General features: G+C 41.3%; 3 protein-coding genes and 1 non-coding gene across 8 annotated transcripts in view; 3 read left to right on the top strand and 1 right to left on the bottom strand.

Moving 5' to 3' along the window:
- The window catches only part of LOC126272745 (peroxisomal acyl-coenzyme A oxidase 3-like), a 173,810-nt gene extending 38,885 nt beyond the window's left edge, over positions 1 to 134,925 (top strand). Inside the window, exons 2-13 of the mRNA XM_049975804.1 lie at positions 9,940 to 10,080; positions 11,215 to 11,373; positions 23,971 to 24,117; positions 32,446 to 32,593; positions 47,857 to 48,147; positions 48,262 to 48,416; positions 55,911 to 56,033; positions 77,101 to 77,221; positions 77,338 to 77,574; positions 97,056 to 97,210; positions 108,092 to 108,227; positions 134,105 to 134,925. Coding sequence (XP_049831761.1) covers positions 9,958 to 10,080; positions 11,215 to 11,373; positions 23,971 to 24,117; positions 32,446 to 32,593; positions 47,857 to 48,147; positions 48,262 to 48,416; positions 55,911 to 56,033; positions 77,101 to 77,221; positions 77,338 to 77,574; positions 97,056 to 97,210; positions 108,092 to 108,227; positions 134,105 to 134,358 — 2,049 coding nt within the window. The 5' untranslated portion in view covers positions 9,940 to 9,957 and the 3' untranslated portion in view covers positions 134,359 to 134,925. The remainder of the gene's footprint in view (positions 1 to 9,939; positions 10,081 to 11,214; positions 11,374 to 23,970; positions 24,118 to 32,445; positions 32,594 to 47,856; positions 48,148 to 48,261; positions 48,417 to 55,910; positions 56,034 to 77,100; positions 77,222 to 77,337; positions 77,575 to 97,055; positions 97,211 to 108,091; positions 108,228 to 134,104) is intronic.
- Positions 134,926 to 190,948: 56,023 nt separating this feature from the next.
- On the bottom strand, positions 190,949 to 633,036 carry LOC126272744 (3-hydroxy-3-methylglutaryl-coenzyme A reductase). Of its 2 annotated transcripts, XM_049975803.1 has the most exons (19): positions 632,893 to 633,036; positions 534,859 to 534,944; positions 330,379 to 330,560; positions 319,056 to 319,170; positions 231,579 to 231,666; positions 227,992 to 228,182; positions 227,364 to 227,470; positions 226,872 to 227,020; positions 225,227 to 225,391; positions 224,038 to 224,237; positions 223,028 to 223,296; positions 213,620 to 213,808; positions 209,343 to 209,584; positions 207,282 to 207,459; positions 206,952 to 207,058; positions 206,339 to 206,543; positions 201,799 to 201,973; positions 201,322 to 201,460; positions 190,949 to 192,426 (listed from the first exon to the last, which is right to left on the bottom strand). In XM_049975803.1, the coding sequence occupies exons 3-19, from the start codon at positions 330,538 to 330,540 to the stop codon at positions 192,387 to 192,389; spliced, it is 2,721 nt and encodes a 906-aa protein (XP_049831760.1). In that variant the 5' UTR covers positions 330,541 to 330,560; positions 534,859 to 534,944; positions 632,893 to 633,036; the 3' UTR covers positions 190,949 to 192,386. The 2 variants fall into 2 exon arrangements, with proteins under 2 accessions (XP_049831760.1, XP_049831759.1); XM_049975802.1 differs by lacking the exons at positions 534,859 to 534,944; positions 632,893 to 633,036 and adding an exon at positions 430,489 to 430,626.
- Positions 557,886 to 557,960, top strand: Trnas-cga (transfer RNA serine (anticodon CGA)). The gene has a single exon. It is a non-coding gene; the product is annotated as a tRNA-Ser (tRNA).
- Positions 633,037 to 633,080: 44 nt separating the features above from the next.
- Positions 633,081 to 1,113,350, top strand: LOC126272399 (oxysterol-binding protein-related protein 9). 4 transcript variants are annotated; one of them, XM_049975222.1, is made up of 17 exons: positions 633,145 to 633,537; positions 818,913 to 819,113; positions 823,090 to 823,191; positions 827,173 to 827,259; positions 854,670 to 854,720; positions 860,313 to 860,424; positions 871,358 to 871,492; positions 872,124 to 872,241; positions 1,035,158 to 1,035,312; positions 1,035,416 to 1,035,445; positions 1,042,408 to 1,042,570; positions 1,061,558 to 1,061,811; positions 1,067,044 to 1,067,218; positions 1,074,901 to 1,075,120; positions 1,083,577 to 1,083,698; positions 1,101,639 to 1,101,744; positions 1,111,948 to 1,113,350. In XM_049975222.1, exons 1-17 carry the CDS (start codon positions 633,301 to 633,303, stop codon positions 1,112,029 to 1,112,031), a joined length of 2,352 nt encoding a protein of 783 aa, XP_049831179.1. In that variant the 5' UTR covers positions 633,145 to 633,300; the 3' UTR covers positions 1,112,032 to 1,113,350. The 4 variants fall into 4 exon arrangements, with proteins under 4 accessions (XP_049831183.1, XP_049831182.1, XP_049831179.1 ...); XM_049975225.1 differs by lacking the exon at positions 871,358 to 871,492 and having other exon boundaries at positions 633,104 to 633,537; XM_049975223.1 differs by lacking the exon at positions 854,670 to 854,720 and having other exon boundaries at positions 633,392 to 633,537.
- The last annotated feature ends 40,083 nt before the right edge of the window (positions 1,113,351 to 1,153,433 follow it).

The following is a 1,153,433-nucleotide window of genomic DNA, read 5'->3' as shown; positions in this document are numbered from 1 at the left end:
CATAACAGGCAACGACACATTGCTATTTTCAGTTGATTATTGGGTGTCACTGTATACTGTGCCTGTATACTCTGTCGCAAAACTGTAATACATTAACTCATGTAAGATTTTAGGATACTTGATAAGGTATGCAACTCTGCGAAAAATACATGAACGAACACTGCACTCCATTACTGTAGCAGATGAGTTGCAGGTTGATGTAATAAACCACCTAATTGCAAAAAACATATTTAATCAAAAGAAGGTGATGTGTTGGACAAAACTGTATAACACCAGAATGAACTTAGTGCTAGCAATGTAGTGTGGGACTATGTGTTGAATGTATTGTTGTCTATCACAATGCATAATGTGTTGTTTTGTGTTTGAATTGTAATTTATATGCTTGTTTAATTTATTTTATTCAGTACAAAACTCTGTGACCTTTTCATATAAGTGTTTGTTTTGCCCAGCCATTTTGCACTTTCTGTCAATTTCCGTTAACCAATAAGTTATGGCCAGAGCCCACATTGTTCCTGGAAATGTTTACAGTTTAAAATTTGATTCTGAAATCACTGTCTTACCGTAACATAATCTGAGTGAAACCTTCTGGAGTCTCCAAGACTATTCTACATACACAGTTTTCTTATACAATCTTTATACAAGTATTAGCAATGATTAAATTATGCTTTGAGTAAAATTCTACCATATGATTTCCCACTTCATTCGTTTCTCATAGCCCATATTCTCCTACTACTTGGCCTCCTATTCCTTTTCCTTCTATAGAATTCCAATCACCATGACAGTTTAATTTTTTATCTCTCTTAACTACACTCCTGGAAATGGGAAAAAGAACACATTGACACCGGTGTGTCAGACAGATCATACTTGCTCCGGACACTGCGAGAGGGCTGTACAAGCAATGATCACACGCACGGCACAGCGGACACACCAGGAACCGCGATGTTGGCCGTCGAATGGCGCTAGCTGTACAGCATTTGTGCACTGCCGCCGTCAGTGTCAGCCAGTTTGCCATGGCATACAGAGCTCCATCGCAGTATTTAACACTGGTAGCATGCCGCGACAGCGTGGACGTGAACCGTATGTGCAGTTGACGGACTTTGAGAGAAGGCGTATATGGGCATGCGGGAGGCCGGGTGGACGTACCGCCGAATTGCTCAACACGTGGGGCGTGAGGTCTCCACAGTTCATCGATGTTGTCGCCAGTGGTCGGCGGAAGGTGCACGTGCCCGTCGACCTGGGACCGGACCGCAGCGACGCACGGATGCACGCCAAGACCGTAGGATCCTACGCAGTGCTGTAGGGGACCGCAGCGCCACTTCCCAGCAAATTAGGGACACTGTTGCTCCTGGGGTATCGGCGAGGACCATTCGCAACCATCTCCATGAAGCTGGGCTACGGTCCCGCACACCGTTAGGCCGTCATCCGCTCACGCCCCAACATCGTGCAGCCCGCCTCCAGTGGTGTCGCGACAGGCGTGAATGGAGGGACTAATGGAGACGTGTCGTCTTCAGCGATGAGAGTCGCTTCTGCCTTGGTGCCAATTATGGTCATATGCGTGTTTGGCGCCGTGCAGGTGAGCGCCACAATCAGGACTGCATATGAACAAGGCACACAGGGCCAACACCCGGCATCATGGTGTGGGGAGCGATCTCCTACACTGGCCGTACACCTCTGGTGATCGTCGAGGGGACACTGAATAGTGCACGGTACATCCAAACTGTCATTGAACCCATCGTTCTACCATTCCTAGACCGGCAAGGGAACTTGCTGTTCCAACAGGACAATGCACATCCGCATGTATCCCGTGCCACCCAACGTGCTCTAGAAGGTGTAAGTCAACTGCCCTGGCCAGCAAGATCTCCGGATCTGTCCCCCATTGAGCATGTTTGGGACTGGATGAAGCGTCGTCTCACGCGGTCTGCACGTCCAGCACGAACGCTGGTCCAACTGAGGCGCCAGGTGGAAATGGCATGGCAAGCCGTTCCACAGGCCTACATCCAGCATCTCTACGATCGTCTCCATGGGAGAATAGCAGCCTGCATTGCTGCGAAAGGTGGATATACACTGTACTAGTGCCGACATTGTGCATGCTCTATTGCCTGTGTCTATGTGCCTGTGGTTCTGTCAGTGTGATCATGTGATGTATCTGACTCCAGGAATGTGTCAATAAAGTTTCCCCTTCCTGGGACAATGAATTCACGGTGTTCTTATTTCAATTTCCAGGAGTGTATATGGATATTTTCTTTTATATTCTCTAACATAGTTTTAATTTCTTCATCATCTGCAGATCTAGCACCAATATATTCCAGGGTGACGGAAGTCATGCATAGCAAACTGCACATATACAGATGGCTGTATTATTGCATACACGATGATTAAAAGGGCTGTGCATTGGTGAAAATTGTCATTTGACTAGTGCGTGCAGAAGATCGCGTCTGCTAGATGTGCAGTCAGTTGGGGAAGTGTGGGGAGAGTGGCCATGGTGGGGTTGCAGTTCGTTGTATGGCTAAGTGCGATTCTAAACTGATACCTACGCTCTCAGTTTTTGTAAATATTAAGTAGGGCCCTCCCACACCCACACTCGCATGGTGACCATTCAGAAAGATCCACAGTCACCTCTGATTTTGTTAGTACCGTATCTAAAAGCAATTCCGCTGAAAATGCAGCTATTTATTTTCGCCTGGCTTGTTAACCATTTGTTTCAGTGAAGCGTCACAAGTGGCAAATTTTGAGTAAAACCTTTACATTTCTCTGGTTGCCATATCAAAATTTGCTTCTTTTGCCAAAACACAGCGGAGTTTATGCTGTTCACCTCATTAAGATGTTGTACAGACACAATTGTGAAAGAATTCAGAAACAGTGGTTTATTAAGTTTATGAAGTGAGGCGCAGAGGAAAAGTAAAGTCAGTAGCTTATGAAAAAGCACATCCTTGGTACCAAAAAATGTGTAACGTCTTCACATATGTTGTTGCTAAACCAATAGCATTTCTCATGTCACCAGCTGACGATAGCTCTTAAAAATTACACTCTTTCACCAAAAAAGTCTGTAGTAATTGGAACAACATGGTAGCTAATGAAGTTTTACATAATATCGATATGGTAAAATACTCTTCTCCTTGTGTGCTATCATTTGCCAAAATCTCATCTTGATGTCTGAAATTGTTTATGAAATATGAGGAATGTTCTGGATATTTCACTCTGGCCTTATTGCTGGTCCGGCGCAATCACAGCAGATCAGTTTTCTCGAGATTGGTGACAGACAGATACCTTTACCCAAGTGTAAAGAAAAATTAAATATGTTTGCTAAACTTCATATGCAACAACATATTATGCAGTATGCTCCAAAAGCAAAATGATAGCGACCTCTATTTTTCATTGCATACTCGTCTGAATTTCACGAAGTGTCTTACTTTCACTCAAATATGACAATAACTATGACCATTAATGAAATGATGGTTGTACCATCACGAACCAGACATATTAAGCTATAAGCAAAGCAAAAATGAAATTTTTTACTGAATAGTGTCTGTAAAACCTTTTGAAAAAGATTGCAGGACTCGCGCCTCAATTCTGTCGGTGAAAGGGGGAAAACAATTACCGGCCTCGCCTTCTGAACAAACGAATTAACTTGTCCATTGCTTTGGATGAAAATTTGTCACTACAAATCGACCACCATATTCTGTGTGGGCTATACTCAGGTGATTCATGTGGAAAGGTTTATAATGTGATTATGGGTGCATGGTGACACTTAACAGAGCACATTTCAATGTGTAATGGTAGTTGGAACTAGATGCATGGGACACTCAGTTTCAGACATCATTAGCGAATTCAATATTGTGGGATACACAGTGTCAAGAGTGTGCCGAGAATACCAAATTTCTGGCATTATCCGTCACCACAAATAATACAGTGGCCAATAGCCTTCACTTAATGACTGAGAGCACTGGTGTTTGTGTAGAGATGTCAATGCTAACAGACAAGCAACACTGCATGAAATAACTGTAGAAATTAATGTGGGACATAAGACAAACATGTCCATTTGGACTGTGTGGTGAAATTAGGATTTATGGGCTATGGCAGCAGGCGACCAATGCGAGTGCCATTGCTAACAGTGCCTGCAGTGTCTCTCCTTGACTTGTGACCATATCAGTTGGACCTCTGGTGAATGGGAAACTGTGGCCTGGTCAGATGAATCCTGATTTAAGTTGGTAAGAACTGATCGTAGGTTTCAAGTGTGGTGCAAACCCCACAAAGCCATGGACACAAGTTGTCAACAAGGACCTGTGTAAGCTGGTGGCGGCTCCATATGGTGTGGACAGGGTTTACATGGAATGGACTGGGTCCTCTGGCGCAGTTTGTGCTCTAAATCCTGCACTGACAATACTTTTGCAGTTATGGACAGCTACAGAGGCAGCATGGTACAATACTTCTGCTGGGAACTTCCAGTGACTTGTTGAGTCCATGCCATATTGAGTTGCTGCACTACACCACAAAAAAGAAGATCCAACATTACTGTTTCCTTATTCGTTATTAGACCTACTCCTACAATGCCCCTGTTTGGTTTTGTATTTATAACCCTGTACTTATCTGACTGGAAGTCCTTGCCACAATACTCTATTTGAAACTTCTATGTGCGCATTTTCCTTTCTAATTTCTCTAACCTGCCTGCCCAGTTAAGAGATCTAGTAATCCATGCTCCAGCCTGTAAAACGCAAGCTTTGTTTTTCCTGATGACAACATCCCCCTGAGTAGTCTCCATCCAGAGTTCGAATTGGGAACTGTTTTATCTCCAAAATGTTATACCCAAAGAGGTGCCCTCATCACCTCACCATTAATCCACGCACTAGAGTTGCATGTTCTTGTGGAAATAATGGTTGTAGCTTCCCCTTGCTTTCTGATGTTCATAGCACCTGATAGCAATGATGTGTTGGCTAATCGTTACAAAGTCAGATAAGTCAATAAAAGGCTGCTGCCATTCTTCAGGATTCACTCACTTGCTCAACCTCTCCACAGATAGCCCTCTGTTGTGGTTGTACATACTATATTTTAAGAAAAACTGAAAGTAAATTTTGTGTAGGTTAGGACATAGAAGTGTGTGCTTCTCAGCTGGTGATAAGAAAATCATTTAAAACAGAAACTGTATGCAGATACCCATTGTAAACTTTGAATTCTTTATTACATATATTGATTCCTTATTTTCTTTTCTGTCAGACAAAAAGTTATTAATGATCTGCGGTGTGTTCAGTCTACATTTTTAAAAGGATCCTGAGAGGAAATGATACCAAGAAATGCCATTTGGCTCTTACAGTTTGATTTTGGGAACTAGTCTTTGAACACATGTGGAGCAAGATGAAAGAACCCCAGCTGATCTGTTGTATGATCCTAGAATCAAGAAAATAAAGGAGTACTCAGTGGTTAATGAACTCTCAGATCATATTCCATAGATAGTTATGATAAACAGCCTATTACCATAGAGTACAGAGAAACCACTGTGGTTGCCACTTAGGGTAATTAATGACTCAGAGACAAAAGATGTTAGAAATAATTTGTAGAAAGATGACTGGAATGAAATAAATTGGAAATAAAATGCCAGTATGAGATTTGACATTCTCTATGGTGGATTTGTGTCATTATCTGAAAAGAGCTTTCCCAGTAAAGCAGTGAAAAAAGACCTTAAAAAGCATGTTAAACTTAGTATCAGAGACAACAGGGTCCTGTAGCTCCGAAAACAAAATCAAGGGCAGCTGTTGGGAAATCAGCTTCCATAAACTTTATTGTTCATGTACCCTCATATGCCTCCTTGTTTGAAATTAAGAAAGTAATACAGCCCTTTCAGAAACAAAAGTTCTTACACGGATTATGTATTATACTACAGAATATTATTTTTTTCCTATTTTGTTAACTGGGACTCCGCAGACTGGTACATTTCTCACGACATTGTCAACCAGTTGCTTGCAACTTGGTGCCCGCATTGCAATTGATCCAATTTCGTGTCATGTTCTCGACGTCAGCTTTATTTTACGTGATTTTAAAAATGAACAAGCAAGTTTTGGACATTAATTTATGTAGGAAGCAGAAAAAAACATTCCATTTTATACATTTACAAGCTTCCAGGCTACTACAGGAGAGATTTGACAGACAAACCATGAAGTCGAAAATCGAGTTCACGTGAAAGATATGTAACGTACCGCATATCTGTTGTTTAAAAAATTTACCAGTAAATAAGTGGGAATAAATGTGAAAAAAATGTAAATCATACCTGGAACATTCTCTGTGTGACAATGCCATTCTGTAAAATTAGATTGTGCGCAAACAAACCTGAAAATGGTGGGAGATGGCAGCGATGCCATAAATCTACAATGTGTGTTATGTGCATTGGCGATTAAAGACAAAAGATTTAAAGAGCATAAACCACTTTTCCATGTGTATAAATGTAATCACATCCAGGTTTTCAAAATAAGAGTAATCGACAACACGTATTCACAGAATTTAACTATAGTCAGCATGAAATGAACATTCAAGTACAGTAGCTCTATTGCCATGCAAGAGAGGCACGTGGGTTTAAAAAGTAATTTGATAAATAATATCTTAATGCAAATTGCTGATGAATTAGCACAAACTGAAACGTTATGATTTGTTTGAAATATTGCATCATTAGCGGGTTCACAATTTTCGTGGAAGTGTGTTGATGCATAATCTGCACCTTTGTGGAAAACACAAACGGCGTTGATAACATGATTCACTGTGTCCGGGTTCTTGCAACATATTGGGTCATTTAAAACTTGAAATGTTCCAAATGCACATTCGATCGTTTTCTTTCCTCGGGATGCTGCTGTAGGGAGGCTGCAGGCAATACCTCCTGTGGCAGCTCTTGACTGTCATCTAAGGTATTGTGGCGAGCATACTGGCTTCTGCTGGCTGCGTGCGAAACCAAAGATGCAGACGTGCTAACTGATGTTGATGGAGGAGTCGTCTGTGACAGGCAGTGTCAGTGTCGAATGATAGCATAAGCGAACCTCAGGTGGGTTGGCGACATGGGACAGCAGATGAAGTTGTGAATCCAAAGGAATTTTGACCATCTCCAATGTTCAAAGTGTAGCATCAGGTAATGCTTGATCAGCAATTAATGCACAGAGGTGCCACAAAAGGTGCGAAGGTGTGCGGTCATTGAGGTGCTCGTCGTGAATAATGTGGTGGATAGCGTCCACTGGGGGGGGGGGGGGGGGGGGTGAGAAAGGCACTCTATGAGCAGTACTTTTGCTGTTGAATACGTGTGCGAGGCAGATGGTGAAAGAAGCATATTGCTGATGAGATCCAGATGAGCGTGGAGGTGACTCATCAGGCAGACAAAAAGTGCATCATCATCTGAATTACCGTGGATATCCAGTAGATGATGCACTAACATGAATCAAGTCTTTGGCTTATCTTTTTTGCTTCAGAAACCTGCCATGTTGATGCAGCACCGGCAGACAGAGATCTATGCGAGCAGAGCAGAAAGCCCCCGACGCTGGGAGTGTACTATTGGGTGACAGTACATTAACTGAGGTCTGGGGGGGAAGGGGGGGGGGGGGGCAGCCACATGAAGCACATGGCATGGAGTGCGCAGGTGCAAAAGTCGGCACAGTGTGTCCCAACTGAAGGCCCAACGATGAACATGGCGCGGCTGAAATGGCCGGTGGGCTGAAGGCGGTCACAGTGCAGCCTCAGAGGGGCTGACCTGGTAAATGGCGCAGGTGGAATGGCTGGCTACATTACAAAAGCATGCAGAAGGGCATCATGGTGTAAACACAGAGTGACAGTTGTGGAAACCGGAGCGGTCAAAGCAACCAGTGTCACCCAGACGGCATGTGAGGAGGAGGGGAGGGGAGGGGGGGGGGAGGGAGGGTGATCAAACCAAACTGAAGGAGACTGCTAGCTGAGAAGTAAACCACAACATCCTTAACTGGGTGATCATCCATGACGTCATTAGGTGGCGTGCACTGTCCATGTTATGGCCATTGTTCAGCTGTCGCCCTTGATGGTGGCCATGTTTGGCTGATTAAGGTTAAGTGGCCACCAGCATCACCAGGCATAGATAATTGTTTGCTTTTAACCAAATGCGCATTAGGTACACTTGACTACTCGTGTTCACAAGCACAGCTAATAGGATGCATGGCACTAATGCTGAAAGACACTGGTAGATCCATTCTTCTGAAGACAATGTGGGCTGGCACACTAAGTCTGTTAATGATGAAGAGAAGCACAAAATAACTCGCAATCATGCGATAATGTCGAGATCACCGCTGTGGTTATCACATAATCCAGATCAGTAATAACACACTTTAAATATCATAAATGCATTTATTACACATGAAGCAAGAAGAACAAAACATGGCAGTACATAAGTTGTGTGCCGAGAGGCACAGACCAAAACAGTTCAAATATATCAGAGTCAAAGACAGGGCACAGGGATGCCACAAGTTTATTAAAGCCAAGAAGGCCAAAATTGACTCAAGCAGTCTACGCCCCACAACCATAGGAGAGAAGATAGGAAACTGTTTCTTCTTAGCTTGTTGACTGAGCTGGATGAAATGAATGAGCAACAGATAAAAATACTCAAGCATAGAGTATTACAGCTATTCAACGAAATCATGAACCAGGTGCCTACGCCACCACTGCTTGTCCCAATAGCTGATATGCAGTCTGCAGTCATTGGGATCCCAATCAAACAATGTCACTATTGAATCAGGTGAAGATACAGAGAACAGTAATGAAGACAATAGTGCCGCCAGTCAGTTTTATGAGGTTGTTCACCCAACAGTTGGTTGAGAATCAGTGGAAGATTCTGATAGTGCAGCTTGAAAGATTAGAAAGCTACTTATAAAACATAGTAATCAGTATGTGCTTTCAATGAAATGTTATTATTTGTGTATAAAATAAATCAGAACTCTCTTACCTCAAAGTGATTAATATCCATTATTCTGCCCTGACACATTCCCTCATTTTCATATCTCACTGTGTTATGGTGGGTGAATTCAGATGTACCAAATCACTGTAGCTATGTTTACTCATTCTATAAAAAGAAATGAATTGTGAATCTGTTTGTTGCAGCTCCTTTGTTGCTAAAAACAGCCTGTACTTCATGCTTCTGTATACATATGGATGTATCCAGAATTTCCTTCTTTTTTTCATTTGTAAGTAATAATAATAGAGGACCACATTTTCTTCTGTGTTCAAATTTGTACTCGACATGTCCTGTGTAATCAAAAGATGCTCAGGTACAACCAACAATACTTCTTCTCCTCCATACTCATAAATGGCAACTGCAGTTTCTCATTGCAGAGTTGCGCCATGAGTGGAGCTGCATTGCAAGCCAGCTTGCAACCAGTTATCGCCAACCCGTTTCATTGATTTTCAGTTGCTGCCTTATAGATAGTAGGTCCAGATTTTAAAATAACTTAAAAAGAAAATGCTGCCCACAGGATAGTTAAAACATACTCCCTCTTCTTTACAAACCGTGTGGTTTCCTTTTTTTATGTTAAAAGAATCTGTATGTATCATTTTGTGATCTTCCCCATGGAAGTATATCATTGTGAAGCCTACAAAGAAAGCAGTTTATGATGGTGCACCAATTCACATAACTTGAAGGAATGTACTTTGAGAAGGTGTCTGAGAAAGAGACAAAAGTTTGACTGGGTGGGGTGGGGGAGAAGGAGAGATAGAGTGACAGGTGACAGGTAGATGAGTTAATAAATAGAATGAAAAATAATCTTAAGTTACAAAACTGATGAATCTTGCAGTCTATAACAGCAACCACAGTCTCATGATAACTGTACTCCTGTCATTGGTTGGTTATTGTTCAGTTTGTGTGCAGATTTTGAAGTATCCAGACCTAGTACCCCATTTGAGATAAGTTGGATATGACTATTTTTAAATAACCTTCCGATTGGCATTTTTCAGAATTTTGTCTAAGAAAGAATGGGATCAGAATTGTTGCCTGATTTCCTGCCCAGCCCTCTTGACAAATATCGTAGAAAATCTTCTTTTGACTGGAAATCTCTGAAGCTGCTCTTAGAAGATCCTGAAATGTTGAAATACAAGGTAATATTTGTGAGCTGGAATACCACTTTTGATAATTAGGTTGTTAAATAAGTCTTTATCATTTTTGATAACACTCACATTAATCTGTTACTGGCAAAATTGTTAACCATTTGTTTTTTGTCAAATGTTATTTGATGCATTATAGTTGTAGATATGCCATTGTTTGTAGAGATGTGAGGGTATGAAGAGTCAAATGGAGAAACAATAAGTCTGTCCAATATGTTCTTACTTTTTACTTTATTAGAGATGTAAAAGCTTCTAGATACACCGCACAGCATTTGTGGCATTTGTGCTTCTGTGTGGAACTGAAGACAGTCCCTCTTTTAAGACAAAAAGGAATTACAGACATTGGGTGAGCATTGATTTAAATCGAAGGGGAAAGTTGAAAATTTGTGCCAGATCAGGAGACAAACCCAGATTTTCTGCTTAAGAGGCAGGTGTGCTGAACACAGTGCCATACAGATATAAAGGTCATTGCAAATTCACAGACTACCCTGGCACACCTCCTGCCAGACCCACATTCTCAGCTTAGCCACACATTACAAATGTAGTGCACCTTGTCCATTATTCTAATCACTCGTGGCATTTTGCTGACTCCAATCTGTAAGAATTCGCACCTAGTGTGCATCTGCACTGAAGAAACCACTGGCTATCCTCACTTCAATATACAACATGTATTGTCGTTTTTTTGGACATGTTCTAAAGAACAGACACCACATGCATATAATATTTCTTTTGTTTTACTGAGCACCACTTTGATGTGAGCAATTTGTAGCACTAAGGAAAGCAGTTAGGCACTAATCAAGAAAAAGAAGAAAGGTTAGGGTTTAACATCCCCTCTATGTCATTAGAGATGGAGAACAAGCGTAGATTGTGGGATGATTCAGCCATATTCTTTTTAATGGAATATTACCTACATTTACCATAAAGTATTTAGGGAACTGATGGAAAATCTAATTCTGGATGGGTGGTGGACTTTGATCCTCCATTTTCCTGAATATAATGAATAATGCAATAGTCATGAATTTATGTTGTGCATGTCAAATAAAAACTTAAATAGCTACAAATTTATACATCAAGATAATGTATACATCTTCATACAGTCATGTATTAATTGTTTCTCTGGAAAAACAGATGAAAATATGGAAATTGTTTGAAGAGGATCCAGTGTTTCAACATCCAAGTAAGAAACTAAATTTAGATGAGGAACGACATTTGGCAATAAAGAGAATGTATCGTTTGAAAGAACTTCAAAACTTAACAGTGAAAGACATGACAGAAGATCCTCGCAAGGTAAGATATTTACTATTGTAAATATTATTATTTACTGAAGAAAGGGTTAATTTAGAAACTGGTTACTTATGTTACTTATGGCATCAGCTTTACATTTATAATACTCAAAGTCAGAGGACTGTGTAACTAATTTATGCAGAAATGTTGGTTATATTTTATAAACTCTCACATTTTACCACTGCCATTTGTACACAATATTGTCCTGGCATCAGACATGCACTGTTGTAATAGTTTGGCTGATGTATGACGTAATGAAACTATTAGAACAGTGCAGATCTGATGCCAGCAGAATAAACTCCACAAACATTTGGTGCAACCAAGCAAATCAGCTATTTTTCAACAATGTTCAGGACTTAGGCACTCCATAGACCTTAGTCCAACAGAACTCTTTGACAAGTGCAAGGTTCTGTGACAGTGTCATAAGTGAGGCAACTGAGATCAGATTAGCAAAAAACCTTCTTTCAGTAAGATCTGGGATGTTTTGCTGAAATCAGTGAAAGAACGGTGACATGCTCAATTGAGTCTTGAAACAAGGGAACCTATTCCTGCTTATCCATCTGAACACCAGGTTACCAATGTGGATCAAATGTCACTTTCAGCACGTTATATGAACCAGAAGCACTTGTGAATGGATTGCATACAGTGATATGTCACAGAAAGGTGAAAGGAGGATGTAATTAGTGCATTTAAAATGAGCAATGGCATCCCTGACCTCACAATATATTAAGTATCATGTGGTGATGATGTAAAGTTGCGCTGTCAAAATACTTGCTCAAAACACAACATACCTCAGAGAACTTTGTGCTTACATTTTGTTAGGAATATGTGGATTAAACATAGCCAGTATTATGCTCCTTGCTTTTATTGTCCAATATGGCATCTAGCATACCTTATGCTTCAAGAAAACACACACAATGTACTGATCTTATGCTTTTGTATCAGAATATATATTTTGTCATTGGAACCAGAAATGATAAAGCACTGGCAATAAAAGAACTGATTCTCTGATCTCTATATAATTTTACATTCCTGGATTTTTAACAGCAGATTTCACACTTTATACAGTTCAAGGCGTTTAATTCAATTATAATATGTCCCAACAGTATAAATATGATGCTATCTTGACCTGTCATTCTTAAAGAAGAATTTTACCAATTTACACTCTAAAAATTCAGGTTACTGCAACAGTTTATTCTGTTTCTCGATGATAAGCACAAACATTACATGAATTGAGACAGTTCTTTTCTATAAATCTGTATTGTAAAAGGCTGAATTCTTTGTCACCTACAAATATAAGTATTTTGAAAAACTGATAAAATCATAAGTAATGCATACTCATATTGTAGATAAATCTAGTTGTTTGGATTAGACCAAATTAAATACACTGTTCATTATGTAGACCCATAGTTTGGAGGTCCTAAAGAATGTGGAACTTAAGATTTATTTATGTAATGTTCTTTAGATCTCGTATTGTGAGCACGTCACATGACATGTGGAATGAGTCAAACATACAAAACAACAAACATACAAAAAGATGCAAAACAGTCTTCATTAAATATATCAAAAATGTCTACATAACTGCATATAGTGAATACAAAGTTTAGAGGAAAAACAGATATTGTACATATAACAGCAGATTTCTTTGAGTGTTAATACAAAATTTCATGTTTTAATTTGGAGAAAAATTGCAAGCACATTTCTTTGTTAACAAGATGGATAATTCTATCTAAATGCTATTTCCCTTTTTGCATCATAAAACTCTTCTAATCTATAAACAGACATATTTAACAAATATTCCTTCAGTTTTGCTTTAAAAAGAGATTCATTTTCTCTTAACCATTTTATCTGGTCAGGGAGATGGCTAAAAATTTTTGTTCCTGACCATTTGACACCTCTCTGAACAACTGTCAGGTTCTTAAGTTCACAATGAGGATTTTTCCCCTCTTTTATTATATTTGTGATAGTTTTTATTCATGGAAATTGTGCAGGGTTCTTAATTGCAAAAACATCAGCGAATATATGTACTGGGATACAGTTGTCATTATTTGCAGCTTTTTGAAAAGGTAACAGCACGATGTTCTAGGGGGTACACTGCACATAATTCTAATAGCCCTTTTCTAGGCCACAAAAATTTTCTTTGTCAAAGCTAAATTTCCCCAGAAGATTATTCCGTAAAACATAACAGAGTGAAAATACCCACAGTATGCGAACTTCATAGTGGTTAAATCTCCAATGGAAGACATCATCCTGATAGCATACATAGCTGAGATCAATTTTTTTAGGGTCTGCTGTATATTGAGGACCAGTTAATTTTGCTATCAATATGTACTCCAAGAAATTTAGAGACATCCATTCTTTCTATTGGTTGATTTCCAGATGTTAATATTTTTCTCTCACTTTTTTGTTTTTGCATGGAACTGGATAAAATTTATCTTACTTGAGTTTAGAGAGAGACCATTAACACTGAACCAATTAATCACTTCAGAGAGTATGTTGTTAACTGACTGCTCAAAATTAACATATGATTTTCCACTCATGAAGATGGTGGTATCATCAGCAAAAAGAGCAAATTTGCAAGGCAGGCTTGCACACAATGGTAAATGATTTATAAACATCAAAAATAACAGAGCCCCCAGAATTGAGCCTTGAGGCACACCACAACTAATAGAAGTCCATTCAGACTGAGTGGAGGTATCCCTTGACTCATCTGAGCTGTTTAAAATTACTTTCTGTTTTCTTTCATGAAGATAAGATTGCAGCCAGTTACCTGTGACACCCCTTATTCCAAGTAGTTTGGCTTTCTGCATGAGAATGTGGTGATCTACACAATCAAATGCCTTTGATAAGTCGCAGAAAACACCAATTCCTATCATTTTTTGATTTAGACATTCAAGTACTTCATTTGTAAGTTCATACACTGCATCCTCAGTTGAACAGTCCCTTCGAAATCCAAACTGGCTCTTGTTGATAAGTCTGTTCATTATGAGGTGTTCAGTAATTTTATTGTGCATTAATTTTTCTAGAATTTTAGAGAAGGCTGTTAACAGTGAAATAGGGTGGTAGTTAGTGAGCTCAGCTCTATCACCCTTCTTGTGTAAAGGCTTCACAGTGGCATACTTGAGTCTTTCAGGAAAAATGACTTGTTGAAATGAAGCATCAAAAATATGGCACAGAATATCAATAATCCATTTACATGAAAATTTCAATAAATTATTGGATACATTATCTACTCCTGCAGAGTTCTTACACTTTAAAGACCAGACGACTGTTTGATTTTCCTCTACAGTGATAGGATTAATGTACATTTCTGGTATTATGTTGGAGTATGCATCCTGACATAAAGTCATAGCTTCCTCAACAGAGGGCCTACAGCCAATTTGTTGGGTCACTGACAGGAAATGTTTGTTAAAAATTTCAGCCACACTTTTTTGATTTTCTATTAAGTTACCCCCATGCCTGATTTTTACGTCATTTGTGTCACATTTTTTGTCTTTGTCTCACTTTTTATAATGTTCCAAATTGTTTTCATTTTATTATTAGATTTTTCTATTTTCTCCTTATAGAAAAGGGCTTTTGACTTCTGTATTACTTCCTTTAAAGTTTTGCAGTACAATCTATAATGATTCCATTTTTGTGTATCATTAGTTGTTTTGATTTTTGCATAAATTTCTCTCTTAGTTCTTCATGACTGTTTAATACCTTCTGTGATCCAAGACTTACTTACAGAATTTTGATTAATATTTTTGATCCATTTCTTTGGAAAGGATTCTTCCAAAAGGGCAGAAAAATCATTTATAAAATAGTAAAATTTGTCATTAGCATTATCAATGTTGTAAATAAAGGACCAGTCCATTAGCTGCAACTTACAGCTGAAGGATTCTTTTGCCTGTTTGTCCATTATTCTTGTACATGTCCACTGGGGAGATAGTTCAATAAGAGGGTTAACACTGTAAAGAGTGATTAAAAAATTGACCATCATGGTCTGTGAGACCATATATAACCTGGTTCACATTAATGTTCTGTAATCTACTTACATTTAAAAATACATTGTCTATCATAGTTTAGGAATCTGGTGTGATTCTTGTGGGAAAATTGATTACTGAATACAGATTATAAGTGGACATCACATTCTGGAAGTTACTTCTATTGTTATTATCAATCAGACAGTCTACATTAAAATCACCTAAGCTACAATATCCTTTTTTTTAAAAATAAAACTGACAATACCTGGTCCATGAGACTAAAAAACATTTTTATATTTCCTGATGGTGCCCTGTAAACAGCCAGGACTATTAATAAATTGAGATTAGTTTTTATTTCAGTAGCACATGCTTCAAAATGTTGGTCCATACAGTGTTTTGTAATGTCAATTACTTTGTAGTAAAAATTTTCCTTAATGTATATTGCCACTCCCCCCATTTCTTTATTTACTCTACAGTATTGGGTTGCTAAGTTGTAACTTGGTAAAAAGGGCATGATGCAGTTGCTAGTAACATGGTGCTCAGTGAAGCACAATATCTGGGCAAGAGAGTAACTGTATAGTGCTTGGCAGAGACTACTTTGTAAACTGCTGTAGAGTATGTTCCATTACATTCACTTATTGAGTGAGGTAAGAATATGCCTCTATGCACATCACAGTATCTCTTATCTAGCTTGCATGATCCCTGTATGAGATATACAATAATGGCAGTGTAATAGTCTCGCAGTCTTCTTTGAATACAGGTTCAATAACTTTACTAAACAGGTTTTGTAGCAATGTCATCTTTTTTCATAGGACATTAATTTAATGTCACTGAGCAGTTCTGATACACTTTCATATGGGCTGTATCTTGCTGTTATTGTCCTGGCAGTGTATCTCTGAATACGTTGAAAGTCTATTGTCACGTCTTAATGATAAGACTCTAAACACCGGAACAATATTCTAGAATCGGTTGCCTATCATCTTGTATGCAATTTTGTTTAAGGTGCACTCCACTTTCTGAGAACCCTTCCTGAATCTAAATCTACCATTTGTCATCCAAATTGATGATTTCATATCACTTCTCAGTATCAACCTTAAATACATATTCAAGATGTTTACCATTAACGTTGTTATTAGATGCTATTGGTTCCTTCTCTTTCTGATATGCATTATCTCATAAATTTATCCATCTTTAACGAGAGCTGCATTTCATGGCACTAAGTGGAAATATTGCCTAAGTCTTTTAATGTTCACAAAAATGTTGCCTAAGTAAAAAATTTAAACATACATTTGTTTACAAGTTAAAAACATCACTAACAAGTAAATACATATATACCAAATTTAATAAGATAAATTCTAAACTCTTATAGCAAATAAATAAATAGTAATACGCTGTAATGTTTACTCTTTTCACTGAAGAGGTGCAGGAATCAAAGATTACTAAGAAGTCAGAGAACATGATATTGTTAATAATTGTTGAAGAGGAGCAGCCAGCATTAAGAGTAAATGATATATTAGTTACAGATGTATACACTGTTGTAAAACTTTTTAACAAGCGTTACAGAAATGATGGAGTTATTATGTTTGGTAGCTACTAACACAAAATATCTCAGACCAGTCACAAAAACAGCTTTACTAATATGAGTATGAGCCTCACAAGGAACAGTAAGCAATTTCCACTATGAAAAACTTTAAAATCAAAACATTCTAGTGAGTATGATAAAATATCAACAAAGTTCATTAAAGAGTGTCATTCTGCATTTAATAATGTATTTAATCATATGGGGACCATCAATTTATCAGTGGAATTGTTTGATGGTTGAAATGTGCTGAAGTTAATAAAGGAGATATAGTAGGAATGCCATCAAGTATGTGCTCAATTTCAATTTTCTGAAGAATCTCAAAAAAATTAGAATGGCTGATATACTGTTGGCTCTTTAACCATCTGACAACAAAATAATATGTTGTCAAAGTCAAAGTTCAGGGTTCTGATATTGAGAAGGCTACATACACATACAGCAGCAAAGTATTTAATTCATTAGGCTACAAATTGCAGGCTACTGGCATATTTTCTGATCTGTCAAAGGCATTTGACTTTGTAAATCACAATGTTCTTTTAAATAAATTAGAATATTCTGGTGTAACAGGAAATTCTGCAAAATGGTTCAAATCCTATATCTCTGGCAGGAAACAAAGGGGGTCATTAGAAGAGAGGCATGTATTAAGCCATCAGACATCATCCAACTGGGGACTAATTGCATGGTGTGTCCCATAGTGTTACATCTTAAAGCCTTTATTTTTTCTTGTGTATATCAATGAACTTTCATCTGTAACATTACCAGATGCCAAGTTTGTTTTGTTTGCAAATTATACAAACATTGCGATAAGTAGCAAATCAAGTATAGCCTTAGAAAAATCAGTTAATGACATTTTCATAGGCATTAGTAAATGGTTCCTAGCCAGTTCTTTGTGACTTAACTTTGAGAAAACACACTACACACAGTTTAGATCTTTTCAGGGGTTTCTAGCCAATATATGCCTAAAATATGGCGACAAAAAGATAGAAGTTGTCGACAGTGTTAAATTCTTGGGATTACAGATGTGTAATAAGTTCAACTTCGAGAAACATTCCATAGAACTGCTGAAGTGCATAAACAAATACCTGTTTGCAATGTGAATGTTGTCAGATATAGGTGACATAAAAATTTTAAAAACCTAGTTTACTATGCTTACTTTCATTCCATAATGTCATACGTTATTAATTTTTGTGGTAAGTCATCAAGCAAATGTGTAATAAGAATTATTTGGGGTTGTCAACTCAAGAACACCCTGCAGAGGCCTGTTGAGGGAATTATGGACTCTTAATCACTGCTTCCCAATATATTTTATTCCTTAATGAAATTTATGATGAAAAATACATCACCTTTTCCAGCCAACAGCTCAGTTCTGAGAATCAGTACTAAAAATGAGAATATTGTACATAAAGATTTAAAGTCACTTAATTCAGTCCAGAAAAGTGTCCAGTGTTCAGGAGACACATTTTCAATAAGCAATAAAAAAATTAAATGATACTGAAGTTCAGTTTAAGAGGAGCTTAAAGGATTTGTCAGTGGTCAACTCTGTCTGCTCCATTGGAGAATTGCTTAGTAGAATTAACTGATGTGTATGTTACTAATCACTTCAAATAATGTGAGTAGTAGAGTCATGTGACTTCTGTTCAAATTCAGTGAAGTAATGTGATCATTGTAAGTAATTATTGTAAAATGATTTTTCTGGTAAGCACTTAATGTTACAACAAGAGGAATATGTGAAATTATGATTACAAAAATTTGCTTATCTGATGAAATACAATTGTTATTGAGGATATTTTTTTGGAGAGTTCCAGATCATATTTTCAAAATCACAGAATGAAACACTGAGCTACAGCACCAGTGGACTTTTACTACCCAAAATTTTCGAAGTCGTATTCATGTTGATTAACTATTATTCCAACTTTAGTAATCCCTTGTATATATGTGCTTAACTACCCTATTATGTACTTGTAGCTTTTTCTAATTGTGACTGGCCAACAACAACTGTCTTAAGTGATTAACTAAGTACAGGTCACTAACTTATTTGGCCCTACACCAGCTCTTATACAAATATGTAACAATATTTCATATTAATTACATTATTAGAACTCCTACTTTTTGAAGTTATAATGATAAATTATATTTTCACAAAAATTGATTGTGGCAGTAAATTTTAGAGTAAAGAAGTAAATTTGAAGAAAGACTTTGTTCCACCAGGCTTTTTTTTTAACTAGTGCATTGCTAAGCACTATCAGTTTTAACCATGGCTCTTCTTCAAGTGCATCTATGACAGATGTGGCTATGTCATTCTTGTCAAATGAAAACTGCATGCCATGAGCAATAATACATTACACAGTCATCAAATTGCATGATTTTACAATGTGTCACTACAAACCACACCCATACACTCTGTGGTTTTTTGAGACACACTGTGAGATTATGCACTTTGATGACACAAGTCACACCTACACACATACCGAGTGAGGTGGCGCAATGGTTTGCACACTGGACTCGCATTCGGGAGGACAACGGTTCAATTCTGTCTCCAGCCATCCTGATTTAGGTTTTCCATGATTTCCCTAAATCGTTTCAGGCAAATGCCGGGATGGTTTCTCTGAAAGGGCACGGCCGATTTCCTTCCCAATCCTTCCCTAACCTGAGCTTGCGCTCCGTCTCTAATGACCTCGTTGTCGACGAGACGTTAAACACTAACCACCACCACCACCACCTACACACATCTGTTTATGATGGCATATCCACATGTGCTGCCGAAGCACTTGAATGTGAGTGCTAGTAGTGCTTAGTAAAGTATAATTTTAAAATAGAGTGTGATGGAAGAATATCTTCCCCAAATTTATCAAGGCTGTGGCACCTGCCCCCCCCCCCCCCCCCCCCCAGGAAATTGAATTATGTAAACATAAAACATCTTGCTTTATTTGTTTCTTTATTCACTTTCTTTTTTATGCAAAATTTCATAACATGTTTATGATTAACAATTACTTTTTAATTACACTGAATTATGCAAATTTCTATTAAATTACATAATTATTTTGCTTACTAACATTTATGATGTTTCAACTCTAAAGTTATTTTTCTTATATAACTTTATTTAGCACATTATGTTATACATTACTAACTATGTGTATGTTTGTTATGTCAATAATGTCTTAATTTTGATGTTCCATACTCTCTTTCTAGAACTCCCTAAATGATAATTTTGCACAAAAACTGTGTTACATAATTTAATTATTATTCTTTTGAATTAGGGATTTTTTTTACACAATTGTAGTTATCTGATAACATATTACTTAATACAGTGTATGTGTATTGAGAAGTATACTAAAATTTGTATATTACATACTACAATAGTAAATTCTCTCCCCCCCCCCCCTCTCTCTCTCTCTCTCTCTCTCTCTCTCTCTCTCTCTCTCTCTCTCTCACACACACACACACACACACACACACACACACACACACACACACAGAGAGAGAGAGAGAGAGAGAGAGAGAGAGAGAGAGAGAGAGAGAGAGAGAAATTCACAGATAAAATTTATGCACAAGATTCTGCCAAAATCAAAATGTTTGAAAGAAAAGTTAGAGAAATTATTAGTGTAAAAAATCATGTAGACACTATCTGAACTGACTCAGCATGGATCTTTATCCGTTAAAGGTATCCATACAAAGAGTATCTGCCTGTTTTGTTTTCAAAAATCTAGTTGTGACAGTTAAGTTAGTGTATGCAACAAATCAATAAAACTGAAAAGTCATTAATTATAAACTTATTAATCATATCATCATTTTTCTTCCCTATTTCTCTTCCTTCTAGGGTCAGTCTTCCATCTTCATCTCCTCGTTATGACCCTTGAACGTTCTCCACATTAGGGATCTTTTCCTTAAAAAATGTGCAGCAGAATTAGTGTAAAATCAAATACAGGGCATACAAGACACAACAAACATGGAAAGAGAATGTGTCAGGTGGACAGATAAGGCAATATATACATTGAAAAATGTCAAATACTTTTTTATTATGTTGTGTGACCTGACAGTTGGTAATTAGTTATTGAAAACTTGTGCAGGAAGAAATCCAACAGAACTACACTGATGCCAAGAAACAGCAACATCAAGAAGGAGTTGTGTGACATAAACGAAAGTTGGTAGCCGTATTTCTGCATCTGAAAGATGACATCTATTCCAATTTCACACCGGTCATGTAAGACTTGTGCTAGAACTGCTTCTATGAGGATGCAAATAATTTTTGCTTTAAATAGACTCTGTATTGGTTGTTAGTATTAGTTACCTTTGAGATTGGACATGGTGGGTTGATGTTAGTCAAGAATGATTTTAACATGACAAAGACACATTTATTGACTCCTCACTGAGTTTCTAGGCGATTGTGTCTTAGGGCTGTGAGAAGCTGGATGTTCCTTCTGTAATACTGCAGAAAGACTTGTCAGGAATGTTGCTACTGTACATGATTGCTGGCAGCAGTGGTAATGAGAATGTTCAGTCACAAGAAGTCCAGGCTCTGGATGGTACTACTTGTGTTTGGTGTATGGCTCTGGCAGGTCATACTGCATCTGCAGCAGCAATTTGTGCAGCAGTTGACACCACAGTGATGCAATGAGGTGTGTTGTGTTTGCTGATGAACGCTGTTTCTGCCTTGGTGCCATTGATGGCTATGCATTAGTCAGGAGGTGGCCAATCAAGGGCCTACAATCCACCTACCTGTGAGCTAGACACACTGGACCTACACCTGAAGTTACGGTCCAGGATGTAATTTTGTATGACAGCAGGATCACTCTCATGGTTACCCCATGCACCCTAACAGCAAAACTGTACATCATTGAGGTGATTCAACATCTTGTACTGCCATTTATGAACAACATCCCTGGGGAGATGTTTTCCAAGAGGATGTCGCTCACCCACATACCACTGTTGTAACTGAGCATGCTCTACGACATGTTTCCTTGCCCTGCTCGATCAACAGATCTCTCAACTGTTGAGAACATATGGGACATCATCAGATGACAACTACAGCATCACCCACAAAAAGTGTTAACCATCCATGTATTGACCGATCAGGTGCAACAGACATAGAGCCCCATCCCTCTGACAGATATCTGGCACCTGTACAACCCAACACATGCACATTTTCATCCTTGCATTCAACATTCTGGCAGTTACACTGGGTATTGTTGTACCACCATTTCACATTTACAGTGGGTTATCTCATGCTCACATTGACCTGTGAACATGCAGTGTTACTCACTTAAAAATGTTACTTAGACAAATGTATTCCCAAAATTTCATTACTTCACATTAATTATTTTCTGGTACTGCAATTTTTTTCCATCAATGTATACACATATACTACTAAGCATACAGATGTAGGTATAATGCTAATAGGATATGCTGAAAATCTAGTTATATTTTGAGTGTATGCTTCTTCTTCACCACAACTCCAAATGAATTAATTGCTTTTTGTACAAGTCAACTGTAGGTGCCATATGTGTCAAATGGTATTTGTGGGCAAACTGAAATTCCTTTTCCAAGGAAGATAAGCTTATTATTTAGAAGAAATCTTAATCTTGTACAAAATTATATCATAAGTTTGACACCACCTGTGCAATATACTGGAATTCTCATTACAGTATTGGACTACAAAAGTCCAGGATATTTATATACCAACACTGTGCATTTAACTTCCACATCATTATCACTTAAAACTACAAACTGATATTTATTTGGGAGAAAAATTATAGGTGGAGACAACCAGCAAACCAAACAGGAATGGAAATGCCATACTTAATGTCAAAAATGGAAACATAAATGTAACCAGAGCACTACATTAACTGAAGAAGGAAAAATAGGGTAGCATAGGAAACTGGTTGACAGGATAAAATGAACACCCACCCCCCAAAAATAAATAAATAATTAATATAATAAAGAGCCTGATGTGTGGGTTCATAGCAATATGACCATTTACCATAGCTCAAAAATGCCCTTGAGACCACATACCACTGCAACAGTTATGTGAAATCCCAGTCCCCACAAGTACACTGCAATGACCACAAGAAAAACCAAACCAATGACTGAGCCAAATAAAAATCATGATATAATTAGCATTAATTGAAGGGACATGTGTTATATCTGAGTTGTCTGCAAAGTGTGATGTAATTATTTTCCTTTCTACATTTACTATGATTAGCTGAATATGTCTCATCTACTAAGCATAGAGTCACATGGTAATTGTGGAGCATGAAACAACTGATACAGTCAACAGTGAGACATATTAAGAAGTCATTGTGCCAATATGTGCAATTCCCTGTGTGCTATCACATTCACTTAGAGAAGGAAGATCATGGGTAAGTGAAAGACTGAATGGCTTGAGGTGCAGAGTGACAAAATTAAGGCCATCAGATCAAGTGATTCAGATGGGAAAGTTTCTTTATCAAGAATGAGATTGGGTATCTATTTCTTTGAGGAGGCACTTCAATTGGTTCTAGTTGCATACTGGCCTCAGTGTCAAATTTCAACCAGCTATATTTTGTGTACTGACAGGGGTCGAGCATCCTAATTTACATGGTAGTGGAGCTGCTTTTAAAGTTCTGATCCCAAATTGATAGGAAAAAAGGTTGGCATATTATGAAGGGGATGGGAAAAAACTGCTACTGCAAAGAAAATCAAAGGTATAGGTGATGATATTAATGTATATTATGCATTTTACCCTGTTGATCTCATTTGGTTGATGAAGCTAAGCAATTGTCCCTCATTCCAGTTTCTTCTCTTCCTCTCCCTGATGTCTTTCAGTATCCACATCCATCTTTTGTTCCCCTCATATTCTCTTTGACCCTGTACCTCAATTCAGACAGTCTGAAATTCATTGTATTATTGTCTGTGCATCTTCAATTCTCTGGATATGGGTTCTTCACATTTGTATAGTTGGTTGTTCTTATTTTTCACTCATGTTAACTCTGCTTATGTAAAACCATCAACAAGGAAACATGTGACAGTAATGAATCTGTTTTATTGTGTATATGTAACACTATTTTATGCTTAATTTAGCCTGGTGCATATCTGGCTGCAATATATCACTATGATCCATCACTTGCTGTTAAGACAAACATTAACTTTGGATTTTACATAAATACCATCCGTGGTATGGGTACTCCAAGGCACTATAAGTTTGTTGAAGAAGTTGATCAAGGGAAGGTAAGTATTATTTATGTAACATGGCAAGCATAATATAAAGTGGTAATACATAGTATCCATGTATGTTTGTTTATTTTTATTAAATTTCATAATGTTGGATGTGTTAAGTTATGTGGAAGAATACGTAATCACATGTACAGAATAGCACTGTAGTTATGTTACTTCACTATTATACAGAGTGACTGAAAACGAAGCATGCAAAAAGAAAGTGTTCATATGTCTACACTAATGACTTTATTTCAGGAGCATATATGTAGGCTGAAAGGTTAACTCTGGCAATGAACATTCACAGATGTTTGATGTGGGCACCATTTGTGATGTGGCAGAGGTCTATCTGGTACAACATTTCCTGCCAGACCTGTTTGAATGTAGTCTAATCAATGGAGTTGAATGTGCTGATTGTCTGATGCCACAGGTGCTGTAAGTCCTGCACAAATGGGGATATTAAATCATGTCATTCACACATCTGCAGAAGAAAAAAAATTCATTGGTGCTAAGTTAGGTGACCTGGGTAATCACAACATTAGCAGCAAGACTTATCAGCCACCGTGGAAGATGTTCATTGAGATGACTACATACAACGTTATGCAAATGTGGTGGGACTCTATCCTGCTGAAACATGATGTTATGTACCTTTTCTCTCAGCTGAGGCAACAACCAGTGAGAAAGCTTATCAATATTAGGTTGTGCCTTTAAAGGTACCTTACGTAATGTGAAAAAGAAAGAACCAAAGACTCTCCAGTTGGTTATGTTGCAGAAAAAGTTTTGGAGAAACACACTCATGTTCCACAAAGGCATGGAGGTTTTGTGCATCCCATATTCTCGAATCATGCTTGTTCACTTTGCCACTTGAGTGAAATATGGCTTCAACAGAGAATGCAAATCTGTTTACAAAATGATCCGCCTGCATCTGTAACTGAAAATCAATGCATTATTGTCTTCAGCTTGGTTTACCAGTTTGTTTTAGTGCTTGCAACATTTGAATTCTGTAAGCTTTGAACTGCAGACATTTGCAATACACTTGCCACAGTGTTGGTTGTGACACATTCGTTTGTCTGTTGGCAAAAAGCATGCATTTCCTGGGGCTTCTTTCATAGATCATATGAATGTTTTCCACTACTCTAGTTTAAATGAATGGCTATCCTGTGGTTTTCTTCTTGCATATGCATTCTGCCTCCTTGAAATGCTTTCACCATCTAGAAGTCTTGTGACAATATGGCGCCACTTTACAAATCTTATCCAAAAATATCTTTGGACAATAATTATAGATTATGTTTTTGCATATTATATGACACAGTGTGCTTTTTCTATCATGTATGCCACTATTTTGAATACTAACACCAACATTGAACAACAATGGCAACTTTTCATCATTTTATTGTTGCCAGCCTTTCAATCTATGTGTGTATTTCTGAAATAAAGTCATTACTGTAGTCACAGGAATACTTTCTTTTTGTCCCACTCATTTTGAATCGCTCTATAGTACACTATTATAACACACACACACACACACACACACCCTCACTTCTTTCTCTTCATTAGCAAGTGTTATATATGTTGACTGATGTGTAATTGAAGCTTAATGTCCTCAGACTCATCACTTCATCAGTTCTTGCATTGTTACCGCAATTCACCATCATCACTAACAAAACTAAATCAACTACCACATCATCCACTGACATCAGTTGTTTGGATAAAGGCATTCTTTAGACTTTTCCATACATTAACTGCTTCAGCTGTTCACATCAGTGTTGTTCCACCATGTTTTGTTACATCATCCATCCACCTACTGTTAGGTCATTGTGTATGTGTATCATGTCTGAGATCAGTAACTCTGATAATAAAATTAAAGCAATTTGGAATATTATTGAAAGGGAAACAGGGCAACCAAGAGCACAGGAAGACTTTAGTGCCATAAAACTGATTGACAAGTGCACTAACAAACAATCAGAAATTGAAAATATTTTGAATAATCATTTTTTAAATGTTGTGGAGAAAATAGGATCTAGATCTTCACTAGAAGAGGCAAGGCTATTAATAGAAGAGGCCATACCTGCACAGTTTGAAACAGCTGTAATTCCACCAACCTCTCCCTCTGAAATCAGTAAAATAATAAACTCACTGAAAAGTAAAAGCTCTTACGGAATTGATGGCATTTCCAGCAAAGTACTTAAAGCTTGTTCCCCACAGATAAGTAGAATTCTCAGCCACGTATGTAATAGCTCTTTGGAGCAGGGTGTTTTCCCTGATAGACTGAAATATGCCATTGTAAAACCATTGCATAAAAAGGGGGATATGTCGGATGTCAACAACTACCGCCCAATCTCTCTTCTGACAGCTCTATCAAAAATTTTTGAGAAAGTAATGTATTCAAGAGTAGCCTCCCATATTTGTAAAAATAAAGTACTAACAAAATGTCAGTTTGGTTTTCAGAAAGGCTTTTCAACAGAAAATGCTATATATGCTTTCACTGATCAAATATTAAATGCTCTGAATAACCGGACATCACCCATTGGTATTTTTTGTGATCTCTCAAAGGCCTTTGATTGTGTAAATCATGGAATTCTTTTAGATAAGCTAAATCATTATGGTTTGAGTGGGGCAGTGCACAAATGGTTTAATTCATACTTAACTGGAAGAATGCAGAAAGTTGAAATAAGTGGTTCGTGTAATGTTAAAACAGCTGATTCCTCAAACTGGGGTGCTATCAAGCACGGGGTCCCACAGGGTTCGGTCTTAGGTCCTTTACTGTTCTTGATATACATTAATGACTTACCATTCCACATTGATGAAGATGCAAAGTTAGTTCTTTTTGCTGATGATACAAGTATAGTAATAACATCCAAAAACCAAGAACTAAGTGATGTAATTGTAAATGATGTTTTTCACAAAATTATTAAGTGGTTCTCAGCAAACGGACTCTCTTTAAATTTTGATAAAACACAGTATATACAGTTCCGTACAGTAAATGGCACAACTCCAGTAATAAATATAGAATTTGAACAGAAGTCTGTAGCTAAGGTAGAATTATCAAAATTTTTAGGTGTGTCCATTGATGAGAGGTTAAACTGGAAGCAACACATTGATGGTCTGCTGAAACGTCTGAGTTCAGCTACGTATGCTATTAGGGTTATTGCAAATTTTGGTGATAAGAATCTCAGTAAATTAGCTTACTATGTCTACTTTCATTCGCTGCTTTCGTATGGCATCATATTCTGGGGTAATTCATCGTTGAGTAGAAAAGTATTCATTGCACAAAAACGTGTAATCAGAATAATTGCTGGAGCCCACCCACGGTCATCCTGCAGACATCTATTTAAGGATCTAGGGATCCTCACAGTAACCTCACAGTATATATATTCCCTTATGAAATTTGTTGATAATAATCCAACCCAATTCAAAAGTAATAGCAGTGTGCATACCTATAACACCAGGAGAAAGGATGATCTTCACTATGCAGGGTTAAATCTGACTTTGGCACAGAAAGGGGTAAATTATGCTGCCACAAAAGTCTTTGGGCACCTACCAAACAGCATCAAAAGCCTGACAGATAGCCAACTAACATTTAAAAATAAATTAAAAGAATTTCTAGATGACAACTCCTTCTACTCATTGGCTGAATTTTTAGATATAAAGTAAAAAAAAAAAAAAAAAAAAAAAAACTTAATCATTAGTGTCATGCAATATTTTGTGTAATGTAATTTCTTGTACAGACATCTTTTATTAACCTGACACGTTCCACATCATTACGAAGTGTCGTATTCATGATCTATGGAACAAGTATTAATCTAATCTAATCTAATCTAATCTAATCTATCAGCTGAACTGTGGCAGAGAATTCCCTTGATCCATCTACCATAAATTTCCCTTTCTGCTTTCCATGACCCACTGCCATTTTATTTTCATTTCAGTGTCCACTCTTGTTTGTTCTCTTATACGTTTGGTTTTTTCCTGATACTCAGTGACTAATCTTGTGTTTTAAATTTTTTTCACTTTAAAAGTCCATGTCACATTGTTGTATGTCATCACTAGCAGTAAACATTAATTTTAAATTCTCATTTCATAGGCATCAGAGGTTTATGTTTGAAAGTATGTTTTCCTTACCAAAAAATATTCCTTATCAAGTTTACTTTTATTTTTTTTTTCATTATCTATCCAGTCAATGACATCAGCTTCCATAAAGACAAAGACTCATCAACTGGGTTTGTGACTTCATTCTTTTCTTTCTACATTGACTTTGGCTGACTGTGGAGCACGTAAAACAACTGCATCTACATCAGCATCTAATACATTCTCTGCAAGACACCACACTGTGTAATGTGGAGGGTACCTTTGCCACTACTAGTCAATTCCATTTCTGTTTCACTGACAAAATGAGAAAGGGAAAAGTGACTATGTATATGGTTCCACACACTCCCTGGTTTCTCTTATCTTGTGTTTGTGGTCCTTATGTGAAATGTACATTGGTGGCAGTGAAATCATTCTGCAGTCAGCAACAAATGCCAATTCTCTAAATTTCATCAATCAAGTTTTATGAAAAAAACTTCATCTTCCCTCCACAGATTCCTATTTGAGTTCACAAAGTGTCTCTGTAATATACTGCGAGCACACTTCTGAATTTCTTCAGTACCTTCCTCTAATCCAAACAACTGAACAGTACTCAAGAATGCACTAGTATTCTTCATGCAGTCTCCTTTATAGATTAGACACACTTTCCCAAAATTCTCCCAACAAAGCAAAGCAGACAATTTGCCTTCCCTGCTATGATTCTTATATGCTTGTCCCATTTTAAATCAGTTTGCACTCTTACACCTAGATATGTAGCTTCCTACAGTCACTCAGCAATGACTTTCCTATACACTATTTGTGACAGTCTTTTTGTTGTGCCTATCTGCGACTCAGTATCTGCACTATATGCTGTGTTGCAACTTTCCTTTTCGTAATATTGTCACTTTCATAAATATCCATGATATGTTACTTGTCTTAAATATTCTGAATTGAGAGATTCCTTTATGGCTTCTCTTTAACTCTGCATCACCAGTATTTTGACAAAAATGCACCTACAAAATCTTGGTACATCTGAATTGAGTCAGTGGCTTCTGTTGCTCACAAAGCCGAATCACATTGCATAGAGCCTCTAACAAATCTGGTCTTCTGATTTTTGGTCCAAGTTTGCAGCAGTACATAGTGAAAAGAGTTTATAAATAATACTGGATCCACATTGTGTTTTTCAGGTATAAATGTAGAAAATTGCTTGAGTTGAATCATGCTGTCATTTATCATACAGGTACCTGTTATTACTTCTGCCTCATGCCATCAATAGTTATGATGAAGTTTGCCTGTGTGATGCTTCTGCCTTGTGATCTCAACAAACTGAGTTCCGCTCACAAATCTTGCAATGTTCAATCATCAACCTTGGGGGTTCAAACAGGAATTGCTTTTATTTGAGCTTTAATGTCCTTTACCTCTTTTTTAACATTTTGTGCTTCACATGTGACTGCTTCTCTGACTGTTTCTCACAGCTGCTTTCTATTGCAGTGAAATGTATTCTTGCTACTTCCACTATGCACAAGGCTGTTTGTGATGTGTAGTCATCAAAAGCCTCTTGAAAGAAAATATGACTAGCCAGGGACATTGAACATGTACAAAGAAAGGGAGTACATATTGTCATACATTTGTTGGACTCACAGGAGACTGCCACCTAAATGTTGAAAAACCTGAACCTGGTGTACACTTGAAGATAGAGGCAAATTATACCACAACAGCCTGTTAATAAATTTTCAAGTATTAATTGATGAATCTGTATATATTCTTCATCCTCATAAGTATCACTGCCATAGAGACTGTGAAGACTAATTAAACTAATTATGCTAATAAAACTAATTACAGTATGCTCTATGGCATTTAATAGACTTTCTCATGCATTCCATATGTGGTTGGACCATCAAGAAACCGAAGCAAGTCGTACAATGCTAAGTACCGACAGACATGCACATCACAATTGTTTTCAGGGTACATATGTAGATGCAGATATAGATGTACAGGACTATTGGTAATTTACACTTCATACCCATTCAAAGCAGTTTCCAATTGCTTGATGGCAGTCACATGATTTCCAACCACTTACAAACAGCCACTATCTCATCCTGCGCTAGAACAGAAGTCACTGTGACGCTGCATTCTGACTGGTGCAATGAACAGTAAATAATTAATTTTAAATTAGCCTCACAGACAGTGCTTTAGTTTTAGGGCTTGTTACACTACAGGAATTGTGAGTTTCCTTTAAGATTTCAAGCTACTACAACTAAGAAAGTATTTTGTGTAAAATTAGAGAAAGAAAAAATGGGATTATTGAAGATATGCTTAACTTGTACAACAGTGTCAAAAACTGTTAATGTATGCCAGTGTCAACACTATTAATTGCTGTAGATGTAGGAAACTAAATGCATTCATACATTCAATCATTTGTACACTCTGTTTTGTAACTCACATTATGAAGGAGAAGTGGGTACTATGAGTCAAGTTATACATTGTCATGCAGAATGTACTGCTCCTGGCTACTTCCATAAAGGATACTGACAACAAATTATGACTAATGCTAATCTATTCAAACTGATAATTGTGGCAAATACTTCTATATCATTATATACATGTATCTTAGGAAAATACAGTTACTTTGAAAAAATGATACTAACAAACGTAACTTGATACAAAATTATAATTTGTACAAAACATAGTATCACAACACAGCAGTTGAGTTTGTAGGAGCAACCTTTATGTTACAATCACAAATTTTAAAATATTGACTTGGAAGAAAACAGCTCAAGCATAAAAAAAATGAAAATAATGCATTAATCACATAAATACCCACACTGCGCATAAATTCCTACACTGCAATATAGGGAAAATTATTTTCTGAAAATATATTGTTGCCGAAGTTTTGCAGAATACGCAACTGCATGTCACAATTTGCTATGAAATAAGTCAAGTATTACACTCATGAACATCTGAAAACATTGAAAAACACATTTTATTATATAAATACTCATCGAAATGAGGGATAATTGCTTTTGAATGAAGTTTCAAAAATGCATAAATTTAGTTTACAATTCACAATATAATACAAATTTTCAATGGTAACCACAAATCTTCAAGACACACAAGCTGTGACACAATCAGTGAAAAGTTTTGGGAAAATAATACAAATAATAAACTAAATTTGTGACACCTCCTGTGCTAGAGTGCCACAGGTCAACACTGTTTCATTAGATTATTACTGTGAAAATAGCAAACAATGAGGTGTATCAAAAAAATATATCTTCTGCTCAGAGCATCTAATAGTGGCAGTTTGGGCACTGAAAGACAACTTTCTGCTTCCTGTTTTCATAGCATATAAAATCCAGTCATGTAGTTATAAGCATCATAAAATATGATAATTGTACTCCATCAATGAAGCAATAACATATTTTAAGATGTCAAACAAAAGTACAAATCCAGAATGAGATTTTCACTCTGCAGTGGAGTGTGTGCTGATATGAAACTTCCTGGCAGATTAAAACTGTGTGCTAGATGGAGACTTGAACTCGAGACTTTCGCAGTCAAGTGCTCTACCAACTGAGCTACCCAAGCACGACTCACACCCCATCCTCACAGCTCCACTTCTGCCAGTACCTCGTCTCCTACCTTCCAAACTTTACAGGTTCGCAGGAGAGCTCCTGTACAGCTTGGAAGGTAGGAGATGAGGTACTGGCAGAAGTGGAGCTGTGAGGACAGGGTGTGAGTCATGCTTGGGTAGCTCATTTGGTAGAGCACTTGCCGCGAAAGACAAAGGTCCCGAGTTCAAGTCTCAGTCTGGCACACAGTTTTAATCTGCCAGGAAGTTTCAAAAAAGTACAAATAATGGGTGGCTCACATATTCATCTTCTGATGTGGTAGTTTTCCTCTGTCTTTCTCTTTGTCTTCATTGAAGTCCTTCTTAATTATTATACTAATACTTTTTTGTGGTCATTTTATTGATATATTACATTTATTTTGTGTTTGGTTTTGAGGTAGAACAAAGAGTATCACTGAAGAAATAACAATAAACAAAAATTATTGGTGCTGAAGAAACATGCACATTTACACTAGTTTTTTAATATATTAATATTTAATAAGTTTCTGTTATGCTTTTCTCTGTAATGGATACCATTTCCTTGATTCCTTGAAAGGGAACTGAAATCTGTGGGTATTAGCTTCTGATCTGTTTTCTAAAAAATTAGACCATTTTTGCACTGAAACATTATTAATTATTACAATGTGGCTGCGTTTCATTGCTTTTGTGTTCACAAGGCTGGAGGTTGTTTTGGCCTCACTGAAATCTCACATGGAACAAATGCGAAAGGAATGAGACTAACAGCTACATATGATCCACAAAAACAAGAATTTGAGCTCCATGCACCTGACTTTGAAGCTGGCAAATGTTGGGTGGGAAGTCTAGGTAAGTGTTTATCTTTTCGGAATCAATACATAATGATGAACAAAGTGAATTTTTTGGGTTCTTTAATAAAATATTTGTGGGTTGAAGTTGCTAAGAGAAAAAACTATAGTCAATTAAATCAAAGTTTATACTGTGGCCAAATGAAGCATAAAGAATTTAATGAAGAGGAAAGAGAATACATTATGCAATAAAAAGTAAAAAAATTTTCAGTAAATATAGAAACAACCTCAAGGAATACAGTACATCAGATATCAAAATTTATTATCAGCACTGTGTATTGTGTCTAAAGAACAGAAACATGTGACAAAGACTGTTGACAGATTAACCTAAAGTAGACAAATGGAAAGATGTACTCGATAATACCAACAGAAATATGACAAGTAAAAAAGTAACTACAGAGGAAGACAGGCAAACAGATAGAAATACATAGGGAGGAATGGGAAGAGGGAGAAGAGAGGAAGTGCTATATGGAGACAGAGGGTAGGATGGAAGAATATGGTTGAATGAGTGGCGGTCTGGAATGATAACGCCTGGTAAAGACATCAAATTGCACATAGGTGCGATTTTATCCGAGGGTGCCCTGTAAAAAGACCTTTAGACATAGTTGTTTAAACACCATTACTGCCACAGTAAACCAAATTGTAGCTTTTATTCACCATCTAGAAGATTCAGATAGGAGCACTTGTGATCTCACTGGCACGAGCAGTGGGATATTAGACTGCTCCTTCTTTATGTAATGAATGAAGTTAGCACTGTTGAAGCTAGAGATATAGCATCCAGTACTGACCATGAACATTGCACCACCTGACATGTGCCAAAGCACATGTCAGATAATGTCCATACACATTCTTGCAGTTACCACAATGTTGCATTCATTATCCAACTCCATAGTGTAATGTTGCTTCATTCAACTGTCCTAATACATTTGGGTGTGACTCAATTTTACTACTAGTCTTCTACCCTAAAGTATCTAAATTTGGACAGTCTGAAAATGAAGTAGCTGAATTAATTGTTTTGATGATAATCTCCCAGGCTGCTGCTTCTTCTTGTGCAAGCTTATAAAAATAGGTTCTGGTATCAGGTTTATGTTTGAAGTTTGCTTTTAAATAAATAGTCTGGACCATGATCTCATTTTCCACCATATGGTTTAATTCCACATTCTGTTACACTTGCAAAACTGATTACAGTATTCACGTACATTAGCGATGACAACAATTTATAGAGTTACCCTCAACAAACACCTGCGTCCTTGTGTCCATGACAACCAAGTATGTCATGTGCATTGATATGGTAAAGATCTCATAAAACCTTCAGGTTCAGGCTGAATTTGTTATTCTGGTTGTAGTTTGCATACTTTTCAGACTGATTAATACTACTACAAAAACTAGGAAAATGTAAAACATACATCTTGAGAATCATGCGTACAGTAACTATTGGTAATTGGTAATATTTATGGGAATATTATGTTTATGTTGTGTTGACATTGATATACTTCATTTGATTTGAATTTGTTTTCCACTCTGACTGTAAAACAGATGTTTTACAGTTTTGTGTTTTTCTATGAATAGGTTGCATTTGTCATTCATGTTCCATATCAGACTTGACAAATAATAAAAGTAATTTTGATGTGAACAGTTTTGTGAATCAGCTATGTTTTTAACTCAAAACTACAGCATAATTTTCACATCTCAAGTTTGGCTTTTTTCTATTTGGGATAGAACCGCAAAAACTTGGAAGCACTTCATTGTCTCTGTCTCCTAAGTATTCAGACAAGACATAAAGTCTGAAAAGGTAATTTAATTAAATATTAAGCATTATGCACAATGTGTAACTTTTGTCTTTTGGTTTGTTATTGAAATAAACATGGCTGTTTTTATTTTCTCAAAGCTCAGAGATTTTTTTGCATGTAGTATGTATATTTTCTGTTTCAAAATTTGTGTTTTCCCAAAATTTGTGCAGTTGCAAATTTGGTTGTAAGCCTACATTGAAGACAATTTTTGATAAGCTGTAAAATCCACATTATATTTCTTTTATGAGGGTAAGTCAATTATTATCTGCAATTATTATCCAAATATTTTTGTTTATTTTGGTTTTAGTGTTGTTTTACATTGATGACACATGCTTTGTTTATTTGTTGTGATATCTTTCCAATTTTCAAGCTGCTAGCTTAGTTTTGCTATTGCTGCCATGCTGTTAATCATGGCCACCCCATTGTCTATTTGCATCAATGAAGAGCAACGTTCAGTGATCCATGTTTTATGGTTAGAAGGTGTATCAGGGGCCAAAATTCATCAAAGACTTTTGGTACAGTAGAGGAACAGTGTTTTGCCACAACAGAGTGTCTACAATTGGATTGAAAAATTCCAAAAAGGTCTCACAAGTGTTTTGCACGATGAAAGAACTGGATGACTGTTTACCACCACAAATGAAGAAACCATTGAGTGTTAGCATGAAATGATTCTCTTCGACAGTTGATTAACTATTGACAAATTGGCACATCATCTGCAAATTAGTCATGGTTCTGCCTATGAAATCATCCACTACAGACTTGGGTTTCATAAAGTTTGTGTAAGGTGGGTCCCAAAACAACTCACACATCATTATGAGCTGGAGAGTAAATGGTTGAGTATGGAATGGAAACATCCAAATTCGCTGTGCAAGAGGAAGGTCAAGACCCAACCGTCTGCAGGTAAACTGGTGCTTACTGTTTTTTGGGACGCACAAGGTCCAGTACTGGAAAATTATGGGGAAAGGGGCACAACAATAAACATTGTACATTACAGTGAGATGCTTACTGCCAGGCTAAAGCTTGCAATGAAGAAGCATAAAAAGGGGGTCCAGTGTGCAAACAAGGCAAAAATGTAAATGAGTGGGTTTATGCTATGTCTTCTGCCATGGCAAGTACATTTTTGTTGCTTTGCAAAAGAGAACTTTATGGTTTCACATCTATTTTTACCTGGACATATCCAGAAAAAAAGTTTAATCTTCACCTAATTTTGTAAAGTTGGTGACGGTAAAGTTTTTGCACTTGTAAAGAGTTACAAATGATGAAGATTTTTAATGTCCTATTACATTGATTTTTAAATACTATTGTTATGGTTTATGTTTATGCTTTTTACATGTTAGCATGACATACAACTTCGTCATATACACCATATGTGGCAATGCTGCGATTCACTGTTCAGTGATTTTAAGTTTGATGATTTGACTGTCTTTGCTAAAGATTTTCAAAGTATTAATTTTATTGTTGACTTCTATGGTTATTTTATTAACTGTTGTATTTTTGATGGCTGGAGGATGTTCTAAAAGATACAAAAGTCCTAACAAAGGTGCTGCCTTCTTGAGGTTTCCTTATGGCAGCAGGAGGAGTAGGCACTGTAACTGTTCATTTGCACTTCATAATACATGTATATTTTTGACTGTCTGGTAAGTAAATCTTAAAACAATGTGTTCTGTATTTTTGGTATGTGCTTAGAAATATGGTAATACTTGCATTGTACATGATTGTAAATTTGGTTGTCTGTCATGTAGGATGATTTGAAAATGTGTCTCAACCAGAAGCTAGTGATCAAGTAAATAAAAAAAGTGAAATTTGCAATTCTGGGCCCCCTTCTACCTCATTTCCCAGCCCACCATCTTTTCCCTATCTCTTTCCCTGCTCCTGCCTCCATCTACAGCCCCACTCCTACCCCATATGCTCATGAGTGTGTTTATGTTATGTCTTTCCTCAGGATGGCAAGTACAGTTTTGGTGCTTTGTGAAAGACAATTTTGTAGTTTAATATCTGTTTTTACCTGAGACACATCCATAAAAAATTGTTTTATCCTCATATAATTTATATAATAATTATGGCAAAGTTTTTATGCTTGTAAAGGGTTGGAACTGATGAAGATTTTTAATGCCCTGTTACTATGTTTTTTTTTTTTTAATACTTTCTCATTCAATGATTTTTATATGCGAACATGGCATGTAACTTTGCATACACACACTAAGTGACTGTTTTAGTAAAGATTTTAAAAGTATTAATTTTATTGTTGACTTTTACTGTTATTGTATTAACTGTTGTACTTTTGATAGTTGGAGAATATTGTAATAAATACATAAGGTTTCCTATATCTTGATAGGGTGCCCCCTTCCTAAGGTTTCGTTACAGCAGTGGAGTTCTACACTGACAGTTATCTGTAAACACTATAACTGTACAGTTGCACTTCATGCTAAGCATATATTTTTGACATGGTTTTGTATTTTTGGAAATACCATTTTGTTTACCTGTTGCATAAATCTTGAAATGATGTGTTCTGTATTTTTGATATGTGCTTAAAAACTTAGTAGTACCTGTACTGTACATGATTGTAAATTTGATTTTCTGTCATGGAGGATGATTTCAAACTGGGTCTTGGCCAGAAACTAATCATCAAGTAAATAAAAAAAATGAAATTTGCAGCTTTGGATAGTTTTCTGTTACAGCGATTAACGGAAGTTGCTGACCTGCAACTATTCCAGCATGCTGAAAGTTTGTAAATGGATCTTCTCTTGTTTGCTTTCCTAAAACCAAACCAGAGAACAATACAAAAATTGGACATATGACGGTAGTAAGAATTGATCCCAAACCAAAGGCTGAGCAGCCTCATGCACTATCATCTATACTACTAGAACAGCTGACACTGTGTCTGAGGAGCCACTTGAATTTGCATGTGCAACAGCATGATTAGCTAACTTCATTGCTGATTGACTTAGGAAGGGTGCAGCATATCACTTTTTTTTCTTATCAATTATTCTTCAGCACAACCTACCCCGCAACAGGCTTACAAGCTTTTTAGGCTGTTTCTAAGCATCACCTATCTTCACATGTTTAACCCTTCCTTACACACTGTTTGGCATTGTCATTTTAGATAATTTTGTGTTGAAAATTTTGGCAATATAGGCTCTTATTTCAAGTGGAATATCATTGTTGTTGCAGTCAGTAGCTGAGTAATTTAATTGCCAATTAAGTCAGAGATATAAGTAATGCGCTCTCTCCTGTACCTCTCTACAGGAGCCAATGAGCAGTCTGGCTCAAGTAAACAGTGGGACCAGTCATTTGACTGGAGTGTATGTAACTGATTGTATTTTTATTGGTCCTGTTGTCTACATAGCAGCTTATGCATAAGACATCAGTGGCTCATGTTAACTGGCAAGTAAATCGCAACCTCTGACTAGTGCGCACACTACAGTGCTGTTGTATAGGGTTATGAGGAAATGGATGGGGCAGTCATTTGGTGAAAGACAGCAAATGCACATCAACACTGTGTTTTACAATATGTTTTCAATGTTATACTGAGAAGGACATTCACTGAAGTTTGTATAGATTTGCAAATTCTTCTTGCAGAAGTGACTTATCTTTGAATATTATTATATTTTACCATTGAAGAAACAATGCTATATAACTGACTCTGTTTCTGTTTTACACATAAAACACATTTTTGTTGCTTGTTACATGTCTCTCTGAGTCAGAAAGCAGTTCTTGCAGCATGGCTTCAGTTGATGAAAGTCTGCAGGGTTACACAAGACAATATTTTTCACAAGAAAGGAATTGTTACACTTTTAAAAGCAGTATACCAAAATGTAAATTTGTTTTTGTGACAGATTGACAGCTGTCTTCCATTGCATTAATTGCCAATCATCTGCAAGGCATCCTGAATTCTGCTACAACTTCCTGGCACTACAACCTTACCATTGACAACACTTTGACGCAGGCAGCCTCATGGACATTCTGATGTTCCAGTTATGTAGTATTTTTTTATTTTGCAGCAAAGCAGAATTTACATTTTTTACCTTGTTTGACCTAAGAGGGTAATCTTTCAGCGTCATTTTGAGTGTAAAGAATTGTAACTATATGAGTCTCACAGTAACAGCATATTTTCTGAGTAAAGTATGACAGAGTGAAATCCAGAAAATCATAAAAGAAAAATTGGTTATGCAGTATTGTAGCTTCAACTATGATTTTTAATCATAAAATAAAAAAAATGTTGTACTTGACAAAGCATTTATTGTTGAAAATGTGGAGGAACAAAAATGAGCTATATGTAAGTTGTGCAGGCAGTCCAGTGCCACAGATGTAGAGACGTGTACTCTCTACAGTAATTTAAAATGATTGCCACAAAGATTATTTTAATGATGAGGGACCAAAAAATAACCAAGTCTTGAGATTCAAAAAAGTAAGATTGTATTTATGTAAAAATTTCTGCAGACAATTGTATGTATTACATTGAGAAATTATGTACAAAAATGTATTTAAATGTGGGTTTTCCTGAAGTTCTTGTGGTATGATGAATACACACTGTGAGTTTGTCACCTGGTTTTAATCCTATGATAGCCTTCGAAACATACTGCTGCTCTTTCGACCAAATTATAAAGTGCCATTGGCAAAAAAATTTGCTTTCCTTCTTAATTATGTCTCTTCTTCAGTGGTGTGTCTACATTCATTATGCTCAGTGTTGCATATTTACTGTTGTCATGTGGCTCCCCATCATGTCAGGTTCCACTTCAGGAGTTCTAAGTACTTTAAAGCAGATTTGATACACACATGGTAAAAATAAAAAGGTCTCATATTTTTTTAAATTATTTCATACAGCCAAATGACACACATTAGAAAAGCGTGCCAGAGACTGACCTAATGCAGTTACAACAGGTTTACAATAATCAGATTTGAATGCAAGCACTGATTAAGTGAGACTTTCTGCAATTTACAATCTAAAGTTAATTGATTACATAAAACCAAATATGACATTAGCTACAAAATTACATAAATAACTTTTTGCAATAGTAATTCCAATGAAATTCCAAGTAAAAGAGATTTAATTGAGTAAGTTTCTTTCCACTAACAATGTCTTCCTTTTACATAATGTTTTAGAATAACTATGATGTATTTAATGTTGATAATGTGAAAATTATGGCAGACATTACACTCTACACTGTGCCAAAAAGTCCTGTTCTGAATCTCTTTACAACAAGCTTACATAAATGTAATGTTTACATTATCCTATTTAAATCATAGTTTTTTTAATTAGTACATTTGAAAAATAACATCATTTGTAAGTCAAAACTATTTTAAAATATGATATACATTTGTTTATTTGTCCATATAAATCTCTTTTTCAGTACATATATTGTACACAGGATATTGGACAGAAAACCTTTTTATGTATTGGTTTTTCGAATGTCAAACATATGTTATTTAAATTTTTATAACAAGTTGGTTCTATACAGTTAATAATTACATTTTTTTAAAAAATAGTGTATATTTATTACTTATTTCTACAATTAAAAACACAAATTACATTTTTCTTGCATAAGATACTGTGAGATTGAATAGTAGCAGTTTTTCAGAAGGTAGGCTGTCACAGACTTTTTAAAGCTCTGTAGTTCAGGAAGAGATTTTGTATGTCTTGGTAATCTGTTGTATAGTTTTGTTCCTGCATGATACACACCTTTTTGGCATAATGTAGTATTACAATGATTAACGTGTATGTCGCTGTCTGACCTGGTACTGTAATCATGGACACTTTTGTTTTGAGGAAAAAGGTTTTCTTTTCTCAGTATACATTTTCAGTTGCTGTGGTAAGACACCACATGATAAGGATGAATTGCATATTTCCAATAAAGGTGAAATTATTTGTGTTGCTGTTATTTTTATAATGTAATCTGGAATATCATCAATACCAGTTGAATAATTACTCTCACTGAATTAATGGTATTTAGAAGCCCTGTTGGGCCTATTGGACTGATGAACATGGGTATATTATTTATTTATTTCCATGTTGTATTAGGTGGATTACCAAATTTTTCCTTCACTAATTTTCCAGCAACAGTTGCATAATAAGAATTGAATCTGTTTGCAACTGTCATAGGGTCAGTGACATTCTTGCCATCATGTGATATCACAATATTTTTGTGAGTTGTCTTCTTCCCCGTAAGATTGTGCATAGCTTTCCATATGGACTTAGTTTTATTGGATGACTTCATAATATAATTGTCATTTTCCTTAATTTTTGCCTCTTTTATGACACATTTCAAAAGAAGCTTGTACTTTTTGAAATAACTAAAAAATTCTGGACTGCTGTCAGTTTTATGACTGCAGAAAAAGTTCCCACTTCCTTTTACAAGATACTCTAATGCCTGATGTAATCCAGTTTTGGAATCTATCCATGCTTTTGGAAATCACCTTCCTTTGTGGAAAAGCTATGTAAAAGTTGTGCTTGAAAAGGTTCAAAAAATTTTCTATCTTTTCATTGGTAATAGAGGTATCATATACTTCTCTCCAAGATTGTTCGCTGATTAGATATTGGAAGTATTCAATATTTTTCCTACAATAAATCCTTTTATGTATAATATTTTGTACACTGGTTGAAAAGTGATTTACATGAATGGTTAGTAATTTCAAAAGGAGCTCACTATAGCCGGTATCAAAGTTTACTGATGTACACTTGTCCATGTTTACACATACCTGATCAAGGAGAGTGACTCTAGTTTTTGTTACATGTTTTTGAGAGCTAACATTAGACAATAATTATCGGCTTTTATAATATTTAATAACTTTTCCCTGTGAGGGCTATGGCTCACAAAGTCAGTATTAAAATCTTCACATAGTACCACTGTTTTCCCAGTTGTCTTAAGTTTGCCAATAGCATGGTCCAGTTTTTTTTGAAAAAAGCACTTATGTTGCTAACAGGAGAGCTATACACACATAAAATTGAGATTTTGAAGTCTATTTCACAACCAAGTTTTAAACAAATGGTATACTCTTATAATCTAACTTTTATTTTACATATATACAAGTTCCTCCCCCCATGAACCATGGACCTTGCCGTTGGTGGGGAGGCTTGCGTGCCTCAGCGATACAGATGGCCGTACCGTAGGTGCAACCACAACGGAGGGGTATCTGTTGAGAGGCCAGACAAACGTGTGGTTCCTGAAGAGGGGCAGCAGCCTTTTCAGTAGTTGCAGGGGCAACAGTCTAGATGATTGACTGATCTGGCCTTGCAACATTAACCAAAACGGCCTTGCTGTGCTGGTACTGCGAACGGCTGAAAGCAAGGGGAAACTACAGCCGTAATTTTTCCCGAGGACATGCAGCTTTACTGTATGATTAAATGATGATGGCATCCTCTTGGGTAAAATATTCCGGAGGTAAAATAGTCCCCCATTCGGATCTCCGGGCGGGGACTACTCAGGAGGATGTCGTTATCAGGAGAAAGAAAACTGGCGTTCTACGGATCGGAGCGTGGAATGTCAGGTCCCTTAATCGGGCAGGCAGGTTAGAAAATTTAAAAAGGGAAATGGATAGGTTAAAGTTAGATATAGTGGGAATTAGTGAAGTTCGGTGGCAGGAGGAACAAGACTTCTGGTCAGGTGATTACAGGGTTATAAACACAAAATCAAATAGGGGTAATGCAGGAGTAGGTTTAATAATGAATAGGAAAATAGGAATGCGGGTAAGCTACTACAAACAGCATAGTGAACGCATTATTGTGGCCAAGATAGATACGAAGCCCACACCTACTACAGTAGTACAAGTTTATATGCCAACTAGCTCTGCAGATGACGAAGAAATTGAAGAAATGTACGATGAAATAAAAGAAATTATTCAGATAGTGAAGGGAGACGAAAATTTAATAGTAATGGGTGACTGGAATTCGAGTGTAGGAAAAGGGAGAGAAGGAAACATAGTAGGTGAATATGGATTGGGGCTAAGAAATGAAAGAGGAAGCCGCCTAGTAGAATTTTGTACAGAGCACAACTTAGTCATAGGTAACACTTGGTTTAAGAATCATGAAAGAAGGTTGTATACGTGGAAGAACCCTGGAGATACTAAAAGGTATCAGATAGATTATATAATGGTAAGACAGAGATTTAGGAACCAGGTTTTAAGTTGTAAGACATTTCCAGGGGCAGATGTGGACTCTGACCACAATCTATTGGTTATGACCTGTAGATTAAAATTGAAGAAACTGCAAAAATGTGGGAAATTAAGGAGATGGGACCTGGATAAACTGAAAGAACCAGAGGTTGTACAGAGTTTCAGGGAGAGCATAAGGGAACAATTGACAGGAATAGGGGAAAGAAATACAGTAGAAGAAGAATGGGTAGCTCTGAGGGATGAAGTAGTGAAGGCAGCAGAGGATAAAGTAGGTAAAAAGACGAGGTCTGCTAGAAATCCTTGGGTAACAGAAGAAATATTGAATTTAATTGATGAAAGGAGAAAATATAAAAATGCAGTAAATGAAGCAGGCAAAAAGGAATACAAACGTCTCAAAAATGAGATCGACAGGAAGTGCAAAATGGCTAAACAGGGATGGCTAGAGGACAAATGTAAGGATGTAGAAGCTTATCTCACTAGGGGTAAGATAGATACTGCCTACAGGAAAATTAAAGAGTCCTTTGGAGAGAAGAGAACCACGTGTATGAATATCAAGAGCTCAGATGGCAACCCAGTTCTAAGCAAAGAAGGGAAGGCAGAAAGGTGGAAGGAGTATATAGAAGGTTTATACAAGGGTGATGTACTTGAGGACAATATTATGGAAATGGAAGAGGATGTAGATGAAGACGAAATGGGTGATACGATATTGCGTGAAGAGTATGACAGAGCACTGAAAGACCTGAGTCGGAACAAGGCCCCCGGAGTAGACAACATTCCATTAGAACTACTGACGGCCTTGGGAGAGCCAGTCATGACAAAACTCTACCAGCTGGTGAGCAAGATGTATGAGACAGGCCAAATACCCTCAGACTTCAAGAAGAATATAATAATTCCAATCCCAAAGAAAGCAGGTGCTGACAGATGTGAAAATTACCGAACTATCAGTTTAATAAGTCACAGCTGCAAAATACTAACGCGAATTCTTTACAGACGAATGGAAAAACTGGTAGATGCGGACCTCGGGGAGGATCAGTTTGGATTCCGTCGAAATGTTGGAACACGTGAGGCAATACTGACCTTACGACTTATCTTAGAAGAAAGATTAAGAAAAGGCAAACCTACGTTTCTAGCATTTGTAGACTTAGAGAAAGCTTTTGACAATGTTGACTGGAATACTCTTTTTCAAATTCTAAAGGTGGCAGGGGTAAAATACAGGGAGCGAAAGGCTATTTACAATTTGTACAGAAACCAGATGGCAGTCATAAGAGTCGAGGGGCATGAAAGGGAAGCAGTGGTTGGGAAAGGAGTGAGACAGGGTTGTAGCCTCTCCCCGATGTTATTCAATCTGTATATTGAGCAAGCAGTAAAGGAAACAAAAGAAAAATTTGGAGTAGGTATTAAAATTCATGGAGACGAAGTAAAAACTTTGAGGTTCGCCGATGACATTGTAATTCTGTCAGAGACGGCAAAGGACTTGGAAGAGCAGTTGAACGGAATGGACAGTGTCTTGAAAGGAGGATATAAGATGAACATCAACAAAAGCAAAACGAGGATAATGGAATGTAGTCAAATTAAATCGGGTGATGCTGAGGGAATTAGATTAGGAAATGAGACACTTAAAGTAGTAAAGGAGTTTTGCTATTTAGGAAGTAAAATAACTGATGATGGTCGAAGTAGAGAAGATATAAAATGTAGACTGGCAATGGCAAGGAAAGCGTTTCTGAAGAAGAGAAATTTGTTAACATCGAATATAGATTTAAGTGTCAGGAAGTCATTTCTGAAAATATTTGTTTGGAGTGTAGCCATGTATGGAAGTGAAACATGGACGATAACTAGTTTGGACAAGAAGAGAATAGAAGCTTTCGAAATGTGGTGCTACAGAAGAATACTGAAGATAAGGTGGATAGATCACGTAACTAATGAGGAGGTATTGAATAGGATTGGGGAGAAAAGAAGTTTGTGGCACAACTTGACTAGAAGAAGGGATCGGTTGGTAGGACATGTTTTGAGGCATCAAGGGATCACAAATTTAGCATTGGAGGGCAGTGTGGAGGGTAAAAATCGTAGAGGGAGACCGAGAGATGAGTACACTAAGCAGATTCAGAAGGATGTAGGTTGCAGTAGGTACTGGGAGATGAAGAAGCTTGCACAGGATAGAGTAGCATGGAGAGCTGCATCAAACCAGTCTCAGGACTGAAGACCACAACAACAACAACATATACAAGTTCCTCCATGTTTTGCTTCCATTCTACAAAAGCAGTTTGTAAGTTTAAAATGCAATATTCTTAAGTATTGAAAATACTCGTTTTGTAACCAATGCTCACAAATACATTAAACTGAAACATCTTTCCATTTGCTATTGAGAAGTATATTTATTTCATCAACTTTGTTTGTTAATGACTGTACATTCTGATGTACAGTCTTCAGTGTGTGTTTGCAATTACAATGGTTCAGTATAAAGACAAAAAATGAAAAGACTACTTTTGTTGGTTGGTGTTACAAAAATCACATACACATCACATACGGATTGTGTTCTTCAGAAGTCAATTTTCAGAATATTTGGTACCATAACATTAACTGTTGTCTAATGTGGTATCAGTAGAGTCTTATTGTCTACCTCTATTTTGCTATATTTCAGCTCATGGCTGCTTAATGATGTTTGTTTTCCAGCAATTGAATTATCTGAAGAACACATGTCGAATAATGTGCACCACACTGCAGTAATTAATTTTCTTTTTCCTTATAATCAGTTTTCCTTGTCTGATGATTAGCTTTGTTACAAGCAATATCCTAAGCATTTGGACCACATAGAAAGTTATGTTCATAGTCACTATATCACACAGTTCTCTGAAGACAAACTAATATGTGGACACACTATCTGAATACAAAATGTACCTGCTTGTCTAAATTGAGACTGTATACATGATATTAGTAAACTGTAAATTACAAGTCTTCATGCAAACAGTTAGTTCCCAGATAGCAGCTGTACAGTTTGCAGCTCACTACAGAATATTTCTTGCAAAGTAATTTACATTTTTGTTGAATATTGTCTATTCACCAATGTAGATTTACAATCTACTGACCACTGCATAATTCACATAGATGTTCTCATTTTAACTAATTAGCATGGACTAATTAGTCATTGTTTATCTTGACTATTTATAGATGTGTGTATGATAAAAAATAAAAATTTGTTATTACATTTTGAAAACATCAAGAGGTGAAATAGTTTTACGAGACAATTAGTTTCATTAATTTAAGAGGAGGCTCGACTCAAAAATTTAACTTTTCTTCTGCTTTGTCAGTTTCAACCAAAATTTCAAAATCATGGCTGTCGCATAAAGATGTAGCAATACCCAAGCTTTGAATGCCAGAACTTCTTTGGTTTGTGAGTTCTGAATTTTTGATAAGTTTTTAATAGTATTTTAGAAAACCAGCTTTTGATACTCAGACCTCAATTATCACATTCCAGATTTTTGTGATACATTCATAAGACACTGTTCAACAATTCTCTACACTCATTTTACGAGAATTGTTATTAATTTACTTTCAATAGTACTTCAAGTTTCAAGCTAAAATTTTCTTTAATCATTGGTGCATTTTGTATAATATTAATACATAGAAGTATGCAGATGTTGTTGTGGTCTTCAGTCCAGAGATGGGTTTGATGCAGCTCTCCATGCTACTCTATCCTGTGCAAGGCTCTTCATCTCCCAGTACCTACTGCAACCTACATCCTTCTGAATCTGTTTAGTGTGTTCATCTCTTGGTCTCCCTCTACGATTTTTACCCTCCACGCTGCCCTCCAATACTAAATTGGTGATACCTTGATGCCTCAGAATATGCCCTACCAACCGATCCCTTCTTCTAGTCACTTTGTGCCACAAATTTCTCTTCTCTCCAATGCTGTTTAGTACCTCCTCATTCTTCTTCAGAAACGTTTTCCTTGCCGTTGCCAGTCTACATTTTATATCCTCTTTACTTCGACCATCATCAGTTATTGTGTTCCCCAAATAGCAAAACTATTTTCTTTCTTTTATTGTTGTTTTTGTTTGTTTCTTTTATTATTGTTTTGTTATTATTACTATTATCATTATAAAGTATGTAATCTGTTGATAATTTTGAAGTTAAGTACCAGACTATACAATTGAAAACAAACAATAATTGTAAAAGGGAATTAAACTCTCTAATATAATGTAATGTACAAAGTGCACCAACATGAAGTATAATGTCCTGTAAGCTCTGTGACAATCTTATGACAGGCAACAATTCATGAAAATATCTCAGAACATAGCTCCATTACAAAAGAATGTGTCCTACCTGTCAAAGAGCCCAACAGTCATCAATAATTGTGTGAAGGAGTATGTACAATGACAAAGTGCAAAGGCACTAAAAATCTGTAAGGTTTAATATGGCAGTACAAAGTGAATAAGAATGTGTTTATTGTGTATTTAACAATAAATAATTCAATATTTTACACTGCTACCATGCATTAGGGGTTGGCAAATGGAAATCCAAGCATTATATTGAAACAGGATGAGTGTACATCAGAAATACGTCAGTTACAAAACTATAGATGTATACAGGTACATAATGAAACATTAATGCTTATATTAAGCATATGAAACTTACTGAAACATGAGGAAATGTAGCTATGAAGGAATCTAAGCTACAAAGTAAACTGTTAACAGAATGGAGGTGTGGGAAAAGAAAGAGCAGAGGGAAGTCGGGGAGGGGGGATGAAAGGGTGCTGAAACACATCTAAAGCAAATAAAACATATGCATATGTTGATGGTATGATAACAATGACTTGGTTTAAACAAGAACAGAATATCTGACAAAATAAAATACTTGGCATTAAACAATTAAGGAAGTACATAAACTAAGTCATGGAGGTGATGTAAAGTTAAGGGAAAAGAAGGCACACATTATGCTGGCAATTCGCAAAGTTAATCCATAGAAGGAAGTATCTCAAGTCTCATTCAGGTAGCTCCTCAGCTGGCATCACAAGGCTGAATGGATCCCATTCCCCTTACCTAGGAAACATCCTTCCCAGTACTGGGGATTGAACCCAGGCCTTCTGCACAGCAGTCAGGCACACTGACCACTCAGTCTTAGAGAAGTTAAAATAAGAAAAGATTACTAGTAATATTTTCTTGTTTTAACTTCTGAACACATCTGATACCAAATTACAAAATTTGTTACTTGTGTTTTTGCACTTCTGTTAGAACTGTTCCAATTTTATAAATTTAGTTAATTTCATTGAACATAAATATTTAAAAATTTTTGATAATGATATGGCAATATACTGAAACTCTGAAAATATGTGAATTGTGATAGACCAATGAATGACTTTCTTCTGCAGGAAAAAGTGCCACACATGCAGTTATATTTGCAAGACTTATTACACCAGATAAAACAGACCGTGGTCTACATGCATTTGTTGTTCCCTTAAGGAATCCAGCAACCCTTCAGCCATACGCTGGTGTTATTGTTGGTGATATGGGAGAAAAGGTTGGACTGAATGGAGTTGACAATGGTTTTGTGTTATTCAATAGATACAGGATACCTCGCGAGAACCTTCTAAATAAGACAGGGGATGTGACTCCAGAAGGAAATTATGTCAGTCAGTTTAAAGACCCTAATAAGAGGCTAGGTTTGTATTATTTGTGAATACCAAAGAAATACTTAATTTAAAACAATTAACAAAGTATAGCTAAAAAAATGAAACTCTTAATATTAATATGTGGTACCAAAAATATAATTCTAGGAGCTTCATTTGGAACATTGTCTGCTGGTCGAGTAGATGTTCTGTCACAAGCTTTGGCATACCTTCAGAAAGCAATTCCTATTGCCATTCGATATGCTGCAGTACATACCCCAGATGCAGAGAACTCTCTCACCTTGTTAGACGGTCAGTATCAGGTGAGTTATTAGTTGTTATTATGAAGCACTGCTCTGGAATACTACTTTATATGTGCAAAACAATACAACCTCAATTTTCAGACCTTGTCACCATTATTTTTGTGGTAGAACAGATATTTTTATGGTACTTGCCCATTTACAATATGGATGTTTTTGTGCCTGCCATAGATATCTGCAGGGAAAGGGAAAGAGAAGCACACATGTCCAACCCCTCGAATTTGAGATACAGAGATTTCATTCCTGTATTGAGTGGACAAATGTCAATTCTCTACAATACTATAAGTTTTAAACATCACCTATAAAAATTAGTTCTTGTGGTTTGAACATGTCATAATTGACCACATATCTTCATCATAAATGACAATTTAAGAGAGTTACCCCTCCCCCGCCCTTGAAAAATTTTTGCAGACACCTATGGTGACTGCTGCAGAAGGTTAATAAAATCTGTTGCAATGCTTCACTAGGAGCTAGTTAGACTTCCTTAACTTTTATTGTTTACCTTTGAAGCATGTGCTGAATGTCCTATGTCAGAATGTTAGAGCCAATAAAAGGGGTGAAACTTTTGATAAATTAGGTCTTAGGAAATGTTGAATTGAAAGTGCTTTGTTAGTGTTGCTGTTTTGACCACATATTTATTGCAATTTGTACAAATATTGTTCAGATTTCATGATTTCATTGATTGGTTTAAAGAAAACCTGACAGTATTCCAAGACTCAAAGTACACAGATGTCGTATAAAAACAGACAGCTCTTCAGGCAGCATTTCACCCCAATTTAGACCAATATATAAGCAATGAACAGTGCTTTATGTTGTAGGGCATTCAAATTCATTCATAACAATGGTCTGAAATCAGAGCTAAACTACGAGTACTGAAGACAACACTCATAGCAAATAGACATGTACAAGTCTATAGAAATGGCCTTCAAATGGAGTTCCATCAAAAAATCCAAAACCAATAATTGAGTGGTTGGCAAGTTACTTAATCAAATTCATGTAAATCCAGGAAATGATGAGATAAAAAAGAAAATTATTTCAGACACAAAGAATTTTTTAATCTTTAGCAAATCTTCTTTTGTCTTGATATGTCAGTTGATATTTCCTGCTAACTACTGTTTGTCTATCAGGACTGCTTTCAGGATCTACTGTAAGGATTTTGGTTTGGATTTGGCTATTAGATAGATTAATTCATGAGTAAGGTTCATTTGTATTATAAATATTTCATCGAAATTAGCTGTACTATATTGAACTTAAATCCACCACCACATTAAAGCATCTATGCCTGGGTTTCAGGCAGAATCCCCACTTTTGTCTGATGCTGAGGGCCTGTTCCAATACACTTGGAGAGCCTTTGCAGTGCTGCTCAAATTTAGGGAGAATACCAAGTGAGCTGAGGCATGGATATGAATTTGGATTAAGGAGGGAGGCATGCTAGGGTAGTCCATGGAGTTGTGCGAAATCACTATGCCACGGTGGCATAGTGGTTAGCACATGTGCCTAGTGAGAAGGAGAGCTAGATTTGAATCCTGGCCCCATACAAATTCCCATTCATTGCTTCAGCCCACAGATATACATCATAGATGTTTGAAACTTGGAAAGATCTCTGGAACCTATAGTTTTAGGCAGAACCCCCTCCTTTCATTCAATGATGTGGTGTGATTACAGTGCCCTTAGACAACTTGTGCAATGCTGCTCCAGATTAGGGGGAATACAAAGTGAGCTGAGGAGTGAAAGCGAATTTGGAACAAGAAGAGAGGCATGCTAGGGTAGTCTGCACAGTTGTGCAAAGCCACTATGTTTGGGTAGTGTAGTGGTTAGTGCATCTGTTTAGTGAGCAGGAGATCTGGATTTGAATCCCGGCCTTGATACAAATTTTCATTCATCCCTTCATTCTGCATATAAACATTGTAGATGGTTAAGACTTGAAAAGGTCTCTTGAACCATATAGTTTTATTTGATTAACCTTTGAGTGAGTGCACCTATGTATAGAGCACACCATTCACAAAAAACATTATCTTGTAACATTCCATTGTTATTTCACAATTCCAAGTCCATGCCTATTCCTTTATTACTGCTTCAGCTAATACAGTCATAAGTTGTGTTGTCATACATCCAATGGAGCAGCAGTAATATAAATTAATAAATAGCTAGGTGAGAAAAAATTTACAATCCATGCAAATAAATGTCTCAGATCCTGAGATAGCAGCATAGTTCCGCAGTGAGGCACTTATCTACAAGGTGTTGGTAATTAACTAAGTCATTGGCAGGTATCTGATGCAACTGCACTGTTTAATGCTTCAAGTGGCTCATTACCAATCATGGACAATTGCCAAGATGAAAAACATAGAAGTAGATATCCTCGGTGTAGCAAAGCAGTTTAAATCACTTAATAAAGGCAAGGCCTCTGGTCCAGATTGTATACCAGTCAGGTTCCTTTCAAAGTGTGCTGATACAATAGCTCCATATTTAGCAGTTGTATAAAACCACTCAGAAGCAGAAAGATCCATACCTAAAGACTAGAAAAGTGCTCAATTCACACCAATACACAAAAAGGGAAGTTGGAGTAATCCACTGAATTACAGGCCCATACCACCAACATCGATTTGCAGTAGGGTTTTGTAACATATACTGTGTTAAAAAATTATGAAGTACCTTGTAGAAAACGATTTATTGACACATAGTCAGCACAGATTCAGAAAATAACATTTTTGTGAAACACAACTAGCTCTTTATACATACGAAGTGAAGAGTGCTACTGACAGGGGATGTCAAATTGAATCTATATATTTAGATTTCCAGAAGGCTTTCTACACTGTTCCTCATAAGTATCCTCTAACCAAACTGTGTGCCTATGGAATATTGCTTCAGTTCTGCAACTGAATTCGTGATTTCCTGTCAGAAAGGTCACAGTTCTTAGTAATAGATGGAAAGTTGTTGAGTAAAACAGAAGTAATATCTGGCGTTCCCCAAGGAAGTATTATAGGCCCTCTATTGTTCCAGATGTGTATTAATGACATATGAGACAATCTGAGTAGCTGACTTAGATTGTTTGCAGATGATGCTGTATTTTACCATCTTGTGAAGTCATCAGATGACCAAAACGACTTGCAAAATGATTTAGATAAGATATCTGTATGGTGTGAAAAGTGGCAATTGACCCTGAATAAGGAAAAGTGTGAAGTTATTCACATGAGTACTAAAAGAAACCCACTAAATTTCAATTACACAATAAGTCACACAAATCTGAAGGCTGTAAATTCAACTAAATACTTTGTGATGACAATTACAAATAACCTAAATTGGAATGGTCACATGGATAAAGTTGTAAGTAGAGCAAACCAAAGGCTGTGAATCATAGGCAGAACACTTAGAATGTGCAACAGCTCTACTAAAGAGACTGCTTACACCTTGCTTGTCCACCCTATTCTGGAGTATTGCTGTGGCATGTGGGATCTGCATCAGGTGGGACTGACGGATGACATTGAAAAAGTTCACAGAAGGGCAGCTCATTTTGTATTATCATGAAATAGGGGGGAGGGTGCCACAGATACAATACGTGAATTGAAGTGACAATCACCACAACAAAGGCATTTTTCATTGCAATGGGATCTTCTCATGAAATTTCAATCACCAGTTTTCTCCTCCAATTTCGAAAACATTCTGTTGTCACCCATCTACATAGGGAGAAATGATCATCATGATAAAATAATAGAAATCAGGGCTCACACAGAAAAATTTAAGAACTCATTTTTTCTGCATACTGTTCAAGAGTGGAATGTTGTTTAAATAAATAGTAGTTTAGCTCATATCATGTAAGTTTATTTTATCATTGTTTCACTAAACAAGATTAAACTCTGATACATCTACATCTTGGTATGTACAGACTGCTATTCTTAATGTATCTAAAAAATACGTCACACGCCCACTCATGTTATGAAAAACAGAACGTCTGAGGATTGCACTACCTATGCTTGGGTTTCAAGCAGAATCCCCCATTTCATTCAATGCTGGGGTGCTGCTCCAATACAGATGGAGAGCCTCACAGTGTAGCTCTAGTTAAGGTAGGATACCAAGTGGGCTCAGACCTGAATGGAAATTTGGATTGAGGAGGCAGGTATGGTAAGCCACCGTGCCTGGATGGTGTAGTGGTTAGCACATCTGCCTAGGGAGCAGGAGAGCCAGATTTGAATCCCAGCCTTGGTATAAAGTTTCATTTGTCACTTTAGCCTGTATATTACAATACAGTTAAAGAGCCTCTGCAATGCTGTTTAAGTTTAGGGGAGGGTGACATGCTAGGGTAGTCCATTGTGTAAAGCCAGTGTGTCAGGGTGGCTTAGTGGTTAGCCCATCTGCCTAATGAACAGCAGACCTAGGTTCAGACCCCAACCTTGGTACAAATTTTCATTTCTCTCTTCAGTGTGCATACATAAATCATACATGCTTGAGTCTTGAAACAGTCCATGGAACCATATAGTTTCATTTGATTAGTCCAAGCGAGTTAGTTTCTACTCTGGAGGAGTGGGTGACAGTTTAAGTGAAACTGTATGAGCTGGCAAGATGAATATCACACTTTTTGTCTAAATGAGATGACCACACAAGAAATAGTGTGTAAATATGTCTACAAAATGGTACTGGATGGCCATCAACTGAAAGGGCATGAGCTAGCAGACATTGTAGGCATTTTAGAAAGAGTTGTACAAATATACTAACTGAAAATGTGGCCATGAGAAAGCTTTGTGCAAGATGGGAGCTGTGTTTACCCACAGTGGGAAAAAAACATTGTGGGGATGTTTCAGTCAAGTGTTTGGCTATATTTTGTTTCAATAAGACCTATTTTTTGCTTTGATTCATAACCATGGATGAAACATGGATCCATCACTTCACATCTGAGATGTAAGAGTCAAAACAGTGGATCAGTGGACTGAAAGGAAAGAGTCTGTACCAAAGAAGGTGAAGACAGTTCCATCTGCATACAAGTTCATGATCTCAGTTTTTGTGGAGGTGTGTGGGATAATTTTCATTGATTATCTTCAAAAATAAAATCAATCAGTGGTGAGTACTATTCAAATTTATTACAGTGTTTGAGTTATGAAATCAAGCAGCAATGGCTGTATTAATAAAAAAAGAAAGTTTTGTTTAATTGTGACAGAGCATAAGGTCACACATCCATTACTGACATGGCCAAAATCACAGTGTTAAAGTTTGAATTGCTTTCTCATGCACCATATTTTCCAGATTTAGCCCCCTCTGATTATTTTCTCTTTCCAAAAATTAAGAAATGCCTTGGTGGTAAATGATTTGCCAAAAATGATGAGGTGGAGTCTGTAGTTGATGGCTATTTTGTGGAACTCACTTTTCACTATGAATAGGGTATGGAAGCTTAAGACCACCTCCGGCAAAACTCACGCTGAAAGGAGACTATGTAGAGCAATAAAGATTTTTTCCCAATGTTTTTGTGTTTTTGTTTTAGGTCATGTACTTCTGGGGCAGCCACACACTGATCAAACTGTGAAGGAAACCAAGGAAAATTTAGGAAAGGAATAAAAATTCTGGTAGAAGTAACAAAAAATTTGAGGTTCACTGGTAACATTGTAAATCTATCACAGATGGCAAAGGACTTGGAAGAGCATCTGAATGGAATGCATAATGTCTTGAAAGAGGTTAAAAGATGAAAAATAATAAAAGTAAAACAAGGGTAATGGAATATAGTTAAATTAAATCAAGTGATGTTGAAGGAATTAAGTTAGGAAATGAGACTCTAAAAGTAGTCAATAAGTTTTGCTATTTGGATGGTAAAACAACTGACCATGATTAAAATAATGAGCATATGTAATGAAAATTGGCAATAGGAAGAAGAGCATTTCTGGAGAGAAATTTTTTAACATCCATATAAGTTTAAAATGTTAGGAAGTGTTTTCTGAAGGTCTGGAATATAGTCTTGTATGAAAGTGAAATATAGATGATAAGCAATCCAGAAAGAAGAGAATGAAAGCTTTTGAAATTTTGTACTACTGAAGAATGCTGAAGATTAAATGAGTAGAATGAGTAACTAATGAGGAGATATCAAACTGAATTGGGGGAAAAAGAAATTGACGGCATAACTTGACCAAAAGAAAGGATCACTTTGATAGTACATGTCTGAAGCATGAAGGATTCATCAGTTTGGTAATTTAGGAAGGAGTGGCAGGTGGAAGATGTAGAAAGATTCCAAGGGAGAATACATTAAGCAGGCTGTAATAGATGTAGGTTACAGTAGTGATTTGGAGATGAAGAAGCTTGTAAAGGATGGAACAAGTATATGTGTGTGTAGTAGTATTTTCTATCTGGGATCTCCCATTGCTGCATGCATAAATAAATATAAATTACTTTTTCTCATGACAGATATCATATTGATTTTCAAGTACCAATGAATTACTAATATGAGTGTCTAATAGTGTATGCATAAATATTAATTCTGATATCTTGTTGTCTTATGTACCTCATTTATTCATGTATTATTGTCAGTGTGAGAACTATCATGACTAGTTAATATGAGTACTCTCATGAATGTATTGCATTGTACCGTATTGCATCCATTATTGTAAATTTTATAAAATAAGTATTGTAAAAGCTCTGAATCATTCCGTATGTTCATAAGTCTAATGCTATTGGAATCAATACTGGTGCTATTGCTGATTTCTTTTTCATTTCTATCAGTGATGTCACTGATTTTCAATCAGATTGAGTGAATGACTGACAGTGTACCACTAGAACTCATCAGTAATATCACTGAATCCATAACATATATTAACAAAACAGTATTGTCTAATTTATGATACTGAGGTATCGTACTGGGGGACAGTAATTGTAGCTACTTCATCTGTTTCTGAACTGTTGCACTGTTCCATTCTGCCTCCTTTCACAGTGTTCTTAGGTGAATTAAATTTTTGATACACTTAAGTATACTATACATCTTGTGAACCCCGATTTGTTTTGATCCTGGTAGTTATATTAGGAGATTACCTCTCTTCAGTGTCCTTACAGATTATAGGACATTACACACGAACAAAAGTGAACCAAAAAATCACCTAAATAATATCTTTTTTCAATTGTTTATAAAGCTGTTTCCATGTTAGTAGCTACTACGAAATTTATTATTTAATTTTTCAAATTTTTAAGTGAATGTTTATTTATCAATTGCTTAACTCTATTTTAAAAGTGCAATGACAATGACATGATGTATAGGACAGGTGACATATTTACAATTACATAAAGAAGTGTATGCTCATATACTCTCAGTCATAGAAAGTGATATGTTCATGTTGAACTGGATAATCAGATTTTTAAGTTTCTGAAAGCAACATTTTAGCTTAACTTAAGTAATAATCACATAGCTTGAGTCTATATTTTATTTAGTGAGTCATTGTGTTAGTTCCATTATCGCTACATTCTCATGGTGTTAGACTGTGGAGGAATACAAATTTCTCACAAAATAACCATTTATTTCATCATTTATAGCAGTGGCAGTTGATCCCACACTTGGCTGCTACCTTTGCACTGAAAATCCTTGTTAACTTCTTTTCTGATTTGATGGCTGACTTCCAAGTAAAAACATTCCTTGGAACAAATAAGGAAGAACTGGTAAGAAAATCATATTACACATTCTGCTAGAATAGGTTCTGAAAAAACAATGGTATGCACTGTGAAGATTATTTCAAGCAGCATAGAACAGTATCACTCACTATCCAATCGAGAAAGAATGTCCTTGCCCACCTTCAAGAGTAAGCTCACTGGATGTGTTGCACAGGACTTGTATATTAATTGAAAATATGCAATATGATGATCTTGGACTTTTCCCATTAGATTGTGCTCTTTAATATATGGAAGCATGACTGATTTACATCCATAAAATGTAAAGGATAGAACATCAGCTTTCATTCACCACCTATAGTACATATCTGCTGCAATGTAAATCTTCATGTAGCATGCATTGTTTCATTTCCTTACGTATAGGTTAAGATTGCTAATGAAGTCCAAAACTTTCTTTCTGGAATAATCAGTACTGAATTAGAAATTGTTATGTTCTGACTAGAGGTAGAACTCTAAAATAAGTATATAGCCCAATTTATCTGATTACTTCTTTGGCAACAAAGCCGGGAAGCTGACATACTGTGGTGACTCGTGTGGCACTGGCCTTTTCGCAGAATAAAAATAAATTCAGAAAGTATGTAACATACACTGTTTAAAAAACTACTGGATTAACATGGTCTGTCATAACCTTGGCAAAAAATGATTGTGTAAATAAGGGACATGATACAGTAATACATGTGAAAATAAAATCCTATGATCACCCAATATTTTATTTGCTCTTTTGTTTGATTTCACACTTACATAATCAGTTGCAGAACTTAAAATCCATGGTCTGTAATATGCTTCAAGAGTGAGTTTCCTAAGTATCTAAAATAGAAATACAGTGGAACTTCCTTTTTACATTCCTCAGTTTTACGTTTTTTGTGATTCTACAATGTAAATTCATAGCCCCTGTGAAAAACCCATAAGGTCAATGCTAAAAATTCCCCAATTTTACATTTCTTCCTAATAAGGTTTACCTTTATTCTAAGTTCTTACTCGTTGTCTCACTTGACTTTGTCCCATTTTCTTCCTATTGACGTTTGATGTGACTGAACAACTTATAGGTAGCTCAAAAGGCAAATGTTTCTCACCAAGGGTGGTGGTGGAATTAAGGGAATATTTTAGCCCGTTGTGGAGAAGGGAGATGTGAGAGAGGAAATGCTGACTGACATAATCCACAAATGGTGTTGCCAACACAACATGTAACATTTAGCTTCAGTGCACAGTTATGATACAACTATTGCTGGGTTGCAGTAGAAAAACAAGACAGTAGATGCAAAGTGTTCTGGACCAAGCGAATACATGATGAATGGGCCTAGCCACCACCTTTTCTTATGCCATTTATGACTCCGTCTCATCTCCTTGCATGTTTTCAGCAACAATATCAATCATCAACCTTTTATATTCAAACACTGAGTCTCAAAGGTTATGCTCAATCATAATCAGGGAATGTTACCCATTTCTGGCTAATGAACTCTTAATTGCTGGCAAATTATCAAATCACTCAATAGTCATCACAGGAATCACACCATACTAAGATGTGTATAGGAGTTGACCTACTGGATATGTGATGGGAGTGCAGGTAGGTGTGCTGAAAATATACTTTTTGTGCAGATGATGTGCTGTGACAGAGATGCCAAACAGAAATAGAACAAGGGTTTTGCAACAGCACATTTCAAATGTTCAAACAGTACAGTTCGAACAACTACTTATACTACTCATATACAGTGTGGTCCACTGACAGTGACCGGGCCAAATATCTCAAGAAATAAGTATCAAACGAAAAAACTACAAAGAACAAAACTTGCCTAACTTGAAGGAGGAAACCAGATGGCACTATGGTTGGTAGATGGCGCTGCCATATGTCAAATGGATATCAACTGCATTTTTTAAAATAGGAACCCCAATTTTTTATTACATATTCGTGTAGTAAGTAAAGAAATATGAATGTTTTAGTTAGACCACTTTTTTCGCTTTGTGATAGATGGTGCTGTAATAGTCACAAACGTATGAGTACGTGGTATCACGTAACATTCCACCAGTGCAGACGGTATTTGCTTCATGATACATTACCCGTGTTAAAATGGACCGTTTACCAACTGTGTAAAAGGTCGATATCGTGTTGATGTATGGCTATTGTGATCAAAATACCCAATGGGTGTGTGTTATATATGCTGGACGACATCATCCAAATGTCCGGACCGTTCACCAGGTTGTCACGTTATTTAAGGAAACAGTAAGTATTCACCCACATGTAAAACATCAGCCACAACCTGAAACAAATGCTGATGCCCAAGTAGGTGTTTTAGTTGCTGTCACAGCTCATTTGCACATCACTAGCAGTCAAATTGCATGAGAATTGGGAATCTCAAAAAGGTCGGTGTTGAGAATGCTACATCAACATTGATTGCACCCGTATCATATTTCTATGCACCAGGAATTGAAAGGCGACGACTTTGAACGATGTGTATAGTTTTTCCACTGGGTGCAAGAGAAATTACAGGATGATGACAGATTTTTTGCACGCATTCTATTTAGCGATGATGCGTCACTCACCAACAGCGGTAATGTAAACTGTCATAATATACACTATTGGGCAACGGAAAATCCATGATGGCTGTGACAAGTGGAACATCAGTGACCTTGGCGGATTAATGTATGGTGCGGCATTATGGGAGGAAGAGTAATTGACCCCCATTTTATCGATGGCAATCTAAATGGTGCAATGTATGCTGATTTTCTACGTAATGTTCTGCCAATGTTACTACAAGATGTTTCACTGCATGACAGAATGGCGATGTACTTCCAACGTGATGGATGTCCGGCACAGCTTGCGTGCGGTTGAAGCGGTATTGAACAGCATAGTTCATGACAAGTGGATTGGCCGTCGAAGCACCATACCATGGCACGCATGTTCACCAGATCTGACATCTCTGGATTTCTTTCTGTGCGGAAAGTTGAAGGATATTTGCTATTGTGATCCACCGACAATGCCTGACAACATGCGTCAGCACATTGTCAATGCATGTGCGAACATTGCAGAAGGCAAACTACTCACTGTAGAGAGGAATGTCGTTATATGTATTGCTAAATGCAATGAGGTTGATGGACATCATTTTGAGCATTTATTGCATTACTGTGGTATTTACAGGTAATCACATTGTAACAGGATGTGTTCTCAGAAATGATAAGTTCACAAAGGTACATGTATGACATTGGAACAACCAAAATAAAATGTTCAAACGTACCTATGTTCTGTATTTTAATTTTCAAAACCTACCTGTTACCAACTGATCATCTAAAATTGTGAGCCATATGTTTGTGACTATTACAGTGCTACCTATCACAAAGCGAAAAAAGTGGTCCAACTAAAACATTCACATTTCTTTACATACTACATGGATATGTAATAAAAAATGGTGGTTCCTATTTAAAAAAGAAATGCAGTTGATATTCATTTGACTTATGGCAGCACGATCTAGCGGGCCAACCCTAGCACCATTTGGTTTCCCCCTTCAAACTAGACAAGCTGCATTCTTTGTAGATTTTTCATTGGATGCTTATTTTGTGAGATATTTGTCCCAGTCACAATCAATGGACCACACTGTATAGACTTTGCACCACACACACCACACACTGTAAATCGTAAAGACTGGCAGCAGTGATAGAGGCCATCAAGCAAAACTGTAGCATCTGAACTTTCTTTCAAGTTTACATTTTACACAGTGTACAGAAACTCACCCAGCCAACTTCTAATAAGCTTGTAACATAAATTGGAGAAGTAAATGCATTTTTTTATGTCTGTTTTCTCATCAAGCCTAAAACAACACTTCACTCGTGGTTAGCAAATGGAGTGTGGCTCATAATGAAAGCATTAAACAATAACAGCTATGGTGACAAAATAAGTTATTAAGAAGATGTCCACATTTATGCTTATGCATAACTACTTAATTGCTGCATTTTTTGGTTTAATGCACCATGTTTGTAAATTTTTGCTTTTTTCTGGGTGAGCACAAAAAAAAGATCTCTTAAAAATGTGTGTTTTGACGTATAATTTGTGGTCATAGCATGTCAGAAAACAACTCTATTACCTTGTACCCAGACATCACTTTCAATTTTTTTATGAGTTCTTACTTGCTGTTACACATCTGTGATTTTTTAAGAACTGATGAAATTCACTACCACAAATTATTCTATAAACATTATATTGTAAATTTAATTTCCTTCACTTAGACAGATTTTATAGAAAGTATTGGAAAGGACTGCAGTTTTTAATCATATATGCTAATTATATATGTTGTCTCTTTTTTTGGGGGGGGGGGGGTAATATTTTCCTTATTTCTGCATTTTTTAAGTCTGGACTGCATGAAAACATAAAATATGGGTTTCACTGTACATCCTAGCCTATACTTGTTAAATGGACTGCTGATATCCATTTTTATTACTGAAGGTGCATTTAGACTAAGAAATTCCCTTTTGTAGATATACATTTTCAAAAATTTTAAACTTAGCTCATAGAATTAGCAGGCCAGTACTAACCTTCACAAGGAAAATTTTCTGGTTTTGCTGATGTATGTGGCCCTATCCTGTCTTTCAGCACGGAGACAAGTAGCTTTTTCACAATTGTAAAATGTTTACCATGAATGGGAAGTTGTGGACTTTTCCTAGGTTGTGACTAATGGGTTACAGTGTGAGATTTGTGAAAAGTATTTTCACTGGAAGAAATTCAATGAGGAAACCATCATTCTAGTGCTATCCTCCCCTGAAATTGCAGGATAAGTAGCAAACATAAGTTAATAGTGGAGCATATGTGTAAGATTTTTACTCTTCAACTGCAGTTAGAAAATGCAAGAGAGGAACTGGTCTGGCTGAGGTAGAAGAGAGCTGTGGAATAGAAAATACTAATCCATTGGCAAGCATATACACACATGGTGTGTACAATTACACACCATCTGTAAATTCTAATCCGTTGGTAGAAAGGCTGCTAGAGAAGGTTATATTCAGACAGTTTCACTTCCTGTCAGCAATAGATTTGACCAGCAGTCAAGAGTTTAGTGGAGGGAAGTTTCTTGTACCTGTAGATAAAGGAAACATGCAGTAGACCTCAGCAGTTAAGCTGTCTAAGGCAGTTGTAAATTCAGATAGGAAGAAAAAGATCCTGCTGTTAGGTAGTTCTCGTGGTAGAGGTGTAGGCCAACAGTTGCAGGAAGCATTGTGATGTCCAGTGCAGGGTTGACTCAGTTGACTGATAATCTAGAGTAATTACATAGGAATTTTATAAAAGAGTACCAGATAGTGATCGTGGGTGGCTCTGGGACTACTCTTAATAGACAATGAGTATGACATAGGTGGTAAACTGGGAAAGATAACAACTTAGTTTGGTGGCACAAACGTACACCTAGTACAGCTATTTCAGCTGATCAGCTTCATCTTAATACTGCTATTAGGTATATTAACATGGAGCAACAGAAGGCACTGGTGCCATTTGAGTCTATCAATAGAGGTGTTTCACTAGTTGTGGCCTGGTTGGAAAAGTTTATAGGTAACAATGTAGTGGACCAGATGGGGGAAGGGGGGCATCACTCATGGGAAAATTCTTGTAGTAATAGGTGTTAGAGTGACACCTTCTTTAAATTGAAGTCAGCTGATGTATATCCCTGCTTAAGGGAATTCTCTCTAAAGAAAGGGGACCATCTTCAAAAAAGGCCAGGTATCAAATCAATCAAGGAATTAGCATATTTCATTGAAATATAAGAGGTGTTATAGAAGAAGTTGATGAATTGCAAGTAGATGTCGACTCTGACATTACTGGTATTTGCAGCATACCATGTACAAATAAGAGAAAAATTAAGTATAATTAAGTAAAATTAAATATCTTAGCTTCAACATTTATCTTTCAGTTTGTGGTCTGTGCAGAGAACTTTTTGTGAAAACTAACTGCGTGTCCTATAAAAATAGAATCTAAATAGCAATACCTTTGCTGAGAGGTGTGCTTTCTTAACAGATGTACTCCACCTCAGTGTGAGTACACAGTGCTTACATAAGATATTTAAAGACATTTTTACAAGAACGTGCCATTTTTTATAGTACAATGGTACATTCAGTGTAATAATACTAATAAATGAGCTAGTTGAGCAATCGTGTATAATTGCATCTAATTTACACAAATTTCTGGCAAGTGAGGAACCTCAGAAAAACAAGAAAAATGAAAGTCATCCAGAACATATTATGGATGAAATTCAATCAGAGTTGCTAGAGTGCTTGATGTTAATACTAGCTATATTTAATCAAGACACTACATGTATCAGAACATCATGTAAACAATGTGACACTTCAGGTCTTCCTACACTGGGATACAGATTAGCTGACAATTTTGTAAGGAGCTCTTTGTGAAGACTGGAAATGGCCAAGCACATAAAAAATGGTATTCCATTTGAATCTATCTATGTATCAAAGCACTGCACTGAATAGGTCACTGAAGGTTGCACAGGTACAGTTGACTTTTGTAAACTGAAAATTTTGATTGTAGTTATTTATAGTTTCCCTAACTCTGACTTCAAGACATTTCTGTTCAAACTGAAGAGAGTTCTTAGTTCACTTTAGAGACAGTACCAAAATTTTGTATGTGATCCTGCAAGAGAAAAATGTTGGAAGACCTCCTACATTCATATCACCTCATGCAGACTGTAAATGTTCCAACCAGAGTGCAGGGCAACAGTAGCACAACTATAGACACTACTCCAGGGACATTCAATGAGTAAAAGGATAATTAGTCTTTCAGACTAAGATCTACAAAATTTAACACTAAAAGGAATTTGTGCATATACACACATGGTGTGTACAATTACACACTATCTATAAATATTAGTCCGTTGGCAACAGAGACTTATTTAACTTTCTACCATACTTGTTCCAGCCACAAATCTTTCAATATCTTGCTTTTTTTCTATGTAATGTTACACTCTTTTGACAATATATTGCTTTGACAACTCATTTCTATGTTTATCTTGAAAATCTAAGGAGATATTGTAGATGGAATTGGATAAAAGGTATTATCTCAAGATGACTTGGTCTCATCACAAAGCTCTGCAAATCCTCATTGAAACACATTTTTTATTACAGAGATGATTTTTTTTTATTTATAGATATAAATCGGATAGTAGATAACATACACATATGAGAATCACATTGGAATTGTATCAGAAATCCATTTTTGTATGATAGATTCTGAAGCATGGTGTGGTGTGGTGCATGAGGGGACCTGGCACTGGGGGCAGTAGGGTCATGTTTCCCTCCAAGTGTGCGTCCCACATGCATCCGGCTTCTTGGAGCAAACTGTGCATACTCGTGTCAGATTTCTCTTCTTCTCTCTTGGTTCAATGACTTCTGGGAAATGTCTTTCTGTCAACTGAAGAAGGTGGGGCATTCATCCTGGTCAGCCCGGCTTAGGAGAAACAACACTCCATTTGTATTTCTTAACTATTTTTTTCCAAGAAGGTCAACATAAATACCAGAGAGTCCTTTTCCCCTCTAAATTTACCATACAAAGTAAAAGAATTTCTCACAGAAATTTCCAGCAAATGGGCAGATTTTCTTGTAATACTTTTAACTTTGCTTTTGGGTATTGGATATGATGCCATGCTCTGTTTGGCTTGATCCACTCCTCTCACTGGATTGCTGTAGTCAAGCACAAACTTAAGCTTTAGTATTTTCTTTGACCTTCTCTCCGTCTCCACTACATCCATTGTGTGGATAGTTGAAAGAAGTACCACATCTTTCTTGCCCTTCCATCACAGTGCCGTAATATATCCTCGTCTTTCACCTGAATTACCCTCCTTTCATAATTTTTATTTCAGAGAGATTGTGGCATCTGTTTCTGGGTAATTTTTACTATTCTATAGCTGTCAGTGGTTTTCAAAATTAGGAAATATGTCAGCTGTGTGCATGTGTAAAAGCTATCTGCTGTTAGACAATAACCTTGCTCCATGAGTGATTTTACAAATGGCAAAATGACTTGCAATGAAACTGGAAAATCCGTAAACTTTGCATCCAACTTTGTCCCTTTCTCTGTGTAAATAATCAGAGGCCATGATTCCCACAGCATGTAGAATTTTATTCCAAATCATGTCCTTTTCAGTGGGACATACTGTGCCCAACCCAGTCAGGCTTGTACAAAAGTAAAGTTTCATCCACCGTACTGTCCCATTCAGGAACATAAGAAGTTTAGAATTTATTTTCAGGGTGTTATTAAACTGGCCAGATCTTGTTCAGCTTAGAATTTGCATAATTTGTAGCATCATACACTACTTTATTAGAAGAATGAAAATACTTTCTCATTTGACGAAACCTCTTGTACGGCATTACGTCAGTGAAAAATGGAGTTGATATGCTTTCTCGTTGTGTGCAGTACATCTGCAATTCAGGTTTCTAAACAATACTTTGAAAAATGGGTAGAGGAGGAAAAAAATTGAAGTTCTTCACATGATGGTGGCAAAACATTATATCTGGGGGTTGAAACATATTGGATGATATATTTAGCTGTTTCCACCTGTATCATTTTCATCAAATCACTATCAAAGAACTGTTCAAATATTTCTAGTTCATCATCAACAAAAGGAATCATACAGCCAGAATTAGAGGTAAATAGAAATCTCAGTGGAGCATAATCAGCAGTTTCATCAGTGACATGCCACACTATCATCTAAGACCAGTCTGTATCAGTGTCTTTCTCACATTCTTCCTCACTTGTCAAAAGTTCAACAGAGTCATCACCAGATTCCAAAACAGCAGTGTCTTCCCACTGCTCTTCCTCACTGGAATAATCACTATTTGTTTTAGAAGTGTTAAGTCCCATAGTGCTCTGAGCCATTTGTTTTGGAAGACTGCAAGCAGATATAATACTTCAACAACTGTACCAAAATGCCACGAAACAACACAGTGTTGTTGCAATGACTTCAAAAACACAAGCCAGTAGCAATACACTGCGTTACAAATGTGCAAGTGCAAAAAATGCTAACTAGTGATAACAGACATAACTACAAAGCTGGTGCTAACTAGCGGTAGTGAAAGAAAATACAATGTTTAAAACCAGGTGTTTGTGCAAGGATGTGTAAAACTTGGAGGCCCTGAGTTTTCTCAGCATGATATTTCTCAGCAAAACAGTCTAACCTGACTGATTATAAATGATAGCAAGACTCAGTTTTAGCAGTTTCTAACACACAATTCAACTAAAAGTACACAGAATGGGCATATGATCAGTCAGTTTGAACAGTCCAAATTCCCAGGTGTTCCGACAAATGCTAAACCGTCATGGGAAGCCCACGTTCAGGACCTTGCTCAGACACCGAACACTGCTATATTTACCATTACAATGGTATCTGCAGTAAGTAAGAGTCCAACATAGGAATAATCTCATTTTCTTATTCTAATTTGCTGATGACATGCAACATTATATTCTAGAGTAACTCTTCCCATTCATAAAGGCCCTTTTTGGCTCAGAAACAGGCAGTTCCAACAATATGTGGTGTAAATTCACAAATCTCTTGTTGATCCCTTTTCAAGGGTCTGTGAATTATGACTCTGGTCTCTTACAGCATTTTTTTAAAATACTGTTCACTGTTAACAACATGAGATTATACCCGAGAATTAGCATTATTCACTCGGTTAATACTATGCAGAAATTCAATCTATATTTGGATTGCAGCCTCCTAAGTCTTGTGCAGAAAGACATGCACTACTCAGCTGCAACCATTTTAAAGAAGCTACCACAACAAAAACAAAAAAGACAAAAAATGAAGAACTTCTTCATGGCTCATGTCTGTTCTGTGAGGGAACTCCTACTGCCAAACATAATGAGTTTTCTGCAGCCAGTGGACCAATCGATTATCAAAACTATGAAGTGACATTACAGGAGACAGCTGTTGATAAAGCTTTTGATAGAAGGTGCAAATGAAAAAGGCATTGTGGCTTATCACCAAAAATATAATTTAAAGTACAGTTCTTACATTGTGGTGGAATCAAGTAATTTGATGAAGATAATTACATTAAAAAGAGCTTACAATAAACTGAAAGCCATTTCAACCAAAAATGGGCTACATATGAACAAAAATAATCAATATTTGAAAATATAATGCAGTTGGATAGATTACAAACATAGTCACCAAGTGGTGGCAGGAGAACACAATTACAAAGTTATTATCATTAGCAGCTTTTGCAACCAGTGGCTCCTTCTTCTGGCAGAAGGGTCAAAGGAGAAAGCAGAGGGGTTAAGGAAAAGGACTGATGAGTCACCCAGAACCTCGGGTCATGGGAGACTTATTGGACGGGATGAGAAAGATAGTCTTTCCTTCTCAGACTCAGTCTGGTCTCAGCAGCCAGAGACAGTGGTCATGTGTGTGAGAGCTGTGTTTGCATTAGAGAGGGGAGAGGGAGAGAGAGAGAGAGAGAGAGAGAGAGAGAGAGAGAGAGAGAGAGAGAGAGAGAATGGGTGTGTGTCTAGGGGTGTATTGTCTAATTTGGTAAAAGGCCTTTTGGATGGAAGTTTACTTGTTTGACAGTCTTTTTGTTGTGGTTATCTGTGACTCAACATCTCTACATAGTAAACAGCAATCTGTCCTTTTCATAATACTGTCTGTATATAAATTACCTAGTAGAAAGTGTCTAAACCTCTTTAAGACTGTTTGCAATTGATGCAGTTGTCTGTAAGAAAGTAGCAATGCCAGAAGGCAATATTTATTTATGGAATGACCTGTGGAGGTTTGATAAATGGTGCAAACACTAGCAGTTATTCTGCATGTCAATGAGTGTAACACATTGCACATAAACAGGAAAAGAAATCCATTACTGTACAACTACATTCTTTATGACAAATTGCTGGAAGCAGTATCGACCATAAAATATCTATGAGTAACTATCCAGAGCAATCTCAAGTGGAATGACTACACAAAACAAGTAATAGGAAAAGCAGATGCCAGACTGAAATTCCTTTGAAAACTATTAAGGGAATGTAGCTCATCCATGAAAGAAGTGGCTTACAAGATACTAATCTAACTGATACTTGAGTACTGTTCATCAGTCTGGGCCCCTAGCCAGCTAGAACTGATAGGAAAAATGGAGAAGATTGAACAAAGAGAGGCATATTGTATCACAGGTTTGTTTGATTAATGCAAGAATGTTAAGAGGTGCTCAGCAAACTCTAGTGCCAGACACTACAAGAGAGGTGTCGTGCGTCATGGAGAGATTTAATATCGAAATTTTGAGTGAGTGCTTTCTCTTAAGAGTTGAACAACATATTACTTCACCCCACATACCATTCACAAGCAGAAAAAGAAAAGGGGAATCAGTTAAGTGGTGCCAGAAGTGCCCTCCACTGCACACCATCAGATGGCTTGTGGAATATTGTTGTAAGATAAGATATCCCTACAAAGTATTAAACTCAGCTATTTGTGTAAGTCGAAGAATTCCAGCTGCGACACATTGACACTATAGTTAAAGGATATTATGTGTTTGTGTTTTTTGAAATGCACAGTTTTACATTATTGAACATTTAAAGCACGTAATCAATCTTTGCATCACTTTGGGATTTTATCAAGATTTCAGTTGAATATTTGTGCAGTTTTTGTTTTTTTTTCAGACACTATGTCATTGTAAATAACTGCAAAAATTCTGAGGTTACTATTAATGTTATCTACATGGACACTAATATACCACATGAACAGCAAGCAGCTCTGCACATTTCTCTGGAGCACATTGGAAGTTCCACATCTGCTGATAGCTCTCCATTCTCTGAATCCTCCTTACCAAAAAATTCAGAATCCAGCCACAAATTTCACTTGATACCCCATAATCATACTTTTAATAATAAGTGTAGGTGTGCACAGAGTCGAAAGCTTTTTGGAAATTGAGAAATACTGCATCTAATTGATTACCGCCATTCATGGCTTTCATGATATCATATGATAAAAATGTGAGTTGGGTTTCACCTGATTGATGTTTTCAGAATCCATGCTGGTTGCCGTAGAGGAGGTCATTTTGTTCAAGATACATCAGTACATTTGAGCTCAGGTTATGTTCTAAGATGCCACAATTTGATGTCAGGGATATCAGATGGTAGTTTTGTGGACCAATGTGCTACCATGCTACGATTCTTATAGACATGTGTGATATGTATTTTTTTCCAATTACTGGGCATGGTTTTTTGTTCAGGGGATCTACAGTAGATTATAGTTAGAAGAGGAGCTAACTCAGCAGCAAATTCAGTACAGAATCTGCTAGAACTTCCATTGAGCCCTGGAGTTTTGTTCAGTTTTAACCATTTCAGCTAAGTAAAAAAAACAGACACCAAGTATATACTTAAGGCAAGGATGACCAATAATCCCTTCAGTGCGGCTGCTCACCATGCCCAAACTCTCATGGGAATTGGCAGAAAGCCATAAATAAATAGGATAACAGGCAAGAGGCACTACAATATTAGCATGTGGGTAAGTTGAGAATTTGGGTCTGATGAGAGATATGCTAGGGTAGTCTATGTAATTGTGACGTCCACTGTGTCTGAATGGTGCAGTGATCATTACATCTGCCTGGTAAGCAAGGGACCCAGGTTTGAACCCTAGTCTGGCACAAATTTTCAGCTTTCCCCATTGATTTAATCATTATCCACTGGCAGTTTTTGTCTTTAATTCCTTTGTGTCCTGATTCACAGTGGCTGCATATAAAAATGGTGGCTGAAAGAACAGATGTCACATATATAATGAAGACAAGGTGAGCAAATGATCCCTTCAGTGCAAATCTATACCAGGCTCAAACTCTTCCTGGAATCAATAAAATGTTGCAAGTAATGAGAATTATTGGCAAGGGACACTACATTACCAGTGTATGGATAAACTGAGAATTTAAGTCTGATGGGAAGTGTGCTGGGGTACTCTGTGCAGTTGTGATGACCACTGTTTGAATGGCACAGTTTTTTACTTTCCCCATCAATTTAGTCAATGCCAACTGGCAGGTAACATCTTTAGTTTCTTTGTGTCTTGACTAATATCCAGATTACTCATCTTTGGAGTGGTGTGAGTATTATATTGGGGAAAATACTCCTGAGTGCAGCTTTTCTACTCTTGCTTTGCTACCATCTGTTTCCGTCACTGTCTCATCCGTGAGTGTCTGAACATTAACTTTATTATCATTAACAGCCTTTACATATGATGAGAATTTCTGTGTGTTGTGTCAGAGATTCTTATATAATATTCTGCTACAATAGTCACTGAAGGCTTCACACATTGCATTGTTGACAGCCAAATGCTTTTCATTCAGCATCTCCCTATCTCTAGCCCCATGCTTTGTTTTACACCTACAACTCACTAGTCTCTGTTTATCGTGAAGTTTATTTACAGTGACCTTGTACCATGAAGTATCTCTCCCATCATGATCCATTTCATTAGGTAAATGTATGGCTAACTATTCTTCTAAACTTGTGGCACAGTCCTTCTACTTGCTCCTCTCCACACTTAATAACTGTTGTAATTTCCTGTCAAAGAGGCCACAGTTCGTAGTAATAGACGGAAAGTCATCAAGTAAAACAGAAGTAATATCCGGCATTCCCCAAGGAAGTGTTATAGGCCCTCTATTGTTCCTGATCTATATTAACGATGTAGGAGACAATCTGAGTAGTCGTCTTAGGTTGTTTGCAGACGATGCTGTCATTTACCGTCTCATAAAGTCATCAGATGATCAAAATAACTTGCAAAATGCTTTAGATAAGATATCTGTATGGTGCAAAAAGTAGCAATTGACCCTGATAAAGAAAAGTGTGAAGTTATTCACATGAGTACTAAAAGAAATCAGCTAAACTTCAATTATGTGATAAATCACACAAATCTGAAGGCTGTAAATTCAGCTAATTACTTAGGGATTACAATTACAAATAACCTAAATTGGAACGATCACATTGATAATATTATGGGCAGAGCAAACCAAAGACTGTGATTCATTGACAGAACACTTAGAAGGTGCAACAAATCTACTAAAGAGACTGCTTACACCATGCTTGTCTGCCCTATTCTGGAGTATTGTGGTGCGGTGTGGGATCTGCATCAGGTGAGACTGACGGACGAAATTGAAAAAGTACAAAGAAGGGCAGCTCGTTTTGTATTAACATGGAATAGGGGAGATAGTGTCACATACATGAATTGGAATGGCAATCATTAAAACAAAGGCATTTTTCCTTGCGGCAGGATCTTCTCATGAAATTTCAATCACCAGTTTTCTCCTCAGATTCTGAAAACATTCTGTTGGCACCCACCTACATAGGGAGAAATGATCATCATGATAAAATAAAAGAAATCAGGGCTCACGCAGAAAAATTTAAGTGCTAATTTTTCCCGCTTGCCGTTCAAGAGTGGAATGGTAGAGACACAGCTTGAAGGTGGTTCATTGAACCCTCTGCCAGGCCCTTTATTGTGAACAGCAGAGCAATTACGTAGATGTAGATGTTGTGACTTCCTTACTCAGACACACCAGTGCTGCTTCTTTAGCTACTTTGCTGAAAATATAAAACCTTGTATTTTGGTAATCATTGTTGTTACAGCTGCCTCTGGTTCACTGATACCAATTTCTACGTAGACATTCTCAAAGAGTTTAGGTCTGTTTGTTCAAAATGGCTCTATGCACTATGGGACTTAATGTCCAGTCCCCTAGACCTAGAACTGCTTAAACGTAACTAACCTAAGGACATCACACATATCCATGCCCAAGGCAGGATTCGAACCTGCGACCATAGCAGCATCACAGTTCCGGACTGAAGCGCCTAGAACTGCTCGACTACAGCAGCCAGCATAGTCTGTTTGTTGCTATTAGATCAAATATATTTCCACCAAGAGTAGCTTCTGAACTGTCTGACCTAGACAGTTGTCAGAGAACACACTCTGATATTTCACAAGATATCATGTCATACTCACAATTTAGAAAACTGTATTTTCCCCAGTTGATTGTTGGATGATTAAAATCTCCTCCAATGATGACAGTATGATTGATAAAATTACATGATAGTGAATTTAAATTTTCTCTTAAGTTTTTGGCTACATCTGGAGATGACTCTAGTGGTCAATAGAAAGATCTAATTATACATATATAACTGTCCTTGATGTGAGTATACCTTAGACAGTCTCACATGCAGTTTCAATTTCTACCTTAGTGGGTTTGAGTTCCTTAAGCACTGCAACTAACAAACCACCTCCATTTATGATTTGTGCATCCTTTCAATACACACTTAAATTTTCCCTAAATATCTCAGTGCTATCAATTTCAAGTTTTAACCAGCTTTCTGTACCTAATATAGTAAGAGCTCCCTGGATTTTTAAGAATGCTTCAAACCTTTGAACTTTGTTGTAAATGCTTTGGCATTTCATCACTAGGATTTTAATACTGAATCTTAAACTGACAGCTCTGGGTCCCTTACAACTGTTGTTACCTTGACTGGATGAATGGTGACCCAATGAATTCTGGGGCAATACTGCAAATTGTTAGCTTTGTTGAAAATTCATGTGCAGGGCTGGTCTTCTCAAGTTTCTCTGCCAGTCATTGGAATGATCCAAGTACAACCTTGGAGCCTAGATAACAGGCATCATTTATTCCAAACTGCACCACGATCTGAAGTTAATTGCACTCCATTCCCTCAATGGCTGGCAAAACAGCCTCTTCAACATGAATGTGTATACCATTTGAAGTCATTTTGAAGCTACATGCCTAAAATCTTTGTTTCTAATGAAGATATAATTTTGCTACAGTTTATGGTCACATTGGTGTTGCATGCTTCACCATTTAAATAGAAATCTAGGAATGTTGTTTCATTGGTGTTTGACAGTAGCATATCACCCAGAAACCATCCATTTTTTGTGTGCTGTAGCTTCATTTACAGCTGCTTGTATTTGTCTGGGGGTGTTTTCGGTAATGAGGATGCTTGTTGTGCCATCTGCAGAAGAACTATTTATTTGTGAGTGAGTATTCAGGTCTAGATCACTTATATACAAGAGAAAGATGATTTGTCCAAGGATCGATCCTCAAAGAACTCCTTTTTTTAGAATTTCTGCAGCTGAGAGACATGCAGCGGTGGCCAGTTATGACATGCTGATGCGCTGCAGCGCACTGTAAATATTACGCTAAAATTATGCAGTTTTGCTTCAGAAGTGAGCCAGAAATTGTTATAAAATTGCACCATCTCTCTTCAGATATGAGCTGGAAATCACATTAAAATTATGCCATTTCTCTTTGAATGCATGCTGGTAAGGAAATAAAATTGACAAAAACATATTTTGCAGCATTCTCTCTGCGATAACTAGCAACCAGTGTTTTGTGTAGAAAAGACAGTAAGCTGCAATTTGATCAACTCAGAGAAAAAACACAGTTGTTTCTTTTCTACTGCACATGCTCTGATTTGATGTCATTTCTTCCTGTAATACTAGTGCTATGTTGCACACAGCACCAAATCAGTATTTTTCTTTGAAATTGTGTGTATTGTATTGTACAAGCATAGAGTATGAGAACTTTTTTAAGGACTGTCTGTTGTGATGGCAATGTGGGATTCCTGCTGTGGGAGGGGGGAAACCTCATAATATCAAGCTATTCATTAGAAAAGTGCTATGTTGCACACAGCACCAAATCAGTATTTTGCTTTGAAATTGTGTGTATTGTATTGTACAAGCATAGAGTATGAGAACTTTTTTAAGGACTGTCTGTTGTGATGGTAATGTGAGTGCATAGTCTACAGCACAGCTGATAATTTGTAGAGCCATATTTGATTCCTGTTGGGGGAGGGGGGAAACCTCATAATATCAAGCTATTCATTAGAAAATTTAAAAATAACAGTTCAATTTCTAAAATAAAAATAATGTATTAAATTTAGTTACAATTACTACCAGTGTAAGTCAAAAGGCTATAGGCCATCACATTGTAGCATGTTGGTATAGTTTTGCATGAGCAGCCATTGGAAACATGTCCTAGTAATTTCCTTCAGTTCTTGTTTTTCTTATATTTTCTGTTTCCTGTTTGTCAAGTATGACATGAACCAATTAGCAAAGCACTTCTTGCAGTGTTCCACTTACTTGTAGTTTGTAGCTGCACTTAGTTTTGAAGAATCGTGAAATCTCATATCTAGTAGAACTGAAATGATATCCTGAAATCTGATGCCACATAGGACAGATCCAAATGATGTAGAATGGACACAAAATAAGATGGAAAGGTGGTTTGTCCCTGCACTATACCCTAGTTGGTGGCCTGTTCTGGTTACACAATTCTCAGTTTACGCAGGTAAATGAAAGCATATCTCTTTATTTTTTAGCACATAAGCCAAGAGAATCACCTAAATGTTGATGACCATTACAGGTTTGGTTAAAGTTCACAGTGGCAAAATATATGTATGACAGAAACACAACTTTAAAAATGGACACAAAATGGCTTGAAGTATTGTCACAAGAGTTTAAAACATTGAAACATATTTAATGTTTGCAGATCAATGGTACTGAGCATTTACTAGTATTGAGCATTTGCTAGTTTGCCTGAGATTTCCAAACACCTAGGTAATACACAGTTTCATACTCTTTACAGACACAGTTATTGCATGTATTTTACCAAGGCACAGAATTTCACTGTAACTGCCACTAAATTGTGAACATCACATATTCAGACTTTCCCATGAACCAACAGACTGCTCAGTGGTCACAAACTCTTAATACAAACCAATATATATCTATGTTATCCATGCACCAGTCTAATATGATCCAACATACAGATGTTAATGGAGTACTGGTTGGATGTGGACATTTTTTGTGCTTGCACTGACATGTTTCCCAAGTGCTTGCAACCTACTGGCTACAGACTTTGCAGCAGGGGCTGCTATATAAGGGCAGGTGTAAGAACATTGTCTGAATTCCAAAATTACATAATGCTTTAAAATACTGTTAAGCTCAAATCTACTGTTTGGCATGAACTCAAAGACACAGGTTTGTTATTTGTTTTATGAAAAATGTTTCACATTAATAATCCAAAAAAATATACAGAAAATTATCATTAGCATCATTTGAAATCCGCTCTTTATGAGAATGGCATCCATCTGTTACTTGTTTTATGAAAAATTTTCCAGATTAATAATACACAAAAATATATAGAACATTATCATTATGCATCATTTGAAATCCCCTATTTACGAGTATGTCATTCATCTTGCAATAAATATTTTATGACTCTAAATTATTCAAAATCTTAATTAATGACTGACCTGAGTAATGAGCAATGTTTTGACCAAGAAACACTGCAGTAAAATCATTGAAGCAAAAAAGGTGATGGAAATTTGAAGGGTCTGAACTTTTTATTCGATTATCTTTTAAATTAATTAATTTCAGATAATTCTAAGTATGTTCTCAGAGAGCTGGGAGTGTCTGCTTTCAAAAGAAACATCTCCTCTGCTGCTGTTTTGTTCCTAGTGTTTTTCTTATTTTATGATGTTATCACACTTTCATTAGATGACACTTTTAATTATGCATTCTTCCAGTAAAACCAACTGCATCATTATACTCATGAACATAAATATAAACAACTGAGTATAAGTTTAGATGAGATTTTGCAGAAAAAAACAATTTTATGTATTCCTTTACATATGATGTATTTCATGTGCACTGCATTAGACATAGAAGGAAATAATGAAAATTTTAGTTATTTTGGGGGCAGAAAACATAGCAGATGGGTGTATTCTAACTCATAATGTTTCACTCTGATGCCATATTCTTGGAGCTTTGCCAACAATATCTTGTAGTCCACTATGTCAAAGGCTTTATGTAAGTCTAAAAAAAATGCCAGTAGTATTTTTTTATTAGAACACACTAGTTTTCAATTTATTTTTTCTGAATCCATGCTGAGTATCAATGAAAATTTTGTTTTTGTCTAAAAATTTCATTAACTTCAAATACATCACTTTATTTATTATTTTACTAAAGCCAGACAATAAGACAATTCCAATAGTTCTCTATACCTGATTTGTCTCCTTTGTTATAAGTAGGGACCATTTTAGAAATTTTTAGGTGTTCTAGAAGTGTGCCTGTCACAGAGCACCAATTGTCTATATCTGAAAGAGACAGTGAGATGTTTGTAATACATTGCCTTAGGATGTAATATGAAATACAAGTTGATGGAACATGGACAACTGCATTCAAGTTGTGTCATACATGTAGATTTATGAGGAACAAGAGTGTAGTTTGTTCTTCTGTTTGTTTCTACTATCATTTTTGTCACTTACTATGCACTTATTTGTCATACCTACATAGCAACACTTGAAAAGATCTGCTGTATATTGAGGATCAATAACACACTTGTTCTCATGGTTCATAGTGACATTTTTTGTCTTAGAGAACATTTTATTTGCTCCCTACTTTATTATTTTCCATACTCCTTGGCTGTTATGAGCTTATCATTGGCCATTTTTCCCTGGAATATCAGTCTGCTGGGGTTCTGAATGTATTTCAGAATGCAACTGTTCGGGAGAGTGGGGTATGTTATTGGTTTTCCATTGTTTGAACAATTCTCTTTGCCTTGCAGTTGAGAGTTTGATGCCATTTTGTATCCATTTCTTGGCTTTTGGAACTGTGACTCTTATTACTTGTGTTTTAAGAGGGTAAGGAATTCAAATAATCACTGAAGTTGCTAGCTAACTTCACAGACTTTTTCATTTGCAAAACTTCTTCCCATCTTTCCCCTGATAACAGGAACCATCTTGCTGTCAATGGTCTTTTACAGTTCTGTATTGGCAGTACATAGGTTGGGAGGGTGATCACTACAGATTGTATTTATACATTTTGCAGTACAACTTGTATTCAAAAATCTTTGATCCTCTTTAAAGCAAAAGCTAAATGGAACACGATATGTTAGTTATAATATGTGATACAGTAACTACATCAAAAATGCTGAATTCCTAAAAAATAGTATGCACCAAAAATTCTCAAAAATGTATTTTTATTCACACATATATGTATACTGAAATTTGGGGTGAACCATTCCTTGAACAGTAACCAGAAATCATAAATACTGATTTGGTATGAAGTAAGCTATGCACAACAATTGTAACTTACAAATATTCTCAAAAGTATATGTCTGCAATTGTTCAAAAATTCTCAAAGATGTACCTCTTTTTTCCTGTAATTGTATAACAAAATTAGGCAATGATTGTTTCTGAATGAGGATACCGTTGTCAAAAGTTTCTAAAATGGACGACTTAAGTTTGCAATTTACCATATAGCACAAATTTGTCAAAGCACTTGCAAATGTTTGGAAATACCCAATAAAACATGATATGCCTATAGAAACCCCAATACGCACATGTGTAGAATATCGAATGAATAATTCACATATATATAGTAATAACAGTTTTATTGACATAAGTACACTCAGATCAACTGGATATGACAAAGGCAAACCAGAGTACACACCCATACTCACACTGGTTAGCAATGTTGCTATTCCCATAAGTACTGACACATTCAGTGAAAGATTATGGAAAAGTGACACAAACAGTAAAATATTAGAATCTAGAATTTCAAATGGGAACATGAATCTTAGGATAGTTCTCAGTTGTATAAGACCCATACAAAGTAGGACTGAAAGGGAATATTTGATGTGTTCAGACAAGGGCAGCAATAATGCTTGTTTGAACCATGGGAGAGCATGACAGTCAAAACTTTCATAAACCAGTATTAAGTGAAGAATCTAGAAATATACTTCAGCCACTAAGTATTGCTTCCATAGGGACACGGAGACCAGAGTAGATTAGTTACAATATGCTTCATATTCAACTGGAGCAATAAGAAATGCTATGAACCATCCAAAATGTGCATCACAGTGGTTTGCAGACTATGTATGTAGATGTAAATGATGCTCATGTCAAAGGTGTTCTAACTTATGTTTGAATCAGTTGAGACAAAATTAAAAACAATTCCTAGAAGATTCATGCTCATATTTGTCTTATACCTATCTACACAAAATGTTGCATCTCCTGCTCCATTTGAAAACAAATTGAGTTTGTGTAATATATCCTTTGTTCCAGGCAAAAATGGGTCCAGAAATTCATGCTCTTTCATCCGCTACCAAACCTTTAGCAAGTTGGATGGTGGGAGATGCCATTAAACGGTGTATAGATATTTGTGGAAAATATGGCTACCTGAAAGGTAAAATCCTGCTGTTTGTATTATATTATTGCAATAGGAATAAATGTCACAATATTTATTGCTGTACATCACAAGCTGTGTAGCTTATGACAAAAAAAAATTATTTTACATTTCAGTATCTGGACTTGGAGATATTCGCAACTTCACTGATGCAATTTGCACATATGAAGGGGAAAATAATGTACTCCTGCAACAAACAAGCAACTGGTTAGTTAATTTGTGGAAAAAACAAAAGGAAAGTGTACATAATTTTGACATGCCTCTCAAGTCTGTTTCATTCTTGTCTGATGCATCAGACATTCTCCAGAGCAGATTTATGGCTATATCAATGGAAGAAGCAATAAATCCAAAAAGTAAGACAATATTTAAGACTAAGTACCACACAATTACCAGTTTCAGATAATGCTGCTGTAAAAAGTGGAAAGACTGGTTCATAGACCTACATAATTTCATAATATGGAACATGTATTACAACTGATAGAAATGGCTTCATACTTCATTGCTCTTGAGTAGTGAAGGTGGTGGCTATGTGAGGTCTTGTGCTATCTGGACACCCTCACATTAATACGGTGTCATAGTAGATATGTAGGTCATGAGTTTCCAAATATTGAGAAAAAATGATTTCTACATATTACTTGATTATTTGAAGCCTGAAATTGATAGCAGTGAGATTCTTGAGGGTAAATTTAAGTGTATATCAAAGCAAATGAGAAATGGACGTGATTTTATTTTTCACAGTAGACAAAAAACTCAAATCCACTTAGATAGAAATTGAAGGTGCATGTGAAACTATTTGGACAAGATTCAGTATCAGGGGTGGACATAAAATGGTAATTGGAATCATCTTCTGATGTAACTGAAAACTTCAGAGAAAACCTCAGTTAACTTGTGCATAAGTTCCCCAATAATACTGTAATCATTAAGGGAGTCTTTAATCATCCAACAGAGATATAGGGAAAATTACAGTTTTGTTAGTGGTGGACATGATGAGACATCCTGTAAAACTCTACTACATGCCTACTCTGAAAATCAACTAGAACAGATAATTAGGAACCCTACTCATCATGGAAAGATATTTGATCAAATGACAACAAATAGGTGTGATCTCTTTGAGAATGTCCACATCAACACTGGTATTAGTGACCATAATGAGGTTGTGGCAACAATGAGTATCAAAGTTCAAATGACAACTAAAACAATCATAAGATATACATGTTCAGTAAACTAGCTAAAAAAATCAGTAATGTCATATTTCAGTGAGTAACTTGAAACTTTCAGCTCAAGTCAGAAGCACGTAGAGGAACTCTGGCTCAAGTTTAAGAGAATAGTTGACTGCGGACTGGATAGATATGTACTCAGCAGAACAGTTCATAATGAGAGGGAGCCTCCATGGTTTACAGTCACTGTAAAGAAACTTCTAAAGAAAAAGAGATCGGTGCATAATATGTGTAAAACAACATGTAGAGCTATAGATAGAGAGATGCTGAATGAAAAACATTTGGCTATCAATAGAGCAATGTGTGACACCTTCAATAATTACCATAGCAGAATATTTTCAAGTGATCTTTCACAGAACCCAAAGCAATTCTGGTTGTATGTAAAGGCTGTTTGTGGCATCAGAGTTAGTGTCCAGTCTGTAGCGAATGAGAGAGTGACTGTAATTGAGGGTAGCAAAGCATTTTCAAATGTTCCTTTACAAAGGAAAACCCAGAAGTATTCCCCCCATTTAATCCTCATACCACTGAACAGATGAATGAAATAAATATTAGTGTCAGTGGTGTTGAGAAATAGCTGAAATCATTAAAATTGAGCAAAACTCCAGGTCCTGATAAAATCTCTGTCAGATTCTATACTGAATTTGTGGATGAGTTAGCCCCTCTTTCACCATAATCTGTTGCAGATCCTCAAACAAAAAACGATGCCTAGTTCTTGGAAGAAGGCACAGCTCAAACATAATTAGGTATCTTGAACAGATTGTCCTCCTCAATGCCAACCAGAGTGGTTTTCAAAATATCAATCATGTGAAACCCAATTCACACTTTTGTCACAGGACATACTGAAAACTGGATCAAGGCAACCAGGTAGATACAGTTTTCCTGATTTCCAAAAAGTATTTGACTCAGTACCACACCTTTTCTTATTGTCAAAAGTACAATCACATGGGGTATCAAGTGCAATTTGTGACTGAATTGAGGACTTTTTGGTAGGGAAGACACAGCATGTTATCTCAGATGGAGAGTCATTGTCAGATGTAGAAGTAACTTTGGGTATGCCCCAGGGAAGTGTGTTGGGACTCTTGCTGTTCATGTTGTATATTAATGACCTTGCAGACAATATTGATGGTAAAATCTGACTTTTTGCAGGTGATGCATTTATCTATAGTGAAGTGACAGCTGAGAGAAGCTGCATAAATATTCGGTCAGATTTTGAAAAGATTTCAATATGGTGCAAAAATTGTGCAACTTGCTCTAAATGTTCAGAAATGTAAAATTTTGCACTTCACAAAATGATAAAATGTAGTATCCTATGAGTGTAACATCAATGAGTCAGTTTTGGAATCGGGCAAACTGTATGAATACCTGGGTGTAACACTTTGTAAGGATATGAAATGGAGTGATCACATAGGTTCAAGCATTATTGCTGCCCTTGTCTGAACACATCAAATATTCCCTTCCAGTCCTACTTTGTATGGGCCTTATACAACAATCCCTGTGTGATTGATTATTGCTGTTGATAGTAACACACTTGTCTGCTCTGTATTAAAAACACTATCTTCCAATATTTGATGGTGGTTTCTGTTGAGTATCAAATTGTTGGGTGATAGGCAGTAGGAGCTTCCAAAATATTTTCATTGAGTTTTCATAAAACTTTGACATAAAATATTTTGTAAGTAATTATTATTTGTGCTTTGTAAATTTTACGCAGTATAGTTATCTCCCTACTTTATAGAACAGAACTGAATAGAATAAATCTTTATTTGTCTTTTGGTATCTTTTCCATACAACTGGCTTTGTCAGTGTGTTGAATACAAGAAACAATAAAATATAATTACATAAATGTGTATAGTACAAATAGATACATATGCTAAAATAATGGGGATAATAAAATAATTGTATATACAGCAGTACTACATAGTGTTATAATAATAATAATAATAATAACAATAGTAATAGTAGTAATAATGCATTAATTAATCACATGTTGTACAACAATAACATATGTATTTATGTTTTATCTCAAGTACCTGGTATAAAAAGGTGTGATTGCTTATGCGTTACTGTCACACACACATATAGGTCTGTTGTATAATGTAGTTATCAGCTGCTTACTGCATATCTCCTGTGTGTCACTGTTCAGAAACTCATCAGTTGCATATTATGACATACATTTGAACCACACTTCTGTGGTATGCTTAAAACTAATCATAGGTAGATTGCTCACTGTCTCTGGGAGTTCATTAATGAATTTCAAGCATAAATACTTATGGCTCTGATGTGTTAATGTCAGTCTTGAGTATGGAAGTTCTAGGTTATAATTTCAAGTATTTTGAATATGGAATTAGGATATTAGGTTAAAATTAATTATGTTTTCTTTAGTATATATTAAACAGTTGCAGATATACATACTAAGCAGTGTCATTATCATGAGTTCTTTAAAAAATCACCAGTAGAGCAGAACCAGTGGCTGGTTAGAGGAAATTAATACTAACAGTGGTATAAATGTGGGCAGTATGTAAAAAAGATTGACTAGCCCTGTTCTAGATACAATCACACCATGCAATTAATTTGACTGTTCCGCTCATAAGAGATTGCACCATTATAGTTGGACACACAAGGGATAATGCAGACAGAGCACAAATAATTCCAATAACATGCATGGTCTTTACGGAATTGTGGCATAATTCATTTCCTCAAAGGCTTATTATGCCATGACTACTTGTCACAACAGTGCAGCACACTCAAAATGTGAAGTTTTTGTTTCCTACGAACTGACTGAAATGTTACAACATTGTACACTGTTATGACAACAAGTGCCTCATTGTTATCTGTTAGTATCTCTAGATTTTTACATTTTTAAATCATACATGTTGTTTAGTTAATAATCCATATGAACTGCACTACATTTGAGTGTATGCAGTACACTTAATTTGGTTCTGTAGTCACCATTGTCTTCATTTTCTTTCTTTCAGTGTTTGTGTTTTCATTTAATTTGCACTTGTGTGACCCTTTCTTCATCCTTTTCCTGTGCTCCTCTTCTTTTTTTTCTTATATACTGGACCTCAATACTCTTGTTACTTTTCTACTCATGTGCTCTTTTTTGTCACCTTGGATTCATCTTCTGCTTCTTTCCTTGTCTCTGTTCCCTTCTTTTCTTGCTTCTTTCTTCTGCACGTTGTACTTGATCCAATGCTTGATTCACAGTCAGTACTTTCATCTACACCTACATACATACATACTGTGCAAGCCACCATACAGTGCATGGCAGAGGATACCTTGTGCCACTTCTTGCCATTCCTTTCCTATTCCACCCACAAATGGAATGAGGGAAAAACAACTGTCTTTATGCTGCCATATAACCCCTAATTTCTCTTAGTTTGACTTCACAAGCCTTACACAAAATCTGTGTTGACAGCGGCGGCATCATTCTGCAATCAGTGCTAAAGTCAGTTCCCTAAATTTTTCTCTATAGAATTGCATGAGAAGACCATAGTCTTTCCCTTGGTGATACCTATTTGCGTTCATGGAGGATTTCTGTAATACTTGCATTTTGATCAAACCTACTGATAAAAACCTAGCAGCTTATCTTTGAATTGCTTCAATGTCTTCCTTTAGCCCTTTGATGGGCACATCTTTCATACTTCCATGAGTAGGTACATTGCGGCTTTTACGCCACAATTAGTATTACATTTTTAACCTAACGAAAAGTAATCTTTATGTAATCACCTGTTACATATTACTGTAGAAAACATAACATAACATTACATGGCTTTATAAAAATAATCTTTTATTTATTTGTTGCTTTCACAGTTGGCTATTATTGTGATTGTAATTTATAACAAGCCGATATTTTTTATTGCCTTTGTGGTTCTTTTAATTATATCACTTAATTGCACTGATTCACATGAAAAGAAAGTAACAAGGAAACACATTATGAAATGGAGTATTCATAAACTCCCACTTCTGTTTATGACTGTGAATAACTTAGACAACTTCCATCTGCAGCTCACTTTCACATTGCACACATTTTGTATCTATGACACTGTGTTTTTTGTATACATTTTTCTTGCCTTTCATACATACCATTTTGGTTCTGTTGTTTTTATGCCTGCCACATATGTAACAAATTCCAAGTTTTATTGGCTCCTTGGTCTTCTCTTCTTTGTGCCTATACTTGGTCAAGAAAGCATGAATATCCTTGGGAAAGTGCCCCAAGTAACGCTTGTTGATTTAAATGTTCTTCCATTGGGTCCAGAGTAAGATGTTTCAAAAAATTTGTCTTCTTTCTTTATTGTCAGGATTGTTGAATTTGAAAATAATGTTTGCATTTATCCCAGCAATATCTAAATGTCTTTAGAAAAGTGCAAGTGGTCATCGTCACATTATTCTGGAAATACTGTAGGAGGAGCACATCTGATCTACAGTGTCTACTCCTCCTTTGGTAGCATTGTAGTACAGATTCACTCTTGATTTCATAGTCTTGATCTATTTCATTTGTGCTGTGCATTTTCGATAAAAAAAATCACAGCTTTATTCTTTTTAGGAACAGTCGAGACCATACAAAAATCACCTCTAAACCCAAAGGGACATGACTGGACTTCTTGGGTTGTATTTGCTTTGAATTCTTGAGGAATCCCCCCCTTTTTTTAGGAGATTTTCAGCCAGAGGATAGCTTCTGTAGTAACTGTCAGTCATAAGATTTCTGTTTGTTTTCCTACTTGGCATCACTAATCTTTGCACAATGTCATCAGGCTTGTCAGACTTCATGTAGGGTCCTGGCATCTGCTTGCAACAGTAAATTTCAAAGTTCAGGGTGTAACATTTTTTGGCATCACACAAGGCATAAATCTTGTTCCCATATTTTGCTGGCTTATTGGGGATACACTGTACAAATCTGCAGCATCCTCTGAAAGGATACAACATCTCAACAATAGTGACAAACTTGCTGATATTTTAGTGAGCAAGCCAGTTGTTGACAAACTCTTGATGGAAGTTCCGAATAGGTGCTAGTTTGTCACTTTGTTTTCTTTCATTCTGGGTACCCAGGTCGTTAAGCCTAAGAGTTCGAAGTGGAAAGCAAAAGTGCTTATAGCTGAAGAGAGCTTGTAAAATAATCATTCCTGTACCATCTGCATCCTGCAATTCACATCAATTCATGTGTCCTCCTTTCTTTATGCCTATTAGATATTAAGCACCTAAAAGTGTCTTTATCTCTGATTTTGTGGTATCTCTGCAGTGTCGTTCTCTTGAATATTGAATTCAGCTCTTTCACTATTCTCGATGTATTGGTTTGTATTTTCCACAATGTTTACAATCATCCTATCAGTAATAAATAGGTGAAATGCATCAGTTTCTTTTTCTGTAATTTCAGTACTTGCTTTTGGACATGGCAAAATTTTTAGGATGTTCTTGGCCTTGTTTTAGAAGAAGAAGGAAGCAGTTCACTTATCCAAGTAGTTTCTTTATCTTTTCCTGTGTAAAATTGGTAATCATCTGTTTGTTGTCTTCCCTCTTCAACCAGGTGGTCATCTGTTTCCTCTGTTGATTGTTCGGAGTCTCTGCTGTGGTTTTCTTCTTCAATAACTTCCTCTTCCAACTCAGATTCACATAAATCTGAAAATTCTTGTAATTCTTCTTCTTACAATTCTTACAATACTTTCTTATAGTCTTCAGGATGTACAATTACATAGGGCCTGTCAAATGCCTTCTTTTCCTCCATTTCCATACTTTTATGAGACCTAATGAAACACATGTTTTTATAAAAGTAATATATTGTAGCAAGTCAACATCCTAGATTGTAAAAGGTAATGAAAATTGCATATGGGAACTTTCATTTGATCTGGATATTCATTATATAGTAATATAAAAGAAAGATTGCTTTTAGGCATAAGAAAAATACAAGTATAGAAAATACTTACATCACAAGGCGTGTAGCAGCAAACACACCACAAATGTAACACTCAATGTTTCAAACAACAATAGCGACCAAACTGCTGAAAGCATGAATCACGCAAATGTAGTAAGTGGTGACACCTGTTGAGAACAACAAATTTGTATCTGGACATGAACGCAACTGTAATGCTATTTGTTATACTAGTAGAAAACTACATCTTGCAGCTAACTGCCTTAGGCGTGCCCACCGAAGGGTTAATCCAACCTGGTGAGAATACCCCTACACTCAAACAGTATTCAAGAATGGGTCACACTAGTGTTCCAACCATGATCTTCTTTAGAGATGAGTTACACTCCCCCCAGAAGTCTCTCACTCACTTTCCTTGCTATTGTCATTTTATGCTCATCCCATGTCATACTGCTTTGCAATCTTATGACAAGATTTAATTGATGGAACTTTGTCAAGTGGCACATCGTTAATACTGTATTTGAATATTACAGAATGTTTTTGCTACTCATCTGCATTAACTTACATTTTTCTGTGTTTAGAGCAAGTTGTCATTCTTCACATCAAATAGATATCCTGCCTTAATCATCCTGTATCCTTCTATAGTCACTCAGTGACGATATTTCTCCTTGTATTACAGCATCATCAGGAAGCAGTCACAGATTGTTGCTCATCCTATCCGTCAAATCATTTATGTATATAGTGAACAATAGTAGTCTTATCACACTTCCCTGGGACATTCCTGGCAATACTCTTCTTTCTGATGCATGGTCGCAATACAGTGCAACATTCTGAGTTCTGTAACTTAAGAAGACTTTGAGACTTTTGCACATCTGAGAATGTATTCTGTATGCTTGACCTTTGTTAACTGTCTGTAGTGGAGCATTGTTTCAGATACTTTCCAGAAATAAAAGGAAATGGAATCTGACTATTCTCCTCTATCCATGGTTCACAAGATATTATGCAAGAAAAAGGCAAGCTGAGTTTCATGTGAGCAGTGCTTTCTAAACACACCCCGATTTGTGGACAGAAGATTTTCTGTCTCAAGTAAACTTATTATATTCAGACTTTGAAATTTCTCATGATTTCAGCAACAAACTGAAGTTAAGGATATCAGCCTGTAATTTTGCAAGTTTATTGCTTTGCACTTTGTGAAACTGAACTGAGATTCAGTCTGGACCTGGTGGCTTATTTATTTTCATCTCTTTCAATTGCTGCTCTGCACCAGCAAATCTATTACTATGTACTCTGTGTAGGACTCTGTGTGGTTGTTGAATGATGGTGTGTCTGTACATTCCTCCTCTGTGGATGATTTCTTAAATGCAAAATTTAAAACTTCAGCTTTTCTTTTGCTGTCTTCTACTGCCACCTCAGACTGGTTTATGATTGACTGATACAATTCTTTGATCTGTTTGGTAATTTTACATAGGACCAGAATTTTCTAGGGTTCTTGGAAAGACTTTTTGCTAGGTATTATGGTGGAAGTTGTTGTATTCCTTGGCTGGTTCAAATGGCTCTGAGCACTATGCGATTTAACTTCTGAGGTCATCAGTCGCCTAGAACATAGAACTAATTAAACCTAACTAACCTAAGGACATCACACACATCCATGCCCGAGGCAGGATTCGAACCTGTGACCGCAGTGGCCACTCGGCTCCAGACTGTAGAGCCTAGAACCACACGGCCACTCTGGCCGGTGTTGTATTCCTTGCACGTTTGTCTTTCTATATACACGTGAATTTCTATCAGTTTCTGAATGTTGACATTTTCAGTTTCTTTTTTCTTTTTTTTTTTTTTTGAACCAACAGTGCAGTTGTTAATTAACCATGGTTGGTTTTCTCCATCCTTCATCCACTTACTCAACACATACTTCTCCAAAGTGCAGTTTACAATCAGTTTAAACTTTGCCCTTAATTCCTCTACAACTGTCATATTGGAATTAAATGATGTCCGTTCATTGTCTGAGTAGAGTGCTAACAACTTGTTATCTCCTCTTTCCAGCATAAATACTCTCAAAGCCTCCTTGATGGATTTACTAACCTCAGTAGCCACCATCACTATGATGACATCATGTTCACTGTACGTCATGATCTCCATAATTTTTTTTGCACTAAAGAACAGAGAATTTCAACTGATTCTTCAATGTTGACATCGTGATTTCTTTACTTGCACTTTTGACCAAGTCAGCCATTTTTATTCACTACCAGGTCTAAAAAATTTCCATTGCACGTGGGTTGTCAAACCAGCTGCTTAAACCAGTTTTTGGAAATCGTGTTCAGAGCTACTCTACAAGAATGTCTCTCGATACCACTTGCAATGAATCCATAGATATCCCAGTTTATACTCAATATGTTAAAGACATTTCTAACTAATACTCTGGGACTGGGATACTTTTGCACTAAAGAACAGAGAATTTCAACTGATTCTTCAATAGTTACTGTAGGATTTGGTGGCCAATAAAATCATCCAATGATTTACGTAAGTTCACCTAGGCTTGTTATGTGGGTTCAAATAACTTCACATTCAGATTACATTTTTACTTCAATGACATGATATTTTTGTCATCTGCAGTGAGTACTCTCCCTCCTACAGCATCTACCACAAAAAGCCCTCCTCAAGTTTTTAATATTGGTTACAACCTTCAGCAGTTTCGATATGCCAAGCATCTAATTCTTCTTGTAAGTATCATACAGTGAAGTTGGTCTTTTTCTTCTTGTTTCTTTTGGTGGTCTCTGAAAGATTCACATATTGACTGATCTGGTTGTTCAAGCTCTGCCTTTTCACTTTTGACAACTCTTTTATATGTCTGTCCAGAGTTTGCACTTTGGTATACCAAATAAGTTAGTAAGAGAAGGTGCTAATCTGTTGTGGTACAGAAAACAAGTCAGAAGGCTGTTGCATAAGCAGAGGAAAAAGCATGGAAATTTAAAAGAGCATACAGAAGCTCAAAATTTAGTACAATCTTCAATGTGAAATGATTTTAATAGTTTCCAAAATGAAACTCTGTCTCAAAATATGACAGGAAATCCAAAAATATTCTGTTCTTAAGTAAAGTACACCAGTGACAAAATGCAATCAATATATTCACTGTGCAATAGCAATGGTAATGTTTCTGATGGCAGTACCATTAAAGCAGAGTTACTGACAACAGTCTTTCAAATTTCCTTAACTGAATTTGAATCAAGAACAACAGTCAACATGAGTAACTTAGACATTGATATAGTGAAGCATCTTAAATCACTTAATAGAGGCAATACCTTTGGTCCAGACTGTATACCAGCTAGGATCCTTTCAGAGTAAGCTGACATCATAGCTCCAGAGTCAGCAATCATATTCACCCTCTTGCTCATTAGAAGATCCATACCAAAAGACTGTAAAGTTGCACAGGTCACACCAGTACTCAGGAAAGGAAATAGGAGTAATCCACTGAATTATATATCCATATCATTAACATTGATTTGCAGTAGGATTTTCGAAAATTTCCTGTGTTTGAACATTATGAATTACCTTGAAGAAAATGATCTACTGACACACAGTGAGCAAGGATTCAGAAATTTATATTATTCTTGTGAAATACAACTTATTCTCATCAAGTGACACAGGATATCAGACTGATTCCATATTTCTAGATTTCCAAAAGGCTTTTGATACCATTCATCACAAGCAATTTTTAATCAAATTACAAGCCTATGGAATATCATCTCAGTTGTGTACCGAGACTCATGATTTCCTGTCAGAAATATCACAGTCCACAGTAATTGATGGAAAGTCATCAAATAAAACTGAAGTCATGTCTGGTGTTTTTGATGTAAGCACATACCCCCACAACAAGAAAAATGAAACAATGGAAAATCCAGGATGGAATGTAACAATATTATGAAAAAGGAAGTTGCTACTCACCATGTAGCAGAGATGCTGAGTCGCAGATAGGCACAACAAAAAGACTGTCACAAAGATAGTTTTTGGCCAGTAAGGCCTCCATCAACAATATACCACACACACACACACACACACACACACACACACACACACACACACACACACACACACACAGGCAACTGCAACCACACTATGAGCAGCAGCACCAGTGCATGATGGGAGTGGCGACTGGGTGGGGGTCAGGAGGAGGCTGTGGGAGGGAGAGGGAGGAATAATCTGGTAAGGGTGGCAGGCAGTGAAGTGCTGCTGGTTAGGCAATGGGCAAGGGAGAGGTGGGGAGGTGGGAAATAGCAGAAAAGGAGAGAAGTAAGCAGACGGAATGTGATGGTGGAATGACAGCTGAGTAGTGCTAGAATTGGAACAGGGAAGGGGCTGGATGGGTAGGACAATGACTAACGAAGATTGAGGCCAGGAGGGTTACAGGAATATAGAATGTATTGCAGGGAAAGTTCCCACCTGCACAATTAAGAAAAGCTGGTGTTGGTGGAAAGGATCCACATGGCACAGGCTGTGAAGCAGCCATTGAAGTGAAGGATGTCGTGTTTGGTAGTGTGCTCAGCAACAGGGAGGTTCACTTGTTTCTTGGCCACAGGGCATAGAATGCAGCACAGTGGTTGCAGCTTAGGTTGTAGATCACTTGACTGGTTTCACAGGTATCCCTGCCTTTGATGGGATAGGTGATGTTTGTGACTGGACTAGAGTAGATGGTGGTGGAGGATGTATGGGACATGTCTTGTATCTAGGTCTATGAAAGGGGTATGAGCCATGAGGTAAAGGGTAAAGGTATTGCTGGTGGTTAGTAGGTTTGATATGGACTAGAGGAATCCTTCCTATGAATCCAGAATCCTAAACCCCTCACTTTGTTCACATTCATTGATGACATCTCTGTGATATAGATTGAGTGTGAGGACACCTTATCCACATTCCTCCAGAAACTCAAGAGCTTTTTCTCCCAATTCTTCACCTGGTCCCTACTCAACCCAACAAGCCATCTTCCTAGATGTAGACCTCCACCTCAAAGATGGCTACATCAGTACCTCCATCCATATAAAACCTATTAACCACCAACAATACCTCCACCCATTCCATACTAAGAAGGCCCTTCCATACAGCCTAGCCACCAGTGATCGTCACATCTGCAGTGATGAGTGGTCCCTCTCAAAATATACTTAGGGTCTCACTGAACTCTTCACAGACCATAATTATCCTCCCAACCCTGTAGCAAAACAAATCTCCAATGCCTTGTCTTTCCAGTCTTCCATCACCTCCCAAATTCCCACTGTCCAGCCGTAGGGGAGCATTACCCTCATAGCTCAGTGTTACCCAGGACTGGAGCAACTGAATTACATTCTTTGCCAAGGTTTCAACTATCTCTCACCATATCCTGAAATGAGAAATGTCCTACCCACTACCCTTCCCACCCATCCCACTGTGGTCTTCCTCCAGCCACCGTACATACACAATATACTCTTCCATCCTTACACATGCACTGCTTCCAACCCCTTACCTCATGGCTCAAGCTTCCAGGTATGTCAAGTGGTAGTATGTCCATGAGTTTTCAACTGATTTTTTTCTCAGCCATTGTCAACTGATGATGAGAACAGTGCAATAAACTAAGAGTCGATTTCATTGATCCCAACAAATTTCTAAGTGCAAAGTGTCTTGCCAAAGATGGTCTGCATCTGAACAGGTTGAGCTCAAAAATATTCACCAAGATGTTCATAAATACTTGCCAGGTTACAAAAAATAAGGAAAACTGATAAGTGGTGATAGGGGTGAAAAAACTTGTGTGGCATTAAGAAAGACAAAACCAAACCATTATCTGGCAAGAAATGTGCTAAAACCCATAACTAATAGTCAAAGTAGGTATGTTATCCACTGGAATATAAATGGTTTAAACATTTATGCTTCTAACAATAAAAGCTCCAAAATAGATGAACTGGAAATCATTCTGTCAGAATGTGCAAATTTTAGAGTTGTTTGTTTAAATGAGCACCTGTTTACTCCAAACACAATTAAACTTCTAAACAAAATAGGGAACGACAGATTAGCAAGTAGCTTTTCCAGAAGAAACAAGTCACATGGAGGCTCATGTATACTTCTACATAGTGATATAAATTAGGAGACCAGAAATTGTTTTAATTATTTAACTTCCTCTGAATGTAAGCCTTTACTTAGAGGGACTTCCTTCAAGCAGGTATGCCTATCAGCGTGACTTCAGTCTAAAAAAGGTGAAGCTCTAACACCAACTACTACAGGAATTTTTCCATGAGTGATTGAACCACCACCCACTACACTGTCACCTATAAGCTTTGCCAGCCTACCGTTCTCATACCTATTGAGGTACAGGCCATGTCTAGTGAAACCTGATCTACTGATAGACCGAAATGACACCACTGATATGTGACCCATGCCCCCTGCCATCAGCACTCTCTCCAGCTCCATGTTAACATGCCTAACAGCCGCATTAAGATGAGGCTGATCATGATGCTGAAACAGTTGCATGAAATGCACATTACTGCCACCAATTTGAGTAGCTATCTTCACCAGGTCACCACCTACATCATATTCCCTGTCAATATCAAGACTGTTCCCTGCTCCACCCACTATCACCACCTGATCCTCCTCCATAAAATTCCTACATAACTCCCCTAAGCTGAGCCAACCCTGCACTAGGCTTCACAATGCTGGTGACCTTGTACTCACTCACCAACACTTCCTGCAACTGCTGGCCCACACCTCTACCGTGCAAACTACCTAGCAGCAGAACCTTCTTCTTTTTGTTAGACTTTGTAACTGACCTAGGCCTCCTAACTGCTGAGGCCTGCTGCATGTTCCCTACATCTACAGCTGCAAGAGGCTCCTCTGCACTCAACTCTGATATTTGGTCAAATCTATTGCATTTACACAAAGTATAGCTGTATTAATACCTCCTCTTCCTAGCTGCCTTCTTCTGCCAGTTCCCATTCCCACCACCCCACCAGCCTCCTCAACCTATCTAGTTCCTCCGTTGCACATTTTAACTACACCTGAAGGGCACAGATCCTAAGCTCCTGGTATCAACTTATTTCTACTATAGATGCTGCATTACCAGGAGAGGATCTCGCTAAAATGCCCACTGGCTTCCCCACTGCATTCCCCCCAATGTAAACATTTTCAGCAAATCCCATACCATAACCCACTGCTCAAAAACCTACAACAGACACCACACTTCTCACTCATGGTAAAATTTTACAGTTACTGACAAAAAACTATACGTCTACTTTACCTAAGTTCAGTTAGAGCAGTAGAACTATTTATAGAACTAACAACAGCAGTCTCGAAATTCTCTGTCTACTAAGAATGCAACTAGTTGTATTAATACTAATACACCACAGCTAATACCAATACCAACAAAACTTCACAAAATTATTAGCTAAAACCAAACATTCAAGCAGCCAATGGAACACAACAAAATTAAAATACTGAATGAAAATTTTACTGAAATGTTTCACTAGGAACAATAAGAAATGTCAGCTGAAAATTAAAGCTCAAAGTTTACTAAATGACTTAAATGCACACAAAACTCTAAAAACACAGTGAGCGAATGTTTCCAAAAGTTTATTAAATTGTCATTTCGCCACAAACAGCATGAAACACCACTGAAAACTATTAAATTTAGTAACTGTATAACAGCACACAAATAACTTTGTCAGTACTTAGCTCTATAACTACTACAGTTGAAAACTGCATGCTGAAAAATGTAAACACACTATTATAGTCTGATATTGTTTGATTATTTGTGTATAGATTAAATGAAAAGAAGTGGGGGGGGGGGGGGTAGGGAGGGTGCAGGACAATGTTCCAGGTGAGACCATTCTTTTGTTGATCCCATTCACTTACCCTGCTTACCACCATTACAAAAAACTGTCTGTTTTGTAATACATATTCAATAATTCTTGTGACCTAACATTCCTTAAATGTGTTGTAGAGTTTTTTTTCTTTTTTTCCCACAATCATTACCTGATCCTCCTTCATAAAATTCCTACATAACTCCCCTAAGCTGTCAGTCACCTGAGCCACTGATTTTCCAGGTGTAAATCTGGTCTGTTTGGGAATGAGCTCTTGGTCTGGAATATTTGTATACAGATGGCATATGGGTGCTACTGGAAGGTAGTTCTTAAGCTGGCTTGTGTCTTTCCAGGATTTCACTAGTGTTACTCTGTTTGATTTCCACCTCACCTTTGGGATCTTGCAATCTGCAGCTAAGCTCAGACTGTAACTGGCCATTGGAGTGTTGAAGTGACTGCAGTGGATGTTCAACAAAATCCGGTAAACATTTATAGCACTGGAATGAGCACCAGTGATGACACAGGTGCCAGACTGGCTATATGAAAACTGCAGCAACGATTACACAACAGTGAATTGTGTTTTATTCATCTCATGGCGTACATTTGCAATCTATTTGGTTTGCATACAGGAGACATGTCAAAAATCCATAAAACAGTTACAATAATTTTTACATTAATAAATAATAGAGCTATAATAAATAATAACACAATAAAGATATTTCCTGGAACGTGTAACACATTGTATCCAGGTCAAATTTCCAGTTTATCCAACCTGAATTCATCCATCGAGTAATAATGCTTCAGTGTCAGTACCTCAAATGGTTCAAATGGCTCTGAGCACTATGGGACTCAACTTCTGAGGTCACCAGTCCCCTAGAACTTAGAAATAATTAAACCTAACTAACCTACAGACATCACACACATCCATGCCCAAGGCAAGATTCAAACCTGTGATTGTAGCAGTCGAGCAGTTCCAGACAGTAGCACCTAGAACCGCTTGGCCACTCTGCCCAGCATTACCTCATATAGCTTTCTTTTAAGTGATCCTAAATTCATCTACATCAACTTTTAGGCAAGATTCAAACCTGTGATTGTAGCAGTCGAGCAGTTCCAGACAGTAGCACCTAGAACCGCTTGGCCACTCTGCCCAGCATTACCTCATATAGCTTTCTTTTAAGTGATCCTAAATTCATCTACATCAACTTGTTCCCTTTTAATTTATTACAAATTTTCATTCCCATGCAGCGAGGACCCTGGGCATACAATCTGAGGCAGTGGGTGGGGAGCATAATATTTTATTTGTTTTTAGTATCATGCGACTGGACAAAATGATTTCTCTCAAATAATTTATGTCTGGTGTACAAAAATACAATAATCTCAAATATGTATTAGGATAACAGAGTTAATATTTTAAGTTTTCTAAATAATGGTCGACATGGTTCTTTGTGATTTGCAATGCACATATTTCAAATGGTTTTTTTCCTGTATTTTTAGTATCTGCACTATGTTTATCGAGTTTCCCCAAAAAACGAATAAAATACCTAATAATGGATTCAAAGTAGCTTGTATATGCTACATTTTGTGTGTCCATATCAGTTGCAGTTGATAATATTTGCATTTCAAATGCAAAGCTTCTCAGTTTGTTTGCCAGGTATTCAATGTGTGTCAGCCAGCTCAAATTTTTATCTACATTTAAACCTAAGAATTTGACTCAGTCAACTTCTTCTATACCTTGGTTGTTGTGTACAAATTTAATCTGCTCACATTTTGACTGTTTGGTTTGGAACAGCATCATATGGTTCCTAGATATGTTTAGATTCAAACCATTTAACTGAAACCAAGTTTCTAAGGTACCGAGGGTACTGATCAGAGAATTGGGAATTTTTTTCCAAATCCTGATCTTCAACTAAGACAGAACTGTCATCTGTGAACAGAACTGATGGGGAGCTGATATTTAACAGTAAGTCAATAACATAAAAGAGGAATAGAACTGGACCTAATATGGAGCCTCGTGGAACACCCTGATTGGTTGGGTGTTTCAGGAAGGAGACCAGACAGCGTGGTCATCAGTCTCATCGGAGTAGGGAAGGATAAGGAAGGAAGTCAGCCGTGCCCTTTCAGAGGAACCATCCCGGCATTTGCCTGGAGTGATTTAGGGAAATCACGGAAAACCTAAATCAGGATGGCCGGACACGGGATTGAACAGTCGTCCTCCCGAATGCGAGTCCAGTGTCTAACCACTGTGCTACCTCGCTCGGTGGGAACACCCTGAGATATTATTATTATTATTATTATTATTATTATTATTATTATTATTATTATTATTTTCCCTCTTTCTTGTCAGAAAAATAATATGCACCATTTGAAGAAACGCTAACTCTTTGCTTTCTGTTGGATAAGTAGGATTTAAGCGATTGTAGGGTACTGCCACTAATGCCATACTTTTCATGTTTGTGAACAAGCAATGCATGGGTTACAGAATCAACTGCCTTTGTGAGGTCACAGAAAATTCCTGCCACCTTATTCCTCTTGTCTAATGATGTACTTATTTTCTCAATGAAACTGTTTACTGCATCTATGGCATTTTTCCCCTGCTAAAAAACCAAATTGATTGTTTAGAATAATAGAATATTTAGAAATGAAGTTTTGGAGTTGTGCACCAGCAAGTTTTTCAAGTGTTTTAGGTAGGACTGGGGGAAATGAGAAAGGATGATAATTTCCCATCATCTCAATTGATCCCTTATTGAAAAGTGGTTTGACTTCAGCATATTTCAGTACCTGTGGGAAACAGCCCTCTTCAAAACATTGATTTATTATTTGAGTTAGTGGGTTTGCAATTATGTTGTGTATCACTTTAATAACTTTGGTGGGTATTTCATCCCACTCTGCAGATTTTTGGTTTCTTAATGTTAGAATAGCAATAGAGTTTTCACCTAGGCCAAAGGAATTTATTTTGTTGTGATAATCTGTTACATCTACAACAGACTTTGCTGCACTTAAGAAGAATTCATTAAAGTATCCTGCTGTTTGAGTTGGATTTACAATAGTATTTCTTTCAATGTCAATTTTTGAAATTTCTTGGTAACAGGCTTTAACACCAAACTCAGATTTAATGATGGACCACACAGCCTTTGTCTTATTTTTATGATTTAAAATTAGCCTGCTCTTTGCCAGTTGTTTTGCTGCCATGACAACTCTTTTAAATATGGTTTTAGAGAGTCTAACATATTTAATGAAATCAATATCTTTATTATATTTTAGTTCTCTGTGCAATTTCCTTTTCCTTACATTGGAAATTTTTATGCCCTGGGTAATCCACTTTAATTTATTTGTTATTTTATTGCTACAGAGTCTAGGTGGAAATGTTTCATTAAAGACACCAAGAAAACTATTTAGGAATTTCTCAAAGTTTTTGTCACTTGAGTTTCAATGATCAACAGGCCATGTTTTCCCTTTTAGCTTCTCACTAAATGTTAGCAAGTTTTCTTTGTTAAAGTTCCTGCTCATTTATTTATTTATTTATTTATTTATTATATCCATCCTTCAGCATTAACATGCAATCGATGTCGTCAGAAGAGTTCTCATATGTGAAATGTTCCTGTCTATCTGTCGCAGCTCAGTGAACAATGCCCAATGATCCAAAATACCTAGATCTAGATAAAATTTATACACATCTTCATATACATTATTAGTTAGAACATTGTCAATACATGTTGCTGATTGCCCATTGTCTCTGGTTGATTCAAAGAAATATAATTTGAAACCACATTACTTTACTGAGTAAGAGAATCTTAAAGCATGGTTACTATCACATGTCAATATTAAAATCAGCAGCTATTGAATTTTTTGTTCTTTTTTGCTCTGCAAAGGTCTTCTAGCATAATTTGAAGCTTAGATTAGAATAGTTCTGTAGTTGACGTCCCTGGAATTCTGTATATTGATATTATTATAACATTTGCTAGTGAGTCCACTATTTCTAGCAACAGCTCTCAAACACACAGTATTAATTCTCTGGACAAGATCCTGAATATGAGCTTTCCAAGACAGTTTACTATCTATCAGTTTACTATCTATCTGAACACCTAGAAATTTGAACTGTTCAGTTTCACTAATCATATGCCCATTCTGTGAAATTAAAAGTCAGGTTTTGTTGAATTGTGTGTTAGAAACTGTAAAAACTGAGTCTTACTGTGCTTTAGCATTAGTTTATTTTCTACAATCCATGAACTTAGGTCATGAATTGCACTATGTGAAACCGAGCCAATACTGCACACAACATCCTTTACCACCAAGCTAGTGTCATCAGCAAACAGAAATATTTTAGAGCTACCTTATCATTATAAGAGGTGAAGCAATTGTGAGCTATTCCCCATATTCTGTAATGTTCCAATTTCTGGAGCAATCAAATGCCACAGTTAAATCAAAAAATATGCCTAGCATTCGAAACTTTTTGTTTAACCTGTCCAGTACCTTACAGAGAAAAGAGAATGTAGCATTTTCAGTTGCTAAATGACTTCTAAAGCTGAACTGTACAATTGATAGCAAATTGTGTGATATAAAATGATCATTTTTATCCTTAAATACACAGCTTTTTCAATAACTTTAGTGAACACAGATTGCATAGAAATAGGTCTAAAATCAAATGACCCTCCTCTTTTTAAAGGAGCATTCGTTTTAACTGCATACTAAAGTACACCTGAGATGCCACAGTCAGACCAACATAGCAGTATACAACATGCTGCTAATGGCAAACACCTCTTTAAAACGATAAATACAGCTGTTTGAGATGATTATAAATGAAATAATTTGGATACGGTAACTGTAGGTGGCTCTCCTGTATTCATCAAACAATAGTTTTCCTTTAGAATTATCTTTCAAAACATCAGGTTTTAATAATGGTATTGTGGAGTTACTATATATGAAGTGATTATATGTTTTGCATTACACAGCCTTACTCTCTGCATACGAATGGCTGATATGTTGGCTGCTAGTAACAACGGAGGAAAAACTGGATGCATTGCTAAAGAATGGAGCTGATCCTTTCAGTGCAAAGAACAATGCTCAAGTGTTTCATGCTAGAACACTTTCTCTGGCATATGCAGAGGTAACTGTACACACTTTTCTTTTTGGAACTTATATAGCAGATATGTAATTTTAACAAAAGGACCCCTGAAAAGTCCCACCCATGAGTGTTACTAATTTTGTTATAATTTACTGTGATGTATTGTTTCATGCTGACCGTCTCATTATTTGTTTGTTTATTTGTTCTGTGAAACCCTGTTGTTTTTCCACAAATATATTAGACTGATGAGAGCACGATGTTAAACATGCAGTAAAATTTTTTTTTTCCATAAAGAGTGGCATTTGTAAGAGCAAAAAAGTTTAGTATTAGCAGTAGTAAAGTTACACAGCTGATAAATGAAAACATGTATGAAAATACTGCACACATACATAATGCTGAAAATGTCAGCAGTTGTTAGGTGCAGAAATGACAAAATGCAGAGTGGCAATCTTAATACATAAAGATGCAAACATTACATGGTAATACATTCATAGATTGTGGTACATAGTATACATACATATTATTTACTTTTCTATTTTTCTTATTTTATTTTATTGTGAATTCCATTGATCCTGCTAGCAATGGAGTTGCAAGGATATGGAATGGGTCAGTATTTTTACAATGTTAACAATACAGCAGCACACAATACAGTTAATTCATGACAAAACTCATTGTAACAACATGGTACACTAGAAGAAATAAAAACATATTACATACGCTAGAATTAACACTTATGTGTACACATTCAAACTAACAATATCAAAGTATTTGAGCAACAATATAACATTTCAGTGACCAATAGTTTCATTTATGCTAATAGTTTCATTTATGGCTAACTTGGTTGTATAACAAAAACTTGCTCCTGTGCACTAAAAAATTCACTAATTTAATAGAATGACTTTTGTGTTAGGTATTCCTTCAGTTTGCTCTTGAATGTTGGTGTTTCAGGAGCAAGAGTTTTGATGACACTGGGCAGAGCATTGTCAGTTTTTATGCCTGTATAATTTACTCCTTTCTTTACAAGGGTGTAGTTTGACTAGTTACTATGAAAGTCCTATTTTGACCTTGTGTTGTGACCATGATATTCACTATTGGTATTGAAGAGAGAGTGGTTTTTATTCATGAAACATACAAGGGAATATATGTACTGAGATATCATTGTAAATACCTGTAAATTCCTAAACAGATTCCTGCATGAGTGCCTTGGTAGCACACCACTCATTATACGTACAGCTCTCTTCTGAGGAATAAAAACTTTTTTACCAAGGGCTGGTTGGCCCAAAAGACCATTCCGTAAGCCAAAAATGCATGGAAATATCTGAAGTAAGCAGCTCCTATGGCCACCTTATGTGTGGTTGATGCAATTATGTGTAAGGCAAATGTTGCAGAATGAACTTAGCCAAGTTGACTTGCTTTATTTGTTGTTCATTACAGTCTATGTGAAATGCAGGAAGATCTGCAGCAGATAGGCACTTGGTGCAGGGAGTGGCAACTAACTCTTAACATAGACAAATGTAATGTATTGCGAATACATAGAAAGAAGGATCCTTTATTGTATGATTATATGATAGCGAAACAAAGACTGGTGGCAGTTACTTCTGTAAAATACCTGGGAGTATGAGTGCGGGACGATTTGAAGTGGAATGATAATACACTCCTGGAAATGGAAAAAAGAACACATTGACCCACCATACTTGCTCCGGACACTGCGAGAGGGCTGTACAAGCAATGATCACACGCACAGCACAGCGGACACACCAGGAACCGCAGTGTTGGCCGTCGAATGGCGCTAGCTGCGCAGCATTTGTGCACCGCCGCCGTCGGTGTCAGCCAGTTTGCCGTGGCATACGGAGCTCCATCGCAGTCTTTAACAATGGTAGCATACCGCGACAGCGTGGACGTGAACCGTATGTGCAGTTGACGGACTTTGAGCGAGGGCGTATAGTGGGCATACGGGAGGCCGGGTGGACATACCGCCGAATTGCTCAACACGTGGGGCGTGAGGTCTCCACAGTACATCGATGTTGTCGCCAGTGGTCAGCGGAAGGTGCACATGCCCGTTGACCTGGGACCGGACCGCAGCGACGCATAGATGCACGCCAAGACAGTAGGATCCTACGCAGTGCCGTAGGGGACCGCACCGCCACTTCCCAGCAAATTAGGGACACTGTTGCTCCTGGGGTATCGGCGAGGACCATTCGCAACCGTCTCCATGATGCTGGGCTACGGTCCCGCACACCGTTAGGCCGTCTTCCGCTCACACCCCAACATCGTGCAGCCTGCCTCCAGTGGTGTCGCGACAGGCGTGAATGGAGGGCCGAATGGAGACGTGTCGTCTTCAGCGATGAGAGTCGCTTCTGCCTTGGTGCCAATGATGGTCATATGCGTGTTTGGCGCCGTGCAGGTTAGCGCCACAATCAGGACTGCATACGACCGAGGCACACAGGGCCAACACCCGGCATCATGGTGTGGGGAGCGATCTCCTACACTGGCCGTACACCTCTGGTGATCATCGAGGAGACACTGAATAGTGCACGGTACATCCAAACCGTCATCGAACCCATCGTTCTACCATTCCTAGACCGGCAAGGGAACTTGCTGTTCCAACAGGACAATGCACGTCCGCCTGTATCCCGTGCCACCCAACGTGCTCTAGAAGGTGTAAGTCAACTACCCTGGCCAGCAAGATCTCCGGATCAGTCCCCCATTGAGCATGTTTGGGACTGGATGAAGCGTCGTCTCACGCGGTCTGCACGTCCAGCACGAACTCTGGTCCAACTGAGGCGCCAGGTGGAAATGACATGGCAAGCCGTTCCACAGGACTACATCCAGCATCTCTACGATCTTCTCCATGGGAGAATAGCAGCCTGCATTGCTGCGAAAGGTGGATATACACTGTACTAGTGCCGACATTGTGCATGCTTTGTTGCTTGTGTCTATGTGCCTGTGGTTCTGTCAGTGTGATCATGTGATGTATCTGACCCCAGGAATGTGTCAATAAAGTTTCCCTTCCTGGGACAATGAATTCACGGTGTTCTTAGTTCGATTTCCAGGAGTGTATAAAATTAATTGTTGGTAAGGTGAGTACCAGGTTGAGAATCATTGGGAGAGTCCTTAGAAAAAGTAGTCCATAAACAAAGGACGTGGCTTACAAAACACTCGTTCGACCTATACTTGAGTATTGCTTATCAGTGTGGGATCCGTACCAGATCGAGTTGATGGAGGAGATAGAGAATATCCAAAGAAGAGTGGCACATTTCGTCACAGGGTTATTTGGTAACCGTGGTAGCATTATGGAGATTTTTAGGAAACTCAAGTGGCAGACTCTGCATGAGAGGCACTGTGCATCGCGGTGTAGCAGGTTTCGAGAGGGTGCGTTTCTGGATGAGGTATCGAATATATTGCTTCCCCCTACTTATACCTCCCGAGGACATCACAAATGTAAAATTAGAGAGATTCGAGCGTGCACGGAGGCTTTCAGACAGTCATTCTTCCCGCGAAACATATGCGACTGGAACAGAAAAAGGAGGTAATGACAGTGGCACGTAAAGTGCCCTCTGCCACACACCATTGGGTGGCTTGTGGAGTATAAATGTAGATGTAGATATATCCCCCAGTTCCTTATGTGCCATATGAAATTGTACATAATGAGATTTTTTTGTATTTAGAGAGAGCCGTTACAGTTAAACCATTTCAGAATGTCATCAAATACATTGTTCACAGATGTTTCATGTTTGTTCCCTGTTGGTTTGTCAACTAGAAGAGAAGTATCATCAGTGAATAGGGTGGAATTGCTCACTGATATGGTGCAGTGTGGGAGGTCGTTTATAAATATAAGAAACGTTAAGGGTCCCAGTACCAAGTCTTGAGGCACTCCAGTGTTGACTGTGCCCCACTTGGATACAGGTGGGATTCCACTAGTGTCAGTAATTATTACCCTTTGTTTCCTATCTGTAAAATAGGATTTAATCCATGTTCCCATTATTCCACTTAACCCATAGTAGTCTGCTTTATTTAGCAGAATTTTGTGGTTGACGCAATCAAAAGTTTTGGATAAGTCACATAGGATTCCAGTTGGTACCAATTTTCTGTTAAGAGATTCGAGAATTTGATTGGAGAAAGAAAAAATAGCATCATTAATTGATAGTCCTTGCTGGAAACCAAACTGAGATTGACTGAGAATGTTATGGCTGTTGAAGTGATTAACAATTCTCCTGTATTCCATTTTCTCGAGGACCTTTGAAAAACTTGTTAGCAGTTATATTGGGAGGTAGATTTTTCCATCAGTTTTTCACCTTTCTTGAAAAGTGGTTTCACACAGGCACATTTTAATCTAAGTGGAACAATACCTTGTTTTAGGGATTCATTAAAAATGTGACACAAAACTGCGTTTATATAGCCATGACAGTGCTTGAGTATCTTAGTTGAAATATTATCAACCCCACAAGAGTTTTTTGTCTTCATCTCTCTATAAGACAATCAGTCTTATTGATCTCACTAATTGTTACGGGGGTTATCTGCATCTGACAAACTCTGGCATTGTTAGCTTTATGCAGAAGTGCTATTGCATCATCCACTGAGCCTTCACAGCCAATCTTTTCTGCAGCTGTTAAAAATGTCAATGTTTATTGAAGGTATTACCAACTTCCTCAGTATTTTTTATGATGTTTCAATCCTGAATTAATGCTATGCCAGTCATGTACTATACTTTTTCACGACTCTCCCTTTTTATAACTTTCCAGATGGTTTTTGATTTGTTGTTCGAGTTACCAATTTCAGATGTTATGTACATTGTTTTGGATTTTTTTATTACTCCTTTTAAAATATTACAGTACAATCTGTAGTCCTCCTTTTCAATGGAATCATTAGATATCCGTAGGGAATCATATAAATTTCTTTTTGTCCTATAGGAAATTCTGATCCCTTCAGTAATGCAGGGTTTCTGATTCGCAGCCTGAGGATTGTTTCTCAGCCAATGTTTCAAATAATGACACAAACTCATTAGAGAACACATCAAATTTTTCATTAATATTCCTCTCCATAAATACAGGGATCCAGTCAATCTGCCGTAAGAGAAGATTGAAGATTTCTAAGTTATCATTATTGAGTAGCCTGACAGTTTTAAAGTAGTGTTTAGGTTTATCCCACAATTTGGTATCATTTACAGTAAGCAGCTGACCATCATGATCTGACAGACCATTGAGAATTTGACTTACAGTAATACTGCTGCTTCTGTATCTGTCCAGGAATATATTATCAATTAAGCTCTTACAAGTACTAGTTAACTACTGAAATTAGGTTAAATGATACCATCAGGTGTTCTAGTTCTCTTCTGCTGTTATTTGTAGATAAGAAGTTAATATTAAAATCACCCATGACAAATAAATCCTTGCGTTTTGAATATATTTGGTTCAAAAGTTGTTCCATATGGTTTAGAAAGAAACATATTATCCTGCAGGGGCCTTATAAACTGCCAAAATTATAACTGACTTATTACTTGTAAAAATTTCAGTTCCACACGATTCAAAGTGAGAATCTACACTGTAAATACTTATAACTAGGGATTTATATTTTACATTAGTTTTAACATAGATCATAGATTGCAGTCCCTCCTTTCTCCTTTATGTATCTACAATAGCTGACTGCTATTGAGTATTCATCAATTTGAGGCATTTCAGTTCCACTTGTCACGTGGTGTTCTGTAAGACATACTACTTGTGCATGGTTTACAGATTCAGCATCAACAATGCTGAGATTTAGAAGCTCCAGTTTGTTTCTGAGACCATTGATCTTTTGGTGGAACCCATAGAGTTTACTGCTACTGATATTTTTTAGAACATAGCTACGCTTTGGTAGCTTAGCATCTCCCCATAAACTTGGACCGTCTGGTAAATTATCACACCTTGGATTATCACCAGTCTTAACATTTAGCCTAAAAAAGCATTAGGAACACATTGCAGATGTTCATCTAATGATATTGACCACTTGATTATCTCTTGAGGCTTATTTCCTATTTCATTCAGCACTTTATTCACTACAAGTCATTTCCCCAGGCCATTTAGATGCAGTCCATGAGTTGTGTGGGATCGGCAGCCAATATTGTTTATATTCACTATAGTAATGTTTTTAAAGTATTTAGCAATTGATTCATATTGGCCATTAGCTGCACTTTTTTCATGGTTCACACATGACCATTGTGGTGGATCATGATGATGCAGGATGTTGAGCACAACAACATTATTATGAGTTAAGTGACTCAAACTTTCCTTTAGTTTCTGACAGGCATTTGATGTTTCATTTTTAAAGATATCATTCGTTCCTTCAGTTAGCACAATGTAATTATTTGTGGATAACTTACCAACTTGTGCCAAGTTTTCATGTTTCCTCAATTCATTTAAACCTGCAGCTGGTTTGATGAATCCCATAGTCGCAACCATTGTAGATGCCTCATTTAGCATATGAGAGGCCATTCCACACCCATGGCTGTTGGCAATAAGCATCAGTTTTCTTCTTGATTTTTCTTCCTTGGAGTTTTGAGATTGTGGGTGATGGTGTTGAGGAATAGCTGCATGTTGATCAGACTGATTATCTTCAGACTTGTTATTCACCTTAGCACCACTTATTTGAACGTCTATCATATGCCAATTAAGTGTGCCTTCACCTATTGTGATGAAAGGTTTTCATCTCTGTAAACACTATAATCCTTAGAACTGTTTTTCACTTATGTGATTGGTGAGCACTTATTTGCAATGTTTGTATCAGAAGTCTCACGCAGATCTGGACTATTGTTCTTATTGAGTCTGCATAATTAACACTTCCACACTTTATTTAATGTACATTATTCTTTAGTGAGGGGTCTAGTTTGCCACATCGATAATGAAAAGTACTTTTGCTCTATGCATCTAATAGTGAAACAACTGTACAATATACAGGGGAACTAGAATATTATCTTGAAACAAGGGTAAAAAAGATAAAATATAAAATATTAAGGAAAAAGATAGACTGCCACTCATCACATGTTGAGCTGCAGACAAGCACAATGAAAAGACTTTAGTCATTTTGTTTTTGGACAAAGCCTTCTTCAGAAAAGAAAACAAACATACACATTCATTCACACAAGTGAGCATACCTCAAGCACAGATGGCCACCATCTCCAGCACCTCAGACCAAAATGCAACTAGCATAGTGAACGAAATCATCTGTCTGCAGGGGGCAGAGAAGGCGAAGTGATAGCAGGGTAAGGTTAGAGGAAGAGATAAGTACTGTGTGCACAGCATGCAGGTACTAGATGAAGGCACAACAAGACTGTCATGCACAGAGTTGGGAGGAGTAGGGAGTTGGGGGGGGGGGGGGAGGGGGCGTGGGGGAGCAGAAAAGGAGAGATGCAGGGAAAGGGAAAGATGGGCTCTGGTGCATTGACGGAGGGCAGCACATAATGAGGGTAAGGGGTTGTGAATAGGGAGAAGGTGATAGGACAGAGGACCAGAAAATGTTGGTTTGAGGGTGTGGGGGTAATTGGTTACTGTAGGTTGAGGATGGAAGACCTAGTCGGCAAACAGACATCCCCATTCCTCCCACCATACCCAACAGCCAGTTACAAAGGAGTGAGCCCTTCATCACGCTGTACTACCATGGGCTGGAAAAACGGAACCACATCTTCCATCAGGGCTTTGACTACTTATCATCCTGCCCTGAAATGAGGGACATCCTACCCAAGATCCCTCCCACCTTTCCTAAAATGATTTTCCATCATCCACCCAAGATCTCCATCCTTCATGGAATCCTCCCCACTCCACCAAGAGTGTCTTTCCGCCATCCACTTAACCTTCGTAACCTCTTGGTTCATCCCTATGAAATCCCCAAAGCACCTTCCCTACCCTCTGGCTCCTACCCTTGTAATCGCCCCGGTGTAAAACCTGTCCCATGCACCCTCCCACCACCACCTACTCCAGTCCATGAAAGATCTCCATCCTTCATGAAATCCTCCCCACTCCACCAAGAGTGTCTTTCCGCCATCCACCTAACCTTTGTAACCTCTTGATTCATCCCTATGAAATCCCCAAAGCACCTTCCCTACCCTCTGGCTCCTACCCTTGTAATCGCCCCTGGTGTAAAACCTGTCCCATGCACCCTCCCACCACCACTTACTCCAGTCCTGTAACCTGGAAGGTGTACACGATCAAAGGCACAGCCACGTGTGAAGGCACCTACGTGATTTACCAACTGACCTGCCTACACTGTGAAGCCTTCTATGTGGGAATGACCAGCAACAAGCTATCCATTTGCATGAACAAACACAGGCAGACAGTGTTTGTTGGTAATGAGGATCACCCTGTGGCTAAACATGCCGTGGTGCATGGCCAGCACATCTTGGCATAGTGTTACACCATCTGGGTTATCTGGATACTTCCCACTGACACCAACCTATCAGAACTCCGGAGATCGGAACTTGCCCTTCAGTATATCCTCTCTTCCCAATACCCACCTGGCCTCAACCTCCGCTAATCTCAAGTTGCCGCCCCTTGTACATCACTTGTCACTCAACAACATATTTGCCTCTGTACTTCTGCCTCGACTAACATCTCTGCCCAAACTCTTTGCCTTTATATAAGTCTGCTTGTGTCTGTATATGTGCGGATGGATATGTGTGTGTGTGTGTGTGTGTGTGTGTGTGTGTGTGTGTGTGTGTGTGTGTCCCTTTTTCCCCCTAAGGTAAGTCTTTCTGCTCCCGGGATTGCAATGACTCCTTACGCTCTCCCTTAAAACCCACATCCTTTCGTCTTTCCCTCTCCTTCCCTCTTTCCTAATGAAGCAACCATGGGTTGCAAAAGCTTGATACTTGTGTGTGTGTGTTTGTGTGCTTTTTATTGTGTCTATCTACCAGCACTTTCCCATTTCGTAAGTAATGTATTTTAATGTATTTTTCCCATGTGGAATGTTTCTTTCTATTATATTCTTAATTTCTACTGTATCATTTGATGCAGAGATATGTTCAGTTTTCTTTGAATAATCACTAAAGTGTGATGCAGAAGCCTGAAAGTAGTTTGTATTTTGTGACCATTATTGTGACACAGTACTCTCTAACAGGCTGAATGGGTATGTTTCGTCTAATATGTATGCACTTTTTAATTTCATTTTTTACTGTAGACCTGTTGGCAGTTTTTTGTGTTTCATGTTTTCTGTTCACATTTAGTACTGACAATGACTGCTTATCAGTTGAAACCATTGAATTTTGGTACTAATTTTTGCAATCAGTAAAATTTCAGTAGAAATATGTGTGAGTATTATGTCATGTACCCCATGGAAAATTTGACACACACAAACAGAACCAGAGATGGCAATAAATGAGTCACTGAGTGAGTGATTTTTGCACTCCAGTGATTGGTATAAGGCTTAATCACTGAACCAAATGTTGATAGTAAACATTTCATTAGTGATGTATAAACACATTAACAGTAAGGTTAATATTATTCTGAAGAGTGGTGGCACACAAAGTCTGACCAGCAGAGCAGCAAATTGCATATAGCATAGATGATACAGGGCTAAGGTTGTGGCCAAGCTGTGGAAAGTAATTGGTGTGGTCGCTCCATTTATTGATGATGTGTATTGAAAGTCATAGCCTCCCAAAGTTTTGTGTCACCACTGATCATAAGAGATGTGATACTTTTGATTCTACTTTCTCTGTATAGTGAACAATCATCCATTTTGTATTTGCTATTTTTATAGGTTTTTCACATTCTCTATTCTCTCCAAAGTTAGTTGCTAAGGCTTGGAAAGTCACTATATACCTGGCTATCCTTTGTGCTCCACCAAAAATTCATTCTATACCTTTCCCACCTTTTGCTCTGCTGAAGATCTGTTCAGTGCACACTTTATTGGTTAGCAAGTTCTGAGGTGTTTCTGATGGTAGTACAATTGGATTCTTTCTGTTTTCTATTTTTTGTCAGCAGTAGATGTCTTCCTTTGAGGCTTAAGGCTGACTGCTCTGCATTTATCTTTGGTTCTCCTGACATAAAGTGGTATTGGCTATATTTGAAACAAGAAAATGACATATAGTAAGATTCCAAGTGTTAGAACATTTTCCATCTGCCCTTCACCTTAGCTTCTGTGAAAGCACCTTTGATGTAGAAACCTCTTGTGATCTCATTAATGATGTTTTGACATGGGAAAAAACAACAACAACACCAGATTGTGTTGTTTTCTTCCATTACTGTGGCAAGACAGCTATTTATGTTTGATTTATATCATCTTTGGGTCTCTTTTGGCCTTCCAGCACTTAACATGAGCATCAGATCTGGTTATCTATTGCAGCTGTAAAAACATGCTTGTCATTTTCAAATTAATATTGTAGCTCTGTCTTCTATAGACTGTTTACACTTCTATCTTACTACAATTTCCAAATGCCAAACAATATGTTTCTATATTACTTATCATTGTTCTTTGGAAAACATATATTTGTTAATTTATGCTATTTCATGTTGTCAGTTGTTTTCATTTAGTGCATATCTCTTTTCTAGTCTGTTATCTTTCTCCTAACAGCTTTTTTCACTCATCATTTGAACTCTCTTCATAATTTCCCATGTGCAGGTGCTTTATTAATAGCCTTAAATTGTGTCATTTTTTACATTATTGCTCTTCTTGTATCACCTCCCCTAATTAAAATTCAGTACTTTTTGTAAGAATCTGTTAAAAGTTTTATCAAAAGTTGATGCTGGCCCAGACCATCAAAAACAAACAGAAGACAATAATGGATGAAAAATACTGAACTAATACTTACAAAGAGAATGAGCTAGCTAGCTTATGGCATTACTTTTTCTATCTTATAAGCAATGTTATTTAGTTTCTTAATGTGCCATGTTACGAACATAACACCCACCCTGTTCTGTGATATTTAATGCCACATGCATCTTCTTTGTTCTCCAGTATTTTATGCTTTCCAACTTTTGGACCTACGCTTCATCAAAAGACATTGATCCATCACTTACAGAGGTCTTGAAGAAACTCTGTTCCTTGTATGGATCTTGGAGCCTAGAGAAACATTTAACAATGCTTTATAAAGGTATGGATCCTACAACTTTTATTAAAGCTATTTAAGACCAGTTTCAATTAAATATCAGTAGCGTTTGCCTATAATGTATTGTCATGTATTTTTATCTTGTGTTATCCACTTCTTTATCAGTTTCAGGTTCATATTAATTTAACAGTTAAGAGAACATTACTGTCTATAGCCATAGTTCCTAAGTTTTTTTTGTTCTGTGTTCTACAGGCATGCTGTTTTGTAATATTTTTTTTAGAACTTTTCTAACTTACTGAAATGTAGCTGTGCTTGATTTCAACATTGTAACATCTGTGTTGTTTGTCATGGTGCTGATAACTATCATTAACAAGTTCACAAAAGTCAAATTTTGTCTGGAAATTTGGAATCGCTGTGACACAGGTGGTCAAAGACACTATTTTACAACCAGTAAAAAAAAAGCTTTGAAGAAATACAAAAATGTTGAAAATAACTGCTTAAAGTAGTTGAATCATATTTAAAAGTAGCTTGTAACAAAAAGAAAATAAGAAAAACTTTTTAAAATTCTCTGTTCGAAATCTGGAGTGAAGGTCATTAATTAATTACTTACACTAATTCAATGTAGACTAAATAACCATGAATTAAAAAGTGTTTAGTGTGGGAGGTGGGGTCAATTACTGCCATAGCTCATTATTTTGTAGTAATGATGCAAGTTACAATAAGAATTTTATAACTTAATGCCAACAAATCAAAGATGTTCTGGACATGTCCTTGGGCACTGCCTGCTGTAGCATCTCATTCCAAAACATACATTGCTAGAGAGGGAAAGTCACAGCCTTGTGACTGACTCCTTCCTGAAGAAGCAACCATCGGTTGCGAAAGTTAGTAATTCTGTGTGTGTGTTTGTGTATTTTGTTCATTGTGCCTGTCTGCTGGCGCTTTCCCGCTTGGTAAGTCTTGGAATCTTTGTTTTTAATATATTTTCCCATGTGGAAGTTTCTTTCTATTTTATTTACTTTAATTAAATAAATACATAAATAATCTACTCACTAAGTGGTGGCAGAACACAAACATAAAAGAGGGTTGTAATTAAGCAAGCTTTTGGAGCCAGTGGCTTCTTCTCGAGAGGCAGACTTACAAACAGATTCGGTGTATGGCCATATGAACTAGGATGGCTCCTTCCTATGCCAACCTTTTCTTGGGTGACTTGGAGGGGGATTTCCTGGGATCCATAAGTCTTCATCACCTGATTTGGTTTAAATAAATTGATGACATCTTTACCATATGGACTCATGGTGAGACTGACATGTTAAAATTCCTGAAATCTCTGAATTCCTTCTCCCAATTAAATTTCACATCATCCTACTCTGAATCCCATGCTACTTTCCTTGATGTTGATCTCGTCCTCACTGAAGCCTTGGCATTCGAGGCAAACATATTAGTTCAGATGCAGATGCTTTACAGCAACACTCCATCATTCTCACTTCAGCAGCCTTCACTGCATGTAATTACCCCACCAGCCTGGTTCAAAAGCAAATTTCCCAGGCCATCACATCTAATCCTGGTACTGCTGATCCCTCCAAAAAAACAACTTCAGAGCACACCATTGGTAACTCACTATTATCCTGGTACAGAATGTATTAATCAGCTACTTCAACACGGCCATGACTTCCTTAAATCATACCCTGAAATGAGATCCATTCTGTCTGAAATCTCGATCACTACACATAGAATAGCTTATCGCCACCCTCCCAATCTCCGCAACATTTTTTTCAGTCCCTTTGCTCCTTCTGCAGCCATCTCCCTACCTATGACTCATACCCTTGTGACTGTCCCCACTGCAGGACTTGCCCTATGCACCCTCCTACCACCACCTATAGCAGCCCTGTGACTGACAAAACATATACTATCAAATGGGGAGCCACCTGTGAAACAACACATGTCATATAGTAGCTGTTGTGTAAACACTGCTTGGCCTTTTACATCAGCAAGACAACCAGCAAATTATCAATTAGTATTAATGGGCATAGGCAGAGGGTGTATACTAGTGACACACAATATCCTGTTGCAGAGCATCATCTACAACATGACAGTCACGACCTCGGTGCCTCTTTCACCATGTGCACCATCTGGATTCTTCCCCCAGACACCAGTTTCTCAGAACTCAGCCAGTCGAAACTAGAGCTACAACATGTGCTTGGTTCTCAACTCCCACATGGTCATAATTTATGTTAATTTCTCCCATCTCAGCATTTCTTCACTGTAACTACTCTTTCCTTCACTCCATTTTAGTTTTCTGCATGTTTCATTGTCTTAACTGTTTATTTTTCACCGGCTCCCTCCTACCTCTGTTAGTACAATGCACTTAGCTTTTCACTTTTATTAACTCATGTGTGATGTTTGAGCAGTAAACTTTGTCTTGCATATTACCCTGTCTCGCACCTTTAAGCTCTCAGGTTTTCAAATCTCATCTGATGCAGTCCCCAACAATCAGTCTTTTCTTCTCATCCCATGCAGTAAGTCTCCCATGACCTGTGGTACTGGGTGACTTTCCCTAAATCTACTCCTTTTCTTAGACCTCTCCAGTCCTTTTCCTTCACCCCTCTTCCTTCCTCTTCAGCCTGAATGCTGAAGAAGGAGCTACAGGCTCCAAAAGCTTGCCTAATTACAACCCTCTTTTGTGTTGTGTTTTGCTGCTGCTTGGTGAGTAGATTTTTTATCTTTCCAGTTAAATTACTTTGTCAAAAATTGATCAGTTTTTATTACTGCTACACAACCTGTGCTATATGGATCCTTCCTCCCTACACCAGCTCCTCTGAACTACATAGTTGTGAGTAAACTTGGAGCACTATTTCCAGCCAACAGTCTAGTTAATGTGATGGTGTCATTCACACCTTAAGCAGCAAGGAAGATTTGGTGAAGGGACGTTGCCTTTTTGTATGCTCTTCAAGATGTATAATGATGTTTACTTGATATCCTGATACCCACATGATCACCTAACATCATGGATGAACCTCAACATGTCAACAACAAAATCAACTGTAAATAAAATAAGATCTATACAAACAACTGAAGGGGCCATCCCTACTACAAAAAGATATAGTAACAGCTATCACGTGATCTGTTGAATGATGGATGTACAGAGATTAGTGTAGCTTGGAAGCAGATATCCTCAGAATCTGCAGAGTAGTGAAGTGATGTAAATCACTTAATAAAAACAAGTCTTCTGATCCAGAATATATACCAGTTAGGTTCTTTCCAAAGTGTGCTGATGCAGTAGCTCAATACTTAACAATCATATACAACCACTCACTGGACAAAAGATCTGTACCCAAAGACTGGAAAGTTGTGCAGATCACTCCAATATTCAAGAAAGGTAGTAGTAGTAATCCAGTAAATTACAGGCACCTATCATTAACATTGATATACAGCAGGATTTTGGAACATATATTGTGTTCGAACAGTATAAATTACCTCAAAGAGAAAGGCCTATTGACACACAGGCAACACAGATTCAAAAAACACCGTTCTTGCAAAATGCAATTAGCTCTTTGCACACATGGAACCTTGAGTGCTACTGACAAGGGATTTCAAATTGATTCCTTATTTCTAGATTTCCAGAAGGCTTTTGACACTATACCACACATGCAGTTTGTAATCATAATGTGTGCTTATGGAATATCATCTCAGTTACGTGACTGGATCTTTTATTTCCTGTCAGAGAGGTCACATTTCACAGTAACTAATGGAAAGTCATTGAGTAAAACAGCAGTGATTTCTAGCATTCCCCAAGGTAGTGTTCCTTTTCTATATAAACAATTTAGGAGTCAATCTGAGCAGACATCTTAGGTTGTTTGCAGATGATGCTGTCATTTATCATCTGGTAAAGTCATCAGTAGATCAAAACAAATTGCAAAACTATTTAGAAAAGATATCTGTATGGTGCAAAAATTGGCAACTAACCTTAAGTAATGAAATGTTTGAGGTCATCCACATGAACGCTAAAAGGAATTCATTAAACTTCAGTTACACAATAAACCAGTCAAATCTGTCTGTGAGCATACCTATGAATTACAAATATGAGCAACTTAAATTGGAAATAACACATAGAAAATGTTTTGGGGAAGAAAAACCAAAGATTACTGTCACTGCCATGATACAGGTTTAGGTGTGGACATCATTAAAACAAAGGCATTTTTCACTGTAGCAGAATCTTCTCATAAAATTTAAATCACCAACTTTCTCTTCCAAATGTGAAAATATTTTGTTGACACCAACCTACCTAGGGAGAAATGATCATCGTAATAAAATAAGGAAAATCAGAGCTTGCACGGAAAGATATAGGTGTTCGTTTTTTCTGCGCCCTGTTCGAGATTGGAATAATAGAGAATTATTGTGAAGGTGATTCCATGAACCCTCTGCCAGGCAGTTAAATGTGATTAGCAGAGTATCCATGTAGATGTAGATATGAATATTTACGAGACATCCTTCACTCTTGTAATTCTCCTGGCTTCAACTTCCACTGACTTCCTGCTCCACACCCACCTGCACTCCTGCCCCAGCACTGTAACTACACTCATCTTGCATCAACTTCATCTTCCCCAGTCTCCCCTTGCTCCGTTCTGTCTCCCCCTTCTAATCAATTCCTCCATGGCATTGGAATAATGTGCTTCATGAGCTCATCAGTGCCCGTGTCCGTGTTGCAATCCTATCCAATGCACCTCGTACCTCTCCCTCTCCCCATACCTATTTTGTGCACCTGCTGCCTCCCTCCCATCATACACACCCCCCCCCCCCCCACTGTCCACATCTTTTCTTCCCACACCTACTCCAAGCCCGATCCTCATTCCAGTTGAGCTGCAGAACTGCAGTTCTGGCACAGTGTATTCAGCCAACATGATGTAGCCATAAAGCAGTGTGTGTGTGTGTGTGTGTGTGTGTGTGTGTGTGTGTGTGTGTGTGTGTGTGTACTGTCCCTGTTATTTAGTGATTTGCTACTTTTATTCCTAAATAATTTATTATTTTGTCATCTCAGCATATTCTCAGTATTTTTATCTAGGTAATGTCATTCTCCTCAGATGAATGATTCTCATCTGTGAATTTTGCCATTCTAGATGAATATTTATGTGGATTTGTAATTGTCTAGATGATAATTTTTTTGCCCGGATTATGCGTCAGTTGTTGAGAAGCTCTTTACTTAAGTTACAGTCCATTTCTAAATGCTAAGTAGTGAACTAGTAGTAAAATTTTCAGTTCAGGTCAGTGACAGATAGTAAAGCCAAATGCTAAAGCAAAAATATTTAAACAGCAATGTTAGGGAGGAAACTTGAAGATAAAATTTTATTCCCTTTTTTTTTTTTTTTTTTTTTTTTTTTTTTTTTTTTTTTTTTTTTTTTTTTTTTTTTTTTGTACCAAGGTAGACTGTGCTATGAATCATACTTTCAAATGTAGCATAAACATCAAAATGAAGATAACTGAGACAAATAATTTAGGAGTAAGGTAACAACTCAATGGATAGTATAGGTGTTGAGTCTTCAACAGACACACAAACAGGACTGAAAATTCACTATCTTTCAGGCAAACCCTTTTTGAAGCTAGCACAGTACTGAGACTGCAGTTCAGCAAGTTGAAATTGGTGAGGGGTTGTGTTGGGTGGAGTGAGTGAGGGGAGAAAAAGTGGCAGAGAGGCAGGGAGATGGATAAAGGGTTGGGAAGGGTGGCTCATGGCTCATAAAGAGGCAGCAGATGTATGAGGTAGGAACGTGGGAGGGAAATGCAATATGCCCTAGATAAATATGTTCCAAGTAAGGTTTTAAGGGATGGGAAAGATCTGCCATGGTTTAATAGCCGTGTTAGAAAAGTGCTACGTAAACAAAGAGCACTTCTTCTCAGTTTCAAAAGAAGTAAAAACCTAGCTGACAAACAAAAGCTGAACAAAGTGAAAATGAGCATAAGGAGAGCAATGAGAGAAGCGTTCAATGATTTCAAAAGTAAGACATTGTCAACTAACCTGAGTAAAAACCCTAAGGGATTTTGGTCGTACGTAAATCCAGTAAGTGGGTCAAAATCATCTATTCATTCTCCCTGTGACCACACCAACTCCAAAATGGAAAACAACAGAGAGAAGGCTGAAATACTGAATTCGGTCTTCCGAAGTTGTTTCACTATGGAATATCGTAACACTGTCCCTCCTTTCAATCATCATACAAACATTGAAAAAGCAGATATTGAGATAACCTATTGTGAAACTGAAAAGCAGCTACAGTCGCTTATAGTGTAAAGGTTTCAGGACCAGATCAGATACCTATAAGATTCTATAAAGATTATGCGAAGGAACTTGCTCCCTTTCTAGCAGTAATTTAGTGTAGATTGCTTGAGCAACAATAGGTACCTAATGACTGGAAAAAAGCACATGTCATCCCATTTTTAAGAAAGGCCGTAAGACAGATTCACACAATTATAGACCTACATCAATGACTTCAATCTGTTGTATAATTATAGAACATGTTTTGTGCTCAAAAATTATGACGTTTTTGGAAAATGAACAGGTGCTCTATAAAAATCAATATGGATTCCGCAAACAGAGATCCTGCAAATCTCAGCTTGCTCTCTTCCTCCATGAGACCCACAGTGCAGTGGACAATGGCACTCAAGCTGATGCGATGTTCCTTGACTTCATTAAGGCATTTGACAGTGTCCTGCATTGCTGTTTAATGAACAAAATATGAGTTTATGGAGTATTGGAGCAGACCTGTGATTGTATTCAAGATTTTCTTGTAGATAGAACTCAACACATCACTCTTAATGGAAATAAATTGACAGAGGTAAAGGTAATATCCGGAGTACCCCAGGGAAGTGTGATAGGACTGTTGCTGTTCACAATATATATAAATGATCTAGTTGAAAGCATCAGATGCTCTTTAAGGCTATTCACAGATGATGCAATTGTTTATGCCAAAATAGCAATGCCAGAAGATAATAAGAATTTGCAGAATGACCTGCAGAGAAATGATGAATGATGCAGGCTTTGGCAGTTGACCCTGAATGCAAATAAATGTAACATCTTGCGCATACGTATGAAAAGAAATCCACTACTGTACAGCTGCACTATTTGTGCTGGAGACAGCATCTGCCATAAAATATCTAGGCATAACTACTCAGAGTGTACCTTAAGTGGAATGACCACGTAAAACAGATAGTGGGAAAGGCAGACACAAGACTCAGATTCATTGGAAGAATCTTACTCATCCATGGACTAAGTGGCTCATAAGGCGTATGTTTGCCCAATTCTTGAATATTGTTAATCTATCTGGGATCCCTATCAGGTAGGACTGATAGAGGAGACCTAATGAACAGCAGCGCATTTCATCACGGGATCATTTAGCTGATGAGACAGCATCACAGAGATGCTAAACAAATTCCACTGGCAGACATTACAAGAGAGACGTTGTGCATCACGGAGAGATTTTTCTATTGAAATTTTGGGACAGCACTTCTCAGCGGGAGTCAGACAACATATTACTTTCCCCCACATACATCTTGCATATTGACCATGGGGAGAAAATTCGAGAAATTAGAGCCAATACAGAGGCTTACCGACAATCATTCTTCCCATGCACTATTCACAAGTGGAACAGGGTTGGAGGGATCAGGTAGTGCTACCGAACATACCCTGTTCCACACACCATTAAGTGGCTTGTGGAGTATGAAGTAGATGTAGATGCCAGTACCTCGTCTCCTACCTTCAAAACTTTACAGAAGCTCTCCTCCTCAGTTGGTAGAGCACTTGCCCGCGAAAGGCAAAGGTCCTGAGTTCGAGTCTCAGTCCAACACACAGTTTTAATCTGCCAGGAAGTTTCATCAGCGCACACTCCGCTGCAGAGTGAAAATCTCATTCTGGAAACATCCCCTAGGCTGTGGCTAAGCCATGTCTCCGCAATATCCTTTCTTTCAGGAGTGCCAGTTCTGCAAGGTTCGCAGGAGAGCTTTTGTAAAGTTTGGAAGGTAGGAGACGAGGTACTGGCAGAAGTAAAGCTGTGAGGATGGGGCGTGAGTTGTGCTTCGCTAGCTCAGTTGCTAGAGCACTTGCCCGCAAAAGGCAAAGGTCCCGAGTTCGAGTCTCGGTCCGGCACACAGTTTTAATCTGCCAGGTTGCTTATGAGCTGTCTCTCAAAGGGTAAGTAGTTATGTATAAGGATGTTAAATATTGTAGGTTTGGAGTTGGAAAGATGTTTGGAAAAGTAGTATTTGATAGCAGCTAGGTCATGGGTAAGGAGGATATTGGTGGATAGGGAAGTGGGATCCACAACGATGAAAAGGAACCAGGTCATAATGGAGTGGAAATGGTCAAGTATCTGTGAAGAAAGTGGTTCGTACATTAAATAAGAGCCAGTAAGCAGCTACAGTGGGGCATCCAGGATTGTTAAGTTTATGGATTTTGGGAAGCATGTAGAAGATGGGTGTGCAGGGGGTCATTCATCAGCGGGATGAGGAGGAAGATGGATTCAGAGGAAAGATTCTGTGACAAGCCTAAGTATTTGAGTAGGGATTGAAGGTTATGCTGGTCTTTTGTGATGGGCTTGTAGGTGGAGGAGTCACACAGTTGGCAGATGCCTTCTGTCAGGTAATCCCTGCAGTTCATCAGTTCATCAAACAGTGATGGAGCCGTTGTGTGCAGGGAAGATGAATAAATCAGTGTCTGTCTTGAGGATGTGAAGGATTGTTCTCTCTTTTATTGAGAGGTCTGTTTTCTTTGGAAAGGATATAGGAAAACATGAAGAGGCCAACACATAGCTAAGGAATTCCTGGGAGCTTGTCAGGGGAAGTGGGAGAGGGGGAGGATCATGGTTGGACAGTAGTATGAACTCAGAGAGGTAAGGTTCAATGTTGGGATTAGGTTGGCTTTGGTTGGAAGCATTGGTAGCAAAGAAGTATTTCCTCTGTGGGTATCATGAGCAGAAAAGTCCTTGATGAGCCCATAATGGTTGATCTTGGGTGTGGGGCTGGAGGTGTGGCCTTTGAACAGGACTGGAACTTCTGTAGGACTTGAGGTTTTGGTTGATAGGTTGGCAACAATATTTTGTGTTTGCTTCGGTTCTGGGTTTCATCAGATGTTAGGAGCTATTTTATGGGAAGGGGGTGGGGTGTGGCAGATTGCCTCCTGTGGGGTGTCGAGGAGGGGGTTTACTGTGGGATAGGATGGGTACAGATGGGTAGAATTCTCCAATATGGGAACAGGATGTCAACAAATTTTATAATTCTTGGAGTTGGTGTCTGTAGTGCTCTTCCAGGTATTGGAGGGTAAGGGTTCCAATTTGGGAGATGTGGTGTAAGTAGTTGGGGTGACACCGTAGGAGTATCTGGGGGCACAATATGAGTATCTTGCAGAGACATCAGAGGTGGTTCAAGGAAGTCTGAACCATGGGAATTTGTTTCAATGGTATCAGTCACAATGATCAATGGCAAAAGATTCCTGGCTAGTTCCCCATTCAGATCTCTGAGAGGGTGTGACCAAGAGGAAGGTGACTAAGAGAAAGATATTGAATACTCAATGAAACTTTAAAATACTACTAATCAAAGTCCAGAACATATGAAGTCTCAATGTCGAAGGGGAGCTACATAATATGAAAATGGATATGCAAAGGCTCGATCTAGAGATAGTGTGTGGGTCAGTGAAGTAAAACGAAAAGAAGAGAAGGATATGTGGTCAGGTGAATATAGGGTAATATCAACAAGAGCAGGAAATGGTAAATGGGGAGTAGGATTCATTATGAATGAGAAGTTGAGGCACAGAGTATGAGTATGTTACTGTGAGCAGTTCTGTGATAAGGTTGCCCTCATCAGAACTCACAAAAACTGTCACCTGGAACAGCAGTTCAGATGTACATCTCCAGTGTCACAAGCAGAGGATGAAAGGATAGGGAAAGTATCTGAGGATAATGAATGGATGAATGAGGAGGAATGAGAGAGTTAGTAACAGCAAATATCCTGTTCAGAAACGAGAAGAGACTTAGAAATGGTCTGGAGACATGAGAAGATTCCAGCTAGATTACATCATGGTGAGACAGAGATTCTGAAATCAGACATGGGAAGTAAGACATACTTAGAAGTGTATATAGATTCAGATCACAATTTAGTAATGATAAAGAGTAGGCTAAAGCTTAAGAGAAACATCACAGAGAATCAATGTGGGAATAAGTGGAATACTGAACTACTCAGAAATGATTATGTGTGTTTGAAGGTCTCTAAGGATGTAAATATTGTGATACTGAATAACATATTTGGTAGGTCAGTTTAAGAAAAATTGACATCTCTAAAGGTGACAGTCATAGAAATTAGACAGATAAATATAAGAACAATGAAGGTAAACACAAAGAAAAAAGTGGATAATAGAAGATATAAACTGACAGACAAAAGAAAAAAGTACAAACACGCCCTAGAGAAGACAGGAATACAGGAACAGAAGCCACCTAGAAATAAAACAAATAGGAATTGCAAGGAAGCTAAAAATAAATGGTTGCAGGAAAAATGGGAAGAAATAGAAATAGAAATGGTCATCAATAAAACAAATTAAGCACAGAGCAAATTCAAATCAGCTGACAAAATTAAAAGCAAGTGCTTCAGTACTAGAAGTGTGAGAGGAATTTCGCTGTTCAATGCAAAAGGAAGATTGAATAGGTGGAAAGAATAGAGTTTAGGCCTTTACAATGGAGAGAAACTGTCTGATGATGTGATAGAAAAAGCAATGGGAGTCAATATGGAAGACAGGAGATTCAGTATTAGAATCAGAGTTTACCATCATAGCCTTGAAGGACTTGAGACCAAATATGGGAAATATTGCTTTGGGATTTCTAAAGTCATTGAGGGAAGAGGCAATGAGGCAATTAAATGACTATGTTTTGCAGAGTCTACAAGACTGTGAACATATCATCAGACTTTATTAAAAATATAATTCACACAATCTCGATGATGGCAATGACAGATAAGTGCAAAAGCTATCATACAGTAGCTTGAAAGCTCATGCAAGAAAGTAAAAGCTCATGCAAGAAAGCTTCTGAGAATAATTATATAATGAAGAATGAAAAAGAAAATAGAAAACCTGTTGGATAATGATCAGTTTGGCTTTAAGAAAGGCACAAATAAAGCAATTGTGATGTTGCCCTTCTTAATGGAAGGAAGACTTAAGAAAAATTGACGCACTTCAAATGATTTGTTGAGCTAGAAAAAGTGATCTGTGATGTAAAATGCTTCAAAATGTAGATATACATGTGTGTGTGTGTAAGAGAGAGAGAGAGAGAGAGAGAGAGAGAGAGTCGTTACTTTACTCCTAAATTATTTATATTCTATCAGAACTTTCCATACTATATAGTGGAAATGCTGAGTCACCGATAGGCAGAACAAAAAGAATATCAAACAAAGCTTTCAGCCAAACAGGCCTTCATCACAATTACACACACACACACGTACACACACACACACACACACACAAACACACACACACACACACACACACACACACACACACACACATACATACAAATGTGTCTATCCTCAATATCAGCTGCTAAGAACTGACTTTGAACAGCAGTGCATGATGGATGAAGCAAGCTGGGCAATGGAGATTAGAGTTAAGAAGAAGGCATCAGGGAGAGGGGAAGCAGAAAAGAAAAGAAGTAAAGTGAATGTGGACGCATTGGATGGAATTGAGGACTGTGTAGTGCTGGAATGGGAACAGGGAAGTGGGTGGGTGGGTGAACAACAGTGACTAACAATCTCATTCTGGAAACATCCCCCAGGCTGTGGCTAAGCCATATCTCCGCAGTATCCTTTCTTTCAGGAGTGCTAGTTCTGCAAGGTTCGCAGGAGAGCTTCTGTAAAGTTTGGAAGGTAGGAGACGACATACTGGCAGAAGTAAAGCTATGAGTACCGGCTGTGAGTCGAGCTTCGGTAGCTCAGATGTTAGAGCACTTGCCCGTGAAAGGCAAAGGTCCGAATTTGAGTCTCAGTCGGGCACACAGTTTTAATCTGCCAGGAAATGACTAACAAAGCTCGAGGCCAGGAGGGTTACGGGAACATAGGATATATGACAGGGATAGTTCCCATCTGCACAATTCAGAAAATCTGGTGTTGATGCAGGGATCCAGATGGCACAGGCTGAGAAACAGTCACTGGAATGAAGAACATCATGTTGGCAGCATGCTCATCAACTGGGTGGTCCAGCTGTTTCTTGGCCACAGTTCTTTTGTGGCCATTCATGTGGACAGACAGCTTGTTGGTTGTCATGCACACTTAGAATTTAGCAGAGTGGTTGCAGCTTAGCTTGTAGATCATATGACTGGTTTCATAGGTATACCTGCCTTTGATGGGATAGATTATGCTTGTGACTAGACTGGAGTAGGTGGTGGTGGGAGGATGTATGGGGCAGGTCTGTTTCAGGGGTATGAGCCATGGCTCAAGGGGTGGGAGGAAGGGTTGTGTAGGGATGGACAAGGATATTGTGTAGGTTCAGGGGGTTGTGGAATACTGCTGTGGGAGGCATGGAAAGGATAGTGGGGGGCACATTCCTCATTTCAGGGCATGACGAGAGGTGGTCAAAAGCCTGGAAGAGAATGTGATTGAGTTGCTCCAGTGCTGGGTGGTACTGAATGACAAGGGGAATGCTCCTCTGTTGCTGGATGTTGCAACCTTGGAAAGTGGTGAGTAACTAGAGAGATAAGGCATGGGAGATCTATTTTTGCATGAGGTTGAGAGAATAATTACAGGCTGTGAAGAGAAGAGAGATGGACTTAGGGGAGTGGCTCTGGAATGAACACGAGGATTTGAGAAGAGGCTAGAGATCCTGCTGGATTTCTGGAAGAGGGTCACTGTGGCAGGGTATGTAGGTGGGTGAATCTGACAGCTGCTGGGGTCCTTCTGCCACGTAATCCTTGCAGTTCAAAACAGCAGTGGTGGAGTCTTTGTCAGTAGTGTTGTTGTGGTCTTCAGTCCTGAGACTGGTTTGATGCAGCTCTCCATGCTACTCTATCCTGTGCAAGTTTCTTCATCTCTCAGTACTTACTGCAACCTATATCCTTTAGAATCTGCTTAGCGTATTCACCTCTTGGTCTCCCTATATGATTTTTATCCTCCACGCTGCCCTCCAATGCTAAATTTGTGATCCCTTGTCCCTCAGAACATGTCCTACCAACCGGTCCCTTCTTCTTGTCAAGTTGTGCCACAAACTCCTCTTCTCCCCAATTCTATTCAATACCTCCTCATTATTTATGTGATCTACCCATCTAATCTTCAGCATTCTTCTGTAGCACCACATTTCAAAAGCTTCTATTCTCATCTTGTCCAACCTATTTATTGTCCATGTTTCACTTCCATCCATGGCTACACTCCATACAAATACTTTCAGAAACAGCTTCCTGACACTTAAATCTATACTTGATGTTAACAAAATTCTCTTCTTCAGAAACGCTCTCCTTACCATTGCCAGTCTACATTTTATATCCTCCCTACTTCGACCATCATCAGTTATTTTGCTCCCCAAATAGCAAAACTCCTTTACTACTTTAAGTGTCTCATTTCCTAAACTAATTCCCTCAGCATCACCCGACTTAATTAGACTACATTCCATTATCCTCGTTTTGCTTTTGTTGATGTTCATCTTATATCCTCCTTTCAAGACACTGTCCATTCCGTTCAACTGCTCTTCCAAGTCCTTTGCTGTCTCTGACAGAATTACAATGTCATTGGCGAACCTCAACGTTTTTATTTCTTCTCCATGGATTTTAATACCTACTCCGAATTTTTCTTATGTTTCCTTTACTACTTGCTCAATATACAGATTGAATAACATCGGGGAGAGGCTGCAACGCTGTCTTACTCCCTTCCCAACCACTGCTTCCCTTTCATGTCCCTCGACTCTTATAACTGCTATCTGGTTTCTGTACAAATTGTAAATAGCCTTTTGCTCCCTGTATTTTACCCCTATCACCTTTAGAATTTGAAAGAGAATATTCCAGTCAACATTGTCAAAAGCTTTCTCTAAGTCTGCAAATGCTAGAAATGTAGGTTTGCCTTTCCTTAATCTTTCTTCTAAGATAAGTCGTAAGGTCAGTATTGCCTCATGTGTTCCAACATTTCTATGGAATCCAAACTGATCTTCCCCGAGGTCGGCTTCTACCAGTTTTTCCATTCATCTGTAAGGAATTCGCGTTACTATTTTGCAGTTGTGACTTATTAAACTGATAGTTCGGTAATTTTCAAATCTGTCAACACCTGCTGTCTTTGGGACTGGAATTATTATATTCTTCTTGAAGTCTGAGGGTATTTTCCCTGTCTCATACATCTTGCTCACCAGGTGGTAGAGTTTTGTCAGGACTGGCTCTCCCAAGGCTGTGAGTAGTTCTAATGGAAAGTTGTCTACTCCCAGGGCCTTGTTTCAACTAAGGTCTTTCAGTGCTCTGTCAAACTCTTCATGCAGTATCATATCTCCCATTTCACCTTCATCTACATCCTCTTCCATTTCCATAATATTGTCCTCAAAGACATTGCCCTTGTATAGACCCTCTATATACTCCTTCCACCTTTCTGCTTTCCCTTCTTTGCTTAGAACTGGGTTTCCATCTGAGCTCTTGATATCCATACAAGTGGTTCTCTTTTCTCCAAAGCTCTCTCTAATTTTCCTGTAGGCAGTATCGATCTTACCCCTAGTGAGAGAAGCCTCTATATCCTTACATTTGTCCCCTAGCCATCCCTGCTTAGCCATTTTGCACTTACTGTCAATCTCATTCTTGAGACATTTGTATTCCTTTTCGCCTGCTTCATTTACTGCATTTTTATATTTTCTAATTTCATCAATTAAATTCAATATTTCTTCTGTTACCCAAGGATTCCTACTAGCCCTCGTCTTTTTACCTACTTGATCCTCTGCTGCCTTCACTACTTCATCCCACAGGGCTACCCATTCTTCTTCTACTGTATTTCTTTCCCCCATTCCTGTCAATTGTTCCCTTATGCTCTCCCTGAAACTCTGTACAACCTCTGGTTCTCTCAGTTTATCCAGGTCCCATCTCCTTAAATTCCCACCTTTTTGCAGTTTCTTCAGTTTTTATCTACAGTTGATAAACAATAGATTGTGGTCAGAGTCCACATCTGCTCTTGGAAATGTCTTACAATTTAAAACCTGGTTCCTAAATCTCTGTCTTACCATTATATAATCTATCTGATATCTTCTAGTATCCCCAGAATTCTTACATGTATACAACCTTCTTTTATGATTCTTGAACAAAGTGTTAGCTAGGATTAAGTTATGCTCTGTGCAAAATTCTACCAGATGGCTTCCTCTTTCATTTCTTACCCCCAATCCATATTCACCTACTATGTTTCCTTCTCTCCTTTTTACTACTCTTGAATTCCAGTCACCCATGACTATTAAATTTTCATCTCTCTTCACTACCTGAATAATTTCTTTTATCTCATCAAACATTTCATCAATTTCTTCATCATCTGCAGAGCTAATTGGCATATAAACTTGTACTACTGTAGTAGGCATGGGCTTCATGTCTGTCTTGGCCACAATAATGCGTTCACTATGCTGTTTGTAGTAACTTACCCACACTCCTATTTTTTTATTCATTATTAAACCTACTCCTGTGTTACCCTATTTTATTTTGTATTTATAACCCTGTATTCACCAGACCAACGACGTCTGTCTATCCTGATTTAGGTTTTCAGTTATTTCCCTAAATCGCTCCAGGAAAGTGCTGGGATGGTTTCTTTGAAAGGGCATGGCCGACTTCATACCCAGTCCTTCCTTAATCCAATGAGACCGATGACCTCGCAGTTTGGTCTCTTCCCCCTAAACAACCCAAAGTCTTGCTCCTCCTGCCATCGAACTTGACTAATTCCTACTATCTGTAACTTAAACCTATCCATTTCCCTTTTTAAATTTTCAAACCTACCTACCCGATTAAGGGATCTGACATTCCACGCTCCGATCTGTAGAATGCCAATTTTCTTTCTCCTGGTAACAACGTCTCCGCCCAGAGATCCAAATGGGGGACTATTTTACCTCCGGAATATTTTACCCAAGAGGACGCCATCATCATTTAACCATACAGTAAAGCTGCATGCCCTCAGGAAAATTACAGCTGAGTTTCCCCTTGCTTTCAGCCGTTCGCAGTACCAGCACAGCAAGGCCGTTTTGGTTAGTGTTACAAGGCCAGATAAGTCAATCATCCAGACTGTTGCCCATGCAACTACTGAAAAGGCTGCTGCCCTCTTCAGGAACCACACGTTTGTCTGTCCTCTCAACAGATACTCCTCCGTTGTGGTTGCACCTACGGTACGGCCATCTGTATCACTGAGGTATGCAAGCCTCCCCACCAGCGGCAAGGTCCATGGTTCATGGAGGGGGGGGGGGGGGGGGGGCTTTGTCAATAGGTAGGTTATAAGGTCAGGTTCAGTTTTTAGGTGGTTGATTGTGGTACTTTCTGTGGATGTATCAGAAACGGTTGTATATTGTAAATGGAAGCAGCAAGAATTCATGGTGGAGGATACAAACATGTAAAATACATATATAATGTAGAAATATTACTGTAAAAAATCGCAAAAATACACCAAAACTTATGGAAAAAATCGTGAAAAGGATGAAACACATGAAGTATGGGAAAACAATATTAATTCTGAGGGAGTATGCCAATAGTGAAAGCCAAAAACCAATTGAAACTGACATGAAAAGACTATGAGATCAACAAAAAAATATAATAATTGTATTGTGGGCAGATAAGTGTGAAGAAGGGGAATGGCAGATGTGACTAGGTTAGGTGAAGTTAGTACATGCAAACTGGAATATAGAGGAGAATGTGGCTGTGTGGGCGGGAGGTTTGGTATGGTGTGATACAAGTTCATGTGGCCCAGGAAGATATGGAAAATAACAGGCAAAAATATGGGAGAGTGATGCAGGAAGAGTCATCAATTTGAAGGTTTGGGATTAATGATAATGGTGGGAGTAATGTGGGACATTAGATGCGGCTCCGACAATCAGCGTCAGTAGTATAGGCATCTGTTATGCTTGGTCGAGATGGTTGATACAGTGTGGCTCACAAATAGATCATGCATTGTAGTTCAGAAGGCGACAAATGAAATACAGAAAGGAAGAAAAAGAATGACACACCTCCATATAGGATCCAGAATCTAAACAGATCTAAAACACAGTCATGAATTTTTACTCCAAAAACCTTAGCCCCACAGACTTATTAGTCCTTTCCAAAGACATCATGTTTTGCCTCATTCCCAAAGTCAATCATGCAAAACTTGTTGCAGATTTTCTCTTTTTCTCCTGGTTCCTGCACTGGAAACACTTTTTTGACACCAACTCCACCATTCAGACTCAGCCAAAGACCAGTGTTGAAACCTGCCTGCCTCCCTGTTAATTTACAAGAATTTCTTAACCTCAAACCTTGCGTCACCATCATTCCCCAAATCCCTATACAAGCAAGCTAACCTTAAATCTGCAGCAAGAACTGTCATCGACCACCTAAAAACTGACCCCAACCTTAAAATCCTACGTGACTACAAAGGCTCCATGACAGCTGCTTTGAACCACAAGGATTACTTAATGACTCTGCCAACTGTGAGATTCATCAACCTACAAACTCTGGTACAGTGGCCCCATTCCAGAAATCCAGCAGGACCTCCAGTCTCTCCTCAAACCCTTAGACCCCTCCCAGAGCCTCTCCCAGGTGTCTGTCTCTCTCCTCACTCCTACTGTGCCCCACAGTCCTACCTTCTACATGCTTCCTTAAGCCCATAAACTCAAACATAGTGCCTGCCCCATTGTGACCAGTTACAGTGCCCCCACTCAGAGAATCTCTGCCCTCAGAGACCAACACCTTCAGCCTATTACCCATAACTTAGCCTCCTATACAAAATATACGAACCATTTCCTCCAATGACTCTCCACAGTTCCTGTTCCTCTACCACATGTTGCCTTGCTCATTACTGTTGATGCCATGTCCCTTTACACTAACATCCCTAATGACCATAGACTTGCCACTATTGAACACTATCTTCCCAAAAACCATATGGATTCCAAACATGCAACCTCCTTACTAATCCAGGGTATGGACATGAGTACTCTAATGACACCATCCTATGCCAGTCTATGCATAGGCCATCTAGAGGAATCCTTTCTAACTGCGTGGAGTCATGAACCTGGTTCAGATTCATTGATGACATCTTCACAATCTGGATCAAGGATGAGGACCTTATCCACATTTGTCCAAAACCTCAAATCGTTTTCCCCCAGTCACTTCACATGGTCCTCTTCAACCCAACAAGCTCCCTCCTTGATGTTGACATCCATCTCAAAGATTGCCACATCAGTAACTCTGTCCATATCAAACCTACCAACCACTAACAATACCTCAACTTCGACAGTTCTCACCCATTCCATACCAAGGCTGTCACATCTGGAGTGATGAGCAGTCCCTCTCAAAATATACCAAGGGTCTCATGGAAGCCATCATAGATTGTAATTATTCTCCCAACCTTGTACAAAACAGATTTCCCATGCCTAGTCTCTACAGTCACCCACCACCTCCCAAGGTCCCTCCATCCAGCCACAGAGGAGCATTCCCCTTGTGACTCAGTACCACCCAGGACTGGAGCAACTGAATCACATTTACTGTCAGTGTTTTGACTACCTCTTGCTATGCCCTGAAATGAGGAATGTGCTACCTACTACTCTTCCCATCCCTCCCATAGTGATTTTCCATCACCCACCAAACCTACACGTTATTCTTATCCACTCCTACATAACCCTTGCTCCAAACCCCTTGTGTCATGGCTCATATACATGTAATAGAACTAGATGCAAGGCCTGTCCCATACGTCATCCCACCACCACCTACTCCAGTCCAGTCACAAGCGTCAGCTATCCCATCAAAGGCAGGGCTAACTGTGAAACCAGTCAAGTAATCTACATACTAAGCTGCAAGCACTGTTCTATATGGGCATGACAATGAACAAGCTCTCTGTCTGCAAGGATGTCCAACAACAAACTGTATCAGAGAAACAGCAGGACCACCTAGTTGCTGAGAATGCTGCCTCACACCATGTTCTTCATTTCAATGATTGCTTCACAGCCTGTGCCATCTGTACCCTTGCCACCAACATCAGCTTTCCTGAATAGCTCAGGTAAGAACCCTCCCTATAATATATCCTATGTTCCCATAACTCTCCTGGCTTCAACCTTCATTAGTCGTCATCTTTTACCGACTTATCCTGTTCCCCGTCCCCATTGCAGCACTACACAGCTGTCTATCACCAACACACCCACAGACTTTTTACCTCTCTCCTTTTCTGACAGCTATGCACTCTTAGGTATTAAGTTCTATAGCAAACTGTTTCCCACGCCACCCACTACTATTACATGGTCCTTTTTTGTAAAGTCCTTCCATGAACACCTTAAGTCCTCTATCACGTGACTTAGCCCTGCATTTGACTTGAAGATATTGGTGACCTCCCCCTTAACTATCCTGTAACTGAGGGCATACACCTCTCCCATGGCTACTACCTAGGAGCAGCAATTTCTTCTTCCTAAAATTTTGTCTATTCCTAGGCTTCTTGGCCTTGGTTGAAGTGTGCTGCACATTTCTTGCACCTCGTTCCACCTGACGCTCTTCTCCTCTTAGCTCTGTCAGTGGTAGATACCTGTTTTTGGTGTTGATGATAAAACTATCAGGTCGCATTCTTTTTCTTCCTATCTGCCTACCAGCTGCCAGTTCCCAACCACTCTCCTCCCTCCTACCTACCTTGATCCTTTTCAGTCCCTTCCTTGCTTCCCCCAACTGTGCCTGAAGGGTCGTTGCAGATCCAGGAGAGAGCCTCTTCTCTTCTCCCAAAATTCTACCCCCCCCCCCCCCCCCCCCCCAGCTAAAATATTTCCTACAAGATTGTGCAACAAATCCCTCTACCCACTACACTACAAAAGCTCCCAAATTTCTCACTCATGGTCAATTTAGAAAGAGTAACTAAGTTTAAAGAATGTTTTAAATTTGTCAAGGACGTGAGATTGGCTGCATGTAAACAAAAAACGACACAAAGGTCTTATGTGTGGTTGTTGTAGTTTTTGCACTGATTTAGAGACTATATATTTGGGAATATATGTCAAACAATAAACAGCAGTCTAAAAAATAAAATGAGAAAAGAAACAAGATTGAAATGTTATAAGATAGTGGAAGTCCCATTGCCTGTTTATGGAAGTAAATTGTGGGCTATAAATAAGCCCAAGAAAGTCATATCAAGCTAACAGAGATGAGATTTCTAAGAGCAGTAACAGGATGCACAACAGATGACAGGTTTTGAAATTTCTAAGTTACAGAGAACTAAGTATATTTAATACCCTCAATGAAATACAAGAAAATAGAAGAAACTGGAACATACAACACCAACGAATGAGCAGAGAAAGATAATCTGTTCAGATAAGAGCATTTAACCTGACATTTTGAAAAAACAGGCCTTCTTCCAGATATTAGCGTCATTCATGCACAATATTTCGACAGAGTAACTTGCTGTCTTCTTCAGATGCTACCCAAGAATGGTCCTTGGGCAGATTGAGTGCAGTATTTATGCCTGTAAGGTGCCGGTTGCTCCCTAGTCGGTCCGCACCACATCGGATGTTCCCTCTGCAGTCCTTGGTCTCCACTTCTGTCTCTAGATGAGTGCTTTGTAACTGGTCCACGCTGTGTCGAGTGTTTCGTTCGTAGTCTGCACCTGCCAGGCCCGGCTCCCATGATCCTCTCTGGTCGCTGGTGTTCTGACAGCCCTCCATGTCTACTATGGCCATCCTCTGTGGTTATGGTTGTCATCTGAGGTCTGTCAAAACCGGTCTGTAATGTCTGGTGTTCTTTCTCATTGTTGTTTCCTCAGTTTCCACTTCTGTCTCTCGCTGGGTGCTCCGTAATTGGTCTGCGCCATGTTGAGTGTTCCATCCTCTGTCCGTGCCCACCAGGCACGGCTCCAATGGTTCCTTCTGATTGTTGGTGTCCCACCCGATGTCTGCACCCAATTTGGCCATCGTCTAGGGTTGTGGTCATCATCTCAGGAGTGTCAGGACAAATCTGTAGTGTCTGGTGCTCTGTCTCATGGCTATTTTCTCAGTTCCCATTCCTGTTTCTTGTGAAATCTCTATGTGTTTTGCGTTGAGTTTTCAGAAGTTCAAGAGCCAGATCCCAGGCCTTGCTGAGCTGGTATCCAGTGTCACAGCTGATGAGATTCTCAGTGATCTTGATCTCAATGGACTCTTTTATGACACTGTCCCAATATCTAGGGCATCTGTGTGACAATTTGGTGTCATTGTAGTTCATCAAGTAACCGAGCTCTAAACAGTGTTCTGCTATGGTTGATTTGGTAGCTTGCCTGAGTCTGATATGCCTCTGGTGTTCTTTACACCTGATTTCCACAGTCCTGGTGGTCTGGCTGATGTATGACAGCCGACACTCACATGGTATGCTGTCAGTGCATGGCTTCTGTAATCCCCGGTCATCTTTTACATCCCCCAACACTGTCCCAATCTTACGCTCTTCATGTCATGTTTCATGAGAGAGATCAGTCCAGCATATAGCAAGTATGGCACCCTCTTTGCCTCTTCTGGTTCGTCTTCTGGATCCTGTGGTTGACTGGCAGGTCGTAGGCCTTCTGGACGTCTCTAGATGAGAATCCATTCTTGCTGAACACCAACTGTAAGTGTTCTATTTTCATTGTCAAACTGTCAGGCTCTGACAGAATATGTGCTCTGTGGACTAGAGTTTTGAGCATTGTGTCCTTCTGTGCCAGATGGTGGCAGCTGTTGACTTGGAGGTATAAGACAACGTGTGTCAGTTTGTGGTATACACTGTGCCCAAATGTGCCATCAGCCTTCCTCCTGACTAATACATCCAGGAATTGGAGTTGTCCATCCTTCTCCAGATCCATTGTGAATGTTATATTTGAGTGGCATGAATTCATATGTTCCAGAAAATCATCTAGCTTCTCCCTGCCATGAGGCCATATGACAAAGGTATCATCCACATATGAAGGGCTTATTTCAATAGTGATACAAGTCCAAAAACAAAGATTCCAAGACTTACCAAGCGGGAAAGCACCGGCAGACAGGCACAATGAACAAAACACACAAACACACACACAGAATTACTAGCTTTCGCAACCGATGGTTGTTTCTTCAGGAAAGAGGGAAGGAGAGGGAAAGACGAAAGGATGTGGGTTTTAAGAGAGAGGGTAAGGAGTCATTCCAATCCCGCGAGCGGAAAGACTTCCCTTAGGGAGAAAAAAGGACAGGTGTACACTCGCGCACACACACACGTATCCATCCGCACATACACAGACACAAGCAAACATATTTAAAGGCAAAGAGTAAGGGCAGAGATGTCAGTCGAGGCGGAAGTACAGAGGCAAAGAAGTTGTTGAAAGACAGGTGAGGTATGAGCGGCTCTCCAGCAGGGATACGACTTCCTAAAATCCTGCCCCAAAATGAGATCCATCCTTCATGAAATCCTCCCCACTCCACCAAGAGTGTCTTTCCGCCGTCCACCTAACCTTCATAACCTCTTGGTTCATCCCTATGAAATCCCCAAACCACCTTCCCTACCCTCTGGCTCCTACCCTTGCAACCGCCACCGGTGTAAAACCTGTCCTATGCACCCTCCCACCACCACTTACTCCAGTCCTGTAACCCGGAAGGTGTACACGATCAAAGGGAGAGCCACGTGTGAAAGCACCCACGTGATCTACCAACTGACCTGCCTACACTGTGACGCTTTCTATGTGGGAATGACCAGCAACAAACTGTCCATTCGCATGAATGGACACAGGCAGACAGTGTTTGTTGGTAATGAGGATCACCCTGTGGCTAAACATGCCTTGGTGCCGGCCAGCACATCTTGGCACAGTGTTACACCGTCCGAGTTATCTGAATACTTCACATTAACACCAACCTATCCAAACTCCGGAGATGGGAACTCGCCCTTCAGTATATCCTCTCTTCTCGATATCCACCAGGCCTCAACCTCCACTAATTTCAAGTTGCCGCCGCTCATACCTCACCTGTCTTTCAACAACTTCTTTGCCTCTGTACTTCCGCCTCGACTGACATCTCTGCCCTTACTCTTTGCCTTTAAATATGTCTGCTTGTGTCTGTGTATGTGCGGATGGATATGTGTGTGTGTGCGAGTGTACACCTGTCCATTTTTCCCCCTAAGGGAAGTCTTTCCGCTCCCGGGATTGGAATGACTCCTTACCCTCTCCCTTAAAACCCACATCCTTTCGTCTTTCCCTTTCCTTCCCTCTTTCCTGAAGAAGCAACCATTGGTTGCGAAAGCTAGTAATTCTGTGTGTGTGTTTGTGTGTTTTGTTCATTGTGCCTGTCTGCTGGTGCTTTCCCGCTTGGTAAGTCTTGGAATCTTTGTTTTTAATATACTTTTAATATATTTTTCCCATGTGGAAGTTTCTATTTTATATATATGGTAAAAACAAAGATTCCAAGACTTACCAAGCGGAAAAGTGCCGGCAGACAGGCACAATGAACAAAACACACAAACACACACACAGAATTACCGATGGTTGCTTCTTCAGGAAGGACAGGGAAAGACGAAAGGATGTGGGTTTTAAGGGATATATATATATATATATATATATATATATATATATATATATATATATATATATATATATATTGTGTGTCTGTGTGTGATTATAATAGAGGGAAACATTCCATATGGGAAATTAGATAGACACAATAAAAAAAACACACACAAATTTCAAGCTTTTGCAACCCAAGGTTTGCCACTGTTGCATTTCGAAATCTTTTCTGTCATCTTACTTTCTCTTTTTGTTTGTGCAAGTAGTTTCACTTTGTATTCACCTTCCCTTTTTGTCATAAGCAACCTTGGGTTGCAAAAGCTTGAAATTTGTGTGTGTGTTCGTGTGATTTTTATTGTGTCTATCTATCAGCACTTTCTCGCGCTCATTTAACTTTGTAGGACTCTGTATCTCAGAATGAACAAAAATGGACTTGTTACCACTATTGAAATGAGCCCTCCTTATATAAAAAAAGCACTTGTTTTGATATTTGGCAGATGTAAGTGCCTTCTATTCAGATCTTTCCATGAATAGCTTGGCAACCACTTATGATACTTCCCATATAGAAAGTATGTTGAGGTCAGTACATGCCTGAAAAAGTCGAGGAGAGCTGATCAAACTTCTCTCCAATAAGATCAAGTGAGTCATTCAGTGGTACTCTTGTGAAGAGAGACACCACATGAAAACTAACCTTTATGCCAGAGTCCACAATGCGTAGTTGCCTCAGCCATTGTAGGCAGTCCTCTGAGTTCTGAATGTGGTGCACACATATGTCCACTTGTTGTGCCAGCATCTTCTTTAGGTATTTTGCAGTAGGATAGGTGGCAGCATTGATATTGCTAACAATAAGTTGAAGAGGAACCCCATTCTTGTGAACTTTGGAGAATCCATGAAATCTAGATGATACTGGCACTTTGGAATGCAGTTGTTTGATAACTTGTTCAGGCATGCCCATCCCCTTTAGCAGAGCCCTGGTCTTTTTGTCCACTTTGTCCATGGGATCACTTTCTATTGTTTTGTACACAGGATCCTCCAAAAGTTGTTGCACTTTTCTGTCATACTCTGTCTTCCTTAGGATGACTGTGGAGTTCCCCTTGTCTGCTGGACTCTATCCATCCAAGCACCATTCTTGGGTAGCACCAAAGAAGATAGCAGGTTTCACCATCAAAATATCACGTGATAAGGATGTTAACATCTGGCAAAAGTCCCGTATTTTCAAAATGTCAACAGATTGCTGGGAAAGCCTGAAGAGCTACAGCATTTAACCTAATTGAGAAAAGAAATCAATGAAAAATGAGGAAGTGATGGACAGTGTAACAGGCAAAACAAAACAAAAAAAGGTCTAATCCTTGAAGTGATGATGTGAGTATTAAACAAAAACCAGTGTGCTGTTGTTCACCACGTTTGACTTTATGTGCACACAGTATAATATTAAACCCTTTAGTGCTGCCAGTTATATAATTTCTGGTGTTTGTAATTAAATAAGCGAAGTATCAATTAGTGATTTTTTCATGAATTTTATTTAGTTAAAAAGAATATTTATACAAACTATAGAATGACTGTAGAGTGCTTAAAGCTCTTCATCTTCTCCTCCCTTCCTTTTTACCCCTCATAGGTCTACATTAACTCAAGTATATATGAAACTCTTTATCACATGACTGTATAATATTAAGGGACACAACTAAAACAATAATTTACAAAAACTCCTGCTTACATAGTTTACATAATGGACTACATAATCTTCACCAAAAATTGAGCAACACTACATAATCTTCACCAAAAATTGAGCAACAGCCTTCATCAGCTTACCATCAGCAGATGACTCGGAGCAGTGTGGACAGTGCCACAGATGATTCATTGTGCATTCTCAACATTCACACTGTGTATTTGATAAAACTATTTGATAAAACCTATTTGATAAAACTATCCATGGATTCACCAATGCCTGATCTTACCACTGTGGTTCACAAGTAGGGGGTAATTACCCCCTGAGGACTAAAGTGAAATCGTCTGAGGGCTAAAAACTTAATTATTCCATTCTGTTTCAGTCATGAAACTAAATTATTTTCAAAAGATCATTACTATTATCACAGTTTTGCAAGACTAATACTGGTGTTATAAGTTATCAATAATTAATTTTTCTCAATTAGTAGCATTAATGTGACGGAGGTTACAGGTTCCTCACGTAGTCCACCCACTACACATATAGGTTGTGCTTTGTTCCATACATCTTTGATGATAAAAGTGAGGCATGTGCATAACTAATAAAATATTTCACCTGTCATTCATTTCAGGAGGATATGTGAAAGGCCCTCAGGCATCCGAGATGTTGAGGGAGGGAATTATGTACCTGTGTGCTCATCTGAAGAATGATGCTGTCTCTCTGGCTGATGCCATAGCTCCACCAGATTCCATGCTGAATTCTTTACTTGGAAACTCAAATGGAAAAATTTATCAAAATCTGCAAACACATCTCTTCCAGAAACATCAGACATTTGAAAGGCCATCTTGGTGCAATGAAGTGATGATTATACAAAGTAAACTGTAGTGACATTATAAACTATACTGTATATACACATTTTCACTAGAATGTTAATGCCGCATCCTGCTAAATTCTCATATTCCCGAGTTGTCATTTTATGAAGTGAAATATCTATGTACACATTCTGGAAAAAATTGTACATCTTGTAAAGCATGGAATGCTCTCTTATGTTACAAAATAATTGCTTATTTTGATATTTTATTACACAGTTGGGCAGGAACAAACCATTCATAGAAAAGTCACACATTCTTGAATATTTGTTAAAGACTTATTTTGATGATGGTTCAGTGACAATGAATGTGCATTATTATCTGCTTGTTTTTCATCTTAGTGATGCTGCACACACTTATGTTTTTGAAGATGAATATGCTATTGTATTTTTTGGCAGGGCCTAAAGAACAAAAACATATGTAAGGCTAAAAAAGTTGTGTGATTGCTTTGGAGAAGAACTATGTGCACTGACTTCATAAATTTAAACTTCTGACATAGTTTTATTTATATATCAGATGTGCATTCACTGTGGCACAAGATTTTTGTTCACCATTTTAAAATTATAAAATCATTTTTATATTAGACATCTATCAAAATTAATTTTTACATAATATGTTTCCAAATTATTATTGCATAAAGTAAAACCAAATCAATGTGTAATATTTCCTACATGGAAATGAATTCCATGACCGATGATAAAGTCTCCAACTGTAAAATGTGTATAGTGCTTCCCCTTCCCATTTCTCTCTGTCTCTCTCTCTCTCTCTCTCTCTCTCTCAATCTCTCTCTCTCTCTCTCTCTCTCTCTCTCTCTCTCTCTCTCTCTCTCTCTCTCTCTCTCTGTGACAATACATACAGCAAGTCATATTTTACCATGCAGCTCAATGAAAGATGAGCAAACACATTACCAACGCAGTTCCATCAAATATATAAGTGGAGAAACTCAGGAATCTGTTAGTGAATAATGAATTTTATTTGTCAAAAAAACATATTATTAATAACAAAAAGTGGCAACTCACTCAGAATAACTACAATTTTAAAAAATGAAAGTCACAACTATAAATATTATTGAATTTTTTACAGTGTGTTGTTACAGTGAATTGCTGGCACTTAGACTTTTTAATAAGCTGGACTGAACAGAGTGTATTAATTTATCAGTATTAGTTAATTTTTTAGGCTTACCCCATCACCCCATCTACATCCATATTTTGGAAACTGCAGTACACTGGATGACAGAAAGTACTTTCCAGTGTACTACATACTTAGCTTTTTCCCATTTGATTCTCATGTGGATCTCAGGAAGTAAGACTGTTAAAATGTCCCTAGTTCTCATTGTAATTAGTATAATCTTGTCTTTGCAGTCTCTGTGTGAACTACAAACAGAAAAAGGGGAAATTCTGAGGTTCTTCATTTAATTCTGGTTTTTGAAATTTTTTTGTAGGCTTCCATGGGGTAGTATGTGCCCATATTCAAGCATAAAGAAGTTCGAATTTCACACAACATAAAAGCATGGAAAAATGGTTTTGCACAGTTACTTCTCCTAGAAGTTTCTATTCATTTTAAAAACTTCCAGAAGATACTGCAGAGTTTTATTTGATCAAAATTGAACTAAAATCTCATTGTGACCGTCACCATTCAATGTAACTGACTCATAAAAACATGTGTTCAATACTAATATCAGTAAATTTAGATTCATTTTACTTGTCAGCATACATCCCATTTCTATTGGTGCTATATCTAGTAAGCTACATGTGTACTGAGTTTGTATGAAAGTACTCTCAGCTTTCTGGGATTTTGTTTATTTTTGTGAGTACTCTCCCTTCTTTCCTCACACTTAGGACCATGTCCCACCCATAGTACACACATAATACAAGAACCCCATATTCTACACCAAGCCATTACTTTTAGTGTGCCAACTACCTTCAATGGACGCATCCAGTGAGGTATGACATTTGACCTGTACCTGAGACCTTTTTATTTACATCTCTGTTCTCACTGAAATTAGCTTCATCTGTAAACAGTATGCCTTAGGGGAAACAATGGCCTATGTCCAGTTTGCATGTCAAAGTCAGTCTGACAACCTGGATCATTGTCTTTCAGATATTGCAACATTTCTGTTTTATAAAGGTACTATTAACATGTTGCCAGATCTCTCATTTTTTATATATATAGCTGATCACAGTTTCGAGATGTGATGAGTACTGCAGTCTGAACTCTTAATGAATGATGCCAGAACAGCAGTCAATGTCACTCTGTCCATAGCTTTTCTACATTCAGCTTTCAGTTTGTCTGTGACAGGGCCAGTTGCAGTGATTTTTGTGAGAAGTTTCACCACCACACTTTGGGTACTGGGTAGTTAGTCTGTTTGGGAACACTAATTGAAATCCTGTGCAATAACCTAGGCACTAATCTGTCCTGATTTTAGGATGATCTCAATGCATTTAGCACGTAACTAGAAAATGAATAAAGCTGTGCTCAAACAAAAGGCACCATTTCTTTCTTGTGTAATTCTCCATCTACGAGGATGGAGAATAGAAAAAAGTACTTACATCACTGAAACTTTTTTTTATTTTTCAGTGTAGTCTCCTTGTAGATTAATGCACATGGTCCAATGATGTTCTAGTGCCTCGATCCCATCTCAAAAATGAGTTTCCTCCAGGTCTGCAAAATAGTTGTCAACTCGTTTGAAGTGGATCTTCATCCACTAAGAAAAATGTTTAGTTTTTGAAGAGATTGAAGTCTGACGGCGCCATATCAGGTGAATAAGGTGGGTGTGGCAACAATTCTTACCCTAATTTGTGTAATTTTGCCATGGCAATGGCACATGTGTGCGTGTGCGCGTCAAGAGTCGAGGCACACATCTTGAAGATAATTTTTTCATTTCTAATTCTTCAATTAAAATGTGAGATACCCTTTCAGATGACATCTGGCAAGCATGAGCAATTTCATACATTTTCAATTGGCGATCGTCCATGACCATTTTGTGAACTTTTACAATGATTTCTGGAGTAGTGACACATCTTGGCTGACCACTGCATGGATAATCATCTAAGTTCTCCCAACCAAATTTAAATTCATTTGTCCACTTGAGAACAGTTGAACATCAAGGAGCACAGTCCCCCAGTGTATTCTGAATATCAGAATGAATGTCCTTTGGTTTCATACCTTTCTTTACAAAGTACTTAATCACTGCTTGAATCTTGATTTTTTTCCATCTCCACAAATCACTACATGGGAACAACAACAGAGCCACTTTATTGCCACAGCTATCTTCCAAGAGCATTGACGTGGCATGTGTTTACAGGCAACAATCCAAGGAATATCACGTGAACAACTTGTTACCCTAGTGCTGACCTCTCTTGGTGATTCCGAGAACTTTTCATACCACCCTCATATGTGTTATATCACATGACCCCCTTTCCATCTGAAAATTGTAAGTTAAATCCAAGACTCAGGCTTCCAAAATGGCTACTATGTTTGTAACATAGCCTTACAGGTTTCACCACTTTCCCATCTCACACTACTTGAATTTAAGTATTTATTGCAGAATAGTAGCTCTACTCCTATGGAGATGATCTGGTAGTTTCACGTAAGTTGTTAATAACAGTGTTTGAGCACTGTGTGATGTCCACCTTACCTGGTGATGCATGCTGTTTCATGTGTCTCAAATCTTCACGTCTGAAATAATATACTGGAAATTGATTATATAAAAGATAGTACCAAATGATGTAGACCATACAATAGATGAATTTTAAGTTGCTTCTCCCACTTTATTAGCACTATAATGTTGTTGATGCCGAGCTTCAGTTTTACAGACCACAGTTACACAGGTAGAGATGCATGCAGCTTTTCTGTTATCAATGTTTTCAGAAGAGAAATAATCCATGCATGAATTAGCAACAGAATGTTTGTTGAATTTCACATTGGCAAAATTTTCAGTGGCAGAAATATGAATTTACAGTTCACATGATATAACTTGCAGTACAATCACAAAAATTAATTATATTGTCTTTTAAGCAGTGTTTTTGAAACGTAAGGATTTTAAAGTTATGTGTTTACTACTGTGCATGAGATTTTATGATGCCAACATATTACACAGTTGCAGACTCTGTACTTGCATAATAATAATAATAATAATAATAATAATAATTTTATTGTCTTTAGGCCATTTCAGCAATTGACAACGTCAAATGAAGTTAGAATTTATAATACAGTGTGATAAGGTATTGACTACTGAAATATTTTAGCTTATGTTACAATAAATGTACAGTGGGTCATCTGTTGGATTACTGCATTTTACAGTTGAAGAATTCATTGATATCATAGAATGGGTGGGCAATAAACCATTCATGCTGTCTTTCTTTGAATGTATGTTCAGGAAGATCCTGTATAGCATGTGGCAGAGTATTAAATAGTTTGTGCTCTGTGACTTCATAGCTATTTATTGATTTTGATAGTCTGTGGTAAGGCATGTATATGTGTTTGATGCTTCTTGTGTTGTAACAATGTACATTTTCTCTATGTTTCACATCTTGTAGGTTCTTCTTCGTAAAGATTAATACATTGTATATATAGAGGTTTATTACTGTCATAATTTTTTGTTTAGTAAATAGGGGTTTGCAGTGAGCCTTATGTGAAGAATTTGTAATTATCCTAATGGCTTTCTTCTGCAATAATAGGATATCATGTGTATGACTACAGTTATTCCACAAGATAATTCCATAGGATATTATACTTCGGAAAAATACAAAATAAGATGATCTGATGTATGTTTCAGGTACACAATTTCTGAGTTGTCTTAATAAATAAATTACTCTAGACAGCTTACTACTAATATAGTTTACATGTTGGCCCCAGGATAACTTTTCGTCTAAATAAACTCCCAGGAATTTAACAGAACTAGGATCATCAGATAGTGGCTTGTCTCTTAGAGTGAAGATTATCTGCTGAGTTTTATTTTCATTTAGCAGGAAATCATTTGCTCTGAATCAATATGCTGCATGAGTGAGTGTATTTTCAGCACAGGTTTTAAGATCATTAAGATTGTTACTGCTATGAAGAAAAGTCGTATCATCTGCACACAATACAGTGGTGGATCTAATAAACGAGGGGAGGTCATTGATCATTATCAGAAACAGGATGGGCCCCAGTACAGATCCCTAAGGCACACCTACTTTAACATTTTCTATGTTTGACATTTCCTTACCAACACAAACTACCTGTTTACTGTTGTTGAGATAAGCTTTTAATAGTCTGAGACTGTTTCCTTTGATGCCGTATAATTCTAGCTTCTCTAGTAGTGGCGTGTGCTCAACACAGTCAAAGGCCTTGCTTAGGTCACAGAATGAGACCTGAGCAAAGCCTTTGTTCTCAAAAACTTTGAGGATGTAACTGACTACCGTGTTGATTGCATCAATGGTTAACAGATTCTTCCTAAACCCGTATTGTGTAGCATTAATTATTCCTAGATTCTCAAAGTGAGATGATAATTGTTGGCACATGATGCATTCTATTACCTTGGAGAATGCGGGTACTATTGAAATAGGCCTGTAACTAAATGGAGAGTCTTTATCTCCCTTTTTGTATACTGGGATGATCCTAGACAGTTTTAACTCATCAGGAAAATATCCCTCAAGTAAGCACTTATTTATGCAAAGGGTTAAAGGGTACAGAATGCAACCACACACTTTTTTTAGCAGGTTGCGTGATATGCCATATATATCTAAGCTATCAGATGATTTCAGTTGTTTTATGATGCCTTGTACATATCTAGGCGATACTTCGGAGAAGGTTAGCATGCTAGTATTTAGTGACTGTCTACCCCAATTTTGGGAGAGTAACTCTGATGGATAATGTCTGGTTTGATAATTGCATCTCCTATTTCTTTCACTGAATTAATAAAAAACTCATTGAGTGTTTGTGGTGGGATATTAATTTTGTCTTTTTTAGTATCTGTGGCACCACTGTTAATTACTTTCCAAGCAGTTTTGCATTTATTGGTGGAATTATGTATGCTGTTGGCATTGTAGTTTTTTTGGCTTGCAGGATGGCTTTTTAGTATTCATTCCTGTGTTCCACGTAGGCTGATTTGGCACAGTCAGACTTCATACTATTGTATATGTTATACAGTAACAAAACTTGTTTCTTTAGATCTGTCAGCTGTTTAGTGTACCATATATTTTGTCTGTTTTGAGATCTGGATTTGTGGCTGCTGTCCATTATTTTGATTTTCTTTATGGGAATACTATGGTTAAATAGGGTCAAGAATGCATAAAAAAATCTATCAAATATTATTTTGGCTTGCAGGTCATTACTTGATGTGTAATGTCCATCAACACTACAATGGCCATACCAGTCTCTGTCAGCAAGGGAATTACAAAATGTGTTGATTTTATCCTCAGTTATGGGTCGTAATCACAACTGTTGGGACAGTTGCTCCTATTGAGTGGAATTTTACGTGCATAATTTAGAGATACGGAGTCATGGTCAGAGAATGGGAACACTACAACTTTGCATGTGTTTTCAGTGGTCTTGAAGTTTACAAAGATGTTATCTAAACATGCTTTGTTTCTTGTGGGCCTATCATTAACATGATGTAAATTGTATTGCCTTAGTAAGTTTTCCAGATCTGCAACACTACCCTTACATTTAGTAACATCAAAATCAGCATTCAAATCACCTCCTATTGCAATATCATAGTGTAGCCATTTAATATTACTTAATTCACTCAATAGCATGTCCATTTTTTCTAAAAATATGTTAATGCTTCCCTTTGGTGATCTGTACGTGGATACTACTATTAGCTTATGACTATTAATGATTACACCCATAACTGCAAAGTGCTGTTCATCACACAAAGAATTTACATCTAGTTTGGTTATTGTACAATTGAGTGACTGGTTGAAATAAATTGCCACACCACCTCTAATATGTTCTTTCCTACAGTAGCTATTTACTATACTAAAATTGTCAAATTTGGCAACTGCAAGTTCATTCTCATTAGCCCAGTGTTCACTCCAACAAAAAATATCAAACTGGTTATCAAGACCAAACTCATTTATGATAAGTTCTTTATCTTTCAGTCCTTGTACGTTAAGGTAACATATTTTAAGATCCATGCTCTTATTGCTTACACACTGAACACTATGGTAACTGGTTTTCAAACCTTTTTCAGGCATTATCTTTTGGATTTCTGCCTCTTGTTGCCTTTTACTAAAAAATTGATCACTTGGAGTGGCAGCACATCTATTGTTGTATGCCTACTCTTCTCTCCTTGTGATGATATTGTAGATGAGGCTGCTACTACAGGAGTTGATGGAACTGTTGTTATGGTGTGTGGAGGCACTGTTGTGGCATATGGTGACTGAGGAGATAAGGTGGTTGCTTCTTCTTCTGCTGCTGTTGAACCTTGTTGATGAAGTGTCATAGGCACTGCTGCTGTAGGCATTGTTGTGGTAACTGGTGACAGTGGAGATTTGGATGTTGCTTCATCTTCTGCTGCTGTTGAATCCTGTAGATGAAGTGTGGTAGGTACTGTTGTTGCAGTGTTTGTTATGTGTGTAGGTACAATTGCTGCTTCCACCTCTACTGCTGCAATAGAAGTAACCATTTCTTCAGGCTCTGCTTGCGTCAAGCAAGGAACTGGAAGAGCAGCAATTACTTCTTGGTTGCCAGATGCTTTCAGTATCATGCTGAGGTTTTGGCACAGAATCTTGTTGCCTCTGTTATTAAGCTGCCTGCCATGTCTCATGTAACATAGCTATTAAACTATGATCTTGGGGTACAAGTAACATAGATGTTGCTGTTTGATAGTGCATCTGGTACTGGAGATTTTTGGAGGAGGGGTGGCTAGTTAAAGACAGATATAAGAATATGATGTGATTTCTGAAACTGCATAAGTTTTGCAAATTGGCTAGGTTAAATTTTGTTATTTTATATGGACTATGAGATTTTACTATTGTCTGATTCATGAAAAATGCTGAAGGTTAGTAAACCATAAAAGAATGTGGTACTTTATTATGCTTCCATTGTCTGAAATCCCCTGTGTATGAGTAGGGCATCCATCTTGAAATTAATCTTTCACGATTATAAATTATTCAGGATCTTAATAAGTGATTTAATTTATTAGTGAGAGGCAGTGCCAAACTAAAAAAAATACAGCAACCAAAGTAATGTCAAAGTTCAGGATTTTCAAAGTGTTGAGGGAAAAGTAGGCAGTCAAAATTATGAGTGTCCAAACTCTTAATATCAGTTTTTCATAAGTTAATTAGTTTCACATAATTTAAAATATGTTTTCAGAAGGAGCAAAGTATCTGATTTCAAATGAATGGCAACAGTATTTCATATGCTGTCTATTAGCTCAAAGCTTTTCTCCATTACTTACTACAATCAGAATTTCAATTAGCCATATCTTTTAATTGACAGAGTTTTTAGTGAAAATAGCTGCATCATTAAAATTGAGGAGATGAATACAAAAAATTGAACAATAAATAAAATGAAATTTTACATAAACAACCATTTGATATCTTCCTGCACATACTGCATGTTAAAGTGTGCAACTGCATGAGATATAAAATGAAAAAGCAAGAAAAATTCAGTTATTCATTGGAGTAGAAAAAAGTAATAGATGGAGGAGTTTCCAACTTGCTACACCTCAACTGGTACAGCTCTTTATCTGTGCTTTTCATTAATAACTACACCATTACACGAAGCCACTTTCATTCTGCACTTATTCTTATTTTGATTCACTGAAGTTAAGCACCGCTGGGTTGGCCAGTACTTGGACTGGTGATGGTCCAAAAATGCCATATGCCATTGACAAATTTTCCCTTTGTCTTTGGGGAAAGCAAACATGAGGAACAGTGGCATAAAGTTCCTGTTTGCTAGTCTTTGTGCCAATGTCCTGAATTAAATTCCAAAGCTCTCTGCAGTATCTCAAAAAGTGAGGGCATGTGTCACTGTTGAATGATTCATCCATAGGATGGGGATGTTAAGCTCAGTGGGACCATTGGTGATCTTCAAGAGGAGTAGGCTATGTGACAGCACTAGGTTTCAGCCTCTCCCTTGTCTCATCACCACCTACACTTAACAGATATGCTTACAGGCACAGCTCTCATACTTCATGATAGAAAGGTGTCTGTGAGCTTGATGGACAGGGAAAACCTTTCCAAATAGGCAGCTGAACCTGTCATTTGGGGTCCCCAAGCCATTCATGCTGTACAACTTTACTTTACTCTTTGTAATAGACCTGAGCTGGAAACGATTAACATATGGTATATGGAAACTATTTTGACAGTTTAATTTTTATTTCCCTGGGTTATAAGTGTGGAAAGGGTACTATTAAGTTTCCATGGAATATTTCCTGCATTCACTCATCCTTTATAATTTAACTCTCATTTGGTCTTATTCAATTGTAATTCAAAATTTTTAACAAAGGAAAACATGTCTAAATTCCTTAATGTGCATTACAGTACTGCAAGATTTAAAAAGATGTACATATGAGCGTCTTTCTATCTTCTTTATTTATGTGTGACAATGAATTGGATACCCTCCCAGTAGACACTGCTTTGTAGTGCTGGGCGGGAGGGCTTGTGTGCTTCCATGAAGTCGAGAGCTGTTCTGGTGGTAGTGTATAGCTTGGTCTCGACCAAGGAGTCACATGAAGCGAGTCCCACAAAATAGAGCAGGGAGGACTCTAGACGTGTAGTGAAGCCAGCTTCCCTAGGGGAGTAAGCCTAACACAAATCCTGGCCCTCCAGGCTGGGGGTTGGGCTTGAGGCTAACACCCTCTTCCCGTAAAAAAAAACATAAAGTTACAAAAATCCAAAGAGTACAAGCCAGATGGATTAATAGACAATGATATGGCACTGATCTTGGACAATGAATGGTTAAAAAAATTAAAAACTGACCTTCGAATTGGTACGTGGGATGTTTGATCTTTACATAACCCAGGCTCTCTAAGGAAGTTATTAGAGCAGCAGGGGAATCTCAAGGAGAGCATTATTGCCATCCAAGAAATTCAATGGACAGGGAGTGGGGTATTGGAAAAGAAAGAGGGCACAATGTTCTATAGCTCTGATAACAGACATGAGTTTGGTACAGGTTTCCTTGTTCATAAAGGTCTGAAACATTTGGTGATGAATTTTACACCCATTAATCCAAGGCTATCAGTAATTAGAATGAAAGGAAGCTTCTTTAATTACAGTATAATTAATGGACATGCACCAACAGAAGAATCTATTGAAGACTTAAAAGATGATTACTATGATGCCCTTGAAAAAGCTTATGATAAGTGTCCAAGGAATGACATCAAGATCGTGCTGGGTGATTTTAATGCACAACTTGGAAGAGAAGACATGTTCTAGCCCATAACTGGGCCCCATATTAAACATGGATCCACTGATTATAATGGAATTAGACTGGCCCTCTTTGCAGCCTCCTAGAATATGATAGTGGGATCTACCAGGTTTCCCCATAAGGAGATAAATAAGGGCACATGGAAGTCACCTGATGGTAGAAGAATTAATCAAACTGTTCATGTACTAATAGACCAGAGGTATAAATCTAACTTGTTGGATTTTCGAACCTTTCATGGCACTAATGTGGATTCAGATCATTTTCTTGTAATGACCAAGATAAGAGCAAGGATATCAAGTGCTCAGAAAGGAAGACATACTAGGAAAGAATGGTACAATATTTCAGCACTGCAATTAACAGAAACTTACAAATCATACTGTCAGAAAGTTGCTCAGGACCTGGAAAAAGAACACTGATGAACCTACACCAGTTGATTTGTAGGCAAGGAAATCAGGTCGTGCTCAGTGTAAAGACACTTCAGCTGTCAAGACATTAGCAGTAAATTTTCAGAGAGTTTGGAATAAAGTTCCTGAATTTACTGCCCTCCAGGAAGCATGTGGCGTGCAAATTATTCTCAGGACTGAGACCTGGCTGAACCCTGAGATAGGAAGTTCTGACATATTTAGTGAGGGTTGGAACATGTATTGGAAAGACAGATTAGACACTGTAGGAGGTGGTGTCTTCATTGCAGTTGACAATGATATTGTGTCTACTGAGGTCGAAGTATAGTGTGATTGTGAATTTATCTGGACACATTTAACAGGGCTAGGAGAAATAAAGTTAATTGTTGGGTGTTATTACTGGCCACCAGGTTCCACTGTGACAGTTCTAGAATCATTCAAAGGGAGTCTACACTCTGTATCGCAGAAGTACCCGGATCATGCTACATTAGTCGGAGGCGACTTCAACCTATCTAGTATAGACTGGGATGTCTATGGATTCATTACAGGTGGTACAGACAAGTCGTCATGTGAATTACTTTTGAACACATTATCCAAAAACTGCATTGAGCAGCTAAATCGACAGCCAACGCATAATGGAAATATTTTGGATCTGGTAGCCACAAACAGACCAAACCTCATGGTCAGCATCAGTGTTGAGACAGGGGTTAGTGATCATGATGTTGTCATTACGACTATGTTACAAAAGTTAAAAAGTCAGTCAAGAAGGCTAGGAGAGTATCCTTACTATAAAGAGCAGATAAGCAGTTGTTAGCATCCCACTTAGTAAATGAATCGACTTCATTTACTTCCGGAACGATGGACGTGGAAGAATTATGTGCAAATTTTAAACACATAGTAAATTACACATTGGACAAGCATGTGCCGAAAAAGTAGGTTACAGATGGGAAAGACTCACCATGGTTTAACAGCGCAATTCGGAGAATGCTCAGGAAGCAAAGACAGTTGCACTCGCGGTACAAGGAAGATCGGGAGAATGAGGACAGGCAAAAGTTAGTAGAGATTCGTGCTGCTGTAAAAAGTCACACCTCAGCAAAAGATCTTGCTGAAAACCCAACAAAATTCTGGTCTTACATAAAATCAGTAAGCGGGTCGAAGGTTTCCATCCAGTCACTCACTGATCAGTCTGGCCTGGCAGTGGAAGACAGCAAAATGTAAGCTGAAATTTTAAATTTAGCATTTGGGAAATCTTTCACACAGGAGGAGTGTACAAACATACTGCCATTCGAGTCTCGTACAGATTCCCATATGGAGCACATAGTGATAGACATCCCTGGGGTTGTGAAGCAGCTGAATGGGTTGAAAATAAATAAATCGCCAGGTCCTGATAGGATTCCAATTCGGTTTTACAGAGAGTACTCTAGTGCATTGGCTCCTTACTTAGCTTGCATTTATCGTGAATCTCTTGCCCAATGTAAAGTCCCGAGCGACTGGAAAAAAGCGCAGGTGACACCTGTATATAAGAAGGGTAGAAGGACAGATCCTCAAAATTAAAGACCAATATCCTTAACATCGGTTTGTTGCAGGATTCTCGAGCATATTCTCAGTTCAAATGTAATGAATTTCCTAGAGACAGAGAAGTTGCTGTGCATGCATCAGCACGGTTTTAGAAGTCATCGCTCCTGTGAAATGCAACTCGCCCTTTCTTCACATGATATCTTGCAAACCATGGATGAAGCGTATCAGATGCATGCCATATTCCTAGACTTCCAGAAAGCATTTGACTCGGTGCCCCACTGCAGACTCCTAACTAAGGTACGAGCATATGGGATTGGTTCCCAAATATGTGAGTGGCTCGAAGACTTCTTAAGTAATAGAACCCAGTACGTTGTCCTCGATGGTGAGTTTTCGTCGGAGGTGAGGTTATATCTGGAATGCCCCAGGGAAGTGTGGTAGGTCCGCCGTTGTTTTCTATCTTCATAAATGATCTTTTGGATAGAGTGGATAGCAATGTGCGGCTGTTTGCTGATGATGGTGTGATGTACGGGAAGGTGTCGTCGTTGAGTGACTGTAGGAGGATACAAGATGACTTGGACAGGATTTGTGATTGGTGTAAAGAATGGCAGCTAACTCTAAATATAGATAAATGTAAATTAATGCACTTGAATAGGTAAAAGAATCTCATAATGTTTGAGTACTCCATTAGTAGTGTAGCACTTGACACAGTCACGTCAATTAAATATTTGAGTGTAACATTGCAGAGTAATATGAAGTAGAACAAGCATGTAATGGCAGTTGTGGGGAAGGGGGATAGTCGTCTTCGGTTCTTTGGTAGAATTTTGGGAAGGTGTGGTTCATCTGTAAAGGTGACCGCTTATAAAACACTAATATGACCTATTCTTGAGTATTGCTCAAGCATTTGGGATCCCTATCAGGTCGGATTGAGGGAGGCCATAGAAGCAATTCATAGGCGGGCTGCTAGATTTGTTACTGGTAGGTTTGATCATCAAGCGAGTGTTACAGAAATGCTTGAGGAACTCGGGTGGGAGTCTCTAGAGGAAAGGAGGTGTTCGTTACGTGAATCACTACTGAGGAAATTTAGAGAACCAACATTTGAGGCTGACTGCAGTACAATTTTACTGCCGCCAACTTATATTTCACAGAAATACCACAAGATAAGAGTGATTAGGGCTTGTACAGAGGCATATAGGCAGTCATTTTTCCCTCGTTCTGTTTGGGACTGGAACAGGGAGAGAAGATGCTAGTTGTGGTACGAGGTACCCTTCACCACGAACCATATGGTGGATTGCGGAGTATGTATGTAGATGTAGATGTAGAACAATGTGAGACTGTAATGATGTAGAACAAAAATGGCTGACTATAAAAAGAGCTATAGACATTATACCAAATTCTTGTCAGGTTTCCAGCCAAATCAAACTGTCATCTGAGCACAATATTTCAGTGGTCCATCTGGCCACCATCATCAGGTGAGAGAAGCTACACTGCTCTCACCAATAACTGATTCCACTCGCAAGTTACTGCACTTTTATATGCATTGGAAGCACAACATTGCATGCGCTATATACAGTGCACACGCGCTCAATCATTCCTGCTGCCCCCTGGAGCCAGAAGAGTTGCAGCACCTCCAGTGGTGAATACTGTCAAAAACAGTCTATCGTTAAAAATGATAATTCATACCTGACCGATTCAGATGCCATTGTTTCTTCAGGTCTGATAAAACAGGATTGCATGTTTTACTTAGCGGGTATCCTTTATCACGATTAATGATATTATCTGCTAGTCTGATTTTGACAGATTCTTTTAGATCACAATCCCAATACCATGACGCATTTACAACTACTTGTGTCTCATTATATAGCGTCCTGTGTCCCTCTGTAAGGCAATGCTCAGCCACCGCAGATTTATCTGGTTGTAATAATTGCGTATGGTGATGATGTTCAATACGCCTGCCATTGACGGTACGAATAGTTTGGGCAATGTAAATTTTCCCAAGCTCATGTGGTATTTTGTAAATGTCAGACTTCCTCAAACCTAAATCATCTTTGACAGAGCCAAGAAGTGCTCAAATCTTGGCTGGCAGACGAAAAACACATCTGATCTCATATTTCTTCAAAAGTCTACCTATCTTGATGGACACATTCCCAGCTTACAGAAGAAAAACCACAGACCTAAAGGTATCTTCAGAAGTTTCAGGTAGAGGTCCAAACTCAAAAGCACGTCAAATTTGTCGGTCCATATAGCCATTATTATTGAACACTTCCTTAAGATGTTGCAGCTCCTGTGGTAAATAGCTATAGACATTTCAACTAAGGAAACACTAGAGGTGGAGAGAAAATCAATAAGGCCGACATGGTTTGATGAAGAGTGTTAAGAGAGTGACTGAAGAAAAGAACACTGCATACCAAAAGACATTACAGGCGTACTGCACAAGAAGCTTGTTGGGGGATTATCCAGATAAAAGAAGGGTCGAAAAGATGACACATCGTCGAAAGAAAAGAGAATGGACTAAGGCTGAAATATAATGTATGGAATTGTCCAAGAAGAAGAATGAAACAAGGCAGTTCTTTTATAAAAGTAAACAATGCTAGAAGACAATTTGCTCCAATAACCACCTTGATTAAAGATGAAGAGGGAAACATAATAAGTGAGAGTAAACACTCTGTAAAGATGGCAAAGATACTTTAAAGACCTGCTGAACCGAGAGATAGAGCTAGCAGAAGATATCTCCAATGATTGTGAGCAAGGATAGGATGATGAATAGCCACTGGATGGCCCATGGTCGGAGGACATTAAAAGATCTTTCAGGAAAATGAAGAATAACAAGGCTCCTAATACTGATAGCATTCCTGCAGAATTGCTGAAATGTAGAGGAGCAACATTAGAGCAGTCTCTGTTTGAACTTATCACTCTAATATGGGAACAGGAAAGGATACCAGGTGAATGAAATGAAGGAATATTATGTCCCACACATAAAAAGGGCGACCAAATGGAATGTAGAAACCACCATGGAATCACCCTCCTGAACCTGTGGTACAAGGTGTTATCTAATATTATATTTGATTGGCTACTCCCACAGGTGGATAAGGAAATTGGAATATACCAATGCGGATTTCAATGAGGAAGGTCAACAATAGACGATATTTTCAATCTGTACCAAATATTGGAGAAAACTGTTGAATATAGAATTGGAACACATCACCTCTTTATTGACTTTAAGGCTGCATATGAGAGTATCAATAGAAACTGGTTGATTCATGTCTTACAGGGGATAGGACACATGGAAAACACGTTAGAATGGTTAAAATGATGATGTCTGACATAAGAAGCTACATTCACGTTCGAGGAAATTACTCAGACCCCCTGAAAATAAAAAATGGGCTACGTCAAGTAGATGCAGTAGCATGCTTATTATTTAATGTAGCACTCAAGAAAGTGATTAGGGAAGCAGGCCTACAGACCAGGGGGACCATCTTTTTCAAGTCAGTGCAGATTTTAGCATATGCAGATGACATAGACATCATAGCACAGACAGTACCAGCACTGAAAGAAGCTTTTACAGCCTTAAGTCAAGCAAGTAAGAAGATGGGTCTTATGATAAATGAAGATAAAACAAAATACATGGCCTGTGAGAAAGCATATCAACCCAATATATCATCAACTTTCAGTGTGAGTGGACACACATTTGAAAGAGTTGATAGTTTCAAGTATCTTGGTTCCACAGTCACTTGCTTTAATGACATTTCAACTGAAATTAAGATTAGGCTGCTATCAGCAAATAAGGCATATTTCACCTTGAGTAATTTTTTATGGTCAAGACTCCTCAGCCACCTAACAAAATTCACTATTTATAATACCCTTGTTAAACCAGTTCTCACTAATGTTTCAGAAACATGGTCCTTCACAGAAACTGATGCAAGGCTGCTCGACAGATTTGAGAGGAAAGTTTTGAGGAGAACAATTGGCCCTGTGTATGAGAGAGAACAATGGAGGAAAAGGTACTATGCAGAATTGCACACTATATATGCCGATGCTCCTGTAACAAAAGTCATACGATCAGGAAGGGTAAAATGGGCAGGTCATGTGGCAAGAATGAAGGAGTCTGAGGTGATAAAGAAGATTCTCCTTGGTAATCCAGGAGGACAAAGAGGGCGAAGTTGACGTCATGCAAGATGGCTGGATGGAGCAGAAGACCTACGGAAGCTTGGATGCACAAACTGGAGGAGGATAGCATGTGACTGTGATGTATGGTGGAAGCTCGTTGGGAAGGCCAAAGTTCATCCTGGACTGTAGCGCCACAGAAGATGAAGAAGAATGTATTGGATATTGATCCACCTTATGGTAAATGAAGGATTACTTACATTTGCTCAAATGACTTTCACCAAATAATGGTTTTACCACAGATCTTTTTAATTATTAGTATTACTCTATTACACTATTGTTTTGTAAACTGAGGTTTTACCAAGTCTGTAATATTCGTTTCAGTAAGTCATATTACCTTATCTATTTCTAATGTGTGATGAATGTCTGTTGGTATTCATGGTACAGACTGATTTAAATATTAAAATGAATTTTGTGAAATAAGCAGATATATTCAAACAAAGGATTTTGTTAACACAGTATTTACACCATAACACAATAACATAAAAATATGTATCAATTTATGGTCATAGCCTAAGAAAATGATATATTTTCAAGACAATCATGAAGACAGCTTTCTTGATTCTTCATAATGAAAACATCCTGCTTCACCTTATTTACACCTGTTGTGCTGTCCAATTTTATTTCACCAATACTGGAATAATATGATGTCATAGTTTGTATTTACTTTCTGAAAGAAACAGAACAGTAGGTATAATCTTAAAAAACAGAGGAACTTCATTATTTTTATTACTTGAAAGTGAGATAAAATAAATTAAAATATGTACTTGATTATAAGTTCTTCCTAACCAATTCTACAAGCACTTTTTATCAATTCAGTGCTATGAATATCAATTGTTATTCTATAATATTTGCAGTTTAGAATTGCTGAGTCATGTAAATATAGTTTTGCCATGCCAAATTCCCTGAAATTATAACTTATTAATCCTAACAACAGCAGCATTTTTATTTGTCACACATTCAATTTGAACAGTTTACAATGGAGTTGGCCAATGGTTGAATATATCTATGAATTAAGAAGTATTCAAAATGTACCTTATAACAGATATCCTCGGAACATTTGTCAGCAATATCCACAGTTGTCATTGTTGGGAAAGCAACAAAGTTCAAAGAAGTAATAGAATTACACATATGTAACTGATATACTAATACCTACTATGGCCAAAGATTACATTGATGCCAGCAATGAAATGTCTCTCACAGCATCTGTTTCCATCATGATAAATAAGACGGGACATGCTCATATGCAGTCTCTCCATACCATACCTACTGAGTGCACATCTCGTATCCCTACTACAATTGTTCACAGTCTGCCTGCTTAGCTGGGTGGTATCGTGCTTGCCTCTCATGCAAGCTGGCCTCAGTTTGATTCCTGGCCGTGTTGAAGATTTTCTCTCCCTCCCTTCTTCCTTTTTTTATTTTATTTTTTACTTTTTCCCCCTCACACGAATTCTAATTTCTGAATCCTATTTGATCCCAGTAATTTGAAGTATTGGCTGGACTCTGTGTCTGTTCAAACAAGATTTTGTGTTTAGTCATTATTCTGTGTTGGGAAAAAGCAGATTTTTCAAGGCGTTTGTACTTTACGTACTGCTTATGCCCAGTACAGCATCATTCTAAATAACTACTACCATTTTTATATGGGATATTGTAAACAACTGTGACTCTGAGGCCATGACTATCATTCACTGGGCACATCTCTTTGATTTTCTCAAATGGCTGAAAGATTCATCAGATTTTATTCAGCGTTGCCCCACATGATGAAGGGAATACCAAGCGCTGCTCTTGCTATGCTGCTTGTGTGGATTTTGATTTGTGTTTTCCGGAGAGCACTGAAGTAATTTCATTTGCCTGATAGCCATTGTGTATTAAGGCAGAGGTTAGATAGTTTATTTTGGTGCTGAGATGCTTCTCACTCAATAAGCTTTTAGAATATCATAGAAATGGAAGTGTAAAGAAGCTAACCTTCTTAGATATTCTAGCTGAACAGAAGTTAGATCAATCCACCCAACTGATTATCAGAAACCAACCCACAATGACCACTATCTCAATTTATTTATTTATTTATCTTTATTCTTTCTATTTTATTTATCCATCTGTAGACAATCAGGATTGTATGGCTGTTGTCAACATAATCATATACAATAGGTACAGAAATTTATAATTATCACAATTGGAATTAATAGATATTGTAACATAAAGATACGTTGCTCAACCACTTAATAACACAGTTGATAATTTTTACATATAACTATATATTTACATCATTCCAAGTAATCCTTGACAGTATAAAAACAGTTTTCCAAGAGATAAATTTTTAGTGATTTCCTGATGTTATCTATTTTGCTTACATCTTTGATCCCTTGTGGAAGATTGTTCTACCATTTAATTCCATTAAATAACATGCTATTTTGAGTTTTTTATTTGTTTCTCCTATAGAGGTGTAAGTGTTGTCTGTGTCTGGTTTCATACGCATGTGTGGAACTGTTTATCAGGAACTGGTCAATGTGTTTTTTTTATGTATATTACTGTCTGAAAAGTGTATTCACATGGAACTGTCAATATACCCAAAGATTTGAATAACTCTATGCAATGGGATCTATTGGTACTTTTCATTATGATTTGTACGGCTCTTTCTTGCAACTTAAATATTGTTTGTTTGTTCTGCTCTGTTGATCCCTGGAACGATATGCCATAACTAATTATAGAGTGGACATATGCAAAATAAGCAGTTCTAGTACACGAGCTATAACACACTGTACTTATTATGCTAACTGCATAGCATTTTGAAGCTATTCAGCTATTCACTTTCAAATACCGCAGTGTGCTTGGTCCAATTTAGTTGAGAGTCAACACGCATGCCTAAAAATTTTGTTGATGGTACACATTCTATGGGCTAGTGATTAACTTTTATCTTGGTACTGTTCGGTTTTCTGTTTAAGTGGAAACTAATACTGTTGGTTTTTTCTTTTTTTCCCACTTATGGCTAATTTATTAGCCTCTATCCGCTGCCATACATACTTAAGTGTTACCTCAGCTTTTCCACGGAGTACACTTGGCAACTGAGCTTTGATTAAGATGTTACTGTCATCAGCAAACAGTACAGATTCATCGTGTTTGACACTGGAAAATCATTGATGTACATGAAAAAGAGGATTGGGCCCAGCACACTTCCTGGGAGACTCCTATATTGATGTATTCTGGGTTTTAAAGGTATGAAAAGTTGTGATTGGAGTTAGTTTGAGTGATCGCCACCTGTTGGACCCTGCTTTGCAGGTACAAATGAAACCACATGTTTGTTACTCCTAGTGCATTTAGGTTGTTTAGCAAAATTGTGTGGTCTACTGTGCCAAATGCTTTGGTCAAATCAAGGAAGATCCCTGTTATGTGGTCTCCTTTGTCTAGTGCTTCGAGGATAACCTTTGAAAAATGAGCTACAGCTGAATTTGTGCTTTTGCCAGCCCGGAAACAAAATTGCTCTTTACTCAGAAGATTGAACTTCGTTAAGTACCCCATGAGACTGTTTTTCATTATGGTATCTATGACTTTTAAAAAGGATGACAGTAACGAGATTGGTCTGAAATTTTCTATGCTTTCTGGGTCACCTTTCTTATATACAGGTAGGATTTTTGCATGCTTTAGTAGTTCTGGACAGAAGGATTAATTGATGATGTGCACTAAAGAGTCTTTTATGTTGTCCCTCAGTCCTTCAGTAAGCACACAGGCACTTCATCTGTGCCTGCTGAATTTTTGCATTTTAGGCTACTCACAATATTGCTGTGGTTGGTCTTATCATCATTGTGTGTGGTATTTTGTTCAGCATTTGTAAATGCTTTGTTTTGTTGAACTTCTGTTGTAGTTAGGTTGCTATGTTGCTGAAATACTGATTGGCAAAGTTTGCTATTTTTTTGGGGTCATTTATTTTGGTATCATTGTGTTGAAACTGCATTTTTTCCTATTAGTTTCCTGTTTGGTGATTTTCCATGCTGCTTTGATTTTATTATTAGCTTTTTCTATAAATTTGTCATTTTGATACCTTTTAGCCACTAATAATATTTTTCTATTGATCTTTGTGTATGTGTGATAATAGTTATGAAGTTTTCATTGAGCTAAGGTGCTTAAGGGCTTCAGAGGATTTCCTTATCCCATTGGTTACCCAGCTGTTATTGTTGTATGAGTTAGTGATTCTTGGAACTTTAGGAAACACTTCTTCAAATCTGAATTTAAATATTGACATAAATTTTGAAAACTTCCATTTATAGTAGTTTCTCTGTACACTTCCTCCCATGCTTCACTGTTAATCAGTGAGGCAAATAGAGCTCTTTTTGACTTAGAAAAAACTGTACTGTACTTGTGTATTTTAGTGTTTTTATTTAATTATATGCCTAATTTAAATAACTGACTGGACACAGTTTTCATCATCCTTCCCAAAAGAAAACTATCTGAATACCCTGATACATCTCAGTACCAAAATAAAGCACCTAACCTCTGTGTTCAGATGAAGTTGGTTCTTAGGCACATGAAATCAGTACAGCTCTCTCTAGACAATCTACCTATGGAACACAACAAGACCAGCATCTGACATTCCTTCTATTGCCTGTAACAATAACAAGTAAAAACTGACATAATCCTGAATGGACTTGGGATTAAAACTCTTTTTCACCTGCCTAAAAAATCAAAGAAATGTTTGACTCTGTGGAGGATAGTCATAGCTTCAGAGGTCCAGGTGTTTACAATATTGCATGTGAATACTGCAGCAGTTATGTGGGGCAGTCTATTAAACAATCCCCGTGCTGTACTGAACATAAGCTGCACACATAGTACAGAAATCTAAAAGCATTTATTCCCAAACACAGACTAAACACAAAATCTTGTTTGAACAGACACGGATTCTGTCGCCACTTCAACTAGTGGGAGTCAGTCATCAAAGAGGCTGTAGAAACTGGAACATGTGTGAACAACTTTAATAGAGGTACGGGATTCATACTCAGGAGCCATGGAAGTAAGCATGTGCTAAAAAGAGATTGCATAAGATATTTTATTGTATTATATGTGGTGTATCAAAAAGACTCATCCAATTTTTAAAAAATCATAACTGTTGTGTTATTTGAGATATGTGAATCAACAATGTACTGCTGGAAAGAGCAAACTAGAGTTTTACATAGTTGCCGCTAGGCAGCAGCAATGTACACCCACTTCAGTTCTAGCAAAAATGGTGTCGGGGCAACAGAAAGTACTTTGTGTCCTACGTTTTGCACAGTGTGGGTCAGTAATACAAGTTCAGCATGACTTCTGTACTAGGTACGGTGTAGATTCTCATATAGCACAGAGCATTAGATGGTGGCATGAACAATTTCAAGAAAGAGGTTGTTTGTGTAAGGGCAAATCGTCTGACCGTTCCTGAATGTCTGACATAGACGTTGAATGCATCCACCATAGTTTCACAAGGAGTCCACAGAAATCCATTTGCTGTGTGTCTCGATAGCTCAACATGCCGCAATGTCCATCTAGCATGTGATGTGTCAATGTTTACACATGAAACCATACAAAATTCAGCTACTGCAAGCTCTTTATGAAGGTGACAAATAACAGTGGGTGGAGTTCTGCAATTTCGTTCTTGGAAAAATGGAACAACCACGTGAAGCTGTACAACATGAGAGGGGCTCTCCAAAATTTAATGTGTTTTGTGTATTTTCATGGGAAAAGGTGTATGTTCAATTTTTTTTGCTGAGAACACTGATACTGAAAGCACATATCTCGATATGATTGAGAACTTTTTTTTCCTACAGTTGTACACTGATTTGAATAGCTTCATTTACCAACAGGGCGGGGTACCGCTGCACTGGCATCTGGAAGTACAGGAATTTTTAAATCAAAGGATTATTGAACAGTGGATCAGTCACACTGGACCAAATGATTACCTCCAAGGTCAGTGGACCTGACAATATGTGATTATTCCTTGTGGGTGTTTATAAAAGACTCTGTTTATGTGCCTCCATTACCAACAACAATGAATGAACTGAGACACTGCATAATAGCAGCTGTGGAAGTTGTAACTGAAGACATGCTTTCTGCAATGTGGGAACAATTTGAATATAACATTGACATATGCCATGCATATTAAGAGGGCATATTGAACTCCTATGGAAAGGTATGAAAAAATTTTTTTTGAGTTTCCATTCATCAAAATGCAAAATTTATTGTAGAAGTTATTAATTTCAGAAATATAGATGAGCTGAATCATATGATTCTATTTGATACACCCTATATACTATGACGGATACAAAGACACAGTGAGCTATGTTTCACCTTTGGTGCTACTACAATCTACACTCACAATGACCAGTGGCACTTCAGCTAAGTCTGAGAAATTCCATTACTTCTTCAACAGTCAGTTACTTCCTTGATGATGGCAATCGTGAATATTGTCAAAAGTTCAGCTCTTCATTAAGGATTAATGCTATATGTTTACCGAGAACATTTAATAGAAAAATATGTCATGAAAGACATCATGATTATTAAATGTAACTTGTTTCATAATCTCTCTAACATTATAAATTTCCAGATAACAATTCATCTACTGAGGCTGAAAGAAATTATTGTAAATTTGTATATGTGAAGAGCTTTGATGTACAGGGTAGTTATACTTAAATTTTTGCTACTTGAGATGGCCCCCAGAAAAACAAGTGATTGTAGGAGAATGAAAGTTTGTGGGAACATTTGTAAGGAAATGTGGAAGAGAAATAATGAATAAACTATTGAAAGAACACATTTTAATTTTCAAATCAGGGGATAACATTTGTTAATTGCATACCATTTTTACTTTCCAGGTTACAAATGTAGCTCTATGTGATGACCAAGTGCAGCCATGACAGCTGGAACCACACTAGAGATTGATTTGCTGTTCCCAAAATAAATCAAGTGGACAACGGAATGTTTAGCTCATGCACTGCTTGAAGATCACACATTGTGTCAAGTATTCTAATCCATGGCAACAGTAACTTCTTCAACAACTTGTGGCACAAATGGCCATTGGCCTCTCCCAGGACTGATTCCCAAATTACCATAAGTTTGATCTTCTGAATCATGTTCTTTGACCACTGTGCAGAAAGAGGACCTCACCATATTCCTTTAATGTTGTAATACTCATGAAGAGCAGCAGCAAAGTCGCTGTTGTTTTGATAAAATAGTTTTATGAATAAAACCCAGCTCACCTTGTCCCCACTCATATTGACTGTTGACAACTGTAATGCACACTGATGCTTGTGTTTCATCCATAAGTCACTGTATCAAATCCAATGTCTAACAGCAAGTCATGATACTAACACTACTAACAACACAAATCTTGCAGTGCACAGTCTGAATGTCATTCCTGTAATGATGTATACCCATACAACAACAGTTTTCCATCTGCACTGGCTCAAATAGTGAAACTTTCATTATAATCACCCTGTAGACAAAATTGCAAGGATAAGTGTGGCGTAATTGCCAAGTGTATAGTAGCTAAAAGGGATAAAATGAGAAATGATCTGATGTAAACTGCAAGAACTGCAGCTGCAAGGACCCTTTGGCTACCAAGTAGGTCAGGAGCACATGTAAGATCAAGATGGCACTGTTGCGAGATAAAATACAGAGAATACTCACTGTCATATTGTTACTATGCACAAAATTAGGTAAGCAGTACACAGTATCAGCTGTGCAGTGATAATTGTAAGAGGATGCTTGCAGGCACCAATACAAAGACGTTGCATCTCACGTAAATCAGATATGAAGTCTTTTCGACACATTTCCACTGGCAATGAATAGTGGTGTCATTCACAGAAATTTTGATAAACTTGAGATCCAAGAGTCTATGACTGTTTTTACCAGTCTTCAAAGAGCCATTCATGAATGTTTACAGGAGTTTGACATATGTGCATAGTATTCACTCCTGCCACAGCAGGAGCTTGCACCACAGCTAAATGTGGTACAGCTCCCAGTCATGTCTTACATTTCCTTTGCTTACAGAAACAATACAAACGCTGTGTCAATGCAGCCATATTTCCCATTATATCTATGGATACCCAGCACTATCAGCTTGTATGATAATGCATGAGGACCTGTATCTTATGCACTTAGAAGGCTCTAGGAGGAATGGATGCCATCCCTTGGCCTATAATATTGCAGAACTTCTCAGTGACTGAATATATTTTTGAATCACATAAGTTGTCATACACTAATACTGATACCAGGATGCAGTGCACATGGTTAGTGGAAGAATAGTGGCATATGTGTTTGTTCAGCATTTTCACCTTGTGTGGTGGAGTGTTTAATGTAACACCACTTTTATCACAGTGAGGGGCTGCTCTTCCTCATAATTAAATACTGCCTCTGCACTTTATGTCTCATTTTGCAGTGTCTTTTTCACTAAAATTTGTGCATTTGTAAAATGTGTGATTCAGATACACCAAATGCTACAGAAAGAAAAGCGTTTGTGAAAAACAGAAATTTGTTAGCATCAAATATAGATTTAAGTGTTTGGAAGTATTTCCTGAATGTATGAAAAGTAGCCTTGTATGGAAATGAAATGTTGATCATAAGTGTTTCAGACAAGAAGCCAGGAGAGGCTTTTGAACTGATATGCTGAAGATAAATGCAGAAGATTATATGGGTGCATTGAATAACTAATGAAGAGGTAAAGAACTGAATTGAGGAAGAAAGAAATTCATGCCACAACTTTACTAAAAGAAGGGATTGGCTTATAGAACACATCCTGAGGTATCAAGAAACCATCAGTTTGTTAATCGAAGTAAGTATGGAGGGTAAACATTGTAGACAGAAGCCAAGCTTTGAGTACAGTAAGCAGATTCAAATGGCTGTAGGTTGCAGTATTTATTCAGAGAAAATTAGGCTTGCACAGAGTAGACTAGTGTGGAGAGCTGCACCAAACCAGTCTTAGCACTGAAGATCACAACACTAACATGTCAGTGTCATATAACTGATGTATAATTTTTCTGGTATCTTCATGAGCAAACTTATTCACTTGCTTTCATATACATCACTGGTAATAAGAACAAAATTTCTTGTAGGAGCCCACAACTAAAAGCAAAGGACTACCATAGGGATCATCCCTTTCTTTCCTACTGTCCAATTTACATACATTGGTCCTACATGACACTTTGCCAGAAAATGTAATGGTTGGCAGCAAGTAAAGGAAGCTGAACTGCACAAATCTTAGTAGTATTGTCTTTGCAATTTCAGTATGTTTAGCAGTGCTTTCACATTGTTGAAAAGTTGTTTTTCATGCCACCACACTTCACCCACAACATATAACTTCAACCAAACCATCTTCATTTCCAAATTCTCTAACCCACTTACCTGATGAATGGGTCAGAATTATAGACTTGCTTCTATTCATGACAATATCCTCCAGAGTAGCCCCTCCCTAGAGATCTGAACAGGGGATTGTTTTCTGTCCAGATTATTTTACCCAAGGGGATGCCATCATCATTAAACCAGATGGTAGAACTGCAAGTGCTCAGGAAATAAATAGCCATAAATTTTCCTTGACTTGAGCCATGCTGCAGTATATACATAGTGAGTCCATGTTGGCAAATATTACAAGGTCAGATCAGTCAAACATTCACTGCCCCTGTAACTACTGGAATGGCAGATGCCCCTCTTCAGGAACCATATGTCAGTCTGGCCTTTTCAGTGATATCCCTTCAATGTGGTTGTACTTACAGTACAGCTATTCAGATCAGTCAATCTTTCCTTGCCCTTGCAACTACTGAAAAGGCATCTACCCCTCTTCAGGAACCATATGTTATAGTCTGCCATCTTCAGAGATATCCCTCCAATGTGGCTGTACCTACGATAAAGCTATCTATAAAAGCTATCTATATTGCCGAGGCACATAAGCCGCCACTCAGCAGCAGTGTCCGTGGTTCCTCATTCAATTTTGTATTCTATGAACCACATAAATAACTACTTCTGCTTTAACTTCCAGTTTTCCCAATAATTTTTCATTCAATCAGAGTACTGTTGTTTCTAACCTTGTGACCACTTTGCTCAATTTTTTTTAATGTTTTATCCAGAGATAGTAATATAAAACTTTCTTTTGAAATGTATCTCTGTTCTGAATTTAATATTCTTCAGTTTTCATCTATTTCAGATCACTTCTGATTTCTTATAGCCACATGCAATAGGGGTATTTTTTGTGGCTGACATGTTGAAAAGTTTTATTCATATGCTGTATTCATTCATCTGCACCAGATGACCATGTTTAGATGATCAATTTTCGTGTAATTTTTTTATCTATAAATAATGAAAGTTTTATTTCTTGGAGATTATGTTAAACTAGTTTGCTTGGATTCCTAAGAGATAGCTGAAGTGTGTATGATAAGGGTATGATGTAAAATCATGTAAGTTTCTACATGCTCATTTAGGGGAGAACATATATTAGGTTAAAGTTTAAAAAATCAATCTTACGGATATAAAATGTATGGACATAAAACCTGTTAGCTTAAAATAGGAAGAGACTTGTATAATCTGAATGAGATAAATAACATACTAAAGCTCATGTTACATGCCATACGCCTATGTTATATTTCTAGGTTTTAGGAGTTTGGATAACTTTTAAAAGAGATAAAATTATTAAAATTGATAGATAAAAAAACTACTCACCAAGTGGGGGCGGGACAAACACTTAAGAGATTGTTGTGATTGGCAAGCTCTCGGAGCTAGTAGCTCCTTCCTCAGGCAGAAGAGTTGAAGGGAAGGAAGAAGGGTGAAGGAAAAGGACTGGAGAGGTCTAGGAAAGGGGGTAGTTTTTGGGAAAGTCACCCAGAATCGTGGGTCAGGGGAGACATACCGTACGGCATGAGAAGGAAAGACTGATTGTTGGGGGCTGCATTGGAGAAGATTTGAAAACCTGAGAGCTTAACTGTGGAAGACAGGGTGATATGCAAGAAAGAGATTACTACTAAAACATTGTGCATGAGTTAATAAGCATGAGAAGCTAAGTGCATTGTACATAATACAGGTAGGAGAGGCTGGTGAAAAATAGATGGGAAACACAACGAAAGACGTAGAAAACTAAAATGGAGTGAAACAAAGAGTAGTCACAGTGAAGAAAATCTGAGACATAAGAAATTAATGTAAATTATGGCCATGTGGGTGGTGTAAACCAAGGACATGTTGTAGTGCTAGTTCCCACCTGTGAAGTTCTGAGAAATCAGTGTCTGGGGGAAGAATGCACATGGCGCGTGTGGTGAAACAGGCACCAAGGTCACGAATGTCATATTGTAGAGCATGCTCTGCAACAGGATATTGCAAGTTGCCAGCATATACCCTCTACCTACCTCCATTCATCCTAATTGATAATTTGGTGGTAGTCATGCCGATGTAGAAGGCTGAACAGTGATTACATAATAGCTGGTATATGACATGTGGCTCTCCCTTTGATAGTATATGTTTTGCCTGTTACAGGGCTATTATAGATGGTGGTAGGAGGGTGCATAAGGCCAGTCTTGCAGTGGGGATGGTCACAGGGTTAGGAGCCATAGGGTAGGGGGATGGATGTAGGAGGAGCATAGAGCCTGACAAGAGTGTTGTAGAAAATGGGAGGGCGATGGAAAGCTATTCTAGGTGAGGTGGGCAAAATTTCAGATAGAATGGATCTCATGTCAGGGCATGATTTTAGGAAGTCATGGCTCTGCTGAAGTAACTGATTAACATTTTCCAGACCAAGATAATACTGAGTCACCAATGGTTTTGTGGAGGGATCAGTAGTAGCAGGATTGGATGTGATGGCCAGGGAAACTAGGCTGTTGAGTCATTAAGTGCATGACAGCTGAGGTGAGAATGGTGGTGTATTGCTGTAAAGAGTCTGCATCTGAACACATACATTTGCCTCAGATGCCAAGGATGTATGGGAGGTAACATTTGACATGGAAAGGATGGCGACTGTCAACATGTAGTTACTGTTGTTTGTTGGTAGGTTTAATGTGGACAGAAGTGTGTAGCTGGCCTTCGGTGAGGACGAGATAAACATCAAGGAAAGTGGCATTGGATTCGGATTAGGACCATGTGAAATTTAATTGGGAAATGGTATTCAGAGATTCCAGGAATTTTAGCAGGCCAACCTCACCATGAGTCCAATTTTTAAGGATGTCATCAATGTATCAGAACCAAACCAGGAGCTGAAGACTTAAGGATCGCAGCAAAGGCTCTTCCAAGCGACCCATGAAAAGGTTGGGATACTAAGGAGCCATCCTGGTTCCCATGGTCGTACCCCTAATCTGTTCGTATGTCTGCCCCTCAGAAGTGAAGTAGCTGTTGGCAAGTATAAAGTTGATTAAGGTCACAAGCAAGATGTGTGATGGGAATGGGATGTGCACATATTTCAGACAATCTAGTAAATGTCTGATATCTTTGATGTAGGAGGGGAGTTTTTGTACTATGGGTTGAAGATATAAGCAGACACAGTGCATGAAATATCAGTCTAAACTTTTTTAGCCATTAGTGATATAATTACTAACTGCACCTATGGCTAAAACAGTCAGCTACCTATATTGTGACCTCTTATGTGTAATGTATACTTGACCCATTTAGAGAGACCCCACACTTCTCAACCCCCAAATGTAATTCTAAGAAGTCAGAGCTTAGTTTGTCATAGAACTTCAAAGTCTCTGGTTCCAGCCTTCCACTCAACTTAGAACTACAGAGCCGCAATCAGTTCTTGGAACAATGTTGCAGAGTGTGAGTTTCACTGAAACTCTGTAAGCAAGACTCGTCTTCTCTATCTTCTCTGTTAGCTGCGTGAATGATCCAAGCATAACCTCAGAGCCTAGATGACAAGCATCATTTGTTCCAACATGTATCACAATGTGCAGTTGCTTGCACCCTGTTCCCTCAATGGCTGTCAGAACAACCTCTTTAATACACTGAATGAGGCCCCCAGGCATATATATTGAGCTCCATGGTATCCTTTCTCATCTATTATAACCATTATTATTTGCCATACATCTAAAATTCCAACAATTAATAGATCCCTGCCCTTTTATATTTGCCATCCCTTGAAATGGAACACTGCATGCATATCATGTTTCCTAACCGATTGAGTGTCACTGTCTCAGTTTCAGTTTCAGTGGAAGACAGCACCTTGTAATACTAGACACTGCTGACCAGAACCAGTCAGTCCAGCTACATTAACAGCTTCTTTAAGCTGTTGCACTTCTTTAAACAGTTTTATAACTGAATGCAATACATCTTTATCTCTACCCAACTACGATAATGAGTTACAGTTCACAGAGGCACACACATTCACAGAAACACCAGAAAGGCAGAGGCATCACAGATGACCCAGACAGCATCCCAAAGTACCTGAGAGAATATTCCAGAGTGCCCCAGGGACCTAAACCACCAAGAAGAATCACTTCTCAGGTTTTGGCAAGATCAATGTGTGATCTTTTTATTCAAGGGCAACACTTTATTTACAATAATACAAAGTTAAGTCACCAAAAAGGGATACATCTTCACAACAACCAAGTCCTTTACACCAAAAATACACAGCCTCATCATCATCTACTTTACTGCAGAGTACGTATATACAAAGCTTGTGCAGGAACTACATAAGAACTACTACCACCTACAACTTCACTAAAATGAAAAGTACGATAGCAAATTACATCTCTACGAGCAAAACTCTCAGGGCCACCATACTCACCTATGCCTCCACATCTAGAAAACACAACAGTTAACCAACCATTATGGTTATCAGGTGGAGTACCTCCAGCCAGAGTTACAGCAAAATCAAACCTACAGCCTAAAAAAACACAGTCCATAAATAACACCACATGAAGTAATGCCTTTAACTATAACTTTATTCTTCATTGTGATAACAGCAGTCTTAAACTCATCAATGTCTATAGCCTTATACACAGTCCCACACTTGCAACAATGGCAATGATAGTGACACTCCATTGTGAGCTGTTCAATGCTGTTGCACCTATACAACCTCAAGCCAGAGTTGTGAAGTTGCAATGATATCAGTTCTGCAAGGCTATTTATAGCTCAGCAAGAGCCTTATCTAACCACAACTTCCTACTGTTGCAAACTAGAAATGAATTTTTCCTGATCAGCAGTCTAAGTGATACTTGAGACCACTGACTAGAACCGGTCAGCCCAACTACCTGAACAGGTTCTTCAAGTCGTTGCACTTCTTTAAGCAGTTGTGTGACTGAACACAGCACATCTTTAACTCTGCATACCTACAGTAACGAGTTATGGCTCACAATGACACACACATTCACAGAAACACCAGAGACACAGAGGCATCAACGATGATCTGGAGGACACCGCAGAATGCTCCAAAGAACATCCCAGAGTGCCCAAGAGAGCTAAAACACCAAGAAGAATTGCTTCTTGGCATTTGGGAAGATCAATGTGTAGTCTTTTTATTGAAGGCCAACACTTTATTTACGATAATACAGAGTTAAGTCACCAGCTAGTGATACATCTTCACAACAATCATGTCCTTTACACCAAAAATATACAATCTCATCATCGTCTACTTTCCTGCAACAACGTGTATGTATATACAAAGCTTGTGCAGGAACTAAATAAGAACTACTACCTCCTACTACTTCACTAAAATGAAAAGTACGATAACAAAGTACATCACTATGAGATGTTATCACAGTGAAGAATAAATTTAACGTTAAAGGCATTGCTTTGCATTCTGTTGATGGACTGTGTGTGGTTTTAGGTTCTACATTTGATTTTGGTGTAACTCAGGCTGGTGCTACTCCACTAGGTAACCATAATGGTTGGTTAACTGTTGTGTTTGCTAGATGTGGAGACATAAGTGAATATAGTGGCCTTGAGAGTTTTGCTCATGGAGATATAATTTGTTATCGCACTTTTCATTTTAGTGAAGTTGTAGGCAGTAGTAGTTCGTATTAAGCCCTGTGCAAGCTTTGTATATACGTACTCATGGCTGCAGGAAAGTAGATGATGATGATGAGGCTGTACATTTTTCGTGTAAAGGACATGGGTGTTGTGAAGATGTATCACTAGTTGGTGATCACTTGTTGGTAAATGGGATGAGCAACTTCCTGAGTTCTCCTTGTCTGCCTAGACCTACCATTGACACACTACTCACAGTCAAGAGGATAAGTAGTGATGGTCTTGAACTTTATAAAAAGGAGATAAGATTCAGAGGAGAGTACAGCGTTCTGGGTATGGTATCTTTAGTATCTTTGGTACTTGACTCTCAGAGGCCCATATAACACACCAGTCTGCAGCAGCTTCTGCTCACTTCACAGGAGACAAGGTGAGTTCCAGCTTTTATGAACATTAACTAACTCTTATCATGGCTAGCAACAGCAAACACAGTGGAGCTATACCATAGCTGTTGCAATATTTTATTAAACAGTAAACAAATAACTTTAAACTAAATTTGCCAATACTCTTTTATTTTATGGTTTTGGTATTCTACAAGCACGACCAATCACCTTTAAGAACTGAAAAGAATTTTTTTAAAATATTGGTTTCTTTGATTGTTTTTGAGGTTATGGTCGCTAAAAACACGAAAACAGCACTAACTGATGAGAAATTCATACAGTATAGACACTGCTAAAAGAGTAAACTAAATGTAACATGATAGGCTACTTTTAATGCTCAACACTCATAAATTTTAAAAATTCCCAAAAATATGTTTTTATTTATATACATATGTATTGAAATTTGGAGTTACTGATTTTTTAATGAGACTTTTACTGCTAAAATTGCATAAGTTACGAAATCCTTTTTAAAGTAAATACACAGTGAAGTTAAAAACAGTTATTTTTGAGCAAGGGTAGTGCAAGCACGTAACTCAGTAGAGTTGACTGGAGCAAAATCACGGCCCTGAGGTAGCTCAACTAACCTCTTTGGACCTGCACGTGGTTTGTTTTGATCGATGTTTGTGACAACATGCTTTATATCTTGTAGGACAATAAAATATATTTGTATGGAATCATTTGACATGGTTGTTGTTATTATATATAACTAGTATCCTGAGTACCATTCCTCCTACAGTAGTTGACCCTAAAATTTCAACCATGCTGTATTTAAAATGTAAAATCTCTTACATTGTTCCATTGTCTTACAATGTCACAGCTTAACCATGTCCTGCTCCAAGAGACATCAATCTCACCTCGACATCAATGCCTGTGAATTCCAAAAACCTTCCACGCCTCAGTACAATTCCCCCAAAACCTGTGTGAAGTGTCTGATTTGGCAGTGTATAGTAAATCAACGACAATGCTACCATTGTTTCCCTGTCTGCCACGCTGGGCTCACACTGCTTCGCACCAAACTGGCCAAACATATGTGTCAAATTCTCATTGTGATCTTACTAGTGACAGCATTGTTATGATGCTGGGTGACGATTTACGTAGTAATTCTGCTATGACAACGAATGTGATTCCAGTTGAACAATGGCTTCCTGCTATCCCATCATCAGTACACATAGTGCTCTGAGCTTCAGTGCAGGAAATAATTACACTTATTCCTGTGGACCTGTAAATCTACGTGTTTTGCAAAACTATGCGGACACCCACCAGAGCGCCACAATAGCTGGCCAACAATGTCCCCCACGAAATAATGGTCAAACTGTTTCCAACGACTACCACCTCCCAGGCAAAATAACATGGATACGTGTGATCTCCCTGGGCATAAAACTGAACTACCTGACACAGACTATGGCATCATGCAGCATTTGCTTGCATTATCTGCGTCACAACTGTCGCCATGTCACCTGGGTGACATCATATCTTTGCCAGCCATCCACTATTCACTTGTAGCCACTATCTCTATGCATGAAATGCACACACTGGAATTCTTCCACGCATGCATAATGCCTACATTCAGCACAATTGTTTTATTTAATTTATTTACCCATCAAGTTCCATAGGCCCAAACTGAGTTAATTCAGCATCAAACCTAGTCTCAATTAACTGCAACGAATCAGACAAAGGAACACGAGTTAAGAGAGAGACCACATAGAAACTCACTAAAATATCGGAGTCATTCAACTGGCTTGTGGATGTGGCATGGCATATATTGATTAAACTATCAGGACCATGGAGGACCACTGTACTGAGCATAAATGACATACACGATTACAGCAGCCAAGTAGATCTGCTATTGCCAAAAATTGCTTTGATATTGGTCACCCGATGTTATATAATAACACCAAGATATTGGCATGCATGCCCAGCTATTTGGGCAGTGTTATTAAGGAGGCAGTTGAGATTAAATTATTGAGCAACCTCATTAACATGGATGATCCAGCTCTCTCCCTTGTCAAAAGACAGAGTCAATGCTACCTCACCTGTGAGTTCATAATCTCACTATCTATATCTCTGACTTTGGTCATCCTTGGAGGCACTAGTGTTCAATGTGTGTGTTATCATACCAGCATCAGTCCAAGAACCAGTTTGCCTTGAAAATGACGGGGTGTTCTCCCACCAAAATATCAGCAGTCGCTGAAAGTGTTACTTGGCTGAAATCCCGGAAGTTATTTGAAAGTTGTATATGCCTGGAGAAACTCAGGTCTCACATTCCACAGGCGTCACTGAGGAAAATGACAAATTTGCAGTACTTCTCAATCACCAATCTCATTAGTGACTTTCTGCTCGATGTACACACACAGACAAACAAGTATGGGACTGTCAGGACATTTGTGCTTCAATGCTTATTCTGCTCGCTACTGCAATAACTTCATATGATGATAAGTAAAACCTCACTTGGCCACAATACACCTTCTGATCTGTGGTGCAATGTTCACCTGCAAATTGATCTGGACTTTGTGGCTATTAAAACTGCTGGAGAACTTTAAAACAGCGATGCTCACGTCTGAGGATGCTACACTAGCTTACAAACTACGTCTGGCTGACAGAATGGTGGCACTCACACATCACTGCTCGTGGGTTAATTCTCATCGTAATTTCTCTACAGCTGGCAGTGCCCCATCTACATTGTCAACAATGCAGGACCCCAGCTGCACCTATCTGATGCCCTACCTGCACTCCTGGCCACTATTACTCACTTCCTACCACGCAGATGCCTACCACCCAACATCTACCACAACTCACCGAACCTCGCCTTGCCAGCACCCACTACTGCTCTGTGTGGTCTTCCAGGTGACAAACATAAACAAATGCCTACAGTGCAGTCTATGACTGTTGCAGGCTCTTCCTGGTCACCAACCTGTCAGTCAAAACGAACCTGCACGTACCTCCACTGCTGGTTCCACACTCACTTTCATTCTGATGCACTACATTGCAGACAGCCGTGCTCATACCCAAACTGATCTTGTTGCCTGATACCAGTTCGCCAGGTCGCTTGTCCTCTTCATGCTGCCACAAATCACGACTTTGTGATGGCATCCGCAAGTCTCATTTGCAACAGGTTGGCTCTTGACTCTTTGTTTACAATACACAACTGAATTCTTACCTTCTAGTTGGCAATGGAGCCAACATCAGCATGAGTCCACTGTCTCTCACCCCTACTACACTTTCGTGTTCACCCATGCAATTCCAAGCAGCTAAAGACTCTGTGATACTGGTGGCTGGGACTGCATCCATCACTCTCAATCTCAGCAGCCAGCCCTATGTCCTAGGCATTCTTGATGACTGAAACAGTGGAACCCACCTTAGGAGCTGACTTCCTTAGGCACTACCATTTGCTCCCAGACCTATACAGAGCTCTGCTCCTGCACCACAATGGCCAATGACCGATTAACGGCAAGACCAGCAACTCCCTTCTTGCCAATGATATTTTGCCATCTCCCACTTCCTGGTCAGAGATGCCCCTCAGTCTTGTCTTTAAATGTCAAATGCTTCTGGATGAGATCCACATGATACCTGCCTTGCACTCTGAACTTCAGAGTTCCAACTTGGATAAGCAAGCAACCAATGACCTTCTCCACTCACACAGCGTCATACAGTTCAACAGTAACTCACCATTCTGCAACATCTACACCCACTGCCCAATGACAAAGATATTATGTTGGTCTCAAAACAGGTCAGTCAGGTACCATTACGTAATTGTGCTCACTCGACCACACCCAGTGCTATTGACAGTGCCTAGTGCCTCTGTGACCAGGTTCTCTGTTACGAAATAAGTCAACAGGTCTGGATAGAATCCCAGTTTGACTTTACAAATAGTTCTCTACAGCATTGGTCCCTTACCTAGCTTGCATTTTTAGTGAATCTTTCGCCCAGTGCTAAGCCCCAAGTGAATGGAAAAAAGCACAGGTGGCTCCAGTAGATAAGGAGGGTAAAAGAATGGTACCACAAAATTACAGACCAATATCCTTAACTTCTATTTGCTGTAGAATCCTTGCACATATTCTCAGTTAAAATATAATAAACTTTCTTCAGACTGAGAGGCTTATGTCCATGAATCAGTATGGTTTTAGAAAGCATCACCATGCAAAACTCAGATTGCCCTTATCTCACATGATATACTGTGAACAATGGATGAAAGCAACAGGCAGATTCCATGCTTCTAGATTTCTAGAAAACATTTGAGATGGTGCCCCATTGCAGGCTGTTAATGAAAGTACCAGCATATGGAATACGTTCACAGATATGTGAGTGGCTTGAAGGCTTCTTAAATAAAAGAAACTCAGCATGTTTTCCACAATGGTGGGTTTCCATCAGAGACATAGGTATCGTCAGGAGTTCCCCAGGATAATGTGGTAGTACCACTGTCGTCCTGAATATACATAAATTATTTGGTTGACAGGATAGGCAGCAATCTGTTGTTGTCTGCTGATGAAGCCATGGTGTATGGTATGGTGTTTAAGTAGAGTGACTGTAGGAAGATGCAGGTGACTTACGCAAAATTTCCAGTTGGTGTGATGAGTGGCAGCTAGCTCCAAATGTGGAAAAAATGGAAGTTAATGTGGATTAGTATGAAGACCAAACCTGTAATGTTCAGATAAAGTACTACTACTGTTGTGCTTGACACAGTCAAGTTGTTTAAATATCTGGCTTAATGTTGCAAAACGATATGAGGTGGAATGAGCATGTGCAAACTGTGGTAGAGAAGGCAAACGGTTGACTTCAGTTTATTGTGAGAATTTTAGGAAAGAGTGGTGCGCCTGTGAAGGAAACCACATATAGAACACTCGTGCAACCTGTTTTTGAGCACTGATCGAGTGTTTGGAATCTGTACCAGGTCAGACTGACGGAAGACAAAGAAGCAATTCAGAGGGGGCTGCTAGATTTGTTACTAGTAGGTTCACACAATACTTATGTCTTACAGAGATGCTTGGGAGGACTCAAATGGGAGTCCTTGGAGGGAAGGCAATGTTCTTTTCGTGAAAAACTCTTGAGAAAATGAAGTAAACCGGCATTTGAAGCTGACTGCCGAACGATTCAACTGTCACAAACATACATTGCGTGTAAGGACCATGAATATAAGATATGAGACATTAGGCTCATACAGAGGCATATAGACAGTTTTTCCCTTGCTCTATTTGTGAGTGAAACAGGAAAGAAAATGACAAGTAGTGGTACAGGGTACCCTCTGCCACACATCCTTCAGTGGCTTGCAGAGTATCAATGTAGATGTAGATGTAGACACAGATGTAGAGGTGTTACAATAACATCTATCTCTATGCCCTCAGCCCCCACTTCACACCAATGCATCCAGCCACGGGCTATTTGTACCATCTGTCACAGACAATTCATCACACCAGCACCCCCCCCCCCACCCCCCGGCACGCCAGTCTGCCGTCACCCCCACTGCCTGTCTCCCAACAAAGTCAAAGCAGCAAAAGATACCATAGGTAAACTCTTGCATGCTGGTATTGTATAGCCATCTGTCAGTGCGACTGTGTGGTGATCATCGGTACCTCAACGCCCAGACTATTAATAAACTAAACTTACAAGACTTCAGACATGAACTTGCTGGTGCCACTATATTCAGTGTTGTTTACTGTAAATGGCCTATTTACAGATACTTGTGGCTGATGAGGATATACCAATTACTGTAATAATCAGGTCTTTCAGTCTGTTTGAGTTTTTATTTATGTCTGGGTTAGAAAATGTGGCCCAACCCTGCAGAGGTTTATTGGCAGCCTCCTATTTAAAATGTCCTTCTGCTATGCCCACCTAGATGGTGTGATAATTTTCCCAGTCTCCCGATGAATATGAAATTCATTTACGCAATGTGTTCAACAACGTAGTGGCACATGGCAATGTAGTTAATAGTGACAAATACCAACTATGGCAATCGAATGTCCCCCTCATTGGACATTTGGTTGACATTTCATGGATATGCCCCATACAGGAGAAAAGGGAAAAAATCCACCTCCTCCCTCCCCCTCAGACTATCAAGAACTGACATTTCCTCAGAGTCATCAGTTTTTACAGATGTCATCTCCTGCACACTGCTAAGACACTCTTGCTTCTGACTGAGCCACTGCACGGCACCACCAGCAAATGATGGATGAGGTAGATACCTTAAATGCAAATAGCCTTTGACAATATTAAGTCTGAGCTTGCACAGGCTGTCACCCTTGTCCTTCCATCACTGAACAGAAACCTCGTTATCACCACAAATGCCAGCAACCATATGACTCACATGGCACTGCAATTAGAGATTGCATGTGTAACACAGCTGCTTCATTTCTTCTCTCAAAAGTTGACCGATACTCAGAAGAAGCATTAACTTTTGGTAGATAGCTCTTGGCCATTTATGAGGCAGTCCACTATTTCCAGAATGACACTGAAGTACATCCTCTAACCACTTACACCTGCCACAAGCCTCTTGCAGCTGTTATCTAAAACCCTTCTGTTTACCCCCTGCTTTTGCCACCTCGACCTGGTCTCACAATTTACCACCAACATCAGACACATCCAAGGTGTGGAAAATATAGTTACATTTTACCTGTCTTTCTTGGCAGCCACATCTACTCAGCTGGACTTTGATCTACTCACTGATGCACAGGCCAAAGGTCCTGACTACAACAACTATTTGTTGGGCAAGACACTGGGCTTCAACTACAACAGCACACACTGCCAGGAGCCATCAAACCTGTTTGCTGTGATGTGTCACGTGAGAAGATATGATCGTCATCCTGCAATCCTATTGTGAAACTGTGTTTGACTTGCTGCACGATCTTGTACATCCTGGCAAACATCCCACACTCAAATTACTTGTGGAATGCTTTGTCTGCCCCAACATCAAGCACGATTGCACTTCGTGGACCAGGGCCTGCGACCCTTGTCAACAGGCAAAAGTAGGATGCTATGCTCAGCCCGCCTTTGGGAAATTATCACAAAGGAGCATTTTCAACACTTTCATATTGATTTTGTTGGGCCACTCCCTGAGTCGCAGGGTTCAAAGAACATCTTATCTGAGCTTGACCATACAATGTGTTGGGCTGAGACTGCCCCATTACTGGACATTTCAGTCGACACAGTTGCCAAGGCCTTTATTTGCAACTGGATTTCCAGGTTCAGCTGCCCTACATCACTGACGACAGACTGAGGCCAGGAATTTGAGCCTGCCTAGCTCAATGAACTCAGCCGTCTTTGCAACTGCCATTGTTTCCACACGACTGCTTACTATACCCAGTCAAATGACCTAGTGGAACAATGGCACCAAACACTCAAGGCACCATTAATTTGCCACTTGCAGTCATGGGCCAATTTTCTGCTCTGGGTGCTCCTTGGAATGAGGACTGCTCATAAAAATGGTTTGAACACCTCACTTGCTGACGACCTATGTGGTGAGTCACCCTGCCTCCCTGCAAAATTTGTTTCTTAATATGTAGCTACATAAAACCATGACCTGCCAGAACTAGTGGAGTGAGTGCATGAACACATATGCAGCATCCATGTGCCACCAACTACCCATCACGAAAAGCCTATGATATCTGTTCACAAGGACTTAAACACCTGTTTCCACATTATGTTGTGCACAGATACTGTCAAGCCAGTTTTGCACCCCTCCCCTACAGTGGCCTGTACTGCATAGTCAAGTGGGGCACCAATATGACCATTTTTCCTGGTGCATGGCCATGAGGTGACTACAATGATGACATGGACGATGACTACATTGGCCGTGTGTTAACCAGAGCTGAGGAAGCTCAGCAGTTAGCTTGACTTTGCATGCTGCAGTCTCAAGAAAACGATCGCCGAAGGTATGACGCGAGCAAACGCCCTGTTGTCTACCAGCCTGATGACCTTGTCTGGATCTTCAATCCTGTTCAGAAGGTTAGTCTCTCTGAGAAGCTCCTCAGACGCTACCTTATAAGGTTGTAAGACAGTTGTCTGATGTTACTTATGAAGTTGAAGATTTCAACCCTGACACGAGATCAGAGATACGGTCCACATGCTTCGAATGAAGCCCTAGAAGGATCCTGCAATCCAGGGTAAATTCAAATCTTCAGCGACAGGTAACAAGCAGAAAAGTGACAAAGAGTGTAGCAGCAAAAGAGATTCTAAGAAGATCACCACCAGAGCGAGCATCAGTCATCGGGAGTCAGAGTATGCAGGCTCGATGATTTGTTCCTGGACTAGGACAACATAACACCGAGATGGTGTTCTCTTAAGGAGGGAGCAATGTCACACAGGAAGCTGAGTAGCACCGTGGTGTAGTGGTTATGATACTAAGCTGTTGTGTGGAGGGTCGTGAGTCTGAAACTCACCTAGACAGAACAATTTTGACTTCTATATTTGGTTTGAGTACATTCTAGAAGTATCCACAAATGTCAAGAATCATTGTACTGGAATGTTCTGTAGCTGTATATGTACTGTATGTTTTCTGGCCGCAGGCAGTTCGCTCCACGCTCTTCTATGTGCAAGTGCTGAATAAACCTCCGTTAAGTGAAGTTAGTGTTCATCATTCAGCTAATTGCACCTTCTTCTATGTGACAACATCATTGTTGAAAGACTGTATTTTTCACAACAAATAAAGAGGTCAGAAAAGTAAATTAGTGCTTCTCTATCTTAACACAATGATATTATAATGAGCCATGTTCGTGCTATATACTTTTTTAAGCATATGGCAGCATGCAATTGGTCGAGTGATCTATCTTAGGACTGCCATCATGGAGGTTTGTGACAGATAGTGCACATACCTTCAGTCCATTGTGAACTTTTAAATTGGAGTGACTGTGTGTTTATGTATAATGATATCAAGCTGATCATTAAAGTGCTTATTTCTACATGTGGAATCTTAGCGTATTCATTTAAGCCATCGTACCTACTTCCACAAGCATTAACACAAAAGGTCAAATTATCTGTTGTACTTTGGTGGCTACAATATATTCTCAGAGAGAAATAAAGAAGGTTTAAATCTTAAAATATGCTATAAAAATGCATTACATTATTACATATCATACAAATCTTCACCTAAAATTACAGTTAACAGCAGACTGATTATTCTGCTGTTGACTTTAAGGACTTCTGTAATTCAGCTGTGTGTAATCCCACAAAGGTTTGAATAACATTCAGCATTAATATTTCTATACCAGTGGCTTAAGCAGTACAACAGACTTCAATTACTTCAGTGCTAGTTACACATCTTTTTCCTACTGTGATATGTGGAATATCGGGTGGGAGTGATTTAAAGTGGATAATGCCATAACCTTAGCTGTGGGAAGACAAATGTTACACTGAGATTATCAGAAGAATGAAATAAGTGTATTTAACACACGATGGAAGTCACTCGTAAAATTCTCAGATAATCAATTAATGGAAATTGTTCATCGTTATGCAATCCCTACCACAATGGATTAAAGGAAAGGCTAGGGCGAATCATATAATATGACACCTCTTTTACCTCATGAATGGTTCTAGATAATGAAATGAGGTTTTGTGCAGTTGACAGTATGCTAAAGGGCACATAATTTTTTGTACAGATAATGCTTTGAACTCTGATATCAAGATATTGAAACAAGTTTTTTTTTTTTCATAATTGCATTCTGTACTTGTTGGAAAGGTAATCACAGTAATGCAGCACTTGTTAATACTGACATTCAAATCTTTCACAAAAGAATCCAACAAATATTCCAAAATTGGACAGCAATGTGGCCAAAGTCAGCTAATGTGATGTAATCATCACCAAGCAGAGCTCTCATGCCAGGTTCTGTCATTATATACAGCAAGACAGACGTTCACTACTATGATAAAATCTAATTTCCTATGTGATATAGATACAGACAGGATCAGCTATGGTTTTTGTTTATGGAATCAACACATGTGTTGTTTGTATCTGGCACATCAGGTGGAGCTTCAAATGTGTGTATATTTCCAGGTTTTTGGAGAAGCAACTACAGTTTTGTCAGACAGATTTCCATTTAAACCCTTCCTGTTACTGCTTTCTTGTCAGAGCCATAACAGAAACTTCAGCCATTCATACATCATAATGATAAACATCCCCATTCATGGAGAAAGAAACTACTGTATTAACTTTCTTAGATCAAAAATAATAATTATAATGATAAAAATAATAATAAGAATGATAATACCTGATCTGTCTTTGACTGGAGATGCCTGAACGGTTCTTACACATAAATAATCTGCTGTCTGACAAATGTGACTGTAGATACTAATCAGAATTGTACTTAGACAGAATACAATTTAAATATATTTTTTTCAGAATGACTGACAATATGTCACACACAAAATAAATACTTTACTTAACAAAATGTAGTTTTACACTTTACTTAAGTATGTGCTCAAATTGTTTATCATCAACTGCAAGACACACTACCAACTGCCATTCAGGAGACAGATGAGCAAATGAAAGTACATTGGATGTTATGCCTTTGCATGGTGTGGTGATTCAAAGGCACATATCATCTAGCATAGATAGGGCTTCACGACAGACTGCATCTCTGTTTCCCATAGAAGGAAATGAGCAGGAATCAAATCAGGGGATCTGACCACCCACTGCAGTAGTACTCTGTCCTATCCAGGGGTGAGTAAACTTATTATTCAGTATATTCCTTCCTAGAACAGATAGAACGTTCATAAGAAATGTGCATATGCATACATATTCTCATTTAACACCCCTGGGATGAAGTAAGGTCCTGCAACCTAATTTTCTATGATGCTGTACTATATGTTGTGTTCCATGGTCATTGGTGTTGTAACTGACACAACCAGTGTGGATTTTCAGCTGGCCAGAAGGGCATTTTACATAAATTTATATTACTGTTACTCATAAACATTTTTTCATCATTAAAGAGTACAAAGTGGCGAAACATATTGTCATCTCCCAGGCACTGCAAAGCAAACCAACAAAATTTTATCCAACATTCGAATCATGAACTCTGAGTGCCTGACGTAATGACAGTTAATAAGGGTGGAATTTATGTCAGTGCAAGATGTGAATGACACTTATCTGGCTGATCCCATATTCCTTGGCAACACCTCTCTTGCCATGTGGATTGATAAGAATCTTAGCCAGAACATCTTCTTTATGTGCTCTGTGAATTGTAGCCTTCATTCTCACCCCCTGTTTGACTTGGAAATTGCCTGTCCACACTCATGACTAATAATTCATGTAATGGCTAGTGTGACAGACAGAGGCAATTAAGATAGACATCCTTATACCGCTGTCGCATTTTGATAGCATTTCTTTGACATTTACCATATAAAATTAGCATGTCTAACTTCTCATTTGTGTACATGTCTGCATGCAAGGAATGTTGAAGAAGAAATGACCTGCTGATAGACAATGCAGTTCCTGTTAATCCTGCAGTGCAGACAAGTAAACAATCAAAAGGCTTGTAACCTGACGTGAGCATGCTTACAATGCAACAGCCAGTTCCAGCTGACTTGCCTTTCAAGTTTAGAATATTTCTCAGATTTTTTGTGAACAGTTTCAACCACAAAATTAACAAGCATTATATCATTATAGTCATTTTTTCAAACACTTTCAGATGTTGTTAAAAAAGCACAGCATTCTATTTTAAAAATCACACTTGCTTCAATATTTTGATCATTGTATGGGTGTAACTCCAAATAAGCCTACAGATCAAAACACTATCAAATGCTGAATAATATGTTTTTATTACTCTTGTTCACAATTGAAAACTAACTTGACAACTGATATACTGTTCTGTCAGGAACATTAAATGAGTACAAACAACTCACAACTCAGCTGTTAGCAAAAGAATAAATTAAAATTTCATTTGTTGTCCTTAAATGGCATCTGACACACAGACCATCCCCCCCCCCCCCTTCCCCTCCACCCCATGCAGTTGAATGGAGCTCTAGGAATGCATGGGAGCTTCTGCCTGCTCTTGTATGTGTCACTGGACTCTTTGTCTTTGTTTCTGGTCCTATGGTCCTGGTTGATTTGTTGAAGATGGCTGGTCTGCCAGTTGTTGTGTCTCAAGGTTGAAATGGGAACACAGTTGTCTGTGCAGTAGCCCTCTCCTCCTGCTATTGCTTAGGCATGTCCATAGAGAGGACATATGCTCTCTTAACCCATTCCCATGACACTGTCAGAGAACAGTTGTTGTACTCTATTTCAATCATATATTCACTGCATCTTAACACCTGGACTGGATCCAAGTATGGAGGTTGCAGCAGCATGTATACATCATTGACTCACAACATCACATGTGAGAATGTCACAATGCCCCTGTGTACAAACACCTTTGAATTCCACGATGTCATACCAGTGCTGGGAGTAGTTTGACTATTTACAGTTTCGCTTGCTGTAACATGTGTGGCAGCTCTGGTTCCATAGATGCCTGTTTTTCTGAAAAGAGCTCTTGACACAACTTTTCTCTGTAAATCACTTTGCTGTCCAATACCCCTATGCCTGTTTTAACTGCTGTGTGTAGTCCCAACAAAACTAGTGGTAGTACTAATCATGTCATGTAAGTGCGGCCTTCAGAGGTCTGCACCATCTCTCCATCATTACATTACTTGAGGGGTGCTAGAATCCACATAAACTAGACAGCTCCAGAAACTACATTGATTCAAATTGTCACCACTGGTCTGTTGTGTCATCTGCGATACAACCAAATCATGAAATCCATGTATTCATAAATGCCCTTGTTATCATCCCTGCTGATATGCCCCCTACCAGAATTGTTTCTGCCCAATGTGTATACCTGTCCACAGCCATAAACAAATGATGGTATCCCTCGAATGGTGGAAGTAGACCCACTTGGTCCAAGTGCAGTGAGAGAATTGATTTGTTTTTTTTTTTTTGGAAAGTCTCCCTCATGTCTGCGAACTAAGGTCTTTGAATTAATGTCTCCCACAGTCTTCTAAAGTCTTCCACTCTTTGCTGGAGTGCCACACCAATAGCCAACTGGCTGGCATCTATAACAATTGTTAATGGTGCATTATGAAATGGGTGAGACAACAGAATCACTTTTTATGAACTTGTTCCTACCTTTTGAAAAGCATGCTACATGATTGGCATCCATGGCAGGGGTAGCTTGCCTGTTGCATTGCTTCCTGCTAGTGAGTCCATCAGTGATGCCTGGGTCTCTGCTGCCCAGGATCAACACAATTGTTCATAATCTGTCAGTCACAGAATATTCCATGGCACCTCCACTTTTCCCTGAGAGCACAGATACCCTTGTGCCCAAAACACTTCACTTATTTCTGGTGAAGAACACTCTTCTCCTCACTTACTACTACGCCAAATTTTCTTATTCTGGTGAATATTGCTTCAAGTTGTTTTTCATGTGGCTTGATTGCCTTCGAGAATATTAATAATCATCAAGATGTAAAAACCAGAAATCCAGACCCCCCCCCAGCACTTCATCTACAAATGTCTGCCAAGTCTGAGCCACATTCTTCAATCCAAATGGCATACAGATATCTTCAAATAGTCTGAAAAGTGTTATCGTTGGCATCTTGGGCATGTCTTCTTCAGTTACCAGAATCTGGTTGTACGCTTTTTTATTAGTCAGCTGTACTGAAGACCCCAGCTAAAACATGTGTAAAATCTTGCACATTCAGCACAGGATAGAAGCCAGGTAATGTCCATGCATTAAGTGCCTGGTAATTCCAATAGGGTCTCCATGTGCCTTTTCTCTTTCTAGGAAAGTACAATGGGAATGCCCATGGGCTATCTGACTTTCATGCAATTCCTGCCTGCATCATGCTGTCAAACTCTGCTTTAGCTTCAGCGAACCAATAGGGCGTTACTTGTCTGGATCGTTGAGAGACTGTTTAGCCCATGGTGATCTTGGTATGATACGCAGTGGTGTGTACTACCTACTGTCTGTCACCCGGAATCTGTTGCTTCATCTCTTGTGTGACCACTCCTCTGGAAATGTGACTGCATTGTTGGCACATCTGCCTATTGTGCCCATCACAGTTTAACTTCTCCACCAAACTTGCACCGAGGTCAGCTGTTGTGGTGGTGGATGAAATTGCCCCAAGGATTGGATCACGCACATCAGACAGCATGAATCTCAGTTTTAAAGCTCTTGCTGAACCTGATATCCAGTTGCCCCTTGTTCTCATACATCCTGATGGGTGATTTGTTAGAGTGGTTAACTGGAGTGATGTGCCAACTGCCTCTTCATGTTTCTGCTCCACTGGCAGTGTACTAAAGTCTGACGAGCCAGAATTGATCAGGTCACACCGATTTGTCCTCCTGTGTGCCATATACAAGCAATATGAGGATATAAGTGAGCAAGCTTTCATAGACATCAGCCTGGGCACAGAAGAGTCCATTTGAATGACTGGGCCAGCTGCACCCCGGCCACCTTCAATCACTCCACCATCTCTGCCCATTACCAAAATGCCTGTCTCTCTGTAACCACTCTAGCATTCTTGTGTAGCTGTGCAGCCTGCTGTGCCTACTGCAGGTCACTGTAGCTGTTCAGGAAAGAGCAGAGCAATGTGTGGCTTGTGGCTCACACACTGAACCTTTTGTGGTATCAGCAAACTCCACTTTCTATCCCTTCAGTATGTTGCCTCCATTGTACCGACATATGTCCTTCCACTTGACCACTTTGCACATTGTCTGGTTTGTTCAACTCTAATGCCAGTAACAGCTTCCAACTGTGAATTCAAACCACAGAGCTGCTTTTTGCTGGACTTCTTCGACTCCTGTTGAATAGTTGCAGTCTCAGCTGTGTTGCAATCATTGGCTTCATGTCTTCCAAAGGCTTCCATCACTGACATGTTTGACTTGTAGGATCTGCTGCATCCATTGTTCTAACGACTCTCTCATGTGTTGAATCACCATATCTCGCAAGTGCTAATAACGCTCATGTGCAAGAAGCTTTAAAATGATGTCAGCAACTGTCTTCACCACTAGTGCATCTAACTATTAACTGTCTCCAAAACTTTTTATAATCATTCTTGACTTGATTTTGTGTAAACACTAATTCTAAAAACCCACATCAGAGCTCTGGCTTCTCCAGTGGAAACTTCAATATGAGTTTTCATTGTTGGTTTGGTTGGTTGGTTTGTGGGAGTAAAGGGGCCAGACTGCATTGTTGCTTTGTGAGCACCGTTAGATGTCGCTGAGCCCACATCTGCTATATGTACTGTTTCTCTACACACTTTGCCTTTGTTACATGGCACTTGCTGTTCTTTAATGTGCCTTTGTAATTCTTCTTATAAGCATGAAAACTATGTCTCTATTTGATCTTGTATCGCTTCAGAACGCAAAGTCACCACACCTGTGCACTGTACTTGTATTTGTTGCTTCTTCTTTTGTTTCTTGGGTCACAATTTTGTAGGTGTAGCTCATAATTAAGCTTATAGATCAAAACATTATTGAATACTAAATAGGGACTATGTTTATTACTCTTGTACACAAGTGAAAACTAGCTTGAAACTGATAAATTGCTCTGCCAGTAATATCAAAACTAAGAATAAATGAGTACAAACAACTCAGCTATTTGGCCAAAAAATAATAAAGATTCCATTTGTTGTCCTTAACTAGTATCTCCCACAAATACGAGAGTTAATACTCTTTATTATATAACAAAAGTATGTGCTTCTTAGAGTACTATCATTTGCCAAAAACCTCATTTCATTATCTGGAAATATTCACATGATGATCACAATTGTAAAGTTACAGCAATTCAGATAAACACAAGAGGATACCAACAATCATAACTGCTACGTACCATCCGTAAATGGAACAGAAAGTGTGGAAAAGATTATATCTCTGGCAACAGATTGTACAGTACAAACGTAGATGTAGCTACATTGTAAGAAACTGTTTGTTCTACAAAACAAATTGTGATTTAGTAAGCATTAATAGACTATAAGATTATGAATACATTTTAAAATTGTGTGTGTGTTTCTTTGTTGTAATAACTGAACTGTATGACTGCATATCAATGTTTCATATGCTGGAGTAATCTTGCCTGAACTACAATGCCACAACCTGATTACACACCACAGTTTCGTATTGTATTGTATTGTATTTTTATTGATCCAGGCAATCATAGTATTGTACAGCTGTACATATGCATTTCAACAATCTTTCATTCGAACCTTTATTGATTGGTCTATCTGATCTACTGCATTTTGTACACTTGCAAATACATCAGCTATAAGTCCACACCTTCAATTATTAGATGCATACCTGAATTATGCTGGAATCATATGATGATGCAATAGCATTAATTTGTTATTCTAAATAATTTTCTCACAGAAATGTATGATATTAAAAACTGGAATTCATGTCCAATAAATAATAACCATACAAATATGCAGGGTAAATTGCAATGCAAAGAACCAGTTAAGTTGCAACCATAAGAAATATAATGGCATTGGTTACCTTTTACAACATTAAGAGGTGTGCAAGAAACAATCTTTGCTTCATGGTTAACTGAACCAAACATTTAAATATTTTTTCAGTCTAAATTATGGACGTAAAGGGACACGAATTTTCTCAAAGAGCCTGCAGTGGAATTATTGAATGATGCTACTGCTCTCAAGAAGGAAATATAATAACAATTTAAGAATAAAAAATTGCAAAACATTATTCTCAAAAACATCTCAATATTACAATAAGCAATAAATATCTTGACAGTAGTTCATTACATATAAAATTTGAGGCAGCTATTGTAGTTCTAGCCAATGAATGTTATTTTTTCCACTAGTAAGAGATTCCAGAGATTTGCAACACATAAGAAAGAGAAAAAGAACACTAGCAGAACAAAAATTATCTGAATGGATTTAAAAGGATGAAGCTGGTAGTTGGCCTACACCATTATACAATAAGTCTTTGGTGCGAGGTAAACCAAGAAGAAATAAACAAACAAATGTAATATTATAATTCAACAATTAAATTGTCTGATAAAGTGAAACCAACAAAGACTATAAAAGATAAACACTTAGAGTCTTGATCAACAAGAATGAACCCTACATAGGAAGTAAGAAGTAGGAGAAAGATTTTATGTCCAATAAACAATGAGGCCATTAGAAATAGAGCAAAAGTGTAGACTATGTAAGAATAGAGGAGGAAATCAGCCTAGTTCCAACATTTACATTACTTGATTTAGGAAAACTTTGGAAAATCCAAATCAGGATGACTGGACACAAATTTAAACTGGACTGTGAGACAAATACATTAACCACTATATCAACTCACTTGGTATCAAATTGTACCATTGAGCACACACAGGGATATCAGAGATGGTACTACAGAGAATACAAGAGAGGGAAAAATATTTACTGAAGGCACAACTTTCAATGTGCACAGCTAAGTTATGTATACTCTATTATCTACATTAGACAGTGAAGAAACTGTTACCAATATTGCCTGCATGACTGAACAGGACATTTTGTTGCAGAAGATCTCATAAAATTATCCCCTCATAAGCTCAAAAATTTACGACTGATTTGCAGCAGCTTGTCAAGCAACTTGCTCATTACCATCCTTTTCAGCTCCACACACGTTCCACAGCAAAGACCTGCATTGTTTGTCTGACATAGTATGTTGTTTTGGACATACCTCCTGCATTGTCACACTCAGCCAAACCCCATGAATATAGACAAGACTTTCATCTCTTAGAATGTAACACAAATATGTGTGTCTTTCTCTTTTTACTCAACTTTCACTGTCATGGAACTTCTTCAATTCTCTGGAAAAAATATCTGTCCATGGGATTTTGAGTATCCTTCTGAAATTTCAGATTTCAAACACTTCAACACATTTTCTTTCTTCTGCTCCCAAGTGTATTTGTTGCTCCAGACTTAGGGCTTGTTATTTCTCAGTGCATAATAAGTATGATGTGATATGCCCTTTCCTTCCATAGACTGTTTCCTTAGCCTAACAGACAAAACATTAGAAAAAGCAAGAAGCACAATTGTAGGAAGAGAAAGAATAAAGACAAGGTATGCAGACGATCATTGTTAGCTGGATCAGAGAAAGGACTTCAGTTTGTGGTGAAGAGAGTCATAAAAGTAAGAAAAGTCTGTGGAAAGATTATAAATGTAGGATAGGCAAAAGTGATGAGAATCACCAAACATAGAGGTTACATCAAATTTTCATAGATATGAAAGACTTTAGCAAAAGTAAAATGTTTTTGGTAGAAGGCACACGAAATAACTTGTCCAGTAGTTGGGCAACAGTGTAGAGAACAATGGTAGTGGTGCTAGCACCATTGTGAACAACCATCATGAGGTAGAGGAGAATCAGTTAAAAAGCAGAAGTTTAGGCACAAAATATATCTTGCATAACTTGTAACTTACAGCTAGCAAGTCTGCAAACAACATAATAACAGCTTATGTCAGTACAATCAATATTTGACAAATATAAACATTCAGTAGACTAATGAAAATGAAGTAGTAGCATAAGCAAAGGATTGAGCAAAGCAAAACAAGATCTATTATATGCTGCCAGAAAGAGATCTCATAAAACAAAACAAAAATTGGTAAAAAACATAGTGAAGCAGATAACATCTCTTACTGCAATACTCATCATCATCATCATCATCATCATCATCATCATCATCTTGGACAGTTTCCAGCCTCGGGCCGGGTCTGTATGGAACATAGGCCTCTCCATTGTCCTCTGTCTTGCCACCATCTCTCTGTCTTCACCTTGGTCGAGTCTTCTCCTTTCTTCTGGATGCATTCATCTACTCCTTTCAGCCATTTGTCTCTCAGTCTTCCTCTTGGTCTCTTTCCTTCCAGTTTCATCCCATGGATGCTCCTGGGTATCCTCTTCTCCTCCATTTTCTTAATGTGTCCATACCTTCTCAGCCTTGATTTCCCTGTATCCTCCTGTAATGGTTTCACTTTCATTAACTCTCTAATCCTCTCATTTCTTAACCTGTCTATCTTTGTCACTCCAAAACAGTTTCTCAGGAATTTCATCTCACTAGCTTGTACTTTGCTTTTCTCTCTTCCTTTCATAACTCTGGTATCTCATGCACATGTCAGAATCGGGACATAGTATGACTGGTATATAGACTTTTTACTGGTTTGGGGTACATCCTTGCTCCATATCAGGCTTCTGACACTCTTCCAAAATGCTCCTGCTTTTCTCCTCCACTCATTTATTTCTCTGTCAATTTTTCTACCTTCCTGTATCAGGCATCCCAGGTACTTGAAACTCTCCACTCTCCTCAATCGTTTCCCACCAATTGTTATTCCTGTTGTTTGTCACTCCTTCTTTCTTGTTGCAATAATCATCTCACTCTTACTTATACTAAATTTAATTCCATATTATTGTACTGTTTGTTCCCATACGTCCAACTGCTCATGTACTTCCTCCTCATTATTCCCCCAAATCATCAGATCATCTGCAAACATCATAGCTTTTATCTTCCTTTCACCAATTACTTGTGCTACTGTACTCATTATATCATCCATCACTACAAAGAAGAGTAATGTTGAAAGTGCACTTCCCTGCCTCAAGCCATTCTTCTGTTCAATCCAAGCTGATCTCTCTCCTCCCACTTTCACTTACTGCAATACTAAAAGTATAAAATAAAGAACATGTGACACAAGGAGATGTTGTCAGCGCCCTGATAAACTGTTTGTCAATATCACTTTAAAATAAAATTTTCTTCTCTTTCTTCTGTGTCTTTCTGAAGCAGTGAAACTTTGAGAAGTATGTGTAACTATGTTTTCCTCCTCCTTTATTATCCTCACTCAGTGATTAGAATAGCTACTGGTTCCTGCAACTTTCTCAAGCACAATTTTCAGTGAATTTTTGCTTTGTTTGCCTCAGCTGATAAAAATTTAATGTCATTGCATATACACTAGAGTGTTGCTAATCCCACCATTCCTTGCACATATGGGTTCTGTATTAGTGGAAATGTAGAATTATTGAGAGAGTGTGAAATTTATTTTAAAAACATTGGGGACATATTTTATTAAATTCATAGATATAGTTTTAAAAATATGGGTCTATACTTTATTAAATCCAAAGATACATTATTTTCAGAGAAAACTTTGTTGTCCAGTATGTAAATATTACTCACTATGAAATATGTCAAAATTTTTGATTGTCACAGTGACAATATGTGTTGGCAGCATGCTTTATCATGCAACTCTTTTACAAGCATTACATTGGTTTCTGCAGGTTACTTGTTGCATAATGCACTAAAGAAATACATCTGCAGGTTCAGCACCAGGACTGTGAGACATTTTCTTGCTCTCTCCTTCTATGTCCTCTTCATCACCATTTTCATCAATATTTTCCTGCATGCTGTTGATTATTTCTTCATTTGTTAAGGCTTGGGTCGTCTCACAGTTCTCCTCATTGTTACTTTGCTCGCATCTTCATCATCCTCCTCCTGATGCTTGTGGAACATGTCAGCTAACAAAGTATCAGCAGTTGATGAGTCTGAAGTGAGTGGCTCATCACTGTCACTCAGTACTGGATCCAAGTCTGCATCAATGGATGGCCACACTTCTCTCCAGTTCTTTATTATGGTAGTGCTCTTCACTTTATCACACACTTAGGCTGCTTGTATAACACCACGTAATTTGATTGCTTTCCACACCTTCAGCACAGTCTCGACAGTCATCTTCACATTTGTCCAGCAAGGAGACAAGAAGCACAGGGTGATTCAAAGAAACTAAAAAGCAAATTCTGAAAACTAAATAATTCCATGAAAAGAAATTTTTTTAAATATTTATTAACATCATTTACTAGTAAATATAATGCTATTTTAGAATACATACAGAATGATTTATATTTTGAAGATGACATGCTACAGGTGAGCTTCTTTTCTACTCAAACATTCCTGCAGTCTCTTTGTTACACTGATCAAGGTTAGACATAACACCTCTACTGGAATTTTGGGAATTGCTTCTCAGATCTTGGCTTTCAATTCTTTTGTTGTTGCAGGTTGAGCAAGGAGCACTTTGCTTTTTATGTGACCCCACAAAAATAAATCACAAGCTGATAGATCAGGTGTTCTGGTAAGTCATTGCAGGTCACCATTTCTCAAAAATGCAGGTTTCCCAAACAACTGGCATACAGCACCCATTGATATTTATGCTGTCTGTGACTTCGATCCATACTGTTGCAATCAGGCTGTCAGTAATGTGTAGAAATCTCTGTAGTTGTTGCATAACAAAGTTTCAAGCATGGTAATGTAACAATTCAATGTGACTGTAATTACATGGCCATACCTGTCCTCAAAAAAACATAAAATAAAATAAAAAAATAAGGTCCTGTCACACCTTATGATGACATAGCACACCACACAGTAACTTTGTTGCTGTGTAATTGACACTCCCTAGGATTGTCTTGTGCCCAATATCTACAATTTTGTTTTCTAACAAATCACTGGGGTGGTAATAGGCTTCAGCTGACATCCGTAGTTTATTAACAGACCTTTCATCTTCATTTATCTTTTGAAGCATTAATTCACAGAACTGTTGTCGAATAACATGATCATTAGGTAAGTTCCTGGACAATCTGCAGGTTTTTATGGATGGCATTGGAAGTCCTGTACTAAATTTCTTTGAACAACTGAACTGTGCAACTATAAAGATGCTGAGTGATGACAGATTGACTGACATGAACTTCTAATGACAGCATCTAGAATAGCTTGGATATTTTCTGATGTGTGAATGGTGCGCACATGGCCTGGAGGTTCTTTTTCATTGCTGAACCAATTTTTCCTCAAAATTTCATATCCATGTTTTAATAGCATGTACTGAAGGAACACAATCATGGTGTCCTAAATTAAAATGACAGCAGAGTATGTAGAGACCCCCTCAACACTGTCACTGTTCTTGTAGAATGCTCTGATCACAAATGCGTGCACCACTCCAATCACCCATGATAATTAAATGACAAGGTGATGTTGACTGGCTGCCGTACATTGTTCAGTGCTACCTATCACCCACAGCTGCCGACACAATTTTCAAAATTTCTTGTCTCTTTGAATCACTCTCTATATGCCGATGCCAACAGCCTTGCCAAGGTGGTAACACCGGTTCCAGTCACATCACCGAAGTTAAGCGTTGTTGGGCTGGGCTTGCACTTGGATGGGTCTGCGAGCGCTGTTGGCAAACGGGATGCACTCAACCCTTGTGAGGCAAACTAAGGAGCTACTAGATTGAGAAGTAGCAGCTCTGGTCTCGGAATCTGACATACAGCCAGGAGAGCGGTGTGCTGACCACATACTCCTCCATATCTTCATCCAGTGATGCCTGTGGGCTGAGGATGACATGGTGGCCAGTCGGTACCGTTGGGCCTTCATGGCCTGCTGGGGAGGAGTTTAGTTTTAATTTTAGTTTTACATGTCGATAACGATGTTTAATTGGTTCCAAAATTCCTGTCACATTGAATGCAAGAAAAGGTGTTTGTATATCATCAGACTTTAGAATCACATCAGAACGATGACTGGGAGCAGTTTCAATAATAAGGATAGCTTTCGGTGGAAGCTTTTGCTTTTTCAGCTATTTTCAGTGCTGGTACAAACGTTTCATGGAACCATCAAGAGAATATTTCTCTATCCATCAACACCTTCTTCAGAGTGCAATACTGCATTGGTAGTGCATTTATGTCACTGAGTCATAAACAACGTGAATGTTGGAATTTTCCTCATGGGCAGTAGCTTATTTCATCATTTGTGTTAAAAGGTGCTCTAAGTGTAACACACTGTTTCTGTTGCTTATACCAACGAGCTACCTTCTTGTTCTTGTCACCTAATGTCTTTGAAGGAAATATCTTGTAAAAGAGTCTGGTTTCAGTAGCATTGTAAAAGGCACCAGCATTTAAATCTTCTTCCTCTATTCCCTCCATATCTTGTTTGAAAACTCATCTGTATCTTTTTCATTAGCTGAGTGACTTTCCCCAGTGACAGTCAGCTGCTGAACACCATGTCATTTTTTCCAGTTTGGTAGCCTACCCTTGCTTCCTGCAAACAAGTTACTACCACCAAGTTGTCTGTTAAATGCAGCTTCTTTTTACTTCATTATCAGGCCACTGATTGGAATTCCTTTATTGTGTTGTTGTATGTACCATCTACAAAGAGCTAGGTTCGGTTCTTCATTCTCACTCTTTTCCATAATAATTCATTTTCCAAACACATTACCCATCTGGGTTGTGTTTGTTGAATAATATCATCTTTCTTTTTAATGTCATAAATAGTTGCTCATCCATCACTGTCAATAGCAATGGCTTTCTATGAATAACCTCAGTTCAACTTATCTAAAATATGAGTTCCAGCTTGATGTCTAACAACTCTGGCCAGAGTTGCTGGAGTTGGCAGTCATGTGTGCATGAGATGTGCTTGCTTGTGTGTGTGAATGGTGTCTCTCTTTTATTGATGAAGGCTGTGGCCGAAAGCTTTATCTAAGTGTCTTTTAATTGTGCCTGTCTGTAAATTGACATGTCTTCTTTCCTATAAGAAGCAATCTGTCTTTTCCTACACTGTTGATATTCCTACTTGGAGTTTCAATTGTTCAACTTTTTATGGTATGTTTTTATTTAAAACATTTTACTTATTAGAGGTAATCATTATCATATGTTGACTTTGTATTGCATCTGTCCACATGAGCAGAATTTTATCAGAATTGTTATTTTACTGCATATTGCATAGTCCCTGCATGACAGAGTGGTTCTAAGCATTGTACAATATAACTACCACTGCCCAGTTTGTGCATTTATTTTTGTCATTGAGCTGGCCCAACTTCATTTTTTTGTTTTTTTACTATAAGCCTGTAACCTCAACATATTGTCTTTTGATAGCCCTGAGGATGGCAATACATATTGCCAAAATTAGTAATCCAACAAATGTGTTAACATATCAGTCTTGACAAATAAACTGGTTTCCAAAACAAGACTACAATATATAAAAATATGGTGCCAATTAGGCCACAGTGCTGGCAGGCATCATGTGAACTGTTCACCCCTGTAGCACCATTCGCCGGCACTGTGGTCTAGTTTATGCAATATTTTTAGTTGTGTTTGATGATGCCTAGCTGATTTTTTTGCCTCTCTTGACAATCCGCTATTAGCTTTATTATACCAGGATAGGTTTTAAACAGCCCCAAACAAGGTCACCACTAACCAAAATCAACAGTCTGAGGACAAAATTTTTTGTGGTTATAGACTGGAATAAAAAGAAAAAAATATTCTATCCAGCTCCCTAAACACACAAAATGTTGCAGATTTTCCAGATTTTTCTCACTTAGTGACACAGTTGGTGTCACATTGTATTCACTCACTACAAGAATCTTCCTTTTTTATTTGGTCATTTTTGTATTTTAATGGGTAAAAGGAGTGTTTCACATGGCATCGAGCATGGACTGTAGCCTGTTTTCAGTTGTGACAGCCATATCAATGTAAATAAAATACTTCAACAGTGTCTACTTGACTCCAATAGTTGGTTCCAACTTCGTTCTTGCTGCATCCAGTGCTTTCTAATTGTACATATTGAAGAGTACTGCTCTATAATTGTTCCTAAGCTGTACAGTAACTTTCTCCATTGTGACTGACGGTATGTTTGATTATTTCACAGTATTATCAGCACCCCCCCTTCCCCCTTCCCGCCCAATTTATGTACAATTACATGGGAGAAAGAGTTTATTGTGAAGGTGAATGAAATATACTATATAGCTGGTGATTAAACATTTCAGCTGTAATTAATTGTTGAAATAAATCTCTTAATGTAATACTGGCTGTAGATCAAGATATCATCAAGAGAGAGAGGTGTGGTAAAGATTCTGGGATATAAAGACAAAAACAACAATGTATCTTACAAAGTTCTTTTTATTTATTCATAATAAGTTATGGGAGCTTTCTCTGCTTAGGTTGTAAAAAATAACGTTCTGCTCTCTTTCTGCTGGAAAAATGTCATGACTTAAGAAATTATTGCAATGTTGCTGTTGCCTTCACATGATCAATATAAACACTCTAAAGGATTTTTTGCAATAAATGAAACAACCGTATAACTTATGGCTGTGACTAACATTATACATTACTTAATTAAAAAATATAGAAAATACTGTTACGTTTTCCAACAGTGACATGGCTATGAACAGCTAATATTTTTACAGTTTCATTCACTGGCACAAATTGACTTTTCACAGTCATTGAGCACTATAAATTAAGTTTGTGGTGGATAAACTGCAACTGCATGATTACAGATCTTTTCATTGCAGTTGCTTTTGTACAAATACTGGTTACAAGTGACTAACATTAAGGAATACTGCAAAGACAATCACACATCAGTTGTAACCTAAATCTGACAAGCACATTATAGTGAAATTTAAAAAATGCCTAAAATGTCACAATAAATGAACATTCAGTCTGCGTCGGTCAAGAAACCACCAAGATATGTATGTGTCAATAATAAACAAGTCACAAAAATATTAATCAAGAATCTATTCTGATGACAGGTAGGCATTTGTACATGTATTTACATATAATATAATGTTTCTCAATTACATTTGAGGCTCTATTTAACTCAAAAGGTATGAGTACACTAAACGCTCAAGCACATTCATTGTTAAGATAGAGTAAGATTTAAGAAGACACGAGGACTGCAAATAAGATGTAATGTTTCTTAAGGTTGTACACAGATTTCTTGTAAAGGCTCTTCTCCTTTGCAGCTACAAAAACTCAGTTTCAAAAGCAGTTTTTAAGTACTGTACTGTCACATAAAGCCAGCTTTTCTGCAGACTCATTTCAGTTAATAAATTATTACGATTATTTTACATCTATAAATATATCCAAATAATTATAGTCAGTCTGATTACATAAAAAATGTGATTGTATAAACAAGTTTGAAGCTCAGAATTCTTATTCAAATGCATCTAACTCATCACATTTTGATTTAATTGAACAGTTACTCTAAATTATTGAGCATGATCACTTAGTTAATTTGAACTGTGTGATGCTGTTCAATGAGCTAGTACTCCATTCAGTCAGTAAGACAAGACACCTTAAAACATTTCTGTTTAATTTATTTGGTAAACTTCAGTGACTGGCAGTGGTTTTGGAGGCTGTTCTCTCAGAATATACACTGCCTAGTTTCAAACCACTTTTTCTTCCATGACAGAAAATCATGTTCTCGTGGATATTTGCCAGTCATCCTGATGCATGGAATGTCACTGATTACAGTCACTGTGGCAGTCTTCTTTGTCAGTGACCTACATGCAGTTGCATGCAGCTTCATCTAAGACACGTTTCACGACTTTTCTTCACTCGGTCTTGAAGTAACAGAAGCTCTGCAACAATAAATATCATTTTTAGTTTCATTAAGTACACAGAGGACCACTGAGTAAAAGATTAAACAAAACTCTAAAATGACTATTACTGATTCTATATCAACTATCATAGGCATACAAGCAACCCCCCATCGGAGTGTAGCCATGTATGGAAGTGAAACATGGACAATAAACAGTTTGGAGAGGAAGAGAAGAGAAGCTTTCGAAATGTGGTGCTACAGAAGAATGCTGAAGATTAGGTGGGTAGATCACATAACTAATGAGGAGGTATTGAATAGGATTGGGTAGAAGAGGAGTTTGTGGCACAACTTGACGAGAAGAAGGGACTAGTTGGTAGGACAAGTTCTGAGGCATCAAGGGATCACAAATTTAGCACTGGAGGGCAGCGTGGAGGGTAAAAATCGTAGAGGGAGACCAAGAGATGAATACACTAAGCAGATTCAGAAGGGTGTAGGTTGCAGTAGGTACTGGGAGATGAAGAAACTTGCACAGGATAGGGTAGCATGGAGTGCTGCATCAAACCAGTTTCAGGACCGAAGACCACAACAACAACAATGACATGCATAATCATTAATACTGGGTGAGCAATTTGGTCATGAATCTTCTTATGACTACCTGTGAAATAAATTATACCTCAAACAAAACTGATCTCTAATTGGATGCAGTTTCTTGGCAAGGAAGAAGGAAGGAATATGGGGCTTAATGTGTCCCATTAGCATTCCCTTATTTAAGACATAACACAAATTTTGACTACTTAACAGTAGGAGAGGAAATGACGAATGAAATTTTTTAAAAAGAGATTACCCAGCATTCTGCCTTAATGGTTTAGGAATACCGCAGGGAACATAAATTCAGGTGAATGGATAGAGATTTGCACCCAGTTCCTTCTCAGAATTAAGTGTCTTAATCACTGTGCCACTTATCTCCATTTCATAGGAGGTGCTCTACTTCAGTCCGATTAACGAATAATGACACTTTGCGCACCTCAAGAAACAGACAAGGAATGCAGTGTTGTCAGTCCCAAGCAACAGTTTTGTTAAGCACTTACACTTGCTCTGCACTTGAAGATAGCATGTATACTTCAAATTATGTCTGTCGCTAACTTGTGTAGAATATTTCAATTGCCACCACCATCAGCCATGAGAAATCGCAAGAAATAGAATAAAAATTTACTATATAACTCACTATGATAATGTTTATTGCTCACAACTTGCTATGACATTCACAGTACACTGCCAAGAACATTACTTAACACTCACTGGTTGTCAGAGAGTGCACAACTTAGGTGTGCAAAACAAGCCTCAACTTGACTGCCATAGTTCATGACTCCAACTATAACAAACATCCAGGTGCAGCTAAATTGTGACATGAAGAATCTGTCTTTAGTTGAAAAAGAAGTAAAATACAGCAACACCAAAATCTTTAACTCACTTTCAAGTGATATTAAGTCTCTATGAGGTAATAAGTTATTCAAAAGTAAATCAAACGAGATTTCAATTTAAAAACTTTTATTCTTTACATTAATTTTATAACACACACAGATAGGCAATTTCTCACAAATTTATGTTTGTTGCTCCTGTGCTATCTGTATTTCTGTTTGCTGTTCCTCTCCTACTTATATGCTTTATGTTTGATTGGTGATCTTTTACAGAAGTTTGAAACTCAGTGCAGACTTAAGTGCGAGATGTTTAAACTGGTTTCTACAACATAACTTTGTCTCAAAACCTGTTAGAAAATCCAAAGCAATTCTGGTTGTATGTAAAGTATGCTACTGGCAAGACACAATCAATGCCTTCTCTGTGCAATAACGATGGAAAAACTATTAACGACAGCGTTGCCAAAGCACAGTTATTAAACACAGCCTTCCAAAATTCCTTCACCACAAAGAATACGGAGAAAATATTACAGAATATGAATCAAGAACAGCTGCCAACATGAGTAACTTAGAAATAGATATCCTCCAAGAAGTAAAGCAACTTAAATCACAAAATGCACCAGGATTTTGCAGCATATATTGTGTTTGAACATTATGAACTACCACAAAGAGAGTGGTCTATTGACGCACAGTCAACATGAATTTATAAAACATCAGTCTCGTGAAACACAACTAGCTGTTTACATACCCAAACTGTTGAGTGCTATTGACACAGGATTTTAAATTGATTCCATATTTCTATATTTCCAGAAGGCTTGATACTGTAAACACAAGCAGCTTGTAATAAAATTACATTATCGTCTCAGTATTGTGACTGGACTCGTGATTTCATGTCACTCTGCTGTTCCTTATCTATATAAATGATTTAAGAGACAATCTGAGCAGCCATCTAAGGTTGTTTGTAGATGCTGGTATTGTCAATCGCCTAGTAAAGTCATCAGAAGATAAAAACAAATTGCAAAACAATTTAGAAAAGATATCTGTATGGTGTAAAAATTGGCAGTAGACCCTAATCAATGAAAAGTGGAGGTCTACATCTACATCTACATCTACATCTACATTTATACTCTGCAAGCCACCCAACGGTGTGTGGCAGAGAGCACTTTACGTGCCACACTCATTACTTCCCTTTTCTGTTCCAGTCGCGTATGAAAAACTGTCTCAAAGCCTCCGTGCATGCTCGAATCTCTCTAATTTTCCATCGTGATCTCCTCGGGAGGTATAAGTAGGGGGAAGCAATATATTCGATACCTCATCCAGAAACGCACCTTCTCGAAACCTGGCGAGCAAGCTACACTGCGATGCGGAGCGCCTCTCTTGCAGAGTCTGCCACTTGAGTTTGCTAAACATCTCCGTAACGCTACCACGGTTACCAAATAACCCTGTGACGAAAGGCGCCGCTCTTCTTTGGATCTTCTCTATCTCCTCTGTCAACCTGATATGGTACGGATCCCACACTGATGAGCAATACTCAAGTATAGGTCGAACGAGTGTTTTGTAAGCCACCTCCTTTGTTGATGGACTACATTTTCTAAGGACTCTCCCAATGAATCTCAACATGGTACCTGCCTTACCAACAATTTATTTTATATGATCATTCCACTTCAAATTGTTCCACACGCATGCTCCCACATATTTTACAGAAGTAACTGCTACCAGTGTTTGTTCCGCTATCATATAATCATACATAAAGGATCCTTCTTTCTATATATTCGCAATACATTACATTTGTCTATGTTAAGGGTCAGTTGCCACTCCCTGCACCAAGTGCCTATCCGCTGGATATCTTCCTGCATTTCGCTACAATTTTCTAATGCTGCAACTTCTCTGTATACTACAGCATCATCCGAGAAAAGCCGCATGGAACTTCCGACACTATCTACTAGGTCATTTATATATATTGTGAAAAGCAAGGTCCCATAACACTCCCCTGTGGCACGCCAGAGGTTACTTTAACATCTGTAGACGTCTCTCCATTGATAACAACATGCTGTGTTCTGTTTGCTAAAAACTCGTCAATCCAGCCACAAAGCTGGTCTGATATTTCGTAGGCTCTTACTTTGTTTATCAGGCGACAGTGCAGAACTGTATCGAATGCCTTCCGGAAGTCAAGGAAAATAGCATCTACCTGAGAGACTTTAATATTTTCTGGGTCTCATGAACAAATAAAACGAGTTGGGTCTCACACGATTGCTGTTTCCGGAATCCATGTTGATTCCTACGGAGTAGATTCTGGGTTTACAAAAACGACATGATACTCGAGCAAAAAACATGTTCTAAAATTCTACAACAGATCGACGTCAGAGATATAGGTCTATAGTTTTGTGCATCTGCTCGACAACCCTTCTTGAGGACTGGGACTACCTGTGCTCTTTTCCAATCATTTGGAACCTTCCGTTCCTCTAGAAACTTGCGGTACACGGCTGTTAGAAGGAGGGCAAGTTTTTTCGCGTACTCTGTGTAGAATTGAATTGGTATCCCGTCAGGTCCAGTGGACTTTCCTCTGTTGAGTGATTCCAGTTGCTTTTCTATTCCTTGGACACTTATTTCGATGTCAGCCATTTTTTTGTTTGTGCGAGGATTTAGAGAAGGAACTGCAGTGTGGTCTTCCTCTGTGAAACAGCTTTGAAGAAAGGTGTGTAGTATTTCAGCTTTACGTGTGTCACTCTCTGTTTCAATGCCATCATCATCCCGGAGTGTCTGGATATGCTGTTTCGAGCCACTTACTGTTTTAACGTAAGACCAGAACTTCCTAGGGTTTTCTGTCAAGTCGGTATATAGAATTTTACTTTCGAATTCACTGAACGCTTCACGCTAACTTTGACATCGTTTAGCTTCTGTTAGTCTGAGAGGTTTTGGCTGTGTTTAAACTTGGAGTGAAGCTCTCTTTGCTTTCGCAGTAGTTTCCTAACTTCGTCGTTGTACGACGGTGGGTTTTCCCCGTCCCTCACAGTTTTACTCAGCACGTACCTGTCTAAAACGCATTTTACAATTGCCTTAAACTTTCCCATTCTATATCTGGTAAATTGAAATCTCCACCTAAGACTACAACATGCTGAGAAAATTTATGTGACATGTATTCCAAATTTTTTCTCTTAGTTATTCTGCCACTAAAGCTGCTGAGTCGGGTGGTCGGTAAAATGAGCCAATTATTAACCTAGCTCGGTTGTTGAGTGTAACCTCCACCCATAATATTTCACCGGAACTATGCACTTCTACTTCACTACAGGATAAACTACCACTAACAACGACAAACATGCCACCACCAGTTGCATGCAATCTATCCTTTCTAAACACCGTCTGTGCCTGAATTTATCTCTGACTTCAGCCAGCTTTCTGTACCTATAACAATTTCAGCTTCAGTGCTTTCTATCAGCGGTTGAAGTTCCGGTACTTTACCAACGCAGCTTCGGCAGTTTACAATTACAATACCGATTGCTGCTCGGTCCCCGCATGCCCTGACTTTGCCCCGCACCCTTTGAGGCTGTTGCCCTTTCTGTACTTGCCTGAGGCCATCTTACCTAAAAAAACTGCCCAGTCCACGCCACACAACCCCTGCTACCCATGTTGCCGCTTGCTGCGTGTAGTGGACTCCTGACCTATCCAGCGGAACCCGAAACCCCACCACCCTATGGCGCAAGTCATCCATATGAGTGCTAAAAGGAATCCGTTAAACTTTACACGATAAATCTGTCAAATCTAAAGGCCATAAATTGAACTAAATAGCTAGTAGATACAATTAGAAACAACTTAAATTGGAAAGAACACACAGAAAATGTTGTTGGGAAGGCAAACGTTAATTGCCTAGTAAAGTCACCAGAAGATAAAAACAAATTGCAAGACAATTTAGAAAAGACATCTGTATGATGTGAAAATTGGCAGTTGACCCTAACCAATGAAAAGTAGAGGTCATCCATATGAGTGCAAAAAGGAATTCATTAAACTTTGGGCCGGCCGGTGTGGCCATGTGGTTCTAGGCACTTCAGTCTAGAACTATGTGACTGCTACGGTTGCAGGTTCGAATCCTGCCTCGGGCATGGATGTGTCTGATGTCCTTATGTTAGTTAGGTTCAAGTAATTCTAAGTTCTAGGGGACTGATGACCATAGATGTTAAGTCCCATAGTGCTCAGAGCCATTTGAACCATTTGTTAAACTTTCCATGATAAATCAGTCAAATCTAAAGGTCATAAATTGAGCTAAATACCTGTTGTTGTTGTTGTTGTTGTTGTTGTCTTCAGTCCTGAGACTGGTTTGACGCACCTCTCCATGCTACTCTATCCTGTGCAAGCTGCTTCATCTCCCAGTACCTACTGCAACCTACATCCTTCTGAATCTGCTTAGCGTATTCATCTCTTGGTCTCCCTCTACAATTTTTATCCTCCACGCTGCCCTCCAATGCTAAATTTGTGATCCCTTGATGCCTCAAAACATGTCCTACTAACCGATCCCTTCTTCTAGTCAAGTTGTGCCACAAAGTTCTCTTCTCCCCAATCCTATTCAATACCTCCTCATTAGTTACGTGATCAATCCACCTTATCCTCAGCATTCTTCTGTAGCACCACATTTCAAAAGCTTCTATTCTCTTCTTGTCCAAACTAGTTATCGTCCATGTTTCACTTCCATACATGGCTACACTCCAAACAAATACTTTCAGAAACGACTTCCTGATACATAAATCTATATTCGATGTTAACAACTTTCTCTTCTTCAGAAACCCTTTCCTTGCCATTGCCCGTCTACATTTTATATCCTGTCTACTTCGACCATCATCAGTTATTTTACTTCCCAAATAGCAAAACTCCTTTACTACTTTAAGTGTCTCATTTCCTAATCTAATTCCCTCAGCATCACCCTATTTAATTTGACTACATTCCATTATCCTCGTTTTGCTTTTGTTGATGTTCATCTTATATCCTCCTTTCAAGACACTGTCAATTCCGTTCAACTGCTCTTCCAAGTCCTTTGCTGTCTCTGACAGAATTACAATGCCATTGGCAAACCTCAAAGTTTTTATTTCTTCTGCATGGATATTAATACCTACTCCTAATTTTTCTTTTGTTTCCTTTACTGCTTGCTCAATATACAGATTGAATAATATCTGGGAAAGGCTACAACCCTGTCTCACTCCCTTCCCAACCACTCCTTCCCTTTCATGTCCCTCGAATCTCTTAACTGCCATCTGGTTTCTGTATAAATTGTAAATAGCCTTTCGCTCCCTTATTTTACCCCTGCCACCTTCAGAATTTGAAAGAGAGTATTCCAGTCAATATTGTCGAAAGCTTTCTCTAAGTCTATAAATGCTAGAAACGTGGGTTTGCCTTTCCTTAATCTATTTTCTAAGGTATGTCGTAGGGTCAGTGTTCCGATATTTCTATGGAATCAAAACCGATCTTCCCCGAGGTCGACTTCTACCAGTTTTTCCATTCGTCTGTAAAGAATTCGCGTTAGTATTTTGCAGCTGTGACTTCTTAAACTGATAGTTCGGTAATTTTCACATCTGTCAACACCTGCTTTCTTTGGGATTGAAATTATTATATTCTTCTTGAAGTCTGAGGGTATTTCGCCTGTCTCATACATCTTGCTCACCAGCTGGTAGAGATTTGTCATGACTGGCTCTCCCAAGGCCGTCAGTAGTTCTGATGGAATGTTGTCTATTCCTGAGGCCTTGTTTCGACTCAGGTCTTTCAGTGCTCTGTCAGACTCTTCACGCAGTATCTTATCTCCCATTTCGTCTTCATCTACATCCTCTTCCATTTCCATGATATTGTCCTCAAGTACATCGCCCTTGTATAAACCTTCTATATACTCCTTCCACCTTTCTGCCTTCCCTTCTCTGCTTGGAACTGTGTTGCCATCTGAGCTCTTGATATTCATACACGTGGTTCTCTGCTCTCCAAAGGTCTCTTCAATTTTCCTGTAGGCAGTATCTACCTTACCCAAGTGAGATAAGCTTCTACATCCTTACATTTGTCCTCTAGCCATCCCTGCTTAGCCATTTTGCACTTCCTGTCGATCTCATTTTTGAGACGTTTGTATTCCTTTTTACCTGCTTCATTTACTGCATTTTTATATTTTCTCCTTTCATCAATTAAATTCAATATTTCTTCTGTTCCCCTAGGATTTCTAGCAGCCCTCATCTTTTTACCTACTTTATCCTCTGCTGCCTTCACTACTTCATCCCTCAGAGCTACCCATTCCTCTACTACTGTGTTTCTTTCCCCCAGTCCTGTCAATTGTTCCTTTATGCTCTCCTTGAAACTCTGTACAACCTCTGGTTCTTTCAACTTATCCAGATCCCATGTCCTTAAATTCCCACCTTTTTGCAGTTTCTTCAGTTTTAACCTACAAGTCATAACCAATAGATTGTGGTCAGAGTCCATATCTGCCCCTGGAAATGTCCTACAATTTAATACCTTATTCCTAAATCTCTGTCTTACCATTATATAATCTATCTGAAATGCAGGCTTCTTCCATGTATACAACCTTCTTTTATGATTCATGAGCCAAGTGTTAGATACGATTAAGTTATGCTCTGTGCAAAATACTACCAGACGGCTTCCTCTAAATACCTAAATACCTAGGAAATACAATTACAGACAACATAAATTGGAAAGAACACACAGAAAATGTTGTAGGGAAGGCAAACAAAAGACTGCATTTTACTGACAGAACACTTAGTAAATGTAACAAATCTACTTAAGAGACTGGGATTTGGAGTGGACATCATTGAAACAAAGGCGTTTTTCACTGCGGCAGAATCTGCTCATGAAATTGCTATCACTAACTTTCTCCTCCAAAAGAGAAAATATTTTCTCAGGAACCTACACAGGAAGAAATGATCATCATAATAAAATAAGGGAAATCAGAGTTCGCACAGAAAGGTTTCGGTGTTTGTGTTAACGGTGTGCTGTTCTAGATTGGAATAATAAGAATTTTTGTGAAGGTGATTCGATGAACCCTCAGCCAGCCACTTATGTGTGACTTGCTGAGTATCCATGTAGATGTAGATATAGATAAATGAAGATAGCTTTTAATATAATCTCTTAATTGTAACTTACATTTATAATTACTTTACTTTCACCACACGAAGACAAAATTTTGATTCTTTCTGAATATCAAGCAGCGTGCAGTTTTACCCATACCTCACAGCATTAATTGCTGGTCCGCCTGATAGCAACAGCATTTAAAAATTTAAATGTTTTATTATTTTTGTACAAAGTTATTTTATCCTGTGTACCTCTCTTTTTATATAAGATACAAAATAACTTGTTACATACATATGACTATCACTTCAGGATTCATATTCTTCCATTTTTAAATGAACTCCATCTCTTCCTACAGAGATCTCTTCGTGATTTGTATCATCATGAATATTTAATGTTTCAATGACTTGTTTACAACTTTTGTTACAATTATTAAGAAGTCCAGGAGCCAGAAACTTCCATTTGAGCTCAGTTACCTGTTATGCCTCAGGTGGGACCGTACCAGGTGCCCTGCAGCCAGAGCGGACATGAGAGAGAGTTCTCCAGCTAATACTGTGCCACACACTATCCTTGCCAACATTTTAGCATTTTCTCCTGGAGACTCCTCATTTGCACCTGTGAAACACAAACATACAAACACCATTAAAAATCATAAAATAGAAGTGGAAGTAAAATTTTGATAATTAAACTGGATCATATGTTGTGACTATACACATATGTCTGAAGTGTTCACTATGAATGCATGCATCAAAGTCATACTCTTACACATATGAAACAATAGGCATCTGACACTACTTATATGAAGTCAGAACAACACAAAATGTACCAAATTTTATTTCTAACAAATTTTGATTGTTTCTCTCTAAATAACACTTTATCCCTCTTCTAAACAACATATCATACTTCGAAACCATTACAGTTGTTACTGAGGAGAGGAAATAATGTTAACTTACCTTTAACACCCAACATGGAAAGACAGGCACCCTGTGCAGGCAAAACTGTGCCACCCCCTACGGTTCCAATTTCAAGGGATGGCATCGTACATGACACATGAAGATCCTTGCCTCCCTCTCCCCATGGTTCCATTAATGTCATGCAGTTGCTGCTACTAACATTCTGTGCAGGGTCCTGTATTTAGAGAAAACATGTTAACATTTTAACTGCATTTGGAAACAAAAATCCATTGCAAAGACATAATTTTTGTTGTATATTAACAAATCTCTACAAACTTGATTTCAATTGTGTGTGTGTGTACGCAGCTTTAAAAAAAAAAAAAAAAAAACCTCAAAGTCAGAAATATATTTGCCAATTAAAATGTATAAAACTCTGTAACACAAAATGGAAAATCTGGGATGGAACAACAACAACAGTATGAAAGTGGTGAAGTGCTACTCGCTACATTGAGTGGCAGACAAGCAGATTGATAAAAAGACTACATATTATTTAGCTATCAGAATAATTCTAATTGAGAACACACACACACACACACACACACACACACACACACACACACACACACACACACACACACACACACAATGCATCTAGCAGCCCACTAGCCTGACCCTGCCATGTCCCCACACACTCACAAAAGCAGCACTATTACCTTCCTCCACTCCTACTCCACTACCCTCTTGCTTCCCGCCCCACTTCCTCTTCCTCTTCTATGCCCCCACTACCCACTCCATCAGAGATAGCTCCTCATCTCAAACTTAGTTGCAGTGAAGCCTCAGCATCCAGATCTGTGGCTCTCTCTCTCTCTCTCTCTCTCTCTCTCTCTCTCTCTCTCTCTCTCTCTCTCTCTCTCTCTCTCTCTCTCTGTGGGTGTGTCTGTGTGTGTGTGTGGGGGGGGGGGGGGGGGGGCATGCTGTGTATGTCTTATGAAGGAGAGGTAAATAATATCTAGTAGTCTTTTATTTAAGGTGTATACGTTGACAAGGAAAAAAAATCCCTGATTTCCCGGTTAAAAAATATACTTTCTCCTGGGTGAAAATACACTTTTTCCTGTTAAGTGACATACACTCTTATTCGGCACTGTAAATCAATCCTTTGAATGTTTATGGTTTTATATACCTGAGTAGAATTTCCCGGCACTTTAGAAAATGAAACTCATTAGGAAATACACATTTTGAAAGACCTTTGATGTGCAGCAACATGTACGCTACATATTTTTGTATTACGAAGGTATAAATTCGAATTCAACCAAACACTGCATGTCACTTTCCGAAGCATTGAAATCAAGATGTGTTGCGCTTTTGTAAGCCAGTCATAGCTCATGTCACGTGATCTTGCCAGCTGATGACAGCACAGGACACGTGATGTAGTCAGCCAATAGCAAGATCACTGTTACGTAGTGCGCTTGTTACACTTTAAAATACATCACACAAATTTGCCAGTAAAATTTTTAATAACAACGTAAATGTCTGACCTTCTGGGATCGAAAATCTTCTAAATGGTCATCCTCAAAGAGTTGATTTTTAAATGAGAATCAAATGCTTTGTGATTTAAGAAATTCATCATACGAGGGCTATCCACAAAGTACATTACGTTTTGGAATTAAAAATAAATAAAGTATTGGAAATTTTTTTGTATTATTTACAGATGAAAACCAGACTTAAATACTACTTTTATACATAGTTGCCCTTTAAATTAAGGCACTTTTAGTAGCGATGGACGTGCTTGGAAATTCCTTCGTCGTAAAATTCGGCAGCCTGCACCTTCAACCACGTGGCGACTGTCTTTTGGGACAGAAAAGGTGTGATTTTTGTGGATTTTCTGGAAAGAGGCACTACAATAAACTCTCAAAGGTATTGCCAAACTCTGCACAACCTCAGAAGAGCAATACAAAACAAGCGCAAGGGAAAGGTGGGCTCAAAGATCTTGCTGATTCACGACAACGCCCAGGCCCACACGGCAAATGCCACTCGTGAAGTTCTTGAATCTTTTAAGTGGGAGTTGATTCCTCATCCGCCTTACAGTCCCGACCTGGCACCGAGAGACTTCCACCTATTCCCAGCAATGAAGAAGTGGATGGCTATGCAGCGTTTTGATGACGACGCACAGCTTCAAGGAGAGGTAACCACGTGGTTGAAGGCACAGCCGGCCGAATTTTACAACAAAGGAACTTCCAAACTTGTCCATCGCCTTAATTTAAATGGCAACTATGTAGAAAAGTGGAATTTAAGTGTGGCTTTCATCTGTATATAATTTAAAAAAAATTCCAATACTTTATTTATTTTTAATTCCAAAATGTAATGTACTTTGTGAATAGCCCTTGTACATTCTCGCGCATAAAAGGAAATATGTTTTCAATGTAACGGTTTTCAAACCACCATTCACAATATTTTCCGATGACCTGTTAGAAAAACGTTCGTTTCAGCAGTTGTAAGAAAGCACCAGATAACAAGCATCATCGCGCTTAGGCAGCTACGATGACGCAGGAAGCCCATATGTTCGTACGTGTAAGATATTAAAAGATCTTAAATTATGTCATAAAAGAAACAAGACATCAGAGGATACTTCAAGAGCGTTGGAATTTCGTGAACCATACTAAAACGCATAATTCCGCTTAAAATGCACATTCGTATGTAAATTTTCTTGGAGTACCAGTACTGTATTATCTCATGCTTGGTGCTTTATTATGACATATTTCCATACGTGCACTTGAAATGCAACGAATAGTTGAAACTAGCCAATAGTGTGAAATTAAACAATTCATTTCAAATAAATTCACTGCCTCAACAGAAAAGATTAATAAAAGCCAAATCTCTTAAGCAAACTGGCAAAATAACTTCATTGTTCTGAAAGGCGATTAGTGTTTGACTGTCAGAAAGGTGGAAATAAAATCTAAAACTAATAACATATTTTAGCCTTCCGTAATCACGCGAACGTAATTTAATTCATTTGATAGCTCCCAGCCACAAAAATCCGTTTTGTCATCATTTAACGTGAGAGCAATAAACAAAGAGGAAACAACAAAAACCACTAAACGTAAACACAGGTCACGTGGAGACAACCCACCTCCCCACCACAACTCAGACTGCTCTGAGCATCAGCCCCAGATTTACTATTTCCGAACCATGGAAATATTAAGTAGTGGTGCCCAGCCACACTTCTGTAACCGGAAGCGGGAGAAGGTACTACTCATACGCGACTTAACTGCACACGCGCAAGAGCTCTCCCGCACTGCTCAAACGAATCTAATTTAAACAGTTGTCACGTCATGCTCATTGGAGGCAATATGTTGTTACAAAGCATTGCATAGTCTTCCTAAACCCTTTGACACACTTTGCTGTTTGCAGACGCTTGTATGAGCACTGTTTTGTTGTTGTATATGGCGCATTTCCTTTGCAGTTTAAGTTTTATTTTCGTTTCCCCCCCCTATGTTTTGTTGCTATAGTATTATTCTGCAGTAGCGGGATACAGTAATATCCTTTGTTAGAGTATTGGTTCTTACCAGTCAAAATTACAAAAATTTAACTGAAAACTAAAACAATGAAAAATTCCCGGAATTCTAAACAATTCCCGGGTCTTTCCGGGATCTCCCGGGTCATATACACCCTGTTTATTAGTGTCCCTGTCAGCCAGTCAATGCTCCTCTAAGTGGTGACCAACAGTTTACTCCTCGTCACATCATAGAAATTCAGTAAAAGGTAGACATGAGAATTACAACTAAGAACATCTGAAAACTTGAAAACCAGTATTTATTGACTAGACTGTCAACCAATTCCTCTATTTTCATGTTTTTATCAGCTGCAAATGGAGTTGAGCATCTTGAATGTAAGTATTGGCCGATTCAGTTGTCTCTTTCTGAATTTAGCAAGCCTGTGTTGAATTTTCCTCTTTATGTCCTTATACAATGAGAAAAATAGTTTATATCACTTCTTGTTTGTTGAAAAACTATTGAACTGGAAAACTGATTAGGCCAATGTCTAAATAGTATTCTGCAACTGGCTTATTATTTCAAGTGGCCGTAAGATTCGAGAAATGCCTTTTTAAGGTAAGGGGACTGAAAAAGATTAAAACTTCAGTCTCAGGAAGCAAGAATATTAACTCTCTCATTAAGATTAAATGAGATATACAAGTAAATGGAATTTTTTTCCCTCAGCTTTTTAATTTTCTCTAAAAGCTGAAATAATGGATCTAAGTGTGAAAAGCTGAAATAATGTATACAAATGTGAAACAGCAATGAAAATATTTACAATAAAAAATAGGATATGTCAAAAGGAAAAGAAGCAATGATAATGAAGTGATGCAAGGAAACCATGTGTTAGCACAAAGATATTTTAATAATTAGTCCAAATCATAAATAAAATAAAATAATACTGAAGCCAAGTACTGTAAAGAAATATAGTGACAAGGGCATTGTTAACATCACTTTTACCCAACACTATAGAGACTTAAGTCTCATTTGCTTTCTAATTCTAACACTATCAGTAGTCAACCATACACCACTGTACTGCTCCAATGGTCACACAAAAATCTTGTACTAACCTGGCCTGTTGCTATAAAGATGGCAGTTACTATATTTGCTGCATGTGCATTAAATCCACCCACACTTCCAGCCACAGCAGAGCCAATCATGTTCTTACTAACATTTACATCAACAAGAGCTTGCACAGTTGTTTTAAGCACTTTTGACACTACTTCTCCAGGAACAACAGCTTCACAAACTACAGACTTTCCTCGGCCTTCAATCCTGGAACAATTTATTTCAGCACTATCGTATTTTGATTACTGACACAAACAATATAAAAAACTGAGGATAGGCAAGCATTTATTTACAAATGACTGATGGATAGCACAGAGAAATATTTAACAGTCATACATCACTTCCTAATTTTGGTATATACTGTCTGAAACCCTTTAATACAATGTATGAATACAAACGTTCATCAAGAGAGATATTTAAATATGAACAAATTAAACTTTATTTGCAACTAAATTAATCGTCCAGTATTATTTTTAGAACAACATGAAGCTTTAAGGAGCTACTTAATTTGGATGAGGTATGTGTATCCATCCACACACACACACACACACACACACACACACACACACACACACACACACACACATGAACTTTAAAGAAAAGAAATTGACCTACCAGTTGACAGCTGCCGGTTTCTTGTCAGTACAGAAATTTCCACTGAGACTAAGTAGTTCCATATCTGGGAATGTTTTCTGAACATAACCCAAAGCAACTTCAGTGCCCTGTAATAGTAAATCATGTCCTATAAATTTCCCAAAATTTGTCCTCTAGAGCTTAGTGTTCAATAAAATTAATATTAACAATTTTCGAGAAAATAGTTATTTAATTCACCATGTCAATCACTGGAGAAGTAAGATCACATAATGACACTTCTTTCAAACAAATAGTTCTTAATTTGAAGTGAATACAGCAGTTCAACAATGAAATGAAAAAGCTTGTTCTCACCTTAGACAACATGTTCATGCCCATGGCATCGCCTGTGGTAGCCACAAATCTCACAAACAAATGCCTGCCAGCAATGCGTACATGCAACTTAATTAGACGTGCAAATCGACTGGTGCCATCAAAGCTAGCTTTGATGCCCTCAAAGTTTTCTGGTGTTTGCATCCATACCATAGCCTCACTGTGAAATATGAAATAATAGGAATATTATCAAACTCTCCGACATAAAAATAGCCTCAATTGAAACAAAGCATTTGAATCAGACAATTTTTTAAAGAATTGTTGTAGTTAAACATCAATGAAATTACAGTGAACAGCAGAAAAATTCCTTTAAGCTGTGATGATTCACACTGATTTCAAGTCTACTGCATTTTAGTTTGCCATCATTAGGTACCCCTTTCTAACTACTCAATATTTTCCATCCACATAACAGTACCAATTTATCTTTTATAATTTTGGTCATATTATTGATTCAGAAGTTTTTCATCTGAAGTAATCACATGCATTTCTTTAAATTTATGTAATTACCACTGCTTGAGAAACTTCAATTTATTAATACATGTACTTTATTTTCATGAGGCATCAAAACACCCATCCAAATAATGAGTGAAATTACGACCTATAAACACAATTAAAATGCTATGCAGAGCTGTTCAGAAGTAGTAGTCATTACAACGAAAAACTGCATCTCAGTAATTTTAGAAAAATCAACGAAAATTCTGATTCCTCACAATAAACCTTTATTTTGCCTTTACTAATTTTGCAGAGCAGCTTTAAGTATTTTTCTATGCTGTTCAAAAGATGACTTCCATTACAACTTTTACGAATATGATAACTGCTACCTCTACGTGATTATTCAGATTACGTACATGGGATGTTCTGTTTCTTTCCATGGAAATTTTTCCCTGTTACTTAGCGTGTTCCATACACTATTTTTCAATTTTATGAGTATGCCAAGTATAGTACATGTATATTTCATATCAGAACTTATGTAGTATTTTGTCAAATGTAAAAAAACACTGTGTTCATGGGAGGTCTGAATGTATTTAAAGTTTTCCAAGAAAGCCTCCTAACAGAAGACATGCAAGCAATTGATATTTTCCTCCTTACAATTGTAGTAATGGAATTAATTTCTTGGTGAGGGTATCTGAGATGGGAATCAAGAGATGGAAAGGTCACTTGTGAACCACAATTTTTTAATTAAACAATTTATGTGGCAAACAGTTGGTCCACACATGAAGAACGTGCAACAAAGAAGACTGCAGAATTTTTTTTCCAGTAGTACTGTGTTTTTGACAGTGTATTAGCTCTGGGGAAGCTTAGATACAAATTCAGTCTTGTTAATGCACATTCTACTCTTTAAAATAATGTTTTCAGGAAGAGGATGTAGTTCCTTTATTTAAACTCCAATCTTTTCATTTGAAGTCTTCATGATGTATAATCTATGTGTGAAAAATTAAAACAAGTAAAAACTAAACCCTCAGGTTGACTTTGCATGTTAAAAATTAGTAGTTAAATGTATGTGCCCTGTACAGTTTCACCAAATAAGTCATTGATTTAAGGATAACATGGATTTAAACTTTGGAAATCAGTGCTGCAAAGGAACTAGAGGAATGGGTTGACTGAAGACATTCATTTCCAACATACAAACATGTCACTGTTTATAAGCATTTCTCTGGTTCTTAGTGATGCAGACAAAAATATATGATTGAAGCACACTCTTCCTATCTCCCTGGCACACTGAATGATTCATCTTTTTGAAGCTCAAAAGTGCAGACCATGCTTTTACTGATCTCATACACAATCAGAAAATAAAGTGTGCACTGATGTAAGATGGGAAGGAGACTATTATTATCAACTGTAAAAATATATTTAGAATGGAAATTTAGAAAAAATGTACTTAGAAGAAAGAGGTTAACAGGAATTTCAGATGTACACTTCTTCCACACAACATAAAAGTACTACAAGTTACTCTTGCTTTTAATGTGTCTCTTTCTTATTTCCAACAAATTAAAATCACACAAAGTTTTAACTTCAAATTAAAAAAAAAATCTTTTACTCTACCTGGCTCTTGCTGCAGATGGGAAACGAACAACTGGCCCTCGTGTCATACCATCAGCAACAACACGGGATGTGACACCACATGAAAGTAATGCACGACAGCCACGATTAGTGCTAGCCACCAAGCATCCCTCTGTTGTAGCCATGGGAATATGCACTTGTTGACCATCCAATAACAGAGGACCAGCAATACCTACTGGTACTGGCAGATAGCCAACAACATTTTCACAGCATGCACCAAGCACCTGTAGATAATTGCACTTTTATAAGCCCCAACTTCATTAATCTAATTCATGTATTAATGTGTGTGACTCAAGCACCTTGACTAGTTATTGTCAGTCATGTGGAACAGTGACAAATACACAGCTGTACTCACATTTTAGACAATAGATACATTATTACGTGATGAGCAAACCCAGTGACTGTATCCAGAATGTAGCAATGATTAACAATTTTTGAAATCATAACTAGAACAACAATGATCTTGCATCATAAATTAACATAAAACAATCAGTCTAGATTGCAAATGGTGCCTATTTTCCTGGGAACTAGTTTCAGTCACCAATAGACCACCTTCAGACCAGCAGGTATCTCTGAAACTGATAAAGTAGGACACGAATAATATAGCTATTCACCTTACGTATTTAAATAAGCCTTATGATCATAAAATAATAATACATCATCTATAAACCCATTGGTGATGCATGAAATCAATGCATGACACCATTGTACGTGCTAAGAGGCACCTGTCAATTAACTGCTGGCTAACATATGGATGCTAAGGGTTATAAAGGGAGAGCTCCATCCATCAATCTGCAAGTGATGAGTTGTTAACCAACATTAAGACACACAAAATAGAGTGAGCGTAATTATTCAAACTTCATATAGTCTGTGCGTAAGATTAAAACATTAGTTATGACAGACAAAACATCTAAAATATATTTTAAACTCTTGAAAAAGACATTAAATATTAAATAAATCATAAGCAAAAGGTTAAAACATGATGAACTGCCCTCTGTGCACAAAAGATAAAACTATTTGACTATGCATATCTCGCCAAAAATTATGGCAAAGGCAATGCAGACATTGGAACAAAGGTGTTCAAAAAATGGTTCAAATGGCTCTGAGCACTATGGGACTTAACAGCTGTGGTCATCAGTCCCCTAGAACTTAGAACTACTTAAACCTAACTAACCTAAGGGCATCACACACATCCATGCCCGAGGCAGGATTCGAACCTGTGACCGTAGCAGTCGCGCAGTTCCGGACTGCGCGCCTAGAACCGCGAGACCACCGCGGCCGGCTTGGAACAAAGGTGTCAAGAGCAGAACATCATCAGTTATCAAGGTAACGGATGCTTGCTAGTGTCACTGCTTCTGCAATGGTAAATGAACTGTGTTTTGCTGTATGCCTGTTTTGTTGTACAACATTTGTATATGCATAAGTACACTGAAATACTTAGAAACAAAGATTATTAATAGAGAACTTTTGAAAGACAGTGAAAAAATTTTAAAAAACTTGTTTCGGAAAGAACAGAATTAACATCAGTCAAGAAAGAAGTTCCTTGAGATAATAGATAATAATTTACGTATATTAGTTGCTGACAATATTTTATAAGTATTATGTTTTAAAAACTTCTGAGTTACTAATCTAACAATGGAAAATACAGGATCGAATATAACAATATTATTAGAAGAAAAGATGCTGGGTCGCAGATAGGCACGACAAAAAGATTTTCACACTTAAAGCTTTCGGCTAATGGTCTTTGTCAACAACAACAACAAAACACACACACACACACACACACACACACACACACACACACACACACACACACACGCGACTGCAGTCTCAGGCAGCTGAAACCACATTGGGAGCAGCAGCACCAGTGCATGATGGGAGTGACGACTGTGTGGGGGAAAGGAGGGCTGGGGTGGTGAGGGGAAGGGATAGTATGCTAGGGATGGCAGACAGTGAAGTGCTGCACGTTGGGCGGTGGTCACAGGAGAGAGAGGGACAGGGGGGGAGGGGGAGCCGTGGAAAAACAGACATAGAGAGAAACAGAGATAAATAAATAAAAAAAATTAAAAAAGACACCCACCAACACCAGCTTTTCTGAATTGTGCAGGTGGGAACTTTACCTGCAACAGATCCTATGTTCCCGTAACCCTCCTGGCCTCAACCTTCGTTAGTTGCTCTCCTCACCCACCCAGCCTCTTCCCTACTCCCATTCCAGCACTACAAAGACTTCAATCCACCGCCACACCCCGTCTTTTTTATTTTTTTTTTATTTATTTCTCTCTATGTCTCTGTTTTTCACTACTTCCCCCCCACCCACCCCCACCCTCCTAACCTCTCCCATGCCCGCCACCCACCTGCAGCACTTCTTTGTCCATCATCCCCACCATACTATCCCTCCTCCTCCCCGTCCCAGCCTCCTCCTTTCCCCCACTCAGTCGCCACTTCCATCATGCACTGGCGCTGCTGCTTGCAGTGTGGTTTCAGTTGCCTGAGAATGCAGTCGTGATCACGTTTGCGTGTGTGTGTGTTGTTGTTGCTGTTGACAAAGGCCATTGGTCAAAAGCTTTAAGTGTGAAAATTTTTTGTTGTGCCTATTTACAACTCACCATCTCGTTATATGACGAGTAGGAACTTTTCTTCTCATAATATTGAATTACAAATCTTTATTTGTAAATATTTCAATGTTCTTGTGTGCATATAAATGTTTTACAACGAAACACTGGGCATGCAGCTGAACACTCTTCATTTACTGGTTGCCAGCTGATGCATATTTTGCTAAAGCAGCAGCCCTAGCAAGCATCCATTCCCTTGGTAACCTATGACATCCTGCTCTACACATCTCTACATTGATGTCAGCATTGTCTGCACCATAATTTTTAGCAAGATATGAATGACCTAATCATTTCATCTATTGCACACAGAGGGCACTTCATCATGTTTTGGCCTTTACTTATGGCTTCTTTAATATTTAATCTCTCTTTCAAGTATTTTAAATATATTCTAAATTTATTGAGTATTGTAACTAATGTTGCAATCCTATGCACACACTATATGAAGTTTTAATAATTATACATGTGCTATTTTGCGTGTCTTAATGTTATTGGTTGTTCACAATTCATCATGCAGGTATCGATGGATAGAGCTCTCTCTTTATAACCTGTAACATCCCTACACTAGCCAGCAGTTGAAAACAGATGCCTCTTAGCAAAGTACTACAACCTCACTCATTGGCTTTATGTGTCAAAACTGGGTAATATACACACATTTTTATTTTGTAACCTTGTTGCTTATTTATTGTTATATGGCATGAGTAGCTGTATTATTCTTGTCCGACTTTATTAATTTCAGAAGTTTCTACCGGTCTGAAGATGGTCTGCCTACGACTGAAACCAGTCACCAGAATAATAAGCATCATTCGCAATCTAGACTGATTATTTTTTGTTAAAATCACAATTATTATTTACTAAATCACACAGTCTCTCAGCCAATAATTCCATATCAACATTTTCATAGCAAATAGTGACAAGTTTATGCTCTGACATGGTTATGCCTATATGAGTCTTCTGGTAATGCATCGATGATGAATATGTTATGGTCGAAATCTAGATCTGCAATAAATTATGGATTCTGCAACTGACAGCTGTCCTCCTTTACATTTGAGTAACTTTGTTTGTTTATACATAGGTGTGTCTGTTTCGTGTTACAGCAGATCATCAAAGTACGTATATCAGCCCACAGAAGAAATAAAAGTTAGCAATATATCCATATAATTTTCCATTTCCACATAAAGACAAATAAAATAAATGAAAAATGAAATTAACTGTCCACTAAAGCACAGAAACTAAATGAGTTTTATCAGAAAACAGGAAAGACAATAGAGACAGATTTTGCTATAGTATTAATAGTTGATCTGTATGGCTTCATTTTTGCCAAGATACATTTTGGCCTTTCACTGGTCTCCAACTGGCTTCCTGTAGTCTCATTTTATTGCCTATACAAATAGTTCAAATGCATTCAAAATGCAGCTGACATAACTGTATTACCTACAATTAGACAATGAAAGTGGATGAAACTCACTATGGTATAAATGAAGTTTTTTCACATATTCATTTGCATTTTCGAAATTCATCAGTATTTTAGTTGCAGTAACTCAAACACAATCAATAATTTGCTGTACATACCACTGCCTAATGATTTTTTCCCTAATTCTGAGCTGACAGAAGAACTGTGAAGTGATTTCCTGATAGATTAATACTCACCTTTGAATAATCGTAACCAGTATATGGTAGATCTGCAAGTGCACCAGGTTTGTGAGCATCAAACAGTTTCCTCCGAATGCCAACACCTCTCTCAGGGTCCTTAACAACTGCTTCCAGTTGGTAAGAAGGCACCACACTAGCACGTACAAGCTGAAGCATTTCTTCATCTGTTAAAGCTGTTGCTCCTTCCTAATAAATAAAAGGTAGGCTCGATCAGATGACTTCTCCATTTTTTTATGTAATTCAACTTTTATCACTCAAGAATCCTAAATAATTTTGTGCTACAATATTTAACTAGAATTTTATGCTCTGTCTTGAAGAATCAACTTTGACAGAATTTAGCTCAATTTTTCACCTCTAGCCTTATACATTTTTTTCTATTTTATATCACACTCTCCATGTTCTCTCTACTGTGTATTGTGACTGGAAATAGCAAGGAAACCGCTTCTAAGGGGAAGGGAGATCGGGAGAGGGGGGGGGGGGGCACCGAGATAATGTTATATATAACGGAGTGTAAGTCTTTTCTGAAAGTATTAGTCTGGAATGTAGCCTTGCACATAAGTGTGAAATGCAGATGAGAAACAGTACAGGCAAGGATAGAACAAATGCTTTTCACATATGGTGATGCACGGGAATGTGCTGAAGATTAGGTAGGTAAATCAAATAAGTAATGAGGAAATAATAAACTTAATTGTGAGAAATGAACATAATAGCACAACTAGACGAAAAGAAGTGATCACCTGACAGGACCTACTCTGAAGCATCAAACAATTAGCAATTAGGCAATCAAGGAGGGGGGGGGGGGGAGTAGAGGGGCGGGAGGAATAGATGGAAATAAAATCTGTAAAGGGAGACTAAAACATGACTACAGTAAGCAGCTTTAAGCAGATGGAGGGTGCAGTTGTCGTGCAGAAATGAAAAGGCCTGCACACTATAAAACAGTGGAAAAAACAAGTAAATGCAGAGGTTACACCTCGTAATTACTAAAATTATTAAATTGTTGCATTTAATCATGATCAACTATCTGAGTGACATAATCTTTTATGGTTCATTAAAGAAAATATTTGTTGTGAAAGTTCACTTTGCTTATTGCATCTGAGCTGAAAGTTTTCCAACAAATTTTAAGTTATAGCAAAGAGTCATATGATATCAACCTAATACGGTATCAAAATTCTGACACAAAATGAAAATGCGAGTTCTAAATTGCATGGTCGTACAACAGCATCACTCAATTCATTTGATGTTCTGTTATTGCTTCAAATTTATTTACAACCTTGTCTTTTTAGAACATACCACTATCAGACGGATTTGGCTGGAGAAAACAATGTGCGCCAGAAGCTATTTTTATCTTATCTTACCTAAAGCTAATGTCTTTGTAAGATATGTGACAGGGAAGATTTAAACGATTGTAATCCAAATTACATCCTCACTTCTGTTTTTAAAATATTTGTGAACGTAATATATTAAAAATAATGTCATACTGAAGCAGGAACAGTTTATTTAGTACATTATAGTTTGGATTACATTAGGTTTGCTTAACAGAATTAACAGAAAATTGTCAATGAGGAAAATAAATCATCAACTGAGTACCACGCAACTCACTTTAAGTCAACTCTTACTCATTATACATACTAGTGTCAAGAAGAGTTGGTACTTCTTGTACATAATGCATGTTCTATAACCAGGTGTCCGATTTTCACATAATTGCATGTTCTTTTCCTTTGCTCTTACAAAAGTGGAAAGCAAAAATGTTCATCAGCTGTGCTGCCAGCATTGATATACTTCATTCAGTTGAGACATATTTCACTATAATTACTTGTTTTCACAGATTTTAACTTCATGCTGCATGGTAAAAGCTGAAGATAGAAAAAAAATTATCTCTAAAAATAACTTTTTAGTGCAACTCTACCGTGGCCCCCGAGCGGCACTCAGGGGCCGCAGCACCATTGCAACACCTGAGGATGGGCTTATTAGAGCCCGAAATCGATCGTGGCAATAAAAGAAATTTACAACTGAAGCCTTTTTTTTTGAACATCTGGTACTTTATAAATGTTTTGATAAAAAATCTACATCTTTCAAAGCAGATACAATAGCAATACTATCTGTAGCACTGTAATAGCCACTAATATGTGTGAGACTTCATGTGCTGTCAAGATTGGCAGCGAGGCAAACAATGGACTTGGAGCCCTTTTAAACTTTTTGGAATTCTAGCTATTTTTGCCAAATCAGAACTATGGAGTGCATGTGCCAAAAAAAGTTTGCCAAGTAGTACTTTTTAACAGTACATACTGTTTGTGTTCATAATGCTCCAAAATTATCATCTAAGATAAAATGCATTTTTCTACATTGAATGTGCAACAAGCAGATCACGTACTGTGTTAAGTCCCAGCTTCAACAACATATGCTTGGTTACATGCACAAAAAGAACAAAGCAGTGCATCATGTACGAAGCAAATGATGTTGTTGTAGCTGCAGGACTTCCACTCTACAAATGAATTTTCCCAAGGACAGTGTTCTGCTATGACTTTTGCAAACATTCAATAGTATAAACTTCAAGTGTCTAAATATTCCCTGTTTCTGCAAAAGTGCAGAGGGTAACAGATTCTTGATGAATCACGATTAAGGAGTAATTGTTTAGATTTTTGCTAGCAGGAGGCTCTGAGTAATGTATGGCGCTATGTAAGTAATCACCATACACGGGCAGCTGTCAATGAAACAACTTATGTACGTGGACATTTCATTGGCGATCCTATTGTTGACAAACTATATGGAGGAGAACTCAAAGCCATTATTGATCTCCTACAAAATATCGGCTGCTTCCTATGACAGCAGAAAATTTAGGAAGTACGTAGTTGTTCATTGGGTTCAAAACGAATGGTGAGATAGGATACTTTGGTAACCAGCAAAAATAGGCATTTTAGTAAACACATCTGACTGTAAATTATTTTTTAATTGGTACATCATATTCTTTCAAAACAAAACAAAATGAGTAATGTAAAATGAACTGTCTTGATGCACTTTACATGTTTATGGTACATCTAAATGTGTGTCAAGATAATATAATAGGCTTTGGTGTAAACCAAAAGCTGGTTTCAGATGAAGTTATTGCTTATGTTAAATACACTGCCTGACAAAAAAGTGTAACACCCCAAAGTGGTGGAGTAAATGAAATTACACTTCACAGGTTAAAACTGTACATGATGCAATTTCAGTAATTACAATATCGAGCCAAATCTATGAAGAACTTGGCTTTATGAGCCCACTTATCAGTCTGATGTTGCTACCTCCTCATGGGCTGTGTGCATGCCCTGATTCAGTTGAGAAGAGTGCCACAAAGCCATGTATCTTCTCCAATGTCTCACAACCATTGTAACTGGTCTCTGATATCCTGGATACTGGCAGTAGGACAGAGTTGACATCTGAGTTGTTTCCACACATGTTCAAGTAGAAACATATCTGGGGCTCTTGCTAACCACTGGAGTACCTCAACATCACACACAAAGTTCTTAGAGACACTTGACATGAGTGGATGAGCATTGTCCTGTTGAAAATGGCACTACCCTAATGTCACATAAAAGGTGACACATGAAGATGCAGTATGCTTGATGTGCTGTTGTGCTGTCCGAGTTTCCTGAATCACTATCACCCACGACCTGGAGTCATGCTCAATGGCTCCCCAGACCATGATGCCAGGAGTAACACCGCAGCACCTCTCCAAAACATCGGAAGAACAGGACCTCTCCACAAGATGCTGCCATACTCATCAATAATGGTCATGCAGGGCAGTTCAGAACTGTGATTCAGCTCTGAACAGAATATGGCCCTATCATCAGCAGTCAATGCTGACCTCCAGCCTATGGTGCAGGATAACACAGAATGTTGCAAAAAGTTCATTACTTGTTCTTAGATGGAAAGCACAGATGCTAAGGGATTATGATGTGCTTTGTGTACAATACAACTATCCTCCCTTATGGTGATTGGACATCGTCAACTGGAATCATGACAATGAATAAGTCTGCCCTCAAGTTCCTGTGGAGTTCTACGTTGGGACACACCCAAATGCCCAACAAATCTAGACGGTGTGCAATTCAACCAGCTGGCAAAATGGAGATCCACAATGAGGTCTTTTTGAACAACACTCAACATCTGATGCTGTTCACATCATTTACACAGTCTACCAGAGCCGGTAACAACAATAAACATGAACAACACTAATGCACGCTGGTGGCCATTACAGAGAACTCCAACTGTAATCATTTACACACCCATCGATAGCAAATACTGTACGAAGTTACACTGCCATCTGATCATGTCTTCTATGTACTTCACTTTTTATGTCAGGCAGTTTATTTAATAAAATATTTGCATGATACTACATATTTTGCATGTTGATAACAACAATCATGAACAGGAGTCAGCAAACACAGAACAATACTCAAAAGAAAAATTCCCTCAAGAAAACAATAAAATTGTGATGCAGAACTGCTTTCTGGAGGCAAAATACTTTAATACAGACACATATATATAAGCACATGAAACTATCCTATATTTTAGAGCTATTAGTTCCTTCCTTTTAGAAGAGAGAGGAATAGGATCGGAAGGTTTAAAAGCCTGGGCAGGTCATTTAGACTCCAGGATGTGAGGAACCCAAAAGTTGTGAGGACAATGGGTGACAAAGATAAAGACAAGATGTGTACACAGACAAGGAAAAAAAATTCCAGATTTCACAGTTAATAATGCACTTCTTCCCATGTGAAAATACACTTCTTCCAAGGTGAAAAATACACTTTTTCCATGATAAGTGACAGTATACTTTCCCTCAGAGCTATAAAATATTAAGTCTTTGAATGATAAAGGTTTTATACACCAGAATGGAGCTTCAGATAATGAAAACTCAGGGAAAAAGAAAAATAAGAAATAGAAACAACGTATTGGAAAGCACTGCGATGTGTAGCAACATTTACGCTGCGATTTTCATAATGTGGTACTTTGCATATTTTTGTATTTGTATTATGAAAGTGTAGATTCCAAACAGCATGTTAAGTTTCCAAAGCATTCAAATCGAAATTAAAATGCAGCTCATGTCACATGATCTCACTTGCTAATGACAGCAGCTACTCAGAGCATGGCACACATGACATAGTCAGCCAACAGCAACATCACTATTAAATAGTGGTTTAAATTAATGTACATAGTGTAGCTACATGAAAAGTTAAGCTTTCACATATAACATTGGTCTTTTTTGAATGTGTTACTCTTTAAGATACATCACACAAATGTGACTGTAAAATTTAAAATAATGACATTAATGTCTGGTCTTCTGGGCTCGAATTTCTTTGAATTGGCTAGTCCTTAATGAGTTAAAATTTAAATGAGAGTCACAGGCTCTGTGATTTAAGAAATTCATTGCACATTCGCACACGTAACATAATTCATCATGTGTAAAAGACATTTTACTTTGAAACTAATGCTTTTCAAAGCACCATTCGCAATATTTTCCTGCAACCTGTTAGAAATAGCTTTGTTTCAGCAGTCACCAGAGAGTGCCAGAAAACAAAAGTTACTGTGCTTGGGCAGCTATGTTAACATAGGAAGCCTATATGCTCAAACATACATAAAATTAAGACATCTTACACAACATCATGAAAGAAATAGGATACTCTAACAGCATAGGAATTTTGTAAACCATACTAAATTGCATAATTTGGCTTGAAGTGCAAATTCATATGTCCAGATTCGCAATGAAGTAGGTCCCAATCTGATATTAAGCTTTTCACTGCTGTTTTTGGGATGCAAATGTTCTTGGAGCTCCAGTACTGTATTATCTCATGTTTGGGTCTTTATTATGGCATAATTCAAAACTTAATGTAAACAGTTGTGACGTCACCCTTCCGGAAGCAGTTTATTTTTATGAAGTATTCCATAGTCTTCATCCTAAATCCTTTGGCAAATTTTGCTGTTTATCAGTTCTTACCAGTGAAAATTACAAACATTTAACTGAAGACTAAAACAATGAAAAATTTCTGGACTTCTAAAAAGTTCCCGGGTTTTTCCCAATTTTCTCCTGGATGAAAAACTTCCAGGGCTTTTCCAGAGTTCCCAATTGTCCCGAACCATAAACACCCTGAAAGTTCATGGCAATGATCTGCATCTTTCTTCTCCGAGGAAGGAATTGATACTTCCAAATAATAAGATATTGTCATGTACTTTTTTAAAGTATCTATTGTTGATATTAAATGTTTTGTTTCCTGAAAGTAAATACTACCTAGCAATTCTGTCCCATAATTTTATAGAGTATAATGTTTCAATTATCAGGGTTGACCTGATAAAAATAGACTCTAAGAGAGCTTCTCCAACAGCTAAGTTCAGAAACTTTTGCTCTTTGCCTGATTGCTAGTTTCTGAAATGAAAAGCATAATATACAGGGTCTTAGGTGTATAAGGGCAAACATTGTGATCGTTGGTACTTTAACATGTACCCACTTCAGTGTATTAGCTGGTTCTTCTCTGTGTCTAACAGCCTTTCTACAAACATGCCAAATAATTTACTATCTGATGTTTCCTGCACGGTCATAACTGCAACACAAAATGGACTATGCCTTTAAGTATCAACTAACTGTTTTGTGTCCATGCGTCCACACTTCAACATCCAACCTGCTGCCCAAGGGAAAATAAGCATTAATGGTTTCCTCTTGCCACATGTATTTGGAGGTACTAACCAATCTAAAATTATACTACTCCTAATGGCTCCCATTATTAGTCTGCAAAATAAAGAAAATACTGATGCAATATTGTTCAGTACAGAGTCCTCACCAATAAAAAATATCTGCACTTACACCCCTAACACTCTGTTCTTTGCATTCTAAAAATCATGAGTTACAGCGTAATTTCTAGGGTAGCTCTATTATATAGAAAGAAGTATTTTTTTAGACAAAAGTATGTAATGTGAATTGTATGTGGAATTGAACACACAGCTAATAGAGAAACACAACAGGTCTTTACCAAATTTGTATAATTATTGCCTACTGTTCTCATCTTTTATGTTATTATTAAATGTGTGACTTCTTTTTATTTTGACTTTACTGCAGGAGTCTTTACAAAGGCACAGTGGGCAACACCATACTCAGCCTTAGGTGAACAGAGATAACTAACATTTCCTGTAGTCAGTCACCAATGAGACATAATTACATAAAATAAGATCAAACAATGGAAACTTCCGGTTGACATATCAACAATGTAATGAATATGATATTTTAAGTTGCAGACAGGCACAACTAAAACACACTTACACATTAGCTTTCGGCCACAGTCTTTTCTAACAAAGGCTGTGACTGAAAGCTAATGGGAAGTGTCTTTCAGCTGTGCCTCTCTGCAACTTAATGTGCCATCTTTATGGTAAGTAGCCATCTATCTTTTCCATATACTGTTATACAAAGAAAAATTTATTCGAATCACTGCAGTAGTTATTATAACTTGCAATTTTAACATTCAGTTTAGAGTCCTTGAAGTCACTGTACGTACGAAATCTTAGTAAGACAAAGTTGATAATTGTGAATGCATTTCGTGAAAATAAATGTAAATTTACTGAAATCTGAACACCATAGTGTCACCTTTGTCATTTCAACTGTTGCAAATACACAGCTGTTCATCAAATGATAAAAAAAAGATATTATCAGACATTAAAGTGAGTAATGTGTGTTATAAGTCTTGTAGTATGTGCTTTTTCACAGAGTTCAGCATTCTAAATGTACCTTCACATTTCTTATGAAATGTATCATTAATAATCCAACACAGTTAAAAGGAAACATTACTTTCATTACTCAACACTAAAGTCAGCTTTGGCCCAGAAAGAACACAAAGCAGCCGGAAAATGTTTGCTCACTTGCCAAAAAACATAAAATATCTTGACAGGTAGCAATGAACACTTTAAACCTTAAATGTAACTATTTCTTTTCAACAATTCATCCAATCCAGACTTTTTGACTCAAAATATGTAACATGGGTAACACAGAAACAAAGGTAATTACCTTGGTTGTATCTTACATTTTACTACTGTCATGAATAAGGTCAGAGAATTATACGCGAATTTTTATCAAACTGTAGAGAATGTGTACTTACTAAGCTGTACATAGCCATCACAAATAAATCATGTCTATACAGGGTGATCAGAGTTCGACAGCAAAACTTCAGGGATCAATTCCTCATATAACGAGAAGAGAACAAGTTTGTTAAACGCTTACCTTAAGAGAGCATGTCTTCAACTTTCATACCTTGAATCAAATCTCTTTTATTGCAAGGTCTTTGCTTGCTTTCCACATTTTGGGATGGGGTAGTATGGACCAAAACAAGCCAAAATGTCCAGTAAGCTTGGGCTCTAAAATACAGATGTGAGCACTTGTTCAATGGAAGAGATGTTTTTCACAGTAACAAATATCAGCAAGTGCGCACAGCTCTTAAGATACGCAGTTTAGAGCCCATATTTACTGGACATTTTTCCACACTAGTTCCTCTCAAATTATGGAAAGTAAAGAGCTTTGCAGAAAAAGATTTTTTTTTGTCTTCATGTTATAAGAGGAATCCATTCATTAAGTTTTCCATTGAGTTCTGAAACACTCTATATAGAGTTATACTCATAACTATATAGTTAAATAAAACAGAAAGAAACTTCCACATGGGAAAAATATATTAAAAACAAAGATTCCAAGACTTACCAAACGGGAAAGTGCCGGTAGACAGGCACAATAAAATAACACACACACAAAATTTCTAGCTTTCGCAACCAACGGTTGCTTCTTCAGGAAAGAGGGAAGGAGAGGGAAAGACGAAAGGATGTGAGTTTTAAGGGAGAGGGTAAGGAGTCATTCCAATCCCGGGAGTGGAAAGACTTACCATAAGGGGAAAAAAGGACAGGTGTACACTCGCGCACACACACGCACATATCGATCCCAGGGATTGGAAAGACTCCTTACCCTCTCCCTTAAAACCCACATCCTTTCGTCTTTCCCTCTCCTTCCCTCTTTCCTGAAGAAGCAACCGTTGGTTGCGAAAGCTAGAAATTTTGTGTGTGTGTTTGTGTGTTATTTTATTGTGCCTGTCTACTGGCGCTTTCCCGCTTGGTAACTCTTGGAATCTTTGTTTTTAATATATAACTATATAGTTAGTAAGCTGACTCTTGTTACATCAATTCAATATACGTAAGGCACTTACCTGTAGAATGTGTAATTAACTAATTTAATAAATGGAAGGAAACAGCATTTCCAGTACAGATTTGGCACTTTTCATGACTTTTGTTTCAGGCTTATATTTCCTGTATACAACTATAACTTTTTTTTCTAATAATATGAATGCTGCTGCACAGAGAATATCTTACTGAATCTACCTCTTGTGTCCCTAAGCATTTCACACTTACCTTGGACCTATATATATCCACACACTGTTCTAAACTTCGACAAATTTGTGGTTCCTCTTTATCTTCATCAAGAGATGTCTTATTCACTGTTGTTTCTGTAACTGCAATATCTTGTTGTGCCTGTTGACATGTTGGAGATACTTCAGTTACAGGTTTAAGCTCTTGTGGTGGTGGTTGCTGCTGCTGCTGTTCCTGATGATCTGTCTGAACTGATTTGTGCTCAGTATTAATTGCAATGAGTTCTTCACGAGATGGGACCTCCACCCAACCTATCAATAATAAACAAAAAAGAAGTCAGTTACAGATACACAATATAATCAATAAGTGTAACAGATAGTGATTGTGGGTAGAATTATTTATTACCTGCTAAAGTGCAACTAAATATTATATGATTTTAAGAGAAAAATTGGGTACAATATTATTATACTCTGTATGGCTGCAGACACCAAACATTATAGCACAACTATGAAGGCAGGAAAAAACTATGCTAAACATATACATGCATTGTCACTAACTTGTAAGTGGTGTGCAACTGCAAATGTCTAAACCCAAGTCCTTTTCTGAGAAAGTGGCAGTGAACCCCTTTACATGCAAATATAACTGAAATATGGATATAATTTTTTCATATGAGGTGAGGGAAACTGAGTTCAAAACATCAACCTGACCACTGCAGACTTGATTTTCCACAATTTTGCTAAGTCACAGTAAGTACCTGGTTATATACCTTACTCAATTATACTTTCTATGTCACTGCCGAAGAAGTTGGTGCTTCATCTGGTAACCTACATACCTGCCAACAAGGCTTTAGATATAGAAATGATTCTAAAATGGAGATTTCCTATTACAGTTACAGAGAGTTAATTCTAAGGCAGAATTATTCATAATATTGGAATGTAGGAGAAATAAGCTGCTGACACACTCATTCTACTGAATAAAACTAGCACATTTATGCACAAATGTGGTCAAAAAGTATGGAGAACATTGTTTTATAAAAACACTCACAAACTTACCGGCTTCAAGCATTGGACGCATACGATCGAAAGCATGGCCATGACTGTAACTCCTGTGCCTACGTTCCCTGTCACTGGCCCGGTCAGATACCAGCATTTGCTCCCGAATATCCTCCTCACTCTCAAAGAAAACGAACTTTACAGCAAGTGCTAACAGCAGGATAAGAATGACAATGTGGTCAGCACTCACAGTCAGCCACCTAGAACATGCAATATTACAGTCCTAAAAATTTCAAGCTAGCTTTATCCAATATAAATTACAAGTCAGCAAGCAGTATGTCATTATAGATTACAGTTATAGCAATATGAACAGCTATATCAAAATTTCCTTTGACAAATATGACAGGTTGTTTTACATATATAAGAAAGAAAAATCGTTTATACTGAAACAGTATCATTCATATTCAATTAAACAGTTCGTATATCATCTGACACATACGGTAAATGATCTCTTCTATATCCTACTAAATTTCACATTCAGTTTCTTTCAATGCCGGCTTTTTCAATCATATCACACATACAAAAATGTCAATAGCTGTTAAGTTAAATGTATTCCCTGATGAAATTGTAGATCAGCCTAAAAATAAGAAGTTACATAGCACTCTTCAAAACAAAATGGGCTGAGCGAATATTTTTCGTTCTTTAATTTCTACACCTTCCTTTGGCCACTGTCAATTAAGGATAGGAAATAAAAGTCTAATTACCAGGTAACAGTAGAACTACGCACAAGTTATTACAATAATAGAAGTCACTAGCCATTGGAATCTAGGTTCCCTCATGTCTCAATAAAAAAGACTAAAACAAACAGAAACTGTAACTTTTCTTTTCTTTAAGAACATAAAAAAGTCCTGTTTACAGGATTTGGAGAATTTTGTAAATATTGTGTATTTGTAGATGGGTCACTGAAAAATATATAATTTCACTAGTGTATCCATAGAAACAAGTACACGTGACTCAGTCACGTGCAATGTACTTTACAGTCGTTCAGTTTTGGTGTGCACTAACATGTAGATGAATACATTTTGAATGTTAACAGATACCATTATTCTTCCATAGTGAATGTAAGTGAACTGCTACATGTGATTCAAATCTCTTTTTGATTACCTGTTCTCTAGGAACAATTCTAACATTATCAAATTTTCTGTTATGTATTGAAATTAATTTCACATTTGTCATTATTGCAACTTACCTAAGCAGGTACTCGCGGATAGAGGATGCTGTGAAGTCATCAGTATGGTTGTAGACAGCAGTAGAAGAGACAGAAGTAGTGGGGGAAACCACCAATGGCAGGGATGTTCCTGGGACTCCCACAGAAGGCACACTGCCTGTATCGTCGCCGCCAAGTCCCCACCGACTAAGAGCATAAGAAAACAAGTGGTGGCTCATAGTGGGTACGACCCAACACCTTTGGAACACACAAATAGAACGACATCTGACAGGAAGTGTGACCCTGCCCTCAGACCTGTAACTTCCTGTTCTGGCTTTGACAGTGCTTACGTCATCACAGCACTATCCTCTCATCTTTCAAATACGTAAAAATGCGTCTTTCATTACATAAGCAAAAGCGGATGTCATTGAAACTACCTTAGTTAACTATTACGTCTCTGTACTTATATTTGTAGACAATTGAATATCTGTAGACAATTGAATTATCTGAATATAATCTTCTGATAACATCTATAGGAAAATATTTTTGATATTGATAAGTAATATTTAACAAAGCTAAAGAAAAAAGGAAAATATTAAGTGCTGACCCACTACCAAATAACGAGTCTTTGCTTAAATAAATGCACAGGAGACAGATTCATTTTCTACAATGATTGATATGGAGAACCATGTTCTAAAATACTGCCCTAAATATGCGATGACATTTCAAAAATTCAAACTGTACTACAGCAGTAGGAAAAGAGTGAATGAAATTAAAAACTGAAATGCCAGAAGGTATTATTACCTTAAGCTTTGGCTGTTGCTACACACTTTATGTATACTTAACCAAAGAGAGAAAAATTTTACTGCACCAGTTTTAAAATTACATTCCACTCTTAAGGATGCTGTGAAAATGTTTCATGAAACAGTGACATGAACTGAAAATGGGACACTATAAAAACAAATAACACACTGCTGTCAAGTTTACTGGACAAAGCATGCATTGTGTAACACTATATGCAGCACAAAAGGGAAGAGAATGTGAAGCAGCAGTCAAGGGCTAATACCTTGGGACCACAAATAGCTATTCCATCACTCAAGAATAATTTCAAAAGCCATTAAAAGAAGGAAACAAGTTGCTTCAAAGACTGGCCAACCTTCGCCTCAACTTATCTGTTATGGATACAAAGCTGTGAATGAATATATGGAATACATTGCTATTTGTGGCCCATGAGGAAGATATGTGACATGAAATGTTTAAAAAAAAGGTTCCTATGCTACATAGCTGAAAAATGCAAAGAATATTCTAGGTCAAGATGTAATAGAAATGATACAGTTTCACATTTATATACATTTCCATTTGCATAACTTGAAAATTCAGCTTCCAAATGTATTTGTCCTTGTAATCTGCCAGTTGTTTAGCTGAATTTTCCTATGATGGAACTTTACATCAGTGACATGTTACTGCACACTCTGATGATATCAAGAACACAGTGACATAAACTGAGGCTTTCAAACCTTTTGGGACAAATAATGTGAAGAAATAAAGTGAAGCATTATGTTTGACCATATAGTGATACTTCGTTTAAAGCAATAAATTCTTTGTCTACACCACATAGCATCTGAAAAGTCTGGTGTCCCAAGATAATATCTTAACATATCTATGATGCTGAATAAGCTGTACATACCTATGTGCATGAACCAGCACAAGACCTGCAGACATGATCACCTTGACTCTCTGCACCACTGGATTTGGTTTTTCCTCCTGGAGCACATGGCGCACTATAGCTGAGCGTTCCTGCCATGCAGGCCTGCCGTGCTTACCAGCTCGTGATAACTGTTGGCAGCATGATGAATTAAATATTGCCACAATATATAAATGGTCAAAACAGGGAAAAATTTCAGAAAGAAAAAAATAAAGTTAAATGATGGCAAAAGTAAAAGTAAAAAAATTAAAAATCTGGTTCTTATTCCTCTAAGCAATGAATAGTCTGTGAATAACCCTATTCCAGATTACAATACATTCACTGAATGCAACAAATATCAAGGAAATGTCCCTTTTAGAAAATAATGATTATCCTAAAATACATATTTAAGGTCAGGTTCTGAGACTCGCAGTTCACAGGTATATGAAATTCGATATTCTAGAAATTACTTGATCTGGCAATGAGTCTACTTACCTCTAAGATGAGAGAAAGGCATGCTGGATAGAATGTCATGAAGACAATGTAATTAACAATGACAGACATGCAAGCAAAACAGCATAGGACCTCCAATCTGCGAACACCTGCAATAGTAATTTGTCTTTAAGAAATTTTCTTAATAAAATTTATTTAAAACATGAGGTTATGCAAAAAACACATTTAATTATAATTCCAAACTCCTATTTCTGTACATGACAGAAGTAAAATTTTGTTCTTTGTTGCAGTTATTCATTTCCAGTCTGTTATGTTTTTCCTAAGAACTGCTAAAACGTAAATGCCATCTGGAGGAATTAACATGCAAACTTTGTTTCTAACTACTGTAAAGATATGTATCTTATTACTTAGAAAGTGGAATATTGAATCTGAAGCATGTTACACACATACAATAATTTGTGCACTATGGATTGTCTTCATTTTTGACAAAGGTGCACTTAATTAGCACTGAAATTGTGAATAAATTGACTGTTTCATTATATGCAGTTCATAATTACCCATAGAGCCAGAATTTTACTGCTATATAGTCTACAATATTATTAAACTATTTACTTGACAAAACTGCAGCACGTGTATTTTGAAACTTTACTATGTACTTTTGATGCATTACCTGAGAGAGTCCCAACACCAATGACAAGCGCCTCAACAAGTGTGTCCAGTGTGAGGGCAGGTCCCAGAGTTGCCATCCCCCGAGCAATATTACGCCGCACTTCTTCTGTGTTGCTAGCACTAAGTGCTAACTGTGCCAGAGCACTTGCTTTAGATAGATCGATCAGCAACAGAAAGAAAAATAACGCATCTCTGCAAAGAATAAATAAGCAATTATTGTAGTTTTTGACTTGAAGTTAAATGACAGAGAAAACTTATTCATACGATTCAACTTTCTAACACTAGTCTGTCGTAGTGCTACCATGTGCAAAGTCAACCATATTCACAATTATAAATAATGTATTGAAACTGCGCAACAAAAATGTCAGTGAATTTCATGTAACAACAAGAAAGAAAACAAAAGAAGTATAAAAAAAATTTAAGTTGGAGTGGACATACTCACAAAGTTTGCAGGTTATGATAGCATTTGAGGAGGAGGCAAATAAGTGTGTCACACATGTACACTTTCCACAAACTGAGGGAAAAGGGATACACATAAAAATTCAGAATGAGGCAAGGATGACCAAAGAATTGTAAGACACCCATACTTCTGGTCTGCTACATTTACAAGGGATTAAGACTTAACACTATTTACAGGTGCAGTTCTAGAGGAGTTGAAAGGAACCATGAACGATAGAACCATGTGAAAAACAGAAACAGGAAACGAAAAACTGGAGAACAAAAGCTGGAAAAGATACCGTAATAACCAAGGAAAAAAAGCAGTGTATCTTGTTAGACAAATGCGACAACAAAACAGTATTTAAGACACAGTTCTGTTATAGTGTTGCAAACATTTGTACATGAAACAGAGGATTCATGTGACTCATATAAAAAAGGTGAACCTTCCCTTGATGCTATGGGTAAAAGTAAATTCTTCAAATGAGAATTATGAGAGTGGCTTTTTGAGTGTGGTAAATTTCCAATAAAGAATAGAATATTTTTTCTGCCTCTAAGATTGGTAAGCTTGATTATTCAGAGGATCATAGAAAGAATTTCAACAATGTACAGCATACAGTTCATTGTTGTCAGTCATCTGAATTGGTCAGTGTGTTGACTGGGAATGAAAAAAAATAATAAAGAAAATAAAACGTTTATTGCTGTGATTAAACATTTTCATTTGATGGTTTGGACTGCTACACAAAACAAAACAGAACTAGATGAAGTTCATGTGGAATCTGTACCACCATCGAAAAGCATTTGTTTTTGGATTTATGAATTTTAAGCTTGGGTGGATGAGCACCAAAGACAAACCATGCTCCACTCATGCAATTGATGTCACCACAAAGGAACCCATTGGCAAAATCCAAGAAATGGTAACACATGACCACTGAATAAAAATTTGAGAGATTGGTTAAGACTGTATGCATCTCAATTGAGTGAGAGCATCATACCCTGCATGGAGAACTGGCTATGAAGAAGCTGTGTGTGAGGTGGGTGCTGTGATTGCTCACAGTCAATAAAAAGTGGATCTAGCATGACATTTCAACATAATGCCTGACAATGTTTAATCACAATCTCCAACATTTCCTGTACTAGTTCCATCACTACACCAATTAAAATGACAGTTGAAACAATGGACAAAGGCTGTTGAAATGTGCACTGAAGTAGTAAAAAACAATTTTGTCAGTTGGTAAGGTGATGGCCACAATTTTTGGGTGTCTCCAAGGAACCATCCCCATAAATTACTTGTAGAAAGGCTGAATCATAACTGGGCCCTATTGCACTTCCTTGTTAGATCATTTGAAACTTGCATTGGCTGAAAAAATACCTAGTTTGGCACACACAAAAGTGTTCTTTCACAAAAATAATACACCATTCAACACATGAGAGATAATAATGGCAAAAGTGAATGAATTAGGCTTTGAATTGGTTCCTCTTACTCCCTATTCACCAGACTTAGCCGCCATTGACTTCTTGTTGTTCACTAACTTGAAAGTTTGGCTTGATGGGAAGAAATTTTCGTCAAATGAGGAAGTGATATTGGCAGTCAATGAGTATTTTGCATTGGCAGAACCTATTGTCCAATGGCAAGAAAACGCTGGTGGATCACTGGATCAAGTGCATAACCCCCCCCACTCATGCATGGCACACGTGCCCCACACTTCCTTTATTAACAGTTACTGTTTTTACGAGAGAAAGTAAAGTTTCAGAGTTGGTTGTTTGGAGAAGAATAAGCACACTTCTATACTTCTTTTGTTATGATTAATGAACTGTGGCTCACAGTCAATAGTAAAACATGGAAATAAATTTCCAAAGAGTTTGGATTCAATACCCAGTCAGAGTCACACAACTTTTTGTAATACACATTAAACTAGTAAAGCACTGTGATGATCAAACAAACCTTCAGGTTGATGACAGCTTTACTTTTAACCTTGTTTCAGACATGTTACAGATAACTGCAATTACTTTGTTCAGTAATTACTATAAACTTAGTTTGGACGCACACTACATACTGTATTACTCGTCCAATTAATGTAACAATGCTGCCATATGCACTGAAAGTAGGACACAAGAAATCAAAATGTCTTAATTCTTCTTTTATCTTCATTCTTTAGCCAAAGTAAAGAACACAACTGTTACTTCTTTTTGTTTACCCTTGTGCAGAAGGAACTTTTAATATGGATAACTTGTTGATCTTATCAGTTCCTATTTTCTTTACTGATACGAAAATTGACACAATAGACTACTAGTAAACGCCTCAATGTACATACAGCAATCTCAGAATAAATTGGCATTTACACAAATAAAACATTCATACTCAGGGCCTGCATCTGAGAAAGACTTATTACCACCAACTTTTATTCTCACTTACACAGAGAAACCATGAAGGTACGAAAACATCTGAAGTACAGGAGTTTAAAAAAAGCAGTAAAAGACAGCACTAAAAAAATATGGATATAAATCGTATAGAGGCAGTGCATGCGCAATTACCACAACAAACAACAATCACCATCAACAGAAGCAAACAGAAAAAACAGCAAAGTACTGAATAGCAGCTATTGTTTTAAACATGCAAGGTAAGAGCATAGGTTAAGGCTGCTTGAAATCTCCAAGCAAATCTGCCACAGTAGCGGACCAAACAGAAGATAATGCTCAGTAAAACAAAACAAAATTCAGAATCTTTCCCCCAAACATTTAATCTATTGTTTCAATAACTTCAAATGGAATACACTGTTATTAATCATAGCTCAATCACAAAAAAATCAAGAAACAGGAGACAATGAAAGACCTGAGCATCATCTCATGTACTGCCAGTTAACAGTGAACATGTAAGGTGGTTTTTGTATTTTGAATAACAGCATTATCAACATCAAGCACTAATAATCTTATAATTCAGTTTAAATGAGGTTAAGAAAGAAAGATTTATCATAAATTTATTGAAGGAACTGTCCAAGATCAGCTTGAGATATGAAAACCATGAAATACTGAAAGCAGACTGGTTAGAACAGGATTTGATGGCTAAAATTTCTGGTTACAGGTCCAGCACTTGACCATCTTGTAAGAGCACCTACAGACTTTGTACCAGATATCTAAATCATGATAACTTACTTGAGATCAGATATATCACTGTGAAGAACATTGATGACACTTGTGCTGAATACAAAACTGGAGAAGACAGTAAAGAGTCCGGCAATACCTGAAACAAGACACAATTTTCCCCTGTAAATAACAGGAATTCACCATGTTAAAAATATTATAGTTTGGATTTTACACAATAAGTCCTTTCCATACATAACTTCTTTCCATACATTTTTCTCGATGGACAAATATTTCAAATGTTTAAAAAGAAAATAATGATACATAATGCCAAACATATAAAAAAAATCCTTATCTGGTAGTCTTTCTTGATCTCACAAGAGACCAGAGAATTTGTCCCATACCCTATTGAAGCAGGTCACTGCATTGTTCACTAAACCTGCAAAATATTTTTTTAGTCAACATCACAACTTCTTTATTTTAATTTCCTTTTGTAAGACTCTATAAAACATACGTACAGGCAACACAGTGGTGTTATATAATACTGTGGTCACCCTACACAATAGTGTTTGGTCTTCTGGGCCCTATTCTACAACTCTTTGGCATGTAGTCAAGAGATAGAGGGCATTTTATGTCTGTGTACAGTTGCATAATTTTCTTAGACAATGAGGAGGTGGTTAGTGAGCTTTAAGCTGTCACTCAATGACATTCAAATGTGTCCGACTAGGTTGATATCTGATAAATTTGATGACTAGAGCTTCAAGTACCCTTAAACATCATTCTCTTGGAACCACAGTTGCAGGATTCAAACCTTACGATAAGGACTACTAGATGTTAAGCACATAAAATCTTTATGGCTGAAGATTGCTGTAATTACATCGGTTTTATTAGTTTTGGACTATTCAACTAAGAGACTAATGAGCAAGTCAAAACCTATGTTTATGATACCATACTGCCTGAACTGGATTGTACAAATGGAAATGTCGTGTCGCTAGGGCCTACCGTCGGGTAAGCCTGTCACCTAGTGCAAGTCTTTTGAGTTGACGTCATTTCGGCGTCTTGCATGTCAATGGGGACGAGATGATGATGATAGAGATAACACGACACCCCGTCCCTAAGTGGAGAAAATCTCCGACCGAGCTGGGAATCGAACCTACGCCCCTTGGCATGACATTTTGTCGCACTGATCACTCAGCTATGGGGGCAGACACTGGATTGTACAATAATACAATTTTGCAAGGTTGATTCAGTGGCTCATGTGGATACTGTCTGAAAATTCTACTGTAAAACAGTTAATAATAAAGAAATAATAAATTAAAAAGTCAGGCATTATGCTGAAGTTTTGTTACACGAACAGTGGAAATGTAGTAAGTGACATATATATTTTTTTACTTTTATTATTGTGTGTGTGTGTGTGTGTGTGTGTGTGTGTGAGAGAGAGAGAGAGAGAGAGAGAGAGAGAGAGAGAGAGAGAGAGAGAGAGAGAGAGAGAGAGAGAGAGAAAGAGAGAGAGAGGGGGGGGGTGGGGGGGAAAGAGTCAAGGGTGTTTGAAAGTGTGTGTTTTGTCAGAAGTTGCTAAGTTCTCTCACTCTGAAATACTGGATGTATACAATCTGTATAATTTCTATGTTGTGAATTAGGCTACCTCAAGGCGTGTATTCAGTTTCTTAATTTAATACTTGACTTACTGTGTTACATCTTTAATGTAAGATTATCTCTCTTAATAAGTAGAGTATGACAGCATTTTAAATTTTTGAATCCATTCAATAATTACATGAAACACCGAAAAACAAATTTTTGTTGTCCCTGGAAGCCAGACGGGAATAGGTGACGTCTTTTAGACACTCTTCTTCCACCCCTTAAATCTGTCTCAGGTCGCTAGCAGTGGGAGAAAGGGGAGGTTACACTGTTTTCGCTGCCCATTTCCCCCACATGTGCATACTCTAGATGACCAATAAATAGCAAACCAACCCACTGCTGAAGAATCTATAGGGTGTAATGGGTATAAGTACTGATATTTTTATATGTGGTACCTTAGTATGTACACACATTAGTGTGACAGTTGTCTTTTCTCTGCATCGAACAGTCTTCCGGCAAACACGTCACGAATTTACTACCTGATGTTTTCTGCATGGTCTTAACCACACCACTAAGTGGACTATGTCTTTCACATTAGCCTAACCATTTTGCATTCAGTCCAAGTTTCGTCATCTGTCCTACTGCCCAAGGGGCAATTAAGCATTAATGCTTTGGTCTTGTCACATGTACTTGGAGGTACTAACCAACATAAAAACATGTTATACATAATTATTAATCTGAAAATGATATAAATACTGATGTAATATGTTCAGTATACTGTCCTCAGAGGGAATAAAATGTATATGTAGGTATAAATGGTACCACAGAAAATGAAAGAGATGCTGCGTTCAATAAAAGACTGCCTCATGTTGGGGTACTTTGCGCGTTTACAAGAAAGTGAAAATTGTGCAGAACAGACGAATCCTAGTCTGTACTAAACATATACATTATAATACGTTTAAAAAATTGGAAAAGTCAAATGCCAAAAACTTCTTGTACTTCGTTTTACTGGGCATCAGTAACAAAAAAAAAAAAAAAAAAAAAGGCGGTAGAAATTTGGATGTGCTCTCGTAAATTTAACGGGCAGTGGCTATGATGTTAGTGAAACCTGAAGGTGGGCGGTAGAAACGAAGCGTGAAAAATTTTATTTCAAACGGAAGTGCTGGTGCTGTGACAGTCATCGTTCTTCTTAAATCTGTCAACTGGGTGCAAGTGGGGGTTGCACTGCTTTCACTGCCCACTTTCCGCATTTGCGCATATCTCAGATGACCAGTAAACAGCAAACCAGCCCATTGCTGGGTAACAGACGCGTCCGTTCCGGCAGTCTGTCAGCTCCTGATGACGAGGACGGTGAATTCCTTCAAAGGTCGAGCTTTGACTCAGACACCGACTGAAAATGGAAAACTATTGTACACCAGTACATGCATCAGACAACGTTGTCACCAGATAGCTTTCATGCCAAGGTCATTTTATTTTTGGAAACTAGCCACAGTGGACTGCCAAGAAAGATTAGCAGGTCAAAGGGAAAATCTACGGAGTATTTGACCCCCTCCGCTGGGAAATAAGAACATGGGCACTGAACGCCTGCCGCTCTTGCGAGATAATTGTTATCTTCTGGAAAATAACTCCTTCGAACTTCTGTGTTTCAATTTTGAACAATATTCCAGAGGTGTTACACCAGTGTTCTAAATTATATCAGTTAGCACGATTTACTAGCTGAGGAAAATTCATCTAGTTACTACTGCGGAATCTCTGGGTACAGCGGTAATCGGCGATAAATAACTAAGAGGTCGCCGGGAGGCTTTTGTTTGTATAAGCTTCTTTCAATGCAGGCACTTTGTCCTGAAAAGCAGCAGACCTCCTAATCGTCAATTCAAGTGTTATATGCTGGGTAACTTTGACCAACATTGTTTTATGATATAAGTGAGAGGGTATGGACATACGCGACACACGAGTGCTAACACGCTACCAAAACAACTGCATAATTTGAAACTCAGGGTTAAAAGACCAAGAGGACGATAAAGACTCAAATACTAGGTTGTGGTGAAATCTGACGTTGAGCAGAGAGGACATACTTGGGACAGCATCGAAGAGAGAGTGAAGTTTTAAAGGACCGTAATTGGTGGACAAGCTTCGTTCGCTGACACATCGACTTAGATGGAACGACGTGGGATATATTAAGTAATGATGATGATGATGATGATGATGATGACGACGACGACGACCTATCATGTACGGCCATATCTTTTCTTGTATTTCCATACACATTCATTTATCCTAAGCCAATGACTCAAAGACATATATTTCATTGACAATGATGGATTTCTACTCTAGGTTCTGTTATTTAAGTAGCTTCAGCTACAATATTTAATTTTGTTTCTTAGGCAACAAGTACTCATCCACCAAATCAACTATCTTGCTGGAAAAACCGCTTCACTCCCGCTTCTGTTGAGACACACAACTTTGTATTTTCTTGCTTAGACAAACTGCTGCCTAAGTAGCTTATCTACGCTTTTCGGTAAGTTCTCTGGATTGTCCATACTCGCCGATGGAACGCTAATTTGACAGTCGCATCCTCAACTTTTGTTCCCTTCAATTTAGTTTTGTTATAACGTTCCGAGTACAGAGTCTGTCGGAGTGTGCGCTGATTTGAAACTCCCTGGTATATTAAAATTGTGTGCCACACCGGGACTCTAAACTGGGAGTTTGCCTTTCGCCGTGAGTTGCTCTACCGAGTGAACTAAGCACGACTCACGACGTGCTTTCACAGTTTTACTTCCGCCTGTAACTAACTCCACGTTCTAGACTTTAAGGAAGTTGTCCCGCTTGTCCTCCTGGATGAGAATACCCTAGTCTCGAGTCCCGGTCCAAAACACAACTTTAACCCAGAGGAAGAGGGAATACTAGCGAATATACCGGGTGCGCATTTTCTGGGCAATGTTAATCGATAAGTATTTAGCTGAAGATCGAGCCAGAACAGAAGCGTTATCTGCTGTTTTGTAAAAAGAAAGAGTTTGAGCATTAGGGCGCAACACGTGTCGCTAACTTACTGGTAGATAAGCGACATAGGATGGGTATTTTAAATCGAGTGGAACGTCATGACTTGATAGAAGAATCAGTAACTGTCAAACAACAAATGTAAGAGGTCCATCACACCAAATTATTCAACGTTAAAATGTTTGTTCTTCGGTAATTAGTTGAGAAGGTTCATTCATAGACCGGAAAAGGCATGGGTACATCAATATCACTGATACCTAGTAGTGGCCGGCCGCGGTGTTCTCGCGGTTCTAGGCGCGCAGTCCGGAACCGTGCGACTGCTACGGTCGCAGGTTCGAATCCTGCCTCGGGCATGGATGTGTGTGATGTCCTTAGGTTAGTTAGGTTTAAGTAGTTCTAAGTTCTATGGGACTAATGACCACAGCAGTTGAGTCCCATAGTGCTCAGAGCCATTTGAACCATTTTTTGAATCTAGTAGTGTTGCGTTGAAGCAGGTTTCTGAGTGACGACCGTTGGATTTCGGATGATCGATGAGTCCATTCAGTACCGCGCTACAGGTAGAGTCGTCGTGCACTGGCGTCTGACAGCAATGTGTTTTCTGTGCACGAAACGGTACATCGCTGCTAACGAGCAATGAGTTGTAGTTACGACTCTAGAACGGCGTTCGAGAGGAGCCGAGTACGACTACCGATCCAATGGCGCTGATTTACGAGATTTCTTTGGACTTCCCGCTGACTAGAGGTAAATATCAACATGCTGAGACAGTTCAATCTAAATGAAGTCGCTGCTGACTGGACGAGAACTACGCTGCCAAAATCTGCAAGAAAGAAAGAAGAGGGTGGCAGTGCGAAAATTCGAAATCCGCTACCTCCTGAATATGAGTTAAAAGACTAAAGCACAGTGCCAAATCACTCAGTTAAATAAAACGGTGAAAACCAAATTGGCAGGAATTACCTACCCAGAATAGCATGTCGTTCATAGCATATTATGCATTATGGGTTACCAGGCAATAAAAATACCGCTCCGTTACCCTACACATCTGATTTTAAAGCATAGCTTCATGTTGGCATATAGGTCTCTCAGTATTCCTGCACCATTCGTCAGTTACACACTTAACAGTGTATAACGCCTTTCGTGTGACGCTATATCGGTCGTGTTACATTAAAATGTGACGACTGCTGGGGAAGCTAGGATTGAAACAAGAAAAGAACAAACAAATGGCATGTATACTATCCAATCGAAAGTATCCGGATACCTATTACTGGCCGGCCGCTGTGGAAGAGCGGTTCTAGGCGCTTCAGTCCGGAAGCGCGCTGCTGCTACGGTAGCAGGTTCGAATCCTGCCTCGGGCATGGATGTGTGTGATGTCCTTAGGTTAGTTAGGTTTAAGTAGTTCTAAGTCTAGTGGACTGATGACCTTATATGTTGAGTCGCATAGTGCTTACAGCCATTTGAACCTTTTTTGAACTTATTAGTGGACATTAATATGTGATGTTTCTATCCTTCTCCCTTATGATGGTTTGACTTCTGAAGGGGACACTTTCAGTGAGGTGTCTGAATGTCGCCGGCCGCGGGGTGGCCGTGCCGTTCTAGGCGCTTCAGTCCGGAACCGCGTGACTGCTACGGTCGCAGGTTCGAATCCTGCCTCGGGCATGGATGTGTGTGATGTGCTTAGGTTAGTTAGGTTTAAGTAGTTCTAAGTTCTAGGGGACTGATGACCTAAGATGTTAAGTCCCATAGTGCTCAGAGCCATTTGAACCATTTTGTCTGAATGTCTGTGGAGAGATGAGAGCCCATACTTTCTTAAGAACCGACACCAGGAAAGTTAGTGACGTCGTGGGCTAAGTCGACATCCTAACTGATTCCAAAAGTGTTCCACCGGATTCAGGTCGAGACTCTGGGTTGCCCAGCCCATTTCAGGAATGTTGCCTCTGAGATGCTGCTTTATGACACGATACACTGTCATGCTGATACTATCTTCGTCTCCGAAATATTCCTCTACTATACACAGTATACAATGTGTTCATAATCTTCTGCATTTAGAGCTAACGTAAGCGCGTAAGGCGACCACACCCCAACTACGAGAAACACCCTCATATCGTAAACACCACTCCCTTCATACACATGATGGCAGGTAACTTGTCCAAGGCATTCGCCAAACCCAAACCCTTCCACCGGATTGCCATAGGATACAGTGTAATTCATCAGTTCAAATGAGTCGTTTTACTTCATCCACTGTCCAGTGAGGTCGCTCTTTACCCCAGTTCAAGGGTCGCTTATCAATGGGTACAGATATGTGTGTCTGAAGAGGAGCTATTCAACAACTATACACTATTTGTTTTTTTAATTCCCTAGCCGGCCGAACGGTTCTACGCGCTTCAGTCCGGAACCGCGCTGCTGCTACGGTCGCAGATTCGAATCCTGCCCCGGGCACGGATGTGTGTGATGTCCTTAGGTTAGTTAGGTTTAAGTAGTTCTAAGTCTACGGGACTGATGACCTTAGACGTAAAGTCCCATAGTGGAGCCACTTGAACTATTTAATTCCCTAAACATAGCAACATAGCCATTGTCCTATCTGGAGTGCTGCTAGCACCTCGAAACTCACAAGCTATTTCCGCTGATTTCGTGAGATTTTCTAAAACTAGCTCCTTGCTCGACGATCCCTGTCCATCAATACATGAGGTCTGACTGGCATTTCCACTTCGTAGCCACATCTCCGACAGGCAACTTGTGGGAGCTTGACTAATGAAGACACAACACTCCCCGTCTCCTTTTATACTGGTGACTCCGCCTTTCGCTATATCTAACCATCAGTTCCACATCGCATAGTGGTGTCCAGACACTTCGGATCACATAGGTTATGTTTCTAGAAATGGTTCGAACGAGTGTAGAAGTGTACAAATGTTGAAGGCGAATATTCCCAGAGACAGTCAAGTGATTTGTACCGAAAAAGTTTTTCTTTCGTTCGTTTTTGCAAAAACTTGAAATATGACCCACAATTACTTAAGCGTGTGAGATCCGGATCATGCCAGACTAATGAGCCTTCAAATGTATTAAAAGAGAGGCAACGTGAAAGGTCACGTTTTTATTAAAATTGTATTTGCTAACATCCGAAGAACGACTCCCAATTTTTGAGAAAAACTGAATTTACAGGGTGTTTCAAAAATGACCGGTATATTTGAAACGGCAATAAAAACTAAACGAGCAGCGATAGAAATACACCGTTCGTTGCAATATGCTTGGGACAAAGTACATTTTCAGGCGGACAAACTTTCGAAATTACAGTAGTTACAATTTTCAACAACAGATGGCGCTGCAAGTGATGTGAAAGATATAGAAGACAACGCAGTCTGTGGGTGCGCCATTCTGTACGTCGTCTTTCTGCTGTAAGCGTGTGCTGTTCACAACGTGCAAGTGTGCTGTGGACAACATGGTTTATTCCTTAGTACAGAGGATTTTTCTGGTGTTGGAATTCCACCGCCTAGAACACAGTATTGTTGCAACAAGACGAAGTTTTCAACAGAGGTTTAATGTAACCAAAGGACCGAAAAGCGATACAATAAAGGATCTGTTTGAAAAATTTCAACGGGACTGGGAACGTGACGGATGAACGTGCTGCAAAGGTCGGGCGACCGCGTACGGCAACCACAGAGGGCAACGCGCAGCTAGTGCAGCAGGTGATCCAACAGCGGCCTCGGGTTTCCGTTCGCCGTGTTGCAGCTGTGGTCCAAATGACGCCAACGTCCACGTATCGTCTCATGCGCCAAAATTCAAACGCGGCAACCCCTCAGCGCCGCTACCATTGCTGCACAGAGACATTCGCTAACGATATAGTGCACAGGACTGATGACGGCGATATACATGTGGGCAGCATTTGGTTTACTGACGAAGCTTATTTTTACCTGGACGGCTTCGTCAATAAACAGAACTGGCGCATATGGGGAACCGAAAAGCCCCATGTTGCAGTCCCATCGTCCCTGCATCCTCAAAAAGTACTGGTCTGGGCCGCCATTTCTTCCAAAGGAATCACTGGCCCATTTTTCAGATCCGAAACGATTACTGCATCACGCTATCTGGACGTTCTTCGTGAATTTGTGGCGGTACAAACTGCCTTAGACGACACTGCGAACACCTCGTGGTTTATGCAAGATGGTGCCCGGGCACATCGCACGGCCGACGTCTTTAATTTCCTGAATGAATATTTCGATGATCGTGTGATTGCTTTGGGCTATCCGAAACATACAGGAGGCGGCGTGGATTGGCCTCCCTATTCGCCAGACATGAACCCCTGTGACTTCTTTCTGTGGGGACACTTGAAGGACCAGGTGTACCGCCAGAATCCAGAAACAATTGAACAGCTGAAGCAGTACATCTCATCTGCATGTGAAGCCATTCCGCCAGACACGTTGTCAAAGGTTTCGGGTAATTTCATTCAGAGACTACGCCATATTATTGATACGCATGGTGGATCTGTGGAAAATATCGTAGTATAGAGTTTCCCAGACCGCGGCGCCATCTGTTGTTGACAAATGTAACTACTGTAATTTCGAAAGTTTGTCTGCCTGAAAATGTACTGTTGTCCCAAGCATATTGCAACAAACGGTGTATTTCTATCGCTGCTCGTTTAGTTTGTATTGCCGTTTCAAATATACCGGTCATTTTTGAAACACCCTGTATCTTTCCTGTAGAGACTGAAGACATAGTCAGGTGGCTGGCAGAAAAAAGAGCGCTTTCGCGTCCTATATATGATTATTTCGCAGGAGTTATGACTACTAACAGCTTGTACTATTTCCCTACACAACTTCGATGTGTCACTACAAAGGGGAGAAACCTTACTGTACAGTGCAACGAAAAGTGTCGTCCCCGACGCACATTACAGAAATTCGAGAACTGGTCAGCGCGAGGAGCATAACACGTGACTCATTCCCCTTCCGGCAGCACTACGTGTGGCAGGCGTAGCTTACTTCCTGAGTTCTTATCGCGCGTATAGCGATCGAGGAGAGGTAGGGTGGCGGGTGGAGTGCGGTCGCTGGAAGGAGCAAGTATTCCGGTCGGTCTCGTTTGTGTGAGAGCGGGCACGGCGTCTGCGACGCAGCTGCGCGGCCAGCCAGACTGCTCCCCGGCAGCCGACCGGCTCACCGGCTGGCCACGTGACGCCAGCTAGTGGTCGGCCAGCGCCGTCACAGCTACACAAATAGACAGCCACCGCGGCTGCCGCCACAAATGTCAGTTTGCTGTCCGCCAGATAAGCCGCCAGGCAGGACCCCTCTCGCAAAACCTCCCCGTCGGATTGCGCAATAATCGCGAACGACGAGTTGCGTCGCTCCCGAAATCCATTGGGAGGCATTCAACAGAGGCCTTCGCCCGCAGACCCTGCTCGGGAGCTGTTATTACGTCTCGCGCACCACTGCAAAGTTCCCCTGCCCTCCCTTTCACAGACTACGAGTCTGACAGGTCATCCCCGTAAGGTTCAGTAGGTTGTACTTTAATTCTTACAACCGGTTCTAAGAAATGTGATAAAGTGATAAAGATCGGTTTCAGGGTGAATTGAACAACTTTCTGTTGGCCAATCGATTATGGCTCTATCTGCATTAGAATTGTACAATATCCACGTATCTTACAAGGGAACCTCCCCATCGCACCCCCCTCAGATTTAGTTATAAATTGGCACAGTGGATAGGCCTTGAAAACCTGAACACAGATCAATCGAGAAAACAGGAAGTAGTTGTATGGAACTACGAAAAAAATAAGCAAAATATACAAACTGAGTAGTACATGCGCAAGATAAGCTACATCAAGGATAATCTGAGCTCAGAAGCACTGTGGTTCCGTGGTTAACGTGAGCAGCTGCGGAACGAGAGGGCCTTGGTTCAAGTATTCACTCGAGTGAAATGTTTATTTTCGCAAAGTTATGATCTGTCCGTTCGTTCATTGACGTCTCTGTTCACTGTAAGAAGTTTAGTGTCTGTGATTTGGACCGCAACGCAAAACAGTGTGATTAGTAGACGAAAGGATGTGCCTCTCCAATGGGAACCGAAAACATTTGATCGGAAGGTCATAGGTCAACCGATTCCTCCACAGGATAACACGTCTGATACATTCTATACGACACTAACTTGTACACTTGGCGAATGCGTAAAAAGATTCTTCTACCATGCCCGATTTAGGTTTTCTTGTGGATGTGATAATCACTCCCAAAAAGTGATGAAAACATAAGAATTTTTCACATAAACTGCAACAAATGAATGCAACAGTTTCACAGTCGCACAGTTTTCCCTGTGCTCTGTCAAAACATATGTTTTTAACGTTTTCAAATTTTTCCGTGTGTAGACCGTCAAATCCTTCATATGTCCAAGCAAATCTGAACATGTCCTGGAATTTTGGAGAGCGAAGTTGATTATGTGTGAGTGCCTGAACTTTGATAATCGTCTGAAAATAAAAAATTAAACTTTTCACTCGAGGGAAGACTTGCACCAAGGACCTCCCGTTCCGCAGCTGCTCACGCTAACCACGGGACCACGGTGCTCCTGACCTCACATTATCCGTGATGTCGCTTATCTTCCACATGGACTACTCAGTTTGTATATTTTGCTTTTTTTTTCATAGTTCCACATAACTTTTTCCTGTTTTCTCGATTGATCTGTGTTCAGTTTTTCAAGGCCTGTCCACTGTGCCAACTTATAACTAAATCTGAGGAGGGTGCGATGAGGAGGTTCCCTTGTGAGTGAAAAAAGAAGAAGACCTTTGACTCTTTCCACATCCCAGAGACTCCTCTCCAAGGGTTCCGTGGAAAACTATAAATGTAATGTAATCTATGTCGAAAGCTATGAAACTGTAGATTACATTTCGGCAAGAACAATCTTTTTCCGAGATCCTTCACTTCATATCTCCAGAAAAAAAGCCATTTTTAAAACAATAATCTTGTCATGGTCAATACACTGGATATTAAATAATTGCCGTGGCATACAGCTCAAACGCAGTTGAGGCTAGATTACGCTTCGCAAGAGCAAACGTTCGTTCTTTCTATGTATTTTGTTTTGTTTTGAATATGACAGTCGAAGATCAAGTACCGTTTATAGCCAATATCAACTGAGAATCAAAATTTAATGATTTTTAAAAATTTCTTGTAGTGTGATCTCTTCCGAGCTGGTACAAACATCTCGTGAGAACTGTTCATTAACAGAAGTCGAGCTTTTCATTCTCTACGTGTTAAAACAAGGATACGTGTGACGACATCCATATCATGTTTCATTCAACGTGGCAACTGTAATTTAACATGAATGCTATCACATGTAGAACAAAACAACTGGGTAACCGATAATAAATAGAAAATCAATGATTCGGAAAGCTAACAGCATCATTACAGTATGATATGAGAGACGTACGACTATTTTAAGGAATGAACAGATTTCTTGCCAATATAGTTACTTTTTGCAGAGACTCTAGCACAATTGCCATTCAGAATCTACTGCTGATCATGTACTGATTGGTACGACCGACAGATATTGCAGACTAGCTGTCAAACGTCTTATGGACGAAGGACGCGCACTTTTCATTTAATGAAAGTAAATGCACAGAATTAAGAACTGTAGTACATAGCTACACAAAACGCTGAATATCGATGATCACTGTAACTGTTCTGGGAATATTCGTTTAATTATAAAACAAAATTTCGCCTATTTTAAATATTTCTACGAACCCCAGCCCTCCTTCCGCTCTAACGGCATACTTATTCTAGAACCCCCAATTCCAACTTTTTCCTTCTTTTTGACTAATCTCAGCGTAGAAGAGGATGGCGTAGTTAAGAGAACACAAACATACAAACGACTGCTAAATCCTTCACCTGCATACTTCTTTAATTGGAGATATCAAACGCTCATTTGAAACAACATATTGCTGCCTCCTCACTTTGATTTTGTCAAGTTTTGTCTCGTTGTTATTGAGAATTTTATTCTATATGGGTATTTACTTTCTTGACATGGTATTTTCCCCCTTCTTTGATATTTTTCATTAGTTTTGTAGTTCTTAGTGCGTTTTAACGGCAGCCAACGTATGGACTACCTTGTATCTACAAAGGGCGTCTAGTAAACCAACAAGCACTCGCACCGGTAGATGTGGGGAAGCTATCCAAGTCACCACGAGGATCTCCTCAGCACGGATCCATGGAACGAAAAACTAATCTAATCTAAACTCTCAAGCTGGTTATAACGTTGTAGCTTCGGATTTTCTCCATAGTACTTACGAAATGCAATTGTCTCTTTAGGGTTAGGGAACTTTTGAGTGCTGCTTCTTCCTCACGGACACCTCTAGAAGTAAACAAACCATCCACAACCTTACGCTATAAGGCGACTGCCACCTTGCGCTGTATGCTGTAAATTTCGTAACTGGAAACATCTGCTGTGCAGAAGAGAAAGGGAAATACGTAGAAATGGGCCAGAAGGAAAGTGGTACGATCTCCCGAGGCGTTAGGTCTAGTGTGTCCCTTGTTCCAGAAAAGCATGTAACAATCTCCACGAAGGAAAGAAAGGCGTGTTAGCGACCCGAATCAAAGCGAGGGCTAACTAACAGTGATTATCCCTTCTCCGGCTCGCTTGAGTTTGTCACTGAAACGGAGATGAGCAAAAATACGACGCAGTTGAAGCAAGTTAACATGTTCGTAAACATGTCCGAGCTTTTTTTTTTCTCCTTATAATTTAACAACGTACACGAAAAGATACTACCAAAAGAATGTAATAATTACAACGCGGAGTTTCATGGGTGGGTAAAGAAACTTTGTTTTCTCAATCATAATGCGACCTTGAATACGTATTTTTTTTTCATTTGTGTGGCCATATTTCCCGTAATGCCTTACTGATCATATGCGTGAGAAATTCAGATTCCTCTTTGTTCTCATTTCTATCAATAGCTTTTTGTCCAGACGAAACAGAAAAAAGTATGGCGATTGCCCGCTCACATGTTTAAATCTTATTTTTTCCTATAATACAGATACTTTTCTTTCATACAAAGCGCTTCCTACACAGACGACGAGCCAAACGCAGGTATGATTTTCACAGCCGTCCTCACTGCGAGTATAACTCGCTGTCTGTCCTTTTACCATAAGTAACGGCGTCCGTCGCATACCTACGTTTCTTTTAATCTTCTGAGATGGTCCCATCGACGTACTTCAGTGACGGCTGAGATCGTTTCGTTCTGCCTCGTGGAAGACGAAGCGGCGCATATGAAGTCTTTCACAGATAAACAGAGGAGTAACAGCCGACGTCGTCGTCATCCAAATATTATGTTGATTTCGCGCAGCACAGCACACTGCGTCACGAAGTAGGGGGCAAAAAGAATCGCAACCGGGAGAAAAAAAAACCTGCTTGAAGTCACTTCGAAATACGAGTGCAATACGCACTAATTGAAAATTTGTTCACAAGGTTATCCGATGCTTGCGGAACGAACAAGTTATACACATACACGTCATGATTTCCATGCAATTTAAGGTTTTAATACGCAATCGTTAATGCCTAATAGCCGCCCGTAAACTGTATAAAAATTGGTAACATTTGAGTTTACGCACTTCGACCGACACAGTTTTGTAGTCACATGGAAGTTTTCTTTCCCCCCTCTGCCAGAAAGTTTTAAACTTACAGAAAAGGCGATGAGTATGACACCATCAGCCCCCTGCCTCCTCATCCCAAATCTCACCCTTTTCGCTCTTAAGAGAAAAATTACAAAAATATGATAAACGCTATTTCGTCAGAACTTTACACAGGCTATAGATTTGTTGCTTTCCTACAGTCATAACACTATTCTCTCATGAATAGCTCTTATTGATACACCAGTCTTTACGACAGCGGAAGTGGCTTCTCGCTTTAATGAAATATTCCGTCGTTGCTTGGTGAACACACAAGACTTGTGGATGAAATACTTGTATGGCGATAGAATAGGAGTTCCGGTATCCTGTCATTAGCGCATACGAGGCTTTGCAGTAGTATCGTGAGAAAGACCCAATGAACTGCATCGAACTGGAAGCAAACTGCTGTCAAATGTAAACAGTCAGTCAGAACAGTATTCCTCGGTTCGCATCTTGTATCCTGTTGTACCAACAGGGTTGAAGTTTCACATCACGTATTCAATTTTTCCGCAATAAACAATGCGTTTGCGGCGGTAGAGTAATTACTTTTCAGTAACCTCTCTGAAATTTCATACAATTCTCTCCTCTCCGTTCATAATACATTTAATAACAATCTAGATCTCACTGCATCTAAAAGACTCTTTTTTCGAAACTGAAGTTGGGAGCCCCATAAGGTGTACAAAATGACTTATAGCAGCAACCTGCGAAAGGCAACACCCAAAGGAGTGAAGAGCAACTACGACGCCTCATTTGTGTGAGCAGCTAACGAATCAGCAGCGTCGACTACACTCTGTAAACTGGACAATTTAGGCTGTCGGCGACTATCACGAAGGCGTTAGCTACCGACAAGTCCGTCATTAACAGTTCAAAACCCCATCACCGAGCAAACGTTCTGCGAACCTTCGGAGGTATTCCACCACAATTACTTCCAAATGTTTAGCGGGGTCTCGTATTTCGTAGAGTGAAAGAGCACTGCGGATAAAATATGGAGTAACCGAGCTTCTAAAACTAGCAGTGGATTTTTAAATCTCTTCATAACACCCAGTTGTGCAAAAATGCAATACCACTGTCGCTCTTGAAGTGTGACAGATTTTTCATTCTGAGGAATACCACAATGGTGAAGAAAAACGGAATAGAAATAAAATAGAAACAAAAATTTGTGTGAAACTTCCTGGCAGATTAAAACTGTGTGCCCGACCGAGACTCGCACTCGGGACCTTTGCCTTTCGCGGGCAAGTGCTCTACCAACTGAGCTACCGAAGCACGACTCACGTCCGGTACTCAAAGCTTTAGTTCTGCCAGTACCTCTCCTACCTTCCAAAAGTTGTGAGTACCGGACGTGAGTCGTGCTTCGGTAGCTCAGTTGGTAGAGCACTTGCCCGCGAAAGGCAAAGGTCCCGAGTTCGAGTCTCGGTCGGGCACACAGTTTTAATCTGCCAGGAAGTTTCATATCAGCGCACACTCCGCTGCAGAGTGAAAATCTCATTCTGGAAAAATTTGTGTTTTTTGTCATAGAGCAACATTCTTCCTTTGTTTCTTGGGCACTGTCAACATTCGCCAATTCGGAACAAAGCGGCAGAGGTACACGGTTGACACAGAAGAGTAGATGGACGCCAAGAAACAAACACGCCCCTCTGGCCGCTTGGGAAATCTAACTAAAAGCCAGGAGTGTAACTGCACGCTTCACAAGGACTGATTCAAAAACATCCACGCTTGTTTACTCATAATATTTCATTTCAGTCCGCCGCTGTTGAAAGCATACAGGGATGCACAGAAAATACTGAAGTATTCCTATCACATTACATTCATCAGTGTATTTAAGGCTTCTAGAGCCTTTTTGTTCTCCTGACGACTTCACATATTCTTTATGCATGTCTGAGACCTCTTTTTCCTATACAGACTGAGCGCGGCTCTTCATGAACATATTCGATACTTCTAGTCTGAAAACGGAGATTCAGTCGCTGAGAGAACTACTGAAAGGAAGTTTTTATCAATAATATAAAAACCAAGCTAAGAGTGTAAGTTGCATCATGCAGCGCCTATTTTAGTGTTAACCACGTTCTTGTTTGTTCCTACATCTACTACTCTGCAACTCACACTTAAACGCCTGGCAGAGGGTTCTTCGAACCACCTTCAGACTACTTCTCTACTGTTCAACTCTCTAACAACGCGTGGGGGAAATGAACACTTCAGTCTTTCTGTACGAGCCGTGATTTCTCTTATTTTATTTTGTTGATCATTACTGGATAAGTACGTTGTCGACAGTAAAATAATTTCACCTTCAGATGAGAAAGTTCGCGATTGAAATTTCACGAGAAGATCCTGCCGCAACGAAAAACGCCTTTATTTTAATGATTGTCATCCCAACTTGTTTATCATATCCGTGATAATCAACCTTATTTCGCGATAAAACAAACCGAGCAGCCCTGTTTTTCCGTCAACAGAAGAGGAGCAACAAGCGTAGTGTAGGCAGTCTCTTTAGCAGACCTCTTGTATCTTCTGTGCGTTCTCCTAATGAAACGTAATCTTTGGTCCGCTTTATCCACAACATTATGTACGTGATCGTTCCAATTTCAGTTGTTCGTAATTGTGTTTCGTAAGTATTTAGTCGAAATTAAAGCCCTTAAATTTGTGCGATTTATTGTGTAACCGAAATTTAAAGGATTTATTTATGTACTCATGCGGATGACATTTTTCCATTTTGAGAAGCAACTGTCACTTTTCGCACCATACAGATATGGGGTCTAAGTCATTTTGTAATTTGTTTTGATCTTCGGATGACTTTACTAGACAGCAAATGACAGTATCATCTGCGAACTATCTAAGAGGGCTGCTCAGACTGTCTCCTGATTATTGAAACAGATCAGGAAATGCAGAGGGTCTAAAACATTTCCTTGAGAAACGGCGGATATCACTTCTGTTTTACTCGATGATTTTCCGTCGATTACTAAGTACTGTGACCTTTCTGGCAGGAAATCACGAATCCAGTCGGACTACTCCAATCTGATTAGAAGTTCCTTGTGAACAACGGTGCAGAAGCTTTCTGGAAATCTAGAAATGCGGAATCAATTTGAGATCCCCTCTCAATAGCATTCATTACTTCGTGCGAATGAGGAGCTGGCACAATCTTTGTAAATTTTCCGCATCTACTGCGCGCTTCATACGATCGTGAATATCAACACGCATAACTTTCATACATGATAAACAATCCGACTGCAAATTTCAATTCATACTAAATGGAAGCAAAAACAATCAAGCTATCACGACCTTTAAACGAAAATTACGACTACACTTTGGAGATATCTTTTTAAATACGCGTGCAAAGCGTTTGGGTTCAAGGGGATCCACTACATTTTAGCATGTACACTCGTCACAACAAGAAACTTGTTAAACGCAGACTCTTTCAGACGAATACACTAGAATAACATTCCGTCCTCATTCCTACAACCTATGGAGGGGCTCTAATTGTAATGTTTATGTACGACTAGAAAGGTCTTTGCGTGAGTGGGATGAGCCTCCTTCAGAATTGTATTGAAGACGTAGAAACTCCAGACTTCTTCATCTGCACTCCGCAAGCGGAGGTTACTTCTGTACCGTCAACGCTGTAAGCCACCAACTATATCAATCGCCAACAAGCTCTTATGACGTCTGCAACGAAGGGCAGAAAGAACCAGCTCCAGCGTGTAAATAAGCACACCAACAGCACGGGAACACAAGCAATGATTCACGTGGGAAATTCGTGGAACCACTTTATATATAGCCTCGAGAGCCCCGTCTCGACCGCGTCATTCCCCCTTGCTCCGTGCAATTTTTGGTTTTCTCTTTACAACCTGTATCTTCACGGTGAGAGCATTTCAGTTTCATTTGATGCACATCAGAACTTTTCTTGAAAAATAAAGACACTCTAATTCCGGACGGTTCCCCATTTAGTTACTGCTACAACGTTACTAGCTACTAGACATGTTAGGGAAAAGTTGTATACGGAAGTGAAATTTTTGCAGCTTTATTTTAGAGAATTGTCTGTAACACTGTTAGGGCTGTGGTGACGCCAGTAGCAAAAACGACGTTTCATCGGCGAACTCGCAGGCAAATATTCTATGAATGAAGCGCCACATTGCGGTAACATGTATAATAAATTATACTTCGAAAGAAACAACGTACACTCCAAATTATGAAATAAGGAATGAATGGAAAACCAGCGAACACAATAAACAACGAATTCAGGTACATACGGTTTACATAGACATTGACACTACACTTTCCTGGAGTAGTACTGGGCCACGTGTCGCTAAAACGATGAATTAAAAATGAATAAATAAACAAACATGTGTACTAGGAATCTGACGTCCGAAGAGGTGGATACAAAGACCATAGTCATTTCTCGTTGCCGTTGTTACGAGGACCTCTTAATAAGATAGTAAGTTAACCTTTTATTTTCAAGTGACTAGCATTTCATCATCAGAGAGTAAAGTGAGCTCTACGCCCCCCAAGAAAATGTTACAGCAAGCAAGCACACTTTCGCGACCTGAAGACCACAACAACAACAACAACAACAGTCTTCCTTTAAGAAATTTAGAGAAATGACGTTGAAAATTAAATCTGGATGACAGGACGGGGCTTTGAACCTCCCACTACCGCAATAGGAGTCCAATGTCTTACAACGGCACCACATCTCTCGGTAATTACGCTACGTTTGTAATCAGTACAATAACATTAGGTTACGGTAATATGAAAATACAGCGCAGTATCAAACTATTTCCAATATTATCACTCAACATGAGCAATCACACATAAAATTTCAAAATACTGACATCATCGTATCTCCTACACAGCCTGAGAAGATACTCTCTTTCCTTCCTATGTTCCACTAACCTAACATAAAAAAACGTTGAATTCCCATGTAAATTCCAGGAACCCAACTCCTATTACAGGACGCAGTGTTAGATGTCCACTGTTAGTATGTAAAACGAAAAAATGAGGCTGAAATCGGCCTATTTTACTGTGCGTTTTTTAGGCGGCTACCTGTTAATCTGTAATTTACCACCGAAACAGGCCACTGTGATCCGCACGTTCGGTTGTGAAACTCTCTCTTTAATTTTGCTACCTAGTGACAGACTGGACAGCCAGAAAACTGCTGATCATACGATCCACCTTCTACTCACGGCATTACAAAATGAGTGAGTGAGTGAGTGAGTGAGAGAGAGTGTGTGTGTGTGTGTGTGTGTGTGTGTGTGTGTGTGTGTGTGTGTGTGTGTGTGTGTCTAAAAAAAAAATGTGTGTGAAATCTTATGGGACTTAACTGCTAAGGTCATCAGTCCCTAACTTTACACACTACTTAACCTAAATTATCCTAAGGACAAACACACACACCCATGCCCGAAGGAGGACTCGAATCTCCGCCGGGAACAGCCGCACAGTCCAGGACTGCAATGCCTTAGACCGCTCGGCTAATCCTGTGTGTGTGTCTGTCTGAGCCTCTTCAATAACTTTTCTTCCTTCCTGTCCTTTCCATTGTGGTTCTTCCTCATACACTAACCGTAACATTCTCCTCCATATCGTTTATCGATTGCTTTTTGCTTTGGTAGTTTAACACCACAGAGACCAGTAACTTCTAAAATGGATGGAAGCATCTATTACAGCACGTGATTTGTACTTCTAATCGAATTTGTGCTGTTAACAAAAGATCTCAGATAGAGCTCTGTAAATGTTCAAAATTTAGGCCTGCCGTTAATAATTTATTCAGGTTGTTATTTTCCTTCCTGGTGAACATAATGTGCTACATTTCAGTGATATTAAAGGCCTCTAGGTTCGTGACTTCCAGCAGGTCACTCACTGTTCTCTCTAAGGAGCATCCTCTTCTGCTAAGAATTACTACGTCATCGGCATATGTGCGTATCTGAGTAGATTTTGTGCCTGTATAACTAAACAATGTAACTGTCCGTCTTGATCGCTATTATTTTTTAAATGCGCCTTCACGGTTTCGGCCAAAGTCATTATCAGAGTCTGACAGATAAACAGAACAAACGAGAAGTAATATTTTCTCATTGATTACAATGATAAATTGTATAAAAACACAATGAAGACATACCACATTTTAAAAATCTCAGTACACTGTATCTCGTCAATTGGCCACGATAGTGTTGTTCAGTGAGGCAGCCTGCCTTAAATGATACTCTGTGGCCAATATGTGTCGTTAAAAGCATTAGAATTCGTCAATGTTAAATACAAAGTAAGCATGGTGCCATTTCCTACAAGTAAAAAAAAAAAACCTATTCGATAAATCAAGCAAAAATTCAAAATAACAGCTACAAATTGAGCAAAACTTATTACATAAAAAATTATCTATTACCTAATGAATAGGACTTGTCACGTTAAAAATTCAAATTTACGTCAATTAAAATCGACAACTGTGTTGATAAAACAGTTTAGGATATACAAGTTTGTAGGCTTGACCGGCCAGTTTATTTTGAATCAAAAAATTGTAGGTTTGGCCGCGTCATTATAACCACTAAAGCAACTAAACTGCCAATATTCTGACGGGCTTGCTACGGTCGTGCACCCAGGGCATTCATAGTCCGATCCACGAATGATGGCAGTTCACGCAGCTCGAGAAACGATCGGGATTGTTACCGGTTCCGAACGACAGTTGCAGTACGCGCAAACATGTGCTTCGCATTTCATGACGGCATGTATCCTGCTAATTATGTCTCTTACTTGCTTTTGTGGAATTTGTCACTTACAACCGCCATTACAAATGGAATAAAAACTCACTACATTACTCTCTACGATCACTGGCTGTCGTAGAACGTGTGATGTAGGTTAACATCGGAGGCCATCATTCCCCTAGACTTGGAACTACTTAAACCTAACTAACCTAAGGACATCACACACATCCATGCTCGAGGCAGGATTAGAACCTGCGACGGTAGCAGTCGCGCGGTTCCGGACTGAAGCGCCTAGAACCGCTCCGCCATCGCGGCTGGCTCAACCGCCATCGTTTGTGACTCTAACTATAACCGCCTTGAAGTGTACCGCAAAAATCGGCAGTTTAGTTGCTTTACTTTTTATAATGGCGCGGCTTAATAGCCAAAATTATATTATTCATTTTAACGTATAGCTATAACGTTAAACGAGGCACAGCTTAGCATAACTTTACCTCCTCTGTAAGGTACCTAAAGCTGTATTTCGGCCACTTTTTTATTTTGATAAGTTGAGAATATGTTGATTTTTAAACGTGTTGCGTCTTCATTTTGTTTTTATACATTATTGTATAATTATTGTAGAAATATTACTTGTCATTTGTTCTGTTTATCTGACAGATTATGATGATGGTTGTGGCCTAAACGCGTAAAGGTGTATTTCAAAAATAAATAAAGATACAACAGCGATCAAGACGGACAATTACAGTGACTAGTGATAATGATCTTCGACTCGCTTAATGATTCTGTGTCATTTACACATAAAATATGTAACTAGCTATATGGAGTTTCCTCATAGCTGCTTACAGGGTGGGTTGGAGAGCGTTGCAGATGGGAGTCCCCTTGTCTTACTCCCTTACTGATGCTGGAACAAGTGCTGAACTTTGCGATTTATCTGTGTAGAAATTTGCAACAAGTCACTTTTTTTTACTTTAGATACATTTATTGTACCATTTATTAGTTTTCGAATCACTGCAAGCTCTTCATCATATGGAGGTGTTACAGGAACATTATACAGTGCACCAAGTGTAGCTAGACGCTCTGGTGATTGAACTGGCAAAAATGACCAAAATTTAGTAGTTGGTAACAAAAGGTTTACAAAAAATAAATATGTTACGTTTTGGGCACTTACAGTGCAGTGCATCGTGATAGGCACAGCAAATCCATTCCCATAATGTACATTATAAGTTGTAGACACAAATACACACAGTATTTGGCTGATATGGTGATGGATGACAGAACAGTTAAGTTGCGTGAGATAGCTAGTGCTGTGGACATTTGGACATGAGAAAGCTATCCGCAAGATGAGTTCCGCGATTCTCACGCTTGACCAAAAACGGAATCGTGTGAAGTGTTGCAAGGATGGTTCGCAGCTGTTCAGGAAGAATCCGCAGGACATTAAAAACGACAGCGATTGGACCGCAAAAAAGTCCTTTTCCATCACGACAATACTCCAGCACACGCCTCGGCAGTTTTGGTCGCAAAATTAATGGAAACAGTATTCCAACTCGTTTCACATCCTCCCTATTCTCCAGACTTGGCTCCCTCGGACTACCATTTGTTCCCCAATTTGCAGAAATGGCTGGGGCTCAAAGATTTTATTCAAACGAGGAGGTGATTGCAGCAACTAATAGTTATTTTGCAGACTTGGACAATTCCTACTATTCTGAAAGGATCAACAAATTAGAACAACGTTGGACGAAGTGTACACTCCTGGAAATTGAAATAAGAACACCGTGAATTCATTGTCCCAGGAAGGGGAAACTTTATTGACACATTCCTGGGGTCAGATACATCACATGATCACACTGACAGAACCACAGGCACATAGACACAGGCAACAGAGCATGCACAATGTCGGCACTAGTACAGTGTATATCCACCTTTCGCAGCAATGCAGGCTGCTATTCTCCCATGGAGACGATCGTAGAGATGCTGGATGTAGTCCTGTGGAACGGCTTGCCATGCCATTTCCACCTGGCGCCTCAGTTGGACCAGCGTTCGTGCTGGACGTGCAGACCGCGTGAGACGACGCTTCATCCAGTCCCAAACATGCTCAATGGGGGACAGATCCGGAGATCTTGCTGGCCAGGGTAGTTGACTTACACCTTCTAGAGCACGTTGGGTGGCACGGGATACATGCGGACGTGTATTGTCCTGTTGAAACAGCAAGTTCCCTTGCCGGTCTAGGAATGGTAGAACGATGGGTTCGATGACGGTTTGGATGTACCGTGCACTATTCAGTGTCCCCTCGACGATCACCAGAGGTGTACGGCCAGTGTAGGAGATCGCTCCCCACACCATGATGCCAGGTGTTGGCCCTGTGTGCCTCGGTCGTATGCAGTCCTGATTGTGGCGCTCACCTTCACGGCGCCAAACACGCATACGACCATCATTGGCACCAAGGCAGAAGCGACTCTCATAGCTGAAGACGACACGTCTCCATTCGTCCCTCCATTCACGCCTGTCGCGACACCACTGGAGGCGGGCTGCACGATGTTGGGGCGTGAGCGGAAGACGGCCTAACGGTGTGCGGGACCGTAGCCCAGCTTCATGGAGACGGTTGCGAATGGTCCTCGCCGATACCCCAGGAGCAACAGTGTCCCTAATTTGCTGGGAAGTGGCGGTGCGGTCCCCTACGGCACTGCGTAGGATCCTACGGTCTTGGCGTGCATCCGAGCGTCGCTGCGGTCCGGTCCCAGGTCGACGGGCACGTGCACCTTCCGCCGACCACTGGCGACAACATCGATGTACTGTGGAGACCTCACGCCCCACGTGTTGAGCAATTCGGCGGTACGTCCACCCGGCCTCCCGCATGCCCACTATACGCCCTCGCTCAAAGTCCGTCAACTGCACATACGGTTCACGTCCACGCTGTCGCGGCATGCTACCAGTGTTAAAGACTGCGATGGAGCTCCGTATGCCACGGCAAACTAGCTGACACTGACGGCGGCGGTGCACAAATGCTGCGTAGCTAGCGCCATTCGACGGCCAACACCGCTGTTCCTGGTGTGTCCGCTGTGCCGTGCGTGTGATCATTGCTTGTACAGCCATCTCGCAGTGTCCGGATCAAGTATGGTGGGTCTGACACACCGGTGTCAATGTGTTCTTTTTTCCATTTCCAGGAGTGTATAAGTTTGAAAGGCGACTATGTCGAAAAATAAAAAAGGTTTACCCCAAACACGCAAGTAGTTTTTATTTTTGCACGGACTTTTCAAAAGCCCCTCCTATAGTGCGAGAAAGCAACATTTAAGGAGTAGTGCCGTGCGTTTTTATTGAAGATATAAAATCAGTTATCTACGTTTTGTAAGCAACGCTCAATCTAGAAACAAAGTGACATCTTTAACTTGCGATCTTAGGATTTGTGACACATTCTCGCTCTGTTCTAGTGTTGTTTCATACACTTTTGTGAACCTCTCTGATACTGATATTACAGAAAAGAGTGCCGAAGCGCGGCCGATCTCCCGTCCCGCGGTTCCATGCCCAGGTCACGGGAACTGTCTCTCTGCTCGTGTCTCTCCTATATCCCGGGGAGCACGGCCTGCCTTCTTGCACGCGATGAGCATACAACGTGCTCTCCTGTTTGCATACACAGCGTGCACTATTTATACCCCTACATCATCCTAGGCGCGCCTGGCTGGTTTCGCGATCATAGACAAGTTGTGCATTTATCGGAGCTCTTATGTTCCCCCGCAGGGCAGAGGAGAGACGATGCGCTACATCTGGTGATTACGGCCAGCTCACGAAGTGTATACTAATGAAAAACTGTGATAATTCTTAGGCTGCTGACGTTTTACGCTTTTTTCTGTAACGGAAGCAGCAGAGGGCTTGTAATGCGTCATCCTCGCCTGAACCAAACTCTTTAGCGCTATTCTCTCGTAATGTTTTAAGAACCAGGTTGATTCCGTGTTCCTGGCATCACCAAAAACTTTTAAAATCAGCAGCACACAAACATGTACTACAGAAAGTAGGTTTGCATGGCATACCTAGCGCCAGACTGGGAATTAAATAAAAATTTCGTGGCAGACAGAGAGCCTTGGACGCAATAATTCGAAAACCTAGAAATTTATCGCGTGACTTATGGAAGTGTGACAAGACAATTACCGTTTACGCTGTATAGTAATGGCTTAGCGGACAGAATTTGTTGTAACTTCGGGCTTTAAGTAGATGGCGAATTATTTATGATGAAATGTGATCTATAACGTTCTATTGTAATATTCTTTCATATCTCGATATAATACCAGCTTGGTGGACTGACTAGCAACGGAGGAAAGGTTCTCCTTTTAACAAGTTAAAACATTTCAGAATTAAAGGTTAACAAAAGGAATTATTTAGTTCGTAAGAATGCGTGGATATGTATGAAGTTGGAATATGGCATAGTCTCAGCTGTAGGTAAGGTAATGTGTTTTGTAGGATACTGGGGAAATGAAGTTTGCCCATGGAAGTGAGCCGAGCCCTTGTGCGGTGCATATGTGGGGGATCTGTACAAGGTTAGGCTAATGGGGGCAATCTGCATCTACATACACACTCTGCAAGCCACCGTGTGCTGCATGGCGGAGGGTAACTTGCACCACTACTAGTCATTTCCTTTCCTGAACCACTCGTAAATAGGGCGAGGGAAAAACGACGGTCTATATACCTCCGTAAGAGCCCCTAATTTCTCCTATCTCGACCTAGTGGTCCTTACACGAAATGTACGTTGGCGGCAGAAGAATCGTTCTGCAGTCAGCTTCAAATGCCGGTTTTCCAAATTTTCTCAAGACTGTTTCGAGAAAAGAACGTCGTCTTCTCTTCAGGGATCCTCATTTGAGTTCCCGAAGCACCTCCGTAACATCTACGCGATGTTTGAACCTACCTGTAACAAATCTAGCAGCCTGCCACCGAACTGCTGCGATGCCTTCCTTTAATTCCCCCTAGTGGCGATTCTAAATACTCGAGAAGCACTCAAGAATGTGTTGCACTTGCGTTCTGCATGCGATCTCCTTTACAGATAACCTAGGCTTTATTAAAATTCGCCCAATGGTCCGAAGTCGCCCAAATCGGCCACTCTACTACTGCCCTTGAGTGTTTGTTCCATTTCATGTCGCTTTGCAACTCTACGCCTAGAGATTTATTCGACTTGACCGTGTCAAGCAGCACACCACTTACACATTACAGGATTGTTTTCCACACTCATTTGCATTACCTCACATTTTTCTATATTTAGAGCAACCTGCCATTCGTCACATGAATTACAAAGTCATCCTGTATTCTTCTATAGTGACTTAACGACTGTACTTCACCGTATACTGCAGGGTCATTAGCAAACAGTCTCATTTCTGCTCACCATATCCGTCAGGTCATCTGTATACAATCTAGAGTGTGCATATAAGCAAGGATAGTGCGAGAGCATCTGTATACAATCTATAAAGGAGGACAGAGCATATTCTCATAGGACTGATGGACTGGCAAAAGACTGTAACAAAAATGCTGCCAAATTTCAACTAGTAGATACGTTAATAAAGAAGAAGAAGAAAATATTAGACAAACAGCAGCTTCGGCAGATGCATAGCAGCCTGAATTCCCCCCAAGTTCCATCTTTGAATGAAACGAAAGCAAATATACGGTACAATAGTAACCAAACTTTCACACGTTACAATTATTGGCGGTGTTTAGCTATAAATGTTTTCATTTTCCTCATTTTCGCCAAGCACGTGAGTGGCGATGCTTCTCTCTCTCTCTCTCTCTCTCTCTCTCTCTCTCTCTCTCTCTCTCCCTCCCTCCCTAGAAACTTCCTCGTGCAGGAGCTCCCTCAAGCTACAGCAGACCCAACGAGTTTATGCGTGTTTACAAACAAGAGGCCCAGTCTCCCCCAAAAATAAAAGTATTTTATTATTTCCGTCGACATATACACACCTCCTCTAGCGCAAATCCTACCTCATCTCCAGGCCCTCCCACAGGCAATATTTAAAAACGTCGACCTACAATCCATCGCGGCCGATAGCTGACGTACAAACAGTTAGGCAGAACAGTTAAGTATTAATAGCGCAATGGGGGTAATGACGCCGTCACTTTTAAGTAGGCTGATGTAATACAGATCTTGTACCGATGGGAAGAAGAACTTTACAGTAGCTGTCCGACCACTTTCTCGTTCATGAAACTACCAAATCACAAAAGATCGCAAAAATAATGACCATACAGCATTGCACAGCAGGCTCTCCAGCCACATAGGCTTCCAAAAAGTATGTCTCGAGTATCTTCCACAAGAATTTAGCCAACGAGCTAAATGTACCTAAGGAGCTGCTGCTAGAACCAAGTGAGATACCAAAAGGAAGTCTTCACAATTTCCATAATTTCACAGTTTCGCGATTTGCTCCTTGACCTCGATGTTTACGTAATGCAAAACAACAACAAATATATTTAATAGACCGTCAAGTGATAATTTTTCACAAATTACTCCCTAGGTCCCGATGAATATCCTCGCGTTTTACAGAGAATTTGCAAGTTAATTACACAAAATACAATGGCACGTTAATCCTTTCACTAGTACTGGGCGTATGTGTCACGTGATAGGTTAATGACAACCAATGGGTTTTGCTGCACATTATTCCTACGTACAATGTCCTACTGGTAAAGGGGAGCCTGTTCAAGGTGTGCAGAACTCTTATACTTAGAGATTGCACCTATAGGTTTTGCTGTCTTCAAGCCTCACTCTTAACCCTCCTATCCGTATTGTCGCATCGAACTAGATCGCGCTTGCAGATAGGCAACCCAATGAACAGAATTACAAAGCGGGTTCCTGCCGCGCCTACTCGGGCAATTCGTCTCAACGAACTGAACACGCGTATTGATGTTTGCGCGTCACAAAAGAAGACCATGTAGAGTGCCTGTGATGCGAATTACAAGTAGTAATACTTTTAACATCAGTCTACACATATTTTTCTGTAATTGTTTATACAAAGTGTGATCAAAAAGTAACGGGAATTTAATTTCGCGGGCTTTATACATCCGATTTACAATTTTTTTTTTAGTCTTGTTGGTACACATGTTCTTGATGTATGTCTGCATTTTCAGCTGTTTTGAATATTTAGTTACCGTGACAGTCGGGAGGGTTATAAGTGTTTTCGAGTGCACGGGGAATTTTTCTTTTCGAAAAAGATGGATCAAAGAATTTGCATTAAATTTTGCTTTAAAAATGGAACAGGATGCAGCACACCGCATTCTAAATATTCACTGTGGCTTTTGGCGAATTACTACGAGTAAGACAAGAGTTTACGAGTGGTATAAACGTATCAGAGAGGTTCGAGAAGACGTTGAAGACGATGACCGCCCTAGCACATCTATTACTGACGACAGTGTGGAAGAAGTAAAGGAAATGGTTCTGGACAATCGCCACCAGAAAGGTTGCTTATTATGCCAGCATATCTTTTCGCTCGTGCCAAGCAATTTTTTTTTTTCGGATGTTTTGGGTATGAAACGTGTAGCAGCAAAATTTGTTCTGAAATTGTTGAATTTAAGCCAAAAACGGTGTTGCGTAGACATCGCTCAAAAATTTCTGAATAAAGTCAACAACGATCCAGAAATGCCAACGAAGCTTATAACAAGTGATGAAACATGGATATGAGGGTATGACGTCGAAACCAAGCCCAATCGTCCCAATGAAAACTAGCTGAAGAGCCAAGACCGAAAAAATAAGACACGCTCGATCACATGTGAAGGTTCTTCTCACTGTTTCTTCGATTTGGGACGGTGTATCATGAGTTGTTGCCTCATTATCGTACGGTCAACAAGGAACACTACCTGGCAATCCGAAGAAAACGACCAGAATTGTGGAAAAACCACCCGAAGTTGCATCACGATAATGCTCCCGCCCACACCTCAATGCCCGTTCGTGATTTTTTGACAAAAAATAATACCGTTATGTTGCCTCAGCCACTGATTCTTCGCCGGACCCCTGCGACTTCTTTCTATTCCGGAGGCGACACGGGATCTCTGAAGGAACTGAACACCATACCGAAAAGCCAGTTCCTGAAGTGCCTCCAAGTTTGGACAAAGCGCTGGCACAAGTGTATTACATTTGAACCGGATTAACTTTGAAGGGGACAAAGTTGATGTTGATGAATAAATGAACATCCTTTGAGAAAAACAGAAAGACCCGTTATTTTTTATCATCTCCACAATTTCGCACACTACAATTAAGAAAGCACTACTACACATCCCACATATAAGTGTTTCTGGCGTGTTGTTATCGTCCTGAAGGACTTCACATAACAAGTAATAATCCGATGATGAAGCTGTTACTTCAAAAAAAAAAAAAAAAAAAAAAAAAAAAAAAAAAAAAAATGCGAAGTAAGGACGCTATGGAAAGACAGTGGATGGATTTTATTTATCAAATTTTCCATTTACTTCACTGTCTCGGTTTGATAAGAAAAGTGCCTATGGTTATGATGCAAGAGTTTCTAATTAAATTTTTCTGTATTACTAATAAATCATTCAATGTCATAACTATCCAGTTATGCCTTAAAAGAAACGCTTCCTACTCTACCTTCTGCTACTGTGTTGCGATGATATTCCTAAGTCCCTAAAAATACAATGAATACAGAAATAAAGAAAACAGGCCACGGAAAGATCGTATTCGACACCTGTTGAAGGCCCAGGATGCAAAGCTACATAATAAATGGGGGGGGGGGGGGGGGGGGGTAGCTACTGTGACAGTCCCATGTGAAAGGACAACCTTCCTTACATAACTGACGTCTGAAACTCAAAATTAACTACTGCGAAACACCCTCAGGGAACTATTTTCAGCCCTGCCTACACAAACGCTAGCGTGTAAAGGCCGCCAACGATCTTATTGTCGAACTTCCACAATTGACGTTCACTGTAAAAGAAGATGCGTACAAAAGAACAGGAAATATATGCAAAGGTGTATTTCACTCAGACGTTACTTTAAAAGTTTTCCAATATTAGCCGATTTATGTTCGCTGAAATGTCCCTATCTTTCGACTGAATTTGTCTACACATCGAACGTAATTATTCTGTTGACAATCCGAGAACACTTTCTTAGGCCTGCAGACGGAAATAATGCAGCATTACACCTCTGACAAGCAGTTCTCTGCCTCGATATCTTTTCGGAAGTACAAATACCCTCGACAGTAGATATGGAACAAAAAATAATGAGGCAATTATTAGGAGAGGCCACACTAAAGCACCACGTGAAAGTGTGTTGTTAGCTCTAAAGAGGCTAAATTGTCTGCACTCGTTCCGTTATGTGCTCCCTCAAAATGGTTCAAATGTCTCTGAGCACTACGGGACTTAACATCTGAGGTCATCAGTCCCCTAGAACTTAGAACTACTTAAACCTAACTAACCTAAGGACACCACACACATCCATGCCAGAGGCAGGATTCGAACCTGCGACCGTAGCAGTCGCGCCTATAACCGCTCGGCCACCGCGGCCGGCTATGTGTTCCCTCAGAGCAACCACTAAATGCTACGTTTTTAATTCGGGAAGCTGGCGGGGACGCAAACAAAGCATAAAAGGGCTGTCGGGGGTCCGCTGGAGAGCGGCCGCGCATACATAAAACAAGAACGGCATCAAGCGTTACGAAATGAAGCCACACGAGTCACAAACGTGCTTCACAGCCCTCTTGGCAGCCATACTTCCGCTAGCGATTTCATTGCACTCCTCCTTTGGCTCTCGGCCAGCTTTGTTGCCCGCCTGGGGAAAGTTACAATGTCCTGCGACAGAGTCTGAAACAAGCTGCTTGCTAAATTTTTCAAAGCAAGCTGCCTGTGGCGGGAAGCACTGAACTGACACTCTGTGGAGTCGGTGTGCCCAGAGCATGCGGATGTACCTCAGAATCTTTTCTTAAGCCTTCATATACTACCGATGATTATATTAGTTTACTTAAGGATACAGGCAAAGTATTTCAGTAGAAATGTACTAAGGTTGGATAAAAAGTATTGGCACACGGTCATAACATGAAGGATGTGCCTCAAATTGCATGCAGTGAACGGCGGCGGTTGTGTCTGAATCATCTGAAGTACAGGATGAAAGGTTTTCTTGAAGATATGTCGCTACTAAGGCAATTTTGAAGCTAAAACTATGAAAATTGGTATTGGATTTCTCGCTCAGAAAAAAAAGAACAAGTGTTTCAGCTTGTTTGGAAATTATACACTAAAGGGGGGTGAAATAGCCAGTGACAGTTTTACTTAAATAAATTGTTATTAAAGAAGTACTAAGCATTTTTAGTGACAGTTTTTCTTAAATTGTTATTAAAGAAGTACTAAAGCATTTTTAGAGCTACATTTCTGAAAATTGGTAGTTGACTTCTCGGTTAGAAATAAAGAAATGTGTTAGGGCTCGAAAGCTACTATATCACCACAAGAACTCAAAAGGCAGGATTAACAAAAACCTCCGATCCCAGCTACCAGAATCCTTTTTGGTCAAAAGTATATTCGGAAAGTCCATGATTCTATGGCCTTAATTAGCGTGAAAAGTTTAGAACGTGTTGCAATTAGTGAAGTAAATCAAAGAAAGCTGTCAGAATTGCATAGAAAAAGAAACGGCTCTTTAATAATTTAATTTTTCAGTGCACCTAATATATGCTTATAATATTATTTTTCTAGCGAATCAGCGGCCGGTAATCTAGTTAATTTATAAAATTCAAAGCGTTGCCAGTTTGTCATACCATCAATACACAAGAATTTAATTTCTCTCTCACACTGCAGTTGTCCGCAACTTATTTCCAACGTGAAGTTGAGCCAAGTAGATAAAACCAAAACTATCTTACAGGAAATTTCTGTGGCCGCTTCTGCTACTAAGATGGTCGCCTTTCGTCACCAGGCAAAATGAGTCACGGTATAAAACGAACTGCTGTGTTTGAGTTTCACGAAAACTTCCTTCTTTCTGAAACCGTAGTAGATTCTGCTTAGTAGAATGCCAGGCTCATTACTCGGTTAATACACTGCTTCATCGGCACTGCAGCAGTATGGCAAGACATTCCATTCAGTGGCGTACCACTGGTTTCTTGTCTGTATTGCAAATTTTATGCCGTCCAGAGTCAGAAATCGCTACACTGGCCGTCCGTAGACGGCAATTTTCATTATCATACGACAATCGGAAAAGATCCCCCGGTATCACATCTATGTTTTTCCAAGCTGGAATGATACATAGAACCCGGCTGCTTAGTATTACAAAACTGCATAGTCTCAATAGTAGCTCTGTGATTTTCCCAAGTTACCAAAGGCATGAAGAGGTCTCGAATGTTTTATTGTGATAATTAAAGTGACTGGCATATGGTTTCACCACCGTCAGAATAGATGACACTGCGACCTCGTTTTGTAGCTCACGTGGTTTGTACGGACTTCACTTCTGTTATCTCTATCAGGCCACAATTCTCCACGTTTTGGCGTTCAATGGAGTTGTTCCTAGGACTACACCATCTCTGTGTTCTGAACACGTTCGATGTCATAAGGCACACGTGGATGTTCGTGGCTCCCGCTGTTCTCAAGCATTGAAGTGGCGGGTAATTTACTGCACTATGGCCCTTCTATCTGCTGTTACAATCCATGGCAGCAGATGGCTGCGACTCAAGTCATACAGTCATCAAGACTATGTTGCCAGAGAAACTGACTCTGGCTGCAGTGGTTTGCCCCAAATCGAGGTATAAGCGATTTACCACTGGCAACGTCTGGGGAAGGAGTGTCAAGCTCTGATGATCTGGCCGGACTGAATGACCTGATATAGTGCTTCTACCCAATCGCCGGCCGCGGTGGTCTAGCGGTTCTAGGCGCTCAGTCCATAGCCGCGCGACTGCTACGGTCGCAGGTTCGAATCCTGCCTCAGGCATGGATGTGTGTGATGTCCTGAGGATAGTTAGGTTTAAGTAGTTCTACGTTCTAGGGGACTGATGACCACAGATGTTAAGTCCCATCGTGCTCAGAGCCATTTGAACCATTTTTCTACCCAATCCTACAGTGTACTGTCACACGAACGCCGCGTATACTATGTGACGGCAGCATAGTCACGTTACACGATGAACTACTTCAATACCCCGAGGCAACAGGAGAACCTTATCTCTGACTTTTTAGCATATACCTCTAATTCCGTTCATCACGGGTGTCGTGTATCAGTGCACATGTTGGACCATATTGAAGTTTATATTGGTCAGCAGTAGAGTTTTCCTTGGACAACTTAAGATACTTCTGCATATTAATCGCAGGTTGGTAGCGATTGTTGCACTGCAAATGATTTTTATGCCGTTCCCGGTGCACTGTTTTCGTTGAGGATATAATCGAGACAGAGATAAAATTTAGCTACAGTTCTCGTGTCTGTAGTCGTTATTATAACAATTTAATTAATTTCAGTAGCATAAAATGATGGGGGTAAAGGGGATGAAACCAATGAGGATGCTAATGACATAACTTGTTATCAGTAGAATAAGTGGAGAATACCAGTGATAATGAAAGTTCAACACCTGGCAGCTCGCTCGGATAGTCTAGTGGTTAAGGAGACTAATTTGAATAGACGGACGTCCCGGTTTGGTATAAATTCCCATTGGTCACGACACGTTCATTACATTGGAACCAGCATTTCTGAATGTTATTCCACTGATACCAACTCATGTTATTGCATCATCATTGGTTTCAGGCCAAATATCGTATTTTAATTGATTCAGCTGATACATATCTCACGATCTTCCAGGAGTATCCGTTCCTCGCAGAGGGGGTCGGGGGCGCAACTGAACGAGGCGACGCAGTGGTAAGGCCGTCCAGATTTAACTTTCTGACGGTTTACCTATATCACTTAAGGCTAACGCTGGGATGGTTCCTTTGGATAAGGCGAAGTGATTTCCTTAACGGCCGTTTCCAGTCCGACACCAATGTTCCTTTTGACGACAGGACGTTAAACTAAACCTTCCTCTCTTCTGGTCGTCTTATTCCTTGTGTCCGTTCGGTAGTAACTGGAGGGAAGCTGGTTACAAATTCTGAGTCTAACCTGGTGGCGCGTTCAGATAACTTAATGTTTAAGGCGACTACACCGAAAAGTAAGAAGTCTGGGTTCGACTCCTGGTCTGGCACAAATTTTCAATAATCACGACATGTTCGATCTCCTGGAGGTAATGTCTTCGTGCCTGTACTGTATTGTATTGCACTCTATAGCTTTAGCCTTTCTTCCATCACTGCGTTTACAAGACGATCTTTTCATTTGTTGAGTCTCTGGCAAACCACAAAGGAAAGTGGGACTGCAGCCGGACAAGAAATACTTGAATAATGTGTTTGAATATACATGTTTTATTCTTTTTAACGCATGCTACTAGTTTTGACACTAAATGGTGTCATCTATAGGCCAAAATTAACTGGACCCCGTACCGGTACGGGTCTTGTTAGGATACTTCTAGGCATGTCATCGTACAAGAAGAACAAAGTGTAAATCAGTACATTACAGTCAAGCCAGAAGACAATCTCCCGCAACTTGCAACATAGACCGGAATCAGGGTGTTCATTCCGGCATTGTCTAGCGCCTGCAAACTGGAGTCTGCCTCGATGAATTGCAGAGTGGCAATACCAAAACCTGCTGTCGTGTTCTCAGTACTGCGTTGCATGTCCCTAGACTTGTCCCAAGTGTCGAATTATGGAGAAAATGTATCAAACATTCTTCATTACTGGAAGGTGCATGGCCTTTGTGGCAAGCAGTGCTTCTCTCATGAGTTCTGTCAGCTAAGGCCGTCCATTCCACGTAGTTCCAGGATACAAACTATTTCTTTGATTTTAAAGATGCTGTTGAAGCACTGTTGTCAATAAAGTCGTGTAAGATCTCCAAATTCAACGTGATCAAAGAGTGTCATATTGATCCATCCCAAATGGCTATTAAATATTCTTACAGTGAAACAGAAAAAGAACCGTGAATGTATTGAAAACCAGAAAGAGCATGGCTGATGTATCACATGCCGTACTTCATCCGAAAGAGCAGTCGTGCTCACCAGTTGTAAAACAGAAAGACCTGTTTACGATGCTGCTATTTCTTTTTAACAACAGAGGGAGTCCTACAATGAATTTTGCAACATCTGATTCCATGAGTGGAGTTGTGTAAGAAACAAAACGCAATACGAAGAAATTTATCCCCTTGCATTTCATTTTGTTAATCTCTTGTATAAATTTTAAAAGATATGAGAACTTAGACCTCGTCAGATCCTGGTACGGCACTAAAACTACTTATTTTCTATATTTCTTTTTTTAATGAAGGGTAAGAACAGTCAACGGATTGTACAGATTTTATTGCACTGTCCTCGTTCCGATACCGACTAATGGTATTCTCATCAGAATAAGTTATAGTTATTCTGATGAAGATACCTTTAGTCGGTATCGAAACCATGTCCGTGCAATAAAATCTGTGCAATCGGATGGCTATTTTAACCCTCCATTAAAACATAAATGTGGTTGCTGGACGCCAGCGGTTTCCAAGATATTATTTTCTCATCTGTCTCACTTTTTGCCATGACGACATGGGCAGCGTAACTCTGTAGTATCAGAATACATTTTCAATTTTGTTTTTATAAAAATAAGTTATGTACAAAAGGGGATACATTGTTTTTCTTAGGATCGTAGCAGTTTGGTTTTGCCCATTATAAAGAATACCAAATCTGCTCTGGAAGCGTAATGGCATTACCTGGAAGGAAGACGAGGTTAGTTCTCGTGAACCCTTCTTCGGTGTGTTTAGAGGATCTGTGTTCGAAGGAGACTGGCGACCATTATGCTGCCACCATCGTAAAAGTAACGTAGGGACAATGAAAATGAGGTAGGAGAGTTTAGGGCACGTACAGTGGCATATAGACAGTATTTCTTCCTCTCGCGCAACACACAGATGGAACAGTAAAGGAACGATCTAGCCTCGCGATATGTACTGCGGAGTCTATAGGTAAATGTACACGTCGAATGAAGAGAGTGGCTTGGAATGGTAGTGCTATGCGACGCGCTTCCGTCAGAAGGCACCGGCCACAAGAATCTCTTGAGGGAGAAAGCCAGTTGAGATCACGCGTTGCAGGCAGCCCGCCCGGTGTCGACGACCGCCCGCTCTCTTGGACGGCTGCGCGTCCAATTTGCCAAACACCCACCACCCACCGCAGCGTAGTACCTGCGTACCGCCAAGCTGTCCTGCGACGGTGCCAACCGTTAATTACACAGCTTTACGTGTCGGCGCCGTCTCGTTTATGGTGTCAAGACATCTTTCTAATATCAAAATCGACGTCTACAGGGTCTGCAAACCACTGTGAAAGCATGTCAAACGGTACTTAGTGCTGTACCACATTAAGGTCTCTTCCCGTTCCAAACGTGTACAGAAGGTGGTCAAATGCCTCTGTGCACGTTGTAGTCTAGTCTGATCTTCGCGGTCCCTACTGCGGGAGCTTTACAGAGAATGCTAAAATATATTAGATTCGAGCGCGCACGGAGGCTTTCCGGCACTCATTCTTCCCGCAAACCATACGCGACTGGAACAGGAGGATCCTTTATTGTATGATTATATGATAGCGGAACAAACACTGGTAGCAGTTACTTCTGTAAAATATCTGGAAGTATGCGTACGGAACGATTTGAAGTGGAATGATCATAAAAAATTAATTGTTGGTAAGGCGGGTGCCAGGTTGAGATTCATTGGGAGAGTCCTTAGAAAATGTAGTCCATTAACAAAGGAGGTGGCTTATAAAACACTCGGTCGACCTATACTTGAGTATTGCTCATCAGTGTGGGATCCGTACCAGGTCGGGTTGACAGAGGAGATAGAGAAGATCCAAAGAAGAGCGGCGCCTTTCGTCACAGGGTTATTTGGTAAGAGTGATAGCGTTACGGAGATGTTTAGCAAACTCAAGTGGCAGACTCTGTAAGAGAGGCGCTCTGCATCGCGGTGTAGCTTGCTCGCCAGGTTTCGAGAAGGTGCGTTTCTGGATGAGGTATCGAATATATTGCTTCCCCCTACTTATACCTCCTGAGGAGATCACGAATGTAAAATAAGGGAGATTCGAGCGCGCACGGAGGCTTCCGGCAGTCGTTCTTCCCGCGAACCATACGTGACTTGAACAGGAAATGGAGGTAATGACAGTGGCACGTAAAGTGCCCTCCGCCACACACCGTTGGGTGGCTTGCGGAGTATAAATTTAGATGTAGATATGCAAGATTCTTTCTTAAAACTGCATACTAAAATTTTGGTACTAGTCTTTAGGGGGAAGGTGATGTGAATCTTCATTCGTCTGCCCATTCAGGTTTATTAGCATTTCCGTCGCACTCTCGCTTGATTCAAGCAAACCTGTGACCGTTCGCGCTGCCCTTGTTTGTATCCGTTCAATATCCCCTATTAGCCCCACACGCTTGTGCAGTATTGTAAGATAGGACACGCAGATGTTTAGTAACCCGTCTCCTTTGTAATCTGAATGAATTTTTCCTGTGTCCCACCAATGAAACGTAATCTTCCAGCTTCTTCACCCACGACTGAGTTTATGTCAACCGTTCATTTAGGCACCTGTATGATCTCAATTGTAATTCACTGATATCGTTGTCATAGAACATCGTTTTTCTGCATTTAACTTTTCTAAGCATTCAAATCAAGTTGCCAATCACTGCACTACCTTGAAATCTTTTCAAGATACAGTGAGATATTTGTACACTTTTTTCCAGATAGAAATGTATAGCAGATAGTTGCCTCATCTGCAAAAAGTCTGACGTTATTATTAATACAGTCTGCCATGTCATTAACATACAACACTACTAGCAACACTCCCGACATTTTCCTGATCATGCCTGAAGTTACTTCTACTTCTGTCAATGACTCTCAATCCAAGATAACATGATGCTTCCTCGCTACCTAGAAATTCTCAACCGAGAAAAAAATTGTGTTTGATACTCTACATAATCGTGCTTTCGTTTATAAACGTTGGTGTCATACTGAGTCACACTATTTTCGAAAAATCAGGAAATGCTGCATCTACTTTATTACTTCCATCCACGGCTTTCAGGATGTAATGTGAGAAAAAATCGAGCTTGAATTTGCATTACCACGGCTTTCAGGACATCGTGCGAGGAAAGTGCGAGCTTGGTTTCGCACGACCGCTGTTTTCGGAACCCAAGCTGGTTGGAATCTTTACTGCTTAACATGGATGAGATAATTTTGTTCGAGATTCGTCATTTTGTTTGACGTGGACATATTTTATTCATTGTAACTTCAAAAGACCTATTGCCTGGTGACAGCATTAGCGCTTCGCTCTAGAGGTTATGTGACGATTCAAATCGAAGTCGATGTATTGAGTCTGGTCGTCATGTGATAGTGTGTCACACTGTCCTGTCCTGCTACCTTTCTATTGCGTAGGCGCGTTGAGAATAATGTTATTTCTATAAGAGCCAGCCAAATTAAAACGAGACAGATGTAAAAAGAAATTAAATTAACTATTATTTCAAAAGTAATCACCATAAAAGTTAACACATTTATCCCACTGTGAGACAACACGGCCAATACCTTCAAGCAAAATTGTTTGCGACTGCATACAGAAAACACGATTGTACTCAGGCGTGCACCTCCTCGTCTGAACCAAATCGTGGAGAGACCGGGACTGCATGAAGAATGTCTAAGAGCTTCCTAAAGACTCTGCAGTGCAGTCGAAATACCCTTGGCAACACATGGGCAGACGTCATTCTCCAATAGAATGATGCCATTCATCAACATGCTGTTCAAAACCGCGCAAAATTAATACGCAGCGGTACGTGGAAACTAGTCCACGTCGACGAAACGGAGAGGCACAGAACACAACTCAAACTATTCTCAACCAGTAGGCAATTGGTTATTTCATGCAACCATCCAGCCGATACACTAGTAGTGGCACAGAAAGAACAGGCAAACACCACCAGAAAATTTTTGGAGTGTATTTCAGTTCAATATGATAAATGCTCCAAGTAGTTAAATGGAAGGAGTGTTATTGCTCGTTTTGTACAGGAGTTATTTACAGTCATCCGAAGTATGGGATAATATATGCAACTAATGATGATTATGAAAGAGGAAATGAGTTCTACTATGTCGATTCTTACTTCGGCTGCATCACACCCTCCCGCCAAAAGCAGCGGTCATTTTCCACAAATGAATATGCCATTCACAGGTAGCCCACTCCCGCAACCAAAATTGTTAATGAATGCTACGACCGTGGCCAGCAAGTAGCCCTGTGGTAGAGGAATCATTGGTGTTTGGATAGCAACGGGAGGAAGGGTTACCGAAGTTTATGCCCATGTTCTGCGTTGAGTTTCAAACCTTTCTACAGTGCATAACAGTGTGTGGGCAGTAACACTATAGACGGTGATCTGACCGTCGTGCAGTACTTTTAACCTCGGCAGTCATTTAAGTACAGCGGTCTCGCTGCCGGATTTCACTTTCTCTCTTCGTTCGTCTCACCAGCACAGACAGCGTTATTCACTACACGGTAACGTACTGACGAGGATCGTGGTTTGACTTTTCTTAATGTGTATTGCGTTAAAAAAGGCACTGAGGAATCCCGCTTGCCGTACCAACCTCATCTTTACTTTAGGCATATGGATAAGTATTCAACTCAGTTCAGTTTACTCTGGGTTACCTAGCATGTAAATTAGTTTCAATCACACATTGACTACTATTAAGTAGAGCATCCTGTCAGAAAATAGAGTCTATTTACTGTCAAAGCACGTTCAGAATTTTAGACATCGCGATTAGTATTCTGAACGCTCACTTTGCCATTTTCTAAATTTATTTTTTCCGGGGTGGGGGCGGGAGTGATCGAAGTAAGGTTAGATTTACTGTCCCATTGTAATCGACGGGGCTTTAACACAGGTCGAGGAAGTCCGATGAGGATGCGAATGCATTTCAGTGATACAGGATGATACATCAGGTGTCAATATTCTGCCGCTTCAGACAAAAAGTCCTCTTTGAATCAAAAACATGAAATATGCAAGTCAGAGAATTAAAAAAAAATCGTAGCTTGGCAAAACTGCTACTTGATTGGTGGACAAGAATTATAGCTAACGCACAACTTTAAAAATCATGTTAGTACACTGCATCATCCTGCTGAATACCACATTTTTCCTCTGATTCTGACCATGTCCTCATTGTTTTCGCAATAAAATTTTACTCGCTTCTGTATCACTAGCACCTCCTGATCTATGTCTCGTATCATGCCTCACTAATACTGAAACGAAGTACGACTTGCTATGCAGTGTACAGTGGCCTGCAGAGCACATATGTAGATGTAGAAATGGAAATTTAACTCATTATTTAAGTTGTGAATCCTAGCACTTTGTTATGAAGCTTCATGTAGTCATTGTTTATGGGACGTGTATTTAAGAGGAGTGTTAGAATCCGCTGAGAAAAAATAACACGGTTTTTTAAACACTACTATGAAAGCCCCACTGTGAAGCAGACACGTTTACACTACACACAAACAGTATGATAACCAAGCACAAGCTTACTGCAGGCGTGGAGTCAAAGAAACTTGTTTCTAAGCCATTCTTCAACGTTGACCATTGACAAGCTGGTACGTAAATATGATTAAAACCACGTGAAAATAAATTTTGACGAGCCTTTACGATAAAGTAGTACATACGAACAAGCTGTAATTGAGTCAGACCCGCATCGAATCCATGCCGCGGATTAACGATCGTTGGTCTAGTACACCGATCAGTCTGAGCGTAGTTTTAAGCGGTTTTCCACGCCCTTTCAAGTAAATACCGTGCTACTCCCTGATCTACGATTCATAAAACAGTTACGCAAACGGTTAAAAGGCGGTAACACATAGAAGTACTTACGATTCACAGACGGTGCACAAGACTCCTACTCTCACGTTTAACCGACGACTGTGACACCAGGAAGAGCATCTGCTTACAAAGTTGACGACTGTGACACCAGGAAGAGCATCTGCTTACAAAGTTAAATAATACAAACACCGTCTCGTGCCGAATAGTTTTATACTTTGCCTCTTCTGACTAGCATCGTATTCCTCCATGGTCATTTACAAAATGAAATGAACGTATGGCATCGTTGGCTGGGAGACCACTATTTGAGGAAGTTCGGCCGCCAAGTGCAAGTCTTATTTCATTCGAAGCCACATTGGGCGACTTGCGCGTCGGTGAGGATGAAATGATGAAGAGGACAACACTACACCCAGTCCCCGAGCGGAGAAAATCTCCAACCCGGCCGGGAATCGAACCCGGGCCCGCTTGCATGGGAGGCCAGCACGTTAGCACCCAGCTAAGCAGGCGGACATTTACACAATAACTCAGCCAGATTTGCATTAATGTTTGCATGCCTTCAGTGTCACAAAGTAACTCCTTTTGCTTCACAGCTGTCATTACAAGTGATAAAGTTTAACAGTACGTTCTTGCCGGTTTTTGAGCGAAAGAGTTCTCACAGTGAAAAAATAGCGTGTCCAATACAGAAGTGGGACATTTTCTACGTTTCAAGTCGATAAATCATATTGAAGATAAGGTCGCAGAGAAAGCAGAAATATCAATTTATATGCCTAGTAACAATTAGTGAAATTGAACTAGGATTAAAACTTGCTTACTCTTCGTAACTGACGTCCACTATATAGGAAGGTCGTAAAAAGTTCGTTAGGGTGGCGCAGGTGAGGTTGCACTGAGAAATATTTGTTAAGAAAAAATAGGACGCAGGTCAACGCGCGTGCAAATCCATGCACCTGCACGCGCTAAACTGCGGTAATACATAGACATCTGTGGGTCGGTGAGTTACCGCTGGTTCAAAAAAATGGTTCATATGGCTCTGAGCACTATGGGACTTAACTTCTGAGGTCATCAGTCCCCTAGAACTTAGCCGGCCGCGGTGGTCTCGCGGTTCTAGGCGTGCAGTCCGGAACCGTGCGACTGCTACCGTCGCAGGTTCGAATCCTGCCTCGGGCATGGATGTGTGTGATATCCTTAGGTTAGTTAGGTTTAATTAGTTCTAAGTTCTAGGCGACTGATGACCTCAGTAGTTAAGACGCATAGTGCTCAGAGCCATTTGAACCAACCCTAGAACTTAGATCTACTTAAACCTAACTAACCTAAGGACATCACACACATCCATGCCCGAGGCAGGATTCGAAACTGCGACCGTAGCGGTCGCGCGGTTCCAGACTGTAGCGCCTAGAACCGCTCGGCCACTCCGGCCGGCCCAAATGCTAGTTACCAGGTAAAATATGCCTTTAGAAGCGATAAATTGAAGCTACGTAATCAAAAGCTAGGTCAGTTTGGTTTGAGGAAACCAAACGATGAACACGATGGGGACAGTGTCTCTGTCAGGCTGCTTTAGTTTGCGTGCCTCGATGACCTTGTTGGCTAACTTCAATGCTAAAAAACTCGGAAATGCACTGCACAGCCCCCACTGAAACACCCTTAGTTTTTCCGATCGTCTCGTATACTTCGTAAAATGGGTATGAGAAATCGAAAGAATTCGATTGCTAGCCACTAAATTTCAGCACTTAAAGGTCTGCAAGAAACAAATTGAATTGTGCTTTAACAGAACAGCCGTTTCTGTAAGGCCAGTTCGTACTTCCGAGTACACGCAAAGATATTTCAAGCACAAAGCAAAAGCCTAGAATCGAGGTATAACGCCGTTCTCTAATCAAGAACACTGTATACGTTGATTGTTCTCACGAACGACGAACCATCAACGCCGCGTACCATAGTGTTTCTTCACAGAAGCTTGTAGCCATGTCTATAATTGGACGCCGGCGTCCGATAACCATTATTTTGCTCCTTCAAGACGACAGGAGACTTGACTCATACTGTTGAGCTAAGCGTGCCGAATAGGAGAATCTACGATGGAGAGCATACAGCCTCGATTTGATACATGCGACGATCACCTTTTCAGTTTTACACATCTCATAATGTAAGTTAACAAGCATTCTGCATCGAATAAAATACTGCTTTTAATTGGTATACATAGAAAATATATGGTTGTGAGCATCAACATTTCAACACTGTAAACAAAAATCACGAAAGATCAATATTAACTTTTGAGTTCAGTACGTCTGAATCACTGCCACACAATCAGTATTCTTTGTTACCTCCATGAGCTGAGAGAACAGTTACATCGTCACGACATCGAATCGAAGACGCTTCCGATTTCTTTCTGCCTTACTGCCGGCCATGTTGCAACAGTCCGAGATAATATTTATCTCCTGCTGACTGTAGGAGAAAGATCAATGATCAGTTGCCGAACGACTGTAAGCTAAACACGACCAGTCGGCGACAGCCAAACATGTTGGCGTCACAGAACCTCCCCGCCCGTACTGCGTAGAAGGCAAGGATATTCTGAGCCTAATACGCCTCGCTGCCAGCGGGATAGAAAGTGTGATCTTACTGTCAGTGAAATCTAAGACATTGGCCATCACGACTTCCCGGATGAAATTTTTTCTGTTCAGGAATGACATTCTGCTCGAAAAACACCCGAATTGTTGCCGCCGAAGGCACAATGAATGCATGACCACAATGTGTGACATATGGGTAGGAAACTTGATGCATTATCAGAAAGGTCTCGCTTATCTAGGGTGACAATGATTTGTTTCATATGCAGTATATGATTGTTTACGTTTATATGTTGAAGCGATATAGCTTATGAATGAGAGGCGTGACTGTGTAATGTTGCTGACAGGAAAGCAACAGACTTGCTTCAGCACATCTCTGGAACTACGTCAAAAAGATACTACCCACTCATTTATTGCCCTGTATGACTTTGTTTACCTGCAAAAGCAAATACTCACTACAACCAATCCCGAAACCGTTTCGCTACTTACGGTATTCGGCTAAACTATTCTTACGGTTGCTCATGCAACATCTCACATCACACGTTTCATAGTCTGTACGTTGCTACCGCTACATTTGCTAACACTTTTGAACACATCTCTGCTCTTCCATTAAAATGTGCTAACGCCATAAACATTTAAACACTTCTGAAATAAAGAAAACACCATCCTGTCATTCAGATCATTGCCAATGTGCTTTCTTCCGAACGTCTGTCTTGGAACTATGATTTCAATGACCAGTTCATTAGTAAAATGTGTGGGAAATTCTTTTCTTATTGTTCAACTAGCATGAAAGTTACGTTCCTTTTACTAAATCATCAGGTTTCAATACATGTCACTTCTTCGGGGACTGCAGATACTCCTTTATTATTATCGTCATCGGTTACAGGTCCCTCATCGCTCCGTTGTTCGTCTAAAAACTGAAAAGATTCGAGTTTAAAGTCTCTTTGACGATTAAGTCGTTAGGTACGCTGCACAAGTTCTGATCAGAGACGGAAAATCTGCCACGTCCTTCTCAAAGAAATCGTTCAGGCTCTTGTCTTGTGAGGTTTAGAGAACCCACACCAGTGCTAAATCAGAAGGGCCGCGGGGAGGTTTCAACTGCTGCCCTCCGCAATGAAAAAGTCACCTCGCTCACCCTAAAAGCTGGTATAGCATGTCGCCCCTCTGGTGAGGTCCTGAACGCGCAGTTCCCATAACGCCATGGCTGATGTCAGAGTACGATACTACGCCACACTTGCTGGTATTTACATGTGATTCTCAAGTTTACTACGAAATTTTAGGTCATGTACAAGCACTTCAGGTATCAGCCACAATTACCTGCAAGGAAAAAAAGAACATGTTCTTCTTATGTATATTCACAACAAGTACCATGCTACAGGCACAACATCAGAGAAAACATCGATCCACAACCTATGAGAATGGTATGAACTGTGTGCTAAGCACTCCGGGGATCTCTAGCAAGAAACAATTGTTACGCCACCGATTTAGAAATCTGGTATCGCTAAACGATCAATGGTAAAGAGGGATACCAAAGCTTCTCTCAATTTCTAGTATTCGGCTTGCCTGCTAGGCTGCCGCGTCATCGATTACAATCATGTCGTATAAGATCACCTGGCATCTACCTATCGCAACTGTCAGAACTGTGTGTTGTAGAATCTGCAGTACTAAGGTCGGTCAAGCAATCGTGACTGAGAAGTCATAGTTTCGTAAAAACATTTCATCGCTGTTTGGCTGTTATTTCAGTCACAACTAGACCGCACACCATGTTTTATGGTATTCGTAGTACCATGGTAGTCACATGTTATTTCGGCTTTTAAAAGGTCTAATATTATTTCGACTGTTCCCAAAATCAGTATAAAACATGACTGATAAAACTAAAAGTGGCATTTAACATTCAACGGCATGTTACATCTGTTGATCGACGTTCGCACTGCGTTCTAAGAACATTGTATCTCACGATTTCCTCACTTAGATAAGGACGAATACATAATGCAGTTAGTAGTCCTATTATTACTTATTGACCAACGGCCTTACCGCAGTGGTAACACAGGTTCCCGTCAGATCACCGAAGTTACGGGCAGTCGGGCTGGGCTAGCACTCGGATAGGTGACCATCCGGTCTGCCGAGCGCTCTTCGCAAACAGGGTGCACTCAGCCCTTGTGAGGCAAACTGAGGAGCTACTTGACTGAGAGGTAGCGGTTCCGGTCTCGTAAACTGACGCACGGCAGGGAGAGAGGTATGCTCACCACATGCCCCTCCGTATACGCATCCAGTGAGGCATGAGGGCTGAGGATGACATGGCGGCCAATCGGCACCGTTTTGTTTTCGTGGCCTATTCGGGCGGAGTCTAGTTTAGTTCTAGTTTTTACTATTACTAATTGTTCGTTTCCGTAGCCAAGTGGTTAGCGTAGCTGACTGCTATGCGATGGACCCGGGTGGTGCCAGGGATCTTCCCTTGGTGGGAGGAATGGAACGCAGTGTTCTCGGCCTCGTGGGGCCAACTTAGGAACTACTTGAAGGAGCAGTAGCGGTCGCAAGGTCAAAATGCGCCTCCATAACACATCCAATGGCGCTACTGACAGAGTATGACACGGCGGTTGGTGGTGCCTGATTGGCCCATCGATGACCATAACACAGAACCTGAACTTTACTGTTACTAATTTCTAGCAATCATATTCACAGTGTACAACTGCTAATGCTTCCGGCAATGAAATCAGTGGAGTGGGGTGGTCTTCACACTTGCGATAAACAATCTCACTAAAGCGAATTCACAAACTTAGAAATTAACCTTTATTGAGACGAAAATGATCTCAAGGGTCAGTGACAAATTCTCCAGCTCTCCCATCAAGGATATTTTAAAGTGTGTCTGAATCGAGTGGCTGAAAATGAAGTCCAGACATCTGTGAGCATAGACCCTACATTTTAATGAGAACTCATTCTGCACTGCGTGTCAGTTTATGTTAGGAATCTCAACAGCGCAGCATTAATATTTTCACACTTGTTTTATCACTGCAAAATTTACAGCCAAAGGAAGAAATGCAGACCATACCACTGACTGCTTTTTTGGCATGAAATTTTCTCTGTGCACAAGCGTGCCTACTTCTCAAGCATCTCTTATTTATCATATAACAACTGAACAAGAACCATTGCAGGTATTAACAATATCAGCTATCGTAACTTTTTGTCAGTTGGTTCACTGGAAACGCCAATCTTATTCCTGACAAGTAATAGCCTTTGCAGGCGAGAACTTCCGTTCATCGACACAATTGACCTGGGCAGATATAAAAGTTATCAAATATACTTGGCAGCCGACCGCGGTAGCCGAGCGGTTCTACGCGCTACAGTCCCGAACCGCGCGACTGCTACGGTCGCAGGTGCGAATCCTGCCTCGGGCATGGAAGTGTGTGATATCATTAGTTTACTTAGGTTCTAAGTTCTAGGGTACTGATGACCTCAGATGTTAAGTTACATAGTGCTCAGAGCCATTTGAACCATATACTTGACAGTGTCTACCTTTTGTAACTAGCGAGTAATCACTACGTAACAGGTCCTGTGATATATAACAGCAGGAACTTTTATCGTTGGTGGAGCGTTCATAAAATGTGATCTAAAACGATGGGAAATCACAACTAAAAATACCAGTTACATAAACAGAAATTGTTCAAAACATGGCTCCAAGCACTATGGGACTTACTTAAACCAAACTAACCTAAGGACATCACACACATCCATGCCCGAGGCAGGATTCGAACCTGCCACCGTAGCAGCAGCGCGGTTCCAGACTGAAGCGCCTAGAACCGCTCGGCCACAGCGGCCGACACAGAATTTGTTGTCTTGCTTCTTTAAGACATACTAAATGATAATTATGCATACGCAGCACTTTCTATCACGGATAACAAAGAATTAGAAAGTTCAATATGTTATTTAAAAAAGCTTTAAGAAGTAGCTATTTAAATACAAAAAAAATTTTCTCTGTTTTTGATCGTTTTGCGTATAATTCCATTATAAATATGTATGTGGATTTTTATTTGGGTCTAGGCTTTATACAAAATGGTCTATTGCAGTTTGTTAACGCTGTGGTGCCACCTGGTGGCTGACAATAACACGAATGATGTTTACTGGCCAATCTCGGTCTGTATGCGGCTATAAGTGAATACCAACATTGATATTGAATGCATTGTGTATGATATTTTATAGATTTTTATACATTTTTGACACGCCGATACACTATGCGGTGCACTTTCTTGGAACTATTTATTATGCGACACGCGGACGACAAGCTTTGAAGTGTAGTGCATAATGTACGTTATGTATCCACACTACGACAAAAATGTTACGTAGATACCTCACACCCGTTCTTGTGGTTACTCCGTCTATCCTTTTTCAGATCCGAAGATGGCAATATAGTTTTACCGAAACCGGCAATGTGAATAAATGCTCTTCTAAAGCGATCGTGACATTTTGAAGTTTTTTACTTCTATTTGCAAGAACAGAAGTGATTTCTGGCGTTCCCCAAGGTAGTGTTATAGGCCCTTTGCTGTTCCTTATTTATATAAACGATTTGGGAGACAATCTGAGCAGCCGTCTTCGGTTGTATGCAGATGACGCTGTCGTTTATCGACTAAAAAAGTCATCAGAAGATCAAAACAAACTGCAAAACGATTTAGAAGAAATATCGGAATGGTGGGAAAAGTGGCAGTTGACCTTAAATAACGAAAAGTGTGAAGTCATCCACACGAGTGCTAAAAGGAACGCGTTAAACTTCGGCTACACGATAAATCAGTCTAATCTAAAAGCCGTAAATTCAACTAAATACGTAGGTATTACAATTACGAATAATTTAAATTGGAAGGAACACATAGAAAATGTTGTGGGGAAGGCTAACCAAAGACTGCGTTTTATTGCCAGGACACTTAGAAAATGTAACAGACCTACTAAGGAGACTGCCTACACTACGTTTGTCCGTCCTCTTTTGGAATAGTGTTGCGCGGTGTGGGATCCTTACCAGATAGGACTGGCAGAGTACATCGGAAAAGTTCAAAGAAGGGCAGCACGTTTGGTATTATTGAGAAATGTAGGAGAGAGAGTCACAGAAATGATACAGGATTTGGGATAGACATCATTTAAAGAAAGGCGTTTTTCGTTGCGACAGAATCTTCTCACGAAATTCCAATCACCAACTTTCTCCTCCGAATGTGAAAATATTTTGTTGACACCGACTTACATAGGAAGGAACGATCACCGAGATCAAATAAGGGAAATCAGAGCTCGTAGGGAAAGATATAGGTTGGGTTGTTTTGGGGGAACAGACGGCGAGGCCATCGGTCTCGTCGGTTTTGGGAAGGACGGGGAAGGAAATCGGCCGTGCCCTTTCAAAGGAACCATCCCGGCATTTGCCTGGAGTGATTTAGGGAAATCACGGAAAACCTAAATCAGCATGGCCGGACGCGGGATTGAACCGTCGTCCTCCCGAATGCGAGTCCAGTGGGCTAACCACTGCGCCACCTCGCTCGGTGAAAGATACAGGTGTTCATTCTTCCCGCGCGTTATACGAGATTGGAATAATAGAGAATTGTGAAGGTGCTTCGATGAACCCTCTGCCAGGCACTTAAATGTGATTTGCAGAGTATCCATGTAGATGTAGAAATCACTATTGCCGGAAAGTAGCCGTTTATCCCAGGCCTGTGTCGTGCCACGACCGAGGAGCGAGCAAAACAAGCCGGACAGCTTTGTTTACACTGGTGGATTTACTGGCAGCCTCGGCGCGCACGTTCCTGCACCGGTTCGGCGGGTCCCCGCGGTGACCCGTGACGCGGCGGCGGGACTGGTCGCCGGAACCGCGCCGGCCGTGAGGAAGCGGGCAGGATGACGCGACCGCGGCCGCTGGCGGGGTTTCTCCAGCGAAAGTGGTCGCAGCGGAGAAAGTTCCGACGCCCAGCCACGCGGCTGCTACCTGCGCGGCGAGAGTGAGCGACGCGCCAGGCACGCGAGTCCACGGGGGCGCGCGCTGCTCCGAGGCGCCGTTCACGGTCTCCCCAGGCATGCTGACACAACCTTACTGCGCTGCGACACCGCTGCTTTCCCATACGTAAACTACGTCGACTCGTCGAGGCGAAGAAGGGATAACGCCATTACCAGCGTCCGCAGGACTCTGCGCGTGCCACAATACATGTGCACAGATAGTATTTGCTGCATTTTGTTTCAATCTCGAGGATCAAATTTCACAATGACGTCGGCGTCATCGTTAAAGCCCTTGTCACACCGAGCAACTTTCACCGTGAGTTTGCGTGCCTGCGCACGTGGCTGCTGCTACGGCTAGCCGGCAGCCTGAAGTTGTCTCACGGTGGAAGGTCTGCGGCAAGTTGTTTGGAGGTAAAATGCCCGCTTCAAATTACGATGCTTGTTATGATATTCGAGAATTTCCTCAGAATATGCCGTTGTGACCGAGCGGTTCTAGGCGCTTCAGTCCGGAGCCGCGCTGGTGCTACGGTCGCAGATTAGAATCCTCCCTCGGACATGGATGTGTGTGGTGTCCTTTTAGGTTAGTTAGGTTTAAGCATCTCTAAGTCTAGGGGACTGAGTATGACCTAAGATGTTAAGTCCCGTAGTGACATTTGAATCTTGCCTACATGCACCAGTTAGAATAACAATGCTTCCTCCAGTCCACTCGCAGGCGACGCAAAATTAGCATGTTCGCTGCTGGCAGGCTGTGACGTGATTTGCTTCGCAGTGTGTGTGTGTGTGTGTGTGTGTGTGTGTGTGTGTGTGTGTGTGTGAGAGAGAGAGAGAGAGAGAGAGAGAGAGAGAGATTCCATACGCAAACCGAAAACCCAGCAGTAACTAAACAAGTCACACTCGATATTTTTCTCCTCCTTCAGGAAAGAAACAGACGTATGTATAACAAACAGGAACAACTTAAGACAATGACGCGAATTCCACCGATAAAATTTCTGACAATTTACGAGATTATATTGCTACACGAGATCTCCGGAGGCTCCTGACAGAGGAGTACGGTAATCGTGATTTATTCACCTTACCAACTCAATTACCTTTGTTTCTCTTAAAAATCTTTCAAAACACAAAAATGTTTGTAATATGTAATCGCTGGTTTCTCGCACGCGAAGCACATGTGGTTACCTTCCCTGCGGGGACAACTCAACACACCGTCATTGTGCCGTTCTTGGTTGCACTGAATTCAGTGACCCAATACACAGGGTAGATATTGACCAACTCTTGCAGCAATGACGTTTCCACACTGTTGTTAGCGTACAACTAACACTGCTGGAAAAGCAAAACCGAGACAGACCTGAGCAGTACCGAATGCACGCCTAAGGGCGAAAAATAAACTGGGCATTACTGTTGCCAACAGCAACTACTGTCAGTGAATGGAACAAGTTTGTTTGCAAGCCAGTACTACAGCGCACACGCCTGGCTTTTGTACTGTTGTCGAGATACTTTCAGTATAACACACACATGAAAATATATGAGTGCACTAAATCAAAAAAGTGCAATTGCTCTATTCTGCAACGAGCCACCAGACACCACTGGCCCCTTATGCCTAAATATTCAGAAAATATTCCCGGAAAACCTCCGAAATTTTGTAGATGAATTTCGCATTCACACTATATACAGCAATAACACAGCAAACAAACGTTTCATGCTTGAGAAATGTCATGGTCTTCATAGACAACACCATCTCTTTCAACTGTTTCACAAGTTTCAGGCATTCCGTCACTAGCAGATAGTTGTCCGTCATTAAAACATTTATCAGTATTTTAGTTATTACTCTATCTTGCGTTGAACAGTGCACTAGACACTGTTTCCCAAAACTGTTTTGTAAACCATAAAAAATGTTCAAATGTGTGTGAAATCTTATGGGACTTAACTGCTAAGCTTACACACTACTTAACCTAAATTACCCTAAGGAGAAACACACACACCCATGGCCGAGTGAGGAATCGAACCTCCGCCGGGACCAGCCGCACAGTCCATGACATAGCGCCTGAGACCGCTCGGCCAATCCCGCGAGGCCTTTTAAACCACGATTAGCATTTGTTATCTGATATACGTGATCGGAAGATACAGTCCTTCGTCTCGTAAACTCCCTCACTTGATCCTGCAAGTCATGCTTCTGCATAATCACTTACTCACTGCGTCACTTTTGACAGTCTTATGTAGAGCTATTCGTAGAATCTCGTCGCTGTCGTAAAACACGAAATCGTGTGAGCTCTTCGCTTCGACAGCTCTCCATTTGCCTCAGCTCCCTTGGAAGTCATCGTACATTGTAACTAGCGCTTCGCTGTTGCAAGCGAACAGTTCCATCTGTTCAGCAAAGCATACTATACTTTCCGTGTGGCAAGCTCCAAGCTACACGGCACAATAGTCACAACGCTGGGGGCTCGTTCAGTAAGGCCATGGTGTTTTATGTTCTTTAACTTGCAACCCTCTAACATATTTCTCACGACCAACCACTATCCACAGAACAAAACTGTGTGCCCGGCGGAACTAGAAACAACTACTACTGCTACTGCCTTTCGCCTCCAGTACTCTTCCAAACGAACCATCAGAAAGCGTATCCCTTGTTAAGTGAAATGAACTCCACGATGCATTCGGGTCATTCTCCAGGAAAACTTTCTTACCACTCTGCAGTAGAGCGAGAAAGCCTTCAAGGAATTAGGGATAACAGGAAATACACGGATACAAGAGAAAGACGTGTGCCGGACAGAGAGATGTATGCATGGCCCTGACAAATATTCGAGTCTTGGTTACGTACACTGTATTAATATATCACTGATTTCATATCGGCGTACTAAACGTTTCTACCACAGTCAGACTCGGCTTCCATTCATGTCACAACTCTGCATCAGCCCCACATCTGTATCCTTTCGTGCTACAGGTATCTGAGGACAACCTGAATGGAGCTAGAATCCGTCGGAAATAAACAGTGCCAGAATTCCAACCAAGGCCCCCGGAGTAGACAACATTCCATTGGAACTACTGACGGCCTTGGGAGAGCCAGTCCTGACAAAACTCTACCATCTGGTGAGCAAGATGTATGAGACAGGCGAAATACCCTCAGACTTCAAGAAGAATATTATAATTCCAATCTCAAAGAAAGCAGGTGTTGACAGATGTGAAAATCACCGAACTATCAGTTTAATAAGTCACAACTGCAAAATACTAACGCGAATTCTTTACAGACAAATGGAAAAACTAGTAGAAGCCGACCGACTGATCTTCCGATCAGTTTGGATTCCGCAGAAATGTTGGAACACGTGAGGCGATACTGTCCCTACGACTTATCTTAGAAGCTAGATTAAGGAAGGGCAAACCTACGTTACTAGCATTTGTAAACTTAGAGAAAGCTTTTGACAATGTTGATTGGAATACTCGCTTTCAAATTCTGAAGGTAGCAGGGGTAAAATACAGGGAGCGAAAGGCTATTTACAATTTGTACAAAAAACAGATGGCAGTTATAAGAGTCGAGGGACATGATAGGGAAGCAGTGGTTGGGAAGGGAGTGAGACAGGGTTGCAGTCTCTCCCCGATGTTACTCAATCTGTATACTGAGCAAGCAGTGAAGGAAACAAAAGAAAAATTCGGAGTAGGTATTAAAATCCATGGAGAAGAAATGAAAATGTTGAGGTTCGCCGATGACATCGTAATTCTGTCAGAGACAGCAAAGGACTTGGAAGAGCAGTTGAACAGAATGGATAGTGACTTGAAAGGAGGATATAAGATGAACATCAACAAAAGCAAAACGAGGATAATGGAATGTAGTCGAATTAAGTCGGGTGATGCTGAGGATATTAGATTAGGAACTGAGACAATTAAAGTAGTAAAGGAGTTTTGCTATTTGGGGAGCAAAATAACTGATGATGGTCGAAGTAGAGAGGATATAAAATGTAGACTGGCAATGGCAAGGAAAGCGTTTCTGAAGAAGAGAAATTTGTTAACATTGAGTATAGATTTAAGTGTCAGGAAGTCATTTCTGAAAGTAATTGTATGGAGTGTAGCCATGTATGGAAGTGAAACATGGACGATAACTATTTTGGACAAGAAGAGAATAGAAGCTTTCGAAATGTGGTGCTACAGAAGAATGCTGAAGATTAGATGGGTAGATCACATAACTAATGAGGAAGTATTGAATAGGACTGGAGAGAAGTTTCTGGCACAACTTGACCAGAAGAAGGGATCGGTTGGTAGGATATGTTCTGAGGCATCAAGGGATCACCAATTTTGTATTAGAGGGCAGCGTGGAGGGTAAAAATCGTAGAGGGAGACCAAGAGATGAATACACTAAGCAGATTCAGAAGGATGGAGGTTGCAGTATGTACTGGGAGACGGAGAAGCTTGCACAAGATAGAGTAGCATGGAGAGCTGCATCAAACCAGTCTCAGGACTGAAGACCACAACAACAACAACTACCTCTTTTTCTTTAAACTTAATAACCTCCGCATAAGCCCATTTTATGAACAAGGAAATTTGTGTCTTACCTTCAGGCCAAGTGACAGAAGTAAAAATTTAGACTCGTGTCTTGCATTGTCACGATTTCGAACGCTCGAAGATTATTTATGTATTGATTAATTTTGTGTTATTCTACGAGGGCGTGCTGAAAGGTAATGCTTTCGAATGGCTTATGCGAACAATCTTATGGCTTTTTAAATTAAACAAACACAACTAACACTCTACATCATTATTCCTCATGCCTACATATTCATTTCTCAACATAATCACCCCAGCGCCGAACAGAATTCTCCCGACGAGAGATCAGTCTGTTGATACTGTCACAGTTGGAGGTTTGACTTTATTGGCTGAACCACGACCGAAGTTTTGAAAATAGATGAAATTCGGATGGGGCCACGTCGGGACTGTGCGGAGCATGATTGATGACAATGACCTCAACGCGTCGAATTGTGGCAGATGTCGCAGCGCTCGTGTTTGGTCTGGCATTGTGATGATGAAGAAGAAGACGGTGATGAGTGTGTGGACGGATTCATCGTCAGTTTTTCGCAGTACCTTGCAGAGAATATGGTGGTGCCTCCAGGCATGAATTCCATACGCACCACACCATGAACATTCCAGAACGCTCAGCGTCTCGTCGGTTGCCGTAAGCAGTCGTCCACTCCGAGCTCTGTCACACACGTTGAGGCTAGCACCGCCGTCCTTCATTATGGGCACGAACAACGCAGGGCCCCACATTACTGATGTAGATACACTCATCAACGTACACAGCTCTCATACTTCTACCGATTTCAATTCGAGGTACGTTTTCCGCAGTTACAAATTCGATTACAGTACGCTGTTTGACACGCACTGACCACTGCCATGTTATACACTAACATTCGGAGCCCTCTAGCGGCACAGGGTTGCAACTTGCGTCAGCGAAGCGGGAAAGCTGACCGACTAATATGCATGACATATGATACCTCAACCGACATTGAGAACAGAATAAAAAATTAGGAGGCATTACTTTTCACCATGTCCTCTTATATGCCTTTTGGAATTCGAAGTCCGCTGATGGATGCACAAGAAATAGAATCAAACGTATTGTCAAGAAAAAAAAGAAGGAAAAAAGGAGTATAGTGGTGCTGCAGGGAAGAAGAGAGAATAGCTTGCAAACCGCACTAAAAGAAAATGATACAATGTCAGAAACGGGAACTGTTTATAAATATTTCAAAGTCCTAGGTAACAGAACTAACATTTTTAATCTATCAGAGAGATGAAGATATACGAAATAGGAAATACAGAAACCTCTTTAAATTAAGGAAAGCATACCTCGACAAACTGTTGAGCACAGAAAAAGATAGAAGAACAGAACGACGAGGAGAGGAAAATTTACAAGACCATAAAAGGCGATTACAAAAGAAGAAAGGCCTCTAAATCGTTAAACAATAACAAAAAGGGCCCTGGGAAATAGCAATTGAACTAAAAGAGGATGCAGAACTATTTATACAAAGATTTGATAATATCGTTTTAATTGAATCAACTGTGGGGTCTTGGTGAAGCATTGTAAATCAACCAAACAAGAACTGTTTTTTTTTTATCTTGGTTCACAGGTTTTATTATTGTTACTGCACGACCTAGGTTTCAGGTTATAAGCCTATTTTCAAGTACATTACTGATTTCAAAGATGGTAATGAAAAGGTAAACATAAGGATAAGGCAAAGATAGTCACCTAAACTTCTTACTGTATCGATCCTTGACTCAATGTAAAATTACATCAATCACCATTTTCAACAAATTACATATTACACATTGTGCAATTCCATACGGAATTGGTCAAAAATGGTCATTGAAGTAATTTTACACTAAGCCAAGGATAGATACATTAAGAAGTTTAGATGACTATATCTGTCTTAACATCACGTTCATCTTTGCTTTATCAACTTTGGAATCAGTAATGCAGTTGAAAATAGGCTTCTAAGCCGAAACCTAGGTTGTGCAGTAACAATAATAAAATCTGTGAAACAAGGCACAAAGTAGTGTTTGTTCAGTTAATTTGATAATATTGCTGAAGAGCCATGTCTAATGCTAGAAGCGCCAGAACGATGCAAAACAGAAAAAAAACTTTTACAAAAACTATTTTATGGAATACTGCTTGTCGTAAACAAAGATCCTCACAACAATTTTAGTACTGTAAAAAAAATTCAGGACTTAGGTGGAAAGAGGATTCTAATTTAACCTAAAACATTGGCGTATGTAGAGTCTGCGAACACAAACAGTATTCTGTCACTTCAACTCTTCTTGCTGGCCAAAAAGGTGCAATGAATTTCTTTTCGAACCTTATGCTTCGGAATGGAATGTCGCTGCGCAAATGTGTAGAAACTCGAAGGAAGGAAGATTACTTTTACAACATTTACACTAATCGCTGACATGCAGTGTACGAACATTTCACCGTCTTGATTACGATTTGGGATCCGAGCACAGAAACAACTGTCTGATCCACGTTACGTAATGCCTCGTGAGGTACAGACAGTTCTCAGCGAGATAACGCAAGGAAGAAAATGGGGAGAATATTCAAACGAATGGTCGAAACAGGGAAAATGTAAAAAAAGTTTATTCGAGACCTGAGTCCTATGTACACTAAACAAAGAGGTATCCACTGTGTACAAATATATACACTGTAAACTTTAGCAAGGTTTGATACTATGCTAGGACTACTTAGAGCAATTCTGGGGATGCACATACAGAACATCGAGAGTTGTTTCCGTTTGCACGCCAACGTTCAAATCTAAGGAGAAGAGAAGGCTTGCGCATAAAGCATCCGCATGTAAGAAGCCTTGGCGACTAGTGTGTTGACCACCACATTTCGCATTGTTAGCAGAATCTGGCTTACTTCACGCGGTCCGTAAACGCTAAAACAAGCTCTGGCGATAACTGGCGGATCACGATGCCACTGCGTCTATACAAAGAAGCGGCTAACCCTCTGGCGACGCGGCTTTCCGCGGGCCGCGCTGGGGAAAATCCGCATCCGGGAGCTGTCTCCGCGGCACAGAGCGTTTGTTTGGGAGGTGCGGTCGCAGCGGGCGGCTGTTTGCCCGCCAGCTGGTGCGTCTCGCTCCGCACACATGTGCCCCACGTTGCAGGAACTGCTGCCCACAGATGACCACTACTCGCGAGCTGTCAGTCTGTGAGTTGCATTCACTTGTAGGTTAGGCACTGGAAAAACCGACCGTTTAAAACAGATACCGGTATTTTAGTTCTGAATAATTGGTATTTTCTATCTCGGTTATAACATATGCTTTTATTTTTTACTAATAATCGGCAAAAAAAACAAATATCAATTAGCCATAGCAGCAGTAACAAAATTTTTCGGTTTTCAGTAAACTTGTTTTTAGAACGAGTAATTTTTATTCGTAAGAGTTGCATTGCTTCGATATATAGCGTAATCATGAAAAATGGGGAAAAGCGATCAGTGGTACTTTAATAACAATGCCAACAATGCAACAAACACATGGCGTAAGAATTCGTGCAGTATTGCAGAGAGACTTTAATGTACCTGTTACCTCTCAAATGGTACGCGTGTACATACAATGTGGTCTGCACGGTGGTTTCCCATTGTCGTAGACGGTCATCAGTTTTATTACAGAACGGCGCCATGCCAACTCTAAAAATGGCTCTGAGCACTATGGGACTCAACTGTTGTGGTCATCAGTCCCCTAGAACTTAGAACTACTTAAACCTAACTAACCTAAGGACACCACACACATCCATGCCCGAAGCAGGATTCGAACCTGCGACCGGAGCAGTCGCACAGTTCCGGACTGCGCGCCTAGAACAGCGAGACCACCGCGGCCGGCCATGCCAACTCTGGAAATTTTTACGAAGTGAGGTATCAATGTCGTACAATGCTTCATTTGCTATAAAAATATAGAAACAGCAAAAGCCACAACAAACTTCCGACATAACATAAGGAAAAATCTTTACAGTTAATTTACCCTTTACAATAAAAATAGAAATCAGCTCATCTGCTGTCTATGTCTACACAACATGCTTTTATCTGCTTTTAGGCTTTTTAGCCCTTCGCACGAAAAATAAGTACTTCAACCACAGCCGGCCTAAGTGGCCGAGCGGTTCTAGGTGCTACAGTCTGGAACTGCGCGACCGCCAAGGTCGCAGGTTCGAATCCTGAATCCTGCCTCGGGCATGGATGTGTGTGATGTCCTTACGTAAGTTAGGTTTAAGTAGTTCTAAGTTCTATGGGACTGATGACCTCAGAAGTTGAGTCCCATAGTGCTCAGAGCCATTTGAACAACTTGAACCTTCAACCACAGTTTTCACCCTTTAGCGCGGTCTATTCGTAATGTGCAAATAGTGGTATCATCAGTGGTTATAACGTTATTTTTTTTAGCACACTTCCAAAAATTGGAGTCAATACGAGAATACTGGTGATTTTCTGTAGCAGTCAACCACTTATCACTTTTCGAGAAAAGCTGCGAACGGTGGACGGACTATTTTTTTTATTTGCCTATTTAATTTAATAATTTGAGTCAATGTATCTCGAAACTGACGGAGTCAAATTTTTCATTCTTTGTTTGGTTTTTAGTGTTAATACGGGAACTAATAGGAATTTTAAAAACCGAAAATAGTTATTTCGAGTAGTTTTAACAGTCCGGTTGCACTGCCGATGAAAAAACCGATATAATCAAAAACCAGTTGTATCAGCGATAACTGCCATCCCTATTGTAGGGACGTACTGAGAGCATTTTAACAACTTCGATATTCGCTAACAACAAGCTACTGCTCTTATGGGGGAGCGATCGCGTTGGCTGTCAAAATACTGTAGCGTTTTCACAAATATGTCATGGCCTCGAATCACAGAGAGTAAACCTGTGCGACGGACCGAGACTCGAACCTGGAATCTTTGCCGTTCACCCGCAAGTGCTCTACCGCTGCCCAAGCACAACTCAACGCCACTTCCGCCATTGTGGGCGGGTCGACAGTCGTGATTGAATAGCTGAGTCGGCAGATCACTTGCCAGCGAAAGATAAAAGACCCGAGATCGAGTCCCAGTCCGCCACATAGCTTTAATCTGCCAGGAAGTTTCAAGTTAGTGCACACTTCGCTGTAAAGTCAAGATTCATTCTGCACACAGAGAGCGTCTCTCCGTCCTACCGTTTACAACGTCGTAAAGCCTTCCTCACACGAAGTACGCCAGACGACATCCACCGTGGTTGGTGTACGCTATGAAACGGCCTGCTACATCACGTGGAAACTGCTCCGCATCGTTATATAACCCTGTACAACGATCTGAGATTTATACGAGTGTTGCCCAGAAAGCAACGCATGACATTTTTTCTCAGCTGAAAACAATGCTACGAATGCAAAACGTTATGTATATATTATCTGAAGTCTCCTGAGTGAGCGCCCCAAGTTTCCATCACTTCCGACAGATGGCGTAGCTGCAGGACAGTTTCTAAATGGCGTCTGTGGGTGATGTACGTTACAAGCAACGTGCCGTCATTGACTATCTCACCGCAGAGAAAAAAACTGTAGGGAATATTCACAAACACTTGTGTAAAGTCTATGGGGCATCTGCTGTTGACAGAAGTACAGTTGGTCGCTGGGCACGAAGGGTGAGGTCATCAGAAGGCGGTTGGGCGGAGCTCCACGATTTGCAGCGGTCGGGGAGACCATCCACGGTTGTCACACCTGACAAGCCCTGACCTAGCATCATCGGACTTCCACTTGTTTTGGGCCATTAAAGGGGCGGGGAGACCATCCACGGTTGTCACACCTGACAAGCCCTGACCTAGCATCCTCGGACTTCCACTTGTTTTGGGCCATTAAAGGGGCGGGGAGACCATCCACGGTTGTCACACCTGACAAGCCCTGACCTAGCATCCTCGGACTTCCACTTGTTTTGGGCCATTAAAGGGGCGGGGAGACCATCCACGGTTGTCACACCTGACAAGCCCTGACCTAGCATCCTCGGACTTCCACTTGTTTTGGGCCATTAAAGTGGCGGGGAGACCATCCACGGTTGTCACACCTGACAAGCCCTGACCTAGCATCCTCGGACTTCCACTTGTTTTGGGCCATTAAAGGGGCGGGGAGACCATCCACGGTTGTCACACCTGACAAGCCCTGACCTAGCATCCTCGGACTTCCACTTGTTTTGGGCCATTAAAGGGGCGGGGAGACCATCCACGGTTGTCACACCTGACAAGCACTGACCTAGCATCCTCGGACTTCCACTTGTTTTGGGCCATTAAAGGGGCGGGGAGATCATCCACGGTTGTCACACCTGACAAGCCCTGACCTAGCATCCTCGGACTTCCACTTGTTTTGGGCCATTAAAGGGGCGGGGAGACCATCCACGGTTGTCACACCTGACAAGCCCTGACCTAGCATCCTCGGACTTCCACTTGTTTTGGGCCATTAAAGTGGCGGGGAGACCATCCACGGTTGTCACACCTGACAAGCCCTGACCTAGCATCCTCGGACTTCCACTTGTTTTGGGCCATTAAAGGGGCGGGGAGACCATCCACGGTTGTCACACCTGACAAGCCCTGACCTAGCATCCTCGGACTTCCACTTGTTTTGGGCCATTAAAGGGGCGGGTAGACCATCCACGGTTGTCACACCTGACAAGCCCTGACCTAGCATCCTCGGACTTCCACTTGTTTTGGGCCATTAAAGGGGCGGGGAGACCATCCACGGTTGTCACACCTGACAAGCCCTGACCTAGCATCCTCGGACTTCCACTTGTTTTGGGCCATTAAAGGGGCGGGGAGACCATCCACGGTTGTCACACCTGACAAGCCCTGACCTAGCATCCTCGGACTTCCACTTGTTTTGGGCCATTAAAGTGGCGGGGAGACCATCCACGGTTGTCACACCTGACAAGCCCTGACCTAGCATCCTCGGACTTCCACTTGTTTTGGGCCATTAAAGGGGCGGGGAGACCATCCACGGTTGTCACACCTGACAAGCATTGACCTAGCATCCTCGGACTTCCACATGTTTTGGGCCATTAAAGTGGCGGGGAGACCATCCACGGTTGTCACACCTGACAAGCCCTGACCTAGCATCCTCGGACTTCCACTTGTTTTGGGCCATTAAAGGGGCGGGGAGACCATCCACGGTTGTCACACCTGACAAGCCCTGACCTAGCATCCTCGGATTTCCACTTGTTTTGGGCCATTAAAGTGGCGGGGAGACCATCCACGGTTGTCACACCTGACAAGCCCTGACCTAGCATCCTCGGACTTCCACTTGTTTTGGGCCATTAAAGGGGCGGGGAGACCATCCACGGTTGTCACACCTGACAAGCCCTGACCTAGCATCCTCGGACTTCCACTTGTTTTGGGCCATTAAAGGGGCGGGGAGACCATCCACGGTTGTCACACCTGACAAGCCCTGACCTAGCATCCTCGGACTTCCACTTGTTTTGGGCCATTAAAGGGGCGGGGAGATCATCCACGGTTGTCACACCTGACAAGCCCTGACCTAGCATCCTCGGACTTCCACTTGTTTTGGGCCATTAAAGGGGCGGGGAGACCATCCACGGTTGTCACACCTGACAAGCCCTGACCTAGCATCCTCGGACTTCCACTTGTTTTGGGCCATTAAAGGGGCGGGGAGACCATCCACGGTTGTCACACCTGACAAGCCCTGACCTAGCATCCTCGGACTTCCACTTGTTTTGGGCCATTAAAGGGGCGGGGAGACCATCCACGGTTGTCACACCTGACAAGCCCTGACCTAGCATCCTCGGACATCCACTTGTTTTGGGCCATTAAAGGGGCGGGGAGACCATCCACGGTTGTCACACCTGACAAGCCCTGACCTAGCATCCTCGGACTTCCACTTGTTTTGGGCCATTAAAGGGGCGGGGAGACCATCCACGGTTGTCACACCTGACAAGCCCTGACCTAGCATCCTCGGACTTCCACTTGTTTTGGGCCATTAAAGGGGCGGGGAGACCATCCACGGTTGTCACACCTGACAAGCCCTGACCTAGCATCCTCGGACTTCCACTTGTTTTGGGCCATTAAAGTGGCGGGGAGACCATCCACGGTTGTCACACCTGACAAGCCCTGACCTAGCATCCTCGGACTTCCACTTGTTTTGGGCCATTAAAGGGGCGGGGAGACCATCCACGGTTGTCACACCTGACAAGCCCTGACCTAGCATCCTCGGACTTCCACTTGTTTTGGGCCATTAAAGGGGCGGGGAGACCATCCACGGTTGTCACACCTGACAAGCCCTGACCTAGCATCCTCGGACTTCCACTTGTTTTGGGCCATTAAAGGGGCGGGGAGACCATCCACGGTTGTCACACCTGACAAGCCCTGACCTAGCATCCTCGGACTTCCACTTGTTTTGGGCCATTAAAGTGGCGGGGAGACCATCCCCGGTTGTCACACCTGACAAGCCCTGACCTAGCATCCTCGGACTTCCACTTGTTTTGGGCCATTAAAGGGGCGGGGAGACCATCCACGGTTGTCACACCTGACAAGCCCTGACCTAGCATCCTCGGACTTCCACTTGTTTTGGGCCATTAAAGGGGCGGGGAGACCATCCACGGTTGTCACACCTGACAAGCACTGACCTAGCATCCTCGGACTTCCACTTGTTTTGGGCCATTAAAGGGGCGGGGAGATCATCCACGGTTGTCACACCTGACAAGCCCTGACCTAGCATCCTCGGACTTCCACTTGTTTTGGGCCATTAAAGGGGCGGGGAGACCATCCACGGTTGTCACACCTGACAAGCCCTGACCTAGCATCCTCGGACTTCCACTTGTTTTGGGCCATTAAAGTGGCGGGGAGACCATCCACGGTTGTCACACCTGACAAGCCCTGACCTAGCATCCTCGGACTTCCACTTGTTTTGGGCCATTAAAGGGGCGGGGAGACCATCCACGGTTGTCACACCTGACAAGCCCTGACCTAGCATCCTCGGACTTCCACTTGTTTTGGGCCATTAAAGGGGCGGGTAGACCATCCACGGTTGTCACACCTGACAAGCCCTGACCTAGCATCCTCGGACTTCCACTTGTTTTGGGCCATTAAAGGGGCGGGGAGACCATCCACGGTTGTCACACCTGACAAGCCCTGACCTAGCATCCTCGGACTTCCACTTGTTTTGGGCCATTAAAGGGGCGGGGAGACCATCCACGGTTGTCACACCTGACAAGCCCTGACCTAGCATCCTCGGACTTCCACTTGTTTTGGGCCATTAAAGTGGCGGGGAGACCATCCACGGTTGTCACACCTGACAAGCCCTGACCTAGCATCCTCGGACTTCCACTTGTTTTGGGCCATTAAAGGGGCGGGGAGACCATCCACGGTTGTCACACCTGACAAGCATTGACCTAGCATCCTCGGACTTCCACATGTTTTGGGCCATTAAAGTGGCGGGGAGACCATCCACGGTTGTCACACCTGACAAGCCCTGACCTAGCATCCTCGGACTTCCACTTGTTTTGGGCCATTAAAGGGGCGGGGAGACCATCCACGGTTGTCACACCTGACAAGCCCTGACCTAGCATCCTCGGATTTCCACTTGTTTTGGGCCATTAAAGTGGCGGGGAGACCATCCACGGTTGTCACACCTGACAAGCCCTGACCTAGCATCCTCGGACTTCCACTTGTTTTGGGCCATTAAAGGGGCGGGGAGACCATCCACGGTTGTCACACCTGACAAGCCCTGACCTAGCATCCTCGGACTTCCACTTGTTTTGGGCCATTAAAGGGGCGGGGAGACCATCCACGGTTGTCACACCTGACAAGCCCTGACCTAGCATCCTCGGACTTCCACTTGTTTTGGGCCATTAAAGGGGCGGGGAGATCATCCACGGTTGTCACACCTGACAAGCCCTGACCTAGCATCCTCGGACTTCCACTTGTTTTGGGCCATTAAAGGGGCGGGGAGACCATCCACGGTTGTCACACCTGACAAGCCCTGACCTAGCATCCTCGGACTTCCACTTGTTTTGGGCCATTAAAGGGGCGGGGAGACCATCCACGGTTGTCACACCTGACAAGCCCTGACCTAGCATCCTCGGACTTCCACTTGTTTTGGGCCATTAAAGGGGCGGGGAGACCATCCACGGTTGTCACACCTGACAAGCCCTGACCTAGCATCCTCGGACATCCACTTGTTTTGGGCCATTAAAGGGGCGGGGAGACCATCCACGGTTGTCACACCTGACAAGCCCTGACCTAGCATCCTCGGACTTCCACTTGTTTTGGGCCATTAAAGGGGCGGGGAGACCATCCACGGTTGTCACACCTGACAAGCCCTGACCTAGCATCCTCGGACTTCCACTTGTTTTGGGCCATTAAAGGGGCGGGGAGACCATCCACGGTTGTCACACCTGACAAGCCCTGACCTAGCATCCTCGGACTTCCACTTGTTTTGGGCCATTAAAGTGGCGGGGAGACCATCCACGGTTGTCACACCTGACAAGCCCTGACCTAGCATCCTCGGACTTCCACTTGTTTTGGGCCATTAAAGGGGCGGGGAGACCATCCACGGTTGTCACACCTGACAAGCCCTGACCTAGCATCCTCGGACTTCCACTTGTTTTGGGCCATTAAAGGGGCGGGGAGACCATCCACGGTTGTCACACCTGACAAGCCCTGACCTAGCATCCTCGGACTTCCACTTGTTTTGGGCCATTAAAGTGGCGGGGAGACCATCCACGGTTGTCACACCTGACAAGCCCTGACCTAGCATCCTCGGACTTCCACTTGTTTTGGGCCATTAAAGGGGCGGGGAGACCATCCACGGTTGTCACACCTGACAAGCCCTGACCTAGCATCCTCGGATTTCCACTTGTTTTGGGCCATTAAAGGGGCGGGGAGACCATCCACGTTTGTCACACCTGACAAGCACTGACCTAGCATCCTCGGACTTCCACTTGTTTTGGGCCATTAAAGGGGCGGGGAGATCATCCACGGTTGTCACACCTGACAAGCCCTGACCTAGCATCCTCGGACTTCCACTTGTTTTGGGCCATTAAAGGGGCGGGGAGACCATCCACGGTTGTCACACCTGACAAGCCCTGACCTAGCATCCTCGGACTTCCACTTGTTTTGGGCCATTAAAGTGGCGGGGAGACCATCCACGGTTGTCACACCTGACAAGCCCTGACCTAGCATCCTCGGACTTCCACTTGTTTTGGGCCATTAAAGGGGCGGGGAGACCATCCACGGTTGTCACACCTGACAAGCCCTGACCTAGCATCCTCGGACTTCCACTTGTTTTGGGCCATTAAAGGGGCGGAGAGACCATCCACGGTTGTCACACCTGACAAGCCCTGACCTAGCATCCTCGGACTTCCACTTGTTTTGGGCCATTAAAGGGGCGGGGAGACCATCCACGGTTGTCACACCTGACAAGCCCTGACCTAGCATCCTCGGACTTCCACTTGTTTTGGGCCATTAAAGGGGCGGGGAGACCATCCACGGTTGTCACACCTGACAAGCCCTGACCTAGCATCCTCGGACTTCCACTTGTTTTGGGCCATTAAAGTGGCGGGGAGACCATCCACGGTTGTCACACCTGACAAGCCCTGACCTAGCATCCTCGGACTTCCACTTGTTTTGGGCCATTAAAGTGGCGGGGAGACCATCCACGGTTGTCACACCTGACAAGCCCTGACCTAGCATCCTCGGACTTCCACTTGTTTTGGGCCATTAAAGGGGCGGGGAGACCATCCACGGTTGTCACACCTGATAAGCCCTGACCTAGCATCCTCGGACTTCCACTTGTTTTGGGCCATTAAAGGGGCGGGGAGACCATCCACGGTTGTCACACCTGACAAGCCCTGACCTAGCATCCTCAGACTTCCACTTGTTTTGGGCCATTAAAGGGGTGGGGAGACCATCCACGGTTGTCACACCTGACAAGCCCTGACCTAGCATCCTCGGACTTCCACTTGTTTTGGGCCATTAAAGGGGCGGGGAGACCATCCACGGTTGTCACACCTGACAAGCCCTGACCTAGCATCCTCGGACTTCCACTTGTTTTGGGCCATTAAAGTGGCGGGGAGACCATCCACGGTTGTCACACCTGACAAGCCCTGACCTAGCATCCTCGGACTTCCACTTGTTTTGGGCCATTAAGGGGGCGGGGAGACCATCCACGGTTGTCACACCTGACAAGCCCTGACCTAGCATCCTCGGACTTCCACTTGTTTTGGGCCATTAAAGTGGCGGGGAGACCATCCACGGTTGTCACACCTGACAAACCCTGACCTAGCATCCTCGAACTTCCACTTGTTTTCGGCCATTAAAGGGGCGGGGAGACCATCCACGGTTGTCACACCTGACAAGCCCTGACCTAGCATCCTCGGACTTCCACTTGTTTTGGGCCATTAAAGGGGCGGGGAGACAATCCACGGTTGTCACACCTGACAAGCCCTGACCTAGCATCCTCGGACTTCCACTTGTTTTGGGCCATTAAAGGGGCGGGGAGACCATCCACGGTTGTCACACCTGACAAGCCCTGACCTAGCATCCTCGGACTTCCACTTGTTTTGGGCCATTAAAGTGGCGGGGAGACCATCCACGGTTGTCACACCTGACAAGCCCTGACCTAGCATCCTCGGACTTCCACTTGTTTTGGGCCATTAAAGGTGCGGGGAGACCATCCACGGTTGTCACACCTGACAAGCCCTGACCTAGCATCCTCGGACTTCCACTTGTTTTGGGCCATTAAAGTGGCGGGGAGACCATCCACGGTTGTCACACCTGACAAGCCCTGACCTAGCATCCTCGGACTTCCACTTGTTTTGGGCCATTAAAGGGGCGGGGAGACCATCCACGGTTGTCACACCTGACAAGCCCTGACCTAGCATCCTCGGACTTCCACTTGTTTTGGGCCATTAAAGGGGCGGGGAGACCATCCACGGTTGTCACACCTGACAAGCCCTGACCTAGCATCCTCGGACTTCCACTTGTTTTGGGCCATTAAAGTGGCGGGGAGACCATCCACGGTTGTCACACCTGACAAGCCCTGACCTAGCATCCTCGGACTTCCACTTGTTTTGGGCCATTAAAGGGGCGGGGAGACCATCCACGGTTGTCACACCTGACAAGCCCTGACCTAGCATCCTCGGACTTCCACTTGTTTTGGGCCATTAAAGGGGCGGGGAGACCATCCACGGTTGTCACACCTGACAAGCCCTGACCTAGCATCCTCGGACTTCCACTTGTTTTGGGCCATTAAAGTGGCGGGGAGACCATCCACGGTTGTCACACCTGACAAGCCCGGACCTAGCATCCTCGGACTTCCACTTGTTTTGGGCCATTAAAGGGGCGGGAAGACCATCCACGGTTGTCACACCTGACAAGCCCTGACCTAGCATCCTCGGACTTCCACTTGTTTTGGGCCATTAAAGTGGCGGGGAGACCATCCACGGTTGTCACACCTGACAAGCCCTGACCTAGCATCCTCGGACTTCCACTTGTTTTGGGCCTTTAAAGGGGCGGGGAGACCATCCACGGTTGTCACACCTGACAAGCCCTGACCTAGCATCCTCGGACTTCCACTTGTTTTGGGCCATTAAAGGGGCGGGGAGACCATCCACGGTTGTCACACCTGACAAGCCCTGACCTAGCATCCTCGGACTTCCACTTGTTTTGGGCCATTAAAGGGGCGGGGAGACCATCCACGGTTGTCACACCTGACAAGCCCTGACCTAGCATCCTCGGACTTCCACTTGTTTTGGGCCATTAAAGGGGCGGGGAGACCATCCACGGTTGTCACACCTGACAAGCACTGACCTAGCATCCTCGGACTTCCACATGTTTTGGGCCATTAAAGTGGCGGGGAGACCATCCACGGTTGTCACACCTGACAAGCCCTGACCTAGCATCCTCGGACTTCCACTTGTTTTGGGCCATTAAAGGGGCGGGGAGACCATCCACGGTTGTCACACCTGACAAGCCCTGACCTAGCATCCTCGGACTTCCACTTGTTTTGGGCCATTAAAGGGGCGGGGAGACCATCCACGGTTGTCACACCTGACAAGCCCTGACCTAGCATCCTCGGACTTCCACTTGTTTTGGGCCATTAAAGGGGCGGGGAGACCATCCACGGTTGTCACACCTGACAAGCCCTGACCTAGCATCCTCGGACTTCCACTTGTTTTGGGCCATTAAAGGGGCGGGGAGACCATCCACGGTTGTCACACCTGACAAGCCCTGACCTAGCATCCTCGGACTTCCACTTGTTTTGGGCCATTAAAGTGGCGGGGAGACCATCCACGGTTGTCACACCTGACAAGCCCGGACCTAACATCCTCAGACTTCCACTTGTTTTGGGCCATTAAAGGGGCGGGAAGACCATCCACGGTTGTCACACCTGACAAGCCCTGACCTAGCATCCTCGGACTTCCACTTGTTTTGGGCCATTAAAGTGGCGGGGAGACCATCCACGGTTGTCACACCTGACAAGCCCTGACCTAGCATCCTCGGACTTCCACTTGTTTTGGGCCTTTAAAGGGGCGGGGAGACCATCCACGGTTGTCACACCTGACAAGCCCTGACCTAGCATCCTCGGACTTCCACTTGTTTTGGGCCATTAAAGGGGCGGGGAGACCATCCACGGTTGTCACACCTGACAAGCCCTGACCTAGCATCCTCGGACTTCCACTTGTTTTGGGCCATTAAAGTGGCGGGGAGACCATCCACGGTTGTCACACCTGACAAGCCCGGACCTAGCATCCTCGGACTTCCACTTGTTTTGGGCCATTAAAGGGGCGGGAAGACCATCCACGGTTGTCACACCTGACAAGCCCTGACCTAGCATCCTCGGACTTCCACTTGTTTTGGGCCATTAAAGTGGCGGGGAGACCATCCACGGTTGTCACACCTGACAAGCCCTGACCTAGCATCCTCGGACTTCCACTTGTTTTGGGCCTTTAAAGGGGCGGGGAGACCATCCACGGTTGTCACACCTGACAAGCCCTGACCTAGCATCCTCGGACTTCCACTTGTTTTGGGCCATTAAAGGGGCGGGGAGACCATCCACGGTTGTCACACCTGACAAGCCCTGACCTAGCATCCTCGGACTTCCACTTGTTTTGGGCCATTAAAGGGGCGGGGAGACCATCCACGGTTGTCACACCTGACAAGCCCTGACCTAGCATCCTCGGACTTCCACTTGTTTTGGGCCATTAAAGGGGCGGGGAGACCATCCACGGTTGTCACACCTGACAAGCCCTGACCTAGCATCCTCGGACTTCCACTTGTTTTGGGCCATTAAAGTGGCGGGGAGACCATCCACGGTTGTCACACCTGACAAGCCCTGACCTAGCATCCTCGGACTTCCACTTGTTTTGGGCCATTAAAGGGGCGGGGAGACCATCCACGGTTGTCACACCTGACAAGCCCTGACCTAGCATCCTCGGACTTCCACTTGTTTTGGGCCATTAAAGGGGCGGGGAGACCATCCACGGTTGTCACACCTGACAAGCCCTGACCTAGCATCCTCGGACTTCCACTTGTTTTGGGCCATTAAAGTGGCGGGGAGACCATCCACGGTTGTCACACCTGACAAGCCCTGACCTAGCATCCTCGGACTTCCACTTGTTTTGGGCCATTAAAGGGGCGGGGAGACCATCCACGGTTGTCACACCTGACAAGCCCTGACCTAGCATCCTCGGACTTCCACTTGTTTTGGGCCATTAAAGGGGCGGGGAGACCATCCACGGTTGTCACACCTGACAAGCTCTGAACTAACAACCTCGGACTTCGACTTGTTTTGGGCCATTAAAGGGGCGGGGAGACCATCCACGGTTGTCACACCTGACAAGCCCTGACCTAGCATCCTCGGACTTCCACTTGTTTTGGGCCATTAAAGTGGCGGGGAGACCATCCACGGTTGTCACACCTGACAAGCCCTGACCTAGCATCCTCGGACTTCCACTTGTTTTGGGCCATTAAAGGTGCGGGGAGACCATCCACGGTTGTCACACCTGACAAGCCCTGACCTAGCATCCTCGGACTTCCACTTGTTTTGGGCCATTAAAGTGGCGGGGAGACCATCCACGGTTGTCACACCTGACAAGCCCTGACCTAGCATCCTCGGACTTCCACTTGTTTTGGGCCATTAAAGGGGCGGGGAGACCATCCACGGTTGTCACACCTGACAAGCCCTGACCTAGCATCCTCGGACTTCCACTTGTTTTGGGCCATTAAAGGGGCGGGGAGACCATCCACGGTTGTCACACCTGACAAGCCCTGACCTAGCATCCTCGGACTTCCACATGTTTTGGGCCATTAAAGTGGCGGGGAGACCATCCACGGTTGTCACACCTGACAAGCCCTGACCTAGCATCCTCGGACTTCCACTTGTTTTGGGCCATTAAAGGGGCGGGGAGACCATCCACGGTTGTCACACCTGACAAGCCCTGACCTAGCATCCTCGGACTTCCACTTGTTTTGGGCCATTAAAGGGGCGGGGAGACCATCCACGGTTGTCACACCTGACAAGCCCTGACCTAGCATCCTCGGACTTCCACTTGTTTTGGGCCATTAAAGGGGCGGGGAGACCATCCACGGTTGTCACACCTGACAAGCCCTGACCTAGCATCCTCGGACTTCCACTTGTTTTGGGCCATTAAAGTGGCGGGGAGACCATCCACGGTTGTCACACCTGACAAGCCCTGACCTAGCATCCTCGGACTTCCACTTGTTTTGGGCCATTAAAGGGGCGGGGAGACCATCCACGGTTGTCACACCTGACAAGCCCTGACCTAGCATCCTCGGACTTCCACTTGTTTTGGGCCATTAAAGGGGCGGGGAGACCATCCACGGTTGTCACACCTGACAAGCCCTGACCTAGCATCCTCGGACTTCCACTTGTTTTGGGCCATTAAAGGGGCGGGGAGACCATCCACGGTTGTCACACCTGACAAGCCCTGACCTAGCATCCTCGGACTTCCACTTGTTTTGGGCCATTAAAGGGGCGGGGACACCATCCACGGTTGTCACACCTGACAAGCCCTGACCTAGCATCCTCGGACTTCCACTTGTTTTGGGCCATTAAAGTGGCGGGGAGACCATCCATGGTTGTCACACCTGACAAGCCCTGACCTAGCATCCTCGGACTTCCACTTGTTTTGGGCCATTAAAGGGGCGGGGAGACCATCCACGGTTGTCACACCTGACAAGCCCTGACCTAGCATCCTCGGACTTCCACTTGTTTTGGGCCATTAAAGTGGCGGGGAGACCATCCACGGTTGTCACACCTGACAAGCCCTGACCTAGCATCCTCGGACTTCCACTTGTTTTGGGCCATTAAAGGGGCGGGGAGACCATCCACGGTTGTCACACCTGACAAGCCCTGACCTAGCATCCTCGGACTTCCACTTGTTTTGGGCCATTAAAGGGGCGGGGAGACCATCCACGGTTGTCACACCTGACAAGCCCTGAACTAACAACCTCGGACTTCGACTTGTTTTGGGCCATTAACGGGGCGGGGAGACCATCCACGGTTGTCACACCTGACAAGCCCTGACCTAGCATCCTCGGACTTCCACTTGTTTTGGGCCATTAAAGTGGCGGGGAGACCATCCACGGTTGTCACACCTGACAAGCCCTGACCTAGCATCCTCGGACTTCCACTTGTTTTGGGCCATTAAAGGGGCGGGGAGACCATCCACGGTTGTCACACCTGACAAACCCTGACCTAGCATCCTCGGACTTCCACTTGTTTTGGGCCATTAAAGGGGCGGGGAGACCATCCACGGTTGTCACACCTGACAAGCCCTGACCTAGCATCCTCGGACTTCCACTTGTTTTGGGCCATTAAAGGGGCGGGGAGACCATCCACGGTTGTCACACCTGACAAGCCCTGACCTAGCATCCTCGGACTTCCACTTGTTTTGGGCCATTAAAGGGGCGGGGAGACCATCCACGGTTGTCACACCTGACAAGCCCTGACCTAGCATCCTCGGACTTCCACTTGTTTTGGGCCATTAAAGTGGCGGGGAGACCATCCACGGTTGTCACACCTGACAAGCGCTGACCTAGCATCCTCGGACTTCCACTTGTTTTGGGCCATTAAAGGGGCGGGGAGACCATCCACGGTTGTCACACCTGACAAGCCCTGACCTAGCATCCTCGGACTTCCACTTGTTTTGGGCCATTAAAGGGGCGGGGAGACCATCCACGGTTGTCACACCTGACAAGCCCTGACCTAGCATCCTCGGACTTCCACTTGTTTTGGGCCATTAAAGGGGCGGGGAGACCATCCACGGTTGTCACACCTGACAAGCCCTGACCTAGCATCCTCGGACTTCCACTTGTTTGAACCATTAAAGGGGCGGGGAGACCATCCACGGTTGTCACACCTGACAAGCCCTGACCTAGCATCCTCGGACTTCCACTTGTTTTGGGCCATTAAAGGGGCGGGGAGACCATCCACGGTTGTCACACCTGACAAGCCCTGACCTAGCATCCTCGGACTTCCACTTGTTTTGGGCCATTGAAGGGGCGGGGAGACCATCCACGGTTGTCACACCTGACAAGCCCTGACCTAGCATCCTCGGACTTCCACTTGTTTTGGGCCATTAAAGGGGCGGGGAGACCATCCACGGTTGTCACACCTGACAAGCCCTGACCTAGCATCCTCGGACTTCCACTTGTTTTGGGCCATTAAAGGGGCGGGGAGACCATCCACGGTTGTCACACCTGACAAGCCCTGACCTAGCATCCTCGGACTTCCACTTGTTTTGGGCCATTAAAGTGGCGGGGAGACCATCCACGGTTGTCACACCTGACAAGCCCTGACCTAGCATCCTCGGACTTCCACTTGTTTTGGGCCATTAAAGTGGCGGGGAGACCATCCACGGTTGTCACACCTGACAAGCCCTGACCTAGCATCCTCGGACTTCCACTTGTTTTGGGCCATTAAAGTGGCGGGGAGACCATCCACGGTTGTCACACCTGACAAGCCCTGACCTAGCATCCTCGGACTTCCACTTGTTTTGGGCCATTAAAGTGGCGGGGAGACCATCCACGGTTGTCACACCTGACAAGCCCTGACCTAGCATCCTCGGACTTCCACTTGTTTTGGGCCATTAAAGTGGCGGGGAGACCATCCACGGTTGTCACACCTGACAAGCCCTGACCTAGCATCCTCGGACTTCCACTTGTTTTGGGCCATTAAAGGGGCGGGGAGACCATCCACGGTTGTCACACCTGACAAGCCCTGACCTAGCATTCTCGGACGTCCACTTGTTTTGGGCCATTAAAGGGGCGGGGAGACCATCCACGGTTGTCACACCTGACAAGCCCTGACCTAGCATCCTCGGACTTCCACTTGTTTTGGGCCATTAAAGGGGCGGGGAGACCATCCACGGTTGTCACACCTGACAAGCCCTGACCTAGCATCCTCGGACTTCCACTTGTTTTGGGCCATTAAAGGGGCAGGGAGACCATCCATGGTTGTCACACCTGACAAGCCCTGACCTAGCATCCTCGGACTTCCACTTGTTTTGGGCCATTAAAGGGGCGGGGAGACCATCCACGGTTGTCACACCTGACAAGCCCTGACCTAGCATCCTCGGACTTCCACTTGTTTTGGGCCATTAAAGTGGCGGGGAGACCATCCACGGTTGTCACACCTGACAAGCCCTGACCTAGCATCCTCGGACTTCCACTTGTTTTGGGCCATTAAAGGGGCGGGGAGACCATCCACGGTTGTCACACCTGACAAGCCCTGACCTAGCATCCTCGGACTTCCACTTGTTTTGGGCCATTAAAGTGGCGGGGAGACCATCCACGGTTGTCACACCTGACAAGCCCTGACCTAGCATCCTCGGACTTCCACTTGTTTTGGGCCATTAAAGGGGCGGGGAGACCATCCACGGTTGTCACACCTGACAAGCCCTGACCTAGCATCCTCGGACTTCCACTTGTTTTGGGCCATTAAAGGGGCGGGGAGACCATCCACGGTTGTCACACCTGACAAGCCCTGACCTAGCATCCTCGGACTTCCACTTGTTTTGGGCCATTAAAGGGGCGGGGAGACCATCCACGGTTGTCACACCTGACAAGCCCTGACCTAGCATCCTCGGACTTCCACTTGTTTTGGGCCATTAAAGGGGCGGGGAGACCATCCACGGTTGTCACACCTGACAAGCCCTGACCTAGCATCCTCGGACTTCCACTTGTTTTGGGCCATTAAAGGGGCGGGGAGACCATCCACGGTTGTCACACCTGACAAGCCCTGACCTAGCATCCTCGGACTTCCACTTGTTTTGGGCCATTAAAGGGGCGGGGAGACCATCCACGGTTGTCACACCTGACAAGCCCTGACCTAGCATCCTCGGACTTCCACTTGTTTTGGGCCATTAAAGGGGCGGGGAGACCATCCACGGTTGTCACACCTGACAAGCCCTGACCTAGCATCCTCGGACTTCCACTTGTTTGGGCCATTAAAGGATGTCATTCGTGGAAGACATTTTGAGGACGACGATGAGGTGATTCATACAGTGAAGCACTGGATCCCCAACGAGGACAAGAATTGTTACCGACAGCGCGTACACGCCCTTGTTTCGCGGCGGAGGAAGGCATAGAACGGGATGAAGATTGCGTGGAAAAATTGGGTGTGTAGAAGAAACACCATTCTTTCGTGTGTGTAGGTCTCATTATGTTCACTAAAGAACTGTTGAAGAAAAAAATGCGCTGCATTGCATTCTGGGCAACCCTCGTACTAGTAGAAGTTACTTGTTAACGCAATCGAATCTCTATTTGGTTTTCGGTTTTAAATTGAATATAGTTCAAACATAATGTCTAATGTCGGTTTGCGCATGCAAAATATCCATTTTCTCGATGTTGCATTCACTACCAACACTCTGAAGTTGGGTACTTCATCTTACACATTTCAGGGTAGGAATTCGTTTCGTAATTTCATTCGAATGGAGGAGCAGCTTTTTTTCAAAGCTGTACACCATCACGAAAAATATATTTACCAGCAATATATAAACACGAGGCTGTGCATAAAACTAAAAGATATGAACATATATTTTACACTAACTTTCATAATAGCAAAGACTTACAGTTTGTAACTTGTGTTAACTTTCTAACAGACTGGCATTCACGTTAACATTCCTGCCCACTGCGGAAACAATCCAGTCGTTGGCCTATGCCACAAGAATTGCAGCAAATACAGTGTGTATAGAAATAACATCGACGATTGCAGATAATACTTGTATTAAATTAATAAGGAAGACGCAGAATCTTTCAGAAAACAAATGGCGAAAAAAAACCTCGGAGGGAGTTAGACGCTACACTACTTCGTCTCTCTTTGCTGTACAGAATGCTATCAACTACTCTACAGCTTCGACGGGACTGGCTGCGTTGTTGTTGTTGTTGTTGGGATGTTTAAGGGGGACTAAACAGCTAAGGTCATCAGTCCCCCATTCCAAAAAACCGGCGAAATAAAATTTACGGAACAGGTAAAACCCCAAGGGGGGAGGAGACGCCCCTCCCCCCAGTCACTGAAAGAACACCAATGTGTCAGCGAACACTAGAGACAAGAAGAGTACAGACGAACACTGGACAGAAAGAAACGGAAGAAAATAAGAGGGTCGGAGACTGGTTGACTGACCATGGGTACAAAAATTGGGAAAGAGACAACCATCCGAATACACACATTAAAATCTGCAACCAATGAGACACTCGAGGACAAGATACACAGAAAGGGAAAGGGACAGGTCCCCCCTAAATGGAACCATAAAAAGGACTACCACGGATAAAATTTAAAACGTCGTCAGCCATGGAGGCATCGTCGCATAAAACCAAAGGCAACGTGCCCGGGAGATTAAAAGTCTGCCGGAGGATGCGCAGGCAGAGACACTCCAACAAAATGTGGGCGACCGTCAACCGGGACCCACACTGACACAGGGGGGGATCCTCCTGACGCAAAAGATGTCCGTGCGTCAGGTAGGTAGGGCCGATGCGGAGCCGACACAGGATGACAGAGTCCCTGCGAGAAGCCCGCAGGGAGGACTGCCACACATCGGTCGTCTCCTTGACAGCCCGCAGTTTATTCGGAGAAGTCAGGCTACGCCACTCGTCACGCCACATCTGAAGCACCTTACGGCGCAATGCCAGCTGCAAATCACGAGCCGGGAGGCCGATCGCCAAAGTGGGGGCGTCGACCGCCCCTTTGGCCAGCCTGTCGACACGTTCATTCCCCGGGATGCCAACGTGACCTGGCGTCCAAACAAAGACCACCGAACGACCAGAGCGGGTAATGGCAAAAACAGACTCCTGAATAAAGGATACCAGAGGACAAGAGGTATAGCAGCGGTCGATAGCCTGGAGGCTGCTCAGGGAGTCACTGCAGATGACGATGGACGTACCTGAGCAGGAACGCATATGCTCAAGAGCGCGCAATATGGCCACCAGCTCTGCAGTAAAAATACTGCAGCCAGCCGGCAAGGAGCGCTGTTCAACATGGGCAGCGTGAGCAAAAGCGTAGGCAGGACGACCATCCACCAGGGAACCATCAGTGTAGACAGGCTCACAGCCTGAAAACGAGGCGACGAGCGCAAGAAAACGGTGACGGAGGGCCACATGCGGAACCGAGTCCTTGGGTTCCCGTGCCAAGTCCAGGCGGACGGACGGACGGGTCATACACCAGGGAGGCGTGGGTGCACAGGCCCGGAAGGGCGGCAGAAGAGGGAACGACCCCAGTTCCGACAGCAGGGACTGGACACGAACAGCAATGGAAAGCCCAGACCTAGGTCGCCGGTCGGGCAGAGGGAGGACCCTGGCAGGGAAAAGCAGGCGATGATTGGGATGGCCCGGTGAGCAATGCACATGGACAGCATAGTCGGCGAGCAGTCGGTGGCGGCGAATCCGCAGCGGGGGAACCCCGGCCTCCACCAGCAGACTATCCACGGGGCTCGTACGGAAAGCACCAGTTGCAAGCCGAACCCCACAGTGGTGTATGGGGTCCAACAACGTCAACACTGAGGGCGATGCAGACCCATAGGCCAGGCTCCCATAATCAAGCCTGGACTGCACAAGGGCTCTGTACAATCGCAACAGCGTGCTGCGATCTGCACCCCAAGACGCATGGCTCAGGCAGCGGAGGGCGTTGAGGTGCTGCCAGCACTTTTGCTTCAGCTGAGTAATATGAGGAACCCATGTGAGCCGGGCATCAAAGACGAGTCCTAAGAAGCGGCTAGTGTCCACCACTTCAAGTAGGTGACCGTCGAGGTAAAGTTCCGGATGAGGGTGGACCGTCCGACGCCTGCAGAAGTGCATAACTCGAGTCTTGGCCGCAGAGAACTGAAATCCATGAGTCAGAGCCCATGATGCCGCCTTGCGAACGGCTGCTTGCAGCCTGCGTTCGGCGACTCCCGTAGTCGTTGAGCTAAATGAGATGCAGAAGTCGTCGGCATACAAAGAAGGAGACACCGACGACCCCACAGCTGCAGCCAGACCATTAATGGCCACTAGAAATAAGGAAACGCTCAATACCGAGCCCTGCGGGACCCCATTTTCCTGTATATAAGATGAACTAGAGGCGGCACCGACTTGCACCCGGAAAGAGCGGCGCAATAAAAAGTTTTGAAGAAAAGCTGGAAGCTGACCACGAAGACCCCACTCGCGCAACGTAGCAAGGATGTGATGCCTCCATGTTGTGTCATATGCCTTCCGCAGATCAAAAAATACAGCAACGTGATGCTGACGGCGGGAAAAGGCCGTACGGATAGCAGATTCCAGCTGCACCAAATTGTCCGCAGCAGACCGGCCCTGACGGAAGCCACCCTGGGATGGAGCGAGGAGACCGCGCGACTCAAGGACCCAACACAAACGCCGCCCCACCATACGTTCGAGCAATTTGCACAAAACGTTGGTTAGTGTAATGGGGCGATAGCCGTCCACCGCCAGAGGGTCCGCACCGTGCTTCAAGATGGGAACGATAACACCCTCTCGCCATTGCGACGGGAACACGCCCTCGCTCCAAATGCGGTTAAAGATGGTGAGGATGTGTCTCTGGCAGTCCCTGGAGAGATGCTTCAGCATCTGCGCGTGGATGCAGTCCGGTCCTGGCGCTGTATCAGGGCAATTGGCGAGGGTAGCGAGGAATTCCCTCTCGCTGAAAGGAGCATTGTATTTTTCAGAGCGACGTGTGTGGAACGATAACGGCGTCCGCTCGGCGCGCTCCTTTAGAGAGCGAAAGGCAGGAGGGTAAGTTGCAGTCGCAGAGCTCGTAGCAAAGTGCGTGGCAAGGTGGTCAGCAATGGTGGCGGCGTCCGTGCAGACAGCGCCATCCAGGGAGATTCCAGGGACACCCATAGGGGTCTGGTATCCATAAATCCGCCGGATGCGGGACCACACGAGCGACGGGGAGCCACGGGAGCCCAAGGATGAAATGTACCTCTCCCAGCATTCCTGCTTACGCCGTGCAATAAGACAACGGGCCAAGGCACGGAGCTTCTTAAAGGCGATGAGGGTCTCCAGAGACGGGTGCCGCTTATGACGCTGGAGAGCCCGCCTACGGTCGCGAATAGCCTCAGCAATCTCCGGCGACCACCAGGGGACAGACTTCCTCCGAGGGAGTCCAGAAGAGCGAGGGATGGCAGTCTCGGCCGCAGAAATAATTGACGAGGTCAAGACACGGACCACCTCGTCAATGTCACCCTGTGGGAGAGAAGCAATGGTGGCAGCGGAAGTAAAAGCCGGCCAGTCAGCCCTGTTGAGAGCCCAGCGGGGCAGGCGACCAGAAGAATGACACTGGGGCAGTGACAAATAGATGGGAAAATGGTCACTACCACACAGGTCAGGATGCACTCTCCAGTGAAGGGATGGGAGAAGTCCGGGGCTGCAAAGAGAGAGATCGATGGCCGAGAACGAGCCATGGGCCACACTGAAATGCGTGGGAGCACCGGTGTTCAAGAGGCTAAGGTCGAGCTGAGCCAACACATGCTCCACAGCGCGACCACGGTCATCGGAGACAGTCCCACCCCATAGAGGGTTGTGGGCATTGAAATCGCCCAGAAGCAGCAATGGCGGCGGGAGTTGAGCCAGCAGCGCAGCCAAGACATGTCGGGGGAGTTGCCCATACGGAGGAATGTAAACAGAGCAAACAGTAATAGCCGGCGAGAGCTCAATCCTGACAGCGACTGCCTCTAAAGGCGTCAGAAGGGGTACTGGTGAGCTACAGACCGAGTGGTGAACAAATAGGCAAACTCCACCTGAAGCTCGTTGACAGTCAGCGCGGTTCTTATAGTATCCCCGATAACCGCGAAGGGCAGGGGTCCGCATTGCTGGAAACCAAGTTTCCTGAAGAGCAATGCACAGAACAGGGGAAACACTCAAAAGCATCCGGAGCTCAGGCAGGTGGCGGAAATAACCGCCGCAATTCCACTGGAGAATGGAAGCAGGAAGGAACTGGGAGGGCGTTAAGTCCACTAAGAGGCAGACGGCGCCGCAGAGTCAACGGCCGCCACCGAGCGAGAGTCAGCTGTGTCCATAGGAGACGTCCCCGAGGGTTCCGTGAGGGCGAGATCCGCGGCAGAGGCGAGGATCTCCACCGCATCCCCAGAGCCAGAGCTATTGACAGCAGGCGGTACTGAAACTGCCGGAGCGTACTTCTTCTTAGACACGTTCCGGTCCTTCTTCTCGCGTCTGTCCTTTGGCTTAGAGGGCTGGGAGAGTTTCTCTGAAGGAGCGTCGGAGGCTGACGACGACGCAGAAGCCCTACGACCAGCAGGTGGATGAACCTTCAGCCACTGGCTGACATCCGGCGGGGTAGCAGAAGAAACGGAAGAAGGGAGGGCCCCGAGGGACCCCTTCCGCGAGAGAGGAGCCGGCGGAGACGACGCCGGCGGAGACGACGCCGGCAGAGAAGGGGGAGGGGGAGGGGGAGGGATCGAGCCCCCTGGTTTTGGAGCAGATGTCACTCCTGAAGCATGTGCGGGGGGAGTGACAGAAGGGGGTTTGCCCCCAACTGCTAAGGGGGCAACAGAGGAAGGCTTGCCCCCAGACACAAGGGGGGCAGACAGAGATGGACGGCCCCGAGGGCCAACTGAAGGCGGCACAGAGGAGGCGACAACTGCCGCCCGCGAGGGCGACGATAACGTAGCTGCAGCATAAGAAGTTTGAAGAGGGACAGGATGCAACCTTTCAAATTTCAGTTTTGCCTCGCGATAAGTAAGCCGGTCCAGGGTCTTAAATTCCATAATCTTCCGCTCCTTATGAAGAACGGGGCAGTCCGGCGAGCATGGAGAGTGATGTTCCCCACAGTTGACACAGACAGGCGGAGGCGCACATGGAGAATCGGGATGGGAGGGGCGTCCGCAATCTCGACATGTGGCACTGGATGGGCAACGGGAGGACATATGCCCAAACTTCCAGCACTGGAAGCACCGCATCGGGGGAGGGACGTATGGCTTGACGTCACAACGGTAAACCATTACCTTGACCTTCTCAGGCAATACAGCACCCTCGAAGGCCAAGATAAAGGCACCGGTGGCCACCCTGTTGGTCTTGGGTCCTCTGTGCACACGACGGACAAAATGCACACCACGTCGTTCCAAGTCAGCTCTCAGCTCGTCATCGGACTGTAACAAGAGGTCGCGATGGTAAATAATCCCCTGGACCATATTTAAGCTACTGTGGGGAATGACGGTAACAGGGACGTCTCCCAGCTTATCACACAAGAGCAACGCCCGTGACTGGGCTGGGGAGGCCGTCTTGAGGAGGATGGACCCATTCCTCATTTTAGACAAACCCGCCACTTCCCCAAACTTATCCTCCAGGTGTTCCACAAAAAACATAGGCTTTGTCGAAAGAAAGGAGTCACCATCACTTCTGCTGCAGACAAGGTATTGTGGTACATAAGGCTCCTGCTTGGCAAAAGATCTGCGTCCCTCCCATGGCGCAGCCAACGAGGGGAACGACTGAGGATCATATTGTGTAGCATCGAATTCAATTTTACCTCGCTTAGAGACGCTGGTGGCAGTGCGGCCACCAGCTTGCTGAGATTTATTGCGCTTCATTGCGCCACATCCGCCCAGATGCCACCTACTCCGAACGAGGGCTCTCCCCAAGGGCGCCACCCAGCCAAAGCAACGGGTACCTGGCCGATATCCCATTGCCCGGAGTCCCCGTGCCCCAGACATGATGGGCACATACTCCTTGGCATGCATGGGGAGGAAACAGCTCTGGCATCTGTAGTGCGATCCCTGCGTGGTCAGGGGGCTACCACCAAGAGGGTACATGACGACCCCACCACAACGGACTGGCTACCGTGCTGGATTTTAGGTGTTGAAAGGGTCCACAATTGCCGTGGGCGCTAAGAAGGGGATTGCGCACAAGACGAGGAGGCAACCCAGAAGACATGGGGTGTAAATCCCTCCACACGACAATAGATAGCATGCAATATGGAGGTGCACGATGGACCAATAGAAAAACACCACATAAGGCGTCCTTCCCCAAATGGCACGCACTAACAACGGAAATTTTGAAAATGGCAGGTCAAACCCAAGTGGGGACCATCACATAAGGCCGAAACTTTGAAGACTCCTTTTAGTCGCCTCTTACGACAGGCAGGAATACCGCGGGCCTATTCGTACCCCCGAACCCGCAGGGGGGACTGGCTGCGTCTCATTATATGGTATGTACTGTGTAAATGCTGCATCTACAAATGTCATTATTTGAGAATTAACTCTAACAAACTGTTTCAAAATGAAGCGCTTTTGATAGAACATCATTGTGCATGGCGGCTCATAAGTTTTGCTAGTGACGTAAAAACGGTGATGCATGATGCCGTGTTCCCCTCCAGGAGGTAAAAATCTGTCATGTCAAATTCTTCATTTCACGCTTCGCGGTATAGTGCAACGCGAAATTCGACGCTATCAAGTCACTAGATCCTCGCTCACGTGCGTTTTCGCGTCCAGTGAGCAGCACAGCTTAAGGGTCTGCGGTTTTCAAGATTTGGTAAATTTATTTCTGTTTTAACTTCATAGCCGCACGCCCTTCCCGTCGTCACAGCCGTCTGCTAACCGACAGCAGAGATATGTGCGCCATCTGTCTGTGAATCGAGTAAACTATGTTGTCCGTGTATTGTATTTTACGTGTTCGCCTGTCGTGTTCTTTGATGCGAAGATGGCCTAACCGAGCATGGCAAACCGCCTATAAACCATACACACGCTGGCCGGTGTACCAGACCAAAGGTTGTTAGTCTGCATAGTGCAAAGTAGTGCGCTGCGCGTTAACCTATAGAAGAAAGGTCGTACAACGACACAGAGAGTATACAACAAATAATGAGTTGCAGAAAATAGTTATTTTTTAGAGCGTCAAAATACTTAATGCATAATGATAATACACAAGCCGGCCGCGGTGGTCTCGCGGTTCTAGGCGCGCAGTCCGGAACCGTTCGACTGCTACAGTCGCAGGTTCGAATCCTGCCTCGGGCATGGATGTGTGTGATGCCCTTAGGTTAGTTAGGTTTAAGTAGTTCTAAGTTCTAGGGGACTAATGACCACAGCAGTTGAGTCCCATAGTGCTCAGAGCCATTTGAACCATTTGATAATACACAAAGCTAAGTTCACGCGATTAACAGACATAGCGTATAAGACTTTATTCTCATTTGTTAACGGATGTCTGCAGCGAAAATAAGGGGACTACATACGACTTGACAGACGATAGGAAATGCAGTAATAACTGAGTTCTTTACTGGAGCGAGAGGGTATAGGTTGAATATTGTAACTAACGAACAATTCGTGATATGATAGGGGTGAAGGCTCAGTGTATTCTGGCAGAGCAAGTAATTTGTACAGAATATAAATCCTTAAAAATTTTTATTCTGGCAGAGAAAGTCATTTGTACAGAATATAAATCCTTAAAATTTAACGGGAGAATGTACCAAAGGTGCTTAACAAGAAAAAAGTAGAACGCAGTTCTGGAGTATATTCTTAGTTTGTTGCAAATTAGTCACAGATAATGTGAATGCCTTTCGGAAAAAAATGTTTAGGCATGTATCCTACTCCTGTCTTAGCAGTGATATCGTTTCACTCTCCTGAGGAAAGGGTGATGCACAGATTTAAGTAAGAGCTTAGAATTCTAAAACGGCCACGGATTTCTCACGTAGCTGCTGCATTACTGTGTTACATGTTAGCGTAGGTACCACAGTTAGATACTGTGATCAGCGTTTACGACAACTGCTTTTTGTGTGCATGAAAACATCTAACATATAGCTCCGATAGACAGAATACGGTTCGATTTTTCGTATATCGCTTCTCAAATAATTTGGAAGTATCACTGTACCATCATGAAACAAAATGGATCCAACGTAGAAAAACTACTCCATGTTACTTACTTCATTCTTTCACTTCGAAATCGCTTCTGATTTGCAATTCTAGCTACCGTATCTTTGCTAGTTGCCAATATTTCTAGTTCCCTTTGTAACTAGAATCGTCATTTGACGTTTTCCTGACTGACTTTCTGTGAGATTTCCCTTTCCCAGTTTTCTGATTAGGTTCGTATTACTGTCTTATTGTATTTGCCTATCACATCAATTTCTTAATCACTGAAGTCGCCTTTTTCTTCTTTTGCAGCAACAGCTCTTTTAATACACTGTACATTTTATACCTACCGCCTAGTGTGCAGCGGAACTGGGTTTTACATTTTATATCACCCTTTAATTCGACATCCAATTTCGTTACCGACAACACGCCATCGCGTAAGAAATCTTGCAAGCTGCGTGCTTGTACCACAATCAGACCACCGATTCTGAAGTACAGTGCTCACCAATGTACTTATGCGAACACGCCACTACAAAGTAGAAAAGGTCAATCTGAAACCTAGCTTTATCCTGCGATCGAGCGAGTCTCCGCCCCCACCCTTTCATCACAGCTGCTGCTCCCGCACTAGTGCCTGGAAAGTTTCTTGCGAAGAAGAATGGGAATGAGGCAATGGCTGGCTGAGTCACTCTGGACGACGTGTCTGGTCAGCCCGTTTGGAAAGTACCGGCGGTGAAAGGCGAAGACCCGGGTTCGAGCCCCAATGTAGCGCACAGTTTTAACACGGTGCACAGATACGCTTCGGCGAGATGGTACTCCAACACGTAGTCCGTCTCTGTAGCTGAGTGGTCAGCGTCTCTGACTGTCATGTGGAGGACACGGCTTCAATTCCCAGTACTGCCAGGGATTTTTCCTTGTTAAGAGGGCTGGAACGGAGAGCACTGAGCCTCGTGACGCCAACTGAGAGGCTACTTGCATCAGAATTAGCGGCTCCGTGGCCTGGAAAGCCGGAAATGGGTGGGAGAGCTGTGTGCTGATCCCATGCCCCTATATATCGCATCCAAATGAAGCCATATCGCAGTGGATGACAAGGCGGTCGATATGCGTTATGTGGTCCTCTGCGCCTGGAGGGGACTTTCACGAACGTAATTTAAACCTGTACGTCGACGAAACTATATGATTCCAGAGACCTTTTCAATGACTTCTATGATGTTTATATGCAGGCTGGGGCGAGAAATGAAAATTTGTACCAAGGCCAGAATTCGAACCCATGTCTCCTGCTCACTAGGTAGATGCACTAACCACTACGCAACAGTGACTTTGCACAGATGCACGGACTACCCTAGTGCAAAGTGGGCTGAGGCCTGAAGTTGTTTGAAGCAAGTGTGCCAGGGTGGCATAGTTGTTAGTATATCTCCCTAGTGGGCAGGAGACATGGGTTCGAATCCCGGCCTTGGTACAAATTTTCATTTCTCGCCTCAGCCAGCATGTATACATCTTTAAGACATCAGGCAACAACAATTTCATATTAATTACTTTAGTGTCTCTGTAAGCATCTTCTGGATAAAATTCACACTTTATTTTCCAGATTTTATAGGTAAGGGAATGGTTGGAATCACCTTGTTTTTGCGAATTTTGATATGCATTTCAAGCCCGTAAAGAGAAAAATGATGCTGACAGACCCAGGTATCTACGTATGAACTATTAAGTATCTTGAGCGTTACCTGATTCTCATCGTTTTGTGTCATAGCTGTGGAGGCACCGCCCGTGAGGGTGAATTATAGCTGCATACATGAAACAGTCCATGACTCTGTACAGGGTAACGCGCGTGCGGAATTTTAAGTCTTTATAGAGGTCGTGCTCCAGAAACCCAAATGGTGGCGACACGTCAGCAAAATTACACAGAAACGCGCGAGGCTCTACGAACGTGAGGGATGACTCACGTAAACAGCAATATCTCCGCTCTGTGTGTACAACTGCTCCCGTCTGTGTACACGATGTTCCGCCTACAAAACATAACGAAGGGGAAGCTTATTGCGTTAACCCAGGTAAATGCTTTTATTGCTATCTTCAACTTTTATAGTCCTGTCTTCCTCAGTTGCGTGTAATATTACGGTATGTTGATAATTTTTGCTTATCGACCGTCTGACAGCAACTGAATAAAACACAATTTTAGTGCCATACGCGTTTCGCCTTTATTTTCTGCAAGGCATCATCAGTGGCCTGGAATATGTACATATGTTAGCTATTTTATTTACATTATTGTCATTGTGCCTATAGGTTATAAACAGTTCTGATGGTTGGTATTTCTTATTAGGTTTTAATGTTTTGAACTGTACTTACAGGTTGCGTGGACAATTTCTTACATATTACGCTCCTGTTGCATTTTTGGTGTTGTTCTTCTTCTTATGAACGCCTATTTGCGGTTTTTTCCACATTCCACAGCACTATGCACTGAACGCTTGTTGTAATGCAATGTTTTGGTTTCTGTTGCCGACTGTCAAATGTTTTTGCCAAAGATCGAATGTTATTGCCAAACTTATGAGTGTAACTATTGAAGTATCCCCACACCATCTGGAGACACATACACACACACTCAAAAAAAAAAATTAATAACACCAAAATACACACACACACACACACACACACACACACACACACAGCACAAAAAAGATATATCACACCGAAAACCCCTCACTCACTCACTCACTCACTCACTCACTCACACACACACACACACACACACACACACACACACACACACACACACACACACACACACACATACATACATACACGAACAGACCACAGATACTTCAATAGTTACACTCATAAGTTTGGCAATAACATTCGATCTTTGGCAAAAACATTTGACAGTCGGCAACAGAAACCAAAACATTGCATTACAACAAGCGTTCAGTGCATAGTGCTGTGGAATGTGGAAAAAACCGCAAATAGGCGTTCATAAGAAGAAGAACAACACCAAAAATGCAACAGGAGCGTAATATGTAAGAAATTGTCCACGCAACCTGTAAGTACAGTTCAAAACATTACAACCTAATAAGAAATACCAACCACCAGAACTGTTTATAACCTATAGGCACAATGACAATAATGTAAATAAAATAGCTAACATATGTACATGTTCCAGGCCACTGATGATGCCTTGCAGAAAATAAAGGCGAAACGCGTATGGCACTAAAATTGTGCTTTATTCAGTTGCTGTCAGACGGCTTCTATTGCTGTTTATACAGAATACACAACATGATATAATGCTTGAAACTAGCGTTCATTGCACTCCGTTCTCAACATTGCCAATATAATAGAGATCAATGTGTGACTTATTTGTTCGCTATATTCAGGAAACAAACAACTGACGAATCTTTCGGCGTGTAACAATAAGTCGTCTTGTTTTTATGGTCACATCTGTCACGACTCTACATATCTGCTAGAATACAAATCCTTCAGCATCTTTGTTGTTCATTCTGATGTAGCAACAGAAAAAATTGTAACAAAAAATCCTAGACTATTTATCTAGATGAGCTTCTTTATCCTTCGTACTGTTTACGATATATGTCACCAAACATTTAAGCGCGCAAAAATCATGTACACCAAGTACAAACTCAATGACGTATTTGGGAATAACTTTTTCAACGAAATTAATTAACCAATAAAACCAGATATAAGTACAAGGAAATCGACATGTAATGATAGTACATTAAATATCACAAGGAAGATGAGAGTCCCACTAAACACAAGCGATTTCTTAATACAAACATGCCATGAACCAACACAAATTTCTTCTTCCCATCCAAACATGTTTCACTGAAGTTTTACCATCATCCGTAAGTTGATTTTATTTTCTTAACCACATGTTGTTGTTTGTGTAGCTTTCCGTCAGTAGCAAACAACAATATGTGGCATTCAGAAAATAAAATGAATCCACTGGCGATGATGAAACTAAACCCTAGTACGTATGGGTGTTAAAGAACAGAACTGTGTTTGCTCAAGGAACGACCTTATTTCAATAACTAAACATTTGAAAGGTAACACGAACCAAAAAAATTAGCTTCAACCACGAGACAGTTTCTTAGAAGTTAAAAATGTTGATGAGCTACTGTCGCGTAGTAAAATTATTGCTGCCGATTTTGGTGAACAAGAATGAACATATATTCTTTGCATTATGTTTGTCTTTCGCCAGAGCCTACAGGGTACTATTAATGACGCTGAGCCTGGTAGAACACACAGAATTAATTAACGTTATTGCCATACTGCCATTACCTAATCTTTACTTCGCCAAGTATTGCATAACAAGAGCTACGTCTCCGAAAATAGCTCCGACACTGAGGTTCCGTAATAATTTGTAATTTATTTACTACAGCTGTCGAGGCGAAGGTGGCTGAGTTCCACAATTTGGGAGAGACAAGGTTGTTGTCTGACAGAATAATAATTATAGCCAACACGATAGTGACGTTAATTTATGGACAAAGAAGGACACAATGCATTCTAGACGAATCGTACAAGGAGTAATCACACAAACAGGAAGAAACAAGGACAAAAGCTCGCGAGCCAACAAACGCTGCCAAGGACGGTATTAAAACGATCTGCATTAGCATGCCCGGTGTCCGTACTCACCGAGAATGTATTTGGAACCGAGCTTGTGGAGCCTGCAGAACTGGTAGTAGCAGTACAGAACGGCGACGCAGCGGATCACCGTCATCATGATCATGTCGGCGGCTGCGCTGTACTCCTGCAACCCAAAAGTACGATAGACGTGGATAAAGCGTAGGAAATGGTCCATCTCGGATGACTACCCTAGATAAAAACGAGCCATCCTCAAGTTAATTTTAAACAATAGCGATTACACTAAATATACACATGTAAATCGATAAATGAATCTGGATATTATACATTTTTAGGTGATTGTGTTGATAAGAACCTGAACCGGAAGCCACGCGTTACATTTCTTCTTAAACCCATAAACTGTGTAACATATGCATTACGGATCATATCTGATTTTGGAGATGAAAATGTCAGGCAGTTGACTCACTTTTGCCATTTTCATTAAATAATGTATTATGACATCATATTCAGAGGTAACGTGTAACTGATGAATAAACTTGTGTTGCACAGAAGCCTGCAATAACGATAATGTGTGGCGTTCTTCAATCTAAACACTCTTGTAGATAACTCTAAAACGTTCGGCGCAGATAACTCTTTAAAAAGTTGGGCGCATTGACAAGTCTCACAGTACTGTTACCCTCTAATGAATTGTCCTGTCAACAATCACTCACGTGTGCCGGGCCGAGACTCGAACTCGGGACCTTTGCCTTTCGCGGGCAAGCGCTCTACCGACTGAGCACGACTCACGTCCCGTCCTCACAGCTTCAAGTCCTCCAGTACCTCGTCTCCTACCTTCCAAACTTCACAGAAGCTCTCCTGCGAACCTTGCAGAACTAGCACTCCTGGAAGAAAGGATATTGCGGTGACATGGCTTAGCCACAGCCTGGGGAATGTTTCTAGAATGAAATTTTCACTCTACAGGAGCCGAGGTACTGGCGGAATTAAAGCTGTGAGGACGGGGCGTGAGTCGTGCTTGGGTAGCTCAGTTGGTAGAGCACTTGCCCGCGAAAGGCAAAGGTCCCGAGTTTGAGTCTCGGTCCGGCACACAGTTTTAATCTGTCAGGAAGTTTCATATCAGCGCACACTCTGCTGTAGAGTGAAAATTTCATTCTGGAATCACTCACGGTTGGAAAACAACAGCAACATTGATATATAAATAACATCCATCACTTATCATTGCGAAAACATTTCACATTCTACCCAGTATTATACAGAATTTAATTGACAGTGAAGTTAAATTCAAAGACAAACTGGAAACACATCTGCTTGACAATGAACGAGTTAAAAAAAGAATATATGCTTACAATTTATCCTCGCCAACATTCGGCGGTAATACCGAAACAAAGTGTTCTGGATCGTGATAAAAGCAAAACTGAAATTTTACGCTACCAGCAAGAGCCTCCATGAAGTCCGGCGGTCGTAGGCACAAAATTTTATAGGAATGTAGTCCATCAAAAACTCAGTACGTTTCCATACTTGGTGGAACGAATTATGTTCACAGAAAAAAGCTAATATAGTCAGGTAAAAATTTGAGGGGCTCTGTGAGCAAAAGTGAAAACGCAAATATCTTTATAGGTATCCCTGACAGTAGTCAACAACTTGTAGATACAAATAAAAGATCAAAAGGCTGGACTCTATTTGCATAAAAATCTGCTGCTCACCTGCAAAAGCATCTTTTCCTGGGTATTCTCTCGCCCCTATTGACTCCTAATGCCTACTAATTTCTTCTTTCTTCGCTACTTGGAAAAACGAGAATACGAAATGCATCATTATTATTGATAAAACTTCCTGGCAGATTAGTCTGGTTTTAATATGCGAGGAAGTTTCATTTCTGTGCACACTACGCTGCAGAATGGAAATTCACTGTGGACTGTACCGGATGTATGTAAGTCATTTGTTTGTAACGAATTTTAATTTGTTTCATGTCACCTGTAATTGAAAATAAAATGTTTTCACTAGAAAATCACGATTTAATATTTGTTTATTATAATTTCCACTTGAAAAATATAGAATTTAAATAAAAATAATTTGCTGTAAAGGAGGTTTGAACTTGATAATCTCCATTACAAGACTTCCGATGCTACTCATTCAGTTACAGGCAACTGCCGCACTTCAGTGTTGTACATAACAGCCGTCGAAAATCATTTCATTTTTGGAACAAAATTTTTCAAGTTTTCCCTTTTAAAATTTTGTCGCAGTGTTGTAGGAAACTGATGTCTGAACACAGATGGAACCTCATATATACGCTCAGAGACGTAAAATCAATACATACTGTTGTCTGATCAGAGTGCAAACACATACAGAGTGCGTAACAAAGAGCACATTAACTCACATAGATTCCAGTCATTTTCGCAAGTCTGGAAAAGACTAGCCCACTGACTGACATCTAGTGGCAGCCACTTCATGGCGTGTCGTCACGAGCCGCGACCCCAGAAAGCTCAGGAATTAACGTCGAATGTTCCTTGATCCATCTACAGCCCATTCGGCAGATCACATGCCCGACAACTTCTATTCCATTTTCATTATACTCACAATTATGTCTTCCTTTACAATCTATTCACTGCTCCGTTTGTTGGTTTTCTTGTCTCTCTCAGCAATACCCAAAATGCAACACACTATTGCTGATGTGTAACCCTCAGATACTGAATGGTTTTCACACCAGAAACCCTATGTCTCACTGTCATAAGTTCATAGCACATGGTGCAGTGGAATTTGATGTCCTCCTGATATATCTCAGGAGCATCAATCCAAAATAAAGAGAATAATGACCAACTGAATTTCTTGGATGTGTGTGTTATAAGGTGAGGGGACGGGAAACTGGGCCGTACGCTTTATAGAAAAGTAACGCATACTGACCGCTACTTGCACAAAGATTCTAACTACCACCCCAGACGAAAAAGAGGTGAGTAAAACCTCGGTGGTCAGGGCGGACAAAATTTCTGAACCGACTTATGTAAAAAATGAGGTTGAACATTTACGATCGACATTCAGGAAGAATGGTTATTCTAACAAGGAGATAGAACGAGCACTTCGCCCTAGGGCGGGAATCAGGATCGACGAGGAACGACAGCTGCCCAGAGGGAAACTTTCCCTTCCGTTCATCTGTAGGATTACAGATCGCATTGGGAAAGTGTTGAGCAATTATGGTGCGGAAACTACCTTCAGACTCACCAGGAAGATAAAAGACAGTTTAAGATTCGCAAAAGATATACGACATCCTTTGCCTACATCGGGTGTATATAAAAATCCTTGTAGTTGTGGTTTGGTTTATATGGGTACCACAAAAGGGTGTTAACACCCGTCTGGTTGAAAACAAGAGGAGTAGGGCTTACGGATAAATCGGCAATAGTGGAACATCTTCACCAAGAGGGTGATGATGAAATAAAATTTGCTGAGACGAGTGTCATATCGAAAACATCGCATCATCATACCTGTAGGTATAGAGAAGCTATTGAAATTTATAAACACCGTAATAATTTTAACAGAAAAAAGGAAGGTATTAAATTAGATAAAATTTCGATGTCAACATTGCAATGTAAGAATGACGATCGATTACTTTCAAAAGAAAATGTTGGCGCTACCAGACAGAATATCGTAGCCGCCGTCACATGATGGACTGTGGAGCACTCTACACGCTCGCACGAGTTCTGGTTGCAGTTCGCCACTTTACCTCTGAAGATATCTCCCGCAGTCGGACAGGAAACGCTGGGAGAATGTTTTATGCATCGACCATGGCCTACTAGCCCGGAAATAAGTGATGTCAGTACCAGCCGTGAAAGCTTACACTGCATGTTCACTTCAGTGTGTTATGATATCTTTGATGTATTACAAAAACTGAATTGGTGTCAATTCGTGGTAATTTGGAGTGTTCCAAACATTCAACTGACTTCAGGTCGTGGTTTGTTTCTTTCGAAAAAATACCATGAGTTATATGTCGAAATATCGGTCGGCTTACGCGCAACACGTGAGACCAATGAAGAGCGCAGCCAGCATATGGAGGCAAATCGAAAAAGAATTTCTCAAGCGCGGTTCCTTATGTCTCCGGAACAACAGATACTGTCGAGTTCGACTCGCTCAGCTGGAGCTTACGCACAAAATAATTTGGAACGTCGATAAAACAGACGGCCAAACGTGACTTTACGAACTAAACGTTTGGCGTTCAGATACAACCCAACAGTCAATTACGCCGCAGATGTATAGGTCGATTTCGGAACAACTAGCAATATCTGTCAACATTGCAATGCTTTGAAATTTCGGCAGGAACCGCCATAATCACGTAGTTCGCAGCCATTTTTTAACAGAAAACAGGAAACTGTGAATGTATGTACGGGTTCTGACCCAGTACTGATGTGGAAGCGCACAACCAGTGTTATAAAAATGTTAGCTTGTCCGAATAGGACGAATGATATGTACATCATCCCGTCGTTAAATATGATAACAGAATTGTTAGTCTACACCCTCAAAACGTTTTTGTGTTGTCGTAATGACTATTGTTTCATGGCATTTGAATTGTTACTTAGTGGCAATTTTCGTACTATTAATATTTCTTATATATTGGACTGCTCAGTTTTCACGTAATATTTTACGTAAATCAAGAACGATATACTTCTAACTTCCCACGCCAAATTGTTAGTGCTATGTTTTACATTAAGCAACCGTGTATGTTTCATGTCATGTATGAATGAGTTCTAACCCAGTGCTTATGCAGAAGCGTATAACCATTGTTATAATAATGTTAGCTTGTCCAAAGGGACAAACGAGATGTACATCATCATGTCGGTTAAATATGATAACAAAATCGTTTGTGACTCCTTAGTCTTAACGTAACAGTTTACGTAAATCACGAACGTTGTACTTCTAACTTCCCACGCCAGATGGTGGGTACAACGTGGTTTTTTTTTTTCTGTGTTATACCTGAAACTTCCTGGCAGATTAAAACTGTGTGCCCGACCGAGACTCGAACTCGGGACCTTTGCCTCATTATACCTCATTTCATGTTATTCATATATTATTCTTTTACTTTGCTTTTTCTCTTTTACTCGTCCTGCACTCTGATAACTTATTATCGATCTGTTTTATGTTTTGTACGTTAGTTTAAAAAAAAAAAAAAACAATACGGCAGTGTATTTTTGATGTTTCCTTCCCCTTCGTCTGCTATGTTTTTTACGTACATATAAATTTGAATTATTGCATGAGTCACAAATGAACAAGTGGTATTTTGTGTTAATATCTAAAAAAACCAGTAATATTAAGTCTTCACGTGACACATGTCACATAGAGGGCGTTCCAAGCCCTGTCACACCGAGGTCTGCTGTACAGGTACATGTAAACAGCGGCCTCAGTATATGAGATCGCTCTATGGTTTTGTGGTTATAGCTTGATACCAGTGCCTACCAATTTTAATTGTATATTACAGGTATGTTCCTACCAACTGTTATGTTCATACGCAGGTGTAGTTGTGATTTTCGGATTTATACTCCCTGATCGTTATATGAAAATTTTTAACTTCTAGCACTGAGGATGGTCCCTAAGAGACCGAAAATCGATTTTGCTGACAATAAAACAAAAAAAAAAATACGGCCAATGTTTATTTTCCTTCCAATTCTATCCACTATTTGGTCATGGTGAACCCTACACGCCATGGAGTCGCCATTCAAACAGGAAAGTCGTGTTTACGGCTAACTTTAGTATCCTACCTGTTCGTAGATTAAAACCATGCAAAATACTGTCATTAAAGCTACTATCTTCACAGATCCAGCAGTTGGAAAGGCCTCTCTCATACCCCGTGTACCAATGATGCCAAATGATTTACTCATTCATTTTGATTTCTATTCCCAATCAGGTTTCCGTTTGTAGTAACAATAAATCACGTCAGATAGAGGGAGGAGGAGGATATGGACAGAGGAGAGGGGAGGAAATGGATATCAAGAATGGAAAAAAGGATATGGACAGAGAGTCGAGGAGGAGATGGACCGAAAGAGTGTGGGGTAAGAGATGTACAGGGACCGGGGGTAAGGTGATGGCCACATATAGGGGGAGGAGCAGGAGGAGGTGGACAAAGGGAAGGGGGAGGAGGATATGGATAGAGAGAGGAGGGGCAGAAGGAGATTGGGACATACATGCAGTTCCCACACATATTCAGCAATTGCGAATCTTTGCCGGAATCGTAACTACAGAGAGAAGCAAATTTTATTGCCAAAAGATTGTAATGGGACTGACAATTCCATGCAACACATTGTTCTTTACTTTACATTGTTCGTATCGCTATAAGGAACGTTGTGATACACTACATTTTTTATCCTTTATTAACACGTTGTTATTAGGTAGCTTTCTTGTCTCTCTGTACTGTACAAATTTTGCTATTGATTTTAAACTAACTTCGACAAAAAACTTGAAACTTTCAACACAGCTCAGAACTGGGTTACAATGCAATATTAATTCGTTTTCTTGTCTGGTGTGTGGTGGTGGAGGGTAATTCGTGCACCAATGCCTTTACCCCTTTTGCTGTTAAAGTCGCGAAACGTTGGCGGCAAGAACAATTGCTAGTTAGCCTCCGTGTACGCTCATATCGCTTTAATAACCTCCACGGTTTCTTCGTGAGACATAGTGAGACATACGTAGGAGTAAGCAATATACTGCTTGCCTCAGGTGAAGATAAATTGAAATAAACCTGAAATTTACTGCATGTTTTAATGTAATCAAGATGTTTGAAATCTATCGAAAAATTTCTCGTTCAAAAGACTAAAAAGCTGAAAATAATTACTCGAAGAAAAATAACTTTTTAATATAACCCATTTTTGTATCAGACTAAATAATTTCGCCTCACCCCAGATTCCTAACCCGATACATATAGTTCAGAAAATCTGTAATCAGGTGCGCACACAATACATAATTGACACACGAACAGCTGACCTAACTGTTATCTACTGCATGCGCTCAACGTTTTTCATTATATATCTGAGAAGTATTTTCATAGCTTTTAAAAATTCGCGCCAGCGTTAGGAACCTATATGGGGCTTGGAGAAATTGTTTTATAGTTTTTAGTCCGATATACTAGAGTCCTACTGAGTTTAAATTCCAACAACGTACCAAAAACGAGTGGAGGATCGTAATCTGCAGACTTTCCACCACATTTTGCTATATTTGGACGGCATTAGCATCTATCACGTGAGCACGGGCAGTACCTCCAAAAAGGTGGGCATGACAGCGTGCTGTCATTGAATTCCTTGTTAAAGAGGGGGAATCTGCTGCTGAAAATCACCTCAGGCTTCAATAAGAATATGGAGACATATGCATGGGTGCAAGCAGTTTTACGCCGTGGGTGGAGCATTTCAAAGACGGGAAAACGAGTACCCGCGATGAGCCTGGTACTGGTCACCCGCGAACAGCCTCCACGGAACGCAACAAGGAAAGAGGAAAGCGTTGGTGAGTTATTAGAGAAGACAGGCGTGTCACAGGGAATGAAATTCCTGCTAAGCTTGCAGTTGGACTCAGTACAGTGCAAGAAACTACTCAAAGCTTAGGTTAACGAAAAGTTTGTGCCCGTTGGGTCGCAAGTTTATTGACCAAAAACTTCAGAGAAGAACTATTAACCAAAATCTTCTGAGACGTTTCAAAATGAAGGCGGTGATTTTTTTACGAGTACTGTGACAAGCGATGATAGCTGGTTCCACCATTAGGAGCCTGAAACGAAACGCCAGAGTATGGAATGGCACCATTTGGCTTTGTCATCGAAGAAGAAAGCGAAGACAGGGCGATCCGCTGGAATGTTTATGGGTAGCGTCTGCTGGAATGCTTAGGGTTGCATTCAGGTTGATTTTATTGAACTCTGGCAAAACCATAAATGCTTCCCACTACATCCAGAAACCAGAATGAAATTTTGACTGTGCAGCGGAGTGTGCGCTGATATGAAACTTCCTGGCAGGTGAAAACTGTCTGCCGGACCGAGATGAGGTACAGGCAGAATTGAAGCTGTGAGGACGGCTCGCGCCGCGCGTCTTGCTTGGTTAGCTCAGTCAGTAGAGCACTTGCCCCCGAGAGGCAAACGTATCGAGCTCGAGTCTCGGTCCAGCACATAGCTTTAATCTGCCAGTAAGTTTTGTATTCAGATATTTTGTAGCCTCCGCTCGCCACTGCGAGATAAGCACCCTGGAAAGAAGACCACTGTGGCAAAATGGAGCAGATCAGAACATTTGGGTGGGAAATTCTTGCACATCCTCCCTACAGTCCCGACTTGGCACTTCCGCCTACCATCATCCTAGTTCTGGAAAGGAACAGATGCATGGCCAACACTACTCGTCAGTGTCTTTGTGCAACTCGAACGGAGTTATAGAGTAAGGGTATCTTCAAACTTGCAGAACGATGTGGAAAATGTGAGCAAAGAAATTGAGACTATGTTGATAAGTGGAGAGAAAAGTCTGTGTATTACAATTATGTACATGGTTTCTTTAAAAAATAAATATTAAGAGATCTAAAAATTAGTGCTGACTACTTTTAGCACAACCCTAGTAGAAACGTGATACAATAAAAAATTATTTTTATTTACATAAGTATTTGTTTTACGAGATTTCCTTCTCGCAATAAGTGGTTGATCTTGCTTTGCATTGGTTGATCTTTGATTTTTTTTCGGTATCCTGATGAGAAACTATTGACTTAGAACGTCCACAGTGAAGAATAACTGGCCGGGATGCCATAACCTGCTGATACGATCAGTAAGCTTCAGCTGCCAAACTGCATCTCCCCTACCACGCGATGTTCGTTCACAAGGGAACGCCCACCGCACCCATTGCTTCTCTCCAACGGGATAACTTATGCACTGACGTCACAAAAATCATGGCATACCTCCTAATATCGTGCCGGACATCTTTCGCTCGGCGCAGTGCAGGAACTCGGAGTGGCATGGACTCAACAAGTCGTTGGAAGTCCTCTGCAGAAATAATGTGCCATGCTGGCTCTACAGCCGACGCCCGTATCTGCGAGAGTGGTGCAGGATTTTCTGCACGAGTTGACCTCTGGAATACGCCCCACATATCTTTGATGGGTTTCATGTCCGGCGATCTGGATGCCCAAATCAATAGCTCCAATTGTCCATAATGATCTTTAAACCAATCACGAACAATAGTGGCCTGGTGACATGGCGCATTGTCATCCATAAAATCGCCATCACTGTTTGAGACATCCAAGTCTGTGAGCGGTTGCCAACGGTCTCTAAGTAGTCGATCATCCGGAGGATCCAGTCCATTCCACGTAAAGACAGCCCACACCATTATGAAGCCGCCACCAACGTCCACAGTGCTTTCTTGACAACTTGGGTCCATGACTTCTTTTGAAATTGGGACTCATCTGACGGGGTCACGGTTTTCCACTCGTCTAAGGTCCAAATGGTACGGTCATGAGCTCAGGAGAGTCGCTGCAGGCGATTTCGTGCTGTTAGTAAAGGCACTAGAGTTGGTCGACTCCATCCATAGCCAATTAATGCCAAATTTCGCCGCACTGTCCTAACAGATACTTTGGTCGTAGAAGCAACTCTGACTTCTGCGGTTATTTCTCGCAGTGCTACTTGTTCTGTTAGTACTGATAACTCTATACAAACGCCTCTGCTCTCGGTCGTTAAGTGAAGGCCGTCGATGAGAGGTGACAAATAATACCTACAATTTGGTATTCTCGGCACACTATTGACTCTGTGAATCTAGGAATACTGAATTTCCTAACGATTCCTAAAATGGAATGTCCCATGCGTCTAGGCCCAACTACCATCCCGCGTTCAAGGTCTTTCAATTTCCTTCATGCTGCCATAATCGCGTCGGAAACCTTTTTACATGAATCACGTGAGTGCAAACTATAGTTCCTCCAATACCTCGTGTACGCGATACTACCGCCATATACATTACTGGCCATTAAAATTGCTACACCACGAAGATAACGTACTACAGACGCAAAAGTTAACGGACAGTAAGAAGATGCTGTCATATGCAAATGATTAGCTTTTCAGAGCATTCATACAAGGTTGGCGCCTGTGGCGACACCTACAACGTGCTGACATGAGGAAAGCTCCCAACCGATTTCTCATATACAAACAGCAGTTCACCGGCGTTGCCCAGTGAAACGCTGTTGTGATGTCTCGTGTAAGGACGAGAAATGCGTACCATCACGTTTCCGACTTTGATAAAGGTCGGATTGTAGCCTATCGCGATTCCGGTTTATCGTATCGCGACACTGCTGCTCGTGTCGGTCGAGATCCAGTGACTGCTGGCAGAATATGGAATCGGTGGGTTCAGGAGAGTAATACGGGACGCCGTGCTGGATCCCAAAGGCCTCGCATCACTAGCAGTCGAGATGACAGGCATCTTATCCGCGTGGCTGTAACGGATCGTGCAGCCACGTCTCGATCCCTGAGTCAACAGATGGGGACGTTTGAAAGACAACAACCATCTGCACGAACAATTCGACGACGTTTGCAGCAGCATTGACTATCAGCTCGGAGACCATGGCTGCGGTTCCCCTTGACGCTGCATCACAGACAGGAGCGCCTGCGATGGTGTACTCAACGATGAACCTGGGTGCCCGAATGGCAAAACGTCATTTTTTCGGATGAATCCAGGTTCTGTTTACAGCATCGTGATGGTCGCATCCGAGTTTGGGGACATCCCGGTGAACGCACATTGGAAGCGTGCATTCGTCATCGCCATACTAGCGTATCACCTGGCGTGATGGTATGGGGTGCCATTGGTTACACGTCTCGGTCACCTCTTGTTCGCATTGACGGCACTTTGAACAGTGGACGTCACATTTCAGATGTGGCTCTACCCTTCATTCAATCCCTATGAAACTGTACATTTCAGCAGGATAATGCACGACCGCATGTTGCAGGTCCTGTACGGGCCTTTCTGGATACAGAAAATGTTCGACTGCTGCCCTGGCCTGGACATTCTCCAGATCTATCACCAATTTAAAACGTCTAGTCAATGGTGGCCGAGCAACTGGCTCGTCACAATACGCCAGTCACTACTCTTGATGACCTGTGGTATCGTGTTGAAGCTGCATGGGCAGCTGCACCTGTACACGCCATCTAAGCTCTGTTTGACTCAATGCCGAGGCGTATCAAGGCCGTTATTACGGCCAGAGGTGGTTGTTCTGGGTACGGATTTCTCAGGATCTATGCACCCAAATTGCGTGACAATGTAATCACATGTCAGTTCTAGTATAATATATTTGTCCAACAAATACCCGTTTATCATCTGCATTTCTTCTTGGTGTAGAAATTTTAATGGCCAGTAGTGTATTTATCGCTGCCCCGTGGCTTTTGTTAGCTGAGCGTGTTGTGCGCGAGACTGACCTCTGCCTGAGAGGCGGCGGCCGGCGCGGCGACGGGCAGCCTGGAGGCGCGCTGCTCCACCGTCAACATGCTGATGGCCAGCGTCAGCGTCGCCACGATCACCTCCCACGGGTGGCTGGCGCACAGCTCGCCGTGCGCGCTGAACACTCGCGATGCCGCCATCTCGCACTAGCTGTCGCTATCTGCAACAAGAGCACACACACACACATGCTGCTTAAAACTGCTGTGTCCGTCTCTGCCGCTGTTGAACTGAAAACATGTAACTTATCTGTGGGAAATGTCAGGGTACCAGCTGCCTTCCAAACTTTTTTCAGTCATTCAGCATTACGATAGTGACTAACTAAAACTGTGCCCTCATGATGCCACTTTTGAATTAATACATATGAAAGAACTGTAAACGTTAGGGTGTCACCGAACTTCCAAACATTTTTCGACGATTCACTGTACTACGAGAGTGGCTCACCAAACATTATACCCAAATGATGCCGCAGTTTCAAAAAATGAGTTCATTCTGAGAGAATTTGCTATGAATTGCAGGAACAAATGTACAAATGTGTGTGAAATCCTATGGGACTTAACTGCTAACGTCATCAGTCCCTAAGCTTACACACTACTTATCCTGAATTATCCTGAGGACCAACACACACACACACATGCCCGAGGGAGGACTCGAACCTCCGTCGGGACCAGCCGCACAGTCCACGACTGCAGCGCTCCAGACCGCTCAGCTATTGCCGCGCGGCCAATTGCAGGAACATTGGTGATCCAAATACACTGACAGAACAGAAGCAGCTAATACGCCTGCAGTTCGTCGTGGGCAGGAAGTATAGAATTTGACATTTCGACAAGAATTAGGTCATATTCTGAACACGAATCAAGTGAGCAGTCGCTCATGCCATTTACGCAGGAATTATCCCAGAATTTGCCTTTATTATTTACAGAAGCCAATCCATTTCGGAGAAATGCGATAACTTGACCTACTAGTTATTCAACAATTGGTAGATAGCGCTATATGGGAAGAGAAGGCGGGGAGAAGAGAAAGGAGGGAGACTGAGACAAGCCCTTTCCGTATCTAACCACAACCCCTTTATATTTATAGACGAGATATCTCTTGGTGCAAAATTGTGCGATTAAATAGCCTATAAGGGTCTAGAATGAAGAGGGAGGTTCAGGGTTTGGGTCACGGTACAGCACACAGTTTTAATCTGCCGAGGAGTTAAAAATCGGTACACACTCCTCTGCGGAGTGAAACTTTGCAGAGGAGTATGTACTGATTTCAACTCCTCGGCAGATTAAAACTGTGTGTTGTACCGTGACTCAAAGCCCGTATCTTGTGGTCGTGCGGTAGCGTTCTCGCTTCCCACGCCCGGGTTCGATTCCCGGCGGGGTCAGGGATTTTCTCTGCCTCGTGATGGCTGGGTGTTGTGTGATGTCCTTAGGTTAGTTAGGTTTAAGTAGTTCTAAGTTCTAGGGGACTGATGACCATAGATGTTAAGTCCCACAGTGTCCAGAGCCATTTGAACCATTTGACCCGTGACTCAAACCCGTAACCTCCCTCTTTCATGGATAAATACTCTAGCGGCTGAGTCATTCATGTACCACTCACGCGACAGGTACTGTGAGGACGTAAACAGATGGCTCAGTGGGTACAGTACTGGCTCACGAAAGGCAAAGTTTCCAGTCTCGAGCCTCAGTTTTAATCTGCCAGCACTTTTCAGTGTATAAGGTTTATTGTGGATGACGCTGGCGTCTAAAAACATTGTCAAAACTACCCGAATGCTTATCAGTTTAATTACGATACTCCGCGTGTCATTACTATTCACATCCTGACTGAATGTGTCAAAGCTCTGATACGTGAAAAGTTGAGGAGTACAAAATTATACTGGCATCGATGCCATACGTAACAGCGGTTGACAGTAAATGCTCCGTGGAAAAGGTCAACAGTCCCAAGCAATGGCACAAAAAAGGACACATACGGAAGTAACTCCAACCAAAGCAACGCCTAAAGGATAAGGAAGCTGTTTAGCGTCGTGGGATCGACGTTTTGCATAACCGGATTGATCGATCTACTTGTTTCAGCCGTATATAATAAAATATATGTAATGAAAGGTTATCTACAACTTGTACAGAAACCAGATAGCAGTTGTATTACTCGAAAAGCATGAAGGGGATGCAATGGTGAGTCACGATCGTAACTTATCGCTGATATTTATCAACCTATAAAAGTAATCAAGAAGAAACCTGAATACGGAATTCAAGGGCGACAACACTGCAATTCCATCGAAAACAACAAATGACTTGAAAGAGTAGGTGAATGGAATGGACAGTGTCTTGAAGAAGATTATGAGATAAACGCAACAAAAGTAATACAGGCAATGGAATGTAGTCCAATTAAATGATGTGGTGCTGACGGGATTACATTACGAAATGGCACACTAGAAGCAATATACCAGTATGAGGTTTGCTATTTGGGTTGCAAAATAAGTGATTCTGGCCAAAGTAAAGAGGAATTTAAATAGAGACTGGCAATAGAAAGAAAAATGTTTCCGAAAAACAGATATTTGTTAATACCACATACAAAATTAATTGTTAGAAAGTCTTTTCTGAAGGCATTTGTCTGAAGTGAATCCTTACACGGAAGTGAAACGGGAACGATAAGCAGTTGAGACAAGAAGAGAATAAAATCTTTTGAATGTGGTGCTGTAGAAGAATGCTGAAGATTAGATGGGTAGATCTAATAATTAATGACTAGGTACTGAATCGAATTGGGGAAAGGTTAATAGCATCACTAGGTTTATTTGACTCATCCTAAGGCATCAAAGCATTGTCAGTTTGTCAATGGAAGAATGTGCTTGGGGTAAAAACTAGTAGGAGATCTGGCATGAATACAATAAGCAGGTGGAGAGTATAGTACTATGTAGAGATGAAGAGCACTGCATAGGACAGACTGGCGTGCAGAGCTGCATGGAATTGCAATTCCGACTGAAGTTCACGAGAGCAAACAACACAGCCATATGAGGACTCCGAGAAACTTCTCGAGTCTTGCTGAACTGTGGCCTTAACAGATCTCCGGTCCGATTAAGATGCAGCCCTCTGTATTGACGAATACGAATGTAATGCTAGAATGCAGATTTATCTCGGCAAATTTCACTAATGGAACCCTCTCTGGTTATTAGACCAATAAAAGTTTCTTTTATATCTTTCAGCAATGGGAGACACTCTGAAGACGACTACTAAAAGCTTGTCCAGAAGTTACTTCGAGATGACGCTGTTACTCGGTCAGTGCCTCAACAAGTTTGAATGAAGCATGTGGTAGGTCACATTAGTACGTGTGTTGCACATTATTTCAGACGATTCTTGTTCATCTTCGATACGAAGGACAACAGCACCAACGATGGTAACTATCGCCATAAGTCCTGCAGCACAGGGCTCTAAAAGTAACGACAACGTTTTTAATCTAACGCAGCTGTCAACCATCTTCATATTAAATTAAATCTTACTTTATTTTCTGTCACTTCACCACAAATGAGTACTTTTTTATCAGATTGAAAATTTTAGAAGGGTCGCAGGCAAGTAGAACACACCGATTTAGAAATAATACTTATTTGGAATGGGTTCCATCTATACTCTATGTGTACTGCAGAGGAACGCGCAGGCAGTACCAATGCACGTGGATAACGAAACCTATCGGCGTAACTAATAAGATAATGAAATCTAATCTGTCAGCGCGACAGGGGTGCAAACTGCTTGTTGGAAAAAAAAGTGCCGAATGATAGGAATAAAAAGTACTGAATCAATACCTCGAGTCTCTTGAAATATCCTTAAGCTAATAAACATGGTTAATGGTGTGCTGCAATTACGGTCTCCCCCCCCCCCCCCAAAACACACACACGTCCATCCTCCCGCCGCCCCGATTTATGAGTTGCAAATCTCTCGAGATGGAATAATGGAATACCTCAACCATCTATTAAGCTCTGCTAAACCTCCGCCACACCATGAAGTCATCCTGTTTTAGCTATTTAGTCTGTCTTCGTCGGAGGTGAATTTCTAATGCGTTGCGTGCAGACTTGCAACCTCCATTTCATAATTTTTCTCTGTCACTGCGCGATTTCTAAAGCGAAGTCCTTCTGTTAGCATTCGCTCAATGGCAGGGAGAAAACAAACAAGTGGATAAGCGCACCTGCTCCTAACACTTTTTGTCACAGCGTATGTATCATTCACCGCAGAGATTACGCGTTAACGAAGGCGGCTCTTCCACATAAATAATGCATTGTCTGAACAGCGCTCCGAGGTCAGTTCCTCTGAAAGCATGACAATGGGGAGGTGTCTGGAAAGAAGGCTGGCTGTCCAGTTATTATTCCGAGAGCTCTACACGGTTCCACAGTTATGCTAGAAGCAAACCCTTAGTGTACAGCGGGCGGCGTACAATTGTCCGAACAGGGGCAACTCACACAGCAAAGCGCTCCAACTTGAAAAGCTTCTTCTTCTACGCATTAATTAGTATCATCTAGTACAATAAGATTTGACAAATTTATTTTATTTAACTTTGTGGGCGGATGTCCTTCTCGGCGCAGTTACCTAAGGGAGGGAATTCGTGTGCGACACCTGTCTGAATTGTGTAAATTTCCCATCTGTGTTTGATTGTATTATAACTGTTTGTGTATCATATTTTTCGAGAAGGAAATCTGGGACCAACTCAGCATTTGCCTGACGGAGCGTGGGAAATCGCCTAAAAACCACACTCAGGATGGTTGGTGAACCGGCCACGGTTGTTAATCCGCTGCGAGGATTCGAGCTGGCTCTGGTTCACGTTCTTGTATCGCAAACTAGCGTGCTGCGTGCTAACCTTACGAGAAACGCTTGGTAGATGTGATGCAGATGTACAGACAAACAAATGGTTACACTTTGAGGAAAATTGAATCATTTATTCAATAGTAAGAGCTTCAGAAATTGACCAAGTCTATAACACTTTGGTCCACCTCGGGCTCTTATGCAAGCATTTATTCGGCTTGGCACTGATGTCATCCTGAGAGATGTGCCAAATTCTGACCAATTGGCGCGATAGACAGCCAAGAGGGCCCTGCCCGTAATGTTCCAAACGTTCTCAATTGGGGAGAGATTCATCGACCTTGCTGGACAAAGTAGGGTTTAGCAAGCGCGAAGACAAGCAATAGAAGCTCCCGCCGCATGCGAGCAGTCATTATCTTTCTGAAATGTAAGCTCAAGGTGGCTTGCCATGTAGAGCAATAAAATAAGGCGTGGAATAACGTCGACGTACCGTTCTGCCGTACAGGTGCTGCCGCTAACAACCAAAGAGATCCTGCTATGAAAAGACCTGGCACCCCAGACCAACACTCCTGGCAGTCAGGCCCTATGGCCGTCGACAGCCAGGTTGATATCCCACAGCTGTCTGGGGCGTCTCCAGACACGTCTTCGCTGGTTATGGGACCTTGAATCTAACTGATTGACGCATAATTATCCTCAGTGACGAGTCCCGCTTCGAATCGAGCCGTGTTGACCAGCAAAGCCATGTTTGGAGATGCCCCGAACAGCGGTGGAATACCAATCTGGCTGTCGCTGACCATACGATCCAACACCAGGAATGGTGGTCTTAGGTGCCATTTCTTTGCACAGCTGGACCCGTTTGGTTTTCATCCACAGCACCCTCACAGAAAAGCGGTGCGTTGATGATATTCTAGGCCCCGATTTGATGTCCTTCATGGCAAGCCATCCTGAGCTTACATTTCAATTAGATAATGCCCGCCCGCACACGGCGAGAGTTTATACCGCTTGCCAAACACCAACTTCGCCAGGAAGGTCGCTAGGTCTCTTCCCAACTGAGAACGTTTGGAGCATTATGGGCAGGATCCTCCAAATTTTGACGAGCTAACACTCCAGTTCGGCAGAATGTGTGATTTCCCTCAAGAGAACATCCAAGAAATCTATCGATCAAAGCTGGGCCGAAGAACTGCTTACATAAGGGCCAGAAGTGGACTAATGAGCTAGTGACTCATTCAATTTGTGAAGCCCTTTCTCTTCTACAAACCAACCAATTTTCTTTAAAATTGTATCATTTGTTTGTTTGTACGTGTACGTCATATCCACCCTACGATTCCACTCGGGTAATTCTCTCGTGGTGGGTCGGATTTTTTCAATTTTTTGAAAAAGTGTATGACAGCTACTACCACTCTCACACATATACACGCAGAACCAGAGGCTTGGTGATTCTGAGTAGCCGTAGATTGTGATACCTTGAGCTGGAACCACAATCTAATCTTCTGACAGAGGTTTCTACATATTGCTAACTTGTGCTTTCAGGCGCAATTCCCTTTTTGTCCTACTGCTCTGCTCGGACAAATGCATTTCGCGTACGAAGGGACTAGCAGACAATTAGACTATACTTTAAGATTTTGTATCATACAAACCGAATGGGTGTGGCGGTAAGTGTGTGTCTCTACTCTGCGACACTCAAAGGGATCCCCACGCAGTGATCCCTCTCGATACTTATCAGTTCGCGTCAAGAATAGAATATATCACGAAGTGACTGGTGCTAGCAATTGCTTTGCTGTCTCTTGATGACGACCGACAACTACGTGATCCAGTGAAAGCGGAATTTCCCAGTGTCGCAAAAATCCTGAGTGGAACTTGAGCGCATGAGACAGACTTGCGGTAAGCAACTAATCAACCTTTGTACTTACGCTTCATGAATAGGAAACTTTGAAACGCATTACAACCAGTTACGGTTCTGGAGAAGAGGAATTCTCAAGAAAACCCAGTGCAGCAATCATTCCAAAAGCGCAGCAGCTACTACATAATTTGCCAATTCTCTACAAATCTACGTCAACTGTTTAAATCCATGAGCCGATAGCATTAACAACCGTGCAACTTAATAGTTTTTGAATGCTTCACGAACGGGGAAATGGTAATCCCGTAAACATTAAGGGCGTTGCAGACATTAAATGTAACCTGACCAGTTCGAAACATTGCTAAAACAAGCGCTCTCACCTGTGCAAGGTCGCTCACTTGTTTCCTTTCGGACTACACATTTACTACCCTTGATCCCAGCCTATCGAATCACATTTCCAGGCTAGTTTCTTCTCACTGCAAGCGAGCGACAGACTGTCTACAGTACCGCTATATAAATTACTTAGCTTTACCATTTTTGTCTTTAATTTTCTCGTTTCTGGCGTCACTTTCCTTTCTTTATACAATTATATCATTTCTCTCTTAATTAAGCGAAATCGGAGCAGTCGCAACTGTAGTTAGCTGGCTGCCTTCTATCATATCAACCATTCTCTGCCTCGTATTTCATTAGTTATTTGCCACAGAGCCCATGAACTCCTTATTCTCCTGTTGTTCACAAATTCCCCTGGCAGAGGTACCTTATTTTCGTTAAAAAGTTACACTATCTGCGTTCACTGTTGATCTAACTTAGTTGCAGTCGTAGTATCAAATAACTGCGTTAGCTACGACCCTCATCTACACTTATTTGTGCAACTTGCATCTGCAAACAGCAGATCTATTCACAATTGTCTGTATCCAACGTAAAATCTTCAAACAAAATTCTTATAATATCTAGATCCAACAATAAGGAGAAATTCCTCTTTTAGACCCTGTCAGTGAAAACTTTCGTTTCAAAACCCGCAAAGTAAAACCGTCACCTAGAAGCAACAATTAAAGTTATTCCGGGACAAAACACACAATCCTAGTCCAAGTAGCAAATGTGATTTATCCAGCTTGCAAAAGGGTTATGTTGTTTGCTTCCATGTCTGAAAGAATCAGACATTATTAACGATCGACAGCCGCACAATTTTAATTCGAAATAAATTCGCTAATGCGAATATTTTGACTTCATCTGTATCAGAAAATTTTTTGAAGTTTGTGGTAAGGTCTTATGGGACTAAACTGCTGAGGTCACCGGTCCCTAAGCTTACGCACTGCTTAATCTAACTCAAACTAACTTACGCTAAAGACAACACACACACCCATGCCCGAGTGAGGATTCTAACCTCCGATAGGGGTATTCGTCCGAACCGCAACAAGACGCCCTAGACCGCGCGGCTACCCCATGCGGCTCTGTATTAGACACAGATATAAATAAGCTGATAATAACCAATAAAAGGAAATGACATTGCTTTTAAAAATAAATTACAGATCACTTTTCGGAAAACAGATTTTGTTTGTGTCCGGTTAAATTCTGTACACGATGTATAATTCTATTATGAATTATTTATTTTCCATTATCTGCACTAGCATGAGGAAAGCAGTATGATGAATATTCAGAAAGCAGCGCACGATTCTGTATTCGATATGTGGCAAATCGTGAGACGAAAAGCGATGCCCAATTCTGTGCAAGTATTAGCCATCGGTAAATGCCGCGTTTCATATCAAAATGCCGTTCAGGATTAGGTAGCGAGAAATCGAGAAATGCTGCGAACACACAGTACCACTCGGGAACATTACGTGTTTGCATTTCTGGCATTTGACGTGCTCTTAGCCCAAAAATTCATTTTCTGTCTCGAAATCAATTCTAGCATCGTACTCTCGAATATCTTTTCTGTTTCAATTCGCCGTAATGTTAATTTCACCATGGTAAGTGTATGAAGCGTCAGAGATGTGAATCCTTATTCAATATGCCAAATGTCTCATATCTGCAACACACAAGCGCACGAATTGATCCCTCAAGTGCTTCCGGCAACTGTCCGAGGACGTGGATTACCATTGCTCAGTCCAGATGGATCGTGAAACTGAGACGAAACACAGATGGCGCCGTTCTCTTAAATAAAACAACCACTGTGCATTAGCGGGATGTGGGTCAAGAGCCATGGGCGCAGCGAGAAAAAACAAATGACTGCGGACCAGACGGCACGATGCTCAAGACTGGCTGCTTCTCAATCAAGCGACACGATTTCCTGGGCCTATGTACCTCACAATAATTTAAAAACTCTTCCACTTCCATTTCTTTCAACAAAACCGTTTAAATCTTAGTATACAAATTCAGGAGGTAAGATAGAGATGTGCAATTTTTTGGCGTAGTTCTATGATTTCTGAAGTCCCATATATCCAACAGAAGTGTCATTTATAGCATGTAAGTAACAACTTGAACAGATCATGATCGACGGTAGACAGCAACAAATGGTCATCTACTGCTTGATTTGTTACCGTGATTAAGTCATATAAATTTCCAAAATGAAATTTTCTCTCTGCAGCGGAGTGTACGCAGGTATGAAACTTCCTGGCAGATTAAAACTGTGTGCCGGATCGAGACTCGAACGTACCGAGTTCCCGTCTCGGTCCGGAACACAGTTTTAATCTTCCAGGAAGTTTCATATAAATTCGTCTATATCACAATAAAAAAGGCGAGTAACGAGTAAAAAAAATCCTCAAGAGAGTAAGTAACAATCAGTCAGGCGACTAAAAAATATTTTTTGCATTTCTTTTGCTACAAACAGATGCTTTCGTAAATTTCCCACTCGATCTCGATTATTCTGCAGTGCTACCCAGCGTCTCCTTCATGCAATGCATACTGGAAAGTAACTACGTCAGTCAACGGACACGACAAACGGAAACGTGCACAAAAGGCGCCCTGTCTGTATTAACATAAGACATCGGCATCCCGTCTTCATTTTCCTGAAAACTACATGAGTATCTCCCTAGTCCTCAACATTGTTGCTTCCCATCACAGAACTGTTGCAAGACACTGCTCGGAAAGTATTTACACAGAAAACAAGAAGATAAATTAAGTAAATAATTCGATTAAGATGTAGGCGCCTGGCCAGTATTATCAGCAGCTTTAACACCTCTTTCGTAAGTACGATAGACACAGTCGTTCTGTCATGGAAATATATTGTTAATGTTTTTGGTCCTCTCTACCACTGCTGCCCTGATACGTCAGGTAACAACTGGGTACAAGGAATAATACTACAATTACAAGGACATTCCGTCTCGGATGCACGGAAAACGAGACAACTATGATTAGCATTTTTTTCCGCAGGATGTTTTGGAGAATTGCTAACATTCTCGCTGATCTATGCTACGCAGTGTGAGATGACGGAAACTACCCATTATTTGAACTTCATGGAAAACCGTTTTCGCGATTTATCCTAACGTTTATTAGTTGTTCATTATTACCGATTCTTGAATAGTATGTAATAGAAATTCAACAGTAAATCAGATAGACTGAAATACGCTGTATGAACTGAAAGATTGGACGATTATTGTTCTCTCTCTCAAGGGCAACTGTGTTTATAATGGTCAAAACGTTTTTCCGGACCAGGGCATACCAGTTCAAACATAGGACACAATGTATCTCGAGCAGCGAAAAATAACAGAGAAGAGACGGTGTAACGTTACAGGATAATGCCTCGTCGACAACTTGGCAACTTGCTCAATAACGCTAGCTCGGTTGGACATGACTGTTGGACGGAATCAGTCCTAGTCTTTTTGTAGAAGACTAGTTTCGGCATTTGCCTTAAGCGATTTAGAGAAACCGGGAAAAACCTAAACCAGGACGTATATCAGGAGATGTGAAAAAGTTTCTCTCAAATATGAGTTAGTGTCTTCACCGTTATGTCAGTTTGCATGGTACAAGATTATCTGTCTTACAGAATGGTTTTTCTTTAAAGCTGCCGTCAGGGAAAATTACATTAAATATTCATGGGCTCGTTAATAGTTTGTGGTCGATCGACGTATGATTCTGCAATTCATGTCACACAATTTTAGTTTGCTCATACCGAGACAACAGTTGAGAAAAGAATATGAATGTTAATTTAACACTAAATTTGATGTTTCAGGCACTGCAGATATATGGCATAACCCTGTCACAGACTACTGTTGAAACGATAATAAAAGCTATTTCTGCCGTTGTAGCACCAATCTCAATTGGAATAAGCTACACTACACTGTATAGTAATAACATATTAAAAGCAATCGGTTATGATGATGGCAAAAAGCGAGAACACCCGCTGCTTTCAGACACAAAGTAATATGAAGTTCAGTATTTAGAGTCAGTACTGTCATCGCGAAAAACGTTGACTATGCATGGTGGTTTTAATGCTCTTTTTGAACAATATTGCTGAAATATGAGAGCTGCGTACAACTGACTGCAGGGGTCATGGATAACTAGAGAATTATTTATAAAAATAACTCGGTCGGAACAGGCCTTGAAAGGCCCAACGGTACTGACCGACCGCCGTGTCATCCTCACAGCCCACCGTTCTCCCGGCCGCATGTCAGTTTGCCTCACAAGGGCTGAGTGCATTCCGCTTGCCAACAGCGCTCGGCAGACCGGATAGTCACCCATCCATGTGCTAGCCCAGCCCGAAAGCGCTTAACTTCGGTGATCTGACGGGAACCGGTGTTACTTTTGCGGCAAGGTCGTTGGCTCTAAAAATAAGCCTTGTAGAATTTGAAAACTGGCCAGCAAGAGACCCTAAAGTACTGTTGAATTATAGCTGAACTGAAATAAATGATTTCAGATCTGCATCAAAATGATAAATCTTAAGTAGGCGCAAAATGATGTTGTGACGAAGATAATATGAACTGTTGTACAGTGTGTTCGACACGTGGCCTAAAACGCCTAGTGTATTTTATGTAGCTGCATGACCACCAACAAGAGGGGAAGTAAATAAGAACTACGATTTAACGTAGCGTTGACGACAAGGTCATTAGAAATGGAGCACAAGTTTCGTTTGTGGAAGGAAATCAACTGTGGTTTTTTTTCCCACAGCGACCACCCAGGAATGTGCCTCAAACTATTTGAGAAAACCATGGAGAGTCCCAATATAGGTGGACGACAAAAGATTTTACGATCTAATCCCGAATGGAAACCAAATGTTTCGACTATTACGATATCTCACTAGGAGGTACCAAAAATGTGTAATGGAAATGTATGCACGAGCGGAAGCGGACAAAGAACTGAAGGAGGAGCTGTTTTAACGGAGTTATGAGTTACCGATACTTTAGTGGGCCGGGATACAGTTTCCATTCACAACCTACATGGAGAGCTGCAACAAACCAGTCTCAGGACTGAAGACAAGAACGACAACTTACAAGCACCAGATTTACGACGTAATAGCTCATGTGAGACTCACTTTGATACCACAGTTAAGGGCTGCATTTGTTATATGCACTTGCGAACGCAACGTGTATGGATTGATTTGTTCCCGCAAGCTGATTGCGTAGAATTGATGTACTGGCGCCCGCATCTCTCGTCGAACGTTCTGAAGTTTGTCTGGCTTTATGAGGAGGAGAACAATAGGGGTTACATACCGCGTGTCCTATTACTGACTTCATATGTTACATGGATCCATTTGGAAATGACATGAACTATTGTAACTGGTAGTGGAAAAAATGTATAACATAGAAATAGTTTAATAATATGTTGGCACTTCGTATTTCTTGATGTTTCCCTGACGTACTGAGTATTTCATGATTTTTCAGGACTGCAACCGGACGACGTTGATATCTTGCCATGTTATTTCGCAAAACAACGAGGTAGCCGTCTTCTGGTGAGTTTTACACCGTACATTGCTGGTGCACGTTGCTAAGTTTATCCAAAACATTGGAGTGGTGACGCATGCGCATTGATTAATGCTACATGCCCGCTCTTCGTCCAGTTTTGTGGCATCTGAGGCGCGTAGAAGCATTCGTAGCGAAAGTATTGCATGCACACCCCAATTGTGAATGAACGATGTTAGCCTTATATTTGTAGATATAAAAATGGACCCAAAGTTTCCCAAGAGGGGTATACTGACTGTGATCTTCTTGGCCCTCAGATTTAGCCAGTACAGCCTTTAATCTACCTAAAAACATTCAATTTTTACTGCATTGACTTAGGCAATTTTTGAAGCAATGAAGTTTGTAACATTCAGCTCCCTTATTACATGCATTAATCGTGCCCCTCTTTCACACTGTCCTCAAAAATATTCAGCACCAGAGACGGGATAAAACAGCCAACCCTTACATACTGGATGTGGTAATGAAAATGGAGAGCACGATCATTCCACTTTGGCTACATTCCACAAGCTGGCACCCGCTATAATGACCAACTGACGTATTAGCGAAGCAAGCTGTATCTTGAAACTGTTCTCATTTAGAAATTGCCCTATAGGGTGTACTTACGTTAAGGTCAAAAGCCACGGAAAACATCGATAGCAAGGGATACAGAACGTTTCACAACAAACGATAGGAGCATATTATACGACATTACAACCTCAGATTCCTACAAGGTCATGATTTACGAGGGATCATTTGGACCGATCAACGACTTCCACCCTCAGTCAAGTGGTTCAAATGGCTCTGAGCACTATGGGACTTAACTGCTGAGGTCATCAGTCCCCTAGAACTTAGAACTACTTAAACCTAACTAACCTAAAGACAACACACACACTTCCATGCCCGAGGCAGGATTCTAACCTGCGACCGTAGCGGTCGCGCGGTTCCAGACTGTGGGGCCTAGAACCGCTCGGCCAACAATCATTCCACTCCGCTTTAATCACGCGTCTTTTTGTCTGTATCTATATAGAATCAACATTTACCATTCTCCTTCATGTGAGTGTAATTCTAATCAAAAACTGATGCAAACCACGTCTTATTTTCGTTTCCCAAATTTGACAGAGAAAAATTGGAATTCTGAAGACATCCATGAATATGGAATAATCTCTCTCGTTCAGCTTCTATTTCTTTTACTAAAGATATTCGTCTTGACGAAGTCACTATAAAATTCCTCAGACGTATAGGGAAATCTTGCAGATCGTCATAGCACACGTATTTTCACATCCCTGTATCGCTTGTGATTACATTTAAGAAATATTGTGAACTGGGAACAGAAAATTTACTTATCAAAATTTGCTTATCAGGCTATCGTCAAAAATTTACAGTGAAAAAAAAAATTGATGGCTTGAGTTTTTGATTGTGTAAATATACATTCATGTATTTTCTCTGTACAATTAAGTATACAATGCAAACACATGTTTTAGATGGTTAAACAGAGTACACTCTCTGGAAGCCAAATACAGAAAAAGTTAAAAGCCAATATTTAAAATAATAGAATTGTCACTAGACGTAACATTAGGAGTAAGTGTAAAGTCACGTCTACCTACGGTTGATTCTACTAAGTCGGCGACTGAATTTTAACTTTGGGAGACCGTAATTCTCATAGGCTGTCCATGCAATACCTCCACTACGCATCCATAAAGCAGCTTATTTCTCATAAACGAAAAGCACCAGTGTGCTTTTCTTCTACACTGTTACTTTTATTGTTAACCGGTTTTCGGCTTACAAGGCCATCTTCAGACATTTACTGAGTGTTGGTGATAATACTCAGTAAATGTCTGAAGATGGCCTTGTAAGCCGAAAACCGGTTAACAAGAAAAGTAATATTGTAGAACAAAAGCAAACTGGTGCTTTTCATTTAGTATAACGTTGTTATACCAAGAACCGACGGAAGATTCTGTTAATATGAGCCACGACAGCACAATTATCCGTCTTTTATAGTAGCTTATTTCTCGCTTATTCATGTCAGTGATGTATTCTTCTTGATTCCGTAGTACCTTAGGGCTATGTACATGCAGCAGTGACTGAATTCCATCCCAACTGTAAAGGTACAGCACATGTAAAGGGCAATTCAGGTACTCTTTCCCTGTGATGGTATTTGAATCTGCGGACGAATTGAATGCAATGGGTTTCGTAAGTCTGAGTATGACGCGCGTGTTGAAGGAAGTTGGGCGCCGCACCACGCACTCAAGGCGACTGCCAAACAGGCGGGCAGTCCCACAAGGATGCCAATGGCCGTGGAGCGCAGTTCACGACGCGCGCCGCTCTTGCAGCCGGAAGTGATGCGCTTACGCACAAAAAACTGCACGTCATGGGCTCACACGGCCAGCTTCACAATAAAAAAATTACAGTACTGTCATATCGATCCAGCATCCCGATAAGAAACCAGGGCTCACTGACAATGAGTTCACAAGTGAACGAACAGTGGATCTGATAACAAGCAAGAAATGAAGATTTGGATCTAGCGTCCCGTCGACAATGAAGTCATTATAGACGGTGCACAAACTAAGTTAGAAGGAAGAGAGGGAAGATCGTGTTTTTTCGGTCGAGGTCTTCCCGGTAATCGCGTACATGATACAGCGCAACTAAAAAAGCCTAAATCACGATGGCCGGACGGTGATTATCAGTCTGTTCCTTTGTAAAGCGACTTCCTTGCTCAGCCACTGAGCCGTCTCACTCGGCTTCTAATAAGAAGAATCAATGAGTATCTGCTGTACATATACATTTATACTCCGTTAGAGTGCGGAGTGCAAGCTGCCGACATGACTTTCCTCCTTCCTGTTCCATCTGTGAATGGTGCGAGGGAAGAACAAGTACTGGTAACCATCCATGTGAGTTACAATATCTCAATTTTCACCTTCATGGTCTTCTCGCAAAATGAATATCAGAAGAAGCAAAATGTTGGATGGCTTCCTACGAACGAGTGCTCTCGGAATTTACCACACTGTGATGCACAGTGTCTTCCTCGTAGCATCTACCACTGGAGTTGGTTGAGAATCTCCGGGCAGCTTTTGCGCTCAGGAAACGAAGCTAAGAAGAAATCCCCTGCTCCTCTCTGGATCTCGTCTATTTCTTTTATCGAGCCTAACTCTTGAGGGGCCCAGGCCGGTGAGCGATACTCAAATACTGATCACGTGAGAGTTTTTTAAGCTGCCACTTTCATGGGTGGCTACACTTTCTGAGGGCTCTTCCAGTGAATTTGGCTTCCCTGTACTATATTTCATGTGCCAGTTCGACCTGAAATCGTTCCGCACACATACTCCCAGTAATTAATAAATGTGACTGTTTCCAGCGATTGTGCAGAATAGTTCAATGAAACAATAACGATTCTTTCTGTCTACTTACGCACAGCAGCTCGGCATTTGCCTTTTGTCTCTATGGAAACCAACGGAATCTACATTAGTAGGTCCCGGAGGCGGGGCAGGCCGTCCTCTTCCAAAATATTCAGTCTCGTAACTTGATCGCTATCTTGATCAGACAACCATATCTGAGCACCATCTTATCTTCGAATACACAGTGACTCAAGAAGAGTCATCAACAGAAACTTGTAGAGGATAATAAATTACGTAAAGGACTACCAAGTTCATGTTTTCGAAAGAACCATCCGATTTTACAAGGGCATATTTTTTATATGTAAACATAGAACCCAGAGGAATATTTTGCAATTACGTTAGGGATCAGTTTTCATTTACTTGCACGATGTTATTTACACCACCATGAGAGGTCTGTAGTAACTGAATTTTGTGTGGTTTAGAACACAAACTTCGCCACAAAACACGCCAGACGAAGATGTGAGGAATGGCTAACTCTCGGCTGCAGGACTGGTAGACGACTATAGACTAGATGAAAAACTCCTTTCTGGCGCTCTACTTCTTGTGCGAGCATACAGGGAGCGAACAGTGTATTTCCTCTTACATAAACACCCACTGTCTTTGAACTGCAAGCGCAGTAGTCGAATGGTTTCAGCTGTAGAAGGTCCAGCGCCGTACTATCCGCGAAAATCACGTCTCTCAGTTGTAATTCAAATGCAGCTGTGAAACGGAGAGCGCAGAACGCTTTTTGTTCCTGTGTTATCGCCGTCTAGACAAGATGCACACTGTGTAATAAACGAACCAGCCAGCGAGCGAGGTAACGACCCCAGGTAGAGCTCTGCTGGCAACTGCCTGAACCGGCAGCTTACGACTGGCGCCAAGGTAAACTTTTAGTTTTCATACGTAAATTAGGAATTTATCCACATCGGACGAATCACTTTGAAACACTGTGAATCTCCCACTGATATGGGACATTAATCCTTTCCTCATATTACATACAATCTTCTTTAAAAACAGTACGTCATAATCTCTGTTTTACTTTCATATCGTTGTGAAATGGTATTAATTATAACTGAACGATGACGCAAACAATGAAGACTAGTCGTCAATTACTGGTAAAAGAACTTACCTTTCTTTATTTTTTCACGCTTCTAACACGATCACCAACACCGATATTACACAATGTGTAAACATAGCCTGCCTACCACAACTTTCTATAAACCTTCTATAAAACTTCAACGTGGCCGAATTCCTTGGCGCGACATATTAATCTAATACTGACCATTCCATACGAACCAACTATTAACGCTAGAATGTGCCACAACACATGCAGACGCGAATACTTTTCAACCAACTACAATGTCGGAGAATGTGACTGCAGCTTACAGCTTCTGACACGCTGCTGCAACTTCTTCTTCTACTACTACTACTACTACTACTACTACTACTAATAATAATAATAATAATAATAATAATAATAATAATACGAGGGGCCTTCAACAAGAAGTCCAACGGCTTTTTTTTTAACAGTTTTGATTTCTTCAGAATTCCAGTACACCAAATTATTATTCCCCTCCCCCCCCCCCCCTCTTTTGCCTACAAAACTCTATTTTCCAACAATCTCCGTTCAATGCGAGGGCCTTACGCCACCTTATTTGGAGGGCCTGTATGTTTGCATGTTACCACTCTACTGGTCGACGCCGGAGGCAACACCTTGCTGCATCAATAACTTCCTCATCATCCAAGTACTGCTTCCTGCGGAGTGCATCCTTCATTGGGCCAAATAAATGGTAAGTCGGAAGGTGCGAGATCCGGACTGATGATGTTTAGTTTGGGAGGCGCTCAGCTGCGCTGTTCTTACAAAGTCCCAATTTTTACAAAGACCAATTTTTAACTCAACCCAATCTAGCAACAGTAACGAAAGATGAGGATGATGAAATGACGAAGACAACACAAACACCCAGTCCCCAGGCACAGAAAATCCCCAACCCGTCCAGGAATCGAATCCAGGACCCCGTGATCCAGAGGCAGCAACGCTAGTCACTAGACCATGAGGTGTGGACAAGAGAGATCCGGGCTGGTAGGGTGGTTGAGGAAAACCACTGCAATGAAGCAAACTTGTGTGAGGCCTTGCTCTGTCAAGTAGAAGTTCATTTGCCTTTTGAGAGTGTCCGCACGTTCCAACACTGCAGGAGTCACCACTGTGTGCGACCGGCAGGCACGCAGGAGAGGAGGAGGAGATTAGTGTTTAATGTCCGGTCAACAACGAGGTCATTAGAGACGGAGCACAAGGTCGGATTAGGAAAGGATGGGGACGAAAATCGGCCGTGCCCTTTCAAAGAAACCATCCTGCCATTTGCCTAAAGTGATTTCGGGCAATCACGGAAAACCTAAATCTGGATGGCCGGACGCGGCTTTGAACCGCCGTACTCCAGCATGCGAGTCCAGTGTGCTGACCACTGCGCCACCTCGCTCGGTCACGCAGGAGATCGGACAGATTTGTGCGAACATTTTCGATCATGATAGACGCCTCGTCCAACGACTCACCGTGGTTTAATTCACTGCCAGATCTGCGTAGGCGTTCCGCAAGCGCCCGTCAATATATTTCCGCCAGAAGAAACTCAGCGACAAATCTCTGCTTGGAACGCATCACCTTTACAAACGCCACTCTGAAGGCTACATACAGCGCCTCCACTTATCGAAACTTCATGAAACTCCAGGGGCTGGAGAGGAAATATTCCACAATGTAATACAACAAATTATGCATTTTTTTCAACCAAAACTGGTCGAGTAAAACATGTGTAGCATTACTTATTGAACGACCCTCGTACTACTACTACTACTACTACTACTATTACTACCTACACGCACTGCCCGTACAAGCAGTACACTCCCAAACACTGTCGTATTGGACACTGCAGTATTATTACTGATACGTCACGACACATACAGCCAGAAGAAAGAACTCAATAAACTGCGAAGAGAGAATCAACACCATGCATAAAGGTTAACATCATTGCTATCTACAAAGTACTACATTGAGGTGACAAAAGTCTTGGGATACTTCGTAATATCGAGTCGGACCTCCTTTTGCACGACGAATTGCAGCAGCTTGGCGTAGCATAACAAGTCGTTGGAAGGGCCCTGGAAAAATATTGAGCCATGGCGCCTCTATACCCATCCATAACTGCGAAAGCGTTGCCAGTGCAGGATTTTTGTGCACGAATTGACCTCTCCAGTATGTCCCATGGGATTCACGTCGGCCAATCATTCCCTCGAATTGTCCAGAATTCTCTTCAGACCAGTCACGAAACCTCGTGGCCCAGTGATGTGGAGCACTGTCATCCATAAAAATTTCATCGTTGTTTGCGAACATGAAGTCCATGAATGGCTGCAGACGGTCTCCAAGTAGCCCAACATAACGATTTCCAGTCGATGATCTGTTCAGTTGGGCCAGAGGACCCAGTCCATTCCACATAAACATTGCCCACAATATTATGGAGCCACCCTGACCTTGCACAGTGTCTTGTTGACTACTTGCGTCCATGACTTCGTGGGGTCTGCACCACACTATAACGCTACAATCGCCTCTTACCAATTGAAATAGCGATTTATCTGACCAGGCCAGTGGTCTTGGGTCCAACAGATAGGGTTACGGACCCAGAAGAGGCGCTGTTAGCAAAGGCATTCGCATCGGTCGTCTGCTGATGTAGCCCATTGTCACCGAATTGCGCCTCGATGTCCTAACGGATACGTTCGCCGTAGGACCTCACATGGATTTCTGCGGTTATTTCAAGCAGCGTTGCACTGACAGCTCTACGCAAACATAGCTTCTCTCGCCCGTCAACTGAAGGCCGCCGGCCACTGCCTTGTCCGTGGTGAGAGGTGATGCTTGAAATCTGGTATTCTCCGCAAACTCTTGACACTGTGGTTCTTGGAGTACTGAATTCCCTAACGATTTCCGAAATGGAGTATCCCACGTGTCTAGCTTCAACTACCATTCCGCATTAAACGTCTGTTAACTCCCGTCGTGCGGCCGTACCACGTCAGACGCCTTTTCACGTGACCCATCCAACAAGGGAACCTCCCCATCGCCCCCCCCCCCCCCTCAGATTTAGTTATAAGTTGGCATAGTGGATAGGCCTTGAAAAACTGAACACAGATGAATCGAGAAAACAGGAAGAAGTTGTGGGGAACTATAAAAAAAAAGCAAAATATACAAACTGAGTAGTCCATGCGCAAGATAGGCAACATCAACGGCAATGTGAGATCAGGAGCGCTTGGTCCCGTGGTTAGCGTGAGCAGCTGCGGAACGAGAGGTCTTTGGTTCAAGTGTTCCCTCGAGTGACAAGTTTAATTTTTTGTTTTCAGACAATTATTATCTGTTCGTCCGATACGAGGTAACTGCGCCGTAGTATGGCGACGCTACACCTAAACAACAAAATGGTTCAATTGGCTCTGCGCACTATGGGACTTAACATCTATGGTCATCAGACCCCTAGAACTTAGAACTACTTAAACCTAATTAACCTAAGGACAACACACAACACCCAGTCATCACGAGGCAGAGAAAATCCCTGACCCCGCCGGGAATCGAACCCGGGAACCCGGGCGCGGGAAGCAAGAGCGCTACCGCACGACCCCTAAACAACATATTCCTGTCATGTGACGCACTTGCCATCACCAGTGTCATATAAAATATATTAGATGTGTTTTCCTGTGGAGGAATCGGTTGACCTATTACTTTGCGATCAAATGTTTTCGGTTCCCATTGGAGAGGCACGTCCTTTCGTCTACTAATTGCACGGTTTTGCGGTGCGGTCGCAATACACAGACACTAAACTTATTACAGTGAACAGAGACGTCAATGAACAAACGGACAGATCATAACTTTGTGAAAACAAAAAAAAGTAAAATTTTCACTCGAGCGAAGATCTGAACCAAGGCCCTCTCGTTACGCCGCTGCTCACGCTAACCACGGGACCACGGCGCTCCTTAGCTCACATTGACCTTGATGTTGCCTCTATTGCGCATAAACTACTCAGTTTGTATATTTTGCTTATTTTTTTCATAGTTTCATACAACTTCTTCCTATTTTCTCGATTGATCTGTGTTCAGTTTTTCAAGGCCTATCCACTGTGCCAACTTATAACTAAATCTGAGTGGGGTGCGATGGGGAGGTTCCCTTGTACGTACAAATGACAGCTCAGCCAATGCACAGCTCTTTTGTACCTAGTGTACGCTATGCTACCGCCATCTGTATATGTGCAAATCGCAGTTCCATTGCTTTTGACACATCAGTGTAAAATCGCAACGGATGACGTCCGCCCCTGGTAGCTGAGTGGTCAGAGCGACGGAATAACATACCTAACGGCCCGGGTTCGATTTCTGGCTGGGTCAGAGATTTTCTTCGCTTCGGAACTGGGTGTTTTGTTGTCCTTATCATCCTCGCTTCATCCCCATCGACACTTAAGTCACCGATGTGGCGTCAACTCGAAAGACTTGCACCAGGCGAACGGTCTACCCGACGGGAGGCCCTAGCCACACGGCATTTCCATTACGACGGATGACCAAGGAAACAGACATAAAAATCGTATCAGAATGGACAGACGAGGGTAAGGAAGTACGAAAGTGCAAAAGACGCAAGGAAACAGACATAAAAATCGTATCAGAATGGACAGACGAGGGTAAGGAAGTACGAAAGTGCAAAAGACGGATGCGCGGACGGAAGTGGCCACTGCATTAGCGACTTGGCCGAAGCTCAAGGTGGGCGCTAACAGAGTGGCGGTGGTTCGCCACTGACGTATAACGCGGCCACTAGCCGCGCGGGCCAGCGCCGTACTTTTCAGTGCCGGCGCGCCCACGTCCTGGCCGTCTGTTGCAAAGGTCGCCACGCTTCAGCTCCCTCCCTGCTCATCTGCTGTTGCTCACTTAGACCAACAGGTACACACACCCCTGCGCGCGTCCCTACCTCTGCCTCCTCATTCCGAGTTTCTGTTACCCACTATAAATGGAGCCCATAGCTACAGTTTTCTCATTTATAGCTGAAATCAAGCATCTACTTCACTAAGTGAACGGCTTGTCGCATTAGCACCGCATATGCAGCACTACAGTTAACCTAATTTCTCCGAGATTCCCAATATTAATGTTATCGTAATCGTTTTTACATTTGGTCACATGAAGCGTCAATAAACAGTTTGAAACAGTGTACTGATAGCTCTTTTCTCCTACAGACGACGTAATTACAGTTCTTTAGCGAATTCCTGTTATTTTTGCTCTGTGACTCATTTAATTCACCGCTTTCACACGAACAATGACAAAGTATGGGTTTTGCAGGAGGAATGTAGTTTTTTGACGGATTCCTCAATAATACGTCTGAACGTTTTATTACGATTTTATGAATGAGAAATGTTGTACATTTATATCACTAATGTCTAGTTTTTGTACTCATAAACCAGAGTTTTTCTTAATCCAGTACACATATCGAAAGAGTAACACGATAAGACGGCTGAAAGCAAGCAGCTAAAGCCGTAATTTTTCCCCAAGAGATGCAGCCCTACTGTATGGTTAAATGATGATGGCGTCCTCTCAAGTACAATATCCCTGAGGTAAAATAGTCCCCCATTCGGTATCCTGACGGAGGCTACTCAGGAGATCGTAGCCATCAGGGGAAACAAAACTAGCATTCTATCCGATACGAGTGTGGTGCATTAGATCCCTTAATCGGGCAGGTAGGTTCGAAAATTTAAAAAAGGGAAATGGATAATTCGAAGTTAGATATAGGGGCAATCAATCAAGTTCGGTGGCAGGACGAACAGGACTTCTGGTCAGGTGAGTACAGGGCTATAAATACAAAATCAAACAGGGATCATGCAGGAGTAGGTCTAATAGTGAATAAGAAAATAGGAATGCGGGGAAGCTTTTGTGAACAGCACAGTGAACATATTATCGTACCCAAAACAGACTCGAAGCCCACACCCACAACATCAGTATAAGAGTTCACAGGCCAACAAGCTCTGCACCTGACGAACAGATCGAAAAAAATGTATGATGAGCAAAAAAAAATTAATCAGATAGTTAAGGGAGACGAAAACTTAATTGTGACACGAGACTGGAATTCGGTAGTAGCAAAACGAGGAGATGAAAAAGAGTAGGTAAATATGGAATGGGGGAAAAGGATGAAACAAAAAACCATCTGGAAGAGTTTTGCACGGTATATAATTTAATCATCGACAACACGAAAGAAGATTGTATACATGGAACAGACCTAGAGACACCGGAAGGTTTCAGACTGATTATATAGTGGTAAGAAAGAGATTTTGGAACAAGATTTTAAACTGTAAGACATTTTCAGGGACAGATGTGAAGGAATTAATAAGATGGGACATGGATAAGTTGAAAGAACCAAAGGTTCTTGATAGTTTCAGGAGGAGCATTAGACAGCGACGGACTAAAACAGGGGAACGGAATAGTGAATACAGCAGAGGCTCAAATAGGGAAGGACACAAGGCCTAGTAAAAATCCTTGAATAACACAGACGATGTTGAATGAAAGAGAATACGAAAGTCTAAAAAATGAGACGTTCAAAATGGCTTAGCTGGAATAGCTAGAAGACAATTGCTACTTTTAAAAAGTATGAATCATTAGGGGAATGGCAGATAGCACCTACAGGAAAATTGAAGAAGCCTTTGGGGAAAAGAGAAGCAGCTACATGAGTCTCAAGAGCTCAGATGGAAAAGCAGTACTGAGCAAAGAAGGGAAAGCTGAAAGGTGGAAGGAATATACAGATGGTCTACAAGGGAGATAAACTCGAAGGCAGTAATATAAAAAAAGGACGTAGATAAAGAGGAGATGGGAGATATGACACTGCGAGAAGAATCTGAAAAAGCGCTGAAAGGCCTAACGTGAAACAAGAACCCAGCAGTAGACAACATCCCGTCGGAACTACTGATAGCCCTGGGACAGCCAGCCAATACAAAATTCTTCATATGATGTGCAAGATGTGTCAGACAGGCGAAATATCCTCCGATTTAAATAATAATGTAATAATTCCATTTGCAAATATAGCTGGTTACCGAACTATCAGTTTAGTAAGTCATCGCTGCCAAATACGAGGGTTGGAACTTAAATAGTGGCAACTATTTATGCACAAACGATACAAAAGAGTTACATGTTTGCACCCGTTACCGTCCTTCAAAGTAGTCACCAGCATTATGTAGAACCCGTTGCCAGCGATGTGGAAGGCGTAGTATACCAGTATACCGTTAGCAGAGCCTGTTCTGTTGATGGTGCGAAAAGAGCGGTCTAAAGTTATGGTGGTCCTCGTGTAGGACTGTGATGGTGTTATCCTAACGCATTACGTTCCTCTACGGCAGACCGTCAATGCACAATATTACTGTTTGTTTTTGGAGCATCACCTGCGACCAGCTTTGCGAAAGAAGCAGCGACACTTTCTGTGCAACCCACCCATCATTTTGCACGACAATGCGTGGGCGCAACAGCGCAAGTTGTGGAATAGGGAAAAATGGAAAAACTGGCAGATTATGGAGAAATGTAAGAACGTACGAGGAAATACTGAACCTACGACTCACCTTAGAAGATAGGTTAAGGAAAGGCAAACCTTCGTTTATAGCATTTGTGAACTTGGAGAAAGCTTTTGAGAACGATGACGGGAGCACAATCTGAAATTCTGAAGGTAGCGTAAGTAAAATACAGGAAGCGAAAGGCTGTTTACAGTTTGCACAGAAATCAGACTGCTGTTAAAATAGTCGAGGAGCATGAAACGAAAGCAGAAGTTGAAAAGGGAGTGAGGTAGGGTTGTAGCCTATCCCTGATGTTACAAATCTGTACACTGAACAAGCAATAAAGAGATCCAAAGAAAATTTTGGAGTAGGAATTAAAAGTTCTGCGAGAAGAAAAAAAATCTTTGAGGTTTGCCAATGACATTGTAAGTCTGTCATAGACAGCAAAGAAATTGAAAGAGCAGTTAAACGGAATGGACTGTGTCTTGAAAAAAATAACGGATAATCAATATAGTCAAAAGCCTTCACATTGGCACTGAGAAAGCATTCTACAACAAACATTGCTAATATTTTGTTAAATTGTGTCATGTCAGTACCTCATAGCCATACTTTTTCGCACACTCGAGGGACATAGTCACGTTTACAATGATTACAAGCAGTGTGCCTTATTTAAAATATATATTCTAAAGTACTACAGAAATTGAGTAATTCCAGTCTCAATTCTTACTATTACGTATTTCTGCAAGGACGGTGAGTGCAAAGTAACGGCATCAGAGTTTCTCCTGCAGCTATACTTCAACACGACTGCGCTCGATTATTTCTAATCGAAATGGCAACTTACTCTCCTTGTACGTTAGACAGTGTTTCCTTCGTGGTATCCTTACTTGTCCTTTAAGCCGATGAACAGAAGTGCAAATTTAAGTTATAGCTGAAGTGCCAAACACATTTTTCCTTGGGAAACCATCATCAATGAACTATCATTGGAAACAAGAAATATTAGTCTAACGTCCATCTGGTGTCCAAGTCGTTAGAGTATGCGTACTAATTCCACATGGTGAGGACTAAGCTCAGATACTTGCTTAAAGGAAAACGCTGGCATTCGCCTGAAACAAATTACGGAAATCTGACTCGGAAATGCCTGAAAGGAGTGTGAACCCAGATCCTCCCAGTACGATTTCAGTGACAAACTAATGCGACACCTGGTAAGTAACTGAACGCAACAGTGTGGCACCGCATCACAAACTCACAGGCATATCACTGACAAGTTGCTCGGCGGAAAGGTGTCACCGTATTTTGTAGCGGCGCCATAATACATTTGAATATGTATTAGCTAGAAACCTTAACTATTTATATATGTTTTCGTTGGCCGATGTGACATAAATATTATGCTATCCTGATGATTCCTTTATATAACTGCATTTTTTGCCAGAAGTGCAATTTGTGCGTATTCTCTTCTCTAGTACTGGGGGTGCGAGTGGCTTCATTTTCTGTGTGTTCGAACTTAAGACGTCACGGCCGCAAGACTCTGCCACCTCCTGGAGCGATGAGAGTTTCCCTGCTGCAAGGCCACTCTGCAAGCGAATGCGTCATAGACACGAAAATATCGAGTTTTTAGAGCGACGACGAGTTACGAGAGTATGGCTGCAGAAGTTTCACGCCGAATTTACTGCCTCGCCGAGCCTGTGAGCCACAGAATCTCCATTTGCCCGTTGTTTGCTTTCCCAGCACTCGCGAGCGTGTCCGCTGACACGACGAGCGTTAGTTAAGAGGCGTCAGAACAGACCTGTTTATTTTGCTCTGCGGCGTACTATCAGCTTGTTTCTCTCCAGCGTCTCTTCTAGCGTCACTGGATCTCCCCAATGTGAGGCTCGATCCTAGGAGAACCGTTGAAACACCCTTACAAGGGAAAATCCAAGGGAGAACACCTTCGTTTGTTTTTAAACGACGTCACTCCGAAAGTCACAGTACTTAGTATTATAACGATATTTCACATTTCCTTAATTCTCCTACGAGCGAGGTGGCGCAGTGGTTAGACAATGGACTCGCATTCGGGAGGACGACGGTTCAATACCGCGTCAGGCCATCCTGATTTAGGTTTTCCGTGATTTCCCTAAATCACTCCAGGCAAATGCCGGGATGGTTCCCCTGAAAGGGCACGGCCGACTTCCTTCCCCATCCTTCCCTAATCCGATGAGACCGATGACCACGCTGTCTGGTCTCCTTCCTCAAAAACAACCAACCAACCTTAATTCTCTGCTGTTTCTATCATAACTACAAACAATGCAGAACGATAAACAAGATCATATCAGTGTCTCTATTAATTACACATCCTTTTCTTTTCGCTTGTAGTCGATTCTAATGAGGCACGAGAAGGAGAAAGGGAAGCTGAACTTGAAATACCTTGAAAAATGGATATTCTATCATTTATTATTGATTCTTGTTCTTGCTTTGACTGCTGCAAAATACTGTTGACCGTAGATGTTCAGACGCGCAGATTAGCCGAGCGGTCTATGGCGCTGCAGTCATGGGCTGTGCGGCTGGTACCGTCGGAGGTTCGAGTCCTCCCTCGGGCATGGGTGTGTGTGTGTTTGTCCTTAGGATAATTTAGGTTAAGTAGTGTGTAAGCTTAGGGACTGATGACCTTAGCAGTTAAGTCCCATAAGATTTCACACACATTTGAACATTTTTTGAATAGATGTTCCTGCCAACGGCCTTGCCGCAGTGATAACACCGGTCCCCGTCAGATCACCGAACTTCAACGTTGTCGGGCTTGGCTAACGCTTGGATGAGTGACCGTTCGCGTCTGCCGAGAGCTTTTGGCAAGCGGGGTGCACTCAGCCCTTGTTAGGCTAATTGAAGTGCTGCGTTATTGAAACGTAGTGGCTCCGGTTACGAAAACTTACAATGACCTAGAGGGTGGTGCGAAGAGAATCCGGCCATAAACTTCGATGGCAGTGTTGGAATTCAGTGCCGCAAGCGTACATAACAATTACTGACATCTGCCCTCTGTCAGAAATTGGCTTAACTAACAGAAAGAAGTGGAGGGCTAATTGGAAATCCTCTCCACATCATCAGTGAAGACTGCTTTCGAACAGGAACAGAAGGATGAAGACGAGAAGGAAAATTGAAAAGATAGAAGACTTCTAGAACAAAAAAAAAAAGTGTGTGACGCTGATAGATCCTCAGATTACTGATAAGAATATAAGTATTTTCCTCGGGTGCGGATGTGGTTCTGATGGGACATGGTAAAGCACGATGAATGTAGAAAATGGTGGCCTGAGAACTGTGCGAGTTATGAATGTTTAGGACGTTATCTCGGCGACTCCTGCTGAAAAACTTCACGTGCGAACTCTTGCCCCACTGAATGTATACTCTTATCCGCCTAAGCGGGGATGTACACAATTGACGCTTTAGTACTTTCGCGGTATCTGTTTTAATAGTAAAAATGCATTTATCTATAAATTAATTAATGTGTAGGGAGCTCAAATAACGGAATGGTATATAAAGTTAAGATTACAATAAAATACATCTGCATTTTTCATTAGATATCATACAACACACAGTTATTGCCAACAAAATGAGCAAAACAGCCACATACAGAAGGTGTCAAACGCAGCCAGAAATTGCACCTCAACATACGCCATGTATCACACGACAGAGCACGGTCACGCGACAGAGAATGAACAGACGGATGATGACGTCACTCCATGCGCAAGCGTGCAGTAACACGCATGAGTTATTGTGTAAACTCAGTGGAGCGGCGTGCACAAGCCTCCGGTTACGGCGTTATCTCGTTACGTCGCTTCTCACGAGCGATAGCTCTCAACTGACTACCTCAATTGCTGCGTTTCATTCGATCCTTGCCCGCTAGGTCGGACTGAATGCCCCGCGACCTATCGACACACACGTTCGGAGATAGTTCAATGCCCAGCACGTCAGCAGCTACAGCCGCCCGTGGCAGATAGTGGCAATTCCGGCTGACGAAACAGCAAACGAATGCTGCTAGAGTTGGAATATTCATACAGTGTCTGTGTTTTTGGTAGTACCACCTAACAGAAGCTACGTCTGTTCTTATATTTACAAAGTGTCGCTTCCTTATCATATATGAGAACGAACAAAATAGGAAAAACACCTTCGCCATAAAACACCTCGCTATTCAAACTTCATTATACTACATTATTGCCATCCAGTCCCTTGGTCGAGAGTTTTCCACAAAAACTTCATATCTGATGCAGATATTAATGATGTGACCATGTTCTGTCTTCTTTTGTGTTAAACATAGGTTTTGTTTTGAAATAAAATTTTCAATCTGACGTTTCACTTGGTTAGTTTTCATTCAATGGCTTCTTTAACATTCAGCCAAATTGCAACGTTGTGACATTTCTGATTCTACCTGAATCCACGCACTTAATTTTTTTGCCTAATTAATATTTGTAACAGTAAACACTTCGTTAAAAATTTTATTATGGAGACATCGTTTCCGATCTACTGTTACAGATTTCGAAGCTCTACGGCTTCATATACCGGCACTTAATCTCTGATGAATGTCGTATAATACTGCAGGTTCATTCGGATACTGTAATAGAGCATCCTACTTATGTACGCTAGTAATAAACATACCAGAGGATGCTGAATTACATTACCCGGAGACACTTGCTGTGACATATCATGTCGATTAAATGTAAATTGCCTGAATATACAACTGCAGAGCTTCTAAATCGATAGCAAATAGACAAAAAATAATAAATACAGCTAAGTGCAGAAAAATAGTACGAGAATGATTGTACGTAATGTAATTTTAAACGCATGGCACCGCAGTTTCCAGCAAGGGTGCCATCACATTAGCGATTCCTACCTAGAATCGTGTAACACAACGTATCGCCCTGATGACGGCGACGTCGTGTCATGGTTGAAATCCACTACCGAAGTGTTAAAGGGAAGGGAGATTAGCTTTTATGTCTTGTCGACAGCGAGATCATTAGTGACGGAGCAGAAGCTCGGATTAGAGAAGGATGGAGAAGGAAGCGGCCTCCCCCTTCAAAGGAACTATCCTACCATTTGCTTAAAGTGATTTAGAGAAACCATGGAAGACCTATATTAGGATGGCCGGATGCTGGTTTGAACCTTCGTCCCCCCCAATGTGTCCAGTGTACTAACTACTACGCCACCACGCTCGGAGGGACGAACTCTTGGGGAGCCATCCAGATTCACGACCCTCAACTGTCGCAGTCACTCAAAACGTCAACATCTCGTTCGATGGCGTTCGAAATGTATTCAATAAAGCCAGTTGAGGATAAAGAGGGGAGGGTGTGTGTGAGGAGGCGGCGACAATGGAATTCTACTCAAAACAAACATAATATGTTCGTTTGCAAGGCCATCTCCCGCAGCAGCTATTATATATCGACTACTATTGGTTTTTCCATCACACTCTTATAGCAATTAAAGACTATTTTTCACCAGACGAATATGGCGTTTATTTATAAAGCATATTCTGTTGTAATTATGGTAAAGATAATATGTCTCTAAGTCTGGCATTTATAGGTGACAAAATAGAATTTCTTTATAAAATTGACTAGGTATTTATGTTTCCTGTATACATATTCTGAAACTCACTGTTTTTACCTTCAGAATTTGTAAGCAATAGTTTTTTCAGAGTGAAATGTGGAAGATAAGCATTTCAGAAAGGAAGGAAGAAGGTTTAGATATCCTGTGTTACCGAAGAATGTTTAAGATTTTATGGATTGATCGAATAACTAATGACATACTGCATTGAACTGGTGAAGAAATAAACGTATGGCACATCTTGACTAAAATAAGAGATTGGGTGATAGGACACTTCCTGAGGCATAAAGGTAATGGAAGGAAATGTAGAGGGAAACCAAGGCTTAATAAACACAGCAACGAGGGCCAAATGGAACATTCTGTGATAAAGACAAATGCACAGTACATACTATCGTGGAGAGCTTCATCATACCAGTCTTCAGCCTGAAGACCACAGCAACGAAAGTGGAGAGTACAGTATAGAGGCTTACCAGTTCTTGCCATCTAGGACTGAAAAGGTGAGAGGTTAGTTAGATTGTGACCAGCCTATCCGCTATTAAGCTCCCGATAGTCTACGGCGACCACTGCCCTACTCGCCTTCCACAAACTTCACTAAACTGTGACGCCTTCTGCCAGGAAAAGTCGTGGTGAGATCCCAATCAGTAGCATACCGATCTAGGCTATTCGTTGTGGCAACAGCGTATCAGGATCAGTCTCTCTCTCTCTCTCTCTCTCTCTCTCTCTCTCTCTCTCTCTCTCTCTCTCCACACACATCCACCATCCACTCACTCACTCACCCATCTCCTTCCCCTTTCCATGGTATATAGATGCATATCTAGAGCTGTGATTTGAGCTGTACCACAATTAAATAGTAGTGTACCAAGTATTCCCAACCATCCAGAAAGTATGGACATCTTTCCACCATTCATCGTGTGTGAGACAGAAGCTAGGATGTTAGACACCCAGAAATTGAGTACAGGATTCACAAATTACAAACAAGTTTCTTTAAATGAAAATCATCATCAAAATAGACAGGATCTGTCCATTATTGCAGTTTGCCAGAGGGTGAATCGAGAGCTGGCAGCTCTCTGAATTACGTAGTACCAACTATCAGGTGCCAGAACGACGATTCAGAGCCTTAAGCACCTTACATTTTTGGTGGCGCAATGTGGCTAGTAACTGGAAGCTACGATAGTTCGATGGATCTTACATTCCCTGAGATCATACGCATTGCCATATTAAGGCCACATAAGTATGCTAGGCGCACGCAAGAGGCAGTGATGTAAGGAGCGGCATGACAGTGAATGCAACAGTGTCCTCGCGCATGATGACAAAGCGAGGCCAGGCCGCTAGGTAGAAAATGAATGGCGGAAGTGACATGCATTACGGGGTAGATCAACGTCACTGATGTGGTCGAGTCTGTGGCACCGCAGCCATCTAATAGTTCCCAACTCCAGCTCGCTCGCTCGCTCTCTCTCTCTCTCTCTCTCTCTCTCTCTCTCTCTCTCTCTCTGTCTCTCCCTATATATAGCTCTCTTTCTTTTTTAAGATACAAAACCTCGTCAACTTGTTCGTTAAAGATGGAACACTTGTCGTTTCTCAGTAGGATGAGGAAAGGCATAAAAAGTAGTATTTTTGAAGGAAATATTCACCTGCAGGGACTAAGAGAAAACACGTAAATCAAGACAGGATCAGCGAACAAGGATAAAACGTGGCTCCTCGCTGATAAACAATTAGTCTCCTACAATCGTACCACTTTGCTCAGTGAGCACTAGTGCAGAAAATATTCTTATCCGTTAGTGAAAATTAGGGATCAGTCCGCTTAGAGTAAAGCGGCCATCATCCCGAAAATTAATTTGAACACCATTTCTATGTTTGGTCCTATTTGAGATGGTACACTTTTATTGACTCATTAACCAGTTATAGGGGAATTTACAGGGAACCAAGGCACCACATTTTTTACGTCCGCAAAGTATTAAACGAGTGAACTAGGCGGTAAATGTAAATATCGTTTGACCAGGGCCTCCTGTCTGGTAGACCGTTCGCCGGGTGCAAGTCTTTCGATTTGACGCCACTTCAGCAACTTGCGCGTCGATGGGGATGAAATGAAGATGATTAGGACAACACAACATCCAGTCGATGAGCGGAGAAAATCACCGACCCAGCTGGGAACTGAATACGGGTTCTTAGGATTGACATTCTGTCGCGCTGACCACTCAGCTACCGGGGGTGGACAACCACGCGGTAAGTTACAGAAGAAAAACGTATCTTTTTGTTAGAAGCAATAGGAGGTTTCAACTCAGAACTATGGATCTGTTCTCTGGCAACCGCGCAGCTACTAAGACACAGTTGTACACGTTTTAACAGTTTAGTCAACATGTTTCATCACAAATCAAAACCTTCGACATAACTTTACAAATGTAGGATTATTTACGCCACTTTCGATGCACGCCAATACTACGAAGGTGAAATAATTCTAGATAACTATTTTATATGATAACGAATATAAAATTTCTAACTATTAACATAATATTTTATGTCGCACATCAAGGAGACGGCCAAAGAAGGTAGAAAAATAGATTTCATCGATAACTGTCTAATCACTTGTTTATTTTGCAGACTGAATGTCTATTGCGCACACAGATATGTATTTCCCTTAGTTACAACCTGCTCAGTGTCTTCACGACAAAATGATCGGTCCATTACAATCTCACGCAAGGTTTTAGAATTTATCAGGTCGCCCAGAAAGAAACTGAACCCTATTCATTTGGACAGCTCTCAACAGACACTTATCTAAGTTATATAAGCTATTCCTTGTGCAGATAAGCTGACTTCCCCAGAACCAGTTCAGCAGATCACAGCTGGCCACTAAGCAAGAAACGAGGTTTTATGTTTAAGATTGTCGTAATCTAACAAATAAACATGTCACGTTGGCTGCAATCATCAACGCAGTACCTGAACGCAAGAACATCTTCATTCGTCTCTGCCTACGGTTAACTGGTTGTCACTACATCGACTTCGTTTGAGAGTGTACCGAATCATTACAAAATTACAGTACTTCACTGTCCCAGAAGTGGATGTTCATCATTTCCTCAGTCTCGCATTGGCAAAAAAAATTGTACTCGCTATCACACTTCCGTTTGTCCCTTTCTACATGACAATATAGTGAAGCAACAGCAGCGTTCGCTTCACACATCTTAGTTTAATTCAAGGCTACACTGCTTCAGCACACCGTCCGCATTGTCATAAAGTTTTTAGTGACGTGAAAACTACATTTGTTGTGTGTGGTAGGAGGGGAAAAAGGGCGGGACGTATTAACCTGGGGAGCCTGTCTACAAACACAGGAAACAGTCTGAGAAGACTGACTTCTAAGAGTGAGGGTGTGTGTCTATTTCAGACGCTCCTGATAGTTTGTGCGAAGAAGCTAAGGAAAGCACACATAAAAGTATAAGTTGTGTAATTTGGGTATTGGGTGGCAAAAGGGATGTACTTAGAACAAAAAGATGCAAGGCATCACAACGAATTAGGATTCACTCCAATGCTGGACTTTTTCTAAAAATCCTTTATATTCTTCTGACGTGTATGTAGAACAAGTAGTCTACTTCTCTCCAACTGTTTGATCTAATTTACGAGTATTAGTTTCACACGTCTATGATAGATCCACAAAGAATACATATACTAAAGAAAATATTGCAATATAAGTACGTTTTGGAATCAAACGATGTTGGAATGAGAATAGGAATCTCTTTCAAAAGGGCTCGTCGCATTTCACAATAGAATGTGTCACACAACCGTTTATCAGTAGCGCAGTTCTGTAGTATTCTGTAGTTCCCGGTACACTTCTTTAGAAAAGATATATCAACAGCGCCTCCAGGTACACGTGGAACTGATGTGCTTGACTACCACTGCTTGGACTACGGCTGTGCTAACAGTCTTTCGTAATATCATCAGTAATCGAAAGAGTGAGCAAACGAGGATCTGCAATAAATTTATGGCAGATCTCTTACCACCAGGGCGAGAGAGTAAATAGCGAATGAACAGCACATTTCGTACTCTGTATCAGTGGATGCGAAGGAACGCCTGAAACACCAAGAGGCATTCTCCGGTACAAGAGCAGTGAAAAATCCCACCGCTTCAAGCAATACAGTCTCTGTTATTACAGATCTGAGATTGTAGACGTTAAAGAATATTATGGGCAAACGATCACCTAATGCACCTGTGCTTACATGTGCAAAGTGAGACGCCGGTACAATATATTTGTGTAAATATCGTGAAGGGTAGTCGACGCTATGTTCGTCCACCGGCAACGATACACGGAAACAAGTGAGAACATAGCGCAACACCACAGTTTCGGAATGGGTGTGTGAAAGGGATGATAAGAGAACAGAGTCGGGAAGTGTGGCAGAAGTCGTCATAAATGATGCGGCCGTTTGAAGAACATTACACCAATACCGCCTCTGTTGCTGCTTTCTGAATACTGCTCTAGTGCCTGACAGTTTTCAGTAGCAAGAGGAAATGACTATCACAGTAATTAATAAATGGTGTTGGCCGTCTGAGAAGCCTTCGTCGCTACGAGGACTCATACATGACGTAAAGCCAATACTAAATTAAGACAGTGAAATGAAAAATATTCTTGGCGATAATTGGAGCCCTACAGAATGTCACCATATAAAATTAAATATCTGAGTTGTTGCCTCACTCATTTGTGAATCAATAACCGAAGTGTCTACATATTCAATTATAATCACACCAATAGAAAATTCCTGCAAGGACTGATGTAGAGCTATCGAATTGATTCCATTAAATTCCTTCGATTACATTTATCTTCAGTTTACATGGTTTAAGGCTGAAAAATAAAATCAATTAAAAATATTCTAACGTAAATACAGTAGATAAGCACAGCAGAGAATAAAGTAGCATCCAGATATAGAATAACAAGAAATGGGGTACCATGTCAGCTACATAAAAAAGAAGGGTAGGAATCGGTTGTGGCGTTGTAGATGGAATCATTACAGCATTGGCATAAAGAAATTTAGGGAAACCGCAGGAAAACCTCAGTTAGGGTGATTTCACGAGACACTGCCTCAGTGGTGAAGTGAGTGTCAAATTAAACATACATATGTTCAGTGTTCCGTCCTCGTTTATTTTTTTCTGACAATTATAACTGCATTCACCCCTGGCCAAGATTTACATAAACTAAGCCAACTTGCATCGTGTTCGGGTGTCCACGTGTATCCAGTACGTTCCCGGTAACTGGCTGGATAAGTCAGTTCAAAGGTTGGAGGAAAGCAAGTGGATGGCACCTCCAGTATGGCTAGGTCTACTAAAGCACTGCGGTATTTAAAGCTCCTTTTGGGTCGAAGACAGTTTCCGTTAGTTCCTACTGAATACAATTCCTTTACTACTGACGAATGTCTTCGGTATTTCTAGTAACAGCAAAAAGGCAGGCGGACGAGATACAACAAAAGTTTTCATTATTAAACGAGACTTAGTTTTTTTTCTGCTGCTCTAGGTGAACATCTGAGATACCCTATGCCATGTGAGCAATTTTACTACTTGGGACCTATACAGTGCCGGCCGCGCTGGTCTCGCGGTTCTAGGCGCGCAGTCCGGAACCGTGAGACTCCCACGATCGCAGGTTCGAATCCTGCCTCGGGCATGACTGTGTGTGATGTCCTTAGGTTAGTTAGGTTTAAGTAGTTCTAAGTTCTAGGGGACTAATGACCACAGCAGTTGAGTCCCATAGTGCTCAGAGCTATTTGAATTTGAACCTAGCCATCACAAAAGCAAAATCACATGGATCAAGGAACATACCCACTCACGAGCACCCACTCCAGCACCATGGCAAACAGAGTTAACAAAATAACAACTGTCCCTCTATGTACCCCCCCCCTCCCACGCACACACACACACACACACACACACACACACACACACACACACACACAGTTTCTTCATCCTTCAGCTTGCATGCTACTCCAATTCTAATGATGAAGCACTTAACTCTCCTTCTTATATCACTTAATTGAACTGTATGCACAAAGGAATAACAGACGCTGCCACACTCACAATAATAAAACAGGAGGCGACTGTACTCCGTGAGACAATATAAAGTACACAACGTGGGTATAGAATCATAAAAGCATGCAAACGAAAAACAGTACTGTGTAACAGTGTAGTGCAGTGCAGTACGCTAACAATTGAAAGTAATTTTAAAGATGTGAACTGTTTATGATCTCGTTAAAGCGATTTGTAAGAAAAAGCACAATTGTTAGAGTTATCACTGAACAAAAATTGGTTCAAATGGCTCTGAGCACAATGGGACTCAACTGCTGTGGTCATCAGTCCCCTAAAACTTAGAACTACTTAAACCTAACTAACCTAAGGGCATCACATACATCCATGCCCGAGGCAGGATTCGAACCTGCGACCGTAGCGGTCACGCGGTTCCAGACTGAAGCGGCTAGAACCGTACGGCCACACCGGCCGGCGGTCACTGAACATATTTCAAATAAAGCGAAATGTGTGTGGTATAAAGAACATAGGAACTCCCAAATTATCTGTAACCTATACGAGTTTTATAATATTTTACGACGATAGCCACATGTTCATACTGCCTGAATCTTACCTCATAGCTGTTTGTAATAGTGCTTCTAATACGGTGTGCCTCTTCAAGCGGACAAAGCCTGCAATGACACTCAGGATTAGAACCGATTACAGTGTAGGTGTTTGTCTCCGACCCGCACTAAGTTATGTTAATGCTAAATATTAGGAAGTATTTACGAGGAATAGAATTTACCAAATATTTGCGAGCGAAGGACCCAATCTGTTCGTCGTAGCCTTTAAGTAGTTCTTGGATAAACATCTGAGCGGAATAAGAACACGTCTCCCTACATTTTTGTCCGAATTTTCAGGGCGAAACGAACAGTAAGAGGTGGGAAAATGGGGTATCAAATTGACGAGGGTGATGTCTCGTTTTGCAAAGTAAGTTTTAACTGTCTCAAAGTAATCAGAGTAATTAAGAAAAAATTGTGATTTGAGGGAAAACTGAAATATTTCACGAACAGCTGCTCTAGCTAAGTAAATGAAATGTCTTTAAAGTGCATAAAAATGTGGAAATATTTCTCTCATACTAATAAGAAAAAAACTAAATTACAGCATAAATTTGAACTCCTCTGGTCTCTCTTGATCTACGTACTCTTAGTAATAACTAAATACCGATAGATATTTAAATACATTATATTTCATTCTTTTTAAAGCAAACTTGAATGTTAAAAATTAAAAAAAGAAGGTTAATTGTCTTGTGAAATGCTACACTAAGAAAATAGATTAAAGAAACATTCGACGCACCTTATCTGCTATACATGATTTCGCGCATCATTCGAAGGCATGTCAAATGTTTCTGAAATCTATTTTATTTCTTACTTTTAGGCAAATCTTTTTACAAAACATATGACCGTTTCTTTTCCATTTTTTATCTTTGAACATGTGCTCACAGCAATCTGCTCTACTCTGTTAACTCGACTGCAGAATTTCAAAGTAAATACGACAATGTCAATGGCCGTGCCGAGGTGTATACACCGCTTCCGGGGGCGACCGCGCGTTTACCCCGCACCCTGTTGAAATTTTTCCTTTGCCTTTGCGGAGGAGGGACAGGAGGGGTAGTGGGCACGCGCGCGCCATTGTCAAGGATTAAATTCCAAAGCTATCTGCAGTGTGTCCTCACACTGTTGGTGGCGATCCTCCATCGGATGGGGAACTTAAGCTTGGCGAGTCATTTTTTTGTCCCCTTCGATAAGAGTAGGCTATCTGATGGCACCGGAGTTGCCCTCTCCCTATTCTCATCATCTTCAACACGAACACTACACGACACATACTAACACCATTACAGTTATCTAAACTTAACAGATACACTTTCAAACCAAGCGCTCATACTACGTCTGAAGCAAAAGTTTTTTTTAACTTTTTTTTTTTTTTAAATTGTTCAAATGGCTCTGAGCACAATGGGGCTCAACTGCTGTGGTCATTAGTCCCCTAGAACTTAGAACTACTTAAACCTAACTAACCTAAGGACATCACACACATCCATACCCGAGGCAGGATTCGAACCTGCGACCGTAGCAGTCGCACGGTTCCGGACTGCACGCCTAGAACCGCGAGACCACCGCGGCCGGCAAGCAAAAGTTTCTGCGGGCGCGGAGGATACGATAATCCTTTCCAATTAGGCGGCTGAACCGGTCCCTCAGGGTCTCCTAGCCCTTCGTGCCATACGATTTTACTTTAGTACGATAACACTATGCAATCTCAAAGGTAGGTGTGTGTGTGTGTGTGTGTGTGTGTGTGTGTGTTTTTGGAATAAAGAAGATGTGCCGCTCAGAAGCAGCGTACACGCTCGGGCACTCCCTGCGGAACCGCCTGAGCTTTCGGCGAGACATTCTAGCAGCAGCCCCCCTCCCCTCCCCCCCCCCCCCCCTCCTCTGACGTCTCAACGGGACTGACCACTTTCTCTCGACAAGGACAGCGGCGGTCGCTGTCGTAACAGAGACGGGCACACGCGTGCTACGGTCAGAGGCATTAGCGACGGTAAACACTGGGTCACTGTAATGCGAGACACTAGAGAATGAGAACAGTTCGGCCTTGAGGAGGAATGCCGCACAGGAGAAGTGCTCTACAGCCTACGGGTACCGACATCGAGGTGCCTTTTGACTGCTCTAGGTCTCTTCCAATTTGTGACACGTACTCGTGAAAAACAATACTCACTGCAATGGTGCATGCTAGGCATTTTCTCTTGGCGTGTGCGAATCAAGGCCAAGGTGAAAAGACTGGTTTTTGTTATTGGGGAAATGGGACGCTGCACGTCTGATGAAATGCAAATCTTGAGGTTCTTGCATCACAAACAACACGGTGTCCGGTTCGCGACGAGGGAGTGTGACGCAGGACGTTCGCGCAATATTGACTTTTCTTCTCTCCCTATCGCAACGGCAGAGACGCGTCACCACAATGGCGCAAGAATTACTCAATTTCAAATGTTTACATTCTAATTGCACACGTAACTTCAGCTCGAAGCAGGGCCCACAAATAAGTCCTACAAGTTAATTAACAATTCAAAATTTGCAATATATCTCGAGTTGGTTTATTCTGCCGTTATTCCACGCCAAATCTGTACTGTTGTGCCAATATGTGAAAATGAAATCCGAAAAAAACATTGTTAGTCTACTGTTAAGAATTCACCGACAACACTTTAACAATGCAATGGAAATACAGCGTACAGCGAAAGGCTATATAGTTGTGAATTCCTATAAATCAATGCAACAGTACTCAACTACAGAAACATTGTTCATACTATCTACTCCACAGCTCCTGGCGATTACTATGCTCCTTGTTATAACAATACACGAGCTGGGCCTCAACCAATGATTAATAGGTAGGCAGTTATGTGAAAATTCACAATACTGTAACGTAGTTCCAGCTCCACGCGAGTCTGTATTTTGCGTTTTGACTGCCTGTGCCACAAAGTCGGCTGGCAACATGATGGCACATCCAACATTACCATGCCGAGAATAGAATTGAGGAGTTCAATAAACCTTCAAATTCAGGGCTGATTCACTTTCATCCGGATTTGCCTGGTGTTTCTCTCACAACAAATTTACTCCGAAAACTGTTTCTTTATTTTCTCAGCTTCATTTCTAACAAAAACACATAACTTAAACGCGAACTGAATACGAAATACAATTAAGGCGAGTGAGAGTCCAAGTAGTCCCCGCCTAAGTTTAACTCTTCGCATATGTTAAAGAGTACGGGCATACAGTGTTATCCCTTCAAGTTACAGTTGGGGGTGTTTGCTCCTATCTATTAGGCACTGAATCGGACAGCTGTCTCTAAATATCTGACCAATTCAATAGCCCACAGCCGTTGTCCCAAATGGCAATAACGAGTGAGAAAAATTTTACAGAACAAAAGCGTCTGCTTATCTTGTAATGTGATGTGCGATGGTCCGTGAGTCACTATACCTCGATCAGAATAACAAAGTGATTGACAGTCGAGAACGGAAGGGGCCGATGTCGACGGTTAACGTTTGTTTGCAAACACAGTACGGCTGCGGCAGAAATAGTTGGGCGTTTCCGTTTTCGTTACATTCACACGCTACCCGTTAACGTACAATACTGGGTTTACTTAACAGGGTGATAAACCGTCTTATCACTTTTCTGTGCGCCGTCCCAACTATTTAAGGCCGCTGTCGCGCAAAATTAACTAGTTGGACAGAGAAAAAAAAATACAAACAACAGAACTGAATCACGGCTATTACAAGCGAGCGTCATCTGCAACTGGCTGTGGAAACTGGCAAGTGACGCAGCAGAGCGATATAACAATGTGTGGACAGAATACAAAGGGTGGCCAAGATCATTCTCTAATTGGTTGTTGCTGTGACAGCTATAGTGTAAACAAGTAGCTATCAATCATTTTGTTATTTTGATCCAGTAGCAATGGGTCACACTTGACAGGAAACAAGCCCTTATCGTTCGTTTGTGTGTGTGTGTGTGTGTGTGTGTGTGTGTGTGTGTGTGTGTGTGTGTGTGTGTCGTTATTTTTGTTGAGTTTGTTTCCGGTGAGCTGAAAGCTAGGGGATGACTCAAGCGAGTCACGTGTATCTATATATATTAACGAAGATTATAAGATGACGTACAAAGGAATGGACGGTCAGTTAGCTTCTGTGTGTATTTTACGTGTTTTTAAAAGGTTCCAATAGGGTACTTGTGGACTGATCTGCGTAAAAAGACTTGCGTAATTTACCTATGACACGTTCAACAGGCACAACAGACGCTTTTAAGGGTTTCATTTTAAAGGGAATATGTTTCCCCCTTCTATAAGTTAGTTTACTTATCTCGCTGCACAACTATCTCTATACTGACGTTCCGACCAATTGCAAATAAGTGAACCCAAATTGAATGTGTCTGGTAAATAAATAACAACTCGGTAAGCCATATTATCTGGAACTGAAGCGCGGCGCAGTTTATTACTAACTGCGAACGAAGACCTGCATTTGGTCACATTTCATTAAAGGAAATACCATATTTCTTGCCTCATCGCGCACTTCGTTAAAAGAGACAGGCAAATCATGTTCTGTCTCCTGGTTAGAATTTACTGGAAAGTCGACAGAATAATTTTTTGCTCAGTGTGATAAACTGGAAGTATTAATACTGTAAGAAACGAAAGAAATCGTGTAAGCGACTGATAGAAAGTGATCAGCGATGCTGATGAACATATACATATGACTGTGTGATCTCTGATTCTGACAACAAAAGACAATAATTACTATTCTTTCCTTACATTGTCCAGAGAATAAAGATTGACTCTGGTTATCTTAAGATTACCGCTGGCTTAAACGGACATGACTAATAGCTCTTACTAAAATACAAATCTGTTAACAATAATTGTGTGAATTATTAACTTGCGCGCATTCAGAAAAACGTAGTATATTTGTGAATTATAAAAAAGTTCTTTTATCTGTAACATGATGCCCTTACCTGAGACATTTAGGTAGCTTTGGTCATCTGTTGTTAGCCACTATTGCTATCGGCCTAACTAATTTTGTCAATTATGGATCTTCAGGCCTACTTACTCAAGAAAAAGTTCGTTCAATATTTATCTAAGGTTAAAGATAAATGTTTAATTACAATTTTTTTGTAAAACATTGGTCGTAACGGACATACGCTCCACATTACTTTCAGCTTTACCGTATTCGCCATCACAGCGATCACAGAATATTAATTAAAAATACAGGCTGGTTGCAAAGTGAATATTGGCAACAGTGTAATATACCTTTACATACAAACGAATTCACTTCCGAATAAAATACGCGAGAACTTTATTAATTCATGCTCTACTGAAATTTATTGCTCTGATGTGTATAGAAGTAATTTACGCAAAACTTTTGCGCTTTTGCCCACAAACTGTTAAAAATATTGACATGGCATCATATTGTTGCTGGCGTCATAATTTTGTTTGACTATTAATGTGTTCTTCTGCAAATAACACCAGTTTATAATGCAAGGATTAACGGGAGTAACTTTTAATTTTCATTTGCATTTGAAGCATATTTAAAAAAAGATCACTGAAACCACAACGTACTATACTACGCAAACACGATAGGAACGTCACAAGCTCCACATGAAAATGCACCACACGACTATACAAACTGCCCGCACTGCCATCCATCTACACAATGCAGTTACTTTATACGCGAATGACTACTTAGGCGAGATGGATCGAGTTTCAGTGCACAAAAAATGAGTGTCCTGGCCGGCCGAGGTGACCGAGCGGTTCTAGGCGCTACAGTCTGGAGCCGCGCGACCGCTACGGTCGCAGGTTCGAATCCTGCCTCGGGCATGGATGTGTGTGATGTCCTTAGTTTAGTTAGGTTTAAGTAGCTCTAAGTTCTAGGGGACTGATGACCTCAGATGTTTAAGTCCCATAGTGCTCAGAGGCATTTTTTTAGTGTCCTGCATTTCACTTCGGCCAAAACTGTGCTGTCGATAACAGACGACAGCAGACGGTTACGGAAGTTTGGTGCACAGCGCCTTGCTGATATTAGATAGATAAATAAGTACATACTGCGACATTCCCTCACTTTTTTTAGTTTGTTACACTCGTATGACAACGCAGTGAAAGCAATTACGTTTAATGCGAAACTAGCACACTGTCTCCCTAGTAATCTTAGATTAAATCATGATATACTGAGATACACAGAAAATGTTCAGAGATAGCTGATGGTTGGTTGGTTGGTTGGTTTACAAGAAGGGGGAAGGGACCAAACTGCTTGGTCATCGGTCCCTTGTTCCGAATAAAAAAATGCCACAACGGGGAGAATAAAACAATCGAGACGTACAACACAAAACGGAAAGAAAGGAAAAACCACAAGAACGAAGGAAAGGTAACAAACACGAAAAGGAACCAAAAAAGGGCACGAAAACAACAGAGATGCAAGAAACAGAACAGAGTAAAACAAGAAAGCATATTACAGTGGCTGGCCGACCAGAGCATAAAAAGGAGAAGCCAGCTACTCTGCAACGCATTAAAACCTCCACCCTAAAAGCATAGCTCACAGTAGTCGTCAGTCTATAGCAGTGGTTCTAACAATTACTCCTGAGCGCGATCAGATATTAGCTAGTACCCTTCCCAGCAACACCACCGTCAACATTATCGCCTACTAAACTTAAGAGTGAAGAAGAAGTTTCTTTTAATACTTGTATCTTTAAAAAAGTGAAAGAAAAATGATATTTAGTTTTTATAAATGGTTGAAATGGCTCTGGGCACTATGAGACTTAACTTATGAGGTCATCACTCCCCTAGAACTTAGAACTACTTAAATCTAACTAACCTAAGGGCATCACACACATCCATGCCCAAGGCAGGATTCGAAACTGCGACCGTAGCGGTCGCGCGGTTCCAGACTGTAGCGCCTACAATCGCCCGGCCACCCCGGCCGGTTAGTTTTTATAGATTGTTTTATTTAACCATGGAGTAAAGAGTCAATGAGCCAATTGGTATCGCTTATTTCAATCCATTTTTTTTGTTGTATAGAATGGCTAAGAAATTCTCAGTTCATCCCGAAACTACTTACAAATCCTTCTCAGAAACAACAGCTAACTATACACATGAAGGGAAGACACTTGCTACAGAACACCACTCATCTCTCTAGTGGCACTTGCTTCACCAACAGACTGCTTCCCCTTTCAGAATCAAGCAAGCTGAACTATGCACTTTATGTACCTTTTTGTAAATCACGTGTTTGCTGGACTCCTTATTTCTAACTTCTGAACTGACAGAAACCGGAATACTTTAGGCTACCAATGCTTCTTGTCTGACAACTGCTTAATTATAATAACAGTAATGGAACTTCCTGGCAGATTAAAAATATGTGCCGGATAGAAAGTCCAACTCGAGACCTTTGTCTTTCGCCGGCAAGTGCTCGACCGACTGAGCTACCTACGCACGACTCACGACGCTTCCTCATATCTTCATTTCTGCCAATATCTCGCTCGAGGTTGAGTCGTGTTGGGGTAGCTCAGCCGATAGAGCACTTGCCCGCGGAAGGCAAAGATCCCAAGTTCGAGTCTCGGTTAGATTAGATTAGATTAATACTTGTTCCATAGATCATGAATACGACACTTCGTAATGATGTGGAACGTGTCAGGTTAATGAAAGATGTCTGTACAAGATATTACATTACACAAAAAATTGCATGACACTAATGATTAAGTTAGTTTTTTCCCCTCCCTTAATTTATATCTAAAAATTCAGCCAATGAGTAGAAGGAGTTGTCATCTAGAAATTCTTTTAATTTATTTTTAAATGTTGGTTGACTATCTGTCAGGCTTTTGATGCTGTTTGGTAGGTGACCAAAGACTTTTGTGGCAGCATAATTTACCCCCTTCTGTGCCAAAGTCAGATTTAACCCTGCATAGTGAAGATCATCCTTTCTCCTGGTGTTATAGCTATGCACACTGCTATTACTTTTGAACTGGGCTGGATTATTAACAACACATTTCATAAGTGAATATATATACTGTGAGGTTACTGTGAGGATCCCTAGATCCTTAAATAGATGTCTGCAAGATGACCGTGGGTGGGCTCCGCAATTATTCTGATTACACGTTTTTGAGCAATGAATACTTTTCTACTCAACGATGAATTACCCCAGAATATGATACCATACGAAAGCAGTGAATGAAAGTTGGCATAGTAAGCTAATTTACTGAGATTCTTATCACCAAAATTTGCAATAACCGTAATAGCATACGTAGCCGAACTCAGACGTTTCAGCAGACCATCAATGTGTTGCTTCCAGTTTAACCTCTCATCAATGGACACACCTAAAAATTTTGAAAATTCTACCTTAGCTACAGACTTCTGTTCAAAGTCTATATTTATTACTGGAGTTGTGCCATTTACTGTACGGAACTGTATATACTGTGTTTTATCAAAACTTAAAGAGATTCCGTTTGCTGAGAACCACTTAATAATTTTGTGAAAAACATCATTTACAATTTTGTTGTGCCACCAGGAAGCTTCATATCAGCGCACACTCTGCTGCAGAGTGTAAATTTCATTCTGGAATAATAATAATAATAATAATAATAATAATAATAATAATAATTGTCCGGTATATGTTCATTACATTTAGGAACTTTCAGGTACTTGAACATTTATCAATAATTACAGATTTCTGTAGTTGTATATATACGTTTGGCTGTAGCTGTATTGCGTTGATATATTGGTGGTATAGTGTGGTATTGATACATGTTCAATTACCCGAAAGTTCCTAAATGTAATGTAACATATACCGGACAGTTAAATGGAAGTCACGCTTGATCAAGGTCCGCGTCACTTTCCATTTTTAACTAGACATAACGTCTGAGAAAGGAAAGAAATAATAATAATAATAATACCCGGAAGGCCCACACCACTGTAGAACAATAATAAAATATGACTACAAAAAAAAACCGGAATAACATTGCCGTGGGCGGAGCTTGTGTAGCACGCATTTGAGATGCTAGGCGTGTCAAGCGCAACGCATTGCCAGTTCAGTGGTGCTTGTGCTGTCGATCTAGCGTTTTCTGTTCATCTGCAGTGATTTTTTTTTCGTTTTGAATGTTCGTTTTTAATGATGGCAAGTCAACAAAGTGCAGCTGTAAATTTTGTTTTCTACTTGGTAAAAATGTTGCTGAAACTGTTTTAACGTTGAAAACAGCTTATGAAGATGATGTTATGGGAAAAATTCAGGTGTACGAGTGGTTTGATCGACTTGAAAATGTTGACATGTCGATTAATGACAAACCTCGTTCTGGACGTCTATCAACTTTCCGAATCGACGAAAATATTGAAAAAATTCGAGAGCTTGTGCTCACAGACCGTCGACAGACAATGACCAATTGTTAGAGATTAGTGGGTTACCTTTGAGCCCAGTTGGGCCCGATCTGTGGCGGACAGGGGACTTGTTCTTGCACGCTCCTGCACACAGCGAAGTCTGTTAAACAGGTTTTGTCTAAAAATAGCATGATTCCGCTGCTCCACGCACTTTTCTCGCCTGATCTGGTTCTGGGCGACTTTTTCTTATTTCTACGCTTGAAAAGGGGCATGATGGGAAAAATTGGAAATTTTTGGTATGTCCTATGGGACCAAACTGCTGAAGTCATCGGTCCCTTAGCTTACACACTACTTAATCAAACTTAAACTAACTTGCACTACGGACAACACACACACAAACCCATGCCCGAGGGAGGACTCGAACCTCCGACGGAGGCAGCCACTCGATCCGTGACAAGGTGCCTCAGATCTCGCGGCATGATAGGACACCCATTTGACAACACTGAAGAAGTCAAGGAAAAAACCAAGGGAGGAGCTGTCAGCCATCTCTAAAGATGACTACAAAAAATGTTTGGAACAGTGGAAGCAACGGTGGGGCAAATGTATTTGCTGTAATGGAGAGTATTTTGAAGGGGATAGGGTTGTTTTGTAAACAATTTAAAAAATATATAGCTTTTAATAAATAATTCCGCTTTCTCTGGGTACCACCTCGTAATAATAATAACAATAATAATAATAATAATAATAATAATAATAATAATAATGGGAAAACCTCATAGCAATGTAGTAGCCAGTAGAAAGTTACTATGTTATGCAATAAGTTAGTTCGTTTATTGGTGCGATGTGAATAATGAAACAATTTATTGCCAACTGCAAAAACTGGCTACGGCTCGTAGATGGCATTTCCATGAAATACTTAAGCATATGTTATGTACAGGGCTCAGTATTACTGTCATAGCTACATAGTACAGTGTGTGTGTGTGTGTGTGTGTGTGTGTGTGTGTGTGTGTGTGTAGCGTGAACCATGCGAGGAAGTTGATGGTAATACTTTCCTTTTACAAACTGTGATCTACACCACACTTACCACGCGTTAATGCTAGCATTTGAAAAGGAAAGTAATTACTGGTAACTTATGTAATCAGTCTTACGAAAGAGTGATAAAAATAACGATGTTTTTAAAAATAATTTCGTTCCGAAACCAAAACACAATAGAACCCTTCTGTTTTTACTCGCCAGAAAATATCCTTTTGTCCCTCAGTGGGTAATTACCCCCCAGGTTGGGATGCACTGCTCTACAGATAGGTTGAAGCTCATTTTGAAAAGTTACCTCTATTAGACATCGTGTTTAGAGTTGTTCAGCGGGAAGAATAAACTGTCAACAGTTTTTCTCCAAAGATTTTCCTTCATCCGCCAAGGCGATGCCACGCCGCGTTTTAGCATCTGGTCAAACTGCAAAGTTTCCACGCGATTTTAAGTGTTCCATATAATTTTTTCCTCTCATTAAAAAGGGCCATAAATTCGGCTGAAAAATAGAACGAATTCTGGGTACAATCATTGCTCTTACGTCTCATATATACCGCCACTCCATACGATTTGGTTTTGTTTTAGCGAGTAGCGCTGCATGGTCGTGGTATCATGATGGCGTAACACATGTGATAACTTGCATTTAAAATGTCTACTTTCACTGGACCTTTTTGTCCTCTAAACTGGATATGAGATCATGGAACGAAAGTCACAGAATGTTTCCCACAATTCGTCTAACGAAAATGTGTGAGCTTCAACGTATTCTCGGACAGCCTTAGGGGGATATTTTCATCTCGTATCTCATCTAGGTTACATAGCTCTGCGTGACTAAGTGGGAAACTCCCACAGAGGTGCCGTTAGCACTTATTCGCGCAGCCAAGTGTGGAATGTGCGGTGAGGCTCGCGCTCCGGCCTTTCTTGCCGCAGGCAACGTGCAGTTGGGTAGCTATGACGTCACATGGGCGACATGTGTGTTCCGACTGGCGAACAGTTGCGTGTAAGACAATTGCCACAGTACCGTGCCATCGGCTTCAGTACCGTTTCTGTATGTCTCTTCTATCTGTAGATCGATTGGTATGCATGAGGCAATGAACTTGGGATTCTGCCCTGATATAAAGTCTTCTTCGCTATCTAGTGCTGGAAAATCACACTAGTTCGTTGGACTACTATTAATATTACCTACTGCTTGTCGCTGGACCACTATTAATCGTAATCACAAGCAGTATGCTTTTGACACGATATACGAATTGTATGAAAATGCTGTGGATTTCTACAGGGCTAATGTTCCTCAACAGTAATCTTTCTTTGTACCTGCTGCTTGACAGATGAAGCGTACGCATGAATACAGTTGTGAGGCACATTTCATCAAATTAACAGAAAAAGGAAAAAAAAGTCTAGTTCCGCAAAACAGCGGCTAGTTTCTCTATTTCGTACATGTTCTTGGTATAAATGCTACAGCTGGGATTTAATAGAGGAGTCGAAGGATTTTTTTTTCCTTCAAGATTTTTGTTTCCTATGATAGAATAACGCTGCACAGCCTTACGGTGATATTTCATGTCACGGATTTTCGTTACTGAATTTTGTGGTGCCTGTCGGCTCTTCACTACTGCTTTATAAAACTAACACAAAACAACTATATTACGCATTTAATGCAACGGTAACCTTAAAGCAGTTATGATAATTACAGACTCGATCCTGGAAGCAGAAATGAAATAAAGTTTTCACAACGTTTTGAAACGGTTTCGTTCGTTTTCAAGCACATGGCGAAATTCACGTCGTCTTATGTTTTATGTCCTTGTCAACCATAAAACGTACGATCCACTGATGCATTTTTTTTACGGTTCTCCGTTACGTTTATTTTTGCTAAGCGACTATCTTTAATATTAAGCGCCAGTCGCGGTGGCCGAGCGGTTCTAGGCGCTTCGGCCCGGAACCACGCGACTGCTACGGTCGCAAGTTCGAATCCAGCCTCGGGCATGGATTTGTGTGATGTCCTTAGGTTAGTTAGGTTTAGGTAGTTCTAAGTCTAGGGAACTGATAACCTCAGATGTTAAGTCCCATAGTGCTTAGAGCCATTTAGGGTTAAGCTCTGTTCTTTACGGACAGTATCAGTCTATTGCTTCTAGTAAATTGCGCCTGCAAATAGCAGCATTACAATACTGATGAGCAGTGCTACTCTACTCACAGTTGCTGGAAATTGTTTCACCACGTCCAGCTTCTCTTTTCTTGGCGTGTTCTGCAAACCAAGATTAAATGTCTTTTTGTTTTAATGTCTTTCCACTGGTCAATGCTACCTTCTCCTGTTTAGTTCAACATTCACATTTTATGTCACTAGGCATGAGACACTGATTGCCGCAGTCAGCAATACTAGCGATATACAGCTTTACCGAGCGAGGTGGCGCAGTGGTTAGACACCGGATTCGCATTCGGGAGATCGACGGTTCAATCCCGCGTCCGGCCATCCTGATTTAGGTTTTCCGTGATTTCCCTAAATCGCTGCAGGCAAATGCCGGGATGGTTCCTTTGAAAGGGCATGGCCTACTTCCTTCCCGGCCCTTCCCTAATCCGATGAGACCGATGACCTCGCTGTCTGGTCCCCTTCCCCAAACAACCCAACCCCACACTCCCTTCCAATACCTAACTGCGATTACCTGCGGACAGACTGCAAAACACTTCAGTACGATCACTTACAGTGTTGTATCCGGAAGAATACCATGAAAACTATTAACACTGCATACGAGAACGTCTTGAACAGGATTATTCCACCAGAAAACCAACATCCGGAAAAAAGGTGTCCTACTGTGTTACTTACGCGCGCACTTCAATTCAGGTTGTACTTTTCGTTAATACGTCCGACGGATGAGGCCGTGACATACCCTACTGTCCTGCTGTGTGCGCGTTACGAGTTCAGAGTTCTCGCTATCACCCGAAATACCCGATTAATATTCTACGACAGGTCTTAGCACGAGTGTACCCAGGACCTGCTGCGAGTGATGGAAGAGTTTTGGGGTTTTACAACAAATAACTCTCTAAAAGTCAATATACACTATGTCTTCCGGCTTTCTTCAAGATGATTCTCAATTAACACGCCTATCTGTCTTGCGTGGCAGGATGTTTCTCAGTCCCTATCCGGGTGCGAACCTAGGTCATACCGGGATGAAAACTGACGAGATGCAGCTGTCTCCATGTGGATTAACTTTTAAATCAGTGGAAAAACAGACGTACTTGGACTATGGCCCATCATCACAAGCCATGAATTAACACTTCGACGTTAAGGAGAAGATAAAAGCAGGCTGCGCGATATGACCTCTAAAGAACAGAGCCACGATCAAGGTCAACGACACTATGATTCTCCCAGCCCACAAGTACGATGGTGTACGAGCAAGGAAGCAGTAGACAAATATATATACTAGATGTGTCACGAGTAACAGGGAAAACAGAAACGTGTGAACAGATACGATACTAGTATATGCAAAAATGCTCAAGTTAGTACAGGTCCTGAATCGAGTCATCAGCGAACAACTGTGAATTTGTGCTTACGTGGTGTGGTCGGGGTTTAAGACTCAAGAATATTTCGGTGAAGTTTCACGATCGTCAGTAGATTCATTTATTGCCCAGCATATAACAAGACACAAAGGAATTACAAACATTAGTTGCCAGTGGGCAATGATTTATATCATCGGGGCAAGTTGAAAATTTGTGCCGGACCGGTACACTGGCTTACGATCATCCTGAGAAACAATCAGGCCCAGTTTACTGGACATGCGCCAAGGATATCTAAAAAGACAGTGCTCGAACCAAGTGAAACTGCGTAGAAACCGCGGTCTACTGACAACATGAACGCATTGGCCGGGTGAGCTGATTAGCTGTTGCACTTACTGTTTGCATAGAAAGCCCGCCCAACTGGCAAAATGCGTTTGCAAGGTGCACTAACTACCAACAAAACTTAGATGGTTATTTTGCTCCAACAAAAATGTGTTTTAGTTGCTGTTGTACTTAGACTGCGGCCATGAGCTCTAAACCTGGTAACAGAAAATGTGCTGGAGGCGCCAGTCATTCTATCTACTATCGCGTGAAGTAACTGCGAACGCCGAGCATTCCATGCTGCTGACAATAACTGTTCTGTGGAATGCGATTTTATACGAAAAACCGAGGATACATGGACTTCAACTTTAGCGATTATCGAAGGAGTTCAACGTATAGTTACTATCTATACAATTCATTGGTATATGTGCGCTATCGTATACTGATTTAAGGAACCGTAGAAAGGAGTCCGTCATACACTGCACATACTTCTCTCCAACTTAGAAAATATTGAAAAGTGCTTGTGGCCGATAAGACGTAACCAGAATATTTATGGACATAAAACACGCTTCTACATATACACATATAATAACAGATGAACTTCCTAGTGATCGGTGCTTAGTGTGAAGTAGGATTCCCGTGGAATAAATATATATATATACTTCCTATAAGAAAATCTTCCTTGTTTATGAACCAAAACATATTAGTATAACATCACTAGACTTTGTTAGCAATACTTCTATGCTGGCGATTTGAATTTTCCTTGCTCTGAAAGCAGAGAGCAAGATTATAGTGGAACGTCCCCTTGACATCGAAGTTGTTGGAGACTGCAAAAATTGGGGAAGGAAACCTGTCATGATCTGCTCAGAGCAGCCGTCCTGAAACTAGTTTCATGTGATCTAGGTAATCCACGGAAAAACTAAACCTAGTTGGACGGCGGCGTTTTGAATCCTCCTCTATCGGAGGAGGTACATCACTACAAGTCGTTAGGTACATCACTACTACTTGCGAGTCCACTTATCCATTTGTGTAAAAGGTCATGCAAATATTACATAAAAATGTATCAGATTTCAATTTCAAACTTTTCAAGGAGAAGGTACATCACTACAAGTCGTTAGGTACATCACTACTACTTGCGAGTCCACTTATCCATTTGTGTAAAAGGCCATGTAAATATTACATAAAAATGTATCAGATTTCAATTTCAAACTTTTCAAGTACCTTACACTAAATCACTTCGCCGACAAACCAGCAATGACAGACAATAAATCTCTAAAGAATTATATGCTGATTGTGGTTCCTAACAAATAAATTATACACCTGTCTAAAATGATTTGTTCACGTTACAATTAAACGTGGTCAGTGAGTGCACTCTAGTAAAGGCAATCACACCACGTCGTTGAAAGCAGAAGGCAAACATCGATAAGCAATAGTTTCAGAAGAATGACAGTCCGCCGGAGATAATAACGGACCGGGAGGCAAAATGACTAAAGAGAAATCGTAGTCGAAACGGGAGTGCCCTTGTCTACGTTGAGTAATGGTGTGGCACTCGGTACTTCATAATAGCCTTGGAGATACGATGCTCCCAAACACCAAATGAATGGTACAAACAAGGACATGTGGGGCTCCAGCGACTGCGTGTCTCCGTCTTTCGCCGTCACGATTTCCCTAGCAGCGTTCAGCAGAGGCCATGTGTGAAGCCGTCGCAGCGAAATAAACAGCCGATCTGATTTGGATCATCGCTGAGTAATGAACAGCTAAAACTACTTGTAGGCAACTGTGAACACCTGAACAACGGTCAGCGAAAGCCAAATATGACTCATATCACCGCTGATATTACGACAAGTGAACCCCCCTTCCATTTTCGACCCAACTGTCTAAATATCGGTGGATGCCGAGGACGTTACCCGACGGTTATTTGTGCATTCGATACACCGGATGAAGTTCACGTTTCACAAGAGCTAGATCCTCTACCTTTCTCCCCTCTTCGTACGAGTTACTGGCATAAAAAACATCTTCCCTGTCGAAATTTAAAGTACCTAGGTCTATATTTCTTAAAGCGAAAATCTCAAGTGCGAACACAGTCTGGTTTATAAAAGTTCCAGGTGCAGCTTCTACCAACATGTTACGGATGGCTTGGTTCGTTGGTTGGTTGTTCAGGGGAAGGAGACCAGACAGCGAGGTCGTCGGTCTCATCGGATCAGGGAAGGACGGGGAAGGAAGTCGGCCGTGCCTTTTGATAGGAACCATCCCGGCATTTGCCTGGAGCGATTTAGGGAAATCACGGAAAACCTAAATCAGGATGGCCGGACGTGGGATTGAACCGTCGTCCTCCCGAATGCGAGTCCAGTGTTACGGATGGCCTCAGAAGGTCTATAGACGAATATCGTATTGTCATTTAGGAATTCTAGCGATGGACTGGACCACTGTAAGTTACAGTACTTCTGAATTAATCACCGCGTACAAAACCTGAGAATTACACTCAAGACACCTATGCCAGTTTGAACTTTGCACGCTGAAACCAAACCAATGACTTTGGCGCGAATTGTGCGCTCCGCCACATACCGCTTGGTGGCTAGCGGAGTATATATGTAGATGTAAATGTTGCTGGCCATCCTGCGAAAACTGGCAGACCGTCTCAGTTGCAGTAATGTCTGCACTTCCACGGTTTACGTATCCTCATAAAAAAACTTGGGTTTTACCCTAAACCTGCCTCAGAGGTCCGTAGAAAAATTCATAATTGAACTGGCACTGTGACCCCATTATTGAGAAACAGTTGCAGAATCCTCATACAACGAGCTAGCAAATAACGCTTGGTGCGGTCGGACATTTCCTTTCCCTTTGCCGAGTCACGCAGTTCTAGTCAAGGATATGACCGAAAAACAAAGGCTTTTTATGCTGGTATGATGTTATGTGTGTCAGCGGCCATGAAGTTACTGCAGAGAAGGCTTAAGTTTTAACGAACCAGAAAGAAAAAGCCGGTTATTACGTATCGATGCATCATCTTATAGACAGGAGATATAACGTTATGCAAGCGATAATCGCATTGATGTATTCAATAGCAGACCCACAGAAGCGCAAAGGAAATGAACTATGCCCGCCAAATATGCTAAATTCTGTGCTGAGTTATGGACTCTCACACGTAAATGACAACGATAATTAGAACAAATTTTCAGTGAAGACGACTAAAACCTACATCTATTATCATTTTCCAACAACGCTTAGATATCGTATTTCCTCAAAGATGGAAACATGAAATTCGTTCAGTCGTTGTAAATATGTATTTCCTTAAGGAGAAAAACAATATGCTCATATTCCGGCAGCGATTATTACTGTAAGTAAATGGGAGGAACCCTTAAGCTGAAACAGTGCTTATTATGAGTCTGTTTGTCTCTTTCCTCTCCTTCAGTGAGGTTCTACACAATGTTGCTAAAAATTTCGAGGTTATTGTCACGAGTGACACTATCATTGATCAGTATCAGGAATATCAGGAATAATAGTACATACTTTTATATCCTGTGTGTGTGTGTGTGTGTGTGTGTGTGTGTGTGTGTGTGCGCGTGCGCGCGCGCGCGCGCGTTTCGTCAAGAAGAATGATCGGTATTCAGGGCACCTATTCAGTAGACGAGATATGTTTCGTTCTAGCGACGATGAGATGTGCTCATAGATCTTAAGGTACGCATTTTGAGCCCACGTTTACTGGAATTTTTTGCTTCCAATGATTGTTCCCGTCATATCCCTGATTTCGTTCTTTCCCCCCGGACGTCAACAACCAGTAACCACAGTAAGAAACGAACAACTATACCAGAAGAATCATTGTTAGACATGGAAGCCGTAGTCTTTTCAAAGCAACTGTCTAACAACCGCCGGGAACGATTTACGTTATCCACAAATCGTATAATCCAGGATAATTTTCTACAGACGGAAATCAGCAACTCATTTATTGAAAAATAAGGAACTCGTGTTCGCAGAAAATCAACCAAAAACATCCTGTGGCGCTAATTTTCAATTTTAGAGACATGTAGATCTTTTATTTCACTTATTTACGAGGGAGGTTCGGAAACTAATGCACAATAATTTTTGTCTCCCTGGTGTTGCAGCTGGAATTCTGAAATTTCACTTCGATATAACTTGAAATTTGCGCTACATAGGATACTTGGTTTTCATGTGCAGCTCCAGCGAGAGAAGCCTGAACTACGAAATAAACATGGCGAGCATGGTAGTGTCGTCGACTTGTGAAGAGCAGCGAAGTGTAGTTCGTTATTTGTGAAATTCACAGGGACGTGCGTGGCGTGTATGGGGACGACTGTATGGATCGTAGTAATGTCTCTAGATGGAGTACATTCATCCAAGAAGGCCGTGTGAACCTTAATCCGGCCGGCGTTAACAGCTGCAACCCCGCAGAATGTAGGGGCCATTGTGGCAGTACTTTTGAACGACCGGCGTATGCGGCTGCGAACACCATCGCAGCAGTTCAACATTTCCCACTGTTCATGACAGGTTAAAATTTCGTAATGTTAGTGATCGCTGGGTGCATAAGAACCTGACAAACAACCACAAGGGTCAGCAAATGACGCTGCAGAATAGCATGGCTTTCTGAAAGGTATCGTCACTCGTGATGAGTCCTGGGCGTACCACTATATGCTCGAAACCAAGCGGGCGTCTATGGAGTGGAAACATGTTGGTTCTCCAGAACGAAAAAAATGCAAAGTGACTCGCTCTGCGAGAAAAGTGCTCGTGACAGTGCTCTAGGATTACATGCAATGTTATTGGTGAACTTTGCTGAACACGGGACCACTGTGAATGCTACCTACATTAAAACTTTGGTTAAGTTGCGTAGTGCCCTTCGCGAAAAACGCCATTAACGTTAATGCTGACGGTGTCAAACTTCTTCATGACATACCTTTCACCCTCCTGTTCGTGATAAAAATCACAAAATTTGGGTAGGAAGTGCTGCGTGTTGGACTTTTATCTGTTTGGTCCCAAGAAGAAATTCCTGGCCGACCAACGCTTTGTGACAGATGCCGAAGTGAAATCAAGTCTCCAGATGGCTGTACTCCAACCAAATAGACTTCTACGAACAGCTTATATTCAAACTGGTACCACAATTGCAGGAATGTGTTGAAAAGTTGGTAAAAGATGCAAGTTCATTTGCTAATTTTTGTTTTGTTTTGTTACCTATTAAATTTTTTGGTAATAATATTACTGTGCGTTAGTTTCCGATATGCCTCGAATTTTATTGAAATTTGGCCGAGAAAGACGTACACTTGAGGCGTAGCGCCGTATAACGATCCTGCCTTGGAGGCGGTTAAGTGGGAGATGTGTCTCAGAGCTGGATAGTGACAGATGATGACGCGAGACTGGACGCACACGTAGTTTATGTATCAGCCGATAGAGGACAATATTGTATAGGGGGACTGTGATTTTAGTTTCGATTGTGCCCACTAGAGTGCACTAAAGTAATAGAATGTTTTCCATAAACTGTTCTAATATTTTCATAAAGTGTTATTATGTCTTTTTGTGTATGTAAAATGTTATAAATGTGTTTTAGCTGTATGAATGATGCGTGAGTGTGGTTTAAGGTTAATATAAAGATAATTGTTTAACGAGTTATGTAGCAGGATTTAGTGTGGGAACATTTCGAAGAAGTATGGATATGAACAAAGGGGATTTTTGTAGAATAGATTTGTTATAAAAGTTTATGGTAAAGGGAAAGTTCATTCAGGTATAAATAACAATAGTCAATAACTTTATGCATAAACAAAATTTCAGCATATTAGATAATTACGTCGCTAAAAGGTGCAGTCGTTAGATTTACTATTTTGGTATTGGTTATTGATGAAAAGCGCGGACTGACGCAGGAGAGCGTTGTTTTGCTATTGGCTGTTGAGTAAACTGACCAATGATAAAGCAATATTCTTCGCGCGCCTTTCCTGCTGGTAGAGAAGACTGAGAGTATACTAGAAAGGAGTCGAAGCCTAGCCATGAAAACAGTTCGGACATGTGTAGTAGTAGTTCCGATGGAAACGATAAGTGCCGATCTAGCAGTGTTTCATACATCCAGAGTGTTGTAAAGTGACGGCATAAAAATTCCGATGGGTGTGTAGAAAATTCGGAATTTTTAAGTTAATTTTGTGACGAGAAAAGACATATATTCCGCGTGGAGTATTGAGCAGGTCGGTGGCTAAAAACTGTGACTGCATTTGGTACCGACAGAACTAATATTGGTCGAGCATTATCGATCTAAAACAATCAGTACTTTTGTAGCTATTACGTTTTCGGGAAATGCAACACCAGAAACTTGCTAACGTGAGTGAAAGGGATTGTGAGTGACTGTGTTAAGAGCAGCACGGGCTTGGCAGTGATACTTGTCACCTAAGTTTCAGAATATATTAACTGAGGACAAAATTTCCAAACTTTCATTAGTGTGAAAATATTCTCCCGAAACGTAGATTAGTGACTTAAATTGCAGCCTGGTTCACGTCGAAGTACAGTAGGATTCATTCGGCTTTCCTACTGATGATCTACTGAGACAATGTTCACAGGTAGGTGCAGGTCCGTCGTAAAGGGACACACACTTTACAATTATACTTCTTATATTCGAAATTAGCTAGAGTGAATTATTACGACTAAGTCTGCAGAAGAAACATCTTTAAGTGAACAAGCTACAACGCTCAACAGGCATGGATGTATGTTAGAAAGACACACTGAAAAGGTACAGAACATCGTCTCCCAACGTGTTCAACCATAAATCAAATAACACGTATCTGCTACACGCTACGTCTACACTCCACGATCTACCTTATAACGTATGGCGGAAGGTACTTCATGTACCACTGTCATTTCCCTCCTTTCCTGTTCCGGAAGATTCGCGAGACAAATAGGCTTCCGTGCGAGCTCGATTGTCTCTAGTTCTACCATCATGATATTTTCGCGATAGGTATGTAGGACGAAGCTGTACATTGTATGACTGTTCTAGGAACCTACGGTCTTGGAATTTTAACAGCAAACTGATGCACAACGTCTCTCTTGTAGTGTTGGCCCAGCATCTCCATGATGCTTTAGCTCTTAGTAAATGAACTTGAGACGAATCACACTGCTCTTCTTTGTATCTTCTCTACTTCCTCACTCAGTCCTATATGGTACGGACTCCATACTGAAGAGTAAAAAAGTACTGGTCGAACGAGTGTTTTGTTAGGAAACCTCATAAGAGGATGGGCTAAGCTTTCTGAAGAACCTTCGACTGAATCTCAGTCGGAGCTCTACCTTACCTTCGATTTGTCGTATGTGGTCGTTTTTAAATCGCTCCTTACATATACTCCCAGATATTCAAAGTATATTACTGCTTGTTGTGATTGGTCTGCAGTCTTTCTGCCTATTTATTGGAAATAATAGGCTGCTCTTTAGAAATTCGGATACTTTCCCAGGAAGCTGCCAATAATTGACCAACGGGGCCCGTGCCTTTAGCGCTAATCATGTTGGGAGGTTAAAAAACAAGGGTGAGAGGGGCAGCGTCATGCGGGAACCTTACGGACCGCCTCTCCTGGACATTTTTCACACGCATAGAATTTCAAGATCACTGCCCGGATTTCAATCACCTAATACGGTATGATGTATTCGTGTAAAACACTCGAAAAAATCGACTCAAAGATTTCGAGCGCTATCAAGCACAAGAAAATTTTAAAACCTAACAGAGCAACTGGTAGCTGCGTGCGTAATGTTTTAGTGTTGTAACTGGAAGGTCACAAGTTCAGTTCTCGCTGAACCCAACTTTTTATTACTTCTATTTGAATTCTATTTCTATTACCAAGTTGAAATGTGGGTTAACAATTAATATTTTTTTTTTGAGTACTAGTCGTACGAAAATGCTGGTAATAAATCAAAATTTGGTTCGACGTTGCGAAATGTCTTATTGTTTGGCGAAAACGATTTCTAGAAAATTGTTTTGAATATTATGTTTGCATTTAAAAATTAAATAATCATTTTATTTTTCATTTGTTATTTTCGTGTTTTTAAGGTTCCATACCGCATTCTGTAAAGACGGAACCCATATAGGATCACTTTGTTGTTAGTCTGTCTGTCTGTCTGTCTGTCAGAAGCCCTTTTTTCCAGGAGCATGTATCAAGTATCAAGTTGAAATTCAGGTCACATAATGAGGTTTACAGTCTCCTGGCAGTGTACAAAACTGAAGTTTCTAAGTCAGTGGAATAGAAATATGACCGTTTATGTCACATATTTCGATACTGGCAAACTAACACATCAAACCCGAAATGGCATTTCCCGTTGATCTAGAATTATGAAATTTGGCAAGAAGCAACGTTTTACAGTATAACTAAAGGAAAAATCGAAAATTCTTAATTTGTGATTACATTAAGCGAAAAAAGTATCTTTTGTCATTTGTTATACAACTTCAAATTAAAACATTCTCGAAAGCCTTGGAACCACTGGGACCGGTATCTTGCCAGGATCGATGTCCACAATAGGCAAAAATCGTCGAGATTCTCGATTACCGAACTGATGAAATGTCTGTACACATAGTTAAGTTTGTATGGGCCCCCAGTGCGCGAGGCCTATCGCACCTGGCCAGCTTTTCGTACAGAATTTATTACAAATACTCCCATTTTATAAAATTATTATTCAGTACTTGGATATTAAGTGTTCAGTTCGGTAATAAATACAGAACTCAAATAAAAATTAAATAATTGCCTACAGCTCTACTGATTCTTCGAAATTATACAGCTCTTAAAAGCGCTCGGAAATCCCGAAATTCGATATTTTAAGTGTTTCTAACCAGTGCACCGAATTGCCTTAGAAACTCTGCACTGCACTAGCAGTGCACAGTCTGCGTAAGGGTTGGCTTTGACAGTTATCACTGCATGTTGATTGGAATTTTTTTATCTGGGTTGACCATTGAAAAAAAAGGAACAAGTGATATTCCAAAGACATTTGCAGATTCCCTCAGGTGGTCGGGGGAATCCGAAACAGTACTAAGGAAACCTGGCAAGATAAGCACATTTTCACACAGACATGGAAAAAATATAGAAAGTATGAAAAAATTGTGAAACATATGGAAAAATTATAAAAAATTCTGAGAATTTTCAGCCAATATTGCTTAAAAATACAACTGACACGTTAGGCATGCCGGATGTTATAAACATTGACAAGTTCATTTTGACCTGATTTTGTCTCTTCTCCTTCACGTTGCCAGTTGTAAGACTTCACGTGTTGACGAGGAATTCGAAAAATACTAGTCCACGAATCGCTCCTGTCTCCTTGCGTGAGGGGGGGGGGGGGGGGGGACGCCACAAAATCTTTAATATAACCGTGGTATTGTGTTCTGGGACACAAAATATTATTGTTGCACATCACATGTAGTCTGCTGTGAGTACCACATTTACAGCCGAAAGCTCATTCTCGTATAACTGACCATCAAATCCGACAAATATGAATAGTAGTGGTACAAAGAACCCAGCGCCAGGCACCGTACGGTGAACTGCGGAGAACGTATGCAGAGGATGAAGAAAGTCGGAGATGGTCTGTAGACTGACAACCTAACAGGTAACAGCTGGAGGGGTATTCGACGTGGTCTTTTCTACCACTGACCAGACGATTGCTCCAGCCAGCCCTGGACAAAGGCTCGACTGCTTCTCAGAAGGGCTCGCTGGCGACAGTGCAGCGGTGCGGCGGCTACCAGTCAGTTCAGTGACTCTCCCGGCCGTTTAGACGCAGCGGGTCGCTTCCTCGGCGGCTGCGCGCCGCGCGGCTCGCGCCCGCCTCCGGCTGTTGCCGCAACAGGCAACTGGCTCAAGGATAGCGGCGCTAGCTCTCTCCTGTGGCCGCAGCCAGCCGCCACCCTACCATTAAAAACCTCACCAGCAGCAGCTGACGTCGCGCACTCGGCGACAAATTGTGCTGGGTTTACAGGTGTCAACGCGTGTCTATCCGCTAGGCTTGAGAACAGAGATAGACAACCTTTGGGGACCTGCAGGCCCGCGGGGCGGTTCGTTACATGACGCGACAGCAGCGCTCCAACTCAGGACTACAGCGTTAATGTTTAGAGGGTAACGGCACCTCTTTCCCGAGACGCCACACCAACAAAATATGCCTCGAAACACGCGTTTTTGAGAGTTCATTCATATTTACCTTATCTTCTGAGGTTAACTGATTTACGTGTCGCGACACTGTTTCTTTATTTACGACGCTTAACAATAGCTGTCTTAAAAAACTCCATTGGAAATTTGTGCAACGCGTTAGTAAAGAAACAATGTTCATTACACGCTGAAAATGGAGTACTAAGCATCTTGAAACATCGTCCTAGAAAATGTAGACGCCTATAAAAGCAACTAGTACCACCTAACCCATAATAAATGACATTCGTTTTCTACAGTTATAGTTTTATGTTCATGTGTGTGTGAAATCTTATGGGACTTAACTGCTAAGGTCATCAGTCCCTAAACTTACACACTACTTAACCTAAATTATCCTAAGGACAAACACACACACCCATTCTCGAGGGAGGACTCGAACCTCCGCCGGGATCAGCCGTACAGTCCATGACAGCAGCGCCTTAAAAATGGTTCAAATGGTTCTGAGCACTATGGGACTTAATTGCTGAGGTCATCAGTCCTCTAGAACTTGGAACTACTTAAACCTAACTAACCTAAGGACATCACACACATCCATGCCCGAGGCAGGATTCGAACCTGCGACCGTAGCGGTCACGCGGTTCCAAACTGAAGCGCCTAGAACCGCACGGCCACACATATTTTCAGTACATCCGCACTGCGGTATTCCAATATCAAATTCCACAGTGATGGTATCATATGACGCAACAAAGAATATCAAATTTTTAACCAGGTCTATCCCTTGCAGTATGTTAACATAGATCTGTATTTCGGTGCAGAACGCCAGTTGTACGAAGGGGCGTTCACTAAGCCATGGAACAGGGCAGGTTGGTTTTATTCACGATTCTAATACACCATATTATTACCCACTCTTTTGGCTGCAAAACCCTATTTTTCAACATAATCTCCGTTCAATGCGACGGCCTTACGCCACCTTATTGGAAGGGCCTGTATGTCCGGATGTTACCACTCTACTGGTCGACGTCGGAGCCAACGTCTTGCTGCATCACCCCCAATGCTGAAATATCAATGACGTGCAGTTGTCAGTTTGCAAGCGTACAAGATAGACGTGTGGCATTTACAGTTTTTACTATCTACAAAAATATGTAATAATCTTTTACACGGTACTGTTTCTTCAGCCACTTGTTCATCTGTAATTTTTACAGTTCACTTTCAAACACTGATTGTAGAGAAACGGAGTGTTCTACCCTCGTGGATGGTAGAACACAATTTCGTATTTCAAAATAACCTTTATTCAGTATTATCCGTTCCAGCTTGGGTGCTTCCCTTGTAGGTTACGCCTGAGCCGTGCTCACTGTTTCAATGTAAAATATACACTTCCAGATATTACACAGCTTAAGCAAAACCACAGAAAGGCTAAGGAAAGCCACCCCTTACAGAGTTTACCAAAAAAAGCTAATGTGGGACTTCCGCTTTCTCTAAAAGTGAAGGTACTTTAAGTTTTAACACACGCGATACCGTCTTCTATGCATACCAAGTAGTCTCAGAATTGGAAAGCCGTAACCCAGAACCAAAGAGCAAACTTATATCTTCTGCCACAATATTTCTCTACAGCACTTTTCACTCACTGGCCCATTAAGTAACTGATATCTCCCTGTCCATAGCCATATTACAAGTTACCTCGAACTGGGCGTGCGAACAAACACAGTACAGTGATTAAACGTGCAGCAGAATAATGCTGTCTCAGCGTTACAACGCAGCAAGGAACGTCCCTCAATCTCTCTCACTCCAGGCGTGCAGTTTATCCAGTTCTTAGGTCTTCTGTTATCAATTAATACGCGTTCTGAGAGATTTGAGGTTATTACAAGGAAGACAACACAGCTCAAACAATCTACAGTTAAGCAATACTTTTGCGACGTTGGTGAACTACGCCACTCTATCTTCTTGAAAAGCTGATACCAAAAACCCGAAATTTGCCTACGTTGTTAAACGTTAATGCCAAGGCCACATCGTTCCTCTTTCCACAGTAGAAACCACAGACATTAAGATAGCGGTGCATAGGGAGTTGCAGTCCATTTTCTGTGTTTGTCTGATTGCTGTCGCATAGTCCCCTCACACCACAATCGCAACACTGGTGTCTGAAAGGCGAAATAACGTAATCTCGGCAGGCTGTGCTATTTCAGACGGCCTGGCTTTCTGCCCAAGATGTCTGCCCGCTCGGACGATTACTTGTCAAATGGACAAGGAGCAATACACCACGACGTAACGCTCCTCAACAAGATCCAGACACAGCGTTCGTCCGACCGAAAGAAACGGTAGAGATTTTATTCCGCTGTCGTTATTCTCTTAAAATGTGCACTGCACAGTTATTCTACATCTCTCTCCAATAAGCAAAGAACTAAAATATCTGCAACTGTTTGTTAAACAGCACCCGGTTCACATCAGTCAAACCAGCGTACTTGAGTAAAATTCTCGTATCTTAAAATACTTTAACCATTCAACATCTAGAATTCACCTTACTTTACTATTCGTTTGAATATAATGCTCCTTTCTACAGAAAATATAAACGATAACGAACAATGAAACTAATCACCACATTCGCGTAATTTATGACGTTATGTAGCCTTCACAGTGCTAACAGTTCGAGACTTGTCCACGGATTTACATCTCAAAAAACCACAAAAACTCTCGAAGATGATATTACCAACGATTTTCTCGTGGGGAAAAGCACTCTTGAAGCATAACTACTGCGGTTCGCATCCTGCCCTAAGCTGGAGATAGCTAGGTTTCAATGGAAGAGCATTGGTATGAGTCATGCGCTGGCAGTGGGATGCCGCTTCCGTGAACGTTAGGACACTGTGTTCTTGCCGATCCTGTGTTTAAAAGCGCCGCAAGACGTATTTCCTCCACTTATCTCCGGGGGCCTTTCAAACTACATCAGGGTCAGCATCTTAAGAACCAACGCGAAAATGACTGATTTCGCTTATAATGTGCCATTATACTGTATATCACTAGAAGAAGGAACATGGAATGAAAATACTGTTACACGCAAGGAATCTCCCTCACACTTAAGTCTTGTGTCGTTAATAACTGACCGGATGCCAGACTTTGTCCAGTGAACTTAGTGTATACATCTGTCCGCGTTCCTCGACAACGCATTCAGGGGTTCTGGGGATTTCCTCCGCCCGGGGACTGGATGTTTGTGTTGTCCTCATCACTTCTTCCCCGTTCGGGAAAGTGAAAGGATTGGGAATTTGTAACGGCGCTGATAACCAAGGAGTTGAGCGCCCCACAAACCAAATATCATCATCATCATCATCATCATCATCATCATCATAGATAATGCATTCCAAGTACTATTTCTTTACTTTTTGTCATTTTTACTACGTTACGCACTGGTTGCGAACTTGTCTCCAGTATCTACAGAAAACAGAAACTATAATTTTGCGGTCAGCTTGCATTCAGCAAGGTGTCTCCGAAAACGGTTGAGTGAGTTGTGCTAATTTTCTACTGCATTTTTTGTTTTATAAATTCATTAGTTTTCTAGTACCTTTTTTTCTGTTTTCGACACTGTTCAGTAGTGATGAAGTTACAAACAGAGCAGCATATCAAACAGAAAATATGACACCTGTTCTGGTGAACTGCACCACCATTCTCGTGATACTGATGCAGAAACGCACGCTTGCCAAAACGTTCTAGTAGGCGAGATAGGAAGACGAGCCGGAGCTTATCAAATTGTATCTTGGATTCGGAACTGATGCCTCACGAACACAACATTCAGTACGTTAGGCACAAAAACACACAAACGTAACTTATACAGCGGATCTTGTTGGTTATATGCAATGGCGCTTTTTGAATTAGATACGATTTATTGTACCATTAACTAGCTTTTGAGCCATGCGGGCCGATACGAATAATGTGGATTGCACTGCCTCGTAGTATCCTTGAAAAATTAACTCCGATAACGTACACTGTATGTAAGCTTATGGTAAGCTCGTGGTATCCATGACAAATTAATTCCGATAACGGACATTTCCAGTAGCTTACACAAATTTTACGTTATCGGTATTAAATTGTCAAGGATACCACGAGGCAGTGCACTCATCACGACGGGAGCGTCTGGTTTCACATGGTCTAGTACTTTTAACACATCCTTTTGATGGTGAACCTGCAATGTTTCCAAAATTAGTTACTTGTAAAATAAACCGCTACCTACATAAACCGCCTATTTAAATCACAATCGAAGTACGCATTCACAAGGAATAATAACTTACATGAGTGCCCAGCCACCGGCCAATAAGAATTTTTTCCATGCATTCAGTGACACTCAACCACTGAGGAAATGCTACTGCCAAGATGGGCAACTGCCCTGAAAAACATGAGCAACTTAGAAGCCTGTAAAACAACATCATCTCATTTCGACATGTAATATGAGTTAGAAATTCTCGCTGATTTACCACTGGAACCAGCCTGCAATTCATTAATAGGAACCCAAACAAATTACAGGAAACAAACTACGCTAACCGCGACATGTTTTAACTCAGATCTTCAATCTTAAAGATTGCAATTTTTTAACCGGTTCCCTTTGTTTGAGCATTCTTACTAACTGGCCGTTACTAATATACGGAGTGCCTGGAGATGCTTACATTTAAACGTTTGCATAGCCCAATTTCCACTTTTCGCCTCAGCCAGTTCCCGAGTTAAAAGCGGCCTCTATCGTAGGCCGTATGTGCTTGATGCGCCCAGACAGCCGCCCATCATTCGCCGGCCGCTCGTGACGTCACGGATGACCTAAGGTTCAATATTTGCAGTCGTTTAATAGCTGGCGACGTAGTGCCAACTCATTTCCTTAGCTCCGCGACCAGAAATAGTCAATGGAGCAAACAACAGTTCTTTCGGTCTACACATAACAGGAGACGGTGTTTTTGGCACGAACAGCCCTCTGACTGAAGGAAAGAAAAACTGTACGCGACATATTCGTTTCGAGAGGTTCAATGTCAGTTGTATAAATTTTAATTAAATGAGATTATTCAATCACTCTGGACGATCTTCAGATCTAAAACAAACTAAAATTAAATATATAGCGTCAAATATTTTGCAATACGAAGAAAATAGAATTTACATACATGTCGCACTTTCTATAATAAACTCTTGATATCCCCACCACTACCCTTTCCTTTACCCTCCCCCAATCATTATTACTCCATTTCCCCCTTGCCTTTCCCTCTTTTTCCCCTTTCTCCCTCCTCTACTTCCACCGGACGTCTAATTAAAACACTGACCGCAGTTACAAAACACAGAAATCTGATACAGGTTCCTGAAGCGACAACACAGGTTGTTGCCGCAAGTACTTAAATAATTCTACATTTATGTACAACTCTTTTCTCTGATTATTGTAAAATAATTCACGGGACATATTATATTTACATTGTTTTAGATCTGAAGATTGTACAGAGTTATCGAAAGGTGTCAAATTTAAAAAAAAAATATGCAACCGAGTCTGAACAATACTAGACAAACAGAAAAAAAAATTAAGGTTTGTACATCGTAAATGCCCATCAAAATATCTGTATTTGCTATTGGAAGACATTTTTTCCTTTATACTTCTCAGATAAACTGAGGAAGAGGTAACCGTTTAACGTCCTGTCAACAACGAGGTCATCAGAGTCGGAGCACAAGCTCGGGTTAGGTAAGGAAAGCGGCCATGCCCTTCCGGAGGAACCATCCCGGCATTTGCCTTAAGCAGTTTAGGGAAATCACAAAAAAACCTAAATAAGGATTATCGGGCACGGGTTTGAGCCGTCGCCCTCCCTGAATGAGAGTCCAGTGTGCTAACCATTGCGCTACCACGCTCGCCCTCAGACAAGTACTCCTAACAAAGGATCTCTTTACTATTTTGCCACACCTTTTTGTTATTGTTCCATGTAATGCATTTATACACGACCAAGTACCTTGGATATTCCCTAATTTGGAGCAAACGAATAAAGTACTTTTGTTAGGCAGTCGTCTGCCGTCTGCTAATGTTAGTCTTCGCAGGAGAAACGATCAACGGGAAAAACACAGCTCATTCTGCAGCATCGCCGTGGCTTATATTGTCAACTAAAAGTTTGCACAGGCCTGGGATTCGATCCGAGAAACTTGTATTTCGCAGTCATCGCTTCTTTGTGTCACGAACACGCCTCATATGCCCTTTCATGGTTGCAACCCCAGAACAGAGTAAAGAGTTCTTCATTAACGAAGTTCTGTGTGTCTATATGAGTATGCTTTCGTCTCGATGCATATTCATATACGTCACGTGTAATCAAAAAGAGCGAGATCTAATTATTCTGCTGCTACAGCGTTCAGCCGAAGAAGGAATCAGTTAATTACTTCAATAACTAAACTGAACAACTACGATATGGTGACTGGGCTAATAACAAAAGATACGCATTATTCCACACGCTGTTGAGTTCTTTGGTTCATTTTTATTGGACGTGATTTACGTCTTTAAGTTCCATTAGATAAAAGGAAATTTCACCTGCATGAAATTTTTTGTTTAAGAGTTTGTCAGCTCCCAGTGGCACTCATGCTTTCGCAGTTGATCGTAAAAGATGGTTGACACACTGCGATCATCAATATTTACAAAATATCGATGTTGAAAGCTTGAAAATCAGTGATGCCGTATCGATACCGAAGTCTTTGAACCATCGGCAACCTCTAAGTTTAGAAGGAAATATGGACCTACAACGTCGGCAGAAGCACCATACTACGTATTACAACTATTCACATTTTTTTGTTAAAACAGAATCTTTCTTTATGCATCTCAAAAGCTATAAGTAATACCACCAACTCTTATTACGAAAAAAAAAACCAAGCAGGCAGCCCAAAAAATTAAAAAAGAGTGTCGGAAGAGTTTCAAGTGTGGCATCACATATTAAAAGGGTTAATTAGCAATTCTATGTCCTGTGGTTTTAAACATATCAATGTCACTAGACTCTAGATTCAAAAGCACACATTTTCAAGACGCTTTATCTATTTCGAAGACAATCAGTGCTAACAATAACTTGGTTTAACTGTCGCAGAGCAGTGCGGGATTAGCCGAGGGGTCTCAGGCGCTGCAGTCTTGGACTGTACGGCTGGTCCCGGCGGAGTTTCCATTCCTCCCTCGGGCGTGTGTGTGTGTGTGTGTGTGTGTGTGTGTGTGTGTGTGTGTGTGTTTTTGTCCTTAGGATAACTTAGGTTAAGTAGTGTGCAAGCTTAGGTACTAATGACCTTAGCAGTTAAGTCCCATAAGATTTCACACACACATTTTAACTGTCGCAGAATGTCGCAGCAGCTGTCAATGAGGAGGGGCAACGTACTTATGTATTACAGTAAAAGTGAGAACTAATTTATCGCACCGAGCGAGGTGGCGCAGTGGTTAGACACGGGACTCGCATTCGGGAGGACGACGGTTCAATCCCGCGTCCGGCCATCCTGATTTAGGTTTTCCGTGATTTCCCTAAATCGCTCCAGGCAAATGCCGGGATGGTTCCTTTCAAAGGGCACGCCCGACTTCATTCCCCGTCCTTCCCTAATCCGATGAGACCGATGACCTCGCTGTCTGGTCTCTCTCCGCAAAACAACCAACCAACCTAATTTATCGAACTAACTGTATTATATACCATAAAAATAATTTGCACATAGAAAAGAATCTGTCACCATAGTTTAGTTATTATCTAAAAGTCATTAGATCTTAACAAGATACGTTAGAAGCATGGAATAACAGCACTGGCACTAACTATCCTATGTTTTTTTTTTATATAAAAAGAACTAAAGCTTTCAAATGTTTTAGCTGTGAAGCCGCAACGCCGGTTTCTGAAAGGCAGTTCTCAAAAAGCAAAGTACACTTAGCTAGAAGGTGAAGTACCTTTTGTGAAAATTATTTTCTGAGTGAATACAAAGAACAATGTGATAATACTCATACATATGCGATAATAGACTTCCTTATATGTTGCGTTGCTCGACGATCCTAAAATTCATCATTTTATCCCATACTTCAGTAACATCCATGATGGTGATGAGGCCGATGATTTGCCAACCTTACGCGTTCCCAATATGAACCAAACGCACGGCAGAATGCGGTGTATGTATGTTGTACATCACTGTGGGACGAAGGTGGAGTTCTCATACTCCCCCAGCACCCACCCTCCGGTAATCAGCACGCGGGTCGTGGCACTCTTCCCCCTCTCCCCCCAACCTTCACGGAAATTGGCCACTTAAAATATGCGCGCATAATAATCTAACTGCGATTCATGAGTCTCCCTCTGTCATTTGCGCAGAAAATTCGAACCTAACGCGAAAATTCAAGAGCGCACGTCGTACAAATTATTCCATAAATCTCTTCATGTACAACTACTCTGTAAATCACTGTAATGAACGTACAAAAGGGTACCTTCTAAAGCGGGATAAATTTTGTTCTCAAGTTCTGTTCACAAACGGAATATGGGATGTACAATTGCACACCTTGTTCCGAGCAAGTTATCATTGGTGTATATAATCGGTCCTTGAGGAGAAAGATATGGAGCAGTTCGAAATATTCGTGGTTTCCGGTATGAACCTAGGTCTCTGAATTTTTTAAAATGGATTTTCTCGATGCACTCCTTTCTTCAACTGTCTCACCAATATTTTCGTTACACATGCGAGGTAGTTATAAAAATGAGCGATCATTCTTGTTGCCACCTATAATATAAAGACGGATAAGGAGTTGCTCCCTGTTTGTAAGTGTCCATTAGTTTTTAATATTTGATATTTATTAATGAACGTCGTTGTGTTTTGTCACAGGAACCCCGAGAATACCTGAACCTTCCATAGCAACTTTTGTGGTCAACGATGAGAAACCAGGAAAGCTGACTTACAGGAGAGCGCCCAGGTCGCTTCGTAGTTTGGCGATCTGGAGCCCTTGTTCGGCGAAGGTGCCGGTGTGTGCGTGGCCCTTATGTCACACTTGATGCTAAAACCATCAGAAATTGTCACACCAAGCCGCTGACAGCTGGATCAGTTGCGGATAATCCAAGAGCTGGACGACCTTCGGTGGGGCTATCCCCTGTAACTGTAACGGCAGAGAAGGATATCTTCACGCGCAATCTTGGTAAATCAACACGCCGGTCGGTTTGTGAGACTGGAATCAGCAGGCACAAGGCGTGTGTCGTGTGAAAGAAGGACCTGATCTGGTAACTCTATCATGTCCAAGAGTTATCGTTGGAGAATTGACAGGCGGATGGAATATAGGTTATGCTGTCATGGCGTAACGGCTGACCGGATTTGTTCAAGATGATGTTCAAGATGATCTTGGATGATGGGGGTTTTTGACGTTGGGCGATTGGTCAGTCGACACAGTTGCCATTACTGAGCAGGAAAAAATCAAGGAATAACAACTGAAAAACAGCCAAGTCAGCCAAGATTGACAGTCTGGTGCAGTATGACCACGGATCGGGTAATTGGTCCATTCATATTGCGGGGCACCTGACTAGCGACTGGTATTGCCAGATGCTGAATGAATATGTATGGCCAGAGATATCACAACGTGACAATGTTGCGGATATCCTTTTTCAGCAAGACATACTTCATTTTGCCTGCATCGTTCGTGACTGACTGAACGAACACTTTCCAGGACTTTGGCTGGCAGGGCGAGGACCTCATGAATGGCCCCCGAGAAGTCCCAACCTCGCCCCTTGTGACTCCTTCTTGTGAGATTGGGCCGAAGAAGAGGTTGGCCAAGCGAACCCACGCACTCTGGACAAATTAAAGGAGAGGATCACAGTAGTTCTCGGAAATGTACCTGTGACTACCTTGCAGAAATCAACTGATGACATTCCTATACGTTTACGTCGTTTGGCCGACAATGCAGGAGCGTATGTGGAATTGTAGTGTAGTACACATATTCTCTGAGGACCGACAACAGCTTGTTCCGTTTGCAAATATTCATCAATAAAAATTTTATGGACATTTTAAACTAAGGAGCTACTTCTCACCCACCCTGTATAGGGCTCTCAGTGTCACCGGTTACCCTCAAGTAATTTGTAAAGACACATTTGAGCAGCATTCCTGTACAGGCTGGCCATCATAAGCGATACCCAGAGAAACTTTGGTTTCGCAGTCTGCTGCTTTAAGTACAAATTTTGTGCCCTCTCGAGTGCAGGGTCAATACTGCCCTCAATCATAGCGCGGGCCGGGCGTTACGTGACGTGATCGGGAGAAAGCCCCGGCCGCGTGGTGCGCTACGGTGTCCTTGGCATTCTGTGCGCGCGCTCCTCCTGACCCGCAATTCCCGACGTACACCAGACAGGACTGGCCGCCGCCAACAGCATTGTCACCTGAGGCACAGGTGTAGCCTCGGGCCGGGGTATGACAGCCCACCAAGTGAATACAATGTCAAAGGAGAGAAGGAAGATTAGGGTTTAATGCCCCGTCGACATCGAGGTCATTAGATACAGAGCTCAAGCCCGGATTGTTTCAAGCATTGGGAGGAAATCGCCGTGCCTTTTCTAAGGAATCATCACGGTATGTACCCGGAGCCACTTAGGAAAATCACGGAACACTTAAATCTGTATGGCCAAACACGGATTCGAACCGTCGTCCTTCCGAATGCGAGTCCAGTGGGCTAACGTCTGCGTCATTTCGCTCGGTCACACTGTCTAGGACGTCGTTCCCACAACGACAGGAGAATACTTTCTGTGGATTCGCAAATAAGACTGCTTGATTTGCCGGATGTAAGGTCCGCCCCCTACTCATACTGTGAGCATTGGGGATGAGGCGGGAATCACGCGTTGCTGCCTGCCCTAGGGAATTTATTAAAAGAGGTGAATTACCTGTGACTTCCTTCGAACTGTTATGAAGTGTAACGTCGGTATGTGTATCATGTGGATAGCTAAATAACGCTTGCAGAGTACCGTGCTGTGATTGTGCTCTTACGTGTGAACAGGCACTGAGAGGCGGAAGGTGCTGAAAACTGGTGGTGGAACATAGTCTCTTTCTCTCGAAGAGCACCGAGGTCATCAAAATAGCTGCTTAGGCACTTGTTCCATGGATCGTTTGAACGATTCTTTTATCGAAATGCAGTGTGCAACGAGCCGCATTACAGGATATGTAGACATGATTATTATAAACCTTAATGAACATGTTTCTAGTCCTATTCAGGCAACTACACTTTTTCAGGTCTTGTTCTTCCATTTTCTTTATGGTTCTGAGCACTATGGGACTTAACTTCTGAGGTCATCAGTCCCCTAGAACTTCTTAAACCTAACTAACCTAAGGACATCACACACATCCATGTCCGAGGCAGGTTTCGAGCCTGCGGCCGTAGCGGTCGCGCGGTTCCAGACTGTAGCGCCTAGAACCGCTCGGCCACTCCGGCCAGCTTTTCTTTATGTTTAAACCGTTTATCGTCCATGCTTGACTCCCAAACGTGGCTACGCTATAGATAAATACCTCCAGAAAAAACGTCCTAACACTTAAATCTACATTCAATATTAACAAATTTCTCTTCTTCATAAACGCGTTTCATCACATTGTCAGTCTACATTTTACATCATCCCTACTTCGCCTATTTTCAGTTATTTTGCTGCACAAATAGCAAAACTCATCTACTACTTTAAATGTCACGTTTCCTAATTTATTTCCCTCAGCATCACCTGATTTAATACAACTACATTATATGATCCTTGTTTTGCATCTGTTGATGTTCATCTTACATTCACCTTTCAAGACGCTGTCCATTCCGTTTAACGGCTCTTCCAAGCCCTTTGCTGTCTCTGACAGAATTACAATGTCATCAGCAAAACTCCAAATTTTTATTTCGTCTCCCTGAAGTTCAATTCCTATTACAAATTTTTCGTTGGTTTCCTTTACTGTTTGCTCAATGTACAGATTGAATAACGTCATGGATAGGCTGAAGTAATGGCATTAATGTGATGGAGGTTACAGGTTCCTCACATAGTCTACCCACCACACACATGTAGTAAGCTTTGTCCCGTACATCGTTGATCATAAAAGTGAGACATAAACGTAAAAGACGTTTAATATCTGAAGAAAATGTCTTCCCCAAGATTTAGATAGTACCTGTAGTAGTCCCAGAAATGGCTTCATTACTCACTTCAAAACAGATAAATGGGTTAACTGACAGCATGACTGCCGGCCGGAGTGGCCGAGCGGTTCTAGGCGCTTCAGTCTGGAACCGCGCAACCGCTACGGTCGCAGGTTAGAATCCTGCTTCGGACATGGATGGATTATTATTATTATTATTATTATTATTATTATTATTATTATTATTATTATTACTATTAGCAGCCGTGATCAGACACAAAGCATTAACAGCCTGAAGTCTTCCAATTTCTACCAGTTCAGAAGTAAGGAGTGTAGCAATCAAGTAATTTACGAACAATAAGCATAGTGCACACATTTTAACATGGCTGATTTTAAATGGGGTAGCAGGTCAAGCAAGTGCCGCGATGGAGAGGGCAAACGCAGGAGAAGCATGTTTTGTAACACGTGTCTAGTGGGCAGTTAGCTTTCTTATCTAGGAAGAGTTGTGGGCAGCACTTGCGATACACCACAAATTTCTTCATCTTTAATTATAACGCACGCACACACGCACACACACAAAAGCGTTGCAAGGGAAGTATTTCATTCTACAGTCTAGTTACTACGTACAGAAGTGGTGATTATGTGGTGGAGGGAGGGGCAACAGACAGCATGGAGAAGGGGGGGGGGGGGGAGGCAAGGCGGGGTTACTTGCTAATGTCTGATTGCACACAGCGTTAATGGTCTAAGAAAGGTCGGGAAACACTGTTCTAAGGTAAGTCGTAGCATCAGCATTTCCCCACATGTTCCTATATTTCTCCGGAATTCTTAACCATACTATAAATCTCCCTATTACTGGCGAAACTGTTCCCTTGGCGGCCTATTTCTACATTATATTTACAACGAACACAATTTGAAAAAGTCCTTTTACGAATAAACCCTCTCTTAGGCTCCAAAACACAACATGGAGCGAATTACTAGTAAACGATCACCCTGGTAAATTTTTCCGAAAAACTAATGAACATGATGTATTCATTCACTACTAGGTTTTCCCAATGGAACAACTTCTTCTTATCACATAACCACGCACTACTTTTTCTTGATGTTTTGTGGGACATTCTTTTGTTGCGAACGATGTTAAAAACCTATGCTGACACTGATTTAGCAAGAAACAGTATATCAGCCGTTTCTGGTTACCCCATAAAGATTGACTGTAGGATCAGGTACACATTATAACTACAAAACAGATCCAAGTTTAGAACTACTGGTCGCTATCTTTACTGTCAAGGATAAATAAAGAGAGACTATCTCACATTTCTCTGTGCATGCGAAAGAGAGTACGGCGCCCCTTTTAAAATGAGAAGTATTTGAGGAATTTCCATCATCGGAATCCGATGGACACGTGAACTAAGGAACAAGATGTAGTGTACTAATTACCATGCCATATGGGAATGACACTGAGTTAAAATCTGAAGTTCCCAGAGTGCTCTGATTGGAACGTTAGACTGAACGGCTACTTTCTTTCTCTTCACATTCGACGTCTGAAGAGAATGCAGGTATATCAAACTTAATATACTGTCATTACTGTAATTCACGCTTCTAGATCGCACTTTCCACACGTCTTTGTCCAAATGCCTTCCGAATAAAGTAATATCAAGTTTCTAACTACCACAACCTATAGAAAAAATTTGGCATGCCAAAATTTTAAGGACGAACAGCTGTCATTCTACACAGGGTGAACATTAATAAAACCGACAAACTACAGGGATGGATTGCTGGTTGGAAATGCATCGTTGCCACAGTAGATGGCGCTGACGAATGAAAGTTCCTCTGACCACGAGCTGTGTGTCCCTTGTGAGTTGTAGGCTACGTGATTGGCGCACCATACTGTAAGCTGCAGAATGGCCCGGTATTCATGTCGGGAACAAGCCGAGATGGTGTTTGCGTACGGCCAAGCAGATGGAAACGGTCGAGAGGCAGCACGGCTATACCGAAACACGTACCCTCACAGACACCGACAACATCACACAGCATTCGATCCTTTCAGACGTGCTCAGAGGCGGCGGACTGTGCTTACATCTGATTTGGGCGACCAGATTTCTAAAGGATAATGAGATGAACCCTAGTAGAAGTTCAAGGCAAGTGGACCGCCAAGTCGAAGAAAGGTTGTCTGTATGCTGCATGACAACTGGTATTATCCGTATCACCTGCAACGAGCGCAACGATTATCAGCAGCGGATTTTCCCTCTACGGGAAGGATGGTTTTTGCACCAGACCCTAACAGTTATGGGCTTTCTGGCATCAGCAATCCATGATGCGGCGTGTGAACGCGTACACTGCACCCCATGGAGACCACTTTGATAATCTGTTGTGACGTGAATGCGATGCAGCTCTTTATTATGTTCCGGGACGATTTTTCTTCGTTGTATGCACACCGTCTATTTCCGGACGCACATTCATAGGACATTTTTCCTCCATTTCCTGTCAGTACTCCGTCCCTGCAGTTTGTCGTCTTTATTAATGTTCATCCCGGATTTCAACAACTTCCCCGTGCTGCAGTCAGTCACAAATCGAATCACTTCATTCGCAACCAAGAAACGTAGGTCTTCTGTGCCTACCTCACCACGTATTATACATTCAAGGGCATCGGATTTACATAACGTGAGACCGTTCTCAACGCAGCGTTTAGGCGGAGTAACAATGTGAAATCTTTCCGAGAGCGAACAATACGTACGAGTTCGCAGCGCTGTATTGATTTTTTTGGAACACCAGAGCCTAATTTCCTGAAAACTCAATATGTAAATCAGACTTGTGCGTGCAGGAAGCCAGCAATTTAGAGCTCCAGAGATCGCAATTTCAGCTGACCATCACGTTTGTGAATTGCCTGCAGCGGCCTTCCGACGACAACGGAAACCATAAACTTGAGGTTCCGCTTGTTATCTCCCATTCGCGGATACCTCTCATTTCTACAGAATTTTGTGGAGAGTACGTAACAGGAAATCGAGACCCGAGAACTGGAGAGGCAATGTAATGAAGAGCGAGTACAATCCTGTACGAACCGAATACTGTTTAGTGATATAAGTGCATTTGGACCGTTATAATGTGAAACTGTGCTAAAAGCAACTGTTTAAACTAAACTGAAAGAAACCTGATGGAATAAGAAACGCACAAATCTGAAAGACAAATGACGATTACGAGATAAAATACATGTCCAAAAGAATATCCACTCAATCTGTCTGTAATAGACTAGAATAATAATGTTCTTCGGGATATAAGTAACTAGATACAATGACGGAGAAAATGATAAGACTTGAGAAAAAGGAAACGATAATCTCAACTGAGAGTAAAGCAGCTTAAATCCGCAATTCACCGACATGAATCCCATCGAACATTACGGGACGTAATCGGAATGTCAGTTTATGCACAAAATCCTGTAACGGCAACACTTGCCGAACTTTGGACGCCAATAGAGACAGCATAGCTCAGTATTTCTGCAGGGGTCTTCCAACGACTTGTTGAGTCGACGCCACGTCCAGGTACTCAATTGCGCCGGGAAAAAGGAAGCCAGTCGCGATATTAGGAGGTATCCCAAGACTTTTGTAACCATAGCGTGATTGTAACCATATCGTGAATTTAAGTGATAGGAAGTCTTTTCTAAAGATATTTGTTTGGGATGTAGCATAGTACAAAAACTGGAACGTGCGCAATAAACTGTTTGGATAAGAGAAGAATAGCTTTTGAAATGGAGCACTGCAGGAGGACGCTTTAAGGTAGATCCAGTAACTAATCAGGTACTGATTACAATTGAGGAAAACAAAATTTGTGACACAACCCGACTAAAAGAAGTGGCCAGATCATACGACACATCCTGAGGCATCAACGAATCGTCAATTTGGTTTTGGTAATGTAAAGGTGTGGTTGGAGGGGGAGGGGGAGACGGAGGGGAGTGAGGCGGACAGTAAAACTTGTAGAGGGAATCCAAGGATTGACTACAGTACGCAAACTCAAGTTCAAAAGGATGCAGGCTGTAGTAGCTACGCAGAAATGAAGAGGCTTGCACAGGAGAAGTCGGCGTGGAGAGCTGCACCAAACCAGGTTACGGACTGAAGATCATAACAACAGTATGTAATTCTATTGTTAGCTGTTACTAGCTCGTTCCAGACAATGGTGATGATTATTTCGTAGATCTGCGTACACATGTTGCAACAGACAAGTTTTGTTTTATTTAAAAACATTCGTATTATACGTAAGTTATAATAAAGAAGAAATTAGAAGCTTCTGGGGATATTCTGGGGCACATGACAGGGTTCTTACCAGGAATCCTCGAGCTACCGCACACTGCGCTGAGCGGGCAGCCGTTCACGAAGCGTGGGAGGAGCGCAAGAGTAACAGGTAGCGCCAGGCAGCTGCATGTACGCACAGGTGCGAAACAAACAGCCCGCCCGCTCCTGACACAGAGCAAACAGCCTTCGTGAGAAGCGCTAACACATACGGCCGCCGGGGAGCGCAGGATCCGTCCTGCTCTCCTTGGATGTTAACTACGGGAGGCCTCAAGCAAAGGCCGTATTTTAGTCCTGAAAAGTTTTTTTTTTCATTTTTTACCAATAACCGAGTAAAGGACCGAAATATGAATTAGCCATAGCAGCCAAGCTAAAATTTTTCGTTTCTAAATAAGCTTTTTTTTTTAAAAAAAAGAATAATTTTTATTCGTATATTTGTATTCGTTTGAAATATTGCGTTGTTATAGGGATTGGGAGAAGCGATCAGTGCTATTTCAATAACAACGCCAAGAGAAACGAGCAACAGACAGATGGTATAAGAAATGGTACTGCACTGCTGAGACAATGTCACTGTAACTGGGTGTCGTGGCCTATCTGACGGCACGTGTGTAGGTGCGCTCTGCAAGACATGCACCCACTTTGTCTAACGGTAGTTTCTCGCTGTCGTCAGCGGATGTCTGTTATACTGCAGAATGGCACCAACTCTAGTCTGTAAAAGTTTTTACGAAGTGACGTAATAATGAAATACAATGCTTCATTTGCTTAAAACATTACAGATTTGCATGCCATTTCTATGAAATAAAAAAAAGATGAACGAAATTGTAGTAACAGTAATAAATTAAAAACTTAACAACAATTCTTTCACTGTATACATTCAAAATTGAAAGTAGCTGATCTGCTATCTCTACGTAGATAATATGCCTTTATTTGCTTGTAGCCTTTGGAAACGGACACAGTAGCACGAAAAACAGAGCTCGATAAACCCAGTTTTCACCCTTTAGTACAGAATATTCGTAATGCTCAAACAGTGGTATGATCCCCGACTACAACATAATTTTGATAGTGTGTCAAAAAACTAAAATCTATAGGAGAACACTGGTGACTTTTCTAGTATTCAACCAGTTATCGCTTTCCGACAAAAGCAGCGAACGGTGGACGGACTAACTTCTCTCTTACTTGCCTATTTAATTTAATATTTTAATTATATCTACCGTGAAACTGAGACGGTCAAAATATTTCAATCTCTGTTCCATTTCTACGTTTATTACAGGAAATAGTAGGAATAAAGCACCGAAAATAGGTAACTGCAGAAGGTGCTTAATTTAAACGCTTTTGACACTCACATTAGCCTGACGTGAAAAAAAAAAAGGTTCAAATGGCTCTGAGCACTATGGGACTTAACATCTGAGGTCATCAGTCCCCTGGAACTTAGAACTGCTTAAACCTAACTAACCAAAAGACATCACACACTATCATGCCCGAGGCAGGATTCGAACCTGCGACCGTAGCGGTTGCGCGGTTCCAGACTGTTGCGCCTATAACCGCTTGGCCACAAAGGCCGGCTAGTAGGTGATGTTTCTCCGCTTTCCCTGTACGCGATATAAATCTTCGATATTGTTCCTCTTGAAACATCAAACACTTCGGCTACCTTGATTACGGAAGCACCCACCATACGAACAACAAGTTCCCCACGTTAGAATTCATTTAGCTCCGAAGCAATGCTCTCATAACTACGCAGAACACAGTTCTTACCCTGTACTTATCTTCAAGCGGCGTCTCCATATTTTGTACGCCCACTGTACATACAGGATGACTCAAAAGAACGGCACATACTTGAATGGAGATTATGGATGAACACAATTACTTTAAACATTTATTTACGTCACTGTATAGTACACAATATGCCATTATTGAATGTCATAAGCATTTTTATTTCTTGATTATCACACCCGACAGATGAGCTCCCCCTGGCGCCCACATTCCTGATAGGAACGTTACGCATGGCTCCACTTAACATTTCAACAGGAATCCCGGAGATTCCCTCTTATTCTTGCTTTTAATTCTTCGGTGGTAGCAGGTCGAGTATGGTAAACCGCGCTCTTAAGGTGTCCACACACACACACAAAAAAGCCATACGCTGACATGTCAGGTGATCCTGGGGGCCACGCGACGCCTTACCTTACATTACCTTCCCTTGAAATTACGCGGTTACCAAATAACTGTCGCAAAGCTCCCATCGATATCCGTGCCGTATATGCCATTGCTCTGTCATGGCTCTGAGCACTATGGGACTTAACATCTGAGGTCATCAGTCCCCTAGACTTAGAACTACTTAAACCAAACTAACCTAAGGACATCACATACATCCATGACCGAGGCAGGATTCGAGCCTGCGACCGTAGCAGCAGCGCGGTTCTGAACTGAAGCGCCTAGAACAGCTCGGCCACAGCGGCCGGCTATGTTGAAACCAACTATTGGCAGGAAAATGAGGCATTTTCATGCGCAACATACCTTTCCTTCAAGGTAACATACCGAACAGACGTTACAGTGGTTGCGCATCCGTCATCTTCATCAAAAAATTAGGGGCCTATAACGCTACTCAGTGACATGGCACATTCTACATGACCTTCCTGCAGTACAATGGACGCTCATGTAACTGACGTGGAATTTGTTGGCACCAACAGCAAAAATTCTGTCAATTGACAAAGTCACTGTGGTGGAAGTTAGCTTCGGCCGACATCCACAGGTTGTTAACGAAACTGTCTTGGGCGTGCACATTCGCTAACATGCGTTCAGCATATTGGTTACGCATTAACTGAGTGTTAGATTGAAGTTGATGAACGATCTGCGGCGTGTACAGATGAAACTTTAAATCCACTTTCAGTATTCGTTGAACACTCGAACAGTGCAACTGTAGAGATTCTACATGACGTCGAACAGAATGGCTGTGGGCTTATTACGAAAGCAGTTCGCGCGCAGCCTCGATATTATCTCCCGTACGAGCGGTTCGAGGTCTCCCTGCTGATTGCTTCATCAATGAAGAACCCGTTGCTTCAAATATGAGGGCCCAGGTGTTGATTGCATGCGCTCAGGGAACAAGACCATGTCGTCCGATGTTGAAATGATTGCGAAATTCTCGACGCGCAGCCTCCAAACTTCCACTCTCGTATTAGACTTTTACCGCAAAAGCACACTGCCTACCGTTCCATTGCTGCCTGTTTACTTTTACTTAACGGCAACACAGTGCGAGCAGCATTCTATATGGCATTCGGCTCCTTCAACCACGTTCCAAAATTCCCCATTCTTTTGAGTCACCTTGAATTAACTATACTCCATTGCGTCTGTCCCTCTGGTGGTTCAACTCTGGGACAGAAAACAACATATCCTCGTTAGCATATAATAAGAAAAAATGCTAGCGACAAATTTTGTGTTCGACCTACCGACGTGTTTAGATAGCCAAAAGGTTGAGGCAACTGCTCGCGAAAAGAAATACGGGACCTCGTCCCGACCTGGCACAAATTTTGGTTAGTTACTCTATGAGCGGTCTTTACCAAGGAAGCCTTAGTCACCTACCGATCACTCTACCAGTTTAATGTCAAGTATGCAGAAATCCAACTGCACCATCTGTACACAGAGTTGTCTGTACATCGCAAAACACGTAACTCACTTTGAATTTTGCGCAGGTTGGAAGGAAAAAAAAGTGACAACACGCGAGTGGAAATGTAGGCTCTGCGATTGTGGCAAGTATGCCACGAAATAACTAAGGTATTGGCTACACAACTTCCTTACTTTACGATGATTTATCTGATCATATTAAAAAATAAGGTTAACTTATTCAACGCCGGCCGCGGTGGTCTCGCGGTTCTAGGCGCGCAGTCCAGAACCGCGCGACTGCTACGGTCGCAGGTTCGAATCCTGCCTCGGGCATAGATGTGTGTGATGTCCTTAGGTTAGTTAGGTTTAACTAGTTCTAAGTTCTAGGGGACTAATGACCTAAGATGTTAAGTCCCATAGTGCTCAGAGCCATTTGAACCATTTTTTTAACTTATTCAATCTGTATATTGAGCAAGCGGTAAACGAAACAAAAGAAAAATTCGGAGTAGGTATTAAAGTCCATGGAGAAGAAATAAAACATTGAGGTTCGCCGATGACATTGGAAACTCTGTCAGAGACAGCAAAGGACTTGGAAGAGCAGTTGAACGGAATGGACAGTGTCTTGAAAGGAGGTTATAAGATGAACATCAACAAAAGCAAAACGAGGATCATCGAATGTAGTCGAATTAAGCCGGGTGATGCTGAGGGATTTCGATTAGGAAATGAGGCGCTTCAAGTAGTAAAGGAGTTTTGCTGTTTGGGGAGGAAAATAACTGATGATGGTCGAAGTAGAGACGATATAAAATGTAGACTGGCAATGGCAAGGCAAGCGTTTCTGAAGAAGAGAAATTTGTTAACATCGAGTATAGATGTAAGTGTCATGAAGTCATTTCTGAAAGTATTTGTATGGAGTGTAGCCATGTATGGAAGCGAAACGTGGACTATAAATAGTTTGGACAAGAAGAGAATAGAAGCTTTTGAAATGTGGTGCTACAGAAGAATGCTGAAGATTAGATGTGTAGATCACATAACTAATGAGGAGGTATTGAATAGAATTGGAGAGAAGCAGAGATTGTGGCACAACTTGACAAGAAGAAGAGACCGCTTGGTAGGACATGTTCTGAGGCATCAAGGGATCACGAATTTAGCATTGGAGGGCAGTGTGGAGGGTAAAAATCGTAGAGGGAGATCAAGAGATGAATTCACTAAGCAGATTTAGAAGGATGTAGGTTGCAGTAAGTACTGGGAGATGAAGAAGCTTGCAAAGGTAGAGTAGCATGGAGAGCTGCATCAAACCAGTCTCAGGACTGGAGACAACAACAACAACAACAACAACAACAACAACAACTTATTCATAAGAGCAACTCTTGTAAGCACGTCTTTCGGGAAACATGCAGACGTCTATTATAATTTTATACAAAACTGGAGTGATACCGGTAGTACAGTGTTTTACAGTATTCGCGAATACGTCAAAAAGAGCAGGTGCAGATAACGTTTAGAGTTTCGTTGGGTAGTCCGACACAAATATTACTCCTACAGACATGTTGCGTTTACGCCTAGAAGACCTTTTTGGACAAAAAGTTGAAGACATGTGTGCATCGCAACGCTACGATGCTGCTACGAATAGCGCGCGTAAATTGCAGATGGTATCAACCCACGAGACTGCCATTTATCAGTGTTGCAATAGTTACAGTTTATTAATGTGAGTGACGCAAGTGAGAGTTGTTAACTAAGGCACATTTGTTGGATGTTCAGACGGCTATTCCAAGCGTCAAATTGCCGAGCGCGGACAAGGATGCGCTTTCTACATCCTTCGCGGCGTACCTGGTGTTTTGGCGTCGTAACGGAAAACGAATTATTACTTCACGGTCACAGCACTATTTCAGAAGAGTTCGATGTTACTCTTTCGGTAGATCGCAACGGCGTAAGAGTATTGGGCGATATCATAATACGGCAAGTTTGACTTGCGTGAAATGTAAGAAGAGAGCAGAGCAAGGCGAAAGAGTTTCGGTTTACACATGGTGGGACTGAAGTTAATGAAAGTTTGTTTTTGTTATGCTGGAACACGTTCGGTAATGACGACAGCCAACTTCGAAGTTGATATGCTTAAACGCCTTTTTATAATTGTCGCGGTATGTGCGTGTGTTCAAATACATAATCATTTTGAAAAGATTAGACCGCTTTACCTTTAAGTCCTTTACTTGTAGGCACGACCTGTTTCGCATCATTTTACTGCATCATCAGATTCAATATGTACAAATTGGAAGACAAAAGACTCAAAGATAACTAAAATGAATAAATATACGGGATGAACATACAAAATAGACTCATTTTCAGGTCGAAAAAAGAGAAAGGGATGACCCATCGTTCATAATCTGCATATTTTCTCTAAGTAGTGGACGACAAAAATAAAATCACATAGTACACTTTCGTGATACCTAGAAATGAGGAAAGTAGTACGAAGAAATTCCTATTAAGAGACTACCAGGCAGACAAAATACTGATCAATCCCACTCACCAGGCGTAACAATACATGGCGAGCTGGCGGAGTTCCCGTTTGTCGGAATGGTGGTCAAAGCACAGACCGCTTATGATAATCTACGGAATAATGTAAAAATTGAGCAGCTAACTGTCACCCATTTGCCGAAAAGAGATTAAAAAACATATTGATAGAGACACATTATCTCTGTCTGGAGTATTCAGTATAAAAATACTTTATGCACTGCACGCAACTGGCATGAAATAAATAACGGGACTGAATGACTGAATATCATCCCGTACTTAAACAGCTCAATCGGCAGAAAGCAACGCGTTGCGAAGGCAGCTAGCAGGAGACTAAAGCAGCAGGAAACTGAAAAGTTACAAACAGGAGCGTGTCAGGACGCATCTGCAGAAGCGCCATATAGCGACATGGAGAGAGCGGGATCATTTTGGGGTGCGCATGCGCATCCCCGAATAACTAGGCAAGTAGAGTGATAGCTGAGCTGACAGGAAGGCTGAGCAATCCCTTGCAATACGTAAGAAAAACTCCGCTAGCTCACAATATACTGTTACTCCTGATGAGTGGAATTTATTAATATTTTATCTGCCTGGTAGTCCCTTAACAGGAATTTCTTCTTACTGCTTTCCTCATTTCTAGGTATCACGAGTGTACTATGTGATTTGTTTTTGACGTCCACTACTTAGCGAATATGTGATGATTGTGAATGCTGGGCCATCCCATTCTCTTTTTTCGATCTGAACGTGCCTTCACTTTGTGAGCTTGTTCATCCCGTACGTATTTTTCATTTTAGTTATGCTTCATTTCTACTTTACATGAGGCTTTGTCTACCAATTTCTACAGATTGCATTTGATGATGCAGCTAAAATGATGCGAAACCGGTCGTTCCTATAAATAAATTTTCAAAATGAGACATCCAGGATGTCATTCCCACGACTTGGAAAGTCTACTGCACCAAATGGATACAAGTAAATACTGCAAAGTTACGTTTTTTTATTGTTTCTTGTCAATTAAAACAATCAAAAATGGCTAAATTTTAACGTGGCCGGACATCTGATGTGGAGATCCATCTCGACGAAGACCCAAGACAGCAACTACAACTGGAGAACTCGAGAGATCATGGGGGAAACGAACAAAACGTTTTGGAAGATAGGCGCCACAGGAATATCGGGCCGGCCGCTGTGGCAGAGCGGTTCTAGGCGTTTCAGTCCGGAACCTCGCTGCTGCTACGGTCGCAGGCTCGAATACGGCCTCGGGCACAGATGTGTGTTATGTCCTTAGGTTAGTTAGGTTCAAATAGTTCCAAATCTAGGGGACTGATGACCACAGCAGGTAAGTCCCATTGTGCTCAGAGCCATTTGAACCAAGAGCGTGGTATATTGTACGAGAAGAATTAATTGTGATAAAGTTTTGTGCGACATGGTTGTCGCAAGCTGCATAAGCAAGTAAGAAAAATTATTTATCGGCAGAATATAGATCACTTTAAAAAGAATTAAATTGAATTTGACAATACGCAAGCCTTTGAAGAAACTAGACGAAAAAATATTTGCAATAGATAAACACGACTTACTGTTAGATAACTGCACCTGTTCACAGAGCTGATCTGGCAACAGAAAAACTTAGCGTTTGATGTAGCGAAGCTTGGAAGTTCCATCCTGTTCATTGGATTCAGGCTTCTGTAACTTTCACCAATTCTAAAGTACAGGTACCGGCAAAAAGACATCACGTATTAGGAAAGGCCACTGAGGAGCTGTGGTAGGGATAATAACATGGAGGGGTATCGAGCGATAGCAGCGTACAGGCCGTTTTCAGCAGGAGCAGTGACTTGGCTAGGTAGGGATCTGGTGTTTGTTGTGGAGGAATATATTCATAAAGGTGGTTCTGTGATTATTACTCAGTGAGCTTTTCGCATCCAGTCTGAACTTGGTCGACACGATTTCGTTAGTGATAGAAAAAATGTTCGAGTTTGTGTATCAAACTTTGGAGCACCATGTTCTGCACTGAAAAAAGAAATGTACTGGTCGACCTCGGACTAACAACGCCGGAAGTGTGGCGCGTGTGGTGCGTCCGTCCAGCAATCTCCAGAGCGGTCAGCACTGAAATCTTCACATGCACCCAGAAAAATGATGGTTACCCAAGAATTAAGTGAGACAGATTGTGAGACTCGCTCGGCTGTATGTGAGGAAATTCTTTGATTTTTTTTTCTGATGAGACCTATTTTAATTTGTCAGAGGCTGAAAATAAACTAAAGCTCCGCTACTTGGCAGTATAAAACCTTTAGAAATTTCACCAACGAACACTTCACAGCCATCGTGTGACAGTTTGGTGCGCCGTTGCTGATTTTAGTGTGTGGAGTCCGTATTTTTTTCGATGGCGTAACGTTAATGGTTAATTCAAACAGCCACTGCCATATGATAAAATCTCCGACCGAAGATAAGCCAGTTTGTTCGGGACCATGAAGAGGGAGAAGTCTGGTTCCAACAAGAGGAGCCACAGTTCACACTTCTCGGTTTTCTCTAGAAATTTTATGAGAGTTGTTTCCCGGACATCTTTCTTCGCGGGGAGAATTTGCCCCGTCCCCCAAGTTCACTCGATTTTTCACCTTGTGGGGGCACTTAAACGTTCAAGTGTACAAGCATCGCCCCACAACCATGCAAGCACTTGAGGAGGCGACAACTTCCGCGAAAGGCTTCGTCGTTGTGTGAACACTGGAGGAAATCCATTGAGATAAGAGACTCTGACAAGGGCAGATTGTTATTTCGCAGAGCCTGTGAACGGGTGTGTCGAGCGGTGGGCGTGCGGTTCTAGGCGCTGCAGTCCGGAACCGCGGGACTGCTGCGGTCGCAGGTTCGAATCCTGCCTCGAGCATGGATGTGTGTGATGTCCTTAGGTTAGTTAGGTTTAAGTAGTTCTAAGTTCTCGGGGAATTATGACCTCAGCAGTTAAGTCCCATAGTGCTAAGAGCCTTTGAACCTTTGTATATTATAAGTTTTCAGTTTAGATGTTTGACAGGCATCCTGTGATGATGGTCTATAACCGAAATCGGTAGTCATATAGGTTTTAAAATAAACAACTTATAGTTAAAAAGGCATTTTTTTCAAATAACTTGTGGGCGATGTTTGGGGGTGGGGGTGCGTACCTTCGAGAATAACAATTCTGAAATGGGATCCAATTAATGAAAAGAGCTTGGTCACAAACAATTCTCGTCCTTTCTTGGAGAATAAGAGCTCTTCCATGGTCATTCCAAGAACTTTCATATCAGTTCACTATGTGTATCGCACTTGCACCTATATTTTTAACAAATTCACTCTAAAAACTGTCGCTAAGAGATTGTTAACTACTCTTTTTAGTCTAATGGATGTTAAGTTTACACTAACTACACAGTTAACGTTCCGTAAGTGTGTACATATCTTTTTAGACTCACAATAAGAAAACACTAGAAAAGAAAGTAAGAGATAGAAATTACTAGTTTGGCTGTAGTAACATTATCATACAATTTTACTTTCTTCAAAAAGACTATCCGGTTAAATGTGTGTGTGTGTGTGTGTGTGTGTGTGTGTGTGTGTGTGTGTGTGTGTGTGTGTTTTGAACAACAAAGGTGACATGATTTCCTTAGTGTGTCGATTGATACAGAGCGGGCAAATGTACCTGAGGGTAACAGCTGCCATTGGAGCTCCTTCCGAAACTCACTATGTTGTGTTTCGCAATTAACAGAATATGTTGCGGAATGTTACACACACATCAGCACACTACCGTTATGAACGGCTTCTGAACTGTTGAAGGGAGGGGAGTAGTTGACCGAAGTCGCGTCGCACTACCAACCGCTATTTCTTATATCTGCCTAGCCTTCCTCTGCTCTCTATATTGTGTATCCGTCTTATTGTGAATTACTATCCGGAACGGCAGAATGCTCGTACATACTCCGCGAAGGAAACTCAATTTGTGATGCTTCTCACGCGGAGAATACTATAAAAAGCAACAAACACGTCACAGTCTAACTGATACTCTGTAATATACGCCGCTACTTATTATTATAGGCATCCTCCTTGTCCGAACATTGTGCACGAAGGCAGTGTCACATGCAAGAGACCTTACTTATACGCCCAAGGAGACTAGTCTTGACGTGTCGAATACCGTGTTGGTTGTAATTCGGCTACCATCCAATACAGCGTTTTCGCAACAGAGCGAAGAGAAAGGAACGTCCGCGTGGCAGGACGGTGGTCCTGGACATATGGCTAAAGTGCCTCTCACCCGAAGCGCTACAAAAATACCGTGCCTGAGTGTGTTTTGGTGGTACGGTATGGATAAAAGGTGCCTTTTGACGACAGCCTGGGTCATATCGTCTGTATCCAGAGGTTCAATCCAGCTTGAAAAGGTTTTCTGGTAATCAAGACGCTCATGAGAGACGGAGTCTGCAATTCTCATGGAAACGACAAATTTGTTACAAACATCACTAAGAGAAGTGCGCCGACCGTTCCGAGTCACATCTTCCACACGGCACACTACGTCGTTAAGATGTACGTCTTTTCTCATCACGTATATCCGTCCAACTGTTATCGAACTATACACAACAAAGTTAGTCCTTTTTTTCGTGACCCAATACCAGCTCTGTACATCACACGATTTGGTTAGTGACTTACATGGCCGGCCGGGGTGGCCGAGCGGTTTTAGGCGCTTCAGTCTGGAACTGCGCGTCCGCTACGGTCGCAGGTTCGAATCCTGCCTCGGGCATGGATGTGTGTTATGTCCTTAGGTTAGTTAGGTTTAAGTAGTTCAAAGTTCTAGGGGACTGATGACCTTCGCTGTTGAGTCCTATAGTGCTCAGAGCCATTTGAACCATTAGTGACTTATGACACTGAGCTTAAACGAAAACGTCGCATAAGACGATACTCTTATTCATTTGAACATATTTACAGCACATTTTTCGAGAGTCTAACGTATCTCATACCTTACATACAGGGCGGCAATTATTGAACTATATGAAATATAATCGTCGTAAGTTCTGAACGATTTGCGTGAGGACTTTCAAAACTGTACGATTTGGCTGCGGCGCATGATGCTCTGTATGGTTTGGCTTAGCGACGAACCCCCTTTCATTTGGATGGGTTCGTCACTAAGCAAAATTGGCGCATTTGGGGGACTAACAATCCGCACTTCGCGATCGAAAAGTCGCTTCATCCTCAAAGCTGACTCTGTGGTGCGCAATGTCCAACCACGGAATAATCGATGTGATATTCCTTGATGGCACTGTTACCACTGAATGGTACGTGAAGGTTTTGCAAGACGATTTCATCCCCATTATCCAAAGCAACTCTGATTTCGACAAGATGCGGTTCATGCAAGACGGAGCTCGACCCAATCGAAACAGAAGAGTGATGTCCTGGAGGAGCGCTTTGGGGACCGTATTCTGGCTATGGGGGAAACGGCTACTGGCATGTGCCTCTACTGGTCCCCATACTATCCGGATCTGAACACATGCGATTTCTTTTTGTGGGCTGTATTAAAGACAAGGCGTACAGCAATAGCCCCAAAACCATTGCTGAGCTGGAAACAGATATTCAGGAGGTCATCGACATCATCGATGTTCCGACAGTCAGCGGACCATGCAGAATTTGTCTATTCGTCTGCGTCACATCATCATGATGGCAGGCACATCGAATATGTCATAATCTAAATCCGAATATCTGTACTGACGTTCACATGTTGAACCACGTGTGTGCACGAAGTAGTTTGTAACTAATTTACTTTTTTTTCACATAGTTCAATAATTGTCACCCTGCATTCTTAGGTACTACTACTGCGGTCCTCAAGGTAAATACAGAGAACCCCTAGGATCTTCTTGTCATTTAATAATTTATTATTTTACTCTTTGAATCACTGGCGCATTATGAAGTGCTCCATACACACTACGAATTCAAGTAGAGAAATCATTAACTCACATTTTGGTTAGAATACAGCTCTCTATTAAGTATGCTTGTGCGGAGGATATACACTTTTGCTTACTCTCCTCTTTAACATCCGTCTCATCCAGATTACGATGTCACTTCGAAGTTTCGCACGTTTCCAAGACATTTCAGAGGTGTAAGTCAATTAAAATTCATTGTATTATCAAGCGCTGCTCTAATTACGAATTTCCGACCGACGAGTCTCAGTATTTCTGGCACTTGACCCCAGTCCCTTGTTACGAGACAGGCTCGAGGGCTTTATCTCGCTGCAATTCCAAGCGGCTCGAAGATCCTTTAAGCTTAATATTAAACTATGTACGAACAATCTCGGTGAGTTACGACAACTGGGGCTCCGAACAGGCACATTTTCATTTAGCACCTAGGTCAATGGAACAAGAAAGAAAACTAATAGCTTTGCCGAGGATTCTCCACCATGCTCTAGTACAGAGGTACAATGGTTTCCGGAGTATGAAAGTGGATATAGAATCTATGGCCGTGTTTGTTAGTCCTAGGGTCACATCTTCGTCCCCTCTTCGGAGAAATGCAAGAGCAGAAACGCGGTACACAAGTCTTTTCTTCAGAGTCTGCGCTTCCTTCTTCAGTTCCTCTTACCTCCTGACGTATATATTATTTGTTTATGGACTCTGCTTTTCCTCTTGCGTCTAATCAAAGCTCTCTTTCTATGCCGCTGACTTTTTCAAAACTGTTTACATATGTTTTTTTTACATCAGAACGAACTTCGAAACTAGAGACTGCAGTGGCCTGTTGTAGTCTCTCTGGAATTAAAAGGAAAGCAGCCCGGTGGGTCCTGTTTTCGTCAGCATAGGGAATGGTCATGGGGCAAACACCCAATCCGCTACCTGGAGAACAATGGCGCTTTCCCGGAAAGTCCGGTCAAGCCCAGCCACAAGCAGGTAGCCGTCAGAAATGCTGTATGCATACCGCTACCTTCAGCCACAGGGAGAACTGCTTCAATAGGATTGGAGTTCGTGATCCGGCAAAGTGAAGGATGTAGCAGAGCGTAATACCTACAGATATATCTACGTTCTGTATGTGACAGTACCTGAAAGAAGCAGCTCTATCAAAGCTCCATTCGAATGACAGAATGGTAAAGCTCAGAACGACTCTTCTGCAACATAATGATTTTTTTGAAGGCACGAAGTTCCGCAACGAGAAATGAACAGGCTGCCAATGTCCGGCACAAATTTGCTTAAGTCAAGAATCACTGATGCGTAGTCCAATAGTGAGTCGGATGGGAATTTCTTTAAATATGGAGGCCTTTTTATACTATGTTTACGTATGGGAGCGAGATGTATAGCCACGATATATGTCTCTACAATGGGAGAAAATATAGTTTCGTGATTACTGTCTCAAAACCTTCTGAGACGGTAACCGCCATTTTAACGTAAAGAATTCCAAGCAACATTTAGGCTGTGTTTTCCAACACTCGCTTCAGGCGAATGGCTTGATGATTACATCGAGAATGTCTCATCCGTTTACTCAGTCCCATTTAATGCTAGGGCTGCGATGACACCGATATCGACGGATTATTGAACTCTGAGATTACTAACGAGCGAGGAGGCGTAGCAGTTCGCAAGTGTATTTTCAACTTTTGTCTGATTCCGTCATTGCCTTCTTCGTCTACGTATATACTCCGCAAGCCTCCTTATGGTGTGTGGAGGTGGGTGCTTCTGGTGACGATATGCTTTTCTCCTTTCTCTGTTCCATTCACGTATGGCATGTGGGTAAAGCTTAGTATGAGCTTTAATTTTTTTGATTTTATCTCGACGTCAAATTTTAATGACATGCATGTGGGAGGATGTAATACGCTGCCTGATTCCTCTTGGAACATTCGTTACCAAGATTTCAGCAGCACATCCCTCTGTGATGTACAACGACTATCCCGTATCATTGGCCACAGGAGCTTACTGAGCACCTAGGTAAGTGTGCGATTCCAATGCGGCGGCTGTGGCGACAGTAATCGACCGGTAGTACCTGCGCGACTCTCCATTCCCTTGTTTCTTGTTTTCGGTTCAAATATCTCTAAGCAATATGCGACTTAACTTCTCAGGTCATCAGTCCCCTGGACTTAAAACTACTTAAACCAAACTAACGTAAAGACATTACACACATCCATGCCCGGGGCAGGATTCGAATCTGCGACCGTAGCAGCAGCGCGGTTTGGGGCTGCGCCTAGAACCGCTCGGCCACAAAGGCCGGCTCTTGTTTTCGGCAGCTATCCCAAGTGAGACGACGAAAGAAAAGCGTAAGAGGTATATTTTGCGTTTGTTGTTTTATCAGGGTTTTGCACTGACCGCCAACAAAGCAATGAAAAAGCAACCGCGATGTTACTGCAAGCAATGCGATGCTGGGGTTTGTGGTTTTCCATGTATTGTTCCATACACAAAAAAATTATTATAGAAATTACGTCTGATCTTAGAAGACTGGTTATGTGGACAGCAAAACAGCTCATGATGGCCGAAGAACAGAGGTTATGAAAGGCAGAGTGGCCAACAACAGGATACGTGTAAACATTAAATGTATGAAGGGAAGGGAAGGGAGAAGATGTTTGGCAGATCGTGACGGCTAGCCGCAAGGAAATTGTGATAATGCAATCGCGAAAGTTCAAAATTTATGTCGAGCCCGGCTTTACAGCTTGTGAGCAATTGCCGTAACTGTGTCGACCATCCCGACACGATCGCTGACCAACTCATTTTTCCAACTACTCGCACGCTTAAGTGCATCGTCCCTAGTCCATTAAACTCTCACTACTCGCATATTCTAATTGCCGTAGCAGTCCAGACGATATTTGTGCATGTGCACTGTAACAAACGTCGAGGACCCATTCCCCTCTTTTTTTTTCACCCATGTCCGACAGAACATACACCACTCAGATAAGAAACTCGTTTCTAAAAAAGAGCAATTTTTTAACTCTGAATATAAATTTAAGTGTTGGAATGCCCTTTCTGGAGGTATTTCTCTTGAGTACAACCTTGTACGGAAGTGAATGGTTCAAATGGCTCTGAGCACTATGGGACTTAACTTCTGAGGTCATCGGTCCCCTAGCACTTAGAATTTGTTAAACCTAACTAACCTACGGACATCACGCACATCCATGTCCGAGGCAGAATTCGAACCTGCGACCGTAGCGGTCGCGTGGTTCCAGACTGTAGCGCCTAGAACCGCTCGTTCACCCCGGCCGGCGTACGGAAGTGAAATGTGGGCCATAACCAGTTCAGACAAGAGAATAGCTTTTGAAATGTGGTCTTGTAGGAGAATGCTGAATATTAGACGATCAGAGCGAGGAACTAGAGAGGAGGTGCTGAATCTAACTGAGGAAAAAAGAAACTTATGACACAACTTGACCAAAAGAATGGACCGGTAGATATGACACACCCTGAGGCATCGAGGAATCGTCAACTTGGTACTGGCGGAAACTGTAAGGAGGCACGAACTGTAGCGCGAGACCACGGGACGAATACTGCAGGGAGTTTTAAATGGATGTAGTTTGCAGCAGTTAAGCAGAGGCGAAGAGGCTTGCGCAACACAGACTACTGTGGAGAGCTCAATCAAACCAGTCTACATACTAAAGACCACAACGACAATGTCGAAAGGCGTATCCCTTATGTCACTGTAAACTCATGTTCCTTTCAATAACGAACAATAGGTTTAATCAACGATAAAGATTAAACAAAACCAAACAAAACAAAAAGGGAATGGGATTGGGGCGCAAATTTTAAGTCTGTCCGGGACGCCAATTACCCTAGAATGGATACACCAATGTGCCTCAAACCGGGGCACACAGAAACAGGGGAGGCAGAGATGATCATCCGGAAAAGTTCCCGCATCAGCGCATCCATCCATCTCGCACCTGGCTCTGGCACACCTTGAGGCCGGGAACGCCGTCTTCGCGTGCGCACGGTGACGCAAGGCGTTCTGCCGGTGCGTCCCCTTGTCTTTCCCCGAATTCTGGCGTCTTGAAAACTCGGTCCCGTCCAAGTGGCCCATCTTGAAAGGAAAGGCTACTGCACACCAGCTTCCTCTATGCAAACATGCATCTGAGACGTCCAATGAGTAACAACAATTGGTCGTCACACTTGTACATCATGTTGTTGTGGTCTTCAGTCCTGAGACTGGTTTGATGCAGCTCTCCTTGCTACTCAATCCTGTGCAAGCTGCTTCATCTCCCAGTATCTACTGCAACCTACAACCTTCCCAATCTGTTTAGTGTATTCATCTCTTGGTCTCTCTCTACGATTTTTACCCTCCACGCTGCCCTCAAATACTAAATTGGTAATCCCTTGATGCCTCAGAACATGTCCTACCAACCAATCCCTTCCTCTAGTCAAGTTGTGCCACAAACTCCTCTTCTCCCCAATTCTATTCAATATCTCCTCATTAGTTATGTGATCTACCCATCTAATCTTCAGCATTCTTCTGAAGCACCACATTTCGAAATCTTCTATTCTCTTCTTGTCCAAAGTTAAAAGTTATCGTCCATGTTTTACTTCCATACATGGCTACGCTCCACATAAATATTTTCAGAAACGATTTCCTTACACTTAAATCTATACTCGATGTTAACAAATTTCTCTTCTTCAGAATGGCTTTCCTTGCCATTGCCAGTCTACATTTTATATCCTCTCTACTTCGACCATCATCAGTTAGTTTGCTCCCCAAATAGCAAAACTCCTTTACTACTTTAAGTGTCTCATTTCCTAATCTAATTCCCTCAGCATCACCTGACTTAATTCGACTACATTCCATTATCCTCGTTTTGCTTTTGTCGATGTTCATATGCCCGCAAAAGTGAAGTAGTCTTCCACCTGAAGATCGGTCTGGACACTGCAAAGCTTTACTAGTGACATAGTCCTGATGAAAGTGACATACCTTTTTCTTTCCTCCAACTACTGAACTATCTTACTTACCCAATCATAAGGGACCTACAGTTTCACATGGAGTTCGAACCGAGACGCACACTGGGTGCTTTTCATATACACAAAGCACTGAAAAAAGAATAAATCGCAGTTACTAACAAAAAATCGCGATAGTACCATTTCTATGGCGGAATAAGACTGATAATGGCAGATCGCAGCCGGACAGCATGCCTGATGACAGGAGCGATTGCTTGCGAATGGGGCTGCGACGCCGAAACAAGTAGCGAAGAAGGAAAGATAACAAATACAATAAAAACAACGTGCAGCTGTGGAATCTCTAACTAAAAAATGGAAGACTACAGTTCAGAGTTCCGTCAACGACTACGTCATCAGGGACAGATTACAAGCTCAGCTTGGGCAGGAATGAAGGAGGACTTCAGCCATGTCCTTTATAAGCTAACTACACTAATATTAATCGAATAATGTAAACCACGGAAAGCCTAAATCTGGATGTGCAAGCGGGTATTTGAACTCCAATTCCCTCGAATGCGATACAATCTAAAGAATAAGGTACTCTCAGTCAGCATTTACATTACGACCTGTCACCAAAGTGTGGAAAGTACCCTTATTTTCATACTCATCTCTCACATAGTGACTTTGCCCGGCCCAATCCAAGACCTTGGATTTTGAGTCTCGTGATTACTGCCTCTCATCCACATTCGCAATAGGTTTATACGTATACTTATATTCACAATAGGTAGTGTGTGTGTGTGTGTGTGTGTGTGTGTGTGCGCGCGCGCGCGGTAGCGCGTGTGCGTGTTACACACAAAAATACTAATTGAAAACATGCTCGGGAAGAGCAGTAAAAAAATGACTAACCACGAAATTGGTTTTTAAATTAAATCCATGGTGCAAAAAGCAAAAAACAGATGTATGTTATCATTGATTTCAGACTCGGAGGAGACTCGTTCTCTGTTCTTCCAGCAAAACACACGAAACCCCATTGTCCGTACCAGCCAAGGATCAGGACAGTCAGCCGAATGTGGCACGAAACATGAATCGATAACGGTATTTAACGCCGCTGTGTTAAACATCCTTCAGAAGAGACGTGTTATGGATTTTCGCAGTACCACCAAATCATGACACTTGAAGCGAACGTCGGTATATTTTATTCAGCACTTCATGACTGGTTGCTTCGCCTCTCCTCATCTTGATTTCTGTCGAACTCTCAATTGAGAAAAGAAAACTTGGAATTCTAAATCAACAGAGTCTTACGTTAATCAACAGAGTCTAGCGATGAACGCTGAGCGACTTCTTCAGCTATCTAACAGACGTAATTACAGAAAACCTCATGGCTCAAGTTCAGTTTTCTACTGCTCTCGTGTTGTTACATCAAATCCGACCAATCTTCCTCTTTGAGTGGCGTAATATACGCGAACTTGGTGCAGAATAGCATCCGTATTCTTTCAAGACTGTGACGACGGGAAATTGTACAGAAATATTTACCATTCTGCAAGTCTGCCACTTTCGCAAAAAAGGCATTTAAAATCGTGGGCCTGGATCCTATATTAGGATACTGCCGTGTCCCTTAATAATCATGCAAATGTTGGTCTAGCAAGATTCTCTTAAATATTCCCCACTCCAAGGCTTCTGTGGTATGATTGGAAAGCAAGCGTTCAACCTGTCCGTTTGAGGAGAGAAAAAATATGTAAAAATACAATTATAATGGAGACATGTGACACTCATGAACTGATATTTGATTTTCACGAACAATAATTTTACAAAAACAGAACCGAGTACCCACTTTGCGTACCAACCAACTTAGTTTAAAGTCGGAATGAGTGGAATATTTTCCTAATACGACAGAAGAGCTCCCCTCACTTCTGGTAAGCTAAAGTTGTACGAGCCTTACTTCGCTCTTTCGCACATCCTGCTTTTGAATCGATTCAGACTCCCGACAAACATTAAACTCCTTCATCTCGTCACCAGGGAGGAGAGAAAAAACATCCATGTTCCTTTTCTAAACGTTTCGAACCTCTTGCATAAACATCTTATAACTTAAATACAAAATTTTGCTGGATAAATAAATGAGGGAAAGTACGCAACAGAGAGTAAAAAGAAAGTTCAGGCGCGCTGGGGTGTTTCCCACGCTGTCAAGCTTGTCTGGGCTATTCAATTCACATGTCATTTGCTTGTTACGCTGATGTCAACTGTGACGCACTTTAACTGTCGACGCCTACGTCTCCAAGTGCCTATGGAAAAACTGCATCTCTTTTTTTGACATGTACAGATTTTGCAAGCAGTCCTGTGGGCAACATACAGGATTACCGGTTAAGTGCGATGTCGAGAGAGGTGTACGCTCTTTATTATAGTCAACTAACGACTGTGTGTCAATTTCAGTTCCTTATACGTTGTTCTCGTCTTCTTTTCCAGTACCCTTCCGTCAGTTACCTCCCCCCCCCCCCCCCATCTTCTGATCGCATCATACCAGTTTTTTCTCTCTTCTACCTTGGAATCAGTGCATATGCAATATCCCCCCCCCCCCCCCTCTTAACACTTCTGTCGGTTGTTTCTTCAGATTTTACGACGGCGTGCTGAATAATAATGCCTCCCAATTTTTTATGTGACAACTCTTAGAGCTTTCTAAATAAAAGAATGTTATTAACATTCTGCATCTTTATTCTTCACGTATCTATTTCTCAGCATAGTCATCTTGGCGACGAAGACATTTCTCCCAATGCCGTCACTGTTGAATGTCTGACTGTGCTGAGGAAGCCAAAACCTCACCCCTGTTTGAACAGCTTCATCACTATCAAAGTGAACTCCCCGAACGTGTTCTTTCAGGTCTGAAAGCCGAGGGATATCGGATGAGGCGAAATCAGGACTGTTTAGAGGATGACCGATGACAATGAACTCACGAAGTCGTGTTGTTGAAGATGTCGCGGTGCTGGTGAGTGGTCTGTCGCTGTCATGCTTAAGGAGAGGGAGTACCATGTGGAGACGAACTCTTTTAATCCGAAACTCGATTGCAGCACGCTGTTTCTCAAGCACCGAAAGTTACATTACACCGCCATGTGACACGCTACAATTCTGAACCCTCCAATTGCAGAGGGCTGCAAATTTATCGACACGAATAGGAACGACTTATGATGTTAATAACGATTGTTTTATCTGAAAAATTTACACGTTTTTGCTTTTCAGCACACCCTCGTATATATTCTTTCAAATCCTTTTTTGTTTCATTGATCCACCTTGTTAACTTCTTTTCCTACGAATATTTGAAGATCTCTTCGGTTAACCCACTGCCTTACATTCGATATAAATGTCCACAAAATATCAGTCTTTTATTTCTCTTTACTTCTGATGTTTTGTATGGTTCGATAAATTTCATCATTACACCTAATTTTCATATTTTCCAGTTTTCCTGGGCCTAATATTTTTCCAGTGAGTCGTCTTTATTTGTCCAAATTACAGCTTAATTCACTGCCATAGACATTCTGGCTACACTACTGCATTGCAATGCCAAAATCAGCATCCTTTCAATGTTATCCCAATCTCCTAATCAGCCTGAGACCTCACCTAAGTGATGAGAACTACACGTCTCCATGAAGAAACGGTGCCGCTAGGACTACAGTTGGAGTCACGAACGATGACAGTTGAGTTTAGGCTTCCATGCGCACCTACGTCATTCTCCTACAGCCAGTGAGACTTCGGTAGTGTTCTACGCGCTCTTCTGTGAAGGGCGCAGCCAATGCGAGCATGAAACGCGAGTGTAGCTAGTTCTTCACTGAATTTTTATCCAATTTCATGTGAGCAGTCATCGCTATGATCGTGGTAAGTGAAAAATCCTACATAAGCTTGCGAGATACACAATCTGCAGGATACATGCTCTCTTCAGCGGAAAGCATGTGCGTACCGTATTTGTCGCTTGGAACCCGCAACAATATAAACCCATCCGTGTCGCGACATGCGCGAACCGCCATTGTTCGCGAAACGGGCAACAGTTTGAAGCCGTTTTTATTCCACACAAGAATATGTTGCACTGCATTGTTGACGGCTTCTGAAATACCATCCACTTTTTCTAGCGTTATGCTTTAACTACGCTATGAGTTATCCATATTTAAGCCAAGCCGTTGATACCTGTCCACTATGGAAAGTGGAACGACATAACATTTCGTACGCATTATTGTTTTTGGACTTCACAGAGACAATGGCCACACGGTTGATGTGAAACATTTGTATCGTTTACTGTGAGAAAAAAAAAACTACGAAAAACATGCCAAGTATTTGCTTGCTATGGCCTAAAGAGGGTCACTTTGATGAAAACGATTTGCCACGCTCATCGGATTACAGTAAAATATTGTCCTGAGGAGTATTCCACCCAATCCGGAAACCAGCAGATATGGTGAACTCAATTAATACAAATGGACAAGATCACAACATTTAATGAATGGGAACAGCATTATTCAAGAAGAAATCTGTGGCTAACAATTCGTCTACATCTGCATGCTTGACATTTTAAAATCATGGACAATATCCACCACTCCTACTGAAGACTGCTTTTGGCATCTCTACGGGAACAGTGGATAATGTGCGAGTTCACTGGGATAAAGAATATCTCGCATAATACGAATTACTTCCCGGAAATTTGGCCATAACTAGTGGCAAATGTTGGCAAGTAATCTCGCATCTTAAGTACGCAATAAATATTTTTAAAAAATGAGATTACATCAAGTGGCACAACACCACGATAATGCAGACAGTTCGCTGACAAGACAACTACAGCAACTCGCTAGGAGATCAACTGAAGGAACCCACACACTACAATAACGTTGCAGCTTCAGACTCTCAACTCTACTACTCTCCATCCAACAATCTGCGAGGGTACTCCCTAGGTGAAGGAGATGCCTCTCAAATCACACTAGAATTATTTCTTCAAATCCAAACCAGTATCTATCAGCAGACCTGGGGTCGAAAAATTATTCCAGTAATGAGAGAGAGGAAAATACATTATTGAGTAATTTATGCACTCTTTTCGTTTCATATGAATCAACATCACAGTCCAATAGGTAATGAACTCCATCTCTCTCTCCTGAATAAGTATGAAGATATACCTGCACCTAGAAGGCAAATCGCGATTTGAATGCTTTCTGTGGTTAACTTGTTCTCCAAAGTGTATCCCATTTTGGAGCAGCAAGTTTCAAATATCCGTCCAGTCATCTGGATTCACGTTTTTCGTGTTTCCCCTAAATCCTTTAGGTGTAAATACTTTGAGGGTTACTTTGAAATAAGACAGGCCACTCTGCTTCCCCACCCTCGTCCCATTCGAGCTGGTACTCCTCAACATTACAAACATCTTCGTTGAGAGGACAGGAAATCTGACATGTAGAAAAAAAGGCACAGGAGAGTACGAAAAAAACTAAAGAAAGATCCCTCTTTGCCCCCTCCCCTCCCCAAACGTCCAAAAGCTTTATACTGGAGCAGAGTTGTATGATAGTAGCAGGCAAAGCCTTTCTATGGAAACGAGCAACAGGTGGACGCCGGACGATAAACACGTCATAACTTTTGCTAATACTCTTAACGAACACTTATCAAGCCTCACATCAACTGAGTATACATAAAGGGAAGTGCGTTTAAAGAGAACACACAATATTTCGAAATATAGAATTAAGATTTGTTGTCTGTATCTCTCTCTTTACAGCCAAGAGCATTCTGTCTCGCTGATGGATTAATATCTTCATCTGAAGTTAAAGCAGCACTATTTTACATTTTCTTCTATTGTTCGTATTTGTAGCATGAACATAATATGCAGAGCAGAGTTATACAAAAAAATTTATTTGTGGGAGAAGGAACTTCTTTCGATCGAGGTTATGTTTATGGGATTAACGGTAAACTAACTTAGGTATTGTTCCACATCAAGACAAAGGGAACTAATAAATGAACACTGTGTGGAGCAGTGAGTCGTCAATAAAATTAAAATTTAGCTCGTCAGTTTGTTAATGTTTATACAGAAGGCATCGATATGGCTTGATATTATGGACAACACGCTAAATCCTATAGTCGTTCGACAAAAGTACAGAGCATGCAATAGAAATTATGTAAGACAACACTAAAATTAGAGAAGCCCGCCGACACGCGCCAGACGGGGGCTGCAGCCGTTCGCCTACCTGGCAACGATCCGACAGAACGTGGCTTGTGGCTTCTGACGCCAAGGGGCCGAGCCGCTAGCTGCGTTCACACACGCGTCCCTTGACAGACTGACGCCACGCGCCAGCCGGCACGCCTTACAATCCTGACCACACTGTGCTCGGGAATCTTCGGCTCGAGTCGTTCACGCCCGCCTGTTCCCCCCGCCGCGAGACGCAGACACCACGTGCCAATCTGCTCAGCTTTATCTCGCACGCTCAGCACATTTCTCGCATCGCGTTAATTTCATTCAGTACTACATATTCCTCGAACGCTATCCAAGGAACACGGTGTGGCTGAACGTGTCAATACGACACGTAACAAAGAAAACGAACTTAGAAAAATACCTGTATGAACCCTAACGTAGAATTAATTTTACCACTCGGTTTCTAGGCACAAAGTTAATGTCCTTTTCTTTTTTTTTATTTCCGCAGAGTGCTCATGTAACTACAATGAAAAACACAAAAGAAGATAGCATTCAAAACAGAAGAATGGCAGTGAAATTTGCCCGTATGGTGTCCAAGGAAAATATAAATTCCTACAGCTGAAAATGCACATTTTTAGAAAACTTTTAAAAATTAAAATTGTTGCTCACGCTTTTCAGATAACATTTTGTGTTTTCGCAGAAAAAACAGCCACAAAAAAGCTACGTTGAAGGCAGGATAACAATTCGTAAGACTGCAGAATAGCGTTTCACGTAATGTGGGTAGTCTGTTCTTTACAGTCGAATGGAAAAACTGGTAGAAGCGCACCTCGGGGAAGATCAAGTTTGGATTCAGGAGAACTGTAGAAACACGCGAGGCAATACTGACCCTACGACGTACCGTAGAAGATACGTTAGCGAAAAGCAAACCTACGTTTATAGAATTTGTAGATTTTGAGAAAGTTTTTGACTATGTTGAACAGAATTCCCTCTTTGAAAATTTGAAGGTATCATGGGTTAAATACAGGGAGCTAAAGACTATTTACAACTTGTACAGAAACTAGACGCATGAGTCGAGTGGCACGAAGGGAAGTAGTGGTTGAGAAGGGAGTGAGACAGGGCTGTAGCCTATCGCCAAGGTTATTCAATCTGTATACTGAGCAAGCAGTAAAGGAAACAATTAAAAAAATTTGGAATAGAAATTAAAGTCCAGGGAGAATAAAGAAAAACTTTGAAGTTTGCCAACGACATTGTAATTGTGTCACAGATAGCAAAGGACTTGGAAGATCAATTGAACGGAATGGACAGTGTCTTTAAAGGAGGATATAAGATGATCATCGACAGAAACAAAACAAGTTTAACAGAATGTAGTCGAATTAAATCAGATGATGCTGAGGGAATTAGGTTAGGAAACGAGACATTTGAGGTAGTAGGTAAGTTCTGCTATTTGGATAACAAAATAACTAATGATGGCCGAAGTAGAGGATATAAAATGCACAATGGAGATGGCAAGAAAAGCGTTTCTGTAGAGTAGATGTTTTTTAACGTCGAATATAGATTCAAGTGGTAGGAAGTCTTTTCTGAAGGTATTTACCTGGAGAGTAGCCATGTATGAAGTGAAACATGTACAATAAACAGTTTAGACAAGAAGAGAATAGAGATTTTGAATGTGATAGTACAGACGAATGCTGAAAATCGCATGGTTAGATCACGTAATTAATAATGAAGGACTAAAGAGAACTTTAGAGATAAGAAATTTGTGGCAGATCCCGACTACGAGAAGGGATAGGTTGACAGGACACAGCATCAATTTAATACTGGAGGAAGTGTGGGGAGTAAAAATCGCAGAGGGAGACCAAGAAATGAATACAGTAAGTAGATTTAAAAGGATGTAAGTTACGGTAGTAATTCAGAAATAAAGGGACTTGCACAAGATAGAGTAGCATTTACAGATGTATCAAACCAGTATTCGAAGTGAAAACAACAATAACAAAAAATAATCCATCCGATTTAAGATTATAAAGCGTTCCAGAGATGGTTAACAAACTCCAATGGCAAAAACTACAAGTGGCGTTATGTGTCATGACCGGGTTTATTGCTGAACTTCCGGGAGCCTGTGCTCCAAGAAGGGTCGGGCAACATATTACTTACTGCCTCAAACGTGTTGCGAAATGACCATTGCAAGAAAATAGAACTCCATCTTTCTCACGCACAACTCGCGAATGGAACGCGAAAAGTAGGAAATTGTAATGCGCGAAACGGTCTTCAGTCCGAAAAAAAGGTGCTTCACTTGTTTGTATAGCCTCAACTTATTATCGTTTTTATGTGCTAGGAGACTGAAGAGTTTGTTGAGTTATTTTCTTATATTTTTGTGTTAAAATGTTGTAGACATGTGACAACTGAGGTCGAGAAATGCTGTGTTCTTTCGAGTCAGCGAGCTCGCAACGCTAAGCCGGCGTGTGGCAAAGATGCCAACTACGAAGCACCTGGCCACTACGGACATTTGCCGGCGACAGCAAAGAATAAACGCTTATTGTTAAACAGAGAATTAGCGTGATATGTTTGTTCGCAGAGAATGGTTCTCGGCTTGTCCTTTCAGAATTTCAGGAGTAGTATCCGAGTATTGTTCGACCAGTGAGCCTCGAGAGAGATTATCTCAAGAGTGTGATGAGATCGGCTCACACGTACGATACGTGAATTAGTCTGCTATGGGAATAGAACTCAAGTGTGTTCAAAGCAGTTCTACGTCGTTTAGAAAGACATTTTGGAAAAATAATCGGCCGGTGTAGAAAATGATTATTTCGCCGATTCTGGTAGAGTGTAGACTCGCCAGGTATAGGAAAAGCTTCGACTTACTGAAGTATGAGATTAGTTTTTCCTATTTGTGATTAATGGAGCGTTGTGTGTTTAACAGCAACGCGATGGTAGGCGGACCGTGTTTCAATATTTTTGTGAGATTTTCCGTTGGATGGTGTATGTGAAGAGGCGCGTTCACGCGAAGTCGTTTAGTTATTTTGTAGTCGAGGATTAAAGCCCGCACTAGGGGATTATTTATTGAGAAACAGTTGGAAGTTTATTGAAAATTTGATGGCTTTTCCCCTTGTCCCTAAACGAAAAATGAAGAACCATTTAAAAGAGAACATCCTAATTCTTTCTGAAAGAGAAGATCGAGTGCTGTGTTTTGAGTTTTAAATATTGGTGGGTCGCGGAAGTCAACGCCTGAAGTGGTTGAGTTTGCCTGATTATTTGAAGATCATATAACTGAAAAGTGGCGGTGACACTGAGGTTCTTTGTTTTATTTTTTAAAATTACATTTCCGCTTAGTGGGGTTTTGAATAGGGACTCAGCACTCGAAAAATAAAACGCTGACTTGTACCTGTAGATGGTTTAATTGAAGGAAATAAAGAAAACAGTTTTAATCGGTACTCGACTTGTCCTTTATCCCGAAGCTAGTATTACAAAAAAGAATAATCAAAGGCTTATTTGAAAGCCGACTAGTATCTTGAATATATCTTTTCGCGATAAAGTAAATCCAAAGCACAATAAAGTAAAAGACTGGAATATTGGTAAAAGCAAAGTTCAAAGAAATTAAGGAGGAGGAATTATATTTTTCAGTGAACGAGTTGCAACGAAAGAAAGATCTTTAGACAGACAAGGCAAGTTTTACGGTTATGGAAAAGTGATTAATTATAAATGAAAAGTTACTCCATTTAATTCTGAAAGGTTGAGATAAACGAATTGGTTTATTATGACAAAATTTCAATAGAGTCAAGGGTATTGTTGTAGCAAGGCGCTACTTATAGAGTTTATCGTTGATTGACAACAAGACATAAACAGTATAAAATTGTTTCTTGCCTTGTGAACGTATTCTCCGATTTGGGTAAAAATTTATAACGTTCACACTGATTGAATGTATACACGATTATTCGTTGAAGCTTTAAAGGATGTGCAACTACAAGAGGCAACGGGTCTATATGACGTATTCATCAGTTAAAAGCGAACGCTATAGTTTCTCGTACCTATGTTGTTGAGACAGTTTAATTGTGTTGGCAAAGTACACAGAGAAAATTTCATTGTATGTTGCTGTTATTGGCGAAGTAAACACATCATTCCTATACCCCGTAAACTCTCGCATCTAGTATTTTTCTGGGGGTAGTTTATCTCTAGAACGTAGTGAACCCTGATAGATGCATTATTGTAATTAATATTCAAATAGCTACCACTGACCCCATTATACCGCGAAAAGCGTTATTGTGTCCACCCTTTCATACACAGTGATGTCGAAGCGAGCTATAGCTCGCTAGTACAGACGATTACTTCAAGTCATATAGATTAAGTCGTTGAGTGTAGACAAGATCTTCTCAGGACAACTTACTTTAGCATTACAAGAATGAGCTACACTGGCCGACGTTGCGTTTCACCTTGGTACTGCAGGGCTCTTAGAGCCTGTTCACACAGTACATCTCCTAGGAGTTAGTGGTGTCTAAAGGAGACCGCAGTACAAAGTTGGCGTTCTCCAGTGGTATCTGAAGGGTGGCGCAGTACAAAATATAAGTGGTTCCACAAGTACACTCCGCCGCACACCGTGAAGTGACTTGCAGAGCATAGATGTCCATGTAAATGACTCTTAAAATTGCTTTCCAGTAACACGGCGAAGTTATGAAAACGCACACTGAAAAAGTAATAACGCAACTAACCCGTGATTTTGTATTAAAAAATGGAAAACCGAATATTGTAAGGAATCTATCATCCAATACTTGTCTGTTTATAGTTTCGATTCTGAAGTTGGGATTTCAGTGTACAAATTTCAGGTGAAATGCAATGGGCACACGTAAAGATTTCTATTTTATAGAGCTCTATGGCCATTACCATCTGAGCATTGAGTAACATTTCAAAAAATGAAAGAAAATCACCATCTTTCTCCAGACGCATACTTTCTGTTGTACTTCTCCGTTTGAAAACATACATGTCAAATGTCTCAGGTCGTAGACCAAATGACGGTACGGAAGAGAGAAAAAGTAGCCTGCCCATTTCAGAATCGATCGGGTATAAGCTCTGTCCGATAATGATCGGTTAGGGAATCCGACTTTTGAAGTAACTATCTTGGTAAACGTTTGGTACGATTTGGAGGAAACAAAAATCTCAATCTCCGAACGGAGATTCGAACCCAGTTCTTCCTTAACAAAGGACTCAATGGGTCACACCCCTCTGTGGAGATAAGCGAGGAGGCAGTCCATGCCATAGTAATAACTGCAAGAAGTACGTAACAAACGAAACACCCCCTCCCCCCCCCCCCCCCCCACACACACACACACAGAGAGAGAGAGAGAGAGAGAGAGAGAGAGAGAGAGAGAGAGAGAGAGAGAGAGAGAGAGAGTCAACTTTGTAGTCACACACTGATGAAAACATGCGAACCAGTCTGTACGAAGTTTGCTTTTGTCACGTAACAGTACATTGACTGCTTAGTTACGTAGTGGAACACAACAGAATTTTTATGTTCCATAAATTTCTCCCAAGCCTGTCGAACATTACAGTCGATGAAGGAAACAGTACACGCTTGTCTCACTGGGAAGACAATTACAAAACCCCGACGTCTCGGAAGGCGAGGTACTCTGAATACAGATACGCTCTCGGGAACTGCTGTTGAACAGCTGTCAAGTTATGTAAAAACTGAGGAGCGATGTTCTGCCATTTGCGTAACTATTGATTCGATGTGACGGCGGCGGTCTTGCGGATAGAGAGCTAGGCTCCCGACCTGGAGGTCCCGGGTTCAGCCCCAGGTAGGACCGAGGATTTTTCCTCGTTCCAGTCCCTCCAAGACGGTCCCCGGTCCACTATCAGAGTACTGGGGATCTTTCCAGGTATAAAAGGATGTCACGCCGATTGATTTAGTATCCGACACTGATTCGGATTCCGTGTCCTGTTAGAGCGCAGACATGGAGATAAGGTCAAGGTACTCGGGCTTCATACACACGGGGACCGTAGCGGACATATTACGTGGACCCGTCCACTGAACCCACCACTTAACCGGCAGTACTCGCTGTTATCTAAGGTCTTTGATAAGCTCCATTGCTAATAAAATGATTGAACTTGCCTATGCTTAACGTGTTTCTTTTTTCTTTTTTTTCGGACTGCTGCTTGGACTGTTTACACACGCTTTGAAGACTATCGGTAAGTTCTACACTTCGCTTCTGGCTATCCATTCACTTCGTGACTTGGGCTGTCATCGACCGCAGGAACCGCTTGTTAATTCCCGTTCTCCGCCTCGCCTCCAGTGCGAGTTACATCACAAACTTTGTACTACCTAGCCCAGTACGACAGAAACATGCGCTCGCCACCGTCCAATTCCTAGTAAGGCGGCGAACGCCAGGCTGCACTCCACTTCCTGTTAGGTTATAAGCACGTTCACAGCTTGAGACACACACACATTCCATCTTTTTTGATTCAATTAGGGCGCAATATTTCCCTCTAACAGCGAAAGAGAGTCTTCGTGTATCAATTATGCCTGCTAGAATCTGGATCTACATATATACTCTTCAAACGACCGTAAGGTGCATGGCAAAGCGTTCGTCCCACTGTACTAGTTATAAGGTCTTCTTCCCGTTCCATTCACGTATGGAACACGGGAAGAATGATTGTTTGAATGCATCTGTGCGTGCAGTAATGATTCCAATCATATCCTCACAATCCCGATACGTAAGGGGTTGTACTATATTCCCAGAGTAATCATTTAATGCTGGTTCTTGCAATTATGTTAACAGATCAATAGACTTTCTCGAGATAGTTTACGTCTACCTTCAAGAGCCTTCCAGTTCAGTTCCTTCCGTATCTCTGTGACACTCTCCCATGGATTAAACAAATCTGAGACCATTTGTGCTGCCCTTCTCTGTATAGGTTCAATATCCCCTGTCAGTCCTATTCTGTACAGGTCCCACACACTTGAGCAATATCCAAGACACGGCCGCACGAGTGATTTGTAAGCAATCTCCTTTGAAGACTGATTGCACTTCCCCAGTATTCTACCAATAAACTGAAGTCTACCACTTCCTTTACCCACGACTGAACCTATGCAATCATTTCACCTCCGTACAAAGTGTTACACCCAGATATTTGAATGAGTTGGCCAATTGCAGTTCCATCTTATTGATATTATAGACATAGATTAGTAAGTTTTTTTTGATTTTGTGAAGTGCAAAATTGTACGTTTCTGAAAATTTAAAGGAAGCTGTCAATCTCTGCACCACTTTGAAATCTTGTCAAGATCGGACTGAATATTTATACAGCTTCTTTCAGACAGTACTTCATTGCAGATAACTGCATCTACAAAAAGCTTGATTTTACTATTAATCTTTTCTGCAAGGGGACGGCCGGTGTGGCCGTGCGGTTCTAGGCGCATCAGTCTAGAACAGCGTGACCGCTACGGTCACAGGTTCGAATCCTGCCTCGGGCATGGATGTGTGTGATGTCCTTAGGTTAGTTAGGTTTAAGTAGTTCTAAGTTCTACGGGACTGATAACTACAGATGTTAAGTCCCATAGTACTCGGAGCCATTTGAACCATTTTTTTTTTTGTTTAGTTTTCTGCAAGGTCATTAATGTACAACATGAACAGCGAGGGTACCAACACACTTCTCTGGGGCACACATTAAGTTACTTCTACATGTGACGATGACACGGCGGCTGGTCGACACTGAGTTGTTACATTTAAAACATCTCAGCAACTGTAATCCGTTCATCATAAGAATAAACCTGATGCAAACAAACACAAACGCGATGATAGGTCAGCAGCCGTAGCACACGTACACTGGTGTTGTTACGCTCTTGGAAGTAGGTCCTATTTATGTATTAGATATCTTATTACTAAGTTACTTTAAATGAAACTTTAAGATATTCAAATGTATTAAAAGGCATCGACATTTTTCTTAATCACGCGTTAGCTACGTAATTATTATTCAAAAATAGTGTACAGTCACAGCCTTTGCAGCGTCGTGCTCTGATTGTCACGCTGTTTATACGCAGTATGAAAATGGCTTAGTCTGATTTCTGTTCCGTAGTGAAGCACTCGTGTGGAACACGATTAAAAAGTGCCGAGAAATGGGCTATTCTTAATGTTTTCGTAAATTTTCGGAGATAATCGGATTTGAAAATTTCCCAGCGTTGTATGTACCAGAGTTGATACACAGTTCCACACTGAATGTATAGCACAGTCGGTAATGTAATTAAATGTGAACAACACGCGGTTATTTCGTCCGTAGGTTAAACTATGACCAGCATAATTTTTTCAAAAAAAATAAAAATAAAATAAAATAAAATTAAAAAAAGGTTCAAATGGCTATGAGCACTATGGGACTTAACATCTATGGTCATCAGTCCCCTAGAACTTAGAACTACTTAAATCTAACTGACCTAAGGACATCACACACATCCATGCCCGAGGCAGGACTCGAACCTGCGACCGTAGCTGTCGCGCGGTTCCAGACTGTAGCGCCTACAACCACTAGGCCACTACGGCCGGCTCAAATACAAATTCTTAATTATCTATGTCTTATGAAAGACTGTTCATAAAAGTTGTTTAAATGAAGATAACATAACAATTTAATTTTTAAGGCAAAAATGAAAAACCAAATCCTCTTTATTTGGACTATGTCCATCGTTTTATACCACAGAGTTAACATGAAAGACAATTATTTCCACAGGATCGAGCACATCATACAAATGCTGCATTTTTACATTTGCAACTGTATCCTTACAATATGAACCCAACAGAACTGATCTGGAGCCAAGCTGCGGCATTTGGCCCCAGAAGTAACACTGTTAAGCTGCCTGACGTACTGAAACTAACGCACGCAAATTTTTCACACGTCCCTGGCGAACGCTGGCGGGATATAGAACGCCTCATCGTAAAAGAAGAAGAGAAAATGCTGCGCCTGGTTCTCTTCGTGGATTCTGTTCTTGATAGGCTCGTTATCAACGTAGCAGGTGACACTTCCAGAACTGAAATATATTTCTTGGTTTCAGATAAATAAGGAGCTAAGAAATTACCAGACGACGTAATACATCCAGTGCAGATGATGCTGTAATTTACCGTCTAGTAAGGTCATCCGAAGACCAGTATCAGTTGCAAAGCGATTTAGAAAAGATTGCTGTATGGTGTGGCAGGTGGCAGTTGACGCTAAATAACGAAAAGTGTGAGGTGGTCCACATGAGTTCCAAAAGAAATCCGTTGGAATTCGAGTACTCGATAAATAGTACAATTCTCAAAACTGTCAATTCAACTAAGTACCTGGGTGTTAAAATTACGAACAACTTCAGTTGGAAAGACCACATAGATAATATTGTCGGGAAGGCGAGCCAAAGGTTGCGTTTATCGGCAGGACACTTAGAAGATGCAACAATTCCACTAAAGAGACAGCTTACACTACACTCGTTCGTCTTCTGTTAGAATATTGCTGCGCGGTGTGGGATCCTTACCAGGTGGAATTGACCGAGGACATCGAAAGGGTGCAAAAAAGGGCAGCTCGTTTTGTATTATCACGTAATAGGGGAGAGAGTGTGGCAGATATGATACGCGAATTGGGATGGAAGTCATTAAAGCAAAGACGTTTTTCGTCGCGGCGAGATCTATTTACGAAATTTCAGTCACCAACTTTCTCTTCCGAATGCGAAAATATTTTGTTGAGCCCAACCTACATAGGTAGGAATGATCATCAAAATAAAATAAGAGAAATCAGAGCTCGAACAGAAAGGTTTAGGTGTTCGTTTTTCCCGCGCGCTGTTCGGGAGTGGAATGGCAGAGAGATAGTATGATTGTGGTTCGATGAACCCTCTGCCAAACACTTAAATGTGAATTGCAGAGTAATCATGTAGATGTAGATGGCTTAAATATTTAACTATACGGTGAAATCCTTCAGTACTCTCTTACGCAGCTTATGCAGAAAAATGACCCTGTGGTTGAGTCAGGAATTTTCATCATTCTTGTTTTTAATTACAATAGTACGTTAGCTAAAATCGATAAAGTGTTGCGGTTTCTTGTCTAGTCTTCTAAGGAGCGTATTGTGGGAGATTTGCAATGTGTTATTTCATTCCGCTTAAAAATTAAATGACATTCGAAGCTATTGCTCCTCTGTTCGTCTCTTTTTACGTGTGAACTGCAGTTCGCCACGTCACTGCAAGCTAGCTGTACCAGCTGACCGGTCAGTGCTGTCCAAGTTAATTGCGCCGCTGAAGCTCTTGTCCCTTATCATTACTAAGTCGATGTGCGCGTAGCGCACGGCACAAACCGTACCCATATTATCGTACTTGACAGTACTCGAGACAGCTTGGCTGCTATCCCACTTGAAACGGAAATCGAATGAGGTTACAGCAAACGCGGAAGAATACATAGCGCAATGTTTACATTAGGTTTATTTTTATGATGAACGGATTGTAGTGACAGTGGTTGTGGAGATAGGCCCGGTCCCAGGATGGAAACTCACGCTGCTGCATTGCGGCTGCACCAGAAAAATGGGCTACGTGTGGGCATTATACTACACCCCAAACAGAGCACAACAGTACCCAAGTATTAATCGCAGTCATGCACAGAATGCAGAGACACATTGCATACTTCACAACACGTCGGAGAACAACAACAGACATCGTCTCTGCTAGGACTTTATTCAGCACAGCAGTGCTCGATAGTTAAGTTGTTCCCGCCACCTGTTACCTTAATGTGCAACGGACAGAGCACAGGTCAAAAAATTAAAATGTACAACTCACTGTTCAGCTTGCATACGATCAAAAATGAGGAAGGTTAGTTTACATCAGCGAGATAATCTGATCTAGAAGAACATAAATTATTTGATTTCTTGAAGCTTAAGCGTCATTGTTGGGCCTTCCCCCCCCCCCCCCCCCTGCAAAAAGGGGCTACGTGGGGGTTTACTACCGTGGGGTTTCCTACAAGGCCGCAGCAGGTAGTGGAGCTGTCCACATTAACCGGTTCCCTAACGAGATGTTTGCGAACTGAGCATCCCCCACTGGCTTGTCTACCCCAGTCGCTCACCCTCAGTGCAGGTGTTGTCACCGTTTCTCATACACTGTCGTCGCCGATCAGCATCAATAATTTCGCAAAGCTAACTTGCCGATACTGGAGTTTCGTCATGTATGTCATACGAAACTAATTGTTCGTGTCTGGCCGATCCCATTCACAAAAGTACGCTTTTAACGGCATTTCTAAAGTTCTAATACACAATCTGCTATTTACTGAATTTTTATCTCAACAAAACTGAAATTTTCATTGGTAAATTTCTTACATAACATGGCCACTCGTCCTGTGAAGCTTCCAGAAATTTTGGCGAGGAAGGTGGAATAAGGACTCAGACAGCTGGTTGCCCACTTTTCTGTCAGAGACTTTTAAACACGATCATATAGATAAAATTTGGTGGAGTCATCTATATTAAGCAACGAATTTTATCATCTGTAGACATCAAGAACAACACTCTAGTTATCGAGACTTTATACGCTACATCTAACCATAGGGAAATATTTTGTAATATCTTTCAGATGAACACGTCCATTGCGCGTAAATCTCTATCTAATTACTAAGTGTAAACCCGGCGTTGCCCGGATATTTATTCATCCCAGTTTTATGTCAGTTCATCCACTCTTGCCTCATCTCTCGTCTCTCTATCCACCTCCTCCTTCCGCCCATCAGTCTCTCTTTCCATCTCCTCCATCTGCCTCCCTCTCTCACAACACTTCCTCCTCCTCCTCCTCCTCCTCTCCATCCTCTTCTCCTTCTCCACCCATCTTCCCATCTCTGTCCACCTCCTCCACCGGTTTTTCTAATAGTACATCAAATTCACATCAACACCCTAATTTATGTATTTATTACAGTGTTCCATTAGTCATTCATCACCTTCCCCCTTTCTCTGTTTACCTGCTGCTCCCTCTCTCTTTTAATCTGCTTCTCTCACTTCTATGGATACACCTCCTCCCCCTTCCCCGCCCCTATCACGTTCTTCTCTTCTTCTCTCTCCGTATATCTCCTCCTCCGCCTCCATCATGCCATCTCCTCTTTCCCCGTCTATGAAGAAATACGTATATCTGCCAACTTTCATGCTGATATGGTGTTTAATTCTGTTGTAAGGCACCCTCCGCCATACACCGTATGAAATTTCACGTAGATGGTGAAGTTCCCCTTATTTTGAAGATCAAATGTACAAAATTTCATCAAGATCGGAGCAACACTGTGGCTTTTGTGGAAATCCGTAAGTAAAGTACCCTCCACCATGCACTGAACGAAGTTTTATGTAGACAGTGACCTTTCTCTTGGTTTGGGAAATAGGAATTGATTTTTATACACCCCGCTCGCTCTATGCCGACTTAGTTGCGAAACATAAATAATAGATTCGAACAACAACATAAATAATCGATTCGAACAACAGAAATTATGTAATGACTAAATAATAGCTATTAAATAATAGTAACGAGATTACGAGAGCAGTCACTTTCAGTGTTACGTAAAATAACGTTACACATTGTAAATTATCACGACACAAAATGAAGATGATAAGCAATGTGGGACTTACTTCCGTTTGCGTTTGAAACTCTCGGAGAAATCCTGTGTGGTGAGGAGGGTGGGAGGGGGCAGCAAGGGGAGCCTCGACTTGTTTTGCAGTCCCGGGCCACTGACAAGTTTAGTGTGCCACTGCTCGTAAGAAACCACACGGTAGGAAATCCCACGGCACCCAAAAAGGGATGAGGAAGATTCCGAATGGTTCTGGTCATGCAAACAGTCTAAGCTTCGGGTGAAGAATTACCGATAAATGACACAAAGAAGATTAATACCAGCCAGCAACATGCTAATGACCCTCCTGTACCGCAGAAATGATACCGTCCCTCCCACAGTGAGAACACGTAATGAAGCACTCATTTAGTAAATTCCGTATGCAGAGAATGGGGCAAAGTCCTGTGATATCACGGCGGTTAGGAACCACTATAGTGAAAACGGGAAGCTTTTTAGACAGTTGCATGCTGACTCATCCGTATGTACGAGAGAAAGCTGAAAAACTACCTACCATTGTCAGATCTGAAATGCATTCATTTCCCAGCATAATCACCTTTCTTAATGCACTTTACCCGACGTTTCTATCACTGAAGCTCGATTCTGGAAGGGAAGAACGGAAAGAAGAGTGGAGTTTAACGACCGGTTGGCTGCGAGAAAACGGAGACCAAGTTCGGACTGGGAAGGGAATCATCCCGACATTTCTCTTAGGCGGTTTAGTGAAGTCGTAGAAAACCTAAATTACGATAGGCGCAGAGCGACTTGAATTTCAACCCTCCCGAACGCGAATCCAGCGTCTTACCACTGCAACACCTTGATGGTAGTTGTGGAAGGTCTGCGAAAAACTCGTCTAATAGTGCAATGATGTCTTGGCGTATATTAGTAGGCCAGTGCTATTATTTGCATCTCTACCAGCACGCAGAATGACGTATAAAATGTCGGAAGAGAACAACGAACAAAGATGTTGGAACGACAACACGCCACTGTTGTTTTGACTTGCGCGACGTGGGCAGCTTACCAAGGCCACAGGAAGCATCTTCGTGCCAGACACCATCTTGTCCGTATGTTGTCGTCACAGGATTTCTGCCGAATGGCTTCTCCGACACGGCAACACATCCGGTGTTGACCAGTTGGGCTTCTATAGCTAAACTGGGACCGAAATTTATAGCGGTTATTCATTTTTTTATTCGCTTTTCCGCAGATGTCGTCTCGTCAGCGCTGGCGAGCAATAAACTTTCAAATAAGGTTACCTAATATCTCCCTAAATTAGAATTAGGTTAGATTAGATTAGATTAGATTAGATTAATACTTGTTCCATAGATCATGAATACGACACTTCGTAATGATGTGGAACGTGTCAGGTTAATAAAAGATGTCTGTACAAGAAATTACATTACACAAAATATTGCATGACACTAATGATTAAGTTTTTTTTTTTTTTTTTTTTTTTTTACTTACTTTATATCTAAAAATTCAGCCAATGAGTAGAAGGAGTTGTCATCTAGAAATTCTTTTAATTTATTTTTAAATGTTAGTTGGCTATCTGTCAGGCTTTTGATGCTGTTTGGTAGGTGCCCAAAGACTTTTGTGGCAGCATAATTTACCCCTTTCTGTGCCAAAGTCAGATTTAACCCTGCATAGTGAAGATCATCCTTTCTCCTGGTATTATAGGTATGCACACTGCTATTACTTTTGAATTGGGTTGGATTATTATCAACAAATTTCATAAGGGAATATATATACTGTGAGGTTACTGTGAGGATCCCTAGATCCTTAAATAGATGTCTGCAGGATGACCGTGGGTGGGCTCCAGCAATTATTCTGATTACACGTTTTTGTGCAATGAATACTTTTCTACTCAACGATGAATTACCCCAGAATATGATGCCATACGAAAGCAGTGAATGAAAGTAGGCATAGTAAGCTAATTTACTGAGATTCTTATCACCAAAATTTGCAATAACCCTAATAGCATACGTAGCTGAACTCAGACGTTTCAGCAGACCATCAATGTGTTGCTTCCAGTTTAACCTCTCATCAATGGACACACCTAAAAATTTTGAAAATTCTACCTTAGCTACAGACTTCTGTTCAAATTCTATATTTATTACTGGAGTTTTGCCATTTACTGTACGGAACTGTATATACTGTGTTTTATCAAAATTTAAAGAGAGTCCGTTTGCTGAGAACCACTTAATAATTTTGTGAAAAACATCATTTACAATTACATCACTTAGTTCTTGGTTTTTGGATGTTATTACTATACTTGTATCATCAGCAAAAAGAACTAACTTTGCATCTTCATCAATGTGGAATGGTAAGTCATTAATGTATATCAAGAACAGTAAAGGACCTAAGACCGAACCCTGTGGGACCCCGTGCTTGATAGCACCCCAGTTTGAGGAATCAGCTGTTTTAACATTACACGAACCACTTATTTCAACTTTCTGCATTCTTCCAGTTAAGTATGAATTAAACCATTTGTGCACTGCCCCACTCAAACCATAATGATTTAGCTTATCTAAAAGAATTCCATGATTTACACAATCAAAGGCCTTTGAGAGATCACAAAAAATACCAATGGGTGATGTCCGGTTATTCAGAGCATTTAATATTTGATCAGTGAAAGCATATATAGCATTTTCTGTTGAAAAGCCTTTCTGAAAACCAAACTGACATTTTGTTAGTACTTTATTTTTACAAATATGGGAGGCTACTCTTGAATACATTACTTTCTCAAAAATTTTTGATAGAGCTGTCAGAAGAGAGATTGGGCGGTAGTTGTTGACATCCGACATATCCCCCTTTTTATGCAATGGTTTTACAATGGCATATTTCAGTCTATCAGGGAAAACACCCTGCTCCAAAGAGCTATTACATACGTGGCTGAGAATTCTACTTATCTGTGGGGAACAAGCTTTAAGTACTTTGCTGGAAATGCCATCAATTCCGTAAGAGCTTTTACTTTTCAGTGAGTTTATTATTTTACTGATTTCAGAGGGAGAGGTTGGTGGAATTACAGCTGTTTCAAACTGTGCAGGTATGGCCTCTTCTATTAATAGCCTTGCCTCTTCTAGTGAAGATCTAGATCCTATTTTCTCCACAACATTTAAAAAATGATTATTCAAAATATTTTCAATTTCTGATTGTTTGTTAGTGCACTTGTCATTCAATTTTATTGCACTAAAGTCTTCCTGTGCTCTTGGTTGCCCTGTTTCCCTTTCAATAATATTCCAAATTGCTTTAATTTTATTATCAGAGTTACTGATCTCAGACATGATACACATGCTTCTGGACTTTTTAATAACTTTTCTTAGTACCGCACAATAGTTTTTTATAATATTGAACATTTTCGGGGTCAGTACTCCATCTTGCTGTTAGATACAGTTCTCTTTTGCGGTTGCAAGATATTCTTATTCCTTTAGTTAGCCAAGGTTTTTTATATGTTTTCTTGGAATTATGTTTAACTATTTTCTTGGGAAAACAATTTTCAAATACCCTTAAAAATGTATTGTGAAATAAGTTATATTTCAAGTTTGCATCGGGTTCCTTATACACTTCATCCCAGTCTAGCTGCTGTAGGCTTTCCCTAAAGTTTGCAATATTTATATTGTTAATTGAACGCACTGCTTTGAAAGTCTGATTTATTATACTGCATGGAGCTATGTCATGTACTGTAACAAGCTGTGCACTATGATCTGAAAGACCATTCTCAACAGGATAAGCATTTATGTCCTTAAACTTATCTTGGTCTATAAAAAAGTTATCTATCAATGTACTGCTGTTCTTTGTTATCCGAGTAGGAAAATCAATGACGGAGCTCAAATTGAAAGAACTGAGTAATACTAAAAGGTCATTCTTCCTATTACACTCTTTCAGGGAATCAACATTGAAATCCCCACAAATGATAATTTGCTTCCCCCTGTCTGACAGATAGCACAACAAAGCATCCAAGTTTTCCAGAAATAGCTGGAAATTCCCTGAGGGGGACCTATACACTGTTGCAATTATGAAAGTGCCATCCTTTTGTTTAAGTTCAGTGGCACATGCTTCCATATGTTGCTCTACACAAAATTTTTTAGTTTCTAAATTTTTTGCACTGTGGAAGCTTTTGACATATATGGCAACTCCTCCTCTCATCATATTATCTCTACTTACATGTGCAGCTAATTTGTACCCATTGATGCTAACCTTTTGCATATCAGTGACAATGTGATGCTCAGACAGGCATAGTACATCTATTACATTCTCAGTTTCTATATCTTCTAAACAAAGCAGAAGCTCATCAATTTTATTGTTCAATCCCCCAATATTTTGATGAAATATACTAACATTTTTCATTTTACTTTTGCAACTATCTTGAACTTTTTTGACATCTTTAGTACTTGCATGGCTGAGTTTCCCACTGGACACTGATCTTACACTAAAAAAGAGTTTCCACCATGAGATGTAGTTCCTCCCCCCTTTAAATTTCCTGCTATCAGCCCAGCCAGTTTACCCTTCCCTTTCCTGTTGAGGTGTAGGCCATGTCTAGTATAGTCCCACCTACAGAGTGAATCAACACGAACCACACCAATGTGTGACCCCGCATCAGATCCAAGTAGCCGTTCCAACTCCAAATTAACTCTCCTGACAGAAGAGGTCAAATGAGGTCGGTCGTGGCGCTCCAGAACCGACACAAACCCAACACCGGTATGATTCGATGCCGATGCAATCTTTGCCAGGTCACACTCTATGCTGTACCCCGGATCTCTGTCAATACTGTTGCCCGGCCCACCCACAATAACCACGGTGTCTTCCTCAGTAAAACCTTTACATAGTGAAGCCTGTGATAAGCATGAAATCCTGGTTCCAGTACCTGTCTGCCACAAATTTTCTATTGTTCATTTTAACTTACTACTTGCAGCAGTGCTACAGGAACAAGGTCGACAGTCTTATAACAGGAGCCACAGAGTACAGCACCAGGGTGCTAGAAGCACTGGACTCGTTTTCGGGAAGAGTACAGCTTTAATATCGTTACGGTTATCTCAGTGCTGCTCTCCGTTGCCTTCTCGAAGAGCTTATGTAGAAGGCCGCGACTGTACATTCGAGGACCCCGCAACCGACTTACCTAATCGCATCAAACAGCGAGCTGTAATCGCAGAGCAGAAAGAAGTGAAAGTGAATGGTGGTGTACAAAGCGTGGCGTTTCTCTACTTTAGACGACTGTTTTGAGTTCTACCATACCCAACAATCATTCTAGCTGATACGTAACAGAGTTATATCGGCTGATATGTATTAACAATTGGGTATTTAAATATGTCATTGCGTTAAGGAAGGATGAACGATTATGGCTTTCCGTGCCGTCGAAGACGTGGTCGGACATTAAAGGAGCACAAGCTTCGAATGGAAGGCAATAAGGAAAGAAATCGGCAATGTCGGCTTCGAAGGGACCATCCCGGAATTCGCCTTTAATTATTTAGGGAAACGATGGGAAAGCTAATCTGGGTGGCCGGAGAGGGATTTGAACCGCCATCCTCTGGTACACAAGTCCAATGTTCTAACCACTATGCCTATTTATCGGTCGCAGCCGACGGTGGACCATGTGACCTAACACTACGTGTGTTGTCATATCAGCGTCAACTGCATGACACGACCAACTATACGGAGCACGAATACAGTGTACGTCGTAGAACAATATAATTAAAATATAATAATCATAGTAATAATAATAATAAAATAATAATAATAATAATGATAAAAGAAAATTATAAGTACAGAAGGCGACGACAAATACGAGGAACAAACAAAAGGGAAAAAACAACAGACAGGATTTCTTTCTATGGTAACCTGGCAAGATGTCATTGATTCTTTGTTTACATTTTTATAATAAAGCATTGTCTTCTATTCACTCAAGTGGAAGTTGCATTTAAAACAGAAATTGAAGATGCTGTAAGTAAATACAGAACAAATTATCTAAGATCAGAGAGATGGTTGAGACAAACTAAAGATGAGGGCGATATGTATTAATAGCGAAACGGGAAAGTGTACGTCCGCTTGGCGAAAATAAATACCGCCGTAACCCGAAAAAGCAGTTCCCATAAGCATCGCCGACGACACGAAAAGTAAATGAGGTTGCCTCGGTTGTCACTGTGCCAAGTCCAGCGCTCTGGTTTCGCATCTGCTGTAGCCGATTCGCACAGTTGTAGGTTTTCTTATTTACAAAGGAAACGGGGACCAGCGTTCTTAACAGAAATTAGCGCACAGTCAGTCACTGAGGCTTCCGTAAATACACACACATTGCCCTAAATATTACTGTGTTTGTTTTGAAGTAACTGTACTCTTGCCATTTTATATACAGTTTTAGATTTACCATCATCACGATTATTAACAAATAAGCAAAATAACTGAGAGAATGGGCGGCATAATTATCCATGTTAGCTAAACCAAAGGTGGCGGTTGGCGTCTCACAGTGGGCGTGGTTGTGATCCCTCTCCATGGTGTCTTGTGTTGTCTTCCGGTACCTACAACCACGGAAGCCAGTATTTGTCTCGCAGTCTTGCGTGATGGACAAACCATATCATACACATGCTGACCTCATAACTATCAAGACCACACCACCAATGTTTGTGTTAAAGAGTTCGCAGAAGGCCGCTCAGTTTACCCTGACGTCAATGGGGAAAACCCACTTCCTTTCCACCAACGAACTTCATGTACGAAATGAGGCTGGAAGCGAGAAGGGGCTGGCTATTTGTAGATGTCTCTTCGCCTTCTTGGAAAAAGTTAAACAATGGAGAACGGAATGGGTCCAGAGTTGGGTGGACTCTTCCGAAGAGTCAGAGGCCGTCACAGTTCTGGTTAAGATGAGAGGTCCATTCTTGTGGTAAATGTAAACTGATATTACGGTATGGTAGCAATGATAATCCTGGTCGTTGGGCACGTCTGGTTTAAAAAAATGGTAATTTCGTGTGTTTTGCAGAATCTTAGACTAGACAACTACTGCAACAAATCTGTCAACTAAGCTCTTTGCCGTTCGATCCCCTGGTCTGTAATCTACGTTAATTAGAAAAGAAGCGTTTTTCAGGTTCGCCAGATAATAGCGATGGAGTTGAACTTTTTAAAACTTCTCCAGCTTCGATTAATTTCTGATTAAGAAACATGAACAGGTCAGTGAATTATGAATATAAGAAAAAATAAAATAAAAATAGTGTAACAACTTCGCACGAAATAGAACGTTACACCAATTTACAGAAGCACCTTCAGAGCTTCAAAATAACAAAAAGTGTACCTCACTTTCCAGAAGGAAATCACATCCACAATCTAAAGAAAAAAGTTTAATCGAGCTACCAACTTTAGACAGCAGACACATCTTATCAGCGGGCAGCTCGAGACTCGTCTATAAATATAGAGAAGTCATAGATTTTATCGATACTAGAGGGCGATTTGAAATGCCCCCTAAATAATATATTTTATTTTGCTATTTGTATTAATTACTTAAAAAAATGATCTATATGGTTTAATTTTCTTACACAAATCTGATAAAGCGTTACGTACAGGACAAAAGACCTGAAAGGAAAACCTTGAGTACATAACATACGTGGAATACAACATGTGATGCTACATACGTTATTACTCTGAGAAAGCAAAGGCTAGGTAAATACACAAATATACACAAACAGTATTATTATTGTGACTACCCTGGTTCATGCCAGCCCAGCGTGCCTATCCCCGCACAGTAACCCCTGGGTTCAGTGTGGCGCGGCCTTGGGGTAAGTGGACTGCTGTAGCCTGTTGTGGGGTTGAGTACCACTGAGGGCTACGGCGGGGACGAAGCCTCTCCGTCGTTTCAAGGTCCCCCGTTCCATACAATACAATACTCTGGTTCATTATAAATGTTCATTTTTTGTCCACTTTAACAAACAAGTTACTTTTATAGCCTGTACTACTACAAACTTCAGGGACTGTCTCGATCGCATCACGCTCGCAAGTATGCCATGAAGAATTCAGAGCTTGCTGTAAATGCAGTAGGTTTTACAGAAAACGTATTGGACTATTTACTCTTTAAAGTAAAGTCCTTAAGGCGGACATGAACAATAGGAAAAACCGGCAAATGTCAATATGAAAATATAAGAGATTCTGTTTCGATAGAGTTTGCAAAAACCGCCGAACACGAAAACGTATGGACAACAATAGTGGCTAAATCTGTGAAAGTACGTAACAACGAAATCGTAAGGGGTTCGATAATGATAGCAAAATACTGGAAACTATATACGCGCGAACTGGAAAATAGACTGCTGACCTCAGAAGTTAAGTCCCTTAGTGCTCAGATCCATTTGAACCTGGAAAATAACTACAATTTATTCTTAAATGTCGTTGTTGGATTCACTCTATATATATTATTTGTAGCTGTTTACTTACTTGTTTCTTTATTTACCGAGACGTATTAGACGACAATATGTAGATACCCACACTGTCACCCCCTACTCCCGTAACACACACGCACACAAATCAGTTCACGGTATAATTCGGAATTCTTGATAAACTGACAATATAAACTTCAGAATTGTAGAAACTGTAGGTCGAGTCGGTGGCTGCTCAGTGAGATTTGTAAATATTATAGGTTGCTAACAACAGACAAGTTAGTGACTGCATTGAAAATTTTATATCAAACGCAACTAAGGATATTATTAGAATCGTAGGTAACTTCAGGTCTTCCTGGAAGAAATGTGACGGGACCAGACAGTTGGTTGTTCAACATGGCTGCCTGCGGAGGACAAAATTTAGTACAAGGAGAGCGCATTACTTAAAACTTGCCGTGAAATGTATTAAGACTAGCGGATGATGAACGCTTGGTGTAAAAACGTGTAGAGAACTCTCAGCATATGCAAATATACTGTAATTCGTGTAAGTATACGTAGCAATCTGCTATAGGTTTTTTTTTCTTCTTCTTTTTTTTTGCGTCGTCGAAGGTCAGCCTCTTGCGCCAGTCAGGACCGTTACACACCTACCTGTATCCGCCAATTTCCTAATAATTTTGTGAAAAGCAGATGCCAAACAGGGATTCATTCCTAAGTAAGTGGGCACCTCACCTACGAAGGACGTCGTTCACCAAACTCTTGTTCGGATGAGTCTCGAGTAATGCTCACCAAATAGAGACCTTTATCAAATTGGACCAACATACGAGAAAGAGCAAGTTCTTAGGAGAGTTGCGGAACTCGTCTCAGGTTTTTGAGCGTCAAGTAAAGGCTTATTCTTAAACTTCCTGAGAGCACCCATCCAGAGCGTAGACAAGAAACTTTCTACTTCCTCCTTACGCAAATCTCGTGTAATAACTATGGGATAATTAAATCATGTCGGGTACCAGCACCCTCGCACACCGTCCCAGAATAGAAGCCAACGGGAACGGACGGGTGAGGTGTGAAAAGGAAGGGGTTAAGTCGAGGAACGATGCTGTTACAATGTATACCTCTCGATCCACACTGTACAGTAGCTTTTGGTGCACACATTGAATATATGTGTTGACAGTATGAGAGAAATGCAGCTTACTCCTTCCATCTTATAATAGTTAGACGAAAGTGAAATTCCCGCATATGCTACGTATAGCGACACAAGTTATTCTACAGCTCTTAGTAAGTTCTTTAGATGTATAACTTGCTCAACTCTCCTATAGAAGCATGGTATCCGAGTTAAATATTAAGGGCATTCTGACATGTTGTGAGGATAACTGCATTTAACAACTTGTTCGCAAACCTTGGGATTTAAAGCGTCACGAGAGCGGTTCATTAAAAAAAAATATGGGACGTTGGTCAATCAATCGATCTTGTCGAGAGAACTTCTTCCCCCCATCACCATTGCCCATCTCTGTTGGTCTATATCGTAATCCAGTTGTAGTCCATACATGCTACTACACCCATGGAGACAATCGTAACATCACAACTGCCGATGGCAATATGTGAGGTTACCAAATATCTAACGATGTATCGTACGAGCCCTGTCTAACTCACAAGAATGTGCAGCAATAGAGTCCAGAAAAACGTGTGACGGGTAGGGCTAGGGACAGTCATAACGTGGAGTGCGTTAAGTAGATTTCCCTATAAAAATTGCTGTTTCTTTGAAGACGTTATCCTAAAATTCTACAGGAGATGTTACGCTCAGTTTGAAGTGCACAGCTGTAACGAGATGGTCTCTAAACTTTCTTACGGTAAAAACGTAGGGCTTGTACAAAACGTTAGAAATGGAGACGCGTTCATACGTCATGTTACCAAAGTGATGAATTATTCCACAGATGCACCACAACTTGACTATTAATGTTAAGTGGAGCACGGTACATGTGGTGCTAAAAACGGGATTTTAAGTCAACGGTCGCTCCGGGCACCTGCATGAGGCTTCAATCGCGCACAACATGTTACGAGGCAAGGTTCCCATCCAACTGCATCTCATGTCGTAAGACTACCAGAGGAGACATTTTACATCTTGCTTATTGTATTATTTGAAGGAAGATTGGTGTTTAACGTTCCGTAATGTATTCTTTATCAAACACGAATTAAGTATTGTTCTTGTTGGTCATCTAATTTCGATAGCGCTACAGTGTGGTGAAGGTAAAATCATATTTAGGTCAACAGCGCTTCTTCACAGTCAAAGAATGCAGTCACACGCGAGAACAAAAATATTTTCGATAACGAGGGCTGGACCATATTGTCTTTCACAAAGCACAGAATCCAGAATAAGTGGTTACGAGGTAGCGTGCAAATGGAGGAGAAAAAGCGTCAGAAGTATTTCGTTGTAAACTGTACAACCGATTGTAAATAGTGTTTTCTCTCATAAATAGGCTAGATAACGTGCCAAGAACAGGGAAGCAAACTGTGAAAACACACGAACAGTGCCTCCGTACACAACTGGGTTAGAATTGGAAATCAACCGTGTCCTGTGTTGTTACTGTAGTGGGTTTCTATTCCCACCTAACGAACGCTTCCTACTCCCTGTTTCCGTTTCTCGAGGACATCATACTTCCACAAAGTGTATGCATCCAAACCTTAATTCTGTTCTGCCTTTACAAGCAATCATTCTGGCTCTTCACTGAGGAACTGTCATTATAATAAATAGAAATTACAGGACTGTAGAACTCCTTCAGTCGAACAATTTTCGACATTACATTAATAAAGAGATAGAAAAAGTTAAAATGATGGTTTTAATGCTTTCGGTCTCCTACAAAGTCTCCTGCCTCTCCCCCATCTTGAGTGCAACGCAGAGTACACCGTACAGCAATGTGTAGCTGTCAGTAAAGTCCTTCTTTGGGATGATGTTCAACTCGCATGTCACATTCGCTCCTTCTTCGGTCCTGACAACCGTCGAAGACGCAGTCACAACTTTATCGTTTTGTGGTAAATTCTGACGACAGCAAGTCTCCTCACCTCGATGATTTTTTTCCAGACAGGAACTGTCCGCTTGTATTTCTATCAAGACGCAGCTAGCGCCCACGCGTCATTGTTTTTGTTAGTAAGTGGAGATGTTGCTCCATTTGATACCCAAAGCTAATGTTCTGGGCAACTAAAAAAAGGAAAGAAAATAAGATGTTATAAATCAGCTGTTTCATGTGACCCTCAGTTGGCCAAATTGTAATAATAATAATATTAAGCTCCATTTAATATTTTCGCGTAATTTATATGTACATTACTCGTACGAAGATGTAATAACAACAGTGAGATATTAAAATGAATAATGTAATACAAAGCTTTTACATTGTAAAAGTGTCGACATCGATGTTCTAGTGGAAAAAATAGGAAATCACAAAATACTACTTGGTACAATCACTTGCTACAACCTCTTTTTCCGATAAATAAATGGCTGTATATATTTGAAAGTACACTTTTAACAGCACTGTGTCATATAAACTGACAAGAGCAACGAGGATTTAAAAAGGACGAGGGAAGCATCTGAGTTTGTTAGAAATAATCAACAACAGTTAACTTGTTGTTGTTGTTCTGGTCTTCAGTCCTGAGACTGGTTTGATGCAGCTCTCCATGCTACTCTATCCTGTGCAAGCTTCTTCATCTCCCAGTACCTACTGCAACCTACATCCTTCTGAATCTGCTTAGTGTACTCATCTCTCGGTCTCCCTCTACGATTTTTACCCTCCACACTGCCCTCCAATGCTAAATTTGTGATCCCTTGATGCCTCAAAACATGTCCTACCAACCGATCCCTTCTTCTAGTCAAGTTGTGCCACAAACTTCTCTTCTCCCCAATCCTATTCAATACCTCCTCATTAGTTACGTGATCTATCCACCTTATCTTCAGTATTCTTCTGTAGCACCACATTTCGAAAGCTTCTATTCTCTTCTTGTCCAAACTAGTTATCGTCCATGTTTCACTTCCATACATGGCTACACTCCAAACAAATATTTTCAGAAATGACTTCCTGACACTTAAATCTATATTCGATGTTAACAAATTTCTCTTCTTCAGAAACGCTTTCCTTGCCATTGCCAGTCTACATTTTATATCCTCTCTACTTCGACCATCATCAGTTATTTTACTTCCTAAATAGCAAAACTCCTTTACTACTTTAAGTGTCTCATTTCCTAATCTAATTCCCTCAGCATCACCCGATTTAATTGGACTACATTCCATTATCCTCGTTTTGCTTTTGTTGATGTTCATCTTATATCCTCGTTTCAAGACACTGTCCATTCCGTTCAACTGCTCTTCCAAGTCCTTTGCCGTCTCTGACAGAATTACAATGTCATCGGCGAACCTGAAAGTTTTTACTTCTTCTCCATGAATTTTAATACCTACTCCAAATTTTTCTTTTGTTTCCTTTACTGCTTGCTCAATATACAGATTGAATAACATCTGGGAGAGGCTACAACCCTGTCTCACTCCTTTCCCAACTACTGCTTCCCTTTCATGCCCCTAGACTCTTATGACTGCCATCTGGTTTCTGTACAAATTGTAAACAGCCTTTCGCTCCCTTTATTTTACCCCTGCTACCTTAAGAATTTGAAAGAGAGTATTCCAGTCAACATTGTCAAAAACTTTCTCTAAGTCTACAAATGCTAGAAACGTAGGTTTGCCTTTTCTTAATCTTTCTTCTAAGATAAGTCGTAAGGTCAGTATTGCCTCACGTGTTCCAACATTTCTACGGAATCCAAACTGATCCTCCCCTAGGTCCGCATCTACCAGTTTTTCAATTCGTCTGTAAAGAATTCGCATTAGTATTTTGCAGCTGTGACTTATTAAACTGATAGTTCGGTAATTTTCACATCTGTCAACACCTGCTTTCTTTGGGATTGGAATTATTATATTCTTCTTGAAGTCTGAGGGTATTTCTCCTGTCTCATACATCTTGCTCACCAGATGGTAGAGTTTTGTCATGACTGGCTCTCCCAAGGCTGTCAGTAGTTCTAATGGAATGTTGTCTACCCCGGGGGCCTTGTTTCGACTCAGGTCTTTCAGTGCTCTGTCAAACTCTTCACGCAGTATCGTATCTCCCATTTCGTCTTCATCTACATCCTCTTCCATTTCCATAATATTGTCCTCAAGTACATCACCCTTGTATAAACCTTCTATATACTCCTTCCACCTTTCTGCCTTCCCTTCTTTGCCTAGAACTGGGTTGCCATCTGAGCTCTTGATATTCATACACGTGGTTCTCTTCTCTCCAAAGGTCTCTTTAATTTTCCTGTAGGCTGTATCTATCTTACCCCTAGTGAGATAAGCCTCTAAATCCTTACATTTGTCCTCTAGCCATCCCTGTTTAGCCATTTTGCACTTCCTGTCGATCTCATTTTTGAGACGTTTGTATTCCTTTTTGCCTGCTTCATTTACTGCATTTTTATATTTTCTCCTTTCATCAATTAAATTCAATATTTCTTCTGTTACCCAACAGTTAACTTAGGAAGACAAAAAGATGTGAACAGAATATTTTGGATATGGAGAAAATATTTGACGTAATGAAGTGGATAAAACTTACGGAGACACCGCAAAATAAAAAGCAAAGACAACTTTTAAATTTAATAGGAGTATTGGAAACTAGGAAAGAAAAAACACGTGGAATAAAAAAAGAATCAGGCAAAAACGACACGAGAGCAGAAGTGGGCAATAAATATAAAGATCTGAAGACGAATGGTGAAGCAAAATGATAATTTAATTGTTTTGAATGTGAAAAACAAAGGAGTGAAAAGAGTTACATGGAAACATAAGAAAAAGAACTACAACGAGATACAGAGGATTTTACAAAAAAAGGAAAAACTTTTCGTGACCTCTTGGGTAAACCATTGAAGAAGTTTGGTGAAGTGTTCAATATGGATCGCGACTTCATTTGGAGCTGAAAGAAGACAGAGAGTTTTTCACCTGAGCTTGGCAGAAGGTAAAACTTGCGAACCCGAAGGATAAAACAACAAATTTGATGTTATTAATGAAGGTTAATGAGGAAGATAAATTTCACGAACGATCAAGAGCAAGAAATGAAATTGGTTTGAGCACTTGATATGATCAGAACGCGTAGTAAAGCATGCACTGAAATGAAGAGTAGCACAGTTCACACGGAAAAGAAGACAACAGGGAAAAAAGGTTTAGATTTAACATCTCGTCGCCGATGAAACAATTAAACATGCAGCTGAAGCTGTGATGGGACAAAAGAAGGAAACGGCCAGTGATGTGCTCTTCAATCGCGATCAAAGCTTTAGGAAAACCGGCGGAGAACAAAGCTAAATCAGGGTGGCCGGGTGTGGCTTTGACCATGCCCCTTAAGAATGAGAGACTAGTGCATTCTCCACTGTGCCAAGACGCAAGACTGTGGCTGTTGACAAACGTTAGTGCTTCACTCAATTCAACTATCAATAATGGTGTTCTGTTTCTACACGCCTTTTAATGCAGAAAAACATTTCAAATCCGATCAAACATCAATTTTATCCACAACTTTGGAATTTAGATCATTAAAATTTTATTTCTGCTTTCAGTGACTTTTTGATTTTTTTCAATCTGTTAGTTACTTGAATAAGCATGTGTTGTTTGCTTGAAAGATCTTCGCCGGCCACTGCGGCCGAGCGGTTCTAGGCACTTCAGTCCATAACCGCGCTGCTGCCTCGGGCATGGATGTGTGTGATGTCCTTAGGTTAGTTAGGGGACTGATGACCTCAAATGTTAAGTCCCATAGTGCTTAGAGCCATTTGAAAGGCTGCCCCACTTTTTCTCGCAATAGTTGCAGCAAAGTAAGTGAAACAGCCACACTAGCCTTGTATATAAACTCAATGAAATAGTTAACCCGAAACTGAAGGCACTATACAGTTTCATGAATAGTTCAGAATTAGGAGTAGGTGTGAAGTGGCTAAGTCATTAAAGAGACAGCAGTTGTCGATTATGCAACTTTGGCATCATCTGATATCACTAATCTTTATACTAATGTCCCTACTAACGAAACAACTGAGGCTATAAAGTATAATTTACGGCCAAAAGAATATTAGTGCAGCAGAAACTGTTTGACTAGTTGATACGCTAGAACTCGTCCTTGCTTACATTCCTTCATATCTAACAGCAACATGTATTGCCAAAAACGATGGGCTACAGGCCAAATGGCACGCTGGCTGTTATTTTTATCTCTGATTTAGAAATAAATCTTTTTAGCAAACTCCCAATCCTTAAAGATCAGATTATTCATTACAAACGTAATGTTGACGATTTCTTAATAATGTCGAAATACAGCGCAAGCGACAGAAAAGTTATTTTTTGTTTAAATTGTAAACTGTGGATGCTGGGATCGACATCTGACGGCCAAGCTTCTTCAGTTACGGGCCAATGGCTAAGCAACGCAGCGGTGCCGCAAGTCAGCGACACGGGATCCGGTGTTCCCCTGGTAGGGCTATACAGCCATGCCTCGCTGAGCACCCACATCACGTGAATAGCGCGAGGACGCGGGACTTCCACGTCAGCAACTATTAGCTGGTAGCGTCGTGACGTCACGAGGGACCTAGAAGCGCGCCGAACAGCGAGCCAAATGAGCCACGCCGGCAACTCCCTCAACCGGCCGCGCCTTTGTGTGACTTCCTCAGAGGCCAATTAGGCGAGAAGTCACTGGTCTTGGCAAACGAGGAACCCCGAGCCGTTGACTTCTGCAGTTTAATCAGCGATATAGATATCAGACAGTGGTGAGTGTACTGGCGTTATACAATTGCTTGGTGCGGCCAGTTACAGAAATGGCGAAAGAAACTAAAACAGAAAACGAAAAATTTTGTAAACAATGCTATCCACGGTCGTGTTGGTTGGATAGTTGACTGATTACTTGATTTACGGGAGAGAACCAAACAGCGAGGTTATCGGTCCCATTGGATTGGGGAAGGATGGGAAAGGAAGTCGACCGTGCCCTTTCAAAGGAACCGCATTTGCCTGAAGCGATTTAAGGAAATCACGGAAAAAGTAAATCAGGATGACTGGACGCGACGGTCGTGTTATTAGTGATGTTGGCCGGATTTACAATTAATTTAAAGTACTGGACCAGGAAGCGCATAAGCATCACACTATTCTCAAATATGGTGGTGTTTAAGATATGTTGATGAGATTTCGGAGTAATCTGCACAACATCTGTGAAAATGTGCCTATATCTATATATAAGCTTACATATCATCTTCAGATAGCACTGTACGCGCAGTCTCAGATATTTAATGGATGTGACGGGCCGGTCGGAGTGGCCGTGCGGTTCTAGACGCTAAGGTCTGGAGCCGAGCGACCGCTACGGTCGCAGGTTCGAATCCTGCCTCGGGCATGGATGTGTATGATGTCCTTACGTTAGTTAGGTTTAATTAGTTCTAAGTTTTAGGCGACTGATGACCTCAGAAGTTAAGTCGCATAGACCTCAGAGCCATTTGAACCATTTTTTGGATGTGACGGCTTCCAGTGATTTCTACAATCGTATAATCACACACAGGACTAGGCTACATGCAAACACATAAGTTTTAGCAGAACATCTGTTTAGTTACGTGTGAGAAGATAGGATGCTGTAGTGGTATGCGTAACTTCAACGTGATAGCTGTCCCGTCTATAACCCTGTGGGGAAGCAATGATGATGATGATTATGACTCTGATTCAACGTATGCGCTAAGAGACTGGAGAACTTCCTTCTTGCTGAAGCTTGCGTATAAATGTGTTTCCGGCCTTGAGGTTAACTGTTGCGCAATATCACGTCATTAAAATTATTTTCGATTAACAAACATGAAAAAAATGTAATATGTTCAGATGTACACAAATGTACAGTATCCTGAGTTTAAGCTAGTATAATTCATATTTTACAAAAAAATCGACCTTCTTCATAATTTTGAATTCCACCAAAATAAAAAAGCTACAACTAGGAAAGTTTAATAATAGGTATGTTTGAATAAGAAAACATCGATCTTAAAACAATGTTTAATTATATTCAGCATTTTCTAAGTTATTATGGGAACTATGGTTTGTGATATAAAAGCAGTGAAATATTATAATTCGTCAACTTTTGTGGCGTAACTTACACAGTAGAAATTTCAACACTATACTTACTACATAGTGTAATAGTACAAGCTACACACAGTTTTGAATCAACACTTTCAGAAGTGAAAGTCTGCAACAGTCCCATTTGAAAATTTATAGCTTTCTTCTATATAGGAGTGGACGTTTCTAATTTTCTTCATCGTATTAAGAAAACCTCCTGCCATGAAAAATTTCGCATTAAACCTAGATTTCTAATTGGGAGAGTTATTTAGAGTTTTATATGACACAAGAAGTCTTTCTCATCCTGCAGCAGCGGTCTCGTTGCGAGAATACAGTGTTGCATCATACGTCCGCGCCCACCGACGTTAATTCTGAAGTAGTCAGACAAGTTCATGCGAAGTGGTCTGTCTGAACAATCTATGTCGAGCAGTCAGTGTTATCAATCCGTGCTTCTCTGCATGAAGTTGCCCTTATGGAAGTTAAAAGCTTATGTGTCAGATGGCTGTTGCTCGCAACTGTCGTATTGTTTACGAAACTGACTATTTTGAGTGATATTTTTATATTTGGACTGAAAGCAACGTCCAGATTAAATTGTCTTACAAGGGGAGGCCGCGACGTTGGGATCACAGATTTAACTCCAAACTTTGTACACCTTTAGTAGGCCATTAAAACAACATAAAGTTCAACTAGTACAGTGCACTACTCTAGCAATTCTGAGACAATCGCAAGAGAAGTTTTAGGCATCTATAATGCACTGATGTAGCTGTGCGAAGATACCGGCTGTAAGAAGGCACTGTGCACAAGTGGCAGCCGGCACGGTAGCTCCGCGTGTTTGCTCAGAGGGTTAGCTGCCTTCTGTAACAAAAAACTGAGTGAACGGATCAAGGATGATCTTGACGGGTGCCACGGAGTGTCCGCCCCGAACAAGCGCAACGAACCATCGCGAATAAAATGACATAAAAATGTGGTTAGCGTCCGCACATAGCAAGTGGGTCGTGGAAGAAGCTACGGTTCGAATCTCGCCAATACTTATGTGTAATCGATATTTTCTTCATCACTGGTAACGTTGTTTAATTTATATGACATTTGGGAAGTAATACAATGAAAAAACGCACGTGCATTTTCATGAAGTTGCAGTGAATTTAGTGTGTAATTTGACTATTTAGTATTTGTAATTAAATTTTCAAGGACGAGGGACAGGCTTGGGAAGTCCAAGTCAAACCTCGATAAATAATGATGCGAATGACGTCATTCACAATCAGAAAAATAGCAAGTCACAATGTGCCAGACCACAAAAATAATGTACCCTTACTCGTCGGATGTGCTCTCGATATCACACGTTGCATGATGGTATTTGTCATGGAAAACATAAATTGAAACTTCATTTCGATTCCCGGCGGGGTCAGGGATTTTCTCTGCCTCGTGATGGCTGGGTGTTGTGTGATGTCCTTAGGTTAGTTAGGTTTAAGTAGTTCTAAGTTCTAGGGGACTGATGACCTAAGATGTTAAGTCCCATAGTGCTCAGAGCCATTTGAAACTTCATGCAAATACACGATTTTTTTATTATATTGCCTCTCAAATGTCATATAAATGAAATAATATGGCCAATTATAAAGAAAGATAGATTAATAATTAAGTATGAGACGAAGTCAAATCGTCGCCTCATACACGTTCGTATTACGAAGGTGTAACGCTAAGCATTTCACCACCTTGAACTCTACCGTCCGGCACCTCCACGCACATATATTATGTAAGCCATGTAATAGCCGCGCAAAACTTCTCTTGCGATTTTCTCGGAACTGCGGAGGGTGCACCTTACTACCTGCTTATCACGTTATTTTAATGGCCTACTAAAACAAGTTTGAAGTAAATCTGTGATCCCAAAGTGATGGCCTGCCCTTGTTAGGTTTTGTGTCAGTTTTTGTACACCGCCTACATGAGACACCGCATGTTAATTGGTATTACAACATTCCCCTTTTAGGGGGACCGAATTTGGTTCAAATGGCTCTGAGCACTATGGGACTCAACTGCTGTGGTCATCAGTCCCCTATAATTTAGAACTACTTAAACCTAACTAACCTAAGGACATCACACACATCCATGCCCGAGGCAGGATTCGAACCTGCGACCGGGGCAGCACCGCGGCTCCGGACTGGAGCGCCTAGACCGCACGGCGACCGCGGCCGGCGTGAGCGAATTTACTTTTAACTAAAGGCCAGTAATGTCGAAGATTGGAACATTCTCAGAGTTTCAGGTCAGAAACATGACAGATGATGCTTGTTATTGTTGTAGATGGGTTTGGTTCCGACGTGAACTTGTACTTGAGTTTCACCGGGCAAGTGCCCGCGAAAGGCAAAGGACCCGAGTTTGAGTCTCGGTCCGGCACACAGTTTTAATCTGCCAGGAAGTTTCTTACTATGAACTACTCTACTGCAGACAGTGTTTTTCATTAAGTTTTTCAGCATCTGTAAGCAGCTGAGATCCATGTTCTTACGGATCCAGTTCCGTTCACCAGCAACAACTGTCATCACGACGCCTACGGCCTGAAGATGGTCTCAATTATAGACCGAAACCGGTTGCTAACCAGAATAAGCATATGTTGCTATCAAGACTGTTTTATTAAAAATTGTAAAATATCTTAGATAAAAGGTTTGCTGTTTTTCGCTTCACTAAGTTAGTAGGATCCTTATCGATCTAGCAACATGATGAGTTACACAAAAAACATTAATCTTATTAATATTGCCTCCCGTGCCATGAGAAGAGTAGCATTACCTGTTATTTGGCAAAGTACTTGGCGTCTTTACTCGAACCAATTGTACGCAAGCGTCCACATCATACAAGAAATACTAGGGAGTTTATCAGCAGATTTCAGTCGCTTAAGCTTGAAACCAACGACGTGGTCAGTTTTGACGACGCTCCGCCTCTGGCGGATTCACTGTATCTCATCGGCGATAGATTTGTGGCCACATTACAGTGACGTTCGAGCACATTCTCTCCTCAGCGTACTGTATATTTATCGAACAGGTTTTTTTAAATTTTTAATTTTATTTTTTTTACAGTGTCGCCCAAATGAGTCATCAGTTTCTCCTGGTGGCCAGTGTTTTTATGAAAGACTTCGAGGAGAGAGAACTCGCCTCAGACATTTTAAAACCAACAATATTTTGGCAATAGGCCTACGTTTATAGCACTTTATAGTTTGGCCTTATGGTTTGGACAGTCACTGAAAGTTTCTTCAACATCCGATCTCCATATATGAAAACACAAAAAAGTTGCTATGGAGATGGAGAAGGGTGGCTATTTGCGTTTTAGACGTCTTGGTGCGATGTAAGAACGATGGCACACTTGGGCATTCGGTGTTGCGAAAACCCATTCATACAGACCAGTGCGTAGCAGAAGCGCATTTACTCAAACAGCGCATGCGCAACGCCAATTGAATGTACCACTCATGTGCCGGCATGATCTTGACATGAAAAGTATTATTTTTAGAAAAGTTGAAATGTGAGGGAATATGTGGCTCTATAACGAACTGCTGCAGCGCGTTCTTACATAAACAGCTTTCCTAACTCGAACAAATGAAACATAATGTCGTGTATCTGCTAATCGCCCTTTGCTGTGATGAGGCATGCTCTTGCGTAAATGTACACCACTGAAATGTACTATGCCGCAATATAATTTTCCTACACGACTGGAGCGCTGCATTACAGAAAAAAATACCCGGTTTATTTATTTAATCGTATGGCTAGGGCCCCCGTCGGGCACACAGTTCGCCGGATGGCGGTCTTTCAATTTGACGGCACTTCGGCAACCTGCAGTCGATGAGGATGATGATGAGGGCAGCACAACACCCAGTCCCAGCCGGGAATCGAATCCAGGCCCAGAGGGTTGACAATCCGTCACGCTATCCATTCAGCGACCGGGGACGGACAATTACCCGGTAATATATTTTATTAATCATCTTAAATCTATGGTCTGTGCACTTTAAGAAAACCAATCTGCACTGAGAGCCACACCGTTCAAATTTCTAACTTTTCACAATTTCTTTTAAGTTCAGACTATTTAATTTGCAGTTGTCGCATTACTTACGGAAGTCGTGGTGGACTATTGGAGAGCTGAGGGAGCAAACATAAGTAAATAAGTCTTTTCTGATTGCTGGCCGTTAAAATTGCAGCACAATGAAGACGGTACGCAACAAACGTCCAAACAGCATGAAGTGTAACACCGGGCGTTCCAGACGTCTTTCCTTGATTACAAACATTCATAAGGCATAACAAACACATAGACATATATCTTTTATCTTGAAGCCCAAGAAACACATTCAAGTTTTACACACACACACACACACACACACACACACACACACAATTCATAAATTTCGACGTGTGCTTCTTTCGTTGCACGACTGATATCCAGGCGATGTTTCAGTTACACCCATATGTGTTTGTGAACATTTCGTGAGTGATAAGTGTTACGACGTCAGTAATTCTGCGTATAAATCCTGTGATGTCGTTCACTATGTTTGGTAAACCTGGTCTTTGAGATAATCCCAAAGGAACAAATCCTGTTGTGTTGTGTCTGGAGGTCGCGGAGGCCAGTTCATGAGACCACCATGTCCGATCCATCTTCCTGGAAAAGTTGTATCCAAATAGGCACGAACATCTAACTCCAACGAGTTGGCACACCATCTTGTTGGAAAATTAAGTCCGGAATGTTCTGAACCTGTGGCATAACAAATACCTGCAACATGTCAAGACAGGTATTGGCTGTGATTGTCGTTTCACTGAAGAAAAAAGGTCCTATGATTTTACTGAGCGGAAGACTGCGCTACCCGTTCAGGTTAGGGCTGTCTCTGGCGGTGTCAATAGAACATGGGGATCCTCGTACCCTAGGTACTAACATCGTGTCGTCTGATAATGGTTCAAATGGGTCTGAGCACTATGGGACTTAACTTCTGAGGACATCAGTCCCCTAGAACTTAGAACTATTTAAACCTAACTAACCTAAGAACATGACACACATCCATGTGCGAGGCAGGATTCGAACCTGCGACCGGTTTGGTAATACCGTTCGAATGAAATGTGGCCTCATCCGCGAAAATGACACATTTCATACGGTCATCTTCTTCCTCAATCTCAGGCAGCATGACAACAGTGAAAGTCATAAAGAACACTGTAATCATTTGGTTGGAGTGACTGCACGATCTGTACTTTGTGCACACGGAAAAGAAGTTGTTCATGTATGATGTGGTGCACTAATGCCTTCAGAACCTATAACTTGCGTGAGGTCTGAGAGGTGATTTCTTGGGACTTCTCACGAAGGTGTCTATTACTGAATTGTTTATGCACTAGGTCCAGGCATCTCTGTTCTAGGGAGATCACAGACGTTCCCTGCTTCCTTAAATTTCGCATACCACATCCACATGCTTTTGAAATCTGGTGGCAGTCGATGATATGCAGCCTGGAATTTTCTCTGGACTGTTTTTGGTGACTGTGTCTCGTGAAACTAGAGGACACATTGGACTCAAATGGCTCTGAGCACTATGGGACTTAACATCTGACGACATCAGTCCCCTAGACCTTAGAACTACTTAAACCTAACTAACATAAGGACATCACACACATCCATGCCCAAGGCACGATTCGAACTTGCGACCGTAGCGGTCGCGCGGTTCCAGACTGAAGCGGCCAGGACACATTGGGCTTCCTCCTGGTTTGTGTACGATTTGTTTGCAAATGGTGTCCAATTCCGTTGTTGTTACGTTACTGGGCCCCGTAAACAACAAAGTAATAGTGAGAATGAAAGAATACAAAAACTTGAAAATGTCACATGCAATTCAAGATAAAAAGCATTTGTATATATGCTATATTTTATGTCTTATGAATGTTTGTTATCAGGGAAAGACTTCTGGGACTCCCGGTGCATGCTTGGACACGCAAATGAATATCACCGGCACTGGCAGAATCATAGCCTATCGAAACTGGTTTGTCGTACCGCGATATTGCTGTCCGATTTGGTCGGTATCCCTCGACTGCCATGCAAATATGAAATGGTTGGGTTCAGGAGGCCATATTCGCGCAATGCGGCCACACACGGAGAGGGGCCGTGCGGACAGTCATATACCATTGTTTGCACGATAATGCGGAGTCGTACAGCCACGTCATGAACCTTTGCAGCAAGACAAGTAGGCACATGAGCAAACCGACGGCGTCTGCAGCGCCACGAGCAGTCAGCACGATGACCATTGTCGTGCTCTTCCCCTTGACGCGACAGTACAGAGAGGCGTGCCAACAATGGTGTGCCCAGTGTCACCGTTGGACACAAGGGTGACAAAACGTCGTCTTTTCAGGCGAGTGCCAGTTCTGTGCACAGCGCCACAGTGGACGTATCTTGTGCGGAGACTGCAGGGAAAACGAGGGATGCCGGATGGCATTCCTCGTCATCATACGGGCCCAGCTCCTGGTGTGGTCGTATGGGGTGCCGATGCGTTCACAGAGTGATTACAATGTGTTAATTGTAAGAGGGAGGTATGGAGACCTGTTCCCACACAGTCCAGCACGGGTGGGTGAACCGTGCGGGGAGAACAAACACGGCCTGCGCCACCCAGTGCAGGCACCTGAATCTGTGCTTCGAAGTCATACAAGATGGTAAAAACCTTTGAATATTGTTCGTAGTCCAAACTGATATCGTCTTATGTACTGACATGTTCATCATCATCATCATCATCATCATCATCATCATCATAATCTTCTTCTTCTTCATTCCAAGTTATAGGCCTTTTGACATGTTAAGGGGGTATTAGACGACGATCCGCCACAAACGGTACAGATCTAACACGACACCATCTGGCGGTAGAACAGGTACAACTACGAAATTTAATAGACGAACTATCCGCGCGTGGAAATACACGTCAGTTCTGAACTGCCACGAACCCTTGATGCGCATGCGCAGATTGGAGTGCTCAGAGTATGCCTTCTGACTGTGATTGCTTATAGTGTACTGTTGTTTTTCATACCAGTAGTTAGCAGCTAGCTTCAGATTTTCATGTTGGAGATTTTTGCGCATTTTTCAGTAAGAAAATTTTCATAAATGCAGTAATTAAACACAATCAAATGGTTTTTCCCAGCAGGCTTTTTCCTATACAAGCTGCTATTATTTGTCTTGATTGCTTCGTATGTTAGCATTAACGTTCCTAATCCAGGCGTTTAGCGAGTAAAAGTGTCTGTCTAACCCTCTCGACCCGCTGTATCACAATAAGGTGCGTCAGCAGTCGTTTGTTTCTCAGGAAATATGTATATAACCCTACAAGTGTTGCTTTCTATTTGTATACGTAGCGCCTTAATTGACCAAAGAAGACGTTTTATTCGGTTACAGCTTTTGTTTCATTTCAGCACGCTAGGAAAGATAGATTGGCTATAGTCTGCGATGCAGTCCTCTCACAAAACAAATAAACATATGTCTAATTCCTACTACCGAGCAAGTGAAATTGCCTCGTATACCACTGTGTCATCGATAGCAGCATGTCAAAAAAAGCTCCATACATTCTCACGACGTTCCGAAATACCTTCGGACCTCAATTCTTTCATTAAGAGGTTATGCATCCCCCTACCATCTTCCCTTCCTTCCAGCCAGGGTCGACCCCAAGGTCTCGCTTTTCGTCGTCGTTCTGCCCTAACCCCTAAGGGTTGCAGACAGTGCCAGGTCAGTAGCTCCAAAAACAACTGCGTCATCTATGTGGAAAATACTAAGGTGAATTTAGATAAAATATCCTTATGGAAACAGGCGTGATAATATAAAACGAGCTGTAGAGCCCATAATTCAGAACAGCAATAGCATAATTCTGTTATAGTTTTATAAGACAACGACTACTTAATAAACAGGAACCTTTGGCTCTCAGAAATTTTGAATCCGAATGAACGACTTTACAACAAATCAGACATTCTCCTTCCACTGTTCGCGCATTATTGCCGTCTAGCGCTCATGTGTGGATCTGCACCGTGAATATCACACGTCTATCGTGTAATCCGTCGACGTGAACCTGTCTGCAGTTCCAACCACGTACGCTTGGCGTGCTGCTGCATCGATGTACACCGTAGGTGCATCGTGTCGCGCAAGTCGCCCAATGTGACGTCGAATGGAATACGTACTTGCCCTCGGCGGCCGAACTTCCCCGAACGGGGGACTCCCGGCCCACGATGCCGTACGCTCATTTCCTTTACGGTCTTGTCGAGAAGTTCTCCTATAGTCATTGGTCGACCTACAGATCTTACACCGTCGGGTTGGTAGTGTGGCATGGATGTTGGGATTCTCTTTGTGCACGTTAGTTGGACATGTTTCCTCCAGCTGTTTGGTAGCTCTGAATATAATGCACGATGGGTTCCATTTTAAGCTCCTTCATCACGACTTCGCTCCTTTCGTAAAATCCATTTGGTGTAACAAGCTGGCTCAATAATTTCATTTCACGGGCTGTTAGTCTTTTCGCATGTTGTGCCTTTACTGCCCAGGCTTCACTGACATAGAACATCATAGGTCTTTCCAGGTTCTTGTTAAGGGTGTATTCTGGTGTGCTTCTGAACTAGGGAAGGTTTCATTACATTATTAATGACTCCCATTGTTTTTCCATACCTGGTGACTTTTTCAGTTGGGCCAGTTTATTCGAGGAAGGATAGTTTATTGACTATATGTATGAGCTCACTCTTTCTAGTAATTCATTTTTCAAATATATCTCACTTTGTACTGAATACTATCGGCAGAAGGCCATAATCTTTGTTTTTTCGGTGTTGGCGACCATGTAATCAATAATTGTCTACAGAACGCTGCAGCTCCTCCTCTGAAGATACTACTAGAGATAAACCATCTCCAAAAAATAAAGCATCTAGCTTTCAGTCTAATAAAGGATGTTGTTGTTGTGGTCTTCAGTCCTGAGACTGGTTTGATGCAGCTCTCCATGCTACCCTATTCTGTGCAAGCTTCTTCATCTCCCAGTACTTACTGCAACCCACATCCTTCTGAATCTGCTTAGTGTAGTCATCTCTTAGTCTCCCTCTACGATTTTTACCCTCCACGCTGCCCTCCAATGCTAAATTTGTGATCCCTTGACGCCTCAGAACATGTCCTACCAACCGATCCCTTCTTCTGATCAAATTGTGCCACAAACTTCCCTTCTCTCCAATCCTATTCAATACTGCCTCATTAGTTATATGATATACCCATCTAATCATCTTCAGCGTTCTTCTGTAGCACCACATTTCGAAAACTTCTATTCTCATCTTGTCCAAACTATGTATCATCCATTTTTCACTTCCATACATGCCTACACTCCATACAAACAGTTTCAGAAAAGACTTTCTGACACTTAAATCTATACTCGAAGTTAACAAATTTCTCTTCTTCAGAAACGCTCTCCTTGCCATTGCCAGTCTACATTTTATATCCTCTCTACTTCAACCATCATCAGTTATTTTGCTCCCCAAATAGCAAAACTCCTTTACTACTTTAAGTGTCTCATTTCCTAATCTAATTCCCTCAGCATCACCCGACTTAATTCGACTACATTTAATTATCTTCGTTTTGCTTTTGTTGGTGTTCATGTTACATCCTCCTTTCAAGACACTGTCCATTCCGTTCAACTGCTCTTTCCGGACCTTTGCTGCCTCTGACAGAGTTTCAATGTCATCGGCGAACCTCAACATTTTCATTTCTGCTCCATGGATTTTAATACCTACTCCGAATTTTTCTTTTGTTTCCTTTAGTGTTTGCTCAATATACTGATTGAATAACATCGTGGAGAGGCTACAACCCTGTCTCACTCCCTTCCCAACCACTGCTTCCCTTTCATGCCCCTCGACTCTTATAACTGCCATTTAGTTTCTGTACAAATTGTAAATAGCCTTTCGCTCCCTGTATTTTACCCCTGCCACCTTTAGAATTTGAAAGAGAGTATTCCAGTCAACATTGTCAAAAGCTTTATCTAAGTCTACAAATGCTAGGAACGTAGGTTTGCCTTTAATCTTTCGTCTAAGATAAGTCGTAAGGTTAGTATTGCCTCACGTGTTCCAACATTTATACGGAATCCAAACTGATCTTCCCCAAGGTCCGCTTCTACCAGTTTTTCCATTCGTCTGTAAATAATTCGCGTTAGTATTTTGCAGCTGTGACTTATTAAACTGATAGTTCGGTAATTTTCACGTCTGTCAATACCTGCTTTCTTTGGGATTGGAATAATTATATTCTTCTTGAAGTCTGAGGGTATTTCGTCTGTCTCGTACATCTTGCTCACCAGATGGTAGAGTTTTGTCAGGACTGGCTCTCCCAAGGCCGTCAGTAGTTCCAATGGAATGTTGTCTACTCCGGGGGCCTTGTGTCGACTCAGGTCTTTCAGTGTTCTGTCAAACTCTTCACGCAGTATCGTATCTCCCATTTTATCTTCAACTACATCCTCTTCCATTTCTATAATATTGTCCTCAAGTACATCGCCCTTGTATAGACCCTCTATATACTCCTTCCACCTTTCTGCTTTCCCTTCTTTGCTTAGAACTGGGTTTCCGTCTGAGCTCTTGAAGTCCATACAAGTGGTTCTCTTATCTCCAGAGGTCTCTTTAATTTTCCTGTAGGCAGTATCTGTCTTACCCCTAGTGAGATAAGCCTATACATCCTTACATTTGTCCTCTAGCTATCCCCGCTTAGCCATTTTGCACTTCCTGTCAATCTCATTTTTGAGACGTCTTTATTCCTTTTTGCCTGCTTCATTTACTGCATTTTTATATTTTCTCCTTTCATCAATTAAATTCAATATTTCTTCTGTTGCCCTACGATTTCTAACAGCCCTCGTCTTTTTACGTACTTTATCCTCTGCTGCCTTCACTATTTCATTCCTCAGAGCTACTCATTCTTCTTCTACTGTACTTCTTTCCACCATTCCTGTCAATCGTTCCCTTATGCTCTCCCTGAAACTCTGTACAACCTCTGGTTCTTTCAGTGTATCCAGGTCCCATCTCCTTAAATTCCCACCTTAAAGGAGGTAACTACACAAATTACAAACTTTTTTTTTGAGGTGTATGGGGGGGGGGGGGGGGTAGGTAGAGGCCTCTGTCATTCGAGCCATATAGCCATCTCTCAATGTTTTAGGAATTTTCTAGGATGTTACAGGGTAAGATTACATTTATTTAAAAATTTAATAATAAGTTCAATATTAATACGTTATTTTTATGAAGATGAGCTGCTATACTAGTTGGAACTGATAGATGATATTCGATTTACTGTTGTATGGAAACAAATAGGTCGTTTGCATACAGTTTATATTTTTTTTAAATAAGATTGGTATGTCCTACTATTAGTCCATCGCATTCACAATAAGGATTATCTCGAACACGTATTCGGTAATACGGCTGGGGAATGATACATGATTAAATCTCTTGCTAATTATGGAAATTCTGAACATTTTATCTGCCACAACTGTATGAAATCAGGGCTTCGAGGGAACGTTTGGCTGTATTTTTTCATAGTATTTACGTGCACTTATCAGTTCCCACAATCCTTTGCACACTTATACGAGGAAAGAAAACTGGAGGAATCAAGCCCAGCCAGTCGTCTTCCCGTGGTCTGCCACAGGGTGATATGATATTGTTTGTAATCGAAACTGAAGTCGGCTTATGTACTGACATGTTTCATAGAGATACTAACTGCAAAAATTACGTAAACTTAACAACAGCGGCTGTCTCGCGCAGTAGTCAGGTATGTAATGGTTGGCTGGTTGAATTAGAGGAGGGGACCAAACAGCGAGGTCATCGGTCCCATTGGATTAGGGAAGGATGGCGACGAACGTCGGCCGTGCCCTTTCAAATGAACCATCCCGGCTTTTGCCTGAAGCGATTTAGGGAAAACACGGAAAACCTAAATCAGGATGGCCGGACGAGGGTTTGAACGGCCGTCTTCTCGAATGCGAGTTCAGTGCGCTAACCACTGCGCCACGTCGCACGTTCAGTCAGCTAGCTAATGCTCGCTTCAATTAAAAACAAATGTCTACTGGTCGAAGCCTTTCGACTCCTAGCTACTGCTTCCGGCTCAGGACTCGGGAGCTAATAGGCCAACTTACAGCTAACAGTACTTATAGTTTGTATAGTCAGTAATTTGGACAACAGACTTACATTTATGACGTCTCGAGGATGGTTGCCTCCGTAAGATAATGCAAGTCCATGTGTTGCCCTGACATACTTCGTTCTCCAGATCAGCCACTCACTGAAAACATCTGACAAAGTGTTGCCAAAAGACTGGTACGCCACCACTGCCCAGTAGCTACGATTGGTGAACTGTAGACTTCAACAGCATGGGATGCCGTATCCGTATCTGTATCTAAGTTCAGTTCTGCTTGACGCCCATACGGGTTAGGACGATTGTTGCTGCTGCCGAAGGTGGCGTACCTCCAGATAAATCTGTATTTTTTTCTTAATGTGCTGTGTATCGGCAATAAAGTGAAATTTCGTCGTCTGGTATCCTCCTGTCGTTGTAATTTTGATGGCCAGCAGTGTACATTAAGGGAAAGCTGATTTTTTTATCACTCTACTTGCCCTCTCTGATTCATTAGGCCTGTGTTTATTTTCATAGCAGGTTTTGTAAATATGTTCTGGGGCTCAATTCGCTTACTTCGAGAAGTCTTTGAGCTACTCGGTATTGCGAGGATTGCAAGAATTATCCCGGCTGTGAATCGGTTAAGCCATTTTCAAAATGGTTCAAATGGCTCTGCGCACTATGGGACTTAATATCTGAGGTCATCAGTCCCCTAGACTTAGAACTATTTAATTCCAATTAACCTAAGGGCATTACACACATCCATGCCCGAGGCAGTATTCGAACCTGCGACTGTAGCAGCAGCGGGGTTCCGGACTCAAGAGCCTAGAACCGCTCGGCCACAACGGCCGGCAACCCCTTTTCAATGGAGACAAATATACGAGATTCATTCCATAAGTAAAATAACACTTCTTTTCTGAAAGCAGGTTGGCTTTATTCAGGACTTCAATACGCCATATTATTTCCCACTCTTTTGGCTACAAACACTATTTCTCAACAAAATCTGCATTCAATGCTACAGGCTTACGCCACCTTGCTGGGAGGCCCTACGGGTCGACGTCGGAGCAGACACCTTTGAGTATCCCAACTGGTGGACGACTGTGTCAGAACACCAACAGAGACGTCCAGCGGTGCAGCGAGGTGTTTGAGTATGATCCGGCGATCACCTCGAAAGAGTGTGTCATCACGTTCCAACATTGCAGGAGTCAGTGCTGTGTGCGGCAGGCTGGCACGTGGAAGATAGCACAGGTTTGCGAGACATTGTTGTAGCAATCATGATAGACGCCATGCCCATCGACTTACCTTGCTTTTGCTTTTGTTCACTGCCAGGTCTCCGTAGACACTCTACATGCTCCTACGAATATCTGCGATGCTCTGGTTTTCCCCAGAAGAAACTAAATGACAACGCTCTGCTGAGAACGCACCTCTGTTACAGGCGCCATTTTCAAGGCTACGTACAGCACCGCCAACTATAGGAACTTCACGGAACTATATGGGTTCAAGCGGTAATACTCCACGATATTCCAAAACATATTCCACATTTTTTCAGCTGAGCTTGGCCGAGAAAAGTGAGCGTTGCATTAATTATTGAACACCCCTCGTAGAAAGATTTTCTTGAGAGTAATTGCATCAAAATTACAAATTCTTTGCGTGAAGATGAAGCCCTGCCTGTAATTATGTAATGACGGATATTCCGCGTCTTTGTGTGACTTTTCGCGTTAAATTGTTTTCCTGCTGCATAGGAAAACTGGAAGACAAGAAACAGTTTGCCTTTTGTCAAACAAGAATAAATAACCCATCGCAAATCATGCCCAAACAGCCCTGAGTGCATCGTATACGACCGTTGAGGCAGTAAATGAATTGAGTTGGCCTGGTCCACATTCTCAGATACAAGCACGTAACAGTTTTTGGAACAACAGTGACGTTGCTGTGTTCCTTCTTCCGTGATTTACAGTAGCGCGGTTGATAACGGTGGCACTACAATTTGTTGAAGTCTTAACACCGTACAAGAAACTGCACAGCTTCCAGATAACTAGGCGCAAAAGCGAAAAGCGTGTTCAGATGGCTTCTAAGGCGGCTGACTGGCTCATCTTTCCTGAGGTACGTCGCTTCCCATCAAGCAGTATGTCTGGAAATTCCTCCCACGGTCTGTTTGCGCACGAGCTTTCGCCGTCACAACGGCGTAAATTCTTTTCGCCCTTCAGAGCCATTACCACGCTCGGCCGCTCAGAAAGCGTCTTCTCACTAGTCTTAAAAGGAAAATTCACTTTACCGAGCGAGGTGGCGCAGTGGTTAGCACCTTGGACTCACATTAGAGACGACGACGGTTCAAAATCGCGTCCGGCCATCCCGGTTTAGGTTTTCCATGATTTCCCTAAAACGCTTCAGGCAAATTCCTGGATGGTTCCTTTGAAAGGGCACCGCCGACTTCACCCCCATCCTTCCCTAATCCGATGGGACTGATGGCCTCGCTGTTTGGTCCCCTCCTCCCAGATCACTCAAAATTCACTTTGCAAACTACGATATTTACACCAAACGGTTTTTTCTTTAACGTTCAGTGAAAGTAGCAAGAATAAAAGACGTAACTGAAATTAGAACAGGGCAAATCGTCATACAAATTGTGTGACAGTTGTTTAGTCAACGTTGGATTCACAACACATACTGAAATGATATTTACACACTAAAGCCATAATGTTTGCCGACTCTTTCACTTATTATTGTCGAAACTCAATTAATACCACGCTTTTATTGACTTTGGAGTCGACCAGGCGTAAAATACGAACTTCTGTTTCTTCGTCACTTCTAGGATAAGATATGTGAAATAAATTTTATCTAGATAAGATCATCAAACAGAATACTTCAAGGAATAATACTACCACACGGAGTATTTTTAAAGAAAGTAGACTCAAGAACGTGTAGAGATGTGAAACACAAAGCTCGAGGAAACCTGTAAGCTTCCCCCTTACTAATCGGTTAATGCGCTAATATCATCATGATCGCGTATACCTAATGATCTTGATTTTGGATGAGGCTACCGTCTTAGAAGAAAAAAATGGTTCAAATGGCTCTGAGCACTAGGGGACTTATATGAGGTCATCAGTCCCACAGAACTTAGAACTACTTAAACCTAACTAACCTAAGGACATCCATGCCCGAGGCAGGATTCGAACCTGCAATCGTAGCAGTCGCGCGGCTCCGGATTGAAGCGCCTAGAACCCCTCGGCCACCGAGCCGGCTCGTCTTCGAAGAAAATTTCAGTGGTTAGTGGAGAGAAGTATAGAACAAGTCCTTTTAAAGAACAACCTGTTCACTCCTGCACTTTGTACTCGTGCGCACTTTGTTTAATGCTTAAAAAACAGCATTTCACGACAAAACAGGAACGCAAATATAATTTCAAAGCACAGTATAACATAAGTAAAGATGCACATGTAAAAATGTAAACTACTACTGAAACCTACGCATTTAGTTGCATAAAGTCTGTCTGTCTAATGCGTTTTCCTCGTTCTTGTATGTGGAAAACTGTGTATTATTTTAGCAAAATCAAAATTTCGTACTCTTTCATTTTCTGCAGATATTAAAATATTCGTAGCTGCCGCGATGACTGACGGTTCTTGTGGAGTTCCAAGCACTTTCTTGACAGATCTAAGGCGTCTTACTTCGAGTTCTGCCAGTCAAGATTTTTCAAGATTTCTGTTAATTCGCTAGGCAATCAAACAATCCTGTTACTAATACAATGTATACGCGGATAAGGAAAAAAATCTTCTCGGATTTTTTCCGGACTTCCCAGTTAAAAATACACTTTCCCCCTGGGTGTAAATACACCTTTGTGTTAAGTGACAGCATACTTTACCTCAGAATCGTAAAAACTTATCAATCCCGCAGCCATTTGGTCCCTTAAGAATTCACAGACATTTGTACATTTCTCTTTGATTTGCAGCAACATTTACGCTGCATATTTTCGTATTACGAAAGTACATAGTCAAATTCCGCCAAACACAGAACGTTAGTTTCCGAAGCATTGAAATCGAAATTGTGATGCGCTTTTGTAAGCCGGTCATAGCTCACGTCAAGTGATCTCGCCAGCCGGTGATAGCAGATATTTGCCGCGTTTACATGGGACTCCCAAAAGCGGATTTCGTAAACCGATCTCCCAATACCGCTTCTGGGTGGTCATTTAAACACTTCAAAATCGATTCTGGAAGTCTGCTTCTGGTTGCCAGTTTCCCAATACCGCAATCGATTTTCGCTCCCATGTAAACGCAGCAGGTATTGAAACGTGCTTGGATTGACGGAGTCGCTTTTTATACAGTGACAAATTTAGACTGAAGCTGTTTACACCTCGTGTAATTGAATGGAAATAGCGATCGTGCTGACTAAATCACAAACTATATCAGTTGTTTTCCAGGCGCCGTAATTAACTAGGGTAGCAAATCCACTTCAGACCGTAACATGTAAATACGACAGCGAAAAACGGTTTCCGAAATTGGGCTTTCATCTTTCGGAAGATGTGTCGCATGCAAACGTAGTGATTTAGAGCATAGGACGCGTGATGTAGTCAGTGTATAGCGCGAACACACAAATGGGAATCGTTAATGGTTTAAATTAAATAACATAGTATAGCTACAAGCAAAGCTCAGATTTCACGTATCATATTTTTGTCTTTTGTGTGTGTTGCACTCCGATACATCACACACGTGCCAATAAAATTTCAGGTAATGACGTAAATGTCTGGTTTTCTGGGCTCGCAATTCATCTAAGTGAGTGACCTTCAATGGGTTAAGCTTTAAATGCGAATCAAACGCCGGGCGGTGTGGCCGGGCGGTTCTAGGCGCTACAGTCTCGAACCGTGCGACCGCTACGGTCGCACGTTCGAATCCTGCCTCGGGCATGGATGTGTGTGTTGTCCTTAGGTTAGTTAGGTTTAAGTAGTTCTAAGTTCTAGGGGACTGATGACCTCAGATGTTAAGTCCCCTAGTGCTCAGTGCCATTTGAACAATTTGAGAATCTAACGCTCTGTGATTTAAGAAATTCAAAGCACGTTCGCACACGTGACGTAACTCGTATTGAGTAATTTGGAGTGTTCTTTGAAAATAACGCTTTTCAAACCACCACTCGCAATATTTTCCCGTGACCTGCTACAATCCGTTTCAGCAGTTGTCAGAGCCAGGAAACGCCGTTACTGTGCCTGCGCAGCTACGATTACGTAGGTAGCTCGTATATTCGTATGTATATAGCATTAAGAGATCTTACATTACGTCATAAATGAAACAGAACATCAGAGGATACACCAAAAGCAACGGAATTTCGTAAATCGTACTAAAAGCCATAATTCAACTTAAAGGGGACATTCCTATTTCAAGATTCACAAAGAAGTAGGCACCAACCTGATATTAAACTTTTCAGTGTTGTTTCCAGGATGCAAATTTTCTTGGAGTACCAGTACTATTTTATCTCATGTACAGTTCTTTATTATGGCTTAATGCCATGCGTCCCAGAAGATAACAACAACGACATGAAATTCCGCGAACAGTTGACACTAGCAATAGTGTTTCAAATAAACTGAGTGCCTCTGCGGGAAAGATTAATTAAAGCCTAATTTTTTTAGCAAATCGACAAAAATAAATTCATTGCTGTGCAAGGCAATTAAAACGCGACTGCCAAAAACCTGGAAATAAAATCAGAAAACTGAAACTAATAATATATTTTAGCCTTCCATAATTACGTCAAAGTATTTTCATTCACTTTATAGTTCCCAGCCACAGAAATCAGTTTTTTTTCCCCTTCATTTGACGTGAGAGCTGGAAGCCAAGAGGAAACAGCAAAATCAGTAAACGTAAACACGGTTCACATGGAGACTACACCTCATCCCACTACAACTCAGATTGCACTGCGCATGCGCGAATCTGGCAGCTTGGGCGCGACAGAGAAATTTTTCCGGGTAACATCTGGCAGCTTGTTCCTATTGCTGATATAGCTAACAGCCGCACTTCAAGTAACCGGAAGCGGGTGAAGGTACTGCTCATACGTGACTCAACTGCGCATGCGCGTAAGCCCGCTGGCAACTGCTCAAACGAACCTAATATAAACCGTTCTGACGTCAAGCACATCCGAAGCAGTTTGTTGTTATAAAGTATTGAATAGTTTTCATCCTAAAGCCTTTGACGCATTTTGTTGTTGGCAGACGTGTGTGTGTGTGTGTGTGTGTGTGTGTGTGTGTGTGTGTGTGTGTGCGCGCGTGCGTGCGCGCAATGTGTTTTTTTGTTGTAAATGGCACAGTTTCTTTGCAACTTAAGTTTTATTTTTTTTTCCTCGTTTATGTTTTATTGTTGCAGTATTATTTTGCAATAGCGGGCTAAAGTAAAATTCTTTGTTGGAGTATCGGTTCTTACCAGTCCAAACTACAAAAATTTAACTGAAAACTAAAACAATTAAACATCCCGGAATACTAAATAATTCTCGGAATTCTAAAAAATTCCTGGAATTCTAGAAAATTCCCGTTTTTTTGCCGGAGGAAAAAATTCCCTGGGTTTTCCCGGACTTTCTGGTTGTCTCAGAGCGTATACATCCTGTACTGTATTTGCGCCCCTACTGACATTACTTGTAGACCAAACAATCGTTCCTGACTCACAAGGGACTGCGTAAGTGCAAGGTCGCAAAAGGCTAATGATGTTTACGGCATTCGACGCCCCACATATTGTCTACCACGCAACCACAATATTGGCTGCTAATGACAACAGGGGGCGGGACTGGAGGAATCCAGTGGTGAGCACAGAGTGAGGCTACGCAGCGTATTTGAACTGCTTAATCGACGAGTAACTCATAACGGCGCTACAGTGCTAGTGGTGCTGATACAAAGCAGAGCAATGGCAGGATAAACAAAGCTAATCCTGCATTATACCTGCAACAATAGTTGCCAAAGATCACATTTCGTGAGAAAGAAATCCAAGGAATTTCGAAGAGCGAGAAATAAGTTGCAGGTGAAATATTAGCGTTTCTGCAAAATGAGTCAGTGGAATGTGTGGTGTCGCATACGCTAGACTGTGCGGACAATGTACATGAGAAGTACAATGATGAAGATACGTGCGTAACACAAATCGCGTCTCCAGTGAAACGTAGTAGAGGACAATCGTTGTCCAAGGAGTGGGTACTAAACATAATTACGTACATGGAAGATTTCCCGCAGCGTAGAAAAAAATTATGAATAGATTTCGAATATGTCCGCAGCAGTATGACCGAATAGTGCACAAAACAACTACGGATATTCAATGGAGGACAAAGTGCACTTATTACAAAAACTTGTTTTTGCGCGTTCCAAGGATGCTCGATACACCTTACAGGATGCGGCATGATAGTGACCTACTACGATATGCATCTCAAATTGCGTGCAACACAGATTACAGTGATTTAAAGGAAAGCAGTGAATGGTTGCATAACTGCAAACAGTGCTACACAATTGGAAGAACTAAGATAACGAAATTTCAAACAAAGCGTCAACTTGACGGTGCACAGTAATCAGCGAAATTGGACAGGAAATTTGTAGGAGAGTTAAACAAATTTTTCACATCGTTCAGTAAGGAATTTGTTCAACTCCGAGTAATCGGGATTTGAAGAGGAAGTGCATAAGAAAGCTACCCGGGAAATTAGAGGTAGCAAGATCAACTAATATGAATGCCTTAACGCATTCGTATTCAATTATGCCGACTGTTAGTCTGGATAGTAAAGTGGCTGGAAAGTTATTTATCGTGCTGCGAGAAGTTGCGCTCTGCCTCCCACGATTCTTTCTCGCATGTGTGATCTTGCAAGGGCAGTAGGGAATATTTCCGTCATAGCACGCAAGAGTGGAAAAATAGGCGTAAGAGAACTACAACTGTGGTATGAGCACTTCTTTTGGCCAGTAGCTGGGCAAAATATATCGCTTTTGTTTGATTCCTGGGCTGCGTACAAAAACCATACTTCTTTACAGCAAATTATCACTCCTGAAAAGTGTGTGATATTGCAGTTCATATCACCTGGAACCATCGGACAAATTCAGCATCTGGATGTTGGTTTTTTCCATGCTTATAAAACACCTGAGTTGAAACAAGGCCCCCGGAGTAGACAACATTCCATTGGAACTGCTGACGGTCTTGGGAGAACCAGTCCTGACAAAACTCTACCATCTGGTGAGCAAGATGTACGAGACAGTCGAAATACCCTCAGACTTCAAGAAGAATATAATAATTCCAATCCCAAAGAAAGCAGGTGTTGACAGATGTGAAAATTACCGAACTATCAGTTTAATAAGTCACAGCTGCAAAATACTAACGCGAATTATTTACAGACGAATGGAAAAACTAGTAGAAGCCGACCTCGGGGAAGATCAGTTTGGATTCTGTAGAAATGTTGGAACACGTGAGGCACTACTGACCCTACGACTTATCTTAGAAGCTAGATTAAGGAAGGGCAAACCTACGTTTCTAGCGTTTGTAGACATAGAGAAAGCTTTTGACAATGTTGACTGGAATACTCTCTTTCAAATTCTGAAGGTGGCACGGGTAAGATATAGGGAGCGAAAGGCAATTTACAGTTTGTACAGAAACCAGATGGCAGTTATAAGAGTCGAGGGACATGAAAGGGAAGCTGTGGTTGGAAAGGGAGTGAGAAGGGTTGTAGTCTTTCCCCGATGTCATTCAATCTGTATATTGAGCAAGCAGTAAACGAAACAAAAGAAAAATTTGGAGTAGGTATTAAAATCCATGGAGAAGAAATAAAAACTTTGAGGTTCGCCGATGACATTGTAATTCTGTCAGAGACTGCAAAGGACTTGGAAGAGCAGTTGAACGGAATGGACAGTGTCTTGAAAGGAGGATATAAGATGAACATCAACAAAAGCAAAACGAGGATAATGGAATGTAGTCGAATTAAGTCGGGTGATGCTGAGGGAATTAGATTAGGAAATGAGACAATTAAAGTAGTAAAGGAGTTTTGCTATTTGGGAAGCAAAATAACTGATGATGGTCGAAGTAGAGGGGATATAAAATGTAGACTGGCAATGGCAAGGAAAGCGTTTCTGAAGAAGAGAAATTTGTTAACATCGAATATAGATTTATGTATCAGGAAGTCGTTTCTGAAAGTATTTGTTTGGAGTGTAGCCATGTATGGAAGTGAAACATGGACGATATCTAGTTTCGACAAGAAGAGAATAGAAGCTTTCGAAATGTGGTGCTACAGAAGAATGCTGAAGATAAGGTGGATAGATCACGTAACTAATGAGGAGGTATTAAATAGGATTGGGGAGAAGAGAAGTTTGTGGCACAACTTGACTAGAAGAAGGGATCGGTTGGTAGGATATGTTTTGAGGCATCAAGGGATCACAAATTTATCATTGGAGGGCAGCGTGGAGGGTAAAAATCGTAGAGGGAGACCAAGAGATGAATACACTTAGCTGATTCAGAAGGATGTAGATTGCAGTAGGTACTGGGAGATGAAGAAGCTTGCACATGGAAGAGTAGCATGGAGAGCTGCATCAAACCAGTCTCAGGACTGAAGACAACAATAACAACAATACGTACACCCCATAGAAATTTGATCTCTGCACGTCTTGGACATTCATTTTCTTTCGCCCTCCTGATGCACATAGTGAGTCATTAGCACCTAATATTTTTTTCTATCATAATTGTTAACACTATACATTCAAATGAGCCTTGCCGAAGATTGAATTTGCTACCTCGCACTAAAGGGGTTACTTCTCACAAGTAAACCTTCTCTCTTTTGAGGCAGATACCCATATATTTTCTGAAAGCTTATATCACAAGTAGAATAAATGTGATATCTCAGGGACGGAGGGAGACGTGTTTAGGAACTAAGGGACCCAAAAAGTATCAGTAAAGTGTGTATAGATGGACATACTTCCGTCACGAGATCTCTATTGCTGGTATGTTTCCGTATGTTGTTTTCACGTACTAACGTATTGTATGTCTTCTTCTTACATTGCAGTGTTGTTGTTGTTGTTGTTGTTGTCTTCAGTCCTGAGACTGGTTTGATGCAGCTCTCCATGCTACTCTATCCTGTGCAAGCTGCTTCATCTCCCAGTACCTACTGCAACCTACATCCTTCTGAATCTGCTTAGTGTACTCATCTCTCGGTCTCCCTCTACGATTTTTACCCTCCACGCTGCCCTCCAATGCTAAATTTGTGATCCCTTGATGCCTCAAAACATGTCCTACCAACCGATCCCTTCTTTTTGTCAAGTTGTGCCACAAACTTCTCTTCTCCCCAATCCTATTCAATACCTCCTCATTAGTTACGTGATCTATCCACCTTATCTTCAGTATTCTTCTGTAGCACCACATTTCGAAAGCTTCTATTCTCTTCTTGTCCAAACTAGTTATCGTCCATGTTTCACTTCCATACATGGCTACACTCCAAACAAATACTTTCAGAAACGACTTCCTGACACTTAAATCTATATTCGATGTTAACAAATTTCTCTTCTTCAGAAACGCTTTCCTTGCCATTGCCAGTCTACATTTTATATCCTCTCTACTTCGACCATCATCAGTTATTTTACTTCCTAAATAGCAAAACTCCTTTACTACTTTAAGTGTCTCATTTCCTAATCTAATTCCCTCAGCATCACCCGACTTAATTCGACTACATTCCATTATCCTCGTTTTGCTTTTGTTGATGTTCATCTTATATCCTCCTTTCAAGACACTGTCCATTCCGTTCAACTGCTCTTCCAAGTCCTTTGCCGTCTCTGACAGAATTACAATGTCATCGGCGAACCTCAAAGTTTTTACTTCGTCTCCATGAATTTTAATACCTACTCCAAATTTTTCTTTTGTTTCCTTTACTGCTTGCTCAATATACAGATTGAATAACATCAGGGAGAGGCTACAACCCTGTCTGACTCCTTTCCCAACCACTGCTTCACTTTCATGCCCCTAGACTCTTATGACTGCCATCTGGTTTCTGTACAAATTGTAAATAGCCTTTCGCTCCCTGTATTTTACCCCTGCCACCTTTAGAATTTGAAAGAGAGTATTCCAGTCAACATTGTCAAAAGCTTTCTCCAAGTCTACAAATGCTAGAAACGTAGGTTTGCCTTTTCTTAATCTTTCTTCTAAGATAAGTCGTAAGGTCAGTATTGCCTCACGTGTTCCAACATTTCGACGGAATCCAAACTGATCCTCCCCGAGGTCTGCATCTACCAGTTTTTCCATTCGTCTGTAAAGAATTCGCGTTAGTATTTTGCAGCCGTGGCTTATTAAACTGATAGTTCGGTAATTTTCACATCTGTCAGCACCTGCTTTCTTTGGGATTGGAATTATTATATTCTTCTTGAAGTCTGAGGGTATTTCGCCTGTCTCATACATCTTGCTCACCAGCTGGTAGAGTTTTGTCAGGACTGGTTGTCCCAAGGCCGTCAGTAGTTCTAATGGAATGTTGTCTACTCCGGGGGCCTTGTTTCGACTCAGGCCTTTCAGTGCTCTGTCAAACTCTTCACGCAGTATCGTATCTCCCATTTCGTCTTCATCTACATCCTCTTCCATTTCCATAATATTGTCCTCAAGTACATCGCCCTTGTATAAACCTTCTATATACTCCTTCCACCTTTCTGCCTTCCCTTCTTTGCTTAGAACTGGGTTGCCATCTGAGCTCTTGATATTCATACACGTGGTTCTCTTCTCTCCAAAGGTCTCTTTAATTTTCCTGTAGGCAGTATCTATCTTACCCCTAGTGAGATAAGCTTCTACATCCTTACATTTGTCCTCTAGCCATCCCTGTTTAGCCATTTTGCACTTCCTGTCGATCTCATTTTTGAGACATTTGTATTCCTTTTTGCCTGCTTCATTTACTGCATTTTTATATTTTCTCCTTTCATCAATTAAATTCAATATTTCTTCTGTTACCCAAGGATTTCTAGCAGCCCTCGTCTTTGTACCTACTTTATCCTCTGCTGCCTTCACTACTACATCCCTCAGAGCTACCCATTCTTCTTCTACTGTATTTCTTTCCCCTCTTCCTGTCAATTGTTCCCTTATGCTCTCTCTGAAACTCTGTACAACCTCTGGTTCTTTCAGTTTATTCAGGTCCCATCTCCTTAATTTCCCACATTTTTGCAGTTTCTTCAGTTTCAATCTACAGGTTATAACCAATAGATTGTGGTCAGAGTCCACATCTGCCCCTGGAAATGTCTTACAATTTAAAACCTGGTTCCTAAATCTCTGTCTTACCATTATATAATCTATCTGATACCTTTTAGTATCTCCAGGGTTCTTCCACGTATACAACCTTCTTTCATGATTCTTAAACCAAGTGTTACCTATGATTAAGTTGTGCTCTGTGCAAAATTCTACTAGGCGGCTTCCTCTTTCATTTCTTAGCCCCAATCCATATTCACCTACTATGTTTCTTTCTCTCCCTTTTCCTACACTCGAATTCCAGTCACCCATTACTATTAAATTTTCGTCTCCCTTCACTATCTGAATAATTTCTTTTATTTCATCGTACATTTCTTCAATTACTTCATCATCTGCAGAGCTAGTTGGCATATAAACTTGTACTACTGTAGTAGGTGTGGGCTTCGTATCTATCTTGGCCACAATAATGCGTTCACTATGCTATTTGTAGTAGCTTACCCGCATTCCTATTTTCCTATTCATTATTAAACCTACTCCTGCATTACCCCTATTTGATTTTGTGTTTATAACCCTGTAGTCACCTGACCAAAAGTCTTGTTCCTCCTGCCACCGAACTTCACTAATTCCCACTATATCTAACTTTAACCTATCCATTTCCCTTTTTAAATTTTCTAACCTACCTGCCCGATTAAGGGATCTGACATTCCACGCTCCGATCCGTAGAAGGCCAGTTTTCTTTCTCCTGATAACGACATCCTCCTGAGTAGTCCCCGCCCGGAGATCCGAATGGGGGACTATTTTACCTCCGGAATATTTTACCCAAGAGGATGCCATCATCATTTAATCATACAGTAAAGCTGCATGTCCTCGGGAAAAATTACGGCTGTAGTTTCCCCTTGCTTTCAGCCGTTCGCAGTACCAGCACAGCAAATTGCAGATGGATTCGAAAGTCTTCGTGGCTGCCGTGGTCTCCCGGTTCAGAACAAGCAATAGGTCTCCGAACATACAGGAATAGGTGATGATAAAACACGTAACTACTCTCCTGGAAAATGATATGGAGACTGTGAAGAGATCAGGACATTAGGATTTTCTGGGGGCGATGGAGAAGAATGGGACGAGGAAATGGAGTTCGGAGATGATGGTGCCGATAAGGAACAGCAATGCTCCTTGCAACAGACTCCTCCCATTACTTCGAGTGCGTCGGCGTCCGAGTAGGTGCTTTCTTCCAAAAGGCGAAAGCATTATTGTCCAGCAGACATGACAGAAGATGACTGGACTGCTTATAAGTAGTGCGTCTTAATGTACTGGACCACAGATCCTACGACAGGGGAACCTCGGACAAAACGTGTGGCGCATGCGTCAGTAATGAATCAGTTCAAGAAAATTAAGAACATGAACATTCTGTGCAGTTTGGAGAAAAAATGAATAATCAGTCGATCCAAAAGGCAATCACGGTTTCCTGCAGAAATTCAAAGAGAAGGAAACAGAAGGCGCAATTATTCACCACCGGACGTTGCGACTGAGGGCCATGCAACTTAAGACAGCGAAGGAATCGCAAAATACACTCGATTTTAAATCTTCTGATTCCTTAGTATATCGCTTCAAGAAGCAGAATAACCCACAGAGTCGGAAGGAATTGGCTGCAGAAGGAGGCAAATTTGTCACCCGCGATGATTTTGTTGCAAAGTTTCGCAATCTCATTATTATAGAAAACTTTCCACCGAGTTATGTCTTTAATGCTGGCCAGAGCAGGTTTTACAACGAGTTACATGGACATCGAACTCTACGAACCAGAGGAATAACTGCTGTTCGCACTGTTGTAGAATCAATCTTTGCAACACAGCATATTTAATGTTTATGCCTGTAATTTCAACACAATGCGAAATACTGCAGCCAACGTATGTCCTTGTATCCGAGCCATATGGAGAATTCTCGCAGTCAAAGCCGCACATCTTCCGAATATAAGATTCTATGCTGGAAAAACAGCGGACTATGTTGGAAGCAAACCCAAAACAGCTGCGTTATGGCGCACTCTGACCTAGCATGCATGATGACGGGAAGAAAATTTGGTTTTAGCGAATTCATTGTGTTCTAACAAAGGTCATGCATTGTCTGCCTCCGAAGTATATGATGGGAAAGTCCTACGAAAAGAACTGGTATCCGAAGGATGTACGGGGAAGATACACCCTCTGGATGCTTATTCCTTCAGACACCACATTACCGAGACACAGGAGGACGAGCAGGTACTTGAACTACGAACCTGGAATGTGGATTTCGCCAATGGAATACTGCTTCGATTGGGTGTGCAAAGTGTGGGGCTTTCGCTTTTGTAAAATACACCCATTATGAACGGTCTTTCCGCCCGTCTCACTGTTTATTGACACACTGATTGTCTCTTGTAATATACTTTGTTCTAAGTCAGTAACAAGTCACGTTTTCAACATCCCAACGTATATTCTTTCTTTTCAAAGAGTCGTTTCTTTCTCTATACTATCTCTAACTTCTTACCATATTATTACATCACATAAATATGTGAAACGAGAGTTCTACATCTACATCTACATCTACATCCATACTCCGCAAGCCACCTGACGGTGTGTGGCGGAGGGTACCCTGAGTACCTCTATCGGTTCTCCCTTCTATTCCAGTCTCGTATTGTACGTAGAAAGAAGGATTGTCGGTATGCTTCTGTGTGGGCTCTAATCTCTCTGATTTTATCCTCATGGTCTCTTCGCGAGATATACGTAGGAGGGAGCAATATACTGCTTGACTCTTCGGTGAAGGTATGTTCTCGAAACTTTAACAAAAGCCGGTACCGAGCTACTGAGCGTCTCTCCTGCAGAGTCTTCCACTGGAGTTTATCTATCATCTCCGTAACGCTTTCGCAATTACTAAATGATCCTGTAACAAAGCGCGCTGCTCTCCGTTGGATCTTCTCTATCTCTTCTATCAACCCTACCTGGTGCGGATCCCACACTGCTGAGCAGTATTCAAGCATTGGGCGAACAAGCGTACTGTATCCTACTTCCTTTGTTGTCGGATTGCATTTCCTTAGGATTCTTCCAATGAATCTCAGTCTGGCATCTGCTTTACCGACGATCAACTTTATATGATCATTCCATTTTAAATCACTCCTAATACGTACTCCCAGATAATTTATGGAATTAACTGCTTCCAGTTGCTGACCTGCTATTTTGTAGCTAAATGATAAGGGACCTATCTTTCTATGTATTCGCATCACATTACACTTGTCTACATTGAGATTCAATTGCCATTCCCTGCACCATGCGTCAATTCGCTGCAGATCCTCCTGCATTTCAGTACAATTTTCCATTGTTGCAACCTCTCGATACACCACAGCATCATCTGCAAAAAGCCTCAGTGAACTTCCGATGTCATCCACCAGGTCATTTATGTATATTGTGAATAGCAACGGTCCTATGACACTCCCCTGCGGCACACCTGAAATCACTCTTACTTCGGAAGACTTCGCTCCATTGAGAATGAAATGCTGCATTCTGTTATCCAGGAACTCCTCAATCCAATCACACAATTGATCTGATAGTCCGTATGCTCTTACTTTGTTCATTAAACGACTGTGGGGAACTGTGTCAAACGCCTTGCGGAAGTCAAGAAACACGGCATCTACCTGTGAACCCGTGTCTAAGGCCCTCTGAGTCTCGTGGACGAATAGCGCGAGCTGGGTTTCACACGACCGTCTTTTTCGAAACCCATGCTGATTACTACAGAGTAGATTTCTAGTCTCCAGAAAAGACATTATACTCGAACATAATACGTGTTCCAAAATTCTACAACTGATCGACGTTAGAGATATAGGTCTATAGTTCTGCACATCTGTTCGACGTCCCTTCTTGAAAACGGGGATGACCTGTGCCCTTTTCCAATCCTTTGGAACGCTTCGCTCTTCTAGAGACCTACGGTACACCGCTGCAAGAAGGGGGACAAGTTTCTTCGCGTACTCTGTGTAAAATCGAACTGGTATCCCATCAGGACCAGCGGCCTTTCCTCTTTTGAGCGATTTTAATTGTTTCTCTATCCCTCTGTCGTCTACTTCGATATCTACCATTTTGTCAACTGTGCGACAATATAGAGAAGGAAGCACAGTGCAGTCTTCCTCTGTGAAACAGCTTTGGAAGAAGACATTTAGTATTTCGGCCTTTAGTCTGTCATCCTCTGTTTCAGTACCATTTTGGTCACAGAGTGTCTGGACATTTTGTTTTGATCCACCTACCGCTTTGACATAGGACCAAAATTTCTTAGGATTTTCTGCCAAGTCAGTACATAGAACTTTACTTTCGAATTCACTGAAAGCCTCTCGCATAACCCTCCTCACACTACATTTCGCTTCGCGTAATTTTTGTTTGTCTGCAAGGCTTTGGCTATGTTTATGTTTGCTGTGAAGTTCCCTTTGCTTCCGCAGCAGTTTTCTAACTCGGTTGTTGTACCACGGTGGCTCTTTCCCATCTCTTACGATCTTGCTTGGCACATACTCATCTAACGCATATTGTACCATGGTTTTGAACTTTGTCCACTGATCCTCAACACTATCTGCACTTGAGACAAAACTTTTGTGTTGAGCCGTCAGGTACTCTGTAATCTGCTTTTCGTCACTTTTGCTAAACAGAAAAATCTTCCTACCTTTTTTAATATTTCTATTTACGGCTGAAATCATCGCTGCAGTAACCGCTTTATGATCGCTGATTCCCTGTTCTGCATTAACTGATTCAAATAGTTCGGGTCTGTTTGTCACCAGAAGGTCTAATATGTTATCGCCACGAGTCGGTTTTCTGTTTAACTGCTCAAGGTAGTTTTCAGATAAAGCACTTAAAAATATTTCACTGGATTCTTTGTCCCTGCCACCCGTTATGAACGTTTGAGTCTCCCAGTCTATATCCGGCAAATTAAAATCTCCACCCAGAACTATAACATGGTGGGGAAATCTACTCGAAATATTTTCCAAATTATTCTTCAGGTGCTGAGCCACAACAGCTGCTGAGCCCGGGGGCCTATAGAGACATACAATTACCATGTCTGAGCCTGCTTTAACCGTGACCTTCACCCAAATCATTTCACAATTCGGATCTCCGTCTATTTCCTTCGATACTATTGCAATTCTTATCGCTATAAACACGCCTCCCCCTTCACTGTCCACCCTATCTCTGCGGTATACATTCCAATCAGAGTTTAGGAATTCATTACTGTTTACGTCTGGTTTCAGCCAACTTTCTGTTCCTAGTACTATATGGGCGTTGTGACCGTTTATTAATGAGAGCAGTTCTGGGACCTTTCTATAGACGCTCCTGCAGTTTACTATTAGCACATTAATATTGTTATTCCCTGTTGCATTTTTCCTACTCCTGCCTTGCCGCGTCTCAGGAGGCGTCTTGTCGGGCCTAGGGAGGGAATTCTCTAACCTAAAAAAAACCCATGTGCACTCCACACGTACTCCGCTACCCTCGTAGCCGCTTCCGGCGTGTAGTGCACGCCTGACCTATTCAGGGGGACCCTACATTTCTCCACCCGATAGCGGAGGTCGAGAAATTTGCACCCCAGCTCTCCGCAGAATCGTCTGAGCCTCTGGTTTAAGCCTTCCACTCGGCTCCAAACCAGAGGACCGCGATCGGTTCTGGGAACGATACTACAAATAGTTATCTCTGATTCCACCCCGCGAGCGAGGCTTTTCGCCTTCACCAATTCCGCCAACCGCCTGTACGAACTGAGGATGACCTCTGAACCCAGACGACAGGAGTCATTGTTGCCGACATGAGCAACAATTTGCAGTCGGGTGCACCCAGTGCTCTCTATCGCCGCCGGTAGGGCCTCCTCCACATCTCGGATGAGACCCCCCGGCAAGCAGAGAGAGTGAACACTGGCCTTCTTCCCCGACCTTTCTGCTATTTCCCTAAGGGGCTCCATCACCCGCCTAACTTTGGAGCTCCCAATAACTAATAAACCCCTCCCCCCGTGTGCCTTCTCGGACCTTGCTGAAGGAGCAGCCACATGTCCACTCACAGGCAGAGCGGCGATGCCACACGGCCAGCCTCCACATTGACCCCCCGCCTCGTGCGCCGCGAACGCCGCTGAACCCGCCACTCCCCTTGGGGAGAGGGTGGCCCAACCGCGCCCGGTACCCGCGAAGATGTCTCGACAGCAGGGACAGTGGGTGAAGCATGTAACACCTGGGGTGTACTTTGCGACGCACCAGACTCCCCACTGCCGCTACACTCCGAGGCAGCAGCCTGAAGACGGCAGTTTTAGGGACTTTTGATGTCAAGTTTCCAACACTTTACTGATGCTTTGTAGGTCCTATAGATCCTAAACGCTTGTCCCTTGCCCCTAAGATTTCACAGTTTTTCTACTTGTAACATAAGTTTTCAGGAAATATATGGGTTTCCGGCAAACTTGTATCAAAGGACAGAAGGTTTACTTGTCAGTAATACAAAAATGTATTCCACTTGGAAAAATAAAGCTCAGCTTCTGCAACAGCCACACATTCTGTCACATTCTGTTACATCAGGACGGATCTGCATACATCAGGGTACCTCGATATCAGCTAAAGTTTAGTGCACTAGACAGTTCCTTATCAACATAAGCTCAGCTGATTACAGAAGACAAATGCCATGAGGAGATGTCACACGAAAGAGGTGTTACTGCTACTTATGGGTCTGCAACTCACTTCATTACTTAAGACTAGGTACAAATGCTGTCAGTCATTGTATAAATAAAGTGTCACTGTAAGTCTAGTTACGGGATTTGTCACCTTCTTTACTGTTTCTGTTCGTTTGTTAGAGAATGCTTCATCTTTCGCAGATGTTGAAGGTTCCGTAAAATTGTTTGTCGAATATTCCTTTATGAAAACTCGTTCCAAAAAGTCATATGCAGCTGCAACGTCCGTGGTCTTAGGTTTCAAGGCCTTCTAGCATTTCAGCCACTTCGGTTCAGCAAGAGTCCTCTTGCCTAGTAGGCACAGGATCCACCATGGGCCCTGATTACTTGTTCTGTGCGTGGTGGTATCCACGCGTATAGGATGCGAATTTCGTCCTATGATATAGCCATGCACGCTGCACTCACCTGGTTGCAAAGTTTATCTGTGGTGGTTGGGATTGGGTTCAGCGCGGGATGAGCCCCGAATCCTGCCGAAACCAGGTAGGTAAGCAGGTAACAGGACCGAATCCTCCCAAACTGACACAATGCAACAGAGCATTGTGTGCGCTAATGACCACAGCTGCCTGCGGCCACTTCGCAGTTCGCGGCGACAGAGCATTGTCTGCGCTAATGGAATGTTGGTTTTGAAAGGTAACACCTTCGGTTTTCAAAAACGCTGAAAGGTGGTCTGCAGAAGCCTTGTTAAAACTATTTCCATTGAGGAGCTGGATGCTCAAGAAGAGCAAAATCATGAACAAATGCCTCATAAAAAAATTCAGAGGCAAGAAATCATTTCTGACATAAAGAGAAAAGCCACAGAAGATATTTGTGACAGACTGTGAAAAATAATTTACCAGAAGTTAAAAGGAGAAGATATGGAAGATATAACTACGAAAGATGACAACAATTTACAAAACTAGGCGCAAAATTCTGCCAAAACTGCCAACGAATGCTGCAGATATCCATGATGTTATCAACACACTGAAAGTGGAAACCACAGACGGAACAAAGTGTTTATTAGAAAATAACACCGAGAAAAAAGTGCTCATATTTGGTGACTCTGCAAACTTAGATAGAAGAGAATGCACTCTTTCCTCCATCCATTTGTGCTACCTGCTTCAAACGGGAGGAGTCGGTCCCATCGTTTTTCAGACCCTTGCGGGCTTGGGAGGATTCGGTACAATTTTTCTGACCGCGCCCCGCAGCGCTGTAACGATCGTTTCACGATATCCCACACATTGTCGACTGGAGACTAGTCTGGTGATCTGGCAGGCCAGGGCAAAAGACTGGCGTTCTTTGACACCAAGAAGGCACGGGTTTGTGCAGCAACACGTTGTGGTGCATTGTCTTGCCGAAAAATGGCGTCTTGGGCGTCGAGCAGGAAAGATAGGGCTACGGGTCACAAGACGTCAATCACGCAGGTCACACTGGTCACAGTGACCTGGACAGGCATCAACTGTGATTTGTGGCTGTACTCAATAGCACCCCACACAACTAGGTCTCGATGTGGTGCTGTATGTCTTGTGTGATGCCGCACCCCCTGTCTGCGGCGAACTAAAATGCGCCCATCATTTTCAAACAAACAGAACACGGATTCGTCCGAAAATACTGTCTGATGCCATTCCTGTCCTGAGTAATGTATGGAACGACATCATTGCCGTGTAGCATGTTTCTGCACATTCGTCGAAGGCAGGAGGAGAAATGGACGACGAGCTCGTAACACATGCCGTAATAAACGGCGACGGACTGTTACCCCTGATAGTGTACAATGTGTTACACTGTTCCAATGATCCATAGCCGAGGAGGACGCAGATCTGTCCTGCAATGCCATTCGGATGAGGTGTCTATCTTCTTGGGGGTGGTCTGGGTGGTGCGATCTGACCCATCTCGTCGAGTTATACGGCTTTCGGTGAACCATTCTGCATATACCCTCTGCACTGCCGAAACACCTGGTCTTACACAAGCAGCAATTTCGCGGATGGATGCATCACATTCTCTCTCGCCAATAGTGCGCCGGCTTTGAAACTCACTGATCTGACATTACGGATCGCGCATACGTCTGCGAGGCATCCTGCACATCTGCTCACACTTATCCATTATCTTCGATTTATAGCGACAACGAGAGTCGCAGACACTTTATACAGGTGAGTGGTGTTGCGCCGCGATATCGATGTTGACCTTGAACCGGTGGACCGACGTGGTTCAAATGCTAATCTTTTAGGCAGAACATAGCTAATGTACATGTACTGTGAATATGAACGTCCGATCTCTAGTCGTTCAAAGGGTTCCATTTTTTCTGATTACGAGTATACCTTACTTTTAACAACACTGCGTTCGGCACATCTTCCACTCGTAACAATGATGTTTGTCAGTGCCCTAAGAAAGTCCCTGAATCTCTGTTTAAGTGCATAGTTGTCTGCTGCACTGTAATTAATTTTCTTCAGTATTACCACTGCGGCATTCTGTGACCAAAAAATTTATTTATGTTGTCAAATGTTTCGCAATGCACAATTGTTTCTTGATTAGCACATCGAGTGCCTTTAAAAACTAAATTTAAATTGTTACTTGATTAATTGTATATATCAAACTTAGGGATGCTGCGCTTTTCTTGTGGCGGCATTTGCTCACATGTAGGTCTTTCTATGGTTGTGGATACTCCGAGTCCTAAATAAGACTGATCGTTGACAGGACGGTGGTGTAACTGGGGCATCTGGTATTCAGGGCAAACTTTCCCTTTACTCCCCAGCTCCCTCACGCCCCCTGCCCCCTACCAGAGACATTCCTTTTTTTTATATATAAATAATAAATTCTCATCGTCGCTTAGCCTGCTTTTTTTCCTTTATTGAGAGCAACACGAATATACAATGAAGTATAAGATACACACTTCAGTAATTCATTTTTATATCATACAATTCAGTACACGCAAAAACACGAAGTCGAAAGTCGCATTGCTTGTAACAACATCGCGATTCGTTTTTCTTTGTGCATCAAAGTAAAGCCGTAGCAAACAAAACAACAAATGCAAAATAAACTCTTTACAATTTCGTTCCGATGGATTACCTGGCGTAATGGGATGCCTCCATCTAGTAGCCGAAGACAAAATACAAACGTGTACATACCAGGGAAAGGGGGATCTTTCGGAATTGTTGCTCAACACAGTCCAATCCTAGTGATTCCCTTCATACATCCTTACCTCCTCCCCAACGCCAACGCCCTTCATAAAACTGGGCCCCTTGTTCTTGGGGTTCTTGGTTATTTGTCCCAGACGGCACAGCCACGTTACGCCCTACTGTTACCGAAAAATACTTTCCCTAACCATGCGGTCATTATTTCCCGCGTGGCCACCAAGAATAAACAAATCGCTAAGAGACGAAATTCTCAACAATACAGGGGTTCCTGCAGTGGTCCATGACGTTGCGTAGCAACAGTCGGAGTCGAGACAACTAACAAGCAACATGAATGTGTGTGTCCCCAGCCAGCAAAATCTTAAGAAAATCGTGAAATGCGAGAAGGAGCACGGAGCAACGACAAGAGTGGGAAGGTAAGCTATCAACAAATCTCTGAGTTGTGCCAATCCTTGGCACCCGTATCACAGGTACCAAATCGACTGTACTTTTCTTCGGAAGAACAACATAAATATCACAGGCATATATGCGTTATGAATATGGAGGTAATCATCATTTCAACTAAAATCAGAGTAATTTGATTTAGCAAAAGCAGTCACCCAGTCTGTTTATCACGGCTAGTGTTAAGAAGTCCGTGTAGGAGAAGCCTGAATTTCATGAATCTTATAATTACAAGAAAAACCGGAATTCCACAAATTATTCATTCTTATCCCATGTTTCTGTATGAAGCACACTACTACATTCGCTCTTGCAGATAAAGTTGGACAAATGACAATATCGCAGTAGCGGTTTCAGATCACGTTTTCCATGCTTATATTGTAAAAAATATACTTTTTGTAGTCACTGTAAATAGATTTTAAGCATTCAGGTTTTTTTTAATCAAGAACCTGATTACCAGTTTAAACTACAGGTATCTTAAAAAGTTTGGAGTTTTACAAAATAAGTTGGATAAGCGTTACCGCCTTTGTGCCAGAGCAATCCATATACTCAGTCCCAGTATAGTGCGACCATATTTACCTAGCACTATATCTGTATGTTTGAGTCTTTAACGTTATGTTGAGAGTACTCACGAAAGAAGTTTTTAAATACTACCTCTGTAGCATACGTTGACAAAATATTTATAGATGCAGTCAACTATTTCGGAATACAGAGATGTTTTATGATTAGCCTGTAAGGCTACGAAATAAATTTAAATTGTGAGTTGATTTTTTTTTCATACTGGTGAATACGCCGCTGATCATGACATACTCTCCGCCATATGCTTGGTCGCAGCATCCAGGCAATTTCGTTCTATAAATATTCAATTAGTTTATCTCCGAGTTCTACTACAGATTTATCTTTGACGCGACTAAGGAAGTAAATACTCCGCATATCTTTACCTTTTAAGTATTTCCGAAATCATGTTTGAGCTTTTCAATGCTGATTTCATTTGAGTGCTCGGTTTTCCTAATTTTTTCTTCCCATTTTAATTTTTCCTTTTTTCTTCGTGTGCTGTGAATCGCTAGTAGTCGGGAGCTCCAGGTTAGTTACACCCCTGCCATGCATAATAGGAGTTCAGTAATGAATTGCTCTGGCAAAATGCTGGCAACAATGATTATGAACTGCAAATGTGGGTACTTCTCTAAGAAAATTTAAAGATAAACATCTACATCTCTACTCCGCACGACATCTTACGGCGTGTAACGAGGGCAAGTCTGGTGCTACAATCTTTTACTTCCTTTGCTGTCCCTTTCACGAACGGCGCGTGGGAAAAAGGACTGTCGGAAAGATCCGCAAGACGTGTCATTTATCTCATTCTTTTCCGCGTGAAAATTTCGCGAGAGGTATCTGGGAGAAAGTAATATGTTGCTCTACTCTTCTTGGAATCCATGTCTCGAAATATCAACCGTATAAACCTCTGTGTGACGCACGACACCTCTCTTGTTGGGTTGGGTTGTTTGGGGGAAGACACCAAACAACGAGGTCATCGGTCTCATTGGATCGAGGAAGGAAGTCGACCGTGGCCTTTTAAAGGAACCATCCCGGCATTTGCCTGGAGCTATTTAGGGAAATAACGGAAAACCTAAATCACGATGCCTGAACGCGGGATTGAACCATCGTCCTCCTGATTGCGAGTCCCGTGTGCTAACCACTGCGTCACCTCGCTCTTGTGGTGGCTGCCATGAGTTTATTGAGCATCTTCGTAATGCTCTCGGGCCGACTAAGTGATCTCGAAACAAAACGAGGCGCTCTTCTCTGGCTCTTATCTACGTCTTTTATTAATCCTACTGAATAGGCGTCCCACACTGACGAATTTACTTAAGAATCGGTGGATTGGGCGTTTTGCAAGCCACTTCTTTCGTGGACATACTACAATTCCTATATTCTCTTAATGAATCTCAAAGCATCTGCTTTCCCTGTTAGTTGTTTTATGTGGTCATTCCACTTCAGGTCGCTCCAGATGGTTATTCCTGGATAATTTACTGTGTTTACTGTTTCGAGTAATTTGTCGCCAGCAATGTTATCTAACAGTAGTAAATCTCTTCCCTAATTTATGCGTAAAAACACAACAGTTTATAATATCGGGTTTCAGACATTGTATTACTGTACAGAATCAGTACGTAACACATAAGCTTCACAAGCAACGATATGGTCGCGCATTAAAACAGTGATTCAGGCAACTAACTGTCTCTTCTTTGTTTGTGTAATCTACATCTACATAGATACTCTGCAAACCACTTTTAAGTGCCTGGCAGAGGGTTCATCGAACCACCTTCACAATTCTCTATTATCCAATCTCGTACAGCGCTCGGGAAGAATGAACACATATATCTTTACGTACGAGCTCTGATTTCCCTTATTTTATCGTGGTGATCGTTCCTCCCTACGTAGGTCGGTGTCAACAAAATATTTTCGCATTCGGAGGACAAAGTTGGTGATTGGAATTTCGTGAGAAGATTCCGTCGCAACGAAAAACGCCTTTCGTTTAATGATGTCCATCCCAAATCCTGTATCATTTCTGTGACACTCTCCCATATTTCGCGATAAAAAAGCGTGCTGCCTTTCTTTGAACTTTTTCGATGTACTCCGTCAGTCCTATCTGGTAATGACCCCCCACCGAGGACGGACAAGCGTGGTGTAGGTAGTCTCCTTAGTAGATCTGCTACTTTTTCTCAGTGTCCTGCCAATAAGACGCAGTCTTTGGGCAGCCTTCCCCACAACATTTTCTATGTGTTCTTTCCAATTGAAGTTGTTCGTAATTCTAATACCTAGGTATTTAGTTGAATTTACGGCTTTTAGATTAAACTGATTTATTGTGTAACCGAAGTTTAACGAGTTCCTTTTAGCACTCATGTGCCAATAAGACGCAGTCTTTGGGCAGCCTTCCCCACAACATTTTCTATGTGTTCTTTCCAACTGAAGTTGTTCGTAATTCTAATACCTAGGTATTTAGTTGAATTTACGGCTTTTAGATTAAACTGATTTATTGTGTAACCGAAGTTTAACGAGTTCCTTTTACCACTCATGTGGATGACCTCACATGTCATGAAGAAGATAAACCTTTTATGTGACTGTTACAACATTTTCACACTTTTCTGGAACGGCGTGTCCGACTTCTCGCTATGCTGCATTCTCGCTGATGTCGCCGATTATTTATTTTTAGTCCTTTGTTTTCATCCTTTTGGCTTCTTTCCCTACATATTCTGTCAACGTTATACTATTTTTATTAGCTCTATAAACTTGTTCTTGTGTACGTCATTAGTTTTATTTAAAATGACCACAAAAGCTTCTCAGAAGCACTAATTATCGTTTAACAACTTCTGTTCAACAATTTTAAATTTAACTTTATTCATGTTTGTAATTATTACATTTAATCACTTGAATAAGTTACACATATGGGAGCCCATTACAGACTTTCCATATTATACTCTTCATTTATTGCATTCTGTTCAATTTCATAATTGAGGTATGTGTTGATTTACAGTTGGGACATCTAACGAGCTTATGGCACAAACATGTTGTGGCTACTGTACTGCACTTCGTTATGAAGAGGAGCGCTATTGGCATCATGACTCCGCCGGCAATATGTGCAACGATGCTGTGCTGATTTTGTGAGTATTTTGAGACAAAGCTACTATGACTTTATTATATTAGGCCATGTTATAAAGCAGGTATGCCTCGTCATATTTTAAGCGCATGTCTCCACAACCATGAAAGTGATGATTTTCCGTTATGGCATACTGTTGTGGTTGGCAGGACAGCCAACCGTATTAGTAAAGGAAGCCGAAATACACGCGTTTTAGCTCACGCAGACTGACGTGATGTCTGGAACATGACAAGGGAATTAGAATTGAGAAAAACGGACGTAGCTGGTGGAATACTTAACTTTAATCCATTAACGGAGAACGTCGCTCTTTATGGTACATGATTCACAATATCAATAGTATGGATACTGGCGCCTTGCTAGGTCGTAGCAAATAACGCAGCTGAAGGCTATGCTATCGTCTCGGCAAATGAGAGCGTAGAAGTCAGTGAACCATCGCTAGCAAAGTCGACTGTACAACCGGGGCGAGTGCTAGGAAGTCTCTCTAGACCTGCCGTGTGGCGGCGCTCGGTCTGCAATCACTTATAGTGGCGACACGCGTGTCCGACGTATACTACCGGACCGCGGTCGATTTAAAGGCTACCACCTAGCAAGTGTGGTGTCTGGCGGTGACACCACACATACTTTATTGTTTTAAGATTTAATCTTTCCGCTTGTTGTTTTTCATTTCCCATGTTTTGTTGCAAAGCTGAAGATGGTCACTGCTGAGCGAAACCCCCAGTCTAAGGACCAAAAGTTTTGTGATCACTCCAGTGTACTATAGATGCCAGTTAAAAATGGTTCCCATTTATAAAACTGAGATCAGGAGGTTTAGTAGCACATGTTACGATCAGGGGGAGTTACAACCACAGCCACGGCAGGGCAATGTCCTGAACTACTACTGTGCCCTTGAGTAATTGAATCTATACAATTTTAAATTATGTTAGCGAACTCGTACTCATCAACTCGGATGTATTCAATAAAAATCATGGTAGTGAAGAATAAAGGAGGCAAAAAATAACGTGTAGTTGCCACTAATCGAACCGTTTTCGGACATTTCGGTTATAATCAGCGATTTAACCTAATATAATTCACGCCACAGGACAGAGTTCGTCAATGCTTTTAATTGTAAAATGAAAAAGTTTCAAAAATTCCCTTGCCCTAAGTGGTAATGGTAAAATGTACAGAGCAACGAATGCAGTCATATTCTTGAAGAATACCTCAAATTCAACACTGGTATAGAACCTTGTGTAAACAAACTAACTTTCAATTAAAAATAAAAACTAAAAAAAACTGCGCTTAAATTAGGAAAGCTGCCAATGAACCACGGCACCACACAAATGCCATGGCACACAATCAACATAAATGGATAACAGGGCGACGTGGTCCAGCAATGGACAATGAAGAAGAATGCAAAATACAGATATTTTTTCATCAAAAACAATCACATGTGCTCTACTAACAATTAGCTAAACAACGACGTGGTAAGATACAAACTGCTGAAGTATGGCGAGTGATGTGAAACATGAGTTGCTTCCCAGTGTTGGTAACACATCTGAGACAGTACAGGAAGCCTAGTCTGTTGGGCCAGTCGCCTGTTTTCCTTCCCTAATTCGGTTCGGCGCAGTGGGCGGATATGTTGATCGTTGGGAGGTCCAACGTTAGGAGGGTAATGGAGCCCTGCCAGGAAATAGTAAGCAGGTCGCGAAAGAAGGCCAGTGTGTACTCTGAGTCGACCCATTCTTGAGTACTTGATTGTTCATCAGTCTGGGAGAGCTGGCAGGTTGGATTAATATAAGAGATACGGAAGATCCAATGAAGGACGGCGCCTTTCGTCACGGGATCGTTTCGTAAGCACGTGAGTGTTACGGAGCTGCTCAAGGATCTCAAGTGGCAGACTCTACGTGGAGAGGTGTTGTGCATCACGGAGAGATTTATTGCTCAAGTTCCGAGACCGTACATTTGATGAAGTGTCGAACCACAATTACCCAGATACGTATCGCGAAATGACCGCGACGATGAAATCACATAAATCACAGCTTATACAAAAGATTTCCGACAGTCGTCCTTCCCACAAACCATTCACGACTAGAACAGGGAAGAGTTGAAGCGACAGTGGTACCAAAAGTACCTCTGCCACACTCCGTACGGTGACTTGCAAAGTTTATATGTTGAGGCAGATGCTCGGTACCGGTATTTCATCTTACTTATTTCGTACATCTTTTAGTCGAAGCTTTTTCATCACCACGACTTCTACGTACTAAGATTTTACTTCACGATGTCGCCGGCCGGGGTGGTCGAGCAGTTCTAGGCGCTACAGTCTGGAACCGCGCGGCCGCAGGTTCGAATCCTGCCTCGGGCATGGATGTGTGTAATGTCCTTAGGTTAGTTGGGTTTAAGTAGTTCTAAGTTCTAGGGAACTGATGACCTCAGAAGTTCAAGTCCCATTCTGTTCAGAGCCATTTTTCACGATGTCGCACTCTTTATGAGTTTAGCAACTGATTTTCCTGGTAAAGAAACTCAATAGTTGTAGGATAGAGAACGAAGAAAACAAGTGCTCATTATGAAATTTAGTCTACAATAAACAAGACTGAGCGTTAGAATAGGAAAGAAGGAATGGTAGGTGCTGCCATCACTTACGGTGGTAGTGACACGGCTGATTTGGGGTCTGACGTAAGAAATGGGTGTGAAAGGAAAGGCGTGAGCGAGGAGTGTGTTCCTGGAGTGCCGTGGCGGCGTGCCGGCTCACACGTAGACTCTGGAACCCCAGCAGACTCCAGCTCCCAAAGTGAAGGTCACCACGAAGGCATCGCCCTCCTACCTGCTACACTGGGCCGTTACGATATAACATATCTGACGCTGTCATTTAAGACACAAACTGTGAACGAAAGCGATGTTAAGTGAACAGCTTAACGCACAAGTGTCCAACAGCTGATCGTTGCCTTTACAGTACTTGACGGTAACGTAGAAAGTTTCGTGTAAGTGACAAATATTGGTCCTATTTTCTTCACTTCTGAGCAAACGTATTTTAACAAAAGAAGTATGCAGCATGCATTAAATGAAACGAAGTATGCAGCATGCACGAACGCTCTATGACATTACGAACGCAAATTCTTCATTATAAACCACGGAGCCAATGAACGTCCAAGGTGCAATAATTGAAGATAGCCGGCCGAAGTGGCCGAGCGGTTCTAGGCGCTACAGTCTGGAACCGCGCGACCGCTACGGTCGCAGGTTCGAATCCTGCCTAGTGCATGGACGTGTGTGATGTCCTTAGGTTAGTCAGGTTTAAGTAATTCTAAGTTCTAGGGGACTGATGACCTCAGATGTTAAGTCCCATAGTGGTCAGATTCATTTGAACCAATTGAAGATATGCGCGGGAAAACGGGCTATTCCACAAATGTAAAAAGTTAAAGATGTGTTGCCATCTGTTGCTGGGTACTTGTACAACTAAGGAGCGAGACCAATGTTAATTTCGATAGTTCCCGTACATAGCAACAGATGGCAACACTTATCTCCAAGCTTTTACATTTGAGGATTAGCCCGTTTTTTCCCGGATGTCTTCAGTTCTGTAGTGCAACACACACACATTCATTTTTACCAATTTGTGACAAATGTCAAGCATGTAAAAGATCTACAAAGGTTCATGAGTGGTAAAGATCTTGACATGCTGAAGGTAGGGGCTTTGCTGTTGTTTGATTGCACTCAAAGTGTCCAAGTACAATTTGACACGCAGATGGCAAAGTTAACAGCCACTTCCTACAGTACCGTTTGTGCTTGCAGAGCACTATTGCCTCGGTACTTTAGTTCCAGAGGCCAGTAAGATTTTGATGTAATTCACATGAATATTACAATGGGGATGAGACAGAACACGGCGATCAGTTAATTAATAACCTCTGGAAAGTGACGGTGATGACTACGTGAATCGCAGTCTTCACGTTTTCCACGGCGCCCCACCCCCTCCTGCCCCACCCCAAGCAAGATGTGATTAGCAACGCCCTCAGTTTTGTTTTTTGTTTGTGCCATGTAAAGGCTAGTGTGATTTGTCACAAGTTTGCGCCCTGACATGTTGGTACCTGTATGACGTTTCAGGTAAAGCACCGATGATATTGTAGGGGATATCTGGATCTGCAACAAATCACGCATTTTTGCGATTCACGGCTGTCTTTTAAATCTTAATATTAAACGGTCGCTGTGCACACTGGCATCCAGTGAATTCCAGTTTACGTCACAAGGTGCAATATCACCATGTGAATTGATGCGAACGGGACAGGATGATCTGTCTTTGGGGATTGGTTTTCTCATGCCTTGACATTTTCTCCGTTTGTACTTGGCACGTGCTGCCATTACTGCCATGACATCAGGTGATAGTGGAAAGGAGATAATCGGACGCAGCGACAGGCTGGCATTCTTGTCAACATGGCTGTAACGAATGGTGCAGCACCGTCCACGCCACGTCTTGAATCTGACGCACTGAAACGGTTGTGTAACCGACTTCGTCAACTGTCCCGTGTAATTTACTACGAGTTGGACGAATGGAATTCACGCCACTACGTCAGATTGCATTGTCCAGAAATGTAAACGAGCACGCCGTATCAGGTGTGCGGACTACTAAAGTATCCCCCAGTAATCGTGCCGCGCGTATGTTACACGCTACAGATGTAGCCAAACACTGCGAACTGGCAGCTTACACTGTTGAAGGGTATACTTTTTTTGTGTTCTGCCTTGCGGCAGGTCTTGTCATGGGGGAAGCCTCGTCAGAGAGGTCCACCGCATGAGCGTCTAGGGAAGTGATTCCAGTGGTGGTTTCCCGTTGCCTTCCAATGATGATGGTGAAAAGATAATGAGGACAACACAACACCCAGTCCCTGAGCGGAGAAAAGTCTCCGACCCAATCGCGAATCGAACCCGGGCCCTTTGGCGTGACAGACCGCCGGGCTGACCACTCATCTTGAAGGATATACATCGAGGTGATAAAAGTCAGGGGTTACACATATGCATATGGCAATAGTATCGTTACACAAGGTACAAAAGAGGTGTTATTTGTTCTGGTTCATGTGAAAAGGTATCCGACGAGATATGGTCCCACGACGGAAGTTAGCAAATTTTGAACGCAGAATTGAATTGGAGCTAGACTCATGGGACATTCCATTTCGGAAATCGTTAGAGAATTCAATATCCGAAATCCACAGTGTCAAGAGAGTGCCGAGAAGACCAAATTTCAGGCATTATCCTCTCACCGCAAACAACGCAATGGCTGACGGCATTCACTTGACAGAAAGCAGCGGCGTTTGCGTAAAATTGTCAGTGCTGACTGACAGGCAACACTGCGTGAAATAAGTACAGAAGTCAATGTGGAGCGTACGGTGAACTTATCCATTAGGACAGTGCGGCGAAATTTGGCGTTACTGGCCTAGGTAGCAGACGATCGACGCGAGTGCCATTGCTAACAACAAGACATCGGCTACAGCGTCACTTCTGGGCTCGTGACCATTTCGGTTGGACGCTTGACGATTGGAAAATCGTGCCCTTGTCAAATGAGTCCCGACAACAGTTGGTAAGAGCTGATGGTAGAATTCGAGTGCGGCGCAGACCCCACGAAGCCATGGGTCCAAGTTGTCTAGAAGCCACTGTGCCAGCTGGTGGTGGCTCCATAATGGTGTAGGCTGTGTTTATATGGGACTGAGCCGATCATTGAATGGAAATGTTTATGTTCAGCTACTTGGAGACCATACGCAGCCATTCATGGATTTCATTTTCCAAAACAAAGTTGGAATTTTTATGTATAACAATGCGACATGTCACAGGGCCACAACTGTTCGTGATCGGTTTGAAGAACATTTTGGACATTTCAAGCGAATGATTTGGCTATCCATATCACCCGACATGAACCCCATCGAACATTTATGGGACACAAGCGAGAGGGCAGTTCGTGCACAAAATGTTGCACCGGCAACACTTCCGCAATTATAGGCGACTGTAGCGACAGCAGGGCTCGACGTTTCTGCAGGGGACTTCCGTCGACTTGTTGAGTCAATGCCATACCGAGTGGCTGCACTATGGCGGGTAAATGGAGGTCCGACACAATATTTGGAGATACCCCATCACTTTTGTCACTTTAGTGTAGATAACAAATGTTACGCTGACGGTTAGGCTTTTTTTTAGAATGTGTCTGACTTTAACGAATTACGTGCGATCTGAGCTAAAACCAAATCTGCCTGAGGTACTGTCCTTCCCACAGACAAGGCCATGCACTATATTTCATCAGGAGCCACGTTTCAGGAGATTTCGTCGAAGAAAGAGGTGTGCCACTACTTCCTTGACCTGCTCGTTCTCCCGAAATGCCTTCCACTGATCAGAGCTGAGATGCTGGTCATCGACTACTTGTCCGTTATGGTCTTCCAGCAAATGTTGTCGATGCTTTGCGCAATCCTAAACAAAAGGCGTAGCAGAAGATTCCCTAGGAACATAAGACGGCTGTCTTCGATACCATTACACGCAGTTTAGAGGCACGTGCCAGATTCGCGTTATACTGAATTTTCAAACTAAGAGATCAATATAGTTATGTAACTGTGATCATTTGTGTATGGTCAAGTACCTAACTTATATTGTATGTTAATTTCTGTCACTGCATTCCTCTCGCTGCTGCAGTTTTCATATTCGTAAGTATAGGTTCTTATACCCAGACTGAGACGCTAATCCTCCTCCTAAGTTTTTCTTCGTACTGCGACCACCTCTTTCAACGCAGAGACTTATCAACAAGTACAAGTCACACTCGTTCCCACCACCAAGGCATCCGCAAGGTGCCCGCCCGAGTTCCACAGATCAGAGAAGTCCGCTAGCACTTGTGCTCCACTATCTGGCAACCTTTGTTTCATCGTGCTGATTCACACGAAATACACTCCTACACGTACAGCTCAGCACTTTTGCAAATACTACATATAAGCCACAGAGTCAGTCATTTTCTGACGAAAAGGCTTTTAGATTCTCGAGAGACTTCAGAAAGAAAATAATGAGCCATACATATTTTCTATATACACATAAGAATGCGTTTAGAAAGAGTTTAAAATTCTGAACTGCAGCTTCGACGATACATCACTTTAGAGACTTGCGACTCTAATACTGTCTTGTCAAGAAAGACACAAACGGTTTATTGCAACTTACATCACATTATATAGGAGGCAGATTACGCAGTTATTTATATTTCTTTCTCTGACTTACCTGTTTCCCAATACAGATTAAATATTTTTCATAAATGTTTTTCGTTACAGATAACAGGAGATGATATATGCAACATGCCCCAGTACCATCAGAAACAAACTGGTTTACGAAGAAGCAGAACAGGAACAAATCACGTGGAAAAAATCAGGCATGGGAAGTTATTAAAGTGGAGATTTACAAAGTGAACTGAAATTAGTTACAGAGAAGAATAAAAACTATTTCTACTTTGATAACTGCAGTGATATGTGTAGTATCGAGAAAGAATGGTTCTCTCATCTGCGAGAACTAAAGAAGAAACATTTTACAATTTCATTAACATATTGCTGCTTATTTGCCTATCTGGAGACCATCATTATGGCTTTCGAAGAAGCAGAGGCACAGTTTACTGTAACTCTCATTTAGACACACGACAGAGAAGCCATACAATTTTATAGATATATATTTCTTTTGTGGACTCGGGGAGTATATTTGCAACTAATTTCGTTGTTTCGTCGAATGATAATTAAAATTTAAGTTCTTTTTTTAATTATTTTTTGTTTCTTCACATCTTCCACATTTGAAGAGAGATGTGGAGCATCCAATACTGAGCTTCTATATAGGACAAGGCCAAGCCAATGACGAATGTACGACCGTTGTATTGCAACAAGCGGTTACTGGCCGCGACTGTCCAACACATCATAAAGGCGCCACAAACAGCGTTAACTCTGACTGTTCTACGTACTTTCCAGTCATTCCAGTTTGAATTACGGACTTGCAAGCGGAATGCGTGTCAAAACTACCGTAACCTATCTAACAGATAATAAATCTACGTCCTAAGTCTTCTGTGGAACGGTTTTAGTGTCATTAACGCCAGCCACGCAGCTCAGAGGTGTCACTTGACAGCATCTTGTGCTTAACCACCAGCCACCTCACTGCTTCCTCTCCTCAAGACCCTGTCATGCTAATTCTTTCGGAATTCTGACGTACTACTAGCAGCTTAGGTTCGATGAATGCTGCAAGGGGAACAACTACAGGTTGCAGAGAATCCATTCTCACACTTGCTTCGCCTGATTTAGATACACACATCAAAAAATGTTTTGCCTAACCTCGGTTCCGAGAGTTCCGGAAGCTGTACACAAAACTGGAATAGAGATCAACATAAACATCATTTCCGCCCTTATTTGTTGCTCATGAAAACCAAACATTGCATTTTGTACCACCATACAGTGAGGCCTTCAGAGGTGGTGGTCCAGATCGCTGTAAACGCCGGTGCCTCTAATACCCAGTAGCATGCCCCCCTGCATTAATGCATGCCTGTATTCGTCGTGGAATACTATCCACAAGTTCATCAAAGCAATGTTGATTCAGATTGTCCCACTCCTCAACGAAGGTTCGGCCTACATCCCTCAGAGTGGTTGGTGGATCACGTCGTCCATAAACAGCCCTTTTCAATCTATCCCAGGCATTTTCGATAGGGTTCATGCCTGGAGAACATGCTGGCCACTCTAGTTGAATGATATCGTTATCCTGAAGGAAGTCATTCACAAGATGTGCACGATGGGGGCGCGAATTGTCGTCCATGAAGACGAATGCCTCGCCAACATGCTGCCGATATGGTTGCACTATAGGTCGGAGAATGGCATTCACGTATCGTACAGCCGTTTCGGCACCTTCCTTGGCCGCCAGCGATGTGCGTCGACTCCACATAATGCCACCCCAAAAGAGCAGGGAACCTCCACCTTGCTGCACTCGCTGGACAGTGTGTCTAAGACGTTCAGCCTGACCGGTTTGACTCCAAACACGACTCCGGCGATTGTCTGGTTGAAGTCATATGCGACACTCATCAGTGAAGAGAACGTGATGCCAATTCTGAGCAACCATTCGGTATGTTGGTAGACCCATCTGTGACGCGCTGCATGGTGTCGTGGTTGCAAAAGGACCTCGCCATGGATGTCGGGAGTGAAGTTGCACATCATGCAGCCTATTGCTCACAGTTTGAGTCCCAACACGACGTCCTGTGGCTGCACGGAAAGCGTTATTGAACGTTGCTGTCAGGGTTCCTCTGAGCTGGAGGAACCCTGGTAGCTGTCATCCACTGCAGTAGTAGCCCTTGGGCGGCATGAATGAGGCATGTCATCGATTGTTTCTGTCTCTCTGTATCTCGCCCATGTCCGAACAACTTCGCTTTGGTTCACGCAAAGACGCCTGGACCTTCCTGGCACAAAGTAACAAAGCGGACGCGATCGACCAGCAGTATTGTCCGTCTAGGTATGGTTGAACTGCAGACAACATGAGCCGCGTACCTCCTTCCAGGTGGAAAGACTGGAACTGATCGGCTATCGGACCTCCTCCGTCTAATAGTCGCTGCTCAAGCATGGTTGTTTACATCTTTGGGCGAGTTTAGTGACATCTCTTAACCGCCAAAGCGAGTGTCTGTGATAAAATATCCGCAATCAACGTCTATCTTCAAAAGTTCTGTGAACTGGTGTGATACAAAACTTTTTTTGATGTATGTAAATAGCCCGAGTACCAAAACATTATCAGCACATAGGTCTCGCCCGATTACGTTTCCAAGATTTGAATACTGACCATATCTGCTCGATTTTTTAGTTCGGAAAGAATATATTCACTGGTGCAGGCGAAAACTTGCCTTTTTAGTAGTATCGCGAAAGACTATGATGTTATCTCAATGGTGTCATCGCGTCTGCAAAGTTATAGCTTCATATTTATTGCCGTAAACTACTAGATATCATCTTGCGAGACTATACAGATTCAAATGCGAAATAATTTATGTGAAGGTAAGGCTCAGATGCGGAGTATACGTGATAAATCGATGTTTCTGCTACCTCGGGAGCTTGTTGTGGAAAAATGCTTCAGGAAAAGCCTAGACACTGCCGCCTGTAAATTTTATGATCATGCATTGCGATGAAACGAAATTTTAATTTGCAAGCTACAGTTTCAAGAATTGCTTGATTAGAACAGGTGCCACGGACAGGGAATCGTGTGATATTGTACATACTAAACGTCTTATCAGGAAAGTACCGCGAGCAGTCAGTTGTAGAAATGACTCATGAGGTCTTGGTATGAGTAGTCCCAGACTTTTCGATTCAGCTAAGGTAGGATGTAATCAGTGACAATAAGGCATCAGGTTGCATGTGCGACAGAAAATAAACTGCAGCTTATATGAATAGCTAACATCAAACACCTATCCCTGAGGACGAAAATGTGGATTGTGAACCAAGTGTATTGTATATTATGCTTTACACACGTAAGTTATGTGATGATAGAGGTTGTGAGGTATGTGTCCAGCGTTGTTTAACCTAAACGTCTTAACGAGCGAGGTGGCGCAGTGGTTAGCACACTAGACTCGCATTCGGGACGACGACGGTTCAATCTCGCGTCCGGCCATCCTGATTTAGGTTTTCCGTGATTTCCCTAAATCGCTTCAGGCAAATGCCGGGATGGTTCCTTTCAAAACGGGCACGGCCGATATCCTTCCCAAACCCGAGCTTGCACTCCGTCTCTAATGACCTCGTTGTCGACGGGACGTTAAAACCACTAACCTAACCGAAACGTCGTACGATTATACTCTTGGATTCACTCGTCATGTTAGTAAACGGATTAAAAACATTTATCCAGTCACTAAGTAACCATGAAGACATCGAAACGGAGGATTAAATTAAGTAAGAGTTGAAATACTGGATTCGTCTTTGTTTCAATGAGGAAGATAGCAATATTGTCCCCCGTTTTAATCGCCGCGTAAGCGCCCAGTTATCTGTAAAATAGAAAATCACCGAAAATCGCTAGATAGGAGGGTCGCCACTGACCTGTACGATCCTTTCTGTCTTAGATAATTCGGTCGTCGTGTGCCCCATGGTATAAGGCACACGAGTCCTCGTTCCTCCGGTGCTTCTTCAATTCCAATACGCCTCTATACAGATTATTCGGCAGCATGTGCTCCGCTTCTACAACAACAGTTTATTACTGTCCTTTCAGCGACGAAGCGTTCTAAGCAACTGAAAAAATGTGCTGGTTTCAAAGGACAATGGTCTGACAGATGTGCATAACTATAGTCCTATGTTCCTGACTTCAGCTTGTTGTAGAATTACGGGACACTTATTATGCTCGGGTATTGTGATACTTGACGAGGTAAAGATCTCGTCTTTTCGAAGTAACATGGGTTTGCAGACAGCGATTTTGTGTACTTTTTGTTTTCGTCCATGAGAGCGAGAAGGCAATAGACGGTTGCGCCCAAGCTGATGGACTTCTGGAAAGTGGTCGAGAGAGTTCTGCAATGTTGCCTAGTGAATTAAATGAGAGTTAACGGAATATCGATCCAGTTTTTTGACTGTAAACTCACAACTTCGCAAATACTCGTAGTGAAATTTTATTACATATTCCTCTTCTGCGTGTAAAGTTTGACAGCTAAAAATAATGATCTTATAAATTCATTATACAGGGTGTTTCAAAAATAACCGGTATATTTGAAACGGCAATAAAAACTAAACGAGCAGCGATAGAAATACACCGTTTGCTGCAATATGCTTGGGACAACAGTACATTTTCAGGCGGACAAACTTTAGAAATTACAGTAGTTACAATTTTCAACAACAGATGGCGCTGCAAGTGATGTGAAAGATATAGAAGACAACGCAGTCCGTGGGTGCGCCATTCTGTACGTCGTCTTTCTGCTGTAAGCGTGTGCTGTTCACAACGTGCAAGTATGCTGTGGACAACATGGTTTATTCCTTAGAACAGAGGATTTTTCTGGTGTTGGAATTCCACCGCCTAGAACACAGCGTTGTTGCAACAAGACGAAGTTTTCGACAGAGGTTTAATGTAACCAAAGGACCGAAAAGCGATAGAATAAAGGATCTGTTTGAAAAATTTCAACGGACTGGGAACGTGACGGATGAACGTGCTGCAAAGGTAGGGCGACCGCGTACGGCAACCACAGAGGGCAACGCGCAGCTAGTGCAGCAGGTGATCCAACAGCGGCCTCGGGTTTCCGTTCGCCGTGTTGCAGCTGCGGTCCAAATGACGCCAACGTCCACGTATCGTCTCATGCGTCAGAGTTTACACCTCTATCCATACAAAATTCAAACGCGGCAACCCCTCAGCGCCGCTACCATTGCTGCACGAGAGACATTCACTAACGATATAGTGCACAGGATTGATGACGGCGATATGCATGTGGGCAGCATTTGGTTTACTGACGAAGCTTATTTTTACCTGGACGGCTTCGTCAATAAACAGAACTGGCGCATATGGGGAACCGAAAAGCCCCATGTTGCACTCCCATCGTCCCTGCATCCTCAAAAAGTACTGGTCTGGGCCGCCATTTCTTCCAAAGGAATCATTGGCCCATTTTTCAGATCCGAAACGATTACTGCATCACGCTATCTGGACATTCTTCGTGAATTTGTGGCGGTACAAACTGCCTTAGACGACACTGCGAACACCTCGTGGTTTATGCAAGATGGTGCCCGGCCACATCGCACGGCCGACGTCTTTAATTTCCTGAATGAATATTTCGATGATCGTGTGATTGCTTTGGGCTATCCGAAACATACAGGAGGCGACGTGGATTGGCCTCCCTATTCGCCAGACATGAACCCCTGTGACTTCTTTCTGTGGGGACACTTGAAAGACCAGGTGTACCGCCAGAATCCAGAAACAATTGAACAGCTGAAGCAGTACATCTCATCTGCATGTGAAGCCATTCCGCCAGACACGTTGTCAAAGGTTTCGGGTAATTTCATTGAGAGACTACGCCATATTATTGCTACGCATGGTGGATATGTGGAAAATATCGTACTATAGAGTTTCCCATACCGCAGCGCCATCTGTTGTTGACAATTGTAACTACTGTAATTTCGAACGCTTGTCTGCCTGAAAATGTACTGTTGTCCCAAGCATATTGCAACAAACGGTGTATTTCTATCGCTGCTCGTTTAGTTTGTATTGCCGTTTCAAATATACCGGTCATTTTTGAAACACCCTTTATGTAGTTCCAATGGTTCAAATGGCTCTGAGCAGTATGCGACTTACCTTCTGAGGTCATCAGTTCCCTAGAACTTAGAACTACGTAAACCTAACTAACCTAAGGACCCCACACACATCCATGCCCGAGGCAGGATTCGAACCTGCGACCGTAGCGGTCGCGCGGTTCCAGACTGAAGCGCCTAGAACTGCTCGGCCACACCGACCGGACATTACACGTGGCGCTTTATCATACTGATAAAAGACTTCCTTTGAATTTAACCATCTACAGCCCATTATCTAACACGGTGAGTCATAACATGTTAATCTCTAATTGTAAGAAAGGTTATAGCCGTGACATATATGTATTCTGTCGTTCAGCTTAGCCAACGGTCTTGCAATCTGAAAAGGAAGGATGGAAGAACAGGCTTTAATTACATACGAAGCACATGCATCGAATAAGGGAAGGATGAGAAAGGCAATAGGATGTGCCCTTCTCGATGGAACTATCTCGACATTTGTCTTAAATATCCAAGGAAAAGTTATACCTGGAGGGCGAGACCAGAATTGGAGCCGCTATCCTCCTGAACGTGGAAATGATTGTCTTAACAAGAGAAGGCATTCCCTGCAGAAGGAGCGGCTGTTAAAATTAAGTTTTTGAAAACAGCCAAAAGTCGTACTTTGTGTTTTTTATTGAGCGGTTTCGGTCTTTAGATAAACAAGCCTATCGTCAGAATACACACTGTAAAAGATGTAGATTGAAATAAACATAAAACATACATTGATATTACGTAAAGTAGGTATTCTATTTCCATTTTAATCGTCTCTCTTATGGGCGTTTGTATAGACCTCTCATATCTGTACATATCTGCTTATCTTTCAAAAAATATGAGTACATCTGTAAAAATTTAAATGTCTTTCAAAATACATTATAAAATACACATTTAAAAGTGTCTATAAAAATGCATTCAGAGCTACTGTTTTTTAAAATACGAGGGTTGGATCTTAAATAGTGGCAACTATTTATTCCCAACCGATACAAAAAAGTTACATGTTTGTACCTGTTACTGTTCTTCAGAGCAGTCACCAGCGTTGTATAGAACACGTTGCCAGCGATGTGGAAGGCGTAGTAAACAGTTGGTAGAGCCTGTTTTGTTGATGGTGCTAATGAAGCGGTCCACTGCCTGTCGAATCTCTGGAACAGTTCTGAAGCGAATGCCACGAAGTGGTTCCTTCATTTTCCGAATAAAATCAAAGTCACAAGGACTTAAGTCCGGGGTAGAGTACTTCCCAGTCCCATCGACCAAACAGAGCAGCCACAGCTTGCGCTGTATGCACCCGCGCAATGTCGTGTACGTTACTTATCATGTAACCTTCTTTATAAGTTCTGGATCGTTGTCGACTACATTCAGCAATTCCTGAGCGATGTCCGAGCGACGTCATTTCTCGTCGAAATTCAACAATTTCGGAACAAACTCTGCTGCTACACGTTTCATGACCAAAACATTAAAAAAAAATTCATTGGCATTAGCCAAAGGATATGCCGACGTCATCATCAACCTATCTGATGGTGATTCGGCGTGTTTTCCAGAAACATTTTCTTTATTTCTTCCCCATTGTCGTCAGTAATCAATGTGCTAGTGCGTGCAGGGCGGTCGTCGTCTTCAACGTGTTCTCGACTCTCTTTCAGACGTTTATACCATTCGTAAACTCTTGCCTTCCTCACAGTAGATGTGCCAAAAACCACAGTCAATATTTCGAATGCGGTAATGCACTTCAATCCTTTTTCAAGCTAAATTTGATGCAAATTCTTTGATCAATCTTTTTCCGTAAGCAAACATTGTCTAATCACTCGAAAACACGTACAATCTTTTCCACGGTCAACAATTAACCACTCGTAAATATACAAAACAGCTGAAAATGCAAACATTCATCAGAAACATGTGTACCAACAACATGGTGTTATAGTCGGCGCATGTGTGATGCGGCACAGCATTTCCGAGGTAGTGATGAAGTGGGAATTTTCCGTACGACCATTTCATGAGTGTACCGTGAATATTAGGAATCTGGTAAAACATCAAATCTCTCACAGCGCTTCGGACGGAAAAAGAACCTGCAAGAACGGGACTAACGACAACTGATGACAATCATTCAAAGTGACAGAAGTGCAACCCTTCAACAAACTGCTGCAGATTTCAATGCTGGGTCATCAACAAGTGTCACCGTGCGAACCATTCAACGGAACATCATCTACATGGGCTTTAGGTGTCAAAGGTCCACTCGTGTACCCTTGATGACTGCACGACACAAAGCTTTACGCCTCACCTGGGCCCGTCAACATCGACAGTGGACTGTTGATGACTGGAAACATGTTGCGTGGTCAGCCAAGCTCGTTTCAAATTCTATCGAGCGAATAGACGTGTACGGGTATGGAAACAACCTCATATATCCATGGACCCTGCATTTCAGCAGGGGACTGTTCATGCTGGTAGAGGCTCTGCAATGATGTTGGCCTGTGTAGTGGGAGTGATATGGGGCATTTGATACGTCTAGATATGACTCTAGCAGGTGACACGTACGTAACAATCCTGTCTGATCACTTTCTTCCATTCTTGTCCATTGTGCATTCTGACGGACTTGGACAGTTCCAGAAGGACAATGCGATTCCCCATACGCCCAGAATTGATACAGAGTGGCTCCAGGAAAATCTTCTGAGATTAAACACTTCAGCTGGCCACCAAACTCCCCAGACAAGAGCATTATTGAGCATAACTGGGATGCCTTGCAACGTGCTGTTCACAAGACATCTCCAGCCCCTCGTATCTTACTGATTTATGAACAGCCCGACAGGATTCATGGTGTCAATTCCCTCCTGCTCTACTTCAGACATTAATCGAGTCCACGCCACGTCGTGTTGCGGCACTTCAACGCGCTCACGCAGGCCCTACGCGATATTAGGCAGGCGTACCAGTTTGTTTGGTTCTTCAGCATAATATCCGTTACTATTTGATCACACATCATACGATCCTTTTTGACCCCAAAGGTAAAAGCTGTATAGCGTCAGATCGAGGGAACATGGAGGTCATGCGAAACAAGCTCTGTCGTCCTGCCTTTCAGCCAATGCAGTGACCGGCTGCAACGTCGTTTGACCAATCGCTTACTGAGTTATGTCTGTGAGGTGGCGTACTACCTTGCTGCCAAGTAGTTCAGCTTCTTCCAGTTAAATGATGAGCCATAGTTATGGCGCATCAAAATAAGAGACACCGGTTACAGCTGCTTCACCGAAAAAGAAAGGTTCATAAACTTTCAGCCGGGATACGGCACTAAAACATTCAATTTTGGGGAACCTCGTACCATCCTATGGGGATTTGCTGACCCCCATAAACGCACATTGCATGTATTCACATATCAACTTAAGTGACATGTGGATTCATCACCGAAGACGACACGACCCAGAAAATCGTTATCGTCGGGCAGTAACATTTCGTTTCCATAGTTGGCACGTAAAACGCAGTCTACAGGATTTATAGCTAGTAATAATTGCATACAATAAAGACATACTTGTAAGCATCTCCTTAAAAGTCCCCACACAGACGTAACTGGAACTGCTAATTCACGGCTAGCCCTCCGAACTGATTTCTACGTGAAAGACTCTCTGACTCGTTCAAGACGCTCTTCAGTCACTCTTGGTCCTCCCCTATTCGTATAGGTTGCTTTTTCACATGATGTATTATTTAGAATTGTTAAGTTGAATGTAATAAACGCTACAGAACCTTAAAACCCAGATATTCATTTTGAAACAAACGGTTTGAAGAGGTTACTGTTATCCACTCCTAGCAGGTAAGTTGGTCTCCATGTCATTTTGCAACGTCTAGAACCTCTACTCTGAAATGCTTGCTTACGTCACAGGTCGGAGTGCTGCTGTGTGATGATTTATCTTCGTAACCAGGACGCCACTTCTATCTCGCGGTCTTACGTTTGATTACCCGTTCATCTGTTCACTTTTCGGTAGTTAATAATTTTTATTTGTTTGAGCTTTCATTCACAGAATGAATTTTTACTAGAGCTAACTGAAATTTGCTTGAGCATTATTTCGAGTTTCGTGTTCCTGGCATCATGAAGTGATAGTTGATTCCGTTTTGCTAACTAGGCGACATGCACTCCTGAAAGCATTCGTATGTTTTACATGTCTGCAACAAGTTAAAATAGCGAGTTTCGTCTCCAAAGAGGCATGGTAAACGAACTGTGTACTTCACACGTGATTCCTGGCTATGCATACTGTTTAGAATTTGAATTACAAATAACATATTACAGATCCCAAACGCTTGCGTTCTGCAGCATTTATTCTGCACGTTGTTCCTGATTTTGGTGATAAAAGCAAGATTCTGTTTTACTTTGAATTGTGCCACGCACAGTAACACGATACAGAACAATTCCAACTTAGACAAACTATTCATTGCACAGCAACGGGTTGCAATGACAATACCTGCAGCCCGTCCTCGAGCCTCACATAGGCAACTGTTTAAAAAGCAGGCATATTTAACAACAGATTCACGATATATTCACTGTCTTACAAAATGTGATGTGAAAACCAGCCACAATTTGAAATTACTTTCGCAGTCACGAACATAACATACAACACAAAAAGATCTTATGCTACCCACAAAGAAACCACATTCTTCCATGGAAAGGAGCAAAGTATGCAGCCAAAAGAATGTTTTACTACCTCATTTGTGATTTGAAGGTGCTAGCAGGCAATTAAAACAGATTTTACAACAAATAGAATCCTCTTCTGCACATTTGCACACATGTATTTGTGACTGGATAATTTTGTATGTGGTTCGGTTACATTTATTAAATTTTCTTTTAAATTAAAATTAAAGGAGTAATTATGTAAATGTCAGTCTCCACGGGAAAAATTACCTTACTTGGAAGCCTATTGCAACTTTCCACATCTTAGTGAGTTATTAACAAACTCGCGGTCACCTCGTGTGTACTTCCGTGTTAAACAATGTATTTAATAGTCTTCAGCTCCACTTAGGATTTTAAATTTGCTTTCTGGTGGTGTAAAGTATATATTTTGCTACTAATTATCAAGTGGTACAAGATAATTATTCACCTATGGCATCGTCTCTACATCTAATTTTACGCGAAAAGACGAACTAAATTTGTATCAGTATCGTACAGTATCGCAACGTTTTGTTGCAACGACTCCAGCTCTATGCTCATCGGTTGGACAGCGGATTTTCCCTGTGATTCAGAGGAACTTGCAGAAGAACAAGAAATAGGCTGCAACGGTTGTCACCTGGGAGAAAGCTGGAAGTGAAGCGAGATACGTCGAAAAGAAGGGTAGGCGATGGCATTGTTTCGATTAGACCGTGCACTCCACAATGAGCTCCTTTAAACGTAGTATCAAAGTCAGCAGCAGACGGCGAATCCACACCGCGAGGTGACGAGCAAGGTGTAGGCTGCAGCATTTCACAGGACTCAACGAAATGCAACAGCGGCGAGTCAGCAGCTGGAACACAATGCCGTCAGCAGCTGGAACACAATGCCGTAAGCCACGGCCCGTGGATTATTGCAAAAGATGCTGGCTGCGGCACATCGCTCTCAAGTAGGGCAGCTTGCTCTATGGATGCGAAATTTAATCCCTGCTAGCGACGACTCTTCTCTAAGCAAGAACGCATCTTAATTAGTGGAGGTGACAAAACGAAAATGTAAAGGTGTCGGCTATCCGGAGGTTGATTTCCTTAGGCGAGATAGTATGCTCTTGAATTCATCCGGTCTTGTGCAGCCAATTATAAGGAGACTCAGAACGAAGGTACAACTAACCATTTTATACATTGACAAATCACTGTCGTAGATGAAACAAATTAAAAATAACAGAAAAATCCTATGATCAACTGAGGACTGGATGCCATATCTTTGGATTTGTAACCTGAAATTTAACCACGTCAACATAGAAACAAAAAAAAAAACAATTTAATGGAACTAATAAACGAATGACTGATTTACATAATACTCCACCACGCACTACGGTGCCATGTACAGCTGTTAGTCATTCGATTCCTCTTACACGTGCAAATAAAACGAGGGAAAAACGGCTATCTGTATGCATTCGTGCGAGCCCTGATTTCCCTTATCTTGTCTTCGGAGTCCTTACACGAGATGTACGTCGGTGGCAGCACAATCGTTCTGTAGTCTTAAAAGCCGATTCTGTAAACTTTTTCAACTGTTTCGCGAAAAGGAAGTCGTCTTTTCTCCAGGGTTCCCATTTCCCTGTTGATCGAACCTACCGGTAACAAATCCAGTATCACATCCATGTATTGCTTCGATGTCTTCCTTTAATCCCACATGGTGTGGATTCCAAACATTCGAGCAATACTCAAGAATGGGTCGTACAATATTCTCTATGTGGTCTCCTTTCTACACTTTCTTAGTATTCCCTCAATAAACCAAAGTCAATCATTTTTTTCCAAATGTGCTCGTTCCATTTCATGTCGCTTTGTAACATCACGATAAGGTAATTGATCGATGTGGAGGTGCCAAACAGCGTACCATTAATACTGTATTCGAACATTACGGAATTGTGTTTCTTAGTCACATGCATTAACTTACATTTTTTTCGCATGTAGAGCAAGTAATCATTCATCACACCAAATTGAAACTCTCTCCAAGTCCATCACGTATCTTCAAACAGTCATCAACGACGGTACTTTCCCGTACACTACAGTTTCATCAGCAAACAATCGCACATTGCTGCTCACCCTATCCATTAGGCCGTTTATGTATACAGAGAACTAGAGCGGCCCCGTCACACATTCCTGGGGCACTCCTAACAATACCTTTCTCTTTGATGAACACTCGCCGTCGAGGACAATGTAGTGGATTTTACTACTTCAGAAGTCTTCGAGCCACTCATATACATGGGAACCTATTCCTTACCCTCAGGCCTTCGTCAATCTGCAGTGGGGCACCGTATCAAACGCTTTTCGGAAATCTGCCTGTTTCCCTGCATCTATGGTTCGCAGAATATGGTGTGAGAATGGGGCGAAATATTTTTAAAGGTGATTCAAGAAAATTGTTTAATAATTGTCAGTATGCGTATTTCGTTCGTAACTCGAATCTTCCGCTAATATGCTCCATGTACACCAAATGGTGTCTCCCAATGTTTACACAACTTCATTGTGTTTTAGCAACAGAACTACTTACATACACAAAGGGTTATTGCTTACATTCACAATCTCAAAAAGTGTTATGTTATAAATCAACGGTTCCTAACCTTTTTAGCTTTGTGCACCACCTATTTTGTGAAAAAAGGTAAGAGGACCAGTAACTAAATATAAAAGTAAAAAACATAAACACACATTAGACCCCTATGTGCACACATTAAAGCAGACCTAATTCGTAAAACATATTATACAAGACGATTGAAAACTTTTTTCTGTGAAGAAAAGACTTCCATAGATTCACTTAGCTGTTACAGTAACAAGAAAACTCAAAATAGATTGCTCGATTTTAAAATGAACTCAATGAGATGTTTGGCACTGTTTGTCATCCTTGAGAGATTCAGTATATTAATTAAAACTACTCCTGTACTTATTTTTCAAAAAATGTGAAGTTAAAATAACTCGTTCGCATAGATAAGTAGTCAAAAAGCCCATCAAGTGTCTCAGTGCTAATCGGCAAAACGCTTTCAGAATCTGCTCACATGATAGTTCAATTGATGTGTCTTCTTCATTTGATGACATTTTCAATTTTTAAGTAATCTTCTTCAAAAGTATTTCTGAGCCATTTCGCTCTCAACTTCAGGAAAGTAATTCCTAAAAGAAACATGAAAAGATTTAGATACTATTCTAGTAAGCCCGGTTAGTAGATGTGTCAGTCTTATGAATGAAGTATACAATGTATAATCACTGTATAAGACAAGTAACTAAAATAAATTAATATTAGTTTTAAAAATCCTAGTGTTTGGAAAATTAACTGTTTTTGATAAACTTACTGTTTGAAGAAAATTAGTGTTTATAGTTAGGATTATTAAAATTATTTGCATAAAATTTAGGAAAATATATTATTTTACATTAAGTGACTGGAAGTCAAATATTTGAGGTGATATTTTTTTGCTGTTTTATCAATTATGACTACGTTGTGTTCAAAAAAATTATGTAAGACTGGAAATTCGTAGAAGTAATCTTCTCCCACTTTTTGAGGCCATTGTTGGAGTTTCAATAGATTGCTTTTACTTTGTCATGTAGAAAACACTTATGAACATCCTTGCCGTACAGAGCTCAGTTATGAACGTTGAGGACACCGAAAACATCCGCCAAATATGCCAACAGTGTCTGTCAGATGCCATCTCACATAGTCTATGTTTTCGAAAAAGCTTGACTTGACAATACTTCAACTCTCGACAGTCACTGAACTTTACTGTGAAGTAGAAGCTATGTGTGTTCAGTACCTATTTCATTGCACTAAACACGTCTCGAGTCTTTAGGCCTTGCTTTAATAAAGTTGATTTTAACTGCACCACCAAAAGTTTTTTTGACATTCGTCCAAGGTCCTCTCTAAGTATGCTGCTACGTCCACTGAACCATGGGGAGCAACTGACCTAGCTTTGTCGACTAAGCCAATATGAACAGCAGAGATACCACGCGCCCCATTAAATGTCAAATTTACCTACTTTGAGCAATATACCTAATTTTCCTCATAGTTTTGTCCGTAGTTCGCTAGTTGTTTTTGTCAGCTAAGCCTGGAAAAACAACAGTTCTTCTTGAATACTGTGATTCAACTCAAAACGATCAAATCCAATAAATTAGCCCGGCCAGCAACGTCTGTACTCTCATCAAGTTTCAGCCAAAAATATTCGCTTTGTTTCAAAGCAGGAATGACAGCTTCAGTCACATTTTCCGACATTTCAGTAAATCTTCTCTTCACAGATAATGGAATTTCATTTATTTATTTTTCAAACAAAGCATTACTTACTACTTTTGCTGCGGGTATGATAAATGCTTCTCTCACGGTGTGAGCTAACACTTTCTTTGCAATTACCAACAGCTCGTAGGAAACTCTGGTACTTCGTTTGTCCTGTTTTGAAGCCTACTCCATGGTGATTTAGTCAAAAAAGATTTCTTTTCTTGGTTTGAAACAAATCGTGAGACTTACCTACACATTCAGGGTATTTAGTTTCAATATTTGATAGTTTTGTACATCCGCTGGATAGCATTTCAAAACAAACCACACACTGACGCGTAGTTTCTTCTACAGCACCAGAAGACACAAACCCGCGTTTTAGAAAGTAGAGGCTATATTTACGAGAATATGTTTTGGTCTTCTTTGCGACATTGTTACTACTTGCACTCGACACTGACTCAATAACAATACCACTACTTACAGAATCTGGTGTGAAGTTCCTTCAGGACTTGACTGCTTCGTCTTATGGCAAGACCCCATCGAAACCAAGCATGCATACTGACGTGAAGTGGCAGTAACTACTAGCAGACACAACCCTCGACGCAACACAAGTCACTGACTGAAGGTGGATTTACACACAAGTGACGCTACAGTACCGTGACTGGCCCGTGATTCCACTGACCTGGTTAGAAGAACTGACACTGAAACAGAAATGGCAGTGTACGCTCTTGTCCGTGGCGCAACCGCGCACACAATGCTCTCGCTGTTCTCGCTGTTGCCCTACCAACGTGTCAATCATTCTCTTCGGTTTCAGATTGACATATACCTTCTTTAACGAGTTTCCTTAAGTTGTCACACAAACTCTGTGTCGTTGTCAAATGCGTTTTAATGAATTGGGAAACTATAATGTTAAATTCTAACGGTACAAGAGTGTGTCAGTTGCTAGAGATTTTTACTGCCTCCATTCTTAGTGATTTAACCGTCGGAGCTCGGCATTTTTAAGAAAATTAAGAGAGAAAATAGAATTTACAAGACACTACTACCCTAGTTATTGCACTCATCCATACAGTTTCCGTTATGTCTCTGCCGTTTCCATACTGATTAAAACCGAATCTGTATGGCGGCGTTTAGGTTCCCCCTGTTGCAGTATTGTATAAAGCAGTCGAAGACAGTGAGCGATACACTGAGTCGTCCGATGTCAGCTATAACAGTGCATTTGTAATATACAGACTGACTCTTCGATATATTCTGAAATTTTACTTGTGAAAATTACATGCAAGGTTCAGTTAGAATTTTTTTCTTTTTTCTCTTCTGTCTTTATTCTGCAACGAATTAGTTACAAAAATTACTGTTCATGCTGAAATGCAAGTACCTCAGCATCAGTTCCACGAACCTGCAGAAATGCAGAAGGCCGCTTCCTTGCCTTCCAGTAGTACGAAATCCGAGCAAAGTTTCGTCTCTAATCATCTCAGCAGTGGACGGGTCGTAAAACAACAGACGAGTGAAATCCCTGAAACTCTCGATAATTTTTATCTTGTCTTCGACTCACGACCATCGTTCACGGTTCAGTGCCACGCTGTTTGTGGACCACCCTACAAGTAGGTCGCGGCCCTATGGTTGGGAAACGCTGTTCTAACATATACTAAGAGTGTAGGACAATGACGACTGTTAAAAAACGGGGCATTGGGTTGAACATCTTATCCAACCAAATCTGATGATCACGTGTAATGAATTTCCAGACTCGAATCGTTCGAAAAAGTTTCCAGTTGTATCCATGGCGCCATGATGTACGTGTTAACCAGATCTGAAGCAACAGCGAATTCAATTTGCTGTCGACGTTAAGTGAGAGTTTAAATGAGAATGGTTATTTCTTAAACAGTGCTGCATTTTACCACAAATTAACTGTTTACACATTCAGTGTGAAAACTTGATGCAACTATTTCTCATACTATACGGAAAGTGGCACGTGATGGTCCTGGATTGAATATGCGGTGTTACTGGATAACTGGTCGCATTGTTGGAACCTTTTTCTCTTTTAGGATAAATTTAATTCTATCAGTTATTTCATGGCTCCACAGTGACTTAAATAACAAGACAAAAATGTTTATACAGCAAACCCAAACCGGCATCTCCGAAGTGAAGTTCAGAGGAGAGATGTCTGGCGCCTTTGAAATCAGGACAGGAGTGAGACAAGGAGATGTTCTAACGCCTCTGCTCTTCAATTGTGACAAGGTCATCCCAGAATGGCGAAAAAAATATCAACAGTTCAGGAATAGAAGATGGGGTAAGACTACGCTACAAGCATATGATTCTTGCAGATGATCTAATGATCTTTTCATACTCCATAGAAACGACAGCAAAACAACTGAAGACACAGGCAGCAAAAGCTGGGGTTCGTGTCTCTTTTGAGAACACGTACTTTTATGACAAACATAAAATCAGCTTCAAGAGAACAGGGGGTCGAACTAGCAAAAATTAAGCAGACAGTAAAGTTTGAATAGCTAAGCAAACGGACAGAGCCTACCTTTTCACAGTAAGAAGCCTTCGTGTCGCGTATTACCAAGACGGAAATAGCCTACCTCTACAACATGAGGCGAAAATTAAACACTACTTCACTGGAATTCGAGCGGAGGCTCTCTCCATGTGCTCCCGACGCTTACAAGAAACAGGCATCGTCTCATGGAGAACCTTGAGGCCAAAGAAAGAAAGCTTTTCAGAAAACTCCTGGGGCCTATCAAAGAAAATAGCAAGTACTGAAGGTGCCACAACCACAGTCTCTATAAGAAGGCGGATAAGATAAATGACACGATTAGGAAAAAAATAATTGGCTTTTATGACCACGTGACACGAATTACCACAGAAAAAATATATTAAAGAATATTAACCTATTTTCAAATTAACGAAAGCAAAGGGGCATGGTTCATAGAAGTTGCAAAATATTTACGAGAATTGGAAATTTGTCCCAAAGACACTCATGAGCGAGATGCGCTGAAGAAAAACTATGAACGCATGTAGTTTTCCAGGAAAAGCCGAAGCTGAAAATAGGGAAAGTGTGGACCAGAGACACAAAAGAGCAATACGGAGTCCTGGTCGCCAGTCAAAGCTCTGTAAAAGAGACAGCTGTATTGACGTGGTCTCTAGTTGGTCGAAGAGAACAAAGAAGAAGAAAATCCGTCCACTATCTTTTCAAGAGCGTTTTGCTTTGCCAATGCACATTTAAATGTCATAGCTCCATCATCAAGGCTTCATTTGTTATGTAGGTCATTCCTGGGGATGTACACAGGCAAGAAAGGCACATCTATAGGACTTACAGGGCGTTCTAAAATAGCAGTCTGCGGATTAGGCATTTTTTTGTTATAACTTACAGAAAATCTGAGAATTTTGTTCATTTCTTTTGCGTATGATCTGATAGTGAGGTTACTTCCACATGTTATGCACACTGTTATATCAACATCAGACGCATCTTGTTGTAGCATACGTTTCCAATGAACGACAGCTTAACATCTTTAAGCGAGAAAACTGGCTCAATTGTTTGGCCAGGATTACAAATTTCATGGTAGCCACAGCGGCTATTCTTGGCACAACTGAGACACTGTAATAAATGGAAAACTTAATTGGAGTTGCGACTTCGAAACGTACTTTGGCACAGTAAAAACGCTATTGGAAAGACAGTAGACAGATTTTATTACTAAGCCTTCCATTTCACAATTTTTAACAGATGCCTACTTTAGCATAATTAGCTGACAGGCCACTGTCGTTTTCCAACAAAAGAATATACCGTTACATTGGGTCAAAGACAGTGCACCAGGCGTCTGTAGTACAGTGAATTGGCACTCTCAGCATCCTACGTTACCCGACAATATGCCCGATTTTTTCCTATGAGGGTTTTGTAAAGTGTACGGTTTTTCAAACACATGTGAACAACATCAATGATTTGAAGAACTGAATTACGGATATTACTGCCACACCAGATGCAGACCTGTTGAGCCAACTGTGGACGAAGCTGGGTTACGCGTTAGATGTGCATTCGTATGAGCTACTCAGTATCGATTCTGTCATAAAACTGAGCTAGGGAGGTACGTTTTGAAACATCATGTCCATCAGATAAATATTATTCCGCTGACATTTTCGTCTACTGACAGGCTAACTAACTTAATCGTTCATTCATATCCCGATCAGCTATAACAATGTTGCCACCTACATACCCGCCACCGTAGCCGAGATCACCAGCGCTCGCCTGTGCAATGGCGTTCGAGCCGGAAATATGCTCGTTCGAATCCTAATAGTGCAAGGAATTCTTCACTGCCCGTATTTGGCCCGGCTACGGGAGGGCAAGTGGTAGCGTATTAAGTTCCCTATTACCAATCTTTGAGCCAATGTCCTGGATTAAATTCCAAACCTCTCCGCATCGGCTCATGAACGAGATCAGGTGACATCCTGCTCGCAACATTCAGCGACATTATTAATTAATTTCCTAGCTCTACTTCGTGAAGTACTTAGCTCCACCCCGTGAAGTACTACCTGTTGCCCTTCTCCAATGAGTGGTGCTGTTCATTACTGGCCGGGAACCGCTTCGGCACTCATCAAGTGATACAGGGTGTTTCAAAAATGACCGGTATATTTGAAACGGCAATAAAAACTAAACGAGCAGCGATAGAAATACACCGTTTGTTGCAATATGCTTGGGACAACAGTACATTTTCAGGCGGACAAACTTTAGAAATTACAGTAGTTACAATTTTCAACAACAGATGGCGCTGCAAGTGATGTGAAAGATATAGAAGACAACGCAGTCTGTGGGTGCGCCATTCTGTACGTCGTCTTTCTGCTGTAAGCGTGTGCTGTTCAGAACGTGCAAGTGTGCTGTGGACAACATGGTTTATTCCTTAGTACAGAGGATTTTTCTCGTGTTGGAATTCCACCGCCTAGAACGTGCTGGAAAGGTAGGGCGACCGCGTACGCAACCACAGAGGGCAACGCGCAGCTAGTGCAGCAGGTGATCCAACAGCGGCCTCGGGTTTCCGTTCGCCGTGTTGCAGCTGCGGTCCAAATGACGCCAACGTCCACGTATCGTCTCATGCGCCAGAGTTTACACCTCTATCCATACAAAATTCAAACGTGGCAACCCCTCAGCGCCGCTACCATTGCTGCACGAGAGACATTCGCTAACGATATAGTGCACAGGATTGATGACGGCGATATGCATGTGGGCAGCATTTGGTTTACTGACGAAGTTTTTTTTACCTGGACGGCTTCGTCAATAAACAGAACTGGCGTATATGGGGAACCGAAAAGCCCCATGTTGCAGTCCCATCGTGCCTGCATCCTCAAAAAGTACTGGTCTGGGCCGCCATTTCTTCCAAAGGAATCATTGGCCCATTTTTCAGATCCGAAACGATTACTGCATCACGCTAACTGGACATTCTTCGAGATTTGTGACGGTACAAACTGCCTTAGACGACACTGCGAACACCTCGTGGTTTATGCAAGATGGTGCCCGGCCACATCGCACGGCCGACGTCTTTAATTTCCTGAATGAATATTTCGATGATCGTGTGATTGCTTTGGGCTAGCCGAAACATACAGGAGGCGACGTGGATTGGCCTCCCTATTCGCCAGACATGAACCCCTGTGACTTCTTTCTGTGGGGACACTTGAAAGACCAGGTGTACCGCCAGAATAGAGGAACAATTGAACAGCTGAAGCAGTACATCTCATCTGCATGTGAAGCCATTCCGCCAGACACGTTGTCAAAGGTTTCGGGTAATTTCATTGAGAGACTACGCCATATTATTGATACGCATGGTGGATCTGTGGAAAATATCGTACTATAGAGTTTCCCATACCGCAGCGCCATCTGTTGTTGACAATTGTAACTACTGTAATTTCGAAAGTTTGTCTGCCTGAAAATGTACTGTTGTCCCAAGCATATTGCAACAAACGGTGTATTTCTATCGCTGCTCGTTTAGTTTGTATTGCCGTTTCAAATATACCGGTCATTTTTGAAACACCCTGTATATTAATGTGCGACACAGAAAAACACGCGACAACGATAACTTGGCAGCGGCTATACATGCAAGATTCTGTGCTACATCCCCGAGCGGCCGGCTACAAAACACGAGCTGGCCGAAGATGGCAGACTTCTGCCTATCTAGAACTAGGGAGCCGTCCTTCATCCACTTATGAACAGACTACAGTTAGGTACCACACCAGACTCAGCGTCATTTTTGAGAGTACCAGAGAAAAGTGAATAATATATTTTATAAAAATTTTCTCTTGTAGTTCCTTCGATTGTGGAGAGATGGGCCGACAATTTGTTATATTCACCTAAATTACTTAGTTTTTGTCCACTGAAATATAGATAGTACAATGTTGATTATATGAAGTTGGTTTCACTTCATCATGTCAGGCAAACTGTTACCTATGTGCCTTTTATGCAACAAAGTGTTAAGCAATGACGCTGTGAAACCATCAAGTTGGAGGATCATCTGAGAAGGTGTCATCCAGATAAAACAGGTAAAGATTTCAAATGCTTAAAGAAAAACTTCAAAAGAGACCTACGGTGGACAGTATGTTCGTTAAAGAGACGATGGTTTCCGGACGTCTTAAACGATCTCGCTACTAATAGTAAAATCTGCAAAACTGCATACTATCGGGAAACAGTTAATTTTGCCAGCCATTCCAGAGGTTTTTAAAACAATTCTACATATACCTGCTTATAACATACACCCTCTGAGCAACAGCAAACTTCAAACACGTATTGATGGAATGAGTTATGATACTGAAAGCGTCTCATTATGTTCAAACGACCCATTTCTCCATACCTCTGGAGGAGACAACTTTACGTGATGTTGAGGCATTATTATTGGCATCTGTTGGTTCTGTTATAGAGCAAAAGATTCAAGACGAAGTGCTCTTCGAGAGAACTATTATAACACGACATTAAAGGCGAATCAATACTTAATGTTTTTGAAGATCATTCATGGGGAAAAAATGTAAATAATATTAGCGGCAGCATATGGGCTCCCAGCCACGTTTGGGCGCTATTGTCGATTTATGAGCCATTCAAAACAGAATGTACCACGAGTGTTTGCAAAACACTTGCGTCATTCGCCGATAACATTTAGTTTCTACAAATCTGAGTGATAGATTCCATCAATCTCATCAATTTGTCATTAAAGCAGTAAAAAAAAATTCGAAGTAACGCATCGAATTCTCAGATATTTGCGCAGATATATGAAGAAAATAACGAGAACTTTGATTGATTACTACTTCTTCAAGTGAAAACTGGAGCAACTGGAAACTCTACATTCCTTGTTTAACAGATTTGTTTACTAAATGTAATGTGGTTAACTTGCACTTGCAAGTGGATAGTCTAAATCTGATAAAAACAAAGCCCATCATTTCAGCTCTTCTTACCAGAACTACACTAATGAAGAAAAACACTGGAAGACGCGAAATTTCCCAGTTTCCAAATTTGTTATAGATATGTTGCCAGGATGAGGAAGTTTCAAACTACGTTCAACATTACGTATCTTTCATTGAGAATATTTTGGTTATGGAAATACCACACCGTATTTTCAACCGATACACTGACAGTGAAAAAACGGATGTCGTATTACAAGAGCAGATCGGAATAAGGACTAACTATAACTTAATGTACAACCTGTTACTTGTCCTGTATTGTGGGCTATCACGGGAAAGCTTTTCCAACTTCATATCTCGTGAAAAGAGGTTTCAGTGCGGTTGTCGTCATTCTTACGAAAATAAAGAAACAGTTGACCGAGGAGATTGAAAGGTTAAACTAAACTGAAATCAAATACTGACAATCTGTCAACACAGACTCATTCCCATTAAATGTGTTCATGTACTAATCTTAGTAGATATGCGTTTTGTCGTTTAAATTAACAACTCTATAAGACGTAACATGTTTTCTTAAGCTTTTCATTCTTAACTCTCTAAACTCCTCTAGCTAAATTTATGAAAGTGAGAAGCACTGGATTAGATGTGAAAAACACGTTGAAGATGATGAATTTATAAAAATTAAATTTATGAAAGGCAGGGGATGTACCCAAAAAAAAACCGGGATGTGGCCTGCGAGACGAAAGAGTTTAAAATGGTTAAAATGGCTCTGAGCAGTTCCAGACTGTAGCACCTACAACCGCTCGGCCACTCCGGCCGGCGAAAGAGTTTACGGACCTCTGACTCATAAAATCTATAAGAGAACGCTTCTGTTACATAAAAGACACGGAGCGCACGACGAAAGCTGTCTCAGGTGGATACTGGAGACAGAGAAATAATCTGGATTATGACAACTCAGAAAATGATAACACATGGAAATTCCAGCAAATATTGAACAGCGAAAAGTGTAATGGCCCTCATATAGTTATTATGGAAACGGCTAGATTCGTTGGACTTTCACTTGTTGCGGTCTCAACTACGAATCGAAAGTGGACGAATGACGATGAAACTTGAAGAAGGCGACAACGAAGTTGGCGTCCATGCTTAAGCCAAGAGGGTGCGCTCCGGAAGGTCACTAATTCATACATTAACCAATTAAAATAAAAGGAATATATGAGAAATTATTCCGTTATGGCTAGATTCCCTATTTGTACACTGAGTCATTCGACGTTCGAGAGGCGCCATCGCATACTGACTTGTTAAAATGTGTTGTCATCATATCAACAACGTGAAATGTCTAACATGTCACGACAACATCTCTAGATCGACGACTGGTATGTGCGAACAGATGAAGCATTGTGGTACTGTTAAATACCCAACAAAGCAATGGTCAAATCTGATAACATAACAAATCTGAAAGAAATGAGGCACACAACCGCCAATACATGTCCTCTCTCACGCTTCAATCAAATCGACTCTTCTGGTGCGATCAGCGTAGCCTTAGGGCGGTTGGTGGGAATCAAGCTCTCTGCCTGATTCCGTGGACGAACGTGTCCGTGTTAAGCGGTGGCAACGTAAAATAAAGGGTTCATCGTAAATTATTGCCACAGTTAAGACGATGGCGGGGTTTATGGAGCGAAGCATGTCTATGTTGCAAACTGCGCTTCCTGCTCTCGTACGGGGAAGTATGGCTGATTTCTGGTATCGAAAACTACTATGGGGCTAGAGCAAAGGTGCCCTACCAGTCGATCGCGATCTAGCATTCGGTCGCCACGGCTTAATGAGTCCATCTTCCAAAAACTTTGCCGAAGTCTGTTTAAATGAGCTGTTTTTGTAAAATACCAGTTTGTTGGCAATTTTACCATTTGCGAACGGAGAATATTTTCCACCTTTTTTTCAAGTATTACTACAGAACTTCTTTGTGAACATATTTTGAAAATGGCACAGGTTGTGATTTTTGTCACAAAAATTGTGGAGTCAATCTCCTCACAATCGCTACAGAGACGAAAATTTGGGTGCTATTAGAAGAATTGGATAGCTAATATGGAGACCTGCTACTGTACACTGAAGTTCGTTGGCTGAATAGAGGTATGGTTCTAAACAGATTTAGAGAACTTCTCCCAGCGATAAAATCTTATGTGTCTGAAACAGATGTGGGTTGCTCACGACTGTATGAGTTGTGCTGCTTCTTGGACCTGCCATTTGTAACTGATACGACAGTTAAACTAACTAAATGAGTTAAACTAAGAACTTCAAGGAAAGAAGCAAATTATTATAGCTCTTATATCTTCTGTACGGTGTTTCATGCAGAAACTTGACCTTTGTATAGCACAGTTACAGAAACTAAATGTGAGACACTACCCTAAAATACAATCAAAACTGTTGTATCGACAAAAGTTATTCAGTCAAAAAGTGGTAAAGAAGTATACGGCTAAGCTGACAGCACTGAAGGGAGAGTTTGAAAACCGATTTTCTGATTTCAAGACAATGGAGCCTGTTCTAGCTTTCGTAGCTCAACCTTTCCAAAAAGAATGGAAGATACTTCATGTAAAATGAGTACTCTTTTCTTATGCAGCGAGACTGAACTTGAAGAGGAAGTAGTTCGATTTCAAAATAACATTGAAGTTAATGTCGGAAAACAACGAAAATAACTTGAGTGTAAAAACCTTGCCTAACATTGTAAGTTTTGTCGTTTTTTGGGTCAACTTATCTACGTGAGGCAGCGTTTTCAGCGATTAACACACAGGGAAATCTAAGCGTAAAAGTAAGCTGACTGATCCAATTTGCACGCTATGTAAATTTGGCCCTGACAAATTATTCACCAGATTATAGTTAACTTCCCAGAGATAAGCAAAGGCAAGTATCCCATTTAACTTTTTTCAACATTTATGGTAGTGTATATTTTAAGTTTTTCACATGAGTAATATCTTTAAAATTGAGTAGTAGGCCTACAACTTTTAATGAAAAGTAAATTGGCTTTTCTGTATTTTGTGTGCATAAAATGGTTAATTTTGGCTACGATATGGTTTTGTGCTTAGATCGTTATGAATTATTACGTTAGCGGATCTCTAAATGGACTAAATTGCATGTAGTAGATCTGAAGCCTAAAAAGGTTGAGCACCTCTGGGCTAGAGGGGTATCAACTGGCACTGGAGCTACGGTATTTAGAACTGTGAAGCAGATCTTACATACATGTTTCGCATAAAAAAGAAACTGTCTCATTTAGTGCCGCCTAGCGAATAATTCGCACCCTTATTTCTGACAGCGGCTAACGTGGTAGAGTCACAGGGCATCAGCAAATCGGCCGGCACTGCCAGCCAGCACAGTGCTCACGTATTTATCTTTCATATACGCATGCGCATCACGAAATTCGCACTTGACTGTTCTATAAACAGTGCTTCGACGCGCAGCATTTGTTGTAAGCCATTAACTACAAAACAGGAAGCATATTCCAGTGGAAAGAGAGGAGACCTCGTCACTTTAACACTATGGAACCATGAACGTTTTTAATTAGCTTCTGGTTTCATGACCATAGAGCCATCAGTCAGTTGTGCAATGCAACACTTATCAGTATTTGAGTGCTAATAACTGATGACTTAAATACGTCCAATAACTGATAATATGAAGTTTTTTTTAATTATTTCATTCACAGCAAAACAGCAATGCGCAAACTACAGGGTGTCCAGAAAAGGACTCCATGATTTCAAAATTAAATATCTCGAAAACAAAGATCGATAGAGGAATGCAGTAAACGGTATGTTTATTGTGAAAGCTGTAAGAAGTTTATACAGCAGTTTGAAATAATAGTTACAAAAGCTGCTAACAGGTGGCGCTGTAATCGCCATACGTAATATCTAGTATAAATAATGATCCGAAGCCCAGAGCGATCAGTTCCACTATTGAAACGTGAAAGGAGGTTAGCGTACCGAAGGAAGAGATTACAACCATGCACTCCATTGAACAACGAGTTTTTCTGGTGCTAGAGTACCACAGGTTAGAAGAGAGTCCTACAGCTACAAGGCGAAGTTTTCAAGCACGATTTAATGTTCCAAAAGGACCCCAAGCGAAAACCATTCGTACGCTCTTGGCAAAATTTCAACGAACAGGCAGCGTAGCTGATGATCTAGTGGGGCATGTTGGCAGCAAGCAAACCGCAGTTACGCCTGAAAATATCGCCACAGTTTCTGGAATTATTCAGCGAAATCCAATATCATCCGTCCGTAGAATTGCATCTGAGACTGGTTTGAAGCGTTCCAGCACGCAGAAAATACTGAGGAAGAGCCTACACATGTTTCCATTCAAAATTCAAACGCACCAGGCCATACCCGTACGAGCTGTGCAACAAAAGGTTGCCTTTGCTAATCAGATGCTCACAATGAATGATAGTGAAAGATTTGATGTTGGCTGCATCTGGTTTACAGATGAAGCACACTTCCACCTGAATGGATACGTGAATAAGCAGAACTGGCGATTTTGGGGTTCCGAAAAGCCACAACCCCTGTATTCTCCTAAAGTTACTGTGTGGGCTGCAGTATGCAGCAGAGGCGTTACTGGCCCTTTTTCCATTCGAGAAACGGTCACTGATGCACGTTAAGTTGCAAATTTTGGAACAATTTGTCGCCACACTGCAAGCGTTAGAGGATCGACCAGGTACTGAATGGTTTATGCAAGATGGAGCCCGACCACGTCGGACCGAACAAGTGTTTCGCTTTCTTGAGAAATACTTCGGGAATTGAGTCATTGCTTTAGAATATCCCAAATTTACTGGTGCAGGCATGGATTGGCCCCCATATTCGCCGGATTGTGGGGCACAGTGAAAGACATGGTCTACCAGAAGCATCCCGCCACGCTGGACGAGCTTGAATCGGCGATCTCTGTGGCATGTGAATCCATTTCGGTTGAGACACTACGAAATGTGAGGGAGAATTTCATTCTTCGTTTCCGCCACCTCTGTAGTGCCAATGGTGAACATTTTGAAAACATTGTGATGTGATTGTTTGCAAAGATTGTTTTCTTACGATTGTTTCACTTATGTATGCTGATATGAGCTTGACAGCGTACAGCGGCATCTGTTAGCAGCTTTTGTAACTATTATTTCAAACTGTTGTATAAACTTCTTACAGCTTTCACAATAAACATACTGTTTACTGCATTCCTCTATCGATCTTTGTTTCGAGATATTTAATTTTGAAATCAGGGAGTCCTTTTCTGGACACCCTGTATTATGATCCCCCATCCATTCGCCAGGCAACATGTACCGCCCATTGCACTTTATTTACATGCATTAGACGTAGTTACCTCTTCAACTTCGGTCCCTTCCTTAATGCTTCTGCTTCTTTTCCATATACGTTGCCAAACACAGTACGACATTATCGGACATTTCCTTTAACGTGAAGGATAGAAACGATAAGACGAAGAATTCCGCCTTATGCAGGACACCTTTTCAGTTTCGTTTTACCCTGACATGTTTCAGCACTTTTTGTGCTATCTTCAGTCGGTTATTTTATTTTCTTACTTACATGTAGCTAGTCTCCTCCACAATCTACAACTTATCATAGCTTTGATGTTGCAGTGTTTTCTCATGTTTTGGTGAGGTGAATACGCTCATTTCTGTAACTTACGGTCGTTTGACAACATGGGCACTGTTTTCGCCGCCTGACAACAACTGTTTCTGAGTCTTTCGACTGCAGTCTTCCCCCTCTTCTTCAGTTATCCTTTCCTCCGTGACGTCTGCAGGTAGTATCTCATCTGAGCCTGCGTTCAACGAAACACTGTTGATAAAATTTAAATAACCGGAATTTCTTTCTCCGTGACGTCTGCACGTAGTATCTCATCGGAGCCTGCGTTTAACGAAACACTGTTGATAAAATTTAAATAGCCAGAATTTCTTTCTCCGTGTCGTCTGCAGGTAGTATCTCATCTGAGCCTGCGTTTAACGAAACACTGTTGATAAAATTTAAATAACCGGAATTTCAAGCAGACTACGGAACGATTCTACTGTCGCTAACGTACGTGTTTCGTAAGGACAACGAAAGTAAGATAACAAAAATTATGGCTCGTACGGAACTCGTTGTACTTACGAGTGGAACAGGAAAGGAATCGAGTAGTAGTGGTTCAAAATGGTTCAAATGGCCCTGAGCACTGTGAGACTTAACTTCTGATGTCATCAGGCGCCTAGAACTTAGAATTAATTAAACCTAACTAACCTAAGACATCACACACATCCATGCCCGAGGCAGGATTCGAACCTGCGACCGTAGCGGTCGCTCGGTTCCAGACTGTTGCGCCTAGAACCGCACAGCCACTGCGGCCGGCAGTAGTAGTGGTACAAGGTATGCTCCACCATGCACCATACGGTAGGTTGCGGAATGTGTAAGTGGGTGTAGATACACATATAGATGTGGGGGTAGGGAAATAGAAGAAGGAAGGGAAGACAGGGATCGAGGGAGGGAGGACAAGGGGGGAGGGACGGAGGGAGGGGGGAGGGAGGGAGGGAGGGAGGGAGAGACACTTTATCTCAGCACTCTACGTATTCTAGAAACATCAATTGGCAACATGTTAAACGTTGGGAAGAAATTATTCTGGCCACAGACCCACGCAAAAGAAACAGTAAAATGGATAAATAAGAGAGCGAGGAGGAGATGAATGACGACGATTTAAGATGCCAGCACATAACAGTCATATGGCTGGCGTTGAGTCATTATTGACGTCGTTCGCCTCAGCCGACGTAATGTAATCTTCCGTTGTTTCTTTGTTGCTCGGGTGAATAACTGGGACACCACCTTCGGAAGAGTGGGGCCGTCATTGGCTATTCTGGAACTTGTGACAAGATCTGGAAGGGCCATGGTGAGGTGTCACTTCTTTCTGCCGGGTCCTCGACCCTGTGCGAGGGGTGAGGAGATGAGCGATATGGCAACTTACCTGGGCTGTGCTTCCTGCCGTGCTGAGCAGGTATCAGCAGGAGAAGAAGCAGGAACATTTCGGAGCGAGCCGAGGCGACGTCTCACCTGCGCACACAGACGAGGCACTTAGTTAATACGTGGGCCACGCCGAAAGTTTTTAGCAGAACGTGTGAAAAAATAAATTATTTGTAAAAAACGTTTACAACTTCTCAAAATACTCTCCATTAGCATGTATACATTTTTCCATTCTCTGAAACCACTTATAAAATGTATCAGTCCAAGCTTCTTTTGGGATGTCACTTAGTGCACTCTCGTACGCTGCAATGGCCTCTTCATCTGATGAAAACCGCTGCCCTCCAATTTTTTCCTTAGCCTTAGAGAACAGAAGTAAGTCACAGGGGGCCAGGTCAGGTGAATAGGAGGGATGGGGTAACACTCGCACATCTTCCTTCTCCAGAAAGTCCATCGTTCTGGCAGCCCTGTGCGCAGATGCATTGTCGTGATGCCCACTCTTGGACTTTGGATGCTGTGACGTCCAAGTGGCGATGACTTTTGGAAGACAATCGTTCACGTACCATTCAGCATTGACTGTACGACGTGTGTCCAATGTCACAGAGGTGAGATGTCCGATCTTTGTGAAAAAAGTTGCCACCATCTTGTTTCCAGAGCTCCGAACTTGTCGAATTTTTGTGGGTGGTTCCTCCCCTGGAAAGCACCACACAGAAGACTGTCTCTTCGTTTCAGTGTCATAATGGTAGACCCACGTTTCATCATCTGTGACGATATTGTAAGTGTCTTGGGACTTACCTCTATTGAATTTTTCGAGCATGAAACGACACCAATCCACTCTACCCTCCTTTTGGCTTTCTGTCAGGGAATGTGGCACCCAACGGGCACATCTCTCAGTTAGGCCTAAGTGACTATGAACGATGGTCTGGGCTGCTGTCGATCCAATATTTAGGGTCCCTTCAATGTCACAAAATGTAAGATGTGGATCTTCTTTGATCATTTTCCTCACAGCATCAATGTTTTCAGGAGTCACAGATGTTGCTGGCCAAACGAGACGAGGTTCATCTTCAATTGACTGCCGACCCCTCCAAAACTCGCGAAACCAATTTCTCCAACTGTGGCCCTAGAAGGGGAAACTTCACCAAAAACACGCAGCAAAGAAGAATGGCATTCTTCGGCACTTAAACCCTTTTTATAATCGTAAAAAATCATGGTGCGAAAGTCGCAGCGCGACAGCTCAATCCTGCACCGTCTCTGACTCAGCACTGCCTGTGCTTTCTCACTGCGCTGTGGGGGGATGACCGCTAGCCAGGGGCTGCGCGCTCACGTCCCAAGGTCGAAAGACATCGCTCTTTCGAACGAAAACAACCCCATTGACCTCCGCTTTACGGTTTACGGGTGCTAAAAACTTTCGGCATAGCCTTCGTAATTGACGCCAAACGAGGTGGCGCGCTATTTTCAGTCCTGTAGTGTACCACGCCAGCGCAGGCCGCACAATGCGTGACACACAGTTGCATCATGCCCAGCACCAGGACCGGAACCACGATGCAGTTTTATAGACTTTTTTGGTCAGTGCCACTGTTTGCTTTCTGTAGTAAATAACACAAACAATTAAATATAAAACTCCTTTGATATACAGAGGAGTCAAAAAAAGTATCCTCTGTTTAAAAGTCCATAACTGGCAAACTAATTGACGGAGTTATCTCATCTTTGGTAGTGTAATAGTTTGTAGATCCGGCAATCGCCACACCAGCGTTGTATTGCGTTGATTTGTTTTGTCAGATGACAGTTGCCAGAAAGTCAGTGTTTTGTTCTCAGTTGCACCTAGTTACTCGAGTAAACTTGGCCGGAGCAAGGTTTACATTCGATGAAAGGAAGTCAGTTTTGAAGTGGTATTTTAAGTACGAAAACATTAATGAGGTTCAACGGCAATGGCGAAATGAGTATAGAACAGAGCAACCGACACGTTTAACGATTCGTCGCATTCGAGACAAATTTGAAGCCGCAGGCTGTGTTAAAGATGTACACAAACAACGATCTGGACGACCTGTAACAGTAACAAGTCACTCGCTCACCACAAAAGTCTGTGAGACAGTGCACCCCTGAAGCTGAATTGAGTCGCTCAAGTGTTCGGTGAATTTTGAAGACAGCAAAGTGGAAGTGCTACATCCCATGATTGCTACACGCAATGAACGAGGACGACCCAGATCATAGAATGGAGTAGTGCTTGTGGTTTACAGAGATGATTGTGTGGTCTGATGAGGCACAGTTCAAACTCAATGGTGCAGTAAATCGCCACAATTGCATCTACTGGGCCGCCGAAAATCCGAACGCCCATGTAGACAAAACCGTGAATTTGCCAGGAGTAAATGTGTGGTGTGGGTTGTCTTAGCGGGGCTTCATTGGGCCATTCTTCTTTGACGGCACAGTTAACGGTGAGTTGTATCTTCAGAAGCTTCAGACATCCATTTTACCTGCAATCCGAGACTTGTATGGAGATGGAAGAGATTAATTTCAAAAATATGGTGCCCCAGCCCACTACCAAAATCGTGTTAGGGCGTATCTCGACGAAAATCTACCAGGAAGTTGGATAGGCCGTAGAGGTGTTGTGGAGTATCTACCACCACGTTCCCCAGACCTAACTCCTCTCGACTTTTACCTGTGGGGAACACTAAAGGACGTCGTTTATCGACAAAAGCCACGCACATTGGATGAATTTCGAGAATCCATCGTACATTCAAGTGCAAATATCCAAGTGAACACGTTGCAGTCAGTAGTTCGTGCTGCAGTTCGGCGGAATCGTTTGTGTGTGAATTTTAATGATGACCATTTCGAACACCTACAGTGATATCTTTAAGTTGGACTTTAAGCTACATTTTCACCAAAAATGACAACTCCGTCAATTAGTTTGCAAGTTATGGACTTTTAAACAGTGGATACATTTTTTGGACACCTCTGTATTAATAAATAGCAAATTGTTTAATTCCAATTAAATACATAAAAATTCGGTTGCTCAGTGGTTGTATGGTTACAGATGATGACAATATACAACTCTGACAACTGTTTCTAGTGAAGAGCTGCTTCGCATTATACACTGAAGCGCCAGAGAGACTGGCATAGGAATGCGTATTCAAATACAGAGATATGTAAACAGGCACAATACGGCGCTGCGGTCGGCGACACCTATATAAGACAAGTGTCTGGCGCAGTTGTCAGAGCGGTAATTGCTGCTACAGAAGAAGGTTAGCGAGATTTAAGTGAGTCTGAACGTGGTGTTATAGTCGCCACACGAGGATGGGACACGGCTTCTCCGAGATAGCGATGAAGAGGGGATTTTCCAGTGCGACCATTTCACGAATGTACCGTGAACATCACGAATCCGGTACATCAAATCTCCGACCGGAGAAAGATCCTGCAAACAAGGGACCAACGAAGACTGAAGACAATCGTTCAACGTGACAGAAGTGCAACCCTTCGGCAGATCGCTGCAAATTTCAAAGATAGGCCATCAACAAGTGTTAGCGTGCGAACAGTTCAACGAAATATCATCGATATGGGCTTTCGGAGCCGAAGACCCACTCTGTACCCTTGATGACTGCAAGACACACAGCTTTACGCCTGGCCTGGGCCCGTCAACAACGATATTTGATTGTTAGTGACTGGAAACATGCTGCGTGGTCAGCCAAGTCTCGTTTCAAATTCTATCGAGCGAATGGACGTGTACGGGTATGGAAACAACCTCATCTATCCATGGACCCCGCATTTCAGCAGGGGACTCTTCATGCTGGTGGAGGCTCTGTAATGATGTGGGCCTGTCTAGTGGGAGTGATATGGGGCACCTGATACGTTTAGATGTGACTTTGGCAGGTGACACGTACGTAAAAATCCCGTCTAATCATTTTCTTTCATTCTTGTCCATTGTGCATTCCGACGAACTTGGACAATTCCAGTAGGACAATGTGACACCTCACACTTCCAGAATTGGTACAGAGTGGCTCCGGGAACACTCTTCTGAGTTTAAATACTACGGCTGGCCACCAGACTCCCCAGGATGAACATTATTGAGCATATATGGGATGCCTTTGCAACGTGCTGTTGAGAAGAGATCTCCACCCCCTCGTACTCCTACAGATTTATGGACATTCCTGCAGGACGTATGGTGTCAGATCCCTCCAGCACTACGTCAAACATTAGTCGAGTGCATGCCACGTCGTGCTGCGGCACCTCTGCATGCTCGTGGGGCCTCTACACGACATTAGGCCAGTGTACCAGTTTCTTTGGACCTCACTGTAAAAATGTCTCCTTTCAAACAGATACCTGGACCTGATGGAATACCAGTGGGATTTTATATACCCGGTGGAAAGCTGACTGGTACGATCATCGAAATAATCGATGGTACCTCTACACCACCAGAATTCAAAGAAGGTGGTAGAGTCAATGCGCAAAGGAAGAGGGACAAAAGATGTGAGCAGTGCGAGACCTTTTCACAAGAACTCAATTCCAGTAGTTGCAATGTAATACTTACTTGCTTGTCTCTAAATATGTCTGCACAACAAGCTTGACTGTTTCGGCTTACAATGCCATGTTCAAATGCACGTCTACGTGGAGCTTACGATTATATGGCACCTAGGAACCAACCGTGAGCTTTCTGCTGTGAAATATTGTTATTATAATCACGTAGTTGGTATAATATGAAATTTTTGCGTTATAATAGTGGTTTGATAGCTATTTGACGGTTGGGATCCTAGCTAGATTAGCGGTGCCCCAGCTGCAATGATGTACACAGTAGAGTGTGGTATGGGACACGAGCATTTGGCAAATTGCTGTAGTCTATATATTGTGGTTCTAACCTTGACTTGGCGATGAATCGCCCATCCTTCACATACCGGGCAATGCTTTAGAAAGAGTACTTGTATAGCTGTTATAGGAGACATGCACTAACCTCTTATCGAGAAATGAAGACAGTAAATATGCTCACGGTAATCGACAATAAAGGTTGTCTGGAAGCGATCTTACCCAAGAAGTTCATCTTCTCTAAAGTACCATTGTAATATGTTTGTATGACCTTGGATCGCAGCAGCTATTGTTATAGAACAAGTAATTTTTTCTTTACTGTCTTAAACATACTGTTAATTAAGAAATATTTCACCAGATGGGTTTCGCTTTTATTTGAAAAACATCATCGTGGATGATTGGCATTTATAGCTCCATTTTACATATTTGATGAACCAACGAAATCAGATCCCTATATTCTATAAATCAAGCCTCTATTTGGGAGCTAAGTATATCTAGTAGCTAACTATGTGTCAATATTATGTTGCTGATAAATGGTGGTCACTTTGACTTGGCTGCAAAATACAGATATTGACGTGGGTTGAACAAATCACATTCATTTCAAGGTTAGTATACAAGAAAAAACTGATACAGTGGTATTCATTACAATGAGGAGCCCCTTCGACAACTGAAAGAGAAAGGAGAGGTCGTGGTCTACGCTTCTCATTATCGGATTGTATGTTAATCTCTTCAGCTCAATTCTCACCGTCTCTGGATTTTCTCATGGATCAAGTTGACTTTGCCAGGTGCGGTATGTGTGTTAAATGGGGACATGAAGCTCGGAGACGCCTTTCATGCTATTCGTACAGCGAATGCTACGCAGCAGCAGAGGATTTCAGGTGCCCTTTACCCTCATCAACAATACAATTTTAATACTGAGCTCTACATGCAGCCGTAACAGCCATAGACACTAAGTATGAGACCGAGGTGAAACATGCACGGCCTGGCGCAGAGATGTCCTTGATATCGATGAAATTGCCTTTTTTGTACTGCTTCGTATTACGCAGTAGTGTAAACCAAGTGTCAATTTGTTCTACTGAATGGTTTTGATTATGGTGCACTTTCAAATAGTAAGTGTTCTAGAGCAGGGGTCTCCAAACAACGGCCCGCGGGCCGAAACCGGCCCGCGTTAGCTGGCCGGTCATCCCCGGTATCCGGCCCGCCAAATATTTGAAATGGTACCTATACTGTCAATAATTGAGTTTCGAGGCCTATCGCGACCAATACACCGCGACATTGTCGGAGCTCTATCTTTACAAAGCGGAAGGTCATGGTTAAACGTGTGGCTATCCACAATAGACAGACGGACCATGCTCCGTGCAATAATGAAGAAGAAGAAGAATAAGAAGAAGAAGAATAAAGAACGGTTAACAGACTAGTTTGGCGAAAATATTTTAAGTAAAAAAAAAATCTTTGCATTTTATTCTACTCACAAGTCTGGTGCATGTCTCTCAAATGAACGCCACTTCAGCGACTAGCCTTATTAATCAATCATTATGGAAGATGCTTCTTAAGCGAGGTTTCACTTTCTTTTGATTACGTTGTAAAATACATACAGAATGTGCAGTGACATTATTTTTTGTCGGTGGTATTCGCCAGAATAAAATACGCCAGAATTTCGGTCAAGTATGTCCACCAATCAAAATTATGTAATTAAATAAAAATCGTAGTTCGTTTCAAAGCTAGCTATTCCCACAACTTTGGATTTTTGCGATTTCATCTTTCCTTTAGCCTTACATTATGGCTTTCCTTTAGCCTTACATTACGGTGATCATGGAGTGCTAGGGTTCTTTAATCCCACGAGGTAGATCTTGGCCCTTATGACTTCGTGGAGGTTCTAGAGTTTTCGACCAAATGGATACCGGGCCGGCACAAAAAATCGGCTTATCACTGGTGGAAATTTATTCAATGTTGCTTAGGATTAGTATGTAAGCTGATTCTTCATTTTCAACAGTTAAGATAAGGACAACTCTATTCAAATTCCCTTGTACTTTAAGACTATCAACGTGAGGGACGTCAAATAGCTGCAACCAGACATGTAAAATCAAGGCATTGCACAAGGTAATAATAGACGATCGACCAGTAATGGTGTATTACATAGTGGACACCTTAAGCTTCAAAAGTGGGAGCAGGATATCAATCAAGTAACGAATTAGCTACAAAAAACTTTTGTGCAAAAAAGGTGCTATCTTTGTAGAATAATGACCGAAAGCAAATTGGAAAATCAGCTTCCCATTGATGTCCGGAGTTTTTCAGAACCAATACTGGAAACATTATTTTCAGTACTTTCTCATTACAATATTAGTTCACTACTTTGTACGGGGTAAAAATAACTGGCCAGTACTTCTTGATCCACTCAATTAAAGAGATACACGAGGAGAACGTAGGATTACGAAACAAAAGAAAAAAATGATCTCTCACAGGAAGCAAAAGGTGTTTTAGCAACAATTAACAGGAGTAACTGGAGTAATCATTTTTTAATACATCCACACTATTCACCGGCAACAGCACCTCGACTTCCGCCTGTTCTCTCATCTGTACAAATGTGTGGCAGATGCACGATTTTAGTCCGATGAAGTGACGGCTGCCACAGAAAATTATTTTGCACACGTTCCAGACATGTACCACAAGGAAGGAATCTACTCACTGGAAATGTGTTAAAGCGAAATTTCCTAAAATGGGACTATTTCTACAAAAAAGTGCGTTTCAAGCCTTTAAAACAGTCTTCCTGTGCCAAACATAGGATCTTTTTCATCTTGGCGTCACGAGCACGATGAAAGACACCATTACTGAATTTACATTTCGTTCACGAAAGGGGGCAATCAGCGCAAAGCAAAATAGTCTCCCGGGCAATATTGCAATACGATCCACCTCGCTGGAAACGAATTTACAATGTAACTTTATTCTCTTTCATAAAATTTTGTCCACAAAATATCATCGCCATTTCAAGCTTCTGTATAAAGTACGTTGTTGTTGTTGTCTTCAGTCCTGAGACTGGTTTGATGCAGCTCTCCATGCTACTCCATCCTGTGCAAGCTTCTTCATCTCCCAGTACTTACTGCAACCTACATCCTTTTGAATCTGCTTAGTGTATTCATCTCTTGGTCTCCCTCTACGATTTTTACCCTCCACGCTGCCCTCCCATGCTAAATTTGTGATCCCCTGATGTCTCAGAACATGTCCTCCAAACCGGTCCCTTCTTCTGGTCAAGTTGTGCCACAAACTCCTCTTCTCCCCAATTCTATTCAATACCTCCTCTTTAGTTATGTGATCTACGAATCTAATCTTCAGCATTCTTCTGTAGCACCACATTTCAAAAGTTTCTATTCTCTTCTAATCCAAACTATTTATCGTCCATGTTTCACTTCCACACATGACTACACTCCATACAAATACTTTCAGAAAAGACTTCCTGACACTTAAATCTCTACTCGATGTTAACAAATTTCTCTTCTTCAGAAACGCTTTCCTTGCCATTGCCAGTCTACATTTTACATCCTCTCTACTTCGACCATCATCAGTTATTTTGCCCCCCAAATAGCAAAATTCCTTTACTACGTTAAATGTCTCATTTCCTAATCTAATTCGCTCAGCATCACCCGACTTAATTCGTCTACATTCCATTATCCTCGTTTTGCTTTTGTTGATGTTCATCTTATATCCTCCTTTCAAGACACTGTCCATCCCGTTCAACTGCTCTTCCAAGTCCTTTCCTGCCTCTGACAGAATTACAATGTCATCGGCGAACCTCAACACTTTTATTTCTTCTCCATGGATTTTAATACCTACTCAGAATTTTTCTTTTGTTTCCTTTACTGCTTGCTCAATATACAGATTGAATAACATCGGGGACAGGCTACAACCCTGTCTCACTCCCTTCCCAACCACTGCTTCCCTTTCATGTCCCTCGACTCTTATAACTGCCATCTGGTTTCTGTACAAATTGTAAATAGCCTTTCGCTCCCTGTATTTTACCCCTGCCATCTTTAGAATTTGAATGAGAGTATTCCAGTCAACATTTTCGAAAGCTTTCTCTGAGTCTACAAATGCTAGAAACGTAGGTTTGCCTTTCCTTAATCTTTCTTCTAAGATATGTCGTAGGGTCAGTATTGCCTCACGTGTACCAACATTTCTGCGGAATTCAAACTGATATTCCCCGAGATCCGAGATCGGCTTCTACCAGTTTTTCCATTCGTCTGTAAAGAATTCGCGTTAGTATTTTGCAGCTGTGACTTATTAAACTGATAGTTCGGTAATTTTCACATCTGTCAACACCTGCTTTCTTTGGGATTGGAATTATTATATTCTTCTTAAAGTCTGAGGGTATTTCACCTGTCTCATACATCTTGCTCACCAAATGGTAGAGTTTTGTCAGGACTGGCTCTCCCAAGGCAATCAGTAGTTCCAATGGAATGTTGTCTACTCCTGGGGCCTTGTTTCGACTCAGGTCTTTCAGTGCTCTGTCAAACTCTTCACACAGTATCGTATCTCCCATTTCATCTTCATCTACATCCTCTTCCAATTCCATAATATTGGCCTCAAGTACATCGCCCTTGTATAGACCCTCTATATATTCCTTCCACCTTTTGCTTTCCCTTCTTTGCTTAGAACTGGGTTTCCATCTGAGCTCTTGATATTCATACAAGTGGCTCTCTTTTCTCCAAAGGTCTCTTTAATTTTCCTGTAGGCAGTATCTGTCTTACCCCTAGTGAGATAAGCCTCTCCATCCTTACATTTGTCCTCTAGCCTCTATAAAGTACGACAACACTGTATTTTACAACCAGAGGAGAACTGCGTCTTAAAGTAGTTCCCAGGAAGTTAGCAGGCAACTACACAGATTCTATTCTCCTGTGCAGCTGATTCACGTTATGCAGCACGCATATATTGTCCGCGGCGAAAAGCTGATACACAGACAGTCTGTAACACCGAGTCTTGAATCGCATACATGATCACTGAGAACAAGAAACGCTCTCATATATGCAGACAGATTCAAGGAAAAACGCTGGAAAAAGTTCAGGCAATGGAAGTAAACGTGTTGTTGTGATTACTGACCATTCATTTCACTCACGCTCGGTTGGGAACGGCCGAAGGAGAATACTAAGTGAAACTAGTACAGTATTTAACACCGCTGACACGCACTTGGATTGCACCACGCACAACACTCACGAAGTCAGCCGGAAGCTACGGGCTGCGAGGTTCCCTCTCATTCTTGCCTGCACGTTTGCTTCCTCATTGGCTGTGGTCGCCACTCAACACTTCCCGCAGAGCTTCTGCGATCTGCTCATAGCCGTCGAACGTGTAGGACAATTCCTTCTGAACAAAACGTCAGCGTCGCGTCACACAACGAAGCGGTAAGATCCCATCATACGCCGATTAGTTATGATGAGCTCTAACACCGCAATGATCAGTGGTCATTAACTCACTGTTAAACTTAATTTCATCGTTAACTAAGGTTTACGTCGCGCGAGTCAGGGGTTGGGTTGATTTGGTGGAAGAGACCAGACAGCGAGGACATCAAAAAGTAGTTCAAATGGCTCTTAGCACTATGGGACTTAACATCTGAGGTCACCAGTCCCCTAGAACTTAGAAATACTTAAACCTAACTAACCTAAGGATATCACACACATCCATGCCCCAGACAGGATTCGAACCTGGGACCGTAGCGGTCACGTGAGGTCATCGGTCTCATTGGATTGTGGAAGGATGGGGAAGGAAATCGACCGTGCCCTTTCAAAGGAACCATCCCGGCATTTGCCTGAAGCGATTTACGGAAATCACGGAAAACCTAAATCAGGATGGCCGGACGCGGGATTGAACAGTCATCCTCCCGAATGCGCGCGAGTCAGGAACAGCAATCTGCATATTAGATAATCTGGACAACTGATGTTGGACAAGCATTATATTGCATACTTTCAGAAGGAGATAGCACAGTAAATAACAACACAGCCAAAATTAGGCAAGTCACAAAGAGATTTTATTGTTCGAGACAAGAATTAGAAATAGCATTTTTAGGATACAACAAAATGGTATCTACTTTGAAATTTTATGTCTTTACCGATACAACAAGAATTTTATTTTACCCGTGCTGGATGTTGTTGTAATCCGTAGCTGTTAAGGATTTTTGATGAAGATCACAACCGGCCACAACAATTGTGTAGCGAGACTACGAATGCAATTCCTCTCAGCCGCTGGGGGAAGCAATTTTCCACATACTGAACCTAAACCTATAGTTTAATAAAAGAGAAATACTCGTAATATTTGTTTTTTTAAATACAGCATCTCACAGAAAATATTCAGTTTGTTTCGTACAGCACTTTTGCTGTCATAGTTATTGACAGAAGTGGCCTGCATTTTCACTTCTGAAATTACCAAAACTAAGCTATGAACAATCGAAATCTTAGCTAATATCACTGAAACGTTTAAATGATAGCAACATGCTGCTCGGACGGATAGTGTTATCCCCTTGGCAGTTTTCTTTCCCAGCAGAGGTATGGGGAAAACGTTGGGATAAATTAATTTAAAGGCTACAGAAAATGGTCCAAAGTAAGTTACATTATGCGGACGGTCAATATCAAATCCAGTACTTTTCCTTGATCATCGAATACACTGTTGGTAAACAAAACATTTCGCAGCATTCACTGATAGCTTGACGCTTTCAACAAACAAAAGTACAATCCCATTTACAGTACGCTCAACTCAAAATTATCAGCTACAGCCAAATGACAGCTGATAGCTGATGCAATTGTCATAAAAAAATCTGTTTTATGATAATGTTTCTGAGAAAGATAGAATATAAATACCCAGTGTTTCACAATTACACAATCATATATTGAGAGAAGGTGAACTGTAAGCTACTTGCCACCCCGCGATAAAAATACCGATCGCCACTTTTCAGTTGGTTTCATATGGTGTTAGAGACTGCAGAAGTTCCAAAAATATGTGACAACGTATTATACCTCGTGACATTCACGCAAACGCCACCGTGAAACAAGTCGTAGATACACACGGGACCAATACACAAACAGAGAAAAACCTAGCCACATGACATGCGACCTTTTGACTGTTCGGTACACAAAACGTGTACTGCTGATTCCTGAAGACTCATATGAACCGTGGTGACGAGTTTTAAACAACACGGCCAAACTGCAGGATTCAGCAGCAGCCTAGTTATCAGCATGCTGTGCAGTTGCTATTCTAGCACAGCTCCCGACCGAAAGTCAAACAAAAAATACTGCAAAACTTACGTGTTTGTGTACGTAGATGAAGCACATTTCAACGACTCCTATATACCCGAGGATTAGTCCTTTTTTTCTGAGAGGAGAACGATGTATTCGAGTTCTGCTGCCGACTGAATCAAAGAAATTATCTATGATAGACCTCTCGGGGCAAATAGCAGTAATTTCGGAAGGACACCTTCTGCATGACTGCGCCAGAAAGTACACGAAATTTCTTTTCTTATTGGTTCGGTGAACCTCGTGCGAAATAGCTTTGCACATGCGTAAAACGCATTCTCGTTCTCAATGCTGAGCGAGTCCACCCCTTTGTTTCTTCCACTGACAGCTGTATATCGTCTTGAGATAGAAACTCCTTGCGAAAGTTATAAAGCTCCGCAACTTTAAACTAGTATTAGAACGCGCGCTGACGCCTGCTGTGAAATTCGTTAAATCGTCTCAACGTCCACAGCGTAGATAGTAGCAATTCATTATCGGTTGAGATGACTAAATATTAATACATTACAGTGGTTAAGGAACGCTTATTTGCAGTTTACGATGTTGTCTTCTAAGGTCGCTGCTGAGTAAAGCACGAAACAGTACCGCTCTAATTAATTCACGTTACCCAGAATCAGTGAAGTTTGCATTTTAGCGTCTCGACTACGGAACGGTTCATATTTCCACAAGGTGACGGCGCAGAGAGAGGAAAGTGCAACCTGCGAGACCATGTCTTTAAAACAGCCACGGTGTGCCGTTAAGGCTTCAGTGCGCCGGAACTTCACGTTTATCCTCATCTGCAGGGAATCCCGCTTACGAGCAACATCCGGGTAGCAGGAAAATGGCGCGCCCAACAGGCAAAAAACATGTGAGACCCGCGTTTCCAGACATCTATCACATGCGTTATCCCTGTCCTTTTACGAGCACTGTAAACTATTTGAAATAAGCCCGTGACATTTACTTATTTCTTGTCCGTAAGGTACCGTGTTTAAAGTCCCGCCGACGATGAGGTCACTAGAGACGGAGTGCAAACTCGGAATGAGGAAGGCTGTAGGAGGATTTCGGCCGTATCCTTATACAAAGGCACTATTTCGACATCTGCGTTAATCCAGATGGCCAAACGTGGGTTTCAACCGCCGACCCAAAAATGTCTCAGCACTGCGCCATCTCGTTTTCTATGTGACTTAAGAGTACAGCTTTTGCACCCCTCTAATTCTGAGCCCCTCATTCACATTTACGCAAACAGAATGACTTTTATGCCGCTATAGTTTTAGTCATAATGTCTACACAGCACTTCAGTGATAGTATTTCACTAGTATTTTATTTTTACCTACATCTGCACTCCTCAAGCCACCTTATGGTGGGTCGCAGAGTACTTTCTGTATCACTGTCACTTTCCCCCTTTCCTGTTCTAGTCGCGAAAGGTTCGCGGAAAGGAAGACTGTTGGTAAGCTCCCGTGCGAGCTCGCATCTCTCTAGGTCAACCTTCACGGTATTTTCGCGAGATCTACGTAGAAGGAAGCGATGTTTTTGCTGACTCTTCGACGAATATACGCTCTGAACTGTAACAGCAAACCACGCCGTGATGCTGAAGCCTCTCTTACAGCGTCTGACACTGCAGTTGGCTGAGCATCTCCGTAACGCTTTCGCGCTTACATAAGAATCTGTGACGTAACGCACTGCTCTCCTTTGGAACTTTTTCATTTCCTCTATCAATCCTATCTGGTACGATTCCTAGTCTAACTAACAATATTCACGAGGGTCTTGTAAGCTATCTCTTTCGTGGATGCACTACATTTGCTAAGGATTCTTCCGAGCCCGCATCTCGTGGTCGTGCGGTAGCGTTCTCGCTTCCCACGCCCGCGTTCCCGGGTTCGATTCCCGGCGCGGTCAGGGATTTTCTCTGCCTCGTGATGGCTGGGTGTTGTGTGCTGTCCTTAGGTTAGTTAGGTTTAAGTAGTTCTAAGTTCTAGGGGACTGATGACCACAGATGTTAAGTCCTATAGTGCTCAGAGCCATTTGAACCATTTGATTCTTCCGATGAACCTCAGTCTGGCATCTGCGATACCTGCGATTAGTTTTGTGTGGTCGTTCCACTTTACATCGTTTCGCACGGATATTGCTGGATATTTCATGGACGTGACAGTTTACAGTGACTGTTGTGCTATCTCGTAATTATACAAAAATGGATCTTTCTGCCTATTTATGCGGAATGCGTTACTTTCATTGTCCCTGGTAATCTAGGGGGTATAGCACTCGACTCGAACCCTGAAGGTTCCTGGTTCTATACCGGATGGGGCGGGGATTTTTCCTCTTTCCAGTCCCTCCAGGTCCACTTCACCTGCTGCAAAAATTTCTATGGGGGATCCTTCCTGGAAGTAAAAGGCGGCCGGGTCGTCGTGCCCGCCACGCCCCTCTCTCCTTGTGTCGCGGCGGAATAGGAAGGCTGCACTCTGCGTGCACTCGGGCCGATAGTCGAGTCACGCGCTTGCACCACGAATTTTACGTTTACGCTACTACACTCCATCTCGCACAGTTTTCAAGCACTCGTAAAGATTTAAATTTATTCAATCAAAATCTGACAAGTGTATAGGAAATTGTGTTGAAATTGGTAACTTTTAACTGATAACTGTTCCAACTGAAAAATATTTTAAAACAGAATACCAACTTCTATTGATAGATGACAAGGAATAGCGTAAGGAAGCGTAGGAATTAACTAGTTATTAAGCTATTAGACTTGTAGATCATAAAGCATGAGAGTAAACCTCTCCCCTCCCCCCAAACAGAGCAGCCAATGACATTTCACAAGTGGATTTATTTAACAAAAGAAAAATTTGGAGTAGGTATTAAAATCCATGGAGAAGAAATAAAAACTTTGAGGTTCGCCGATGACATCGTAATTCTGTCAGAGACAGCAAAGCACTTGGAAGAGCAGTTGAACGGAATGGATAGTGTCTTGAAAGGAGGATATAAGACGAACATCAACAAAAGCGAAACGAGGATAATGGAATGTAGACGAATTAAGTCGGGTGATGCTGAGGGAATTAGATTAGGAAATGAGACATTTAACGTAGTAAAGTTTTGCTATTTGGGGGGCAAAATAACTGATGATGGTCGAAGTAGAGAGGATATAAAATGTAGGCTGGCAATGGCAAGGAAAGCGTTTCTGAAGAAGAGAAATTTGTTAACATCGAGTATAGATTTAAGTGTCAGGAAGTCTTTTCTGAAAGTACTTGTATGGAGTGTAGCCATGTATGGAAGTGAAACATGGACGATAAATAGTCTGGACAAGAAGAGAATAGAAGCTTTCGAAATATGGTGCTACAGAAGAATGCTGAAGATAAGGTGGATAGATCACGTAACTAATGAGGAGGTATTGAATAGATTTGGGGAGAAGAGGAGTTTGTGGCACAACTTGACCAGAAGAAGGGATCGGTTGGTTAGGACATGTTCTGAGGCATCAAGGGATCACCAATTTTGCATTGGAGGGCAGCGTGGAGGGTAAAAATCGTAGAGGGAGACCAAGAGATGAATACACTACGCAGATTCAGAAGGATGTAGGTTGCAGTAGGTACTGGGAGATGAAGAAGCTTGCACAGGATAGAGTAACATGGAGAGCTGCATCAAACCAGTCTCAGGACTGAAGACCACAACAACAAAAACAAGTAGTCATGCCACAGTGGTAACACCGGTTCCAGTCAGATCACCGAAGTTAGGCATTTTGCTAGCACTTGGATGGCTCACTGTCCGGGTCTGCCGAGTGCTGTTGGCAAGCGGGGGGCACTCAACCCTTGTTAGGCCCATTGAGAGCTACGTGATTGGAGGGTAGTGGCTCCATTCACGAGTCAGAGTGGTGTGCTGACCACATGCCCCTTCATATCTGCATCTCGTGGCGTGTAAGGGCTAAGAATGATACGGTGGCCGGTATCAGTTTCGTTCGTGCAGTACAAGTGTCTTAGTGGTATGAGCAACAGCAAATGGTCCTCACAAACACAAATGTCAGATAATACTATGCTCGGCGCAAGCCCTCTGCAGTAAGGGACCGTCGTTCGGAAAATCAATTTTAAACGTGGAAAAGAGCCAAAAATACATCTGACCACTAGCCACAAATGAGTGGTCACGTAACTCACAAAAGCTTACTTTGTGGTTGCTATTAAAATAAAAATACGGGTAAAACAGTGCGCAGCTGTAAGAGAAGACACACACTCCGCGCTGAAAGTTTTTACGTTTGAAATCAGCATCTTTAAGGGTACGACGACCGTCTTTAAAAATATACGCACATAACTGACCATATTTGGTACATTAGATAATGCAGTGGGTCTCACTCCAACTGGAACACTCAATTATTTGCTGTTCAGTTGAACGTTTCAATCTTTTTTATTACGACGTTGCATGGTTCGGTCTAGAACGTTTATTATATGTGAGCAAATGTGTCTCTGGTCGCCACGGACGAAATAAATTTCCACAGAATGTGATTCCGTTACAGCAGTTCTAAACATTTCGGCATACTGCTCTGGTTGTTTTAATGTTGTTCAAACCTACTCGACAGTCAGCAAAATTGGCTAGTTGCAAGTACGACTCGTGCACTGAGGGTTCCGTACAAACTTAATTATGTATATAGACAGTTTATCCATTGTAGGAATCGAGGATTTCTACCATTTTTGCCTCTGGTCGACAATGATACTGGCAAGATATCGGTCCCAGTTGTCCAAGACACTTGAGAATGTTTTAACTTCAAGTTAGAAGTCGGATTACAAATTAAAAAAGAAAAATGTTTTCGTGTGATATAGTTACAAATCAACAATTTTCTGATTCTTCCCTTTTGCTTGTGCTTTGAAAACTTTCTTCTTGCCAAATTTCGATATTCTATGTCAAGGGGAAGTACCCTATAAGTTTTAATGAGTGAGTCAGGCAGTATCAAAATATAACCAAAACGGCCATATCTTTTGACTGAACTGACTTTGCTTAATATTTTACACCACCAAAGTATAGACCTCAGTATGTGATATAAATTTCAACTTGCTACGTCTCTTCGGTCTTTTTGGTGGGAAAAGGGGAGTTAACACATGGACAGAGAGTCTCATAACAATTGACAAAAAAACTTTTTTCGTCTGGTATAATTACAAACCAACAATTTTCGGATTTTTTTTCCTTTGGTTGCAGTGTGAAAACTCTCTTCCTGTGAAATTTCATAATTCAGTATCCTAAAGGTTTGATGAGGGAGTTTGCGAGAACTAATATAATGACATAAGTGGCCAAATCTTTTGATTGCCTTAGCTTAGAAACTCCACTTCCTTACATCGCCAAGGAGCCTCATACCTTAATATGTGACAGAAATTTGAACTTGATACGTCAACTCTTTCCTGAGAAATAGGTTCTGAACAGTCGGTCAGAATGACAACAATGTGGTCCTGTAAGGGTTCCGTTTTTATTGGTTGAGGCACGGAACTCTAAAAACGAGTATTATTAAACGTGGTTATTAACTGATTACCTCGGGATAGAAATTAATAGCATATGGATAGAAATTTGTTGAGGATTTGAATTATAATCTTTACTAGGAGATACACTGATCACCTACCTAATTGCCGGTATGTCTACCTTTGGCACAGATAACAGCGGCAACGCGTCATGAGGCCTTGGTAGGGTGCTGGACGTAGTTGGCGCAACGTCTGCACACACAAGTCATCTATTTCCCGCAAAATTCCGGGAAGAGAGGCGATGAGCTCTGACGCCAAGTTCAATCACATCCAAAGTGTGTTCGATCTGGTTCAGATCTGGCGAGTTGAGGGGCCATCACATCAACTGGAACTCGCCAGTGTTCCTCGAACCACTCCACCACACTCCTGACGTTGTGATATGCCGCATTATCTTGTTGAAAAACATCACTGTCGTCGGGAATCATGATCATCATGAAAGGGTGTACACAGTCTGCAACCAGTGTACGATACTCCTTGGCCGTCATGATGCCTTGAACGAGCTCCAATGGGCCCACAGTCGCCCATGCGAGTGTTCCCCAGAGCATAATGGAGCCACCGACAGCTTATGCCCGTCCCGCAGTACAGGCGTCAAAGAGCTGTTCCCCTGGACGACTACGGATTCGCGCTCTCCCATCAGCATGATAGAGAAGGTATCGGGATTCATCAGACCATGCAACATTCTGCCACTGCGCTAACGTCCAGGTCCGATGGTCACGTGCCCATGCATTTTGCAAAATTGTTATTACCATGGTCCCCGACCTGATAAGTGCGATAAGCTCAGAAAATCTCTCAAGACCAGGAACATTACTTACACCACTACGTCCTCTTACAAAAGCTACTTTTAACCAACCATTACCATGCGAAAACCTATCATTATCATCCAAACTAAAATTCAAATTATATCCCATAAAAACAGATGGACCATCAAGTATAAGATGAGCAGCGACTGATTTAACAAGTATTTTTTCTTCTTATCACCAGGGTGCTACACCATTGGCACGTGCATGCGTCGTCAGTTTCGGAACTCATCGTTAGGAGGGCTCGGTGCACTGTGTGTGCAGATGCACTCGTGCTCTGCCCAACATTAAAGTAGGAAGTTAGCTCAGCCGTCTTTCCTGTTTTACGAGGCTGCCCAGACTACGACTTCCGACATTTGTAATGAGGCGTGATTGCCCAATCCCACGACATCTGGACGTGGTTTCACCTCTGTTTCGCTACGTGTTGAAGAGATTCACTACAGCACTCCTCGAACACCCAAAAAATCGTACAGTTTCCGAAATGCCGAGCCTCCGGGTCATCATAGTCTGCCCTCGGTTAAAGTCAGATAGATAGCGTGCTTTTCCCATTTTACACACGGACAGCACGCTCACTGACAATACATGCCTCGTGCGTATGTCTTAGTAGCAGTCACTTCTCGCCAGGTGACGCTGCTATCACCCGTACGGATCTATATCGATAGTAGGTCGGTGGTCATAATGTTCTGGCTGACCAGTATGTGAATAAAGCATACACAAAATAGGAAAAAAGCATCCCATCCTCCGTCTTTTGCCTTACCATGTCGCATAATGTTTCAATATTTGTCAGCAGAAAAATAACTATAAAATTTTATTCGTTCTCGTACGGGATGATGTCATTATAAAGACGGTTCCAAAAAAATGTATCCACTGTTGAAAGTCCATAACTTGCAAACTAATTGACGGAGTTGTCTCATTTTTGGTGGAAGTGTAACTTAAGGTCCAACTTAAAGATATCACTGTAGGTGTTCGAAATGGTCACCATTAACATCCACACACAAACGATGCCGTCGAACTGCAGAGCGAACTATTGACTGCAACGTGTTCACATGGATATTTGCACTTGAATGTACGATGGATTCTCGAAATTCATCCAATGTGCGTGGCTTTTGTCGATAAACGACGTCCTTTAGTGTTCCCCACAGGTAAAAGTCGAGAGGAGTTAGGTCTGGGGAACGTGGTGGTAGATACTCCACAGCACCTCTACGGCCTATCCAACTTCCTGGTAGATTTTCGTCGAGATACGCCCTAACACGATTTTGGTAGTGGGCTGGGGCACCATATTTTTGAAATTAAACTCTTTCATCTCCATACAAGTCTCGGATTGCAGGTAAAATGGATGTCTGAAGCTTCTGAAGATACAACTCACCGGTAACTGTGCCGTCAAAGAAGAATGGCCCAATGAAGCCCCAGTAAGACAACCCACACCACACATTTACTCCTGGCAAATTCACGGCTTTGTCCACATGGGCGTTAGGATTTTCGGCGGCCTAGTAGATGCAATTGTGGCGATTTACTGTACCACTGATTTTGAACTGTGCCTCATCAGACCACACAATCATTTCTGCAAACTCTTCATCGTTACGCACCATGCTAGTAAACCACTCGCAGTAGTCCATTCTACGATATGGGTCGTCCTCGTTCATTACAATCGTGGGATGTAGCACTTGCACTTTGCTGTCTTCAAAATTCGCCGAACACTTGAGCGACTCACTCCAGTTCACGGTCACACTGTCTCACAGACTTCTGTGGCGAGCGAATGAATTGTTGTAACAAACGGCGGGGATTAGCTGGAGTTGTTACTGTTACAGGTCGTCCAGATCGTTGTTTGTGTACATCTTTAACACAGCCTTCGCCTTCAAATTTGTCTCGAATGCGACGAATCGTTAAACGTGTCGGTGGTTCAAATGGCTCTGAGCACTATGGGACTTAATATCTGTGGTCATCAGTTCACTAGAACTCAGAACTAATTAAACCTAACTAACCTAAGGACATCACACACATCCATGCCCGGGGCAGGATTCTAACCTGCTACCGTAGCGGTCATGCGGTTCCAGTCTGAAGCTCCTAGAACCGCACGGCCACATCGGCCGGCGTCGTGTCGGTGGCTCTGTTTGATACTCATTTCGCCATTGCCGTTGAACCTCATTAATGTTTTCGTACTTAAAATACCACTTCAAAACTGACTTCCTTTCATCGAATGTAAACCTTGCTCCAGCCAAGTTTACTCGAGTAACTAGGTGCAACTGAGAAAAAAACACTGACTTTCTGGCAACAGTCATCTGACAAAACAAATCAACGTAATACAACACTTGTGTGGCGATTGCCGGAACTACAAACTATTACACTACCAAAGATGAGATAACTCTGTCAGTTAGTTTGCCAGTTATGGACTTTTAAACACAGGATACATTTTTTTGGACCCCTCTGTATATGAAAAAGGAACACTTCGTTCAGAGGAATAGTGAGCGGCTGACTTTTCATAGTGAGTGCTCGTGCTAAGTTACACTCGAAAACATTCATTATGAAGAAATTCTTTTCTGTTTTCTCTTAGGAAACACGTAATTCCTGTTCAACAGTTAAGAGCGACGCAATCTGAAGGCACATGGTAGTCTGTCTACTTGTTTTTACAGAGGTCGATGAAACATACCACAGATCGAAAAGCATTCTACATTAATTATGGTCGCTTAACACTCCACCTACCTGTTTAGTTTCATGCGATAATTCGTCAAACGTACATGCTGACAAAAGTGATGGGTTAATTCCGTTAATTCCGACAATCCGAACAGAGTGTACTCTCCAAAATGGAATGTAAGAAATAATCGTCCCGCACATTACAGCTAGTGGTTGCGTCACCAGGAAGATACAGAAGACGAAAACCACTTCACTTTGAGTGAAGGTCGTATATTTAGAAGGCTACGGAAGTCCTAACAACTGTGAAAGCTTAGAGCATAAAGGCCTGCTGTAATTCAGGTAACAGTCTGGGAAAATTCGAATCTGACAGCTACGTCACTTTCTCTCGAAAGAAACTGTGTTATGGACAAGGAGAAACTCAAGTCGTTTGAGTAAAAGAATTAGAATCATCTTCATATCTGTCGCTGCCACTGTAACATTAAACTCAAAGCGGCACCAATGTCAGATTCACAACAGTTCGACATTGGAAGTAACAAGAAAAGAATATTTTGGAGTGAGAACTAAGGAAATCAAAGAAGAATCGCCAACAGATGCAGCGTGAAACGTCCCAAGCTAACGTCACTGGATTATAAGGCTGTGTAGACACACGCATCGTCTGTGTAGAGCTCCAGGGAACTGTCGTAGGAGCGCTCTTGTCGGGGACTGGGTGAGCAGCGATCTGCGACAGTTGATTTATGACGCTGTAGTATACTGGAAACGTGTCGTCTTTGAGACTGTAGCGTTATGCAGGATGACTCGGGCAGAATTTCTATTTGGTGGAATGCAGCTGGCTCTGAATGTGGAAAAATCGAAGTTAATGCAGATCAATAGGAAAAACAATCAACTATTGTCCGAATCCTGTATTTTTGGTGCGTTGGTCGACACACTCTCGTCTATTAAATACCTAGGCGTACTGCCGCAAAGCAGCGACATGAAATGCAACGAGCACGCAAGGTATGTTGTAAGGAAGGCAAAAGGTCGAGTTCAGTTTATTGGCAGAATTCCAGGAAAGCCTGCGATCAAAGCATTCTAGGTAGTCCAGGTGGTGCGAAACGTTCTTGACCACTTCTCGAGTGTTTGGAATCCTTAAGAGACCGAATTAAAAGAAGAAACAGATCCAATTCAGAGGCGTGCTGCTAGATTTCTTACCAGTAGGTTCGATCAACAAGCGAGTATTATTGAAATTCTATGAACTTAAGTAAGAATCGGGAGAGAAGAGGACTTTCGTTTCGCAAAGCACTATTGAGAAAGTTGAGAGAACCAGCATTTGTGACTGTACAATGATTCTACTGTAACCAACATACATTTTGCATAAAGGCCGCGAAGATTAGGTCAATCCAGGCTCGTACGAAAGTACATAGACAGTCACTTTTCCCACGTTCCATTCGCAAGTAGAACAGGAAAGGAAATGACCAACAGTTGTATAGGGCACCCTTCGCCAAGATCCCAGGTCCGAGTCCCGGTCGAGGCACACATTTTCAACTGTTCGCGTTGACTTATATCGACGCCTGTATGCATCTAGTGGGTATTCACTTCATTGAAATGTCCGAAAGAACAGATACCATGAAGCTTCCTGGCAGATTAAAACTGTGTGCCCGACCGAGACTCGAACTCGGGACCTTTGCCTTCCGCGGGCAAGTGCTCTACCATCTGAGCTACCGAAGCACGACTCACGCCCGGTACTCACAGCTTTACTTCTGCCAGTATCTCGTCTCCTACCTTCCAAATTTTACAGAAGCTCTCCTGCGAAACTTGCAGAACTAGCACTCCTGAAAGAAAGGATATAGCGGAGACATGGCTTAGCCACAGCCTGGGGGATGTTTCCAGAATGAGATTTTCACTCTGCAGCGGAGTGTGCGCTGATATGAAACTTACTGGCAGATTAAAACTGTGTGCCCGACCGAGACTCGAACTCGGGACCTTTGCCTCCGCTATATCCTTTCTTTCAGGAGTGCAAGTTCTGCAAGGTTCGCAGAAGAGCTTCTGTGAAGTTTGGAAGGTAGGAGACGAGATACTGGCAGAAGTAAAGCTGTGAGGACGGGGCGTGAGTCGTGCTTGGGTAGCTCAGTCGGTAGAGCACTTGCCCGCGAAAGGCAAAGGTCCCGAGTTCAAGTCTCGGCCCGGCACACGTGAGTGATTGTTGACAGGACAATTCATTTCATTGTAACTCCGCATGGTGGCTTGTGGAAGCCGTATGTAGATATGGAGCAAGCAAATGGCCGGACAACCAATACCTACAATGATCAAATAGCGCTGATAATTACAGTGATTTTTACTCTGGAATTCTTACGCAGACTACATATTCTGAACAGTGCATAGGCTCAGATGTAAAATTTGTGTTTGTTTTAACAGTGAAGAGGCAGTTATCAGAAATTCACGAGCTAGAACTCAATATTAGGATTAAAAGTACTTCGTGGTTACAGTCCTCTGATAAACAAAAACAGTCTACGGAAACAGGTGCAAGTGAACTGTAGAAACATATCTCTGTATCATATGAAGAAGGGCGCAAGCGCTGAAGCGGACCTCCTACAGCTGCGCAGAAAAATTAATGACACTGGCTCTCAGACGTAAGTAAAGGTGCATCCCACAGAAGCTGGTTGAATCGTTTTAAACGACGCGTGTCGTTTCCGCAGTGATTAACATATCAGCTACCCTGTCACGCCATCCACAGTATCTTTGCGGCGAGCGTTTTCTCCACCTTCTAGCAGCCTACAAAAGTGACTTCCTTAGCTCGAATTTGTCACCGGATTTCCGGTCAGCTGCCACTTGTGCGGAATGAATTCACGAACCCAGATAACACAAACAGTGTTCGTGGAAGGCGACTGGGCTCTTCAGTAGTTGCTACAGCGTGGTTTGCGATGAAACACGCTACTTCATATAAGCAGATCTCAGCAATCATGAGCCAGTTCAGTAGGTTCCTGAGGAACATAAAAGCTCTTCATGATATCGTCTATTACGAGACCAATGTTACTCGCGAGCTCATCCTGGTATAAACCATTCTCGGTTGAGTTGTCGCATCAAATCTGGGTGAAATCTCTAACTTTCGGTGTTGCAATAATATTAAAAGCGAAACACTTTCGCCTACTAGAAGCACCTGAGGTAAATAAGCATTTAGCTCAAAATTCCCACTTGATTCTAAATGACCATTTACAGCCGAGCAGGTCGCGACTCTTAGAGTCACATGATCTAATCAACCAGTGACACACTCCCAAACCTCAGGCCCAATGATCCACATTCTGATAAGAGAACAGAAGAGTTATTATATCTCAGTTTGTTTTTCCTTACAATCTTTAGTGTTAGATTCTGACATTTCACGTGCTTTGTTATGTACTGAGTTTGATACTACGCAATTCGGTAAATGTAGTTTAACATGACCGATGCATAATATGAGTGACAAGTGATAAGTTTGACATTTCTCACCTAGAGTCATGACCAAAGATCATGTGTATGTTGATAGTATCTTCGTTTCTAATGTTTGGGTTCCTAGATGCGAGTTTCTCTTGTGACCGCTATTCAGTTGTTCCCTGACGATGGCCTAGTAAGCAGAAAACCTGTTCGAAATATGTATTGGCAGAACAAAAAAGCAATTTGTTTGTTTTTCAATCTTAACTATGAAATTATGCTACCAAGATGTGACGGAATGACCCATAAATATAAATGTAATAACGAAATAATAAACAACTAATTGCATAAAATAAATTTAATTTCTTCGGCGGTTTCGGGCAAGGTTACACCTATCACATTATTGCTGCTGTATATTTTTTAGGACCATAGCATTTTGCTGTATGCATCAGGTATAACCTTCTGAACAGGGGCACTAAGTGCCCAAAACCAGTAAAGAAATTAAATTTCTTTTATGCAACTGATTGCTTATTATTTCGTTATATACTACTATAGTTACTGAGGATGGATGAAATACTAAAAACATCATTTATTTCATTACGAGCCAGTTTTCGGCTTCCTAGACAATTTTTCTTTTCTATAAAAAATTAATTTATTAAATAGTAACTGTACAATTTTCCAACAATATACAGACTTATTCACGTCACGCAACATACAAAAAATGTTTTGCTATTCGACGCATGGAAAAGTTTCAGGTCATCTTCACCTTGTACTTACGGCGTGGTCATTATTGTTATCAAGTTGCCAAAGCTTCCCGTATATTTGGCATATGTCGCGATTTTCCAATGTTCGTTTTCAGTATAAGATAAATAGAGGAAGTTGCTGCTCATTGGTTAGAACATATATGTGCAGTATTTGCACGTATTAATATTGCAGCGTTATTCTTTGTTCTTGGTCATCCGAGGCTTTCCGGTCATGTCAACTCAGTTACATCTACATTTTCAGGGGTTGTCCTGTTGATTACTGCCAATTGCTGACGGAGGAAATTCCGCTTACCTACTGCGTGTCCACAAGGTAATCTGTGCTTGAATGTATCTACATTTCGAAGAAGCCGAAAGACGGTTTGTGGCAAAATAAATATTTTACAGTAATCCAGGAAAATGTTTCCTAATGGATAAGACTGCCAGAGGAGGCAGGTTCGTCGTAGACAGGACATTAGGGAGACAGTACGAGTTCTTATTGAACACAGAGGGGTGTCAAATTTGACATCGTTGGAGTAATCAGTTCGTCATATCATAACAGCGCAGGTCATAACCATCGATAAGATGGGTAACAGAAGTGATCCATAAAAATACCGTCAAATCTAATTAACGTCCATCTGTCGTAGACTCCTAGAACATATGCAAACATAATAAGGTATCTCGAAAAGAATCATCTCCTCCATACCAACCAGCATGGATACCGAAAACATCGATCATAAGAAACCCATATTGTGCTTATCCCACATGATACCCTGAAAACTACGGATCAAAGTAATCAGGCAAGTGCAGTATTTCGTGACTTCCGAAAAGCATTTCACACAGCATCATACCCACATTTATTTAAAAATACACGATTGTATGGGGTAGCAAACAAAATTTGAGACTGGGTTAGGACACTTATTGTTTATGATGTGTGTTGACGATCTAGCATACAATATTAATAGCAACCTCAGACTATTCACAGGTAATACACGTATCTACACAAAACTACTTCTGAAAAAAAGCTGCCTAAATATTTAATCAAATCTTGATAAGAATTCAGAGAGTTGCGAGGACTGATAGATCGTTTTCAATGCTCAGATGTGTAATATTATGCACTTCACAAAAAGAAAAAAAAGATGATCATATAACCATAAGACTGATCATCTGAATCAGTCAACTCATGCAATACCCAGGTATAACAAACTGTGTGGATGTGAAATGGAATGACTACGTAGGTCCAGTTGGAGGCAACGAACACTGGGAAAATGCACTAAGTCAGCAAAGGAAACTGCTTACAAAACAGTTGAGTGTCCCATCAAAACTTGAGCACTCGAACATAACGCGGGAAGTACCATGTTACCGATAAAACCTGGCTGAAATTAACATCTTACATCGGCACATCAGACAATATTACCATGAGTTCAGTCATATTAATCGCAAGGCGGACGGACCGAAATTACTTATCAATGGGGGCATTTACAATGTCTTGGCAGCAACAGCCCACCGTAATTGAAGCGAAGAAAAATACCCACGATCGAAATGGAACACCTCTGACAGAATGTACACAGAATTAACCTTATATCGGCCGTGATATCTAAATGGCACATAATTATCAGTGGCAAATTCCCGACAAATGAAAAATTCAGCAAAATACACCTTAGTCAGATAAACTGATCCACGGATTAACCCGTGGACACACAGGTGATGCGTGAAATTTCCTCCGTCAGCAACTGGCAGTGATCTGCAAATGTACATGTAACACAGTTCATAAGGTCAGAAGGGCTCGGATAGTCAAGAAAAAGACTAACGCTACACTCTGGATATTTGTGCTTACTGCAACATGTACAATACAGGGTGGGGCAAATAAAAGTGGCCAAGATGAATTGATACGATCGGACGTGAATGTATGCATATAGCCTCAACCCTGTGATGCGCACTCCACATGTACGTCAGCCACGTGATCACACCGGTTCAGAGGATAGTGCGTCAGTGTCAGTGTGAGTGCAGCAGTGGAGAGGGGACGATGGTACTTACGGTGGAGCAGTGGGTGTTCGCTGTGGAAAGTTAAGTGACAACTTGTCGTGGAAATGTGTGGTCAGCTGTTTGCTGATAAGTTTAATGGTGTTAAAGTGACAGCAGAAAGTGCCATGCAACGCCTATTCCGAAAATTACGTCAGAAAGGATATGTTTTAAACAAGTCAGAAAACATTCCGAAACGTGTCCGCACACACGATAACGTGTCCACACTTCACCAGAAAATTATCCAGAGTCCTACCAAATCAACCCAACGCCTGTCGCAAGAGATCGGCATATCACGTCGATCATACCGACGAATAGTCCACCTGGGCCTGTTCTTCGGGTCATTTTTACTTGTCCCACCCTGCACATAGTCAAGCAACAACGTACTAAGACTATTTAACATGCACCGAAAGCGAACAATGGAAAGTCACGACAAATGCCAAACACTCGTACAGCTTTGGCAAGCTGCTAAAAGTGATAAAGTTACCGGAAGCAAGCATTTCATTTAGCACTTGTACTCTCTTATGATTTCTACTTCAATGATATTTTCGTTCTCATTTTTATTGTTAAATGCTGTCTGCACGAAAAGAGAGACCAGCAATAAACTTTTCCATTACACATGTAATATTTTAACAACTTGTAATTGAATGGAAGATGTACACTGAAGCGCCGAAGAAACTGGTATAGACATGCGTATTCAAATACAGAGATGCGTAAATAGGCAAAATACGGCGCTGCAGTCTGCAACGCCTCTATAAGACAAGTGTCTGGCGCAGTTGTTAGATCGGTTACTGCTGCTTCAGTGGCATGTTATTAAGATTTAACTGACTGTGAACTTCGCGTTATAGTTGGCGCACGATCGATGAGATACATCATTTCCGAGGCAGCGATGAAGTGGGGATTTTCCCATGTGACCATTTCACGAGTATACCGTGAATATCAGGAATTCGGGAAAACATCAGATCTCCGACATCGCTGCGGCCGGAAAAAATCCTGCAAGAACGGGACCAACGACGGCTGAAGAGAATTTTTCAACGTGACAAGTGCAACGCTTTCCCAAATTCCTGCAGATTTCAGTGCTGGGGCATGAACAAGTATCAGCGTGCGAACCATTCAACGAAACATCAGCGATATGGGCTTTCGGAGCCGAAGACCCACTCGTGTAGCCTTCATGACTACACTATAAAACGTTTTACGCCTCGCCTGAGCCCGTCAACACCGACACTGGACTGTTGATGACTGGAAACATGTTGATTGGTCGGACGAGTCTCGTTTCAAATTGTATCGGGTGGATGGACGTGTAAGGGTATGGAGACAACCTCATGAACCCTTGGGCCCTACATGTCAGCAGAAGATTGTTCAAGCTGGTAAGGGCTCTGTAATGCTGTGGTGAGTATGCGGTTGGAGTGATATGGGACCTCTGATACGTCTAGATAAGACTCTGACAGGTGACACGTACGTAAGCGTCCTGCCTGATCACCCGCGTGCATTCAAGTCTACTGTGGATTCCGACGGACTTGGGCAATTCAACAGGACAATGCGACACCCCAGACGTCCAGACTTGCTACGCATTGGCTCCAAGAACACTCCTCTGAGTTTCTGTTCGCCACCAAACATCTCAGACATGAACATTATTGACCATATCTGGGATGCCTTGCAACGTGCTGTTCAGAGGAGATCTCCAGTCCCTCATAGTCTTACGGATTTATGGACAGCCCTGCAGGATTCATGGCGTCAGTTCCTTCCAGAACCACTCCAGACATTAGTCGAGTCCATGCCACGTCGTGTTGTGGCACTTATGCGCGCTCGCGTGGCTCTACATGATATTAGGTTCGTGTCACAGTTTCTTTGGCTCTTCAGTGTATTTTCCTTGAGGAACGAAACATTCTTTGATCTGAACGCGAAAGACCAAGAAAGTCCATGTGTTTTTTAACAGAAGTAACTTTATGATTTTTACATAATTTATTGATGGAACGAAGAGAGCAGGGCAGTGAGGCGGCCAAGATAACTATAATAACAAGGAGAAGAAGAAGGCGATCAAACTGCTGGTAGTGATCATACTATAGTTTTGGCATATAAAAGAATAGAATGCTGTAGATACGGTTCTGAGGCGAGACGTCGGATGCCGTCATGAAATTCCCACAATATTTCATCGGCGCTACTGACCAACACCTTCAGGTGCGACGAACTCAATGATGGGCTGTGACCGAAGCCTCTTATTTATGTCAGTCTAAAACGGAACTACGCAGGCGTGAACGCACCGAATTCAGTGAGCAGTAGCGCAGATATTCCGATCCGTAGCGAGACAGCTACGCCACAATCATGTCGGACGATGAACCAAGAGCTTCGGGTCACGCGCAAAGGCTGTCAGTCATACTGTGCGCTGCCGTCAGCCGCCTCAGCGCCTTCTGTCAGGAGCCGCGTGCCGATACACGGGACTGCGTTGGCATGTGCCCATTCTGCCGTTGCCATCCGAATACGTATGTTGCTGCCGAAGCGTCATCCCTTGTACGCCCAATAAATCCTCTTTGTGATCACTGTGATTTTAACGTAGCAGCGACGGATCGCATGCTACGCTAAGTTGTTATCCATTGTCGCTGTTCAGCAGATTTGTCGAGCTGTGTATCTCCACCGCTTCGTCCCAGTGCGAAGACGCCGACGACAGAATTTTAGCTCTTTTGTAGTCCATACTGTGTCCCATACCGTGACAATGCTCGGTCGCTGCAGATTTCTCTGGCTGATTCAGACGTGTGTGTCGTCGTTGTTCGACGCATCTGACTTCCATGGTGGGACACGTTATGTCCAGTGTATGACAGCCCGCAGCTATAGACTCTTACAGACACCAGCCATTCTTAAACTAAGGCTGCCTTTCACTGAGCCTAAAAGAGCTCTGAGTTTTGTTGGCGGACGGATGCCACATTGAACTTTCTATTTCTTCAGTGATCTTCCTATTTTCGAAGAAACACCGCCTATGGATGGCAAGACGGCCATTCCAGAATGAGATTTTCACTCTGCAGCGGAGTGGAGTGTGCGCTGATATGAAACTTCCTGGCAGATTGAAACTGTGTGCAGGACCGAGACTCGAACTCGGGACTTTTGCCTTTCGCAGGCAAGTGCTCTACCATTGCTGCAGAGTGAAAATCTCATTCTTGAAACATCCCCAAGGCTGTGGCTAAGCCATGTCTCCGCAATATCCTTTCTTCCAGGAGTGCTAGTTCTGCTAGGTTCGCAGGGCTTCTGTGAAGTTTGGAAGATAGGAGACGAGATACTGGCAGAAGTAAAGCTATGAGGACGGGGCGTGAGTCGTGCTTGGGTAGCTCAGATGGTAGAGAACTTGCCCGCGAATGGCGAAGGTCCCGAGTTCGAGTATCGGTCCAGCACACAGTTTTAATCTGCCATTAAGTTTCAAGACGACCATTCGTCTTTGTTCTTCCCTTTCCTCCAGCTCTTCACTTTGTCTTCCGCCCATGAGGCATGGCGATTCTCCCGTTTGGAACACCGATCTGTAAAAATACGGTCTGGAGGTGGCGTAGCTCATCGGATAAGCTGTCTGAATCAGATATGGCTCTTGCTCTGTGGACTACCGTCCTAAACAGACCACTTCGTTGTGCAAGATAGTGGCAGCTGATGGCCTGTAAATATAAGCCGATGTGTACAGATTTACGGTACACAGCGTGATCCAAGGTACCACCCTCTTTTCTCCAAAGCAAAAAAAATTCTCGAAACGGTAGTTCACCGTTTTTCTACGTCTCCATCATAAACTTGATGTTCGAATGAAGAGAATTTAGGCGTTGCAAAAATGGACCCAGTGATACAGTGCTTTGGGGCCAGATTACGAAGATGTTATCCATATATCGCCACAAGCATGTAGGCTTCAACTCCGCTGAATGGAGTGCTGTTTCCTCGAAATCTTCTACAAAAGATTCGCCATAATGGGTGACAAGCGTCAACCCATTGTGACAATGTCAATCTGTTCAAAGTACTGGGGACTGAATGAAAAATAAGTCGAGGTGAGTGCGGGCTTACACATATCAACCAGTTCCCCTTCCAGCTTCTCGTCAATGAGTGAGACCACATAGAAACTAACGAGAATATCTAACGGTACAAGTAGCAAGTTCTTGAGCCGACGGACGAAATCATCTGGTTTACGAACGGCGAATTGTATGCTGGCGCCCCAGTATTATTAAGTTTCGGTATCCTTATGAATCTTAGGCGCTCCCTGTAGTCTGGGCGGAACACGTGCCTGCGTATGAAATCTCTTGGCCACAACCTTAGAAATCAAGCTGTTCTTGAAAAGCTCTAAAGTTCTTCATTGTATTTTGGTCATGGGATCAGTGTTTAAAAGGATGATTACTAGTCCAGTGCGTCTTTCGTCCGCCAATAAAACTCAGAACTCTTTTAAGCCCAGTGAAAAGAACTATTGGTTTAAGAAGGCCTGATGTCTTTAAGATTCGCTGTATCTGTGGGCCGCCGTACACTAGACAACCTTGTCGCACTGTAAAGGACAGATGCGTCGAACGTCGACGACACACACGTCTGAAACGGCCAGAGAAACCTGCAGTGGCCGAGTATTGTCTTAGTACGGGGCACACTATGGACTACAAAAGTACCAAAATTCTCCAATCTACATCTTGGTACTGGGACATCTTTATTAAAGAAGCGATGAGAATTCGCCGGCCGGAGTGGCCAAGCGGTTCTAGGCGCTACAGTCTGGAACCGCGCGACCCTACGGTCGCAGATTCGAATTCTGCCTCGGGCATGGACGTGTGTGATGTCCTTAGGTTAGTTAGGTTTAAGTAGTTCTAAGTTCTAGGGGACATATGACTTCAGCAGTTGAGCCCCATAGCGCTCAGAGCCATTTGAACCATTTTTTTTTTAATGAGAATTCGAAGCTCGATAGATCTGCTCAGCAGCGACACAAGGATACCAACTTAGCGCAACATGGGATCCAGCGACTACAAAGAGGAACTATTGGTCGTACACTGGATGACGCATCGTTGGCGACACAGAAATTCGGATGACAACGGGGAGGGTGGTCACACGCCAGCGAGGTTCCATATGTTGGCGGAAGGCTACCGATAGAGGGCGCTGGGGCGGCCGAGCGCACAGTATGAGTGACAGCCTTCAAGCGTGCTATGAACCTCTTGGTCCGTCGTCCGATATATGGCGTAGCTGTCTCTCTCGCCACCGATCAGGATCTGCGCTACTGGTCACCGAATTTGGCGCGTTCACGCCTGCGCAGTTTCTTTTTAGACTGGTATAAGCAGGAGGCTTTGGTCACAGCCTTGCAGTGTGTTCGCCGCACCTCCACTATTCCGTCAGTCAGGCCTCAAACAACACGAAGAAATACTAATTACTGCGATAAACGAACATGAAACTTAAATAATATGCCATTAATAAAGGAAATTTTTGTATGCTACTTGGTTTGAATATGTCCGCATTATGTTGAAAGACTGTACCTTTACTATTAATAAAATATTTTAAAAAACAATGCCATCAGTACCAGGCAGGACTAACAACGGATATTGAACGTATGAAAAAAAGGTTAGCACGAATTGTCACAGGTTTGTTGACGTTACGGAAACGACGAAAAATCATGAAATGGTAGACTCTTGAAGACAGACTCAAATTATCCTGCAAAAAAACTATTTACAAAATTTCAAGAACCGGTAATAAGCGAAGAATCGAGATACACTGTTCAGTTCCCTGCTTATTACTGCCGTAGCGGGCGTGAAGACAGAAATGAGACTAATTTCAGCATGCGCAGAGGCATCTAAGCTGTCACACTTCCCGCGCCCCATACGCGACTGGAACGAGAAAAAACCCTGGCATGACGTACACTCTGCCAAGTACTTCACAGTGATCTGCTGATTTGCAGAATATGAAGTTAGATGTAGAAGTAGATTTGCCTGAAGAATATTAAAGTGTTGTTGTTGTTGTCGTCTTCAGTCCTGAGACTGGTTTGATGCAGCTCTCCATGCTACTCTGTCCTGTGCAAGCTTCTTCATCTCCCAGTACCTACTGCAACCTACATCCTTCTGAATCTGCTTAGTGTATTCATCTCTTGGTCTCCCACTACGATTTTTACCCTCCACGCTGCCCTCCAATGCTAAATTTGTGATCCCTTGATGCCTCAGAACATGTCCGACCAACTGGCCCCTTCTTCTTGTCAAGTTGTGCCACAAACTCCTCTTCTCCCCAATTCTATTCAATACCTCCTCATTAGTTATGTGATCTACCCATCTAATCTTCAGCATTCTTCTGTAGCACCACATTTCGAAAGCTTCTATTCTCTTCTTGTCTAAAGGGACGACTCAGTAATTAAACCAGTTTAGCCGAACGGATATTTGTAACTTGTCCTTCTGAATACGAGTCCAGCTTCTTAAACATTCCGTTAAATCGCTCGGGTTCTCCCCACGAGCACTGAATCATAGAATACTCCACTTGTCCGGCTCATGGCATATCAGCGTGGAAGGTTAGCAAGACATTCGTGCAGCGTCAACACAAAGTGCCACCTATCTAAGGTGACCACCAACTGGTCATACTCAAAACGGACCACACGCGATACAAGATGCCACTGACGGCATCATATCGAGCTCGTAGAAGAAAGTCTCCTACGTTCTCGTATGACAGCGAAAGCTGAAGTCGAGGATGTCACAGAGCTTGTCGCCACTGGGCACCCTCCAGCTGTGGGGCCTATATAGTCGTAAGACGCAACGTAGTACCTACCATACGAACCGCGTCTTACGGTAGACATTAGTTTTCTTTCACCGAGATGCTACGCCCTCTTCTTGGGGCGTGAAAGCGCGCTGAGGTCATCTCCGTCCAGAAGTCCGTGAAAGCTTAGCCCTTCTAGACTGACTCCTGCTTTTTCTCTCTGACATCTATCTGAGTCGCCTGCTTGAGGAACTGCTCACAGAGGACTGACTATGTTGCCTCAAGAGTCACGTGATGCCATCCTAGAGTCTTCACCTCGTCAAGTCGGTGTCGAACGCCGTCGAACTAGGGAACATTTTGTGAACGTTGCTACATTCCGCTTAGGGTCAACTACATGTGGCGCGCCAGCTCTTGTACTAGCTTCTTCTGCTGGGCGTGTCATTAACTTTTATAATTACGTAGACTGTAAGCTAATGTAGATCGTACTCTACATGGGACCAAACAATTTAATGTGATGACAGTTTTCTAGGAGAAAGTGATTTACAAGAGGCAGTTCTCACTGACTACATTTATCAGTAAGGTACTACTTGAAACCAGGTGATGCAGCCTAAGTTAACAATGGTCAACAAAGATGAGTAAGTCACCTTCCTCACTCAAAACACAGTTTCTTGCACCCACAACGACTTGCAATCTAGCACATGTTAAAGTCATGTGGAAACAGAAGTCTGAGCGCATCGTCCCTGTGGTAACATTCTACATAGGCTTTATCCCAAAGCGAGCTGTAAAGAATCTACCAGCACATGACCTGACATTGTTGGCAGCTACAAAAAGCAGTAGTGGCGAATACCTCCATAATAGTTCGTTGGGTTCTCAGAGAACATAGTAACTTACCGATAACGTGTTGATTAAGCCGATATCATTAAATCAATGCCACGCAAAATGAGTGATGCAATAAATAAGAATAATACACAGGTCTATAGAGCGTTTTATATCTACATGTATTCTGTTTAGCCAGCCGGTGTGGCCGAGCGGTTCTAGGCGCTACAGTCTGGAACCGCGCGACCGCTACGGTCGCAGGTTCGAATCCTGCCCCGGGCATGGATGTGTGTGATGTCCTTAGATTAGTTAGGTTTAAGTAGTTCTAAGTTCTAGGGGACTGATGACCACAGATGTTGAGTCCCATAGTGCTCAGAGCCATTTTTTGTATTCTGTTTCTTGGCGTTCATTGAAGTTAAATAGAACTCTATCCAAACTGTTCGCTTTGTTACTTCGTTATGATTTAAGCATTGCTCTAACTCAGCACTAATTTATAAGCAGTTGTTGTAATAGTTCACAGGACTCACTCGTTCGCAGAGCGTCGTTCACACTGAACCTCTGAAAATTTACTTCACTTCTACCTTCAACATTCATATCCAGCAGCCGCAAAAGAACCACAATGAGGCCCATAAAATAAATTTTTAAAACTGTATAAGTTTTTTGAAGCCATGACGGAACCGTTTTCGCACTGTTATGCAGTGAATCATTCTTGGTATGTATTTTATGTGACTCAAGCTGCTCTCATCTTGGACGGAGAAGAATGTGATTAATTCCCTTGCTGGTTTCCAATATGTCCCAGATCTGCTCCCTTTCTTCGTCAGTCTAGTCTGGTTCGTTCTTTTTATCTGTTCTAATCCCTAGAGTCTCTCTATTACCTCCGGGTCCCCCTTGCGCAACTTGCAAAAGGGATTGAATTTTCGTATTTACAGATATACTGGAAACACTGCGAGGACTTGTGCTATGGTTTTCGGTTCGCCGATTTGCAGGGTCCAGTCAACCTTGTAGGCTCTTCATGCAGCGTTATACGTAGAGCTTTGACGGGTTTGATTTACCGACAAATATGCATCCACACCCGGTCGTGCCTGAAAATCGTACACGTATAGAATCTGTCTGTTCCTTAAAACTGTTGAACGCTTGTTAACGATTTTGTGTCTCAGATCGGATGTTTCTGAACAGACGCTTGCTATGTATGCACAAATGTTCTCATCTTTGTTTTCATGTACACATTTGCCACATACGTTGCGACTGCTGAGGAACAATTTACTGAAGTAAAGGGTAACATTACGTACTGGCGATAGTACTATGTTGGTGAGGTGTGCAAAAAATGTTCTAGATTTATAGATGAAAATTAGCACTCCTGTCACTAATATCGACCCGTCCTGGAGAGCTGGAAGTCATCCTAAGTGTAGTTGTAAAAGGTAGAGAACTGGGTGAATTTAGGAAAAATGAGTGTTTCTTTTAAAATGTTAATTCAAAAGTTGCTCTCCCTTGACCGCGTGGTGCTGCATATAATCGATCGGAACGGAACAGCGAATTGTGCGTTGTTCACTAGAAATCCAAACTATTTATTTCCAGGAAAACTGTAGGCAGTTAAGCACGCTGAAGAAAGGTAGAGCTGTAACTAATTCAGCTGAGATTCAGGAGAAATTAAGAACTTGCCGATAACAAGAAGGCAATAAACAGATCTTTCACTTCTGTACGCAATAAATTAGTCTCATTGGTAAAAGTTTCGTAAGATTTTGAGCATTCATTCGAGTTATGTCATACAGTAGACAAATGCTTCAGAGAGAAGAAGTGGGTTTGATAAAAGGCTTTTTCATCAATCATTGTGCGCTTTACCTGATTGACACGTGGATAGAGCAAAAGCAATATGAAGTTTGTGGGTCCACCTCAATGCAGCCAGTTTGTTTATTACCCCAAACCAGTTTCAACGGTAATCACCATCGTCAGTGTATTGCTTTTTAATTTTAAAAACACATGAAACTTCGATTGTTACATAGCGGAATAACGTAAATTTTATGTTACTTTTAAAATGTTGTAGCGCTGTTATTAATCCATACAGACCACAATCTCTCCATCTACGTCTACGTCTACATGGATAGTCTGCAAATCACATTTAAGTGACTGGCTGAGGGTTCACTGAACCACCTTCACAATCCTCTATTATTCCAATCCCGTATAGAGCTCGGAAAGAACGAACACCTGTATCTTTCAGTGCGAGCTCTGATTTCCCTTATTTTATGGTAGTGATCGTTCCTCCCTATGTAGGTCGGTGTCAACAAAATATTTTCGCATTCGGAGGAGAAAGTTGATGACTGGAATTTCGTGAGAAGATTCCAGGTTCCGTCCCAACGAAAAACGCCTTTCGTTTAATGATATCCAGCCCAAATCCTGTATCATTTCTGTGACCCTCTCCCATATTTCGCGATAATACAAAACGTGCTGCCTTTCTTTGAACTTTTTCGATATACTCCGTCAGTCCTATCTGGTATGGATCCCACACCACGCAGCAGTATTCTAAAAGAGGAATCGCTACTGAGGAAATTTAGAGAACCAGCATTTGAGGCTGACTGCAGTACAATTTTACTGCCGCCAACTTATATTTCGCGGAAAGATTGGTTCAAATGGCTCTGAGCACTATGGGACTCAACATCTATGGTCATCAGTCCCCTAGAACTTAGAACTACTTAAATCTAACTAACCTAAGGACATCACACAACACCCAGCCATCACGAGGCAGAGAAAATCCCTGACCCCGCCGGGAATCGAACCCGGGAACCCGGGCGTGGGAAGCGAGAACGCTAACGCACGACCACGAGATGCGGGCTCGCGGAAAGACCACAAAGATAAGATAAGAGAGATTCGAGCTTTTACAGAGGCGTATAGGCAGTCCTTTTTCCCTCGTTCTGTTTGGGAGTGGAACTCCCTCGTTCAGTTTGGGAGTGGAACAGGGAGAGAAGATGCTAGTTGTGGTACGAGGTATCCTCCGCCATACACCGTATGGTGGATTGCGGAGTATGTATGTAGATGTAGACAAGCGTAGTGTAAGCAGTCTCCTCAGTAGATCCGTCACATTTTGTAAGTGTCCTGCAAATAAAACACAGTCTTTGGTTAGCCTTCCCCACAACATTTTCTATATGGTCTTTCCACTTTAAGTGTTCGTAGTTGCAGTATAGCAAACAAAAGAGGCCGCTCAGGGATCTGTGGCAACGAACAAGCCGATAGATTGGCTAGGATGGGGGCAACAACTCCATTTATTTGCCCGGGACCTGTCTTGGCAATCACTAAGGCTATGATCAAATTAGAACTACGGAACTGGAAACATGGTAAGGTAATGAAGCCCAAGCCATGTTTTAAAAGAAGCTCTGTAATCCTGCGATTGAACAGGAAAGAGATCAAACTCATGACTGGACTCATGACCGGCCATGGGTACTTCAAAAAACACCTACACACAATGGGTATAATGGAAGAGGACCCTAAATGTAGGGTCTGTGATGAGGGTGAAGAAACTGCATCACACCTAATCTTTGAATGCATGGCATTGGAGAGGAAAAGATACAGAATCTTCGGGACAACTAGACCTGAAGAAATTGTGTCTAACAATAAATTGGTAGAGGGACTCCTTGCACTATTTAAGGGCACTGGTAGGCTTTACTAGATATACAAGGAGCGATACCGCACAATAAACCTAGTTTCGGTGCGGGCAGTGGCGAATTAGACCTAAGATGTTTTAGCTCTCCTGTTAAAACCAATCAATCAATCAAGTAGTGCAACTTTTTCAACCGTTCGTAAACAAAATTTCACCCTTAATTCCCCGAGGCAGTGTTACGGGCGCCTTGAATTCAGTCCAAAACTGCTGTTCGGTATCGGACGGATCCATCAGAATGCAGAGTACAGAGGATGTACCGACGCAGGTGCCGACGACGAGCACCAGACTGTCCAAGGCCGGGAGAGCACAGTACTCAGAATTCCGGAGCGGCGGGTTCCCGATGCACACGCGCCACGACTGTGGAATCCGGCGTGACGCCCCACTCACATTCTTGCTTTCGGAAGGCGCTCGACAGTCCACACACTGCTCAGGTGCTTCTCTACGCCCTACTGTAGGTGTCGTATGAAGAGGAAGGGGGATGATAATGCGGCGCGAGGAAAGCACGACGTGACGCTTACTTCGTGTGTTTATCTCGGCTGATTAGCGTTTAGACACGCAAAACGCATATTTTTTCGTGTACTAACTTTTGTGCGATCAATGTTTCAGTGAAAAGTAACACTTTATGTGTGTTTCCAGGAGTGTAATTTTTTTTGTTTTAAGAGTTGAAATTAAGTCGGAACTCATCAAATACAGTGGAATGTCAGGTCTTAAATGGCTACACAAGATAATTGAAATGGCGTGGGAGTCGGGACAAGTTCCATCAGACTGGACGAAAGCAGTAATCATACCAATCTTTAAACATGGAAACAGAAAAGATTGTAACAACTACAGAGGTATCTCCTTAATCAACGTTGTGGGTAAAATCTTCTCAGGTATTGTTGAAAGGAAAGTGCGAGTATTAGTTGAGGACAAATTGGATGAAAATCAGTGTGGGTTTAGGCCTCTTAGAGGTTGTCAGGATCAGATCTTTAGCTTACGGCAAATAAAGGAGAAGTGATACGAGTGGAACAGGGAATTGTATCTATGCTTTATAGATCTAGAAAGGGCATAGGACCGGGTTTCTAGAAGGAAGTTGTTGTCTGTTCTAGGAGATTATGGAATAGGAGGCAAACTTTTGCAAGCAATTAAAGATCTTTACATAGATAGTCAGGCAGCAGTTAGAGTTGACGGTAAATTGAGTTCATGGCTCAGAGTAGCTTCAGGGATAAGGCAAGGCTGCAACCTGTCTCCGCTGTTGTTCGTATTATTTATTGATCATATGTTCAAAACAATAAATTGTCTGGATGATATTAAGATATGTGAACACAAAATAAGCAGTCTCGCATATGCGGTTGATTTAGTTGTGATGGCAGATTCGATTTAAAGTTTGCAAAGTAATATTTCAGAGCTAGACCAGAAATGTAAGGACTATGGTATGAAGATTAGCATCTCCAAAACGAAAGTAATGTCAGTGGGAAAGAGATATAAACGGATCGAGTGCCAAATAGGAGGAACAAAGTTAGTACAGGTGGACGGTTTCAAGTACTTAGAATGCATATTCTCTCTCTTCTGCACGAAGGAAGTCAGTACCAAGACTAAGTTATCTGTGCACCGTTCAATCTTTCGACCAACTGGGTGGATGCAGGTTACCTTATCAATAAGGTTGAGGTTACGGATATGAAAGTAGCTAGGATGATTGCAGGTACTAGTAGATGGGAACAATGACAGGAGGGTGTCCACAATGAGGAAATCAAAGAAAAACTGGGAATGAACTCTATAGATGTAGCAGTCAGGGCGAACAGGCTTAGATGGTGGTGGCATGTTACACGCATGGGAGAAGCAAGGTTACCCAAGAGACTCGTGGGTTCAGCAGTAAAGGGTAGGAGGAGTCTGGGTAGACCAAGGAGAAGGTATGTGGATTCGGTTAAGAACGATTTTGAAGTAATAGGCTTAACATCAGAAGAGGCATCAATGTTAGCACTGAATAGGGGATCATGGAGGAATTTTATAAAGGGGACTATGCTCCAGATTGAACGCTGAAAGGCATAATCAGTCTTAAATGTTGTTGATGATGATGATTAAGATGGTTCAAATGGCTCTGAGCACTATGGGACTTAACTGCTGTGGTCATCAGCCCCTAGAACTTAGAACTACTTAAACCTAACTAACCTAAGGACATCACACACATCCATGCCCGAGGCAGGATTCGAACCTGCGACCGTAGCGGTCGCGCGATTCCAGACTGTAGCGCCTAGAACCGCTCGGCCACTCCGGCCGGCTGATGATTAAGAGTTTGAGAATTTTTCGACCTTAGGCAGAAATTTTAAGAGTAGATTCTAATGTCCGTTGATTTATTTTTCTCATATTCTGTGTGATCTAAAATTCAGTAGTGTAACAGCCGCGTAATTTTATCTCTTGCTGAGGTCTGTTCTTCCTGAAGTACTCCTGACTGCCTTTTCATTTAGAATCTACACAATTTTTTGTAAGGTAGGAATTGGATGGGGAGTATAGTGATTGTGTACAAGGAGAACTGGTCGCTGTATCGAAAGAGCTGATAGCTGTGCTGGCCACGGTAAAAAGGGTTCAAGCTAACGATCACAGTTGCATAGACATTGGGCCGCCAGTCGCGAAAGCTGCGACACCTCTGGTGCGGTCTGCATCACCTGAAAACGCACTTGTCACTTCGTCTTCCGTTACGCGACATCTTTCCCCTACGTTTTCATTCGAGGTTGAGTGGCGGACAGTGGCGAGTTCACGTATCTCTGAACGGAAGGCGAAAGTGAGAATTGGTTGCACGGCTAGCCTCTTACACCTCAGGAACAGGTACGAGTAATACCCAGAGTATGAACAACACATATGAGCCAGCATGGGATGTCTCTTCTGTTGGGACAGTGGACGATTTTCCTGCCCAGTCCGGACAAGTATAGAGGGAGGGTATGTTAGTCATTGTCAGCGCCGAAGTTAGGCTGGCAGTGAAGTCCCTCGTGGAAATAGCAGGCAGGTCGGGAAAGAATGCCAGTGTGCACTCGGTTTGTTTGCTGGGATGTCTCGTCGGCGATGTGGAGGAGGCTCTGCTGGCAACTACTGAACCCACTGGATACAATCGGCTGTAAATCATGGTCCATGACGGCACGAATGACATCTGCCGCATGGGTTCTGAGACCATCCAGGATTGTTTCCGACGGTTGACTGAACTGATTGAGGTAGCTTACGCTGCGTGGAGTGCAAACTCAGCTCACTGTTTGTAACATCGTACCCAGAGTCGATCGCGGTCCTCTGGGTTGGGGCAGAGTGGAAGACGAAAACCAGAGGCTCAGGCGATTCTGTGAAAATTCTGGATGCAAATTTGTCGGCCCCGCTGTCAGGTACAAAATTGTAGGGGCCTGCCAATTAGGATCAGTGATGAAATGCCTGCAAAAATCGAAAACTGATCAGCCACATAATTCTTAGCGAACATTCATCTTCGGCGATAGAAAACAGAAAAGGTTAATATGATATTCGATAACTGCAGGAGCACCCATGGTAAGGTCCAAGAATTAGTATCGGTTATTGACGATAATAATGACCGGATAGTATTATGGGCAAAAAGTTGGTTGAAATCAGGTGTGAGTATCAACAAAATCCTAAAACCAGATTGGAATATGTACACAAGGATAGGTTAGACGTAAGTGATGGCATAGTGCTTATTGCAGTAAAGAAGCTGATAATATCTGACGAGATTATTACGTATTCCGAATGAGAAATAATCTGGGTGAAGTTAAGCTTCAAAGGTGAGTCAAACACCGTAATCGGATGCTTTTATGGACAGCCTGCGTCAGAAGCTATAATGCCACAGCACTTCAGAGAGAACTTGCAGAATATCGTGAATAATTTTCCTGATCAAGCTCTTGTAGTAGGAGGAGACTAGAATTTGTCAGCTGCAGAAACGGGTAGTCATGAGACCAAACCTGGCGCTACAGACAAGGATTAGCATAGCATTTTTTCTGAACTTCTTCGAGCATATAATTAGATTCTGTTCTTATGTAAGACCATAAAAAGATCGAAATCTTCTGTTCAGTCGCTCAGTGACCATACTGGCACCAAAACAGGAGATACCAGAGAGAAGGCTTAAATAGTGAATACGGTCTTATGAAAAAGCTCTACTGCGGAAGACTGTAATACGCCCCCCCCCCCTCCAGCCCCTCCCTTTCGATAGTACGAAACAGGATGTGGCTGACAGGAGAACCTACATAATCTTTGTAAACGTATAGCCTCGTAAGAGTTGAACTGTAAAACCATGATCAACGTGTTGTTTTCAATATAATTACGTCATTTACCACCTTGTTAAACCAGTGAAAGTTATGACAGTTCGCTAACGACGTAACATGGACGTTACATCAGTCTACATGTGACTACAATACAGTCACTTTACTTTAAAAAAACATTCACGATCGTAACACTTTCTCACCAAAATTGTATTCGCAGGCACTTGACAATGGCGATAAATGCCGAAACAGTCTGTCGTGAATAAAGATTAGTTATTATAAGCAGCTATTCTGTTGCACCTTTCTAATAATCACATCATTATCAGACTACCCATTTCGTTCGACTGTTCTTCCAAGTCCTTTCCCGTCTCTAACAGAATTACAATGTCACCGGCAAACCTCAGCATTTATTTCTTCTCCCTTTCATGATCTTCAACTTTTACAGCTACCGTCTGGTTGCTGCAGAAGTTATAGGTAACCTTTCACTGTCTGTATTTTATCCTTGTTAATATTATATTTCCAAGAGCATATTTTAGTGAACACTGTCAAAAGCTTTCTATCAAGCTAAAATCCAGTATATACAGGTTTTCGTTTCTTTAACCTGTTTTAAGATGGGTTGTAGGTTCCGTATAGCCTTGCATGTTCCTAAATTTCTCCGGAAGCCCGGATGATCTTCCCTGGGGTCGGCTCCGTGTGATCTTCTCAATCGAAGGTTGTATGAGAAAAACTCTTAGTAGATTAGGATAAGGAAGGAAGAGTTGAATGAAAAGTCCCGTCGACAGTGCGGACTACGAAAGGATGCGGAAAGAGATCGACCAGGCCCTTTTCAAAGAAACCATCCTGTAATTTACCTGGAGCTATTTAGATAAACCAAGGAAAACTCATATCTAGATGGCCTAAAAAGGGTTTGAACCATCTTTCTCCCGAATGTGTGTCGAGTGTGCTAACTACTGCGTCACCTCGCTCAGTAATAGATTACCAGAAGAGCGATTTGGTTTTGGGAGAAGCAAGGGCACTCGAGCAACAATTTCAGCACTGCAGGTAATAATAGACAGTAGGCTAAAAAGAAAAGAAACAAGCACTGTATTTTTAAATTTGGAGAAGGCTCTTGATAACGTGAAGTGGAATAAAACGTTTTCCGTTCTAAAGCAGTGTGGCATCAACTAAAGGGATACAACTGTAATCTATTGTCCTGCAATTTCGAAGTATAAGGGGCCAAGAACAGGAACTGTATAAGGCATGGTTGCTTACACTGTCATCAGTAATATGTAATTAGCATTGATTCGGTACTCACTGAGCAAGTGTTAGGTCACAAACATTAAGATTTGCAGTTAAATATTCGGTAGGTTCTCGAATTGGGTCACGCTTCTTACACCTCTGGCAATGCTTTTTATATGTGAAAAACGCCGATGTCATCAGTAATATGTAATTAGCATTGATTCGGTACTCACTGAGCAAGTGTTAGGTCACAAACATTAAGATTTGCAGTTAAATATTCGGTAGGTTCTCGAATTGGGTCACGCTTCTTACACCTCTGGCAATGCTTTTTATATGTGAAAAACGCCGATGTCATCAGTAATATGTAATTAGCATTGATTCGGTACTCACTGAGCAAGTGTTAGGTCACAAACATTAAGATTTGCAGTTAAATATTCGGTAGGTTCTCGAATTGGATCACGCTTCTTACACCTCTGGCAATGCTTTTTATATGTGAAAAACGCCGATGTACGCCGTTGTTCGGAGTCCACTTTCAACTGTAGGTTCTCTTATAACTTAACGGGTAAGTCAGCTTAAAGGTCCAAGGAAAGAAACGGTGTGTCGCCTCCAACAGGACAGTGTCGAGTAAAGCACATTCATGTTCAAACCAACCTTCGGTTTGGACACAGTTTTAGATATTTTAGCGCTTTAAAGAAGCTATTAAAAACTGAAGGACTAGATTCATCTGGGAAACTTTGCTAAGGATACAATATCGGCTTGATGTGATTTGCTGATGCCACAACATGCAGCCAGCGAAAGTTAGCATCAGAGTCGGGTGCTTAATGACATGGAACATGTGCAAGCTCTAGGGAATTGTATGCATCCAAAAAATAAGAAAAATAAGTAAGGTGATAGCGTGCGCAACTTGTGGGCATGCTCGATAGTTAAATGTTAAAGCTGGACATGAGGCTCTTGATTATATGGATGAATTTTGGTGACTTGGAAGTGTAATGGATAAAGAAGTAAAATCCAAGACAAAACAGCAACGACTGAATAAGGAAAAATAGTTTTGTACAAAAATAAAGGGCAGATTACATTCAAAGTAACATCGGCTTCATCGCTAGATTAAGGTTCTTGAGAGGTCATGTTTAGAGTACAGTTCAGTATTTGTACGAGACACGAACAACAAGGGAGACAGAAATGGAACAATTAGAAACCTTTGAACTGTGCTATTACAAGAGACTATAGAAAATCGGATGGATTAATTCACGTCCTGCAAAGAGTCAATGAGAAAATGATGCTAATGGAGAATATACTGGAAGAGATACAATGGTTGGGAACATAGTAAGACAAGGGTCGATGATTAAAACTGTAGTTAAAGGGATGGTGGTGAAATGGTAGAGACAGGCTTGATCTGAGTATACATGGCATATCATAGTCAATGAGAGTTGCAGCAATTATGGCCAAATGATGACGACAGCTGATAAGTGACACGCATGCAGAGCTGCATCAAACCAGCTTAATAGTTGATGACTAAAACAATAATAATAACAACAACAATTACAGAGTTAATGAAGCCGTTATTATCACACTGTCTTGCTTCACAAACTTCTATAATTTTAGAATGTTTACTTTCAGTTAGCACTGAAACGTCAGAAAAACGATATACGTAAGTGATCGCTCTTTTGGTGTCCGTATTTCGTAGTTACTATGGAGGAGATGGTGCGGGAACGGGAATCAGTGTAATCCACAACTGGAGCAGTTGGTGTAGTTTTGGAGATGCACATTTTATTCCAATCAACTATCAAGGTGTGAAACGAGAAATAAATCAAAGCATTATTTTGAGATCATATTTACTCCATGAGCGCCCCTCGCCCCACCTCCCCGCCCATCGTCCTCCCTCCCCTACAAATATAACCGCACTTCTTATGAAGTCAAAAATTATTATCAGACTTTGTAACATTATAAAACAGATGTGACATTTTTTCAATTGTTTCACAAGTTTCACCGAGTTTTAAAAATATTTGTTTTCCATACGTTGAAATTTCATCTGTGAGGAAAACATAATATCTTTTTAGTATTTATGAACTTGTAGCATGCTGCAGATGAAAAACAAGTCCGCAACTTGCCTTATAACTGAAATACATGGTTCTAGCTTCGTTGTACGTTGTATTGAGAAGCAACTTTTTCTTATTTCTTGATGGTGACCACCTTCGGACACCTGTGTCCATTTTCAAACCATACTGCAAAAAAAAATTACAGTGGACACGACAATTTTATACAAACGAGGCACCACATAGGACACATATTAGAGAATTTGTGTGGAGAGACACCAGTGGTGATCAGATAAAACTCTAGAGGCTGCTGACAGCGGCGTGCATCAAAGATGAAATGTTTACTGAGCACAAAACACTCTTTTTCTTTTCATTAACATAATGTATGTTTAAAAATCCTACTGTTGTTGTTATGGTCTTCAGTCCTGAGACTGGTTTGATGCTGCTCTCCATGCTACTCTATTCTGTGCAAGCATCTTCATCTCCCACTACCTACTGCAACCTACATCCTTCTGAATCTGCTTAGTGTATTCATCTCTTGGTCTCCCTCTACGATTTTTACCCTTCACGCTGCCATCCAATACTAAATAAGTGATCCCTTGATGCCTCAGAACATGTCCTACCAACCGATCCCTTCTTCTGGTCAAGTTATTCCACAAACTTCTCTTCTCCCCAATCCTATTCAATACTTCCTCATTAGTTATGTGCTCTACCCATCTAATCTTCAGCATTCTTCTGTAACACCACATTTCGAAAGCTTCTATTCTCTTCCTGTTCAAAGTTAAAAGTTATCGTCCATGTTTTACTTCCATACATGGCTTCGCTCTACATAAATATTATCAGAAACGATTTCCTTACACTTAAATCTATACTCGATGTTAACAAATTTCTCTTCTTCAGAAAGGCTTTCCTTCCGATTGCCAGTCTACATTTTATATCCTCTCTACTTCGACCATCATCAGTTATTTTGCTCCCCAAATAGCAAAACTCCTTTACTTCTTTAAGTGTCTCATTTGCTAATCTAATTCCCTCAGCATCATCTGACTTAATTCGACTACATTCCATTATCCTCGTTTTGCTTTTGTTGATGTTCATCTTATATCCTCCTTTCAGGACATTGTCCATTCATTTCAACTGCTCTTCCAAGTCCTTTGCTGTCTCGGACAGAATTACAATGTCATCGGCGAACCTCAAAGTTTTTATTTCTTCTCCATGGATTTTAATACCTACTCCGAATTTTTCTTTTGTTTCCTTTAGTGCTTGCTCAATATACAGAGTGAATAACATCGGGGACAGGCTACAACCCTGTCTCACTCCCTTCCCAACCACTGCTTCCCTTTCATGCCCCTCGATTCTTATAACTGCCATCTGGTTTCTGTACAAATTGTAAATAGCCTTTGGCTCCCTGTATTTTACCCCTGCCACCTTTAGAATTTCAAAGAGAGTATTCCCGTCAACATTTTCGAAAGCTTCCTCGAAGTCTACAAATGCTAGAAACGTAGGTTTGCCTTTCCTTAATCTTTCTTCTAAGATAAGTCGTAGGGTCAGTATTGCCTCACGTGTTCCAACATTTCTACGGAATCCAAACTGATCTTCCCCGAGGTCGGCTTCTACTAGTTTTTCCATTCGTCTGTAAAGAATTCGTGTTAGTATTTTGCAGCTGTGACTTATTAAACTGATAGTTCGGTAATTTTCACATCTGTCAACACCTGCTTTCTTTGGGATTGGAATTATTATATTCTTCTTGAAGTCTGAGGGTATTTCGCCTGTCTCATACACGGTAAAGTTTTGTAAGGACTGGCTCTCCCGAGGCCGTCAGTAGTTCCAATGGAATGTTGCCTACCCCGGGGGCCTTGTTTCGACTCAGGTCTTTCAGTGCTCTGTCAAACTCTTCACGCAGTATCGTATCTCCCATTTCATCTTCATCTACATCCTCTTCCATTTCCATAATATTGCCCTCAAGTACATCGCCCTTGCATAGACCCTCTATACACTCCTTCCACCTTTCTGTTTTCCCTTCTTTGCTTAGAACTGGGTTTCCATCTGAGCTCTTGATGGTCATACAAGTGGTTCTCTTATCTCCAAAGGTCTCTTTAATTTTCCTGTCGGCAGTATCTATCTTACCCCTAGTGAGATAAGCCTCTACATCCTTACATTTGTCCTCTAGCCATCCCTGCTTAGCCATTTTGCACTTCCTGTCGATCTCATTTTTGAGACGTTTGTATTCCTTTTTGCCTGCTTTATTTACTGCATTTTTATACACTCCTGGAAATTGAAATAAGAACACCGTGAATTCATTGTCCCAGGAAGGAGAAGCTTTATTGACACATTCCTGGGGTCAGATACATCACATGATCACACTGACGGAACCACAGGCACATAGACACAGTCAACAGAGCATGCACAATGTCGGCACTAGTACAGTGTATATCCACCTTTCGCAGCAATGCAGGCTGCTATTCTCCCATGGAGACGATCGTAGAGATGCTGGATGTAGTCCTGTGGAACGGCTTGCCATGCCATTTCCAGCGTTCGTGCTGGACGTGCAGACCGCGTGAGACGACGCTTCATCCAGTCCCAAACATGCTCAATGGGGGACAGATCCGGAGATCTTGCTGGCCAGGGTAGTTGACTTACACCTTCTAGAGCACGTTGGGTGGCACGGGAAACGTGCGGACGTGCATTGTCCTGTTGGAACAGCAAGTTCCCTTGCCGGTCTAGGAATGGTAGAACGATGGGTTCGATGACGCGTTCCGGTCCCAGGTCGACGGGCACGTGCACTTTCCGCCGACCACTGGCGACAACATCGATGTACAGTAGAGACCTCACGCCCCACGTGTTGAGCAATTCGGCGGTACGTCCACCCGGCCTCCCGCATGCCCACTATACGCCCTCGCTCAAAGTCCGTCAACTGCACATACGGTTCACGTCCACGCTGTCGCGGCATGCTACCAGTGTTCAAGATGGACCTCCGTATGCCACGGCAAACTGGCTGACACTGACGGCGGCGGTGCACAAATGCTGCGCAGCTAGCGCCATTCGACGGCCAACACCGCGGTTCCTGGTGTGTCCGCTGTGCCGTGCGTGTGATCATTGCTTGTACAGCCCTCTCGCAGTGTCCGGAGCAAGTATGGTGGGTCTGACACACCGGTGTCAATGTGTTCTTTTTTCCATTTCCAGGAGTGTATTTTCTCCTTTCATCATTTAAATTCAATATTTCTTCTGTTACCCAAGGATATCTACTAGCCCTTGTCTTTTTACCTACTTGATGCCTTCACTACTTCATCACTCAAAGCTACCCATTCCTCCTCATAACCAATAAATTGTGGTCAGAGTCCACATCTGCCTCTGGAAATGTCTTACAATTTAAAACCTGGTTCCTAAATCTCTGTCTAACCATTATATAATCTATCTGATACCTTTTAGTATCTCCACGGTTCTTCCATGTACACAATCTTCTTCCATGATTCTTGAACCAAGTGTTAGCTATGATTAAGTTGTGCTCTGTGCAAAATTCTACCAGGCGCCTTCCTCTTTCATTTCTTTGCCCCAGTCCATATTCACCTACTACGTTTCCTTCTCTCCCTTTCCCTGCTACCGAATTCCAGTCACCCATGACTATTAAATTTTCATCTCCCTTCACTATCTGAATAATTTCTTTTATTTCATCATACATTTCTTCAATTTCTTCGTCATCTGCAGAGGTAGTTGGCATATAAACTTGTACTACTGTAGTATGTGTGGGCTTCGTATCTATCTTGGCCACAATAATGCGTTCACTATACTGTTTGTAGTAGCTTACCCGCATTCCAATTTTCCTATTCATTATTAAACCTACTCCTGCATTACCCCTATTTGATTTTGTGTTTATAACCCTGTAGTCACCTGACCAGAAGTCTTGTTCCTCCTGCCACCGAACTTCACTAATTCCCACTATATCTAACTTTAACCTATCCATATCCGTTTTTAAATTTTCTAACCTACCTGCCCGATTAAGGGATCTGACATTCCACGCTCCGATCCGTAGAACGCCAGTTTTCCTTCTCTTGATAACGACATCCTCTTGAGTAGTCCCCGCCCGGAGATCCGAATGGGGGACTACTTTACCTCCGGAATATTTTATCCAAGAGGACGCCATCATCATTTAATCATATAGTAAAGCTGCATGCCCTCGGGAAAAATTACGGGAGTAGTTTCCCCTTGCTTTCAGCCGTTCGCAGTACCAGCACAGCAAGGCCGTTTTGGTTATTGTTACAAGGCCAGATCAGTCAATCATCCAGACTGTTGCCCTTGCAACTACTGAAAAGCCTGCTGCCCCTCTTCGGGAACCACACTTTTGTCTGGCCTCTCAACAGATACCCCTCCGTTGTGGTTGTACCTACGGTACGGCTATCTGTATCGCTGAGGCACGCAAGCCTCCCCACCAACGGCAAGGTCCATGGTTCATGGGGGGAAGAAAAATCCTACTATGCTAAAAAATTCTTTTGCTAAGACCACTCATTGATCTCTAGTGAGGCGAATTACACCTAATTATGTCATGGCATGACGTCATCTGCAGAAGACGCTGCAGTTGCATGAGCTACGCCCAGTTCTAATGTTGTCATGCATTACTCATAATTTGTGTCCAGTTCCTGAAGAGTTACATGTCTGTACCACAGCTCAAAATCAAAAAGTGCGGCAGCCCCCGCTCCAAAAATAGATTAAACTACAGTTTACAAGAAGACTGGACCCCTATGCAGATAGTCTCCACAGTAATTCATTAGTTTATATACAGCCCTCTAACGCAGAAGAGAAGTGCCTTTTTCATATAAAACATAGTAAAACAGTTTTATAAACTGTGACCAAAATTTACATTTGATCACAACAACCTACATCTATGACGTGCGGCATTATGTCGTGTCTAGGGTGATTCACTGTATGCTGCTCGTTTGCTTCTACCTTTTTAACTTTGGCGTTGTAGGATTTTTAAATCTATATTAAGTCAATGAAATGAAAAAGACTTTATTGTTTAGTCAGTGAACATTTTATCTTCGATGCCAGCCGCTGTCAGCGGCCTCTAAGCACTCATGTCTCTGCACACCAGTTCTCTAATGTCCGTCCTATGTGGTGTATTTTACTGTTGTTGAGTCGGCTTAGTATCGCTTTGATGACTGCCGAGGCAGTTTTTGCACAGCGTCTCTCGCCTGTATTTGTCACACTTACGGTACGATATGGAATTAGTAAGGTAATCTGCAGAACTAAAGCGTGACAAACTTGTATACCTTACATGTATATTAGTGTACTATAATTGTATTTCAAATATTTGCCTTGTTTGTATAAAACTGTCATGTAACTGTAATTTTCTTTGTTAGGATTGTCTGAAAATAGAGACAGGTATCCGAAACCAGTCAACATCAGGAAATTAAAAAAAAAAAAAACTTTTTAATGCAACATATTTCAATTTTTAGTATTTGTTATACATTTTGTAAAACGGTATTTAACAACCTATGCAAATTGATATAACTTATTATCATACATGTCATGTCAGGATAGAAAATCTCAAGGAAAGTTAAGCGATTTTTTAAATATTTGTCAAAGGGTAAACCGACGATAACAACGTCTCTAGCCGTTGCTTTGTTGCTTCAGAGTATGCGCGCTCTGCACTCCAGTATAGCCACGATACAGAATGGGCGTGTGTTTCTCACAAAAGACGATAGCTTAGTCAGTGTGTTGCCAAGTAATATTTTATTTGTGGGTGACTCAGAAAGTTAGTAGTACTTTTCGTTTCTTTATTGCGTGTTACTGGCGTACTTCATAACGATCATTCAAAATATACGTATGAAGAAGGAAATGGTGTAAGTTATTTTTATGAGTAATTTGCTTTACGTTTTCCCGGCTTATCAGTTATTATTTAAGAAACGACTGCCTTAATTTTCTGTCCGACGAAGTTAACACAATCACATTTATTAGCGTAGCTGATAAGAGAAGGTTAAGTTTACAACTTATCCAGACAAGCATATGCTTAAGGTACTCCTTTATAGCCGGTTTACCGTGACACACAGAGCAAACTGGGAAGATTATAAACGGCGACGCTGGCGTGAGCACACAAACAAATGATCGGCGAGGTGGGAAAGGGATGGAACCGCTAAGACAGGAAGCAATGTCAGATCTTCAAAAGCTATACCGTTGACTATCCACACTAAAATGTCTCACAACGCCTACTATGTAACACCGTTGGTGAGTTACTTCATAAAATTATGGATCAGATGGATTTTGTGTCGTAAATCATGGCTTCGGCGTACAATAATTGGTGGTGAACTATAGCACTAATGACACTGTGGCATGGCATGTGGACTTACGTGGAAAACCTTTAATTCAATATCAATATTGGGAGTGAAGGGGGCTGTTATAGTCCTTGTCAACCGATTCAGCAACGCCCACGCACCACGCATCTCGCATATTGACTGAGTAGTATGTCACGATGGGGTACAAAGGGCTTTCAGCGAAGATTAAAGGGTGGTCGCAGTGATGTGCTTGATACGCAACACTGAAGTGCTGAGACGAAGAGCGGCTGCTGAGCACTGCAGAGTAATCTGGAAAGTGCAGGAACAGAAGAGGAATCCCCCCAGTCTTTTAGGTTTTTGGCAAACTCGTCAACAGATACGTAACACGAGATGCTCTGTCTTACCGTTCAACCGGGACACGTTGAGTTCGTTAATAAATTGCTGCTGGCGATATTTTCGGCGGCGTAGCGTACTTGTTTAATAGACAACTGTCGATCACTGCTCAGTAGTTTGGCATTACTTTAACGGAAACGTAAATTATTCCAATTTTCGGCATCACAGCTGTAATGCTTGTGTCATATTCCTAGGAGGGATTCCAGATCGATTTGGCACTATATTCAGTCGGACTCAAATCCACGTCAGTAGTATGACGTATCTCGCAATTCGAGATCAGCTTATCGATTATTGTCTCAGACAAACTCAGCTGTGTAAGTTTTCCTGAGTTTCTGTCTGACAGAATAATGTTTAATATAGGTTACTATGAATTAGAAAAAAACACAAAAACGCTCGCTACACAGCTATGCAGCAGCACTGTAAAGAAGGACATCATATGAAAAGTTTGTTTGCATGCAATAAACTGTAACAACTGTGCTAGCATCTTGTCGGTATCAGAAGATTTTATACATAATTTAAACCGGAGGTACCAATACTACCTTACTAATCCTCCAACTATCTGAAAAATATTTTTTTCCTAGGGATACATAGACCGCCATGTCGATATTTCTCAAAAATCGACAAATTCACGACTTCAGACACATTATCTATACTAGTCGAAAATATGTAAACAAAGAAACAGAAAGGAAAGGTGGGAGACAATGTAGTTCAATAAATATAAAGAGAATGTGTTCTTTTAATGTAAAGCTTCACAGTCATACGTGCACACATTTTACAACATGACAGCGTGTAAGTGTTCGTAGTGGAGATACACAACTTTTTATTTAAAAAAATGCTAATCTAACCATGTATTAAGAATTTGTGAATTTCATTCAATGTTCGCCCAATGACAAGCGAAATCAGAGCTTTCTACTTTCTCTACAAACACATAAACGAATCGACCTTTTCTGCTAACGCTGCTCAGTTTACGTAACTTCCCTATTTATTTCTCCATGTCCTCGTCTACAGAAGATAGACTGGGCAACAAAAACTGAAGACTAGCATAGCAAAAAATTAATTGCTAACAATAAGTTTCAACACGAAAAAGAATCATTTTCGCATTCGGTCTCTCTAGCTACATTTGGAAAAAAAAGATACAAAAGGAAAAAAATTAAAATTTACAAATCTTCATACCAACACAAAGTCAAACCCTACAATCCATTTGGCACGTTTCAAGAAACAAAGAGCGCGAAACAGATTGTACGAAAAAAAGTAGGTATGTGTGGACATAAGTGACTGGCACCAGCTTATCTGATGGACGAGCATGCTAGAATCAGGACAGAAAGGAGGAACAGCATTACGTACAAATAGACATTGAAACAAGGAGAAAACCGTGATGATCCATTGTTTTTAACAATATGTTTATTATCTCTCACAATGATAGGCAAAACAAAAGTTTCGTTTATTTGACAACCATCTTCAAATCTTCCACCACAACGATAGTTCTCATGCTTCAAATGTGCATCGTATGGTGTACAGTGTAAACAGAATTATTCTGTCATTTATAAGTTATTTAAAGACTTTAGGGAGCGGGTAATTTAAACTGTTAACACAAACGATGCAGTTAAAGAGTACGGTCACAGTGATACTGAACACCTACACAGCACGGTACACAGTGTAAGCGGAAGTGGCGGCAATTCCCGGCTGGCACATACGACGTGAGGCGATATAAAGCCACATGGCGAGCAACGGCTGTCCGCGACCTCGACGCGACTTAACGACGGCGAGTGCCCATGAAAACGCGACGTGCGGGCCGTCTCGCAGCCTCCTACATAACGAGTGCCATCCTGTCTGCTAGGGGCCCCTGGAGACCCGGCTACCTCTGCTGCCCGACATGCAATGATGGTTGCCTGCCTCCCAGGCTGAAGGCAGGACGACAGCTTGGGGCCACCCTGTGACTGAATTTCAGGTTTAGAGGCGCCGCCGGAGTCAGAACTACGATCTACGTTCCACAATATCGTAAAAAAAAGTATTTTAGAAAATGTATTCTTTTGTGAATTCTGAATTTAAAGAGGCATCTTTGAAGAAGAAAGGTACTTAGAGCATGATATCAGCAAGGACACCAGAAGCAGAGAAGAGAGAAAGTGGGAGGCACAAAAAGTGGTTGTACAGCAGTGGTTCCCAACCTTTCTTAGACCATTACCCTGAGTGCAATTAGACATTAGCTATTACCACCACCCTCTCTTCCCCTGCCATCTGTTGCCCCCCCCCCTCCTCCTCATTATCAACTCCTTTAGCACCTAACTTAAACCGTAGAATGCAAGACTTTTCTTCGCCCTTTTATTTTTAAAATCATGAAATATGGATGATATTTAGTGTGTGTGTGTGTTAGAATGATTGACGAAGAAATTCATGGTGTATCGCAAGTGTGCCACGCACAACTATCTGTCCATAGTTAGGGTGCCTTACTCCTCTCCATTGCGGCACTTGCCTGACCTATACAATGCAACAGCATTTAAAATAAACAAATTTTAAATGTGTGCACGACACCCGCTGTTCGTAAATCACTTGATTGCTGCATTCCTTACTTCTGAGCTGGCAGAAATAGGAAGACTTCAGGCTGTTAATGCTTTGCGTCTGACCACAACCAGTAATATTAACAGTAATAGCAATACCAATAATAATAATAATAATAATAATAATAATAATAATACGTGCGCAGCACTATGACAGCCCTTATGTAGTTACTGCTGTGTCGTGCTGCCAACTGATTCATTTCTCTGTCTCGAAAACGAGCAATTTCTGGACTACTGCAGTACTATCCACAATTTGGAGAAGACATTTTCTTGAAATATTAGTAACTGTTACGTATATGTCTCACTTTTATCATCAGCGATGTACGGGACAAAGCATAACATATGAGTGTAGTGAATGGACTAAGTGAGGAACCTTTAACCGCAACCGTATTAATACTTATTTTTATTATTCTCGTGTCAGAAACATATAGGTACACGTACATACATTTTACATGGTTATGATTAAATTAATTTTGCCCAAAACTTGGCCACTTCCAGTGCATTTTCTGTTGCTTGTTGAAGACCATCTTCTGTACAAAAGACTGGGCACAATCGACACCGAAACATTTGCCGAACTGTCTGTTCTTCTCCGCAGTCAAACCGAATATCATTTGGATCAGTGCATCCCCATCTTGCCAAATTAATTTTCGATCTTCCAATTCCGGATCTCAGTCTATTTAGGGACTTCAAAGTTGTCCATTCCCCATCACGGCCTGGAGATAAAGCTTCAACAACTCTTTCCCAACCAGGGGGAAAGAAGGTCGTAGTCCTCCACAGTTGTAACCTAGCTTTTTAGCAGTGGTTCTAAGTTCCTTTGATGGTCTAAGGAAACTTTTCCTTGACTTCAGTCGTTGCGAATGCGGTTCATGGCCATAAAGAGGATGGGTAGTTTCCTGTTCTACTGCCTTTCTTTCCTTGTTCCCAGTTATCTCTCTTCGAAAAAGTGGTGGTGTTATTCCTGCGAGGTAGTATAGACATTCGACTGGAGTGGATTTCAAGCAACCTGTTATAATTCTGCAGGTTTTGTTGAGAACTACACCCACCTGTTTGGCACGAGTTGAATTATACCAAACAGGACAGGCAAACTCTGCCGCAGAATAGCATAGTGCCATTACAGATGGTCGGATTGTTTCAGGTTGACTACCCTACTGTGATACGGCCAGTTTCCTTAGAGGATTGTTCCTGGTGGAAATTTCGACTTGCATTTCATGCAGTGCTTTTTGAAAGTGAGAGACTTGTTAAGTGTCAGCCTTAGGTATTTTGGAGTCTCGCAGTGTCCCAGTTAAACCCCCGACCATACTATTTTCAACTTGTGAGTGGTTTTCTTGTTTCTCAAATGAAAAGCACACACTTGGGTCTTCGAGGGGATTGGTTTAAGCTGGTTTGTGCTGTAGTATCTGGATAGATCTTCAAGGGCATTTGTGAAGTTGTTCTCCACTGACTCAAAATCTGTGCTCTGGGCGGCTAGAGCGAGATCGTGAGCATATAAGAAGCTCCTGGTGTTTGGAGCTATAGGTTGGTCGTTCGTGTATATATTAAACAGAATTGGAGCCAAAACACTTCCTTGCTGGAGGCCATTCTTCGAAAGTCTTCATCGACTACGCTGTCCTTGAAAGTCGACGAAGAAACTGCGATTCTGCAGAACGGAGGCGATGAGTCTGGTTCGACCTAAATCTTTGGTCAGACTGTAGACCTTGACTAGCAGTAGCTGGTGATTGACCGTATCATACACCGCTGATAAGTCGACAAATGCCACTTCCGTTACCTTCCGAGTTTCAAAGCCATCTTCTATACACTGTTTGAGACTTAGCAATTATCCAGTACTATTAACTGAGAAAAAGTAATTATTTGTAACTTATATAATCAATATTGGTTGGTTGGTTTGTGGGGTTGAAGGGACTAGACTACAAAGGCCATCGGCCCTTATTCCATGACCATGAAACATCCACAAGGAAGAAAAACAAAGAAAGGAGACGACAAGGGACGACACAGAACACGAAAGACATACACAAAGAGCAGAAAAGAGGAATGAAAAGCACACAGAGTGTAACAGTGGCTGGCCGACCATGGAAACAAAAAAAGGGAAAGCCAACCACTAAGAGACACACTAAAAACCCCAGTCTAAAACCGTAGGCCAAAGGCGAGACACAACACAAAAAAAGAGACAAACCCTCAGATCGAGCGATAAAAGCCCCCAGCTCGAATAAAACTCAAAACTAAGCCTGCCATTGCAGCGCCATCCGTTAAAAGGGCAGGGAGCGTATCAGACAGCGCAAACGTCTGCCAGAGCGTAGTTAAAAGTGGACAGGCCAACAAGATGTAAACCACTGTCAACGCTGATCCACAGCGACATAGAGTTGGGTTCTCGCGGCGCAATAAATGACCGTGCGTCAGCCAGGTGTGGCCAATGCGTAGCCGGCAGAGAACAACTGAGTCCTTGCGAGAGGCTCGCAAGGAGGAGCGCCACACACCTGTAGTCTCCTTGATGTTCCGAAGTTTGTTAAGGGAAGGCAGAGTGCGCCATTCAACGTCTGATACAGTTGTAGAAGGGTAGACCGATCGGCACACCAGCTTGTGTGACTCAGGCAACGAAGAGCGTTAAGATGGCGATAGCACGTCTGTTAACTGAACCCGGTAGCAAAAAGCAAGCCCAAAAACCGATACGTCTCCACAATGGCAAGAGGTTCGTCGTCAAGATAAAGCAGCGGCTCAGGGTGAAGAATGCGATGCCCGCAGAAATGCATAACGCAAGTCTTGGCGGCCAAGAACTGGAACCGTGTGTAGCGGCCCAAGACTGCACCCTGCGCATGGCGCCCTGTAGTTGCCATTCAGCAACCGAAATGCCAGTGGAGCTATAGTACAGGCAAAAGTCATCAGCCTACAAAGAAGCTCATACGGACGTTCCCACAACTGCAGCTATCCCATTGATAGCAACTAAAAAGAGGCAGACACTCAAGACAGAGCCTTGCGGGACCCCATTCTTCTGGACTCGGGTGGAACTATGGGAGGGACCAACTTGCATGCGGAAGAAACAAAGCTATAGAAAATTTTGAATAAAAATTGGGAGCGGGCCCCTAAGACCCCATCCACGAAGTCTGGTGAGGATGTGATGTCGCTATGTTGTATTGTATCCCTTCCTCATGTCAAAAATAAACAGCAACCAGATGCTGACGGCGGGCAAATACCGTACGGATGGCAGACTCCAAGAAGATCAGATTACCAGTGGCAGAGTGGCCCTTACGGAACCCTCCCTGAGACGGAGCCAGAAGGCCCTGAGACTCAAGTAGCTAACTCAACCTCTGGCTCACCATGCGTTCGAGTAACTTGCACTGAATGTTGATGAGGGTAATGGGGCGGTAGCTTTCCATCTCCAGGGGCTTCTTGCCGGGTTTCAACATTGGTAGGACGATGATTTCCCGCCATTGAGATGGGAACTCACCCTTAACCCAGATACAGTTGAAAAGGTCTATGACATGTCACTGGCAGTCCACCGAGAGGTGCTTGAGCATCTGATAGTGGATGCGATCCAGCCTTGGAGCCGTATTACGGCAATAGCTAGGGCACTTTGGAATTCTCACTCACTGAATGGAGCATTGTACGATTCAGGGTGGCGCGTATGGAATGAAAGGCTCCGACGTTCCAACTGCTCTTTCAGGGAGTGAAAGGCCCGCGGGTAATTCGTAGAAGCAGAACTTTGAGCATTATGCTCTGCTAAGAGTTCTGAAATTCATCCAGGGAAAGCCCAGGCACGCTGAGGGGGGGGGGGGGGGGTCTGATATCCATAGAGTCGCCTAATTTTGGCCCAAACCTGCGGCGGAGAGGCACAGATGCCAATGATGGAGACATACCTTTCCCAGCACTCCTGCTTCTGTCGGCAAATAAGGCGTCGGTCTCCGCTTAAAGGTAAGGTGGTGTTCCGGTGAAGGGTGCCTCTTATTTCGTTGGAGGACTCGCCTGCGATCTCTAATCGCCTCAGTGATCTCCGGTGACCACCAAGGCACAGTCCTCTGCAGAGGGCACCTGGAAGAACGAGAACTGCAGATTCTGCTGCAGAAATGATGCCAGTCGTTATCATATAAACCACCACATCAATGGTGTCATGAGAAAGAGGCTCAATAATGGCACTGGAGGCTAATGAGTCCCAATCAGCCTTATTTAAAGCCTATCCGGGGGGGGGGGGGGGGGCAGGAGAGTGACGCTGTGGCAGTGACAGAAAGCTCGGAAAGTGGTCACTACCACACAAGTCGTCATGCAGACTCCATTGGACAATCTGCCAGGGCTGCAGGCCGAAAGGTCGATGGCTGAGTACATGTCATGCGCCACACTGAAATTTGTGGAGGCACCGTTATTTAAAAGAGAAATGTCGAGCTGTGCCAACACTTGCTCAACGACAGTGTCTCAGCCTGCTGCCACCAATTCACCCAACAAAGGGTTATGGGCGTTAAAGTCGCACAGTAACAAAAAGGTGGCGGCAGTTATGGGATCAGCGCAGACAGTCCGTGCTGTGGGACGTCACCATCAGGTGGAAGTTAAAAACTGCAGACAGTAACAGCCTGAGGCATCCACACCCAAAAAGCGACAGCCTCGAAAGGTGTTGCTGAGGGACCCACTCACTGTAAAGAGAGTTAAAGGACGCAGACTTCACCAGATACCCTCTCATAAGCTGCCCAATTCTTATAAATAACACCGATAGCCACGGAGGGCGTGGGTTCGCATTGCCGGAAACCAAGTTTCCTGGAGAGCAATGCAGAAGAAAGGGTGAAGGCTGATAAGTTGTTGGAGCTCAGCAAGGTGGTGGCAAAGCCGCTTCAATTCCACTGAAGACTGACATCGTCCACAGCCAAAAATGGCGTGAAGGGACCGAGAAGGCAGATTACGCCGCCGGGTTATCTACCACCACCAAAGGAGAGCCTGAATCAAGAACCATTGCGCCTAAGGTAGAGACGAGATTGAGGTCGTCGGGGGACACCAAAATCAGCAAATCGTTCTCAGACACAGAGCTGTTAAGGACAGGTGGCACATAGGCAACTGGAGCCTCTTCCCTGTTACCCAGCTTTGTCTTCTTCTTCTTCTTCTTCTTCTTCTCCTCCTCCTCCCCTAACTGCTCCTTAGAAGCAACCTGGGAAGGAGTCACAGAAGGAGTGTCAGGGACAGACGAAGAGCAGGAAAGTCTTCGATCTGCCGTTCGTGCCTCCCTGAGCTACTGACTAACGTCAGCTGTCGCACTGGAGGGTGCCTGAGAAGGTAGACGTCCAAGGGACCCTTTCCACACGAGAGAAGCCGGAGGAATCTGGTGTACCTCTAGCGGGGAGGGGAGGGGGGCGGTGCCCGATAGCCCTGTAAGTCTGGGGAGGTTGGTCTCCCAAGGGAAGTACTGTGGTAGCACCAGAAGGAGCAGTGTCCCCCATCACGGACACAGGGGAATAGTCGGGGTGGTCCTGAGGGCCCACTGGCAGGGACAGCCATCGCCAACGGGGGCAACAAAGTCGCAGTCACAGCATATGATGCAGTCATTGGAACAGGATGAAGGCGTTCGTATTTCCTCTTTGCATCTTGGTAGGTGAACATGTACAGGGTTCTGATTTCCATTATTCGCCGCTCCTTATGGACAACAGGAAAGTCAGGCGGGCATGGGGAGTGGCGCTTCCCACAGGTGACAGAGGTGGGAGGACGCACACACAGAGTGCCCAGGTGCAGAGGACGACCGCAAATCCTACAGGTGGCGCTGGAGGTACAGCGAGATGACATGTGGCCAAACCTCCAGCACTTGAAGCACTGCATAGGAGGAGGGACGTATGATTTCACGTGGCAATGGTAAAACATCACCTTGAACTTTTCAGGTAACGAGTCACCCTCAAAAGCCAAGATGAAGGCACTGGTAGCAACCCTGTTATCTTTGGGTCCTCTATGCACATGCTGGATGAAGTGGACACCCTACTGCTCCAAGTTGGCGCATTTTCTTCATCCAATTGCAAAAGGAGGTCACAATGGAAAATAATACCCTGGATCATGTTACGGCTTTGATGGGGCGTAATCGAGACAGGGATGTCACCCAGCTTGTCACAGGTGAGGAGCGGCCGCGCTGGGCTGGAGAAGCCACCTGGATCAAAATCGACCCACTATGCATTTTGAAAATGCCGCTACTTCACCCGCTCTGACCAGGAGCTCTCCCCACGGGCGCCACTCAGCCTCAGCAAGGGCCATTGCCAGGAGTCCTGGTGCCCCATAGGAATGGGCACTTACTCCTTGGCATATGTGGGGAGGTCTCAGCTCTGGTACCAGCAGTGTGATCCCTGTGTGGTCTGGGGGCCACCACCAAGAGGGTACATGAAAACCGCACCACGACAGACTGACTACCGCGCTGGATCTCGGGTGCCGAAATGGTCCAGAATTGTCGTGGGCGCGTAGGATGATACGGAGCAGGAGATGAGAAGTAGGCAACCCATAAGATGCTGGGTGCAAAGCCCACTACACGGGCAAGAAGTACCATGCAAGATCTTGGTGCATGATGGACAAACAAAAAACACCACGTTAGGTGTCCTTCCCCAGATGGTACGCACTAGTAACAGAAATTTGGAAAAGATAGAGGTCAAACCCGAGAGGGTACCAACATATAAAGGCCGAAATGTGTGAGACTCCTTTTAGTCGCCTCTTACGACAGGCAGGAATACCTCAGGCCTGTTCTTACCCCTGGACCCGCAGGGGGCTATATAATCAATATTAGTCTTACAAAATAGTGATAATAGTAATGATCTTTTAAAAATAATTTAGTTCAGTGACTGAAACAGAATCATTTTTTACTTCCGTGGGGATTGCGGGGGATCCACAGTCTCTAAAGTGTTTCACAAAAGAATACATTGTCTCATTGTAGGCTGCACTGTGGTTTATTAAAATCGTGCTATTAGCTAATTTCGGCCGTGAACAATTATCAAGCACATTTGCTACGTAATGTATTACGTATCGTGCTCAATCTATGACGTACACGATATGCAATACAAGACAGCAAACGTGCTTGATAATGGCTCACTGCAGAAATTAGCTAACAGCACGAGTTTAATAGAATCTACAATGGACAATGTATTCTTTTACGAAACAGAATTGAATCGCTTAGTTTTTATCCCTTAGAAAATTTAATTTAACCCCATGTTGAGAACCACTGTTGTAGAGGAAGAGAGTAAGTGGTTGAAAAAATGGACCATGATGATGAAACAAGGTAGTAGCGAAAACAGAAAATACTAGAAGGAATGATCGTAGGAGATAACGAAGGGCACAGAACTGTAAAAGTGGTTGATAAAGGTGGAAAGGAGTTAGAGAGGGAAGATGATCTCAAAAGCTGTGGAGGGCATATTTTGATGTGCTGAATACAGAAATGGCAGTGAAAGAAGGTATGAGACCAATGGGTAAACTAGAAATGAAAAACATTTAATTGTCGGTGGATTTGGAGGAGGCACTGAAGAAGCTTAAACGCAGAAAACCACCAGGGTCGCATAAACAATGTGTGGAAATGATCAGAGCAGCAGAGGAGGTGGGGACACAGCGACTGTATAGATTTGTGAGAGGTGTATGAGAGGATATGGGAAATCCAGAAGACTGGTAGACAGGAAGTTGACAGATTGTTAAGATCTACAGGGGTATTATCCTTACGTGCCACTGAATAAAATCTGATGAGAAGATTTTGGAGAGACGAGTAAGAAGAACAGTGGAAAAGCAGTTGGAACAACAACCATATGTCTTCAGGCCACGAAGGTCCACAGTACACCTCGTACCTCGTACTGGCAGAGAAGCAACTACCAAAACATCACTATGAGAATGGGGAAGATCAGCTGATGGCTTTTTAGGTGTCAGAGAAAGCATACGAGACTGTATTCAGAAGTACAGTCTAACATGCACTAAGAAATAATGGGGTAGAGAAGCAGACTGTATTTGAGGATAAAAAAAGTGTACCGGAGAAAAGTAATTTCTCTGGGAGAGTACAGCAAGGATAGGACAAATAAGCTGTCTGAAACAAGGAAGTTACCTCTGTTACTTATCACAGTGGTGATGGATAATATACTGGTATTAGTTGGAAGGGAGATATGAGATGGGATGAAAGCATGCTGTTGTTATGGTTTTCAGTCCTGAGACTGGTTTGATGCAGCTCTCCATGCTACTCTATCCTGTGCAAGCTTCTTCATCTCCCAGTACATACTGCAAGCTACGTCCTTCTGAATCTGCTTACTGTATTCATCTCTTGGTCTCCCTCTACGATTTTTACCCTCCAAGCTGCCCTCCAATACTAAATTGGTGATCCCTTGATGCCTCAGAACATGACCTACCAACCGATCCCTTCTTCTGGTCAAGTTGTGCCACAAACTTCTCTTCTCCCCAATCCTATTCAATACTTCCTCATTAGTTATGTTATCTACCCATTTAATCTTCAGCATTCTTCTGTAGCACCACATTTCGAAAGCTTCTATCTCTTCTTGTCCAAACTATTCATCGTCCATATTTCACTTCCATACATGTCTACACTCCATACAAATACTTTCAGAAATGACTTCCTGACACTTAAATCTATACTCAATGTTAACAAACTTCTCTTTTTCAGAAACGCTTTCCTTGCCATTGCCAGTCTACATTTTATATCCTCTCTACTTCGACCACCATCAGTTATTTTGCTCCCCAAATAGCAAAACTCCTTTAATACTTTAAGTGTCTCATTTCCTAATCTAATTCCTTCAGCATCACCCGACTTAATTCGACTACATTCCATTACCTTCGTTTTGCTTTTGTTGATGTTCATTTTATACCCTCATTTCAAGACACTGTCCATTCCTTTCAACTGCTCTTCCAAGTCCTTTGCTGTCTCTGACAGAATTACGATGTCATCGGCGAACCTCAAAGTTTTTATTTCTTCTCCATGGATTTTAATACCTACTCCAAATTTTTATTTTGTTTCGTTTACTGCTTGCTCAATATACAGATTGAATAACATAGGGGAGAGGCTACAACCCTGTCTCACTCCCTTCCCAACCACTGCTTCCCTTTCATGCTCCTCGACTCTAATAACTGCCGTCTGGTTTCTGTACAAATTGTAAATAGCCTTTCGCTCCCTGTATTTTACCAATGCCACCTTTAGAATTTGAAGGAGAGTATTCCAGTCAACATTGTCAAAAGCTTTCTCTAAGTCTACAAATGCTAGAAATGTAGGTTTGCCTTTCCTTAATCTTTGTTCTAAGATAAGTCGTAGGGTCAGTATTGCCTCACGTGTTCCAACATTTCTAAGGAAGCCAAACTAATCTTCCCCGAGGTCGGCTTCTACTAGTTTTTCCATTCGTCTGTAAAGAATTCGTGTTAGTATTTTGCAGCTGTGACTTATTAAACTGATAGTTCGGTAATTTTCATATCTGTCAACACCTGCTTTCTTTGGGATTGGAATTATTATATTCTTCTTGAAGTCTGAGGGTATTTCGCCTGTCTCATACACGGTAGAGTTTTGTAAGGACTGGCTCTCCCGAGGCCGTCAGTAGTTCCAATGGAATGTTGTTTACTCTGGGGGCCTTGTTTCGACTCAGGTCTTTCAGTGCTCTGTCAAACTCTACACGCAGTATCGTATCTCCCATTTCATCTTCATCTACATCCTCTTCCAATTCCATAATATTGTCCTCAAGTACATCGCCCTTGTATAGACCCTCTATATACTCCTTCCGCCTTTCTGCTTTATCTACTTTGCTTAGAACTGAGTTTCCATCTGAGCTCTTGATGTTCATACAAGTGGGTCTCTTATCTCCAAAGGTGTCTCTAATTTTCCTGTCGGCAGTATCTATCTTACCCCTATTCAGATAAGCCTCTACATCCTTACATTTGTCCTCTAGCCATCCCAGCTTAGCCATTTTGCACTTCCTGTCGATCTCATTTTTGAGACCTTTGTATTCCTTTTTGCCTGCTTCATTTACTGCATTTTTATATTTTCTCCTTTCATCAATTAAATTCAATATTTCTTCTGTCACCCAAGGATTTCTACTAGCCCTCGTCTTTTTACCTACTTGATCCTCTGCTGCCTTCACTACTTCATCCCTCAAAGCTACCCATTCTTCTTCTACTGTATTTCTTTCCCCCATTCCTGTCAATTGCTCCCTTATGCTCTCCCTGACACTCTGTACAACCTCTGGTTCTTTCAGTTTATCCAGGTCCCATCTCCTTAAATTCCCACCTTCTTCAGTTTTAATCTACAGGTCATGACCAATAGATTGTGTTCAGAGTCCACATCTGCCCCTGGAAATGTCTTACAATTTAAAACCTGGTTCCTAAATCTCTATCTTACCATTATATAATCTGATACCTTTTAGTATCTCCAGGGTTCTTCCAAGTATACAGCCTTCTTTTATGATTCTTGAACCAAGTGTTATCTATGATTAAGTTGTGCTCTGTGCAAAATTCTACCAGGCGGCTTCCTCTTTCATTCTTTGCCCCAGTCCATATTCACCTACTACGTTTCCTTCTCTCCCTTTCCCTGCTACCGAATTCCAGTCACCCATGACTATTAAATTTTCATCTCCCTTCACTATCAGAATAATTTCTTTTATTCCATCATACATTTCTTCAATTTCTTCGTCATCTGCAGAGCTAGTTGGCATATAAACTTGTACTACTATAGTAGGTGTGGGCTTCGTATCTATCTTTGCCACAATAATGCGTTCACTATGCTGTTTGTAGTAGCTTACCCGCATTCCTATTTTCCTGTTCATTATTAAAGCTACTCCTGCATTACCCCTATTTGATTTTGTGTTTATAACCCTGTAGTCACCTGACCAGAAGTCTTGTTCCTCCTGCCACCGAACTTCACAATTCCCACTATATTTAACTTTAACCTATCCATTTCCCTTTTTAAATTTTCTAACCTACCTGCGCGATTAAGGGATCTGACATTCCACGCTTCGATCCGTAGAACGCCAGTTTTCTTTCTCCTGATAACGACATCCTCTTGAGTAGTCCCCGCCCGGAGATCCGAATGGGGGGACTATTTTACCTCCGGAATACTTTACCCAAGAGGACGCCATCATCATTTGATCATACAGTAAAGCTGCATGCCCTCGGGAAAGATTACGTCCGTAGTTTTCCCTTGCTTTCAGCCGTTCGCAGTACCAGCACAGCAAGGCCGTTTTGGTTAGTGTTACAAGGCCTGATCAGTCAATCATCCAGACTGTTGCCCTTGCAACTACTGAAAAGGCTGCTGCCCCTCTTCAGGAACCACACGTTTGTCTGGCCTCTCAACAGATACCCCTCCGTTGTGGTTGCACCTACGGTACGACTATCTGTATCGCTGAGGCACGCAAGCCTCCCCACCAACGGCAAGGTCCATGGTTCATGGGGGGAAGGAAATCATGCTGTTAGTTGGTAAGTTGTTGGTTTGAGGGAACAACACGAAGGAAGTACAGAAGCAATTAGATGTTTGAAGGGAAGGGTATGGCCTAAAATTTAAAGGGATGACGTATGAGTTGGTGGTAACAACAAGAAAGGATAGACGTATAATAGTAAACATGACACTGGGTGGTGAGAGCTGAGAACCGTTTAATACTTTCAAGTACATGCAGAGCAAAATGCACGTCAAATGGAGGTCAAAGGACCAAGGGAACATCCAAGAGACACATGTCTAAAAAGAAAGGACAAAAACATTCGGAAGAGAGTAAAAGACTGGGTCAGAGTACTGACAGAGATAAAAAGCAGAGGCTTGTGTTCCAAGCAGACCCTGTAGTGCTAGAAACTGTACATTATTATTATTTTCTATGGGAAACAATACCGAGACGAATGATAGTTATTGCAGTATATGTATACGGCCAATTTTGCATCTGAGATCGTATTGATCTCAATGCCTCGGGGAGTATGACATTGAAACTCAACTGCAGAACACCTTGAACTACGGCAATGGTGCTGTGACAGTTCTGGTTGACATTCCTAAAAAGAATTGAAACCTAAATGGTCCTTGGTAGGTTTTCTTGACGTGCAATCCAATGAAATCAGACTCGTTTACATAGCCTTTCAGCAACACGAAACTTCGCCGGTCGTTATGGCCGAGTGGTTCTAGGCGCTTCATTCCGAAACCGCGCGACCGCTACGGTCGCTGCTTCAAATCCCCTCGGGCATGGATGTGTGTGATGTCCTAAGGTTGGTTAGGTTAAAGTAGTTCTAAGTTCTAGGGGACTGAGATCTCAGATGTTAAGTCCCATAGTGCTCAGAGCCATTTGAACCATTTTGAGCACGAAACTTCCAGCGCACGTTCCTTCACCTTAGCATAGGGCCCCATTTCCCGAACCCGACGCGCTTTGAGCCCCGTACTGTCGGATGCAAGGGAAAAGCCACTTGTGGCAAACGTGGGAAGGCCGGCCATGAAGTAGTTGGCTGCTCAGCTCCTGTGAAATGCGTCAACTATCAGGAACAGGGATCGCAGTGTCTTCCTTGAAGAAAGGAAGATACAGAAAAAGAAATCAAATAAACGGACCTCAAATGGAAAGGCCAAAAAGATCTATAAGGCCATGCAACCCCCGACGACCGCTACCTCCTTTACCTCTGTTATTAAACAGTCAGTCCCTAGAACGGATGCTGCTACACAAACGGAGATTGCCAGTGTCAGCACTAGTACCTGAGTCTGCCAGTGCACTTGTTCTGCCTTAGTTATTTTGAAGCCCATACCTCCACCCAAAACTACAGACAAGGCTGTGGTTGCCGCTGTTGTGAAGCTCCCTGCTCCTACGAAGGTTCCGCCTGGTCCACCATCCAGAGCTTTTGCTACTACTGCACCCACGGTTGTGGCTCCAAAGCTCACTCATGGCAAAAAGTGCAAGACATAGCGTCAACCTATAAAAGAGACACGAAGTCAACTGTGCGATGATGTCGAACTTGTCCTCTCTGATGTATCTCTTAATCCTTCATCAGAGCCAACGGAACTCGATGTCGGATTGGGACAACCATCTCGCCGCGAAGCTCATCCGCGTCATACGGTAGGCTCCCTCTCAGGCAAAAAGGAAGCAGCCCCCGTGGTATATGGCTCCCACCTTTAAGTGGAATGTTAATGGGTTAAGCACCCATGTGAAGGAATGAAGCTCCTAGCACAGGAACAACCAGTGTGTATCCGTTTGCAGCAAACGCATTTTAAAGTGTTTGATGCCCCTGTCCTACAGGGCTACACAGTCTATCACAAGGATGGCCTGGCAGGGGAAAGGGCCAAGGGAGGCGTTGCTGTGTTTTTAAATAACGTATACGACTTTTCTGCTCTTCCCCTGGTAACTGAACTGCAAGCAGTTGCAGTTGAAATCCACTCGTGTCAGTCAGAGGATCACAGTTTGCTCGCTGTATTTACCTCCTTCTGATGCAGTACCCTTTGAGGCTCTCACAGATCTTCCGCCATAACTACCTGGCCCATTTCTCCTCCTGGGAAACTTCAATGCTCACTGTGTCTTGTGCGGCTCGACCTCTGCTTGCCCTCAGGGTTGGGTTTTGGAGGGCCCCGTGATATTCCAAGAGCTGTACGTCCTAACACTGGTACTCCCAATCATTTCTGTGCTGCAGATGGGTCATTCTCGGCCATTGACCTATCTCTGCTCTCCACTCTTTGCAGACTGTTCACTGGGAAGTCATTGATGACAATCATTCCAGTGACTACTTCCCGCTTTTCATTCACTTACTGGACGGAACACTACCTGAAGAGAAAACACCAAAACGGATGGTCAGCAGGGCTAACTGGACGTTGTTGAGCCAACTCCCTGTGGTTGAACATCGCAACAGCATCCAAGGATGCGTGGACCACATCACACGAGTGATTCATCTAGCTGCTGACTTACCCATTCCCAAGTCTTCTTAGGAGGCGACATGTTCCTTGGTGGACAGACGAGTACCATTCAGCAATCCACAAGAGGCGTGCAGCTCTTCGATATTTTAAATGCTGACCGACAGCAGACAACCTCAAGATCTTTCAATTCACGAAGGCAACGGCTCGACGTGTCATTAGGGAGGGTAAGTAAAACTCATGGCAAGCGTTCCTAGACTCCACAAACCATTCCACTTCTTCTACAAAAGTATGGAAAGCCATCCGGAGGATTTCCAGTGAATACAGTCGTTTACCAATAGCAGCAGTACTGAAACAAGGATATCTCCAAACAATACTGGAGACATCGGTGGGACGCTAGCCAAGAAATTTGTTAAAGCTATTGCCAATGCCAGCCAAGATCCAGCGTTTCGTTGCTACTGTGCGACTTTAGAGAGGGGACAACTGAACTTCAGCTCAAACAATTCTGGGACTTACAACTATCCTTTCTCCATGTGGGAGCTGGAACCAGTTCTGTCTGAGTCTCACGATACTGCATCTGGTTACGGTCCAAATACGGTACTGCATGCTTCGATATTTGCCAATGGCATCAAAGGAAATCCCCCTCGAAAGCTTTAATCTCAAATGGCAGACAGGTAACGTCCCCAACTACTCTCCTCAAACCCAGGAAAGGACCGAGTATGTCCCAGTAGTTATCGGAGTATCGCCTTAATGAGCTATGTAGGAAAGACCCTGGAGCGAATGGTCAGTCGTCGTCTGGTCTGGTTGTTAGAGACCAGGCAACTCCTTAGCCGCTCTTAGTGTGGTCCTAGAGATTTTGGTTCACTGTCGGCAATATGACTCTGCTAGAAGCGGCTATTCAGCAGGCTTTCCTACATAAGACTCACTGTATCGGCGTATTCTTCAGCGTCAGAAAGGCATACGATACTACTTGGAGACACTGTATTCTCGAGCAACTGCATCAATGGGGCTTTTGTGGCCACCTCCCTATCTTCATACAGTCTTTTATGCTTAGAGGAGTTTTAGGGCCAGAGTTGGTGACTCGCTGTCAGATCGTTTTGAGCAGGAGAACGGTGTCCCTTAGTGCAGTCTTTTAAATGTTGCCCTCTTTGCCATAGCCATAAACAGTATCACGTCTACGGTAAGGAGTCCTATGCAGCGCTCCTTATTTGTGGATGATTTTGCAGTTTTCTGTTTCTCATCCAGTGCTACAACAGCGAGCCATCGGTTGCAGCTTACGTTCTGCAGGTTAGAGGAGTGGGCTGCAAAGAGGGGTTTTTAGTTTTCTGCAGATGTGTGTGTGTGTGTGTGTGGGGGGGGGGGGGGTGGTTTCCTGGGCCTCTTTTTTTACTCCAAGTTGTCATGGTTTCCACACCAGAGAGACCTGAAAGTCAGAACTGTCAAGGCACTGAACATCATGAAGTGCCCTAGCCGTAGGTCTTGAGGAGCAGACAGGGCACGTCTGCTACAGCTGTATAGGGCTTTCGTGAGTTCGCAGCTGGGTTATGGATGCGCAGTGTATGGATCAGTGAGGTCTTCTTATTTCAAGATCATTGATGCTCTCCACCACGACTCCACAACTCCTCATGGTACGCCAGGCATGTAAGTTCCTTGCAGCTCTGACTTCACCCGCATAACATAGTGTTGCTCTTCCGCCTACGGAATGCCTTTTCTCCAACCGCCCTCGACCAACAATGCCATTCTGGATCCGTGTGCAGCATGTGCTGTAGTGACTCCAAGTGGAGCTAGTACAACCCCAAATTCATGGTTTTAACGGTCTGCCGTCCTGGTTACTGGAGAGGCCTAGCGTAATTTTAGATTCGAGCAGTACAGATTGCATTCCTGCTTCTGTTTTTAATTCGATATTTTCTGGCATTTCATATGAACACCACAACTATGTAGCCTTTTATACGGATGGGTCTAAGCAAGAAGACTCTGTTGGTTGCTCTGTCATATTCCCAGAGTGTGTCCTCAAGATCCGACTGCCTCAAGAATTTACTGTCTTTGACACAGAATGATACGCGATCTTGCGGGCATTGAAGCAGATGCGATGTTCTTCCAGTGCTAAATATCTTGACTGTTTCGATTCTCTAAGTGCCCTTCTCTCCCCAACGTTTGTACCCAGTAGATAAAGTAACCCAGAATATTCAGGATGTCTTCCTACAACTACAACGACTGGGGAAGGAGATGTCTTTCTACTGGGTGCCAGGGTACATGGGTAGTGCAGGGAATGAAAGGGCGGATCTAGCAGCCAAGGAGCCGTGTCGTGGTCCTCATATATTTCAGTGTGCCATCCCCCTGCATACTATCACGTCGTCGTTGAGGTACAAAGGCATGCGTCGATGGAAAGATGGGTGGCTAGAAGTGACTGACAACAAACTTCGTGTCGCAAAGCCCACAACTCGGCCGTGGCGTACTTCCTTCCAGCCACGACGACGGACGAGGTACTTCTTACTCGTCTTCGCATAGGCCACAGCCCTATGACGCATGGATTCTTACTCCGACGAGAGGACCATCCAATGGGTGGTGCTTCACTGTGCGACACATTTTATTGGACTGCGTTTTATTTTCCGATCAGAGGGCCGCGGTGGATTTGCTGACGGATCTGCAATCTATTAACTTCATACGAATGTGGTTCAAGTTTTAAAGTGTTGTGAACTGTCCATTTTAACAAGATTTCAGGGAGACGTTTTTAATTTGTTAACAGGGTAACTTGCTCAGCTTTTTGTAAGTGCTCAGCCAGTCACACTTCCTTGTAACTTTCTTACAGCTCCTCTGTGTTTTGTTTTCTGTGTGTTTTAATTTCATGTACAGCAACTTTCCCTCTTTTTAATTTGTTGTTGCGCACGTAACATGGAGTGACTGTGTGGTCGCTTCGAGCACATGAGTGTTTCCACATTCGTTTGTTTTGCTAAGTGTAAGGGCGCTGATGATCTCGATGCTGAGTGGCCATAAGATCCAAACACACCCGCGCAGACAGATCGTCTTGATCGCTGCCAAGAAAACGCTGAACAAGTTATGAGTATTTGTTCACATATTGTGTTAATGTAAGGCAAGACGAACTGAACTCATAAATTCTAGGGAAGCTGTTGCTAACGTGTGACATCTAACTTAACTTCACGTGCCCAGTGGTGTCCGTCTAAGTTTGGCGCCCCAACAAAAAACAAAATGGTATCTGAACAGAGAATACTGCATGAGGTCTAATTCCATCCCCACAAATTACAGTTTAATAAGGAACTACGTCCCAATGACAAAGTGTTGCTTAAAAAAGGTTGTGAAGTAGTATAGATTCAGCTTAACGATGACGTCAGTTTAACTAAGAACTTGTTGCCACTGGTAAAGCAAGTGTGTTCTTTAACAAACACGCGAAGAAACAAGTTCCATTACAGGGCACACAATAGTGCACAAAAGTTACACCGCGATTCCTTGTGTAGTACCGACGTTTCATATACAGTGTTTTACATACACCATATTCAACACCTTGCTGCTCGTATGGCTGATTCTTTGAAAGATGCGCTATAACCTATATAACTTTTTGTAGGACGACATTCTACGAGTTCCGAGATGCGAAATGTCAATTATTTGTGGAGGCATCGTATGCGCCTTAAAATTAACGCTACATTTGGAGATGCTGCCTACGCTTTAAGTCGCGTATGCAAGAGTTTCCCCAATGGCTGCCACTGTGTCCTCAGGCAGCTGACATCTATGAAAACCTAAGTACCGCAAATCAAACATAATGCTCTCTGATTAGCCAGAGCATTATGACCACCTACCAAATAGCAGGTACATGCCCACATTTGACACGGATAACAGCAGCCACGCGTCGGGGCATGGGAACAATGAAGTCTTGATAGATCGCTGGGAGGGGGGGGGGGGGGTGGAGGGGGAGAGTTGGCACCACATCTGCTCACACAAGTCACCCAGTTCCCGTAAATTCCGGGAAGGGGGCAATGAGCTCTGACGCCACGTTCAGTCACATTCCAAATATGTTGGACCGGGATCACATCTGGCGAGCTGGGGGGCGGCACATTAATTGTAAATCGCCACTGTGTTCCTCGAACCACTCCATCACACTCCTGGTCTTGTGACAGGGCGCATTATCTTGTTGAAAAATGCCGCTGCCGTTGGGAAAAATGATCGTCATGAAGAGGTGTGCGTGGTCTGCAACAAGTGTACGATACTTCTTAGCCGACATGGAACCTTGTACGAGCTTCTCTGGATCCACGGATAACCACCTGAATATTTCCCAGAACGTGATGGAGCCGCAGCCAGCCTGTCTCTGTCTCGCGGTACAGGTGTCAAGGAGCTAAACTCCCCTAGAAAACGATGGATTCGCGACCTCCCATCGGATGATGAAAGTATCGGGCTTCATCAGACCCTGCAACGCTCTGCCATTGCGCCAACGTCCAGTGCCGATGGTCACGAGCCCATTTCGGTCGTAGTTGCCGATGTCGTGGTGTTAACATTACCACATCCATGGGTCGTCGGCCCACCGTTACCTGTTTTCGGTGCACTGGGTGTTCAGACATACTTGTACTCTGCCCAGCATTAAAGTCTGATGTTAGTTCCGCTACAGATCGCCGCCTGTCCTGTTTTACCGGTCTGCCCACTCTACGACTTCCGACGTCTGTAATGAGGGGTAGCCACCCAACACCATGACGTCTGGACGTGGTTTCACCTAGATTTCGTCACGTGTTGAAGACACTCTCCACAGCACTCCTCCAACACCGATAAGTCGTACAGTTTCCGAAATGCTCGTGCCGAGCGTCCGGGCTATAACCATCTGCCCTCGGTCAAATTTGGATAGATCGAGCGCCTTCCCCATTTTAAACACGGACAGCACGCTCACTGATATTACATGCACCGAGCGTATATCTGACTAGCAGTCAACCCTCGCCGGGTTCATATCGATGACAGGTCGGTAGCCAAAATGTTCTGGCTGACCAGTGTATGTAACAGTCGAACGAACTGTTTTTGGGGGTAATAATAATAATAATAATAATAATAATAATGAGCGTATAGCATTGGTGGCCGGAAGACCCCTCGCAGGGCGGTTCGGTCGCCGCACCACAAGTTCTTTAATGCAACTTCGGCGACTTGCGGGTGAATGAGGATGAAATGATGATGAAAGACACACAACACACAGTCATCTCGAGGCAGAGAAAGTCCCTGACCATGCCGGGAATCGAACCCGGGACCCCGTGCGCGATCTTTAACGCAATGCTAAAATTTCCGCTACTTAGACAGCAGCAGTTCCATGGGACTTTAAGCGGATGATGCTGTTTTACACAAATAAGTAGCAACGCTAGAAAAATGTAGCGAAAGGGAGGAAGACATGCTAAGGATCTACGCTTGGTGCAGGGAGTGGCAGTTGCTCAACAAAAACAAATGGAACGTTATAGTGCATACGTCGAAAGGAACATCCATTACAGTAAGATTACACGATTGCAGAACAATCAGTGGAAGCAGTTACTTCGGTAAAATACCTAGGAGTATGCGCATGGAGTGATTTGAAGTGGAAGAACGACGCAAAACAAATCACAAGATAGGCCGATGCCCGACTGAAATTCATTTGAAGAATACCGAGGAAATGTAGTCCTTCAACAAAGGAGATGGCTTACAAAACCCTCGTTCGATCAATACTTGAATACTGCTCGTGAGAATGGGATACGTATCTGATAGGATTGATAGAATAAACAGAGAAGCTCCAAAGAAGAGCACTGCGTTTCGTTATAGGTTCACTTAGTAACCACGAAAGTGTCGGAGATGATCAACCAACTTCAGGGGCAGACGCTGCAAGGAAAAAAAAAACTATTGAGTGTCATGTAATATTTTGTCTAATGTAACATCTTGTATGGACACCTTTTATTAACCTGACACGTTCCACATCATTACGAAGTGTCGTATTCATGATCTATGGAACAAGTACTAATCTAATCTAAGAGAGGCGTTCTCCATGACGGTGGGTTACAATTGAAAGAGTGTCAAACAACATATTGCTTCTTCCAACGAATAAATTGTGAAAAGAACGTGAAAATAAAGTCAGAGATATTCGATTTCGCACGGAGACTTACCAACAATCGTTCGTCCCGCGGCCCATTTGCGACTGGATCAGAAAATGGGGACGTGACAGTGGTACAAAAAGTACCCTCTGCCATTTGGCTTGCGGAATATATGCAGATTATTACGACCTGGAATGTTACGCCATGACGCCCGTTTCCCACGCCTCATGGTGATCACTGTGTCATGCGTAGAGCTTATCCTACTATAGAGGGCTAGCGGCTTTTACCGGCCACCAGTTCAGGAACACCGTGTCTGTCAAACCTTATGCAGACAGAGTAGCCTAGTTCACTGAGGTGAGCACAATCAATGCGGAAAGGGAAATAGTACTTCAGAGGCTCGGTATCCTGTGTTCGCCAATCGAGTGCAAAAAAGGGTTGTGAACCTCCTGAGGAAACGTTATCACGAAGCGACTGCGTCGTCGGAGAGTAAGCTCCGTTACGACAGTCAGCGGCCACGTGTGAATTGGCGTGTCAGCAGTTATTTGGCTGTCTGGTTGAGGCCGCCCTTGTCCGGATGATAGCTGAGCTGTGTTGACCTCGCACTCTCAAGGACGCGCCCCGATGGCTGCTAAGTCTCACACCTTGCCCGCCTAATAGCCCAATTGCGGCCACGGCTGCAGGGTGGAGGAAGTGCGCCGCAGCCCTCTCGGCCGTCTGCTAATCGACCGTCCAGCGGAGGCCGGCCCGCATCCTGCCTGCAGCGCTGCTCGCCCTTCTCTGCCTGCTTTTGCTGAGCACCGCCTATTAGTCCAGTGAAACTGTCAGAAAAAAGCCTGTACTTTGCAAAAGGTGAGGTAGAAGATTTTATTTTTTTAACTCGTTCATATTGTTGGGAAGGTTAGAAAACCAAGTTTTGACAACAAAATTTCTCTTGGGAAAACTTTCTGCAGTCAAAAAAACTTCGAAAATTTCCGACTTTTTCAGTTTTTTCTAAATATTTCAGTTTAATTTGCTCATATCCCTTTGACGTCTATTTTCTTTTTTAAAGAGCACAAAATTCTCTACAAATTTGATTCTTACCATTTTTTTCTACTCCTAGTATCTAAGGCGCTATAACGCGTCAAAAAATACCAATTTTTCAAATTTCGAGCAAAGTGGCAAATTACCTAAGTTTTGAACACTGTTATTTCAGTTTCTACTTGTGCAGTATAAACATATTACTCGTCGTGTTATTCATTGCCATTTACCATCTCACTCTGCTGCAGGGCCAGGACAAACAGCATTATATTCAGTAACTATGAACACATTCACGTCGGATTGCGTGAAGTTTATGTAATACGATTGCATGCAGGTGCCGCACATTTTCTACAGTTGATTGACGTTAATGATCAGTTATAAGAAAAAGTATGTAGGAATTGTTCTTTAGCGGACAAAAGCGTATTTATTCTTTGCCGGGCGGAAGGCAATTATCTCTAGTGATTGTTCACAGCGCGCTGACAGCTATTAGCACACAACAATTAGGGTCCTACAGTGTGGAGTCACTTCCATACAGTATATGTTGTGGTGCTGAAAATGAGTATGTCTGTCATGAATTTGTGTTTCATTTGCGAAAAAAACTGTGTGAGTGGTAGATGCAATGTGAAAAAGAAAGGACTGAGCACACTCATCGATTGTAGTGCTACACGCAGGGAGTCTGCTCACACCCGATTTTTGAAAACGCTCAGTGAAGTGATGGTGCATGAAGCATGCTACAAGAAGTACATTAATGAGAGAATGATAGCAGCTAGCCTTCGACATCCGCAGGAACCAACAGACGTGCTACGTCGGTCGCAGGAAAAAGGTCAGTTCAATGTCAAAGAGGAATGCTTCTTATGTGCAAAAGGGAATTCTGATGACTTTTTAAGCAAGCAGTTAAGATTGCTACATGGCAAACGAAATTTTGTTTACAAAGTAATGAAATTGGAAGTGCAGCCGACAGTATTAGAACAGGCTAAACGACGTGGTGAATAATTTAAACACCCCAAACTGTCATCATTTTGTTCAATCCACATTAACTTGCAGCAACATGTCAACATCAATACAGACAAATCGCTTAAAAGCAATTCTGATGAAAGCTGGATTAGTCTCTTCGCCGGTGGGTTGTTTACTAATACCATCCACCATGTGACACACATGCACTGCCGGGTTCCCGGGTTCGATTGCCGGCGGGGTCAGGGATATTCTCTGCCTCGTAATGACTGGGTGTTGTGTGCTGTCCTTAGGCTAGTTAGGTTTAAGTAGTTCTAAGTTTTAGGGGACTGATGACCATAGATGTTAAGCCCCATAGTGCTCAGAGCCATTTAAACCAACACATGCCCTGTGCGTCATTTTAGAACACATTTAAGAGCCATCTTTTAGCTAGAAACTGAACTCCATGCACTCATATTGTCACTAGTGAATTTTCGAGCTAAGCTCCTCATACGATTTAAGTACCTTAGCAACATGATGCGACTAAAATGGTTCAAATGTCTCTGAGCACTATGGGACTTAACATATGAGGTCATCAGTCCCCTAGAACTTAGAACTACTTAAACCTAACTAACCTAAGGACATCACACACATCCATCCCCGAGGCAGGATTCGAACCTGAGACCGTAGCGGTCGCGCGTTTCCAGTCTGAAGCGCCTAGAACCGCTCGGCCACAACGGCCGGCGATGCGACTACTGTTCGTCATTTTATGCGTCTGGGTCTGTACACGTTCATTATTTACCAGAATGAAACATGCTCCTGTCGTAGCAGAAAACAAGGCGAATATGTCCTGGCAGAGTTTGGGATGCGAGTTACGAGTTAAACTTAGAACCCCAGCGTAGTGAGCTTCCTTAGGCCCATCCCCTGCTACACGTACGGTGATAGGTGTAAGAACGGACAGACACAAATTTATGTGCTTCTGGAGAGTGGGCTGCAACTACAATAGGTAGTACCCGAGAGTGGGGTGTATCTATAATAGAAAGTATTTCAGAGTGAAGTGTACCTATAATAAGATATATCCCTGGGTTGGGTGGGGAGGGGTGCATGCATCCTAAACTTAACGATACATTGTATGATATCACACGACATGACAAATACCATGCTGGATGACATGATAACATGTGTCATGTTATGCGACATGACATTACAAATCACGTTACTTTACTTAACACGATGCATTATATTACACGGCAAGGATACTAACAGTAACAAGTAAAAAACTGCGAGTATGTCAAGATGTTTTGATTTAAATGTCTTGAAATATTCAGATAAGTCGAAAACCTAGTGCTGTCCTAAGCTGCCTCGATATCAGAAAATATTCGACTGTTGCCAGGGCAGCACGTTCTCCAGAACATCTGATCATGGATTGTCGAAAGATTGGCATACAAACCACTGGACAGCCACTATGGATGATGAACTTCGGTACAGTAATGAAGTAGTATCGAATGACATTCCCATATCTGTCAGATAACCTCAATTCGATTCGATTGCAATCCGGATTAGAGCTAATTAATGTTGCTGTCTGGGGTGGCACCAATGTGTACTAAATTTCGCATCTTGTATAACACCGAATCATCTACATATTTAATCACATTTTCTTATTACTATATTATATACGAACAACAAGTAAAATTTCGTTATTTGTTATCCTTCCAGATGTTCCAATTTCAATGGTCAGCAGATAACAACGGTAGAAAGGAAAATTACCTTTACCATACATATTGCTATAAGTATATCATGTAATGTTACGAGTTTTTTTTGCTTGCCAGAGCTCCTTTTGTCTGTGCAGTGTGATCTTTTGCGCCTAATGCATATTGTGCTCTCGCTGCCACACTTTTGTTCGTTATCCTTTATCTTATGAAGGAATGATATATTAGAACTCTATAACGATTCTATATAGCAGTTAGATGCGTGTAAACTTGGGCAAGGAGATTGCCATCTTGATTATTTAAACATTATATCGAGATTTATAGATATAATTGAAAATACCAATAAATGTCTAAACTGGCTTATGGTGAGACTTATCCCCGTATTATAGTGTCCGTGAAGTTGTTCTTAAGATACCAATATATCTGTTTTTTTTTTTTTTCCTTTCACAATAAAATTTTGTGACATGATTCATATTTGCAGTTGCGGCGGTGTCGAGAGTGTGCCCTCGGTGACATATTTTATCGTACTACTCCTGCTATTTCGAAATTTTACCCACGCCAATCATTACCTGCATAACCGAGAGCGAGCGTTGCACTACCCTCCGCTGTATACCAGCCGCTCAGAGAACAGGCAATTTAACTTAAAAAAGTAATATTCTTTAAAAGGAAGGGGAGAAATATGCAGCCATTAAAAATGTTCACAGTTTACCTAATGGCTAGGCGGCTGTAACACATTGATTCGCAACCTGTATGATTCCATTAACCCTGAGCGCAATTAGATATTAGGAAGTACATCCCCCCGCCCCCTCCTCGCGCGCGCATCCATCCCCCTCCCCCCCCCCCCCTCACACACACACTCTTGCGCTTGCAATGGAAAAGAATTTTCTTTGAACATTTTTATTTTCTAAACTGCGAAAGATAAATGATGTTTAGTGTCTGTAAGTGTTTTCTTAAACCAAGAACTAATGACTCAATGACACATTCCGTATTGCTCATTTCTTATTCGTTTCGTACAACGATAAAGCAATTAATCCACACCTTGCACCGTCATTAAAAATCAACGAAAAATGTGTGCACTACACGTATTGTTTGTAAACTACTTCAGTGCTGGACTCCTTACTTCAGAACTGACATAAGCTGGAAGACTTCATGCTGACAAAACTTTGGGTCTGACCAATGCCAATAACAACAATAATAATAATACTTATAATAAAACTGTGTAGGCTCAACAGAAATGTAGCAGCCATTACTTAGTCACTGTTGTATTGTATGTCAATTAGCTCGTCTGCCTGTTGGGAAGTTAAGAACAGTCATTTTCTGGGGCATTGCGCGAACTCCGAGAAGGCCATTTTAAGAGACATTGGCACATATGTGACGTATATGTCTCAATTCTATGTCACAGATGCATGCTACAAAGTATATGTGTAAGGATGGACTTCATGAGTAAGATGCTGTCATAGGTTCATTTTACAAGCTGCAACCACCACATTGTCTCGCGCATTAATACTAGAATTAGAAAAATTTTATTATTGATAGAAATAAGAAATGAGTCATACGAAACATAGATAACAGTAATGGAATTTTAAAAATAAATAATTTCGTTTCGCGATTGAAACACAATCCAGCTTTTTCGTTTTTACGCTTCAGAGAATTTCATTTTAGCTTTCAGGGAATAATTATCCCCAAGTTGGAAATCACTGCTCTAACAGAATATAGTTTTTATATAAAAATTAAAACTATAGCTCCTAGGCAATTCCATTTGTTCCATAGAATTACGCCTTAACAGTTGACACTCATAAATTTGCGCGCGCGTGCGTGTGTGTGTGTGTGTGTGTGTGTGTGTGTGTGTGTGTGTGTGTGTGTGTGTGTGTGTGTTTTCTACAAACAGAATTAAGTTCATTTATGATAATCATAGGATAAAGGAAAACACATCTGGCCACTGAACTTTAAAGATGTTTGTGACGTTCTGACGTGGTAATACACACACACCAAATCATAACGAATTGCCGTACCGAAGCAACAAACTACACTCAGGTAACACTATCCCTCTTCCCTACTTCAATCTTCCTTTCAAGAGTCATAAAACAGGAATAAATGTATTTCGAAGGGATATAAGATTTTTCTCTGTCAAACACTCTCTGGTTTTGTTGATTTAAGCAATAAATCGTGCGTCGACAATGTTTACTGAGTTATTGCGTAAGACTCTTTCCAGCTTTTCTTTATTTAAGCTCCAGCTTTTTCTTATGACGTCTGCTGGATATAGACCAGACCCAATAGTCCTACTCAGAAAGAACCACCACGTCGCTTGCCTCCCCCTTCTCCACGGCTGGGCAGCATTAACTTTCAGCTTTACAAGCTCTCCCCTACCTCTGTTGTCACCATTACTTTCAGCTGCAGGAAGCTCGGTTTAGGTACGTGGTCCTCTTCGTGCTTTTCCAGTATCGAAATCTACGAAGTGGTTTCTGGCCTGATTCTTTCCATCGCAGACTCGTCCCCGATATCTTCCGACATACTACACTATAATAATATATCTACTTTGGGCATTCAAACCAGACTAGGAATTGACCCACATAAATTCTTAATTGCGGTCGACTGAGAAATGATACTTTCTCACAAACTGAGAAATGATATACTCCACGGCGAAAAAATACATTCTTAGAATACGAAGACTGTGAATATCATAGATGTCTGAAAGTTACTCTGTTTGGCAATTTTCTTTAGTAGGCTGATTTTGAGCCTAGTAGCTTCTGTGTCGTTTGACAGGACGACGACGTCATCGGCGGAAGATTTTTTATAGTTTAACACATGCTTGGAGAGTTTATAGAGAGGGAGGAGATAAAACTGCGAGTGGAGACGAGTCGTCATGGGTCGTTAGCTTTGTTGTTGTTGTTGTTATGGTCTTCAGTTCTGAGACTGGTTTGATGCAGCTCTCCATGCTACTCTATCCTGTGCAAGCCTCTTCATCTCCCAGTACCCACTGCAACCTACCTCCTTCTGAATCTGCTTACTGTATTCATCTCTTGGTCTCCCTCTACGATTTTTTACCCTCCACGGTGCCCTCCAATACTAAATTGGTGATCCCTTGATGCCTCAGAACATGTCCTACCAACCGATCCCTTCTTCTGGTCAAGTTGTGCCACAAACTTCTCTTCTCCCCAATACTATTCAATACTTCCTCATTAGTTGTGTGATCTACCCATCTAATATTCAGCATTCTTCTGTAGTGCCACATTTCGATAGTTTCTATTCTCTTCTTGTCCAAACTATTTATCGTCCATGTTTCACTTCCATACATGGCTACACTCCATACAAATACTTTCAGAAATGTCTTCCTGACACTTAAATCTATACTCGATGTTAACAAATTTCTCTTCTTCAGAAACGCTTTCCTTGCCATTGCCAGTCTACATTTTATATCCTCTCTACTTCGACCATCATCAGTTATTTTGCTCCCCAAATGGCAAAACTCCTTTACTACTTTAAGTGTCTCCTTTCCTAATCTAATACCCTCAACATCACCCGACTTAATTCGTCTACATTCCATTATCCTCGTTTTGCTTTTGTTGATGTTCGTCTTATATCCTCCTTTCAAGACACTATCCATTCCGTTCAACTGCTCTTCCAAGTCCTTTGCTGTCTCTGACAGGATTACAATGTCATCGGCGAACCTCAAAGTTTTTATTTCTTCTCCATGGATTTTAATACCTACTACGAATTTTCTTTTGTTTCCTTCACTCCTTGCTCAATATACACATTGAATAACATCGGGGAGAGGCTACAACCCTGTCTCACTCCCTTCCCAACCACTGCTTCCCTTTCATGTCAATCGACTCTTATAACTGCCATCTGGTTTCTGTACAAATTGTAAATAGCATTTCGCTCCCTGTATTTTACCCCTGCCACCTTCAGAATTTGAAAGAGAGTATTCCAGTCAACATTGTCAAAAGCTTTCTCTAAGTCTACAAATGCTAGGAATGTAGGTTTGCCTTTCCTTAATCTTTCTTCTAAGATAAGCCGTAAGGTCAGTATTGCCTCACGTGTTCCAATATTTCTACGGAATCCAAACTGATCTTCCCCGAGGTCGGCCTCTACTAGTTTTTCCATTCGTCTGTAAAGTATTCGTGTTAGTATTTTGCAGCTGTGGCTTATTAAACTGATTGTTCGGTAATTTTCACATCTGTCAACACCTGCTTTCTTTGGGATTGGAATTATTATATTCTTCTTGAAGTCTGGGAGTATTTCGCCTGTTTCATACATCTTGCTCATCAGATGGTAGAGTTTTGTCAGGACTGACTCTCCCAAGGCCGTCAGTAGTTCCAATGGAATGTTGTCTACTCCGGGGGCCTTGTTTCGACTCAGGTCTTTCAGTGCTCTGTCAAACTCTTCACGCAGTATCGTATCTCCCATTTCATCTTCATCTACATCCTATTCAATTTCCATAACATTGTCCTCAAGTACATCGCCCTTGCATAGACCCTCTATACACTCCTTCCACCTTTCTGTTTTCCCTTCTTTGCTTAGAACTGGGTTTCCATCTGAGCTCTTGATGGTCATACAAGTGGTTGTCTTATCTCCAAAGGTCTCTTTAATTTTCCTGTCGGCAGTATCTATCTTACCCCTAGTGAGATAAGCCTCTACATCCTTACATTTGTCCTCTAGCCATCCCTGCTTAGCCATTTTGCACTTCTTGTCGATCTCATTTTTGAGACGTCTGTATTCCTTTTTGCCTGCTTCATTTACTGCATTTTTATATTTTCTCCTTTCATCAATTAAATTCAGTATTTCTTCTGTTATCCAAGGATTTCTACCAGCCCTCGTCTTTTTACCTACTTGATCCTCTGCTTAGGGGGCCCATATTGGTCAACTTACACACACCGGTGCACATGTGTTAGAACTGTTGGCTAGCACAGGAACTACTAGTCACTCCTCTGCATAGGCGCCGCTAATTCTGGAACGTTAATGTTAACAAACGCATCGCGAATTTGGCACCGCACTGCAAAGGTAATTCCGTATCCATGCAAGTTTACATCATTATTAGGTTTACCCTTGCTTTTTCCAACAACGTCAAGAAGTTTCGGGAGATTGAAGACTAAGGTTTAACAATCCACAGCCAACGAAGTCGTTAGAGACGGAGCACAAGCTCGGATCGTTTTTTTTTTTTTTAAGATGAGTAAGGAAATCGGCCGTGTCCTTTCAAAGAAACCATCCCGGCATTTGCCTGGAGTGATTTAAGGAAATCATTGAACAACTAAATCTGGATGGCCCTAGGCGGATTTGAACCGCCGACCTCCCGAATGCGAGTCCAATGTGCTAAGCGCGTTGTCCTACCTCGCTCGGTCACGAACTTTCCGCATTTGTTACAGCATAATCCAAGGAATCCACGTCTCTTTTTTTTCATTTCTTAGATTAAAAATGGTTAATAATGATGACAGTGGAACTGACTACATTGCATCCGGTAAGAACAGACGCTAAGTTTTGAATACTTTGTTTTTGGTAAATGATTTCCAGCACTATCTTTGGGCAGTGAGGGGTAATGTATTTGGGCATGTTTTGAAAATACCAATACTTCTATCATCGTTCTGGCTAATTATTACGCTAGTTTGTATAAAACTTTTGCTCCCCTTCCTTATGATGAGCATTTCTCCCCAGCCACGTTTTTTTCTGTTGCGGCGTGAAGAAATGAAACGATAGAAAACTATTGCGGGGGGTATTTTGTCAGGGTGTTACGGTGAAAGCGTTCAATAGCGTCCAAGGTAGGCCGATAGGGATGAAAGGCCACTGACCACCACCGCCAACACCTCACCACGTCATACATTCACATTCACGAAAGACCCACATTTATGCATTTTTGTGTATCGCATATCAATAGCTCATTACTTTCTTCATTCACATTAATCTCAACGTCAGGCAAGTGCTTGAAAAGAAGAAATTTCGTTCGCAGCTGAAGCGCTTCTGCAAAGGAAGGATAAAATGGTAAATATTGACGGAACATTTAGAACAAATATAATACAGGACCACGATTATCGCGGAGTGGTACAAAATTCGCCGAGTTGAGGGTTCATATCCAATACACAAACACAGGTTGTGTAGCCAAACAAAGAATATAGATTCAAACACTTCAGTGTACAAAAGTAGGCATAGCCGACTAACTTTTTGTGCCTGATAATAATTATGCTCGGGTGTACAGCATACAGGATCTCATTAAAGTATATTAAATTAAATGTCTTATGGTACTGCTGTTTGGCAAATCCCAAAGAGTGGGCGCAGCCGCATTAGTGTAAGGATCAATTTCTTAAATTTTTCCCTGTTCCTATTGTGTTAGCGCCAACCAATTTTGATCGATTTTACGACAAAATCTACAAATTTTGTCAGTATACAGGAACATAATGGCGGCTACACTCTGAAGAAAGAAACCTTGAAATGATCATGGTTTATTTTAACCAAGAAATAAATACACCAAGATCTGACAACTGAATTAAGAGTAAAACGTCATTTGGATAAAAAGAATTGCAGAAAAATTAGAATGAGACTAGGTTGCAGAGGTATTTCAGTAAAAAATTATACTTTTTACAAAGAGATCTAAGAACAAAATTCAAATACAATTTGAGCAAAACGATTACGAAACGAATAGCAATACACTGGTTCTGATAAGGACACATGTATGAATATTAAATGGAGTCACAATCAGGTAGTTTTTAGTAATAGAATTACGTCTTCAATCTGAGAAACCTCTTTTTCAGCACTTTCCATGAATTTGGTTTCCAAACTACTTAGCTTTTCTTTACTCATTTTCTTTTTTCTCTCATTTTCTTTTGAGGACTTTTCAGTTGCCGTTTCCTCTTTTATTGTTTCGCTGTACCTACCACGGTCATTTCGGAAGATATGCGTGAACTATTTTGTGATAATATTAACTGCTGCCGGCCGGAGTGGCCGTGCGGTTCTAGGCGCTACAGTCTGGAGCTGAGCGACCGCTACGGTCGCAGGTTCGAATCCTGCCTCGGGCATGGATGTGTGTGATGTCCTTAGGTTAGTTAGGTTTAATTAGTTCTAAGTTCTAGGCGACTGATGACCTCAGAAGTTAAGTCGCATAGTGCTCAGAGCCAGCCAATATTAACTGCTTTCTGATAGTTACAGATACAACACCCCTTGCGACCTTGATTGCATCATGAACAGCACGAACGGCCGAGAGAGAGACGTCAGTCAAATTTTTTACCAAAACAGAGTTGTCAGAGAAATCTCTTTCAGGCTGCAATTGCTGTGGAGGAGACTGAAAAGCCTTGATAAATCTCTTCGCATTATCATGTCCACTCCTGACCCTAATGACCATCATCCAGGACTGATTGATGCAAATACGATCCCTATCAAATTCTTTACGGATATCCTTTACCGACACGATTTCTACTAGATTTTGGAACTCATCGGCAATGCCGCCAGCCTCATGAGCACCAAAGCGATTTAAGGAGTGAGCTGTGTCAAGGCTACGCCTAAGTGTCGTTTCTAGAGGTCAGCGTTAACTGCCACTTCTGGGTCTAAACATGGAATGCCCTTCGTCGTAACGGAATGTGCCAGGGCCAGTTTATCTAGAATTTTGGATATCCTACACCTCATAAATGTAAAGCACTCATTCCGGAATGCTAAGCTATGTCATACTGACCCAGACCTTTTTTGGTTTTACACGTGATGTCCACTTTCTGAGGTTGCAACTAATTAATATTGTCATTCAGATCTGTTTTGAAGCTAATCTGTTTCTACAAATTTCTCATTGATTCTCTGACCACAGAATGGATGGAAGTGTAGAGAAATGGAGGTAAGGGAGAATCTGACTGAAATTTAGTCAGAAACTACTCAACCTGAATAGCCACAGTCTCAAAAAAGGCGAGCTTAGCTATCAGGATCTCGTCCCCCCCCCCCCCCCCCCCCCCCCCCCCTCTCTCTCTCTCTCTCTCTCTCTCTCTCTCTCTCTCTCTCTCTCTCTCTCTCTCACACACACACACACACACACACACACACACACACACACACACACACACACACACACACTACTTTGTACACTCCTGGAAATGGAAAAAAGAACACATTGACACCGGTGTGTCAGACCCACCATACTTGCTCCGGACACTGCGAGAGGGCTGTACAAGCAATGATCACACGCACGGCACAGCGGACACACCACGAACCGCGGTGTTGGCCGTCGAATGGCGCTAGCTGCGCAGCATTTGTGCACCGCCGCCTTCAGTGTCAGCCAGTTTGCCGTGGCATACGCAGCTCCATCGCAGTCTTTAGCACTGGTAGCATGCCGCGACAGCGTGGACGTGAACCGTATGTGCAGCTGACGGACTTTGAGCGAGGGCGTATAGTGGGCATGCGGGAGGCCGGGTGGACGTACCGCCGAATTGCTCAACACGTGGGGCGTGAGGTCTCCACAGTACATCGATGCTGTCGCCAGTGGTCGGCGGAAGGTGCACGTGCCCGTCGACCTGGGACCGGACCGCAGCGACGCACGGATGCACGCCAAGACCGTAGGATCCTACGCAGTGCCGTAGGGGACCGCACCGCCACTTCCCAGCAAATTAGGGACACTGTTGCTCCTGGGGTATCGGCGAGGACCATTCGCAACCGTCTCCATGAAGCTGGGCTACGGTCCCGCACACCGTTAGGCCGTCTTCCGCTCACGCCCCAACATCGTGCAGCCCGCCTCCAGTGGTGTCGCGACAGGCGTGAATGGAGGGAAGAATGGAGACGTGTCGTCTTCAGCGATGAGAGTCGCTTCTGCCTTGGTGCCAATGATGGTCGTATGCGTGTTTGGCGCCGTGCAGGTGAGCGCCACAATCAGGACTGTATACGACCGAGGCACACAGGGCCAACACCCGGCATCATGGTGTGCGGAGCGATCTCCTACACTGGCCTTACACCTCTGGTGATCGTCGAGGGGACACTGAATAGTGCACGGTACATCCAAACCGTCATCGAACCCATCGTTCTACCATTCCTAGACCGGCAAGGGAACTTGCTGTTCCAACAGGACAATGCATGTCCGCATGTATCACGTGTCACCCAACGTACTCTAGAAGGTGTAAGTCAACTACCCTGGCCAGCAAGATCTCCGGATCTGTCCCCCATTGAGCACGTTTGGGACTGGATGAAGCGTCGTCTCACGCGGTCTGCACGTCCAACACGAACGCTGGTCCAATTGAGGCGCCAGGTGGAAATGGCATGGCAAGCCGTTCCACAGGACTACATCCAGCATCTCTACGATCGTCTCCATGGGAGAATAGCAGCCTGCATTGCTGCGAAAGGTGGATATACACTGTACTAGTGCCGACATTGTGCATGCTCTGTTGCCTGTGTCTATGTGCCTGTGGTTCTGTCAGTGTTATCATGTGATGTATCTGACCCCAGGAGTGTGTCAATAAAGTTTCCCCTTCCTGGGACAATGAATTCACGGTGTTCTTATTTCAATTTCCAGGAGTGTAGTTATGACTCTTAGGGCTGCAGTAGTGGCCTCAGTTTTCGATTTTCCCTACTCTGTTCCTACTTCGTTTACATGTTTTTAAATCTCTCTTGATATTTGCTGAGCCCAGACTGACATCACTCTACTCTCAACACACCAAACAGTGCAAAACACCTGCGGGAAAACGTGTGCTTGTAATCTTGTCAAAATCAGGTTGTTGGGAAGGAACCATTTTTAAATAGATTATCTCTCAGAAGCTGATCAAGATTCCAACCAGCGCTAGTACAACCTGTTCCGAAGTTCAAAATCACGGGGACCTCTGGATTACCCTCGACTCTGAGCTTGCTTTTAGCTCTCTTAGCAATGCCTTATTAACATTAGGGACATCCATGGACACCTGAGCAACTTGCCACTTCAGATTTATCTTAGACAGGGTTGCACCTGCCTCAATTCAACTTCAGCACTTTTTCTCAAAAGTACTGAAGTGAGATACCTGCTCGAAACCTGGCCCAACGCATTGTTCCAAAATGTAGAAACAGATCAAACTCAATCACTACCATGTCACAGGCAGCAACAATATCAGGCAGTTGTTTAGTAAAAAACAGCTCCAGTCCGAGCACAATGCTACAATTTACTTTTGACTTTTAAAGTTGTATTTTGGAGGCAGAGTTACTGTCTGGGGACACATCTGGTAAGAGATTAACAAGCTGCCAATGTCCCGTGAAGATAGGTGTCACATAGCAGCCATCAGAGACAAATGGATCTCTGCATTCGTCACGGAATCCCTCTGCATGTAACCTAGCCGCACTGGCTGTCAGATAAAAGTTCCTGCAGTAGGTGTATGATGCGATTGACTAGGGGTAGGACCTGGTTGCTCGGACATAAGCATAACTGCATGATGCACTCCCTGCCTGCGTCACAGCATACTAAAATACACCTAGGCTAATTAGAAATACTACATTTCTAAACTGAAAGTATTAATTTCTCGCGACCTGCACTTCTTTCTTTCTTTCTTATGAGCAACTTCCATCTCACCCCCTCACCTACATCTCTCACTGACTATCCAAAGGAAGGCTACGAAATCTTCCTTGCGTGCGTGCAATTGAAAGCAGTTCTTGTTGACTAAGACCCACAGCAGCAACGCAAACGTTAGCTGGAGAGGATGGAAATGGCGCAAAGGGTTGCCCCCGAGCGTCATCACACAGGCGTACGTTAGTAACCTATTTTTTTTTTTTTTCATTTTGTTCGTTATTGTTCGTTGTATTTGGTCATAGAGGACGTCACATGACATCCACTGAAGTTCGTTGCTGATCCTTTCACTCCGGGTGGGTTTTTTTTTTTTTTTTTTTTTTTACAGAGGCCAGCCACCTCTCCGACCGAACATGCTGAGCCACCGTGCCGGCACAACCTCCTCAGCTATGGAGGCGAGTAGGATCTCATCATGCGTTACTTACCAGACACGGTGAAACCAGTTCTATGAGAGCAACATGTGGAAAAGATAGATACCTCCTTCTAAAAACACAGTAGAAATAGTATCGAGGACATGAGTTCGGTTGGACACATTACTAAACGAAATAAGATCTAGTCATTTCTTTGCACTGCAGTTAGGGAAATCGACCGACGCTGCATCTTATTCTCAGCTGTTTGTTTGTGTTTGATGCATATAAAAAGTGACGTCCGAAAGTTGAATACCTGTTCTCGGAATCACTGGACATTACTACACACGACGAATATGCTTACCGGTAAATGAAAAATTGAGGTTCGTGGCTGTATGCACAAAGTATCGTCTTCCATGATGGGCGTTCGCTCTGGATTCCATACATTGGTGAAAGAAGTTATCCAAATGCAACGTTCGACCACTGCCTTATACATCGTTATTCTTTGACACAGAAAATACTTCCACCTGATTTGTTGAGTTTACTCTCTTACCTAGTGAAGATTGTAAACCATATCCGAGGTAGTGCAACGACACAAAGAGATTGGAGCCAAATTCGATGTGCGCATTTCCACACAGAAGTACAATGTCTATAACGTTGAAAGGTGTTGCATAGAGTGCTCGAGCTTCGACAAGGAACTGCTTTGTTAATGGATTGGGTGAGGGCAGAAAAAGAGAAAATAATTAAGTATTATTTACAGAGCAGTATAACTTGCAAGTATCTTTTTAGAAATAAATACGCTTAACCTCGGCTTCCAAAGAAATGTGGTGAATATTTTGACAGCGCAAGATAAAATTACCAGTTTTGTTCGCAGATTGGTGTTTTACCAACGCAGGGATGAAGCTCAACACATTTCGATGTTCCCAGACCTGATAGTGCCGGTTGAGGCCAAAAGTGAAAAATGCTCATTCGCACATGAAATAAGTCCGCGCTTATATTTTGGAAATTTGTGGTAAGTTCCTATTGGACCAAAGGTCATCGGTCCCTAGGCTATCACACCACTTAATCTAACTCAAACTAACATACGCTAAGGACAACACGCACACCCATGCCCCAGGGAGGACTCGAACTTCCGACGGCGGGAGCCGAGCGAACCGTGGCAAGGCGCCCCAGACAACGCGAACCTTGGCAAGGCGCCCCAGACCGCCCGGCTCTAAGCTTATAACAGGTAATAAATTCTATAAGTAACTATTTTCCTGAACTATCGGCAAGTAAGTTTCTGTGTTTTAAGACCGTTTTGATTGAATGAAGGAATACTTTCAGACAGTTAATTTCATGCCAAAGTAGAATATCCTGGTCTGCGAGAAGACAGCATGGAAAATAGATTTCTCTAAAACAGAAGTAGTAACATTTACAGAAAGATTGGCGACGAGTACCCATTACTTAAGAATACTGATCCCATTCGCCACAAGCTACAGGTGTAAAGTGGGGTTTACGACTAATGTGACAATGAAAACAAAAGCAAGAAACTTGAAACACGTTCTACGATGGGCATTGTCCGAGCCCAGAGTAAATTAAAAAAAAAAGATTGTTATAAATACACAGTACCAACCACCTCACTGACTTCCATTATTTATTAGTTTAACCCTTTCGGGACTGAATTTTTTTCTGGAGGAAGGAAATTTTTATGCTCGAATGCTCTTACGTGATTTTTTAATGATTTTGGATGCAAGATGTATGGTATACATGTATGTACCCGTTTTCGAAATATACTTGGTACACTTCGCTTCTTTTTATGGACAAATATAATTAATTTTGAAACATTCGCTGTTGGATGTGATTTTTAAAATTTCCCCGGCCAATTGAACGTTCAAACAAATTTCGGGCTAGCACGGTATTTCAAGTGGACACCTGCCAGTCATTTTCAGGTAAGCCATCGTAGACTGACGAAGACGTGCTCCGTTCCACCCTACTTAGCGCGGAACGACCTTTTCGCGCATGCGCCGAATTTCAAATTGACAGACGGACCTCACTTCCCGGCGGCAGCGACCTCGCTGATGGAACCGCGGAACTCAGCTGCACTCTGATTAACGCTCGACGCAGCCGTTGGCGCACTCGGTCGTCTTTGATTAGAACAAATCGTGGAGATGATTGGGTTCCACGCACTGTCCAATTGGCAGCCACTACCACGGTTCGTCAGATTTTCCGCCAGGCGTATTTCAACGGATAGGACAGACCACACGCACTGAGAACGCTGCGCGGCGCTTCAACATTCCACTCGCCTTTTGCAACCAAGCAAGTCCGCTATTGACGAACACTGTATTTCCACTGGACATTCAATGGAGTGTGACCGACTGTGATTCTGACCACACTAACATCTATTTGGAACTACATTATTAAACAATCCGTGGAAATCGGTCATTAAAAGAACACCGTCTTCCTCCTCTGCAAGTCAGCAGACGGGTTGACTGAGAGCCTGACGCAAAGGTTGTCTTGGCTCCAAGCAGTGTGTAACCTTTCCCGAATTCCCTCTAAGTGTTGTTTTTATTGACCTAACTATCGTGCTTGTCCTCTTTGCGTCTGGTGCATGGACGCGTTTATATTCTGCCTATCTCACTGCCGAAGCACGTCGAGCCATCTGATGGTCCGCCGTCTGTGCTGCTGGCTTCCCAGTCTTGAAATTTGCCGATTGTCAGACTGAACCGTCGATCAGTCTGTTTTATGCCATACCTAATCATGGGGGTGCCTGTTCCTCATGCAAGGCCCCGGCAGGGTAGTCACGTGGTAAGTGCAAGGCGAGTCGCAGAGTGTGTATCGGCTGCGTTTCCCCACGCTGCAGACGTGTATTCTAGCACTGGTCGGATCAGTGCCAGGTATAGCATAATTCCGCAGTGCGGAGGAAGTGTTGATTCTGCGTTTAATAGGGGATAAAGTGCCTTCAAGCGTGTATGCGCTTTTCCTCAGACCTCACGCATATGCGGCTTCCAGGTGAGGTGTCCATCGAGAGTTACCCTTAGATACCGTGGGAGACAAGTGGATGGGGCCTCCCATGAATCGCAATGCCTGAAGGTCCTTGGGCACTCTACGTCGCGTTATTACGACAGGTTGGCTTTTGGTGTCATTGAACTTAAGGCGTCATTTCGTGCCCAGGCTCCCAGGACATCGCATGCCTCCTGTAAGTGGCGGCGAACGACGTCAATCCTTAGGGAACGCGCGTAGAGTGCGGCGTCATCCATATATAGTGCAAGGGATACCCTGTCCGTGTGTAATACATGGGATGTATTCAGAGGGTACAGCAGGGGGCCGAGAATCGTCCCTTGCGCCACTCCCGCACGTATAGGCCTATTGGTATAGATGCCGTCTTCGGCACGAACATGAAAAGTCCGATCACGCAGATGAGTTTGACATGTGGCGTCGAATCCCTGGAACAAAAAATCTGTAAAGGAGATTCTCGTGCCACATGTAGTCAAAGGCCGTGGAGACGTCAGGAAATACCGCCCCTGAGTACTCTCGACGCTCCAGGGCTTCCAAGCCCAACAGGTGGCAGCCCTTGTGCTTGGTGAAAAGACTGAACATGCACAAACGTGTACATGAGGTTTCCATTGAGGAAAATATTTATGTTGCAGCTAATACGCAGCAAACATTAATTTACAGAATTGTAGCCAGAGGATCTGAACGGTTTAATATAACACCGACAAAAACATATGAGTTTTGTTTGTTGAACGTCACTCATACGTTGTGCATTTTCCTGTAATTTTAGATTAAGGAATGTTCAGACAACATTATTTTTCCAATCTTAAACTACAGTTAGATGCTGAATTCTGTTGATATACTGATTTCGAGCCTATATAATCTCGTTGAGGGGCAATGGTCTCAGAAAGCCTGATCAGCACATTTCGAGAATGTTTACAAGAAACTTATTGGTTACAAATCGTCTATACAGGGTGGTCCATTGATAGTGACCGGGCCAAATATCTCACGAAATAAGCATCAAACGAAAAAACTACAAAGGACGAAACTCGTCTAGCTTGAAGGGGGAAACCAGATGGCGCTATGGTTGGCCCGCTAGATGGCACTGCCATTGGTCAAACGGATACCAACTGCGTTTTTTAAATAGGAACCCCCATTTTTATTACATATTCGTGTAGTACGTAAAGAAATGAAATGTTTCAGTTGGACCACTGTTTTCCTTTGTGATAGATGGCGCTGTAATAGTAACATTCCGCCAGTGCGGACGGTATTTGCTTCGTGATACATTATCCGTGTTAAAATGGACCGTTTACCAATTGCGCAAAAGGTCGATATCGTGCTGATGTATAGCTATTGTGATCAAAATGCCCAACGGGCAGGAAGTGTTCATCCACATGTGAAACGTCAACCACGACCTGCAACAAATGATGATGCCCAAGTAGGTGTTTTAGCTGCTGTCGCGGCTAACTCGCACATCAGTAGCAGACAAATTGCGCGAGAATCGGGAATCTCAAAAACGTCGGTGTTGAGAATGCTACATCAACATCGATTGCACCTGTACCATATTTCTATGCACCAGGAATTGCATGACGACGACTTTGAACGTCGTGTACAGTTCTGCCACTGAGCACACGAGAAATTACGGGACTATGACATAATTTTTGCACGCGTTCTATTTAGCGACGAAGCGTCATTCACCAACAGCGGTAACGTAAACCGGCACTATTGGAAATCTGTCCCGATATAAACGTTGAGCGCTGCGACCATTACTGTCTCCTAAACCATAAAGCAAACGAACGTCCGCCAACTCCTCATCTGAGTACACTTCCACTGCACTACACCGGAAACCCAGTCCGTGATGAAGACTAAAAAGTTGATCAAGAGCTCAGATGGAACACTTAAACAAAGAAGGGAAAGCTGAAAGGTGGAAGCAGTATATAGAGGGTCTGAACAAAGGAGATGAATTTGAAGGTAATGTTATAGAAAGAGAAATGGATGTAGATGAAGATGAGCCGAAAGATATGATACTTCAAGAACAATTTGGCGGAGGTCTGAAAGATCCAAGTTGAAAACAGGTCCCGGGGGTAGTCGACATTCCGTCAAAACTACTGACAGCCTTGGGAGAACCAGTCATGACAAAACTCTTCCATCCGATGTGTGAGACAGGCGAAGTACCCTCAGATTTCAAGAAGAATATAATAATGCAATTCCAAAGAAAGCTGTCGCTGACACGTGTGAAAATTATCGAACTACCAATTTAATAAGTCATGGTTGCAAAATATTAACACGAATTCTTTACAGAAGAATGGAAACATTGGTAGAAGCTGACCTCGGGGAAACTAGTTTGGATCCTGGAGAAATGTACAACATGCGAGGCAATACTGACCCTGCGACTTATGAGACAGGTTAAGGAAAGGCAAACCTACGTTTTTAGCATTTGTAGACTTGGAGAAAACTTCTGACAATGTTGACTGAAACACTCTCTTTGAAATTCTGAAGACAGCAAGGGTAAAATACAAGGAACGAAAGGCTATTTAGAACTTGTACAGAAACCAAACGGCAGTTATAAAAGTCGAGGGGTATGAAGGGGAAGCAGTGGTTGAGAAGGGAGTGAGGCAGGATGGTGGTAGTCTGCCCCCGTGTTATTCAAACTGTACACTGAACACGCAGTAAAGGAAATTAAGGAAAAATTTGGAGTAGGAATTAAAGTTCAAGAAGATTAAATACAAACTTTATGGTTTGCCGACGACATCGAAATTCTGTCTAAGACAGCAAAGAACTTGAAAGATCAATTAAGCGGAATGGAAAGTATCTTGAAAGGAAAATATAAGATGAACATTGACAAAAACAAAACAAGGATAATGGAATGTAGTCGAATTAAATCAGGGGATGCTAAGGAAAACAGATTAGGAAACGAGACACTTAAAGTAGTAGATGAGTTTTGCTGTTTGGGTAGCAAAATAACTGAAGATTGCGGAAATAGATGGGATATAAAATGTAGACTGGTAATGGCAAGAAAAGCATTTCTGAAGAAGAAAAATCTGTTAACGTCGAATATATATTTAAATATTATGAAGTTTTTTCTGAAGGTTATTTGTACAGGGTCTTGCCATGTATGGAACTGAACGTTGGGCAATTAACATTTTAGGACAAAAATAGAATAGAAGCTTCCGAAATGTGGTGCTACATAAGTATATTGAAGATTGAATGGGTCGTTCACGCAACTATGAGGATGTACCTAAGAGAATTGGGGTGACAAGAAGTTTGCGGCACAAATTGGCCAAAAGAAGGGATCGAACAATAGGGCACTTTTGAGCCATCAATGGGTCACCAATTTAGTATTGGAGGGAAGTGTGGGAGGTAAAAATCGTAGAGGGAGGCCAAGAGATGAATACAATTTGCAGATCCAGAAGGATGTAGGTTGCAGTATTTACTCGGAGATGAAGAAGCTCACACGGGATAGAGTAGCAAGGAGGGCGTCATCAAATTAGCCTTCGGACTGAAGACCACGACAACATTCTCTAGGCATTTATCCAAAAGGGCCAACTCCCGTTTTCAAAAATATTCATCCGTTGTCGAGAGACTCCCAAAAACTTGTATTTTGGTGTGTACCAAAATCTAGCCGCGGATTCCGAGACGGCTATTTGCAGCAAATGATTGTATGTTTTACGATGTACTCCTAAGGTCCCGATCTCGAACAACCTTGATGACTTTCTTCGCATTTTTATTCATTTCCAGATACAGAGGTTCAAAGTTATCTACAGGTGCACTTAAAGTACGACCGTACAGTCCGGTGTGAGGCAAAAACGAAGTTTATGAAGTGACGTAGCTAGAATAAATATGCTGTAAAGTGTCCCCGTTATTATCTGGGAAACCCTTGTTGTAGTAGTGATGCACATGCAAAATTTTTCTACACGTGAAATCCGGTATGATGTGTAAAACTAGTTTTGCGTTACTTCCATGTCACCTAACTATGGAAACTGCCCCATTGCACTTCCCTCAGATTTAGTGTTAAGATGAACCAGCGGATAGCCCATCAAAAACTGAACAAAGATTGGGCATAAACACCGGGAGAAGGTGTACTGAACTGTGAAAAAGAAGCAAAATAGAAACAGTGAACGTTCCAAGCTCAAGACATGCAACATCAAGCGAGTTGGCAGAACCAAGGCGTCTTGATTATGGACTCACGGTGTTGGATTGCAAAAGGGGATATTCGTATTCAAATCTCTCTCTCTCTCTTGTTTTTCACAAAGTTATTAACTGTCCGTCTGTTCACTGGACACAACCACAAACGTGGATATTACAGCGGACAGTCACGTAAATGACCAGACGGACAGTTCATAAGTTTGTGGAAGGAAAAAAAAATAATAATATGGCAAGGGGGAGATTTGAACAGGGACCTCTCGCTTTACATTTCCAACACTATGACCACATAACCACGGTGCCTTAGTTCTGCCGATTCTCTTGATGTTTCATATCTTGGGTATGAACCGTTCGCTGTTTCCATTTTGCTTCTTTTTTGACAGTTCAGCACACTTTCGTCCTGTGTCCAGTTTTTGATGGGCTATCCACTGAGCCATCTTACCATTAAATGTGAGGAGGTGCGATGGGGAGTTTCCCTTGCAAGTGAACTATCTGGATTTTACTGACCAATATATTGCTGTTCATATGAGCTACATGCCCTGCTGCAGCAAGGAAATGAGAGGAACAGTGGAAAAATGCGTCTATCGGGACACGAAAAATGCGAATATGCTTCTGTTTATTTAAAACTCTCTTAATGAAAAATCAGCCGCCTCATTCTATCTTCCTTGAAACTTTAAAAATTTTCCAAAAACTTTAGGCATTAAAACATAGCTCAGAGAGTACAAGACTAGACAGAAAAGTAATAAGTACTGGAAGATAGCAGACAGTGGATGTGTTATATGTGTATTTTAAAACTACTGTAAGTTTAAATTCGTATCTTAGTTCCACGACACTCGTTCATAGTTACATAGTGCGAAATATGCAGAACCACGATGTATATGCATGTATATTCGAGCTCTTTTTTTTTTTTTTTTTTACATTGTGTTAAGATGATAACTGCTATATCATTTCCAGATGATCCCTGGATGAATCCATAAATACTGATGGGGATAGTTTCAGGATCCCTTGTGGAGTAGAGTCGGTATGTGAAGGTAACTAATACACAGCTATGATAGATTATAACAAAAGGGGAAAATCTAATAAGAAATTTAAACACACACACACACACACACACACACACACACACACCATATATTTGTACGCACGTGGACTGGAGAGCGTAGATGACATGGAAGGATTAAGAGAAAGATGCCGTGAGAATGACAAGAGGTGAGGAAGAAGGGAGAAAAATATTCAGTTACCATGCTAGGTGATATGGGCAGATTGGGAAACTGTGTTAAATTCTGTATTTAAATGTGCGATTTGCTATTATGTATAAGGCAATAGTATGACTTACAATACCTACAGTGTTTACATTTAAGCGATGACTGAAGTAAATGTACTTGCTTTCATTCGTGTACATAAAATTGACTAAACTGCTTCTTAGAAGGAACGTAATTGGTTACTTAAAAGCAAACAGATACCAAAGGATCAAACATTGCTATCATGTTCAATGTAAGATATCCATCTCTTCACACGAACAACGAGTAGAGCATTCAATTAGTATTCTACGAATAGCAATTGACATTCATATCGTAAGGCGAAGTGACTTAAACATCGAGCGCTTGAAAAAATATGTTAAATCGGCAATGTATACGGTAATATTTAACTTTCTCGTATCATAAACAAAAAAGTTTCATACTGCTGCTGCATAAATTAGTGAAAACTGCCGTTAAATACGGAGTGCGCAAAACAGTGCAACATACTTACACAACTGCCATGTACTAATAATATATTTCGAGTTAAACATCGCCGCAAAATTTCAAAACACACTACATAAACAACGTTCCGCACAAACACGCCGCAGTAGTCAGTTGCCAAAGGTACAGAAGATATGTACAAATCAAAGACTATCGTAAAGACAGAAATAAAGGTGGTTTTTCAATATCTCTCTTTCGTCCGAAAATCCATAGTTATTAGCCATTCATTATTCTTGCTTTTATTTTCAGAAGTTGGAGAACTGTGGAGAAGTTTCCTTGGCGCAAGATCCCTTACCTCCCATCAGTAACAGATTGTATTTAAAACAACAATGTTTAAATTCTTCAATACTTCTTGCTAATTTTATAAAAAGTTTTTAAATGTAGAGCAGAATATCATAGAAATATCCGTAACAGTGAAATGACTATTTATTTGACAAATAGCAATGTTGTGGTACTGAAACAAATGACTATGTCGAAATATTTTTCACTGGATTGTGATACGAGATTCGAGCAGGCTGTGACTTGTGTGTCGTCTGGCTCAGACGTAATGGCTACCATGGAGGGTTCGCTTAGCAAGTGGACAAATGTGATGAAAGGATGGCAATTCAGATGGTTCGTGCTGGATGACAACGCCGGCCTGTTATCTTACTACACCGTAAGTCGTTTGCGTTATTTTTTCATTACACATTTCTGTCATACACTGGAATTTGTTCTTAAGTGCGCATGTCTGTAAACATCAACTGTCATAATTCGTAGATGATGCGGTTATTTGTTAATTGACTAAACAGAATATCGAAATTGAAGTGATTTTCTTAACGCAGACGACATAGTGGCATTCATATTCGTTTCTGAGAATTGTCGTTAATATTACCGGCGTTGCAAGCCTCTCTTGTCATTGCGCGCTATTGCGAGATCCGCGTTTGTAAACATCAAGGTTTGAGATTCACAACTGTGATGTATGTGCGTATAAGAATCCCAGAAAATGTTTACTGATTACTCCAGTTGAGTTTGCAGTCTTGCATTTTCCCTAGTTTACGAGAAGCAGCAAATTTTAATTCCTGATTTCCTAAACATAGGAAAATCTGCGGTACAGCTAGGATACTGACTTCGTGAAAGGAAGTATTTTCAGTAATTGAGTACTCTCTGTGCAGGTAGTTCATTTTTATGCCTAGTTTTCTCTGATCTTTTTTTTTAAGTGCAGGAAAAATGGACACACATGTTGCAAATGCTACGAATAAATTTAAACGCAGGTAACAATTGATATGTTAGAGAACTACAATGTTTAGTCTTTTTCTCACAGTTCAAGTATTTATTCCTTTACTAACAGTTTAATTTTCTTACACTGCCCTGCGAAAGTTCTAATATGAAGTTCATTTTTTTCTGAAAATGTGTTGCCTCTACTGAAGCCTAGTGTAGCCTGCAAGAAATAGTAATTATTTGCTATTGAGTTTTGTAGTCAGCAATTTCTGCAGCTATCAAGCTCAAGAAATTCCACCGTGACAAAATTATTTTTCGAATTATTTGTTAATATTCTGAATTTCTTTTGAATAATCATGCAAAGAGTTTAGCTTAGTGTCTTGGTTTAGACTTGATGTTGTTTTCTTGGATTGGCAACTAAAAAAATAAGTAAATAAAATAGAAAAACAGTATTCTATATGCTATGCAGGAAGAGAGCTAAATTTATCGTTTATTGCTGTGAAGTGATTCATTCAGAGCTCCTATATGTATGAATGTAACAAACTTCAGTTGCAATATTATGTATTTGTAAATTTCTAATAGGTTTAATATTTGATAACAGTCCATTAATAATGAGTGGGTTGCAGTAGTGTCCATTAGTTTCACCATGAGCTCTCACTTAACATATATTAAGTTTCAAAACTTCTTCAGAGAGATGTCAGGTCAGGTCATTGCAGTTTATACTGTGATTAGAATTTTTGTTTATCGTTGTCATTTTTCTCAAATCCTTACACAAGATATTTTGTTCAATTTCTTGCATGAAAAATTAATACTGCTCTTGTTTGTTTGTTGACCTTTTTAAGTGGTTCAGTCGGATGGATTTTACCACTGTTTAAAAATAATGATTGTCCTTCATAAGTGTGTTTCTGTAAGTCTTGTTGAAAATATCTACATATTTTTCCATCAGTACTGCTAGGCTGGATCATTCTTTGTCATGATACATTCCTATTATATCTAGTTCAAGCTTTTCTGTGATGGTTTGCCACCATAGACAGTTCGGAGACTGCCACCTGTGATCCTTGTGTTGTGTGTATTAAACAAAGTGGCTCAGTGGTTAAGACATTGGACTCACTCCATCAGTGACCATCTATGTTGGGTTTTGCCATGTTTTTACAAAATCATTCAATGCAATTGCTGGGATGGTAACTTTGATAAGGACATAGCCAGCTTCTTTTTGTTTCTCTCGACAATTAAAGATTCTACTCCATCTCTAATGACCCCATCAGCAAAAGGGTTTTAAACTTTAATCTTCCTTCCGTGTTAAGTTCGAATTTTTTGATGAGAGTTTACAAATTTTGTTTACTTTTCTGGAACGTTACCAGTACCTAATACAGACTGAATAAAGTAATACACATCAGTCCACTTAATAATACTTCATTATGTGTTTATTTTGCATATTACATCAGTGGAAGTGCATGTTACAAATGTGCACATATGTTTTGTGAATAACTGTTTTAGGCTGTAGAAACTGTTCTATTTCAAAAACTCAGTAAATAACTAGTCACAGTTTCATGCAAAAAAAGTTGGATATGGGGAGAAGTAATACATGTTGTCTCATTATGTACAAGCTGAGGCAGTATTTTTAGATGTTGTCAGTTTTGTGTGATTTAGAATACGATTGCAACTAAGCGATAATAATGCCCATTTGTTCACTAGAATTTTCTCCATTAAACTAAACAAGATTTCTGAATTATGGTGTGAGGGAGTATAATACATTTTCACTCAGTTTACTACTGTGTTCTGAACAAGTGAAAAGACATTGCCACAACTTTTTGAGTTTTAGTTAAGTGGATGTATCTAGTCACTGCTCTTAGCAGTATTTTTAGATTGGTTATCTATCATTGCTCAATTTTTTTTTTTTCTCTCGAGATCCTGGTTGTTGAGATGTCTATAAACTGTTAACCACAGCATTTACCCACTTCCATTCTGAATTTTTCGATGTGTTGACACTGAATGGTAATGTAGAGGAGCGTCTTGTGAGGAATATGTACAATCATTCTACACTGGTTAGAACCAAGGCAAAAGACTCGGGCCTGCATCAAAACGTGATTGTGAGGATTAAGGTGGAAAGGGTTAGACCACAACTGTGCATAATACGCAATACTAAGTAGAGTGTCGCATGCTACATGTAATTATTCTGTCTGTAGCAGTATTCAACAATAACCAAGCAGAATGTTTCTGTATCTCCACTGAATTAAGCTTGTATTTTGCAGTTTACTTTCATTACAACATTTTGCACAGTGTCGTTTTGAGCAATAATTTTTTTTTTTTTTTGTCATATTTACTTAGTGATTTGGCTGAAACAGCTGAGCTTGTTTCTAAAAACAATGCCAGATATTAAACGGATTGTTTGCCATTGTTGTTTAGAAATGTGTCTTTCCTTAGTAAAAAGTGGAAATAATTTCACTTACAAAATTACAGAGTCTTGTCAGAAGTTGTGACTTGTCAAACAGTTGAGTTGAATCTAGTTTGCAAAATTACAGAGTCTTGTCAGAAGTTGTGACTTGTCAAACAGTTGAGTTGAATCTAGTTTGCAGTTTGAATTATGGTTTGTCCAATGAGATTTGCTGTCAGTAGCCACTATGCATTACCAGTAGACTAGGGACTTTGTGGAATACAGAACCACCAATATTAATGTGAACAGGCAATATGTACTCAGGTTTCATTTATATTATATTTATCACTGAGTTGTTCTCATAATCACAGTAATTATTTTGATTTTTCATAGAAACAGTGTAATCACATTGATTTTAAAATTATGTGTCTAATTCATAGAACAAATGAGGGCAAAGTTTTTGTACAAATTTACAATCCTTAAGGTTGCTCGCCATATTAGCTGTCTTTGATGTATACACTGTAATGTGAAGTTGTAGATTTATTGATGTATCGACCCAGAGTGTCCCATCTTATATGTGAGGAATGGTGTACCACATGCAACTAGGTAGAATGGCATAAGAAAATGGTCATAAAAAGGTAGTAACTGACAGGGTCTAGTGACAAGTGTTGCATCTTGTCATTGATAGTTGCTTTTCAAATGTGACAGCAATTACTGCTGTCAGTTAATGCTAGTCCATCTCAGCCAGTTTTCTAGTGAACATTGTGAAGGAAACTGCTTGCAGTAGACATCTGACATTGGCTACATAGTAAAATACATTTGTTTAGAGTGGCTTATAGAGCTGCAGATCTTTAGTGGATCAAACAACACACAAACTGGACTGTAGGAGATTGGAGGCATGTGTTGCAGAAAGTCGCAATTTTGCCTCTTTTTAAATGGTGCAACGCATCAAGCACACCAAGGGCCCAATGAGACATTTGAACCACCATGTGTTTAGTATGTAATTCAAGCTGGAGGTGGCATGTTTCTCGCTCCACTACCTGGACCTATTACTTCAAATTACTGTGAACATAAAAAAGGATATTTATTCCAACATTCTCAGTGTCCAAGTAGTACCCTTTCATCAACATCAACATTATGAGTTCTATAAGACACATCCATCTTCCAAGATTATTACAGTTATGTTCACAGGGTCATACATATATGTTCCTAGTCTGATGATCCATGGGCACGCTGTCACATCTCAACTGTCCTTTTAAATCACCAAATGTTAATCTCATGTTGTATGTAGGGAAGTAGGGGACTGTTTGAAATAGAAAGTTATAAGTAACAATCAAAATTTCTGCAAATTTGTAACTGCACAGGATTTAATCACCACTAGGTGGCTTCTGTTGGACATGACATAGCTAAAGAAATTCACAGACTCTCTTGCTTGCCAAATTAAGACCATTATCAGAGACAGAGGCAATGTTTGGGGTAAAAACATGTCTCCTGGAGGAGGGGGGGGGTTGACTAAGTTTTCGTCTGGTGAGATTATTATTTTTTATGTACAAATATGTGTAGCCTTTCTTTCCAGATATTTTTAAAGGGAGGTGGAAGGCAGAGAGTTTGGTACAGTTAAAAATACAATATTAGATAATTCATCAATATTTTTAGTGGAAAAATGCAGATGATGGTTTTGTTTCCATCTATTAGGAGTTCAGTGATAAACTTCACTTGTAGTTAATTGATAATCTTAACTATTTATGATACATTACCATGACTGTTTCACTCTTGAGACAAATGTGGCATATACTATGAATTGGGTGAAAGTTAAGATACCTGATAAGAGTGATTCCCATTGGTATTTTTGAGGCTTATGTGTGTTAGTAATATGGACCAAAATACTTATATGAAATTCCTCTATTATTTGATTCAGATTTCCTGAATTAACTTCATTTTTCTTCCCACTAATTGTATTTCTTTACAGCATTTATGGGAATATGTATTACCACTTCTCTATGCTCCTGGCATCTAGTGACAGTCTGCTGCACCATCTGTAGTTTCTGTTTGTTGTGAAATATAGCCTTCAGCACAGTGGGAAGTATAGATCCTACCAAACAGCGGTGTTTTAGTGATTCTTGAGAAGTATGGTTACCACTAACATAGTTTCAGGAAGGGCCTTGGGAAGCACACTTACCACCAAATTAATCTGTCATTTGTGATCCTTGGGAAGCATACTTAGTATCTACTTAGGAGTATCCCAAAGCTTTTGGGAATCTCTCTTACCACCTCTGTCTATGCCTGACATCCTGTGGCAGTCCACTGCACCAGTTGTACAAAGACTAGTACAACAATTAGTTTGTTTGTCGTGGGATAACTACTATTGTCAGAACTCATCGCTTCGCTTCTAATACGACAGCAGAAAAAAAAAAAAAAACTTTTGTTGAGTTGCAACGAAACATGCGCCCCTGATAGGGTTAAATATGTACCTGGGACTGTGCTATATATATATCTTTTACCACAGCATTTATTTCATAACCACATTCATTGATTTTGCTGGCTCTCGACCATAGTGTTATCTTCCATCCTAACTTCATACCCCAGGCTACACTTCACAATCTTTCACTGTAAACCAGATTTTGAGGAAATACCATGTTGCACTTAAACGTTTAGAGCTCTGGAACTTTTATAGGTCTCTGAAAGGAAGTAAACGTTATGAGCGTAACACTGTTAAGATAATTAAGATCTTTATATTTATTATGTCAACACTTATTTCTCACATAGGCCTAATTAAAATGGTCTTTCAGTTAACATCTGAAAAGTTACATAGTGAATTATAACTACTCATCATCAAATTAAACATCTCAAAATTTATTCGCTGACTGTGAATTCTTTGGCACCGAGTGTATTAAGTATAGATGTAAATGGATTATGGAAGTGTCCGATTCCACCCATTTGCTTTGACCCATGACGTCATCAATATGGCGGAAATGGCTATTCTAAGCATCTCCACTATAGCACCTGTGATGTCACTACATACACACGGCAAGAAACACGAAAATACATATAAATAAGACAATAACATCTCCCTCCAAAAATACAATCAAACTAATGAGACATCTGAGGGAAATTGGCAGTTTTAGGGAGGGGGGGGGGGGGCAAGCTAAGTATAACATTAAAAAAAAAAAAAAAAAAAAAACATGATCCCAAAACGCACAAAATGACGAAGGAAAAAAATTACAAAAATCTACAGGAATCAGACACTTCCCTTGACCTATATAGGTCAACCGCAGCTGACGATACCAAAACACCAACGCTTACAGCAAAAACTATGGAAATTGGTATCATACAATGCCCTTCACCACAGCTGACGATACCTAAACACAATTACCTGCATAGAAAACTCTACAAAAATTTTAATCGGTCATTTCCCTTGACCTATATAGGTCAACCATAACTATTGATACGAAAAAACCAACACCTACAACTAACCAGCTTGTAAACTGCACACAGTAATGACGTCACACACCCCAACACCCTTACGTCATGGGTCAAAGTGTTTGGGTGGAATCGGACGCTTCCATTGACCCGATGTACAGCCTATTAGTGTCAATTGAAAAAGTGAGCTGCGCCAGGGCTCGAACCTGGATATCCTTCTTATTATGAGCAGTCGTCTTAACCACTTCAGCTGTCCATGCATGCTCCTCAGACTGAAATGTTTAAGGTTATTGGTCATAATAAGCATCAAATCCAGGTTCAAGTCTAGGTCCAGCAGAAATTTTGATGTGTCACTAACAGGTAGTGTGTAAAATTGATGTCAAAGAATTCACAATCAGCTAATGTCAAATTACTCTGTGCAGCTGTGGATCATTCACAAAGTCCATTATTTCAGACATGTAAGTAAGTATTAAAAGTGTGGTGGGGCATACGATGGCAACATCGGTCTTGAGTCTTTGTAGTCTCATTCTCTTTGGGGTGGGATTTAATTAATAATGTATTAGGTGATGAATATAGTGAGCTATGGCATAAGGATATAGAACAGGGTTTGTCAATATTTTCAACTACAGTTCACTTTTGTAACTCTGGTAGTTGCAAAATTTTGTATCCACACACCAGATCTTCAGTAATGGTGATTTACAAAGCAGCGAAGTAACTTGACAAATTTTATAAAGCAGGCTTACAGTAAGTTAAAGATAATAATAATAATAATAATAATAATAAATGCAAAGGAGCATGAGGATGTAAAGAGCAACTGATAATAGATGCAGAGGTGACATATCAAGCTAAAACTAAACAAAGGTCGCTACACTACGTGTACATTGATTACCGAAAAGCTTTTGATAGTGTATCCCACTCATGGTTACTACAAATATTGGAAATATACAAAGTAGATCCTAAATTGATACAGTTCCTAAACATAGTAATGAAAAATTGGAAAACCACACTTAATATCCAAACAAATTCAAATAATATCACATCACAGCCAATACATATTAAGCATAGAATATACCAAGGAGACTCATTAAGTCCTTTCTGGTTCTGCCTTGCTCTGAACCCACTATCCAACATGCTAAATAATACAAATTATGGATACAATATTACTGGGACATACCCACACAAAATCACACATTTGCTGTACATGGATGATCTAAAACCACTGGCAGCAACAAATCAACAACTCAACTAATTACTAAAGATAACAGAAGTATTCAGCAATGATACAAATATGGCTTCTGGAACAGACAAATGTAAGAAAAATAGCATAGTCAACCGAAAACGCACTAAACAAGAAGATTACATATTGATAACCACAGCGACTGCATAGAAGCGATGGAAAAAACAGATGCCTATAAATATCTAGGATACAGACAAAAAATAGGGTTAGATAATACAAATATTAAAGAAGAACTAAAAGAAAAATATAGACAAAGACTAACAAAAATACTGAAAACAGAATTGACAGCAAGAAACAAAACAAAAGCTATAAATACTTATGCTATACCAATGTTGACCTACTTATTTGTAGTGAAATGGAGTAACGCAGACCTAGAAGCACTCAATACACTTACACGATCACAATGCCAGAAGTATAGAATACATCACATACATTCAGCAACAGAAAGATTCACATTAAGCAAAAAGGAAGGAGAAAGGGGATTTATCGACATAAAAAACCTACATTTTGGACAAATAGACAATTTAAGAAAATTCTTTCTAGAACGAGCAGAAACTAGCAAAAGACACAAAGCAATCGCTCATATAAATACATCGGCTACACCACTGCAATTTCATAACCACATCTACAACGCTTTAGATCACATAACATCAACAGATACGAAGAAAGTAAATTGGAAAAAGAAAACACTACATGGCAAGCACCCGTATCATCTAACACAGCCACACATCGATCAAGACGCATCCAACACATGGCTAAGAAAAGGCAGTATATATAGTGAGACGGAAGGATTCATGATTGCAATACAGGATGAAACAATAAACACCAGATATTACAGCAAGCATATTATTAAAGATCCCAATACCACAACAGATAAATGCAGACTTTGCAAACAACAAATAGAAACTGTAGATCACATCACAAGCGGATGTACAATTCTAGCAAATACAGAATACCCCAGGAGACATGACAATGTAGCAAAAATAATACACCAACAGCTTGCTTTACAACATAAACTTATAAAACAACACGTTCCCACATACAAGTATGCACCACAAAATGTACTGGAGAATGATGAATACAAATTATACTGGAACAGAACCATTATAACAGATAAAACAACACCACAAAACAAACCTGACATCATACTCACCAATAAAAAGAAGAAATTAACACAACTAATCGAAATATCCATACCCAATACAACAAATATACAAAAGAAAACAGGAGAAAAAATTGAAAAATACATCCAACTGGCTGAGAAAGTCAAGGGTATGTGGCATCAGGATAAAGTTGACATTATACCAATTATACTATCAACTACAGGAGTCATACCACACAATATCCACCAGTACATCAATGCAATACAGCTACATCCAAACTTATATATACAACTACAGAAATCCGTAATTATTGATTCATGTTCAATTACCCGAAAGTTCCTAAATGCAATATAACATATACCGTGCAGTTAAAAGGAAGTCGCACTTGATCAAGGTCAGCATCACTTTCCACTTTTGACCAGACATAACGTCTGAGATAAGAAAGAAGTAATAATAATTATTATTATTATTAATTACCAAATACTTTGACAGTTTTATGAAAACCTAATGAAAATGTTTCTAAAACCACATACTGTCTACTATGAAAGCTGTAATGCCCACTTGTGACTGGTAAGGACCATGTTGACTACCCTGATGTAAACGGTGTGACATGTGTAAGTTTGGGTAAGTCCAAAGAGTGTGCATGGATAGCCAAAGTGGTTAATGCAACTGCTCAAGTAACTAGGTTCAAGTCCCAGTCTGGCACAAATGTTCGCATGTGTGTAATGCATATGTAGCTAATACAGTTGACATTAAAGAATTCACAATCAGCCAATACTTGCAAAATTATTTCATACAACTGTGTATCATCCAGAAAGTCTGTTCTTTCAGACATACAAGTACAAATTACACAATTCACTGCAGTATTTTATTTATCCACCAACACAGGGCAACTATAAGTAAGATGTCTTGGTTGTACAGGAATATACATAATGGATTTGAGTATACGTAGTAGGTATGTATGGAAGTCTGGGTCTGGCGTTGAGTTGAGCTCGGATAGCCTAATGGTAAGGTGACGGCTCGTAGTAAGTGGGAAAACGTGTTTCGAGTCCTGGTCCAGCAAAAATTTTTATTGTTGTAATTCCAATATAAAGCTCATGATTGTCCACATTTACAATTATGAATACATTTCATGTATACATAACACTCCCCCACTCATTTTGTTTATAAGTAAACTACATTATATAATTTATGGGTTTCATTTCTAGAATCTAAATAGTAACATTCTATGTAGGGGAAATGATTGTACAGAACTTATTCCCTAATTTTTAGTTATAGCGTTTCTGTTTTTCAGAATTTAGAGTACTGGATGATTAATACCAACTGCAACTATATAGGTCTACTAGTAATGCAGCAGCAGTGGTTTGGTAAAGTCCACAAAAGTGGCAGATAAACTGTCTAGTAGACTCAAGGGTTCTTTCGCGAGGAAGCAGATTAACTAGAATGACAGAGACTAAATGCACACATTACATAAGGCTGAGACTATATGAAGAAAGAAGGGATCAGAGGAAATCAACAAAGTTGTCCATTTCAACCATTTTCGCCCACTTGATTTTATTCCATTGGTGTAATCAGGTTCTAAAAACTAGCATTTTCTCTCACGTCTTTTCTTGTATACTTACATCCTGCTGGCAATAGAGTAATGAATCTCTTTCCTATGTTTGTAATTTCGTTTTAGAGATGATTTCACTCATAATAATGCGACTGTTTACAACCAACAGAAAAAATTCATTATTTCTGCCGTGTTACTAGGACTATGTTTTTGACAATGCCCTGTGATGTAGAAACTGGCAGTAGGTTTACAACTATCATATGTTTTCATGGTAAGAATGCAAATACATTCTCACCATTTACAAATTGGATTTTTGCTTAAATAATCTGCAATACAATTTAATAAATAAAATGCAGCTCAGGATATATTTTAATTATCTATAAATTCAACTGTTGTATAGAAAGAGCTGTCAAGCAGGAAGATGTTAATTTAAAAAGAAAAACAGTTTTCATTATCCAACATCTTTAGCTCATCAGGAAGATGTCAAACATTTTTATGGGCGTGTACTTTGCTCCTTCCTATGCGAGAGTGAAATATAGTTGTCCAACTTTAAGAGCCAGCCTACACACTTGTAATGAAGTGTGTGCTGGAAACACTTCTGAAGTGTGATGAATTATAGTGAAGATGGTATAGGAGCTGAATTGAATAGCAAATGGTGTTCTGTCATAACAACTGAGATGCACTATTCACGTCCATTAAGTTAATCAACTCTTAACCAAGTTAATAACTTCCAACCTAACCTAGATTTGAGCTATGCTCTAGTTTGATATGTGAACCCTGACGACTCCTTATTTCAGATAAAGTCCTGAATAGGTACTTCAGGATAAAAAGTGCATAAAATTTTATACACATAAATAACATACATCAATACCGGACCAAGCAGAACGTAAAGGAATAGCTGTGCACGTAATGTGAGAAGTTTGTATTTTCTGGAATAAAGGTGTCATCTGGTTAATAACTGATCATTGACAGCTCCATACTACCCCAGATTAAGACAGACATGCATTGCCTGCTCATGCCATGTACCACACACAAGTGAAGCATGTAGGCAGCCCTTGGTAATGTAAATAACATTCTAATCTGTGTTTGTGTTCTTTCCGAAGTAGTTGATAGAAGGTCTCCTGATCTAAAATGGAAACACAAACACTTGCTGTGAAGCCTAAATCACTACTATAATTAGTATTACTTACTAGTCTCATTTTTTTGTTTTTGTGCTGGTATATGAAATGGGTGTTGTTCCCTACTACAGAATAATAGTGATGCTCTGCCACACTGAAAAAACTGTCAGTTAGTCTTTGCATGTGAGAAAAAGACAACAGTTCAACTGATGATGTGAAATGATTTGAAGATAGCCATTTCTTGTCCCACAGTTTGCTGCATACCGGTGGAAATAAAGAATTAGCAATATCAATCAATAAGTAATACATCAAATTAGACCTTTCAGTTCCTTGTTAAGCTGTAAATTTTCGTTTATCAATCTATCAATTTCTCATAATCTGAAGCACAGAAATAAATTTTACGGGCATATTCTTGAAGGTGTTTGATATGACAGGCAAAAGTGATTCTGTAGCAGTGGGTATGTCACAGTGAACAACCAGCAATGGGAGAATTGTGGATGCTGATTGTTGAGACACAGTTAGGTGGAGAGTACAGAGGGCTTCTGTGGAGTGCCACTGAAATTTAAAGACACAGGAAACTAAAGTATGTTTGTCTGGGCTGGCACTTCTGATAAAAGTGCACAGATACATAACATTATCTGCTCCAAGTTAGAAAAACTCTGAAACATAGGGAAGATGAATTTTCATGACAAATAATTACATAGTGTTGAGGAAGAAAAAAGGTCTCGAGTGTAATGATGTCTGTCTACTAGGCACATACGAAGAAAGAAGTGGGTAGCAGCTCTCAAAGTACTGGGAGTTTCGGGAGTTTCTCTATCAGTGTATGACTCATTCATTCCTGAGTCCTATGACAGTTGCAGGTACCTTCACGAGACAGTGGATGAGCTGATTCAGTTGGTACCTGGTTTGTATGGTGGTGGTGCTGAGGCTTACATTGTCCTTCAGTATGGTCGTATCACTTCTGCCATACTCATTGCAACTTTTCATTGTTCGTGTTGATTTCTTGATGACTAAATTCCTTCCTTAAAGCCAGTTCTTGAAACTTTGTACATAGGAATTCGCTGGGTAATTTGCATCTATCTTTAAACAAGTGCCAGTTAAGTCTCTTAATATATCTAAGGGAAGATGGCACGGAGGAGAAATTTTATAAACTTTTTAGCTATTGTTTCGAGAATATAGTAACATGAAAATGAAGTATCAAACAGCATAAGTTCCAAAAAACTACCAACTTCATTGAACAGGGGATATTTTTCGTGAGGGCTAGCCCATGTGGTGGATGGGCTTGAAGTGTGGACGGTTGCAGAAAGCTTTCCAACCAGGAAAAGGTAACTTGAGGTGGCACTTCTATTAAAGATGAACCTGCTGTCAACAACAAATCTGACATGGCTTGAGAGTCCACTGGTGGATCCAGCAAACCATACATAGTTAAAGACAGAATGGGAAGACACCCCAGTAAGAAGAAATAGCAGAAAAGCTGACTTAACTGGGTGTAGGCAGAAACATACATACATTCCCCCTTTTCAAATGCTCAGATGGTGGTAGACGGCAGACCTTTATTCATAATCTTAGCGCTATGGCCTAAGTGAAATACTATTCAGTACACTTCAATTTTATACCGTGTAAGTTATGAAGTCATCAAAAGTGTGAAAATTTTTTACTTCATATGCATGACAACTGGACTTCGCAAAATCTTAGGACAAATGTTTTCCAAATAATGTATTAGTGTTTTGCATTTCCTTGGAATCTATACTATAGTGATGTACTAAGCACTAATGTAAACAAATGATTATTGTAGTAAAGAATTTTATGTACTTAATTGTCATTATTATTCTTGTTGAATTCTTAGGCATAATATGGCTCATCAAAAAGGGAGGGTTAGGGCGAGTTCAGTGTGTGTGTGTGTGTGTGTGTGTGTGTGTGTGTGTGTAGGGAGGAGGGAAGGGTTACAACTGCAACCCCTCTCCTGAGAATCAAACTTTGGATCTACGCCTGTGACCATTGGTGCTGTCCTTATTTGTATGTATCCAATATCCCCTGTTGGTATTAGTATTATTTGATATTGAACCCCACACACTTCAAAAGTATTCTAATCTGGATCACACAGATGTTTCATAAGCTATTTCCTTAATTTACTTCTCCATCCTGTTATATGTGGATCTTTCCACATACACAATTCATTGGCAAAGGTGGTTGCTGTAACCTGAAATTTTCAGATAGTCCTGTTAACTACTAAAACATTCGTAGTGATACATCACATTAGCTTGCATTGAGATTGGCTAAGTGAGATGATTCATCTTAATCTTAAGGAAAACTTAATGTAACAGAAAAATGAAAACCAGATTACTCAGTTTTGCATTAAAAGGGTTAATGTGATATCTTATACTGTTGTAACACATCATTTCTGGACCGCTCTCGTTGGCTTTCCAATGGCTGTTGTCTATGACAGGGTTGGTTTCTGATAGAAGTAGACTTTCTTCAGAATGGAGTTGATGGACCTGTGTTGAAATATGAGCTCGGTTCAAGGTACAGTGATTTACTTTTGGCAGCTGGTGTTTTCCATTGTGGAGAAACTTCTAGAGCTCATGCTAGGAGGCAGCACTCTCATTCTGGTCTTGATTGCATTGCCCAAAAGGTATACATGTTAAATAATTTTGTGGACGGGTTGGAGCTTGCGAAGTCGACGATTCTGAGAGCACCATTCATGTGCGTTCTGAGGTGGTTGTGTTTCCGTATTGTATTTAGAAATCGTGAGCTGGTGATCCTGAGTCATCAATTAAGTTATTTTTCCAGGTCGAAAGATCTACAAGCGTTCTGAATTGCGTTCCCGTGAGCCAGCGTGGAATTGTGCTTACTCACTTCCGATTTTCTAGGCGACTGTTGCCTTTAACTGAGGATGCGCATGCTCGGTTAAAGCAAAGGCCTTACATCAGATCACGGACTGGATAGAGCTATTTTGTGAATGAAGCAGGCTTAGCGACATTTAATTGAAGCTAATAAACTATGTTCGTTTCCGCGGTAATTAGAATGTGCCGTTTTGACTTTTTTCCATATTGCGTTGAAGTGTTTTCTTGTTATATGTGGAGATTAACGGCGGAAGAAGTAGGAGTCAGTTGGAGACATATGCCTGTCTAGTGTTGGGATCTCTGAATCTTTGGTAGTGCATGAAATGCTAGAGATTTTAAATATAGACTTCATGGTATCGAGGTGTTTAGCCCCGTCTCTTGGGTCAAAGCGAGGATAAATAGCCTTATTTAGACTGGTTTTACATATTTAGCAGCGCACAGAATGAATCCGAAACCCGTAACAGACGTTTCTGCCGAAATCCTGGGGGCAGTATGTCGCGTAATTTGCCTCGTGCGCCGCACGGCGCCAAAAGTGTGCGGGTTTTGTGTCTCACTGCGCGCGCGCGGTTGCCCTTTTAGGTATAAATAAGTTGATTATTTTCGAGATATATCATGTCCGAAGAACAAAATGACATAAAACTCTTATTATATCGCAGAGAATTAATGGTTATCCTCTCAGTATTTGTTATAGATAAATTATGTTATGAATAAAATGTCTGTACTCCAGAATTCAAGCGAAGCCAGTGCCGTTATTGGCCTCTCCTGCCTCTCCGCCCTTTCCCTTGGGGACACCTATACTCAGAGGTGCGTACGATAGGAACATTTCAGGGCAGTTGTTAGTATAGAGAGACCGTCAGTGAAAACGAGACAGGCGGGAAATAAGTAATTCAACTCTTTATTAATTCAATCGTAATCACCGTAACTGTTAATACATTTATCCCGATGTGAGACAAGATGGTCTGTGCTTCCATACAAAAACATTTGTCTGTGGAGCCATGGTTGTACCCAGGCCTGCATCTCTTCGTCCGACCCCCAAGACGTCTTTCTTGAGTACACCAAAAATGTGGAAATCCGATGGGAAGAGATCGGGACTGAATGGTGGATGTGTTGAGCTTCCCAGCGAAACTTCTACAACGTACTCGAAACGACCTCGGCAACACGTGCGAGGGCATTATCCTGCAGCAGAATGTGCCGTGCGTCAACATTTCTGGGCCTTTGGCCTTTTTGGCCTACTTTAATTTTTGCGATATGTCCTCATAGTTCCGTACATTAATAGCGGAACCGTGTTCCAGAAACTCAGTAAGCCGCGGGTCCGTGCAGTCAAAGGTAAAGGTCATCATGACTTTCCCGCCCACATGTTGCCGAGGTTGTTTAGAGTACGCTGCAGAAGTCCCCTGGGAAACCGTACACATCCTCCATTCAGTCCCGATCTCTCCCCACACGATTTCCACATTTTTGGAGCCCTGAAGGAAGACATTCGTGGCCGTCGATTTGCTTCGGACGAAGAGGTGCACGCTTGGGCACAATCGTGGTGCCATAGGCAACCGATAACATTTTTTCATGAAAGCATTGACCATCTTCTCTCACAGTGGGATAAATGTATCAACATTCATGGCGATTAATTTTGCAATAATAAACTATTTTGCTTTCTTTGTTCCATCTGTCTCGTTTTCCGTTAACTGTCCCTTATATTCGTAGCTATTAACGCTTTCTTCATGAATGTCAGTAACAGATTTACTGTGTGTATTCTTTTATTTAACAGCTTCCAGTTTTGAAGATTATGCTTTATGAAGATAACCGCTTTCTTGACTCCTCGTCACAATGAACGAGATGGTGTGGTGGTTAAGACACTGGACTTTCAGCTAAGAGTAGCAGTGCCCAGATTCGCATCGGGGCAGATTGATGTATGTTCACCCTACTGCACTTGAGGTTGGGATAGTTCCTTTAGTAAACGGCTAATTTTCTTCTCCTTCTTCGTCCATCGTAGATACTGCTCACTGAACACCCCTCTGACGACCAAACGTTCCAACTGTAGCCAACTACCTATTTCCCCTCTTTGAATCGTCTTAAAAATTGTAATCCGAGTGTGTTAATCCCAGCGAGAGAATGAAGATCTTTTCTTCGGATATATAGCTAAGAAAGGATGCGGTAATTTGATTCTGCATTGCTTCCTAGCATAAAAAACGTAGTTCAGTACAATATTTACCTGATTGTTACACACAGTGTTTTTGATTCCGAATTTTAGATTTACAGACAGCTCCTATAATTCCTGTTGAGCGAGACGGCGCAGTGGTAAGGCAATGGACTCGTATTCGAGAAGGCGATGTTCAGCTCCCCCTCCAGGCGTCCAGGTTAGGCTAAGGCAAATGCCGCCTGCGTGGTTCCGTTGAAAAGACACGATCGGTTCCTTCCTCGATCCATTGCCAATCCAAGCCTGTACTCTGTCTCTATGACGACCTCGTGGACGAGATGTTAAATCCTGGTAACCCTTCTTTTCTTCCGTATGATCCCAATGTATACAGTACATTTTCATGCTTGTAAATTAGGAATTTGTGAACTCTGGCCTCCGTTGACAAATATATATAACGTAACGTGCAGAGCGCTATTTTGCGAGTCTGGAAAGTGAGCCAGATCAGGACGGAGTCTGCGCGGCAGTGCACCGGCCAGCGTGTGTGCGCGATCACACACACACACACAACGAAGTTTACACTATTCAGTCATGTTACGCACACGACTTCCCTCCGTGAAGGCGGCGACACGAGGAACTATTCTTTACAAGCGTGCTTCAGCAAACATGCACAAATTCCGGGCACCTCCACACGGTTCAAGCAAGCATGTACAAGCATTAGAATACTACCAAAAAATGGGGAGCTCAGACTTTGCGCTCTCCTTGTCTGCGCTTTTGATTTTGTTTCGAGAAAAAGAGAGAACGCGATTCGTGGAGTAATGAGTGATTAAAGAAATGAAAATATTATTCCAATATTAACCGCTGGCTGTTGGTACACACACTAAGGAACTGTCTCTCAGTACTGTTGATGTTCTCTCTTTCGTCATGTAACATTGTATTCTGTTATGACCTACAATGCAGTACAACCTTCGTTGTTATTGTTGTTGTGGTCTTCACGCCTGAGACTGGGTTGATGAAGCTCTCCATGCTACTCTATCCTGTGCGAGCTTGATCATCTCCCAGTACCTACTGCAACCTACATCCTTCTGAATCTGCTTAGTGTAGTCATCTCTTGGTCCACCTCTACGATTATTACCCTCCACGCTGCCCTCCAATGCTAAATTTGTGATCCCTTGATGCCTCAAAGCATGTCCTACCAACCGATCCCTTCTTCTGGTCAAGTTGTGCCACAAAAGTATCTTCTCCCCAATCCGATTCAATACTTCCTCATTAGTTATGTGATCTACCAATCTAATCTTTAGCATTCTTCTGTAGCACCACATTTCGAAAGCTTCTATTCTCTTCTTGTCCAAACTATTTATCGTCCATGTTTCACTTCCATACATGGATGGCTACACTCCATACAAATACTTTCAGAAATGTCTTCCTGACACTTAAATTTATACTCGATGTTAACAAATTTCTCTTCTTCAGAAACGCTTTCCTTGCCATTGCCAGTCTACATTTTATATCCTCTCTACTTCGACCATCAGCAGTTATTTTACTTCCTAACTAGCAAAACTCCTTTACTACTTTAACTCTCATTTCCTAAACTAATTCTCTCAGCATCACACGACTTAATCGACTACATTCCATTATCCTAGTTTTGCTTTTGTTGATGTTCATCTTATATCCTCCTTTCAAGACACTATCCATTCCGTTCAACTGCTCTTGGAACGTTTTCATTTCTTCTCCATGGATTTTAATACCTACTCCGAATTTTTATTTTGTTTCCTTTATTGCTTGCTCAGTGTATTACACTGGGTATAGGCTACAATCCTGTCTCATTCCCTTCCCAACCACTGCTTCCCTTTCATGTCCCTCGACTTTTATAACTGCCATCTGGTTTCTGTACAAATTGTAAATAGCCTTTCGCTCCCTGTATTTTGTATACCTTGGTATATAATGTAATTTAGTAGGACCAAATAAAAACGAAATTAAACTTGATCACAGAAACGTTTGCACAACCCCTCCCTATTCTTCGTACACACACTCAAGGATACAAACGCTGTAATGCTTGCACAAGTATCCATAATCAATATCTTGTCAAGCATCAAGCTGCTTATACAGTCGTGATGCATGCACAAATTTGTCATACACACAATCAACCGTGCTTGTGCAGTGTATCTTCCTTCGCTTTGGCTGGCGAGTTTCTTTTCCCGAAAGTGGGAGTAACCTCAGCGTTAGACTAGGCTTCTTGGAAGTCCTATTAATTTTACATAGATTATGCTGCGCAATAAACCGCTTTCTAGATAATATTTATCGAGAATATATCTCTCAGCGAATCTACAGCGGCACCAATAATAATAAAACCACCGAACTGTTTGTTACGAAGAGTAATTTGATCTATTCGTAGTTTGTGCCCCAAGAGAAAAATGAATGTCTGCACGCTTCCGTACGCGAAATAATTTTTCTTACTGTCACGATACCTACTCAGGATACGCGATGGCGGCAACACGATGATCGCACTGTCGCCTGCCAGTACACGCTCTCTAAATGTACTCTACAGGGTTATTCGAGAACTACGTCCTCTTTCGTGCAACGATGCCCGTTTAAAAATCCCTCGAGCATTTCTCTTAACACTTTCGCGTGATCTGTAACGAACATTTACAAATCAACAGCACGTGTCTGCCTTTGTTCGATGTCATCTGTCATGCCTATTTAATTACTCTAGACGCTTGACCAGTATTATACAACTGGTTGCACGCATGTGTTTGCGATATCCTTTACAGATTCAGTGCACTTCCCTAGAACCCTTCTAATGAATCCTAGCCTTAGATTCGCTTTCCCTGCTTTTGATTCCACATGTTTGTCTAATTTCTTGTTGCGTTTTAGTACTAGTCCCTAAATGGTAAAGTTCTTCGACAATTACTCTGTTTAATTTAGAGGCGCTGACCGCGCCATGTCTTTTTTTTTTTTTTTTAATTGTAACATGTGTGGTAAAACCAATATCAGCATCGCATTTTTTCCATTATACATTTGGGTTTCATGTCTGAGATAATTGTGCCCCCATGATTGTCCGAAACCCGTAAAAGGATGCCATCACGTGTTGCTTCCTCCACACCCATGTGAAGAATAAAACACGCTATGAGCTTTACAATTTTTTTACTGAGATGTATATTGATAAAGCCCAAGGGGTGAAATTAGCTAATCGTTAAATTATTAAATAAACTGGCAATTTAAAAATAAAGCAACAGCCTAAGTAGGAAAAGGGCTTCTATCAAGAGACATCCCTTAAAATTTAAACGAAGTGACGTGTTCTAGGTGTTCGCAACTAATTTTTGTTACCGGATGATACTGAGCTCTTTCTCTGTGTAATAGGTATTATTACCTGCCGTTGAACACAGTTGTTCCTTCGTAACCAGAACATAAGTCGCATAATCGTGTCTTAAAAGGGGCTAAAATTACGGACTACCTTAATAGGATACTAAAAGGTTCATTGTTTCAATAATGGCAATTAACTGGCATCTATGCACATTTTGATAGAGCTTCCCTTCATTACGCGAAGTGGAAATGCTATTAAACTTGTCCTGAAGTTTCGCACGTTCATGTAACCAACAGTGCCATCAGCAAACAATTATTGTGCGCCCTTGTCACAATATTATAGATCGGTTATGTATAAGTGAAAACATTAGCAGCGGAAGTGCACTTCCTTGGCACACAGCGGACATTAGTTTCGTTTGTGTTCAGGATCCATCGTCCAGGACTACGTTCTCCATTTCATTGGTCGGAAAGTTCTTAGAACCAATAGTATATTTGTGAATATACTCTGTAAGATGGTAATAAGTAGTAGAGAATGTGGTACGCTGTCAAACGTTTTTCGCAAATCTAGGGAGACGAACACTCTATTTTCGCCTACAACTAATATTTCCCTGACGAAGGTCGCGAGAAAAGCGAGCTACTAGTAACGAGCTACAAGGGTTCGACAAAAAATAAACACCACTAGAAATACATGCTTGAACGTAAATGCAGATTCTAGTCAAGCTTGCAGTTTGCGCTGTTGCATTTGATCACAAACGGCACCTGAGCAATGTCCTCAATACGTTGCAAGCGTCATTCGTGGTCAGAAAAGTATTCTGTGTAATTGCGAGTACATTATGTCCGCAGCTAGGTGAATTCGAACATGGGCACATTGTTGGTGCTCGATTCGTAGGTGCTTCCGTGATGAAGGAAGCCGAAGTGTTTGATGTTTACAGAAGCGCAGTATCGAAGATTTATGCCGCGTACAAGGAAAGCGGTAAAATGTCGTCCGCTAAGTAAGAACCGCGGACGAAAGTATTTCTTGAGTGATCGTGACGGACGGTCACTGAAGACGATTGTGACAATAAAGAAGAAGGCGTCAGCTGCAAAAGTCACTGTAAAACTGCCACACTGGTGATCCCTGTTATCATCAAAACAACACGAAGGGAAATCCACGAGTTGGGAATTGTAGGGACGATCTGGAATTCCAAAAGATGCAGATGTCCTTAAGATGATGGCATAGTGCCGAAGCCGTTAAACCTGAACTAGGAGCAATGGAAGAAAGTTCTTTGGTCCAGATCCAACTTCTGGCCAAGTTTACGTCCCAGCATGGCTGGGATTCGGCGGAGCTCTGGACAGCCATATCGTGGTATTCCCTGGGCCCTGTGGTTGATTTGCAAGGTCGCGGTACTGCCAAATGTGACGATCTTTTTTGGCTGATAACGCCCATCCCGCGCTATAGTACTAGTTCACCAATAGTGATTCTGAGTGCCAAGACGGCAGTACCTCTGTTCACATTACTTCCATCGTGCAGCAGTGGTTTTTGTGAGCACAAGGATGAATTGTAACTGCCGTGACTACCATAGTCTTCAGAGCTCAACATTATTGAGCTTTTGTGGTCTTATTTTGAGAGAAGGGTGCGAAATCGCTATCCACGTCCATAATCATTACCTGAATGTGCCACTGTTTTTTCAGGAAGTTGACGTAAGTCCCCTGAAAACCATATGAGCTGTATTATCCATTCGTAGATGACTGGAAACTGCGTTGAATGCTAACGGTTTTCCTACATCTTATTAGGCATGGTAATGGCCTACGATTTTGATGTTTCCATATTTTTATCCCTGTTTGTTTCGCGCGGATGGAAATCGGTGACATCGAACGAACTCATACATGCGCTGTTGGATCATAAGTTAGTACAGCCCACACAGAGTGCAAGAGAAATGCTCAGCAAAGTTACATGGGAATTCCTGGAGGATGTGCTTCTCGCTAAGCCCTGTCGAGTACATTTCAAAAACCTGTAACCTAGCTATAAATATGGTTGTAGTAACTTAAATCTACATCCATACTCCGCAAGTGTGTGGCGGAGGGTGCCTTGAGTACCTCTGTCGGTTCTCCCTTCTATTCCAGTCTCGTATTGTTCGTGGAAAGGAGGATTGTCGGTATGCCTTTGTGTGGGATCTGATCTCTCTGATTTTATCCTCGTGGTCTCTTCGCGAGATATACGTAGGAGGGAGCAATATACTGCTTGACTCTTCGGTGAAGGTATGCTCTCGAAACTTTAACACAAGCCAGTACCGAGCTACTGAGCCTCTCTCCTGCAGAGTCTTCCACTGGAGTTTATCTATCATCTCCGTAACGCTTTAGCGATTACTGAATTATCCTGTAACGAAGCGCGCTGCTCTCCGTTGGATCTTCTCTATCTCTTCTATCAACCCTACCTGGTGCGGATCCCACACTGCTGAGCAGTATTCAAGCATTGGGCGAACAAGCGTACTGTAACCTATTTCCTTTGTTGTCGGATTGCATTTCCTTAGGATTCTTCCAATGAATCTCAGTCTGGCATCTCCTTTACCGACGATCAACTTTATATGGTCATTCCATTTTAAATCACTCCTAATACGTACTCCCAGATAATTTATGGAATTAACTGCTTCCAGTTGCTGACCTGCTACATTGTAGCTAAATGATAAATGATCTTTCTATGTATTCGCAGCACATTACACTTGTCTACATTGAGATTCAATTGCCATTCCCTGCACCATGCGTCAATTCGCTGCACATCCTCCTGCATTTCAGGACAATTTTCCATTGTTACATCCCCTCGATACACCACAGCATCATCTGAAAAAAGCCTCAGTGAACTTCCGATGTCATCCACAAGGTCATTTATGTATTCTGTGAATAGCAACTGTCCTATGACACTCCCCTGCGGCACACCTGAATTACTCTTACTTCAGAAGACTTCTCTCCATTGAGAATGACATGTTGCGTTCTGTTATCTAGGAACTCTTCAATCCAATCACACCATTGGTCTGATAGTCCGTATGCTCTTACTTTGTTCATTAAACGACTGTGGGGAACTGTATCGAACGCCTTGCGGAAGCCAAGAAACACGGCATCTACCTGGGAACCCGTGTCTATGGATGCCGACTAGAATAAAAATCTGCCTCTCATAACATCACAGATAAATTATTCCAACAGTTTCCACGGAGAGAAAGAGCCAGATGCTAGTCGTCCAGTTGTGTAGTTGCTTACTGTTGATGTAGAGAGTTGCTGATGGCTGTCTGGTTGCGGCTGTGGTGATAGCATACTTTCTGTCTTGGGAAAATCATGTTACTCACGTCCAGCAGATTCGAAAACTATCCTGGCGATTCGTGTCTAGAACCTGCGTGACAGAGCTTTACTTACTTCAGCTATGTACTATCGAACAACTTACCTAGAACGGCAAGCGGTGGGCTAACATGGGTGCGTGATTTTAACTAAACAAAGAGGTACCTTTGGATGTTGCGTACTTGAAGTCCAGTCGCACATTTTCGAGCTCTTCAACCTACCTGCCCTTAATCTGTGATGCAGTTTTATTATGCTGCGCTCCTCTATTCGCACCTAATTGTACCTTGCATGAATACAAGAACACACTGGAAAGGGTCAGCACACCATTAAAGAACGCATAAAATAATCTCGTAAAATAAAATATCATATTGGGGCCGTTTGTCCTCAGTTTAACTTTGTGTACAAACGCTGAAGCGGGGTGAACAAAAGCAGTCATCATGCTGAAGCTAATTCACATCGACAAGATAGTCCCGCCCTGCCGAATTAGCCACTCGCATATTACATTACTATCAGGTTGCTGACCTGCCACGCGGGGTATGGCCCGAATCACCACGATAGTTTTGGAATCTGCCGGCAATAAGCCCCCCGGTTTCTCCAACACAAAAAAAGAAGCTAACCATATAGACACAACCAGATGGCCATAAGCGGCAGTCTATGAGAAATTAAACTACTAGACAGCATCGTCCAACTTAGCGACATTTGGTTGAGTGGCGACGTGTGACGCCCCTTAAGATTTGTTCAAATTAACGTCTAAGTATGAGCGTGGAATGTCAGATCCCTTAATCGGGCAGGTAGGTTAGAAAATTTAAAAATGGAAATGGATAGGTTAAAGTTAGATATAGTGGGAATTAGTGAAGGTCGGTGGCAGGAGGAACAAGACTTTTGGTCAGGTGAATACAGGGTTATAAATACAAAATCAAATAGGGGTAATGCAGGAGTTGGTTTAATAATGAATAAAAAAATAGGAGCACGGGTAAGCTACTACAAACAGCATAGTGAACGCATTATTGTGGCCAAAATAGACACAAAGCCCATGCCTACGACAGTAGTACAAATTTATATGCCAACTAGCTCTGCAGATGATGAAGAAATTGATGAAATGTATGATGAGATAAAAGAAATTATTCAGGTAGTGAAGGGAGACGAAAATTTAATAGTCATGGGTGACTGGAATTCGTCAGTAGGATAAGGGAGAGAAGGAAACATAGTAGGTGATTATGGATTGGGGCTAAGAAATGAAAGAGGAAGCCGTCTGGTAGAATTTTGCACAGAGCATAACTTAATCATAGCTAACACTTGGTTTAAGAATCATGAAAGAAGGTTGTATACATGGAAGAATCCTGGAGATACTAAAAGGTATCAGATGGATTATATAATGGTAAGACAGAGATTTAGGAATCAGGTTTTAAATTGTAAGACATTTCCAGGGGCAGATGTGGACTCTGACCACAATCTATTGGTTATGAACTGTAGACTAAAACTCAAGAAACTACAAAAATGTGCCAATTTAAGGAGATGGGTCCTGGATAAACTGAAAGAACCAGAGGTTATACAGAGTTTCAGGGAGAGCGTAAGGGAAGAATTGACAGCAATGGGGGAAAGAAACACAGTTGAAGAAGAATGGGTAGCTCTGAGGGATAGAGTAGTGAAGGCAGCAGAGGATAAAGTAGGTAAAAAGACGAGGGTTGCTAGAAATCCTTGGGTAACAGAAGAAATATTGAATTTAATTGATGAAAGGAGAAAATATAAAAATGCAGTAAATAAAGCAGGCAAAAAGGAATACAAACATCTCAAAAATGAGATCGACAGGAAGTGCAAAATGGCTAATCAGGGATGGCTAGTGGACAAATGTGAGGATGTAGAAGCTTATCTCACTAGGGGTAAGATAGATACTGCCTACAGGAAAATTAAAGAGACTTTGGAGAGAGGAGAACCACGTGTATGAATATCAAGAGCTCAGATGGCAACCCAGTTCTAAGCAAAGAAGGGAAGGCAGAAAGGTGGAAGGAGTATATAGAAGGTTTATACAAGGACAATGTACTTGAGGACAATATTATGGAAATGGAAGAGGATGTAGATGAAGACGAAATGGGAGGTAAGATACTGCGTGAAGAGTTTGACAGAGCACTGAAAGACCTGAGTCGAAACAAGGCCCCCGGAGTAGACAACATTCCATTAGAACTACTGACGGCCTTGGGAGAGCCAGTCATGACAAAACTCTACCAGCTGGTGAGCAAGATGTATGAGACAGGTGAAATACCCTCATACTTCGAGAAGAATATAATAATTCCAATCCCAAAGAAAGCAGGTGCTGACAGATGTGAAAATTACCGAACTATCAGTTTAATAAGTCACAGCTGCAAAATACTAACGCGAATTCTTTACAGACGAATGGAAAAACTGGTAGATGCGGACCTCGGGGAGGATCAGTTTGGATTCCGTCGAAAAGTTGGAACACGTGAGGCAATACTGACCTTACGACTTATCTTAGAAGAAAGATTAAGAAAAGGCAAACCTACGTTTCTTGCATTTGTAGACTTAGAGAAAGCTTTTGACAATGTTGACTGGAATACCCTCTTTCAAATTCTGAAGGTGGCAGGGGTAAAATACAGGGAGCGAAAAGCTATTTACAATTTGTACAGAAACCAGATGGCAGTCATAAGAGTCGAGGGGCATGAAAGGGAAGCAGTGGTTGGGAAAGGAGTGAGACAGGGTTGTAGCCTCTCCCCGATGTTATTCCATCTGTATATTGAGCAAGCAGTAAAGGAAACAAAATAAAAATTTGGAGTAGGTATTAAAATTCATGGAGAAGAAATAAAAACTTTGAGGTTCGCCGATGACATTGTAATTCTGTCAGAGACGGCAAAGGACTTGGAAGAGCAGTTGAACGGAATGGACAGTGTCTTGAAAGGAGGATATAAGATGAACATCAACGAAAAAAAAACGGGGATAATGGAATGTAGTCGAATTAAATCGGGTGATGCTGAGGGAATTAGATTAGAAAATGAGACACTTAAAGTAGTAAAGGAGTTTTGCTATTTAGGAAGTAAAATAACTGCTGATGGTCGAAGTAGAGAGGATATAAAATGTAGACTGGCAATGGCAAGGAAAGCGTTTCTCAAGAAGAGATATTTGTTAACATCGAGTATAGATTTAAGTGTCAGGAAGACATTTCTGAAAGTATTTGTATGGAGTGTAGCCATCCATGTATGGAAGTGAAACATGGACGATAAATAGTTTGGACAAGAAGAGAATAGAAGCTTTCGAAATGTGGTGCTACAGAGGAATGCTAAAGATTAGATGGGTAGATCACGTAACTAATGAGGAGTTATTGAATAGGATTGGGGAGAAGAGAAGTTTGTGGCACAACTTGACTAGAAGAAGGGATCGGTTGGTAGGACATGTTTTGAGGCATCAAGGGATCACAAATTTAGCATTGGAGGGCAGCGTGGAGGGTAAAAATCGTAGAGGGAGACCAAGAGATGAATACACTAAGCAGATTCAGAAGGATGTAGGTTGCAGTAGGTACTGGGAGATGAAGCAGCTTGCACAGGATAGAGTAGCATGGAGAGCTGCATCAAACCAGTCTCAGGACTGAAGACGACAACAACAACAACAACAACAACAACATATGTAGATATTGTCAAAGTCAAAAATATGCTTTGAAAAACCAATTAAGGGTCGTGACTACACAGCGGTAAGTATTCGGACGTAAGAAACATCACTCTATCCCCGACGTATTCGTTTGTACACTACGTTCGGTCACCTCTACTTTCAACTTTCGAACCATTGACGCCAAAGAGACTCCGCACCAATTATTTTCCTATCAGAACTGTTGCCCCCACGTCGGTTCCTCCAAAGAAAACTCTGCCGGAACACTCTCAAATACTTATAACTTCATTCTTGTGAAATGTTTTTCTAATGGAGCGTTTTTTTCTTCTGTCTGTCGTCTATTCCTTGGACTCGTCCACCTGCTTGTTGCCGTGGGGCGTCTGCCCTCTGAAATAGCGTCTAACTTTAAGTTTGTGTCTTACGCCAACGCTGCTGGAAGAGACAACTGATACCGTCTCCCTCCGGTACCCGTACAGAAGAAAACCTTTTCAACAGCCCTGTGTTTGCTACGGACCACTAGCGTTACTAAGCTCTTGAAAATTACACGCTTTTCCTGAATCATCTTGTATATTACGATTCCGTTCCAGATGTATTCAAGAAGATCTCTTGCCATCTACGAACGCTATATTTTGTAATCTTTAGCACTCACACAGTTCAGTTTCTACTGTAATACTATACGTACAGCTTGGCGAGAGTAACATTGGCCCGTTTGTCGTGATAAATATGACGCCATACGTGGAACAAAATGTAAAAACCACTAATAGATTCTTAATGGTGGTGTTACATGGTACTTCAACAGTGTTCGTATCTATTTTACAAGGCAATCTTACGGAAGAAGTCTGCTTCCGCAGCTGACTGGTCAGTGCGACTGAATTCCGTGCGAGAGACCCGGGTTCGATTACCTGTACTGCCAGGAATTTTTACTCGGTGGGAGGACTGGATTGGGGTACACTCCGCCTTGTGAGGAGCTACTTGGCCGAGTGGTAACAGCTCCCAAGCTGAAGATACCCGATGACGACCTGGAGAGGGGTGTGGTGACAGCTTGCTCGTCCATTGACGCCATTGGCAGAGGATAACACGGCGGTCGGTCGGTCGGTCCCGATTGCCCTGTGGAAGGCCAGAACATGGAACCTTACCGACTGGCCCTTTTCGGTTTTCTTGGTATTTACTGGATTTGTAGATCAGTACCCTAAATTTCGCGATTCACTTAAAAATCGCCATTGAAAAGAGGAAGACTTCTGAGGCTAGTTAAGCACAATAATTTGTTAACTGACGCCTTAGTCGGTAGCTGACTGTGTGGAGTAATGTGTTTGTTATCGTGTTTTTTACTGAACAGGACTCCGAAATCTTATCTTCAGAGGCGTCTTTTCGAGAACTGCACTGTACTGATTTTTGAAATTGACGTCCATGTGCTTACATTCAAATCGTGTAGGAAAGAAGAAATCCGAATAGGATCAGTGCGTAAGATCCTATTGTTGGTAAGGACACTGAAAACGAGTGTGCTAAACAATTCAATACCAAAATAACATCATCGAGCATAAAAAAAAATACAGAAACATCCTGTTCTGGCAGACATTCCAAGCATCAGCAAAGACAGGCTTCACTTCGTCACCCGTCCCTGGAAACCGCAAGAATGTTGTTATGAAACAGCTTTAATACTAATGATTGTTGGAGGCACAATACGGCAGATTAATGCTACGACAAATCATCTTAAGGTGCCATGCATATCGAGGAAGCCTCTTGGCGTTGAATTGTCACTGAATATCTGGTCGGTTGTTCTTAACCGAGTGAGAACCAGCACTCGAAGATGTGCCGACTCTGCACAAGTGGAAGAAAGAATAACTTTACAGGGTTAAGATTGTGTCGTTGAATAGTAGACTGTTCGCCATGTCATGCAAGAACCTCCTCTGAGATCTTTCCCTGGCGATCCAAAAGAGTTCCTGGTCACGGAGGGATCGGTAGACTATATTCTTGGCTTGAATATTAGTTTGTATTTTAAGTTAATTGTGATACTATTTGTTTGTGATGTCGCCATACGCTAAATAAAAATGAATAAACCATCATCGACATCATGTGGTACTTCTAAGTGAGCGGCCTTCCACGCTTCGAAACAGCTCGCCTTGTAACACTTCGAATTATGTTAAATAATACTCCACTTTTTAATGTGCGATACATGTGTCTATGGGATATATTACCTCTACTGGAGATATTTCCTATAATGAGCGCTATAGCGTTCATAACAATAAGACTTAGGCGACTCCTTTTGCTGATGGCACACCAGCTGTTCTGTCCATATCAGTATGACCGTTATTCTCGTTGGTATGTTTCTGCGTTGACTCCCTCAACTTCTCTTCCGCTGTGCTTCGAAGTGGTATAAAGCAGGCAAAACTAAAATAGTCTCTGTGTAACAACAGTGTAGGGAGAGGTGGAAAACCGCTGCAAGGCGCTGTTCATGTCGTTAGTGGGCAGCGGACTCCAGTATTACAGTACTCGTTCATTTCTTAGATTTCGAAAAGGGAGACGTTTTACAAACAGCGCTAGTCCAGAGCAGTAGCAAACATAACCACGAAAGAATTATAAATTGTCTTTTACCGAACAAAAATTGTATGATGCCTTGCAGTATTCAGTGTTGAAAGGGCCATGTTTTGCCGATTTCCTGGAGACGTTTGCTTTTATTTTGTGCTTCGTTGCCATTCGACGCATGAACACTTCCATTTTGGCTCATTCATTCAGATATTGTACTCTTCGGCGTGTTTCTGAATGGAACACTTAATAAATAGTACGTACATCGCAACTTGATTAGCTTGTAGTGGCTTCATAGAACCGGTTTGCGCTGCGCTACTGTACACAAATTGTGTGTTCCCTTTCCCCCTTTCTTGACCTAAGCTTTTAGTAGGCGATAGTGTGTCTTTAAAGTATTGAGAAATGTAGTAGACTGTATATTGTTCCTCTCAAAGAACATGTAAAGGAAAATAAATGACGTGCTTACTATACATTACTGTTTTATTAAGGAAAACTTTGTACATATGGATTAACAAAAGTTGAGTGAGAGAATTCAGGCGCATCAATTCTGACCTTGTTCGGCAACGATTCATATTGTTGAACTGTCAGTTGAGAGCAATAACACTTACAGACCAGGGCTGCCTATTCTGTGGTGAGTTCTAAAAATTAGTAGCACGTTGTCCACGTGGTCCGTTGCCCAGTAACTGAAAACTTGTTTACCAGTCTCTTGAAACTTATAATCTGTTGATACTAAAACACCATGTTCAGTCTTTAGCACACTTCGTTGCATGATTGTACGCTCGTTGGTAGAATCCGTAGAATAGATAGAAATTCATGACGAGGTTCGGAAAATGAAGGTAAAACAGCACTCGTGGCACTGGACAGTCAGGATGAATAATATTCATCGAGTGGATTATGAGGATGACGAACTGCACCTGCAAACACAATGTACGATACCGTTAGAAATAAGCTGTACACACTGAACCGTCAGCATATAAAATTACGCTAATATACAGTTTTTGTAAGTGTGACAATTTATGTACTGTTACAGAAAAAGCGTACAAACCTGTGACGGAGCCGAGTTGTATGTCTACAATCGAAGTTTGCTTCCACTCCTTGTTATCTATCCTCCTCTGACTTGATTCCCTCATCAAATGCTGAATATGTGTTTATATGTGTCGACATGACTCTTTCTGGAGCTTAGTGTTCGTACATTTCGACTTCATATCAGGCACGTAAATTATTCATGCTTTAAAAATATTTAAATCATAGGTAAAGTTAGAAAGGGTGATACGTGGGTCCATCTGTTTACCTGTTGCAATACTCTCAGCGTCAGTGGTAGTAGGCAGATAGCATACGTGGTAGGAGGTGGTGAAGAGGAATGATCAGTCAACGATGTTGAATGTGACTGATTGTGACTTTTCTCTCGCAAGTTAAATGATTGGGTTAGCGAAATGGTCAGGATGTTGCATGATTTGTTTGCTGAAGATTAAAAAAAAAACTAATTTGATGTTCCACTTCATTTTACTAGCAGTTCACGAAGAAAACCTTTGGTAATTCCTTTTTTTCTGTCTAGTTTAAGGTGCGCATTTAATTACAGATATGACAGAGCTATAAACTTAGGCGTGTACTATTTCCTTCTTAAAAAGTCTTACAATCGCTTCCCGCCCTCTCTAAAAATTTTCGTGTTCCTGATTCTTTGAGAAAGTTGGAGTAAAAAAAGTGGAAAAACTTCTTTTAGGCGTAACTGAGTTAAGAAAATACGAATCCCATTTCTTAAATTTGAATCCTTATTGCACACCACGAAGAAGTAGTTGATCACCTACGCCACATATTACTATCAGATACAAATAAACGATTCAAATGTCAACAGTGTTATTGAGGAGAAATAATCGGCCCTTATGGCGCCATCCCCTGAGTTGGAGGATACGGAGTTAATTTGTGTCAAGGTAACAGAGAGGGTTTGGTGTACATTGGTCAAACCATTTAAGGATTCAGTGGATGTATTCTCAGGTCTGCTGAAGTGAATGGAATATAGACGCTCAATATTTTACAAAAAGAAATAGAAAAAGGACATTGCATTTCGTCGCACTATCCTAACGGACCCGTTCGTCGTACATCCCACATTGATTTCTGCGGATATTTCACGCAGTGTTGCTTGTCTGTTAGCACTGACAACTCTGTGCTTCGTGCAGACGCCGCTGCACTTGGTTGTTAAGTGAAGGCCGTCGGCCACTGTGTTGTCTGTGGTGAGAGGTAATGCCGAAAATTTGGTATTCTCGGCACTCTCTTGACACTGGATCTCGGAATATAGAATTCGCTAAAGATTTCCGAAACGGAATGTCCCATACGTCTAGCTCTAATTGCGTATCCGTGTTCAGAGGCTGTTAATTCCCGTCGTGCCGCCATTAGTAACGTCTGAAATATTTTCACGAGTCCGCTGAGTGCAAATGACAGCTCCGTCAGTTCGCTGTCCTTTAATACCTTGCGTACGCGATACTATCGCCATCTCTATATGTGCATATCGCTATCGCATGACTTTTGTTCCCTCAGTGTGTTGCAGACTTGCATCATACAACTACTTTTGGCGCTGATACAATGCAATCCAGATTGTCAACTGAATGTGTAGCCTGATAACTGCGATAGCATTGTATTCTATTTTCGTAGTCATTGCCGTTAGCGAAAATTCAAGAAATCCGCTTACGTATCATCCATCGTAAAACCTCGACATATAACTGCCAAATGCTAAGAATCTAGATAGTATTTTAATTGCCTCTTGAAATGTGGATCAAACGTTAACTCTCAATGGAAGTAGCTGGTTCAAGTTTGTATTTGGCCTAGAGTAAGATAGTGTATTATTGGTAATATGTGCGAGATTCTGTATATAAGGCTGTCAGTTCGTCATATGTCATTAATGAAAAACAATCCCAAATAGCAGCTTCATTTCTTTATCGTTTCTTCGTAGCTGTTTTGTTGTGTGCATTACGTTGTCTTCATTTACCTCTATGCTCTTTTCATGTTATAATTACAAATCCCCCGTGAGTATTCTGTCCTTGGCACTGTAAGCATTAAACATTTGGTGAAAGAGAGAAAAGTAATTAAGCAATATTGGTAATGTACTGGTTTTGTGTTCTGACTTCAAATTCGAATCATCTATTGATTGTGGACCTACCATCTGCAACGTCGTGAGGCGCCTCTTCCAGTGCAGTACAGTCTCTGTGGCTGTGAGGGCACCCATAGCAGACAGCAGGTAGTATGTGTACATGACGGTGTGCACCAGTGAGTTGACCATCAGTGGGAATACACACACCCCACCTGCCGTGTACTTAGCTACGGTCCAGCTGAGCAGCAGTGATGTCGTATGGTGGTACAGGTGTAGGAAGGAAGCTTGCAAGAATTTCTTGCGCAGCACGAAAATAGCCTGTCAACAAAGTCAGTTTGACAGTAACAATAGAGATAATTTTATCCCCCCCCCCTCTCTCTCTCTCTCTCTCTCTCTCTCTCTCTCTCTCTCTCTCTCTCTCTCTCTCTGTGTGTGTGTGTGTGTGTGTGTGTGTGTGTGTGTGTGTGTGTGTGTGTGTGTGTGAGAGAGACAGAGGGGGGGGGGAGGAGGGGGGGAGAAAGAGAGCTGAGTCGAATACCCTTTGATAACAGGGATTGCGCCTTTGCTATGCTAGCTAGCATGGCTGACTGGGTCACTATGTCGCGAAGTTTACATTAGAGATAAGGCAGCCTTCTGCGTACGCCTCAGTTAACTGGAATACGCCAGCTTCCGCAAGTACACTAATGTCGAAAAGTTAAGCATAATCGGGGAGGAAAACTAAAAGGAAAAAGACGAGCAGTTACCGTAAATGAATGACTGGATTTATCCAGAAAACGAAATTACGCTTTCTGTAGAAAATCCCTGCGTGGCATAAGTGCAAGATTTAAATCTAGTAAGCTGTGCGTCACACCTATTATATTTCACTTTCGTTCGCATTTTCGACGAGTGGAGAGTACAGCCTCTTGGTGAAGTTTACGATGAAATGCAAGAAATTCATTATTTAAAACTTTCTCGTATTTTTCTAGTTACAATCCTCGCATTTCATGAACAAGGTCTAGCACATCTTGCCGATGGTCCTGAGACAACCGTAAATTAAAAAAAAAAAATCGGCGAAGACAAATATTTCACGACATGGCCAATATCTGGCCCTAGCTGCGCAACGAAAGCCAACAACGTCTGACAAACAGCAATCTTCAGATTACTGTCTCACAGGAGTTGCAGTTTCTCTTTCGCGTTGTATCGGAGTCGTAGAGCTTTGTTAATGTCCCAAATCTTTCGGGTACAAATTATGAAGATGAAGGATGATCCGAAACTGAGTACTTTGAGATAGGGAAATAATGTTCGGAAATGAATGTATAATTTACTGCTGACATAGGCAATTCTCACTTTCAGCGTTCTGTCAAAGGCACCTAGAACCCCACTATGCACTCTGCCTGCGGGCTCACCAGGGATTTTATATCCCAGCTACTTCATGTTCAGAGTATAGAAAAAATAATCCGTCTATATAAGTATGACCCTAAAGTGTTAGGTGTGTCCCACTCAATGCAGTACTAAGCCAGGGCCGTTTATAATGGAGATAAAACTGTAAATGAATGCTGGAATGTTTTTGCAAAGTTCTACTGTCGTTCATCCTTCAGAAGGAAAAGGAGAACAGTTTTCTGTCATGTGGTTGGATTGGGGGGGGGGGGGGGGGTGCTGCAGATACATGCGCTATTTTTCAGAGGACCACTTGGTTGAGATTAAGTCTTCATGGACAGTATTGTTCATTCGATTCTAGCTGCTGTCGAAGTCGGTACTCGGTACAATCAAAAGATACGGTCATTTATCTCACATTTTGATACTCTCAAACTCACTCATCAAAACCAATAGGGCACTTCCCGTCCATCTAGAACCATGAAATTTGGCAAGAAGCAAGGTTTTACGATTCAAGCAAAGGAAAAAATCGTAATAAAGTTAATTTGTAGTTATATCACTTAAAATTAAATCATTGTCGAAAGTCTTGAAACTCCAAGGACCGATATCTTGCCAGTATTGATGTCGATAACATGCAGAAGAAATCGTAGGGGTTCGTGATTTCGGGATAGGTGAACACAGAATAAAGTTTTTAGCGAACCCTCAGAGCGCTAGTTCTACTCGCTCTTTGACAATTTTTTGATTATGCTTAACTTTTTTTTTACATCAGTGTTATAGTAGCTCACGTATTACCGACCCAGAAATGAAAATTTACATCGAAGTTCAGGGCACGACTCAGCCTTCGCTTATTCTCTACTCCCTTGCGTGATGGTATAGCTGAACTGGTAGTAACATTTCATTATTATTTATAGCTTATCGAGTATGGAGATAGCCACTTCACGCCGGAGATGTGACGTGCTTACCGTCTCTGTGAGATCAGCCATGCGTACTATCATTGCATACCAGAACACCGACACGAGCTGAAACATAGGAAACAAAATTCTATTTACAGTTGCATGAGCACACAACACACTTACGTTTCAAGCACGTGGGCTTCGAAATGCAATGAACGACATGAGAGAAAATTGTTCCTGAGACAATAGATTTTTAGTGTTGCAAGGCAACAAGGCAATCATTCAGAAATTACATGTAAGACATTCGTGGAACTTTACATTCAGTGTAACCTGAAACAACTTACGGATGACTACTTCAATCTTCGTCACTAGCAAACAGTTTTTGTTTCGATGAAGGTGACGGTGGTAATAGTCGAAGAGTTAATTTCAATTTATTGAGCATGCGTCTAGACCAGCGTTTCTTAATCTTTTCGATAAGTGGAATCCCTTTTATCCCCACTTTTATCGGGGGTCCCCTACTTTGTTTCTAAAGATTGTTTTGCTACATTCTGTGAATGGATTATTTGATTATTTGCAACGAAAATAACAATTCTCAAATAAAATTTGTTAAAAAAAATACTATCAAACTGAACCAAAAAGTTCTGAAGTATTTTGCATTTAAAATAACATAACCAGATAGGACTTTTCCGTTTTTATTTTATGAGGTGAGTGATACTGATAATTTTCGCAGTTACACGTAATAATAGTTCTTACGGACGAAAGTTGTATTCCCATGACATGTCGACAGTCTGCTGCGGTACTTCTTTTTCTCGACACATGAGCTGCGAACCCTGTTCGCACATTCATGTAGTTATAAAAAGTGAAAGTACCATCATGACCTTTCGCGACAGTTGAGGATATTTATTTTTTAAACTTCTTTAGAATTTTAATAATTTTTTTTATGTATTAAATATTTATATTTTTTCCTCCTAATGATGAATAAAAGTTTCGTATTTTTCTGCTGACACTGTAGAAAGGCGTGAGTGGACAATAAACGAGTTTTTAACCAACAATTAATATGTATATTTAATCTGCTATTCATTTGGGGAACCCTTCACATGGTGAATAATCTACAACAATCGCTTCTGTTCTAAAAAGCCTTTTATTGTTGGCAAGGACTCAGACTCGCTGGAGAGCAAGAATTTCACCACAATTATGTTTTTTAAGCAAGAATTTTGCATGAGCAGTAAATACATTACTCGTTTGCCTTTTGAAGGTCAAAGTTAAAATCTTTCATTTCTTAATATGTCTCATAAGTAGTCAATTCGAAGCACCTGATTTCTATTAAGTAATCCACCTTTCAATTTGAAATTGTGTTCTACAGTAAAACCAAGCACCTCATCCCTCAGCTTAAAAATATATACTAGACTCGTGTGTCTGTTCCAGATAACCATCTAACCTCAGTATGTAAAAGAAGGGCTTGGTGCAGCCTCATCAAGACCCTTCGTATAATTAGAGGGATATTTTTTTCTTTGCAAGTGTCTGCCTGTGGTTTATGCAGTGGCTGCTAGAACAGTTTTCGTTGATATTTTTTTAGCTCCACACCTCCATAAAATATGCCAATCGGTACAGATTTCAATACAGTAGTCCCATGATGTTCTATTCTGTTCAAAAAAGGAATTTAAAGGCTCAAATATTTCACATATTTGGGGACATTTGCATAAAAGATCCTCCAATAATGCGTTTCCGTAAAGATATCCAATAACTGCAGTTTGAAATGCGAATCCATCTACATTTTTATATTCATCAGTTTATAATGAAAATTTGCGTGGTTTGACACGAAAAGTAAGTCCATTCCGTATACACTATCTGATCAAACGCATCTTTATACCTATTAATGAGGGCTCACTTTCAGTGAGGTTGCTGAATGTCCGTGGAGGAACGGGATCCCGTTCTTCACAAAGAGCCGAAAACAAGAGGAGGTAGTGATGTTGAATGCTGTGGTCTGGAGCGAAGTCGACATTCTAACTTAACACGAAAGAGTTGGGTACAGGTCGGGACTCTGGGCAGGCCAGTCCATTTTAGGAATGTTGCTGTCCACATTGCTTTATAGATTCTGCTTTAAGGCGGAGTACATTATAATACTGATGCTGTCAATCATCGCCTCCGTACTATTTTTACTGTACGCAGTACGCATTGTTCTAAAATGTGTTCATATCCTTATACCGATATGGTTTTCTCAAGCGCAATAAAGAACTCGCACCAAAACCATGAAAATGACACCCATACCGTAAGGCTGTGTACTCCTTACTCCACAATGACAGGATCTGTTGGACCATTAAGACACCCATATTGTAACACCACCTACTCCTTACCCCACAGTGACTACAGAAATATATAACTGAGGATCTGCTCGACCACTGTAACGCATTCTTTTTATTTCCCTACGCACAGTCATTGTTCTTGCTGGAATGCAGGTAGCACTTCTGGACTCAAGAGTGAGAGCTTTCACTGATTTCACATGGTTTTTTTACGACCGCCGCCCAATGTTGGTACATTAGGTTTGCCTTGTCTTGGCTTAGATACGTTGTTCCTTCGCGTTTCGACTTCAGAATCACATCACTAACAGTCGACTCAAGTAGCATCACAAGAATTGAAAAGTACTTAACGGACTTGTTACTCAGCTGATATTAAGTAGTCCACCTTCAGTGTTACTGAGCATACCTGGCCGGCCCATTCTGCTATTATTGCTTCTCCGCTGACAACGCAATACTCCCCGCGTCTGTTTATACGGGCGGTCCGCTTCTCGTGACATCTAGTGATCCGTACCGCAATACATAGAGGTGTCCGGAGACCGGATAGTTACAACATTGTATTGGTACTCAATTTTTGCGTTGAGGTACGATGTCATTCGAAAATGAGATATCGCTGTTTTTTTTGTTGGTTTTTACATAACATATAACTCACCATCTCCACAGTGGCTTGATTAATAAGATTTTCTGCAAATGAGTAGGCTTCGTCGCGTTGAACTGTCGGATACCTTACTAACTAGGAAACCTCAATGGTTTCTCCATTCATATTTTTGTGGTTTGAACCATACAGAATGAAGGAATTCTGGTCCGAAATAGTGGTTTATACGAGGATGCTGCCACGAAACTGTGGATGGACAGATGAGAAATTGTATATTGTCAAGTAATTGATTCTGAAAATGAGTGGGATCGGCAAGGCTTTTCTGTACCCCACTTTTTGTAGCACTATTATTTAAGAAGGTTGTATACATGGAAGAACCCTGGAGATACTGATAGATTTCAGATAGATTATATAATGGTAAGACAGATATTTAGGAACCAGGCTTTAAATTGTAAGACATTTCCAGAGGCAGATGTGGACTCTAACCACAATCTATTGGTTATGAACTGTAGATTAAAACTGAAGAAACTGCAAAAAGGTGGGAATTTACGGACATGGGATCTGGATAAGCTGAAAGAACCAGAGGTTGTACAGAGTTTCAAGGAGAGCATAAGGGAACAATTGGCAGCAATGGGGGAAAGAAACACAGTTGAAGAAGAATGGGTAGCTCTGAGGGATGAAGTAGTGAAGGCAGCAGAGGATCAAGTAGGTAAAAAGACGACGGCTAGTAGAAATCCTTGGGTGACAGAAGAAATATTGAATTTAATTGATGAAAGGAGAAAATATAAAAATGCAGTAAATGAAGCAGGCAAAAAGGAATACAAACGTCTCAAAAATGATATCGACAGGCAGTGCAAAACGGCTAATCAGGGATGGCTAGAGGACAAATGTAAGGATGTAGAAGCTTATCTCACTAGGGGTAAGATAGATACTGCCTACAGGAAAATTAAAGATACCTTTGGAGAAAAGAGAACAACTTGTATGAACATCAACAGCTTTGATGGAAACCCAGTTCTAAGGAAAGAAGGGAAAGCAGATAGGTGGAAGGAATATATAGAGGGTCTATACAAGGGCGATGTACTTGAGGACAATATTATGGAAATAGAAGAGGATGTAGATGAAGATGTAATCGGAGATATGATACTGCGTGATAAGTTTGACAGAGCACTGAAATACCTGAGTCGAAACAAGGCCCCCGGAGTAGACAACATTCCATTGGAACTACTGACAGCCTTGGGAGAGCCAGTCCTGACAAAACTCTACCATCTGGTGAGCAAGATGAATGAGACAGGTGAAATACCCTCATACTTCAAGAAGAATTTAATAATTCCAATCCCAAAGAAAGCAGGTGTTGACAGATGTGAAAATTACCGAACTATCAGTTCAATAAGTCAGAGCTGCAAAATACTAACTCGAATTCTTTACAGACGAATGGAAAAACTTGTAGAAGCCGACCTTGGGGAAGATCAGTTTGGATTCCGTAGAAATGTTGGAACACGTGAGGCAATACTAACCCTACAACTTACCTTAGAATCTTGATTAAGGAAAGGCAAACCTACGTTTCTAGCAACTGTAGACTCGGAGAAAGATTTTGACAGTGTTAACTGGAATACTCTCTTTCAAATTCTGAAGGTGGCAGGGGTAAAATACAGGGAGCGAAAGGCTATTTACAATTTGTATAGAAACCAAATGGCAGTTTTGAGAGTCGAGGGGCATGAAAGGCAAGCAGTGGTTGGGAAGGGAGTGAGACAGGGTTGTAGCCTATCCCCGATGTTATTCAATGTGTGTATTGAGCAAGCAGTGAAGGAAACAAAAGAAAAATTCGGAGTAGGTATTAAAATCCATGGAGAAGAAATAAAAACTTTGAGGTTCGCCGATGAAATTGTAATTCTGTCAGAGACAGCAAAGGACTTGGAAGAGCAGTTGAACGGAACGGACAGTGTCTTGAAAGGAGGGTATAAGATGAACATCAACAAAAGCAAAACGAGGATAATGTAATGTAGTCGAATTAAGTCAGATGATGCTTAGGAAATGAGACACCTAAAGTAGTAAAGGAGTTTTGCTATTTGGGGAGCAAAGTAACTGATGATGGTCGAAGTAGAGGGGATATAAAATGTAGACTGGCAATGGCAAGGAAACAGTTTCTGAAGAAGAAAAAATTGTTAACATCGAGTATTGATTTAAGTGTCAGGAAGTCGCTTCTGAAAGTATTTGTATGGAAGTGAAACGTGGACGATAAACAGTTTGGACAAGAAGAGAATAGAAGCTTTCGAAATGTGGTGCTACAGAAAGATGCTGCAGATTAGATGGATAGATCACGTAACTAATGAGGAGGTATTGAATAGGATTGGGGAGAAGAGGAGCTTGTGGCACAACGTGACTAGAAGAAGGGATCGGTTGGTAGGACATGTTCTGAGACATCGAGGGATCACTAGTTTAGTATTGGAGGGCAGCGTGGAGGGTAAAAATCGTAGAGGGAGACCAAGAGATGAATACACGAAGGAGATTCAGAAGGATGTAGGCTGCAGTAGGTATTGGGAGATGAAGAAGATTGCCTAGGATAGAGTAGCATGGAGAGCTGCATTAAACGAGTCTCAGGACTGAATACCACAACAATAACATTATAATTTAACTTCGGATATTTCCGTTGTTTGCGTCCCCAGTGTTCATTAAACCAGGAAAATTTTATTCTCAGGTAGATACTATCAGTGGTTAGAACTGGCGCATTACTTTAAGAAAATGTGTACCGCGCATACCAACGCTATTGAAGAGATTGGCCTTTTCGTATGTTGTTGTCGCAGATCAATTTTTTTTAATTACAATATTCCACTGAAATTTTGAAAGTAGTTTAACAGTTCTTCAGTTCAGTAAACGGAATATTTTGATCCTGAGCTATAAAACATTATGTAACGCTTTGTTCGTATTATTTCTAGAATGGATGGTTTCACATCAAATCATTCACATTCATGGATATCACTATAGTAAATAATTATGTCGTCAACTTCCTACGAGGACCAATCTGGCTTATAAACAGCACTTAAACTGTGAAGTTTTGCGACAAGCTGTCCTAATTGTGTTCGTCTTAAAATTTTATAGACTAGTACGCTTTTTAACAAGAACTGCGTTAATCTGTGTTCTATTTACGAACGTTCTAATTACGAAGCGAAAAATTTCTCAGTAAGTATTTATCCCGTAGAGTCGTATGTTTTTTCCTTGTGTGAAATTATTCAGACTTACGTCAACATGCGTTGGTCGCGTCTTCTACACCTGTCGCCAGTGTATAAAGTCATAGTTATCCGAAATGTTGACATGGGTAGTTTCTTTCAGATAATCCAGAAATGTTGAATATATAGTGGATAGTTCAGCAGTAGGAAGATAAATGAAATGGTGGTATGGTATTATTGGCTTCGAGACGTCGTCTGTGGTAGTTCTGCCGCCTGGTGTAAGTCTTTGTATTTGACGCCGCTTTGGCGATTTGCGCGTCGACGAAGATGAGATGAATTGATTTGGACGGTACAGACACCCAGTTCCCAGCCAGAATCGAATCGGGGACCACGCTATCTGCAGACAGCGGCGACTGCTTCTAGACGAGGAACTGCGGACAGTAGGAAGGTAATGGTTTGCTACAGTTCCCTTCCTGAAAATATTTCATCCATTTTCAGCTTTGCGAGAGCCCACTAGCGGTCAGCATTTAGCATTCCCCGCAAATGGAAGAACATAGGTTTTTAGAAAACTAACGCCGTATTAGAAATTGTTCTCTTTTGCGTACTGTCCCACCCTCGTGGAATTATTTTAATCGGAACGAGAGATCGATGACCTATCAGTTTGGTCCCCCCCCCCCCCCCCCCCCCTCTCATTTAAACTAACCAGGCAACCTTTCTGCGTATGAACTGAGCATGTTACCTTACGTCGTCTGTTGGAAGGTAAGCTTACGTAATATAATGTAGATCGAGGCCCACGAGACAGACAGCCGCGGCGCGTACGCCACGTGGGTAGGCCTGAGCTCGCTTAACTCACCAAACTACTTTTTCACTCGATGTGTATGGTATAACAGGTTGTTTCTAGCATTACGTCTCGTCTGCGTAACAGTCCTCATTTCCTATAAGATGTGGTCCCTCATGCAACCGATAATCATTTCGGCATGATTGTAATTTTATTGTACGCAGTACAGCCATAACAAAGTATTAGTAGACCTAAGGACTTCCGGTCATTGTATGACTGATAAACAATAAGACTCCACAATAGAAGATTTTCGTTAAATATTAAATTCTCGTTTGTACATAAATAGCTGATTAAGAGCTAATAAATATACAGGGTGTTACAAAAAGGTACGGCCAAACTTTAAGGAAACATTCCTCACACACAAAGAAAGAAAATATATTATGTGGACACGTGTCCGGAAAAGCTTACTTTCCATGTTAGAGCTCATTTTATTACTTCTCTTCAAATCACATTAATCATGAAATGGAAACACACAGCAACACAACGTACCAGCGTGACTTCAAACACTGTGTTACAGGAAATGTTCAAAATGTCCTCCGTTAGCGAGGATACATGCATCCACCCTCCGTCGCATGGAATCCCTGATGCGCTGATGCAGCCCTGGAGAATGGCGTATTGTATCACAGCTGTCCACAATACGAGCACGAAGAGTCGCTACATTTGGTACCGGGGTTGTGTAGACAAGAGCTTTCAAATGCCCCCATAAGTGAAAGTCAAGAGGGTTGAGGTTAGGAGAGCGTGGAAGCCATGGAATTGGTCCGCCTCTACCAATCCATCGGTCACCGAATTTGTTGTTGAGAAGCGTAGGAACACTTGGACTGAAATGTGCAGAAGCTCCATCGTGCATGAACCATATGTTGTGTCGTACTTGTAAAGGCACATATTCTAGCAGCACCCGTATGAAATCATGGCGGTGAATCGAGGAAGTACAGTACATACTGACGAAACTAAAATGAGCTATAACATGGAAATTAAGCGTTTCCGGACACATGTCCACATAACATCTTTTCTTTATTTGTGTGTGAGGAATGTTTCCTGAAAGTTCGGTCGTACCTTTTTGTAACACCCTGTAGAAACTCAGCGAGCTCAGGCCTACCTTTGTGACGCACACGCCGCGGCCTGCCTTTCTCGTGGACTTCGCTGTTAATGAATTTGTTCCCCTCGCTCCTTATCCTTCCTCCGTATTACATTCGCGTGCAGGCCACGAGAAAAATACATTTCCGCACGTTCACATAGAATCCTGATATTTCTCAAATTACGTGAATTCGTGAACCATGATCTACGACGAAGTAATGTATTTCTTGACTTTTTTTGGAACGCCAGATCTCTAAACTTTAAAAGTAAACCTTCGCACAGTCTTTTTTCTAGCGCCTCATACCGAAGATCATTGATCGCTTCTGTGGCACTTTATTCCCTTGAAAAATTGTACAGCTTTCCTCTAATGTTTTGATCTCTTCCGTTAGTCCAACTTGGCTGGATCGCATATTGACACACGGTAATCAAGAATCGATCGACAAGAGTTCTGTGAGTGATCTTCTAAAATGAACTATATCTGTGACATGTACCGTCCCCGCGGTTAGATATAATTATGTGCTAGTTGCGGATACGCCTGCATATTTTGTGATTGTCATTGCTTACAGTTATTGATTGGCGACGATGTAGTTGAACAAGAAGGCTCTGTTATCCTTCGTGCGCCATGAGTCATTGAGAGCTGCTGCTTCACTGAATGTACAGAGTTTGCCGTGCCATGTCTTCTGGTAGAAGCAGCAGTATCGAAGTGTATTTTGAGAGCTTTCAGACGTCAGCCGCTGTGTAGTGGCCACTCCGAAGAAAGCTTAACAGATTCATCGTTCTGCCTCTCTACATAGCAAAACACTAGACATCGCGTTATTGTAGTATATTTGCTGTTCTAAATGTAATTAATTATATATTTTTCCGAATGATGTAACCATGTTAGAATACGCTGAAACGACACTTTGAAGCTACTTACCATTTGCGAAAGCGAGATATTCGCGATCACCTCAATGTCCAATTTTTTACAAACATATATTCGTTGTGAATGCTGCAGTCTGTGCGTCCGAAGTCGTACAGATGAAGTTTTCCTGTAAGTACAGTTTATTTCTTGTGATAAAGCTGTAGCTAGGTGGAAGGATAAAAATCGAATCCACACGCAGTATAAAAGATGGTTGGCCGGATACACAATTGACACAAAGTTGTGTATTTAGGCGATTTCCCACGCGTGCCTGGGCAAACGCCCGTCCACCTCTCTATGACGCAGACACACCATACGCAAACAGTTCAAACACGATAACACACGGAACAATAATTAACACGATTCGCATCCTGACAGGCTATAGACTTTCCTGCCACTCTTACAGTAAATATCGACGTGCCGACAGAAATAGGTTCCAGCCATTGAAAACAAGAACTAAATCGGAGATCGGCGAGAGCGCTTAATGTGCCACATTAGTGTAATAGCGGTAGGAAACAGGCAGAGATTCCAACTTTTAGTAGCAGGGTTTAGTACGTCTCAGAACTGACCACCTGTGATATAAGCAGCTCGATGAAACATTCAGGTATTTGAATTGTTTGATTAACTGCGTCTTTCTTGTAGCATAATCATCTGTTGATAAGTAAGTCTTATTATAAACACTCGAGCCTCCGAGTGATGAGGAGAGGTTTTTGATACGAGCAGAGCAGGCATAGGCTACGTGATTCGCTTCATTGCCACAAAATTAGCCAATACAGCGATTTATGCGTTATGATGCTGAACCGTTGCGCGCATCGGTAACTGAATCGCATTGCAGCGAAAGGGAACAGAAACCTCAAAACATCTAACAGTCACGGTGTTATATCCAGTCGTATTAGCTCGGTTTGGGTCTAAGCGATTTGGCACAGCGGTACAGCACAGTACGCGAATGCTCATGGAGCCCCATTACAGTCTCTCTTCAGCAGTTTCTAATTTGCCTTTTTGTAGTTAACTCTAGTTGAATGACGGATCATACACTGTGTTACTTGACTGTATCAAAAATGAGGAAGGGTTCTTCTGTGGCGATACTTCACATTTAGATGAACTTTTGTCCTCTTTTACGCCACAAGACATGGTGTTAGACACAACCCGGTCAGTTATGAAAAAATCACCAGAACAGAATTATTGCACAACATACAACGTCTCTCCTGTGAGAGACTGAAACTGTGATCCATCAGAATTACTTCCTGTCTGTGGTTGTCTGTACGAGTGAAAGTTTAACTTGCCTAGAATTCAAGACATTCACAAGATAGTGTTTTGAGGCGGTTGTGAGCTATGTAGCTGTAGATACAAGCAATTACATATTTGAATAAACTTTAAATCGATGTAAGTGAGAATTACACACACGAAGGAATGGTGTTCTATCTACACACCCTATTTTTCCACGTAATATCCATCCCGTTCTATGGCCTTCATCCAGCGCGAAACAAGGGCGCATATGCCCTGTCGGTACCAATCCTTGTCCTGGTGGCGGAATTGTGTGTGTCACCTCCTCATAGTCCTCTAAATGTCTTCCACGAATGCGTCTATCCTCGCGAATTCATCATCAGCCCGCTGCAACATGTCAGATGTGACAGCTGTGGATGGTCTGCCCGACCACTGCCAAAGTGTGGACGTAGGAAGGAGACAGCAATAAAAGATAAAATTTGTTTTGTATGTTAGGTACTTGCAAGGCTAAATAAGGAGCTAGAGAGCTATTGATATCCGTCTTGACGAAACAGAAACATTGATTGTGTTGACCACGCTATACTTCCGCATAAGTTGGAGCATTATGAATCAATGGAATACACCCAACAGTTACTTTCGTATCCATCAACCAGGAAGCAGAAAGTTGTCGTCCAATGTTAACAAACATTTCAGTTTTTAAATGTTACTGCGATGTTGTATCTTGGTTAGTGCCACATTCACAATCCTGTTTGACAGTACTCGTTGATCTGCAAGGTACACGTAAAGTATTAACCCGTGTCTGAGCGTTTTCATGGAATACTGTTGTAGTAAACTTTTGTCTCCTGGAATCTAGACTTGAAAACAACCGATCTTTCGCCTACAAAGTGTGCATACTGTAAAAGATGAAATGGACATATTAACCTGTGGCTCGTGCTCGAAGCCTTTTCTGCAACCATCTGTGACGAAGCAAACTGTGTCACAGTTTACGCAGAACCATTGCGTTAAAGCGTAAGTTGTTCACCACAATATCTATCTGGTAAACACCGAACGAGGTAGCTTAGAGGTTAAGAGATGGGACTCTGTGGAGTAGTAAGTTTCAGATTGAAGCGGTAGACAGAAGAAAGTGTTAACACACAAGATCGTATTTTGCGTTACTGGGTTTTATACGCTTGGTTAAATTCAGACAAGAACATAAATACAGTCCCACAAATCAGGTTTAAATAGAAGACAGTTCTTTCTATCGGCTCACGTGGAGTTATTCGTTACGAGCTTGTGATGCATCCAAATAAGCAAAAGGTGGCATGAACAGACTAATCCTTACTAAATTGAGGCTTAGGACTTCCTTCCCTCAACCCTTCAATTGCAAACCACCTCCAGAATTAGGCTTCCGCGAGATCCCTTAGTCGATACGGACAATGCCGAGATGTTTTATTTGAGGGCGGCACGGCAAAGTTCTGTCTCCATATTTGTCATCTCAGAGACTGTGCACTCTCTGTAATAACCTCGTCGTTGACAGAATGTTAAGTCATGATACCTGATACAGCGACAATTTTGCACCAGGATATCACTTTCATGGCTTAAGGAACTATAACTGTTACGTGAGTATCCGTAGTTAAAAACGTCATTGACTCCAAAATCTGTAACTACTGTTGTCTCAGCACGCAGTATAGAAAATTATTAGATTGGTGCGTAAGTTCGTAGCATTTTTGTGTTACATTATTCCGGTTGCTATGGTTTTATTTATCGATTGCCATTTCTTACTGGTAGTCCACTGTTTGCTATTTCAGTTTACATACTCTCATTTTGTCGCTTGAACATAGTGAGTGAGCTGTAGACGCTAGAAAATTGTCAGGTGGAGAAATTGGTACATTTCCGACATATTCTTCTGTTTGAGTACAGCACAGGGTAACAGCAGGGGACGCAGGCGGAAACATTCGTGCCGTATATGGGGATATTGCCATTGGTCAGAGCTCGGCAAGAAAATAGTTGCTGTTGTTGTTGATGTTGTTGTGGTCTTCAGTCCTGAGACGGGTTTGATGCAGCTCTCCATGCTACTCTATCCTGTGCAAGCTCCTTCATCTCCCAGTACCTTCTGCAACATACATCCTTCTGAATCTCCTTCGTGTATTCATCTCTTGGTTTCCCTCTACGATTTTTACCTTCCACGCTGCCCTCCAATACTAAACTAGTGATCCCTCGATGTCTCAGAACATGTCCTACCAACCGATCCCTTCTTCTAGTCACGTTGTGCCACAAGATCCTCTTCTCCCCAATCCTATTCAATACCTCCTCATTAGTTAGGCGACGTATCCATCTAATCTGCAGCATTTTTCTGTAGCACCACATTTCGAAAGCTTCTATTCTCTTCTTGTCTAAACTTTTTAACGTCTACGTTTCACTTCCGTACATGGCTACACTCCATACAAATACTTTCAGAAGCGACTTCCTGACACTTAAATCAATAGTCGATGTTAACAATTTTTTCTTCTTCAGAAACGCTATCCTTGCCATTGCCAGTCTACATTTTATATCCCCTCTACTTCGACCATCATCAGTTACTTTGCTCCCCAAATAGCAAAACTCCTTTACTACTTTAGGTGTCTCATTTCCTAAGCATCATCTGACTTAATTCGACTACATTACATTATCCTCGTTTTGCTTTTGTTGATGTTCATCTTATACCCTCCTTTCAAGACACTGTCCGTTCCGTTCAACTGCTCTTCCAAGTCCTTTGCTGTCTCTGACAGAATTACAATTTCATCGGCGAACCTCAAAGTTTGTATTTCTTCTCCATGGATTTTAATACCTACTCCGAATTTTTCTTTTGTTTCCTTCACTGCTTGCTCAATACACACATTGAATAACATCGGGGATAGGCTACAACCCTGTCTCACTCCCTTCCCAACCACTGCTTGCCTTTCATGCCCCTCGACTCTCAAAACTGCCATTTGGTTTCTATACAAATTGTAAATAGCCTTTCGCTCCCTGTATTTTACCCCTGCCACCTTCAGAATTTGAAAGAGAGTATTCCAGTTAACATTGTCAAAATCTTTCTCCGAGTCTACAATTGCTAGAAACGTAGGTTTGCCTTTCCTTAATCAAGCTTCTAAGGTAAGTTGTAGGGTCAGTATTGCCTCACGTGTTCCATCATTTCTACGGAATACAAACTGATCTTCCCCAAGGTCGGCTTCTACTAGTTTTTCCATTCGTCTGTAAAGAATTCGAGTTAGTATTTTGCAGCTCTGACTTATTGAACTGATAGTTCGGTAATTTTCACATCTGTCAACACCTGCTTTCTTTGGGATTGGAATTATTATATTCTTCTTGAAGTCTGAGGGTATTTCGCCTGTTTCATACAGCTTGCTCACCAGATGGTAGAGTTTTGTCAGGACTGGCTCTCCCAAGGCCGTCAGTAGTTCTAATGGAATGTTGCTACTCCGGGGGCCTTGTTTCGACTCAGGTCTTTCAGTGCTCTGTCAAACTTATCACGCAGTATCATATCTCCGATTTCATCTTCATCTACATCCTCTTCTATTTCCATAATATTGTCTTCAAGTACATCGGCCTTGTATAGACCCTCTATATACTCCTTCCACCTTTCTGGTTTCTACTCTTTGCTAAGAATATTCAAGTTTTAAGGAACCGTTTCAACGTTAGTGACTTTCCACTTTCAGAAAGACCTACTGGGCTTGATCAACACATTTTTAACGCATTAAGAGACAATGATCCACCTGAGTATACTTCAGAACTGGTAAATGCGATGAACTGTTATCATTCACCACCCTGTGACATTTACATGCAATGGGGAAGTTTCAAAAATCGGACGTATATGGGTGCGCATGCTGTAAGTCTAAATCACAAGAATCAGCGGGTGGCCATATGTGCATCGCTGCTTGCTCTTCATCAATTGGCTCGTGAACAACACCGACCGCTCCTATTCTGTGACGTTACAGGTGACGAAAAATTGTTTTTATATGCTAACATAAGGAAAAGGGTGGAATGGTTGAGCCTATACAGAGCAGCAAGTCCCTTTGCAAAAACGCATCCACAAAAGATACTGTTGTGCATCTTGTGTGGCAGCTACAGTGTGGTGTACTAAGAATCACTTCCTTAGGGTGTAACTATCACTCATCGGCTAGAAAGACTGCTTGAAGTGGTGTTACTCCACGATAATGCTCTTCCGCATTCCGATACTGCCACAAAAAACAAAACAAAACAAAAAAACTATGCAGGAGTTGGGTTGCGAAGTCACTCTGCATCCACCTTCTTCACCTGATCTTGCGCTCTCAGATCTTTAACCTTTATCGCTCTGTATTCAACAGCCTGTTGTGGTTATTAAAAGCATGGAATAACGCTATAAACCTACGCACCAACCTAAGATATTGAACGAAATAAGATACACTGTACACTATTTGCAATTTGTATGTATCATGCCGCTTCCTGTGTGAGATTGTTGTCCGTAAAAGGCCACGGCAATTTTCCTTCCCCATTCCTGCCCTAAGGAGCTGGACGGCGATGCTACGTCGAAGTCTGTTCTCTTTTTTTCGGTCAGCGTAATGCACTCTTCTTACCGTCAATAGCTGACTTAATACAGCCACAGAAAAACAGTTGCTTTATTAGTTTAGCATGTCGATTGAAAGATAGGGAGGATGATCTGCTTTGTTTGTTATCCTCAACTAGCTTAACTACGTCCAGAGCAGACTATTGCTCTGGAATTAAAGTCAGCACCTCAAGGAATTTGTTACTCTCAAAGTAATGACATTGATAAATAACTATGGAACAGTTAGCAAAGGATTGCAAACTGAAAACTAAACGTACTGAAGCGCTGTTATTCCGTCACCCCATTTGTCTCTTATTTTTGTAATGATTGTTGCACAATATGACTGGGCCTCTTAGAGCTGTCGAACAGTTGAATTCCGAATGCTTCAGTTTCCACGCAGTATCAGAAAGGTCAACCCCATGAATAAAACTTGGGGAGCTGGTAGTCACGGGTTTAGTGCAAGCTGGTGCTCTAATCCGAATACTTATATCTTGGGAATAATGAATAGTGGTGTAATAGACTCGACGTCACTGTGAAGCTATTCTGATTGCAGCGCCACTTCTCCAGAAGACGGAAAGTGTCTTCTCGAAACTTCAGTGATGTAGTTAATTAACCTGATTTGGAACCAGAGGAGCTTTTGTATCGTCTTCACCATACACAAATCTTGAGAAGCGCACTATTCTTCCACACAAGCCTCCGTCTATTCATTTCAAATTCTTCAGAGGTTTTGCAGATTATCTGTTGATTTCAGGTGTCCGGTTTCTAACCCCAACCCTAGTCTAGCTCGCTACTGTAACGTCATGACTTAACAACACAGCGAATTCTTAAGTGGAGGTGGTAGCTTTAAGTCCAAGAAGCTAGTTTTTTTCACTTGTATGTGGAGCAGATGCGTAAGTGCTTTGAACCTTAATATTAATGATGGCGTTGCTGTAGCTGATACATTGAAAGGGACATCGTTGCACCAGTTCCTTACCTTTACAGAATCTGGATGGTTTGAGTAGTCAATTACTTCGCATCCAAGTGTCATCTTCCTCCGCCAGCTGAGTAACACGAGCTGAAACATAAGACGTGAATCAGACAACAATAGTATTACAGTTTTCATTTGTTCCTTCGTGCGTTATTTCCAGAGATCAATCGCTAGATAACTGCAGCTGATGCTATGCACTCCAGCCACATTATGCAAAAACTGGAAGGTTATAGCAAAGTGAGATTGAAAATAAGTTATCAGAACACGTAATTATCATCTTCGGCAAGCTAATGGAATGGAAATGGATGCTGAAGGGAATGCCGTTAAGAAACTGCAGAAATTTAAATACAAGAAGTTGTACTTAATGGATAGTAAGGCTATGAGAATGGCACCAGTCCCAATTTGATGACGTATGAAGTACTGTACGTCTAAATAGTACTTTCTGAATTCAAACAAAAGGAAAATCAGCTATAGAGTTTTACAGTGCACCTGCAATTAGCCTTCATACTACTCTAAAGTGTTGGTGATAACAGGACACAAAGCATAACCCAAAAAGTTTAGACCTCAGAAAAAGACACTAAAACTGAACAGAAAACGTCAACACGGTTATGAATGAATGTCGGTTCTTACAACGTAGTCCCTTAAACAGAAACGAAACTGCTGGTTAGGGACATGTCAGATGAGTAGATAGATTCTTTCGTAGCCGAAACAGCTTACACTTATCGTGAGGTGGCGCTTTGCTGAGAGATAACCAGTTCGGATCTTTATGGTCAGCAACGTTTTCTCCACCACCTTTTCGCCAGTAAGGGGCAGAGGGTTGAGATCGTTAATTTCATAATCATAGGACGCATACTGAATTAAACAGTTAATATTTCCACAGTGTCTCATGAAATAAGATCACATAGGACTGCGCTGATGATCCTTTCGTCCCATGGGGATGATAAGCTCAGAGTCCATTTTGGTATGTTACTGACAAGCCATGCAATTCATATCTCCCTCTCCCCTCGTGTTTCTCATTTTTTTTCTGAAGACAGTACGCTATTAGTAGTGAAGGAACGACATGGTTTCTTTTTTTATTACTAGTGACTTAACACTACGGAAATCAGACGCGTGTTCTAGCGCCGCAAGCACGCTTTTGAGCTTACGTAAATTTAAACAAGTAGATAAATAACAGAAAGTACGCTGAAAGGAACACATAAGGTGGTCCGCATGATCTCACGGGCACACAAATGAAATTTAAGGTTGATTTTTGACTGAAGTAATAACAACTTTGTTCCAGAGATTCAGATACAACACAACAGGAAGCTAGGAGAGTAATTAATTTAGTTTACGGGATTATGCAGCCTTGGCTCGTGGAGGTGTAGTTCAGAAGCAAGGTAAACTTTAGCAACAAATTACGGTGTTTGACGAGAAACCACCTTGAAAGATGTTGGGACTACGTTCATATCTTGTAGTTCCAAAAATAAACACTAAGAAATATTAAATTGAACTCACTGTAGTATAAGAAGCCTGATGCTTTCGGGTGGATCGTAGGTTCACTGGGTAGCGTTTGTGGATTGCGCATAAAAGCATAGCAAAAGGTGCGGATAGTAAAAAAAGGAGATATTTAAGTTGTGGAGTGAAACGGGCTCATCTGACGGTGAAGAGAGACAACATGTCGGAAAGGAATTTGTGTTTGTGCATGCTTGGTGGCAGAGGGGTGCAAAAACGGCCGGGCATGTAACGAGCGAAATAGTTGCCTGGTGATTCTGGTACTTTCGTGTCACTACTGCACTCGCTTTTTAATGCAGCGCTGATACTGCGGGAACGAACCGGGCGTTCGGTATCAGAATTTACTGCGGAACCGTGAGGTCTTCTCAGAAATCGCAGCTCAAAACTGGGGGGGGGGGGGGGGGGGGGGACGAGAGAGACGAAGAGAATACCTGTGCATATCGGACTGTGAAAAACTAGGGTAAACTGGTCCCGAATATGAAACTTCACTGATCATCGTGCGGAGGGCGCAGTCTGGAGGTCATTGCTAAAGCAGAAGCGAAGATTCGGTCACGTGGCGGTTAAGAGCTGTAACGCACTAGACAGCCTGGCTGCGGCAGCCAATAAAACAAGTCACGGTTCATTGAAGCCCGCGCACTAGGCAGTCAGGGTTTCCTGGCCGCGGCAGTCGTTAGAACACGTGGGATAGCACGGTTGCCAGCTGGCTGCGCGCAGCCAGTTATGATCAGGCTGTCACGTGGAGAACAACGGTCGCCGCGAACTGGTCGAAGCAACAACCAGACCTTGTTTGCGTCCAGGAACAAACTTCGCGATGACTTTCCATACGGAGAAATTTATTCTTAAAGTCGAAAGCCGATAAGCAGCCTGCGATGTGTCTTGCAAATAATACAGAACAACGTGATGCGAAGACGGCAGGAAATACCAAATATGACGTTTGAGGAGAAAAGGACCCCAAAATTGATACCTGTGGCTCCAATCGAGACATTTTTTGCAGTTAAATCTCTACAGCAAAAGTAAATTTCAACAGGGAATTTAGTGCTAAAGGTGGATTAGGAGCTTCGCGTAAAAGCTCTTACGTGTATTGCGAACAGTTATAGTTCCTTGAGGAAACTGTATTAAATAATACAACTCAAGCTAGACTGGGTGAAGCAGACATTGCCGAAAGTAACTATGGGGACGGTAGCGTACAAATTCGTTCACTTGTTACCAGAGAGAAGCAGAAAACTAACGGAGACAGGTTGATACACAACAAGAGAGTATTGCAGTGGGGAAGGGGCGTGAAAGCAACCAAGAATCTGATTCAGATCGGGTGCCGCGCAATATGATGAGCTGTTATCACCAGATGGCTCAACTGTATCAACTCATAATCCTGAAATACTTGACCTGTTTGGGGAATTAGTGCTAAAAGGAATTTAACATTAAAATTATTTTCAGATGTTGATAAAATTTAGTATTTAACATTAAGATAATTTTCAAACAATCGTGTATGTTGTCTAATCTGACTCATTTCTGTTCTGTGACTGTATCCATGTTCAATTCGTTCAAGTTCGTAACAAGTAAACAGTATGGCTAGGGAAGAAAACGACGACATCTGAGTAATTCCTTCACAATTTTTCAATTTTCCTGCCGTTAATTTTAATTGTAAGTTTTCTCATCCGTGCGACCATTATCAGTAAGTGCCGTATGTGTTCGGAGTTATTAATTGCCAAGTAATTTTACTTTTAGCACTTGGTTTTTGTTTCAGGAAAGAAATAAGTAAATTGTGACAGTCATCGTTTTACCACTAGACACTTCAATATTCCCAATTATTATTAAAGATAAACCCATCTGAAAGTAATAGTTTTTCTTCTGGAGTTAAACAAGCTCGCACACGAGTATCAGTATCCACAATGTCCGCCCCCGGTAGCTGAGTGGTCAGCGCGACAGACTGACAATCCTAAGGGCCCAGGTTCGATTCCCGGCTGGGTCGGAGATTTTCTCCGCTCAGGGACTGGGTGTTGTGTTGTCCTACTCATCATCATTGCATCCCCATCGACGCGCAAGTCGCCGCCGAAGAGGCGTCAAATCGAAAGACTTGCACCAGGCGAGCGGTCTACCCGACAGGAGGCCTTCGTCACATGCCATTGTTATAGTATCCACAATAGAATTTACGTTTTCCAAAAGATTATCAAATGACTGCACTGACATTCTTGTATAGTTAAAAAAAATGGGGATAGTTTCGAAGGTCCTTAAATTGTTTTAAAATAAGCCTTCTGTGGCGCTCCAGAAGCAGAGCACGAATTCAGTATCTTTTTTGGCTTTGTGTTTCTTAAGAGACAAACGGCAAACTGACCGCCAGCTGGCTGCCTAAACTCGCTGCTCAACATTTAGGTAGCCCCGGTCAGGCTACAGGCTACCGGAGCCAGGCTGCCCAGTGCGTTACTGACCCAATAGCGCGTGGCTTCCGGAAGGCGTGGGAGTCAAAGGTTACCCGCGGCGGAAGTTACCAGTGTGGGCGCTGGAGTGAGGTGGCTGTGCACTGAGAGGAGCTTTGCTGGCGGCCAGTGTTTGGCGAGCGCGGTGCCTCGTGTGCTGCTGTAGAGTGGAGGCGAACAAAGGGAGTCGTCACATTAGTAAGAGATGGACATTAGAAGGGAGAGACCGAAAGCTGCTCACAATTAGCACAACTGACTTACGAACACTCAAATGGCGCATGCAGGTTATGGTGATAGATTTCTTTAGGCCCCACGTGAGGAAGCTGTAATTTTATACAGTGTAAACTTGAAGACCCATTCTGGAAGCTCGTTAGTGGTGGTTGATTTGCCATACTATTCGACGTGGGAAGCTAATTAATATAAATTACATTATCTAAATATAAAAATTTGCCCTTAAGTACGGCTTTGGCAATCATTATCGAGTATTGGAAAAGAGACTTTACAGTATTACGTGGAGGGGGCTCACGAGATAATCTTTATTCACTTTGAAACTGCGTCTGAACAGAACCACAAGTATGGAGATCGTCGTGTCGGAAATTTTTTGTTTGAGTGGGAAGTAGGACATAGTCACCTGATGTACGCACTTACTCCTTTGGCGAGTAACATGTGGTAGAATTAAATGACATGAAGTAGCAGAATCTACTATCATGGAGGCGTCTCCAGCGGAGAGTACCAAGCAGAATCTACTTTGGGAGTACGACCTGTTGATGGAAACGTAGGGATAACTTAATACACCATATTAATCTGATTTTTCATTGTTCGATGTGTGTAACATTGTTGACGATTCCTATCGGTCAGGACTGACTTTTGTCCAGTGCTGCTACTGGTTGATGATGCCTTAGCGTCGAGTGGTTTGTGTTCTCACCAACTTCATTACGGTTGCTGTCTGTACTCACCAAACAGTCGTACCAACTAACCATGCGATTAATGTACAACTAACCATGCGATTAATGTACATCTGGATTCACAGCGCTCTCGTTACCTACAATGACCCATTACATGGACTAATACAACATACAATCCGCAAAGGACTGCATCTCAATGCCTTTCACTACAATGGCAAATAACAGTCGCACGCTGAAAACGACCCGTATTGACACTTCAAAAAGCTTTTCTCTTCCCAGATAGTGTCCGCTGTTATGAATCTTCATGCAAATTAAAATATGTGTGCCGGACCAGGACTTGAACCGGTTCCCTACTTGTCGGATTTTATGCTCTCTGAGTGCTATTCCAGAAAGATTCGAAGAGAGAGAGAGAATGACAGAACTGAAACTGTGAGGGAGGCGGGGTTGGAGATGGTTGTGTGCCTAGAGCGCTCATTCGGTAAGATGATTTCCCGCTATGTGTGGTTTACAAAGGAGATACAAATGATTTCTTGTTCCAAACGTTCCTATATGTTACGGTACGGTCCCCTACAGTACGCGTCCGTGCTGCTGCTACTACATGGTTTCTGATACCTAATTTCAATTAGGTCATCTTAAGTCTTTTTACCTTACGAAATTCAGCATTTTGGTCCATATACCACCTATTCGCCCAACTAGGTGCACCACCTACCTCCACGTCATTTTGCTTACGGCATAACTACGTATATTTCTTATTCCATTTTTATTTTGGTTTTTGTTTTTCAGTCTCCCCTATTTCCAGAATTTCTCTCAGTCTTAAAGTCTGAGGGAAGCTGTACCATTGCTTACACTCTTCAATGCTGAATCAGTGCCCAGGTTCTCAGTGGCTATTAGTATTGATCTTATTAAATTTTAGTAAAAAGTTCATAAGCTCTTTTTCTTTTTTCTGCTTGCTTAATACAAGGGGGACATGACTCTGAACGGATCTTAGTGTTTTGCTGCAGTTAAAGTACTAAAGACGATATGAAATAAGAGTAATTTAGAATATGTAATCGACATTGCTTCTTTCGTGTATATTGCAAGGAAAAGTACAATATATAACTTTCAGTATCCTTTAGTCGTCCCCAGGAACTGCACGTGAGAACACTCGACACACTTCCATTTCTCGAGGCGATGAAACGTAGCAGCAGAAGAGATTTACAGGATCTTCTGAGATGTTATGTCAGACGCTGCCGACCAGATAAGACAGGTTTTATGGGGTTCAACAGAGTAAAAGGGGAACATAAGCTGTTCAAATATGGTGGAACTCCCTGGGCACAAAGGACAGTTGCACTTGACGCCAACATCCCGCAGCACAGAAACGTTACAGATACTACGGAAAGTTATTGATGAATGTCGTCCGTCCGCCTGAGCAGACACAGTGATAAGCGTGACATCAGCACAGTTCATCTGTTTCTTTGCTTGCTCATAAAATAACAGCAGCAAGCCAGTAACGTTGACACTGAACACTACTTTTTCAGAGGGGACAACACTGGTCGTTCGGCGTACACGTCAGAATTGTTCGGTTATACCTCAGGAAATTTCAAATTCGCGTAGGGCCATCCAGATTTGCGTTTTCCGTAGTTTCTGTAAATCGTTTAAGGCAAATGCAAGAATGGTTTCTTTGAAAAAGGGTACTGCCTATTTCCCTTCCATTCCTTTCCTAATCCTATGTTGTGCTCCGTCTCTTAATGACACAGTGGCCATCGGAATGTTAAACCCAAATATTCCATCATTCCGTAAGAAAGAAACTGAGAGAATATTTCTCTTTTGTATAGTGAATAACAAGGCACTTAAAATTTGAGGATCTCAGCAAACTGGAGAAAGAATCCTGAAATTTATCCCATTATCAAACCGACCCGTTTAAGAATATATGAAGTGGCACGAACACAGATGTAGAGAATGAAACACGTTGGTAAACTGTGTAAAATGGTAGAGCTTCTGCAAAGTAAACTGCTTAAGACTGTGGAACAAGCTCATCTGCTGTAGCAGCATTAAGCATTTATTTTTACAAAAAAAAATTGTTCAAATGGCTCTGAGCACTATGGGACTGAACTGCTGTGGTTATTAGTCCCCTAGAACTCAGAACTACTTAAACCTAACTAACCTAAGGACATCACACACATCCATGCCCGAGGCAGGATTCGAACCTGCGACCGTAGGAGTCACACGGCTCCGGACTGCGCGCCTAGAACCGCGAGACCACCGCGGCCGGCTTATTTTTACAAGTTGACCAAAAGAAGAGGTTGAGCAAATTTAGACTTTCTACCAGGATGTAACTGTACGAAACGTCTCAGTAATTCTCAGAGACATTTGAGAATGGGCACGTTTTTCCCTCCTCTAGCACCTTGGTTTGAATTTAGAGCACTTCACGCAGATTAACAAAAAAAAAAGGAAAAAGCTGTTTTGTCATTGATACAGCGTGTGGACTATAAGATCATAAGGGAGGGCAGGACGCGTTCGAAGACATGCTGTTTTTTTTTTTTCCGAACGTGAATGGAACTGGAGAGGCAAAAGTTAGCGAACATAAAAATTACTCTTTGTAACCCGTCTTACAGTATTTGCGGTGCACGTACAGCCCACTCTCATTGTGGAGCTGAAGGAATCAGTGCCCAGAAATGCACACATAGTTTGCTTGGATTAGCAAACGGTCAACGCGGGATTTTGTAGAAAACGAATCCATCCATGCGTGTGAAATTAATATAAAAACATTAAAAAGTAATAATACGTTGTTCACAGAATAGTACTGCGTTAGTCTCGCAATAGAAAACTTCTAAAGAGTGTGCATGGGGTTTGTTAATGTTACATAATTAACTTCTGGCGATGGTACGTTGTATATTCTCTCACTGTAGGCACATTTCTTTTACGGAGTAATGTTTTATGAATTTCCGTCGACGGCTTTGGTGAATAGCTGCCGATTTATGATAGGTTATCTAGATGTCCGTTGCTCACGCAAGCAGATTTTTATATCTCTTTTTTTTTCATTTCTTATATAAAGGAGGCTAGTGCATGAGTTAGTTTACAGAAATGTAGGTTGCCGTGTGGGGAGACAAGGAAATAATATGCAAATGACGGCAGCGCTACTGGATTGCGTCCCAACGCGATGTGTATACATGGAAGGACAGTAGAGAATTTTGGAACTACGTGATTTGCAATACACAGAAGGTACATTTACTTCTGTTTCATCTTATCTCTTACAAGGAGAGTTAAGTAATAAAGACTATTTACTGTTATACGTAGTATAACACTTGTAGTGTCTCCTGAGTGCACGAATATTTCTGTATCCCCTCGGAAGCATACACGACATAGTGCTGCCCTCATTGCCGGGCACAAACTTTACTTGGTTGTGTTATGAAATGTCGTGTTAACAAAAAAAAAAAAAAAAAAAAAAAAAATCGCAACTGATTTTCTGCCTACCGGGGTAGCTGAGCGGTTCTAGGCGCTACAGTTTGGAACCGCGCTACGGTCGTAGGTTCGATTCCTGCCTCGGGCATGGATGTATGTAATGTCCTTAGGTTAGTTAGGTGTAATTAGTTCTAAGTTCTAGTGGACTGATGACCTTAGACGTTAAGTCTCATAGTGCTCAGAGCCATTTTTGCCAAGCCAACTCATTTCCTAGGTTCTCCATTTTCTGTTGGTTTATAACCTTTTCATCTAATTTACGAAAACCACTGCGTAGCAACTACACTGGATTTCTCAAACTGTAGAGTTTGTTGTTGAATATGGTGCCAAATGCACGAATCGGCTGAAGTAAAGAGAAAAAAAATAACGATCGCTGATTGACATGACTGTAAGCACCCGAAGCAAGCTTTCTAGAAAACAGCAACATACGCAATAAGTTTAAAAGTTTAACGACATTTTCATATGTGAAAGCTATGATAAGATGTATCACATACATACTGAGTCGCATAAGTAATTAAACTCCTCTCACTCGCTCTACCAAAAGTTAGCTATAACTCTTAAACGATATTCTAAGATGTGCCTTCTGTCAGGGGTTTGAGAGGAATATTTATGGTGTATAGCTATAGATGTACAAGGTGGAATCCCAAAATTTGCGGGACTGGTGCTGCTATCTGGAAACTGGGAGTAGAATATCATAGCACCGCTAGGATCATAGCACCGCTAGGTGGAGAGAGCTGCATATCTGATGAGTCAGTGTGCGGAGTGGCATTCAGCCGGGGGGACGTGTTTGCGTGTCCACAGTGATTCCCGTAATACTCTGTGTTTTGTGTGTGGCGATTTTACGATGGATCCGCGAACAGAATAGTGCGTGTGTATCAAATTCTGTGTGAGTCTCGGGAAAAGTGCTACGGAGACCTTTGCAATGATTCAACAAGTTTTTGGGAGCAGGGCATGAGCCGTACGCGTGTGTTTGAGTGGCATGCACGGTTCAGGGCCGGCCGAACATACGTCGAAGATGATGCTCACACTGGAAGGCCTGTTAATAGCACAACGCCAGACACTGTTGCCAAACTTCAACAGTTGGTTCGTGCGGATCGATGTCGAACCATTAAAGATCTTGCGGATGAAGTGGGTATTGGTAATGGGAAATGTCAACGAATGATGACTAATGAATTGGGCATACATCGTGTCGCCGCAAAATTTTCTGCCGAGGACCTTGACTGCCGATCAGAAGGCACAGCGTGTTGAAGTGTGCACGGACCTTCGTCAGACCGCATCTGATGATCCAACCATCTTGTCAAGGGTTATCGCCGGCGACGAGAGCTGGATTTACGTTTATGACCCACATACAAAGCAACAATCGTCCCAGTGGAAGAGCCCGGGCTCTCAAAGACCCAAAAAAGCGATACAGGCGAAGAGCAAAGTGAAGAGCATGATCATCGTTTTCTTTTATATCAGGGGAATTGTGCACAAAGAAATCGTCCCACCCAAACAAACAGTGAATTCCGCGTACTACTGTGACGTTTTGCGACGGTTCTGTGAAAACACGTGGCGACGAGGGCCCGAAGTTTGGCGTCAAGTGAACTGGCTGCTGCATCACAACGCGCCCTGTCACACTTCCTTGCTCACCAGGACCTTTTTGGCAAAAAATATGGCAATTGTACCCCACCCTCCGTACTCGCCAGATTTTACGACTTCGCGCTATTCCCAAAACTGAAACTCAAGTTGAAAGGTCGCCGGTTCGGTACTCTAGAGAAGATTCAAGAAGCATCGCTGGCGGTGATAAACACTCTCAAAGAACAGGACTTCCAGAAAACATTTGACCAGTGGCAGAAGCGCTGGAACCGGTATGTACATGCGGATAGGAACTACTTCGAAGGTGATGGTGACCATCAGTCCAAAGGTACGGTTTTAAACAGATGGCAGCACGAGTCCCGAAAATTGTGGATAGCCCCTCGTACAAGATGTTAAACCATTTCGTCTTCAGAACGATGGAAATCTGTCGCACAGTCAATGGATAGTAGGCCGGAAATGTTACGTCTCAATTCGTTCTCCCAACGGCGTGATACGTTCCTTCACTGAACTAATAGTTCGTCTGTGGTAGAATTGTTCGCAGTGGTGCCTTGTCGTCGAGGGGTATTACTCAGTAGATACTATGAAGGTCGACAACTTTAAAAGGGAGTTACATACAAATGAAGTCTGTCGGTGACGATTAAATCCCAGCTGATTATAGACTACATGCAATCCAACAAACAATTTCACACGAGGTTTTTTTATGAGGTAAGATATATATAAACAGCAATAATCAGAAATTGATTAGTGGAATAACCTCCGCTATAGGAAAAAACACGCTTGTTCTTAAAATAAAACTGTCATAAATCCGAAAGTTGGTTTGAACTCCACAATATTTCATTAGGTATGGTCCCTTTAAGGCGATATGCCGTTGCCTTTCTGCAACCTATGATTTAACTTAGCCTCTGAGTTACAGGGGGGGACATAAAGTTCAACGTTGACTCCGAAGAAAGGTGAAACTCAGCATTTGTCTCATCGTCAAGGATTAACAATGGTGAAAAAAGCGATAAGTAACAGATAAAATTCACAGAACCAACCTGGGCTCGAACGAGAGACTTTTAGATCCATAGACTGGCAATTAGTCATAGTCTGACACGTTACCATTAAGACAATGAACCTAGGAAAGTGGAAAAATCATTAAAAAACAAAGTCGGGGAAAGCAAGGCGATTGACTGGGAGTGCCCCAGGGAAGTGGGGTAGGACGCTATTACTTTCTATATACTTACCGTGGAAGGGTGAGCAGAACTCCGACCCTGTTGGCCGATGATGCTTTGATTTTCAGGAAGCTGTCGTTGATGAGTGACTAGACGAGAATACAAGATGACCTAAACAAAATTTCTTGCTAATGTGATGAGTGGCAGATAGCTTTAAATGTAGAATAATGTTAGTTAATGCGGATGAGTAGGAAAAACAAATCCGCAATCTTCGAATACAACATTAGTAGTGTGCTGCTTCACACAGTCACGTCGATTAAATATCTGGGAGTAACGTTGAAAAGAGGTAGGAAATGGCACGAGCGTGTAAGGATTGTAGTAGAGAAGACGAATGGTCGACTTTGGTTTATTGGGAGAATTTTGGGAAAGAGTGGTTCATGTACGAAGGAGACCACATACAGGACACAGGTTCGACCTTTCTCGTGACTACTGCTCAAGTGTTTGGTATTAAAGGAAGAAATCTAAGCTATCAGTACGTTCGAGCACACGGAGGTGAGTCTTGAACTCGATCGAAATTTCTTGAGAAAAGGCGATATTCTTTTCGAAGAACGCTATTGAGAAAGTTAAGAGAACCGGCTTTAAAGCCAACTGCAGAATTATCCTACTGCCACCAACGTACATTTTGCAAAATGGCCACGAACATGAAACTACGGCTCGTATAGAGGCATATAGTCAGTCGTTTTTCCCTCCCACTGTTTTTGTGTAGGTGCAGAAACTGAGAGTGGTGTTGCCGTAGTTGGGCAGCACAAAACTATCATGCATGAATTCGCGACGTTGCCATACGTCTGCATCAGACTGAGTGGGTCATCAAATAATGCAGCGACTTTGAGACAAGGCAACTGAGTTACACGACGTTACAAAGTGATGTCGAGATGTCACTCACCGGTAAAATTGTGTCGTTGACAGATTGGCAGCAAATTATTGTCTCTGACAGCGTAATAAATTTAATCTTTGTGCTGATCGACAGGGTGAAAGAAGCTGCTAACTACTGGTTCGGTGTTCAGGAAGTGTATTCAGAGGTACGACGCACGCTTATAACTATTCTTTGTTAAGGGTATTGTTTACTCATATGATTTGACCAGGGACACATTACAGGGGCGATCTGGCCGTGATACAGCCACCATCCAGTATTGCCTACAGAAGGCTTCGCGAGGGTGGTACATACGCGAATCGACCAATCTTGGAAATATCACAATCCTGTCAACATGTTAGGGGTGTTTCCATTGGTTACATCTGTACGTGAACTGAACTGCCATCATCGCGAAACAGTGATTTTCCCGGCGAGTTTTAGTTCACTGTGATAAGTAGCAAGAAACGTGTTTTTATTGTGGAGAGAAGACGGAAGCTTTTCATCAGTCAGCCAATCATCAAAAGGAGTGTCTTCGGGGGAGCCAGTCCCTTTGGTGGACTGAATAACTACATTTGCACTCAGCAAGCCATCCTACGGTGTGTGGCAGAGGGTACGTCAGGGGTTTGGGGGTACAACTATCACTTCTCCCTTCTTCCTATACCCCTCCGTCTCTCTCTCGTGTTCCATTGATGAATGGGCCGGCCGCGGTGGCCGAGCGGTTCTAGGCGCTTCAGTCCGGAACCGCACTGCTGCTACGGTCGCAGGTTCGAATCCTGCCTCGGGCATGGCTGTGTGTGATGTCCTTAGGTTAGTTAGGTTTAAGTAGTTCTAAGTCTAGGGGACTGATGACCTCAGAAGTTAAGTCGCATAGTGCTCAGATCCATTTGAACCAATGATGAATGGTACATGCATCTATGTGAACGTACAGACATCGACCAATGTCTGTATACGTGGAATTATGACTGAATTGGTATGTTGGTAAATAGCATCCGTGGCGGTGGTGTACGTCCTGAATAGATACTGGTTTCATTCTGCAGGAGGATAAAATTCGAACCAAGAGCTTGTTTTGAGACGAGTATCTCTACCAGAGAAGAATTTGCAAATTGAAGTAAAGTTGGGTTAAGAGCGCTACAATGAAAGCAGCTTGATAGAAGAAACGAGAACCTCTTACGGTACTCCTATAAAACCATCCTCAACGTAAAAAGACACCACTGCACTACATATCCTGTATTATATAAATAGTCATACTGTATTGAGGACCGTAGTTTTGCTACACAGAACGGTCAGTGGTTTATTGTCCGTCTAACTCCAACCACCATTGCGCGTTCAGAGTCCGTTAATCCCAATCGTGCGGCCATGATCACGTCGGAAACCTTTTCACATGAATCACCTGAGTACAAGTGACATCTCCGCCAGTGCACTGCCCTTTTATACCTAGTGTACGCGGCACTATCGCATTCTGTATGCGTGAATATCGCTATTCCATGACTTCTGTCGCCTCAGTGTATACAAGGCACGGCGAAGGTGCATTACAATAAGACGACGGATACGCACTGTTTTCTTGCGGGGCAGCCCTTTGTAGCAACAGTGGCCTGGTCGCGCTGGCGTATTACCGGCGCACACAAGTCGAAAGCGCGGGTAAACATTTGCACAGCGTCTGCATCGACGCAGCCTATCCGCAGTAGGGGCGACAGCGCTGGCTGTCAACGCGACTGCGGAGCGCGCACGCCCCACGCTGCACGGTGCTTGCCGCGCTGGATGGCCGCCGTCGCTGACGTAGACAGTCGCGGAATAGCCGTGAAGTGGTTATCGACTTCCGCCACGCGACCTCGCCAGAAGCAGAGGTGCGCCAAAAAGATGGCACGTTGACCTGCCCGCCGTATAAATAGAGAGCAGCCCGCGCCCTGTGCGTCCGAGGCGGGACACGCACTCCGCTTATCTGCCGTCGAGCGTAGCCCGAGCTGGCACCTCCCCACGTTCTGCAGCAGCTCCCCCACCTAATCGTGGGTGTATACAAAATGAGGCTATTAGAGCTGGGCAAACGATATGCGCGTTCCAACACATATGGGGTTTCCCGATACACCGCAGCGTTCCAACAATCACGTGACGTTTGACTCGCTCGGCACAAGTGCAATGGATGCCCGAGAAACAGCGGACAAGCCTAACACAACAATTTCATGAAGCACTGGACGAAGTAGCATTATACGCTGTTACTGCCCAACTCCTGTTGTTTTAACAAATTTGCGAGTTTTGATACATTATCGGTATGTACGGATATGTAAACATTTATGCTGAATTTTAAGTAAAAATAAAAGACAAAGACGAAGAAGTTTTCTTCAAAAAATATAATTTGACTGAACGCAGGACATTTTTTTATTTGTTTATGAGAGACTGTAATGGTTTACAAAGTAAGTTAGAAACGAGCGGTTCGATCCACGTTCACATTACAAATAACAGGTAAAACCTTCGATTTTAATCAGTTGGAAAACAAGACGGCAACTTTCAGATGAGACAATTTAGAAAATTAAACAAGAATCAAATTCCGAACGAAAGATATATCACAATAAAGTAATTGTAATTTTTGTTGTGAGAAGGAATTTAGCGGCAAACCCATGTTAAGAGATGGTGCCATCAGACATCACTAGAATGCCAGACGAGCGAAAGTTTGCGAATTGAACGGAATCATGATTGCAGCCTGTTTATTTATTTATTAGTTGCTGTTGTTACACCTGATCTACACCCTCAATATATTTCAGTATATGTTCCGCAGTTATTTTTGTTATTAATATCCATAGTGCATTAAAAAACGCTATGACAGGTCGTTGTGATAGTACCAACAAAAGTCAGTAGATTGCACACCGATCAAAAGATCGAACAGGATCCCGAATTGTGACGTAAACTTAGAACGGTTAGGGTCGCGTTCAAACACAGCCCTAGTGACCCTACTCAGGCACTGCGTTGTGGAGTTTCTGAGCAAGAAGACATCTGGCACATCAATTTTATTGCCTCACACTCACACGCACACGCACACACGCGCGTTGCCGTTAGCGTCCCTGATTTGATTCCCGTGCCAACCTGTTAGCTGTCGTGAAATGGAGAGAACGGGATCCGTCCAACCTCTTGACGCTAATTGAGAAACTACCAGATCAAATACGCTGCGAAATTGAAACGTAAGCGGCCTAAGTGTGCAAAATAGAAAGGCTTGCGCCTGGCTGGTAGCCGTGCGACACGCGCACACATGTATGTGTTTTTCTTCTTTCTTTTTTCAGGTACATTGTCCCAAAACTAAATTAAAATAGGTCCAGTTTTCAGTTTTCCTTGGTTGTAAGGCAAATCTCGTTACTGGTAATCCCTTTGCATTTATTCGTAATGGGGAAGCCCCGTACCGCCACTAAGAGCAACTGTAGTATTAGGCCGAGAACAACTTTGGCCCAATAACGCACCAAATCTCAAAATATCCGTTCTACCCTTCGCAGTAAAGAGCACAAAAATGTATGGTAGTAAAAAAAGAAAACAAAATAGCTTTAGAAGCCAAGGTGCCATGTTCCAGACGGTAGGAACACTGTACACGAGAAACAAGTCGACTTAATGAAACACGCGCAAGGCTTTCATAACTATCCCTTCGTCTGTTGTCTCAGAACTACATGGAAAATATCGCTTATGTCATAGTTTACGTCACATTTCCCAGTGCTGGGATTGACCTTGTCCTATTTCTTCCCCCCCCCCCCCCCACCCCCACCCCCACCCCCACCCCACCCCACCTCGCCTCCAATTGCTAATTGGGAACTAGTCCATAACTGACCTTGCACGTAAGCGCAATTATCCGGAAACTGTTTTACTAAAGCTATCCCGGGACGCTGTCAGAGTTGCTGGCTGGTTGCCTATCTGTAGTCATCTGGGGGCAAAAAATTAGATTATAGACCAGTTTAAAAAATTTGAGACATCATAAGACAATTATCAAGTGTGTATACGTCTTGAGGCATGCAAACTCACGGCGCACAAATTACCCATACTGTATTCAGCCGGTGCTTGACAATGTGAGAGCACTAAGTGACTTGCAAAAAAACTATATACATAATATCAAACTTTTACGAAACTTTAACTCACAAAACCCAGCACAAAAAGATGAAAGGAAAAAGTGTATCGTTTATTACATTTACAGTTGTAACCTGCGATTATCAGGAACGCTATCTTCATGTAATTTGTTAAAATTGAAAATAATTTTGGCGAACATCTTTTAGCGCCTAGATACCATTTTCGTAAGACAATTGAAATATACCTAAGCTAGTTTTGGTTGTAAGTAATTGTGAGCTGAACACAGTTGTACCAGTGGTAATCATCATGCAGTGGCACACATTAGAACAGAAAACAACAAAAGTGAGCCAGGCTGTACACCATACTCGTACGAGACATAGGTTGAATAAATTGGTTATGTCAGTAAAAACACATCAACCTTGACTTAGAATTGTATGAAAATAAAATTCAGCGAACAAAAACGTTTATGCAACGACACAAAAATTGAGAATGATGATTCTACACCCTGATTTAAAAAATCGTAATTAAATGAAAAGTATAAAATGGTCATTGTTGCATCAAGTAACTCGTCGGCAACTAAATAAAACCCTCTCTCTTGATTCATTGTGGACGTGGGATAGCAGCAGGTCAAATATTTCACAAAGAAATTCGCCAAACGGCCGTGAAAATTAAGAAGTTATTTTATTTTCGGTACCACTTTCGGCAATTCATTATGTCATCTTGAAGTCCCATATGCGCCTCTGAAAAATTATCGATATTGGTATACTAGGGCCATCTGTTTCTGGATGTCGTGAATTCTCAAGTGCTTCCTTTGAAGTTGCAGTCAAGTCTTCGAAGGAAGGTAAGTAATATCGTCAATCATTCATCAGATGAGAGTCCAAAAATAACGATGTTTGCAAATTTCATGAGGCGTTATTGAGTCCCCTATTGTCTAATTAGCTTATAAGGCTATTACGCTTTCCAAAAATTCCTTACATCTTGCTACCGTGACAGAACCTGATTATTTATCAGGTGTCGCCCGACAACTATCGAATTCCAGGATATAGTGAACTGATACAGATGCAAAATTAGGGGATTCAGATGAGTAGATACGTCTTTCTTGTTTTACTATGATGTTTCATTTTGCAGTAATAATAACTGAAAGGGACAACATTTTTACAAATGATACTTTGCGATGTAACTTCCGGCATTGAGTTATTCGTTGGTGCAAGTTCAACTCTTGTGAGTCGTCGTAACATCGATCTACGGGTGGTGGCGCTCAGTGACGCGGAGGAGATTCCCCACTCTGTCGCGGTTGCTTGGTGGATGGAATTTGCCGTGACGGACTCACAGCCATAAAACTTGGGCGTAGGGTTGCCAACCATACCGTTTAGTGAGGGATATTCCGTGGCTGAGGGGTAAAAAAACGATCCCATCTGGAATGTGTACGGGACCGTATCTAATGTTTTTCCTCAGAGGGGTTGTGCACAAGAGGGCATTACGTTGCGAAAATAGTTTCGTGAATACAGCGGCACTAGCGTATACTTCGGTTTAGCCGTTTTGTGCGTGCGTGAGTCGTGCGTGATATCAAAGTTTCGGCGGCGGCGGCGGCGGCGGCGGCGGCGGCAGCAGCAGCAGCAGCAGCTTGTACATCCTAAGAGACATTCAGCTTCTGCCGACAAAGAACCAGCTAACACAGTTTTCTTCCCAGTCGTGAAACCGTGTTAAGACGACAAGCCACTGACATAGGGGTCAAAGCGACGAGGAAGGTCACCGCTTGTCACGGGAGCAGTATACAAAATCCCATGTGATCGTGTATTGGAATTACTGTAAGAAACATAAAGACTCTGCTTAACCCGTCAGTGCGCTGTGTTCATTGCAGTGGAGACGGCGCACCACAAAGACCAAAAGAGCTATAGCCGTTTGGGCCACACGTATAAATGTGCAGTAAGCAGATCATGCACTGGGACCAAGGACCCACGAAAACGTTTCTGCGATAGTATATTTTCATCAAGGTCTAACGTGGAGTTCTATAGTACGATGCGTGGAGGCCATATAAATTCAAAAATGCAAAAATAATTTCAATAAAAAAGGATTGAAATCAAACAGTGGGCCTTAGTGCAGTGCAACCTCCGCGACACGCCTCGGCTCAACTCCGCAATAGGCAGCAGTAAGATGTCACGAAAAGACCGTTCTGCGGTTACGTATAAACAGTTCTGATTGCTGAGCTCTTTTAAGTTTGAGAATTAACCAACTACTCGTTTGAGGCTCTAGAATGTCTCCAGTATTAGGAGGCGAAGCACCAAACATAGGAACATGCCTTCGACTACGGCTTAATGCCCGTATAAATAAAACCACCAAGTATGTAAACTTCTACATCTACATCCATACTCCGCAAGCCACCTGACGGTGTGTGGCGGAGGGTACCCTGAGTACCTCTATCGGTTCTCCTTTCTATTCCAGTCTCGTATTGTTCGTGGAAAGGAGGATTGTCGGTATGCTTCTGTGTGGGCTCTTCTCTCTGATTTTATCCTCATGACCTCTTCGCGAGATATACATAGGAGGGAGCAATATACTGCTTGACTCTTCGGTGAAGGTTTCTTCTCGAAACTTCAACAAAAGCCCGTACCGAGCTACTGAGCGTCTCTCCTGCAGAGTCTTCCACTGGAGCGTCATCTGCAGTGATCTTCGATGTCATCCACAAGGTCATTTATGTATATTGTGAACTCCTCTGCGGCACACCTGAAATCACTCTTACTTCGGAAGACTTCTCTCCATTGAGAATGACATGCTGCGTTCTGTTATCTAGGAACTCTTGGTCTGATAGTCCGTATGCTCTTACTTTGTTCATTAAACGACTGTGGGGAACTGTGTCAAACGCCTTGCGGAAGTCAAGAAACACGGCATCTACCTGTGAACCCGTTTCTATGGCCCTCTGAGTCTCGTGGACGAATAGCGCGAGCTGGGTTTCACACGACCGTCTTTTTCGAAACCCATGCTGATTACTACAGAGTAGATTTCTAGTCTCCAGAAAAGACATTATACTCGAACATAATACGTGTTCCAAAATTCTACAACTGATCGACGTTAGAGATATAGGACTATAGTTCTGCACATCTGTTCGACGTCCTTTCTTGAAAACGTGGATGACCTGTGCCCTTTTCCAATCCTTTGGAACGCTTCGCTCTTCTAGAGACCTACGGTACGCCGCTGCAAGAAGGGGGCAAGTTCCTTCGCGTACTCTGTGTAAAATCGAACTGATATCCCATCAGGTGCAGCAGCCTTTCCTCTTTTGAGCGATTTTAATTGTTCCTCTATCCCTCTGTCGTCTATTTCTATATCTACCATTTTGTCATCTGTACGACAATCTAAAGAAGGAACTACAGTGCAGTCTTCCTCTGTGAAACAGCTTTGGAAAAAGACATTTAGTATTTCGGCCTTTAGTCTGTCATCTTCTGTTTCAGTACCATTTTGGTCACAGAGTGTCTGGACATTTTGTTTTGATCCACCTACCGCTTTGACATAAGACCAAAATTTCTTAGGATTTTCTGCCAAGTCAGTACATAGAACGTTACTTTCGAATTCATTGAACGCCTCTCGCATAGCCCTCCTCACACTACATTTCGCTTCGCGTAATTTTTGTTTGTCTGCAAGGCTTTGGCTATGTTTATATTTGCTGTGAAGTTCCCTTTGCTTCCGCAGCAGTTTTCTAACTCGGTTGTTGTACCACGGTGGCTCTTTCCCATCTCTTACGATCTTGCTTGGCACATACTCATCTAACGCATATTGTACGATGGTTTTGAACTTTGTCCACTGATCCTCAACACTATCTGTACTTGAGACAAAACTTTTGTGTTGAGCCATCAAGTACTCTGAAATCTGCTTTTTGTCACTTTTGCTAAACAGAAAAATCTTCCTACCTTTTTTAATATTTCTATTTAAGGCTGAAATCATCGATGCAGTAACCGCTTTATGATCGCTGATTCCCTGTTCTGCATTAACTGATACAAATAGTTCGGGTCTGTTTGTCACCAGAAGGACTAATATGTTATCGCCACGAGTCGGTTCTCTGTTTAACTGCTGAAGGTAGTTTTCAGATAAAGCACTTAAAAAAAATTCACTGGATTCTTTTTCCCTGCCGCCCGTTATGAACGTTTGAGTCTCCCAGTCTATATTCGGCAAATTAAAATCTCCACCCAGAACTATAACATGGTGGGGAAATCTACTCGAAATATTTTCCAAATTATTCTTCAGGAGCTCAGCCACAACAGCTGCTGAGCCCGGGGGCCTATATAGACATCCAATTACCATGTCTGAGCCTGCTTTAACCGTGACCTTCACCCAAATCATTTCACAATTCGAATCTCCGTCAATTTCCTTCGATACTATTGCACTACTTATCGCTATAAACACGCCTCCCCCCTTCACTGTCCAGCCTGTCTCTGCGGTATACATTCCAATCTGAGTTTAGGATTTCATTACTGTTTAAGTCTGGTTTCTGCAAACTTTGTCCCTAGTACTATATGGGCGTTGTGACCGTTTATTAATGAGAGTAGTTCTGGGACCTTTCTATAGACGCTCCTGCAGTTTACTATTAGCACATTAATATTGTTATTCCCTGTTGCATTTTTCCTACTCCTACCTTGCCGCGTCTCAGGAGGCGTCTTGTCGGGCCTAGGGAGGGAATTCTCTAACCTAAAAAATCCCCATGTGCACTCCACACGTACTCCGCTACCCTTGTAGCCGTTTCCGGCGTGTGGTGCACGCCTGACCTATTCAGGGGGACCCTACATTTCTCCACCCGATAGCGGAGGTCGAGAAATTTGCACCCCAGCTCTGCGCAGAATCGTCTGAGCCTCTGGTTTAAGCCTTCCACTCGGCTCCAAACCAGAGGACCGCGATCGGTTCTGGGAACGATACTAAACATAGTTAGCTCTGATTCCACCCCGCGAGCGAGGCTTTTCGCCTTCACCAATTCCGCCAACCGCCTGTACGAACTGAGGATGACCTCTGAACCCAGACGACAGGAGTCATTGGTGCCGACATGAGCAACAATTTGCAGTCGGGTGCACCCAGTGCTTTCTATCGCCGCCGGTAGGGCCTCCTCCACATCTCGGATGAGACCCCCCGGCAAGCAGACGGAGTGAACACTGGCCTTCTTCCCCGACCTTTCCGCTATTTCCCTAAGGGGCTCCATCACCCGCCTAACGTTGGAGCTCACAATAACTAATAACCCCTCCCCCCGTGTGCCTGCTCGGACCTTGCTGAAGGAGCAGCTACATGTCCACTCACAGGCAGAGCGGGCGATGTCACACGGCCAGCCTCCACATTTACCCTCCGCCTCGTGCGCCGCGAACGCCGCTGAACCCGCCACTCGCCTTGGGGAGAGGGTGGCCCAACCGCGCCCGGTACCCGCGCAGATGTCTCGACAGCAGGGACAGTGGGTGAAGCATGTAACACCTGGGGTGTACCTTGCGATGCACCAGACTCCCCACTGCCGCTACACTCCGAGGCAGCAGCCTGAAGACGGCTGACCGCGGCCATCAATACGCTCAGCTGTTCGCGAAGAGTAGCCAGCTCTTCCTGCGTCGTTGTCGTGACAAAAAACTTAATTTGTTTAGTTTATTTATATGCTTTATTCGGCATAGTTTTAAAAACAAGTTATGTGTGTTGTGTATGTAGCAAAATGAAGCGGACACAATTAGAACAGTCCGCAGCGGTAACTGCTGTGATCACCTATAGCTTGTATGAGTGCACCTTCGTTCTACCAACAAATGCTGATGCACCGAAGTATTTGGGTCCACTCGTTTCGCATCATCTACGTCTATTCAATTTTACACATTACTTAATGTCTCGCTTCTTGAGCGCAAAAAACAGGTTACGAAGTAAAGATTCGTCTTGCGTATACCGAACGCAAGAGATTCTGGTAGCTCGCTTTTACCAGACGACGATCTCCTTAGGTGGCGCATTTTTTATCGAAGGCTCTCAAACACCTAAAGTAAACGCTTGAGACTGGTGTTATCAGCGTGTCTCGGCGTTGATACACAGACGTGAGGCGCGGCGGTCTGGAGGTACACTGTGGGTTGCACAGTCAGCTAAAGGAGACTACTTCGTTACCCCGTTTATAATGGTGAATTTTAAACATCACACAGAAGCAATACGAGTGCCACTGGCTGTTGATTTCTCTCTCAAAACCACTGTGTGTTTCTTTTTACGGTTTAATAAAGGAACGATGCAATGTTCAAAAGCATTTATCAGCGTTAACCTATTTGATAAGTTATTGGCGACCTGCTGACCGTCTGGAGTGAACCCGGATTCCGGTACTAGCAGTGTTTAAGATTCACAGCATTTTTTTTTTTTTAAATATGAACTTCATAGTGTGTGAACATAATATGACGTATATGACGATATCTGAATTTCGGATACTATTTGCAGTGTTGCTGATACATTTATGTACACGACGTTATTTTGAAGTAATACTCCTACTAAATCAAACGAGCAAGGCAGTTCAATGATTAGTGTTCTAGGATTATTATGGAGGACAGGCTAAAAATCTACAACCAGCCGTTACTGTTTTCTTGCTTCCGTCATTCACTTCGGGCGATTGCCGAGATCTTTCTGTCAAGACTGCAGCCGTGTAGCTTCCTTATGCAACATGTCCGTCCCACTTCATCCCCCCACCCCTTTCCGAAGGAGCTACCGACGTTACGCAGAAGCCTAATCCTCGTCTATTTATAACTACAAACAAACTTAATAAACTCTGCCACGGAATATCTAGGAAATACCGCTACTTCAGGTACTTCTTTAACGGAAGGGAAGACAAGTTACTGCCTTCCTCTGAACCTCTGGCTGAAGCTCTGGGACAATATTAATCATAAACGATGGCAAAACTGACAGCTCTTGGCAAGTGGTAACACGTTCAGAAACTGTAGAGTCCTATCTGATGCATGACGGGATTATTTAATCTGGTGAGTGGGCGACCAATGAAACCGGTTGTGTAACTTAATTTTACCAGACCTAATCGTGAGTGCGGAGAGGGTTCTTGTGTCCTATAGCAGAGGTGGCCACAACGCGGCTCGCTAGCGGATTGGGTCTCTAGCCTCAATTTATCTAATGTGGCTTTTGACAGATCAGGCGTGTTCAGTATCCGATTGTTACGCAATACGATCTTCCTAATGTTTCTTGATATTGGTTATTGAGGTGGCTATCAGTAGCAAATTTCTGGGCAGATCATTCCAATTAATGAATGCAATCAAACATTTTCACAACAAAAGGGAAAATTTTTCCCTCGGCTTTATGACCCACAGTGGTTTTTAGTTACGGTTTTTATTACAGATGTTGTGCAACATTTACAAAAGCTAAACATGGCATTACAAAGAATTGGAAAACTTACTTCTAATTTTGCGCACTAAGTTTTTAGCTGTCATGACAAATGAAGGCCTTGAGAAATAAACAGTGGTGCACTTCAAATTTTCGAAGAAAACTACTGAAACCTTTTCATTACAAGATCGGAAATATCAGACGTCAAAGTGTTCGGAGCGTTAATGCGGAGGATTGCCTTCATTGTAGCATCCTGAAGAAACGATCGTTCCTTTTTACTCCTTGCATTGCTGAGAAAAGCTGCTCACAACAATACGTAGATCCAAACATGCACATGATCTGAGCGGCATTGTTGTGAAGCTTGGGAAATGTTTTTTTGCTGCAATGAACGATACCCTCGTGACAAATCCAACGTGTTGTAGTACCTCTCTCAAAGTTGAATTTTGTAAATCAGCTACCTCCAATTGAAGTGACAGTGCAAGTCATCAGGGGGAACTGAAAAAGGAATGCTGAACACCTTAAGCTCCATTTCCGAACTAGTGAGGTCTCGGAATCGTGTTTCAAACTACGTGATGAGTCGCTTTAACTTTGCTTGGTAATCGCCGAAAGTAGTACCTTCAGGTAGTTTTAAAGAAGCAAGACGACTGAAGAACGTTAAATGTCCATTACTCATCTGCCTCTCAAATAAACGTAACTTTTCCATGAACGCTTTGATCTGGTCGTACATGTCAACGATTAGCTGCCCTCTGCCCTGCAGTGACAGATTTAAATTATTCAGATGCATAGTTATATCAGCTAGGAACGCCAGGTCTGATATCCATTTTATATCTTTCAGACAACACATTTCTTCCGCTTTCATTTCGAGAGAAAGGGATATTTCCTCATCAATGGCAAAGAAAGCATCAAGAACTTTTTCCCGACTCAGCCAACGAACTGTACTGTGGTGAGGTATATCCCCATACTCCGCTTCCGTATCTTTCAGGAATCCTTTGAATTGGCGATGATTCATACCGTGACTCCGCCCAAAATTCACACACATCACGACATCTTTCATTACGCCACCTAGCTCTACTGCTTCAGCACACAGTGCCTATTGGTGAATAAAACAATGAAGAGTCAAAATGTCTTGCCCGAATTCGTCCCTGAGTTTATTTTTCAAACGAGCAGCAAAACATTGGTGACGCCCGATCATTTGTCGTGCACCGTCTGTCGCTACAGAATGGAGCTTATCCCCTGGCAAATTCATATTGTCCACTGATTCACAAACAGCTTCAGAAATGTCACGTCCTGTTGCGGTGTAATCGAGTGGTACCACATGCAAGAGTTCTTCAGTTACTTGCAGCTCCATGTCGACACCACGCAGAAAGACTGCAAGCTGAGCACAGTCCGATATGTCGGTGCTTTCGTCAAGCGCTAGCGAAAATGCAGCAAAGCTCTCCGCCTTTTTCCTGAGCTGTGTCTCTAAATCCGCTGCCATGTCCAGGATTCGACGAGACATTGTTTGTTTCGACAGGCAAACCCCTTCAATTGCCTGCACCTCCATTGGAAACAAACATTCTGCAACTGCTACCATGCACAATTTTACGAGTGGTCCCACCAAAAATGGCTTGCCACTTATCGCAGTGATGTGAGCGACCCTGTAGCTTGCTCGAATTGCAGATTCAGTAGTGTTTTCTCCGCTCTCATTCACCTGAAAATTATAAACGCATTACGGAACACGAACTATGTTGCATGTTTTGATACCCTCCGTATTACGAAACTGTTCCTGAACTTATGTCTCCTGCTATGCCGTTCTTAAGCCTGGCTACCAGTTCTGTGCGTGCAACGCCTACTACCTGATCGTAGTGCGCTGCGTGAAGACGTGTATAATGTCGTTGTATATTGTACCTCTTCGCAGAATTAAATACTTTATGACATACAAGACATTGCGGACGACCATCCCTCTCAATGAATAGAAAGGTATCCTCCAATAGAGGTACAGGGCTCCCGCGGCTAGTCATAGCTGTCATTGAACACGGATTTGTGTCAGTTGCGGCTGCATACGGCCAGGGAGTGAGTTCGCATTCCCCCTCCACGCGGGCTCCGAGCTGCCGCAGTGAGAGCTCCGGCTCTCTGGAGCTCGGCTGGAACAGCCTGATCTGGACTATTGGGGCTAGTAAAATTGATGTTGAGTGATTAGTCTGTAGTCGTTCAGAGTACAGAAGCTACATATTACAAGTGCATTATGAAAGATAGTAGTCTTCCAACATAGTAGAACAGCTTTCTGTTGGAGCTTAATAGCTTTATCTTGCTTAATTCATAACATGAACACTACAAACGAATTCTAGAAATGAAGCTGCGCCGCTTTTTAAAATGAGGATCGTGTTCCAATGTTTGTCCCATTAATTCTTTGTTGTTTCTGGCATTTACAGCATTCTGTTATATTATCTCCGTGCTTGATTTCCTTTGCTTATGCTGTTCCAAAACTTTTTTTGTGGGTAGACGTTTTGCTGAGTCGTGTGTTCAGGACGGTATATGGACTGCAAAGGGTGCTGAAGGTAGATCGAAATTGCAGTGCTGAGGCCAGCGTTTTCAGTGGTACTCAGCTTTTCTACTTACGAATAATAAGCGCACAACTGTTGTGTAAGACAGGCTCCAAATAAAAGAAATTGAGAGGGCGTCTCTAATGATACCGCCGTCAATGGATCGTTAAACAATTATCTTTCCCCACCTACCAGGAAATTAAGAGACCGAGTATTGTAAAAGCTAGCTTGAAGTACAGCGATCAAGGAGAATATCTGCATTGCTTCAAAGGACTCTTCACAGTATTCACCTTAAGCGAATTGGGGATACCACGGAAAAGCAAAACCTTTGTTGCTGGTCGGTGATTTGAACCACCTCGTCTCCTGAGTCAGGCGTGTCTATCACATCGCCACCCCGTTCAATGCGAGAAAATACGTATTGCGTAGGGAAAATAGTCTAGGTCATGGAGAGAGGGAGCCGTTGTTATTGAGAAAATTGCCACAATTTCGTAAGAGCGTGATGTCGGTAGTTCATTGTTCCTCATACGTTGGACGTGCTTACATTTTCGTACTGCTGACCACCTTTCTTCAAGTCTCGTGGAAAACTCTGTACCCCTCTAATCTTTGAGAACCTGCCTCTCCCTCCCTCCCTCCCTCCCTCCCTTCCGCCCTCCCTCCAGTGTATCTTATCCTTGACAGTGTGTGGTTCGCGTTAACCCCACGCTTGGTTTATCCTCTCGAGCTTAGTAATACATGTTCCCCGCAGCAATGCCATCATTAGTTAACGTAAAACTACTACTTCCTGTGTGTGTAATATCCTGATTCTTTGTTGCAAATAGTAATTCGTTTCTTAGGTCTTCAAAGTGTTCGACCCTATTTTCTTGGTACTTACATTTTAGATTTAAAACATTGTGAAGAAGGATTCGGTTGATAGTTCCGGACACTTCACTTCTGCGCTGTAAGCTCGTTACGAAGTAATTAATCAATTTAAAACGGGTGCCCTTTCTACTTCAAATCTCAAGTTACACGTAACTGTTCTCATTTTTTACTACCTATTATTCACCAACGCAAGAGAAACGAATGTCTTCTGCGCGCATTTGCAAGTCTATAGCATTATTTGTGACCATAACGCGTTCTCACTCTTATACATCCCCACTAATTGTAAAATGTCCAGTACCATAACTGCCAACAGAAGGGTAGAAATTTTTGGCATAAGCTTTTAAACTTTTACTATTTGGCATATAAATTGATTCTGTAAAATGTTTTCGTCATCCATCGTATTTTGGCGAATTTTTTTTTTTTTTTTGTTATTTTCTTCAAGAGAGGTTACACATTCTCCGCCCACCCTTCTTAATTACGGAACAGAACAGTTTTCCCGTAGTCTCAGTATCAATAGAAAATATGTTTTCATGTCCTGTGTTTCGTTGAAACTAAAAGGTATTCTCAAGGTTTCACCTCTTAGTTATTAGCTCAAAGTACTTCATATTTAATGCGATGAATAGTTTGAGAAATAATTCATGCGCTGATTGCTAAGTTATTTACATTGATGCATCAACGCAAGTAGACACTGCTCGCTGCTCTGCCGTCTTGTCAGATTGTCTAGGATTCGACTTCCAAGCGAATTTCGCGGCATGAAGACGGGGCTTTATGCCCTCTAAAGGCATTGGAAGAAATGTGTTGCGACCATCGAAATAATCTCATCTGCCCTGGTACCCTTATCTGCTTTGGTGCCATTCGAACTCCTTGTCAAACGTGCCATGCATGAGCTTCAAACGTAAAAACACCAAGGAAAGCTGTTGTCATTCTGCTAGGTATCAAGCCAAATGGGAATCTAAGGCAGGAAGATTACCCAGCAACGTCAGAAGAACGCAACGATAAAAATGTACTGTTGTGGGCTGTTCCAGTGGATGCTTTTATCTTATTGTTTAGAGAAATCAAGAGTCGAGAACATGAGTGATCAGATATACAAAATAACAAACTAATTCTGCCTTGGCGGAAAACGCTCCAGTCAGATAGAGGAACAGAAGTGACTCTTAACACAGTTAACTGTAGGGCACTGCCGTTATGCACTTCGCCACCTTCTCTGGAGCAAGAACCAATCAGACTGCTATATGCGTTACGTGTGATATGCGGTACATATTTCGATTGTTTCTTGTTTTGAGAAAGGACACTGCAACCTAGTTAAAGACCTGTCTCCTGTATCGGGTAACAATGAGGTGAATGTTGATAATTTTATTTTGTTCGCAAACGAATTCTCGTTTCATGGGTCCCTGAAACCTTCCTCATACAGGTTCCTTATAGTTGGCTTTTCTAAATACAAAAGATAACCAAGAAAAGATTCGGAGAGGAATACGTCAGTTAGATAGGGTAGTTGTTATGCTGAATTACTTGAAAGTGTGTTCTCAGGTTACAGTGTAGAACTGAATAAAATCAAAAAGAGACTGTGCAGTGGAATACTTCACCAGCAGCGATCTAAGCCCCCCCCCCCCCCCCCATACCCAATGTCCTAATTGTACTGGTGTTTGGACGATTGTCCATGTTCTATTAATGATAGTTCCATGTAGCTACAGAGTACAGTTGCAAACGAAATTTACTGGGAAGTAAAGACAATTTAGTGACGAAAATTCTACTTGAATTTTCTCGTTCGGCTGACGGTTTAGTTAGTAATTATACCCAAAGTTTTTAGTTTATAGGTACTACTTTCGTAAACCGCCTGTGGCTGGAACAGCCAACCACGTGCCGATATGGAAAGCTCACTTACAAGGGAAATCAAGCCCTTGCTCGAAGTCATTGGCCTAGCTCCGCTGGCCCGGATGCAGTACAGTGTCTCCAAACTTGTTACACTCATTCGCTTGGTCCAAGAGCCATAATTTTCGTGCACTTAGCTGCAAACGTGCTTCGTTCAGACGAATCAGCTTTATGAAATCTTTTTAATGTGATCATTGTACGCATGAATTAGTTTTCCTTTCTTTTGCCGTGTCGTGAGCTACAGAAAACAAGCCATAGCCCCGTGAAATTGGTTTGCGGAAAGAATGAGTTCTTTTAGCACTACCTTTTTGAATTTTAATTCACACTGAAAAGTTACCGTATGTATGTGTACATAAACGCTAAAGCTGTGCATCAAGCTAACACGCCAAATAATCTCTCTAGCAATTGAGAACAGGTTTGTTGGTATCTGAGATTCTATCTTGAAAGGGTTTGACGACGAAGAGTATTCGTGTACTGACTCCACAGAGGAACCTATCTCAATCATATTGATAACAAAAGAGGCGAGTGTGGGCATGTAGCATGAAAATATGTGGGTAACGAATGTCGGTTTTGTTAGATCACATTGATCTGCAAGGCACTTACTCAAGAATCTGGGCCCGAAGTAAATTAGTGTAATGTCTGCCAGAATCCACAACATTTCACGTCAATTTAGACCTCAATATGCAGACACGCTGAGAGCCGCAGTTGTACTCCATGCAAGACGCGTAACACGACACGCCGGGGGCAGCGATGTACAACGGCAACACGAAACTTGTATGCCCGACGTTGTTAACTAGGACGTTACGGAATAGGACTGAGTTGCCTGTAAAACATTCTGACGATGCACCTCCGCATAATTACAGCCATAAGACCTTAATCAAAACGAGTCGTCTCAAGGCATCAACTCACGACAGTGCCGATATACTGAAGAGTAATCGCTAGACACATCGAAATTAGAGACGTCCGCGTAAGAAACGGTGCCTTTGGGTGAATTTAATGGTATGGAGTGCTGTGAGTAGGATTGACTTAGAGTGAAACGTCTGGTTTTGCGCAAGTAGTACGTATCTGTGAAAAAGCGAACAAATATAAACCTGACAGATGGAAAGCATACTGTTTATAATTTCAAAAGTAATCGCCATAAGTTTTAATACATTTATCCCGCTGCGAAACAAGACGGTCAGTACCTTCATGGAAAAGTGTTTCCGGTTGTCTACGGAACGATGTAGTAGCCAGAGATGTACATCTTCGTCCGAAGCAAGTCAGGGACCTCGAATGTCTTTCTTCGGGACTCCAAAAATATGTAAACCCCATGGGGAGAGATCGGGACTGCACGGAGTATGTGTAAGAGCTTCCCAGCGAAAGTTCCACACAGTTGTCGAAACAAACTTGTCAATTTGCGGGCGGGCATTATTCTGCAACAGAGTTCTGCCGTCCGTCAACGTTTAGACTTAATAGCGCGCTTCAATTTGTGCAAAGTGACCTTGTTTCATTGTGTGTTGATTGTGGCGCTGTGTTCTACAGGTCAATGAGGTGCGAGCCCTTTCAGGCAAAGAAAAAGTTCACCTTGACTTTCCTGGAGCTGGCGTTCCTGTTCTTCGTCTATACTGCGAAAATTTGGATGGAGAACCACGATGCAGCCCTCATACAGTCCCTATCTATCCCGAACGGGATTTCCGTACTTTTTGAACCCCGAAAGAAGACATTCGTGGCCGTTGATTTGCTTCGGACGAAGAGGTGCACTTACGTGTACCATCATGGTTCACCGTGCAACCGCAAACAATTTCCATGAAGGCACTTAGTCTTTCCTTACAGTGGGATAGTTGCATTAACAGTTACGGCGATTACTTTTGAACTAATAAATAGTTTCCCTACTTTTTTCCTATATGTCTCACTTTGAGTGTCTCTTACACAAACATCGCTGTAGTAATTTCAGCACGAGCTGAATCAGACTTCTCGGTGACAGTGTCAGTGGCAGTCCAAGTTAACCAGAACAAGCCAACAAGCAAGTGATGCTTCGCAGACGTAGCTCGCTTTTTAAATGGAATCCACCATTAACCCGCCAGGAAATAGAATTACTAATGCTCTCGCGTCTTTTCTCTCATGTATCCTCAACCTACTAAATCTGTAGTTAACAACCGTGATCCGAGGAAGTTGATAAACGATGAAATGTGACTTCACTTACCAAGAGAACAGCGCGGGCAATGTTACGGTTCTCCCATCGTGATCGAGGTTTCCGGGCGTGGACTCCCCAAGTCTGGTCATCTAAACATTGTTACCAACACGTCACCAAGGTAGGAGCAGATTAAGTTGTCTGTCCTTACTGAAATAGAGCCAGTGGTCTCTTAACAAATGACTATGGTCGTGTGATTGGACCTTCTCCGTCGTTACACTGTTAAAAATATATGAATCCTCTGGCTTTATTCCCTCCCCGTTTAAATTTGCAACGCTACTCCCGCACTTCCAATAACTGAATTATTGTTCAGTCTTTCATTGATATATCCCATTCTATAATTTTTATCCAGCAGCCAATGAAGTTCTGTATGTTTGGTTACAAGATGAGTACCGATCTACTACGCCAAATTCGCTCTGTTTCTTTTTTTTTACGCCCTCTGATGAGTGTTTAGACGACTGCAGGGAAACTGCAATCAGTTCATACGGCAGCAGTATCGAGCGAAGGGCAGGGGAACTATTTCCTTGTCGAATTATGCAGTAGTAGCGTGACTGCGGACTCGCCTGGCAATGCACGATATAACCTCGGCCATAATAATTTCAGGGCCGTATCGTTCTGTGCAGGTTCGCTGACGTCTAGAAAACACAAACATCTGCCGGGAATAAATGTAGCTGTCTCAAAGTACACTACGTTGAAGAACAAGAGAACTCTAGCTGTCAAACGCTGATTATCTCAAGCGAGCATGAAGGACCAGGTCTCGTCGATTTACTTACCTAAAGGCAAACTAAGAGGTAGCGCTCTAGTTTCTATTCCATAAACTTAATTTTTCTCTTAAATTGCAACGTTAGTTTTCAGTGTTAATGGCAGTCTCAAACGTTAAAACGCACTGACTTTTAGGAACTTCTTTTTTTTTATTTTACAGTTTCACTAAAATTCGAATGCCGATATTTGTAGCGTTGTTCCAGTTTCATTTACAATATCCTAAACAGTTTCGTAGCGATACTGTGAAATTTTGTATCTGGTTCATTCACTAGACGGTAAAGCAGCGGGTTTTTCTTTTCTGGTACTTCCTGTATTCTAAGAGTACTTCCAATAAACATATACTTCTTTTCTTTGATATCGATAGCGAAGCTATCGTGTGCCGTACACCAAAGGAATAAAGACTTCAGCAACACAAGAGCCACGAATCGACAAGATTTTCCCACCTACAGAGCAACAGAAGTCACAGTGAGTCCATAGAGTGATTCTCCGGGATGAACAATTGTTTCAGGATATGGACGTGAAGTTTCTGCAACTTCGAACATGAACTTTTGTATTGAATTCCAGTCTTTCAGTAGGAATCATATTAATGGAAGTTTTAAACATCCGTTTCCTTTGCCAGATATAAAAATTCTCTCTGACTGTTGCGAGGTTGAAAATTCTGCTATTCATACAAACATAATTGAACGATGCTCTTATCCTTGAGCAATTACAAAAGATGAAATAGAACAAAAACTGTAGCTTTGCTTTTTAAAGACTGTGCTTTTAAAAGAAACTATTGCTTCTGATGCAGTTCGTCTCTCCCATTTACGATTCGCAATTGCAACGTGTTGTAAAAGAAGCTGGAATCTGTCACGGAAGATGATTACGATGCTTCACATGCTGGTCAATAAAGTGTGACGCAAGAACGCATCCATTGAAGTTTTGCTGTAGTTGTACTTCGTTGGCATTCTTGGCATACTTGAATGTACGGTTACTTGGATCTATGCTTTTTGGTCTGGATTAGGGCGACTTGGAATGCCGCTTTTTTGGAAGTATTATGTCGTGTGTCATTCTTTGCAGCGATATGTACGACGTGTTACTGCTGTGCATATGAGCAAGTGTTAACGTGTACTTGAAAATGACCGAACGGTCGAAACTGTGCTCTAGTGGAATAGAATATTTTATTTCAAATAGATTGAAAAAGGATTTGTTTGAATTCGTGTCTCACTCTGAGGCGGTATCCTCTGGTTAACAATTTGTTTGTCTCACCGGATGCAGACGCATATATATGAAAGAGAGAATAGCACTAATATACCGCTGTGGCTCTCATAACTTGGATTAGAGTATCGTTTTATTTCGATTGCTCACCAGTACACATTTTCAGTAGTGTAATCATTTTCAAGTGAATGGTATATATTACACGCAATTGAACATGGTTACCAAAAAGAAACTGTACATCAATGGAAAAGACGAAATAAAAGAATATTCAGATTCAAGTATAAAAAACCGGAGCGACAGACACCAATTTGAAGAAAATTGGATCGGCTTTGGGTACTGTTGCAACTGTCTGTCAAACTCTGTCTTTCGTTAAATTTGCCGGGGATCGAGTGTAGAGATCGTGCGACGTTTAGTGCTGTGCGGTACTACCCCTTCAGCAGTTAAATGAAAGGTAAACACGGACCCAGGAGGTGCTGAATCCAAAATTCTCCAGTTAAGCTGATTAGGAATTTATACGGTCAACAAAATATTATCCCATTCTGTTTTTTTCACATTACCATTACGAAAATTACCCTATTATTATTTGCAGTATGTATCATACGCCGCAGAACACACTGTTTCCGGTACAAGTGTATGTACAAGGTATTATGATTAGTGTGAGTAGGAGGAAATAATAATATCGTAAATAGCTTGCATTTAATGCCTGGACGGTTCCTTCATCACGGACTCCTCCCCCTCTCCCTCTCGCCCCCCTCCTTTGTCAAGCTGATCTAGTGCTGCCTGTATAACGATTTCAGTGTCAAAATGACTGAAACTGTGATCTTTGTTCGCTTACTTGCTTCAATTAAATATATGTGAAAGACAGCACAGGTGCACGCGCGTTTCTGTCCAATGCGCGTCTGTGACAGTGTCGTCTGTTTCGCTGTATAGACAATTTAGTACCTCGATAATTTGTCGTTGACCAGTATGAAAATGAACCTAGGCTGCTGAGGGAACCCAGTGACTCGTCTAAAGCAGCAGCGGAGCTTTCCGTGTCGCTCCGCGTGTGAATGGTCCGTGGTGCAGCGAAGCGAGGATCGATACTTATTCCTTGTTGAAGGTCGAAGACATCTGAGCACCGTACCGGTGTTTGATAGCAGCGCAGACAGCTGCTGCGTCCGTTGCAGTGTGTAGACACCGCAGGAGGCGTGGCGTTAAACTCAGATATGCCGGACAGACGTCCTCTGTGCTTGTACGTATAGCTCCAAATGCATCAGCCAGCCACTTTACATTGTGGATGCTTCAGACGTTACCAGAGCGTTTACATCCTTAACTGAGCTTTACTTAGCGTTATAGATCTTCAATTGGGTAATGAGGCCTTCAGAGAGGAAGAGAAACTAGTGATGTTAACGGAGCTTTTTATTGTCCTTGCACTGAGGACTTAAGAATTAACTGATAAGTCATTTCATTCCATTTCAGTACATCATGTTTTTTCATTTTACAACTACTCGAACTCAAATTTTCTGCCGAAATGGTACTTGCACCATTAGCTGACATCATGGCGGCCATCTTGGATTACGTCATGGATAAGAGCGCACCCTCTGGCAGTGGTACTGTGTACTAGGTCAGTTGGAGTCCGGACCCCTTGGTAACGACACTGGATGGTGGCAGTGCCTATAATTGCTTAAATAAAACAGTGCATGCAAAATAATAAAGACTTATGTCCAGCACAGGACGTATCGTATCCCTGCCAATCCCTAGGAAAAGGTGGCGGTCAGGTGACTTATGTTAGTGGAGGTAGCCCAAGTGTCCTTTCTTTCCCCATTTTCTTAGGGTAGTAAGGATACCACCAGAATTCAAATGTCCTGCCAGTTCCTAGGATTAGGCGGCGGTCGTATGACCCGGTTAGTGGAGGTAGCCCAACTGCCCTTTGTTTCCCGCCGTTTTTCTAAGGTGTGTTGCATTATCCTGATGGGATTTGAACTTCCCGCCGTTTCCTGGGGGTGGGGGGTAGGTTAGTGGAGGTAGCCCAATTTACCAATCTTCCTGCCAAAATTCAACCTCCCCGTCATCGCCCCCGTCTTGGATGACGTCATCTCCGCCATCTTGGCTACATCTGGCAACAATTGAGAGTGGGGTGTTGCCCTCCTTGCCCCAATGCTCAAGGGCGCTTAAGCTGCTGGAAGCTACCATCGCCTTTGGGGAAGGCATCAAGCATGACTGGATGGAGGTCATCCGCAGTAATGTTCATGTAGTTGGAGCTGCAATGGCGCCTGCGATTACTACCATAGGTCTCCTGGAAGACCAGACGAATGTCTGCTGTAGCATAGTGTTGCTCTGCTCCTCTCCCCCCAAATATATGTCTGTAGTGTGGTGCACATTTTGAGTAGCTGTTCGCCTGGATGACAGCTAATCTGAACATGCCTATTGACCTCTTGTAACATAAACTTGCTTCATCCGACCGGACGACAAGTTTCTATAGATCCACGGTCCACTCTGAAAGATGCAGTGCCCACTCCCTCCATACATGATCAACAACGTCGTTGGGTCAGCTTGGGAACACACAGGCGTTGTCTGCTGCGAAGCCCCATGTTTAATACTGTACACTAAATGGTGTGCTCCGAAACATTGGTGCCTGTGCCAACATTGTATTGTTGTCACATCTACCACAAATCGCCGCCCATCCTGTTTTCTAGAGCAGACAAGCCTCCGACCTCACATTCTGTGATGAGGTGTGGACGCCCAATATCTTTGTGTTTTCAATATTATTCAGCCACTGACCTAGTTCATAATGACAGTAAAAGGCGAACAGCCGACCAGTGCACCGTTTTCGAAATGCTAGTTTTTAGGCACCGGGTCATAATATCTGCTCTTCGGCGAAGTCGCTTATGTCAGTGGTTTGCCGGCCGGGATGGCCGAGCGGTTCTAGGCGCTGCAGTCTGGAACCGCGCGACCGCTACGGTCGCAGGTTCGAATCCTGCCTCGGGCATGGATGTGTGTGATGTCCTTAGGTTAATTAGGTTTAAGTAGTTCTAGGGGATTGATGACCTCGGATGTTAAGTCCCATAGTGCTTAGAGCCATTTGATTTTTTTGTCAGTGGATTTCCCCATTTGCGGAACGTATCGTCGTTAGAATGATTCTGCAATCGTTTCTGCTTCGCGTATACTCTTTCCTTACCGCATCATGGCATTCATACTCGCGATGGGCGGTGGTCGTAATGTTCTAGCTGGCTCATCCACTTCTTGCCTACAAGCAGTCTTTCTTCATGCTGCATGTAGTGCATTTCATGCCCAACTGTTAGTAGGGCCACAGAGTCGGAACTATTAAGTAAGACCTACAGAATCAATTCGTCATTCCATATTTTGTGTTGGGGTTACAATAGTTTGTTCCGATCCAATTCTCTCTAGTTTTGTGTATTTGACTGTTCTTTGGTTTATGAGGTGCGCTTCATTTATGCAAACATGACACCATGACAGGCAACACAAATACAATGTTGTTAAAGTTACTGTGTTGTTTTTAGGTTCAGCATTTAGACGCTTCTTACCGAAATGAAAATTAGGAACGATGCGACGATTTGGAAACAGTTGTAGGCGACAATCACGGGCTTCAGGTCGAAGGGCTTTCGCGAGCTCATGTATCGCGGCCCCCAGACCACGCTGAAGTACAGGTAGCAACTGAGCAGCGCCAGCAGGGGCCACGGCCTGTCCATCATCCACCAGTCCGACACCCGCGGGTCTGCAAACATAGAAAAGGCACAAGTTAGCTAGTAAAACACACACACACACACACACACACACACACACACAGAGAGAGAGAGAGAGAGAGAGAGAGAGAGAGAGAGAGAGAGAGAGAGAGAGAGAGCGGAACGAATGTTTAAGAAGTTGGCTTCGAACATGGATACATGCTACAAAGTGGTTCTGGACAAACAACACTACAAGTTGAATTTCTTCTGGGTTTATTACACTGGCCAAAGGTCTCGGCCTTCTCACGTCTTAGCGGGCGAGCTGGCGCACACGGGACTCCTGTCTGTAGGGCGATGGTTCGTATGTGTGTCCGATTATTCAGATTCAGGTTTTCCCGTGATTTCCCGAAATCGCTTAAGACAAATGCTGGGATGGTTCCCTCGAAAGGGTGCGGCCGATGCCCTTCCTCATCCTTACGTAATCTGAGCTTGTATTCCTTCTCTAGTGACCTCGTTGTCGACGGGACGTTAATCACTGATCTCGCCCGCATCGGTAGCTGCGCGTTCGTTGCGGTGGATTGTCGTGCTAAGAGACCCGGATTCGAGTCTCGGCCGGGTTGGAGAGTTCCTCCGCTCGGGGACTGGGTGTTGTGGTGTCATAATGTTCGTGTCGTCATAACTGACATTCTACTCTTGAGATGCCTCAGTGGGCACGTCCTAAATGACAACAAATAAATAAAAGAATCGCGGATCTTCCGTCTTCATTTCATGTTTTCGGGAGACATCGGTATTTCCTTGTAAACATCTTGTTTAATTCTCCAGAGCTGTTCGTCCGTCAAGGGTGTAGACCATTTCGTGTTTCCCAAAGACCGGTCCAACGATTTCCAAGCATTGCGGTAAGAATGTATGTGATTATCTGTGCGGAAAGGGCGGGTCAACCGCCACATTTGTTGCCTTATGTCCTATGGCATGTCTTCCAATAAGTGCAGCAGCGTACCTGCTAAGGACTGTTGTACATAGTACTGGCCTAGAGGCCTAATGGGAAAACCGGAGTCAGTGATTAATTTTTGAAAAGTTCGCATCACGTCTCGGCAGACAAAGGTGGTCGTTGATCCACGTTTCTTAGCTAGCGTGGATTTTCGACTGCAAATCTGGCTCAAGTTTTGGAAACGGAGCGAGGTGGCGCAGTGGTTACCACACTGGACTCGCATTCGGGAGGACGACGGTTCAATCCCGCGTCCGGCCATCCTGATTTAGGTTTTCCGTGATTTCCCTAAATCGCTCCAGCCAAATGCTGGGATGGTTCCTTTGAAAGGGCACGGCCGACTTCCTCCCTAATCCGATGAGACCGATGACCTCGCTGTTTGGTCTCTTCCCCCAAACAATCCAATCCAATCTCCAACCCAGCCGGGAATCGAACCCGGGCGCCTTTGCACAGCATTCTGCCGCGCTGAGCACTCAGCTATCGGGGCGGACAGTAAGACATAGCAAGACGAGAAACAACTTATTTCTGATTTTATGGGGATGTATTTAAACGAAAATATGATTGTTGAAGTGGCAGATTCAAACAAACAAAAAAAATCCACTTCACTAAGCTCAAGGATAGGTTTCTAATCATTTAGAGGACACTGTCAATTGTACATATGTTTTCGAGAGCGTTTGCTGTGCGTGAACAGATGGAACTGATTGATGTGCAGTGTAATTCCCATTTAAAAGACACTTTCTTTTACAATAAGTGTGTGCAGGTGGTCTATGATGTTTTCCTCTGGAAGAGTTTTCACACCTCCACAGTGAGGTTGCGAACTTGACAAAACATTTCGCTAAACAGGTGTAAGCCCCCATCTCGTGGTCGTGCGGTAGCGTTCTCGCTTCCCACGCCCGGGTTCCTGGGTTCGATTCCCGGCGGGGCCAGGGATTTTCTCTGCCTCGTGATGACTGGGTGTTGTGTGATGTCCTTAGGTTAGTTAGGTTTAAGTAGTTCTAAGTTCTAGGAGACTGATGACCTAAGATGTTAAGTCCCATAGTGCTCAGAGCCATTTGAACCATTTTGAAGCAGGTCTAAGTGAAAGGCTTCTTTCAATTTCGAAACTAAATAATTCGCAATTACAGGGCAACCAGAGTGCAAAAGTCTGTGAAATTGTCTGTGTTTGTCTGTACGCCAATGCTTTGTACCAGATACAAATTATGTCTTCATCACGCTAGAATTAATTACATAATACTGAACTTGTGATCTATGTTCTTTAGAAATATGAAACCAAGTTGCATTCAGTGTGACTGCATTGTCAGTTAAATACAGCACATTCGCAGTTTCAGCCCCCTTCTCCCAAGTTACACTTAGATAGCGTGGCGTGGTAATAGGGGAAGAGTGATCCCTGCAAGGGAGCTACGGCATGTGAGCCAGATACTTGGTTGCGTACCGAATCCTTGGCCGTCCTTGGCATACAGTATCCGGGAATTATCTTTGTGCTGTCAGAGTTCCCTCAGTCGCTAGCAGCCGTACCCCAAATTCATACCCTGTGGCTACCCACAGAATGACGCCGGGAGTAACACTGTTGTGCGTACCTCGCTCTCAAAAACATTGCAAGAGTGGGACTTCTCTTGCCAAATATGGCCATCCGGTGCAATGCAAAACCGCAATTCATCGTTGAATGCAATGCGACGCCATTCAATTGCAGTCGATACTTCCCGATCACAGCACCACTCCAAAGCTGCTGTGTATGTTCTGGTGTTAACAGCAACCTGCGCATGGGGCGATAATTTCCTAGTCCTGCGGCTGTTAGTCTCTGACATACTTCGCGTGATTGTACAGAACGTTGCCGGGAATCCATTACTTGTTTTCGAATGGCAGATGCGGATCTGATACGATTACCATGTGCGTGGCGCACAGTACGGCAGTGCTCTCTTATGGTGGTCAGATGCGGTCGACCGGAGTCCTGGTGACTAGGACGCCTGTCCTCACGTTTTCGTGCTGTTAAACGTCGGGCCACTGTCACATTCGAATGCTCCACAGACGTGGACATAGCACAGTTCAACCAGCCGACCAAATGGGGACCCACAACGAGACTTATTCAGAGTGTCAGGTGCTGTGATAACACTGTCTGCCATGGCTGCATGGAATCTCTGTGTACTTCAGTGATACTCAACATCTGACGCTGTTCATGCCCCTGATGCACTATACCACACAACACTAATGCTGTATGGTAGCTTTTCCACTTGTCACAGAGAATAGCTACTGTAAACACGTACATACCTGGCGGTGGTGTGTGCAGGCATCTGACTATTCCTTCCGGCTGCCTCCCTGTTTTAGCCAGGCAGTGTATCGGCGGCGGCGGCAACTGGTGAAACTATCCGCGCGAGCTGTCAGGGACCGGCTAGTGGGCGGATCGTAACATTTCCAGCGAGCGGTTGGTGTAATCTTTAGAGCTATTGGTGGCCTGCAATGCAGAATTGCTCTCCGTTCTCTTTAGTTCAGGGATAAATAAACTCTGAAGAAATAGCCGCATATAGTACGTTAGATTAGAAATCTGTAATGCAGAATGAGTATTAAACTCTACTGTTGAGTATGCGTCGTTATGAAATATCTTTGCAAATTAAAGCAGTGTGGTGGATCAGGACTCGAACCCGCGAAATCCAGCATTCCGGTTCATGACACAGCCGAGAACACAGTTATCTTGCAGTGTTCAGAAATTCTTTTAAGAAGGAAACAAAGAATTTAGTATTCTGCTACGCAAAGCCGATGCGATGCGCGGCACGAATTCCATTAAATGGTTGACTTATTCAGAATATCGGATGGATGTATTATTGTATTTGACAGTGGTTCATATCAGTTAGTTAAACAATTCTGTTGACAAAGAACATTCATTGTCGCAGTTGAGAAAAAATAAATCCTACAGGAAAGACATGACCAGAAGATATCTGTTCGAAATTGTTAATGCAAATTAAGAGTTCGTTCAAGCCGTGTATAGGATGTAAGAAAAAGAAACGGGTTACGGGCATGCGATATATACGCTTATACAAGGTGGACACCTAAGACAGTTGCCTCTTAAAATACAGGTTGCATACCTTAGGGGCTATGACCATTCGTTCACCTTCGCTTATGTGAAGTACATCTCTACTGAGCAAGTGTTCATAGCTGTTAAGGTACGCACTTCAGAGCCCACGTTCATTGGACATTTTTTTTTTTTTCGTTTTTGTCCACACTAACATCACTGAAAGTTACCAACCCTATACTCTTCGCAACACTAGAAGCGGTACATGTATTCAACTGTCAGAACGGTTTTCGTTTCTAACTTTAGACTCGTTCGTTTCCGGTACAGGGATCCTTATTTCAAATTAATTCATGTATCGTTCTCCATCATCCTAGAAAGTCTGTAACATCACGGAATCACCCCATGTATACGTACGTTTACAGACGCCCGCGCCTATAACTTTGACGCTCTGTAGTCTCGTTGGATGACGTTTCCGGACATGGGTTCCTATTCAAAATACGATGTACTCACTCCCCTCTGCAAGTCCTAGAAGTCTGTAACGGGAATTATCGACTACCCTGTATATCCAGAACTATTAATATATGGAAGTGCGGTTTGTAAATTGTAACAGATAATGTAACAAATTTTCTGACGTAATTTCTTAACTTTTATAGCTGCTGAATAGGAACAGACTTACTATACTGCATTGCTGTGCCATTGAAACGTTGGAGCGGGTCCGCGCGTATAGCTGTGCATGCTGAAGTCGTCGGCACATGGGACGACTTAGCTAACGTTGGCGGGAGCTCAACGGGTGTGTGTGTGTGTGTGTGTGTGTGTGTGTGTGTGTGTGTGTGTGTGTGTGTGTGTGTGTGTGTGACCTTACTTCCTGTTACACATATCTAAAAACGTTTTGCATCAACCCGGTTCCCATAACTCCTGAAGATAGACATTGACTGTGGATATTGTATCACAGAAACAGTCCCTTTGACTGTTCAGAGATGTCACTAAACCCGCCCAAAGATGTAAACAACCATGCATGAGCAGCGCCTATTAGACGGACGAAGTCAGACAGCCGATTAGTTCCATTCATTCCACCAGGAAGGAGGTACACGGCTCGTGTTGTCTGTAGTTCAGCCATGCCTAGACGGCCAATACCGTGGTTCGATCGCGTCCGCATTGTTACTTTGTGCCAGGAAGGCTCTTTACAAGCGAAGTGTCCAGCCGTCCCGGAGTGAACAAAAGCAATGTTGTTCGGACATGGAGATATGGAGAGACAGGAGATGTCGATGACATGCCTCACTGAGGCCGCCCAAGGACTACTACTGCAGTGATTGACCGCTACCTACGGAATATGGCTCTGAGGAACACTGACAGTAACGCCTCCATGTTGAACAATGCTTCTCGTGCAATGGACCCAAGAACATGTTGAATGGACCGCTCAGGATTGGCATACTGTTATCTTCACCGATGAGTGTTGCATATGTCTTGAACCAGACAATCGTCGGAGACGTGTTTGGAGGCAACCCGGTCAGGCTGAACGCCTTAGGCACACTGTCCAGCGGGTGCAGCAAGGTGGAGGTTCCATACTGTTTTGTAGCGGCATTGTGTGTGGCCAACGTACGCCGCTGGTGGCCCCGGAAGGCGTCGTAACGGCTGTACGATACTTGAATGGAATCCTCTGATCGACAGTGCAACCATATCGGCAGCATATTGGCGAGGCATTCGTCTTCATGGACGACAATTCGCGCCCCCATCGTGCACATCTTGTGATGACTTCCTTCAGGATAACTACATCGCACGACTAGAGTGGCCAGTATGTTCTCCAGACATGAATCCTCTCGAACATGCCTGGGATAGATTGAAAAGGACTGTTTGTATACGACGTGACCCACGAACCACTCTGAGGGATCTACGGCGAATCGCCGTTGAGGAGTAGGACAATCTGGACCAACAGTGCTGTGTTGAAACTGTGGATAGTATGCCACGACGAGTACAGGCATGCATCAATGCAAGAGGATGTGCTACTGGGTTTCAGAGGTACCGGTGTGTACAGCAGTCTGGACCACCACCTCTGAAGGTCTCGCTGTATGGTGATACAACATGTAATGTGTGGTTGTCATGTGCAAAAAAAAAGGGCGGAAATGATTTTTAGGTTGATCTCTATTCCAATTTTCTGTACAGGTTCACGAACTCTCGGAACCGAGGTGATGCAAAACGTTTTTGATGAGTGTACTTCTCGTTGAGGAGCCATTTCGTCACGTGAAATACAAAATAAGTTCTGCGATATGTAGGCAGTGTGGCACGTGAAGTATAACCAGTGGGAAGCAAGAAAGCTGCCTGCGTCACAAGATGAAAGTAAGATGCGGTGCTCGATTTGTCGTCTTCAGGACAAGTCCATATCGTTGGTTTTATGCTATACGTTACATCCTATGAATACATACTGTTTATAAGCACCAACACCCTGAATGTCTCGAGAACGAATCGTTATTGATACTAGTTGTTCTAATAAAATAACGGGAAGTGTCATAGTGGTGGTTAAAGAATTTTCTTACTCAGTTGTTTTCGGTTTATCTGAGAGTAAGCCGTTTTGAGGCAACGACCCTTTGAAGATTCATGAAAAGTGTCATTCCTGTTATGATTAAATGACAGTAATATTTCGGCGATTAAAGTCTTTAGAAGACTGTAAAATAAAATGTGCGACCTATAGAAGCTTTGGTTGAGGTCCCATTATTCAGAACCGATGGTGAATCGGAAGAGGGGTTCACGTCCCGCCATATCCAATTTTTTTTCCCACGTTCGCATTTTCTAAATGGTTATGGAAGTTTTCTACAAAATTAAGAGAAATAATTTATGTAATATTTGATGTTATGTAAATTTAAGCGCGCTCTCTGTCAGGAGTAAGTTCATTAGATTTGATGAACTTTTATAAGTTAGATATCCTTCCTGAGTGTACATGTCTTTTATTTTTGTCTTATTAAACGTTTATTACAGTTTTTATTTTATTATACCACAGACAGAACAACACGATTAGCATATGACCAAGAAAAGAAATGTGCGTTTTAATAGAGTTAACATAGGAGTTCCACGCGCGTTCACTTTTGTGGACTAACTGTACTGGTTGTGGGCCAATCAAGCAAACAGGTGCCGCTGAGACCGCAGAATCACATTAACCAGCTCGTGGTGTGTGCTGTGTCTCGCGACTTGGGATGCCCGCTTGCGAGCACGTCAACGTTCGCTGCCTCGTCTCGTGAGCCGAAGGCTAAACACGCCACTTCCGGGATTCGGGTTGGCGCGCCGGCCCAGGCTCGAATACGCCCTGTGGGTTGACGACGACGGCAGCTGCGCTGGCCAGCCTGGATGTGGTTTTTAGGCGGCTCCCCACATCCGACTACGTGAATCTCGGTTTGTTACACTCCCCCCTGCCTTAGCTATACGTTACCCAAACATTTTAAAAACGTTCGCAGACTTTCACTGGTGATAACACTTGACGCAGAGAGAAGGGGATGCACAAATTCAGTCCCAGGGGAGGTGGAGGGTGGCGACAGGAGGTCGCCTCGTACCACTAACATAGTCACATTCGAAAATTAACATGACGACCCCGTGAAGATGGGGGATAAAGGCAAGGAAAAAGAAGAAAGATGGAATACTCTGGCAGATGGGTCTTCTGTCGTTGTGTAGCTACTGTAAAAAGTTAGCTAATGAGTAATATCAATAAAAGTAAGCAACTTGCGAAAAATACATCTAATCTTGAAACTCGCTTTTTGGAACATGCACACCAGTTCCACAGCAGTGAACATGGGTGTGTCAAGCGTCAAGTGAATAGTGTTTTCGTTGGCGACTGTGAACGCATTTGACTGCTTGAAATACACGTTCCAGTCTCATTAATGAGAACAACGTCTATGTTTTACGTCAACTTGGTATAACTGTCCGCAGACGGTAGATGACAGCACTAGCGGTGGAGGGTATGTAAAGCGTGTTTTGGAAGACGCGGGAAACAGTGCAGTCATCGTAATGCCGAAACGGAGCGAATTATCTGACTCACAAGGGCATGATTATTAACTTGCGGGCCAAAGATGGAAGCACTACCAAAAGGGCTAAGTTTGTAATCTGTTTGCGTGCCCGTATGGTTAACGTACGCTGTGATTCGGAGTGGACCACAGCTGGTTTGGATAGCGCTGTTTTGGCATCCACAGTGATGGACGACAACTGCGAAGATGTGTACGGGCAAATAGACGTGCAACTCGTAAGCAACAGACCGCCCAGATGAACTAAGGGGCTACCGACAGTCTCTCCCCAACGACCGTTCAGTGAACGATGCTGGGTATTGGCTTCCGCCGCAAGCGTCTGCTTCATGCACCCATGCTGACCACTGTTCAACGACGGCTGGAATGTGCACGCAAGTACCGCAGCTGGACGTCCACAGAGTGGCGACAAGTCGCCTCAGATGAATCACGTTTTATGCTCAATCGGCGTGAAGCGCTCGAAAGCAAAAACGCTGCAACTACCATCGGAAGGGGGGTCCAGACCGGAAGAGAGGGCTTTTGGTCTAGGGGAATGTTTTTGTGGCATTCCCTGGCAGATCTCGTTGCTCTAGAAGGCACAGTACATCTACTTCTACATGACTACTCTGCAATTCACATTTAAGTGCTTGGCAGAGGGTTCATCGAACCACAATCATACTATCTCTCTACCATTCCACTCCCGAACAGCGAGCGGGAAAAACGAACACCTAAACCTTTCTGTTCGAACTCTGATTTCTCTTATTTTATTTTGATGATCATTCCTACCTATGTAGGTTGGGCTCAACAAAATATTTTCGCATTCGGAAGAGAAAGTTGGTGACTGAAATTTCGTAAATAGATCTCGCCGCGACGAAAAAGTCTTTGCTTTAATGACTTCCATCCCAACTCGCGTATCATATCTGTCACACTCTCTCCCCTATTACGTGATAATACAAAACGAGCTGCCCTTTTTTGCACCCTTTCGATGTCCTCGGTCAATCCCACCTGGTAAGGATCCCACACCACTCAGCAATATTCTAACAGAAGACGAACGAGTGTAGTGTAAGCTGTCTCTTTAGTGGAATTGTTGCATCTTCTAAGTGTCCTGCCAATAAACGCAACATTTGGCTCGCCTTCCCCACAATATTATCTATGTGGTCTTTCCAACTGAAGTTGTTCGTAATTTTAACACCCAGGTACTTAGTTGAATTGACAGCTTTGAGAATTGTACTATTTATCGAGTACTCTAATTCCAACGCATTTCTTTTGGAACTCATGTGGATCACCTCACTCTTTTCGTTATTTGGCGTCAAATGCCACCTGCCACACCATGCAGCAATCTTTTCTAAATCGCTTTGCAACTGATACTGGTCTTCGGATGACCTTACTAGACGGTAAATTACAGCATCATCTTCGAACTACCTAAGAGGACTGCTCAGATTGTCACCCAGGTCATTTATATAGACCAGGAACAGCAGAGATTACCCCAAGTATGCAGTTATCCTTGGGACCATGTTCCTTCACTACATGCGGTTTGTTTTTCCTTGGCACTTTGGCATCTACCAGCAGGACAATGCAACGTGTCACACAGATCGCAGTGCACGGCAGGGTTCGAAGAGCACGAGGACAGTATACTGTACTACGCTGGCCACCAGACTCCCCGTATTTCAATACAGTGGAGAATCTCTCGGAGCACCTCGATCGGGCTGTTTTCGCAATGGTTCCTCAGCCGAGAAACCTAGCGCAGCTGGCCAAGAGACTGCATTCGAAATTGCTCCAAATCGCTGTCGGTACCTTCCTGAACCTCACTGACACTTCCTGTGCGTTTCGCAGAAGTCCGCGCTGCCGGCCGGAGTGGCCATGCGGTTCTAGGCGCTGCGGTCTGGAACCGGGCGACCGCTGCGGTCGCAGGTTCGAATCCTCCCTCAGGCATGGATGTGTGTGATGTCCTTAGGTTAGTTAGGTTTAAGTAGTTCTAACTTCTAGGGGACTAATGACCACAGCAGTTGAGTCCCATAGTGCTCAGAGCCATTTGAACCATTTTGAAGTCCGCGCTGCAGAGGGTGGTTTTTCAGGCTCGTGGCAGGTGGTCACATTAATGTGACTGCCCAGTGTATCTTAGCGTAGTTTCAAGGCGAAAAGAGTACAGAACGGTAATCCTAGGATCATGGGCTCGAGTTCATGTGCGGAAACATTATTTTCAATTTTTACGTTTCTTTCACTGTAAGCAAGCCAAATAATGCTCAGTATATTGCATTTATTAAAAGGCTTGAAAAGGAAAGGCAAAGAAAAATTTGCCATTGCAAATGAATTTATAGGAAATTATTGTACATAAAGCGCCAGCGAGATCTCTGTAAATAACTTTCCAAGAAGGGATTATAATTAAAGCGTATAGAACTGCTCATTCTGCTTGTTTCTTTTTGACCTTCGATCAGTCCTCGGCAGCTGCATGCAAACATTAGGTTCACGGTGCAGTTAAAATAGCCCCATTGGCCTGGCAGTAGATATAACCCGGGCAAGTTTAAATCATGAACTGGAAAATAACAGTATTTAATTTCATATACGAAGTTCTCGTGTGGGCCTTACAATTTATTTGTAATCCCAAATTTTCCATTGCCTTTCCTTTACAGGCCTTTCATGAAAATATTAATAAACATGGTAAGTTGAGCATTATTTCGGTTTAGTTGCAGTGTGAGTAACGTAAACAGTGAAATCAAAAAGATATTTCTGCAAGGATTGCCGGCCGTAGTGGCAAAGCGGTTCTAGGCGCTACAGTCTGGAACCGCGCGACCGCTACGGTCGCAGGTTCGAATCTTGCCTCGGGCATGGATGTGTGTGATGTCCTAGGATAGTTAGGTTTAAGTAGTTCTAAGTTCTAGGGGACTGATGACCAAAGAAGTCCCATAGTGCTCAGAGCCATTTTTTTGCAAGGGATTATCGTTCCGTACTCTTTCCGCAGGGCCAATCACTGCCTGGAAACTACGCTAAAATAAGTTTCATAGCATTTTTGGTGCGAGTCGGGAGAGGTATTTTTTTAAAAAAAGCTTGACTAACTCGAGCTCTCACTTCCATCATCTTAATTTTAGGCCAAGCCCTGTATATGCCATAAATGTAGAGGAAATCTGTGATGACGAGTAAGCGCGGTCCCCTCGTCAACATGAAGAGTAAGGAGCTGTACGTTGCAGACTCGGTTATGTTCTTTGGGCTGGATATTGTGTATTTAACTTCGAATATTGCTACTTTGTGTTCTCTTGTATTAAGTTACCGTCTATTTTCTTAATCTCTATGCTGACACTGGACTACTCGCAACCCACACCGCGAACGTATTTTGTAATGGCTTACATTGTTCTCCTATTACTGGAAACAAGAGGAGATCTCATTACTCGTTAATCAGGTTTCTAGCGAACTCGGCCTTTTATCGGAATTTTGAGCCTGGCTCTGTAATTCATTAACTTTAATGAAAGTCATTTAGAACTTATCGGGTGGCAGCAATTCTAATTAATTCTTCGCGCGCTCTAGAGATAGCTACCTGCCATCCGATCTTCTTTCACCTACGTCCATTAATATAATTGCTGTAATTTGAGGAAATCGTTGAGCGTAGTGAAACCGCAGCTCGCTAACCATTTTTACACGTGTGTTCTTCGAAGTTAATATTTCGGGTGTGGCTGTTTGCTGTGGTTCCACTTATTTACAGTTCTATTTACACAATACACTTTTTTCAATCTTAATGACAACACCGTAGTTTCGAAAGGATTCTAACGCAGATTTGGAATAAAACTGTAGCACCAAGGAAATATAAGTGTAATTGATAGGACGTCACCACAGTTGGGCTCGAGTTTTTGAAAACATACGCACGATTGTATAGGTTAAGGTCTCAGGTATCACGACCTGAAGCCACACATCAAAGAAGCCCCTCGTTTGTGAGTAATCTGCAAAAACTTTTCCAGTGGTTTTTTTTCTACTCCCTTAAAAAGAATTACTTAGTGCACTGTAGTGGTTAAGGTACATTCCTGACGAGCATGTGGTCGTGGTTTCGAAATTGTACCGGCATTTTTAATTAAGTTTGTTGGGTAAAACGTATTCTTTTTGTTCCTAATCCATTCTCGACACATTCTTAATCTTCGTACTACCTTTTCATGTGTTCCATTTTTTTTCTTCCGGTGATTCTTCTTCCATCTGTAATCTCTATGAGATTGTAACTATTTTTGTTAACTTCCATTTAGTTCCATCGCTTTATATTTTCGTTCGTGTTTTATTGCATTCATAATTTTTGTTCCTCGGTTTGTTTCAGTTTAGTTTTATTTATAATCCCTTCTTTCGGTTAAATATTTATCTGCGTTATTTTGCCCATAGTGCAACAACAATTTGTTTTAAATGTTTGTTTATTTTAGCTGGCGTACATCTTGTACGAAAAATGCGTTTTTGACAGCACTGCACAGCCAATATAAATACACTATGTGATCAGAAGAATCCGAACACACACAAAACACATACGTTTTTCTTATTAGGTGCATTGTGCTGCCACTTACTGCTAGGTACTCCATATGAGCGACCTCAGTAGTCATTATACGTCGTGAGAGAGCAGAACTCACAGATCTCGAACGTGGTCAGGTGATAGTGTGTTACTTGTCATACATCTGTACGCGAGATTTCCACAGTCCTAAACATCCCTATGTCCACTATTTCTGTTGTGATAGTGAAGTGGAAACGTGAAGGGACACGTAAAGGCCGGCCAAAGTGGCCGAGCGGTTCTATTCGCTTCAGTCTGGAACCGCGCGACTGCTACGGTCGCAGGTTCGAATCCTGCCTCGGACATGGATGTGTGTGATGTCCTTAGGTTAGTTAGGTTTAAGTAGTTCTAAGTTCTATGGGACTGATGACCTCAGAAGTTAAGTCCCATAGTGCCCAGAGCCATTTTTGCCACGTAAAGCAAAAAAGAGTACAGGCCGACCTCGTCTGTTGTCTAACGGAGACCGCCGACAGTTGAAGAGGGTTGTAATGTGTAATAGGCAGACATCTATCCAGACTATCACACAGGAATTCCAAACTGCATGAGGATCCACTGCAAGTACTGTGACAGTTAGATGGGAGGTGAGATAACTTGGATTTCATGGCCGAGTGGCTGCTCATAAGCCACACATCACGCCGGTAAATCTCAAACGATGCCTCGCTTGGTGTAAAGAGCGTAAACATTGGACGATTGAACAATGCAAAAACATTGTGTGGAGTGACGAATCACAGTACACAATGAGGCTATCCGATGACAGGGTGTGGGTATGGCGAATGCCCAGTGTACGTCATCTGCCAGCGTGAGCAGTACGAACAGAAAAATTAGGAGGCATTGGTGTTATGGTGTGATCGTGTTCTTCATGGAGGGGGCTTGCACCCCTTGTTGCTTTGCGTGGCACTATCACAGCACAGGGCTACATTGATGTTTTAAGCACCTTCTTGCTTCCCACTGTTGAAGAGCAATTCGGGGATGGCGACTGCATCTTTCAACACGATCGAGCACCTGTTCATAATGCACGGCCTGTGGCGGAATGGTTACACGACAATAACATCCCTATAATGGACTACCTGCACAGTGTCCTGACCTGAATCCTATAGAACACCTTTGGAATGTTTTGGAACGCCGACTTCGTGCCAGCCCTCACCGACCGAAATCGATACCTCTCCTCAATGCAGCACTCCGTGAAGAATGGGCTGCCATTCCCAAAGAAACCTTCCAGCAACTGATAGAACGTATGCCTGCGAGAGTGTAAGCTGTAATCAAGGTGAGCCACACCGTATTGAATACCAGCATTACCGATGGATGGCGCCACGAACTTGTAAGCCATTTTCAACCAGGTGTCCGAATACTTTTGATCACATAGTGTAGATTATTTCGTCTTTTGTCTTTTTGAAAGCGATAAAGTGATAGACCGTTATATAGGTACTTTCAAACGTTTACATATTACGGTAGATAAGTAGTAGTAATCGTGATTACGTTCACAAAGATACAAATTGAAAAAAAATATCGGAGAAGAAAAATGAAAGTAACTGACAGATTTAATACGATGATTATAATGAGGCGTCAAAAGATTAGAAATAAAAACATTTTAATCAATTAATTGAGTGAAAATGATCGAAGTCGTCTCGATAAATATTTCAAAATAAAAATTTCAGTGCACTCGGCTGGATTCGAACCCACGACCTTATGTGGGCTAGGAATGTAGTACAACCACTGTGTGGCTGTTAAAACAATTATGATGCTATGAAATCTAAAAGTGATTTGTAAGCAGGAAACAATAAAAGAAGTCTCGCGAAAAACTGTAAATCATACATGAACGTTGCCGTTGGTTAAATTTGGGCAACTTTCGTAGAGACATAACTCACAATGTTGAACGAAATAATTTGAGGCATCAATTTATTTTGAGGAAAGACTGTTGACAATTGGGTTTCCAGAATTTCACCGTAGTAATGTATCCCTCACCGATGAATTTCGTATAGATCGACCAAATCGGTTGTTCCTCCAATAAGCAGCGGTGCTGTGCACCACATCATTGATAAAAGTAGAGCTTGAGTCACCTTCCGACAGAGCCATCGTCAGGTTTATCTTGGACTGCCGTGCATTCGAATTTGCATGAATATTTATCTGTGAATATATATTTTACCGTTGAATTCCCCACTATTTGACCAAAGCTGAAGAGGCTCACATAGTTTTGTATAAGGAACTGCAAAATCGGTTACAGTATTACATTAGTAGACGAAACTTGGCTGCCGTAAACTAAGCAGCAACCAACTGCGTTTTAAGATGAACCGAAACTAATAAATGTGGTTCGTTCACGACACACTTCCAAGCAAATGGCTATCGATTGTTTCTTTGCTTACACCGGGCGTGACCTGGCCGTTGCTGTAGAGGATAAGGAGCTAATTCAGATTGGTACACATTTATTCGTTTGCCCGAAGTAACACACAAAATCAGCTAAAAGAGAGTGGAAAAGTCTCATAATTATTTATGGTGACAATGCCATCTGTCACTAAACAGTAAAAAATTGTTTGACAAACAAATTGTCACATTGCTCTTATTCTCCAGATTTGTCTCCTAATGACGTTTTTCCGTACCCTAGTCAAACAAAAAATATGTGTACTGCCATTATCATCTCATCAGGAAGTTGTCGAATCCTTCCACAACCATGTTTTTGGAGTACCCGTATCCGAGTGTAGAAATTTGAAAAGCGGATGTTTTAAGGAACAGTAAGATTACTTGTACTGAAAAAACAAAACAGGTTGCCCACTTGCTGAGCAGTAATGTAGTTTAAAACATTGCCTGGCAAAAAAAGTAAAGTACCCAATGGGGAGGAGGAAACGAAATATAACTGGTTGAGGGAGTATGTGATGTTATTTCAGTGTTAACAAACAAATTTACAGAGATGTTGACAGAGTGAAGCCCAGTAATTAGCATGATGATACGCTCTCTCTCTGCGTGCCTAGGTGCACACGCTGATTCGGTTGGGAAGGATCTTACAAAATCATTGTATCCTATGCTTATGCATGGATCCACAGCTGCTGGGAATGGTCTTTGATGTCCTAGAACGGAGTTGACGTGTGAGCTATTCCCACACAAATTTTATCCAGGACAGGTATAGGGATCTTGCTGGGTACTACAGTACTTCAATATCGCTGTCTTGCCTGTTTGTGTATTGACTTTAACAAACCATTACAATGAAGGAAAACATTTACAGTTAATCAGTTCTTTTGGGTATAGTACAATCGGAAACACGTAATAGCATACAGCCCCTCACAGCATTGTTTGCAACAATAATGTGATTACTTCCGCTTGTTTTCTTGCTGCAGGCGACGTATCTTATCACAGGGTTGCTTTGTTTTAGAGGCGATTCAACGATGTTGGCCAAGTGTCTTCCCTGTACCCGCAAGAGGTGTTCCTCTCACGCACGGCGCTCTCGTCGCTGCCTTTTTTCTTCGTGATGCTTTTACTAGGAAGAGTAGAAAAAATGGTTTAAATGGCTCGGAGCACTATGGGACTTAGCTTCTGAGGTCATCAGTCCCCTAGAACTTAGAACTACTTAAACCTAACTAACCTAAGGAAATCACACACATCCATGCCTGAGGCAGGATTAGAACCTGCGACCGTAGCGGTCACGCGCTTCCAAACTGAAGCGCTTAGAACCGCACGGCCACACCTGCCGGCTAGAAAGAGTCAGACGAAACTCGACCACTGATAGGTTTGCTGTCACCTGGAATCTATAAATAACATGAAAACTTACTACACACACGTCTAGTGTACGGAAAACTAAGCCGTTTCCATGATTTTTCCATCGAGGTTTCCTCGCTGAAACTTGTATTCCAGTATTTGGATATGCTACTTTCTTTGTATTCACGCTAACTGTACCAGTTTAGGCTTTCGTTTACTTACACACACACACACACACACACACACACACACACACACACACACACAAACGCGCGCGCGCGCGCGGCATAAAACTGACTCAGACCTTACCTTGAATAGTCTGCTCCCTTGAGAAGAAACGTTCTTCCAAAAGAAATGTAGCTTGCTGGGTAAATCTGTTCAAGACATTATTAACAAAAATAGGAGTACGAAGAGCAGGATCGCTTGAGGATATTGTGAATATTTCTGGTCTCCGCTCTTGACAGTAGATGGTGTACTGCCAAATTATAATTCGTCGAATTTTTTCATCGCGGTCTATTCGCGAGACGTATGCGGGAGAAATAATATGTTCTCAGAGTCCTGCCGGAAAGTAGTCTCTCTAAATTTCAATAGTAAACCTTTATGTGATTCACAACGCCTCTCTTGCAGCGTCTGTCGTCATCGCCATAGAAATCAATTTCACTTTTGGAAGGGGAGCCCGGGAAAAGTTTTGAGATGCTGAAAGTCCGGGATCGACAGTAACCACAGTACCCTCTTTAGAAGAGGAAGGAAAGTCAACTTCATTCTCCCTGTCACTGTTCGTAAATAATCCTTTTGCTTTCGCTTTTGAAATATTTCGGTTGCCAATCTTCGAACTATTTCGTAACGCGCTCTTGGCTCAATAATCCGCCAGTAGAAGCGAAAGGATCCCTTAATAGCGCAGGTAGGTTAGAATATTTATAAAGGGAAATGGGTAGGTTAAAGTTAGATACAGTGGGAATTAGTGAAGTTCGGTGGCAGGAGGAACAAGACTTTTGGTCAGGTGAATACAGGGTTATAAACACAAAATCAAATAGGGGTAATGCAGGAGTAGGTTTAATAATGAGTAAAAAAAAAAATGGAGTGCGGGTAAGGTACTACAAACAGCATAGTGAACGCATTATTGTGGCCAAGATAGACACAAAGCCCATGCCTACTACAGTAGTAAAAGTTTATATGTCAACTTGCTCTGCAGATGATGAAGAAATTGATGAAATGTATGATGAGATAAAAGAAATTATTCAGGTAGTGATGGGAGACGAAAATTTAATAGTCATGGGTGACTGGAATTCGTCAGTAGGACAAGGGAGAGAAGGAAACATAGTAGGTGAATATGGACTGGGGCAAAGAAATGAAAGAGGAAGCCGCCTGGTAGAATTTTGCACAGAGCATAACTTAATCATAGCTAACACTTGGTTCAAGAATCATAAAAGAAGGTTGTATACATGGAAGAATCCTGGAGATACTAAAAGGTATCAGATAGATTATATAATGGTAAGACAGATTTAGGAATCAGGTTTTAAATTGTAGGACATTTCCAGGGCCAGATGTGGACTCTGACCACAATCTGTTGGTTATGAACTGTAGAATAGAAGCTTTCGAAATGTGGTGCTACAGAAGAATGCTGAAGATAAGGTGGATAGATCACATAACTAATGAGGAAGTATTGAATAGGATTGGGGAGAAGAGACGTTTGTGGCACAGCTTGACTAGAAGAAGGGATCGGTTGGTAGGACATGTTCTGAGGCATCAAGGGATCACAAATTTAGCATTGGAGGGCAGCGTGGAGGGTAAAAATCGTAGAGGGAGACAAAGAGATGAATACACTAAGCAGATTCAGAAGGATGTAGGTTGCAGTAGGTACTGGGAGATGAAGAAGCTTGCACAGGACAGAGTAGCATGGAGAGCTGCATCAAACTAGTCTCAGGACTGAAGACCAAAACAACAACAACAGAAGCGAAAGAAAACTGAAATATCTTCCTCTATTCTTCTCCCATTTATGAGCAGTATTAACAAACTCATATATACAGGATGCTCGAAATGTCACCCACATCAGCCTCAAGAATAGAAATAAAGGGGTCGATTGGTGTCTTGGTATAGAGCACTGACTAGCGTAGTATCACCCACTATTCGTCGATTCGATGCGATACACCATACTCAAATATTCTGATAATATTTTCATAAGAGGCATGTGGATTTTCAGTTGACCACATTCTTGTGTTTTAAGTAATTACTTATGTTGAAACCATGTCTTATCAGTGAAGAAAATGCCGTCCAGTCCTATGATTCCATGGACGTCAACAAAGAATCGAAACCAAGTAAAGTACACAGGACGCTTTTCTTTGTCCGGTGCCTTCAGTGCTTAATACAAACATAATACGTAGGAATTTCAACTTGTATCGTTTTTTTTAGCGCCACAATACGAAATCTGAAAGTGGACACACCGTCTCAAACTTTCAGTGAACATTCCTCGCCTCAGCCGGTTTAGCGTTCGTGAAAATGGTCGGTCTCCCGGTTCGCTGCATGTCTGTAACTCATCCGCATTCCCTGAAAATGGTGATAAACGATTTGTTCGGTTTTGTGGCATCTGGATATTTCCCATGAAAGGCGTCTGCATCTCGATCTTACAAACAAATCGAAAAGCACTGTTGAACAATGAAATGTAGTTGCCCTTGGGAAAAGCACACATTTACCAAGCAATCAAGTACGCAGTACTACAAATGCCATGTGACTTCTACCCGTTACATTGGCGTCTTTGTGATGCTATCTTGCGGTGGCTGATTGCACAAATGAACTTAATCCTTGGCGCTACAGCCCGTGTAGGTCTTTGGCCTCCTGGACAATCTCCACCCACTGTTCTCTGTTGGGTGCCCGTCTTCTAACTCCCATTCTTCTCAAGTCCTCCACGATGTCTAGCTATCAGGTCCTTGGTGTGCCCCTTACGCGACGTCTACCTGGTTTTTCATTCAAAACTTCCTTGATTGTGCTGCTCTTCACCATTCTTTCTACATGTGTAAACCAACTTAGTCTATTACTCTTTATTTTTGTCACGATATCTGGTTTGTTGTACAAGTCTCTGATCTTATTATTTATGATTTGTCAAAACCCCTATCATTCACAGACCCGAAGATTTTCCTGAGTATCTTCCATTCCCATCCCTGCAACAACTAATCATCATTTTGCTTCATTGTCCAAGTCTCCGAACCATGCATCACCACAGGTGTCACTGCCTTACGATACTCTGTCAGCTTCAGATGCCTACTAAGACTTCTTGCTTTAAATACTTTAATCAGTGAAAAGTAGCTCCTGTTACCAGCTGTAATCCTTGCCTGTATTTCTTCTCTCGTATTATTATTCTTAGTTACGAGTGACCCACGATATTTAAGGCTCTCACAGCGTTCATATTCTTTCCCCTTCAAAGTCATACTACTTCGTCCTTCACTATACCTTTTCTTAGATGTTAACATGTACTTCGTCGTTGACTCATTGTTAGCCCCATATCCGCTTCGTATCTTTCTAATTTTTCAAGCTTCTCTTCCATGTTCTGTTTCCTCCTGGATGACAAATCAATATTATCTGCATACGCAAGATCCTGTGCTACTCTACTAAAGAGTGTTCCCCAGGGTTGCCGATTTGTGTCTTTCGCATTACCCTCTCCAAGGCGACATTAAACAGAATAGTGGAGAGCTTATTAACCGGTCGCAATCCGTGGTTAACTTCATATGCCTTTGATAAAGTGCCCTCAACCTTTACTTTACACACTGTTCTTCTCAAAGTCCTCTGAACCAGTCTGACTAGTTTGTTGGGTACTCGTGCGTCTTGCATCGCCCTCCAGACTTCATCCCTTTTGATGCTAACACAAACTTGTTTGAAATCAAAGAACGGCTGGTGGGAAGTCGATGTTATAACATTTTTCAACGATCTGTAGCGGATCTGTTAGTGGGAAGTCGATGTTATAACATGTTTCAACGATCTGTAGCGGATCTGTTAGTTCTGAAATATAACTGGTACTCTCATAGATACTGTTTTACATATGTACTAAGTCGCCCCGCCATGATTTTTCCTAATACTTTGTGTACTATACACAACAATGCAATTCCTCCATAATTCACACAGTCAGCTTTGTCATGTTTCTTATGTTTAGGGCAGAGTACAGCTGTATTCTACTAATCCGGCATATTTTCTTTCCGCCATATTTCCGTTGTAATCTCATACAAAACCCTTATTAGTTTTTCTCCACCGTATTTTATCATTTCTGCTGTAATTTTGTCTTCTCCCGGCGCTTTATTGTTTTTAAGAGTCTTGATACTAGCTTTGACTTCTTCCAGCGTAATTCATCGACACTTTCCTAGTACTCTTTTCTGTTTACTTCCTGCTCCACCTCTTCTGCTATAGCATCATCTACTTCACCGTCATTTTCCGATTCTCTGTTCAATAGCTCTCTAAAATACTCCACCCATCTTCCTGAAATCTGATCTTTTCCTGTAATCATATTTCCCTCCTTATCTCTACAGAAAACTGCTCTTCATACCTTTCACCCGCGTATAGAATTTCCTTGTTTCCTGAGCAGTCTTTCTCTCTTCCAATGAATCTACCATTTTTCAAACCTCTTTTTTTCCTCCTACGTTCCTGATCTGCTCCCTTTCCTTTTTCCTGGTACTCTTCTATAATAATATTTCTTCTCCTTTGCAGTATTCTTTTTCTTGCCTCATTTCTTTCTTCCGTCTTCCTCCTACAACCTCCATCACACCGGACCTGGGTTCTCAATTGGTGCTTTCTACCCAGTACAGTTTCAGCTGTCTCTTGTATTATACATTGACTGTTTCCAATCTTTCTTAAATACTTCTCCTGTCGTATCTTCGGCTTTATTAAATCTATTTGTCAAAATAGTTTTATACTGTTGTGTTTTCATTATTTCTTAACTTAGCATCATCAAACTTTGACACAATAGTTATCTTGGTCTGCCTGTAATTGACTATGTTCTGTATATATTTGATTCTTACCAAATAGTGATCAGGATCTCCATCTGCGCCACGACAGCTGTCCACTTGTAATATATCTGAAGCATGACGTCTATCTATGAGTACGTTATCACTCTGATTTTTTTGTAATCCCATCTGCGGAGCATCATGTAACTTTCCATATATCCTTCGTTTGCACCCATGTGCTTTCAATAACCATGTCATTACCAATGGCACAATCAATTAGTCTGATAACCATTGTCATTAGAAGTTTCATGCAGACTCTTCTTACCAGTTGCTTTCCTGTGTGCAGTTTCTCTTCCTACTTAAGCACTGAAGTCCCCCATAACAACCTTATCATGCTTCGACATCCTTGGTGTTTGCTGTTCCAGTTGCCATCGGCTCTACATCTTCTGTTGGAGCATACGAAAATATGACGGATGTATTGAAGAAGCGGGTTTTCATTCGTAAGACGCAGATTATTTCATCAACAGGCTTAAACTTCAATATGGCAGCCTTATGAGCATTATCAACCAGAAAACCTATACCTCCATATCCTCTGCCTCCACAGCTGTAGAACAGTGTTTGTGTCCCCCCAATGTTAATATTCCACTTTCTTGCCATTTACCTCTTGTATTGCCGCCATCATAACATTATATTTTTTCATTTCCTTTTTCAGATTCTGTAGTTCCCCAGTTTTGTTCAGTGTTTCCACATTTCATGTCGCTAAATACCAATTCATATGTCGTTTCTGTTGCCAAGGCCGTTTATCCGTTACATCCGCCTGGCCACCTTCGCCCTTTGCTTCCGTATCTAGCTCTCCCTCCGGGATAGTGTTGTTAGCCCCACGCCCAACCCCCTGCTTCATCCAGGTTTGAGACTGTGTCGCTGGGATTTCCGTCGTATCTCCCAGTGGCGGAGTCGCACAAATCCAGTGCAACTCCTATATACAGACATTTATTTTTGTGTGAGCTACTTTCAATCGCACTGTATTTAAGACATTCACGCTGCTGGCGGTATTGACTCTCGCCTCATACACATGGCCACGAAAGGGCGCGCCCAAGTTCGTGGTTTATTCATCGCGGTAGCAGTTTCCTTAAATTGTTACTTCGTCCCAACAAAGGGGAATCAAGAACAAAGGAACAATAACTGAAGACTACAGAAAACATACAGGTGGCGTTGATCATTTACAACTTAAAGTTCCCCACTGTAAGTTTTGTTATACACGTCGGTAATGAGCGCGAAAGGTGCTTTCCATCACAGCATTAATACATACACCTGAACGTGCATCACAGCGCGTAGTTATTCCACGTACCGAACCTGTAATTACTTATTCGATGATGAAACAACCTGCAGTCGTAGTTGCGTTGTCTTAATGCCACAGCGATAGTAGGAAATTGTCAAACCCGAGTTAGCTATCTTACACTCTTGAGTAGATTTATTGACATGCCATTTTCTTTGTCGCTGTTCCACTGCTACAGAACAACTGGATGCATTCTGGTTGGACAAGATTGTCTTTGGCTTCGGCACGTATTAGCCAACATCTGAATGCACAAAACACTCACGTTGCCATGTAGGATTTCGCGGATTGATACCTTTAAAAGCAACGATTTTGGTAAGCAGTAAGAGTGGTGCACTCTCTTCATCCTAGAAGACAATCATCCGGTATTCATCAGTATCAAAATTATCCGTTGTGCTGTATTGACGTATATAGTTAACCTACATCGTAACATGTACGTTAAACTCTTACCAGATAACAAGCTCGCCGATAGTCTTAAGAAGAAAGCTGAAAAATGCGTACATTAGTGATAGCTGTTTTTAACGTGGTTTTTTGAATAAGATAAAACGATCATTGATTCTATTGCTCCCATCTGATCTGGCGTCCCATCCAACTGAGCCAGTCTAGACCCTTGAAAATGTCGATCTAAAAGGCAGGTCAAACACCAGATATAAAGGAAATAGTGATGTTCTACAGCAGGGATGCTTCATTTGTGGAGTGTTCATGCAAGCGTATAGTCAGTCAAAACTCGAATAACACAGTATTCTACAGATGACCGAAACTGAACGGTTGCTATCTGCGAGGGTAAGTCAAAAATCATCTTCACAACTTTTTCCTAATTTATTACAACAACAATGCAGAACGTACATTGAATTTTTCAACATAGTCAGCGTATTATATGCACTAGATCCATCACGGCAAATGCTTTCCAATAACCTCAGATAAAGGTATCGATTTAGCAGCAAGTCATGTATGCTTTGAGAAACCCGATGGTTTCTCAGGACTGCATGCAATATGCTCCACCACCTCTAAATGCATGATCTGAACAGCGTGAGCGGCGATATGTGGAACACGTTTTCTCATTCAAAAAAAAAGAAGAAAAAAGAAAAAAACGCAGTTTGACAATAATTTCGGCGTTCGTTTCGAACTGTGGGCTTCAGCTCGTTGGAAAGCATATCAGCTTAACACTGTTTCGTAGTAAAGTTCCACAAAATTGTAAAAATTGATTCTCCTGCAAAAAGTTGACCCTTGATTTTTATTTTGGCTGGAGATCACGGTAGTTCTGTTCCGTGCTCTGGGGTTCGAAGTGACTGACCCATACATCATCTTCAGTGACGATTGCTTTGAAAAACTTCTCACCTTCATTAGCATAGCGCTGAACACTGTTGTTCATTGCAGCAAAAGAAGAGTGACAGTCTTCTCTCCGCAAGAGCGCAAAGCCAACTCATGCGACAACACTGACGCAAGAGAGGCGAAAAGAATGGAGCCACCTAGCGGCTGCCGAGCACACTACGTCGTACTACCAACTTCTAACACGACAGAACGAAAGTGCAGATACTTATTACTTAACACTCGGTTACAGTTTTCATTTATTTGTGAGACCCAGGGTAGCTACTACGAAAACGATAATATTTAAATGCTCGAATTATTTCCACAGAGGATTCTACGTAAACATTAATCACGAGGTAATAAATTTTCTGAAACAATCATTCATTTCTTCTTTAAATGAACAAGATATTCACACAAGTCGTTTTGTTGCGACTAGGTGGTCAATGGCATTTATAACTATCTTTGGGCTTCATTTAGTGACTACTTAGGTACAGCGTATGAGCCTCATCGGCTAATATTTCCTCCGTGACTTGACGTGTGCTCAGTGCTGCCTTGAAACGTAAGTAAATTCGAGAATCTGATTATATTTCTGTTTAACATAACCTAATTTCGCATGATTAACATGTCATTTGTTAAACATAATTTGTTGCGCGTTACTAACAACTTACTGAAACAGCGTTGTTAAAATAGTAGTTCGTTGTTGACCGGAAGTAATGTCGCAATGATTAAATCGTTGGAATATTATTTAAGACAGCCACCTTCAAAAACGCATGTTTTGCTTTCTAAATTTACGTGTCTTGTTTTTCCTTAAATAAAAAAAATGCGTTCCAGGTAGCTCCTTCAGTATTTTTATTAGAATGAGCTAGCTATCAACCTCTGGTGGGATTTATTATTAATATTTTGTTTCTGCTTCCTTTTTCTATTCGATCATCCCGCTAGACCTGAAACGTCCTACATTTTGTACCCTTTGTACCCATTTTCCCCTCTTAGGGCCGAATCTGTTAATGACCGTAAGCTTCCTTTGTATCATTTAGGTAGAGGCCGTAATGATAGGAGAAGGCGAATTGAACTTACCAGCCATTTCGTCGAAGAAATATTGGTAGGTGTCAGTCATATTCTGCACCAGGCCAGTTGACATCTTGCAGAGCTGTCGTCCTAAGACAAGAACAGACCATATTAGTGATTGTTGAAGACGAAAGATCTGAGGAAGGAAGTTAAAGAAATCCTATACATTTATTCATGATATTGATTTTTTAGCCGTGAGCTAAAGTAACGTTATTCTACACGTATTATCCTTTCTACCTCAGAAAATTTAACAGTTCAGGGACGGATATGCTATTGATCATCGGCTTTCTTGTGTCTCGCTTATGTAGAACCCGTTACTATAAGAGTAGGCTAACAATTACTTGCAACGACACACTAAGACAGTAATTATTCACAAGCTACGTACGCCTGCCTATTGGTCAGGAAGAAGTCCTAATATAACTGTTCCTCCGCTATGTGTTTTATATTGTTTCACAAATTAGAGCCGTGGATATCTCTGTCTCTGTGCTTATTGTTCGTAGATGTTGTTTAATTTCCACTTACTAGCTTAAATGGAATGATGGAATTTTAAAAAAGGGAAGTCACACTATCTACTTCGAAGTCCTACTCCGTTCTCAGGTACTTCTCACTACTTAGACCAACACTCATTTATAGCAGTCGTCTTCGAGACAGAGGTAATGAAAAAAAAAGAACAATTCCTCTAGAAGTTTCGTAACTGCATCTTTTGTTTTTCAGAGATTTCATTAATTACAGATAAATCATTCAGTATGAATCGTCCCACTATTGTGATATAAGTAGAATTTAGGAAGATCTGTTATTCACATCATACAGATTTTTAACATTACACTGTTAGTCTTCAATGAATACTGTGTATTGTACTATCTTTTTTGACGTGGAGTGAAGCATTTCAAGTACTGTGAATTATGAAATTGAGTTCTTTGGCGTTCACCTGAATACGTTAATTTAGCTCTGCAGTTACTAGCTATGATTTAAATTTACCCTTTATTTCACCATCTCGGTTACGGATTTATTTTAATTATGACTAATTTCGATCAATATTTGATGACCATCAGTTCTTCCGAAACGAAACACGGCTGTCGTCTCATCTTCGTGCAAAACTAAGCACCGGTTGTAAAGGAACATTTGCAGTCACTTTCTTGCTGGACATCTGCGGTGTTTCTATTTCATGCTCTAGTGTATGTTGTTTAGTTCAAAATGATGAACCTGTGCGCCATGTCTAATGACTGGTTTAAAAAACATTTCTCTTTCATTAACGGTTGTTATAGTATATACTGCCTAAGGAAGTGGAAACATAATACAACGTTATACTGTTGAAATACGCGCGACAAATGAAGATCGAAAACATATTTTTCGGGAACGGTGACCAACTATATGATCTAAAGACGGAGTTAAAATAAACAGATTCAACAAAATGCGTTACATTTGTTTTCCGATTTTTAAAACATCTTCCCAGTAACACTTTAATAGATTTAGATTTCCTGCTTTTGACTTAGTATTTGTGGTGAACGGTCAAAACGGTGTGCGGTGCTCAGCACAGTATGCTGTGTAGGAAAATAACGGGCAGATTCCATAGGTCAGGAGTATTATACTTCATTGATTCGATAATGCCTCATAGCACTTCTACTACTCTCCTTACATTCGGAACTGCACAAGAACTTGTTCATTCGTTTTGTTGTTAGATTTCGGTCCAGGTTCATCACATAGACTTAGCCTGTTATGAGTGTTAAGACTGTTACAGTTTGCAAGCATTGCGCCCCTCACTATATACATTGATAAGACCAGCGATTATTCATCATAGGTGAGTGAGGGTACGTAAACCGTACACGGTGGGCTTGTATCGGAATGAGTGTGACTTCCAAATTAAGGACCTCAACAGAGTTGTTCGATGAGAAGTTTCATTACAAGATCTTTGTAAGACTGGGTAACTTCATTCACTGTATCGCCATTGAGAAAACATTGGCCTGATCAGAGAATAAGATGAGATACATCATTTTTTACATTCAAGGCTAATAATTTCACTTGAAGAATAATATGTAATAATTTGCATGACCACCACAATATATAGGCTGATCTTTATAGATCCTTGTGAAAAGTGAGCTTAAGTTTCCGAATCACGTACTTTCGTCAAACGGAAAGTACTCTCTCTAGCTCAAAGAGCGCTATACTAACCGAATGACAGGTTCTTCGAAGTCTTCAAGAGCAAGAGCAGGAGCAGTGCAGTGACGAAAATTTTTCACTCAGCTACTACGCTGTTGGTATGCAGATGGAATTGTCAGTATAAAACTGCTATTGTACGCTTCTGGTGAACGATACTGTGCCGTGGAATCCACGGTAATGTTATTACCTCTAGTTCGTGACACCGTCTTTCATAGTTCCGTAACCTTCAAATAGTGAAAGTTTAATTTATAATTGCGTAGAAAAAATTGTTGATTTTTGTTTTCAAAGTTTTATGTTACCCCTTATCTTTCTTTTTAAGGAGATAATCTGATTATGTCGGGGTTGTAAGTCGAAATGGGTAATCATACTATTCCTGTGGCTTGAGGCTATGGTGTACAAACAATTGCAAAACGCTCGTAATGTTTCCTTAAGGCGATGTACGTGGTCTCTATAAATCCCTTCGCTTTTCCAGAAAAATGTGGACTCTCAACTGAAGTCACATTACTGAGAAAATCTTTATTTTTCTGTAACACTTGCTTGCAGAAGCTGGTACAGTTTAGATGATTCTGAGGTTCCAGTATCAGTAACAGCTGCAGATAATATATTTTGGTCGTAATAGTTTCCCCAGTACTTAATACACACTGTCGATGTCTGTGCCGGATGTTGTCAGCGCTCAATGGGAAACGACTTTCAAAATTTTGCTTAGTCGCTTCTGTCTTCTTTGCTGACGCGCGTTCGTTTTCAGTGGCCATCTCTGTGCTCAGACATCCCGTGGTTAAACGTACATAACTTCGCGTCACGTCGGTTTGCAAGAGTTGTTTGATAAGTCCAGTCAAAAACCATGGAAATATGTTGGTTTTCAAAACAACTCACCTTACTTCTCGGCATAGCCTCAATTGATGACTTGGTCGAGCGGCACTCGAGCATTTTCATCTCATCGAAAAAATAGGTTGCAGGATTGCAAAAAAATTAATGGTGTCCCTCAACTATGTACCCACATACCCAGAGTTCGAATATTAAGAGTTTTGGCTGGTTTCTTTGTCCAGGGGCTGGGAAACGTAGCTGCCGCATTACAAGCCACATACTGCAGAGTCTACAGTATACAATGTGAATATAAACATAAATCGAATGGTCGATGGTTCCTATTACTCGGCAATTGGGAATTTTGAATGTAACATAGAAATTTATAAATGAAAGATTGCAATTAAATAAAATCTGAAGGACTATTTTTAACGTCTTTAAATGATGAGTACGATAGCAGAAGTACCTTTAAGATGCCGTTTATTACTGCGAAACCCTTCTTGGTGTCGATGGTCCAATTAAATAAAATATGAGTTGAATAACAGGGAAACAATAGATTCCTACTGCACATAATTAGTTATGAACAACAATATACCTCACGAGATATTCACTTCTAAACGCATACTACGTCTTCACTGCAGAAGCCACAGAAATCTCAGAAGTCAGCACTACGAAATATTTGTATCTCCCGTGACCACGTGCAAACTGCTCAACACTCTCCAAGTATTTCCTGCGACCGTCCGTCGCGCCTTCCCCTCATGCACTTCCCCGTGTCCTCTGCGACCAGATGCTTCTCCGCCACTTCCATACAGTCTCACCATTGACTTCGGTAGTCGCCTACCGTAGTAACGAGCGCTGTGATTGGCTAGAGCGCCCACGCCATGTCTCCAAGCCAGCGCACTCGCACAAACATATTGAAACACATACGAAATACTCGATTTACATTTAAATAACTTGAAATAAATGTTCCTACGGCTGGACCATAAACACGCTCTAACACACATTATTAAATACATAAACATATATCAAAGGCAGAAACAAAGTAATCCAGTAGCCTAATGTCTCTGTGATTTCTAAAACACAGTAACTATTTGACCGAGTTTTTCACGAATAGTATATATCGGATATAAACAAAGACATAGACGAATAAATATATTTATAAGCATGCTGCTACCGTTTTTTCGTGTAGTTGTGGAGTACTTATGGCCTGACGCGATCAATAGTAATCGGCCACTTAGACCTCCAATAACTCATGTACTATTAAAGTTACATGGCTGTAATTCATACCAATTTAGGTTGAGACTAATAGCTTTTTAAAGACATGTCGATCGACAAAATCGGATAAACCTCCTAGATGTTGGAAATTCGTTGCTGGGTGTTACTTGGATAATTTACAGTCAGATACTAAACTTTAAACTAGTAAAGATATTAGAAATCTGATTACACAATCAGAATCGTCATGCAAATAATGGTACTGTAATTGTTTCTTTTTAAGGCATCATGATTCCTCTGGCTATTATTAATTTATACATGTACTGTGAAATATCTGCCATTATGATTTCACAAAGTCCGCCATCTTTGGCACTCCCAGCATACAAATCTCCTTCGACACAAAGCACATTCTTCGACACGGAGCCAACATGGAATTCCCAGCCACGCGGTCGGCCTGGACCACGCGCTGGGGCTACTGCTCTTGCTCCGGCTAATGTTCGGCACCACACGGTTGCTGACGAGCCCGTGCGTCCACGCCAACTCCATACCTAGAATACTTGCAGGGCGCCATAACTCGCTCGTTACCTCACAAGGTTCTGTCAGACTCTGCAAAATACTCGTTGACTGCAACTATCACTTCCTCATGTGATGAAAATTTCTTCCCAGCCAACCAAAGTTTGAAATTAGGGAACAGCGAGAAGTCACTTGGGGCTACGTCTGGTGAATAGGATGGATGAGGAACCTGTTCAAAGCCCAAATTATACAGTTTCGCCATTGTCATCGCTGATGTGTGGGATGGTGCATTATCCTGGTGAAACAGCATTTTTGGCGTGCCAATCTTGGTCTTTTTTCAGCTAACACAAGTTTCAAACGATCCAACAGTGAAGTGTAATATGGTCCAGTTAAGGTTCTGCCGTTTTGTGAGTAATCTGTAAGGATTATTCCTTGGAAATCCCATAAAACAGTAGCTGTCACCTTACCAGCTGACAGAATGGCGTTTACCTTGTTTGGTGCTCTTTCACAAGCCTTTGTCCATTGTTTTGACTGCCTTTTTGACTGTGGTGTGTTGTGGTGGATTCAGATTCTATCAGCAGTCACAAAAGGGCGCAAAAGTTCTTGCTGATTGCGATTAAACATCGGCAGGCATTGTGCTGAAATGTTTTACAGGAGACGCTTTTTGTCGACTGTGAGCAATCGAGGCACCCTTGTCAGTGGTTTCTTTTGTAGTAACCTCAGTTGGACGGCCGAAGCACGCTTCGTCTTCGGTGCATGTCCGACCGTGTTAAAACTCATTAATTCAAAGTAAATGCCCTTCAGTGATAGTGCAGATCCCGCGCGAACCTTCAGCCAGTTCTGTTTCGGTTTGTGCGGTAGTTCGACCCTTCCAATGAAAAGATTTAACAGCAGTGCTAAACTTTTTCTCCGTTATCAATCAGACGGTTGTCAACAGTGAACTACACGCAGTACATCGTTGAAATTCTGTATACGATTCTTAGAATAATCAAGCTAAAACCGTGGAGGCGCAAAAAAAACTTTCCATTCTTTCACGGAAGTTTACCAGGCTTATCAAACCAGCCTCGTATTCGCTAATGGAATGTCGTCACTACTACTCATTTGTCGTCACTACTACTCATTTGTCGTCAAAAGATTAAAAAAAGCTATACGCTACTTCTTACCTTATCGTTTTTATTTTGAATGTTGGTATTGCGGTTGGTATGGGTTTGTTTATCGATTGTCTTTTTTATTTGTGGTTCACTGTTACTATAATGTTGAGCTTACATATTGTCATTTGGAAATAGCAAGTGTAGCTGTGGACACCAGAAAATGGAGTGTGAAATGGAGGAGTCGGAACATTTCCGACATATCCTTCTGTCTGAGTTGAATAGGAGGGTAACAGCAGCGGAGGCTGCCAGAAAGATTTGCTCCGTGTATGCGGGCAATACCATTGGACCAGAGCACTGCAAGAAAATGGTTTTATCGTTTCAAGAAGGATCATTTTGACATCAGTGACTCTCCACCTTCGGGAAGTCCTTAGGGAATTAAGGAAGATCGTTTAAACGCTTCAATCCACAATGATCCACGTCAGTGTACTCGAGAACTGGGAAATATGATGAACTGTCATGATTCCTCCGCGGTGCGACATTTGTATGCCAATGGGGAAGATTCAAAGAGCGGATGAATGGTTACTGCATGCTCTAAGAAAAAAAGAAAGAGCGGTTTGCCATATGTGCATCGCTGCTTGCTCGTCATCAATTGTCTTGTGAACAGCAGCGACCATTCCTATCCTGTATCGTTATTGGTGACGAGAAGTGGTATGTTTATGCTGACATACGGAAAAGGAAGGATTGGTTGAGCCCAAACAAAGCAGCAGTTTTCTGTACAGAGACGTGGGCTCGTCCACAACAGAAAATGTTATGCATCTGGTGGAACAGCGGCGTTGTGGTGTACTACGAATTGCTTCCCCGAGGTGCAACAATCACTGCTGACCTTTATCCTCAACAGTTGAGACGTGTTGCAGTTGCAATCGAACAACAACAAAAAGAAAGACTGCATTAAGTGACGCTCGCCCGCAATCTGCTAGACTGACAAAAACGATTGGCAGGAGTAAGGTTTGGAAGGCATTCCGCACCCACCTCCTGCACCTGATCTTGCGCCGTCAGATTTTCATCTCTTCCGCTCTCTGTGGAGCAAGCTTCCAGAAACTTCCTTTCCGGATGAAAATGCGCGTCGAACGTTACTTGCCGAGTTCTTTTTGCCTCAAAATTACGCGATTTCTACGGTCGCTGAATGGAAACGTTACCTCAGAATTGTTAGGATGTTGCAAACAGTGAAGACTAAAAGTTTGTGTGTATATATTGTATTTATTTAACTTAGGGAAAAACGCTACGAACTCCTGCACCAACTGAGTAGTCACCCAGATATAGCGTCTGGGCAATTCTGCTGCAGTTGCTGTGGACGATTAACGGAAATTGCTCCACTTCATCAACAGACTAGGCCATTTCGTTTTGGCTTCTCTCGCGACATGCTACGGTAGTTTTTTGCGGGTGTTTTAATGTGGGCCAGGACTGCAGACAAAAAATTAATCTAAGTCTGTATCATACCCCGCAAACCGCCTTACAGTGTGTGGCGGAGGATATTTCTGGTACCACTGACTGATTTCCCCCATTCCCTGCTCCACCCGTGAATGACGCGTGGGAAGGATGATTGTCGGTAAACTTCTGTATTAGCTCTAATTTCTCCAATTTTCTCATCGTGGTCACTTCGCGTGATGCATGTGGGAGTAAGTAGAATGTTGTGCGAATCTTCCCGAAAAGTATACTGTCGAAATTTCAGTAGTAACCTCTGCATGATGCGCAACGCCTATGTTGTATTTTATTTTATTTTTCCCGAAGTGTTAAACTAAGACCGCCCCTCGTATGTCCGTAGTCGGTGGTATCGTGTGGCAGAGTTAGAAAACCGAATTTAGATTGGTAGTACTGAAATTCCGCCATTGTTCGGTCATCATATATATGCACCAAGCAAACAGCTGGTTTTACTTAAACAACTTTATAAAAATTTTAAAATGTTGAGTATCTGAGTAAGCTTTGTATTTAGATCTCCTGTGATCAGCTAGATATTTTGTATGTAGGTGTGAGTTACTGAGAGTGCTTCTAAGATTTAAAGTGTGTGTTGCAAGAACTTCTCCACTTAAAAGGCGGCACGAATATGTAAAAATCTAAATCACGAATTATGGAAATGAAAATTGTTAGGGAAAAACAACATGGTAAAATGATTAGGAATTGTATTTTGGTCAACAACAACATACCGAATGAGCTGCGATACAATCGCTGATCATAGGATGTAAGTTCGCTGCTGTTTCATAATCACAATATTTAATTACTTAACGACTTTGGATCAAAGCGAGATGTATTGTGTTGATTAGTAGTCAGGGTTGGTCGATACAACTCTCTCTCTCTCTCTCTCTCTCTCTCTCTCTCTCTCTCTCTCTCTCTCTGTTTGTGTGTGTGATAGAGAGAGAGAACACCGAAGTTGTACCATTTCGCTATTTTAAGACAGCCGCTTATCGCCGCTGGTGCAACATCTTAGTGGTGAAGTTTTGCTTGTCACAATTTCGGCATCTATTTACTGTTTTTGTTGTTACTGCAAACTAATTCACAAAGAAATAATCGGTAACTTACAGAGTAATTACAAAGTCCATGAACAATTTCAAATGGTGTCTTACTGACATCTCGCTTGTTTTCCTTGTATCTTCAGTTCTCGAAATGTTCCTCATTTAGTATTTGTATGGAAGGAAGCCCTTTTGAAATTTAAATATCACATCAGTGTAACGTTTTATGCGCAAAACAGCTAGACCTTATGGGGCGAAATTTTTGACACTTCATTTAAATAGCTAGCAGCATCAGCTCTTCGTGAAATACTTCAGTTTTCCATCAAATCACTAAAGTTTTCGTAATTACCCGGATTACGTTCAAGCCGTTAAACATTTTGCATTACTAGGCCTCACGATAGTCAGTTTGTACCCGATTTGTCCATTCCCACTTTCCGTTTTGCTATGAAAAACCTATTTTGTTAATTTATAGGAAGTGTTACTTTCGCTCCGCTCAAACTTTGACAAAAAATCTTTACAGATTAGTGGGCAAAAACAGCGTAGCAAATGATACATTAAGTGAAGGACAAACTACCAAAGTTTTTTGACCATATTTGTAAATGCTCTATGGTCCACTCTTCGCCGCATGGCACACGTATAATTGATTCCAATTTTTCCCATTCCCAACCCTTGCATCTCGGGTGTGATGGTAAGAACAGCTGCTGCAATGCAGTGTCGCGAGTTTTCCAGATTTTGTGGTAAAGGTGGGACGTAAACGCTGTGCTTGGCGTACAAGGAAAAATCGAGGGCGTCAAGTCCGGCGACTGGAGTAGCCTCTCAGCGTCAGGCCAGTTGCCGCAACACATACTATCCAGTGACGGGGTAACGTCTCATTCAGATAATATCGTACACCCTTGTGGCAATGTGGGCGGGCGTCATATTGATGACTTCGCAACATCAAGTCCCTCAGAAGGTGCACTGTCATTTCTGACACATACGGTCGGCCTTAACTTTTTGCATCGCACAACCCACCATCCTTCTCGAATTTTTTGTTCCACTTCACTAGGTTGTTGTATACTGGTGGTTTCCTGTTGGAACTTGCACGGAACGTTCTTTACGCACTCACTACCTAACGGCAGCTGGTAAATTTTAGTCACAAAATGTTTTCTTTGTCTTATTCACCACGATCTTCAGCAACTACTGTTGGTGGCGTCCTTGACAATGTTTCTCCTCTCTAAATTCACAGCGCCGCCTAAAAAAACACTTTTGTTTCACATCCTGTATGATTTGTTATGTTTTGTCATTTACCTAAAGCGAATTCTTAAAATGTTTCATAGGCTTTACAATTACCGTGCATAAACTTCAGATGTTCGCGTCTGGAGGCAGTTCTTTGAAAAAAAGTGCCAAATTTCGTTATCGCGTAGACATGGTTTAGAATAAATAAATCCTCCTCCTCCTCCTCCTCCTCATCCTCCTCATTTATCCTTCGAATTGGTAGTTTGTTATTCAGGATGCTTTTTGGTATTCTTTTCACGGAAAGGGTAATCCAGGTGATTACATAATGTGTAGAACCTTCGCTGCAGCGGTATATCTTTTCGGCGAATTTCATGTAATTCTGTAGTTACCCTTCTTGCCGCGAACTTCGTGGTAACCGTTCGGAGCATTTGTCAGTAACATAGCTGCCGATTTCGTAGCAACTTGCCAGAGTGATACTGCTCCGTATTTCTCGCAAATTTAGTAGTTGGTAAACGTAATTGCAGCCTCATGCCCACCGTCTAGTATAACATTTTTGGTGCCTGTGTCAAAAGTTCGTCGTCCTACCCCATTTGTCATCTGCACAGCACCAAATAGCTTAGACAATTGAATGAGGAACATGTTTCCGCCGAATGATGCATAGGGTTAAGATACGTAAAAATGTATTTGAGCTGGGCTGAAAACATCAATAAAAATACTGCTTCGTCGGCTTCTGCCTCAGTGGAGCTTTTGTAGTGTTGAGCGATAGTTTGTTCATCCGTGGATGTATCCAATTATAATGACGAGCTGGTTCATGTTGTGTCGTGTTCGTATCACCTGAACTGTCACAAGACGCCTCATTGATTGACGGTTTCCATAAATTTCAGTGTGTTTCCTCTCTAAAATTAAGATTTTTGGAGACTGAGGGAGAAGTGCTTGCTTTTGTCGGAAGCTTTGCGTCGGTCAGTGAATCATACCCGAGCTGTTCAACTTGGTAAAGTACTCCCACCGAGGGCACGTATCGTTCTGTGACGAAACGTTGTTAAACAGCTCATACCCTTTAAACACTGAGAATTGCGTTCCATGTTTCTAATGAATTCACCCTAGTTGATAGATAATAGCCCTACCTTAACCTAGTTTCCTTTGTCTGTCGCTGGACTTAATGCGCTGTTTCATAATAGGATCGTAATCGCGCATTTCTTCTCGCTGTTTACATGTTCAGTCAAGAGAATATGTAATTAATGGTTGTAGCAATAAGTGGAAGAAATGACAGAGGTAGTAATATAGTACCTATGTCTAGTTACAAAACTAATTATTATGGCGTTGAAAATTTCCTCGAATCTGACGAGATGGGTTCTACGTGGCATTGATCTACGCTGCGTCTACGGGTACGACCAGACTTCAGTTTTCTTATAATCGATCTCCTAGCAACAGGTTTCTGGTTAAATTTCTTGTTCCGTTCCTCCATATATGAAAATGACTGTGTATTTATTGTTAAAATGACGGAATGTACAAAGTTAAAAATACTACTATTCGATATGCTATGCAGTACACAGTTTACCTAGGTATTAAACGTAACTTTTGTGAAGCCAGGGTTGTGGAATGTGGCAGATGGTTCATCCTAGAAAAGTAGTTAAGTACGGGCTTTCAGGCCGCTTCGCAACTCTTTTCATGGTATTGCCGCTAGGAAACGACAGCACTAAGCGGCGTCCGAATCGTTCGGTAAGCGGCCTCTTCCGCCTGGATGGTGTCAAATGGGATGCTCCTCAGGGAGCTCAGCCAGCCTTGGCTGCACACTGATTTGGTATTCTGCGGTTCCCGATCTGTGACCTGGTCTGCGCCGCCTGCCCGCTATAACCGTAAGCACTGGCCGTTGCTTGGGCCCGGGCCATTTGGGGCGACAGCGTAACGGTGTGTGTCAAGGGGAACCGAAACCTGACTTGGCCCTCCTTATAAAGTATGGTACAGACATCTAAAGAAAAAAAAATTTAAAACCAAAATTTTACTACCCCAATGTGAGCTTTGCGTGAAATGGGGTGGATTTCTTCGTGGCACTTCATTTGTACGTGATGGTATTCAGAAATTCCCGAAATACGTAAATTAAAATTGTTGCGTCTTACCTAGGTTTTACTCTGCACGTTCGCCTGCAAAGCGGCCCCCATGCGAGCGAATAAGGCATACTCTGATCACACCGCTTCCGCTACTTTTGAATTGTATAAGCGGTAGTCAAATGAAAGGGAGGCATATGGAAAAATTAAGTAAAATGTTTATTTCAAAAATAATTGTCGTAACTGTTAAATATATTTATCCCGCTGTGAGACAAGACTGTCATTGCCTTCATTGAAAAATTTTGTCGGTTCCATATTTTCGTGCGAAGCAAATCGGCGACCTCGTGTGTGTTCCTTCAGGGCTCCAAAAATATAGAAATTGCATGTGGGGGAGACCGGGACTGTATGAAGGACGTGTAAGGGCTTTCCAAGGAAACGTGCGCAGTATAGCCGAAAGAGTCTGCACGCCAGCGCCGGGAAAGTCGCCATAACCTTTTTCGTTGACTGCAAGGACCCGCTGTTCATTGAGTTTCTTGAAGACATTTGTCACGCAGTCTTGGACTAGTCTTCGGAGAGGCAATACGTATTTGCTGCGGACCAATTTTATTTCAAGTAAAATTGACATAGTGATTAAAATGCCTCGGAAAATGTCTGTGTGATATCTTGTGCACACGATCTCATGTGCTAATTCAACGCCGGCCGGGGTGGCCGAGTGGTTCTAGGCGCTACAGTTTGGAACCGCGCGACCGCTACGGTCGCAGGTTCGAATCATGCCTCGGGCATGGATGTGTGTGATGTCCTTAGGTTAGTTAGGTTTAAGTAGTTCTAAGTTCTAGGGGACTGATGACCTTAGAAGCTAAGTCCCATAGTGCTCAGAGCCATTTGAACCATTTGTTAATTCAACTGATATGGAGATTTTTATGAACTTGCAATGTTGCTCGATAAGTGAAGATACTCCGCGAACTTGAATTCAGGTATTGCTGTTAAACCAACTGTAAAGCCTGTTTTTGCTAATTTTTAATAAAATAAGGTGGCATACTTTTATTACAAGACTTACATTCTAGTGACGTTAAGACACACTCTCTTAATAGTTCATCATTTACAGTTAATCTTATGCATGTGAGAATCCGCGACCGGCGTAGAAGAAAGGCAGTCGGGGGACAACGAGACAACTTCAAAAGACACGAGGTTAGCAAACCATCAACTCATGAGCTAGGGAAACTGCTAGATATTAGCTGGGCTTCTCGTTAACAGTTGGTTAACGTAGCACGTCACATGCAACATTTCGCAAAGAACAGTTGAGCTGTTAACATGTCGCATGCAGTAATGTCACGCAGGAACATTCCATCCCTCACCCTAATTGTTAATTACTTAGTAAAGGGGTAGGAACTCGTCACCTGTGACAAGCTTTGATTGAAAGTTTGGTTCGTTTTGAATTAGGTTTTCCTGCTCCTTGCAAATTCCCACGCGATTTTTCTTCTGATTGCCTTGAATCATTCGTGGCACAAACTTCGCCGCAATCCTTTCCATCTTCAGTTCTTCTGATTCGTTCTCATGTACTAGAACATTTCCCAATGTGTTGCAGAGGTCTTGCAGCGTCCGTCCACGACTTGCTGAATGAAGATCTCTTACTTCGTGAAGATTTTCTTGTGTGGTGCTAGCTGACGGCGACCAGAACGATTGTAATCATCTGTCGTTTTTACCCAATTTTTGAAACCATTACACTAATCCTAAGTCTGTGCTGACCTAAATCGTTGCCTCCAAAAGTTTGCTTCAGCATTTGGTGCGGTCTAGCGGCGATTTTCTTCCAGGTCAGCCATCGTAGAACCGCATACTTACAATGCAACGGAAATTCGCATACCAACAGCTAACCAAATTATTGTGGCTTTCGTGGTCACTTGCTGTTGGATTGGCGCTCGATTTCCTGTTATAATGGTTACAACACCGGTTTAATCTGAATGTCAAAACTGTTCAAAATAACTATTTTCTGAAATAACTAATTTTCGGCTCTTTACTCTGTTATTTCCTGTAATATAGAAATCGAACAGTGGTTGAAAAATTACCACTTCCTCAGTTTCGAGATACATAGACTCGAAATATCAAATTAAATAGGCAAATAAAAAGAAAACTGAGTCCATCCACCATTCGCAGGTTTTCCCGAAAAGTGATACGCGGTTAAATATTAGAAAAAATACCAGTATTCTTCTATTGATTCTACTTTTTGAAGCTCTGTTCAAAAATCATATTGTAATCGAGGACCATTCCACAATTTGGGCATTACGAAAAAGCAATGCTGAAAGGTGAAAACTGAGGTTAGAGTATTATTTTTCGTGTGTTAGTTTTTTCCTTTTTCAAAGTTTCAAGTTTTCTCCTTACATGATATCGCAAGTATGTTGTGGCTCCGTCCCGTCTTAATCTTTTAAAGCAAATGGAACACTGTACTTCATTTATACCGCACATCGAAAAATACTTCCCGACTAGGGATGGTGCCGGTCTGTAAATGTCAGACGACGATAGCGTGGAAGTAATCTACAGACCAGCTGGGTCGAGACTCGCACACTGCACGCGTACTATCTAATTGGCCATGCCACGTGGTAAGAGGTACTTCATCGACTCATCGACGCTGTACCATTTCTTGCGCTATGTGTTTGCTGCTCGTTTCTGTCGGCATTGTTATTAAAGTAACGTTGATCGCTTTCCACATTTTCTATAATAACGCAGTATTTCAGAGCAAAGGAAATTTTAAGAATAAAAATTATTAATTTAAAAAAAAGGTTTGTTTAAAAACCAAACATTTTAGTACTGCTACTATGGCTAATTGATATTTCGGTGTTTTGAAACACAGACCAAACAAACATCGGAAAATACTGGTTATTCAGAACTAAAATATCGGTTTTAACTGATCGTTTTTTGCTATCGGCTTCTGTCTCGGGTCCTTCGGTCACCGTTTGTTTGATGATTTTTTTTCTGTTGTTTCGCCCACACGATTGAGTGGTACTGTCACAGGTTCACACTCCACTGCTGGTGGGGGACTGGAATCGAAGTCGCGGCCGGAGATTGTAATTATGTACCTGTCGACCTAGCGTCTGAAGGCTCTTTCCATGGTGATGGCCGTCGTAGTTCTCTCCGCATTACTTCAAACGATAGTTCGGTGCAGCACAGGAATCCAGTATCCTTTTACCTTGAACTTCTCCTCATTCTTGTTGAAGCTGTTGTCATGTTTCTGGATGTCTGTGTCAATTCTTTAATATGCATGCGTGGTAATTCTTCACCACGACCATAACATGTCTCGGCGAATTTTAATATGAGGTTATTATGTGGTCAGTCTCACACACAGTGCTCCGCCACGATCAGTTCATCCACTTGTCCCAACTTGAAGTAACGTTTATGTTTGGCATCCAGTCATTTCAACATGAACGCTTCCACAAGTACACGGTATGCGGTATGTTCCCGTCATTACAATTGAGTCCATCGTGTAAAATGTCAGTATTTGCAGTGTCCTTGCTCTTGAGACAAAGATTAATGTGTAATTGGGAGGAAACGTGGCTACAAGAGAGGAATGAGAAGCGTAGTCTTCTAAAACTAACTACCAGGTCCCGTCATCGTTCCTGTCAGCGACAGCCGGAATTGAGTGTGATTAGCGCGAATCTTATTGTACACTGTCCCCTGAGTCATGCATTCTATTTCCGGCGATGATAAACGCCAGTATGGGAAGGTTGTGATGTTCAGATTGCAACGCTACACATACACTGAAGGGACAAAGAAACTGGTATAGGCATACGTATTCACATAAAGATAGATATAAAACAGGCATAATACGGCGCTGCGATCGGCAAGTGTCTGGCACTGTTGTTAGATCCGTTTCTACTGTTACAATGGCAGGTTGTCAAGATTTGAGTTGGTTCTACTGTCGGCGCACGAGCGATGAGACACAGCATCTCCGAGGTAGCGATGAAGTGGGAATTTCTCCGAACGACCATTTCACTAGTGTACCGTGAATATCAGGAATCCTGTAAAACATCAAATCACCGGTGTCGCTGCGGCCGGAAAAATATCCTGCAAGAACGGGACCAACAACGATTGAAGAGAATCGTTGAATGTGACAGAAGTGCAACGCTTCCTCAAATTGCTGCAGATTTCAGTGATGTGCCTTCAACAAGTGTCAGCGTGGGAACCATTCAACGGAACGTCGTCGATATGGGTTTTTGAAGCCGAAGGCCCACTCGCGTACCCTTGAGGACTGCACGGTACAAAGCTTTACGCCTTGCTTGGGCCCGTCAATACCGACATTGTACTGCTGACGACTGGAAACATATATCCCGGTCGGACGAGTGACGTTTTAAATTGCATTGAGCGGATGGAAGTGTACCTCATGAATCCATGGAACCTGCTTGTCAGCGGGGGTCTGTTGAAGCTGGTGGAGGCTCTGTAATAGTGTGGGGCACGTGCAGTTGAAGTGATATGGGATCCCTGACACATCTAGATACTATTCTGACAGGTGACACGTACGTAAGCACCCTGTCCGATCACCTGCATCCATTCATGTTCATTGTACATTCCGACGGACTTAGGCAATTCCAGCAGGACAATGCTACTCCCCACACGACCAGAATTGCTACAGAGTGGCTCCAGGAACACTCTTCTGGGTTTAAACACTTCCACCGGTCACCAAACTCCACAGACATGGATGTTATTGAGCATATCTCGGATTCCTTGCAATGTGCTGTTCAGAAGAGATCTCCCCCCCATGCGTACTCTTACGGATTTATGGACAGCCCTGCAGGATTCATGCTGTCAGATCCCTCCAACACTACTTCAGACATTTGTCGAGTCCATGCAATGTCGTGTTGCTGCACTTCTGCGTGCTCGCAGGGGCGCAACACGATATTAGGCAGGTGTACGAGTGTCTTGGCTCTTCATTGTGTTTTGCTTGAGGAACGAAACATTCTTCGATCTGAACGCGAAAGACTGAGAAACTCGAAGTATTTCTTAGTAGATATAAGTTTGATATTTTACAGCTTAATTGATGAAACAAAGACAGCAGGGCAGTGGGGCGGCCAAGATAATAGTAAGAACAAAGAGAAGTAGACGATGAAACTGCTGATACTGATAATGCTGTAGTTCTGGCATATAAAGCAATAGAATGCCTTAGATACAGTTCTGGGGCGATTTGTCGGAAGCCGTCACGAAATTCCCACAAGAGGCAGTACAGCCGTATAAGCTGTGAATGCATCTTATATTCAGGCGAGATGACATGAGCTACCAGTGGAACAGACATCTATTTTAGTACACAAAATAAAGTTGATTGAAAGCATTTTAATTTCTTTTACCATGGGTGTAGAGAGAGAGAGAGAGAGAGAGAGAGAGAGAGAGAGAGAGAGAGAGCTACCGTATTTGATACACGATTGCCACCCCACTCACAAACAAGAATGTCTGTATTTGATCAGCAGTCATATTACATTGGTACTGGATGTTCAGGAGAGATTTTCTCGTGGACAACATACACTAGTTCAGTGGACGACTTATGTTGGATACTGAAAACAGGTACAAAGACGTGAAGAAAACATGATGCTTTTAATGAGTTGAATCGAAGAACTTCTTTTTGCGGGTGTAATGTTTTGCCAAAAATGTTTTCTAGATACAGTCCATTGGAAACACCCTTAAGGATATATCACATGGTTTATCGACGGAATTCTGCTGTGTTGTGGAATCTATCAGCCAGAATGTAGGCAGTTAATTACAAAGTCAAGAATTCATTTGATCAGTGTAATTTCAATGATCAGTCCCATCCCAATATCTCTAGTATCTCTCTCCCTCCGTCCATCCCTCTCCCTCCTCCTCCCAGTGTCTCAACCAAAACACCGATTTAATTTATGCTGTGTGCTATCGTCCTGTAGAACACCGGAACCACGAAGTATCCGAAAAGCGCATCTGTGAGGTTCAGATGTCCAGTAGATGAGGTGGCAGAGCGTCAGAGCGTCGTACTAAAGGTCCCGAGTTCGAAACCCACTGATGTCGATTTTTTAACAGCTTACGCGTGAAATTGTTGTATGGGAGGTCATTTTTGTGACATGTAAAAAGGACGTTTCAGAGTTTGTAGCAATGGTCTTTCGGCTTTCGCTTCGATAGTTGAAAGTAGCAGACTACCGAAAGAACATTGCTACAAACTCTGAAACTTCCTTTTTACATGTCACAAAAAAGGTTCTCCCATACAACAATTTCACGCGTAAGCTGTTAAAAAAAATCGGCGTCTGTGGATTTCGAACACGGGACCTTTAACGAAGATCTGACATCTACCGACTCACCAGAGATATTGACATTTGCACCTCACTGATACGGTTTACCCTTGCTCTGTAGGTGTACTGGTCATACTTTAAATTACCGTTTACACATGTTCTACTAGCACACAGCACAAACTAAATCGGTGTTTTCGTTGATACTCTATTGACATACAATGATTAGTAACCGATCTGAGTGTCTGACGTCTGGAGGTATGGGTGTAAGACATATGGAAAGGTGGACACCTTTTTAGATAATAAATCAGGTACGTCATTTAGTAACAATAGGTTTTTGAAGAAAATAATAACGAAGCAACTTCAAAGATTTATAAACTCAAATATCCACTTTTCGAAGTCTTGTAATGTAAAATAAATAAATGCGTGATGTATAATACATTAACCAGAGAGCAAATAGCGAGTAAAATAAACATTATTTCTCGAAGTAACCGATAATGATCAGGGCAGTTGTGCAAATATTGTGGAAACTGAAACCCACCAACCGGCTGGATGCCTTACAGCGTCGTGTATCAGATTCCAAAAACTAGGATGTGAACTGGGACCGGCATAAGACTCATCAAACGAAGCACCAATAGACTACACCCGGAGTTAGAGAAAACTCCGTGCTTTTTCTCTTAAACCTTTTAATATTAGTCGACTATAAAGATCCGACGAGATTTGGAGCTTAATTGACGAAATATTTCAGTTTCGAAATTAAACCCACGGTTTGATGTCATGCATCTTATTAGTATTTCTTTCACAGTATGGACTAAAAAAAATAAAAATAAAAAAAGATGCAGGAATGGTACGGAGACGAAATGATCGACGTGACTCTAGAGCTCGGTATGTATAGCATTTTGGGAGAAAAGATACTGTTTTCCTCCAGTAATACAATCCTATAGCCGTTTTGTCGCAACAAAGGGATGATCGCAACCGGGCGCACGGTCGGGCATGGCGCCTTGACAGTGCTGCGAGGTACTCACCGTTGCCGCGTCGCTGCCAGCAGGGAGTCGTTGGCGGAGAAGTGTCCTCCGGCGTAGCCAGTCGTGGTTTGGCGGCTCGCGTCCGCCGCCGCTGCCCACGGAACGGCGGCCAATCCCGCTGTGCTGCTAGCGGCCAGCACGTGCCAAGCACTAATGCGTCACAATCAGGGCTGCCTCGTGGCCTATCAGCAACGCCGCTTCGTCTTGCCTCTATTCACGGGCAAGATGGCACGTTGTACTCGTCGCCTGCTTCACTAATTGTTTGTTCCTCTGGAATGAGCGTCCGGAAGAAGTGTGGACGTCGCTTTGCACTTCCGACTTTCCTGCTTCTCTTCCCTTTTACTACGTCCAAGAGACTGCACTTAGGAATATTTGTTCCCAAAAACCAATTAAAATTACTTTATGCTTTTTTCGCAATAGGCTCAAATGAAATAAACTATGTGATCTTAATTATATGTTTATTTACAAAATATGAAAATTTAACATAAAAACTCCTGCAGTATATCTTTATACAGTGTCAAACTGTTGTTCGTCGTCCTTTTTGTCATCTTCGCCTTCCTGTATAGTTTCATCGCTAGTGCCGGCCGGTGTCGCCGAACGGTTCTAGGCGCTTCAGTCTGGAACCGCGCGACCGCTACGGTCGCAGGTTCGAATCCTGCCTCGGGCATGGATGTGTATGATGTCCTTAGGTTAGTTAGGTTTAAGTACACTACTGGCCATTAAAATTGCTACATCAAGAAGAAATGCAGATGATAAACGGGTATTCATTGGACAAATACATTACACTAGAACTGACATGTGATTACATTTTCTCGCAATTTGGGTGCATCGATCCTGAGAAATTAGTACCCAAAACAACCACCTCTGGCCGTAATAACGGCCTTTATACGCCTGGGCATTGATTCAAATAGAGCTTTGATGGCGTGTACAGGTACAGCTGCCCATGCAGCTTCAACACGATACCACAGTTCATCAAGTGTAGTGACTGGCGTATTGTGACGAGCCAGTTGCTCGGCCACCATTGACCAGACGTTTTCAATTGGTGGGAGATCTGGAGAATGTGCTGGCCAGGGCAGCAGTCGAACATTTTCTGTATCCAGAAAGGCCCGTAGAGGAGCTGCAACAATCGGTCGTGCAGTATCCTCCTGAAATGTAGGGTTTCGCAGGGATCGACTGAAGGGTAGAGCCACGGGTCGTAACACATCTGAAATGTAACGTCCACTGTTCAAAGTGCCGTCAGTGCGAACAAGAGGTGACCGGGACGTGTAACCAATGGCACCCCATACCATCACGCCGGGTGATATGCCAGTATGGCGATGACGAATACACGCTTCCAATAAGCGTTCACCACAATGTCGCCAAACACGGATGAGACCATCATGATGCTGTAAACAAAACCTGGATTCATCCGAAAAAATGACGTTTTGCCATTCATCCACCCAGGTTCGTCGTTGAGTACAACATCGCAGATGCACCTGTCTGTGATGCAACGTCAAGGGTAACCGCAGCCAATGTCTCCGAGCTGATAGTCCATGCTGCTGCAAACGTCGCCGAACTGTTCGAGCAGATGGTTGTTGTCTTGCAAACGTCCCCATCTGTTGACTCAGGGATCGAGACGTGGCTGCGCGATCCGTTACAGCCACGCGGATAAGATGCCTGTCATCTCGACTGCTAGTGATAGGAGGCCATTGGGGTCCGGCACGGCGTTCCGTATTACCCTCCTGATCCCACCGATTCCATATTCTTTTAAGTCATTGGATCTCGACCAACGCGAGCAGCAATGTCGCGATACGATAAATCGCAATCGCGATAGGCTACAATCCGACGTTTATCAAAGTCGGGAACGTGATGGTACGCATTTCTCCTCCTTACACGAGGCATCACAACAACGTTTCACCAGGCAACGAAGGTCGACTGCTGTTTGTGTATGAGAAATCAGTTGAAAACTTTCCTCATGTCAGCACGTTGTAGGTGTCGCCACCGTCGCCAACCTTGTGTGAATGCTCTGAAAAACTAATCATTTGCATATCACAGCATCTTCTTCCTGTTGGTTAAATTTCGCATCTATAGCACGTCATCTTCGTAGTGTAGCAATTTAATGGCCAGTAGTGTATGTGTATTTACAAAATATGTAAAGTGAACATACAGACTCTTGTAGTATATCTTTATTCAGTGTCAGACTGCTGTCCATAGTCCTTTTTGTTATCTTCGCCCTCCTGTATAGTTTCATCGCTATCATTTTCATCTAGAGGTAAAGTCGATGTGTTTGCGACCGTTAGACTGACTGCCTCTTGCGAAAAAGGGACACTTTTCTTACGATGCCGTGGGCTGCTACAACTTGAAGGGTCTCAACTTAATAACAGTCTGTGTAGTACATCTTCGTTACAATCCACACGTGAAAATTAACGAGCATAATGTATTCTGTAATGTTGTATGTGCTTGTTGCGGGCCTCATCTGCTTCCTCTGACAATTGACCCACAGGTACAACTACTTTAGATATGACTTCGGCACCATGCTATAAAACTTTATAAAATGCTCCAGACATAGCATACCAGTCAAACAGATCTGTGTACATTTTTGCAGTTTCACGAGCAAAGGCATCAATTTTCTCAGTAACAGTGGTGTCGCTGTTCGGCGTCATTTTCAGGATTTCTTTAAATAGTTTAATTAAATTTACATCGAGACGAGTGATTCGAGAAGAATTGTGGGTATAGAATGTACAATAGAGGAAACGAAAAACCTATACGCTGCAATAGTTCAACTAAATTTTTTCATTCTGAATAAATAAAATGTATTGTGATAAATCTACATTCCATGCCTGTAAAAGAAATATAGTTGAGACCCTACATGTAACTAGAACCATTGGAACTCAAGATTTTGATTGTGTATAAAGGTACAATTTATACAATAAAACACTAAAGATATGATGTAAGTACATATCTTTCTTCCATATTCAGTAGGAGTTTTTTTTATCTAAACCAAAAAACAAGTCACAAACAAGATCGCACTGACGAGCACATTTATTTTGTACTATGCCTTGTTTGCGACTGACTTTGCGACAGGTTGCGGGTACGCAGACGAAGATTCTGGCTGCCGAAAGACCGGCAGGTTATCGACCTTCAAGATTAACACGTTTGAAATGATTTTAAAGTAGCTTGGCCATTTTGATTTTTGACCGGTTTCAGAGTGCTATTGGCAGAATAAGTGACCAGAATCCATGCATTTGTAAATCCAGACGAACGTGGAACGGTATCTATTTCACGACGAGGGTGATCCCAAAAGTAGGGTCTCTTTTTTTAATTATAATTACAGAACTCTGTGTGGCAGTTCGTCACACTGTTAGGAAGAGTGCTTCACGCGCTGTGTGCAAACATGCGCATGCCGCGCTGAGGCGCTCAGTCTTGGCTTGACGGGTGTTGAGAATGGAGCTCCCGTTGGATGTTACAGCCAAGTGCGAATTGCGCGCAGTTTTTCGGTTTTTGAACTCCAAAGGGCACTGCGCCGATTGAAATCCATGGCCAGTTGACGGAAGTGTATGGCGAGTCGTGCATGGATGTCAAAAATGTTCGTAAGTGGTATAGAAAGTTTGCAGCTGGTCGTATTGAAATTCTTGGTGAACAAAGGATCGGGAGACCGTCAATTTCTGAGGATACAATTTTGAAGGTTGAGCAAAGCATGCGTGAAGATTGGCGGATCACCCTGGATAATATCAGCACGTTGGTTCCTGAGGTTTCTTGAAGCACCGCTAACAGAATTGTAACGGAAACATTGAACTACCGGAAGGTGTGCGCAAGATTCGTGCCACGCATGCTGACTGAGAACCACATGCGGCAACGAGTTGATGCTTCCCGCGCATTTCTTCATCGCATTGCAGCCGAACAGGACAAGTTTCTGGACTCAGTTGTCACGGGTGATGAAACCTGGTCATACCACTTTACACCTGAGACCAAGCAACACTCACGCCAGTGGCGGCATCCTTCTTCGCCAAAGCTACGGAAATTCAAACAAACGCAGTTTGCCGGTAAAGTTATGACCACCTTTTTTTGGGATCGGAAAGGGGTGTTGTTGTCGACTTTATGCCCACTGGGACCACAATTAACGCCGACAGGTGCTGAGACACACTGCAAAAACTTAAACGGGCAATTCAGAACCGGAGAAGAGAAATGTTGATCAAGGGCCTACATGACAACCTAACCTACTCATCGCTCGACAAACCGTTGCTCTCCTGCATCAGTTCCAGTGGAACATTATCATCCACCCAACCACCCTATAGTCCTGACTTGGTGCCCAGTGACTGTATCACCTGTTCCCTAGGTTAAAAGAACATTTGGGCGGAAAGCGATTCAGCTCCGATGACGAGGTGAAAGAAGAGGTTCATAACTTTCTGAACAGCATGGCGTCGAACTGGTATGACATGGGCATACAGAAACTGCCACAGCGTCTACAAAAATGCATCGACAGAAATGGTAATTATGTCGAAAAATAGCTAAATGTTAAAGCTGTAAACTGATGTAAACCACTATGGAAATAAACAGGTCTATGTACTTATGTACTTATGTACAGGTGCTGACAGATGTGAAAATTACCGAACTATCAGTTTAATAAGCCACGGCTGCAAAATACTAACGCGAATTCTTTACAGACGAATGGAAAAACTAGTAGAAGCCGACCTCGGGGAAGATCAGTTTGGATTCCGTCGAAATGTTGGAACACGTGAGGCAATACTGACCTTACGACTTATCTTAGAAGAAAGATTAAGAAAAGGCAAACCTACGTTTCTAGCATTTGTAGACTTAGAGAAAGCTTTTGACAATGTTGACTGGAATACTCTTTTTCAAATTCTAAAGGTGGCAGGGGTAAAATACAGGGAGCGAAAGGCTATTTACAATTTGTACAGAAACCAGATGGCAGTAATAAGAGTCGAGGGGCATGAAAGGGAAGCAGTGGTTGGGAAAGGAGTGAGACAGGGTTGTAGCCTCTCCCCGATGTTATTCAATCTGTATATTGAGCAAGCAGTAAAGGAAACAAAAGAAAAATTTGGAGTAGGTATTAAAATTCATGGAGACGAAGTAAAAACTTTGAGGTTCGCCGATGACATTGTAATTCTGTCAGAGACGGCAAAGGACTTGGAAGAGCAGTTGAACGGAATGGACAGTGTCTTGAAAGGAGGATATAAGATGAACATTAACAAAACCAAAACGAGGATAATGGAATGTAGTCAAATTAAATCGGGTGATGCTGAGGGAATTAGATTAGGAAATGAGACACTTAAAGTAGTAAAGGAGTTTTGCTATTTAGGAAGTAAAATAACTGATGATGGTCGAAGTAGAGAGGATATAAAATGTAGACTGGCAATGGCAAGGAAAGCGTTTCTGAAGAAGAGAAATTTGTTAACATCGAATATAGATTTATGTATCAGGAAGTCGTTTCTGAAAATATTTGTTTGGAGTGTAGCCATGTATGGAAGTGAAACATGGACGATAACTAGTTTGGACAAGAAGAGAATAGAAGCTTTCGAAATGTGGTGCTACAGAAGAATACTGAAGTTAAGGTGGATAGATCACGTAACTAATGAGGAGGTATTGAATAGGATTGGGGAGAAGAGAACTTTGTGGCACAACTTGACTAGAAGAAGGGATCGGTTGGTAGGACATGTTTTGAGGCATCAAGGGATCACAAATTTAGCATTGGAGGGCAGCGTGGAGGGTAAAAATCGTAGAGGGAGACCGAGAGATGAGTACACTAAGCAGATTCAGAAGGATGTAGGTTGCAGTAGGTACTGGGAGATGAAGCAGCTTGCACAGGATAGAGTAGCATGGAGAGCTGCATCAAACCAGTCTCAGGACTGAAGACAACAACAACAACATGTACTTATGAAAAAAATAGACTTTACTTTTGGGATTACCCTCGTAAATGGCTAGCCCTGGGTCATGGTCCCATTTGCATGTTGTCATTCTACTTCTAGGTGCTACAAAAAAAATTGATGTCCAACGTATCATGCAGTTGTCGACAGAAATTAAAGAGAGTTATAATCGTACCTTAGCTGAACGCAGTAAGTCAAGAATTACAATTAGAAACTTTTTATCTGTTGAAGCAGCGTAAATGACGGCGGGCAAATAGCCTATACTATATTAATCAGATATTTGAAAGTGAGAAGACCGATTTCCAACAGACATTACACGTAGTTTCAAATCTCTTCGAAACTAAGAGGAAATACACTAAGTTAGGCAAAAAAGGACCACACTTCAAGGAAAATCAGCAACAGTTTTCACCAAAAAAACTGCACAAACGACAGACAGGACTGTCCATTAGGATAAGAGCGGTTGGTCCACCATAACCAGTCACGTAAAGCGATTATGTCTATAGCAGCGCCTCAGTGTTGCCACAGCTCTAATGTGTTGTCGGTCGCTCAATTCCGGTGCAGCCAGCGGCCTTTAGGGCATCGTATTGAATGATTGCAGCAACACTGCCGACTTTCAGGTAGTTCTTTTGTCGCGTGAAGAAGAGGCATCAAGGTTAGAGTCGCCATAGTCTGCAAGTATGGCTAAGTTTCTTGTATTGCATTCCACCCGAGTCATTTGTTGTTAAAAGCGAAAGTTTGATACACCGTCATCGGATGGCCCTCACTTTTAGTTGATTTTCTGTGGTGTGGGATCAATACCGAGCAGTAAATTGTATAGGCAGAAGGAAATACAGGCGACTAGTTTTCCATGATCAGTAGTGAGGGTGTTGTTATTCCCGTCTGCAACTCAGCTAAGCCAGGGTATCCATACATGTTACATACTTTGTTCGATAGCAGAAAACTCTGTGATACATGTATTACACGAAAAACGTAACGAGAGAAAGCATGCAAGATCCGTTTTGAAACAAGCGTATCAAGTCGGTTATTATCAAGGTAAGTACATCGGTTATGAGAACAGTGGAATAATAATTTTCAACACAGTTAGACGTTCTACTTCTTGGTACCTCACCTGGGACAATGGATCAACAAGCCGTGTGAAGTATTTTGTTCATGCAATTTTATGCGACCTACGAAATTGTGACACAATAAAAGAAAGCGTGTGAAGCAAATTCAGTAAGCTTAGTTATGGCTGTACTACTATTCAGCACAAGTGTCATTGCTGCAATGTCTTACAACGATATAAAGAGATTTGTATAACTGGTACATCATCAAGTTATGTATAACCCAGGTGGGTATCGTATGTAGAAACGCGCAACAGTCCAAATTTCTTTTTGTGATAGTTGTGTCCCTAGTCGATGTTAAGACAAGTAGTATAATCCACAATCCGAAGATGCAGTCATAAGTATTGTTCCATATTGTGGCTTGCTGACGCCTCGGTCGTCACAGCCTTGCTCTTTTTTCCTACAGTGTAATCGATAAGTGATGAGTTCCTGTAAGTTACAAGGCCACTTCATGGTTATTCCTAAAGGTGAATCACTTTCTTGCTTTGAAACAAGTCACTGGGGTCTGTTGACCCATGTACAGTACGCGTCCCAGCCTGTAACAGTCATACTCAATGTAATTAAAATCCTTGGAGCGCTAGAATCATACCTTGACCTTACTGCCCTTGGTCCACATGGTGGGCTCTCAAAAGACGTACTTCCTCGTCCATATAAATGTAGGTAGCGATTTGCAGTGGAAACTTCGTAAGTTAGAATAAGAAGTTGATTTAAACTTAATGAATGTGTTGCTACAGAAGAATGCTGATGGTAGTAGATCAGAAGACTAATGCAGATTTATCAAATCGAGTAGAGTGTAAGTTTATGGCAATGGCACTTGACTAAGGTTGGGGACAGGATGGTAGGAGACGAATTGAGGTATCAGAGTAATGTAGTAATGGTGGGGGAGGGGGGAGTGTTGGGGGGAGGGGATGTTTTAAGAGAGACGTCAAAGATAGAGTGCGTAAGGCGTGTTAAAGTGGATGTAGGTTGCAGTAATTATGCGGATATGACGACAGGTGAACAAGACAGACTGGCGTGGAGAGCTACACGAGACGAGTTTTCGGACTGAATACCACACTGTTTCAGCGACATAGCTTCTAATAACCTGCACACGTGGTTCAGTTTCTTGGCGCGAAGACGTAAATATTTTAATAAACTTTTAAAGTAAGACATCTTTTCTGTGTCACCTGTTCAATTTTCTTTGATGATTCACATAATTTTCCGTAGAGCCTCATACACCAGCACTCCCAATTCCAGAGTATTTAGACTAGGTTGTATTCGAAGTGAAAAGTGTTTCTCATACTTATTATGCAATTCACATAAAACTGATGGCCTTAAAAATATGTAAAAAGGAACATGATTAAATAATTTTAGAAAATAAAAAGTGGACCTTGGAAGACTACTAATAATAAAACTATAGAAGACCATCACCGTTCCTATTTTTTGTTATAGGATAATGGTTACTTATCTACTACACTGTTATTCTGCTGTTCTAAATTTTCATCCCTCCCTTTTTTTACCTTTAAATGTTCTGCGCCTTTGCGCTCCTCTTTCTTACGAAGGAAGGAAGGGGCAGAGAGGTATAATGCGTTGTCGATGACGAAGCCGTTAGAGAACATAGCACATGTTCGAATTGAGGAAAGTTTGGAAGGAAAACGGACTTGGTCTTATCAAAAGAACCATTTCGACATTCGCTTTTTCCGATTTAGGACAACCACTGATAACTGGATGTTGGATGGTAAAATAGGAATAATGCCTTCGTTCTTCGGAATCTGATTCTAGTGTCTTACCACTCCGCCAACTCGATCGGTTCTTTCTTACGGTTTTGTTGCTAGCGCTCCAAAACACGTCCCGCGACAGTTCGTGCCAAAACTGACGTCACCGAAGCCGTGACTGCATGATGTTCCGTTACAGGCTCTCGCTGCAGCCTGTCTGAAGCAAATGACACTTGGAATTCTCATGAAGCGTCTTCTACCTGTTCGTAGTCACTTAGTCCTACATCACTCCCATAGTCGTTTGATCTGTCCGTGCGCTGGCTTTGCGACCAGTTCCTTCGATGCGTTTACCGTGTCATTTGCTGCGGCTCCTCCGCTCTCGTAGCAACCTTGTGATTCCTTCAAGAAAACACTATTCGTTAGGTCACTCAATTTTGGCCATGATCTTTCTCCTTAGTTTCATACGGAATGAAATCCCCCCCTCCCCCCCCCCCCCCCCACTACATCACCTGGAGTTCATGCAAAGCCACACTGAAACGTATTGGTCGGTCATTAGTTACATCCTTTTCAGATTGCTCGGATGTGGTCTGGGACTAGTGAAATAGCATACTTTTCCCCTGTTAGGCTGCTTATTCCTACAGATTCGGAGCAGTGCTGCTTTAATGACGTCATAGGGTAGCAATGTGAATCAACGTTCATTCGTTTCCACACTTATAGTCCATCTCTGTGCTACTCATATGCTTCACGTACAGATTGTCGATGCACGTATTAACTGCTCTTCCACAATATTTCCATACTTCGTTGAATCTACAAGGGGCTTGAGGTGTTCAATAAGTAATGCAACACATCTTTTTTTTCTGGGCCAATTTTGGTTCAAGAATTGTACTCCTTTTGCGAAATCGTTAAACATTCCCGCGTCAGCTCACAATTTTGAGTAATCCCGATAAAAGGCAGCGCAATAACCAATATTCACAATGGCATCTGCAACTGAGGTGCGTTCCAGAGAAAGAGCAGTTATTTTCTGGCGGAAAACCAGACCATATCAAATATTCTCAGGCGTTTACACGATGTCTACGGACACGGAACTGTGGATGAAAGCTCGGCAAGCCTCTGGGCGAAGCGTATATAGTCAACAGAACGAGAAGGCAATCTGATCCACGTGCCGGCTGGCTACACACAGCTGTGAAGCTTGCAATACTACAACGTGCGACACTTACGCGAGGTGTGGATGAATGACAATCAAGCAGTTTCGTGCTCAGCTTGACATCTCAGCGTACTCAAATGTCCATACTTGCCTAACTGAAGAGCTGAATTGTTTGCTCATGATGAGGGTGATGACGATTTGTTGTCAAACATTGTCATAGGCTGTAAAACATGGATTCACCACTTTGAGACTGAAACGAAAGGCAGTCCATGGAGTGTCAAGACACAGCATGTCCTTTGAAGCCGTAGTTTAAAACTGTACCCTCAGCTGTAAAAATCATGTCTGCAGTCTTCTGGAACACTGTAGGGATTATTCTGTTTGATGCCCTCCCCCATGGTCAAACGATCAACCCCGACATCTGTTGAGACTCTCAGGAAGTTGAAAACACAAGTATCTCGTGTTTATGGCCACACGTATGCAAACGCACTTCTCTATGAAAACGCAAGGCCATACATAAGTAGGCGCATTCTAGATGAGATGACAAAGCATCGGTAGACTGTTCGTCCACATCCGCTCTTAATCCTGGATCTTGCAACTTCTGAATTCCATTGGCCCACTGAAGGATGGTCTCCGCGGGAAGCACTTCAGCAATGATGGGTAAGTTATTGATGCAGCAAGAACTTCGTTGAGATGTAAACCAGTAGAGTCGTACCGTGATGGCATACAGGTTCTCACACTGGTGGCGTAAAGCAATAGAATTAAGCGGAGATCGCGTAGCAAAGCAGGGTTTTATAGCCAAAGAATAGAGAAACGGTATGTTCAACAAACAGGTAGTCCGTATCTTTCTGGCGGTCATAATTTTATGACGGAACATATGGAGCACAGCGTATTACACTAGAATAAAACTGTCGAATGTGTCTTGAGCGTCCCTTTAATTATGATCTAGTTGTTGTACCGTTCTTGTTTTTTTTTCTTCGGTGCACTGATCTGGCTAGTGGACAGCGCAAAATGTTTGACTTGTGCTGGCACTTTCTTCTACAACTGGCGCGCTTTCATACATGAATTATCCCGCGGCAACGGGACGTTTGCCAGATCGTTGACAGCGTCTATTGGGAGTTCCCTCTGGAATGTCGGTCGATATTCACTGGCGTCTGCCACGACAGCTGACTCTCACTGCCGGTATACCCATTTCACACGCTTTGTAGAACATTCCCATTCATTATGCTCCCTGTTGCGTATTGATGTCTTGGCACAATGCTGCTCTTGCCGAAGTTCCGGCAACCGCGCACGTGGAAAAACAGTTTTTTCTGTCAACTGCACAGTCGGTGTCTACTGCTTCTCTGTTAGACATTTTGGATATATTTTCAAGTCTTCAGTACCTTCCGGAACAAGACAAAATTTTTCTTGTATATTATAAGCATTCACAACTACAAAATAAGTCACAATATTTTCTAAATGATGACGCAGGACGACACTGGACATCGCTTCGGACTCGAACGTTATATCCCTTCAGCGCGTTAGCTACGTCGGTTACAGAATGATGTATTTCGACTCAACACAATTTGTGTTACCTCTCTTTTTTAGCCAAGAGATATGCCCTTAAGCTTTCATGCTCATTCATTGTGTCATTAGCAGCCTGTTTCAGGTGGATGAACGTCCTACATATGAGCTCGATGAAGCACTAGTTAGCACTGTGGACGACGTTTAGGATTAGCGAGATTCACATCTCCTTCTGGCTGTCTAAAATTATTTTCATCAAATGTCATGGCACGTGTCTGGAAAAGCAAATGGCCGTTTCCAGTTACTGTCCTTGTCCATTAGGAACGTGTGCCCCACCTCCAATGATTTGTCGTCTGTGTTGCATTAAACCATGCTCATCCTTCCTGTACGTCCGAGAATCTTCTATACAGGGTGTTACAAAAAGGTACGGCCAAACTTTCAGGAAACATTCCTCACACACAAAGAAAGAAAATGTTATGTGGACATGTGTCCGGAAACGCTTACTTTCCATGTTAGAGCTCATTTTATTACTTCTCTGCAAATCACATTAATCATGGAATGGAAACACGCAGCAACAGAACGTACCGGCGTGACTTCAAACACTTTGTTACAGGAAATGTTCAAAATGTCCTCCGTTAGCGAGGGTACATGCATCCACCCTCCGTCGCATGGAATCCCTGATGCGCTGATGCACCCCTGGAGAATGGCGTATTGTATCACAGCCGTCCACAATACGAGCACGAAGAGTCTCTACATTTGGTACCGTGGTTGCGTAGACAAGAGCTTTCAAATGCCCCCATAAATGAAAGTCAAGAGGATCGGGGTCAGGAGAGGATGGATGTCATGGAATTGGTCCGCCTCTACCAATCCATCGGTCACCGAAACTGTTGTTGAGAAGCGTACGAACACTTCGACTGAAATGTGCAGGAGCTCCATCGTGCATGAACCACATGTTGTGTCGTACTTGCAAAGGCACATGTTCTAGCAGCACAGGTAGAGTATCCCGTATGAAATCATGATAACGTGCGTAGGTGGAAGAACATGGGGCCCAATCAAGACATCACCAACAATGCCTGCCCAAACGTTCACAGAAGATCTGTGTCGATGACGTGATTGCACAATTGCGTGCGGATTCTCGTCAGCCCACACATGTTGATTGTGAAAATTTAAAATTTGATCACGTTGGAATGAAGCTTCATCCGTAAATAGAACATTTGCACTGAAATGAGGATTGACACATTGTTGGATGAACCATTCGCAGAAGTGTGCCCGTGGAGGCCAATCAGCTGCTGATAGTGCCTGCACACGCTGTACATGGTACGGAAACAACTGGTTCTCCCGTAGCACTCTCTGTACAGTGGCGTGGTCAACGTTACCTTGTACAGCAGCAACTTCTCTGACGCAAACGTTAGGGTTATCGTCAACTGCACGAAGAGTTGCCTCGTCCATTGCAGGTGTCCTCGTCGTTCTAGGTCTTCCCCAGTCGCGAGTCATAGGCTGGAATGTTCAGTGCCCCCTAAGACGCCCATCAATTGCTTCGAACGTCTTCCTGTCGGGACTCCTCGCCACGGCTATTGCCCCGTGCTAATCCATACATCAAATGGGCATCTGCCAACTCCGCATTTGTAATCATTGCGCTGACTGCAAAACCACGTTCGTGATGAACACTAACCTGTTGATGCTACGTACTAATGTGCTTGATGCTAGTACTGTAGAGCAATGAGTCGCATGTCAACACAAGCACCGAAGTCAACATTACCTACCTTCAATTGGGCCAACTGGTGGTGAATCGAGGACGTACAGTATATACTGACGAAACTAAAATGAGCTCTAACATGTAAATTAAGCGTTTCCGGACACATGTCCACGTAACATCTTTTCTTTATTTGTGTGTGAGGAATGTTTCCTGGAAGTTTGGCAGTACCTTTTTGTAACACCCTGTATACTTTCATAAAACTATTAAAGCCACTTCAAGAAAGCAACCAACGTACGGCAATACTAATTTGTGACACGGATGTTCATTTTCTCGCTCCACAGTTTCGTATTGGAGAAACTCTTTTAAACAAACATTTCTCCCGATATATAAACAATAATTTATCTTAGGGTTGATACAGATATCACTTTAAGAGCTCCTCATTTGAATTGCATTACTGTATCCGAAGAAAAATATTGAAACACTTTTAAATATGATTAAAAGGTACTCTAACTGCTTCACAATGTACGGAAATTATTCGCAAGTTTATGATGAATGAGGCACACTAACCTTAGAGAATGACCTTCTTTGTGTCCTTATTGATTTAGTTCTTTCAAGATTAAAATAAATTTTACACATATTTGGAAAATTAAAGGTCAAAAGTCCGCCCCTTTATGAAAAGGGTGTGTTTTGAAAGTCGGTGGGTTAGGACACATGGGACGCGAACCTAGCTATTATCTATTTCATTAAGGTTGCCCCCCTGACCGTCAGCTCAAATTGTGGTCAATCGCATGACGAACATCGATATGTTGTGACTTGCCGGAACTGTGGAAATGTCTCTTTATTTAGTGCGTCAATATTAAATTGTTGCTGAAAACGGGGCGCCATACGCGGTAATATTTAAGAGAAAGCGTGCTTTTTCGAGCATTTTTGGAAAGTGTCAACTTCGAGGAATCACAGAAGCCAGACCCCTAAGTAGGAGAAAAATTTCCTGTGCTGTGTTTAAAGATACAACCTTTTTTTGAATTTTTCGTTATTTGGTGATTAGTCATTTCATCTCTATAACGCCAAATACGAAATGCTGCAGTTGATCTTACCGTTGTAGCTATTGCGGCGGAGCAGGACGAGTGTAAAACTTGAACTTGTGTTACTTACATCGATGCCATTACTAACGAATATATTCCCTGTGCTTTTCAGTTAAGAGTCCGTAAATCAGTTATGTTAGTAGCTGCAACATATGCGAGGCTGTGATTGAGCAGTAGTTGCACGCCACCCAGCTGAAACTGTTACAATGCGCAACAAGGACCTATGCACCAAAAAAGACTGGCAGCTTCGTATACTCATTCCAGTACAGCGGCTACACTCAGTAGGAGAACATGGTAAATGCCATAACCCGATTTCCGAGAAAGTTCGCCTAGTGGAAGAATGGTCAGAATAGGCTTATCTGTATTCAGCCATTTCTTAAAAAACGACAGTCAGTAGTGTCGTGTGTTTTAGCGAGTAAACAGCTCAACAGAAGCAGTGGTAAGGCGGCTAGCGTCGCAGCTTCACCCTTTTGCGCCCCGTGTTCGAAATTCAATTATTACTTTTTTTTGTATATCTTTTATCTACCAATGTTTGGAGAAGATTACTCTAAGAATGTTCTTCAGTGTATATTGCAATAATGTTGTCCTTGTGTCTGATAATTGTATGTCGTGTATGAATTAAAAAAAAAAAAGAAAAAATAAATAAAACAAGATTATTTGAAACTGTTTTCGGTCAAATTCATGTAGTGTATCTTGGCTCGTAATCGACTGCAAGCGGCAGTTTTGGGTAAGTGACGCGTTATGCGTGATTTACCGCGAAATCATTGGCCAAAGGGTGAAATCTTTAGCAATGTTGTCGACATTTCTTTCCTGAGTGAGATTCATACGAATAAATCTCGTCGTGGCAAACCGGCCTTGGCACGATGTTTGTGGTGTTCGGAATTTCTATGTTTCGAATATTTCTACGATCGGTATTATCCAAGTGAATTCACGAAATCTTGCTGAAGTATAAGACTGAAAATAGTATGTGAATTAAAAAGATTGTAACCCCTGAAAATATCATACACAAATGTATTATATAATCAGTGTATGACACTGATTGTGAAGTGTAGTTGTAATTTTACAATTAATATAAAGCCCTTTTATCCCCTAACTTGATAAGAAACTACGTCTAGTAACCTACGGACAGAGGTAAGTAATTAAAAATACAATAAATAAAATCAATTCTAGGGCTTCGAACATGGGTCGCGAAACTGAGAAACCGAGATGCTAGCCACTGTGCCACAATTTAGGCTGAGGTTATCACGCGCTAAAAGGCATCTGAGTTACGTTGAAAACTTTACTAGCATGTGGTGGCTTATTTTGACTCCTGGCCCATTGAGCGAAGTTTCTGGGAAATCGGATTATGGCACTTGTGTTCTCGCGTCAGTGCGTATAGCCAAAAAAGAGGCGACAAGCAACTTAATAAATGTGCAATAATGCCACAAACAAAGGAATTTAGCTTGTATGAGTAAATGTGACAACTTGATACCCGTCACTACACATGTGCGCAGTGGCCGTGCTGACACTCTAGCTTTCTCCTTTACACACATTGCGAACGTTCCTCTACATTATCTATATCTCTCTCACTCACAAATATCTCGAACCACCTCAGAGGATTTTGCCGGATCGCTATCAATGCTCCACCGCCTGGGGCTGTATAAATCCGCGCCATGCAGCAGCGATTACAGTTCCTACTGCACTTTTGTTATTGCAACGCGGTCCAGTTCGGAACGGCGAATGCGTGCATCGCTCTCGGACCGTAGTATATACGATTCGTGTTTGTTATTGACTGTAGTTGCAAAATTCAATATCTTATGGCGATGTTATTCTCTCTCTCTCTCTCTCTCTCTCTCTCTCTCTCTCTCTCTCTCTCTCTCTCTCTCTCTCTCTCTGTGTGTGTGTGTGTGTGTGTGTGTGTGTGTGTGTGTGTGTGTGTGTGTGTGTGTGTCGTATTGTAACATTTTTTTTTATATTAAAAGATAGAATGTAGCGTTGGCTTAAAGGTGCTGCAAACAAATATTGCATCGAAAGTTCAGAGTTGGTTTCCCTGGAAGATGCCGCATGAACCTCAAGCATTTTTGATGAAAACTATGAGAATCAAAAAGATAACGGAATTGCTTCAGGTTCCATGGTTTCAAGTAGTAAGATATCTGACAAGCCAGTAAAGCTGAAAAAAAAAATGACGAATCTTACATCAATCTCGGGTTTGGTGATTCTAATAGTTCGCCTGTCTGCATGTTCCTATTAGTTCCATGATCTCTGCTAAGATGCGCCAATCTTTAGAAATTATACACACCGATTGCAAAGACATCATGAATTTTTTATACGCGAGAAAAAGCAATATGAAGTCAGACAGGTGTGAAGTATGCGACTATAAATGATCGTATTTGGTCATGTATAGAATTTCCCAAGCAGGCAAAACGCGCTGTATCACTGAGAATTTAATAAGACCACATATGGCAGACATGACAAAATGTGTACTCGACGAAAAATGTACATTGTATCACGACACTGTTTCGCGTCAAATTAATGATCTTGCAGGCTATATCAAACAAAAACTAGTTGGTCGCATTGAACAAAACAAATTTGTCTTGCAAATGCATGAGTAGACAGATGTTACTGGAGTGGACATTTTGCCGACAACTGATCGATTCACTCGAAGAAGCCTTGCTTACGTGCACGTTGCTGACAACTAACACTACCAGAAAAGTATTTATTAACATAATTAACTTTTTTTTACATAACCATCTCAGTTGGAACGATGTGTCGATATTTGTAATGATGGGGACAAGGCAATGACTGTTAAAACAGCAGGAGCGGTATCACCAATAAAAAGTAAAGCTCCAAACTGTAGTTCAAGGTATTGTATTCTGCATAGACAAGCACTCCCAATAAAGATGATGCCGCCAAATCTAGAATTAGTCATTCATGAAGCACTAAAAATTATCAGTGACTTTAAATCACGCCCTCTATAGCGCCGGTTGTTTTCAGTATTGCGAGAATATAATGGGAGCAGACATCAAACACTACTCCTCCACATCGAAGTGAGGTTGTTATCTAGGGGTAATGCCTTAACGAGATTACTTGAACTAAAATCTGAATTTCAAGATTTTATGACCGACATGCCTTTTAAATTCAAAGACCGTTCATGCGATGTGACTTTGTTGCTCATGGTAGGTGCTTTGGCAGATAACTCGTATTAGATAAAAGTGATGAATTAAATCCATCATGGCATGTAAATCGAACAACAGTTTTCAATACTAGTAACGAGATGACTGCCTTAAAAGAAATTGGAATTTTGTATTGTTTAGGTTGGCAAGAGGGAACAAGAAAGCTTCTGAAGGCTGATTGTGTTCACTGGTGAGACAGCAGAATTACCAAATAAGATAATTGAAGATTTGGTCCACTCTCTCCATAATATGCGTCAATCTTACGAGATATTTTCCTGAAGAGCAGAATTAAAAACTGAAAATTCACAGGTTCAGAATTCTTTCGTGCCGAATTTGCAGAAGCCAGAAAATACGTCAAACGAAACCTACGAGTACTTTTCAGAAATGACATATGTTAAAGCACGGTATCACTGCTCAAAACAATATTACTTGATTTTTTTTTGTGCAGGGTTCGTGATGAATATCCACAACTTACCACACAGGCTCTGACTACTTCGACCATTTCCTGTAGCTAGCCTGTGTGCCACACGATTTTTAGCATAATGACAAAATACTGTAATAGACTGGATGCTGAGCCTCATACGCGTCTTCAACTCTCTTCTTTCAAGTCTGATATTAGACAGTGGTATCTCACATTAAATGGAAACAGTTTTATAAATTTACAATGGAACTGATACAATGTTATTTTGTTACTGTGTTATTATGTGTTTTGTATATTTTTGTAGAGGTCAGTAGTGTAAAGTGTAAGTTTTTTAGCATTTTCATTAATGATTATACTGTAATTAAAAAACGAACACAAAACTAGGGTTTGCTTATTTTAGGGCCCCGTAAAATACTTAGTATTTCAAAAGGATTCTGTCGCAAAAAATATTTGGGAACAATTGTAGTATAGCATTGCCAGATTCAGTTGTTAGTAGAGGGCAACAGATAAAATGGGAAATCGCAAGTGAGCACTCCACACACTAGCAGGTCAGGGAAACGTGTTGTACATTTCAACGCTAAATGAAAACTCAATTAGCTCTAATAAATTTTGCAGAAAGATAGATGAATGGAATAGGACCTACCATAGCTTCCCCTTTTAGCAGTGGTCTCGCTGTTGCTATTACAGTCGTCTACTTGGATCAACAACTGTTCTATTGCTATGTCAAAACCGTGGGCTATTTGTGCTTACCTGTTTTCAAGTTTGTGCACACAGTTTAGTGCCTTTCTCCAGACACTTTCAGGAACACTTTCCAGAATGGAGCGACACAAATATAAAGTTTTATCTACCTTAAAATTCTTTACTGCTTTGCTACGTTGTTCTTGACAAATGCCCAAATAAGGTCATTGGCGCCACAGGCAGACACAGAAGTTTAATGTTCTTGACCACTTTCCAGAGTTATTCTTGTGACCTGTGATAAGGTCATCGTTGTATATGTGTGCATCCCGTAAAGCACTCTTCCAAGTGTCTGGCAGAATGATAAAGTAACCTGCGCCTCATTCCCCCCTCCCCCAATTAAAAAAATCAAGCATTTTGCACGAAACCCTCTTCATTTCAAGTGTGGCACATTATAACCCTTTTACCAGAATCGACGGTGTTTGAATTTTTCCTTTCCAGATCTTGAACACTTCCTCTGTGATAACCGTACATGTTTCCTAATGGTAAGGATTTTTTTTGTTCATGCCATCTAGATTTTCTGCAGAGATTTGCAGCACACTAACTTTCATCAGTGTAATAAATAGTCCAACCAGTTTTTGAAGTGCATTTTTCGAGCAAGAAATCGTTTTGTTTTTCTGCTATTTTCCGGCCGGCCGCGGTGGCCGTGCGGTTCTGGCGCTGCAGTCCGGAACCGCGGGGCTGCTACGGTCGCAGGTTCGAATGCTGCCTCGGGCATGGGTGTGTGTGATGTCCTTAGGTTAGTTAGGTTTAAGTAGTTCTATGTTCTAGGGGACTTATGACCTAAGATGTTGAGTCCCATAGTGCTCAGAGCTTTTTTTTTTTTTCTATTTTTCGAACAGCACGCCAAAGGATTGGTCCACACATTTCAGGAAGCTCCTGAACCTCAGTTCTCAACTTAAAGGCGGCTGCTGCCGTTGGAAACAGATTTCTCCACTAGTAGTCGTAGATTTTTCTTCCTATGACTGTGTGCATAAAATCGTCCAACGCAAACGTCTGTCGCCTGCCGGACCACCTTTTTAGTGACACGAGAAATGAAATTGGTGTATTATCTAGAAATTCGCTTCACTGGTCTTCTTTACTGTCTGTGATACAGAAATTCTCGCGCCGTTCTTTTCCGCCCTCAAAGCAAGCATGCGCACTGCTCACCATGGACTAGGACTAACTATGTCCAAAGTGCTTCCTTAAGTGAACAACAATGAATGTCAGCATGATTGTTTCCTATCTGGCGCGAAGTCACTCTAGCAGTGAAATGAAATGGAAAGACAGATTATTGTTAACGTAATTACGGTCTGGCATATGTGCTCTCCTAAGTTAAGATTCGTCAAAAAATGTTCGAAAAAGCACGTTTTCATTTAAATACACTATTGCGTATGTCGATCTCTTCTCAACTGAAGTGTTTACAATATAAAGTAGACACTACCCCAATCCCGGCAAGGTAGGACACACCGATGTACCGCATACGAAGTAACTAGGATATGAGCACAAACTCAGGGTCAGTCATGAAATGGATAAAAAGACGGTTTTCATTTGAACGCGGAATTTTCAGTTAGTTAGTTAGTAGAGAGACGTTGGTAGCGTGGCAAATTGTAACAGTTATTATTATAATGTAATAAATCGGTATCAAAACAAATTAATTTTCAAGACAGTGAAACCGGGTATAATTCGAAGATGACTTTGATATAGTACTGTGTCCTCGTTCTATGAACTTCGCTGTGGTATATACATCCCACTAGGTTCAAATGACGGCAGATCAGCCGAATTACTGAGGAGAGTAGTGTTTCAAAACAATGTCTTTGATGTATAAGGGAACACAGTAATTCCAAACTTTCGTGGGACGGAGAGAAAAATAATTTGATTTCATTTTAAAAATTATTTAAAAACAGTCTAGATCGCAACCGATGTTAACGTCTGACCGATTTCGCCCTTTTAATTACGGGCTATCATCAGAGTTCGCAGTGTAGTTACAAAAGTAACAGGGCTGTATTACATAGAGAAGCCGATGTTGTAAAAGTGTACCCTAAAACGATGTATCATTACCCATCTGGATGACGGCGATGGCGCCTGACCCAATGTGGATGCCTCGGTCACTGTAACTGATGTTGATGGTTCACCAGCCACGGGTTATATAGGATGGAGAGAGGGCGCTCCAGAGCTTCAGGCATCGCCGTCAGCTAATGGGGAACGGCTTATATATCATTTGAGTATTCATTCTTAAATATTTATCTTTTAAATTTAACTAATCAAGAGACGAGTTCAGATTCATTTATGATTCATGCTCTATGTTACAGCGTGCTTCATAAAATGCTTGACAATCTAATGTAACTCTTTAATTGAGCGCCAGAGCGTCGTCTGGATGAAATAATGAGCACTATATCGTAACTTCTATAGCTACTGCTGAAACCAAATGTATGGCGTATTAATATGAAGAATATACATATTGACGTATTAGAGTTAGTAGTAAGTTATTTGAAGTCTACACTAGAAAAACAAAATTCATCGTTGTATATGTGTGCTATCTCGTGCCTGTAATAACGCATTGGGACGCCGTTTCCATGGAGACAATGCGGTTGACGTGTCAGGTGTGAAACATGTGCTTGACACTTGTATAACACTGGAGGTCGATATCACTTACCAAAGAGAAAAGGAGAGTTGTTTACAAAATTGGCACCAGTTTAGCCACATTATGTTGTAGATAATCGGCAATACATCACTGTTCACAAGAGGAAACGATTATTGTTCATTTGACAGAGCTAGCGGGCTTTCCCTATAGTGAACAAAAATTTCCAATTCTTCCAACGCATTTAAAAGGCCGAAACCAGTCACAAGTTAACATAGGGTGCGATCCATACTGCTTTTAAATAATTTTATCGCAATTGTTCTCCGACAATGTTACATAAAATTGATTTCATTTTCGTGAAACAGATACATAGTGACAGTTATCAACACACGCCGCCCAATTTTCGCTCACAGCTCCCTGTATAACCAGGCCATGGTCCGTAGTATTTTCTTCCGCGTCCCAGAAGCTTGTTGTTAGATGGTAACACGACGGATAACAGCGAATTTCTATCGTGGGACATACCTATCCCATCATCCACGAGTGAGTTAGCTGTATTTTAGTTAGTTATCTAGCTTATGCTCCATAAATCATTTGAATGATTCTTTCGTCGAAATTATGTGAACTGAATCAGCTACAATATGTTGTACACATGATTAGTGTTAAAATTAATGAGTGCACTATTTTTTAATCCTACTCATCCACGTGCACTTAAAAACTACTTTTCTTACAGGTTAGCAGTTGTTAAATGGAAATTCGTCCGTGAAGTGGAAAGAGTTGTCCAGAATAAATAATTTCAGTTAGATTTAAGACTTGCTTTCCCCCCACCTGTCAGATATTTTATGTTATGGGGCCAACGATCAAATATGTTTGTTGCTGTATATTGAACTCCTTTCTGAGCCACTGGCCACTTCAATAATGAATAATAAAGGTCATTTTTCCCTCTAGTATTGTAGGTATGGATCTCGTTCTTATTAAATTGTGGTGGATTATTTATGATGAATTTCGACTCTGTACAATTCGACTCAGCAGTTGAAATATGTGGTTGAGTGAATGCCACATAATATCATACCTGCTCACATTTGTTCAATCAGAGCTTTCTTTCTAAGTGATGAGTTACCCCAGAAAATTAATCCGTAAGACCTTATTGAGTGGAAATGTGCAAAATGTCAGGAGATTATTTCGTTTGTTTCCAGTACCGGCAATTGGACTAAGAGCAAAAGTAGCTGAAATGAATCGTATGAGCAATAATATGCTTCTTCCAGTTAAAGTTCATATAAGTATGTACCCTAAACAATTGGAATTATTCTACTCTATTTACAAACTCCTGTTAAAGTGCTACACAAGTTACTGATGTTACTCCTTATTTCGTTGTACAGAAATGAATAAAGCACGTCTCTTTTTTTTCCTTCAAAATTAAGGGACAGTCCATTTTCAGAGAAGCACTTAATTATTCTTTGAAAAACATCATTACTAATGTCTTCTGTAGCTTTCTCTCTAATGGGATTGATAAGATTGTTATCGTCTAAAAACATTACCAGTTCTGCTTGTTGAATTTCAAGGGGAAAGTGATAAACATATATGAGGAATAGGAGTCGATCCAAAATTGAACCCTGTGGGACCCTCTCTGTGACATCTCCCCAGTCAGTAAAATCTTCTACACTCCCAGCACTCTTCGAATTATTTAGTACAACTTTTTGCATTCTGTTTAAGTATATTTCAAATAATCTGTATGCAGAGTCATCAGTTCTATAAAAATTGAGCTTTTCGGTGATCTACACAAACACTTCGAAAGATCACAAAAACACCAGCTAGCGATATTTTATTATTTAAGGCTTGCATCATTTCTTGAGAGAATGTACAAACAGGATTCCATAAGCGTTGCTCGACAGAGACTGCTAAGTGTGATATGCTAATCGCCACTCTTACAGACTACTCCGACGTGCGACAGGTCCTACAGTTCCTACTAATGTATTGGTAAAATCCGTTAGATATTTCGATGTTTACCTAACGACATAATTTTTTAGTTAACAATGTCCGATAATTTCCTGTGACATGAGTCACATAATCGGTTTCTCGAGTATCAGCTAATATACCCAGCAAACTCTGAGCATTTTCACACTTAATTTAGGTGCTGTGAATGAACCAGATGATGCACAGAATCTGTGGGACAAGATTTCTAAATTAGAAATAATTCGTAGCTCATGATAAGTTTGAGTTTGTATCTTTCTTTTTACCTAACTTTTCTTCCTCCTCACTTTTCCCCACTGCGGGGCCGGGGGTTAGAATAGGCCCGACGTGTTCCTGCTTGTCGTAAGAGGCGACTAAAAGGAGTCTCACACTTTTCAAGTCCTTATGTGATAGTTCCCTGTATGGTTTGACCTCCATTTTTCAAAATTTTCCCGAAGAGCGACCCAATTGGGGAAGGTCGCCCTACGTGGTGCATAGTATCCATCATGCGCCGAGACCTCTTGCGTCCTTCGTCGACGTGGATCTGCACGTCCACGCATTCTCCAGCTGTTGTGCGAGGTCGCGTTTTCCTCCATCCTCTGTGCAGTATCGCTTTCTGCGCTGTCGACGATGATGGACTTCTCAGCTCGTTTCTGCCTGTCCGTTGTGGTGGGGCCTCCATGTACCCTGTTGGTTGTAGTCCCCTGACCACACAGGGATCACTCTACTGACGCCTGCGCCGTTAACTCCCCACGTATGCCAAGGAGTAGATGCCAGTCACCCTTGGGCATCGGGACTCCCGGCAATGGCCATCCTGCCAGGGGGCCTTTGCTGCGGCTGGGTGGCGCCCGTGGGGAGGGCACTTGGTCGGAGTGGGTGGCATCAGGGCGGATGACACGCCATGAAGCGTAGTACGTCATTTCTTGATGGTGGTCAAACGCCAGCAGTCTCTTAACAGTCAAGATCTAACTTCAATGCCAAGCAGTACGACGCCAAATCGTTCCCATCCCCTGGCCACACCATGGGAGGAACGCCAGGCTAATGATGGCAGCGAAGCTTATTCACCATTCACCCCGGCATCCCGTATGTACGAGAGTTGATTGGGAATTTTTTTTGTCAATGAAACCTCAGTTTTAGTGGAGCATTTAGAGGACAAGTTTGGGGAGGTGGAGGGTTTGTCCAAAATGCGGTCAGGGTCGGTCTTGATCAAAACAGCATCGTCTGCCCAGTCACGGGCACTACTCCCCTGTGACAAACTGGGGGATGTTTCCATCATGCTCATAAGAGCTTAAATATGGTCCAGGGTATCATATGTCACAGGGACCTTCTTTTGCAGTCTGACAGTGACCTGCACGCCAGTTTAGAGTGGCGAGGTGTACATTTCGTCTGGCATGTCCACCAGGGTCCGAGGGATAATCAAGTTGCCACCGGTGCCTTCATCTTGCCCTTCAAGGGTGACTCGAGAATGTCAAGGTGATTGTCTACTGCTGTGACATAAAGCCATATATCCCTCTCCGATGTGGTGCTTTAAGTCCTGGAAGTGTGGCCATATGTCTTCCCACTGTACTTCCAGCTTCACCTGTTGGGATTGTGGACCTCCATCACATCGCAATACTACCTGTGCTCCACCTCCCATTTCTGTCAACTGCGAAGAGCACCATTCACCTTGCTCGCCAGATAGCAGGATTCTCCAGAAAGAAAGAGAAATAATGGTATACAAGACCCTGGAGCGACTGACCTACACTGAGGCTAAGCGAAGATACGAGAGGCTACATCTTGTGAATATGACGTCAACCTACACCGCTGCTACAACAACGGTTCTACCATCATACGTTCTGCTGCGAACAGTTGGCTCTCGGAGCCATCATTGTCTACCTGCCTTCTTGATGGTGGGGGCACTTCCTACCATGTTACTCCTGCATAATCTACACCCCCCCCCCCATAAAAAACTTTGGAGACGTCACTCCCTACTTCTCAGCCGGAAAAGCCTAAGTTTCTTTGGCTTCTCTCGCCAGGAAGGGATCTCTTGGGTCACTCCCTTCCCAGGTTCCTACCAGTGGCATAGCTGACACCAGTCAGTGGCTGAAGCAACCAAAGGTAGCTGGTCGTAGGACTTCATCACTGAAGCCTTCCCAGCTGGACAAACCTAAGGAGCAGCGAAAGAAACCTAAGAAAGAAAAGACCCCCAAGAACCAAGGCACTGCGGTAGCACCCACACCACCACTACCTACGAGCTCTGTGTATGAGGGTGGGGTGGAGATTCTGGCGTCTGCTGAGGACCTAGATCTCGCTGGGGCCTCAAACACTGGATGTCGATCGCACAGGTACTCATCTGGTGGCAGCAGGTGACCCTGAGGCGTAGACTGCCTCATTGAGTGTTTCATGCCTTCCCAATCTCACGATCACACAATCCTACAGTGGAATTGCGGCGGTTTGTTCCACCACTGGGGTGAGCTACGGCAACTGTTAAGCTTTACACCTGCTATCTGCATTGCCCTCCAGGAAACCTGGTTCCCGGCAATGCGGACCCCTGCCATCTGTGGCTATAAGAGATATTACAGGAACTGTAGCGACTATAGTAGTGTCAGGTGGAGTTAGCGTTTATGTCCTGAACTCATTATGTAGTGAACCTGTGCCTCTTCAAACCCCTCTTGAAGCAGTGGATGTCAGGATAAGGACGATGCAGGAAATATCTGCAATGAATATCTTGCTCCAGATGGTGCAGTACCCTGAACATATTTGCTGCACTGATTGATCAACTTCTTAAATCTTCCCTACTTCCAGGAGGTTTTAACGCCAATAGCCCCTTATGGGGTGGCACCATGTTTACTGGCCGAGGTAGGGAGGTCGAAAATTTACTGTCACAACTCGACCTCCGCCTCTTAAATACAGGTGCCCCCCCCCCCCCCCACACACACACACACATTTTAGTGTGGCACACGACACATATTCCGCCATTGATATCTCGGTTTGCAGTCTTGGCCTTCTCCCATCTACCCACTGGAGAGCACACGGCGACCTGTTTGGTAGTGACCATTTCCCCATCTTCCTGTCACTCCCCTGGCGTCATGCCCGAGGACGCCTACCCATATGGGCTTTAAACAAGGTGGATTGGGAAGCCTTCACCTCTGCTGTCACCGCTGAATCTCCCCACATGGTGCCATCGATGTTGTCGTTGAGCAGGTCACTACAACGATCGTTTCCGCGTCGGAAAACGCGATCCCTCGTTTTTTAGAGTGCCCTCAGCGAAAGACAGTCTCTAGGTGGTCGCCGGAAGTCGCTGAGGCAATTAAAGAGCGTCGTCGAACTCTTCAGCGCCATAAGCGGCACCCTTCCCTGGAGCACCTAATAGCCTTTAAGCGGCTCCCTGTCTGGGTTCTCTAGCTTATACAACGACGGAAACATGAGTGTTGGGAGAGGTATGTGTCGACCATTGGGTGCCATACGTCACCTTTCGCAGTCTGGACGAAGATCAGACGTTTTTCTGGGTACCAGACCCCAACAGGTGCCCCTGGCATTAACACCAATGGCTTGTTAACTACCGACGCAAACGCGATTGCCGAGCACTTCGCTGGGCAATATGCTCAAGCCTCTGCTTCTGAGGTTCACTACACGCCACAGTGACCCTGTAACGCCCCGTTTACAAAGTGGGAGCTCCTCAGCGCCCTCGCACATTGTCCTGACACAGCTCCTGGGCTGGATCAGATCCACAGTCAGATGATTAAACATCTCTCGTCTTATTACAAGCGACATCTCCTCGTCATCTTAAACTGTATCTGTTGCGATGGCGTCTTTCCATCGCAGTGGCTGTAGAGGACCACCATTCCGGTGCTCAAACCCGGTGAAAACCCTCGCCAACATTCTTTGCAAGTTGCTGGAACGTATGATGTGTCGGCGGTTGGGTAGGGTTGGGTCCTGGAGTCACGTGGTCTACTGGCTCGATGTCAGGGCGGCTTCCGCCAGGGTCGCTCTACCACTGATAATCTTGTGTCCTTCTAGTCTGCCATCCGAACAGCCTTTTCCAGACGCCAACATCTAGTTGCTGTCTTTTTTGACTTATGTAAAGCATATGACACGACCTTCCATCATATCCTTGCCACATTGTATGAGTGGGGTCTCCGTGTCCCGCTCCCGATTTTTATCCAAAACTTCCTGTCGCTCCTTACTTTCCATGTCCAAGTTGGTGCCTCCCATATTTCTCCCCGTATTCAGGAGAGTGGCGTTCCGCAGTGCTCCGTATTGTGTGTCTATTTTTTAGTGGCTATTAAAGATCTAGCAGCAGCTGTAGGGCCGTAGGTTTCTCCTTCAAAATGCGGATGACTTCTGAGTTTCGTAGTGCTCCTCCAGTACTGGTGTTGCTAAGCGACACCTACAGGAAGCCATTCACAAGGCGCAGTCATGGGCTCTAGCCCATGCTTCCAGTTTTCATTTGCGAAGTCGTGTATGACGCATTTCTGTCGGCGTCGCACCATTTATCCGGAACCAGAACTTTATCTTAATGGCGATCCACTCACTGTAGTGGGGACATATCGATTCTTAGGATTGTTTTTCGACGCACGATTGACTTGGCTACCTCACCGTCTTCAGCTCAAGCGGAAGTGCTGGCAGCACCTCAATGCCCTCTGCTGCATGAGCAGCACCAACTCGGGTGCAGATAGCTCTACGTTGCTGCAGCTCTACGGAGCCCTTTTTAAATCCCGCCTTGACTAAAGGGTTCTGGTTTACGGTTCGGCGTCGCCCTCAGCATTGCATTTACTCAACCCAGTGCACCACTGTGGCGTTCGCCTAGCGACATGAGCTTTTAGAACGAGTCCGGTGAACAGTGTCCTAGTGATTTCCCTAGTCCCTCCATTGAAGGATAGGCGTGCACAATTGCTCGCCAGTTGCACACGTTCGTAGTTCTACTGTGCATGGGAATTACTGTCTCCTTTTCCCAACCACGGCGGTTCATCTCCCGCATCGGCAGGACAAAATTGGTTCAAATGGCTCTGAGCAGTATGCGACTTACCTTCTGAGGTCATCAGTCCCCTAGAACTTAAAACTAATTAAACCTAACTAGCCTAAGGACATCTCTCACATCCATGCCCGAGGCAGGATTCGAACCTGCGACCGTAGCAGTCTCTCGGTTCCAGACTGTAGCGCCTAGAACCGCACGGCCACTTCGGCCCTCGGTCCAGGTCAGGGTTTACTATTCCGGTTCGCGTCCAGTCCCTTTTGTCTGAACTGGAGTCTTTCCCATTACCACCTCTCCTCGAGGTCCATTCACGTACACTCCATGGTGTACACCTAGACATCAGATTCTTCTGCACCTTTCGCTTGGCCCTAAGGACTCTGTTAATCGTGCGACTCTCTGCTCTCATTTCCTCTCGAATCTCCACAAATACTGGGGCCATGAAGTGGTTTACATCGACGGCTCGGTGGCTGATGGTCACGTGGGCTTTGTTTATGTTTATGGAGGACATATTGAACAGCACTTCTTGCCAGAGGGCTGCAGTGTTTTCACTGCAGACCTGGCGGCTATATGTCGTGCTCTTGAGCACATCCGCTCATGCCCTGGCGAGTCACTTCTATTGACCAGCGCTACCGTCGCCATCCTTCGGTAGCGTCCATTCAGGAGTCCATCTATGCCCTGGAATCGGTTCCGCTGTTCAGTGGTGTTTGTGTGGACCCCAGGTCACGTTGGAATTCCAGGCAACGAACTTGCCGACAGGCTGGCCAAACAGGCTACCCGGAAACCGCTTTTGGAGATGGGCATCTCCGCAACTGACCTGTGTTCTGTCTTACGCCGCTAGGATTTTCGACTTTGGGAGACGGCATGGCATAACAGTATGCACAACAAACTGCGTGTCATTAAGGGGACTACGAATGTGTGAAAGTCGCCGATGCGGTCCTCTCATAGGGAATCAGTTGTCCTCTGCCGGCACCGTATTGGCCATACGTGGCTAAAGCATGGTTAACTCCACCGTCGTGAGGGCCCACCTCGGTGTCGCTGTGGCTCACAAATGACGGTCGCCCACCTCTTCCTATACTGCCCACTTTTAACTTTCGCAGCACCCTACCTCCGGTGTCGGGCGACAATGCCTCAACAGCAGCTTTAGTTTTACGTTTTATTCGTGAGAGTGGGTTGGATCCTTTGATCTGAGTTTTAGCGCATGTCCTTTGTCCCTCTGTGTCCTTCACCCTAGTGCTTTTAGGGTGGAGGTTGTAATGTTTTGCAGAAAGGATGGCTTCTTCTTTTTATTCTCATAGTCAGCCAGCCATGGTAATCTGCTTTCTTGTTTTGCTCTCTTCTACATATTTCTTGCGTCTCTGTGTGGTTTTCTTGTCAGATTTTGTCCATTTAGTTGTTTGTTACCCTTATGCCATTCTTGTAGTTTTCTCCTTTCTTCCAGCTGTGTTTTGTATGTCTCGCTTATTTTACTCCCACCCTTGTGGAATTATTTTAATCGGAACGAGGGACCGATGACCTAGCATCTACATCTACATCTACATGACTACTCTGCAATTCACATTTAAGTGCTTGGCAGAGGGTTCATCGAACCACAATCATACTATCTCTCTACTATTCCACTCCCGAACAGCGAGCGGGAAAAACGAACACCTAAACCTTTCTGTTCGAGCTCTGATTTCTCTTATTTTATTTTGATGATCATTCCTACCTATGTAGGTTGGGCTCAACAAAATATTTTCGCATTCGGAAGAGAAAGTTGGTGACTGAAATTTCGTAAAAAGGTCTCGCCGCGACGAAAAACGTCTATGCTGTAATGACTTCCATCCCAACTCGTGTATCATATCCGCCACACTCTCTCCCCTATAACGCGATAATACAAAACGAGCTGCCCTTTTTTGCACCCTTTCGATGTCCTCCGTCAATCCCACCTGGTAAGGATCCCACACCGCGCAGCAATATTCTAACAGAGGACGAACGAGTGTAGTGTAAGCTGTCTCTTTAGTGGACTTGTTGCATCTTCTAAGTGTCCTGCCAATGAAACGCAACCTTTGGCTCGCCTTCCCGACAATATGATCTATGTGGTCCTTCCAACTGAAGTTGTTCGTAATTTTAACACCCAGGTACTTAGTTGAATTGACAGCCTTGAGAATTGTACTATTTATCGAGTAATCGAATTCCAACGGATTTCTTTTGGAACTCATGTGGATCACCTCACACTTTTCGTTATTTAGCGTCAACTGCCACCTGACACACCATACAGCAATCTTTTCTAAATCGCTTTGCAGCTGATACTGGTCTTCGGATGACCTTACTAGACGGTAAATTACAGCATCATCTGCGAACAGTCCAAGAGAACTGCTCAGATTGTCACCCAGGTCATTTATATAGATCAGGAACAGTAGAGGTCCCAGGACGCTTCCCTGGGGAACACCTGATATCACTTCAGTTTTACTCGATGATTTGCCGTCTATTACTACGAACTGCGACCTTCCTGTCAAATCACGAATCCAGTCGCACAACTGAGACGATGCCCCATAGCTCCGCAGCTTGATTAGAAGTCGCTTGTGAGGAACGGTGTCAAAAGCTTTCCGGAAATCTAGAAATACGGAATCAACTTGAGATCCCCTGTCGATAGCGGCCATTACTTCGTGCGAATAAAGAGCTAGCTGCGTTGCACAAGAGCGATGTTTTCTGAAGCCATGCTGATTACGTGTCAATAGATCGTTCCCTTCGAGGTGATTCATAATGTTTGAATACAGTATATGCTCCAAAAGCCTACTGCAAACCGACGTCAATGATATAGGTCTGTAGTTAAATGGATTACTCCTACTACCCTTCTTGAACACTGGTGCGACCTGCGCAATTTTCCAATCTGTAGGTAAAGATCTATCGCTGAGCGAGCGGTTGTATATGAGTGCTAAGTAGAGAGCTATAGTATCAGCGTAATCTGAAAGGAACCTAATCGGTATACAATCTGGACCTGAAGACTTGCCCGTATCAAGCGATTTGAGTTGCTTCGCAACCCCTAAGGTATCTACTTCTAAGAAACTCATGCTAGCAGATGTTCGTGTTTCAAATTCTGGAATATTCCATTCGTCTTCCCTGGTGAAGGAATTTCGGAAAACTGCGTTCAATAACTCCGCTTTAGCGGCACAGTCGTCTATAACAGTACCATCGGCACTGCGCAGCGAAGGTATTGACTGCGTCTTGCCGCTTGTGTACTTTACATACGACCAGAATTTCTTCGGATTTTCTACCAAATTTCGAGACAATGTTTCGTTGTGGAACCTATTAAAGGCATCTCGCATCGAAGTACGTGCCAAATTTCGCGCGTCTGTAAATTTTAGCCCATCTTCGGGATTTCGTGTTCTTCTGAACTTCGCATGCTTTTTCCGTTGCCTCTGCAACAGCGTTCGGACCTTTTTTGTGTACCACGGGGGATCTGTTCCATCTCTTACCAATTTATGAAGTATGAATCTCTCAATTGCTGTTGCTACTATATCTTTGAATTTGAGCCACATCTCGTCTACATTCGCATAGTCAGTTCGGAAGGAATGGAAATTGTCTTTTAGGAAGGCTTCTAGTGGCACTTTATCCGCTTTTTTAAATAAAATTATTTTGCGTTTGTTTCTGATGGATTTGGAAGAAATGGTTTTGAGCCTAGCTACAATGACCTTGTGATCACTAATCCCTGTATCAGTCATGATGCTCTCTATCAGCTCTGGATTGTTTGTGGCCAAGAGGTCAAGTGTGTTTTCGCAACCATTTACAATTCGCGTGGGTTCGTGGACTAACTGCTCGAAATAATTTTCGGAGAATGCATTTAGGACAATCTCGGAAGACGTTTTCTGCCTACCACCGGTTTTGAACAAGTATTTTTGCCAACATACCGAGGGTAGGTTGAAGTCCCCACCAACTATAACCGTATGAGTGGGGTATTTATTTGTTACGAGTCTCAAACTTTCTCTGAACTGTTCCGCAACTGTATCATCGGAGTCTGGGGGTCGGTAGAAGGAGCCAATTATTAACTTAATTCGGCTGTTAAGTATAACCTCCACCCACACCAATTCGCACGGAGTATCTACTTCGACTTCACTACAAGATAAACCACTACTGACAGACACAAACACTCCACCACCAATTCTGCCTAATCTATCTTTCCTGAACACCGTCTGAGACTTCGTAAAAATTTCTGCAGAACTTATTTCAGGCTTTAGCCAGCTTTCTGTACCTATAACGATATCAGCTTCTGTGCTTTCTATTAGTGCTTGAAGCTCAGGGACTTTTCCAGCGCAACTACAACAATTTACAACTAAAATTCCGACTGTTCCTTGATCCAAGCACGTCCTGTAATTGCCCAGCACCCTTTGACATTGCAGCCCATTCCGCACTTTCCCGAGGCCTTCTAACCTAAAAAAACCGCCCAGTCCACGCCACACAGCCTCCGCTACCCGTGTAGCCGCCAGCTGAGTGTAGTGAACTCCTGACCTATTCAGCGGAACCCGAAACCCCACCACCCTATGGCGCAAGTCAAGGAATCTGCAGCCAATACGGTCGCAAAACCGTCTGAGCCTCTGATTCAGACCCTCCACCCGGCTCTGCACCAAAGGTCCGCAGTCGGTTCTGTCAACGATGCTGCAGATGGTGAGCTCTGCCTTCATCTCGTAAGACCGGCAGCCTTCACCAAATCAGATAGCCGCTGGAATCCAGAGAGAATTTCCTCAGATCCAAAGCGACACACGTCATTAGTGCCGACATGTGCCACCACCTGCAGCTGGCTGCACCCTGTGCTCTTCATGGCATCCGGAAGGACCCTTTCCACATCAGGAATGACTCCTCCCGGAATGCACACGGAGTGCACACTGGATTTCTTCCCCTCCTTAGCCGCCGTATCCCTAAGGGGCCCCATTACGCGCCTAACATTGGAGCTCCCAACTACCAGTAAGCCCACCCTCTGCGATTGCCCGGACCTTGAAGGCTGAGAATGATCCTCTGAAACAGGACAGGCAGCTGCATCTGGCTCAACCAGAGACAGTGCCTGAAACCGGTTTGTCAGATGCACCGGGGAGGCTTTCTGATCAGCCTCCGGGGACGCCTTTCGCTGCCTGCCACGCCTTGGAACGACCTCCCAATCAACCACAGGCGAGGGCTCAGCCCCACTGTGGGCAGCAACCGGGGCAACCACAGCGGCAGACCGATCTGGGGACAGACGGGACGAGGTTGACATCCCCGTGATACCCGAGTCCGGCTCCCCACAGTTTGGTCCTTCCTCCCCTCTCTTAATCAAACCAACCAACCAACCAACCAACCAGCCAATCCTCACGTTTATTGTATTTGACGTATGACTTGGTGTGGGGTGGTATCAAATTTATTCTGCTTTCTGATATTCCTAACTTTTCTATGTTTTTCGTACGAACAGGTAAGACGTTGTTACATTATTTAACTTCTGTAGATAACATACTTCAAAATCTTACCTGATGCGTTATCACAGTCCTCGTTACATGAGGATCCAAATTTGGATTCAAATACAATATTATTTCTAATGTCGCTGAGAAATGAGTCCGATGGCGAGGGTGGCAGAAACCGACTTTACCTCTTTGCAGTTCGCTAGGTACTTTGAAACTAGAGATAGACATTTACCATAGATCTGAGTTAGAATATTAGCAACGATTATACCTCTATATTAACGTAAGTGATCTCTGATCAGCGTGCTTCCACTGATGTTTGCCATGAAGTGCGCCACGAGAATTCGCAGCAACGTGAACACGTGTCAGCTGGTGCCGATCGTCCGGCGTCAACTACCAACAGTTGTCAGCTCACTACAATAACAAAGACACGGATTGCCGCTAACAATTTGCTACTTCGTTACGCACGCGCACTGGGCACTTTCGTCTTACTGAACCACTTTGATCCTTCTGACAGCTGACAACTCGTGGCGCGGCCATCAGTAGGGTACGTCTGACGTGGATTTAAAACTTCTCTGTCGGAGCAAATAACATCCGCGTGATTCAAGAGGGAGAAGCTATTTTCACCCGATGTTGGGAAGTGATGTCAAAACGCCATATTTTCGATAATACTCCATAGGAGCGTGAAACTCGATGGTAGTGAACAACTGAACTCTGAACATGTCATATAGGATGTGCGTGCGTGCGTGCGTGCGTCGTCGTTGTTTTCGTATTATAAATTGCCTGTTATGAGAGGACCGATACGCCGTCACAAGGCAACGCTGCGTTGATTTATCACAAAAGCGAACCCGCGTGAGCAGCTCACAGTCGCTATGCACGCGCACGTGGAAGCACGCGGTCGCCAATTCACTCCCTCGGCATCTCACAGCGCTAACTCAACGAGTGAAGACCAACACACTCTGCACAGCTTCGACGCAAGGTCCTGGCACTAATGGCCCCGGCAAACGCGCCTTCGAATGCATCTAGAGTTAGAATTTCTTTTTAGCTGTCGATTTTCCGTGTTTTCTATGGAGAAGGTTCGCTGTATACCTCGGTTGTCCCACAGTATAACGAAAAATATAGTGGTGATTGAATATTGAATGTTATTGAAGGTTCTTCTTTCAGCTGTGGAACTGTATATTTCATCACATACTATTTCACAGAAACAATGCTCACTTTCAGTTAGCTGCTGAAGTCGTACTGACATTTAGACATTTTTTGAAAAGAACAAATTGGAAAGACTTACGTTGACAAACTAAAAAGACTTATGTTGAGGATTGTGACAACAGACTATAATTGTTGACTTTGTAGTTAAGAAAAGAAAGTTCACTGCAACTAAATCGTAGGCTTTCGTGAGTAGATCGAGCAAATGAACTAGTAGGACTAATTACAGCTCATAATATGAACAGAAAGGAAGCGCAAGTTGTAGTGGTGAAAGGAGCTGGGTGTTCTTCGAATAGATCTGTCTGGATAATTATTCGAAAACGTAGATTATTCAAACAAATTTTTTCGCCAATGAATTATCTGTAAATTAAATAACGAATAATTTGTCTGCCACCGTATTTTCTTTGTTTACTTCTTGTACAAAATTAGTATTTGCTCCCGATAAATAAATTTCTAATGTTTGTGGAAGTATGTTCCGTTTTTGCAACTAAATGAAATGTAGTTAGTTGTTTGCCATAAGTGGTTCGCTTCTTTTCTTTATGAATATATTTCAGTGGCGATTTCCAATGTTGATAGTCCACGTGTGTGGTGCCGGAGATATGTTTACTCGGTCCCCATAGTCCAGATGGCCGCTTTCCAGCGAAACGCTCGTGCGTGCGTGCGTGTGTGTGTGTGTGTGTGTGTGTGTGTGTGTGTGTGTGTGTGTGTGTGGAGAGAGAGAGAGAGAGAGAGAGAGAGAGAGAGAGAGAGAGAGTACAAAAAGAAGCGTTTCATTTGGTTGCAAAGACGGAACATATTTTCTGGTGTAACACACACACACATCACGCTTGGTACGATTTGTTATAATTAAATGTCGGTAGCAAAAAGCTTTAGGACATCAAAAGATGAGAGATAATGCTAGATTTCACCGTAGCATAGTCTGTACAGGTATGGAGTTATGAAGTCCAGGGAAGTACGTTCACGTCCTGCTATATTTTTCCCCACCTTTGTTGTAAATGATTACAGAGTTTTCTCATTAATTTAATAAGAGTGTGCTCTACTATATTCGATGTTGTTTAAACACCAAAACGTTTTGTTGGAGGAGTTAATTTATTCCATTTTGCGACTTCAGTCTGACTGAAAAACGGAAGATTAAATTGGTCGAAGTGAAACTAGGAGCAGTGACACATGTATTCTGGCTTGTTACAAAAATGACTGGTTTTGCCGAATATGTCACGATTTCCAAGGGCGTAGTTAGGCACGAAACTCCAGAGCAAAGCTTAATTTGATGCGAGTGAAACGAGCACTCGATAGCAGTCGACAAATATGCCGCGTCATGTTAACGCCAGTTTCCAGTAATCGGGTTAAGTAGCTTCTCTCGATTCAAGATTCCCGTTGTTTCCAGCGTTCGCCTTATTACAGTGGGGCAAAAAATTTCATCGGTCTGTATTATATATTTATATATGGTTATGAACCTCATTATTGTATTGACTGCAACAATGTTACGGGGGACTAAAAATAAGCACAAGATGACAATATTTAATTTGATGATCGCCATTGAATGGGAGTAATTCATTCCTTCATATAAGCTAAAAAGTGTTTCTATATTTCTTGCAGTTTTATTCCTGCAGATGAAAGCAAATTGAGATTAACTTATTTCACTGATATTGTGAACGTACATTTACTGAGCATATCTTGCATAAAATTAACAGGCATTTGCAGACTCTTACTGAGATCCTTCGTCAGACTCAGGGTGTGCTCGTCTCTCTGTTGTCAAAATACATACATGTAGTACGCAGAAGTGTAGGTTATGTTCCTGAAAACTCGACATTACTGGCCTGTTTAGAGAATTAGTTGTCAGATCTATATGTATGTCTATGGCCACTGAGAGGAGGGGGGGGGGGGGGCAGAGAGAGAGAGAGAGAGAGAGAGAGAGAGAGAGAGAGAGTTACAGGTAAAAAGTATGGAAAAACGTATTGCTCTTTAGATTGGGAAATACGTGCCGTTGCACATGATCAGGGAAGTTTATACTTATCTGATCATACTCGAGTAGTTGCTTCGTGATTTCTATCCTTAATGGAAATGAGCGTTTGGCGTCATTGGGTGGGAGGCCCCTTATGGGGCAGGCCGGCCCCTTGGTACAGGTCTTATTACATCCGACGCCACATTGGGCGACCTGCGCGCCGGATGGGGATGAAATGATGAAGACAACAGAACACCCAGTCCCTGAGCGGAGAAAATCCCCGACCCAGTCAGGAATCGAACCCGGGCCCCTTAGGACGGCAATCCGTCACGCTGACCAGTCAGTATTAATAGTATATCTGAGCAAACGGTATCAGCTCTGTCGGCATTGTTTGGAGCACTTGATTTGATGAATTACACGTACTAAAGACTGTGTGATATGTTCATCTCAGAGAAAAGCGGAAAGTATTTTCTCTTCCGTTCAAGTTACATGTCGATTCTGGTTTAACTGTAGCATAGTGGATGTCAAGTTGAAAAACCTCTTCGGCCAGCACGCACAGACAGCTGCAGTTAGACATACTGTTCTGGTAAAGAACACTGAACGCCCCTCGAGCGCAATGGCCGGACTGAACGGAAAGATTTCTTACACCATCGCAGTCGATGTGAACAGTCGTGATGTCACACTCGACCTATGTCGGCGTTAGCCATTAGCGTTAGAAGGTAAAATTCGTATGATGCTCTCAAAATATTTGTTTTCAGAATTTACTCACTTTCGTATTCCTTGGAAGCAAGTCTGGAAAAATTGTTCCCCCTCTCAGGTGGGCACCTGAAATACATGGTTTTGGATGGATTCAGCGTGTGTATATTTTATTCGATTTAACGGAAGAAAAAGAAATCGTCGATGTCCCTCCCCCCCCCCCCTCTCTCTCTCTCTCTCTCTCTCTCTCTCTCTCTCTCTCTCTCTCTCTCTCTCTCTCTCTGTCTGTGTGTGTGTGTGTGTGTGTGTGTGTGTGTGTGTGTAGGCGCGCAGGGAGAAGTTATCATTTCCCCGGAGCTGCTTTCGAACGAATCGCATTTGTTGGTTTCGGTTCATCTTAGAGCATTTTTTGCTGCTTTGTTTTCGACCCATACGAGTACATCGTCTGATATAGTGTTCAGACACCCCTTTGTAATGCGGAATTGACCACCAGATGTCCGGAGAGGCGGACCCAACGGTATCAAAGGAGGCGTATAGTATTGTGTGATCTGTAAAGCAGTAGTAACAGCAGAGTAGGTCAGTCAGGAGAGTTTAGTGACATTGAACAAGCTGTGTTCATTTGATTAACAAATCCATCAGAGGTATGTCAAACCTTCTAAAGCTGCCCAAGTTGACTGTTGATGATAAACAAGTCCAGGCAGACCTTATATACTGACGGGCAAGGACTGTCAAGTAGTACTGAGGGTGGTCGTTAAAACCGCATGAAATGAGCGGAACGAATCAGCAGTTGACTTGCAAACTGCTGCCAGCATTCCATCTAGCGCAGTGACTGCGTGCAGGGAGTTAAAAAGAGTGGGGTACACCGGTCGCGCAGTTCCTAGAGAGCCACACACTTCTGTAATCGGTGCTAAGAGCCGCTTTAGGTGGTGTAAACAGCGACGCCATTGGACAGTAGATGACTGGAAACGAGTGCTCTGCAGTGGCGAATCGCTAACGCGTGGAGAAAGTTGCCTGCCGGCACGGGAAGTGTGGAGTAGGTGACGTTGCTGTGTGGAGATTATCTTAGTGCTTAGGGTGTGGTATCTTATTGCGCTTAAGTAAACACTACATTTGGAAGGACAAGAAGGCATTTTGTATCATTGCTTACAGTATACACCAGAGAAACAGTCCAGAGGCGATGATTGATTGTATTTTCATGACAATACACCGTGTCATAAAATAGCATCTGTGAGGCAATGGCTTGTAGACAATAACATTTCTGAAATGGACTGACCTGCCCAGAGTCTCTATCTGAACCCAATGGTGCGCTTTGGAACCAATTAGAATGTAGATTTCGCTCCAGATTTTAGTGTCCACCATCAGTCCCTTCTCTGGTTTTGGCTGTTAAGAGAGAATGGGCTGTTATTCATCCACACACATTCAGACACGTCATTGAAAGTGTCCCCCTGCATAGTTCAAGCAGTCATAAAGGGTAAGAGTGGACACATTAGATATTAGTGTCCACCAACAGGAGTCCAGATACTTCTAAACACAATTGTCATCAGATAGTTTATATCATAGTTCTGTCTCCTGGGGCGATGTTATGTAAGGATTTTGCGTTTCTTCGATATTTTTTTAGCATTTCCTTAAATGAAATGACTTGAGCCAGTTTTTGACATTCGACAAAATTGTGCGGAACCTACAGTCTTCGATATTACAGATAACTGCAACATCTGCAAAACTATTAGGCCTCTTGCTTGCGTGCCATTTTTTAAAAGTAACAAATGACAAATTTCGAAACAGTACTGTCGCATCTGAGGAGATTAGTGTTCAACGTCCCGTCGACAACGAGGTCATTAGAGACGGAGCACAAGCTCGGATTAGGAAAGGATGGGAAAGAAAATCGGCCATGCCCTTTGAAACGAACCATCCCGGCTTTTGCCTGAAGCGATTTAGTGAAATCACGGAAAACCTAAATCTGGATGACCGGACGCGGGTTTGAACCGTCGTTCTCCCAGATGCGAGTCCAGTGTGCCAACCACTGCGCCATCTCTCTCGGTTATCGCATCCGAATAGCGCAATCTACGTAAAAACTGAAATAACGACCCTCGTATATTCGGACATAACTTTCTATAAGGTGCTTTATATTCCTTATTTCCCTGTGTCGTCCTTTCTGCGTTATCTGTTCTTCCTATTACGTTTCCTACTTGTCAGTGTGTCGTGCCCCCCCCCCCCCCCCCCCACCCCTGTCTCAAGGACATTCATTATCAGATCAAAAGTCCCGAATGAGATTGTCCCTCTGCAGCGGAGTGTGCGCTGTTATGAAACTTCCTGGAAGATAAAACTGTGTGCCGGACCGAGTCTCGGACTCGAGACCTTTGCCTTTTGCAGGCAAATGCTCCACCATCTGAGCTACCCAAGCGCGACTCACGCTCCGTCCTCACAGCTTTACTTCCGCCCAGTACCTCGTCTCCTACCTTCCAAACTTCACAGAAGCTCTCCTACGAATCTTGCAGAACTAGCACGCCTGGAAGAAAGGATATTTCGGAGGCATGGCTTAGCCACAGCCTGGGGGATGTTTCCAGAACGAGGAGAGCTTCTGTGAAGTTTGGATGGTAGGAGACGAGGTACTGGCAAAAGTAAAGCTGTGAGGACAGGGCGTGAGCCATGCTTGGGTAGCACAGATGGCACAGCACTTGCCCGCGAAAGACAAAGGTCCCGAGTTGGAGACTCGGCGTGGCACACAGTTTTAATCTGCCAGGACGTTTCAGATCAAAAGTCTTCGGCCACTTGATAGGGGACATTACTGTGGGATGCGTCCACACCTCGCCTATATGACGGCTCGAAGGCCGCTAGAGAAGCTATCAATGAGACGTCTGAGTGTATGTGAAGGAATGACATCCCATTCTTCCTCAAGAGTCGAAACCAGAGAAGGTAGTGATGTTAAGACACTATGTTCTAGAGCGAAGTCTACATTCTAACTCATTCCAAAAGCTTGCATTGGATTCAGGTAGGGACTACTCTAGGCAGGCTAGTCCATTTCAGGAATATTACAGTCAATAACCCATTGCCTAACAGTAGTTGCTGTTGTCATGCTAATACAGTCAGTCATCGTGTGTACGCAGTAAAAAGTGCTGTAAAATGTATTCATATCTCTCTGCATGTAGCTTTTACTGATCACCCCTCCGATACCGTAACACCACATTTTCCATACATCACTGGTAGCGCTATACATGATGGCACGTAACGTTCCCCTGGCATTCGCCAAACCCAAACCCTTGCACTTGATTGATTGAGGGTATAGTGTGACTCATCATTCCAAATTAGTCGTTTTCAGTCATCCACTGTCCAGTGGCGTTGCTCTTTATACCACCTCAAGCGTCGGTTGGCGTGACTACTGATGTGTCGCTTATGATGAACTGCTGCTCCATTGTACCTGTGCACTGACTCATTGAGCAGCCTACAATCTATCGAGTAGTGATACCTTCGCCACCCTCTGGTAGCGTCTATTCAGGATTCCATTGTGCCCTGATACAGTCCCGTCATTCCGTGGTGTTTGTGTGGACCCCAGGACACGTCGAAATCCGCGGCAACGAACTCGCCGTCAGGCTGGGCAAACAGGCGACGCGGAAACCGCTTCTGGAGATAGGCATTTCCGAAGCTGACCTTCTTTCTGTCTTACACCGCAGGGTTTCCCGGCTTTGGGAGAAGGAATGGCATAACAGCACGCACAACAAACTGCCTGTCATTAAGGAGACTACGAATGTGTGGAAGTCTTCCATGCAGGCCTCTCGCAGGGAATCAGTTGCCCTCTGCCGGCTCCGCATTGGTAATACGTGGCTAACGCATGGTTACCTACTCCGTCGCGAGGATCCACCTCAGTGTCGCTGTGGCTCCCAGATGACAGTCGTCCACCTCTTCCTGGACTGCCCACTTTTAGCCGCTCTGCGGCAGACTTTTAACTTTCCCATCAACCTGCTTTCGGTGTTGGGGGACAATGCCTGCACAGCAGCTTTAGTTTTATGTTTTATCCGTGAAAGTGGGTTTTATAGTGCTATGTAGGTTTTAGCGCATGTCCTTTGTCCTTCTGTGTCCTCCACCCTAGTGCTTTTAGGGTGGAGGTTTTAACGTTTTGCAGAGTGGCTAGCTTTCGTTTTTTATTCTCGTGGTTGGCCAGCCACTGTAATCTGTTTTCATGTTTTACTCTCTTCTGTTTCTAACGTCTCTATTGTTTTCTTGTCCTCTTTTGTTCCATTTAGTGTTCATTGCTTTCCCTTCGTTCTTGTGGCTTTTCCTTTCTTTCCGTTTTGTGTTATATGTTTCCTCCGTTTAATTCTCACACTTGTGGCATTGTTTTATTAGGAGCAAGGGACCGATGACCTCGTAGTTTGGTCCCTTCTCCACCCCTCTAAACCAACCAACCTAATTATTTTTAACTCCCAACACAGTCATCGCGCTTGGTCGACCGTTGGTAGCACTTTGTAATTCAGTTACTGACTCCTTCCGCTGATTACTTAAGATTTTTCACAGCTACCTTCCTCAGTGCTCGACGGCCCCTGCCGGTCAGTACATGAGGTCTTATCGGTCTTCATTTAGGCGTGGTTGTTCCTTCGCGTTTCCACGTCACAGTAACGTCGCCATCGGTTGACTTGTGCAGCTGTAGAAGGGTTGAAATGTGTCTGATGTATATGTTGTTGAGGTGTCATCCTCGTTCGAAACAACTGAGCTCTGCTACTTCTGCTTACCTACTGACAACTCGATGCTCGCTGCGTATTCTGATACTGGCAGGTGCGCATCTCGTAACAACTAGTGGTCAGTTCCGCGTTACGTAAGGGTGTTCAGATACTTTTCATCGGATAGTGAATATGCGACACACTTCTTTTCCGCGCTCTGTGCACTGATTTCCTTCCCGTGCTTTTGCGCTACGGCCTGGATCTCAAGCTTTGTTACTCATACCGAAGGGCAAGACTCGCTACACCGCCTCTAATCCTCTCTGGCCGTATCCATTAATCTGCGACGCACAATGTTTAACCGAACTAGGCGTGATGCGGCGCAGAACTAGCCGCTCTGGTTTCGCAGGTGCGTCGGCGTGATGCACGCGTAGCGTCGGAGGCTTTTCCATTGCGTAACGCAACGGTTGCGGCCGCAGCAGCAGCGGCGGCATCGATTTGCAGCGAGCACGTGCCGCCTGCGGGCCGGCCTGAGGTAGCGGCACATGTCCCTGTTGCTGCACCTCCGCCTCTCCCACACCAGGCGCCGATCTCGGCATTGTGCACCATTCCTCCGCTGACGTTGCACCCGACATGTTAAACGTATCTGAGTTCTGGCCTTCGGGGGAAAGCCAATTTCTGTGAGACAGGTACGCAAGTTCTCGGCAGATTCCGTCGCAAGGGTAAGGTAGACACCGCACGTCTTCGAAAATGAACGGAACAAAGGTGACGTCACCATCAGACGGTGGTGTGTTCACAAGTATAAAAATTGTACGGAAGTACCAGTGACAAATTTTACCACTGGCCAAAGTAAAATTTGTTACAGCGCTTCTTTAGTAGGTTTGTATGGTAAACTGCTGAGACGTGAAACATTTCAAAACATTTAAAGTGCTAGAAGAAATATAGCGCGACCGCTACGGTCGCAGGTTCGAATCCTGCCTCAGGCATGGATGTGTGTGATGTCCTTACGTTAGTTAGGTTTAAGTAGTTCTAAGTTCTAGGGGACTGATGAACTCAGACTATATATAAACACACCAAACAGTACTTACAAGTATTGAGAATTTTACGCACCAGTTGTCAGACTGGTAAGTGCAGAAATTCACATGAAGGATCAGCGGTTTGATAGCATAACCGACATTCAAACCAGTTTGCCGCGCAAGTTAATCAACAACTCAAAGAAGGGCTTTTAAGGCAGTTTCACATGGTTGTGTGACCACCTTGTGTATTGTGGGAGGAGTGGAGACGATGTAAAACAAGTGACACATTAAAACCATCATGTTAACTTTTCTCTATTAAATACACACTTTTTGGACTAAACCCTTTCGTGAATGGATGGTAGCATACGAAATACGAGGTGTGTGAGAAAAGTAGAGACTGACAACATTGCAAGCGATCTGGCAACTCTGTGTTGTTCTCTTGTGCATGCCGGTGTGTTTATCCCGCCCACGTGCTCAGTCCAACTTACAGCTCGATACAGTCATCATGTGATTTTTGAGAGCGCCATCAGTGAAATTGTGTTTTTGTTGTGTGTCACGAAAATCGAACGCTGACGTTTGAGCAACGTTATGCCATAAAGTTTTATGCTAAACTTGGGGAAACCACCAGACTGACCTTTCAAAAGGCGAAAAAGGCCTGCGGTGAACATCCCTTAACAAGAGCACACGTTTCTCGCTGGCACAAATCATTTTGGGAAGCTGAGAATAGTTGAATATGAACTCGTGCAGGGAGACCGACTTGAAAAATCGACGAAAACGTCGAGCTTGGGCGTGCTCTTGTGAGATTACTTCTCCAGGACAATTTGTCAACCAAGTGTTTTATATATGTGTTCTTGAAAGGTCGAGGAAAAAGGTGAAGCGAGCGAGACCGGACATTGCAGACAAGTGGCTACTGCATTGCCTCTACGCCGCATGCCACACGGCCACTTACCTCACTGAGTTTTTGACTTCGAAAGGCATTCCCGTTGTTCCACAGCTCACCTATTCGCCTGATCTGAGTCCGTGTGACTTTTCTTCTTCTTCCGAAATTGAAAAAAATCACAAAAAGACGTAGTTTTGGGACTGGAGAACATTCAGAAGAATGTGATAAACATGTTAAAGGCCCTATGAGGTTAAGCGCTGTTACCAAGACTGGGAAGAACAACCCTTCCTGTGTGTAGCCGCTGAAGGGAACTCGATCAAAGGGGACAATATTGTTAAAAAAAACTTTGGTAGGCAGAAAATCAGTCTCCGTAGAGTTGGCCGGCAGTCCTGTAGTGTGTAGATGGGTAAGTCGTGAATCCTGTGGGCCGGTTGTGATATTTCAGTGTGTTTCATATTTCTGGATTCGGAAGGTAGTTATCTATAAGACAAAGTCGTCATCAGTTCGAAGGTTAGTTGGAACGTCACGTGCTCTACTATCCATGATGCTGTTGGAGGTATTATTTCGTTGTCTTCTGAATCTCCTTATCCAGGCAGTTGTAGGGGTACCTGCAGTCGTGGAATCCGAGCCAAGCTGCAACTCAGTATATTTTACATTAACAAACATTGCATCTACCGATGAAGTTATTCTGCCAGAACGGAAAGCTGGCGTGGAATTAAGTCATTTTGCGGCTAGTTACGCAAGTATTGCAGTTTTCTTAAGTAAATATTGCGGTTTATCGAGGTCGCACATGGTCAGTAGCCAGAGGAGTCATTAGCCGGCTAACATTAGTGTTAAGTGAAAGAGACGGTTTTCACGAGGCGTAGCAGAAGCAAATAAACTGAATTCACTTCCTTGCAAACTTCAGACGTTTGGTTTTTGTTTTCTCTCTTCACCTACGTAGTTCTAACAGCTACCCTGTTCAGTGGTTGGGTCTAGGGCTCTTTTTGAAGGAAGTGAGGGTACTACAGTACTTCTCTCTCACGTATTGAAGGAATGGTAACAATCATCCTGCTTAATTGGTCAAAGTGTTATTGGTAGCTGAGTATTAAGATCCTTTTATAAGTGTCACAGTGACATCGACTGATCAAAGTCGGACACACACATTGTTTAACGCGCCGGACGTCTGTAGGAGTGCTAGTATTCAGTGTCCAGCTGTTTCGTTTAACGTAGAAAACTCGGAACAACTCCGTACGGTATGCCAGAGAGACAAGATTAAGAATGCAGGCATTCTTCACTGGTATCGAAACCCTACTTAGCTTTGTGTGCTGTTCTAGTGTCGGAATCCTGTACTAGATGTTTTTCAGGATTTGAAAACGCCGTGCCTGGGTGACCTCTGTTACAATTTATGTCGAATTCCGTAGCGCAAGACTAATGGCCGCGACGTTATGACAGTATGAATGGCTGACGTTAATAAGTGGCTTCGTGAATTAGCGGTATAAACAATATGCCCATCCTGTAATTACCTGTCATAACTAGGCAGCACGACAGGCACGAAACAACTGAAGCTCGAACCATGAGAATGGAGGAAAATATATTGCTCATCATCTGTTGTTAGTAGTAGTAGTAGTAGTAGTAGTAGCTTTTCTGTTCTTCATTTCGAAGACTGCTTTGATGCAGATCACGCGCTATTCAGAAAATGTGTCTTTGTAATTTGGCGCTGGGGAAAACAGAGCCGTTACACATAGGAAAGAATGTTTTTTACACCTTGATAAGAGAAGAATCAGAATTACATACAAAATAAAGCAGGAGTCAACACATCACAAAGACAGTTACCCATACAACAATGGAGAGCATTTTCCAGAAACACGAATAAAAGCTTCGTTCCCGAATCGTACATGCGTATTCGTTTTTCACAAGGTTTTCTTTCGTGTGCTGTGGTATCCTTCTGACCTAGATAAGGATGAACAAGACGAAGCGATACTGTTAATTGCGCACAGATGATGCACTAAAGTGCACAGAATTAACATGTAGTAATAGTAGTAGTAGTAGTAGTAGTAGTAGTAGTAGTCCTACAGTTCGATTCGCATCTGTGATTAGCGTAGTAACCGTAGTGTTCAGTGCGTATCACACCTACTCCGAAAACAAACTGCCTGTCATCCAGCAATCCTCACACACTATTATTTTTCTGAGACGTCAGTTCTTTTCATTTATTATTTCCGTGTTCTCTCTACTTCATACGGTCGGTTTCTTCCACCTTCAGGCCATTTTCGCCGACTCACGATGCTGATTATCTTTTCTCCCATACTCTTTTCATTATTTGGGGTATCGACTTCAGAAATATCATCTCCATTTATTCGTCTGCATTCTGCTCTCGGAAAGCTCCCGGAGCATATAACGATAAATTCGATATTCGTTTATGTCTGCAGCACTTCTTCGTAGACAATCATGGTGAAAAGGTCGTTACAAAAGTGAAGAATAAGTACAAAGGCGTAGTACTTGTCAATGTCTCAAGGGAAAGAGTTGGCAGATGGTCCTAGAAGCTAGCAGTGAAGGATGCCAATCTACACTGAAGCGCCAAAGAAACTGGTACGGGATGCGTATTCAAATACTGAGATACGTAAACAGGCAGAATACGGCGCTGCGGTCGACAACGCCTATGTAGGCGCTGTTATTAGACCGTTCACTACTACTACGATGACAAGTTATCAAGATTTGAGCCGGCTGCGCTGGCCTAGCGGTTCTAGGCGCTTCAGTCCGGAATCGCGCGAGTGCTACGATCGCAGGTTCGAATCCTGCCTCGGGCATGGATTTGTGTGATGTCCTTAGGTTAGTTAGGTTTAAGTAGTTCTAAGTTGTATGGGACTGATGACCTCAGATGTTGAGTCCCATAGTGCTCAGAGCCGTTTCAACCATTTTGATAAAGATTTGAGTGTGAACATGATGATATAGTCGACACACGAGCGATGGGACACATCTCGGAGGTAGCAATGAAGTGGGGTTTTACCGTACGACCATTTCACGAATGTATCGTGAATATCAGGAATCCGGCAAAACATGAAATCGCCGACATCGCTACGGCTGGAATAAGACCCTGCAAGAACGGGACCAACGACGACTGAAGAAAATCGTTCAACGTGACAAGTGCAACCCTTCCGCAATTGGCTATAGATTTCAATGCTGGGCCATCAACAAGTGTCAGCGTGCGAACCATTCAACGGAACATCATCGACATGGACTTTCGGAGCCAAAGCTCCACTCGTGTGCCCTTTATGACTGCACGACACAAAGCTTTACGCCTCGCCTAGGCCCGTCAACACTAACGTTGGACTGTTGATAACTGGAAACATGTTGCCTGGTCGGACGAGTCTTCATTTAAATTGTATCGAGCGGATGGATGTTTACGGGTGTGGAGTCGGCCTCATGAATCCATGGACTTTGCATGTCAGCAGGGGACTGTTCAAGCTGGTAGGGGTTCCATAATGGCGTGGGGCATGTGCAGTTGGAATGATGTGGGACCCCTGATACCTCTAGATACGGCTCTGACAGGTGACACGTATGCAAGCGTCCTGTCTGATCACTTACATCAATTCATGTCTATTGCGCATTCCGACGATTTGGGCAATTCCAACAGGACAATGCGTCACCCACACATCCAGAATTGCTATGGAGTGGCGCTAGGAACACACTTCTGAGTTTAAACTCTTTCACTGGCCAACAAACTTCCCACACATGAACGTTATTGAGCACATCTGAAAGTTAGTTACGACTGTCATGAGCTACAACCAAAGTAATCAATACGTAGGGATCTATGTCTTAAAGCATTACAATATACGTACGTTCACAGATCGCAAACCACTGTAAAATATTTGGCAGTGGGTACTTTGCAGCACAATAGTGGTTCTCTTTCCTGTTACGCTTGAAGTGGAGCAAGGGTAGGGTTGCCACCCGCCGCGATATATCGGCCCCGTTACCGTTATGGACCTTCTTGTCTCACCATCCCAACAAGATCCAATTTTGTCTCGATTTTGCAAAATACTGTTACGAGCTTTGCGAAAATACTCAAGTAACGCCATGTTTTAGCGCGACAAGTAAATGCAGCTCCAGTTAATTTTATTTATGTAAACAATTGAAAATACTATTATATACCTGGCTAAAAATGGTGTGAAGATTTCAGCCGACAATTGTTTACAGGAATATTTAATTTCTTAAGGAAACCGAAAATCCTGAACGAAAATGCCAACTGCTAAAATTACGCTAGTATTTGCAATCCATTGCCACATTCAACGCCGCTGTGGAGAAAGTATTTTCTCTCATGTCGGCCCAGTAGACTTAACTGCAAGCTCACGTGTATATGGAGTTTTATAAATATGTAATTAAGGAAAATAAACTTGCTGAAAAAGGTGAAATCATCTGAAATATACTATATACTACTACTGCCCCCACAAGTTCCATTTAATTATGTTCTAAATAAAAAGTAATTTTGTTTAATAAGTTTTTATTTCGTTTCTAGACCCCCATTTCAGTGTCCTGAGGAGGTCTCAGATAATCATTTTTCCCCTTGCTCGGGTTGCCATATTAGCTGTTTGCGTACTGCGAGCCCCAATCTTGCTTAACTTGTTCTTACAGTCTTTTGGTGAGTTCCATATTTGAAGATGTGCGATTGTACTGCATTCTGTCTTTTGTAATAGTGTTCCTCGCAAAGAACTCTCCTTCGTTTCAAAGATTCCCATTTAAGTTCATGGAGGATTGCCGTAATATTCTCGTTCTGACGGAACCCATAAATGATAAATCTAGCAGTACAATTGTGAATCGTTTCAATGACTTACTATAATTTATGATTTTCCTAGTATGATGATTTCTCTGGATGTATTGGGTGGTTAGTTCATAAGGAGGCTAACCATTACCGTTCTCGTCACGCATGGGACAAGACGGGGAAAATCGTGGAGGTACGAGAAACATCCTCCGCCACAGTTACATGGTTTGCGCGGTATAGAAGTGGATACCAATCGACCTGGTGGTGATCACTCACACCTCAGCAATTTCCTGCAGTTTTCCCAGTAAACTTTATATTCTCGTTTCAATTCATATAGTTTCGCGACTTTACGCCTAGGTAGGCCATCGATTTGACGGAGTCGGGCAATGTACGTAGATACTGTATGCCAGCATTGCAGCAGGAATGTTTTTCTTCGCCATCTGCCTTGCCTTCATTCACACTTAAAGCAAGTTGCCATTTATTACACTAACAGAAATTCTGTTGAAGTCATCTCGAACACTTCATGTTCGTGGAGCACAAAAGCGGTGTTCTTAGACTCCTCTGGGGCATTCCAACATAACCTTTGCCTTTGATGAACACCATGAGTGTGTAGTTGTTTCTAACACTGTGTATGCTTATATCATTGTTTGCATTCTCCAGTGTGGTTTAGTATCGAGCACTTTCCGGAGATGTAAGAATATTTCATTAAGCAGAAAAATCTAAAATTAGACGCGTACGCGTGGACAATACTAAAATGTAGCCTTATACATATTAGTTTACTCTTTAATATGGTTTGTTATCCTCCGAAAAGTTTGTATTGATTGGCAATGCGTTGTTCTGGTATAAGACAAGACTAAAACTCTTAATTTAAAAAATTGGTGTGTCTCAACAAAATGTTAGGATATGTAGCGTGTATGGTACATAAAGACCTTAAATACGTTTTGTATCCTAATAATCAAATGTTTTCAGGGTTTGCTTTGAAGGATTTTATTTATACAATGGTAGCTGAACTACGTGTATATATCTATGTAATTACCACAAAATGTTGCTCTGGTATTTGACAATAGTAGGATAACTTTTCATATTTTACTATTTTTTATGATACTGCGAAAAAAAGTTCCTTTCCCTGTGAAACATACATACATTTTTCATTTAGTGCACAGCACGAATACGAATGCCTCGCAATCAGCCAACCTACATCTGAAATGACTTTTCTGTATTTGATTCACCATCTCGAGTAGACGCCTGGCATGGAACTTTGTTGGTGTTGACACCGGCTTTGATGTTCTGGGTCTCTTCCTCACTGTAGCTGCATCATCTTTATCATAATATTCTTCCTCCTGCATTATTCTTTGTGAATGTGAAAGTATATATAAAAAAAGAAATGCTTCGCATTATTGTGATGAAATGAACAGTCATCTGTAATATTGCGTAGGGTGTATTAGCATATTACAGCATGTTCTAAACACGCACTAGTTCAAAATTACTAAAAGAAAACAGAAATTACTTACCGAAGTCGTGCTGACATCGTGATAGACGGCGTTCTACAAACAGATGCTGCCACCTAGTGGGCGCCTGTGTTGCCAAAAAGCTTTCTTAGAGCTAAGTCTGGCTTCTTTTTAATGCCGTTTGCCTGGTAAATCACATCGTTTGCATGGGGCTCCCAAAACTGGATTTCGTAAACAGATTTCCCAGTGCCGCTTCTGGCTGGTTTTCTAAACCTTCAAAATCGATTCTGAAAATCCGCTTCTGGTTGCCGCTTTTCTATTTTCGCTCCCGTGTAAACGCTACAGGTTTTGTAACGTGTTTCGGCTATTTGGTTTCGTTTTGTTTCTACAAATTTTCGGCTAATATGGACGGAGTGGCTTTTTGTACAGTAAAGGGTAAGTAGAGATATTAGACTGAAGCTGTTTACACCTCGTCTAATTGAAGATAAACAACGATTCTGCTGACTAAATCGCAAACTTTAACTGCCGTTTTCCAGGCGTAATGTTTTACTGTGCTACCAAACATCCGCTTCAGGCCTTCACATTTAAACGCGACAGTAAAAACGGTTTCGAAAATTTGGTTTTCGTCTCCCGGAAGATGCCGCATGTAAGCGTAGTGAACGAGTGATTTAACTGGGGACCGGAAGTATGGCTTTTTCACAATCATTGGACTTCTTTTCTAGCCTTTCTCTCTCTCTTTCTTTTCATTTTTTTCAATAAGAAAGCATAAGAATCCATGCTGATTTCATAATTATTTGCACTGAACTAAGATTTCGAAATTCGCATCAATACTCATTGGAAATGTATTATTAGATTTAATCAAAAAGCACAACAAAGCAAACTAAAGGTGTGTTGCGTGTGTGTTGTGAGCATGCAAATACACAAGACCAAAAATGTAACTACGAAAAATAAACAATTGAGAGACTTACTGGAAACGATATTGGAGAACAGTTCATACCAGCAAAGTATCACAGCTTCACAACAAGAAAGGAAGTTGTTCTAAGCAAGGCCTCCCTTGGCCATTATCGGAAACATGCGGCGACCTTATAGTAATAAAGTACAGTGATGATTATGGGAAACGTATTGCACTTTTAATGTTTTTAAGGCTCTTGTGCATTTATTGTACTCTTATAATAACTGATTCAATGTGTTCTCGTGAAATGTCACGACGAAAACTTACGATTAGCCGACCGAAGAGCTCCCACTCCCAGGTGTGCATTTACTGTGGTGGACTAACAAACGCGGATGAATCACAAGTCATGGATTTCACAGTTGTCAAAATAATATGCCAACGGCTGGAATGAGGAGAGGAACAACGAACTACTGTTCAGTGCAGTAGTACGCTAACTGTAGAGAATAATGTAACATTGCAGCGAAGATATTTGGAAGTTTGCCCTGTAAGTACCTAGCAGAAACATCATTTATATTTTTATTGTGAGGAAAAGAAAGGTATGTCAAAGAAACTGACTTGAAAATGTTCATGTAAATTAGTTTTTGATTCAAAATATTGAGGTTTTAAAAATAAGTTGATATTTAGGATGCTTTCATAGAAATAAAATTTCAAATTGTAGTGTCCGACCGAAACATAATTTGCGGCCGAAACCGTAACCGAATATTCGGTTCCTCTTCTATATTCGACCGAAACCGGAATTTACATAATTAAGTTGAAATTTCCCTAAATTTACATTATACCCCAAATCACTAGTTTTTTTACTTCTCTGTAACAAGTTATCCGATTAAGGTAAAATAAAAGTTTCCGATATATTAATGGATGAAGAGAGAAATCCATTGAACTACAATTTATATAAATTTGTAAGTGTCTTGCACATCTCAATTAATATTCTCAAGAACTTTCTATTACTAATAAGTTGATAGCTAAATGCTTGTTTTGTAATATTTATTATCTTTGGTGGTCTGCTATAACAATACTCTTTCCTTAACTCAACAGCAAGTCATGGAGATCTCGCATTAGACACTTTCGTACTACCAGGCCGAAAATAACGATATAGTCATATCTTTGAGACAAATAAAATTGAATTAACGTACAAAACAAAATTTTTTAGCAAAAAACCTAAATAATAATTATTTATAGACAAAAATAACGTCAGAAACACTTCAAATGTTGGTAATTTAATAGTTCTAGTAAGTGTAATGAAGGAGACTTACAATGTAAGCTGAGAAAAGTTTTTCCACATTGTCACCGGGCAAATCACTTAGACTATCTGCATAAATTTGTCAAGTGACACTGAACACTTGTTCACTATGGACGATAGTAGGTGGAGCAGAAAGGTACTGAAGTATTGCTTTTCTTAGAATGGGATAAGGACTAGAGTTCCATTATGAATATAGGTCATCGTTGCGTTGAAACAGTGGTTTCGAAAGATAACATTGGATGGTGTGCTTGAAAACCGAAGTTTGACCCTGCAATACTGTTGTCTATGTCTCACTGCATCTCAACAGTGACGTGGTAGAGTGAATCCAATCGACATCTTCCTTCTACAAACTGGCTCCGTTTTGCAGAAGTTGAAGGCTCATTGCCTCTGTCTGCCAGTAGGCCTACACTATCATTATGCCCCTTCAAGAATTCGATTACTTCGGACATTCCAATGTCTACTTCGTCGGAAGTAAGATATGTAGACCTTGGGTCGAGTAATACCGCAGCAATAAGTAAAGGATGTCCTTTAACATAGGAGAATTTTTGTGTAAAGATTCACGCAGTACATTTCTCATATTTATCCTTGTTTCATCTTAATTTTCGCATCGAACTTGCAATTTGCGTCTCATGAAAGATAACGGAACAATTATTGCAGAAATACATGCTTCGCTGAGGGGTAAGTCCAATATGGCTTCGTAGAAAAATGTGAGGACGCCTTTGACATGTATAACATTCCACTCCGTAAGGGAAGTGTGGTAACTCCACAGTGTTCTACACTACACAAGTTTACTGCCCCTTTTTCTTCCAAAAGTCTTTGCAACATCAAGTATGTGCTGTTCGCACATCGACATCTTTGTATCAAAGCATTTTTTAGCACTCGACATTAGCTCTGACAGTCTGTTAGTTTCCTGGTAGCTTGCTCAATGTTGTGGAAGTGCCCACAATTTCCCTGCACTTTTTTAATTATAGCTTTTGTTTATTCATTTGAGAACAGGGAGTCTTCTATCGCCAGATGCAGTGTATGTGACACACAACTCATGTTGCCCACGCATTGCACAAACCATATTTGACGCTTTGTCAAGTAATATCAGAAAAGTCTTGCCGCATACGTTCCATTTATTAATCATCTCTGTTCATTTTTGTTCTATATATTGAGTAGTGTGATCTTATTCTAAAACAGCTGCAACCAGAATAACTTTCAAACATTGATGCCAAAGGTGAAGTGTCCTGTAAAGCTGAGGAGTGAGCATGTTTCTTTTTTTTTGTGTTGGTGTCTATATATCTGGATATCTGGAGTGGCACTTAACCACTCGCATTTCACAATCAGATTCTTTACTTTGACATTCACTTTGTCGTAGGTCTGCGGCGTCAACGTTGGTCTCAAGAATTTTACAGATTTGAGGCAGTATTTGTGATCAAGCTGTAAAACAGTAAAATTGAGCCGACTGAATGCACCTTCATCCACCAAAGAATACGGCAGCGTATCACGAGTTATTAAATCCATAATAACTTTGTGTATTCTTTCCGTGTTTTCATAATCGTCTGGGCATTGTGGAGATTTAGTGGTCAAACTGTTTGGTTGACTTACTTCGATTGGGTTTTACATCCTTCTCGGGCCCGGTACTCGAGGCGACTATGGAACCTATCCGCTTTGGTTTGGTTTCATTTTTCAAATGGTCGTATTCTGTTTGACATTTTAAAACCTTTTTATATTGTGAGCCACGACATTTTGATAAATGTCGCTTAAATCCATGCAATTTTTGTCTTTTGTGTTCATGGCTGTCCAGCGAAACTGTTTTGCTGCAAACTGTGTAAATGGCTTCAGATAAATCGGTGGTACTTTCATTAAAATACTTCCAAATTCGATTCTTTTCTCTTCGTTGACATTTTATACGTATAAAATGAAAGTAAGTCAGAGAATAAGTAAACTGAAGTAGATACAGCTAGCACAAAAAATTTCACAACATATTAAAAACGCTACGGTCCTGCGTATCTTCTTATAGGAAGATACTCTTTAGTTGTGCTACAAATGTGCCAAGTAGATAAACTACGAAATGCTATAGCCTGTACATGACTAACGACACCACACCCCAGTAAAAATACAAGGAAGGGAATAATTTGCTTGCTTCCTTTCTCAGGAGCGCTAGCTTCACACAGCCATCTTCATTTCCGTTTTTGCAATCGACAGACAACCTGACATATCTCCTCTTCGTTATTCCTAATTACGTAATGCATTTTAGTTACAGTCAGTAAACCAACGTCAATCAGCGCCGCGGAAAACAGTTCGAAAAACGCCACAGTTCCGACTAACGGTATGTTCGTTATTTTATAAATGTACACAAACTGAATCCGTAAAGCTGTGTACTACAAGAGCGAAGTTTTGTAAACCAATATTGGTTATTAAAGAAAATCCTCCACTTTCAAAGAAACTCACTAATAAAATCTTTCAGCATAACATACGATAGCCCATTCCATTCAGTAAAATACGGAGGAAGTTAAACTGTTATTAACTAAAAATAAGAATATCGCTATCAGAAATGATTACATTATACTGTGATTAACAAGACGACACTACCAATTTTTACGCGCGACGACAGTCTCTCCTAGTAGGTAAACGGCGCCCCTTCAACACTATTGTTGACTGAATCCATTCCGAACGTGTCCGGACTTCATTCGTGAGTTCACGAAAGCTGGTTTCGACAAAGTCGAAGACGGGCTGATTTCTATCAGATACAGAAGCTCCGGCCGAAACCAATATTCGGCCGGTCCTTATCGAATTGTTACATATCCATTCGACGTTCTAGTGCATCCAGAAATCATTTCTCTAATGAGATACCCAAGGCACACCATTAATTTTTTTTCACTAGCTCTGGAAACCATTAAAATGAAACTTCGTACACGCATTTAAGATATGCTGCAAAACCCAATGGAACACCTGTTTCCGGAAGCTTTACAAACTGGGTTACATTCCTGAAATGAATAAATCTGATCAAATTATATATCAAGTACTTGAATCAAAAGTAAATAAAGTCCATAAAACAGTATTAGCGTTGATTACTTTTTGGCTTGTCTCTTTATAAAGTATGATCTAATTTTTCTTCGTACGGATGAAGTTATCAAACAATATCTACCTTGCTGGATTTTCGAATGCATCCCTCCCCCACAGTATAATTATAGAAAAAATGAAATTGCAGAGTAGTGGACCTAGTTTTATTTCATCTTTTTCTGTCCTTTTTGAACACAAATTTAGCTTATTTCGTTTTGGAGAATTGGCGACACAGGTCGGAGCATGCAGAAATGAAAACAGATGCACAGAAAGCATATGGTGTGAAGTACACCCTGCAATCAGATACAGCAAGTTTACTTCATTCCGCGAGCCAGAATGAAAATAAAAGTTGGATGAAGCATAGATGCTAGATGAGGACTGAGGTTAATTTGTTAAGTCGTAAAATTTCCAAAACAGTGAGCAAGAAGTATTTAGCGACATCTTTGAGTAGGCAGCGAAATGCAGCAGCCTCTTTTTGTTACAGTCGCGAGAGAAGATGATGCGAGGCGTACGGCGCGGCTGCGTGCGACTGCGCGGAGCCGTCATCGGCATTGACGACGAAGACGACTGCACGTTCACAGTCACCGTCGACGGCAAGACGTTCCACCTGCAGGCCAGGGACGCCGACGAGCGCGAGCGCTGGATCCGAGCCCTCGAGGACACCATCCTGCGGCACGCCCACAGGGTGAGACACTAGCGACATGGCACAGGGCCTATACGTTAGCAAAGTGGAAAAATAGAAGTGCTTCTTCTCGCTACTTTGTTCGTAACTTGTTCGTAACTTGTTCCACGAAATGACGTCATTCCAACAATTCCGGCGTCGCACACTAACTTCTATTCCAAAATTAACTCTTCTTTGAATTTTGTTATACTCTGATGTGATAAAAGTCAAGAGAGAACTCCTAACATTGTGTCTGATCTTCTTTTTCCTGGTGTGGTGCAGCAACTTGATGTGACATGGGCTCAGTAAGTCGTTGGAACCCCCTGCGCAGAAATATTGAGCCATGCTGCCTCTATAGCAGTCGATGACTGTTAAAGTGTTGCCGTTGCAGGATTTTGTGCACAAACTGACCTCTCAATTATGTCCCACGATTGTTCGTTGGGATTCATATTGGGAAATCTGGGTCGCCAAATCATTTGTTTGAATTGTCCAGAATGTTCTTCAAACCAATTGCAAACAGTTATGGCTCGGTGACGAGGCGCATTGTCAGCCATAAAAATTCCTTCACCGATTGTTTCAGTTGGACCAGAGTACTGAGTGCATTCCTTGTAAACACAGCCTGCACCATTATGGAGCCGCCACCACCACTTGCACCGTGTGCTGTTGACAACTTGGGTTGATGGCTTCGTGGGGTCTGGGCCACACTCGAACTCAGCCATCAGCTCTTACCAAATGAAATCGAGAATCATCTGACCAGATCACAGTTTTTCCAGTGACCTAAGGTCCATTTGATATAGTCACAAGCCCAGGAGAGAGGCTGCAGGCAATGTGCGGATAGCAAAGGCACTGGTGTTGGTCATCTGCTGCCATAGCCCATTAATTCCAGATTCCTCCGCATTACCCTGATGGATACATTTGTCATATGTCCCACATGTGCCTCTCCAAAACACTGGAAGAAAGAGACCTCTCACCAGGTTGCCAGCATACTCACCAATAATGATCATCTGGGGTAGTGCAGAACCTGATGCCTCACTCAGTGCAGTGCGACAGGATTCATCAACAGCCCCTGCTTTCTGGTCATGACATTTTAAACACAGCCATTTGTGTTGGAATGTTAATGGCAGCTTAGGCACGAGATAGTAATTAGCTGGCCTGGCTGCTGCTGATCTTCAATTAATATTGTGGGATGGTACAGAATGTTGCAGGGAGTCCTTTACTTGTTCTTGGTTGTCGGCACAGATGTGAAGGAATGACAATGTACTTGGTGCATTGCGGTGGTCAGACATGAACAAACAGAACCTTGAAGATGAGCAGTCTGCCCTCACATTCCTATGCAGTCCAACATCAGGCCACTGTCACATCCAAATGCCCCACAAATTTGAATATTTCATGATTCAATCAGCCAGTTAAATGGAGACCCACAATGAGTCACCTTTCGAACTCTGTATTGTGCTGAAAACTCCATTCACAGTGATCGCTCAACATTTGATGCTGTTTCTGCTCTGGATATCCTACGAGGCCTGGTAACAACACTAAACATCAGCTACACTAATGCAGTCTGGTGCCTCATTATATCCGTTACAGTAGTGATTTGCCTAACCATTTACATATCCACTGATTGTGTGTATGTTTATGAAATTAGATGGTCGTCCAACCATGTCTCCAGGGTGATTATCTTTTTTTAGGGAGAAGTTTAATTACAAATTTTACAAACCCCTGTTGTGGCTATGTTAACATTCTGTTGCACCGGTTAGACAAGGGCAGTAAATGTTTGGTAGTTGGATCTACTGGATGATTTGAATATAGTTCTGGGCAGTTTCCGACATTCATTCACACAAATGGTGGGCATTACTTGACCTTCACAAAGGCAACCCAAAAATGTGACTTTGGAGGTAAGTGTTCAATGTTACTTTTACATAACTATAAAATATATTTTATGTAACTATATTTATATATATTTTATATAACTATAAAATGTTGCATGAAAATAACACAATACATCGATTAGCATGACCAGAATATGTAACCTTTCTGTAGGAACAAACCATTACAGACATTATTTTTGAATAAGCATTTTCAAAGCTTATTTTCCGATTCTTTCATTATTGAAGAATCTTTGTCACTGGCACTCTTCAACTGATAGTTTTTTTATCGATACCTGACGGGATTGTCTCAGTTCTAATTTTTGTTCTATTTCAAATGTATATTTCTCAGCATAATCTGATTGTAATTTGCTTATGAATAAATATTTCTTCTGTGACCGATCTGTAACTTCATTTCTTTAATCTTATGATAATTTTATTGGACACGTGCAACATCTCAGCGTATGCCACATGAACTTAAATTGAATAAGTAAAAATGTGTCAACCGTAGTCATTTTAATAATATATGAGTATGTAGTTACCTTCAACTAATGAAATAATGCTCATCAAACAACAGAAAGTCCAGGATGGGATAGCAATTTTATTATGAAAATGATAGATCGCTACACACCACAGAAAGGTGGTGGTGAGTTGCAGAACGGCACAATGAAAAATGCTGAACGGAGGGATGGTCAATATCCGAGCAAGCGTATGACAGGACTGGTCATTTGAAGCAAAAGACTTCATATGGATGTATGCCCTATTCTGAATAGATTCCGAGATAGTGACATTTATTGTCACTTCTGTACGTTTTTCTTGAATACCTCGAAAACTGCTGCCTCTAGTGCAAGTATATTGCAGTAGAAAATTAAAGTACATTAAATTTCCTACAAAAAAAGTCCTGTTCATTATTTCTCTCCCCTAATAGTTTGCACAAAGAGGGCAAGAGAAAATTGAAAATCTCGAGCAACTCACATGTGCTGTAGCTTAGGTGGTTTTTGTAGTTCAATTTGATGTAGTTTCCCGATTCTATAAGCCACATATATCACACATCAAATTGTTCACCTCTACTTCCTTTACAGTACTATGGTACAATGTAAACAATGACAATGTAATGGATGATACAGAAAAAAAGTTACATAAAATGTATTCTGTCCATGGAAACCATTCAGAATAGATCCTATGTCCGTAAGAAGTCCTTTACTTCATATTATCATTCCTGTCATATTCCTGAATATTGAACATTCCTCGCAGGACACACTGAATATATGTAACATAAGAAATCTAAAATCTCTTAGTTTATTTGAAATAAAAACCAAGCAGGTTACTGAGTGTTATAGAAATAGTGTTACCATACTACTACTACTACTACTACTACTACTAGTAGTACAATAATCATTGTTGCGCTTTTATTATTATTATTATTATTATTATTATTATTATTATTATTATTATTCTATAGCTGTCAGTTATGAAGGACCAGTGATAGTGTAAACAATATGTTAGTTATACTCAAGCTCCAGCAGGTGTCTGTTTCATTATATTTAGTACGGCCTGATTCCAGTAGAATTCTTACATTGATCAGAATAATCACATCGAAAAAAGGAAGGCACTTATTCATAGTTCTGCTGTGGTTGTTTAGAAGAAATGTAGATGTAAATGTACATATATCTCTCTACTCTGAAAACCACGTGGAAGTTTGTGGCAGTGGGTACTTTCCATTGTACAATATATTAGCATTTATTCCCATTCCATTCACATGTAGAGTGCAGAAGAAAGACCACTCACATGCCTCCCTGTGCACTACAATTAGTCTAATCTTGTCTAGCCCATATTTCATGAATGGAAGCTGCCATTAGTTCCTTGTCTGAACTTGTTTATTTGTATATATTGCTCTTTTCTAACAAACAGATAAGAGATATAAGTATTGTTGGAGAATGATTGAATGTACAAACTGTTTCTTCACTTCGATGCTGTAAAGACAAAGTAATAATTCATTTTTGTGGCTCAGATATTGTCATGTAATGGTAAGTGATCTTGAAAATCACAATTCTATATAAAATTTGTTATGTGGAAGTAAGTGATATGTGGGACTTCTGTAGTCTGTGAATGCTGCAATCAATATTAAATTCTTTCAGATGAGGTGGGACCCCACTCGACCTGCACCAACTTTGAAAGACTTTGACAGGAAGCTAGCAGATGCTGATTCCTATCTACAGATGGTCATTGACCAAGTACAGGTACTGTATGTAAAATCGAAGAATAATTTGTGATACGATAAATCAAAAAAAATTTTTAGGGGTTACAGAAAATGGAGAAAAAAAAGAGAAAGGTGAGGATTTAAGAAAGAGTGTCTAGTGAAGAACAGAATTTAAAACCAGGTGAGATACAGGTCTTTCTCACTGTTATCTATAACATTGATTTTTGTACTGTTGCAAGAACTAAACTGGGGCAGTACTTGACAGTCCCACTTTTTAAAGGAACATTTAAATGTAGAGATGAGCTTTGGTACAATAATTTTAATTTCTTTGTCATCCATCAGAGTCCAGACAGTAACTTAAATCTTGTTGACTGCCTTCAAGTATGTCCAAATTTCTTTGGGGTTTGTGAGACTTCTTTAGATAAAATGCTGCTGCAGTAATCATAGAAGGTTTCATACATTGCTCCTTTGATACCCAGGTAAGATTTGTTTTGTGGCTCCTTTAGCCACTCTTTCTTTAACATTTTACTTACAGAGACTTTATATCACGGGGAATCCCTCCCATCATGAACTGTAGTGCTTGGCAGATATCAGTCCAGTGCTTGGTGAACAGTTATTCTAAACTTATTTCAGCCACAGATCCACTACATACTCCTATCCAGAGGTAAACGTTCGAAAATCATTCATGTAATAACACTTCTGCTTCTTCATCTTGTTTATAGAGCATATTGTTTCAGTTCAGCCTTGTATTTCAGTAATTATTGTCAAGGGTTTCCTACTATTAATTCTAGCTGCTCGTCAGAGAATTCGTTTAGTATTGTTTCAAAAAATCCCTTATGTCCACCACCTACAAAGTTGTAAAAGTCAATGGATCTTGATTGTTAAGTCTCTTCCAATGATGGCAGTATGTATTTAGAACATACATGCTAGTGAATTGAGGTTTTTTTTGGAATTTCTTTGATGCATTTGGGGATGAGTCTAATGTTCGGTGAAGGATCTAATTATTAGTTCATGCCCACCCTTAATGCTGACTCTTGTCCAGTCAATCTCGCTTGCAGCCTCCAAATTAATTTGGGTTGGTTTACTATGATAAAGGCATCACCAGCATTTCTCATTAGGCTATCTGTTTGACAAGCACTTAGTTGCCCCAAAAATATCATAGCTGTCTATTTTGGGTTTTATTAGCTTTCTTTATCTAATATATGTGAACTCCACTGCTTTTTTAGGAATGCTTTGAACTCTGGCACTTCGCTTTGAGTGCTTCAGGAGTTGATCTTCAGAGCTATAATAGTCCCATCGGTGGGGGACATTCCTTTCAATCTTACGCTTGTACATCAAGGTCTCCTACAGCTACCGGCAGCTAGACTGAATGGAGACTTATTTAATCGTTAAAATAAAAAGTCACTTCTGTGCACCCCACCGAGAGCCAGCCACCCGGATAGCAGACTCTGATATGTTGTTTAGCCCTGACCCAGTTAGAGGGGCCTAAGATTCCCATGCTATAGCACAAAATCTTGAAAATTTCTGAAGGTGGCAGGGGTAAAATACAGGGAGCGAAAGGCTATTTACAATTTGTACAGAAACCAGATGGCAGTTATAAGAATTGAGGGGCATGAAAGGGAAGCAGTGGTTGGGAAGGGAGTGAGACAGGGTTGTAGCCTCTCCCCGATGTTATTCAATCTGTATATTGGGCAAGCTGTAAAGGAAACAAAAGAAAAAATCGGAGTAGGTATTAAAATTCATGGAGAAGAAATAAAAACTTTGAAGTTTTCCGATGACATCGTAATTCTGTCAGAGACAGCAAAGGACTTGGAAGAGCAGCTGAACGGAATGGATAGTGTCTTGAAAGGAGGATATAAGATATATAAGATAAAGCAAAACGAGGATAATGGAATGCAGTCAAATTAAATCTGGTGATGCTGAGGGAATTAGATTAGGAAATAAGACACTTAAAGTAGTAAAGGAGTTTTGCTATTTAGGAAGTAAAATAACTGATGATGGTTGAAGCAGAGAGGATATAAAATGTAGACTGGCAATGGCAAGGAAAGCGTTTCTGAAGAAGAGAAAATTGTTAACTTCAAATATAGATTTATGTATCAAGAAGTCGTTTCTGAAAGTATTTGTATGGAGTGTAGCCATGTATGGAAGTGAAACATGGATGATAACTAGTTTGGACAAGAAGAGAATAGAAGCTTTTGAAATGTGGTGCTACAGAAGAATGCTGAAGATCAGGTGGATAGATCACGTAACTAATGAGGAGGTATTGAATAGGATTGGGAGAAGAGAAGTTTGCGGCACAACTTGACTAGGAGAAGGGATCGGTTGGTAGGACATGTTTTGAGGCATCAAGGGATCACAGATTTAGCATTGGAGGGCAGCGTGGAGGGTAAAAATCGTAGAGGGAGACCAAGAGATGAATACACTAAGCAGATTCAGAAGGATGTAGGTTGCAGTAGGTACAGGGAGATCAAGAAGCTTGCACAGGATAGAGTAGCATGGAGAGCTGCATCAAACCAGTCTCAGGACTGAAGACAACAACAACAACAACAACAACAACAACTAATCCGTTTTTGTATGTAAAAATGTGGGAGAGGAAATGATTGTGGAGTTAGTAATTGAATCCTTCTACAGTTGTGAAATTGATGCTACTTACAAAAAGTTATTTCATGAGAAAATATTGCAAATTCCACAGATGTACATTTAATAAAGGATGGTACAAACTGGAAACCTACAGAAAAATTTTACCAGTACTGTTCTTTTTGGTTGGATTCATGACTCCTGATACATTAAATTTTCCAATAGCCCATCTATGAATGGGAATTGTTGATGAGAAAGTTGGCAGGAGATCTGAAGTAGGACTACATTAGAGATCTTGCTTGAGTGTCTCAACATCCCTGCCCACCAGGTCCCTTCCTTGTTTGAGCCTTTCTCTTTGTAACCCTCTTTCTAGTGCTCAATGAATTAAGAAAAAAATCTGAAAGCTACTTTATATTTTTGAGCCTTATCCTTGTAGTTACCCCCTTTATTTCAGATACCCCGTGGAGAACTTAGAAAAGTCAGTAAAATTAATGTGATGTTCTGGTGATGGTGGAGGAGGAGGAGGAGGATGTGGAGGAGAGAGATGGCTTAAAATTTACTGGGTTATGTAAGATTACTCAACACCTTGCTTGAGAGATGTAATGCAAGAGCAACATAACGAGGAATTATGCCTATTTATTCAAAAGTAACAAAGTTAAAAAAAAATCAATGATTCAAGAAGTACTACAAATAGTGCGACACAGTTGTCACAAAAATATAAAGAAAGGCATAGATTTATTTTCGTCAATGAAAAATATTATTGTCGGAATAGCTACATTTTCAGTTGATGCAGTGGAACTTGAGTCAGTAGTTTGTATGATGTATTTGTCTTTACATTTCTGAACATATACCCTTCCATTAAGTTAAGTGTATCACATATGTACTTAATATATTTAACGTGCAATGTACACGATTTTCCATTTGTACCAGCCAGCAGATCAGCTCACACACAAACCTGTAACTTGTGGGAACAACCTAAGTTACATTCGCATTTTCATGACCTTTTCAATTAAAAAAACATTGCTTTCTACAGTATATTTTGGTTGCACCTGTTTTTGTAAAGGATGGGGATCAGACACCTAATATAACATGTGCTTCATATGCACTTAGTTAACCTGTGTAAAAGTTAGTTGGTTATTGTATGTGAATTTAATTGGGAAACATGGCTAGAAACCATGACAATTACTTTCACAATGAATCAACAGTTGCCACCAGTTATTCAATAAAAATCATTAAAAATTAGTCAATTGGTGCACATTGGTTTCAAGTAATAGAAATGCAAGAAATATAATAAGTTATTGAAAAATAGAAGTGCCTAAAACAAAGTAAGTCAAGCTATTCTCCTGCTAGGTGAGAAACATAACTTTCACCCATGTGAAACAGAGTACTATTTTCCTTCCACTTGTAACTGCTGCATTTCATCATCTGACTTATTTTCTTTCAGGCCTTGGAACAGCGTACGCTACCTCAACATCCACCGGCTTCAGCTACAGCACTGGCTAGGTGTAATAGAGCTAGAGACCATGCAAATGTGAGTGCACAGCAGAAAGATATCAACAGCAATATTTGGAAGTAGTGCCTACTTTTTGCAATAGCAAAGTGCGTAAATTCCCGTCTCTTTGGCAGTAGCACAAGACACACATGGTGGTTCGTTCATCAACACACACAGCCCAGTAATTTTCTGGTGACTATTATATTTACACTCAAATGATATCTTCATGCCTCCCACAACATTATACAAGTTTTCTTGGCATGATGGATTAGCAATATGCTTCCAAATATACAGTCAAGTTGTTGTTCTATGTTATGAATAACATTTCAGTGACCAACCTAGTCATGTTCTTCAGGAGCTGTGATGTATGTTCTTATGTGTGCTCATTGCCACACTGGATTAGTTTTCGAAATATTGTGCATAAAATTGAAGTGGTGACCCAGTTGAATGCCCAAAGTGCGTAATTAAGATTACACAACTTCCACGTTCTCAACATTGCTACATTATTTTGGGAGTAAAGAAATTCTCTCTTTTTTTAGAAACCTTTTTTCAATTTGTTTTCAAATTTTACTTTGCTGTATGTCAGACATTTTATATCCCCGGGTAAGTGATCAAAAATTTCAACTGCAGTATTGTGCATTCCTTTCTGTGTTACAGAGAAGCTTAATGTGGAGCAGTGAATATCATTTTTCCTTTTGGTGTCTTAATTATGTACATAATTGTTTCGTTTGAACTTCAGTGGATTATTTACAACAAACCTCACGAACGACTGGAATAGAAGGGAGAACCGATAGAGGTACTCGGGGTACCCTCTGCCACACACCGTCAGGTGGCTTGCGGAGTATGGATGTAGATGTAGATGTAGAATAAATACACTGTGAGTAGTCAGAACTCCCAACTTCATGAAGAGTCCACAATTGTAGTTACACTTTATTTTATTATCTTAGTGTAAGTGCATAATCTATATTTTTCTTAATTGCGGTACCTTCATTATCAAGCATGATGTGACGATATAAATAGAACTGTCCACACCAGACATAAGCTACATACAAAATATGTATGTAGCTACCATATACCTTAGATATATATCTGAGATAGCTAGATGATACTGCCATGAGGAAACTAGTGACTTCCAACAACAGTTTAACCATATGAACACTAACATAACAACAGCATTAACTTCCTCGACCTAATTGTAATGAATGTGGACTTTCTACATACTTTCATTATCTTCTGCATATCCACAACTACAGGTATCATCATTCATAGTAGTAAAAAGAAATTAAATACAAAACACAAAAGTGTTAAGGATGAAACCATACTGACAATGACTGAAACAAAAAAGAAAGATAAATTTGTAGTACGCCCAGACAGGAGACATATATCAGAATAAACATTACACTAATGAAAGCAAACATCAAAATAGGGCTCTATACAAAAACCACATTAGGAGCCAACTTCATTCATAAAATAGGTAAAACTCAATTATGCAACCACTCTAGTGTTTCCAAAATCTAATGCAACAAATGTAATAAAGCTTGCATTGGACAGACAGAGGCAGAACATTTAAAATGTAAATCATGCATCAACTTAGTACAGTAAAATGTAACTACAATTGTGATACCCGTTAATGCAAGTCTGAAATACATTAAAATGCAATGACATAAACAGAACTGTCCACACCTACTAAATATGTATCATATATATGAATCATGTTGTCCATGATACCTTTTTTTAATCCACTTCTGACGCGTTCACTCATAAATAATTTTGTTCTCTATAATAGGCAACTTTTGAAAATTGTAAAAACCCTAAACAAGTCAGCCAGGAAATAAATAACATCTATGGTATTAAAAAGTGTCTTCTCTTCAGTATTTGTGAGCTGCAAAATGTGTCATACATAGAGATTTGCCTCGTATTACCATCTAGCGCACACAGTTCCAAACGATTCGTCAACTCCATCTACACAAGTCACAGTCATTGTATTTTATTACATGAAACATGTGAATTTTCCATTATGTATCTAATATCAGTTAAGTCTTGATACTAAATGTTCAGAAAATGAATAATTCACCATTGACTTGCTTCTTGTTACAGTAGAGCACCAATTAGCCAAATGTTGATCAACCGAACAACCATTTAAACTGAACTTTCATTCGCTCATGCTTAACCTTTCCCCACCTCCCTCCCCGCTATCCCTACAGTGTTCATCCCTCATCCACCATAACAGTAACGCAGAGGTTGCCTTCAATAGTAAAAATTTACTCTCTTTTATGAACACTTCTGTAAACTTTGCCACGTAGAGTAAACCTGCAGTATAAAGTGCATAAACACAACTGTGTTGTCCTTTCCGTGAGAGATAAATACAAGATTAATAAAAGATTGGAAGAAGATGGATCTGCAAACAAGCTATATAATGAGCACAAAGTTGTTAAGTTGACAGTTACAGATTTCAAAAAAAAAAAAAAAAAAAAAAAAAAAAAAAGACAAGCATCACAATGAATATGATTAAGGAGACGTTCAAGAATGGATGAGCGTTGATGATGCAGATCCAGGGCGTAAAATCAAGCAGGATGGCAAAATTGAAAATCCTGTCACTGATTCTGGCGGCATTTCAAATATTGGTTCAGAAAATGAAGCTGAAAATATACTGGCTGCTTCTGAAACATTTACATGTTTAGATACTGCCTTGCGGTGGTTTGAGGCTCAAGGTGAAAGCAACCAGTATCAAATTCCTGTCCTGAAAAAAGTGGGTGACTTAGCTGCTTGTAAGCAGGTAGACTTGCTAAGACAGACCAAAATTAGGGATTGTTTAAGTGTTAATTCTGTGTACATGCGAAACGCATGTGTGTTACATGTTGTTTATTTACTAGACTGTACTACATACTTTCCTACTATACTTAACTTTGTAATAATAAGAGAAATATGTTATTACTGTTATACAGTGTGGACGTTTATAAAACTAACAAACTGCAGGGACTGATTCCCGACTGGAAATGGAGGATAAAGGGTCCCATGAACAAGTGTCTAGAAATGAATCATTGCTACCATTGATGGCAGTAATGAATGAAAGTTCATCTGACCACATGATGTGTGTTCCTTGTGTGTTGCAGGCTATGTGATTGACACAGCATATTATAAGTAGCAGATGGTCTGGTATTCATAGGAACAAGCCAAGATGGTGTTTGTGTAGGTCCAAGCAGATGGAAATGGTTGAGAGGCAGCATGACTACACCAAAACAAGTACCCTCACAGACACGAACAACACAACACATTATTTCAAGCCCTTTTTGGGTGTTAGTGTAATCATGGGTCCTTTCAGACAGATGAGTGTGCAGAGAGGTTAACTGTATGTACACCTGATTTGGAAGACTGGGTTCTACAGGATCCTAGATAAACCCTATTACAAGTTTTAGGCAAATGGCCCACCAGTGTCGCGTAAGCCAGAGTACAATTACATGTGTCCTCCATGACAACTGCTAGTATACCTAACACCTGCACTCACACAGAAACTACTGTGAACATCTTGTGATGCAGCTCTGTTGTGTTCTGGGAAGATTTGTTGTCATTGCATGCACACTGTCCCTTTCCGGACACACATTCATAGGTCCTTCTTTCCTCTATTTCGAGTAGGGAATCCATCCCTACAGTCTGTCGGTTTTATTAAGTTCACCCTGAATGTAGTGTTATTGGTATACAAATGTATACACTTCAATTATCCAAGTAAACTGGTTTTCTTAAAACCCGTGTCCGTCAGTTTGGATCATCGCTTCTCTACTGTATTTTCATACTATCCAAAGTTTCATTTATTTTGTTAGGTGACAATAATACAAATTACCTGGCAATGGGAAAAAGTTTGGATCTAGCCCTCTGTTGTTCCATGACTCTTCGATTTTATATATTTATATAGCGCGATTCTGTCACACTTTACCAGTCCTATTTCTCAAAAATAGCTTTCCTAAAGATCTTTGGGTAAAATAAGTTTTCAGCAAGCCATAAAGGATTTGTTGCACTTCATATAACACAAAGGCTGAGGGAGGCAAGGTCATTTCCAGATTATTGACTGGGAGAATAATGCAAAATTTCTACCATTGAGTAGAGTGCTTACTGTGTGCGTCTTTACTGTCTCCTTAGTTATTTGCCACACTCAGAAACCATCCAACCCAGAAGAGGTGAGTGAGAATGGTTGATGGTGTTATTTGCATGTTCTTCCTCTTCTTTTTGCCATCACTGTCTAACATGAGATGTTTTGCTAAAAATAAAGACAATATGAAATTTTGTAGTAATGTTTTCCTTTCGTTTTTTTTATTTTTTATTTGTGGAGTAGTAGCTTATTCTAACAAAGGGGCACTTGAAATGCATATAGTGCTCAGAAAAAAGTCAACAGGGTTGGATATAGATGAGCAAAGAATGACATGTTTTTCAGCAGTATTTACTGTAATACAATAGTAACCAGATCGGATGAACCCAAAATTGTTATAATCATACCAGCAGCTATTTTTCAGGTGGCAGAAGTTGAGAGCATCATAGCAGTTGAAATTGATTCTATAGAATAATGTTAAAAGTTGTGTGTCCAGACTGTTAAGGTAAGAAATGAAGTGATTCCCCACATAACTGGTGAGGAGAGGAACACACTGAGAAGGGGACAGCGTGATAGGACAAGTGTTATAATCGAGGAATAAGCTGTAGAGAGTAAAAGGCTGCAGAGCATAAAAATGGTAGGGGAAAACGGGTTGGAATATATCCAGCAAATGGTTGAGATTAAAGAGGTAAACATTATTATTCCTGCACTAAACCTTGAATTAAATATACATTATATGATGAAAAATGTACGAACCTACTAGTGAACACTAATATGTCGTATGTCCACCCTTCACCTGCATGACGACTTCAGTGAAATCGACATTGTAACTCATCCCAAAGGTGTTTCATTGGGTTCACTTTGGCTTTGGCAGGCAAGTCCATTTCAGGATTTTTTTTGTCAACAGAATATTGCCTCACCGATGATGCTTCGTGATAGGGTGCATTGTCATACTGATACAATAACCATCATCTCTGAATGGTCATTCTGCTATATGCGGTACATAGTGTTGTAAAATTTGTTTGTTGTCCTACTGCATTTAGCATTTTCCTCAAGTGCAATAAGGGTCCACATCCTAACAATGGAGAATAGACCCGTACAATAACAGTCACCTCTGTACTTCACTTTGGCACTACACAGTATGGCAGGTGATATTTTCCATGCATTAGTCAAACCCAAATCCTTTCATTGGGTAGCTACAGAGTATAGCATAATTCATCAGTCCAAACAACTAATTTCCAGTCATCCAATCAGCAATGGCTTCACTGTTCACACTGACTATATGTGTGTGGCTGATGAGGAGCTGCTCGACCATTTTACCCCAGTCTTTGTAACTCCCTATGCACAGTAATTGTCCCAATCATACTGTTAGTACCACTTTGGAACTCTCAAGTGATTCCTTCCACTGATAAGTGACTTTTTTTACATTCACCCTCCACAATGCCCAGCAGTCCTTACTGTCAGTACATGGTCTTAATTTAGCTGTGGTTGTTCCTTCACATTTACACTTCAGTTACATCACCAAAAGCTAGCTTGGGCAGATTTAGAGCTGTTGAAATGTCGCTGATGGATTTGTCAGGTAACATCCAATGGCTAGTCCATGTCCAGAGTCAATGAGCTCTCCTGATTAAATCAGTTTGCTGTTAGTGCCTTTCCTTAGAGAACGCAGTACTCCCACCTCCTTTTATTCTTGCAGGTCCACCTCTGATGGCATCTGTTGGTCAATTTCACATTACATAGAAATGTCTGAGCACTTTTGATCATATACTGTGTCTTCTCCATTTATAATTAGAAATCAGCAAGAGTATCTCAGAATGATTTTCTCATTGTACATGCACACACATAACGTAAGTTCCTTCCCCCACCCCCCTCCCCCAGCAGACACACCACAATAGTTTCCACTGAACATTAAAATTGACGTGACAGTGAACTGAAACAGAATAATGAACACATGAATGGTTACAATAACGTAATGCCCCTCTATAATCATATTGACATAAGTATTTATTCAGAGCATGTTTTGTGTAAAAATACAAATAGAGAGAGAGAGAGACGGAGAGAGAGAGAGACGGAGAGAGAGAGAGAGTACGGAAAGCATGTGTACAACAGCAATTAAATTCTGTGCCTGTATTTCTATTTAAGAGGTGTAATCCCATGTTTCTGTAACTGTAAAGTTTGGTTTTGTGTAGTCTGTAGCACAGTTGTCATTTATTTTGAACAGACAGCTGCTCATCTCAGTAGGAGTCGGCATCTATTGGTGACAAGTCAGAAGGGTAGCAAGTTGCATATTTGTTTCTCTCTGTGCTTCCATAGTTCACTTGTTAAGTTAGTTATGTTACGCTACTGGCCAATAAAATTGCTACACCAAGAAGAAATGCAGATGATAAACGAGTATTCATTGAACAAATATATTATACTAGAACTAACATGTGATGACATTTTCACGGAATTTGGGTGCTTAGATCCTGAGAAATCAGTACCCAGAACAACCACCTCTGGCCGCAATAACGGCCTTGATATGCCTGGGCATTGAGTCAAACAGAGCTTGGATGGTGTGTACAGGTACAGCTGCCCATGCAGCTTCAACACGATACCACAGTTCATCAACAGTAGTGACTGGCATAGTGTGACGAGCCAGTTGCTCGACCACCATTGACCAGACGTTTTCAATTGGTGAGAGATCTGGAGAATGTGCTGGCCAGGGCAGCAGTCAAACATTTTCTGCGTTCCAGAAAGGCCAGTACAGGACCTGCAACACGCAATCGTTCATGGTCCTGCTGAAATGTAGGGTTTCGCAGGGATCGAATGAAGGGCAGAGCCCCGGGTTCTAACACATCTGAAATGTAACTTCCACTGTTCAAAGTGCCGTCAATGACTGAGACGTGTAACCAATGGCACCCCATACTGTCACGCCGGGTGAGGAGCCAGTATGGCCATGACAAATACACGCTTCCAATGCACGTTCACCGCAATGTCACCAAACACGGATGCGACCATCCTGATGCTGTAAACAGAACCTGGATTCATCCGAAAAAATTAAGTATTGCCATTCGTGCACCCAGGTTCGGTGTTGAGTACACCATCGCAGGCGCTCCTGTCTGTGATGCAACGCAAGGGTAACCGCAGCCATGGCCTCCGAGCTGATAGTCCATGCTGCTGCAAACATTGTCGAACTGTTCACGCAGATTGTTGTTGTCCTGCAAACGTCCCCATCTGTTGACTCAGGGATCGAGACATGGCTCCACGACCGTTACAGCCATGCGGATATGATGCCTGTCATCTTGACTGCTAGTGATACGAGGTCGTTGGGATCCAGTACGGCGTTCGGTATTATCCTCCTGAACCCACCGATTCCATGTTCTGCTAACAGTCATTGGATCTCGACCAACGTGACCAGCAATGTCGCGATATGATAAACTGTAATCACGATAGGCTACAATCCGACCTTTATCAAAGTCAGAAACGTGATGGTACGCATTTCTCCTCCTTACATGCGGCATCACAAGAACGTTTCACCAGGCAACGAAGGTTGACTGCTGTTTGTGTATGAGAAATTGGTTGGAAACTTTCCTCATGTCAACATGTTGTAGGTATCGCCACCGGTGCCAACCTTGTGTGAATGTTATGAAAAGCCAATCATTTGCATATCACAGAGTCTTCTTCCTGTCGGTTAAATTTTGCATCTGTAGCACATCATCTTCGTGGAGTAGCAATTTTAATGGCCAGTAGTGTAGAATGGATAGTATACAAGCATGCTATGTCTGGACACATCAGGAGGTAGTTACAGTTCACAAGCAGCTGAAGCCACTTTTGGCTAGGATCAGCTATCTCGGAGTGTTCAGGTGGCAAGAATGTGATTTGTTGCGTGTGATGCCTCAGGTGTTGGTTGTTTGTTCACAGGCTCTGCTTCTTTGGCACCTTTTAGTGGACCCCTGTGGAGTATCCACCGTCAAAGCAGGGTGAGTGGTGGTTGGTAAAGTATTCATTTCATTTGAGGCAGTGTGTCAGTGTGGCAGCTGGCCATCTGGCCTTGCCCATACACTCTGTGAGTGAACAGATGGCTGCTCCTTCAGCAGGATCTGAGTTGGCACACATTTGGAGGGGTTTAAGAAAGTGAATACCAGGGGTCTCATCTGATATGTGGAGCCTGCAAGCTGTGGCTCACATCAACCCCCACCCCCTTTTCCTTCCTTCGTTTCCCCTCTCCTCTCATTCCTCTGCTTCGGTGTTTGAGGTTCCTGTTTTTCTTCTTCCTCCCTGTGCATTCCTGAAGGCTGGCCCACGCATCTTGACACATAGCATGTGACTGGGTAATGTGTAATTCCCAGCCCCTGGTCAACAGGTCGGGTTCGCACATAACCCCTGATACTGGCCAGCCCCAGGGAGGGGTGATTGCCTGAGGTGCAACCTTCTCGAATTGCCAATTGGTCCCTCTGTCAGGCGTTCGGGAGGTGTGTGAGCTGAGGTGTGAACAATCACCTAAGGTGGGTGTGACCCCTTGTGAAGGGAGCCCCTAGTTGCAAGGAGTGTACCATCATAAACGCTGGCAATCCTGGGAGACTTTCTTGCAATGGGTCAATCACCTTCCCAATCAACGTCTACAAAATGTAAACGTGATGAGGCTAATGATTCAGACCCCCTTCCCACTGCACCACGCTTCCTCATGGGCTCTCATACTGAAGACGGTCAGTCTTTTGCCATGGTCAATCCGTTTATTATTCAGAAAGGTGCTGATACAATTGCCAGTTCTGTTAAATCCTGCTCTCCTCAAGCACAACAACTCCTTCTGCTTTGCTTCTCCACGGCTACCCTGTTCGTTTCGAGGCCCATGGAACTTTTAATTCTTCCCATGGTGTAATTTAAACCAGGCTACTTGATAGTCTAACTGAGTCTGAAATCCAATGTTACCCCTCTGATCAGGGTGTCATTGCCATTCATGGTGTAATGTAAAAGGTAGATTCCTCCATAGAGCTCAGTCACAGGCTGTGAAATTATCACAGTCGGGCTCTACATTCAGAACCCGCTGCGCTGCTACCAGTGTCATAGTTTCAACCACACCAGAACATCATGTCAATACCTAGCCAAATATGTAACCTATGTTAGGGATGCACATGCAGACAATTGTCTGCCTCCTTCTCTCCAGGTGAAGGGAAAAATGCGTTACCCAGTTGCTTGAGAGTTAGTGGCTAGTCGCAAACCCTATGTTCTCCCATGTAGAATCTATAGTTCCATTTTTGTTACCCCTTGCTCCATGAAGGACATGGTCACGCAGATATGTGACCTCAAATTCTGCTCTGAGGTTGTGAAATCGCCCATTGTCAAGATAGCATCGCCATCTCTCTGTCCAGCTGTGCAACAACCAGTCAAACTCCTGCCTCAAGGGGAAAAGTCACCAGCTACCCAACTGGTAGGCTGGAGGGGACAGGAGAAGTACTCCCATGTAGACATCCTCCATCCCTCCAGCCAAACCACACCTGAATCTTCCTCTAACTGGAAAGGCTCAAACAAGTCCACCAAATGCAAACAATCTTCTCCTTCGCCAACTTGAAGATCCTCTTCAACAGTGTCGCCACATGGTACCTTAGCCCAGCCAGCCACCATATCGCCAGCACACGCCACCAACCATTTTTCAGCATTTGACTCCATGGACTGACTGCACAAGCAAGCTGATGCTTCTGTGGACCCCATAGAGCAGGATACTCCTGCTTCTGTACCCTGTAATAGCAACTCTACACTGGCTGTCACTAGGCAGGCACTGGTTTGCATCAGGACGTTTAAATTGCACAGTTGGCTGCGGTGCATGATGGGAATTAGTATGTGAATGTTGATAGGTTTAGTGATGAAGCCCACTTTCATTTGGACGAGTTCATCAATCAGCAAAATTGGCGCATTTTGCGGACTGATAATCCACATTTTGTTATCGAAAAGTCTCTTCACTCTCAACAGGTGACTGTGAAGTGCAGTGTCCAGTCATGGAATAATCTGTGTGATTACTGGCACGGTGACTAATGAACGCTTTGTGAAGGTTTTGGATGATGATTTTGTCCCCATTATCCAAAGTGACCCTGATTCCAACAAGATGTGGCTCATGCAGGGTGGAGGTTAACCCCATTAAAGCAGGACAGTGTTTGGGTCCTGGAGAAGCACTTATGGGACTGCATTCTGGCTGTGAATTACCCAGATGCCACTAGAAGGGGCCTCGGTTGGCCACCATATTTTTCCGATCTGAACACACACAACTCCTTTTTGTGGGGCTATATTAAAGACAAGGTGTACAGTTGTAACCCCAAAACCATTGCTGTGCTGGCATTCAGGAGGTCATCGACAACATCGACGTTCCAACACTTCAGTGGGTCATGCAGAATTTCACTCCTCGTCTGCGCCATATTGTCGCCAATAATGGCAGGCATATCTAATTCCAAATATCTGTAATGACATTTTGAATAAAGTGTGTGCATGCCGTAGTTTGCAACTAACTTACGTTTTTTTTCTGTGTAGTTCACTAATTGTGACCCTGTCAGTAAAGTGATAAGAGAAACAATTACTAATAAAAATTTTAGGAAATAGGCAAATTTCTTCAGTACTGATTTGCAGATGAAATGCTTTCAATATGATAAAAAATGTACAATAACAATATGATCTGTAAAAATCCATTTCAACAAGTAGTGTAATGCCAAGTGAGCAACGGAACAAAATGGACGTGTTATAGTTTTTAGATCCAAATTTAAAAAAAAAATCTAGGAACTTTGTATGATTTACAGAAGTAAATAAAGAGCAAAAAAGAGGACACACAGATGTTGAAACATGTCTGGATAAATAAAGGTATACATTGTATTTCACACAAGGTGGAGTTTAAAAAATGGACGCTATATTTGTACTGTTGGTTTTTTTTGCCGCTGCTGTAGTTGTTCTACATCAGTACCAGAGACAAGTACGTCACGCATTAAACAAAAATTATTTCTTGGTGACTCTTGCCTTCTACACCAAATTTTGAAAAAATCTAAATATGGACTATGTTACATTCCATTCCATTGCATTATAGTTTACAAAATTGTTTCAGAAATGAAGTATCAGTTCCAAAATAAACAGCATCATTGTAAGCAGTGTATAAAGGTTTCTGGCAAAATGATGACACTCTTTGTCTCAGTTTAATGATTTTCTCAAATGACTGAATTTAATTAACAATGTGGATCACTATGTAACTGGTAATGGTTTCAGCTACGTATGAAGTTCTAATATACAAAACAGATTAATAATATCGTTGCAAGTCCATACAGAAGAACTATGTAGTTTTAACCAATCAATAATTACAATAGTAAACCACATTATATGGAGACACATGTAATTGTGTTCTTGAATAGTAGTAACTTGTGTTATGGCACAAAATTTCCATTATAGTAACAAAATTAAAAATTCACACAAAAGAAAATGCTTTCCTAACAATTTGAAAAAATACGCAGATTGAAGCAACTGTGTAATTATTACTAAAATTAGGACTCGCACATGGCAGTGCAGACATGTGACAGCACATAGACTCTTTCCTTAGAGATTTCACCACGCAGCATTGAAAAAAGATGATTACAATCATCGTTTTATAGTGATATTTGTACATCAACAGTTCATGAGGCTACACTGGTATTCCACAAGAGGAGCCAGTGCTTCTAAATACTGAACAACCACACAGCATAAAAATAATTAGGTGGTTATTTTCTTAATTTTACCTCAAAAATGGCATTTGGCTGAACTCTCAAAAGAACACGATTTAGCGGCAGCACTGAGAAAACAAGAGTGATCACATAAAATAAATTATTCATTGGGAGTGCCATAAAATTGTTCTCATGAGGACAGTCCTCATGATTTTTATGGTGGTATTGAAGGGCTGACGCAGCAGTGCTCCACTGGGTGCTGATGATTAACGAAGATCCTGGTTCTGCATGGCAGCAAGCAATGGTATGTTATGTGCCTTTCCATAATGTAGTCTCCCACATCGCAAATTCGTGAATGTCAAGAGGTAACAAAGAAACCTAAATTCACTAGTTAGTGTACACATCTACTTGTGAGCAGGCGTGCATATGCATTTTGTATTCGTTTTGAAGGAGTTTATTAGAAATCTTGCTCCTAGGACTGTATAATACAGGGCATCACTTTCGAGCTTCCTACATTTCAGAGGCTCAGAAAAAAAAAGTTGTGAAATTACAGAATATGCTAGATCATCTCAAAGAATTTACATTCCCACATCAGATTTGGCAACCACGGACACTAGAGTGCAGTATGGTTGCATGAAGGGAAAATGTCAACTCCCCAGCAGCACACGCAAGCTATAGTGTGTTTTACAGAAACAAAATCTCCAATAATTGTGCAAAGCAATTAGTGTAGGTTGTATGGATGTGATTCACCTAATGTGATAAAAATTAAGGAATGGTATTGTAAGTATTGGGGAACTGCAAGTGTTCTGAATCATTCTGGCAGTGCATGTCATACTGTTTTGGAAGAGACAATGGAGGATATCAGACAAGTTCTTCTCGGAATCCCACAAAGTGAACTCGGCAGGTATCTAGGCAATTTAATGTACCCCGAGCAACACTGCTTCTTATAATACACCAGTGTCTTTGACCGTACGATTACAAAGTGAGAAGTCTGCAACATCAGGTGCTGAATGACAAACCATGCCGACAAAAATTTGTCAGATGCGCTGCAATGCATTGATTTGAATGTCAGCTTCCTGGAAAGACGTCTTTTTCTCAGATGAGGCAATTGTTCATTGTGCCCGTGGTTCATTGAGATCTTTAGCCCACTTTCTCCTCGTCGCATCGCAGTCCCCCCCCATTCTCCATGTACTGGGCAAGGATACCTTCCTGGGTGCATTTTCCACCATGCACTGTGCAGTGTCACTTTCTACATCGACGATGAACATGGTCTTCTTTGCACCTTGTATCCAGCACAGTAGCCAGTTTGTTGTGGTGGGGCTGCCATGTACCCTGTTGGTTGTAGCCCCCCTGATCACACAGGGATCGTTCTGCTGATGCCTGTGCCGTTAACTCCCCACATATGCCAAGGGGTAGATGTCCATCCCCCTGGGGCATCGGGACGCCCGGCAATGGCCATCCTGCCAGGTGGCCTTTGCTGTGGCTGGGTGGCACCTGTGGGGAGGGACACTGGTCGGAGTGGGTGGCATCAGGGCGGATGACACACAATGAAGCATAGTCCATCATCTCTTGCTGGTGGTGAAACACCAACAGTCTCTAAGCGTTCAGGAGCTCAATTCGATGCACAGAGGTATGACCACAAATTTTTTGCCTCCCTGGCCACATCATGGGAGGATTGTCAGGCTAAGGATGGCAGCAGATCTTTTAGAGTGGTGAGGTGTACATTTCATCTGGCAGGTCCACCGGGGTCTGAGGGATAGTCAGTTTGCCACTGGTGCCTTCATCTTGGCCTCCGAGGATGATACATTGCCCGATAAGGTGAAGGTGATCGTCTACTGTTGTGATGTAAAGCCCTATACCCTTCCCCCAATGTAGTGCTTTAAATGCTGGAAGTTCGGCCATTGTCTTCGCGCTGTACTTCCAGCATCACACATCAAGATTGTGGACACCCATCACATCCTAATACTCCATGTGGCCCCCCCTCCCATCTGCGTCAGCTGGGGAGAGCACCATTTGCATTGCTCACCAGACTGCAGGATTCTCCAGAAAGAAAGGAAAATCATACAGTACAAGACCCTGGACCGACTGACCTACACTGAGGCTAAGTGAAAATTTGAATGTCTGATCCTGTACGTATGACTTCGTCTTACGCCGCCGCTACAACAGTTCTGGCACCATTAGCTCTGCCAACCCCATTCACCCCTCAGAGCTGGAAGACTACACCTGCTCCCTCTATGGTGGGGGGCATTTCCCTCCCTGTTGCTCCTGCACCGCCCCCAACCATTGGGGACGTCCTTCCCCACTTATAAGCCGGAATAGCATAAGTCCCTTGGGTCATTCCCTTCCCAGGTTTCTAGTGGGAAAGGTGACACCCACCAGTGGCTGAAGAGCCCAAAAGCAGCTGGTCGTAGGGCTTCACACTCGTCTTCAGTCCTGGAGACTGAGCCAGTGAAGTCCTCCCAGCCAGGGAAACCCAAGGAGCAGCAAGACAAATCCAAAATGAAAAGCCCTAAGACCAAGGAAATTGCAGTGGCACCCACACCACTGCTACCCACAAGCTCTGCGTCTGAGGATGTGTTTGAGATTTTGGCGTTCGCTGAGGGCCTAGATCTCGCCACACCCTCGGACACAATGGATATAGACTGCTCATGCAATGTGTCGGTGGCAGCAGGTGACTATGAGGTGTAAACTACCTCATTGAATGTAATGTCATCCTCCAGTGGAATTGTGGTGGTTTTTTCCACCACCTGGCTGAGCTACAGCAGCTGTTAAGCTTTACACCTGCAATCTGCATTGCCCTTCAGGAACCCTGGTTCCCAGCTATGCAAACCCATGCCCTCTGCAGCTATAAGGGATATTACAGGAACTGTAGCGACTGTATCGAGTGTCAGGTGGAGTTTGCATCTATGTTCTAAACTCAGTCTGTAGTGAACCTGTGCCCCTTCAAACTCCTCTTGAGCTGTGGCTGTCAGAATAAGGACAACACAGCGAATAACTGTGTGCAATGTATATCTTTCTCCAAATGGTCCAGTACCTTTGAATGTATTAACTGCACTGATTGATCATCTCCCAAAACATTTCCTACTTTCGGGAGATTTTAACTCCCATAACCCCTTTGGTGTGGCACTGTGCTTACTGGCCGAGGCAAGGATGATGAAACTTTACTGTCTTAGTTCGACCTCTTCCTCTTAAATACTGGGGCCGCAACACATTTCAGTGTGGTTCGTGTTAGGGCATTGATTTATCAATTTGCAGCCTAGGACCTCTCCCATCTATCTACTGGAGAGCACATGACGACCTGTGTGGTAGTGACCTCTTCCCCTCTTCCTGTCACTGCCCCGACACCATGGCTACAGACGTCTGCTCAGATCGGATTTAAACAATGCATATTGGGAAACTTTCACCTCTGCTGTCACCACTGATTTTCCCCCCACACAGTAATATTGCTGTGATAGTTGAGCAGGTGACTACAACAATTGTTTCTGTGGCAGAAAGATCCTTTGCTCTTTAGGGTGCCCAAGGTGTAAGGCAGTCCCTTAGTGTTCACTGGAAGTCGCTGAAATTAAGGAACGTCATAAAGATCTACAACGGTATAAGCGGCACCCTTCCCTAGAGCACCTCATAGCCTTTAAACGGCTCAGTGCCCATGACCGCGTTTACCAACTTATCAAACGATGGAAACAGGAGTGTAGGGAGAGATATGTCTTGACTATTGGGTGCCTTACGTCATCTTCCCAATTCTGGGCAAAGATCAAACGTCTTTTCGGGTACCAGACCCCAACAGGTGCTCCCGGTGTTACCATCTACCGACGTAAACGCTATCGCCGAGCACTTTGCTCGAACCTCTGCATCGGGGAATTACCCCCCAACCTTTCGCACTCTAAAATGGCGGTTGGAAGGGAACATCCTTTCATTCACTACATGCCACAGTGAATCCTATAACACCCCATTTACAGAGTGGGAGCTCCTCAATGCTCTTGCACATTGCCACAACGCAGCTCCTGGACCTGATTGGATCCACAGCGAGATGACTAAACATCTCTCATCTGACTACAAGCTACATCTCATCATCTTCAACCGGATCTGGTGCGATGATGTCTTTCCATCACAATGCGAGAGAGCACCATCATTCTGGTGCACAAACCCAGTAAAAATCTGCATGATGTGGATAGCTATCAGCCTATCAGCCTCACCAACATTCTTTGTAAGCTGCTGGAATGTGTGGTATGTTGGCAGTTGGGTTGGGTCCTGGAGTGACGTGACCTACTGGCTCCATGCCAGGGCGGCTTCCGCCGGGGTCGCTCTACCACTTATAATCGTGTGTCCCTCAGGTCTGCTATCCAAACAGCTTTTTCCAGACAGTAACATCTGATTGTGATTTTATTTTTTACTTACTTAAAGCATATGACACGACCTGGCAACATCATATCCTTGCCACATTGTATGAGTGGGGTCTCGGGGGGCCTGCTCCCGATTTCTATCCAAAACTCCCTCTCACTCCGTATTTTCCGTGTCGGTGCCTCCCATAGTTTACCCTATATTCAGGAGAATGGCGTTCCACAGGGCTCTGTATTGAGTGTGTGTCTATTTTCAGTGGCCATTAATGGTCAAGCAGCAGCTGTCAGACCTTCCGTCTCACCTTCTCTGTATGCAGACGACTTTTGCATATTGTACTGCTGCTCCAGTACTGGTGTTGCTGAGCGTCACCTACAGGGAGCCATTCACAAGGTGCAGTCATGGGCTCTAGCCCACAGCTTCCAGTTTTCAGCCTCAAAGTTGTGTGTCATGCACTTCTGTCGCCGTCCTACCATTCATCCGGACCCAGAACTATATATTCGTGACAATCCACTCACTGTAGTGGAGATATATCGATTCTTAGGACTGGTTTTCGATGCTCAATTGACTTCGCTTCCTCATCTTCGTCAGCTTAATCAAAAGTGCTGGCAGCACCTCAATGCCCTCCGTTGCCTTAGCAGCACAAATTGGGGTGCATATCGCTGTAAGCTGCTGCGGCTTTACAGAGCCCTTGTTCAATCCCGAATTGACTATGGCAGTGTGGTTTATGGTTTGACAGCACCCTCAGTGTTGCATTTACACGGCCATGCACACAACTGCGGGGTTTGACTAGCGACAGGAACGTTTAAGACGAGTCCGGTGGCCAGCATACTGGTGGAGCCTGGGATCCTTCCATTGCAAATCAGATGTGCACAACTGCTCACCAGTTACGTTGCACACATTCATAGTTCTCCTGAGCATCCGAATTACCATCTCCTTTTTCCGCCCGTGCCAGTCCATCTCCTGCATCGGCGGCCCAGGTCGGGGCTAGTGATCGCAGTTCACGTGCAATTCCTTCTCTCCAAACTGGAGTCCTTACCTTCACCATATCTACGTTTGGTCTGTCCACATATGCCTCCATGGTCTACACCTCGGCCGCAGCTTTGTCTGGTCCTTTCACGTGGCTCTAAGGACTCTGTTAACCCTGCGTCTCTCCGCCATCACTTCCTTTTGATTCTTGACATGTTCTGGGGCTCTGAAGTGGTTTACACTCACTGCTCAATGGCTGCTGGTCACATTGGCTTTGCCTACGTTCATGGCAGCCATATTGAACAGCATTCCTTACCCGATGGATACAGTGAATTCACTGCAGAGCTGGTGACCATTTCTCATGCACTTCAGTATCTCTGTTCATGCCCTGAGGAGTCTTTCCTTTTATGTACTGGCTCCTTGAGTAGCCTGAAAACTATTGACCAGTGCTACCCTCGTCATCCTTTGGTAGTGTCCATACAGGAGTCCTTCTTTGCTCTTGAATGGTCCAGTCATTCAGTGGTGTTCGTCTGGACCCCTGGTCACGTAGGAATCCCAGGCAATGAACTTGCTGATAGGCTGGCCAAACAGGCTGCACGGAAACCACTTCTGGAGATGGGCATCCCCGCAACTGACCTGTGTTAATTATTACGCTGCAAGGTTTTTCAGCTTTGGGAGATGGAATGGCAAAATCTCAGTATGCACAACAAACTGCGAGCCATTAAGGGGACCACAAATGTGTCGAAGTCCTCGATGAGGGCCTGTTGCAGGAACTCCGTGGTTCTCTGCTGGTTCCACATTTGCCATGCCTGGGCGACCCACGACTACCTCCTGTGCCACGAACACCCGCCTGAGTGTCGGTACAGTGCCCGGTTGACAGTGGTCCATATTCTTCTGCTCTGTCCTTCTTTGGCTGCCCTGCGACTTCATCCTCCGTTGCAGGAATCGTTATCATTGATTTTATCAGACAACGCCTCATCGGCTGATTTGGTTTGACATTTCATCCATGAGGGTGGGTTTTATCTTTCGATCTGAGTTTTAGCGCATGTCCTTTGTCCCTCTGTGTCCTCCACCCTAGTGCTTTTAGGGTGGAAGTTTTAATGTGTTGCAGTGTGGCAGGCTTTTCCTTTTTATTTTCGTGGTAGACGACCCACTGTAATCTGCTACTACGGAATCTTTGGCCAATGGAGAGATGACACAGTTACAGGCCACATGTCGTGCAGATACATGTTACAGTTTTTAATGCAGTGGTTTCTATTGCCTTCTGCATTCTCATGCCATTTAACATTGCTGATTCTTCCACATTTAGGGGCAGTTTCCCACCCCTTGGACAAGAGTGTGTCCTGGACCTGTGTATATTCCTCTGCCTTCTTTGACAAAGCCATTGGCACAATGAGGGTCACTTCTTATGCTGGAAGTCTTTGGCCGCCAATGCTCATTATTAATCAGAATTTAAGTGGTGACGGGATTCGAACCTGGGACCGAGGAAGTTTCTATTACTAATCAGACACTATCCCTAGATCATGGGGACAGTCATACACAACCTCAAAATGGATCCTGTCCTAATCTGGCTCTGCCACTTTCATGATGAACTGCAGTGACTACCTGATAGATGGCTTTTGCCAACTGTATGACTGCTGCGTCTAAAAGTTTATCCATAGTGGTCCTATCCAAGAAGTCCAATGTAACATCCGATTCCTTCTGAAATTGATGGGTTCACCTAAGTACTTCTCCCTCCTCATCTGAACAACACTTCCGTCATCTGCAGGCTTCCCAAAATCCATAAACTTAACAATCCTGGGTGCCTCAGTGTAGCTGGTTATTGTGCTCCTGATAAAAGAATTTCTGCTCTTCTTGCCAAACACCTGTAGCAAATTGCCCGAAACCTAGTCTCTCACATCAAAGATGCTAGCCACTGCTAACCACTTTCTTCACTGACTCTCCACCATCCTCAACCTTTTACCTCCAGGATGGGTACTCATTATTGTTGATGCTACATCCATGTACGCAAACATCCCTTATGCCTGTGACTGTGCCACTCTCGAACACTGCCTCTGTCAGTGTCCTTCAGACTCCAAACCTGCTACCTCTTTGCTCATAACACCTTATCAATGATATCCTGACACACTCCTCCTCCTCCTCCTCCTCCTCCTCCTCTGAGGAGAAAATATATAAACAAATCCATGACACAGCAGTGGGCACCTGTTGGACACCTTCCTACACTAACATTTTTATGAGTGATCTACAGGAATCCTTCCTAGTTTCCCAAAATCCCCAAACTGTTTGTCTGGTACACATTCATTAATGATATCTTACTGGTCTGGACTCAGGGCCAAGACACCCAATCATCATTCCTTCACAACCTAAACGCTTTCTCTTCCATCCATTTCAGCTGGTCCTCCTAAATCCAACATATCCCTTCCTGAATATTTACTTCCACCTACCTGATGGCTCCATCCACACCTCTGTCCATATTAAACCCACTAAACACCAAAAGTAGCTGCATTTCAGTGGCTGTCATCCCCTTCACTCTAAAAAAATCCCCCCCATGCAGCCTGGCCACCTGGGGACAAAGTATGTGCAGTGACAAGAACTCCTGTGCCTTGTATGCCGAAGGTTTCACGAGGTCCTTCACGTGACAGGTACAACCCCATCCCCTTCCGCCCCTGCTTCAAAACCTAGTTTGTAAACAGATTTCTAATGCTATATCCTCCAACCAGCCACAAGCATCAGCCACCAAAGGAGCAACCTATTGTCCGCCCAGTATCACCCTGGACTGGAACAGCAACCATGCCCTTTCCCAGGGACTTGATTACCTACCATCATGCCCTGAAATGAGGAACATCCTATCCAAGAACCCCCTCCCCCATCTAAAAGTGTTGTTCTGTTGCTCACCCAATTTACATAATATCCTAGTCCATTCCTAGCCACTTTCTCTCCCACCATTTACCACAAGAATTGTATGTGTGTGGAAAACTCAGGTGCAGGACCAGCCCAATCCACCCATCCAGCACTTCCTGCACCATTCCTGACAAAGATGTTTATCTTACCCGCATCAGAGGCCGGGCAACCTGCGAAAACAAGTTTGTTATACACCAACTCTACCACCATTTCTGCATAGCTTTTAGTGTTGGTATGACTGTTAACAAAGGTACAAGCATACGGAATACGCTGTGAGATATGTGAGTGGTTTGAAGACTTCTTGAGTAAAGGGACCCAGAACATTGCCCTCGATGGTGAGTGTTCATTGGAGGCAGTGGTGTTGGTAGAAGTGCCCCAGAGAAGTGTGACAGGACACACTATTATTATGTGTGTACATTAATGATCTGACAGACAGGATGAGCATCAGTCTGTAGATGTTTGATTATGATGCTGTGGTGTATGGGATAGTGTCGCCATTGAGTGACTATAGGAGGATACAAGGTGACTTGGACAAAATTTCTGTTTGATGTGATGAATGGCAGCTAGCTTTAAATGTAGAAGAATCTAAGTTAATGCATATGAATAGAGAAAAAAACAGGTCTGTAATGTTGTGTGCTGCTTGACAAGGTCATGTCGATTAAATGTTTAGGTATAACGCTACAAGGTGTTTTGAAGTAAAATGAGCATGTAAGGATTGTAAAGGGAAGACGAATAGTCCACTTAGGTTTATTGGGAGCATTTTAGGTAACTGTGGTTCTTCGGTAAAGGAAACTGCATATAGAACACTAGTGCGAACCATTCTTGAGTATTGCTGAATTGTTTGGGATCGCACCAAGTTGGATTAAAGGAACACATCGAAGCAATTCATAGGTGTGCTGCTAGATCTTTTAGCATTACATTTGAGCAACATGGGAGTATTATAGAGATGTTTCATAAACTGGAATGGAGATCCATGGAGGGGAGGCAATATTCTTTTTGAGGAACACTACTGAGAAAATTTAGAGAACCGACACTTAAAGCCAACTGTAAAATGATGATCATGCTGTCACCAACTAACATTTTGCCTAAGGCCCAAGAGCAAATTGGAGATTAGAACTCATATGGAGGCATATAGATAGTAATTTTTCCCTTGCTCTGTTTGTGAGTGGAACAGGAAAGGGAAATTAGTAGTAGTAGTAGTAGTAGTAGTAGTAGTAGTAGTAGTAGTAGTAGTGCAGTGTACTTGTTTGTTTGTGAGCCACTGTCAACATCCTGGGAACCCATCTGCCACTTTCAGTATTCTGCAAACACTTCCTTCCCCTATCCCAACGTAGCGTGACAGTTTGTTCACTGTGATGCGTCTGTCAGCAGTCACTTATTTGTTAACTCTCTGCACATTGTCTGGAGTGTGTGCAGTATGGGGCGTGCCGCCACAAGGACAATCCTCAATCACGTAACCTGCTTGCTCACCCACTAACTGTACTGCGGTCGACAGCAGCATCTCCATACACCTTTTTCAACCTCTTGTGGATGTTTCCCACTGTCTCGTTTTCACAGCACAGGAATTCTATGACAGCACATTGCTTCTGATGAACATAAAGTGTAGCAGACATCTTGAAGACATGCTGTGATGGCGCCATTTACGGGAACAGGTTGAACTAAGTTTGAAAACAAGCAGGTAGGATGTATCTACACTCTGTAAACTTTGCAGAATGAAAACTGTATTTTTACAAAAATAGTGTGCATTTCTTTAGAAGTGACCCTCATACTATGCCCTCTGCTGAATTCGCATGTCATGACACCAAGTGACTTTTCCACTTTCCTTTTATAAGGAAACCATTGCATGGCAGGCATTTCCAGGGTGAAGACGATATTTTTAGCCGAGACATTTCCCAGACAGCCAAACTGTAGGCTCTGTCACCTTTTATTATTATTATTATTATTTTGAGGCGGTAAATAAAACAGTGACTATCCCTCTTACATTTGGTTCATTTCCAATTTAAAATCCCTATCATTTTACATTATGCTTCTTAAAATATTACTCCTGTCAGATAACAAATGACATTTTGTACAGCTCACTACTGAAAAATGTTGGTCAGTTACTGTCTGACAATGATATTTTAGACTGAAAACAGATTAACATGAAAAAATAAATGCATCCGTTACATTACCTATTTAAGTATGTAATTCTCTTGTCAGACAGTGATGTAAGACTGAGTTAATACAAAAAAGGTGTAGTTACCAGGACACAGCAGACTGATGAAAAGGTGGACAAAATCTGACAGCACCATTAGTTCCTGGAATCAACCATTTCTTTAGTTGGTGGTGGTGGTGGTGATAAATGAATTTAAGATTGAAGGGAAGGTGACGACAGATCAGATAGACAGTCAACTAAAATGTTGGTCAGTTGGATTCACATCTTAACTGAACAACAAAAAACTGCAAAATGAAATGCCAATAATAGAACAGATTTGATAACCTGAGGAATCGAAAGCTCCAGAGTTGAACATTGATAAGCCAGGAATAACAGAAGATGAGACAATAAGAAAAGGCACATAGGTAAAAGAGATTGTCAGAAGGGTACATACATATTATTCTTGCATGTCAAACAGAAAATGAAGAAAGGAAACAGTTTGTAGATGAGTAATAGGTAGTTTTTGAGCTTTGGGCTAGTGCTAGCAGAAGAGCAAATGATGCAGTCTTAGTGTAATATTATTAACTTTAAATGTGGTTATACCGCACTAAGTGTTAGTTTGCATGTGCATAGTTATTGTGTCCACCCAGAGATATCAGTTTCATAATTAAATGTCGTTTGATATAATGATGTAATTGGGAAAGATTTTGTGTTGATGTTACATGATTTGTAATTAAGTCATATTGTCATCATCTAGACAAGTATCTGCCATTAATCTTGAGTGCTACTATGGTTCCTTCAACAAGGCTATGGCTGATTTACCCTTCATACTTTTCTGTCAAGGAGCTGATGAGTCATCTATAATGACTTTCCTTATGCTGAAGGCATTAACCAAAAATTTTTGTGTGTGTTAAATGATTTCAGCTTTTAAAAATATTGAGATAAGGCTTTTAAAAATATTGAGGTAATCAGTATTTTACGTGTTATAAACAGAACAATACAATAGGTGTACTTCTCTGTGCTTTCACTAAACGCTTTTAAAGCTTCATGAATTATGTAAAACCAAAACGAATTTTTCTTTCTTTTTATGTAAAGAACAACCCAGTTCCACAATTGCTAGCTTCAGATTTATTTTTAAAGGTCATATCAAGAGCCCCCAAGGAACGCGAATAATTTTCGGGACAGGGATTGTCAAATGATATTTCCCTTGTGTAGAAAAATGTTACAAACTGGCCCTGATAAGATGGCACTTACACCAGTTGTGCAGATCTGTTTATAGATGATACACACAAAGGGTTTACTGCTCTCTTTCCGTTACTCCAAATCCTCCACTTTCCCCCTATTGTCTATTGTGGAACTGGGTTGTTCTTTATATTAAAAGAAAGAAAAATTCATTTTGGTTTTACATAATTCATGAAGCTTTAAAAGCTTTTAGTGAAAGCACAGAGAAGTACGCCTATTGTATTGTTCAGATTTCAGGAAAAATGTGTTTTCTATTAAACTGAGTGGAAACAATGAAAATGTAAACCTTTTTTATTTTAAAAATGGCACTTCTTAATTCTGTAATTTACAAATTTTCCTTTTCATCAGGAAAGTTAGACAGAAATACAAACCATCATCTTATGTTATATTGATCTGTTGAACATTAGACTGTGTAAGTGTGTACATTGTGTATGAAGAAAACTCAGCAGGAAGTAACTAAATTTTAGAAACATTGCCACGAAAATACACATGCCTAATATTGTGTAGGGCCCCCACGTGCACGAGCATGCAGAAGTACCACGACACGACACGACATGACATGGACTTGACTTATGTCTGAAGCAGTGCTGGAGGGAATTGACACCATGAATCCTGCAGGGCTGTCCCTAAATCTGCAAGAGTCCAAGGAGGCGGGACCTCTTCTGAACAGCACATTACAAGGCATCCCTGATTTGTGATTTGCTCCATAATGTTCATGTCTGGAGAGTTTTGTGGCCAGTGGAAGTGTTTAAACTCAGAAGAGTGTTCCTGGAGCCACTCTGTAGCAATTCTGGACATGTGGGGTGTCACACTGTCCTGCTGGAACTGCCCAAGTCTGTTGGAGCACACTTTGAATGTGAATGGATGGAGGTGATGAGACAGGATGCTTATGTATGTGTCACCTTTCAGAGTTGTATCTAGATGTATCAGGGGTCCCAAATCACTGCAGCTGCATGCGCCCCACACCATTACAGAGCCTCCACTAGCTTGAACAATCCCCTGCTGACATGCAGGGTGCATGGATTCATGAGGTTATCTCCATAACTATACACTTCCATCTGCTCAACACAATTTGAAAAGAGACCCATCTGACCAGGCAACATGTCTGTGTCAATAGGCCCAGGTGAAGTGTAAACCGTTGTGTTGTGCGGTCATGGAGTAGACCTTTGGCTTCAAAAGCTCATATCAATGATGTTTCGTTGAATGGTTTGCACGCTGACCATTGTCATCTGCATTGAAATCTGCAGCAGTTAGCCGAAGGGTTGCATTTCTATCACGTTGAAAGATTCTCTTCAGTTGTCGTTGGTCCCGTTCTTGCAGAATCTTTCTCTGGCTGCAGCAATGTCGGAGATTTGATGTTTTGCCGGATTCTTGATATTCACGGTACACATGTGAAATAGTCATATGGGAAAATCCCACTTCATCGCTACCTCGGAAATACTGTGCCCCATTGCTTATGCGTCGTCTATTAACTCCACATCCAAACTCACTTAAATCTTGATAACCTGTATTGTAGCAGCAGTAACTGATCTGACAACTGCGCCAGACACTGGTAGTCTTATATAGGCGTTGCTGACTGCAGCACCGTATTCAGCCCATTTACATATCTCTGCATTTGAATATGCATGCGTGTACCAGTTTCTTCAATGCTTCTGTGTAGTTGAAAACTGAAAAAACCTTGTCAAAATTTTTGTATAAGCAACTGGGAAGTAAAACAATTATTTAAATAAATATAGATTTTTAATGTAACAAGTTTTCAAATCACTCTACAAAGTACAAATAATTTCTTGTAGCCCAATACAGATAGTTCTATGATTTGTGATAATGACTTCTTAGTAGCTACGAGAACACTTGTAAGATTTAGAATGAAAAATGAGGGGTGCATGCAGTATGTTGCTGATGCTTGAATTGCTCACCTCATATTACCTATCGCATACACTCCACATTTTTCATTATAAGCCTTACAAGTATTTTCAAAGTGATTAAAAATTCACATCACCAATGTTTACAACTATAAGGTTAGGAGCTTGTAAGGGGATAGGATAAATTATTTTATATTTTTGTTTGATTTAAAATGTGTTCTATTAAAAACTTATTTTTACTTAAAAAATTATTTTCTGCTTTCTAATATTGTGAGTCGGAAATTTTCTGGCAGATATCAAAGCACTTGTCACAGAAAGCAACTTCTACATCTACATCCATACTCCGCAAGCCACCTGACGGTGTGTGGCGGAGGGTACCCTGAGTACCTCTATCGGTTCTCCCTTCTTACCAAAAGTATGTTAAATGCAAATTTGTGTGTTACAAGAAAGAGAGCTATGCTGTTCATAAAGTTGTTTGTAATATTTACAGTTCTTCATTACATGTATTAAATTTTTCCTTGGGATAAAAACATTATATTGGCATAGCTCTAGTCTTTGATTCTGCAGAATCTTTCAAAATAGAATATGAATATATTTACTTTCTGTTTTTCCTTTCAGTGTGTAGAGTTTGCAGTCCACACAACAGTTGTTATTGAGAAATCGTTGACCTTAGGTGTTCTGACTTCTGAAGACTTTCACCACTAAATACATATAAATAGGTAAAGTCAAGAGAATTCAGAAGTTTATTGAAGTGTTGGGAAGTATCCCAATAAAATTGCTTTTTGTAATGTACGGTAAACAACGTGAAGGAGAACTTTCAACAAAAAAATGACGGTGAAGATCAGAATTCCATAGTTTTGTGAATTTTGAGTCCAATCAGATGAGGATTTAATCAATATGTTCACATGTCAAAACATTTGCACTAACTAAAACGGTGTTGAACCGTGAAGTCAATGGTGGCTTGTAAGCACACATTCACAATTACCTTGTAAATGGCTTGTTTGTGGTCCCATGTTCACTAGAAAATGTTTGCTTTTATTATCGTATACTTTCACCATGTCAGTTTTCATTACTAATTTTGTCACACCCTTATACATTATTGGTTCTGTTGAGTTATTTTTTCCATTTTATGTGCAATATTTTGATAACTGACCCAGCTATCTTCTTTAGGTGCTGCGAGTTTTTTTGTTAGGTATTTTCTGACTGGTCCAGGCTGCAAGTACGCGTAATAGAAATCTCACTGCTCTGAAGAAGATGGCTGGGTTGGTCATCAAAATATTTTGCATGAAATGGAAACAACTTGGCAGAACATCTGGAAGTACACCATTAATCTGTTATGCCAAGAAAACTTGAGTGGTCAGCCTGTATACAAATTTTGCTGGTTGGTGGTCACTGGTGTCCCCCTCACTGAAGCACCACAAGCAGTACTTAAGGTGTAACTGGCCCTGCATCTTATGCTAATCTATCTATTAATGGGCTGTCTTGATGAACTTTCTCTAGCCATTCAGGCATCTAAATTTCTCAAATGATTCACTTCGATTAGTGACACTTTGGTGATGTCATGTCTTGGCAAGAACACCTTATCCTCATTACCCCTTAACCTTAGCCCTTCCACTGCCCATTTCAATGTTTTATAGTATCCTAATTGCTTATTGTTACCTTCTGCTACCTCTCACCCCTATACTGGATCTTCCACCTTCTTCCTGTGCTTTTCTCCCCAATATGTCCTACTTGTTTCCTGCCCTGCATCACTGTGAATTCCCCAGTCACCTCCATGGAACACACTTTATGAGTTGTCAGCCAACACAGTCTTTGTACCTGTACTGTTTGCTAACTAGTGACCTTTTAGTAGTTCAGTTTCATGGGAAATAAAACAAAACAAAACAATTTTTTAAAAAGGGTATCAAATGTTCAGAAAAGTGTGTTTCGAAGGATATGATTTTTATGGTTGTCAGTGGAATCTAGTTGATTTTGTCAACATGTTTATTGCAGAATAATTATTGTCTTGGCTAATGTTTGTTAATGTGTTTGTGTGTTTGTTTAATGTTCTTACAAGTTGGCTTCATGAACTGCTCATGCTTATTTGAGTTGCTTCATTAAACTGTGATTTCCGACCCAATCATCTAAAATTATCCTTTTGCCCTTCCATTTGTCCGTTGTTGTCATCAGTTCTCTGATGTTTTCCATCTACCATTGTTTCAAACAGCTTATAAGTACTAAAATTTACCCTCCCTGCTTGTATGCTGCTGAATGCACTGTGTGCAAATATTGTGTTACAGGACATGCTGGAGTCCATCAAACATTCCATTGTGCTGCTGCAGATTGCAAAGGTGAGAGAATGGATTGTGATAGGCTATTTTTGGGACTTAGTTGCCTTATGCAAATGTGATAAAGGTAATTCTGTAACCCTGATATGCCTTCTGATACAACTCACACATTGTATGCTGTATGTTACCCCTTTAGTTTATTATGATTGGCAACATCTGCCAGCTACTAAACTCATTTAATAGTGACCAATTACTGGATTGATTTTGGTGAATGTGGAGCACCAGAGATGCGAGCTGATCTCATTGCCTCCAGTAATATACTAGTGTAAGCTCTATGGATATTTTAATGACAGGCGTTAACTATTGCTGTCGAACATTACAAATGTAAGAGCAAAAAAATCTGCAACTTCAAGGTGAGCTTACCGTTTACAAAATGGGTAGCTATTCAGCCTGACAGTTGTTACAGGCAATCTCTGGAGCACTTGCACACCATGATTGTATCAGGTGTGACAAGGCATGTGGTGCTCTGTTAAAGTTTATATTTAATTGGTTCATTTCAAATGTAAAGGTACAAAAAGGCAAAACAATTGCCAATACATATTACCAGTACTGCCATTAGACAAATTTAAAAGTGAAGAAAATCCTGGCTTTTTGAACTATCAGTTTACAATGCCCTCTTATCATTCCAAATACAGTTCTATATTGTGTGCCTTTCAACAACTGCTTAAGAGCGTGGTAAGTTTCCTAAAAATATTTGCTGGGAACACACTAAAGAGAGTGACAGTAAAGTTAAAAACAAGTCTGTGGAAGATAACTGTTCGTGTATATTCACACAACAGAACTCGGATGTAAATAACATTGACATACAGTGTCAGTTGTCACCGTTATACTCTGGCCTTGTTGACACAGAAAGTTACTTGCTAAATTATTGATACAAATGATTATACTCATGTCTTAAAAATTCCATCCTCAGGGAGGAAAGAGGTAGGTTGGGGAAGGGTAGGAAGGAGGGGCAGGTAACTCGGATCACAAAATTTTTATCTACATCTACAGCTACATTTATACTCTGCAAGCCACCCAACGGTGTGTGGCGGAGGGCACTTTACATGCCACTGTCATTACCTCACTTTCCTGTTCCAGTCTCATATGGTTCGCGGGAAGAACGACTGTCTGAATGCCTCCGCACGCTCTAATCTCTCTAATTTTACATTCGTGATCTCCTCGGGAGGTATAAGTAGGGGGAAGCAATATATTCGATACCTCATCCAGAAATGCACCCTCTCGAAACCTGGTGAGCAAGCTACACTGCGATGTAGAACACCTCTCTTGCAGAGTTTGACACTTGAATTTGTTAAACATCTCCATAACGCTATCACGGTTACCAAATAACCCTGTGACGAAACGCGCCAATCTTATTTGGATCTTCTCTATCTCTTCCATCAACCCGATCTGGTACGATCCCACACTGATGAGCAATACTCAAGTATAGGTCGAACAAGTGCTTTGTAAGCCACCTCCTTTGTTGATGGACTACATTTTGTAAGGACTCTCCCAATGAATCTCAACCTGGTACCCTCCTTACCAACAATTAATTTTATTATCAGAAACAAAATTTCACTGGCATCAGTGCCATGCTGTGAACTTTCCACTTCGTCTTTTATATTTACTTACAAGAACCACATCTGTCATTTTCTCAGCTGTGCTAGGAGGCTGTAATCTGATATAGAAATATGACTCATCGCTATCTCAATAGTGTGTGGTATAAGTTGAGACTTTGGTTCTGACAGAAGGCATGCTATGGTAGTCCGTGCAGTTGCAGTGCTCACTGTGTCCAGATGGCTTAGTGGTCAACGTATCTCCCTAGTAAGCAGAAAACCAGGGTTGGAATCCTGGTCAGGCAAAACTTCTCAACTTGCCTGATTGATATGAATCAATTCCCATTGGTAGCCAATGTCTTTAATTCCTCTGTGTCTTGACAAATTTCCTTGTCAGTTCCTCCTGCCTAATAGAGATGCAGACAATTGTTACCACCAGTCAGTACCATGGTGTGTTTTTGTACCTGCAGCTGTATGGTTCTGTATATGAAGGAACAGGCCAAGATTTATAGAATAGCATGTATGTATCTTAAAGTGGAGGATTTCTGTTCAGTTGAGGTCATACCACTTGTTCCATGGGCCAAAGGAAAGTCACTCAGTTAGCAGAAAATTTGGTTTTGTTAAGTCGAGGGAGAATCACAGTTTGCACAGGTAAAAGGCAGTTCTCTGCTGCTCTCCACTTGTCACAAATGTGGCTGAACTGAAAGTGGCACAGATTTGTATTCCCATTCCATTTTCAGGTGTCTTTAAATCTCAGAAGTAGACCAAAAGAAACTTGAAGAAGTAAATGCTCAGCAAGGTGAACAGCTCTGTACCCTCATGCACTTTTAATTTTTTATCTAGAATAAGGTGATCAGGATATAGTAGATAATATTTGTAATGTGATTTACCAAGCCTCTGAGGCACTGCATGCCATCATCCTGTAAGCATTTCTGACGGCATTGTGTCCTGTAAAGGTGGAGGAAATGTTTCTTGTTTATTTTTAGTCAGCGGTTTAGCTCTGGAGGTGGTTAACTGCAATTCTTTTACTAGAGAACCTTGCAGGCCTCCAGATTTTACCATTACATGTACCTCATCAGTCTATGTTGTGTGACACTCAGCAATGGAATATGTTGTAACATACACATCACTTATTTGAAGGAAACAAACCAGAGTAATGAAATATATTTTTAACAAATGACAAAGTGAAAATAGCATAGAACACAGTACTAGAATTCATTTTTATTACAACTCTTAATAATGACCCAGGAAATGTGTGAGGATGTCAGTTCTGGCCTGTTAGTAAGAACCATCATGACATTCACCAGGAATTCTGAAAACTCTTAGAAAGTCCAGAATCAATATGGGGGATAATATGAACAAGTGCATGTCCATTATATTTAAACAGCTTTAGTACTTTCCACTTCATGTTAGTGATTTATAGTTCTGTAACACAAGCCTAATGTTCTCATGTAAGGACTATGTTCTATACTTTTCCATTAAATTTCTGTTACACAATTAAATGGACATAAAGTACTGTAATGTGGAATTGGAGTTCTGCATGGAAAAGTTCTTCACCTTGGGCATGAAAATCTGCAGTTTGTCATTAACAACTTTAAACTGTTGTCTGTGCTGCTGAAAATGTTCATTGTAGTGTGCTGAACAGCAGTTGAGTAGTAGTTCGAACATGCAGATTTTTGAAAAATTATTTTGTGTTCATTGAAGGGATGCTCAGTTTTTAAGCACACTCATATTGTCACCGTGACTCTCAAAAGCAGATAGAGATACTTTGGCACATCTGTATGTATTCCTAGGTACATATAGTCGTGTTAGTGTTGTGTAGGATGCTGTGGGTGTACACCTTCTGCATAATACTCTCTGTCATCAGCCCCAGAATTATAGTGTTGTCTGCCTCATCACTATCATTAAAAAGTTTGATATTAGAAAGAACAGAATCATGTGTAAGGTACTGGGTAAACTGTGTTTTATTGTATTTATTATTATAGTTGGCATATTAAGATGAATCAAGAGTTTCCATTGTCCACTGCAGGCTTTTTTTTATTGTTTAGTTTCTCACATGAATGCGTAAAAACTGTGTAATTCCAAACAAACAGCTGTAGAGATATCATATGCAAGTTAATAAAGAGTTACCAGAAAGTAGTAGTATCCTTAACATAGAACACAGAGGAACACCTCTAGCAACAGCATTCTGATTAGTTGTTAAATCATTTCCTGTTACACATTCTGTACATTCTGAATTTTATGACGATGGTGATGCAGGGCACTGTGCAGTCTTGAGTACATAAGAACAGTGTGAGAAACCATTTCAATAGAAATTCGTAATAATATAGCTCCTTGAATTTCCTAATGCGAAGCCTGTTATACCATGGGAAAACAGTTCTTTAGTCTGCATCTGCCTCAGTATACTGTGTTCATCAGTGTGTGTACTGTGCAGCATGTAATGAAGGATAATTGGTGTATCAGAGTTACTTTCCTCTCTTCCAATGCCATTTGACCAAGTTATGTGGGAATAATTATAAGGCCTTGTTCTGAAATGTAAATGTGCAGATGTGGAAAATAGCTGAAAACTGCAAATAGAATAAAACTCTTCCAAGTCTCATAAGATGAATCTTATAAAAGAAGGATAGTAAAGAGCATCCTGGATTTTCCATTGTTTAATTTATTTCTTATTTTAAAATGGTTGTTAAATATTAATTGCTTATTATTATTAATTTTTTTCTTTATATCTGTTCCTGTTTTTTATACCAGGCTATTTCAATTAGTCACAAAGATGACAAGCAAATTATTTGTTTATAGTTTAAAAAATGGTTAAGATAACATAAGATGATAAACATGCAAGCTCGAGGCAATTAATGATTCTGGCAGAAGCAGCTGACACCAAAGAAGAGGATAGTGGAAAGAAAATGGTAACCGGTAGGAATAATTTGGAGGCTTAAAATAACTGCAAGTTCATGACGAAGTATAATAGAACATATTCTAATATTGTAGTGAAGTACTTAAAAAAAGCTGAAAATTTCTCAAGAATCAAACTACTATCAAATAAACATAGAAAGAGATTACCTTTGGCTTCTGTATACAATCACCACTGAATGTAGTTTTTTTTCGTGACTTTTCCTCAATATTTTTCCAAGTGGGAAAACTACATATATTGAAGCCTGGTATATCTTTCAGCCTTTAACTGCATTAACTTGATACTATGTAATAATGTTAATCAGCAGTTATGACTTTGTTGTTTTCAGGTGATACACACTATTAGTAAAATGTACCTGATTTTCACTGTTTTCAGTGAAATGGGAGTTGACTATGTTTAGTGAGTGAGTATGTCTTCACTCACTTAAAGCGAATATACAGTAAAAATCTTGCTTCCATGTTCAGTGCTTAAGAGGGCTGCTGGCTGCAAAAGGTCTAAGTTAGTCTTTGTGTACTGAAGTACTTGCTTCTTCATCTACTGCAGCTAATGTGATATGTTGAAGGTCCTGTTAACAATACCTCATAAATATTGTGGGGTAGGGCCGTATTGTTACTATCAGCTTTCAATACTCTATAGTACGGCATAGAGACAAAGACAAAAATATTAAGGCAGAAATAAATGTAAATTTGCTGTCGAGACTTGGCTAACCTGAAAATGGATATACATGAATAGCATAATAATTAAAATGGGAAGAAAACTCAGGTGCCTGCTAGCATTTACTATTTTTTATTACCTCAAATAAGTAAATTAATAAAGTCACACGGAATTCTAATATATAGGTATTGTATGGGGATAGTGTAAATTTTGTCTGATCAGCATTGTCAAAGAGAAATTTCATCTCTTTCATTGTTAAGATTACCTGCAAGACTTCATTGTCTTGTGCAATTCGGAATACTATATATGATTGCATATGTAAACAGGAAACATGTTTCTGTCATTACTTTCCTTGACTATACTCTGTTCATATCTTGTTATTAAGGTGAAAGCTCTTGTCATAATGTTAATCTGCATTATTTTCATCATAGAATATTATAATATTAGAAAATCAGACATCACATATCAAATAGCAGTTCCATTTTCATGTTCCAGAACACAGCGCATCCAGTAAATGGCATTTTTTCACCACCACCAAGTTCGGTCAGCCAATCTACTGCTCCATCAGTTGCTCCTGTAAGCAGTGTGGCAGATATTGTAAATACAGGTAAGGGTAGCCACTGCAAGTTTATCATTAGTGATCATTTTCTGCTCCACCCACAGCGGTGTAGAGAAGATAATGGCAGTTGCAGTTATTGCTTATGGAGAGGAAAAACACTGAAATCTTTCATCATACCCTTCCCATTGCACATTACTTTCTACACTGTTGTTTCTCTTGAATATTGTGTTAAAATGCCTGACCATTGCTCAGCACAATCATATTTTATAGCATGGTTAGGTAGCCATTGTGTTACTGTAATGTTAACTAAATGTTTTGGCTGAAGTCAAGTTACTGAAATTTTATTTTGTGGCCTTACTTGTTAAACTTGTGCTGTAGATACAGCTCAATGTATATAACTTAATATTTTATATGCTGTATTCATGTCATGAATGGCATTACATGGAAGGGACCACAGGGGCCAGCATTTATTATATGGGCTTGGTGACCCGGGGGTTCCTGAGCTTGGGACTGGTAAGCATTGCCAACAGTCTGTTGTCGTAAGCTGTGAGCATGCTTCAGCAGTCACCGTGCAGTGCAATGTGGAACAGCGATCTCAGGTTGACTGCCCAGATCGTTAGGGGAGGAACATTGTGTGTCAAAGGGAACGGGGATGTTGGCTTGATTGCTCATATCATGAGGATTCTAAAAACCTCTAACAAAAACCACTGAGATGCATGGCTGCATGGCTGTTGAGTGTAACAGTAATTAGCGGGCGACCTCTGGTGAGTCTGCTGTACCTCAGTTGTGTGTGGCATACATAGGAAAGTGGGGCTCTGGCCAGGTGGACTGGCACTTTAAAATCAGTCAAGTAGTTGTGTAATGGGTAACTGTTGGTAGAAACTTACAGTTCCCAACAAGTTAAGAATCTCGAGAAAGCTCAGTGTATTGGGTAAAATGCTATCAAAACTGAGATACACATCATCTTAAATTACAGCAAAGGTGCTGTGACAGACAGATATCTGGTAAACATTCCCAAGGAGGAATTGAAAGGTGAATGTGCTCCAGAAGGTATAGTCAACCTGCAAAATATCATGAAGAGGCTGGATGGGATTCTTGTAAAACGTGACTACTTTAACTTGATGTTCACTAGCACAAAACTTTCTGAGCCCATCAAGGCAGGTTTCTTCACCTAAGTGTGAGGCCTTACATCCACGATCCAATGTGCTGTTTCAAATGCCAGTGCTTTAGTCATACTACTCTCGGGTGTCATGGAGAACCCATGTGCACCAAATGTGGTAAGGCTGCTCATGAAGGAGTCATTTGATCATCTTTGAGTTTGTGAATTACTGTGGAACTCACACTGTCTGGAGTCGAGACTATAGCATATATCTTGATGAATGGAAGATACAAGAGCATAAGACTAAGAAGTATGTTTCGTATGGCAACACCAAAAAGATATGTAAGGCCATACTGCTGCCCCTAGTTTTTGCTACTTCCTTTGCTTCTTTCCTTAAATAGCCAGCGCAGAAAGCTGATTATGTTACACAAACGGCGGTTGTTAGTGTCAGCAGTAGTACCTTCATTTGTCAATACACTTGTGCTGCTGCAGTTATTTCAAAGCCTGTTCCTTCCCCCAGAACATCAGAAAATGCCATGTTTTCTTATGTTTTGGGAGTCCCTGCCCTTCCAAAAAGTTCAGTCTGGCCCACCACCCAGTGCTGCCACAACTACTTCTGCAGTTGTGACTCAAAAGCCTCCTCGGCCCAAAAAATCAAAGTCTAAAGCGAACAATCACCACCAACGGGGAGGAGTCACCCACTGATGGAGACAAGAGGTACATGGTCTGATAGTGTTGACATCGTCATCTGTGATGTGTCTCCCGACTCTTCTTCAGAGGTGATGGACCTTGCTGTCAGACTGGGTAATCATCTCGCCCCAAGACTGAGCCTGGGCCCCCATCCATTGCGGGCTCCCCTCCCTGACAGAAAGTCTGACTGAAACTCCTAGCACACGAATGTCCCCTGAGCTTGTGGTTGCAGAAAGCCCTTTCTAAAGCATCTGATGGCCCTATACTACAGGGTTGTATGTCCCATTGCAAGGATGACCCGACTGGGGAAAGGGTGAAGGAGGGGTCACTGTGTTTGTCAATAATGCACACTGCTCCTCTGCTCTCCCCATGGCTATTGACCTGCAAGCAGTTGCAGTTGAAATTCATGTGTGTCGGAGGATAACTGTTTTCTCGCTGTATTCACATGCACAAACTGAAACAGACTCTGAGGCTCTCACAGATCTCATGGAACAACTCCCCCAACCATTTCTCACACTGGGAGACTTCAGTGCCCTTCGTGCCATGTGGGGCTTGACTTCTACTTGCACTTGGGGGGGGGGGGGGGGGGGTCAGGTTTTGGAGAGCTTCATGACAGCTCATGAGCTGCGCATTCTCATCACAGGTACACCCACACATTTCTGTACTGCTACTGGGTCATTCTCAGAGATCAGCCCCCTATTTCTGCTCTTCAGATCTTGCAGACTGTGTTCTTTGGGAAGTCTTTGATGACCTCCATTCCAGTGACAACTTTCCACTCCACATTCTGCTACTGGATGGAGCATTACCTAAACAGAAGCCACCAAAATGGATGGTCAGCAGGGCTAACTATGTTTGAACACGACAACAGTGTCCATGCATGCATGGATGGATCCATTACACAAGTGATCCATCATGCCCAACGTCATAAGGTCATCGTAAGCAACCTGCACTTTGGTGGACTGATGAGTGCCACTCAACAGTCTAGGACAGGTGTGTGGCTCTTTGGCAATTCATGCCTTTTGTGTCAAGGGAGCCAAGGCTTGAAAACTAATTAAGATGAGAAAGAAAAGGTCTTTGCAAGCGTTCCTGGACTCCATAAACCATTCCACTTGTTCTAGAAAAGGATGGGAAGCCATCAGGAAGTTTTCCAGTGCACATCGTTGTTTACCAAAAGCAGCAGTGCTCGAATAGGAGTATCTCCAAACTACGCATCACTTAATGATGGCAGAGCATTTTGTACAGACTACTGCCAATGCTAGTGCCAGGATCTGGCTTTTTACCGCTACTATGTGACTGTAGAGATGGTTAAGTGGACTTCAGATCCAACAGATCTGAGTCTTACAACTAGATTGGCACCATCTGAGGCTCATGATACTGCATCCGGTCAGGAAGAAATTTGGTACTACATGCTTTGACATTTTGCCTACAGTGTGAAGGGAGATCCTCCTCGAGTGTCGAAGAGGTGCACACCTGTCCCGAATTGGTGAGTGGCATTCAGTGGGCCACCACTTTAATTTGAACATTACTTAAAATAGAGGGCAGATCTGTTGGCAAATCTTCTATTGCCTCTAGCCGGAAAACAACACACAGTATATTAAAACGTGGCACACAGTGATCTGTAAACAACAAGCACAAGAAGTTGGAGGGTCCTCTCATCAGAGCAAGAAGCTGTGTGTCATAGGGCTGTGCCCTATGTGAAGATCAATGAGGAGGACCTCATTCTGCCATTGTTGCTAAAAACAAAAGGGTACACCATGGTTATGTTGTCGGCTTTGCTAGACAGTAGACAAAGTTTATTGCCTGTAACTTCCAACCACTCATCTTCCCATCGGTGCAAGACTCTGTATATCAACAGTGAGGTGGTAGTGTGCAGAGGGATGGCTCACTGAAATAACTGAGGATTGCAGTGCACGTACTTGACTGCTACATCTGCCTTCTCATTCCCTGCAATACCCTTGCACCCTGGTACTCAGCAGAAAGACACCTACTTCCCCAGCCATTGGAGCTGGCAGAGGTTGGATATTCTGGACGACTTCATATGCCGGGTACAAGCATTGTAAAGATTGAAGGGTACTTAGAGAATCAGACAAAACCAGAAATTTAGTACTCGAAGAATGTCTTTTCTATTCCAATTCCCAGAAGATTGTATATAATTATGTGTCAAAGACAGTAAAATCATGAGGCAGTGGACCTTGAGGACACAAACAGGAAACACAACAGTGTGACCAGTGGAACCCCGCGCTTCAACCCATCCTTAATGACAGCTGTAGAGTTATGATGATCAGTTAAAAGGTTCTTAAATAATGTATTAAAAAATCTGCAGGAGTGCAACCTCTACTGTACTGCCCTGAATCGAAAATTATCCTGGGCCTCTGCAATAATCAGGATGGCAGACAGCTAAAACCCTGGATTTGGAGTTATACTTGCCCACACCAAGTGAGTCCAGCATACATTGCATGCGGATCCTGAAAGACCTTGTTCTCATGGATGATTAGAAAATAGACATTTCAGAGGTGGCCGAGCAACAGTACAGTATGCTGGTGAATTCAGAGCTGTGAGGAACTTATTGTCTGACACAGTATGAGGAGTTTCCGTTGGATTGTAAGTGGTGGTTCACTAGTCTCAGCACATAGATGGCATATGGGCCGAGTTCTGTAAGCACCCATGGCCAGCCTAGCCTTCATGGTGGACATCATCAATGATCTTCAGGTAAGGTGGTCTCACCAATCCATGCACTGTGCACCTGTAGTCTGGCCAGGAATGCACAAAATCCCTATAAAGCGGGAGCAGACGTGCCTGCCCACTCCCCAAGACCTGTGGCTAAGGTACTTTGTGATATTCAGTGCCTTCTTGGTTCTGACTTTCAGGTCTTGCAGGTGTGGCAACCATGACAGTGTGGAGTCAAAAATGAGGTCCAGAAATCTCACTGAGTCTTTAAAACACTGGATGGTATCCCTCACATGGAAGGCAGATAAATTAAAAATATGAGAAGAATGAATGCACACATACTCACCTGCAGAAAACTGCAAACCTGTCTTCGTAGACCACTCCTCTAATCTCTGTACTATCAGTTGTATCTGGTGAGTTCCTGTTTCAACACTGGAGGAGGAACAGAAAACAGCAAAATCATTCACAAATAAGGAGCACTGAACAGGACTCCTCACTGTAGAAGTGTACTATTTATGGATATGGCAAAGAGGGTAACACTTAAAACACTGCCCTGAGGGACATCATTCTACTGCATCGAATTGCAAGTCACCAATGCAGAACTTAAAAAACCAGTTAAGAAATACTGTATGAATATGGAGAGGCGAGCAAAAGCCTGATTGATTAAGTTTCTCTAGAATATTGTCTCCAAACAATTTTGTATGCCATAATGATGTCCATGAATATACAGAGACATTGATGGCTGCATTCAGCAGGACCAGGTTGCCAATAGTGGACTGAAATGTCCAGAATCGATGCTGAGAGTGCCTAAGACGTTGCCTGGTCTCTGACAACCAGATCAGATGCTAGTTAACCAGCTGCTCCAGGGTCCTTCCGACACAGCTCATTAAGGAAATACCCTTTGTAACTACTGGGCCATGTGCGGTCCTCCTATGGTTTGTGGAGAGGGATCAAAATTACCTCTCCCAAGAGATAGGAAAGTGACTTGTCTTATACAACAAATTAAAACATTCTAGGAGGATTTGCTTTGCTGTGCTGTAGGCAAAGTTTCTGTGATTTGTGCAACTTGTTTTCTAAAATTTTAGAGTGATGTTCTTAACGTGTTAACATAGTGACTGGCTCACCCAACATTTTTGTAAGTGGTCAGCCATATTGTTGCTATCAGTTTTTAATACTTTATAGTACTGCATAGGGACAAAAACAAAAATACAGGGTGGTCCAAAAGTCCGGAAACACCCTGATAAAATCCAAATGGAGTAGGAAACAAGGAAACGGAGTTCCTACACATGAGGAACGGGAAGGGGGAAACTTTATAGGCTATGCCACCAACATGGCAGCCATCTGGAAAGCCGCCATCTTGGCTTGAACCCCAAAATTTCAAATGGGAATGTGGTCATATGACATATCAAACAGATAGAGAATTTCACCAGAAAAACAATGCCATTGTTATTTTAAGCATAGCTTTATTCATTCTCGGGTTATAGCCAATTACTTGCAGCAGCAGTGGGACGCTTGGCAGCGTAAGTATTACGTACTGAGAAGTCCTAAAATGGAGTCTGAAATGGTGCAAAGTGACTATCCCATGCCTGATATGTTACATATGTTTAACTGTTAGGTATCATTTACTCATGCTAACGTTTTAATCATTGTTTCCTTATTTATAGTTTACAAAATGTCCTTAACACATGAAGAATGCATTAAAATCGTCTTGATATCAGGAGAAAGAAGCGCACAGGTCATTGCTGAGGATTTCAACAGTTGACACCCAACCAGACAGCCCATCATTCACAGCGCAGTTGCCAAGTTTTTGGCCAAATTCCAAGCAACAGGTTCTGTCGCAGATAAGCCTAAGGCTGGAAGACCAAAACCCGCCACCGATGAAGCAACAACAATGAGTCTGTTGGCATCATTTAGCAAGAGCCCACAACGGAGTACTCACCACCTTTCACATGAATGTGGGGTTAACTGTACTGCCATACTGCGAATTTTATCGCAGCCCAAATGACACTCGTGCAAAAATCAGGTGCTCCAACACCTGGGCGAGGATGACACAGACCGTCGGGTACAGTATGCAGAATGAGTGACACAGCAGCTGCAGAGAAACCCATGTTTCCCCTATCAGGTGCTGTTCAGTGATGAAGCCAATTTCTTTACCAATGGCGAGGTGAACAAGAAGAATCACAGATACTGGCCCGGCAGAAATCCACACTGGATTGATGCTTGCAAAAATGGTCAACTCACAAAAAGTGGTCTGGTTTGGTGTGTGGGGTACCAAAGCCGTTGGACCTTTTTGTATTGATGGTACGTTAACAGCCAACGGTTATCTGAGGTTATTGGATGAAGAAGTGTTTCCCTCATTGTTAACAGAGGACGGGACATTTCCGCAATTCTTCCAACATGATGGAGCCCCACCACATTATGGGCACAATGTGTGAGCATACCTGGATGTGCATTTCCCTGAAAAGTGGCTTGGTCGTAGGGGTGCTGTGGAGCGGCCACAACGTTCACCAGATTTGACTCCTTTGGATTTTTATCTTTGGGGTCATGTCAAAGCATTGGTTTATTCTGTGAAAATACGGGATTTGCATCATCTAAAGCAGCGCATTGTTGATGCATATGGTCAAATTCAGCCAGATGTGTTGGTCAAAGTTCATCAGGACTGGGTTCGGAGGATAGCATTAACAATCCAACATATTGAGCCATTCCTATGACTGTTGGTGGTCTCTTGGGACTGTGTAACATCGGCGTAATGTCTCTTTGGCACATAACACACATGCTGCCTAGCATCCCACCGCTGCCACATGTAACTGGCTATAACCCGAGAATGAATAAAGCTATGTTTAAAATAACAATGGCCTTGTTTTTCTTGTGAAATTCTCCATCTGTTTGATATGTCACATGACCACATTCCCATCTGAAATTTTGGAGTTGAATCCAACATGGCGGCTTTCAAGATGGCTGCCATGTTGGTGGCATAGCCTATAAAGCTTCCCCCTTCCCGTTCCTCGTGTGTAGGGGCTCTTGTTTTCTTGTTTCCTGCTCCATTTGGATTTTATTCAGGGTGTTTCTGGACTTTTGGACTGCCCTGTATATTTCCCTGTGACCTTCTTTTAGCTCTTTTGTGGTTTTACTTCTGTTTTAATCCCATGTACAGCACTTCTCACCTTTCCTCCATCATTTGGAGGCGTTTGAGATAGAGATTGTGTTGGTCAACTCGAAGAGGTGGAAGTGAGTGAGTGATCATTGTTTTATAGTTTTCCTCTTCACTGTTTGACAACAATTTGTCATTTTACAGATTCATTTCTTTCAGTATTTGTGAGGGTGCTGTTAACCTCAGTGTTCAGTGCCCATAAGCTTCAAATACACACACTCCTTGGAAGGGTAAAATGGGGTATGTAACGATTAGGTGAACAGATCCGATACACTTGCCCAAGGTTAAACTTTTAAAATACTCTGTAATGGAAGGAGTAAAGATAACAACATGAAACTGAGGCATTGAGTGGTCAGTAGGAACATATGGGACTGAAAATGCTGCTGAGATTCCAGACAGTGCCCTCCTTCGGTGCTAATTAGTACAGAGAACACTCTCCTTCTCCCTCTCCCTCTCTGTCTCCCTGTCCGTCTCTCTCCTCTGACTATGTTATCTTGACCACCTTCATTGTAGTGACACTGTAGCTTGACTGGGGTGATGGTTTGTATCAGACTGAGTAGCAAGGGGGTGAAAGAGGCAGAGAGAGTGAGGTATGGTTCATAGGAAGTGTGGCAAATGGCTGAGGGGAGACACAGCAAGTGGATGGGATAGGAATGTGGCACTTGTGTGCTCTTTTTCAAACTCTAGATATTTTGAACAGTGAAACGGAACTGTGATCGGATTTTCATACACAGTTGCTTTTTAGTTTCTTTGTTTTATCCTTCAACTAAAAATAAAATAAAACTGAAGTATAAACAAAATATTGAAATAACGTCATGTGAGGTAAAATTTATCTTTAGCTTAAAAACTAGGCACCTACAAGTTGGAAGTGAATTGCTTCACTATTTCTTCAAAAGATTCTTACATTTATAGTTCTATTCAGTTGCAATATAAACTTTGGGTGATAACAGTCTGACTCTCCTAAGTCAGCACCTCTATTCTATAATCCCCATGCAAAAGGCATTGGTTTTAAGTGAATTATAATATGAATATTTCTCTCATTCACATAGTTTCTACTCAGGAAGAGTGATTTCACGCAATAATGCTTCTGTTCATGTTTTCAGAATTAATGACAGTGTTGTATGGACCTTTCAAAAATAGCTTTCATCACACCTAAAACTTCAATAATACATGATTTTTTTAAAAAAATCAGAAATCTCTTTCTGAATAATTTTCGATGGCATGGAATCACTAAGTATAGGCAGTCAAGCGTGTAAATGAGATAAAAATAAACTTGCAGTCTTAGTGCAGATCAATAGTGTGTGCTGTTGTCTCCAGTTGGAAAAGGGAGACGATGCACTTGATGCACACAGTTCAGCATACATTGAAGGATCATTTCTAGTGGACGCTGCTGTGTGTTCATTGTCACTTTACGACAATAAAAGTTGGCAACACAGGACATTTTCCACCAAATTGGTGTTCACCACAGTGGCATCATTTGAATATTCATGTGCTATTGTCAGATACAAAACAATGAAAATCTGCCTCAACAATGCCAGCTGATTGCAGCTGTCTATAAAATTACAGTTCATAGTTGTCCTGAGGAGAATGCAACATAATTGCTCACCGTGTTTTTGGAGGTAACTGGTAGTACTGTGTCAACACAGGCAGTACACAGCCATATTCACATTATCAGTTTGGCCCCTAGGTGTCCAATGTGAACAATATTACAAGGGCACCCACTACCACCACCGTGATAGAAGAAGGTGGGTGAGGAAATACCTAAAGTGGAATTTAGATAATTGGTGTTGTGTTTCCTTCAGTGACAAGTGCAGCATTTGTATGATGAACATTGTAGAACAGTGTGATACCACCAAGTATCAGTGTGTGCCTCAGGCGTGCATTTCTATAAGTACAGCAGAGAGGTAAGTCATAGATCTCTCATGAGTAATTTGAAGGCTGTGTAGTATTGGGAAAGGATCCTCTAAATTTCTGTCCAGCTCTACAATCAACGTTTTGGTGTTTATTTCATTTTGCAACAAGACAGTGCATGAGCACACGGTCCTCACTTTGTGAACATCTTCCTCCAGAAGGTAGGGGTCAGTCGAATGGAATGGGCTGGAGTATTTGCTGACTCAAACCTAGTTGTGCATACAAATATGCACTTTTGAACAGACTGCCTTATTTTTGTTTAATTTTGTTTTTATTTCACACTGGAGTCTCCACCCCCCCCTCCCTCCCCCCTTCCTCTCCCCATAAGGCTTGTTCTGTCATTCTCTGCTCCCCTTGAATTTGAGCTCACTCTTACGAGCAAGTGGGTGCAAAACTTTTTTTAAAAAGTAGTTGTAATGAGGTCTTGTGAATGAGGTGGTGCAATAATGACAGTGGTATATTATTTGGAATGAGTGTCATTTAAATCCCTATTTTGTCACTTTGATTGTTGTCAACGTTTTCTGAAATTCACTTCAGGAAAAAGCTGCTTCACTCCAATGCTCACAAAACTGTAGCCTTCATTTTTTGTAATATTTGAGATTAATTGCTGGAAAGAGATTACATGTGCTAGTAGTATATGTCTGTGATAGGGGATTCTGTAACTTAGATTTGACTGCCTCAACTCAAGATTACAACAAACCTCTGTGTCATGCTTCGTAATGTTTCATTTGCTGCCTACACGTATGTAACATATGCAGTTAGTTGAAGCTGTTGTGGGTACATAAAACACTCGAGCAGTGTCTCAACACTGACTGCACAAATATTTTACATGCACTCTCTTTGACTGATGAACTGTACTTAACAAAAAGTTACCAAAACTTTTTAGCAACTTTAGCCATAATTCAGTCAATGTGATCATTGAGTTTTATATTCTTGTGCATTGCTTGTCCTATTTGTTTGATGAGACTGATGCCAGCTGTGATTCATTAAAATTGTAGTCACACGAGTACTTTTTTTTTGCATTCAGCTAAGCTTGTAGCTTTACCGTGTCCCAAATTTACAACCCTAGCTGGTCTTTGCGTCTTGTTAAGGCTTAGCTGACTAGCTGGGAGTTCCTTTACCTTTCTTCATAGATAATTTCTTCACACACCATTTGTGATAAGGTGGTAGTTACAGCATGAACAACAACAGTCCTGTTGTCACTGATGCACATCTCTGGTTATGTGTACCATTGTTGCGTCTTTTATATAACAAAGGTTCACAAGCCTGAAAATGCTTCAGGTTGTTCATGTGGGTTTCCAAACACCTATTTTTCAGCAGTTGACATGCCAGCTGACTACTGTTTAGTTGAAGTAACTCAATATTAGCGACACATCAGTGAATGGCATTTTTATAATGTTTTTAGACCCCTTACAAAAAAAAGGTTTTACAAAACTTTATGTTGTCATGGCCTGTCTTTTTAGGTCCAGTGTCAACAAGCAGAATCACAACAGCTCCCACAAGTCCTTCTGTGTCTATTCAAACAGGAGTTGAACTGGGTTCTGAATGCACAGAATCGCGCATTCCTGTCCCACCTCCACAACAGAGGACTATACCAGGTACAGCGTCTTTCAACTATTGGATCATTCTGTATTTGCCATGAAGCACTGTCTTTGAACTCTTAAAGCCATTCCCTAAATTTTGATTCCTGTTGGTTTCCAATTCATTTGAAATATTTAGTATTTGATTCGAAGTTGGCTTATTGCATGTCCTTTCCATATTAAATGGTTTGCACATCCTCTGGATCTCTGAATCTCTCATTGATAGTACATTATCCAGATGCTGCATGAGCATGATTATTTTCTTTCCTGCCTACCTGATGTAGTATTTGAAGTACAATCGGGTTGCAATTTCATGTTATTCTCTGGCTTACTGCAGATGTCTTAAAATTCTTCATAAAGTTCATACACCTGTCTATTTTCATTCTTCTATAGTGCATGTTTTAAGTTAGTTCAATTTCCATGAAATTAGATCTTTGATAGTACCTTTTTTGAGTAGTTCAAGTAAATTGAACATACTGCTGGTTTCTTTCAGTTAAATAGATGCTTTTTTTGGGAGTAATTATCATCTATATTCTCTGAAGTATGGATTTTGTGTGCGCGCACACACACACACACACACACACACACACACCTACCTTGAGTTATTTTCAGAATTATATACTAATCTAAATTTATTATTGTGAAACAGATATTCCATGTGGAGGAGTGACACTTCCTGTACCAGAGACATCATATTCTAGCTCTGAAGATGAAGATTTCTATGATGCCCATGAATATGCAGACACACCTAGCCCTGCTTCCAGCTCGTAAGTGAATTTCTCTATAAGTAAAATTACTGAAGCTAGTAACCAACACACTAGTCAATGTTTGAAAGGAATTATGCAGGTCTTGCAACTGTGGTTTGAGGACATTCTGGCGAGTACCTGCTGCCTCAAACAGTATGCATAAACGTTTTCTTCCTGTTGAATTGGTGTGCTATTTTTCAACATCAAAGAAATGCGTAGTTCATAAACAAAGAACCGTTATGGGGGATCATGAAAACTTGCCTTCCTTCATAAATATTATGTAGTGATGCACTTCTCAGGCCAGGTCTACACCAGATGCCTCTGTTTCATGTAAACACACTATGCAAGATGGAGGAGAAGAGGGGGTGCGTGTGGGGGGGGCAGGGGGCGAAAAGTTTCATGTATGTTTTTCTCCTATACCTCTTCCCCCTCCTTCAGTTTATTAAATAGTAAACTGAATACTTTTTCCCTTGAGTAGGCAACCATACCATTAGAATAAGGGAAAATAGTAACACGACTTGTCCTGCTGACAGAAAAGTTTTTACGTTATTCGCTGCCTTTTTGTATTTCATGTTACCCTCTTTTTCAACCATTCCTTGTTCTCTGAGTTTCAGAGATGAAACCACATTTCAACTGCTGATATAAAATTCCAGATAAACCCAATGGAATTTTATTGAAACTAATGAAAATATACTTGAATGACATTTATTCAAATTGTCATGACACCCATTGAATGGGAAGCTTTTATAAACTAAAAATTTTGTGTGATATGGTGGAAATGGCCGGTCAAGACAGCAATATCAGTGAGCTTGTGTACCCTCTAATTTGATAAACATTGAGCACAACAATATGAATGTTTTACACAGTTTAATTGTTCATCCATGTTTTTAGACATTATGAGTGCTTATCAACTTCAGTGAATTAATACAGTATTACTCGGTTTTAAAGCCACATCATTTACAAATGAAGCAGTCTGAAAACTGAGAAAATTTTATTTAATCAAGCCACTCTGAGAATCTCATAGGTCATATGCATTACCATTCTTAAATTCATAAGTCCTTTACTTAACCTTTGAAAATGAATGGGGAATCCTTAATGTTTAATCTGACTCTGGCTTCATATTTGATTGAGTTGTCAGTTTATAATCAAGTTTTGTCCATTTCTTTCAAAAATCTTAACACTTGATTGTTTATACAATCATCACAAACAAGCATCTAAATGTACATTTATGAAGGTTCAGAGCCATACTTTTTAAAAAGATTATAGAAATTTAGCTGTCCATGTTTTAGGCCAAGAGCTGTTGGAATGTCGGTCAGGAAAATGAAACAATTGTGAGCATGCATAGTATTGCTAAACAGGTAAGTTCAGGAAAAAAAAAAGTTCGCTGTCCCATATTCTGATATTGTACATTCAACTGAGCAATTTTTTGAAGCTCTTTTTTGCCTGAAAGCTCAGAACAGAGAAGGCTGGCTCTGAGCCGGCATGCCAGTTGGAACGCCAGTATGATGTACTACTGTCAGGGCATTGCCACACAACCTCCAAATAGCAAATGTTGCAGTGCTACATAACAAGGTAGTGTGGAGTAACACTTAATAACATCAGCACCAGAACCACTGTGAAGTCAAACATAGGCAGAAATACCAGAGCTCGAAGACCCAGAATAATTATTGACTTACCACAATGAGGCAAGGAGCACTGACAGGAACGATAAACGAGGAAAAATGCGTTAATGCGTCCAGAGCCACCCTGCCATGGATGTGAGATCTGTCCTTTAAGTAGTGAAACTTTCAGAGCTACACACATTCATTCATACTGCCATTGTTGTCCATGTCACTAGGACCAGGGAGAAGAACAGTGAACTGAGTTTCAGTGAATCCATGATAGGCTGATCAGTGATGGTCTCCCTGCTATCTGCTTGCTGACTTCAGCACTGAGATGTAACCAACCTGATGGATATGGTAGTCTACTGCTGATGCCTAATCTAACATTGTGGATGAGGTGAAGACTATTGTGTTGCTACCCCTCCTCCACGAAGGGATACCTTGGATGGTCTGCAAGCTGTTGTCTCCGGGCCGACTAAATATGGCACCTTCACGCTGTCCCCTGGTTGATTTGCAAACATATGTTCCAGTCTTAGTCGAACCATGGTGGGTAACCAGGGCGCAGTCCTCATAACAGCCAGCATTCTGCACCACAGTCAGCTGTCCTCACCTGAGTGTGCGGCTGGCTGACTATGAGAGTGCTGATGTGGGAGCCACACTGTACACCTTCATCCCAATACTGCTGCGAGCACAACATGCAGCCGTTGCTCTCTGACCTGTGGGACATCAAGTCTCGCTGATGGGGCATCAGCATTTATTTTCAGCAAGCGCTTACACCCACACTGAAAACACTTTATAAATCTACAAACTTGACAAAAGTTTTTGCATATACCACTGTGCCGTTGATGCTCTTTGACACGAACTGGACCACTCACCTACTCTCTATCCTCGGTCTCCTGCTCACAGAGAATTGCCAGCTGTCCAGGTTGTGACAGCTCTCCACCTAATTTAGATTCTTTATGGTAAAATTTTGTTACTTGCTACACTGGCATTTTTCTGGAATTGTATTGAAAATGGGAACAGAAGGGATGCGAACAGAAGGGATGCTCTGTGTTCTGCTTCAAACAATAAATTCTGTTCATTTTGTTTTTGGTCTGTGTTGAATAAACAAATTGTGTTTTACAAAGTTTATTCTAGAAAAAAGCAGGCAACAATGATAATTACTGAGATCTAATGAATCTAAATTGTCACCCTTACAATGTTACAAAATACATGAAAAGAAAAGAGGATGGAGGAAAGATGAGGACTTTTACAATTAAATTTTATGTATAATATACCAGTAAACTTGAATTGTTCAGCCAATGAAACTTTTTAATACATCACTATTAAGTCATAGTGACAGTGGACATTATTGGGCATTGAACTGTGGAAATGTTTCCTGGTTGGGCAGATAGTGCTGACTATATGATGATGTTGACAGTCATGTTAACACAACAAATCATCAGGCAATCCCTAAGTATTATGCTGCATGCGTCCTGTGGCATTACTAAAGCCATCATAATTGTGTGGACTATATTGGTATTATTATTGACAGCTTTTATTTTTATGTCTCATGTCATTGTTACCAGACGTTTCTTTCCCACATGAGTCACAATAATTACATGATGGCTTGAAGAGCATGATGATGAATTCCAGTAGTTATTTTTGCCACCAATTTTGCACCATGTGAAGCAATATATGATTTTAAATTGTTGATAAATTATGGTAAATGTCCTAAGGAAGTTGAACATTATATTCACCTTCACTCAGCATCAGTCTAATTGTGAATATATTATCCTATTTTGTATTTAAAATATCTGTAACACCCCAAATGTATGCAGAATTGGTCAAATCACTTATCATGTTAAAATAGGTGCATCACCTGCAAAAACTGAAAGATTTATTTCTGTTATCAAATATGTTTACCAAGTTTTTTTTGTAATTTTTACTAAGCTCTGCTTATAATTTATCCCAGTTCAGAAACATCATTTGCTTTGGAACATCATTTGCTTTGGAACATCATTTGCTTTGGAACATCATTTGCTTTGGAACATCATTTGCTTTGGAACATCATTTGCTTTGGAACATCATTTGCTTTGGAACATCATTTGCTTTGGAACATCATTTGCTTTGGAACATCATTTGCTTTGGAACATCATTTGCTTTGGAACATCATTTGCTTTGGAACATCATTTGCTTTGGAACATCATTTGCTTTGGAACATCATTTGCTTTGGAACATCATTTGCTTTGGAACATCATTTGCTTTGGAACATCATTTGCTTTGGAACATCATTTGCTTTGGAACATCATTTGCTTTGGAACATCATTTGCTTTGGAACATCATTTGCTTTGGAACATCATTTGCTTTGGAACATCATTTGCTTTGGAACATCATTTGCTTTGGAACATCATTTGCTTTGGAACATCATTTGCTTTGGAACATCATTTGCTTTGGAACATCATTTGCTTTGGAACATCATTTGCTTTGGAACATCATTTGCTTTGGAACATCATTTGCTTTGGAACATCATTTGCTTTGGAACATCATTTGCTTTGGAACATCATTTGCTTTGGAACATCATTTGCTTTGGAACATCATTTGCTTTGGAACATCATTTGCTTTGGAACATCATTTGCTTTGGAACATCATTTGCTTTGGAACATCATTTGCTTTGGAACATCATTTGCTTTGGAACATCATTTGCTTTGGAACATCATTTGCTTTGGAACATCATTTGCTTTGGAACATCATTTGCTTTGGAACATCATTTGCTTTGGAACATCATTTGCTTTGGAACATCATTTGCTTTGGAACATCATTTGCTTTGGAACATCATTTGCTTTGGAACATCATTTGCTTTGGAACATCATTTGCTTTGGAACATCATTTGCTTTGGAACATCATTTGCTTTGGAACATCATTTGCTTTGGAACATCATTTGCTTTGGAACATCATTTGCTTTGGAACATCATTTGCTTTGGAACATCATTTGCTTTGGAACATCATTTGCTTTGGAACATCATTTGCTTTGGAACATCATTTGCTTTGGAACATCATTTGCTTTGGAACATCATTTGCTTTGGAACATCATTTGCTTTGGAACATCATTTGCTTTGGAACATCATTTGCTTTGGAACATCATTTGCTTTGGAACATCATTTGCTTTGGAACATCATTTGCTTTGGAACATCATTTGCTTTGGAACATCATTTGCTTTGGAACATCATTTGCTTTGGAACATCATTTGCTTTGGAACATCATTTGCTTTGGAACATCATTTGCTTTGGAACATCATTTGCTTTGGAACATCATTTGCTTTGGAACATCATTTGCTTTGGGACATCATTTGCTTTGGGACATCATTTGCTTTGGGACATCATTTGCTTTGGGACATCATTTGCTTTGGGACATCATTTGCTTTGGGACATCATTTGCTTTGGGACATCATTTGCTTTGGGACATCATTTGCTTTGGGACATCATTTGCTTTGGGACATCATTTGCTTTGGGACATCATTTGCTTTGGGACATCATTTGCTTTGGGACATCATTTGCTTTGGGACATCATTTGCTTTGGGACATCATTTGCTTTGGGACATCATTTGCTTTGGGACATCATTTGCTTTGGGACATCATTTGCTTTGGGACATCATTTGCTTTGGGACATCATTTGCTTTGGGACATCATTTGCTTTGGGACATCATTTGCTTTGGGACATCATTTGCTTTGGGACATCATTTGCTTTGGGACATCATTTGCTTTGGGACATCATTTGCTTTGGGACATCATTTGCTTTGGGACATCATTTGCTTTGGGACATCATTTGCTTTGGGACATCATTTGCTTTGGGACATCATTTGCTTTGGGACATCATTTGCTTTGGGACATCATTTGCTTTGGGACATCATTTGCTTTGGGACATCATTTGCTTTGGGACATCATTTGCTTTGGGACATCATTTGCTTTGGGACATCATTTGCTTTGGGACATCATTTGCTTTGGGACATCATTTGCTTTGGGACATCATTTGCTTTGGGACATCATTTGCTTTGGGACATCATTTGCTTTGGGACATCATTTGCTTTGGGACATCATTTGCTTTGGGACATCATTTGCTTTGGGACATCATTTGCTTTGGGACATCATTTGCTTTGGGACATCATTTGCTTTGGGACATCATTTGCTTTGGGACATCATTTGCTTTGGGACATCATTTGCTTTGGGACATCATTTGCTTTGGAACATCATTTGCTTTGGAACATCATTTGCTTTGGAACATCATTTGCTTTGGAACATCATTTGCTTTGGAACATCATTTGCTTTGGAACATCATTTGCTTTGGAACATCATTTGCTTTGGAACATCATTTGCTTTGGAACATCATTTGCTTTGGAACATCATTTGCTTTGGAACATCATTTGCTTTGGAACATCATTTGCTTTGGAACATCATTTGCTTTGGAACATCATTTGCTTTGGAACATCATTTGCTTTGGAACATCATTTGCTTTGGAACATCATTTGCTTTGGAACATCATTTGCTTTGGAACATCATTTGCTTTGGAACATCATTTGCTTTGGAACATCATTTGCTTTGGAACATCATTTGCTTTGGAACATCATTTGCTTTGGAACATCATTTGCTTTGGAACATCATTTGCTTTGGAACATCATTTGCTTTGGAACATCATTTGCTTTGGAACATCATTTGCTTTGGAACATCATTTGCTTTGGAACATCATTTGCTTTGGAACATCATTTGCTTTGGAACATCATTTGCTTTGGAACATCATTTGCTTTGGAACATCATTTGCTTTGGAACATCATTTGCTTTGGAACATCATTTGCTTTGGAACATCATTTGCTTTGGAACATCATTTGCTTTGGAACATCATTTGCTTTGGAACATCATTTGCTTTGGAACATCATTTGCTTTGGAACATCATTTGCTTTGGAACATCATTTGCTTTGGAACATCATTTGCTTTGGAACATCATTTGCTTTGGAACATCATTTGCTTTGGAACATCATTTGCTTTGGAACATCATTTGCTTTGGAACATCATTTGCTTTGGAACATCATTTGCTTTGGAACATCATTTGCTTTGGAACATCATTTGCTTTGGAACATCATTTGCTTTGGAACATCATTTGCTTTGGAACATCATTTGCTTTGGAACATCATTTGCTTTGGAACATCATTTGCTTTGGAACATCATTTGCTTTGGAACATCATTTGCTTTGGAACATCATTTGCTTTGGAACATCATTTGCTTTGGAACATCATTTGCTTCGGAACATCATTTGCTTCGGAACATCATGGCAGATTAAAACTCTGTGCCAGACTGGGACTTGAACCTGGGATCATTGCCTTTCCCAGGCAAGTGCTGTACCAGCTTACCTATCTAAGCAAGACTCATGACCTACTTTCACAGCTTCACTCTACTAGTACTTGTCTGCTACCATCTGAACTTGGCAGAAGGTCTCCTGCATATGTTGGGCTAGCACTCCTGGAAGAACAGAAATTGCAAAGAGTGTTTCCAGAACGCATTTTTACTCTGCAGTGAAGTATGCACTGACTTGAAACTTCCTGGCAGATTAAAACTGTGCACTGGATGTGGACCCACACTGGATGTGGACCCAAACCTGGGCCTTTAAAGGCAAAGGTCTTAGATTCGAGTCCCAGTCCAGCTCACAGTTTTAATGTACCAGGAAGTTCAATATAAGTGCACGCTCTGGTATGGGGATGACAATCAGTATTTAAATTTAACACCTTTGAATTTAACTTTATATATAATTTTTCCTGATTAACAATATGTGAATCCCAACTACAAAAATTTCTACAAAAGTATTTTCCTAATGGAAAAACGACATGATGAATCTGCTGCAGCGATGAAAGGAAGAATCTGCAATGAAGTTGTGAAAGTACATTTTATGTGACATGTGAGGTACACATTCTGGTAGTTAAAGTTAAAGAAATCGTTTAATTTAAGTCAGAGGAAAGGGATTTCTTGCTTATTTTTAGACAAGTAAGGTAAATAAAGTATTCCCTGTGCAAAACATCGCACAAGAGTATAACAACAAAACCTTTTGTGAAAACCAAAACAAAAAGTAAATAAATAAAATGCTTTTGTGGAAAGAGTTTCACAGACTGGTTGGAGGTACAACTGTGAAAACAAAAAGAACAAGACACTAGACAAACTTGGGGAAAACACTGTAAAATAGCCATTACTGGAACTAGCTAATATTTAAGTCACAGTAAATTTAAGGGGAAACTACAGACTTTATTCTGCCTGAGGGCCTGCAGCTCTTCTGTACAGTTGAATGATGTCATCTTCTTGGATAAAATATTCCAGAAGTAAAGTAGCCCCCATTCAGTTCTTTGGGTGGGAAGCAAAACTGGCATTGTTTGGTTTGCAGCATGGACTGTTAGAGAGCCTTTAATCTGTAGACGGTTATAAAATTTGAAAAGAGGTAGGGATATGTTGGAATCGGAGATAGTGGGAATTGGTGAAGTGCAGGATCTGAAAGAACGTACTCCTTGTTAAGTGAGTACAGGGTTATAAATACAAAATCAAATAGGAGTAATGCAGGAGTAATCTAATAATGGACAAGAAAATAGGAACGCGGGTAAGCTACTATGAATAATAAAATTAATACATTTTGGAAGCCAAGGTAGAACAAAGTTAACATTTCATTAAAGCTGCTCCAGTTGCTTTTTTTAAAAACTTTATTAAGTTCCTATAGCCAATTTCGGACTTCGTATCAGGCCATTATGAAGTCTAACTGAAAGTTATGCTGTGGAGAAGCAATGTCAAATAAGACAGTGAGATGGCGTTTCACACTAATAAGTATAACAATGTAATAACTAATAAGATTGTCATGTATGTTTATAGGCTTCATGTGCAAACTGATTATATGTGAAATGTGTGCCTATTAGAAAGTATTTGAAGAACAGGAACCACTGGAAAACATGAGAGTTGAATATAATAGTAAATTGTGTCAGTTTAGTATTGAGGGATTTGACTCATCTGGAGGGTTTATATTGGTAAAAGCAGGTGGAAGTTTGTAACATACAGTAACCCTAGTCAGCCTGCTGGTATTAGTAAGGATACAGCATTGCCTAATCTAAAAACTCTTTGTTATCAGTGAACAAATTATTTTAAGATGCAAATCCTTTTTATATTGGTGCAGTAGTGTTGGGTTGAAACCTAAAGAGGATTCTAAAGATAAAAGAAAAGTAATGCAGAAAAAATAAATTGTACATGACATTTTGTAAATGGAAATATCAAGTCACGTTTTTAATAAAAGTATTTCTCTATACAGCATATGTCTACGTTGGCATTTTTCTATTCTAAATTGGATCAATCCAAAACCATGCAGATTCTTCAATGTTGCTTATCTACAGCATAACTTCCACACTTGATAAAGGCCTAATATAAGGACTGAAACCAGTCGTGTGAAGTTAATAAAGTTCTAAAAAAGAAAAAAAGGGGAGTGGGGGCAACTGATGCGGCTTTTCATCAATTGAACATGAGTTGCGCAATCAGCAGTATGATACGGACATGGAGGAACTAATAACAAAGCTAATGTCCACTGCAGTAGTAAAAGTTTATATGCCATCTACTGGTAGCTCCACAGATAATGAACAGATTGAAATAAATACGATGAGATAAAAGAAATTATTCAGATAGTCAAGGGAAATGAAAATTTAATTGTTACAGGTAACTGGAATTTGATAGTAAAAAAAGGAAAAAAAGAAAAAAAGAGAACCTGGACTGGGAGAAAGAAATCAAGGAGGAAGAATTTTGCACAGAGCATAATTTAATCGGTGCTAATACTTGGTTTAAGAATCATGTAAGAAGATATTAGTAGTGGCTGAGACCTGGGTTGGGTACTGTGGAAGGTATCAGACTGATTATATATTGGAAGACAACTATTCCAAAACCAGATTTTAAATTAAAGATATTTCCAGTAACAGATACGGACTCTGACCATAATTCACTGGTAACTGAGAGTTAAAAGTTCAGAAACTGCAGAAAGGTTGGAAATTTAGAAGATGAGAGTAAGATTAAATTGATAGAACTGGAAATTGTTCAGATTTTCAAAGACAGTATTAGGCAGTGCTGGACTAAACATAGGAAAACTGAACTGTGCCCCTTTTCCTAAACCTCTCCAGTCCTTTTCCTTCACCCCTCTTCCTTTCCCTTCAACCCTTCTGCCAGGAGCAGCAGCCACTGGCTGTGAAAGCCTGCATACATAAAAACTTTCGTGTCTTCTCCTGCTGCTGCTGCTGCCTGGTGAGTAGATTTTTTATCTATCCAATAACATTACAAACAAACAAACAATGAAATGTAAGTATAGCATAACATAAAAATATTTCGATAAGCAGTAGTTCTGTCAACATACATAATCTGAAAGCTACTGTAGAGTTCATGGAGGGAGGTACCTTGTACCACTGCTCGTCACTTCCTCTCCTGTTCCACTATCAGAGCTAGAGAAAAACGACTGCCTATATGCATCCGTACAAGCCCTAATTTTTCTTACCTTGTCTTCATGGCCCTTACACGAAATGTATGTTTGTGATAGTAAAATTGTTCTGCACTCAGCTTCAAATGCCGGTTTTCTAAATTATTTCAGTAGTGTTCTGCAAAAATAGTGTCGTCTTCCCTTTTGGGAAGCAGCTCGGTAACATTCACATATTGATTGAATCTGCTGGTAATAAATCTAGCAGCCAATCTTTGAATTGCTTCGATCTCTTCCTTTAATCTGACTGTTGTGGATCCAAAACACTCGAGGAGTAAACAGTAATGGGTCACTCTAGTGTTCTACACTGAAGAGCCAAAGAAACTGGTACACTTGCCTAAAATCGTGAAAGGCCCCCGTGAGCACGCAGTCATTGTCGCAACACTTTGTGGCATGGACTTGACCAATGCCTAAAATAGTGTGAGAGGGAATATCCACAAGAGTATGAGGGGGTGAAGATCTCTTCTTAACAACCTGTTGCAAGGCATCTCTGATATGCTCAATAATGTCAATGTTTGGGAGTTTGGTGGCCAGAAGAAGTGTTTAAACTCAGAAGAGTATTCCTTGACCTACTCTCCAGCAATTATGGAAATGAGGGGTGTCAATTGTGCTGCTGGAATTGCCGAAGTCCGCCAGAATGCACACTGGATGCTTAAATGTGTGTCACCTGTCAGAATCATATTTAGACGTATCAGGGGCCCCCATATCACTCCAACCGCACATGCCCCACACCATTACAGAACATCCACCAGCTTGAACAATCCCCTATTGACATACATCTACATTTACACTCCGCAAGCCACCCAGCGGTGTGTGTTGAAGGGCACTTTACGTGCCACTGTCATTACCTCCGCTTCCTGTTCCAGTCACGCATGGTTCGCAGGAACGACGACTGCCGGAAAGCCTCTGTGCGTGCATGAATCTCTCTAATTTACATTTGTGACCTCCTCAGGAGGGATAGATAGGTGGAAGCAATATATTCGATACCTCATCCAGAAACGCACCCTCTCGAGACCTGGACAAGCAAGCTACACCACGATGCAGAGCACCTCTCTTGCAGAGTCTGCCACTTAAGTTTGCTAAACATCTCCATAAGACTATCACGCTTACCAAATAATCCTGTGACAAAACGTGCTGCTCTTCTTTGGACCTTTTCTATCTCCTCTGTCGACCCGGCCTGGTATGGATCCCACACTGATGAGTAATACTCAAGTATAGGTCGAAGGAGTGTTTTGTAAGCTACCTCCTTTGTTGATGGACTACATTTTCTAAGGACTCTGCCAACGAATCTCAACCTGGCACCCACCTTACCAACAATTAATTTTATATGATCATTCTACTTCAAATCTTTCCGTACGCATACTCCCAGATATTTTACAGAAGTAATTGCTACCAGTGTTTGTTCCGCTATCACATAATAATACAATAAAGGATCCTTCTTTCTGTGTATTCTCAATACATTACATTAGTCTATGTTAAGGGTCAGTTGCCATTCCCTGCACCAAGTGCCTATCCACTGCAGATCTTCCTGCATTTTTCTGCAAATTCTCTGTATACTACAGCATCAGCCACGAGAAGCCGCATGGAACTTACGACGCTTATCCACTTGGTCATTTATATATATTGTGAAAATCATTGGTCCCATAACACTCCCGTGTGGCACACCAGAGGTTACTTTAAAGTCTGTAAACGTCTCTCCATCAAGTACAAGAAGCTGTGTTCTGTTTGTTAAAAACTCTTCCATCCAGCCACACAACTGGTCTGATATTCCGTATGCTCCTACTTTATCAGGCGACAGTGTGGAACTGTATCGAACGCCTTCCGGAAGTCAAGGATAATGGCATCTACCTGGGAACCTGTATCTAATATTTTCTAGGTCTCATGAACAAATAAAGCGAGTTGGGTCTCTCACAATTGCTGTTTCCAGGATCCATGTTGATTCCTACAGAGCAGATTCTGGGTTTCCAGAAATGACATGATACGCAAGCAAAAAACATGTTCTAAAATTCTACAACAGATCAATGTCAGAGATACAGGCCTACAGTTTTGCACATCTGCTCGACGACCCTTCTTGAAAACTGGAACTAGCCATGCTCTTCTCCAATCATTTGGAACCTTCCGTTCCTCTAGAGACTTGCGGTAGACGGCTGTTAGAAGGGGGCAAGTTCTTTCGCATACTCAGTGTAGAATCGAACATGTTCCCAGTCATCCCAGTTCAATGTCAGTGTTGACGGGCCCAGACGAGGTGTACAGCTTTGTGTTGTGCAGACATCAAGGATAAACTGTTGAGTGTTCGGCTCCGAAAGTCCATATCTATGTTGTTTTGTTGAATGGTTCGCACATTGACATTTGTTGATGGCACAGCATTGAAATCTGCAGCAGTATGTGGAGGGGTTCACTTCTGTCATGTTTAATGATTTTCTTCAGTCGTCGTCGTTTCCATTCTTGCAGGATCCGGTTGTAGTGATGTTGCAGATTTCATGTTTTATCAGATTTCTTATATTCAAGGCACACTTGTGAAATGGTCATACGGGAAAATCACCTCCTCATCACTATCGTGGAGATGCTGTGTCCCATGGCTCCTGCGCCGACTATAACACCACATTCAAACTCACTTAAATCTTGATAGCCTGCCATTGTAGCAGCAGTAACTGATCTAACAACTGCACCAGACATATATGTAGACATTACCAACCACGGCGCCACATTCTGCCTCTGTACGATCTCTGTATTTGAATATGTGTGCCTGTACCAGTTTCTATGGCTCTTCAGTGTATACTCATTCTCCTTACCCAGAATTTATCACTACATTCACATCATCTGTCCCAACAGCACTTTGAAATAGTTATAGTAAGTGAAATAGTTATAGTTAAATTTTACTGATCTGAATCATATTTACCTTTTTGTGACATACACACAAGGCAAGCATGAACCCTTGTTGCTGTTTGTTCTTTATAAATAGGACTGGAAGAAAGATGGGTGTGGCTATGTATGTCCATTTTCCCTTTTACAGCAGTAGTGACAGCTTGCTTTTCGTTTTGATTCATTTTTCACTTGCTCCTTCTGCTCTAGGTAGGTTGTGAGTATCTACAGGACCTTATATTTTCTCCTTCAAGTGGTATGGAATGCTAGGAGTTGACATATGTTTGGTCATATGTGCTTCTGTCAGCGCATACTCAGTTCTGCAAGGAATTTTCTCCTCGGAAATAAGTCCTTTGTATTAATTTTGTATGTTATTTTAGTATTTATTAATCCAATGTTCAGCAAACTGGGGGAGAGGGAGGTACTATGTAAGAGACTAGCAGTTGCCTTTTCTTGAAACAGAATATTCCGATTTCAGATGATCAACAGCATTCACACCCATTTTTGCGAGATTGTAGAATTTAATCACTTCCGGTTTATTTATGTGCGTGGTAGACACCATTAACATATTCTTTTATGTTTGTTTGCACATATGAGCAAAGGAGGCAGCCGCTACCCTGTTTCTCTCCAAATGCAAAAATCCTATCATTTACTGGCATTCCCTTTATTTTTAGCAGTTCTGACGGAATTTCTCTCCCATTCCATTAAAGAGTACCTGCTGCTGTGATTGTATGTTTAGTGTACAGTTCATTAGCAATGGATGTAGATATAGAACTGTTGTCCATTGTCATGTTTCTGCCTCTGTTGTCAGTGGATTGAATTCGTAATAATACAACATTCCATGTATAATTGGGTATTTGATACGGATTAGCAGGCTGTTTGGCTGCTTTTACTCGCATATTAATGGTGTACAGAATTCTACCATCACAGTGTGTGTATACTTTTGTACTGTATTTTCCCAGCTTATATGGAATATACGGCCTGATTTGCAACATTCATCAAATCTAACATATCATCTGAATGGAGAGGGCACTGACAAAAATGACAGCACAGTTTTGTTTTATCTGTCGGCACCTTTTGAATCCAGACTTTTAATTCTTCATCCTTTAACCATTTTTCTCTAACGTCTTACTGCATACTGGGTCAGATATGGCACATGCCATTTTCCTCATTGTGAAGCTCATATTTGAAAATATATTTTGTAAACGCATGTTGGGACAGATACGGTACGCTGTTAAGAATATCTCTGCAAAGAACAAACGCCATCTGTTGCAAGAGTAAGGAGCTATGTAGTAAGAATCTTTGCTTTGTGCTGTGAGCTGTTTACGTTCAGTCCTGTCATATGAAAAGTTGTATTTGACGCAGTAAACATTTTAATCTAGAGTTTATGTAATTTCTAGGGGTGAAAGGTCATCTATGGATAATTGTAAAGATGTAAGTTTGTGTACTTGTCAATTAGAATAGGTATAATATTGAAAAACTGATTTGTGACACATATGACACAACATGCATTATTGGTAGCATAAAGTAAACTTTCATCATAACCTAACTTTCGCAGTAAAATATATCTTTTCTTTTCAACTGTGTTAATGCAATGAATGTAACAGTTTTACAGCTCATCTGCGACAATAAGAGTTATTGATGATGGAAATGTTAGTAAAGACCCAGATATGTCAGATTATGAAACATTTTCTGCAGAACAGTATTTTCAAAATGGAGATGTTGTGCTTTTCAGAATCAGATAGTGATGATGATATCAGACCTAAGAGCTATAATATAACAAAGTGATACCAGAAATGGAGAGTCAGAAGATATCAGTGAGATGAGGCTTTCTGCTGATGGTAACGTTGGCGATAATCATATTGCAGAAAGGGTTGGAGCAAAGCAACAAATTTCAAAACCTCCTGCTAAGGTGGAGAAACCTACAATACACTGGAATGTGGACACTCGATTAGAAAAGATAAAGAGGTAAAATTCACCGCCTAATACTAATCTTCTTGAGGATATATTGGATCTTGACACTCATATGGAATGTTTTCAGTCTTTCTTTACTGAAGACATAGTGCAGTGTATAAACAAACAAACTAATTTGTATTCTGTAGAATGCCAACCCAGTAAAAGTGTAAATGCTAATGTAGAAGAAATGGAACAATTTATTGGTATGACCATGCTTATGTTCATTATTCAGCTCCCAGCAACAAGGCGTTATTGGTCTCAACATCAGGGCCACCGTGCTGCAAGTGACATAATGAGCTGTAACCGATGGGAAGAAATAAAATGCTTCATACACTTCTGTGATAACAGTAATCTAGTCCCCACTTGTGACCCCTACCATGATGAACCTTTCAAAATTTGCCCACTGCTAGACCAGTTGCATGAAAGACTATTGCGAGTACCAGAAGAGCAGTTTTTAGCTGTGGATGAACAGATTATTCCAACAAAGTGCAGATCTTCACTAAAACAATATAATCCACATAACTGGGGGCTCAAAGCTTTTGTTCTTGTTGGGGCGTTGGGATTCAGCTAAGATTACAAAAATTTTGCTGGAGCTTCCGAATAATGTTATAATTCCTGGTACTGTGGAACAACAAGTTGGCAGCAATGTCGTTGTGCATCTTACACAAACAGTCCCACGACATGTGAACAACAATAGTCTTTTGGCAATTGGTTCACTAATATACCTTTGGAAGTGTATTTGCATAAGGAAGTAATATGGTCATTTGGCACAGACTGTTCCTATCACATACCAGGTTGCATTTTCCTTAAGGAGGCAGAAATGAAGACGAATGGCCGAGGTAGCATGAAGGAGAAGGTAGCAACAGTAGATAGCATACAATTGTCAGTAGTAACCTGGTTTGACAACAGAGTAGTCAACACTTTGTCCACATATATTGGATCGAAGCCAGAAGATGAAAATAAGAGGCTTTTCAGAAAGGAAAAGAAATACAATACCTTGTCAACGCTCTGTGATGGTCTACAGTGAGTACATGGGTGGTGTCGATCTGTTAGATTCTATGCTTGGATATTACAGAATTCAAATCGGATAAAAAAAAGGGTACCTGAAGATTTTCTTTCTTGTAATTGATCTAGCTTATGTTAATAGCTGGCTACTACGGAGAAGGAGAAATACAGACTATATGACCCTAGTGGATTTCAAGGTATCAGTTGCAGATGCCCTCTGTAAAAAGGGCAAAACATTATCCAAGAAACAAGTAGCAAAGCAATGAAGTCCTGAAACAGCTGGACAGTAAGAAGAAGAAAGGTCCTGTGACAGATCTTCCACAGTGTTAGGTACAACAGAATGGCATAGGTCACATGCCAGTCTGGCATGAAAACTGTGGTTGATGCAAGCTAACAGATTGCAATGGAAAATTCTTCATAGCTTGTCTGAAGTGCAGTGCATCTTTATGTTTGAATAAGGAGAGAAACTGTTTGATTAAATTTCATAACAAATAGACTAAATGATAAATAATTTTGTTTGAGTTCTGATAAACATATAAATTAATGAACAGAAATTGTAATTATTTAAAAAATAAACTTAGTTCTGCTAATGTATGTTTATATCTTGTATATTTTCTAAGTGTTTTCTCATCCAGTGTGAAACTAGTGTCACAAAATGTTAGGAGTAACTGCAAGCTGTCCCATACATGCCACAAACTCTAAAACAAAAACTAACGAACCACACATAAGAGAGATAATTTTTTACATATTTTTCCAGACATCAGGACACTGAAGTTAATATGTGACATTTTTTCACACAGTAAGGGGCTAAACAGTTGCGTATGTGGAGGTTTCTTCAAAAATTTTTTTTTAAACAAAATGAACACACATATGAGAAAACTAACTTCCTATTCAGAATGAAAAATAGTAATAGATGCACTTAAAGTAGTTAGTGACTGCTGCCAGTGTATTACTCAGAACAAGAATGGTACTAATAGCTTTGCAGACTGTTTTGTAGCAAGTGTGATTGTTCAATCAACCCATGGAGGTCCTGCTGCAGACTCTTATTGCATCAGATGACACACAATCATCATCATCATCATCATCCAATAATTCGATCACTTGGTGATGTGGCCTATTTGAGTCAGTATGCAACGTAGGAGCCCTGGACATTCTTCCATTCCTGCTGATATTGAGTTTCCTGTTGGCAGTTGTCTGAATGTCATCTTTAAGTCTCTGACCCATCTGTCTGTTGGTCTTCCCCTTGGGCTTTTGGTAATTTGAGCTCCAGTCCAGTACTTGTTTCGATCATCTACCATATTTTCTTAGTAGGCTCAGATTTACGATATTTCCGATGAACTGGGGAAAAACCTTGATAGTGGCACCCCTGTGTCTCCATCCCCCCCCCCCCCCCCCCCCATCCTGCCCTCAAGCGTTTGAGGTAGGACGTTAAAATTTAAAAACGAAAAAAAAAAAATTATAATAATAATTCAAAAATATGTTCCTTTTGCAACGCAAATCTTTTCGAAGTGTCTGATGTACAAACCATATATGTTCGAGAACATGTAAGACGTGTTACTTAGTCTGGAGTGTGCCGAAATGCAGTGCCACGCCTCTTCACACAGTATTCTTCCATCACACATCTAGGTGTTTTGCTCTTTGGAATTTAAACCTATATATTTTGTAATGGAAGCCATCAAACCTATATTGAGGACAGTGGAAATTAAAATGCCCTGTAATGTCTCTCCTGCCTCCAGTCGGCCAGTTTGACATGCTACCCCCACTTTAAATAGGTCAGAGTTAAAACTGGATGAAATTATTTGTTGCCCGGAGAATAAGAACTCTCCAGAAAACTTGCACCCCTTATTGCCCAATAGCTAATAACTTTATCTTTTGAGTGACATAAAATTAAATGGAGGAAACATGAAACCAGTAACGATGAGAGACAAGCAAGACAGTACACATTTCTTCAACCCTTAGGACCCAGGATTTTCTCTCTAATCTTGCTGCAGCTTTACCTGGCATACTTGCCTCTCTGCGAAAGAATCCATTACCTCATCAAAGTTCATCAAGCGTTTCGCTACACGAAAAATCAATATTTCGTTGTCGAATACTGAAAAAGATGTTAGTATGGGTAATACCCAAGACTGATGTTGTTGTTTGATTCGATTATGTCTCTTTGTCAGTCCCCTTGATAAAACGAAATATGTTTTTCTAATATTGCAGCAATTGTAACACACGCCAAATAAGCAAGACTCGTATCCACATATTCAAAAATCAACGTATGATTCGTTCAGAAAACAACTTAGAATGTAGTCAAAAATGTTCAGGAAGAAATTTGGATGTGTTTCAAAATCATATGAATAATCGCTAGACCAATGTTGCTGAATGCTAGGCACTTTGTGAAACAGGGTTTTTTCAAGAATATGAATTTGCCGCCCCGTGTAATAGCCGTGCAGGGCAGATACCCCAATTTGTCCGCTAGATCCAGGCGTCTTCCTTCAAGTGACACTGACCAGCTTTCTGCCATTTCGAGGTATTCAGTTGTCTATTACGTGAGTGATCTTTGTTATCTGTCTGATATCAACTACCTTCATTCTGCCTTTGTGTAGCCCAACATCGATGTTTCTATTCCTCTTTGGACTACTTTAAGTTTCTGACAATGAACTCATTTGATGTCCATGCCACTCAGCCATAAAATATTATTGGCAGTATACATGGGTCCTTCGGTTCCTCCAACCTCTTGGACTTGGTGTAGTGGGCAGTAATAGTCAGAAAATTGATTGTTAAACAGTGTATTGAGCTTTCTATTCTAAAAGTCCATCCACAGTATTAATTCAATTATTAACCCAATGAAATTTCTTATTTGTACGTTGATATTTTAATAAAAACTTGAATTAGGATAAATTATTTAATTGTGTTTAATTTACTTAAGTGCAGCAATACGAGAAATCGACTGAGTTGGCAACACGATCACTGGAAAAAAGGTGCTTTTTCAATAAATTACAATAAATACGACAGAACAAAGCATCAATATATACGTCGAAAACACAGTGAATAATAGCATATTATACTTGAAAACAATTATTTACCGAAATCCCTCGTGTAAAATATAAATAAAAAGAAAATGGTAGCAGTTGCCACATAAACAGTCTTGCTGTTTTTAGATTCACAGGCTTCCTCCAACCATTTCGGATGAGCAAATAAAATTTTACAATTCATTTTGTGATTTCCTTGGTTCTACTGACTTCAACTACGTGACACACTGTTCAGCGTTATTATTAAAACATGGGTTAGTACCAGACATGGGTATTTTAGTTTGACGCGTAAAACACGGCAACTTCAGTCGAATAATTGAAAGATAAAATACCTTAGTGGGTACCACAATGCGTACTACATGATTTTTCGCGCGTCGCATTCGTTATTTGTTTCTATTGACCCGTCGCTAGGAAGCGCCACCGTCTGCTGCAACCGTCGCACGCCCTGGTGGTTAAGTGCCGAAGTGTATGTGACAGTTGCCGCGCGTCGGCACAGCTTTGTTGGTGTGGTAATGTTGCTGGCGTTACGTACGTGAGTAGTAGCTACAAATAATTTAACATAAAAACGGCTGTCTCACCCAGTGTGACTGTGTACACCACAAGGAAAGATGAATCTCGGTTATGTCGTGGTCTTGATTGGAAAAGAGCCTTCTTTATAGAAAAAGTTACTAGTTGCCTGTGTTGTGGGTTTATTAAAACTTAATTAATCGTTGTTGCTCCCAATTTGAGACAAGATAGTTGTGATATTCTGTAATAACAGCAGTTTCGCAGCGACATTCTATTTGTTTTCCATGTAGTTGGTGTAGAGTCAGTGTGCTGTAGTTGTACCGCGCCTTTTCTGTTACCTCTACGTGTGCGTCCATCCGGTGGAAAGCTACAGTTCAGAAAGAAAGACCGCCGTTTGCGTTAACCGATAGGGAATAAGAAATGATAAGCAACAGCATTTATACGAGCTTTTCTTCTCGCATTGTCATAGTGTCTCAAAAAGCGCTCATGGTATCATGCCATCAGGTTATTCTATATGCAGTATACGCTTGATGTTAATAGAATTGGCTTCTTGTTAAATTACGCGAGAAGTTGACGGTTTTATTACCCCACACAGTTGCATGCCTTAGCGATAGCGTTCTGCTAAGTATGTGGATGTGGTAAATTCTGAGTAACAATCAAATTGAAAATAGGCAATTAAAGAAGCCGTATGTCTTCGAAAAAATTACCAAGAAAATAATTTATTCGTTCAACCCCAGCTCTTGGTTCCACATTGTTTTTCAAACCGAAGCTACCTGTATCCCCGTATTAGTAAATGGAATAGTTAAAGAGTTCTTTTGCAGTGTGTGCAGCAAAAGATACGGGCACCATATTTCTTAAGCTGAGTAACTAAAAAGTGATTGCGGTGGACCTACCGTCGGCAGCACCCTGGTGCTTTGAAACTGGGGTAGTGACAGTCTTCTCAGAAAATGTTAGATTTTTCATCATAACGTTTTCTGCATGCTAGCACGTTTATGGGAATATCATTAAGACATGTCTTTCTCGCAACTTTGCATATAACCACATGAGAAGCGTTAAAAGCCTTGCAAAGAACAGTACGTCGCCGCACTGCGAAATTTAGCCGACTTTAACTGAATTTATAATCACACATGTGCTGGAATGTAGCTGAGAATTACAAAATGCAGAGGTAACAATGGTACTAACAGGCACGATCATTTGCTGCTACGGGAGAAGCATCACAAATTTTTGTTTAGTATTTATCGTCATAGGTACTGCGCAGCTTGGTCATTGCACGACATTTAGTTACTCTGGTATTTTTTTACAACCATTTGCATAGATCATTTGTACCAGACAGTAAATATGTGTCCACCTTTGTCTTAAAATTAGGACGCTGCTTGGTTTTGGCAACATTCTTGACTGACTGAATTTGTTTTGTACTATTAGTTTTGTAAAGTAGTGTAGACCGTTAGAGGTACTCGCAACATAAAAATAAAAGTTGGCTCGTGTTAGTAGTTGGCTTAATTATTGCATGTATCCCTTTCTTAACGATACTATTACAACGAAAAATTTTTTCTTGAAGGTGCTAAATTTCACAGCGTGCAGCCAGTATATGCGATAGAATGAGTAGTGGTAAAGACCTTTGCATTGTAAACAGCAGCGGCCATTTCCATTGGATCTACTGAAGGCATATTCGAAAGTATTTCTTTGTCACAAGAAAATACGTTTACTCACAATCCAATTAAAAGATCTTTAAAATTTATTGTTGTTGTGTAAGATGAAGAAATGTCACTTTTAAAATCGAGAAAACTTGTACTTCAAGAGGAAGTTAAAATTTTATTGGGCTGATATTTATTTGTAGCCCAATTGCATTACCACGGGAAATCACCACATGAAGTATTACAGTTTTATCTGTGTCTGGCCACTCGTTTTTATAGGAACGGTCGAGAAAGAGTGACAGCTGCGGATCATATTGTAGATGTGCTAAAAATGTAATTGAAACAGTTTTCTTGTTTGGCTTTTGCATTCGTTCAGCGGTATGTGGCATGTAGCATTGCTTTCAAAGGTGATTAATATTTTGTTGCCCATTTTGTGCCCATCATTCGTGAGAAACGGTTAAATTTAACCTCTTCTTTCATTTTATTCTGTTAGTTGTTACATGTTCGTAACGAAGGATTAATGTTGATTGCGACGCCTGTACACGTTTCACTAGCGAGTGCGGAAAAGTGTTTCGTCCTCCAATTTTTTCGTGTTTTTCTTCTATATTGCGTATTTCTTATACATACTGCCAAATTTGAAACAGGAGAAACTGTCGTTCCTTTTTTGCGGTAGTAATAAGAACGAGATTCCACGACCTGCAAGCTGTTGCTGACTTCTATTCAAAGATGATAAGTTCAGTGGCCTCGCTGCAATGTATGCTTAGGCTGACATAGAATTATAGTGCTGTTAACAGAGGAGAGTTGTGAGGAAACGGAGGTAAGCGACGAGTTGCCGGAAGTGTAAAATTCTAGCCGCTTACTTCCCTATTGAAAAATGAAGTAAATTATGTGTTCCAGTAATGTTTTTCCTTTGCACTTACTGCGAGTCTTGCCTGATTTTCTTGTTTCACAGTTCAGTGACACTGTCGTTTCGTTTTTTTCTACGATTGTACATTGTGAATATAATTCTGGGTCTAGAAATAATTTTATAGAATTGAAAAAAATGTTTATAACAAAAATACCTCATAATCTATGTTTGACTGTTACCTGGAGTGCTAAACTAAGGACAAGGTCACCAAGAAACACGTTTCAGTTGTAACGTCGTAATGTGTGTTTCAAATGTGTGTGAAGTCCTTAGGTTAGTTAGGTTTAAGTAGTTCTAAGTTCTAGGGGACTGATGACCTCAGATGTTAAGTCCCATAGTGCTCTGAGCCATTTGAGTCTTCGTCATCGATGAACAGCAGTCAGCATGCGTGCGTGAACCAGGCGCCTCTTGCGTAGGCCCTTACACAGCAAGGCTCTCAGAACGGTCGTTAAGGAGACGCTGTTGGCAGCCCTTTGGTTCACCTTGGCGTCAGTTGATCAACAGTTGCACGTCTATTCGCCCGCACACATCTTGGTAGTCGTACCCCTGTTATCTATGGCTCATGGTGCATACTAGTTGCCTCGGCGCCGGTTTTGGACAACTCCATTTTGACATGCACAGTATACTTCAACCACGCACGCGAATTGTTTACAGACTGAACCATTTCGGAAATGCTTCCACGCTTGGTCCGAAAGCTAGTGATCATGCCCTTCTGGATGTTAGATAAATCACTTCGTTGCCACTTAAGACCACAACTGCACTGTTTTCCGCGCCCAACGGACACACTTTACACCTTGCAGGCAGTCATCCTAGCATAGCAAAAGTACTGAATTTTAAAGTGTTCTGCGATTTCAATGGTTACCCTACCATTAATAAAGCAAACGTGCTCATCAACTTTTGTTCTCCACCCCGTTCCTTGGTGATCCAATGAACTTGTTCCAGTAGTCAGTCTTCAAATCAAAAAATGTGAAGCTTTTACGGTAGGTTGCATGAAATGCAAAGTAAGAATTAGGCTATAATTTGTCCATTTAGATTTAGATCGGATTGCATGTTGAAGCCTCGTTTTGTGACTGCTGTTACTCTGCAGAGGACTGTAAAGAATCACTTTACAGGTTAGATAACGAGAAGATTGAATTCTGTGGGAAGCGCAATGGGGAGTGCGCAGTCCATTTTTCAGTATTTCTGGATTATGTAGTTATCATATGGCATCAGAATTATCTCAGAGTACAGTGACAAGTTAATGACTTCCAGTAAATTCCTTAAAGATATTTTAACGTTGTCATGTGATTTTTTTATGGCGTACACGACGAATTCAGGGAAGCAAGATGAGACTCGTGAGGAACGTCCTGTGCCTCTGCGTTTTGTAATTTGATTGGAGTACTCTTTAAGTGAAATTCTAAAGGTAGCATGGATAATACATGGAATGAAAAGTTATAGATAACTAATGCCAGAAAGAGACTGTAGGTGTAAAAGTCGAACTACATGAAAGAGAAGCAGTAGTTGATAAAGGAGTGAGACAGGATTGTAGTCTCTCCACTCCCGACGAAATTGTTAATGCTGTCAAAGGTCTTACGAAAGCGGCTGAACGGAACAGATGTATTAAAAACAGGTTTAATATGAACATCAGCTCTAGTAAAAATTAAGGTAATGCAGTGTAGTCGAATTAAATTAGGCAAGGCTGATGAAATTAGAATAGAAAAATTAGGAAGTGAGATATTAAAAGTGGTACGTGAGTTTTGCAATTTGGGCACCAAAATAACTGTGACCGAAGCAGAGGAGATATAAAATGCGAACGGAGAATAACAAGAAAATCATCAATGAGAAAAAGGATTTGTTAACCTCGAATATCAATTTAAATTTTAGGAAGTCTTTTCTGAAGGTATTTGTATTTAATGTAACGGCGTTTATAAACAAAACGTCGACGGTGAGCAGTTCTGACAAGAAGAGAATAGAAACTTTTGAAATGTGGTGCCATAGAAAAATGCTGAAGATTAGAGGAGTAGATCGAATAACTAATGGGGCGGGGGGGGGGGGGGGGGGGGAGTACTTAATCACATTGGGTAGAAACATAACATGACTAAAAGAATGGATCTGTTGGTAACACACATTCTGAGGCGTCAAGAAATTGTAATTTCGTGTTTGAGCGAAGGGTATCTGTGTGGTGGGGAGGATTGTAGATGGAGAGTATAGCTTAACTGCTGTTAAGTACTAAATAGTTTCAAATGGATGAAGGTTGTAGTAGTTACACAGTGATAAAGATTTTCACAGAACGGACTAGCTTGGGGTACTGCATCAAACCAGTCTTCGGACTGTGGACCACAACAATAATTACGTGCTTCCCATGTTATAAGAGAGGAGGTGACTGCCTGTAGAGGTCATAGAACTTGGGATGAGTGGCTCGAACGTGCGTGGTGAAGGGCTGCAATTCCTATCTGGTGACTCGGAGACAAGTATGACTCGGCCGTTCGTTAGCTGCGTGATGAATCATTCATGATACGTTACGGAAGTTTTCGTCTCTTGCCAGTTACGGCACTGTACCGTGCAACATAAAAGGAATACCATTGAGAATTCTAGTAGCAACGACGTTAGTTAAACTGCTGGCCCAGATTCTGTAGACTGTAGAATAGATTCAGATATTTCTTTCAGAAACAAGCGCATACGAAACAATTATGATGCTCCGTTTGTTTTCTGCCTGTTAAGCTGCGTTACTGTTATTCGCTGTGAAACACAGAAAATTTTATTTAATCTTCCTGGGTTAGCTTCATTTTCGTTATAGATGCAAAACGAAAAGGTAAAGATAGTCTGTTGTAGTACTAATTATAATCGTTAATGTCGACATGTTTTGCCGAAACTTCTTTCATGCAATAGGTATTCGAAATCTGTTGTAATCATAAACTGAAAATACGCCTCTAAGATACCCAGTTCATAGCTGTCATTTGAAATTTGCATCCTTGTTGTAACATGAGAGTTCGATCATTATTAACAGGCATATTTCCCTTGTTATTAGTGTTCTGTTCTTAGTTCCATTATACTTAACGCCAGCATTGCATGATAATAATTTCAATGTAGACGGGACGTGATACGCTAATCTTCCTTTCACACATTTAAATAGCAGATTTTGCGTATTCAGAGTGAAAACTTTCCACTCGTTAGAATTACGCAGATCGCCATTGTGACATATAATGTAGCGCGCGGAACAAAGAGCATTAAGTCGCGTGGCGGCAACTCGGATTCGCGAGTGTTATTCATTAATAGTCTGTTCGGCGAGGGAGCTCAGAGATTCAGAGCTGCCCTAAAGCTCTCTGAATGGCATCGTCTAGCGGTTTGCTGTTCCGCGCTATTGACACGACCGCGCAATCCTTGAAATGAAATTTTTATTCCCTAAATTTTGAGAGACTGCTCGTAGACATTCCCCCCCCCCCCCCCCCCCCCCCCTCTCTCTCTCTCTCTCTCTCTCTCTCTCTCTCTCTCTCTCTCTCTCTCTCTCTCACACACACACACACACACACACACACACACACACACACACACACACCGAGCACATCCTTTCATCTCGTTCTGTTCCATGTTTCCGGATTACGATTAAAAATTTTCATTCGTTTAACCTAGAATTAAGAGTAAATAATAAAAGTATATTGTAGTTTACAATAACCCTTCATATAGCCATTTAATTCAGATCCGAGAACACTCAGGTAACAGAAACACATTAATCCAAAATATACATTGTTTTAACTGGAAACAACGACTTGCTGTATTTACAAAACATCATCTATCGAGTAGTTCTTTTGACAAATACTGTTCGCCACAGCGCACAGCTCTCCACGGCGATAAACAAATCGCTGTAAAATGTAGGTCTCCTATAAAAATCACGTAGAAATGAAATTCTCTTATAGCATAATCGGTTTAGTGTGTACGCATGTCCAGAATGGCTCATTTAACGACTGATGTTTAGGTGGTATAAACTTTAAATTTATAAACCTGGGATGTGGGCGTTCTTTTTTTTCTAATTATTTCACTCATAACAAATATGAATTTATTCGTCTCATACAGCAGTCAAGTAAAAATATGAATTTCACCTTTGGCTTTTATATTACCAATCGTCTATATCGATAACGGAAATCCAGATCCAGTTGCAGGTTGCCTACTTCAACTGGTTCCAGGGGCCACGAAAATTTGATTAGGTATTCCATATAAATAGTAATCCAGTTTAAAATGCTGATATAATCTACTCATTAAGATGTATAATCCTGTGTGGAAGGTTCAACACAATAACACAAGTATTACGGTCATAAACGGTGTAAGATATAGACGGTGAAACCAAATTCCCTTTACAGGCTTTGAAGACTTGTAGTGGGAATTAAGAGGTTAACTTCAGGATAGGAACTTCTGTACAATATTTCCGCTACACCGAAAACAACATAACACGATCCACTTTTGAATTCTTGATTCGTGCTGCTTGCCGTCTGGGCTCGCTCACAAGTAGGGCTTAGTGTGTGACGGCCACCGGCGTCAATACAAATACATTACCTCCGTACCACGTTCCGTTATACACGATCACGAATAGCTGGTGCTCCACCATCTGAGCCAAAAGGCCTCGGACGGATGCCACAGGGGTCTCGTAAATAAATTATTTCATGTGACCTCCCAAGTAATAATCCAGCGGGTTCAGGTCGGAAGACTATGCAGGCAAAGCAGTCGGGCAACTACGACCTGTCCATTTCTGCCCAAATCGTTGATGCAGATGATGATGATGCACGTAACATATGATGTGTTGCACCCTCGTGCTGGAACCACGTTTTATAGCTCACAGTGGAACATCTTCCAAGAGTCCGAGCAGTACGCCGTCAAGAAATCGCATGTACGCGGCAGCCGTGAAATTATATAGGCACCTTCCCATTATAGTGCGAACCAAACCTAGCTATTTACTGTCGTTCGTGAAACTGATGGCGGGCTCGACAGTGATACACCTAGTCCAAAAAAGTAATGTTTCGTAGACATTTGACGCGACAAGAACGTCTAACACACCTGGAGGCGATGCAAGTTACCAACTTCGCACAGTTGCTTGACCTAACGAAGGTTAGTGGGACGAATAAAGGGAGGTAGTTGGGTTGCGTGTTGCGTTTTCTCTCAAAGGGTTGAGTTCAAATACTTAAGATAATCACGAAATTCTGCCGATTCCAGGTATGGTGCTTAAATGTGATTTAGTGCGCGACAAATTTTCGTATCTACCAACTCTGACATTAGTTTGCTTTTATGCACATCCCGTAACTGGACCGGTCATAGGACATACTTATGAAGACGTTTCTCTAGTGGATCAATAACTTCACCCCTGCTTCTTCGATCAAGCCTTGTATGAGCTGGAGTTCATTTAATAAACATTACACCCAGAATGCAGCGAAATCTGTCTGTGTATAGAAAGTACGAAGATGAAACTTATGTAGATATCCACGAAAACAATCGTTGATAACCTGTGGAGAAAGTCCACCCAATGACATGTCGCAAAAGCATCATTGAAACTGATGTACGGGAAGGGATGTCATCTTTAGAACAGGAATGGCGTCATTCAGTTTCACTTTAAACGATCAGTTTGACAAACAGCACTGATACGTGGGCGTAGGAAGAGGAAACTTTTTGTGGTATTACTGAAACCAAGAAATAAACGCATGTGAAAATGAGAGGCCAAAGTGATTCAATGGATGAGTGTTTCGGGACCTCCGTCACATTTCATTCATTGAGCACATAAAAAGCGACAAGTCACTGCCTCCAGACCTTTCTGTTATAGTGAACGAGTGCCGGATGAACCTGGTTGCAAACAGTGGCGTCCAGAAGCTGGACAGGCGAAGGGAGGAGGAAGCTACCATCCGTGATGGGCTGGTAGGCGAAGAAAAGACTCAGCAATATCAACATTTTCCAGGATGAAGCTGAAGATACTGCAGATAATAGAAAGAGATGCTGAGCGCTTGCTTCTATTCGTGCTTTTCAAAGGACTAAATAATTGGATGAATCGTTAATTTTATCTTAACGTTTTAAGTGGAATTCTCAGTTCTGAATCTGAAATAGTAGCCTAAATATCTCGTCTAATGACTCAAAAGTACTAGAGGAGTAACTACAAAATATAAATCAAAAAACATTTTTCATACATTCCAAGGAAACCTTTTTTTCTAACCGTTCCGTCATAATGTTAATTGGTAACTGTTAGTTTGATATCAGTAGCAGTTGACATAGAAGGTATATTAGACTCGACAGTTCATATGTCAGAAGTTCTTATCTTTTCTCGGTTTCTGTATGTGGACGGCTCGTGCTACGTATAGCATTTAATATGTCTTCGAAATCCTTCATAATTCGGCTCTACGCGATGATTACAAAGTTTAATAATAACTATTTTAAACACAGTCCCGGTGGAAAATTGTCGAAGAGCGTAAGCAATAGGAAAAGCCAATAATTTTACCGATTATATGACAGCATCATATACGAATTTCAACGACATGACGCTCCAGTGCACGTGGGTTTGATGTATCACAGATGCGCCGACGTTTATTTTAGTAACTACTGCACATATAGTGGATTCCCATTGGGGTACGTGGAGTTTCTAAACTCAGTCTGGCCATGCAGAATTGTTTCCCCGATTTCCGTAAATCGCTAAAGGTAGAAGTCTGTTTCAGTGCAGGTGATCAGTCTCAAATGACCGCGTCATCGAAGGGACGAAAACTCCAGCCTTCTATCCTTATTAATTTATATGTATGAAAGCATCGAAAAGTGTTCGTTATTTAGGAAATGCTCATCATCCAACAAACCTTGAATCAGCTTCTCAGGAAGTATTAGTTTCAATCTGTTATGTGGTTTAACTGCCTTCGGTTATAACAGTTGAAGTGGATGAAGTTGGAGGCGTGTTAAGGCACATAATCGTTCGATATTCATAGGTTCACTTTACATCGACATACGTCTTGATGACATCGTTGCATCTTCATCGTGTTGTCGGTCTATGTTTTAATTTCTGTTTTTAGGAAGAGGGACACCCAACAACACGTTTGTTAGTGGCCGAATTGAAATAATGTGCGGTCAGTTTGAGTTGAAAAAAGAAATGAAATGATACGCGAATAGAAATAATGCGAAAGAAAGGTGTTAAACATCCTAATGAGGAGGACTAGATTCACGATAGAGAGAGTATTTCTTTTCCATACTGTGTTCAGAAAATGTCCCTTTATTTGTGTTTGTGATCTATTTTCGGTTCACTACTTCACTTCATGCATTACAGTTTTTCTTATGCGAACATTGTTATACACGATTGTAATTATCTGAAAATACTATAACAGAACTATAGTCGAAATTGATGCTTCAGATAAAATAAAATGCGTTTTTCTAGATTTACTGGATGCCATAATACATTAAGAATCTGTAAAGTACCTGAATCAGTTAATTGATATAATGTCTGCATAACAGTTGCGGATTGAGTTTTCGTTATTTATTCCGTGTATATCCGATTCAGAGTACTTTCATATTCAATATTGTCAGCATAAGACGAAAAAGGCTTTGAGACGTATGCCAGTAACGTTTTACATTACGCAAATGCGCGGCGACCAGTGCCCTTGAGTAATTTCTTTCCGCGTCAGCTGTGGCGCCATAGACAGCCTTCCCGTTTCCAGCCTGCTCACGGAAACCAGCGTTGCGGAAACGGCTTGGTGGGGTAAAGGAGGGGAGAGTTTCGGAAACTCGACCTCATCCTTTCCGTGACGTCAGTCCCGATTGGTGACGCCTCGCCGCCGACAGAAAGCTGCCTTGCAGCGCAAGACTATGCCACAAGCACGCTTCAAAAGTCGGTCTCGGCTGATCGCAACGAAAGCTGCTTAGCGCGTTTGGTGGTCTTGTTTGTCGTAAAGCTTAGCGTCTTCCTACTTGGAAGAATCCGTCCGGCGTCCACCATTTCCCGTTAGCTTCAGGAAGCGAGGACGTAAAGAACTTGCACCTGATGCAGACTTGCCTCTTGTGGAAGTTCGACGCTGTTCATGCCTCGGAGAGGTACGTAGCCACAGTGAAGCGAGATCTATAGCACGTTTACTTTGTCATTAAAGCTTACTTTGAATATAGAACGCATTTGAGGCAAAACTTTAAGGGTAGAATTGTAAAGTATTCAGAATGAAATATTATGCCAGTTACAAAGTCAGAGCTTCATCATAAGAGCTTCTGTTCCATGTAAGGACCTTCACGGCGATGTCAACAGAGCAGAAATGCATATTTGTGGGAGTTATTGTGTATTGTCAATTGCGATTTGCGGAATTGTGGTGGAATATGTATTGAATTACAGAAGAATATAAGTAGAAAGTTAAAATATGTGTTCAAATTGTGTTGGCGTTGTGATGTCACGTACAAAAGAAATAAACAAAATACACAGTTATGGTACAAGTTTTAGCAAACGCCTGCATATACTCTATAATTCTGTATATATCCTGCCAGAACTTTGCAAATTTGCAGTTACGAATGCACTAAAAGTCCTACACATACTCGTTTCTGTCGTGTAGACATCGCAATGAAGGTCCTTGCTGATGATGGGGTGACTCCGAAATGCACACTGGCATTGTAAAGCGCTATGGAAAAGGCAGTTATGATAAAGTTTTCCATTTATTTCATTGTTTATTGCTGGCAGTAGTAGTTTAATTTGTAGTGAAATCGAAGTAGGTAGTTCCTATGAGGTGGTATGAAGACAGGTTATACCTGACAACCGGTTCCCTTTACCGACCCTCGATTCAGATGAAACAGTTGCTGAACATTTCAGAGAAAACTTCAGTCTCATTTCAAATTGGTACCCAACTCGTACAGTTGGTGGTGACTTCAGTCTACCCTCGATGTGTTGGCGAAAATACTTGTTTACACAGTCAGAGGTAGGCCTAAAACATGGTCCGAAATCGTTCTGAACAGTTAGTTCAGGGGCCCACTCGAAGTGTAAATGGCTGCGAACGCATACTTGAGCATCAAGACGGATACAGGGATTAGTCGCCACGAGGTGGTTGTAGTGAGACTAAATACCGTAGCATCCAAACCCACCAAAAATAAACTCAAAGTACATCTATTTGCGAAAGCAGATAAAAATCCGCTTAAGGCTTTCCTAAGAGACCGTTCGACTCCTTCCAATCGGAATACGTAAGCATAGACCAAATGTGGTTTAAATTCAAAGAAATAGTGTCGACGGCTATTGAGAGACACATACCAACTAAATTAATAAGAGATGGTACTGATCCTCCACTATACACAAAACAGGTCCAACAACTATTGGAGAAGCAACGAAAATAGCAAGCCTAATTTTAAAAGAAACGCAAAACCCCCACGATTGGGAAAGTTTTACAGGATCTCAAAATTTAGCGCTAACTTCAATGCAAGATGTTTGTAATACTTTCCACAACAAAACTCTCGAAATCTGGCAGAAAATCCAGAGATTCTGGTCGTATGTAAAGTACACCAACGGAGACGAAATCAATACCTTCACAGTACGATAATAAATGGTGATGCTACTGATGACAGGGCCACTACAGCGGGGTTATTAAGACGCTTTTTCGAAGTTTCTTCATTAACGAAGACGAAATAAGTATCCCAAAATTCGAAACAAGAACAACTGCTAACATGAGTAACTTAGTAGAAGATATCCTCAGTGGAGGAAAGCAGGCTATATCATTTAATAAAGGCAAGGCCTCTGGTCCTGATTGTATACCAGTCATGTTTCCCTTACAGTATGCCGGCCGGAGTGGCCGAGCGGTTCTAGGCGCTACAGTGTGGAACCGCGCGACCACTACTGTCGCAGGTCCGAATCCTGCCTCGGGCATGGTTATGTGTGATGTCCTTAGGTTAGTTAAGTTTAAGTAGTTGTAAGTTCTATAGGGGACTGATGACCTCAGAAGTTAAGTCCCATAGTGCTCAGAGCCATTTGAACCCTTACAGTATGCTGATACAGTATCTCCAAATTTAGCAATCATTACAACCGATCGCTCGTTGAAGATGCTTATCGAAAGAATGGAAAGTTGCACAAGTCACACCAATACCCAAGAAATCATAGATCCATATCGCTAACGTCGATTTACAGTAAGATTTTGGAACAGACGCCGTTTTCGAATATTGAGTTACGTCGAAGAAAAAAATTTATTGATAAAGAGCCAGAAACTGTCGTTCTTGTGAAACACAACTACATCTTTTCACTAACTAAGTCTTGGGTGCTATCGACAGAGAATGTCAAACTGATCATATATTTTTACGTTTCCAGAATGTTGTTACTCCGTACCTCACAAGCTAGTTCTAATTAAATTGCCTGCCTATTGACTATCGTCTAAGTTATGCGCATGGAGTCGTGATTTCCTGTCAGTAAGATCACAGATAGTTGCAACTAACGGATGGTCATAGAGTAAAATAGAAGTAATATCTGACGTTTGCCAAGAAAATATTAATAGGCCCTCTGCTGTACCTGAAGTACATAAACTACGTAGGAGACAATCTGAGTAGTAATCTTATGCATATGATGCTGTCATTTACCGTGTTATAAAGTCATCAGATGATGAAAATAAATTGCAAAACAATTTGGACAAGATGGTGCAAAAAGTGGCAGTTGATTCTAAATAATGAAAAATGTGAAGTCACCCACATGAGTACCAAAAGGACTCCGCAAAATTTCGTTTACTGTATAAATCACACAATTCTAAAGGCTGTTAATTCTACTAAACACATCGGGACAATTACGAATAACATAAGTTGGAACGAATCACACAGATAATGTTGTGGGTAAAGGAAGCCAAATACCACTATTATTGGCAGAACGCAGAGAAAATGCAACAAGTCTACTAAAGAGACTGCCTAGATCACGCTTGTACTTCCTCTTCTGGACTATTGCTGTACGATGTGGGATCCGCACCATATAGGCTCAACGGAGTACATCGAAAAAGTTCAAAAAAAGGGCAGATCGTTTTGTACTGTCGCGAAAAGGCGTTTTTCGCTGCGGTAGGATCTTCTCAGGAAATTTCATTGCCTCATTTTTCTCCTTAGAGTGTGAAAATATGTAGTTGGGGCCCATCTACATAGGAAGGAATGAACATGAAAATAAGAGAAATCAGGACTCGCACAGAAAGATCAGTGTTCGTTTCTCCAGGGTGCTGTTTGAGAGTGGAACTGTAAATAAAAAGTCTTGAAGCTGGTTCGATGAAACCTCTGCGTGGCACTTAATTCTGAAATGCAGAGTAATCGTGTAGATGCAGACGTTGCAGTTTTGTCGAAATTGGCCTACGCCTGCCATGAAAGGTGTGTGTAGCATATTTGAGAAGAAGTCGAATTAGTGTTATCTGAGACAAGATAATTTTACACGAGTTTACATCATACACATGAACATATTTTTAAAATTTTGCGTTGATCGTTGTCTGCCAAAAATCCCAAAGATTCAGGAGTCAATCCTCAGTCGGTCCTAATATTTAATTTATCGTCCTTCACTTTTGCCAAAGACATGTTGTTAATATAAATTGCCAAGTTCTGCCGTCGTTCGGAGTTCTCGTTAAACTGTAGACCCATATAATTGGCTGCGCAAGAAAGCTCAGAAGTTCAGAGGAAGACGAGGGTGTACCTCTAATAGACCGATTTCTAGAACTCCACTGCGGTGCTCGGAACAACCTTTGGTTTGAGTACAGCTTCACCTTTTTATGTATGCACAATTCTGCTAAGAATACGATTGAAGGAGACAGTATTTATCGTCTGCAGTTCGTGTTTGTAATCAGTAAAACCCTATCCAGAAGAGCGTAAGCTATGAAGTCGATCAAATATCGGCCAATTTCATGCATTCTTAACTTATCCCATCAGTCACTTTTTTTTACCATCACTAGGCATTTCGAGGGCCTACGCTTTCATATTTAGGTGGGTCAGTGAATTACATTTAGCGAAATGAGAGTCCAAGCAGACAGCTGGCTACATTCGGAAAAAGAAATTCTGTTGCAATCCACTCATCCACCTGAAGATAAGGATATATAAGCTCTCGAAACGCGTCGTGGAAGAAAATAAGTGACACAGATCGTTGTTTCGATTTATATCATAAACAGTTGCAGTATCGTAATCACAGCCCAACAATGATGAGATAGGGGCGCTCCTTATGTTTATATTTATTTATTTATTTATTTATAAATAGAGAAGAAGACTGAATTTAAGTTTCGCCTCTCCCACCGAAAGTAGTAGATAACAGTATTCGACAGTTTACCTAGTAAACAGTTATGTTCTTAATTTTTGAACAACCTTATTTGTATTAGCGTGTAGCTTTGAAGCCTCATGAATACACCATTTCATTTGATTAACGTTGTACTCATCATTTCGATATTCTTTATCGTGTTTGGTAGGAAAATCAGTTCATATGCTGTAGCGTTCTCACTTCCCACGCCCGAGTTCCCGGGTTCGATTCCCGGCGGGATCAGGGATGTTCTCTGCCTCGTGATGGCTGGGTGTTGTGTGATGTCCTTAGGTTAGTTAGGTTTAAGTAGTTCTAAGTTCTAGGGGACTGATGACCATAGATGTTAAGTCCCATAGTGCTCAGAGCCATTTGAACCATTTTTTAGTTCATATGCCTGTCTGGTAATCAAAATCCAAAATTTTAATGTTTTTCCTATAACGCTATTAGGCGTATCCTTGATGGCTCGTTTGAAAAAGGTGCGGCCTTTTTCCTTCCCCATCCTTAACCATTGCGAAGTTTTGTTCTGCTTCTAATGCTGTCGTAGTCGTCAGGACGACAAATGTTAATCTTTCGTCCTTCCTTTCTTCAGTGTTAGCTACCACATTCCATACAAAGTTGTCCTCTTGGCTGTGATTAGGCAAAAATGGTGCTGTTCCAATAGCAGTACCCTGCCTTATCCCTTATTAAATACGCGTGCCGTGGCAGTGTTGAACGTTAAACAGCAAGACAATGTCCCTCCTGGAAAAAGTGCGCTACAAGTAGTTCACCCATAAACGTATTACCATCATTCCAGTCGCTCGTGAAAACGTCAAACATACACAGTGAACTGATGCTGATGTAAAACCAGTCACAATGACAGACGTGAAATCCCGGATTATTCTAGATATAATAACGTATAAAAGTTGTGGACACCCGAGAGCGTAATAGACCACGTTCCTTTGTACATACTGTATTTGGTAGCTCACTACATGCAGAATGGGTAAGCTATAGCAATGCAGTGCTAAATTTAAAATTTAAACTGAACGAAGTGTCTCAGGGATGACTCGGAATAACGTTACTCAAGCAGAATCATTAGTCATTGCTCGATAGTCATGAGAATTTTTTTTATTTTTATTACCACCCCAAAAAGGGAATAGTATAAATATTAGACGGTATGTGGGAACTGTTGTTAGCACAACGCGTTCTCTCTTCGGTGATCTACTTTATATTTACAGTATCTTCGAGTAGTTTGGTTTTAATATTTTTTTATGTAAACCACGGTCAGTGTACCATTGTTACATTGTATCCAAACCATGCCCTTTGTTAACCTCCAGGGTTTTTACACCTTAAAATGCTTGACATCGTAGCGGGCGGGAAGTCTACTATTTTTCGATTCAAAGTTCAGGAACAATAAGACATTGAAGAATATAGTAAGACAGATGTACGGGCGTAGAGGGCAAAACTTTAATACGCAAATGGAAATTATGAATGCTTTGAACGCATGTATTAAGTTTTGCTTTTTATACATATGACACGAAATAGAAATCTTCATCTGTTTTTCTTACTGATGAGCCCTTTGTTGAAAACAATTTCAGAACTCAAAATGCACATTTCTGATGAGCTTATGTCGGTGATTCCAGTTTTTTTGATCAATTAAAGATATCATGTTTGTAATTTTGTAACTTTCTTTTAAAACCTTTGTAATTCTTATTGGTGTATTGCTGTATATTAAATGTTTATAGCTGTTTATAATCGCTGTATTTATTTTGAATTGCCCTGTACACGACAAGGTAACTGGTTCACTGATTTTGTCAGTGACGAACCACGTATATGTGTCGACGTAGCCAGCCAATCTGAAGAAAACTACTGGTATATGTGTAGCTGGGTAAGCTTGTCATCACTTAAATTGCCGCCCCTGGACGACGACATTGAAAACCCCGAAAATTTGGATCAAGTCGGATTATTTTCCGGGACACACAGTCTGTCGATAATAAGGTGGACAATGATTATCAGAGAGCTTGCAGTTAAATGAATAGGTAAAAAGGTAGAAATAAAACCATGACGAAGTTCAAACACCCAAACAAGGGTAAATGATACAAATTTACGTTAGGTCGATATACTGCAGTATCGAGACTGTAAGTTTGCGGCACGGATGTACGGAGTGAAAATTACGCTTACACAATTGGTTTGCGTGCGCCCAGGTCAAGTAGAGATGGCGGTTGTCGGTGAATCACCTGGTTTTCGGTTATGTCGTTTTTTCCCACGCCAATTTAACCTGGCTGTTAAAATAGTTGAAAACAACCAGTTTCCGGCTTTTATTGCTGTTATTTCCATTAGTAAACGTAACCGAGTTTCAAGACACATACAATCAAAATATTTAATTACATAGGCAAATAGAAGAAAACTTAGTCCGTCCAATCTTCGGTGCCTTTCTCGAAAAAGCGATAAGTGGTTGAATACTTTAAAAATTCAGCAATATTCTCCTACTGATTCTCATTTTTTGAAACTCTGCTCAAAAATAACGTTGTTAATCGGGGATTATAGCGCTGTCTGGACATTAAGAGTAGTCATTGTGAAAGGGTGTATTACTGTTGCCATAATTTGCTTCTTCTTTCACTTGGTAGAAGTGACAGATAAATCTTAATCTTTCAAAGCAAATTAAGTTTTGTACTAAATTGCTACGTCACTTCGCAAAAATGTTTCCAGATTACGTTTTCTGCCATTCTGAATTACAGCGGATATTTGGCGACAATGGCGAGAAACAACCGTGTGGCCCAGGTGGTGGGCAAGACTTGCACGATGCACATGCACACTCACACTCACACTCATCGATATGTGGGGACTTTACATATTTATGCACATTCTTGTCCCAACATCCCGACAAGATCAGACTTTGTCCCGATGTTGCAAAATACTGTTACGAGCTTGGGTCAAGTACTGGAGTAATGCCATCTGTCGGTTCCAGTTTAACTACCAGCTGCCTTGCATGGAGTTTTATAAATACGTAGAAGGGAAAAAGACTTCCTGAAATAAGTGAAATCTTCCGAAAAAATATGGTGTACCATTCACCGCTGCCGCAATAAGTTCCATGTGAGTATGTTCTGAATAAAAAGTAATTATGTTAAATAATTTTCTACTTCATTTATACACTCCCATTTCAGTGTGTTCAGACGAGATCTCAGCTATATATGACACCGGTAACCAAGACTCACTACAAGGTGGTTATTGTCCCATCAATGCTGTACCAGCTCTTACGCTGTGTGTTTGTTGTTCTTTTCTGTCGGCGTTGTTATTCACGTCGCACTGATAATTTTTTCACGTTTTGTACAAGAACGCGATATTTAAGACAAAGCAAATTTTAGGAAAAATAATAATTCCTTTAAAAAGAAAATGTTTATTTCAAAACGAAAAATCTTGAGTACTCGTACTATGGCTAGTAGATAATTTGTGTTTTTTAGCCGGCCGGTGTGGCCGTGCGGTTCTAGGCGCTTCAGTTTGGAACCGCGTGACCGCTACGGTCGCAGGTTCGAATCCTGCCTCGGGCATGGATGTGTGTGATGTCGTTAGGTTAGTTAGGTTTAAGTAGTTCTAAGTTCTAGGGGACTGATGACCACAGATGTTGAGTCCCATAGTGCTCAGAGCCATTTGAACCATTTTTTGTTTCTTTCCTCGATTAGTACTGAGAAATAAACACCTGTTATAACAGAGACCAAATAAATACTGAAAATGGCGCGGTTATTTGGAACTAAAATACTGTTACCGGTTTTAACCAGTCGGTTATTTCCACCACTACTGTCTGGCGGGTAGGGCTGCAGCCTGTACGTGCGATCGTCGATTGTTGGTGGCATTGTAGTGTGTTCTCAGTGAACTATGGAAAAAGGGGTAGAAGTAGGAGAGCGTCTTACTGGCGTGCTTGCCACTGGGTTTTTAATGTAAAAGAACGATACTACCTGCGCGCCAGTATACATTTAATAAATTGTAACTAAGATTTGTTAAAATCTATTTCTCGAGAGTCTCAAAAACTACCGTATGAGGTGAAACATCAACGTACGGCAGCCCTATCCCTGTGAAACAGTTGCAGCAATTTCACATGCGAGAACAGACATAATTGAAACTACGAGAAGTGTGTATTGACACCCAGTTGGAACGGTGATGATCATGTCTTTGAGAGCCCTAAATCCGTTGTCAAAGAGCTGAGTTGTTTAGCCACTTAAAGTGACTATTCTAACTCATAGCAAAAAGCCATTTCCTTCGGATATGTTTAAGAGGCACGTGTGTAGGACTGTTTTCCGTGTAATGGAGTGCCACTTGCGGTGTGGACCCGCTACAGCATAACCACAAAGCTGGGCGGCCGCCCTCGCGTGTAGCCGGCGCGCCGTCACACGTCTGTGGCCGTAGCCGCGATTACGGCGTCGAGCGGGGGAGAGCGCCTGCCTGCGGTGGCACTGCATGCCGAGATTACGGCACGACAGCACCAACTCCCGTGCTTACCCCGGAGCACTTCGCAAGCCGTTTTAATCCCCGCGACCTGCCCTCAATTCACTGGAGCGCACCAATCTCAACACGCAAATTAGCCGCGGAGCTAAATTATTACTGATTACTGTGTTATCTGGCCTAGTGGTAACCCACTTACTTCGCTGTTTATCTTCGCAAATTCATTAACGTCGGAGTCACTGTCATCAATATTAATTTTCTTTTTCGTTCGCCTTGATCGGCTGGAATATATGGAAGTCTGCATTTACGTGCCGTTTCACGACTCCTCTGGACAGGGCGCATAAAAAAAGAATCATCCGATTTGGCACATCTGTATTTCTGAAACTAATAAACATATACAGTGAACTTTGTTTTTTGATGAGCGGGAAATTCAAAAAGTTTTCTTCATACCTTTCATAGGCGTTCAATAGTATGTCCATCTTCAGACGTAAGGCGTATGTCAATGTGGTATTCAGATTGTTCCCACAGTGCAGTGAGCACGTCTTGATTTACATCTCCCGCAGCTGCTGTTATACGACGATCAGTTCATTCATTGGAGCTACATAAAGTCTTTTATAAACCCCCACAAGAAATAATCATATAGAGTCAGGTCCGATGACCTTGGAGGCCAATAATGTAAGGCTGAATCATTTGGTCCATCGTTCAGTAATCCTCTGATTTAAAAATTCCCGCACTTTCAGTTGCCAGTGTGGCGATGACATATCCTGTTGGTAATTGAAGTTGTTCGAATCGGTCTCCAACTGTGGGAAAATAAAGTTCTCAAGCACATCGAGGTATGTGCTTCCTGTAACAGTGTTCTCTGCAAAGCAAAATGAACCATACACCTTTTCCTGTGAAACTGCACAAAACATATTAAATTTTGGAGAGTCCTTCTCATGTTGTACGACTTCATGTGGTTGTTCCGTACCCCATATTCTCACATTATGACGGTTAACCTTTCCATTTGAATGGAATGTTGCATCGCCACTGTACACTAAACGTGGAAGAAGACTGCCATCCTCTATATTGGCAAGAACGAAATTACAGAACTCAACTCGTTGTTACTTGTTACCTTGACGAAGAGCTTGTAGTAACTGAATTTTGAATTCTTTCATGTGTGAACGACGTCGCAACACACGCCACACGGACATAGGGGGCGTGTTGAGCTGTCGAGCTGCACGGCGAACGGATTTCTGCGGACTCCTTGCGAAACTACTGTCGATGCATTCGACGTCTGTTAGACACTTAGGGATGATGGCCCGGCGATTTGACTTAACACAAACAACGTGTTTCTCGGAATTGTTCATGCCATCGTCTAACGCTCTGTGCTGTGGGAGGATCCACACCATACCTAGTCCGACAATCAGGCTGAACAGTTATTACTGGCCCTCACTGCACAAAACGTAGAACATAAAACTCTTTCTGATGTCCCGTCACCATTTTTCTAGAACTGAAGTGGGCGCACACTGTTGCTACCTAGCGGGAACCATGTAAAACTCGAGAGTTCGCTCTTTCCAATAGTGTGTTGAAATGAAATGTCGTGTGACTTGGGCCTCCCGTCGGGTAGACAGTTCGCCTGGTGCAAGTTTTTCGATTTGACGCCACTTCGACTTGTGTGTCGATGGGGATGAAATGATGATTAGGACAACACAACACCCAGTCCCTGAGCGCGTTCTTCACACACGTATCTCAAATAACTTAATAGTTACAATTTTTTTTAAAAAATCGGATGATGCTATTTGATACACCCTGTACTACACGGTGTGTCCAGTTCCCTTAGGACTGTAGCCATCAAAAATAGTCATGGATTATGTTCACAAAATTACTTTCTTTATACAGATTAGTCTCCCCCGTAAAGTAGAACTCAGCTGAAATAGTTAAATCTTTTGAAATAGTCACTGTAGCCATTTTTTGGAAATTTGTGATAAGATCCCAAGGGACCAAACTGCTGAGATCATCGGTCCCTATACTTTTTTTGGGGTTGCGTTTAGTAATGCAGTACAATTTTCTTGGACTTTCTTAATTGCATCTTACCGGTGCCCTTCCGTTGCCAACTTCAATTTGGGTAACAACCAGAAGTCGGCTGTGGACAAATCCGGCGAATATACGGTGGATGTTCCAGGACTGTGATCCATGTGCTGGCTAGAAACTCGTGGGCAGTCTTCGTTTTGTGGGCTGGAGTGTCGTCATGGAGGAGCGACCAGGTACCTGCCTTTCGGTATTTGCGTTGGATTCGACGAATTCTTGCCCACAGAAGCTGGAGGACTCAGAAACCTAGATGTTGCTTCTCTGATCTACTGCCATTTCCCGACGAATGTCAAAACATACTATTACATTCGCGGCCAGGATGACAGCTGCAGCAACGCTTTGTCTTTCTACACAGCTGTTTTTCTTTTCTTTTGAAACTGCAAGGATCCTAACGCCGCACAACTTGCCACGAGATGGCTTTGCTATTTGGAACTTCACACAACAAGACCAGGCTGGCGCGGTCGTGTTTACGTCCGAGACACGAGTAGGAGAACTAGTAGCAGCGTCCACTCCGGTGTTCTTACGTGGACCTCGCACGCTCAGTATTTATTGCGCAGTTCTAGAGTGTAAGGGTGGAATAGCCTCTCGAGGCTGAGAAATTCAGCTCCGAACGATTTTCCGCAAAGAATTACAACAGATTAGAAAGTAGGCTGGAAGGGAAGACAGCACCATGTGGCGCCTCGAAGAAGTGAAGTTCCTGATAGGGATAGGAAAAACCGACGGGTTAAAACCGATACCGTATTTTACCACCAAAAAACACCGGCTACTCTGGTTTCTGTTACAACAGGTATTTTTATTTTTTTACTAATAACTGGATAAAAAACCGAAACATCAATTAGCCATAGCAACAGTGACAATTTTTTTGTTTTGAAATAAACCTTTTCAAAAACGAGTAATTTCCGTTTGAAAATTTTCATTTACTTGAAGGGTATCGCGTTATTATAGAAAATGGGGAAAGCGATCGGTCCTATTTTAAGAACGATGCCGACTGAAAGGAGCAACAAACACATGGCGCAAGAATTGGTACAACATTCCTGAGACAATAATGTACCAGTTACCATGTGACGTGGCCTTTTGGCTGGTATATGTGTAACGTATATGGTCTATATGGTAGTTTCTCGCTGTTGTCGTCGAACATCAGTTCTACAGTATTACTTTAAAAGATTAAGAACGGGAGGAGCCAGAGCAAATTTGCGACTTCATATAAGGAGAAAACTTAAAACCTCACAGTTCATTCATAGTTCGCAATAAAAATGAGAAGTAGCAGATCTGTTGCTTGTGCCTATGTAATATAACTTTCATCTGTTGGTAGCCCTTGAAATCGGACAACGTAACACGAAAAATAGAGTTCTCCAACCTTAGTTTTCACCCTTTAGCACTGACTGTTTATAATAATTAGTGGGGTGTTCCTCGATTACAATATGATTTTGAGCAGAATTTCAGAAAATTAGAATCGATAATCAAAATTGTACAGAATTCTTTTGGAACTTGGAATACCAAAAAAGTATGTTAGACTTATAGAAGCGAGTTTGAAAAACACAAAGGTAGAGTACGCGTCGGGAAATTTGAGTCAGAAGAATTTGTAATAAAGAACGGACTTATGCAGAGAGATGCCCTGTTTCCGCTACTTTTTAATTTAGCCCTAGAATATATTGTACGAATGGCAGCAGATAATTCAGAGGGTGTGGAGTTAAATGGAAATATTAGGATATTAGGGTATGCAGATGATCTAAGCATCATTAGCGATAGGAAAGAATCTGTAACAGCAAATTCGAATGCGTTAATCAAGACTAGTGAAGATGTAGGTCTAAGGATAAGTGAAGACAAAACTAAATACCTCGTTATTACTAGAATGCCAACAGCAGTAGATCAGGAAATGTTAAGAGTTGGTGACATGCAGTTTGGAAAAGTGAACACATTTAAGTATCTAGGCGTGGATATTACTTCGAGAAATGAGATTGAATCCGGACTGAAGAAGCGATTAAGGCGGGAAATGCGTGCTACTTCTCACTGAATAGATTACTTTCATCATGGATATTGTCTAGGAATTTAAAGATTAGAATATACAAAACAATTATTTTAGCAGTTATGCTGTATGGGTGTGAGACTTGGTCTCTCACTGTGCAAAATGAAAAGCCGTTTCGAGTATTTGAAAACAAAATTTTGAGGAAAATTTTCGCAGCAAAAAGGGATGACATTAGCGGAGAGTGGCGAAAACTGCATAACGAAGAGGTTCACGAACTCTATTCAAGTCCTGACATAATCAGTATTATTAAATCAGTTAGGCTGCGATGGGCGGATCACGTAGCTCGAATGGATGAGGGCAGGGCAGCGCGCAGAATACTGGCAGGGCACCTAGAAGGAAAACCTCCTGTAGGGAGACCGAGACGTAGATGGGAGGGAGGACAATGTGAAGGCTGATTTGAGGAGCCTAGGTATTGACGGTGCATGGAAGGAAATAGCCCAAGACAGGGACAGATGGCGAAAATACGTTGCTGCGGTAATGGACTCTCGAGTCCGGTATGACCAGTAAGTAAGAATCGATAGGAGAGTATGGTGATTTTTGCAGTATTCAACCAATTATCACGTTTCGAGAAAAACAGCGAAGGATGCAATCTCAGCTCGATTTCTGCATTTATTGCAGTAAGTAATAGGAATAAAATACCGAAAATCGGTTATGTCAGAAACCGATTATTTTGAGCAGTTTTATCACTCAGGTTAAACTGGTGTTAGAAAAAAACGATGTAACTGAAAACCGGTTGTTTCAGCGATAACCATCATAGTTCCTTATTGATTAGGAAACGCCAGATAACTCGTAGACTACAACAGTAGAGGGAAATTAAGATCACGTGCCGTGATAACAAGCAGAAAGGTTTACTTTGCTTATACCTAGTTCACAAAATTGGCAAATAAGATCAAATCAGTTGTCCCGTGAGGGTACGTGTTTATTTTTCTTGTAGCAGATATATGAGCGCATACAAACCGTCCTGCAAGCTATCAGTCAGCACAGTTGTTTTATTTCGTTTACAACAGTTGTTGCAATAGAGATATATAAGAAGTAGAGTATATGCCATCATCATCAGCCAATTCAATCATTAAATGATTGTCATGGATTCACGTAGGGTTTCAGCAGCGCTCTCCAAGTGGAACGGTCTTGGGCAGTTCTCTGCCAGGTGCTACCAGCGATCATTATATCTTCGTCATATCTGTCCGATGGTCTTCCTCAAGGACTGCGATGCTCGACTGCGATGCTCTCTCGGACTCCTCCAGTACTAGCTTCGTCCATCTTCGGTCTTTTCTTGTCGCGACGTGGCCAGCCCACTGTCATTTAAAGGAGTCTACTGTCTCTAAGATGTCCGTAACCTTCATCACAGACCGGATGTCATCTGTCCTTTTCCTATTCTTTCTTGTTAGCCCAGCATTGATCCTTCCATGAATCTCTGTGCTGTCCGAAGTTTCCCTTTTGTAAATGAGTTTAGAGTCCATGTCTCGCAACCATACGTCAGCACAGGAAGAATGCATTGATCAAATACTGTTTTCTTCAGATTTACCGATATTTCTGATCTGAATACTGTTGACTTCCTCCCAAATGCTTGCCAGCCCAGCTTGATGCGACTGTGATTTTCTGGCCTTCATATTTATAATCTGGCAAAGTTAGATATATTTACTGACCTCTTCTAATGGACTGTGCTAGATTTTCACATCTTCTGCTGGGGCCCATTTGTTGGACATTACATTTTTTTTTTTTTTTTTTTTTTTTTTTTTTTTTTTTTTTTTTGCAAAGGTTCATGTTCAAGCCAACCAACTGACATTCCGATGCAAGATCTGTAACTAAGTTTTGGAGCTCTGTGAAGTCGTTAGCCAGTAAGGCAATATCATCAGGAAATCTCAAGTTGGTAAACTTTCTTCCATTAATTCTAATTACCTTCCCAGTTCAGCTTTGACATAGCAGTTTCCAATAAAGCGAAGAACAGTTTTGGGGAAATGGGATCGCCTTGCTCGACGCCCCTCAAGATGCGGAATTCTTGAGTTGATTCGTCAATATTAACATAAGTTGAAGAAGTCTTAGATATTGCCGAGCACTTGAGTGCACGCTGCTCCCACTCCTTGCTCATTCAAAGCTTTGAGGACAGTTACATGGCTAACGGAGTCAAACGCCTTTTCAAAATCAGCGAAGGAAATGCAGAGGCAGCTGGTATTCCTTTGCTCTGCTTATCACTTCACTAACGGTCAGAATGTGGTCAATAGTGCTAAAATTGCTTCGGAATCCTGCTTGGTCTATAGGTTGGGCTGAGTCTAGGGTGGAACTAATGCGATTTAACAGAATCTTTGTGAAAATCGGTAAAAAACAGATTATCGCACTTGATGGAAATGACAGTCGAATCGCTGAAAAGGTGGTGGATTTGGAGTCCATCAGAGTGTATGTACGCGGTACATTAAGCAGCTCTCTTATTTAATATTTGATTTACTGTTGCTGTGGTTTGCGAATCTGTGCAGTTGTGAAATAGACCTGATCCACTGAAATCTTCACAGAAAACTTCTGTATAACAAACGCTGGTGTTTTCCAAGGCAAGCAACTCAGTTGCAATACATATCTACAACGTCGAGCGCCGACATGTTCGCTATGAAAGCAGAGCTCTAGCTGACGTAAAGAGTGCGCAAAAATGTTGTGCCTTTATTCGCCTAGGCACTTTCGCGCAATATGGGACACAATACTGTGCTAATAATGTCGAGCGATGAGAGCTGCTTCACAGGTGGAGCGCTGTCACACGCTACAGTCCATACGAGCGTGGCCCAATAATTAAACATTGTGTGGCACTTTGGTTTAAGTTGGACGATACTCCGCTCAAACATCTACATACATACTGTGAAAACAACTGTGGAGAGCATGGTAGGGGGTACTTATTATTTTGCTGGTTGTTAAGGACTTCTCCCCGTTCCGAAAGGTTTTCCAAATGCGCTTTCAGGAACAATTTACAGGCCGCGCGGAGTGGCCGCACGGTTTGAAGCGTCATGTCACGGACTGCGTGGCCCCTCCCGCCGGAGGTTAGAGTCCAACCTCGGGCGTGTGTGTGTGTGTGTGTGTGTGTGTGTGTGTGTGTGTGTGTGTGTGTGTGTGTGTGTGTGTGTGTGTCGTTCTTAGTGTAAGTTGGTTTAAGTTAGTTTAAGTAGTGTGTAAGTCTAGGGGCCGATGACCTAAGCAGTTTGGTCCCTTAGGAATTCACATCCATTTGATTTGAACAATTTACAAATTATGATGCGGTGTTATGTGGTGTTATGGCAAAACTGGAGAGGAATCCGAGGCATCACAGTACAAGACTTCTCTTCTGTTCTGACTTGATCAGTGCGCTACTAGCGGTTCACTAAGTATACTTGATAGATCAGTTGATTCAGCTCATCCATGACACTTTACAGAACGTCAACAACAAGGCGAGGAGGTGGTCTTTCGCTGAGTACCTGAACACATTGACATACAGGGAAACGACATAGCAACGAAAGAAATGTGTCTGGTTGGTGTTGTAAGTCGATGTGCCATCCGTTTGGACACCGTTACCTCATTATCTGACCGAAGAATAGGGAAATTGGATGGTTGGAAGTGGCGGAGAACAAACTACAGTCACACAGATCGACCACACATGCTTGGAGGACTTCATGCCAGCCACACCGATGGAAGGAAGTGCTGTTCACCAGACTGTGCGTAAGAGAAGCCCTTTAACGCGCGGTTTCTTCCTCCGACAGGAGGACTCACCACTCTGTGAAGTTATGTTGTGCCGCTTTCGGTTCAGCATAGATTAGCAGTGTGTGACATCAGCGCTACCCTTGGTTTGGCAGATCTGCACACCAGTCTCGACGACACTGAGACAAGCGTTACACGGGTTTTGAAATTTTGTGAACTGCCGGGCCTCATTCCTAAAGTGCTGGGGAAGGGAGGTAGAAATCAGTGCATTATAAACAATCTCGCTATGGAGACAATCTTCGTGTGTGTCCCCCTCCCCAAGAGGATGCCATGCTGGCTCTTCGTAAGGGCGCTGATAATCATATGCCGTTGAGTGCCATACATCCAAAATAAACAGCCCCATTCTACTCGTTCCATTCACGTATGGGGCGCGGAAAGAAAGATTGTTTAAACGATAAATCTAATCTTGTACTAGCGACCCCTACGGAAGCGATACGAAGAGAATTGTAATACATTCCTACAGTCATAATTTAAAGCTGGTTCTTGAAACTTTATAAGTAGGCTTTCACGGAATAGTTAGCGTCTGTCTTCAAGCGTCAGTCAGTCAGTCAGTCAGTCAGTCAGTCAGTCAGTCAGTCAGTTCAGTTCAGTTATTTCTGCATCTTTGTCACTCTCTTCCACTGGTCAGACACATATATGCCCATTCTTGCAGCCCATCTCTCCAGACGTTCAGTATTCCCATTTAATCCTATGTGGTACAGGTCCCACACACTTAAGCAATAGTCTAGGATGGATCACACGAGTGTTTGGTAACCGACCTCTTCATAGACTGATTCCATTACCCTATTGTTCGACCAATGAACTGAAGTTCGCCACCTGCTTTACATTCAACTGAGCCTATGTGCTCGTTCTAATGTTACTACTTCCAGTCTTTGTACCGTTCATGATATAGCAGAAATCGTTTCCTAAAGCTAAAGTTATCCTTTTCGTCAATACGATTTTCAATCTTTGAGCAGATTCTTGAATCTCACTCCCCTTAGCAACTTTCTGTCCTCAATTAATGTGTACGCCATCGATTTACTGAACTTCAAATTTTAATTGCACGTTGCGTCAACTTTTGTGTCTGCACTGTCGCTCCTTATCCCGTCTCATCGTCAGTATATTGAATGACGTTACAGGAAGCCGTCGCGTCGCCGACGGTAACACCGGTTCCTGTCAGATCTCGGAAGCTAAGAGCTGTCAGGCTTGGCTAGCACTTGGGTCACCGTTCGGATCTGCCGAGTGCTGTTTGCAAACGGGGTGCAAACAGCCCTTGAGGCCAATTCAGGAGCTTCTTGGCTGAGAAGTAGCGGCACCGGTCACTGAAATATGCAACGGTTGGAAGAACGGTGTGCTAACCACATGCCGATCCGTATCCGCGTCTGTTGACGTCAAAGGGCTGAGGATGACACTACGTCTGGTCGGTACCGTTGGGCCGTCATTGGTTATTCGGACGGTGTTTTTTTTTTCTGCACTGCCAGGTAACAAGGCGCACTACTCTGAGCAGGAACGTGACTCTATAGCAGGAACGTGACTCTATCTAATCACTTGACCAAGTCAGTTTCTGCACGCTGTGTCTACGGTTCACTTTATTGAGTAACGGCATTATTTATATTTGCATTCTCTCTCCACTATGGCTCTTTGAAAAGCAGTGCGACCATCAGGTAGATTAGTTTGCCCTCCATAGCAGTTTACACTGAGTGCTCCAGTTAGACTGTATCTACTCTTGCCTATCTCTGATGACTTTTAAGTAATTATACGTTGCCTTTTATCAGGGGTAGCGTATCCTTTGGCTGTGATAATTGTGGTTAATCAAATCGACTACCGAGGCAAGATGAACCACATACCAGCCATACTGACAGAAAGAAGTGAACCTCACCAGGTTAAAAGTGCGATACTATTCGTAGATAAGATTTTTTCCCACGGCAGGACGACTCACCAGTATGTGAAGCTTGCGACATACCACACTGGCAGAAAGAAATCATAGCTCCGAAAAATAATTAATGTAGAGCGATGAGCAGGATCTGTGTCCAGTAAGTAGCATCTCAAGTCAGGAACAGTTACACGTTCAACTACGAACATGTGACCTGACTATCATCTCATACCTTCGTTTGCCATAAGGATTTTGTTCCAAAAGATTGTACAGATATCATACGTATGTCATTTTGAAGAGAAACCCTGACAGATTTATTTATTTCGTGTGCAACGCCACAGGTTAGTTTGGTAATTTTCCGATAGTCAGCGCTAGTCGCAAACGTGGCGAATTCAGGTGAGGAGCGAGTTTTCTGTGTGTTGAGTTCGACAAAAACAAATGAAATGGCCTCCCCGATCACCAGATCTCACTCCGTGTGACTTTCTTCTGTGGGGACACATTTAAGATCTGGCGTATGTACCGCCTCTACCGCGTGATGAAGCAGAGCTCCGGGAGAGAATAGGGGAAGCGACTGCTACATTCGACGATGCCATGCTGGGACTGGTATGGTAAGAATTCGATTACCATATTGACGTCTGCCGGATCATTCACGGTTCTCGTATCGAATGTTTCTAAAAAACAAAAACAAAAAAAAACCCTTCAGAGTTTCTCTTCAAAATGCAATATGTATGCCATCGGTACAATGTTTAGTTCTTGTGCAACAAATAACTGAAAGTGTTCAGGACTTTATGTACACCCTGTAACTCATCAGTTGATTTTGTCAGTGAAGAACCACATGTTTATGTTGACATAACCAGATATTCAGAAGAAACCAGCTAATATGTGTTACTCGGGAACCGTTGAAGAAATTTCGCTTCTAAGAAAAGACATCGTTTTGATCATGAGATGCGTATCCTGGTATGCAGTAGGAACGCAGATAAGTTTGCTGTTAAAAGCACTAAATCATCAACAGTACACTTTTCCCGTGATCATGTATCATACGCATTTTTTCGCTTGCCTATTGTTGACAATGGTATCCAATCCGAATCGCTTCGCAATTTTTCGTATGTGTGAACCGCTGACTAAACAACTCTAAAGGTTACAAAGGAAAGATTGTCCATATTTCGTTCGGTAATTTGAGACGTAATCAAAAAGGCCAGTGAGTGATATCATTTCCAAGTATTTGTTACACGATATCTACCCAGTCAGTATTCTCTCTCTGTAGGAGGTGGAAAACTGGTTAAGATCTTGGACTCACGTTCAGGAAGAGTAGGTTCAGATCGCGGTCAAATCATCCACATTTTGATTTCAAGTAGATTCCGAATTAAGTGCAGGAGAGTTTGTGATCATGCAGATTAATTCTGACTGTAAAGTAAAAAGAACATCCTGTCATGTAATGATATTGTAATAATAGTAATACTGAACCAAAATGCTGCTTTAATTGATGTTTTATTAGTGTAGATTATACAGTAACAATAGGCTTATTATATCAGCTCTGTGACTGTCTTCAGGCTATCTGCAGGCAAATACGTTTTGTTAACAACTGCAAAATTATAACTAATAATAATTATGTGTGACTGTGTTTTGGTAGTTACATGCATGTTACACTGTGGTTTTGTCATTGTGTTATAATCTTATTGCTGCATAAACAGTTTCAGTTGCAGCCTAATTCTGTTAATCATTTAGTTTACTTGTGATTGCTGTTGTTACGAAATGTCAACTTAGGTCTTTTATCGATGGTATTTACTGTTGTAGTTTTGACAACTAGAATTGGCAGCAAATCCAATGATGCTGTATGGTTAAAATTTGATCATTTATTTGTCTGGGTATCATAATGACCTCTGGCGTGGTATTGTAATCTTTATTGTTACCGTAGTATATATATTGTTTTTATTTTGTCTCGGTTCAGCACACTTTGTATGTGTGGTATGCAAGCTGCTACTACAGGCTGCTGCTGGTGCTAATCCTCCTTGAATAATTTCTTTTTCAAAGGTACACTCTACATTCGGTAGTTCATGTTAGTCTTTTACATGACTCCTGTTTCAACAGGAATCTACATTGCACTAGCAACATGTTTCCGAACTAATTAGTCCCTCTTCTTGTGTGATGTACTTCGCTGGATGTGCCGATTTGCAAACCTGCTGCTGTTGGTTTTTGCTAACTTGTGGACATGAAAATAAGTTGTTGCTTCTGTTTATCATCTTAAAAATTTTTAGGTAGGAAATAGGAACGATCCAGTAATTCGTGTTACTCCGATTGACGAGTTAGACATCATTTGTCAGTATAAGTAACTGAGACAACCAAGCTTATCTTTCGTTCCTATTATGAACGTATGTTTACAAAAAGTCGCTTGTATCCGTAGATAACGTATCCCTTTTTGTGATAAATATTGCGATCTTAATAACTGGATTCATTAAAGAGTGCACTGCTGTTATATTTTCCAATTTTTTGTTTATCTTTATGGAATATGGTCTCTCTTCCGCATATTTCTGTTGAATTCCATAATATACCCCCTGATCACCACTTTGAATGTTGCCAGACAACTTTCCGTCTAGCGGTGTTCCAGCTTCTGGGCTCACTGATATTTATGTCCCTCCGGAGGTGGAGTCATTTCGCACTGCTATTTGCTCTTGATTTTTGACTGCTATTGACAACGAATATTTGCCCTTGATTCACAGTTCTGTACAGTCTACGTGAACGAAACCTTAAACTTTTGCTTGCATTTATTGTTTAAGAGGAGGCCATCATCATTGGAAACACCTACTCGCCAGCGTGAAATTCTTTGTCCGGTTGCTTTGGTAAATTTGCTGCTCGTGCAATTTCCACGAATATGACGCCAGAGAAGCGTTGATTGGTGAGAAAATCTGGAGCAATGAACAATTCATTTACAGTCAAAAGATTGAAACACGCAGAAGCACTGTATCTGATGAAAGCATGTTCGTCAATAACTTGATGAGTTACCTTCTGATGCGAGGGTGCGAGTGGCTAACCGACTCAGCGGGCGCTGGGGAGCGTTGTGTGTTAATGAAGTACATACGCAAGCCATGAAGAGCGAACGACCGTTTTACGAGCACATAAAGGGGAACCAAGCGCCGAAGCTCTGGAATATACTTGCTAGCTGCTCGGTTTCTTCGCACCCTGTATTTGAATTCTGGCTGTGTTCCCTTAACAGTGAAAATGCTGACGTAAATATACGTAAGCTAGCGGATGCATTTAACGCGTTTTTCAGTACGTTCCTTTTTTTGTAACAAAGGCGATTCAGGACCAAATGCAGTGTTACAGTGCAAATAAATCTGAATAGCTAGGCGCTCCGAACGCATTACGACACAGCGCGGCTTTCCTCAGCAGTGATTGCTACTGACTGGCTGTGAGACAAAGTTGATTCCTCTGTCGTGGATGAGAAAGGAAAGTTGCGATTTGTCTTGAAACAACGAATGGAAGATACGCATATTACCTAGAGGAGAGGAAAAAAGGAAGGTCAGGTTATAACGTCCCCTCGACGATGTTTTCGATAGTACACACAATAAGCTCGGATTAGTCAAATATAGAGCACTAAGTCGATCATTAACCGTCCCTAATTCGCTTCAGTCCATTTAGGGCGAATGCGGGAAGCCCAGATCAAAAGTGCCGGATGGATACTACAACATCCCACATCCTGAAACTATCACGAAGACATCAGTTAACCAGGAGGGTTCCTCACTCTAATTGCTGCAGTTGTGATTTTTCATATACATATCGAATCCCTTTTCTTGGTCAAAATTAGGGTCTTCGTGTGCCGTGTACCATGGTTCAGACTTATTATTCAGCTGCAGTGCTACTTCTGGAAAACTGGTAGTACGCGCAAAAAGCACTAAGATCCTTGTTAGTAGGTGGCACAAATATTTGCATTCGCCACCCGAATGCAACTACAAGGACATCCACACAGTTAAGAGATACTAGTTGAATCAGTGGTTTGCTACTAATTTTATTTTAAACGACTCAGTTAATTTCCCATACGACGTTTTTTTAAGTTACCTCACCATCTCGGACTTTAAAAATATTGCTCTGTACCTGTTCTAGGTCACAGTCCAGTTCTTGGTCTTCAGAATATGAGAGATGGTAGGTATCTCTTAGGAAACCGTGAACCGCATTTGTTTTGTTAAATACATGTATTTTGTGGACGACATTGCACGTTGAAAAACGTTTCCAATAACCATGTCTTATTGAGTACTGCAAGTTGTTGTTGCAGCAAAGGAGGAAGTCGTCATAATCCTCCACCTTTTACGGGGCACTGTCATTCACTCTCAGAAAATGTTTCCTTAAAAATGCTGTTTATTCGCTTAAGGGGAACTGGGACGTCAGAAATAACATGTTTAGTTCTCTATTTCTTCGTGAATCATCTGACGTATCATTTGTCAAGGAACGTATATTAATATTTCCGTTGTGCGTTTTTAATTACGATCAAGGAAAACGTTTCTTCAATTATGACTTAGGGTGATAAAAATTGACACAAATTACAAAGAAAATTAGGATAGTAGGTTTCACTATTCCTTGAAGGCATCCTTGTTCTTAGCAGTTGTCTCTGACGCCAATCATGACTGTTATATGCGCTATTAGCTTTTGAAAGTGATCTCCCGCTCGAAATCGTGAGTTTGTTATTGTTTGGAAGCCTTGGTAATGACATTCTCTCGTATGTGGGATTGCTGTAAGTTATTCACAATTTCTAGAATTACATAAACCTTTAGAAAAAGCATATTTTATGCAGTTCGTTCACACAGCCCAAGTCGTCGTGTGATGATCGTATTTTAAAGCACAAATGAAAGTGGCGAATATTGTTTAGTCTATTTTCTGCACAAACACAATCCACTGGCGTTTTTTTTTTTAATGACTGGTTTCGACGGAATTAGACGCCCTTAATACTGTAGTATGTAGAACATAGCAGCCATATTAAAAAATATGATCACGATCATAAACACGCGACCAGACAACAAATTTCAAAGAAAGAAAGAAAGAAACAGGACTACAGGCGTAAAATGCTAGGACACCAGCTTTCATCCTTATAAAGTGCTAAGCTACAAACGTCGTTTGTCCAAATTGACTTCTATGTAGACTCGGATACCAAAAAAATTGTTGTCTTGAAAGCGTAGCAATGATGCTGTAATATGATTTAATGGTGGTCATGTCAGTGATCTTTGTATTAATACGGGCAGAGGTTTCTGTACACGCGGGGAAAAAAAAAACCACACACACACACACACACACACACACACACACACACACACACACACACACACACAAAATTCATTGCTTTCTGTTGTTTATAGCGGTATGTAGTGGTGTGCGGAATGGGAAGTGCCTGTGTTTATTGGTCTTAATACCTTTCGTATCCCGTTACCGATGTTCCAAAATACTCTGTTTTACCGGTAGTAAAACTAATGATAAGCACGAAGCATTTTCGCGGCTAGAAATGGACTACAGTTCGTAAATCTACAATATTAGCCGTAAAAAGACACAGAATAACTAATACGTTGGTGTTGGAATGTCCCATTCATTTTAGTCCCAGCGATTGTGCTGAAATGTAGGCCTTCCCAACAGCTGTGGTACAACATAAAAATTTCAGGTTTATAGAATGTCACTACACACTACGGATAGCAATAGAAGAAAAATGGTTGTGACAACAGGTCAGGAGCCGTTAAAGGCTTAGTGTTTGCCAGACGAATTGAGTAATACAGGGTGTCGCAGGAGGAATGGTAGACATTTAGGGATATGACAGGTACGCTCATATGAATCAAAAGCTTCGTATGGACATACGCCCTATTCCGAATGGTTTCCGAGACAGAGCACATGTAATGTGCATGTGTTCTTGGCGCGCATGTATATGTCTTAGCCTAAACGCTGGATTGGTCGTGGTAGTATAGTTATCTGCCCATTGAATTCACTAGACATTCCGCCATTAGATTTTTGTTTATGGGGTTGGATGAAATGGATGCGCGCGCGAGTTGCTTGGTCACACCGTGGCCGCTGCTGCCCTCATCAGGGAACGCACAGAGGCACTCACTCATACAAGGAACGCAACACAACACGTACTCACACGAGTGCACAGTTGCATTGAAGACGACGTTTATTGTGAGCTGTACAGCAGCTCTAGTGTGACGTTTTCGATAATGGTTGGAGGCGAACTTCTTGGGAACACGTATTTTTTTTTTCAGTTGAGGCTTCCTAAAACACATGTGTAATATTTAATAATATTGTTTTCTTTGTGTAAATCTGACAGCGTATTGAATAATACAACAAATAAATAAGTGTTCATTAAATGCGTTCTATCTCGGAAACCATAGGGGATAGGGCATATGTCGATAGGAAGCTTTTTCGCCTCAAGATGATCGCTCCTGCCGTATCCCTGAATGTTGACCATTCCTCCTGCGACACCGTGTACATATTACTAGCGGCCCAACCAGGCTCCGCAAGTGCAACACTGAGTTTCTATGGCTGGACGACTTGTTTCGCGTAACGATAGTAAATACGTTCAAAAACCTTTCTCACGAATCAGTCTATGTATTAGTGAAAACCTATCGACATCCCTACAGCACTTCCTGAAATTTGCTTCCACATACAGACAGCAAAATGCGACGGAGGACTTTAATCTATATAAATAAAAATCAGTTGATATATGTATGAAAGATCATCACCTGAGAATGGCTTGACCGATTTGGTTGATTCTTTTTTGCTGTGTTCGTTAATGTCAGAACAAGGTTTGTATAAAAGAAAATTCTTATGAAATATCATTAAGAACGGCTCAACAGATTTGCTTGACTTTTTTCTCCCTGTTGTGCTCATAATGGCCAGGTAAAGGTTTGTATCAAAGATATTTTTTGGAAAATTTGCATGAAAAGTCGGAAATTAAAATCAGTTCTGAAGGATCGTCGCTGGAGAACGGCTAGGCCGATTTGGTTGATTTTATTTATTGTGTTCGAAACTGTGGAGGGTAATGGCATTTTTGATATGAAAAAGAAAATACAAAAATTGTGTGCATTTCAACAGTTATGTTATGTTTTCGTAACAAAAAGAGTCTGGCAGTTATAAATATACAATGTAATTGCATAATATTCATGGGAGAATCGTTGTACCGAAAATCTCGGAAAGTTCTTAAGCGATTTACCACAAATTTTTACACGTTAGCCTACTGAACATTGAGACTGAATTGGACATATAGAGGGGGAGGCTCTACACAGATTGACGGGGGCGGGCTAAGGGTTGTAAGGGTTGGGGGGGGGGGAGGAAGAGATATACGGAGAGAGATAAGGGAAAAAGAAGGTGGGAGAGGGCAAGGAATTTAGGATGTATATGCAATTCCCATACACATTTAGCAATTGTGAAACACTGCCGGGTTCGCTAGTTTATAATATATATGGATATAATAAATAATTTGTGTTGTCATGGTAAGGATTGCAAAGTGAAGGAGTAATCGAAAATGAACGATGTTAGATTCGAATCTATAGTTTTCGGAGCTTAACCGCCAGCTTAACTGCCACCACATCAATGTGAAATGTACAGTTTACTACGGAACCTCGGCTCGCGAAAACTACGCACTATTTATGAGGAAAATTAATTGAAGCTTACAGAACATTCGTTTGACCAATACTTGAATACTGCTCATCAATAGGGGATTCCTACCAGATAGAACTACTAAAGGAAATAGGGAAGATGTAAAGAAAAGCAGCATGTTTTGTTGCAGGTTCATTTATGAGGGCATTTCATAAACAATACACAATATTGTTCTTACTTACGCATTAATTTCTTTCAGTATCCTTTAACAGTCCTTCTATATGGTCTCGAAAGCCCTGTCATTCTGTCTAGGACCCCACTTCTCATCTGACGAATGCTCGAGTAACGGTGATGGAAAGCTCTTCCAGAGAAAGATAACGACACCCAGGTATAGATATTTTTTAAGTTCGGAAACAACTGGAAGTCTATTAGACTCGCGTGCGATGTGTCGGGAGGATGCAGCGACACTTTGCATTCTTATTTGCGTAGGTTTTGGGCTACAACATTGCCGATATGCGGCTAGCATTGTCGTGGAGATAGAGTGGCCCAGCCTCGAACAACAGAGGTTGGATTTTGTGCATTTTTCTGCGCAGGTTTTGCGTGAATTTACGACAGTACACTGCTGTGACACTTGGGGGCTCTGATCTGTCACCTTGTTTCCTTGGTGATCATAAGCAAAAACCATCGTTTGCTGGAGCTTTTAGTCAGCGCGTCGAAGTTTATTTTGGACGTGGAGAATCGAAAGCTTTCAATCGTTGGATTGTGATTTCAACTCCGGGTCAAAGCCTCCATTCCACGTGTCATCAGTGGAGGCAATTCGACACAAGTATCCTTGACGTTCTCGATCGAATTGCTGTATGAGCAAGGTTGCAATGTCCAGGCGTTTCTGCTGCTCTTAAACCGCCAGACAAGGTGGGACCCAACCAGCACATATTTCTCCCTTCCAATAATTTTTTCAGTGTATGGAATACTGTTGTTGGGAGAATTCTGTTGGCTTCAGAGCGTTCGTCACAAGTCGTACTGCGATCTTCTTCAGGAGACTCTGCCCTAGTTTCGCAGTTTGTTCATCTGTTGACGTTCTAGGCATTCCCGGTCTTGGATTACCGTCTACGTTCATGCGACCACCACGAGAACAATTAACACAACGTGAAACTGTACTACATTCTACTATAAATTACAGAAAGCTCACTTAGCGCACTGTGAATTGATCTGGTTTTTGCCGCCTAAAGTTTCGATCTTGAGGTACGACCTCCGCTTCTCAAGAGTCACCTTACGTGACACCTCTGCATGGTCCATTTTTATGTTAAGAGTACACAACTAGAAACAAAAACACGTGCTCCTTTCTCAAGCTCCCAATTGCATGTGACGTAGTTGTCGTTGTTGCATCAAACAATCCACAGTAATAACAACCTGTGCGTTGTCTGTGAAATACCCCGCGTAGTAAGAGCGAAAGCGTCGCGGAGATACTCCGCGTATTCCATTGGCAGACGCTGCGAGGGGAAACTTTCTGCATCGCATTATTACCTACTGTTACCTTGACGAGGGCGTAGAAGAGTCAACCAATATATTACATCCCTCTACATATATCTCGCGAAAAGACCATGAAGATACATACAATTGGAGAGGTACGACACCACACGGATTCTTACCAGCAATCGTTCTTCCCGCGAACCATACACGACTGGAACAGTAAAAGAGGAAGGTGACGCTGGCACACTCAGTACCCTACGCCACACACCGTGTGCGGCGGAGTATAAATGTAGATGTAACATCTTAACAAGGAAGGAGTTTTTATAATGTGAGTACCACTTGTATTGGGCAAAAACCTTAATGTTGAGGAAGGCGACAAAGGAAAGACTGCAAGCTTTCGACGTCTTGTTTTGGAGCAGAATTTGAAGCTATCGTGCATTGACAGTCTTACACGAAGAAGTGCTGAGGAGAGCAAGAGAGGCAAGGGGCCTACCATAAAGATAACAACTAGGAGGAACAACGCTTTTAGCAACCTACTTCGCTACTCATCTTATCTCACTAATCCACACGATGGGTGGAAAGCAGAAGACAGAGAAGACGATCGAGACCGAAGTTTATGGATGAAATTAAAGCTGGCGATAGATAAAACAGCATCAAATGACTGGCATAAAAAAGGGAGGAAGTATGAGCGAGCTCACCAATTTCCGGGATGAAGGGAAAGATATAACAACTCGTTCCGCCAAATCTCCCAGCTAACTTAGATAAGAAATAACCGTTTCCACTGACATCTGTGTTCTCGATCACAATAAATGAAAAAAAAGGATGAGGCGAAGATTTCTCGAGAGTATAGGACAGGGTGAGCACAAAGTCTTGCCCTGGTTATACAAATTTATAACAGAATAACCGTTTGACGTAATAAGTTATATTTGATGCCGTTTCATAGGTTTGTGTTACTAGATTTTTTTAACACCACTTACCTCAACGTGTGCTACCTTGGTCGCTCGGAGAAAGTGGAGGCTGTATTCCAGTTCCCGCCAGGTGTTTCGTAACATGTGTTCTGTCACAGTACCCACAGCAACTGGTGTGACGAAGACACTGTCCTTGATATAGCTCCAGAAAAAAAGCCAAGGGGCTTAATGTCTGGAGAGGGGAGTAATGTCCGGATCGGTGGATTGGAAGGAACTGTCCAACTCCCTGGCCACCCCGCTCTCCAGACATTACGCCCCTTGACTTTTTTTCCAGGAGCTATATCAAGAACAGAGGCTTCGTCACACCAGTTGCTGACGACGATGAACTGAAGGCTAGGATATAAGCTGCTGTGGGTACTGTGACAGAACACACGTCACGAAACACCTGGCGGTAACTGGAATAACGCCTCGACATTCTCAGAGTTACCAAGGGAGCACACGTTGAGGTTTACTAACGTAAGTGGTGTTAAAAAAGATACTAACACTAACCTATGTAACAGCATGATATGTACATTATTATGTCAAACGGTTTTCTGTAATAAATTGTTACAATCAGGGCAAGACTTCGTGCTCACCCTGTATATCATCTTAATTAGTTGCCTTTACCTATCTACGCCTGCACCTTCGTTCCCTGTCTTCCAAATGGCAACATTTCTTTTTATCTTGACACGGTGTCACCAGATTGTGTTCGCTTTGCTCCAGAAAAATGGCGTCGCTGTCAAGCAAACGCCGGAGATTCATCTGTCATTTTTTTTTCTAAAACACAATACGCGAGATTTGATTGATAAAAAAAAATACGGAAGGGCTATTAATATTAAGAATTCGACTGACGTTACAGTTCTGAGTGTAATATGGTTTAGTAGCGTTACGAAATATATCCACATCCACATCTACATCCATACCATGGAGACCACTGTGAGGTGCATGACAGAGGGTACATCCCACTGTTCCTAGGTTCTTTCTGTTCCATTCACTTAGGGAGCGCGGAAAGAGTGATTGCTTCAATGCCTCTGTGCGTGCAGTAATTATTCTAATATTATCCTCACGATCCCTGTGTGAGTGATAGATTAGGGATTGTAGTATATTCATAGACTAATCATTAAAACTGGTTCTTGAAACTTTGTTAATAGGCTTACTCTGTATTCAAAGAGTTCTGTTCCTTAAATATCTCTGTCAAACTCTCCCGCGGATTTGCCGGCCGCGGTGGTCTAGCGGTTCTAGGCGCGCAGTCCGCAACCGCGCGACTGCTACGGTCGCAGGTTCGAATCCTGCCTCGGGCATGGACGTGTGTGATGTCCTTAGGTTAGTTAGGTTTAAGTAGTTCTAAGTTCTAGGAGACTGATGACCACAGCAGTTAAGTCCCATAGTGCTCAGAGCCATTTGAACCATTTTTTCTCCCGCGGATTAGACAAACCTGTGGCCATTCGTGCTGCCCTTCTCAGAATGTGCTCAATATCCCATGTTAGTCCTATCTGGTACGGGTCCCACACACTTGAACAGTGTTCTAGAACCGGTCGTACGAGTGATTTGTAAGCAATCTTTTTTGTATACTCATAGCTTTTCCCCAGTATTCTACCAATAAATTGAAGTCCATCACCTGCTTCACCCATTACTGAACCTTTGTGATCATTCTATTTCATATCCTTATGAAGTATGGCACCGAGATATTTGTATTAGTTGGCCGATTCCAATAGTGACTCACTGATATTATGGTCACAGACTATTACGTTTTTTCGCTTTATGAAGAGCAAAATTTTATATTTATGAAAATTTATGACAAGTTCCCAATCCCTGCACAACGTTAAAATCTCATCAAGATGTGACTTAACATTTATGCAGCTTTTCTCATATAGTACTTCATTCTAGAAAACTGCATCGCCAAAAAGCTTGATTTTACTATTAATACGAGTATATGAAATGGGTCCTCCTTATATGGCGTCCATCAGACAAAAAAGAAAACTGAATCAGCAATACAACTGCACACTGATATTCTAGCAGAAAACATCACTATGAAACAACATGACCTCCGGCGTAGGTAAAAGACTGAGGGGAAGGTGTGTAAATATTACAAATAGGTTTTCCCACAGTGGCAATATCTGTTCTTCCTGAATAGTTGGCTTCTAAAAAAAAAAAAAAAAAAAAAAAAAAAAAAAAAAAAAAAAAAAAAAAAAAAAAAAAAAAAAAAAAAAAAAAAAGTGGCAAAACAATGTACTGTATCGCAATGTGATTTGTTTGCGTTAAATTACTAGTATATTAAAATGAATTAATGAAAGATTGTGCTTCATATATTGTATTTATACATTTTAAAACATGTAATAATTGAGATAATCAAAAAATATTCAATGAAGATTAATTTTCTTTCTGGAAAGGGTATTAAATATTTTGTGTAAGTTAATTTTAAGAGAAAAATTCGAAACGGAGTTGTTCAAAGTAAACATCTAAGCTGAAGCTTAATTTGTAAAACATCGTTACTAACTTCTGTCTAACTTTAAAAAAGACCATGACTTTTCATATAAACAAATTACGCGGGTTGAGCGTAGCACACTGTACTAACATCGTATGCTAAAATTGTTGAAGCTAATACCACAGATAAAACAGAGTATGAGAAACGGAACTGTTAGACGAAGGTATTATTAGGAAGGTCTGCAAACCTCATAACACAATCTCCCAAAGTCAGGAGTTGTCCGGTTTACCAATGGCATCAGAAACAGAGATTTGTGAGATAGAATGCTATCATTTTAGTTTCAGTGTAAATCGTGACGGAAATGACGTAATACTATTAGGATGAGGAACCTTGACGATTGCTTTGTTTGTTAGCGTGCGTGCTCGAAGATGCCTAAGTAGTTAACACCCTTCACGACAACGTTCAAAACAAAGAAAAACGGCTATATTTTCGCCGTGTTACAGTGACGTCTGGTTCTAGAAGATATATTGTGCCCTACAGTTTTTTTTCTGTTCCATGTTCTCAAGGAATATCAACTGATTAAAAGATTTTTTAAATGTTTCAAATAGCTCTGAGCACTATGCGACTTAACTTCTGAGGTCATCAGTCGCCTAGAACTTAGAACTAATTAAACCTAACTAACCTAACGACATTACACACATCCATGCCCGAGGCAGGATTCGAACCTGCGACGTAGCGGTCGCTCGGCTCCAGACTGTAGCGCGTAGTACCGCACGGCCCCTCCGGCCGGCTAAAGAATTTTTAAGAATTGTACAATAGTGCGTAGCTGCTTGCGAGTTTGAGCCAGCGTACAGTGACCTTCCAAAGTAAGATAATGTGTGCTGAGTACTACAATGGCAATTTTACAAAAAGATCAGATGTTTCTAGAAAGTACTGAGACAGTTGGGAAATGTAACTGACTAGCTCTACCCCGACATTACAAAGAAAATTGTTGTTACCAGTGATGGAAGAACTTTGTTACCTGTAATGGGCAGCCTATTGCGATATTCAAATACATCATGTTCAAGAAAGTCTGTTATGATTTAGTACTTTTTATCTCAGGTTTACAAGAACTGGAAGTAATTCCCTACAGCAGTAGTCCTGCAACACATTTTTGATCGCACTTAGATAGCGATATGTTACAATGTTCTGTTACAAATTGTGTTGGGTCTCATTTCCAGCATCCTACTTGACGAAGCTAATGGTTTTGTATGACAACTGAAGTATATAAAAGTAGCCTTATATTTAAAGAGCAGGACTAAACCAGTTAAAATAATTTCATGTTTTCTTCAAAAACGTGGTTCTATAACTGTCTCATATAAAAGCCCTTCTATACTTTCAGTTAACGGGGAATAAAATGCTTGCGAAACTTCATCAGCGTGTTCGATTATTTCAGATATTGCCCTGCGTTTGCTCTCAGTGATCTGTAACATGGAGTAATGTTGTGGTTGTGGTCGTATTCTTGTTGGTCGTCGTCGACGTCTTCGTGGCGACGGCGGCTAAATAAAACTCCCACAAATACGCTGCTTAAATGTTATCGGCGTAATTTAATTGGAAAACGTATCTCTTGCGTCTCTAAACGGACGACGTCTGATGAGTAACTACTGTTTCGCCACAGAGGGAGGGGTCGGAGCAACACAGCCACCTATCTGAGTGAGCCTTCGAGTGCGCTGCGTGAACCAGTTTCCGCAAGCAGCCTTTCCTTGTTTCGCGTGACCACGAAACAAGCTTTGCAGCTGTTGTCCACATGTCCCTTTCAAGGGCATAAGGAGTCGGTTGTTCGTGAAGCTTTTCTTTGTGTGTTTCAGACTCGGGGGTTAATTTGGATAGAAACTCGAGTGTAGAGGTAAAGCACGAATACATATTGTTACCATTGTTTGTTTAGCTCTCTTCTAGTTCTGTATGTTTCAAAGCATTATTCGGCAAAATCTGTGACCACAATGTACGTATAAATAATCGTTAGACCGCTACGTTTCATCCTAAACATAACTACTCCAAATACACTGTGTTATTTGATCTACTATTCCATTTTGTACAGTGTTTGATGCCGAATTAAGGCGTTGTTTTTGTTAATTGAAGTATGTCAATGAACGGCAGAAAATGCACACTTACAAAAAAAAATCTTTAAGGGAAGAAATATGACAGCCTTTGCCCTTGTTACAACTAATGTATGAAACGGTGCTGACAAAAATAAATATTGCACAATATTTAGGGAACTACGTAACTGTTTCTGCTCATGAGCGTCCTTTGCACCAGGAACAATGACGGGATGTTTTCACCGCGTTGCTTCGGGCGCTCGACAGGAAACACAAATCGTGGTCATATCAACGTCAAGAATGTTGGGGTACCGCTATTTTCGGCTGTAATTGTGTAATTTCGGTCCCAACTTGCAGTATTGTCTACGTTGAACATGAAGGGATCTGCAGACTTTCTCAAACAATGTACGTATATTTTGTCCAGGGTATATTTCTATGCCTTGTTCACTGTCGGCTCCAGACTGCCTTACTTACTCTTCCCTGATTTATAAATAAATATTCTGCTGTGAATTAGTGCCTCATCCGGTTCGCGAAATGCTGTTTTCGGTAGTTTTGTAACAGCAGTTAGTGTTTACATGGATGATTATATATAGCCTCTCTATTTTATGTTGGCTGCTGGTATTAATGAACATATTCGTAGTGGCGTTGGATTGCAAGTAACCTGTTCACTCGATAACATTTAATTGCTAAGGTCAATGTTATACGTCGGATAGTATACTCTGTAGATAACGGGTGTACTGCTTCGTGCCGATTCTGCATCGTACATACGATCTGTGGTTGTGTTTGCTGTGACTTTCTTTATCTATGGCTTAACCATACATTCGTACCAAGTTGAATATCAAACGTATTGGATGATACACAAGAGTACTCCCATTACCAACATGAAATACTTTGCGTAGCCGCCCTGTCATTAACTATCATCATCTTTAAAATATTCATTCCACTCCCTAATGTCATCCACCTAAAATTATTAATTGTTGTATTAGTCAGTTTGAATTGCTTCTCGTACCTAGACATGATTTCCATTCTAAGGCTTTCACAAGCCGAACGCTTCGCTACTGTTGGACAACGTCGTAGAAATCAATAGGCCATGTCCTTGTTTATAAAATCATGGCGTCGTTGGCCTAGAGTATTCTGGGAAGTCACAGAAAATCTAAATTTGGATAGGTGTACGGAGGGCTTGAACAGTAAGAACAACTTTGAAATAAATGCTTGTAGCTCCGTCACAAATAAGTTGTATTGACGTATCCTATGACGGAGCTATAACCATTTATTTCAGGTGTAAGAGAAGTTGGACCCTTTTTTTTCATCTCCAGCATGCAGCCAGTTCGTAAAGAACAACTTCGATTTGATACGCAAATCCAATATTTCTAAATTGTACCTTACAAGCAGCACAAAATTTATAAAAGAGTACAGAGTGCTCTAGGTTCTCAAAAATAAATTAGTATTCGCCATGAGTGCTGTTAACACCCGTATCCAGACACCGTGATTTACATTTATCAAGGTTTCCTTTAACAGTTTAATGCGAGTGGTGATATTGTACCTCCAAGAGTGACGACAGAGTTTCCTTAGCCATTCTTGCTCAGATCTAACCAGTGCGCAGTGTTTGATGACACATTCGCAACGTGATATTCTAATACACTTCGTACACTCTAGGCTGAACAACAGTTACGCACTGAGAACCGCAAACAAAACAAGCTGACAGATCACTGACGGGCCAAGCGAAGTAATACACCCAAACTATTCTGCCGTAGCCAAATGATAGTGATCAAGCACGTTTTCTGTATCCTGTCTCCAGAAGTCAAGAGTGAAATTACTCCATGTTCTCAATATTTGAAGACATCGTGAAAGCTGGTCTCTCGTGCAGAATCTGATAACCAGCGTACTCAAAGTTACTACATAGTGTGCTGGCACTGGTGGCACAGACTTTCCACCCGCCCCTTCCCCGTTTTCCTCGTAACAGTTTCTTGTCAGACTTCTCAAAATCTGTCTATCTCAAATGTAATTTCTACGTCAGGGACTTCAGTACCAATCCACCCATATCTATCCTACTGTCACGATGAAATTGCCAACTAAAGCTTAAGTACAGAATAAAATTGTATGTTGGGAAAGATATTGAAACCTGCTAGTGGTCGATAACGGTTTAAATTATTGTCACTGCCTATTTGACTAGACCATACCGATCATTCAGTGACGAGGTTAACTGCTTTTTTTAACAACTGAACGCTAAGTTCGCGTAAAAGTAGATACACATAAGCATTTTTTCCTTTATTATTCCCTCTACGTAAGTAGTACTTCAGACACTACAGCCATGTGTGTATGGACATTAAAGTGAAACACTGAGTAGCAGACTTATCTTAACTCTTTCAGCCGCTGATGCGCATTTAATTACTTTTGCGTCCTTACGAAGAATGTGGTGTGGTATTTGGTTATGCTCGTCGTCTCTTGTCTAGCTCTGGTTTTATTAATTGCCCACATTATTCTGAAACAACGTAATAAAAAATGTGCAGAGTACGTTGAACTATCGTGTGAAGCAACTTAACCTGCAAATTGCAGTGATCTGCAGTGTTATTCATGGAGGTATCTTCCGTCTTTGCAACGTTTTTTTGCTATACACATTTCGTTACTTTTATTTGTGAAGCATCTGCAATGGCCTGTAAGACATGTTCCTTCTTCACACCACCTTGAACGACTAGACAGGACATTGATATTCACGGGACATGAACTTTAGTATGTTCTGCAAAAATATTAGCATTCCGTTTGTATTTGTGTAACAAATCCACAGAAATGTTAGAAACGTTTTTCAACTAATAATCTTGATGATATACGTAACTTCATAAAATAAAACTTTGTTAACGAACATATTTTACGAATTTCAATAGTAAGAGCAGATACTCGCAAAATTCTGTTACTGCTACTGTGGCATCGGAGATCGCCTAGAAACGGAGATGAATATATGCTAATCAACTGTTACGCCCTGGTATATCTCACGTTATCGGCATTATTGAAGTCTCCAGAAGATACACAATGTTCGTAATGCAATGACTACTAGACACAGTTAACATCGTTTCCAAGCCGTAACTGCGGAAAAGTCAACTCCTGCAACTACGCCTACGCGACAACGAGGCCCATTTATAGTGACCTGTAACTTCTCCATCGCCAAATCAGAAATTGCAGAGTGTTCATTGCGTGCTTAAGACACCTCCAAATGGAGATAACGACAGGGAGGCTGTTTGCTTTAGGCGCCGTAGTTGCCGTCGTCGCCACGTTATTGCCACTAAAGATTTAAGTGCTATTGATTTTCTTAAAGGCGCTTTTCCGACCATCTCGTAAACCAGTAGCTGTTAGAGCTCCGAAGGCTTCCCTTATTTGTTACTCAATTGTGATTATGTTAAATCAGCCGATCTTGGAACTTTGTAACAAGTGTAGGATACGCATCTCAAACTGAATAATACGAGTACATGATTGTGCTGATGTAATTTTAAAACTTTGTTGGTGATAGTACCCATATATCGTGGTACTTTCAGTGAGAGTTCTTATTGTGATAAGTGTGTTACAGGCTAGAAGGAATTGTCTTTACTAACTCGTTACATGACACACTTGCATCAGGACGTGTATTGCCCTGAAACCTACTAACTGTCTCGTCCCCCGCCCCCTTCCAAATTTTGTAGCACCCTTCCAAGAAACCTAATTTTAGATTCCGGTTTGTTTTGCTGGCACCAAATGTCGTTTCCTTTTCAGTCTGTTGTCTAATAGGTATCGGTAGATACGACATAGTAAGTCAGATATCGGTAGATACGACATGGTAAGTCAGGTAATCTCCACACCTATCCTAATATTAGTCTCTGTCTTCAGAAGTCACTTTGCGCATTGTTTCTTTGGTAGTCCATTAGACGTCTGTTTTCTAGAAATTGGTGTAACAAATCTCCGGTGATTGCATGAGTGTCTGCTTCCACCGCCGTTAAGTATCTCTTTCGTATTCGTGTTCTACTAGAATATTTGCAGTGTGCTCTTTCTTGTTCGACGATTTATCTAGTGTTACACCAAAGTACGGGCCACTATTCGGTTCAGGGTTTAATTTCTGATACAATTGAAACTTTCATCTTCGAAATTTTTTTGTACATCCTGCATGATTTCTAGTTCAATACCAACACTCCAATTCGTTTCATCATCATCATCCCGTGTGACTCAACGGGTTGAGCCCGGAACCTCGCGACTGATTCGGTCACAGGTTCGAATCCTGCCTCGAGCATGGATGTGTGTGATGTCCTTAGGTTAGTAAGGTTTAAGTTGTTCTAAGTTCACGGGACCTGTTGACCTCAGATGTTAAGTGCCATAGTGCTCAGAGGTGTGGTTTTTTTTTTTTTTTTTTTTTTTTTTACTCAACGGTCTTCTAAAGTCTTCGGTGACGTGCCTATCTCTAAGCTACATTAGTGATTCAAGCGAACGAAGGTGATGTACTGTTTGATATGCAGTGCTGGCTACGTGTCGTTCACATCATCAAGAGGTGAAGGTTAGTTGACAGAGTGGAATATTCCGTAGCACGCCCTTTAACAATACAATAGCCACCGGCAGTTTAGGGACTGGTTGCATATCATTCAAATACAATGTACGATAGTACTGCGCCAATCTGTTCCACTAGTTCTAGTGTAGAATGTCAGAAAAATATCAGAATAGCGTCTTTCGGCACCCCCGCTTCCGGGGAAGCAGGCGATGAGCTCCTTCATAAAATCCCCCGTCCCCATTGTCTGAAAAACACACACACACACACACACACACACACACACACACACACACACACACACAGGTTTTATACGCGAATTAATATTCGACATTTGATGCCTAACGAATCATTTATTGTGTGCCACCTATTTCGACATTGTATGTAAGTTATTTCTTCCAATTGTTCGTCGTGATTAATGTGCTTGCATTCGGTTGGGCGTTATAAAACGGTCCAGCACATGGAACGAAGTTAACGCAGTGTGTGTCATTGGGCGTATCTCGATTAACGCTCGGAGGCAGCAACGAGGATGGTAATATTTCTACATTGTCGGATGCTGTGGTATGCGCAAAATGCGATTCGTATGCAAAGTAGCGCCATTACTCAGAGTGTTTAGCCCCGGCTTTAAACTTTGGGCCAATGTCCAGCGGTGATCGGAATTCGTCGGTACGGAAGCGGCGCGCGCCCATCCCATGAGGAGGTCGTTAGTTTCCGGTGCAGCCGCTAATCCACGCAGTTCACCGGCGGCAGCGCCGAGCCGCAGACAGCTGCTTCATTACTCGCTAAATCCCGCCCGCATTATCAGCGCTCGCAATTTTCATTATTATCCTCTCTAAAAACTGAAACGCTAATGAATGTAATGAAGGTGTAAATTAACGAACGACGGCCGTACGATGACGTGCGCTGTGAAGACGACGACTATTGGTCGTCGTCACCATGCACGTCATGCTGCCTGGGAAAAAAGTGAAGTACCCAAAGACACGGTCGAATGTCAGTGTAACTTCGTACACGTACTCGCGTCGGTGGGAGGCAAATAATTAAAGTTACAGGTACAACGACCACCCGAGTACATTAGTGTTGTTAACAGACCTTTTTCGGTATGTAAGAGGCGTGAACGTTCTCCGATTTTGAGTGATCACTGGAAGGACACAAGAAATGCCGCACATCCCCGTGAGATAGTGCTATCAGCACCTGTTAGAGTTCGAGAGGAGCCACATTGTGTGTCTCCAATTTGTTGGCTCCTGCAATATGCGATTGGTGCGGTATTCGGAAGTGATAATGGCTCGTTGGCAGACTGCATGGTAGCGCGAGGGCAGGTATCCTAGTTGTCAAGGTTCCACTTCAACACTTGAGGATCGTCGTATTGGGCATCAAGTACGTCGTAACCCCTTCACATCTTCACCTGCATTTCGTGAACAAATAACGGACTCGCTGCAATGTTTTGTGTCATCCAGCACCATTGGTCGCGATTAGTAACCCGTGCGCTGGCTGCCGTTAATACCAAAACACAAATGTATGCGTCTGTAGTGGTGCCTTGACAGGGAAGCATTGACTGCTAGTGAATGGGACCACATTGTTTTGAGCGATTAATTGCGTTTCTGTACTATCCTGAATGACATTCCTCGGCGAATATTGTGGCGATATGGGGAGAAGTTCGATTCTTCCAACATTTTGAAGAGTCACAGCGGTGTTACTGTTGGCGTCATGGCATGGGGAGCCCTCCGTTATGACTTCAGATCACGGCTAGTAGTGATGAGCAGACTCTGACGATACAACCGGTACGTCACGGATATCCTGATACCTATCCCGCGACAGTATCGTGGTGCCATTTTTCAACAGGACAATGCTCGTCCTCTCGTGGCACACTTCTCTGTGGACAGTCTTCGTGATGTTGAGGTACTCCAGTGGCTAGCAATACGAGTCTACCTATATCTGTCCGCGATAAGACACGTTATGGGACCAGCTAAGACGTCATCTCTGTCCCGGTGCCAGTATCGGGGACCTCAAGGATCAGTTGAGGGCCAGTTTGCCTCAGGAGAGGATACAACGGCTTTAACACCCTTCCCAACCGAATCAGCACATGCATCCAAGTCAGAGGGAGTGCAGTGGCGTACTGATGAGTGAGTTTATATTACCAGGTTCACTGTTATTGTAAGTTTGACCCAAAATTTTAATTATTGAAATAGCATCACATACCTTCCAATTCGTGAAAGTTTCCTCTCTCTCTCTCTCTCTCTCTCTCTCTCTCTCTCTCTCTGTGTGTGTGTGTGTGTGTGTGTGTGTGTGTGTGTGTGTGTGTGTGAAAACGAGACAGAAGGAAAAAATGTAAGTGAACAGTTTATCAAAAGTAATCGTCACATTGAGAGAAGACGGTCAGTGCCTTCACGGAAAATTTTTTGGCTGTTGCCCACGGAACCACGCTTGTATCCAGGCATGCACGTATTCCTCTGAAGCACATAGACATGACAAATAAATCACGAGGCCTCAGATGGTACGACTCGCCACTCCCGCCCCTCCTCCCCGCGCCATCCCACTTTCCCCATTTCGGACGAAAAGGTGCTCGCCTGGGGTACAATCGTGGCTCAGTGGGCAACCGCAAACATTTTTCCATGAAGTCATCGACCGTCTTGTCTCGTAGTGGTGTAAATTTAGTAACAGCTATGGCGATTGCTTTTAAAATAAGCCGGCCGGGATGGCCAAGCGGTTCTAGGAGCTTCAGTCTGGAACAGCGCGACCGCTACAGTCGCAGGTTGGAATCCTGCCTCGGGCATGGATGCGTGTGATGTCCTTAGGTTAGTTAGGTTTAAGCAGTTCTAAGTTCTAGGGAACTGATGACCTCAGAAGTTAAATCCAATACTGTTCAGAGCCATATTTTTAAAATAGCAAACAGTTTACTTACTTTCTTCCATCTGTGTAGTTTTCATTTGACTGCCTCGCATTGGACAAGTAAGTCACTGTTTACTTTGGACCGCCAAAGATGCTGCAGATTTGGCACCAGGCAGTTGGATGCTTCCCCCTCGCTAACTTCAGTTATTGCAGTGAAGTAGAAAGTGCTAGTTGAGTGCAAGGAATCAGCACGAAAAGGTGGATCGACGTTAAGACACGTGACAGATGATGACTCGAGCTTGTACATGCCAATGACTACACCGTGGAGGTGGTTCCCAGATTTGTTTGATGTGTCGAATGTGTCAGTAAGGGATGGGTGGGTGGGTGGATGGACATGTTGGTGTGGGCGGACGACAGCAAGGTGTTCATCGACCGACTAAGGAATGGAGTACCACTCACAGGCATGTCACATGGTGTAAGAACTGGGATTGCAAGAGAGCCTAGTCGACAGGGACCGCAGAAGAGTATTACATCTTGTCAGTCACAGTCGGTTTGAAACCCGACGGGAACTGCAGTTGTCAGTGAATACGGATCCATCTCAGCCGGTATCAAAGCGAATACTGCGAAGGGAGCTTCATACAATGGACAGTTGGAATCGGTTGTCTTACAACAAACAAAGCTGCAAGTGTTCACAAGACCAAACAACAACTGACAAGACGTTTATTGTGGTCCGACGAGTCGCAATTTCACCCCCCCCCCCCCTTTCCCCCAAATGATGCACCTGCCCATTAAGGAGCTTAAATCGCAGTGTGTGGAGCGTATAGTTGAGGCCGCAAATCGTTCTGCGATATTTTGGAAGTGTTTTTTTTTTTTTTTTTTTTTTTTTTTTTTTTTTTTTTTTTTTTTTAACCATGACTTCGGCTCGTTCATTCAGGTTTCTACGAGCATGAAACAGGATTTTTATTTCATCGTCCTCACTGGCAAAGTGTTTACCTTGTTTTCTTTCCACGATCACTCACGCCTTTCTAGACGACGCCAGCCGTGTTCACAGGCCTGCATGTCTACTTTGTGGTTAGGCGAATACTCAGGCACCATTTCGAAAATCGACAGGCCCAGTGCACGAAATATACTTGTTATTGATTGACTTCATCTGTGTATGCGTTCCTGAACTTCTGGACTCTTGGCTTCTCTGGTTTAAGGCCATACGGAAGATGGTTTTAGCGTTATGTCTCCTTTGGGAGAGGGGCAGCGGAGATTTTTTTTCGGTGTGGTTATTATTTGTTAGGACCGGTTGGGACCAAGATCGATTTCTTGACGCTGGCAGTAAGCTTCATTTCTTCTTTGCTCAAAACTGGGAGTGTTGCGCGCTTCTCCCCGCAGTGGACGCCGCTTCCTGTATTCACACATTTTCTCAATATATCTTGCTGGTCACTTACGTGTCTAAGGTTTAAATCTCTATCGAAGGTATCATGTGAATTAATAGCATAATGTTTGGAGATCGTCTTTGTTGCTTGATAGACCGATGCATTGTGTCGATAAAAGTCAAATATCTTTGTATGAAGCCTATATTGGTTCGAGTTCGTCATAGTTCGGCTCGTCCTTTTATATTATCATTTCTGAGGGTCTTTCAACTTAAATTTTGAATTTGTTTTCTAATGGCGTTCTTGTAATTGGGTCCAAGTATTTCCCTTCATGATTTTTTGCGCCCTTTCAGCTCTAGTTCTCCGAGGACTCCGTTAACTTCATATAGGAACATGCTTCCGACTGTATACGAAACTGCGATTTTCACAAAAGTTTTACAAGCATGTATTCTATTGTTCTGGGGAAAAAAAATTAGTTGTACAGTATATACAGCTAGTTTGAAGTTGCCTCAAGCTTGCGTATTGTGATTTTGTCGTAACAGTTGATGATGATATTATTATTATTATTATTATTATTATTATTATTATTTCTTTCATTTCTCATACGTTATCTTATTGTTGTTGTTGTTGTTTCAAGCAGCCCAAGGCTGAATGTGGTAATTAGTTGGAAAAGAGTTCTTCCGTGATGTAATTATTTTAAATGTTCGTACCTTTGTATTCTGACATTGTCGATGGTTTCTGTTACTTTATTTAATTATTAGAGAGGCAGCTAACACGTTGGTGCCACGACGCATACGGCTGTAAAATGAGTCAGTGTCAACCATTTGACGGAATCTATACTTCCATAGTTCGGTGGAATTTCTTTGCTGACTGCCGTGGCTTTTCATTTCGTATCTGAATTCCCGAAGTGTTTACCTGCTGAGTAAGATTTCAGTGGTGAAACCGTGTAAGTGTACCATGCGGAGTTGTCGTGGCTGATTAAATGGTGTTAATATTTCGTCCATGTGCCCTGTTCTGTCCGTTACAAGCGAGAGTTGAGTGACATCTGGTTCATATTAGCACGAGGCGCTCAACTGTAGGTTCGGTTCCTAACACGCCAACCAATTATGACTGGCTTGTTAAATGCAGCTGAATTATGCCTGGCTTGTTAAATGCAGCAGGACCAGGCCACTCTCCGTTACCACCTCAGCATGAAAAATCGAACATTCTAGAAAAATCGCTAAACCTCGTTTTAGTCCATAGCCACCCACATTGTAGACAAACGAGGGAAAAAAGGTAAAAGGTGTGTCTCTTGCATTTTTACAAGAAGTTTTTTATTTAATTTGCGGAATGAATTTTTCAAGCTCAACGCAGACCACTTGTAGCACTGATCATGCTGATTAAAGTTCATTCCTTCTGAACAGGAACAGTGAGATAAGCAGAATTTCGTAATCGTGAATCGCTGTGCAGTGTTTCCAGGATTCAAACTAGGGAGTTAGCATTATTATAAAGATCCCTTAATCGGGCAGGTAGGTTAGAAAATTTAAAAAGGGAAATGGATAGATTAAAGCTAGATATAGTGGGAATTAGTGAAGTTCGGTGGCAGGAGGAACAAGACTTTTGGTCAGGTGAATACAGGGTTATAAATACAAAATCAAACAGGGGTAATGCAGGAGTAGGTTTAATAATGAATAAAAAAATAGGTGTGCGGGTAAGCTACTACAAACAGCATAGTGAACGCACTATTGTGGCGAAGATAGACACAGAGGCCACGCTTACTACAGTAGTACAAGTTTATATGCCAACTAGCTCTGCAGTTGATGAAGAATTGAGGAAATGTATGACGAGATAACAGAAATTATTCAGATAGTGAAGGAAGAAGAAAATTTAATAGTCGTGGGTGACTGGAATTCATCAGTAGGAAAAGGGAGAGAAGGAAACGTAGTAGGTGAATATGGATTGGGGGGAAGAAATGAATAAGGAAGCCGTCTGGTAGAATTTTGCACAGAGCATAACTTAATCATAGCTAATACTTGGTTCAAGAATCATAAAAGAAGGTTGTATACGTGGAAGAATCCTGGAGATACTAAAAGGTATCAGATGGATTATATAATGGTAAGACAGAGATTTAGGAATCAGGTTTTAAATTGTAAGACATTTCCAGGGGCAGATGTGGACTCTGACCACAATCTATTGGTTATGAACTGTAGACTAAAACTCAAGAAACTACAAAAATGTGCCAATTTAAGGAGATGGGTCCTGGATAAACTGAAAGAACCAGAGGTAGTACAGAGTTTCAGGGAGAGCGTAAGGGAAGAATTGACAGGAATGGGGGACAGAAATACAGTAGAAGAAGAATGGGTAGCTCTGAGGGATGAAGTAGTGAAGGCAGCAGAAGATCAAGTAGGTAAAAAGACGAGGGCTAATAGAAATCCTTGGGTAACAGAAGAAATATTGAATTTAATTCATGAAAGGAGAAAATACAAAAATGCAGTAAGTGAAGCAGGCAAAAAGGAATACAAACGTCTCAAGAATGAGATCGACAGGAAGTGCAAAATGGCTGAGCAGGGATGGCTAGAGGACAAATGTAAGGATGTAGAAGCTTATCTCACTAGGGGTAAGATAGATACTGCCTACAGGAAAATTAAAGAGACCTTTAGAGAAAAGAGAGCCACTTGCATGAATATCAAGAGCTCAGATGGAAACCCAGTTCTAAGCAAAGAAGGGAAGGCGGAAAGGTGGAAGGAGTATATAGAGGGTCTGTACAGGGTCGATGTTCTTGAGGACAATATCATGGAAATGGAAGAGGATGTAGATGAAGACGAAATGGGAGATAAGATACTGCGTGAAGAGTTTGACAGAGCACTGAAAGACCTGAGTCGAAACAAGGCCCCCGGAGTAGACAACTTTCCATTGGAACTACTGACGGCCTTGGGAGAGCCAGTCATGACAAATCTCTACCAGCTGGTGAGCAAGATGTATGAGACAGGCGAAATACCCTCAGACTTCAAGAAGAATATAATAATTTCAATCCAAAAGAAAGCATGTGCTGACAGATGTGAAAATTACCGAACTGTCAGTTTAATAAGTCACAGCTGCAAAATGCTAACGCGAATACTTTACAGACGAATGGAAAAACTGGTAGAAGCGGACCTCGGGGAGGACCAGTTTGGATTCCGTAGAAATGTTGGAACACGTGAGGCAATACTGACCTTACGACTTATCTTAGAAGAAAGATTAAAGGCAAACCTACGTTCCTAGAATTTGTAGACTTAGAGAAAGCTTTTGACAATGTTAACTGGAATATTCTCTTTCAAATTCTGAAGGTGGCAGGGGTTAAATACAGGGAGCGTAAGGCTATTTACAATTTGTACAGAAACCAGTTGGCAGTTATAAGAGTCGAGGGACATGAAAGGGAGGCAGTGGTTGGGAAGGGAGTGGGACAGGGTTGTAGTCTCTCCCCGATGTTATTCAATCTGTATATTGAGCAAGCAGTGAAGGAAACAAAAGAAAAGTTCGGAGTAGGTATTAAAATCCATGGAGAAGAAATAAAAACTTTGAGGTTGGCCGATGACATTGTAATTCTGTCAGAGACTGCAAAGGACTTGGAAGAGCAGTTGCACGGAATGGACAGTGTCTTGAAAGGAGGATATAAGATGAACATTAACAAAAGCAAAACGAGGATAATGGAATGTAGTCAAATTAAATCAGGTGATGCTGAGAGAATTAGATTAGGAAATGAGACACTTAAAGTAGTAAACGAGTTATGCTATTTAGGGAGTAAAATAACTGCTGATGGTCGAAGTAGAGAGGATATAAAATGTAGACTGGCAATGGCAAGGAAAGCGTTTCTGAAGAAGAGAAATTTGTTAACATCGAGTATAGATTTGAGTGTCAGGAAGATGTTTCTGAAAGCGTAAGTAAATGTCGTGTGATTTAATCTCGCGTGCGCGCTACGAATTGCTTATAGTTTCATTTGTTTTTAGCTAGAACTTCTTTGAAAGCGTAGCCTCTCTCTCCGCCGCATCGAATGTAGTGGCAGGAGTTATGCATCAGTAAGACTCCACAGACTTTTACCTCCATATCTCCCACTTAATTTTTCGATTCCTTCATTAACATGCCATCTTCGATTTTAATTTTCGATTCCCAGTGTCCAGTAGTACCTGCCGAATGGGAAAGTATATACCGTGATTCAGAAAATCCCACCTTGATCACAAGTCAGTGTTATCCCATGTTTCTTTTTCCCTTGAAGGAACTGTTTTCGCCTGCTCTAATAAAAGTTTTTATGTCCTCGTCATTTCAATAGTTCTTTTGATTTTAATTTCTAAGTGAAAAATGTTTCCGCTCGGCTGGGGTACCTATTCGCACTTTTCATTTACAAACTTTTTTTTTCGCTTATCTGGCTCTTATTTCGGTAACGCCTAAAGTTTTACACAGCAGAAGCTTTGAGCAAGCAATGTATTGAAAGCATATCGGACCACAAATTGTCAGAAATTTACTGTTTTCAACAACCTGTGGACATATTAACGTAGTCATCTCTAGCCCTTGCCTTTGAAGTTTTCCTGTCTCTGCTCCTTTAGTATGCAAATTAGCTTGTTAAGTCAGCTCCAGTTCTTAGTATAGGGATAGCTAAACATTGTAGTATAGGTAGAGGCTTATTAGCGTCAAATTATGTATCTCCCAACTATTTTGTTTACGACCTTCTCCGTAATTGCTACTCTACTATCGTCTACAAAACTGGAACGAACTTCATAAAATATCCTTTCGATGTAACTTCCCACTCTTCTTAGTACCACTTAAAAATAATGCGGACGTGCTACGTATGACACAGATAAACTTCCCAGGAGATCTTTTCCGTCGTAGTTACGCGTAACCCATTTGCGCTCTCTTCTTTAATGTGAATATTTCTCTATCAGTTTTCATATATCTGACATTTCACACTGTGGCCGATCAGACATTAACTTTTTTGTATTTAACTTTTTATACCGGACACCGGGCGATTCTTTATCCTGTTCCATGACTTCGTAACTAGTTCGTCCCCGGAACTCTTGATCAATAGAAAAGCATACTGACCTTTAACAGATTATACCTGGTGGATACAATTTTTGTGTTTAAACTACACGCTGTAAGACGATTCTTGACTATGTAGCTGATGGGAGTAGCTTGATTGATAGAGATCGTAATACATTGGCTGGTTTTAAGCGAACTCTTGTTGCTACCGATTTTAGATAGCAGATGTTAAATGCGTCGAGCATGTCAGTAATGACTTCAAAATCACATGATCATTAGCTCCGCTTTCTACAAGTACGCACTAAATATGGTGTTGCCTGCTAGCTATCTTTAATAGCGAAAAGAAAACGGTTACTAGCATTCGGTCTTCGTAGCGTAAAGCATTGGTGTTCGTTGTGTGTTGCTTTTATATACCATTTACTGCTGCTTATTCCTTTCCGTCCAGAAGATAGCCCGCTGTCATGTTCCATACCCATATGGGTATAACTAGAAAATATTTCTCACCTTGTAAGCACTTTACTTTTTTATTATCTGTTTTGGACATAATGATTTTTTTTTACAACTCAACTGACCGTTACTAAACGATTACGTTTTATTGTCGCTTATTGTAGTCACTCTGCTCAGATCAGCCCGCGCTAATAAGGAAGGCACCAGCCGTTATCAGCACAGAATTCGAAATTTGCACCCTATGAAACCACGACAGCCCATCATTTTTATCCACGAAAAGTTGAGACCACCTTGGTGCTCGCCTCTGAAAAAAATTGGCATCGCGATCCGTAAATTGCTCCGCATCGTTCAGGTGTAAGACTTTCTCTCGCCATCCAGTTACACGTTTGTCACTCTTTTATTTTCTTATTGATTCCGTTGCTCGTAATTTTCTTCTGTTATAAATTATCTTTGTTTATTTGAAACTTAATTCTGTTAAATTGTATTAATCCGCAGACGAATCTGGCACGCATGTTGAGTCCATTCTGCTTCGCGCCTGCCTTTACACTTTGAATTTTCTAACGGGTTTTCAGTCATTACTTCTATGGCTCTGAGCACTATGGGACTTAACATCTGTGGTCATCAGTCCCCTAGAACGTAGAACTACTTAAACCTAACTAACCTAAGGACATCACACACATCCATGCCCGAGGCAGGATTCGAACGTGTGACCATAGCAGTCGCGCGGTTCCGGACTGAGCGCCTAGAACCGCTAGGCCACCGCGGCCGGCATTACTTCTACTTTTATCTGCTGACTTATATTAATTTCGTTCGTTCTTTACGGTTTTCTTCCACATTCCGTTTGTGGGAATTCACTGATTACACGTTTTACTTCAACAGAATGACGTACGGCACTGCACATTTTCGCCTCTAGTACAGTGTTGTTAAAGTACCGTTGTGTCACGCTGTCAAGCTCTCCCTTTCGTTGTTGTTGACCGCCATACTTTTAAACAACGCTAATCACATGTCTTTTAGTCTGAACAATTTATTCAAGTCACGACTGCTACCACGGAAGAACAAGATCCAGCTGAACGTGACACCAGAACGACCGGTATTTTTATATGATGTGAAACCTGGGCGGTATCAGCAACAACTGAAGAAGCTGTCTGCCGTCGAGAGGAAAGTCGTTTGAAAGTCTGCAATTATATGTAAGGGTGCCAGTTATAACTGCGACACTCTGAGATGGGGGTGCAGAAATGAAGTAAAATTTTATTTAACATAATTACTTTTTATTTAGAACACAATTACATGGAACTTCTTGCGGCAGAAGTAGTTAGTACACCTTATTAGGAAGATTCCAACTTCTTCAGAAAATCATTTTTCCCTTTTACGTATTTATAATACTGCATGCAAGTCAGCGTGTACTTAAACAGGCACTCTTGAAATCTATTTCACAGTCCCCGGTAGCCGTTCGATTCCTTTCATCAGTCTGCGGCCGACGTCAGCGAAAATACTCTTTCCATGGTGGCGTTGTGCGCGGGAACAGAAAACAAATATTCGCAAATTCTAGCAATTGGAATTGGCCTTCAGGATTTTCGGTTGTGTTAAGAAAGTAATTCCGCCTTTCATCCACATAGTGTTTTACACCTGCATTTTTCCGAGTCACGCGTAGTTTCTAAAAAGCTCCTCAGATACGTATATTTCTGAAAACAATCGTCGCCTGAAATCTTCACACCGTTTTTAGACAGGTTTTCAATCATCACCCAGCCTGAGGTTTTAGATGGCGTCATCCAATCAAATACTTGATATTTATTGAAAGAAATATCCCGTTTCTCTAATAAGTAATTAAATGCTCCGATGTAGAAAGCCATAGTCTCTTCCTCAGATTTCGAAATCAGATTAATTATTTCTTGGTTAGGGTTCTCATTTTTTTATTTTGTGCAAATTCGTCCTCGTTTTGCAAGGCAGTAAAGTTGGTAGTCTTTGGTTCATTCAGACATCTTTGAGTATCGATTAATATATTTCTTATATCAATAATCGAGACTTCATTGTTCTCCACGCTTTGTATATTTTTTCAAACAGAACCACTCTTCAAGCTTTCCCGTCGGATATGTTGTAAGGTCTTCACGTGTTTGCTGCCGGATCACGTTGTGCAAATTCCACAATATTTCCTCGGAGCAACTGTTCGACATCTTCAGGTGGTTCAACCTTGCTGGTGGCTAGATACGACGTACTGTATCCGCACGTCGACGCCCTGTTTCTACAAAACGCGCGCGAAGAATGAGCCAAGTGCGGAAACCGCGCATGCGCAATGATTTGCAGAAACATCTTAATTTTTCGCGTCGTGATTTAATAGCATTAAATGCGGAGTTTCAGGCTGTGCTCAGTTGAAATCCCGAATCACTGTTGATCAGATTATCGGCTGTATGGATATGTATTGCTTCCTTAATGACGCAATCCCAGAAAGATGATTCTGGAGATAAAACTTCCGTCTTTTCCTAAATCATGCGATGTCCTTCATTCAAACAATGTTATGCAATTGTCGACTTTTCCGATTATGAAGGCGTGTATGACGCTGATGTTCTTCGCAGCGTTCTTGTACTGTGCGGTGTGTCTGGCCTATATATGCTGCCTCACATTGACAGGGAATTTTGTACACACCACATTTCCTCAGGTCAAGATAGTCCTTAACCGAACCCAACAGTCTTCTCAGTTTCGCAGATGGTTGAAAAATACACTTAATGCCATATCTTCCGAGGACTCTTGACGATATGGCACCAAAACACGGCAAAAAGGCCAAAGTGGTTGCTGTCTTCGTATCTTCATTCTGTTCCATAGAGTGAACTCGCCTGGACCTGAATATATTACGTATCTGTCTCTCAGAATAAACCTTTTGTCGGAACACTGTCTTAAAAAGTTGTATTTCACTCGCCATCCTTTCAGGATCAGATACCACATGTGCTGTATGAACTAACGTACGTAATGCACTATCACAAATGTGCAGGATGATGGCAGCTTGTGGCCTGCAGATACAGGTCTGTATGCGTTGGCTTGCGGTAGACGCTGTGTCCCAAAGTTCCATCTGCTTCCCTTCGTACCAAAACATCAAGGAAAGGGAAAGCACCATCTTTTTCCACTTTCATTGTGAAGTTTATATTGAGATGGAGCGAATTCAGATGCTGAATAAACGTAGATGGAGTATCAAGCCCGTGTGGCCACACCACAAATGTATCATCCACATACCGCAAAAAAACATAAGGGTTTGAGAGTGGCTGACTGTAGTGTTTTTTCTTCAAAGTCCTCCATTAAATAATTGGGCCACCACATGAGACAGAGGGCTTCCCATGGCGACACCGTGTACTTGTTCAAAATATTGGTCATGAAATAAGAAGTGTGTTGAAGTAAGCACGTGTTTAAATAATGCAACTAGATCCTCCTCAGACTAGTCGCTAATGTGCTCAAAAGAGTCGTGCAAGGGCATCTTTATCAATAAAGACAGAGCGTCGGAACTTACTGAGATATCCGACGATGCAAGCTAAGAGTTTTCAGGCGACCTGTGAAATCTTCAGAATTTCGAATATGATAGTCGCACTTGCCTACGAGAGGTCCCAATATTGATGGCAGATATTTGGCAACAAAATAAATAGGTGCTCCTATGTTACTTACAATGGGACGGAGAGGCACCCCATTCTTATGGATCTTGGGTAGGCCGTAGAGTCTAGAAGGAACTAAAGCCTGTTAACGCAAAGCCTTAGTGACTTGCGCTGGAATCGAGCTCTTCCTGATGAGTTCCAGAGTATTTCTCTTCATCCTACCCGTCGGACAACTTTTTAATTTACTGTATGCAGGATCGTCGAGCAGTTTGTGTATCGTGCTGTTACATTCTGTGCGTGAGAGAAGCACAGTATCATTTCCTTTGTCAGCAGGTAAGATGATGTCTTGGTCTTCTCCTAATTCTCGTAGAGCATTTCTTTCAGCTGAGGTGATGTTAAAGTTGTACCTCTTAGGTGAAGCTTGAATCAAGATGCAGCATATGTCACGCCTAATCTTTTCGGCAGCATCCTTACGAAGTTTCGAAACAGTCTGCTCTATTCCACTAATCACATCTCGGATGGGAAGTTTGACTGAAGAAACATAAAATAAATTTCACGGAGCTATTGAAAAAAACTGAAATTAATTTAGGTGACCTGTCTTCGGCTTCAAAAAATTGTTTTAATGGAATACAAAGCTTAAGAAGTCTCTCAAACGTGGGCGTTAACAACAGCCATATTGTGTTTGAGTGAGATAGAAGAGTCTGATGAGTGACATCAACGTAGAAACAGAAATCTTTCAGCTTCTCTGTCTTTACCGTGTATATTGAAAAACAAATATTTTCGTGGCGATCATTCCACCGTCGGTAGTTAAGACTCCGCAGCGTTTGATGTTTTATTGTGGAGAATATTGGCAGTGTGTCCAGTTCCTTTTACATTTTTTCCTAGTACTTTAATTTGGTGAAACACATTCCACTGGCCGCGTCGATGATACCCTCGGATGTTTGTATTGGTATTTTCTCGACAAAAAGCGATTAGTTTATCTAATAGAATTTGCAGTTGCCGAAAAGGGCCTTGACAAAACTGTACCATTGTCTCCGATGTTTCGTTATTCAGCGAATCAAATTTCAACAGCTTGGCCGGCCGCGGTGGTCTCGCGGTTCTAGGCGCGCATTCCGGAACCGTGCGACTGCTACGGTCGCAGGTTCGAATCCTGCCTCGGGCATGGATGTGTGTGATGTTCTTAGGTTAGTTAGGTTTAAGTAGTTCTAAGTTCTAGGGGACTAATGACCACAGCAGTTGAGTCCCATAGTGCTCAGAGCCATTTGAACCATTTTTTTCAACAGCTTGTGTTCGTTTCCGTCAGTTTCGGTAAAGTATTGAACAACTAAAGGAAACAACTTCTCAGTCTTCTCGTTCGATGCATCGGTGCCTGTGCCGTAAAATGAAACTTCTTAAGATTGGTTTATGCATTGGGACACGGAGTGTGGAGCGAGAATATTTTTAACAATAGTTGTAGCTTTGGTCCTGGCTGTAGACTTCTTTGCGGTGACTTTGGACTCAGGATGCATTGCGGATTCAGTTTTACGTTACAGTCAAGAGAAATGAACGACTAATGACGCTTGACAACTTTATAAGCTATTGTTAGTTCTGCTGCAGCAGCAGCAACAAGAAGCAACATTTCGTGGGTATCTTCGGTAATCATGAAGGTAGAAATAAACTTTGATGTCGATGCTACCGCGAATCTATTTGTACGATTCTTCGTAGAAATTTGATGCTTCAAATCTGCCTTAGATCCGTAAAATTACTAAGTTGAAACATCTACGAATCTTACAGAACGTTTCCTGACTTGTACGTCCTTTTTCGATAAAAGACCATCCTTTTTGTGTAATCATACAAAAAGTGACACTTTCTCTTTCCACCCTTACGTATTTTCGTGAGTTGCTGTAAGATAAGTTTATTAGACGGTAAACAGTCGCAAATAACACTTAAGTCATCGAAGTACACTTTACGCCCTTATACCCAGTAAATACGTCAAACATTACTAACTTGCACTCATTGTTCGGATTATACTTAGAAAGAATCTTCTTCTCATATCGCTATTCAAATGGGAGCTGTTCAATTCCTCCGCGTGGCGCTGCTTAAATAGCTTCAGCCCCGTACTACTGGAAAAGACTGGTATTTTCTCGAATGATGACGCTAGATCTAGACGGTGCTTTCATCATCAATTCAGTATACGCAGAACGCAACTTCATTAGTGAGACGACCATTTCAACATGAAGGTGCGCTAACAGGTGGCGTTACTACAGCACTTGAGCCAAGTTCGTAACAGTCTTTTGCAAAATCGGGACAAAATTTAGTTATGTCGGGACAAAAAGGCCCATAACTCTGAAAGATGGCATCTCTTTATGTAAGGTAAATGGGAACGAAGAACGATAGACGACCTTTATTAGCGGTTTGGAAAGCCACATGTTGACCTAATATTAAAGCCCAAGAGGCTATAGTCATTTGAGCACATCCTTCGAGCTGATGGATCGGTCCCATATTGAGTCTTCCATTTTCAGACTGATAAAAAACACGTCCATGGACGCAATGGAAGCATCGAGTATTAACATCCCTTAAGCAAGTGGAGCAGACAGCGGTGAAAGTAGATGTCTCCCCTGTGGTGACTCCTTTTTTTATTGCGCTTTTTGTAATATTTTATAAAATAACTTTTTATGAAATACTTTTTTTCATTTGTAGTGTGTTTGCTTCAGTTTTTCTGCAGTAGGCCTTTGAGCCCATTAATGCAATAGATAATGCTCAGTTAACTGCCACCAAAACTGAACAGGCGTTTTTAACCGCGCTAATCAGTTTCGTTAGCTAGAGACCGCAGCGATGCTGTGACTTGTCTGCCTCGCTCGTGGAGCTAATAGATCTCTCCGAGTTAAATTCAGAGATGAATTTTCGCCTAACACAAACCATATGTATTATTCATCTTTGCCTCTTAGGTCTCCGCATAACAGAGTTGGTTTCATCATCATTTCTTTAACTTTTGTCACACTTAACGTGTTACGTGTTGTAAAAAGAAACATAAATTGATTGAATCCTAGCGTTCTTACCCGCAAGATAATATATCAGCTATTACTATGAGTTTCTGTTCAATATGTGCTGAGAGTGGTTTTTCAGTTCTTTCTGGAATCACCATGAGCAGAGCATTAACCTGTAATAATAAACATTCTTCTAAATATGATCAGAAACAGACAATCGAGGACGATTCATTACAGAATGTTCTTGCCACTACTTGAGGAGGTAAGCTACTTCGCCAAAGAACACGCCGTTCTGATTTGTATAAAAAAAGAGGCATTCATCGTAATGAATGTGAGGCTCATATCAAGGGCTGCATAATCCACACTGGGGAGACGATTTCTTGTCCTTTTAATATAATCGCTCTTCCAGTACAGTCGCGCCGCTGATTGCTTTTTGTTGTAGGTCGCCCCGCTCTTAATGGAGTATCTGTCGCCAAGATGCCAAGTAATTATCAGTACTTCACGGAAGGCATTAGCGCCATAGGACTAATCTAGTAGATAAAAAAGGTGCTAATCTGAATAAGAATCGCATTTGGCGGATCGTGCAGCTGCTCGTTTGTGCGTGTAGCTTGACTGTATAAATTAAACTGATTATAATCCAAAGATTTAAAATTTAACGCTGCTGTTATGTGCTGTGCTGGGCTGACTAAGGATCATTTTAGAGTGATTTGCCAGATCTCTGAATTAGTACTCCCAGCCAATTGTATTCAACACAGAATCAGACCCATGGCGCATTTAGATATGTTTTACATTCAGATTGTTTCACACAATATGTAATCTGCGTAACGTGTTATGGTAAAAAAAAATACGATAAAACACCCGTCCTGCATTTTATAGTTCACACAAAATTTCAGCATATTGTTTCCCACTCGCAGCCCTTTACTGACGCGCTAATTTGTTTTTAATGTGTACAAATAATTGTTTTAACTGTCAGATTAAAGTATTGGTCAAGAAAAATAAACTAGAAACGTAATGAGCGACGTGCTGTACACATAATAACCAATGTGCATACAACTTTCGGATTTTAATCATTCTAGAAATATCGTGGATAACGACCGGTCTGGGTTATCTGTGCTCCTCAGTGCTACCTGCCGGTAACTCAATGTTCCTGGGCACAAGCCGAGAATGGACGTGGATGTAGTTGTAATTTACATTTCCTTCGCCATGACGTGTTGATGCAGACAAAATTTGGGAAAGATATATTTCTCTTTCACTAAATACGTTTAAGACTTACACAGAAATAGCTTTTTAGTCGATTTCCATCCTTAGGCATCTCCAGTAAGTTAAACACGTCTTAGGAACGTCGTAGTTTTCTATGTCATAACAACCCACGACACTCCAAGTAGGTGGAAAGGCATTTTACTGACAATCTTGTTTACTGTATCTTCAATTACCCGCTTTGGATCAACGATATGCCCAAAAATCGAACTAGGATTTTTGTTCGTCGCCGGGCCAGTATTGTCACTTAGTTCTACACATCCGTGGCAGAAAAACTACCTTCAGTGATAGCTGTGAATGTCCTCATTAATTTGCTTAACAACCAAATTTTGCAAGTTACATTGTGAAGATTCATCCTGCCATGCGTCTTAAAACGTCTTCTGATGAAACACTGTGTACTGCTTCCGCTTTATTTACACCTCTGTGGAAACGAATCAGACCTCTGCGATGTCCCTAATTGTTAGGCTGGAAGTGTTAGTGCGTGCGGAGAATGGTTGGCTTACTCGTTACTTTCAAAATTATCATTGAACCACATTCCTGGACTCGCTGCTCCGTGGCGTTCCCGATCTGGTAATCTCATTTTAATACTACGTCCTATGACGGCGATAGTCTTGACTCTTTTCAGTTTTGTACAATTAATAGTGGCTCTGTGTGCTGATAACAGAAAGAGATGGAGGTAGCAAATATAATTTCTGTCTTGTAGCAAGCCTTCATTTTGTGTGTACGTGGTGGTCCTAATTGAACGTATGCTACTGGAGAAGTGCCCTTATGAAAAACGGGTGATCGTAAGACAATGGAACATTGTGGAAACATTAGTAAGGACATGCGGAAGAAAGATAACTAATAAACAATTGAAAGAAACACAGTTTAATTTCCGTATGGGATGGTAACATATTTCAAAGGAAAGGCCGACGCCAGCCGCAATCCGGCATCGAAATAGTTAGAGGGTGAAAGCCGAAAATTGGTGCTGGACCGGAACTCGAACCCGGATCTCCCGCTCAACTCTTTCGGTTGCGTTGACCATCTCGGCCATCCTCAAACGTTTCCAGTCCGACAAAGTTTCTCAGCTTTTCACACGTTAGTAGCATCCACTGTCCATTCGCGTACTTAATCACAACATGTCTTCCCACAAAAGAGCTCGGTCCCTGTTGTGCTTCCGCACTGAAGTTCTCAAGGCTGTGTATATGTTCACGTTCCAAGTTATAAACGTTGCTCAATGTGACGACCAGCTGCATCCACGACAGCCTGGTATCCGCACTGGAGATTGCTCTCCTGGTGGCCGAAACATCTCACGCGGGACGTGGACCATAGAATGTGGTGACGTTGCTTGAAGATCGCTCTTTGCGTCCAGTATCCTCAGGCATGGCAACAGTGGCTTCTTCCACAATTTGTGGCGCAGTTGGTCGTCGACCTCTCCCAGGAGCAATTGGTTGGTTGGTTGGTTGGTTGGGAGAAGAGACCAAACAGCGAGGTTATCGGTATCATAGGATTAGTGAAGGATGGGGAAGGAAGTCGGTCGTGCCCTTTCAAAGGAACCATCCCGGCATTTGCCTGGAGCGATTTAGGGAAATCACGGAAAACCTAAATCAGGATGGCCGGACGCGGGATTGAACCGTCGTGTTTCCGAATGCAGGCCCAGTGTGCTAACCACTGCGCCACCTCGCTCGGTCAGGAGCAATTCCAAAATCACCAGTTAATTCGAACTTCCAAATCATGTTGTTCCACGTAGGTGCGGAAAGAGGACCTCTCTGTATTTCGCTAAAGCGTCGATGCTCGGAAAAAGCAGCATTATTGCTGTTGATTTGGTAAAATACCTTTACGAGTAAAACCCCGCTCACCTTGTCCAAACCCATGTTGATTATCTGCAACTGTAATGCACACTGATGCTTGTGTTTCAGGCCTACACCGTCGTACCATTACCTGCGCCTAATGACAAGTCATGACACTAGCACTACTAACAACGCAAATCTTGCAACGCACCGTTTGAACATATTTCTAATTAAGTTGGGTGCTCATGCGGTAAACAGTTTCCTGTCTACACTGTCTCAAGTAGCGAAGGTTTAATTACAAGTATCCTGTATTTTATCAAAAATCACCTCGTACAGTATTCGTTAACGGCGCTGGCAACCATGATGTTGCGCATCCGTACCTCTACCCCCACCACCAAAAACAAAAACTGTCTCTAAAAAGATGGTCTACATTCCGAGTACCTGTGATTTTCTTTAATGCCGAGTACACTCAATAATTAAGTATCATTTTATTATTATTTATTCTGTCATCTTGCCACAAAAATACAGCTCTTTCTATTACTAATATTTAGCCATGTAGAGTACCCCTTACTTGCGCGGTGCAATATTCAGCAGCCGGTTCGCGAAATTAATTCGCTCGCTTGTGACAGACATCCGATTAACCAAGCGGACGGGATTGACCCGAAAGATGATGTATTGTTCCGCGCAGGGGTCACGTTTGCGCATTTTATTTATGGAAGCGCTCTGACGAAGATAGGGTTATTGCCAGGACGGGAGCTACCGGGCTGTCCTGGCGGGGCCACGCTGTCCGACAGTCGATACGTGCGCTGCATCGACAGCCGTCAGCCATCGTTTGATTTGTCTAGGCGATACACGCTGCCGCCATTGTGCATTTCTACCTGTCTACAATCCTTCACTTTGAACGCCATGAATTACCAAACTCATGTCAGCTTTATTATTTACTGCACAGTGAATAAAAAAACCCCAGAGGATGTACAAAAACTTACATTCGTCCAGCTTGCTACATGGTGACCATCCTCACCTCCATTCCACCTTATAGTAGACGCTCCGTCCGAGAAGTTCCTGAAATACAGGAGAGAAGCCTCTTTTGGCATCTCTCTCAGGTGGTCGGTAGCTACATTTCCAAAAGTAGTAAAAGACACACATTAGGGTTTCTTCGCATTATACTTGCTTTTGGGAGAAGAAAGAAGTCTCATGGTGCCAAACTGTAGGATAAATATCGTTGAAATTCATGCGAGAAACGGGCCAACGATCGTCTGTGTCTGCGCCGAAGCATTACCATGCTTGGCGTCTCTTAAGATCAGACCACATGTGGCGAACCATCTAGGAAAGCCAGATGTCAGGCTCAGCAGGTAGGGTTAACAGAAAATTTCAAACAAAATAGGCGCGTTTCGTCACGATCCCAGTGGCAGACGCCACAAGAGAATCGTGCATCACAAAGTGGAATACAGCTAAAATGCCGGAGCGTACAATCCAAGAAGAGGTCGACAACAGAATACTTCCACATACATCTCGCGAAACAACCATTATGAGGAAATCGCGGAAATTATAGCTACTGCTTTGACCTTCCAGTTCTACTGCCACTTTTGTCGGTTTTGGTTTATTCGAACACAATTGTTCGTTGGCTGAGCGCTTTGTCGACGACTCTTAAATTTCTGCCGTAAGGATAAAATTTTCTCCAAGTCCGCCTGCAGTCCAGTCCTTGTCCTTAGATGCTGTTATGTGGGACAAATTCTACGTCGCGTTTCTCTCCCCGTAGAGTTCTACACAGATCTGATTATTTTCAACCACTCTGTCATTAAACAGTAACAGATCCCTTACATTTTGCGAATCCTTGCCCACTCCTTGCGACGTCTTCCTGCGGCTGTAGTCGCTCACGGTTTAGCGAGTACACAGTAGTCTGCGACAATCAGTTGTCAGCCCGGTCATCTCACCTTCATAATTTGAAATGTGTGTGTTGTGGTTTTCCCGCATTTGAAACAAAACTAGTGTATTGTACGCTGCTTCATTCTACAACAGTGGTTGGCGTGACACGCTAATAGAAGAGTCGTTCTTAGTCCCTTACGCCAGACTCCAAACTGTCTTAGAGAATATGGATCATTTAGCAATGTACTCAGCACGTAGTCCCTAAGAGCGATCAAGGATAACGCAAGTTCACTGGAAAAATTATATCGAGACTTTGGGGACAAATCGTGCGTACTGTGTGACGAGATCGATGTCTGCCTGCTATTGTTCCTATTACTTTCTTAATGTAACCAGTGACTGATATCTTGTCAGACATTCAGGGAAAACCTTTTATAAAGTGTATTTTGCATTTGGTGCGAAACTACGTGGAAAAGTCATTTGTAATTTTTCTTTCCTACTGATAACCTTGTTTCGTTAGCAAAAAGTTGTTGTGTGGTATTCTTTCACTTACTTCATACAGCATGACAGGTACTCATTAGATGTGACTGAAGTTAATCTATTTGTAACGTATTCCGCTTATATCGTAGTGTTTAGGTGACTGCCGTACTCGTAGTCATGTTCGTTGTACATGCTATCTGACCTGAAGGTAGAGTCCAAAGCACAACAGATGATAAAAGAAAAAGAAGACGAAAGTCAATCATAAAGTGGGCCAGTGTTTCGAATAGTAACACACAATTCAATAAGAAGAACGTGTGTAACCGCTAGAGTGATACACTGTTTCAGTGTCGGCGGCTGCATGACTCTCTCTCTCTCTCTCTCTCTCTCTCTCTCTATACCTCACTGACAGAGCTCTCTAACTGTATTCTCTTATAGTGTGGCAAACACGGCACGTAATGCACTGGAATTAAATTTTCCGGTTGCCGTTGTTCCTAATAACGGGAATCAGTCTCGCCGAAGTTAACAGCGCAGAGGGACACGGAGACAAACATGTGTAAGAAAGGACAAGGTCGTTGTATGAGCTGTGAAGAACGAAAACAAGTAGTTCAACAGTACCCTGAAAATAAAAGAAAAATAAAGGACTTTAATAACAACATCTCGTATCTAGAAGCTTCGTTTATGTGCTCTATCTAATGAGAGGGGCACAGTTTCTTGTCATAACATGGCTGCTTGTCAAGGATGGTCGGTGGTATACCACAGAACTGTCAAAAAATAAGTGCCTTGCATTCAAGATATAAAGTCGCCAACGAAGTTTTGTATGAAAATTTTGTTAAGGAAACTTAATACTGCCGTGAGAGAAAGTTCTTCAGGCAGGTATTAATTACGACCTGACTTTTTAAAAAACTTAATGTTCCGTTGTATGAAGATCTTTCGCAGTCAGTTTGTGAGAAATGTGACATTTGCATGACTACTGCAGTCGGTAATGGTACTGTGAAGTATAGGAGAGAGACTCGAGAAACTACAGAAGTAAGGATACTCTGAAAAACAAATGAAATAACAAAGATACGCTACAAAATATCGGCGTGTGCGGGACCCATCTCTGTAACAGAGGTCGCTGTCCGAGACTGGTGTGATGATGATCGACCCAAAGGTAGACGATTCTAATGTAGACATCGAAGAATTTTTCTTCGCGAGTATTTCATCGACAGATTGTGGATGAGAACTGCTGGCTTAAAGTTGCTGATCACTGGACTGCGGCAGTTTCCATCCTTAAATTCCAAATTATTTCGAAATATGAAATGATGTTTCAACTACAGACGTATTCTTCACCAAACGCTGTGAACGATAGTTGGAGTCCAGCTCATCTGGGACCGTCATTGATGTACTTACGAAGGTAATTGATGCTGTGCTTGAAAATGCAATCATAAACCCGACTGGACACGAAAGCATATTATCGATGACAAATTATATTGGAGCTAATGAAGGCATCAGAAGGAACATAAGATAGCAATATTGCTATAAAGCCTCAGTAATATGAAAATATACTTTATAAATATACTTATCCGTTTAGGTTTGGAACCGTCACTATTCTACTCTTTTTTCCATGTTAGCATTGTTCCTTCTGACCAGTTTGTAACGCAGTGGAGCTGTTTTAACATGAGCCAGCGGTAGACTAGTGAGTGGTAACTAGTAAGATAGTACTTCCACTCTCGGCACTACAATTCCTTCGTAGTTTTCTCTGGACTTTTTATAACATTCCAAATACCCTCGGCATGTTCCTCGGTCAAAAAAAAAATCTGATGTCGTTTAATGATCTGAAGTATAGAAGTGATGAAGTGTGGCACATGAGTTAGTATTAACGTTGCCTCTCATCGATATTGTACGACGCTGGAGTTCTGATGTCGCCGGGCGGGTGGCAGGCCTTTTCGCCAGTGTTGAGGAGTCGCTTCGCCGGACAGCAGGAAATGTAGCTGGTCGATCGTCGGAGGAACCCATTAACGGCAGAATAATGCATTGGCGCTGTCGACGGCAGCTAAATGGAAACGATCCACCCACCCTCGCGTGTGGCGTGTGCTTGACCGAATCCAGTGACCCGCGAAAAGGGGCAGCGCTTTCGTCATTACTGGTCCGAGATGAGGTGCTCTCGCCCATACAATCTACACAGTCGATGTTCCCATAGAGTGAGAAATTCAGCCATTGTAACAGGAGTTCGCAGCTCGTGGTCGTGCCGTAGCGTTCTCGCTTCCCGCGCCCGGGTTCCCGGGTTCGATTCCCGGCGGGGTCAGGGATTTTCTCTGCCTCGTGATGACTGGGTGTTGCGTGATGTCCTTAGGTTAGCTAGGTTTAAGTGGTTCTAAGTCTAGGGGACTGATGACCGTAGATATTAAGTCCCATAGTGCTCAGAGCCATTTGAACAAATTTTTGAACCATTGTAACAGGAAACAGTGGCTAAGTGACAGTCAACATAGAATAATGTTAATAGCACGTGTAGAAAACGCATTGTCATTGCAGTTTTGATCTTAACGTTAATATGTCCATCCACATCCTTTATAAATTTACGCTGAGTAGAATAGTTTAGAGCTTGACGTGAAATGTTTCGTGCAATACGTGGCTACTTTCGCATATTATACTGACGTATAAAAATTGTGGAGAACAACTTGTTTGAGTACATGCTTCTGTACATTTTCGAAGATGCCAAGCTTATGTTAAAGGTTTTACGGAAAACGGATACTTGTTTTTGATCGGATTTAACGTCCCCTCAACGTCGATACAGATTGTCTACCATCTTAACCGCAAATTATTGTTGAATTTGGTAGAAGAAACCGAAAAAAAAACACGACGTAACGAGGTGGTGGGCGGAGATTTTAATCTGGTTATCTCTTTAAGCAGTTTAGTACTGTAGAACATTTCTTTAGGTGATCCAAGCTTGTTCTCCACATATGTTTCTGAAACTTTAATAGTCATTGTGACCAAAAATGTAATAGTCATTTTCATCAAAGGAGCATCAAACATTTTCTTTCAATTGATAACTGTGTTCAGCAGTGTTCCTATCGCCATGTGTTGGTATTTTGGCTTGTTTATTACTAATTTAAGACCGAATTATCCCATAATCAGGCAATTATGGAAACACTAAAATGACGATCGACAAAGATAACAGTGTGTTGCAGGTGAATCACTGGAGACTCCATACACTGAGAGCGGAAATGTAATCAGGTCCGATCATAAGAAAACGTGGCCATACATCACATTATAGAACCATTACAAAACAGGAAAAAACTATAAATGTTTTTTGTGTCATTATTGCCCAATGTTTTCCAGTTAGGAACATGTAGCAATAATAAAAATGTAAGCATTATCAGCTCACCGGACAGTATAATAGTCAACACCATTAATGAGAAAACTATTCGCTTTGGAGCGCTGTAGATTATACTGAATTGCTACCAAGAAGTAGTGTGGCACACCACATCTGACGTGAGTCACCGCAGTGAAATGATAAGTATATGCCAGTCGGTTGTATGGAATTAGTGAAGCAAGATGTTTTATCGTGGAGACCTGACAGAAAGGCGGAAAGGAGCTACTGTGTTTGGACGTATCCATTATAGCATCATGAATGAAGTTGCCCAATTTTTTTGGTGTATCAGCGCATGGTGTCCATTGCGTCTACAAGCAATGGTGCATCACACGCAGCCACATACCGCTGCATGGGAATTGTGATCGTATAAAAGATCCTAACCGACAGGGTCCGGAGACGAGTGCGACACATCATCAGTGACAGTCTGTTTCAAACACGACACGAATTGCAGCTGTCAGTGACTGCAGGTTAGTCTCAGGCGAACATTGCGAAGGGAGCTGCATGCAATGGACATTAGGAGTAGGGTATCTCGCGAAATGCCAATAACCTGCTCGTTTGACGTAACGCGCAGCGCACTAGCTTGAGAGGCAGCCGGGTAAAATTCACATGTCGGATTAACGATTGTGGACTGATACACAGGCCAGTGTTCTCAGCGGCACAAGAAGCTGGAAGTCTTCTGTGTGACAAAGAACAGGCAAACTGAGTAGAGCTAACTGGAGGCGTTTAGTGTGGTCCAACGAGTTGCCTCTTTTTTCAGATTATTTAAGACGTAAAGGGCGCCGACAACTCAATGGGACTTTCAACCCGGAGAGTGTAGAGTTGCAAGTTCCTGCTGGCGGCAGTTCGTAATATTTTGGGAGTGTTTATCGTACCATGCCTTACGCCCAGCCATGAGGTTGCTTTGAACGTGAACCGATATATTTATTACAACATTCTTGGTGACGGAAGTGTAGCCCTTTCTCCTACATCTTCTTAAGGAGTATGCTGTGGACACTATCGCCTTCCAAGATGACAGCAGCGTTGTTCGAGGGGACGCGCGTGCCTCCCTGATTTGACGAAGACTCAGGCACCCAGGTGTACTTAGACTGCCCTCTGAATCACCTCACCTTATTCCGATAGAAAATGTGTGGGACTATTTAGAAAAGCGGTTATCTCTGCGGGGTGTAACCATCAATGAGTACGTGTAACTAGATATTCCATACCAGAAGAAATTTGTGAGATCTCTTCCTCCCCTGCGACAATTGAGGCTATTATCAAGGTTAGAGCCGTCGTTATAAGGGATTAGCTTTATATCTCCAGAGGGTGACCAGTTTCTTGACGGTGTACTAACCAATAAATTGTTGCTAGCAGGGGACAATGTAAAACGCACTGACTAATTTAGCGAAAAGTAATTTTGGGGAAGCAGTCATTATTGCTATAAATACGAATTCCGCTTTCCACATTTTTCAACTGAGGTGTACTTCCTACCTCACATGACGAAGAGACATTTACGTACAATGGCACGGAACAGTCAATATAATTTTGAGGAAACACTAAGATAACAGCGTGCAGCAATGCTTTTAAAGAACGCTAACAATTTTTGTTGTACATTGATATTTTGGGCTGCGGTCGGTGGTGGTCCTTCTAGTAGGTTAAACTACTAATGATCTAAAACACTTAGCACTTTTATTTCGAAATTGAGTTGTATCATATGGTTCGTCATGGTTATTAATGAAAGGAAGTGGTAAAGCAAATTTCGAGATCAAGATTGTCTCACTGGAAAAATTCCGTGCTCGTCTCCAGTTTGGAATCCATTCGTATTCTTGAAGAGCCCGTTTGTGGCAGACACTACGGGGTTATCTTTAAACTGTGCATTATTGGTGGCATGCATTATATTTGTTCCAAAAAAGATTTTGCATTTATGCTGTCACTTATGTGTTGAATGGATGCAAACGTGTTCTGTAATGCCGCGTTGTTTAGGCGTCATGCACGGAATGCGCGTTCTCTCCCGCCGGAGGTTAGAGTCCTCCCTTGGGCTAGTATAAAATTTAGGGAGAGATCAGTCGGTCGAATTTTACTACAAGGGATGAACCTCTTATTGTGCACTCTGGACACAAATTCATTGCATTGGAATTTTACAACCGCCCGGCTGTCAGTGTTTACATTTTAGTGTCGTCGTGCTGATACTACCTTGCAGTTGTCGTCGAATAGTTAATCTGCATCCAGCACAGCTTTGAAACAACCCTAGAGTTTTATGAAAAGAGTATGTCAAAAGTAACCAAACAAACGTAAGGGATATCGTGTTTGAAAAGTTCGTAATGCCTTTCGACCCGACAGAGGCAGTTGTAATTAAATCACCTCATCGCCCAGTCCATGTAATCTAGATCACATGCAGTTAGAACCAGTGCATGTTTTAGCGGAAGAATTAACTCCCCTCTTTTGCGTGGTGTGGAAAGCACAGTGACAAAACGAATGCACCTCTAAAGTCGATCTAACACTTATTCTGTTCATGAACGACGAGAAATCGACAAATCGTACTCTTATAAAGCTGAACATATGCTGACTGAGTTCGCGAGCCCACAGAAAACTGGTCCTCTATTGTAAACAGTTACACTCATGAATTCCGAGAACAGTACGGCCAAGTACTTTTAGAGCCTTTATTGACATCTGCTTCAGCTCGTCTTTTCATAGCTATGATTCGTGACACTAGTTGACATTTCACAGTTAAGACAAGTTTGCTTTCATAAAGATGCCACAGTGACTGGCAACACGTGTCTTGACGAAAAAGCTTGTGTTCGGCATTTTGATTCACTAGCCACAGTTTCATCTTCGTGAGTCTTTTTATTTTGAACTTCTTTGAGGAGTGCAATCTTATACTTGTCTCTTACGTGTTCTATCCTCCCCTGAACAGCGCAGGACCCACCCGCTTCTGTTAACAAGTACAACCATATTGCTGCATTTAATTTATACAGCCTTACATAATGCAGCAGTTTCCATTTCCATTAGGGCGTTAGCATCTGATCACTTGGTGACTACTTATTTGTAGAACACCTTAGAGCAAAAAATGATTTGGCTTTGATTTCATTTCATTTTTTTTTTTTCTTTCTTCAAACGTAGACAGTCAAGAGTATAAGGCATTTCTTGTCGGTGCCCCCTATAAGGTAAACATCACGTCGCTACTGCTACTTAAATTCCATCTGATTCTGTCCAGTGGCTCTACATGACGGGTCAGGAAACTTCCAAACAGGCTATCTCACGTCTTATCAACACTAGAGTAACGATTTTCTCCGAAAATTGGAAATAATCCACTATGGAGGAAAAAAAATTCGACGTACCAAAGAATAATCTGGTGATAATAACGAAAATCTTTCATTACAAATAAATGTATCCAGTATTGGACAGTAACAAGGTAAGAACACGCGTCACCTCGTCAGTTGCCAGATCAAATGTGTGTCAACTGTATACAGAACGAACGTTTCAGACAGAGGTATCAAGAGCCATATCCTCGACAACGGGCATACTGTGGGACCATCCTGCAGTGACTGCCCAACCGCCTCTCCACAGAAATACACATGTAATCACCAGTCACAGTGTTCGTTCCTCCATCGCTGTCCTTAGGTTCTGTCCTCGTTTTCCCAGATTTCCTAGGAATGAGGCGAATTTCACGAGACAGGTTACGTTTAATTCCCGCAAATAACAAATAGTGACCGTTGAATATTTGCACACTGTCAACCTTAGAGGTTCCCAGGGAACATTCAAAATAAACCTTTTCGACCGCAGTCGTTGGACAACTGGACGTACCTAGATGGTTTGAATGTTACACTGTATTTTACTTCTCGGAGAATGCCTTTTGTGAACTGGCGCGAATCGTTCCCTTGCAGTAGCTAGCTGTCACACGGTACCAGTACAGCGGAATTCCTGCGCAGTTCGATCGTCTAGCCCGGCCGTATATCTCCGATATCTTCAGCCAGAAAGTAATTGGAAGGGACTGCACAATTTCTCGATCTCCATTCCATCTTTACGACATGCACGTGACGTTTTTCTGTGGGGTTTACGTGGAGGCTACGAAGTATGAAACAGTGCCAACTGTGAATGAGCTTAGTGACCACGTTTTTCTACAGCGCTCAGTGTTGGAATCTGGCAAAGGTTTTGCCGAACATTATGCGTTGTCACACATTAGCAGATTTGCTGATCGTCGCTTTGAACACTTGGTGTTAAAGGATCGTTTAGCCCAACGAATGTCTAGAAACTCCATCTTCATATGTACACCGAAATCAGCTTCTCAAACGCGGTAGATCTCATACCTGACCATGCTCTTCTTTGTAGAAAATGTTAATTACACCCCTTTCTACAACGTCACGTACTATTCAGCTTCGTAAGTCATTACTTACGTACACTGTTATCTGTGTTTTGAAATACATGAGTGTAATTCTCTGAGATATTCGGAGATACGCTGACTGCGCGAATGTAACCTAAATGTAATTTCTGTAATCAGTTTCATCACTGCGAGAGACTCCGAAGGTAACAAAAACTGAACAGTGCTGCCCTACCGAACGAAGTAAGAAGAGCCCCTCAGCAGCGAGAAGAAAAACTGGGTTGAGTGTCGAAAAAATAAAGAATGTGAGGAGTTTAGGCATAGTAATTTCAGTATCCTAATACGGTTTGAACCCACGTAGTACAAAGGCGGCACCACGACCTTGTGGATGGTGAGGTAGCGGTGGAAACGTGTCGATTGAGAAGGGACAAATATTAGTACTTCGTGAGGGACTAGTATTTATTACAGTCTATTTATTCTTGAAGATTGCCCTTTAGCGAACGATATTTGAGTAATATTTCACTTTTTTAATAACGTTATCTAAGAGTGATTTCTTTATCCTTTTATTTTGGTGCTATAAGGATTACGACAGTAAAGGTGAAGCTCTGCAGTATCCGTTTCATTAATTTTACTTGAAATAAATTTTTATACCTTATTTTAAATGCATGTGACTAATTATTACATAGTCCTGCGGCAAACTGCAGTATATCTTTCGCACCAGAAATGTTTATTTGGTTTTCAGTGATGAATATATTCTCTCCGCTGGTGCGTTGCCCCTTATTGAAGACTCATTAGCAGTAGAAGTTTGAGGAAAAAAAAATGAAAATAAATTTATCCCTCTTCAAATTTTTTATACGTCTAACCAGATGCGTTCGATGTTATTTCTTTACTGTCATATAGGAACACATGCAGTTACTGGACACGGTCTCTGCTAAGTGTTTGAGGCGTATAAATAGACGCTTAACAGTCACAAGAAATATTCACTAGTTCGTATACTTTTTCTCCGTAGTGTGAGTCTGACGAGTTTTTCGCTGCTGTCTGTCGCTACAGAGCTGACGACCGGTAAAGTTAATCTGTTCTGCGTTTTCGGTAGGACAAAGCCCCGCGTCAGCCCTGTACACTGTTCAGCGAACAGAAATAACATGAAGTTAAACACAGTAGCATTTAAAATATTACAATCACTTTTATTTTAGGGCTCAGAGCATACTCCACGCTGTGTATTTTGTTTCCACTGCTTCCGCCGTACATTCACTTTGCCGGCGCTTGTTTTTTCTGCGCATAAAGCACGAACTCATTTTAATCCTAAGTTAAGTGACATGCGAAGAAAATTAACTTTCACAGCAAGACGAGAGCAGTGAAACAATGTATGTCCGGATTCAACAAGTATTTTAATAAAGCAAATAGCAAAGACACAGGGTACAACATTCAATCGCAGAAGGCTTTATTTGATTTAAAGGTGAAACTGTAGCAATGAATGAAACATGTGGAACGGATCTGGAGGACTCTTGGGCTTTCGACAAAATGTAATATTTTCAAAAATTTCGATCTACGATAAGATTAGTGTGTTTTTGTAATCCAAAAACGATCTTAAGACTTTTGTCGGTTGGTGTCCAGTGCGTAGATCATTTTCGAATTTTGATATTTTGTTGGATCGTGGTATGAGACGGAAAAACTATCGATACGCTTTCACATCACGCTCAGATTTCATTTTAACATCTTGATGATTAGGTAAGACAGACGTGAGAGCCTGTGTAACAGGTAGCTTGTGTCGTTTGGAATGTTCAGTCTCCGAATTTTCGAAGTAAATATTTCCCCAATGTAAAACTTTTTTGTGTAATATCTCAAACTGGGATTTTTACAGCATTTTTATGACGTCCTCACGCTGAGATAAACTTATGCAAGCCAGTCGAACTCCCCTGGAATCTTCCTGTTCCTTTCCATTAACAGCAGTTGTTAAGTGTCTCGCACCGGGAAAAATTCCAAATACCGGTTGGACAACAATTCACATCTTGCATGGACAGTACTCGCTAAGGGGTCTTCCAGTGAAACCCAGTTTAGTGCGATTTGTTGCAATAAAATGGTAGGAAACTGCATATCGTTAGTTAAAGGCTTCTCGATTTTGATGCTTTTCGCATTATAACATGTGTGCTACGCCGTTTCAAATGCTACTGCGCATTGATGATTTAACAGAAGTGCGTCTTTTTGTTTCAGCTTTTTACAGTTAAATATCAAATAATGATGTCTGTGGGTCACAGCCTTTAGACATTTGTGTACGTTGCTGTCACGTTGAAATTCTAGCATAATTGATATAATCGTTTACTACGGAGGCAAGGATAGCAGGTTTGTGTTCGGCTACCTGCATATATATATATCTACAAGGTTCTGGGATTTTCTTATTAGTTTAATGCAGGTATGATCTGCAGTGCTCGGTGGTATTTATTGTAAATAAGAGCGCTCTACATCTAGGAGAGACTGTTCGATTTTGTGAATGTGCCAGGAAACATGGACGAATGAGTTGCAAGAATGCCGTTCACGCCTCTGGCTGGTTTCCTCACAGTTCAGTACAATTAATACTACAAAGAGAACAAGATGGGTAGCATGTGGTCGCGAGAATAAATGTATGCCTTGATAGATTCAGCCAGAGCTTACATCACGTTAAAAGGAAAAATTAACTAATTTCGTCGAGTCGAGGCGCTATGTCGTGTGTTTGACAAAGTGAATCGCATCGGACCGAACCTACTTACTTCAGAGCAATGCCAAACAGAATTTTTAAATATGCGTATCATATAAAGCGTGGAATGCTGGAAAACAAAGAGAGGTTTTAAAGTGGATGTGGGGTATGTAACGTGAAGTGCTCCACACACGAGCGACGGATCGCTTCGGCACCGCTGCACAGAAGTGATTTGCCAAGCAATTTCAACCAGTATTAAGAAAGCCGGTGTGTCGAAAAATTCTCCTTTTAAAAAGGATCTGCTGTGTTTAGCAGCAGTCGCAAAGGATCACTGTATCCCTTCGAAAACTTACAAAAACAGTTAAAAAACGATAATTGTAATTTATAAAAATTTACTTTCAAACACTTTTCCTGGCAACTGTAGATTATTTTACAGGAAATATTACATTTTCCACTGACTCCAGGCAGGTTATGTATATCTTGTACTGTAACAATACATTTCCTTTTCCTTCATTAGTCCTCAATTCCTTTTTTATTCATTTCTTATAGGTTTTAACTTGAAGTATTTATAGTACACAATTTGTATTGCAAACACGATGTGTGTCTGTCGTACAATAGGTTATCAATAACAGCACTGTTGATTACCATAATTTGTAAATTTTAGGGGGGGGGGTATGATTATATGAAACGGGAAGGGATTTGAATACAGCTGTATAACGGATTTGCCCGAATATTTAAATTAAAATGTCCACCTAATATTGTGGTACCAGAAAGTCATTCAGTTTAGAAGTTAAAAACTTTAATAATACTTGTAACTGTTTAACAACTACCCGAATATCATCAGAGGGAGCCCAGTATTTCGTGACTATTCTATAAACTTCACAGCAGTTCCACTTCTACATCACAAGCTTCAACAAGCTTATCACTGCAGAACCCCTACACATCTCGGAGTAACTTGTTGTCTCTGAATAACTATTATTTCTAACTTAAAGACATTACTCAATATGCGCCAAGCGAATTTAAACAAAACCGTGCTCAATAACTACATCAACGAGTCTCAGCCACACATAGCTGCTAACCAGCTGGCAGCCATAATGAGTGCACGAATCGCATGCGAACCATCAGATTGGCTGGCATTTCCGTGCGGTCGGTGACAAGCGACCTGTCGCTGCGCATTTCCAAACACACATGCGATCGGTCGCCCATCCGACGGATCGCTGCGACCTGTCGCCCTTGTGTGGAGCCATTAAGTATATTATGTTTTTTTCGTAATGTGATTTGTAGGACATTTTATATCTCGTTGGCAGTTGTAACTTATGTAGTGTTCCTCAACCAGCAATTCGCTGCTCAAGCCATCGACAGGTTCAGAATTTTCTTCGCGATTTTTTCCGCACTCCTTTGACGATCGCTAACAGAGTTAATGCAGCTATTAGGTTGGTGCATAAATTCGTAGCGTTTTTTTCTGAAGTTTAATGAACACAGCAGATACACACAACAGAGTCTTTAATCATCAATAATATATGCTCCTTCACTATTTACAAGTCTGCCAACGCTGGCATAACTTTTTGCTCCACGACTCTTAGAAAAGTCGTGGTTTCGTCGAGCCATGTTCGGAGTGTATTTTCATCTAGAAAAGAATTTCCTTGAAGTTTGTTCGATAGGGAGCGGAAAAGGTGAATATCTGAGGGCGCAAGATTAGGTGAATAAGGTGGGGTGCGGACTGACTTTCCCATCCATCTCCTGTGCAGTGTTTTTCAGTCAGTCTAGCAGAATGAGGGCGGGCGTTATCGTGGAGTAGCATCATTTCACGCAGCCTTCCCGGACGTTGTTCTTGGATTGCATGCAGTTGTTGACAATAAATGTCGACAGTGATGGCTACAGCTGAGGGAAGCAGGATAGTGCGCGACACCGTCACTGTGCCTCCATATACATTACGTTATCTTTTGTGGGTGCGCGCAGGCCTTTGCACCGGGAGTTGCTGCTTTGTTTGGGCTCAACAATTCCTTTCCGTTCTTTTTTACGTTAACATAAAGACACCATTTCTGGTCACCAGTAATGATAAAGAATAGGAATGGTCGGTGTGGGTTACGCTCCAATTCATGACGAGCAAGAAGATACTCACATATGGCCACCTACTGATTATCGTGATTTTGGCTTTGAGCACGCGAAATCCAAAACTCTATTTTTGAACCTTCCCCACTGCATACAAATGCGGCACGATTGTGGAAAATCAAAGTTAATCACATTTGTCTCTTCCCGAGCACTCTCACGTTGATCGTTGTGGGTTAATGTGTGTAAACGAACGCCGTCAAACCGCGAAAGCCTTCCTGGACGTGGAGAGTCGCTAGAATACAAACAGAAGAATATGTCGGAAATGTTGCGATTTCTCCACTTGCCATTCCATTTTCTAGCGTCCTCAGCTCCTCTCACTGTTTCCAAATGACAAAATGAGTGTGTGTAAACCGAAATAGCAACAGTAAACTACAAATAAAAAATATAAAAAATGGTAATCGATAAATAAACCTGTAGTATCTGGAATACCAGCAAGCAAAACAAAAACGGTACTATCTTATGCAGCAATCTAATATTTTAGGCGCGTCCATTTTCGTAAACAAAGCGTGTGATTTGCGTCCATATACAGGCGACAACTGCCGTCGGAGACCGCTGCGATCGGAGCTCACGGTGAGGAATACGTAGCGGTTCGTTTCAGAGGGTGCAGCAGCCACGAAGGGTACGACGTCTGTCTTGCCTCGCTATACAAACGCGTCCCGTGTGAGGACGGCTTTACGGAGAAGAGCGGTGCTCGTGGTGGGCGCCGCCAACGCCGCGGACAGGTATCGCGGCCGGGCTGTGCTCGCAATTAAAACGCAGCTGTGGGGCACGCGGCAGGTCCTCCAGCGTCGGCGGCGGGCACGCGGGCGGGCCGAGCGGCCGGTATCGATCCCGCAGCCGCCAGCCGGGCCGCTACAAGCCCGACACACTGGCAGGCCCGCTCTTCCAGCCGCCGCGGCCGCTGATCGCCCGTGTCCGGCCCCGGTTAAAGCTGAGCTCAGGGACGCCGGCGTGTTGTGCAGTGGCTCTGCCCAGCTGCCAACTCTACACAGTATACATTTCAGCACGAATCCACGTTTAAACCGCAAGCCACTGTGCAGTACTTGGCGGGAGGAGTACATCGTATCGGTATTTTAGATTTCTTTCCTATTTCAGGCACATATTGAACGAGGTAAAAAATGACTCCCTGTATGTCTATGTACGCGCCCTAACCTCTCATGTCTTGTTCTCAACTAAAGGGTGAGTCACACAAAACTTGCACCGCAGATATTTCGATAATGGAAGGCGCCATTGATACGCAGATATCACAGGTTGTAGAATGAGATGTTCACTCTGCAGCGGAGTGTGCGCTGATATGACAGTTTTAATCTGTCAGCAGGTTTCATATCAGAACACATCCGCTGCAGAGTGAAAATCTCATTCTGGAAACATCCCCCAGGCTGTGGCTAAGCCATGTCTCCTCAATATCCTTTCTTCCAGGAGTGCTAGTTTTTCGCAGAAGAGCTTCTGTGGAGTTTGGAAGGTAGGAGACGAGGTACTGGCAGAATTGAAGCTGTGAGGACGGGGCGTGAGTCGTGCTTGGGTAGTTCAGATGGTAGAGCACTTGCCCGCGAAGGGCAAAGGTCCCGTGTTCGCCGGCCGGAGTGGCCGTGCGGTTCTAGGCGCTGCAGTCTCGATCCGAGCGACCGCTGCGGTCGCAGGTTCGAATCCTGCCTCGGGCATGGATGTGTGTGTTGTCCTTAGGTTAGTTAGGTTTAATTCTAAGTTCTAGGCGACTGATGACCTCAGCAGTTAAGTCGCATAGTGTTCAGAGCCATTTTGTCCCAAGTTCGAGTCTCGGTCCGGCACACAGTTTTAATCTGCCAGGAAGGTTCATGACACATTTAATGGTAAGCAGGGATCTATTTAGGAAAGGTACAAACATTTCAATAGAAAAATGCTACTTACAGTATCACTGGCAAAGCGGACTAAATTAGAATGCCAGTGGTGTTTGTTGCGGGAATCTAGTGTAAGTAGTTGACGAGATATCCTAGTTTGAATATTGTAAACACAGACAGTAGTTTGTTGTATCTTAAGGCACATGGTTGGGCATGCGCTGCCCTACACAGATGTTATTACACTGAAGAGCCAAAAAAACTGGTACACCTGCCTAATATCGTGTAGGCCCCCCGCGAGCACGCAGAAGTGCCGCAATATGTCGTGGCATCGACTCGAATAATGTCTGAAGTAGTGCTGGAGGCAACTCACAGCATGAATCCTGAAGCGCTGTACATAAATTCAGCACGAGCGGTTAAAGATCTCTTCTGAACAGCACGCCGCAAGGCATCCCAGATATGCACAATAATGTTCATGTCTGGGGAGTTTCAACTCGGAAGAGTGTTCCTGGAGCCAATCTGTTCTGCTGGAATTGCCTAAGTCCGTCGGAATGCGCAATGGACATGAATGGTTGCAAGTGATCAGACAGGATGCTTAAGTACGTGTCACCTGTTGTATCTAGACGTATCAGAGGGGGCCCATATCACTCCCACTACACATACCCCACACCATTACAGCGCCTCCACCAACTTGAACAGTCTGCTGCTGACATGCAGGATCCATGGATTCATGAGATTGTCTTCATACCCGTACACGTCCATCCGCTTGATACGATTTGAAACGAGACTCGTTCGACCAGGCAACATGTTTCCAGTCACCAACAGTCCAATATCGATGTTGACGCTCCCAAGTGAGGCGTAAATCTTTGTGTCGTGGAGTCAAGAGTACACCAGTGGGCCTACGGCTCCGAAAGCCCATATCGATGACATTTCGTTGAGTACCTTGCATGCTGACACTTTTTCATGTCCCAGCACTGAAATCTGCGGCAATTTGCGGGAGGGTCGCACCTCTGTCACGTTGAACGATTCCCTTCAGTCGTCGTTGGTCCCGTTCTTGCAGGGTCTTCTTGCGGTCGCAGCTGTGTCGGATGTGCTTTACCTGATTCCTGATGTTCACGGTACACCCGTGAAAGGTCGTAGAGGAAATCCCCACTTCATCGCTACATCAGAGATGCTGTGTCGCGTCACTCGTGCGCCGACTGTAACACCGCGTTCATACCGGCTTAAATCTTGTTAATTGGATAGCCCGTCTAAAACTGAACACAGATCGGGTCTGAAAACAGGAAGGAGGTGTACTGAACTGTAGAAAAAAGAAACAAAATAGGAAAGCGAAAGGTCCAAGATCAACATGTGGAACATAGAGCGTCGTGGTCACGTCGGCAGATCTCCCCGATACCCCACTTCCCTCCCTCTCCCCCCCCCCCCCCCCCTTCCACAAAATTATGAACTGTGCGTCCGGTCATTTACGTGTCTGTTCGCTGTATTCAAATTTGTGTCTGTATCGTGGTGTAACGCCCTTTTGCAACAGCGACGTGTACCGAAGGAACACGTATGTACCTCCTATTTGTTCTACGCAAGTACTGCATGCTATGCCTCTTGCGTTCTGGTTTGGGAGGTTTGACTCTTGAATTCCTTCGTTGTAACGCAGGTAACACCCGTGTATTTGTTGTTTCATTTCTGTGTGAGGTATCTCGCCTGCTGTCACTATTCATCACACTTACTTTCGACGGTAATATATTCTTACCACATAAGTCCTATCCTATAACCAGTGTATAGTGTGACAATTGCCAAGACTACAGTACGAGAACAGACACGTCGATAACCGACCAAACAGCTCATAAATTTGTGAAACAAAAGGGAGGTTTGACCAAGAATCTCTCGCTTTTCGGTCCAACACCGTGACCACACAACCACGACGTTGTGGTCCTTGCGAGTCTCTCGATGTTACACACTTTGAGTTTGGAGTGTTCAGTAGTTCCATTTTGCTTCTTTCCTCACGGCTCAGTACACCTTCTTCTTGTTTTCATTCTTGATCTGCGTTCATTGTTTGATGGTCTATCCACTGGCCCATTTTACTACAAAATCTGAAGGGATAATGGCAGCCAATTCAAGAGCCCGTTACGCGAACATAATTGAGTATGGATATACGGGTTGCTTCGTGTATATGTGTCGTATTCGAATGCGCGCCCGCGTAAATCTGGAACATGACTGTCACTCAGAACTCATTTCGTGAGTTTCGTTGTCGCTACACGCAACAATACAGCTATTTTAGACGCTGTAACACGTTCGTAGATGTGTTGAATGTGCCGATTTTTATTTAGTAGTTTGGTCATGATGATGTAAATGTTCTGTCTGCAGAGACTTGTACGCGGTTACATACCCGCACAATAAGATCATTCGCTCTTCGGATGAAGGTACCGAGAAAGATACAGTTCAAAGTACAAACATTTCCTTTAAACGGAATGAGGTTGAAGAAGAAGAATGTCGACGGACAAGAAAATACGATGAACAGTGCGTCTGTGTAGTACTATACTTACCCAGTTTAAATGTCCGCGGATGTGACAAGTTTACGCAATGGCTGAAGCTCCACGTCTGGTAATTTGTCGAAGTGTAGTTGCTAATTGGCGATTGATTCTGTTCATACTGTTTACTGGCAAAGCTACTTTTTCATGTGATTTTAAGCCGAAACCTTACTCTCAAAACTGGGCATGTCCTTTCCGCTAGACAGAAACTTAAGGATTGTAGCATGACTGAGAGCCCTCTTTGGCCACGTCCAAGGCCGCCGTGCGTTCTTCCATTTGATTTTTATTTTTACCTGGTACACGTTATAAAAATCCTTTGTCCGACTAACTTGTCTGTAGTAGTTCTATAATTGCAGTATTTAAATCCGCCTCCGCAACTACTACGGTCTATACTAATTCTATCATAAGCGATTAGTTTTATTGATGTAAAACAGTTAGTAGTGGCATTTTCGTCATGAAAACAAACTTCCGGATGCAAGCAGAAAATAGACGAAAATGTAGGGACTGACGATGTTTTAAACCAGTAAAACGAAAAACACACTTTAAAATAACTACGATTTTTCTTTACGTTGGACGGGTTTTAATACCTTACGCAACTGCAAATCGTTTGAGACGCGATGGCGATATTTCTGAAAATTTCAGTCAAACTTTTACAGTTCGTCGTTTGCTTTTCCTTTAGTGAAATTTTTTTTTTTCGGTGAGTAGGTCATTTTATGACACACTTTTAAACAATGTCTAACGAAAATTGAACACTATTTTCTTTGATTTTACTAAAGAGAAAGTATCCATTATACCTCTCCCCCATCGTGTGTTTACCGTTGTTACTGAAACACCCAACATTCAAGACAGTGGAAAAATAATTCTTCTCATGTAAGTAATACTTGGTTCTATTCAGTGCAAAAGCGTTTTACTAAACAAAAATATCTAAGTTATTCTCCGGAAATACAGTGTTCACTATTCTACACCAATATGGAACCTCTTTCAACTTCTTACATCAGGATTGAAATTTGGCCACTAATGACTGCTTTCTGCACGTCCACTGTACATCACGCAAGTAGGAAGCGAAGATTTTCAATTTGAGGTAATCCATAAATAGGAAACAACTGTTGGGATTGTATGGGGCATTACATCTGATCAAACGAGGGAGAAACATTTTTCCAACAACTTGTATAGTAGCGTTTATTTTGTGGCTGTTCGAAGCATATTCCGTGGATGCTGTAGCATAGCCTTTCCAACTCTGTTCACAAAAAAATGTGGCTTTTCGACATAGGCAATGGTTCAAGTACGATACAGTTTATGTCAACGAACACTTCCTTAAAGATATGACGATGTGATTACTCCGTGCTGAAGGCTTTTGAACTGGGAACAGCAGCCGAGAGTTAGCAGTCGACAGTAGGTTTACGGTGACCTATAAGTTGTCCTTGGACAAGTTCAGTTGCCGCAACTGCTGCAGCCGGTAGCCAAATCCGGTTTCTTGTCCCGGTTCTGCAAATTGTTCGAAACTGCCACAAAAATTCGTTGCGATTTTCTTTCACTTGCCGAAGGACGCTAATTGTTCGGCGTTGGAAAGTCACCTTTCAGCCTGTTCCTTTTGCTACACTCGCAAGTCACGTTTTATCAGCAACAAAGCTTATCCTCGACCACTGGGGCAGATTTTCGTTTGATTGTCTGTTTAAAGATGCAGAGGTTCTTAAATTTCGTTTTGATAGTTTAATTCCTTGAAATTAGTAACCCTTGAATAGTGTTACATTGCTGAATGGCTGTCATGTATGTAAAGCATATACGAGGAGGGCAGATGAAAAGTGTGCATTGTTTCGCTTGACCGGGGAGAAGAGGAGCCGTGTTAACAGGAAAATATTTACAAGCTGAACGTGTTTGAAGCAAATGTTTAATATAAAAGGGAACTCGAATTGTTTTTTTATTCAGGGACGTTACAATACCTGTTAAGTCTAACTAGTAAGCCATTGAGATATTTTCCATTTGATTTTTCGATTTTGCTCTTGTATAAATCTAACTTTTATTTGTATCTAGATAGCAGAAAGTTGCTTATCCAGTTTTACCGTTTTCTTTGCGTCTTTTCGTATTCTCACATGCTACTTCGAGCGAAAAAAACTCGAAAAACAGTAGCTTAGTCGACAGAACTAGCATTTCTTGGTTGATAAAATGGTTTTCCGTACAGCCAATGCAAGATGTTGGTGTTACGCAAGGTATTGTGGCAGAGATAGTGCTAGATGCGTTTCCATAATAATCGTTAACAGTGTTTTTGCTTTAAAATTTTTTCCGAGATTCAAATGCAAATTGTAGGCACCGTATAGGATATGGAAAGGAAGTACTTACGGATCTAATTTTTCTGACATTTATGCAGCTTTTTTAGTTTGCTAATGAGGGCAGTTGAGACAGCCGATGGGTACAATTTTAGGCTTGTAGTGTCTTAATAAGGAATCATTTTGTTCAACGTGCATGTGCACAGTGTTACGCGTCAGAATAGTCATAAGCGAAAAAGATTCACGACCGCCCCATCTCAGAGAAAAACAACGATTCATTTATCATTCATTGATAAGAAATTTTGAGATTTTAAGCTGAATTTTTAACTCTGCATGAAATATTCCATTAACTATTTCTACAATGGGTTTTCTTTGCATGTACTGCAACTGTACCCATTTAGTGCGTTGAAATTCCGCTTGCTACCGTTACTTTCTACTAAGCTACATGGTTTTCGATGCTATACATGGCAATATCTCTGAGCGTAGTGCTTCCTGCACTTCCAACCCTATTTCCCAGCCTGCATCTCGTGGTCGTGCGGTAGCGTTCTCGCTTCCCACGCCCAGGTTCCCGGCTTCGATTCCCGGCGGGGTCAGGGATTTCCTCTGCCTCGTGATGGCTGGGTGTTGTGTGATGTCCTTAGGTTAGTTAGGTTTAAGTAGCTCTAAGTTCTAGGGGACTGATGACCATAGCTGTTAAGTCCCATAGTGCTCAGAGCCAACCCTGTTTCCCACCTGACGCAGCTGGTGTTCGATCTGCACTGGGAAGCCCTCCATTCCTGGGTCTCTGCTCCCAGCGGCGCTGGCTAAAGCTTAAGACATCAAACAATTTGACGGCCAGAAAGAATAAATAACACCAATGATATTATCTCTTTGGGGGGTGGGGGACACACGACCAATCATAAGGGCTTTGCTAGCCCATGGTTGATAAATCGAAATGCGTATTCCCTGTCTCAGTAACATACGCGAGACATACTGATTTTTTTCATTCTGCTGCTACTAAAAGAGGGGGTTACACTGAAATCCTTCCACAAGAAGGCGCTAATAACGAATATTGTCTTAATCATTGATTGTTGTACCTTTCGGCTGCTTGTATAGGGGTGGCCACAAAATAAGACTTTAATATTCCTTTTCTTTGGTAATAGAGAGGGTTTCTTTTGTGACCATTGTATATTTGAAGCTCCCGTCCGATCTTTAGCGTTTTGCTCATATTTTTTTCTGTTTTCAGGTATTGAGGGCTAAGTGATGTTGATAGTTCGAAATAACCTTCGCTACCGTGAGTTATGATAAGACTTAGACTGAAAACAGACGTAAAGGTGCCATAAGTGTTAAATGAACTTCACAACTCTCATCATCCCACAGGGTGATGTTGGATTGAGACTTAATCGAATTAATGATACATCATTGTGCGCAGTTCTTTCTGCATACCTGAATAGAATTGTCAGTTTCGCACAACGGATGTTCGTGCTACCACCAAACGCTGCACATTTATCACGAGGCAACACCACTGGCTGTACGCAGTAAGCAATGCAGCAAGCGTCTCTGGTGGCGTCTCAGCTGTGCGCTCCGGGTAAGGTGCGATCATCCGGTGATGCAACACAAGCGTTTTTAGGGTTTCTTCGTTCTTGGTCCCGTGGGCTGTTGGGTAAAATCTGGAGTCCACCGGACGAAGGACGACATTGTAAACAAAGAAAATAAAATACTAATAACACAAGCGGATAACCGCATTTATATCATTGTCTGTAATATAGACTGTAAATTGTAGTGATGAGACGGCCGACTGGTTTTAAAAACCGATTGGTGAGTCGTTTTTTCGTTCAGTCGAATGAAACAATCGAATAAAATTAATCCCTGAGCACAAGCCGGCTATTAGAATGTCTTCGCTCAGTTTCAGTGTTTCCATTTTCGTACTTTCTCCATTTTTCAGTTGCACATGAACGATTGCTAGGCTTACCAACTTTTTTTTAGAGGCAAATACGTGTCTTATCTCAAGCAGAGGTGAATAAAAAGGATACTTCTAAAAATGAAGTATTTTCAAAATTTATGTGTTGCGTAAATACGATTTTTTCGTGCTTAAGGATTTGCGGTTGGTTTTTGAAGGTTAATAACTGGCGCTACTTTATAAATTTATGTTTAAAGAAATGAACAATTACTTTTTAATGTGAATTTATTGCAGGCCTGTCTCTCTTCCCCCTGGTTCGCACCTATCACCGATAATTCTGCAGAATGTTTATAAATGAATGGCGCGGTTTTAAAAATTAATAATAAATCGATTTATTTTTACACTCTTTGGGCAGATTTTACGCCATTAATCACAGTTCTTCGGTATGTGCACATTTCGTCTTACGACACACATCTGAACGGTAATCAAATTCTTCCCACACTCGGGCACTGGCGGTACATAAATTCGGTCCTTCACAAACTCCCACAGAAAATATCGCAGGGTGTTAATTCGGGCCAGGGCAGAAGGTTGTTGTCTGCTGCTGCAGCACGCCTAATCCAGCGTTCGTGCAGAATACCATTAATAAGATGTCATACATTCCTTGAAATGGGGCAGAGCAGCGTCCAGTTGCAAAATGTAACAATTATAACTGGTGTTAAGATGTGGTAACAACCATGTTTCCAATATGCCTCGAAATGAATCACCCCGTCACCATTTGTTATTCAAAGAAAAATGGACCGTGCGCTTTCTTGCGCACCACCACACAGAAAACATTTACATTTGGAGAGTCACGCTGATGCAGTATCAGCGTATTTGGTTCCTCGCTTCTCCAGATTCGGGCATGGTGTGTGTTCAACTTGTCACTTAGATGGAAGCTGGCTTCATCGCAGATGATGAGTCTTTCTGCAAAACCAGCGTCCTCCATTTTTAACCACAGCTCTTCACACGCCTGTTCACTTTGTCAGGTGATGCAATGGCTTGCACTAATCCCACTTTTTACCGTTTAAAACAAAGCCGCTTACACACCTTCCACTCCGTAATCTTTGGCCTGAACAAACGCCTCTCCCAATCTGTCGTCGTTTGCATCAGACACTCGAGGTCGACGTAGTCTTCTCCGTACAAACGCATCTGGTTTGCACGAATTGTCGGTGCCGCCTACGTATGTTATTCTTGTGTTGTGGTTCTTTCCTAAACGGTGCACGAAACTCACGTTGCACTATTATCACTGGTCTTGACACCTCAAAACGGAGCGCACAAAAAGCCTTTTCCTGTTGCGACCCCATCTTGGAAACATGAAACGTCTGCGCATGAAAAACTAGGACAGTTGTTTCTGCTTTGCTGTAAAGTTTGCCAATATAAAGTAATAAATCGATGTATTATTAATTTTTAAAACCGCACCATTCGTTTAGCAACACCCTATATTTCGGTAGAAGCCGAGTAAGCAAAGAAGATACAATATTTTTATTGTTTCGTGCTGATAATCACCGTCTTTAAAGCATTATGTCACTGTTTAGCGAGAAATATTTGTCATCATTCGTTTACTTTCATTGAATTTCTTCAATACAGTGTCATAATATGAACATCATTGCAGATTCCGTATATTCCATTGATAATTTTTTATCCAGTCATACGACTTCTCCCACTCCCACGCCGCCAAGCGTTTCGGCGTTTTCATCCAGAAAGTTAACTACTTAGTAAACGCCTAGAAATAAACTTTGGTGAAAAAATTACCTGAAAGCTATTTCTTGGCACTCAGTAAAAAGCAATATCGAAACGCCAATAACAGTGACGAGAGGCGATAACAAAGTACAGTCAACAGTAGTGATTTAAAAAAGGCGAAAAGATCGAATGTTTTCGCTCAGACTGAGTGAATACACCGGACAGCGCCGAATGTTTTCATTCGGTTTCTACCACAGACTGGTTTCACTCGAAATAAGTGAATGAATAACAATACAACGATACGAATGCTACTATCAAACGAGTCAGTTGTTTTCCAAAAACCTAGTGAATCTTGTTTCCATTCGGTTTTTCCTACCCCTAGTGAATTGCAAAGCGCAAGCCAGTGCCGCGCTGGCTCTCCTCTTCCCGGGTGAGCGCTGAGATGAGGTTGCACGGTTGAGGGTGGAGCTGCCGTATAGCAAATGGCCAATAGATAGGCGAGCGGCGCCAGTGTGAGCGGTATTGCACGGTAGTTGGTGTTGCTGCAACGCCCACCCGTACTGCTCCTATGAAAAGCGTCTGAGGTAACTCTTTCGCCAGCCAAAAATGTTGCTTCGAGTTGAACAATTGCTAACAGATTGAACAAAACTGGATCTAGAAGTAAACTGAAGTATTTGTGATTACAGTTGAGCTGCAAATGTTAATGAAATATTGTAGCTAAATCGATGATCTTTTTTCAGAAGACAACTAGAAAATATTGCTTAAAGGAAATAGCGTTGTTCTTCACTGTTGTATTGCGCAGTTTAATAAATGCTCAACTGTGGGGCTCGTACTACTGGTATCCTGTAACACTTTGGAAAAACAGCTAAAAATCTGAGGGTAAATAATGAATCACTAAAAACAGTTTAGGCTAAATGACTTACGTAACATTACATCCGCAAAATAAGGTTGGAGTCCATGTCGAAAAGTTTCTGGACAACATCGTATTTCCTGGTATTAGTCCTCTTGAACTGTTAGTGTCTCGTCGTAAAGTTCTGCCATCTGTTCTCTTGTCGACCTAGCCGTCTAATACCGTTGGGGTAGTATTGTAGCATGGAGTTTGGGATCCTCTTTGATGTCATTCTTTGTTGTTTCCTGCAGTTGTTTTGGTAGTTGAGGGTTCCTTCAACCCATCTTCATTCCCACTGTGACCCCATGCTGAAATAAATACACGCTCGGGTAACCGACCGCCTTAATGCGCCGCATACGTGTGCAGGGATGCGGGCCTGACACGATCGAACCTGCCTCGCGGATTAACGATGAGTGCTAGCGAGCCGGCCATCGCGGATGTGGTTTTTCGGCGGTTTCTCACACTCCACTATGTAAATACCGGAATGATACGCACGTTACACCTCAAATACATGCTATGCAAACATTGAGATACGTTCTCACGCCTGAACACAGATTTGCAGTAGACACACATTCCATCCCTAGTGGTGAACAACAGATTGATGACAGCACATGTTCGTCTCTGCAAAACACGAGAAAAGCAACAGCAGCATACTTTTATACTTTTATGTGGAAAAACTAGAATGACCTAGGCAGCATGCTGCCCTACTTTATCTTCCCAGGGGGAGGAAAACAGAGATTCGGGTTTTATACTGTTTGACAGCAAAGGACTTGGAAGAGCAGTTGAACGGAATGGACAGTGTATTGAAAGGAGGATATAAGATGAACGTCAACAAAAGCAAAACGAGGATAATGGAATGTAGTCGAATTAAGTCGGGTGATGCTGAAGGAATTAGATTAGGAAATGAGACACTTAAAGTAGTAAAGGAGTTTTGCTATTTAGGGAGTAAAATAACTGATGATGGTCGAAGTAGAGGGGATATAAAATGTAGACTGGCAATGGCAAGGAAAGCGTTTCTGAAGAAGAGAAATTTAACATCGAATATAGATTTGTCAGGAAGCCGTTTCTGAAAGTATTTGTATGGAGTGTAGCCATGTATGGAAGTGAAACATGGACGATAAATAATCAAAATATCCACGGCTGTACTGCCGGTCTGCAGTATCCAACGGGCACAATATTTCGGCGATCATACATGTCGCCATCATATTATTGTGCCCGTTGGACACTGTAGACCGGCAGTACACCCGTGGATATTTTGATTATCAAACACGCCGGGAGAAACTCATGAATCACATGGACGATAAATAGTTTGGACAAGAAGAGAATAGAAGCTTTCGAAATATGGTGCTACAGAAGAATGTTGAATGATGGGTAGATCACATAACTAATGAGGAGGAGGTTGTTGTTGTTGTGGTCTTCAGTCCCGAGACTGGTTTGATGCAGCTCTCCATGCTACTCTACCTTTGCAAGCTTCTTCATCTCCCAGTACTTACTGCAACCTACATCCTTCGGAATCTTCTTAGTGTATTCATCTCTTGGTCTCCTCTAGGATTTTTACACTCCACGCTGCCCTCCAATACTAAATTGGTGATCCCTTGATGCCTCAGAACATGTCCTACCAACCGATCCCTTCTTTGGGTCAAGTTGTGCCACAAACTTCTCTTCTCCACAATTCGATTCAATACTTCATTAGTTATGTGATCTACCCATCTAATGTTCAGCATTCTTCTGTAGCACCACATTTCGAAAGCTTCTATTTTCTTCTTGTCCAAACTATTTATCGTCCATGATTCACTTCCATACATGGCTACACTCCAAACAAATACTTTCAGAAATGACTTCCTGGCACTTAAATCTATACTCGATGTTAACAAATTTCTCTTCTTCAGAAACGCTTTCCTTACCATTGCCAGTCTACATTTTATATCCTCTCCTTCGACCATCATCAGTTATTTTGCTCCCTAAATAGCAAAACTCCTTTACTACTTTAAGTGTCTCATTTTCTAAACTAATTCTCTCAGCATCACCCGACTTAATTCGACTGCATTCCATTATCCTCGTTTTGCTTTTGTTGATGTTCATCTTATATCCTCCTTTCAATACACTATCCATTCCGTTCAACTGCTCTTCCAAGTCCTTTGCTGTCTCTGACAGAATTACGATGTCATCGGCGAACATCAAAGTTTTTATTTCTTCTCCATGGTTTTTAATACCTACTCCGAACTTTTCTTTTGTTTCCTTCACTGCTTGCTCAATATACAGATTGAATAAATTCGGGGAGAGACTACAACCCTGTCTCACTCCCTTCCCAACCACTGCCTCCATTTCATGTCCCTTGACTCTAATAACTGCCATCTTGTTTCTGTACAAAGTGTAAATAGCCTTTCGCTCCCTGTATTTTACCCCTGCCACCTTCAGAATTTTAAAGAGAGTATTCCAGTCAACATTGTCAAAAGCTTTCTACTGGGAGATGAAGTTTGCACAGGATAGAGTAGCATGGACAGCTTGCATAGGATAGAGTAGCATGGAGAGCTGCATCAAACCAGTCTCTGGACTGAAGGCCACAACAACTGTTTGACCCACTGTCAAAATACGAGGTGTGTTCAGTAAGTAATGAAACTCATTTTTTTTCTCGATTTCGATACAAAAATGCGCAATTTGTTGTAGGACATCGTGGAATATTCATGCTTGGGCCCCTATAATGCCTGAAGTTCCGTTAGGCGTCGGCGCTCATACGTAGTCATCAAAATGGCGTCTCGAACGGAGGTGCGTTACAGGCAGATAGCTGCCATCAAGTTTCTTTTGGTGGAAACCCAGAACACAGTAGATTTTCACAGGCGCTTGCAGAATATCTACTGAGACATAGGAGTGAACAAAAGCACTGTGAGTCATTGGGCGTGGCGTCTGTCGTCATCGCATGGTCGTGCTAACCTGTCTAATTTTCCAAGTGCCGACCGACCGCCCATAGCTGTGATTGCTGAAATGTTGAAATGTTCGGACACATTTATTGGAGGTGATCGACGGATTACAGTCAAACATCTCGCTGCTGAACTGGACGTCTGTTAGTAGTACTGACACTCTCGCCTACCACTTACTGTACCCAAACGTGTGCGCCCTCGGGGTTCCTCGCCGACCAACAAAGGACCATAAAGAACAACGAAGTACCATCTCAAGGAAGGATGCATTCCACTGGAAGCAGTATGTGAATGAAGGTGAGGTTGTTGATGCTGCAAGACGTTGGCTCTGACGTCGACCAGCAGAGTGATACCAAACGGGCATTCAGGCCCTCACGATAAGGTAGCGTGAAGCCGTCGCATGGAACGGAGATCATTATGACAAATGGGATTTTGTAGCCAAAACAGTGGGAAGTAATATGCTGTTTTGGAATCCTGAATAAAACCGACCTGCTTTTAGAAAAAAAGTGTTCCATTACTTATTGAACGCCCCTAATACTCACAAATAATTGACTCGTTTCACGAATCTGTGACAGAGACCACTGGCTATCACGAACGAAATATGTAGGCTCCTATATATTAAAAAAAAATCAAGTTTTTACAAACAGCACAGTGATTATTCTACAAATAGTAAAAGAATCTTTGTTGTCAATCATTAAGGAATCACTTGGTATGTACTTCATATTTTGTATGCACAAACGTTTTGACGACATTTGTATAATATAGAGTAAGAGCGATATCTGATGATAATTACGGCCAGAAACGGTGACGCTGCTCCATTCATTGTTCTCTCGCGTATGACGTTAAATTGTTTTGTTGGGATGCTGATGTTATTTAGGAAAGATACACCTGTACTAGTCCCCAAAGCTTTTTAATTTCGTGCGATATTGGTTCAGTATTTCCTTATACTGTCCGCATCGTTCATTGTAGCCAAAATGGTTCAAATGGCTCTGAGCACTATGGGACTTAACATCTATGGTCATCAGACCCCTAGAACTTAGAACTACTTAGACCTAACTAACCTAAGGACATCACACAACACCCAGCCATCACGAGGCAGAGAAAATCCCTGACCCCGCCGGGAATCGAACCCGGGCGCGGGAACCGAGAACGCTACCGCACGACCACGAGATGCGGGCTTCATTGTAGCCCAAACCGAACCGAGGTAGGGCGGTGGTTAAGGCAATTACATCCCCATTCGAGAGAAACATCGGGGCTCATATCCCCGTCCGGATCCCTGGCCAATCTGAACTTACTCTCAATCTCTAATTATCGCTTGTCGATGGCTGATCCTTAACCCAAGTCGTCCTTCTCCCTGCGTCAAGTTGCTCTCCACTTCGCCGACAAAAGGTAGCCTCATATTTTCCATGTCTTTTTACGTCGTGTACTGACCATTGCATTATTTTCTTTCGTTTTTAATATTTTAGACTTTTCAATTCCATGCAACAGATGCACATAATTCATAGAAATTAATGTATTAAGTCGGAGACAAAGGATTATAAATACTCAGGATGCGCATATTTTCTTCGAGAATGTAATTACGATCCTACATGTTGTAGTAGCAGTTCAACTTTCGAGAATATGAGACAAAAATGTAGCTCCATAATTAACTATATATTAGGTAGCAGAATGTACCTGAAGACGACCTGTTTCTCAATTGTTTCATCTAGGTTGCCAGTAAATTAATGAGAATCATCCACTCAGTATTGTAGTAATATTACTGTAGAAACACGATGTAACACGATTGTCGGAGGACTTACTTTATCCCCGCGTTATAGTGTAAGCACGTATATCGAGAGTGAGCTGTGGAAAGTGTGGAAAAGAATATAATACACTGTTATAATGTCTTATTTATTGTACAGTGCTTAAAGAATGTTAGAAGCAAAACAGTTAAGAAGTTCGCGCATACATTAATTAGATGAACTTAACGCAAACAGCGATCAAACGATAACACTGCAGTAGTTTCAAATGAAATGCTGACTGCATCACGATGCACAGGGTGTTAAAAAAAGTATTCATATTTTGAGAGGTGTTACTGTGGACAAGACAAGCAAAAAGAGTCCAGTAAACATGAGGCCCTAAAACGCATTCCTTACTTGCTATGAACAGTTACTCATCTTCGCTAATGTGAACCACGTCTCTTTGTACTGACCAAGTACTCGTAGCTCTTAATTTATGCATTTTAGAACCCAGGTATGCTGTACTTTTTTAGTGTTCTAGTCCACACTGCTATTACACAAAATACAGTACTTTTTTCCCTAAAACTGTAGGTCCCTCAGTACCTGATTGTATAAGTAAGTTCAAAAGACAGAGGACGGCAACAGTGTACCACCACCAGCTAGGGATGCCAGGCCCAAAAGTGGAAGGGCCAGACTTTGCACTGTATTCGTCTGACGTTTTGCCCTAAAAGCCGGACTACCCATTTTAAATAGAAATAGTCAGTTGGGTATTTGCAACTCTGTTGAGCACAGCTAGTTTTTTTTTGCGAGACCCACCTTAAACGTGATATAAAAAAAACAGGAGACCTTGTAATTTGGCAATTATGATAGCAACCAAATGCACAGCCTTTTTAATTTCTCATTCCTCTTCCTAAATTAATCTTTTGTCAACACTTGGGTCGCAACTCGGTAAGGCTGACACTCGTGGGTGGTGGGGCTGGATTGGTTGGTATCGGCTGATAGGCAAATTCTACTTTGCCTCGCTCGCTCTGCTTGTAGCATGGTTGTGGAATTGTCTTAGGCGAGTTCAACGTAGAGAGAAAATCATAGGATACAGACATGAGAATAGCATAGGTTGGTATATCTACATATCATATAATATATCTCCTTATTCCTCCTTACACTTGCTGCTAATGCTTACTTCAGTAGCTTAGAATGGGCCTTAGGTCTGCGTTTCTCAATTTCACCGTCAAAAAGCCGGACAGGCTGAAATCGTATACATTTGACTAGACACGACAATGAAAATCCAAACATGTCCATCTAAAGTAGGGCAGCTGGCACCCTTATCTCCTGCTGAACCATACCTTTATGCTAACTCCACTACTTGTGCTTTAATACCCCTTGGCAGTGGTGGTCGTTGTTACAGCAGTATTACGTTACATAAAGCAGAGTGTATGTGTGTATATCCTGAATCTCCTCCCATACACCTGGATTGATTTCAACCAAAGTTGGCGTAGAAACAGCAGGTCTCACTAGCGTGAGCACTGTGGACTTGGTAATATCCAATATAAGTGGAGATATGGACAAAAGGTTTTTTTTTTCCAGTCCCTGGGGTATAAGCTGCCCTGCACAACAGGCGTGTTTTGTGGGAACAGTATCACACCGCCAGGCCAACCGGCTTTGTAGGGCAACTTACATGTTAGCAAAAGACGGGCCATGACATGTAGGTGTGTTGTTTTGGAATGGCATCAGCCAGCTATATCCATGGCAGCCTGTACGTCAGTGGCAAATAAATGGCTCTGCAGGCCCTGCAAGATACGTGTGTTGTGGGAGTACTATTGGCCTGCTTAATTGAACCATATTCAGGGGATAAGTATGCCAATGAGCGTGGCCGAGACAGGTTGAGGCGGCTAGAGGAGGGGATCCACAGAACGAGGGAGTGGAGGAAATGGAGGGAGGGAGGGAGGGAGAGAGAGAGAGAGAGAGAGAGAGAGAGGGGGGGGGGGGAGGGGATGGAGGGGGAAATGCATGAGGCAGGTGGAAGATGTAGAGGGGAAGTGGGTAGAGGGAAAAGGAAGAGGGAGGATGAAGAGATCGACAGAGAGAAGGGAATAGAGGAAATTGACAGAGACATAGGGAGGTAGAGATGAAGAAATAGTGAGGAGGAGGGAAGAGACGGACAGAGGTGGGGGGAAGGATGGGGGGGGTGGACGCAGAGAGGGGGAGGAGAAGGTGTGTTCAGCACATGTGTATAATTGGAATTATGATAATCATGGCAATAATACGTTTAAGGATAAAATATGTATCATCTGTAAATTATACCTATGTTGGTAAAGGTACAAGTCACACACATAAAATACCAGACACTTAAAATTAGAATCATACTTGGTGTATAAGAGCTAAAAACCGTTATTATTTGACTCTACTTGCTAAGAAAGCAAGGTCTCACAAAGGCAGAGCCACAACACCTGCAATCACAACCATATATAAAACTTAAAATTTACGTCAGGCAAAGGAAAGATAAAAGACAGATCCACATTACGTAGCTGCCAAGTCCTGAATGAATGCTCTTAGGATAGTCTACATTTCTGAAGAGCCATATGAGAAGCTCCTGATGTACAGGACGGTGGAATTACTGAAATTTTAATCCGGCCGCCGGTGCCGAAAATCCAAACATTGTATCGCTGTTGCGGTTGTTCGGGTTTTTGCTCTTGCTTTCCCTCGTTCCGTCGCACACATTTGGCGAATCGCCGCGCTTTACTTCCTTGCGGCGGTGTACGCCTCGCGGGAGCGGCAGCGAAGGGCTACGAGTTCGCCCCAGAAATGACGGTCCCGCCCCTGGAGACAGCGGGCCGGCAGATTTAACAGCGCGCCGCTGGCGGCAGGCTTGGCAGCTTGCCAGGCTGGAGCAGCGACTCACTGCGCTGCTCGTTCGCCGCCCGGCTCGTTGGCTCTTCCAGCATCTCTCAAGTATATTTACCAGCAGCTCAGAAATGCCGCAGTGAAGTTGTTCGGCGCGCTCCCATCATCGCGATGCCGTGATTTGTCAGTGTACATCACCACAGATCTCTTCACTCGCTTAGCACAAATGGTAATTTTGCTTCACATTGCTGTTATTCGTATGTAGTAAAAAACAATAACACTTATCATTTAATGTTGATAAAAACCATTACAACGGTAAGCAACCGCTTTCGTTCTAATGAACATCATCAGGTGACTAGAACAATAAACACACATTAGGCTAAAAGCTGCTAAAACATGCGCATGTATCCTCCCTAAAAAAAAATTAAAAAAAACTTTACGGTGGGGCGCAGTGATAGCGTTGATATTAATGAAATTTTCTATCTGTTCCAGTTCTGTTGGGAAAAAAAGCAGTTTGCTTTATTCATAAACGAAAGGATGCTTACCGCATATCTTCTAAACGTGTTTTCTTGTTCCCATTTGAATTCTTCTCCGTAGGTCGCGGCTTCTAGAGTCGCTGTTTTTAACAGTGAAATTCATTGTTGCTTTTCGGAGACTATTGCTGCCGCTTCAATAAGGTTCCACGTTTTTACTTTAAGAAAAGTGATGCCACTTTACTTGTCTTCATGAAATAAGAAAAGACATCAGTTAACATAACAAAATCAGTTACACTTGAGAGCCACCCGAAATTCATAGATCACTGTAATGACAGTACAGTTTAATCATACTGTCTTGCACACTACAAATATTAAACATTAGCTACTGTCTTTTAATGTGAGTCTTTTAACGTCACCCAGTGCAAGCACAATGTTTGTATTACTTTCACTTACAGGAATATAACTGGTCCATTTGATCACGAGTTACTTCCTCATGCCAGATGTTAGGCTTTTTACAGTCGTGCCTGGCCAAATACATGTATACAAGTCCGGCTTTTGAGCGGTAGAGTACAGACCGGACAGCTAAGCCCCGTTCGAAGCTAATGACGCAAACACGAGGACTGTTTATCAAGACATAAGGACGAATATGATAAATGTGTATAGATATACGAACCAGGGTTATTCTGGGTGGGTGGGGGCTCACATAATGTTGGATGACATAAAATTTTTTGATCAATGGTAAAAATTTCACCAAATCCGTAGGACAAAAAGAATCACTATGCCTTTAAAAAGATTTTGGTTCATGAAAAGTGGACATCTTATTTCAAATCACATCATAATGAAGAATTTTATTCGGAAATACTGAAATTTGAAGCACATTGCCTTGCAGTTCCAGGCCATAATGCTAACATCGAAAGTGTTTTCTGTCTTATTAACCCCCAGTGGAGAAAGGAACACAATAATTGCAGACGGAGACAACCACAAAGATGATGATGACGACGTCGTCGTTGTGTAATTTATTTAAAACTCTCCTCTGAGCGTTACGCAAAAGTTTTACAAAGCAATAACGTTCTTGATAAAGTGGGTTCAAATGAGAATTACCAATACTACTACTACTACTACTACTACTACTATTTTGTGCCTTTTTCTTGCATCGGCGCATGGTTGTTTGTGTATTTGGCGTGGTTAATTTATGGGGTGGTTGGATGCCCTTGCTTTCGCCACAAAGTTGCCTCCCGAGGCGGAGTACGTGTACCGCAAATGTCTGCGTGTAGTGTAATTCTTGCGAAAGTGAGCGAAAGTTTTCTAAATCTTTGCGGTTCGTGTAACCGAGTTGTGTCTTAGTACCAGCCAAGTATTCACCTAGTGGGATATGGAAACCGCCTAAAAACCACATCCATGCTGGCCGCCACACCCCCCCTCGTTGTTAATCCGCCTGGCGTATTCGAGGACTTGAGTCAGTATCGCCGAAAGGAAAACTACGTAGTAATCGCGAAATCGTGTTGAGTAAATGTAGAGAACCTGTATTCGAAAATGATTGTGGGACGATGTTGCCTATCTTTGTATCTTGAGACAGAGAGAGATCAGAGTGCATACAGAATCATGCAGCCATTATTCCCCCGTTCACTAAGTTACTTTAATGGTAAGAGGACTGAAAACCTTAACATTGGTACCCTCCACCACACACTCTGTACTGGCTTGCGGACTCTTTAACACATTGTAGATGTACATGCCGGGCAGTAACCTTCCTTTAATTTGGATTGGGGAAGAAAAGAATTGGCAGAACTTCCGTTTTGAGTGGATCCTGCGTCGTGCCTGGTTAAACCACCCTATATAAAATTGTCCACGAAAGGAAACAGCCTGGAACCGAATTTCTGTTCGGCACACCGTCTCAGTTCCAGCAAGTTCCACATTACATTTTCCACTGCCGAATGAAAGTTTCGTTTTGAGCACCTAAGTAAATTTCAATTCCGTTTGCTGACTAGTTTTATTTACATGTTTCTTCCCCAAGTAATCATTACGTTTATGTGTGGCATAGGTGAATGAATTGCAATGTCATTCTATTACAAAATTCATTATTTTGAACTGTCTAGCGGCAACGGAAATTCACCAAAAGTTGATGGAAGTTGGTAAGAAATTTGCTCCTTTGGTTACATACATTTGATAGACAGACAGATAAATTCAAAGGTGTCCGTATCTTTAACTTAGTCCATTTGAAATGAGTCCCAGATCAGTAACCACGGGTAAACATAGAGAAAGTGGTCAATGTGGTACTGGGCAATCGCATGCTGACCAAAAGAAGATACTAAAACTGCTTTCTCAGCGCTGTGCGACCATTAGAAAAAGGATCGGAATTTCTTCATTATGGGACCTGCAGCACATATTACGTCACAGTAGCACATTATACAGACAATTGATGGACAATATGCTGCCTAACATTATATTTTAGTATACAACCATATTTCGGCTTTTTTTTGCCTTCATCAGTCCTGACGTTATAGATGGACATGTGTCCACTTTGAATAAACTACACTCCTGGAAATGGAAAAAAGAACACATTGACACCGGTGTCTCAGACCCACCATACTTGCTCCGGACACTGCGAGAGGGCTGTACAAGCAATGATCACACGCACGGCACAGCGGACACTCCAGGAACCGCGGTGTTGGCCGTCGAATGGCGCTAGCTGCGCAGCATTTGTGCACCGCCGCCGTCAGTGTCAGCCAGTTTGCCGTGGCATACGGAGCTCCATCGCAGTCTTTAACACTGGTAGCACGCCGCGACAGCGTGGACGTGAACCGTATGTGCAGTTGACGGACTTTGAGCGAGGGCGTATAGTGGGCATGCGGGAGGCCGTGTGGACGTACCGCCGAATTGCTCAACACGTGGGGCGTGAGGTCTCCACAGTACATCGATGTTGCCGCCAGTGGTCGGCGGAAGGTGCACGTGTCCGTCGACCTGGGACCGGACCTCAGTGACGCACGGATGCACGCCAAGACCGTAGGATTCTACGCAGTGCCGTAGGGGACCGCACCGCCACTTCCCAGCAACTTAGGGACACTGTTGCTCCTGGGGTATCGGCGAAGACCATTCGCAACCGTCTCCATTAAGCTGGGCTACGGTCCCGCACACCGTTAGGCCGTCTTCCGCTCACACCCCAACATCGTGCAGCCCGCCTCCAGTGGTGTCGCGACAGGCGTGAATGGAGGGACGAATGGAGACGTGTCGTCTTCAGCGATGAGAGTCGCTTCTGCCTTGGTGCCAATGATGGTCGTATGCGTGTTTGGCGCCGTGCAGGTGAGCGCCACAATCAGGACTGCATACGACCGAGGCACACACGGCCAACACCCGGCATCATGGTGTGGGGAGCGATCTCCTACACCGGCCGTACACCTCTGGTGATCGTCGAGGGGACACTGAATAGTGCACGGTACATCCAAACCGTCATCGAACCCATCGGTCTACCATTCCTAGACTGGCAAGGGAACTTGCAGTTCCAACAGGACAATGCACGTCCGCATGTATCCCGTGCCACCCAACGTGCTCTAGAAGGTGTAAGTCAACTACCCTGGCCAGCAAGATCTCCGGATCTGTCCCCCATTGAGCATATTTGGGACTGGATGAAGCGTCGTCTCACGCGGTCTGTACGTCCAGCACGAACGCTGGTCCAACTGAGGCGCCAGGTGGAAATGGCATGGCAAGCCGTTCCACAGGACTACATCCAGCATCTCTACGATCGTCTCCATGGGAGAATAGCAGCCTGCATTGCTGCGAAAGGTGGATATACACTGTACTAGTGCCGACATTGTGCATGCTCTGTTGTCTGTGTCTATGTGCCTGTGGTTCTGTCAATGTGATCATGTGATGTATCTGACCCCAGGAATGTGTCAATAAAGTTTCCCCTTCCTGGGACAATGAATTCACGGTGTTCTTATTTCAATTTCCAGGAGTGTATTATTGCTGTCTATAGTTCTTCGCTGTAATATTTTTTCAATAAAGTTTTAAAATTGTTCGATAATTTGCAGTTGCACGTATATTGTAATACGTTTTGTATTATTTTGACAATCGTTGCCGTCAAACTTTAATTTCTACAACTATCAAAATAATAAAAATCGTATTAAAATATACGTGCAACAGCTAATTATCGAACAACTTTAAAACATTCTCTGCATAAGAATCGGTGCGCTTCTGTGTGCTGTTTCATTGTTGTGGTCGCCTTGGAAACGAGGCAGCAGTAACATAATCTGTGGAAGACAGCGCAGCCAAGCCATAGAGGGCGAACTCAGATTGATATGCCGGAAAAGCTACGACCATTGTTCCATGGGATGTAAAGGTGGTCCTCCTTATTGACCAACTTCTGAAGAATGAAACAATAACTGGTGAATTATGCGCGCCTTATATGGTCCTGTAGGATGAAAAGTATGTAGTTCACTGCCCACAATTCCGATGGAAAAATGTTCTCTTATCAAGGAAATACATCTTCCCCGAAAATGCGTTGAGAATAAGAACAGGAGGATTTTAAAGTCAAACATACGAGACGATTCAACCTGTTAATCAAATTTGCCACCCTCTGACTGTCTTACAGCGGCCTAAGAAGGGTGTTACACAAATCTTCCAGAACTTAACTTGTGGGGTGGTCTATATACTCTTTGGTAACATCTTGAACTAAATCTTTGACCCAACAGGCCGAGAAATCATCTCCTTGCCCACGTGGGTTTGACTTGGGTTGTAGATTAGAAACAATTGCTGTATTAACTACGGCACTTGGCGTGGAATACTGTATAACTGTATAACTTTACGTTCTCAGTTGGGTAAAGCTGCCGCTGCAAGGCTACGGACAATTATTCTCCCCGTCATTACGCAACAGTGCCGAAGCTCTGTCTAATGACCGCAATGCCGACACAACAATAAATCCTCATCTATTCACCTCTCCCTCCCCTTTCCACCTCCCTTCGCCAGCTGTAATTCCATACAGTCGTGCTTCTTCTATTTGGTAGGCAGATACTTGTATCAAGTAGCTGACACCCTGGAAAGCGCCTAACTGTTGTTTTCCACGATATTTTCTTTTGAAGCATCCTAGAACCTCTTACCGACTATAGGTATTTTATCAATCACTTTGAAAATCTCCTTGACAGTTAAATTTCTCATTAACAGCGACATTAATGTACTGCGAAGGACTTGGCGAAAGTTCAAAGATTCTGACTAATTGTTTTCGGCCATCGTTAAGTACAAGGCCTCGAACATCCGTGGTTTCTTACGTAGTAAGCAACGGAACAAATTCACAGTGTATGTTTAGTTTTCTTAGCTGTTTTATTTTGAAGCCCATGTTATTTGACATTTTGTTCTTAGATACACACTTGAGGTAGCTTAGTGGTTAGCACACAGGACTTTCATTCCGAAAGGTCGGCTATCCGGATTCAGTTTTCCGCGGTGTCCTTAAATTTCTTATGACGAATGCCTGATGATTTACTTGAAAAAACACGGTCGAATTCCACCTCTTATTCCGCTCTGTTGGTAATGACCTCGACGTCAGCGGGAGGATAATTCTTAACATTCTTTGCTACGCCCATTTTTTTTTGTTCTGAACACCACGCTAGATGCTTTTTGTCACGCGTCTGATTGGCGAGAAGTGCTATCGTAGCGCATATAAAGTGTATAACTAAATTCTCTGTGCAGAGTTTAAAGATAAGTTCATTACACTAAAACGAGGAAAAAATTTCGTGTGAACATAGACTGTAAAATGCATACCTTAAGAGCTGTGAGCACTTGTTCATCTTCGCTACTGTGAAACATCTCTCTTACATTGAACGAGTTTTCGTAGTTCTTAAGATGCGCGTTTTAGAACACACATTTACTAAACTTTTATTGTTTCGTTGTAATGAACCTGTCCTCAAAGCTTGTAAAGAGAGTTTAGTCACACCCTGTGTAATGACAGATATGTTATCTACCAAAGTAAATTATGAAAAGAAATGAGTTTAGATGAGGCCTAGTTGTACAGAACTACAAGTTAGAAAATTCGATAAGAGAGTTGTGGAAGGTGCACTGTGTCCGACGTTGTTGAGTGGAAATTTCTGAGCGCGCAGACATAGTTCTGGTTGAAATTGGTAGGGACGGCAATGTGCTGTATGAACCAGTTGTCAAATATACACTGTCAACCAGAAATATTGTTCCCGGCGGGATGACGGTTCTTTCTTTTTATTCCACGAATCTCTGTATTATCTGAGTAATACAAACACTGTGTTGCGTAGGCTAGCACGTCAGGCACGTGCTTAATGTATTTGATCTCATCTCGTGGCTCCTCCAACTAGTCGTGTTGGAAAGCAGTTGCATTATGTAACGAAACATACCGCTTGGGAACATTCCCGTGCTTGAAAATTTAATAGCTATTCGTGGTCCTCCTCTTGGGAGAAACGCTGGTGTTGTTAACTGCCGCGCGTTTGAGAGCTACTGTGTCGTCACGTTGAGACTACGCAGCGTAACGTGAACTGAAGGATAGGAAAATTGAAGAGAACACATGAGCCACAAAATTGGACATACTTACTCTACAATAAGTACCACTACTACCTATGTAAACACCTCCATGTTACACTTGTTCCGCGCTGTTGATTTAGTAACTCCTGTGAAGAACCAAAGGTCGCTCACATAGTAGAAAAGGGAAATGCCACAATTGTACAAGGCCTGTTCGTAAAGAAGGTACGGTTTTAAATAACATAAAAATAAAACAGTATTACAACAATTTCATTTTTATATGATAGGCTGCTTCATAAACTACTTTTTAACAAAGTTCCGCCTGTATTAAGACACCTTACGATCAGCTAGTTCTCTGTAGCCAGGCGTGTACTAACTTTTTGACGTCATCCTCCTCGCAGCAGTGGACAGCAAGCTGTGTAAGTGCAGGAAGAAATACAAAATCAGGCCTATACGGAAGGTTCTCATTGTTCGCAGCCGTTCGACGCGATGATGTCCGAAGTGCTATAAGCCAGATGGGAAACGGCATTGCCGAACAGTAAAACGCTCCATCTACTGACCATACCACGTGTGCTGTTTTGGATTTAAGGCGCAGTATTTTGAAGATCTCACAACTGTCTGCATTGACTGTGCGACCCCGAGACAAAAGCTTGACAGGCAAACCCCCTGTCCATCCTATACACACTGCACATGGTTTTTCGGGCTGAAATTGTTTGCTAGAGCTTCAGTTTTTTCGGTGATGTTGAATGTCCCCATTTCAAGTACTGATGTTTAGATTTCAGTGTAACGTCGGCAAACGTTGTTTCGTCACCAGCAACAATTTTGACTTAAAAACTTATTCCCTTCGACATAGTACCTCTGGAGGAAAACCATTACTCCCGTGGCCAAACGATTGGTTTTGTGCAGCGCAGTCACAATTTTTGGAACCCAACGTGCGCTCGACTTCCGGCACTGTAAGCGTTCTGTCATAATTTCTTACAGAAGCCTTCTTGAAACGTGGGGAAGGGCGTGTTATAATAATGGAATCATCTTAAATTTTCATTAATTTCTGCGACAGGTCGTCAACAATGGCGGATGGTTGCACACCACCTTTTTCGTTGTTCTCCTGTATGCGGTCATCTGTTAAGTCTTCTGCACCACTTTGAAACCATTCTAGCACTCATAGCGTTTTCTCTATACACTTCACCAATCTGTACATATTTCGGCGATATCTTCATTCGGCTGAGACATATTAAACGCGTATAAGTGAAGTTTCATGCAAGCGAAAACTACGATAATGGCGTTCGTGGATAGCCATCAAGATACTTTCCGAATAAGTGCAACACGGCGTACGCAAAGCTCCAACGACCTCAGTTCAAAACGGCACTTACTTTTACAATTGCGGCTCGTATATTTCGTAGACAGTCTTCTCCATTGATAACGTGCGTTTTCTGCATTTCATGCTTTTTAGACTATCGAAATCAACTCATGTGGAACACTATAGCATTCATATTCACGAAACAGCTCATGGAATTTTTTTTCCCCCTGCCTGCGCCAAGCTTAGATTAGCCCATCGTTATCGAGGTATCTTTGCTGGTTTCAAAGTAATAACCATCAGTTAACTGCATGTACCATTGAGTATCTGTTAGAGACATCGAGCTTTAGTCAGATGTATCGGTGAAAGATTTCCGGATAATACGTAACACCGTAAATGCTAAAGGGTTGATGTTCGTTTTTGTACTTCACAGTCACAGTAACTTAAAGGGGAGCCACGTTTTGAGAGTTGCAGCTAAATGTACCATGTGCGTCGATTTAAATCGGCAAAGAAAAGCATGAAGCAGGTACAAAGACAACGTGGGTGGTATCTTCTGCCTGCTGAACTTTGAGTGTTCGTGCTGTGCGTGACAGAAATTACACTAAAAGGCTGACATCTATTAAACTGTTGCGAGCCTGATAACGATCATGATATACGAAGTGGTTAACTAGCTGGAGTGACTTTCCTGGCACGCTACCACTAAAGCTTACGTCTGACGAGACGGGAAACATCCTGACGACGTGTTCCAAAATAGGTGATTTACCTCTATTTGTAAAAGCGGTATCTCTATACACTGTGTAAATGGAAATGTCCAGACGGACTCATCATCACCCAGCCAAAACCGGTTAGGATATGAACTTGAAATTTGAAGAGGTTGCTGATTTCATACTCTTGGGCAGCGTTTAAGAAGGGATGTTTAGAAATTCCACCCCTAAGCGGTTGAAATCGGAGCTGAAGGTTGTTTTATTGAAAACACATTGCTATTAAGACAGTTTTGAAGCTAGAACTGTCAAAATTGGTATTTGGTTCCTGATTAGAAATAAATACATATGTGATTTAGCATTTTAGGAAATTTAACCCCTGTGTGTGTGGGGAGGGGGGACATTCTTCATGGATATTAGAAGTTAGGTAATGTACATCCGACCATCCAGCTCCCAGGTGCGAAAAAATCGGGAAAAATGTGGAGCTTCCTCGGCCATATCAGGTCCACGCCGTGACGAAAGCAACGCTGCATAAGTCGGGAACTACCGATGAGGGCCAACGCGACAGTAGAATATCGGAACAAACACTCCAGTGCATTTTTTACGATGGTCTAAAAAGAAATTACATGCGTACCTGGAAAGACTTTGTAGACGCAACGGCCCGCCGGAGTGACCGAGCGGTTCTAGGTGCTACAGTCTGGAACCGCGCGACCGCCTCGGCCATGGATGTGTGTGATGTCCTTAGGTTAGTTAGGTTTAAGCAGTTCTAAGTTGTAGGGGACTGATTACCTTAGAAGTGAAGTCCCATAGTGCTCAGAGCCATTTTTTTGTAGACGCAACATGTGCAGGAATTAACTAGCTAGAGTCTTTGGATATACAATAATGATGGAAAATAAATATCTCAGCTTCTTTCATCTTCTGCCGATTCTCCAGCTTTCATTATTACCTTTACATACATATGTATATAGTCTTATTTGCTTATACTGATTCATATCATTTTATCTTGTATCATCTTAATTTATGTAGTTCCAAAATGTAATTCTATAAGCCATACGCCAAATAAATAAATAAACAAACTTTTAATCACAATTTTTCCGTACAGGATGTTTTCCTTTAAATGCAATTTATTTTGTCTTCTTTTCTGAAGTCGTCATCGTATGATACTCTTCACAAATCTTAACTGTAAATGTATTCCACTTTGTAGGTCATCTTCATTCTCCGTCAGCAATGTTGCGTCCGTTTAAAATTTCCTATTTCTGAATTGCGTCAGCTAAATAAATGTTAAAAAATGTAGATGAAATGCTGAATTAAGAACTGTAAAGGAAGTTTTAAGACTCTGTAAGTATGCCGTCGGCGTCTCATTTGGATCGTGCAGCCAATTTTTCCTGTCCGTAGTGCTGAACTAAGCGGCTGCATTTGCTCCATTACTTTCCTCTAGCTCTGTTGTTATTTTTCGAGAACGCCAAATCATGTGCTGGTATGGTCTTGGCGGCGACAGTTTTTGAAAAAAATATTCTAGTTTAACTTTCGTAGTGATTATCACATCGGCATCAAAACTTACTTTGTATTTCAAACTATAATTCTTGACCGACGATACCCTGAAAGGGCCGTGGCTGTTACAGACGTGTCATAAACAGGGTATGCGATATAAATAATTAAGAAATCTGTCAAATTCGTCTTCCATGCGGAAGTCATTGATAAGTTTTGTTCACAACGACTACATATCTAACGCCATGAAACACCCGGCCTTCTAACAATTTTATTCGGGACGGTGCTGTGTTAATGTGTATGAAATTACGAGGTACATGAGGTTCTTTCTTACTGCCCTGTTCCATTGGTGCGTGTGCTCTCTGCCACATTTCCTGAGCTCTGGGTAGGCACACGTGAGGAGGAACTATGACATAAAAGTTATTTGATTTTACATGTCCTGTGCTGGATACGCTAACTCCATGAGCATGTAAAGCCATCAGCGTAGACATTCTTAAGTAGGTCCCTGTCAATATCTGTTTGTTATGAGATAAACTCTGATTAGCATAGTTTTTATTGGCAGTATCAATGATTCATGGTGATGGTGAAACTATCAAGTAACTGCTCCAGAGTTTCATGTAAACAAAGGCCCTTCCGACGAAGATCGACACCTGAGCCTACCTTTATGAAATGCTCTATCGAGCTCATACACACGCACCTTATTTGCATCTGAAATAGGTGCCATTTGGCACTAAAAGACAGTACGAAATCATTAACTTCGCTGATTTAGCACCGTTAGTTCCGATTTTCACATATTAATGAGAACTAGTTGAAGTTGCACGTATTTGTGAAATATGCCACCAATAATTAAGTTACACACACACACACACACACACACACACACACACACACACACACACACACACACCAAACCTTCCTGCCTCTGTAGAGACTAAAGAAAAGTGACATACATGCGCACTGTTACCGAACATAAAATAATGATGAATTCTTCAAGGGGTGATTTTCCTATTGGTGGTTTCCCATATACGTTTGTAGTGGTGTTAAAGCCAACACATTGTCGAGCGCTTGGTTTGTGTGTGTGTGTGTGTGTGTGTGTGTGTGTGTGTGTGTGTGTGTTTGCGCGCGCGCGCGCATTCATAAGCGTGCGTGCGTGCTTGCCTCCACTTCTTCCTTCCAACAAGACTGTGTGGCGGAAAAATTCGCAGTAATTTTGTTCTGGATATTGGATTCGCAGGAATTTAATCTCAAACGCGCGGTACAATAAACGGAATTGTGTTTTTGTATATACAGTTTGTCGTGCCTTTAGCCAAGTGATGCGGAACAAAATAAAACCATGGTTCGAGTAATCGGCGAGCTTGTTAAATTGTGGAGGGTATATAAACTGCTTGTAACAGTACGGATGCAGCTGTCATCAGAGTGAGCTATTCGTTGAGGTACAACTGGACAGCGAAGAAGTGGCTTAGTTATATCCAGTTGTGCGTAGAGTAGTGCCGTTCATATGCTGGAAGATGAAATATGTTCGCGGATGAAGCTCAGCATTCTGTAGTTGAGACAACTTTAAGAAGGAATGAAAGAAATATTTGCTGTGTCTCTTAACACAAAAAATCTTACCCCTATCCGCTCCTCCGTCCACCCACGCTCCTCCTGCTCGCTTGGTAAGTACGTAATAATTGCTTCCACAGTAACTTTTAACTTCCCGTAAGTGCATTTGTGCTCAACAAGCGGTGCTCTGCGCCGAATGTTATTGACAGCCGAATAGTTCAAAATCCCGTTGCGATTAAGAGTTTACGCCCCAGCAGTTGTTGTGAGTAACGCTTTTAAATCCGTATGATATTTGGCGACACTGGAAAGGACGAGTGTCACGATGGATCAGTTGGTAAAATTTATAGCGAGGAATTTAATATTCGGGGCTCTGTTTACGTCCTTTTGCTAGCCACTTATAAAATCAAATTGTTGTTCTTCTGGCGGCGCTATGTATATTTGAAAAATGCCGAGGGGGTAATGGATTTTCGAAGTTATTACGTAAGACGTTTTAGATGGCTGACAGAGGTCTGTGATCTGATCCTATTATAATATGAATAATTACCTACACTCACTGCGTAAAACTAACCCACCAGACAGACCACATCTGGTTTATTCAATATGAGGTGAATTAAATTTATGGGAATTTATGCTGTCTGAAAAAATGAACAACTCATGTGCTTTACTTCCATTAAATAATTACTTTTCGCAGACAGAAAGTTCTGTCTGTGAAACAACCATAGGTTATCCTGAATTTCAACAGGAGCATTAGGCTGCAACTGACTGAAAAAAGCGAAAGAACTACAAAGGGTGATTAATGGCTCGCTTTGAGAGATGTAGTAGTGAAGGCTTCAGAGGAACAGCTAGACAAAAAGGCACAGCACAATAGAATTAAGTTTAGTTGATGAAAAAAGGCAAAAGGCAATAAAGAATTGCAAAATGGCAAACCAGAAATAGGGAGAGGAGAAGTGCAAATTGCGCCCTTAACTGCAGGAAAGGCAAGATCCCACGTATCACTAAAGTAAAGAAGCTTTTGGAGAAAAGAGAAAGAACTGTGTGAACATTTGTGAAACGAGAACTTGTTACGGTGAAACAACCATAGGTTGTCCAGAATTTCAGGAGTAGCAATAGGCTACAACTGACTGAAAAAAGAGAAAGAACTACATAAAGAACAATAACAAAGAACTCAAGTCTGAAAAGTTGAGGGAAAGTATAGACCGGGTGTGTAAAGGAAAGAAACTGAAGACAATAGAACAGAAATCTTATAAAAGTAGATGAATGAGAGATTAATTTAAAACTTTTAGATTTCTCAATGATCCAGAGACGGCCAAAGGACTTGGAAGAGCAGTTGAATAGCCTGGTGTCTCAAAAAGACTTTATGAGATTAACATCAAGAAAAGTAAAACAGAAGGGAATTAGTTTGGTTATTTGCCAGTAGGTTAGTTTCATATGAAAGTAAAACAGACGATACACAGAACAGACAAAAAGAGAATAGAGGCTTCTTTTGAAATACGGTGTTAACTGAAGAATGCTGAAGACGACGACGACGACGAAGAAGAAGAAGAAGAAGATGATGATGATTTTATTATTATTTTATTATTATTATTATTTGGTGTGCCTCAGTGGCTTGATGCAAAATTTTCAATTGGACGCCACTTCAGCAACATGGGTGTACCCCACCCTATCCCAGCAATCCTACCAAAGAAAAGGGACCTACAGCTTGAAGTTGTAACCGAACCACGTGTCGTTCATGCTGAGTCTTCATATCGTTGAGAAGTGAAGGCTACGTTAAAAGCATAATGAAAGATTTCCGTAGTTCGACCATGATTCGATTTCGCAAAGGTGATGGAACTTGCACAGGATAGACAAACACAGCAAGCTGCGTCTACCCATTAAAAAGGGCGTAGAGCACAACAGACAGGCACATAGCCCAGCTGCTGACTATTTTTTTTCCCGATTTGAAATGTACAAAATCGTGTAGTAACGTGTATCATAACTAGGAGTTGCATTCAAAACGTCTAAAAAATTTTCCCCACATTTACGTTTTTTTCTATTCTGATAAGTTATTGGGAATGAAACCCAGCCCTTCGTGTAAGGGATATGGAAACGAGGCGGAAGCAATCGACTATCATAAAATTCTAAGTAGTTGAAGATCCGTGGCCACCTCCGTGAAGAGTGTGTTCTGCAATTCGTGGTACTGGCGTCACGTACGAACGTGGTCACTTTCGACATTTGACGGTTATTTCAGATTCTAAATTACATTATTTCTGAGGGAAGCAGATGTTTAAAGATAAGATACGTGTTGTGTTTCTGGTATGAGAAACCTGCTCTAGGCCACTGCCCAGGAATCGTTTCTAGACGCCAAATGCCTGGGACCTTATGGGTGTCTTTGACACACGTGAAAACGTTTCAGTATCGTGATAGAATACTTACTAGTTCAAATACCGCCACAGCATAACCAGAAGGTGCCAAGTGGAAGCTAAGCAAGTACACATCCTACCTGCCCTCTAATGTTACAGTTTCCGTGTTTCTGACACAGAAAATAAACAAAGAATACATTCGGTCCCGTACCGTGCAGAATTTTTTTTACTGCGATGAAGAAGTGTTTATGTATTAACAGGTACGTCCTGTTTCAAAATTTGATCGAGTTGCAACGTATTATGAACTTAATAAGTTGGACTACTCATTATACTGTGGAGCATAGTAGCCTAAATTCCAATGAAGACAAGGGACATTCTGACTTGAAATTCTGTTGTAAAACGCCGCGGAAATTGGTTAAAAATGTAGCTAGTTCCTGGTGAGGGCAGGTACTACTCCCCAACTATTGGACCAATTTCCATTCAGTGTTTACAATTTATTAGTCAGTAAATGCCGAAGAGAACGCAGAACAATTTTAGCGAAGTGTGTCTTTCTGCAAGCCTCAAGCCATTTGAAGAACAGCATTGAAAATTTTTTTCCAGAGCAGAGCGAAAATTCGTTTCATAGTTGAAAGCCCTCGCGGCTGCGCACTTGACACGTAGGCAAGCGACAAGACGCGCCGTGCCTCTCGTCCTTCAGAAATGCAGCATATTTGTTTACAATACATTTCTTAGCATATAATTCCGTCGTAGGATTTCTTAATTTTTTATTTTATATGCAAAAGCGTAATTTCTTATGTCCCCTGTTGCCGTTATATGAGTCTGTATCTACATCCAGGCGGCATTTTACATCAGGAACAGGATTAAAAGAAGCAGCTACTACTTTAGTCCTTTACACCGTAGGCTATAATACTCAATAGCGACGAATAACACCTTCTTCGTTCACACGCCATAGCATATTATTCGATACCAGAGACAGCAGATTCATCGCATCAGCGTGCCATGTAGTGCAAACGTCTGTATTTTCTCAGGCCATTGGCGATTATGGTCTTAGAATCATAATTTCGTCTGCAAGAAGAACTTTCGCATTCAGAACATATCCTGTTCGGTGGAGAAAAGATAAGTTTCTCTTACGTGTGTGTGTGTGGGGGGGGGGGGGGGGGGGCGCGCTCGCGTAGAAGACAAATAGCCCTCTGCTGGATAGCGTTTCGGGAAGCTTTCCAGGGTAATTTTTCGCAGTCCAGTAGCAGTTAGATAATTCACATTCCTTTTTTTATCTAATTCTTTTCACGATGTTTTCATTTGATGAATTTGTGTCCGTTCCATTATCGACAGTCCTGATGGGATAGACGATTTATGAACTGCGTGTTCACTCACTTATATGGTACAGGGTGGGCGAGAATTGCCCGTACCCCTGTAACCACGTTTAGTATCAAATGTTATTGTGCAGGGTGGTAGCTATGTTACTTCTTATCAAAATTGTTGGAATTCATGTTTACATGGTTTCGTATTCGCAGTCGGGTTTCAATTTGTAGCCATGACTGATATGGGCGATCTCTGTAACACTATTGAGGAGCGCTTAGTGAAAAGTGTGTAGGTGCATGAACGATAACACACAGGGCAAACAGTTAGACAGATCATGGGTAAGGTTGCCATATGTAGCTGGGCCCTCGTCAGGACAGTTGAGACGGGGGTGTAGAAATGAAGTAAAAATTTATTTGATATAACTACTTTTTATTTAGGGCACGGTTACATCTTTCCATCCTTAGGCATTTCGTAAGCTGTGATAAGTTTATTAGACAGTAAACAGTCGACAATAACACTTCAGTCATGGAAGTTCACGTCACTATACATTTCGCGCCCTATATACACGCAGTAAACGCTTGAAAACATCACCAACTTGCTCTCGTTGTTCGTATTACGTTTAGAAAGAATCGTCTTATTAGATTACTATTCAAATCGGAACTGCCCGATTTTCCGCTTGGCGCTGCTTAAATAGTTCCAGTCCTGTACTACTGGAGAAGACTGGTATTTTCTCTAATGTTGGCGCTAGACCTAGAAGGTGCTTGCATCGTAGATACAGCATAGGCAACATGCAACGCGATCTGTGAGACGACCTTGTCTATATCAACTTGTTGACATAAATAAAACTGTGGCTGCATTTTCATGTTGCGCTAACAGATGCCGTTGCTTCAGTACACGAGCCAAGCTCGTAACAGGATTTTACAAAATCGGGAAAAAATTGGGTCATGTCGGGACTAGAAGGTCCATAACGGTCACGGTCACGATATATATGAGTAAGACCCTCACGTCGAAAGGCAACACTTCTGGACTGGAGAATATGTTCTTTTGGCAGTGTTAAAGAAAGGCCGCAGAGTGGGGGGAAGAAAACGCGAGAAGAAACATGTGCTAGAGTCTGTGCTTCGATTGAACAATTTCCTATGAAGTCGACACGTAAACGTGCTTCGGAACTCTGTATACCGAGAACATCAGTGCGAGATCACATGAAAAAAGATCAGACATTTTTTCGTATGCAGTCTGGAATGAGCGCTGTTTAGCATGCCGTGCTTTGTTAACTCAGTTTCCAAATGCGTGAATCGTGCCAACGTTATGTTTTCAGATGAATGTGCCATTTATCGCAGCTCATGTACAAGAAGTATTACCGTTCGAACTAAAGAGAGTCCTCATTAAACACAGCTACGAGGGAACACCGCGTCTCGTGATGATACGGCAGCTATGACATCACATCATTTGCTTGGACCGTACTTTCTTGAAGTGACTGTGAATGGTGCATATTACGTACACATGTGGTTAATACCTCAGCTTGAGGAACGGGGCCTCACAGAACGCATATGGTTGCAGCAAGACGGAGCACCTGCTCACTACGCTCTTGCAGTGCCCGAGTTCCTTAAATAAACACTTACCGGGACGGTGGATTGTGGTTCATCAGCATGATGAAATGGCCAACAAGAAGTTCCGATCTCAACACACATTACAACTCGTTGTGGGGTGTCATTAAGGTGCATGTATCCGTAGGTCATGCTAGGAAACGAAGATCTGTAAAGTGCAGTTGAGGAAGCGTTTCGCAATGTAACACAGAACATGGTCAAAAATGTGTTAAGGACGTGGAGACTGTGGAAATGTGTTTACAGCATGACGTAAATCACACCAATATATTGGACACTTAATACATTAGTAACTGTTTGTGCCAAAACAAATCAAATCAATTAGCATTCGATACTAGTGAGTACAGGGACTTCTCCCCCACCATGTATGTTGAAACTCAAAAGAAAAGAAACACATTTTCTTTTCAACTTTAAGTAATTCCGAATTTGAGCACTTCTGTCGAAGGAAAGTACTTGTATCATTCTTCTCTGTAAATAATTTACTGCCTTCGCTATAGCTAGAAGTTGGTCGTAGATAATAGAAGATGAGTTGTCTTTAATAAATACTCAAATTGTTCTACCTCAGTCACGTAATGGAAACTTGGGCACACACTTGCAAATGCTTTAGTCTCAGCATACTGGCGTCACTGATAAAATAACATGTCGATAGGTTTGCTTTAAACGTGCAACCCTGTAATTTTACTCGTTCAGAAAGTGTGTTTGGTTAGCTAATGACATCGTCATCGGATTATTTGCACTACATATCGCAATAATATAGAGCAAGTCAGTTAATGATATTTAGTTGATCCATTTTTATACATGGATGCAGACGAGTGTGATCACAGGAAACAAACATCAGGTCTTAAAATTAATACCATGTGAAGGTTGCATCGGTTATTAAACATGCGAAATAACAGCTCTTCACAAATTATTGTAGTGGTACAACTGTCTTCCAAGAAAATTATGAGCTCAGTTATCGGCAGAGCGCGTTGTCTGCGTTTTGCAGCAACATTTTTTCATCCAAAGCATTAGTTGTGTGGTATATTAACATTGAGGTCTGGAACCGAATTGATCTTGTGTACCAGCCACTATCGGCGAGCAATGCTGTGTTGTACACACGTTTAATTACAGTATCACAAATAGCTATTCTGTGTGAGAGGAGGAAAAAATTGTGACACCTGAATGTTTTTCTGTCTTACTTTGCTTACTGCCTCACTTACGTTTTTGTGTAGCTTACTTGGTGAAAGAGTAACGCGAAACCTCAGTTGTCAGATAACCCAAGAGATTAGTCCTCAGTTCAATAATGTTTTCCGTATACGAAGATTAGAATTTAACATCGCTTTTGCAGCTGCAACATTGTGTCGGCTTGCATCAGATGTGCCGGCCGCGGTGGCCAAGCGGTTCTAGGCGCTTCAATCCGGAACCGCGCGATTGCTGCGGTCACAGGTTCGAATCCTGCCTCGGGCATGGATGTGTGTGATGTCCTCAGGTTAGTTAAGTTTAAGTAGTTCTAAGTTCTAGGAGACTGATGACCTCAGATGTTAAGTCCCATAGTGCTCAGTCATTTTAACCATTTGAGCATCAAATGTTTCGTCCTGACCACTTGACGTGCCGTATGAAAGATCTTTCTCGACTCTCTTATTAGATGAGAATGTGAATGACTCCAAATTTTAACCGCCTTACAACATTGATTGCTGCGCTTGCATCGTTACGATTACAACTGGCTGCGTCGTTATTTTTACCTCTGGCAGCACTTCCTGTAAATAATGCCGTGGTTGCAAAAGAGTCCCATACTGGTCATGTAAATTCAGCAGTCTTTTTGTTTGCTTAAGGATCCCGTTTGAAGGTAACGAGGTTAATGTGTGTGCTGGTTGGCAACTGTGTTTAACAGATTTTTACGTGGGAAAACAGCGAGCTAAAAGTTAATCGTGCAGCCGATCATTGGATTGTGAAGAGGCCAGTGGATAACTCTGCGTGCCGCTGATCTCATAAATCTAGCAGTAACTAGCGAGGGTATTTATACAGTGTTACAAAACGGTACGGCCAAACTTTCAGGAAACATTCCTCACACACAAATAAACAAAAGATGTTACGTGGACATGTGTCCGGAAACGCTTAATTTCCATGTTATAGCTCATTTTAATTTCGTCGGTATGTACTGTACTTCCTCGATTCACCGCCATGATTTCATACGGGATACTCTACTTGTGCTGCTAGAATATGTGCCTTTACAAGTACGACACAACATATGGTTCATGCCCGATGGAGCTCCTGCACATTTCAGTCGAAGTGTTCGTACGCTTCTCAACAACAGATTCTGTGACCGATGGAATCGGTCGGAATGTAGAGTCGGACCAATTCCATGGGCTCCTCGCTCACCTGACCACAACCTTCTTGCTTTTTATTATGGGGGCATTTGAAAGCTCTTGTCTATGCAACCTCGGTACCAAATGTAGAGACTCTTCGTGCTCGTATTGTATATACGCCATTCTCCAGGGCTGCATCAGGGATTCCATGCGACGGAGGGTGGATGCATGTATCCTCGCTAACGGAGGACGTTTTGAACATTTCCTGTAACACAGTGTTTGAAGTCACGCTGGTACGTTCTGTTGCTGTGTGTTTCCATTCCATGATTAATGTGATTTGAAGAGAAGTAATAAAATGAGCTCTAACATGGAAAGTAAGCTTTTCCGGACACATGTCCACATAATATATTTTCTTTCTTTGTGTGTGAGGAATGTTTCCTGAAAGTTTGGCCGTACCTTTTTGTAACACCCTGTATAAGGCAAGCTCACTGTCGTCTAATTCGTACAGCCTCTAAGCTGGAGTAACACCTGAACGTTTTCGCCTGATCAGAAAAGAGTGTACAGCGTTAAGGTTGACTTGATCAGTGACCTGAAATAAGCATAATAAGGCGTATAGTGACCTATTCAGGATTAGAAATTCTAAGATGATCAGGTGGGCCCCTTTTTTCGCATAAGTAAATACACTGGAGGAGTAGCAACAGAGCCTGTTCTTATGCGATTGTATATTTGGTAAAGGAACGGCGACCCGTGAAATTGTCCGCAACGATGGGAATAATGAAAGGAAGGAAAAACCGATGGCTATAAAGGGGGAAAAAAGGTTGTGTCGGCAAGTTTCTCATTGTAAGCTAGAATTTGAAATGAAACGTATTACATTTTCAGAACCGTATTGATATCATTAGATTTGCTGTATAGGTCATACATATTGGCAAAGAACTTTCCGCGCGACACAGTGTCCCGCCTAAATGCATTAAAATATTTTAGATTCTTCCCAAGACCAGCGCTCTACACGGAGGTAGGTGATAAGATGCTTATCCTACTCTTCTATTAGACAAAAAAGGAATTAAAATTATCAGTGATGTTAAAATGGCGTAATTTTGTTTATATGTTATGAAAAATATAGATACAGTACACAGTTCTTACAGTAAAATTACAATTTTACACTAAACATCTTCTTTCCCTCCAGGAGCAAGAACAGTAAATTCTTGCGTGAACCTACCCGTCAGTAAGTGAACAAGTTCGTGGAAGAAACCGTGTCTTCTTGTATGGATGAAATGTCTTTGGGACTATCGGAACTCTTGTTAATAAGTAATATCAGATTTGCGAACATCGTCAGGTTCCATTACATACAGGAAATTACTATTTAAATGATAAAACACTTAAGACTAGTGACCAGCATCGAAGTTTTTTTAAACCAGAGTTTGTGCAAAGTTGTATTCTTTATAAAGTTGATAGAACATCGCATTTTTCCCCCTGGAGAGCTACTGCACTGATATTTATTACTTGCGGATAGCAAGTGTGAAATTCTTGTACGTAGCTGTCTCTGACGATGGACCAGAACACTATTGCGGCATTAAATTGTAGAAATTTTGTTGTAGATGTGAAACAGAAACACTGAAATACAAATATTAACCGTTAAAAAAAATCAACAGTTCACTGGAGAACTACACACCATAGTTTTCACAGGTTCCCCCACTCGTCTACGGGGAATTGTAGCATTCGTTTACAGAAACCAAGACCAGATTAATGCATGCAGGAAAGACAGTGGTCGAAATTCTGAACCAGCCATCTTACGTGGTTTTCCTAAATCAATTTTTGCAGGTGCAGGAATGTTCCTTACTCAGTGTCAAGCAAGTCTTTTCGCCATCTTCCTCACATCTTAACAAGTAGCTGGTCTCTACTGACATTGTCTGAAGAGAAATGTAAGACAATCTCCCTCTCCCCCATCCCTTTGCGTTATTTTACAGCGTTTCATTTTTTAAATGCCGGTTTATAACACACACTGTATATTGGCACTTGAGAAAAATTGTTTATTTGACGTGACAACACTGTTCATAGTGTTCCGAATTACGATTATCATAAGTCCCTTTCTTCTTAACCATGCCAAACATGCAACTTTCGCCAGGAAGACTGCAGCGGTAAGTGAAGATCATCACAAATTTATCAGGCGTCACAGTGATGTGGTGAAAATACTTTTGAAACATTGTGTCCATGACAATTATTTCAACATATTTCTTCTATGTCCGCAGCTCGTGGTCTCGCGGTAGCGTTCTCGCTTCCCTTGCAGGGGGTCCCAGGTTCGATTCCCGGCGGGGTTAGGGATTTTCACCTGCCTCGAGATGACTGGGTGTTGTTGTGTTTTCTTCATCATCATCATTCATCCCCATTACGGTCGTAGCAAGGCAATGTCAAACCACCTCCGCTAGGACCTTGCTCAGTACGGCGGTGCGGGTCTCCCGCATCGTTCCCCTACGCTGTCAAGGAGTAAGGGACTTAACCATCATTTCTTGTATAGTCCCACATAGGCAACAAACGTCCCAGGTAATTAATGTCTCTTATTCCGGTTATAAGAGCCCATTTCGCACATCATCTGTAAATTAGTCTGTTTTTGCCTTGTGTGCAAGACTTTGGTCTTGCCCATAGTAAGAAGGAAATTATGCTACTGGTTAACGGTTGAAGACGTGTGGCAGCATTTTCAACAAGATCCCACGTACGTGAAATTCTACAGAGACGCAATTAGATAAAAAAGACTATTGAAAAAATACAAGAATATTAAGGAGGTAACATACACTATTTTTGAATATACAGCACACTTCAGCCGTTGAGATGCAGTGTGACACAACAGCAAGAGAATTAAATGTTAGTAATTTGATGAGATGAATGAAAAACACGGAAACTTAATCATGAAAAAAAATTACATTTCGCAAGTGGACACAACCTTTGAATGTATAAATGTGGAGATGGTGTTTCAGCAGAAATAGTTGACGAAGCAGAGTAATGCAAAACAAAGTGGCCAAATCATTTACAGGATGTAACTTAGGAACACTTGTCTTAAAAACCAGAAAAATGCTGTAATTCTTTTACTTCTGAAGAATGGAAACAAACAAGACGTAAGCTGCAGACTTACCGGCTTCCTGTTGGTAATGTTAAAGATACTCACCAAATTGCCATTAACTTCATAGAATAACACTGAATTTTAATCAGGCAAAGAAACAACAGGCCTTAGAAGTACCGTGTGCAAGTTGTGAACGAAACTGTAGAACGGAACAGTTACTATCAATTTTCATTTAATTCATTATGCGTAAATTTTGATAAAGTTTTTGAATCTCTTTCAACGAAATCCATGTAAACAACCCTTGAAGTAAATCATTGATTCAGTCGGTTAGTGTACCTACCAAAGAGGACTAATAGGGAGGATGTTGAACATGTAATAACAAGTGCAGCACGAATAACGACATTTTTGTTCAAGGAGACGGCGTCACGGAAATGGTGAAAAATCTAAACTGGCAGGCACTTGTAAAGTAGATAACAACAATCTCGCGAAAACCTATTGAACCAAGTTACAAGAGAGCACAAAGAAGCATTGAAGCAGACATTCTTCCCGAACTTCATACGCGAACCTGGTACTGTGCGATGTACCCTCTGCCATGCACTTCAGACTGCATGGTTTAGACGTAGATATAGAATGTATTCTAGAACGCAGCAGCTTATATTAACCATCATTGCGTTAATGAATAATGAGGGATTGAAAGAAGTCCTACAGCAAGTTTTCAGTTCCTTTCACTGGAAAACTAAGAAGAAACGCCTGTTAATTGAACCGGTGTGAACCGACTTTGTTCTGCTGGGCGATAGATGGGCTAAGTAAATTTTTTACTGGATTCCGAGAAATAAGAAAAGATCGACGAGACTTCAAAATGGAAGGTGGATAAAAGAGAGCACAAAATGGAAGGTGGATAGATGACAGCACTTTGAGTGCCATCCCATAATATTGTCTTCAGTGTTGGAAAGAATGCCATTTCCGTAATATTTCTGGCAGAACATCTTAGCGAGGAGTTCCTTGCTCGTAATATTACGAGCTTGGCCGTTCTAAGACGCGCCATTTATATGAGGGGCACGGCATTATTTTCAAAACTGAAGACAGAGTACTATTACGGTAATGGGACGACGACGACAACAGCTCGTGATGTCTGGTGGTGGTGGTGGTGGTGGTGTAATATTTAACGATCAAATGTTTCTAAAAGGAAGGGAAATAGGTCTACACCTCCAAATTAGGTGTAATGAATTTGCTTTTCTCCGTTATTTTATTACTGAATGTAGATAAAATGTAACAAGGGTGCAAAGCGCTTATCCGTGGTAAAGCCGATGAAGCCTTGCAGACAGCAGTCACTCGACTGGCGTTCGTAAGAGGCAGAATTCTCTAGGCTCTGTTTATATCAAGGCAGAGAAGTTAAGTTTTTCATATTATTTTGTTATTCGAAGGAATATAAAAATCACTTTTTCATACTTGGATATTCAGTTGTTTGTTTCCTCTAAAATAATAAACTGCTTGTTCATAGAACATGTTTCGGATTGTACTTCATTAATAATTATTTTTATCCGTCTACTCTACTCCATCAAACTGGTTTATTCGGTTTGTAACTAATAAAATGGAAAGTATTTCTTCTGTCTCTCTCCTTGCCCTTTTTCTCTCCTTTTTATCCAGACTTAACCTGATTATGTGATAAAATGACAGTGCAGTGCCTTCCGTGTAATTTCTTAATTATCCTGTGGCACGACAATCCTGATATTTCTCTTTTTCGTTACACTTTTTCAGAGACCTTAATTTTGCTTCTCTTAATAAATGTACATAAATTTCTTTTCCCCATTAAGGCGGCAAAGCACATTTTCTTGTGACAGCATCACTTACTGACCTGTCGGCTTCATAGCTCGCGTTTCACAAAGAACACGGCTTACTAATTTTTTTAATAATGTATTTCAGCCTCATGCCACACAAATTAATAAAAATTAAAGGCAACTACAGTGTATCCCTAAGGCAATATGCCTAGTCTGCACGAGAATTTATTAACTTTTACTGGTGTTTTTTGTCTTTGCATTTGATGGTTTAAAAAATTTCTACCTTGTGTTAAGTTTCCGTTCCATTACTTTCATCATTAGATACAAACTCAATTGTAACTACTTTGGAGCAGACTGAATTATAGGTACCTCAGATACCAATTGAACTTCAGATACCCTCTAGGTTTTTTTTTTTGTCACTGATGCCAACACGCAGATTCAAGTACATGTTTGGGTCTTTTGATGTTCGGTTCCAAGAACTGGTAAAAAAGATAATCAGTTTATATTTCTACTCTACACCAAATAAGCGTTAACCAATGACTGTCCTATAGAGGAGCAGTTGCAGAGTTGACACTGCTACTTTTTCAATTTGATGACGTTTCAATTAACGGTCCTGTAATGTCTTCGAAGCATAAGTTCAGATGGTTCAGATGGCTCTGAGCACTATGGGACTCAACTGCTGGGGCCATTAGTCCCCTAGAACTTAGAACTACTTAAACCTAACTAACCTAAGGACATCACACACATCCATGCCCGAGGCAGGATTCGAACCTGCGACCGTAGCAGTCGCACGGATCCGGACTGCGCGCCTAGAACCGCGAGACCACCGCGGCCGGCTCGAAGCATAAGTATTTTAGTTAACTACATATGGATATTTGTGACAGCACTCCACCAGCACAGTGAGATTTTGCGCCAGGATTAATGCTACCGATTTCTCGAAGTTAAGTTACACCAATTTCGTTTTGTTGATTAATTTAATTTTGAGCTTTTGAAAAGTTTCATGTTTGTAGGTTGAACCACGCATTTTACGCGTTTTCCTTTTTTAAATGGGTGAAGGAGACCTGGTTGGAGTTACTCAGTTTTCCATGTTACTGGGTCAGTTGCAGGATAGTTTTCGGACATGTTTACTTTGTTAATTTAGTTCTTCTGCCAGTGATATTTGTATCAGCCAGATAATCTGAAGTTCTATATGGTGTATTGACAAGAATGGGTTTTGTGATCATTTTTCAGTTCAAACCGCAGGAGTCAGATCTTTGAATGCGAGCATCATTTTTGAGCTTCTGAAATGGAAGAATCTGATTCTGTGCTGTCGCTCAACACCCAGTGTGGAGTAATAGTCACTTTTTAGTTAAACCACTTTACTTCTAGTCAGTGGCGATTGTAATAGTACATTAATTTGTTCCATACGCCTTGTTGATTTAAATTGTTAATTTGTAACTGCACGTCATAGCAAAAGGAACTAGCCTGAAAAGTTTACTGTGCCCTTGTCTTCGATCTCAGGCTTACCTTGAAAGTATGACATGTGCGTAATCAGGCTAGAATAATGATACAATTGCTAGAAGTTTCGTCCAAATTGTATTTATACCTCAGCATTGCCAATATTGTCCCATCTGAGACATTATCCAGCTTGAATGATTCTAATCAGTTCTTTCAAATACATTTATTAAGTTTCTGTAATTGACAATCGGCAATCTGAATTACTTCCAATTTACCATTGATTCTAATTGTCCATTTAATTTATTTTTGATCCATTAATGCGTACATTATCTTACTGTGGGTTTGATAAAAATAATCCTGCTCGTGTTCTAGTTCATTATCTTCGCAGTGCCCTGAGCTGCTTCGTAAACAGTATTTGAAATATACTAGTATTATACAATATTCAGGAAAGCCTAGTTCGCACTACCTCAATATGCATATTGTGCATCCGAAGTTCTATCGACGAATACAATTTCGATTTTCAGTTTCCTGCAATACTTCGTTCATAAGTCACTCATTACTTATACAGTTCCGTTTCATTTTTTAGAGTTCCGTGTCGAAATCGGTAAAAATGGAACCTTACACTCATTTTGTTGTCTGCCTGCCCATCCGACTGTTACCACTTGATTCGCTTGGCGCCGGCAGCGGATTACTTAGCTTGTCGCCGGCCGCTTGTCACTTTTCCGTTGGTGACAAGCTTCAAACACATGCACTTTTGCGCGCTTTATTTTTCCGGAAATCCTCTATTTCGCCATATAGTTCCACAAACTGGAATTTTCTTTTCAAGTAACTTCTCTGCAAGTTCCACACTGTTATAATAATTATCCATGCAGAGGTGATGCTATTTCCATCAGGTGTCAATGGTTCCATCACTGTTTTTGCTAAAGGCTGTCCAACGCCGGAATATGTCTTTAATGAAGAAATGCATCACGTACTCGAATCACAAAGCATCCGAATGAGTATGCCGTATTTCGTAATTTTCGATGGATTGTAAACTTTAAAATGTAACTGTCGACGCCACGGTATCATTCCTTCGTTAATTGAAATGTTGTCGGGAAAATGTGAAAATGATAATATTTGTCTGAACCGATTGCGCGACATCGTTTCGCGAAATATCGGTGTCTTTCAACGGATTCGTTAACCAATAATAATCGATCTTTGCTTTTTTTTACAGTTCCCATAAGGATAGCAAGCCCAAACCATTTTCTAAGTTCGGGTCTCGTAACGTCGACAAATTTGCCATTTTTTTAAATCCAGGTTTTTCTATTGCAATTTTGACTGTAGTACTTTTTGGTTTCGTTGCTAATATATTCAAATAGATCGTTCCCAATATATAATTGTACGTTATCCTCGACGGATTGTGTATCTTTGGGAAATATGTTTGGACCCGGGGATCCTTCAAATTTATTATTGGTCCTCGGTAAATCAAAGTCTGACTACTGTGCACTGTATTCTTCGTTTGATTCAGCCGAATCAGTTGGCAACCGTAGCGTTCGCCGAATTCTTCTTGGACATATTTCACTTTCTTCCTACTATTCTGCCCTACTATTTTTTTTATATCCAATGCCTTTTTCCCAATCGGCCAAGTCGTCTGGAACGTCAGACAAGACGTCCGCGCATTCATCGTAAATAATCCTATTGCCTCTTTCATCCACCATGATGAAAAGGCACAAGAACTTATAAAAACAAAAAACTTATTGTCGTGTTTAACTTAGCACCAAGAGAATGTAAAAAGGTACTGACGTGCTGTCGCCGACCACTGCGCGATACTATGCTCACAACACTACTCTGGTGTCGCCGGCCACTGAGCGACACTATGCAAACGACACGACTGTGGTGTCGCCGGCCGTTGACGGCTATTTCGCGTACGACATCACTGTGGTGTCGCCGGACGGCATAGTGTAAGATCCCTTTTTCTCAGGAACTGGTAGGCGTGTCAAGTTGAATTTTGTCTCACGTACTAAGGTCTACGGCCTCTCGGAGGTGTAAAAACTGTAAGCTAAGTTAATGCAGTCAAAAGATATGGGAATTTTCTGTAAATCGCTTTCGCAGCTCGTGGTCTAGTGGCTAGCGTTGCTGCCTATGGATTACGAGGTCCCGGTTTCAATTCCCAGCCGGGTCGGGGATTTTCGCCGCTCGAGGCCTGGGTGTTGGTATTGTCCGCATAATTTCATCATCATTCGTGAAAGTGGCAAGTCTGGACTGTGTGAAGATTGGAACTTTGTACGGGCACTTATAACAGCGCAGTTAAACGCCCCACAAACCAAATACCATCTGTTACTCGCAAACTCTCTTGAAAACTCTTATACATCCAATTGACCTACAATCACGAAATTCGGCAAGAAGCAGGCTTTTAAAAGACAAGTAAAGGGGAAAACCCGAAAATTGTTAATTTGTAATTGATTACATAAACACATTTTTGCCACCATTAACTTAAATTAGATTCGTAATCCGTCAAAAATCTCAGGAACTACTATAGCGATTTTGATCAGTTTATCAGTAATATGTACTGTGATTCACGGGGATTGTTTTTGCGTATAATTACAATTATTTCGTTTAGATTGGCTGACCTGTGATGAAGTACCCTGCCGCTATAAAAGCGATACTTGTGCCAGCTGGTTGTGGTCACAGATCATAGAAGGATAATGCTCTGTGGTTGTGGTAGGCGTAAGGTCTCACCTATTACCACGCCGCGCTGGCGCTAGCATCGCAGGTCCTTCGTGAACTGCTTATTCTACATATAAAGATCGCCTGACAGTCTACGTATAGCATCTGTAATGTTTCAGAGTACAGTAATATTGGTAACTGATGCAGAACTGCACTCCCCTTGTTTGGAATGAGGTTCCGATATCCCACAAAATACCCATTGAAGCGTTCCACGGAACAATTCGACATTTGCTTAACGTCAATAGCCCGATTGTCGGCTTCTCTGTTATGTTCTCTGGAGATGTCCGTCAGTCTTACCAGTAAATGAAACAGGGACGAGAACAAACGAAATCAACGCATCTGCAGATGCCATTTGGCATAGCATGTTAATATATAAAGTTAACAAAGTAAATGAAAAATTACAGCAGCGAATGCGAAATTACACACAGTTTAAACTTGAAAACTCCAAAGTCTTGGAATTCCCGGGACGAATACCTTGCCAGCATAATTCTGTTCGTAAGGAATTCTCTGTGCGCCGAGGCGTACCCGCACTCGTCTGGACTTCATTTTAATTACAAAATCTGTACGTAGCGTCTAATGCAAGAGGCACTACTGTAACTTATGTCGTCAGTTCAATAACTAATTTAAATTATTTTTCGTTGCTAATGTCTCCTGTTGAATAAATTACTAAAATATTCTTTCTTGGTGAATAAATCCGTCAGATTCACACGCGCTTGTTTCTTATCGTCAGGTGACTTGAAAAGCACCAAAACGATGTTTCAGCTGGTACATCTAAATGTTGAAATGTTGCTGCGATTTATAATGCCGTGAAAGCTGGTAGGATTGTGTGGTGGCGATGTTGTCCTGCGGATCCTATATTTTTTCTTTGAGTAGGTCAAAGTGGGACAACTGTTGCATCAGTTGTCGCTATTCCACGGGTATTTGATGCTACAGTTCCATAAACTGTTGTGGTGTTGTTGTTGTTTCTCTTGTGCTGAATTTCATCATCGCGGAACGTGTTCAAACATTCTGCATACCGCCCTACTTTTTGATGATCCTCGTTACCATATATTGGCGTATGATGATAAACTGATAGTGCGTAGCAAACTGATTTTTGCCAGGATATGCAAATAACGGTGTAAGTAAAGCATAGTTCAGTTAATTTGCAATTATTGCTAACATGCTCATACATTAACGTTGTTGTTGTGGTCTTCAGTCCTGAGACTGGTTTGATGCAGCTCTCCATGCTACTCTATCCTGCGCAAGCTTCTTCATCTCCCAGTACCTACTGCAGCCTACATCCTTCTGAATCTGCTTAGTGTATTCATCTCTTGGTATCCCTCTACGATTTTTACCCTCCATGCCGCCCTCCAGTACTACATTGGTGATCCCATGATGCCTCAAAACATGTCCTACCAACCGGTCCCTTCTTTTTATCAAGTTGTGCCACAAACTCCTCTTCTCCCCAATTCTATTCAATACCTCCTCATTAGTTATGTGATCTACGAATCTAATCTTCAGCATTCTTCTGTAGCACCACATTTCGAAAGCTTCTATTCTCTTCTTGTCCAAACTAGTTATCGTCCATGTTTCACTTCCATACAAGGCTACACTCCATACAAATACTTTCAGAAACGTCTTACTGACACTTAAATCTATACTCGATGTTAACAAATTTCTCTTCTTCAGAAACGATTTCCTTGCCATTGCCAGTCTACATTTTATATCCTCTCTACTTCGACCATGATCAGGTATTTTGCTCCCTAAATAGCAAAACTCCTTTACTACTTTAAGTGTCTCATTTACTAATCTAATTCCCTCAGCATCACCCGATTTAATTCGACTGCATTCCATTATCCTCGTTTAGTTTTTGTTGATGTTCATCTTATATCCTCCTTTCAAGACACTGTCCATTCCGTTCAACTGCTCTTCCAAGTCCTTTGCTGTCTCTGACAGAATTACAATGTCATCGGCGAACCTCAAGGTTTTTATTCCTTCTCCATGAATTTTAATACCTACTCCGAATTTTTCTTTTGTTTCCTTCACTGCTTGTTCAACATAGATTGAATAACATCGTGGAGAGGCTACAACCCTATCTCACTCCCTTCCCAATCACTGCTTCCCTTTCATGTCCCTCGACTCTTATAACTGCCATCTGGTTTCTGTACAAATTGTAAATAGCCTTATGCTCCCTGTATTTTACCCCTGCCACCTTCAGAATTTGAAACAGAGTATTCCAGTTAACATTGTCAAAAGCTTTCTACCAGTTTTTCCATTCGTCTGTAAAGAATTCGCGTTAGTATTTTGCAGCTTTGACTTATTAAACTGATAGTCCGGTAATTTTCACATCTGTCAGCACCTGCTTTCTTTGGGATTGGAATTATTATATTCTTCCTGAAGTCTCAGGGTATTTCGCCTGTCTCATACATCTTGCTCACCAGACGGTAGAGTTTTGTCATGACTGGCTCTCCCAAGGCCGTCAGTAGTTCTAATGGAATGTTGTCTACTTTGGGGGCCTTGTTTCGACTCAAGTCTTTCAGTGCTCTCTCAAACTCTTCACGCAGTATCTTATCTCCCATTTCGTCTTCATCTACATCCTCTTCCATTTCCATAATATTGTCCTCAAGTACATCGCCCTTGTGTAGACCCTCTATATACTCTTTCCACCTTTCTGCTTTCCCTTCTTTGCTTAGAACTGGGTTTCCATCTGAGCTCATGCAAGTGGTTCTCTTTTCTCCAAATGTCTTAATTTTTCTGTAGGCAGTATCTATCTTACCCCTAATATGATAAGCCTCTACATCCTTACATTTGTCCTCTAGCCATCCCTGCTTAGCCATTTTGCACTTCCTGTCGATCTCATTTTTGAGACGTTTGTATTCCTTTTTGCCTGCTTCGTTTACTGCGTTTTTATATTTTCTCCTTTCATCAATTAAATTCATTATTTCTTCTGTTACCCAAGGATTTCTATTATCTCTCGTCTTTTTACCTACTTGATCGTCTGCTGCCTTCGCTACTTCATCCTTCAAAGCTACCCATTCTTCTTCTACTGTATTTCTTTCCCCCATTTCTGTCAATTGTTCCCTTGTGCTCTCCCTGAAACACTCTACAACCTCTGGTTCTTTTAGTCTATCCAGGTTCCATCTCCTTAATTTAGCACCTTTTTGTAGTTTCTTCAGTTTTAATCTACAGTTCATAACCAATAGATTGTGGTCAGAGTCCACATCTGCCCCTGGAAATGTCCTACAATTTAAAACCTGATCCCTAAATCTCTGTCTTACCATTATATAATCTATCTGATACCTTTTAGTATCTCCAGGCTTCTTCCATGTATACAACCTTCTTTCATGATTCTTAAAACAAGTGTTAGCTATGATTAAGTTATGCTCTGTGCAAAATTCTACCAGACGGCTTCCTTATTCATTTCTTTGCCCCAATCCATATTCACCTACTGTGTTTCCTTCTCTCCCTTTTCCTACTGACGAATTCCAGTCACCCATTACTATTAAATTTTCGTCTCCCATCACTACCTGAATAATTTCTTTTATCTCATCATACATTTCATCAATTTCTTCATCTGCAGAGCTAGTTGGCATATAAACTTGTACTACTGTAGTAGGTGTGGGCTTCGTATCTATCTTGGCCACAGTAACGCGTTCACTATGCTGTTTGTAGTAGCTTACCCGCATTCCAATTTTCCTATTCATTATTAAACCTACTCCTGCATTACCCCTATTTGATTTTGTGTTTATAACCCTGTAGTCACCTGACCAGAAGTCTTGTTCCTCCTACCACCGAACTTCACTAATTCCCACTATATCTAACTTTAACCTATCCATATCCGTTTTTAAATTTTCTAATCTACCTACCCGATTAAGGGATCTGACATTCCACGCTCCGATCCGTAGAACGCCAGTTTTCTTTCTCCTGATAACGACGTCCTCTTGAGTATTCCCCGCCCGGAGATCCGAATGGGGGACTATTTTACCTCCGGAATACTTTATCCAAGAGGACGCCATCATCATTTAATCATACAGTAAAGCTGCATGCCCTCGGGAAAAATTACGGCTGTAGTTTCCCCTTGCTTTCAGCCGTTCGCAGTTCCAGCACAGCAAGGCCGTTTTAGTTATTGTTATAAGGCCAGATCAGTCAATCATCCAGACTGTTGCCCCTGCAACTACTGAAAAGGCTGCTGCCCCTTTTCAGGAACCACACGTTTGTCTGGCCTGTCAACAGATACCCCTCCGATACCCCTCCGTTGTGGTTGCACCTACGGTACGGCCATCTGTATCACTGAGGCACGCAAGCTTCCCCACCAACGCCAAGGTCCATGGTTCATGGGGGGACATTAACATTACAGAACATAAAACAGTCGTCCGCAATACATAGGAAGGTTCCAAGAATTTCTATAGCATTGTATGTTAATCTTTGACATTCTGTAGCATTAGAATATAAATTCGACAGTGTTCCAGTGGAGCTAAATCATGCATACGCTCACTGAGCAAATTAAACTATTTCAGAAAGCTTGATTAGGGTTGTGTGTCAATACAACGCGGTTTACACGTCTTTTGTCTGTTCAGCTAGGCCTATGTTATGAAAAGTTGAACTAGGGCGCCCATTTGAGTTTTCTTAAAAAAAGGGACGTTTTATAAAGTTTAGAAAAAACCTTGGACAATTAAGGGAAAGAAAAAAAATTGTATCGACAAAATCTAATGAAAATAGACGTTTAGCTTTGCATCATGCACTCAGATGATCCGAATGACTTCACATTATTCTGCTACACTTTCGCCTTACTTTTTTGCGTGTTATCAAGAATTGTATTTTCTTTTGACATTTTGTCATAAAATAAAGCACATGATAAAGCATGTTTTGCCAATAAACAAGGCCTTAAACTTTTATTCTGTTTCTTTCATCTGACCTCAAAGAGTTTGCCAATGAGAACACACATACACGGAACAGTTCGTGCACTGCTGGTGCTAAAGGAAACTCACTTTTTATATTGCTGTTAAAATTACACTTTCGTTTCGTCTTAATGAAAAGGTGATTGTATACCGCATTCACTGTATCGTCTTCAGACTGCATAGCACAACGGAAACGAGAATCGTACTATCTCAACCAATCGAAAATAGATACTATCAACAGCGAAAAACATTTACAGCTTATAATCAAAGATATAGAACAAGGTGTACAAGTGCTGCTTCTTAGCATATATGCTTGTGCAGTAAATTGCTATCGTAAAATAGTTCAGTCAAGGGGTATCACAAGAAAAAGGGGCGTATGAGCGTCCCAAAACTTCCAGGACAGCGGGACATTTTTGCGGGGCGGAAAAACGGGACTGAACAGGGGAAAACGGGACGAATAGATACCTTGTATCGAGCTGATAGGTGCTCAGAGCGATGGTATCGTAACTAGTATGGCATCACAATTCCGCGTAGTAGGGCACCCTTAATCAGCTGCAGCTGTTGCAGTCTGCACTAGTATCAAAATACTGAGTCTTGATAATATTACGAGGACCGTGAAATAGAAACATTGGAATAGTCATTTTCAACTTGTAATTGATGTAATACAGTGAAGTTGATGGTAAGAGCTTGAAGTTGCTGATTTGTAGATAATGGCGAAAGCAGAAAAACATATATTAATAATGCACATCTGGGAAAATGATGCACATGCGGCAGCGTGACAACGATAGTTTTACAAGCGCGCGTGCCAGTGGCTGTCGCCCGAAGGCAAGTACGTCGCATGTCGAGTAGTTGAGGGTGAGAGACCTTGTAGCGAGTGAGGATGACGTCAGTAGTCGATGGCGCCGGAAACTTGACACTGCCTCCTGTCCCGCAACGATCGCCAAAGCAGACCGCGGGGAGGAAAGCAACCAATTAGAAAATGATTCCTGCTTCTTTCTAGAATCTCGTAATTTCTTTTGGATAAACAATCTATGCGTGTACTTTTTACCTACTCTCTCTTTAAAGTTACAGTACAATCACGTGGTTTCACAATTCATTATCAGAAGCTAACCCTTGTCTTAGTGTAAAAATGTCATAAAACATTATCCACAGTTCAATAATGCATTACTAAATTTAACCGTAGTCATCCGCAAAGGGGACAAAGAGAGCCACTTGCTGCACTTTCAAGGAATCTTGAGTACAGAGTTCATATTCGTAACAGAATTTTTACACATTTCTATAAGTGATTTCCCATGATTCTACCAAACCTCTAAGTAAGCCAATTTTAGCATTACATTCGCTTAGTTCTTGTGCAATGATAGGTCTCGAAATTGAGCATCTAATTTTGGTGTACTGGTATCCCAAAAATAGCAATTTTAGAGGGTAGCACGTACTATGTACATACATGTATAATTTGACATTGGTGCCTACATCAGTATATTTTATGATCTGAAGGTGGCAGTAGTTAAAACCAGTAATAGTGAAGTGTAAAAGTTTGTGTGGTCAAGGCAGACCTGTAAAATAAAGTGCCACAGTATGATTGCAGACTCATTTTCAGATTTTGTCTTCAATTGATAAATTTAAAAGGGATGCCACTATCACACTGAAGGCAAATTTGTGTCCCAAATACTCCAATTCAGTTTGTGTTTCATTACACCTGCCTCACAGCAAGATATTTCTTTTGGCATAACATACCACATAGATTATCACAATTAAGAGGGCCAGTCAAGCCTTACATATTCTCGGCACTGTAAAAAACCGTGTCAAGTATTTCACTTCTGTATTTGTCTTTTGCCATTCTCTGCTGTTTTCATATGACCTCTCATTATCATACAAAATGGACTTGGAGTGTAAAGCCATTGGACCTTCATCGAAGAAAAGCTAGTAGATATACTTTTTTTAAAAAAAAATACTGAAACCCTATCACCACCTGGGTTCTTTGTTATCATAACTCCATTTTCTGTCTCGGAATTCATCACCCTTACCATTGATTACACACATATCATCAAGTGAGAAATTATTGAATGTTCTCACTATAAATAAGACTTTCATTCTGAATCAAAGTCTATTTTATTATTCATTAGTAGTAAATGTGTTCATAATGTTTGGTAACACATAACTACTGGCAGTGGCTGCAGATAAATAGACGTATTATTTCCAGGTTTTTACTATTCACTTTTTAAGTGCACAGTCTTGAGTTACTGTTCAGAGAAACAAAGACAGTTATCACAGTATGCTACAGTCTGTTCACTGTAATCACATATTCAGGAAATTCCTGTAAATTGTGGTTTTGTTTGTTTCAAATAAACGTCCTTTATTTGTGGTTCCTTGACAGAAAACAATAGCAACAGAAATTAATACTGACAAGAAATTATCCAAAAATTTTCAAGGTGATTTTAATACGAATTATACGTAAAATCTGCTATTTTCCTCTCTTCCACATTAACACCGGTGTCCCAAACATATTACTTACTTTATTGGTACAGACATTCTGTGGTATTTTATAACTCTTTGTATCTTTTTTTTTTTTGTTTCTCCTCCTATTTTCATCAGATAATTTGTACATAATATGGTACTGTAATTGATTTCAGAGTTTCCTTGGGTTCTGTAATAATTCACTCCCTACCATGTTTTATCCCTCTGGTTGTCACCACCCCAGTTCTCCAACCACTCTTTGATGCTGCAGCTATTTCTTATCCTTGTGTACATATGAACAGAAATCTTTCTCAATTTTATGCATACTTCTCTGGGCACTACAGCAGCAAGTTTTATTTGATTCATTTATTTATTTTTTCACGAACCACACAGTAACTATACATTTCACATAGTGTCTTCTATTTCAGCCGATGCCTCAGGTTGAAGTCCCGGCCTGACCATCCATATCTAGATTTGTCATTGTTTTCTGAAATCAGGTATTGCAAATGCCAGAATGACTTCCTTCTTCATCCTTTCTACTCTGAACCTCTGCATTATCAGCTTTCTTTATTTTTTCTAACTTTTCCTTTCCTCCGTCTCAAGACTGAACAAAAGTTTATACAATATTCATAATTGTATATCAGAAGAAAAGGTTTCATATGATGTCCTTCATGCAATTTCAGCCTGCTGCCATCTCAATATACTGTTGGTCACTACCCATTCTTCTTTCTTCATTAGGTGTCGCTCTCCCAAGGACAAGAGAGTGACCAATGTTACTATGCTCTAATGGTGAATGTTTACTGATTAATATTAAAAATTATTGAAATAATGCAGTGTTCATTCATTTCATATCTCGTACCAAAAACACTAAACTTGGGATACCTTCAGCTGCATCCTCTGTGAATTCCACCCTGGTTTTCACTGATTTCACTATACTTTAGGTTTAATTGCTGTACTCTCACATAAGACACAGTTAATGAATTTTTTCAAGATGTTGACTCTTTAACAGTAGAACAATTTGGCACTGTCTACTTTTGGTGATGGTATTTACAGATTTAGCATTAATTCCTGATTGTATACATTTTCATTCCAAGCTTATGATCGAGTTATCAGAAGAGGAAAAAAAAAAGTTTATGTACAAAGAATGTCATTGTTCTAGATGTATCACATAACTAATGACTTGCCCTGGCTTCGCACAGGTAGCACTAAGTATCTATGGCAAGATATTCAGTGATATACACAAATGTTCCTCATGAATTGGTCTGTATTAGTGAAAAATTCCTACAGTCATTTCTGAGATAAGCGTTAACATTCGGACAGAAAAATCTAGTGAGGGACATCAATTTGTAATGTATGTGGATTATTGACGTGTCTTCGAGTAACGAAGTGTCACGTTTATTTATAATGTGCCGTGCAGCTTTTCCTGTTTGACTTCTCATTGCCTTTGTAAATGATACTTCAGCTGTTGTCCCAGATACAGCTCTGCCCTGTATTCAGAACTGCATGTGGAGGAGCTCTGTACTCCTTTATATGAATGAAAGATTGAATAGATGAATTAATTGCTGTGCTAGCATCTGAGTGAGTATTCACACTTTGGAGGGTGCAGGATTGATTAACAACAATATTATGAAAAGGGTAGATTGCCGCTCACCGTTTAGTGGAGACACCGCTCACCGTTTAGTGGAGACACCGAGTTGCGGACAGGCACAACAGAAAGACTGCTACACACACACACACACACACACACACACACACACACACACACACACACACACATTCACATTCACATCTCGCATCCATATGACGAATGTCTCAGGCCACAGTGGTCAGAGATAGAGATAGCGGTCGTGTGTGTGTGTGTGTGTGTGTGTGTGTGTGTGTGTGTGTGTGTGTTTTCTAGTTCACAAAAATGCCTTTTAGCCAAAAGCTTAAATGTATAGTATTCTTTTCATTGTGACTGTTAGTGATTCAGTGTCTCCTCTGTTTGGGCAGTAGCAGTCTATCCTTTTCATAAGATCGTTGACTACAAGTACTTTGATCTGAATCTTATGAAGCCATTATTTGTTTATTGTAGGGCCTTATTTGAAAACTAGAATGTACTGTCACTGCATCTGGTGTCGGTATGCAGTCATACTTCTAGGGTGAGACAGCTCGTAGTTACATAGTAAACAGTCATTGCAATTTATGTAATTTCATGCATTCAGCAAGGTTATACCAAGTGGAAAACAGGCAGAGATGTGAGCCTGAAGAGTACAAACACTACAGCTGCTGGCACCTTCACCCTGCTGCTTCTGTCCTGAGCATCCGAATCTACAAACTGCTGCTACCTAACCCACTGCCGAAGCTGCATCTGCTGATAGTGGTGCCGGATGTCACTGTCATGATACGTGTCCTCTCTGCCAGGTGGCCATTCCGCAGGCAGAGCACTACTGGTTCTGTGAGGTGAGCTGTGAGACGACCACTGTGAATGAAGGGAACAAGGTGTCACTTGCGTAACATGTGCCAGTTACTTCAGATTAGTTCTCTGTTTAATAGCATTGTTATTTGTGGAATTTATTGAGAGATTCATAAGTACAGAAGGGGAAAATCCAATAAGACTACAAGATTTCAACGAATTGATGATGATAATTAATTCTAAAAGTTAAAAGAAATTTCATATTATGTATACTGCCAGATTAATCATTCCTGAAGGAAAATGACATACATTGTTATTTTTTAGGCTTTTTTGCCCTCTGTCTCCAGACCATTTTGAACCAATTTTTTTAGCTACCCTGCCTTGGAATCCTTCCATTTTCAATACTTTTCCCCAAAAGGCTTTTCTGTTGTTTATATCTTATGTTTTTATACTGTTTCTTTCTAAGTCCCTCTTTATTTAGTTGAACTAACTTGTTGTGGACTTCTTACCCACAAATATTTGAAAATCTCATTAGTTAATCCACCGTCTTGTGTTTTATTATTTTTTATTTTGTGAAACATAGGTTAATGGTTGCTGCTGGTTGTCAGTAAAATTTCTGTTCATTCTCAGAGGGTTCTTATGTATACCACTGCTGGTAAAGTCAGATATTTCTTTCTAACTCCCATTCTACCTACACTACTGAAAGGTAATTAGTGTTTAGTACTTCTGACAGAACAATTACTGCATTTACAGTTGAAATGATAAACAGTTAAAGATACTGTTAAAGAACAGTATGTTTCATTGGTGTGTGTGTGTGTGTGTGTGTGTGTGTGTGTGTGTGTGTGTTTGGTATATATACAGAGCAATTCAAAAGTAATACTTCATTGCTGTAGTGTATTGATCCAAATAAGAGTAAAATGTTAAATAACGTTTTGTCCAAAACTGCTTTATTTCCAATTTGGGATACATAGTGTCATTTATGGTAGGCATTACATCATGGGCCAGTACAGGCTTTTGGCATGTTGTGTTTGTATGCATATTGACTGATGTTGATGATGCCACTGCTCATTTCAGTCTGGAGGCAAGAGAGTATCTCAAAGTTGCTTATCCCGATAAGTGGACTGGTTGTGCAGAAACAGTTGCTTGGCCCACCAGATCTCCAGATCTTTATCCTGGATCTCTACCTTTTGGGGCATATCATGGGGTTTGTGTATAGCGTGTTGTAATTGAGAGTGTAGCACAACTACAGCAGCTAACTGAAAATAGCTATACAACTGTGCAGAATGAGAACATAGCCTGCAACATTCAGAGAGCAATAAGATGTCAAGCACATCACTGTTCTCATCTACTTGGACATCATTTTGAACGTGTCCTGGGGTAAATGGCACATTAAGTAGTTCAGTTGAATTTCAGATCCCTTCATGATGTTGCTTTCTAAAAAGAATTAAGTTTTTGTTGCACTTGTGATCTCTACTCTACTGCATAACCTGTGAAATAAAGCAATTTTAGACAAAAATTTGTTTTACATTATTTCTCGCATGGTTGATTTGTAACTATTCGTAATGACTTAATGACTCGCGGGAGGGAAGGCATCAATTAAATTGGGTGAATTTTCTTGTGTGTGAGATGTGTTCACTGTCAGTTTCGTAATGTGTAAGGCATAAGCCCAAGCAAATACTGCCTTGTTATTTGTCTTATCCAACATGCATTGTCAACAGAAAACCAGTTTCTTGATTTTTGTTGCAAACAAAATGTTGTTGAAGAAGTAACTTTACATAAACAAGTGATAAAGCACCAAATTAGTGTGGTGATATAATTAATTTCCAGCAAAACACAGAGGATAATTAGCAGCAACCAAAAAAACTCTGACGTATAAAATTCCATACTGTACTTTTTTGACTGTAGCTCCATACAGTCACTTTAGGTAATTGCTATTGGGAATATTATTTGTCCTTTTATTTTGCTGTCACTTAAAAATGAGTCCTGGATATCAGCAATCTTTGTATGAATCTACTCTGAAGGTTTGTTGCTTAAAATCATTTAGATGCAAAATGATTCCTACAGACATCGGGAATTGCATGAAGTACCTAGCCACCTTTGTGTAATGTGATTCAATCTACACAATACATAAACAAAATTAAAAATATCTTACAAAACATCAAACAAAATTCATCTGAAGACTCTCGATAATAGGGAAAGTGATACCTGTCACCCAGAGTAAAATAATGGAATAACTTATTTATGAGGAAAAGGTACATAGTTATGTAACGTATGTTAATTGAACAAACCACATAAGTATTAAGTTATATGTAAATTGGAGGTGGAGGGGGGGGGGGAGAGAAAGGAAAGGGAAGGGATAAATGATGTCAGATGCAGTAGGACGTGATGCAGAATCAGCAGCGATGAGTGAAAATGTGTGCTGGCCTAGAATTCAAACTGGAGACCTCCCGCTTACTAGACAGTGTCTGAAACAACAGGCATCGTTCATTTATGTAAGGATTAAGGGTTCTTATGTTTGTTGCGCAGTTGATCATTACTCTGGCAAAAATAAATTGCGACAATGAGAATCACAAAGGCCCAAAGCACAGCTACAAAGTTTTGAGAGAAAAAAATTTTGTGAAAATTAAATTCATAAACAAACTGCAATGTCATTGGTGTGAATTATTTTTAACCAAGTCTCAAAATCCTCTACTTTCTATGAAAAAATTGTACACCCACTTTATGCTAAAATACTAATTGATATTTAAAAATTATATTTATTACTAATGCTAATTCACAAAATTTCCTTACATAGTCTAGTGACAATGGTGTTTAAAAACATTTTGTAGTTACCGTGAAACTAAATCAGAACTTTAACAACAAATCATCATTTTCCATTAAACACATTCTGTGGCTTGAGGTTCAGAAAAAGCTGCCAATACACCTCCAATTATGAAATATTAGTACTGTGTACAGCAAATTATGTCTTGGACTCTAGATAACAATTGAGCAGTGCAGAGCAACAAAACTATACTTTGGGCTTTGGCACTGTATGGAAATGAATATCTGAGAAATTGGAGAGAGAGCTTTACATGAATGTTCAAATATACAGTGTGGGAGCACAGATAGAGATAAAGCTGGTTCATCAGAAGATCGGCAGACGTCATGAGCCTCCATACACGCTAGAATATCAAAATCAATGACAGTGTGGTTTATGCCCGTATGGTTCTCTGCACTTCAATTAAATACGACTTAGTACTTCCTAATTTGAATGTGTAGTTAACCAGTGTAAGCATTATGTGACTGTTTTACATATTCATGTATTTGGTAAGAAGCCAATAATTTTCTGTTTATTTAGTTCACTGTGTGGGTACCTAATCCACACACATTGTGATTAGTGAAGTTATTGATTTTCTGTTTACTTGGTAATATTATGTAGTTAACTAAAGTGCGAACATCTTTCCTCATAAATATTTCTGCCTGCTGCCATAAGTTTGATGGGTTACGTTTCTAGGTATCAAATTGAAAATTTTTAGGTATTTAAATTGAAATAGTTTGTTACTCTAAATGTCGGAGGATATCCCATACACGATAAGGCCTTTCTGTGTTGTATTCTTTCCAGCCATGTTTATGGCATGAGTCACTGATGCATTATGCTGTATAGCACTTTGTGTTTGAGACTGAAGGTAATCAGAAAGTGGTTGTAATTTGAACAAGGTAAGAAATAGGTAGATTGCTATGTACTGTAAAGGTGACATGGTAAGTGGCATACGGGTACAAATAAGACACACATTAGCTTTCTGCTACAGCCTTAGTCACAAAAAGAAGACGACACACACACACACACACACACACACACACACACACACACACACACCAAGCACACTTCATGCACACGTGACTACCATATCCATATCTGGAAGACTGTCCCTTGGAATGGTAGTAGCAATCTGGAGGGGGCTTTGCTTTTTTGTGTGTGTCCTAGCAAATGACTGCTAAATGTTTGGGACTGCTTTTGAATGACTGTTTCCAGTAGCCGACAAACAGAGCTTCTGACTTCAAACTTTTCAGTCTTTATTGTCACTCGGAGAAAGTATTTTTGAATTAATGGGCACCTCATACAGGCAAGATAAACTGTTATGTAATTTTGTTTCAACAAAGTTGTGGACCATCTACTCTTGATCATAAATGGTGTAAGAACCATGTCAGTTACCCTCATGGATAAGTGTTTAATATGTATGGTAAAACCTCATCAACAAGTTTGTGTTATCACTTCTGTACCAGCACCAAATTTGCCGTCGCTAACTTTGATTTAATGAAGTTTAATAATGTGATGACCAATTATGCTGTTGTAATAAATCAGTCACACTCTGTGTCATCCTACCCTCTGTCCAAGTAATTTCCTCCAAGATATTTTATATAAAAAAAGTGAATTGTTAAGGTGAAGAAAAATTGAAAAAAGCATTCCAAATATACTAGGAGAAATTCAGATTACAGCTGCTGTATATCAGACTGTGACCTTCAGTGGCCTAATTAATAAAAATTTCCACTTTTTCTGCTGCTTTTTATGTTTTTGGTTTACTGTGATGTTGTCCGTTATATGCTTTGCATTTGTTGAATGCTCATTTCAAAACTGAAGATTTCCCTCCATATGTGTAATTACAGGAAATACTTTTCATAATCCGGAAACCATGTGTTGCATTCTTCTTTTAGTGCTCATTTCTTTATCAGTCTTGTCAGTTCTTACTAGTTTCAATTATAAGGTTTGTTTCTTAGAAACGTTCGTATTTTGATTATTAAAGGAAAATTGGACTGATGACCTCAATGTTTGATGTTTTTCAATCTCCCCAATAATTAATTCATTCATTCATGATCGAGCAAAATCCATAAATCCCATATAAGAAAATAAAATGTTACCACCACATGTGTGGTATCCATTTAATGTGAAATAACACTTGAAAGAATAATCAACATGTCATTAAATTATACTGTGTAATATTTGGTGATGAAATTTGATGTTACAGTGGATTACGGCCATTCCTAGATGCAGTGCCTGCCACTGATTCAGATCACATTCCCTCTCAGGCACCATCCCAGAGTACCACTACTACCTCTGGGAGTGTATCTGGACTGCCTGCACCACCTCCTGTTAGAGATGATGGGTCTCTTGACTATGATGGTAAGTATAAGTAGGCGTTTGCATCATATGCTAAGCATTAATTTTCTCTTGCTTCCAATTATACCTTTATAGTTTATTGATACACACTTCATTTGTTTTTCAGCTCTGTATGAAGATGAAGAAGAATCAGACAGTAAGTTAAATTTAATGTCCTTGTGTACAAAGTTTGCATTTTGAAACTGTAGTTTCATGTACTTTTGAAATAAACTATCTATATTTCTTACTACTGGCCAAAGAAAAGTAAATATCCCAGTGTGATTAAATTAATTATATTTTCACTATTTATTAACCACAATATGTGTATTGTAACATCAAGCAACTAATTTCCAACGTACTGAGTGGGATAGTTATTCATCTGTAACTAAAGAGTGACGGAAATGAAATGCCAAGTATGTTTCTGTCTGTTTCACTACTTGCTTCATTGCCACATTTTGCATTCTTCTCCTTACTGTTACATTCCAGTCCATCAAATGTTACCACTCACTCGTTTTCAGTTTGCACCTTTTGATGTGGTTTTAGATTCCTCAGTTTTGTCTCAGATTTTACTTTTACAAACCCATTATGTCATAATTTTGCAGTCTCTAATAAATTCAAGTCTCCACTAACTTAATCACAGATTATGTTCTCATGTGCTATTAATATGAACCAGCTAATTATAGTTTTCTTTGTGTTTTACCTGAAAATCATGAATGCAATGCACTGAGCACAACATGCTCAATTTCAATGGCTGCTTAACAATCTGTTCCCCATAGGCACCTCCCTCACTCTGCCTAGCTTTGAATTGCATAGATAGATATCATCCTAACAACACATTCTGTGCTCTCTCAGTCCTCCTGCCCTCAATATCCACCAGCCCTTGTTCACAATCACCACCAACTGCCATCCATGTCCCTATGCCTCCCAATTTAGTCATTCTGCACCTACACTCACCTTTCTCTCCAGCCTTCTTCTTCCTCTTTCATGTTTCCACCTTGGAATTGCCTCCAGCACTTCATTGTGAGCTGGACACAACTCCCTCTGCCCACACTACAGTGAGCTAACTGGTATCTATATCTGACTTGGTAAATTGGTTCAAAGGACATAGGATTGGGCATGATATAGCACATGATTTTCAAACCACCTATGGGTTGACGTCAACTTTACCTTATTTTATATATTAAATACAATGATTCCAAGACTTATCAAGTGGGAAAGCGCCGGTAGACAGGCCCAATTTCCCTCTCCTTCCCTCTTTCCTGAAGAAGCAACCGTTGGTTGCGAAAGCTAGAAATTTTGTTTGTGTGTGTTATTTTATTGTGCCTGTCTACCGGCGCTTTCCCGCTTAGTAAGTCTTGGAATCTTTGTTTTTAATGTATTTTTCCCATATGGAAGTTTCTTTCTATTTTATTTACCTTATCTTATGGAATAGATAATGTGTGTTCTTATATTTACTCTTGCCAAAACAGTACTGGTGTACCACATTGGAAGTAAACATAATTCCATAATCTGTCAGACTGAATGATCTGCCTGTGCAGTAGCCAACATCAGCATTTTGGAAATGAGTGAGTGTAGTCTGAAAAGCCCTAATTGAAAAAAAATCCAAAACACCATACAGTTTCACTTATATTTATTTTTATTACCTGAAAACTACTGTGTTATGGATGTGGATGAGTGTATACAGTGACCCAAAAGCCTACCTAACTTTCAGGAACTTTCAGGAACACATTAGCAGACAAAACAGATTGTGGGAAAAACAACATTGTAGTGGAATTGAATCAAAGTGTCATAACCTCAGTTTTTACCATTGCATTGATGGTGGTTCACAAAGTCTGGGTCAATTAAATTTAACTATGTCATCTGTGCATCTTCTTTTATGTTTCCTTCTAAATAAATATGAATTCCATTTTCATTTCCGCTTTCAATTGCACTCCTTTATCATTGGAGCACACTGTTGCACTAAAACATTATAAAGACAATGTTTGATCTCAACTTGGGTTCTTAAGGCTTTTGCACTGGAGATTAATTCATGTTGTACTGACAGCTCACCCTGATAGAGCCCTTGAGAAGAATATAAGCTTTATTGCAACACATATTTGAAAAGTAAGGGTCATTCAGTTTTGTTATTTTTTTTTTGGTAAAGGTTTTTATTGGCAGTTTTACTTTCAAACAAGGCTACTTCTTTTCCACACAATTGACTTACCTTTGAATCATTTTTGCAACTTTTAGTAGTTGAAAACTGTGGACTGAGATTCCTCGCCATCTTGAATTTGTTGTTCCCTAAGCCATTGTTTTAAGTGCAAGAAGAGGTCATACTCGTACACTGTGTGGTCACAACAGTGTGTTCAGTTGTAAAAATCTTCCCAATGCTGAATCTTCCCTTCGGCAAGAGCAGTGATGTGCTGATGTCCATTTTTGTGGAGGAGGACTGTCTCTGATGACTGTTACCTGCATCATAGTGTGTGCATCTCAGTTTGATGAGGATTTTCCAATATGTGTATGTTGGAATAGCATCCAACTTTTCATGAATTCAGTCTAAATAGTTTTTTTCAATGTACAAAGTGATAGTCATAATTTTCTACTTGAGCAAGTAGCTCGCTTGAATTCTTTCGGTTTTGGGAAAATTGAGTAGTTCTGCTGCATTGATAGTTTTTAAAACAATTTATCTCTATGTTATCAAAAGCATTCCTAAAAGAGTCTTCCACTTGACATTATTGGTCGGTTAACACATTCCGTAGCAACCTTGCAGACCATTTACAGTCTCCAAACTTAATGCAAAACAGTTGTGCAAGTAGTAATGCATCCAGAATCGGGAAATTTATCAGCCAGATCACCAGTTCTATATTAGAAGACAGTGTTGGTCCACATGTTGCCTGATATCAACACTCTGGATATTGCCATTCTGCTCATCATCATGCACATTTGCATGACTACTTTTAAAGTCTTAAAACCATTGTCTAACTTTTATTTTGTTTGATACTGTTGGCCTATAAACTAGACATCAACCTTGATGAATTTGAACATCTGTAAATCCATTTACATTCAGAAATCTGATTACACACTTTGAATTTGGTAGAAGCAATGACTCTACTTAATTTATTTATTTATTACCCACTGCAAACAGCTACTGACTAGAAAAAAAGACTTCCGTAGCTTCATGTAGAATAAATAGATCATGCTTCTTTCATGGAACTCTGTTCCAAGTTGCCAGCATATGCTACATATAGGGATGCAGTCATTACTTTCCAAATTATCTTCTAAATTTCACAAGAAATTCAGTGTTCTCAGATATTATAGAATGCTAATAATTTTATGAAGGGTGAGATTTTAACATGTTAATGTTCTTAATAATGTCTCTTTATGGCACTGAGCTTTATTGCATTAGATTCCTCCATTGTATTTTAATTTGTGTGTATGTCACATATATTCTTTAATATTATAAGTTCATTACTATTCTTCTGATTGCTTCCCTCAGCCATGTTCTCAGTTTTATGAGGACTTATTAAAAGACCAAGTTTATTTGTGATGTAATCCTGGACCTGGATGGGTCTTCTCAGTTCATGCTCAGTAAAATGAATGACTTCTATATAGCCCAGACGTATATGAAATGTTTGTCATGTGGATCTTATTTTTATTATAGCCTATCAAAATTTTCACAAGTGCTACACTGAAAGGAACTGATTATAGTAGGTCTCCTTACTTTAACGGTATGGCCACCTGGAAATCCTGTTACTTTATTACCTGTTTTAATCATAGTCTAAGTGTCTCCTAAGCACAGTTCAGTTTACTGGACAAGCTGCTACAGAATCCAAAAACTCCTCCATGGATTAATCAAACTATTTCAGTGTATGGTGTTGTATGGCTTCTGAAAGTTTACAGAAAGTATATGCACTTTCTGGTTGTATTCATATGTCTTCCACATACCAGTTGTAGAACAGAGATATGATTTATGGTTGATTCTTCAAGTTTGAAACCACCTTAATATTCTCCAATCACTACTTCCGTTTGGGTTTTCATCTGATGCACAATACATTTTGAGATTATCTTGTAGCAGAGTTTTATGCGATGCATCTATAGTTGTCAACAAGTAATTTTATCTATTTCTTACATGTGGATGGGGCAGATCATTGTCACTTTCCATTCATTTGGTAGTATTTGTTGTATACAAACTATTTCAGTGATCTCATGAACTTACAGGCACAAGCTGTCTTCTCCTGCCTTTTAGATTTGTATCGTAATTTGATCCTTCCCTGGGCTCTTACTGTTTTTATACACATGCTGTGATTTTTTTTAAGATAGATGGGGTAGTCAGTAACAGCTGTTTTTGGATTATGTAGCATTAATGGAAATTCATGGATGGAACAATATGTAATATAAGGAAAGACAATCACTCACCTACAGCAGACTGATTTGCAGCATTTATTCAGTTTCAACATACCTTAATTACATTTCCCATCAAATGATCGAATGTCAAATGCCAACGCATGTTTTGTAGCCTCAGCCTGTCAGCTCACACAGAAAATGGCCAAAATGTATACAGTCAAAATATCAACTGAAGAAATGGAGTTTCTGTAGCTGTACACCAAAATCTAATGCAACTGTCAGTGCACCAAAAATTGGCAAATGTACTTAATTTAAATGGTTTAGCTGGTGGCTTTGAATTCAGCCCATATTTTCCAGGATGTTATCAGTGTTTAGTTTACAAATTTCCCATATCACCTCATGGTGTGAGTGAACTGCCATGTTGACTTGATTGCATGAAAAGCATGCACTCTATAAAATTTAAGATAAAAAAAGTTTGGTAAGCTGTCTCTGTTTGTGGTATTAATGCAATTAAAAATGTTTATTTGTCTTACTCATTCTCAGTATCAGATGCCTTACTGCACGACCTTAGTTCAGTGGATGTAGTTCCAAATGTTATGCCTGTAAGAGAGATATTATGCATACATCAACACCAAAAGATGGCTGTTCTATATTGAGAGACATAAGCCACACCCATTTTTGTAAGAAAAACTAGCTGTGAACTGGGAAAAGCATGTAGGTTATAAAATATGATGAGAGTTTTGGAAAAGTTACGCAGTTTCTTCTTTTTCCATAAATATTTTGCTACGTACTGTCATTGTATGTTACTTCAGTTTTCTGTATACACCAGTCTATCATCTGACACCACTTAGTGAAGGATGCAAAATCTACCTGCTTAGGAATATGATTTACAAAAACATACAGATGTAGACAACACCATTAGGAACTGGAAAAAGTGCTTTTGAAGATTTCTTTCAGGGTGAAAAGACAGTGGAAACACGTAGCCTACTTAGATTTGGAGTTCCTTTAATTATTACCCGGTCTCAGTAAACATATCTTATAAGGGGAATCTGATTAAATTTACATGAATTAACTTCGGCCCATCAGTTGTTGTCCAGACTGTAAATGACTGCGAAACAATTCCTATTATTATTATTATTATTATTATTATTATTATTATTATTTTTAAAACGAAATTACAAGTGTAGTTCTGTACAGACTTGTTAACTGCAGTGTAAATAAATGAATGTAGCTGGAGTTGATTATAACAGAATAGCTAGGCAACACAAAGGCTACTTTAAAATATTTTATTCATTAGAAAAACTCTACTGTTGTGGCATTAGTTATCTCAGCAACTCTAGCAGGCAGACTAAGAATCGACCTCGCAATTAACAAATAATTGGTTGGACTGTTAATTCCACATTGTAAATCAACACAACACAACTCTCTACAAAAACTTTTTAAGTTCCTCTATGGTCTCACATGTGGAAAAAGTTCTAAGTCATAATATGAACTGGAATCTTGAAAAGTCACTTCCACTATTGGTCACTTGCCACCAAGAAATCAAAATCGTGCAAACTTTATGGACTTGTGTTCTGAAGGCAGAGTAATTCACCTTTCGACTCAGAGCTGCTCTCCAGTCTGAATACCAAAGTCTTGTTTATATGCATTACCCTCACTTTAGCTTGCTTCTTTTTTGTTGACACTGTTGTCTCTTCCTTATCTTGCCACTCTATCCTAGTGATGTGCCTTACTTTTCAATTTGATATAGCTTTTGGATCAATTGACCAGCATCAGTATGATGAGTGTCACATCAGATTGCACTTAAATGTGGATCAGTATGATATGAAACACTATGTATTGTAAATGAATAGATCCTCACAAAATATTATCTGAACATGAATATCCTATTATTAACTTAAGACATGCATAGTCTGGGTATTTTTGATATTAAATAAGGATGTGTAAGTTGAAAATAATGTGACCTAGTTTTGCATGCTGTGTTGTGTGCATTACATGTTGTATGCATTAAATGTTTATAAGTGTGATGATAGAATTTCCACGTCAGTCACTCGTGGTGAGAGTTCCATCTGTGCATCAGTGAAGGCGCATTAGTGCCAGATGGCCAAGCCCCACAGACTAGCCCAGCTGTGATCCCCATGTACCTGCTTCAGTGTTATGTAACTTTGTCCACTTTGAGTGGCACAACAGAGAACATTTTATGAAATAGCAGCACTTTCAGCTTTCCTAATAGCAAATACCGTGATCCTATATATCCAGTACACTCAAAGACATTCTGTCCTGCAGTATTGCAAAATGAAATACCACCTATGTATTCTAAGCCAGATTGTGAGCTTAAAATTTGTTCTCTATTCTGTGCTTCTCTCCAGAACTCTGTAACACATTTAACACCCACACTCAGGAATTCTCTTGTAATCTTTTGTGTGAGTTGGAACTTCTGTCCAAGCTACTCAGATTCTCATTGTCCATACTGTAAATACAGGTCCGTTCAAATCAAAATGCATGTTCATACCGTAAACTCGCATTATCTCCTGTGGAAATGATGCTTTATGCCATCCCAACAGAAGTAGTTTATTTCTGTGAAGGAATAATGCAAGGCACTTTTCATGGATTCTTCCTAACAGCTTCATCAGTGGATCAGGGATGCATCAGTGGAGGTAAAGAAGAATAATAAGAATGGAAAAAGATAAATTTATTATTTTTCTGTTGCATGTCAATTATACTTTTCTTTACCTGCTAAACAAGAATGTGTTGTAAATATTTTATTGATACGATGTGTCTGCTTCTTTTCTTCAGTTGGGTCAATGGAGAATCATGGGTCTGTTGTTGCACATCTGCTATCCCAAGTGAAGATTGGTATGGACCTTACCAAAGTTGCTTTACCCACATTTATCCTTGAGAGGCGATCCCTGCTGGAGATGTATGCTGATTATTTTGCTCATCCTGATGTGTTTGTAAGGTGAGATGGTTTCTATATTGTAATAGGAAGATTTCTTTTTGGGAGGCATATAAGATTGCAGCACATATGCACATTGCAGTTCTTAGGGTAGGTTTACACTGGAGCCTAGCTGCTGGGACATCGCTGCTTGCTGCTGCTTTTGTTCCCCATTGACATCCTTTATCCTGTCGCTGTTTATAGTGCTATTTAAGTGGATTACTGCAGTGTGTGAAGCAGAAACTATGTTCTGTTGAATGTCTGATGGCAGTAATAGTGGATCATTCATGACAAAAATGTGATTATTGAAAACGAGATAGAGGTGGTGGTATGGGTACATCCTTTGAATGTAGCTTGTCCGCACTGCAGATACTTTCAACAGCTCAGAAATTATCTGGGACCATTACAAATGTTAATAGAATAAAAACTCCTTCAATTGTCAGCAGGGGCATAGATATTGAGGTGGTCCAACCTGCATCCATTTTGTGTTTATTTAAAGTTTCTCATGTTAAAATATGGCAATTATTGATTATAAGGGATATGAGGTTAAATTACTGTCATGAGTGTTAAATTGCAAAGTTTGGCAGCAGTGAGATGTGCCATGGTGTCTATTAAATTGCAATGCCAAGTTGAGCTTTGGTGCTCTACTTATTGGAACATTTCATGGTGACCGTCTTTCTGTTTTGACTGCTGCCAACTCTAGTGATCTAACAGTGGCAGCATTATAGTAGTGGGGCAAATTCATTTTGCATGTGTCAACTAAAAAATAAATAGTATAACGAATGTGTTTCAACATGAACTACTGTCATATGCTTCCACAAAACCCTAATATCTTGTTTAATTAATACCAGAGCCACTGATTAACTGCATACATGTGTGTCTAAATCAGCATCATTGTGTAGCATACAGGTACATTCCCTGCTTTCTTCGCACCTCTCTCTCCACTGAGGTCAAAGCTTACCACAACACCAACGAATATCAACTTCTGTTGATATCTGTAGAGTGGAGCTATGGCATCTAAGATAAATAATAAAAAAAGGTTTAGTCATGATAGTGATTACCAAAAGGTAGAACACTTTTAATATTTTAATGATGTAACAACAGTAAACCCATAGGCACCTACAAGGGGAGGCAGTAGAGGACACTTGTGCTCCCCCCCCCCCCCTCCTCCTCCCCCCTCCCCAGAAACTGGGGTACAGAGTTTTTATTCCTATATTGAGTGGAAAACTATCAGTTGTCCGTGATGTAATGTGTTTTTTATGCCACTTATTTTGTTTAGCTCATGTGACGTGACTTGTCTTGAAACATCCCAACTCCATTATATAAAAATGGGAATTGTAAAGTGGTGGTTGCATCCTAGGGTTATTGTCCAATCACCAAGCACATATTTGTTTACAAATAAAAGTAGAGTCTGTGGAACTCCTAAAACATTTCTCCACACTGATAGCAAGAGCAGAATTGTACAACTTAGCATGACGGATGTGTTGGTTGGCCAGTTCATCTGAGGTGATATTTCACAGTAAGTTCTTTTTACTTATATTTTGGAGGAATGTAGTGTTACTAAATAATTGTGTTAATTTAATCATGCTAGCTTTACATGACAATAAATGTAGCTTTCGTGTGTCCCATTCAGTACTAAGGTTAGGGGATTACGATTTAATTAAACCATAAATAGTCTGTTTGTAGGGCCTTCTAAATGGATTAAAAATAAGTTTGATGCTCTAGAAGACCCATTGGGGAACAACACGTCAACAGTGGAAATGTGACTTTATACATACTGTAATGTATAGAATAATCTTTCTAATCAAATGGAAAATGTTTCATTACTCAATTATAGGGATGAAGAATAGCCATAACTATAGTTTGGCATACCAAATAAATAATTTTTCTTTTGATTTATATTTCATTTGGGTACTGGTTCTAAAGGACAGCCCACCCTCCCTTGACATGCCACAGCTACAAATTATGCTTTAAAATAAGCAGTTTTGATAGCATTCCAGATTATGTTGATCTGGAAAACAGCAAAAATTGATGATAATGTTGAATCAAACTGAAAACTGTTGAAGACGCCAAAATCACATAAATAAAGTGTGGCAGATCTGGTTTTCTGCCATAAGCCATAGCAGTACAGCATATTCAGTGGAATGTTACAGGTAGAAATTTGCCACAGTGTTCAGATTTGCAGCTTGTGTTATGTTCTGATGACTTGCTGTGATGTGAGGTGATAAGGTTTCGTAAAGGCTCTTCGGGGCTGTGTTCATGTTCACTTCTGGTACTTAAGTGTAGCTGTGAATGTGAAATGAGATTAAATTAATGAAACAGTCAAGTTCAAGTAGTTCACTGTGTAATGTCTAATGCAGTGCCGCTTACAATTAGTGTCAGCTCATATAGATTGGCAAGCACAGTGTAAGCATCACGAAAACTTTAGAATTACATTGATGAATTCGCAGGGTGTACAAAGTAAGATGCTGCAAGGTTACGACATGGCCATCAAACCTTTTCATTTAAAGCTAAATAACTTCAAAATAGAATTGTAGAAGCAGAAGTCACCACATCTGAATCACAATTTTCAATTTACCAAATGATGGTATCATTGTATGGAGAATGCTTGAGTCTGGAACAGGAAAGAAGTTCCATTATCCAGCAGTAAGGTGAACTGAAGACATGTCTTCTAATATTGAAGAAACATAGTTAATGCAACTAAAAGAGTGGATTTAGTTCACTCGCCAAATGGACTACAGTATAGATGTCACAAATATGGCGCAGTAACTTGTTATTGTACATTCTGACCCTCATGAAGATATGAGAGAAGAGTTTTAATTTCCAAACCACTTAAGTCAATAAACATTTTCAGATTGAACTTTTATTTTTTTAATGTAGTTATTCCTCGGAAAAAAATGTTGGTGTTTGTACAGACAGGTCCAAGGCAATGTATAGTCACTTAATGGGGCTGAGAGCAAAAGTGAAGAAAGTTGCACCACACTGTTGAAGCACACACTGTATAATACGTATTGGCTGCCAAGTATATGAGCGAAGCCCCAGAACTCTTGATACTGTTTTAACAGACCCTGTAAAGGTTATAAACTGCAACAAGGCAGGGGCTCTAAACTCAGAGTTATTCATACTATTATGTGGAGATATGGCTCCTACGTACTGAAGTAAGATGGCTCTCTTCCAGAAAGATTTTAAACGGAATATTTCAACTGAGGTCCAAGGTTTTTATGTTTCTCAGTTATGAAAACACTGGTATATTATATGAAGAATTTTTCATTGATAATCAGAAGTTATTGATAACGACCTTTTTCCCTGATTGGCGACTCCATGGTGTATTGTGTGCACCATGACCAAATCGTGGATAAAATTGGAAGGAAAATCAGCATTGGCCGTATTTTGTTGTTTTATTGTCAGTGACCCCTCTCCCCCATGAACCATGGACCTTGCCATTGGTGGGGAGGCTTGCGAGCCTCAGTGATACAGATAGCTGTACCATAGGTGCAACCACAACAGAGGGGTGTCTGTTGAGAGGCCAGACGAACGTGTGGTTCCTGAAAAAGGGCAGCAGCTTTTTCAGTAGTAGCAGGGGCAATAGTCTGGATGATTGACTGATCTGGCCCCGTAACACTAACCAAAACGGCCTTCCTGTTTTGGTACAGCGAACGGCTGAAAACAAGGGGAAACTACAGTCGTAATTTTTTCTGAGGGCATGCAGCTTTACTGTATGATTAAATAAATGATGATGGCATCCTCTTGGGTAAAATATTCCGGAGGTAAAATAGTCCCCCATTGGGATCTCTGGGCGAGGACTACTCAAGAGGATGTCGTTATCAGGAGAAAGAAAACAGGTGTTCTACAGATCGGAGCGTGGAATGTCAGATCACTTCATCGGGCAGGTAGGTTAGAAAATTTAAAAAGGGAAATGGATAGGTTAAAGTTAGATATAGTGGGAATTAGTGAAATTCGGTGGCAGGAGGAACAAGACTATCGGTCAGGTGAATACAGGGTTATAAATACAAAATCAAATAGCGGTAATGCAGGACTAGGTTTAATAATGAATAAAAAAAAAAGGAATGCGGGTAAGCTACTACAAACAGCATAGTGAACGCATTATTGTGGCCAAGATAGACACGAAGCCCACGCATACTACAGTAGTAAAAGTTTATATGCCAACTAGCCCTGCAGATGACGAAGAAATTGAAGAAATGTATGATGAGGTAAAAGAAATTATTCAGTCAGTAAAGGGAGACGAAAATTTGATAGTCACGGGTGACTGGAATTCAACAGTAGGAAAAGGGAGGGAAGGAAACATAGTAGGTGAATATGGATTGGGGCTAAGAAAGGATTGGGGCTAAGAAATGAAAGAGGAAGCCGCCTGGTAGAATTTTGCACAGAGCATAACTTAATCATAGCTAACACTTGGTTTAAGAATCATGAAAGAAGGTTGTATACATGGAAGAAGCCTGGAGATACTAGAAGGTTTCAGATAGATTATATAATGGTAAGACAGAGATTTAGGAACCTGATTTTAAATTGTAAGACATTTCCAGGGGCAGATGTGGACTCCGATCACAATCTATTCGTTATGAACTGTAGATTAAAACTGAAGAAACTGCAAAAAGGTGGGAATTTAAGCAGATGGGACCTGGATAAACTGAAAGAACCAGAGGTTGTATAGAGTTTCAGGGAGAGCATAAGGGAACAATTGACAGGAATGGAGGAAAGAAATACAGTAGAAGAAGAATGGGTAGCATTGAGGGATGAAGTAGTGAAGGCAGCAGAGTATCAAGTGGGTAAAAAGATGAGGGCTGGTAGAAATCCAAGGGTAACAGAAGAAATATTGAATTTTATTGATGAAACGAGAAAATACAAAAATGCAGTAAATGAAGCAGGCAAAAAGGAATACAAACGTCTCAAAAATGAGATCGACAGGAAGTGCAAAATGGCTAAGCATGGATGGCTACAGGACAAATGTAAGGATGTAGAGGCTTATCTCACTAGGGGTAAGGTAGATACTGCCTACAGAAAAATTAAAGAGATCTTTGGAGAAAAGAGAACCACTTGCATGATTATCAAGAGCTCAGATGAAAAACTTAGTTCTAAGCAAAGAAGGGAAAGCAGAAAGGCGGAAGGAGTATATAGAGTGTCAGTACAGGGGCGATGTTCTTGAGGACAATGTTATGGAAACGGAAGAGGATGTAGATGAAGCCGAAATGGGAGATAAGATACTGCGTGAAGAGTTTGCCAGAGCACTGAAAGACCTGAGTCGAAACAAGGCCCCGGCAGTAGACAACATTCAATTAGAGCTACTGACGGCCTTGGGAGAACCAGTCCTGACAAAACTCTACCACCTGGTGAGCAGGATGTATGAGACAGTCCCTCAGACTTCAAGAAGAATATAATAATTCCAATCCCAAAGAAAGTAGGTGTTGACAGATGTGAAAATTACTGAACTATTAGTTTAATAAGTCACAGCTGCAAAATAATAACGCGAATACTTTACAGACGAATCGAAAAACTGCTAGAAGCTGACCTTGGGGAAGATCTGTTTGGATTCCGTAGAAATACTGGAACACGTGAGGCAATATTGACCTTACGACTTATCTTAGAAGCTAGACTAATGAAAGGCAAACCTACGTTCATATCATTTGTAGACTTAGAGAAAGCTTTTGACAATGTTGACTGGAATACTCTTTCAAATTCTGAAGGTGGTAGGGATAAAATACAGGGAGCATAAGGCTATTTACAATTTGTGCAGAAAGCAAATGGCAGTTATAAGAGTCGAGGGACATGAAAGGGAAGCAGTGGGTGGGAAGGGAGTGAGACAGGGTTGTAGCGTCTCCCCAGTGTTATTCAATCTGTATATTGAGCAAGCAGTAAAGGAAACAAAAGAAAAATTTGGAGTAGGTATTAAAATCCATGTAGAAGAAATAAAAACTTTTAGGTTCGCCGATGACATTGTAATTCTGTCAGAGACAGCAAAGGACTTGGAAGAGCAGTTGAAAGGAATGGACAGTGTCTTGAAATGAGGGTATAAGATGAACATCAACAAAAGCTAAATGAGGATAATGGAATGTAGACGAATTAAGTTGGGTGATGCTGAGGGATTTAGATTAGGAAATGAGACATTAAAAGTAGTAAAGGAGTTTTGGTATTTAGGGAGCAAAGTAACTGGTGATGGTCAAAGTAGAGAGGATATAAAATGTAGACTGGCAATGGCAAGGAAAAACGTTTCTGAAGAAGAGAAATTTGTTAACATCGAGTATAGATTTAAGTGTCAGGAAGCCGTTTGTGAAAGTATTTGTATGGAGTGTAGCCTTGTATGGAAGTGAAACATGGACGGTAAATAGTTTGGACAAGAGGAGAATAGAAGCTTTCAAATGTGGTGTTACAGAAGAATGCTGAATATTAGATGGGTAGATCACATAACTAATGAGGAGGTACTGAATAGGATTGGGGAGAAGTGGAGTTCGTGGCACAACTTGACTAGAAGAAGGGCTTGGTTGGTAGGACGTGTGCTGAGGCATCATGGGATCATCAATGCAATGTAGTACTGGAGGGCAGCATGGAGGGTAAAAATCGTAGAGGGTGACAAAGAGATGAATACACTAAGCAGATTCAGAAGGATGTAGACTGCAGTAGGTACTAGGAGATAAAGAAGCTTGCACAGGATAGAGTACAATGGAGAGTTGCATCAAACCAGTCTCAGGAATGAAGACCAAAACAACAACAACACCAACAACAGCAGCATTGTCAGCAAAATCGATTTTCGGTCACTCAGCTATAGTCACAAGTTTAGAACTTGAGGTTATAGCTTGATACTAGTGCCTACCAATTTTAATTGTATATTACAGCTCTGAGGATGGTCACTAAGTGACCGAAAATCGATTTTGCTGACAATAAAACAACAAAAAACAGTCAATGCTGATTTTCCTTCCAATTCTGTTTCCCTGGTATCTTTGACACGGTTCATTTTTTAAATACGGGTCTGCAAGGAGACGGCATGACAACTTTCTTAGCACATAACAAAATAACACCTTTCAAGATAAAGTTGACTGTTATTAGTTCACAAGTACTGAACAGCAAGTTTTTTGCATTACCTACTCATATATTATTTTTGTAAAACAGTAAACTAGCTCCCATAGAAGATTTTATTCGAGACATTATTACACATTTAGATGTTCTTCAAAGAAGTTAAGAAAAGCCATTTCCAAAAATTGCACAAAATATAACTGGATAAGAAATCCATTTTGAGGAAGAAGTATTCACGAAAGAAATTTCATCTATGTGACTAGCAACAGTACAATGCAAAGTGCATGCAAAAAGAAAACTCTGCTACCTTTTTGGATGGGCACAAAAAACGAATATGGTTCTCCTTCTTATCCGAGTTTTAGTGCCATTTATTACTACCTACATGTGTGAAAGTGAGTTTTCTTAGTTATTGTACTTTAGAAATAAATACAGAAACAGCCTTAAGCTGAAGAGGACTGGGGAGTGAAGTTAAGCTCAATTGAGCAGAATTATCAAGCTCTGACTTAAGATAAACAGCATCATGCTTCCAGCTGAAAGACGCAGGTGGTCCTTCATAATAATCTAAATTTGAAAACTGTTTAATTACTGATTTGGAAGGCTGATTTAGTGCTCCAAGTTTGATTTGAGCCCCCCCCCCTTTTTTTTTTTTTTTTTTTTTTTTTTTTTTTTTTTTTTTTTTTTTTTTTTTTTGCCCCCTCTAATGTACTAAACTCAATGTTCGGTGTACTACTTTCTTGCCCAACTAGTTTATATTATTTGTAATATATGTTAAATGTTAGTCCTTTCTGGTTTATTGAATATTTGTATCAGAATAATTTAATTTCGGATTATTTGCCACAAATAAGTACCACATGTCTGCATGAATGACTGTAAAAAAAGTGCTTCCTTGAAAACTTATTATTTGTGAGTGTCACATTTCTACCATACACAGTAGTTGGTAGGCATGGCACAAAAACTACTAGTGTCTTCTCAGCACTGTGCAAGATGGCGAAAATTATTATTCCCATACCATTCCTCACCCCTGCGGCAGTTGTTGCTCGGCCTTTTGCACCCATCTTCATTCCTCCCACACCACATTGTGCGTTATAAAGTAAACAAGCTATAATGGTACTCCCAAGTTTCTAAAAAGTCATATGGTACGCAGTGGCAAAATGTCTGGGAACCCCTGTTCTGGAGGATTACCAAAGTCTGTCTGTCTGGAATTTTTAAACATTTTGTTCTATGTAATTTCTTAGTTTTTAGAACACACACTAGAAAACACATTCTAGAAAATCTCCTTACTTAGCCTACTTTCATTCTTTTTCCTTAATACATGGCATTTATGGTTATTTTAGCCCTACAATGCCGCATATTGACACCGATTATTTCGCATGTTCATTGCCTCTTTTTAGGAACTGTCATGGAGCCAACATCTCAAAAAATAACTTTGCAACCACAAGTTAAATCATTTTTTCAAAGTAGCGAAACTGGAAACACCCAATGAAGATCTTAAAGAAAGTGCTGAAAATATGAAAAGTTTAGGAAAATAGTTCTGGTTTCACTTCTTGTTGCAGTCTGATGTAATCAGCTCAGAAGACAGAAACTATTGTATTAGCTTTTCTCCATTTCCAACTCCATATATTTCTTTCTTTATTGACAGAAGTAAGTTAAGCAATGCTGACCGATTTGAAATATTAAATAATATATTGGCATGTGGTAGAAAGAAAGCATTTGAAATGGAATGTTGCTTAACGTGCGGTCTATAGGCGCTAAGTAGGAGCGACTCATGGAGCCATTTACATCAGCATCAATAAGCATCACAATTTTTGTACTGCAGTGCCCTCATTTCCATTAATTTGTTTCATAACTTTTAGTAGATACAAGTTGTGTTCCAATTCTAAATGTTAGAGCAATTTATGACAATATAGCTACTGATATTTTGGGATACGGACCTGAATGAACATCTTATACTTCAACAGAACTGAACCCCCCCTCCCCTCCCCTCCTCACACATAGAAGGGAAAAAAAATATATGCCCCTTTCTTATTTATTACATGACTGGTTTCGAAGCCTAAAGCTTATCCTTCAGTTGCCATCAACTGTGAATCAAGTAGAGGAGCTACTAGCTTACAAGAACTACTAGGTTGATGTATCAGAATTAAAGGTAAAGCTGTGAAAAGTGGTATTGACCCCATAATTAAGAAATCATAAATGTGGGCAGTTGGGCCAGTCAGTCATGAGGGATCACTTCCATACAAAACAAATGAATGGGACTGGAATGAAGGCAGTAACATAGAAGGAGGGACCTGGACAAAACTGAAAACATTAATAAATAAGTAACTGAAGCAGTGTGTAGGAGCAATTGAGGTGGGGAACTGAGATAATAGCTGAAAATGAGAAAACGAGGACTGACTGGTCTATCCACTTACATAAGTGTGGTTTACAAGACTGATAAAAAATAAAACTAAAAGTTTAAAAATAAATTAATAACACACGTGTGTAAATGTTCAGCAAAAATGCCCAAAAGACGAAGTTACAGAATGCATAACAGTAAAAATAAAACTAAAAACGGGTATTGGATAGTTTGTAAAAATATATCCAAAAGTTATGCAATTTAATGATGACTGCTAAAGTGCTGCATGAGAGTGATGCCTACCGATATCATCTAACTATGCGTAGACTCAGCTTTCAACAACCAAAATAATGTTTAAGTATAAAAAGCTTAGTCAGGATTAAAATAGTATAAACAACAGGAAAAGCAATATAAATGTATGACAGCACGGTGCATCCACACAGTACCAGATGTAATAAAAATAAGAGAGAAGTAAAAGGGCTATAAATTAGAACAACAGAAAGCTTGTATAGAAACTAAGCTTACATGCAGTGAATGACAACACTAAATTAGGGTACAGTGTGGCTGGTGTAATGACTGAGTTGTTAAAATGAAATAACATAAAATATATTAAATACATGCAAGTATCAGCATTAAAATAATTTGAGGTACTGAAAATAATGGAAGTTCGGAAGATCCAGAAAGTGCACATCATTTAATACATAAGAAACTCATAATTATTTAGAAGAAACTTGTATTTAAACATAGTTTGTTCATTTAATGTAAAAAAAGTCACAACAAGAAATTTTCTGGCAGATTAAAACTGTGTGCCAGACCGAGACTCGAACTCGGGACCTTTTGCCTTTCGTGGGCAAGTGCTCTATCAACTGAGCTACCCAGGCACGACTCACACCCTGTCCTCACAGCTTTACTTCTGCCAGTACCTCATCTCCTACATTCCAAATTTAACAGAAGCGCTCCTGTGAACCTTGCAGCACTATCACTCCTGAAAGAAAGGATATTGTGGAGACATGGCTTAGCCACAGCCTGGGGGATGTTTCCAGAATGAGATCTTCACTCTGCAGTGGAGTGTGCGCTGATATGAAACTTTCTGGCAGTTGGACGGGGCGTAAGTCGTGCCTGGGTAGCTCAGTTGGTAGAGCACTTTCCCACGAAAGGCAAAGATCCCAAGTTCGAGTCTCGAACCGGCACACAGTTTTAATCTACCAGAAAGTTTCATATCAGCGCACACTCCGCTGCGGAGTGAAAATCTCATTCAAGTCGCAACAAATTTTTCCAATTTATTTTAAATATTATTTAACCAGAATAGCTTGAGGTATGACCATTTCACTATATATTATTAGCTTTATTTCCGTTAAAGAGCTATGTGTAGACCTTCGTACTCCCATGCAATACTTTGCCAGCTATTATCCACTTTTACTTCATACACTACAACTATCACATGTAGATTTTGCAGTTGTTGTAATGAGAAAAAGAATATATAACAATGAAAACAATCAGTTAGTGATAAAATTATTTAAGTGGATAGATAAAAAATCTACTCAACAAGTGGCGGCAGAATACTCACATAAAAAATTGTTGTGATTGGCAAGCTTTCAGAGCCAGTGGCTCCTTCTTCAGGCTTAAAGGTTGAAGGGGAAGGAAGAAGGTTGAAGGAAAAGGACTGGAGAGGTCTAGGAAAAGGGGTAGATTTTGGTCTCCCATGACACGCAGTTGTTGGTGACTTTCCCAAAAATACCCATTTTCCTAGACGTCTCCAGTCCTTTTCCTTCACCCTTCTTCATACCCCTTCAACCCTTCTGCCCAAAAGCTTGCCAGTCACAACAGTCTGTTACGTGCGTTTTCTGCATTCGCTTGGTGAGTAGATTTTTTGTCTTCTAATTAGAAAAAAAAGGAAATGATTAATTAAGTGAAACAGTGGCTAACATCCAAAAATTGCTGCACCTAATATTCTTCATCAGGGAGTGGTTATTATGATCTGTATGTGTCTGGTCCCACTGAAATAAGTTTCTGTAAATTGTCGCTTACATCCCTCACGATATTACTGTCGGTGTATGGTTTTTTGGTTGGTTGGATGTTGTTAAGTGAGATGCAAACTATCTCTTCAAAGTACCAGTATTCACTGAAGTGCCAAAGAAACTTATATAGGTATGTGTATTCAAATACAGAGTATGTAAACAGGCAGGATGTGGTGCTGCAGTCGGCAGCGCCTATATAAGACAAGTCTCTGGTGCAGTTGCTAGATCGGTTCCTGCTGCTACAATGGCAGGTTATGAAGATTTAAGTGAGTTTGAATATGGTGTTATAGTTGGTGCATGAGCGAAGGGACACAGAATCTCTGAGACAGCGATGAAGTGGGGATTTTCCCATACAACCATTTCATGAGTGTATTGTGAATATCAGCAATCTGTTAAAACATCAGAACTCTGACATCGCTGTCGCTGGAACAAGATCCTTCTAGAACAGGGCCAATGATGACTGAAGAGAACCATTCAGTGTAACGGAAGTGCAACCCTTCTGCAAATTGCTGCAGATTTCAATACTAAGCCATCAACAAGTCTCGGCATGTGAACTATTTAACGAAACGTCATCAATATGGACTTTCGGAGCTGAACGCCCACTCGTGTACCCTCGATGACTGCATAACAAAAAGCTTTATGCCTTGCCTGGGCCCATCAACACCGACATTGGACTATTTATAACCAGAAACATGTTGCCCTGTCGGACGAGTCTCGTTACAAATTGTGTCGAGCGAACGGGCATGTACAGTATGGAGACAACTTTATGAATCCATGGACCCTTACATGTCAGCAAACGACTGAGGGTCTCTAATGGCACGGGGTGTGTGCAGCAAGAGTGATAAGGGACCCGTTAGACATTTAGATACGACTCTGACAGGTGACATGTACATAAGAATCCTGTCTCATCACATGCATCCATTCATGTCCATTCTGCATTCCAACGGACTTGGGCAATTCCAACAGGGCAATGTGACACCCAACATGACCAGAATTGCTACAGAGTGGCTCCTGAAACAATCTTCTGAGTTTAAACTCTTCTGGTGGCCATGAAACTCCCCAGACATGAACATTATTGAGCGTATCTTGGATGCCTTGCAACATGCTGTTCACAAGAGACCTCCACCCCATCGTACTCTCACGGATTTATGGACAGCCCTGCAGAATTCATGGTGTCAGTTCCCTCCAGCACTACTTCAGACATTAGTCGAGTCCACACCATGTCGTGTTTCTGCATTTCTGCGTGCTCATAGGGGGCCGTATACAATATTAGGCAGGTGTACCAGTTTCCTCAGCTCTGCAGTGTAAGTGAAGACTCTAGGAATATACTACATCTCGCTCATGCAGCCATTGCGAGGATAAGATTAATTTAATTACAGTTTGCATAGTGGCATTTAAGAAGTTACTTTTCCCACGGTCCATACCTTAGTATGTGGTACAGTGGGAAGTATTCTCTGCCATGCACTTCATAGTACTTTGCAGAGCATGGATGTAGCTGGAAAAGCAGAAGCAGATGTAATCTCCTGAGAAACTGCGCAACGAGCAGCAGTCGAGCATGGCAATGCTAGAATAAACTTAAAGCAACCAATCACGGTTCAAATTTAAAGACTGATGGTGAGGGTTGCAGTGCAATACACAAACTAACTCACATGACAAGGATAGTAGTGAGCAGTGGGGTAAGCTGCAGTAGCGACGATGGTGCTGGTTGAAGGTGACTGTTACCCTTGATAAGAGGGCTCATAAAATGCACAAAGTGGTGTTAGTATTTTTTTTAACTCCAAACAACTAAATACCTTGAAAAATGTGCATCATATGAAAAAATGTGTTGGAAGGATGCGGAGTTCTTCCAAGTTATTGTTTTGTTACCAAGAAAAGGGGCTGGCCAGCACATACCTTCAGTGTTGTGGTGGGGGGAGGAGGGGGGGGGGTGGTTAGTGGGGAGGTGTGAAATTCAGTACTGTAAATACGCACACATCATAGTATAAGGAAATTATTTTTGCTCTCTGAACTATTAGTTCTTCTCTCAGAGAGATAAGAGGGTTAATTTGTGGAAAGTTACAGGGAGATTACAGTATGAGAAGTACCTCCCTCTTGGGAGCGGTGGGTCCCTCTAATCCAGAGGGCCGAGTGACTTGCCTCTCATTTCTAACCACTCCCATTCATTTCTGACTGAGGAAGAAACTGATAGTTCTGAAAGATACGATACCTTTCTTATACTTCCAGGTGTGACTATCGGCAGTACTGGAATTTAGCCCACTGAAGGTAAGTACTGGCTAATCATTATGAATGCCAAAGTTGAATATGCAGTTTTTTAATTACATGTGCACAGTTTCTTAGTTTCATACTTTCTTTTCCTGCATTGGGTAATATTTTCCATGTTTCTTATACTGATTTAACATTATAAGTTACTACATAAAGTTAAAGTAATCAAACACTGAAACTGTTGCCTCTTTGATATGGAACATTAACTTAGTTGGAAAAGTTAGTCCATATGGTCAGAAGAGAGATCTGTTAGTTATTTACTTATCTGCCCTATAGAAGATGAATAAGCAACTTCTTCAATATATATGTAGGTGGAAAATTTCTTCAAATTTATCTAAATGTGATGAAAGGAAAAGATGTTCATTTAGTAACTAGGAAGATCATCAGGAATGGTTATGCTCAGCAACTGTGTAATGATATAATCAGGGATAAACACAGTAAATAGCCACATATCAATCTGTATTTTATTGCAGGTGTAGCTAGGTTTCTGCTCAATCTGCAATAAGATACAGATTGATACACAATTGTTTACTGTGTTTGTCCCTGATTATAACAAGAGTTGTTGAAACTTCCTGGCAGATTAAAACTGTGTGCCCGACCGAGACTCGAACTCGGGACCTTTGACTTTCGCGGGCAAGTGCTCTACCATCTGAGCTACCGAAGCACGACTCACGCCCGGTACTCAAAGCTTTACTTCTGCCAGTATCCGTCTCCTACCTTCCAAACTTTACAGAAGCTCTCCTGCGAACCAAGCAGAACTAGCACTCCTGACAGAAAGGATATTGCGGAGACATGGCTTAGCCACAGCCTGGGGGATGTTTCCAGAATGAGGTTTTCACTCTGCAGCGGAGTGTGCGCTGATATGAAACTTCCTGCCTGGAAGTTTCATATCAGCGCACACTCCGCTGCAGAGTGAAAATCTCATTCAAGAGTTGTTGAAATTATGTGCTTCGATCTGCTAATGGTAGTTGTTTCGTATTGAATCTGTGAGTTTCTTCATACAATACTGTTTGTTACCAAGATAAAGCTTAAGAAGATAATTAATGCCAAGGCAAGTAGAATCACTTTTGATCCTTATTTGTGTGCTGTATATAATCAAGAAATAAAACACTTTGAGAACTTTGTATAAGCAGCTGTAACATACATACTGGTTTAGTAAAATAATTGACATTTATTGGCTTTGATAATTTTTATTCTTTAGTAACACTTCAACAAAATTGCCCTCAGTGAGAAATGTGAAATTAAAAATCATCTTATTTGTAATTTTTTTGTAAGCTGTCATCCAATAAGAAAAGCATCACAGATGGGATGTTGGCCCCTCATTGACTGATTTCCTGCTCATTTTAGGCATTTTCTCTTAATTGAATCAATAATTACTTGAATTACTTAATTTATAGTGCACAAGTATTCATGCTCTCTGTTCACTAATGGGTTAGCATATAATGATATTGTTGTGTGAAGAAAGACAGAAAACAAATTATGAGGCAGAATTGATTGCGAGTATTTACCTTCAGGATCTAAACTGTGTATTACTGCAAGTAGACACACACAAAACTGGCACACTATCTAGCTTTTGGAACTAATAGTCACTTTATGGGGGATGGGATGGGAAGGGAGTGGAGTGGAGTGGAGGGGAGGGGCGGAGAGGGGAGGTGAGGTTTGGGAAAGTTAAAAAGGAAGGCATGTCACTCAGATCCCAGTGTAAGGTACCAGAGCCTGGGAGCAAGTACTGAAAATCATGCAGCACATCACCCGTACTATTTAGATGATGAAATTACTAACAGTTGAATTGTAACTTTTTCACAAAATACTTAATCCTGATCACAGATTATTAATAAACACACACATCCATTTTCTTTTTAGTAATTAGCACTCTGGCTACTTTTGTAATTTCAAACAATCATATCACTCTACTTGGCATGCTAGCCTTGACTCTACTCGTATTTCTGATGACAGATAGTTGGTACACACTTACGTTTATCCGTTTTACATTTTTAGTTAGCTTTCAGGTTACTTTTGTAAGTTCAAAAAATTGCTTTATTCCACTGTGCATGCTACCCTCAAATACTCGGGCTTCCACCAGAGTCTTCACTTACAACAAAGTACACAAAAGATACAGAGAGCTTACTACTGTAAGCTTACGTGTTCCCACTAAATCTTTTCTTAAATTTAGAAAAGTTTTTGGGAAATAAAAGAAAAAATCAAGAAGAATACTTCAGGTAAGGAAAATATGAATCCCGCAGAGTATCACAATATTAATTACTCTCCCAACAATCATCCATGATTGTTACAGTATTATTTAGACATTCACCCTTCATTCATATATTCCCATTTATCAGATATAACACCTTCGTAACATTGTAAATGTATAAATGCATGAAATAGAACATCGTCGAACATAAGTCAGTGCATTCATCAAAAAAATAGCAGTACCTGAGGAAAAAAAGATTAATTACTATATAAAAACAAACTAGCATCAAATATTTCTTCAACAATAAGCCAATTACACGAACATCTGATTCATAGTACTGAAGGTACTAAGCTACTCTTGCTTCAGAAAAACCTCATACGGAATAGAAGTTGTCTTTAAGTTGTCATGTTTTACGTGTATAAACATGGTTATACAAATAGTCAGCTGAAAATAAACAGTATAAAAAAAGAAAGCCACATTACAGTTCACTCTCTCTCTCTCTCTCTCTCTCTCTCTCTCTCTCTCTCTCTCTCTCTCTCTCTCTCTCTCTCTCACACACACACACACACACACACACACACACACACACACCTTGTTTATTTGTATGATGACATATTTCGTTGCCTATTGGGGTGAGGCAGTTGAAGATTCACACCAGTTCTACTGGAGCATGGCATTTGTTGACAAACATTGAGAGCTGACTTGATGTGAGCAGTGTGAGGTCAACCAGTGCTGGCAACATGGCAAGAGGAGGACCCCCCACACATCCGGAAAGTCGTGCCGACTTGCCCATGTCCACACAATGTTGATTCCTAGTCCTGGTTCAGCTACTGCATGGAGGAGGGGGCAAACCTCCTTCCTGCATGTGCAGACTGTTCTTTGTTCATTCTCACTGCCACTGCTTCACTTTCCCAGCAAGCAGTCCTTGTGTGACCTAGCATTGCTGCATTCGTAATTGCCTTTTCATTTCAACCATCATGTAAAAAGGTTCATAGTACATAATTTTATTCTTACTTCTGTTCCCTTTCCTAGTGTAAAATATGTTGACTCTTTCCTTCTTTGCTACATATTTGATATTTTTGAGACTGTATTGGTCTTTTGCCTCTTCCTTCTTTCCCGTGTTGTGTTCCTGTTTTACACTTTCTTTGTCACTGTGCATTCAGTCTGTTTACATTCCTTCTTCAGTATTTTAGTCCACTTATTAATGTCCATTTTATTCCAATACATTTTTCTTCTGAGCACAATGCCATCTCAAAAATCCGTGTTGTTGCTTATTACCATTGCTTTGTGTGTGCACCTTGCATTGCATCCTTCGTTAACTTCTTGATACACCAGTGATATTTTCCTCTACCATCCAACTGGTAGGCCACTCCCTTTGAAGTTCACCAGAAATGCGAACTTTTCGGATCAAATTTTCCTATTTCACTTAGCAGAGAGTGACACCCTATAACTACAGTTCCACTGTGTCTGATGCTTGACTCCATCTTTAACTTCTTCTCTGATGCATTCCAACATAATTTCTTTCATTTTGTCATTAGTCGTAGTGGTTTCATTTCTGTCTGTTTCCCTTTTGCTACTGAGTTTGTCACGTTTTCATTTCTCTCTTGGCCTTTTTGCATTTGTTATTGTCCTTGGTGTTTTCAATACACTCTTTCCCCATTATGTTCATTGAGACCATCACTTTTCTTGTGTTTCTGCTCAGTTAAGAGTTGGTAGCACTTCTCACTTGTTTCAGCTACAATCTTGATGATTTTGGTGACATTGCTATGTACTGCTTGTACATTGCATGTTACTTTTTTTTTTTTTTTTACTTAGTTCTGTTATATCTCTTTAAGTTCCACCTTATATTTTATCCATTCATCTTTCTCCTTATTTATCCATTCTCCCTCCAATTCTTTCACCCATGCAATGAGTTGATTCGGTATTCTCACTTCACTAGTAGTTGTTTCTTCCTTTGATCTTTATGTGACCCTGAAAAAAGTGTTCTACTGTATGTAATATTATCCTCCAATCTGATTTTGCTATTTTCTAAGAATCCTGAACACTTAGATAAGCCCCTGTGTTTCATTTTGCAGTCATCCTGGTCCTTATTTATTGTACAAATACTTCTTTTGTATCAGCTGCAATGTATAAGTTGCGAGAGTTCAGTCGTAACAGTCAACATTTGACTTCAAAAAATATGCGAGATAAATTTACAACACAGTTTGTTCAAATGTCACACGAAGTTGCATACACAAAAAATACAACTGATACCCATAATAATTGTACAGCACTGCTAGGCGAAACTATGGTCTTGCTTCTAGTGACACTTAATTTTCACTGTTTCAAATGATTGTAGTTGCATAGTGTGGCATGCTTTGCAACATTGAAAACAGCTCCATGGCATTCTTGTGATTTGTTCCATTGTTCGACATGTAAAAAATTCCATTTTTCATGTTGGAGGTACTTGAAACTCTGCTCCAGCTGTGTGATTCCATTTGCTGGTCCCAGCTCACCTTTCAACAGTATGCACTCTCACCTATTGTGAGCACTTAATGTTAGTATATTCACGGTCACTTTTGATTTTAATATGCTCATTTGAGTTTATTCTCCCTAAGTTTTTCTTCACCAAAGACAGTCCTGTTTGCTTGTCACCACTTGTGAGGTATCGGTGCAGTGGAGCTACTGGTACTACATTCATAATCAAAACCATAAACTTTTAGATTATAATGGTTGAAGCAAAACTGTTCATTTCTCTAATCATTTTTTATGATCGCACAATTTTACACACACATCCCTTATTGTCTTTTCTACTTAGCATTATGGCTACTTCCCTAACTTGAAAACGATTACATTATTCCATTTGGCATATACTAGCTTCAGCTATTCCTTTTAACTTTACTTAGCTGCCCCCCCCCCTCTCTCTCCATCTCTCTCTCTCTCTCTCTCTCTCTCTCTCTCTCTCTCTCTCTCTCTGAAGAAGGTACTGTAAGTTCTGAAAGCTGTGTAGCATTTCACTTTCGCTTTTATTTGCATCTATCAGCAGTAATACACATTTTGCTTCCTGAAGCTAAGTACTGGCTAGCAATTCTATATCATACTTTATTTGGGAGACAATCATAGTAACTTGTAAATGTGAAAGTCCGGCAATGAATTAAGAATATAATTTCAGTTTTGTAACTGGTAACACTTTTGTTTTTTAGTATTGCAGATTTCAAGGACCCAAAAGACCGCATGGTACAGGTACTACGGTGGTATATGTCTGCGTACCATGCTGGACGCAAATCAGTGGTTGCAAAAAAGCCTTACAACCCAGTATTAGGAGAGGTATTCCAGTGCCATTGGGATGTACCAGGAGTTGAGAAAGGTGGAGGGTCAGTTCCAGGAGGCCCTCTGCCATGGTGCACTTCTTCACAACTAACATTTGTCGCTGAGCAGGTCTCTCATCACCCACCCAGTATGTATGATGATTACTTTGTTAAACTTCTTGTAAGATAGGCTGGTTTACTTCTTTGTTAGATTTCTAGTTTGTAGTGAAATACATTCAGTTCAGGTTCATCAGAACTAATAGAAAAACTGACAGAAACTGCGCCCTTCTCTAAAGTGTTGGAAGTGCAAAGTATCAGTATTATGAAAAGGATAGTTGCTACTCATCATATAGCAGAGATGCTGAGTAGCAGGTAGGCCAACAAAAATATGTCAGAAAATGAGCTTTTGCCCAACAGGGCCTTCGTTGGAGATAGAAAACACACACACACACACACACACACACACACACACACACACACACACACACACACACACGACCACGGTGTTGAGGCTACACTGCAAGCATCTGTACATGATAGGAGACACATCCAGGTGGTGAGGGTAAAGAGAAGGCAGCGGCAGGGAGGGGGAGGGATAGCAAGATAAGGGTGGGCGATGGTAAAGTGCTGTTGGTGGCAACATACAGAGACGAGTTGGAGAGGGGGTAGGGCAGCAAGGTGCAGTTGGGAAATTAGACACCCCATTGTAGACGATTGCTGTGTGACCAACGAGAGAATATCTACTCTCGTAGGCCAACATCTTCAGCCTATTACCTGCAACCTGCCCTCCTGGACAACAGATAACAACCATTTCCTCCACTGACTCACCACGGTTTCTGTTCATGCATCACATGACACCCTGCTTGTCACTATTGATACAACCTCCCTTACACTAAATATCCATAATGCCCACGGCCTTACTGCTATTGAACACTACCTTTTCCAAAGCCCAACGGATTTCAAACATTCTAACATTCCTAATCATCATGACGAGCTATATCCTCACATATAGGGTACAGGTATGGGCATCCGCATGGCACAATCCCCTGCCATCCTGTTCATGGGCCACCTAGAGGAATCAATCCTAAACACCCAAAATCCCAAACCCTTCACCTGGTTTGGATTCATTGATGATAACTTCAAGATCTGGATCAAGGGTGAGGACACCTTATCCACATTCCTCTAGAACCTCAACACCTTCTCCTTCATTCACTTCACCTGATCCAACTCAACCCAACAAGCCACCTCCATGAATATTGACCTCCACCTCAAAGATGGCTACATTAGTAACTCTGTCCATATCAAATGTGCCAACCATCAACAATAACTCCACTTCAACAGCTGCCAACCATTCCATACTAAAAAGTCCCTTTCACACAGGCTACCTACATGTGGCCGTCGCATCTGTCGAGATGAGCTGTCCCTTTCGAAAACTTTTGAGGGTCTTCTGAGGAGAGTTCCCCCTGTGACTCAATACCATCCAGACAGAAGCAACTGAATCACATTCTCAGCTGTGATTTTGACTACCTCTCATCGTGCCCTGAAAAATAGGAATGTCCAGCCCACCATCCTTCCCACCCCTCCCACAGTGGTATTCTGCACCCACTCAACCTACACAGTATCCTCATTCATCCTTACACAACACCTGCTTCCAATACCTTGCCTCATGACTCATACCCCTGTAATAGACCTAGATGCAAGACCTGTCCCATACATCCTCCCACCACCACCTACTCCAGTCTGGTCACAAGCTTCACCTATCTGATCAAAGTCAGGCTACCTGTGAAACCAGTAACATGATCTACAAGTTAAGCTGCAGCCTTGTGCTGCATTCTACCTGGGCATGACAACGAACAAGCTGTCTGTTTACATGAATGGCCACCAAAAACTTGTGGCCAAGAAACAGCTGGACCTACCCCCATTGCTGAACATGCCCAACACACCATTCTTCTTTTCAATGACTGCTTCGCAGCCCATAGCACCTGGAGCCTTCCCACCAACACCAGCTTTTCTGAATTGCACTCTTGGAAACTCTCCCTACAATATATCCTATGTAGCCTAAACCTTCATTAGTCTTTGTCTTTACCCTCTAGCACCTTCATTGCTCCCATTCCAGGCACTACACAGCCCTCTATTTCACACACACACACACACACACACACACACACACACACACACACACACACACAGAGTCTTTTTTTACCTCCTTCCTTTTCTACTTCATGTGCTCTCCCCTCTCCTGGATCCTGTGTCTAACCTCCTGAGTGCACACAGCTGCCTCGTCCCTGTATGGCCCCACTAGCACCACTTTACTGTCGCCAACACCTACCCTGCTATCCCCCCCCCCCCCCCCCCCCCCCCCCCCCCCCCCCCCCCCCCCCCCCCCCCCCCCCCCCCCATCCCCCATCCCAGCTGCCTTCTGGTTGCATCTCCAATCATGCACAGCTGCTCGCAGTGTGACGTCGGCAGCCAGAGACTGCACTCAGGTGAGTCTGAGTTGCATTTTCCTGAGTGTCTGTATGTTGTCTGTTTCCGACGAGGGCCTTGTTGGCCAAAAATAAACATATCACATAAATCTTTTCCATCTTTAACACACACCTCTCTCTCTCTCTCTCTCTCTCTCTCTCTCTCTCTCTCTCTCTCTCATGCAGTCATGCAGTGCAGCCCACCTCACCCCCATATTTCATATGCATGTGCACAGCAGAGAGGGAGAGAGGGAGAGAGAGAGAGAGAGAGAGAGAGAGAGAGAGAGAGAGAGAGACTGGGGGGGGGGGGAGAGAATCTAAAGCATTGGCATGCTGTTTGTGTCAAATACCTCATCTTATTCTCGCTCCCCATTTACTCACTACTTATCCTCCCCAACTCCCCTCTATGTTCGTGTACCGAATATCCCCCTTCAGCCTGCTCTCTTCCCTTGGAACAGCCTCCTTCTCTCTTTGCTGCCGTCTCGCATGTCACTTTCTTCGTGATCTCCATGTTGTTGTGGTCTTCAGTCCTGAGACTGGTTTGATGCAGCTCTCCGTGCTACTCTATCCTGTGCAAGCTTCATCTCCCAGTACCTACTGCAACCTACATCCTTCTGAATCTGCTTAGTGTATTCATCTCTTGGTCTCCCTCTATGATTTTTACCCTCCACGCTGCCCTCCAATACTAAATTGGTGATCACTTGATGCTTCAGAACATGTCCTACCAACTGATCCCTTCTTCTGGTCAAGTTGTGCCACAAACTTCTCTTCTCCCCAATCCTATTCAATACTTCCTCATTAGTTATGTGATCTACCCATTTAATCTTCAGCGTTCTTCTGTAGTACCACATTTCGAAATCTTCTATTCTCATCTTGTCCAAACTATTTATCGTCCATGTTTCACTTCCATACATGGCTACACTCCATACAAATGCTTTCAGAAACGACTTCCTGACACTTAAATCTATACTCGATGTTAACAAATTTCTCTTCTTCAGAAACACTTTCCTTGCTATTGCCAGTCTACATTTTATATCCTCTCTACTTTGACCATCACCAGTTATTTTGCTCCCTAAATAGCAAAACGCCTTTACTACTTTTAATGTCTCATTTCCTAATCTAATTCCCTCAGCGTCACCTGACTTAATTCGACTACATTCCATTATCCTCGTTTAGCTTTTGTTGATGTTCATCTTATACCCTCATTTCAAGACACTGTCCATTCCTTTCAACTGCTCTTCCAAGTCCTTTGCTGTCTCTGACAGAATTACGATGTCATCGGCGAACCTCAAATTTTTATTTCTTCTCCATGGATTTTAATACCTACTCCGAACTTTTCTTTTGTTTCCTTCACTGCTTGCTCAATACACAGGTTGAATAACATCGGGGAGAGGCTACAACCCTGTCTCACTCCCTTCCCAACCACTGCTTCCCTTTCATGCCCCTCGACTCTTATAACTGCCATCTGGTTTCCGTACAAATTGTAAATAGCCTTTCACTGCCTGTATTTTACCCCTGCCACCTTCAGAATTTGAAAGAGAGTATTCCAGTCAACATCAAAGCTTTCTCTAAGTCTACAAATGCTAGAAACGTAGGTTTTCCCTTCCTTAATCTAGCTTCTAATATACGTCGTAGGGTCAGTATTGCCTCACGTGTTCCAACATTTCTTCGGAATCCAAACTGATCTTCCCCGAGGTCGGCTTCTACTAGTTTTTCCATTCGTCTGTAAAGAATTCGCGTTAGTATTTTGCAGCTGTGACTTATTAAACTGATAGTTCGGTAATTTTCACATCTGTCAACATCTGCTTTCTTTGGGATTGGAATTATTACATTCTTCCTGAAGTCTGAGGGTATTTCGCCTGTCTCATACATCTTACTCACCAGATGGTAGAGTTTTGTCAGGACTGGCTCTTCCAAGGCCGTCAGTAGTTCCAATGGAATGTTGTTTACTCCGGGGGCCTTGTTTCGACTCAGGTCTTTCATTGCTCTGTCAAACTCTACACTCAGTATCGTATCTCCCATTTCATCTTCATCTACATCCTCTTCCAATTCCATAATATTGTCCTCAAGTACATCGCCCTTGTATAGACCCTCTATATTCTCCTTCCACCTTTCTGCTTTCTCTTCTTTGCTTAGAACTGGGTTTCCATCTGAGCTCTTGATATTCATACAAGTGGTTCTCTTATCTCCAAAGGTCTCTTTAATTTTCCTGTAGGCAGTATCTATCTTACCCCTAGTGAGATAAGCCTCTACATCCTTACATTTGTCCTGTAGCCATCCATGCTTAGCCATTTTGCACTTCCTGTCGATCACATTTTTGAGACGTCTGTATTTCTTTTTGCCTGCTTCATTTACTGCATTTTTATATTTTCTCCTTTCATCAATTAAATTCAATATTTCTTCTGTTACCCAAGGATTTCTACTAGCCCTTGTCTTTATACCTACTTGATCCTCTGCTGCCTTCACTACCTCATCCCTCAAAGCTACCCATTCTTCTTCTACTGTATTTCTTTTCCCCATTCCTGTCAATTGCTCCCTTATGCTCTCCCTGAAACTCTGTACAACCTCTGGTTCTTTTAGTTTATCCATGTCCCATCTCCTTAAATCTCCACCTTTTTGCAGTTTCTTTAGTTTTAATCTACAGGTCATAACTAATAGATTGTGGTCAGAATCCACATCTGCCCCTGGAAATGTCTTACAATTTAAAACCTGGTTCCTAAATCTCTGCCTTACCATTATATAATCTATCTGATACCTTTTAGTATCTCCAGGCTTCTTCCGTGTATACAGCCTTCTTTTATGATTCTTGAACCAAGTGTTACCTATGACTAAGTTGTGCTCTGTGCAAAGTTCTACCAGGCGGCTTCCTCTTTCATTTCTTCGTATGTGTGTGCTAATTATAAAATTTTTATCCAGTTTCAGCTTTTTATGCAGAACATTACGACAAACGTATCAGCTTTTGTGCACATGTGTGGACTAAATCAAAGTTTTTGGGTCTGTCCATTGGCGTCCACAATATTGGCCAGGGCTGCATCTCCGTCCTTGAATACGACGAGGAGTACATAGTTACATTCCCCAATGGATATGGCAGGTGGGCATCTATCATTTCTTTCAAAAGATAATTATGAGAAGGTTTTGTTCTTTGCAAAGTATCTCTTTGTATCAAGTGAAGATATTTTTAAAAGAATATCATTGATAAAAATTGATGGTTGCATCTTTAAAAAATACCTACAGTCATTTGAAGGATACTTAAATGACAGGACCAGGCTCTGCATCTGATTTTGTGATTATGAAACTTGAAACATACCCCATTAGAATAATTTATAATCTTGTAAACTATGTGTGGTGATAGTCAGATGCTTGGTGATTTTAGTTACTTAATTGTCCAAAAATGATTGTCTAGCTAACAGTGCTACCTTTCTTGTAGTAAAACAGTGTAAAACTGGACTCTCATTTAACATTATTATATTAGTTTTGTGTAAGAAGTCAGCTGTATCATCATCATTATTGTTGTTGTCAAAATTAATATTTTACCTAGTTTTACTAGAAGTTAATTATTTATAAATGTATGTAATCATATTTGTTAGTCATTATTGCACGTGTCTGGGTGAATAATTTGAGAATTTTGTAAAGTGATTTAAATGTAGTAGAAACAAATTCTTGTATATTTTCAGCAAATTGTTAATATGAACATGATGGTCAGCCTTGCATGTCTGTCAGTGTTTAGTATGCATTATGTTTTTGCATGGGGCTTCAACGTTTCCCCATCCCTAGTGTGCTGCAAGTAAAATTTGTCTCTTGGTGGTGATAAATGGTGAGCATCTGTGGAAGCTCAGCTACACAAGGATTTGAGTCTTATGGTTGGAGACTGATTAGAACCACCAGTACTTTACTAGCGTATACTCTGTGCATGCTTTGCCAACCACCATTAACCACAACAGTGTAATATTGGATGTTGCGGAGAACAAGTATTTTGACTTGCAATAGTAGAATGATCTATTGGGTAAAAAAAAAAGTTAATAGTTTGGAATATAGTTCTTTCAACCACTCGATATTTGACCATTGAGATTACAAATTTTTTTTAGTCCTTTGGGGAAGTAATTTTCTGTGAACTCTGCAAAATACTCCATTATTCTTTCTTCATAAAAAGTCTTATCAATAAGTCAGATATACAGGTTGTTGAGCTGACAAACACATTCGGCTTAATCAGTATGAAAGATGTATGAAGCACCAGTCCACATTCAGACTGACATATAATCACAGTGATAATTCTTCTTCATCTTTTTTATTGTTGTATTTGTTAAAAAGCACTTTATACTTAGCCAATTTTTGTTGTTTTTGAGGAAACTCCTGCTTAGATGGCCCATTATCAATCATATTAGGCAATGGAAATGATTCTGTCTTTGTCCAGTGCATAGGGATTATATCCTCAAAATCATAAAAAATGGCAATAATCACCTTTCCATAAAAAAAATCACTATTGGTTAACACTCAAAAGCTTTGTTCATATGTTTTGACTGTTTAACTTTGAAATGTGTTTAAAGTATCATTCCTGGTCATGAATATAAGCAGAAAATGCTGCAAGATTGTGACTAAACATAGACACTTTCTAGGCTGAAATGCTGATAATACGAATGTGTGGTCAGAAATAAGTGACTGGAACAGTGAGCATACAAGACTTTTTCATGACAAGTATTGTATGAAATACAGTGAGCGTTTCCAGTTGAAATGTGTTCGTTATCAGTTATCTCGTGCACATTCCGCTTGTGAACAAAATTTTTAAATTAGTTTCCATATCAAATGAAAATATTCAGTAACAACAGACAGTTGTTAATTATCTTCATATCTCATGCTCTGTGCTTCAGAGGGTTTCTGACTAACAGAGTTGTGTCATTGTCATTTGAAACTTCTAACAAAAGTTGATACTCTTGAATTCTGTGCTCTGGTTCCACACAATATAGTTAGATTGCTTTACATGTGATACTAGTAGTTGTGCCTTCTCCATTAACATCAACTACTAGTAGTGTGGGTCACGCACAGTCTTAAAATTCGATAAACAAGAACTCAGGAGGGTAGCATAAAGGACTGAAAAACTAAAACACAAAGGACTCAAAAAGTAAAACTGATATCTCGTAACAAGATGCAGTTGGCATGTCGTACTGTATTCTCTACTGTGTTGTGGAGTGTCTACAAAAAGTTCCACTGAAAATAATGTACAAAAACATTCATAATTGCTTGCTACAGAGAATTCTACCGATATACACGGAGTTTTCCCCTCCCTTTTGTTCTTGCCTTTCTTCTTTTGCACTGAAATTATGAATGCAGATATCAGAAAATATAGGCTGGAATCTAACAATATTATGGAAAGGATAGTGGCTACTCGCCATATAGAGGAGATGCTGAGCCGCAGGTAGGCACAATCAGGTCAACAAGGCCTTCATTGGAAGTACACACACACACTGAAGCAAATGCACCTCGCACACACATAACCACAGTCTCTGGCTGCTGAGGCCAGATTGTAAGCAGCAAGTTAGGTGTTGGGGTTAGGGAGGGGGCTGGGTCGAGGAGGGAGAAGGGAAGCAGAGTAAGGGTGGGGGACAGTAAAGTTCTGATTGTGGGAGCATACAGTGATAAGACGAAGAGAGGATAGAGAAGCTACGTGTAGTTGTGAGGTTAGATAGTGGGGGCGGGGAGTAAAGGAAAAAGAGAGAACTAAGAAGACTGTGGGTGCAGTGCATTGGTAGAATAGAGGATTGTTTGTCGCTCGAATGGGAACGGGGGAGGGGCTAGATGGTAAGGGCAAAGACTAATGAAGGTTCAGGCCAAGTGGATTACAGGAACATAAGATATGTTGCAGGGGGAGTTCCCAAGAGTGCAATTCAGAAAAGCTGGTGTTGGTGGGGAAGGCTTCAGGTGCTCCAGGCTATGAAGCAGCCATTGAAATGAAGAATGTTATGTTGGGTGGCGTGTTGAGCAGTGTGGCTGGTCCAGCTGCTTCTTTGCCACAAGTTGTTGGTGGCCATACATGCAGACAGACAGCTTGTTAGTTATCATGCCCACATAGAATGCAGCACAAGGTTGCAGCTTAACTTTTAGATCATGTGACTGGTTTCACAGGCAGCCCTGCCTTTGATGGGATAGGTGATGTCTGTGACCGGGCTGTAGTAGGTGGTGGTGGTGGGAGGATGTATTGGACAGGTCTTGCATCTAGGTCTGTTACAAGGTTATGAGCCATGAGGCAAGGTGTTGGGAGAAGGAGTTGTGTAGGGATGGACATGGATATTTTGTGGGTTTGGTGGGCAGTGGAGTACCACTGTGGGAGGGGTGGGAAGGGTAGTGGGTAGGTCATTCCTTATTTAAGGGCATGATGAGAGAGAGTCAAAACAATGGCAGAGAATGTGATTCAGTTGCTCCATTCCTGGGTGCTATTGAGTCACTAGGGGAATGCTCCTCTGTGACCGGACAGGGGAACTGTGGGAAGTGTTGGGTGACTGGAGAACTAAGGCATTGGAATGTTTGGGAGGGTAATAAATGTATGTGAAGGCCTGTGAGAGACTCTCAGTATTTTTTAAAAGGGACAGCTCATCACAACAGATGTGACTGCCATGGGTGGCTAGCCTGTGTGGGAGGGTCTTCATGGTATGGAATGGATGGCAGCTTTCAAAGTGGAGGTATTGTTGGTGGTTGGTCAACATCGAGGAAGGTGGCTTGTTGGATCGATTAGGACCAGGTGAAGTGAATGGGGGAGAAGGTGTTGAGGTTCTGGAGGAATGTGAATAGGGTGTCCTCACCCTTGATCCAGATCTTTTAAGTTATCATCAGTGAATCCAAACCAAATGGAGGGTTTGGGATTTGTGTGTGTGTGTGTGTGTGTGTGTGTGTGTGTGTGTGTGTGTGTGTGTGTGTGTGTGTGCACACGCGCGCGTGCGTGTTGTCTACTTCCGATGAAGGGCTTGTTGGCCGAAAGGTCACTTTCTTTTTGTTGTGCCTATCTGCGACTCAGCATCTCCACCGTATGGTGAGTAACAACTATCCTTTTCGTAGTACTGTTGAATGCAAATACTCTATTTTGTGTTATTTAAACTTAAAATAAGAGATAATTTTGGACACAGAAAAATTCTGGCAAAATGGGTGAGCTTATAGTTAAAGTAAATTGCAGTATTCCTTAAGAGTTAATTGGTTCTTAGTAGAGAAATGAGAGCTTGGTTTGGAAGTCATTTTATATGTAGACTCCATATTTCTGGATTTATTGGAAAGCTTTTGACACAGTAGCCCACTGCAGGCTGTTAACATAAGTCCAAGTGTATGGGTTATCTTCCCAATGTGAGTGGCTCATATACTTCTTAAGTAATAAAACTTAGTATGTTGTCCTCAGTTGGGAGTGTTCATCAGAGACTTACGTGTGTGTGTGTGTGTGTGTGTGTGTGTGTGTGTGTGTGTGTGTGTGTGTGTGTGTCCATCAATCAGGAATGCTGGAGGGAAGTATGATAGGACCTCTCTGTATAGATAAATGATCTGACTGACAGGGTAAGCAGAGAAATTTGTTGCTGTTTGCTAATGACGCTTTTGTCTGCTGGAAGGTGTCGTCGTTGAATGGTTGTGGAAGGAACAGGATAACTTGGAAACAATTTCTATTTGGCGTGATGAGTGGCAACCATATCTAAATGTAGTAAAATGTAAGTTAATTCAAAAAATCTGTAATATTTGAATACAGTACTAGCGGGGAGCTGCTTGACACAATTGTGTTGATTAAATAAGCATAATGTTGCAAAGTTATATAAAATGGAACAAGCACGTGAGGGCTTTAGTTGACTTCGGTTTATTGGGAGAATTTTAGGAAAGTGTATCTAACCTTCAAAGGAGAAACGACAATACTATGAAAAGGATAAATTGCTATTCACGGTATAGAGGAATCATTGAGTCACAGATAGGCACTTCAAAGAGTGCTTTGCTTAAAGCTTAAGCTTTAATCCCTTTCTGTTGTGCCTGTCTGCAGCTCAAAGTGAGTAGCAATCTGTCCTTTTAATAATACTGGTGTTGTTCTGTCCTGGATTTTCCACTGCTAGATTTCACATAAAATGAGATGTTATAAATAACACTAGGATGTGCCGAGCACTACTTGAGTGTCTGTGATTTCAGCCAGGTCTTATTAAAGGAAGGCATCAAAAGAATTGTGAAGCATGCTACTAAATTTGTTACAGACAGGTTTGTTCAATACGTGAGTACAATGGAGACACTTTGTGATCTCAAGTGGAAATACCTGGAGGGAAGATGACTTTTTGTTCACAGAACATTATTGAAAAATTTTAGGGAACAGGCATTTACATCTGACTGCAGAACAATTCAACTGCCAGCAATGTAAATTTGATGTAAGGAATGCAAAGACAAGATAGGAGAAATTAGGGCTCGTACAAAGGCATATAGACGATTGTGTTTCCCTTGTTCCGTTTGTGAGTGAAGTAGCAAAAGAAATGATAGCTAGTGGTACGTGGTACCCTCTACCATACACCACATAGTGGATTGCGGAGTAGGTATGTTGATGTAGTACTAACATGGATAATATATCATTTGTTTTTAAATAATTTGAAGGATTGTCAGAAAAGATAATCGGTTCTGTGGGCACCATATGGTTCGGTGCGTTAGGTGCAGCCCATCAGTTTGACAAAACTTAAGAAGCAGCACCAGCATGTTAACAGATACGCTAAGCTAACAGCTGTTGTAGCTTTTTATAACCATGGATTCTTCAAGAAGGGTCGTCGAGTAGATGCGCAAAACTATAGATCTATATCTCTGACATCGATCTGTGGTAGAATTTTAGAACATATTTTTTGCTCGCGTATCATGTCATTTCTGGAAACCCAGAATCTACTCTGTAGGAATCAACATGGATTCCGGAAACAGCGATTGTGAGAGACCTAACTCTCTTTATTTGTTCATGAGACCTAAAAAATATTCGATACAGGCTCCCAGGTAGGTGCAATTTTCCTTGACTTCCGGAAGGCATTCGATACAGTTCCGCACTGTCGCCTGATAAACTAAGTAAGAGCCTACGGAATATCAGGCCAGCTGTGTGGCTGGATTGAAGAGTTTTTAGCAAACAGAACACAGCATGTTGTTCTCAATGGAGAGACGTCTATAGACATTAAAGTAATCTCTGGCGTGCCACTGGGGAGTGTTATGGGACCATTGCTTTTCACGATATATATATATGAATGACCTAGTAGATAGTGTCGGAAGTTCCATGCGCCTTTTCGCAGATGATGCTTTAGTATACAGAGAAGTTGCAGCATTAGAAAATTGCAGCAAAGTGCAGGAATATGTGCAGCAGATAGGCACTTGGTGGAGGGAGTGGAAACTGACCCTTAACATAGGCAAATGTAATGTATTGCGAATACATAGAAAGAAGGATCCTTTATTGTATGATTATACGATAGCGGAACAAACACTGATAGCAGTTACTTCTGTAAAATATCTGGGAGTATGCATGCGGAATGATTTGAAGTGGAATGATCATATAAAATTAATTGTTGGTAAGGCAGGTGCCAGGTTGAGATTCATTGGGAAAGTCCTTAGAAAATGTAGTCCATCAACAAAGGAGATGGCTTACAAGACACTCGTTTGACATGTACTTGATTATTGCTCATCAGTGTAGGATCCATACCAGGTCGGGTTGACAGAGGAGATAGAGAAGATCGAAAGAAGAGCGGCGTGTTTCGTTATGGGGTTGTTTGAAATGCGTGATAGTGCTACGGAGATGTTTAGCAAACTCAAGTGGCAGACTCTGCAAGAGAGGCGCTCTGCATCACAGTGTAGCTTGCTGTCCAGGTTTCGAGAGGGTGCATTTCTGGATGAGGTTTCGAATATATTGCTCCCCCCTACTTATACCTCCCGAGGAGATCATGAATGTAAAATGAGAGAGATTCGAGCATGTATGGAGGCTTTCTGGCAGTCCTTCTTGCCGCGAACCCTATGCGACTGGAACAGGAAACGGAGGTAATGACAGTGGCATGTAAGGTGCGCTCTGCCACACACCGTTGGGTGGCTTGCGGAGTATAAATGCAGATGTAGGTGTAGACTCAAAAGTACTCAACTGAGATTAATCAGAAATCCCCCCCCCCCTTCTCTCTCTCTCTCTCTCTCTCTGTCTCTCTCTCTCTCTCTCTCTCTCTCTCTCTCTCTCTCTCCCCCCCCCCCCTCCCTCGTGTGTGTGTGTGTGTGTGTGTGTGTGTGTGTGTGTGTGTGTGTGTGTGCGCGCGCGCGCGCATGTACAGTAAGTGAATACACAACTTTGAGTTTGGTGAATGACGTAAAGTAGTTAGTCATACACGTAATCAGTTATAGGAATTTCTGTGCCAGTGTATTTGAAGCAATGGGTGAAATATTTTGGCTGATGATATGCAAGGTCTTGTGCTTGCAAACATAGGAGAAATAAAAAGTTCGATTTCTTTCATTGTTAGTGCCTTTTCAAAGCTAGGCGCATGGGAGTGGAAGTAAAGAATAGTGACCTGGGAGAATAAGATAGTTTTGAAATTAAATAAGCATTTGTGTGTGAAGTAAATGAATATGTAGTACTGTAGGATGAACTTTCACAAGAGCTCAAAAATAGCACCATTTAGCGAAAAAAAGGCTGAGTAAAAAATAAGAAAACCATAAGCATTGCAAACTTTTAACTTTTGTAACAATTGTTTCAAATGGGTTTTATAAGATGTTTACAGCAGTTGAATGTAATATGGCCATGTCTGTATATTTTCATACAAATTTATGTTGACACAGGTCAATTCTGACAGTTCCATGGATTGAGTTGGGTGGTTCGGTTACAATTACATGTGCCAAAACTGGTTACAGTGCAAATATTGAGTTCCATACTAAACCATTTTATGGTGGTAAGAAGAATCGTATTACAGCAGAGGCATTTCAGCCTGGTGACAAGAAGCCATTTCTGACTGTCAGTGGAGAGTGGAATGGTTGTATGGAAGCTAAATGGGCTGACGGGGTATGTATATGTAATTAAAAACTTTAAATACTCTGGTACCAAATAAATAAACACACATTTAGTATGTCATCTTTATCTTATTACAATATCATTATTAATTATTCTTGGTAGTTTCACATGAGACTATCAAATTTTGTTTATTGTATGTCTTCAGTATGTTGATGTTGTCTGACAGATCACTAGGGGTGGGACCAACAGGGGTGGGGAGTGGGATGGCGGAGGGGGGGAGGGGGGGAGACTCGTTCTGGCACCTGCAGTAAGTGGAAGAGTTTTCCAAGCACAATTGTATCCTTCCTTTGTGAAGTGTGTGTGTTCAGTGTTAATTTTTATAGGCCTGTCCCTGTAGGTGGCTATGATGAAGCAGAGCTTTAGTGTCATGTCCGTACTGCTGTATCTATGGAGAAGATGGATTGTAGAGCCAACACATTGTCTTCTCCTTTCAGGCAGAGGTCAGACGTAATGGCCCTGTGTGATAGATGTATCATCGCCAACAACATTACATGCCTTCACACAGTCAGACATCATGCAGGTGTGGAATTTAATGCAGATCATTTGTGGAAAGTCTGGTGATCAGTGACTTAATGCTAGTACCTCTCCTACCCTTAGCTGTTAAATACTAGTATTAAAAACTTTTTCCATCATTAAGATTGAAACCAGCTACCTCACAGGAGTGAAATATCACCACACAAGTCTGTATGAAGGGTGTTCGAAATAAAAGGTACGAAACAACATTGAAGGAATAATTGAAGTCTTTACACAAAAGTACTCACCAGAGGCCTGAGCCCAGCTATCCCACTGTTCCCTTGTTACCAGAATTGCTGTGGCTGTGACAGGAGCCAATTCTCCACTGTGTTCTTCAGTTTGTCGTCAGAGTTGAATCAGATCCCTTTGAGCCTTCTTAGTGGACTGAAGACATGAAAGTCACAGGACAACGTATCTGGGCTGGGGGATGGATCCTTGAGCTGTTCCTACTTGGCCAGTACACTTCGTGTCATTTTGGAGATTTGTGAATGCACTTTATTGTGGAGCACAATCCCTGTGAGCAGCCGGGTAGGCTTTCAAGTGTCTCACAGTCCACATTACTATTAACGGTTTTTCCATGCTCAAGGAATTTGATGAGTATCAGACCTCGTTTATCGAAAAATATGGTGAGCATCACTTGCCTGCTGAGGACATAGCTTTGAGTTTTTTAGGGGGAAGGCGACAATCCTTGCATTCATTGCCTAGATGTCTCATTACGTTATCCCAAAGTGGAATATGTAAACTTAAAGCAATTTGATTGTTACAGTGTTCTGTTCCTTTTGATTTGAACACTCTTTATATAAATGACTACAGCTATAAAGGTGAGTAATACACTTACTAGATCTTTTTACATAAATATTATCTCTCTCTCTCTCTCTCTCTCTCTCTCTCTCTCTCTCTCTCTCTCTCTCTCTCTCTCTCTCTCTCTCTCTCTCCCCTCCAAGAATCTTATATTCTGCTTGCAAAAATAGCAGCTGTGCACCAGAAAGTGGTGTCACCAATGAAGTGATATAAAGAAATATATATTGCTGCGGAGGTCAATATTTTTATGTTGTTGAACAGATTATTTGAGAGTCTTGGTGCATTTACAGCCGAAGCAGTGTCTGTTGAGGTCATGTGCACTCAATCGCGTGGTATTTTACTTGCATGGCACTAGTGAAGGAATGTGCAAGAAACTATGAACTAGCCACTACAACAATCTATTGTTCTGCTTAAAATTTGATAGTTGTACAAAACACAGGAGTTGTATTGAACATGTTTACAATAAAATTTCTCATACATGTGTGTGTACCATACATGAATATTTATGCTGTTTCTTAACTAAGGGTAACATTCAGAAGCAAAAATGTTGTCCTTTAAAAAATGTTGCTCGATTTTGAACCCAAATCAGTACTTCATTTGGTTTTGACAGACTATAGTAATTTACTAACTGAGATGCAGATGATAAATTTGGTCACAGATGCAGATGATAAATTTGGTCACTATTCATGTATTTGAGCCTTTAGTCAGCTGTAGAATATGATGGTAACACTCAGATGAGACAAGATGGAAACTTAACGTAGAAAACAATGTCAGATCACGGGATGACCGAAAGTTTGAGAATTGGACTGAATCTTGATTGTGATCTTTTATTTTTGTATTGGTTGCTGTTGTTATATATGACATTCACCTTAGAAGAATTTGCTGTCTGTGTTTGCAGCTGCTCAAGCACGGTACTAAGCAAAGTGTGAAGGGGGAACAGTGACAGCATCTTGGCAGAGAACTAGGATGGGTATGGGGAGGAGAGTAGAGAAGAGGCAGCAAATAAAGTCGTGTTGCCAACCATGGGAATCTGTATCACATACTTTGGCTTTTTATGAATTTCTACCACATCTGAACTGAAATTTGCCTGATCCATTTGTAGTCAGAATTGAATTGACTTTAAAATTGGACAAACAATCAACAACAATATACATTTCTGCAACACTCACAATGATGTATGATGGGAACAAAAGGGGGTGTGTCAGCTGCTGGTTCTATGCACCCAATGAGAGAGCAGTGGGCATACAATATGTTTAAAAACAAGAGATATTGTACATTCTGATATCAGTATGGAAGCAAAATCTGATATGGATTTGGAAGGAAACAGCTGTCACACTGCAACAACCATCACAGAAATAGCAACATATTTTATAGAAACAGCAATAGATTTGTGACACTGAAGATATAAATTTTACAGCTACGTTATTGAGGTACCCCAAGTGCCTTTTAAACTTTCGTGAGAGGTTAAAATCTAATTCCTTGCCTCTTAGGAGTATGAATGTAATTTTTTTAATGCATAGTGCAACCACCTATTTAATATAGAAATAATATTATCATTACTCATCTGTGACTTGGAATAGCTGAATAGCTCTGTACTTATTAATGACAGGATCTACTGGTATTATTTGATTTTTTTTTCTGACATCTTTAAAGAGAAGTTTTAATTTATCTTGAAATGGTGCTAATGGCCATGTCAACGAATGCTGTAGAGCCATTGAAACAACCGAGTCCACAAATGATTCCCTTTATCTATTTATTGAGAGAAATACATGCATTTTTTATGTTTTGGGAGTCCCTTGCACCTGCTTGTGATTTGGCTTCCTGAACAGCAAGCTCATTTTTGTAATGAAACAAGGCCATCTTGCAAGACTGACTGCTTCTGTAAGGTTTTTAAAATAGCTGGAGAACATACTCCAACAACATCAGGCTCAAGATCTTAGATTGCTCCATCAAGAGTGTAACATTCCATACAGATGCAGTAAAGAATGCTCACACCATTTTTGCTCATGTTTTTTAGCTCTCTTCAGTTTTGTTGGAGAAATATCAATGTGAATATCGTACCACATGAATTCTTGCATCGAGATCAAGTTGGTATGGTCACATTTTATAGTTATCTAGACTGTCAATTTGGTTCTGACCAGCAATGTGTGAAGATTTTTTTATTTTTTATATATATATATATATATATATATATATATATATATATTTTGAAACCTCATATTTCTAGGATTTCTCTGTGCCACCAGCTGCAAGTCTTGACAACACAAAGATTGCTGTATAAGGCATTACAGACAGTGATTGGTCTGATGCTTAGAGTACAGTGGATGTCGTATTCCACTGATCTCTAATTCCTCTCCTCTCTAATTAGTCTCCAAACATAAAATTTGATTTCTTCACTAGTAGTTGTTGATTGGTACCAGACAAAGTTTTATTTTCAAGAGAATTTCTTTCAACTCTAACTTCATGGACGCAATAGAAATACGTAATCGCGTTAGGATCAGCCGGGTTAAAATAGCCCTCTGAAAACAAAAACAGAAACACATACACATGGCCTTGAGATGATATGTGTCTCTAACTGTCCATAATTCCAGGATGATTAACACAGTAATAGTTGGGGAACAGTGACTGCAACAGGTCCCCCCAAATGTCGTAAACATTTTTGTATTCTTGGTGTGGCTCCTGCCTATAACATGAAGGACAGAAGCAGATTACTGTCAGTTTCAAAAATACTGTCATTGATTTCATAACTATCATCATCAGTTTAGGACCCAGTTTCTTCAAGCAGCCCCAGAATTTCATCATCAGTCAAACTGTTCCACATTTTATGACAGACTTTTCCAATCAAGACAACTGCGGAAGCACACTGGGACAACAAATGTGCAGGGGCTGATTACATCTGCAAATATTTTTTCAAGCCATGTAGTACTTGGTGGAAGCAGGAACATCTATCTAGCATCTTTCTGTAGTACTAAAAGAGCAAAAATTGAATTAAAGCCATCACTGCTTGGAAATAATACATTGTAAATAACAGTCATGAATGCTGCACTTGGAGATTATTTGAATGCTCACAATATGCTCATAATTTTATAGGCAATGACTGGAATGTGTTACACACACATTAATTTGTTGTATATAACTGAATGTTAAATTGTGGGGCAGGTTTGAGATAGCTGGGTTTGAAGTTAAGCAAAATTTTAATGTGGTCGAATGAATATACATTTGCAGGTGGAGATTTCCTACTTCATAGTTTCGTACTTAGTATGTATGCAGGCCAGTTATTGCCCCCTTAAGTAAGAAATAACAATCAGTATATTTAATATATTTTTAAAAAATGGTTCAAATGGCTTTGAGCACTATGGGACTTAACTTCTGAGGTCATCAGTCCCCTAGAACTTAGAACTACTTAAAGCTAACTAAGCTAAGGACATCACACACATCCATGCACGAGGCAGGATTCGAACCTACGACCGTAGCGGTCGCTCGGTTCCAGACTGTAGCGCGTAGAACCACTCGGCCACCCCGGCCGGCAAACCATATTTAAAACTGGCCATTAAAATTGCTACACCTAGAAGAAATGCAGATGATAAACGGGTATTCATTGGACAAATATATACTAAAACTGACATGTTATTACATTTTCACGCAATTTGGGTGCATCGATCCTGAGAAATCATCTCTGACCATAATAACGGCGTTGATACGCCTAGGCATTGAGTCAAACAGAGCTTGGATGTCGTGTACAGGTACAGCTGCCCATGCAGGTTCAACATGATGCCACAGTTCATCAAGAGTAGTGACTGGCATATTGTGACGAGCCAGTTGTTCGGCCACCATTGACCAGACATTTTCAATTGGTGAGAGATCTGGAAAATATGCTGGCCAGGGCAGCAGTTGAACATTTTCTGTATCCAGAAAGGCCCGTACAGCACCTGCAACATGCGGTCGTGCATTATCCTCCTGAAATGTAGAGTTTCGCAGGGATTGAATGAAGGGTAGAGCCACGGGTCGTAACGCATCTGAAATGTAATGTCTACAGTGCGAAAAAGAGGTGACCGAGGCTTGTAACCAATGGCACCCCGTGCCATCACACCAGGTGATACGCCAGTATGGCAATGACGAATACACGCTTCCAATGTGCGTTCACCGCGATGTCGCCAAACACGGATGCGAGCATCATGATACCGTAAATAGAACCTGGATTCATCTAAAAAAAAAAAAAAAAAAAATGACTTATTGCCATTCATGCACCCAGGTTTGTCGTTGAGTAACCATCGCAGGCACTCATGTCTGTGATGCAGCACAAGGGTAACCACAGCCATGGTCTCAGAGATGATAGTCCACGCTGCTGCAAACGTCGTCAAACTGTTCGTGCAGATGGCTGCACGATCTGTTACAGCCATGAAGATGCCTGTCATCTCAACTGCTAGTGATACGAGGCCGTTGGGATCCATCACGGCGTTCCGTATTACCCTCCTGAACCCACCAATTCCATATTCTGCTAACAGTAATTGGACTTGACCAACGTGAGCAGCAGTGTTGCGATATGATAAATCACAATCACGATAGGCTACAATCCGACCTTCATCAAAGTCGGAAACGTGATGGTACGCCTTTCTCCTCTTTACACGAGGCATCACGACGACGTTTTACCAGGCAATGCCGGTCAACTGCTGTTTGTGTATGAGAAATCGGTTGGAAACTTTTCTCATGTCAGCATGTTGTAGGTGTTGCCCCTGGTGCCAACCATGTGTGAATGCTCTGAAAAGCTAATCATTTGCATATGACAGCATCTTCTTCCTGTCTGTTACATTTCACATCTGTAGCATGTCATCTTCGTGGTGTAGCAGTTTTAATGGCCAGTAGTGTACCTCCGTCCCCTTGTGTATACATGTAAATCAGGAGTTCATTGCAAACAGTCTTCAACATGTTAATTAACTTTTGCATGTTTGAATCCACATTTGCCTTTCAACTGTAGAGTAAGCAAACTTAGCATTCTCATTATAATCCTTTTGGGTGTACTGCCACAACATTTTGTAAAATACGAAAATAAACCAGTGTTTCAACCCTGATGACAGCTGCTGAAACTTGATCGAAACATCAGCTTATTTTAGATTTTTAAGTATTTTATTAAGTGACATTGCAGTGCACTCAGAAGAATTTTAAGAGACTGACACCAGCAAGAAAGTCTATATATTTATATCATAAACCCACCATTGTCTGTCATTCACCCTAATATGAGGACAGACTGATCAGATGTTGAGCATTGGGAGACACATTAACATATAGAGAGTTTTATCTGTTAACCATGACCAGTGCCACTTTGCAGCCATTTACAGACAACAGCCAGTTTACATTGTGGCCTTTTGCAAGCAGCACAGTCCCCATCTGTTTCTACAGTCCAAATCTATATAAAACAATATACAAAGAAGTACCAATCAAAGCTAAACAATAAAACAAGCTATGTCTAGTGTCTTCTAAACTGCACTGTAAATGATAAGAAACAATATCACAAAAATGAAAAATGAGCTGCTATTTGAGCACTAATTCACTGAACACAACTGCGTATCATGCACACACACATACTTGTCACTGAGTAAGCTTGTGGCCTTCTCATTGCAACTCATTCTATTGCGACCAGGCAAACCACTTTGTAATTGGAAACCATCCAGCTCCATACACAGTAAACCTGCTTATGCATTATTTTTTGTGATATGGACTTGACTTTACAACTCAAGAAGCTTAGTTGCTTTTATTACTGTGTCCATGACACATTTGACTTTTTACAGTTTAGTGGATAAATAGTGGGGAAGCTAGCTGGCTTCTAACTCGAGCAACATATCAGTCTTCATGTCTCCAGTACCAACAGCGACAATGTTTCAGGCCTATGAAGGATTATAAAGGAGTCAAAATTTTCAGCATATATAAGAAACTATATGCTTTTGGTTCTGTTGTGTGTGGCAGATAGTGTACACAATAGATTAATGCTTGATGAAGCACAAGATGTTTGCATCTATGATATTCTTAGAAATTGGGTGGTGGAATGTATTTCAAGGAAACAAATAGAAAATTTTATTCGAAACCATCTCCATTGTCACATGGAGAACATAATAAATAGGGCAGTGAAAGTTTAAATATTGGGAAACGCTCTCAACAAAGATCTCCAAGCAGCTCAATGAAGCTGGGTATATGAAGTGGCCTCACCAGATGTAAGACAAAAGCATTGTCTTATTTGGTGATGAACTGAGCTTCACTTCACGTTATATAACATGACTACATAGATACATTGATAGCACAGCAGTTGTTCACTGCTCGACACTGTCTGAGGAGTATTTGATCAGAAGGTGATGAAAGTTACATTTGATGTGGCTGGAAACTTGAAGCATTTAGTAATTCATGTTGCTGTTGGGCCCTGCATCTATAAATTTTAACTAACAACTCCAGAATTTCATTTGTAGCTCATTGTTCATATCAGTTTCCCTTTATAGATCTTATAATTACATTTTCCCCCAGGACATTAAAATCTCTTCTTTATCTTTGAAAATGATTGAAGAATAAGAAATGAATTAATGAATGTCTCGGGGAAAAATGTAATTATAAGATCTAGAAGATCCTCTGTGGTACAGGACTTCCTATTACGCCCAGTGCTAGGGTGCTATTCCAATGCCGGAGAGCCTCGGCAATAGTGACAATGTAAGGGAAAATAAGCAGAAGATATGATTTGAAATTTGTTGTGGGGAGGGCACTCAACTTAGGTTGTTCATGCAGCAATGTTAACCATAGTGCTATGGTGGTGTAATGGTTAGCATTTCTGCCTAGCAAGCAAGAAGACGACCCAGGTCCAATTCCTGGCTGCAGCACAAATTTTAATTCATTTCTTCTGCTTCAGTCATTATCGTAGTTACCCTTTATGTTGCTCAGTTTACATGGCAGTGTAGTATACCATTCCACCTTGCAGAAACCTCCTCTTCATCATTTTCCAAATGAAGTGCCTTATTTTCGAGAACCAGGGTGAATCTTTCATTTCTCAGTATGTACTGCATGATTAATAGAAATAATTGTGTGTGTGTGGGGGGGGGGGGGGGGGGGTGTTGCATGCGTGTTGTTGTACCTTACTCAAGTTATGTTTGTTTCAGAAAACCGAGGTGTTTGTTGATGTTAATCGTATCGACATAACAAAAAAACGTGTTCGACCAATAGCAGAACAGTCTGACAATGAGTCTCGCCGCTTGTGGAAGGAAGTTACTGCTGGTCTCAGGTGAGAAATGTTGGCAAAATTTTTGCACATATGAAGCCTTTTTTTTAAACTTGTGTTTTTTGAAAAGAACTGACACTAACATGAAAGTGCACTGTATATCATGTGTAGTATCCATAAATGCAGGATGCTTCAGGAAAAATGTGTGATACTCAAAGAAATTAGTGTTTTGTGAACTCTTAATATCAGTAATGGCAGGAGTAAAAATTACCACTTAACGTATAATCAAGGCGTTAACCATTCAACAGGCACTTAAACAGGGCTGGAAACATTGTTGAGCTTTCAGGCTGGGTGTCCGCTTAAGAACTTCTTGAGTGATGTGTGACAGATGCATAAAACACTCCTCGCCTTGTTGCGCCCTCTTTAAACTCTAGCCGTAACTCAGTGCTGCCTGATCCGCAGGCAGCTAGGTGCTCTACTAACCAGGGAACTCCCTATCACCTCTCCTCCTCAGATTTAGTGGTACGATTGCCCAGTGGATAGCCTGTCGAAAACTGAACACAGATCAACCATGAAAACAGGAAGAAGGTATGCTGGAGGAGGAGGAGGAGGAGGGGGGGGGGGGGGCAGTGTATAGTTCCAGTTGAAGAAGTGTAAAATTGACAGTAATTAAGCAGTCACGGCATCATGGTTAAGTGGTTGCAGTGTTAGACAAGAAGCCAGATAAGCCAAGTTCAAAACTTCCTCATGACATTTATTTTTCACAACATTATGAACAGTCTTTCTGGTCACTGAAGTTTCTATTCTCTTTCTGTAGTCTTGGCAGTTGTCATACTGTGTGTTGGTTGTAGAATATGAGTCACGTGGTAAGAAAACGTTACTGTCACAAGTAATTGTGATAAATAGAGCAGGACAGCTACCACATAGACATCTTCATAGAAATGAAAATAACAATTAAGGTTTGAAGTATGCTACAACGAAGGAGTTCAAAAAACTTCCCTTATAAGTATGCGCGCGCGCACGCGCACACACACACACACACACACACACACACACACACACACACACACACACACACACACACACACACACACACACACACACACTCTCTCACTCTCTCACTCTCTCTCTCTCTCTCTCTCTCTCTCTCTCTCTCTCTGCCAAGTCAAGCTCCAGGCACTCTATTTGGCCAGGGCAATGTGACACACTCTCCCTCTCCCCTCCCCCCTCTGCCTACCCCCCTCCCTCTCCGTGCGTGCGTGCATGTGTGTGTGTGCATGCATGCGCACACCTGTGTGCGTAATGACATTGTCCCAAAGCTTGACACTGCTTTCAACTTTGTTTTCATGGCTGTTGACCATTAAATACCTCAACTGTTTGGTTAGTTGTTACCTGTGCTCCTTCCATTATTTGTGTTTCACCCATGACTTTCCATCATCACTTTAGAACTGCAGTATCGGCAGAGTGATACTGAATACGACAGCTCAAACTCAACAGTTCAATTTTAAATCTTACCAAGCTAATATTTCCTTATTGTTAAGTGAATTTTTCCGAGTATACATTCACACATTTCTCTGGCAGTGCCAAATATTTTATAGCATCTTTTAAAAAAACTTGCTTGCAGTTCTTAGAAATATCACTATTTTATTTGCTCCTTGTTTATCACTGTACCCCTTAGTCTTAACAGCATTCGTCATGTGAGCAAGTAATTCACTAGATATGTTAACAGATACATTAACTTTGCAGATGTGCAGCTACTTCTTACTAAAATCCATAAACCATAATTTGAAGCATATCTTTGTGATCAGGAAATAGGACTATCATAGCCCATTCGGTGATAGAAAGTAATACATATGTGTTAAAGGATCTGTTTCTCAGAGTACCATAATTATCTACCATTGCAACCTAGAAGTTTGAAATTTGTTTTGAAGTAGCCTACAACCATCCTCTGTAATATACTTGTATGGATATGGTGTCTGTTCTTTTGGACATGTCTGAAAGAATAGACACAATTGATGACCTGCAGCCCTCTAGAATGAAATTGGAATTTTATTAATACCTTCAGCTGCTAACGGGCTTTGATATATATCAACGGGGGCCCCCTGCGGGTTCTGGGGTTAGAATAGGCCCGCGGTATTCCTGCCTGTCGTAAGAGGTGACTAAAAGGAGTCTCAACTGTTTCGGCCTTTAATGTGATGGTCCCCTAAGGGGTTTGACCACTCTATTTCCAAATTTTTCCGTTAGTACGTACCATTTGGGGAAGGACGCCTTATGTGGTGCATTCTATATCCATCTTGCCCTAAGATCTGGCATATTTGTTTTTGTCTTGGAGTTGGACTTAAACTGAGCTTCCGGCCACATCATCTGCAGTGTGTACCGGGTAGCCTACATTCCCTCCATTGTACACTTCCATCTTTGCTCCCTTTATTAATGGATGTTCGACACCCGACAACCAGCACGGTAGCTAGTTTGTTGTGGTGGGGTTGTCATGTACCCTCTTGGTGGTAGCCCCCTGACTACAAAGGGATTGCACTTCTAATGCCTGAGCTGCTACCTCCCCACTTATGCCAAGGAGTAGATGCCTATCCCTTTCGGGCATCGGGACTCCCGGCAAGGGCCATCCTGCCAGATGGTCTTTGCTGCGGCTGGGTGGCGCCCGTGGGGAGAGCCCGTGGTCGGAGTGGGTGGCATCAGGGCGGATGACCCGCAATGAAGCATTGTACATCATCTCTTGCTGGTGGGCCTCCACCAGCAGTCTCTAAGCGACCGAGGTCTAACCTCAATGGAAAGAAATTTGATCAGAGATCATTTCCCTACCTGACCACTCCATGGGAGGAACGTTTGTCCAAAGAAGGCAGTAGAGATTCTTCACCCCGGTACCTCGTGTGTTCGCGAGTTGATGGGGAATCATTCATGTCGACCAAGCCCCAGTTTTTTGTGGAGGTGGAGGTGGAGGGCTTGTCCAAAATGCGCTCTGGGTCAGTTCTCATCAAAACAGGCATCCTCTGCCCAGTCACGGAGGTTGCTCACTTGTGACATGTTGGGGGATGTTTCCGTCACCATCACTCCCCATTAAAGTTTAAACATGGTCCAGGGTATTATATTCCACAGGGATCTTCTTCTGCAGTCCGATGATGAACTACGTGCCAATCTAGAACGACAGGGTGTTCACTTCGTCTGGCGCGTCCATCTGGGTCCGAGGGATAATCAGATAGCCACCGGTGCCTTCATCTTGGTCTTCGAAGGCGGTGTTTTACACGAAAAGGTCAAGGTGATGGTTTACCGCTGTGATGTGAAGCCATATATCTCTCCTCCGAAGCGGTGTTTTAAATGCTGGAAGTTCGGGCACTTGTCATCTCGCTGTACTTCCGGCATCACATGTCGAGGTTGTGGACGTCCTTCGCATCCCAATACTCAATGTGCTCCCATCTGTGTTAACTGCGGAGAACACCATTCCCCCTGCTCGCCGGACTGTAGGATATTCCAGAAGGAACGAAAGATAATGGAATATAAGACCCTGGACTGCCTGACCTGCACCGAGGCTAAACGAAAGTATGAGAGGCTCCATCCTGTGGCAATGATGTCGACCTACACCGCTGCTGCAATAATGGTTCTCCCATCGTCACATATCGTTGGCTCTAAGATCTGTCAGAATCCACCGGCTGCGTTGGTTGTGGGGGGGCACTTCCCTCCCTGTTGCTCCTGCTCCATCTCCTTCAGGAGCAACACCCCCCCAACCATCGGGGAAATCAGTCCCACCTTCCCAGCTGGAGAAGAGTAAGACTTCTTTGGCTACTCTTGCCAGGAAGGGGTCCCTTGGGGACCTTCCTTCACAAGTTCCGACCAGCGGACAAGCGGAAGTCCACAAGTGGCTGAAACAACCACCAGTCCCTGGTCGTAGGGCCTCACGGTCGTCGTTCATCCCTGAGACTGACCCAGTGAAGCCCATGAAGCCTGAACCACCGAAGGCACAGCGAGAGAAGAAGAAAAAGAAGAAAGTCCCCAAGACCAACGACATTGCGGTGGCACCCGTCCCACCGTTTCCTACAAGCTCTGCATCTGAGGATGAGGTGGAGATTCTGGCGTCCGCTGAGGACCTCGATCTCGCTGGTCCCTGAGACACCATGGATGGCACTAACACAGGTGCTCCATCGGAGGCAGCAGGTGACCCAGTGGTGTAATCTGCCTTTCCAGTCCCTTCACGCCTTTCTCAGCAATGGACAATATCAGCCTCCAGTGGAACTGCAGCGGTTTCTTCCACCATATGGCTGAACTCCGATAACTTACCAGACTTCACCCTTTCTTCTGCATTGCAATTCAGGAAACTTGGTTTCCAGCAATGCGAACCCCCCATCCTTCATGGCTATTGGTTTATTATAAGAATCGGGCAGCTTATGAAAGGGGGGTCAGGTGGCGTCTGCATATACGTCCTTAACTCTCTCCACAGCGAGTCTGTCCCTCTACAAACGCATTTAGAGGCTGTCGCTGTTCAGGTGTGGACGCCACAGGCTGTTACCGTCTGCCTCTTTACCTTCCACCGGCTGGTGATGTCGCGCAGCATGTCCTGGCTGTGCTGATAGCCCAATTGCCACCACCTTTCTTGTTACTGGGCGACTTCAATGCCCATAACCCTCTGTGGGGTGGGTCAGTGGTGACAGGTCGAGGCGCCACCATTGAGCATTTATTGGCACAGCTCGATCTTTCACTTTTAAATGATGGTTCCTTCACACACTTCAGCGTGGCGCATGGCATGTACTCCGCCATCGACCTTTCGATCTGCATCCATAGCCTCTTACCATCTGTCTAATGGAGAGTGCATGACGACCTGTGTGGTAGTGACCACTTTCCGATCTTTCTGTCACTGCCACAGCGTCAGTCTTTTCTGCGCCCTTGCAGGTGGGCTATGAATAAGGCTGACTGGGACTTGTTTTCCTCCACTGCCGCTATTGAGCCTCTCTCTAATGATGACAGATGCGGTGGTTCAATCGGTCACCACCGGCATCGTTAGTGCTGCCGAACCAGCCATTCCCCATTCTTCTGGGTCCCCTCGGCGGCGGACTGTGCCTTGGTGGTCGCCTGAGATCGCTGAAGCGATTAAAGATCGCCGGCGGGCACTCCAGCATCACAAGCGACATCCCTCCATTGAACACCTTATCACCTTCAAACAGCTGTGTGCGCGAGCCCACCGCCTTATGCGCCAACGCAAACAGGAGTTCTGGGAGTGGTACGTGTCCACCATTGGCCTCCATGTCTCTCCATCACAGGTCTGGGCCAAGATCCGACGCCTCTATGGCTATCGAATCCTTGTCAGTGTCCCAGCGCTCTCACTGAATGGAACAGTTTGCACAAACTCCGACGAAATTGCCAACAGTTTGGCAGAGCATTTTGCTCTGAGTTCCGCTTCTTCCAATTACCCACTAGCCTTCCGCTCCATTAAAGAGCGGATGGAACGTTGGAGCCTTTCTTTTCGCACCCACCATCCTGAATCCTACAATGTTCCATTCAGTGAGTGGGAATCACAGTGCCCTCGCCGCTTGTACTGATACCGCTCCTGGGCCAGATAGCATCCACTGTCAGATGCTGTAACACCTTTCAGTGGACTGCCAGCGACGGCTCCTTGACCTTTACAACCGTATTTGGGTCGAGGGTGAGTTTCTGTCGCAATGGTGGGAAAGTATTATTATCCCCATTCTGAAACCAGGCAAGAACCCTTTGGAGGTGGACAGCCACTGCCCCATTAGCCTCACCAACGTTCTTTGCAAGTTAATGGAACTGATGGTGAGCCGGTGGTTGAACTGGGTACTGGGTCTCGGGGTCTTTTGGCTACCTCTCAGGATGGATTCCGTAAAGGCCGCTCCGCCGCTGACAATCTGGTGAGCCTGGAGTCGGCCATCCGTACTGCCTTTGCCCGCCGTCAGCACCTGGTCGCTGTCTTTTTTGACATGTGGAAGGCGTACGATACGACATGGTGTCATCACATCCTTTCTACGCTTCATGGATGGGGTCTTCGGGGCCCTCTGCTGATCTTTATCCACAATTTTCTGTCGTATCTTACCTTCCGCCCGCAAGTCGCGGCCTCCCATAGTTCCTCCCAAGTCCAGGAGAACAGGTACCACAGGGATCTGTCCTCAGTGTCTGCCTGTTTTTAATTGCAATAAACGGGCTCGCTACAGTGGTGGGAAATTCTGTCTCCGCTTCCCTGTATGCTGACGACCTTTGCCTTTACTACAGCTCTATTGGCATTGCAGCTGCTGAACGTCAGCTATAGGGCATTATCCGTAAGGCGCAGTCTTGGGCTGTAGCTCATGGGTTCAAGTTTTCGGCGGCCAAGACCTGCGTTATGCATTTCTGCCGGTGACGCACTGCTCACCCAGAGCCGCGGCTTTGTCTTCGATGGTAAACTTCTTGCTGTGATGGAGACACACAGGTTTTTGGGGGTGGTTTTTTATGCCCAGTTGACTTGGCTGCCTCATATTCGGCAGCTTAAACTGACGTGTTGGCGGCATCTAAATGCTCTGCGATGCTTGAGCCACACTAGTTGGGCTGCCGACCGATCTACCCTGTTACGGCTCTATCAGGCGTTAATCCAGTCCCGTCTGGATTATGGGAGCCTGGCTTATTGCTCAGCATCTCCGTTTGCATTGTGGATGCTGGACCCAATCCTCCACATTGGGATACGCCTTGCCACTGGTGCTTTACGTACCAGCCCTGTGGACAGCATACTAGTGGAGGCAGGTGTCCCTCCACTGTAGTTAGGGCGCCAATGTTTGCTGGCCGCTTATGCTGCCGATGTATTCAGCTAACTATCAACTACTATTCCCACCGTCGCACGTCCATCTTTCAGAACATCGGCCCAGCGCTGGATGTACGATCGCAGTCCGCGTCAGAGAGCTTTTCTCCGGGCTTGAGGCTTTACCTCTTCCGCCTCCTTTCGGGGCACCTCTGTGTTCACGCCCCTGATGTGTGCCTCGCCCTCGCCCTCGCCCTCGCCCTCGCCCTCGCCTTCAGCTGGAATTCGCACAGGGCACAAAGGACTCCGTCCCTCCGGAGGCCTTCCGGTGCCGCGTTCTTTCCATCCTCGCAACGTATCAGGGCTCTGGCATTGTTTGCACTGACGGCTCGATGGTTGCTGGTCGTGTCGGTTATGTGCTAACTCTAGGGGACCATTCAGAACAATGTTCATTGCTGGCTGGCTGCAGCATTTACACTGCTGAGCTGGTCGCCATCTTTCGTACCCTAGAGTATATCCACTCCTGCTCAGGTGAGTCCTTCCTGATCTGTAGTGATTCCCTGAACGGTTTACGAGCTCTCGACCAATGTTTTCATCGTTCTCATCTGGTGATGGCTATCCAGGAGTCCCTGCATATTCTTGCCCATTGCGGCCGATCTGTGGTCTTTGTTTGGACCCCGGGCCATGTTGGGATACCCAGAAATGAAAAAGTTGACCGCCTGGCGAAAGAGGCCATCAGTAAATCATCTCTGGACATTGGTCTCCCAGAGACTGATTTACGAACAGTCCTCCGCCGAAGAGTTTTTGCGCTTTGGGATGCTGAATGGCGCGATCGGACCACGCCCAATAAACTCCGTGCCATATAGGAGATGACGACTGTGTGGCGGTCATCCATGCGAGCCAACCGCAGGGACTCAGTCGTCCTTTGTCGGCTCCGCATTGGGCACACCCGACTGACACACGGTTATTTACTGTGTCGTGAGGACCCACCTCTTTGTCGTTGTGGGGCGGCCTTGACGGTGTTCCATATTCTGTTGGAGTGCACCCTTTTAACTGTGCTCAGGCAGATGTTTGCGCTGCCTGATACGCTCCCTGCCCTTTTAACTGACTACTCTGCCATAGCAGACTTAGTTTTGCGTTTTATTCGGGCAGGGAGCTTTTTCGCTTAATGTACGTGTGTGTCTTTTTGTGGTGATTCTGGCCTATGGCCTATGATTTTAGTCTGATTTTTTAATGTGTTTCGCAGTGGTTGGCTTTTCCTTTTTTGTTTCTATGGTCGGCCAACCACTGTCACACTCTTTGTGATTTTAGTTCGTCTTGTCTGGTCTTTGTCTAAGTTTCTCTTGTTCTGTGTCATCTGTCATCTATTCTGTTCATCGTTTTTATTCTCTGTGGGTGTTTTTAGTATTTGGAAAAAGGGACCGATGACCGTAGCCGCCTGGTCCCTTTAATCCCACAAACCAACTAACTATCTATCAACGGGGACAGGTGGAAATGTGTGCCCTGACCGGGACTCGAACCTGGGATCTCCTGCTTACATGGCAGACACCCTATGCGTCTTAGCCACCGAGGGCACAGAGGATAGCGCGACTGCAGGGATTATCTTGCGCACGCCTCCTGCGAGACCCACATTCTCACCTTGTATGTCCACACACTACATTCGTAGTGTCTCACCCCAACACGTTCATTACTCGTGGAAGACATTCTTAACAAGTCCCGTAAGAGTTTGGGGAATCTGTGTGCATCTGCACGGAAGGAGGAGGTCATGGTCAGTGTTGCCAGAACAATGTACTTACATGGATGTCTGAAAGGACAGATACAATATCTGTATCAGTATATAATTCTGGCAATACCAGCCGTGACCTTCCTCTTCTGTGTGGATGCACACACATTACCCAAACTCTTACAGGACTTGGTAAGAATGTCTTCCACGTGTAATGAGTGTGTTGGGGTGGGACACTACGAATGTAGTGTGTGGACATGCAAGGTGAGAATGGGGGTCTCACAGGAGGCGTGCGTGAGATAGTCCCTACAGTCGCACTACCCTCTGTGCCCTCGGTGGCTCAGATGGATAGAGCGTCTTCCATGTAAGCAGAAGATCCCGGGTTCGAGTCCCAGTCGGGGCACACATTTTCACATGTGCCCGTTGATATATATCAACGCCTGTGCGAAAGCGTGGCACGCCTCGTCATCACCCTCGGGCTTGGCAATTCTACAAACAGAAGGTGTTGTCACATAAAAAAAAGGCCATAGCTCAGAAGTTCATGTGAATTGTAAGATGGATTAACAATGTCACATTGGCACTAGTTTCCATCACAATTCTGCTTAAAGCTATGATGGACATGTCAGAAGATGGGAACGTCATTGCACCCTCTCTTACCCACAATCCATCCCTTCTTTCAACGCCTCTGCAATTGGGGCCAGAATCGCCTAGCAATTGCCTAGCCCAGCATTGAAATTACTTGCGTTTCTTATGGGTCCTGGAGGAAAACTTTTCAGACACATCACCATGCAGAATCAACATAAAACACCTTAGGAGGTGGCATATAGTGTGCCAATGATACCACCCATTCCCTCGGAATATTTGTTCCCTCATATTGTGCAGTCAACAATGATAGTTCTTGATAACCTTTGACACTCCTGCAACCTCAAATGATACAACCGTTCTCTAAGGCCATCATGGGGCTGCAACCCCATTGAATGTGGTGTGACCACTTTGGAATGTAGCTAATGCTATTGCAATTTTTGCTCTGGTGTACAAGGTGGAACCACTAGGGACCAGTCAAAACAATTTGATGAAATTTGGATGTGATCGGAAGCAGTAAATAGTGCTTACAGTTTCTCAGCCACCATGTTTTGCATCTTCCACTGACATAATGACAGAGGGGTGTGACATCAACACTTGCTTGAGTAAAACAGCAGAGGTTTGCTCTAAGACCCGCTGATTGAGCAGCACTCTCAGTGCCACCCATCCACTTTCACCAAGACTTTAATAAATGTACCTATACAGAGAGCTTGCGGACAGGCAACCCCTTGACACCCCTCCAATTCTGCAAGCCTACTAGCAGGCACAAGAGCAGCAGCATAGCTTGCCTGCAGGTGCTTAGGACTCTCATCAAGAGTTGTCTCTGTATAGAGAGATTTTTCACATGCTCATCAGTGGTGGGTGATGGCAGTGAGGGTGGTCTAAGAGGCGCCCTTTGCTGTTTTATATATGTGTGTGTCAATGTTGCGCCACCCCCACCCTCCCCTCTCCCCATGATCACATTACAGGAGGGTTGGAAAAAGCATAAGTACCCTTTGCTGCTTTGGATGAGTTTCAGAGTTTGTCAAAGGGATTTGAACAGCCCTTAGCAGCTCCACCCAGTACACCAGACCAAAAATTGCCGTTGCGTTGTGCTCCAAAGTGGTGTGGTCACATTTGGTGGGGTTTCTGGCTCACAATGCCATTAGAGGCGGATTGAATCGTCTGGACGGGCGTCTAGCAGTGGTCAACAGCCATGTTTAAAGGCTGTCAAGAACATCATCTTCTTGTTCATCAAACTGCAAACTATAACTTTTGACTGTGAAATGTGTGCGAATCACTGCCCATATCAAGTGGTGGTTTCAATGAACCCTTTATGCCACCACCATGATCCCTTTCTATGTTGATTCTGAGTGATAGCGTGCGTGGAATATTTCCCTCAGCCAGCCATAGGAAACCACATCATTTCAAAGCTTGGCTTTGCAGTTCTTACATCCATCATGGGAGGGTAAAATACGGGTAAGTTGGGCTGCGATGATCTTTCCATCATGTGACATGTCCACAGTGGCGTTGGAAAGAATTGTGGAAAAATGTTTGTGCCAATGCGGTGTCATTAACCCACCTTACACCTCACATGAATTTGTGAGCTGTGGCCTTTATCTTATAAGTTGAACACCTTGCTGTCCGAAGCACTGCCGAGCCTGAGGGTAATCTCGCAGTTTGCCATGCTTTTTTACCATTACAGAGAACAGTTGTAGACACCTTCGAGTCAAATTTCAAACTTTCACATCGCAATGGGAAACAATTTAATTATGTAGGGCAGTGTAAATGTCTGTTATATATTCTTAGTTTCTGATGTGGAACACATCTTTGAGGACCTCCCTATGGGTCTACAGATCAATAATGTATGATCATCAGATTGTAGCACCAGTTTCTCATGTGCTAGTGACAAGCCATTTCCAACTTCTTCTATCCTTGCACAGGTTTGCCCAAGGATCCTATCCCAAAGGAAACATTTTCAGTGATGTCCTCCTTAACCCTGCCAGTCCATTTTCTCTTTGGCCACCTACTTTCAATGAATTTCTTAGCTGGTCGTGGTTTCTTGCGTCCATTAATCTAGACAAGTAGAGTTTTCCTGTACCCTGAGTTTGAAACCTGCATCCATTCTGTTCATTTAATTCCTTATTGTATGCCCAGATCTAACAAACTTCATTTCAGCAGCTTAGATTTGGTTATCCCCCCCCTCTCTGGCTGATCACGTCTAGTGAGGAGATAAAAATGGAAATATAGTTGGTACTGAAGATAGTTTAATTTCAACTGTGGCATCTTATTGTCACAAGGGAGACACCTCACTTGAACTGTGACAAATATGGTTTGCATTGAGAGCATGTTGTGTGCAAAGTGTGTGAAAAATGTTAAAATAAGGAATTTAGCATTTTTTTGTGGACTTTGGTGTGACATTTGTTTCACACAAAATGTCTGTTCCTCACCAACTGTGAAGATGCATTCCAAAATGCTTGCAAGGTCAGTTAAAATACTTTTGTTAAAGCTGTGATGTGAAATTAGGTGACAAAATCTCAGAAGATCCAACACAGAAAACATGAAAAAAATTTATATGCCAAGCAGCAAGGAAATGATGCTGCTTCATTAGTGAGTAATCTTACTAAAACAATCGAGGAACTTAGCAGGAATAATAACAAATAAAAGGAAAACTAGACACTATGACTGCAACAAATAGGTTAGAAATTATTTTGGCACAAAATGGAAAAGCGTCCAATCTTGGAGAAGCCTGGAAAGAGAAAGTATAGAGGATGTAGAAAATTGTTTGCCATGTATTAGCCAAAGCTGAAGAGGCAAAAATCTCTAATCCGAAGCAAAGTCCGAATGCAAGACAGGAGTCATCTGCCACTATCACAAGTCCCCAGGAGTGCATCAGAGAAACAAAACATATCACTATCACCAATCATAACACTAGCAAAAAGCCTGAAAATCCATTAGGTGTTAATCTTCCAATGAGAAATAACACTGAAAATCCAAACATTGCTGCAATGAAATCCAGCTCAAGTGTAAACAGTGAGTGCGTCAATGAAACCATCATTGAAAACAAACCTAATACAAATGCAAACAAGCTGATGGCTGGAGACTCTTCAGAAGGCATCAGTATCATCTGACAGGAAGTGGAAAAACAAATGAGGAGGCAGAAGAAATTAGACATCAGTTAATTGAAAAAATGAACTTGCAAAAACCACTGCAGATACAAGAAAAGAAAATGTACAAGACTGTGCTACAAAAATCGAAAACTGGTGAACAGTGTACTTTGAAGTCAATCTACTATGCAAATGTTTGTAAATGTGGTTACTAAAAACAGAAGTAAAGTCATAATAGGCATTCGTGACAAAAAAGGAAAGCTGTATGTTGACAAGCAAGCCTGGTTTCACCTAATCAGGCTAATAGATGACATTACAGCTTCAACTGTATTTAACTTCTCACAAAACACTTTCCCAAATTGTGACAGTTTTATAGTTGGTAAGCTGGAAATGAAGGGAATAAATAACAGGTTCAGAATTTGTGTAGAATTCAACCTAAAAAGTAAAATAATGGACAATAGTATAAGGTCCAAAAACATTGTGATTAGACATTTTTTATTCTAGATGATGTCCAATGCAATAAACTCTCAAGACCAAGAACTTCCCAGTGAAAGAGGAAACGACGCCATTGGTGTGGGAGTGGGGGGAGAGATGTACTAACTTACTTACAGCCAGTGCAAATGTGCAGTGTCTTGGGAAAAAAACTTCATACATTATCACTCTTTGTTGAGGATATGAGACCCAATATATTGTAAACACTGGCTAGCTGAGCAGGAGGAAAAAAAAAAAAAAAACTGCAGAGGTACTGAATGTTTGGAAATGGTGTAGATGGTATGTCTGTATATGTAAATAATCACCTCAATGCAGAGTATTTTTAGGGCAGTTTTGGATCTAGAACTGGCTGCCTTGGGGCTTCCAGGTGCTAACTTAATTGCTGTTTCTGTGAACCATTCCCCAGATGACAACCTTGAAAATTTCATCAACCACTTGGAAAGATATATCACCTAGTGCATGTAAGGGCACAAATTGTCTTATAACGGTGACTTTGGCATTCATATTGGAGAAGGTAGTGATTATGAGAGAGCTGTCATGAACTTAGTAAGCACCTTTGGAGTATTTGTGGCAAATTTTCTACACCAAGAAGAGGCATTTGTCTCGACACAGTTGTCACAAACCTAAGTAGTTGGGACTACAGTGTAAGTGTGGTTGACCCTATACCAGCAGATTGTAGTGCAGTAATCGTGAAGTGTACTCACAGAGTTCATCCATGTCAGCTGGCATTCAAATTACATATTTGGAAATAGACTTAGTACAAAGAAAAGTTTAGTTGATTTCAAAACTACAGTGGCTTTTAAAGTTTGGCACCACTTATTTGATTAATTTGAACAAAATGAGGCATTCAGTTGCGTACTCGAGACCATAAAAGTCAAATTTGATGAACATTTTCCACTAATTTGTGAGATATTAAATTGCCAGACTAAAATGCATACAGATAACAGTTGAAATAAAGAGGTGGCGTACCCCTTCACTAGCTAAAATAAGATATATTGTTCAAGTACCAATGTCAAAGCAGCTGAAGACATTGTTATTGAGGGTAGACTGTACCGCAGATATTTACAGAACAAAAGGAGGTACAGAAAGGAAGTAGAAAAACTGAAGAAGTAAAGCAATACAAAATATACTGCAGAAGTTTACAATCCCTACAAGCCAGTTTGGAATCCGGTTAATGAGTGCAGGTAAAGGCCCACCTCTTGCTCTAATTCTTGCAGTCAAGATGAATTTAGTGAATATTGGAAAAATATAAAAAGCACAGTATGTGAAATTCCTGGCTTTGGAAAAGATCCTGCAGTTTGTGTGAAATTCGCGAATAAATGCAGTGTGGTAATGTGGAAGAGTGAGTATCCAAAAGACGTAATAAAAATAGTAAAAAACTACAACTTTCAGTGAGTCCCAATATTTATGGCACATCCTGCACTTAGCTAAAAATGTTAATCCATGAAACTGCACAACCGCTAACAGTAGTAATAAATAAATGCCTTCATAATGGAGAATTTCCAGACTTCATGAAAGTAAGACACTTAGTACCTCTTAACAAAAAAGGTAATCCACGTAAAGTGTCAAACTACAGACCCATACCTACAATACCAGTACTAGCTAAGGCGATGGATACAGTAATGAAAGATCAACAATTAAGTTACTTTGAAGGAAATAACCTCTTTCATAATATACAACACTGATTTCGGAAGGGCAGGTCAATGATAACAGCAGTACTTATCTTAATAACAAATTTAAGTCAGGGTTTTGAAGACAGTCTATAGCACTATTACTCTGTGAACTTAGTAAAGCATTCTACTGTATCCCATGCAAGGCCCTGCTTGGCAAGCTAAAATCGTATGTTATTCGGGCTCTGTTCTGAGCACTGCGTGAATAACCGATGACAGATTTCTTAAAAGACATCATAGTCGCTGTTGACTGTATAAAATATTTATTATTACAATTGCAATTTCGGCTTTAGGGTCATTTTCAAGTAACACTGCAAAAGTTACCTAAACACAAAAAAGACAAAAGTGAAGCAGAGGGTGTATATACATGATTAAGCAAACATTTCATTAAAATAGTAGCATAATTATAAAAATTGGTGAGAAATGTACATAACTTACATTCTGTCAGAATATAAGACTATCTGACATGAATACATGTTGTCATCAAAATGCAGCCTTTTGACTGTGAGAGTCCCACTAGATCCGATGACTACAACACTTATTACATTGTAAAATGCTGTTAAATTGTACTAAACTGTCAGTGTTACTATCGTTCTAGTAATCTATCACACACACAAACTCAGGTGCACTGACAACATGTGGAGCTAAGTCTGTTGGCGCGAAAATATAGTTACTAAAGATACTGCCTGTGCATGTAGCAAAGATAGTGCACACCAAGGATACAACTTATAAGCTTTACATCGTAAAGTGTTTTCATCTGTCAACATCATATAGCTTTCTAAATAGAGCTATGATTGTGAGGGGCTGTAGGATAGGATGAGAATATTTATGTATAACATAATAGAGGATAAGACATGTGTTATCTGTTGAGAAGCTCTCACATTGATTTAAATGCCCATAAATGATATGAAGACAGAGGTCTGATACATAATACTTTGTATGCATATACATTTTACAAATATGAATGGCATAAAACGCTCGCCAGCAATCCAATTCACTATGCAGCACCACGGATTGGGACAAAACATCACAATGCCTCTGCACAAATACAGGATGCATTCTTGAACCAGGCTCTATTATAGCAAACAATACTAAGTAAATATGTATACTATTCCATCGAAATTGCTCAAAATGTTTTCGATAAGTGTCCAAAATAACTGTAAACTTCCATGAATCACTGTTGAAGTTGATTGCTACAATAAATCACATTCTTCAGATACAATGAAATGTCAAGGCTACATTTAATTTATAAAATATACTAAAATAAAATACATTGGAGTATGCTTTTCTTCCCTCGTTATAGTCCGTAAACTTTTCTTTACAGGAACATACACCAGGATTACTGATAAAATTTGTTACTTATGATTTAAGACAAAGCTAGTCACATACATCACATAAAAATTGGCGATCCTAAAATACATAAAATGAGAGAATAGATACATTGCAAGTGGCAGCGGATCTGACATTACACAGTTACTAATATAATTTTAAAGTATCCACATATTATCTTTTTTTTTAAATTTTTTTAAAATTTTTCTTTTAACCCCATTCACATACTTGTCTATAGAAAATGTCAGTTATGGACTGCTGCTGTGGGCTCATCCTGCAGGCTGCAAGAATGTGCTTTTACTGTGAAAGAAAGCAGTGAGTGTTATTTCATCAAGAAATAATAATAATAATAATAATAATAATAATAATAATAATAATAATAATAATTTGACAGCTGTAAACTCAATTTTTTCCAGATTGAGTGCTGACAGTTTTCAGCCAATACATATTCGATTGCCTCATTTGCATAGAGATAGATCATCAGACCTCCAGCAAGAGAAATGAAATTCACTAACAACTCACAATAAAGACGGTATAGACATGCCAAGATATCAATAACATAGACAGGAAACAGCTTCCGAATGGTGGTTAGATCTGTTTAATTCCCCACCTAAAAACTTCGTCTTTAACCACTGGAGCAATTTAAAACTAACACTTTTGCAAATTTTATCGATTTTATGTAGTTGTGTTGTTATTGTAAAGGATTTTGTTCATGTAGTTCTCAATTCTAATGTGTCTCACAGTATACGTATAATCAAACAATGGAAAATCCATGATGGAATGTAACAATATTATGAAAAGGAAAGTTGACAATCACCGTGTAGCGGAGATGCTGAGTCACAGATAGGCACTTTTGGCCAGCAAGGCCTTTGTAAAAAAAATACACACACACACCACACACACATACACACACACACACACACACACACACACACACACACACACTTACTTACTTACTTACTTACTTACTTACTTACTCTCTCACACACACAAACACAACTGACAAACTCAACTCACACGTACATGACTGCAGTCACTTGAAGTTTTTACATTCTATCACACCACCCCAGTATGGAAAATGTTGCATATTCTTTATGGGTCTCTATTCAGCTGTAACTTGAGCTGTCTTCTTTCTCTGCTTTCTTTTATGGCTACAATCTTTGGTTTAGTGACTGAGGCCAAACTCCTCATTGTTCAGTGTATTTAGTTTTTCTTGGATTTAATTTATCTCTGTCCAGATCATAACTTTATCAGTAAAAACCATTGCTTACAGTTCTGGTACATGCAGCGCTTTTACCCTTTTAATTAATATCATCGATCTCATTGATGAAAAGCAGTGGAGACAAGGCACTCCACTGCTCTACTCCACGTTCAGTCCCAGACAATTCACTCTGTACATTTCCTACTCAAACACAGCTGTAAATTTCCTCTCTCCTGTCTTTCCCATATTTTGGATCTTGGTACATTGCTATAGGACTTTTCTATGTCTAGAAAAATTAGTGTGATGTTCTTAACTTCTCCCGGATGTTTTGTGAGTAGTGTTCCTGTTGCAAAGATCAGGTCAGTTGTACTCCTTTTTTTCCAGGAGAGGTTCAACTATCTTTTGAAGTCATCTTTCTGTAATCTTGTGGAAAATTTTTAATCTGTACAAAATCTCTGTAATTTTGAAGTAGTTTCCTGTCAACATTTTTTGAATAATTACACATTTGCTTCAATTGTCAGGTATCTCATTCTCATTCCATATCATGTTTAAAACACAGTACAACCAATGGATTCCATATGTTCCTGCAGCTTTGATCGTATCTTCATTTAGTACATCCATGTAACTAGATTTTTCTGAGCTCTTGTCATGCATAGCTTCCTGCCAACCAGCTCAGGTATTGTTATTCTTTGTTGCTTCTTTTCTTCTGTAATACCCAGTCTGCATTTCATTGTCATTCAGGTTTTTGGATGTCACCATTCAAGAATTGGTTGAAGTAATTGACCATTACTGAGTGAGTATCTGTTTTGTTTCCTACTAGACTCACATCTTTACTTTCAGTTGCTTTTATGATGCTTTGGTATTTCTTAGTTTGTTCGGAAATTTTTTATTGCCATTGCAGTTTTTTGAACTATTCAAGTAGTTACCTGCAAAAACACGTTTCAATTTCAGCATACCGTTGGTGTAAATCTGGTTCCATAGCAATTGAAGCTTCTAGCTGCACAATAAATAAGTTGTTTGAACTATATGTTAACCTCAAAGTGTTGTAATATCATCTCTGTGAATACTTCATAATAACAACCATTGTAACATCTAACATTTTAAGCTCTTTGATTAAATTATTTTAAGAGGAATGAAAATACTGTGTGTGTGCCTAGATAATAGGCTACAGGTTGTGAAATATTTTTCAGGCTAAAAGACATTGAACGTGCTACTAATGCAAAGTATGAATTGGAACAGAAACAGCGAGATGAGGCTAAGGATCGCAAAGAGAAAGACCTTACATGGGAGACTAAGGTGAGTTACTGTAGGGAAATTGACAATGAAAACTCAGTGTGAACCATATTAGTGAAGGTACTGGTGTTTTCAGCTACACAATAGAAATATCCTGTGTGCATGCAAAATTCTTAGCATCCATAAAATTGATGTATTCCCTTTTAAGTTCCTGTATTGAATTTGGAAAAAAGGTAGTGTACCTACTTTCATAACTTTAAATTTACTATGTTTTTTGAAAGCATAAATTTCATTGAGTAAATAGAGAGCAGAAAAGCAACTAAGAGCTATGAACAATAGTGCAACTTGCCATAACACCACAATAACATTACCCAAATGGACACCAACCCAGATGTTGTAGGTGAAAAACAACAAAATATTATTGTTAAGAAATTGAAACTCATTGTATTATGTGGATTTCAATTTTTTTCCCCCATTTCAAAACAACATGGTATCCTTTTCAAAGTAAGTAGGTAATGTGTGTATTGATGAGAAACAGTTAAATGTTCCAAAGTTTATACTAATGAGATATCATGTGCAGTTTCTCTTCTGATGAGGATGTTATAATATGCCCTACCAGAGGAAAAAAAATAAACTATGAAGAAAGTGTATGTAGGGACATTTAATATGTGCTTCAAAAATTTTGAGGGAGTGTGTCGTTGCTGGTAAACTAGAACCATTGCTGTGCCATCTGTCAAGTTCTGCAACTTCTCATAGTGTATAAACGTGATAAAGAATTTATGGTGATGGTGTGTCAGTATGAGAATACAACACATTGTGTGAACACATCCTAGCTTTGAACTCTTTGTTATTTCAAATGTAATATGAGTTCTAGGTACTGCGCTCCCCATTGTTTGCATGTGCTTTTCGTTTTCCATTGCAGACAATGCGAACACTTCACCATAAGACACACGGGTATGCACCAAACATTATATGCATAGCGAGCAACTTATCGGAATAGACTCTGTCCCCAGTCAGATCTCCTAGCGGTTCTAGGTGCTTCTGTTTGGAACCGTGTGACCGTTACGGTCGCAGTTTTGAATCCTGCCTCGGGCATGGATGTGTGTGATGTCCGTAGGTTAGTTAGGTTTAAGTAGTTCTAAGTTTTAGGCGATTGATGACCTCAGAAGTTAAGTCTCATAGTGCTCAGAGCCATGTGAACCATTTTGAACCCATTCACGTGTATGTGGTTGGTGAGTTTTTGCGGGCAAAATGTGCACCAGAAGCTTTACCTCACAATTGACACACTTTCCTTGACTTTGAGTAATGTATAGGGTTTAATCAACCAACAGAGAACTTAATGGCTTGCTGTACAGTGCTACTAGATAGGTGTACAAGCAGCCAGAAGACCAAGTACCAGTAAGTCAACCTCACGTGACTATGCAGTGTGAGCATTGCAGTCTCCCTGTATAATCAGTGAGAACCAGTGAGCCTTACCTTCCCAAATTGTTAATCGGCCACCAATGGCACTTCCTCTTTGACAGTCATTTTGGGAATCCCTTCTCGCCTACGGCCATGCTAACATTAACAAGGACAGCAGAAACGATTCCCCCGTCCCCAAAGACCTACCAAATGGTGGAGTCTGCGTGCCCAGGCGAGCATGTTCACAAGTTCTCACATACTTTTGACAAGTCACGTGCCCATGTGCATATGACCTATAAACATGTGAAATAACATCATTGTTTAACTCTTTCACATGAACTTAGTTACATTCATTCAGTATCTGATATAGTTATGGTTGAACATCATACTCTTTTTCTTTGCATAAATGCAAATTCGCCTAGATATCCTCCTAAAATGCTGGGAGTGAAATATTTTATGTAGTGTTCTCATTGTGTATTCACAGGGGTCTCATGTGATGTACCAATTTTGTTTTCCTGCCTAGTGAGAGTTAATCTGCAACTGTGCCTTTGTTTTTGCACATTAATATTTTTTTTTTTTAGTCAGTACATGGTTGCTTGACCATTGTACACGGGTCTTCCCCTAAGTTTTGTATAACTCTCCCCGAGACTTTGAGCAGCTTGCCTGTGAATTAATTCACTATATATCCCTTGTGGTAGACATACCTTATTCAGTAAATACCGTTTGCATGTCAGTGAATTAAGTTTGTTTTTTCCCCCTTCCATAGTGCATACTCTCAGCAATGTGCTTGTAGGATATTTTTAAGCTATGCTAGTGATTAGAAAACCAGTTCTACAAGTTCGTCGCAGGTTTCATTTCATTCAGAAACTATGCTTGCCTGAGTTAGTCATTATGGTGTTCATTGTTTTTATTTGTTAGAAAACTGATTTATCAAATGGAGATCATAGATGTTATGATGTTCGCAGTATATAATGAGCGAATAAGCCAATATGTGCTGTATTTTCTGGAAGTGCTGTTTTCCACAATTGTATTCCTCAGTTGAAAAAGTTTGTGGTGAATTTATGATTGGAGGTTTGTTGCATTTTTTGAATCAGGTGCATGTAGATTACCTTCCAAATGAAAATTAGAGCTCCAGTTGGCTTACATTTTTAGTTTTTAAGATTGAATGGAGCTGGAATATTGTTTCAACAATTACTCATTATGCAGCAGCAGCTTCTATTTGCATGCCTTCATAATAATTACCTACCTGGGTGGCCTGTAGGGATATCAGTCACTTATTTACTGCGTTGAGGCTGATATGTTAATCTGCTTTGCTATTAATGCTTACTGTTATAGGTTATATCTTCGTTAAACAGTGACAAGCTTACTGATATATGATTATATTCTTCCTTAAGATTCTGCTTAGCACATTATAAATACTTAGTATACCCCCAAAATTGTATGAGTACTTTACCTCCATAAGATAGCATCAATGCTAGTAAACTCTTCAGTTATTAATGTACATCTGGTATTACTTGTTGTCCACCTACTGTTGTCCACTAAATTATGTGTTCCAGAAATAAAACCAGATAAATTCATTTACTGTCATATCTGTTGTTTGCTGGTTGCAAGCTGAAGCTATGACTGTAATATAAATGGAAAAAAAGGAAAGAAAAATGATGCTGTTTACAAAAAAAAAAAAAAAAAAAAAAACCCTTGCAATAAATATTTATTATCATGTAACAAAAGTGTTCAGTCATACTTACCCTAAGTAATAACTAATTTTTTGAATCCATGTAGCAGCCCACATTATGTTTCACATGCCAAAGGGTGGTGTGTTGTGCTGGTAATACGTGATACATGCTCTTGGTTCTTGTATGTGCTATTTGTCATTATGTGTCACATATCTTACTTTCTATACAATAATCCCTTTATTTGGCTACAGCAGTATGAAGTGTTATACTGACTGACATTCACATTACGTGGACTGTAACAACTTGACATCAGCTCACACTCATCCATATAATTTAGTTGCAAGATCTCATCTTACAGACCATGTTGCATAAAATTACAGACATTGATTGTCCTAGAGTTACTCATATCTGGAATCGGTGGTATGACGGCTAGCGGGAGGTAGACACTGCCATTGGAACTATCTTTTTTGCTGCATTGTATATATTGAGATTTTCTGCTGTTGGTATATTTTACAGTCAATGCTGATTTCTGTAATAACCATCACTGTTAAAATATTTTGAAATGTGCATGGAGTTCTAAGAGCCGTTTTCGCACTTCAAAGTAGCAGATATGATTTTAGAGCCTGATCGGTTTTTTTGCAGTACGCCATGTTACTGATTTTAGCAGGAGGTGTACTTAGCCTGAAGACTGTGAAAAATAACTTCTCCATGCAGTATTTTACCCATTAGAGTAGGCACGAGAAACCATAATTCAAAATGTCCCTACTAGGATCATCATCCACTAAGGTAGTAAATATAGCAGTCAGATGTTGACGTGCTTCTGAGCATAACAGTTTTTAAAATATTCCACCTTATTCAACACATACATGTCTCATTATTTAAAATGGTATTTCTAGTACTATGATTGTGTGTTTTAGAATTCTGGAAACCTGGTTTGTATGTCAATAGTTGACTTTAGAAGCCTCTCTCTCTCAGTTCTCTTACTTTGTCATAGAATTGGCTGTGTATGGCATTGCAGTTAAAAAACCGTTCCAAATTAATGTTTCTTTGCCGGTCGGAGTGGCTGTGCGGTTCTAGTCTGGAGCCGAGCGACGCTACGGTCGCAGGTTCGAATCCTGACTCGGGCATTGGTGTGTGGTGTCCTTAGGTTAGTTAGGTTTAATTAGTTCTAAGTTCTAGGCGATTGATGACCTCAGAAGTTAAGTCGCATAGTGCTCAGAGCCATTTGAACCATTTTTATGTTTCTTTTCAGTGTGTACGAACACAGTGCTAACTAAGAATCTATGAAAAATTCACGAAGCTACTCTTTTATGTTGCCGCTGATGTAAGTGGCTTAGTCCATAGCTGTCAAGCTGTAAACTAACAGACAGAGTAGATAATAAGAATATTGTGTAAGCATGTAGGCTTTTACAGCTTGTGTCAACTTCATTTAAATAGTTTTGGATATACTGTCACATCATAATGTAATATACTAAATTAGTGATTTTTTTCAGAATCCCCTAAATCCAAGCAAAAACATATGTATTGGAATATATGAAAAAATCATAGTACTCTCCAATGCAATGTATAAAATCTTTGTAAGTGAAGGAAATTAAATGCACAATACACTGTTTACACAATAATTTGTGGTAATGAATTTCATGAGATCTTAAAAAATCACAGATGTGTAACAGCAAGCAAACATTCATCAAAAAATTGAAACTGGTACCTGTGTGCAAGTTAATCGAGCTAGTTTCCGACATGCCGGAGCCACAAATTAGTCATCAAAACACATATTTTTGGGAGATTTTTCCTTTGTTCTCACCCAGAAAAAAAAAATCAAAAATTGAAACATGAGTTCCCTTCCCCAATCGATGTTAAAAGCTTATTAGAAGTCAGCTGAGTAAATTTGTGTACACTGTGTAAAATGTACATTTAAAAGAGAACTCGGGTGCTACACGCTTCACGCCTTCTATCACAATTGCCAATCTTAATGATCTACAGGTTGCGGTGCACAGTATTTACATGAGTAGTGTATGTAGGTGTTGCAATTGTTATCATATCATATTTGAACACGAAAGGCTTTAAAATGTGCTATCGCAAAACCCTTGTTTTATTTCCATGTGACATCTCTGCCATAGACCATGGTTTGCATGAAAAGTAAATTTTGAGGACTTTCACACTTGCCAGCACTCCTGTCATTGAAGGGCTACTCCCCCTCTTCATACATCCAGCAGGCAAGCTCATTTTATGTTTGGTATTGTGGTGTGGTTGTTGTTCTGGGTGATATGTGACATAACAAGTTGCCAGCGAATAAGAGATCAGTGGACGGTAATGGCCGATTTTTCCTTGATTCTGACTGAACATATGCTTTGAGATTCAATGTTTGAATTCAAAAGGTTGACAGTCGACATTGTTGCTAAATACAGTACATTGGAAATACATGCAAGAGGATGAGACTGAGTTTAAGAGGCACAAGAAAAGTTGGCAGCTGAGCCTCTTCGTCGCATATTGACTTGGTGCAAAACACTTTGTGTCGACTGTCCTGTTCTCCATTGCTGCCACAACATAGCAGCAGTTGTATCATAATTGTGTAGTGAAGCTAATCATCATAAATTGTGTTGGCAATATCAATCGTGTATTATGTCAACATTTCCTCTCAAGTCTCCTCTCTCTGCAATGGCCTAAATATTCCCTTAACTTCGCCACCACCCGTGGTGCGAACTGTCTGGTTTTTTTGTGCCACTTGTAACTTGTTCCGCCACATCAAATGTCAACAGGAAGAAATGGGATAAAGTCAGGTGAGATGGCGAGTAAGAATGCAGAATCGAGGTAAACCTTATTAGGAAGAAACATAAAATTGGGGAGTTTATAGCATTGAGCTTAAGGGTTTTTCACAGGGGTTATAAAATTATGGTGCAGAATCGCGAAAAATGTAAGATAATGCATCTCTACTGGCCGCAACTGATCCTCATCATCATTATTTTAAATTTTTATTGGGCCTAAAATCATCACTGTATGTAAAGGAAAAGTCACTTCAGAAAGCTAAAAATTATGACAGAGTTGCTAATCAGTACTTCAGGAGGTGTAATGTGTAGTACTGCTGATAGATGCACATAAAAGAACAGTTCATTATACTTCCATGTGTGTCTTCCAACAGTGCTAAGAATTTTGCCTCCAGAAGTAAGTACTGGTACACAATTCTGTGTAAAATGTCACTGGTCTTGTGAGAAACCTATGAAGTTTTAGGAAGCTGCAGTGCTTACAGCTTAACTCACATGTAAAATTGAACAGGGGACTGAAATCTTAAAGCAGCCTAAAAAAATGGGGGGGGGGGGGGCTGCAGATACTCAGCATCTTGACTTCCATTGATCCTGGTACATTATGCTGTGATTGATCACTGAGCAACCAGACATTCTGATACCATTGTGAATAAACAACACACTTGGACCTTGCTTCTCAGTTCCATGACTGTAAACAGTAAAACATTTCCACTGCTACACACCACCCCCTCCTGAAAAAAGCTTGTCTTCAGTTCACAGTGATCCACAAATTATCAGCAGGATTTCAAGCTAATAATAGTCTCATATACATCCCTCCCTCTGTTAAAAGACAGGCCAGTGATAATTTCGGGAGAATCAAAATTGGGAATACTGATTTTGCTGGTTTTATGATACCATAATTTATATATTTCATAGAAGTATCCATTTCCAGTACGACAGTCTACACTCGACAGGTATTATGACATGGTAGTGCGTCCAGAGCAGATTAAGTGAGAAAATTGTTAGTGAACTTTTGTTGGCATTTGCATAATGGTTTATCTTCGTAATAAATATTATCATCGCCCTAATCGGATACACAGACAGCGCTGGAATTTCGTTCATTCATTCATTCTGAGTTTATGTACTGTAAATCCATATATGAAGTAGCATTAGGAATGTGGTCTATCCATACATCATGTTATCTGTGAATTGCATTTTTATCATCATGACATGCTCATTGCATTAACCATTGTATGACTCAGGTTCCATACATTTGTCATGGAGGAGTATGTTTTAGAATATAAATGAGCCCAGAATATAAATTATACTCGGCGATATCCTGGAATTTAATATTTAATTTTAAATCTACATGTCACTGTAAAAGCTATTGTTTATTGGAGGAAATCTATTATCATTATTTTTCTCCTTTCTTATTCAATTCAATGGTTACATGTGTGGAGATGATCTTCATCAGTGCACGCACAAAGAATGACCTTGTTCTCATCCACTAGTTTCACATAACTCTTATTTTACCAAGAAAAAAGGTTGTGCACAGAAAAAAATATTAAGAATTTTCAGGGTATAGGAAGGGTTATTTTCACACACATACAAACAATTAAGAAAACTTACACCTTGCACTAAATAAATATGTCTGATGAAATTTTTCATCATCCTAATGCAGTTCAAGAATGGCAATTGTAAAAACAGTGCTAAAAGGAACCTTGCTTTTCATTATTACATAGTATATGTATTTTTCATTCTAATTTTTCACATTTGTTATATTACACTAGCAAAGTTGACAGGTGAGCTTGCCTGTCCCGCTTCCCACTTCCTACATGACTCTTACAACTGATTGTATAAATCATTTGACTTTAGATTCACACAGAAAATGACCTCAGATCAAGCTGGACTCAGAAATCTCCATTGTATAAATGTTTATCTCAGATTAGATCACCGTGAAACAGGATAAACTTTGACTGGGGAAATTCACAGATCAAAATCAGATTCAGATGTAGTTGCCAGTTCACAGTGTAGTGACATTACAAAAATAAAAATAATAAAAAATAATTCTGTTTGGTGCAGATACAAATTGAAGTAATGAAGTTATTGTTGACATTTAAGTATGTGGTTATGCTACTTCCACACTGATGAAACTCAAAATATTATTTTTGATCTGTCAGGGTAGGTTAAGGAAATTATTAGCTATGTATTAATGAATGCAGGTAATAATTTATCTCATAACAATCCTTGGAAACCTCTCATAATTCATGTTATTATTTTAAAGGCATTTTATACACACTTAGGATAAGAGTAAGAAATGAAAATTCGAAATACTTGCCGTGAACAGTTATGACGTTGATGTTGACAGCAGCCAACAATAATGAAATATTTATCAGAAGTGTTTACAGGATTGTTTATGTAGTTCATTCTGGCATATAATGAAGAGCATCTCTACTTTATTGATCATAAAGGTACTCGTAACAACACTATGTTTTGAAACCATACCATAATTTCCATTTTCAAACTTTGTGGGCCTGTGTGGTGTACAAGAACCTTACGCAGTTTGAGTTACATTGTTAACATTCATTTACTTTATAAGTGTAGGTATCAGAGTATTCCAATGTGTGTACAGAGCATGACAAAGGGTGAAACCATTCTCAGAATTAAATGATAAATCACTTAAGCTAAGGTTTCACTATTAAAAAAAAAAAAAAACTATATTTGAGAGTGTATCTGCTGAAACCAACCAAAAGAAACAAGCCATCGACTCCCGTGTGTGTTCCTTTTAACATCCTGGATTTTCCTTTGATTAATTTTACTTTTGACATTAATATTTTATTCTACAGGAAAGCGTTCATATGGTGGTTAACTATTTGGTTAAAACAGATGTGGCAACAGCTTGCAGAGCTGTCCATAAGATATTGGCCACCATTGCCTCACTGAAAAAAGATTCATCAAAATGTCAATGGAAGAAAATGACATCAGGAAAACCCACTGCACATTTCTTTGTCATTTTAGGCACTATTGACTGTACCTGTAATGCCCCCCCCCCCCCCTCTCCCCATAAGATCTCTGGGTGGTGAAGTGAATAGATACGTAAATATGTACAAGCAATTTCAGAAGCTAAGTTCTGTAAGAGTGTATCAAAATGTATACAGAACACTGCATATAGCTCTACCTGAAAAATCTGTCTACAAAGAAATTGTAGTATGAACACACAATGAAGCTGACAATCACAATGCAGGGAGTGTGGTATTCATTAGCAATGTATTTACATAGAAACAGTTACTTGTTTTCTGTGTTGGCTGTAATAACTCCGTCAGTTTTTTGTATCCTCTAGTGTGTTTATATTGGTGCATCTGCTGATTGCCGATTTTGTCGGTGTTGTCAACCATGTTGCTAATTTGGATCAATACTGAACCTCATTTCAATGGATTCGAGTTTAGTGTTACATACAGCAGAGTGGAGTCCCGAATGGGGTTCTATTTCTGACCTCCAGTCAACAATAATTATGGACTTGGCCCTTGTTATTATACATATATGTCAATGGTTCAAATGACTCGCCAGGTTAACCGAGAGTGCTAATGTGCTGCTTCCTGGACTCAGGTAGGCGCACGGACCCCAGATTGAATCCACCCAGCGGATTAATGATGGCCAGCCTGGATGTGGTTTTCAGGCGGTTTTCCACATCCCACTAGGTTATACTGGGCTGGTCCCCACAGCCCGCCTCAGTTACACGGCTCGCAGACATCTGAACACATTCGCACAATTCCATGGATTACACTAGACACAGACAGTTGCCCAGGTGGTACAGGGTGGTGGCTGGAAGGGCATCCAGCCACCCCTTAAATTAACCTTGCCAGATCCGATTAACCACGCCGACCCTTCATAACCGCAAGCAAAAGGTGCAAGCACATGAAGAAGATTGAAATGAAATCTTGTCACAGAGCACCACATATTCACTAGGTATTGATTACCCTCCATAAACATACATTTACAGGTATTTGCGTATGATTCCTAGACAGCAGTACACAAAAATAATATTACAGATTCAGTGTGACATTAAATGGCTAGATAAACTATTTTTTATATATCTAGTGTTGTAATACTGTAATCATGTTAACCAGTGGAAAGTCAGTTTGGAATGTCAACAACAATATTAGGAAAAGATAATTGGTGCTTGGTGTAAAGATCACATAATAAGTTTGCAGAGAGGCACAATGAAAATACACTTACATGTTAGCGTCCACCTTGTTTTTAACCACATGATGTTTAGTATTATTCCAAGCTTTAAGAAGGATGTGAAAGAACATCTGTATAAAATATATTTTTTATGCTGAGTGATGCATTGCATATTTAAATATGTCTTTGTACTTGAAACCGATGCGTACGTGCATTAGACAAAACATTAATCTACTTTCATTGCAAATTGTCGTTCTTTCATTTTGCAGCTGTTCCAGGAGGTGGGAGAGAACTGGGTATACAAGAATCCACTGGTTAAGAGGTTGCAGGCGACCAGTTATACCAGTACGTGAATGAGAAGAATGTTTCCAGCTCTCAACTGTATCATGTTACTCTGGAAACTTTCCTTAACCATCCTCCTCTCACAAAATCCTCTTTTAATGTGCCTTGCCTGCACTATTCCCAAGGACGTGATTTGACATTTCAACCAAAGTGGTGAATGTGTGATTTGGCCATAAGCCAGTTACATATATATTTTAACAGTATTTGGCACTAAGCTGCCACTCTGCCTTCCAGCTGAAACATGCGGTAGAACTGATACTTCAAAGGGCAGATATCTCTTTTTTTATGTATGAAGGTGTACATATTATTAGCAACAAATACTCTTTAGACTCAGATAATTTAATTTTTTCCTTTCTCTATATATATATCTCTCTCTTTCTCTTTTTGTTTAATGAGAAGTGGGACCTATGTTCGAGGCAAAATATACTTCTTAAAACTCAAGTTCAGCCGCCTATTTGGAGAAGGTAGCAGTTCCTACCAACCTTATTTACTGTAGTCTTCCAATTATTCCAATTTAGTATTTTATTCCTTCAGAGCTGGAATAAGTAAAGATTTAAAGTGTGTGATAACAGTCATTGTATTGCCTACACTGTACAGCACATGGAATAAGTTTACGGGTCTCTTAATCACCAATCTGTGCAAGGAACATATAGGAAAGCTCCATTTTCCCCTCTGTTACCTGTGGTGGATTCATGTCAGCCAACCACCATCACAGCTGCACTGATGGCTGAATAACGATACTTTGTGATGATTAAAACCTTTTGCTACTGATGGTTCTTCAGTGTTTTTATGCAAAAAATAAACTAAAATGTATTCCTGTTCTTAATGGAAGAAACAGCTTCTCAGTATGTACTTTGATATGATAGTAGAAATAAAATTACAGTACTTCTCACCTTTATGCTGCAAGGAATATAGTCTATATTGCTGCGTAGACATTTCTGGTTGTGCAAAATGAGATTATGCATTTAAGCCAAAAGCATTTATTTTGTAGTCGAATTACAAAAAAATGGTCTGGATTTATCACATTACTGCACTACTCCTTTTGGAGAAACCAATTGGCTGTCATATGACAGGCTATAGTTCAAAGTTTGTCAGTTTTGAGAACTGTATTCACACTTTTGTTCAGAAAATTCTGATGCATAGATAAAGCTCCAGTGTATATTTATTTACAGTGAAATTTTATAATAATTAGTGGCACGTGTTGTACAGAAAAAGATCACAGTTCTTGCTCTATTTTGTTAAAAATGTATCTATTGTTGATCAATTTTTCTTATACATGTACTTGTAAAACAAAGAAAAGTTGTTAAATAAAGAAAAAACAACAACCTAATTCAAAGGAATTAAAATTCGATGTTTTCTATGTGTTTCATTGGGGCAGGAGGGAAGACACACTTCTCTTGATTTTAAAGTAGCTTTGTTTCACTTTTTGCATACTATTAAGGATGATTGCACAATAAACAAAATCTTTTTGTTGGAATTCATTATTGCTTTGGTCACAGATGCAGAAGTAGTCCTTTCTGAAACCTTTTTTCAGCCTCTCCATACAGAAGTTTGTGTATGTTGTGGTAATCAGACACTTAGTTTCAAGCTTTACTTTAATAACTCCTCATGTTGAGAGCACCAAGGCCACCCAAGTTATACGGTCTACCCAAGGTCCATAAGGATGGGGTCCCGTTGAGACCTATTGTTAGTGCTATTGGGTCGCCTACATATCGGTTGCAAAATACTTAACCAGATTATTAGCACCTGTAGTCGGCCACTGTAGCCATCATAGTAATAACTCAAAAATGTTTGTTGACGTTATAAAGCAGATTAGGATAGGTCCGAATGACATCATGATCAGCCTAGATGTGGTCTCTTTGTTTACAAAGGTACCTGTGGAAGGTACATCGAAACTGTTGGCTGTTCATTTCTCTCCCGAAATACTGAAGTTATTTCGACACACTTAGACAACCACATATTTTTTGTATGGTTGAAAATATTATGAAATGACTGACGGAACAGCCATGGTTCGCCATAGTCATCAGCCATAGCTAACTTTTTCATGAAGGAATTCGAAGAATGAGCATTGAACAGTGCTCCCTTATGTCCATCCTGCTTCTTCAGGTATGATGGCGATACATTTTTAATCTGGCCACATGGCAATGAGGCCCTGCAGCAGTTTGTTGATCATTTGAATGGTAGACACCAGAACATAAGATTTACAGTGGAGGTGGAGAAAGATGGGAAGTTGCCCTTCTTAGATGTGCTGGTGGAGCGAAAATCTGATGGACGTCTCGGACGTTCTGTGTACAGAAAACAACTGCATACAGATTTATATCTAAATGCACGTAGTTTTCACCACCCAGCTCAGAAGAGAGTTATGCTGAATACCTTGGTACACAGAGCAAGGACTATTTCGGACAAGGATCATCTCGACTCCGAGAGTAACCCTCTGATGATGGTATTCAGAAAAAATACATATTCTGATCATGATATCAGATCTACTCTGGCGAAGAAACCTAGGAAGGACACAGTTAGAGCAGATCAAGAGGACCAACACATCGCACGGCTACCATTCTGCGGTGCAATGGTCAGCAAGATCAGCAGAGTCCTGAGCCGGCTTGGAATCAGACCAGTCTTCCTGCCACCCAGGAATATTAAGGAAATGTTGCGACCCGTGAAAGATAATCTCAGCCTGAGAGTACTGAGAATTTACAGCATTCCTTGCAAGCGAGGCAAAAATTATGTGGGCCAGTCTATAAGAACTGTTGCCAATTGCTCTATGGAACATCAGCGTCACCTGAAATACAGGTATCTAGGAAAATCAGTGGTGGCTGAGTACAGTTTGTTAAATAAACTTAAGATTCTATTCGATGGTGAAATAAACTTAAGATTCTATTCAATGAAACAAGAATACTTCCTCATGCTTTAAACTATTGGGACTCTGTCATCAGGGAAGCAGTTGAAATTGGACTATGTGAAAATAATTTCAACAGAGGCTGCGGATATGCACTCAGCAATTCATGGAAGTGCGCAGTTGATGAAGAAAGAGCGCAGAGGAAGACTTCTTACATTCTTCGCAGTTCTCCGTCTGTTGCGATGCATGGCACTGCAAACAAAGCTGGATAAAGTGTGCAAACAAAATCTATGGACGTAGAGGCCACCTCCTCCATACGCGCCATTTTCATCGTGAGTTCATCCAGTCAATGAGAAGCTGTCCACTGCTTATAAAAGCGGAAGCCTCACCAGTCCATGACAGTCAGTTTTACCCCTGATGAAGATGATGATGTGGCAGTCATCGAAAGCTTGGGATTTTATCCAAATTTGATGTGTCAAGTAAACCAAGAAGTTTTTATGCAGGTATTAAGAGACTTTGAACATTGAGTGATAGTTGGAGCTAGAGGCATGGGACAATTCACTTTGGAAATTGATAGGGAATTCAATATTCACAGTGTCAAGAGAGTACTGAAATACCAAATTTCAGCATTAAATCTCACCACGGACAACACAGTGGCATACAGCCTGTGGGACATAAGATGAAGTTATCTGTTAGGACAGTGCGGCGAAATTTGGAGTTAATGGGATAAGGCAGCGGACAACTGATGTGAGTGCCTTTGCTAACAGCACAACGTCATCTGTAGCCCCTCTCCTGGGCTTGTGACAATATCAGTTGGACCCTAGAAGACTGGAAAACAGTGGCCTAGTCAGATGAGTCCCAATTTCAGTTGGTAAGAACTGATGGTAGGATTAGTGTGTCACCCATGAAACCATGGACCCAAGTTGTCAACAAGGTACTGTGCAAGCTTGTGGCAGTCATAATGGTGTTGGCTGTCTTTACATGGAATGGACTGGGTGTTCTGGTCCAACTGAAATTATCATTGACTGGAAGTGGTTATACTTGCCTTTTTGGAGACAATTTTCAACCATTCTTGCACTTAACAACAATGGAATTTATATGGATACCAGTGCACCCTGTCAGTGGGCTGCAGTTGTTCACAATTTGTTTGAAGGACATTCTGGACAATTTGAATGAATGATTTAGCCAGCCAGATCACCTTACATAAATCCCATTGAACATTTAGGTGAAGTAATATAGATAGTTCATGACCAAAATCGTGCAGTGGCTACACTTTCACAATTATGGTCGGCTATAGTGACAGCATGGTACAATATTTCTCCAGGGGACTTCCAACAATTTGTTGAGCCCACATCATGTCGAGTTGCTGCATTACGCTGAGTAAAAGGAGGTCCAACAAGGTGATAAAGAGGTATCCCATGACTTTTGTCACTGCACTGTATTTCATTTTGTAATTATGATTCCAAAAATGCTGTCAAGTTGTATCATTTTATTTGTTACAATAAGCCTATTTCGGCAAGTATCCACTGTCGGATTACACCAGATAGATTTGACATCCATACATTGCAGTAGTTCTGCCACTGTCCTTTGTTTAATTTACATTGCATTGCTGTTCTTGAATTGATATCTACATCTATATTCTGCAAACTTGTATGTGGTGGAGGATATGTCCCATTGTACCTGTTACTGTGGTTTCTTCCCATTCCACTCACATGTGGAAAAATGATTTTTTGAATGCATCTGTGTGTGCAGTAAATATTTTAATCTTCTTCTCACATTCTCCATGTGAGTGATACGTAGAAATGTTGTAGTATATTCCTAGGGTCATCATTTAAAGCCAGTTCTTGAAGCTTTGTTAGTAGACTTTCTCAGGATGGTTTACAACTCTCTTCAAGTGTCCACCAGTTCATTTTTTCGGCATCTCTGTGATAAGGTGGATTATACTAGATATGACTTGGTGTCTAATATAATTGACTGCAACTTTTCAACTATGCAGGGCGTACCAGGAGGAATTGTCACTATTCAGGGATAGGACAGGCTTGTTCATTCAAAGCAAAAAGTCCAGTAAACATGGGCTCTAAAATGAACCACATAAAAGCTATGACTACATCATCATCTTGGATACTGTGGAAAAAATCTCTTCTACTGCAACCTCTTTGCTGTCCATATTTCTTGAGGTGGTAGTGTGGACCAAAACAAGAAAAAAAAAGTCCAGTAAACAAGATTCCTAAAATGCATACCTTAAGAGCTTGGAGCACTTGTTCATCTTTGCTACAGTGAAATACATCCCTTCTAGTGAATAAGTTCTCACAGGTTGTGAGGTATGCATTTTAGAGCCCATTTTTACTAGCCTTTTGCTTCGAATGATCATTTCTGTCATATCCCTGAATACTGACCATTTCTCCTGGGACACTCTTTAGAAATATAGTATTTGCGGGTAAAAGTATAAATTTAATAATACAACTTATGTTTGTGATGAACCCTTATTTTTACATCCACAAATTCTGTATTACGTGGCAGTGCTGCACAATGGTGGCTGCTGCAACAAGGGAAGAAGGAATGTTTTCAACTAAACCAAAATCATTTTAATTTAGGATGTCTCATGATATCAGTGCTTGTCTTTTGCACCTGACAAGTGTTGAATAAGCCACCTGCAAAGTGCAATCATGTTGCAGTGTGTTAAGCATATTACCTCACAGTGCTCCCATTGAAAGTGAGTCATGGAAAGTATAATTGAGAACAGGAGTGACAGCTTGCAGCAACATTGTTAAGTTGATAATGGGAGAGTGATGCCTGATTTTCACGTATTATTTAAGGACCTCATGTCACTTCTGTTGATAAAATTTTGCAATAAAATGGGTCTATGCCATGCAACAGCCACCATACTCACCAGATATAAATGAGATTCCATTTGAGTTCATTCCACTGTATACGCAATGTGTGGGACTGATGCATGTATATACGTAACGCCATATAGAGAAGGGGATTAGAGTGGCATTTGTCTTTTTCCTACATGTGTGTGATAAATGCAGGAAAGTGGACTGTGGCGAAGTTATTACGAAAGGCAGGCACAACTTGCTTTCATTATTTTCTTGGCTGATGAAGGGCAGACACTGGTAGGCATCCATCATAGAATGAAGAATGTGAACAGAGCAACACATCTATCAGAAACTACTACTGAGAAGTTCATGATAATGCCTGTCCCAATATGGCAAATGTAAAGTAGATGTTGGGCTTATCCAAATGGGAACACTAAAGCACTAGTCCTGGAATTCTGTTATCTCCCCATGTGATTGCCACGCCTTTGGTTCCTCAAAAAGACCTCGAAGGGTCCGCGATTCCTGTCAGATGAGGATGTGCAGCAGGGAGCTGTGGATTTCTTCACAAACAGAAACTTTTTGATCACCCCTTACGTATGTCCCATTTTCAGTTCTTGTTGGAAACACGCATTTCACCTTGTGTAACAACTAGACCTATAGCACATGATGTTACTCCACTTTTAATACTGGAGTGTTTGCTGTTACTCTGTTCCTCTTTATCTGGTGAAAATATATTATTGGTGGTGTCACCTAGATCAGGTCTTCAGGTTGGCTTTGCTGGATAATACTTGGGTTATACAGTAGTCAAAAATCTTTTGTGGAAAATTGACGTTTTCTCATTTGTACGGCAGTACTGTCGTGAACAAGTGAAAACAAGTGGTCAGAATTTCATCTGATTATTATGAGCTGCTTGAGCTGTTATGAGTGAGTGCATTAATATTGGCACGAGTTATAATGTGCAGTTTGTAGTATGCCATCAAAATACTATCCTCTGATTATCTTCAATGAACTTTCACCTGTACAGTTATGAGTATTCCTGTCTGTAACACTTTTTCCATAAATCATACAAAAATATAAGTTATGTGTAAATACGATGAATCTCGGCCAAAGTATAATAGCCATGCAGTGGCATAGCATAAATATGAAGAAGCAGGTCTGTATAAGGAATGTATGTTCGAGTTTTTGCAATGTTTAAAGGAAGGAAGCACTGTGTGATGTGTTTGAAGTGTGGCAGATTGCTATAGGTGAGGCTGTATAGTTAAGCATCATCTTGTAGGATGACATCATCTATTGCACTGACATGACATGGTTACATACACATCAAGTATGTCATCTTTATAGACCTATGCAGTTAGTTTCATGTTGGGCTGGTAATAGTTGTTTTATTGACATTAGGCCATGGTCCCAGGCTTATTTCTCTGCCTAACATTTTGTGTTTCAACACTGGAGAGACCATCATAGGTATAACACCTCAAAAAGCAGTTGCAATCGCAGGCAAACTCGGCAAGCTAAAATGTTTACATGCAGCCAAGCAACAGTTGGTTGGTGACATCGTCAGACCATTACATAAGGTCGTGGAGTTATGTCAGCATGTTTCATGGAAATTTATCTAGTACTAAGGTCCACAAGTTTTCTAAGTTCGGTCACCCTGCTTTTCTGTGAAAACAACTTTAACAGAAAAGTAGTGGTATTGAAATTAGGCAGTTGTGGCCTTAGCATTAAAAACACACACACACACACACACACACACACACACACACACACACACACACACACACACTGGCACGACTGTGCTCTTAGGCAGGGGTCTGATGGTGTCGTCAACCGACCATTGTATGCATAACCGGGTATGTGATGTCTCCAGATTTGGAAGACAAAATGGCAGGCAGAGGAATAAGCTTTGGACCACGGCCTAATGCTCAAAAAATAAGTGTCACAAAAAATTCAAATACTGGCTGTGAAAGCCTGCATTGTATGATGAAAGATATTTTGTACCAAATGTGTCTGCTCTAACTTTTGAATACTAGATTGGAGCCTATCTACTCATTCATAGACCTGCGGTCCATTGTACATTTTGTCAAGTCCACTGCAGACACCTTCTCTTCTTTTATCACCTATGTGTTTGGTATACTTACACATTACCTTTATGATACATTCTGCACAAATTACTTGATGATATTACTGTATTCACATGAACTAAACAACCACCACTGTCTTAGTCTCAATTATGCTATTGCCTGTTGTTTAGAGATGCTTGGGAATTGTAGCTTTCCTGAGTGTTATGCAGCTTTGTTTTCTGGAAACATAGATGTTTTGTACTTTTCCTGGATTTATAAAAAGTAAAGTAGTCTCATAAGCTCTCCGGTTATTCATAGCTTATCTCGTACAATCTGAAGCACCAGTTTCATTTCTCTGCACATGTAATGATATGAGATTGCAGCTGTAGGGTTTTGCTAAATAATTTTATTGATTTCTGAAAACCCTGGTCTCAGCACAAATGAAGATCAGTGTTGCAGTGACTTGTAATTGTATGTATATAGCTTCATACGAAAATGGTTTTTATGAGTCTCTCAGGTTATTGCCACTAAAATTTAAGTAAGGTATCAGCTGCTGTATTCACAGAGGGAAAGGGAAGGCAACTGATCATTTAAATAAGGTGAGCCTCCAACATTAAAAAAAGCTACTATTGTCAGGTAGGGACAAGTTGGAAATCAGGCAGAATATCTGTTTGAAAGACCCTGCAATCCCTAATACGGCTGCCTCAACCATCTTGAATTACTACCCAAACATACACCCAGGCCCTTTAGGATACACCTGAACTGGATCTACATCTCAACATATCTGCCCCACTGCTACAACACACCTTACACTTAACACAATACTGCAGCCTTGTTCCTCTGTCTGAAGTGCAAATGTGGTGTGTGTGTGTGTGTGTGTGTGTGTGTGTGTGTGTGTGTGTGTGTGTGGGGGGGGGGGGGGGGGGCATAATAATCAAGCAAGATGACAACATTGGCTGCACTCACTTATCAGTAGTTTTGTTATGATAATTGATGGTAAGTAAGCTACCTCGTGTGCAATAACATGAATCGTTCTCATATGACTGCCTGTTGAAGTAAGCATAGCTTATGATGTGGTCCCCAGAGTGGCAGGAGTGCACATCTGTGTATTGTGCTACTGAAGTTGCCAGTGCTTGATTTGTGTCGGTATGTGCTGGTACACTGTACTGGTACCTCCGACAAAAAAAAAATCAGAAATGCGTATTTTATTTTTTATTTATTTATTTAATAAAATAGCAGCCAAATAGTCATATATAGTTACAGTGCTTAACATTTTACATTTACAGTTTTGCATATTCATTTATAGCTTTCACTCTTTTACTGCACAGTTGTATGTGATATTGTTCACAGCCTTCGTTACATAGTTTACATCCACATGTTGTGGTTGGGTCGTGATAAGTTTTGTTTTTGCAAATTAGATGATGAAAGCACGTTCTGTTGTATGTTTCATGAAGCATTTGGCTGTTGGTTGCAATGTCACCCCTAGGTATTCAAAGTCTGATGAGATTTTTATTTTTTGTCTTCTGATGTTGATTTCTGCATTCATGGGTGTTTTGACTCCTTTTCTGAAAATCACCACTTCTGTCTTTGTTATGTTTTGTGTAGTTTGTGTTCACTGCACCATTTATCTATTTTCTCAATGATTTTCTGCAGCTTTTGTATATCTTGAGAGATGAAGGCAGAGCCGACCATCTGTAGCATCATCGACAGGACCGATTGCGGACCTTTGGTACAGAGCCGAGTGGTGGGTCTGAATCAGAGGCTCAGACGGTTCTGCGACTGTGTATGCTGCAGATTCCTCGACTTGCGCCGTAGACTGGTGGGGTTTCGGGTTCCAATACATAGGTCAGGTGTCCACGACACACAGGAGGTGGCTACATGGGTAGCAGGGGCTGTGTGGTGTGGACTGGGCAGTTTTTTAGGTTAGAAAGTATTGGGAAAGATCAAAAAAGGCTCCAGTCTCAAAGGGTACAGGGCAAAGAAACGACGAGAATCAACGAAGCAACAGTTGGTATTGTAGTTGTAAATTGTCATAGATGTGTTAGAAAAGTACCAGAGCTTCGAGCGCTGATTGAAAGCACTGAAGCTGAAATTATTATAGGAACAGAATGCTGCCTAAAGCTGGATCTAAATTCTGCCAAAATTTTTACAGAGGTGCAAACCGTGTTCAGAAAGGATAGATTATTTAAAGTAGGTGATGGTGTGTTTGTGTCTGTTGTTAGTAGATTATCTCTTAGTGAAGTTGAAATAGATAGTACCTGTGAATTACTATGGGTAGAGGTCATACTCAACAGCTGTACCAAAGTAATAACTGGCTCCTTCTACCGACCCTCTGACTCAGATGATATAATAGCTGAACACTTCAAAGAAAACTTGAATCTCATTACAAATAAGTACCCCACTCTTACAGTTATAATTGGTGGAGACTTCAATCTACCCTCGATTTGTTGGCGAAAATACATGTTCAAAGCTGGTGGTAGACAGAAAACATCTCCGCAATTGTGCTAAATGCTTTCTCTGAGAATTACTTTGAACAATTACTTCATGAACCTAGACAATTTATAAATGGTTGTGAAAACACACTTGACCGCTTAGCCACAAATAATCCTGATCTAATAGAGAGCATCATGACGGATACAGGGATTAGTGAACACAAGGTCATTTTAATGAGGCTCAAAACCATATCAACCAAAACAACTAAAAATAAACTCAAAATATATCTCATAAATGAAAAGCACCAGTTTCCTCTTGTTGTACAATATTGTAGAACAAAAGCAAACTGGCGCTTTTCATTTATTATAATGTTATAATAACTGCCATAAAATTCTGTTAACATGACAAAATATATCTATTTAAAACAGCAGGTAAAAATTCACTTGATGCCTTCCTAAGAGAGAGTCTTCATTCCTTCCAAGCTAATTATGTAAGTGTAGACCAGATATGGCTCAAATTCAAAGATACAGTATCAACAGCAGTAGATAGATTCATACCACATAAGTTAACAAGAGATGGGACTGATCCACCATGGTACACAGAACACTGTTGCAGAAGCAACACAGAAAGCATGCCAAATTCAGAATAACGCAAAATCCCCAAGACTGGCTAAGTTTCAAGGAATCTCGAAATTTAGTGCGGCGAGATGCTTTTAATAGTTTCCACAATGAAATATTATCTCAAAATATGGTAGAAAACCCAAAGAGATTCTGGTCATATGTAAAGTACACCAGTGGCAAAAAATAGTCAATACAGTCACTGCACGATAGCAATGGAAATGTTACCGATGATGGTGCCACTGAAGTGGAGTTACTAAATACAGTTTTCCGTAATTCCTTCACGAAAGAAGACGAAGTAGATATTACAGAATTCGAAACCAGAACAGCTGCTAGCATGAGTGACATAAAGGTAGATATCTTAGGTGTTGCAAAACAACTCGAATCACTTTAGAAAGGCAAGTCTTCCAATCCAGATGGTATACCAATCAGGTTCCTTTCAGAATATGCAGACACAATAGCGCCTTTCTTAGCAATCATATACACCACTCACTTGACGAAAGATCTGTTCCTAAAGACTGGAAAGTAGCACAGGTCAAACCAATATTCAATAAAGGAAATAGGAGTAACCCATTGAATAACAGATCCATATCACTGACCTCAATTTGCTGTAGGATTTTGGAGCATATACTGTACTCAAACATTATGACATTATGAATCTGAAGAAAATGACTTATTGATACATAACCAAAACGGATTCAGAAAATATCATTCTTGTGCAACACAGCTAGCTCTTTACTCCCATGAAGTAATGAGTGCTGTCGACAAGGGACCTCAGATCGATTCCATATTCCTGAATTTCTGGAAGGCTTTTGATACCATTCCTCACAAGTGACTATTAATCAAATTGCATGCATATGGAGTATCGTCTCTGTTGTGTGACTTGATTCATGATTTCCTCTCAGAGAGATCACAGTTCGTAATGATGGATTGTAAATCATCGAGTAGAACAGAAGTGATATCTGGCGTTCTGCAAGGTAGTGTCATAGTCCCTCTGCTGTTCCTGATTTATATACATGATCTAGGTGCTAATCGGAGCTTCCCCCTTAGATTGTTTGCAGATGACGCTGTAATTTACAGTCTAGTAAAATAACAGTCTAGTAAAATAATCAGATGATCAATTCCAATTACAAAATGATCTAGAGAGAATTTCAGTATGGTGTGAAAAGTGGCAACTAGCACTAAACAAAGAAAAGTACAAGATCATCCACATGGGTACTAAAAGAATTCCGATAAATTTAGGGTATACGATAAATCGCACAAATCTAAGGGCTGTTGATTCGACTAAATACCTAGGAATTATATTTATGAGTGACTTAAATTGGAAAGACCACATAGATAATATTGTGGGGAAGGTGAAACAAAGACTGCAATTTGTTGGCAGAACACTTAGAAGATGTGACAGATCCACTAAAGAGACAGCCTACATTACACTTGTCCATCCTCTGCTGGAATATGTGTAAATCTGCCGTGCACTTGAGTGTGAATTGCAGAGTAACCATGTAGATGTAGATCTGTTGATCCTATTGCTATGTCGTCGGCATATGCATATATGTATACATCTTGTTCATTTTCTCCAGTTCGCAGTACTTCTTCAGTGGCAAGAATGTACAGCGAAGGTCTCATTGGGTCACCGTGTAAGACCATTTCACTGCAGAACATGGTTTGAAAAAGAGAGGTTGTCTGATATTGTGATTAAGAATGCATATTTTGAGATGTGATATGATAAAACTTTTGCTACAGTTGACGCAATGTAAAATAAATGTTGTATTCACACTTCTAAGATGATCAAAAAAAGAGTTAAAATAATGTTTCAAGAGGTCTAATCTGAAAAACTTTCCCTTAAAAATTGCGGGTACCAGAACCAATCTCTCTCTATTATTTTAATAATAACTACTATTCAGAGAAACCATCTCAAATTGTGCGAGTGTATAAAATATCCCAACAGTAGTGTCTGAGATTATTCCCCACATATAGAGAGAAAATTGCAGCAGGGAACTTAAAGTTATATTCACATGTGTAGTCAGTCATCATCCTCGACTATGTGCATGTACCAACAATGCCTCAAGTCCTCGGTAATAATCACAAACTTGTTACTCACTCTCCTTTCAATGCTGGCACAAATAGTTGTACCCAACAACAGACTCAAGTGGTGTGTTGTCAGTAACAGGGACAGCAGCAGAGACTCGTGAGTTGTCTCTCCAAGCACATGGAGACTAAGAGTTCGGAGATGATGTCAGTGGGTCCACTGGTGAGATTGTATCTTCAGCAAGACACTGCACTATCCCACTCCCACATTGTGTTATGACTGTGCAATGAACTCCTCAGGGATATGGGGATGTTTGTGTGAACTATAGGTCACCTGATTCGGTGCCCATGAGCATGTCTGGGACACTAATAGTGAAATGTGTGGACTCGGGACCCAACTGTGATCAATTTGTGAAAATCATATGCAGCGACTGAGCAGCTATGGATTAGGATGGCTCACCAAAGCTTTTAGTGTCTAAAGTAGCTCATATCATGACATATCACTGCAACCATGAGGGTGGAAGGTACTGATACATGCTAGGAGCTGGTGTGGTTAATTCTATTTGTCATGGTTTTAAATATTTTACTATTTCTTTTTAAGTGTTTTGAATATCTTTTTGTGGTGTAAATTCACTTGGATGAATACTTGGCTGCGCCCTTAGATAAATAGTAATGGTGGTGCTGGTAGTGGTGACAAGAGGGACATCTGGCAGTAAAATTTGTTACTGAAATGATTGTCAACAGTTGGTAGAAATGGGAGTAGAGACTTATTTTGCATCAAATTTGAAGGGGAGAGAACAACAGAAGAAATAAAAGACTTAATAGCTAGGCAGTATGATCACACAGGATCGTCAAAGTATGTGATACAACAGAAGAGAACTTCTTTCTCTAAAATACTGACACGAAACTAAGGCGCTACTAGATGACAGCACCATATGGAAGTGAAATATGGATCATGGGAGGTTAATAGATGAAACTGGAAGAATTTAAATGTATCTTAAAGTTAGAGTGTTCAGAATCAATCGAACAGATTAACTGTTAAATTAATAGGTGGTTGAATGAATATACAAGGGAAGAAGTCTATCAAACACTCTTACCAGAAGAAAGAACAGATTAGTGTAGCCAATACTGTGGGATCCAGGAACTGAAGTTTGAAAACAAAAATAAGGAGAAAAAATCACAAATGCAGACAAATATCCTAGATTGATTAACAAGAATGCTGAGTTTAGTGGCGCACAATAGAAAGCAATGGATATCGTCAAACAAGTCAAAAGTGTGACAGCTTTGAAAATATTCACAGGTTAAGTACTCAGGTAAAAAGCTGCAACTTTTTGGACAGGAAAGACACTTAAGCCTAGACTGTAGAGTACACATTGTAAAAAAAACCTCATAAATCTCTTTTAAGGAGCCATGAGCAGAATAAAATGAATGATGGTGGTGAGGTTGTCAAATATAGAATGGATCATTCAGTAGTCACATGTACCATTGACTTCCCACCACTTGCCACATATCAGTTTGAAAATCATTGACCCCTGAATATGACACTGTGATCCCTGTTCAACCAGGCAGACGTGCGGCAGCATAGCAGCAATCATGGAGTCCAGTGAGGAAACTCCTTAGCCCGCACTACAGCTCTGCCGCAACAACAGTCTTTGACTCAGTTCTTTACTGGCTGATGCTGTGTACTCGTATGTTTGGATGTGTGTCTGTGTTTCAATAAAATGAATATGATTGTAATTTGTGGTCTCCATTACTCTATCTGTAGTATCCTCACCCATGTGTACTCTCAGTGATAACCCCACATCAACAATGCTATTAGCTATGAACTATTTCACATTATCCAAATTGTTTTGCCTCAGCAACAATAGATCCTTCACGCAAGTTTAGAGCTGAAGACAAGTAATTACAAGACAGTGACTTACATGGCGTTGACTGACATCTGTTCTCTTCAGTCAAAAGTGAAAGTGACATTTTCTTGGGCAGTGCCAGTGGTATCAACAATGCCCTCCAAGCACCTGAACAGTGTGTACCAGTTACCAACCTCCTGGGCGTTTGAGATACTAATGCCACAGCTTCATCATCACTGGTAGGTTAGTCAAGTGCATTGTTCTGCTGTTGCCTTTGTAACTGCTGTGTGTGTTCCCAACTCCCCTAATGTGCATGTGCAGTTCAAACAGTGTGCTATCAGTAACAGTCCAGTTCATAAAACAAATACTATGCCCAGCCTACCGGTTAGACACAAATTGAGCAGGCTAGCTCCAGAAAGTCTTCACACTGCTAAGTTGGTTGTAGAGGAGCCATGGCAAATTGTGCTACTTAGACAGTCCAATAGTACTCAGGCCTCACCCATTCAGCTCATATCAAAAAGGATATGCGGAAATAATTGGGTGCTTTATTTCTGCACAGTACTGAATGATTTCTGCACAGTACTGAAAGTTATCCTGTCTTGGACAGTCAAGACTTTGCACAGCATTTAGCAGGTGCCACAGTCTTCACCATGTTGGATTGTAAGAAAGCATATCTGCAAATCCCTGTGAACTCAGAGGACTTTCCAAAGGCAGCTATCACTACCCCCTTTGGACTGTATTCATTATGGATTTAAAAATGCAGCACAGACCTGGCAAAGATTCATAGACAATGTCATTTTCAAATTACTGTTTTGTTACGCTTACTTGGATGAAGCATCTCAAACTAGTTCTTGATACTTTACACAAACTTGGTGTTGATCTTTGGCTTCCATCTGACACCCATGCCTCCATCTTTGCTACCCTCCCTGTTTACCTTTCCCCTGTTGCTTCATAACCTGGTTTGTGAGTAACTGAACCCACTTTCACTTCTTCCCCTTTTTTTCCCTTCTCTCCTCCCGGACAAAGGAACAAAGTTCCGAAAACTAGGATAAAAAAATTTCTGTTCCGTTTTGTGTATCTATCGGCTGTACTGAGCTGAGGTAAGTACTGCATTTTCTGTTTTGTTTGCCATGACACAATAACAATAGGCCAAGGTAGACAATTTGAGTCAGCACGTTTTAATGTTTTACTGGACAATGTCATTTATGTGATGTCCAGCAATTTTGAATAACAGCTTACCACCCACAAAATAAAGGTCTTGTAAAGTGCTGGCACTGAACCATAAAACCTGCTCTGATGTGTCATGCATGGAAATGGACAGATGCTCACCATGGCTTCTTTTAGGTGTGCACATGGCTTATAAAGAAGATCGCTGTGGGTTTTTCACAGAACTCCTTACTCTCATTCTTCCAGCAAACTTCACAGAACCATCGCCATTGCCTACAGACAAAGAATTGCTACAACTTGTCCACAAAGTTAAGCAACATAATGCACACCTAAAGATACCACACTACAGGCACATGGATCACACTACAGGCACATGATCCCATCAAATTTTTGCCCATAAAGCTCTGCAGTACTGTGACCACATAATACTGCATGACGATACTGCCTAACCAGCATTACACCCACCCTACTCATGACCTCACAAAGTAATTAGACAGGCTAGCTATACCTTTGACATTTTGCTTCATGGAAAACTGGTGTGTACCATGCTCTAAACCACCAACATGCAGAGGAGTATCAGTAACCACATGGATGAAAGTCTGTACATTAACCTGGATGACAAGGAAATTATAGTACTAATGGACTTACAACAGTTCTGATCTGAGGATGTCTCAGGAATTTCATTGACTGTCAAACTGCATTCCATCACCTCCACATTTTCAGCAGACGGGCTTCTCATCATAACGGATGCTAAAAATTGTGCTCAGCCTGTAGCAGAACATTCTACTTCAAGCAGCCATCCAAATGCACTTGGTATTTGGATATTAGAGGCAAGATTACATCTCACAAAAGCAGCTTCATTTTGTATCTAAATTATCCGTGAAAGACATTTCCAGTCCTTTTTTCTTGAACTAATAGAACTGATATTTCTTCATGCCTTCCTTTGTCTTCATCAAGCATCGGTTATACAAGGTTGTACTATTCCTGTAACTTGTTATTTTCTCTTTATTTTGGTGGTATAGTAAGAAACACTGCATTCCTGTACTGGTACTAATGAAAATGATTTTATAAAATTTGTGTTCTGTAAGCTATTTAATTGAAAATAATCAGTTTGGTGATACAAAAATTGCACACCATAAGCTTGCTGTCGGCTTCCCATTTCAAAATTTGCAAGTTGGACCTGCAGCCTACATTTGTAATAAGTCCAATTGTGACTATTATTATTATCACACAAAACTAGCTTTTTGTTTTAATGATTGAAAATAACAAAGTCTTGTGTCACCAAGCAAGCTGCTTTCCATCGACGACTCCATGGCCTGAAGCTAATTCTTGCCATCAGAATGAAAGTAATTTCCTATGCCTAAGAATCATTTTATGCTATAAGAAAAGACTAATACAACCAATACCTCCTTGCCAATTTTATAGTAACATATTTCCTTTTCTTACTGGCAACGTAATGTATCCTTCATTTGATAAAATTTTGCTTTCATAGACAAATTTAAAATAACAAAACCCATACATGGGAATAAAAGTGATACATTACAACATCCATTACACCAGACCCTTTCTGGAAATAAACTGGATCATTCTTTTGGACACCAATCTTGTCTCATTTTCAATGGCCTCATATTGTGCTGTATAATCTTTTTTGACTGCTATCAATCACACACACTCCACCTGCCCAATGCAGTGAGAAGCGGTCCACTCGAGCCTCTGCATAAGTAGGTCATCTGTGCAAAGTTGAGCAACAACAGTGTTATGGTTCAAATGAAGTGACAGTCTCCATTATTCTATGCAGAGTATTCTCACCAATATCTGCTCTATAGATATATTAGGAAAGTAAGACTGTATCTGGACAGTGGATCATGTTGTTAGTTGTGATCCATTCAGCCACTTATTTATTTGAGGTGAACAGTTTAAATGAAGGCCTTTGCAGTAAACTTTGCTGATTTTGTGAAAGGTATCTTCACAGTGTTTCTGCAATGTTGATATAATTTTCATGGTTGGTGACATAGTAAATAAATACTTGGAATATACACTCCTGATATTTTAACTTTGTACAATGACTTTCTTGTAATGTCTGCCAGTGGAGTTTGATGAGTATCTTCATAGCACTCTTGTGCTTATTAAATGAGGTCTTGATGAATTGTGCCCCTCTTCTTTGGACCTCTATTAAATATAATATGGAAAGAGTCCCATACTGTTGAATGATAGTCAAGAATCACCCAAGAACCTATTTTGCAATACATTTCTGCAGAATATGAGATAGTGGAGATGAGTCGCAGATAGGCACAACAAAATGACTCTCAAACAAGTAACCTTCAGCCTAAAAGGCCTTCATTGGAATTAGATAACATACAAACACGTGACCACAGTCTCTGGTTGCTGAAGCCAGACTATAGTTCCTGTTTACTACTGATTCAGCCAGAGACTATGGTCATGTGTAAGTGTGAGTTGCATTTGTGTGTGTTTGTGTGTAGGTTGTCTAATTGCAATGAAAGCCCTGGCCAAAAGCTTACTTGTTTGGCAGTCTTTTTGTTATTTCTGTCTGCGTCTGCGACTCAACATCTCCATTACATGGTCAGTAGCAATCTACCCTTTTCATGATATTGTCGTTATTCTATGCCAGAGTTTTCATTGTTTGATTTTAAATTTCCTTAGGACTCTTCCAATGAATCTGAACCAGTTTCTATTTTTTCTACAACTAGTTTTATGTCAAATATCCACTTAAGGTCACTTTGGATGATAAGTCTCAGATATTTTACTGTTGGTAATGTTTCCAGTAACTTACCAGTTATCATCATTTGCCTAATTTAATAAAACAGGTCTTTCCACTTATTCATGCACAGTATGCTACATTTATCTATATTAACTGTCAACTGCCAGTTCCAGAACCAAGTGTTGATCCTCGGCAGGTCTTCCTGCGCTTTGCTACAATTTTTTCTAGCATCGTGGCTTCTCTGTATTCAACAGCATCATGCCCAAACATCAAACATTCTCACATAGCCTGCTATATTATCTGCAAGATCTCATATATTGTTTTTTAAATGACTTTGCAGAATCATATCAATGCATTCCAGAAGTTGGTGAATATTGCACCGTCTTGGGTACCATTATCTACAGCCCTCTGAATCCCATGTAGAGGACACATAATATAACATCTGAGCATAAAATGTATAATTCTGCAAAAAATTATGTTGGCAATATAGGCATATACAGTAACGTGTGCAATGTCCCTCCTTGAGAACAGGGCTGATGTATACTTTTTCCAATAAACAGAAACCCTCTTTTGCTGCAGCAACCTATGAGAAATTGCAATTTGGACACAGAACCCTTGGTCACAATGCCCACTCACATTTTCACTACAAATACTTGTTTGTGACTCTTCACATTATGGTTTCAGAATCCATTTATTTGACTGATACATGAATATTAAGTTTCCCTGCACTAGTAAAAGTTTCCCTTCACTAGTCAACAGTATCCGCCAGTGAAAGATACTTTCTGATAAATTAGAGATTCAGCCATGCATTGCTGTAATAGCTAATGATTAAAGAAGACTTAAGTTTCAAAGTGAACTGACTTTATTGATTTGTGGATGGTAGGAGAATAGTTGCTACTTGCACAACTGTGAGTACTTCTCAAACTTTAGTGTTGGCCACATATTTCAATGTGAATTTGGTGAAATTTCAGTACTTGATGACTGTTTTGCAATCTGTGTCTCTAAAGCCTTCTTGCTAATGGTGCCGTAACTACAAAACTGACGTTTATGAAAAATAATGTGCTTTGGGATGTCTCAATGTTTTTGTCTTGTTTTATAGAACTTATGTGCTTCCATTTGATTAGCCTTCAAAAATACTGTTTCATTGTGTTCTACCACACCGTACTCAATTTCAGTTCCTGTAATTTTTTTCATGGAAATAAATTTATTAATAACTTTACAAATTATTGTAAGTTGTGATTAAGGTTTAGAAGGAAATGTAGTGACAACTGTTCAACATATGTGTGGTGACTGTTATCTGTTCAACATGTTACAGTGTCCCTACATACAAACTGTACAAAAGACTGAGTAGTGCACCTCATAGTTTCCATCTTTAACAACCTTTCATTACATACTCCAACCCATTTCCACAACTGAGATCACTTGCATATACTTGAAGTAGTGTACAAGTCACAGATAGCCAATTCAAACATTGGTAGTGGAAAAGAATATTTCTCACCAGTTCTTAAATCACTATGAGAGAAGAGATGCAACATAAAGTCCCTGATTATCAGAAACTGTGTCATAGATACATACCCAATATCTCTGCAGTGTTTGATGAAGTAAGAGCATGTGATGTCATCCATAATAATCCACGTGTTGGATGTTTGTCTCATCTACCTCCTTGGTGCTATTTAAGAGGAGGTGGCTTTATGCTAGCAATGGGATTCATCCTGTCACTCTCATAAGCACACCACCACCACCACCATCATCATGACACACCTAGGTACTTTCAAGCTGCTCCATTATCCCCAATTTTCCTACTGTCATTCTGTAAATCACTGTCATATGTCTCTCAGTTGGCATTATTCTCCACAACCTTCCCTGTTTTGACAATAGTCATTGTATTTTCCCATACCACTCATAGATAAAGTCTTGAAAGAATTATTATTTATATGTCACTACTGCAAAATTTAATAACTGTTAGTTAAAATATGAGGTTTTCAGGTATAGTAAGTAGATGCTGTCATGGAATATTTCAGAAAATATATTAAAAATAATTCCAGTAATATGAATTTGACTATCACCAAAATAGCAGTAATAGTGTCCAACATAATGTCTTTAAAATCAAAAAACTTCTTATGGTTATGATAAATATCAGTGAAGTTTATTAAAGATCATTCTTCAGAGTTGTGTAACATATTAAATTATTTGTGTAACCAGTCATTTACCACTACAACATTTCCTGATTGGCTGAAGTACACATTAAGTTAAGCTACGGTATAAGAAGGAGATCAAGAAAGACCATCAAATTTCAGTACTGTTCCACTCTACTGGCATTATCAAAAACTTTAGACAATGTAATATAGAAGAGGCTTCTTAATCATCTGATTACAAATAATGTCTACCGGAAAGACCTCAGAGGAAAAATAATGGAAGGAGTAAGGTAACAATTCACCATGTATTGGATGTGTGCAGACATTGATAGGCACATAAACAAGTGCAGCTGCTCATGGAGGTCCAGCGTAGACTGTAATTATTGTACAACAGTGAAACTTGACAGATTTGCTAATGCGTTAATGTGCATCTTACTTATACTATACAAAAATTAGCTCATTTTGGCCACCAGATGTAGATCTGGCACTGTACAGCATCTTATCTCCTGTGCTCACACTGAGCAAATTGTTTAAGTCGCAGGTAATAATAAAATCAACATTATGCCTTTCTCATTTGTTTAACATTTTCTGCCCATGTCCCAGTCTTAATCCATTATATATGGAAATATTTCTATATGTTTTTCTTGCATTCACACTACTAGATTTACACATGGTGGCCAAAACTGGAACATTTGTTTTTCCAATGTAAATTGGTTCTGCAGTAACACATTCCAATATCTACCAAGTTTTGCTGCCATACAATGATTACAGTGTGTACTAGAAATCTGTGAGTAGCTGCACCTTAGTTACGACCACCTGGTATTTGTTACCAAAAAATTAGACATTTCATTTCAATACCAGAAGTGAAATATTATGAGTAATAATTGACAATATTATTGTATGGGAAACTGCCCCACGTCTGGCCTATGTGCTTCATATCTGTTAGATTAAACTTCAGAATTAAGCCACTGTTGTAAAGAAGGGGACCTGAAACTAACAGTAATTCCTTTCCTCTCACCAAATGATTTGTAATTTTGGGTTAGAGGAAACTGCATATGTGTTATGTATGAGGGAAGGAAGTGATATATAGGATGTAGTACACAGGGGATGAGTAGGATTGGAGTTTAGCAGTAAAAGAGTGGGTTGAAATCCTCACTTGGGTTGAGATAAGTAGGAATGATTGCAGTGGTTATTGTGAGTAGTTCTCAAAGATTATTTGTTGGTCTCTGAGAGCGACATAGTGAAAATTGCATTTGGAAAAATAGTAGAGAGTTTGCAAATGAGTGGCAAGTACAATGAGCTGATGCAGGTGTGCACAAGAACTAGGAATAAACCAATGTGTTGCAACTGAGATAGGACAAACAAAAGTGTTGTCCAAAAATGTGTATGAACCTTTAAAATAGTTCAGGAAACATATAAAAGAATGCAGATGAATGTGGTAAATCAGATAAACTGTAAGTAGTTCAAGAATTTGGAGGAACTGGTTTAACTTGGTTGGACTGAGGACCATACCATAAACAGCCTGGTCAAAAGTATCCAGACACCTGCTAGTGGATATTAATATGTTGTATGTCCACCCTTCACCATTGACACCTTGGACTGCACTGGAGACATTTTCAGTGAGCTGTCTGGATGTCTGTGGAAAAATGGGAACCCAAGAGCCAAAACCAGAAAGGTGGTGATGTTGGACACTGGGGTCTGGAACGAACTGACATTCTAACTCTTCCCAAACACCTTTGGGAAGAGTTAGAATGTCAGTTCGTTCTAGACCTCAGTGTCCAACATCACCACCTCCTCTGGGTTCAGATCAGAACTCTGTGCAAATCAATCCGTTTCAGGAATGTTATTGTCCCCAAACCATTGCCTTACATGTACTGTCATGCTGATACAATCGGTCGTCATCTCTGAACTGTTCCTCTACTGCACACTGAACACAACGCTATGAAATGTGTTTACAACCTTCCACACTTAGAGTTTTCTTCAGTACAGTAAGGGGACCACACCCTAACAAAGAATTCTCTCCCATACTGACTTCACTGTTGACTTCACACATGATGGTAGGAAACGTTTTCCATACATTACCAAACTCATTAATATGTCCATTGATTTGCTACAGGGTGAAACATGATTCATCGCTTCAGATCACATACTTCCAGTCATCCACTGTCCAGTGGTGTTCTCACTTTTGACAGGGTGTTAACCTCTAATTGATCTTTCTTTACAAATGGTGTAACCCTATACACCACTTTGAACTTCACTTAGCATTGACTACAGAAATGTTTGGCTTATGGTGGGTATGCTCAGCCTTTGCTTCCCATTCTTTTTAACTAACTATGTTTATTCATTGTGGTGGGTGGACTGCTTGTAGTACTTCGGAACTCATGAGTGACTTTGTGCAATTTTTTACAACCATATTGCATGATGCTCAATGGTCCTGGTACATTAGTATATGAAGTCTGCCTTGTCTTGGTTTAGTGATAGTTGTTCTTACCTATTTTCACTTCACAGTTGCATCGTCAACAGTCCGCTTGAGGAGATTTAGAAGGGCTAAAACATCCTTGATGAAAGTGTTATTAAGGTGACATCCAATAACTAGTGTATGTTCAAAGTCATTGATCTCTTCTGACTGGCTCTTTCTACCGTTACTGCTTTTTTTATTGACAACACTTCACACCTCCTTTTATACTAACAGTTCTGCTTCTTGTGACATCTAGAGGTTGATCTTGCATTACATTGTGGTGCCCACATACTTTTTGATCAGATACTGTATTTAGAAAGGTGAGGATGAGGCAAAAAGATAAGGGTCTCAACATATGACATAAACTGAGACAACTTTGAAACTATTTCCATCAGTGGATTAAGTGCTGGGATAAGTAAATTGGGTAGGAGACAGTTTTGTAAATGACCTGTGAAGTACAAAAAGCATAACTGAATATTTCTCATTATTTTTTTAACACCCCTAATCTGCAATATAAGTAAATACTTTCCACAATACTGCCATCTGATGGTGGAGACAAGTCTTACCAATAAATATTAAGTGTTATAAACGAATTGTATTTCATTTGCAGAAATGAAATATCAAATGATCTGCTTAAATTGTACATTAGACCACAACTATTTTCGGAATCTCATGTAATGTACTCTTTGGTGGAGTGTGCACTGATAGGAAACTTCCTGGAAGATTAAAACTATGTGCCAGACTCGAGACTTGAACTCAGAACCATTGCCTTTTGTGGGCAAGTGAGCCATTAACTGAGCTATTTAATAAATGTAAACATGGTCCACAGTAGGCTCCAATGCGATTTTTATGTAATCGAGCGATAAGCTAATTTCAACTACATGTCATTGTGAAGCACATCTGTAACTGCACTTCATATAATTTTCAAATCACTCTTAATTATGAATAATAGTATGATTAAATAAAAATTGCATTACAGCCTACAACAGACCATGTTTACATTATTAAACATTTTGAGGCTGTGAATCCCCACAAATACAAAATTTTAAGGACTGAGCTATTCATACTCTGGTTTACATGGAGGGATGATAAAGGCTAGAAACTCAATGTAAATATAGAACAAACTGCCTGGCACAGTCAGCAAAGGGCTAACAGGGGTGTGTGACTGAGTTACAACACAGAAACTCCCTTCTTATTGTTATGCTGCCAACTGAAGGATATCCACACATACTCAACCTGGTAAGCTTCCCTGTTATCTAGTTGTTAATACTCTGCACTCCAGTATGTGAAAACTGATTAAGTCCTGCTTTTACACGACACTCCAGCAGGATTTTGTACACCTATAAAATAAATAATAAACTTATCTGATAAAATATTAACATATTGTTGAGGCCCTAAGTCCCAAACTTACCGTAACACAACTTCTCTGCCACAAGGGACTTAGAGATGAAATGTCAGAGCAGTTTTGGATCAGCTGGCACTAAGTCACATGATATTACCCAAGAGTGACCATCTCTTACCAATACAAGACAGTACAAACAAGATAATCAGCATTGTCCGACTTACTGATAGGAATGATACAATATTGCAGTGCTTGTTTTATACCAAATTATGTTGTAAAGTTACTTCGGACAGGAATGGAACACAAGCACTGTAGTATCATATTTATCCACTGACACTGGGGCAAATGACTTTCAAGTAATAATATCTCCCCTTTATGGGAATATACATAATGGAGGTACAAGTACTGATTGCAGACTCATTGTTGACACTGAATGGAGGTTTGGGTCAGGCTACTGAGTTGTTCTCAGATAGCAAAACAGTAAGTTGACCACTCACAATAAACAGGAAATCTAGGTTCAAGTCCCAATCTGCCACAAATTTTGGTTGTCATTTCATTATACAGCTGATGGTTGCCCATATTTGCAACTGCAAATACATTTCATGTATTACTGATAAAAGATTGAGCAATCTTATTATGTGACATAAGCTTTGTTCATTACACTACCCAGCCTTTGTCAACATAAAGTCAACAAATACAAATCTTGTTTCACAACAGAGATGGAACTGCCATTTGACATGAGTGCTGCCTCAGTCAATACTCGATGGGTTCTTCGTTATACTATGATCTCTCACTACTATTTACAACTTTTTTGGCTCCTATGATGCCAGACAAACCTCTTTACTAATATTTTCACTCTTAGTGATATAGTGTGCTGCATCGGTTTCTCCAGTAGAGTCTCTTTTGGAACACTATAAATAATTTATGTTCATGCTAATTCTTACAAAATGTAGTTTTTGGATGGATTGCGTTTCGTTTCCCAGGGTCCAGGGCCTGTGACAGATCCACGTGCTTGTTAATAAGGGGTGTCGATCCCACCAAACTGAGTCTAACCACAGGGCACAGTCTAACATAACAGTGATGACACTTAGCTTCAAATGCGAACATTTTAGGTTAGGCTTTGCCCTGACTATTATTGACATTAAATGAAAAACAAGTTTGCTGTTACCAGTCACCGTTTTATTTATTTCCACGGCGCGTTTCCAAGGTTTAAACCTCCATAATCGGGTGAATTTACATTAGTTAGTACGACATTTGTGTGTGTGTGTTGTGTTACGATTTTTTGGAGGAACTTGTGGCACTGCCTCCAGTGGTCACAGGTTCCTTTGGCTCTCGTAACACACTGTCCAACATAACAGTCGCGACACTTCCCCTCGATTCCATCGATTGTTGCCTACAGTGCCAGCAGCGCTCCAAGCGGCCGGTAGGTTAAACTATGAGTTCGGCGCGATCGTGAAAGCGAACAGTGATTTATACAATGGTTTTTACCACCGGGAGCGTTTGTAGCCATAAATTGCAGCAACAACAGGAAGAAGACACCACAGCTGTCTTTTTTAGGTTTCCTAAGGTTCTTGAGAGGTATATACCATCGTGTTACTAAACTGTATCGTCAGGATTCACTTGTAAACAATATGTGTGTAAATGATGAATGTTTCGTTTTAGGGACGGAAAATGGCTAGTTAATAGCAGACGAGAAGACCTTATGAAGAAAGACCCAGTTTACCTGTATAACAATATTAGGTTTTGTTCGCTACATTTCGAACAAAACCAGTTAATGAACGCAGACAATAACAAACTCGTGTGGAATGCAGAAAGGTCAGATTTTGTACCGGTACGGTAGAAACCAATTCATGCCAAGATAGACAGGGAACCAATGTGAATACAAGAAACAGATGTATAGCTGTGTCTCACCCTGTCACTGCCAATGACATATTAATACCATATGATGAAGTTCCACCCAAAGAACCTCAAGGACTGGAAAATAATTCCGATGCCGTATCTCCAAGGATAAAAGGTAATCCCCGATTTTCGACGAGAGAAAGAAGAATTCCAAAAAGAAACAGTGATTTTTTATGGCCAGCACCCACCCGACCTCGCCAACGACATCTAGTGAACAAATCTCCAGCTGCGACATAGGTCTTAATGTATCCAACACAGTTTTGAGTGCAACGGGGACAAACGGTGTTAATGGACAAGCAGACCAGAAGAAGGACAGTAGAGGTAGCTATAAGAATCTTATTATTCTTCATCAAAATATCAGAAGTCTCAAAAGTAAATTAGAGTTTTTATCTGTAAATTTAGGGGACATGGACACTGTTGACCGTCCTCATGTTTTATGCCTTACTGAGCATCATGTAACAGTTGGAATTGATGGGCTGCAGCTTGATGGGTATGATCTAGCTACTCATTACTGCAGAACAAGTAAGGAGAAAGGTGGTGCTGTAATTTATATAGACAGTAAAATCATTTATAAATCTTTAGATCTAAGTAAGTATTGTGTAGATCAACATTTTGAAGTTTGCGGGACTGAAATTTCTGCAAAGGACATGTTACTTACTGTGCTTGCAATTTACAGAGCTCCAGCAGGGAAGTTTTGCATCTTTATGAATAAGTTAGAATCTCTTTTGACCAAATTGTTCTCTAAAACTAGAAATTTAATAATTGTAGGTGACTTTAATGTCAATTTCTTAACTGATAACAACCTCAAAACTGACCTGGACCACTTAATGAATTCTTACAACTTGGCTGCGATGGTTACCTGGCCCACTAGAGTTACAGAAAATTGCAAGAGCCTTCTAGATAATATTTTCATTGACAAGAATAGAGTCAACAGTGCTAGTGTGAGCAAGTAATTTATGGCCTGTCTGACCATGATGGACAACTTCTGAAAGTAAATAACATCAGTTTGTGCAATAAAATCTCCCACACCTATAGGTCCTATAGATGTATAAACACTGAAACTGTGTCTGCCTTTAACGACTATTTGTCACAGATAGATTGGGAGCCAGTGTACAGCACATCAGATGTTAATGATAAATTTAATCTTTTTTTAAATGAATTTATATCTGTATTTGAAATGGCCTTCCCAAAAAAACTGTCAGAAAGAACAATGAGGTTTTTTCCAGTAAACCATGGATTACTGGAGGTATAAAAATTTCTTGCAGGACTAAGAGGGAGTTACATGCCTCACTAAGACTATCAAATGATCCCCTTGAAAGGTCTCATTATAAGTTATATTGTAAAATTTTAAAAAGGGTGATAAACAAATCCAAGAGCCTGTATATTAAGTCTGAAATTGATAAATCTGAGAACAAAATAAAAGCAGTTTGGAATGTTATAAAGAGAGAGTGTGGCAAGAGTAACAAGAATGTTAATACCACAGAGATAAGCTATAAGGATGAGGTTATTCATAATCTTGTAACAGTTTCCAACATATTCAACAATCACTTCATAACTGCAGCAGAACAAGTAGGTTGTAACGGTTCCTTAAATGCTGCTACGCATTTATTACACAGAGCTAACCCTAACACGTATGACCCAATTTGTATTGCCCCAGTTACTATTACTGAAGTTAAAAATACCATCAAGGCCTTAAAAAATAAAAATTCCACTGGTATTGACAACATTTCACCAAAAATACTGAAGCATTGTAGTGACCACATATGTCAAGTCCTGTGTCACATTTTTAATGAGTCTATCCAGCAAGGTGTTGTCCCAGAGAGATTAAAGCTTGCCATTGTGAAACCACTTTTCAAGAAGGGTGACAAAACTAATTTATCTAACTACCGTCCAATATCACTACTAAGTAGTTTCTCAAAAGTATTAGAGAAACTAATGTATACAAGAATTGTAGAACATCTTAACAGCCACAACATACTCAACAGAAACCAGTTTGGTTTCCAAAAAGGTAGATCAACTGAGCAGGCTATTTTTTCCCTCACAAATGAAATTTTAGAGTCAATAAATAATAAAATGTCACCTATTGGAATTTTTTGTGACTTGTCTAAGGCCTTTGACTGTGTGGACCACAACATTCTCTTACATAAGGCTAATTTTTATGGCTTGCGAGGTAGCATTGGTAGATGGATAGAATCATATCTGCAAAACAGAAAACAGAAGGTGATAATTAATGGTGCCAATGATAGTCCCATTTCTTCTGATTGGGGCACATTAAAGTGTGGTGTGCCTCAGGGGTCCATCCTAGGACCTTTGCTTTTCCTTATCTTCATCAATGATCTCCCACTTTGCACAGACACCGAGTGTAAATTTACTCTTTTTGCCGATGACACCACTATTCTGCTTGAAAGTCGAACTAACAGTGACCTAGAAAATAAATGTAATGCTGTACTCGTTGACATCCTACACTGGTTTAAGTGCAACGGACTAACTCTAAACATTCAGAAAACTCAGTATATGCAATTTCACACATCTCAACAAGAAAATGAAGTATGCCACTTAAACTGTGGTAACCAAAATATACTACACTGTGAATCATCTAAGTTCTTGGGCATTCTAATTGATGGCAAGCTGAACTGGTCTGAGCATATCTTAGACCTACATAGAAGGCTCAGTGTGGCAACTTATGCTCTGCATGTAATCACCCCCATTGGTGATGAGGACGCTACTAAAGCTGCCTACTTTGGTTATTTTCATTCTATCATGTCGTATGGCATAATATTTTGGGGCAACAAGCCTTTAGCCAAAAAAAATATTTACTGCACAGAAGAGAGCTGTTACAATCATGAGTGGTGTTCATCCAAGATATTCTTGCAGAAGTCTGTTTCATAAGTTACAAATATTAACACTTACCTCTCAATTCATATTTTCTTTGATGATTTTTGTTTCTAACAACCTATCTCTTTTTAAAACTAATAGTGAATGTCATGATCATAATACTAGGTCTAAAAATGATCTACACAGGGATCTGAAACATTTAAGTCTTGTTCAGAAAGGTGTTCATTATTCAGCCACAAAAATTTTCAACTCCCTTCCATCAGGTATTAAAGATCACATTAATGTCTTATCTACTTTTAAATGTAAATTGAGAGAATACCTAATGGTAAATTCCTTCTATTCTCTTGATGAGTATCTACAGATAAAGCAATGATTTTTTATACTGATAAAAATTTGTTTGCTATAGATCACATTAACTGTTTAATTTGGAAAATGTACTATATTTCCTTTTTAGGTATTGTTTTATATTACTTGAGCTATACCTTTGATTTGATTTTAACCTACAAACTTATTCATAATCTTATGGTACATTTTTGTCATTTTATATATGTGTATTATATCTGTTGTATGTAATCATGACTCATTCCACATCCTTGTGATTTATCACAATACGGATTAATGGAATACGAAATAAATAAATAAAATAAATAATAATAATAATAAATAAAGTACCCACACTGTTTGACATTCCAAATAAGCCACCTCAACTGACGATGAAGAGGAAACTACCACAAAGATTAGACAGTTTTTATTGCCATTTCAAAAGCTATGAAGACGAATTTGGAAGCAAATACGAAACTGAAGAAGTTGGCTCATTTGGTCTGCTGATTTCTGTGGTATGTATTTTATTCACTTCTGTTGATGACATTATTTTGTTAGCACCTTGTTCACTGACAGTGTATTTGAAAATTATTCTAATATTTGGGTTGCGTGAAATGTAATGTAATCAGCTCATTATAATGTTTTCAACGTATTTCACCCACTATTTGGCAGTTGCTTGTCCCACTTAGAATAATATAAAGATGAAGGTCGGACTTACGGCAACAGGCGACAATGACAAACACGGTAGGCCTACAGAACGACAAATGAGCTGTCAATCACTTTTGCATGTAGATGTACATGTCTGTGCTTCTTACGTGCGAATCTGTGTGTTTATATTCTTTTGATATCAACGAGGGAAGCTGCAAATCTATCCAACGTCACAAATGTTTCTTCACGAATGTGTTGTAGCTTGCCACTCGATTCATGGTTTTTGTCCATACTTGCTCTTATTTTAGAATAATTTTAAAAGCATATATGTACTCTGATACTACACAAACCCTTGGGGGCAAGAAAATAACTCAAATATTAACTTACATAGGGAATGGATGCAAAACAAACATTATGCTTACGACGCGTCTGATGTCCACCTTACTCGCCGCTTGGAGCGCTAGTGTTGCTCCATCTGTCAAACAATAATGACTTTTACAGCAGTGAGTGTCGCGACAGTTATGTTAGTCTGTGGTCTAACTTTTATTCCTGGTGCATCATACTCTTAAGGATAAGTTCAAGATGGCGGCGAAAATAGATGTGAAAGAAGTTGTATCCTCAGTTTTTGTGAAATCCCTTAAGATATCAAGCGTCAAGGTTAAAAAAAATGTACCAGCAGTGCTCCACAAAGATCGAAGTCCAGTGCTATGCAAAAAAACTACAGTGAAAAACAGTCCAATAAGAAATGTAATTGTGTAATGTGTGATGCGCACTCAGACAAAACCAAACTTGTTGAAACTATTAATTCACTACAAGAAATTGTGCACAGATCAATGGAGGAAAAGAGATTGCTAGCTGACAGACTTAGAAATGCTGAAAGTGAACATTATAAACTAAAGACCACCAAGCAGACAAAAAGTGGGTGTAACAAAATAGAAACGTACACAACGACCGAACATAACCTCAGTAATATCGTTACTCCAATGCATGCTGCTTGGTACACTAACCACAGTGAACATTCTGCATCATCTACAGTAAAAAATTCTCGTTTACTACATCAAAGTTCTCTATCAAAAAGCCATCAAACCATAAACCAAGAGGAAAAGGACACAAAAATAACACAAACTATGCATCCATGTCAGCCGAAATCGACACTTGTTTCCAACACTCAAGAAGACAGCAAATGTAACCATCACAACAAACGCCTTAAAAAAAGTGTTTTTACTGGGTGATAGCCATCTTAGAGGTGTTGCTCACGAAATACTAAACGCCAACAAAGAGGTAAGTACCCTAGGTTATATCAAACCAGGTGCTCTCATTGATCAAGTACTTTCGACAATGACCGATATTCCTCAAAAGATAACGAACAAAGACTACATCATGATATGTGGTGTCTCAAATGACGTTGCACACAACGAAGGTTTGCATGCTGCTAATGTCTTAAAAGCAACTCTAAACCACCTGAAGCATTCCAACGTAATTGTAGTTTTCTACACAGCATGACTTATTACAATCCTTGTGTGTTACAAGGCAGTAATTCCAACAAATAGATGTTATGCAGATATATGCAGCAATTTCATAAATACTCATAGGATCGAGACACACAAATTTGGCATAGAACTTGACACCATGCATTGTCTTCACCTTAACTACTGTGGAAAAATCATTTAGCGACTGTAATTTTTGACATAGTTGCAAAGTTAAGGAACAATGTGTACACAAAAGAATCAAATTTGCTTTAGGAGTGTACCAGTACACAAAATAATTGTAGGAATGGATATAGGCAGCTACATTGAACAACTGGATAGTGAAAAAAGTGCATCTACCCAATATGCAAGTGTGTGGAAACAGACTAATTTGGAGGGATGGGTAGTAAAAAATACATTGCCCAGACCTTCAATCGAAACTTCTCTTTTAGAGAAAAGGGTGTAACTGCTTCCGCTAAACAAAATTGCCACTATGGACTCCGAGGACAAATGGGCAACTGGCTTAAATCCTACCTACAGGGCAGAAAACAGAAAACAGTGCTAGATGGTAACAATAGTCACATAGGAGGAGTAGAGCCCAACCATATATACAGGGTGTTACTAAAATGTATGGCTAAATTTTAGGAAACATTCCTCACACACAAATAAACAAAAGATGATATGTGGACATGTCCGGAAACGCATAATTTCCATGTTAGAGCTCATTTTAGTTTCGTCCACCTACGCTCAATGGAGCATGTTATCATGATTTCATACGGGATACTCTACTTGTGCTGCTAGAACATGTGCCTTTATAAGTACGACACAACTTATGGTTCATGCACGATGGAGCTCCTGCACATTTCAGTCGAAGTGTTCGTACGCTTTTCAACAACAGATTCGGTGACCGACGGATTGGTAGACGCGAACCAATTCCATGGCCTCCACGCTCTCCTGGCCTCAACCCTCCTGACTTTCGTTTATGGGGGCTTTTGAAAGCTCCTGTCTACGCAAGCCAGGTACCAAATGTAGAGACTCTTTGTGCTCGTATTGTGGACGGCTGTGATACAAGAAGCCATTCTCCAGGCCTGCATGAGCACATCAGGGATTCCATGCAATGGAGGGTGGATGCACGTATCCTCGCTAACGGAGGACATTTTGAACATTTCCTGTAACAAAGTGTTTGAAGTCACGCTAGTACATTCTCTTGCTGTGTGTTTCTATTCTATGATTTATGTGATTTGAAGAGAAGTAATAAAATGAGCTCTAACATGGAAAGTAAGCATTTCCAGACACATTTCCACATAACATATTTTCTTTCTTTGTGTGTGAGGAATGTTTCCTGAAAGTTTGGCCATACCTTTTTGTAACACCCTGTATTATATATATATATATATATATATATATATATATATATATATATATATAAAATCACCTACCATTGTCCTGAAACAAAACAAGCAATTTTACAATGTTTACCGATGACACAAGTATTGTGATAGACAGTAAGATACCCTCTGATCTAGAATTAAATGCCAACCATTTACTTGAGGATGTTCTGAACTGGTTCACAGTAAATCCTCTATCAATAAACCTCAGCAAAACTAATTATATTCATTTCCTTTCTGGTCACAAAAGTATATAGGAAATAAACATTATTCATGAGAGCCAGCAGATTGTTTGAAATTCTTGGGCGTATATCTAGATAGCAGGCTTAACCAGGAACAGCACATCAACCAAACCCTGAAAAGGCTCAGCTCAGCAACAGTTGCCATTTGGGTAATCGCCAAAATCAGAGACATCCTCTAGAAGAATCCTAGAGAATGGTAGTTTAAACTTCTGGAACTCGAGTGTTTGTGCCAATGTTCTGAATTAAATTCCAAACCTCTCCACAGTCTCTCATGAAGAGAAGAGATGTGACATTGTTGACGGTGATTTGTCCGGCGGATGAGGATGTTAAGCTCGGTGGCCCCCCTTGATGGTTTTCAAGGGAATTAAGGTGTACGCCAGCACCGAGTTTCAACCTCTCTCTCCTCGTCCATGAAAACACAAACATGACACCATACAGTACCAGCACTCACCACAGCCATCCCCTATGTACAAAAACATGCTCGACATGCCGTAACAAGTCAGAGAGGGCAAAGGCAAACCACCTCCACTCAGACCTCTCCCAGGATGGCATTTCAGGATTTCTGCTTCTGCTCCGTTCGCTCAGTTTATGAGCATGGGACTCCCACTTACTACTGTATCTTTGCTTAGAAAAGAAATTAGAGCCATTTGCCACCACATTATGTTTGCTTTGCTGAGCTTGTCGGTGATTAGAGATTTGTGGTACTGTTAGGTAAAAAATAGCCATGTACATTGATCGATAGCAAGGATATCTAAGAAGCTAATTTCAGTCCACGTTTCGGTTATATCATACATGTATTTAGGTTGAAGAAGCAAATTAGAAATACAGCTCGCTTTTGCAACACAATAAGTGACACTTAGAGCTTTAGGGCTATACATCCATGGCACTGTCTTGCAGGTGCACAAAGATTTGCATTCATTTAAGTTTTATCAAAGAAATTTTTTTTTTCAAAATTAAATGAAACCAGAAAAATCTGTCAAAACAAGCTCAGTTTTAATAATACCTGTCAAAAAATCCGCCAACCGTCAAAACTAAATTTTACCTGTCACACAACATGAAATTCCATCAAATTTAACGGGAAATCGGTCAAGTTGGCAACGCTGGGTACGAGCATACTGGTTAGCTTTCCAGATATGTGAGTGACTCAAAGACTTTGTAAGTAATAAAACCCAACAAGTTGTCCTTGATTGCGTATCTTTGTTAGAGGTGCGGAGTGTCCCATGGAAGGATGATAGGACTGCTCTTATTCTTTATATAGATAAACGATCTGACAGACAGGATGAGCAGCAGTCTGCTATTTGCCGACTACACTGGTGTACAGGAAAGTATCATCGTTGAGTAACTATAGGAGGATACGAGATGACTTCTATAAAATTTCAGGTTGATTTGATGAATAGAAATTTGCTCAGAATGTAGGAAAATGTGCATTGATGTGGATGCATACTGTTCTAACACGACATTATAAATGCGCTGCTTTACACCGTCATATCAATTAAATATCTACAAAATATAAGTGTAGCACAGCACTACAAAATATGCTCCTACAGATACAGTTGACCAATAACTGAAACAACCTCAATAAAAATCTTGTCACCAACAGGGTAGCCCTCCCCTCAGACTCTGACTTGTGGTTGTGTAGCCGGAAACAGCGATGCCCAGAGAGTGACTGAGGACACACTACCCACCAACTGCCGAAAAAGGTTGCGGTATAATCCTCTCAAGTCTGCTGGATGACATTAGTGCTATTTCAGTTCCAACCAAGGAGCCTCCTGCCCGCAATAATAACAACAGCCAACTGACCCCAGTACTTCAGTGGAAATATCAAAGAATAGTACAAATGCAAACCTAGATAAGTAGAAATTCTCCCCAGCATTCTCATGTCGAACGAGTCAAGTGAGATGTTGGTAGGGTATGGAAGTCCCTGTCGCGCAATTGCGGGCAAAAGTTCATGAACGGGATGGCTCCTCATGTTTTCTTTATACTGTACCATATTATCTCCCCAGGCATGGTAGAGAAATTTGCGCAAGGTATGTGTAATCATCTGCAACCTGGTGGTTGGCACAAAAGGCACACAAATATTCAGGGAGATAGCATATCACCGTTGCAAATCTGTCATAATTCACAGACAACCACGCGCTCACCAGAGGAAATCTGTGGGCTCTTATGTGGATAAGCATCGCTAACACTTTACGTACCAAGCACATCCCTCTTCACTACGCTTTCTGGATCAATCAGAAGTATACTCTCCCTCAATGCCCCACTCTGATGCTTTTAAAACTAGAATGGGTGAGTCCATTTTAAGTCAGGCAGCCTCCCATGTGGACTGAAGACACTTAATTACGACGTCTAAACAAAATAAACCCTGCTATCTTACTAGTATTTATGTCATTATCGTAAGTCTTGCGTATTAACCACAAGAAAATACGACTTTGGTCATTGCTGTTGGCGTTGTTTCAGCCGGTCCATAGAGCTACAAAGACATTCACTGGACAGCTAGCACAGAGAAGTGCTTGAAAAAATTATTGCCACGAAAACTTATCTGATCATTCATAATAGGTATCCTTCAAATGGGCAGGGCTGGTACGACTACACGTGAACTGTACCAGGTATATCAATAAAAAATTTAGTGACCAAATATAACCCTGAAACCACATAGGCTTTAGCTAGATGTGCCAGTGACCCAGACACCTAACTCTCGTCCTACCACACCACATCATCACCATAAGACTTGTAAATGGGTGAGGAAAAACTCCTGATTACATACATCCTCATCACACAAATGGAACTTACCAATGACTACAGAGCAGGAAAAAAATTCTATTTCTGAATACAAATCAGAGACCCATGAATGTAAACGATGCCATAAAATGCGAGCTTAGAGAGTTGCACAGATTGAGTAGCATTTTCCAGTAAGACCATTCCCCAAAGACCAAACAAATTTTAAACAACACACACTCAACGATAGCTGGAAAACAGATTGAACATACGCAATAACAGTGCTGTCAGCACCATATTTATGAGTGCTGCTTATATCTATGCTTCTGCCGCATCAGTGAATTACAGGGACAAGCGTCGCCACTGTGAGCCTGCAGACAGCTCTGGGAATAGCGACTACACTTCGACCGTACTGTGCTTCTACCACTAATCCCAAGATCCACAACCTCAAAGTGTGGACATTGGCCGACAGAAAGTGAGGGATGTGGCCGGCCCAAAGCCGTTACATAGGAGAATCCCTGACCAGTGTGTATCGATAGGAGCAACAGATAAGAAATTTCTGTCCTCCCGCCTGTGATCTGAGCGTCTGAAACATCGAGACTGCCGCTACAAACGTTAAAACGAAACAGGAGCCGAGCTGCACTCACGCACTGCGAGCGACATGTCTTCAATCACCAGATATCACTACCACCATGTGACCTGTCTAGTGCAGTCACAGGAATAAAACTTTCTGATATTGTTTTCAGTACACGTCAGTGAGTTAGTGGATTTACTCATACAGTCTTATTAACAAAAAAAAGCATTATTTAGTAGCAAAAATTCATGTTGCTTGTAGACGTTACAATAACACCATAATGCGTTGAACATTAGGATTTTACCGTGACTCCACTACTCTCCCAGCTCTCATATATCGTTAGAGCTATGTTAGCATCCCGTCTATGACAATGTCGATGACAAATTGCAAACCAGGTAGTATCAGAGTCAAGTTCAGAGTCTGAGACTTCTGGGAGGAATGGTAGCAGAGTTTACCAACGTAGCGAGAATTTATTAAACTGATTGTATTAGAAAAAAAAAAATGTTCTGAGACAAATATGTAGTAACCTGTGTATGTTTTCCATTGTGGTGGCAACCAATAAAAATGTGTCTGGAAACGTAACTGTTATGATTAATGTGTAGTGGAACTGTGACACATCTGGAAAGACGATGTTTCCACAAACTACAGTTGCAAGGGCATAAGAAAGCTAGTTTCCTAGTCTTGGTTCTACAGGAATTAATGAAGCAGACGAAAATTTCACCATGACAAAACAGCGGCCACTTTAAAACTATAGAGACAGAGCGAATAGTTTTATAAACCATTTTTCATCCTGACTAACTTTTTTAAAGGATACTATCACGGTATTTCATCTAACCATTACCGAATAACCCATTAAAACTACAGTCTTCCACAGTATGTAAACATCCAGCTAAAAAACTTAACACTTATGTATTCCAGTTTTAGGAATCATAACCAGAAAAGACATCATGATGAATCATTAGAGGTCAGCACTATCTTTTTTTTTAAGTTTAGTATCAAGGTATTATATCTTGCCATTATCGAATAATCCATTAAATGTACACTCATCCACCTCATGTAGACATCCAGTAAAAAATACAGGGTGTCCATAAAGTCTGTGTACAACTTAAAAACGGCAGTTGTTGAAATATTTCAACCAAATTTCTTTTGAAACTTCCTGGCAGATTAAAACTGTGTGCCCGACGGAGACTCGAACTCAGAACCTTTGCCTTTCGCAGGCAAGTGCTCTACCAACTGAGCTACCGAAGCACGACTCACGTCCGGTACTCACAGCTTTACTTCTTCCAGTATCCGTCTCCTACCTTCCAATCTTTACAGAAGCTCTTCTGCGAACCTTGCAGAGTGAAAATCTCATTCTGGATTCTGGAAAAATTTCTTTTATTGTGATCACTGTTTACTAAAGTTTTTGTATATATATATATATATATATATATATATATATATATATATATATATATATATGTGTGTGTGTGTGTGTGTGTGTGTGTGTGTGTGTGTGTGTGTGTGTGCACTAAAATTTTGTGTTTCAGATGCTCTGTCGATGAAAGGAACTGAACCTCTATAAAACATCAACTCCTCATGAGAAGGCACAATGTGTGTCCTGGTTTATTGAGACAAAATCGGATGTTCAGACTCAACGAAACTTCAGAATGAAGTATGGATGAGATCCACCATCGCGCCCTTCAATACGTGCAAGGCACAAAAAATTTATGTAGATAGGGACAGTGTTGGATAAAGGGAGGAGCGGGTGACCAACAACATCCAAGGAAAACATCGATCGTGTTTTAAACATCGTCACTCGTTCACCTATGAAGACCATCCACACTACTGCCAGACAGCTGCAACTACCACGATCAACTGAACATAAGGTCCTCCGGAAGAACTTATAGTTGCACACTTATGAAGTGCAACTGTTACAGACACTTGAGCCAAATGACAAGCCAAAACGGACAGAGTTTGCACTCAACATGCTGGAACATCTTTTAGAGGACGAAGTATTACTAAAGCGAGTTTATTTCAGTGACAAGGCAACTTTTCATGTTCCTGGGACATTAAACAGACACAATGTGAGAATCTGGGGATCTGAACACCCCCATGTGACTAGGTAGCTTCACCAGGATAGTCGAAAAGTGAATGTGTGATGTGGAATCATGTGCAACCGAATAATTTGTCCATTTTTCTTGAACGAGTCAACAATTACTGCAGATGTTTACCTCGACCTTGTGGCCGAATATGTAACACAACAATTGATTGACTTACAACCAACTATCCTTATCCATCGAGATGGTGCACCACCACATTGGGTATTGCATTTTCGTCAGTTCCTCAATGAAACATTTCCAGGCAGATGAATTGGGGAGGATGGGCCAATTCCTTGGCCACCACTTTCTCCAGATATCACTCTCTTGTACTTTTTATGGGGCTATGTAAAAGATATCAATATCAAACACAGATATGGGACATTGCTCACTTGAAACAAAGGATTCGTAATGCCATTGCCAGCGTTGATGACGTTGTGCTACAGCAAACATGGCAAGAAATCGAGTACTGTCTTGATGTGGTTCATGCAACTAAACACGACCATATAGAGATGTATTAAACACTGTCAAAAAGACTTTAACTAATACTGTTTAGAATGAAAGAAATGTTATTAAATACTTCAATAACACCGTTGTAATAAAAGTTTGAAGTTGTAAAGGGACTTTTTTCCTTTATTGTAATTCAGTGCCCCATCTGGGGCGGGCTGGCAGCAGCATATCCGCTGTTCTTCAGCCAAAATACATTAATAATATAGTAGAAGACATTTAAAATAACTTAAAGGAGAGAATATGGTGTACATCGATATAAAAAAGGGGGAACATCATGGATGGAAACGAACAGACAAAAAGGAGGGTGACTGTAAAATGAAGATAAAAACCGTAAAAAGTTAGCACACACAAAACAAAACCACACATTGGATCATAAAATTATCTACAGACAGCATAGCACATAACAACCACTGACAATAACACTAAGTACAATTCCAGCAGACATTTAAAACCACAGTTCTTGACACACAGGAGAATAGCACCAAACACAACACTGGTGTAGTACACTGATGACGATGAGCCAGGGGCATACAGATGACGGAGGAGGGAAGAAGGAGGGGAGGAGAGGGGTAGGGGAGGAGATGGGGGAGATGGGGGAGATGGGTGAGGGCGCTCCAAAGAGGGCCAGGGAGGAAAGGACGTGGGAGGGAAGCAGTCGAGGAGGGGGTGACGGGACTCAGTGAGGGAAGGAGAAAAATCCGCTTTGAGAGAAGAAGGGGAGAGGAAAAAGGGGGCCCTGGAGAGAGGGGGAACAAAGCCAGGTTACAGTTGTAAGGAAGAGTAGGTGGCACAGCGAATTGAACATCTGAGAGGGGTAGGTACTGAAAATTGCCCTGATGAAGGAGATGGAGGGTGTGGAGGTGGAGAGAGGGAGGGATACAACAATAGAGGCGCGGCGATGGGGGGGGGGGGGGAATGGAGAGGAAGGAGTAAACCAGGGGGTGGGGGGGATCAATCCTGCAGACAATGTAAAGGATGCAGAGATGTTGGAGGAAAACAAGGAGGTGGGGAAGGGGATGAGGTCATACAGGAGTCGTGTGGAGGAAGGAAGGCAGATACGGAGGGCAAGGCAGAGCGCATGGCGTTTGAGGATTTAGGGGGCCTTGTATAAGAGGGTGGGTGAGGAGATCCAGGCAACGCTGGCATGACAGAGGATAGGATAGATAAGGGATTTGTAGGTGTGGAGGATGGTGGAAGGATGCAATCCCCATTCCGGCCAGACAGGAGTTTCAGGAGGCAGAGGTGGGAATGGGCTTTCTGCTGGATGGTCAGGGGCGAGGGGTCCAGGTGAGGTGACGATCGAGGGTGAGGCCAAGGCATCTCAGAGTGGGGATTAGCTGGATGGAGGACTTTATGGACTCCTTGTATATAACACTTGTGTACTGATCCCCACGAGCAACAAGTGCAGCGTAATGTTATTGGTGTTTGGAGAATTCTTCCACTTAGTAAGGGTTGTGTCTGAGGGGGGGAGGCATGGGGCACGTCCTCTCACCCCACCCTCCCCACTGGCAGTTCGAGAGAGAGAGAGAGAGAGAGAGAGAGAGAGAGAGAGAGAGAGAGAGAATCACGGCATAATATCAATTTTTTACCTAGGGGTAGTATGTAATTCAGATTTTTAAAAAATGCAGAAAGCCTGGAATTAACGCAACATAAGTGTGACGTGTTATGTTATGTCTTCTTGTTTCTTTTTGGTCAGAATTTATGATAAAAGTACAGTAAAACATGACGTCATTTATCTTTTCGTGAAAGCGTTGTAGATAAATGAACTACTGTGTAAGTGCTACTCGCTGTGCTAGTGAAGTTAAATCTTTTACTTCTTGAAAATTTTGTAAATGTCTAGAGTTTCATTCAGATTCAAACAGTCAGATATTTTCGGCAAATAATTAATCTCTCTTGATTCTTTTCCTAGTTATTAAGAAATAGTACTGCCACGAGTTACTACTAGAAGTAGCTTTATTTAAAGCTACACGTTTCGATTTTCCATCATCGCCAGGCGTCTTACAGTCAGTATATTTGTTGTTCTATGGGTCTTGACATTTCGCCAAAGTCCTCTTGTTGGCAAATAGTACATTATGTCGTGTTTGGCGTTTTTATCAGGAGCAAAATGGCCGCCGAGTGAGATCCAAGTCCGCTAAAAGAAATTATTTAAGAGGAAATAGTGTCAAATTTAAATTTTCTTTATTTCGTACATTTTCTGTAGTGTCCGTTCTTGTCACACAACTGAATATTAGTGTTCTAACAGAGCTTACTCTCTAAAAAACTTCGTGTCATCGGAA

Source organism: Schistocerca gregaria, chromosome 5, assembly GCF_023897955.1.
Source record: "Schistocerca gregaria isolate iqSchGreg1 chromosome 5, iqSchGreg1.2, whole genome shotgun sequence".
Lineage (NCBI taxonomy): Eukaryota > Metazoa > Arthropoda > Insecta > Orthoptera > Acrididae > Schistocerca > Schistocerca gregaria.
Note: the sequence above shows the minus strand (reverse complement) of the source record. Positions and strands in the feature narration are given on the sequence as shown.

Excerpts from the sequence above, each read along its gene's own strand:
- LOC126272744 (XM_049975803.1), bottom strand. The coding sequence starts at position 330,540 with ATGGCGGCATCGCGAGTGTTCAGCGCGCACGGCGAGCTGTGCGCCAGC. Across the intron at positions 231,667-319,055 it reads CGGTTCCAAATACATTCTCG|GTATTGCCGGACTCTTTACT; the intron begins GTGAGTACGGAC and ends GTCTTGTTTCAG. Across the intron at positions 227,021-227,363 it reads GCCTTTCTCTCATCTTAGAG|TTATCACGAGCTGGTAAGCA; the intron begins GTAAGTAGACTC and ends TGCTGCCAACAG.
- LOC126272399 (XM_049975222.1), top strand. The coding sequence starts at position 633,301 with ATGACTATTTATTTGACAAATAGCAATGTTGTGGTACTGAAACAAATG. Across the intron at positions 827,260-854,669 it reads GAGCTAGAGACCATGCAAAT|GACATGCTGGAGTCCATCAA; the intron begins GTGAGTGCACAG and ends ATTGTGTTACAG. Across the intron at positions 871,493-872,123 it reads ACAACAGAGGACTATACCAG|ATATTCCATGTGGAGGAGTG; the intron begins GTACAGCGTCTT and ends ATTGTGAAACAG.